This window comes from Carcharodon carcharias, chromosome 7 (assembly GCF_017639515.1).
Source record: "Carcharodon carcharias isolate sCarCar2 chromosome 7, sCarCar2.pri, whole genome shotgun sequence".
Taxonomy (NCBI): Eukaryota; Metazoa; Chordata; class Chondrichthyes; order Lamniformes; family Lamnidae; genus Carcharodon; species Carcharodon carcharias.
This window is the reverse complement of record NC_054473.1, coordinates 36,143,727-37,180,292: the sequence shown is the minus strand read 5'-3', so window position 1 is coordinate 37,180,292 and position 1,036,566 is coordinate 36,143,727. Positions and strand designations below refer to the sequence as shown.

At 43.3% G+C, this 1,036,566-nt stretch overlaps 5 protein-coding genes, 1 non-coding gene and 1 pseudogene across 11 annotated transcripts; 5 read left to right on the top strand and 2 right to left on the bottom strand.

Annotated features, from left to right (window-relative positions):
- Positions 1 to 114,839: 114,839 nt before the first annotated feature.
- On the top strand, positions 114,840 to 129,572 carry selenok (selenoprotein K). Of its 2 annotated transcripts, XR_005943476.1 has the most exons (5): positions 114,840 to 114,931; positions 121,627 to 121,717; positions 121,831 to 121,917; positions 124,730 to 124,819; positions 126,242 to 129,572. XR_005943476.1 is itself a non-coding variant. In XM_041190941.1 (4 exons), exons 1-4 carry the CDS (start codon positions 114,913 to 114,915, stop codon positions 124,812 to 124,814), a joined length of 282 nt encoding a protein of 93 aa, XP_041046875.1. In that variant the 5' UTR covers positions 114,840 to 114,912; the 3' UTR covers positions 124,815 to 124,820. The 2 variants fall into 2 exon arrangements, 1 of the variants encoding a protein (XP_041046875.1); XM_041190941.1 differs by lacking the exon at positions 126,242 to 129,572 and having other exon boundaries at positions 124,730 to 124,820.
- A 954-nt stretch (positions 129,573 to 130,526) lies between these two features.
- On the top strand, positions 130,527 to 159,927 carry actr8 (actin related protein 8). Of its 2 annotated transcripts, XM_041190939.1 has the most exons (13): positions 130,529 to 131,143; positions 137,210 to 137,380; positions 138,343 to 138,453; positions 138,827 to 138,931; positions 141,459 to 141,632; positions 145,127 to 145,220; positions 146,184 to 146,316; positions 149,282 to 149,435; positions 151,034 to 151,129; positions 151,793 to 151,933; positions 152,162 to 152,426; positions 154,076 to 154,239; positions 159,202 to 159,927. In XM_041190939.1, the coding sequence occupies exons 1-13, from the start codon at positions 131,030 to 131,032 to the stop codon at positions 159,343 to 159,345; spliced, it is 1,866 nt and encodes a 621-aa protein (XP_041046873.1). In that variant the 5' UTR covers positions 130,529 to 131,029; the 3' UTR covers positions 159,346 to 159,927. The 2 variants fall into 2 exon arrangements, with proteins under 2 accessions (XP_041046874.1, XP_041046873.1); XM_041190940.1 differs by lacking the exon at positions 154,076 to 154,239 and having other exon boundaries at positions 130,527 to 131,143.
- Positions 159,928 to 232,713: 72,786 nt separating this feature from the next.
- LOC121279601 (interleukin-17 receptor B) lies at positions 232,714 to 269,033 on the bottom strand. 3 transcript variants are annotated; one of them, XM_041190753.1, is made up of 13 exons: positions 268,907 to 269,033; positions 265,319 to 265,340; positions 259,508 to 259,645; positions 257,166 to 257,281; positions 256,615 to 256,741; positions 254,674 to 254,715; positions 250,314 to 250,468; positions 249,260 to 249,319; positions 247,312 to 247,386; positions 247,101 to 247,176; positions 243,439 to 243,498; positions 234,937 to 235,023; positions 232,714 to 234,403 (listed from the first exon to the last, which is right to left on the bottom strand). In XM_041190753.1, exons 1-13 carry the CDS (start codon positions 268,973 to 268,975, stop codon positions 233,703 to 233,705), a joined length of 1,728 nt encoding a protein of 575 aa, XP_041046687.1. In that variant the 5' UTR covers positions 268,976 to 269,033; the 3' UTR covers positions 232,714 to 233,702. The 3 variants fall into 3 exon arrangements, with proteins under 3 accessions (XP_041046687.1, XP_041046688.1, XP_041046689.1); XM_041190754.1 differs by having other exon boundaries at positions 256,615 to 256,735; XM_041190755.1 differs by lacking the exon at positions 249,260 to 249,319.
- An 8,871-nt stretch (positions 269,034 to 277,904) lies between these two features.
- On the top strand, positions 277,905 to 333,607 carry chdh (choline dehydrogenase). Of its 2 annotated transcripts, none has more exons than XM_041190872.1 (8): positions 277,905 to 278,010; positions 289,824 to 290,703; positions 297,664 to 297,815; positions 302,744 to 302,873; positions 303,007 to 303,141; positions 308,342 to 308,484; positions 331,733 to 331,835; positions 332,657 to 333,607. In XM_041190872.1, the coding sequence occupies exons 2-8, from the start codon at positions 289,950 to 289,952 to the stop codon at positions 333,058 to 333,060; spliced, it is 1,821 nt and encodes a 606-aa protein (XP_041046806.1). In that variant the 5' UTR covers positions 277,905 to 278,010; positions 289,824 to 289,949; the 3' UTR covers positions 333,061 to 333,607. The 2 variants fall into 2 exon arrangements, with proteins under 2 accessions (XP_041046806.1, XP_041046807.1); XM_041190873.1 differs by lacking the exon at positions 277,905 to 278,010 and adding an exon at positions 285,903 to 286,024.
- A 7,742-nt stretch (positions 333,608 to 341,349) lies between these two features.
- On the bottom strand, positions 341,350 to 1,017,742 carry LOC121280566 (voltage-dependent L-type calcium channel subunit alpha-1D-like). The gene is made up of 49 exons (XM_041192702.1): positions 1,017,474 to 1,017,742; positions 1,014,149 to 1,014,254; positions 822,765 to 822,904; positions 796,037 to 796,188; positions 794,804 to 794,956; positions 790,811 to 791,007; positions 768,237 to 768,340; positions 741,920 to 742,089; positions 731,908 to 731,982; positions 716,026 to 716,116; positions 702,865 to 702,891; positions 690,644 to 690,804; positions 680,417 to 680,642; positions 678,447 to 678,654; positions 677,024 to 677,144; positions 675,224 to 675,338; positions 674,299 to 674,389; positions 674,112 to 674,164; positions 670,352 to 670,483; positions 665,120 to 665,249; positions 648,217 to 648,276; positions 635,253 to 635,359; positions 627,932 to 628,019; positions 627,730 to 627,837; positions 627,579 to 627,631; positions 626,071 to 626,217; positions 624,637 to 624,838; positions 616,808 to 616,966; positions 612,682 to 612,792; positions 574,978 to 575,007; positions 573,287 to 573,370; positions 526,761 to 526,805; positions 526,155 to 526,283; positions 520,375 to 520,440; positions 519,899 to 519,990; positions 502,945 to 503,104; positions 498,947 to 499,074; positions 490,622 to 490,718; positions 487,454 to 487,556; positions 473,826 to 473,927; positions 457,697 to 457,827; positions 388,357 to 388,473; positions 384,664 to 385,031; positions 358,745 to 358,771; positions 358,127 to 358,276; positions 354,350 to 354,516; positions 350,146 to 350,267; positions 346,899 to 347,219; positions 341,350 to 341,643 (listed from the first exon to the last, which is right to left on the bottom strand). The coding sequence occupies exons 1-49, from the start codon at positions 1,017,644 to 1,017,646 to the stop codon at positions 341,350 to 341,352; spliced, it is 6,393 nt and encodes a 2,130-aa protein (XP_041048636.1). The 5' UTR covers positions 1,017,647 to 1,017,742.
- Positions 575,461 to 576,887, top strand: LOC121279715 (annotated as a pseudogene).
- LOC121280642 lies at positions 777,310 to 777,428 on the top strand. Its single transcript, XR_005943673.1, has one exon. It is a non-coding gene; the product is annotated as a 5S ribosomal RNA (ribosomal RNA).
- Positions 1,017,743 to 1,036,566: the final 18,824 nt, after the last annotated feature.

The window sequence follows — 1,036,566 nt, the reverse complement described above, 5'->3', positions numbered from 1 at the left end:
AACCCATGACCACTACCATCTAGAAGGACAAGGACAGCAGATGCATGGGAACACCACCACCTGGAAGTTTCCCTCCAAGCCACACGGCATCCTGACTTGGAAATATATCGCCGTTCCTTCACTGTCGCTGAGTTGAAATCCTGGCATTCTCTCCCTAACAACACTGTGGGTGTACCTCCACCACATGGACTGCAGGGGTTCAAGAAGACAGCTCGCCATCACATTCTCAAGGGCAGTTAGTGATGGGCAATAAATGCTGGCTTAATCAGCGACAGCCACATCCCATGGATGAATAAAAAAAAGAGATATATAGTCCAACTCTCATAATATGGTGATTAGTACAGTTTCATTTTTGGCAGTTGTGTCTGACATTCATGGAAGCCAATCAAAATTCACTCATCCAAACAACTGAGAAATGCACGCAGGTACCATTTCTATTTGTCCAGTATGGAAAGCATGTTCTAGTCCCATAAAGAGGCACCTAAATTACTTAAGTTCCGATAATTTAAGTACGAGTCAAGTTTACAATAAACATCCACCCTTAGCCTGGTGGAGAGGCCTATACAGTTTAGTGCATGCCAATCAACTTAATGGTTTAGGTGTCAAAACCTAAAGCGGCACATAAGGATTATTCACCAACTGCTTAGCAAGGACATGCGAGAGGCTTTCACAATGAGGTGTGTCCAAAATGAACCTGACTCACCCTCCAAGGTCCTCAGTAATAAGACTTGTGCACCAAAGCTTTCCTTTTCTGCATTAGTTTCCTCTTTTTATTACAAATGTACCTCAAAATTTGCACTGGGCTTCACACATAGGCTGAAAAAAATATTTTAATTGCATTCTGAGGAGTTTGGAACAATGAAAGAGAATCTTTTGGGCATGTGTCTTTCAAACCATACCTTAATTTATGCTGAGGTGCAAGAATTACCCTGTGGGCTTCAGGACCCCACTGTCAAGGTCAAATGGGGATCAGAAGTCCACAAAGTTTCAGGAACAGTCACTCACCTGTGATTTTCCAACTCATCTGGCTCTTGAAGCTGAAGGGCCAATAAGAGGCCCTCTAGCACTGAAACAGGAGCAGGGTGCCCTTACAGTTAAGTGAGGAAGAGGGCGCCCCAAGATAGAGGCTCCGTCTCTCCAACTTTTTAAAACTTAAAATAAAAATGCCTTTCCAGTCTGGCCACCATCTTGGTGGGGTTCATCTAAGCTGCCCTGTTCCCTGCCACTTGCAGGGGCCTGGAGGCCAACTGGAAATCCCAAATGGCCTTTAACAATAGACCTTAAAAGAACTTTATTCACCTTAATTGACTGCCTCCCACTTGCGGGTGGTAGCCCTCCCACAATATGACCCCACAACCCATTTGCAGGAAAGTGGTCCGGGCAGGATGGAACCAGGGGACTGGTATGCGGACAACAGCATAAATCACACCTGCCTCTACGCCTGCTCCTATTGAGGACTAAAAAAATCAATCCTGAGACCTTGTTACATTAAAGGATTTTAAAATAATCCAAAATACTCTTTGTCCCTATCAAAATCAATCATGGTATCCATGAGGATTCCTATGTAAAGATATAAATTAACAGTCAAACGATTTACAAATTCTACTGTCCACATCATACCTTCAAAATCCCTGTTGAGTCATCCAAATGCATAATACTGCACTTAAAGGCACTTCCTACCATATTGCAATAGCTTGTACATTGTTCAAGACAGAGGATACCACATCCCTTGTTGAGCCTGCCAACAACACAGCATCATCTGCTAAAAGGGCTATATCAGAAATATTTCAGAAATGTCTGGAACAATCATTCTGAAACTGTCCTTTATAATGCATTCCAACACATCTTCAACAAGATATTAAAGGGAATGATTTTGCCTTACTATTTTTTGAAGACAGGTAGAGATAAATTTTACTCTCGAAAATTGGCGCACTGCTGCCCACACTTACGTAAAATCTGACATGCCAACCTGACATCACCAATAACATAGAAGCTGAGTGGGCGCCAAGATTAGTAGCCCACCTGCCATTTGTAAAAAACTAATAAACAAGCTATTAAGCTTGTTAATAACTCAATAGACTGCTATTTTACTTTGCCCAAGACATTTTTCGGTGGGCGCATATGAAAAACAATTGGAGTTTGTTTAGACCAGTATGAGGAGGAGTTGCAAAGGTGGATTGAAAGCAGGACTATTGCTGCATTCAGTGGAAGACATTGCTGGTGAAAGTAGGAGAATTTCCCAGTGCCTTAAGTTCCTTGAATAATCGTTTGCAGCATGGAATAGGAGATATTGTCGGGGAAGGGGATCTACAGACAGGACTCAGCTGAAGTTTGTAGACTTGTGGTAACTTGATGTGTAAGAAGAATGTATAATTGAAGGTCACATGATTTTAATATCCAATAGCAGAGTAGCATGTGCTACCTTAGTAGTCAGTAGCCAGTAGGGGTAGTTGCAAGTTAGAATCTGTAATGTAGGGACAGGGTTAGAGTTGTAAGCATACAAGGGTAAGTGCTGAGTTTCTTCATGAATAAATAGTATAGGAAGAATTTTCCGTTCGATGAATGGAGGCGGGGCCTGCTCGCCAACGCATAAAATTATGCATGGTGACATCGGGCGGGTGTCCCAACATCACTGCGTGTCATTTAGATTGTCAGTTTGGTAGGCGTACAGCTGTGTCAGCTGCACGCCCACCGAACTATCAAAGGCCTATTAAGACCATTAACAAAGTAATTAAAGCTGTTAAGAATGCTACCTGTCCAACCTTAAGGTTGGCGGGCAGGCGAGGAGCCCAGGCAGTCTTTGCATTTTTCATGAAACCTCATCCACGGGCGGGATGAGGTTTCATGAAGGGTTCATTCATTAAATAAAAATTTTTGAAAAAATTAATGGAGATGTCCCAGCTCATGTGACAGTTTCACATGAGGGGACATGTCCTTAAATTTTTTTTTTACGTTTATTACATTTTTCACAACTTAAACTAATCTCCCTGAGATTTTTGCGCTACTTTGTGTGCATGCGCGAAAGAGCACAGGCCCTGACTCAGGGAATCCCCCCGCCCGCACAGGGAGCGCCGAGCACTTCTGGATGTGCATCACACTGGGCGGGCCTTAATTGGCCCACCCACGTAAACTAGCGGCACGCACCTGATCTGGGGCACCGATCGGGTTCACACTCGCTCCCGCCCGCCCCACCACAACCCCCCCAGTGGGGGGAAAATTATGTGTTCTACATAAGAACTGTCTGCTGATCTACTCTGTCTATGGTACCAACTCAGTCATCCTGAAATAATGGTGCAACCTAGAACCATTAATCCAATTAAACTAAGGACCGAGATCCAACAAACTGGTGATGGGAGAAAAAAACAAGAAAAAACAAGGAAGGATGAGAAAAAAAACAAGAAAAAACAAGGAAGGAAACCAAGTGAACTAAAATCGGGCCATACATTGCACGGTAATTGTAAGATGAATTTCCATCCTATTCAGCAAATCAGTCCTCTCAAAGCATGCTGCAGTTTGGAAGAGTTGATTCTTTCTACCCAACCATGGACGATTGGTCTCATGCTGAATGCCTTTTTCCAAGCTAATGACATTGTGGAGGAGGAGAAGAGGCGAGCAATCCTCTTAACCATGTGTGGGAGTCAGGCCTAAGGATTGATTCAAAGTTTGACGGCACCCAGTGCCCTGGATTCAAAAAGTTTTAATGACTTAGTGAACCTTGTGAAGAGTCATTACCAGGCCAAGTGCTCAATAATAGTACAATGGTTCAAATTTAATCCAGGAAACAGAACCCCAGGGGAGACAGTCGCTTGTTATATGGCAAGTCTGAAACAGTTAACAGAATATTGCAAGTCTGGTATATCTATAAATGATATACTTAGAGATCGTTTGTTGTGTGGTAGAAATGAAGATACAATTCAGGAGAGATTACTGTCTGAAACAAATTTGGATTTTCAGAGGGTGCTAGAAACAGCACTGGCCATGGAAAGTGCAGTGAGGAACTTGAAAACCATGCAGAGAGCACAAAATAGCACCGTTCTCCACGTTGGGTGGGGAGCCCAGCTAAAAAGGATATGACAATGCACAGCTCTGATGAGAAGTGGGAAGCAGACACCTCTTTCAGACAAATAAAAAGAAATGACTTAGGAGCTAAAATATGGAATAATGGTAACAGAGGTGGAAGCAAACAACCTTGTAATGAATGGAAATTTTTAAAAATCGAATGTTTTTACTGTCATCAAAATGGACACCTCATGAGACATCGCAAAGATAGAATCAGGCAGATTTTCAACCAGAAAAAAAAAACCCATGAGATCCATAATGTAGAACAGCCTGAAGTAAATGAAGTTATTAATTGTATAATTTAACAGTAGGAAGAACAGGACCTATCTTGTCAGGTAGGTGCATGCCCAACCCAAATGAAAGAAAAATAGTGTGCGATATTTCAGTTGGCAAGTGCACACGGGAGTCGATAGCGTGCCTGTTGACAATTAACAGGGTGTCAGGAAGAGATATTGGCTGGCACTGTGTTTGATAGCATCGTTCCGGAGGAAGAAATACAGGACAATTCAGCTGCAGTGTTTAACTCAAGGACATTAATAAAGTTACAGAAAAATGATTTGCAATTAAAACGGTTACATCAGAAAGCTTATTCAGAAACAGAAGCAAAATGTATTCCATTTGTTATTACCTTCAGGGAGATATTTTAATGAGAAAGTGGAGGTCAGCTCATGGCTCAGCAAATGGAAGTTAGAGGGAGGTGCATCAGATTGTTATCCTATTAGGGTATAGAAATGATATTCTGAGGATTGCTCACGAAATTCCAATAGGGGGACATTTAGGAATTAGGCCAGGATTGCCTAGGGATGTAGTCAAATTCTGTAGAACTTGTCATACATGTCAAATAACAGGAAAACCACAAGCAATGATTAAGCCGACACCTTTAATCCCAATGCCAGCATTTGAAGAACCTTTTACAAGGGTCATGGTTGATTATGTAGGATCCCTCCCTAAGACTAAAAGTGAAAATCAGTATTTACTGACAATAATGGATGTGTCTATCAAGTTATCTGAAGTGATACCTTTAAGAAATATTACAACTAAGAGGATTGTGAAGGAGTTAATTAAATTGTTTACCATACATGGTTTACCTAAAGAAAAACAACCAGATTGGGGTCAAATTTCATGTCACAGCTGTTAAAGGAAGTAGTGAACAGTTTGGGGTTAAAACAATTTAAGTCAACAGCTTATCATGTGGAGTCACAAGGAGCTTTGGAAAGGTGGCATCAAACTTTAAAAACTATGTTGAGAGCTTACGGTCAGGATTATCCACAGGATTCAGATACAGGAATTCCATTTTTGTTATTTGCTATTAGAGACGCTCCTAATGCATCGACTCGCTTTAGCCCTTTTGAACTAGTTTATGGTCATGAGGTAGGGGGACCACTGAAACTGATTCATGAGAAATTGGTGGGTTAAATTCAGAAACCATTCTCCTGGATTATGTATCAAATTTCAGGGAAAGATTGAATGGAGCATGTGAATGGGCTAGGGAACATTTAAAGACAGCACAGCATATGATGAAAGTGAAGGCAGATAAGAAAGATAAACTCGCAGTTTTGTTCCTGGAGAGAAAATACTAATTTTGTTACCAGTACTAGGTGATTCATTAAATGCAAGATTTAGTGGGCCTTACAGGATTGAAAAGAAATTGAGTGAAGTAAATTATTTAATAAACACTCCAGATAGAAGAAAGAAGCAGAGGGTGTGTCATGTTAATATACTTAAAAAATAATTTGACAGGAAAGAGGAACAAAAAGAGATATTTGTGATGGTGGATGATGAAAAAGAGGTAGAAGTGCAAGACTCTGAAATTGATTTTCCTCTAATCAAATTGGAAAATTGGTGCTTGAAAATTTAAATGAAATATTGAGTTACCTTCTAAGCCAGTGTTGAAGTGATTTGGAAAAGCTGTTGCAGTCACACAAAACTATTTGTGGAAATAAGTTGGGAAAGAAATATTTAGCTATAAATGGTGTCTTGGTTCAAGTTTTATCTTCAATAAAGCAACATCCTTATAGATTAAATCTGGCAAAGTTATCACAGATACCAAAAGAAATTGACTTCATGCTTCAAAATGATATCATTGAGTCTAGTTGCAGTAACTGGAGTTCACCTGTTGTACTGGTACCTAAACCAGATGGAACACAAAAACTGTGTGTGGACTATCAAAAAGTAAATGCGGTGACAAAAGCAGATTCATACCCTATACCGCAGTTGGAGGATTGCATTGAGAAAGTGGGAAAATCCAAATTTATTACAAAGATTGACTTGTTAAAAGGATATTGGCAGGTACCATTGTCAAAGAGAGCAAAAGAGATATCAGCTTTTGTAATGCCAAGTGGACTATATCAGTTTAAAGTCATGCCATTTGGTATGAAGAATGCACCTGCGACATTTCAAAGACTGACAAAGTAAATGTAGGTCTGAGCAATTGTGCGGTATATATTGATGATCTAATTGTTTTCAGTCAGACATGAGAGGAGCATTTACAGCATCTGGAAGAATTATTCACTCAACTACAAGAAGCTAATTTGGTGATGAACTTGGCTAAAAGTGAATTTGCAAAAGCGCCAGTTATGTATCTAAGCCATATCATTGGACATGGTAAGGTGGCTCCAAGAGATGCGAAAGTCAAGGCTATCGTGGATTTCCCAGTGTCTACAACAAAACAAGGAGTTTTGAGATTTCTGGCCATGACTGGGTTTTATCAGAAATTTGTACCACATTTTAACCAAATGGTTTCTCCACTGAATGAGCTATTAAAAAAGAATAAGAAGTTTCAATGGACACTGGAGTGTCATACGTTATTCAATAGTTTGAAAACTGTATTAACTGTGACACCAGTTTTGGCAGTACCCAATTAAGCCAAGCAATTTAAGCTGGCTGTTGATGCAAGCGAAATAGGCATTGGGGCTGTATTGTAGAAGATGACACTGGAATTGAAAAACTGGTAAGTTATTTTTCATGGAAGCTGAATGTACAACAGAGAAGATATTCAACAATCGAAAAAGAGAATTTGGGTTTGGTGTCAGCATTGCAGCATTTTGAAATTTATGTTGCAAGCAATTAATCAGAAACAATTGTTTATACAGACCGTCATCCTTTGAAGTTTTTGGACAAAATTCAAGACAAAAGTGCAAGACTTTTCAGATGGAGTCTATTATTACAACCATTTAATCTACGGATTATACATATTGCTGGAAGAGAAATCCTGTTCACACGTGCATTATCAAGAGTTTGAAGCTTAAAGGTGAATTGGTATTTTTTTTAAAAATCTGGACACTGAGCTGGAGTGATTTCTGTTGATACTAAGGACTTGTGTATATATATTGTTATGCTAATGAATGCATCTGGTAATGTAATAGGGTAATAAGTATAGGAGATAGTGTGAGATGGGTTATTAAAAAATGAAGCTATCTTTTTAAATTATGACAGGTCATTTTTCAATAGGAAGGGGGTTGTCAGGAAGAGATATTAATGTATAAATGTTATTGGAAATTATTCTTTTAATAGAGGTTTAGTCTGTGTGTGTGTTAATTGTATTAAAGCCAGTTAGTCTGGCTGTTTTGATATATAGTAGTTTTCAGATGTAAATAGAGGTAGAGGGTGCATTTGCATTTTGTTGAGTAGAGCATTCAAGAGTGGGAGTGAAATCTTGCACCTAGCTAGGAGACAGCAAACAATGTTTATATTATTCATAAAATTGGTACTATGAAAGGAGTTCAAAGGACCTGGTGATACAATGAGAGTTTAAATTCAAAGGGGAATGCTGGGTATAACAGAAGGGATTTTGTGTGTGCAGGCCAGAGGCATGTAAGACCAAAGTCAATAAGCCTACAACTGTCTGTAAAGGAACCAACTTGAAAATGCTTTGCCTGGTGTCTGGTTAAGTCTATTGATTGTTGTTGCCTTAGTGGAGATTAAGTTGGGAATTTGTTACAAAGTTATGATAGTAGTAATTTGCAGCCATGTGTATGTGTTTAATTTATTGTGAATTAATAAACGTTTCATTTAGTTTGACATAAAACCCTGCCGAGAACTGGTGGCTTATTCCTGAATGTAGAGCTGCATACTAATTGAAAATATAGATTATGACAGTTGTTTAAAGTTTCCCTCTGGGATTTTAAATGACTTGGCCTTTACAAACTGCTGTGTCATAACAGAGGGCCATTAAGCCCATTAATTAATTAATTAATTAGAGTTTTTCCCTGCCCGTCCAACCTTACAGCTGGCGGGCGAATAGGCCAAGCGAACTTTGTATTTTTGAGGAAATCTCGTCCACAGGCGGGATGAGGTTTCCGATGTTAATTTAAAAGCAAAATAAAAATTTTTAGAACACATTTTCAACATGTTCCTGCTCATGTGTCAGAGCCACATGAAGGGACATGTTTTCCCTTTTATTAAAACTTTATTCTTATTGTGAAAAATCTTCAGCTCCCTGAGGCAGCTCTGCGCCTTCAGGCAGCTTTCACTGAGCTCACCTTGCGTATGCGCTGACTTCTGCGCTCACCCTCCTACCCCCCCAACCCAGGCAGTGCTGAGGTTATCAGTGCACATTGCATGCTGGCTAGCTGTTAATTGGCCAGCCAGCATGAAATCACAGTCGGGGCCTGATTGCAGGCATCGGTCCATTGCGTGGCCGCTCTTGGGCCTGCTCGCTGCGCCCACCCGTCGAGGTAAAAACTTTGCCCTATGTAACAATAAGGGTGAATGAGAGGCCTATCAGAATGGAGGTGGACACAGGAGCATTCTCTATGGTAATAGGTAAGCATACCTTCAAATACCTGAATCATGGACAATGTAAATTAAATTTGGAAGAAACAGATGCCAAATTGAAAACTTACACGGGAGTAGACATCAAAATCAAAGGCATAAGCAGGGTTACTATACAATACGGAAGTGATTCAGTAAAATTACCCTTGATGATGGTAGCAGGTGAGGGGCCAAGTCTCCTTGGATGAAACTGGCTGAAAGAAATGAAATTGGATTGGACTGAGATCTTCCAGCTGAGAACCAATGGGCTACCCAAGCTACTACAAAAATACACCTGTTTTTCAAGCTGAACTCGAGAAGATCCAGGGACTACAAGCAAAAATTCAGGTGGATCCAGATGCTACCCCCAAGATTTTTGAAGGCAAGACCAATACCTTATGCAATGCAGGAGAAGGTAGATGCCAAATTGGACGGATTAGAGAAACTGGGAGTTGTACAACTTATGCAATTCTCAAAATGGGCAGCATCAATAGTCCCAGTACTAAAACCTGACCAAGGCATTAGAATTTGTGGAGACTACAAATTGACTGTTAATAAGGTGGCTAAGTTGGACAGACACCCTATGCCAAAAATTGAAGATCTATATGCTAAGCTAACAGGTGGAACCGCCTACATGAAGCTTACACGAGTCATGCTTATCAACAATTGGAGTCAGAGAAGGCCTCCCTGAAATTTGTCACAATTAATACGCCCAAAGGGTTGTACCAATATACCCACTTGCCTTTTGGTGTATCCTCAGCATGTACCATATTCCAGAGAACAATGGAAAGTTTACTGTAGGGATTGCCTCACGTTGTAGTTTATTTAGATGATGTTCTGGTGACAGGGCTCATTGAAAAGGAGCATTTGGCAAACTTGGAAGAATTTTTGAAACCTTTTTCACAGGCAGGAGTGCTTTTAAAAAAAGAAAAGTGTGCATTCCAAGTGAAAGAGGTAATTTATTTAGGTCACAGGGTAGATTCACAGGGCCTCCGGTTGGTTGAGGATAAATTGAGAGCCATTAGAGAGCAGCAGCACCAAAGAACACCTCTGAGCTCTAATCATTCTTGAGGATGATCAATTACTATGGACGCTTCTTGCCTAATCTGTTGACAGAACTAGCACCCTTGTATCACCTACTAAAGAAAGATCAACATTGGTCTTGGCAAACACCACAAAAAGAAACTTTCACAAAGTTGAAACAACTGTTACACTCATCCATCCTATTAGTACATTTTGACTAAAGAAAATTGTTAGTTTTGACATGTGATGCAGCATGCTATGGAGTGGGAAGAGTGCTCTCCCATCAAATGGATGATGGATCAAAACGACCGATTGAATATGTATCAAGAACGCTCAACACAGCGGAAAAGGGATACTCACAGATAGAAAAGGAAGGCTTATCAATCATCTTTGGTGTCAAGAAATTTCACTTGTATGTACATGGTCATCATTTTACAATTGTTTCGGACCACAAGTTTTTTCTAGGATTGTTCAGTGAGGACAAGGCTATACCACCCATAGCCTCAGCAAGAATAGAGAGATGGGCATTGATCCTGACAACGTATGAATATACTTTCATCCACAGGCCTGGAAATCAAATTGCAAATGCTGAAGCACTTAGTCGTTTGCCTTTGAATGGAAACGATGAGGTTGTTCCAGTTCCTCAATAACTTGTTTTGTTATTGAACTTCTTAGATTCATCACTGGTATGTGCTAGACAGATTAGTGATTGGACAAGTTGAGACCCAGTCTTATCCAAAGTACGAGAACAAGATCTTCAGGGCTGGTCACAAGAACGTGAATCTGATGAAATGAAACTGTATTTTCACAGAAAGTATGAGATAACCAGCCAGGATGGTATCTTATTGTGGGGAGATTGAGTGATTGTTCCTCCAAAAGGACGAAAGCCTTTGTTAACTGAACTGCATAGTGCACAGCCAGGTATTTCCCAAATGAAGGCATAGCGTGCAGCTACCTTTGGTGGCCTGGAATAGATGGAGAAATAGACAGCTTATTGAAAAGTTGTATGCAGTGTCAGAAAGTGCAAAAGTTACCTCCAATATCTCCATTATGTCCTTGGGAAAAGCCAGGAAGGCCATGGGTGCGATTACATATTGACTATGAGGGACCTTTTATGGGAACAATGTTTCTCCTTACTGTTTACGCTCACTCAAAATGGATGGACATATATAAGGTGAAGTCACCAATATTTTCTGTGACAATATACAGGATATGTCAAAGTTTCCCCATCAACAGACTACCAGAAGTGGTTGTATCAGATAACAGCACGGCATTTACGAGTGCTGAGTTTCAATGGTTTATCAGCCTCAACGCTATCACTCATGTAAATACTTCACCATACCACCCTTCTTTGAAAGGACTGGCCGAGAAAGCGGTTCAAACATCCAAAACTGGCATGAAGAAATTAACTGGAGAATCCATAGTGACCAAGCTAGCCCATTTCCCATTATAGGGCCACCCCTCACACAACAACAGATGTCACATCTGCAGAATTGTTGATGAAGCGCTGTCTCAGAACGAGCTTGAGCTTAATGATGCCAAATTTAGGGGGGAAGGTGGAAAGGAGTTAGGGAAGTCAGAAAACTGGACATGACTGGTATAGTCGTGACAAAAAGTTTACCATAGGAGAGATAGCATATGTGAAAAAATTTGGAGAAGGACCCAAGTGGTTACCAGGTGAAATAAGTGCAGTGATCTCTTTGTTACCACGTGAAAGTGGAAGATCGAGTCACATGGAAACATATAGATCTTAAAAGGAGGAGAGAAATAAAGTATCAGGAAATTATTCCTCCAGTGTTCACGACTGCATCAACACCTCTTGTTGAAAGAACTCAACTGAGTACAGATGTGTCTGAAGGAACGGCTGTACCTGCAAGAGTTGAGGAAACAGATTTGCCCACTGAAGAACCTGATGATTTGGACAACACCAGAAAAAGAGGTTCCTGACAAAGCATCTGAAGCTGTAGAGCTGAGGCGTTCTACATGCAAAGGAAACCCCCAAAAAGTCTGAATTTATAAATTACTTATGTGTAAATAATTTGATATTTTGAGAAAAATTATAATTATAACTGTGAAAAGTATTTCTGAGTAAAGATGGAGGGATGTGGTAATCTGATGTGTAATATACCTTTAAGAAGAATGTATACTGAAAGATCACATGATCTTAGTATCCAATAGCAGAGTAGCATGGGCTACCTTAGTAGCCAGTAGTCAGTAGGAGTAGTCTAGAGTTAGAGTCTGTAATGTAGAGACAGGGTTGGAGTTTTAAGCACACAAGTGTAACTCCTGAGTTCTTTTGTAAATAAATAGTATGTGCTCTACATAAGAACTGTCTGTTGATCTACTTTGTTCATGGTACCAACTCGATCATCCTGAAATAAATGTGCAACCCGAATCCATTATTCCAATTAAACTAAGGACCAGGATCCAACAGGACTCCAGTCTTGAGCCCGTAGATTGCTGTCCACCATGGACATTGTCCAGTCTAGAGAAGGAGAGAGGGAGGGAAGCTGGCCAGGGAATGATCCAGCAAGATGAGGAACCTGCAGCTGTAGAATGGCCTCAAGAGGAAAGACAACAGCAACAGAAGTAGGCAAATGAACTATCATCATCCAACAAAGTCTACAGGGTGAGGATGACTTGCCTCCAAATGTCAGAGCACCAGTGCCTTTGAAGACTGCATTTCTCCAGGGAGACAGTCACATCGCTGTGTGACATGTTGACTGGAGAGGTTGATTTGAACTGTATCGTGGCCACCCTTTGTCTGTGGCATTGAAAAGTTACAGCTGCCTTGAATTTCTTTGTATCTGAGTCCTTCCAGTCATCAGCTGGAGACTTTTGCAGGATTTCGCAGCCAGCAGCCCATCATTGTATGGGTCAGCAACCAATCAAGGTTTTCACAGATGTAATATTCAGGCATGCCCATGAATTCATATCATTCAAGGCAGGCAATGGCAGCCAAGCAGGCTGTGGTAATCTGAGGTGTAATACACCTTTAAGAGAATGTGAGCAGATCGACCATGTGACTGTATTACGCAATTGCTGTACAGCATGGACTACAATGTTAATCAGTAGTTTAGAATAAGGTCTGGTTTGAGAAGCACACATGTTAGTATTCTGTTACTTGTGTTAATAAACAGTACATGCTTCATCCTACATTGGTCTCTGCATCTGCAGTATCTTGTTTACCAACTCACTCACCAGCAGATAGGTGTGCAACTGTGTTCACTGAGCAAAGCAACCTGATAGAAGGAACATAACAGCTGGCGACGAGGCAAAACATGACAAGTCAATGACACCAAAGGAAGCTGCGGAAATTCAATAGAAGTAAATCAGTGGTACCTTGCAAGGCAATTGTAAGTACAGCTTTCATCTTAGTCATCAAAGTTATCTCCCTCCAGTATGCAACAGTTTGGCTGTATCGAACCATTTGATCAGGCCACTGATGACTGGTAATATTATATTTAACGCCTCGCGTTCTTCTTTTTGGCCAATGACATATCAAGGGAGGAGAAGAGGAGAGCGATCCTCTTACCGACATGTGGCAGTAAAGCGTGTAGCTTAATTCATAGTCTAAAGCCACCCAACGCCCCAGATTCTAAGAGCTTTGATGAATTGGTAAATCTTGTGAAAAGCCACTTTCAGCCGAAACCCTCAGTAGCAATGCAGCATTTTAAATTTGATTTGAGGTGTTGCACCCCTGGAGAGACAGTTGCTTGCTATGTATTAGCCTTAAAACAACTGACAGAGCACTGAGAGTTCGGGATGTGATTAATGACATGTTAAGAGACCAATTAGTAAGTGGGATTAATGAAGATGCCATTCAAAAAAGGTTGCTGTCAGAAACGAATTTAGGCTTTAGCAAGGCACTGGAGTTGGTGCTCGCTATGGAAAGCACAGTGAGGGATCCAGAAGCAATCAAGGGAGCGCAAAATGGTGCCATCCTTCACATTGGGAGGGAAGCACATGTTAGAAATGGCGTGGAAGCACAGGGCTCCGTGGAAATGCGGGGAACAGCCACTAATAGACTAGCAAAAAGCAATGGTTTAACAGAGAAAACCTACAATCGTAACGGCACAAATGGAACCAGACATCCTGCAAGTGAATGACAATTTAAAAGAATTGAGTTTTTACTGCCATCATAATGGGCACATTATGCAATATTGTAAAGACAGATTAAGACAAAACTTTAGGCAAAAAGGTAGAAATTGTGAAATACACATAATAGAGGAACCAGAAGAAACAGAGTCAGATATTTACCCATTACACAACTTAAAAATGGGTAAAACAGAGCCAATGTACGTAATAGCGGAAGTTAACAGGAAACCCATCCAAATGGAGGTGGTATCCACCTGTATCAGGGGCATCCACAATTATTATAGGGGGACATACATTCAAATATATGAATGGAGGAGACCACTCACTAAATCTGGAAAGTTCAGATGCTAAATTAAAGACGTATACTGGTGAAGACATACGAGTAAGAAGTATATGCAAGGTTCAAGTACAAGATAGAAACCAGTCTGTTAACTTACCCCTGATAGTGGCAGCAGGGGAGGGTCCAAGTATACTTGGTTGGAATTGGCTTAAGGAAATAAAGTTGGAGTGGACTGAGATTTTTCAACTCGGAATGAAATATCTGCAAGAATTATTACAGAAATATGCTTCCGTCTTCAGGGGAGAGCTTGGGAAGATTCAGGGGCAGCAAGCTAAAATCCATATGGATCCTGGGGCAACCCCCAGATTCTTGAAGGTGAGGCCAATCCCCTATGCATTATGAGAAAAAATTGATGTTGAATTAGACAGGCTGGGAAGGTTGGGAGTCTTACAATTTTCCGAATGGGCAGCGCCCATAGTTCTAGTGCTAAAGCCTAACCAGAGTCTGCGAATATGCAGGGACTACAAGTTGACCATTAACAAAGTGACCAGACTTGACAGGCATCCTAAACTGAAAATTGATGAATTGTACTCCAAGTTGTCTAGGGGAGCCACATATACAAAACTCAACATGAACCAAAACAACAACAAAAACAGAATTACCTGGAAAAACTCAGCAGGTCTGGCAGCATCGGCGGAGAAGAAAAGAGTTGACGTTTCGAGTCCTCATGACCCTTCGACAGAACTTGAGTTCGAGTCCAAGAAAGAGTTGAAATACGCTTACCAGCAAGTCGAGCTAGAAAAGGCCTCTCAGGATTTTGTGACTATCAACACACATAGGGGGTTATACCAATATACCAGGTTACCCTTTGGAGTCTCATCGGCTTGTGTCATTTTCCAAATGACAATGGAAAGTTTACTTTAAGATTTGTTCTATGTTGTGGTTTAACTCAGTGATGTCCTAGTAACAGAACAAACAGATGAAGAATACCTGGACAACCTGAAGAGGTATTGAAGTGTTTCTCACAAGCTGGAGTACGTTTGAAAAGAGAAAATTGTATGTTCCAAGCAAAAGAAGTTGTTTACCTGGGCCATAGGGTCGACTCAAAGGGCCTTCACCCAGTAGAAGACAAGGTGAGAGCTATTCGTGAGGCACCAGCACCGAAAAATGCCATAGAACTCAAGTCATTCTTGGGAATGATTAAATATTATAAAAACAAAATACTGCGGATGCTGGAAATCTGAAACAAAAACAAAAATAGCTGGAAAAACTCAGCAGGTCTGACAGCATCTGCGGCGAGGGATACAGTTGACGTTTCGAGTAAGTATGACCCTTCATCAGAATTAAGGAAATAGAGAAATGGGGTGAAATATAAGCTGGTAGAGGGGGGTGGAGCAGGTAGAGCTCGATAGGGGCCAGTGATAGGTGAAGGCAAAGAAGAGATTGCCAAAGATGTAATAGAAAAAAGGACAAAAGGATGTTGACGGTGGTGATATTATCTAAAGGATGTGCTAATGGGGACATTAAGGGTAGCAAACAGGACAAGCTAGTGGCAGGTGGCCCTAATGGGCGTGGGGTGGCAGGGACGGGGAAGGGATCGAAATGGGCTAAAAGGTGGAGATAAAACAATAGATCGAAATAAATTTAAAAATAGGTAGGAAAAGAAAAATATATTTGTAAAAAAATTATAAATTATTGGAAAAGGGGGGATCGGAGAGGGGGTGGGGATGGAGGAGCGAACTCATGATCTGAAATTGTTGAACTCAATATTAAGTCCGGAAGGCTGTAAAGTGCCTGATCGGAAGATGAGGTGCTGTTTCTTCAGTTTGCGTTGAGCTTCACTGGAACATTGCAGCAGGCCAAGGACGGACATGTGTGTATGAAAGCAGGGTGGTGTGTTGAAATGGCAAGTGACAGGGAGGTCTGGGTCATGCTTGCGGACAGACTAAAGGTGTTCCGCAAAGCGGTTACCCAGTCTGCTTTTGGTCTCTCCAATGCCGCCACCATGGACAGATTGTGTCAGAGTTTTGGGATACATGGGTTAGCAGAGATAAAGTGTCTGATAATGGAACGGCATTCAACAGCAGGGAATTCCAAAGATTTACAAGTCTGAATGGCATAATACCTGTTAAGACTTCGCTATACCACCCTGCACCCTATGGTATGGACAAGAGGACAGTCCAGACCTTGAAGTCCGGAATGAAGAAACTGGATGGGGGTTCGATTGCAACTAGATTATCATGTTTCCTACTCAGCTATAGGACCATGCCACACACAACCATCAGCATTGCCCTCGCAGAGTTATTAATGTAGAGACGTCTCAGGACACATGTGAGTCTATAAGGCCAAATTTAGGGGGGAAATAGAGAAAAGTCAGGAGGCCCAAAAATGGACATGATTTCCACAGTCATGAAAGAAAGTTCACTGTTGGAGACAGAGTTTTTGCAAAGAACTTTGGAGATGGGGCCAAATGGCTATCAGGTGAAGTCAATGTGGTAACAGGACCCCTTTCCTATCACATATCAGTCAAAAATCAGATAATTATGGAGACACTTAAATCAGCTCAGGAAAAGAGAAACAGATCTACAAGAAATGATACACCAAGCATCCCCACTGGAGTCTACACCACATGCGGAAGGAACTCCACTTGGCTTGGAAGTGTATGTACGATCCATTGAGCCTGAGAGAGTTGAAGAGACAAACTTATAGGTTTCTTCTGGAGAGGCTAGTGGACAGATAACTCCTGAGAGGGAGGCCTCAGATAAACCATCCAAAGTCGTAGAACTACAACGTTCAACACGTTTGAAGAAGCCTCCAGGGAGACTGAATTTGTAAATAGTTTATTTATGTAAATAGTTGATATATTGTAAAGGTTGTAAATTGTACTTTTAAGTAAAGTGGGAGGGATGTGGTAATCTGAGGTGCAATACACCTTTAAGAGAACATGAGCAGATTGACCACGTGACTGTATTGCCCAATTTCTGTGTAGCACAGACCACAATGTTAATCAGTAGTTTAGAATAGGGTCTGCTTTGAGAAGCGCACATGCATTAGTGCTCTGTTACTTGTGTTAATAAACAGCATGTTCTTCATCTTACATTGGTCTCTGCATCTACAGTCTATTCTTCACCAACTCACTCACCAGTAGATAGGTGTGCAATCGTATTCACTGAGCAAAGCAACCCAATAGAAGGAACATAACACAGACAGAACCATTATATAAAAGCCAAGAACTGCGGATGCTGGAAATCCAAAACAAAAATAAAAACAAAAATACCTGGAAAAACTCAGCAGGTCTGGCAGCATCGGTGGAGAGGAGAGTTAATGTTTCGAGTCCTCATGACCCTTCAACAGAACTAAGTAAAAATAGAAAAGGGGTGAAATATAAGCTTCCACCAGATCCATCATTGAGCAGGAGTGGTCTGCTGTATATTACACTACCCGGTGTTCCATAGAACCATAGAAAAGTTATAGCACAGAAGGAGGTCATTCGGCCCATCTTGTCCATGCCAGCCTGAGGACACCCAGGTGCCCTTTCTAATCCCACCTTCCTGCACGTGGCCCATAGCCCTGCAGTTTACAGCACTTAAGGTGCAGATCCAGGTACTTTTTAAAAGAGTTTAGAGTTTCTGCCTCTACCACCAACTTGGGCAGCAAATTCCAGACACCCACTACCCTCTGCGTAAAAAATTTCTTCCTCATGTCCCCCCTACACCTTCTGCCACTTATCTTGAATCTATGTCCCCTGGTTCTAGAATTCTCTACCAAGGGAAACAATTTTATCCTGTCAATTCTATCTATTCCCCTCATAATTTTGAACACGTCAATCAAGTCACCTCTCAGCCTTCTTTGTTCAAAGGAAAATAACCCCAACCTATCCAATCTCTCCTCGTAGCTACACTTTTTTAACCCTGGCAACATTCTTACAAACCTCCTCTGCACTCTCTCTAGAGCTATTACGTCCTTCCTGGAATGTGGTGACCAGAACTGCACACAACACTCCAGTTGTGGCCTCACCAGTGTTTTATACAATTCCAACATTATATCCTTACTTTTATATTCTATACCTCTGCCAACAAAGGAGAGCATTCCATATGCCTTCTTTACAACCTTGTCTAGAACTGCTGCCTTCAGGGACCTGTGTACTTGTACGCCAAGATCTCTCGCTTCATCTACCCCTCTTGTATATTCCCATTTATTGTATAATCCCTCTACATGTTTGACCTCCTTAAATGTATGACCTCACACTTCTCTATGTTAAAATCCACCCCACCAACCATATAGGGGAGGCCCTGGCAGAGGAGGATATAATAGACAAAGCCTCATCCTCTGATGATAAGTCTGAGGAAGAGTCTGATCATGAGGAGGGTGAGCCTGCCAGCTGTGGAGGCCTATGCGCAGGAGACTTTGGGTGCCAGAGAAACTCGTGAGTCTCTAATAATTTACCCAGTTATGCGAAATTCCCTCTACTAGATCATTTTTGCCATACTCACTTCTCTCTTGTCTCTCCCTAGCATCAACGCCGGGCTCACCTGTGAATGTTCCAATGGCGAGTGGCCAAATGAGGTCAATCAGAGGGGCATACATGAGCACTAACTCCCGTGAGAGCATTTAATCAATCCAAATCCAGACCACCAACATGAAACACTAATGAAGCCAGGACAGCAAGTGCAAACAACAGTAATTTAATACAAAATTAAAGCATCGTTTTTCAAAACAATCAGAACTACACAATCACCCTTGTGAACCCATGTATGACTAATGAGGTGTTTTCTTAAATCTTTACCGGGTGCCACAGCATGATGACCCCTCTCATTTCCTATTATGTGTTACTGAGGGAGGCTGGTTAACTCACTGGCTAGATGAAATCAGATTAACGGCAAGAATATGGAGTTTGGTCCCAATCCAGCTGGGGTAGACCCGGGCCTGCCTCCTCACCCTACCTATAGTAAAAAAAATCATGGCACTTGGCCATGGTTTGGTGAATAATCACCAAGGACCTGCCTTCGGGCAGAGATCTCAAGAAGAAGAAGGCTGACTGCAGGAATCATGATGTTGAACTATATATGCAAAATAAAGTTCAAGGGTGGACTTTTACGCCGGCAGAATTTTACAGTCCCACTGAAGTCAATGGACTTTTGACAGCTCAACACATCTTATGGCCTGGCCTCTGCCATGACGGGGCTGTTAAAATGGAAACTCACGGTTCAGCCATGGGCAGAGTTTTTAGGTCGGTATGCAGGCACATGTCCGACACACCCGAGTGAGAAATAAAGCGCGTTGACGTCAGCTGAGTGTGCCAAAGTCAACACGCACTCTCGCAATATTTCGCTAGGCAGGCAGGCGATGAAGATGAGGCACATCCATCAAGTGGCCAGTTAAGGCCCTTGGGACACCAATTGTCTCGGAGTTTACATAGCCCGTGCAATTTTCAGGCTGTCGCATGGGCTAAACAGGCAGGTGGGTAGGCCACATTTTCAAAAATTTCATCCATGGGTGGGATAAGAGGGGTCAGTGGGCTTGTAAATGTGAGTAGTTTGTAGTTTAGAATATAACTTGCTGCTGCTTGCTAGTGTGAACAGGGCATCTTCATTTTGCTTCAAAGCTATTTTGACAGGAATAAGAGGCTTCAGTTCAGGGCTCAGTGTTGTTTTCCAGGCCCCAGAGGAGTCATACCACTTGGGGCCTTCTGGGTATCAGGCAGCCTTCCCTTATCCTGGGAATGGGGATTGTGGTGTCTGTTGGAGGCACCTCCTTTGAGGAGGAAAGAGGGCCAGAAGGGGGAGTAGGGCAGGTGTTCCTATTCAGCCTCCAGGGGAGCCACCTGTGGGAGGAGAGGTGCAGGCACAAGAGGCACAGGGCCAACAGGAAGTCCAAGGTGGAAGGGGCCACAGAAGACGCCACTATCCTGATTCCAGCGTTTACAGATGGCAATGCAGCTACCTCAATATGTCTGAGGGGCAATGCCGTAGGAGGCTCTGCCTCTCAAGGGAAACAGTGTCCTCCATCTGTCAAAGGATTGGCCCCGAGATCAGCTTCGACTTTGTGGGTGGACGCACCATACCAGTGGTACTGAAGGTCATGGTGGCCCTCAGCTTCTGTGTTTCTGTCTCTTTTCAGGGTTCAGTGGGGGATCTTTGTGAAGTCTCCCAGTCAGCTGTCCACAGTTGTGTCAAGCTGACAACAGATGCTCTGTTCAAGCATACATTGACTTTCATTCACGACTGTAGGGAAGAGGCCAGCCAGGCAGAGTGAGCCAGAGGCTTTGCAGTGATTGCTGGATTCCCCCGTGTACAGAGTGGAATCGACTGCACACATGTGGTCATCAAGGTGCCAGCGGGTGAGCCAGGTGCCTTCATCAACAGGAAGGGATTTCACCCCACGAACGTTCAGATAGTGTGTGACCACAGAATGCAGAACCTGCAAGGTACCCTGGCAGCTCCCATGATGCTTACATCCTGAGACACTCCCAGGTGCCAGGTCTCCTCAGTGCTCCAGCCTGACTGGACGGATGGCTGCTGGGTGACAGGGATATCCCCTCAAAAGATGGCTTATGACGCCTCTCCGCCACCCAAGAACAGAGGCTAAGCAGCAGCACAACAGGAGCCATGGCTCCACAAGGATGGTGGTAGAGTGAGCCATAGGTCTTCTCAAGATGCGCTTCTGATGCCTGGACCATTCAGAGGGCTCACTGCATTACCCCCCAGATCATGCGTCACTGATAGTGGTTGCACGCTGCGGTCTCCACAATCTGGCACTGGAAAGGAGGGATGCAGTGGATGAAGAAGATTTTAACGCAGCTGCACAGGCAACAGATGATGAGTCTAGTAGTGAGTCTGAGGACGAGCACAGTCAGGAGAACACTGAGGGCATAGTCGCTGACCTGGGCACCCTCCAGGGAGGCAGGGACACCCGGGACACCTTGATCCAATGCTCCTTCAGCTAGCCTACCAAATAAGAACCACCACCACCACATGCCAGGGCTGCAGGCCCCATATTCAATCCCTGTCAGGACAATTTACTTGGTCAACAAGATGCACTATGTGCCATTTCAATAAAGCTTAATGAGAAGCAAGTCACCATAACATCATGTCTTACCCTGCACCTGCAAAATAAATGAAGCACCAGAGGCTTGTTGTACAAAAATACATTTAATGAAATGGTGCCTGGCATACATTCTACAAATTAATATTGACAGGTATTATCCATCACGCCAGTAAACAATGAATGTAAAATTGGGGGAAACAAATATCCCACGTGATCAGGCCATGTTGTGATTAAGGTGCTTTAAGTTTGCGCTTGCGGGTGCTACGTCTAGGTGCTCCTCCCTCATTGGCACCAGCATTGGAGACAACCTGCTCACTCTGCTGTCCTGTTGGCCTTGATGACTTTCACGGGCATCCTCTGGCCTGTGGAGCCTATGCTGGCCCCACCTGGGAGGGAGCAGCCAGTGCCATGGCTGGCATCTCCCCAGTCGCCGCAGCCTCATCAGATGCCATGGTCACTGGCAGGGGGGCGGAGGAGCTGCTGCCCTCATCCGGAGCACCCTGAGAGGAGCCCGCAGAGATGACAGGCAGCTCATGCGCCAACTTGATGTCGCTCTCGACCTCCCTGATCATCATTGATGGATGGGCACCTAGCTGGGATACCGGGCGCCCAATCCATCTCCCACACTGACAGTGACCAGCTGAGGTCATTGTCGGTGTGAGGGCTTACAGGTCCAAGCACATCCCCAAGAACCCCTGATTCAGCTCCTGGAGGATCCTCTACACGAGAGTCGCCACTCTTTCCAGTGGAGGAGGCATGGCACTCAGCCATGAGGGTCAATGCATTCTTCGCATTCTGGAAGGACTCCTCCACTAAGGAGACCATGGCACACATTCCCTCATGTATCTCCGCCATATCCTCCCACACACCCTGCTGGATGTCCAGCATCTGCTGCCTCATGGCTTACTCCAGAGGCCCATCATCAGCCATCAACTAAGCATTGTCCTGATCCCCAGCATTTCTCTGCCCTGGGCACTCTCTGCCTCTGCTTGCAACTCAAGCGAGTGTGAAGTGCCCCCACCAATGTGCATTGAGATAGTAGCCGGTGATCTAATGCCCAGCGTGGTGCTGGTATCTGCGCTGGTGCCTGCTTGGCAGGGAGGTGCTTTGTGATGGATGTTGTCCTCAGGGGTCAGGGGTGGGCCTTCAGGCTCCTCATCCCAATGGGCTGCTGGTGAGCCTGAAAGGAAGAACAAGGACATGTCATTAGTTGAAGTCATTACACTGTTACCGTGCATGCCTGGCACCCGGATGAGACAGAGATATGCATTAGGGTGCCCTCATCTTTCTATTATCAATGGGGATTCCATGCTCAAAGTTCACCTCAATATAGAGACTGCAGTGAAATGGTTGCAATTGCAGACATTCTCACCTCAGTGCACTGCACTTTTGCTTCCCTGTGGCACCCCAACTTCACTGCAGCCAGTTGACCTAGGTGCATGGCGCCTCTCCAGCTCTAGGGCCTCTTGCTCATAACAAGTCAGTATGAGGAGGTGGGGCAGACCCCCGCCAGTCTGCAACCTTTCTGCACTGTCATGGGATGTTTTCTCCTGAAAGGATAGAAGACCATTGATTAGTCCACCCTGTACCTGCATTGCCTGAGGAACACCTCGCGGGGCTCAGCCAATTTGTGATCCTGGAGCTGCAAGACACTCAGTCCAAGCAGCCAAGGCTCACCCCCTTGCCCAAATGCTGCCTCATTGACATTTGCCACTCACACTCTAAGACCTCTGAGGTCCAAAGGAGGGAACGATGCGCAGGTCTTAACTGTTCTGCAAAGTGACCCATGCCAGTACGTTACTCACCCTTCCCAATTGCAGGAGATCATTGACATGCTCCCGGCACTACACCCATTTGCGCTCCACCACGTCATGTTTACTGGCCCTGGATGCCACCTCCTCCCAGGCCTTTTTGGTGAGATAGGGTGGCCTCCGCCTGATGTCCCTGGGGACAAGGATTTCTCTCCATGCTGCCACCTTCTCCAGGAGGGCAGCGAGGCACTCATCAGAGAAAAGCGGGGCCAAATGCCCCGCTGAACTGCCCTCCCGCCTGCCATGTCCACTCGCAATGCTGTCCATCATGAGTTCAACGTCCTTTGCTGGCAGCCTTCCAGCCAGTCATTGGACCTGGCAGACATTGAGCACCCGCCCCTCGCGCTCATTCCACAGCCGCATCTTATGCTGGGCAGGCCTTAATTGGACCGCCCGCGTAACATCACAGTGCAGAGCCAATCGCAGGCGGCGGTGGGGTTCCCGACCACCCCCGGCCACCCCTGCCGACCACCCCCGCCAAGCGCAAAATCCTGCCCCGTCTATTCCTATGCCTCCTAACTTCATCATGGGGTATTAAGTTGAAAACCTAATAAAAATGGATGGTAGCAGTGTAAGTAGGTTTCCCCCAGAATTATGACATTCCATAATCTCCTGTGAAGCCAAAGTCTGCTTTGCACATTCTTTGCAAGAGCAAAGTCCTTTCCTATTATTTCACAGACTTCCAAAGAATCAAACATGGGGCAGAATTTTCTGCCTGTCGGGTGGGCGGGCCCGGCCCAATCTCCAGCGGGCGGGGAGCTGATCCCCGCCAGAGAAGTGGGCCCCGTGACATTTTATGTGGGCGGGCCAATTAAGGCCCGCCCAGCGTGACATCCAGCAGTAAGCACTATGCGCTTCCTGTGTTGGCGGGGGGGGGATTCCCCAAAAGCAAGAGTGCGCTCTTTCACACATGCGCATGAAAGAGCGCACATGTCCCTGAGGCTAAATGCTGCCTCAGGGAGATCGCTTACACTTTGAAAAATATGCAAAATCGAAAAAAAAAATTTCCTAACATGTCCCCCTCATATGACAATGTCGCATGAGATGGGACATGTTCATAATTTACATATTAACTTTATTAAACTTTTTAAAACCCAACATGAAACCTCTTCCCACCGGTGGATGAGGTTTCATGTTTTATCTATTTGCCGCCGAGGCTCCCTCTTGCCTGCCAACCTTAAGGTTGGACAGGCAGGTTCTTTTATTGTATAATTGATCCTGTCAATGGCCTCAATTGGCTATTGACAGGTTGGCGGGCCCGCAGCTGATTTTGCTGCGCCCCCGCCTTCCGGAAAATTTAAATGGGCCGGGATGACATCGGGGCTTCCGCCTGACGCATTTTACCATTTTAAGCATCAGCGAGCCCCCTACTCGCCGACGGCAAAATTCTGCCCTATGTGTCAGAACATCCCAAATGAACCATTTTAGGAGCCATTTACAAGATTCCTTTGTATTTTTGAGTGGTATTGCCTGTGCCTGTTCAGTCATTTCCATATTTTACCACTTTTGTCTGCTTCATTTTTCCTTCTTTTCATCCTTCTGTTTTCCTTTTGTTTTGTTGTCCTATGTTTTCCTTGTTTTAGTTTCCCCGTTTATTTTCGTTCCTTCTTTTTCATGTATAATATTCTTTGTTACTTTCATTTCCGCATCTGCATTCTTCTTCCCAGGTGACTAAAGCCTGGAGTTTTTATTAACATGTACTTTGTTATACCTTGAACTTTATTGATACTAATGCCAATAGCTTTTTAATAATGTGATGGTACTGAAGGCAGATATGTAGTTCTATTTAGCTGCTCTAGCTTAAAAATTTTTTGAAGGTGTTCAGCAGCAAAAGCAAGCTCTTTAACTTGTGCCTTTTTTATGAACTATGTTTCAAGACAATAAGACACAAAAGTTAATACATTTACACACAGGTCTTAGCATTTTAAATATAGCAGGAACAAATTATTATTTATTAGTGCAATTGTACATTGATATAATAGGACTCCCAATAACACAATCCCATTTATGTCTTCCAATAATCATGATTAGTTCTTCTTAACCTTGGCAACTGTCCTTGAGCTGTATTTGGCAAGTCTCCTCCTTCTCAGCCTTCTCTATTCAATATGTTGGTGAGGCCATTATTGAATGTACTGCTGATCAACACGTACTTAGAAGCAGTTTAAACAGCTGAGTAATATATCATGGGCTAAGGCCAACTACATTACCTGTACAATTGGCAAGTACAATGTGAAAAGTCATGAACAACAAAAGCCATAAACATAAAGGTTATAAATGGGGTTATGTTATTAGGAGGTTTGTTCCACCAAGGTTTCACTCCATGAGTATTTGATAGTTTATCACAGATTTCTTGAAATACTTAAAACCGTAAGTCTGAGGAGAAACATGATAAATTGGTGTTTCCCACTATCTTACTACTGTATTTTCTAGCACTAAGGAATAATGTATCATGATACAGTACCCAAAATAGAGTCTAGAAATTGTTGCTGAGTACTATGCAAGGGTCAACCAAGTACTAATGTTTTTTTGAGCATTCCTAAGCACATTCAGCATTTCATTGTTGACTAGAGTAGCTAAATCACCTACACAGTGGATTCTTCAATAGAATGGCAAGGTCAATAATGGTGACAAGACCTGTTAATAACAATAAACAGTTACTAATCCCCTACAATAATAGGAAAGAGAGCAGGACAACTTCTTATGTTCTATTTTTTTTGTGCTCTGGCAACTGTTAGACACAGAAAAATCAAATGTAGTTACTCGCCACTGGAGCCACTCCTATAGGGAGTGGGAGAAAGGCAAACGACAATTATAAGACAGAAATCACCACCTTATCTGATGTGCCCAATACAGCAGGTGTGGAAGAAGACTGCAACACTGTTTCCCAAGCCTAGCAGAACTGGAAGGGCACAAGAAGGGGAGAAACTTTCTGGTCATCATTCCTGGTGCTGCTGAAGCGGCATTTGAGTTGGGAGGGGTCAGAAAATTAGGTCAGAAAATCTTGCAAGAACCTCGCTTATTCTGTGATTTTTGATTAGGCCTTAATTTGAATCTTAGGAGCTTTGATGAAAGCTGGCAAGAAGTTAATTTCAATAAGTTAACGTATTGTAATATTATGACCAGAAACACAATGCCCAATAATTTTTCCAAGTGCTGTGAGTTCACCCAAATGAAACATGCCCTGGGAGCAGACACATCATGGATAATAGAAAAACAGCATTTTTCTAATTGAATATCTAAAATTGTACGTACTTTTACAACTTGATCTTATTTCCAAGATGTTTCATATTAGCCTTTCTTTTGGCATCTCTTTACCCAGAGTTTTGGCAGTTGCAGTTTTAGTTGCTATGGCTATAATTTTTTTTAATCAGCATTCTAGTCAGGAGTTACTTTCTGTGCTATTTGGAGAATGAGGAAGGGGTTGAAATGAAGATTGTGAAACAAGGTCGAATACATCAAAGGGAGATTTCCTTACCCATCTTTATATATGAAGCTCTATCAATAGGCCAATGTAAGAATTTGATAAACCCTGATGTCCAATTATTTGTTGTTGATCCTGATTGGTGGCGGTGATTAAGCTTAAATTAAATCCAGCCCAATTAAGACTTGATAAACTACAATATCTGAGCAGTAGTTTACAAGGTATAATTGAGAGCATTGTTACCCCATTTTTGCCTTGGGTAGCAGCCAAAGCAGCAAGTGTCTGAGCCTTCTGACCAGCCCCAGATGACCGCTGAGCATCCCCAACTGCATTCTCTCATCTGTGCTACAAGTCTCTCCTGTGAGTCTCTCTCAAATTCCCTGAATTCTCACTGAGGTCTTCTACACCTTTTGTACATTGGAACCTGCTACTTATACCTGTTTCTATAATGCAAAACCACTGAGCTTTACTCAGCCAATCATTGGCTTATACTCATCGTCTTCCACTCCAATTATAGAAATGCCACATGCAGAATGTCTTTGTTTGCTCATGTTTCAGTTTTGTGACTGTTGGGGCTGTTATCAGGTGCAGTAAATGGCAACATAAGGGACATGTTTTTGACTGAAGTTATATGGCATCCTTGAGGGCTAATAATCCCTGTGAAGCACCCATTATCCCAGTCTTTATCCAAGATAATGATCCTACCTTTCTTTTAACAATTTCAATGACGCTAATGGCTGAACTTGGTTCCCATTTACTGAATTCTGCTCTATCTCGTGTTCTTGCAGGTGACTAATGTCCAACTTTCACAAAACTACTTATAGCTTTGATTTTACTTTGGGATGAATTTTACATTTTTTAGCAGAGTTCGAGAGACTAACCAGGAAGCATAGTCTTCAGACTCCCACCCCACCCTTTATACATGCTGAATAAAGCATGTTGTGGCAAGAAGTGGTGCCCAGTGGAAAGCTGGCCAATTATAGCTGCACAGGGAGTTTGCTTCCCAACCCCAAACCCTTCCCCTCGTTCCTTTACAAGTTTGTAGTTAGTATGAGGGCCAGTATCAGTATCAGTTTCTCATGTCTGTTCTTAACTGCCATACTTTTGTGACTTGAGTTAAAATAATACATAACATTGTGTTGAATTTTTGTTGCAGCTGCCTTCACATTGTAATCTGAATAACACACTGGTGTGAGGATTGGCACTGCAGGCTGGAACATCATGTGGCAGAAAGATACTGCCATGGTCAAGACTAGGATTGTAATATCCACCTGCTCTCAGAATTAGTCTTTAGTAATCATTTTGAAGGCACCAAAAAGATTTTAATAAGTAATTTAAATCATACAGATGCTGCCACCTTCCCCAGCAAAACCTGCTGATACATTCAACCATGGTCCTGGTGGCAGGCCATGTCTGCTGACCTTGTGTTGCCTTATGTCACAATCATGTAAAAAGCTTTTCCACGTGTGTGTGTGTGTGTGTGTGTGTGTGTATGTGTGTGTGTGTGTGTGTGTCCCTTTAAAATTTTGCGAGTGATTCTATTGAAAAATAACCAGCAGCAAAACTTTCGTCTTAAACAAGATAAAGGTTTGTTTATTGCAAAACCACTGCTGTAAGTTACTTAATTAAAAGAAAACAAGTTACTTGCTAAATATATATAAATGTTAAATGCAAATAAGGATAAAAGATACTTATATAGATGAAACTTAGTTGTTCTTTAAGATATCATTATAGACCTGTAACTTGCAGTTGAAGTGTTAGTTGTCTAGAGTGAAGGGTTGAGGCTAAAGAGTTGTTCTCAGCAGCTGTGATGGCTTCTGTAGTCAATTAGTCCACCTTTTTAGGTGGACTCAGCAAGTCAAGCAGGTTTTAGGAGAGAGAAAAGTTTTCTTGTTCCTCACTAGTTCTTCTGTTACAACACTTGAAGATTGCTTATATTCTTTTCAGCATTACAACAGTTGATTTCTGAATATCTTCCTCTTTGCTCTCTCTTGGCCAAGAACCCTCTCTGATGATGTCTCTCAGAGTTCTTCCTGGGGTTTCTGTGTATATGGCTTTCACAGCCTGTCATTATCACAATGAAAGCAACATGTCTGCTAAGTTAATTTGGATGAATCACTGTTCTGCTAGGCAAAGAAGATAATTACATGAGGTCCTTTAAACTCCCTTCCTGCCTCCTATTTAACCAGAAGCCAAGGGGTTTTCAAACATTTTAGAAGATTCAGTGGATATGCCAGGAGGAGTCTTTGCATTTTAATGACTCTTCATAGCCAGTTCTAGAGGTAACAGAGTCTGACAAAGTCTGAACAAACACAAAATGATGCCAAGGTGTCTGTCTGCACTCCAGGAAGAAACATCTGCTCCTGTTTGCGTCGGGCGTCATAACAGACGGAAGCAGAAAATATTGGGAGATTGCAAAAATCAGTTTCACATCATCATAAAACCAGTTTGCAATCGTCCACTCCACATGTCAATGGTGGGCTGCATTTCCCACCGCTGCATGTCAGGGATCAAATTTCAATACTTTAGCATCTCGTTATAAGCCCTGCTCGCTGGAATCACCCCCTCATGTTGGATCATCTGGGCACGTTGGCAAGCTGACGTGTTTCATAACTGTACATAAGTGATGTGCGTCTGGAGAGCTGCATTTCGCTTGGGACTTCAAGGTTTGTTTGCTTACTTTGCTGCAGGCAGCACTCACAGTCATCAGCGCCAGGTTTCACAGGCAGTGCTACATCACTTTTGGGGGGGGGCTCACGGGCAAGCCTCTACCCACCATATCAGCCATAAGGTAGGAGTGGCTTTTCAATGGCTGCAGGGCTAGGGCTTGCTTAGGGAAGGGGGAGAAGTGGCCTCGGGCAAAGGAGGAGGCTGCAGGGCAAGGGCTATACTGGGGAAGGGGGTAACCCAGGCTGTGTATACATGTTGATCTGTGCAAGTGGCCTCAAGGTGGTGAAGGCTAAGGAGGCAGTCTCCAGATAAGATAAGGCCAGATGGAGCTGTAAGGGTGCATGTGAGAGTGAGTGGTGGTGTCCCTTGAGTTGGCAGTGAGTGAGATGTCAGTGAATGTGTGATGGCCTTGTGAGTATGTGAGTTTAGAGTGATGAGATGGTTGCCTTACCCTGGCGGCATGGATGATGGATTCATCCTCTTTCTGCATTGGATAACCAACATCTTCTGTGTAGCATTGGCACTGACCACCACTGCCACCACCTCCCAAGCTGCAGTGGTGAGATTGCTGGACTTCTGGTGAAGGACATCATAGTGGGCCTCCAAAAGGCATTCCAGTGATGGGTCACTGAACTCTTCTTGGTTTTCAGGGCCATGTCTTCACTGGAGCAGTCCTGGGCTGCAAGCATTGAGAACTGTGTGCGTAGCTGCAGTTTAGATATGGCACCCAAAACCACAGAACCATAGAACAGTTACGGTGCAGAAAGAGGCCATTCAGTCCATGGTGTCTGCGCCAGCCAAAAATGAGAAAAAATAAACTCCAGGATGGAGTTTTCTGATTTGGTCAGTGGTCAGGGACAGGAGGGCGAGTAAGGCAGGTAAGAGATCCAGAGGCCAGGTTTTCAGGAGCCTCACCCCTTGCCATTGTTCAGCAGGTTTGAGGTTCTTTCAGCTTGTTTGATGAGAGTGGGGGCTTTAGGGTGGATGAGCAAACTGACAAACAGTCAAGCAGGGGGAGTTACAAGGAATGTAGTGGTAGTAGGGGACAGTATAATCAGAGGGACTAACACCATTCTCTGCAGCAAAGAGCATAAGTTCAGACAGTTGTGTTGCCTGCCCGGTGCCGAGGTTCGGGACATCTGCTCAGGGCTAGAAAGGAACTTGCAGTGGGAGGGGAAGGACCTAGTTGTTATGGTCCAAGTTGGTACCAAGACATAGGCTGGACAAAGAAGGAGGTTCTGCATAGTCAGTATGAGGGGCTTGGCACCAATTTAAGAAGCAGAACCTCAAAGATCATAATCTCTGAATTATTACCTGAGCCACGTGCAAATTGGCATAGGACAAATCAGATTAGGGAGATGAATGAGAAAACAAAAACAGAATTACCTGGAAAAACTCAGCAGGTCTGGCAGCATTGGTGGAGAAGAAAAGAGTTGACGTTTCGAGTCCTCATGACCCTTCAACAGAACTGTTCAGTTCTGTTGAAGGGTCATGAGGACTCGAAACGTCAACTCTTTTCTTCTCCCCCGATGCTGCCAGACCTGCTGAGATTTTCCAGGTAATTCTGTTTTTGTTTTGGATTTCCAGCATCCGTAGTTTTTTGTTTTTATTATTATTATTAGGGAGATGAATGCATGGTTCAAAGCCTGGTATGAGAGAAGTGGGTTCTAGTTCATTGGGCACTGGCACCAATACTGGGGGAAGTGGGATCTGTACCATTGGGACCGTCCACCCCTGAATCTTGCTGGGACCAGTGTTCTTGTGAGACGCATAACTGGGGAAGTGAAGAGGGTTTTAAATTAAGTAGTGGGGGAAAGGATACAAATTTGGGAAGATATGGTAAATCAATGAGTAGAGATAAGGCAAAAGAGAAAGGAAAAATACCTGGAAAAACTCAGCAGGTCTGGCAGCGTTTGCGGAGTGGAGCACAGCTAACGTTTCGAGTGCTCCTCTCCGCAAATGCTGCCAGACCTGCTGAGTTTTTCCAGGTATTTTTGTTTTTGTTTTGGATTTCCAGCATCCACAGTTTTTTGCTTTTATGCAAAAGAGAAAGGTATTATTACAGGAAATGAAAAACAGATAGTGCCAGGAAGGAATAGAGACAACCCTAACAGTAAGTCAACAGATGAGACTAGAGGTTATAAAAAGAATAAAAGGATAAAACTAAAGGCTCTGTATCTGAATCACGAAGCATTCGAAACAAAACAAATGAACTGATAGTGCACATAGAAATAAATAAGTACGATTTGATAGCCATTACAGAGGCATGGCTACAGGAGGACATGGATTGGGACCAGAGTATTAAAGAGTATAGGACATTTAGGAAAGGCAGGAAGCGAGAAAAAGGTGGTGGGGTGGCCTTATTGGTTAATATGGTATTAGCACAATAGAGAGAGATGGGCTAAGTTCAGGAAGCCAGGATGTGGATATGGTTTGGGTAGAGATGAGAGATGGTAAAGGCAAGAAGTCATTTGTGGGAGTTGTGTACAGGCCCCCTAACAGTAACCACATGGTAGAACAGAACATAAAGGAAGAAATAAAGGGAGCTTGTCAGAAAGGCATGGCTATAATCATGGGAGATTTTAATCTACGTGAAGACTGGAAAAGTAAGATGGGCAAAGGTTTAAAGGTAAGATTGGCAACCATCCCATCCATCCCTTCATCCAAGTCATTTATATAAATTGTAAAGGGAATCATTTAAGGGAATCTTTCAGAATACACAGAATAGATACATTCCACCAAGTAAGAAAAAGTCCAAGTGATGGACACACCATCCATTGTTAACTAGAAAGGTTAAAGATAGTATCAAACTTAAAGAAAAAGTATATAATTGTGCAAAGTTAGGTGGAAGGCCAGGAGACTGGACAAAATATAAGAAACAGCAAAGAATGACTGAAAGATTAATAAGGAGCGAAATATTAGAAGCTATAATTAAAGAAGTTATAGCAAGGCACTTGGATAAGTTCAAGATAATCAGGCAGAGTCAACATGGTTTTGTGAAAGGGAAATCATGTTTAACAAGTTTATTGGAGTTCTTTGAGGAAGTGACATGTGCTGTGGATGTATTGTACTTAGATTTCCAGAAGGCATTTGATAAAGTACCACATCAAAGGTTATTGCAGAAAATAAAAGTTCATGGCATAGGGATACAATATTGGCATGGATAGAAGGTTGGCTGGCTAACAGGAAGCAGAGAGTAGGCATAAATAGGTCTTTTTCAGGTTGGCGAGATGTAACGAGTAGTGTGCCACAGGGACCAGTGCTGGGACCTCAGCTCTTTACAATTTATATAAATGACTTGGATGAAGGGATGGATGGGATGGTTGCCAAATTTGCTGATGGCACAAAGATAGGTAGGAAAGTAATTTGTGAAGAGGGCATAAGGAGGCTACTAAAAAGATATAGATAGGTTAAGTGAATGGGCAAAGATCTGGCAAATGGAGTATAATGTGGGAGAATGTGAAATTGTCCATTTTAGCAGGAAGAATAAAAGCTATTATTAAAATATTATCCAAATGGTGAGAGATTGCAGAGCTCTGAGATGCAGAGAGATCTGGGTGTCTTAGTGCACGCATTGCAAAAGGTTAGTATGCAGGTACAGCAAGTAGTTAGGAAAGCTAATAAAATATTATCATTTATTGCGAGGCAATTGAATACAAAAGTAGGGAGGTTATGTTTCAGTTATACAGAGCACTAATGAGACATATATGGAGTCTGTGTATAGTATTGGTCTCCTTATTTAAGGAAGGATCCAAATACATTGGAAGCAGTTCAGAGAAGGTTTACCAGAGGAATGGGTGGGTCATCTTATGAGGAAAGGTTGGGCAGGCTAGGCTTGTATTGCTGGAGTTTAGAAGAGTAAGAGGCGACTTGATTGAAACATATAAGATCCTGAGAGGAATTGACAGGGTGGATGTGGAGAGGATGTTTTCCTCTTGTGGGAGAATCTAGAACTAGGAGTCATTGTTTAAAAGTAAGGGGCCACCCATTTAAAATGGAGATGAGGTGAATTTTTTTGTCTCAGAGGGTCGTGAGTCTTTGGAACTCTCTTCCTGAAAAGGTGATGGAAGCAGAGTCTTTGAATATTTTTAAGGCAGATGTGGATAGATCCTTAGTAAGCAGAGGGGTCCTAGGTTATCGGGAGTAAGCAGGGTGCAGGTTTGAGGTTACTATCAGATCAGCCATGATCTTATTAAACAGCGGAGCAGGCTCGAGGGGCCGAATAGCCTACTCCTGCTCCTTGTCGTATGTTCGTATTTTCCATTATTTATTTCCCAGACTCACTTTCTATAGGACTAACGTTCACTTTGTTAACTCTTTTTAAAATATCTATAGAAGCTCTTACTATCTGTCTTTATATTTCTGGCTAGCTTTCTCTCGTACTTTAATTTTTCTTTTAGTCATTCTTTTCTGATTTTTTATATTCTGCCCCATCTTCTGACCTGCCACCTAGCTTTGCACAATATATGCTTTATCTTTAAGTTTGATCAACCTTTAAATTTTTTAGTTAACCACTTAATGGTGGGTCCTCCCCTTGGAATGTTTCTTTCTCGTTGGAATGTATCTATTCTGTGTATTCTGAAATATCCCCTTAAAAGTCTGCCACTGCATCTCTATGGACCTATCCCTTAACTTAATTTGCCAGTTCACTTCAGCTAGCTCTGCTTTCATGTGCTCATAATTACCCTTATTTAAGTTTAAAATACTAACTTTAGACCCACTCTTCTCTTCCTCAAACTGAATGTAAAACTCAATCATATTATGATTGCTGCTACCTAGGGGCACTTTCACTATGAGGTCATTAATTAAACCTATCTCATTGCACAATACCAGGTCTAGTATAGCCTGCTCTCTGGTTGGCATCAAATTGTGCTGTTCTAAGAAACTATTCAAGAAACATTCTATAAATTCCTCATCTAAGCTATCTTTGCCCAGCTGATTTTTCCAGTCTATATGTAGATTAAAACCCCCCTAATTATCACCATATCTTTCTGACAAGCTCCTATTATTTCCTCCTTTGTACCATGTCCTACCACACGGTTACTGTCAGGGGTCCTGTACACCACTCCCACAAGTGACTTCTTGCCTTTATCAGTTTTCATCTGTACCCAAATTGCTTCTACATCCTGCTTTCTTGAACTTAGGTCATTCCTCTCTATTGTGCTAATACCATCCTTATTTAAGAGAGCCATCCCTCCATCTTTTCTCAGCCTCCTGTCTTTCTTAAATATCATGTATCCTTCAATATTCAGATCTCAATCTATGCCATTCTGTAGCCATGTCTTTGTAATGGCTATCAGATCATAATTATTTATTTCTATTAGCAAGAATGGATTGGAACTTCATGTGGAAGCAAAGGTTCTTTGTATTAACTTGGCTTATGCTCTTGAGATGTCTCACACTTCTTGAAAACAATTTCAATGCCATTGTTCATACCTGGCCAATAAATTATCTCTCGTGAGTCTTCTCATCCGAGCTATGACATTGTGTGAGTGATGAAGTTGTTGAAGAATATCAGATCACAAAGATTCTGGTATGATGGCTTGCCTGCCTTTAAAAATGACTCTCCAGGAAACGCCTAGCTCATCCTGATAAGGCCAAATTGGTCTCACATGTTTTTCGACATGTTGAATTGAACCAGGCCATCCTTTAATTATTGTTTTTCACAGTTTCTGTAGTGTGGAGTCCTTTGTTGTTTCTTTTTGGAGCTGCTGACATTTGTATTGCACAAAATGTACCAGATTAGTTGACAGACTTGCATTTTCCTGCAAGCGTAGCATTGTAACGCCCTTGAAACTGCCAATTTTGTTGAAACATTCTGAATGTTTTGATGGCAGGTCATGAACTGAGGCAATAAGATGTTTCATGAATTCCGTGGATTGTGACTAGTGCAAGGTCATGGCATGCCAGTAGACCTGCAATGGCCAAGACTTTAGTCTCAAAGGTGTGGAAAATCTGTGACACCCAGGAGGATTGATTGTACTTACACTCCAGGGCCATGGATCCTGCACATGGAATAAGTGAATAATTGAACCGTTGTATGCTGAAGGTTGCGCAGTAGCAGGTTTGGCCCTCCATGTCTGTGGTTACACATCTTTTCAAATTCGCAGGAGTGGTATGTTGAGACTTGCCCCTGTGTCAATCTTGGCCAATAACAAGTAGTTACCAACTTTTTTAGGGCAGATAATTTGAATCTTGGCAAACACTTCAGATGGCATGATGGCATTTATGTTTTCCATTGGATTGACCACGTGAAACATGTTTTCATCAGTCTTTGTCTCATCCTGCACATCATCGTTATTTTCTGGTTTGTCACCTCATGTATATGTTTCTGACAAGATACCAGATGATCATTCTTATTGCTTGAAGGTATCTGTTGCGTACAGTCTGTTTGGATCAGTGCAAGGCTCTTTGTAGCTGCATCAGCCTTTGCTCTAGTACACTGTCTCTGCCAATGGCCTTATCTGCGATATGCCTTGCAGAATTGATTAAAGCCAGCTATTTCCTTGATGCATGGAGAAGGCCACACTTTCCACATCTCTTGCTAAGTTTAGGTGTTCTAATAAGTATGTCAACAGTTGGGGTCATGCTTAGGACCTGGTAAGCTTCGTTGACATACGAGGATCATTTTGTACTTATGTCCAACCTACAGTAGTTCTTCGATGCTATATGTTTTGGTCAAGTCTAGCAGATCTTTTTGGGATTCTTCCATGGGAGTGAATGAGATCACCAACTCAACAATTCTGTCTGCTAGCTCTGCGTTTAAAAAATCACAGTGCGTACCCTTCTCTCTGCATCTGCTGACATAGTGTTCTATAGATTCTGCAGGCTGTTGTCAAAATGACATGAATTCTAGTCAATGAATGTGGAAGTTTAAACTGATACTGAACTGGTCTTCCAATATAAGCCATATCTTTTGGAGATCCCTTACCTCTTCTGCTGTTAATCCTGATTTATTTAGCCCATTCCCAATTGCTAGGTGCATTTTTATGGCATGCCTTTTTGGATCAGGTACAGCAGAATCAAGAAACCAGAGATCTGTGCACTGTTACATCCCGCTGGGGAATTTAGTGGACATTTTGACAATATCCCTTTGACCTTCCTTCTCCTAAAATACCTGGGATGAGTATAGTTGCGGCTGCTTTTGCATGCTTTTCCAAAGCTCCTTCATTTATAATCTCAACCTACTCTGGCTTTTGCTTGTCTTTTGTTTTTTTTGGTCTCTCCCTTGCTCAATATCGATCTGGACTACACCCTAGTCACTCATCTATCCCGACTAAGCTAACCCAGTGCTGGTACTCTCAATATGTTATTCTACTCACCACATGGGATCATCAGCTTACCAGCTTTTTATTTGAGCACTCTCCTGGTACAATGTCTTCAAAGCTTTTCTGCACAGTTACTATGCTGTGATTTAAACTCACTATAATGCTGTGACTCTGTTGCAGTCTAACCAAAATGTCGAGGGCCATCTCATACTATGTAGCTTGATCTAAGGCTGTTCACCATGTCATATCTGTACTTAATTATGCTGCCAAGCTGAACACTACATTGTTTCAAAGGAACTACTGCTGCCCACCATGTTGTGTGTGTATTAATGATATAAAAGCATCTAACAGTCATAAGGGATTAGGTAAACATATTGTGAGTTCATTTATTAATTCTAGACACATGTGAACAGATATATATTGACAGGAAGATTGAAGGCATCAGACCGTCAGTGCTGTATGTATGTGCTCTGTGAAAGCAAAAGCAAAACTAACCTAGATTGCATGACACACTTCCTTTAAAGGCATTTTACAAAAAATAAACCTTCAATGCATAGGCAATCAGACTAATTGTACGAAAGTCAGAGCATTGGCATGCCTTTGGCTTCTTTCTTGGGGTGCTCACTGTTGACTGCATGAAGTCCTCTGGCCATTCTTCTGATAAGTAAATATCTTTGCCCAGCTTAGTAAACATTTATGTTAATATCTCTCCCATGTTTTTAATCAACTCTGTAGGTCTTTCAACTATTCCAGCTGTTTTGTCCAGGTTTTAATTTCATTAATCGCTGCTCTTATCTCATTCTCTATTGTTTCTGGTCCAATGAAATCGATGTCAACATTAGTTTCTTCTTCTAGCTCAATCATTTCAGATTTTTATTTTATATAAAGTTCTTCAATATGTTCCTTCCATCTTATTTCTTATTTCATCAGGGTTTGTTAAGAAGACACCACTATTATTCTCTGTTGCTGTTGTTATCAGTCCTTTATGCTGAGTACCGCTAATCCCCATGGCTTTTGCATACATAAGGTCTCCCTTCCTAGCCGATCCAATTTTTCGAGTATATCACACTGCTCTTTTAACCATGTTCTTGTGCCTTTTCTGTTTCTCTTCTTAACTCATTATTCAAGTATCTGTATTTCATCTTGCCTTCTTCAATATTGATATTCTTCCATGTTCTCCCTTCTCCCATCTTTTGCAACATTGCAGTCATAACCCATAGTTTCTTGATTCTTCTTCTGCTTAAAAACCCTATGCTATTTGCCCCTCCTTCCTTAGCAGATTCTTTAATTGTTTCCATTGCTAATTTATCTTGGTTGTACCCTTGTCTTTTCTAGCTAGTCCTTTGTTTACTTAATTTACAAATTTTTCACTTAATTCTTTCAGCCTCTCTAAGCTTCACTGTTTTCTGCATATTCCACCTTTGATCTTCTTCAGCCGGAGTACAGTTTCCACTTTCACAAGATTGTGATCAGAGTCTGCATCGGTTCCCGGCTGAGCTTTAGAGTTCTTAACACTATTCCTGTATCTTTGCCTTACCGTTATGTAGTTCAGCTGAAATCTTGCTGTTTCACCAAACATTTTTCACGTATATCGTCTTCTATTATGATGCCTATTGTTATCATGAGTACGGTTCTTCTTCAGAAATGTAATAGTTTTTGTCCTCGTGCATTTCTTATTCCAGGACCTTTTGGTCCTACTCCTTTGTCGTTTCTTCTTTCTGCAACAATCCTGTTCTAACCTCCCATAACAATCACATAGCTCTTCCCACTCTCCTGTTCGATCAGTTTTTCATTTCTATCATATGTTTCATCAACCTCATCATCTGGACGTTCACTTGTGGGCACATATACTTGAATGATGGTAATGTCTGCTGGTTACAACTTTAGTTTCACTAGCAGCAGTCTATCTGAATCAAATTTCACTTCACTCACTCATTTGGCAGCTTCCTTGTTTAGCATTATTGATACTGGTATCACAGTAGCCCAGTACTACCTGTCACAATATTCATGTTGTCAGCGACTAAACTGACAGCACAGTGGAAGGCTATGGTGAACCACGACTGAAAATAGCCAAGAAAACGGCTCAGGATGGCATTAGCACAAATAAACACCAATTGCATAGACTGGAATCCCTGTCAAAGGACAGGTGAGGTCACGCTCGGCAAGGGAGGAAGTGAAGCCTCTTAGGTCACTGTCCAGTGAAATCCTCACATATACAAGCTTGGTAATGTTAAAAGAATAGGAACATGGAATGTACGAAAAAGATTTGGGGAATGAATAGGAAAGGAAAGCTGGAGAACCTAAAGCAAGAAATGGAAAGGGAGAAATTAATCATCCTAGGGTTATATGAAATATGGTGGACAGGAGAGGAGGATTTCAGAAGTGATGAAGTGAGAATGATCTACTCGTGAGGAGAAGAAAGGAACGAGGAGTAGCAGTAATGCTAGACAAGGAAGCTGCCAAAAGTGTGAGTGAGGTGAAATGCTAATCCTATGACCGTAGCAACTTCCAAAACTCTGGGTAAAAAGATTCTAAAAATCAGGTAGACACAGCTCTGAAATTAAGATCCAGTAGAACTGTAAAAGGAACTCATTCCAAGCTATTACTGGGAACATCATTAATATCAGTGAATCTACAGTCCACCGATGCATCAAGAGGTGACTGATGCCTTGTACACAGGGACAACTTAATCCCTTTCCCCATGTGCTTCCAACGGCAGAATGAAAAGGTCACCTCCAAGAAAGCAAAGCTTTTGTACCACCACCCTAATAAAAAAGGCCTACAAATCAAATGCTCCTCCATATAGAATCTTAAAGCACAGAAGGCTATTTGGGCCATCATGCCTGTTCTTTGAAAAAGTTATTCAATTAAGCCCATACCCTGCTCTTTCCCCATAGCCTGAGATTTTTCCTTTTTCAACTACTTATCCAATTCTGTTTTGAAATTTACTATTGAATCTGCTTCTACTACCCTTCCACATAGTGCATTCCAGATCATAACAATTTATTCCTAAACTCCTAAAATTCTCATTTCCTCTATGGTTCTTTTGTTAATTATTTTCAATCCGTGTTCCCAGTTATCAATCTCCTGTCATCAAAACAGTTTCCCCCTATTTATTCTATCAAAATCCTTCATTATCTTGAGCAACTCTATTAAATCTCCTCATAACCTTTTCTGCTCTAAAGAGAACAATCCCAGTCTCTTCAAATATCTGAATCTCAGCCCTGGTACCATTCTGGTAAATCTCCTTTCCAACATCTTCACATTCTTCCTTTACTGTGATAATGTTTTCAAAATTCCTGCAGTACAGATAGATTTGTCTTTTTGAACAATATCAGCTGGATTCACTCCTTGTTTTATTAGGCTTCACTTCCCTGACATCCAAAATTGCATCTGATGTGTCCTGTTTCGTTTCCTCCAAATAGACTAAAGTATAATGGGATCCCAAAAGACACCCTATTATGCTCAAAAGCATGGTGCCCTCTAAATTTTTCCCAGATGAACTCCAAAGTTTGGTTATGTTGTGCTTCTCTAGTGCAGAAACAAAGTTAAAAAAAAAATTAATCCAAAAATATTCTATTCTATTTGCAGCTTCTTTAACAGTAACATGCTTTTAAAAGAGTTTTCCATGTCCAATAGCCAATTTATATGAACAAAACAGGAAAAGCTGCTTAAGGTCACAGTTGGGTCAATTGGTCCCGACTGTAACACTGTACTATTTGAATTACAATGCCTCACTGAGTAACAAGGAGATGAGTTTCCAATGATTGCAACCAGAAACATATGGCAGCATAACTGGGGTAGGGACCCAGTATAACAGATCTCCAACAATGCTTTTTTTACATTTTATTCCCAAAACGGGCACCTAGGGATGCATAACAGAGAAAACTGGCTCTATTATTCATTTGTTTTTGCCATTATTCATTTCTTCTGCTCTGTCTTTTAGCAACCGATGACTGATAAAGAATAATCAATTGTTAATTCAGTAGTAAAGTTGTAGAAAGAATATTTTAAGATTATAATATGTATCAACCACCCTCTAGAAGATTAAGGGTGGAATCATCCTGTGCTCCAGAGGCGAGCTTGAAAGCAGGACCTAGAGGAAGATAGAATGGGAAAATGTTGGGTTGATGGGCCAAGTTTCGGCTTCCAGCCGACCTTAGCAGTGGCTGAGTGGAAATGGCACCCACCCAATAGAGATGGATAGCCACTTTTAATAATTAAGAACCCAGTTCTAACCAGGATCTTGCCAATAGCAGATGAGCCCCCACACTGAGGCTAAAGCCTGGTAAGCGCCTAGAGGCAGCTTGCATGTGGCTGGCCAGAGGGCCTATGAGGCCTCCGATGCTTGCCCCCCTCCCCCTCCCCCCCGCCCCTAACCAGAACCACATGGATCAGCAAGCCACAGCTACAACTGCAAGTCACCCTGCGGAGAGGTTTCCCCTTCAGACTGGTGGTCTGGCAGCCACACTTTACATAAGCAAAACTTCTTCACAGGGCACCTCAAGATGACAGTGCCTCGCTGACTCCGCTCCTACAGTGGCAGCATCCATCTCTGCCAGTGGGGTTGCCATCCTTCCCAGGCTGAAGGCCCTCTGATTGCACCTGCAACCTCAGGAGCCCACCTGCCACCCTTAATTGGACAGCAGACAAGGAGGTGGCCACTGTTACTGTTACTGTTAAAGGAACTGCAAATAGAATAGAATATTTTTTGCATTAAATGTTTTCTAATATGTATAAACTTTGTTGCTGCACTGGAGAAGCACAACATAACCAAACTTTGGAGTTCATGTGAAAAAGATTTAGAGGGCACCATGCTTTTGAACACAATATGATGTCTTTTGGGATCCCGTTATACTTTAGTCTATTTGGAGGAAAAGCAACAGGACACATCAGATTGTAAGATCGCACCAGCCCTGCAATCTGCCAAAAAGTGCATTGTTGGGACCCGGAAATGGTCCCGACTGAGATTATTTTTAAAGGTGTGAAGATTCCATTTTCAAATTGTATCTTTAATTGCAAGGTAGCAGGATGGAGATTCCTGAGGGGAAAAAAGGCAAGATCTAAGTGTAGATTTTTTTTTGTACAGACAGTGTCATATCAATGTTCTCCTTCTAGCTACTTGCCAGTACTGAAAACAAATCTAACTTGACAACTTTAGGATTAAAATGTTTATTGAAAGTTGATTTGTTGCTTCAGGCAACAGCTGAACAAAACACAAGTGCAAGTGATCAATCAGTGGCAGCCTTCCACCTCATAAAATGATGAATTGTGCCATGGTGGTTAACACTGTGTTAAGCTTCACCTGCTGTGGCTCAGGAGCCCCTCTCTGGCATGGCAGTCTCTGCTGCATTTTCCGAAGAGGAAGACAGTGGGCTGAGAAGGAGGATGTATGATTCGCTGGCTCTGTTTTCTCTGGGCTCTCTTTAATGCAGCTGAGCTTTTTGTTTCAGCTCACCTTTTCCAACACCCGTCCAAATACTTGTCCTTCAGAGGCCACAGTAGTCGGCAACTGTCTCTCACTTGTCGGCGTCAATATCCGTCATTTTCATATCTCACTTGCAGGTGCTGTTACAACCAGGTGAGGAGGGGTCGAGTGGCTCCTCTCTTTGCCCTCTCCTCATTTGACCACAACAGGTTTTTGTTTGAAAAGGATATACTTGCCACTTCAATAAGTACTTAACTGTTTACACACTGTGATCATAAAAGAACCAATAGGATACATTTCCTTGAGTTCAGTAAAGAAAGAGATTAGCTTTATTATACCTAAACCTATCTAAGTAAAATAATAAAATATGCACCAATTTTTGCACACTCGCACACACACACTTGAAGTTCACACACACACAAATACAGATTACGGAGTGTTGAAGGACAGATTGGCCAAATTAGAGTCCATAAAAGTCAAAAGGAATTCACAGTCTATAATTTGGTGATTCAGCTCGCTTCAGGCTAAATCCAGTGGTTATGCTGTTCTCACTCAGTGGTCTTCAGCTTTCAGCGTCAAGGCGGTTTAAACCACAAATGGATCTATTTGTTCTCCTGGAGATACAACTTTGCAGTTCAATTCTTTCTTTAAAATCTCTGCACATAGAAAGACAGTCAAACAATAATCCAAAAGCTTGCAAATTGAGTGGAGAGAGAGGGAGGCTGCTTGTCCTCAGCTCTGCTGAGAAAACCTGTGCTTAAAACATACAAAGGCTTGGTTTGTTAAGTGACCGCCCTCTCCAACTGACCAGCAATTCAAACATGATCGTGTTTTTCAACTGTAACTTGATTAGGTCAGATCTCGGAACTCGCCCTCTAAGCCAGTGTCCCATTGTTCAATTGATTAGGTTTGATGGTTTGCCTCCACCCAGGATGTTGTGCTAATGGAATGGGAAATATGGTTCATTCACATTCCTCTGAGTCTCTGAAGTCATTGTCTTTGATGCGTTTTTGCAGAAATGCTGTCTCCATCCCAATGGGGTTGGAATTTGGAATGCACAATAATGCAAATTTGGTGCAATGATGACTTCAATAGAACTGGATGTCAAACAGGGAGTATGACAGGTGTTGTACAGTGCAGTTGCTACTACTCATGTCAAATTTCTAAACCACAATCATTAAGTACTGGATTGGCTCCTGCAGGGTAATACTGCTGCCTGTTGAGTGTGGGTGGTCCTCTTAGCATAAAGAGTAGGTGAGGCTCTTTAGTTTCGCAGCTCACTTAGGAAAAGGTATTCTAAAAATTAAATGCTTGAGGATGGGAGCGTATCTCAGCTACTCTTCCCTAGTGTGTGACTGAAGAATCTAATGTGCGATACTTGAGTTAGGATCTGCCCTGAGCAATGGATGGATGGGTTTTACATTGTTAATGCACTGTAATCTTAGAATGTTCTGTGAATCACTTTACATCTATAAAATAGGTCCATCAGCATTCGCTCACTGCTAAGCCAACAACATCTGCATTGGCTTGGCCATGAGTACTTGGCTGTGAGTTCAAGTCATTTTAGTCTGTGTTCTTAAAAGTTCAATTCATGTTTCCAGCCCGTGGATAAAAATCATTATTTGGCATAAAACACATCTTCATGACAGTGTCCTTGTAGCAGACCTATGGACACCCAGGAAGTTATGACCCAGTGGCCAATTCACCATTCAGAGAGTCTTTGGTGGACAGCCATCATCCACCCGATGAACATGGCCAAGCCAGTACAGATGTTGTTGGCTTAGCAGTGAGCGAATGCTGATGGACCTATTTTATAGATGTAAAGTGATTCACAGAACATTCTAAGATTATAGTGCACTAACAATGTAAAACCCATCCATCCATTGCTCGGGGCAGAACCTAAATCAAGTATTGCACATTAGATTCTTCAGTTACACACTAGGGAAGAGTAGCTGAGATACGCTCCCATTACCATCCTCGAGGTTTTAATTTTTAGAGTACCTTTTCCTAAGTGGGCTGCAAAAGTAAAGAGCCCCACCTACTCTTTATGCTAAAAGGTCCACCTACACTCATCAGGCAAGCAGTACTCCCCTGCAGAAGCCAATCCAGTATTTAATGATTATGGTTTAGAAATTTGTCATGAGTAGTAGCACTAAATGGACAGTACAACACCTGTCATACTCCCTGTTTGATATTCAGTTCTATTGAAGTCACCATTGCATGTGGAAAATAACAGGCAGCCAATTCAACATTGCATGCTTTGCACTGCCACCTAAGACAAATTTTTGATCTCCATATTCTGGTCTCTTACTCACAAGGGTGTCTGGAGTGGGATTTGACTCTTCAACCTCCGACTAGAGGTGAGAATGCTACTCCTCAGCCATAGGCTCACTCTATAATGTAAATTACTGTCTTAGGATAGATGATATAGGACAGATAGAGGAGCCAATAATGTCATTAGATATGCTGCTTTGCTATATCTCTTAGTAACTACTAATAGTGTACTATTTTGGTGGTGATGGAGGTAAAACACTTTGAAAGTTGCATTCTTAGCTGTTGGGTTTACAACTCTTAGCTGTGCCTGTTTGTAGAGCTGAGGCTGTTGGCTATTTTGGGTGGAGTCGTCCAGTCCCATTGGTGGTGGGTGTCATGGTAGGCATGAGCGGACAAGATGACGAGAAGGCCAAAAATCGGTTTTACGCCATCGTGAAACCAGTTTGTGATTGTCTGCTCCATCCATCAGTGGTCAGCTGTGTTTCCCATCACCACACGTCAGGAACCTAATTTCAATACTTTATTATCTAATTATAAGCTCTGCTCACCAGAATCATCCACCCACACTGGATCATCCAGGGATCACGTGGATGTGTTTCACAACTGTATATAAGCGATGTGCACCTTGAGGTTTCTTTGCGTACCTTGCTTCGGGCAGCACTTACGGTCATCAGCTCCAGACTTCACAAGTAGCACCACATCACCATTAGGTGGGCTCACAAGCAGGTCTCTACCTACCAGACCAGCCATAAGACGGGATAGCTTTTCAACAGCTGGAGGGCTAGGACTTGCTTGGGGAAGGGGGAGAAGTGGCCTCCGGCAAGAGAAGAGGCTGCAGGGCAAGTGCTGTACTGGGGAAGGGGGTATCCCAGGATGTGTGTGGGGGCACATGTTGATCTGTGCAATTGGCCTCAAAATGGTGAGGCTGAGGGGGCAGTCTCTAGAGGAAATGAGGCCAGATGGGGTTGTGAGGGCGTATGTGTGAGAGTGTGTGGTGATGTCCCTTGAACTGGCAGTGAGTGAGATGCCAGTGAATGTGTGATGAGCTTGTGAGTGTGTGAATTTAGAGTAATGAGATGGTTGCCTTAACCTGGCAGCACGGAAGAGATCATTCATCCTCTTTCTGCATTGGATGGCCAACCTCTTCTGTGCAACGTTGGCATTGACCACCACTGCCTCTGCTTCCCAAGCCGGGGTGGTGAGGTTGCTGGACCTCCTGTGGCCAGAGCGGGAGTACAGGACAGCACAACAGCCTCCAAAATGCATTCCAGTGACAGGTCACTGAACTCTTCTTGGCTTTCAGGGCCATGTCTTCACTGGAGCAGTCCTGGGCTGCAGGCATTGGGAACTGTGTGTGCGACTGCAGTTTAGATATGGCACCCGGAGTGAAGAAACAATGAGGTAACGGCATGGCGGGCGATTCAGGGGCTGCCCACCAGCAAGATGGTGTGTTTCCTGTGGCTACACAATTAAGGAAGCAGGAGGCAGACAGCATGGCATGCAAACCTGCCATTGCGACCGGCGGGTAAAACGTCATTTTTCACAGCTTCTCTGGCACTTAGTGCAAATCTGGAATAATTCCACCCTTTATTTGCATGCAGCCATGCATTTTCTTATGGGCATATTCTTCTATTTGAGCTTCTAGAAGTGGATATAAAATAGCAGAGGAGCCATGCAATATAGCTACATCTGTCTTTTGGATTCTTCCTTTGGGCCCAGCCTTATGTCACCTGTCTAACTACCTGAGAAGTGAGATTCCTATTACATTGAGTTTCTTACGAGTGTTTTACAGTTTCTACTAAGAAACTTGACTTCAATAAAATTGCACATTTCAAAACAATTCATTTCTGCCATGTTGTTGGAAGTGTATATGTAATGGAGAAAAAGGAGGCATTTAACCACCATTTAGAGAAAAGAGAAAAAAAATCACCCCATTTTGAACCAGATATTCAAACAGTGCCTTTTTAAAGGAGTTGATTGACAGAGAATCAAAAGTTTTTTTCTGCTAGCCTGTTCCTCATAATCAGCAATTTGTAGAACTAGATGGTGCCTGTTCGATCTGCAAATTTCAGAATCATTCACTGATGCTTCCTGGGTATGGTTTTAACATATATGTGATGGCATGGTTATTCCACTGACCAGTTTTACCCTTTCTTTTAAAGAACAAACACCCAAATTGCTGGTTAGAGCTCTATATGTGCATTACAAGCTAAATTACAGACTTGACTTCCTATTTACTCTTTTTATTCAGGAATAATATGGAAACCAATATATGACCTACTCAATAAATCAGTTCAGCTATTAGCTAACTAATGAAATTATACATCCCAATTGCCTGATGCCCATAAATGACTGGAATGAATTAATAGCACTGAAGTTGAGTGCTGCCATTATCTTCAATTATGATAGTACCACTACATAAGAGAGTAACGCTCTAAATTCTACCCTAATTCTGCACATAGGTTAAAAAGGGTCTCTTATCATTACCTGGGCATGCATAATTAAGTTTAGCCAGCAAACCTCTTCTGAGCTAACTTCTGTGTTTAGCCTGCTCACCATCTTTGCTCCAGGCACACCCAGTCTCGTATAATGTTTCCTGGGACAGCTCATTTTCACTCCACCTCATTCTTCATCCAATCATTTTTATCTAGCTAAAAATGAATAAAATGTATTTAGTATTGGCACACCCTTTTTTGAATATGTTCAGAAGCAAAGATTTTTTGTGGAAAATAGTACCAACTAGGGAGGAAATGGGAATAGATATTTTAGCACGAGTGCATATTTCCACCAATAAATGCAGAAAATCCAGATTTCTCTTCTTTCTTTTCACAATACAAAAACGTGTTCCATAACATGGAAATTAGCACCTATTTGAAACATTCATCATTATCATCATGCCCTAATAAGTTTTAAGGGTTTAGCTTGCACAATTTAAAAAATCTTTATGAAACTGTGTTTGGCAGCAAAATAGCCGATAACTTTTCAATACATTTTTGTTAAGAGGGAGTTCTTTCTCATTCATGTTTACAAACCTAGCATGGTATATGCAATCAATGTTAATGCATTGTCAATTGTTTCATTGCATAAAGCTTTATTTGGAAACCTGAGAAAGTATTTTGCAAGGCACATTACCAGATGCAAATACCCTTTAAAATGTTTCACAGTCTACCAACCAGAATTTTCAAACTTGCAATGACATTACGGTATTATAGTGAAATTCAATAACAGATATGACGCACATCCTCTACCAGAAAGATGCTTTATTTATGGAATTATTCTTATTGTTCGGCTAGAGGTGCTAAAGTTATCTTAATGCATACAGGCTACTTTCAGAAGTTCTTCAGGCAACAAGCATTGATGCACCAAATAAAAGCAAAACATCATTGAAAATCATAACCCAGGATTTTATTGCCAACTGCTGAGCATTAGAGAGCAAGTTCAGCAACCACCATATTATATTTCAAGCAAAAATTTGAAAATTGGAAACATTGCTTTAGGCTATCTAATTTAAATATTAGGTGTAAAAAGCTCCATTAGTGCCATTCTTGACTAATAAAATCATTTTAACCAGTTTATACAGTTTTAAGTAATTGCACACTTATCCAATTCCCATTAAATACTAAGCCAACAGAAAATGATGTATTTCCATATATTTTTTTTCAAGGCTTTAACAATGTAATTATACATCTCAGTTAACTGCACAACATAAAGGTGATAGGGTGGTATCTGAAGAAGTCGTTTATCACAATATTAGGCGCTGAAGCCTGGGGTCTCTCAGGATACATTGTTCTGTAAAATAAATGTGTCAAGCCCCATGACACTGAGACTATACATATTTGTCAAATCCTAGGCCCTGAAAGTTATGTTAATATGCTGTCGTAATTGTAAGTTAAACCTTTCATACTGTTGTGGGGATCATGCGACTGTATAGATGAATCAGCCCTAAGCATGGGTAGGGGTGGGGCTTTCTAACTTTGATCTTGGAACAAGCTTGTAGCTTCATCAGGAGCTCTGTAAATAAAGTTTACTGTTTCTTACAAGAAACTTGCACTGCATTACAAGTTAATTACAATTGGGCTCAAGGATAAATAGCTTTAGTGCTGCTCCTTGCCTCTTGACTGAGTATTTCAATTTTTAAGGGTAGAGGAAAAGTTCTTCTCACCAACAATGCCTCTCTTTGGCAGAATTGACCCATATGACTCATCCTTCAAGGACTGGAGTCAGTACATAGAATGTCTAGGTTTCCACTTTGTGGCAAACGAAATAGCGGCAGAGGAGAAACAGCAGGAAATTCTCCTGAGTGTCTTTGGGAGCAAAACATATAACCTAATCCATAGTCTGACAACTCCGAACACGCCAAATTCCAGATCCTTCACCAAGCTAGTGGACCTCGTGAAGGCACATTTTCAACCTATAGCATCAGTGATCATGCCAAGATTCAAGTTGAACTCTAGAGTAAGGGCCCCCGGTGAGTCAATTGCAACATACATCATGAGGTTAAAACAGTTAACAGAGCACTGTGACTTCGGTGGTACTGTAAATGACATGTTGTGAGATCATTTGGCTTGCGGCATATATGATGACGCCATTCAGCGCTGCTTACTTGCAGAAGTTGATATAGACTTGGAGTGTGCCATGGAGATAGCGCTAGCAATGGAGAGTGCTGAGAGGGACTTGCAGGCTTTGCGGAGTGTGCAACATGACGCTGTTCTGCAGTTTGGGCGGGAACCTGCTGCCAAGCATGGCATGAGAACCTGGGCGGCTACTGTGAAGCGGGACATGGTCCCTACCACTAGAAAAACAAAAAGAAATACTGGAAGCAGCTCACCAGCGATTCTGAAATTAAAGGGCGGAATTTTTTGCTCAGAGTGCAGGCATGTGCTCGACACGCTCAAGCGTAAAATGATGCGTGATATTTTGGTCAGCGGGCGCACGCAGGAATCAGCAACGCACCTGCCAACATGTAAGCAGCCTATTAAGGCCCTGAATCAATTAACTGAGTAGAATTTTTCACTGCCTGTCCAACCATTCGGTTGGCGGGCGGGTGAACAGGCCAAGCGGTCCTTCCATTTTTGGCGAAACCTCATCCACGGACAGGATGAGGCTTCGACCAGTGATTTTAAAAAAATAACTTTTTGCACATCCCTGCTCATGTGACAGAGCCACATGGGGTAGAATCTTCGGGTCCGCCCCGCTCACTGACACGTAAAATGATGCGCAACGACATCGGGCATGTGTCCCAACGTCACCGTGTGTCATTCAGGTCCTCAGTTCAGCAGGCGTGCAGCAGAGTCGGCTGTGTGCCCACCAAACTGTCAAAGACCTATTAAGGCCATTTAAACACCAATTAAAATAATTAACTGAGCTGCCCGTCCAACCTTAAGGTAGGCAGGCGGGTGAAGAGCCCAGGCGATCTTCGCATTTATCATGAAACCTCATCCATAGGCGGGATGAGGTTTCATGAAGTGTTTATAAATTGAATGAAAGTTTTATTAAAGTTCATTGACATGCCCCAGCTCATGTGACACTGTCAAATGAAGGGGCATGTCTTAAAAATTTCTTGTTTCTTTATTAAAATTTTTGAACATCAAACTATTCTCCTTGAGGCAGCTCCGTGCCTCGGGGAGATTTCTGCACTCTTTCAGGCGCATGCGCGAAATAGTGCAGGCCCCGACACAGCCTACTCCCCCCGCCTGCACAGGGAGTGCACAGCGCTTCCGGGTGCGCATCACATTGGGCGGGCCTTAATTGGCCCGCCCACTTAAAATGGTGGCGCATAGCCAATCACAGGCGGCAATGGGCTGCACACCACCTGTCCCCATGAGGGCACATGTTTTCATAATTTTAAATATATTTATTTTTATGGTTAAAAATCTTCAGCTCCCTGAGGCAGCTCTGTGCCTCAGGGAGCTTTTACCGCACGCAGTCGCTAACATCGACGCTCGCGCTCCTCCCACCCCCATCCCCAACGCTGAGTGCTGCAGCGCACATTTCATGCTGGCTGACCGTTAATTGCTGACCGCTCCTTGGCCCACCCACGTGTCTGCCTGATGATAGCAAAATTCTGCCCAATTTGTTACTGATGTGGGGGTAATCATGTACCCGAAACCTGCAGATTTAAAGATGCAGATTGCCACTACAGTCACAAAAAGGGCATGTTATAAAACAGTGCAGGACAAGATCAAGACTGCCATTCAGACAAGGTCAAGTTGAAAGAAGTGCACCATATAGATGAGCCAGAAGCTGCCGATAATGGTATCTATTCCCTACACAATCTAAAGGCCAGGAAAACTGAACCAATCACTGTTAACTTTCAAGTAAATGAAAAGCCTCTAGTCATGGGGGTTGACGCAGGAGCATCGACCACAGTGGTGGGAGAACACATCTTTAAATACCTCAGAGCCATTGAGTTTGGAACAAACAACAGCTCAGCTAAAAACATATACTGGAGAGGCAATGCAGGTTTAAGGTATCGCTTCTGTACCTGTATCCAAAGGCAACAGGCAACCCAGCTGCCAGCAACTGTTGTAACAGGAGAAGGTCTTAGCTTTCTTGGCCGTGATTGGTTGAAAGAAATTAAACTCAACTAGTCTGAATTTTCAAGTCAGAACAGGAGGAATTCCTGAGGTGTTAAAAAAGCATGACAGAATATTCCGAGATGAGTTAGGTAAAATAAAAAGTCTACAACCTAAATTATGCATGGACTCTGAAGCAACACCCTGGGTTTTTTTAAGGCCAGATTGTGCCCTAGGGCCTAAAAGGGAAGGTGGATGCTGAGTTATGCCATTTGGGGAAGTTAGGAATAATCCAGCCAGTCCAATTTTCAGAATGGGCAGCACCCATAGTTCCTGTGATGAAACCAGATCAAACCATTCGCATCTGCAGAGATTATAAATTAACTGTGAACAAGGCTGCAAAATTAGACAAATACTCAATCCCAAGGATTGAAGATCTGGACGCTAAACTTGCAAGAGGAAGATCCTACACTAAACTGGACACGAGCATGCATACCAACAGCTAGAGCTGGACAACACATCAAGAAGGTATATCACCATCAACACGCATAAGGGCCTGTACCAATATGCACACCTACCCTTTGGTATGTCATCTGCCTGTGCGATTTTCCAAAGTATCGTGGAAAGCCTACTACAAGGACTTCCCCAAGTTATAGTGTACCTGGATGACACTCTGATCACAGGATCCACAGAAGCAGAACATTTGGTCAATCTAGAAGAGGTTCTGAAGAGATTTTTGGAGGCTGGCGTTCATTTGAAAAAAGTGAAATGCAATTTCCAAGCAACTGAAGTCACGTATTTGGGTCATCAAGTGGATGTCCAAGGGTTGCATCCATTAGGGGAAAAGTAAGGGCAATCAAGGAATCACCCTCTCCTATTAACGTCACGGAGCTCAAGTCTCTTTTGGGCATGGTAAATTATTATGGTCACTTCTTGCCTAATCTATCTACAGTGTTAGCCCCTTTACACTTATTATTGAAGAAGAGCCACAGATGGTCCTGGAAGGCACAGCAAGAGGAAGCCTTCATAAAAGTCAAGAAGCTTTTACAATCATCATGTCTGCTAGTACGGTATGACCCATCTAAGGAATTGATACTCACTTGTGATGCATCTCCCTACGGAGTGGGAGTGGTATTGTCACACAAGATCGAGAATGGATCTGAAAGACCAATACGATATGTATCCAGACCCCTTTCTGCAGCTGAGAAATTGAAAAAGAAAACTTATCTATTGTATTTGGAGTAAAGATGTTCCATCAATATTTGCATGGTCGACATTTCACCATAGTATCAGATCACAAGCCACTGTTGAGTTTGTTTAGTGAAAATAAGGCAATCCCACCGATAGCCTCTGCTAGAATTCAAAAATGGGCTTTTATTTTGTCAACATATGAACACACTTTTATGCACCATCCAGGTGTGCATATAGCAAATGCAGACACTCTCAGCCGTCATCCTTTGCCAGATAGCATTGCACATGCTCCAGAACCTCAACAGGTAGTGCTTGTGTTCAATTTCCTGGACTCCTCACCAGTCTGTGTGAGACAGATAAAGAATTGGACAAACTGGGATACAATTTTTTTAAGACTCTATGAACAGGCATTGCAAGGATGGTCAAACGCACAAGTCTCTGAATAATTAAAACCATTCTATGTTCTTAAATCTGAACTGAATCGTCAAGATGGTAACTTGTTAAGGGGAGTAAGAATCATCATCCCTTTATGAGGAAGAGAACCACCATTGACAGAGCTTCATAATGCACATCCTGGTATTTCGAAAATGAAGATGCTCACACCAAGTTATATCTGGTGGCCAGGTATAGACAGTGATATAAAAAAATGGTTAAACACTATCTTCAGTGGCAGCAACAGCAACAGAAGTTGCCCGTTTCAGCTCCACTTTATCCGTGGGAGTGGCCTGGTCGACCTTGGGCACAGTATCATCCCTCATCCAATGGGTTAGCAGAAAGAGGAGTACAAACCAGTACAAACAGGCATGAAGAAACTATCCGAAGGAACGTTAAAGACAAGAAATTTCAAGATTTCTGTTTAATTATCACACAAATCCTCACAACCACAGTTTCAACAGCTTCTGAATTGCTAGTGAAGCGCCGATGTCACACAAGGTTGAGTCTAATATTCCCTAACTTAGAGAGGAAGGTGGAGAAAAACCAGAGCAGTCAGAAAGTGAATCATGCTGTTCACAGTAAAAATCAAGAATTTACTGTGGGAGAGACAGTTCTTATATGAAATTTTGCTACTAGACCGAAATAGTTTCCTGGTACAATCATCTCTGAAACTGGACTGTTATCATATCGAGTGGATGTTGAAAACAGTATTTTTAGGAAACACTTGGATCATCTCGGAGACACACTCCAACAACCAGTTATTCTACCTGAAATCAAAGTCAGACCTTTGATCCCTGTGGTGCCTGATGTCTCTGGTGGAGTAAATAATTCTGCCATTGTCTAAAGATGTCCCAGATGCAGCAGTTCCTGGCCAAGTTGATCCCATGGAAGAATCTCAAGTTGTAGAGTTGCATCGCTCTACCCAAATCAGAAAACCATCTCAAAGCTAAATCTATAATTGAATGAACTGTATATATTTGTATGATATATATATATATGATATGGGTTAAGATATTTTTCCAAATACGACTGGTAAATCAAAATTAAAGGGGAAGGAATGTAATAACCATAAGTTAAACCTTTTGTACTATTTTGGGGATCATGTGACTGTATCAATGAATCAGCCTTAAGCGTGGGTAATCTTAACAGCAGGGCTTTTTAGCCTTGGTCTTGGAACAAGCATGTAGCTTCATCAAGAGCTCTGTAAATAAAGTTTACTGTTTCTTACAAGAAATTTGCCCTGCACTCCAAGTTTATTACATCTGCTGATGGCGTCAACATTATATTCTCAATGCCTGAACAGATCTGCACTCATGAAGCCAGCTTGTTGGCTATTCTTTTTTTAAAGGGAGTGTTCTTTGTTCTTGTAACTTACTGTTTATTTTCTCAATTAAATATTTAAGCTCTGCATATTTTCCTAAAATTGCACCAACTCTTTCATCTCACAACATGTGCCAAGGGAACTGCAGTTGCACAGAGCATCTTTGGGTATCTATCTCGATCTGCATATTGTGAAGGAGATGAGGGCCATCAATAAAGGCATGCAAGCAGGTGGTTTTAGGGGGGACAGTTTCAAAATAAGGGGTCTCCCATTTAAGGCAAAAATGAGATGGAATTTCTTCTCTCAGCGGGTTGTTAAACTTTGGAATTCTCTACTCAAGAGAGCTGTAAAGCCTGAGACATTGAGCATATTCAAAGCTGAGTTAGTTTTTTTTTACCTACAAGGAATCAAGGGTTATGTGTGACAGGCAGGAAAGTGTAGTGCCACAATCAGATCAGCCATAATGTTATTGAATGGCAGAGCAGGCTGGAGAGACCAAACTAACTCATGGTTCTATTTCTTATATTCCTTTGTTCTTATGTTAACACCTTAAGTGCTCAACAACGTGCCACCGTTTTGCTGCAAATCATGGTCAAAATATTAGTATCTCCATATGTGGAACGGTATCTGCATGAATAATATAATTTAACAGAATGTCTATGGCAAAACTTGGCAGACTCCTGTAGCTAGATCCTGACACCAATTCAAGCACAGGGATTGTCAGTAGTCAGCTCGGTCAGTGCTTCCTTGAATTGTGTGTAGCTGGGTCATTCCAAACAACAGCAGGATATCTGTGTCAATATCGCAATCTGAAACAATAGTTGCATCATGCAGGTGACACAGACAAATGATCTGAACCTGAGGTTTCATTACTTTCCCCTTGGATAACTGGCAAAGGACCAAGCCAGTCCACAAGACACTGACACATTACCTAAGGGGCTAGAGATGAATAGCATACAATGAGACACCAGTATCTTGATGTATCAGGCCATTGGGATGCTGATCTAAAGATTCAGATGCCTTAACCCAGCAAGTAAAGACTGTGCAGCCAGACAAAGCTCTGGTGCCTTAGATAATTTCATTCTCCAAAAGATGGATCATGGAAAGAAAGGAAAACAGTCTCAACTTCCAGACAATTTGACATCATTTGCCTTCAACAGCACTCATTTGTGCTCATTTGACATCAATTACAATCAAAAGAAATCATTTAGCTATCACTTGATATCATTTATGCTCAAAAGCAATCAGTTAACTATCATTTGACATTGCAAGTAGCAATTAACTACCATCATCGTCATCAATTGCCATCAAACCGCAGGACTCAAACATTCGCGATTAGCAAAATTACTGACCTTAAGCATTCTGACACCAAAAATGATCATAGAGTTTGTTCTCCACATTTCTCCATTTTTTTTGAATTTCTATAGTTTCAAATATCCTGGCCAGAATTTTTCCTGCGTTGAGCAGGCTCAGTGCCCGCGATTGGGTGCGCAACGCCATTTTACACTGATGGGCGAATTAAGGCCCGTCCAGCGTAATGCCCATCTTCCGAGATCAGTGGGAAGGGGTGGGTGGGGATGGGCAGGCAATGCCCACCAGGTCCAATGGTGACCTGGTGGCCTATTCAAAAATTGACTTCACAAATCAGCAAGGATGCAGAATGTCGTCAGAGAACAGGGCAGACGGGAGGGCAGGTCGATGGGGAGTCGGCCCCGAGGTTTTCCAACGAGTGCCTCGTTACCCTCCTGGAAGAGGTGGCAGCATGCCAGGATAACCTTGCCCCAAGGGACGGGAGGAGGAGGCCCCCCCATCTAACTAAACAAGACTGGGATCATGGGTCAGTTCCCACAATGTGGTGAGGCACACATGGGTGCAGTGCCACAAGCGGTTTAATGACCTCCTGCGATCGGGAAGGGTGAGTGCCATGTTGGCATGGTCACTTAGCACAGCAGTTAGGTGGACCCAACGCGGACATCAGAGTTCTTAGAGTGCAAGTGGAAAATGTCATGGGGGCAGCATCTGGGCAAGGGGGTCAGCCCTGGCTGCTTCAAATGAGTGTTTTGCGGCTCCAGGGTCATCAGTCGGCTGAGCCCTGCGAGATGTTCCTCAGGTGGGGGTGGCAGGGCTGCAATGGCAATGCAGATATAGGGTGGACTAATCAATACTCCTCTCTCCTTTCTGGAGAAGACTGCCCACAATAACACAGAGAGGCTGCAGACTTGCAGAGGGCCGCCCCATCTTCTAATCCTTATCAGATATGAGCAGGAGGCACTGGAGCTGGAGAGGTGTCATGCACCTAGATCAATTGGCCGCGGTGAGGTTGGGGTGCCACAGGGAGGTAAGAGTGCCATGCACCGAGGTCACAATGTCTGTCATTGCAACCATTCCACTGTTGACTGTATATTGATTTCAGCCTCCAGCATGGAATCCCCATTGCGAATGGAAAGACGAGGGCACCCTGAACCGAGTGCCAGGCATGCACAGTAACAGTGTAACTACTTCAACTAATCACATGTCCTTGTTCTTCCTTTCAGGCTCTCAGAAACCTGAAGGACCGCCACTCATCCCTGAGGACACGGATGATCTGAACACACCAGTGTCACACCCTCTCAGCCAGGCAGGCACCAGCACAGATACCAGCACCTCGGTGGGAATAAGATCGTCAGCTAGTATCTCGGTGCACAGCGGTGAAGGCACTTCACACTCGCTTGAGATACAGGCAGAGGCAGGGAGTGCCCAGGGCGCCAGCAGTTGGAGGACTGCTTGGGACCAGGAGCATGCTCTGTCGGTGGCTGATGATGTGCCTCTGGAGTCATCCCTGAGGCAACAGATGCTGGAAGTCCGGCAGGGTGTGCAGGAGAATCTGGCAGAGATACATGAGGGAATGCGTGCCATGGTCTCCGTGATGGAGTTGTCCATGTGGAGCATGAGTAATGCAATGATCCTCATGGCCAAGCGCACTGCCTCCTCCATGGAGAGAGTGGTGACTCGCAGGGAGAGGCTCCTCCATGAGATCAATCAGGGCTTCCTGGCATACATTCAGACCTGCAAGCCCTCACACCAGCAATTACCTCAGGTGGTCTGTGTCAGTGTGGGAGATGGATTGGGCACCCATGTCCCAGCTAGGTGACCATCCATCAATGGTGAGCAGGAAGGTCCAAAGCGGCCTCACGTTGGCACACAAGCTGCTTGTCGTCTCTGCGGACTCCTCTCAGGGCACTCCAGGTGATGGCAGCAGCTCCTCCACCTGTCTGCCACTGACCATGGCATCTGGGGAAATGCCAGCCGTGCCACCGGCCACTCCCTCCCAAGCAGGGTCAGCACAGGCTCCACGGGCCAGAGGACGCCCGCCAAGGTCATCAAGGCCAACGAGACAGCAGAGTGAGCAGGTTGTCTCCAATGCCAATGCCAGCAAGGGGGGAGCACCTAGATGTAGCACTCACAAACATAAACATAAATCACCTTAGGCACAACACAGGCTGATCACTGGTGATTTTTTTTTGCCCCATTTTTAAGTGCTTTTTAAGTTGGTGTGATGTTGAATACCTTTTCATTTACTTTGATTTATGCATGCCAGGCTCCAAAGCAGTAATGTGTTTGTTCTCAACACGCCTCAGGGTGCTTTATTAGTTCTGCAGTTGAAGGGGAACCCATGATGTTATGAGTGACTTGTTTGTCATTGGACTTTATTAAAATGGCACATAGTACATGTTGTTGACCAAGCAAACGTTCCTGTCAGGTATCGAGTATGGAGCCTGCAGCCCTGGCACGTGGTAGTTGTTCATCTTTCGTAGGCTAGCTTAAGGAGCATTGGATCAAAGCATCCCAGGTGTCCCTGCCTCTCTGGAGGTTGCTCAGGTCAGCGTCTATCCCCTCAGCGTCCTGTGCGTGCTCGTCCTCAGACTCACTACAAGACTCATCATCTTCTGCCAGAGCAGCTGCATCAACATCTTCTTCCTCCTCTGCGTCCCCCCTTTCCAGCACCAGATTTTGCAGAGCGCAGCATGTAACCACTATCAGCGACACACGATCTGGGTTGTATTGCAGTGTGCCCCTTGGACAGTTCAGGCATTGGAAACGCATCTTGAGAAGACCGATGGTTCTCTCTACCACCACCCTTGTGAAGGCATGGCTCCTATTGTTCTGCTGTGAGCCACCTTTTGAGGGGATAGCCCTTGTCGCCCAGCAGCCATCCATCCAGCCAGGCTGGAGCACTGAAGAGCCTCGGTACCTGGGAGTGTCTCAGGATGTAAGCGTCATGGGAGCTGCCTGGGTACCTTGCACAGACTTGCAGAATATGCAACCTAAAGTCACACACTGTCTGCACGTTCATGGAGTGGAAGCCCTTCCTATTGACGAAGGCTCCTGGCTCACCTGCTGGCACCTTGATGGCCACAAGTGTGCAGTCGATTGCACACTGGACGTGGGGGAACCCAGCTATCGCGGCAAAGCCTCTGGCTCGCTCTGCCTGGCTGGTCTCATCTGTGCGGTAGTGAATGAAAGTCAAAACAAAAATAAAAATACCTGGAAAAACTCAGCAGGTCTGATAGCATCCGCGGAGAGGAATACAGTTAATCTTTCGAGTCTGTATGACTGTTCAACAACGAAAGTCAATGCCCGCCCGAACAGAGCTTCTGTCACCAGCTTGATATAACTGTGGACAATTGATTGGGAGACTCCACAAACATCACCCGCCGACGCCTGGAAAGAACCGGAGGCATAGAAATTGAGGGCCACCTTGACTTTCAGCGCCACTTGCATGGGGTGTTCATCCACACAGCCAGAGCTGATCTCAGGGCCGATCATCTGACAGATGGAGGTCACTGTTTCCCTTGAGAGGCGGAGCCTCCTTCGGCATTGCACCTCAGATATATTGAGGTAGCTGTATCGCCGCCTGTAAGCCCTGGCAGCAGGATAGTGGCTTCTTCCGCCTTGGACTACCTCTTGGCCCTGCGCCCCTTGTGCCTGCGCCTATCCTCCCACAGGTGGCTCCCCTGGAGGATAAAAAGGGACGCCTGGCCTCCTCCCCCTTCTGGCCCTCTCTTCCTTGGAGGAGGAGGTGCCTCCAGCTGAGGCCACAATCCCCATTCCCAGGGTAAGGGAAGGTTGTCTGATACCTGGAAGGCCCCATGTGTTATGACTCCTCCAGAGTCTGGAACTGAAGCCTGTTATTTCTGACAAAGCAGCTCTGAAGCAAAATGAAGTTGTCCTGTTCACACAAGCAAGTAGCAGTAAGTAATAATCTGAAGTACTAACAACTCGCATTAGCAAGCCCACTCACCCCTCTTATCCCACCCGTGGATGAGGTTTTTGAAAATGTGGCCTACCCACCTGCCCATTGCGGTGCCCTGAAAATAACACGGGCTGCGCAAAATGGAAATCAATTGCCACTTCAAGGGCCTTAACTGGCTCGTTAATTAATGGCGGCTGTGACTCCAAACTCATAGTGCGCCCAGCTTCCGAAATATCGCGGTGGTGCATGGTGAGGTCGGGATGCACGTCCGATGTCATCGCACGTCACGTTACACATCAGTGTGTCGGGCCCACCCCCCCACGCCAACTGTAAAACCCTAAAACTGAGCTAACTTTAGATGAAGCAGACTCTGTATTAACATTTACGTTTTGACAAGCTTGTTTTATATTTTACTTCATTACCTTTAACTAATGTAGCATCCCCCATCACCCCATCCACCTACCGAGATTGCAGCAGCTTTCATCCCCCAAACCAACCCAGAGTGATTTTCTCCCCCCAATCCCAACTTCTCCCCCTGAATTGCAGCAGTTTTCTTCCCATCTCTTCCTTTCTCTTCCTCTTCTCTCCTCCCCCTCTCCTCTCTGTCTTCACCCTCTCCTCCCCTCTCTCCTCCATGCACTCTTCCCTATTCCCCTCTTGCTCCCCCACTCTTTCTCTCCCTCTGTCCCCTCTGTCTCCCCCATCTCTTTCCCCTCTCCCCAAACCCTCTCTGAATCCTATCTTTCCCCCTTTCTCCAACAGCTCTTTTTCCCCCCTCCTCCCTCTTTCTCCTTCTCCCCTCCCATTTCTTCCTCTCATCTCCCCACTCTTTCCCCCACCTCCCCGTCTCTCTCTTGCTCTCCCACCCTCCTTCCCAAACCATTAAGGTCGCAGGGCCAGCCAAACTGGAAGCAATGATGGAAGACCTCCGCTGCAGCTTTCCAGCTGGTGTGAACCAGCATTGGCAGCAGGAAAGAGGTGAGTGTTCAGGTTGGGGAAATCGAAGACGGGGTGGAGAGAGTTGAAAGTGGGAGCAGGGGCAAGGGCCCAAAGTTCAGCAGGGGCCTAAAGCCCGAAGTTTGGTTGGGCCCAAAGTTCAGCAAGGGCCCAAGGCCCAAAGTTTGCCTGGGCCCAAAGTTGAGCAGTGGGTGGAGAGGCCCCGAGTCTGGGGGGCTGGTGGAGTCCTGAGATTGGGTGGGGGGGTGAGGGGAGGTGGAGGTTGATGTAGGCCAAAGTCTGAGGCATGGTGTAGGCCCGAGACTGGGCAGCAAGGGAGTGTAGGTCCAAGAATGGGGTGGGTTGGTGTAGGCTTGAGACAGGGCTTTGGGAGGTGAAGAGAGGAGAAAGTCATTGGGGGTGCTGGACCACCGAGAGAGATTGTGAGTAAGGTGGGAAGTGAACCACAAGACTCACGTCAATTATCCCATGTCCCGCATGTTTTCTTCCCAGTATGGCAATTAGTGAATTAATAAAGTGAATTAAGAGCTGAAGAGGATCTGGTGGTGCTCTCAAGAATGTACAGTGGAAAGAGTTTTTGGACTAAATGAAAAAAATGAATAAAGATATTACCTGATTGATTAATTTTCTTGTGTTTTTCAGTGCAGGCTCCTGATCACATTTGATACCTTTCAGTACATTTGGTGCATTTAAATGCTTAATTTTGATGCCTTCAAGTGCCTTTTGCCTTCGAGTGCCTATGATGTCAAGGATGACAAAACTGATTTTAGTGTTGGAATTGTGCTGCAATAGAGTAACTCTTTCGAGTACAAACCCGTTTCCATCTGTTTCAGATGAAGTTACATAGTTTGCCATTGTGAGATTTGAACTCTTGATACTCTTTTTTGAGTAAACCTGTTTCCATCTGTTTCAGATGAAGTTACATTGTTTCATAGTTTGCCATTGTGAGATTTGAACTCTTGATCTTAGGGTTACAAACCCAGTACCATAACCACTTGGCTATTTAGGCCAAGCCTGCAATAGAGTACTTGCTTTAAGTTGGTAATCAAGAGCAGCTGACTCCAATTGGAAAAAGCATAGGGGCTTCATTGTGTTATGACACAGCAGTTGGTAAAGGCTGAGTTGTTTAAATCCCAGAGGGAAACTTGAACAATTGTCATAACCTATATTTTCAATTGGTATGTTTGAGATGCAGCTCTGAATTCAGGAATAAGGCAACCTAGCCTTAGGTTTTTTTATATATAAAACTAAGTTAAACATTTATTAATTTAACAACAAATTGAGCACATACACATGTCTACAAATTATTACCATAATAACTTTTAAACAAATTCCCAAATTTAATGCTCCCAGGTAAATCTTCACCAAGGCAACAATAACCCATAGATTCTAAACAGACACCAGGCAAAGCATATTTGACCTTCCGAATTCAAAATGAGGTTCCTTTGCAGACACAGTTGTAGGTTTATAGGCTGGTTAGCTCTTAAATGCCTCTGACTTACACACATAGACTCCTTTCTGTTTATACCTAACTTTTCCTTTGAATGTAAATTTTCCAAGGTATCACTAGGCTTTTAAAGTCACATCTTCTAACAAAAACATTTTCATCCCACTAATTTTATTAGTAATATAAACACATTACTTGGCATCTCCCAGTTAGGTGCAAGATTTTACTCCCACTCTCAAATGCTTTATTTAACAAATGCAAATTTACACTTTACCTTCTATCCTTACTTACTGTTTAGCCAATTAACATCTCAAACTATTATACGTCAAAGCACTCAGACAAGCTGGCTTCAATCCAATTAAGACACATGCAGACACACACACAGACCTTACAATTCCATTTTTAAAATAATTTCCAATAATATTATAGACATTAATATCTCTTCATGACAACTGTAAGAGTATAAAAAGGTGTTCACATGGGCTATTGTGGGGAATTGGAAGAGTCTGTGACGTTACTCTGCGCAGTTGAAAATAAATCTGTCTAAAGGTACAGGCTGGCTTCAGACACATTCTTTTCTCAACATACAAATATTGGATTTGGCTGCATGAAAAAAAAACACGATCCAAATTAAAACATTTGATGTGAAATTATTGCTGATGGCTCTTGAGTGCATCGAGTGCATTGAAACGCAAAAATTATGTCCAAATTTTCTGGTAGAGGATCGACCTTGCCCTGGAAACAGAAGAGGGAATAAAAATTGAAACTGATTGCTCCCATGTTATGATATCAAATGGGCACAGCCAGGGCCGATCTTGGGTACCAAAGTCTTGAACCCCAAGACTACTTGAAAGAAATCCGGCCCTAATATTTATTGGACGTGTCATTGCTCAGGCATCCAGTGCTATTAAAGCCCCTGCATATGGTAATGAGTGGTTTTAGAATCCCTCAGAAATATTGGACTTCCTCTGCCCTGCTCCACTCAGGATTTCTAGATATGTCTAAATCCTCGCAATCAGCTACCAAATGGTACTTTTTTTTAAAAATCACTGTGGAGTGAAGAGGAGCAAGAGTGCTACTTCTGGCTCCACAACACTCCTGAAGTCTACTGCCAGTTCCCAATTCTCTTCACCCTCAGCTAGTGAGGGAAGAAACAGAGCTTTAATCTTTATAAATGGGTGAGTGGTAAAGACAAGACAGGAGCTGGCAGTTTGCCCAAATAATGTTACTGAGGCATGAGGCCTGATTTCATCACAATCTCAGGCCTTAAAATTGTGGCATTTGAACCATTTCAGACATAAAACAGGTCAAAGGAAATTTTCACTTTGAAATGTCTATAAAACCAGATCTTTAAGAAACAATGCTTTAACCAGCACCTATATATAATGTCTGTACTGTTTTCAGCTTTTCCTCGGTTCAAGGATGGCATCGAGTCAGGGTTGCGAGTTTCTGTGATAAAAACAAAAAACTGCGGATGCTGGAAATCCAAAACAAAAACAGAATTACCTGGAAAAACTCAGCAGGTCTGGCAGCATCGGCGGAGAAGAAAAGAGTTGACGTTTCGAGTCCTCATGACCCTTCGACAGAACTTCAGTTCGAGTCCAGGAAAGAGCTGAAATATAAGCTGGTTTAAGGTGTGTGTGTGGGGGGCAGAGAGATAGAGAGACAGAGAGGTGGAGGGGGAGTGTGGTTGTAGGGACAAACAAGCAGTGATAGAAGCAGATCATCAAAAGATGTCAACGACAATAGTACAATAGAACACATAGGTGTTAAAGTTAAAGAGTTGGTGATATTATCTAAACGAATGTGCTAATTAAGAATGGATGGTAGGGCACTCAAGGTATAACTCTAGTGGGGTTTTTTTATAATGGAAATAGGTGGGAAAAGGAAAATCTTTATAAGTTATTGGAAAAAAAAAGGAAGGGGGAAACAGAAAGGGGGTGGGGATGGGGGAGGGAGCTCACGACCTAAAGTTGTTGAATTCAATATTCAGTCCGGAAGGCTGTAAAGTCCCTAGTCGGAAGATGAGGTGTTGTTCCTCCAGTTTGCGTTGGGCTTCACTGGAACAATGCAGCAAGCCAAGGACAGACATGTGGGCAAGAGAGCAGGGTGGAGTGTTAAAATGGCAAGCAACAGGGAGGTTTGGGTCATTCTTGCGGACAGACCGCAGGTGTTCTGCAAAGCGGTCGCCCAGTTTACGTTTGGTCTCTCCAATGTAGAGGAGACCACATTGGGAGCAACGAATGCAGTAGACTAAGTTGGGGGAAATGCAAGTGAAATGCTGCTTCACTTGAAAGGAGTGTTTGGGTCCTTGGACGGTGAGGAGAGAGGAAGTGAAGGGGCAGGTGTTGCATCTTTTGCGTGGGCATGGGGTTGTGCCATAGGAGGGGGTTGAGGAGTAGGGGGTGATGGAGGAGTGGACCAGGGTGTCCCGGAGGGAGCGATCCCTACGGAATGCCGATAAGGGGGGTGAAGGGAAGATGTGTTTGGTGGTGGCATCATGCTGGAGTTGGCGGAAATGGCGGAGGATGATCCTTTGAATGCGGAGGCTGGTGGGGTGATAAGTGAGGACAAGGGGGACCCTATCATGTTTCTGGGAGGGAGGAGAAGGCGTGAGGGCGGATGCGCGGGAGATGGGCCGGACACGGTTGAGGGCCCTGTCAACGACCGTGGGTGGAAAACCTCGGTTAAGGAAGAAGGAGGACATGTCAGAGGAACTGTTTTTGAATGTAGCATCATCGGAACAGATGCGACGGAGGCGAAGGAACTGAGAGAATGGGATGGAGTCCTTACAGGAAGCGGGGTGTGAGGAGCTGTAGTCGAGATAGCTGTGGGAGTCGGTGGGTTTGTAATGGATATTGGTGGACAGTCTATCACCAGAGATTGAGACAGAGAGGTCAAGGAAGGGAAGGGAAGTGTCAGAGATGGACCACGTGAAAATGATGGAGGGGTGGAGATTGGAAGCAAAATTAATAATTTTTCCAAGTCCTGACGAGAGCATGAAGCGGCACCGAAGTAATCATCGATGTACCGGAGAAAGAGTTGTGGAAGGGGGCCGGAGTAGGACTGCAACAAGGAATGTTCCATATACCCCATAAAGAGACAGGCATAGCTGGGGCCCATGCGGGTACCCATAGCCACACCTTTTATTTGGAGGAAGTGAGAGGAGTTGAAGGAGAAATTGTTCAGCGTGAGAACAAGTTCAGCCAGATGGAGGAGAGTAGTGGTGGATGGGGATTGTTCGGGCCTCTGTTCGAGGAAGAAGCTAAGGGCCCTCAGACCATCCTGGTGGGGGATGGAGGTGTAGAGGGATTGGACGTCCATGGTGAAGAGGAAGCGGTAGGGGCCAGGGAACTGGAAATTGTTGATGTGACGTAAGGTGTCAGAGGAATCACGGATGTAGGTGGGAAGGGACTGGACAAGGGGAGAGAGAAGGGAGTCAAGATAACGAGAAATGAGTTCTGTGGGGCAGGAGCAAGCTGAGACAATCGGTCTACCGGGGCAGTTCTGTTTGTGGATTTTGGGTAGGAGATAGAAGCGGGCCGTCCGAGGTTGGGCGACTATCAGGTTGGAAGCTGTGGGAGGGAGATCCCCAGAGGAGATGAGGTCAGTGACAGTCCTGGGAACAGTGGCTTGATGTTCAGTGGTGGGGTCATGGTCCAGGGAGAGGTAGGAGGAAGTGTCTGCGAGTTGACGCTCAGCCTCCGTGAGGTAGAGGTCAGTGCGCCAGACAACAACAGCACCATCCTTGTCAGCGGGTTTGATGACAATGTCAGGGTTGGACCTGAGAGAATGGAGTGCAGTACGTTCAGAGAAAGACAGGTTAGAATGGGTGAGAGGAGCAGAGAAATTGAGACGACTAATGTCGCGCCGACAGTTCTCAATGAAAAGATCAAGAGAAGGTAAGAATCCAGAGGGAGGGGTCCAGGTGGAGGGAGAATATTGGAGATGGGTAAAAGGATCCGTTGAACTGGGAGAGGACTCCTGCCCAAAGAAGTGAGCCCGGAGACGAAGACGGTGGAAGAAGAGTTCAGTATCATGCCGAGCCCGAAATTCATTGAGGTGAGGGCGTAAGGGTATGAAACTAAGTCCTTTGCTGAGCACTGAACGTTCAGCATCGGAGAGGGGAAGGTCAGGGGGTATAGTGAATACACTTCTGGGGTTGGGACTGGAAGAAAGGGTGGGGACGGAGGGACAGGCAGGGGTGGAGGGTCCTAGATGGGTGTTGGTGTCAATGAGTTGTTGGAGCTTGCGTTCCTTAGCACTTGAGAGAAAGAGAAAAAGTTTCTTGTTGAGGCGTCGGATGAGCCGAAGGATAAAATGAAACTGGGGGCACGCGCAGCTATGTGTTCTATTGTACTAACACCTATGTGTTCTATTGTACTATTGTTGTTGACATCTTTTGATGATCTGCTTCTATCACTGCTTGTTTGTCCCTACAACCACGCCCCCCCCCCACCTCTCTGTCTCTCTATCTCTCCGCCCCCCCACACACACACCTTAAACCAGCTTATATTTCAGCTCTTTCCTGGACTCGAACTCAAGTTCTGTCGAAGGGTCATGAGGACTCGAAACGTCAACTCTTTTCTTCTCCGCCGATGCTGCCAGACCTGCTGAGTTTTTCCAGGTAATTCTGTTTTTGTTTTGGATTTCCAGCATCCGCAGTTTTTTTGTTTTTATCTCTGTGTTTAATTGACTGCCACTGCTCTTCAAGAAATGCCTACCTCCTTGAAGAAGTTCTGTTCCTCTCTGCGACAAGATTTCCGTATCTCTCTACTGCCTTGTTCACCTTCATTGCTTTCCATTTCCCTCCTAGTGTTTGACAACGTGTTTACTAAAACCCGCTTTCACAGCCATATCTCCTTTCTCAGTGACTGTCTCCGTCTCCGACTTATCCCACGTGGATTTCAACTGAAATTCCACCCCTCATGTTTCGAACCCACCCAGGATTACAGGTATCTCCGGGACATAAAACGTTTCTCGGACTGCTGTTCCCATCACATTCTGAAATCCACTCTCAGTGCCATGCGCCGCCATATGAACACTCTCGACCTCTCCCTCCAGCAGCACCGCCATACCCTTTTTCAAAGCTGCGCATGCCCCCAGTTTCATTTTATCCTTCGGCTCATCCGACACCTCAACAAGAAACTTTTTCTCTTTCCCTCAAGTGCTAAGGAACGCAAGCTGCAACAACTCATCGACACCAACACCCATCTAGGACCCTCCACCCCTGCCTGTCCCTCCGTCCCCACCCTTTCTTCCAGTCCCAACCCCAGCCGTGTATTCACTATACCCCCTGACCTTCCCCTCTCCGATGCTGAACATTCAGTGCTCAGCAAAGGATTTCGGGCTCGGCATGATACTGAACTCTTCTTCCGCCGTCTTCGTCTCCGGGCTCACTTCTTTGGGCAGGAGTCCTCTCCCAGTTTAACGGATCCTTTTACCCATCTCCAATATTCTCCCTCCACCTGGACCCCTCCCTCTGGATTCTTACCTTCTCTTGATCTTTTCATTGAGAACTGTCGGCGCGACATTAGTCGTCTCAATTTCTCTGCTCCTCTCACCCATTCTAACCTGTCTCTCTCTGAACTTACTGCACTCCATTCTCTCAGGTCCAACCCTGACATTGTCATCAAACCCGCTGACAAGGGTGGTGCTGTTGTTGTCTGGCGCACTGACCTCTACCTCACGGAGGCTGAGCGTCAACTCGCAGACACTTCCTCCTACCTCTCCCTGGACCATGACCCCACCACTGAACATCAAGCCACTGTTCCCAGGACTGTCACTGACCTCATCTCCTCTGGGGATCTCCCTCCCACAGCTTCCAACCTGATAGTCGCCCAACCTCGGACGGCCTGCTTCTATCTCCTACCCAAAATCCACAAACAGAACTGCCCCGGTAGACCGATTGTCTCAGCTTGCTCCTGCCCCACAGAACTCATTTCTCGTTATCTTGACTCCCTTCTCTCTCCCCTTGTCCAGTCCCTTCCCACCTACATCCGTGATTCCTCTGACACCTTACGTCACATCAACAATTTCCAGTTCCCTGGCCCCTACCGCTTCCTCTTCACCATGGACGTCCAATCCCTCTACACCTCCATCCCCCACCAGGATGGTCTGAGGGCCCTTAGCTTCTTCCTCGAACAGAGGCCCGAACAATCCCCATCCACCACTACTCTCCTCCATCTGGCTGAACTTGTTCTCACGCTGAACAATTTCTCCTTCAACTCCTCTCACTTCCTCCAAATAAAAGGTGTGGCTATGGGTACCCGCATGGGCCCCAGCTATGCCTGTCTCTTTATGGGGTATGTGGAACATTCCTTGTTGCAGTCCTACTCCGGCCCCCTTCCACAACTCTTTCTCCGGTACATCGATGATTACTTCGGTGCTGCTTCATGCTCTCGTCAGGACTTGGAAAAATTTATTAATTTTGCTTCCAATCTCCACCCCTCCATCATTTTCACGTGGTCCATCTCTGACACTTCCCTTCCCTTCCTTGACCTCTCTGTCTCAATCTCTGGTGATAGACTGTCCACCAATATCCATTACAAACCCACCGACTCCCACAGCTATCTCGACTACAGCTCCTCACACCCCGCTTCCTGTAAGGACTCCATCCCATTCTCTCAGTTCCTTCACCTCCGTCGCATCTGTTCCGATGATGCTACCTTCAAAAACAGTTCCTCTGACATGTCCTCCTTCTTCCTTAACCGAGGTTTTCCACCCACGGTTGTTGACAGGGCCCTCAACCGTGTCCGGCCCATCTCCCGCGCATCCGCCCTCACGCCTTCTCCTCCCTCCCAGAAACATGATAGGGTCCCCCTTGTCCTCACTTATCACCCCACCAGCCTCCGCATTCAAAGGATCATCCTCCGCCATTTCCGCCAACTCCAGCATGATGCCACCACCAAACACATCTTCCCTTCACCCCCCTTATCAGCATTCCGTAGGGATCGCTCCCTCCGGGACACCCTGGTCCACTCCTCCATCACCCCCTACTCCTCAACCCGCTCCTATGGCACAACCCCATGCCCACGCAAAAGATGCAACACCTGCCCCTTCACTTCCTCTCTCCTCACCGTCCAAGGACCCAAACACTCCTTTCAAGTGAAGCAGCATTTCACTTGCATTTCCCCCAACTTAGTCTACTGCATTCGTTGCTCCCAATGTGGTCTCCTCTACATTGGAGAGACCAAACGTAAACTGGGCGACCGCTTTGCAGAACACCTGCGGTCTGTCCGCAAGAATGACCCAAACCTCCCTGTCGCTTGCCATTTTAACACTCCACCCTGCTCTCTTGCCCACATGTCTGTCCTTGGCTTGCTGCATTGTTCCAGTGAAGCCCAACGCAAACTGGAGGAACAACACCTCATCTTCCGACTAGGGATTTTACAGCCTTCCGGACTGAATATTGAATTCAACAACTTTAGGTCGTGAGCTCCCTCCCCCATCCCCACCCCCTTTCTGTTTCCCCCTTCCTTTTTTTTTCCAATAACTTATAAAGATTTTCCTTTTCCCACCTATTTCCATTATAAAAAAAACCCCACTAGAGTTATACCTTGAGTGCCCTACCATCCATTCTTAATTAGCACATTCGTTTAGATAATATCACCAACTTTAACTTTAACACCTATGTGTTCTATTGTACTATTGTCGTTGACATCTTTTGATGATCTGCTTCTATCACTGCTTGTTTGTCTCTACAACCACACCCCCCCCCTCCACCTCTCTGTCTCTCTATCTCTCCGCCCCCCCACACACACACCTTAAACCAGCTTATATTTCAGCTCTTTCCTGGACTCGAACTCAAGTTCTGTCGAAGGGTCATGAGGACTCGAAACGTCAACTCTTTTCTTCTCTGCCGATGCTGCCAGACCTGCTGAGTTTTTCCAGGTAATTCTGTTTTTGTTTTGCAAGTTTCTGTCATGGGTCTTCATGTAACTGAACAGACTGATTCTTGAACCACAGATCTTTGGGCGCATGAACAGGACATCCTACGAAGTAGTGGGATCTGGAGTACAGATTTGCTTCCTTTTCTTTTCTTCTGTGCCACCGCTCTACCTTACTATTAAGACATTGTGACTCAGAGTATGATGGCGCTTGATAGACAAGATGTCTATTCTGAGCATTTGGTAGCAAGTTCTTCCCAGTCATTCATGTCAATGCTGCTGCACTTCAAGGAGATCTTCAGAGTCTTTGAAGCATTTTCTTCGTTCTCCTCTGAACATTGGCCATTTTAAGAAAAGAAAACAGCAGTGCCAGGGAGAGAAATCATTGGCCCTGGTGCTTCCCCTGTTTCTGGACCCATTATTCCCACCCCGCACAAATCCCTACCACAACCCACTTTAACCTTGCCCCTCAAAGATGCATGAGATTTTTTCCCCTTTCAGGATTCACCAATCAGTTCACTAAACAATCACAGAGAGGTCCTAGTAAAATGATAATGCCCATTGTTGGCATCTGGTTAAAAATATTGTCTGACATATATGCAGCATGGGTCCTTAGTATTAAAAGTAGCAACAATATATTGTAGTGTTAGTTTGTGTGTGCCCTATAGATGATCCAACTGTGACTATGAAACAAACCAGAGAGTACAAATTTTACTTTAACAGCATCATGTAATATTGTTAATTTGACAGGAAAGTATCCCATTAGTTATTGATAACACTGATTTTGGTGACTGCCTCAGCCCTCATTAACAAATTCTGCACATTGCACCATATGGTAATGCAAAATTCATATTTGGGAAAAGGTTCAATATTTGCAACCTAGATAAATTGCACGAGATCTTTTCCATTCTTCTACCTGGGTGCATGATATTATTCAATATAATTATTTCATACAATGGGTGTAATTAGATTCTATTTTATCAGTAATCTCACAGGGTAGAAAGATCAAATGATTTCTGAGCAACAAAGTTGAATGATTGAACAATATAGGCCGTCACTGACAGTGAGAAGTGTTGGAGCCATCAGGTGTCTCTGTGCGCCAAAACTTTAAAAGAGGCCAGAGGGCAAAGACTGTATCGTTCACAATTATATGTGTATTTTCCTGATCAGCAAGTATGAAGACTCTGCTGATTACTGCTGCTGACTACAATCTGACTAGTAATCCAGAGACCTAGATTAATACTCTGGGAACATGGGTTCAAATCCCACCATGACAGCTGGTGGAACTTAAGTTCATTAATAAAGTCTAGAATGTAAAGCTGGTCTCGGTAACGGTGACCATGAAACTATCATTGATTGTCACTAAAAAAATCTGGTTCACTAACACCCGTTAAGGAAGGAAATCTGCCATCCTTACCTGGTCTGGCCCACAGGTGGCTTCAGACCCACAGCAATGTGATTGACTCTTAGCTGCCCTCTGAAATGACCTGACAAGCCTATCAGCTCAAAGGCGATTAGGGGTGGGCAACAATTGCTGGCCTTGCCAGTGACACCCACATCTCATGGCAGAATTTTAAAAATGCAATGTAACATTATCACAATATTATTATTATCACAATTTTTTCAATACCTCAAAAAATGTCAAGATAGAATATGATAATAGATAAGTAGACAAAAGGACTGTCAGTGGAGAAGACTCTTGAGAGTCTTGTGCAGTGTATAACGGGTTACGGATTGATTATGAGCTCATTATGGACTCCTGTACCAGCTATTTAACCCCACAAAGCCTGTTCAGTAAACTTCCATTAACAACAAAATAAACAGACATCCAGCCATGATTCCACCCTATGTTTGCAAGATAATTATTCATGACAAAGGCTATCTAGCCCAGCTTATCTCATCCATCCAGAATGACATACAAACATACTTATTAGGAGCAGGAGTAGGCCATTCAGCCCTTCAAGCCAGCCCCACCATTAGATAACACTGCCTACATTATACCAGTGACTACAACTCAAAAGTACTTAATTGGCTGCAAAGCAATTTGGTACATTGTGAAAGGTGCTGTATAAATGTAGATTTTGCTTTTCTTTCATTATACCTGCATGGTCTAGGCAGGGTGACTGTAGCAATGGTGAAACTGGAAGCCAATACTGATTCTCTAAGGATAATTAACCACAGCTCAATCAATTGATGTTAGGAAAATGGTTTTAGGAAATCACTACATTTACAAAGCAATTCAACTCTGTAGCTAATACAACCTTACCATTCTGACTTCTCTGGCACCAACCCACTATAGTACAATTGTGTTGTACTCTGTGAATTTACAGTATATCCACAGGTTCCATATGATGTTGCATTACATTTCTACTACATACATGTGCAAATAGTATCTTTTAAATTCTGAATTACCTGGAAAAACTCAGCAGGTCTGGCAGCATCAGCGGAGAAGAAAAGAGTTGACGTTTTGAGTCCTCATGACCCTTCAGCAGAACTGAGTAATATTAGGAGAGGGGTGAAATATAAGCTGGTTTAAGGTAAGGGGGGGTGGGGGGAAAGAAGTGGGGTTGGGGGGGTTGTAGGGACAAGCAAGCAGTGATAGGAGCAGATAATCAAAAGATCTCACAGACAAAAGAACAAAGAGGTGTTGAAGGTGGTGATATTATCTAAGCAAATGTGCTAATTAAGAATGGATGGCAGGACACCCAAGGTGCAGCTCTAGTGGGGGTGGGGTAGAAAGACCAACAGGACATAAAATAATGGAAATAGGTGGGAAAAGAAAAATCTATATAAATTATTGGAAAAAACAAAAGGAAGGGGGAAGAAACGGAAAGGGGGTAGGGATGGAAGAGGGAATTCAAGATCTAAAGTTGTTGAATTCAATATTCAATCTGGAAGGCTGTAAAGTGCCTAGTCGGGAAGATGAGGTGCTGTTCCTCCAATTTGTGTTGGGCTTCACTGGGATGATGCAGCAAGCCAAGGACAGACATGTGGGCAAGAGAGAGCAGGGTGGAGTGTTAAAGTGGCAAGCGACAGGGAGGTTTGCAGACAGACCGCAGGTGTTCTGCAAAGTGGTCGCCCAGTTTACGTTTGCTCTCTCTAATGTAGAGGAGACCGCATTGGGAGCAACGAATGCAGTAGACTAAGTTAGGAGAAATGCAGGTGAAATGCTGTTTCACTTGAAAGGAATGTTTGGGCCCTTGGACGGTGAGGAGAGAGAAAGTGAAGGGGCAGGTGTTGCATCTTTTGCGTGGGCATGGGGAGGTGCCATAGGTGGGGGTTGAGGAGTAAGGGGTGATGGAGGAGTGGACCAGGGTGTCCCGGAGGGAACGATCCCTACGGAATGCTGCCGGGGGGGGTTGAAGGGAAGGTGTGTTTGGTGGTGGCATCATGCTGGAGTTGGTGGAAATGGCGGAGGATGATCCTTTGAATGCGGAGGCTAGTGGGGTGATAAATGAAGACAAGGGGGACCCTATCATGTTTCTGGGAAGGAGGAGAAGGCATGAGGGCGGATGCGCAGGAGATGGGCCGGACACGGTTGAGGGCCCTGTCAATGCACCCTGTTATCAGGGCCCTCAACCGTGTCCGGCCCATCTCCCATGCATCCGCCCTCACGCCTTCTCCACCCTCCCAGAAACATGATAGGGTCCCCCATGTCTTCACTTAGCACCCCACCAGCCTCTGCATTCAAAGGATCATCCTCCGCCATTTCCGCCAACTTCAGCATGATAGCATCACCAAACACACCTTCCCTTCACCCCCCCCCCCGCCGGCAGCATTCTGTAGGGATCGTTCCCTCCGGGACACCCTGGTCCACTCCTCCATCACCCCCTACTCCTCAACCCCCACCCATGGCACCTCCCCATGCCCACGCAAAAGATGCACCACCTTCCCCTTCACTTTCTCTCTCCTCACCGTCCAAGGGCCCAAACACTCCTTTGAAGTAAAACAGCATTTCATTTGCATTTCCCCTAATTTGTCTACTGCATTCGTTGCTCCCAATGCGGTCTCCTCTACATTGGAGAGACCAAACATAAACTGGGCGACCGCTTTGTAGAACACCTGCGGTCTGTCTGCAAGAAAGACCCAAACCTCCCTGTCGCTTGCCACTTTAACACTCCACCCTGCTCTCTTGCCCACATGTCTGTCCTTGGCCTGCTGCATTATTCCAGTGAAGCCAAACGCAAATTGGAGGAACAGCACCTCATCTTCCGACTAGGCACTTTACAGCCTTCTGGACTGATTATTGAATTCAACAACTTTAGATCTTGAACTCCCTCCTCTGTCCCCACCCCCTTTCATTTCTTCCCCCTTCCTTTTGTTTTTTCCAATAATTTATATAGATTTTTCTTTTCCCACCTATTTCCATTATTTTTAAATCTATACCTTTTATGTCCTGTTAGTCTTTCCACCCCACCCCCACTAGAGCTGCACCTTGGGTGTCCTGCCATCCATTCTTAATTAGCACATTTGTTTAGATAATATCACCACCTTCAACACCTCTTTGTTCTTTTGTCTGTGACATCTTTTGATTATCTGCTCCCATCACTGCTTGCTTGTCCCTACAAACCCCCACCCCCACTTCTCTCCCCCCAGCCACACCCCCACCTTTACCTTAAACCAGCTTATATTTCACCCCTCTCCTAATATTACTCAGTTATGCTGAAGGGTCATGAGGACTCGAAACGTCAACTCTTTTCCTCTCCACCGATGCTGCAAGACCTGCTGAGTTTTTCCAGGTAATTCTGTTTTTGTTTTGGATTTCCAGCATCTGCAGTTTTTTGTTTTTATCTTTTAAATTCTAATCGTTGTTTAGGTGTGAGAGAAACAGGCAAATTAAGTGGAAAAATATAACTAATAAATAAGAAACACCTACACACCCTCTCCAACATTCCTGTCAACCTCTGCCTGCAACCTCCCTACAAATCCTCCAACATACCCCCACCTCCAACTTCCTCCCATCCCCCTCCAACCTCCCTGTCCAACCTTACCCCACCACCCCTCCCAACCTCCCCACTCACTCCTCCAACCTCCCCTCAACCCTCTCTAACCTCTCCCCAGACTCCCAACCACCCCACCTCCCAAACTCTGGCCCACCCCCAACCCACCCACCTACACCCCGAACCCCCCAATATCCTCCCCCACTCCCCAGACTCCCACCACACTCACAACCTTACCTTACCCCAGCCCCCAAACTCACCCCACCAACCCCAACTTCCCCCCACACTCTCAATCTCACCCCACCCCCAAACTTCCCCCCAACCACCTCCAACTTACACTTCCCCAAACCCCATCACGCCAACCTTTCCCCTCAAATTCCCCATCCCCCACCCCAACAACATCCAATTGGTTCTAAAGTTACTGGGATTTTGCTGACTAACTTTCAACCAAGGGCATTCTCATGATAGTTGGTACACTGCTGCTGCTGACCTTCAGGCAGCTTTGTAGTTTTCAGGCGGGTTTTTCAAAAAATTTTGGAACCACGAAGCTGCCTGAAAGTCGGAAGTAGCAACGCAGCAACTACTGAAACTGACCTGAGAGGCTGGCTTATAATAAAATTGGAACTCTCAAGATGACAGTTTTTTCTAAGCCGGTCTATCAGTTCTGCAGCTCTGGCTGCTCAGTGTGGACAATGAGAAACTCCATTTACATCACTGAGCCTGGGCACCCCCGTCTACCCTTGGGCACTGTTGTTTGGCACTGTCTTCAGCCCCCTCTCCTGGGTCCTAAAAAACAGAACCAGGTGGAGGAGACACTTTTCAGCCATCCGCACACAGTAGCCAGTCCATCAAATGTGATTTTGCAGGGGTTTTGCCTAAATGCTTGTGTGCTGAATGTGATAACAAAAAAACAACAGCTTGTTATTGCCAAAGCGTTGTGTCAAAACCCATTCTCCCAAACTATCTTATTGCACTCCAGCTCGGGTAAGCTTTGACACTTTATAATACCAGATAAACCACATAAAAATTCCCCTAACAATGTATACTGTAGGTGTGTTTAGTGAATTTTCTTCAAGCATTTCCTTGCAGTGACAATGCATGATAGAAAATTGTGCTTTAGTATCTTGACAAATATATACTAAGGAACCAACAAATCCTTAATACTCTCCTTTTAATCCTCACCAACTGGAGTTTTATCTGTCTGCAAAGGTGTAAAGATGTGATGCCTGACTCCACTCACCAAACTAATTTACAGTTAATCAATTTAGGATTATAATGAATTTATCAACTCTTGATTCGGTTATACTCCAGCTGAATGCATGAATTAACTGTGTTTGCCAAATCACCAAGAAGGAAGCCTGACCACAAGTCATGCACTAAACTCTATTTATTGGGTTCAAATTACAAGTTAAAGTTGCACATGCAATCACTTGATAGACAGACCTAAATGCAATAAAACTTATCCACTAATGGACAGTTACTTAGTAAAACAAGTGGCAAAGGTTTTACAGGCAATTCAGTAGTGCAGGTCAGCACTAATGAACCCTATAGTAGCTACTAGAATCCGAGATCATAAATTTATGAGATAAATAATATTAAGCGTAGTTCTTTAGACAGATGACAAGTTAACAGCATTAAACAGCCACCCTATTAAATAGCTTAAGATTACATGTAATTAGCCACATTCAGAACTTACCATGACCCCATTTTCGTGACCAGTTTGCTTTCCTTCCCTGGGACACAGGCTTTAGCTTCTGGAGTGTTGAGTCAACGAGCCCCTTCATGATGGGGTTATCTATTTCACTTGGATCTTCAATTCTGACTGAAGCATTTTACTTCCACGTCATCTGGGCTATCTTCACATTCACATTTCTCTGACTCGGACTCACAAAACTAAGTGATGTTGCCCTCAACCTAAAACTGGCTGGTACAATCTAACAAGAAAATTTATATTCTACTTGCTGTCCTAATATGCTGTACCTGTACCTTTCTGCTTCTGCTAGGTAAAGGGTCTCACAGAACAAAGAGAACCTAAGTGAACTAATGGAAAGACAGCTAATTCTACAAAGAGGAAGAAAGCAGGGTCTTTAAGAAAAGGTTTATTACTGATTGTCTAAACTTGACCAACTTGAGGGGTGCAGAATCTTCCAATTTTATATCTTAATTGTAAAGGTAAGTCTCCTTACATTCACTTAACCAATTGGAATGATACTGGTGTCAAAAGGTCTTGTCTCTCTCTTCTGCCAATTAAATATGTGGAGTCTTATACTTGTATTGAGCAACAGAAACATGCCTTTCCCCAGCAAAGTAGGCATTGTGTCTACAATTTTTAAGACCTGCTATTGATCTTGCAATTCTCAAGAATTGTTTCATCTAAATGGGGAGAAGTGACATTGTTATGTTCCTGTAGGTGTTGGGTTTGAGTTAATGGATAATGGCTGTTATGAAGGCCTGCAGTATAAAACAATTATTTTTGGAATCATTACTTAGGACCTTTTCTGGCTTTAAGTGCTTTATGGCCTTTAGTTCAGTAGACATTATGCTCAAATTATCTAGGAAATTCAATGGAGGAAAGCTTGAATGATTGTTCACTTCACCTGTGTTAGCTAAATGCCTTTTCGTAGCATACCGTTCATTAGCTGAACTCCATTTGCGTGGTTAGCTAGGATAAAAGGTGGGGATAAGATGATGAATAAAAATTAAAATAAATAAAAATAAAAATAAATGGATAAAAAATAAAAATTAAAAAATAAAAATTAATATAGAAAAATTAATATAGACCATGAACTATCTCCTCCATCCTTACCCCTTTTTATCCCCCTTTTCTCTATGTTCATTTTTATTTTTTAATTTTTATTTTTTACCCACTTATTTTTATTTTAATTTATTTTCATTTTCATTCATCGTCTTATCCCCACTTTGTATCCTATTTTTGATCTTTTTTCTCACAGCCGTCCCCTTCCCCCACCCCACCCCACCCCAACCCCACTCAGGCTATCTGTCACTTGTTCATATTGTTCTTTGCAGCGTGCTTACCCCTGTTCTGCTATTATCACATTCTGCTTTCTGACCATAATGCCACCATCAGCACCCCCTTTAGCCAGTACCATTAACATTAACACTCATTTGTCCTTTTGTTCATGACATCTTTGTCAATTTCTCCTTTACCTCCACCTATCGTTGGCCTTCCATCCAGCTTCATCTGCTCCACCCCTCCTTAAACAGTATAAATTTCATCACATTTTTACTTCTCTTTATCTCTAAAGAAGTCATACAGACTCGAAATGTTAACTCTGTCTTTCTTTCCACAGATGCCATTAGACCTGCTGAGTTTTTCCAGCACTTTCTGTTTTTACTCCATTTTAAGTAATTTATCTCACGAGTCTTGATGGAATCCTTCAAGCAAATTAATGGTGACTTACTTACTGTTCTTCCTAAATATGGAAGGAAGATGCGAATTGGATGGCTAGTTTCTGGGAATGAAGATAGTCAAGTGCTTCATTGTGCTGAGTTAATGCCTAACCCTCCAATAAATGATATTGATGTGGTGGCTGTGTGGGCCTAAATGCTGTTTGTTATATTTGAGAGTGGAATCAGCGTGTTACAGATGTGGCACCTCCCTGAGCGGCATCTACTTCATCTGTGCCAGCTTCTGCCAATGCACTATTGCTGGAAATTTCCTCACCATGGTCAGGGATTTATGTGGAAGCAGATTACTGAGCAGCAACTAGACTGTTAAGACCTGCATGACGGCTGCCTCAATCTGATTCTTTTACATGATTAAAGCAGTCTCAGGGGCAGAAGGGGTGTAATAGACCATGAAATAGGGCAAATATCAGTTCCACTTGATTTCTGCCCAGTTTGCACCTTGCTTGATTTCCTGCCTGTGTGTTTGACAGCAGTGGAGGTTGATCTGTGAAACAACAGAAGCTACATCAATATTTGTCAATGCAAGCAACATTACATCACTAGATGTCAACATAATTTTGCATCCTTCATTACTTCATTAGACTAGCTCCAGTCCTCATGCTCAAACTAGTGGCATCTGAAGTCAGGTATCTCTTTTAAATGGCAAACATTTAAGGGATCCAGTTACTGATACCATGTACAAGTTATTTTTTGCTTTTTGATTACAACAAGAGATTTGCCAATTTTTGCAGACATTCGGTGGTCCAAAATTCATGTGGAATCTGTACTGCCAGTCCATGATTAGCTACGTTGAAGCCCCACCACCCTAAAGAAAGCTGGAGACCATGGCCCAGATTTTCGCGGAGTCGTGGAGTCTCCACGGACATTTAAAAAGGGCAGGTGGGACCCAGAAGTGGAAGGCCCACCCCCATGTCTGACAGCTCCCATTTTCACTGGTATGGAGTAGGGGGAAGGGCCTGATTGACACATGTGGGAAACCTGAACTCAGCAGGGCCATTTGAATTTGGTGCTGAGTTCCAACAGATGCCATTTTCACTGTAGTAATGGCCTTAACCCATAGTGTGGAAGTCACAAATTTTTAGAGTAGACACAAATGTACTGACAGGGTCGGGGAAAAAAAAGAAACCTTTGTGCCCTTTTCCTTATGGCCCATAATTAATGTGGTTTTGGGGAGGAAGATGTGTGTGTTTCTTAGCCACCAGAGTGAGTGGTCAATTTAATTAACAGCAACAAGCTTTTGTAGGTTTAAATAAGGGGGATCACTTATTCATCCATTCAGCCCTAAATTCTAAACGCTATGTTACTCATGCATACACAGACATGAGAAAGATACCATTCAAGAGAATAGTGCACTTTTCACAAGTTAATAGTTCATGTGCTTGACTTGTTGTAGGAAAAACAGCTGTTGTAGGTCTGGCAAAGGTGTCATCTTCACTCTGAAAGCGTAGTTTAGGTGGTTTAATAACTGTAGTCGTATATCAGGGATTATTGTAGGATTCTATCAAAGAGATGGATGTTCAGCAGGTCACAAAATTAGTCACTTTTAGCTTCTTCTTATCAGGAATTCAGGTTTCTTTATAGGTGGGATTAGAATTAGAATCAGGCAAGGAGAAATTTTTATGTAACAGTCTCCAGGTTTGAAAGACATAGGTCTACTGCCTTTTATGCTGCTGGTGTCCAACAGCTGGTGTTGTCAAGACTACCTTTTTCTCTCTGGTTCTTTCCTGACTCTTGCCACCCACCTCAGGAGTGAAAATCTGGGCCCATGTTCCAAATTCTGGGGACAGGATCATTTGCATATCTAGGGTGGTCACATAGGCCTTTTTAAAAAAATTCTTGTGATGGGCTTGTCACTGGCAAAGTCGGCATTTATTGTCCATCCTCAGTTACAGCTCAGTGACATAATCAGCTCCTTCAGATGGCTGTTGAGAGTCAATCACATTAGGGCTTGGACTGGAGTCACGTACAGACCAGATCAGGTAAGGATGGCAGATTTCTTTTCATAAAGGATATTAATGAATCAATTGGCTCTCTGGTTCATGGGATAGTAAATTTGTTACCTGTCGCCAGTTTTGATCACATGACCATTACGCCTATGGTACACATAATGGGTTGGAGCCAGGGAGATTGATACACAATGGGGGAATGATTGGTAACCCATCAACATGCCAGCTATGGTTAGCTCACTGGAAGACCGTATTTTATATCCTATCCTCACAGCTCCGACATGTCTGGTATTCAATGTTAGTTAGATCTCTTCCATTGAGCTGGTAAGAATGGACCCTTTGCACTTGAGAAACCCAATTGCATTTGCAAACTTTCCAGAGGCATTTTCAGACATGAGTTAATCCTTTGTCTGTGCAGAAATTGTAAAAGTCACCTGACCCTTGAAGTCATCTTAACAGGTTTGTTAATGTCAATTTTCAAATAAAGGGCAGTTCCAGAAAATTATGTACTGAGTGCAGTCCATGTTTAAAGTTATGAATAGGACATGCCTTTGCTGGGACATGACAATGTAAGAGCTTTGTAGAACAGTCATGATGTGAAGTTATTTAAATCCCCAGCCCTTTGAAAATTAAAAAAAAACAGGTTGCCTGTGCCAGTGACAGTTGAAAATACTATGCTGTTTGTTGATATTTCCCCAAGGGCTATCATTATGTAATTATGATGCTTGGCCACTTTCCACAAGCTGTGACATCTCAGTGGGATTCTAAGCTCTCAGTTTTATTGGCAGCTCAAATAGATGATTAAAGGATTAGCTGCCTTTGATGTGGGGTTTTGAATAGAAGTTTGTTTTTATAAGGAATTAATTACTTGAGGAGATTTAAAAGTTTTGACTGGGCTTTCATGAATGGGAGTTTTTTTAATATAGTGAAAGCTGTAATAGATATTTAGATCTTTATTTTATTTCATCTCAGTATTGCTCCTGAAGTCTACCATGGTGGATATTGGATGACTTGGCGTGTAGGGTATAAGGGCCAACCAAATACGATCGGTTGGTTGGCATGAGTTGAACATTGGTTGGCATGGGGGCTATAACGGGACATGGGGATGAGTGTGGCCATGTGTTGGCTTTAGATTGGCATGGGGCATGGGGGTGGCATGAGGAGAGTGGGAGGGTGATGGTATGTGAAGGATGAGGGCTAAAATTTAACAAAATAACTTGGACAAAGGCCCTGACAACTGAGAACAGAGGCCTTTTAAACAGCCCGCCTTGGCATTTTGCACCACATATGTCCACCTCTGATTTACATCTAGGGTCAGTGGGCCTAACTTTATCTAGCACCTGCCCTCCAACTGAAATGCAGATTGTGCTATTCAGAAAAGTTTCTCCTAAGGTGGGTGCGACAAGCCAGGAAATTTCCTGATTCATACTACCCACCTTGGGAGTGAAAATCTGAGCCCATGTTCCAAATTCTGGGGACAGAATTATTTGCATATCTAGAGTGGTCACATTGGCCTTTATAAAAAAATTCTTGTGATTTGCTTGTCACTGGCAAAGTCGGCATTTATTGTCCATCCTCAGTTACAGCTCAGTGACATAATCAGCTCCTTCAGGTGACTGTTGAGAGTCAATCACATTAGGGTTTGGACTGGAGTCACGTACAGACCAGGTCAAGTAAGGATGGCAGATTTCTTTCCGTAAAGGACATTAACCCACCAGTTGGCTTTTTAGAACAATCCAAGAGCTTAATAATCAGCTTTATTATTACCATCTTTTTATTCAAATTCAAATTCGCAAAATACCATGGTGGGGTTTGAACTCACATTCTCAGGATTATAGGTTTCTGGATTACAGACCTCATCTTATAAGCACTATGCACTCTTGTGATGTCACATTTGATTGTCCCAAATGCCAGGGGAGTTTGAGTGCCGCAATATCCTGTTTCAACAGCTTTGAAGAACCATATTCTCTTCTGTTATCCTGACCCCAATGGAGCAAATGGGCATCATTGGGAAAGGTACTGATCCCCTTGAGTTTCATTTAACTTTTCCTAGTAAAGGATGCTTCACCTTTTTTGCTTCAGCAGAACTAATCCAAGCCACTAGCTTGGATTATGCTTAGGTTCCATTTAGACTGTTGGACAGGGCATAAACAGTGGAATTCCTGGGATACCATAGAAATTTTCCGAACATATCCCCTTAATATAAGAGATGAGGCAGGGGCGATCCACATTTGTTTCCTACACCCCCGGAAATGCCAGGATGGGAAACACAGAATGGAGTTCCAACAGAACAAAGCTCTACCTGATTTTCCAACACCCTATCCATCTTTGCCTCAATCAAATTTTGGGGTCTCTGAGGTCATTAGAAATAGGAGCAGGAGTAGATCATTCAGCTCATTGCTCCACCATTCAATAAGCTCAAGACAGATCTGAGTATGGCCTTAACTCCATTTACCTGCTGCAGTGTGCCCTAATAGTGCAATTGCTAACTGTACACCTAACTGCGCCATACAGATCAGAAAGCTCAACATTTGATTCCCAGCCATTTTAACTGATCTGGACCAGAATAGTAATAAAATGGCAAAATAATCTATGAAGGTTAAATTAACAGGTCTATAGATTCCTGATTCCTATCTCATTCCTTTCCTAAGTAATGTTACATTTGTAATTTTCTAAAGGGACAATTCCTGAATGGAGAGAGCTTTGAAAAATTATGGCTAAAGCACCTACAAGTTGCTCACCTGCTTTCTTTAAAATGCTAGGATGGAAAATATCAGGTCCTGTCAGTGTTTTGTGATATTATTTTTTCCTCCTTTTTTTTGCTTACATTAACTTTCCTAAGTTTCAGTCCTTGATTCATTATTATTTTCCTTAGAATGTCAGGTATATTCTTCTCTTCCTCTGGCATGAAGACTGACACAAAGGAATTATTCAACAAGCCTGTAATTTCCTTATTTTCATGTGTAATATTATCTGCATCTATTTTTAAAGGGCCCACATTACTCTTGACTATTTTTGCTCTTCTAATATAATTGTTCCTCACAAGCATTTCTCTCTCCCCTACAATTTTTTTCACCAAGAAGGACAATAGTTGCAATGTCTTGTGAATACTATCATTTCCAAGTTCTTCTTCAAGTCACACACCATTCGGATTTGGACATATCTTTCGGCATCAGTTGGTGAAAATCATAGAACTTCCGACCTAACCTCATTGTGGGAGCACCATCACCACAAAATCTGCAGTCTTAAAGATGAAGGTCTTCAACAAATAAGAGTCATTAGGATGGCCAATAAATGAGGCCTTGTAACATTGCACACACTGCAAGAACAAGTAAACAAAAGTCAGCATTCATTTTCTCAGCAATTTTTTTCTAATATACGTAATTTGAGACCATTTTAATAATCTGTCTCATTCTGTAAGAATGCATCCTGCTGAATTTCTGAGTTATCACCCAGTATTTGTTGATTCTACCATGATTTTCAAATGCAATTTAGCATAGTGCTATTGGTTGGTAGTGTATGGGAATGTTAGCAAGGATTAATGAAATTTATATCATCAGTGTGTGGATCATATCTGCTGATACATGGCAAACAAGTCATCAACAAATGAGATAAAAGTGAAACAATTAGTTTACTACTAAAACTAAAATCAACTCAAGTAATTATGCCCTCGCTCAAGACAAAACTACAAATACACTCTTTTTTAAAGCAATGCCAGCTAAAAAGGAGAAAGAATTGACACACTCCAGTAGACATCACAGCTTGCAGGTCTTGATTCTCTGTTGTTGTTATATCACCGATGTTTATTTGCCCAGAGGGCAGTGAACACATCTGCTACTTCAACATACTTCCATTCTTATCTTCTAATTCAGTCAGAAAATCAAGTTACTATACTTCATCATTGATGCCTGCAGTTCATCCCATATTCCTGCTTATTTTCCAATAAATGGCTGCAACCCATAAACATAATATCCATTTTCTTACTTTCATTTTAGGGAATCATTTTGCTGAGACCAATTTGATGTTTTTCAAATGTCTCGGCTTTATCTTTTCTCTTTCTTAGCTCGGTGCCCTTTATAATCTGTCTTTTTGAATTATTAGATTACAAAGAAAAATGCTTGCTGGAGCAGTCAAGAAACTACCTTATTTATATTATAATGCCACCAGCAATTGTTGTATGGCTGCAATTCCATTCCAGGGTATTTTGGTCTGCTATGCAAAATTATTATACAGAGGGAAACAAAAACACCTTACGAATGAATAAACACTAGAAGGCCTAACCCCTGTAAGAGTGGCTTATATTATTCTGAAACATTTACTTTTCATAGAAACAGTGGTAAAGAATACCAGATCATCAAATTTTACATTTTGGTTGAAAATGCATTTGTAACATTTAAATTAGTAACAATAACTGAACCTACAAGCATGTATCTTTAAAATTGGTTTGATTTGATAATACTCTTCCCATCAAAAGGAGGAAAAATGTAGCAAATTTATAGAAAAATAGATACACTAGTAGGAACAATTTGAATCCATTATTAAAGTTTATCATTTTAATATGCCGTTTTCAGAAATACCAGAAATTTCTTAGGGCCCAAAAATTAATGAGATTCATTCCTGGCAGTTATGTTGGGGTCACAACCACTCATGCACTCCAATGCTGACCCCACTGAAATTTGCAGGATCAGTGGGAGGGCACCACTGTGAAGCAGACAGCCACAAGGCTATGAATGCATTTTAGGTTCTCAAAATTGCTGCAAATTCTGGCACTCAGTGGAGACCTGAGTAACTACTAAAAGGGACATCGGAACACATCCCATCACTGAAGCCTTATCCCCTGTGTAACACAATCTACTGTTGATGAAGGAGCCATGCCTCCTTCTCCCCCACCTTCAAATGAAGAAACATTCCCTCAGTCCAGTGCCCATCCTAGAGCATGGCAATACACCAGCACTTCTTTGCCTCTACATGACCATGGCAATAATCATCACTTGTTTAAATAAGTTGGCAGCAAATAATTGACCCCTTTCCATGTATGTCTCTAAATGTTATTAATGCAAGTGAACATTCCACTTTATTACAATGAAGGCCAAAATGAATGCAGACCAACCTACCTTTTCTTATAATACAATGCCTCACCTTGTCAGCTACACATGTATTTCACCTATTCTAATACTTCTCCTACATGAAACCTGAGGGTTAGTGTCACGACAGGTGAATGGCTTAAGTTTTACAAAAGGCTCACGGAATTATTATGGTTATGCTATCATGGCAGCTTGCTCCTTCAAAAGAGTAGCTACTGGCCATGTTTCCTAGCCACCAGCTCCATCCCTCTCCCTGGCAAATGTCCGAGGCTGAACCAGACTGTTTTTAATTTTGGTGTTGTATTTGACTCCAAATGAGCTGCCAATCACATATTCATGCCATTACCAAAATTGCCTGCATTACCTGACTCCACTCCTGCTTCATCTTATCTGCTGCTGAAACCCTCAACCGTGCCTTTGTTACCTGTAGATTTGACTATTTCAATGCTTTGCTGGTTGGCCTCCTATCTTCCATGCTCCATAAATATAAGCTCATCCAAAATGCTGCTGCCCATATCCTAATTTACAACAAGTTCCATTCACCATCAGCTCTGTGCTTGCTGATATATACTGGTTCCTGGACCAGAATTGCCTGAATTTTATAATTCTCATAGTTGTTTTCAAATCCCTTCATTGCCTCACTCTCCCTATCTCTGTAACCTTTTCCACTCCTCCAACCCTCCAAGATCTCTGCACTTTGCCAATCCTGGCCTCTTGAGTCTATTCGTTTTAATAACTCCATCATTGATGGCTGTACTTTTAGCTGCCTAAGGTCTGGAATTTCCTCCTTAAACTTTTCTACGTGCTGTATCTCCTTTAAGATGCTCTTTAAAACCTACCACTTTGACAATGTTTTTGATCATCTGTCCTAAAGTTTCTTCACGTAACTAATGCCAAATCTTATTTGATTGTGTTCCTGGAATGAGCCATGGACATTTTATGATGTTAAAGACACCATATGAATGCAAGCTGTTGATCTTGATGCTTGTTCCTGGGCAACCTGGTGTTACCTCCTATGTTTCACCTACAGAGCAAGAAAGCCAGAGACCAAGTGCTGTTGTCTTGAGTGGTGTTGCCTATGGTCCCTTGTTTAGCTGCCTGTGCCAGCTGTTCTGAAAGATTCTTGAAAAATGGCACAAAAACATTAATGAAACATATGATCAAACTTGTTGACTGTTGGACTGAAATGCAATCATGTACAAAAGGTCCTACCAGGCTTGCTGTAGTCATGTGACCTCTGTCATTCGGGACTGGCTGGGATCAGCAATGTTACATCTAGCTATAATAAAGATACCATTTAGAAATAGTGTACTCTTTCAGCAGAATTTTCTGTGCTTATTAGTGTTGGGAATCATGGTGGTTGTGAAAGGACAATATGGTGGGAAGGCCAAAAATTGGTTTCATGCCATCATGAAACCAGTTTGCAATCATCCACTCCGCCCCTCAATGGCAGGCCACCTTTCCCATCTCCTGACATCAGAAACTTCATTTTAATCCATCTGCATATCATTATAAGCTCTGCTCGCCGGAATCATCATCCCACATCAAATTTACAGTCCACGCCTGCAGGAAAACACGCCAGTGCAGAACACGTCTTGACAAGTGTGACATGCAGAAGTCAGGACTTACCATCAGAGCCTTGCTCACGTCGTGAACATTCGAGGAGCAGAAGATGCTGGAGCCCAACAGCAAATGAACCCTGGAGGAACACGTGCATTGCACGCTGTGTGGATTTATATGGACATGGTTCTACCGCGAAGCAGCTCACAGAAGGTGGAAGGTCACTGTTGAGGGGTTGCTTGGGGACACCAGTGTCTTGGCCTTGGTCTGCTACAGATGATTGTCGAGGGGGTGAGAGGAAATTTCAGCTGCAAATGGGAAAGGGAGATGAACTGGGGTGGTGGAGGGGGGTTGGGAGTTGGGGAATGATGATGTCGGGGTGGTGAGGTTAGGAGGTGGAGGGAGTACGGGGTGGGGGGGAGGGTGTAACAGGGGAAAATGTGGCAACTGGGGAGGTAAGTGTAAGGAGGAGGAAGATGTAAGGGGAGGAGTTTGGAGGATGGGAGGAGTTCGGAGGGTGGAAGGACTTCAGGAGGGGAGGAAGGAGTCCAGGGAGAGGAAGGAGTTTGCAGAGGGAAGGAGTCCATGGTTGAGGACGGAATCTGTGGGGAGGAAGAAGTCCAGGGAGAGGACAGAGTAAGAGTGGAGGAAGGAGTAAGTCGGGTAGATGTCCAGGTGAACGTGCAAGGGAGGGGTCTGTGGAGTCGATGACTGCCTCCTGGACAAAAATGAGGGTGGGTGTGGTAGGATGGAATGGTGAGAATGAGAGAGAGCAGAGTGATCCAGCGGGGTGGGAGGGTGAGGGTGTGACGGTAGCAGTAGAAGGGATGGCGAGGGTGGTTGGTGGGGACTCGGAGGCGGACACGGACCCTGACGGTGGGAAGGAGGATGTTGGGGAGGTCAATGTGGATGGGGGTGGGATTCTCGTGAAGGTAGGGAACATGCATGTTCACCTGGATATCCTGGAATGAAAAGGATTCTGGCTGGTAGGTGATGGTGGTGAAATGGAAGGTGATGCCAGGGGGTTCAACAGTGATGGGGGAAAGGACTTGGGTGACTGGGGGGAGGGGAAAGGACAGGAGAGCTAAAGACATACTTCGCCAGTACAATTTTGCGAAAGTGAAAGGAGCCTTGTGTTGGATGGTAACAGGTTCTGCATTGGAGTGCGTTCAGTGGGTGGGTGGAGATGCAGGTCAGCTCAGATGGACAACTGAAAGAGAACCCCAGCAAGCAGCATTGAAAATGTCCAGAACATTGAGATGAGTGTGATAGAGAAAGAATTTGCGTGTGGGAGAGGCTCCAAAAGGCCCTTCCCCACACACACACACACACACACACACACACACACACACACACACACACACACACACACACACACACACTACCAGAATCACTCATGTGTCGGCTGCTTGCAGCTGAACTGTTAGTTGCTGCGGTGGGAGGATTCAGGGAGATGACTCGCAAAGCTTGTAAATGAAGCTGAAAGACACCATTACACATTATACAGTGAAAGTGAATATATTTTCAGATTATAAACTGACAAAATATGTTCACCCATGCAACCACTCGTGATCAGAAATTCTTAACTTTTCTAGGCCTACCACTTCTCAGTGCTGCCCTGACATCCTCACCAGGGATGGAGACAGCCTGTGCAATGATTGGCCCTATTGGCTCTGATGACTTTGGCATGGGTCCTCTGGAGACCTGAGGTCTTGGGAGCCCTGGCTTGCTTTGGCTGTCCTCCTGTGGGTCAGCTGCTCCTTTTGCGATGACAGAGGACGAGGTTGAGGGGGTCACAGGCAAAAGGGACTCAGAGAAAGAGGACAACCTCTGAGATTCCTAAGTGGAAGACCCGGGGTATCCAGCTGCAGCTCCTCCTCCCTTCGGGTGCCCAAGGGCCCTGGCCTGTCTCCTTGAGAGGAAGGAGCACCTGGAGGGACATCAAGGTGCCCCGTTTCCCTTTCATGCTACCACTGCAGGAACTGACCCATGGCTATTGCGATGGAGTGCAGGTCTGTGTGCACCTCCACATTCTGCTGGACCAGGGTCTCCATGGCGTCTGCCATCGTCCCCATGGAGACCTCCATACACGCACATGTGGGCACCACTTCATCAGCAAGCAGGCGGATGCACTCCTCCAGCTTGCATGCTATTCTGTTGAGGGCTTCCAACAGCTCTACATAAGGTTCCCACACCTTCTGCTGACTCTCCACGACAAGTTGGAAGGCAGAATCCAGAGAATCATCATCTGACTTGGACCTCACAGATGCCTATTCCCCAGCCATCCTCTGAATTGCTGGGGAGCTCGGCTGAACCTGCATTCTGCTGCTGTGGACACGTGTCTGTGCGGTGACCACCAGATTGTGAACCCAAGTCTACTCCCAATCTAGGTTCCACCGAAATGTGTGTCTCCGCATTGGTGGAGGGTGTGGATAAGTGCTGTGACAGGTCTTCCAGACTGTTTATTTCCAGCTCTTCAATGGAGGAGGTGTCTTCTTGGTTGGAGATGAGGACCTGGATGGAGCTGAGGGCCTGACTGGGAGAGGGTGTCAGTCGCTTGGCAGAGCTCCCTGTAAACCGATGTAGAGATAGAAACATAGAAATAGAAGCAGGAATAGGTCATTTGGCCCTTTGAGCCTGCTCCGCCATTCAATTTGATCATGGCTGATCCTCTAACTCAATACCATACTCCCACTCTCTCCCCATCCCCTTGGTGCCTGTACAGTCTAGAAATCTATCTATTTCCTCCTTAAATATATTCAGTCACTTGGCCGCCACAGCCTACTGTGGTGGAGAATTCCACAGGTTCACCACCCTCTGAGTGAAAAGGTTTCTCTTCAACTCAGTCCTAAATGGCCTACCCCTTATCCCGAGATTGTGACCCCTTGTTCTAAACACCCTGACAGACAAAACCTCATCCCTGCATCCAGTCCTTCCAGCCCTGTATGATTAGTGCATGGCAGCACAGTCAAAAGCAGGAGAGAGCACTCACATTTGTATTGAGAGAGGGATGATGTGGTGCAGGATCCTCACATGGGTATTCGCTGCCAACCTCACCATTGCCACAGGCCTGGTCCAAGTCCTTATGCAATGACACAATCAAAGTGAGGAGCCACTCCACCCATGGTCTGGGACCTCTCCCTGCTACTGTGAGCCAGCTTCTCCTGCATGAAAATAGATAGAGTGTGAGCAGGACACATGGCACTGCATGGAATGTTCATGTGGTGAGCAGAGCCATGGATGGGATGGGGACACAAGCTCCAGAGGATATAAACCTCATAGAGATGTGAGGATGTGTGTGAGAGTTCATGGTGTTGTCCCTTGAGCTGTGAGATCCCTGTGGATGTGTGATGGGTTTGTGAGCGTGTTAGTTGAGAGTGATGAGAAGAGTGATTTGCCCTGGCAGAACGGATGAGGCCATTCACCTCTTTTTGCACTGGATGGCTATCCTCTTCTGCAGGGCGTTGGCATTGACAACCGCTGTCACCGCCTCCCATGCAGGATTGGTGACCTTGCTTGCTGGCCATCGCCCAGAGTAGGGGTAGTGGACATCACAGCGGCCCTCAACAGCATCCAAAAGGCATTCCAGGGACACTTCACTGAATCGGGGGGGGCTACAGTCTTTTTGCCTTTCACGGTCATGTCTTCTGTGCAGCTGTCCTGGGCTGAAAGCACTGAGGAGTGTGCGCGTGACTGCACTTTAAATATGGAGACCAGAGTGAGGAAGCGGTGAGGTGATGGCATGGCGAGCGGATCGGAGGCCACCCGCCAGCGAAACAGTTTGTTTCCCGAGAATGCATAATTAATGAGCTGGGATTGGGATGATACAGCGTGAAAACCTGCCACTGTGGCCAGCAGGTAAAACATTCTTTTTCCCACCCGCTACTGCACTTAGTACAAATCTGGGAAGATTCCACCCATGGTCTCAGAAGTGGAGCTGACAGTGAGTTTTGAACAGGTGTATTGATGCATTGCTATGAAAAGAAGAACACAGAAATGTTCAGAGCTGCTAAAAAAAAAAGCCACTGAAAAAGTTAAAAAAAAAAATGGCTGAGTGAATCACTGTGAACTTTCCTCTCCCGGAGATAAAAACAAAAAAACTGCGGATGCTGGAAATCCAAAACAAAAACAGAATTACCTGGAAAAACTCAGCAGGTCTGGCAGCATCGGCGGAGAAAAGAGCAGAGGTTTCGAGTCCTCATGACCCTTCAACAGAAAACTTGAGTTCTGTCGAAGGGTCATGAGGACTCGAAACATCAACTCTTTTCTTCTCCGCCGATGCTGCCAGACCTGCTGAGTTTTTCCTCTCCCGGATCCTGTTGAAATGAAGGTGATATCCTGTACAACTGGCAGTTTTTTTTACTTGCAAACTATGAGATTGTGACAGATTTAGTGAACAAGCCGGAACAAATACGAGTATAGCAACACTTTTAACACATGTTGGGGAGAGACTGCTAAAAAATGGATTCCATCCTCTCCAAAGAACAGAAAAAACAGACAGCGGAGATTTTTAAAACCTTGAAGGCACACTACGAGGCCAAGAATGTTACTTATGAACAGTTTGAGTTCAACATAAACAGCTCAAGGTAAAAAAGTGTCACAATCCTGTGAATGCAGGCAACTAAAAGATGCTCTCATTAAAGTCTACTGAGAGAAGAGAAACTTACTCTCAGTTTCTGACTGACGTGCAGAAGTGCTGAGATTGTGAATCATCAGCTGGAGCATATTTATGGCAGAACAGACCAAGTTTTGCGTTATGCTGATTGACATTCCAGGCCAGAAGAACAGAATGACACAGACAAAGAAAAGAATGCAAATACTGCGGGGGACATCACACAAAGAAAAAGGATTGTCCAGCTTGGGGAAAGCAGTGTTTTAACTACAAGAAGCCAAATAATTTTTCACGCAAGGTGTTAGCCTAGAAAGAAGCAAAACAAGCCTGTGCAGATGGCCACTGGAGAGATATCAGCCAAGACGCTGACAAATCACCATACACCATACAACAGGTCAGCTCCATCAGGTCAATAGGTGATAAATGGTTTATGACTGTTAGAATGATGACCACAAAAAGAGACCATCAAGAGAACATGAAGGGCCGTAACTTCTGACTAGCGTCAGAAAGAGATGGGCCACAGGAATTGGAAGAAATAAATACATACATACCTGCCCTTGAAAATTACGTTGACACATCCGATCACCAGAGCTGCCTGGGGCTTGCATCGAAAGACTCCTCACAGGCTCCAGTGAAGTACAGTTCTAGCGGATTCAAGGAGGCCACGCCCCCTTTTTTACAGCACTAGCCGCCATAAAGCAGCTAAGTTTAAAGGACCCAGTGAAATTGTCAGGCCAGGGAGAAGGTAAGTGTCTAAGGTAAGAGGATAGGATAGGAGGGTTGGGGGAGGCTCAGAGGTTGGACGGTGGTGGGGTCAGATGTTGGGGTTGTGGGTCAGATGTCAGGGGGGTCAGAGGTTGGGGATGAAGGAGTCAGACATCGGGGTGCAGAGTTTGGAGGTCAGGGTTTGGGGGTAGGAGGTAAGGGGGAATGGGGGTGGTCAGATGTTGGGGGAGTGGGGTGGAGTCGCAGGACCAGATGTCAGGGGGAGTCAGATCTGGCCCGCAGGGACGATCAGAGGTCAGGCCAGTAAAGGGGGAATCTTTGTCGGGGGAGTCCCTTGGGGCAGTTGGGGGTGTTGGGGGAGTCCTGTGGCGGTCAGTCTGGGTGTTTACAATAGTTACCAAAAGTTAAATGAAGTTTTAATTCTTCTAACATTTTCTGGGTAACTATGGTGTAACCCTGGCCAAACCATCTGAATTTCATGATTTAAATAGCATTTTCGGATAGTTCCCAGTGCAGGGCAGTTATCCAGAGGAAGTTTGCACTTCTGCGCAATTGCCGTGTAAACCTCACCTAGGAACTTCTGAGAGGGATTCCCCAGCGCATCTTTGCAGTACCCCCCAAATCGGACATGGGGAGCTCAGAAATTGCGGGCCTGAGTGTCAGATAGATACTGGTTCGTCATGCAATATCATGATCTTCACTGACCTGTGCAAAGTAACCTAACATGGTGATCCAAAAATGAAGCCCTGGAAAGTAAGGTTGAGGCTATATGATGGCTCTGGAAGTCATCAACGCAGCAGAGACATTGAATCTAACAGACAAGTGTCTTGCTCAAATCAAGTGAACTACCCAACAGGATGCAACGCTACAAGTGCTACAAGAAGTAGTGATGAAAGGATGGCCTGAGAGCACCAAGGATGCACCTGTGGTCACAAGAGCATATTGGGCATACAGAGATAAATTGACAGCCCAAAATGGCATCTTGCACAAAGGAAATAGAGTCATTATCCCTAAGGGGATGAGAGGAGAGATGCTCAAGCGCATCCATGCAAGCCATCAAGGAATTGAGTCGAGTCTGAAGAAGGCAAGAGAATTACAACAGTCATTACGGCATTCCAGACGTTGTGATGAGCAACAATGGCCCTCAGTTCATGAGTGAAGAATTTAGCTACTTCACAAAGGGTTGGGAAATTCAATACTATACCTCATTTCCACACTATCCCCAGTTGAATGGGAAGGCTGAGCCAACAGTGAAAATCGTCAAAGGAATCATCAAGAAATCAAGCAGATCAAGCACAGATATATACAACATCCTTGAGTGGCTAAACACTCCAACTGAAGGCATGGAAAGTAGTCCAGTCCAAAGACTAATGTCAAGCCGCATACAAACTACTCTTCCAATAGCAAAAAAAACACTGAAACCTTAAGTAGTAACAGACATGAGTGAAAAAAAATCAAGGTGAAATGGCAGAAAGCCAAATTTCATTTTGATAAAACTGCCAGACCATTTCCAAAGTTAAGCATTGGAGAGCTAGTCAGGGTACAAACTTTCAATGCTCTCAACAGGCATCAGCCCAAGTTGCAACTTGGGACATGCCTAGAGCAGTTATCACCTCGATCGTATGCAGTGGACGTGAGTGAACAAATATACCGGCGAAACCGCAGGCATATACAACAAGAGAAGCTGTTCCTTCACTGCAGATGGTCGATCAGGGAGATGGGATCTCACCAGCTGCACAGAGTGCAGAATGACCAACAGCCCCAAAGTTTCACTGGTCCCCAACAATGGAAATGGAACAACAACAACAGTTACCATGGCAACAACAAGTGCCATGAGAATGACACTCCCCGGAGCAGGAACATCACCCAGATGAACAGCCAATGACAATGCACATGCATAACATAAAGAGATCTGCACAATTTAATGACTATCAATGCAATGCATGTGCAGAGACTGAGGAGAATAATGAACTGTTTGTTAATGCATAAGAACAGTGGGTATATAGTGGGATACTTGGGTAACTCACCATTACGCATGATAGTGCATGCCAACTTGTTTTTTGTTCGTTATGAAAAGGGGGATGTTGAATCGAAATGTAATTATGTGCTAAAGGTCCTACCTGGCTTGCCATGGTCATGTGACCTCTGCCATGATGGACAGGCTGGGAGTAGCCATGTTACACCCAGTTACAATAGAGACATCATATTCTTTGAGCTTGTAACATTGGCAGCTAACTGACGGTACTACTGCTCCTCAGCAAGCTACTTCAACTGGCATTGGCTTTTTGAAGGCTACATCCTAATTTCTATAGGTAACCCGAGCAGATTATTCCTGATTTATACAGGGTTTACCTTACTATTCCAATCATGATTTAATAAGTTGATCCAAGAAATCGTCATGCAAACATTTCTCCAGATTATCAGTGGGTGCAATTGTTCTTCCATTAGCATCAAATCAGTGTCACTCAGCACATGAAAAAGTGTGGGTAATAGATATTAATGATGTTAACAATGGAATTTCAAAAAATATGCATGATTTTGCAAATACCCAGCTAAACTGCTGAATAAGACTTTTTGTATATGTACTTCTTAATCAACTCAAGCACAACATAGATCTTAAGCCAATCCTGATTTTTATCTTTGAATTGTTTCCAATCTAAATTCATAAAGTGTTTGCGATATGAAATTCAGCATAAGCAAATAAACGTATTGCTCTCTAAATTTTGGATTATTGTAGTTCCTACTATCCATTGATACATAAAAGCTCTTGCAAAGTTTGAACATGTCAAAACAAACATTGCCCCCTAGTGGCATATAGTGCTAACATTTCTTAAAATATGTCTTATTAAACTATTTTTCCCACAAAACAATTCTATAACGCACCAACGACATTAATCAATCCTAGCCAAACTACATTTGGCACGTGAAAGGCATTTTGTTCAATTATCATGAATATGTCATACATTATCTCTATATTAAGAATGTTCATGCATAATTTTGATAGTAATTACAAATATATATGTGAAGCCACAATACGAGCACCAGATAATGAAACTGTATATCTGTGAAATAAAATTACAATATTGTAAAGGAAAAGTTACAAATTCCAGGCTATGCAGGTAGCATCCCAGTTTTACATTTACAAAGAAGGAGATGAACCTGATATTCACCTATCTCACATCTCTGGGAACTAAGTATGCCCGTAACACTTAGGCCTAAAAGCTTATTGTGAAAGTGTGGTTCTTTAAAGTTTATAACTTGACATTTTCAGAAATGAAATCACACTCAATTTTCAATTAATGATTTAATCAATCCCCAAAATCCATATCTTCTGAAATTCTGAGCAGTCAAATGTTAAGTAGATGCTCTAAATGTAATCTCTAATTAAACATTAAGTCAATTAAGAAAACATGTCTGAAGCTTGCCATTACTTCAATTTGTCAGTGGGAAACATTTAAGCTGCCATTTCTTTTCATTCCATCTCTACCTAAATTTCATAACAGCAATTCCAATAATTTGCACAGATGGACTGAGATCACTAATGGAATCTGTGTAATTACAGAGTAAAGCAACACTTTTCTTGTAATTCATTACTGTATTTTGACTTAATTGTTTATTCTTACCCTAAATATGGTTTTGCATGTTAAGACATTTCTTTGGGTAAATCAAAAAGAACCATGCAAATAAATTCCCAAAGAATTTATAAATTAGCTTTGTTGTTAACACAGAATGGTTAATGGCTATTTTGGCACTAGTAGTCATTATGTTTCAACAACTTTCTGAAATTTCTGAAATAATCTCCAAAGAGAAATTCTCCCAAATCGAGGACACTTCTCTGCATGTGCCCCACCAGCCAATTGGGGAAATATACTAAATCCTAGGCTCTGTTAGAAATCCAGCAAGTACTCAGCCTGCAACCAGTGCCTGGCTGAAGAAACAAAACAAAAACAGAATTACCTGGAAAAACTCAGCAGGTCTGGCAGCAACTGTTCTGTTGAAGGGTCATGAGGACTCGAAACGTCGACTTTTTTCTCCTCCGCCGATGCTGCCAGACCTGCTGAGTTTTTCCAGGTAATTCTGTTTTTGTTTTGGATTTCCAGCATCTGCAGTTTTTTGTTTTTATACCTGGCTGAAGAAAGCTGGATGGTCTAAAATGGGCACTGGAATGCTGTATTCAAATAACAATCAATCCCAGACCAACCCTTTTGAATATGGGGGCCACTAGCAATGCAGCATAGAGAAGGTACATGGTTCCCTTTAGATTTTCCACCCACAGTGCTATAGGGAGGGAGTTACAGGATTTTGACCCAGCGACAGTGAATGACTGGCGCGATATAGTTCCAAGTCAGGATGGTGTGTGGCTAGGAAGGGAACTTGCAGATGGTGGTGTTCCCATGCATCTGCTGCCCTTGCCCTTCTAGGTGGTAGAGGCCATGGGTTTGGAAGGTGCTGTTGAAGGAACCTTGGAGAGTTGCCTCAATCAGTAACTGCTACGAATACTGTCACAGACACTTGCATCCGCAATACGTAGATTGTTGAGCACAAGGTCAAGTAGAATTTTCCCTCTTGTTGGTTCCCTCAATACCTGCCACAAGCCCAATCAAGTAGTTATGTCCTGTAGGATTCAGCCAGCTTGGTCAATAGCATGCTACCAAGCCATTCTTGATGTTGGACATTGGAGTCCCCATTCAGAGTACATTCATACCCTGGCCATCCTCGGTGCTTCTTCCAATAGGTGTTCTAAATGGAGGAACACTGATTCATCAGCTGGGAAGTGTGGTGGGGGGTACGATGGCAGTAGGTGGTAATCAGCAGGATGTTTCTTTGCCCATGTTTGACCTGATGTCTTGCAACATCATGGAGTCCAGAGTCTATGTTGAGAGCTCCAAGGGCAACTCCCTCCCGACTGTATACTACTGTCCTGCCAGTAGCACAGGACATACCCAAGGATGGTGATCGTGTGTCTGGGACATAAGGTATGATTCGGTGAGGATAACTATGTCAAGCTGTTGCTTGACTAGGTTGTGAGACAACTCTCTCAATTTTGGCACAAACTCCCAGATGTTAGTAAGGAGGATCTTTCAGGGTCAACGCAGTTGTTGTTTCTGGTTCTTTAGTCAATGCTGGGTGGTCCATCCAGTTTCACTCCTTTTTGACTTTGGTTTTGACACAACCGAGTGGCTTACTAGGCATTTCAGAGGACATTTAAGAGCCAACCACATTGCTGCGGGTCTGGAGTCACATATAGGCTAGACATATAAGGACAGCAGATTTCCTTCCCTAATGTACATTACTGAACCAAATGGGTTTTTAATGACAATTGATGATGGTTTCATAGTCATCATTAGGCTATTGAATTGAATTGAATATTTAAATTCCACCAGCTGCCATGGTGGGATTTTGGCCTGTGGCCCCAGCTTGGGTATTTGTTAGTCATGTTGCAGACCGAGGCACTGCAACTACAGATAAAAGCAAAATACTGTGGATGCTTGAAATCTGAAACAAAAACAGAAAATGCTGGGAAAACTCAGCAGGTCGAGCAGCATCTGTGGAGAGAGGAACAGAGTTAACATTTCGGGTCTGTATGACCCTTCTTCAGGGCTGAAGAGAAGTGGAAACATGGTGAAATTTATACTATTTAAGGGGGGTGGGCAGGTGGAGCTAGATAGAAGGTCAGCAATAGGAGACAAAGGAGGGATTGATAAAGATGTCATGAACTAAAGGACAAAGGGAGTGTTAATGGTGGTGGTTAGTGATAAAAAGAGGTGCTGATAGTGGCATAAAGGTAAGAAAGCAGAATGTGATTATAGCAGAACAAGGGTGGCATTGTTTGAAAGAGCAACATGGAACAAGTAACAGATAGCCCTGTAGGGGATGGGGCGGAGGGAGTGGGGCAGAGGGAGTGGGTGGTGATGGGGAAAAAAGAAGATAGAAAATGACATAGAAGTGGGGATAAAAAGGGGATAAAGCCATGGAAAAATGAATAAAAATAAAAATAAGTGGATGAAAAAATAAAGTTGAATGTAGAAAAGGAGGGATTAAAAAAAGTGGGTGGGGATAGAGGAGAGAATTCATGATCTGAAGTTGTTGAACTCAATGTTAAGTCCAGAAGGCTGTAAAGTGCCTAATCGGAAGATAAGGTGCTGTTCCTCCAGTTTGCATCTGGCTTCACTGGAACAGTGCAGCAGGCCAAGGACAGACATGTGGGCATGAGAGCAGGATGGTGTGTTGAAATAGCAATGGAGGTCTGGGTCATGCTGCGGACAGACCGAAGGTGTTCCTCAAAGCGGTCACACAGTCTGCGTTTGGTCTCCCCAGTGTAGAGGAGACAACAGTGGGAGCCAGCCATTAATGGCCAGCCAACATGAAACTTGTGCTGAGATCCTCAGTGCTGCCAGGGTGAGATGGGAGGAGAGTGAGCGATGACCTTTCCACGGGCACGGGCGAGCACTGAGAGAAAGCTCCCTGAGCTGCCTCAGGAAGCTGCAGACCCAAAAACCATGAAATAAAGTTTTGAAAATCAGGAGAAAAATGCCCAAGCATCACAATCAGGCACTTGGATATGTAGATGATAAAAATGCTGTCCACAGATTTTTATATTTATTTTATTTAATAACTGAAACCTCATCCCGCCCTGGGAGACAATTGAGCCGTTAATGGGCTTAGTTGCCCTCTTAATTGTCGGCGGGCGCGCTTCCGACTTTTGCACCTGCCCGCCGAGCGAAATAACACGCGAGCACGGAATGACATCGGGACGCTCACCCGACGTCTTCTCACACAATTTTACAGCCGGTCGGGTCAGGTACGCGCCCACCCGAGGGACGTAAAACTCTGCGCCAAGAGAAATAAATCAAAAGCACCTCACCTGCAATTTGGGCGGCTGACCCTCCAAATGGCACTAACGGGAGCTCCCCTCGTGCAGCTGGAAGTGATTAGCACAGGCTAATTAGCGCACCCGCGCAGCCCAAGTTTCAAAATTGATGAATGAATGAAATCAGCCGGAACAGCTGGAAGCAAAATACCGCGGATGCTGGAAATCTGAAGAAGGGTCACACGGACTCAAAACGTGAACTTTGTTTTTCCCTCTCCGCAGATGCTGCTTGGCCGGCTGAGTTTTTCCAGCATTTTCTGTTTTTGTTTCAGCTGTTTGATACCACAATCCAACGACCACTGATGTTTTGGGCAAACACACGGCATCCCCGTGCTCATGTCCCTCCCTGCAAGGGGCACTGCCAGGTCACACTGAAAGTGGCCAGCAGAACATAAGAATATAAGAAATAGGAGCCCGCTTGTGCTTTTCAGCCCTTCGAGCCCATTCTGTCATTCAAAGAGGCCATGCCTAATATTCTACTTCAACACCATTTTCCTGCACTATCCCTATCTCCCTTGATATTTTTAATATGTAGAAATCTATCGATTTCAGTCTTGAACATACTCAACGACTGAGCCTCTGGATCTGAGAGTTCCAAAGATTCACCACCCTCCGAGTGAGGAAATTCCTCCTCAACTCAGTCCTAAATAGCTTGCCCCTTATTCTGAGACTGTCCCCTAGTTCTAGACCCCCAGCCAAGGAAAACATCCTTTCTTCATCTACCCTGTCAAGCCCCGTAAGAATTTTGTATGTTTGAATGAGATCACCTCTCATTCTTCTAAACTCCGGAGAATAAAGGCCCAGTCTATTTAATCTTTCCTCTTAGGACAATCCCTCCATCCCAGGAATTAATCTAGTTAACCTTCGTTGCACTCCCTCCATGGCAAGTACATCTCTCCTTAGGTGTGGAGACCAAAACTGTACACAATAGTACAGGTGTGGTCTCACATAGTAATAAAGGCCAACATGCCATTTGACTTCTTAATTCCTTGCTGTACTGGCATGTTACCTTTCAGTGACTCATGAGCAAGGACACCCAAGTCCCTTTGAAGTTCAACACTTCCCAGCCACTCACCATTTAAGAAATACTCTGTGAGCGGAATTTTCTATCCCTGTTGGCATCAGGCATCATGGTGGACATGTGCAGGCAATATGGTGGGAAGGCCAATAATCAGTCTCACGCTGTCGCAATATCAGTTTGTGGTTGTCCACTCCGCCCGTCAATGGCAGGCCACCTTTCCCACTGCTGGATGTTGGAAACTTCATTTTAATACATCTGTATATCATTATAAACTGTGTTCGCCAGAATCATCCCCCCATGTTAAACTTACTGCCCACAATGGTGGGAAAACATGCCAGTGCAGAACACGTCTTGACAAGTGTGACATGCAGAAGTCGGGACTTACCGTCAGGGCCTTGCTCACATCGTGGACATCCGAGGAGCAGAAGATGCTGGAGCCCTATAGCAACCAGGCCCTGAAGGAACATGTGCATTGCATGCTGCGTGGATTTATATGGACATGGCCCTGCCACAAAGCAGCTCACAGATGATGGAAGGTCACTGTTGTGGGTCTGCTTCAGGACATCAGTATCTCTGCAATGGATGATCATTGAGGGGGTAGAGATGAAGGTCCAGATATGAGTGCGAGAGGAAGGTGTACCAGGGGTGAAGTTGGGAGGGGGTGAACAATGGTGTTGGGGTAGGGGGGTGGTGATGTTGGGAGCGCTGGAACAATGGTGTCGGGTGGTAAGGTTGGGAGGGGGGAGCAATGGTTTCAGGGGGTGAAGTTGGGGGGAGGAATTACGGGGGAGGAGAGTGTAATGGGTGAGAATGCAGCAACCGGGGAGGTAAGTGTAAGGGGAGGAAGGTGTAAGGGAAGGATTTCGGAGGGGAAGGAGTTCAGAGGGGGAAAAGACTTTGGATGGATGAAGGAGTTCGCAAGGGAGAAGGAGTCCAGGGGGAGGAAAAAGTCCAGGGGAAGGAAGGAGTAAGGGTGGAGGAAGGAGTAAAGGGGAGATGTCCAGGTGAACGTGCAAGGGAGGGTTCTGTGGAATTGATGACTGCCTCCTGGACAGCTTAATGAGGGAGGGAATGCTGAGAATGAGAGAGGCAGAGTTAGCTGGTAGGGTGGGAGGGTGAAGTACAACAGTAGTGGTAGAAGGGACACTGAGGGAAGCTGATGGGGACTCGGAAGCAGACACGGACCCTGGGGGTGGGAAGGAGGAGGTCGGGGAGATCAATATTGATGAGGGCAGGATTCTCAGGAAGATAGGGAAAGTGCACATTCACCTGGGCATCCCAGAAAGAAAAGGGTTCTGGCTAGTAAGTGACGTTGGGGAGGTGGAAGGTGATGCCAGGGGGTCAATGTTGATGGGGGAAAGGACATGGGTGACACAGGGCGGGGTGGGGGCGGGGTGAAGTACAGTGGAGCTGAAGACATACTTCAACACTACCATCTAGCAAAATTGAAAGTGAAAGGAGCCTTGTGTCGGGCAGTAACAGGTTCTGCATTGGAGTGCGATCAGTGGGTGAGCAGAGATGCAGGTCAGCTCAGATGGATAACTGAAAAAGAACCACAGCAAATAGCTCAGAACATTGATATGAGTGTGATAGAGGAAGCATCCGCGTGCATGGGAGAGTGCTTGCATGAGGCTCCAAAAGGCCCTACCACACAGGCACTTGCTCCTCCTAAATCACTCGTGGGCCGGCTGCGTGTGGCTGAACTGCTATTGGGGGCAGGGGTGGGGAATGCATGGGAGGACTCACAAAGCCTATAAATGAAACCAAAAGACACCATTATACATTAAAGTGAATATATTTTCAGATTATAAAGTGACAAAATGTGTTCACCCGTGCAACCACATGTGGTTTTAAATTCGTAACTTTTCTTGGCCTAACACTTCTTCTCAGTGCTGCCCTGATTGTGCAATGGTTGGCCCTGTTGCCTCTGATGACTTTGGCGTGAGCAATTTTGGGCCCCGTATCTCAGGAAGGAAGTGCTGGCTCTGGAAAGGGTCCAAAGGAGGATAACGAGAATGATCCCAGGAATGAAAGGCTTAACGTATGAGGAACGTTTGAGGACTCTGGGTCTGTACTCGATGGAGTTTAGAAGGATGAGGGGAGATCTGATTGAAACTTACAGAATACTGAAAGGCCTGGATAGAGTGGACTTGGGGAAGATGTTTCCAATAGTAGGAGAGACTAGGACCCGAGGGCACAGCCTCAGAGTAAAGAGAAGACCTTTTAGAACAGAGATGAGGAGAACTTCTTTAGCCAGCGAGTAGTGAATCTATGGAATTCATTGCCACAGAAGACTGTGGAGGCCAGGTCATTGAGTGTATTTAAGAGTGAGATAGATAGGTTCTTGACTGGTAAGGGGATCAAAAGTTACGGAAAGAAGGTGGGAGAATGGCGGTGAGAAACTTATCAGCCATGATTGAATGGTGGAGCAGACTCAATGGGCTGAATGGCCTAATTTCTGCTCCTACGTCTTATGGTCTTATGAGTCCTCTGGAGAGCCGAAGCCTTGAGCTGTCCCCCTGTGGGCCAGCTGCTCCCTCTCTGGTGACAGAGGACGAGGTTCAGGGGGTCACAGGCAAAGGGGACTCGGAGGGAGAGGACAGCCTCTGAGATTCTTGATTGGATAACCCGGGGTGTCCAGCTGCCACTCCTTCGCTCTTCAGGTGTCTGAGGGCCCCAGCCTGACTCCTTGAGGGGAAGGAGCATCTGCAGGGGCATCGTGTTGCCACTGCAGGAACTTATCCATGGCTACCACGATGGAGTGCAGGTCTGCATGCACATCTGTGTTCTACTGGACCAGGGACTCCCTGGCGTCGACCATTTCCATCGAAACCTCCATGTGCGCACATGTGGGCACCACTTCATCAAAGAGCAGGCGGACGCACTCCTCCAACTCACAAGCCACTCTGTTGAGGGTTTCCAACAGCTCTGCATGATGTTCCCCTGCCTTCTGCTGATTCTCCTGGGTTAGTTAGAAGGCCGAATCCAGAGGCTCATCATCTGACTCGGACCTCACAGATGCCTTTTCCCCAGCAATCTTCTGAATGCCGGGGAGCCTGGCCAAACCTGACTCCTCCTGCTGTGGACACGTGTCCATGCTGTGACCACCAGATTGTAAACAGGAGCCATCTCTAGATCTAGGTCCCGCCAAGGTGTATGTTTCTGTGCTGGTGGAGGGTGTGGGTAAGCGCTGTGATGGGTCTTCCAGGCTGCTTTTTTCCAGCTCTGCTATGGAGGAGGTGTACTCTTGGCTGGAGGTGAGGGACTGGCTCACAGAACTCCCTGTGACCCAAAGAAGAGATGATTAGTGCATGGCAACAAAGTCAAAAGCAGGAGAGAGAGAGCACTTACAGTTGCGTTGAGAGAGGGACGATGTGGTGCAGGATCCTCACATGGGTGTTCACAACTGACCTCACCATCTCCACAGACATGGTCCACATCCTCATCAGTCAGCATGATGGCACACTCTTCAAAGTGAGCGAGGGGCCTAATGTGGGCCACTCCACCACCGTCCGGGACCTCTCCCTGCTGTTGTGAGCCAGCTTCTCCTGCGTGAAAACAGATGGACAGAGCGTGAGCAGGACACAAGGCACTGCGTGGAATGTTTGTGTGGTGAGCAGAGCCATGGATGGGATGAGGACATAAGCTCCAGACGATATGAGCCTAATGGAGATGTGGGGGTGTGTGTGAGAGTTAGTGGTGTTGTCCCTTGAGGTGTGAGATCTCTGTGGATGTGTGATGAGTTTGTGAGTATGTTAGATGAGAAGAGGGAGTTACCCTGGCAGAACAAATGAGACCATTCATCCTCTTTCTGAACTGGGTGGCTGTTGTCTTTTGCAGGGCATTGGCGCTGACCACCACTGCCACCACCTCCCATGCAGGATTGGTGACCTTGCTTGCTGGCCTTCGCCCAGAGTGGGGGTATAGGACATCACGCGAGCCTCCACAGCATCCAAAAGGCATTCCGGGGATGCATCACTGAATCAGAGGACTGCAGTCTTCTTGCCTTTTGGGGCCATGTCTTCTGTGCAGCAGTCCTGGGCTGGAAGCACTGAGGTGTGCACATGGCTGCACTTTAAATATGGTGCCCGATGTGAGGAAGCGACAAGGTGATGGCGTGGTGGGTAAATTGGAGGCTGCCTGCCAGCGAAATGGCGTGTTTCCCAGGAATTCATGTTTAATGAGGCGGGATTAGGGTGATGCAGCATGAAAAACGTCCTTTTTTCCCCACCTGCTACCACAGTTAATGAAAATCTGGGATGATTCCGCCCTGTATTTCTGTTTTTCCTACCAAAGTGGATAATTTCACCTTTCTCCACATTGTATCCCATCTGCCAAATGTTTGCCCACTTGCTTAGCTTCTCCAAATTCCCTTAAAGAGTCTTTCCATCCCTCTCACAACTCATACTTCCACCTAGTTTTGTGTCATCTGGAAACTCAGAAATATTACATTTGAAAACCACATCCAAATCATTGATATAGATTCTGAATAGATGGGCCCAAGCACTGATCCTTGCAATATACCACCAGTCACAGCCTGCTAACCTGTAAATGATCCATTTATTTCTACTCTCTGTTTTCTGTCTGTTAATCAGTTCTCAATCCATGCTGGTATATTACCCATAATCCCATGTGCTTTAATTTTGTTTATTAAACTCTTGTTTGGGGCCTTATCAAAAACTGTCTGAAAATCTAAATATACTATATCCACTAGATTCCCCTTACATACTCTGCTAGTTACATCCTCAAAAAACTCCAACGGGTTTGATAAACATGATTTTCCCTTTCATTAATCCATGTTGCCCAATCCTACCATTATTTTTTAAGTGTACTGTTATCACATCCTTTATTATAGACTCTAGCATTTTCCCTACTATGTCAGGCTAACAGATCTTGGTTCCCCATGTTCTCTTTCCCTCCTTTTTTAAATAGTAGGGTTACATTTGCCACCTTCCAATCTACAGGAACTATTTCAGACTCTATAGAATTTTGAAAGATGACCATAAATGTATCTATTATCTCTGCAGCCACCTCTTTCAACACTCAGGGATGTAGATCATCAGGTCCAGAGGATTTATCTACTTTAAGTCCCATTAATTTCTCTAGTACTTTTTTTTACTAATATTAATATCTTTCAGTTCTTCATTAACACTAGTCTTTTGATTCTCCATTATTTCTGGGAGGTTTTTAGCATTTTACTCCATGAAGACAGGCATGAAGCACTTGTTTAGTTTCTTCCTTATTCCCCATTATAAATTTGCCTGACTCTGCTTGTAATGGACCTACATTTGATTTTGCTAATCTTTTCCTTTTTTACATAGCTATAGAAGCTTTTATAGTCCATTTTTTTTGTTTCTCGCTAATTTACTCTCATTCTGTTTTCCCTTTCTTAATCCTTTGCAGAATTCTAAAATGCTCCCAATTCTCAGGCTTACCAGTTTGTTTGAAAACTTTATACGCCTCTTCTTTTGATCGAAGGCAATCCTTGATTTCTTTCATTAGCCACGATCGGAACACGTTCCTTGTTGGATTTTTGTGCATGAATGGAATATATTTTTGCTTTAAACTATGGACAGAATTTTCTGTGCCTGCTGGTATTCAGCATGTTCGGCAGTGTGGCAAGAAGGCCAAAAACCGGTTTCACGATGGCACGAAACCAGCTTGCGATTGTCTGCTCAGCCCATTGATGATAGGCTGCATTTCCCATCATGAGGAACCTCATTGTAATACGTCTGCATATCGTTATCAGGCTAGCCCGCCGGAATCAGCTGGATCGTCTGCCCACGTCGGCATGATTGTACGCTGACGTGTTTCACAACAGCATATATAAAGTGTGCACTTGGCGGGCTGCACATTGAGGGGAACTTGGAGGTCAGTGCACAGTAATATTGCACAGCGTTCACGAAGGCCACCTGTTGGGCTTCAAGGTTGAGGCGACTTGGGGGTGTGGGGGGGGAGCAAGGGCTGCCCTGCTGTTGATGGTAGTGCAGAAGCACATGCGTGGTGGGGAGGAGAGAAGCGACACATTAGGGAAACCTTGTATAAAGTAACCATTCCTCCGCAGCTGCGACAGCTCAGATGCAGCCACATTGACATGCGTGGAGTTGGGTCTCCAGCTTATCTGCCCACTCAAGCAATGCAGAGGCATGGAAGTATTGCCAAGTGCCCCTGAGATTTTCCCCCCTCAGGCACAGACTGCTAACTAATGAGCATTTCAATGGACTACAGAACAGTTGAACGACTGTGCTCTTGCACAATCTCCTTGCTGAAGCTGGCCATGGAGCAGTCACTGGTGGAGGTGCTTACAGCCCCTTGCAATGTCATCATCCCAGTTTAGACCAGTCTCCTCCATGGTTCTAGCTAACAGTGCAGGTTAGGAGAACACCTGCACCTGAGCTGAGAACACAACATACAGTCCAGTGGGCAAAGCTGCCACCAATCAGTCAGGTGCAGTGCGACGAGGTGGGTGTGGTCTCAGGCAGCCATACAGCGCACTAAACTCTGGCCATCCAAGTGGTGGCCAGCACTCACCAGGATGTGCTAAGAGGCCTTCAGAATTAAGCAAGAGAGGTTCTTAGAACACCCAAGCTAACCCACACGTCTCTCTCTTTTTCACCATGCAGAAGGAGTACATCAGGAGCATGGAGCCTGGTGAACTAACTGGATGCCTTGTAGCGTACTGAGAGAGAAGATGATGGAGAATAGAGCGACTGAGGCACCTGGCTGTGCAGTGGGAGGAGCAGAGCCCTGCATTATACCCCACAGAGGGTGTCACACATCGTCATTGCCTGCTACACCCTTTACAATTTAGCACTGCAACGGTGAGCGGAGCTGGCTGAGGAGTTGCAGGAGCTGGAGGTCACCTCCCATGAAGAGGACGTTGACAGAGATGAGGGTGAGGAGGGCCTCGAAGGCGACGATGACGGCAATGAGGCCATTGCACTGGCCAGACGAGGCAGGTGCACTTGGGAGGCCCTCATAACTGCTAGATTTGTGGAGGATGATGACGATATGCAGTGAGGAGACACCTTAGATCCTCACATTGCATCTATGTACGTTTTGACTCCAGTCTGGCTTATGGCAGTGCATATAACCCCTGTCATAATGCTCCTGTCATGGGGACGCAATGGAGACCCTAATAGTCGCTCGATTACAAGGGGATGACGACAACATGCAGTGAGGACACTCCATAGATCTTCACATAGCCTCTGAGGATGTCTGACTTCTGTCTGGCTGAGGGCAGCTCGCTTGTGTTCAATGATCAGGGTCATATCTATAGACACAGCCATGAAACTTTAAAAGCACCTGATCCTTTGTCTGCCTTCAACATCTCACCCCTTCAGGAGCACAGCATCACTGGTCTCAGATGCTGCAGACATGGGGGCCAGCCCCACCTTAAAGGTGCTGAGAGCACATAGAGAGAATAACAGATGCTTGCCCACAACATTCTGGCACAATGACAAGCACCGTCGAGGTGCAGGCATCACTAATGTGTCCAGTAAGTGAGGCTGGACCATCACTTTGGTCTGAAGGCTGCACAAAGCACAGGGAAGAGGCCCTGAACTGAGACACCTGTCTTTATCTTGTGCAGAAAGGTTTCACAGCTGAGTGACGAGAACACTGCACTTCAGAACAAGGAGCCGGGGAGACATTCTTGAGTGTTTATTTACAATAGTGAACATTATGTACAAGTGATGTCTCTTCCTGATGTTCCCAAGCTTGCCTTTGCAGCTCCAGCAACTGTAACATGACCAAGTTCAGAGCCTCATCGTCTGACTTGGATTCAGCAAATTTCTGGCTTCCAGCAGTCCTCTGAGTGCCGGGGACCTGGGAAGTCCCTGCCGCCGCCTGCTGTGGATCAGACAGCGCGATGTGCTCACCAGATTGTGATCCCAAGCCTACTCTAAAGCTAGGTCCCAATGAGGTGTGTGTCTGTGCTGGTGGAGAGTGTGGGTGAGCGCTGTGACGGGACTTCAAGGAAGGTGCCTCCAGCTTCCTCTTCAGAGGTTTCTTCAGGGCTTGATTGGAGGCCCCTGGTGATGGACTCTGTCGGCTGTTTGGCAGATGTGCATGCGGAAGCAAGGGGAGATAATTAGTGCATGGCAGTGGCCTGTGAAACAGGGCACATCCTCACAGCATGGTTGTCTGATGGATGTTGCACTGCTGGATCCTCACTTAGTAGAGAACCTCCAACCACACCATCAGCACAGGAATAATCCAAATCTTCGCTGGCCAATATTGGATGGCTCTGTTTTCAAAGGCTCTGAGGACCTTGATTTCAGGCATTCCTCTGTGGCCACTCCCTCTTGTTGTGTACCAGTTTGTCCTGCATGAATAGAAACGCAGATAGCGTAAGTGGGACGCCTGCTAGGCCAGATCATAAGCCTGGCATGTGTGGGTGGTGAGTGGTCCCATGGATGGGATGAGGACAATGAAGGTGTGTGAGAGAGATGAATGGTGATGTCCTTTGAACTGGCAGTGAGTGAGGGCCCAGTGGATATGTGATGGGTTTGTGAATGCGTGAATGATGAGAAGAGTGACTTACCCTAGCGGAACGAAGGAGATCGATCACTCATCCTCTCGCGGCACTGGGTGGCTGTCCTCTTTTGCAGGGCGTTAACACTGACCACCGCTGGCACCCGGCGTGATGAAGCAGCAGGGTGATGGCATGGCAGGTGAATGAGAGCCCACCCGCCATCAAAATGCGTGTTTCCTGGGAATGCATAATAAATGTGTCAGGTTTGGGATGATACAGCGTGAGAAGCCACCATTGCAGCCACGGGTAAAACGTCATTTTTCGCACTCACTACCGCACTTAATGCAAATATGGAACAATTCTGCCCTATGTATTAATTCATTAAATGTTTGCTGTTGCCTGTCTACTGTAATACCTTTTAACATAGTTTCCCAATCTAGCATAGCTAATTTGTCCCTCATACCTTCATAGTTTCCTTTGTTTAGATTTAAGACCTAAATCTCTGATTGAACTACATCACTTTCAAACTTGTAAAATTCTAACATATTCTGGTCACTCTTTCCTGAAGATTCCTTTACAACAAGATGATTAAATAGCTTTGCTTCATTCCACTGTACCAACTCTAAAATAGCCGGTTCCCTAGTTAGTTCCTCAATGTGTTACTCCAGTAAACATTTTGCATACGTTCCAAGAATTCATCTTCCACAACATTAGTACTAATTAAGTTTACCCAGTCAAATGTAGATTGAAATCCCCCATGATTACTGTATTACCTTTGTTACAGGCAGCTCTAATTTTCTGATTCATACCGTGATTTACATTTCCACTGTTGCTTAGCGGCCTAACCCTGCCTCCTGGGACAAAGTGTCCAGGTAATTCTTCCCCTCCCTGATGGCCCTCAGACTCCAGTTTAGCAACTTGAAGCCAAAGTTGCCTAAGCTGCAGACAGCTTCTGCAGATTTGGTTGCCCGGGATTGCAGTGCATTCCACAGATTTCCAAATGCTGTAGTCACGGCACACTATCAGCCCTGCCATCAACCTTATTTATTCAATTAGTCAATTAATTAATAATTTACACAGATAAAGTAATGTAAAGTTGCACTCACGTAGCTTGGAGACAAGGAAGGAAACTCACCAACCACTGGAGGCTGAAAAAAGCAGAAAAAGGAACAGCTTTTTGTCCCTGTGCATTGAATTCCCACCTGAACCAAATACCCAACTCCTCACTCTATCTATGTCCCACTCAGATGTAATCTGGTATCCACGGTGCTCAAAGCTTGGTGTGTACCATTTTCAGATTTTGGGGCTTCTGTCATACCAGCACCAGTGTCACTATGGAGCTCAAATTCACAGCCCAAAAATCTCAGGGGTTTTATCATTAGCTCCTGAAATGTGTGCATTGCTGGAAAGGCCTTCATTCATGCTCAGCCCTATTTGCCCTTGAGAGGTAGTGCTGAGCCACCTTTTTGAACAACTGCAATCCATCTGGTAGAGGTACATCCACAATGCTGTTACGAAGAGAGTTCCAGGTTTTTGATAGAATAACAGTGAAGTAATGGCGATATAGTTCCAGATCACGATAGTGTGTGGCAGCTGGTGGTGCTCTCCTGCATCTGCTGTTCTTGTCCTTCTAGGTGGTAAATGTTATGGGTTTGGATGTCAAAGAAACCTTGGTGAGTTGCTGCAATACACCTTGTAGATGGTACACACTGCTGCCATAATGAACCAATGGTGGAGGAAGTGAATGTTTAGGGTGGTGGATGTGGTGCCGAATGAACAGGAGGCTTTGTCCTGGATTGTGTCAAGCTTCTTGAGTGATTTTAGGGTTGCACTCATCCATGCAAGTGGAGAGAATTCCATCACACTCCTGACTTGTGCCTTGTAAATGGTCAATGGGTTTCAGGGACTCAGGAGATAAATTTCTTTCTGCAGAATTCCCAGCCTCTGACCTGCTCTTTTAGCCACAGTATTTATATAGCTGATCCAATTCAGGTTTTGGTCAATGGTAACACCCAGGATGTTGACAGTTTTACAGGCAAGAGAGTTAGGCAAACTGCACTGATTTCTTCTTACCACCAGTCCATAAGCAGAAGGTGTCTGAATTATTTTTAAAGTGCGTGGTAGCATGGTTTCCCGATCCCTTGGTTTGCATGATCCAATTTACTAATAATCTGCAGCAAACTCGTATTATCATTAACACTAGTTTATTTCATATTCAAAAAGAGAAGGGGAGGAGTGTCCACAGGTTCCCACTCCACTACACACATGAACACACACAGGCACACTACCTTAGCAAAAAGGAGTTTTACAGCACAAGAACCACAGAAATGAATATTAGTTCATGTGATTTCCAGAATCTGAGAAGGAAAAGTCCAGAGGGTGTTTCCTTCGTGGCAGGGCTCAGATTCAATGAGTTTCTGGTTGGAAATAACAATATGAAAATCTTTGAAATGAATGGTGCTGCAACACGATGGGCGTTCTGTGCTTAGACTACTTGGCAGGTGTGATAAGTGACTTTTAAAATCAAGCAGGCTTCATGGAGTTGAGAACTGGTAACCAAACTGCTGGAGTCCTTTCCAGTTGATGTTAAAATAGCAGGCTGAAGATTTCTCAGTTCTCAAAGGCATATAGAGATTTCAAAATAGTCACTCAAGTCATGTGACCTTCTTTCTCCACAATGACTTCCAAAAGGGATGGTTATCCAGTGTCAGGAATTGGCTTTGATTTCAGTACTGATAAAATCCCAGTCATGAGTTGTTGAAAGAGCTATTAAGGGTCTGGTATCGGGAAACATTGTCTAGGCAAAACGACTAAATCTGCTAGCAAAGTGAGATTGCCAGATGCAAATGATGTCCCTTTGGTTCCCTTTTGAAATGGACCTTGATAGTCCCAGTTGTGATATGAGTCTGTTAGCACCTCTGCAATCATAATGAATTTCGATGTGCGAGTCTCCTGGTTATCGTGATTACAAACGGTTTGTTCAATGATGTTCATGAGAATGATCCCAGGAATGAAAGGCTAACATATGAGGAACATTTGAGGACTCTGGATCTATACTCGATGGAGTTTAAAAGGATGAGGGGGGATCTGATTGAAACTTACGGAATACTGAAAGGCCTGGATAGAGGGGATGTGGGGAAGATGTTTCCATTAGTAGGAGAGACTAGGACCCGAGGGCACGGCCTCAGAGTAAAGGGAAGACCTTTTAGAACAGAGATGAGGAGAAACGTCTTTAGCCAAAGAGCGGTGAATCTATGGAATTCATTGCCACAGAAGGCTGTGGAGGCCAGGTCATTGAGTGTATTTAAGACCAAGATAGATAGGTTCTTGACTGGTAAGGGGATCAAATGTTATGGGGAGAAGGTGGGAGAATGGGGTTGAGAAACTTATCAGCCATGATTATTGAATGGGGGAGCAGACTCGATGGGCTGAATGACCTAATTTCTGCTCCTATGTCTTATGATCTTATTCCACCAGCTGAGAAAAAAATTATTTTGTTCTTGTAAATCCTGGGGGTACTCGCAGATAAATGGCCAATACTGTGGTCATGTGACTTGTAGCAGCCATCTTTTTAGTTCAGCAGAAAATCCATTTAAAAAAAGTGATAAGAATAACGTTCTGGATTTCTTTTCATGTCCCAGGGATGAAACTGTAGTGTGGGATTCAGTGATGGTAATGCCATTGAATTCCAGGGGAGATGGTTAGATTCTCCCTTGTTGGAGTTGGTCATTGTGTGGCATGAATGTTCCTTGCCACATATCAGCCAAAGCCTGAATGTTGTCTAGATCTTGCAGCATATGGACATGGGCTGCTTCAAAATCTGAGGCGATGTGACTGGTACCAACTCTTGTGCAATCATTAGCAAACATTTCTACTTTTGACTTTATGATGGAGGGGAAATGTCATTGATGCAGCAGCTGAAGATGGTTGAGTCTGGGACTCTAGCCTGAGGAACTCCTTCAGCAGCATCAGATAATTGGCCTCCAACAATCACAACCATCTTCCTTTGTTTAGTTGTTGTAGAAAAGTTTATATTTAATAATTATTTAGAATTAGTTTGTAGTTTAGTTATGTATAATGATTAAGTAATCAAAATATATTAATCAATTAACCCAATATAATATTCTGCCTAATTGTAGTCAATGCAGGACATCACATGACTACGTTGTAGTTAACAGTCACATCCACATTTGACAAGTGAGAAACACCACATGGCTCCAAGGTAGTGCTGCAAGGATGTTAAAGTTGAACAGTCCTGGTCTGGACCGTCATACTCCCTGGCAATTAAAACTTATCACTGGTACTCATACCTATGACTCAGGGGAAATTAGAAATGCCTATAGTGTAAAGAAAACAAGTGTTAAGCATTTAGCCTTATGTCCTAAATTAGCATAATTTTAATTGTAATGTTTAAGAGAAGAAGCAGTCACTTTTCTTCACAATATGTATGGTTCTGTAAGCTTAGAGTTAAGTTTTGTAATGATGTAGTTCTCTTGATATTTATTCCTATTAACATGTAATGTGTTATGCTATACCTTGTATCTGTATCATGTCACTTCAGCTTTAACATAACAATCATCTCTATGCACTTATTTTCTATGTATTTTTATAGACTTGCTGTAATTTCTATGACTTTGTAATTTCTGTAAGGCTATGCACCACTCTGCACTCTTTTACTACTTTTAATTAACTCATAACAAGCATTGGCAGATATACAAAAACATATAATAGCAAAGCAGTTTTCTCAACCAAAACATACTGATAAGTGCCTGTCTTACTAAGAGTTCTACAGGACATATAATATTGATACCTATACATCAATTAGGAACTTGGGACAATGAGCCCAATCACTGAGTATTTCTGATATCATACCCTCTCTTATCTCAAACAAGCAGGCACTGAAACTACCTTAAGGCCTCCGTTATCTCAGTAAAAAGTAATAAAATTTAGCGAAATAACAGGAAAAAAGTATAATGACAGGGGTGATCCCATGAGTAATTTATATATTAGACAGCCAGTCAACAGTCAACAGGGAATTACATCAATAAATGATCATCACCCTCAAGAAACTGATGCACCCTCAGAAACTCATTATTCACTACCTAAACCAATCAGGGACTGGAAAGAGAGAGAGAGAACCAGATGTTGTCTCGTGCCGTAGGTTCAATTGAGAAGCAAGATCCCTCTTGAGCCAGTAATGTCACTGCCTAGCTTATTAAGTATCACTTTTGTTGCTTATTAAATGTTTGCTGAGCTACATCACTAGGTTGCCTGAGTGGTTTAAGTCTCAAAAGAACAAATTACTGTTGTGTGAGTGCAGACTCATGGATTTGGAACTTAAATACCCTCAAAAAACTTTACAGTGTGACTCCAATCAGTGTTCCCCTGATTCCCATTAATTTCTAATTTGCTATAGCTGCTTGATGCTACATTTGGTCAAATGCTCCCTTTTTGCGAGGGCAGTCACACTCACCTCACCTCTGGACTTCAGCTCTTTTTTTTCCATGTTTGAACAAAGGATGTACTGAGGTCTGGAGCCATGTGACCTTGGCATAATCCAAACTGAGTATCAGTGGGCATGTTGTTGCTGAGCAAGTGCTATCTGATAACACTGTCAATAACACCTTTCAACACTTTGCTGATGGTTGAGAGTAGACTAATGGAGTGGTAATTGACTGGATTTGAATTATCCTGATTTTTGTGAACTGGACGTACCTGAACAATTTTTCCATATTATTGGGTAGATGCCAGTGTTGTAACTGTACTGGCTAGGAGCATGGCTAGTTCTGGAACAAAAAGTCTTCAGTACTCCTGTTTCCTTGTTTCCAGGATCACCCATGTTAATATTAGGTAAGCTGTGCCTAGTTTTTTGGGTGTAAATCTACACCAGTGGATTATTCACATAAAGTCATAAAACTTACACAAGCTGCTGTTTTACATGACTGATGTCAATGGGAAGCTGAGGGTTTCTGAGGTGAATGTATCTTGGGAACTATGAAAATGATCCTGGAAATTCATAAGTAGTGATGTTTAAGCATAAATTGGTTAAACATGAATTTTATTGGTTAAAAAAACAGCGCTACTCCACTATTCTGTAATTATGCAGAAATTTTCCAGCAAATTCCAGCCAGCTGACACCCAACCTTACAGCGACCTGAGGTGTCAGATTTTTGCTTGTTAAGTTTATAGCAGCTTAAAGAGGGCCCAGAGTGACTGCAGCATCCTTAAAAAAAAATATATATATATAAAATTGTATGAGAGGTTATATCTATTAAAAAAAGATAAAGAGGTTGTGTTCCTTTAGTTTTGAAAAGAGAAGTGTGAGAGAGTGACCTAATAGAGGTTGTTAAAGAGCCCGTTATTATTTAATAGATACCATCTACAAGGCACAAGTCAGGACTGTGATGGAACATTCTCGACTTGCCTGGATGAGTGCAGCTCCAAAGACATTCAAGTAGCTTGACACCATCCAGGACAAAACAGCCGCTTGATTGGAATCACATCCACAAACTTGCACTCCCTCCATCGCCAATGCACAGTGCAGCAGTGTGTACCATCTACAAATTGCACAACAGAAATTCAACAAGACTCCTTATACATCACCTTCCAAACCCACGACTGCTACGATCTAGAAGGACAGGGGCAACAGATACATGGGAACACCATCACCTGGAAGTTCCCCTCCAAATCACTCAACATCCTGACTTGAAACTATAATCGCCGTTCCTTCACTGTCACTGGGTCAAAATACTGGAACTCCCTTCCTCACTGCACTGTGGATGTACCTACACCACATGGGCTGCAGCGGTTCAAGATGACAGCTCACTAGGGAGTCAATTAGGGAGGGGCAATAAATGCTGGTCTAGACAGTGAATGACTAACAAATGACGTCAGTTTTCAACAGCAGGATTAATTGTATCGATATCTGATCAATTGGAGGAAGGAGTGGTTTCCATAGGCCTTTCCTTTCCTTTTAAAAACTCTTACTTCAATTGGAGCATTATCCTTCGCTGCAGCGAAACCGGAAACGGTGCTTTCCAACATGGCCGTTGTGAAAGCGCTCTATTCCAGATCCCGTGACCGGAAGGAACCGGAAGTAAGCCGGAAACGGAAATAGATTGGTGCAAAATGGTGTACGTGTCTAACGGTGAGAAAGTGGCGACGGTGATTGGGGGGGCGGTGAAATTGGGTTTGATGGGGCTGCGATTCAGGGTGATAGTAAGTGACGGTGTTTAAACTGCCCGGGTGTTTTTTTTCTCTCTCTTTTTGGGTTGTTGTTTACCTGAGAGTGAAAAGGGTCTGGTTTCCTGTTCTTCCCCGGCCTCACGGTATTATTCTGCTGTCACTATGGTGCACACTCCACTAAAATGCGAATTACAAGCATGTAGAGGATGACGAGATATGGATAATATAACAGGCAGAGTTAACGGTGGATGGTGTCTATACACAATAAAGCTGAACCTTTTTTACGCAGTTTAAAGCCAGCTGTATTTGACCACGAGAGTTCTGAGAAAAGCCACTGTCTACAGTGCCTTATGTAGGTTAAATCTACAACCAATTGGTACCCAACGGTGCTGCACAAGCAGAACAGCCTGTGTAAATTTAGGGTGAATTATTGACCAAGGTACTATTCACTCTTCAGATAGAGTCATGAGATTTTTGGACATCGGATCTTTCACCGGAGCAAACATATACGTTTTTTAGTTTAATATTTTGTTCTGAAAAATAGTGGCCTCAATTTTAGTCAGGTCTGGGTGGGATTGGTTCCTGGGTGGTCAGTAAACGTGCATATCAAGGCTTGGAGGGTTTTTGACTCCTGGCCTCATTTACATATCCAGGTTTGGACTCCTGCCAGAACCTGGTAAGAATCACCTGCCTGTTAGGCAGCTGGGCTGGAGGCCACTGCCAGAGACCTGTGGATATGATACTTTGTGGTCAGGTCACTAATAAAAGGGGAGTATAGAGACGATCAGGATATGAAGCTTGGGATAAGGGGGATGCAAGTTTCTTTTTAGTGGAGCCCAGACTCTTGGTCCACAGGGAAACTTTTTTTAAAAAAACAACTATAACTTACCTTACTGGCTTTGAGCTTCTTGTTCCAGCCCCTTGAAGATATCTTACCACTTTCAATTTAATGCCAGGTGGAAGGTTAAAATCTAAATGAGTGTTTCTAACAATATTGGCCTTTCTCTTGGTACTGCACTTCAGACACAGTCATAGGTTATCAGGATTAGTTTTTGCAGGGGTTGTCCACTGTAACTTCAGCACAAGAGCTGCAGGTATTCTAGAAAAATGTTTGTGCCAATTTCCCTGCAGCTTTCATGGCTTCAAATTTGTGATGGAGGATCAGAAGACCCCATTAGAATTCACCCTCTTGGGTCATGCGCATATCCTGAATCCACAATTTTTAACTTGGGTGGTGGTGTTGGTAAATTTGTGCCAAATGTAATCAAGCTGAGATATCCAACTACTTATGTGGACTAGTTTCTGTCTCTAGAAATGTATACTTTCCTATTGGGAATTTTACTTAATCTCCTCCTATTCTTTTCACCAGCTGATTGATTTCTCTTCAACAAACTAATTTTTGGTTAGATAAAAGTTTAGGAGTCAAAAATCTGTGCCCACTTGTTTTTCGTTCTATATTCACTTGCCAATAAGCTCCATTTAATATTTTAAATATTTCATTCGCGTTTTAATCTTGGTGAATTTGGGTGCCAAAGAATGCTTGAAACACATTTCCGCTATCTATTTTGACTGTTTTACTTGACATGTTCTGTATTGGACCTTTTAACAGGTGAAGTATCCATTTGGCTTATTTCCCTGCTGTAACTGAAGATTTGGTGTTCAGTGACTGATTAACTCAAATCTTTTGTTTATTGCTTGGTAATCTAAGATTTTCAGTGTTTTGGGAATTGCATTCTGTGATTGTCTTTTTGTGTGAATAATGCAGTAGTCTGCTTCATGTTAATTTGTACTGTTCGTGTTTTATAAACCAAGACTAAGATTAAGGGATTTATCCATACTAACTGTCAAAATCTTCAATTATCCTATGCATAGAAAACATAAACAGAAAACATGGAAGTGTGTGAAGGAATTTTGGATTTAAACCTTGCCAATTGTGCTTTATTAATTGAACCATTTACACTTAAATTATTTGGGTCAAAGGAAGAGAAAATAATGGGAATGTTCTAATTTCCATTAGCATAAAACATTAAACCTTTGTTTCTGCATGCTTGTTTACTTCAGTGCTGTAGTTAGCAAACAATTAAAATACTTTTTTTGAGACAAAACTAGGTCAGTGACATTGTGATTCCACCACTCCATAATATAAATGTTACACCCCTTTTCAGATTAATGTAATGGTATGTACTTTAACCTTTTGTACCACATTCACTTGAATTGTAATAGTTCACTCATATCATAGGTGTCATTCCGACTTTGGGTTGTTTCTGGAGAGAGTTTTTTTAGTTATGTATCCATAGTGTGCGGTCACAATAGACAAACCAATTTCCTTTTACTGGTACCAGTATGCTACGTATGCCTATTGTGAAAGTGAATTATTGATGTGATGCCAACACAAATACACCAATAATTTACCTGGAAAAACTCAGCAGGTCTGGCAGCATCAGCGGAGAAGAATAGAGTTTACATTTCGAGTCCTCATGACCCTTCGACAGAACTTGAGTTCGAGTACAAGAAAGAGTTGAAATATAAGCTGGTTTAAGGTGTGTGTGTGTGGGGTGGTGGGGGGTGGGGGGGGGAGAGAGAGAGAGAGAGAGAGAAGTGGAGGGTGTTGGTGTGGTTGTACGGACAAACAAGCAGTGATAGAAGCAGATCATCAAAAGATGTCAACAACAATAGAACAAAAGAACACATAGGTGTTAAAGTTGGTGATATTATCTAAACGAATGTGCTAATTAAGAATGGATGGTAGGGCACTCAAGGTATAGCTCTAGTGGGGGTGGGGAGGCATAAAAGATTTTAAAATATTTAAAAATAATGGAAATAGGTGGGAAAAGAAAAATCTATATAATTTATTGGGAAAAAAAAAGAAGGGGGAAACAGAAAGTGGGTGGGGATGGGGGAGGGAGCTCAAGACCTAAAGTTCGAACCCACCCAGGATTACAGGTATCTCCGGGACATAAAATGTTTCTCGGACTGCTGTTCCCGTCACATTCTGAAATCCACACTCAGTGCCATGCGCCGCCATATGAACACACTCGACCTCTCCCTCCAGCAGCACCGCCGTACCCTTTTTCAAAGCTGCGCGTGCCCCCAGTTTCATTTTATTCTTCGGCTCATCCGACGCCTCAACAAGAAACTTTTTCTCTTTCTCTCAAGTGTTAAGGAACGCAAGCTCCAACAACTCATCGACACCAACACCCATCTAGGACCCTCCACCCCTGCCCGTCCCTCCGTCCCCACCCCATCTTCCAATCCCAACCCCAGCCGTGTATTCACTATACCCCCTGACCTTCCCCTCTCCGATGCTGAACGTTCAATGCTCAGCAAAGGACTTAGTTTCATACCCTTACGCCCTCACCTCAATGAATTTCGGGCTCGGCATGATGCTGAACTCTTCTTCCGCCGTCTTCGTCTCCGGGCTCACTTCTTTGGGCAGGAGTCCTCTCCCAGTTCAACGGATCGTTTTACCCATCTCCGATATTCTCCCTCCACCTGGACCCCTCCCTCTGGATTCTTACCTTCTCTTGATCTTTTCATTGAGAACTGTCGGCGCGACATTAGTCATCTCAATTTCTCTGCTCCTCTCACCCATTCTAACCTGTCTCTCTCTGAACTTACTGCACTCCATTCTCTCAGGTCCAACCCTGACATTGTCATCAAACCCGCTGACAAGGGTGGTGCTGTTGTTGTCTGGCGCACTGACCTCTACCTCGCGGAGGCTGAGCGTCAACTCGCAGACACTTCCTCCTACCTCTCCCTGGACCATGACCCCACCACTGAACATCAAGCCATTGTTTCCAGGACTGTCACTGACCTCATCTCCTCTGGGGATCTCCCTCCCACAGCTTCCAACCTGATAGTCGCCCAACCTCGGATGGCCCGCTTCTATCTCCTACCCAAAATCCACAAACAGAACTGCCCCGGTAGACCGATCGTCTCAGCTTGCTCCTGCCTCACAGAACTCATTTCTCGTTATCTTGACTCCCTTCTCTCTCCCCTTGTCCAATCCCTTCCCACCTACATCCGTGATTCCTCTGACACCTTACGTCACATCAACAATTTCCAGTTCCCTGGCCCCAACCGCTTCCTCTTCACCATGGACGTCCAATCCCTCTACACCTCCATCCCCCACCAGGATGGTCTGAGGGCTCTTAGCTTCTTCCTCGAACAGAGGCCCGAACAATCCCCATCCACCACTACTCTCCTCCGTCTGGCTGAACTTGTTCTCACACTGAACAATTTCTCCTTCAACTCCTCTCACTTCCTCCAAATAAAAGGTGTGGCTATGGGTACCCGCATGGTCCCCAGCTATGCCTTTCTCTTTATGGGGTATATGGAACATTCCTTGTTCCAGTCCTACTCCGGCCCCCTTCCACAACTCTTTCTCCAGTACATCGATGATTACTTTGGTGCTGCTTCATGCTCTCGTCGGGACTTGGAAAAATTTATTAATTTTGCTTCCAATCTCCACCCCTCCATCATTTTCACGTGGTCCATCTCTGACACTTCCCTTCCCTTCCTTGACCTCTCTGTCTCAATCTCTGGTGATATATTGTCCACCAATATCCATTACAAACCCAACGACTCCCACAGCTACCTCGACTACAGCTCCTCACAACCTGCTTCCTGTAAGGACTCCATCCCATTCTCTCAGTTCCTTCGCCTCCGTCGCATCTGTTCCGATGATGCTACATTCAAAAACAGTTCCTCTGACATGTCCTCCTCCTTCCTTAACCGAGGTTTTCCACCCACGGTCGTTGACAGGGCCCTCAACCGTGTCCGGCCCATCTCCCGCGCATCCGCCCTCATGCCTTCTCCTCCCTCCCAGAAACATGATAGAGTCCCCCTTGTCCTCACTTATCACCCCACCAGCCTCCGCATTCAAAGGATCATCCTCCGCCATTTCCGCCAACTCCAGCATGATGCCACCACCAAACACATCTTCCCTTCACCCCCCTTATCGGCATTCCGTAGGGATCGCTCCCTCCGGGACACCCTGGTCCACTCCTTCATCACCCCCTACTCCTCAACCCCCTCCTATGGCACCACCCCATGCCAACGCAAAAGATGCAATACCTGCCCCTTCACTTCCTCTCTCCTCACCATCCAAGGGCCCAAACACTCCTTTCAAGTGAAGCAGCATTTCACTTGCATTTCCCCCAACTTCTACTGCGTTCATTGCTCTCAATGTGGTCTCCTCTACATTGGAGAGACCAAACGTAAACTGGGCGACCGCTTTGCAGAACACCTGCGGTCTGTCCGCAAGAATGACCCAAACCTCCCTGTCGCTTGCCATTTTAACACTCCACCCTGCTCTCTTGCCCACATGTCTGTCCTTGGCTTGCTGCATTGTTCCAGTGAAGCCCAACGCAAACTGGAGGAACAACATCTCATCTTCCGACTAGGCACTTTACAGCCTTCCGGACTGAATATTGAATTCAACAACTTTAGGTCTTGAGCTCCCTCCCCCATCCCCACCCCTTTCTGTTTCCCCCTTCCTTTTTTTTCCAATAAATTATATAGATTTTTCTTTTCCCACCTATCTCCATTATTTTTAAATATTTTAAAATCTTTTATGCTTTCCCCACCCCCACTAGAGCTATACCTTGAGTGCCCTACCATCCATTCTTAATTAGCACATTCGTTTAGATATCACCAACTTTAACACCTATGTGTTCTTTTGTTCTATTTTTGTTGACATCTTTTGATGATCTGCTTCCATCACTGCTTGTTTGCCCCTACAACCACACCCCCCCCCACCTCTCTCTCTCTCTATCTCTCCGCCCCCCACACACACACCCTTAACCAGCTTATATTTCAACTCTTTCTTGTACTCGAACTCAAGTTCTGTCGAAGGGTCATGAGGACTTGAAACGTCAACTCTTTTCTTCTCCGCCGATGCTGCCAGACCTCCTGAGTTTTTCCAGGTAATTCTGTTTTTGTTTTGGATTTCCAGCATCCGCAGTTTTTTTGTTTTTACACCAATAATTTTTTTGTTTTCATTTTATTTATTAAATTTTCCCTCATTTGCCTTCAAATCTCTGTAGGGGAAAGTCTGCATCCTGCTTCCAAATTTTGCCAATGTCCTCTGCAGATATCTGCTGGCTGGGGACAGCATACGTGTACACATTTTTTATCATGAATGATCTAATGCAGAGTGGTATGATGGATCATTAAATAATATTCAAAAAAAATTATGAAATTGACCTTTAATGAGCTGTATTGTCCCCTAACATTTAATCTTTTAGAGAAACTTTCGAAACTTGTGGTCAGCAGATGCCTCCCCACCCCCCACCACTTGGAGTACAGAGCCTTTCCTATCCCAGTAGAAGATTGTTTGTATTTGTCTGAGTAGAGAGATTTTCAGTACTTTACAACGATGTTGAGAAGATGAAAGACTGTGCAAAAAAGCTTAAAGGTGATTTTGACCATTGTTTTGGGTTTTGTGAAACAGCAAGCTGAAAAATGGTTAAAGCTATGCCCGTTCACACAGAATGTCGTGAAATTACATTCTAGGATTTGAATAAGTCATTGTAAGCTGTGGGGGTTAAAGAGGAACAGAGCGTTTAAATGTTCATTTGCTGAATATATATTTCTATGATGCATTGTTGTGTACTGAATCAAATGGACACTATATACGATACTTCTTCTTTGCAGGACAAGTTGTGGATAGCAGGAGTCAGGCACCATGGCGTTTGTCATCAATAATTCAGTTTTTCTGGGGAATAGTGGAGTTTATTTCCTTTTTGTAAGTTTCGACCTGCATTTATGATCTCTTAAACATAAATTCTACTAATTAAAGCATTATCTGAAAGCACTATTGATTCTGATTATTAATCAACAATTGTATTCCACATTTAGCTTTCGGACATTGTTCAATCCTGCTGGAGCTGAATATAAAAGAACTGGAAATCAGTCATCCTGGGGTAGACCTGACGATGGAAGAGGGTAATGCTGTGTTTAAAAACAAAATTCCTTTTTCATTATTCTTTTGAAGGTTCTCATTCACGTATTTTCCTCCAGTTTTGCCTCCTTACACCTGCTTTGCTGAAAATGGAAGTTCAACCCAGGGATCATTTGTTATAAGTCAACCATTCGGTGGTGGGGGACGGGGGGTGGTGTGGATCATCATGGTTCAATCCAACTTGTCATTTGCATTAACCATGTAGCACAGGAGATATTAAAGAGGAATGTTTGACTGATATCTCTCACTGCATATAAAAAAATTTTTGTTTTTAAATATTATTTCATGGCAAATAGAACAAGTAATCTTGGGCATTTAGGATTTAATTTTAAGCTCCAATTAATCTGTATTGCCTACACCTATAATGATATGAATAAAAACATTTTAATTTAAAAAATTGCATCAATTTAAAGAGCCTTTGTTGTAAAACAAACAGTAAAATTTAAAAATATTAGATTTTTTTAAAAATTGGATTTAAATAACAAAGGCATCTATCACTCAAAGTAAATACTAACTAGTTTGATGAAAAATAATTAAAATATACAAAACAATTTTGAATTTACTGATGGTCATTTGTAATTCATTCTTTTTCACCCTGTGTACTAACTAGAACATTAGCTTTAAAGTTATGGATGTAAGTTAATCTTGGAATGCATCTAAAATATTAAAATAGACACGATAATGTCACCTTTGACACACCTACATGAATTTCCTTTTACATTGTGTGATGTTAATAATGAATATCTTAAAATGTGATTTCAAGGCGTATATTATGTCGAGATACTTGTGCATCCCTCTGTTATAGTGCATTGTATACACTACTTTGACACATTCTTGGACAAACTGAAGTAAATTCTATGCAATACATTTTTCTTTCCATAAATAAAATCCATATTGAACAAAATGAATGTTACATTTAGAATCTAACATGGACAGAAAATAGTAAAGAAATATGAATGATATGCAGCCACAAAAACATTTATAGTCATGTGCTGGGAAGTACTGCAACTGCTTCAATTGTGAAGTTGGGTAGATAAATAAAAGATATCCAGAGACATGTACTACACATGACAGTGTATGACAAATCTGAACTTTTACTGAACAAAGCTATAGATTTAATTGAAGCTATTAAAAGTACAGAGTCATTTAAAATCTTGAATGTGGAAAAATAAAATGACAGACCTTCACTTGTAAGTACTGCCATGGCAGATGATGGAATTTGAATTCAATAAAAATCTGGAATTAAAAATCTAATGATGACCATGAAACCAGTGTCTATTGTTGTAAAAACCCATCTGGTTTACTAATGTCCTTCAGGTAAGAATGGCAGATTTCCTCCCCTAGTCTGGGCTACATGTGACTCCAGATCCACAGCGATGTTGTTGACTCTTAAATGCATTCTGAACAGGGATAATTAAGGATGGGCAATAAATGCTGGCCTAGCCAGTGACGCCCACATCCCATGAATGAATAAAAAAAAATAAGAATTATATTTATTTCTAAATGTGACTTGTGATTTTGCCACACACTATTGTATGGGCAAAACGTGATTGGAGAAGGAATGATTTCGAAGTGATCAGTTGGTATGTTTTCATGGCATTTTTGAGAATTTTTAAAAAATTACTTTTGTTTGTCTCATTTCACTGTTTTACAGTGTAACAAATACAGCAGTCAATAGACATGCAACAAACTAAACAGGATACCTTTTTATAAAGGCAAAATACTGCAGATGCTGAAACTCTGAAACAAAAAACTGAAAATGCTGGAAAAACTCAGCAGATCTGACAGCATCTGTGGAGAGAAAGACAGTTAACATTTCGAGTCTGTATGACTCAAAGAGTCTCTGAAGAAGAGTCATATGGACTTGAAACATTAACCCTGTCTTTCTCTCCACAGATGCTGTCAAACCTGTGTGTAGGGGATACTTTGGTCAAAAAACAAAATATCGCCTGTAGTGTAGGCCTCTTGCAGCTATTGAGAGAGAATCTTTTAGACTTGTGAGAAAGACCTTTCTTCACTGTTGGTTTTCCTGGCTGCCAACGTTCTTAATGGGGCCAGTAAATGTGTTGCTGCAGTGCCACTATCATTACATTGCTATGGCATCAACAGAAACTTATTAGCTCTTTAATCATCAATGTTCTCTGGTCAGAATGTTGTGCCCAATCAGTACATGCACTCCCCTTCTGTCATCGGACAATGGGTAGACAGGTGATGCGATTTAAAAGTAAATTCAAGAGAGCAGCAGTCTGACTCCCCTCACGCACTGACCAGTTAATGAGCGGCCTTGATAAGGTAGACATGGAGGTTGTTTCCCTGGGCTAGGAAATCTAGAATACGGGGCTACAGTCTTGGGACAAGGGGTTGATCATGAAGGACTGTGAAGAGAAATTTCTTGACTTGGAGGATGGTGAATATTTGTAATCGTCTGTCACAGAGGGTTGTGGATGCTCCATCATAGAAGGCTGAGATGGACAGATTTTTGGTCTCAGGGAATTCAGGGACATGGGGAATAGGTAGGAATGTGGAGTTGAGGCAGAAGATCAGCCATAATTGTATTGAATACTGGAGCAGACTCGAGGGGCCATATGGTCATCTCTGTTCCTATTTTTGTATCCCCATGTTCAATCTAGGCCCTTATCATTGATGGCAAGAGGGATTGCTTAGCAAATTTATAAGGAAAGTTCTGACTGTACATAATTGTTCAACCTGGATTATTACTTGCAATAGGGGTTTGCTGTCTATATGAATCCTGTTGTAGTAATGTTTATTGAAATCCTTTGTATAACTTTTTTACAGCCCTCCAGGAGCTCCACGAAGAAAAATGGGTCGAGTAAATCATGGTGGAGGAGGGCCTGCACCACCTCCAATGTCTGGGGGATGAGGAAGGTAAGATGTCTGTATCTGAACAAGAGTATGTTTAACATTAACATTATGAAGTTTAGTATGTAAAATGATTATTTTGTTGACTAGTTCAGTTAGAATTCTGGTCATTTGTTTTTGTAATGTTTCGGCCTCATTTTTCTACCTATAATGGATGGCAAATCAAATAAAAGTAATTATGGCAGGCATAGGTATAACTCCACAAATCATTTTGTTTAATGTTTACAAGTCAGCTATGTTACTCATTACAAGGGAATTTGACTTAGTTGGCTGTTATTTGATTGTTTTTTATTGTGATTTTAGCAGATTTTATTATTTGTTCATGGGATGTGGGCATCGCTGGAAAGGCCTGTATTAATGCTCATCCCTAATTGCCCTTGGAGGTGGTGACAAGCCATCTTCTTGAAACACTTCATTCCTTGTGGTATAGGTACATCCAGTGTTGTTAGGGAGGGTTTTGACCCAGTTACAGTGAAGGAAAGGCAATATAGTCAGCATTGCATGCAACTTGAAGGTAGTGGTGTTCCAATATGTCAGCTGCCCTTGTTCTTTTAGGTGGTAACGGTCATAGAAAGCACTCAAAGAATCCTTTGACAAGTTGCTGCAGTGGATCTTGGAGATGGTACACTGCTGCCAGTGGCATCAGTGGTGAGGGGAGTAAATTTTTAAGGTGGTGTGTGGGTTGTCATTCAAGCGGGCTGCTTTGTTCTTGGTGTTGAGCATCTTAAGTGTTGCTGGAGCTGCTCATCCAGCTAAGTGGAGAGTATACCATCACATTCCTGGCTTGTGCCTTGTAGATAGTGGACAGGCTTTGGAGTCAGGAGGTGAGTTACTTGCCTCTGGCCTGTTCTTGTAACCACAGTATTTATCTGGCTAGTCTAGTTACATTTCTGATCAATGATAACCACCAGGATGTTGATGGTGGAGAATTCAGCGTTGGTAATGCTATTGAATGTCATGGGGAAATGGTTAGATTCTCTCTTCTTAGAGATGGTCATTGCCTGGCCTTTGTGTCTTACATATGTTACTTGCCACTTAACCCAGGCCTGGACGTTGTCCACGTTTTACTGCTTCCTTTATCTGAGGAGTTACAAAAGAGATTGAACATTGTGCAATCATCAGCGAATATCCTGACTTCTGACCTTTATTATGGAAAGAAGGTCACAGTTGCCCATTTTCCCATTAAAACTATGCTCTTGGTCATCAGTTTCAGTGTTGGTTTGTAAGCATGATCAGTGATGCACTTGTAATTGTTCAGTGTGCACTGCATTTCTCCAATCCATATTTTACTATCCTGTGGCAGTGTTTTCTACAAACTTCACTGTAAAATTCAATTTGATATGCAATAATTACACAATTAGACTTTGTATTGATTATTGGGAGGAGAAAACATAAGTGACGGATATATTTTGTAAAACTTCTTTACAGGTAAATGCCTGCTTTCCAGAGCAGGCACTTGGACATACATTCACAAGGTGATGTGCAAGAACATTGCGAGAAGATGGGAAGATTGGAAAAACCAGGTGTTATTGATGACGTGAATGTGCTTGTCCACCCAGAAGAGTTGCTCAGTGTTAAATACACTGATTAATGAAGCTGTGCTGGGAATACCTGACTTTAAAGGCACTGGCACAATGGAAAGGCAACCGTGCAATATATTGAGTTTAATAAAATTGACTTTTCAAGCATTCCTTTCAAAACTTATGTTAAATAATCCTATATTGAACTTTAACTTTTGTTCTTCAGGTCTAGACATCAGTAAATTATTTTTAAATGTTTTTGCTTTGCAGACTAAAAACATTCAGTTTGCAGTGACAGAGCACCTGATATCACACCAATATTTTTGCTATGTCTAATGTGTGTAATCTTACCATTATGCTTAATGGTCTCCCAAGGCAAGCTATTAAGAAATTCACAGAAGTAATATCCATTTACATGGCCACAGGTTGGCGAGAAGCAAATCCGAGAAACCTTTTCTTTATTTAGAAGTACTGCTGAAGTTTAATCTGACAATACATCTTGCTAGTAGAGAGCACTAATAAGCTTCCTGCTGGGATCCCTGCTGTCCAACAAGAATAGTCACCAGCTGTTTTTTTTGGTAACTAATAAGCATTGATTGGAAGCTTCTCATGGCAGAAGAAAAAACAAGTGAATCTGCTTCTTAAAGAACATGGCAAACAGCACAGCTCATCATAAATTGTTGAGTGTATCATCGCTATTCGTAGGACCATGGATAAGACACACACCATTTCCAGTTCAACACTCATTCCACCAGTTTGACGTGCAGAACTTCAGAAGTAACTGCCTATATGTAACTCAGTCTAGGAGACCATCACATACATATTTGCATTATCTGAAAACGAGAATGTCATACCTGATGTCACAAGCTTCCAGTTTCCTCCTCAGTTATATAATTTATATTTGTCGAGCAAGTGGGATGGACAGCTTGTGACAAACTAGCCACCTACTGTTCTAAACATAAGTACAGTATTGCACAGCTTTAATAATGGGTATGTACTTATGTAGGGTTTGACTAAAGGATATGCCTACTTCTGTAGGAAATGAAATATGCCATCAACCTCTTGAGTATGTTTGACTATTCTAACAATATACCCACCTTTCTTCCATATCATTTGGTACCCTTCCCTAACAAAAATCTATCACTGTCTTTCAATTAACCCATCATTCACAACCTTTTGAAAGAGTGGGGAAGAATGCTTCCTGAAACCATGCCTAAATGGCCCAGTTTATGGTGTAAAGTTAATGGGATAATAAACATAAAATTGATATTTTATGTAGCGGTAGACAGCATATGACCTACTTATTTAGACAGTTGTCATGGCAAAGGGATAAAAGAGAGAGCTTCTCTTTTGTTCAGTAACTTTTCCTGAATTTCTTAGTTGTCCAGAATAAAAAAATTAGTTCATGTAAAGCTCCAGAAAGAGAAAATTTCCATTAAGAAGGTGGGAGGAGGCGTAGATGGACAAATTATGGATATGTTTTAAAGTACTCTTGTCCAGCTCAGTGAGATTACCCCTGCCTTATTTGAACTTGGTAGCAAGGATCTCCAACAAAAGTTTCATTTCCTATCCTATACCAAAACCTTTGGACCACAAGAGTCTATCCTTGGTCCCTTCCTCTTTCTCATCTACTTGCTGTCCCTTATCAAAATCATCAACTATGTTGAATTAGTTTCCACATGTAAGGTAATGGTACTCAGCTCCACCTCTCCAACACCTCTCTCAGCCCCTCAGTTGCCTCTGGATAAGCAGCAATTTCCTCAAGTTAAATTTTAGGGGGACTGAAGCAATTGTCTTTAGACCCCAAACTCCATAGTCTTGCCACTAATTTCATTCCCCTCCCAGCCACTGCCTCAGGCTGAACCAGTGTTGATACGTTGATGTCCTATTTTCCTGAACTGAGCCTCGATTCTTCATGTACTCTTGATTAGAAGGACTGCTGTTAGAATATTTTAAAGTAATTTAAATGCTCAAAGTAGCCCAGCATGCTTTGCTTCAGCATTTTAGCCAGAGCAGAAATGTGGAGGAGAGAGAACATTGTTCATGCACTGAGGCAAGATTCAAAGACAGTTTGGAAACAGAAGACAGATTGATAAATTCCCAGGTCAAGAAATGACACACACACAGATACGGCAGCAGTTGCTGAGACACCACATACCATAGTAAAAGGTAACATTGAGATATTGCTAAGGAAGTCTGAATGAAAACCAGCAAGGTCATTTGGCCTACACATTTTAAAGTACAATAAGCAAAGATTGTAGAACACAGGAGGAAGCCGAAAGATTAAAAGTACGATTAACACTTCAATTCACAGCCTCAGCAAATGTGACCTGTGTTGTGTATGGGTGCAGCCTGGGGTAGCCGAATAATATAAGAAAGGGCCTAAGACCTCAAAATTGGAATGCTCTTGAGATAGTTGGAAGTCCATTTGCCTAATGGTGACCCATGAAAGTTACAGGTCTGATCATCTTGAATAATATTTTATGGATGAGACGGTTGTATTGCTTATCATATAATGTAACACTGTAGAACATTGTACCAAAACTACTGTTACTGTCAATGTATAAGTTTTTTTTAAAGTCACTCAAACCTGTATCATTGCAGAGGATATTGTTTCAGGATAAACAACCCTTTGCATTTCTTGTGAAATGTTTGAACCACAAACTATTCCCACCTGTGTAACATTGCTTGCCTCTACCCCTGCCTCAGTTTATCACTTGCTGCAACACTCACCCATGCATGCATTTGTCATCAATGGACTCTACTATTTCAATGTTTTCCTGGCCAGTCCAGTAAACTCTACCCACCATGAACTTCAGCTGAGGACATGGTTACCCAGCATCTGGTTCCCGCAATTTAAAATTTTCATCCCTGTTTTTAATCCCTTCATGGATTAAAGGGATCCTTACAGAGTAAGGTCGTTACTCTGTGGCCACCTCCAGTCCTACAATACTCAAAGAACTCTTCATTTCTCTGCTTTTGCCTACTGTGTTTTTACTCTTTTCTTTGCCCCAGCTCTGTTTACAACCACCTAGGAATTTCCTCCTTTAAAAGAGCAGAGGCTGTAAGATTTAAGGCTGTGGCTTAAAACTCAGCTCTTTGGCTTTTTGGTCTTAGCATCCATTGTACCTCTGAAGAGCCCAGAATGTTTTTTTACATTAGAGCCACAATTCAAGTGTGAGTTTTCGTTGTACTGTATACTAAATGTAAATAAATTGAACTCATTGTTTTAGCCTGTACTGATCTGGTTTTAGTATGATAATTTGCACTATTCAATAGACAAAACAATGTGGGAATCTTAAATTCTAGTATGTAATTTACCATAATATGGCTTAATTGTTGCTCCATACTGCAGTGTTGTTGTTTCAAAGGTAAAAAGCAAAAATTGCAGTGGTCACCTTGTAAATGTACATTTACTGAAATCGTCAGGCTGTTTGAACATGTAAATTATGCTTTAAAAGCTTGAGCTACAAGAACTTTCTAAGTGGCAAATGCAGTTTTATTTATTACATCTATCAATTCTGACAAAAAGTTGAAGTATCATGATCTTGCACCGCCATTTGGTTGGGGGAAGTGGGGGAGACTGCTAAGTCCTTACATACATCTCCATCTGGAGCGAAGGTGAAAGCATGCACACCATGGAGGTGGGATTATCGCATCACCTAGAATGGGAGTGAAAGTCTCCTATTAAGTCTGCACAGCAAATTGTTTTAAATAGAGCTTTAATTACAACTACAAACGCGAGTTAAGCCATCTCCCACTTTTTCACTTTTCACTGACAGGAAGCAAGAATAAAACACTTGCAAATTTCATACAAATCAGAAATATAATTAATAAGAAAAAACAGTTAAGACAAAATGTAGCATGAAATTTGTAACTATATCTAGGTTTTTGCTAATGAGTAGATGCCTCAGGTGTACAGTGCACAAATAAAAATATACCTTTGATCTGTCAAATGTTTGCAACTCTGAACCTAGATCTGACTTGTACAGAGAGCAGACAGCATCAGCACACAGCATGAAGTGGCACAAGGTCTGCAGACACACGCAATGGGGGGGGGGGCAACACTTGCCACAGGACCTGCAGTCATACACAGGGAGCAACACTATCACAGGATCACCAGACACACGGGAAGTAGTACTGACATAGGATCTGCACAGGGAGCAGCACTGACATATCTACAGACACAAGGATAGGAACACTGCCACAGGATGTACAGACAAGGGAAAGTAGCACTGCCACAGGATGTACAGACACATGGGGAGCATCAATACCACAGCATCTACAGACACATGGGTAGCAGCACTGCCACAGGCTCTACAGACACAGAGGGAGCAATGGCTACCACATGATCTAGACACACACGAGGAAAGCAGCATTGCCACAGGATTTCCAGATATGCACTGGGAGCAGTATGACATGGAATCACCAGACACACACACGGGAGAAGCACTACCACAGGATCTACAGACACACAAAGGGGAGCAGGGGTTCAAGAAGCCAGCTCACTTCCACCTTCTCGAGGGCAATTCAATCTATAAACACACACGGGGCAGCACTACTGCAGGATCTACAGGCACAAGGGTAGCAGCACTGCCATAGGATCTACAAACACACACAGGGGGAGCAGCACGGGATCTATAGACACGGTCAGGGGGAGCAGCAGTGCCACAGGGTAGAGACCGGGGTCGGTAAAATGACTCAAGTGGAACAGGACAACGGCAAAGAAAAAGAGAAGGAAAAGGAGAAGGAGCAGCGCGGGGTGAAGCGACCGATAGTCCCGGCCGCCATCCCAGAGTCTGTACTGGAGGTGAGTCGGTTAGTGAGGCCGAAAGCCAGCAGAGGAGCGGCTCAGAGCAGAGCCAGTACCTTTAAACCGAGGCCGGGGCCTAGGGCTGGAGGCTGCGGCCGGATCTGAGCTGGGGGCCGGAGGCTGCGGCCGGATCTGAGCTGGGGGCCGGAGGCTGCTGCCGGGCCTGGACCTGGGGGGCCGGAGGATGGGCCGGGGGCTGGGGGCTGCTGCCGGGCCTGGGCTGGGGGCCGGAAGATGCGGCTGGGCCTGGACCTGGGGGGCTGGAGGATGGGCCGGGGGCTGCGGCCGGGCCTGGGCTGGGGGCCGGAGGATGCGGCCGGGTCTGAGCTGGGGGCCGGAAGATGCGGCTGGGCCTGGACCTGGAGGCTGGGCCGGGGGCCGGGGGCTGCGGCTGGGCCTGGGCTGGGGGTCGCGGCCGGGCCTGGGCTGGGGGCCGGAGGATGCGGCTGGGCCTGGGCTGGGGGCCGGAGGCGGGCCTCGGGGCTGCGGCCGGGCCGGGGCCGGGGCTGGGCCTGGGGGCTGCGGCCGGGGCTGGGCCTGGGGGCTGCGGCCGGGCCTGGCCTGACTCTCACTTCCAGCTCCTCCCCTCAATACCAAAGGGCTGGGCGTCTGTCAGAAGCATTAGGTAAAATATCTTTCACCCATAGACAATTGCTTTCTTAGTGCAGCAAGAGAGTCAAATAACTTACTGCAGTTAGAAAATTAAAATCAAACAGAATATGTTGAAAGGAAAGCCGAGGCAACTGCTCCAGCAATAGGAATGAATTATGATTATTGAGAAATGAAAGTAGCCCCAAAAAGGTCCTTTTTAAAATTCTTTTCACAATTTGAAGGCTGCAATTATTATTCCTCCTGAGTTTTTCTGAGAAGCTGTTAGATTGCCTTCTTCAACTCCAGCTATTGTTGTGACAATGGTGAGGCGATGGTGTTAATGGTATTGTCGCTGGACTAGTAATCCAGGGTAATGCTCTGGGGACCCAGGTTCCAATCGTCAGAAGGTGGAATTTGAATTCAATAAAAATCTGGAATTAAAAGTTTAATGATGACCATGGAAACATTGTCAATTGTTGTAAAAACCTATCTGGTTCATTAATGTCCTTTAGGGAAGGAAGTCTTACTTGGTTTGGCCTACAAGTGACTCCAGAACCGTGGCAATGTGGTTGACTCTTAAATGCCCTCCGAAATGGCCTAGCAAGCCACTTAGTTGTAACAAACTGCTACAAAGTCAAAAGAAAGGAATGAAACCAGATGGATCACCCGGCATCGACCTAGGCACTGGAAACGACAATGGAACGGCCGGAAACAACGGCAGTTGCAGCCCTGCAGAGTCTTCCTTACTAACGTCTAGGCCCTACTGCCAAAATTTGGAGAGCTGTCTCAGAGACTAGTCAAGCAATAGCCTGACTTAGTCATCCTCACGGAATCATGCCTTACAGATCATGTCCCAGACATCACCATCACCATCATTGGGTAAGTCCTGTCCCATCGACAGGACAGACCCAGCAGACATGGTGGCATAGTGCTATACAGTCGGGAGGGAATTGCCCTGGGAGTCCTCAACATCGACTGCAGACCCTATGAAGTCTCATGGCATCTGGTTAGACATGGGCAAGGAAACCCCCTGCTGATTATCAAGTACCGCCATCCCTCAGCTGATGAATCAGTGCTCCTCCATGTTGAACAGCACTTGAAGGAAGCACTGAGGGTGGCAAGGGCGCAGAACGTACTATAGGTGGGGGACTTTGATGCCCATCGCCAAGACTGGCTCGGAAGCACCACGACAGATCAAGCAGGCCAAGTCCTAAATGAAATAGCTGCTAGACAGCAGGTAGTGAGAGAACCAACAAGAGGGAAAAAAATACTTGACCTCATCCTCACTAACATGCCTGTGCAGGTGCATCTGTCCATGAAAGTATCAGTAGGAGTGACCACCGCACAGTTATTGTGGAGACAAAGTCCCACCTTCACATTGGGGATACTCTCCATCGTGTTACGTGGCACTACCACCGTGCTAAATGGGATAGATTTGAAACAGATCTAGCAACTCAAGACTGGGCACTGTGGGCCATCAGCAGCAGCAGAATTGTACCTGAACACAATCTGTAACCTCATGGCCTGGCATATCACTCTATCTAATATTACCATCGAGCCAGGGGATTAGCCCTGGTTCAGTGAAGATTGCAGGAGGGCATGCCAGGAGCAGCACCAGGCATACTTAAAAATGAGGTGTAAACCTGGTGAAGCTATAAGACAGGACTACTTGCGTGCCAAACTGCATAAGTAGCAAGTGATAGACAGAGCTAAACGATCCCACAACCAACGGATCAGATCTAAGCTCTGCAGTCCTGTCACATCCAATTGTGAATGGTGATGGACAATTGAACAACTCACTAGAGGAGAAGGCTCCACAAATATCCCCATCCTCAATGATGGAGGAGCCCAGCACATCAGTGCAAAAGATAAGGCTGAAGCATTTGCTCCTCCTCCATATATTTCCAAGTCAGGATAGTGAATGAGTTGGAAGGGAATTTCCATGTGATGGTGTTCCCATCTATCTGCTGCCCTTGTCCTTCCAGATGGTATTGGTTGTGGGTTTTGAAGGTGTTGTCGAAGAAGCCTTGGTGAATTCCTGCAGTGCATCTTATAGATGGCACACACTGCTGCTACTGTGCGTTGGTGGTGGAGAGAGTGAATGTCTGTGGATGTAGTGCCAATCAAGCGGACTGCTTTGTCCTGGACGGTGTCAAGCTTCTTGAGTGTGGTGGGAGCGGCACTCATTCAGGCAAGTGGGGAGTATTCCATCACACTCCTGACTTGTGCCTTGTAGATGGTGGACAGGCTTTAGGGAGTCAGGAGGTGGGTTACTTGTCACACAATTCCTAGCTTCTGACCTGCTCTTGAAGTCACAGTATTTATGTGGCTAACCCAGTTCAATTTCTGGTCAATGGTAACCCACAGGATGTCAATAGTGGGGGATTCAGTGATGGTAATGCCATTGAATAGCAATGGCCGATAGTTGGATTCTCTCTTGCCAGAGATGGTCATAGCCTGACACTTGTGTGTCGCAAATGTTACTTGCCGCTTATCAGCCCAAGCCTCAATGTTGTCCGGGCCTTGCTGTATTTGGGAATGGACTGATTCAGTACCTGAGGTGTCGCAAATGCTGCTGAACATTGTGCAAACATCAGAGAATATCCCCATTTCTGACTTTACGATGGAAGGAAGATCATTAATGAAGCAGCTGAAGATGGTTCGGCCGAGGACACTACCTTGAGGAGCTCCTGCAGTGACATCCTAGAGCTCAGATGACTGACGTCCACAATCACAATCATCTTCCTCTGTGCTAGGTACAACTCCAACCAGCGGAGATTTTTCCCTCTGATTCCCATTGACTTGAGTTTTGCCAGGGCTCCTTGATGCCACACTCGGTCAAATCTGCCTGGATGTCAAGGGCAGTCACTCTCACTTCACCTCGGGAGTTCAGCTCTTTTGCCCATGTTTGAACCAAAGCTGTAATGAGGGCAGGAGCTGAGTGGCCCCAGCAGAACCCAAACTGGGCATCAGTGAGCAAGTTATTGCTAAGCAAGTGCCACTTGATAGCACAGTTGATGACCCCTTCCATCACTTTATTGATGATGGAGAGCATACTGATGGGGCATTAATTGGCTGGGTTGGATTTGTCCCGCTTTATGTGTACAGGACATTACCTGGGCAATTTTCCACATAGCCAGGTACCTGCCAGAGTTGTAGCTGTACTGGGACAGCTTGGCTAGGGGTGCAGCAAGTTCTGGAGCACAACCTTCAGTACTATTGCCGGAATATTGTCAGGGCCAATAGCATTTGCAGTATCCAGTGCCTTCAGCCATTTCTTGATATCACGTGGAGTGAATCGAATTGGCTGAAGACTAGGATCTGTGATGCTGGGGTCCTCTGGAGGAGGCCGAGATGGATCATTCACTTGGCACTTTTGGCTAAGATTGTAGCAAATGCTTCAGCCTTATCTTTTGCACTGATGTGCTGGGCTCCTCCATCCTTGAGAATGGGGATATTTGTGGAGCCTGCCTTATTCTTGTCGTTGATATAGTAGGCCCAGTTAAGCTCCTAGCCAGTGATGATTCCCTTACATTCTCCAGGGCATCAATAAGGGATTTGTCTGTGGTGGTGCCATTGAAGATCAGAGCTTTTCAATGATCGTCATTGCTTGCCATTTATATGTGCAGCCTGGATGTTCAGTTTTATCTGCTTCATTTTTAGAGTAGCTGAATACTGGAATTGTCAACAAACAATCCTACTGAGCTTATGTTGAAGGGGAAAAGGTAGAAAAGCTGATGTACTGTAGAGGATATATAGGCAAGTGACATAAATAGTCACCAAGTGCATATGGGATGAGTTATGATGAGGATAACACATGCTTACCAATATCAACATAATACAAGTTATCCAAACTGCTTTAATCTTGAGCTGAAAGGTCTAGAAAGAAGACAGATAAGGGAGGTTTACGTAATTAATCACTTTAGGTTTGCCTCATTTAAGCCAGGAAAATAGGATCAGAGGTTTTAAATTAAATTAGTGAAAAGTGAAAAATGTTGGATAAATTTAACCCAATGATTAATAAATGTTTGGAATAATCTGCCAGTAAGGATAGGATACTAAAAGGTTGAATTTTAGTTACTTTTTCTCATCCTTGAGTTTTTTTGTATATGTTCTAAAGATGGGTTATAAACTATAAGACTTAAGAACAGAAGTAGGCCATTCGGCCCATCGAGTCTGCTTCACCATTCAATGAGATCAGGGCTGATCTGATAATCCTCAACTCCACTTTCCTGCCTTTTTCCCATCCCTTTTTCCATTGACTCCCTTTCTGATTAAAAATCTGTCTATCTCAGCCTTGAATATACTTAATGACCCAGCTTCTACAGCCATCTGCGGTAAAGAATTCCACAGATTCACTACCTTCTGAGAGAAGAAATTTCTCCTCATCCCTGTCTTAAATGGGCAACCCCTTCCTCAGAGACTATGGTCCTAGACTTTCTACAAGAGGAAGCAGCTCCTCAGCATCTACCCAGTCAAGGCCCCTAAGAATCTTATATGTTTCAATAAGGTAGCCTCTCATTCTTCTAAACTTCTAGGTCCACCTACTCAACCTCTCCTCATAAGAAAATCCCTCCGTACCCAGGATCAACCTAGTGAACCTTCTCTGGACTGCCTCCAATGTCAGAATATCTTTCCTGAGATAAGGGGACCAAAACTGTTCACAGTATTCTAGGTGTGGTCTAACTATAGTTTTAGCAAGACTTCCCTATTTTTATACTTCATTCCCTTTGAAATAAAGGCCAACATTCCATTTGCCTTCTCTATTACCCGCTGCACTTATATGTTAGCTTTTTGTGATTCATGCATGAGGATTCCCAAATCCCTCTGTGCTGCAGTTTTCTGGAGTCTTTTTCCATTTAAATAATATTCAGTTCCTCTATTCTTCCTGCCACAGTGCATAATCTCACATTTTCCCACGTTATATTCCATCTACCAAGTTTTTGCCCACTAACTTAACCTGTCTCTATCCCTCTGTAGACTCTGTGTCATCCTCACCATTTGCCTTCCCACCTATTTTTGTATCATCTGCAAACTTGGCAATAGTACATTCACTTTCCTCATCTAAGTCATTAATTTATATTGTAAATAATTGTGGCCACAGCACTGATTCCTTTGCCACTCCACAAGTTATAGGGTGCCATCCTGAAAATGCCCCCCTTATCCAACTCTCTGTCTTCTATTAGTTAGCCAATACACTTCCCCCAACACCATGGGCTCTTATCTTAAGTAGTCTTATGTGCGATACCTTATCAAATGCCTTTTAAAAATCCAAATATGTAATACATCTACTGGTTCTCCTTTATCTATCCTGCTTGTTACCTCCTCAAAGAATTCTAAGAAATTTGTCTGACATGATTTCCCCTTCATGAAGCTCTGCTGACTCTGCTTGATTATGTTATGCATTTCTAAATGCTCTGCTATTGCATCCTTTATAATAGAAACTAAACCTTTTAATATTTACTTTTGAAGCCAATCCAGAGTAACTTCATTGTGGTTATTCATCCTGGTTCATCCACTCTAAGGATTGGTCGAGCTGCAGATACACTTCCTGTTGGTGTACCTCATATCATTGCCCGAAGACATAAACAGCAAGGACAGACTCACTATGAGGACCCATGGCTGCACAGGGATGGTCTCAATGTAAGTTGTTTTTGTTTTTTGTTGTGTCCTTTATTTTAGTGCCTGAGTTGAGCCTTTTAGCCTGTCAATATTTATGTTGTAGATAAAGTGAAAAATTAATGGCCCCAGTTTTCCAGTCAGTGGCAAAACAACAGTACTTAATGCTGATATCAAAGGAAGCTGCCCACAATGATCTAGCAATCTCTACAACATGGATTTTCCCTTTCCCAACATCAGGTGCCAAGTCAAGGGATCACTTGGCGTGATGTCATCAGGCAGGGTAAATAGCTAATCATATTGAAGGCATATCACAGGCAGCAAGCTAGAAAGTGAAGTGCACTGATTATCCTTCACTTTTAGTTAAATTTTACAGCGAGTGAAATAGATGACTCAGACATACATGAGATTAGGTTAGAGACTAAAATAACATTGACTTTTTTTTTTAATTAGTTTTAAAATGTGAAGTTTTTATCATAATTTAGAGATTTAACATTCCACAAATGTAAAATTGGTTTTCAAGGGTCGGAGAGGTTTTTCAGCAATAATTATGAACTTAGTACGCCATTAAAAACCCAGTTACAATTGATTCAATAAGGTATAATTTTTTCGACATTTTTTAAAGCGAGATTAATAGCACAAAAGGGAAATTCCTGTCAGTTTAATTAACTATACTTGATTGCAGCCTGGAGGGACATCAACCAACGCACCCTGTGGAGAAGCATTTCTCGATTTGCAACTTCTCAACTTCCATGTTTAACAGAGCATGAGCAGACTCCACGAGTTACTGTCAGTTTCAGAGGAACACTGACACTGCAAGATCCGGTTTAGGGTTAAATAGAATCGGACAAATTTTTGTTCAAGAAGGCAAATTTCATCTTCACTTTCTTTGAAGAAATGTGTTTTTTATCTAATGATTAACTTACATTGCTAATGTGAAGATAATCTAAAATTGGAAATCCATAAATCAATGATTTTTTTTTAAGAAACCAGAAAGCAATGAGCAAAGACAGAATGGCCTTAAAATGGTGGATCAAGCCATTTGGTCCAAAAAGATGTCTAATGGTGCAAGGCGAATACCAGCTCCTCCAGATCAGGTACAGTAATACAGTTTTCTGGAGTAAGATTTCATCACAGCAACAATTTTACATAAGGGGAATGGTGGGGGCATCACTTTCTCTTTAAAACAAACTTCGATAATACCTCCATTCTTTATTGAAATATTACTTTAGCGCATAAAGTATGATAAACAATTCAGAAGATCATTGTTTATTATTGTTAAACTCTTCATAGTTTGACATTTTCCATTGAGTTTACATTAAATGTTGGTGCATGGAAAAATATTTTTTGAAACCCAATATGGTAAAAAAAATACAGCAGGTGGCAGGGCAAATGTTCCCCCTGTACATATGAGTTTGAGAGCTTTACGACTAGTGAATGGCACATTATAACATTTTATAAACTTTTCAGGTGAGGGCATATAACAAGCAGATGAGACCAGCAGTCTTGGACACCAATTCTGGGGTCAGATGGACAAACACTTCACATCAACCTGAGTTTCTTGTAGGAGAAGAGGTAATTTTTTTTTACTTGATAAGTAAACTTTGTGTTACTGTGCGTGTATATTCTTTACAAAAAAGAAACTCTACCATTGATATGAAATACTGTAGACTTCTAAAATATTACCTAACATTCTACAATCTCAGATGTGGCTGGTTATCAATCCTAGACAAAGTCAGAAGGGGAAGTGAACCACAAAGTTGCTATTTCTTAAAGTCTAGCCTTTTGTTTATATTGAGAACAAAATAGCTCGGCATCAATGTCTCAAATAAAAACACTTGGACGTTACACCAAGAGTGAAACTTTTAGCACTTCAGACCATGGTTATTAAGCTGCGTAACTAGAAATTAACATTCGCTATACGTTACAAAGTGTTGTGACATCCCAAAGGCATGAAATGTCCAACAGAAATTGTTGCTTGCACAAGTTTAGCCTTGGCTCAGTGGCAGCACTTTTGCCTCAGAGTCAGAAGGTTTTGAGTTTAAGTCCCATTCAAAAATTTGAGCACATAGTTTAAACTCACTCTTAAGTGGAGCACTGAGGGAGCGCTGTTATATCGGATAAGGTGATAAAGCAAGGCCCCATCTGGCACCTCAGATAGATGTAAAAGACCTAATGACGCTGGATGTAAAAGATCTATTAACACTATTTGAAGAAGAGTAGGTCAGTTCTTCCTGATGACCTAGCCAATATTTATCCATCAACCTGCAGCACTATAGCAGATTCTCTGGTCTTTATTGTTTTGTTATTTGTGGAATATGGTGTGTATTAAAAAGCACTTTGTGTCGTCCTTACATCATGAACAGGACTTTATAAATGCAAGTTCTTGTTCATCAAAGTTTTTTTCTTTCTCAGTTTATTGTACATTAACACTTGGATGTGAAGCTATCTATTACTTGCTTTACATTGTTGCAGCCCTGATTTCTCCTCTTACTACCTGTCCGTCAACAGAAAGGTATTTTGATTTTTGAATTCTCCCTTTATAAATGGTAGCATATTTTTCCACCCATTCAGTTTTGGAGTTATCTAATCCTCAATTAATAACCCCACAGCAAACTCGAGATAAGGTAAAATAAGAAGGTATTTTATTTTACGCATCCACAGAAAACGCAGGAATGAGTTTCGCAATATCCGCCCCTTTTGCATTCATACAATAAGAAAGGGATAAGGGGAAAAAAGGGATTCAAGGCAAAGACCACGATAAAAATAAGAATGATGGTTTTACATGAATCTACAGTCCGGAATCATTGTCCAAGCAAGGTTTCTTTAGGTGTCTTTTTCTGGAAGAATTCCTGGTCTTGGCCCTAGGAACTCGGTTGCAGGTTGAGTCCATTGAAGATGCAGCAAAGTATCCATGGTATTAGCTCACTTTGTAGGTGCAATACAGGGTTCTTTCTGGAGATCAGATTCTGAGAAAGATAGAGGTCAGAGACTGGCTGCTAGCCTGGGGTCCGGTTTTCTCTACTGAACCACAACTAAAGATAAAATTCAGAAGTTGTATAACTAAAGGAATTCAAACATCTCAAGTCTTGGTGATGTGACAGGATGGTTTCAGGTTGAGCTATTCAGCTAACGAGGCACTTGTTAAATCTCATTGTGGTATGAACAGGTAACTGAAGAACCATTAGTACAATGTTGGAGATGGCAAGCCACATGCAGCTCTACTTTTGTCCAGAGCTGGCTGGTGCAGACATATCATCAACAAATCCTTGGCTTGGCTGGAATGTTTATACAATACAAGGTGGATGATGAGGTAGCATTTGTCCATTGGAACAGCTTAGAATCTTCCACAGCTACAAACATGTGATCAGCTGCAGCCATTTCATCAGACCAGCAATTGTCGATTTTAAAAAACAGAAAAAAGACGTAGATTTTTTTTTTTTCTTCCTGTCTCCTGGATGGGAAGCATGCATTGAGTCAACAAAAAACCTCTGGACTTACCTACACATTTTTCCTGGACCCTTTGTGCTTACACTAGGGTACAGGTTTGTGAGACATTCTTCTCCTGATACATTTGTCTCTTCATAGATTCTTATGTTACCAAATATACAAACTTCATAATCCTGCTGGTTTTCTGCTGCAGTTGGAAATGTTGGCATTTAACGCTTTCATTTCAGTTAAACCTACAATCTTGTGAAACTATTTTATGCTAGCTCTTCTAGGATACTTGGTGTAAGTTTACTACTAAGAAATGGTGCAATTTTCTGCATTAAGTTAATCACTAGGCAATACTGATATTGTTATTTTAAAGGTGAAGGGACTACACCCTATCCCAACCACTGCAGCACCTGATTCACTAGTCTTCTAATCAATCAAGGTGTTAATCCCTCGTTTGCTCGTATCCTTTCTACTATTTTACACTGAATTTACAGCCTAGAATCAGGCCATTCACAAACTGGTCTGTGCCGCTGTTGCTAGAATTTTTCTGTCTAGCTTTTGAGTTCATTTCATAACGGATAGAGCAACAACTTTGTGTCATAATGAAGTTGTACAATCCAAAATTAAACATAATGAGAAGTATTATCTCATTCTTTTCCAACAGGCATTGTATGTAAATCCATCAGACTGCTACAATGTACATTGGCCAATTCGCAGAGGCCAGTTTAATCTTCATGCAGGACCTGGAGGCTCTCTCACTGCAGTGCTGGCTGATCTGGAAACTATATGGACTTTCGCTATTCAGAAATTCCTAGAAATTCCCCGGAAAGATTTAAAGGTTAATAACAACTTTATTAATGAAAACAGTAAAACTCTGAATTGCTTTAGGAGTTATTCTATTACAAAATATTTCACTTATTGACTGTTCTGCTATCAATTATGTATAGTGCAAATATTTCATTATAAAACTGCATTTTAACTTTAAATCAAGAAGCCAAGTGGATTCCAAGCTATTCACTTTTGTTTCGTAATTCTCTAATTAAGTTATACAATTAATTTCTGCTGAGCCTTTACCAAAAATTGTGATGTTCATGAAAAGTTCAATGAAACAACAGTTAGAATTCTTTAGGACAAAATTTACAGTTTTTATTGTGATCTGTACTTTTGTTAATAGTGTACCTTTTCCACTTTTAAACCTTAGATTCAGCAAGTCCAAGGAAAAAAATGCACTGACAGTAGGACAGACACTAATACAATTTTCGGGAATAAAATTAATGTTGCACTACAGAAATGTGATTTGGATTAAAAATAAATACTTATAGGGTGCTGGGGGGTGAAATTGGTCTATGCAGCAGCACAAAACAAGCTCTAAGCAAATTGGCAGCTGATTTTGCACCTGTTTTTATTCACATTGACTTGCAAGATGTTGCCAAGATTTTTAATTTCAAACCAAGTAAACGCAACAGTGAGACTAGAAGTTGAGTCTCCAAGAGGAGTTTAAACAATTGTTCTGTGAACTTATGTGGAAAGCAGATTAGGCATGGTGAAAAATCATCTTCAAATCCATTGTTTGCTTCTAGCATAGACTCTTTTAAACTCCAATTCCACCTCTCTTTTTTAAAACAATCTCATCCCTTCAATCTAACCTCATCTATCTTTTCTGTATCTGTTTCCTCCTTATTTCCATCATTCATTTAGGAAGTGTCAGTATGTTCCAAAAATCTGGATTTTTACTTGCTGAAAATTGGATGCAAGGCTAGTTTCTCAGCAAATCAATATTCCTTAGTAAATGATCATTCCTATATGATTAAGTGTGTACTCAACACACCAAAGGTTATTTTGTTGGTGTTTTACAACAAAATTGTGAAATGCTGTAACACCTAGTGCAGAGGATAACAGTAAGCTGAGTAGTTTCTTGGACTTGCCTATCAGTGCCATCCATGTTGGCGCAGACCCATAGCAGTGACCTGTTTCTTGCTCTACGTCCCACCATTACATGTTTCACCTTTAAGCACCAAAGAGTGGTCTGAGATGTTCCAGACGTAGGTGAGACCATTTTGAAGCTAATTATCTGTCATGTTATGACAGCACTGACTCTTCAATCCAATACTGAAGAAATGCAGCATATTGGAGGATCCATCTTTCGGTCGATACATTAAACTGAGTTTCTATCTGCCTGTTTAGGTGAAAGTAAATGATCCCATGGCACTATTTGTGCCCTGATTAACATTTATTCCTCAATGATAAGCTCTAAAATTAGATTAACCTGTCATTTATCTCAGTGCTGTTTGTGGTACCATGCTACATTCAAATTGGTCTACCTCCAAAACTGCAGCAACTGTATTTCAAAATCAATTCGTTAGCTGTGAATTGCTTCAAGACACTCTGAAGGCTTGAAAGGCACTATATGAGTGCAAGCTCTTTCTTTATAAACTTCAGATCCATTCCTAACAAAATATGTATTTGGCTTTTTCTTTTGAAAGAGCTAACGGGTACAGCGTTGGCATCCTACGCTGGGAATCTATTCCGAGTATCATCTACTCGGGTTGGAAGGGAATTTTCATCTCCGCTCGTGTCATGCATGTTATTTGTGTCCTTTAGATCTGTGCTCACAACCCGAGCTATACAGCCTACTTATTTATCTATATTATCCATGCCTCCGTGTCATGAAAACATAATAATTTTCATAATATTAATATGATTTATTGTAAAGGTAGGTTAATAGTGGGGTTTGGATTAGTTTCTCTGTGTGGATGTGTATGGGGAATTTAATTGAATTGGAGGCAGCTGGCCTGGAGCTTTTATGTTATCAAAAGGGAAGCTAGGCTTGAAATGCTAAATATATAAACATGGCTGAAGTTTTAGGATGTAAAGTGCAAGGAACATTTGCATTTTTAGATAAATTAGGTTAGTTTGAATTTCAAAGAGATGGTAAGGTATTACACTTAGCCATAAGAAGCTAAGACAAACAGTGGGCAGAATTTTGCCATTGGCAAGCAGGGGGGCGGGGCTCGCTCACCACGTAAAATGACGCAGGATGACGTCAGGCGGAACCCCCAATGTCATCCCGCCCCATTTAAATTTTCAGGAAGGTGGGGGCACAGCCAAATCAGCTGTGCGCTTGCCGACCTGTCAATGGCCAATTGAGGCCATTGACAGGATCATTTAAACAATTAAAGGACCTGCCCGTCCAATCTTAAGGTTGGCCGGCAGGCCAAGAGCCCCGGTGGGATGAGTTTTCATGTAGGGATTTAAAAAGTTTAATAAACTTATAACGTAAATTATGAACATGTCCCATCTCATGTGACATTGTCACATGAGGGGGATATGTTAGAGAATTTTGTTTATTCTTTTATGATGTAGCTAAAATTGTATATGATTGTGGACTTGCCAGGGATCTGTACAAAGCTGTACTAACTTATTTCAACTCATACATATTATCCAGATGGGACTAAACTTGTTCTAGCTTGGATGCCAGAATTGATATTTAATTAGTTTGAAGTACTTACTTCCAATTTAATCATGAGTCCACTCGGAGATCAATGTAGCAACTTCAGTGACTGTTAAAATAGTGGGGTTTTATTGTTGGAACTATAATTAAACTTGTAGGCAATATTTGCAGACTTTTTTTTATAAAAACTTGATGCAATATTTATTACATCAGTGTGTAAATTCCACATATATGCAAGTAAACTTATCTTTCATACAGACTGAAGATTCAATGGCAGCCACTAATCCGGCTTGAATGGAGCTTTGACCAATACCATATCTATATCTACAATTGGAAAGCCATCTTGTGAGAGAGCGGCAGAGAAAACAGCATTCACTTTATTGCAATAAAATAAAAGCAAAATTCTGTAGATGCTGGAGATCATCACCAGTGGAGAGAGAAACAGAGTTAACGTTTTGAGTCCAATATCAGTCATCTTTGGGTTCTGAAGAAGTCATATTGAACTCTAAATGTTAACTCTGTTTCTCTCTCCACAGATGCTGCCCGACCTGCTGAGTTTTTCAAGCACTTTCTGTTTTTATTTCACTTTATTGCAACACTTCTTTAATACTGCGTTGAAGTGTCAGTCTAGATTATGCACTCAAGTCCATGGAGAGCATTTGGGGGCAAAATATTGCTTTAAACTTAAAATGTATTTTGCCATGGATTGGTAGAACCTGACATAGGGGTATTCAAAGTATTTTAAGACAGAATATTGCACCCATTCAAGATTTTTAATATGTAATAGATGCATTATGACACATTTTCCTTTTGTACTGCACTTTTTAAAATATTTTTATAATCCTGGGATTTATTTAATTGTTTTGTTTTGACTACACAAGTATTACAGATGTATACTGCTCATCCCGGATATCTACAACAGACAACATGTTAAAGAGCTGATAAACCTACTTTTGAACAATATAGGATTCTCAGGTAAGTGTACATAGTATATTTATTATTGCAGGGGACCTGGCTGCACAGATGTAATTTTAATGTGGACATATATCAAAATATTCGGCAAGAGTGCTCTAAATCATTTCTGTAAGGAAAAGGTAAAGTTTTAGAATATAACATAAGAAACAGGAGCAGGAGAAGACCATACAACCCATGGAGCCTCCACCACCATTCAACTTCACTTTCCCGCCCGGTCCTCATAGCCATTGATTCTCTGAGAGACTATAAAACTGTCGATCAGAGCCATAAATATGTTCAATGGTGGCACATCCGCAACCTTCTGGGGTAAAGATAACTCCTCAGAATCTCAAACTTTAATTTTACTTTCCTTTTCACATGCTGATGAATCTGCCATGTATTTCCTGTTTTATTTCACATCTATGATTTTAAGTCTGGAATAATTTTCCTATTAGAATTAATATAGGTACAGTGTTACAAAACCGGCAAACCAGGAACCAAGGTCATGCCGGATTTTGGATCTTGCCGGATTTTGGGTTGGGTGGTTTGGGCCATGCCTGGTCGGGTGGGGTCAAGGGTCATTCAGAGCATGGAAATAGACCAGCATGCAAGCGACGAAGCAGGTAACCAGCCCAACACTGCACCATGCCAATGCAACGCCTAGCCAAATTGTCCTGGTAAGTTTTTTTATTTTACTCAATTAAAATTGATGGATGACGCATTCTAAAAAATTTTTAAATAACCTAAAATAAGGTTTTCGGACAACTCTGATTTTTGGACAGCTGGATTTGAGACACTGTACCTGTAGAGGTTAATAGTTGCTCAGCTTTAATTGAGGTAATTAATGTTCGGTTAATCAAGAATCAGCAGAATTTGGTCTTTAAAAAACAATATTTGCTCAATGATGCATTTCTGTTCAATTTTAAATTTTTTTAAATATGAATGGTTTTTAGTTACTCTTTGCCTTTTTATAATGTTTTCCAGGTGCTGTTGTCCATCAGGAATCAATCTGTGCTACTTTTGGGAGTGGTTTAAGCAGCGCTTGTGTTGTAGATGTAGGAGAACAAAAGACCAGTGTGTGTTGTGTAGAGGATGGAGTGTCGCAGCGAAATACTAGGTCAGGCCGATGTTTCGCTTTTAAAGGTGGATTAAAGATTTTTGATTCATAGGTCCAAACCCAATTAACTAGTTAACCAGTGGGATATCCTAACTTGTGCATCATATCTGAGGGAAAAGAAGTTGATAAGTGTTTGAACTCAAGCGTAGATTTTTTTAAGCAAGTACTAACTACAGATGTTGCAATCCCGATATTTCAGGTCTCACTCGTTTGGTGTACAACTCAACATATTGGTCTAATGTGCAAACAATTTAATGTATGTCACTTTCAGTATGAAATACAGCTCCATATAGTGTGATGAGAGATGTATATTTTTATGTTTGTGATTATGTTTTCTCTGTAGAGACCTGTGGGTATGTGTGTGTCTAGGGTTAATTAAACAGGGGGAAGGTTATTATGGATAAGTTGCCTATGAGGCCCAAGAGATGAAAGGTTAAAGAGTTAGATTTGTGCATTTGTAATGAGTGGTTATGGTGGATTTGAGTTACAAATAAATAAGTTGGATCTGAAATTTGCAGTGTGAGATAAGTGGGGAAATTGGTTTTCAGTTGTTGGAGTTCAGAGGTGACTGGGAACACTTGCATCTTACAGACGTTCCATGAATAAACAGGGGAAGGTATATTAAATTTTATTGACCCAGAAGTAGAGATGAAATAGAAAACATGAAAGATTTTTATATTTGCAGAAGTTGAGTTGTTTGAGGTGTTTGAGGACAATGGAACCTGAAGTGAAAGGGGGGAAAATGATATTTAGGGGCTGTTTAAGACTGTAAGACATAGGAGCAGAAGTAGGCCATTCGGCCCATCAAGTCTGCTCCGTCATTCAGTGAGATCATGGCTGATCTGATAATCCTCAACTCTACTTTCCTGCCTTTTCCCCATAACCCTCGATTCCCTTATTGATTAAAAATCTGTCTATCTCAGCCCTGAATATACTTAACAACCCAGCCTCTACAGCCCTCTGTGGTAAAGAATTCTACAGATTCACTACCCTCTGAGAGAAGAAATTCATCCTCGTCTCTGTTTTAAATGGGCACCACCTTACTCTGAGATTATGCCCTCTGGTCCTAGACTCTCCCACAAGGGGAAACAACCTCTCAGCATCTACCCCCTAAGAATCTTATATGTTTCAATAAGGTCACCTCTCATTCTTCTAAACTCCAATGAGTACAGGCACAACCTACTCAACCTCTCTTCATAAGAAAATCCCTCCATCTCTGGGATCAACCTAATGAACCTTCTCCGGACTGCCTCCAATGCCAGTATATCTTTCCTTAGATAAGGGGACCAAAATTGTTCACAGCATTCTAGGTGTGGTCTAACTAGTGCCTTGTATAGTTTTAGCAAGACTTCCTTATTTTTATACTCTATTCCCTTTGAAATAAAGGCCACCATTCCATTTGCCTTCCCTATTACCTATTAGCTTTTTGGGATTCATGCACAAGGACTCCCAAATCCCTCTGTGCTGCAGCCTTCTGCAGTCTTTCTCCATTTAAATAACACCCAGCTCCTCTATTTATCCCGCCAAAGTGCATAACCTCACATTTTCGCACATTATTTTCCATCTGCCAAGTTTTTGCCTACTCACTTAACCTGACTATATCCCTCTGTAGACTCCTTGTGTTATCCTCACCCACCTGTCTTCTCGCCTATTTCATCCACAAACTTGGCAATAGTACATTCACTTCCCTGATCTAAGTCATTGTAAATAATTGAGGCCCCAGCACTGATCCCTGTGGCACTCCACTAGTTACAGGTTGCCATCCAGAAAATGCCCGCCTTATCCCAACTGCCTGTCTTCTATTAGTTAGCTAATCCTCTATCCATGCTGATAAACTACCCCCAACACCATGGGCTTTTATCTTATTAAGTAGCCTTATGTGCGGTACCTTATCGAACGCCTTTTGGAAATCCAAATATATTACATCTACTGATTTCCCTTTATCCTGCTTGTTACCGCCTGTAGAGATAACTAGAAAGTTGCTGTGGGGGTTGCCCACTGAAGACAGTTTCTGTGTGTTGGATTGCTGAAAAGCTGTGAAAGACTTAAACTGAAGAAAGCAACTCAATGCTAAGCCAGGAATTCTCTGTTTTAGGAAACAGTTTGTTTCTGAACCTCCTTTTGTAAGTGTTTGAGGTACACCGTGAGGTCTACCTTTATTAAAGTAACAACAATTCCTTGACTTGGGTAATATTTGCTGGATTTGAAATCTATAAGGGGTCATTGCCAAAAAGGTAGTTTAATTTTGTACTTTTAAACCAAGCATGTTTTTTGGAGGTTTCTCTGTAAGACTGTCATTTAACTGTGTAATTTTTATCTTGTGTGCTTAAGTATTTTTTCTTTTTAATAAATCTTTTAAGTTTTAAAATTCTATAAAGGTGTTGCTGAAATTCTATGCTTTTGAGGCCAGTAACTCTTCCTCCTCATTTTCACAATAAAAAAAGTGTCTATGATCAGCCAGACAGACTTCACTGGGGTCTGGCTTGCTCAGCAATAACATCAGCTGTGGTCATCAGCTAAGAGGAATCACTTAGCTCTGTGTACAGCATTACATAGTGCTTTTAACATTGAAAAGTGCCCAATTTACTTTAAAGAGGCATTATCAGACAAAAATAGATACTAAACCAAAATAGGAGACCGTAAATGGGTGACGAAAAAGTGGTCAAAGTGGTGGTTTTAATGAGGATCTTAAAGGAAGAGAGGGAAGTTAAAAGGTGGCAGTATTCAGGGAAAGAATTCCAGAAGTGAGGATTAGATGGCTGAAGGCACAATTCCCGAAGGGTAGAGTGAAGAGGTGGAATAATTGGGTTTGCACATATGTAAATCTTAACTCATACTGAAGTGGCGCAGATTTGTTTTCTTCAGAGTCAGTTTGATTAGATTTGTACATTTTTATTTAATGTTATAACACCAATAAACATGGATAACAGAAGGTATTGTTGACTGATTTATCTATGTCCTGCAGATTGCGTTTGGCATATGGAGGATCTGATGTGACCAGATGTTTCTTCTGGCTTATGCAGCGGTCTGGTTTCCCTTATAGAGATTGTCAACTATTTAATCGAATGGATTGCCTTCTTCTTCAGCAGCTTAAAGAGACATTCTGCCATCTAGACCAGGTGACTGTGACTCCAATAAATTTTAAATAGGAAAACTCCAGGAAACCAAGTGAAAAATATAATTCTAAATCGTTAATCTTAAGTGTTTAATCACGGTGTTTTAAAATAATATATTTTGTGGGCAGATGCACAACGTTGATTTAATAATCCTTATAAATTGAAGGATAATCTTATTCTCAAAAATTTGGGTGTATTTTGCATTTTGAAGTTAACCCATATTTTAATTTTCCAATTGCAATTCCACAAGTTATAAAAAGTGCAACCAGTGCCTATTGCACTAAATTTCAACAAGAGCTGAAATTGCAAAATGATGTAGGAGTGAATCAAGAATTGACTCAGTTTCATTCTCTTGGTGTGCTGCACTCCCGGACACCTTTCACAAGTTAATAAAAAAATCAGCAATGAAATTAGAGAGTGCTGGATGCAAGTGAAAAATATTAATAGGTCTGCGCCCAGGCGTGCTGAATCAGTTGGGTGCAATATTCATCGAAAAATGAGGAGTGCAAAAGTAGAGCACACACTTGTAAAGGAATTCTATAATTTTTCTTCACTAATTTAAATGGAATAAAATCAGGTGGGTTTCTATAAAGATGTGCACTCTGACCCCCACAACTTTCTAATATTCACTTTACCCAGCTCATCCACTGTACTCAGACCCACAGAAATCTCCCCTTGAGTTCAATATTCTGTCCCCATAAATGGATGCAGGGCTGGAGGAAAAGGCTGCTTTCATCCCAGTATATGGGTCTGCCATTGGAATAAAGTTAAATTGTAACCTTCTTTAAATACCCTGCATTTTGTAAGGACACTGTGAAGCATGACTTGAATCTTCTGTAGAATAGCAAGAACAACAACTTGCATTTATATAGCACATTTAACATGGTAAAATGACCCAAGGTGCTTCATAGGAGTCCTATCAAGCAAAATTTGATTCGGAGCGCCAAAAGGTGATGGGAAAGAGATAGAGAAGTGGAGAGGTTTAGGGGTGGAATTCCATAACTTGGGGCCTTGACAGCATGTTCCACCCAATGTGGAACAATTAAAACCAGGGATGCTCAAGAGGCCAGAATTGGAGGAGCACAGGGATCTCCATGGTCGTAGAACTAGAGGAGATTACAGAGATAGGAAGAAGAGGTGAATCCATGGAGGGATTTGAAAATGAGGGTGAGAATTTTAAATCAAGGCATTGGGAGCCAGTGTATGTTAGCAAGCACAAGGGATTATGGGTGAAAGGGACTTGGGTGAGATCTTGGCGTTTACGGATGGTGAAACATGGGAGAATAACCGGGAGTGCAATGTAATAGTCAAGAATGATTTGTAAAATATTTAATTAATAATTTTCATCATTACACATAGTCCCATACCCCATATTAAAAAACTTCTGAGTAATCAGGATGTAAGTCTGTAAACCAGATTAAAATGGGAGTTTCTCAGATCCACTTTCATCCCTTCCAACATCTTGTCCTCCCCCAACACTCCCAACCTTCCAGAATTTTAAGGAAGCTTATTTTATGACAATATTTGAATGATAATGTTAAGTTGAAAGTTTTATAAAGATGTAGAGTAAAACTTTACTGTTGTGCCATTTCACTAAACAGGACATCTCCGGAATTCAGGATCATGAGTTCAAGGTCCGTCAACCAGATTCTCCAGCATTGTTATATCAATTGCGACAAGGAGATGAAAAGCTACAGGTGACTGAAACGTGTATTTTAAAGATATTTCCTTTGAGTAATTTTATAATTTGCAATGACTGAAGAATTGCATTCTTTCTTCTAAAGAAGAATTTCAAGTTCCGTCTGAGCTAAATGCTGCATTCTGTTTTGAAGAAATAGTAATATTGACTTTTTCTGTCCGGGCCGATGCCTTTGTTTCTTTTTTTATTGTCTGTTGTGGGTATAGAAACATTAGATTTTTATCCACCAAAACTCAGTCAAAGCCAAAGATAGTTGTAAAGAACAAACTAGCCACCACACTGCCCCAGAATGGATTCTAAAGGAAAAGTACCAGTATCTTATGATGAAAAAGTGTATTATTACAGAGATGTGTTTTTCTTGGCATTGCAGCAACAAGTTATTGAGATTGTTGGGAGATGATTGTGAGGAAAGTAAACAGGCTTACACATTTTTAAATTTCTCTGTGTTATTAATAATTCCAAGATAAACCTATTTCTGAATTTAAATGGGGCTGCTTTAGACTTGGAGTAATTTGGTCAAAATGAGAACTTGATGTCTTTGATAGGCACTTGAGGATTTTGGCTTGTAACCTTCCTTTCTGATGCTAACTCAGAACCAAATAAGACAAACTATTTTGAGCTATGAATACTAGTTCATAACTTTAATACTTGCACACAATAGGCACCAATGGCACTGTTTTATCCAGCTACTTTTGGAATTGTGGGACAGAAGATAACCTCATTGCAACACAGATCACAGGGTGATTCAGAAGATCCACATGATGAACATTACTTGGTGGCAACCCAGAGTAAACAGGAGCAGGTGAGGGTTATGAATTTAGTAATACTTAACAGGAAAGTCTGTTTAAATTGACGAATATGCAGTGAAATAGAAGATAAATAAGCAAATCATTAATCATTGCAAAATAATGTATTAGCTGGCTAAAGAACTTGCAGAGACAATAATGGTTTTGTGCTTGTAAAATCTTTGAACTAGTCACACTTATCTTATACCAAGCCATTTAATGTGTTACCACTGCTATTGTCTTAGGCTGCCAAAGCTATTGCCGAGAGGAAAGCATTGGCTAAGTATGCTGGATTTGAAGTAGAATCAGGTGCTCAGAATACTGACAGTGCAGAGAAGAGTCATTCCCATGAACTAGAACTTGGAACTTCTCAGCATGATTGCCTACTGGGTGGAAATGATTCCGAGGATCTCCCAGCAGCTCTGATGGCCAGAAAAACAACTGTATCACAATTTGAAGGAAAGGCTTTAGGCCTTGATAAATCAATACTGCATAGTATTGATTGCTGTGGTAAGAATTACTGTAATGCACTGTGATTTTATAAAATTAAATGATAGGGATTAATTTGAAAACTTGTTTCAATCATTGTGACATTTACAGGACAGTATGTTTGCTTTCATTAAACCAAAAGATACACAGCATTTTGGGTCATCAAACACAAGAATAAAGAAGTAACTGTGTACAGTTTTGGACATCTCATTATAGGAAGGTCATTAAAGCCGTAGAGATTTTCCAGCATTCACTAGGATGATTCCTGAAATGGCAAACTAGACTTAAAAGGAGAGACTTGAGATGTTTTGAATGATCCAATGCAGCAGAGAAGCTTAAGAGGAGATTTAATAAGAGTTTTGTTTGAGAATTATGAAGGATTTTGTTGAGTGATTAGAGAAATACCATTTCATCTGACTAGGGAATCAGTGTCGAGGGATCATCATCAATTTAAAATGATCACAGAATGAGGGCAGATGTTAGAGAAAATCCTTTATGTGGAGCTTTGGTGGCCTATAGAATATTTTGTCACAGAGAACAGTTAAGACAAAGACCATTGCACTCGTAGAGAAAGAATAAATATTCGAATAATATTAATTGCTGGATGAGCAGAAATTTCCTCCATTTAAATACTGGGAAGACTGAAGCCATTGTTTTTGGTCCCCACTGCAATTGCCATTCCCTAACTACTGACTCCATCCCTCTCCCTGGCAACAGTCTGACACTAAGCCAGTCTGTTTGCAACCCTTGATTCGGAGATGAACTTCCGGGCTTATGTTCATGCCTTCGCTAAGACTATTTCCACTTATTTCCATCTCTGTAACATCACATGACTTCAGCCCCATCTCAGCTCAAGTGCTGAAACCCTCATTTCTGCCTTCGTTACCTCTAGACTCAGCTATTCCAATGCACCCCTGGCTGATCTCCCACATTTTACCTCCATAAACTTAAGGTCATCCAAAACGCTACTGCCCATGTCTTAACCCATATCAAGTCCCATTCCCCTATCACCTCTGTGCTTGCTAATCTATGTTGACTCCCGATCAAGCAACCTTTTGATTTTAAAATTCTCACCTTTCTTTCAAACCCCTCGTTCCTCCCTTTCTTTGTAATCTCCCCCAGCCCCACAACACTGCAGGATATCTGCGCTACTCTAATTCCTGGTCTCTTGTACATCCCCAATTTTAATTGCTCCACCATTGGTGGCAGTGCTTTTAATTGCCTAGGCCCAAGTGGGTCAAATAGCCTCCATCTGTGCTGTGTGGTTCTTTGATTCTATATTTCAACAAAGAGCTATTTGAGTCATTGATATATGATTTATAAGCATAAGTATGTTTAAATTGACGTAACAATTTAGCGAAACACTGTATTTGTATATGTTGTAGCGTGGAACAGTAGAGCTCAGGTTTCTGCCTGGCATCCCAAACTTATGAAGTTGAGTTATTTTTGTGAAATTGCAATAATCAAACAATTAAACTTCCTCATAAAGAATACAACTATCTATATTTTTTAACTAAGTTTGAGTATGTAACTTTTAATGGATTGATCCACTAAAATAGTTTTGAACAAAAGCTCTCTATATAATTCGAGGAAGAACCATTTGAAGTCTGTACTATCTTAATATTCTCCTGGTAATGTGCATCACATAAGAAAAACATGTACACTTTCAGGCTCTGATGAAACAAAAAAGAAAATGTACAGTTCCATTTTGGTGGTTGGAGGGGGCCTAATGTTCCACGGGGCTCAAGAATTCTTACAACACAGAATTCTGAACAAGATGCCACCATCGTTCCGCAGAATAGTAGAGAATGTTGAAGTTATCACAAGACCCAAGGTGAGAAAAAGTATCTTTTATACTGTACCAGAATAATACATGGTATTGTTATTAAAAGGTCAGTTTAAATGTCTGTCTGATCCAGACTACTGAAAGTTCTGTCTGACTTAGAATACTGACAAATTAGGAGGCTATTAAAGATGCACTGTTTTACATATATTTTTTCATTTATTTTTTCATGGGATGTGGGTGTCGCTGGAAAGGTCAGCATTTGTTGCCCACCCCTAAATGCCCTTGAGCCAAGTGGCTTGCCACACCATTTCAGAGGGCAGTTAAGAGTCAACCACGTTGCTGTGGATCTGGAGTCACATGTAGGCTAGACCAGGTAAGGTCAGCAGATTTCGTTCCGTAAAGGATATGTGAACCAGATGGGATTTACAACAATTGACAGTGGTTTCATGGTCACCATTACTGAGAGCTAACTTTACAGTTCCAGGTTTATTAATTGAATTTAAATTTCACCAGCTGCCATGGTGGGATTTGAAACCCTGTCCCCAAAACATTAGCCTGAGCCTCTGGATTACTAGTCCGGTGACATTACCATTACTCCACCATCTTCAAACTCTTCAGCTAACTGATAATGACTTCAGTATTAGTCCAAAGAACCATCTGCAGGTAAAAATAAAGTAAGGATCATTTTAACTCCTGAGGTAAAATGAGCAGCACGCCTAAATGGGTGCGGCAGCAGGCAGGAATGACCCCATGAGCATGCCACTAGCTGACTTCCTGGTCAAAATATCAGAGAATGGCTGTCCTGATATTATAATCTGGCAGCAGGAGGCCACTCGAGATTCTAAGGAGCAGACCCCTGTACAAGGTAAGAGTTTGGCTGGGGAATCCTCCTAACACATTAGGAAATCCCTGGAAAAAAATGTACCTTATTGGGCTTCTTTTGGCTTAGGCTGCTGCTCCCTGCAGGTTTTGGCTGGTGGGAAGCCAATGCTGCTCCCTTGCTAAATTAAAAAAAAACCTCATGTTCTTTAAAAAAAATCTTTGACCATTTTGATGCTCACATTTTTTCTAAGTGTTTGAGGATGACTTTTAATCCACTATCATTTAATGCCAGATTCCACAATTCCAGCTCGTAGAATCACAGATTCCATTCTAAAATTTATTTCTTGTCTTTTACATACAGATTAATTTTAATGGAACAGCATTTCTAAATGAATCCAACTACATAAATAATTATAGCTTCTGGAAGAAGTCTGACTTCCATTTACTCCACCCACTTAACGAAGGCTACATAAATTTGCATATTCTACAAACTGCAAAATTTACCTAATTATATTGCTAACCAGCACTCCCAGTGAATTTAGTTGCATACATGCCAGCTCATCTCGCAGCAATGGAAGTGACTTTAACTTGCCCGCCTATTGGAAACCAGGTGGCATGGCAGGCAGTTAAAAGGGAGCAGGAATCTTACCCACTCCTTTGTTGCTCTGGTATGCTTGAATTTTAAATTGTAAGGAACAAGAACATCCACCACAAGTCTGGGTGGAGATCCTTTTTAAATATGCAAATTGTGCTCCAATGTTGCACTTTAACCTGAGGCCAGAGCAGCACCCATTTAGACTTCTGGAAACCTAATTTTAAAATTTAGAATTTGCTGTATCATTTGTGCCTGGCCTACCTGCAAGTAGGCTTGATGGAAAGCACTTATGAAAATTAAAACCACATTCATTCAATTTATACAGAGGATGGAAAATCTTGCAGACCCCAGTTAATGCATATTCCACCTCAAAGTGCACTTCCGTCATGCATGCTGAAAGGTAGGCGCACTAAATCCTAACTTTTTACTCAGTGTATTTTGAGACTACTGTAACTAGCATAATTTTTCCTGATGGTGTAACATAATCATCTAGGGCTGTCACCATCTCCTCATCTAAAGTTGAGCCCTCTGTTGCTGAAGCTGTCTCCAAGAATCTTAGTTTTCTCTCACCACTCTTAAATTGCAGCCTGATGCTGTGAAAGAATTCAGTATTGCTTTCACACCTAGAGAGGTTTCTCCAGTACCTCTATGTGCTGAGCAAAGTATAAGAAACACATTCTTGTCTGTAGAATGATTCCTGCAGTTAATAGGCTTCACTCCTTGTTTCCCACTGTTAATCTTTTTGTCATGCCCTTATTTCTTTACTTTTGCCCCTTGTCTTATCCTTTGACTTCCCATTTGTATTCATGCTCTCATGCCCTCTCTCTCTTGTCAGCCCCTTCCTACCGACTCTCCCATTCCCTTAATACACTTTCTGTGTAGGCTCACATATGAAAAATGACCACCTAGGTAATATACCTGGACTGTATGATTGAGGAAATCTTAACAATGCACTTAGAAAATCATAGTGTCAGCATTTTTTTAAAAAAGGGAAATCGTGTTTGACAAATTTATTAGCGTTTTTGAAGCTCCAACTAGTAACGTAGATAAATGATAGCTGGTAGATGTAATATACTTGGATTTCCAAAAGGCGTTTGATAAGATGCCACACAAAAGGTTACTTTGCAGAATCATAGAAATCACAGAAAGTTAATGGCTCATAAACTTGGTGGTAATATATTATCATGCATGGAGGATTGGTAATTGGACAGGAAGCAGAGATTAGGGATAAACAGGACATTTTCAAGTTGCCTGCAGCTAGTGGAGTGCTGCAAAGATTAGTGGGGTCGCAGCTATTTATAATCTATACTAATGACTTAGACAAAGAGACAGAGTGTAATATGATAATACAGAGCTTGTTGGGAATGTAAGCTGTGAGTAGGACACAAAGGGGCTGCAAAGAGATATGGACAAGTTCAGTGAACGGGCAGCAATGTGACAGCTAGACTATAATGTGGTTAAGTGTGAGATTATTCATTTGAATAGAAAAGCGGAATATTTTTTAAAAAGCGTGAAACTTCTAAGTATTGTTGTTCGGTGAGACATGGGTGTACTTGTACAAGGAACACAAAGCATATAGGCACAGCAAGCAATTACAACCAGAAACATTGGGCAGAATTTAGTCCTCGATTGGTAGGTGGGCCCCAGCAGTTCAGCAGCGGGCGGGCAGCCAACCACTTCCACCGAAACGGGTCCACTGCCATTTTGAAGTGGACGGGCCAATTAAGGCCTGCCCGACAGGAAGCGCTATGCACTTCCTGTTTGGGGGGGGTGGGGTGGCGGTGAGGGAATCCCTAACTGTCAAAGTGCGCTGTTTCACACATGCGCACGAAAGAGCACACTGCTCCCAGAGGCAAAGTGCTGTCTCAGAGAGTTTACTGGTAGGTAAGAAAAGTAAAAAAATAGAGAAATATTAAAATTATTAACATGTCTCCCTCATGTGTCAGTGTCACACGAGATGGGGCATGTTAATAAGAAACACACAAAGTTTATTAAATTTTAAAAAAAACGGACATGAAATTTCATCCCGCCAGTGGATGAAGTTTCATGAATAATCTGGAGCCCGCCGGGACTCCTGGCCTGCCCGCCAGCCTTAAGCTTGGACGGGCAGGGTCTTTAACAAGGTTAATTAGCCTGTCAGTGGGCTTAATTGGCCATTGACAGGTCGGTGAGCGGACAGCTGATTTCACCGTCCACCCGCCTTCCTGAAGATCTAAATGGACCGGGATGACATTGGGTGTTCCTCCCGACCTCATCCAGCGTCATTTTCCCCTTGGCAAGCGGGGCCCACCCCCAAATTACCGAGGGGAAAATCCTTCAAATTAACTCTGTTTCTCTCCACAGATGCTATCTGATCTACTGAGTATTTCCAACATTTTCTACTTTCCTTAGAGGCAAATGAAATGTTGGGCTTTATTGCAAGGGGATTGGTTTACAAGGAAAAGGAACTCTTGGTCATTTGGTGAAACCACACCTGGAATACTGTGTACAGTTTTGGCCAATATCTAAGGAAGTATATACTTGCATTAGAGATGACAGAGCAAAGTTCACTAGATTAGTTCCTGGGATATGAGAGTAGTCTTACAACGAGGTACAAAGTAAATTGGGCCTATATTCTCTGGAGGGGCTTGACAGGTTAGACACTGAGAGGTTATTACCCCTTGGTGGGGAATCTAGGACATGAGGGCATAGTGTCAGGATAAGGAACCAGTCATTTAGGACAGAAATTTCTTCCCACAGAATATTGTGAATCTTTGAAATTGTTTACCCCAGAAGGTTGAGGGTGCTCCATTGTTGAGCATGTTCAAGGCAGATAGACAGATTTTTGATCCCTCCGGGAATCAATTGATATTGGGAATGGGTGAGAAAGTGGAGTTAAGGCAGAAGATCAGCCATGATCGTATTGAATGGTGGAGCAGGCTGTAGGGGGCAAATCGTCTTTTCCTGCTACTACTTATATTGTTTGCTGGAAATCCATTTTGTCTTGAGACATAACATGCAGGAGAGATAATGGGGTAAAATTTGAGGAAAAAAAACTGCGACAATCCAGTCTACTTTTTAGTACCTTCACTTAATTGCAAATCCAATTGTGTGTGTGCAACATTTTTTCTTTTTGCGAAACATTGTTATGTGCCTTAGTATTTATTTCTTAATTTTCTCCACACCTACGATATATTTTCAATTAACAATGTGTTTGTAAAATAGTGCAGTAAAGAATGGTGGCATACGTACTTCGGGTTTATTATTAAAGTTGTCTAAGTTTTGAAGGATGTTTTGAGTTTTGAGAGTCTGAGATGATTTACTATTGGCAGTACATTTCGTGCTTCCTCCCAGGGAGAAGAAGTGGTCACCAGACCATTCTCTGGGCAAGATATGTTGGTCTTTAGGAATTCAGTTGCATATCCAAAAAAGAATTGTTGGAAAAACTGCATTTCTGCTTGCTCTGTTTTAACATACACCCGAGCTTTTAAAATCCTCAACAGCGTTTCTAGAAAATGAAAAGCAATGTGGCACCGTTTTAAGTTGCCTTTCACTGGTCTGTTGGGGAGATTCATAAGCTGATTCTTTTTGACTTCATATCTTTTTATAATTAGGACATGGATCCACGCTTGATAGCATGGAAAGGTGGTGCTGTTCTGGCTTGTCTGGATACAACACAGGAGCTGTGGATACACCAGCGTGAGTGGCAGCGGTTTGGAGTGCGCATGCTACGGGAGAGAGCACCATTTGTATGGTGAAAAGTACTATCCACAATTACCCTTACAAAATAAAAGTTTGTAACTGACTTTTCTGAAAGCATGAGCATACATCAATATTGATGTTTTTAATAACACTTGTTGCTCTTTTATTTTGAGAAAATTATACAGTTGTAAAACTGTAATGATTAAAAGGTCTGCTGATATCTGTACAGTATTTTGAAAAATGAAGAGGAAGAGTTTATCAAAATTAATGTCACTGCTGCAAAGCCATTTTCCTGATGATGCTGTTGCTGTGCAAATATTTTGTATTGCTGAGAAAAGAGACTTGCTGTGTAAGCTTTTCATCTTTCACATGTCAGAATACCAAATTTCAACGGGTACAATAAATTTATACTGCAAGAGAAAAGGGTGTTTGATTGGTGGACTCTGTTAGAGGCATTTCCATGGATAATGCACCAGGGAACAGTTATCCCCAGGCTTTTGTTTAGTTGAAAAAGGCACAATGTCTGGCCATGATCTTTTGTTTGCAGAGGACAGGGTCCTACATATGAATATATGTAACTTTGAACACGCTACATTTGTATATTTTGTATTCGTTATAAATAAAGTTTTTCTAACTCACATTTGTCCTAAATTTTAAGCATGTAAGTACAGCTGCCAAACTATTTACAAATTACCTTCTATATTTAAAGTTACTGTGTTGATTGCAGTTTCCTTATTTCAGACAGCATTTGAAAGGATAAACGCAAAATACTGCGGTTGCTGGAAATCTGAAACAAAAACAAAAATTGCTGGAAAATCTCAGCAACTGACAGCATCTGTAGAGAGAAAGACAGAATTAATGTTTCGATTCCGTATGACTTCTTCAGAACGAAAGAGAAATAGCAATGTGGTAAAACATATACTGTTAAAGGGGGTGCTTTAGTGACAAGTGAAGCTGGAAGGAAGGCCAGTGATAGGTGGAGGCAAAGGAGAGATTGCAAAAGATTTATCACTTTCCAAAACAGTGATTCTGACATGTCTGTCTTCCTTCCTTAACCAAGATTTCCCACCCACGGTGGTGGACAGGGCTCTCAATTGTGTCCAACCCATCTTCCATGCCTCTGCCCTCACATCTTCCTCTCTCTCCCAGAACCATGATAGGTTCCCCTTTGTCCTCACTTTTCACCCCACCAGCCTCCGCATTCAAAGGATCATCCTCCGCCTTTTCCGCCATCTCCAACATGATGCCACCACAAAACACATCTTCCCTTTACCCCCCCCCCCCCCGCCCCGTCTGCATTCCGTAGGGGCCATTCCCTCCAGGACACCCTGGTCCACTCCTCCATCACCCCCTACACCTCAACCCCCTCCCACGGCACCTTCCCATGTAATCGCAAAACCTGCCCCTTTACTTTCCCCCTCCTCACCATCCAAAGGCCCAAACACTCCTTTCAAGTGAAGCAGCATTTCACTTGCACTTCCCTCAGTTTGGTCTACTGCATTCGCTGCCCCCAATGTGGTCTCCTCTACATTGGAGGGACCAAACACAGACTGGGTGACCACTTTGCAGAATACCTTCAGTCTGTCCGCAAGCATGACCCAGACCTTCCTGTCACTTCCCATTTCAACACACCACCCTGCTCTCGTGCCCATATGACCATCCTTGGCCTGCTGCAATGTTCCAGTGAAGCTCAACTCAAACTGGAGGAACAGCACATCATCTTCTGATTAGGCACTTTACAGCCTTCTGGACTTAACATTGAGTTCAACAATTTTAGATCATGAACTCTCTCCTCCATCCTCACCCCTTTTTGATCCCCATTTTACAATATTTTTTAATTTTTATATATATACTTTTTCCCACCTATTTCTATTATTTTTAAAATTTATTTCCATTCACTGTTTTATCCCCACCTTTTAGCCTATTTCGATCTTTTCTCCCACACCATCCCCACCCCACCCCCCCACTAGGGCCATCTGTCACTTGCTCATCCTGCTTTCTACTCTTAATGTCTCCATTAGCACCTCCTTTAGCCAGTATCACCACCATCAATACCCCTTTGACATTTTGTTTATGACATCTTTTGCAATCTCTCCTTTACCTCCACCTATCACTGGCCTTCTATCCAGCTTCACCTGTCCCACCCCCCCCTTAAACAGTATATATTTCACTACATTTCTACTCTTTAGTTCTGAAGGAGAGTCATCCAGACTCAAAATGTTAACTCTGTCTTTCTCTCCACAGATGCTGTCAGACCTGCTGAGTTTTCCCAGCAATTTTAGCATTTGAAAAGATTTCAACCAGACAGCCTTTAATTTTCCTTTGGCAGACAAGGGATACCTTCCAATGAAGTGCCAGTATATCAACAGCTGCAGGTTGTTTTGCCTCATAGTCCCAGTCCACTTACGGAATTTTCCCAGAATTGCACCAAGTGCACTAGCAGGTGGGTAAAATGGAGTCCTACCAATCAGTGAAAATGGCGGGTTTTTACGCCGTATTGTCCCGAGCGTGCCTCATTATTTATTCAATCCCGGGAAACACACAGTTTCCATGGCGGGCGGGCTCCCATTTGCCAGCTAGCCATCACCCTGCTACTCCATCATGCCAGCCGCCATCTTTAAAAGGCAGCCGCTTTTAAAGTGCTCATTGCCACCAGGTCACCTCTGCTGCCTGGGAGACATGGCCAGCAAAAGAGAAAAGACTGCAGCACCCCCCCACCAAACCCCCGTTTCAACGACAGGTCCCTTGAGTGACTGTTGGATGCCGTGGAGGCCCGCCGGGATGTGCCCTAAACCCGCTCTGACCGCAGGATGGGCAGCAAAGTCAACAACCCGGCTTTGGAGGCGGTGGCAGCGGTGGTCAATGCAAATGCCCTGCAGAGGACAGCCACCCAGTGCCGTAGAAGGATGAATGATGATCTCTTTTCCACCAGGGTATGTCACTTTTTTCATCACTCCCAACTCTCTCACTCACAAACCTATCACACATCCACAGGGCCCTTACTCCCTGCCAGTGCAGGGACATCATTCACTCTTTCACACACACCATCATTGTCCTCATCCCATCCATGGGACCACTCACCAGCCACACAGGCCAGGCATATTTATCATCTGGCCCATTAGGCATCCTTGGACACTCCCCATCTCTATTCAGGCAGGACAAACTGGCACACAACAGGAGGGAAAGGTCACAGACAGATGGAGGGCTGCCAGAGATCAAAGTTCTGACAGAATTCGAAAACAGCAATTCAGCTGGCCGTCAATGACCCGGACCAGTCCTGTGCTGACAGTGAATTCAGCACTGCTTTACCAAGTGAGGATCCAGCAGTGCAACATCCATCAGACAACCAAACCGAGTGATGTGTCCTCTTTCACAAGCCACAGCCGTGTGCTAACTATCTCGTTGCGTTCAAAGGCACATCTGCCAAACAGCTGACAGAGTCCAAGACCCAGGGCCTCCATTCAAGCCCCGAAGAAACCTCTGAAGAGGAATCTGGAGGCACCCTTCCTGAATTTCCATCACAACGCTCACCCACACCCTCCACTAGCACAGACACACACACACCTTGGTGGGACCTAGCTTTTGTGTAGCCTCTGGTGAGCACATTGCACTTTCTGATCCACAACAGGCGGAGGCAGGGACTTCTCCAGTCCCTGCACTCAAGAGGACTGATGGAGGCCAGAGCATTGCTGAGTCTGAGTCAGATGACGAATCTCTGGACTCGGTCATGTCACAGTTGCTGGAGCTGCAAAGGCAAGCTCAGGAACATCAGGAAGGGATGTCCGCTGCACTCCTCAGATTACAAGGCACGATGGAGGAAGTCCGTCCATCTTCAGGCTGAGGTGATAGCGCCGGAATTGCAATGCAACAAGGTCAACACTGGTAGGATGGCGGCAGCCATGAAGACCTTGGTTGAGGACGTCATTCCTGCACTGCAGCATAGGCTTAACTCCATCGCTGATGCCATAGTTGGCCTCCAATACTGTGAACATAAGAGGGGTGCTGGGCAACTCGATCTCACTCCAGCTATCCCTTCTGCTCACAGAGTCAGGCAGGGGCCCTCCGGCACCCATAGGGAGGAGGATCAGCAGGTGCACACTGCAGGGCCATCCACCCAGGTGACTCTGGGAGTGACCAGACCATCCGAATCCCCTCTTCCTGTGACCTCCACAGCTCCAGATTCACAGGCCAAGGAGGGTGCCACTGCCACACAGCAGGACCCCAAAAGTAGGCCCTCCAGAGGATGCCCGCCAAAGTCATCACAGACAGGGCGTCACAGTCAGCAGGCTGCCTCCACCTCTGTGGTGGATGTCCAGGGAGCACCAAGGCATAGCAGAAGGGTTAGGAAAGTTAGGTAAAAGTAGTTGCACAGCCTGTTGATCACCTGTACACACTGTTCACTATTGCCAATAAACTCCTAAGAATGTCTCCCTGCTTGTGGCTCCTTGTTCTGATGAGCAGTATTCTTGTCTCTCAGATGTGGAGCCTTTCTGCACAAGATAAAAGGTTAAGTGTCTCAGTCCAGGGCCTCTTCCCTGTGCTCTGTGCAGTCTTCAGACCAGAGTGATGGCCCAACCTCTCACTCCCTGGAAACATTACTGATACCTACACCTCAGCAGTACTGGTCATTACTTCCGGAATGTAGTGGGCAGGCGCCACAGAGTTCTCTCATTCTCTCTGTATGCTCTCAGCTCCTTTAAGGTGGGGCTGGCCCCATCACACCAGCATCTGTGACCAGTGATGCTGTGTACCAGCTCCTGAAAGCAGACACATCATCAGTTGCATCTTAAGTTTCATGGCTGCATCTCTGAGATGGCCCTAATCATGGAGAGCAAGCAAGCTGCCCTCGGCCAGACAGGAGTCAGTCATTCTCAGAAGCTATGTTGTCATCATCCTTCTGCGATCGAGCGACTATTAGGGCCTCCACTGCATCTCCATGACAGGAGCATTCTCACAGGGAGTATTGGCACTGCCATAAGCCAGACTAGAATCAAACATTCACAGCTGCAATGTGAGGATCTATGGGGACACCTCACTGCACGTTGTTATCATCCTCCACAAACCTGGCAGCTATGAGGGCCTCCCAAGTGCACCTGCCTCATCTAGCCAGTGCAAGAGCCTCATCCCCTTCATCGTCATCACTGAAGATCCCCTCACCCTCATCATCATTGGCGTCCTCACTGGAGGAGACATGCAGCTCCTCCATCTCCTCCTCAGCCATGCTCCTCTCCCTGTTGCAGTGCCAGGTATTAAAGGGTGCAGCTGATGACAACATTGCGTGACATCCTCTGTGGGCTGTAATGCAGGCCTCCACTAGACCGGTCCAAACACCAGAACCACATCTTCAGCATCCCGATGGTCTACTCCACCAAGTTGCGAGCTGCTGCATGAGCCTCATTACAGCGTCGGTCTGCTGCAGTCTGAGGCCACCACACTGGTGTCATTAGCCACGGCCTCTGCGGGTAGCCCTTATCCCTGAGGAGCCAGTCCTGCAGCCTCTGTGGACCCTGGAAGACTGCAGGGATCCCTGGAAACAGTGCGCATACCTGCAGGATGCATTTCTGATGGTCGCACACCAGCTGCATGTTCAGTGAATGGAAGCCCTTGCAGTTGATGAAGTCCACTGAGTGTAGCAATGGAGACCTGAGCACCACATGAGTGCAGTTAATCACACCCTGCACCTGTGGGAATCCCGAGATCAGGGTGAATCCAATGGCCCTTGCATCTTGGCTGTCCCAGACCGGGGTGAAATGCACAAAGTTGTGTGTCATGGAGAAGATGGCATCCGTGACCTGATGGATGCATTTGTAGGTGGTGGATTGTGAAATCCCACAGAGGTTACCTGTGGAGCCCTGAAGGGAGCCACTGGCACAGAAATTGAGCGCCACGGTCACTTTCACAGCCACTGGCAGTGGATGCCCTCCATGTCCCCTTGGCACCAAGTCCTGCAGTAAGTGGCAGATGTGAACCACCAGGTCCCCAGACATGCGCAGTCGTCAGCGACACTGGTTCTCAGTCATCCTCAGGAATGGTAGGCAGCATCTATAGACCCTGGGTGTCACTAGGCATCAACCAGCCATGGACCACTGTCACTCCTGGGCAGCGTGTGCGGGAGCCCCTGCTGTCCCTTCTTCATGAGATTGCTGCTCCTGCCTTTGCGCAACCAGGAGCCTCAGTCACTTTCTCCTCTGTCTTCTATGATCACTGTCAGCCATCAGGCATACAAATAGGTCACCATGATCCTGACGCAGTCTTCCTGCAGCGAGAGAGATGTGGTTATCATGGCTGTAGTTCGCACCTTTCCTGGGCCTGTGTGACCGCCCCTTAATGCTTCCTGGAGAGTCCTGGTCACGCCTTGGATGGCCAGAGATGCGTCCGCTGCATGGATGCCCTGTCAACCTGAGACATGAGGGACGCTGGTCCAAACCAAGATGCTGAGATTGCAAGGGGCTGTGAGAACCTCCAGCAGTGACTGCTACATGGCCAACGTTGGCAAGGAAATTGTACGTGTGCAGTCCAATTGCTCCACGGTCCCAATAAAGTGGTGGCGAACTCGAAGTGTATGCCGGGGGGGATTAAGGTACAGAGCAATTGGTGGCCCTTTGGTGCCTCCCCGTTGCTTGCATGGGAGGCAGGCTAGGAACTCAACCCCAATCATATCACTGTCTCAGTCTGTCTCAGTTGCAGAGGCATGGTCAGATTATACAGATGTCCCTAATGAGTGGCCACTTCTTCCACTTACCCTGCCCCCCTCCTTCATTGCCTGTGCGCGGATGCAGCACCAGGGCAGCACTTGACCCTGCCCCCCACTGACAATGGTCACCTCCGAGGCTGACCAGCACTTGCCCCCAGATACTCCACCCCCTCAGCTGTTGCCTTCAAGGCTGGCCAACTGGTTCTAGACTCACCAACCAGGGGAAACACCTTACCTGCATCTACCCTGTCTATCCTTTTAATTGTTAGTAGGTTTCAATGAGATCATCTCATTTTTCTAAACTCTCGAGAATACAGTCCCAGTTTCTTCAATCTCTCTTCAACAAGATAGTCCCGCCATCCCAGAAATAAGTCTGGTGAACCTTTGTTGCACTCCCTCTATGACAATAATATCCTACCTAAGGTAAGGGGACCAAAACCGCACACACTACTCCAGGTGCAATCTAACCAAGGTTCTATACAATTGAAGCAAGGTACTCCTGTGCTCAAATCCTCTTGCGATAAAGGCTAACACATTATTAGTCTTCCTAATTGCTTGCTGCACCTGCACATTAGCTTTCAGTGACTTATTGACGAGGACACCTAGGCCCCTTTATAGCTTGGCCTAAATAGCCAAGTGGTTATGGTACTGGGTTTGTAACCCCAAGATGAAGAGTTCAAATCTCACAATGACAAACAATGTAACAGATAGAAATGGGTTTGACTTGAAACCCATTCAAGTTTCAATGGCTTTGTACATCTTTCTAATCTCGTACCATTGAGAAATACTCTGCAGCTCTGTTCCTCCCACCAAAATGGATAACCTCACATTTTTCTACATTATATTCCATCTGGCGTGTTCTTGGCCAGTCACTAAGCCTATCCAAATCCCCTTGAAGCTGCTTTGCATCTTCCTCACAACACGCACTCCCACCTAGCTTTGTATCATCTGTGAACTTGGAAATATTACATTTGGTTCCCTCATCCAAATCATTGATATATATTGTGAACAGTTGGGGCCAAGTACTGATCCTTGTGGAACCGCACTGGTCATAGCCTGCCAATGTGAGAATGACCCCTTCATTTCTACAATAAGAATCGGCACAAATCTGACATTTTTTTTATTCTTTCATGGGATTTGGGCATTGCTGGTAAAGCCAGCAGTTTTGCTCATTTGTAAATGCATTGAACAGAATGGCTTCTTAGGTCACTTCAAAGGGCAGTTAAGAGTCAACCACACTGCTGTGGGTCTGGAGTCACATGTAGGCCAGACCACGTAAGGATGGAAGATTTCCTTCCCTAAAGGATGAGTAAAGGACAGTTGTGAATCAAATGGGTTTTTACAACAACCGATGATAGTTTCATGGCCACCATCAAACATTCAGCCGTGGTAATGCCATTGAATGTCAAGGGGCGATGGTTAGATTCTCTCTTGTTGGAGATGGTCGTTGTTTGGCCCTTGTGTGGTGCAAATATTATTTGCTACTTATCGGCCTAAGCCTAAATGCCCAGTCTTGCTGCATATGGACACAGACTGCTTCAGTATATGAGGAGTTGCAAATGGTGCTGAACATTGTGCAATCATCAGCACTTCTGACCTTATGATGGAAGGAAGGTCATTGATGAAGCATCTGAAGATGGTTGGGCCTGGAAACCTACCCTGAGGAACTCCTGTGGTGACGTCCGAGGAATCAGATGATTAACCTCCAACAATTACAACTATCTTCCTTTGTTCTAGGTATGATTCCAACTAGTGGAGATTTTCCCTCCTGATTCCCATTGACTCCAGTTTTGTTAGGGCTCCTTGATGCCAACCTCGGTCAAATGCTGCCTTGACGTCTGGAGCTCAGCTCTTTTGTCCATGTTTGAACCAAGGCTGTAACTAGGTTAGGAGTTGATTGGCCCTGGCGGAAGCCAAACTGAGGGTCAGTGAGCAGGTTATTTCTGAGCAAGTCCCACCCATGACCCTGACAGACTCAAAGCCATTCCCAGAGCCACAAAAGCACTTGTAGAACATTTCAATTAACGCAATGCCAATTTTTTTCCATCCCCAACAGCATTTTATTCACTCGATAACAGAATTATGCAACGATCAAGTCTTTACACAGCTTAGGAAACAATTGGCATTGGTGGAGGGACGGTCAAGAATAGGGTGAGGCAGATCAATCCCACTGCCACTTCGCCCACTTCCCCAAGCGCTGGTGGCCCATTTCCTTGTTTGCTGACTCTGCATGTTCCGGAGTACTGGCCAACTCATGTTCGCTACTTCCCCCAAGAGCTCCCTAGATTGATCATACATTTTAGGGTACTTCCCAACTTCCCAGCCTGTTGTGATTGTGTGATGACATCTATTGGGAACATCCAAACCAACCAGCTAACCTTCAATATTTCCAACAAAACCTGTGTGTTTTCCAGCCATCTAGAAGCCTGCTTGCTCAGCTTGACACATCTGACACACACTGAGTGTTGTTCTACCTGCTCACCTGTCTAGAGTTAATGCTTCCAGGTCCCAATGGATGCTCACCTCAAGTGGTTCCCAGGTCACCCACTTGCCCAAATGTTTTGTAGCCTCGCCAAAACATGGAAAAGGGTGAAAGCTATCATAATAAAGTGACAAACAGCAAGAGATGAGGGAGTGAGCAAGTAAAGAGAAATAGTGCAATTAAACAAGAATTGAAGAACAGCATAACTGAAAAGTAAAACTGGAGGTCATCATAAATGACAGAGAGAGAAAGAGGAGATTATAGGCATGATACTGAAGGTGGTAGAATGGTAAGAGAGTTTCTCACTGAGGCATAATTCATGTGGCAATATCTTAGATATAAGTGTGAGGGTAGTAGCACAGAGGGAAGCATTATAATTCATATTAACATTCAGGTGACTATACAAGCAATTACATGGTTTAATGACTAGATCACTAATGGAAGAGAATGTAGGAGAAGTCGCAGAAAATAAATGGAGGAGTGAGGAGAATAAATCCTTATTTTTGGAGGCGATATCAGCGAGTTATAAGTTTCAGTTCTTTCTTTATAAAGGAAGTTCGATGCACGCCCGCCATTAATTAACAGGCTAGTTAAGGCCCTTAAATCATCAATCGGCGCCAATTTTCAGCCATCCATGTGATCTTTGGGTCAGCGCATGGGGGCAACGTGCAGGCGGGTAAGAGGCTTTTTAATCAAACTCATCCACGGGTGGAATAAGAGGGCTCAGTGGGGTTGTCAATCTGGTCTGTGAGTATTTATTACAGAAAGTTTTTTAAACTTGCCTGTGTGATCTGCAGCAGTTCAGAACAAATTCCAGCAGCTTCTTTTGTACTTTGAACCTTCAGGTCAGCACTCTGCTGTCAGTAATCTTTATCGGGCCTGCAACTTTCCAGAGGCTTCCCTTTAGCCTGGGTATGGTTCTGACATGTCCACTGGGAGCAGCTCCTTTGAGGAGGAAGGGAGGAAGGGGGAGGATGCCAGGAGTGCACAATCAGCTTCCAGGGGAGCCACCTTTGGGAGTACAGGCGCAGGCACAAGGGGCGCAGGGCCAAGGGGCGCAGGGCCAAAGGGTAGTCCAGGTGGAAGGCACCACAGAAGATGCCACTATCCTGCTGCCAGGGTGTACAGGTGGCGAAGCAGCTACCTCACTATGACTGAGGTGCAGTGCCAAAGGAGGATCTGTCTCTCAAGGGAGACAGTCTACTATATCTGTCAGATGATAGGCCCTCTCCTAACTGTGTGGGCAGACACCCAATGCCAGCAGCTCTGAAGGTCACAGTTGCCCTCAACTTCTATGGCTCTGGCTCCTTCCAGAGCTCGGTGGGTGATCTTTGTGGTGTCTCCCAATCAGCTATGCACACTTGTGTCAAGCAGATTACAGACGTTCTGTTCAGGCGTGCATTGACCTTCACCCACTTCCACTGGGACCAGGTAAGCCAGAGGCTTTGCAGCCATTGCTGGTTTCCCCAGCATCCAGGGTGCAATAGACTGTACACATGTGGCCATCAAGGCGCCAGCAGTTGAGCTCAGTGCCTTTGTCAACAGGAAGGGCTTCCACTCTATGAATGTGCAGATAGTGTGTGATCACAGGATGCTGATTCTACAAGTGTGTGCAAGGTACCCAGGCAGCTCCCATGATGCCTACATCCTCAGACACTCCCAGGTGCCGGGTCTCTTCAGTGCTCCAGCCTGGCTTGATGGGTGGCTGCTGGGTGACAAGGGTTATCCCCTCAGAAGGTGGCTCATGATGCCTCTCTGCCATCCAAGAACAGAAGCTGAGCAGCGGTACAATAGGAGCCACGCCTCCACAAGGGCTGTGGTGGAGAGAGCCATCAGTCTTCTCAAGATGCACTTCCGATGCCTGGACCGCTCAGGGGACACAATCCAGTACCCACCAGATCCTGTGTCGGTGATACTGGTTGTATGCTGCGCTCTCCACAATCTTGCGTTGGAAAGTGGGGACACAGTGGACAATGAAGACCTTGACGCAGTGGATGCGGCTGCACACGATGAGTCCAGCACTGATTCTGAGGATGAGGAAGCACAGAGGAATTATGAGGGGCTAAACGCTGACCCAGGGCTACACCAAGGAGGCAGGGACACCAGGGACGCTTTAATCCAATGAACATTCAGCTAGCTCCACACAAATGGCACTTCCATACTCGGCACTTAAGTGCTAAATCTGTCAGGTCATCAGCTGCAACTAAGGGCTTTGAACATAAACTTCAACATCCACTCAAACACTCATGACATGTACGTAAAACATACAAATGCAGAACAAAGGAGCCACCCTCAGTCATGGTAACTCATCTGGTTTTAATTTTCACCATCATGAGGTCACACAAAGTCAAAACAAAATGTTTTTCAAGCAGAAACAAATAATAATTCCCTAATCTTGGGCCAATGCAAAAGCACCGGTGAGAAACCCGTGGTGTGCCTAAGGTGCCTAATGCTTATGTTTACGGGTGCTACATCTTGGTGCCGCCCCATTGCTCGGAGTGGCACCTGTGACAGCCTGCTGACTCTGCTGTCCTGTTGGCCTCGATGACTTTGGCGGCCAACCTCAAGCCTGTGTAGCCTGTGCTGGGCCTGCCTGGGAGGGATCTGCAATGTCCACAGCTGGCATCTCCTAAGTTGTCGCAGCCTCACCCGATGAAGCGGTCACTGGGAGAGGGGCAGAGGGCTGTTGCCCTCATCCGGAGCGCCATGAAAGGAGCCTGCAGATACGCCAGGCAGCTGCTGTGCCAACATGAGGTCGTCCCGGACCTCCCTGCTCACCGCCGATGGATGGGCACTGAGCTGGGAAGCTTGAAGCCCACACTTGGCAATGACCGGCTGTGGCCACTGGAGCTGTGAGGACTTACAGGTCAGAGCATAACCCCAGGAGAAGCTGCTTGTTCTCCTGGAGGCCCCTCTCCACGAGAGTCGCCACTCTCTCCATGGAAGAAGCATGACGCTCTGACATGAGGCTCATTGCATCAGTGATGCTCCGCGTGGACTCCTTCACCACGGACACCAAGCGAAGCATAGTCTCAACACTCCCAGATGCTCCCGCACACCCGGCCACATTTCCTGCAGCTTCTGCGTCACGGACAACTCCAGAGGCACATCATCAGGCACCGACTGAGCATGTGCCTGGTCCCCTACAGTCCTCCATCTGCTTGCACCATGGGCACTCTCTGTCTCTGCCAGCTCCTCAGCGATTGTGAAGTGCACTCACCACTGTGCCCTGGGACACTAGCCGATGTTGCAATGCCCACCGAGGTGCTAGTATCTGCTCTGGTGCCTATCTCAAAGAAATGGTGTGACGCAGGTGACAGTTGAGGGCCCTCAGGTGTGAGAGGGGGCATCCACAATTGCTCCTGGCGGACAGGCTCTGATGATGATGAAATTAACAACAAGGACAGTGGATCAGTTAGCGTGCACACAGTGACACATTTCATCTCTTTCCCCCGGCTCATTATACACTCAACCTTCCAGAATCTACGGAGACGAGTATTGGTGGGGTGGCAAATAGTCAGGAGGATACCCTTACATTACAGGCAGATGGCCTAAGGAATGCCAAATAGAATGTTATGTGGATAAGTGTGAGTTGATGCACTTGGGCAGGACAAACAAGGTACAGGAATACACGAATGGTCGGACCGTGGAAAGTAAGGAGGACCAGAGGGACCTTGCTGCACATGTCAACAGGCCCCTTACAATAGCGGGACAGGTACATAAAGCATTTAAGAAGGTAAATGCCATACTTGCCTTTATTAGCCGAGGAATAGAATATAGGAACAGGGAGGTAATGTTCCAAGTGCAGAAAATGCTGCCTAGGCCACAGCTATAGTTCTGCGTGCAGTTCTGAAATGCGCTTCACGGGAGGGATGTGATTGGAGTGGAGAGAGTGCAGAGGTCACTAACCAGGATGCTGGCTGACCTGGAGAGTTTGACTTATGAGGAGACATAGCATAGACTGGGGTTATTTCCCCTGGAGCAGAGGAGATTGAGGGGTGACATTATTGAGGTTTTTAACATTATGAGGGGCATAGATAGGGTCGACAGAAAGGAACTTTTCCCCTTGGCGGAGGGATGAGTAACCTGGTGGCATTAATTTAAGGTAAGGAGCATGAGGTTGACAGATGATATGATGAGCAACACAGTAATGTGGGATGCACTGCCTGAAAAGGTGGTGGATGCAGAAACCCTCCTAACATGTAATAAGTATTTGGATGTGCAGTTGTGATGCCATGGCATACAAGGCCATGGGGATAGTGGTCAGAAATGAGATAAGGCAACTTTGGAAGGTGCTTGACATGTGCATCTTCAAAGGGCCAAGGGACCTTTGTCTATGACCCACACTTCTGACTCTATCAGTCTGTGAATGAGCAATGTTGCAACAATAGCAAATCAAACAATCATCAGTGCTATGGATGGTGGGAAGACAGAGTGGACGTCACTGTTGACCTCAAACACCTGGCCGTTCCACCCCAGCCTCACCGACACCTGTGGAACTGGGTGCATGGCGGCTCTCAAGCTCCAAGGCCTCCTGCTCGAAATGGCTTAACATCATGAGCTGGGCCTGACCGCCTCCAGTCCTCGAATGCTCACACCCATTATGAGCATTCTTCTCCTGAAAAACAGAGAAGACCATTCATTGTGGCAATTTTCACATGGACTCTGCACACACAAGCCTCATCCCAACCACAGTGGCCCATATCAGGCCTCCAGTGCCTCCTCTCCCCACTACTGTTGAGCAGTCACACAAGGATAGTATGCCTGCTCCCAACCTCCCCCCAACGGCCACCTTGGACACATTCTGCATACATCACTTTAGGAAACAGACGGTCTTTGCTCCCATAGCACGGAGGCGCAGCCACGTGCAGCGTCAAGGGCAGCAGATGGCTCTTGGCCACGAGACCTTGAGGCTCCCCTTCCACCATCTCATCACCGTGAATAGGACATGTGTTGGAGTTCTGAGTATGTGCCTAACCACATCTCCTGCAGGTTGCCCCCAGACTAGTCATGTGCAACTAAGAGCACCACATGATGCGGGGGAGAACTCGTGTCCTCATGAACCACTCAGGCTGATGTAAGGATGGTCACCATCTGCTTGCCCACCCAACATACAAGAAATGCCCAACATGATTCAATGCAGTCACCACAGTAAGATTTAAGGGAGGGGGCCTCAAAGGCTAAGGCTACCGGCTGGGTTAAATGCCCAATGCCAACATGGTATTCACTCTTCCAGAGTGCAACAAATCATTGATGCGCTTACGCACTGGATCCCGGTGCGCTGCATCACGTCTCAGGAGCTCACCACTTCTGCCACCTCCTCCCAGGCATGTTTCGTCATATGGGGGCGAACTCCTCCTCCCGTCCTCGGGGACCAACACCTCCCACCATGCTGCCACCTCCTCGAGGAGGGCAGCAAGGCAGTCATCAGAAAAGCAAGGGACACATTGCCACCCACCGCCCCCCCACCCCCCCGCCACTGCTGGCCTACCCTGCAGCCTGCCCTGCTCCTCTTGCCTTCCCTCCAGTGTGCCCTGCTCAGCCGACCCCCTGCGCCGTGACCTGGAAATGGCAATTGTGAGCATCCTACAGGAGGCTGCCAGGCCTTCCTTTAAACAGACTGCCGGGTCACGATTGGACCCAGCAGCCTGTGCACACCCGCACACTCCCGCTATCCACAGGAGTTGGAAGTGCGCTGGAAGGCCCGCCCGCGCAAGATGACAGCGCAGCCCCAATCGCAGGCGCCGATCGGGTCTGCGCCTGCCCGCGACCACTCTAGCTCAGCCCACCCGACAGGCAGAAAATTCTGCCCAATGAAATCCTGACTAAAGGAGAGAATAGATAAAAATCTAGAAAAGAAAAATATAATCATAAATAGTCAGCATGGATTTCAAAAAGGAAAATCTTGCTTGACTTGTGGGCATATCAATTTGTGGGTGGTTTTGATCCAGCAAATTTAATCTTAAACTAATGTGAAATATCGTGAGAAACACAAATGTAGCTCACTTACATTTAATATTCACAAATCATTTGCATTGATTAGGCCATGGATTGTGCTGATTTTGCTGCTGAAAACAAACAGAAACTCCACCCCACTGTGCCCGATGTGCATAAATGATGCTTAGATGGCTTTGAATTTAATTTACATACTTACAGGAATATATGGTGTGGGTTTCACATTTTCCTCAGGCTCCAATTGTTTAAGTTAATTTCTGCTTGTTTATGCTGGTTTTTACATTTCATCATATGTTAATGAGATTGGCAGCAAACCTAAATTTTGGTATGACTTATCAATTAAACCATCATAGGAAATTGGTGGCCTCAATATTTAAGTGCAGTCAATGATTGTTCTATGATTAAGTAGAAGAAATCTGACTTCTTCTTTGATAATTGGCAAGAAAGGATTATTTAAGTCACTCTCAATAACTTCTGCAGAACCTAATAGAAGATAGTGTAAATACTAATATAACCCTTGCATGTTGATGTAAGCCAGTTCGACAAGATGGTTATATGAACATGGGTTATAAACCACTGTCAGACCTGCTAAGCTTTTTCAGCAATTATTGTTTTTGTTTTAGATTTCCAGCATCCGCAGTATTTTGCTTTTTTGAACGACTGATGATTCCTTGACCAGGAGCTCAGGGTTAGTTTGGTGCCTGTGATGTTCTTGGTGGGATATCGATTCCAATTTTCTTACAAGGAGCATCTTCAAATATCTTTTATGAATAATATAAGTTTACACTTGTAATGACACTTAGCACAATGTTATACTGTTTTGTGTTTTGTTATCCCTTCCTTTTCTCACTAATTTTGTTGTTTGTGATCATTTTAACCTCTTATACCACTAGAGGGAACCATTGTATAGTTAGTTAGAAACCTCCCTCCTGTAACCTAAGTAGGACTTTTTATACTCATATTGAACAGACTAATTTCATACTGGATGCAGTTAATTTTTTAAAACTTCATCCATGGGATGTGGGTATCACTGGCAAGGCCAACATTTATTGCCTATCTGTAATTGTCCTTGCGATTGTGGTGGAGAGCTGCTTCTTGAACCACAGTAATGCAGTTATATGCACAGTTCCTTTAGGAAGGGAGTTCCAGGATTTTGACCCAGTGACAGTGAAGGAATGGCAATATATTTCCAAGTCAGGATGGTGAGTGACTTGGAGGGGAACTTCCAGGTGGGGTGTTCCCATCTATCTGCTGCCATTGTCCTTCTAGGTGGTAATGGCAGTGGGTTTGGAAGGTGCTGTCGAAGGAGCCTTGGTGAATTCCTGCAGTGCATCTTGTAGATGGTGCACACTGCTGCTACTGTGCATCAGTGGTAGAGGGAGTGAATGTTTGTGGATGTGGTGCCAATCAAGAGAGCTGCTTTGTCCTGGACAGTGTCAAGTTTCTTGAGTGTTGTGGGAGCTGCACTCATCCAGGCAAGGGGAGAGTATTCCATCACACTCCTAACTTCTGCCTTGTAGATGGTGACCAAGCTTTGGGGAGTAAGGATGTGAGTTATTCATCGCATGATTCCTAGCCTTATATTGGTAATATAAACAGCACACTAGTAGAAAATTACAAATTGTAACAAATCTAAAGCTATATTGTAGATAATCTGCTTTATACATTGAAGTGATGTGTTTTTTGCTTTCATTCTGAATAAATCCTGAAAATAACCATGTACCAAATAATGACGTATAGAAAGCCAACTCAAATACAACTTTATTGCTGAGCGGGTCTGTACCAACTTTGCACACAAGATTCTTCATCTTATTTGTCAAAGAGAACTAAAGTTTGACTAAATCATACACTTACTTACATGCTTTTAATCACAATTTTGCTATAATGTAAATAACCTGTTTTTCAGATAGTAATTCCTCATCGTGGGCAGGGAATTCTTGTGAGAATTGCTTCCTTTCTACTGATGCAATCTCAAACTTATACTACATTGTAATGTGTGAAGGTGGACTGTTTACCTGCAGGTTGTTTTTGAAATTTTTTAAAAATTATGTGTAAGTGAATTATGTTAAATAGTATGATGTGAAACATTCCTGGCTTTTGTTAATTAAACTATTAGTGCTAAAACAAAAGGATATAACATACTCATAGGAGATGTAAGAGACTAGAATTTTTCATTCTTTCTTTGGGCTGAATTTTCTGGCTGACGTGCAGGTGGCAGAGCCCGCCTGTCAGTGCTTAAAAAGTCGCACAAGCGTCCTGACATCAGTGTGCGGGATCAGGATGTTTAGGTCAGCAGGCGCACTATGCAGTGGGACGTGCGCCTGCCATTAATTAAAGGCCTTGTTAAGGCCATTAAGCCACCAATTGATAAAGATTTTGAGGGGCCTGTGCGAACTTCGGCTCAGTGCACAGGCCCAACAGGCAGGCGGGTAAGAGATTTTTTAACAAACCTCATCCAGTGGCGGGATGAGGTTTGATTTCGGATTCTTAAAAGTTTAATAAAGATTTTGTGTACTTTATTAACATGTCCCATCTCGTGTGACGTTTTCACATGAGGACGACATGTTAATTAATTTTTTATTGCTCTATTTTTAATATTTGACAGCCTTTCAGTGATCTCCCTGAGGCAGTACTTAGCCTCAGGGAGATGTGCGCTCTTTCGCATTTGGGGAAACCCCCCACCCCCCCCGCCCCGCACAGGAAGCACATAGCACTTCCTGTCGGGCAGCCTGCTGGGTGGGCCTTAATTGGCCCACCCACGTAAAATGGTGGCAGGGCCCATTTCGGTGGTGGCAATCGGCTGCCTGCCCACCACCGAGTCGGTCAGGCCTGCCCAACCGTCAAAGGGCAAAATTCAGCCCTTTACTGTTTTTAGTGCAACTAGAGCAAGGCAGAACAAAAATACTTGGAAATGCTGATATTTGGGCAGGCATATTGCAACTGATACAAATGAGAGCAAATATATCCTCCAACATCAGTCCTGTAATTTGTGCTCCAATTGAGCTACTGCAGAGAAACCACAATTACATTTTAGCTACATAAGACCATAAGACATAGGAGCAGAAATTAGGCTATTTGGCCCATCGAGTCTGCTCCGCCATTCAATCATGGCTGATAAGTTTCTCAACACCATTCTTCCGTCTTCTCCCCATAACCTTTGATCCCCTTACCAATCAAGAACCTATCTATCTCGGTCTTAAATATACTCAATGACCTGGCCTCCACAGCCTTCTGTGGCAATGAGTTCCATAGATTCACCACTCTCTGGCTAAAGAAGTTTCTCCTCATCTCTGTTCTAAAAGGTCTTCCCTTTACTCTGAGGCTGTGCCGTTGGGTCCTAGTCTCTCCTACTAATGGAAACATCTTCCCCACATCCACTCTATCCAGGCCTTTCAGTATTCTGTAAGTTTCAATCAGATCCCCCCCTCATCCTTCTAAACTCCATCGAGTATAGACCCAGAGTCCTCAAACGTTCCTCATATGTTAAGCCTTTCATTCCTGGGATCATTCTCGTGAACCTCCTCTGGACCCTCTCCAGGGCCAGAACATCCCTCCTGAGATACGGGGCCCAAGTTGCTCACAATATTCCAAATGTGGTCTGACCAGAGCCTTATAAAGCCTCAGCAGTACATCCCTGCTTTTATATTCTAGTCTTCTCAAAATAAATGCCAACATTGTGGCAGTTCCTGTATTTCTGCTCTCATCTATTTGAATATTGTTTTGTTTATACAGGTAAGTCATCAAGTTATTTGTTACATTCACCCTTAAAGGGAAAGAAATGTACAAATAAGGAGGATTCATACTGTGCAGACAATCAGCTGTTGATGTGTACTTGTGCTTCTGAGTCAAGCTAAACTCACATGCCGATGAGAACCTATTTAGATCCTTTTTTAATTCATTCATGGGATGTGGGCATCGCTGGCTAGGCCAGCACTTATTGCCCATCCCTAATTGCCCTTGTTCAGAGGGCATTTAAGAGTCAACCACATTGCTGTGAGTCTGGAGTCACATGTAGAGCCAGACCAGGTAAGGACAGCGCATTTCTTTCCCTAAAGGGCATTAGTAAACCAGATGGATTTCTACAATAATAAACAATGGTTTCATAGTCCTGATTAGACTTTTAATTCCAGATTTTTATTGAATTCAAATTCCACCATCTGCCAGGGCGGGATTTGAACCCCAGTCCTCAGAGCCTGGGTCTCTGGACTACTAGTCCAGTGACAAGACCACTAATTAATTCACATGCATGTTCCTCTTGAAATTATTTAGAAATGATGTGTAAGTGACTTGTGTTGATAAAGGGCAGATTTTAACACAACCCAGTTGAAGTGTGGTGAAAGCTTTCCCGCATGATCGAGCACCAGCTGGCCAATTGGCAGCCAGCCAGGGTAGCTGCTGATGCGTGCAAGTTCAGGGGCAGGAGGTTATGCAGCAGAACAGGTGGGTCATGAGCTGGAAGAAGGTGCTGGCAGCCTCGCAGATCATACAGTGTCAGCTCTGTGCTTGGTACTGAAATTCATTTGAGGTTAAAAGAGCACAGCAATCCTTCTCTCAGCATAAATGGACCACGCCCTTTCTGGACGATCTACAACCCTTGTCATCTTGGGACCATCCTCCAAGCCACTTGGACCACCCCCTTATTAACCAGTCGCCACATGGGTATTCCACTGGATGCACACCATGCCCGCAGCCCCTGAGAATACTTTGAGGCCTGTGGAACCCGCTTGTGACCATGGTGGACGCAAGAATTTGGGTGGCCCCACAGCTCAGCAATGACTTGTGGTCTTTGTGCCGAGAATGTTCTGTGCCTTCTGCCACCTCCCTATCACTAGGCTGTACTTACAGCAGGCCAGTAGGTTGCTGTTGTCTAAGGCCATCGCTGTTGTCCTCCTTCTCCGAATCTCATCCTGACTAGAGGAACTTCTGCCAGAATGGACAATGACCATGCCACTTGCACGCTGATTATATCATGGGGACATCTTTCAAGTGGGTGCTAAGAGGACACTTAATCCCAACCCCATTTTAGAGATCTCTTCCAAGATGGTCCTGGTAAAGGGGTACCTGGTATTGGACAGTGTCATGTGCATCTCTGATTTACTGGAGTTGGAAGGAAGCAGGAATTGTTGGACTTCTGCAAGGTTCACAAGCATTGGCTCAACTAAGTTTTATTAATCTGCATAATGTGTGAAATTCCACAGACGATTAGCATGAAGGACTTTTGGAAGGGAACACACATGGCATGCATTTTAATTGTCAGCATAATATTAAGATGTGAATATGGAGTATCTGAATCATTATAACATTTATTCCTCCATAGATGGCTGAGAGCAAGGAGCGAGGGGAGAGGGAGAGAAGATGCAAAACCACCCCACATTTTGATAATGACTCCCTCTGAGCTCTCCTCCAGGCTGTCACTACCAGATGTGAGGCTTTAATGCCAGCAGAAAGGAAGAGAAAACTTCCTGCAATGATCAGAGTTGCCTGGACAGAGGTGGCCACAGGGGTCACAGCATTGGCCTGGTGCCTCGAAGCTCCAATGCAGAAGAGGCGTAATGACCTTTTGAGATCCGCAAGGGTGAGTAAGTCTCCGCTCTTTATATCAGTGTACACGGAAGGTAAAAGGAAGCTCGATAAGGGTCATTCCTTGTGAGTAAGTCCCAGGCAGAATTATGCACAAATGACACTGCTCATGGCCCTGATGCCTATGCAGTGTTGTTGTGGTTGTAGGGAGAGAGGTGAGGGAGGCCTTAGAATTGTGGATAGTACACAGTGTATTGTCTGCCATTCATTGTGCAGACTATGCATTCCTCACAGCCTTAGAACTGTGAAGAAATTATTGTCCCTGAGAATGAAAGTCATAGCACTGTCATACCTCATTACAGGAAAAGGAGACCCACAATGCTAGGGAGAGGAACAGGACTGGAAGCAGTATGCCTGACCTGGCAATCCTCGCCCTGCTGGAGGAGGAGGTTCTGCCGTTGCCTTCAAGTGAATAGAGCCGGTCAATTAGCAGAGGCAAAATTGGAGGAAGGCCTCAGGGTGGTGAGATTGCAAGGGGCATTATCTAAATTTGGAACTGGGATGGGGAGAGGGCTAGAGGGTAGGTATGTAGGCCTGATGCCTGCAATCACTAATTTTTGTAATTTTACATTTTTGCATTTTATTTCTGGTTTGCTCTTGATTTTAAGAGGACCTGTATTAAGCCTATATTGAATTTTTAAAAGTTACTTTGTGGACCTTGGTTTAAAAGAGAATTAAGAAAAATCCACAGTAGTCACAAACCAGGCCACATAGGTGCATTTGTTTATGTATTCCTTAGAGGGGTCATTGACCATTTCTTAATAAACCATCTATTTCTTAGTCATCATGCAGATTTTGAGAAACGATTCATGCATATTCTAATGTGAAGATTGGTTATGATGCAACAATGCCTAAGGGATCAAGACCATTAGTGAGAAGACAGGACCCTCTGAAAGACATCACTGTGTAGGTGGAATGATGTTGAGACACAGGGAGTACACAGGCAGTTTAGAGGTCATGAATACTTGACCTACTGGAACCTCTGCCTTATTAAGGCCTCCTGTGTGTGATGGCCATCCATGCGCTCCCGTGCAGGCCCTTGCATTTCTCCACCAGGGTGTTCCTGCACCTCCTCATCGACCTCATCAACAGAGGAATGAACATACGAACTTACAAACATACGAAATAGGAGCAGAAGTAGCCATTTGGCCCCTCAAGGCTGCACCGCCATTCAATTAGATCATGGCCGATTGTGTTTCAAATTCCACATTCCCATCTACCCCAATAACCTTTGATTTCCTTACTAACAAGAATCTATTTACTTCCACTTTAAAAATATTCAATGACCCCACCCCAACCACCTTCTGAGACAGAGAGTTGCTAAGTTGCACAACCCTCTGAGAGAAGAAAATTCTCCTTATCCCTGTCCTAAAAGGGCAACTCCTAATTTTAAAACAATGCCCCCTAGTTCCGGACTCACCCACAAGAGGATACATCCTTTCCACATCCACCTTGTCGAGACCATTCAGGATCTTATATACTTCAATCAAGTTACTCCTCACTCTTCTAAACTCCAGCGGAAACAAGTCCAGCCTGTCCAACCTTTCCTCACATGACAACCCGCTCATTCCAGGTATCAAACTAGTAAACCTCCTCTGAACCACCTCCAACACATTTACATCCTTCTTTAAATAAGGAGATCAAAATTGAACATAAATATTTGAGATGTGGCCTCACCAATGCTTTCGAAACTGAAGCATAACATCGTTACTTTTTATGTTCAATTCCACTCGTAATAAAGGTTGGCATTCCAATAGCCTTCTGAATTACTTACAGAGATAAAAACAAAAAAACTGAGGATGCTGGAAATCCAAAACAAAAACAGAATTACCTGGAAAAACTCAGCAGGTCTGGCAGCATCGGCGGAGAAGAAAAGAGTTGACGTTTCGAGTCCTCATGACCCTTCGACAGAACTTGAGTTTGAGTCCAAGAAAGAGTTGAAATATAAGCTGGTTTAAGGTGTGTGTGTGGGGGGCGGAGAGATAGAGAGAGAGAGAGGTGGGGGTGTGGTTGTAGGGACAAACAAGCAGTGATAGAAGCAGATCATCAAAAGATGTCAACGACAATAGTACAATAGAACACATAGGTGTTAAAGTTAAAGTTGGTGATATTATCTAAACGAATGTGCTAATTAAGAATGGATGGTAGGGCACTCAAGGTATAGCTCTAGTGGGTTTTTTTTTTATTTAATGGAAATAGGTGGGAAAAGGAAAATCTTTATAATTTATTGGAAAAAAAAGGAAGGGGGAAACAGAAAGGGGGTGGGGATGGGGGAGGGAGCTCACGACCTAAAGTTGTTGAATTCAATATTCAGTCCGGAAGGCTGTAAAGTCCCTAGTCGGAAGATGAGGTGTTGTTCCTCCAGTTTACGTTGGGCTTCACTGGAACAATGCAGCAAGCCAAGGACAGACATGTGGGCAAGAGAGCAGGGTGGAGTGTTAAAATGGCAAGCGACAGGGAGGTTTGGGTCATTCTTGCGGACAGACCGCAGGTGTTCTGCAAAGCAGTCGCCCAGTTTACGTTTGGTCTCTCCAATGTAGAGGAGACCACATTGGGAGCAACGAATGCAGTAGACTAAGTTGGGGGAAATGCAAGTGAAATGCTGCTTCACTTGAAAGGAGTGTTTGGGTACTTGGACGGTGAGGAGAGAGGAAGTGAAGGGGCAGGTGTTGCATCTTTTGCGTGGGCATGGGGTGGTGCCATAGGAGGGGGTTGAGGAGTAGGGGTGATGGAGGAGTGGACCAGGGTGTCCCGGAGGGAGCGATCCCTATGGAATGCCGATAAGGGGGGTGAAGGGAAGATGTGTTTGGTGGTGGCATCATGCTGGAGTTGGCGGAAATGGCGGAGGATGATCCTTTGAATGCGGAGGCTGGTGGGGTGATAAGTGAGGACAAGGGGGACCCTATCATGTTTCTGGGAGGGAGGAGAAGGCGTGAGGGCGGATGCGCGGGAGATGGACCGGACACGGTTGAGGGCCCTGTCAACGACCGTGGGTGGAAAACCTCGATTAAGGAAGAAGGAGGACATGTCAGAGGAACTGTTTTTGAATGTAGCATCATCGGAACAGATGCGACGGAGGCAAAGGAACTGAGAGAATGGGATGGAGTCCTTACAGGAAGCGGGGTGTGAGGAGCTGTAGTTGAGATAGCTGTGGGAGTCGGTGGGTTTGTAATGGATATTGGTGGACAGTCTATCACCAGAGATTGAGACAGAGAGGTCAAGGAAGGGAAGGGAAGTGTCAGAGATGGACCACGTGAAAATGATGGAAGGGTGGAGATTGGAAGCAAAATTAATAAATTTTTCCAAGTCCCGACGAGAGCATGAAGCGGCACCGAAGTAATCATCGATGTACCGGAGAAAGAGTTGTGGAAGGGGGCCGGAGTAGGACTGCAACAAGGAATGTTCCACATACCCCATAAAGAGACATGGGCCCCAGCTATGCCTGTCTCTTTATGGGGTATGTGGAACATTCCTTGTTGCAGTCCTACTCCGGCCCCCTTCCACAACTCTTTCTCCGGTACATCGATGATTACTTCGGTGCCGCTTCATGCTCTCGTCGGGACTTGGAAAAATTTATTAATTTTGCTTCCAATCTCCACCCTTCCATCATTTTCACGTGGTCCATCTCTGACACTTCCCTTCCCTTCCTTGACCTCTCTGTCTCAATCTCTGGTGATAGACTGTCCACCAATATCCATTACAAACCCACCGACTCCCACAGCTATCTCAACTACAGCTCCTCACACCCCGCTTCCTGTAAGGACTCCATCCCATTCTCTCAGTTCCTTTGCCTCCGTCGCATCTGTTCCGATGATGCTACATTCAAAAACAGTTCCTCTGACATGTCCTCCTTCTTCCTTAATCGAGGTTTTCCACCCACGGTCGTTGACAGGGCCCTCAACCGTGTCCGGTCCATCTCCCGCGCATCCGCCCTCACGCCTTCTCCTCCCTCCCAGAAACATGATAGGGTCCCCCTTGTCCTCACTTATCACCCCACCAGCCTCCGCATTCAAAGGATCATCCTCCGCCATTTCCGCCAACTCCAGCATGATGCCACCACCAAACACATCTTCCCTTCACCCCCCTTATCGGCATTCCATAGGGATCGCTCCCTCCGGGACACCCTGGTCCACTCCTCCATCACCCCTACTCCTCAACCCCCTCCTATGGCACCACCCCATGCCCACGCAAAAGATGCAACACCTGCCCCTTCACTTCCTCTCTCCTCACCGTCCAAGGACCCAAACACTCCTTTCAAGTGAAGCAGCATTTCACTTGCATTTCCCCCAACTTAGTCTACTGCATTCGTTGCTCCCAATGTGGTCTCCTCTACATTGGAGAGACCAAACGTAAACTGGGCGACTGCTTTGCAGAACACCTGCGGTCTGTCTGCAAGAATGACCCAAACCTCCCTGTCGCTTGCCATTTTAACACTCCACCCTGCTCTCTTGCCCACATGTCTGTCCTTGGCTTGCTGCATTGTTCCAGTGAAGCCCAACGTAAACTGGAGGAACAACACCTCATCTTCCGACTAGGGACTTTATAGCCTTCCGGATTGAATATTGAATTCAACAACTTTAGGTCGTGAGCTCCCTCCCCCATCCCCACCCCCTTTCTGATTCCCCCTTCCTTTTTTTTCCAATAAATTATAAAGATTTTCCTTTTCCCACCTATTTCCATTGTATATAAAAAAAACCCCACGAGAGCTATACCTTGAGTGCCCTACCATCCATTCTTAATTAGCACATTCGTTTAGATAACATCACCAACTTTAACTTTAACACCTATGTGTTCTATTGTACTATTGTCGTTGACATCTTTTGATGATCTGCCTCTATCACTGCTTGTTTGTCCCTACAACCACACCCCCACCTCTCTCTCTCTCTATCTCTCCGCCCCCCACACACACACCTTAAACCAGCTTATATTTCAACTCTTTCTTGGACTCAAACTCAAGTTCTGTCGAAGGGTCATGAGGACTCGAAACGTCAACTCTTTTCTTCTCCGCCGATGCTGCCAGACCTGCTGAGTTTTTCCAGGTAATTCTGTTTTTGTTCTTAATTACTTGTTGTATCTGCATACTAACAAACTTGTGACTCATGCACCTAGATCCCGCTGCACCTCAGAATTATGCAACCATTCTCCATTTAAGCAATAGTCTTTTTTTTATTCTTCTTGCCAAACAATTTCACATGTAACTACATTATACTCCTTCTGTCAGATTTTTGCCTACTCACTCAACTTATCCATACCTATCCGCAGTGTCATTATGTCCTCTTCTCAACATACTTTCTGATTAATTTTGTGTCATCTGCAAATTTAGATACCATGGGTGGATTTGTCCAAGAAATCGGCAAAGACCATAAGACCATAAGACATAGGAGCAGAAATTAGGCCATTCGGCCCATCGAGTCTGTTCCACCATTCAATCATGGCTGATAAGTTTCTCAACACCATTCTCCTGTCTTCTCCCCGTAACCTTTGATCCCCTTACCAATCAAGAACCTATCTATCCCGGTCTTAAATATACTCAATGACCTGGCCTCCACAGCCTTCTGTGGCAATGAGTTCCATAGATTCACCACTCTCTGGCTAAAGAAGTTTCTCCTCATCTCTGTTCTAAAAGGTCTTCCCTTTACTCTGAGGCCGTGCCCTCGGGTCCTAGTCTCTCCTACTAATGGAAACATCTTCCCCATGTCCACTCTATCCAGGCCTTTCAGTATTCTGTAAGTTTCAATTAGATCCCCCCTCATCCTTCTAAACTCCATCAAGTATAGACTCAGAGTCCTCAAACGTTCCTCATATGTTAAGCCTTTCATTCCTGGGGTCATTCTCGTGAACCTCCTCTGGACCCCCTCCAGGGCCAGAACATCCTTCCTGAGATATGGGGCCGAACATTACACATAATATTCCAAATGTGGTCTGACCAGTGCCTTATAAAGCCTCAGCAGCACATCCCTACTTTTATATTCTAGTCCTCTTGAAATAAATGTCAACATTGCATTTGCCTTCCTAACTACCAACTCAACCTGCAAGTTAACCTTAAGAGATTCCTGGACTAGGACTCCTAAGTCCCTTTGCACTCCAGATTTCTGAATTCTCTCCCCATTTAGAAAATAATGGGGAGAGTTATGTATTCTTCCTACCAAAGTGCATGACTTCACACTTCCCCATGTTGTATTCCATCTGCCACTTCTTTGCCCATTCTCCTAACCTGTCCAAATCCTTCTGCAGCTTCCCCGCCTCCTCAAAACTACCTGTCCCTCCATCTATCTTTATATCATCTACAAACGTAGCCAGGATGCCCTCAGTTCCTTCATCTAGATCATTAATGTATAAAGTGAAAAGTTGTGGTCCCAACACTGACTCCTGCGGAACTCCACTAGTCACCAGCCGCCATCTTGAGAAGGACCCCCTTATCCCCATCTCTGCCTCCTGCCAGATAGCCAATCTTCTATCCATGCTAATACCTTGCCTCTAACACCATGGGCTCTTATCTTACTGAGCAGCCTCCTGTGCGGCACCTTGTCAAAGGCCTTCTGGCAGTCCAAGTAGATAACATCCATTGGTTCTCCTTTGTCTAACCTACTCGTTACCTCCTCAAAGAATTCTAACAGATTTGTCAGGCATGACCTCCCCATGATGAAACCATGCTGACTTTGCCAGATTTTACCATGCACTTCCAAGTATTCTGAAATCTCAGCCTTAATAATGGACTCTAAAATCTTACCAATGACCAAGGTCAGGCTAATCAGCCTGTAATTTCCCATCTTTTGCCTCACTCCCTTCTTAAACAGGGGGGGTTACATTAGTGATTTTCCAGTCCTCTGGACCTTCCCTGACCCCAGTGATTCCTGAAAGATCACCACTAACGCCTCCACTATCTCTTCAGCTATCTCCTTCAGAACTCTGGGGTGTAATCCATCTGGTCCAGGAGATTTATGCACCTTCAGACCTTTCAGTTTTCCTAGCACTTCTCCTTGGTAATGGCCACCATACTCACCTCTGCCCCCTGACTCTCTTGAACTTTGGGGATGTTACTCGTGTCTTCCACCGTGAAGACTGATGCAAAGCACCTATTCAGTTCCTCCGCCATTTCTTTGTTCCCCATTACTACTTCTCCAGCATCATTTTCCAGCGGCCCAATGTCCACTTATGCCTCTCTCTTACCCTTTACATATCTAAAAAAACTCTTGCAATCTTCTTTTATATTACTGCCTAATTTACCCTCATATTTAATCTTCTCCCTCCTTATTTATTTTTTAGTTGTCCTCTGTTGATCTTTGTAGGCTTCCCAATCCCCAGGTTTCCCACTGCTCTTCGCTGCATTGTATGCTTTCTCTTTAGCTTTTATGCTGTCCCTGACTTCCCTTGTCAGCCATGGTTGCCTCATCCTCCCTTTAGTAATGTTTCTTCTTCCTAGAATTTTTGCTGTGTCTCCCAAATTACTCCTAGAAACTCCTGCCATTTCTGTTCCACTGTCATTTCTGCTAGGCTCATCTCCCAGTCAATTCTGGCCAGCTCCTCCCTCATGCCTCTGTAGTTGCTTTTATTCAACTGTAATACCGTTACATCTGATTCCAGCTTTTTCCTCTCAAATTGCAGGGTAAATTTTATGGTCACTTCCTCCTAAGGATTCCTTCACCTTAAGCTCCCTTATCAAATCTGCCTCATTACACATCACTAAATCTAGAATTGCCTGTTCCCTAGTGGGCTCCACCACAAGCTGCTCCAAAAAGCCATCTCGTAGACATTCCACAAATTCCTTTTCTTGGGATCCACTACCTACCTGATTTTCCCAGTCTACCTGCATATTGAAACCCCCATGATCACTGTAACCTTGCCTTTCTTACACGCCTTTTCTATCTCCTGGTGTATCTTGTGCTCCACACCCTGACTACTGTTCGGAGGCCTGTACATAACTCCCATTATGGATTTTTTCACCTTTGCGGTTCCTCAACTCTACCCACACAGATTCTACATCATCTGACCCTATGTCATTTCTTGTTATTGATTTAATTTCATTTCTTGCTAACAAAGCAACTCCACCCCCTCTGCCAACCTGCCTATCTTTTCGATAGGATGTATATCCTTGGATATTTAGCTCCCAGTCCTGATCCCCTTGCAGCCATGTCTCCATGATGCCCACCACATCATACCTGCCGATTTCAATCTGCGCCACAAACTCATTTACCTTATTTCATATACTGCGTGCGTTCAGATACAACACCTTCAGTCCTGTATTTCCCGTCCCCTTTCTCATTGTCATCCCTTTATCTGATGTGCTTGAAGTTAGATTCCTAGCCCTTTCCAAACACTATCCTATTTTGTGTTCTGGAGACTTTAATAGCTTCTCCTGGGCTCTCCTTACTTTTCAGTTTTTTCATAATTTTCCATGAAGTTGAATCCACCACCACCCCCCCACCACCACCTCCCCCCCACCACGTTAACCTGCTGCTTCGTTTCCCATTAGTCATGCTTCTTGGAGTTTTACCCTTCCTTTCCCCCCCCCACTTTCTAGTTTAAAGTCCTGTTGACCACCCTATTTACCCTTTTCATTCGAACATTGGTCCCAGATCAGTTCAGGTACAGACCGTCCCAATGGTACAGATCCCTCCTGTTCCAATACTGATGCCAGTGCCCCATGAAATGGAACCTCTCTTTCCTGCACCACTCCTTTAGCTACATGTTTACTTCCCTTATTCTCGCGTCCCTATGCCAAATTGCATGTGGCTCGGGTAGTAATCCAGAGATTATAACCCTTGAGGACCTATTCTTTAATTTAGTTCAACCTGATAATCCCCAAACAGGTCCTCTTTCCTAGTCTTACCTATGTTACTTGTCCTGACGTGGACCACAACAACTGGATCCTCCCCCTCCCTCTCCAATATCCTTTCAAGCAAATCAGAGATGTCCCTTACCCTGGCACTGGGCAGGCAACATACTATGCGGGACTCTCGATCCTGCTTACAAAGGATGCTATCAATTCCCCTAATTATAGAATCCCCTACAACTACCACTTGTCTTTTTGCTCCCTGCTCTTGAATGGCCTCCTGTGCCATGGTGCCATGGTCAGCTGGCTCATTCTCCCTACAGCCCTGTTCCTCATCCACACAGGGAGCAAGTACCTCATACCTGTTGCACAAGGTCAAGAGCTGAGGCTCCTCTGTTCCTGAACACAGGATCCCTCTACCTGCCTCACTTGCAGTCCCACCCTGCTGACGCTGACCACTGACTGAACTTGAGGTACTTAATCTACCGCGTGTGACCGCCTCCTGAAACAAAGCATCCAGGTAACTCTCCCCCTCCCAGATGTGCCGTAGCATCCGGAGCTTGGACTCCAGCTCATCAATTCTGAGCCAGAGTTCCTCCAGCAACCAACACTTGCTGCAGATGTGGTCACTGCAGCTTGCAATGGGATCTGCCAGCTCCCACATCATACAGCTACAGCACATCACCTGCCCAGCCATCTCGACTTAGATAATTAATTTATTAATTAGCTTTGCAGTTTTTTTTTCAAATTTGGTGCATATTTCCTATCAACCAATCAGGTCACAGCTTTCCTGTGATGTCACTTTTACAGTTTTTGGCTTCAGTTACTCCGTGCCCCGAAGTCACCCCTCTGGTGCTCTTCCCTCCGAGCCTGCTCCCTGGAGACAAGGCCGCAAATCCCCGAGGTAAGCTAGATTTATACACACCGCTCCGGTGCTCCTCCCTCTGAGTCTGCTCCCAGGATTTACTCACCAATCAGCTGCTTTTCCTTAAAAATCCACTTACAGAAGAGTGTCCCTCACAGGTCTGGTGCACTCCTGAAGGCACTGCCTCTTCCTCCCTCTTTTCTTTTAGGTTTGAGGACGTCAAGCCGGTGTTTTTCTCTGACCACTGCCTCCTACTGGCTGACTGTCACTTAGAGGAAGACCAGAGGGTGGGCAGGGGGGCATGGAAGCTAAACGTGCAACTGCTGACCACAGAGAACATTGAGGAGCTCAAGAGAGTTTACAAAGGTTGGAGAACCGTGAAACCCCTATTTGAGTCCCTGACACACTGGTGGGAAACAATCAAGGGAAACATCAAGAGGTTTTTCATCCTCAAAGGCACCCAGAAAGCTAGAAAGGAACAGAGGGAAATGTCCCAATTCCAGAAAATCATGCAGAATCTGCTCCAGCTGCAGTCAATGGGGGTTCGATGTCAAGGAGGAACTCTAAGAGGTGAAGAGCCAGCAAGCCTCACTCTTTGCTTCGGAGGCCTCCAAGATCATCTTCTGTTCCAGAGTCCGTTCCGTGGAGCAGGATGAGACATGCTCACGTTTCTTCTTCCAAAAGGTACACACAGAGAGCTCTGTGATCAGCAGCCTGAAGGAAGAAGACGGCTCAGTAAAGTCATCGCAGTCCGACATTTTGAGGATCAGCAAATCCTTTTATGCCGGATTGTATGACATGAAGCCCACAGAGAGTGTGGTTTCCCAGTCCTTGCTGTCCTCTATCATGGAGGTCTTAGACGACAGTACACGGGAGAGCCTGGACAAACCGCTAACTCCTGACGAACTGACTAAGGCCCTTGAGTCCTCCGAGAAGAGTAAAACTCCCAGAAGCGATGGTTGCTAGCGGAGTTCTATTCGGCTCTGTGGGACTGGATGGGTCCAGACTTGCTAGAAGTATACATAGAGTATGCTTCTGGCCGGCCGCATGTCAGATTCCATGAGGAAAGGCATCATCACTCTCATCTACAAGCACAAGGGGGAAAGGGAGGAAATTAGAAATTGGCGACCCATTTCACTGCTGTATGTGGACTATAACATTCTGTCCAAGGTCATCGCCAATCGGGTCAAATCCGCTCTGGAATTGGTGATCCACCCTGACCAGACCTGCACTGTGCCGGGCAGGAAGATCTCTGACAGCCTCGCGCTGCTCAGAGATATGATTGCCTAAGCGCAGGACAGGGGTGTGGATACCTGCCTCATCAGCCTGGGTCAGGAGAAGGCCTTTGGTAGAATATCGCACACCTACATGGTGGATGTGCTCTCCAAAATGAGGTTTGGGGAGGGAATTCGCAATTGGATCCAACTGTTCTACATTAACATCAGTATTGCAGTCTCAATCAATGGGTGGGAATCAGATAGCTTTCCTATTAAATCTGGAGTCAGGCAGGGCTGCCCTCTCTCGCCTGTTCTTTTTGTGTGTTGCATAGAACCTTTTGCTGAGTCCATCAGGAAGGATCCGGGCAGAAGAGGAGTGATGATCCCAGGCAGTGGAGGCACTCAGATCAAAGCCTCCCTGTATATGGACGATGTCGCTGTCTTCTGCTCGGATCCGCTGTCGGTGCACAGACTGATCCACATCTGCGACCAGTTCGAACAGGCCTCGGGAGCCAAGGTAAATCGTGGGAAGAGCGAGGCCATAATCTTTGGGAACTGGGCTGACCGATCCTTTGGCCCCTTCACTATCAGGGCTGACGGCCTGAAGGGGATATGATTCGGAGGGACTGGGGCATTTGTTAGAAACTGGAAGGAGCGAGTGTCTATGGTGCAAAGAAACTGGGCATGTGGGAGCAACGCTCCATCTCCATTGCGGGTAAGAACCTGGTCATCAGGTGTGAGGCACTCTCGCTGTTGCTGTACGTGGCACAGGTCTGGCCCATTCCACACACCTGTGTGGTGGCGATCACCCGAGCCATCTTTCGCTTTATCTGGAGGTCGAAAATGGATCATGTCTGCAGGGACGCAATGTACAAGCCTCTAGATAAAGGGGGAAGAAATGTGCCCAACATCACCCTCATACTGATGGCCACCTTTGTGTGTGGCTGTATCAAGCGGTGCGTAGACCCTCAGTATGCAAACACCAAGTGTCACTACGTGCTGAGGTTCTACCTGTCCCCGATGTTGCGAAGGATGGGTCTGGCCATGCTGCCATGGAATGCTCCAAGTAGTTGGAATGTGCCGTACCACCTGTCCCGGTGGAAAAATTTATGCAGAGAAACACCTTTGACCTCAAGTCCATCAGGCAGTGGTCGGCACATTATGCCTTAGAGGCCCTGCAGGAAAAGGAAAGGGTGGATCCTGTGGGAGGGTTCCCCGAGCAGACTGTCAAACTCATTTGGCAGAATGCCTCATTGCCAGAACTTTCCAACAAGCACCAAGACGTAGCTTGGCTGGTGGTGAGAAAGGCCCTCCCTGTCAGATCCTTCCTACATGCCAGGAGTCTCACCCCCTCTGCACGTTGCCCTTGAGGTGGCTGTGGTGGGAACGAGACCGTTGTTCACCTCCTTGTGGATTGTGCCTTTGCAAAGAAGATCTGGAGAGAGATGCAGTGGTTTCTGTCGAGGTTCATCCCGAGCAGGTCGGTGACACAGGACTCTGTGCTCTACAGGCTGTTCCCAGGGACACACCGAGACAAACATCAACTGCAGCTGGAGGATCATCAACTCGTGTAAGACGCTCTTTGGTCTGCCCGAAACTTGTTGGTCTTCCAGCGCAAATAGTTGTCCCTGACCAAATGTTGCAGACTGGCACATTCCAAAGTCCTGGACTACATGCTGAGGGATGCACTAAAGCTTGGGGCAGCCGCCGCAAAGGCGCAATGGGGAAGGGTCGCTGTCTAAGATCTTTCTGCCACAGTGCACCGAGGGGCTGGGAACTGTTGAGAGCCCCTCAGGCTGTACAGCTCCAAATGAATGTATTAATTGAATGCAAATTGTATTATAATTTTATTGAAGCACCTCAAAGTGCAACCTGATATATGTTGATACTCCAATACCCATGTCTGATCGTCTGTAATGACCATATTGAACTGATTGTAAGATTCATTGATTGTGTTGATGCACCTTGTGATACATGTGTAAAAGTTGAATCTGATTTTACTTATGTGATGGTGATTTTGAAATGTTCTTCCAGATATTTTATGAATAAAGTATATATTTTTTTTAAATTCTGGGAATAGTCACCGCAGCCACCGTGACTGAAGAGGGAATTGAGGAGGAACAGAATAGCTGCAAACATTACATTGCTGTAGTGTTTCCATCCCAAACATGAAGTCTATCCTGGAATGGATGGACCCATCTGGCCGCGACCAGGTGTATCTACGCTGCGCTCCGTCTGCAGGGTTGCTGAAGACATTGTGCAGCTTGGCGTCCTTAACTGTTTCCATCAGAGATCTGGATGTAGAGTCCAATCTGCTGTTGGCCCTGCCGGATCGTCCAGCCGCATCAATGATGCAGTTGAAGTCACCGCCCAGGATGCCCGGCCTGGAGGTCGCCAGCAGCAGTGGGAGCTGATGAAAAACCGCAAGCCGCTCGGCCTTTTTGTGCCGCGGCGTACACGTTAATTAACCGGAGTGGAGTGTTCTTGTACATTATGTCTGCTATGAGGAGACGGCCGCCCACTATCTCCTTAACCTTGGAGACGGTGAATTTGCCTCCCCGCAGCAGAATCCCCAGGCCGGAGGAACAAAAGTTGTTTCCTCCCGACCAGATCAATGGCCCATGGGACCACCATCGTGACCATTGCCTGTGGGAGCTGAGGTGCGGTATCGCACACTCCTGCAGAAACAACAGGTCAGCTTTGACCTTGGCAAGGTAGTCCAAGGTCGCAACACATCACGTAGTGGATTTAATGCTACACACAATCTTTACATCCATTTTAAAGCATTTAGTCTCTTACCAAACCTGTTGTCTCTGAGAGTCCCAGACCTTTGGTCTGCTCCTGCATACCCATAGTGTTCACAAATTGCCTCACTTTGGATGGGCTGAGGAAACTGTCCTGAACCTCCCCATTGGCAATGTTCTGCTCAGTTGGCATCTGGGGGTCCGTGCAGAGAACGGGATTTGAAATGTCCTCTGTTGAAGAAGCTTCTCCAATCCTCTCCCCCTCTGGGGCGTTGCTGCTCCCGGCTTCCCGGAGCTGGGGTGCGCTGAGCACTCCACTGCTCCTAGATTCCTGGGGCTGGGGTGCGCTGGCCTCTTCAGGTTGTGGGCAAAGTTGGGATGCGCTGGTCTCCTCATTGTCTCCAATGTTCTGGAGCTTGGGTGTCTCGTCCTCCAACTCCCTAGAGCTTTGCCACTTCTTCTGTAGGTGCCGCCCTTTCCTTTCTTCGTCCGAAGAGCAGCTGCCCTTGTCATCCGTGTCGGATGGGAGATGCCTCTTGCCACTTGTCTGGGAAGTGGCTTGGTCCCTTCTTAGCCCCTTCTTTCTTTTGGCTCTCTTCACCAGCTGCCACTCCCCCTGCTGATTTTCTGCTGCTTCCTCCTCCTCCATTGATTCACTCTCCTGAGGACTGGGAGGTTCAGGGGGCAGTGTTATTGATTGGCTGTCTGCTGCCTCAATCTTTTCCTCCACCTTGTCTCTCTCTGTGTCCTTCTTTGTCCCTTTGTTCTCACTGAGGGCCTTGGTGGTTGGAGTGTTGCAAGTGTCCTTGGTAGTGTTGACACGAAGCATTTCCTCTGCTTCCCCCTCATTGGCTTTGGCTGCCTGTGCATAAGTGAGGCAGCGTTTGGGGCAGGTCCTGTAGAGGTGACTTGCTTCACCACACAGGTTGCAGCATTTAGTCTGTTTACAGTCCTTTGTCTGGTGCCCTTCCTGTTTGCAGTTCTTGCAGAGGGCGGCGCTGCAGTTGGCCGCTACATGACCAGACTTGCCGCATAAGCTTGGGCTGCCCAGCGTAGACAAGGTAGCCACGGCTTCCCCCGATAGCGAAGCTGGAAGGAGGTTGGAAGATGGCTCCCTTACCATCGGTCTTGAGCGTGACCTTAACCTGGCGTTTGCATGTCCAAATCCCGAAGGCTTCTCTAACCTCGGTGCAGCTCCCAACCTTGTCGACAAACCTGGTGAGGATGGTGAACACGTCGGTGACAGGGACGTAGGGGTTGTAAAGATGCACAGTCACCATACGGTCCCGCTGCAATGGCAGAGCAAGGAGCAGCTCCACCGTCAGGATCTTCATCTCCGGCTGGTCTCTCCTCTCCTCGAACACCTTCAGGAACTTGATGCAAGCTGCCACCCGCTTGAAAGTCACGTTGAAAAATCCAGCGCTGGGGAAGTCTTGCAGGGAGTAGATCTCGTCTGCTTCAAATCCACACGCCTTCAACAGGATCCGCTTGATGAAGAAGGCCATGTGTGCTCCTCCTTCGCTGTCCTACACCGTCATCCGAACAGTGTTACGTACCCCATGGGGCTTGATTGGTTATGGCCATTGCTTCACGACAACACTTGAGCTTAGACAAAAGGCCGAGAAGCAATGCCTTCAGTCACTTCTCACCAGCGTCCTCTGTGGGATGCTCTCCTTCCTGTTGAGTGCAACAGTCCTCTTCCTCGATTCCCTCCTGAGTCGCGGTGGCTGTAGTGACTTCTCCCAGAATTTTTTTTTGAAAAATATACTTTATTAATAAAATATCTGGAAGAACATTCCAAAACATTTCAAAATCACCATCACAAAAGTACAATCAGATTCAACTTTTTAACATAGATCACAAGGTGCATCAATACAATCAATGAATATTACAATCATTTCAATATGGTCAATGCAGACAATCAGACAATGGTATTGGAGTTATCAACATACGTCATTTTGCACTCTGAGGTGCTTCAATACAATTATAATACAATTAGTATTCACTGATAACATTCATTTTGAGCTGTACATCCCGAGGGGCTCTACACAGTTCCCAGCCCCTCGGCGCACTGTGGCAGAAAGGTCATAGACAGCGACCCTTCCCCATTGCGCCTTTACGGCGGCTGCCCCAAGCTTTAGTGCATCCCTCAGCACGTAGTCCAGGACTTTGGAATGTGCCAGTCTGCAACACTCGGTCTGGGACAACTCTTTGCACTGGAAGACCAATAAGTTTCGGGCAGACCAAAGAGCGACTTTCACTGAGTTGATGATCCTCCAGCTGCAGTTGATGTTTGTCTCAGTGTGTGTCCCTGGGAACAGCCCGTAGGACACAGAGTCCTGTGTCACAGAACTGCTCGGGATGAACCTCGACAGAAACCATTGCATCTCTCTCCAGATCTTCTTTGCAAGGGCACAATCCACAAGGAGGTGAACAATGGTCTCGTCCCCACCACAGCCACCTCGAGGGCAATGTGCAGAAGAGGTGAGACTCCTGGCATGTAGGAAGGATCTGACAGGGAGGGCCTTTCTCACCACCAGCCAAGCTACGTCTTGGTGCTTGTTGGAAAGTTCTGGCGATGAGGCATTCTGCCAAGTGACTTTGACAGTCTGCTCGGGGAACCCTCCCACAGGATCTGCCCTCTCCATTTCCCGCAGGGCCTCTAAGATGTTATGTGCCGACCGCTGCCTGATGGACTTGTGGTCAAAGGTGTTTCTCTGCATAAATTTTTCCACTAGGGACAGGTGGTACAGCACGGTCCAACTACTTGGAGCGTTCCACGGCAGCGTGGCCAGACCCATCCTTCGCAACACCGGGGACAGGTAGAACCTCAGCACATAGTGACACTTGGTGTTTGCGTACAGAGGGTCTATGCACCGCTTGATGCAGCCACACACAAAGGTGGCCATCAGTATGAGGGCGATGTTGGGCACGTTTTTTCCCCCTTTATCTAAAGGCTTGTACATCTCATCCCTGCAGACACGATCCATTTTTGACATAAAGCGAAAGATGGCTCGGGTGATCGCCATCACGCTGGAGTCTGGAATGGGCCAGACCTGTGCCACGTACAGCAACAGCGAGAGTGCCTCACACCTGATGACCAGGTTCTTACCCGCAATGAAGAGGGAGCGTTGCTCCCACATGCCCACTTTTCTTTGCACCATAGACACTTGCTCCTTCCAGTTTCTAACGCATGCCCCGGTCCCTCCGAACCAAATCCCCAGCACCTTCAGGCCGTCAACCCTGACGGTGAAGGGGACAAAGGATCGGTCAGCCCAGTTCCCAAAGAACATGGCCTGGCTCTTCCCACGGTTTACCTTGGCTCCCGAGGCCAGTTCGAACTGGTCGCAGATGTGGATCAGTCTGTGCACCAACAGCGGATCCAAGCAGAAGACGATGACATCGTCCATGTACAGGGAGGCTTTGACCTGAGTGCCTCCACTGTCTGGGATCGTCACTCCTCTTATGCCCGGATCCTTCCTAATGGACTCAGCAAAGGGTTCTATGCAACACACAAAAAGAACAGGCGAGAGAGGGCAGCCCTGCCTGACTCCAGCTTTAATCGGAAAGCTATCTGATTCCCACCCATTGATTGAGACTGCTCTACTGATGTTAGTGTAGAACAGTTGGATCCAATTGTGAATTCCCTCCCCAAACCCCATTTTGGAGACTACATCCACCATGTAGGTGTGCGATATTCTGTCCAAGGCCTTCTCCTGATCCAGGCTGATGAGGCAGCTGTCCTGTACATAGGCAATCATATCCCTGAGCAGCGTGAGGCTGTCAGAGATCTTCCTGCCCGGCACAGTGCAGGTCTGGTCAGGGTGGATCACCAATTCCAGAGCGGATTTGACAATTGGCGATGACCTTGGACAGAATGTTATAGTCCACATTCAACAGTGAAATGGGTCGCCAATTTCTAATTTCCTCCCTTTCCCCCTTGTGCTTGTAGATGAGGGTGATGATGCCATTCCTCATGGATTCTGACATACTGCTGGCCAGAAGCACCAAGACGTAGCAGGAGGCTTAGAAAGGTCAAGAAGATTTAATTATTTTGGAGTCAAACAATTAAACTAAATTAACAAAACGAGGGACAAAATAAACACAGCCTCTAAGTTAGGGAACTGCAAAACCAAAGGCAAAATTTAAAGAAAACTTACATACATCAAATCAAAATGTGTTTAAAGGAGTTGATAAAGTTCCCCAGTCCCTGTGGTGCCCACCGAGCATGGCAGGCCTCGACAGTGCTGGCAGACACAGCATGCGCCCTCTCCAGGGACACCGGCCTGCGAGCGTAGCCGCGGAAGAGGGACAAACAGTCGGGCGGGACGACCCCCTCGATCACCCACTGCCTGGATCTGTTAATGGCCAACTTGTCCAGGCCCAGGAGCAGGTTCACGAGGTGGGCCTCCCTCCCTCCTAGCCCCCTTACACACCGGGTGTCCGTAGATCAGAAGCGTGGGGTTGACGTGCAAACAAAACAGTAATAAAACGTTTTTTAAATAACTGAAAAGGGGGAGTGCAGCCTACAACCCTATATAAATGTGGTCCATGGACTCCACAAGACCGCAAAAAGGGGCAGGTATCTTGGGAGTCCATGAACCGACATATCCTTCGGTTATACGGGACTGCTGCGTGCAACACCCTCCACCCCAGGTCCCTGATGGAAAGCAGGAGGACACCTCCGTAAAGGGTCCCCCATCGTGGACCTCCACCACCGGATGGCAACTAGGCATGCCAGGGCGTGTCTGGGCAGCGGGCAAGGGCAAGGAAGTGAAGAGTTTGCAGCAGTGGCCCATATAGGAAACCCTTCCTCGCCGTGCTAAAGGACACAGAGGGCATTTCCACCAGGCGGCTTAGGCTGCGGGGCACCGGCTGCCGAGGGAGGGTTCAGAGCTTGGAGCCAATGTGGAATTCCGTCCGAACAGGGGAACGCTCAGACGGAAGACCACTGCGCACCTGCGCCACCTCGAGACCCAGTATGACGTCGGGGCCGAACACAATCATCCTAAGACATTGGCTGGAAGCCAGACATCCACGGACGCACGACGCGCCAACTCCTGCGGAAGCATCCAGCCCACTCCACCGCCTCCTACAGGGCACACCTTCTCGGAGGGGGCTCAACGTAAAGGTATCGCTGAAGGGGCCTCTTCCCTGTGCAGTGTGTAACCCTTTCAGCGTATGATTGTCTGGCTTCAACCTCCAGATTAGTGATGCATGCACCCTCATGTGGCTTTTGATTGCTGCAAGAATCTCAAACCCAAGTGTCACTGGGTTCTATGATGTTTTCTGTGTGCTCTCAGCACCTTAGAGGCAGGGCTGCCCATCACTCCCATCTTGTAACCATTCCTGACAGGTGAAGGGAACAGGTGATGAAACACACAAAGTTATCTTAAGGCCCATGTGCCCACTGTTTTTCAGCAGCGTCTCTGTGATATGAGCCTCTTCATAGAGTGTACATGTGCTACCCTCAACCAGACAGGTGTCAGACATTCCCAGATGCAATGTAAAGATCTCAGGAGTGTCCTCACTGCATCTCATCATCATCCTCCTGGAATCTTGTGGCAATGAGGGCCTCCTGAATACGCCTTCCTCATTTGGTCAGTGCAATGGCCTCATCGCCTGCACCCTCACCTTCCAGGACCTCATCACCCTCATCCCCTTCGATTTCCTCCTCATCTGAGGAGACGTGCAGCTCTTGCACCTCCTCATCATCCAGGTCCACCCCCATTGCATCGCCAGGTTGTGTAGCGCGCAACAAGCCATTGTGATGCATGACACCATCTGGGCCATGTACTGCAGTGCTCCACCAGATTTGTCCAGGCACCGGAACCTAATTTTCAGGATGCTAATGGTATGCTCGACTAAACTCCAGGTTGTGGCATGGGCCTCGTTGTACCTCCTCCCACCAAGAGGCTGAGGCCACTGCATGGGTGTCATCAGCCATGTCCTTTGTGGGATGCCCTTGTCCCCGAGGAGCCAACCCTGCATCTTGTGTGGCCCCTGGAAGATGTCAGGGATCTGAAACGTGCTGAGGATGTACCAGTCGTGGATGCTTCCAGGGTATCTTGCACAAACCTGCATGATCTGTTTAATATGGTCACAGACCAAATGAACATTGAGAGAGTGGAAGCCCTTGTGGTTCACACACGGGATTGCTTGTTGCCAAGGAGGTTTGAGAGTCACTTGAGTGAAGTTGATGGCACCTTGCACCTGTGGGAATCTGGAAATCTCAGCAAATCCCAGCGCTCTTGATTCCTGGCTTACCTGATCTCTGTCAAAGTTGTGTGCCTTGGTAAAAAAGGCATCCGTTACCTTCTGGATACACTTGTGGTTGGAGGCTTGCGAGATCTCACAAGGCCAGGTGAAGGTGTGGAGCCCTGGAAGGAACCACAGCCATAGAAATTGAACATGGCGGCAACTTTAACTGCCACTGGCAGTGGGTGCCCTCCGAGCCCCCATTTTGCCAAATCCTGCAGAAGGTGTCATATGTGTGTGATCAGTTCCCTTGACATGTGCAGGCATCAGTGACACTGGTTCTTGCTCCTCTGCAGGTAACATATGCGCTGTCTATAGGCTCTGGGTCTAGCAATGAGGCTATGAACAATGGCTCCGTGGGGGATCATTCTCTGCGTGCGGAGGAGGCCATACCACCCCTTGGTCTTCAGGGTTCTGCTCCTACCTTTGGTAAGCCAGGCATTCTCCTTCTTCTCTCCTGCCTACAAGCAATGAGGCAGACAGTGAGGCTCCATGTTCTTGATGGTCTCTTCACTGCAGTATCAAAGAATCAAAGAGAGAGACATGAGGGTCAGCTATTTTCTCCTAAGGACCACTCTTGGTCAAGTCATCACCTGCAGCTGCCTGTCAAGGCTTCTTAACACATGAGAGCCCAGGACACCACATGGATGCCCAGTGTTTAGTGTGCATGATGGTTCACCATGCCCCTACCCAGAACTGCCACACACAACAGCTTCGGCCATTCAACTGTATCCTGAACTCTCGTCTCAGGCTCAGGCATTGTCCTCACCTGCACTCCAAGTCTTTACGGTTTTCTTGGGCCATGAGGGTGACTTTTTAATGTCAGCTTAAACATAATGCATGGGACTAGCAGCACACTCCTCCATCAGTGTTCGGTGGCCAACTTTTCCAACAGGATCCCCAAACTTTCCCAGTCTCCCAATGATTTTGCAGCAACATACCACTCATTAGAGCTTGAAATGTGCATGCGAGGGGTTTACAGTAGTGGTGCAATCATTGGCACTCTCAGAAATTAGCACTGCTTGAGTGAGCACAGTTGCTTGCCTAGCCTGACCCCAAGCATGTCAACTGAGCTCAACCTAAACACTCTCAGTTGCAGAAGGTGCTCATTTTTAACATGTTTTGGCACAAGCCAGCTGTTTTCCTCCCCCGCCCCAACATGTGTTTGTGTCCAAACTTCATTCTGTGCTGCCGTGACTCCCTCCTCCACCACCCCCTCCTCACCCATTGCACTGTAGCTCTTGCCCCAAGGTTCCCATCTCCCCGGCACGTTCGCCCTTGCCCCAAGGTTCCTTTCTCCCCCTTGCCCCCTTCCCCCCTTGCACTGTAGCCCCGCCCCGAGGTTCCCTTCCCCCAGCACTGTCACCCTTGTCCCAGCACCACAAGCTAACCACAAAGAAGCCACTGTAGGAGAGTTTCCTGTGACCCCCCTGAATCTGTGGAGCCATTTCCTGCATTGGGATCATCACAAGAACTGCGCAAGTTGTGTGCAGTCACCTCCAAGTCCCCCTCGAAGTTCTGGTCATCAGGTGCATGCCTATTGAAGACAGTTGTAAATCCCACCAATGGGTGCTTTAAATTTGACATGGGGAGGCGGGGGCAATTCTGGCGTGTGGCCATAATAATGAGATGCAAATGCATTCAAATTAAGTTCCCGACGTTCGATGGCAGGAAACGTGGTCCGTCATTAATGGGGGGAGGGGACAATTGACATCGCCAGGAAATGCCCCTAGGACCTTCTCTGATTCTCTGATCTTACCACCAAACACTCCCATCATGATCGGGCTCAAAGAATTCTGGCCCATGCCTTCTCTCCCCTTGTCTAAGTCATTGATATAAATTGTAAAAAGCTGGGGCCCCAACACAGACTTCTGCGGGACTCTACTCGTCATATCCTGCCAATCAGAAAAAAGATCCATCATTGAATACTCTGTTTTCTGCCAGCCAGCCAATCTTGTATCCATGCTAATATCTTACCACCTACATGATGAGCTTTTTATTTTCTGCAATAACCTTTGACATGGCACCTTATCAAATGCCTTGTGGAAATCCAAGTATAGCATGTTACTCCTTTAAAGAACTCCAATAAATTGGTTAAACATGACTTCCCTTTCACAAAGCCACACTGACTCTTCCCGATTACCTTGAGTTTTTCTGTGTTCCCAGCTATATTTTCCATAGTGATTGATTCCAATACCTGCCCCACGACAGACATCAAGCTAACTGGCCTATAGTTTCCCATTTTCTGCCTCCCTTGTTTCTTGAAAAGCTACTTTCCAGTCTGATGGAACCTTTCCAGAATCTAGCAAATTGGAAAATTAACACCAACACATCTATTACCTCATCAGCCACCTCTTTTAAGATCCTAAGATGAAGTCCATCAGGACCCAAAGAATTGTCAGCCCATAGCTCCATCAGTTTGCTCAGTACCACTTCCATAATGATTGTAATTCCACCAAGTTCCCCTCTCCTTCCACCTCCTGATTTACAGCTATTACCGGAACGGTTTTTGTATCTTCTGTAGTGAAGACAGAAACAAACTATTTGCTCATTTCATCCTCCATTTCCTTATTATCCACTATTAACTCTTCATTCTCACTCTCTAGGGGATGAACACTCATTTTACCTACTCTTTTCCTTTTTAAATACCTGTATAAACTCTTGCTATCTGTTTTTACATTTCTATCTAGCTTCCTCTCACAGTCTAATTTCTTTCTCCTGATTAACCTTTTAGTTACCACATTACCAGAAGGATATGGAGGCATTGGAGAGGGTGCATAGGAGGTTTACCAGGATGCTGCCTGGTCTGGAGGTTCTTAGCTATGAGGAGAGGTTGGAGAAACTTGGATTGTTCTCACTAGAGCGACAGAGATTGAGGAGCGACTTGATAGAAGTTTACAAAATTATGAGTGGCAGAGTAGACAGTCAGAAGCTTTTTTCCCAGAGTGGAAGAGTCAATTACTAGGGGGCATAGATTTAAGGTGAGAGGAGAAAACTATAGAGGAGATGTGCGAGGCAAGTTTTTTACGCAGAGGGTAGTAAGTGTCTGGAATTCGCTGCCAGAGGAGGTGGTGGAAGCAGGTATGATAGTGGTGTTTAAGAGGCAGCTTGACAAATACATGAATAGGATGACAATAGAGGGATACGGACCCCGGAAGTGCAAACTGTTTTAATTGACGGACAATATGATTGACGCAGGCTTGGAGGGCTGAAGGGCCTGTTCCTGTGCTGTACTTTTCTTTGTTCTCTTTGTTTGTTATGCTCCGCTGTTCTTTATATTCTGACCAGGCATCTGACATGCCCCTCGCCTTTGCTCAGTTATGTGCTTTTGCCTCAAGTTTGATGTTTTCCTTAACTTCTTTAGTTAACCACGGATGGTGGGTCCTCCCCTCAGAATTTTTCTTTATAGTAGGAATATACTTATTCTGAGTATTCTGAAATATCCCCTTAAATGTCTGCCACTACTTCCATAGAGATCTACACTCTAGCTTAGTACCCCAGTTCACTTCAGCTAGCTCAGTTTTCATGCTCACATAGTTGCCCTTATTTAAGTTTAAAATACTAGTCTTAGGGTGGAATTGTCCCAGATTTGCACTAAGTACGTTAGCAGGTGGGTTAAATGTTCTAACTGCCGGCCGCAATAGTGAGTTTTCACACAGTATTGTCCCAAACCCGCCGCATTATTTATGCATTCCCAGGAAACACGCTGTCTCCATGGTGGGCAAGCTCTCATTCATCCGCCATGCCGGGCACCATATTTAAAGTCCAACCGTGCGCAACATCTCAGTGCTTCCAGGCCACGACTGCTGCAGGGAAGATGTCCACGAAAGGCAAAAAGACTGCAGTCCCGAGTTTAGTGATGGGGACTGGGACACGTTTTAGAAGCCATGGAGGCCTGCCGCGATGTCCTCTATCCCTGCTCAGACCGTAGGATGCGCAACGGCATGACCAACCGACTAGTGAGATGGTGGCACTGGTGGTCAGCACCAACATCCTTCAAAAGAGGGCAGCCACTCAGTGCCGCAAAAGGATGAATGATCTCCTCCATTCCGGGAAGGTAAATCACTCTTTTCATCACTCTCAACTCACACTCACAAACCCATCACACATGGGGATGGCAATGGCAATGGTGATGGCGTAGTGGTATTGTCACTGGACTAGTAATCTAGAGACCCAGGGTAATGCTCTGGGGACCTGGGTTTGAATCTTGGCACGGCAGATGGTGGAATTTGAATTCAATAAAAACCCTGGTTCACTAACAGCCTTAAGGGAAGGAAATATGTCGTTCTTACCTGGTCTGGCCTACATGTGACTCCAGATCCACAGCAATGTGGTTGACTCTTAAATGCCCTCTGCACTCAGTTGTAACAAGCTGCTACAAAGTCACAAAAAAGGAATCACCTAATTGGAAGAGCTGTCTCACAGACCAGACATAGCCATCCTCGCGGAATCATACCCGACATATAATGTCCCAGACACCACCATCACCATCCCTGGGTATGTCCTGTCCCACTGGCAGGACAGTCCTAGCGGAGGTGGCGGCACAGTGGTATACAGTTGGAAGGGAGTTGCCCTAGGAGTCCTCAACATTGACTCCAGACCCCAGGAAGTTTCATGGCATCAGGTCAAACATGGGCAAGGAAACCTCCTGCTGATTAACACGTACTGCCCTCCCTCAGCTGATGAATCAGTGCTCCTCCATGTTAAACACCACTTGGAGGAAGCACTGGGGGTAGCTAGGGCACAGAATGTACTCTGGGTGAGGGACTTCAATGTCCATCACCAAGAGTGGCTTGGTAGCACCACTACTGACCGAGCTGGCATAGCTGCTAGACTGGATCTTCATGGTAAGGGAACCAACAAGAAGGAAAAACATACTTGACTACATCCTCACCAACCTGCCTGCCACAGATGCACCTGTTCATGACAGTAACGGTAGGAGTGACCACAGCACAGTCATTGTGGAGATGAAGTCCCAGCTTCACATTGAGGATACCTTCCATCGTGTTGTGTGGCACTACCACCATGCTAAATGGAATAGATTTCAAACAGATCTAGCAACTCAAGACTGGGCATCCATGAGATGCTGTGGGCTATCAGCAGCAGCAGAATTGTACTCAAACACAATCTGTACCCTCATGGCCGGCATATCCCCCATTCTAACATTACCATCAAGCCAGTGTATCAACCCTGGTTCAATGAAGAGTGCAGGAGGGCATTCCAGAAGCAGCACCAGGCATATCTAAAAATGAGATGTCAACCTGGTGAAGCAGCAACATGGGACTACTTGTGTGCCAAACAGCATAAGCAGCAAGTGATAGACAGAGCTAAACGATCCCACAACCAACAGATCAGATCTAAGATCTGCAGTCCTGCCACTTCCAGTCATGAATGGTGGTGGACAATTAAACAACTCACTGGAGGAGGAGACTCCATTAATATCCCCATCCTCAATGATGGAGGAGCCCAGCACAGCAGCGCAAAAGATAAGACTGAAGAATTGGCTACAATCTTCAGCCAGAAGTGCCAAGTCGATGATCCAGCTCATCCTCTTCGGGTGGACCCCAGCATCACAGATGTCTTCAGCCAATTCAATTCACTCCACGTAATTTCAAGAAACAGCTGAAGGCACTGGATATTGGAAAGACTATGGAGCCTTACAATGTACCAGCAATAGCACTGAAGACTTGTGTTCCAGAACTTGCCTCTAGCCAAGCTGTTCCAGTACAGCTGCAATACTGGCATCTACCCAGTTATGTGGAAAATTGCCCAGGCATGTCTTGTACACAAAAAGCAGGACAAATCCAATACGGCCAATTACCACCCCATCAGTCCACTCTCCATCATCAATAAAGTAATGGAAAGGGTCATCAACAGTGCTAACAAGCAGCATTTGCTTAGCAATAACCTGATCACTGATACCCAGTTTGGGTTCCACCAAGTCCACTCAGCTTCTGACCTCATTACAGCCTTGGTTCAAACATGGACAAAGAGCTGAACTCCCAAGGGGAGGTGACAGTGACTGCCCTTGACATCAAGGCAGCATTTGATTGAGTGTGGCATTAAGGAGCCCTAGCAAAACTGGAATCAATGGGAATCCGGGGGAAATCTTTCTGCTGGTTGGAGTTATACCTAGCACAAAGGAAGATGGTTGTGGTTGCTGGAGGTCAGTCGTCTCAGCTCCAGGACATTACTTCCGGAGTTCCTCAGGGTTGTGTCCTAGGCCCAACCATCTTCAGCTGCTTCATCAATGATCTTCCTTCCATCATAAGGTCAGAGGTAGGGATGCTTGCTAACAATTGCACGATGTTCAGCACTATTCGTGACTCCTCAGGTACAGAAGCAGTCCACGTCCAAATGCAGCAAGACCTGGACAATATCCAGGCTTGGGATGACAAGTGGCAAGTAACATTCACACCATACAAATGTCAGGCAATGACCATCTCTAACAAGAGAGAACCTAACCAACGCCCCTTGATGTTCAATGGCATTACCATCACTGAATCCCCCTCTAACAACATCCTGGGGGTTACCATTGACCAGGAACTGAACTGAACTAGCCATATAAATACTATGGCTACAAGAGCAGATCAGAGGCTAGGAATCGTGTGATGAGTAACTTGCCTCCTGACTCCCCAAAGCTTGTCTACAAGGCACAAGTCAGGAGTGTGATGGAATACTCCCCATTTGCCTGGATGAGTGCAGCTCCCACAACATGAAGAAGTTGGACCCCGTCCGCAAAGCAGTCTCCCTGATTGGCACCACATGCACAAACATTCATTCCCTCCACCACCAAAGCACAGTAGCAGCAGTGTGTACCTTCTACAAGATGCACTGCAGGAATTCATCAAGGCTCCTTAGACAACACCTTCTAAACCCATGACCACTACTACCTAGAAAGACAAGAGCAGCAGATGGATGGGAACACCACACCTGGAAGTTCCCCTACAAGTCACTCACCATCCTGTTTGGGAAATACATTGTCACACCTTCACTGTCACTAGGTCAAAATCTTGGAACTCCCTTCCTAACAGCACTGTGGGTGTACCTACACCACATGGACTGCAGCTGTCGAAGAAGGCAGCTCACCACCACCTTCTCAAGGGCAACTAGGAATGGGCAATAAATGCTGGCTTAGCCAGTGAAGCGCACATCCCATGAATGAATAAAAATAAAATCAAAGTCCACTTGCCAACCAATTGGCTCCCTTTTTTCATGTGGTATAAATTGCTGTTCCCTTTGAGATTTGGCATTCTTGCGATTCTGTCCTGATGAGTGCAAGCTAAAAAACTTTGACAGAATGTCTCTTTTTCAGCAATACTCAAGGCCTGCACTACCAAGCAATATCCATATGAGTCCAATACAAAGGAAATTTTACACCTAGGTGACCATTATTACATTGCAATAAGTTGGCATGAAACTTCCAGCAACCCTTAGTTTATGAAATATTTCTAAATGTATGTAGTGTTGGATTCTTTTTAATACTTCTTATTTTGTTGTATTATGCTAGCATTGTCATGATAATGTACTAATTAATGTAATAATTTAGTCTTGTAACTTCCTTTTAAGAAGCCCTTATCTCTTAGCTCAACTTCTTAGCATTAGGACTGAAACCCAAGAAGAGCACTACACATACAGATGTATTAATCACAAAGTTATTTCCTAAAATGGGTAGAATGCTGAAGCATAACATGGAAATATGAGAATTCAAATCAAAAACAGAATCAGATTAAATTAGTTTATTGCCAGTTCCAGCATGTTCCAAACCCACACATTACCCAAGTAACTTGGACAGAATGCAAAACCAAAACATGTAAAATATGAGGGTTGAAATCAAAAAATGGATCAGATTAAGTCCCTTAGATAATATCACCACCGTCAACACCCCTTTGTCCTTTTATCTATGACATCTTTGGCAATCTCTTTTTTGCCTCCACCTATCACTGGCCCTCTATCCAGCTTTATCTGTCCCACCCCCCTCAACCAGCTTATCTTTCATCACTTTTCTTTATTTCCTTAGTTCTGATGAAGAGTCTTACAGACTCAAAACATTAACTGTATTCCTCTTCGCAGAAGCTGTCAAACCTGCTGAGTTTTTCCAGCTATTTTTATTTTTGTTTCAGATTACCTGCATCCGCAGTATTTTGCTTTTATCAGATTAAGTCAGTTTATTACAAGTTTCAATATATTCCAAACCCACACATAACTCAATGAACAATTTCTCCTTAAACTTGTCTCACTTCCTTCAAATAAAAGGTGTGGCTATGGGTAGCTGCATGGATCCCAGTTATACCTGTTTCTTTATGGGGCCTGTGGAACATTCCTTGTTCCAGTCCTACTCAGGCCCCCTCCCACAACTCTTTCTCTGGTACATCAATGACTGCTTTGGTGCTGCTTCATGCTCTCATCTTGACCTGGAAAAATTTATTAATTTTGCTTCCAATTTCCACCCCTCCATCATTTTCACATGGTCCATCACTGATACTTCCCTTCCCTTCCTTGACCTCTCTGTCTCAATTTCTGGTGATAGACTGTCCACCAATATTCATTACAAGCCCAGCAACTCCCACAGCTACCTCGATTACAACTCCTCACACCCTACTTCCTGTAAGGACTCTATCCCATTCTCTCAGTTCTTTCACCTCCGTCGCATCTATTCTGATGATGCCACTTTCCAAAACAGTGCTTCTGACATGTCTTCCTTCTTCCTTAACTGAGGTTTGCCACCCACGGTTGTTTACAGAGCCCTCAACCCGTGTCTGACCCATCTCCTGTGCCTCTGCCCTCACACCTTCCTCTCCTTCCCAGAAGGGTCTCCCTAGTCCTCACTTTTCACCCCACCAGCCTCTGCATTCAACGGATCATCCTCCGCCATTTCCACCAACTTCGGCATGATGGCACCACCAAACACATCTTCCCTTCACCGCACCCCCCCCTCCACCCCCCCAATCGGCATTCCATAGGGACCATTCCCTCTGGGACACCATTGTCCACTCCACCATTAACCCCAATGCCTCAACCCCCTCTCACAGCACCTTTCCATGAAATCGCAGAAGGTGCAACACCTGTCCCTTTTCTTCCCCCTCCTCACCGTCCAAGGGCCCAATCACTCCTTTCAAGTGAAGCAGCGCTTCACTTGCATTTCCCCCAATTTGGTCTACTGCATTTGCTGCTCCCAATGCAGTTTCCTCTACATTGGAGAGACCAAACGCAGACTGGGTGACCGCTTTGCGGAACACCTTTGGTCTGTCTACAAGCATGACCCAGACCTCCCTGTCGCTTGCCATTTCAACACCACCCTGCTCTCATGCCTACATGTCCATCCTTGACCTGCTGCAATGTTCCAGTGAAGCTCAGAGGAACAGCATCTCATCTTCTGATTAGGCACTTTACAGCCTTCCGGACTTAACATTGAGTTCAACAGCTTTAGATCATGATCTCTCTCCTCCATCCTTTTTGATCCGCTTTTTTCAAATATTTATTTTTAAATTTTTATATATTTTTCCCACCTATTTTTATTACTATTATTATTTTTAAAATGTATTTCCATTCATTGTTTTATCCCCATCCTTCAGCTTATTTCAATCTTTTTTCCCCACACCGTCCCCTACCCCCACCCCAACCCCACTAGGGCCAACTGTCACTTGCTCATCCTGCTTTCTACTCTAAATGTCACCATTAGCACCTCCTTTAGCCAGCATCACTACCATCAACACCCTTTGACCTTTTGTTTATGACATCTTTTGCAATCCTTCCTTTGCCTCCACCTATCACTGGCCTTCGATCCAGCTTCACCTGTCCCACCCCCCCTTAAACAGTATATATTTCACCACATTTTCACTTCTCTTTAGCTCTGAAGAAGAGCCATACAGACTTAAAACGTTAACTCTGCCTTTCTCTCCACAGATGCTGTCAGATCTGCTGAATTGTTCCAGCAATTTTTGTTTTTGCCACACATTACTCACGAAGGAGAATTAATGTGAGTTTGTTTTATTAATCTGTGCATGAGAGAGAAATAACTACCACTTTCACGCAGGTACCCATTTTACTGTATTATATATTGTCCAGGCCAGAAGCCATGAAGGAAAATACATATATATCTATATCATCCTGGCTGCTTTATAAACTTATTACTTTTTTAAAAATGGACAAATGGCCAGGCTGACAAAATGGCTGTAGCTAAACATGCTGGTTTCTGGAAGATTCTATGCTGTTCTAATGGACAAAAGCTACCTCATCATTCTCCTGGAATGTGATTGGCATTGTATAAACATTCCAGCCAAGTCAACACAAAGGATTCATTGATGAATCATCTGATTAGCAATCAGGTTAACTGGTTAGCAATCAGATTACAATGAACAAAACAAAAACAGAATTACCTGGAAAAACTCAGCAGTTCTGGCAGCATCGGCAGAAAAGAAAAGAGTTGACGTTTCGAGTCCTCATGACCCTTCAACAGAACTAGGTGAATCCAAGGAAGGGGTGAAATATAAGCTGGTTTAAGATGTGTGTGTGTGTGTGTGTGTGTGTGTGTGTTGGGGGGGTGGTGGGGGGGGTTGGGTGGGGGGAGAGAAGTGGAGGGGGGTGGTGTGGTTGTAGGGACAAGCAAGCAGTAATAGAAGCAGATCATCAAAAGATGTCACAGACTACAGAACAAAAGAACACATAGGTGTTGAAGTTGGCGATATTATCTTAACGAATGTGCTAATTAAGAATGGATGGTAGGGCTTTCAAGGTATAGTTCTAGTGGGGGTGGGGGGAGCATAAAAGATTTTAAAATATTTAAAAATAATGGAAATAGGTGGGAAAAGAAAACTCTATATAATTTATTGGAAAAAACAAAAGGAAGGGGGATCTTGTCGAATGGTTTACCAGGCTTGATAGATCAAATGGCCGACCCCTGCTCCTATTTCTTTTGATCTTATGAATCCTCAATGGGGAAAGCTGCCTAGCTTTCCATTCACTTGTTGCTTGTGAGACTTTGCTGTGCACAGTTGTTGTCATGTTTGCCTGCATAACAACAGTGACTGCAGTTGGAAATTAATTTGCTAGTTATAAAATGCTTTGAGACATCTCAAGGACAGAATAAGGCACTATATTTAATGGAAATTCTTTCTTTAAAAGAAGCAATTAGTGATTACTCAATGGATAATAAGGTTGGTTTGGATAAACATAGTAAAGTTGCAAAAAAAAGGAAATTAGAAAAGTTGAAGTACAAGGTACTTTGAGTACAAGGCCAATTAAGAAAAGACTTCTAAACAGCACATTAGTAGCAAGAGGATAGCCAAATTAGAGATAGCGCCACTAAGTAATGAAGGCGGCACAATTCAAATGAAGAGTGAAGGGAATAGCAGAAATATTAACTAAATATTTTGCCCAAGTATTCACAGAGGGGAGCGTGAAATCCATTCTGATGCCCAGAATTTTACAGTCGGCATGTGGGCTTGGTGGGAGCAGGCAGGGGCGATCGGGAAGCCTACCGCCGCCCACAATTGGCTCGACACCATTATTTTACACGGGCAGGCTAATTAAGCGTGAGATGCAACAGCGGCAACAGTGAGAAGGGACGGGTGTCCGCTAGGTCCAATGGTGACCCGGCGGCTGATTCAAAAGTGGCTGCGGCAGCCATGTGAAGGCTGCCAGTGATGCAGACGCACCTCGTCAGGGAGCTCGTTACTGCTGAACACGGTAAGCAGGAGTGTAGGTCAGCGGGGCAATCGGTTTTTCTGATGAGTGTCTCGCTGCCCTCCTGGAGGAGATGGCAGCAAAGAGAGAGGTCCTTGTCCCCAGGGACGGGAGGAGGAGGCCGCCCCCCCCGCCCCTCCCCCCCACAACCTCACCAAAAATGCCTGGGAGGAGGTAGCATCCAGGGTGAGCTCCCATGATGTGGTGAGGCACACATGGGTGTAGTGCCATAAGCAGTTCAATGATCTCCTGCAATTGGGAAGAGTAAGTAGCGTGTTGACATGGGTTACTTAGCACAGCATTTAGGAGCTGCCACCCACCACCCCCCTTGGACCTCAGAGTGTGAGTGGCAAATGTCAATGAGGCAGCATCTGGGCAAGAAGGGGTCCCTGGTTGCTTGGACTGAGTGTCTTGCGGCTCCAGGGTCACGAATCGGCTGAGCCCTGCAAGATATTCCTCAGGTGGCGTTGGCCAGGCTGCATTGGCGCTGCAAGTACAGGGTGGACTAATCAATGCTTCTCTGTCCTTTCAGGAGAAGACATCCCATAACAATGCCTAGAGGTTGCAGACTGGCGGAGGACCGCCCCACCACTAATCCCAACTCAATATGAGCAGGAGGCCCTGGAGCTGGAGAGGTGCCATGCGCCTAGGTCAACTGGTCGCGGTGAGGTTGGGGGTGCCACAGGGAGGTAAGAGTGCTGTGCACTGAGGCCTGAATGTCTGTAATAGCAACCATTCCACTGTAGTCTCTATATTGATGTGAGCCTTGAACCTGGAATCCCCATTGATAATGGAATGATGAGGGCACCCTGATCCGTGTGCCAGGCATGCACAGTAACAGTGTAATGACTTCAACTAATGACATGTCTTTGTTCTTCCTTTCAGGCTCACCAACAGCCCATTGGGGTGAGGAGCCTGAAGGCTCACCACTGACCCCGTCCTAAACTGAAGCCTTTTATTCTGTCAAAGCAGCTCTGAAGCGAAATGAAGTTGTCCTGTTCACACAAACAAGCAACAATCAAAATGCATCTGCATCACACCTTCTCAGCCAAGCAGGCACCAGTGCAGATACCATCACCTCGGTGGGCTTTACATCGGCGGCTAGTACCTTGGTGCACATCAGTGAGGGCACTTCACACTCACTTGAGGTGCAGGCCGAGGCAGAGAGTGCCCAGGGCGCCAGCAGTCGGGAGACAGCTGGGACCAGGAACATGGTCGGTCGGTGGCTGATGATGGGCCTCTGGATTTGTCCCTGAAGCAGCAGATGCTGGAAATCCAGCAGGGTGTGCAGGAGAGAAACATGAGGGAATGCGTGCCATGGTCTCCGTTGTGGAAGAGTCCTTGTGGAGCATGAGCAATGCAATGCCTCATAGCTGAACACACTGCCTCCTCCATGGAGAGTGCAACTCTCATGGAGAGGCTCCTCCAGGAACTGAATCAGGGGTTCCTAGGGATGCGCTCGGACCTGCAAGCCCTTACACTGACAATGACCTCAGGTGGTCACTGTCAGTGTGGGAGATGGATTGGGCACCCAGTATCCCAGCTATGTGCCCGTCTATCAATGGCGAGCAGGGAGGTCCAAGGCGACCTCATGTTGGCGCACGAGCTGCTTGTCATTTCTGCAGGCTCTCAGGGTGTTCTGAATGAGGGCAGCAGCTCCTCCGCCCCTCTGCCAGTGACCATGGCATCCGATGAAGCTGCGGTGACTGGGGAGATGCCAGCCATGGCACTGGCCGCTCCCTCCCAGGCTGGGCCAGCACAGGCTCCACGGGTCAGAGGATGCCTGCCAAGGTCATCAATGCCAACAGGACAGTAGAGTGAGCAGGTTGTCTCCAATGAGGGGGGAGCACCAAGACGTAGCACCCACAAGTGAAAACCTAACGCACATTAAGCACAACACAGGCTTATCACTGATGATAACTTTTTTCCCCCACTTTTACCTTAAATAATATTTGGTTTGATGGTTAACACCTTACAATTTAATTTGTATTATGTATGCCAGGTGCCACAGCATTAAATGCGTTTCAGTTCAAAAAGCCTCTGGGTGCTTTATTAGTTCTGCAGGTGCAGGGTAACCCATGATGTTATGAGTGACTTGTTTGTCATTGAACTTTGTTGAAATGACACATAGTGCATGTTGTTCACCAAGCAACTGTTCCTGTCAGGTATCGAGTATGGAGCCTGCAGCCCAGGCATGTGGTGGTGGTTCTTCTTCAGTAGGCTAGCCGAAGGAATGTTAGATCAAAGCATCCTGGGTGTCCCTGCCTCCCTGGAGGTTGCCCAGGTCAGCGTCTATCCCCTCAGCATTCTCCTGACCATGCTTGTCCTTGGACTCAGTACTGGACTCATTGTCTGTTGCCAGAGCAGTTGCGTCAACATATTCTTCCTCCTCTGCTTCCTCCCTTTCCAGTGCCAGATTGTGGAGAGCGTAGCCTGCAACCGCTGCCAGTGACCCATGATCTGGGGGGGTATTGTAGTGCACCCCGCTGGACAGTCCAGGCATCAGAACCACATCTTGAGAAGACCTATGGCTCTCTCTACCACTGTCCTTGTGGAGCCATGGCTCCTATTGTACCGCTGCTCAGTCTCTGTTCTTGAAGGAGTAGAGGTGTCATAAGCCATCTTTTGAGGGGATAGCCCAGGTCACCCAGCAGCTATCCATCCAGCCGGGCTGGAGTACTGAAGAGCCTCAGCACCTGGGAGAGTCTCAGGATGTAAGCGTCATGGGAGCTGCCTGGGTACCTTGCACAGACTTGCAGAATCTGCATCTTAGGTCATACACCTTCTGCACATTCAAGGAGTGGAAGCCCTTCCTGTTGACGAAGGCACCTGACTCACCAACTGGCGCCTTGATAGTCACATGTATGCAGTCCATTGCACACTGGATGCAGGGAACCCAGCAATTGCTGCAAAGCCTCTGGCTCGGTCTGCCTGGCTGGCCTCGTCTTTGCGGTAGTGAATGAAAGTCAATGCACGCCTGAACAGAGCGTCTGTCACCAGCTTGACACAACTATGGACAGCTGATTGGGAGACACCACAAAGACCCCCCACCAACCCCTGGAAAGATCCGGAGGCATAGAAGTTGAGGTTCACTGTGACCTTCAGAGCCACTGGCATGGGGTGTCCACTCACACAGTCGGAGCTGATCTCAGGGCCAATCAGCTGACAGATGGAGGTCCTTGTCTCCCTTGAGAGGTGGAGCTTCCTTCGGCATTGCACCTTAGACATATTGAGGTAACTACATCACTGCCTGTAAACCCTGGCAGCAGGATGGTGGTGTCTTCTGCGGCCCCTTCCACCTTGGACTTCCTGTTGACCCTGCGCCCCTTGTGTCTGCGCCTCTCCTCCCACAGGTTGCTCCCCTGGAGGCTGAATAGGGACACCTGGCCTCCTCCCCCTTCTGGCTCTCTCTTCCTCCTCCTCAAAGGAGGTGCCTCCAGTGGAGACCACAATCCCCATTCCAAGGGTAAGGGAAGATTGTCCGATACCTGTAGAGATCCAAGTAGTATGACTCCTCTGGAGTCCTAAACTGAAGCCTGTTATTTCTGTCAAAGCAGCTCTGAAGCGAAATGAAGTTGTCCTGTTCACACAAACAAGCAGCAGCAACTTATAAGCTAAAGTTCTAACAACTCGCATTAGCGAGCCCACTCACCCCTCTTATCCCACCCGTGGATGAGGTTTTTGAAAATGTGGCCTACTCAACTGCCCATTGCGCCCGTGTGGCACCCTGAAAACTCCCAGACAATTGGTGTCTCAAGGACCTTAACTGTCCCATTAATTAATGACAGGTGTGCCTCTGTTTTCATCACGGGCCTGCCTAGCGAAATATCGCGAGGGTGCTTGGTGATGTCAGGACGCATGCCCAACGTCATCGTGTGTCATATTATACTCGGGCATATCGGGCGCATGCCTGCATGCCCAACATAAAATTCTGGCCCATGTCTCTCTTGAGTTAACCCCCTCTCAAATCTAGAATGAAGCCAAATATCTGCATAGCCCTAGTCACAGCATTTTCAAGAGAAACTGTCTGGTTTTGAGATACAGTAACATTTTCATATGTTTAATGATGCACTGCATGTACGAAAATCTTTCACGGACTGCTGCATGGAGTTCAGAGGTGCCCTGCTGCACATTCTTTAACATCACATGCAACGTGTTCAACACGATCCAAACAGATGTCCTCAAGATCTTTTTTTTATCAATCAACTCCCCTCCTGGAGTTAGATAGCCCAGCACTGTTATCGTCGTCATCAGTCCCTCAAAATCAGGATGACTTCTGCCAAGCTTCATGACTTGTGCGTCCTCAGGTGATTCAGCAGGCCAATCTGGAGTCAACGTTCTTTGGGCAGAGAAGACAGGAAATGTCCTGAGGAAGTGGGGAGGGGTCCTCGATCTAGGGTTCTGCTCTCTCTCTCTTCTTCCACTTTCATCACTTATTCACAGCAGAATTTATGTGGTCAATTTCCGAATGTGTGCGGTTTGTTGGATGAGGCATTATCGCAATGCATGGTTAGTAGCAAATTCCTCCCACACGCCCATGTCAATTTTTTGCCTTTTTAATGAGGCCTTCACAGTGCCTTTAAAACATTGTCTCCACCCTCCTTGAAATGGGGTGCCATCCTTAAGTTGTGAAAAGAGGATCTGCTTTGGAAGCTGATTATTTGGCATGCAGATTAAGTGTCCAGACCACTGGAGCTGATTTCTCATGATCATGATTGCAATGCTGAAGGAATTGCCTTTAGTAAGGATGCTGAAGTTTGTTTTCCTGTCTTGCCACTTAACTTTGAGCATCTTGCAGAGTCATCACTGGTGAAAATTCTCCAGCACCTGGAGGTGCCATTGCTGGATTATATTTTATTCTTTCACAGGATGTGGGCATTGCTGGCTAGTCCAGCATTTATTGAGAAGGTGGTGGTGAGCCACCTTCTTGAACCACTGCAGTCCATGTGGTGTAGGTACACCTACAGTGCTGTTAGAAAGGGAGTTCCAGGATGTTCATCCAGTGACAGGCAGGGAACGGTGGCTTGGTGGTATGCTCAGGTATCTGCTGCCCTTGTCCTTCTAGATGTTAGTGGTTGTGGGTTTGGAAGGTGCTGTCAAGGGACCCTGGGTGAGTTGCTGCAGTGCATCTTATAGATGCTGCTGCCAGTGTATGTCAGTAATGGAGGGAGTGGGTGTTCCAAGTGGTGCATGGGGTGCCAATCAAGTGGGCTGCTTTTTCTGAATGGTGTTGAGCTTCTTGAGTGTTGTTGGAACTGCAAGGCAAGGCAAGTGGAGAGTATTTCATCGCACTCTGACATGTGCCTTGTAGATGGTGGACAGGCTTTGGGGAGTCAGAGGGTGAGTTATTCGCAACAGAATTCCCAACCTCTGATCTGCTCTTGTAGCTGCATGGTGTATATGGCTGGGCCAGTTCAGTTTCTGATCAATGGTATCCTCCAGGATGTTGATAATGGGAGATTCAGTTAAGCTAATGCCATTGAATGTCAAGAGGAGATGGTTAGATTCTCTCATGTTGTAGATAGTCATTGCCTGGCATTTGTGTGTCCCAAATGTTACTTGCCACTTATCAGCCCAAGCCCGAATGTTGTCCAGGCCTTGCTGCATATGTACACGGACTGCTTCAGTATATGAGGAGTCACCTAGAACCCTACCCTGAGGAACTCCTGCAGTGGTATCCCTGGTCTGAGATGACTGACCTCAAACAACCATAATCTTCTCCCTTTGTGTTAGGTATGACTCCATCCAGTGGAGAGTTTTCCCCTTAATTCTCATTGACATCAGTTTTGCTCTGGCTCCTTGATGCCACGATCAATCAAAAAGTTGCTTTGATATCAAGGGTAGTCACTCTCACATCACCTCTTGAGTTCAGCTCTTATCCCCATGTTTAGATCAAGACTTTAATGAGGTCAGGAGCTGAGTGTCCCTGGCGGGACCCAACTGAGCATCAGTGAGCAGGATATTGCTGATTAAGTGCCATATTACAGCCTGTCAAGGACACCTTCTGTCACTTTGCTGATGATCGAGAGTAGGTTATTGGGGCGGTAATTAGCTGGATTGGATTTGTCCTGCTTTTTATGGTTAGAATGTGCCTGGGCAATTTTCCACATTGCCAGGTAGATGCCAGTGTTTTACTGTACTGGAACAGCTTGACTAGGGGTGCAGCTAGTCCTGGAGCTATGTCTTTAGTAATATTGCTGGAATGTTGTCAGGGCCTATAGCCTTTGCAGTATCCAATGCCTTCAGCCATTTCTTGATATCGCCTGGAGTGAATTGAATTGGCTGAAGACTGGCATCTGTGATGCTGCGATCCTCTGAAGAAGGCCAAGATGGATCATCCACCCGGCACTCCTGGCTGAAGATGGTTGCAAATGCTTCAGCTTTGTCTTTTGCACTGATGTGCTGGGCTCTCCTATTATTGAGGATAGGGATATTTGTGGAGCTTCCTCCTCCAGTTAGTTATTTAACTGTCCACCGCCATTCATTACTGAATGTGGCAGGACTGCAGAGCTTATATCTGATCCATTGAGTGTGGGATCACTTAACTCTATCACATGCTGCTTACACTGTTTGGCATGCAATTAGTCCTGGGTTGACACCTCATTTTTAGGTATGCCTGGTGCTGCTTCTGGCATGTTCTGCTGCAATCTTCATTGAACCAGGGTTGATTTCCATAACTTGATAGTAATGGTAGAACACGGGGCCATGAGATTTGTTACGACCCACTCCAGGGTAAGGTTGTTAATGCAAGCATGACCCCTCAATTTGTCACCATCTAGTTGGGAAACCCCCAAATTGTTAGGCCCGGATGAGGAGGGATGAATTGGCTCCCTGTCTTTATTCAGTGCCCATCCCCTCTTGTTGATTGCAACAAGATTTATTCTAAAAAAAGGATCCCCTTTATGGATACTTTTTTCCCAGACCCAATCGTTCTGATTTTGAAGGAACCAACTTGATCAGACTTTCTTGAGTTAAAGGTAAGGGTAAGTTTATTAACCACTAAATGCAAGGAAGGATAAAACACATGCTTATACGGTCATACAGGTTAAAAGTAAGAATTTAGCTTGAAGTAAGTGAATACTTGCATGTATAAGAAAAAGGTATAAGGAACAGTATAAGGAACTCGTGGGGAGCAGGTGATTGAGCATTGCAGCCATTGCGATTCAAGATTCCAATAGAATTGACTCCTGTAGACGAATAGTCAAATTCAAGGTTCCAGTAAAGTTGACTCTGGTAGATGAATAGTCGGCTTCGGTGTTCCAGTAGTGTTAAATTCAGTAGACAGGGAGAGAAATCGGGATACCTGCAAAATGACAATTTGCAGGAGTATTGTGCGTGACTGTTACTTCTGAGTCAAACTTACAGCTCTTGCTCTCTCTCAGAACGCCCACCAACAGACCCCAGAGCAGCTTTTCAGCTCACTTTTAGCCCCTTCTTTGTAGATTTCAAGTGGGAAGTATATTCACAAATCTGCCTGGGCATTGCTCACAGGATTTCTTGATGAGATGATACTCATCTCCCATTATGTCCCATCGTCTCTACCAGAGGAAGCAATTAGTTTGTGGATGTCTTTAGAAGTACCTTGACTGGCCACAGGGTGGGGTTCCTTTACCTCTTAGGGAGTCACCCTGCAGCATTCCAGCCAGTGGTTTGTGTGCATTTTTAAAAACTCTTATTTTTAAAGTCCAGTAACACAATTTGGTGTTTTTCCTTCATTATTATGACAGTTTAGATTGTGATTGAAATCAGTTCTGCTGTGGCTGATGTCTCATAGTGCCTCATGGATACCCAGCTTTGAGTTGCTAAATTTGTTCGAGATCTAGCTGTAGTACCACACAACACGATGGAGGTATCCTCAATGCGAAGACGGGACATTGTCTCCACAAAGTGTGGATTGTGTGGTGGTCACTCCTACTGACACTGTCATGGAAAAATGCATCTGTGACAGGTAGATTGGTGAGGATGAGGTTGTAGGCTTTTCCATCTTGTTGGTTCCCTCACCATCTGCCGCAGACTCAGTCAATCATCTCCATCCTTTAGGACTTGGCCAGCTCGGTCAGTGGTAGCACTGCCAAGCCACTCTTGGTGACGGACAATGAAGACCCCACCCAGAGTACATTCTGTGCCCTTACCAAACTCAGCAGACAAGTACTGGCAGCCGCCTGCAGAAGACACCTCTACTTGGATGGAATCTTTAGCAAGCAAAAAGGAATATATGTTCAAAGCATGGAATGCCTTCGAAGAGAGGCAAGATGCTAATATATGCATTACCAATATCCAGTCTTCAGCCAATGGCTTAGTGCACTGAATACCGCAAAGGCTATGGACCCTGACAATATTCCAGTAATAGTACTGAAGACTTGTGCTCCAAAACTTGCCACACCCTAGCCAAGCTGTTCCAATACAGCTACTACACAGGCATCTACCCAGCAATGTGGAAAATTGCCCAGGTATGTCCTGTACTTAAAAAGCAGAACAGATCCAACCCGGCCATTTACTGTCCCATCAGTCTACTCTCGATCATCAGTAAAGTAATGGAAGGGGTCATCAACGATGCTATCAAGCGGCACGTGCTTAGCAATAACCTGCTCACTGACGCTGTTTGGGTTCCGCCAGGGCCACTCAGTTCCTGACCTCATTACTGCCTTGGTTCAAGCATAGACAAAAGAGCTGAGCTCCCGAGGTGAGGTGAGAGTGACTGCCCTTGACACCAAGGCAGCATTTGACCAAGTGTGGCAGCAAAGAGCCCTAGAAAACTAGAGTCAATGGGAATCAGGGGGAAAACTCTCCGCTGGTTGGAGTCATACCTAGCACAAAGGAAGATGGTTGTGGTTGTTGGAGGTCAATCATCTCAGTTCCAGGACATCACTGCAGGAGCTCCTCAGGGTAGTGTCCTAGGCCTAACCATCCTCAGCTGCTTTATCAATGACCTGCCTTCCATCATAAGGTCAGAAGTATGGATGTTCGCTGGTGATTGCACAATGCTCAGCACCATTCGCGACTCCTCAGATACTGAAGCAGTCCATGTCCAAATGCAGCAAGACTTGGACACTGTACAGGCTTGAGCTGACAAGTGGCAAATAACATTCTTGCCATATAAGTGCCAGGCAAGGATCATCTCCAACAAGACAGAATCTAACCATCGCCCCTTGATGTTCAATGGCATTACCATCGCTGAATCCTGAATATGAATTTGACCAAATAAACCTCCTCTGCTGTATAACTTGTAATTTTGCATGCTTGTGTGTGTGTGTCTGTGAGTGTGGGTGGGTGCGTTGTAAAGGTCGGGTCATGGGTTTACCTTTTTAAATATCTTTATATTTACCAGGGTGGATTTTTAGCACAATAAAAACTAATCCCTTTTGTGTTTAAACTCAAGAAACCCTGTTGGATGGAGTTCTTCGCAATCAGCCAGTAAATGGTTAAGTACATATACTGAATTGGAGCATTCATCCTTTTGGCCTTAATTTTTCCCTGGTCAGGTGCGCACGATCGGCGGGCCCCCAACTGCAGTCGGCCCCTGACTGCGATTTCCTGGTGGCTTGCCAATTAACAGCCAGCCAGCGTGAAACGTGGGCTGAAAAGCTCGGTACTGCCAGGGTGGGGGCAGCAAGAAGGCAGGCACAACGTCACCGTGGGCACGGGTGAGTGCTTCCGCTGAGCTTCCTGAAGGTGGACCACTGCCCCAGGGAGCTGTAGACCTGCAAATAATAAAAATAAAGCACAAAAAAGCAAGCACCTGAAAGCATACTTCATAAAAATGCTGTCCCCCAGATATTTCTTTTTATTTTATTTCCAAATGGAGATTTTATCCCAGCCTTGAATGAGGTTTCATCAAAAATGTGAAGGCCTACTGGCCAATTGGCACGTCCGCCAACCGTAAGGTTGGACGGGCCACAAAAATCGCTGACAATCGCACCATTAATGGGCTTAATTGTTGGCGGGTGCGCTTACGACTGCTGCGCGCACCCACTGAGTGAAATATTGCACGAGTGCGTGGTGATGCCGAGATGCTCGCCCAACATCATCTCATGTGATGTTCCACCCATTTGGGTCAGGGGCGCACCAATTCGAGGAACTTAAAATGCTGTCCAAATTTCATAAAACCCCGTTACAATCATTCAAGGAGTGGGAAAGAAAGGGAAAGTCCTGACATCCATCCTTACCCATCATAACAATATGAATGCGAAGTTGAAACAGATGTCCCTTTGTCTTCCAGTCAGTACTTACAGTACACCTGGATATATATGTAGCTAATCAGTCATCACTTGGTTTACAGATCATTTGGCTAACTAATGAAAACATTCTCTGTAAAAAGATTCCACTGTCCCTGAATTTGCTTATTTTCCTACAGGGAAAACATGTGCAGTGTGTTTAAAAACAGCAGGTCAATTTGACAGGTAAATATCATAACCATGGGCTGGTGGCGGGGTGCGGAGCGAGCATGGACCCGATCGCCACCCGAGACTGGGTACACACCGCCATTTTGCGCAGCGTACTTCACGACTGTGGCAGTGGGTGTGCTCAGCTCACCGGGTCCAATGGCGACCTGGCGGCCTGTATAAAGGAAGACTTGGAAGCCTCGGAAAGGCTGCTCACAATGGCTGGGTGAAGAGCACTGCAGAGGGGCAATGGAGGTGACACAAGTCCGGAAGGTGGGCCATCGGAGCAGGCCAGGCCGAAGGGTAGGTCGGGGGGCCAGTGTGCCAATGACTGCCATGCTGCCCTCCTCGAGGGGGTGTCAGAACGGTGGGAGGTGCTAGTCCCCTAGGATGGGAGGAGGAGGCTCCCCCACATGATGAAACGTGCCTGGGAGGAGGTGGCAGAAGTGGTGAGCTCCCGCGATGTGGTGCGGCCCACCTGGATCCAGTGTCGCATGTGCTTCAATGACTTGTTGCGCTCTGGCAGGGTGAGGACAATGTTGGCATTGGTCACTTAACCCCGCAGGTCGGCTTTCCCCCCTGCTGCACCCCCCACCCCCCCAAGTCTGAGTGCAGTGACTGCATTGAATCATTGCCGGCATGTGTCCTTCACTGGGTGGGCCAGCAGATGTTGCCCATGCTGAGGTCAGCCTGAGAGGGTGGTAAAGAGATGAGTTCTGCACCTGCAGCATGTGATACACTGAGACCAAAACATGACTATTTTGGGAGGAGCTGCACCTAGGCTGTGCTTGAACTGCAGGGTGATGAGATGCTGGGAGGGGAGCTTCAAGGTGACGTGGCAACGAACCATCTGCTGCTCTCTGCGCTCCACTTGCTTGCGCCTCCTTGCTATGGAAGGATATACCATGTGGTGCCTAATGTGATGCAGGCAGAATGTGCCCAAGGGGGGTGGGGTGGGTAGGAACAGGCCTAGCACCTTTGCATGAGTGTTCGGCAGCAGAGAGATGAGGAGGCACTGGAGCCCTGATATGTCCCACTCTGATTGGGGTGGGCCGTGCGCAAAGCGAGTCCATGTACAATTTGCACTAATCCACGCTCTTCTCTCATTTTCAGGAGAAGAATGCTCATAATGCAACAGAGCATGTGAGGATTGGTGGCGGCCAGGCGCAGATCGCCATTCTGAGCTGTTTCAAGCAGGAGGCTCTGGATTTGGAGAGGCGCCATGCATCCAAGTCCACTGGTGTTGGTGAGGCTGGGGTGCCACGGCCAGGTATGTGTGCCCAGCAGTGAGGTCAGCATTGTTCTCCCAATAGCCATAGCAGTGCTGGTTAAGTGATTTAATTTTTCAATATGGCTTGACCATTGCTTATGGAAGGATGAGCGCATAATGATCTGGGGGACAGGGATGCACTTTGTCATTGTCTCCACGTTAACTGATCCAATATTCTTGTCCTTCCTTTCAGCATCAGTGCAGCAGGACCGGGAGGAAGGACAGCAGAGGCCCCCTCTCACACCTGAGAGCCCTGAAGTTTCACCAGCATCACATCACCTCTGGCAGGCAGACACCAGCGCAGATACTTGCACCCCGGTGGGAGTTAGAACATCAACTAGAGTCCCGGGGCACAGCAGTGAGGGAACTTCACAATCGCTGGAGGAGCTGGCACAGACAGAGAGTGCCCATGGCGCCAGCAGTCAGAGGACAGCAGGAGACTAGGCACATGCTCAGTCGATGATGTGCCTCTGGAGTCATCCGCGATGCAGCAGGGGCAGGAAATGCGACCGAGTGTGCAGAAGCATCTAGGGGAGAAACATGAAGCTATGCTTGGCTTGGTCTCCGTGGTGGAGGAGTCTATGCGGATGATCACTGAAGCAATGAACCACATGTCCGAATGCCATGCGTCCTCCATGGAGAGAGTGGCGACTCTTGTGGCGGGGCTCCTCCAGGAGACCCTTCAGGGCTTCCTGGGATGCGCTCAGACCTGCAAGCCTTCACATCGGCATTGATCTCAGCTGGTCAATGCCAGTGTGGGAGATGGTCTGGTCACCAAGTTTCCCAGCTCAGCGCCCATCCATCCATGGTGAGCAGGGAGGTCCGAAGCGACCTCACGCTGGCACAACAGCTGCCTGTCGTCTCTGCGGGAACCTCTCAGGGCACTCCGGATGAGGACAGCAGCTTCTCTACCCTTCTCCCAGTGACCAAAGCATCCGGTGAGGCTACGATGACTGGGGAGATGCCAGCTGTGGAATTAGCAGCTCCTTCCCAGGCGGGGCCAGCACAGGCTCCACAGGCCAGCGGACAACTGCCAGGGTCATCAAGGCCAACAGGTCAGCAGAGTCAGCAGGCTGTCTCAGATGCCAGTGCCAGTAAGGGGGGCAGCACCAAGATGTAGCACCTGGAAACATAAACATAAAGCACCTTAGGCACACCACAGGTTTATCACTGGTGCTTTTGTATTGGCCTGAGATGAGGTCTTTAAGATTTGCTTTGAATTGGAACACCTTTGTCATTTTTTTGGCAAGTTTCTTTGCTTGTGAAATTAAATTCAGCCATGTGACCATGACTGAGGGTGCCTCTTGCTTTCTGCATGTGCATGGTTTCCAGAAATGTTATGTGTGCTTTGTGGGAAATTCAGCTTTACTAACAAGGCCCTTAGTTACTGTTCCTAACCTGGCAGATTTGGCGCTTAGATATCGGGTAGGGAGCCTACTGGCCAGGCTTGTCCTGGAGGTCCATCTGTGGTAAATTAACTGAAGGTTCATTGGATTAAAGCCTCCTGGGTGTCACTGCCTCCCTGCAGTATGCCCGGGTCAGCGTCTACCCCCTCAGCATTTCCCAGTGCGTGCTCATCCTCGGACTCACTGCTGGACTCATCGTGTGCAGCCGCAGTCACTGCGTTGACATCTTCCTCGTCCACTGCGGCCCCCCCTTTCCAGCGCAAGATTGTAGAGAGAGCAGCATGCAACCACTATCACCGACACACGATTTGGGGGGTACTTGAGTACACCCCGAGCAGCCCAAGCATCGGACGTGCATCTTGATGGTTCTCTCCACCACAGCCCTAATGGAGGCGTGGCTCCTATTGTACCACTGCTCAGCTTCTGTTCTTGGATGGCGGAGAGGTGGCATGAGCCACCTTCTGAGGGGTTAGGCCTTGTCACCCAGCAGCCAGCCATTACACCGGGCTGAAGCACTGAATAGCCCCAGGACCTGGAAGTGTCTGAGGATGTAGGCATTGTGGGAGCTGCCTGGGTACCTGGCACAGACTTGTAAAATCAGCATCCTGTGATCACACACTATCTGCACATTCATGGAGTTGAAGCCCTTCCTGTTGACGAAGGCACTGGGCTCACTAGCTGGTGCCTTGATGGCCACATGCTTGCAGTCTATTGCACCCTGGACACGGGGGAATCACCGCAAAGCCTCTGGGTCACTGTGTCAGGCTTGCCACGTCCCAATGGAATTGGATGAAGATCAATGCACACCTAAACAGAGCATCTGTAAGCACAGCTGATTGGGAGACACCACAAAGATCACCCACTGAGCCCTGGAAGGAGACAGAGGCATAGAAATTGAGGGCAGCTGTGACCCTTAGAGCCACAGGCATGGGGTGCCCACCCACACAGGTTACGAAGATCTCAGGCTCAATCATCTGATAGATATAGTTGACTGTCTCCCTTGAGAGATGGAGCCTCCTTCAGCACTGCACCTCAGACATATTGAGGTAGCTGCTTCACCGCCTGTATACACTGGTAGCAGAATAGTGGCGTCTTCTGCGGCTCCTTCTGCTTTGGACTACCTTTTGGCCCTGCACCCCTTGTGCCTGCGCTTGTCCTCCCAAAGGTGGTTCCCCTGGAGGCTGAATGTGCACTCCTGGCCTCCTCCCCCTTCTAGCCTTCCCCTCCTCAGAGGAGGAGGTACCTCCAGTGGACAGTTCAGCTCCCATTCCCAGGCTAAGGGAAGGCTTTCTGAAGACTGCAGGCCCAAAAAAAGATTCCTCATCACAGAGTGCTGACCTGAAGGTTAAGAATCCAGACAAAGCAGCTGGTATGCGTTTTGAAGTATTGCAGATCACACAGGCAAGTTTCAATAACTTTGAGAAATCAATATTTGACAGAGCACACTCTCAACCCCACTGAGTCATCTTATACTGCCCGTGGATGAGGTTTATACAAATGTGTCCTACCCACCTGCCCATTGCGCCCGTGTGCCGACCTGAAGATGGCAGGGGCGCCAGAAAATCAGTGTCGATTGATGAGTCAAGGGCCTTAAGTGGTCTGTTAATTAATGGCGGGTGCGCAGTGTGCCCACCCAACAAAATGGCACGTGGTGACGTCAGGACATGTCATTTTATGCGCAGACATGCAGGGCCTGCCCCCGCACGCCAACAGGCAAATTCTGACCCATATTCCAGAATGCCGCTATCTATACGCATTGTCATAAGATCATGTGAAATAGGAGCAGGAATAGACCATTCAGCCATTTGAACCTGCCTTGCCATTCAATAAGGTTATGGCTGATCTGATTATGGCCTTAATTCTACTTTCCTGCCTGCCTCTCATAACCCTTAACTCCCTTGTCGGTCAAAAATACGTCTAATTCAGCTTTGAAAATATTCAATTACCTAGCCTCCAGCTCTTTGGGCAGGAGAATTCCAAAGATTAATGACTCTCCAAGAGAAGAGATTCCTCCTCACCTCTTGTCTTAAATGGGAAATCCCTTATTTTTAAACATTTCCCCAAGATCAAGATTGCTCCTTAAAGGGAATCATTCTCTCAGATCGACCCTGTTAAGCCCCTTCAGAACCCTATGTTTTAATAAGGCCACCTCTTGCCTGGATGAGTGCACCTCCCACAACACTCAAGAAGCTTGATACCATCTAGGACAATGCAATCCACCTGATTGGCACCACATCTACAAACATTCACTCTCTCCACTGCCAACGCACAGTAGCCACAGTGTGTACCATCTACAAGATGCACTGCAGGAATTCACCAAGGCTCTTTCGACAGCACCTTCCAAGCCCATGATCACTACCATTTAGGACAAGGACACCAGACAGATGGGAATACCATTACCTGGAAGTTCCCCTCCAAGTCACTCACCACCCTGACTTGGAAATATATCGCTGTTCCTTTACTGTCACTCGGTCAAAATACTGGAACTCCCTTCCTAACAGCACTGTGGGTGTACTTACACCACATAGACTGCAGATGTACAAGAAGGCAGCTCACCATCACCCTGTTGGCCAGGGGCTGCAGCCGAACTGCTGACACAGGCAAAAGCAACTTTTAACCTGAAATAACCTGATTCCAGTTACTGGCCTGAGCTGGCTGGAACCGGTTTGAAGTAGCTGAGTTTCTTGGAAAACAAAGGGAATGTGATAAGACACAAGTTCTTATTTAGGAAAGGAGTAACAAGGTAATGCTACCTAAGTTCTTGGGACAGAGCCAATGGGAAGATGCCACAGACTAGGCAAGCAAGCCTAAACCAACGGGAGAGAGACAGCACAGCTTGAAGAGATAAGATTCAGTTTAAGAATGGAGAATTTTGGAGCCAGCGAGAACACCGGAGACCAACCATCGTAGAAGCGGAAGAACCTACATCAGCAACATAGAGACGCAAGAGAGAGAGAGAATGGAACGCCTGGCCGGCTTCATCTCTCCTTTTCAGGTATTAGCTTTTATATTCTGTGACCACTCAGGGAGTGTCAGAGAAACCTATTGGGTGTGCATTTAGATCCTAGTTTTGGGTATAAAACTGTATAACCTGCTGTAAACTGCATGTCTATATTTAACCAGATGTATAAGCTATATGTAGATGATCTAATGACATGAATAAAGTGAATTTAGAGTTAAGTGAGAATTGACTTCTTCTCTTTGTACTAAGCCAACAACCGTTACCAGTGACTTCCGGCAACAACCCTCTCCAGGTCAACTTGGGATGGGCAATAAATGACAGCCCAGCCAGCGAAGCCCACAACCTGTGAATTAATTTTAAAAATTCTTCTGATCGCCAATGGTTAAAGGCCCAACCTGCTCAACTTTTTCTCATAAGACAACCCCTTCATCCCAGCGATCAGCCAAGTGAACTTATTGAACTGCATCACATGAAAGTACATTCCTCATTAAGTAAGGAGACCAAAAATGTACACAGTATTCTAGGTTTGGTCTACCAGTGCCCTGTACAGTTGTAGCAAGACCTCCCTACTTGAACTAAAGGTCTCCCTTGCATCCCCTTTGCACTAGAGGTCAACATTCCATGTGCCTTTCCAATTACTTGCTCTACCTACATGCTAATTTTTTAGATTCATGTGCAAGGACACTCAGATCCCTCTATACCACAGTGTTCTGCAGCCTCTATTTAAATAATATTCTGCTTTTCTATTCTTCCTCTCAAACAACCTAACATTTTCGCACATTATACTCAATCTGCCAAATTTTTGCCCACACCCTTAACCTAACTATATCCTTTTGCAAACTTTTTGTGTCCTCCTCACCACTTGTTTTCCTATGTTTTTTTCGTCAGCAAAATTGACCACAGTACACTCAGCCCTTCATCCAAGTCATTAAATTATATCATAGTTGAGGCCCCAGCACTCACCCCTATGGCATTTCACTAGTTAGCTTGCCAACCTGAAAATGACCCTTTATCCTGGCCCTCTGCTTCCTGTTAGTCAGACAATCCTCTATTCATGCTAATGTTGTCTCAACACCAGGAGCTCTTACCTTTTATGCTGCACCTTATTGAATGCCTTTTGGGAATCCAAAATTACTACATTCCCTGGTTCCCCTTTCTCCACTTTGCAGGTTACATCCTCAAAGAGTTCTAACAAATTTGTCAAACAGAATTTCCCTTTCAAAACCATGTTGACTCTGCCTGATTTTATCCTGTTACTAATTTCTTAATAATGAAATCTCGCATTTTACCAATGACCGATGGCTAATTAGCTGATAGTTTCTTGTTTTCCGTCTCCCTCCTTTCATGAATAGAGCTGTTACGTTTGTGGTTTTCCAATCTGCTGGGGCCTTTCCAGAATCTAGGGAATTTTGGAAGATTACAACCAATGTATCCATTACCTCTGCAGCCACTTCTTTTGGGTCCCAAGGAAGCAGACCATCAGATCTAAGGTACTTGTCAGTCTTTAGCCCCATTAATTTTCCTACTACTTTTTCTATAGTGATAGTGATTGCTTTAAGTTCCTCCTTCCCTTTAGCCTCTTGATTTTTTACTACTCTTGGGGTGCTTTTGTGTCTTCTACTGTGAAGACAGATATAAATTACTTATTCGAAGTCCCTGACATTTCTTTGTTTCCGATCAATTTGCCAGTCTCATCCTCCAAGGGACCAATGCTTACTTCAGCTAATCTTTTCATTGTTATATACTTGTAGAAGCTTTTACTGTCTGGGGGAGAATTTTCTCGCCATTGGAGGGTGCTGAGCGGGAGCGGGTGGGCGCGCAGCCGATCTCCGCCTGCAATCAGCTGCGTGCCACCATTTTATGTGGGCAGGCCTTGATGCACACCCGGTAGCGCTGAGCGCTCCCTGTGTGGGCGGGGGGACTTGGCTGAGTCAGGGCCTGCGCTCTTTCGTGCTTGTGCGTGCAAGAGCACAGAAATCTCACTGAGGGCTGTATAATAGGCGACCAATCCAACACTAGCTGTTACTTGCCACTGCCTGAGTCAAATTTCTACCTCTCCCATTCAAAATGCCTTTGGTTTGATACTTCTCTCTTTCTTTTTCTAAAGCGTTCTAAAAAACAATTCCTTTTGGCTGTTTTAGCTTTAATTTCATTTACTCTTCCTTTTTTCCAATCACTGTGGCCAGCCCCCTGGGATACTTCTGTTGCATCAGAGAACTATAGAAATTTCAATTCTTGTCATGGAATTGATTTTTAAAATATATTTCAGCTTCTTTCTACTGTATTATAACACAACAGGAACATATACCCTTCAGATTTAGTTCTTACTGAAGTTGACTTAAGAGTGGCTATTTGTTTAAACCAATATGTACTTTTCAGAATGTGAACGGTGTTTTCAAAAAAAAAATCCAGCAGATGCTGGAGATCTGAAATTAAAATAGAAAATACTGGAAATACTCAGCAAGTCTGTGGTGAGAAACGAAGTTTATGGCCCAAATTTTCTGCTCAGTTGCAATGCTGCTTGCATCATCGCTGCCTGCAAAGATTCCTGCAAACCCAACCCTTTTGCAATTTCATCGAAGGGTCAGCGCAAACATTATTGGAGATGATCACTGGCTGCAAGGAGAGGATAAAGACTGGGCTGGCCCCCCTCACACAACATTAGCTGTCATATTCAGGTAAGTTTTTAAAGATCTAAGTGGATTGGTGAATGGATGAGTGGCTGAGGTGGGTGAGTGGGTAGTCAGGTGGGGGACGGTTGAGTCTGTGGGGGGTGGTTGGGTGATCAGTTGATGGAGGGGTAGTCGGGTGGTTGAGGGTGTAGACAGGTGGTCGGGGAGGTAGTCGGATCGAGGCGTAGTTGGGTCTGGGGTCTGGTTGGTGGGTGATTGATTGATTGAGGGGTGGGGGTAATTTGTTTGTGGTTTACAGCTGAGGTACGCTGGCTAATCACTGAATTAGACCAGATATTAACCAACATAATATTTCCTGGATAAGTATCCAGGTGAGTCCCGTGTACCTGGCCCAAGTCTCTGACACTAAACATTCGCAGAGGGTCCGAAGCAGTGAAAACCAGTCCATCAGAAATTTAAACATCCTCGGCAATTTCGGCACGTGTGCATGTCAGGATTTATGTGGGATTCTGACACGTATCTCCCAACTTATGTCCCATCTCCGATGATCCAGATATCAGATGACTTGGGCTAATGTTTCAGGTCGATGATCTTTCATCAGAGCCGGAAAACAGTTTTTGACTTGTAGTGATACTTGTTAGCATCCTCTCAGTACTTTTTGTGCTAATCTGATTAATGGCTAAACTGCAGAAACATCAGATGATAACAAAATTTCCATTTAAAGGATGTTTTTGAATAGCACTCATTAAACTTTTTATAAAATCAGTTATAGCTTTCAAAAATCTTCCTGAACACAAAGTGGGAATTAATATGCATTGAAAAGCTGCAAAAATATGCTCTTTGAAACCACTAAGGACAATCACTTATATTTTAAAATTGTTCAGTGATAAATTAGCAGAACTAGTGCAAGACTCTTGATGGCAGATGATGATAGCGTGGTGGTTTGTACAGAAAAATGCTGAACATTCAAAGATTGCAAAGTTTTCTGGGTATATCATTTGTTTGTTTTGGAAAACTAGATGATTCATCAGTTTTGTTCATACTTACCCATTTCTGCCCTACAAGGAGAACAAAGCTGAGGCCTGGATTTTCATCTGCGAATCAGGCGCACAGAGTTGGGAGAATTCCTGGCCCCGCAAACCCAACATTTAAAAATGGCTGCCCAGACATCAGATATTTGGTCTGTATGGGGGCAGGGAGGGAGGGCCATATTAGAAGTTGCAGCAGTCAAGCCTGGAAGTAGTGAGGAGGATGCTGAGTGTGGAAGGCCTGCTTGGGGCTCCAGCACTGTTAAAAAAAAATTTTGGACAAAGAATATAAAACATCTCTTCACCCCTCATGCACCCACACAATCCCCATGACCTATCCATGCCAACCCATGCTCTTGTACCCGCCTATGGCCCCCATACCCTCCAATGCCTCTATAACCATATTCATGGTCCTTATACCTTCATGCCAACTTATGACCCTGTACCCACACCACATGGCCTCTCCTACACTCCATGCGAACCTCTGACCTTGCACCCATTCCCAATGGCCCTCAATAACCCCTGTCACAACTCATCCCCCCACCTACCATCCTTTACCCTTATACCTACCATGCCAACTCACCCAGTATCCATCATGGGAAGAGCTCAGGATCCTTGCAATAAAGTTCTAAGTGTCTTTAGCAGATTTCACTTATATTGAAAAAAAAATTCATTCACAAAAACCCATTTATTACATTTACATTCCTTCAACTACATAAAGCTTATAAAAACAAACATTATTTTCAAGTGTACAATACCTTATAACAACAAGCATTGGAATTCATAGTCCCACTTCAAAGAGTCTATAACCACTTGTAGCTGTCAAACTATGAAATGGCAGACACCCTACTGTGATAATGGGTGATTGTGATATCAGTGAAATTAACAAGCAATGATCTTGCTTAAACCCCAGACACCTTTCTCAAAGATTTAAAGGGCTTGACAGTTCCCTTTGACAGGTCATCTTGAAGGGTCCACTTGATAATTTTGACAGGTCCACTTGACAATTGCTTTTGACAATTGATTCTGACAGGTCTACTGACAGTTCCAATGAGCTTGACAGTTAATGAGTTTATACACACTTCTAAAAAGTAGTTTTTTGTAAAGTTCAGACCTGCTGTTATCAGGTCTTCTCTGCACCCTTCAGGTTTCACACTCCTGGGCTACCAAAATCTGACATATGCGGAGGCAGCAGATGATTTACCTCCATGAACCGTGCATCTGTGAAACACAAACTGCCCTATTCCCGCCCCTGTGAAAATAGGAAGCACCATGTTTGGGAGCGGGGCTGGTGATTTCTGAGCTCATCTGTCATTTTCATTCTCAGCCATGGTGAAAATCCAGGCCTGAATTTTTTTTTAAGACATGTTGGATATAATGATGTAATTTATAAACAATTAAAAATTATACAAAATTATTTTATACATTAAATTACTGGATGCTTGGTATGGTCCAAATGTGCATAAAATAATAGTAAAATGAGCCATGAGTGTTTTTTAATAAATATTTAATAACATCTGAATAAACTTTGTGATTAAATGACCACAGTGATTCTATGTCAACAGATGTCTCCCTTTGAGTTATTTTTGTTTTATTGTAGATGGAAGTAGACTTTCCACCTACAGCCTGGAAAACAGTGAGAATGTCAGCAATCCAGATATATTTTCATCCATGGAAAAATCATGGTCAAACTCTGTCCTAGCTTTTGGAAGTTCGTGTAAAAGTCAATATTTAAAGAAACTAACTTAAAAAATATCAAAAGATAAAATAGAAAGAAACACTTGGCTGCATTTTTGTATACATATAATTGCATTATTATTTTCATTTTACCTACAGAATATGATCATTTCAGAGAATGTTTATCTTATTTAAATACACACCATAGCACTCTTCTAAGCAAAATAAACATAATGGTACAATTTTAAAGGGGGTACAGGAACACTGAAACCTTGGGGTGTATATATACAAATATTTAAGGTGACAGGCCACGTTGAAAAGGCCATTAAAAAAGCATATTGGACCCTTGGATTTACAAATAGAGTACAAAAGCTAAGAAGTCATGTTAAACTATTATATAACATTGGCTAGGCCTCAAATGGATGTATTCAATTCTGAGCACAACACTTTAGGAAGGACGTCAAGGCCTTAGGTAGGGTACAAAAGGGAGTTACTAGAATGGTACCAGGGATGAAGGATTTCAATTATGTGGAGGCTCTGGAGAAACTGAGGTTGTTCTTTTGAGGATAGAAACAGTAAGTGCCATCAGAATATTTGACCTAAACCTTCTGATAACTTAGCATTCACACACACGTAATTCCAGTGTGAGCTGCTTGATTGACAGCAGTATTTGTGGACAATTTTTGAAAATGAGGTCACAGAGCCAATGACTGAGATTGGTCACCCCAACACAGACCAAGAATTGAGGCTGATACTACAGTCTCTGGTCTGTAGTTAGAGCTAGGGAGAAGGCTGTTCTGTATCAGTTCGTTTGGAGATTTTTTGCATGTGAGGATTCTAAATCCTCCACTGTAATCTCAAGTGAAGTTGAATTAATATTTTGCCAATACTTAAATTCCAAAATTGCTTTATTCATCTTGTGATTATATGGTATTTTGTAATCGTAATGTGGCATCAGAATAGCATGTTTGCTACATGTTTTCTGTGAGGCACCATGTAGATTTTTGTAAAGCTTATTGATGTCTTTCCCAAGGCAGTATTTCACACATGAACTGAAAATACCAGGAATATCGTTGGCTGAGCTTATTTTATCAAAATAGACAATACTATACTTATGCAGATGTGAACCACTTTGCAAATCACTGCAAAATATACTTATGGCAGTAGAATACATATTCTCAGAATTATTCATTTTTTGATCAATGTTTGGTTTGTGACAAATGGCATCCCACTTCATTTTGGCACCTTTGGAGCATATAATAATGATCTTATCTGCAATCTCCTTCTGCAAGGCAAGCCATTGAGCAGGGCCCATTTCAGCAATGCTTCTTTTTTGCCACATATCAATGATTACCTGGATTCCACTGGACCTCTGCAATAATTCAGCAAAAGTCAGGACAACGTTTTGGAAGAGCGTGTTATCCATGGAGTAAACAATTAGGACTTTAACTGGTTGCAGTAGTTGTGCATCATTGGTGAATACGACTATTTCTTTGACTTTATCTGTAAAAAAAAGTTTTCCTTTGAAGTTTTAATTGGTTTAAGAAATACAGATTCAATTCACAAATAAAGTAGCTTTCCATCCAGATTGGTATCAAAATTATATATAGACTAGATTGTTTCAGCTGAAGACCAAGATCAAAATATAATAGCATATTCAGAATCTCTAAAAGAAGACTTGATTTGATGATAAAACTATCATGGGGGGGGGGGGGGGGGGGGGGGGTTGGTGGTGGGGGGGGGGAGGATGAATTAGGCTGCCTTTTAAGCATTCAGGTTTTATAGCAGGGATCACAGAAGTGGCATTTGACATGGAGGTGACAATGACAACAGAGTAATGCTTTACTGACATCAGAATTTTGGATGATGTAAATTAGGATTCCAATTGCTTTGAAATAACATTTTCAACCCAAAAGAAACTAAACTCTGGCTTGAGCATCAACTTAAATTTCTGGAGTTTTGTTTCAATTAGATTCCCCCACACAAGCTTAAATAAAACTAGCCACTGTTTTTGTAAGAGAGCTCGAATGACTTACTTAGTTTGTGAATTACGAACAGCCCAGCTCCCAAAGCCAGTAGGATCACACTGAGTACAATGAAACCAAAGACCATATATGGGTGTCCTGTACAGAAAGAAAAACATTGTTATATAAAATAAGTGTACATTTTTGCAAGTTTTAAGTGTTGGTTGCTCTTACTTGGAACCTTACATATCAAAGTTAAATCAAAGGGTAAAATGCTAGTTATAAAAAGTAGCTGTATTTTGACAAATGATTTTTCTATTATTCACTACTGAAGTTTTATGTAGTTTTGTGTGGCTCTGCTCCTGGCTTAGAACACTATTGCAGTCCTAACTTGACCAAATACTCTATCAAGTCAAACTCCACATAGAATCTTGCAAAAATTACCCCTCTTGTCTAAGAGATATGTCTGTCTAATGATGGCTAGTTGAACTTCTGGAATCAAGTTAAGTGCAATGCAATGAGTTGCAACATTATTCAAAGCTATAAATAAAACATTTATCCAGCCACAAGCAGGTTTGCAGGTGATTCAGCCTCATCAACTATTCAAGCTGAGTTTCTGTCTCTGGTTACTTATGTTTGTTGTATTCCAGACAGGCTACCCAAAATATATTGGCTGCAAAATTCAGCTCCACTGCATTTTTGGTGCTCCAAGTGCTTATTTGGGTGAAAAGAGGCATCAGCATCATGCAGCGCATCCTGTAGCAGGCACCATTTTGGTGAGGGCATTAGTGCAGGCTCTGGGAGTTTGCGCATGAATTATGTAGAACAGGCAGCTCATGACATTTGTAAGCGTGTAATGCTGATTTAATGCCAGCAATGCCAAAGATCTAGCGAACACACTCATAAACAAGCAAAGCTGAATATATGTCCAACAACAGGAAGGATCCCCTCACCAGTGCTATTTAATGGGATCATTAACTACTTTCAGGTTAGTTTCTGATTGATTTCTATTGATTGGTATTGATTTCTTGCTGAGTGTGTAGAAGTGCTTTGAGTTTTCTACCGGGACTGGTGTTGTATGTGGTGAAGGGTGCAGAGATTTACAAGGATGCCACCAGAAGTGGGTGGGTAAACATATCAAGGATGAACAACAGAGGTCTCATTTCTCTTGAAAAATTGCTGAGGGGTGACCTAATAGAGATCTTTAAAATTATGAAAGGTTTTGGTAGAATGGATTCAGATAGAATGCTTCCCCTTGTGGAGAAGAGCGTAACCAGAAGCCATCAGCATAAGATAGTCACCAAGAAATCCAGTAGGGAATTCAGAAGAAAATCCTTAATCCAAAGAGTGGTGAGAATGTGGAACTCACTACCACAGGAACTGGTTGAAATGAATAATATAGATGTATTTAAAGGGGAGATGGACAAGCATATGAGGGAAAAGAGAATCAAGGGTTACAATGATACATTTAGATGAGGAAAGATGGAAGCATAAATGCTGGTCAGACCGAATGCCCGTATACCCTATATAATCCTGTGGTTCTGACTACAAGCGTTCTGATCAGACCACTTGCTCTCAGTCTTGACTGCTGCAGTTACCATTCCCTTTGGCCTGCAGGATGAGAGAGAGATCGAACAGAGGCAACACAGAAGAGGACAAGCTGCTCAGAGAGGGAGGGCGAGTGGGAGAAGGAGCTTTAATCACCCAAGGTCTTCGTGGAGTAATTGAGCAAACCTTAGCTTCAACGAGGAACAGTAGGTGAAAATTACAGAAGCGATGGGGACTCAACCATCACCTGGAGCCTGTGAAATCCCTGCGTACCTCATTGAGAAGTCCCGCCACATCTTGTGCCAATCAGGCACTTAACAGGCCAGCAGCGAACCTTTCTCAGAGTTCAAGGACACCAGCAGCAAAGCCCTGACCACTGAGAGGCTGACAGCTCTTCTTGTGCTCAGCAGCGCCACCAGGGAGGTGGTAATTGCTGCCGGTACTACATCCACTCAAGGCCTTGAATCAAGAAAAGACCCAGACTCAAGTGAGTCGTAGGGTGGGGGATGCAGGGGAGGGGGATGTAGGAGTGGAAAGGGGTTTGCAGCAAGGGCAGGGAAGTGGCTCTCAGCAGGCCCCTCTCCTCCCCAATGCCAGGTCAATCCCTCAATCAGAAACTTTGAATGAGGGACCCTCTGGGGCCTGCAAGCAAACACACCAGGGCTTGCATGTCATGCTATCCACATGGTGAGCCCTCTGCTCACTGCTGGGTAAATACTAGCAGCAGTGAGATGAAGCCCTTAAGGAGAACATTAATTAGTAATTGGGGTGGAGGCAGAAAGGCAGCAGAGTCCCCACCTGCCACCCTAAATCCCCCTAGCCATCAAACTTGCCAGTAGGGATGGTATAAGATTCCGTCCAATGTGTGTGACATCTTCATTTTACGAAGGGGGTGCACAGCGAAATCTGTCACCTCTTGCGAGCAGACCTGCAGCCTGAGAGCAGGGAATGTGCATCACTTCCAGTGGCTGTGAGGGTAACTGTGGCCATGAACTTTTCCACAACAGGATCCTTCCAGGCTGTGCCAGGTGACACCTCCTACTTGTTATGCCATCTGTCTTTAAGAACCAGATATAAACATAGAGATATACCACAACTGCAAAGGGTTTCACTCACCCACAGCTGGTGTGTGACCATTCTCAAAAAACCATGCTGGTGAATGTCCAGTCTCCTGGCAACAGTCATGATGCCCTCATTCTGCGCAAGTCTGCAGTACTGTAAGTATTAAAGCCACCACGTCAAACTGGACAACCTGGCTCATGACTCCAGTGCACAACGCAAACACATGTGGGAAGCATGCATATAGTGAGAGCGTGGTGCCACATGGAATGTCACTGAGCACTCAATGCTTTGCAGTCTGGACCATTCTGGAGAGTCCTGCAGTACTCACTAGAGTGAGTGTCAAGATTCGTTATGGTTTGCTGCATTCTGTACAATATCTCCACAGGAGAGCACAGACCTCAACACCAGATATATGGCAAGCAGCTGAGGAGGAGGAGGAGGACGGTCATGATTGGCTCGTCTTACTGCAGTAACAGTGAGCACAACCCAAATTCCCCATGTAACAACAGTCCTGCACCTTTCCTTCTCTCTGTTATTGATCATCACAGTATTCTCTTGGCCACAATGCTGAAATGAAAGCCACTGCAAAACAAATATTCTAAACTAACTTTATCAAGCAAATTATCCAATACTCTGTACAATGGTTATCTAATCACTCTATTCATTCCCTGTCTTCCATGTGCCTTTGCCTGTCCTACTGCTCCTATGCAATGGTTGAAACATTGTTAACAGAAGCTGCTGATTTTCAGTCGGTCAGACTGCACATGGCCTAGCAGGACAAGCTCCAGCAGATCAGGGTCTAGAAGGCCCAGCTCCAGACTGCACCACCTCGACATGGGCAGCAGTCAGGCAATAGCAAGGGCACTGCAAAATGGAAGTGCTGAGAGGATGAATGCTTTTGTCGTGAGAGTGGACAGCAGGTTTGTGCTCTGTGGAGCCACTGCCATCCCCGGGGCAGTACCTCAGCAAGCATGGTAATCTGTTGGAGGATGGATCGCTGGACGGCTGTGAGAGTCTGTAAGCCCTTTAAACAGTGGTATCCAAAGGCACGTTAACAACAGTCTGAGCTTGCAAGGCTTCAGCTCAAGCTTCCACTGCAGCACTCAGATGTTGGGAGACTTCTGCTTCAGCTGAAATGAAAGCTGAGATGGTGTCCATCAGAACATGCGTCATGGTTCAACCCTCAAGTGTGTTCATGAAGTTGACCACCACTTCCACACCGGAAAGGATTGTCTCCAATCTCTGTGCAAGACCTGTACAAATTTGGTGCCAGATTCTTCCATGTCCCTTGACAGTGACAGCAAGGTTTCTAATGGGCCTGCAAATGCACCTAGCAGCTACTGCTAACTATGCTTCAACCACTGGGGTAGCACTGCCTTAGGATAGGCAAAGGAACAGAGAAGACAGGCAGTATGGGAATGCATAAGAGCAATTAGTTGACTTTGTACAAAAAAACCCATCAGCCTTCTTCTGTAGGGTACGCCATCAAAGTGCTCATCTGAGTCCTCTGTAGCAGAACTTGTGTGCGATCTTGCTCTGAGGAGCTGGCACCAGTGCAACCCTTTATCATGCCATTTCTGCAGGCCACTTTTACCTGGTGACTCATTACACAAATCCCAATTCTGAGCTATCCTCTAAAGTACAAGCCGCCAGTATCTGAGCTTGTGGCTGTGAGTATGAAATCGAGTCACAGTGTTTCATCATCAGTCTCTTCTCCCTCATGCCCTTCACCCTCCTGCACCACAGCTTGGTCAAGTGACAGTGCTTGGGTATCTGAAAGGAGAAAGTCACAAGGCTAGGGTTGCGATGAGGTGGAAAACAAAAGGTGCATCATCTGTAGCTTGTAAATCAGAAGAGATTAGGTAGGAACATGCCATAATTTTCAATCCTTTCAGCCCACTACTGGCCATAGTCAGTCATTGCCATACCAGTGACAGCCAACACCATCTTCTCCATGAGGATGAGGACATACAGCCATGCCTGCTGCTGCCAGCTAGGTGCTGTTGCCTCAATCATCATAGATATTTATGATACAGAATGAGGTCATTCAGCCCATCATGTCTGCACCAGCAGAAAAAGCTAACCAACCTAATCACACTTTCCAGCTATTAAGCCTTGTAGGTTACAAGTACTTTTTTTAAATGTGTTAAAGGTTTTTGGCTCTACCACCCTTTCAGGCAGTGAGTTCCAGACTCCTATACTCTGGGCATGAAAAACGTTTCCCCTTAACTCCCCTCTAATCATTCTACCAATTACATTAAATCAATGGCCCCTGGTTATTGACTTTCATTCCAAGGGAAATAGGTCTTTCCAATCCACTATTTATGCTCCTCATAATTTTATGCCTTAATTAAATGTCCCCTCAGCCTCCTCCGAGTAAAGATTGGACAGACTGGGATTATTTTCTTTGTAACAAAGTTAAGATTCTCCTGACATTCTCACAAATTTCCTTTGTACTCTCCCTAATGTGATCACATCCTTCTTAAAGTATGGTGAACAGAATTGTACACAGTACTCCAGCTGTGGCCTAACAGTTGTATTGCACAGTTCTAACATAATCTCCCCGCTCTTGTATTCTATGTTTCAGCTAATAAAGGAAAGTATCCCATATGCCTTCTTAACAAAGTTATGTGCCATTTTGTCCTGCAAGAGAAAGGAATATGTGTTGGTGAGTCCAGTGTAATGTATTTGGTGTTATGGTTGTCATAGTTGAATAGCTGGCAGTGTGTGCAAGATGTCAGATGTGGATATGAAGCTTACGGTAGTATTAAATATGTGAGAGTGAGATGAAACTATGAATGTGAGGTACGAGTAGTGATCGATGGAGATTATTAGTAGGTCAGAGATGGGGGTGTGGTGCATTAAGTAGTGTGTCAGGTTAGTGGTGCAGCTGGTGGGACATGGCAAATTTTAAAGATGCACTCATCAGCCTTAATCACTTGAGTGAGGTTATTGAACTTCCTGGGGCTATGCTACTCCCATTGCCTTCTCAGAGTTCATCTCTAAGGCCTCCTAGTCTCTCTTGCTGTCTACCTCCTGCACAAAGGCCTTGGGTGCTCTGTCAGTAAACACTGTGTCATTCCTTTATCTTTCCAAGTCAGTTCTGCAATGAATTCAAGCATCTGCGCAATCCAGAAATGCAGCCGACGTTTTAAGAGGTGCAGGCTTGCTTCGCAGGCTAGCTGGAATTTGTACTAATCTCCCAAGATTTTGCACTCCCAACTCAGGTGTACAGCCATTCATCGATGCACTTAGCACTGGCTGCACGCTGTAGTCATTTATAATGAGCAGATCGCATGAAATTTGCATGTTGTCTGCACTGCAACCAACAGGTTTATCTTGCACTGTGATCCCCATGTCTGGTTTCAGGTCTTATGTAATTTTTTTCCTTGCAGTTTCCTTGGAATCCTCCACATGGCCACTTTATATCAATTCACTTGTGATAGAAGTCTAAACATGTAATTTCTACAACCCAGTCTGTCAGGGTCGAATACCACACAATGCCTGGATCATTCTTCAGCTAAACTGTATCAATAACAAAAACAGAATTACCTGGAAAAACTCAGCAGGTCTGTACTTTGGTTTCTGCCCGACAGCTGCAAAGAAATTGCTTGAACTTCAAAGGAAAATACATCCTCTTAAGCCAGCAATCTCCTCTAGTTCATTTGTTTTTGTTCTCTCTGCTTCAATGTGAAAATGGGACAATTAGAGTTTTGCAAAAACCATAGAGCATGCAATACTGAGAACTTTCAGAATGGTGGGCCAGGTGTAGGAGTTTTTCAGATAAGGGTCTGTTGGCTTGAAAAACCACAGTAAGATAATCAAATATTGAGAAAAACAGTATAATACGACAAGATGTGTTAGATAAGTGATTGGATATTGACCTACTTATTAACCAATCATGAGTTACTAATATTATCTTCCATTTTTTGCTTTAGCTACTATTTTTATTAGTTTGTTCGCATCTCTGAATTTTCATAGATGGTATTATATTAGTGCCACTGGAGTGCCCAGTTTATCACGAGTCCAAGGGGCACAGATAAAATCATTGAGCATAATAAACTGAGTGTTACGTTCCTCCGATGGCTCAGTGGGAGATGCACCACCTAATGTAATACTGATCAGTAACAAAGAGAATGGCTCATACTTTAGTTGCCTGACCACTGCAAAAGTGTTGTGTCAAGTTAGCTGATGGTGACCACATTTCTTGGCTCTCTGTCTCCATGCTTTTGAATAGGAAGTAAGCAAACACGACCATTACTGTATGCAATCCCACCAGTTGACCTTACTGGAATATTGCAAGTGTGGATAAGATCAGGATTAAGCACAGTTCTGCTGCGCCCTGTCCCCCTATCATTGAAGGCATCAACATGCTAGAACCTTACACCAACCTAAATCACCAGAGGCAAAAGAATTGAATAGCTACTGATGTGTGTCATCTTCCATTCTACTAGCCAGTAAAAGTGTAAAGGTGTCGGCATTGATTTGCAAGTTTAGACCTGACATTTCCACACCGACCCACATTCTGCACCCCCCAGCCCCTGCCTCTCACATGTCAATTGTGTTATAAGCTGTGAATTTCCAGAGGTGTTTCTGCTCAGAGGCTAAAAGTACTCAGCAAAGTAAGAGTAACGCAACAGGAGCAATTTTGAGGAAATGCCCACCAGGGGATCACCACACAGAGATTAATGAACTCAGTCTCTATGTGCAGGATTATGTGCGAGCTCGATCGGTGGGCCCAGGAGCAGCCAATTAACAGCCAATCAGTGTGAAGCGCATACTGATATGATCAGCGCTGCCTGGGTTGGGGCAGGAGGAGGGTGAGCACTGCAGTCAGCACAGGCGCGGGGGAGCACTCACAGAAAGCTTCCTGAAGGCAGAGAGCTGCCCCAGGGAGCTGAAGACTTCAAAAGTATCAAATAAAGATTTTAAATCCGAAATAAGATGCCCACGCAGCACAAGCAATAACCTGAGCATAGACATTATAAAAATTCTGTGCATAGGGTTTATTTTATTTACTAACGGAAACCTCAGCCCACCCTTGGATGAGGTTTCCTGAAAAATGCAAAGGTCACCTGGCTGATTTGCCCGCCCACCAACCGTAACGATGGACAGGCAGCGAAAAATCCAGTTAATTGCGCTGTTAATGGGCTTAATAGCCCATTGTAGGCCCAAAATGTTGCGAGAGTGTGCGATGACATCGGGACACTTGCCCGATGTCATCACGCGCTACTTTATGCTCAAGCGGGTCGGGCGCATGCCCGCCCGCTCAGTAAAAAATTCTGGCACGTATGTTTATCAGTTGGATTAAGAATTGAAAAATACAGCATCTGGGCCTGAATCTTCTGTTTGGAGTGCGGGAGCAGGCCCCGCTCACCGGTGCGTAAAATGACGTGCGGTAACATCGAGCTTGCATCCTGCCATCACCACACGTCATTCTGATCTTCAGTTCGGCGGGCGTGCACTGGAGTCAGCTCCACACCTGCCGTACTGTCAAAGGCCTATTAAGGCCATTTAAATATCCATTAAAACAATTAACAGGGTTGTCCATCCAACCTTAAGGTTGGCAGATAGGTGAAGAGCCCAGGCAGCCTTCACATTTTTTATGGAACCTCATCCATGGGCGGAATGAGGTTTCATGAAGGTTTTTAAACTTTTATAAAACATTTTTTAAATAAAATTCATAGACATGTCCCAGCTCATGAGGGGACATGTCCAAATAATTTTTTGAAATCTTTTATTGACTTTTTGATAATGAAATTAAACTCCCTGAGGCAGCTCCATGCTTCGGGGAGATTTCTGTGCTCTTTTGTGCGCATGTGCAAAAGAGTGCAGGGCCCAACTCAGCCTCCTCCCCCCGCCCGCACAGGAAACGCTCAGCTGGGCTGGGGAGAAAATTCTCACTCTGATTTTCCACATCCGTCTCTTTTAGATGATCACCATTTGCCTCATTCTTAAACTTACGATTGCTCAGGTTTCTTGCAATTGATTGCGCTCTACCTTCAGTGTTTGGTATCTTGTAGTCTTGAAATAAGATACATCAATTAGTGTTGAAAACCATATTTATATCAATAAATGCATTAGTATTTATCATTTGAAACAAGTAGAAACATTTTTCAATTGAAGATTTTGTATGTGTAGAATGGACATTGATTCAAAAATGTTCTCAATAGCTGAAAATTCCTCATGGTTGGTGCTGCTCAATCATTGTAACTTCACCGGAACACAGTGGAAACCCTATCTATATATGATATAGAGATTTCTACTGCTTTGTTGAAGTTATGGCAGTGGAGTGAGCAACTATAAGGAAATTTCCAGCCAATGCTTACTTTATTTCTACATTTGGATAAATTGCTGAGAAAAGAGACATGCTGTTGTAGCTTTTCGCCTTATATTCATCAGGACAGATTCGCAAGAACACCAAATCTCAACAATTTATACGGCATGAGAAGAGGGTGCTGATTGGTTGGCAAGTTGATCCTGATTGGTAGCGGCATTTCCATGGAGGGAACAGTTAACTGCCAAGCTTTTGTTCAAATTCAAACCAGGCAGGTTGAATCTGAATGGTCAAGGCGTTGCCATGTGGAATGAACCAGGGAGTGGCTGTCCCCCAAGCTTTTGTTTAGTTAAAAAATGGTACAATGTTTGAACATGTTCTTTCTGTTTGCTAAGGATAGGGCCCTGTGTGTGAATATGTGTAACTTCTAGCACATAAAATTCAGCCACACTGCAAGCCTGACTGAATCTTAAATTGTTTGTAGTGTAATTCTTAGCACAATCAGGATTGTTTAGTATGTGTTGTCAAATCATGGAATCACATCTAATGTTGCAAACTATGTTCTGAATTTTGCAAGCCTGGGCTGGTTGAGTACAATCAGTAATTTGCCTGTTGCAAACAGCCAAAGGAATGTGCTGTTTGATACGATCAACCAGTCATTGCCTGGCATCACACCAGCACTAAAATTCATATACCACATTACTAACTTGTATGGTAGGCAGAACAAATTTTTGGCTTGACAGCAGCACCCTTTTAGTAGAGAATGCCACTTGTGTTGCTACTGCATAGTATCAGTGTGAAATGACTAGCTTTACTTGTTGTTCAAATTTTTGAGACACCTTACCCTTCTGAGGTAGGCTGGGCACTTTTCAGGACCGAAAATGGCGCCTTAGGTCCATGCAAGGGTTTTCATTATATACAGCAAGCAACAATTTGATCAGGGTAGCCATTACCCTGCAGCATAGCTTTGATGCACCCTAGTTCAACATCAAGCTGCCATAGTGAGCAAATGGCTCAGGCCCTATTTAAGAGGTTGTGGATAAGGCCAATCTTCTAGTGCGTGGAACTGTAGGAATCCCAACACACATGTTGACCAGCTTGTGGTAGACAGTAGTACAGAACCCACTGGCAGATTTCTCAACTAACACGTCAAGGGAAAGGGAGTTCATTTGACTGCTCCATTTCAAATCTGAATTTGAGCGCAAGATGGAGCCCATTAAGGTATGTAAGGAAATTCTTACATGCAGATTTAAATAAAGCAAATGTATCACACAGGTATCAGAAATATGCAAGGGATAGGAGGTTAGGGGGTCATTCACTTGAAGATGCATTTCTCGTGGAAACCGATTAAGATATTGGTGAGAGCTGGGGCTACAGGGGTCCCAAGAAAACACCCTCTATTTGGGCATACATGGTGAGATTTGGTATTCTTATGTCTGTCCTGATGAATGAAAGACAAAAAGCTTCAACAGCATGTCTCTTTTTTTCAGCAATCCTCAAGTTCTGTGCCACCAAACGACTTTTTTGATAAATGCAAATAAGCAATAGAATACAAAAATGGTTATGATGTTCATAAAATTATAACTAAATATTGTTCAAATATGGAGTAAAAGATGGGGGAAAAAGTCCATCAAAATATTTTGCATATATGTGCTGATGCATACATATTTTTCAAATAATATTTTCTTCCCTCCAAATCCCTCCCCACCTTCCCTTACCTTTCCATGCTTTCTGCTTGGACAATTAAAAGAGGATCAAATAAAAACAGAAAATGCTGGAAATACTCAGCAGGTCTATTATTCTGAGTGGTTCCAGCATTTTCTGTTTTTATTCAGATTTTCAATGCAGTATCTGTAGTATTTTGCTTTTTGTGGAAGGGCAGCAGTTCTAGTTAGGTGTTGCTTAAACTGCTTGAAAAGAGAATGCAGCAAAATCAAAAAATAACTTAATAGTCAACCTACTTTGCCAAATTAGCTGATCTTTGTCAGAATGATGTGAAGCAGTTGGCTTCAATGTCTTTTTTTTTTCATTTATTCATGGGATGTGGGCTTGGCTGGCTGGACCAGCCTTTATTGCCCATCCCTAGTTGCCCTTGAACCACTGCAGTCCATGTGGTGTAGGTACATCCACAGTGCTGTTAGGAAGGGAGTTCCAGGATTTTAACTCAACAACAGTGAAGCATATAGTTCTGAGTCAGGATGGTGAATGGCTTAAAGGGGACCAATATTTATTCCTTAATCAACATCATTAAAAAAGCTTATCTGGTCATTATCAAAATACTGGCCATGGGAGCTTGCTATGTGCAAAATTAGTTGCCTTATTTCCTACATTGCATAAGTGACTACACTTCAAAAGTACTTCATTTGCTGTATTGTGGTTTGGGTCATTCTGAGGACATGAAAGACACTATATAAGTGCAAGTCTTTCTTTTATATGGTGAGCCTCTGGAATTGTTCACAAGTCTCCTCTCCATTCCTGTGTTTGTTACAACCTCAAAAATCCAAATGCCAGTGAGCCCTAATAACCCATGCTGTGGTCCCTTTAATTAGAAATTGTTCTTTTCACAGAATGGACACATCATCTGGCCTGCCTTCCCCCGTTGGTTGGGGAGCCAGAAGGTGGGATGCTAATGCCAGTGCTCTGGAAAAGAGCCTTGGCTAATCCTGCTACTTCATAAATTGAGTTCCTGATCCAAGGGCAGGGACTAAGTGGACAATTCTGCCTGTTATTTGCTCCGGTTGAGGAATTCGAACAAGAGGGAACAAGCTTGCAATTAGAACTGGATCATTCTGGGGTGAAATCAGGAAATATATTTTCACCAGAACGATATTGAAATATGGGATTCTTGCACCACCCCCACTAAAAAATGCAGACATTTGGTCAATTGAAATTTTCAAATCTGAGATTGATGCTTTTTTATTGGTAGTTATTCATATGAAGGAAATCAAAGATGAGTTAGTAAGAATTGAGGTTCCATTAAGACATGATCTATCTAATTGAATGAAGGAACATAGAATTAGAAGGTTGGGTGCTGAATGAACTCCTGTTACCAGATTCTAGCAAGATCACTGCATATTGCAAAATATGTGCTGAGGACATCAAAAGCTATCCTACTAGTAATTGCACCTCTTACTAAAAAAAACATAAATAAGATCCATCAAGAGGTGGGTTAATTTATTCTGAATTCTCAAAATCCATAAGAAAATGGTGAACAATAGCCAAAGTCACCCTCAATTTCTTCTGCCGATTTGCTGATATGAAGGTGATAGAAGTGAGGTTGTTGAACTGATGATAATATTGGTTGACCTAAAATCAAAACGTCAATAAAGATTATAGCAAAAAATCTTACCATTTCTCTTGGAGCAGTTGAGCACTTCTTCACGTGAATGACAGTAGTGATGACATACAGGGAAATACGGTTTTATCTAAAATCAACAGCAATAAATATTTTCATTCAGTTATCCATTCAATATAGACTTATAAAATTTGAATACTTTATTCTAATTAGAATTCCAAATTCTGATTTCCAGGGAAGACACATGTTAATACGAACTACTTACTATTACACAAAATTGTTCAGAAAGATCCAGGACGTCATTCCTCACAAATGTTATAGATATTCTTGATCCATTTGACTAGATGAGATAAATGATTCTAGTTATTAAACAATATGTTACAATCCACAAATCAATTGTGACATAATTCTGAATTAATAGTTTAAATGTCTTCTTTCTTTTTAGCCTTTTACTACATTATTTCAATGTTGAGAGCAGATGACTTGTTTGCAGATCTCCACTGAAGCTACTGTTGATCTGGCTGCTTAGACGCCTACCTTTTTTATGATCCCTGCCCTTTACAGGGAAAGTACATGAAATGTTTAATATCTACGCAAACAAGACAGCCAAGATATTCTTACTCATCCATTAACACTAGAACATTAACCTATTGCATATGTACACATCAACTACAAGAAGCTGACAGAATGATTTATAAGTGAGTTATGGTGAGATAAAAAGCAATCTTGCTCATATTCAATGGAAGGAAAATTTAACCATAAATCGGCAATGGGGGATGGAAAGGGTACAAATCAAATTTATGGCCTATTGCACAGTTCCAGTGAAGCTCAATTTAAACTTGATTATCTCTTGATTAGGCGCTTTACAGCCTTCCGAACACAACAGAGAGTTTATGGGCTGAAATTTCCCCCTGTTGGGGGGGGGGGTTGAAGGGTAGGCGCGCACAGACACATTTCCGATCGGTGCCCCCGAACAGAGATGCGGCGCCGTTTTACATGGGCGGGTCAATTAAGGCCCGCCCAGTATGACACTCGCACAGAAGCACTATGCGCTCCCTGTGTGGGCGGTGGTGGGTGTGGGGGTGGGGGGAGATCCCAAAATCGAGAGTGCGTTCTTTCGCGCACGCGCACAAAAGAGCACACACATCTCCCTGAGGCTAAGTGCAGCCTCAGGGAGATTGGCTCAAAATGTTAAAAACCTAAAAATAGAAATGTAAAATTTCGCACCCACCCCAATTCAAAACCTATGATATTTCCAACTTTTCCCAGTTCTGATGATAAGTCATAGACCTGAAACAGTAACTCTGTTTCTCTCACCACAGACGCTGCTAGACCAGCTCAATATTTTCAGCATTTTCTGTTTACATTTCAGAAAAATCAAGGATGGGTCAAAGACAGGATTCTATAATCAAATAGAGATATTAAATCAATTTTGAAATGAAAGCTTGGCTCAGTTGACAGCACACTTATATCCAAGTCAGAATGTTTGAAGTTCAAGCCCCAGTGGAAGACTGTGCAGGATGGAGAGAGTGCCACATTGTCAGGGGTGTAATTTTTAGTTAAGATGTTAAACTGAGGGCTGTCTTCCTACTTCAGTGGACCTAAAGGAACCTACCATGCTATTTCAGAAAAAGGCAGATCTTCCAAATCATGGGTAACATTCTCCCCTCAGCCAGTAAGAAACACTTGTACTTATATAATGGTTTTTATGAACTCAGGACATACAAATGTTAATTTATATGTATTGAACATCTATTGTATTCAGTTGGTTTGCATTAACTGGGGTTCACTTGTGCTCCTATAAAGAGGAGCAGACTGAAACTGTGATTGTTGGATTTGGAAGTGTATATTTATAAGTTGTGTCTCTGTAAAAATTCAGCTTCAGTTCTTTCTTTCATTGCCTGGCTATTTAAAATAAAGCATGATGTTTTACAGCCAATGTGATAATGACTAAGTAATCTGTTTTAGTTTTTGTTGGTTGACAACTATTGGCCAGGACACCAGGGAGAGTGCCCCTACTCTTTTCAATAGTGCCATTAGATCTTTTACATCCACCTGACAGGGCAGTTGGGACCTTATCTAATGTCTCATCCGAAAGGCAGCATCCCCAACAGTGCAGCAACTCCCATAGTAGGCACTGGAGTGTCAGCCGAGATTTTGTGCTCAAATACCTCGAATGGAGCTGGAACCCACAATAAAGAAAATTGTCTAACCTTCCATTCATTTGCTGGTTGTTGGATCTTGCTGTGCACAAATCTATCTGCCATGTTTGCCTGCATAACAATAGTGGCTGCACTTCAAAACTAATTCACTTGTTATAAAATGTTTTAAGACATTTTAAAGCTGGAATAAGGCACTATATTTAATACAAATTCATTCTTTAAAAGACGCACTTGGTTTTTGCAGGACAGATAATAGGTTATTTAAGACAAACCCAAACTTCTACCACCCTTTAGAGGAAGAAGTGTTTCCTGGTTCTCATTAGTTGACTCTGCCTCCTAGACCTTGACTCTTCAACCAGCAGGAATAGCTTCTCCCAATTTAACCCTTCTGTTCCTCTTATTGTCTTGACAACTTTGATCAGATCACCCCTTAACCTTCAAAGTTCCAAATAATACATTCCTAGTTTATTAAATCTCTCCTAGTAACTTCAACTTCGAAGTTCAGGCACCTTTCTAGTAATTCTACAGTGCACTCCCTCCAAAGCCAATATAGACTTCTTAAGTTGTGCTGCCTGGAATTGTTCAGTTATCAAGTTCTTATTCTAGCTTTGAAAATATTGAAGAAGAAACTTATAAATGATATGAATATAGAGGCCAGATCACAGGTTGGTCTATTGCTATGCCCCTGTGTTACACTAACACATTGTAGGTTCTGGAAAGTGTAGGAACTACTCTAAATGCAAGACTTTCAAATTACTTACAGCACAGACCAGTGTCGCTGTGCTCAAGAGAATATCTAAGCTGATCCTAAAATTCTAACAAAAGGGGTGGGAGGGTATAAACAATTTCTTTACAAAGAAACAGGTTAGAATATGAAATTCTCTGCCATTCATCTTTACTAAAGTAGAATCTATAGATTCTTCCAAAAGGGAATTAGATGGCTGAGAAAAAAAAAGGATTTGGGGAGGCAAAGATTAGCTAGGACTGCTCATGTGGAGAAAAACAACAGCATAGATTTGACAGAACAAGTGGCCCATTTCTGTGCTACAGAGTTCAATGATTTGAGGAATCTTACTTTTCATATACTAACATTTAGTTTACATACCTGAGGAATTGTAGTTGCATTAAGTATTGGTGCCACAAAGCGATCACATATTACCAGGTCAACATCATAATTTAATGAATTTGCAGTGGTAGTAAAATTGATTACCACGTCATTATTGACCATACACAGAGATATGTTTGGATTCCAATGAACATCTGTAAATGATAATAATACCCAAATAAATGCAAAGGTAACTTATTCCATCTAGGTTTCCATTTAAATGTTTGGATGAATGCAGTTTCAAAATGAAAAAGGCCAAAACTAGTATCATTGTGGAATCAATTGTTTGTTTTGTTGATGCAATTCACAATATAATCCCTCATGCTGCAGACATGAGAGATATTTTATATACTAAACAATATTCACAATGCATAAAATGTGGCAATGCCAATATTTTGTCCTAACTTTGATAAAGGCAAAGCAATGATAAAGTTATAAATGTATAATACTTACAATTAAATATCCTTTAAAAATCTCCTGTGGGAAAACTCATCATAAGTCAGATGATAAGCTATCTTAGGACGTCAGGAGTGTTATGCCGTGCATAGCATGGAGCTACCTATATCTAAAAACCATTTGTCCGCACAATTTGTCTGTCATTCCAGATTTAGATTTAAAATGATCATCAAAAAAGTGTAATTAACCCAGAGTTAAGTTGTTAGGCCATGTTTGGAGTGGGTAGGTCAGAATTTCGTACCACCGGCCAGCATGCTGGTTCCTCCGCTCCATCTGGCACCAAGGCTATTTTCCTGCAGGTGGGATGGTGGTGGTGGGCTACCCGCCTGGAGCATCAGGTAGCCAATTCAACTTGTTAAAGACACATTAAGGCCAATTGTCGAAAGGCTGCCTGGAGTTTTCCAGTTGGCCTCCAGATCTTCCAGTTCCCCTATGGTGGGGTTCCACCACAACAACAAATTTTATTTCCTTCCATCAATATCTTCATTAGGCTCAGGGAATTTCCTGAAAATTTAGAGCCAGAGAGTCATAGGGCGGAACTTTCCATGCCCGTTGGCATCAAGTGTTTGGCGGTGTGAGTGGGCAATATGGCGAGAAGGCCAAAAATCAGTTTCACCACATTGTGAAACTAGTTTTCAATCATCTGCTCTGCCCATCAAGGTGGGCCATGTGCAAATGGCTTCAAGATGGTGAGGGCTCAGGAGACAGTCTCCAGAGGAGATGAGGCCAGATGGAGATGTGAGGGTGTGTGTGACAGTGAGTGGTAATGTCTCTTGAGCTGGCAATGAGTGAGATGCCAGTGAATGTGTGATGGGCTTGAGTGTGTGAGTTTAGAGTGATGAGGTGGATGCCTTACCCTGCGGCACAGATGATGTCATTCATCCTCTACCTGAACTGGATGGCCAATCTCTTCTGTGCAGCATTGGCATTGATCACCACTGCCATCTCCTACCAAGCTGGAGTGGTAATGTTGCTGCCCCTGCTGCAGCCAGAGCGGGGGTAAAGAACACTATGGCAGGTCTCCACAGCATCCAAAAAATGCCGAGGGATTTGTTGCTAAACTTGGGGGCTCAGTCTTCTTGCCTTCCGGGGCCATGTCTTCTTTCCATCAATCCTGGGCTGGGAGCACTGAGAAGTGCGTGCACAGTTGCACTTTAAATGTGGCACCCAGTGTGATGAAACAGCGAGGTGACAGTGTGGCAGGCGAATTGGAGCCCACCCACCCTCGAAACGGTGTGTTTCCTGGGAATGCATGATTAATGAGGCAGGATTGGGACGATACAGTGTGAGAAACTGCCATTGCGGCCAGCGGGTATAATGTTCTTTCCCACCCTCCCCAAAGCACTCAGTGAAAATCTCAGACAATTGTGCCCATAATCTTCTGCCCTGCCCCATCTGGGGTTTGGTGGCGATGGGGTGTATTTAATCAGACAGGTGGGACCCTGCCACTTTGCTGCCTCCACCCTGATTAAGGCCAGGGGGTGGTGGGGGGTGGGATGGGAAAGGCCCATGTTTGGCAGGGCTGGTGCAGCCACCAGGTGGTCACCTAGGAGTGGCAAAACATGGGGTGGGGTGAGGGTGGGGTGGGGGGGGGGCGGGGGGTTGTTGGTGGCAGCAAAAAATTGAATGAACTATTCATGAAGCTATGTAAGTACACAAACTGGCTTCAACAGTGGGCCTGAAAGGTCTAGATCTACTGCTATGCATCCACATATAAATCCAAATTGATTTTTATGTATTTATGTTGCAATCTTTCCCAAAATTTCACTTATACTCCTCATTCTGTTTATGCAACAGTTGTACAAATTTATGCATCTACATGAATATTCCAAGATTGCAAGCCAGTAAATAATATCAAAGAACATAATTTAATTTAGCACACTCTACCTTAATGATTATTGATTGCATAAATTGTGCATTACACCATATAATAACAGTTGCAGGAACACACAGTATTACATCATGTGAGCCATATTACACATTGGGCAGAATTCTCCTGTCAGCGAGCGGGGGTGGGGACCTCTCACCGATGTGTAAAGTAACGAGCGGTGATGTCGGGCGAACATCCCGACATCACTGCGCGTTATTTAGATTTTCAGTTCGGCGAGCATGCAGACTCGGCTGTGCACCTGCCGAACTGTCAAAGGCCAATAAGGCCATTTAAATAGTAATTAATTCAATTAGCTGAGCTGCCCGTCCAACCTCAAGGTTGGCAGACAGGCGAAGAGCCCAGGCGGCCTTCACATTTTTCATAAAACTTCATCCACGGGCGGGGTGAGGTTTCACGAAGTATTTTAAAAATCAATAAAAATTTGAAAAATAATTCTTTCACATGTCCCAGCTCATGTGACATTGAGTGTCACATGAGGGGGACATGTTTTAAAAGTTTTTTATTTCCCTTTATTTAAATTTATACATGTCAAACTGATCTTCCTAAGGCACCTCCATGCCTCCGGGGGTTCTCTGTGCTCTTTCATGCACTTGTGCGAGAGCGCAGGGAACGACTCAGGGAATCCCACCACCCACCCGCACAGGGAGCACTCAGCGCGTCCTGGCAAGCATCACGCTGGGTGGGCCTTAATTGGCCCGCCCACGTAAAATGGCGGCACATCCCCAATCGGGTTCACGCCCAACCCCGCCTGCCCCCCGCACAACCCCTCCAACGGAGGGAAAATTCAGCGCATAGTAATGTGTATTTCTTCTAGTACATATGCTATCAGAAGTGTAGACAATGAGAATGTACAATCAGTATAATAATATTCTTTTTCATATAAAACAAAGCTGTAATTGTAAATGCAGAAATTTTATTCATACTAATGGAGTAGTCATTTTCAAATGTTAATTGTGGCAGAGGTATGTGGGGGAGTGCAAGGCTCAAGGTTCACCTAGGAAGCCTAATTCTTTGCACCACACCTGATGGACAGCCTACCTGCTCTGCCGCAAATTGCCCACTTAAGGGCATAACCCGTTGCTGCTGGTATTCACCTGGGGGAAGGTGTCAGGGGGCGGGGTGCTCATCCTTGAGGGATCATGACAAGCAAACCAAGTGTTTGAGGCATCGGAAAGGGGGAGGCCACTGAGAACCATCCCCTGCACTTGCTACCCACACCCCTCAGCCCCCTCTCTGCAACCCCCTTCCTGTAATGCCCTTCCCGCCATCATTCACCTGTGCCCAGGTCCCTCCTCAATCCTAGGCTTGGGGTGTCATACCAGCCACAGTCGCTGCCTCTCTAGTGGAGTTGCTGAGGGCAGAAGAGCTGCTGGCCTCACATGGCTGACACCTCTCAGCGGACAGGACTCCTGCCCCCAGGGTCCTTGATCCGGTGAAGGCCTGCCGCTGGCCTGTCAAGTGCTTGAGTGGTACAAAATATGGTGGGCCTTCCTGAAAAGAGACAATGTGGGGGTCTCACCGGCTCTCCAGCCGGTGGCAGAGACTGCTGTCAGCTCCACAAGAGTCTGCTCATAGAGTTCTTAGGGCACAGAAGGAGACCATTGCTCTGAAATAATGGTGCAAGCATAGCATAAAGCTAAGTTCCAGTGCTAATGACTTAAGAAATTCAGGCATGTGACTTACACCATAGCTCCCTCTTATCTTTTGCACCAATTCTACAACATCTTCCTTTATGCACACATTTATCCTGGATTCTACATTCTGGCATATGCTAATCTGTTTGGCGGGAAGTTTTGGTTTAATTACCAGTTGGCATGATCAGCACAGAGGCCAGAGTAAATTTTGGCTTATCTTTTGATTTACATTGAAATTCCCAGTCAATGTCATTAAGAACCATGTGTGTATAATACTTTTACATGAGGATGATGGTGTTTGTGCCCTCAAGGAATCTTTCTGCTAAAGACAAGCAATAAAGTTCATTTTTAGTGACCTTTTTAAAAAAGATTTGCTTACCTTCGCAGTTTTTATGATTTTTCATTATCACATCATCACAAGCTACATAATAAAAAAAAGTTATATTGTTAGGTTCACAAATGCTGTATCGCAATCTATAGTGAACTTACTCCAAGATGCATTGAACTGGCTTCAAATAGAACTATGATATCAGTCTAGATTTTTCAACTGGGCAGTGGGCATTGTCTGGTACATCACACAAAGGTCATTATTAACAGATGCATCTTCACAATGGACTTCAGCAAACTACTTGACCACAAGGGTCACCAGAGGAGAGCCATATTCTGCTACCTGACACATACACTCACACGTATACATATCACGGTCTACTGTAGGAATCAGAAGCTGAAACACAGGCTGATTTCCCTCTTCCCTAATCCTGATGCACTGAAACTAATTGTACCACTCTTTCCTTCAGTCAGGTGAGATTAGCTAACACAGCAAAAGCCATTGGTCAACCCGGGGATCTTCTGCATGGCTTACCTGTTCTCTGCATAAACTCACTGAGTCATCATTAGATTAATTATCACATCAGTATTTAGAAGAAAGAGCTGAATGAGGATTTCAGACTTTGTTTATAAAGGTGGATAAGAACATAAGAAATAGGAGCAGAGGTAGGCCATATGGCCCCTTGACCCTGCACTTTCAATAAGATCATGGCTGCATCAACTCCACTTCCCCCCACCCTACCCACCATGACCCTCAATTCCCTTGGTACCCAAAAATCTATTAATTTTGTCTTGAATATACTCAACGAGTGAGCATCCATAGCCCTCTGGATTCACAACCATCTTCACCCTCTGTCCTAAATGCCTGACCCCTTATACTGATACCAAAATGCCTGAGTCTAGACTTATCAACCAGAGTAAACACTCTCAGCACCTAGCCTGTCAGGCCCTCGAAGATTTTTTTATGTTTCAATAAGTTTACCGCTCATTCTTTTAAACTCCTCAGAATATAAGCCCATTCTACTCATCTCTCCTCATAAGGCCATCTTCTCAATCTCAGGAATAAATCTAGTGAATCTTTGTTGTACACACTCTAGGACAAGTATACCCTTCCTTAGTTAGGGAAACCAAAACTGTATGCAGTACTTTAGGTGTGATCTCACGGAAGCCCAATGTAATGCAGTAAGACTACCTTATTCTTGTAATCCAACTTCCTTCCAATAAGGCCAATATACCATTTGCCTTCCTACCTGCCTGTACCTTTCTCTGGTTTGTGTATAAGGACACCTAAATCCTTTTGAACATCAACATTTACTGGTCCTTCTCCTTTTAAATAAAATTCTGCTTTTCTACTCTTGTGACCAAAGTGGATAATTTCATATGTTGCCACATTATGCTGCATCTGCTACCTCCTTGCCCAATCATTTAACTGGTCTATATTCCTTTGTAACTTCTTTGCTTTCACTCTACAGCTTAGTTTCCCACCAAGCCTTGTAGGTTATGAAATCAGTGGAACAACTGTAAAGATCAGTAAACGGAGAATGGTTAAAACAAACCTTATTGAAACTTAATATGATGTTTCAATGCAGTTGAGAATTCTTCAGCAAGTAAGAATGAGGTTTTAATTTTAAAAATTCTTTTGTCATTTACTCAGAAAGCTAACTGAAAATTGAAAGGTGGCTAATGGCACTCCAAATGCTAAGGATGGAGGAATTCCCTAACATCCAGTTGATGATCATTAAGTGAGACCACAAATTATCAAAAGCACCAACACAACTTTATCAAAGGTAAATTTTCACTGCAATGCTGAGGGGTGGAGAATACCATGATTGATTTTTTGAAGGGATAACTCTTTAAAGTATTTTTACAAGTAGAGGCACTGTTTGAAGAGCAATCCCACCCTCCTCCCCACCAATAATTGGTTATGGTGGTCAAGGTACTTAGGAAAATAATTTAGCTAATAAACAAGATATAGACCACACAGAATGCTTACATGGTGTGAAAAAACTTGCTAATTTCTCAGGTGGGAATTCATCAATATTTGATGTTGGGATGTTGAAAGCGTTCACAAAGTACCAGGTTTCTGGATCAACAGGATATTCAGCATAATGAAACTGCCACTTGAAAAAGGAAGAAATGTTTAAGGTAATAAGATATGACATTTCAGGAAAGTTTACAGTATTTATAATTTCCTGTATAATCCTATAAAATTCTGAAATATAATGTATCCCATGATACTGATTAAAGAAAGAGAATTTTTTTTTCATTAGAAAAGACATTAGGATCCTCTGAGAATACATGTCAGACACCAACAATCATTCAAAAATAATTTTCAGAATTTCCTACAGTAATTATGTTGTTGAGCTGTGTTATGGTTAGTGCCTCACATTTATACAGTCAAGTTCAAAACAATGGAATTAACGTAAGAGAAAATTATATTTAATGAGTTCCTGTTTAAGCACAAGTTTACACGTTATTTTATGAATGTTAGCTTATCCTTGGTATAATATGCTTTAAATTCATCAGGGTGTCTGTATAACTCACTGGTTGACCTTGAGGATTTCGTGCCCTTTTGAACAAGGCACTGTAATTGCATCGAAGACAGATTCCTTGTCCATTTTGAATGCATATCATAGTAGCGCGAAGTTCTTGAATACTTCCTGGAAAAACAAATTACTTTTAGAAGATGTAAGGAACATAATAATTTTCACTTATATGGCACCCTTAATGTGGTAAAGTACATACGAATTAGGAGGGGTCGGCCCCTCAAGCTTGCTCTGCTGTTAAATAAGATCATGGCTGACCTAAAATATCCTAAATAAAAAATAGCTCAAAAATCACCAAAATGTAATAAAAAATAGCTCAAAAATCACCCAAATATTGCTGCCATCATCAAAATTTTAAAAATTAGATGAACCTTTCAGTTGAGTGAATAGAATGTTGCCAACGTATACAGACTCTAACTTTAAAACGTATTGTTTTCTTCTTTGATCTATTATTATCCACTGTGTCTGTCTATCTCATGTTATTACAAATCTATTAGGGAAATCCAGAAGCATATACAAAATGAATGAAAGGTTCCCTCAACTGTATCTGTTGTCCACATTTTTTTTTAGCATTTTGAATCGATTGGTTGCAATCCTGCTTATCATCATTCAGGCATGTTTGTACGTTTTTGATCATAAAAAAGGCAATTCTGAAAAAAAAATTAAACTTGAAAACTTCATCATACCTAATTATCTAAATCCTTTTATGTATTCCATACTGGAAGTTCCAGCGCAACTTGCATAGATTGGATAAATGTGGATTAATTAAGGAATGGATTTGTTAAGGGTAAATTGTGTTTCACTAACTTCATTGAGTCTTTTGCTGAGGTGAGAGAGAGACTGATGAGAATAATGCAGCTGATGTGACATGCACAGACTTCCAAAAGAAGTTTGATAAATTGCCACATAATAGGTTTGACAGCAAAGTTAAAGCCCATAGAATAAAAGGGATAGCGGCAATTAAGTTGACTGTTGACAGGATACAGAGTAGCAGTGAATGGTTGTTTCTTGGACTGGAGGTAAGCATATGATGGGAATTCCAGGGTTCAGTACTAGAATGACCACTTTCTTGATCTATATTAATGACCTAGACTTGGGTGCACAGGGCACAGTTTCAAATTTGCGAAGACATAAAGCTTGAAAGTATTATGAGCTGTGAGGATAGTAATCGAATTCAAGGGGTCATAGCCAAGCTGATGGAATGGGCAGACACCAGGATAAAATTTAATACAGAGGAGTGCAGAGGAAAAACAAAGAGGGGCAATATAAACTAAATAACTTAATTCTAAAGGTGCTGAAGGAGCAGCGGGATCTTGAAGTATAAGTGCACAAATCACTGAAGGTGGCAGGGAAGATTGAGAAATCTGTCAGTAAGGCATAGCAATCCTGGGTTTTATAAGTAGAGATATAGATTACAAAAGCAAGGAAGTTATGGTGAAACTTTATAAGGCATTGGTTTTGTATTGTATTATTTGGAGTATTGTGTCCGATTGCCGTAAAAACCCATCTGGTTCACTAATGTCCTTTAGGGAAGGAAATCTGCTGTCATTACCTGGTCTGGCCTACATGTGACTCCAGACCCACAGCAATGCGGTTGGCTCTTAAATGCTCCCTGAATAAGTGTAATTAGGGATGGACAATAAATGCTGGCCTAGCCAGCAACCCATACATCCCATGAATGAATAAAAAAAAATTCACACTTTAGGGAGGATGTGAAGGCATTGGAGAGGATGTAAAAAAGATTTATGAGAATGGTTCCAGGATTGAAGGACTATCTAGCTATATAGATAAATTGGAGAAGCTGGAGTTGTTTTTCTTAGAGAAGAGAAGGTTGGAAGAAGATTTGGCAGAGTTGGAGATCATGAGGGATCCGGAGACAGTAGATAGAGAAGGATTGAGAACCTGAAGGCACCGATTTAAAATGAATGGCAAAAGAAACAACAGTGACTTGAAAAAAAAACTTATTTTACGCAGCAAGTAATTAGAATCTGGAATGCACTGCCTGAGAGTGTGGTGGAGGTATACTCAATTGCAGCTTTCAAAAGGGAATTGAATAATTGTCTAAAGTGAAAAAACTTGCAGGCTGGGGAGTGGAATTAGCTGAGTTGCTCTTGCAGATGGTTAGTATGGGCACGATAGGCTAAATGGCCTCCTTCTGTGCTGTAGTCATTCTTTGGTTCTATATAGCAAGGGAGGTTAAAAAAGACCATATTATTCTACTCATCATGCAAAGCCATGGGAGAATTAACACTAATTCTTAAAAGCCCAGAAATATAAATGTATAAAATTAAATATATTTTATATACAACATACATAAGTTATTTTGAAAGTAAGTCTTACCATCTGGGCTGATGATCCAGCTGATATTAAGCACTGGAAGCTGACTTTTTTCAGACAGTTGTAGCTGAACTTTAAGATCTAAAATATCTGAAGGGGTCCTTTCATGTGACATTGTCCACTCTGATGGAGGTTCATTAACTAATGAAAAAGGATTCTATTTTAGATTTTATGTACATTAACAATATCCTTAAAAAGAATATAATTCACAAGCATGATACTTGAAACGGATTCAATAAATGCAGTGTTTATATCTAACTACAGACACTGGCCGGGATTTTCCGTGCTATTGGTGTCGGGCGGACAATATGGCACAATCGGTTTCACAACAGCGTGAAACCAGTTCATGATCGTCCACCCAGCCCGCCGATCACGGCCACATTCTCCACCATCAGAGTCGAGAACCTCATTGTAATACATCAGCACATTATTATTAGGCCTGCCCGCCAGGATCGTTAAACCCCAACACTGGATCGTCCGCCCACGTCGGCGGGAAAGCACACTGGTGTAGAACATGCCTTCACAACTGTAACGTGCAGAAGTCAGGATTTACCCAGCAGGGCTTTGCTCACATTGTGGACAACTGAGGAACAGAAGATGCTGAAGCCTAACATCAACAGCACACTGGAAGAATGTCCATGGCATGCTGGGCGGATTCTCATGGATATGGCTCTGCTGCGAAGCAGTGCATGGAAGTTGGAAAGTCACCGTTGATGCTCACAACACATAAAATGTCGAGGGGGTGGGAGAGGAAGGGCTAGGATCAGCTGGGAGAAGACGAGATGTCAGAGGGTGGGTGAGGTTGGTGGGGGGGGAATGAAGGTGTCAGGATGGGATGAGGTTGGGGGTGTGTGAATGAAGGTGTCGGGGTATTGGGGGTGGAGGGAGGTTGGGAGGAACAACGGGGGGACGAGGGGGTAAGTGGAGAGAAGGCGACAACTGAGGAGGTAGGTGTTGGGGGGGGTGGAAGGTGCATGGGAAGGAGTGCGGAGAGGGAAGTCCGGGGGGAGGAGGGGATGCGGAGAGGTGAGGGAGTCCGGTGGGAGGAAGGGGTGCAGAGAGGTGAAGAGGTGAGGGAATCCCGGGGGAAGGAAGGGTTATGGAGGGGGCGGAAGGGGCACAGAATGCGGGGGGAAGGGGTGCGGAGGGGGATGATGTGCAGATGTACGTGCACGGGAGGGGTCAGATAGGTCCATGTCTGCCTCCTGGGGAGCGAACAGAGGGTGGGCGTGGTATGGAGGAAGGGTGAGAATGACCAAGGGCAGAATGAGGTGGGAGAGTGAGGATTCAATCCCTGGAGGCAGAAACAGACCCTGGGGACGGGAAGGAGGAGGTTGGGGAGATGAATGTGGATGGGGGTGGGATTTTCAGGAAGGAAGGGAATGTACACATTCACCAAGACATCCCTGAAGAAAAAGGCTTGTGGCTGGTAGGCAACAAAGGGGAGGTGGAAAGTGATGCTGGGCAGTGGGCGCTGGAAGGTTGGGGGGGTGTCGGGGGAGGTCCTCAACTGTGATGGGGAAGAGGAAATGGGTGACCGGGGAGGATAAAAGATGGGAGATTGCACAATGCAGTGAAACCAAACCATCCTTGCTAAATCAAAAGTGAAACAAGGGTCATGGTGGGCGAGATCATGTGCTACATGGGAATGTGATCAGTGGGTGGACGGAGATGCAGGGCAGCTCAGATGGACAACTGAAAGTGAACCCCGGCAAGCAGCATTCAAAATGCTCAGGCCATTGAGATGAGTGTGAAATGTGAAGGATCCGCGTGCATGTAAGTGTGCTTGTATGAAGTTCCGAAAGGCCCTGCCACACACACACTTTTCCCTCCAGAATCACTTGTGGGCCGGCTGCTCCCTCTGCAGTGACAGGTCTTCCATGCTGCTTATTTCCACCTATTCATTGGAGGAGGAGTCCTCTTGGCTGCAGATGAGGACATGGTTGGAGCTGAGGCTCTGGCTGGCTAAGGGCATTGGTTCCTTGGCAGAGCTCCCTCAGAACCAAGGTAGAGATAAGTAGTGCATAGCAGCAGAGTCAAAAGCAGGAGAGAGAGCACTCACAGTTTCGTTGAGGGAGGGATTATGTGGTGCAGGATCCTCACACGGATGTGCACCGCTGACCTCACCGTTGCTGCAGGCAAGGTCCACATCCTCACCAGTCAGTGCAAACACAATCTTCAAAGTAAGTGGGGGGGCCTAATGTGGGCCACTCCACCCGAGGTCTGGTACCTCTCCCTGCTGATGTAAACAGATGAAGAGAGAGTGTGAGCAGGACACATGGTACTGTGTGGAATGTTTGTGTTGTGAGTGGCAACATGGACAGGAATAAGAATGTGAGCTCAAGAGGATATGAGCCTGATGGAGATGTGAGGGTGCGTGTGAGAGTTCGTGGTGTTGTCCCTTGAGGTGTGAGATCCCTGCAGGTGTATGATGGGTTTGTGAGTGCGTGAGCTGAGAGTGATGAGAAGAGCGAGTTCCCTGGCAGAACGGATGAGATCATTCATCCTGTAGTGGCACCTCTTTTGCAGGGCATTTGCACTAACGAGTGCTGCCACCACCTCCCAAGCCTGATTGGTAATGCCACTGCCCATCCTGTAGCCAGAGTGGAGGTAAAGGACATTGCAGTGGGCCTCCACGGCATCCAAAAGGCATTGCAGCAACGTTGTAGTCTTCTTGCCTTTTGTGGACATCTTCCCTGCAGTAATCGTGGCCTGGAAGCAGAGACGTGGGCATGCGACTGGACTTTAAATAGGTGCCTGGTGTGATGAAGCGGCGAGGTGATGGCGGGCAGGCGAATTTGAGCCCACCTACCATTGAAGCGGCATGTTTCCAGGGAACGTATAAATAATGTGGTGGGATTGGAATGATACAGCATGAAAACCTGCCATCACGGCCAGCAGGTAAAACACCTCACTACCACACTTAGTGCAAATCGGGGACAATTTCACCCACTGGGTAAGTTCACAATTCCATGTCTGTCTCTTACACTTGTCTTAAGCCTGCTGCTTTGTTAAGATCAATATGAGAGCTTTCTTTTAATTTTGCTATGCTGCCTGGAGATCCGGAATCCAGGGCTTGAAAACTTACAAAAGAATCATCTCGGTTCACATCAACAATGGTCACACAGATAGTCTGCTCAGTTGTCTGTAGGAAAGTATTTGAATCTGAAATCCAGAGGACCAGCTGAATAAACACATATGGGAACTGAAGTGATGAGACTCGGTAAATGCACAGAAATTGCATGAAGTTTTAAATCACCTACTGAAGAGGAGACTTTTTTTGGAAGAAACTGACAGATGAGCATGATTTAGTTTACTCAGTAAGTACAGTTATACAGATCAGGAAAATTCCAGTTTCGATCCCATATCCTCCTTAGGTATAACAGCTCATTCAAATCTCTGCTACTCACATCCAATTGCTGGATATGAGCTGAACCCGTACTATTCTCATGGAGAGAGGGAAACTGGAGAGAGAATTGTTTCTACTCTGTGGCACACAGAGAAAAGGGGAACAGAGGTCAAGGATTCTCATTGGAAAAAACAAGGAGGTCGACAGGTTTTAAGCTGGGTGCTATTAGACTATGGGATGATTCGCCACAATGACTGTTGGGAAATTGTAATATTATTTAAAAGGGAATGAGCTAAATAAAAAAGGAGGAATATAAAGAGATCTGTAGGTAAAATGGGTCACAGGATAGATTCCCAGCAGCAGCAGGGGCACTGAGGACTGAAAAGCCTCCTCCTGTGCAGTAATTCCTATGTTTCTATGAAAATTCCCCTTTATGGACTCATAGCCCAGCAGTAGTTTAGAAATGTTGATTCTGAGCTGAGTTTAGGGTGATTGCGCCCTGTGAAAAGTGCCCCAAACACAGAACCTGCTGCCTTTGTGCATTCTTTCCATTTGGTTCAGGTCAGTCTGTGCCAGGCAGCTTTGATGGAGGAAATCAGAATACAGGTTGGATCTGGCTGAGGCTCCCAATTCAGAGTTGTCATCTCCACACCTGAGTCAAATGCTGAGAAGAAATGGAGATCAGGCCGGTTTTAAGATGCATTGCCTGGGGAGCCAGACCATACCCGATGCAATGCAAGGGAATTCTGACTATAGCTGGAGGGTGAATATCAGTGAGTTATAGGATTAATAATATTAACAGGTAGGGTAAAAGGATGTCACACCCATTACTATCAGTGAGTATTACTGATGATTGTGAGAGGAATCTTATTGTTACCAGTAACACTATTAGTAATCTGTGCAATTTTGGGGAGTTACTTTGGAATCAAAAGTCCTCCTTTATTGAGAATCCCTCCCCAACTGCTCTCCATTTCCCTTTTTCTCCTGCTCATGAATAGCCTCCTGGTTCTCAGAACATCTTCCACAACAGCTGCTGGCATGAAACCACATGCAAGGATGCTCAACTAGAGGGGATCCAACTTTTACAAGGTAAATGCAGTAACATTTGATGTCACATGACCAGATATCTAGGAATATCTCCGAGAGTTACCAACCCTTTTGGTCAGCTTTGAGTGTTTTATGTCATGATACAATCAATGTTCACTCATCGAAGGACAAAATTAATTAGTTCCAGGCATTTAACAGGCCAGAAATGGAGCCAGTGATCTAGTGACAGTTTGAAAAACTCACAATAAAAGTGGGTTTACACTCCCATTGGAAACAAAGTTGGACTATTTTTGTTTTCAAAAGTAGCTAACGGATGACGCATTTGCCATCAGCTGTACTGTAATAGTGCAAGAGTTCCTCAAGTCAAATATTTATTGTTGCATCAGGAAGCGAGGATGGAAAGAGAAAAATCTGCAGCAGAATGACAAGGTTAGAACTGGGAGGTCTTGTGGCAAACTGGGTAGTGTCCTTATGTTTGAGCCAGAAGCTCTGGGGTCGAGTCCCACCACAGGACTCGATTGCTCCAGAAGGTGCATTCTTGGTGCGGCCAAGCAGGTTGATTGTCAACCTATAAATCCTATGGCAGGTGGTAAGAATGGGAGAGTTTCCTGCTCAGCCAGAACCACATGGTAGCTGCAGTGCAACAGCCCTCCAAGTTAAGACTCCATGTGTAAGCTCTTGCCACAGGTTAGCGTCCTCTTCATTTTGAGGTGCTGTTAGAGAAGAGAGATTTGAACTAAAGTAATAGGAGGGGAACAGAGTAGAACGAAGGTTGTTTAACCAGAATGATCAAGTGCTTTGTTCAGTGCTTGATCTCATTGGATTCACATCCCAATTTCATGTATATGCAGCCAGTGGACAAGATTCCACATCAAAAGTGTGAACTTGGAATATTGATCCTTGTTTTTATAAACAGGTGCCTTAAGCATTAGACCCATGTATCTTATTTTTTCCCTGTGCATTAAAAAGCAACAATAAATTTATTTTTATGGCACCTTTAAGGTAATAAAATATCCCAAGGTGCTTCACAGGACTATTACAAAGCAAAATAAAGCAAAGCTTAAAATTATAACTCTGCAAACTAAATTTCTTCAAACCACAGGAAATAATAATAGGAGATTGGGGGAGTACCCACATGAGGCAGATGACTAAAAACTTGGTCAAAGAGGTAGTTTTTAAGGAGCACCTTAATGGAGGAGAGAGAGGTAGAGAAGTGATGAGGTTTGAGCATTAGGCATGGAGATCCAGAGTTTAAGGCATTGGCAGCTGATGGCATGATCACCAATGGTAGGGTGACTAAAATCGGGGATGTTCAGGAGGCCAGAATAAGAGTTCAAATATCTTGGAGGATTATACATGTACCAAAATAATGTGTATGTGCAGAACATTGAGAATTAATTAGGAAAATACACACTTACATTGCTTTCTTTCGCAGGTTATCTGTCAACAGAAAAAAAGTGTTCATTTCAAAAGAGGTGAATTGGAACAGAATACTATTATCTACCTCAAATACATTTAATATTTATTATGCTATATGGTGCACAAAAATGTAGCTGCAGGAAGAAGGTTGCAAATTCTAATGCAAAGGATATGAAGATTTTGAATCAATGAATCAGCTTGTGGTTAATTTTACCTGACAGAGATTAGATATTTAAATGGAAAAAGTTAATTTATGCAGTTGGTCACCACAATACTTTAAATAAGACATTCAAATTATAAGACTAAACTTTGTCAATTTTTACAAAAAGAAATTATAACTTTTGAATTCAATATGCTTCTACAATTCTGATAATAAGCAGTTCCATCAATATGTTACTCAGTGCTGCTGTCAACTTTTACATTTGTCATCAGCTGCAGCCAAACTTACTCTTGAAAATTTTGGATCAAATTCCTGGAGTGGCAATCACCATCGGGTGGGCAGGGTTGGGGGGAGATCAAGTGGTCGGGGGCAGGGTAGTCAGTCGAGGTAGGGGTAGTCGAGGGCTGGGGGGGTGGTTGGGTGGTCAGTCAGGAGGTGGGGGTAGTTGGGAGTAGGGGTGGTTGGGTGGGCAGGGTGTGAGGGAGGATGGGGGAGGTCAGGTGTTCAGGGGGTTAGCCGGTGGGGTGGTGGAGCAGCCGTGGTGGGGGGGGGGAGCACATTGGTTGTGGGGGGGAGGGTTGGCGGAGCAGCAGTCGGGGTGGGGGTGGCAGAGAAGTCAGGGTTGGGGGGGGGGGGGATGGTCAGTCAGGAGGTGGAGGTAACTGGGGGGTGCGGGTGGTTGGCTGTGCAGGGTGTTAGCTGGTGGGGTGGGGGAGTAATTGAAGTGGGGAGGAGGTCGGGGCATGATGGAGTAATCGGGGGGAAGTCGCAGAGTAGGTGTTGTAGTCGGGGGAGGTGGGGGAGTAGTCGGGGGGGGTAGTGGGGAGTAGTTGGGGGTTTAGGGGGTGAGGGAGTAATCGGGGTGGGAGTGGTCGGAGTAGTCGAGGGAGGTGGGGGAGTAGTCCGGGGGGTGGGGTATCAGGTGCTCAGGGTGTGGGGTGAGGGTTCAAAGATTCAGTCAGGGTGGGAGAGAGGGGATGGGGAGGTCAGGTGGTCAGCTGGAGTGTCAGGGATAGTCAGGCTGTGGGGATCGGGTGCTCAGGGGGCAGGGTCGTTGGGGAGCATAGTCGGGGTGGCGGTGTGCTTTGTCAGTGGTGGGCTAGCTCTGTGTGGGTGGAGGAGAAGGGTGAACATCGTCAGGAAGAGGAGACAACAAGCTGCGAGTTCTTCAGTGCTTTACCACTCCAGCTGGTTTACTTAGCAAGTATAAAGCCAGTGGAACTCCACGAAAAACTCCAAGTAAATTCATGTAAAGACGAGGCTAAGTATAGGACAAACAGCTCAAATCTGGGTTCTGGCCAATCATGCAGAAATCTGGAAAGTGTAAAACCTCCAGTTGGAAGTTTAAATTTCCATTGGATGTAGTGGCGATGTGCTTATGTCCGAACTTCCAATGCTTACTGCACATATGTTTCAAGGTACCTCTGGTTTCCAACTATCCGAAGACCAGAAGATCTGGCTACAGCCAGGTGACTGTAGTATTGGTCTAACCCTAAAGGTAATCCTGAATCTAAACTAAAAATATTTTATCTAAACCAATAAATTACTAGTTGAAAAAAATGCTACCAGAAAGAAGTATGTGTAAAAACCAGTGGGCGTTGCATTGTAATGTCTCCCATCAACTGACATACAAGGATATTAAGACAAATAAGACATTACTAGTGAATTTTGGCTCTGAACTGATATTGTACACTTGATAATTTTAAGGTTTCTTTAAGCAATGTAAACAACATAATGAGAGATTTTGGTCCTAAAGTAATTGAATCAGATAATTTGAATTGTTATCTTAAATTATTAGACTGTAACCTGTCTTGCAGCAATAAAACAACTGAAGCCAGACTAAAAATTAGTAGTGCTTAGGTACCTTTTTTCCATATTATTACCAACCAGTTTATAATAGACAACAATGTGTAGTTATATTGAACCTGTAATGTAGTAAAACATCCCAAGGCACTTCCTAGGAGTGCAGTCAAGCCAAATTTGAAATTGAGCCACTTAAGGAGATATTGGGGAATATGAGCAAAAACTTGGTCAAAGAGATAGGTTTTAAAGAGTCTTAAAGGAGGAAAGAGAGCAGAGAGGTTTAAGGGGGGAATTCCAGAGTTTAGGGGCTTGGCAGCTGAAGGCACGGTCAACAATGGCAGAGCAATTAAAATTGTGGTTCTCAGGATTCCAGGAATAGAGGAGCATGGGTATCTCGGATGGGTGTAAGACTTTAGGAGATTACAGAGAAAGAGAGGGGTGAGAGCAAGGGAGGGGTGAGAACAGGGCAGGGGTGGGTGGGTGGGGGTGTTGAAAATTATGATGAGAATCTTTAAATTGGTGCAATCATTAACAGGAGCCAGTATAAATCAGAGAGCACAAGGATGATGGGTGAACAGGACTTTGTGAGTGTTAGGACACAGACAGCAAGTTTTGGATAACCTCAAATTTAAATGGGCAGAAGGTGGGAGGTTGGCAAAGGGTCTGCTGGGATAGTCAAGTGCTGAGGTAGCAAAGACATGGATGAGGCTTTCAGCAGCAGAGGAGCTGAGGTAGAGACAATGTTGGGCAAAGGTGGAAACAACAAGTTTTAGTGATGATGTGGATGTTTTGTTGGATGCTCTTGGTGCCAAATATGACATCAAGATTTCAGACAATCTAATTCAGCCTCAGACATTGCCAGGGAAAGTGAAAGAATAATTGGCTAGGGAATGGAGACATTGGCTTCAGTCTTTCAAATATTTGGACAAAGTTTCAGCTCATACCATATTGGATGTTGTCACAAATCTGACAGTTTAGAGACAGTGGAGGAGTGGAGAGAGCTGGTAGAGACTCAAGCTGGGGTGTCATCAGCTTACATGTGGAAACTAACCTTGTGTTTCCAGATGATGTCACCTGGGGTAGCATACAGGTGAGAAATAGGAGGTCGTCGAGGTTAGTTCTTTGGGGGACACCGTAGGTAACTTCAGAAAGTTATGTATTTAGTTCTTTCTGTCATTACTATACAAAGTCATTGAGAAGATGCCGGATTTCTGTCATTATTATAGTCATTCAGAAAATACAGGATTAGCACCTTTCTTAAAACACAATGACGCGATTTGATATGAATGCTATTTAAATTCCACAGAGTAACGAAGGTCTTAAAGTTGTTCAACAAACAGTTTAAGATTTTTTATCCTGAAATTACAAAATTTATGGAAGGCATCAATAATTTATTTAAAATATTGATTATAAATGGTGTAGAAATCATTTTAAAATCCTGTATAAAGTCACAAGAAGTGCAAACTTGGAGGTACCAACATATTCGTGATTTGATAGACTATTATTACTAATGTATGGAGATTTGTTCTCGCCTGTTATAATAACTTAGATATAAATCTGCAAATTACTTTGAAAAATCGGAAGTAAACATGGATTCATTTACAAACAAATATATTTTTCTTACCGTTACAGAGTCCGTTACCACAGCGGAAACAACAAAATGAAGTAACAATAATGCGTTTACGTTCATCATGAGTGGTGTCTTCTTTTCCTGCTGAAGTTTTCTCGCTCACGCCGTTCTCAATCCCGAACACCTCTGCCGTTGTCTGGGCGTTTTATAAATCATTGGTTGGAAATGCAAACGTCATCCTTGTTGCTGACTAATCGCTGACACCAACTTGAGGGGGAAGTGGTTGATTTCGTGGAATTATTAAACCTACAGCAGTAATCTATATATGGCTCAGAAACAAAAATTGCTGGAAAAACTCTGGAGAGGAAGACAGAGTTAACGTTTCGAGTCCGAATGACTCTTCATCAGAACTAAAGAGACATAGAAATGTGGTGAAACTGTTCTTCTCACATGTCTTCTTTCTTCCTTAACAGAGGTTTCCCACCAAAGGTGGTTGACAGGGCGCATCTCCCGCACATCCACCCTCACACCTTCCTCTCCTTTCCAGAACCGTGATAGGGTCCCCCTTGTCCTCACTTATCACCTTACCAGCCTCCGCATTCAAAGGATCATCCTCCGCCATCCGCCAACTCCAGCATGATGTCACCACCAAACATATCTTCCCTTCACCCCTCCTGGCGGCATTCCGCAGGGACCGTTCCCTCTGGGACACCCTGATACACTCCTCCATCACCCCCTACACCACAACCCCGTCCCACAGCACCTTCCCAAGCAACCGCAGAAGGTGCAACACCTGCCCCTTTACTTCCCCCTCCTCACTGTCCAAGGGCCCAAACACCTCTTTCAAGTGAAGCAGCACTTTACTTGCACTTCCCTCAATTTGGTCTACTGCATTCGCTGCTCCCAATGAGGTCTCCTCCACATTGGAAAGACCAAACACAGACTGGGTGACTGCTTTGCGGAACACCTTCGGTCTGTCCGCAAGCATGACCCAGACCTCCCTGTTGCTTGCCATTTCAACACATCACCCTACTCTCATGCCCACATGTCCGTCCTTGGCCTGCTGCAATGTTCCAGTGAAGCTCAACGCAAACTGGAGGAATAGCACTTGATCTTCCGACTAGGCACTTGACAGCCTTCCAGATTTAACATTGAGTTCAACAACTTCAGATCATGAACTCTCTCCTCCATCCTCACCCCTTTTTGATCCCCTTTTTTCTAATAATTATTATATATTTTTACAGATATATTTTTCTTTTCCCACCTATTTCTATTATTATTTTTTAAATGTATATCATCCATTGTTTTATCCCCACTTTTTAGTATATTTAGATCCCCTCCCCCCAACCCACCCCCACTAGGGCCATCTGTCGTTTGCTCATCCTGCTTTCTACCCTCAATGTCACCATTAGCATATCCTTTAGCTAACATCACAGAATCTTACAGTGCAGAAGAGGCCCTTCAGCTCATCAAGACTGTACCAACACCTGAGAAACGCCTGACCTACCTAATCCCAATTACCAGCACTTGGCCCAAGCCTTGAATCTTATGACGTGCCAAGAGCTCATCCAGGTACTTTTTAAAAGATGTGAGGCAACCCCACTTCACTACCCTCCCAAGCAGTGCATTCCAGACCATCAACACCCTCTGGGTAAAAAGGTTTTTCCTCACATCCCCCTAAACCTCCTGCCCCTCACCTTGAACTTATGTTCCCTTGTGACTGACCCTTAAACTAAGGCTGCTCCCTATCCACCCTGTCCATGCCCCTCATAATCTTATACAACTTGATCAGGTCGCCCCTCAGCCTTCTCTGCTCCAATGAAAACAACCCAAGTCTATCCAAAATAAAAGCAAAGAACTGTGGATGCTGGAAATCCAAAACAAAAATAAAAATACCTGGAAAAACTCAGCAAGTCTGGCAGCATCTGCAGAGAGGAACTCTGTTAATGTTCCGAGTCCGTATGAACAACATCTCCAACCTCTCTTCATAACTTAAATGTTTCATCCCAGGCAATATCCTAGTGAATCTCCTCTGCACCCACTCCAGTGCAATCACATCCTTCCTATAATGTGGTGACCAGAACTGCACACAATACTCCAGCTGTGGCCTCACAGGTTTTATACAACTCCAACGTGACCTCCCTACTTTTGTAATCTATGCCTCGATTGATAAAGGCAAGTGTCCCATATGCCTTTTTCACCACCCCACTAACATGCCCCTCCGCCTTCAGAGATCTATGGACACACACGCCAAGGTCCCTTTGTTCCTCAGAACTTCCTAGTGTCATGCCTTTCATTGAATACTTCCTTGTCAAATTACTCCTTCCAAAGTGTATCACCTCACACTTTTCAGGGTTAAATTCCATCTGCCACTTATCTGCCCATTTGGCCATCTCGTCTATATCTTTCTGTAGCCCAAGACACTGTTAACCACCTGGCTAATCATTGTGTCATCCACAAACTTATTAATCCTACTCCTCACAGCGTCATCTATGTCATTTATATAAATGACAAATAATAGGGGACCAAGCACAGATCCCTGTGGTATGCCACTGGACACTGGCTTCCAGTCACTAAAGCATCCTTCTATTATCAGCCTCTGTCTCCTACAACTAAGGCAATTTTGAATCCACCTTATCAAATTACCCTGTATCCCATGTGCATTTGCCTTCTTTATAAGTCTCCCATGTGGGACCTTGTCAAAGGCTTTGCTGAAATCCATATAAACTACATCAACTGCACTACCCTCATCTACACACCTGGTCACCTCCTCAAAAAATTCAATCAAATTTGTTAGGCATGACCTCTCTCTGACAAAGCCATGCTGACTATCCTTGATCAAACCTTGCCTCTCCAACTGGAGATAGATTCTCTCCTTCAGAATTTTTTCCAATAGTTTCCCTACCACTGACGTGAGATTCACTGGCCTGTAATTCCCTGGCTATTCTCTACAATCCTTCTTAAATAGCAGAACCACATTAGCTGTTCTCCAGTCCTTTGACACCTCTCCCATGGCCAGAGAGGAATTAAAAATATCACCACCGTCAACACCCCTTTGACCTTTTGTCTATGACATCTTTGGCAATCTCTTCTTTGCCTCCACCTATCACTGGCCCTCTATCCAGCTCTACCAGTCCCACCCCACTCAACCAGCTTATATTTCAGCTCATTTCTATTTTTCCTCAGTTCTGTTGAAGAGTCATATGGACTTGAAACGTTAACTGTATTCCTCTCCACAGATGCTGTCAGACCTGCTGAGTTTTTCCATCTATTTTTGTTTTTGTTTCAAAGAAACCAGGATGTGTTGTTAATTCTTCTAACTTGTTCCGGGTAATGATTGCTGTTTGACAGTTGGAAACATCTGAAGTTTGCGATTTAAATAAAAAGTGTGGTTATGGGTACCCGCATGGGCCCCAGTTATGCCTGTCTCTTTATGTGGTATGTGGAACATTTCTTGTTCCAGTTCTACTCAGGCCCCCTCCCATAACTCTTTCTCTGGTACATCGATGACTGCTTCGGTGCCGCTTCATGCTCTCGTCTGGACCTGGAAAAAATTATTAATTTTGCTTCCAATTTCCACCCCTCCATCATTTTCACCTGGTCCATCACTGACACTTCCCTTCCCTTCCTTGACCTCTCTGTCTCAATTTCTGGTGATAGACTGTCCACCAATGTTCATTACAAGCCTACCGATTTCCACAGCTACCTAGACTACAGCTCCTCACACCCCACTTCCTGTAAGGACTCCATCCCATTCTCTCAGTTCCTTCACCTCGGTCACATCTGTTCTGATGATGCCACTTTCCAAAATAGTTCCTCTTCCTTCTTCCTTAACAGAGGTTTTCCACCCATGGTGGTTGACAGGGCCCTCAACCATGTCTGGCCCATCTCCTGCGCATCCGCCCTCACAACATCCTCTCCCTCCCAGAACCATGATAGGGTCCCTCTTGTCCTCACTTATCACCCTACCAGCATCAGCATTCAAAGGATCATCCTCCGCCGGACTTAATATTGAGTTCAACAACTTCAGATCATGAACTCTCTCCTCCATCTCCACCCCCTTTCTGATCCCCCTTTTTCTAATTATTTATATTTTTAAAATATATTTTTCTTTTCCCACCTATTTCCATTATTTTTAAATGTATTCCCATCCATTGTTTCATCTCCACCTTTTAGCCTATTTAAATCCCTTCCCCCCACCCCACCTCCACCACGACTATTTGTCACTTGCTCATCCTGCTTTCTACCCCTAATTAGCACATTTCTTAGCTAATATCACCACCATCAACACCCCTTTGTCCTTTTGTCTATGACATCTTTGGCAATCTCTTCTTTGCCTCCACCTATCACTGGCCCTCTATCCAGCTCTATCTGTCCCACCCCCCTCAATCAGCTTATATTTCACCTCATTTCTATTTTTCCTCAGTTCTGATGAAGAGTCATATGGACTCAAAATGTTAACTCTATTCCTCTCCACAGATGCTGTCAGACCTGCTGAGTTTTTCCAGCTATTTTTATTTTTGTTTCAGATTTCCAGCATCTGCAGTATTTTGCTTTTATCCTGGTTTCTTTGAAACTTGCTTTCATCAATCCTGTGGGAAGATCGGCAATGGGTGTACTGAGGAAAGAGGGGCATGAGCTAAGGGACTGGAACTACATAAGGAAGATACAAGGAGAAAGGTCATAAAAGGCATATTTGGTGTGCTGTGGGAGTTGGAGGACCGATGGATGAGTGGGGTACTTGGGTTATATTAGTTACAAGTGCATAGGGCAGAGATAAGGAGAGGGATGGGGAAAAGGAAGAATGGAGAGTTATAAGAAAGTGGGATTGAGAGCAACGACTGGGGAAGAGACCATGGTGATGAACAGTGAAGTAGATAGGGTGAGACGATGGCGAAAGTGCAAAGTGAAATGTAAAGTTGAGTGAGGGCAGCAGAGAAGAGACCAACACATAAGGGTTTGAGGATGAGCAAACCCAATCTGTTGTCTTCTCAGCTACACTACCCCATCCATGCATTACCTCCCACCTAAAAGAAAAGTCAAACAAGGAAGCGAAAAAGGGAGAATTATAAACAATTTGAAAGTTGCAGAGAAGCAATAGAGAAGGGAAAGACACATAGAAGAGAAGATGCAGAAGAGGAGAAACAGCAGCACGATGATGACAGAGACAGATAAGAAAAATCACTTCCTCCAAAGTAATATGTGATTTTTGACACAAGATATACCCTTACCAAGTGCATGACTTTAATGTTCCTACTGCTGCACTTGTAAATATGATTTATTTTAAAAAAGGAAGCAAAACAGTGATTTCATAATGAAATCTTCTTAGCGGATGTCAGAAATTTACAGGCATTACAATTGATTGTCTATGAACAGTGACTTTAAAGAGACATGCTGATTAGCAACTAAGCACCACAACCATATCCATGCCTCAAATTTATCTGTAACATAATAGTTCGTCACACAGCAGGTACCACACATGCAAATTTCAGTCCCTTTACAAACAAATTAAAATAAAGCAAACAATACATGGTGTAAAATTCCTGCTCTTACATAAGTAGTAGTACTATGGGACATTCACTAGTATGTAAAGCGTTTCTACCTACATACAAACAGTTCTGTTCAAAATTTCTTTGAAAACCATGTGTTCAATTGATAAATCTTTGTCACTTTTTTGACATTACTGTTCATGGCATATCATTGCACATTGGGAAGACAAAGCACATTCTTGAGATTGAGCAGGAATGGAAAGCAAATGATAATTAGACTGGAGTCTTTTTCTGCAAAGTGTACCTCTATGAATTCTAAACTAATATTGTGTGGACATGGGAGGTGAAGGATGTGGGTATGATTCTTAATGAATACTTATTTGTCTGTCTTCACAAAAGAGGGGGCAATGCAGACATTGTAGTTAAGGAGGAGGAGTGTGAAGTATTGGATGTGATAAACATAGGGAGAGAAGAAAGTGTACAAATCACCAGAGCCAGATGAAATGTACCCTAGGCTGTTAAAAGAAGCCAGGGAGGAAGTTGCAGAGGGTCTGGCAAATCATATTCCAATCCCCACTGGAAAGAGGTGAGGTGCCAGAGGATTGGAGGTCTACTAATGTTGTCCCATTGTTTAAAAAGGGGAGAGGGATAAATTGAATAATTACAGGTCAGTCAGTCTGACCTCTGCAGTGGGCAATTTATTGGAATCAATTCTGAGGGTCAGGGTAAACTGTCACTTAGAAAGGCATGGATTAAACAAGGATAGTCAGCATTAATTTGTTACGGGAAGGTAGTGTCTGACTAATTTGATTGAAGTTTTTGAGCAAGTAACAAGGAAGATTGAGGGTAGTGTAGTTGATCTTGTCTACATGGATTTTAGCATGGCTTTTGGCAAGGACCCCCCTGACACACTGGTTAAAAAATAAAAGCCAATGGGATCCAGGGGAATGTAGCAAACTAGATTCAAAATTGGCTCAGTGGCAGGAAACAAAGGGAAATAGTTGATGGATGTTTTTGTGCCTGGGAGTCCGTTTCCAGTGGGATTCCATGGGGCTCAGTACTTGGTCTCCTGTTTTTTGTGGTATACAGTAATGATTTGGACGTAAATGTCGGGGAAATGATCAAGAAGTTAGCAAATGACACAAAAATTGCCCGTGCCGTAGATAGTGAGGAGGATTGTTGTAGAATGCAGGAAGATTTTTTTCAAGTTCAAATAAATGTTATTACCATCATATAAGCGTTTACATTTTATTGCAGTCTGTGCTCATAAACAAAAACTTTTATGAGAATGATGGAGCTCGTCACTTAATCTATTGGTCACACCCTTGATGTACTGCCAGCCCTTCTGAGGACTGGTCAGGCGGGCAGAAAAGTGGTAAATGGAATTCGACCTAGCGAAGTGTGAAGACTGGGGGGATGGGGGATTAAACCGGGCAAAGGGTTACATAATAAATGGGAGGATACTGAGAGGTGTGAAGGAAGTGAGAGATCTTGGAGTGAATATGCACTGACCCCTGAAGGTAGCAGAGCAGGTTGATGAGGTGGTTAAGAAGGCATATGGAATCCTTTCATTTATTAACTGAGGCATATAATATAAGAGCAGGGAGGTTATGTTAGAACTATATGCAACATTATTTAGGCCACAACTTGAGTACTGTGTACAGTTCTGGCCACCTCATTACAGAAAGGATGTAATTGCACTAGAGAGGGTACAGGGGAGATTTACAAGGATGTTGCCAGGACTGGAAAATTGCAACTTTGAGGAAAGATTGGATAGGCTGGGGTTGTTCTCCTTGGCACAGAGAAGGCTGATGGGAGATTTGATTGAGATATGCAAAATTGTGAGGGGCCTGGATAAAGTGGATGCCAAGGGCCTATTTACTTTAGTAGAGAGGTCAGTGACTAGGGGGCATAGATTTAAAGTGATTGGTAGAAAGATTAGAGAGTAGATGAGGAAAAATTTGTTTCACCCAGAGGATTGTGGGTGTCTGGAACTCACTGCCTGAAAGAGTAGTAGAGGCAGAAACCCTCAACTCATTTAAAAGGTGGTTGGATATGCACCTCAAGTGCCGTAACCTGCAGAGCTATGGACCAATGGAAAATGGGATTAGGCTGAGTGGCTCAGTTTTTGGCTGGCACAGACACGATGGGCCAATTGGCCTCGAAACTTTCTCTGATTCTATGATTAAGTGAACATATGTTAATGCGTTGGATAGTACTAGCTAGAATGCAGTTTTTAATTTAAACTTATCCAAACATATTGCTATGAAGGAAAGAGTGTACTGTCGATGATTTGATTAACTCATTCCAAGTAGAAAAGTAGATCAAATCACTGAAAGTTATTAGACCACAATAATGGAAAAGTAAAGTATCTTAGCTATCTAAGCAGTTAACAATGATATTGTATTCCAAATCATGTGAAAGAAGCAAACATTTGTAATCTTTTTAATCTCAATTGAGGCTAACATATATTGCTTACCAACATATAGTTATACCTTCATATTGAAGCAGATCTGCTGATTATTAATTAAGTCCGTAGTGTATCACAAGTACCCTTGCGTTTGTACTCCCCCTCCAACTTTAGAGACCAAAAAAGGGGACTGCTACAAGGGAGTGACAGAGGTGAAAACATACAATACATAGAAACATACATAGAAAATAGGAGCTGGAGTAGGCCATTCAGCCCTTCAAGCCTGCTCTGCCATTCATTATGATCATGGCTGATCATCCAACTCAATAACCTGCTCTCGCTTTCTCCCCATATCCTTTTATCCCCTTCGCCCCAAGAGCTATATCTAACTCCTTCTTGAAAACATAGGATGAAAGATCATGGTTGATTTTTCTGGGAACAAAGGATCCAAGGCAACTGAATGGTTAAATCGATTTGTAGTTTGTTTCCCTCAGTCTCACTCTTCATATAGCTTGCCCTAATCAAAGCTGATAAATGTATTTCATCTTATTTCTCTCAACCTGTTTTTCCCCCTTCATTGTTCCTTTCATGCTATTTTCTCCATTATCTCATGGTACTTTATTTCATCTTTTCTTTCTGATTCTGATTTCCTATCTCTCTCCTCACAGCCTCTCTAGTTTTTAACTATATGACTGCCATTCTGGTGGTGGTCAGTTTGTGAGCTGGAGCTGGTCTCTGTCAGGGGAAGTCCCAATGGTTTCCATAGGGAATGTGGTTGACTCTTAAATGCCCCTGAACAAGGGAAACTAGGGATGGGTAATAAATGCTGGCCCAGCCAGCGAAGCCCACATCCTATGAATGAATAAAATAAAGAACTTGCAGTAGCAAGACACCTTTGGCCGCCCTGGTTTTTTTTTTCGGTCTCTCTTGCCTTCCACAGAAAGAGAATAAAATCCAAAAGAAAAATCCAGGATTTACCGCACAGGACAGAGGGAAGAAGTGCCGGCTGGGAACAATTAGTGAGCCGGTGGGTGGGGGATTCGTTCAGCTCAGGGTTGGCAAGAGCCATATTTTGATGTAGTCCGGTCCGTAAAATCCAGTTCCGCTCGATGACAGCAACCCGCCCACCTGGACAGACAGCGGAACCCGCTCCACTTCGGGCGGATCCACACTCCAGGCAGATGGGGCTGCTCCACTCGGGAGGTGGCGGCAGATGAAACGGCGGGGGTGAAGTTATCAAATATCAGGGGGAGAAGGGGGTAAGTTAGCGTTACCCGCTCGGCCGATGGCGGATGTTTATGAGGAGGGAGATTTTTTTTTTTGTTTTCTTTTTAAAGACTGAGATGAAATTTCCAAAAGGAAATAATTTGAAAGTTGCAGGATGTAGAGCTCAAGGATGTCCAGCGGGATGTTTCTCAGGAAACACAGGCCCCGATTGTCACCTCCCATTAGGGAGGAGGCCAGGTTGTTGGAGTCGGGGGGAGAGACAGGCCGAAACATTTTGCTCGTAAACCTTTCTTGGCCAGCTCCCTGTTTGTGGAGAGCTGTTGGGCAGTGCAGAAGAAGGGGCCTGCATTCCTGAAGGGGGTGGGGCGACAGAGCAACCCTGAAGCCCAGAACGTGCCTTATGTGGTGACTTGTTCTCGGATCTGCTCCTGACAAGCCCTCACCACCTCTGGCTGAAGGTGTATCTGGATCACTGAGCAACTGACTGCTGAAAGTGTTATTGCATTTACCAAAGACAGGCTGGGTCCCCTGTAGTTGAGTGTCTTTGTTACTGGTGCTTTTGTACCGGCACCTTTTTTGTTATCCCTTCATGGGATGTGGACATGGCTGGCAAGGCTGGCATTTGTTTTCCATTCCCAATTTAAAAAAAAAATCATTCATGGGATGTGGGCCTCGCTGGCTGGGCCAGCATTTATTGCCCATCCCTAGTTGCCCTTGAGAAGGTGGCGATGAGCTGCCTTCTTGAACCATTGTAGCCCATGTGGTGTAGGTACATCCACAGTGCTGTTAGGAAGGGAGTTACAGGATTTTGACCCAGCGACAGTGAAGGACCGGCAATATATTTCCAAATCAGAATGTTGAGTGACTTGGAGGGGAACTTCCAGGTGGTGGTGTTCCCATTTATTTGCTGCCCTTGCCCTTTTAGGTAGCAGTGGTGGTAAGTTTGGAAGGTGCTGTCCAAGGAGCCTTGGTGAATTCTTGCAATGCATCTTGTAGATGGTACACACTGCTGCGACTGTGCGTTGATGGTGGAGGTAGTGAATGTTTGTGGATGTGGTGCCAATCAAGTGAACTGCTTTGTCCTGGATGGTGTCCAGCTTCTTGAGTGTTGTGGGAGCTGCACTTATCCAGGCAAGTGGGGAGTATTCCATCACAATCCTGACTGATGCCTTGTAGATGGTGGACAGGCTTTGAGGAGTCGGGAGGTGAGTTACTTGTCGCACGATTCCTAGCCTCTGACCTGCTCTTGTAGCTACTGGACGTTTATGGCTAGTCCAGTTCAGTTTCTGGTCAATGGTATCCCCCAGGATGTTGATAGTGGGGAGATTCTGTGATGGTAATGCCATTGAACATCAAGGGGCAATGGTTGGATTCTCCCTTGTTGGAGATAGTCATTCCCTGACACTTTTGTGGAGCGAATGTTACTTGCCACTTGTCAGCCCAAGCCTGGATATTGTCCAGGTCTTGCTGCATTTGGACATGGACTGCTTCAGTGTCTGAGGAATCACGAATGGTGCTGAACATTGTGCAGTCATCAGCGAACATCCCCACTTCTGACCTTATGATGGAAGGAAGGTCATTGATGAAGCAGCTGAAGATGGTTTGGACTAGGACACTCCCCTGAAGAACTCTTGCAGTGATGTCCTGGAGCTGGCATGACTGACTTCCAACAGCCACAACCATCTTCCTTTGTCCTAGGTATGACTCCAACCAGCGGAGAGTTTTCCCCCTGATTCCCATTGACTCTGGTTTTGCTAGGGATCCTTGAGGCCACACTCAGTCAAATGCTGCCTTAATGTCAAGGGCAGTTATCCTCACCTCTGGAGTTCAGCTCTTTTGTCCATGTTTGAATCAAGGCTATAATGAGCTCAGGAGCTGGGTTGCCCTGCTGGAACCTAAACTGGACATCAGTGAGCAGGTTATTGCTGAGCAAGTGCCGCTTGATAGCACTGTTGATGACTTCTTCCATTACTTTACTGATGATGGAGAGTAGACTGATAATTGGCCAGGTTGGATTTGTTCTGCTTTCTATGTACAGGACATACCTGGGCAATTTTCCACATAGTTGGGTAGATGCCAGTGTTGTGGCTGTACTGGAACAGCTTGGCTAGGGGCACAGCTAGTTCTGGAGCACGTCTTCTGTACTATTGCCGGAATATTGTCAGGGCCCATAACCTTTGCAGTATCCAGTGCCTTCAGCCGTTTTTTGATATCACATGGACTGAATCGAATTGGCTGAAGATTTTCCCCTGAACTGAGTGGCTTGCCACACCATTTCCCAGGGCAGTTAAGAGTCAATCATATTACTGTGGGTTTGGAGTCACATGTAGGGCAGACCAGGTAAGGATGACAGATTTTATGAACCAGATGGGTTTTTCCAACAATTGACAATGGTTTCATGATCACCATTACTGAGACTAACTTTTCAATTCCAGATTATTAATTGAATTTAAAATCACCAACTGCCATGGGGAACCCTTGTTCCCAGAACATTAGCCTGAGTCTCTAGATTACTAGTCTAGTGATGCTACCACTACGCCACCATTTCCCCCTATGTCATACGGACATACGAATTAGGAGCAGGAGTAGGCCACCCAGTCCCTTGAGCCTGCTGTGCCATTTAATAAGATCACGGGTGGAATCTTACACTGGTGGGATTTTACGGTCCTACGAAGTCCATGGACTTTTGAGTGGATCGCCGCATTTTACAGCTCTTTTACGCTGGGGCCGTAAAATCCACCCCATGGTGATCTGATTGTAACCATAACTCCGCATTCCTGCCAACCCCTGATGACCTTTCACCTCCGTGCTTATCAAGGATCTATCTGCCTCTACCTTAAAAATATTCAAAGACTCTGCATCCACTGCCTTTTGAGGAAGAGAGTTGCAAAGGTTCACAGCCCTCAGAGAAAACAATTTTCCTCATCCCTGTCTTAAATGAGCGACCCCTTATTTTTAAACTGTGGCCCCTAGTTCTAGAATGTCCTGTGAGGAATTCAGAGAACCTAGGAAAGCCAACCTAAGATGGATGAAGGATCTGGAAAGGGAAACCAGAGGTGGGAGGAATTTTGATTCCACCAGGTTTGAGGAGGTTCATGTGGAGCACAAACACCAAAGTAGACCACTTGGGTGGAATAGCCAGTTTCTGTGCTGGAAATTCTGTATAATTCTATGTAATTCTGGTAACACTTAAATTCCCATCATTATACAACAGTAATAAAATGGAAACTTTTTTTTAACCCTTTACTCACAGAAAAGGCCCCAGTTTATACTTATCAGTTCACTGGCTGTTCCTATCTTAGTGCTGCTCTCACTTGCCATGTTGCTGCTGCTCATGGGGGTGCAGGAAATTCTGTGCCTTGGTCTCTTCAGCCCTGCCTAAACCCCAGAATCCCATTCCCCAGCCTTCCTCTGCTTTCCCTGACCCCAATTCTCCCTCGTGATCCTGACCCCCATTCACCTCCCTCCCTGAACCCCCCCATCCCATTCCTCGTTCTTCCATCTCCCCTGAGCCCCTATTTTTCCTCTGGTCGAGTTCTCTTCTCATTCTCTCCCTGGCCACTCCATCCCCAGTCTACTTAACCCCAATTTTCCCCATTCCTGAAACCTCATTACCCAGTTTTCCACTCTCCACCCCTATCTCCATTCTTCAGTCTTCCTTTTTTCTGACTTGATCTCCACTAGACTCTTACTCTCTTGGCTGATTGGCCTATGGTTGCCTGGATTATCCCTTTTTTGAACACAGGTACAATACTTGCAAACTTCCAATTCCCTGGTACCATTCCTATATCTAGAGTGGGATCTGGAAGATTGTGGCCATTGCCTCTGCAAATTTTAACCTTATTTTCCTTAATATCTCGGATGCATCCCATCCAGACTGGATGACTTTTCTACTTTGAGCACTGCCAGCCTCTTCTATAATCTATTTGTATTTCATTCAATTTCTCTGCTACTTTCTCCTTTACTGTGAGAATTGTAGCAGTTCTACTTTAGTGCAGACAGGCACAAAGTACACATTTAGGACCTTAGCCATGCCCTCTGCTTTTACTATATCTCCTAGGTGACCCTATCCTTTTTTAAAAAATTCATTCATGGGATGTGTGTGTCGCTGGCTAGGCAGCATTCATTGCCTGCCCTTAATTGCCCTTGAGAAGGTGGTGATGAGTTGCCTTCTTGAAATGCTGCAGTCCATGTGGTGTAGGCATACCCACAGTGCTGTTAGGACAAAGGAAGTTGTTTGTGGTTGTTGGAGGTCAATCATTTCAGTTCCAGGACATCACTGCAGGAGTTCCTCAGGGTAGTGTTCTAGGCCCAACCACCTTCAGCTGCTTCATCAGTGACCTTCCTTCCATCATAAGGTCAGAAGCGGAGATGTTCGCTGATGATTGCACAATGTCCAACACCATTTGTAACTCCTCAGATACTGAAGCAGTCCATGTCCAAATGCAGCAAGACCTGGACAACACCCAGGCTTGGGCTAACGAGTGACAAGTAAAATTCCTGCCACACAAGTGCCTGGCACTGACCATCCCCAACAAGAGAGAATCCAGTCATCACCCCTTGATGTTCAAGGGCATTACCGTCGCTGTATCCCTCACTATCAACACCCTAGGGGTTACCATTGACCAGAAACCAATCTGGACTAGCCATATAAGTCCTGTGGCTACAAGAGCAGGTCAAACGCTAAGAATCCTGCAGCAAATAACTCACTTCCTGACTCCCCAAAGCCTGTCCACCATCTAAAAGGCACAAGTCAGGATACACCCCACTTGCCTGGTTGAGTGCAGCTCCAACATTACTCAAGAAGCTTGACACCATCCAGGACAAAGCAGCAGCTTGATTGGCATCCCTTCCACAAACATTCATTCCCTCCACCATCGATGAACAGTAGCACCAGTGTATAACTTCAACAAGATGCACTGCAGAAACTCACCAAGGTTCCTTAGGCAGCCTTACAAATCAATGGCTGCTACCATCTAGAAGGACAAGTGCAGCAGATACATGGGAACACCACCATCTGAAAGTTCCCCTCGAAGCTGTACACCATCCTGACTTGGAAAAATATTGCCGTTCCTTCACTGTCACTTGGTCAATATCCTGGAACTCCCTAGCAGTTGTGGGTGTACCTACACCACAAGGACTGCAGCGGTTCAAGAAGTCAGCTTACCGTTGCCTTCTCGAGGGCAATTAGGATTGGGCAATGAATGCTGGCCTAGCCAGCGATGCCCACATCCCATGAATAAATTTTTTAAAATGCCATTGGGCCCATCAAGACCATGCCAGGTGTCTCCAATGTTTGATGTCTCCTACTGGAATTGTGTATGGATAGTTAGATGAATCTGAACTTGATCTAGACTGTGATCATCCCAATCCCTGGCAGCTAAGTAGCCCATTTGACACTGTCGGCTCATTACGTGGGCAACAGGGAACAAGTGAAACCGTGCTGCAGTAAGGAATCAACGTTTTCAGGAGAGATTGGGAAAATGTAGGGAGAAAAAAGTTATAATTTCCAACTTTAATCATTCTTCACCTCTTAAGAGTCTCCTGCAAGCCTTTGCCCTTTACCTTCTTTGTCAATAATAAAGCTCTTTGACAATATTGGGCAAGGTGATTTGCTCACAAGCCTCTTCCTTTTCAGTTCTTGAATCTGTTTATGCTTGAGTTGACAAGGTCTTGATTATTTTTGGGGCCTCCTACCTTCAACCCCCACTCCACCACATAAATCAGTACCCTTTACCTAAGCCTCACTAATAACATTTTTCTATAAAATTATATTTATAGCAGGCGGTGCATTGTAGCGCAGTGGCAGCTTCCCTATCTCTGAGCCAGAAGTTCCAGCTTTGAGACCCTTTCAGTGACCTGATGGCAATAGAAGTTGTGTTCATAACATGGCTGATTTGTAAACTTGCAAATCTTTTCAATATGCCTATGGCAGACAGTAAGAGAGGGAGAGCCTTCTGGTCAGCCAGAACCTGACAAAGGTAACGGCAAACCACTGCAGTACCTTGCCAAGCATAACCATGGACCAACATGTGGAAATCTATGGTCACCAATGTCCTCTCAGGGCATAGAATCTGAAGAGAGAGAGAGGGATGTGTCAGCAGAGTTAGAGAACCTTTCAAACTCAAGTATGTTATACATTAACAGAGCCATGTCTACATCTTAGTAGAAAGTTTTACGTGAAGATCTTCGTGTTGTCTAAAATTTTGAGTATGCTTTTATGTCATCACTTAATAAATATTTATAATGGAAATCTTTGACATGAAAAGTGTCCTGTCACTGTTAATGAGCCAGTCAGATTATTGGAATTTTATCAAAAGATTTTGTCTCTAATTAAAACTCATAATGCCCAACATATGGTATTAAACAACAATCCCCACTAGATATAGGCAAGGTACCAGAGGATTGGAGGTCTGCAAATTGTGTACCATTATTTAAAAAGGGTACAGGGGAAAGGCTAGAAAATTATAGACCGGTCAGTCTGACTTCAGTGGTGGGCAAATTATTGGAATCAATTCTGAGAGACAGGATAAACTGTCACTTAGAAAGGCGCAGGTCAGTCAGGGACAGTCAGCATGGTTTTGTTGGGGGAAGATCGTGTCTTACTAACTTAATTGAATTTTTTGAAGAAGTAACAAGGAGGATTGATCAGGGTAGTGCAGTGGATATTGTCTACATGGATTTGACCAGGTGACACATGGCAGACTGGTCAGAAAAGTGAGATCCCATGGGATACAGGGGAAGGTGGCAAGTTGGATCCAAAATTGGCTCATTGACTGAAAACAATGAGTAATAGTCGATGGATGTTTTTGCAAATAGAAAACAGTTTCCAATGGTGTTCCTGAGGGCTTAGTATTGGGGTCTTTGTTGTTTGTTGTATATATTAATGATTTGAACATAAATGTGGGAGATATGATTGGGAAATTTGAAGATGGCACAAAACTTGGCCGTGTAGTTAATAGTGGAGAGAATAGTTGTTGTCTCCAGAATGATATCAAAGGTTTGGTTGAGTGGGCAGAAAAATGGCAAATGAATTCAATCTGGAAAAGTGTGACGTAATACATTTGGGGAGGGCAAACAAAGCAAGGCAATACTTAATAAAGGGGAGGATATTGAGAGGGGTTGAAGAAGTGAGAGACCTTGGACTGCTGTCCACAGGTCCCTGAGGTCAGGACAGATGAATAAGGTGGTTAAAAAAAGCACATGGAATGCTTTCCTTTATTGGAGGAATTATTAAATACAAAAGCAGGGACATAATGATGGAAATGTATGAAATGTAGGTTAAGCTACAGCTGGAATTTTGTGTACTGTTCTGGTCACCACATTACAGGAAGGACACAATTGCTCTGGAGAGAGTACAGAGGAGATTTACAAGAATGCTGCCAGGGTTTGAAAATTACAGCTATGAGGAAAGCTTGGATAGGCGAGGGCTGTTTTCCTTAGAACAAAGGAGGCTGAGACCTAATTGAGGTGTATAAAATGATGAGGGGCCTGGATAGGGTGGATAGTAAAGACTTGTTTCCCCTAGGTGAGGGGTCAAATACCAGGGGGCATAGGTTTAAGGTGACTGGTAGAAAGATTAGAAGGGGACATGAGGAAAAACTTTTTCATGCAGAGTGCAGTGGTGTCTGGAATTCACTGTCTAAATCAGTGGTTAAGGCTGAAACGCTCAACTCATTTAAAAGGCACTTGGATCTGCATCTGAAGCGCTGTAACCTGAAAGGCTATGGACCAGGTGCTGGTAAATGGGATTAAAGTGAACGGCTAGTTTCTTTTCATTTTTTTCTGACCGGCACAGACATGATGGACTGAATGGCCTCCTTCTGTGCCATAACATTTCTATGGTTCTAACAATCTGATTATGTTTACACTTTGAATTGTCTTTTGTGTCTTTTAATACCTTCATTTAAATTTTCACTTCAAGGATTAAACTGCTCCGAAGTAGCTGGAAAGAGTTTTCAGCCACACCCATGCATTCTGGGCATGTACAGTTTGCAAAATTGGCTACAATATGATTTGTATCAGGAAGAGTTTAAGTATAGAAAGGTGTGTCCCTTTATCCTGTGAGATTTTTGAGTTTTGTTGCTTTTTTTCCCCCAAGAGATCTTGGAAAAATTATTGAAGCTTTGTTTCAAGCTTTCTAAATGCTGTTATGAATTGGTCAGATGATAATACTGCATCAGCAGAAACCAAAACCACTGTATTTTCCAATAGAAATTGCTGACTGGCCTCAGATTTAGCTACTGAATTGGTCAGATGATAACACTGCATTAGCAGAAACCGTCACCATAGTGACACAGTTTTAGCTGTGCAGTAATTTTAGTAGAAAGTACTCTACTGTATATACGCATACAATCCAGGTAAATATACCTACATCTATCACTGTTCCAGCACAAAAGCAAAATACTGTGGAGACTGGAAATCTGAAATAAAATGCCGGAAATACTCAGCAGTTCTAGCAGCATCTGTAGAGTTAAAGTTTTAAGCCGATGACCTTTCATCAGAAGCTTTTTTTCAGACTTATACTGTTATGAACTGGTCAACCTTCAATGCCAGGGGAAGTAAAGTACTCACAATAGCAAAAACACAGTTTACTTTTATCTTATCATTACTCAAGCTACTTTGGTCTTATCATTTTATCAGCAAATATACAAAGAGGTTAAAGTACACATGTATGCCAAGTGAATATAAGTACTCACTACTTAATTACCCATGCCCAACAATGGTGATTATTTTACTTCATCCACTAATCAGTAAATTCTGATTACTAATCAGAAATACAAATTTCCCCATTTGAAATTCCAGTTGTAGATAGTGGCTAATATTTGACAATACTGTGTTAACATGGTATATTTGATGGTTAGGAGAGAAAACAAAGAGTTGTCTATTGAAATGAATTGTTTGTTGCTTTAATTGAAAATTCAGTTCAAAAATCAATTTTGTGAAGAAGTACTGAGGGTTAAGAAATTTATATAACAAACTGCACAAATGATGAACTTCTGAGCATTTGAAGTAAATTTTGTACAACTAAGTTTTGTTTATTTAAAAACTGTATAAATCAGCAACTTTATCAATAGTACATAAAATATTCCAATTCTGTGCCCTGGGCAGATGCTGGGAGTGCATATCACAAAATTATGTACCCTGTGAGTATCCATCCATTAATATTTAGAAACAGAAAATTTAGATTTAATTGCTTTAAGACAGCAACATAAAGACAGAATCTGGCTGACAATGAGATGCTTGAGGACACACAAAGTTGAGGATCAGTTGGGAAAGAGAGGGGAAGAACATAGTTTAGGATTGGGGGATGATTAATTGGATGAGCCAAGTGACAGGTTGAGTTGTAATTCTTTGGGCATCTCCTTACCTGCTAAACTTTTAGAACTTGCCAGGCTCTGCACCCTGCTGTTTGTCAAAACCCCCTCTTTAGCTCTATGGTCCCTACCAGTGCTCTCAAAGTCTGGATTCCTTTCAAAACACTGTTAGTTTCTGCAAACCCATCAAAGTGTTGCCAGTTTCTGGCCCACCTTCCAAGTGCACCTTGATTCTAGAAATACTTCCATTTCTGAAATCAGTGTCCCTGTTAGTACAGCTTGGTATAGCGATAGTTAGTTATCTACTGGCTTGCCTTAATTGAGAGAGAGCTGTTATTACTGTGGAATGGCCCAAAATTTGCTGTGGCAGGGTAATGAATGGCATCTGTTGTTCGTAAGACTTGCTTTGCCTTTTTAATGTCAACAATATTTTGTGCAGCAAATTGCTAGAAGTGATATATGGAAATGGTGCAGCACACTCTACAGGGCATCTGGTATTAGTGAACAGGGCAGGCAGCTGCATAACTCCTTAATGCATCAGATTGAAAGAGTCTGAAATTATTAGCTCGAGGACTGGCCAAGGAAGTGTAAATTAGTGTGGCTGAATTCGGTTATAGATCAGATACAGAAAGAGAAATAAAATGAAGGAAGTAACTTTTAGAGAAGGGGAAAAATAGGCCACTGCAGATCAGCTGCCTGTAATACACCCTCTTGATTGTCCTATTAATTTGAAGTAATTTCTCCCCTCCTTTCCATTTGTTCCATCCCCGCCCCCTTCATTCTCATAGGTGACTGCAAACATGGCATATTACCATACTGACATACACTGAGACAATTAATCAAATTATTTACACTTAATGCACAAAAACAGAGAGTTTAGGTAGATGCAGAAGTTCAAAGCAGTATTTTAAAATAAATATGTCGCCAAGTATATTAGATCTTGCTGTTCTCTCAGTTGATGCTTTCAATTGCCAGCAGTCTAAACAGCCTCTTGCTTTGGAGTAGTTGAGAATGGCATAGGTTCATGTAAAGGGAAATTAGATTAGTGCGTGAAGGAGAAAGGAATAGAAGGATTTGCTGACAGGGTTAGACAGAGTCTAATGGTCTGTTCTGTGCTGTAACTTCTATAATTCCAACGTGAACACTTGCACAATGCCAGTAACTGGTGCAAAAGTTAATAGCAGAATATAGTTATAAAGGTACATGTTTGTGACCTTCATAATTCTAAATAGCTCTACGCAATGGACATAGTGTGATGTGTATTACTTTGTTTTGCCAACTGTACTGCACATTGAGTAATTTTAACAAATTTCAAACGCCTTTATACAGAACATAGAGCCTTTTTAAAAAACTATTTTTAAATAGAAGTGTTTCTACAATTGCAAGATAGATCTTGAATATTAATCAATCTTTAAAAACAGATCTTCACATTTTTGCACTACACTTTAATCAAATAATAGTCATTGCTGTAGCTCTTTATAACCATATCATCTCTGAAAGCTTTAGCAAGGACCAGACTTTTTTTTAATTTGATTTTCATGCAAAGTTTGAAACATGTAAAAATAAATCTGCTCCAGGAGACTTACTGAGATAATGTTCCATTTGGTATAGTGTCTTTGCCACTGCTTTTTCCTTCAAAATGTTCTAGCACTTGCACTTGGCATTTGAATATTGAATTTTGTTTTAGAAATGGAAGTGAATTTTCCATGTTTCAGATTTTGAAATATTTGAGGAAGAAAAGCAAGTTTCCATGGATATAATAGGTAGATTTCTCAAATGATTGCTGCTCCCATTTTATTTGTCTCGGGGATGAAATGGAGTGGATTGATAACAACTCTGGGAGGCAAATGATATTTTGTGGATGTAACTGAATAAAGGGAGAGTTAAAAGAAACAATCCTAAAAGCTAGACATGTATTGAAACTACTAATATCTCAGTTGTAAATCAAAACAAGTGGTACAGTTGAAAATTAATGATTTACTATAGAAAGCCAGTTATTTACTGCAGTGATTATTGTAATTCATCTGATATGTGGAGGAAGATAAAACTTGGGTGCAGAGATACATATTTAGTCTTGAATTCCTCTGCTGTAAACTTAAATTTCTAACTGGGGTAATGAGTACCTAGCATGTATCATTGACAGTGACCTTTGCTTACTGGTACAAGTCTCGCAATGAGCCTTGCTACCCAGAATTAATTGTGTCATGAAAGTGACTGTTGCACAGTTCAGGCAATGGTCTGGTTTCCACTTTGTTCAACTTTAAAGTTTGTTTTTCTTTTATAGTGGATATATTAACTGCAGCTGCTGTCCTTGCTACTATAAAATGTTTGTTTATTTAATCAGATTCAATTGTTTTAAATACTTCACAAATTCTTGCTACTGATTTTTAAAATACAGTTGCCTTCGTTTAATGAATAATTCATATATATTGCATATTCTTGTTTTTATATCTTTGAATAATTTTTTGTTTATATTAGATGTTTTATGTGCAACGAATCTCAAAGGATATGCCTTTATTTCTCCATAGATCGTGAGCAGCAACGGCACTGGACATTAGAGTTGCAGTACTTATCACTGTACTTTGTACCAGCAACTAAGAAGATTTTGTTCTCCAGGATCAACACATCAAGCAACATTAAACAGGACAGAAATAATGCTTTACACCTCGAGGGCAGTTTTGATGCACACTGTTCACGCAGCAAGAAATATGCATAGATTGATTGGGTTCATGAAAGTGAATGTCTCAAGCAGTTTGTTTGCTTGGTCCCGACAACACCAGAACTTAAGTACATCAGCTAAAACCTGTGCTCCAAAGAGAAAAACATATAGCTACTTAATAGTGGGAGGAGGTTCGGCAGGATGCGTCTTGGCAAACCGTCTTTCAGAAGACCCCAATAATTCAGTGCTCCTTTTAGAAGCAGGGCCTAAAGATATACAGTTGGGTAGCAAACGACTAATGTGGAAAATTCATATGCCGGCTGCCTTAATATACAATCTCTGTGATGATAAATATAACTGGTATTATCAGACTACTGCTCAAAAACATATGAATAACCGAGTAATGTACTGGCCTAGAGGTCGTGTTTGGGGAGGATCCTCCTCGTTGAATGCAATGGTATATATTCGTGGGCACGCAGAAGATTATAATCGTTGGGAGAGACAAGGTGCTACTGGTTGGAATTATGATCACTGCCTCCCTTATTTTAGGAAGGCACAGTGTCACGAACTGGGAGCGGACAGGTATAGAGGGGGAAATGGACCATTGCATGTATCACGTGGAAAGACAAACCATCCTCTCCATGTTGCTTTTCTTGAAGCTGGGCAGCAAGCTGGCTACCCATTTACTGATGACATGAATGGATTTCAGCAAGAGGGAGTTGGTTGGATGGATATGACAATTTACAAAGGTATTGGAAGTTATTGTGCTAATCGTTTTTCTCTAAAGAGTTTGAAGAAATTACTACTTATATTTGAAATTTATCCTGCAATTGAATTATAGGATGTGCAACTGAAAACCAACAGAAGTCACTAAAATTATTACATATTTGTGTTCCATTAGCACTTGTCAAGCAGCTAATATGTCACTTAACCAGTCTGAGTGCCAAGATGTTTGTTAATGCAGCTCTGAGCAGTACTTTTGCAAACTAGTTTCTAAAGGTCCATTTTACAGACAAGCTTTGAATGCTATAATGGGAAAACAGTGATGGCTAACGTGGTGGGAAGTGTGAAATTATCCCAAACTAATTTGCTTTATACAGTACTCCTCATGCAAAAAAAAATTCAAAGTCCTTTATATTAGGGTGGTATTGGTAGCGCATTGCAATGACTGACTAGCTCTATTGGTCTTTTTTTAACCAAGTTGTACATCTTCCTGTACAGACTTCCTGCTGCCCTGAATTAACTCCTACATTGCTTCTCTCATAGCTGACTCTTTTCCTATAGGCCCATTGCCAAGAGTTGTACTGTTACAAGTTGTGTGCCTTCCAAGTCCTGGACTGTCCTTTCCTCCTCTGTGATACAATGGTTGTTATATTTGTGCTTTTGGTAACAAACTCCTTTTAATATTCTGTATTTTTGATGCTGTGGTGATCTTTAACTTCCTTCGACTTAGGGAAATCTGCTATGTACTTAAATTTGTTGATCAGGTGTATCCTGAAATGAATTACAGTCACTTTTTGATTTGACTGTGCAGGAGTGGAAAGCTGTATATGTTCATTATTAATTTAATTTTTTCTTGAAGGATTAGAATCTTCATCACAGGTTAAACATTGACAAATATTCCATTGGAGGTTTTCTCCAATATCATCAATCTATAATTGTTACATTTTTCCTAAATTTGTTCAAGAAATAAAGAATTTGTATTCTATGACATTTTTCACAACTTCAGTATATCCCAAAACATTTCATAGCCAATTAATTCCTTTTGCAGTATAGTTTCTGTAGCATAAGCAAATGTAGCAGCTTACTTGCGAATAGCACGGTCCCACAGATAGTAAAGAGATGAATAACCAGTTAATCAGCCTTATCAGTGTTGATTGAACTATTGGCCAGAAAATGAGAGAATTTTCCACCTTTCCTTGACAAAATCATGAGACCTGTTGTGTGAATGGCAGACAGGCTTCTGTTTAACATTTCATACTTCCCCATAATTGTCGTATTACCTCAATTTCCATGAACATTTGCAGAAATTCACTTTTTTTGGGCTGCAAAGCGTTTGCGGTATTGAGTCATACAACCAAAAAGTCACACTTTCAATTGCTGATTGGCAGTGAGCTAACATTCCCACTAATATGTGAAGTTCTTGATTTAATCTCTACTTGGTAACCCCTGTTGGAAAGTGCCCCGTGTGTGGATGTCAGGTGAGGACAGGATTTAGACTTGACACTGATGCCCTCAATAGAAATGACCTGCCATTATTCATTGACTGAGTTTGCACATAACATGTGTTTGAGCAAAGTGTGGGAAGGAGAGGTTCAAAGGAAGGGTTTGTCATAAACATTTTTTTCAAGATAGTAGAAGAATCATGCGACAAAAGTGTGGTTGATTTCTGACAAAATGTAAAATCAAGGAAAAGAGGTCCAGTATAATTACTTACATACAGGAACAATTTCCCAGAATGTGGAAATATGTGGGCTTGTTCTGCCCACATCTGTTTTTTCTATAAATAAAATATATATATAGTGTGTGTGTACATCATAAGTTTCAGACATTGCTGAATTGTTTGCATCCCTGTGAAATAACTTGCTGTTTTATATGGGAATTTTACAGAGGAGGAATGGCACAAAAACAGAGTGGCTTTTTTAATTTAAATTTGTTAGGCATTGGCTCTAGTAACTCATTAAAATATACAAATTTCTTTTTCCATAATTGTCAAGGCTTTTCTTACATTTATGGTTAGGTGGTTACTTAACTGTTGTAGTGTATTTATGTAAAGTTACAAAAGTTAGTCAATCTGTTATCTGCAATGTGCTGAGTTTTAAGTATGAGATGTTAATTGAGTTGCCTTGTCAATTGGTTTTGGGCTCCTGCAGGTGTAATCATTGGTCAGTGCTGCTGAGAAAGAATCCTTTCTGTGTTGCTCAAAACTAACCAAGTTGACCAAGAGTGGAATAAACTATGCTGTGAAAGGGTAATCCTGAATGAGGAAAGACAGTATGTTCATGTAGAGCACTACCTTGAAAAGAAAATGAGGGGAAAACAAGTTTGCAATATGTGTATTTTTAAAATCAAGAGAAATCCGATAAGTCACAGTGCTTTGGAAATTCATGGTAACAATGGCACTATGCAAAATTGAAAATACCAGAATGAGAGTTTAGCATTCCAACTACTTTGTTTAGAAAAGGATTTTGGTGTCTTCTCTCATTGGAGTCTTTGGAGATAGCAAGACTTTGGCCAAAAACTGTAAAAATGGTACCTGTATGTGCAATTTTGAATATGTATATATCTCTGTTCTGTAGGCCAGAGTCATCCACGCTCTTGTTATTATGGGTCATAAGGGTCATTGAATGTCAGGGCTGCATATGGGGCCAGATTTTCCAGTGGGCTCGGGAAACCTGACCTTCTTACTTGTCCACCTTCTGGAATGCATACCTGACCCATGTGTGACTTTGGGATTTTTGTCTTTTCGTACAGGGGTCGGGTTCACAGTGCATTTTGTAAGCCATGATGGAGTGAGTGAGAAATGTGAGTGCGAAGGTTGGCAGGTTAGAAGGCTCAACTCTGAACATCATTTAAAGGCCCCCTAAACCTCATCCTTCACCCTCTCACACTCCCACCCACCTCCAGTGCCCCCCATGCCCCCCTCAAATCACCCATGTCCCCTAATCCTCCATGCCACATGCCACTTTGAAGAAGAGTCATAGGGACTTGAAATGTTACTCTGTTTCTCTCTCCACAGATGCTGCCGGCCTGCTGAGTTTTTCCAGCATTTTATGTTTTCACCTCCATGCCACATCATGCCCCCCTCAGATTGCTCATGCTACTCCAAGTCACCTCCACCCCATGCCTCTTCAGATCACCTATATCACCTCCACCCCTATGTACCCTCCATAACCACTCATCCAATATCCACTGAAATTGTCATTTTGGCAGGAAAAATAAAAAAGAAGCATGTTATCTAAACGGTGAGAGATTGCAGAGCTCTGAAATGCAGAGGGATCTAGGGGTCATAGTGCATGAATCGCAAAAGGCTAGTATACAGGTGCAGCAAGTGATTAGGAAAGCTAATAGAATGTTATCATTTATTGCGAGAGGAATTGAATACCATGTAGGAAAGTTACACTTCAGTTATACAGGACATTGGTGAGACCACACCTGGAGCACTATGTACAGTATTGGTCTCCTTATTTAAGGAAGGATGTAACTACGTTGGAAGCAGTTCAAAGAAGGTTTACTAAACGAATACCTGGATTCGGTGGGTTGTCTTATGAGGAAAGGTTGGACAGGCTAGACTTGTAACCGCTGGAATTTAGAAGAGATGACTTGATTGAAACATATAAGATCCTGAGGGATCTTGAAAGGGTCGATGTGGAGACGATGTTTCATCTTGTGGGAGAATCTAGCACTAGGGGCCAATGTTTAAAAATAAGGGATCGCCCATTTAGGACAGAGATGAGAATTTTTCTCTCTGAGGGTTGTGAGCCTTTCGAGCTCTCTTCCTCCAAAGGCGTTGGAAGCAGATTCTTTCAATATTTTAAAGGCAGAGGTACATGAATTCTTGATAAGCAAGGGGATGAAAGGTTATCGGGGGTAGGCAGGAATGTGGAGTTGAGGTTACAATTGGATCAACGTGTCTCGTTGAATGACAGAGCAGGCTCAAAGGGCTGGGTGGCCTTCTGCTCCTAATTTGTATTTTTGTGTGCATCGTCCTCAGGAGCCATGACCCCTCACGCCCCACCCCTTGCCCAGAAGCAATGAGAATTACTTCAAAATCATTGGAAAAAATTAAACCTCTAAAAATGTAATGAAACTCTGAATTCAAACCACTATCATTGATACTGAAAGAAAAAAAAACTATTCCAGTGTAAAAAAAAGGAATCCTTTAAGTGCCTATTAAGTTTGTAAACAAACAAGAAACAAAAGGCATATTCTGTTTTGGGGCATCACGAAGGTCAATCTGAAAAACAATCCACAAAGAGTATGAATTTCAGACAAATTTGAAAGATTTTTTTGGCAGATATTTTGCAGATATTTCAAACAACTGAGGTTTTGCTGATGAACAACATTCTGAAGCTCACTTTGAAGTGGATTTGATGCAGTGGGACCTGAATCTGCCCATTATTCATGACACTTGAGTACGAATCCAAAACTGGCCAAGTTGCATTTATCAGTTTGAGTAACTAGAACCCAGAACGTTACAGGATAATTTTGCACTAATTTTCACAAGGGCTAACCCAATCAGGAGGCACTGGCATTTGGCTTATCAAGGTTTAAATTGCTATAGGTCAGACTACCCATCTTCCTGAATAAAAGCAAAATACTGCAGATGCTGGAGATCTGAAATAAAAAAAATCAAGTGCTGGAAAAACACAGCCAGCCTGGCAGCATACATGGAGAGAGATACAGAGTTAACATTTTGAGTCCAATATGACTCTTCTTTGAACCTGGAGAGAGGTAGGGATATAATGGGTTTTATGCTGTTGAAAAAGTGGGGAGGGGCAGGTGAAGCAAAAGAAAAGGTCAGGGATAGTTTAGAGGGTAGGGGAGTTTAAATGACAAAGATGTCAGGGAATACAAGGCAAAGGGAGTGGTAATGATAGTATTAAAGACACAAAGCATTGGCCCAGAATAGGTGTTAAGAGTAGAATAAAACACACGTCGGCACTGCCTGAAAGTAAAATAGCAGAACTTGTTAATCACAGAAGAAAGGTCAGTACTGTCTGAAAGCAAAAACATAAGTACATGATACAGACTGGCACCGTAGAGTGGTGGGGGGGAGGTGGTGGTCATTCAAAATGGAGGATAGAGTTCATGGCCTGAAATCGTTGAACTCAATGTTGAGTCCAAAAGGCCGTAAAATGCCTAATTGGAAGATGAGGTGCTGTTCCTCCAGCTTGTGTTGGGCTTCACTGGAACATTGTAGTGGGCCAAGGGCAGACATGTGAGCATGAGAGCAAAATGGTGAATTGAAATGGCAACCAGCTGGAAGGCTGGGGTCATGCTTGCTGACTGAGAGAAGATGATCCACAAACTGATCATCCAGTCTATGTTTAGTTTCCCAAGTGGAGGGAGACCACATAGTGAGCAGCAAATACAGTATACTAAATTGAAAAAAAGTAGAAGTAAATCACTGCTTCACCTGGAAGGAGTCTTTGGGACTTTGAGGAGGGAGGAGGTAAAGGGGCAGGTGTTACACCTCTTATGATTGCATGGGAAGGTGCTTTGGGAAAGGGATGAGGTATTGGGGATGATAGAGGAATAGATCAGGGTGTTGCAGAGGGAATGGTCCCTTCAGAATGCTGACTGGGTAAGGAAACAGAACATGTGTTTGGTGGTAGCAACATGCTGCAGTTAGCAGAAACCCAGCCAAGCATTTATAATGGCTACAGCTGTCACAACACAAGCTTACAGCTATATTGCCTGACACTGTCAGAACAGAATGGTGTCTCATACCTATTTCCATTGGTTGCTTGTCAATCAATGGAGATGAGCAGGTGTAGATTTTTTTAACTTTCAAAAGCAGGGTTTTCTAACCACCAGAGCTCTGAGTCAATTTAAATTAACACAAAACATGATAGCAGAGGCTGACAGGGTGTTTCTTTTACATTTTTCAATGCATTATGACACTTTTTTGAATGAAAAAATACAATAATGCATGTCAACACTTACAATGGTGGTCAATATAAGAGTCAATTTAGCTTTTCAGGACACATCTCTATGATGAATCACTGCATCAAAAATATATCTACATTACAATACAGCATCTAATTGTGACATTTGAAGGTGTCAGAAACACTTTACACTTGCCTTTCAGATTGTTCCCGACTTCTCAGCAGGCTTCTCCCACTGATCACAAACTCACTGAGGAGATTTTTTTTTAGGGCTTCCAAAACCCTAACCAGCACAAGAAAATTATATACGGGAGGAAATGCAATTTTTCTGTGGTCTTTAATCTCAGAAGTGATGCATGTGCTTTTTGCACTCAACGCCTTTCCAGCCAGCAAGAAGGTCATATGAAAATAGTATGGGGTCAGGAAGGCAAAGGAAAATTGTTTTTCCAGCAAAAAAAAACAAAATTCAGCATTTGGTAATCTGATTTGTACCTACATTGGGAGATGAAAATCCAGCCTAGAACGTTTAAATCCACGTTCCCATTTGTCTGCGTGTATCTCAAATTGCTGACGCTGACCTAACTTGATTTTCTGATTTGGGATCTATCCATCAAATCACTCAGCTGTGCTCAGAATACCTTTTTTAAACCTCTTTATACTTTTGAAGTTTAAATAGTGCAATCCAACAACATAAAAAGCGCAAATAAAACTGAGTTGCCTGGACTTTGGGGATTGCACGTAGCCCTAGGCCATAACTTTGATACTCTTGGTGTCAGACACAAATGTAAACCAAAGTATGCCATACTCACCATGTGAGCGCTATGTCAGTGTAAGTAGAAATATATAAAATTGTATGCCACATGTGATTCTAAAATAATTAGTAAGGTATAATTTGTGTGAAGAAGTCTGTTTTAAAGACCCTAAGCAGTGCCAACTATAAGGACATATTTCACTTAAGGCGTTCAGTTCATGGCAAGTAAGCTTGGTTCGCAAAATTTGTGATGCATATTATTTCATATCTTGTCCTGTCATTACAAATTACTAAAAAATCATAAAAAGTTGTTCTATTACTTGCAATCAAAATGTTCTGTATTTCAGGACAAAGATGGAGTGCAGCTAGTGCCTATCTGCGCCCTGCTTTGGTACGCAGCAACCTAACAGCAGAAGAGAAAACATTTGTAACTAGAATTTTGTTTGACGGCACCAAAGCTGTTGGAGTTGAATATGTTCAAAGTGGATTACCAATAAAGGTACTGGAGCATTGCATTTATTTGATGTTGCTGTATTTTGTTCTAATCATTGTTTTGCATATGTAGACGTATTCAGGCTCAATGTATCCAAATTAAGTGCTATATGTTAATGTTCCAGGAATTGTCAGACAAAAATTGACTCAAAATGACATTATAAATTTATCCATTGAATTTTCTTCTTTGTGCCTGTGTACCTTCATCAGAGTTTTAATTGAAAACCTCCAACTGTTCCAAATACCTGGACATAAAGTTGGTGTATTTGTCCATAACTGTCATGCTATAAGCTGAATTTAGATTGTATAGTCTGAGCATGTGCAGCATACCTAATTTCCTCAGGTACATTGGTAGCCTTCAAGTAGCCTTCAACTTCTAGTGCTTTTTAATCAGCTTTTTCCCCATGATCATTTGAAGAAAAGCTAAATGACAAATTTCGTTAGCTTTTCTCATTTAAAAAAGGAATAATATAAAGACTGTGTCTATATATTAGATCAAAACAATAATGTATATTGCCAGGGCAGTTAAAGTGAGGAGTGGAACAGGTGAGTTTGTACACAATACAAAATATTCTCTTTAAAAATTGACTTTTTTTTGTGTGTGAAATAAATTAGTATAGAATCACAGTACCTTTCAGCACAAGAGGCGATCCTTCATCCCATCGTGCCTAAGCTCGCTCTTTGTTAGAGCAATCCAATTAGTTCCGCACACCCACAGCCCTGAAATTATTTCTTTTCAAGTATAGGTCCAATTTTCATTGGAAAGTTACTACTAAATTTGCTCCTGCCACCCTTTCAGGGAGTGCATTCCGGATCATAAATCTCACTGTGTAAAAAAAGACAATTCCACATCTTCTCCTGGTTCTTTTGCCAATTTTCATAATTCTGGTCTCCCCTTGTTATACCTTATTTTAAAATGTGCTAAGATATGAAATATTTGAAGATAAGATTAAAATTGTTCCAGAGATTTGTTCATTACTTATCCATCGTTACATGTATGTCTGGCTGTGTAATTCTGGAAAAAGATGTCATGCTATCACAGATCTTAGTACCTGTGATATTACATAGTAGCACTATTGTAGTGCTTCATTTGTTTCATCTCTAAGCTTTTTCCAGCTCAGGAATAAAGAGTCATTGTTTTGAAATGACCATGTAATTCGTTGTTTTCTGAACTAAATGTGAATTACTGATATGCCTGTGAAAATGCCTTGTTTGTTCAGATATATATAATAGTGTTGATGCATTTTCTTAGAATTACTTAGAAGGCACTTCCTTGTTTTACATGATTTTAAACATTCCCATTTATCTGTTGATGTTGGTGACTAGACTGGCAAACAACTAAAGAAGCAAGAACACAAATGGTTGGAGCAGGCGTAGACCATATGGCCCATTGAACCTGCTCCAACATTCAGTACAATCTTGGCTGATCTTGGGTTTCACCTCCACTTCTCCTCCTTTTCCCATATCCCTTGATCCCCTGAGACCAAAAATCTGCCTATCCCAGTCTTGAATATATTCAATGATGGAACATCCACAACCCTTTGGGGTAGAACATTCCAAAGATTCATAACTCTTCAAAGAAATTTCTCCTCATCTGCGTCCTAAGTGATCGCCCTTTTATCCTAAGACTGTGCCCCCATGTTCTAGATTCCCCAGTCAGCAGAAACAACCTCTCAGTGTCTACCCTGTAAAGCCCCTTCAGAATCTTGTATGTTTCAATGAGATCACCACTCATTCTTCTAAACTCCAGAGAATATAGGCCCAATTTACTCAGCCTCTAATCATAGGGCAACCCTACAACCCTCTCACCCCAACAATCAATCTAGTGAGCCTTCACTGTACTGCCTCCAATGCAAGTATATCCTTTCCTAAATATGGAGACCAAAACTGCACACAGTATTCCAGGTGTGGCCTCAGCAAAGCCTGTACAATTGTAGCAAAGCTTCTTTATTCTTGTACTCTAGCCCTTTTGCAATAAAGGACAACATGCCATTTACCTTTCTAATTGCTTGCTGTACCTGCATGCTAACTTTCTGTGTTCCTTGTATGAACATACTCAAGTTTCTCTGGGCATCAACATTTACAAGTTTCAGACCTTTTAAAAAATATTCTGTTTTTCTATTCTTACGACCAAAGTGAATAACCTCACACTTCCCTATGTTATACTCCATCTGCCATCTTGTTGCCACTCACTTAACCTCTCTATATTTCATTACTGCCTGTGTGTCGTCCTCACAGCTTATAATTCCACTCAGCTTTGTATTGTCAGCAAACTTAGATACATTACTCTGTCTCTTCGTCCAGGTCGTTAATATAGGTTGTAAATAGCAGAGGCCACGGCCCTAACCCATGTGGCACTCCATGAGGCACAGCCTGCCAATTTGAAAATGCCCTCTTTACACGTACCCTTTGCATTTTAATGAACTCTGTGAATCCTTATTTCACCTATTAATCTTTTGTATGGCATCTAAGTATACTACATCTACTGATTCTCCTTTAACCACCCTACTAATTGCATCCTCAAAAAGCTGTAATAAATTTGTTAAACACTATTTTTGTTTCTTAAAACCATGATGATTTTATCTGATCATGCTAAGATTTTCTAAGTGTACTGTTAAGACTTCCTTGGGGAATTCAGAAGGAACTTCTTTACACCAAAAGTGGTTAGAATGGAACTAGTTGCCATTTTAACTAATAATTGGTAACAGTTTTCTCTTAGGTTTCTGCAGCCCTCCTTCAAATCCTCCTGCTCTTACACCATAACCTCTGGTATCCTCCAAGGACCTATCTTTGTGTCCCTCCTATTTCTAAAAATTGTACTGTACCTTTGCGTTATCATCCAAACACATTGTCAGTTTCCACTTGTAAACTGAAGACAACCAGCTCTACCTCACCACCTTGTCTCTTGACCCCTACACTGTATTTAAATTGTCGCACTGTTTGTGCCAGTACTGGATGAACAGAAATTTCCTCCAACTAAATATTGGAAAGATGGAAGCCATTATCTTTAATGCCCACCTCAAACTCCATTCCCTGGCCTCGGGGCCTCGGACTCACTGTCTGAGGTTGAATCAGACTGTTTGCCATGTTGGTCTGATATTTGATCCTGCAAAGGTACTCCCACAATGCTGATAATTAGGGAATTCCAGGATTTTGACCCAGCAGCAATGAATAAACACTGATAAATATCCAAGTCAAAATAATGTGCAACTTGGAGATGATGGTGTTCCCATGATGGTGCAGGGAGTGCATATTAAAATGGTGGATAGGGGGGATTTCTTTGTCCTCTGCTGGATCTCTGAACCATTATTAAAATCCAATGATGTTTCAGGAATACTTATAATATGCCACAAGTGATTTCAACTTGGATCTTTTTAGAACAAAATTCCTGATCTTGGCAGGAATTAGGGTCAAATTTTAAAGTAAAGCTGACAGTTATCACTACTTGGGCTCTGTTATTCCACCTAATATACAACTCTCTTATCACCTCTGTTAAGATGGATGCTACATTTTCTATCATCTTAACTTGATCTCTAAAAGGCAGCACATATGAAAGAGAAAATATTGAAGATATTAAACAAATGGAATTGGAGATAAAATTTTACACATTAAAACTGTAATGTTTTAATATTCACAAAATAAATTCTAATTAATGTATTCTTTATCACAAAATATTACCTGGTCTTCCCTGTGTATTTTACCTAATTGTATTTGAATCTTGAACATAAAGTATTGAACGAGATGTGGACATTCAGCCAGCAAGCCAGCTTCTTTCATAGACAATGGAAAGTCTTTCCTACTGTGCACTACCCCACACATTTACCCCCTGAAATAACTCCTCCGTTCTAAAGATATTCCAATGTATTCACCCATCCTCAATTCTCCATTCTCCAGTATATACTTTCTGCCTTCAGCAGAAAAGATTCTCTCCTCTTTCCTCCTCCTCCTCCACGTGCAACATTTGATCATCTCAGCCTAAATCTCAATAACTTTGAACTCAATGGGCAGAAATTTCTGCCTGTTGGGCGGGCAGGCCCGACCCAATGTCTGGCGGCCGGGGAGCTGATCCCCGCCGGAGAAGCGGGCAGCACTGCCATTTTACGTGGGCGGGCCAATTAAGGCCCATCCAGTGTGATGTCTGGTGGGAAGCGCTATGTGCTTCCTGAGTGGGTGGGGGGGGATTGTGGGCGGGGGGAATTCCCCAAAAGCGAGAGTGTGCTCTTTCACGCATGCGCACAAAAGAGCGCACATCTCCATGAGGCAAAGTGCAACCTCAGGAAGATCGCTTCCACTTTGAAAAAGATTAAAAATAGAAAAAAACAAAATTCCCTAACGTTCCCCTCATGTGACAATATTGCATGAAATGGGACATGTTCATAATTTACATAACTTTATTAAACTTTTTAGAACCCTGCATGAAACCTCATCCCGCTGGTGGATGAGGTTTCACGTTTTTTCTATTTGCTGCCGGGGCTCCTGGCCTGCCCGCCAACCTTAAGGCCCGCAGCTGATTTTGCTGCGCCCCTGCCTTCCTGAAAATTTAAATGGGGCAGGCTGACATCAGGGGTTCTGCCTGATGTCATCCTGTGTCATTTTACATGTTGGCGAGCGGGCCCCACCCCCCTGCTCGCCAATGGCAAAATTCTGCTCTATGTTCAGCCTGATTTCTTTGTAGCTAGTTTTTGAAGGAGATAGTCAACTCAACCTAAACTCTTTTTCCTGGTGGTTTGTTTCACATTGGCACTATACTTGGATTGTATTGTGATCAAAGGCTGTCCTAGATCTAAAGGTAACCCACCACTTCTAATGATCAATATTTTCTTTTGATGATGTGCTTGAATTTTTGAAGATATTGAATGAAGGGGCTTAACTGAAGTATTGATGATGTGGACCCAGTATTCTGATTAATTAATTAGTTATGTTTTATCTTCTTAGGTCTATGCTAGCAAGGAAGTGATCCTAAGTGGCGGTTCAATTAACTCACCTCAGCTTCTTATGTTATCTGGCGTTGGTAATGCAGATGACCTTAAAGCATTGGGAATTCCTGTTGTTTGCCACCGTCCTGGTAATAATTGAAGTACTCAGAAAAAACATAAAGGCATTAAGTTAATTAATTTGGTATAAATTAAGCTCTGGTGATAGTTGTTGCAGTTAGGTCATTAAAATTATTCACTTTAAAGAAATTGTTTTGCTTCTAGGTGTGGGCCAGAATCTGCAAGATCATTTAGAATTGTACGTGCAACAAGAATGCACTGAACCTATTACTCTATATCAATCCCAAAGATCCATCAAGATGATCAAAGTTGGCCTAGAATGGCTTTGGAAATTCACAGGTAAAACTTTGTTACCTTCCAGTACTTAGACCTTGACATAAACATCAGTAATTTAGGATCATAGAATCAAGAGAAGGCCACTTAACCCTGGAATCTATTTCGTCATTCTTTGAGATCATGGATGACCTGCAACCTAACTCCATATGCCCACCTTTGCCCATATCCCTTAACATCTTTGATTAATAAAAATCTATCAATCGCAGATTGATCTAACATCAGTTATAGTTTCTGAAGAGAGTTTCAAACTTCTACCACCCTTCGTGTCAAGAAGCGTTTCTGAGTTGTGCTTCTGAAAGAGCTGGCTCTAATTTTTAGACTATGCCCCTTAATCCTAGACTCCCCAACCAGCAGTAATAGTTTCTCTCTATCTACCTTATCAATCCCTCTTAATATCTTGAAAAGTTTGATTAAGAAATGGCAGTTTTACTGACTTTACTTATCATTGTTCACCTCCTTTAAGAGAGGAAAACGGTCAGAGAGAGGGCATTATAATACAAATGATGCATGTGATGTCAGCAGGAATATGTGTCATCGGCATTCACATCATATCTTATGTTGCAAGGTTGTTTTGTTCATTGTACTTTATTTTTGCCAATACATTTGAGACCATCAGACAAATGTTGGGCTGTATTTTCACATTGTGGTGCCTTGGAATAGTGTCACAGATGGCATTCAGTCAGGTTTATGCCTGGTGAGCATGATGCACTGTTTAACTCTTCTTTCAGTGATGGCAGGAAATTGTTGTATGGCTTCGGGAGGCAGGCAAGATAGTTGACAATGGAAGCTAGTTGTAATCAACGTTTATTTTTCTCTGCTTTTTTTGGTAGTGTTGGCAGAAGACATGAGGTCAGCTGTAGCTCAGCAAAATCTGGTGCACTAAGACATGCAACTAAAATCAATGTACATTCTTGACATTGCCGAAATAACTTTATTTACTGTTGTGGAAATTAACATTCAATTCAGAAACTGGCTCCCAATTTTCTATTACTCATTTTTCACTTGGTGATGACACTTAAGATTACAGTCAGAGTTTCCTTTTCAGATACTGACTTGCATATCTTTCTGATGAGCTTATAGAACATTTTCTTTATTTTAATCAAGAAATCTAGGCTTCTCATTTTCTTTTATCTCTTATCTTTCAGATAAAGTGCAGCAATATAGTTGGGTGGCATTTCAATGTGTACTGCTGGATTAAATCGCCAATTTAAAAAAAAGTGATGCTTATTGTAATGTGGGGATTTTAAACAGGAGTCTTTTCCCTCAATGACCTATTGGTGGTTCCTGTAAACAGATCTTAGTACAGTCCTTAGTTTGGATACTCCACAATTCTGGAGTTGGTGACTTAATTGCATTGATCACCTAACATGGAAAAAGGAAAGCAGCAGATATTTTTTGGTGGAGTTATGTTGTTGGAGGAGCTGCTGAGTGGGCTACGCCAGGGGCTGATGTTTGGAATGCATTGTTTCTGGTTTAGAATTAATGGGTGAATTCATAAACTCAGCTCAAAATAGTCAAATTTGAAGGTGATACCAAACTAGGAGGGGCGCTTAATCACTACTAGCGTGCTAAGGAACTACAAAATGAGTTGGAGAAATTAGTAAATAGATGAGACAATGAAATTTAATGCATACAAACGTAAAGTGCTACTAAACATGGTAAACAGCAACTTACACTTATATGACACCTTTAATGTAGTAAGACACTTCAAGGAGCTTACTGAGACGTGATCTTTTGAAATATAAAATAACTGCATAGAAAACATAGATTCAGAAAATTACTTCAGAGTAAACCATGTGAGTAGTACAAAAGATATGGAGTTAAAAATGATCCACAGCACTAAACTGGAGCAAATTGGAAGCACAGACCAATCACTGTATTCCTGATTTCATGTTATGTTAAGTTTTGGATAGTTTTAAATTTGAAATTTACCTGCGTCTGTGGCAGCCTCCCAACAGTCCCCTTAAGAACGTAAAGAGAGGCATAAAGTCCTTTACATTACAGAAACATTATCCCTATTTTAGGTGATGTCAGGATACCTTTAGGCTGCTCAAACCAATACACCTTTGGGCGTGTATTCATTTGGAGGCTTCTCAGGTGAACCAGATGCAATGAAATCCAATTTCTTCCACACAGTTGCAAGACAAACTTAGGGGCCCAAATCTTCCCATCAGGATCGGAAAGCCTGGGCAGAATTTTTAGCTCGGTGCGCCTGACCCGCTCGAGTGTTAAATAAAGCACATTGACGTCAGCCGAGTGTGCCAACGTCCACGCGCACTCGCGATATTTCGCTAGGCGGGCGCGCGATGGAGATGTAGGCACACCCGCCATTAATTAAGTGGCCAGTTAAGGCCCTGGAGACACCAATTATCTCCATCTTTACGTAGCCTGTGCGATTTTTAGACAGTTGCATGGCCAGGCGGGCAGGCCACAATTAGCAAAACCTCATCCACGGGCGGGATAAGAGGGGTCTGTGGCCATGTCAATGTGATTAGTGATGAGTTTATGATATCACTTGCTGCTGGCTGCTTCTGTGAACAGGACAGCATCATCTTGCTTCAGAACTGCATTCAGAGAATTTTGAGGCTTCAGTTCAGAGATCAATGTTGTTTTCCGAGCCCCCAGAGGATTCACACCGCGTGGGCCCTACCAAGTATCAGAGTACCTTCCCTTACCTGGTAATGGGAACTGTGGTCTCTGGTGGAGGCACCTCCTCTGAGGGGGAAGAGAGGACCAAAAGTGGGAGGAGGCTAGGTGTCCCTGTGGAAGCTTCCAGGAGAGCGACCTGTGGGAGGAGAGACGCAGGCACAAGGGCGCAGGGCCAACAGGAAGTCCAAGGAGTAAGGGGCCGCAGAAGATGCCTCTATCCTGCTGCCAGGGTTTACAGGCGACAATGCAGCTACCTCAATATGTCCGAGGTGCAATGCCAAAGGAGGCTCCCATAGGAATCAGTGTTAAAGCCGGAGTTTAGGTTCCTTTGGACACTTAGATAAAAACAAAAAACTGCAGATGCTGGAAATCCAAAACAAAAACAGAATTACCTGGAAAAACTCAGCAGGTCTGGCAGCATCGGCGGAGAAGAAAAGATTTGACGTTTCGAGTCCTCATGACCCTCTGTTGAAGGGTCATGAGGACTCGAAACATCAACTCTTTTCTTCTCCGCCGATGTTGCCAGGCCCGCTGAGTTTTTCCAGGTAATTCTGTTTTTCCTTTGGACACTTCTTGCCCGGAAAAGCCAACGTACAAGTTGAAATACTGTACTGTTCATGTCTAGCAGCGTGCATTCCTAGCTGGAATAACTTGCAAAAGAAAATAAATCACTAAGTATACATAATATATACATTACAGTTAGATAACACTAAATCACCCAAACAAACCCTGAGTAGTGCAGTTTCTGTGTCTCACCCATAGCACTCCTGAACGCAGCTCAACTTTTTGCTCACTTTCCTTTCCCACTCTGTCTCTCTCCCCTTTCCACTCTGTCTTTGTCTACTTTCCCACTCTGTCTGTCTGTCTCTCTCCTCTCTCCCACTTTCCCTGTCTCTCTCTCTCTCCTTTCCCTGTCTCTCTCTCTCTCTCCTTTCCCTGTCTCTCTCTCTCTCCTTTCCCTGTCTCTCTTTCTTCTTTCCCTGTCCCTCTCTCTCTCTTCTTTCCCTGTCTCTCTCTCTCTTCTTTCCCTGTCTCTCTCTCTTCTTTCCCTGTGTCTCTCTCTCTCCTTTCCCTGTCTCTCTCTCTCCTTTCCCTGTTTCTCTCTCTTTCCTTTCCCTGTCTCTCTCTCTCTCTCTTCCTCCTTTCCCACTCTGTCTGTTTGTCCCTCTCCCCCTTTCCCACAGTCACTGTCTCTCCTTCTTTCCTCCATTCTCTCTCTCTCCTCTCTCCTCTTTCCTACTCTCTCACTCTGCCTTTCCCACTCTGTCTGTCTGTCTCTCCCTCCTTTCCCACAGTCAGTGTCTCTCTCTCTCCTGCTCCTGCTTTCCCACACTGTCTCTCCCCTCCCCCTTTCCCACTCTCTCTCTCTCTCTCTCTTTTCCCACAGTCTGCCTGTCTGTCTCCTTTCCCACTCTCTTTTTCAGTCTGTCTTTTTCTCTCTCATTCTGCAGAGCCCATATCCCCTCCTGACAGTCTTCAGGGACTGAGCCCTTGTCCTGGGCTGCTGATTCAGCTGGGGGTTGGGAGGGAGCCTGGGGGTGGTGGGAGGGGGCACCTGCAATTGCAAATGAAGCCGATGGGGGCCATGGTTGGAGCCTGGGGCCCCGCTCCCACCTCCGATACAGATTACTAGCACTTCAACATCCAGTTGGGGTCCGGCAGTTTCCTGTCTCTATCCTACACTCCTACTTCCAGATCCCAGGCCTCGCTCTCCCCTGCAGCCTGAACCTGTGGTGACCTTGGTGGAGGCAGCCCTGAACATCAGAACTTGACGGTGGCTGGCCCAGAGTGCAGCGCATGAGTTGGGGGCAGAGTGCAGATGACATAAAACCAAAATAGTGACGCAACTCGGAACAACAGGTCCTGAAGCATAAATGGCTTTAAAGTGAAATGACATTAAGCGGTGCAACTTAATCTGAAGACTTACTGTATCCAGGTAGGAGTCAGTAAGCATCCTACTCAGTGTTGGAGACTGTTTTCGGAGAGTCCCGGAGAGCAGGGGAATTGCCCATTGGAAGTTCAAACTTCCCAGGCAATTCCCACAGAAGCTGAAAGATCTGGGCCAGGATGAAGGCCACCTGGTTCTCCTGAATAAAAAGAATAATGACATATGGGCTTAATGTTCAGTTGGGATAAGAAAGCTGAAAATGTTCAAATAATTTAAGAATCTAATGAATGCTTTGACTGGAGAACTATAGGATCTTTCTGGACCTCTATGAATCAAGCTAGACCAATTATCATTAATGCATATTTATCTTGCAGCATAAATGATCTTATTTCAGCATATAAGAAAATACTATGTAATCAAATAGGAACATATGAGTCTTGTGATGTCCTTGTTTTATAATAGATATGAAACTGAAGGAATGGATGAAAAGAACAATTTGCTTTAATGAAACCATATAAACATAGCAACCACACCAAACTATGAAAATAATAATTATGTAACGTTGTGAATAGATAAGCTTTTTGAACAATTCCTGTAATGACATAACAGCCTGTTTTTGTTACTAAATTAAGTAATTTTTAATACAGAATGTCTTCTTTTCTTCAGGCGATGCAGCTACTGCTCACTTGGAAACTGGTGGTTTTATCAGGAGTCAACCTGATGCAACTCACCCTGATATTCAGTTCCATTTTTTGCCATCACAGGTGATTGATCATGGGAGAGTCTCACCTAACATGGAGGCTTATCAGGTGAGGTCTTTACCTGTAGGAGTTTTCTTAACTGACTAAAGGCTGTAAGCTGAAGTAAGAACATGCAAATATAGTCTGAAAATTTTTCAGAAAATGTGGCCTATTTTCAATTCACTTGACATTGATGTTATTAAATTGTACTTTATGAATCGTATGAAATTTAGCAGTGCCAGCATTACGATGACTTCTGTTATTAACTCTGCAATTTGTAAAGTGTTTGAAATGATTATTTGCAAAATTGTATTGAGCTTTTAACAGTTACAGTAAGAGTGATTAAAAATAAATGGCTATAATTTAATTTGCATTCAACTGACCACCATGAACTACTTGAAGTTTTCTGTCGCAGCAAATTATGACATCTGACTGTAGTATAAATAGATATTCGTACGAATTAGGAGCAGGAGTAGGCCATTCGGCCTCTGAAGCCTGCTCCGCCATTCAGTAAGATTATGGATGATCTAAATGTAACCTCAACTCCACATTCCTGCCTACCCCGATAACCTTTCGTCCTCTTGTGATTCAAGAATCTATCTAGCTCTGCCTTAAAAATATATAAAGACTCTGATCCACCGTCTTTTGAGGAAGAGAGTTCCAAAGACTCACAACCCTCAGAGAAAAAAATTCTCCTCATCTGTCTTAAATGAGTGACCCCTTATTTTCAAAACAGTGACCACGAGTTCTAGATTCTCCGATGAGAAGAAACACCCTCTCCACCCCACCCCACCTCCACCCCTCAGGATCTTAAAGGTTTCAATTAAGTCACCTCTTACTCTTCTAAATTCAGTAGATACAAGCCTAACCTGTTCAGACTTTCCTCCTAAGACAACCCGCCCATTCCTGGTATTAGCCCAATAAACCTTCACTGAACTGCTTCTAAAGCATTTACATCTTTATTTAAATAAGGAAACCAGTTTTGTATACAATACTCCGGATGTGGTCTCACCAATGCCCTGAAGAACTGAAGCATAACCTCCCACTTTTGTGATCAATTCCCCACACAAATTATAACATTCTATTAGCTTTCCTAGTTATCTGCTGTATCTGCATACTAACCTTTAGTGATTCATGCACCAGGACACCCAGATCCCTCTGAATCTCAAAGCTCCTCAATCTCTCACCATTTAGATAAAAAGCTTTTTTATCCTTCCTACCAAAATGAATGATTTCACATTTGCCCACATTATGCTCCATTTTCCAGATCTTTGCCCAGTTTATTAACCTATCTATGTCACTTTGTAGCCTCCTTATATCCTCTTCACAATTTACTTTCTCACCTATCTTTGTGTCATCAGCAAATTTAGCAACCCTTCCTTTGGTCCCTTTATCCAAGTCACTTATATAAATTGTAAGACGTTGAGGCCCCAGCTCTGATCCCTGTGACACACACCCCCACTTGTCACATCCTGCCAACCAGAAAAAGACCCACTTATGTCAACTCTCTGCTTCCTGTTAGCTAGTCAATCTTCTATCCATGCCAATATGTTACTGCCTACACCATGAGCTTTTATTTTCTGCAATAACATTTGATGTGGCACCTTATCAAATGCTTTCTGGAAATCTAAGTACAGTACATTCACCGGTTCCCATGATTTCCCTTTCACAAAACCATCTTGACTCTGCCTGATTGCCTTGATTTTTTTCTAAGTGCCCTGCTATAACATCTTTAATTATAGCTTCTAACATTTTCCCTATGACAGATATTAGGATGACTGGCCTATAGTTTCCTGTTTTCTGTCTCCCTTTTTGAATAAAGGAGTTACATTTGCCATTTTCCAATCTCATGAATCCCTCCCCGAATCTAGGGAATTTTGGAAAATTAAATTCAGTGCATCAGTTATCCCACTAGCCACTTCTTTCAAGACCTTAGGGTGAAGTCCATCCAGACCTGGAGATTTGTCAGCCTGCAGCCCCAACAATTTGCTCAATATCACTTCCCTGGTGATTGTAATTTTCCCGAGTTTCTCCCTCCCTTCCATTTCCTGATTTACAGCTATTTCTGGGATGTTACTTGTGTCCTCTATAGTGAAGACCAAAGCAAAATACCTGTTTAATTCATCCGTCATCTCCCTACTTTGCCTTATCAATTCCTCAGACGCACTGCCTATAGGACCAATGCTCATTTTGTTAACTCTTCTTTTTTAAATATCTATAGAAACTCTGACTATCTGTCTTTATATTACTAGCTACCTTTATACTACTAGCTAGCTTTCTCTCATACTTTAATTTTTCCCTCCTTATTAATCTTTTTGTTATTCTTTGCTGTTCTTTATATTCTTTCCAGTTTCTAACCTGCCACCCATCTTTGCCTAATTATATGCTTTTTCTTTAAGTTTGATACTGTCTTTAACTTTTTTAGTTAACCATGGATGGTGGGCCCCTTGAGATTTTTCTCCCATGAGATTTTTCTTTCTCATTGGAATGTATCTATTCTGTGTATTCTGAAATATCCCTTTAAATGTCTGCCACTGAACTTCTATTGACATATCCCTTAACCTTATTTCCCAACTCACTTTAGCTAGCTCTGCTTTCATGCCCTCATAATTGCCCTTATTAAAGTTTAAAATACTAGTCTTGGACACAATTGTTTCTCTCTCAAAATGAATGTAAAATTCAATCATATTATGATCCCTGCTATGTAGGGGTGCCTTTACTAGGGGGTTATCAATTAATCCTATGTTGTTGCTCCATACCAAGTTTAGTATAACCTGCTCTCTGGTTGGCTGCAGAACATGCTGTTCTAAGAAACCATCCCAAAAACATCCTATGAAATCTTCATCTACGCTACCTTTGCCCATCTGATTTTTCCAGTCTATGTGTAGATTAAAATTCATATGTAAGACTCATATATTTCCTTCCATCCATGATTTTATCTAATTTCTCACTTTTTCTATTTGTTCATGAGATGTTTGACTCTAGTTAGGCCAGCATTTATTGTCCATCCCTAACTGCCCTTGAGAAGGTAGTTATATGTTCATAAGCCTTTCATAAATCAGAATGAGAACTTTGTGCATTCTAACTTTAGAGAAGAGAAACAAATCATTTTTTTAATGTAGATTTAAAAATGGTATTAAAACTTATTCCTTCGAATAGAATTGGCAGCACTAAGAGGGAAGTTTGTATGGCATTATTTGGATAATGACCAATATTATACTATTTTTAGTTTGGTGCCAATGATCAAGACTGTTACTTATTTGTATTCTTGAATTATTGATTTTGTTCTATGAGGAAAATCATGCATGGATATTTGCTCCTTTGTGAAATGGCCCTATTTTAAATTGTCCTTTAGTTCTTAAACTATTACTAGAACACTTGCTTTTCAGAAAAGAAATTTGGAATTCTGTTTGTTGGACCTTTGTTATGCCTTAGAAACCATTTTGAGTTCCTACTGTATTTATCATGTAGAGAGCAGTTTTATTTGAGATTCTTCCATTTTGGATTGTGAAATCAATGTAAAAACTTTAAACTGTAAAGAAATGATCACTTTAGGTCTTTGCCAATCAAGCCCTACCCTGATTGGCATAGCTAAATGCCATTTTTAAAAATTTGTTCATGGGATGTGTGTGTCACTGGCTAAGCCAGTGTTTATTGCCCATCCTTAATTTCCCATGAGAAGATGATGGTGTGCTGCCTCCTTGAACCCCTGAAGTCCATGTGTTGTAGATACACTCAGTGCTGTTAGGAAGGGAGTTCCAGGATTTTGACCCAGTGGCAGTGAAGGAATGGCAATATAGTTCCAAGTCAGGATGGTGTATGTTTTAGAGGGGAACTTGCAGATGGTGGTGTTCCCATGCATCTGCTGTCCTTGTCCTTCTAGTTGGTAGAGGTCACGGGTTTGGATGGTGCTGTTGAAGGAGTCGTGGTCTGGCTAACTGCCCTGCAGATGGCATGACCCAGTGCAACATTTGTGCCTAATATTTTGGATTCTTCACAATGACTGACTTTTCTTTGCTAGTTCATGTTTTTATTTTCCATTTTATCCTATCATTTTATTTGAGGCGCTTACTTAGTTTTTCATTGATGTGTGACATGTTATGCATGTTTATGCATAATACATTTGACTGGTTTACTTGCAACTTAGCTCAAAAATGCTGTTTGGTGTGTAGACTTTCAGTACTAATGTGATGACCCACATGTCAGCAGTGGATACATTCATGCCAGTAATTCTGCACAGTTACTTCTTGATCTCATCAATCTGGTGGCATTAAGTCCCTGGCCAAGATGAGATATTTCTCCACAGAGGGAACAAAAAAGGGAATGTTTTTAGCCTTTACTGCTCTTGCACAATTTCCAGGAACTCTTATAAGTGGGATTGGCAAAGATTCAGATGAGGCCACCTGCGCGATTTACTTATTAATCTAGGAATGTTTCAGGAGAATTATAGAAAGCAAAATATAAACTGGAATAGTGACGAACCTTATTGGCAGAACATTGTACACAGTTCATTAAATGCAGGTTAAGGGTGGTCTTTTACGGTGTAACCTAGCGACATATGGCAGAACTGTGGAGAGATATTGCTAGCATATTTTGTTGAGAGGAACCCTAACATTTTAAATCTATGGCCTATGTAGCACAATAGCTTCAAATTTCAGCGTGAAGGACATTAACACAGGAAACTGATGTTTGAACAACTCTTGGCTGACTTCCATAGTTAGACTTTCTCAATTGTCAATCTCAGTTGATTTAGTTGGTAGGGATTAAATAGTCTGAAAGGGCTAATTCCTGTGCTATTCAAAAGTGAATTCTGCCTCCTGATTAAGGGGAATTTATGTTTTGAGGGATAGCCTGATATTGAAATATAGGAAAGAATTAGAAAAATAAATATCAAGCATATATTATTTTTCGTGATGTCTTTTACGAATGAGATAATTTGACATTTAATTTGGCCATATACCGCAGACGCAGCTAAGCGATCCCATGGCCAAAGAATCAAATCAAAGCTCTGTAGTCCTATTGCAATCATTTGTGAATAGCAGTAGGCAATTAAACAGCTAACGGCGGGAAGAGACTCCACAAACACACACATCCCGAATGATGGCAGAACCCAGCACTTCTGTGTGAAAGGCAAGGCTGAAACATCCACAACCATCTTCAGCCAGATGCGCCAAGATGATGATCCAACTTGGCCTCCTGTTGAGGTCCCCAGCACCCAGATGCAAGTCTTCAACCAGCTTGCTTCCCTCCACATGATATCAAGAAACGTCTGAATGCACTGGATACAGCAAATGCTATGAGCCCTGACATCCTGGCTTTGGTGCTGAAGACTTGTGCTGCAGAATCAGCCATTCCCCTACCCAAGCTCTTCCAGTACAGCTACAATATTGGCATCCAATATTGATCCAATATTGACAATGGAAAATTGTCCAGGTATGTCTTGTCCACCAAAAGCTGGACAAATCCAATCTGGCTATTTACCACCAAATCAGACTACTCTCAATTTTCACTCAAGTGATAGAAGGTGTTGTCAACAGTGCTATCAAGCAGCATTTATTCAACAATAACCTGCTCACCGATGCTCAGTTTAAATCTGCCAGAACCACTTGGCTCCAGACCTCATTTAGTCTTGGTTCAAACATGGGGAAAGAAAGCTGAATTCCAGAGGCCAGGTGAGAGTTACTGCCCTTGACATGACGGCAGCATTTAACCTGAGTGTGGCATCAAGGAACTGGAGCAAAATTGAAGTTACTGGGGATCGGGGAAACTCTCCACTGTGGAGTCATACCTAGCATAAAGGAGTGACCAATCATTTCAACTGTAGATGTCACTACAGACGTTCTTCAGGGAAGTGTCCTGTGCCCAGTTCTCCTCTGCTGCTTTGTCAATGACCTCCGCTGTATGACAGAGTAAGAAGGGAGGATGCTCACAGATGATTTCACTGTGTTCAGTTCTACTCACAACTCCTCAGCTAATGGAGCAGTCCATGCCCCCATGTAGCAAGACCTGGGTAATATTCATGCTTGGACTGACAAGAAACACGTAACATTTGTGCCATTCAAGTACCAAACAATGACCATCTCCAAGAAGAGAGAATCTAACCACCGCCCCTTTGACATTCAACAGCTTTACTATTACTGAAACCCCAGCATCAACATCCTGGGTTAATACTTCAAGTCCGTATGACCCTTCTACAGAGCTGAAGAGAAGCAAAAATATAATGAAATTTACATTATTGGGGGGGGGGGGGAATGGGGGTGGAGCAGTGCAGGTGAAGCTAAATAGGAGGCCAGTGATATGGGGGGCAAAGGAGAGATTGCCAAAGATGTCATGAACAAAAGGAAAAAGGGGTGTTAATGGTAGTGGTACTGGCTAAAGGAAGTGCTGATGGTGGCATTAAGGTCAGAAAGCAGAATGTGATAATAGCAGAACAAGGGTAAGTACTCTGGAAAGAACAACATGAGCAAGCGACAGATGGTCCTTGTGAGGGTTGGGTGAGGGGAAGGGACGGTGGTAGGAAGAAAGATTGAAAATAGGATAAAAGGTGGGGATAAAACAATGAATAAAATGACAAACAAAAATAAGTGGATTAAAAAATAAAATTAAAAAATGAAAGTGAATATTGAAAAACAGTGATAAAAAAGGGGTGAGGATGGAGGAGAGAGTTCATGGTCTGAAGTTGTTGAACTCGATGTTAAGTCCAGAAGGCTGTAAAGTGCCTAATCGGAAGATGAGGTGCTTTTGCTCCAGTTTGCAGTGGGCTTCATTCGAACATTGCAGCAGGCCAAGAACAAACATGTGGGAATGAGAGCAGGATGGTATCACAGAATCACAGTGCAGAAGAGGCCCTTCGGCCCAACGAGTCTGCACTGTCATGTGAGAAACACCTGGCCTACCTACCTAATCCCATTTACCAACACTTGGCCTTGAATCTTATGACGTGCCAAGTGCTCATCCAGGTACTTTTTAAAGGATGTGAGGCAACCCTCCTCCACCACCCTCCCAGGTAGTGCATTCCAGACCATCACCACCCTCTGGGTAAAAAAGATTTTCCTCACATCCCCCTAAACCTCCTGCCCCTCACCTTGAACTTATGCCCCCTTGTGACTGACCCTTCAACTAAAGGTAACAGGTGCTCCCTATCCACCCTGTCCATGCCCCTCATAATCTTGTATATCTCAATCAGGTCACCCCTCAGTCTTCTCTGCTCCAACGAAAACAACCCAAGTCTATCCGACCTCTCTTCATAACTTAAATGTTTCATCCCTGACAACATCCTGGTGAATCTCCTCTGCACCCTCTCCAGTGCAATCACATCCTTCCTATAATGTGGCGACCAGAACTGCACACAGTACTCCAGCTGTGGCCTCACCAAGGTTCTGTACAACTCCAACATGACCTCCCTACTTTTGTAATCTATGCCTTGATTGATAAAGGCAAGTGTCCCATATGCCTTTTTCACCACCCCACTAACATGCCCGTCCGCCTTCAGAGATCTATGGACACACACGCCAATGTCCCTTTGTTCCTCAGAACTTCCTAGTGTCATGTCGTTCATTGAATACTTCCTTGTCAAATTACTCCTTCCAAAGTGTATCACCTCACACTTTTCAGGGTTAAATTCCATCTGCCACTTATCTGCCCATTTGACCATCCCATCTATATCTTCCTGTAGCCCAAGACACTCAACCTCACTGTTAACCACCTGGCCAATCTTGTGTCATCCGCAAACTTACTAATCCTACCCCTCCACATTGTCATCTATGTCGTTTATATAAATGACAAATAATAGGGGACCGAGCACAGATCTCTGTGGTACGCCACTGGACACTGACTTCCAGTCACTAAAGCATCCTTCTGTCATCATCCTCTGCCTCCTACAACTAAGCCAGTTTTGAATCCACCTTTTCAAATTACCCTGTATCCCATGTGCCTTTGCCTTCTTTATAAGTTTCCCATGTGGGGCCTTGTTAAAGGCTTTGCTGAAATCCATATAAACTACATCAACTGCACTAACCTCATCTACACACCTGCTCACCTCCTCAAAAAATTCAATCAAATTTGTTAGGCATGACCTCCCTCTGACAAAGCCATGCTGACTATCCCTGATCAAACCTTGCCTCTCTAAGTGGAGATAGATACTCTCCTTCAGAAATTTCTCCAATAGTTTCCCTACCACTGGCGTGAGACTCACTGGCCTGTAGTTCTCTGGCTTATCTCTACAACTCTTCTTAAATAGCGGAACCTCATTAGCTGTTCTCCAGTCCTCTGACACCTCCCCCGTGGCCAGAAAGGAATTAAAAATTTGGGTCAGTGCCCCTGCGATCTCCTCCCTTGCCTCCCTCAGCAGTCTGGGACACAAATCATCCGCACCTGGAGATTTGTCCACTTTTAAGCCTGCCAACACCTCCAATACCTTGTCACTCCCCATTACAATTTTCTTAAAAACTTCGCAGTCTTTCTCCCTGAGTTCGATATCTTGATTCTCACTCTGTTGCGTGAAGACGGATGTGAAGTATTCATTCAACACTCTAGCAATGTCCTCTGGCTCCACCTATAGATTGCCCCCTTGGTCCCTTATGGGTCCTACTCTTTCCCATTGATATACTTATAGAATATCTTGGGATTTTCCCTACTTTTACCAGCCAGAGCTTTCTCATATCCCCTCTTTTCTCTCCTAATTGCTTTCTTAAGCTCCACCCTGCACTGTCTGTATTCCACTAATGCCTCTGCTGATTTGCTTCCCTTGTACCTGCTAAAAGCCTCTCTTTTCCTTCTCATTGTAACCTGAATATCTCTGGTCGTCCATAGTTCTCTGGGCTTGTTACTCCCTCCTATCATCCTAGAGGGAACATATTGAACCTGTACCCTCCCCATTTCCTTTTTGAACACCCCCCACTGTTGCTCTGTAGATTTCCCCACAAGTAACTGTTCCCAGTCTACCTTGGCCAGATCCTGCCTTATTTTACTAAAATCCACTCTCCCCCAATCCAAAACATTTTTTTGCTACTTGTCGATTTCTTTGTCCATAATAAACTTAAACTGTACTGTGTTGTGGTCGCTATCGCTAAAATGCTCCCCTACCATCACCACCACCTTAGCCACCTGTCTGGCTTCATTTGGTATGTTGAAATGGCAAGTGACAGGAAGGTCTGGGTCATGCTTGCGGATAAACCGAAGGTGTTCTGCAAAGTGGTCACCCAGTCTGCATTTGGTCTCTCCAATGTAGAGGAGACTGCACTGGGAGCAGCGAATGCAGTAGACCAAATTGAAGGAGGTGCAAGTGAAGTACCGCTTCACCTGAAAGGAGTGTTTGGGCCCTTGGACGGTGAGGAGAAAGGAGGTAGAGTGACCAGGTGTGTAGATGAGGCTAGTGCAGTTGATGTAGTTTATATGGATTTCAGCAAAGCCTTTGACAAGGCCCCACATGGGAGACTTATAAAGAAGGCAAATGCACATGGGATACAGGGTACTTTGATAAGGCGGATTCAAAGTTGGTTTAGTTGTAGGAGATAGAGGGTGATGACAGAAGCATGCTTTAGTGACTGGAAGCCAGTGTCCAGTGGCATACCACAGGATCTGTCCTCGGTCCCCTATTATTTGTCATTTATATAAACAACATAGATGACTATGTTGGGGGCAGGATTAGTAAGTTTGCGGATGACAAAAAGATTGGCTGGGTGATTAACAGTGTGGTTGAGTGTCTTGGGCTACAGAAAGATATAGACGGGATGGTCAAATGGGCAGATAAGTGGCAGATGGAATTTAACCCTGAAAAGTGTGAGGTGATACACTTTGGAAGGAATAATTTGACAAAGAAGTATTCAATGAACGACATGACACTAGGAAGTTCTGAGGAACAAAGAGGCCTTGACGTATGTGTCCATAGATCTCTGAAGGCGGACGGGCATGTTAGTGGGGTGGTGAAAAAGGCATATGGGACACTTGCCTTTATCAATCGAGGCATAGATTACAAGAGTAGGGAGGTCACGTTGGAGTTGTATAAAACCTTGGTGAGGCCACAGCTGGAGTACTGTGTGCAGTTCTGGTCGCCACATTATAAGAAGGATGTGATTGCACTGGAGGGAGTGCAGAGGAGATTCACCAGGATGTTGCCTGGAATGAAACATGTAAGTTATGAAGAGAGGTTGGATAGACTTGGGTTGTTTTCGTTGGTGCAGAGAAGATAAGGGGTGACCTGATTGAGGTGTACAAGATAATGAGGAGCATGGACAGGGTGGATAGGGAGCAGCTGTTACCCTTAGTTGAAAGGTCAGTCATGAAGGGACACAAGTTCAAGGTGAGGGGCAGGAGGTTTAGGGGGGATGTGAAGAAAAACATTTTTACCCAGAGAGTGGTGACGGTCTGGAATGCACTGCCTGGGAAGGTGGTGGTGGTGGGTTACCTCACATCCTTTACAAAGTACCTGGATGAATACTTGGCATGTCATAAAATTCAAGGCTATGGGCCAAGTGCTGGTAAATGGGATTTGGTAGGTAGGTCAGGTGTTTCTCACATGACGGTGCAGAGTCGACAGGCCGAAGGGCCTCTTCTGCACTCTGTGATTCTGTGACAGATGTCCTTTTCAATAAAGCTCACCTGTATGTCCAGTTCCGCATGGATGCTGGAAGCCAGGCTGCCAGAGATGATGGATTCGCAGCGATATGTGGTTTCCGGCAAGTGCAGGGCATCATTGACTGCATACATGTTGCCTTGAGAGCTCCCTGGCAGTAGCCAGTGATGGGTTCAGGAGGGTTAAAAACAAAAAAACTGCGGATGCTGGAAATCCAAAACAAAAACAGAATTACCTGGAAAAACTCAGCAGGTCTGGCAGCATCGGCAGAGAAGAAAAGAGTTGACGTTTCGAGTCCTCATGACCCTTCGACAGAACTTGAGTTCGAGTCCAAGGGAGAGTTGAAATATAAGCTGGTTTAAGGTGTGTGGGGGGGTTGGAGAGAGAGAGAGAGAGAGAAGTGGAGGGGGGGTGTGGTTGTAGGGACAAACAAGCAGTGATAGAAGCAGATCATCAAAAGATGTCAACAACAATAGAACAAAAGAACACATAGGTGTTAAAGTTGGTGATATTATCTAAACGAATGTGCTAATTAAGAATGGATGGTACGGCACTCAAGGTATAGTTCGAGTGGGGGTGGGGAGAGCATAAAAGATTTTAAAATATTTAAAAGTAATGGAAATAATTTCCCACCTATTTCCATTACTTTTAAATATTTTAAAATCTTTTATGCTCTCCCCACCCCCACTAGAGCTATACCTTGAGTGCCCTACCATCCATTCTTAATTAGCACATTCGTTTAGATAATATCACCAACTTTAACACCTATGTGTTCTTTTGTTCTATTGTTGTTGACATCTTTTAATGATCTGCTTCTATCACTGCTTGTTTGTCCCTACAACCACACCCCCCCCTCCACTTCTCTCTCTCTCTCTCCACCCCCACCACACACCTTAAACCAGCTTATATTTCAACTCTTCCTTGGACTCGAACTCAAGTTCTGTCGAAGGGTCATGAGGACTCGAAACGTCAACTCTTCTCCGCTGATGCTGCCAGACCTGCTGAGTTTTTCCAGGTAATTCTGTTTTTGTTATGGGTTCAGGAGGGACTGGACAGAGTAGATAAGGAAAAGCTGTTCACACTCGTAAAAGGATCAAGAAGGAGAAGGCACAGATTTAAAGTGATTTGCCGAAAAAGCAAATGTGACGTGAGAAAAAACTTTTTCACACAAGTGGTTCAGGTCCGGAAGGCACTGCCTGGAAGTGTGGTGGAGGCAAATTCAATCAAGGCATTCAAGGGGGCATTAGATGATTATTTGAATAGAAACAAGGTGCAGGGGTACGGGGAAAAGGCAGGGCAATGGCACTAGGTCATAATGCTCATTTGGAGAGTTAGTGCAGAGACAATGGGCCGAATGGCTGTCTTTTGTCTTGTTAAGCTTCTGTGATTCTGTGAAAAGGATTTCACTTTCTGAACATCCAACTGATTCGTGATCACAGAAGGCAGATCCTGTGTGTTTTTGTTAGGTACCCAGGAGCTCTCATAATTCACATCTTGATGCACTTGTGGTGCCACAGATCTTTGCAGGATCTCAGTGCTTAAAGGGCTGGCTCCTTGGGGACTTGGCTGATGATGCCTGTTCACCGTCCACATCGTGCTGCTCAAGAGAGATACATTGCTGCACATTCCGCCACCGGATCCTTGATAGTGCAAAAGATTGGCCTCCTGAAGATGTGTTTCCGATATTTGGCATACAAGGCTGTGCCTAGTGCTGGAAAATGGGATTAGAATAGTTAGGTACTTGTTTGACCAGTGCAGAATCCATGGGCCCAAGGGCCTTTTTCTGTCCTGTAGACCTCTATGACTCTAGGACCTTTTGCCTTTCCTGGATGGCCTGGAGGAGAGTCTCAATGGAGGTTTCGTGGAAGTGGGACCTAAAGTTGTTTGCATTCAGGGGCCACCCTTGAACAGGTTATCCGGTGCACCTGGTCTGCAATGAGTGAATGCCTGTCCAAGTCCTCTTTAAGTATGGTGCCAGGACCTTCCACTCCCATGAGGTAGTGGCGGGTGGGTAATTTATTGGCCACCCTGCCATGAGATTCACTGAGTTCCTCATGGATGCATAATTAATGAGCTGAAAAGCAGAAGATCGCACATATTCAGCTGTCCCACTGCCTAGCTGGAATCACTCTGACTTTCCCTCTCACCACTGGATTTAGTCTCCAGAATGGAAGATTCCACCCTTTAGCTCTGCCACCTAGAAGAACAAGGACAGCAGATACATGGAAGCACCACCTAATGCAAGTTCCCCTCCAAGTCACACATCATCCTAACTTGGAGCTACATCGCCATTCCTTCACTGTTGCTTGGTGAAGATTCTGGAACTCCGTCCCTAACAGCACTGTGGGTGTGCCGACACTACATGGACTTCAGCGGTTCAAGAAGACGGGTCACCACCACATTCTCAAGGGCAATTAGGGTTGGGCAATGAATGTTAACCTTGCCAGGACACCCATGTTCCATGAACAAATAAATTAAAACAGCATCAGCGGTGCACCTATGATCAACAGATTAGGTTATCATCAGCACTTTGAGATTTATATCATATGTATTAGCTATAAGAGATAAAACTTGGAACTCATTTCAATTTGTTCAAATGCATTGCCAGCATTTCAGAATTGATTCATAATGATTAACTCATTATATCAGAATTTATCCACATTTTAGTGGAAACAATTTCAAGTTTAAAGCGTGCATTTTCATCTTTGAAGATGACTTTTTCGTAGATTTTTTTGTAAATAGTATCATGAAGTACAATGAAAGAACTCCGCGTGACATCAGTTGTCTCAATTTCTCTGCTCCTCTCACCCACTCTGTCTCTCTCTGACCTTGCTGTTCTCTGCTCTCTGTTCTCTCAGGTCCAACCCTGACATTGTCATCAAACCTGTTGACAAGGGTGGTGCTGTTGTTGTCTGGCACACTGACCTCTACCTCGCGGAGGCTGAGTGTCAACTCGCAGACACTTCCTCCTACCTCCCCCTGGACCATGACCCCACCACTGAATATCAAGCCATTGTTTCCAGGACTGTTACTGACCTCATCTCCTCTGGAGATCTTCCTTCCACAGCTTCCAACCTCATAGTCTTCCAACCTCGGACGGCCCGCTTCTACCTCCTACTCAAACTCCACAAACAGGACTGTCCCGGCAGACCGATCGTGTCAGCCTGTTCCTGCCCCACGGACCTCATTTCTTGCTATCTTGACTCCCTTCTCTCTCCCCTTGTCCAGTCCCTTCCCACCTACATCCGTGATTCCTCTGACACCCTACATCATTTCAACAATTTCCAGTTCCCTGGCCCCATCCGCCTCCTCTTCACCATGGACCTCCATCCCCCACCGGGATGGTCTGATAGCTCTCTGCTTCTTCCTCGAAAAGAGGCCTGAACAATCCCCATCCACCACTACTCTCCTCTGTCTGAACTTGTTCTCTCAATGAACAATTTCTCCTTAAACTCCTCTCACTTACTCCAAATAAAAGGTGTGGCTATGGGTACCCGCATGGGTCCCAGTTATGCCTGTCTCTTTATGGGGTATGTGGAACATTCCTTGTTCCAGTCCTACTCTGCTCCCTCCCACAACTCTTTCTCCGGTACATCGATGATTGCTTCGGTGCTGCTTCATGCTCTTGTCTGGACCTAGAAAAATTTATTAATTTTGCTTCCAATTTCCACCCCTCCATCATTTTCACATGGTCCATCTCTGACACTTCCCTTCCCTTCCTTGACCTCTTTGTCTCAATTTCTGGTGATAGACTGTCCACCAATATTCATTACAAGCCTACCGACTCCCACAGCTACCTTGACTACAGCTCCTCACACCCCGCTTCCTGTAAGGACTCCATCCCATTCCCTCAGTTCCTTTGCCTCCGTCGCATCTGTTCTGATGATGCCATTTTCAAAAACAGTTCCTCTGACATGTCTTCCTTCTTCCTTAACTGAGGTTTTCCACCTACGGTGGTTGACAGGGCCCTCAACCGTGTCTGGCCCATCTCCTGCGCATCCGCCTTCACACCTTCCTCTCCCTCCCAGAACCATGATAGGGTCCCCCTTGTCCTCACTTATCACCCCACCAGCCTCTGCATTCAAAGGATCATCCTCCGCCATTTCCGCCAACTTCAGCGTGATGCCACCACCAAACACATCTTCCCTTCACCTCCCCGGCGGCATTCCGCAGGGATCGTTCCCTTCGGGATACCCTAGTCCACTCCTCCCTCACCCCCTACACCTCAACCCCCACCCACAGCACCTTCCCATACAGCCGCAGAAGGTGCAACACCTGCCCCTTTACTTCCCCTCTCCTCACTGTCTAAGGGCCCAAACACTCCTTTCAAGTGAAGCAACATTTCATTTGCATTTCCCTCAATTTAGTCAATTGCATTTGCTGCTCCCAATGTGGTTTCCTCTACATTGGAGAGACCAAACGCAGACTGGGTGACCGCTTTGCAGAACACCTTCGGTCTGTCCGCAAGCATGACCCAGACCTCTCTGTCGCTTGCCATTTCAACACTCCACCCTGCTTTCATGCCCACATGTCCATCCTTGGCCTGCTGGATTGTTCCAATGAAGCTCAACGCAAATTGGAGGAACAGCACCTCACTAGGCACTTTACAGCCTTCCGGACTGAATATTGAGTTCAACAATTTTAGATCATGAACTCTTTCTTCCATCCCCACCCCCTTTCCGATCCCCCTTTTTTCCAATAATTTATATAGATTTTTCTTTTCCCACCTATTTCCATTATTTTTAAATGTATTTCCATCCATTGTTTTATTTCTACCTTTTAGCCTATTTCGATCCCTTCCCCCCCTACCCCACTCCTACTAGGGCTATCCGTACCTTGCTCGTCCTGCTTTCTACTCTTAATGTCACCTATTATCACATTCCTTAGATAATATCACCATCTTCAACACCTCTTTGTCCTTTTGTCTAAGACATCTTTTGGTTATCTCCACCTATCACTGGCCCTTTATCCAACTCTGCCTGTTCGTGTCTGTCCACCCCCCCCCCCCACAACCAGCTCATATTTCACCTCTTCTATTTTTCCTTGGTTCTGTTGAAGAGCCATACGGACTCAAAACGTTAACTGTGTTCCTCTCCGCAGATGCTGTCAGACCTGCTGAGTTTTTCCAGGTATTTTTGTTTTTGTCCACAGAGATAATTCTGTTTGAAGTCTTCTTTTGCAGAATTCAAATGCCATACATTTAACTTGCGAGGAAGTTGAGCAGTTGAACTTTAGCAGCTCCTAAAGAAAAAAACCTATGAATTGCAACTGCTGCCAAGTATTGTTGTAAATATAGTTCTGCTCCAAATTAATTGAGTGCCATCCTTTTATTTTTTTGCCTTTGAGAAGCATTAGAGTGAAAAAGATTTTATTTGAAAGTCTGCATACAGCAAGTTAACAAAACAAACTCATTCCTAATATGGAAGTATAGGAAATGCTCAGCTAAGTGGAATTGAGGCCAGGCATTTTCAAACAGGGAGAAAGCATACAGCTAGCGAAAGGAAAACAACCCCCTCAAAGTTGGGCAGATGTACTTGGGGAGTGCTGAGAAGAAGGGGCACCTCTTTTAGTGTCAGTTACCTCATATTGACACATTGGTGGTCTCCCAGTCACCCATGTTGTTGTCAATCTCAGGACCAATTGACTTCCATTTCCAACAGAGCAAAAAACTATTGTTAATGATTTATAAGTTTATCTGTTACTGGAGGGTTGAGATGAGAGAAAATTTATGTCTAAAAAGTCAAGGGAATAGAACAGTGTAGCAATTTTGGTATAGATAAGCAGAATGTGACAGAAAAGGACAGAGATTTAATGATAATTAATAGGACGAAAAGCCAAAAAAAACCTCCTGGACCTGATGGCCTATGTCCTAGTGTTCTAAAAGAGATAGCTGCAAAAATAGTGGATGCATTGATTGATAAATTCCAAAATTCCCTAGATTCTGGAGTAGTCCTAGTGGATTGGAAGATAACAAAAGTAATGTCGCTCTTCAAGAAAGAAGAGAGAGCAAAAATAAAGAATACAGACCAATTAATCTGGCATCAGTTGTTGAGAAAATGTTGGAACTCATTACTAAGGAAGTGGTTTCAATGCACTTAGAACATTTTATATAATTAGAGTAACATTGTTTTCTGAAAGGAAAATTGTTTGAGAGTGTTGAGAAAATGTTGGAACTCATTACTAAGGAAGTGGTTTCAATGCACTTAGAACATTTTATATAATTAGAGTAACATTGTTTTCTGAAAGGAAAATTATTTGAGAGAATTTGATTAGAGATTTTGAAAATGCACCTAGCAGGGTAGGTTTGGGGAACCAGTGGACGTTTATATTTCGCAAAGGCATTCGATAAGGTGCCAAATGAAATGTTGTTACACAAGAGAAGAGTTCATGGAATTGGCAATAACATGTTAACACAGAGAGAAGATTTGTTGAAGGATAGCAAACAAAGAGTAGAAATAAACAGGTCAGATTTTCAGATTGCCAGGCTGTTACCAATGAGGGTTGGACAGAGTGAGAGGGACCACATTGTGAGACTTCACTTCAGTTGAAAGGAACTTCCCCACCCCGAAGGTAAAAGCAAAATACTGCAGATGCTGGAAATCTGAAACAAAAACAAAAATTGCTGGAAAAACTCAGCAGGTCTGACAGCATCTGTGGAGAGAAAGACATAGTTAATGTTTCGAGTCCATATGTTCAGAAACAGAGTCATACGGACTCGGAATGTTAACTCTGTCTTTCTCTCCACAGCTGCTGTCAGACCTGCTGAATTTTTCCAGCAATTTTTGTTTTTGTTCCCCACCCCAAACATGGACCCACCGTTTCCCACCACTACATCCATAAGCAGTCCCCTTGGCCAACATGATTTAATAAAGGCCAAAAGCAAAAACCTCCACTCAATAACTTTATCCAGCAGTATATCAATAATGCAAAGAAAAGGAACGTTATGATCTTAGCTGATACTACTGGACAAGCCAAATCCCAGGGTGGAACCCGGCTTGGTAGATCCTAACTTTTATTTTTTATTTAGATATGTGGAGAGGAGCTACTGAACACAGTCACAGGAGTCAGCTGATGAAATTTTAACAAAAACCAGAAAAGATGAGCTATATGACAATACTTTTTCACCCACAACTATACCTTTACAGATATGTACAGATTTGTAAGGATAACAAAAGTTACAAAAGTTATCTTATACTCTAATGTTCACAGTAGGTACACAGTCCATGTAAACCACTAGAGAACCTGTGGTCAGACACACCACACTCTGAAACCAAGTTACAGATGCCACCCCAAACAGATGCTATGGATCTCTCCTTAAACCGCACCCCCCCTCCCCCCCCCCCGACGTTTATCACACCATGACCCAACCAGCCTCACTGAACTCCATCTTTCACACAAGGGTTTCCAATCTCCATTCTCAAAGAACTCGCTTTGGAATCTTCTCCCAGATGACACTCTCTCTCGGACCCGCAAGGGTCCACCTCCAGGGTTTCAAACTCTCCTTCCGATGTTCCTCTCCCCTGGGTCACCATGTGCGTTCGAGCTTTCTTCCATGCACTCTCTCTCACTGATTCAGCCACATCAACATAACACTACTGCTTCACATGCCCAAGGTAAAGAGTTACAGACCTTCAGCTGCCTCCTTGCGCCTCCTGGCTTCTCGCACACCTATATTGCTTTAAATCTGCATCCTGCAGCTTTCTCCCTTTAAGCTTGGAGTTGTCTTCTCTCTTCCTTACTGTCATTTCTACAGAACAGAACCTTTTCTGGACTCCTGTTCTTCCCTCACCCCACCTCACATACAGCCCCTGCCCCACCCATGCTAACCCATGCTATCTCAAGCCCCTCTACCCACCACCATGGTCCCTCATACCCTCCATGCCAACTTATTTCCTCCACCCATCCCTCATGGCCCTTTGTAGCCTCTATGCCAACTTAGTGTCAACCCATGCCCCCAACCACCACCCTTTGCTCTTTCTTCTGCCTGCCATTCCACTCACCCATTATCCACCATGGGCAGAGCTCTGGACCCATGCTGAGATTAAATGATGTTTTTAAGTGTGGAAGAATTCACTATTTTAAAAAAAAATATTTATTCATAAAAACCCATTCAGGACATTTAATTTTCTTTAATCCCATATAAAAACAGGCATTGGAATTCTGGTCCCACTTCAAAGAGACTAGAACCACTTGGAGCTGTCAAACTGTGAACAGAGAGGCACCCCCACTGTGATGATGGAAGGTTGTGAAATTATTCATGCAGCACTAATCCAGTAATGGAGACTCTCAGGGTTATGTCAACAGACAGAGTGAAAGAGCAAACAGTTTTTTTTTAGATACTGCAGACATTTCTTTTGCAATATTTAAAGGGCAGAGGTTTTAAATTTCTTGACAGTTCCTTTTGATAGTTCCAATGAGTTTATGCACTTTATACGCATATTCATGTTTACTTTTAAACAATCCCCTAGGGCAGTTTACATCCCCCAAAGGGCAGCTTACCTCTCCCAAAGGTCATCTGACCTCTCTCAAGGGTGTCTCAGAACCATATTCAAAAGGGTATCCCACCTATCCAAGCAACTCCACAAAGTTTAAACCTGTTCCTACCAGATCTAATCTGCACACATCGTGTTTCCCACTCCTGGCTGACAAAAATCCAATATGACTGGAGGCAGCTGCTGTTTTATGTGGAATCATGGATGTGCTACTTAGAACCTACCCCCATTCTCCCCACATCCCCCATGAAATGGTAGGTGCCAGTAGGTTTGAGGGCAAGACTTCTGGCTCCAGGCCTCCACAGCTATTTTAGGAATGACGGACAGTCTCTCCATCTTCACGAGAGTTCAGGCCTTCGTGTTTTGTTTTGTTCCTTGTGCTCATGTGCTTCATGATATTTCTTTCAGTTGCTGCCCTAAGATTTGGAATTTGACATCAGCTTCTGTGCTGTAACCATTCTATGATTCTATTTATCTGTGGCTCCATATAGGGAGGAATGAGTTTGAAATAACAGTGAGACTGTAGAATCATGTAGCATGAAAGCACTGTGACAGCTTGCAGAGTACCTGCCATCCATCTGCATAATTTATGATCACATATAAGCTATGTGCTAATGGAGTAGAAATACTTTGTTGATTGATGGTGTAACATTGCTAAGGGAGCCCTCATGGCAAAATAGGTTACATTGATGAGGCTTTGCACCTTCGGAAGCCAACCAGTCTAGAAAAATGAAGATCTCTCTTTCGTTGATGTTCTTCAGCCTTAGAAACTGTGATGAAGCCAATAACTCTGGTAAACAAGTAAACAGCTGTGCACAAAGACGCACTGTACAATGGCACATCTGATACTCGTCATTTGTGGCCCTCCGAAAGAAACCACATTCTCTTACTGTCTTCGTGAATCATAAACAGTGAAATTAGAATTCCTTGGACGTGTTCAAGTGACTGTGGTGTGGTTCATATAGTTGACCTTTTGGATAGGCATGGGGTCAGCAGGGTTCTCTGATGCTGGCCATAAAATTCTATTCCATCTTCTTTATCTAAAGACAGCTTCCTAAAGGAATGCCCCTACTTCCATATGTTTCTTTTTCCTTTGTGGGTTGCTTAAGTCCATTCTATGGACCCATGTAGATGATTCATAAATTGGGGTAACTCCTAAGAATAGGCAAACTGCTGTATATTGAAAACTTCACCTAAGGTAAGAAGCATGGCTGAGAATCACTATATTAAAAATCAAATAGTTGCAAAGAATTATGTTCCAAATAAGTTTATAAGATTTCTATGTGCCTTTAAATTAGGGGAAAACTGAAGGAGATCATGTGACCTGTTCTGAAGCCTACCTAACAACAAACCTGAATGACTTGGCTGTTAGATATGAAAGGGAGGTCCAGTTTGTTGGCTGGAAAGAAGGTGTAACATGTACACACTTGGAGCAGCATCTGTGTTTACAGTGGTTAGATTGCGAGTCTACAAAGTCCCAGGAAAAGTGTTGAGAATGTCGGTTTATAAACAGTTATGCTTTAAACTGTCCATTTACTTCCAAGATAAAAGAGAGTTGGGGGGTTTGGGATAGCCAATCAGCATTTCTACCAGCATACAAGGCCCATGTGTTTCATGTTGCCATGGAGGTGGGCTTTGAGTCCTTTGGAAGCCATTGTGCATGTTTTCCTTTTTAAAAAAAAACACCAAATCTTTCAGGATCTGTGAGGGAGCAGCTAGAGGCTAGGAGTCTCTGTGGCTCACCACTCAGGAATGCGGATGGGAGTTCATGCTCAAATTGAAAACACCAAATTCTTGAGATCTTGAATTGAGGCTGGGAGATGCTCCTAGTTTGCGCTAAAAGGAGGATCTCCCGGAAAAATGCCAGCGTGGAAGACAGTTCTGGGATTAAAGGTTATCAAGCTGAGAAAGGAAAGGAATGGAACTAAACCCACGAGGGCTAGGAATCACTTTAGACTGAGTCAGGGAAAATCGAATGACTTAAGGGATAGTGTAAAGTATACCTGTTAGTGTTTTGTGGATGTGTTAAGTAAACGGGGAAAGTTCTGCTCTGTAGCTTAAAGTGTAAGTTGTCCACAATAGTGTTTAGTCAAGAGTGTTGTAGTAAAAATCTTGTCATCTTTTCAGCTATCAACTGGAAGTTTGAATTTTTTTTTTAAATTATTGGCCTCTTTGGGGTTCATAATAATTATGATAAAAGTGAACAACCTTTTATTTTGTTCTGTCACTTTCGACCTTTTTGGACTTTCTTTTTAAGCTGCCAGTGCTGATGATATGATTAAAGGTACTGATTTGAAAAGCTTACTGAGCCCAACGGTTACTAAAATCTTGGAATGAAGTGAAGAAGGTACACCCTCCAATCCTGCAATTACCACATAGGCCAGTTGAAGAGGAGAAGTTACACTCTTCGATCACATAGCGACCACAGAGACTCAGGCTTCCTTTAACCAGTTTTATTCAAGTATATGCAAGGGAGCCGCAATCATTCCTCAGAATGAAGACCCAGCTCCCAGATTGATTACATTTCATTACCTTTGTACTTTTTCTTATAATACATCTGAGTATATTTGAATTATCCAATCAGTAACCAACACACCAGTCCCATGCTCACTCTATCCTATTGAGCACATAAAATGTGATTTTGCTAACCAATTATTCTAAAGGATGTATACATAATTATATTATCCAATCAAAATTAAAACACGTATGCAAAGACCTTGGTTCTCACAACTCAAGCCTGTTTGTGTTTCATCAAAGCCCCCTCTTTGGCCATTGTATGTCTTCCCATATCTAAGCTAAAACTATCTGCCCTTCCCTTTGTGAGAGGGGAGTACACTTAATCTAATTTAAGTCCTACTTTTGTCTCCAGTCTGACTCTCAAGGCTGTGCAATGTGCATCTGGTAATCTTCAACTCTTAATATGTTTAGCAGCCATGTCTGCCTGGAGACTTTAAGGGTTTTTTCAGTAAATTCTCACTTTTTTAGCATTTTTAATTTCCCCCTAACAGAAGGGAAAGATTAAATCAAGATAGAGCAGCAATTAAAAAAGTGTAATCTGGTGGAGGTGAAGATCAATGTCAATGAGGTTAACATTGAATAGAAGGCCGGATTAAAAAAAAGGAAATTGCTAAGGTTTGGTGTACAGCACAATGGTTCCCTGGGATAACCTGAGGCATGAAATATTTTGAGAGATGTTCTCCTTCCACAAAACTAAAAATGAAGAGAAAATAAAATGAAGTAAAAGTGGGTTAATGGGGTGAATTAGTTGTATAATCTGTTGAAAGATAATGAGACTTACTTGCTAATGGAAAAATCTTGAGAATGGATGAAAGTTTTTTTTTGAGACTGGCCAAATATTGTTGGAGAGGTGAATATCATCCTTTTAATGTACAAAAAGTAGATAGCAGCAGGACTAAAATCGTGTTGGGCCTTGACTCAGTGATCTATCATTAAAGGTCCACCTATTCTGACTTTGGGCAGAAAATCTGGTCTGTTTTGTGTTTAAAAGGATATTTGAAGGTCAGTTTGCAACTGGAGACAGAGTCTGTTTTATGTATTCTTATTGAACCATTATTTCCTTCGTAGACTTCTGAAATTATCGAAAACGTGTTATAACCTTATCCTGCACGCTGATATCATTTCCTCTTCTAAGCTTCTTGCAGTTTTCATGAGTCCATAAGTAAGGGCTAAAATTGAGTTGGGGGCAAAATTTGTTCCTGAACATTATTTACTTTCTTATGCATTATGGTCAGATTCTACACAGGATGATAGCAGAGTACTCTTTGTATGGATTTTATGATTATGAATTAACAGAAGTAGATAATATTCTATCTACTATCATGGAATAGTCGAATGTTGATGGCGTTTCCCTTCTGAAACTTTATAAATGTATATTTTATTTGTAATGTTTGGAAATAATTGTAAAATGTTACAACAGTGTGATTATGATACAAATGCATGATATAATGGATCCTGTGTTGTGTGCCTTCAACACATAAGGCATGAGAAAAAATGTAAAAGCAATGCTTCACTCACCGTATAATTGGAGCCGAGAGCGAATTTTAAATATATATGTAAAGTTTTGCTTCCTGTTGAAAGTATTGTAAATGATTAGACTTGACACTGTGTATTAGGTTTAATTTTTTTATATTTTGTGCAGGATGAATTAAAGTTTTAGAGATAGAATTATAGGATGTTGTACACTGCAAAATTGATCACAGTTCTTTAAAATATTTCATTTGACTCTTGTTAGGTTCATGTGGGCTCGATGAGACCCACAAGTGTGGGCTGGCTGAAGCTCAAGAGTGCAAACCCCAAAGACCATCCAATTATTGAACCAAACTACTTATCTACAGGTGGTCTATTTTTTCTATTTTACAGTCATAATAAATTACTGTTCTTTTACATTTGTATAATGGTTAACTAAATATGCTGATGTGACATCACTTTTTTTTGGTAAAAAAAAAGAGCTGGTTTTACTTGAAGATAGCCAGCTTATATCATGGTTTCCCCAGTACTGGGTTGCATCAATGGCTGGAATTTTCCAGGCCCTTTGGGGATGGGCTGACAGATGGGAAGGCTGGCAAGATGGCACAGGATGGTGGCCTGATGTCTTGCCACTGCTATGCATCTTGAAGTGGTGGAAAAGCTTACAGAATGTGGCGGCCGCTCAAGAAACCTGGAGGCCTCCCAGTAGGCCCCAGGGAGAGGACCCTAACCCTGCCTCCTATCCCCAATGACAATGGCTGCCCCGCAACAGTGATGTTGCCAGAGCTCCACGATGCGCCCCCCCCCCCCCCCAAAACCACATTACGTATCCCTGGCACTTGAGGTGCCCTCTCCTTGTAGCTGCAGCTTCATAAATGATTGTTAAGCTGCCAGTCCCCTGGACCCCAGGCATCACCACCTGCCAAAGCTGGGCTACCTCTTGTATTCGGCCCTGGCAGTGGAATGTCTGCCCCCTTGCCAAAATTCAGCCTAATGTTTCAATGTAAAGCAATTCTTTTTCTGTTTGCAATTTTTACAGAAAAGGAAGCCTTAGTTGCAAAATTTTGCTCTTACAAGACAAAATATATTAATTCAAAAGGAAATAGGCTTCTCCTGTATTTGTGTTTTATTTGCGCCAAATTACTTTTATTTAAATGAGACAAGAATTAAAACATTGTTCATTTTGCAGAAACTGATGTCCTGGAACTTCGTCAATCAGTGAAGCTAACTAGGGAAATTTTTGCTCAAAAGGCATTTGATAAGTTCCGTGGTCGAGAGGTAACACCTGGCAGCCATGCACAGACGGATAAGGAAATCGATGCTTTTGTGAGAGAAAAGGCTGATAGTGCCTACCATCCATCGTGCACCTGTAAAATGGGCCAACCATCTGATCCTATGGCAGTTGTTGACCCTGAGACTAGAGTTATAGGGGTGGAGAACTTACGGGTTGTAGATTCTTCTATAATGCCAAGTGTTGTTAGTGGCAACCTAAATGCCCCCACAATCATGTTGGCTGAGAAGGCTGCTGACATAATCAAGGGATGCCCAGCACTCTGTGACAAGGATGTTCCTGTTTATAAGCCCAAATCTTAGACATTCAGTAGTACAAAGGTTTTAATTTTAAATACTCCTATTACACAAGAAAAAGTTAATTTTTCTTCGCCAGTGAAAAGATAAATAGAATATTTAAAATCATACTTAATACAAGGAGAAAACCTGAGTACTTGTTAATTACCTGTTTGATACAAAATTTCTTGAATTCACCCTAGTTTTCTATTTTGTATGTTTTTTTCTTATTTTACTTTATTAAATTTTCCTTCATTGTGTCAATTACAAATTAAACAGCAGGTTTAACTTAATATTATCTCTGATGTTATGAACAAGGTTGAACCCCAACTGAAGTAATAAGGATTTTGGTCTATTTATGCATCAGTTGTGCATATTCCACTGTAAGATTGCATGTGCAGCCACATGTTTATGGGGAGTGATGCGGGTGCTTGTGGTTGTGTAAAACGTTTCTTTGTTGTATCAACTATTTAAAGTGAAATTTACCTTTTTAGTTGAAGTATCACCTGCTTATTCATTCATGTTTAATTTATGTTGATTCTGAATTGTGGTAAAGTAAAAGCTACAAAAGTGAGATTTTGTTGGTTCACCATGAGGATCGTAACAGGGGAGAATGGGAATGAATAATGCTATAGATTCCTCAGCCAGTGGTTACAATATGACACATCAACATAACTTTGTACAATAGCAGAATTTCCAGACTCCACAAGGCAAATTATACAGAGGGCCTTTCACATTGGGTAGTAGACATGAGAAATTAAACTCACTTGCAATCATTTCCAAACTATGATCAAATAATTAATTTACTAGCCACATAAAATGAAAAACTGCCATCATTTCACCAAGAATAGGATAGGACAGTGTGCTGCCTGTTCAAGAACTTTCTGCCATGTCTGGGTCAAGTGATAATGTTTCACCACCTGTGCTAAATGAGCCTTCATTCTTACTTCTGCTTTTTGTTTTTTTTTCTCTCAGCAGCAACATGTGTTTCCAGCATGTGAAAAGATTATATTGCTATTTTTCTTTTGTGTGGTTGTGTTCGCATTATATCCCCTGCAGTCCATCTTTTTGTGAGTTACTTTGGTCCTATCCAAGAGGAGCCTGCAGTCAGTGTCAGCTCATGGTCTCCATTTATTGCTGTGGATGTATTCTATAATTGAGATCCTTGATACTTGCCCTCTGCCCTGCATCTTGGGAAAATGTGATACATGGGCTTGGATTTTCTGTGCCCACCAGCGTTGGGCGTGTTCAGTGGCATGAGCAGACAATGTGGCATGATCAGTTTCACAATGGCGTGAAACCAGTTTGCAATCGTCCGCTCAGCCCATTGATGGCGGGCCGCATTTCCTGTCATTGGACATCGGGAACCTCATTATAATACATCAGCATATTATAAGGCCAGCCCGCAGGATTCATCCCCCTCCCACCCTGGATCGTCTGCCCACGTTGGCGGGAAAACACGCCGAAGTGTTTCACAACAGCACATAAGCAACGTAGACTTAGCAGGCTGCACTTCACTCAGTACTTCAAGGTTTGTTTTCCTACCTTGCTTCGGTCAGCACTTGCAGTCATCAGCACCAGGCTTCACAGACAGCAGCACGTTACTTTTAGGGGGGGCTCACCCTATACCTACCAGATCAGCCATATGTGGGTGGCTTTTCAATGGCTGCACTGCAAGGTCTTGCTTGGGGAAGGGGGAGAAGTGGCCTCAGGCAAGGGAAGAGGCTGCAGGATGAGAGCGGTACTGGGGAAGGGGAGTATCCCAGGGCGTGTGTGTAGGGGCACATGTGCAAGTGACCTCAAAATGGTGAGGGCTGAGGAGACAGCCTTCAGAGGAGATGAGGCCACATAGAGATGTGAGGGTTTGCGAGAGTAAGTGGTGATGTCGCTTGAGCCGGCAGTGAGTGTGAGATGCCAGTGAATGTGTGATGGCCTTGAGTGTGAGAGTTTAGAGGGATGAGATGTTTGCCTTACCCTTTCTGAATGGATGAGATCATTCATCCTCTGTCTGCATTGGATGGCCAACGTCTTCTGTGCACCTTTGGCACTGACTACTGCTGCCACCACCTGTCATTGCTGGATTGGTAATGCCGCTCTCCGTCCTACAACCAGAGCTGGGGTAGAGGACATCACAACAGGCTTCCACAGCGTCAAAATGGCATTCCAGTGATGTGTCATTAAACCTGGGGGCTACAGTCTTTTTGCCTTTTGTGGACATCTCCCCTGCAGTAGTCCTGGGCTGGAAGCACTGAGATGTATGCGCATGTCTGGACTGTAAATTTGGCACCCACTGCAATGAAGCGGCGAGATGATGGCGCCAGGCAAATGAGAGCCCGCCTAGCATGGAAACGGCATGTTTCCCAGGAATGCACAAGCAATATGGTGGGTTTGGGAAGATACAGCGTGAAAACCCGCCATTGTGGTCGGTGCGTAAAACATTGTTTTACCCGCCCGCTACCACACAGTGCAAATCTGGGACGATTCTGCCCATGCTCTCCACTTTTTCAACATCACTAGGTTAGTCACTTAAAAATGAACAAATTATCTGGTCATTTACATGATTGCTGTGTAAGGGACCTGACTGCACAGAATGATTGTTACTTTTGTCTACATTGCAAAAGTAACTAAATTGGAATGCTTTGAAATGTCCTGAAAGGGTAAAGTGTGCTATAGAAATGTACGTTGTTGCTTTATCCTAGCCAGAAGTTTGTTAAAAGCCTGTTTTTTTCAGCTTAGGAGAGAGATTAGTAGAGAAATTCAACTCTCAGTTTTGCACTTTGAAGTCTCAACTGTCTCGCCTTTGGCTCTCCATTCACTACTACATTTCTGCATCTACTGATCCACATAACCACACCCTCATCCCCAGCTTTGATGCCCTGATCCCTATTAAAACCATTACTCTCTCTCACCCTGATAATTATCCCCTTATCTCTGCTCCCTTAGGTCTAAGGACCAAGACTTGTTTATATTCATTCTTGGGATGTGGGTGTCACAGGCAAGGCTAGCATTTATTGCTTATGCATAATTGCCCTTGAAAAGGGCTACCTTCTTGAATTGCTGCAGTCCATGTGCTGTAAGCAAACCCACAACTGCTGTTAGGAATGGAGTTCCAGGATTTTGACCTATTGACAGTGAGATAGCTCCAAGCAAGATAGTTCCAAGTCAGGATAGCGTGTGGCTCAGAAGGGTACTTGCAGGTAATGGTGTTCCTAAACACCTACTGCCCTTATTCTTCAATATTGCAAAGGTCATGGGTTTGGAAGGTGCTGTCAAAGGAGACTTAGCGAGTTCCTGCAGTCCGTCTTGTAAGTGATAAAGACTGCTGCCACTGTTCGCTGCTGGTGGTGGGGAATGAACTTTTAAGATGGGGGTGGGGATGCCAATCAAGTGTCTTACTTCATCTTAGTGGTGTGGAGCTTCTTGAGTGGTGTTGAAGCTGCACTCATCTAGACAAGTGGAGAGTATTCCATCTCACTCCTATAGATGATGGATAGACTTTAAGGAGTCAAGAGGAACAGATAAGCTGGACGGCTTGTTTAATCATTCATCACAAGATGTAGCTGCACCACATAAAGCACTATTGGGTCCTGGTCTTGTTTGCCAAAATTGCTCACTATTCTAGGATCACCCAGGAGTGCAAGGGTGATCCCGAATTTCTATTCTTTCCTGCAAACCTCTTGCTTCTTTTCTGTCTCATCCCTCTTACCTTCAACTGCAATGTGAGAAACTCGTGGACTTTTTAGTCACTAAGATTGAGACCATTTGTTCAGCTGCCACTTCCCTTCCCTTAGCCTACCAGAATGAAATTCCACAAAGGTTTCCCCTTCCTCAGCACAGAATTTTCATCTTTCTTTAGTTTCATTGCTATGCTCTCTCCAAGCTCAACTTGTCTATATGACCAACCTTTTGCTCCCTTGACCTTTTTCCCAGTAAACTGCTGACCACTCAACTTCCCTTCCAGGCCCCATGTTAGCTACTAATGCTCCTCTCTCCTCAAATAAACCAAGCCTTGATGCTTTTGTGCTTGAAAATTACTCCACATCTCCCACCTCCCTTTCCTTGCTAAAGAGCTTGGATGTGGTATTGCTTCCCAAATATGTGCCCATCTTTAACTGTAAATCCAATCAGATTTCTGCCCCTCCACAGAACTGAAATGAGTGTTGCAAATAACAGCCTGTGTGACGATAACAAAGGCACACTATCCTTCCATTCCTTCTCGGCCTGGCCTTAGCCACTGACAATGATGACGCCATCTTCCTCCAATGGTGGTCCACCATCGTCCATTTGGGTGAGACTGCATTTGCCTGGTTCCATGCTTATCTATCCAGTTGTAACTAGGGAGTCGCCTGCAATGACTTTTCTCTGCATTTCCACACTGTTGCCTCTTTGTGCCCACCAAAGATCTATACTTGGTTCCCTATTTCTCAACTCTATGCTGCCCCTCAGTGATATCATACAAAAACACATCAGTTTCCTCATGTTGTTGATGATACCCAGCTCTACCTAACCACACCTCGCTCGACCCCTCTACTGTCTCTAAATTGTCTGACATCCAGTACTGGATGAGCAGATATTTCTTCCAACTAAATATTGGGAAAACTGAAGCCATTGCCTTCGGTCCCTGCGGCAGACTCAGTTACTTAGCCACTGGCTCCATTCATCTCCCTGGCATTGTCTGAGGTTGAAGCAGACTGCTCGTAAGCTTGGTGTTGCACTAGATCCTTACGTGAATTTCCACCCAAAAATCCGTGCCACCATGAAGACTGCCTATTTCCACTTCCATAAGGGTATCACCAGCCTCACCTGCTCAAACCTCATCTATGTCTTTGTTAGCTTCAGATTTGACTATTCCAGTGGACTCCTGACCAGCCTCTCACATTCCACCTTTCGTAATCTTGAGGCCATCCAAAACTCTATTTCTACAGCAGAGCTGTTTAGGAATGTCTTGATTTTAAAATTCTCATTGTTTTCAAATCACTCCATGGATTCACCCCTCCCTATCTAACCCTACAAATTTCTGTGCTGTTCCAATTCTGGCTTCACGCGCATCCCCAATTTTAATCACTCTACCATTGGCAGCATTCTTTCAGAAGCCCTCGACCCCAAGGTCTGGAATTTCCTCCCTAAAACCTCTCCATCTCTCTAACTTTAAGGCTGTCCTTAAAACCTACCTCAAACCAAATTTTTGGTCTTTGGCCAAATAGCTCTCTAGGTGACTCAGTGTCATATTTTGTTTCATAATGCTCCTGTGAAGTACCTTATGATGTTTTGCTAGATTAAAAGGTATTATATAAATACAAGTTGTTGTTGTAAAATCATCACACCTTCAAATTTCACATCATAATCTGCTGTGCCCCACACCACATTAGCTCAGGTGACTTATTTTAGTGATTCAGGACACTCACCCAAAATAGAGATATTGGGGCCATATGCATGTGGAATTTAGGGACAAATGGCTGGAGCATATATCATGCATGCTCCATCTGCTTGCACCAGGCTTGACAGCGTAACTAGAAATCCTTAAAGTGGCCCCTGGAAGCCGATGAAAACAACTGCAAAAATTCAGTTTTTATGTGCCTGTGTAAAACAGCATTGTCCTCCTGGGCTCACAAAAAATCTCCAGCCATACTAAATTAAACCAAACAGTATCTTTTCAATTATGCTTTACTTTTAATTGTCTTTGTGCATCTTAACTTACAAGTAATGTTCACCAACATTTGAAGTAATAGTGCTTTGTAGCACATAGTAAAATTCTGGGAGGATTTTGAATCACTTGTTTATTTTGTGGAGGGTTTAAGGTACCCATGCATTGTTTAATTAGGGCAATTATGTTTGGGTTGTACATGCTGTAACTTGAGTTAGGCAACAACAGATGCCCTAAAGAATATCAGATGTGGCAGGCATGTCAGAACAACGATTGTACTGGAGCAAATCTTACAAGAACTATAATCTTGTAAAATGTGTACAAAATAGTTTTTGTATTTTCGTGAAAAATACATTTATAGTTATCTACTGTGGAGGTACAGCAAAAATTATTTTTTAAGGATTAAAGTGAAAGTACAGAAAGAACCAGACTCACCTATAATTTTCACAGTAATAACAGTTCAGTCTTGTCTCGTGAGAAATTAACAATTTTACTTGGGTTCAATGCCAATATATTTTCAACGTACTCTTACAGAAATATACACTGTTGTGTATATACATTTCCAGCACTATGGTATGGTGGTATGGAAAATACACATACAGACTTTACTGTACCATACGTACAATCACAAAATAGTACAACCTTATAAACTGAATATACAAATACCATACTACACAAAAGGCTTACTTTGTACAAAAATAGTCATGAAGGTTGCACACAAGGAAAGAGTTGTGCAATCATAGGTTGCCTTACCACCATGCTGGGTATGAAATAAAAACAATTTAAAACCCTATGTATCCCTGACTGAGGTAAAATATCTTGCTTTAGTTCTTGTTACTAGTAGAATATACAGAAGTGTTTAAAAATGCATACAGTTTAAAAGATTCTAGTGACTGATACTAATGATATGCCTGCAACTGAAACAGGCCATCATTTAAAATATATATTAAAAATTCTGAAAATGTACATAGCAAAAAAACAGCATCTTCAGATAATTCAGAAAGACCTGCTCTGTGACGTATTTTACCCATTGGAAAAAAAGTGTAATACCAAACTGAAAATACTGATGCACATGCTGATGAAATCTCATTTGAAGGAGTGTCACTGAAGGAACCTTACCTTGGGATGCATGCATTTATAGCCCTAAGCAATATGTTGAGAATGCTAATAATCACATTAACAGAAAGCTACAGCTAACCTCAGTGGCTGACAGAATTGTACATCTTGTCTGTAAGTTCCTTCTGCCATGAGCAATTGTATTAAACAAGATATGCAAAAATCAGAGATTGTGTTATTGAAACCATCCAGATTTTTAAAAAACTGAAAGGAGCCGCTTAGATGATTCAAGTTGAAATTTATCTCAAATGGTTTTGCTTCAGTGTGGTAAAGTAGCTTTCAGTAAAATGAGTGACGCAATAAAAACTCTCAATTGCTAAAAGTGATTTAGAAAGAAAGATGGAGATGTACTAAAGTTTAAAATGCTTTTAAATATTTGTCATTCCAAGTAAGAGTGCAAGTAAATCATCTTTGCATATCCTGTGTAAGGTTAGGTTTGTATTTTACTTTAATTAAAAATGACTTGCCAAAGTTTTCCTTTGGCTCCAGACTTCACACAAAACTCTAAAGTTAAACTTGCATCATACACAAAGAAAAGGCAGCTCTATCAGTACATTTACTTATGAATTTGTACCTCTATTAAAAAATAACAGTAATCTATAGAATAAGTGACAGTAATTTGGAACCATAAATATTGCTGATTATCTGTTACAGTACCAGGATTACAAAATATAGAACATCTCTTTACAAATACAAATTTGTTATCTGTATGTTACAACCATATACAATTTCTCTACTTTGCAATTGAAGAAAACTAGTTTTTAAGCTTTAAATTAACATTGTTGAAAGTAACACGAATGCCATAACTGTTTCCAATGTAGATTGGCCATCATTTTCTTAATAGTCAGAAAATTAGCCTTTCCACAGCAGCAGCTGATGCAGTAAGACAAAAATGATATATCCTATGTAAACTCACAAAATATTAAAAAAGCTAGTTTTCCACCCCCACCCCCCAAAAAAAAACTTTTCTCAGATCTGCTGCAGGATTTTAAAGAGCTGTTCAGAATGGTTCGTATTTGCATGAAAAAAATTGACAGAGAAAAGATATGTTTTATAGTTTAAAATCTTTTGATATGCCAACACTTGCTCAGTCCAAGTGTATTTCTGAGGTAATGACATCTGTCATATTTGATTGTCATCACCTTTATAATAACTTTCCTTTTAACTGTATGCATCATCACAGAAATAATACACTGCTTTCTTCTCACACTGCAAGTTGTATGACATTCTCACTGAGAAAAACTCTGTAGCCTTGGATGGTAAAAATGTGGCTTTACTTCATCATTAGATTTTTCTTCTTGGTCCTTGCGTGCTAATTAGATTTGGTTCATGGTAGGATGTACTTCTTTCGAATGACCAAGTTCTGATCCGATCACTCTGCTGTACTGAAGGACAAATCCAGGAGGTTATGTGATCAGAGTGCCATCAATTAGGACTGTTGCACCATCACTTGGAAGAAGCTCTGTTGGTCACTTGATCTAGCTAGTGCCGTAAGAATTCCTTGACTGTGGGGCACTTGCTTCATTTTTCTATAAACGAGTCTTCCACAGAAAATGCTATAAAGTAGTGATGCATATCATTTCATCACCTAGGTCCTCTTCATATATCCCAATGTCTGTTTCCTCATCACTGTAGCCAGGACCATAATCTTGTAGTTCATAGTCATGCCTGTTTTTAATAGGGAACATGTCTCCACTAGTTCCATTATGAAGATTGCCATTTAATAAATTGCTTGCTGCACTTTCCATTTCATCAATAGTCATATCACAGGCATCTGCAAGTTCATGTTTAGTAACTGAAACAAATTTTGGATCTTTCGCATATTGTCCTAGACCTTCTGATATTAGAACCTTTTAAATTGGAGCAAAATAACATAATTATTAACCTTAAGAACCATACATTATTTTTATATAGAAAGTTGCATCAAAGTAAGCATGTAGCCAGCTAAATTACTTGTTTTCTAGTGCATTTTAATAGCACCCATGATAATTCAAATTAGAACTACCCAGAAACTCAAAACTGAATTAAAATAATTGGAACATTTGTCAGGAAAATTTTAATGTTTAATTGTAATTCTCTGATATGCCAGGTACCATTTCCTGACTGGCAATCCACTCCCAAACTGTGTTAAACCAACATCCAAAAGGATGTGGGACAATTCCCAGTAATACCTTTGCCTTATATTTTACTACAGATAGTGAGCAGAAAGGGCCTATAATTTCCCTTTAAAGTATAGTTGAGACCAATAACTTGAAATATCAGGAATTTTGGGCAAAACCTATATTTTTCCATTTCATGATGTAGTGCATTGGAACACTAACCTCTGTGGATTTTACTAAAGAGAAAGTATATTCCACTGAATTGAAACAAATTATCAGTGCTTTAAATATTAAATTGTATTGTCTATCTCCCATTAAAAATAAACCATATCATAAACAAAATAACATGTTAGAGCTATTTTTAATAGTATTAAACACTAGCAGAAAAGCAGGAAGTAATTCCTGAACAGCCTGAAAGCTTTTTAAATTGGAAGCAATTGTAACACCTTAGAAGTAATTTGACAAGAAAACAACTATATTATATTTATTATATATCATTCTTCATAAACAAAAGAAAGGTTCTGCATTTCAACTGGGAAATTACTGTCCCAGTAAGGCTTTTAATCTGTTTCACATCTGACTCATCAGTGTGTGTGTTCCATTGTCTCTCGAACCTTTCTTGATGTGTATTTTACGTGTCCTTGTGCTATTTTGAAGTCTGGGTTAAGTCAACCTTTGAGTACTGAGCGAGATACGGAAAGATATTTTCTGGTTTTTTGTCTTTTTAACTATGACATTTTACCTTGGAATCTTGTCTGAAAAGACAAAATAAAGCCCCTGTTTAATGCTAGTTAAGAATCAGGTGGTTGAGCTGCAGACCTCCCTGATATTGCTAGTGTAAAACCCCATCAATTGTGCTGGTAATCGCCCATTTTCTCTGCACTATTTCTAGCCCAAGGCCTATTTAAAGCAAGAAGACAGTTCTTAAAGAAAGGATGCATTCTCTGCTTTCAGATTTCATGGAAACGTTGAAAATAACTCTATAGGTTGCAATGTGTTGTAAGGTTGCCCCTAGGTTTTACTTGATACCTTCCTGTAGTTCCTACTTTTGCAGGTCCGGAGCTGACTTGGATGAATATCCAGCAGGGCTGGACAGATGTGGCTGAGAAGACTCTGCTAGCAGTATATCCCAAAGCTCTGGGTTCAATGTGGGATTCAATGACCTCAAGAGCAGCAAAGCCAAGCACATCCATTTTCTCCCTCAACAACAACAGAAAAAATTCCTTTCAATCCCTCCCCAACACTCTCAACAAATTCCCTTGCCTTAAGTGTCAGCCTTGGCTTAGTTGGTAGCACTTTAGCCTCTAAGTCACAAGGTTCTTGGTGTTAGTCCCATTCCAGGACCTGAGCACAAAAATCAAGGCTGACGCTCCAGTTTAGTACTATGGGAGTGCTGCACTGACTTGATGCCATCTTTCAGATGTGATGTTAAACCATCCAACCTCTCAGGTGGTCATAAAAGAGCCCGTGGCAGTATTTAGTAAAAGAGCAGGGGAATTATCCATGGTGTTTAGGCCGATATTTACCCTTAATCAACATCACAAGAACATATTATCAAGTCATTGTCACAGTACAGAGATGAGGGTATATGGGGACCAACAGGGAAAGACAAATGCGTCCCTCAAAAAAGCAATTACATCAGGCATTGGAAGGTCATGGCTTAAAGTGTGAGGAATCCATTTCCAGCCAATGTGGTGTCATCTCATGTCACCACCATTCTGCAGTCCACACTGAAGAGTTTGCCCATATCCAGGGATGCTGAAACAGGGTCCTAACACCAGGAGTCAGTGTCACCAGCCTTTTGGAACCTTGGTGGAAGCTCACATGGCTGCCATGGGGCTTCTGAGAACCAAGTGTCCACCTTGGACAGATTGGTGGACCATATAGTTGAGGCTTTCTACAGTGTGCTCTCCCTGTTGCATAGTGCTATTGTCATTGGACTGGTAATCCAGAGACCCAGGGTAATGCTCTGGGGACCTGGGTTCGAATCCCACCACGGCAGATGGTGGAATTTGAATTCAAAAAAAAAATCTGGAATTAAAAGTCTGATGATGACCATGAAATCATTGCCGCTTGTCTTAAAAAAACCCACCTGGTTCAATAATGCCCTTTAGGGAAGGAAATCTGCTGTCCTTACCTGGTCTGACCTACATGTGACTCCAGACCCACAGCAATGTGGTTGACTCTTAAAATGCCCTCTAAACAAGATCAATTAGGGATGGACAATAGCGTCACCCACATCCCATGAACAAATAAAAAAAAAATCAATGGAAGTGCTGGTGCAAGCCCCACAGGAAAGACAGTGTTGCTACAGGAGGAGTATGTGTTAATCTTTCTCATGATCCTTACATGTCTGCTCCTTGCCACCTTTTCAACCCCTAACCAACACAGTGCCAGTAAGGCAGTTGGATCAGGTGGGCCTGGCAGTAGCTGAAGTGCAGTTATGCAGTCAGACCATGAGTATCTTGAGCATCCCAACGTATGTAACAGCAGGCTTCTACAAGTTTTGCTGAGGCCACTAGCAAGGCAAGTGAACCTTATAATAAAAAAGGCACCATGATTTCACACTTGGGTGTGAAATAAATTCAAGGGAATTATTGTGTTCAGAATGAAATTCATCACCTTAATCATAGTGGCACTTTAGTCTGCATGGTGCTTTTATAGCAGCTTTCAAGACTATTATCAGGATGTCACTGAAGTAGAAGTTAGTTTAATGAATTAGTTCTTCAAAACAGGATTTAAGGGAACGGTGAAGAATGTAACAAGGACTATAAATGCAAAAGGGGGCTTTGCGTAACATTTTAGGGCAGGAGATTGAGCAGGTCACTGGAATTGCTGTGCATCTACCTCCTCCCTCATATGCGTTGCTTTAAAATAGCCCTCCTTCACTTTCATCTTGGTCTTCCTCATCCGATGAGGACTGCTGCTGTTCCTCCTCCAATTTTAATCCTCCCTGTATGACAATCTTTTGAAGAATGCAGTTTACCAATGTGTTGTGGGGGACCCTTGTGGCACATATTGTAGGAAGGCACTGGACATGTCTAGCTAGCTGTGTTTCAACAATCCTATATTATAACAGAATCTTTACAGTGTGGTAGGAGACCATATGACCCATCAATTCCAAACCGGCTCTCTGAAAGAGCATTCTACCTAGTCCCACTCCCCTGCCTTATCCCTGTAACTTTGCACAGTCTTTCTTTCAGATCAATCCAATTCCCTTTTCCCGATCGAACCTGCCTCCACCACCATCTCAGAAAGTTTGTTCCAGACCCCAACCAGCCTCTGGGTGAAAAAAAATTTCTTCACATCACTTCTACTCCTTTTGCCAATTATTTTGAATCTGTGTCCTTTAGTTCTTGATGCTCTTGAGTAGGAAAAGTTTTTCACTATTTACCCTGCCCATACCGCTCAGAACCTTGAATACTTCTATTAAATCTCTTCTGAGTCTTCTTTTCTACAATGAAAACAATTCCAACCTCTTCAATCTATCCTCATAGCTGCATTCTTTATCCCTGGAATTATTATTGTGACCCTCCTCTGTACTCTCTCCAACGCCTTTACATCCTTCCTGAACTATGGTGCCCAGAACTGGACGCAGTACTCCAGATGAGGTCTAACTAGTGTCTTACACAAGTTCAACATTACCTCCTTACTTTTGTACTCAATACCCTTATTAATAAAGCCTGAGATACTATATGCTTTATTAACTTCTCTCTCAACATGCCCTGTCATCTTCAATGACTTATCTACATGTACACCAAGATCCTTCTGTTGCTGCATCTCCTTTAGAATTTCTCCCTTTAGTTTATATTGTCACTCCATATTCTTCCTGCCATAATGAATCACTTTACACTTCTCTGCATTGAACTTCATCTGCTACTTGTCTGCCCAATCCACCAACATGTCTATGTCATTTTGAAGTTCAAGACTAGCCTCATCATAGTTGACGTTTCCAATCTTTGTATCATTTGCAAATGGCAAGACTCATACAGTGGTGGTCCTATGCCTTTCAATCTAGGTTGAGGTTGAGGATGTCATGAGCTTGTCTCCCAGCAGTTATTGACTGCAATGGAAAACAAGATACTGTAGTTAGGGTGTAATGAGACTGACTGGATTGCTCTATAAACAACTGACATGGACTCAATGACTTCCTTATGTGCTGTAATCAATGGAGGATTAATCTGCTACCGCCTGTTTTGTGCCCCAGCTAATATTGAATTTCACCCCTAAGGAGGCTGATGGTATTATCCCAGTACAATGCTGCAGGATTTCTGCTACTCATGGATTGTGCATGCCTGCAGTGTGAAAAGCTGGCCTTTGGTAATAATGTGATGTGATAGCATAATACGCTAGAAGTGTGCCAAGGTCAAGGAGCAGGTTATCTGGCTCCGTCTTGTCAAACACTGCTGGCTACCATTAAAATTATCTTGCTACTGAAGGAAGGTTGAAATAGTTGGAGCAAAGATGTTATTGTAATACCATGACAAAACTGGAATTCAAAATATGCTCCGGTTCCTCCATTTCAAGCTATAACCATGCACATGACACCTGATTAAATTTACTGCTCCCCATGCAAGGTGGTTCATTATTTTAAATAGCTAAATATTTAACCTCTACCAAGATGTCCACAAGCTGAAACTACAAAGCTATTATGCATCTTTGTCTCAGCTGGGTGAATGTCAGCAGATTTCAAGCCAGCTCACTGAATGAAGCAATAATCAGCAAAAGATTCCGGTGGGAGGCAAAAACTAACATATTCCATTTCATCCGATTTAAACAGACCCTTATGCTGATTAACCATTTTCTATTGGTGGAGGTCATACAGAAGTCCTTAGTGCCAGCAACTCTACATTCTCACTTGAAGGATGATGTCAGATACACGGATTAGAAAGGGATAGTGAAAAAATGAAAACAATATCTTGTACTACTTTGAAAATAGATTATTTTTCATCATTCTTGAACCTCTTCATTGCATATCGTATAAAACCAAAAGGTTCAATACTTACAGCTTCTACCAGACTGTCTGCACTCCCTCGTTTTTCATAGTACCGTTGTAGAAAGTTGTTAGGAACAGCTAGATTTGTTGGGGAATAGATTTTGTAAGGAATGTCAACATCATCGGTATACCAAGAGCTCCTGCTCATTGAGGGAAGGCTACCATTCATGTTTTCCCTGGATTCAACACGATCCACACGGATCAGAGGTGTGTAGTATGGGGAGCGTTCTTTGCTGGGTGGTGTAGCTGGAGGTGTTGCCCATGAACGTGTTGACCGTGCTGGTGAGAGCCTTCTACTTTTGTAAGAGTCCATTCCTGCCACAGCCATAACCTGTTTATTCATGCAGGGAAAAATGAATGGTACAACTATAACTGCAGAATCTATAATTTTCGATAATTGTTCACAAAAATAAACTAGAATTTAAGTTCAGTAGGTTGTCTTCCAGTCAATTTATGATACATTGATTATAGTGACAGAAAGAAATTTCAAGAACTAACAGCCACTGTAAATTAATGAAGCAATTAGTTCTGAATTTATATTCATGCAAGCTATACCTCATTCCAGTGCTGCTCCTAATTTTTTTTAATTCATTCATGGGATGTGGGCTTCGCTGGCTGGGCCAGCATTTATTGCCCATCCCTAGTCGCCCTTGAGAAGGTGTTGGTGAGCTGCCTTCTTGAACCACTGCAGTCCATGTGGTGTAAGTACACCCACAGTGCTGTTAGGAAGGGGGATCCAGGATTTTGACCCAGTGCCAGTGAAGGAACGGTGATATATTTCCAAGTTAGAATGGTGAGTGACTTGGAGGGGAACTTCCAGGTGGTGGTGTTCCCATGTATCTGCTGCCTTTGTCCTTCTAGATGGTAGCGGTTGTGGGTTTGGAAGGTGCTTCCTAAGAAGGCTTGGTGAGTTCCTGCAGTGCATCTTGTAGATGGTACACACTGCTGCCACTGTTTGTTGGTGGTAGAGGGAGTGAATGTTTGTGGATGTGGTGCCAATCAAGCGGGCTGCTTTGTCCTGGACAGTGTCAAGTTTCCTGAGCATTGTGGGAGTTGCACTCATCCAGGCAAGCGGAGAGTATTCCATCACACTCCTGACTTGTGCCTTGTAGTTGGTGGACAGGCTTTGGGGAGTCAGGAGGTAAGTTACTTGTCACAGGATTCCTAGCCTGTGCCCTGCTCTTGTAGCTACATTATTCATATGGCTATTTCATTCGGTTTCTGGTCAATGATAACTCCCAGGATTTTGATGCTCCTGACGACTAAATGTCTGTCAGTATGAAAATAGTAACAAGGTCCACCGAACAATTCTGTGATTCTTCCACTACCACCAACTTTCTTACCACTCACTTTCCCCCATAGATCCCCAGAGGTGAAAGTTAGCTTGGGTGTAGTGTAATGGGTTAATTCTAGCTGGTTATTATAGTAATCATATGCAGCCTTGTTTGTGGAAGATGTAGCTAGAGAAGTAAGATGTGTTCCAATAAGGTTTGTGTTTTATATACCTCTGCAGGCTCAGTAAATATTCTGTGTTAGTCGAACAAAACCAAGAATATTATATTGGGTGGTGGATCCACACAGGTGGTAGTGAATCGGCAGCCCGTTTCACACATGACCGCATTTCCTTTATTGTAACAGTCAGATTTCACCCCCTTTACTGTTATCATTCTCTCCCATTTAACACCCACATAACATTTAATGCATTTCAATAGATTCTCTTTAAAGAAGCAGTGAAGTTGTCTATGAGTATAAATATGATAGCTCAAGATTTCAAGCTGAAAGGCTGGGGAGCTACAGAAAATGCATTTTATAAAGAATCCATTTTATCTGGGTTCTCTGTTGGTAAAGAAGCTATGAGAAACACTGCTCACAAAGCTTTATGTAGAGAGATAGGCAGTAGTTAATGTTCTGGTATTTAAAACTAATTATTTTGCTTTGGTTCTCCAGATTATGATAAGCTCCATTGATCAAGGTCATGTACAATGAGTTAGCTACTGGGTGTAGATGAGTTCTAAGCAAATTTATTCTCTATTTAAAAAATAATAATAAATAATAATAATAAATTTTTAAATAAAAAAAACCTACGCTTTTGCTTTAGCTGTACCTGTGACCAGGCACATCACTACTTCCCCCCTCCTCACCATCCAAGGGCCCAAACACTCCTTTCAAGTGAAGCAGCATTTCACTTGCACTTCCCTCAATTTGATCTACTGCATTCGCTGCTCCCAATGTGGTTTCCTCTACATTGGAGAGACCAAACGCAGACTGGGTGACCACTTTGCGGAAAACCTTCGGACTGTCCGCAAGCATGACCCAGACCTCCCTGTCGCTTGCCATTTCAACACACCACCCTGCTCTCATGTCCGCATGTCCATCCTTGGCCTGCTGCAATGTTCCAGTGAAGCTCAATGCAAATTGAAGGAACAGTACCTCATTTTCCGACTAGGTACTTTACAGCCTTCTGGACTGAATATTGAGTTCAACAATTTTAGATCATGAACTCTCTCCTCCATCCCCACCCACTTTCCGATCCCCCTTTTTCCAATAATTTATATGTATTTTTCTTTTCCCACCTATTTCCATTATTTTTAAATGTATTTCCATCCACTATTTTATCTCTACCTTTTAGCCTATTTCGATCCTCCCCCACCCCACCCCCAATAGGGCTATCTGTCCCTTGCTTGTCCTGCTTTCTACTCTTAATGTCCCCATTAGCACATTTCTTAGCTAATATCACCACCGTCAACATCTCTTTCTCTTTTTGTCTACAACATCTTTTGGCAATCTCCAACTATCACTGGCCCTCTATCCAGCTCTACCTGTCCCACCCCCTCCCCCCTTAAACCAGCTTATATTTCACCTCTTTTCTATTTTCCTTAGTTCTGATGAAGAGTCATTCGGACTTGAAATGTTAACTGTATCCCTCTCTGCAGATGCTGTCAGACCTGCTGAGTTTTTCCAGGTATTTTTGTTTTTGTTCTAGATTTCCAGCATCCACAGTATTTTGCTTTTAACTATGAACAAGTGATTGAACCTAGGTTGTTGTTAGCCTGTGTCATTCAGCTGCTCACCACCATTACTTATTGAGGGAACTTCATATTAACAGTGCTAGAAGAAATTCTATTTTTTGCAGAAATTTTACAATTGCTGCTTTTATTGTCATGTATACTCATTTGAAAAATTCCCTTGGGTGAACTGGTATATGATCATCTTCACATCAGATGAAATATCAGATGTGCTGGAATTGGGATAATCACCTGGTGTTGCATTAAATGTAGTGGCAGAGCAGTACGCTGTTGGAATATAGGAGATAGGGAGATATCATCTTGACTACTTTGTCTGCGCAGACACTCAAAATTGAAGGAGGGCCTTCGATTTGCTGTCAAAACAAATTTGTTAAAATTTGAATAAACGTAACAACAATAGAAACTTACATTTGTATAGCACCATTAATGTGATAACTTGTCCTAAGATCTGTCATGGGAGCATTATTAAAAAAAAGATACCAAGCCACAAAAGGAGGTGACCAAAGGCTTGGTCAAAGAGGTAGGTTTTAAGGAACACCTTAAAGGAAATAAGCAAGGTAGAGCAGTATAGAGGTGGAGAGGTGTAGGTAGGGAATTCCAGAGCTTAGGGCCATGCTGAAGGCATGGCCACCAATTTTGGAGCAGCTAAAATCGGGGATGCTCAAGAGTCCAGAATTAGATCAGCGCAGATATCTAGGAGGGTTGTGTGCCTGGAAGGGTTTACAGGGATAGGGAGGGGTGACGAGGCCATGGAGAGATTTGAAAAGAAGGTTGAGAATTTTAAAATCAAGGTGTTGATTAACCAGGAGCCAATGTAGGTCAGTAAGCACAGGGCTGGTGGGAGAATGGTACTTGGCGTGATTAAGTCATGGGTAGCAGAGTTTTGGATGACCTCAAGTTTACAGAGAGTAGAATTTGGGAGACAAGCCAGGGGTGGGTAGGAACAGTCAAGTCTCAGACAAAACAAAGGCATGAATGAGGGTTTCACCAGCAGATGAGCTGAGAAGGAGCAAAGTTATGGAGGTGGAAATAGGCGGTCTTAGTAATGGCATGAATAATTGGGTGAAAGCTCATTTCGGATGCAAATATGACACCAAGGTTGTGGACAGATTGGTTTGGTCTCAGACAGCTGCCAGGGATGGATGGAGTTGGTAGTTAGGGACGGAGTTTGGAATAGGGACCAAAAACAATGGCTTCAGTCTTCCCAATATTTAAGTGCAGAGAATTTCTGCTCATCCAATACTGGATGTCAGATAAACTGTCGGATAATTTAGCAACAGTGAAGGAATCAATATAGGTGGTGGTGAGGTAGAGCTGGGTGTCGTCAGCATACCTGTGAAAACTAATGCTGTGCTTTCGGATGATGTTGCTGACGGACAACATGTAGGTGAGAAATTGGAGGGCATGAAATAGATACATGGGGGACACCCAGAGAAAACAACATAGAAGTGGGAAGAGAAGCCATTGCAATTGATACTCTGGCCACAATTAAATGGATAAGAATGGAATCAGATGAGTGCAGTCCCATTCAACTGGACAATGCTGGAGAGACATTGGAGGAGGATGGTGTGGTCAATCATGTCAAAGGCTGCAGACAGGTCGAGAAGGATAAGGAGGGGTAATTTATAGCTTTGTCACAGATACATAGGATGTCTTTGATTAGGGCTGTTTTGGTACTGTGGCAGGGGCAGAAACCTGATAGGGGACAGGGAGTTTTAGGATGGATTTGGGAAGTGACAATATATCCCAGAACCTCAGAGAATAAAAGGAGGTTGGAGTTGGGGCAGCAGTTTGCATGGACGGTAGGGTAAAGGTTTGGTTTTTTTGAGGAGAGGACAGCAGGTTTAAAGGAAAGAGGGATGACACTTGAAAAGGGAGATCTGTCAACAATATTGGCTAACATGGGGACCAGGAGGGGAAGTTGACTGGGCAGCAGTTTAGTGGGAAAAGAATCGAGGGAGCAGGAGGTGGGTTTCATGGACAAGATCAGCTCAGAGAGGGCATGGTGTGAGCTCAGGGCTAAGGCAGCAGGCAACATTAAAGGAGGTTTGGCCAGCTGGGCTTGTGGAAGGGTGCTTGATTAGATGGTGGTAATCTTAGTGACAAAGAAGTCTATGAGTTCCTTGCACTTATTGTTGAGGGTGATGCTGGAGGACAGAGATGCGAGGAATTTGAGAAGATGGTTTGTAGCATAGAAAAGAAGCTGGGGGCTTTGCATTCCAGGGTGATTCTGGAATAGTGAGCAGGACCAGATAATGCTTTATGTGCTGCAGCCAGAACTGGCAATGAATGGCTAAACCAGTCGTCCAGCACATCCTTTCAAGTCTGTGTCCCTTGGACTTAAGGGAGTAGAGATGAGAACCTAACCCAGGGGACTGGTCAGGGTGAGAGAGAGTAATGGTTTTTAATGGAGCCTTCGGTGGAGGTAAGGATGTGGTTGAATCAGTAGCAGCAGACATATTGTGGCGAACAAAGGGCCAAAGGCTGGACATTTTGAAAATGCAGTTATAAGTGAATTGGGGTCTAGTTTTTTTCCGGGGCAGATACAGAAGAAGGCAGGGTTGGAGCGTGGAAGGGTGATATGGAAGGAGAGTGATATACATGATCAGAAATGGCCTTATCTGTGATAGGTATGATGGGACTAGTAAGACCACGCAAGGTCAATTGGATGGCTGTGAGCTGGGGAGTTTATATGGAGGGAGAGATTTAGGGAGGATAAGTGGACAATGAACTCAGAGGAAAGAACATGATTTGAGATGGAGTTTGATATCACCAAGGATGAGAAGTCACTCGGTGCAGAGGCTGAGCGAAGAAGAGTTGCAGATAAACAAAGCTTTTATGAGATTAAAATACATCAATTTTATGTATTTTCATCCAGATACAAGTTTAAATATGTTATTTTTAGATCTGTTAGATAAGTTGGAATTTACTACAACTTAACATCAGCAAACTGAAGCCACCCTCTTTGATTATTGCCAGCACCTTTGTATCCCTGGCTCTAATCCATCAAATCGTTAGCTATCGGCATAGGCTGAACATAGTTCAAAACTTTAATGTTCTGCTAAAATCTGAGCTGAGCTTTTTATCTCACATTGAGTCGGTTGTCAAGGCTGCCTTCTTAAACCAATGGAACATTGGCCACTTAGGTCTCCACCTCAATCCTGCTGGTACTTATCAATACTTACATCACCTTGGGAGTGGTTTTTCAAATACTTGTCTCATGAGCCTCCCTTACCTCACTGTTCAAAAACTTCAGCCAACACAGAACTCTCTGGCCCGAGTCGTCTAGCCTACGAAGTACTGCGCACCTATCACTTTCATCCTTACTATTTGCCACTGACTTCTACACCTCAGCAAATTGATTTCAAGATCCGTGTCCTAAACTTCAATTCCATCCCAAGCTTCACACAGCCCTATTGGTCAAATCTTCTCCAGCAAATATTCCGGCCTCCTGTGCACTTTGCTGGATTACTGCTCATTCACCATTTTTTACAATCCATTATTGGAGACTTGTTTTGCATCATGAAAGGGAGTCTTTCCCCAGGAATTCCTTTCTGAAACAGTTTGCCTCTCTCCTTGCTTTTAAAAGCCTTCTTAAAAATCACTTTCATCAAGCCTTTCTTCTACCTCCACCAGTCAATAGACATAGTGTAAACCATTATGACTATAGCGTGAGAAGCATAGCATGCATGGTATTAGACCCTATATAAAATGCCATAAATACTACTTTAAATCAGTTTAAAACATTGGGATAATATTGGTACTTGGAATTGTGAGAATAAGCCAGTTAAAAGCAGGCCTTCTAATTTGCAGGAGAATATTTTGTTCTCCAAATTAAATGCAAGCACCAAACACATTTAGTGGCAGACCCAGCAGTGATGGTTTTACCTGGAGAGCATGCAGATTTTCATTTATGAAAAGGTTAACAAAAATGACTTGGATAACTTGAATTTATAACCTGTTCTAGATAGAATTCTCAGGTGTAATTTTAGGAAACATCCCAAACATATTTTTAAACAAGTATGAGAGAAAAGCGTTCCTACTTGTTTGAAGCTATATATCATGTGAAAAATGAAAATGGTCTCCAAAATATGCCAACTATTTGCTGCCTTGTACAGAAATAAATATTCTTTAACTAATTTAGTGCATATTCAGACAACTGGATTCCACTAGTTCTATTAATCAATGAAAGACAAGTTTTATCTTTTTCTGAAAGTTCTGGCAAGGCATGTAAATTTATAATGTTTGCAACAATAGTAGAATGTCCATTAAAAAGTACAAAAAGCTCCTATGTACTAGACTTATATGTTGAAAATTTTAAATAGTCTTTTCCAGTACTTATTGTCAAATTCCAATAAAGAAGTGCAGATGTAAACACAAAAACAAACTAAACATATATCAACATGTTAACAAATTGGTCTAAGAAACTATTCACCCATAGGTGTTGGTGGAAGCAATCGTCTCCTTGGCGAACGGCGATATCCAATATAACTGTGAGACTCATCGTCTTCATAGTAAGCACAGGGATGGTGATAACCTTTTGGCCTCTCAAAATCCAGGTCATTACTTTGAAATTGATTCTGATAGTCACTATGTATTTGTCTTCATTTTATACAGGAGTGGAAGAAAAAGAACACAAGACATTTTACAGAGTGAAGTGTCATTATCAGATTAATATATTCAAATTACAACCTATGTAGCCTTGACATGTGCCCGCTGGGCAGGAATTTTTTCTGTACAGGGGTCCTTCAAAGGGCATTAAAGCAGCCACTAATATATTTAATGGACCAACCTGTATCAACACCTAAAGATGGTCCCCCACAAATTTAGCAGTGGGTACAATGGCTGTACATATTGGATGTAGTGTCTGTTTTACACTCAAAAATCAATATAGTGCATACTGATTTCTACCCCATAACTCCAATGTATGGTACCATTAAAACATCAATAATATTTTATTCCTAAAGAAATTGAAATTATGGGTTTGTGTCTGGGTGCACTTTCCTTGAAACCGGATGGACCACCCAGCATTGACCTAGTCACTGGAAAAGACAATGGCAAACCCAGTCCTGTCGACCCTGCAAAGTCCTTCTTACTAACATCTGGGGGCTTGTGCTAAAATTTGGAGAGTTGTCTCACAGATTTGTCAAGCAACAGCCTGACATAATCATACTCACAGAATCATACTTCCCAGAAGGAAAAAAAACAGTTTGGACCAGTACTCTTGTTTCCCAGTTTTTACTGGTGTTCCATTTTAAGGTACCTATTTCCCAGTTTTTACTGATTTTTCATTCTGAGAGATCATGTCCGAGACACCATCATCACTATCCCTAGGTATGTCTTGGCCCACTGGCAGGACAGACCAGCAGAGGTGATGGCACAGTACCTTACAATCAGGAGGGAGCTGCCCTGGGAGTCATCAACATAGGTTTCAGCCCCCATGAAGTCTCATGGCATCAGGTCAAACATGGGCAAGGAAACATCCTGCAGATTACCACGTACTGCACCCCCTCAGCCGATGAATCAGTGCTCCTCCATGTTGAACACCACTTGGAGTAAGCACCGAGGGTGGCAATGGTGCAGAATGTACTCTGGGTGGGGGACTTCAATGTCCATCACCAAGAGTGGCTCAGTAGCACCACCACAGCCAAGCTGGCCAATTCCTAAAGGACATAGTTGCTAGACTGGGTCTGTGGCAGGTGGTGAGGGAACCAGCAAGAGGGAAAAACATACTTGACCTTATCCTCACAAACCTGCCTGCTGCAGATGCATCTATCCATGACAGTATCGGTAGGAGTGACCACCTTATAGTCCTTGTAGAGACAAAGACCCATCTTCACACTGAGGATGCCCTCCATTGTGTTATGTGGCACTACTACCGTGCTACATGGGATAGGTTTCAAACAGATCTAGCATCTCAAAACTGGGCATCCATGAGACACTGTGGGCCATCAGCAGCTGCAGAATTGTACTCAGCCACAATCATGGCTCAGCATATCCCCCACTTTACCATTACCACCAAACCAGGGGATTAGCCCTGGTTTGGTGAAGATTGCAGGAAGGCATGACAGGAACAGTAGCAGCATACCTAAAAATGAGGTGTCAACCTGGTGAAGTCACAACACAGGACTACTTGCATGCTAAACAGCATAATCAGCAAGTGATAGACAGAGCTAAGCGATTCCACAACCAATGAATCAGATGTAACGTCTGCAAGTCCTGCCACAGCCAGCCGTGAATGGTGGTGGACAATTAAACAACTCACTGGGAGGAGGAGGCTCCATGAATATCACCATCCTCAATGATAGAGGATCCCAGCATATCAGAGCAAAAGATAAGACTCAAGCATTTGCAACAATCTTCAGCCAGAAGTGCCAAGTGGATGATCCATCTAGGCCTTCTCCAGAGGACACCAACATCACAGATGCCAGTCTTCAGACAATTCAATTCACTCCACATGACATCAAGAAACAGCTGAAGGCACTGTACACTGCAAAGGCTATCAGCCCTGATAATATTCCAGCAATAGCACTGAAGATTTGTGCTCCAGAACTTGCTGTGCCCCTAGACAACTGTTCCAGTACAGCTACAACACTGGCATTTACCTGGCAATATGGAAAATTGCCCAGATATATCCTGTACATAAAAAGCAGGACAAATCTAACCCGGCCAATTACCGCCACATCAATCTACTCCCGATCATCAGTAAAGTGATGGAAGGGCTATCAAGTGGCACTTGCTTAGCAATAACCTGCTCACTGATGCTCAGTTTGGATTCTGCCAGCATCACTCAGTTTCTGACCAGTACAGTCTTGGTTCAAACATGGACAAAAGAGCTGAACTCAAGAGGTGATGTAAGAATAACTGCCTTTGACATCAAGGCTGAATTTGACCAAGTGTGGCATCAAGGAGCCCTGGTGAAACTCGAGTCAATGGGAATCAGGGGGAAAGCTCTCTGCTAGTTGGGGTCATATCTAGCACAAAGGAATATGATTGTGGCTGTTGGAGATCAATAATCTCAGTGCCAGTACATCACTGCAGGAGTTCCTCAAGGTAGTGTCCTAGGCTCAACCATCTTCAGCTGCTTCATCAATGACCTTCCTTTCATCACAAGGTCAGAAGCGGGGATGTTCGCTCATGATTGCACAATGTTCGGTACCATTTGCGACTCCTGAGTTACTGAAGCAGTCCATGTTCAAATGCAGCAAGACCTGAACAATATCCAGGCTTGGACTGACAAATGGAAAGTCACATTCACAGCACACAAGTGCCAGGCAATGACCATCCCCAACAAGGAGGAATCTAACCATCCCCCCATGACATTTATTGGCATTACCATCACTGAATCCCCCACTATCAACATTCTGGGGGTTACCGTTGACCAGAAGCTGAACTGGACTAGCTATGTAAGTACTGTGGCTACAAAAGCAGGTCAGATGCTGGAGTAGCTCACCTCCTGACTCACCAAAGCCTGTTCACCATCTACAAGGCACAAGTCAGGAGTGTGATGGAATACTCTCCACTTGCCTGGATGAGTGCAGCTCCAACAACACTGAAGAAGCTTGACACCATCCAAGACAAAGCAGCCTGCTTGATTGGCACTCCTCTGTCAAGCATTCACTCCCTCCACCACCGATGAACAGCGGTAGCAGTGTATCATCAACAAGACGTACTGCAGAAACTCACCAAGGCTCCTTAGGCAGCACCTTCCAAACCCGCGACTACTACCATCTAGAAGGACAAGGGCAGCAGATGTGTGGGAACACCACCACCTGGAAGTTCCAAGCCACTCACCACCCTGACTTGGAAATATATCACTGTTTCTTCACCGTCACTAGGTCAAAATCTTGGAAATCCCTAACAGCACTGTGGGTATTAATACACCACTTGGACTGCATCAGTTCACGAAGGCAGCTCACCATCACCTTCTCAAGAGCAATTAGGGATGGGCAATAAATGCTGGCCTAGCCAGGAACTCCCACATCCCGTCAATAACAAAGAAAAATTCACAAATGATACACAATGGAGAAATATTGCTGTAATCGCTATCTGTAACAAGTGCTGAAAATTGACTCCCCATTAACATGAAAATTATTTTTAAAAAGGTCATACACATGTGGTGAAACTATCATTGTCTTTCATAAGAAAGGGAGCTTTTTTTTTTCCTTAGTTGATTTACAAAGTGGATATAGTCATTATGCATGTATCTTACCTATCCACTGACTGCATGCTGTCCTCTTCATAATACTCCTCCCCACTGAAATATTCCTGATCGCCTGAATAATGCTCATCCTCAAACCAGTCATCTGGTTTCTGTTCCTCTTGACAAACAGTAGGCAGAAAACCATCACCAGAATCTGATCTATAGCAAATCAAGATACAAAATTAAAATGTAACTTCTAATAAAATTTTAATTCTGCATTTCAATGTTGCAATTCATATATACAATTCACAAATACAAATGTAATTTAAAAATATCAAAACATTTTACAATTGTAATAAAATTCTACTGGGAAAACAATTTCCAATTAAGCATATATATATGTAAAAATTAATACTTTAATACTTAAACTCTAACAAAGCAAAACAATCTTTATGACAATAAAAACAGAGAATGCTGGAAATATAGATCAGTGCTGATGAAAGGTCATTGAACTGAATCATTAAATCTATTCCTCACTCCACAGATGCTGCCTGACCTATTGAGTATTTCTACCATTTTCTGTTTATATTTTAGATTTCAAGCTTCCACAGTATTTTGCTGTCAAGAAAGTAAATTTATGTTAAACATATTTGACCCGTTTAATAATGTCAATATCAAAGGACATACCTAACGTTAGTTTCATAATATCGTGTTCTGGTCCAGAAAGTAGTTAGGAAAAGAAATTAAGGTTAGGAAATACAATGTATTTCAATTTATAGTTCCAAAAATAGTTCTTTTTCAAAAGTAAAACTGACCTTTTAAACTGTAAAACTATGAAATCCAAAAATAATTATTGCCTAAAAATCAATGTTGGTGATAGATACATACATTTATTACATTCAGATGACATCCCATTGCTATTATTTCTGTTAATCTGTTCAGCATGTAGTCATTAATCGTGTCAACAACAATTTATAGTTTTATTAAACAAGATCACAGCTGGCATCTAAGGATATTCTCTCAAAGTATTTTAGCTGTGAGTTGATATTCTAAAGTACGCGGCATACTAAGTTACATTGTGAAGGATTTGGCAATATTTGGCCAGGTTCTTATTTGCTGGTAACCCACCTCAACAGCAGAAAACATTAGTACAAGTCGCCTTTCCCACAGTAAATGCACCTAATTGTCAAAGAATGGAACAGATCTAGCAATGGTGCTGTGGAGAAATCCATATAATATCAACTCAATCCTGACCTCCTCCTTATTGCTTCCTTTCTGTCTTCATCCTCGTTGTCTTAGAGTTTCTAATCATGGTTCAATGATGCCATGATATCACAACAGAGCAAGTAGAAGAGGCAAGCCTCAAAAACCACCTCAGCTGATGGAGGATTGAACATGTGCCTTTGGCGTTATCAAGTATCACACTCTAACCAATTGAACTAACCTTTTTGCTTTATAACCAAATAAAATGAAAACACATCAGTTTTTGTAACTAAGACAATTAATATTAATCTTAAAAAGTAGGGGATGCTAGTGGGTTAACATTCTGTCCTATTATTTTCATGCTTCAAATGTAATTTATGAACATTTATGGGATGAACATCTCTGGTTTCATTTGCTGAAAAAAGAGACATGCTGTCGAAGCTTTTTGTCTTGCATTCATCAGTACAATTTGCTAGAATATCAATACTAAAGGGAACAATAATTTAAACTGCATGAGAAGAGAATGTTGGTTGGTTGGTAAGTGGACTCTGATTGGTAGAAGTGTTGCCAAGGAGAATGCACCAGGGAACAAGCTTTTGTTCACATTCAAACCAGGTAGGTCGACTCTAATTGGTCAAGACATTGCCATGGGGAATGAACCAGGGAATGGCTATCCCCAAGCTTTTAGGAACGAAGCCATGGGATCTAGACCCAGTTCCAGAAAACATCATTGCCGGTTACCACAAGAAATGCATCTTCAATGGAATGATACCTAACCCCTGCCCGTTGCATATTTCCACCACTGCAAGCCAACTTCCACAGGTCAATGTATGCATTGGGATTCCTTCGGATCTATGTGCTATAAAATTGGCCTTATCAGCAACTTGTAAATAGAGTCCAGGCCATTTGCTCACCATGCAAGCTTGATGCTGAAGTAGGGAGCATCAAAGCCATCTTGGTGAATAATGGCTACTCTGATCAGATCATTGCTCACTGTATATTGTGTAAACGCATGAATGGGGATAAGGCCGCCACTTTCGGTCCTGAAAAGTGCCCAGTCTACCTCAGATTACCCTAGAAGGGTAAGGTGTCTCAAAAATTTGAGTAGCAGGTGAAGCTAGCCATTTCATGCTGTTACTATGCTGTAGCAACACAAATGGTATCCTCCAATGACAGGATGCTGCTGTCAAGCCAAAAAGACACTCTGCCTATCACACAAATGAGTAATGTGGTATATATGAATTTCAGTGCTGGCGTGATGTCAGGTATGTAGGCCCTACATCCCAACGACTGGTGGACTGTATCAAATAGCATGTCCCTTTGGTTGTTTGCAACAGGCAAAGTACAGACTGTACCCAACCAGCCCCACGCTTGTAAAACTCAAAACAGTTTCCAACATTAGATGTAATTCTGCAATTGGACTTGCTGAACAATCCTGATTGTGCTAAGAATTACACTGAAAACCAATTTAAGATTATTATTCAGGCTTGCAGTGTGGCTCACTTATGTATGCTGGAAGCTACATATATTCATGCACAGGGCCCTGACCGCTGCAGACAGAAGATGTCCACACATTGTGTCATTTTCAATTAAACAAAAACTGGGGGGACAGCCATTCTCTGGTTCATTCCCCATGGCAACGCTTTGACCCAATACAGCTGACCTGGTAAAATTTGAACAAAAGCTTATCAGTTAACTGTTCCCTAGTACATTCTCTATGGCATTGCGTCTACTAATCAGAGCCCACTTGCCAACCAATCAGTACTCTCTTCTCATGTAGTATAAATTGTTGTTCACTTTACTATTGGTATTCTTGCGAACTGTCCTGATGAGTGCAAGATGCAAAGCTTTGACAGCATGTCTCTTTTTTCAGCAATACTCAAGTTCTATACTACCAAACGATTATCTCTCGTTGCCTAAACAGAGCTTGAGCATCCTCAACCCACATGTTTGAAGGCACAAATCCAAAACATAAAGCTGCCAGTAGCGTGATGTTAAATTGACAATCACACAATATTTTTTCACATATGATAAATTCAAAGCAAAAAAAAAAATTACTTATTAGGAATAAGATACCCTTGCTAGACTGATTCCTGGGATGAGGGGATTGTCCCATGAGTAGATTAGGTCTATATTCCCCAGAATTTTTGAAGAATGAGAGGTGATTTCATTGCAATATATATAATTTTTTAAGAGAAGAAGCTAGGACGATGCTCTCCCAGGCTATTAAGTCAAGAACTAAGGATCACAGTCTTGTAATAAGAGTTGGTCATTTAGGACTGATATGAGGAGAAATTTCTTCACTCAAAGCATTGTGAATGTTTAAAATTCTCTACCCAAGACAGCTGTGGATACTCAGCTGTTGTGTTTATTCAAGACAGAGATTGGTAGATTTTTGGATAGTAAGATAATCGAGGGGTAGGGCGGGAAGGTGGAGTTAAGGTTGAAGATTAGCCATGGTCTTATGAATGTCAGAGCAGCTTCAAAGGGCCAGATGGGTTACTGTTGCTTCTATTTCTTATGCTCTTACATTTACTGCAGGGTATTGGTGCTGCAGCAGTATCCACCATGGAGTGGTAGGATGTAGATTTCTGACTAGTATTCTCCATATTGTTTTTTTTCCCTCTTTTTCCCAATATTTGCTCCTTCCGGCCTTTCCTGAAAGTATTGTTTCTCACTGGGCTATAGTTCATAGGACTGACAGCTTTCCATTATCTCAGCCAAAGTGAGTGACAAGCGCAGAGGGATAGTTTCTCATAATATTTGCTTATGAAGCATCAACATTTTCCTTCACCTAAAAGTAATATAATCTGCTCTGGTCAGAAGTGAGAAAACATTTTTACTTACTTTTATAAGTTTACATGCCGCTACATAACTTGTGAAACTGATTATATGTCGATCTTCAAATAGTGCCATGCGATCTTTTTATACCCACGTGAAAAGGGTGATGGGACCTCAGTTATTTATTTTTTTTGAAAGCCAGCATTTTCAATAACGATTGGGCTTGAATCTATAACCTCTTCACTCTCAAGTGAAGTGTTGTACTATCAACTGAGCCAACTGATATATGTCAAAATGATGGTTTGTCAAATACTTGTTCACTGAGGCATGACTACTGCAAATCCATTTCTAATTTCCGAGTTGAGAATAACAAAGCTTTTCAAAATCATGATAAAAATTGTATTTAGTAGTGTAGAAAATTGATCCTCTAGATGAACAAAGTAATACTGCCTGTTGAGATTTTAAGTGCAAACCTGACCTTTAATGAAACTTAATTAATGGCTACCAAATGCTAGGCTGTAATTGCTGATACTCGAGAATCTATATTCACAGTTGAAATTACCTAGTAATTACAATACATAAAGCTGCCAGGACTAGCACAAATCATGAACTCATTTTAAGCCAACTGATGTGATTGTATTTAACACAGGCTATAAATCTTCAATTGGCAGTATTACAAGCTTGGAAATTGCAGTGGACATACAAAACCAAAATTACCAATGTAAGTTTCAAACTGGCAGAAGCTCAACTGGCCATTAACCCAAATATTTTAGCTGACGTGTATTTCATGCAATTTCCTCAAGCTCTTCAACGGAGCTACTGCTCTAATGGCATTTTAAACAGCTGCATCCTCAGTTGAGATTGCAAGCAAAGGGTTTGTACTGCAAAACTGGCAGAAATGACACCACGGATTTGATGAATTAATGATTCAGTTAATGTTGCTGAAACTGAGGAAGGGGACTGTTGTGTATGGAACAAAAGCACACTCTCCACAAAAATAACAGCTAACCTGACAGGACGTAAAATCTAAATCTAGATTTAAATTCAAAGAACATAGTTGATTTGCAGGAAGCTACCACTGTGGAGAACAACTTTAAAATAAATCGCATGACAACACTGAAAGCATCCCCAAAGAACTAACCTGTTTTCCAGCAAAACTAATTGCCATTACTGCTATCAGATTAGACGCCAGCCAAGGTTATTTCAAACGGGTAAGATTAGCACACTGTACATGTGGTGTGTGAGGACAGCAATATTGTTAACTCTTCTTCAAAAAAATAGAGGTTTAATTGTATTTAATTACAGATTTACATTTTAATTACAGATTTTATTGCATGGCAAATGATCATTATGCTGTATGGCAAGAAAATACTGCATCTGCTCAACAGCCGAGCAATCATTTTAAAGTGGCTTTCAATGGGTGATACATGAGTTCAGCAACTCAGAAAATTGCTGCTACAGACAGCACAATTTCTATTGGTGTAAGCAATTGATGACAGCAATTTCTGGTGAGAGTATGATCTTGAATCTTAACTCTCGTTGCCCAATATTTTGTAATTTTAGTCCTTTTATTGCTTTTCTGTGACCTTATTTTTGAAGACAGGCCTTATTTATCAATATAATTGTCTTCCAATATGATTTAAGGAGGTAGAATCAAAATATATCAAACCCTCCAGCAATTTCTCTTAAGACTATTTTCATATAAAAATGGGGAGAGACTAAAGGCAGATCTCACAGCCCAAAATTGGGCTTCTATAAGATTCTGTGAGTCATCAGCAGCATCAATTGCACAGCATCACAATCTGTAGCCTCAGGGACTGAGCCAGAAGAACATCCTTACTTAACTGGAAGTTAGGAGAGCATTTCAGGTGCAGCACAGGCTACTTTAGAATGCTACATCAATCTAGTGGAGCAGCTACCTGCATTGTAATACAAAAACAGCAGGTTCTGTAGCCCTACCGCATCTAGTCAAGAATGGGGGTGGACAACCAGGCAAATTACAGAAGATTTCATGAATGTCTTTATCCTTGATCATGGTGGTGCTCACCGCATTAGCACAAGAGTGAGGCTTTGTATTTGCAAACATCTTCAGCTAAATGTGTTAAGTTGTGTACTTCTACTCAGCTACCTCCCAAATTCCCTACTGGCACTGACATCAATGGCCAGTGAATTTGGTTCACTTGACAGGACATTAAGAAGTGGCTGGGTGCATGGGATACAGCTAAGGCTATGCGTCCTGACAACATCACAACTGCAGTACCAAAGAGTAGCATGCTATAGTTAATCCCAGTACAGTACAGCTATGGCACTAACATCTGTCCGATAATGTGGAAGATACTCAGGTACATTCTCTCCAAAAATGTTAAGATAAATCTAATCGACTAACACCGCCACATCCCTGTTATTAGTAAAGTGACGGAGAATGTCATTAAGAGTGCCAATCAAGTGATACTTATTGATCAATAACCTGCTCATCAATGTTCAGTTTGTGGTCCACTAGAACCACTTAGCTCCAGGTTTCATCACAGTCTTAACCCAGACTTGAACACAAGAACTGAATGCTGGGGGACAGAGGAGAATATAATTCCTACTAAGCTTCAGGGCTGTGTAGCAACCCAAAGATTCCTGCACAGGCTGGGCACAAGTCAACCCCTTTGTGTAGCCATCCAAAAATATTTAAAGAGCCCATGCCCTCAAACAAATAGGTTGCCCACTACAAAGAAAATAGAGGGTACATTGGATGTAGCTGTTTTTCACATCTAGCCAGTGTTCGACTGAGTACGGCAGCAAGAAGCCCAAGCAAAATTAAGGCCAATAGGCTCAAAAAGAAACGGCCTGTGGCTCCCTTGCAAAGATTTTTTTTTCATTTGTTCTTGGGATGAAGGTGATGGTAGTAAGGGTGCATTAATTGGCTGTTCCCAGTTGCCTGAGGAAGAAGTGGATCTTCCTTTTTAAACTGCAGCAGTCCTTACAGTGATGGTACGCTCACATTGTAGGGAATACCAGGATTCTGATGCAGCAATTATGAAAGGATGAGCACAAAAATTCAGTCAGGAGGGAATTCTGTATTTAATAAGATTTGTTTCATATCTTCTCACAAACTTTTTTCCCTTTGGGGAATAGTGGGGAAGAGGTGGAAGGATAAACAGGCTGATTATCAATCTGTTGAACCACATCATGAATGCTCCTTCCACAGCCAACAAGCCATCGAGCAGGATTTTACCGTCGGCGAGCAGGGGGCGGGGCCTGCTCGCCAACACATAAAATGACGCGGGATGACGTTGGGCAGAACTCCCGACATCATCCCGCCCCAATTAAATTTTCAGGAAGGCGGGGGCACAGCAAAATCAGCTGCGCGCCCGCTGACCTGTCAATGGCCACTTGAGGCCACTGACAGGACCAATTAAGCAATTAAAGGACCTGCCCGTCCAACCTTAAGGTTGGTGGGCAGGCCAGGAGCCCCAGCAGCAACTAGAAAAAACATAAAACCTCATCCACCAACGGGATGAGGTTTCATGTAGGGTTATAAAATTTTTAATAAAGTTGTTATGGAAATTATGAACATGTCCCAACTCATGTGACATTGTCACACGAGGGGACATGTAAGGGAATTGTTTTTCCCTCTATTTCTAATATTGTTGAAAGTAGAGATGATCTCCCTGAGGCAGCACTTAGCCTCAGGGAGATGAGTGCGCTCTTTCTTGTGCATGCGCAAGAAAGAGCGCACTCTCGATTTTAGGAATTCGCCCCGCCCACACAGGGAATGCATAGAGCTTCCCTGCAGACGTCATGCTAAGGCCCACCCACGTAAAACAGCGCCGTGCCTCTGATCGGGGATGCCAATTGGAAGTGCACCCGCCCACGCCATCCCATCAACTTCCCCCCCAACGGGGGGAGAATTCTGCCTATAGAGTGGGACTTGAACCTGGAGCACCTGGCTCAGAGGCAGGGGTGCTATCTGCTGAGCCAAAAGACCTCCTCCACAGTTCGCAGGGTTTGGAGATGTTTTCAAAGTCACCTTGGTGAGTTGCAGTGTGTCCTGTAGATTGTACATACTGCAACCACACTGCACCAGTGGTGGAGTAAATCCATTGGTTGGTGCACCAATCAAGCAGACTGCTGTATTTTAGGTGGTTGCTTGCTTCTTGGATGTTGTTGCAGCTATATTCATCAAAATGAATGGTGAGCATTGCAACATACTCCTGACATGACCCTTGTAGCTGGTGGAGGGCTTTTGAAAGATCGACAGATGAGTCGTTCATTACAGAATATCCAGTGTCTCTCCTCGTACTGTAGCCACTGTTTAGATATGGCTGATCCAATCTTGCTTGTGATCAATGGGCACCTCTCCAGGATGTTGATGATGGGAACTCAGTGAAGGTGGTGCCATGAAGGTCAAGGGGATGAGCTTTCGCTTGTTCAAGATGGTCATTAGCTGGAAGTTATCTACAGTAGTATGCATCTTACATTCCAGTTATCACCCCAAACTGTTGTAGGTTGGTATGGACTGCCCCATTATCACAGGGATTGTGAATGGAGCTCAACCTTGGCCTTCCCAACTATGTTAGAGGTAAGATTACTAGTTACGGACAGTTCCTTGAGAAACTTGTTATGAAAGTCAACTTACCTTGGAGGCGGGAACAGAGGTCGAGAACTCCAAGGCCCAACAGACCCTGGAGTTTCTGCACATGTGCAGACTGGGAATAGGCTGCTCATGCACAGTTCTGCATTTTAATGTTCTTTGAGCCGAGTGCACCTGTGCATAAAGGAAAATGGTTTGAAAACCCAGGTCATGACCTACAGTGGGGTGCCATTGAAGGTAAGTGCCCCAAGAAAGGGACAAGGAGAGGGGACAGGAAGAGGTCCCAAAAGAAGAGTCCAAGACAGGGGACATGGACTGGAAGAGGTCCCAGTTAAGTTAAAAAGTAGGAAAAGGGCTGTGGTTTGTGGACTTTAAGTGAAAAGGGCTCAGGGGAACCCCTGGTATTCAAAGAAGGCACAAGGGAAGCCCCAGTAATTGAAGAGGGCTAAAGGGGATACCCTGGTAATCAAAGTAGACTCAGAGGGAGCCCTAGTATTTGAAGAAGGCTCAGGATACGCCCTGAAGATCCAAAAAGGCAGCCAAATGTTGGTGACTCCATGCTGTGGGCCGTTGGGGCAAAGGTACCCCTTTGGAGCAGTAATGTTCTGCTCAGCATGGCTGAATAGCTGAAATTGTGCTTGTGAGTTGGTGCTTGGGTGCAAACTTGGGAATTCCAGGGGAACGGATGCTCTGGAGTAGAGATTGAAACCCTGTAAGGTGGGCTGTCGTTGTTGCCGTCCTGGTTGGAGTGACATTTGGAGAGACTTACCAGGTTAGATCTTCAAATATGAAGACTGGAATCCTTCGTGAGAGAGGCAGAGTTTCAGTGAAATTAGTTGACTCACAGTGTTTGCTGACATCTGGGTACATTGTTGAGAAATCCATGGACTCTGTCATTGTTGCATTTTCCATTTAGTGTGATGTGTTTGACCACAGTTTGCTTGTTAGTTCACCTGTACCCCCATATTAACCCTGAATGTTAGAGTATAAGATAGATATTGTAAATTGTTTTATTTTTCTGACCTTGTATATTAAAATTAATTTTTGCTTGTTCCAAATGCTTGGAATCTTATGGCTTTATTCACTGACCAAGCGTCTTGAATCTCAAACTCTGTCTACTTTAAACAAAACATTATTTGTCCCTAAGTGGATCTTATGAAGAACTTGGAATCCAGTCAAGTATCATAGCAAACTCCTGTAGTGATGTCCTGTTTTATGACCTACAACAACCACAACAGTCTTCCATTGTGTTGGAACTGACTATAGACATTGTAAGATTTTCACTTTGACCATCAATAGCTTCACTTTTGCTGAAGCTCCTTGGAGCCATGCTAGTGTCCTGGAACTTTTTGCTTTAAGGAATTACAGATGTTAGATAAGCACAAGTTGTTGTTTTTGACAATATCCCAATCTTTTTTACTATTTGCTTCAATCAGGGCAGGAGATGTTAACCACTTGCAAATGCTTTATTGGCCCAGATCTTCCGTTCTCCGGATGGTTGCATCCCGAAGGTACTCTGGAGGACTCCTTGGAAGTCCCCACGCACTGACTACAGGGAAATTGCCTGGGAAATTTCAACTTTCGCTGGACAATTCCCCTGCGCCTGGAACCCTCTGAAATTCTGATTTAATTCAGACACTTTGGATGGTTACAACTTACTTAGCAGAATAGTTACCCAGGAAAAGTTAGAAGGATTAAAACCAGTTCCAACTCCTGGGTAACTATAGTATTCACCTCACACTGCACTCATTAGATGATCCAACTACCCCACCCCAACCATCTGACTACCTCCCACCCTCCAACTACTCCTCCCACCCCCCCAACTATCCTCCCAACCCCTCAACTACTCCTCCTATCCCAGAATACCCTCTCGGCCTCCCAACTACCTGACCCCCCCACCCTCCCACCACAGGCTGAATACCCTCCTAACCCCACAACTACCTCCTACCCCTGACCCACCACCCAACCACCCCCACCCCCGCAAATCCAGTCCACCCCCACTCCACTATTTCCCCCAGCCAACTACCCTCCTGACCCCCTGACTACCCGCTACCCCTTGACTTCCTCCAACCTCACCGCCCCAACCCCCATTCCTCGACCACATCCCCATCCCTGACTACTCCTCCACACCCTCACACTCCAACTACGCCCTCCTGAATACACCCTCTACCCCCGACCCACTGGAACTCCCTCCGCACCAACTCATCCCACTTCCTCACCCACTCACTTTACATACTTACCTTCTCCCCCTAGCTTGTCAAAGTGGCAGGGCCATTTAAACTTACTGGAATATGGCAGCTAGTGCTGTAAAAAGGAGGCATGGCTTTGTTTCCCCCAAAGCTCCAAGGGAAGGACTCCTGAACTGGTACACTGCACATTTCTCAGGAGGCCTGGGTTGGAAGTCTGGGTGAGAAATGTGAAACTCCAGTGTAGGGTAAATAAATAGGAGCAGAGCGACAATCCGATGGTGATCGCCACTCCATGGAAGGTTCGGCCCATTGTCTATATCAGAAAGATTTGCATTCTGAATATGTTATTCTGGAACTAATACACAAGTAGACATCAAATGAAAGGGACTATCACTCCACCCCTTCCATGGAAAAAGTTTAATTAAATCTACTTTTCAAGGTGATATTATAGAAAGGCACTTGGGAATAATGAGAACAACTAATTCTTTGAAAATAATCAGTGTAAATGAGGCATTGAGAAATGCAAAATAGCATTTGCACTGGAGCAAACTGATGGAAATTTGTTTCTTAATGTTTTACCAATACAATTTACATAATGGTATATTTTGCTGTAGTGCTATTACTGGTTGTACGGAGATTAAATTGGATAACCCCTGAAATCCCACACAAGAATATGTGACTAACCCGCATATATTGTATGGAACATATCTTTTTATTTCTGTTGACCTGTTGTAAAGAACATATCTTATCATTTTCTGTTGGACTGTGGATTAGAATTACAATGGCTGCAGTTTGAAAGACATGTCCACTGGAATAGGATGAGAGATGTATACAATGTTGCTGTCCTGGAACAGAGTGTGCCATGAAAGAGAGGATGGTGCTGGAAAGGAGTCCTGGACCAAGAGAACTGCCTGGCAACAACGTTTTAATTAGCTCCTGACCAGGTGACAGGTTTTGTGTGAGAGCAATGCAGAAGAATAGCTCCTAGCCTGAAAGGAACAAGACCTAAAACCTCTCTCTTCTGTGCGTAAAAGCTGGCTTTTTTCCTCCTCAGATCTCTATAACCTGCTCTTTCTCTGAAAACCCTTGTCTAGATGCTAAGGGGAAAATCATTGTTAGAGACATTGAAAGGCAAGTGCTCAACCAGTGAACTAAACACTGAAAGTGCTGGAAAGTCACTTCGGGAAATCAAAAATAACTGAAAGAAATTTGGAAGACATCGATCAAAATCAACCCATCAAATCCTGAACTACAGAATTGGCGCTATGGAACTGTTTTATCCTACCCTTAAAATCCATGTTGTTGTGTGTCTTATGTGTCTTGTATGTGTGTCTGTATAGGGATTTAAGAAGGGGTAGAGTTTAGGTTATAGAGTTAGAAATTAACAGTTCGTATTTCTTTCTTTTGCCACTGGTTAACGATAGTTTGTTCAATAAACAGTTATTTGCTTATTAAGTTTACAAACCTGGTGCTCATATTCTGTTAACCTAAATTAAACAGTTCAGTAGAATTCGGGCAATCTGGTGTTTGGTCAAACTTTTCACATTTGTCGCGGCTCGGGGAACAGTGGGGCTTGATATTACAGCGCGCTATCCTCAGTGAGTTGTGACAATATCAAACTAATGCAGGCAGCACATAAACTTCATGCTGCTTACTGATTATAATCATTATAGCATACAACCCAGCACTGAATATGCTGTTAGTGGCTGCATGAGTCAGCAGGAGGCCCATGTTTTTGTGAAGCCGGTACCACTTAAAGCTAGCCTGCACTATTTAAGGCCAAATTGCACCTTTTAAAGATGAAGTGCATACAGGCTGCAGCAGGGACTGGAAAGAGAAGTTGGAGGCAAGGGAGAAGCTTGAGAAATGACCAGAGAGTGTGCACCAAGATCTCCAATGCAGCAATAGAAGCCTGGGAGCAGGAGGTGCCAGCAGACCCTCCAGGAAGATGCTGAGAAAGCCGTGGGAGTAGGCACGGTGCTAGCAGTCTAGCCTCGAGATTCAGTGCCAAAGCGCAGGCTGGGTGACCATTTTGCAGAACATCTTCAGTCTGTCCGCAAGCATAACCCAGACCTCCCTGTCGCTTGCCATTTCAACACTCCACCCTGCTCTCATGCCCACGTGTCCGTCCTTGGCCTGCTGCATTGTTCCAGTGAAGCTCAACGCAAACTGGAGGAACAGCACCTCATCTTCCGACTAGGCACTTTACAGCCTTCCAGACTGAATATTGAGTTCAACAATTTTAGATCATGAACTCTCTCCTCCATCCCCACCCCCTTTCCGATCCCCCCTTTTTTTCCAATAATTTATATGGATTTTTCTTTTCCCACCTATTTCCATTATTTTTAAATGTATTTCCATCCATTGTTTTATCTCTACCTTTTAGCCTATTTCGATTCCTTCAACCCACCCCACCCCCACTAGGGCTATCTGTACCTTGTTTGTCCTGCTTTCCACCCTTAATTAGCACATTCCTTAGATAATATCACCACCTTCAACCTCTTTGTCCTTTTGTCTGTGACATCTTTTGGTTATCTCCACCTATCACTGGCCCTCTATCCAGCTCTACCTGTTCCCCCCCCCACCCACTTAAACCAGCTTATATTTCACCTCTCTTCTATTTTTACTTAGTTCTGTTGAAGAGTCATACGGACTCGAAACATTAACTGTGTTCCTCGCCACAGATGCTGCCAGACCTGCTGAGTTTTTCCAGGTATTTTTATTTCTGTGTTTAAGTTTAATAACCTCGCACAAGTGGTCAAGGTCAGTGAGAGCATCTTCAAATCCTACCTAGGCTAGGAATCATGCAACGAGCAACTCACCGCCTGAAACCCCAAAGCCTATCCATCATCTACAAGGCACAAGTCAGGAGTGTGATGGAATATTCCCCACTTGCCTGGATTAGTGCAGCTCCCAATACTCAAGAAGCTGGACACCATCCAGGACGATGCAGCCTGCTTGATTGGCACCACATACATGAACATTCACTCACACCACCACCAACGCACAGCAGCAGCAGTGTGTACGTTCTACAAGATGCACTGCAGGAAATCACCAAGGCTCCTTAGACAGCACCTTCCAAACCCACGACCACTATCACCCAGAAGGACAAGGCCAGCAGATAGATGGGAACACCACCACCTGGAAGTTCCCCTCCAGTCACTCACCATCCTGACTTGGAAATATATCGCCGTTCCTTCACTGTCACTGAGTCAAAATCCTGGAACTCCCTTCCTAACAGCACTGTAGGATGTATCTACACCAAATGGACTGCAGCGGTTCAAGGAAGCAGCTCACCACCATTTTCTCAAGGGCAATTAGGGATGGACAATGAATGCTGGCCCAGTCAGCAAAGCCCACATCCCATGAATAAAAAAAACTGCACCATTAACTTCATTTACCACACCCTCTTCACTTCCCCACTAATAATCTCCACCAACAATAACTTATATCTCACATTCATAGCCGCACCTCACTCTCGCACACTTTGCACCAATGCAATCCACACACTCAAATCCCAGAGCTTGTACACAGCGCCAGCTCTTCAAACACTGCACCACGCTCACACATAAAGTGACCACAATCAGAGCACCTAGCAATTGGGGGACAGGCACAACTGCATGTCCTCAACTCCAAGGAGGATATGGTACTAGGCACCATTGGCATGGCCACGATTAAGGTTGGGTCAGCAGTAGGGCTGAAACCATCAAGGATGAGTGTCTGATCCTAGCAAATTCACCTTCTCACATCCATTCCCCCCTCAGCCCACAATCTCTTCTGACTTTCAAGTGAAAGATGGGATCTAAGCATGCACCTCTTGCCTTCCCTCACCCCAATGTACTCTTGAGCATTTCTCCTTCCAGATACCCCAAAACTGCTGCCTGACCAGGTGGTAGGATGGGAGGCTGAAGCACTTATGGGTCAAGATATGATGAATACGCTACCACTCAATCTCACATTTGCAACCACCAGCTCAGATACTGCCATTGTGCAAACTTCAGAAGGTAATTTAGAGGCAGAATCTGTACTTGGTGAGTCACTGGGCATGAGTGGATTGCAGCCAACTCAAGGAGAGAGGATAAAGGAAGTGCGAGATTGCTGGAGGGTGAGGTCACATACAAGTTCTGCTGTAAAGGACTCAGATGAGGACTTTGATGAAACAGTGTAGAGAAAAGGACTGATGGACATGCATACAGAAATATTTGGTGTATTGGTAGGCCTGCCAGAAAGCGTAGGTCACTGTCAAGGAGCATGGAATAGTCCAACACCAACTTGGCACCGGGGTTTGTGCCTTTCCAGTGTGGAAGTGCTGACAAACTACGATGCAGTGCCTGATAGTTGATATTGCAGCTTCCATTGCTACACAAACAGAAGTCACCCAATGTCAGTGCTGTTGTGGAAGCTCAGACTGAGGTCACAAAATCTCAGCTTTTTTGCCATGCAAGTGCAGCTTGGTGACATGCAGGCTCAGACTGCTGCCAACATGGCAGTGGATACCAGTGCTCAAAGGGACTTTCAGGGTCTTACAGCAGTCTAGCAATCTGTCCTCCAACAGGAGGATGAAGAGGAGAAGGAGAAGATGGAAAGGAAGAGGAGAAGGAAGGGAGGAGGAGGCAGCAGAATTGCAGGGATACTGTCCCTGGGAGTGGCAGTGGCTGCATGTAGCACGAATCTGCTGTCCACATTCAGGATGACAGCATTCACTATCCCACCACAGCCAATCTGCCATTGTCCTTGTTGTCATTCAGTCAACCAGCCCAGAATGTTGTTGTCCATGCTGAAGCAGCGAAGTCCAAAGTCAGGCCTTCTGAACCCATTGCTGCTCAAGGGAGTCCTGCAAGACCATCCACAACAGGGGTGTTGAACCTCCAGCCCATGCGCTGCATCTGGCCCATTGAACTTTTTTATCCGGCCCATGGGGAGATTTCAAAATCCAGCCCTGTCCCTGCTGGGTGCTGCACTCTGGGCCAGCCGCTGTCATGTTCTGATGCCTGAGCCTTGGCCGCAGTCACCTGAGGCCCAGGCTGAGGGAAGAGAGCGAGGTTCGAGATCCAGGAGCAGGAGTGCAAGGCAGGGATGGGAAGCTGCCTGCTGCTAATGGGGTGGTGAATTGTGAGTAACCCGTGGCGGGGAGAAAGGGAGCAGGACACCCGCGACAGAGTGGGAAAGAGAAGGAGAGAGAGACACAGACAAAGTGGGAAAGGGGGGAGAGAGAGAGAGAGACAGAGAGAGAAAGAATGTGAAAGGAAAGCAAGCAAAAAGTTGAGCTGAATTTCAGCAGTGCTGTGATTGAGACACAGAAGCTATGCCACTCATTAAGGAAAGCAAACTCAGCCATCACATTAAAGCAGTAGGTGAGTTGAACATTTCTGTATTCTCTCTTAGAAAGAAATAAATTAAGCTGGTTTTTCAGTGTGTGTGGCCTGCAACTGACTTTGTCTATGTATGAGTGGCCCTTGATAAGGAAAAGGTCCCCACACCTGATCTACAGTCTCCCCCACTAAAAGTTAGCAGACTTCCACCTGTCATGCTGCAGCCATTAATGTAGCACCGAGTAGCAGCACTAGACCAGGGAAAGGCATCTGCAGGACAGGCACTAAAGAAATGTTTAAGATTAATTAGTTGAGCATTGTAAGGAATATTAGGTGCTTTGTTGAATAAAGTTGTTATGAAATGGTTGTTTTGTGGTGATGTTTATTTCAGGATTGTGGCCAAGTAGATGTTGTGATGGTACGTTAAAGAGAGAAAGCATTATAGGGGTCTCCTTGGCATGGGTCTCGTTATATAAATGCTTATACTGTAGTTGGGCTGAGGAGTGGAGTTATTAGCCAGGCATAGAGTGGAAAGCCCTAATTGTTCAGCAGCCACCATCTAGTTTGACATGGCCGTTAAAAGATTTTTTGGGCCAGCAGACTGGCACAAAATAAAAGAATCAAGACTGCTGATGTGCAGAGCATGGCTGTACACTAACTGAGTGAATGGTAACCTTTGGAGTTTCAATTAATCTTACCATTGAGAAGTGGTCCTCATGAAGCTATGTGAGTGCAATCAATGGCAACCTGCAACATGAGGAATTCCACTATCCTAGATGGAAATCTGCTCAATCTGAGATGACTCCAGGCAAAGACTAAGGTCTCCAAGGACATATGTCATGCTTTCCTTTTTGCTGATGACAGTGTACTAGCTGCTGGTTCAGAGCTAAACATGCAATGCAGCATGAACTTGTTCTCTAATGCATGCAGCAACTTCGGTCTTATGATCAGCATGAAGGAAACTGAAGTAATGTACCAGTCTGCTCCAGGAAAGCCCCATGTTGAGCCCAATGTTTTGTCCATGATCAGAACCTGTCAGCAGTGGATAGGTTCACTTATCTCGGCAGCACACTCTCTTGAGGTGTCTATATTAATGACACACGCAAGAATTGCCAAAGCAAGTGTATCTTTGGCAGACTTTGAACTGAAAATCTATAGAGCAATAATCCTGCCATTCTGCTCTGCACATACAAGACTTGGACTGTGTACCACCCTCATGCCAAAAAGATCCATTACTTTCACTTGAGCTGCTTTTGGAAGCTTCTGAAGATCAGGTGACAGGACAAAGTACCAGACACTGAGATGTTCACCCAAATTGGCACACAAAGCTTCTACACCATATTGAGACAGTCACAACTGAGTTGGGCTGGTCATATAGGCAGTGAAGATGGTATTCCCTCCAATCCTGCAACTACCACATAGGCCAGTTGAAGAGGAGAAATTACAATCCCCGATCACATAGCGGCCTGAGAGACTCAGACTTCCTTTAACCAGTTTTATTCAAGCATATGCAAGGGAGCCACAATCATTCCTGAAAATGACCCAGCTCCCAGATTAATTACATTTCATTACTTTTGTACTTCTTCTTATCATAATACATTTGAGTACATTTGAATACTTCCAATTGGCAACCGACACACCAGTCCTATGTTAAAACTATCCTATTGAGTACATACACATGTGATTTTGCTAACCAATTATTCTAAAGACTGTATACATAATTATATTATCCAATCAAAATTAGAACACGTACGCAAAGACCTTGGTTCTCACAATTCAAGACTGCTTGTGTTTCATCAAAGATCCCTCTTTGTCCATTGTATGTCTTCCCATATCTGAACTAAAACCATTTTCCCCTTCCCTATGTGAGAGGGGAGTACACATAATCTACTTTATGTCCTCCTTGTGTCTTTAGCCTGACTCTCAAGGCTGTGCAATGTTCATCTGGTAATTGTCAACTCTTAATATGCTAAGCAGCCATGTCTGCCTGGAGATTTTAAGTGTTCTTCAGTAAATTCTTAGTGTTCTCTTTTAACATTTTTAATTTTCCCCTAACTGGCAGAATGCCTGACAATCACTTACTAAAGTGAATCTTCCCAATGGAGAGCTCGAGTCTGGGGTGCACTCTCATGGCCGTCAAAGGGAGTGCTACAAGGGCACTCTGAAGGTTTCATTTAGGAGTTTTGATATCGACTTCAAGTCCTGGGAGAAGCTCACCCAGGAACGGTGCACCTGGTGCAACCAAATGAAAAACAGGGCGGCCTTGTTCAAAAGCAAGCATATATTAGAAGCAGGGAGAAAACACAAGCAAAGGAAATCGCAAGCCAGCAACTAATCCAAAACTCAGTTGTCTGTGGTATCCTGTCCTACTTGCAGCAGAACCTTCCAGGCATGGATTGGCCTTAGCAGGCTCCTACGTATCCACTGGATCCCTCCCAAACACTGCAGATGAAGAACATGGTTATCTTTGCCTCAAAGGATGAAAAAGGCCATGGGGAAGCCACTGTCCTAGAAAAGCCATGTGTGCGCTCCACCTGTGCCTCTTTGAAGACAGTGATATCCCCTTGGCATAAAAAAACCTCTGTCACCTCTTTGCTGCAGCAAGGGATGGTGAAGTGTGAGATGTTAGCTACATCGCTTGTTCGAGTCTGGAAGGATCCAGTCGCAAAGAAATTGAGGGCCACTGCCACCATCATGACCACTGGTAGCACCGTCCTCACCATGCTCTGAGGCAACAGAGGTGCCAGAGTTCTGTAAGCACCACTTTTGTGAATCACAGCCACTGAACACACTGCTCCTGGCTTAGATGGATGTTGGAGAAGTGCTTCCAGAAGACCGTAGGTCGATAAGGCCTCCTGCTGAGAGCCTTCCTTCTCCTTTTCTGAGCAGCCTTCCCAATTATTTTCTGTCTCTGCACCATCCCCTGCTCTCATGCTGCAGCCCAAGGGGGACCACTACCCTAGGCAAGTTGTGCACTCAGAGCCCTTGCAGTGAGAAGCAATGCTTTCCCCGTGTGTAGCACCATTCCCTCCAAATCGTACCAACTGTAAGCAACCCCTCCAAACACCCAACGACTTACACAACTTAAACACAATAGAAAGTAATCAACAACTAACCTGAAAGTTTCTGGTGATTCCTATATATAGTGATGCGGGGACATCCTTCCTGCTACTGAATAGGGGGAGAGAGTGGCACTGTGGTAATGTCACTGGACTGGTAATCATGCTCAAGGGGACACAAATTCAAATCCCACCGTGGCAGCTGGTGGGATTTAAAATTCAATTAACAAATACAATCAATCAGTCAAAAAAATCTCTGGAATAAAAGCAAGTCTCAGTAATAGTGACCATGAATAGGGAAGGAGACCTGACCTGGTCTGGCCTACATGTAACTTCAGACCCATGGCAATGTGGTTGACTCTTAACCAAAATGGCAGGTCCGGCATCAAAAAGTACTTTAGATGCCAAATGACATCATGTTGGAGGCCATTGTGTTTTCAACGGACTTCTACGTACATTTATGAAGTTTTTAACCTGGGGACAATTCAGCTGACCTCAACAAACTGCAGAAGGAACTTTGAAAGGCAAACAGAAGGACATTGCTAAACCATTTAGCATTATCAAACATCAATATTTGTACCTATTATAATAAATAATCGATTCTATCTAAATATAAAGGCCAGGGCATAAGTTGCTAAAGTACTGAACTAATTAGATCACAGTGAATTGTGGCCACACTGGACGAGGTTGTTCACCAACTGGTTTGATCACGGTGGTCACTCGAAATCCAGCCTATGTGAAAAGAATCCTGCAGCAAAGGGTATAAAACCTGTCAGCTTTAAACCATCAAGAGAGAAACAGGAGAGAGAGAGAGAAGAAAGGAGGAAGAAAGAAGATAGATGCAGGAAGAGGAGTTTGGTTGGTCATTGGCTCCACGGAACCCACTTCACCAATGGAAGGCCAACTGAGCGGATCATACTGAGTATAGCTGAACACTAAGTAAATTTTGCATATTGTATTTTTACTCAATAAAGAGCATTGTGAACAGGTTTTCAACCAAATTCTGGTGTTGGCGTCTCATCTTGTAATTCTAGTGCTTAAGAACTAAAAAGGGGATTTGAACAACCACACATCAGGGACGTATAGTCCAGGTGATACAGCTGCACTTCAGGAATGTGCAAGCCAGGGGATACAGCTGCACATCAGGAATGTGCAATCCTGGGGATACAACTGAACTTTAGGGACGTGTAATCCAGGAGATGAGGCTGCACATCAGGAATATGCAATCCAGGGGGTACAACCACATGTCAGGGATGTGTAATCCAGCGGATACAGCCGCATGTCAGGGACATGTAATCCAGGGGGGATACAGCCACATTTTAGGGACATGTAATCCAACTGATACAGCCGCATATCAGGGACATGTAATCCAGTGGATACAGCTACATGTCAGGGACATGTAATCCAGCGGATACAGCCATATGTCAGGGACATGTATTCCAGGGGTTAGGGGAATTCTCCTAACAATCAGGATTTATCTACTCTGCACATTTCAGCAGCACGTTAACACCCTTACCAAAATGAAGTTCAGTACCAACCATGCCGGAAGTGAACAGAAGCGGCACTAATGCCATTTTGACATTAAACTGGCACCCATAGTGTTGAAACTGTGGTCACTACTGAGCCGAATTTTGCAGCACAGATATCTGGAGCACTTTACAGAAATGTTTTTTCTATTTATTCGCTCATGGGATGTGGGCACTGCTGGCTAGGCCAGCATTTATTGCCTATCCCTAATTTTCCTTGAGAAGGTGATGGTGAGTGGGATTCTTGAACTGCTGCAGTCCACGTGGTGTAGGTACACTCACAGTGCTGTTAGGAAGCGTGTTTCGGGATTAAGACTGAGCGATAGCAAAGGAACAGCAATATATTTCCAAGTCAGGATGGTGAGTGGCTTGGAGGGGAACCTGGTGGTGTTCCCATGTATCTGCTGTCCATTTCCTTCTAGGTGGTAGAGGTCATGGGTTTGGAAGGTGCTGCTGAAGCAGCCTTGGTGAGTTGCTGTAGCGCATCTTGTAGATGGTGGAGGGAGTGAATGTTTAAGGTGGTGGATGGGGTGCCAATCAAGCAGGCTGCTTTGTCCCAAATGGTGTCGAGCGTCTTGAGTGTTGTTGGAGCTGCACTCATCAAAACGAGTGGAGAGTTTTCCATCACATTCCTGACTTGTACCTTGTAGATGGTGGACAGGCTTTGGGGAGTCAGGTGGTGAGTTACTCTCTACAAAATCCCCAGATTTTGAACTGCTCTTGTAGCCACATTGGCTGGTCTAGTTCAGTTTCTGGTTAATGGTAACCCCAGGATGTTGATAGTGGGGGATTCAGTGATGTTAATGCCATTGAACATCAAGGGCCGATGGTTAGATTCTCTTTTCTTGGAGTTGGTCATTGCCTGACACCTGTGTGATGTGAATGTGACTTGCTACTTGTCAGCCCAAGCCTGGATATTGTCCAAGTCTTTCTGCATATGGACATGGACTGCTTCAGTATCTGAGGAGTTGCGAATGGTGCTAAACATTGTGCAATCAACAGCGAACATCCCCACTTCTGACTTTACAATGGAGAAAAGGTCATTGATGAAGCAGCTGAATATAATTGGCCCTTGGGCACTATCCTGAGGAATTCCTGCAGCAATGTTCCAGGATGAGATGATTGACCTCCAACAACCACAACCATCTTCCTTTGTGCTAGGTGTGACTCCAACCAATGGAGAGTTTTCCCCGATTCCCATTGACTTCAGTTTTGCTAGGGCTCCTTGATGCCACACTTGGTCAAATACTGCTTTGAAGCCAAGGACAGTCACTCTCACCTCATCTCTTGAGTTCAGCCCTTTTGCCCAAGTTTGGATCAAGGCTGTAATGAGGTCAGGAGCTGAGTGGCCCTGGTGGAACCCACACTGAGCATCAGTGAGCAGGTTATTTCTGAGTAAGTGCCACTTGATAGCACTGTCAACAACACCTTCCATTACTTGCTGATGATCAAGGCTGATGGGGCGATAATTGGCCAGGTTGGATTTGTCCTGCTTTTTGTGGACAGGACATGCCTGAGCAATTTTCCACATTGCTGGGTAGATGCCAGTGTTGTAGCTGTACCAGAGCAGCTTGGCTAGGGGCACAGCTAGTTCTGGAGCACGAGTCTTTAGCACTATTGCCCAAATGTTGTCAAGGCCCATTGCTATTGCAGTACCCAGTGCCTTCAGCCGTTTCTTAATATCATGTGGAGTGAATCAAATTGGCTGAAGACTAGCATCTGTGATGCTGGAGATCTCTGGAGGAGGCCAAGATGGATCAACCATCCAACACTTCTGGCTGAAGATGGTTGCAAATACTTCAGCCTTGTCTTTTGCATTGATGTGCTGGGCTCCCTCATCATTGAGGATGGGGTTACTTGTGGAGCGTCCTCCTCCAGTGAGTTGTTTAATTGTCCACCACCATTCGTGACTGGATATGGCAAGACTGCAGAGCTTAGCTCTGATCCTTTGGTTGTGGGATTGCTTAGCTCTGTCCACTGCATGCTGCTTCCATTGTCTGGCATGCAAGCAGTCCTCTGTTGTAGCTTTACCAGGTTGACAGTTCATTTGTAGGTATGCCAAGTGCTGCTCCTGGCATGCTCTTCTGTGCTCTTCATTGAACCAGGGCTGATACCCCAGCTGGATGATAATAATAGTGGGGGATATGCCAGGCCATGAAGTTACAGATTGTGGTTGTATACAATTCTGCAGCTACAGATGGCCTACAGCACCTCATGGATTTTTTAAAAATTCTTTCATGTGATGTGGGCTTCCCAGTTGCCCTTGAGAAGCCAGTGGTGAGCTGTCTTCTTGAACCATTGCAGTCCATGTGGTGTAGGCACACCCACAATGCTGTTAGGAAGGGAGTTCCAGGATTTTCCAGGCGATATAGTTCCAAGTCAGGATGGTGACTTTGATGAGAATTTCCAGGTGGTGATGTTCCCATCTATCTACTGCCCTTGTCCTTCTAGGTGGTAGTGGTCCTGGGTTTGGAAGGTGCTGTTGAAAGAGCCTTGATGAAGTCCTACAGTGCATCTTGTAGAACATACACACTGCTGCTGCTGTATGTCGGTGATGGAGGGAGTGAATGTTCGTGGATGTGGTGCCAATCAAGCGGGCTGCATTGTCCTGGATGGTGGCAAGCTTCTTGAGTGTTGTGGGAGCTGCACTCATCCAGGCAAGTGGGGAATATTCCATCACACTCCTGACTTGTGCCTTGTAGATGCTGGACAGGCTTTGGGGAGTCAGGAGGTGGGTTACTCATTGCATTATTCCTAGCCTCTGACCTGCTCTTGTAGTCATAGTATTTATATGGCTAATCCAGTTCAGTTTCTGGTCAATGGTAACTCCTAAGGATGTTGAGAATGAGGGATTCAGTGATGATAATGCCATTGAACATCAAGGGGTGATGGTTGGATTCTCTTTTGCTGGAGATGGTCATTGCCTGACACTTGTGTGGTGTGAATGTGACTTGCCACTTGTCAGCCCAAGACTGGATATTGTCCAGGTCTTGCTGCATTTGGACATAGGCTGCTTCAGTACCTGAGGAGTCGTGAATGGTGCTGAACATTGTGCAATCATCAGTGAACATCCCCACTTCTGACCTTATGATGGAAGGAAGGTCATTGATGAAGCAGCTGAAGATGGTTCAGCTGAGGACACTATGCTGAGGAACTCCTGCAGTGATGTCTCGGAGCTGAGATGACTGATCTCCAACAACCACAACCATCTTCCTTTGTGCTAGGTAAGGCTCCAACCAGTGGAGAACTTTCCCTCTGATTCCCATTGACTCCAGTTTTGCTAGGGCTCCTTGGTGCCACACTCGGTCAAATGTTGCCTTGATGTCAAAGGCAGTCACTCTCACCTTACCTCGGGAGTTCAGCTCTTTTGTTCATGTTTGAACCAAGGCTGTAATAAGGTCAGGAGCTGAGTGGCCCTGGCAGAACCCAAACTGAGCATCAGTGAGCAGGTTATTGCTAAGCAACTGCCCTGTGATAGCATTGTTGATGACTCCTTCCATTACTTTATTGATAATCGAGAGTAGACTGATGGGGCGGTAATTGATCAGGTTGGACTTGTCCTGCTTTTTGTGTACAGGACATACCTGGGCAATTTTCCACATAGCCGGGTAGATGCCAGTGTTGTAGCTGTACTGCAACAGCTTGGCTAGGGGTGCGGCAAGTTCTGGAACACAAGTCTTCAGTACTATTGCCGGAATATTGTCAGGGCCCATAGCCTTTGCACTATCCAGTGCCTTCAGCTATTTCTTGATATCACGTGGAGTGAATCAATTGGCTGAAGACTGGCATCTGTGATGCTGGGGACCTCCAGAGGAGGCCGAGATGGATCATCCACTCAGCACTCCTGGCTGAAGATTGTAGCAAATGCTTCAGCCTTATCTTTTGCACTGATGTGATGAGCTCCTCCATCATTGAGGGTGGGGATATGTGTGGAGCGCCCTCCTCCTGTGAATTGTTTAATTGTCCACCATCATTCACAAGTGGACGTGGCAGGACTGCAGAGCTTAGATCTGATTCTTTGGTTGTAGGATTGCTTAGCCCTGTCTATCACTTGCTGCATATGCTGTTTGGCATGCAGGTAGTCCTATATTATAGCTTCACCAGGTTGACAGCTCGTTTTTAGGTATGCTTGGTGTTGCTCCTGGCATGCCCTCCTGCACCCTTCATTGAACCAGATTTGATCCTCTGGCTTGGTGATAATGGTGGAGTGTGGGATATGCTGGGCCATGAGGTTACAGCTTGTGTTCAAGTACAATTCTGCTGCTGCTGATGGCCCACAGCGCCTCCTGGATGCCCAGTCTTGAGTTGCTAGATCTGTTCAAAATCTATCCCATTTGGCACGGTGGTAGTGCCACACAACACGATGGAGGGGATCCTCAATGTGAAGCCGGGACTTCGTCTCCACAACAACTATGCAGTGATCACTCCTACCGATATTGTCATGTACAGATGCATCAGCGGCAGGCAGGTTGGTGAGGATGAGGTCAATTATGTTTTTCCCTTAAGTGTTTCCCTCACCACCTGCCGCAGACCCAGTCTAGTAGCTATGTCCTTTAGAACTCTGCCAGTTCAGTCAGTAGTGGTGCTACTGAGCCACTGTTGGTGGTGGATATTGAAGTCCCCCACCCAGAGTACACTCTGTGCCCTTTCCACCCTCAGTGCTTCCTCCAAGTGGTGTTCAGCATGCAAGAGTACTGAGGGAGGGTGGTATGTGGAGGTTTCCTTGCCCATGTTTGACCTGATGCCATGGGACTTCATGAGGTCCAGAGTTGATGTTGAGGACTCCCAGGGCAACTCCGTCCCAACTGTATACCACTGCGCAGCCACCTCTGCTAGATCTATCCTGCCGGTGGGACAGGACATACCCAGGTGACGGTGGTGGTGTTTGGGACATTGTCTGTAAGGTATGATTCAATGAGTATGACTATGTCAGGCTGTTGCTCAAGTAGTCTGTGCAATAACTCTCCCAATTTTGGCACAAGCCCCTTGCTGTTAGCAAGAAGGACTTTGCAGGGTCAACTAGGCTGAGTTTGCCGTTGTTATTTCTGGTGCCTAGGTCGATGCCAGGGTGGCTGGCTGGTTTCATTCCTTTTTGTAGACTTTGTAGAAGTTTGATATAATTGAGCAGCTTACTTGGCCATTTCAGAGAGCAACTAAGAGTCAACCACATTGCTGTGGGTCTGGAGTCAGGTCATCAGGTTTCCTTCCCTAAAGGGCATTCGTGAACCAGATGGACTTTTACGATAATCAACATTGCTGAGATTAGCTTTTAATTCCAGGTTTAATAATTGAATTTAAATTCCACCAGCTGCTGTGGTGGGACTTGATCTCCTGTCTGGGCCTGGGCTTTGGATAACTGGTCCAGTGACATTATCACTACACCACCACCCCTACAAATAATAATTGAAGTTGTTTCCAGTCCATCTTATTCTTACAATAAAACATTCGAATCTGCTATGACTAAATTCTAGTTACAATCAATCTTTTTTCTGATAAATGTAAATTTTCTTTTAATTGGTTTCATTGCAATACTCTCGTAAATCCCCCATGTGCAAATGAGCAATTCAATGTACAGAAAAACTGAACTCCTGCTCTTTAGGTTCATTAGTGACCTTATTAGACTAGTATAATTCAGTCAAGGATGGCATGTTCATTATTTGAAATTGACATGCTTATAACATTTCGCATCTCAGGGAACAAATTTCCTCAATTAAAAAGGCACGTTCATTGTGACATATACCTGAAGGATCCATGGCATGTTTATTTAGAGCAGAGAAAGAATTTAGACTTTTTTAGGCAGACTTTAGAACCATTTTCTCAATTCATTTGAGCAGTTGCCTATTAAGTGAAGTGCTGAATATTACTTGGTCCTGCATATTGTTAACAATTAACTAATTTTAATTTAAAAGAAACTCGTCGCTTTCATTACAGAAAAAAAAATTGAAAATTCTCACCTTCTGCTGCTTGACTTCCTTGGTTTTTCAACGCACAATGTGTGGGAGTTGCCATTTTTGCCAGTGGCTTGCTCATGATTTAAGGAGCTGGGGTGTTTTCCATTTGCAATTTTGGACACATTGGCATTATTAAGATTGGCATTAGTGGAATTTGGTGAGACCTTTCCCAATAAGCTGTGATTAAATTGGTTATGGGATATAGAATTCTCAAAGTTGGAGGAAGATGGAGATTTATCAGAATCAGCTACTGGTGGAGTTGAGAGTCGTTTAACCTGCAAGGGTCGCTGTGTAACATTTGTTTGCTGGATGACATTTTGTTCTTCTCCAGGCACATGGTTGACATGGTTGCCAAAGAGGCCACCGCTTCTCTGCAAAATGTCGAAAGAAAAATAATTAAAATTGAGTTTCATTAAGAATTATTAAAATGTATTCCTATCCAGTGGCAATCTGTCATTTATATAGTGATTGTCCTAGGAACTTTAAATAAAACAAAGAAAATCTGCATTTTAATGAAGGGATTGGATCTGAGATTTCAGGCAACCTGGTCTGCTGCTGCATGTGCGACAGGATGGAACTTCTAACTTCCAGTCTGATGTAGCCCTAACCCTATCCTTAAACCTGGAGTCAAGGTTTCAGGATCATTTGCATGACGGTGCACCTGTCCCAATCGTGGGACTCAGGTGTCTGCCCTCTTTGAGGAAGGGGTAGTCAGGGATTTGAAACTGGCACGTTGCTGTTTCAGCCAAAGATTATGCATGTTCAAAGCTGGCATGTGACCCACTTAGCTAGGATCCAGTCCTGGCATGAAAGCACACCATGGGTGGTATTTATTGTGGATGAAATGGGGCTCTGTCCTGTTGGAGGGAGAGCCAGCGAGAGCCCCACGTTGTCCCTTTTCAGGAAGGTCTGCCAAATTAAGTTTCAATCAGGCACTTAACAGGGCAATGGCAGGCCTTCCCGAGGATCAAGGATCCCACCGAAAGCTGCTGGCCAATCAGAGGTTGGCAGCATTTTATGGTTCAGCAGCGCCATGGGGAGGTGATGGATGCTGCTGCTGGTACTACACCCACCTGAGGCCTAGGTTTGTCAAGGCACCCAAGCACAGGTGAGTGATGCCTTCGGGTCACAGGGTGAGGGTCACAGGGAAGGGGAGGGGAGAAGAGGTGAGGTGGGCGGCCAGAAGCAAGCGCAGGTAGGTGTCCTAAGCTGCCTACCACAGGGTGAATACCAGTGGCGGTGGCATAAAGCCCTTCAATTACCCACCTGGTGGTACACAGGAAGGCCATTCACCAGCCTTCCAGCCATGGACTTAATTGGGACAGAGGTGGGAAGATGGTGGGATACTCATCTGCCACCCTGTCCCTGACTGAATGCGCCCTCGCCATCAAACTCACCACCGAGGAGGGTATTAAATTCCACCCCTTGTGTCATGCACTGTACTTAGTGTTGGAGCCTCTGTTGGCAGAAATGTTGAAATGTTTGATGGAAAACTTTATCCCATCAGTCTTGCCACTTGAGAAAAGGCAGATGCAAGAGGCATGGAATTTGCCTGCGTAAAAAAAGGGTTGTAAACCTGATGGAAGCTGGTTTTGCTTCAAATTCTATTCAGATTATATTGCTCCTGCAGCCCTCCAGCCCCAGAAATTTCAGTCATGGTGCTATAATTGACAATCTCATTAGCAGTAATCAATGAATAGAAGTTCTTTTTACAGCAATACAGAAAGGATCCTCTTATTCCCTGATGCGAATGAAAGGGAATCAAAGAGGTAAAACAAAAAATAAGAGTAACAGACATGTACTGCCACAAGAGGGGTGAATAACACACAAGCAGTGCAAGCTTGAGTGAATGTGGATGGATTCCTTTCACATGCAAAATGATGCTTACTCAAAAGCTAATTGAATTGCATAACATATATTTAATTAAATGCTATTTTTCTTTCTTACTTGTTGCAAACTTTTAATGGAAATAATTGTAAGTGCAACTGAAAACTTCCCATTATTTTATTTGATTTAACTGTGTCACACTATTAGATGAATATAAATAGTGGCCTCATTGTGCATCATGATATTGTCATGTCATGACATCATGGGGTCCCTGTGGAGCTGACACGGTCAAAGCCATTCATTGGTAATTTGTTGCTATGCCAATTTCAATTTTTGTTCTATTACATTATCTCTGTCACCTCAGTCTGCCTGCATTAACTCTCTCTTGTCTTTTAAATTAGATTGCCAGACTTTATAGCAATGATTTTAAGCTATTTTCATTCTTTATCTTTAAGTACATTTGAAGAGCCCTTTAAGCGTAAATGACGGCAGTGTTTGTTAAACCAAATGGTCTGATAAGTTGAGCAAAAGAGCAATTATTTAGATCAGTAATTTTCATTGCTTTTGACAAACAAATTTTTCTAAACTGGATACTGAAAGGGTATTTTACAATTTGCCCTGACACTTAAAAAAAAGTCGCCGCAACTTGGATGCTAATTTGCATTACATCAGCGAGCTTATTGATAAGGGTTGATCACTTCTACGTAAATTATGCTGAAAGGAAGCACTGAGGTTCATCAAAAAAGTGGGATGTTTGAGCTAAATGGCCTCTTCTTTCTAAATATTTTCTGTTACAAATAGGAATAGAAATATTAAACCAATTCCTAAATTAATAGGACAGTTATTTATCACTAGTGGGATACTGCAGAATTAATCATTTCAGCTTTCACTAATGTCCTTATTAGAATAAAACTTCTTACATGCGTAAAGCATATCCAGCTAGAAATTTTTATTGGGTAGTATCGCAGAATGGGTGGTATCATTCTGGCCAGTTTATATGCCCTGCTTGATATTCAGTACCATTGGCTTCAATGACATAGAAATTCCTCTTGATTGGTATCTATCTCACTAAGTAATGTTAGTTGAGTTTTGTTAGCTAGGATATAGTGGCTGCACTCAATTTGGAGTTCTGTCTTTCTCTAATACGCAAAATAATGTAGCACTGTGCAAGCATGTAATATTGTATATCACACATGGCAAACTGCTACGCTTGAGTTCAATGGATGCAGGAACACCCACTGTATCTAGCCAGATGCATTATATCTACTTACCAGCATGACAAGAACCAATATATAGTATTAAATGTACACCAGCATGTGATTATAAATGGTGACTACAATATGCACCATCATCTTGTGATGCCATTATATCATGTTCTACAATGGATTTAAAGACATTGGTCGGGATTTTCCAGCTCCCTCATGGCGGACCCGCCATGGGAGATTCAGCAGCACAGCTAAAAGTCCATTGACTTTCAGCGTAACCTGACAATCCCAGTAGCAGGTGGCGCCAAAAAATCTCGCCCATTATGTAAGTTCTTAGTGTTTTTGGACTACACCATAGACCACCACTTAAATGATTTTCAGCTAATGTGGTCATGAATGCCATACAAAAATCCTGTAATAAAAAGTGCTAGTTCCAAGCCAACTGATTTTTTGATTTATATATCTATAACTAAATTGAGATAAACCAAGACTTTTATTCTTCTGAAAGGAGAATTTCTGAATTCAGATGATTTCTTCACAGAAAATTGTCTCAAGTATTCATTCACGTAAAATACTCTGAGCTACCATCATTAGGTGATTTGTGTAACTGAATGTTACTTGAGGGAACAAAAAAACAGGAGTTACTAAAGGGCTGTTAACTTACTCTGTATATATCCTCATCCTCTTCTTGAGTCCCCTCTATAATATCCTCTTCCTGTAGATCACATGAAATTGCTCTACGAATTTCTGGTCCAATGTCATGTAGAGTTCTAAGCCCAGCCTATAAAATAAAATACAAAATCTAGAAATGTCACTTCATATTAATATCCCAGATGCTTTTCTGGTGACGTGAAGAATCCTTTTGCTGAGCAACTGGGCAGGTTGACTGCTTCTGGGCCTGTGCTGATGTTATCTTTCAGCTAACCAGGGAAGGTACAAGAGAGTGATATGGCTTCAGTTCCCTCTCCCTTCCCAGTACCTCTTCCTGATAGTTCAACTCATTTGGGAAACTGCAGGCTGGTACTGACATCCTCTCACTTTGTGGTACAACCAGCTGAAGCACTAAGTTACTACATCAAGGTTATCTAATGTTTGGAGCAGAAGGCTGGATTCATCCGCTAGAATCTGTGTGTGGGCTACACGATTACACAAAATACATTGCCATTATTCAATAAATTTTATGCACTTGATTTGTAAATTCTGTTGAGAATGTCTTTATGCTAATGATACCCAGATTTACCACAGCACCATTGCTCCTGTGTTGTCAGACTGCATCCAGTCCTAGATGAGCCAAAATTTCTTCTAATTAAACACAGGGGAGCCCGAAGCCATTGTTTTCAGTACCTGCCACAAACTCCATTCCCTAAACACTGATTCCATCCTATTCACTGACCACTATCGATGGCTGAACCACATTATACCTTGTGTCTCGTTAATATTATTTGGATGATTTGTTGTGTCCACTGATAGCTTGGTCATTTTAGGACTTTGGGTGGTGTGGGAAAGGGGTGAGGTGGGGATGTAGGAGCAAGAAATTGAGCTAGAGGGCTGTGGAGTCAGGGGAGCACTCCTGCTCCTTCCTGCTCCATAGGAACGATTTTTCAATTTATGTTTAAAACCTTTACAGGCCACTGAAAAATCCTGAAGGCTTGGTTCCTGCTTCACCGATCAGGCAATTTAGCAGAAGGGATCTAAAACAGGCAGTATGTCCCTCAGTTACATGTGTAAGGCAAATAATACCTGATTTAGATGGCTGGCCTGGACACCTAAAAAATGTACTGAATTAATATTGGGTGGACATCTTTCAGACATAATATGGATGCAAGGCAACAGTTCTAAAACTGGCCCTGGATGCAACTAGTGTGTAAAGCAGGCATGACAATGACCAATTTCTATCGCAAAGAGTGAAAAACACTGCTTTATGGTTGAAGGTGGGTGAACAAAAGAGATTTTCTGCATTTCTTTCATTTCTCTAGATGCTTGTTATTTTTATTGTCGTATTATAGATATTTCAGTACAAAGGGAGGACATTCAGTCCATTGTGACTGTCCTGGCACTAGTTCCACATTACAGATGCCTACTTTTCATTTTCGAGCTCTTTTCCCTGTGCATTCATTTTCTTCTTTGCTTGTTTTCCTAATTCTGTCTTAAGCATTATGATTGAATCAGCTTTAGCTTTATGTATTGTAGGTTTGAATAAACTTCTCAGTTGGGGAAGAAGATGGTAAATTGAACCCTGCTGTGTCCATTTTGTGGGCGCAGGTCGGAACAAAAAGCCCCAATTTTCTGGTAGTGTCTGAAATGCATCCAACACCATATTGAGTGTTCAAATGACCTTGAAGGCCAGCTCAAACGGACACTTTGCTTCCTTCCTTTCCCAGAAATTCATTAGCAAAGGCTGGATATACGTAACTCAAGGTTTTAGGTTTTTAAATGGTTTAACCAGCAGTTATTAAAGGAACCGCCAAAGGTTGCCACCTAAATTACTTTTTTTTAAACTTACCGTCAGGTAAAGCTGGGAAAGAGCAGGCACACTTCAGCTGGCTCCTGTGGACCACCATGGGCTGCTGGTGCCTCACACTAGCCACCCTCCCATTCTCCTCCCTTTCCTTTCTTTACTTGAGGGCTGTGGCTGGAAAGGAAGATGGCACAAATTGTTCCTCTTCAAATCGTGAGTGGCCTCTGGATGCCTGATTGGTGTCTGCAGCTTGCTCTAGAAATGCTGTTGAGACCGGGTCCTGGGCTTATAGCACTTGCTTTCAGCATACCAAGCACCTGAAAGCAAGCCATGGGAGAGGGGGGGGACAGGATATTACCCTAGCATGTGACCATTTTTCAGGTGAAGAATGTGGGCCAAAAGCACCGAGTTCTTGATACGTTTTGGTGGGTATGCTCACAGCTCAATTCATGTCTTGTGCTGGGGCACAGTGTTGAGAAGAGACAGGATTTCTTGGTCGGTGCTTTCGAAATGCAGATTCAGCACCTTGTCTGAGGGAAGTGCTTCTCTTGTTTATACATTACCAGAAATGAGACAAAAGCCTAACAATTCCCAGGTGGAAGGGATGGCAGCTTCCTTTAGTGTGAGAGCCCTGAAAATTATGCAAGGGAGATCCCAGAAAGATTATAGCGGAATCATCCCTAAGTGCACTAAGTGCAGCAGTGAGCATGAAATGTTGTTGCACCATATCGTCAGCTTCCTGCCTCATTAATTATACAGCTACAGGAAACAGACCATCTCACTGGCGGGCAGCCTCTGAATCGCCTGCCACACCGTTACATCACCGTTTCCTCACTCCGGGTGCTATATCTAAACTGCAATCACGCATACAGCTCTCAATGCTTGCAGCTCAGGACTGCTCCAGTGGAGACATGGCCCTGGAAGCCAAGAAGAGTTCAGTGACCTGTCATTGGAATGCTTTTTGGAGGCCCACCGTGATGTTCTCCACCCCTGCTCTGGCAGCAGGAGGTGCAGCAAACTCATCACAGGCAGTGGCTGTGTTGGTCAGTGCTAACGCTGCACAGAAGAGGTTGGCCATCCAGTGGAGAAAAAGGATGAACAATCTCATCTGTGCCATCAGGGTAAGGCAACCATCTCATCACTCTAAACTCTCACATTCACAAGACCATCATACATTCACTGGCACCTCACTCACTGCCAGCTCAAGGGTCATTAACGCTCACTTTCTCGCACACGCCCTCACATCTCCATCTCACCTCATCTCATCTGGAGACTGCCTCCTCAACCCTCGCTATCTTAGGGCTACTTGCACAGATCAACATGTGCCCCCACACACACCCTGGGTATACCCACCTTCCCCAGTAGAGCGCGTGCCCTGCAGCCTCTTCTCCTTGCCTCAGGCCATCTCTCCCCCTTCCCTGCAGCTGAAAAGCAACGCCTGCCTTATGACTGGTCTGATAGGTAGAGACTCCCCAAAAGTGCTGTAGCACTGTCTGCGAAGCCTGGCACTGATGACTGCGAGTGCTGCCAAAGCAAGGTAGGCAAACAAACCTCGAAGTCCTGAGCGAAGTGCAGCCCGCCAGGTGCACATCGCTTATGTACTAAAGCATGTCGGTGTGATTGCACACCGATGTACCTGGATGCTCCAGCATGGGGGAATGATTCCGGAGAGCAGGGCTTATCATACAATGCTAAAGTATTGAAATTAGGTTCCCAATGTGTGGCGGTGGGAAACACGGCCATTGACAGGTGGACCGGACGATCGCAAATTGGTTTTATGACGACATGAAAATCGATTCTTGTGACCTCTCAATATTTTCTGCTCCCACCTGCTATGTCGCCCATCGCAAACGGAAGCAGACGATTCCACCCTATGTTTCATTTTTCAATAAGATGGACATTTTATTCAGCAAGCTGGTATTAAGCCAGTCTGTAGAAAGGTGGGTAAGCAGGTCAATATAACTTATGCAATTAACAGATCAGCCTCCCGTACATGAAAGAAATTTTGCATGTCAAGAGGCTTGTCAAGGTGAGTCTGAACTTATTTCTTGCAATATTGTGCAACTACACACTTGTAACATATAAACAATCCCTCAAAAGGTTGCATTTTATTTTCATACACCCCATTTGCTCACTTTGAGCACAAGATAACCCATTTCATGCTTGTTTTACCTTCCCAGGAGCCCTTTCATATGGTGGATAGATTATAAAGACTCCCCAGTACTCATTTGCATTCTGGCTATTGTTGTCCTTTTGTTTAGGGAGGCACAGTGGTCAATAGCCAAATGCTGACAAACCTCACAAAATAGCATTTCATCCATATCTTAGGAGTGCAAGTCTCAGAATTGCCGAAAAGAATAGAGAGGTTGAAAACTGGGGGGACTTTGCCAACCTCCAGATCACAGGATTGTTACAGTGCAGGAGGCCTGTTGTGTCTGCACCAGCTCTCCGAATGAGCCATTCACTTAGTACCATTCTCCCGCTTTCTCCCCATAACCCTGTACATTCTTCCTTTGTAGATAACTGTCTAAGTCCCTTTTGAATGTTTCAAATGAAACCACCTCCACCACACTTTCAGGCAGTGCATTCCAGACCTTAAACATTCACTAAGTGAAAAAGATTTTCCTCATGTCACTTTTGTTTCTTTTACCTATTATTTTAAATCTGTGCCCTCTTGTTCTTGATCCCTTCATGAGTGGGAACAGTTTCTCCCCATCTCCTCAGTCCAGACCCCTCATGATTTTGAATACCTCTATCACATCACCTCTCAGCCTTCTTTTTTCCAAGGAAAACAGTTCTAAATTCTCTAATCTAACTTCATAACTGAAGTTCCTCATCCCTGGAACCATTCTCATAACACACTTCAAAGAAACCTACACTTATTGGGCCACCTCTCTGTGATTTCCATGGGAGAACAGCTGGTAGATGACTTAACTTTCTGTAACGAGTTTGGTTTATATGCTTAATTTCCAGGTAGTTTGTAAATAGGCAAGTTGTTAGATTTGGCACTGCTAAAAATATGATTCAAGAAGTTCTTGCTGATCCCAATTCATGATTTTTCTTTGTACTGCCATAGAGTTGCCTGAAAAGCAGTAGATTGCAGGACCAGAGACAGAGAGCCCATCCGTTTCCTGCCACACTGTAGCACTTACTTCACTGCCACTCCAGAAGCAGATAATGGCCCAGTTTTTGCTGGAACAGCGCATTTAATAGTATCTGCCATTAGTTAGACTTGCTCATGCACATTTAGATTTCAACATTTGTTTGTGTAGCAAGTTGCTGGAATTGTGAGCTGTTCACAGTGCAGTGAGGGCAGCAGGGTATCTGGGACCTAGTGAACAGGGCAGCCAACTTCTTAAACAACCAGAATGAAGGTTTCAAATATAAACAGAGGAATGATGAAGAAGTGTAAATTATAGAGGGTGACTTCAAAGTCAAATCAAGTATAAAAAGAGATAAAGAGAAGGAAAGAAAAATTGGATTAAGAGAGAAAAAATTGGACAAAGATAAAGTAAGATGTCAATTTTTTTTTAAATTGAAATTTTTAAAATCTCCAATAATAATTAATTCCAGAAGGAATGAAACTTCATATTTGAAATAGTTTATTTTCAGTGCCAGACAGCTTGGTTGGCAGTAATTAGCATTTATCATGTTGATAAAAGCATCTTAATGCTTGTCATGAGAAGATAACTTTCTGTAGTGAGATTCAATGTAGGACAATAGTACGGCAGAGAGTAAGATGCTGTTCTTGCAAAGCTAAATATGGAGTGGGGCAACTCCAGCAGCAATATTTGGATATTGCCATTTAACGGGAATTTGCTTTTCACCTTAAGTTGGCAAATTAATAAAAATGAGTGGAATTAGCTTTAGCCTCATTTTGACAGCAAAATCTGACCTGCTGAGTTGTGTGGGGATCACAGAGTGAAACATACAGAAGGATGGAAGAAGAGCAATTGCATGAGGTAGCCTGAAATAGATGGCTAGTTTCAAGAAGCTTTCAGATAATGAATGCTGAGATTGGTGCCATTCAGGATCTGCATTTAAAGTAAGGTTCTTTTCTAGGCAGCATTAATTCATTCTGCTATATTTCAAGGTTTTGGAGGGGATTCTTGGTTCAAACTAAATTTTTGATACACAGTCTTGAGCTGAAATGGTAATATTTGCAACATTCAGATAATGACCATCTTCAACAATAAAAAGAGTGTCAACCTCCCCACGAGATTTAATGCATTACCATCTTGAATTCCCCAGCATCAACTTCCTTGGGGTCACCACTGACCAGAAACTGAACTGGACCAGTCACATAAATACATGATTATTAGAGCAGATCAGGAGCTAGTTATTCTACAGCAGGCGGAGGCTTGGCCTAAATAGCCAAGTGGTTATGGTACTGGGTTTGTAACCCCAAGATCAAGAGTTTAAATCTCACAATGGCAAACTATGAAACAATGTAACTTCATCTGAAACAGATGGAAACATGTTTGTACTCAAAAGAGTTACAGCAGGTGGTTCACTTCCTGATTCACCAAAAGCTTCTCCACCACCTACAAGTTAGAAGCCAGAAGCTTAATAGGATACTCTCCCCTTACCTGGGTAGGTGCAGATACAAACATACTCAAGAAGCTTGACACAATCCAAGACATAGAATTAAAAGTGTGCATTATCTGTTGTGATACGAAGTACATGTACCTTTAAGGGTGTGTATCTTAAACTGCTGCCAATCACTACCACTGAGACAGGGTGTAATGTGGTAGTCCCATGATTGTACCAGAATATACAGTAGTAGTCAAGGCCAGATGTGCCTACAGAGTCTTCCAGTTAACATTGTATGTATCTAGTCTTATCTTCTAATGAAGAACTCACATTATTGTTTTGCCAATCCTTGTCATTTGATTGGACCTTTACGTCTAATAGAAGAATGTAAAGTGGTGGCGGCATGGTTTTTGAAGATTTTATTGAGAAGCATACAAGCCTCAGCCTTTTCACATGCAGCAGAAAAATTGGTGTGGAAGTGAAACAACCATCAAGTACTAACTCAACGTATGTAACTGATTATGCAGCAATGCAGGGATCCTACACACAGTTCATTTGTTCTGAGACATCACACCTTACTCTAACAAGCAGGCACTGGGTCCTGATAGTTCAAATTTGGGAAAACTTAATTTGTTTAAGTCCAACTGTTTCAAAGTTTGTGCATGAACAGAGATTAAATATCTGATCCTGGAGGGTTTAGCTTTAAGCAAAACTCCACAGAGTGTGGAATCTATTACTGCTGTTTACTATCCCTTCAGGAGATGGTGGGGGGGTGGGGGGTAGAGAGGTCGATTAAACACTGGAGACTTGTTCAGGAAAGAAGAGTCCATCCAGTAACCGCTTCCAACAGCTCCGAAAAGCTAGAAGACGGCTACAAAAATTCTTTTTTTCTCTGATAAATTTCTCCTCTGAAGCCTGCAGTCCATTTTTGCACCAAAAATCACTGTTTTGTGGGTGGAGTTTCAGTAAGCCCTGCAAATCATAAACAGCACAATGGTGCCACTGCAGTCAAGCAACAATCTTTGACTGGTTAAGGCTGTGGCCACTTAAGGCACTGCAACCCAGGGAGCCAAACTAAGTTCTGAAGGGCTGTTAAAAACCATATTTGTTCCTGTTCCAGATTATTTTAATGACCCTGCAAAAAGTCAGAGGATGACCACAAAATTTCTACCACCCGATTGGAAGGCAACAGGATCTCCTGTCTGAGTTTACTATGTTCTGACAATGCATAAAGCTCCGTTTTCTGGACTTCAATATCCCTGAACTGGACATAAAAGTCATAAAATCAAAATGCTATAGGTAATGAAGGACTCCACTGACTGAACACATAGGGTCTGTCGGTGATCACCTTAAAAATCCTAACAAGATATGGTGAGTACTCGAAGATCAATTATGAGTGAAGCTCAACTTCTGAATACACCACCTGTACTTCACGTCTTCTAAGCAACAACCAACAGAGGCCATCGATCAATTCATAAGCCGATGCAGAGACAAAGGGGGTGATTGCGATTTTACGGCAGCAGAGCTAGCTGACAAAATAATCGAGCTCGTGACAGCATCTATCCTCATAGAAGTGTTTCAAAAAGACCTCTCAGGCCAAACCAAAAGTTACAGAATGGAAGCACTACTGCAAAGCAGATGCAAGTACAAAGCCATACTACTGGGTAGACAGAGTCTACAGGCTGTGTGCAATCAGTCCACCATTGGCATGATAGCTAGTAAGCTAGTAAGATACAAGTAAGCTAGTAAGCAATGCAGGCAATGTGGCCTCATACACGCATCTAGAAGTTGCCCAGATTTTAATGATGTATGCAAGCACGTGGCACCTGAGGACACTGGAGGTACCAATGCAGAAAGCAAAGGCCAGAACAAGTGGCTTGACATCACGAGAAGCCACAGTTGGAGGCCAGACAGATACAGCATTCCAATCAACCATGAGCACGTAAGATACATTGTCAAAATAAGATTCACGAAACATCTAGCCAAGCTACATGGTCAGATGATGAGTATAACCAGGCCATTGATACACAGAGTGAGCAGACATTCCACACAGTTAACATCAAAGAGATGCAGGGGTAGCACAAATTATATGCAAAACTGGATACCAATGCAGGTGCAAACATTCTTCCACTTCACACACACAAATGCATGTACTCACAAAGGTTGCAAGTGATGGTTCCACCAACCACTGCCAAATTCACCACATACAATTACTTGGAGATTCTATTCCTGGTATCTATTACACTCAAGTGTTCCCACAAAAACTCACCCTGGACACCACAGGTCCAGTGATCGCAAGCTAGCGTGCAGGGCACCTGTCCTTGATCACCATCTAAGGTATCGTCAAGACAATGATGAGAAAGACAGACAACAAGGAATGCCTGTGCTTACACTGGGAGAAGATCATTTACTCATTCTGAACTTGTATACTTCATTGTACTGCGGAACCAATGCATAATTACTATTCGGCAGACAACCCTCCCCGGTCATCACGCATTGATACTCCCAGGAGTACACGGTGCATTAATAGAAAAACAAGAGAAGATGAAAGATGCCCATGACCAGCATACGTAACAAATTTCTCAACCTGAATGTCGGATAAAAAGTTTAAGTTCAACATCCAGCTGATGGCACCTGGAATCCAGCAGAAATCATTAGCATATGCCCAGAATCAAGATTGTGCCAAGTACGAACATCAAATGGCATGACAGTGCGACAAAACAGATGCCAAATGAGGACAATACCACAACCAGAAACACAGAATAATCCTACTGCAAACAGAACACAGTCTAAGACATAACATAAACAAATCACCCCTAACCAGCCTTTGGAAAACATACAGCAACTCCAACCAAGATCACTATAACTAAGGTTGGCGGGATAAGCAAATTGCCAATGTTTCAGAAACTTGTAAATTTATTGCTGGTATAATGGTATATTCAGACACAATTTAATTTATTTTGCTTTCATGTAAGTAGTTTGCTTCTTTAATTTAGAAAAAAGAGGGATATTGTGATATGATGTACATGTACCTTTAAGGGCGTGTATCTTAAATTGCTTTCAATCGCTACCACTGAGACAGGATGTGATATAGTAATCCCACGACTTTGTACTCAGGATACAGCAGTAATAGTCAAGGCCAGATGTGCCTACACAGTCTCCCAGGTAACATTCTACATATATAATCTTTTCTTCTAATAAAGAACCCACGTTATTGTTTTACCAAGCCTTTTCGTATGATTTATACCTTTACTTCAAATAGAAGAACATTATAGGAATGCTGTAACAACTTGCCAAAGCTTCTTTGATAATACTTCCCATATCCGCAACATTCACCACTTAGAAGGACAAGGGCAGCAGGTGCATTATTGCACTGTTGCAGATAGCACCATTTGGAAGAGAAGTTGAACTGAGGCCCTGCCTACCCACTCAGATGGACATAAAAGATCCCAAGGCCCTATGTTGAAGAGCAGCTGGGGAATTTCCCCATTCTCCTGGTCAATACTTATTGCTGAACAAACATCAGTAAAAAAAATTATCTGGTCATTATCAGATCACTGATTTTAGGGCCTAGTTGTACGCCATTGTCTGCTGCATTTCTTACATTACAGTAGTGATGTCACTTCAAAAAGTATTCATTGGCTATAACACGCTTTAGGATGACGTCATGAAAGGCATTATATAAATCTAAGTTTTTTTCTATTACCTCCAAATCACACACAATTCTGAGTTGGAGAAATATTGCTATTCCTTCATCACGCTGGAATTCCTTACCTAACAGCATTGTGGGAGTAACATCACACCTCATGGATTGCAGTGGATTCACCACCATCTTCTCAACGGTAACCAAGAACTGGCAATAAATGTTGGCTTTTGACCATCCCCAGAATGAATAAAAGGTTAAATTGAGTCTAGCATGAATGCATAAAATACCACTTCCATTTTTTAGCAGAAGTATGGAGCAATTTGAACAGGGAGCCCATGACCTCATTTGGATTTCTTTGAAAAGAATCATTGAAACTTTAAAAATCAAATAGATTAACATATTCAGCCAATTCAAACATGTGTTCACACATGATAAGTTGAAGTCTCTGACTTGCCTGCAAGCATGGGAGGGCAGGGATGGTTTCACAGACATCCATGCTTGGCAGGCTAATGGCTGTTTAAGTAGCAGCCCTTTTGACCAACTGCTGCACAAGGGAGGGTCCAGATGAACCTCATCTTCCTGGGGCACAGCAGATAAATGTAAAACAGATGGGCTAGATCAGTCCAGTTGGGGGAATGGAACCCCAACAAGCCAAGGAAAACAAACTTCTGATCAAAACTACTCAGAACCAGGAGACCGATTACGAAAATTCAGGTTAGCCTACTAACCTGGAAAGGTGGCACTGTTTATTAATCTTCCTTGCGGGTTAAGAGAAGTAAATTATTTCTGAGTGATTGTAACTGTTACTCTGTACATTAAATTTCTGTACATTAATTTGTTGTCTGTAAAATAAAACGGCTTATATCTGGCCTTGTTGCAAGAAGGTGATTTTAGTCCATCCACTGAAAGATTGGAGAACTACATATGAAGGCACCTATAAGGGTATATGGAAGGGTATAAATTCAGTCCCTGGTTTCAGGTTTGAAGAAGGTTAAAATTCATTCCCAAACCTGGAAACCTGAGGCTGGCCAGAAATTGGACCTCCAACTTATTAATATTGCTAGTGCTCTCACCCTTCCAAAGGCAGCTCACCCATTTGAAGAAATTAATTAGGGGCACTTGCCTCCCACGAGCAGGCTGAAGTTAAGCCCTGGGAGGGATGTATGTGGATCAGCAATGGAAGGGGGTGATTTACATACTGTGGGGTCAGGGGAACATTCCTGATCCTCCTGGTTTCACAGCAATAGAATTTTTGTATTTTAAAAAAATTTACTTACTTGTTGGCAGTTGGCCAACAATCACTTAAGAATCCTGAGACAGAATATCAGCAAATTGGTCAAAAACAGGGGCCCCTCATTTACACGTGTAAGGGTCCTAACGCTTGCTTTAGCTGTCTGCCAGAGACTCCTGAAAAATCATCCAACGCAATATCAGTTCAAGCATCTTTTGGGTGTCCATTAACCCACAAAATTGATCCTCATTATGCTCAGTTTATGTCTATAGGACAGGTGCAAAGAGGTCCAATTTCTATTTCATAATATTACAGTTCAGATTATATCCCTGGGTTATGCTATTGCAGTAATTAGATATGGTGGTGTGGACATACTCTAACTACAAGAAAATCCGTCAGTGCCGCTAAGCCCAAAAGAATTCTAAACAAGATTCCAAATTTGTCAGAGAACTTTGAAACAGTGTGCAAATAATGCTGATAATAGTTGGTATACAGTAGTGCACCACCTAGAGTCATTTTTGACCACATGACAGAACCGAGTGTTTAGCGCCTTTGCAGGGGTTTTGTCGTCTACAGGTCCTAAGTATAGTAAGTGACTCTTTCAGCAACACCATAATTGATAATATGGAGACCTTGGCCTTCAATCTGTTGTTCTTTATATTCTCCATTATGTGGGATTATCTGGACCGAACCTTAATGCAGGGCTTCTGCCACCTTACAGCTATGAATCCATACAAATGGCTAAATATGCTGAGGCAGTGCACAGCAGCAGAAACATGGCAGGAAAATTAAGAGATAAAGAAGGGTTACAGGATGACATCCTTGCCACCCCAGCTACCCCACACAAAGGACTGAACCTGAGCTAGAAGATGAATAATCGCAAGCAGACATCACAGCAGTGTAAGTGACACCTACATTTGGAAGAATGCTCTGCCAAAGGCAGTAATGAACTATCTGCTTGGTGAAAGGCAGCAAGCAACCACCTGAGTCTTGTCTCACTACAGTCGTACTAAAGAGTGCTAAATTATATAGGATGCATAGTCAATATCCATGGTCCACATGGGGAACCTTATAACAATACAGTAATTTATTGATATATTGAATATAAAATAATGAATAGACATTTCTTTAGGATTTTATTATTCATTTATTAAACATGGCATATGGAAGACTCATTTTTTGTTGACAGCAAACTTACTGCAATGTCTTTCATTATACATATATGTTTAGAAATATATTACCAATTGCAATCTAAAAGCCACTTGAGATCTGCTCAACTTTTGAATCACTGGGGTCAGTGTTTACAACAGTAACAAAACTGTAGAATTGAACTTGTGCCCATAAAACTTTACATCCTCAAATCTAAAAACCACATCACCCGAAGCAATTTATTGATATGTACTAGCCTTGGACTTCCTCACATAATATTTCTAATGGTCCAGCTACCATAAATATCATCTTAGAGTTACAATTTATTAATTACTAGGGGGTCTCCCAAAGTGTTGTTCATTATGTTACAAGATACTATATTTTATAACAGTATTTTCTGTGTTCTTGTGAATGCATTGTTTGTAACGTGCAAAACATTATTATCAGTGATTTAGAATGACTACAATCAAAGTAGTAAAATCTGCATTTTTATTCTGTGGTTTTCTGCAATTTTTAACCAGTACCTTGAGAATTAATTTCATAATTCTGTTTTATCAATTAAAATAATAGTGGCCTTGCTTGATAACTTTCATATATTGCCTGAGCTATACATTTAAGATTGAATATCATTTTCTGAAAAAGGATTCACAAGGAGATGGTAGACAATATGTAGTAGATTTGAGGAAGGTATGAGGATTCCACTCATATCTATTCAGTCATAGTCAGAGAAACTCCTGCATTGGTTTCTCTTCCTGCTTCCACACTGTTACCTCTGGTGTCCCACAAGGATTTATCCTTGGCCTCCTCCTACTACTCATCTTAATACTGCCCCTCAGTGACATCATTCAAAGATACAGGCTGGGATTTAATGTGGAGATGCGGCCCTGCCAACCAGCTGGAAAGTTGGGGGCAACCCCACCTCCTCCAGCCCTGGAAGCTATGCCTCTGTTTTAGGCTCCTGTCTCAAGAGTCAGCGGGTCAGTAGCTTTTCAGTTCCAGCAAGATGAGGAGGTCTTTTAGTGTGAGGCTGGGGGCGGGGGGGGGGTGGTCAGGGGCATCTTTTGTTGCTGGGATACCCTCTGTGGGTCACAAGGTTCACAATCAGAAGAGACCCCTTCCCTCCAACCTAGAGCTCACAGACAGGGGTGGTGGCTCTCAGCGGGCTGCTCCCCCCATTTTCCTGATGCTGGACCCCTCAATCAGGCACTGAGTGCCTTTGAATGAGTTACCTCCCCGAGGAACCCACAAGCAACCCCGCACAGGCTTGCTTGTCATGTTTCCCGCTTGGTGAGCACCGCCCCCCCCCGCCCACCACTGGTTTATATCAATGGCTGTGGGATGAGATCCTTAAGTGGTCATTAATTGCCCACTTGTGAGCCTCAACTGGGCATTAATTGCCCACTTAAGGACCACACTTGGCAGCAAGACAGCCAGGCTGTCCATAGGCTTTCCACCATGGACGTATTCAGGGTGGAGGCAGGAGGATGGCAGGACCCCATCCACCACCCTCCCACCTAATTAAATGCCCTCACCATCACCATGCAAGGCATGGGGGATGGCACAAGATTCCAACAGATGGGCATATTATTCCCTGCCACCTCATCTGATCTTACATGCCCCACCAACTGCCAGCCTGATCTATGATGAATGTTGACGACATACAGCTCTACTTAACCAACATCTCTCTTGACTCTTTCATTGCCTTTGAGCAGCCAGATTGCTTGTCTGACATTCAGAGCTAAATTTTTCACAATTTCCTCTAATTAATGATTGGGAAAACTGAAACAATCATCTTTGGAACATTAAATTACCTTCATTCCCTTGCCACTGATTCCATTCCCCACCCTGGCCAAGATCTCAGGTTTATCAAGATTGTTTACAACCTCAGCATCCTATTTCACCCTAGGCTGTTTATTGACCCCATATCTTCCATCACCACGTCCGCCTATGTCCATTTGCGTAACATTGCCCTTTTCCAATCCCACCTCAGTTTATCCACTGCTAAAATTCTTGTCCATGATGTTGTTACCTTTTAACTCAACTATTCCAGTGGTCTCCTGGCCAGTCTCCCAGATACCACCTGCATAAATTTAAGCTCATCCAAAACTCTGTTGCCTGTATTCTAACTCCACACTAAATTCCATTCGCCCTTTGTTAATTGATCTGCATTGACTCTTGGTCTACTAATGCCTCAATTTTAAAATTCTCACTCATATTCAAATCCATTCATGACCTCACTCCTTCATATCTATGTAACCTCCTCCAGCTCTACCTTCCAATTTCCAAGATCTGCTCATTCCTCCAATTTTAAACCATTGTGCATTGCTCACTCCATTCACCACCTCATTGGTGGCTATGCCTTCAGTCGTATAAGGCCTGTTCTGGAACTATCTCCCAAAAGCTCTTCACCTGTCCACCTGCTTTAAGACCTTCCCTAAAATCTCTTTCTTTAACCAAGCTTATTATCATCCATCCTAATTTCTCGTTCTTTTGCTTGGTGTCAAATTTTGTCTAATTACATAAGGATGGGGTGATGGGGTGGTTGTGGGGGATCAAAAGATGTTGGAGCTTTGGAAGGAGATACCAACACCTGCAAATATTGGGGATGTTGGGTCCTGGGGTACAAAAGTGTTGAGAGATGATGGGCTATGGAGCTGTGGAGTAGCCTGTTTTGTGTGTGTGTTTGTGTTTGTGTGTGTGTGTGTGTCATAAATGCCAGGATTGATTGATGAGTGTCCATATACTACAGGGATGGGATGTTAAAGTGTGTTAATACTAGGTAAGTGATGCTAGGGTAAGGGAGTGGGTTAATGAGAGGATTAGGGGAGAATTCCTGGGTCAGGAATCACTGGGGTTCTGCTGTTTGAGAACAGTGGGGAAGTCTTGGGTGGTGGAATATTGGAAAGAATAGATCGTGGTATTTAATCAGTGGGAAAAGCAGTTCTAAGTTTTGAGTGAACGGTGGGGTTTGTGTAGTATGGGATATTCTGGATTTTAGGAGCACTAGAAAGAGAGTTCCAGATTGAGGGCATACTGGGATAGAGTTGCTGAGGTCTAACAGCACTAGGAGGAGTGTCACGGAATCTGAGTACGAAAGAAAGCGCTTTATTTATATAGCACCTTTAAGAAGTCAACCAGAGAAGGTTTGAGGGTGGAAAAACTACCTGAAAGTTAGACTTTCTAACCTGTGACAGAGGTGGGAGTTAAGGCTGGTAGGACCCAGGCTGAAGTTGATTAGATTATCCACTCAGCCAGTCCACGGGAGGGTCAGAGTTGAGTCACAAGACAGTGGTAAGTAGAAAGATAGCATTTAAAATAGCATTTAAAGGGTGAAAATGAGGTGTAAGGGGAATAGTATGAGAGAATAGTGACAGAAAAATCATGATGAAAATAGGGATGACAGGAAGTAAATGTTACATTAACAGGAAGTACATGTACATGAAAAACTTAAAGTTTATTATTAATACAGATGTTATATAAAGTTATTATATCAGCTGCTAATTAACAGCCGTTATTTTACTTTGAGTTGACAAAATACAATGTGAAAAAGTTCACATGGTTGATCAACCTTAGACAAAATAATAATAAAATGAGATCCATCTAATGAGCAAATAATATATTTATTTTGATTTTTTTCCCAGAGAGAAGCGGAACCTGGTAATAATTTGCATTTATCAGGTCGCGGCAATGCATGTGCTAATATCAGAATTACATATTCATGGTCTTAAATGTGTATGTAATTAAAACAGAAAAAATGCAATGTTTCTTTGTAGTATGTTATTTATGATGCAGTTGAGACCCAAGAGTTTGTTATTCACAATTTTTTTATAGTGTGATGGTTGCTACAGAACTGGTGCAATAACATTAGTCTGATACAATGCCTTGTGACACCATTAATACTTAGCATCACACCACAGTGATAATTCACATATATTACAACTTCTTATATCAGTGGATTGCATTGGATACTGCTCTGCAGAACCAAGTTTCACAGTAAACCATAAATTTTATGATGAAAACAAAAACTAGAATATAAAATACATGACAATTCTTAGCGCTTTCAAAGCATCAATTCATTTGTAAACAATGAACTCTATCTTACATAAACCCTGAGACTTTAGGTCAGATTTTAACTCCTGGTGGAAGTCATGCAGGCGGGGGCTGAGGTGAACAGAAAACCATGCAGCAACGTGAAGCCTAGGAAATTTTAATGCCTGGACCTCATTTGGATGATCCATATCAGTGAACCACCCAAATCCAATGGGAAATGGGAGCTAGTCAGAGGGATTTCAGGAAGCCTGATGCCGCCGGAAGCTGATGAACAGTCTCAGCAGTCAGTTGTATTTAGAATGAGGGATAGGAGGGAAGGGGAACTAGGAGCAGGCTCTTGCTGGTTTACAAGGAGCCGCCCTACCCCCCCCCCCAAAAAAAAACATTTACTAACCTTTAGGGGCCTCTTCTGGCTTTGCTCCAGTTTGCCACCGGTTTGGCCTGTGGGGGCAAAGCATAACAACCTCCCCTGCAGGCCTCAGGTTAATATTACAGTTGTGTACCAATTATGTCATTGTGGCCAGATTTGCATATTGAAAACAGGACTGTACTCTTTCTGGTGGCTTAGCTGATTAAAAGAGGTTCAAATTCCAACCAGCAGATTCAGAAAGGTTGTGTTGCTGTGGTGATCTGCCTGCCTGCCTGCCTGCTTTATTGCTCTGGAGTGATTCTTGCTACTTTTTCAAATTGCCCTCTATGTTGTCTCCAACACTGAAATCTAATAATAAAAATACATGCATTCTTTTGAAATAGAAGTGCTGACAGCTTTTCCTCAACAATTGCCTGATATTTTTCACAATTGATAACGAAGATATAAAATCTTTCATTTTTTTGTTTGGGCATATGTGATGGTGCTGGCGGGGTGTAGAAACACAACTCAATTGCGTATGTGATTTTGAAGCTACAGTTAAATAAACAATGTTAAATAAAATTAATCACCATAGCTTCTGATACATTATTACATTGTCATAATAAAGCTAATACTTGAAGTTGGTGTCCCCGTTTCAAAGCTACTAAACAAAGGAGCCCTGAAATGGAGAACACACACTGAATTTTAAATTAACAACTTTATCAAAGATCAATACAAGTGAGACTTAATATTTTCTCTTAGTAGTAAGGCATGCACATTCTAAAATCAATACTCAAACAATCCTTTATAAACTGAACATTGTATAAAATATAATTTACTCTGAAATAAATTAAAGTTAACCTTTTGAGGACTACTACCATGACACCTTAATATGATACATAACATCAACAGTCACAGTGTTTGTTATTCTAATTAATTTTGCTTTATGTGTAATAATCATCATTTACATTTTACAAATCTATATTCTTTCATTTGATGAGTTATTGCAAATATATTACTATTTTCCGAGGTGCTATGTGATTGCAGTACTAAAAGGGTTAAAGTAGCTTTTGTTTCACAGAGCTCTCAAAAGAAAATTGCTGACCAACAATTTAATCATATTTCCTATTGCAAAAATTGGTACATATTGGGTCACAAGTCCATATTTTGTTAAAAAATAATCCATGTTTAAGTAAGTTACTGTCTGTTATGGTTCAAAGTTTTATTCAATTAACAAAGATCAGAAATGGTTGTACATTCAATTCTAAACTATACGTTTAATTGATATTATAAATTCTAAATTTTCAATAATGCTTACTATGAGCTTTTTAAACACTGAAATTGGAATCATGATGCAAACTTGTTCCATGCATATAAGCAAAACCCAGTACTAACAATTAGGTTTCTGAAATGATGTGTCGGTTATTTGTGTACCCAGACCTATGCTTCAACAAACTGTTCAATGATATTAAAAACACAGACAGTAAATCTAAATATGCTCCATGCTTACAATAAATAATTAATTAATAAAACATATAAATCACCTACACTGTAGCAGTGCACATATGAAATACAGTAATCCAGATTCAATTCCGCAGAACTGCTCTTCTCAGCAGACCCCATTTCAGTTTGTGTTGAACGCAAACAACTGCTGAACACTGCACTATGCACATCTGAACTGAAGCACTTTGTCAAAACCAGGCTTTGTTTACAGTGATGCAGTGCACCTTGTGTGTAGGCTGAAACTCAATTAGACTGAACCAAGTGACCTGCGCATGCTAGCCCTAAGCACAATGGCATTCATGGGTATGGGTGGACATCATTCTTATTTTATTATTGTCCTGGTTGTCCCTTAATTGTCAAACAAATGTCATATTTAGATCATACCCATAAGAAATTATTGTATTTTGTGATGAATAATCACATTTTTTCAGTAGTTTTCTTCGATAACCTGGTTCAGTAAGTTACCATATTTTGATAGTTGGTCCATATAACTAAACTAAAATGCAAGCTCAAAGTAACGGAGAGCTGTTGTTATCCCTAAAGTTGAAGAATACAGGGTATTGTTGGCTTTTGTAAGGATTTGTGTTACACTTCAACTGTGTATTGAGTAGAAATAAGTGAGGCAATAGTTTGCCCAATTCTAAAATATGCCTTAGAGATTATGATCATGTACCAATCATTAAAATGCATTGAGTGAAGCAAAAAAACACCAGCCCCCACCTATTGGGCCAAATGATCTATTCCTGTGCTGAAAATACTATGTAATTAAACAATCCTAAACCTTCATCACTGTGCTTTTCCCCCTTCTTATACTGTGAGGCAATACTTTGCCTGATTCTAAAATATGCCTTAGAGATTATGATCATGTACCAATCATTAAAATGCATTGAGTGAAGCAAAAAAACACCAGCCCCCACCAATTGGGCCAAATGATCTATTCCTGTGCTGAAAATACTATGTAATTAAACAATCCTAAACCTTCATCACTGTGCTTTTCCCCCTTCTTATACTGTGACAGATTAGGGTTGTTTATTTTCTTCAACACTAGGGAAAAATTTCATTTACAATTGGGGAGTTTCTACATCTATCTTCTGCTCTAAACCTTGCTAAATTTGATAGTAAATGCATCACAAATATATATGATTACAGGAACAAGAATAGAACTATGATGGACAAGAAATGAGCAAAGCTGAAATCCTTTTATTCGCATTTGAGTTTTTGTATAGCTTATTAGAACACTGTCAAGGTCTGGTTTAGCAGATTGCACTGGTTTTATGATAATTTACTGCAGCATATCAAGAAATGACAGATTATAGAAAGTTAGATTGGAATATATACATAGCAGCTAATAGAATTTGTGTTTGAATAAAACACGGGCTGGAATTTTCCAGTCCTGTTGGTGTCTGGTGTCATGGCGGGCGAAGGGGGGGACAATATGGTGAGAAAGCCAAAGATCGGTTTGACACCGTTGTGAAACCAGCTTTGGGGGGTGGGGGTTGAGGCAGCACAGACAGGCTGAAGGAAATGCTCAAGCACATGCCGGGGGTGGGGGGCGCATTGAGGGATGCAGCCACGTACTTGGAAAAGCTTGTCAAAAGTGAGCATTCTTCCGCAGCTGAGACCGTTCAGCTGCAACTCCATTGATGTGCTTGGAGTCGGGCCTCTGAAGCTTTTCTGCCCACTCATGCAATGCAAAAGCATGAAAGTGCCACAAAATTCTCCAGAACTTTTCACCCCTTGGGTGCAGACTGCAAATTAATGTGTGTTTTAGGCAGCAGCAGAGCAATTGGCCAACTGGGCAAGTTGTACAATTCCCTATCATAAGGTGGCCATAGCGTAGTCACTGATGGAGGCCCTCACAGCACCTTGTAATGTCTTTATTAAGCTATGGGCCAGTATCCATTATGGTTCAAACTAACAGCGCAGCCTTGCAGTGCGAGTTAGGAGAACGCCTACGCCTAACCTGAGAGCACAGCATGCAGTCCAATGGCCGAAGCTGCTGCCAATTGGTCAAGTGGAGTGGGATGGAGGTTGTTTGGGTTTCATGCATCCAATGAACACAGTACACACTGGCCATCCAAGTGGTGGTCATCACTTTCCTGCATGTGTGAAAGGGCTTTCAGACTTAACCAAGAGAGATTCTTAGTGCACCCATGCTAACCAACACGTCTCTCTCTTTAATCCTGCAGGAGAAGAACGTCAGGATCATGGAATCTGGTGATTTAACGGTATGCCTCATGGCTTAGAGAGAGCAGAAAAGAAGAAGAGGAGAGTGGTGGGAGTGCCTGGCTTGGCAAAGAGAGGAGCACCTCCCTCAAGAAGGGGCGGCAGGGCCTGTTACTCACGCAGCTGTAGATCCATTACTCGTAGGATCTTCGCTCGACCCAGGGTCTATAGACGGCGACTGTCATTCCTGCAGATGATTGAGAACCAGTGTTGCCAAAGACTGTGCATGTCTTGTGAACTGGTTGGTCACATGTGCCACCTGCTACAGGATTTGGTGCATGTGTCCTCCAATGAGGAGGACATCAAAGGAGATGACAGTGATGAGGTCCTCGAAGGTGAGGATGCCAGTGATGAAGCCATCGCACTGGCCAGATGAGGCAGGTGTGCTTGGGAGGACCTCATAGTTCCATGATTCATGGAGGATGATGGCGCCATGCAGAGAGGACAGTCCTGACATCCTCACCTTGCATCTGTGAACTTTGCTGATGGCAGCACACATACCTTTAGTTATCAGGATCATGTCATGGGGAGACAGCAGCGGCCCTAATAGTTGCTAGATTCAAGGAGGATGATGACAACATGCAATGAGGACATTCCATAGACTTTCACATTGCCTTTGTGAATATCTGACTCATGTCTGGCTGAGGGCAGCTGAATTGCACTCTGTGATCAGGGTTATATCATGGAAATGCAGCCATGAAATGTTAAATGCTACCCACAAAGGACGAGGCTGATGATGCCCGCGTGGCGGCCTCAGACTGCAGTAGAGCGATGGTACGAGGCTCATACTGCGCTGGGATTTGCGCAGATCTCAGGTTTTCCACAGGTACAGAATGACCTGGACTTTGGTGGAGCAAACCATAGGCATTTTCAAAATGGGGTTCCAGTGCCTGACAGGTCCAGTGGAGCACTGCAATACAGTTGCCAGAGAGTGTCGTGCATCATCATGGCATCCACGTGCATCATAGAGGGCATCCACTGCCAGTGGCTGTGAAAGTGACCTTGGCACTCAATTTTTATGCCAGCGGTTCCTTACAGGGCTCCACAGATGACCTATATGGGATCCTCGCACAAGTGCATCCAGGAGGTCACAGACACAATCTTTGCGAGGGCACAGAACTTTGTGCATTTTGCCTGGGTTCAGGAAAGCCAGGAAGCAAGAACGCTAGGATTTGCGCAGATCTCAGGTTTTCCACAGACACAGGATGCCATCGACTGTGCTCATGTTGTGCTTAGATCTCTGTGGCAACAAGTAATTAACTATGTCAATCACAAGGGCTTCCACTTGCTGAATGCTCAGCTGGTGTGTGACCACCATGAACACATCCTGCAGGTCCGCGCACAATTCTTAAGGAGTGTTCATGACTCCTACAGCCTTAGCAGGTCTCAGATCCCTGACATCTTCCAGGGTCCAGAGAGGCTATTGAGTTGGCTCCTTGGGAACAAAGGGTGAGGCTGGTGACGCCTGCCTGGCGGCCTCAGACTGCAGCAGAGCGACGGCACGAGGCTCATGTGTGACCCGGACTTTGGTGGCGCAAACTATAGGCACTTTCAAAATGAGGTTCCAGTTCCAGTGGAAGACTGCAATACAGTCGCCAGAAGGTGTCATGCATCATCATGGTTTGTTGCACCTTCCACAACCGGGCGCTTCAAAGGGTAGAGGACCTGGTTGAGGAGGAGATGTGCGAATCCTCCGATGAGGAGGATGTCGAAGGGGATGATTCTTTGTCAGCCTTCACATGACCCCTTCAGGAGCATAGCGTCACCGGTTAAAGATGCTGAAGAGATGGGGGGCCAGCCCCACCTTAAAGGTGCTGAGAGTACACAGAAAGAATAATGGAATGGAACTCTGTGATGCCTGCCCATGACATTCTGGCACCATCGATGTGCAGATATCACTCATGTGTCCAGTGAGTGTTAAGCCGGACCATCACTTTGGTCTGAAGGTTACACACTGCACAGGGAAGAGGCCCTGCACGGAGACACCTGCCTTTATCTTGTGCAGGAACCAAGGTTTCACATCTGAGTGACATGAACACTGCTCATCATAACAAGGAGCCTAAGGCAAGGAGACATTCTTAAGAGTTTATTTACAATAGTGAGCATTAAGTACAAGTGATTAACACCCATGCCCAGGCCGTACAACTACATCTTCTTAACCTTCCTAACCTGTTGCTACAGGTGCTCCCCTGACATCCACAGTGGAGGTGGAGATAGCCTGCTGACTGCCACGCCCTGTCTGTGATGGCCTTGACAGCTGTCCTCTGGAGGGCCAAGACCTGGAGGCCCCAGTCTGTTTTCAGTGTCCTGCTGTGTGGCTTCTCAGCCTGTGGAGCTGAAGCTGCTGGGGTCACAGGAAAGAGGGGACTCGGATGGGCCGGGCACTCACTGAGTCACCTGGGTGGATGGTCCCAGGGTGTGCACCTGCTGATCCTCCTCCCTATGGGCGCCTGAGGGCCCCTGGCTGACTCCTTGAGGGGAAGAAGAAGTTGGAGTGAGACCGCGCTGCCTCGCACCCCTCTCATGTACATACTGTGGAGGCCAACTATGGCATCAGTGATGGAGTTCAGATGGCACAGCAGTGCAGGACCAAATGTGCTAGACCAAGGTCTCCATGGTGGCTGCCATCCTACCAGTGTTGATCTCAGTGCAATGGCATGACAGCACTATCACTTTAGCCTGAAATCAGATGGACTCCTCCACTGTGCCTTTCAATCTGAGGATGCAGCAGACATCCCTTCCTGATGTTCTCAAGCTTGCCTTTGCAGCTTCAGCAACTGAGGTATGATTGGGAAGCAAAGGTAACCTGGTGGTACTTTTCTCTACTGCAAACTATCTTCTTAAACCCTCTTCCCTGACTGAGCCGAACCAGACTGTTCAGAACCTTGGTGTCACATTTGATCCTGAGATGGGTTTCCAGCCACATCAATAAGACCACCTGTTTCTAGCTCTGTAACATCACCCGATTCCATCCCTGCCACAGCCCATATGCTGCTGAAACCCTTATCTGTGCCTTTGACATCTCTAGATTATTGACTATTCAAACACACTCCTGACAAGCCTCCCATATTCTATCCTCTATAAACCTGAGGTCACTGCATGTGTCCCAACTCACGCCGAGTCCCATTCACCCATCACCCTTGTGCTCTCCAGCCTACACTGGTTCCCGGTTAAGAAATGCCTTGATTTTAAAATGATCATCCTTGCTTTCAAATTCCTCCCTGGTCTTGATCCTCCCCATCTCTGGAATCTCCTCCAACCACACAACCCTCCTAGATATCTGCACTCATTTAATTTTGGCCTCCTGAGCATTCTTGTCTTTAATTGTTCCACAACTGGAAGCCTTACCTTCAGCTGCCGAGGCCCTAAGCCATGGGATTCCCTCCCTGAACTGCTCCATCTCTCTAACTTTCTCTCTCCTCCTTTGAGGCACTTCTTAAAACCCACCTCTTCAACCAAGCGTTTGGTCATTTACCATAATATCACATTACATGGTTCCATGTCAAATTTTGTTTTATAATGGATCCATGAAAAATGTTGGACATTTTATTACATGAAAGACAGTATTTATAAATACAAGTTATTGTTATTCTGTTATTAAACTCAGTGGAACTAAGAACAATGATCAATGGTTTATGTGATTAGTATAACTTTTATTTGCTGACCGAGCATCATGTTGTACAGATAATGATTTCAAACTGATTGGTACTTGTTGTACAACATCTTAATGTCAGCTGGTCAAAGTGTAACTTAACGATTTGAGTTGACTGTCAAATTCATATAATTCAAATTTTGAAAAAAATTCACAGGTTAATATTTTAAAATTAGTTAATACTGTGTCTAAATTTAGATTTTCATTTTCTAGTATCAGTTGTGCTGTAGGATGCTCATGAACTAGAGCCAGGCAAATACCCGCAAGGGAAGGGGGAGTTGATGGGAAAGACACCCAGATTTTTTAATGCACTACTCTTAGGCCTATCAAAGAGATGAATACAGTTTATTGACTCACTCAATCAGTTGAGGAAAAGGTACATTGTGTGGGAGCAACAAAAAAAGAATTAAAAATATTTGAAAGAAAAAATGAAATGTTCTTTAAAATAAAACAAGACTTGTCCATGCAGTTCTTTGGAAAATAAACCCAATTCATTTATATTAAGTTATATTAACTTGGAGCATTTATTACAAACTTATTGCCTAAAGTGAACAAGACACTTAAAAGTAGTGTAATTTTCTTGAGTCCAGAAACCATACCATGAAGTAAAAGGCATACAGTATATTTATAAATCAATTCTCTGGTTATTTACTGCAAATTCCATTTATCTGTAAAATAATTATTTTTCTGTATTAATTTTCTGAGCCAGAACTAAAAATAAGTTCCCATTTTCTAGCGTTAGCAGACATGTGAGCAAATTGGAAACAACTACCAGCTCCTGAACGCCTTACATTTAAAAAAAAATCCCATTTGATATATGCAAGCTGCTTTACTAACTCATCTTGCAGTTTTATATTTACTTCTTCCCTAAAAAGGAAGGTATTTAGACAAGGAAGCAATCTGATGAAAAGGGCTTTCATCACCATGCCTCACAAACGATGTTCATTATCATTCATCAATGAGCATGATTATTTTAGTGAAAAGCACCATGACAGCCCTGAGCTTATCAACATTTGGTAAACCTGTCATAAAGCTGATTTTCACCAGTGAAACGTGAATACTTAGGATTTAGTTCTTCTCCTCCCACCTAAGCACAAGTCAGGTTCACTGCATCTGAAGAGCATTCTGCGTGACCATACCTGAACTTGTCCATATTTGCAGGTTCAAGTCACCAGCTGGTACAGGCCCATTTCTTAGCAGGGATTTGTGTCTGGAAATGGAAATGCTGCTGCAGGAATGGAAATCTCCGCAGCAGTGGCAATGTTTATTTGTTGTAGGTCTTTCTAGTTGGTTGTTTGAAACCAGAAAGCCCCCACACTCAAATTCTTTTCTTCTTGAACCTGCAAAAGAAGGTACTTAACAACTGCATAGCTCTGAGAGGCCCTGCTGCAATCTCCTAATTTGAGTGAATTGGGCCCATTTCTTCTGGGTGCCCTTCCAAATGGGCACCTGCCCATTGATATATAAAAAAATGAGGTGAAAGTTGCCCTTATGTTGTTGCCATTTTATTTGCATGGGATTAGAATTTTTGTTTTGGGCATAATTACTTTTCCCAAACAAGGAGGAATTATTTGTAACAGCCAGGGAACTGCAAAGGGGATTTCATGGGGCTCTGCATCCTATTCCTCTGCTTTCCACCTGGGAACTGAGCATTAATAAGTACGAGCAGAGGATAACAGCCTTAATATCTCATATTTATCAATTTCATATCCTATTTATACTACTGGCATATAAAAATGCAATTAATATATTAAGTATTAACATTCTTATTTTGATATTTTAAGTACTTCTGGAAATTATGCTCTTTGATGTGGCCTGTTGTAACACCTATCAGTAATTTGTAGACCATGAAGATAGTAGCCTAGAATTTGTTGTTGGCAGTATTGGTGCACAGTGCATATGACATTTCTTCATCTGCTAAATAGCAGAAACATTAACCAATATAAAATAAACTGTTTAATGCCAGCATTAAAATTGTAAATGAATGTCACATGAATGGATTATGAATTGGTCTGTTAATATTGCCAAAATTAGGTTTGGGGCTAATAATGTTATCATTTAATGAAATAAACAGATAGATAATAAGAATGATTACGAAACAGCAAAAGCACCAAGGAGTCCAAAAGATAACATGGGCGACGTGGATCAAGCTTGAACTATTTATAGCTGTCATCTGCATCACACACACACGCACACGCATTCATTGACACAAGATAATGGGGTGATTTTGTTCCACTTTTAATCAACGTTTCCAGTGGAGATATAGATAACAACATGTAGCTAATGAGAATTAATGATTGTGACATAGGGCTGGATTTTACGCTGAAGACAAGCTGCCCACACCGAAGTATAAACTCCACTTAGCCGACTTGCCCTGCTTTAACTTTTCGGGCAACGGCCCTTTAATTAGAATGAGGCGGTGCATCCGTCCAGCTCCAGTAGGACATTCTGCTTCATATAGCTTCTGGCCAATTGGTGGCCAGCAATGCTAGACAGGAGCAGTGGCCCTGCGGGTACTGCAGGTAGGCCAAGGAGGTGGCGAACAGCGAGGTAAGTCAGAGATTTTGCTGGGGCCAGGCTGACAGGTCCCAGCAAGGGGAGGTGGGGGCATATCAGACACGAAAGAGGGAATAGGGAGAGTGGTCATGGGGAGACAAAACTGTGCCGGGGGGGGGGGGGGGGCTCCAATTGACATAGGGCACCGGGATGGAGGAACCCTCCTTTCACTGACCAACAGCTCTCAAGGTTAAAACTGTCAGGCTACACGTTGGGTGCAAGCCTCTCCCACCATATTGGAACAGCAGCGGAATAAGGCCTTTAATTGGGCATTAGTTGCATGTGTCTCAGTTGGGCCGTAGGTGATGCACGTGATGTCTCCTGGTCACCTGTAAAATTGTGGAAGAGGCGAGGGTGGGTGGACCGGCATTAGCGTTCTATATTGTGGATCCACCTCTCCCCTACACCCCCGTTTTTCCACCCGCTGGTAGCCTGTAAAATTCAGCCCATAATTACAAAATGTTTATCATATGCTAATGCACAGTGGTTACTTGAAAATAATACTGTTGGGTTTCATTATATCAATTTAATTAGGTATTAACTGGATGGAGGAATTTGAATTGAATGCAGGGGATATTTACTGTGGCTGTTTGAAGTTGGTTTTAGGACATTAGAATCAGTTGTCTTGTGGCTATGTGTTTGCATGCTTAGTAGATTTTGAGTTTCTCCTCTATCCACATTCCTTACAATTTTGTTAGGTAATATATTGGGAGCATGTGCATGTTATTTTTAAGCCAGAATTTAGAATGCTTCATCACTTCACCATTAATAATGTTATTTTGTTTGGGGGGAGTATAAACATGCTTCAGCAATGTGAGAAAAGTCCCCTTCTCGGTAAATGACTCAACCGACAACGTAAAACACATCAGCTATTACCTGGCTTTGGCCCTCTAGTTGAGAGTTGAATGAATTTGTACTATAGCTGCAAAAACAACTCAACCTATGCTGACACATGTTCTCATTCCTTTTAAATATTCATTTTTGTCATGCTTTATCACATTGTTCAAATTATTTTGCGAAAGTATTTGCTTTGAATATTGTTTTGAAGAGTTTTGTGTTCATCTGCTTTGTAGGACACACTGCTGTACATGTATTTGAGTTTTGCATGTGGGACAATTTTAGCACATATTGTCTTTGGTTTAATGCCATGCTAAGCAATATTACATGGGTCACTCAATTGAGATTGTTTTTGCATGTTTTTTCATATTTCCTACAAATGTCATTCCTGTTTGTGAACAATCAATGTCATGCATATTTCAAATAATTTTAAGAAAAATCCTATACATTCATCCAATTCTCTCTGCCATCTGTTGAACCATGCAATCTGTTTGTCAATTGGGCCCCTGTCTGAACAGTGACACTTCTATTTTCTTCTGACTGCAATAATTTTAAAATCATGGAGTTGATTATTAAAATATTTGACATGACATCCTACCTTCAACCCTGTTGTCTTTGTGCAATTGGAAATATTTAGAAAAAATGCAATATAAGTTCCATTGGTACTTTGATTTTCTTGTTATCACACCATAAAAACCATTTAGTCAACATTATACATAGATTCCTATCATGAAACCTTGCTTCATTTCAAAAATTGGAGCAATCCAATGAAATCCACAATGATTGCAAGTGGCACTATGAATTTCTTGCAATTCTAAAAGCTTTGAATTTGTCCTGTCATTTATCACAAAACCTAAAGAATGATATACTCCCAGAAAAAAACCTTGTTTTCTATCAAAATTAGGATATGATCAGAAAAAGAACCAGATGATCTCTGGTAGTTTAGAGTCTTTGTGATTGCAACAACTTTGGAACTGTTCAGTCATTCATCAAATTTTAATGTGATTCACTAACATTAAAATCCCACTTTCTTTTAAAATTAGGTGTAATTAAATTGAGTCCATGATGGTCACTGTGGCACTTTGATTTTTCTCAGATCACCACAAGTAATAAATCACTGTCATCAAATGTACATGATTTTGTACCAGCACTTCCTTTTAAAAGTGGGCATGATCTGATGAAATCCAAGGTGGCTGCCAGCAGCAAGTTGATTTTCTTCCAATCGCATTAACTTTGAAATTGTTCAATTGAGCACCACCAAATTTTGCCTGTGGCTCTCTACCATCAACGTCCTTTGGAAATGGGCCATGATCGGATAAAATCCAAGACTGATGTCAGTAGCACTTCCATTTTCTGGTGACCACACCTTAAATTTTTAATTACACAGACAAAAATCACCTAGATAGCCCAACTGTTCTTGCTGTTAAATATCCTTAATCCTTTAGAAAAACAACATTTAAGTACAGGATACATTTACGAATAAAATGTCTTATTGTTATCCAAGAGAAAGTATTATTGATCCATAGATCATTTAAGACACAATAGTAATGTTTTCCACAATATTTAGAAGTTATTTTGTGCACCTAGGAGCTTCTAAAATATGGAATAGGTGACTACATCTTGAAACTACAAGAAATCCCTCTTTAAAAATTAATTTTCAACTATCTTAAATAATATTATAGCCTTGCTGAATTCTAAAACAGAGCCTCATAAGGGTAGACATCCTTAATTGAAAATTTCAAAAATCATATGGTAAAATTTACTTTATAAATAGATGTCACAATGCTGGCCATGCTCAGTTTCAAAGCAATCTCAAACTTACACTTTTCATAATACCCTTGAATAGTCTTTTTGTGAACCAATTATAGAATTGCTCAATAATCAGCTCTTACTGCAAAAGAAATTTTGAATATGAATTTAGCTGGTATGACAAAAAAGCTTCTAAATATTGGCTATAAACAGGCACAGAACCAATTACTATTTGTTGTGTGTGCGTATCCTTAAAAAAACTTACAAATTTTAAAGTTGAATAGCTATTTAACAGTTGTAAAATACCACTTCTATTGCCTTTGTTGTAATATTTATATAATGCTTCAACTGTTTTGCCATTTTATATTCAAATTACTCTTTAAGAATAAAAGGTAGCAATTTATAATTTTAAATGTTCAATGATGTAGGTTAAATTTTTATGCTTTAGATTTATTTGGATCCAATGTTGTGAGAAACGTTGTTTGGTTTGTATCTATAATACGTAACGTGATTTCTGGGTCAGATGTTGAGAACTGCAAATGTCTACTCCTTTAAAGCAGACATATTCACGGTGAGTATTTGTGCAACATCATTTTTGTATACTTGAACTTGTATTCAGATTCTAAGCATATTCCAAAAATTGTCAACACAATGTGGGCAGTGAGCAATATCATGTGGCTATTATCAATGGTGTGGACTGGAGGAATAGATAGTTGAAGGATAGTTGAAGCTGAAGTTTTTCTCCAGCAAACAGCCCTTCATTTTTCAAAATAGTTGATTCCAGCAATGGGTTTAATGTCCCACTTCTTTATTGGACTGCCATCAAAATAATAGAGAATTTAGATTAAAAACCAATCAATAATAAGATGCAAGGTGGTTTGACTTAGGCCTTCTCAAAGTTTTTAACTGTAATAGCCAAAAATCAGGCAGGTGGCATTGTCAAAGCATAGCTTGAAAATAGAACAGGGAAACTTAGATGAAGTGCCCAAGAAGAGAATTCACAATAGATACATACAAATCACCCAAAAATGATATTGCACATACTTTCACTGCAAACACATCTACCTAAAGAGAATGGAAAATTTGCATTAGCTCTTTTATGGAACAAACTGTCTGTACCATGCAAATTATAATCTTATTACATACAATAAACTAGCTTCTCAAAAAGTACATAATGCAAATATAACTCAATGTGATGCAAGCAACTCCCAGATCAGGTATTGCAAGGCCAAAGGCAGAGCACATCTTGCTTTGACGTATCCCAACAATGTGCCATAATAGTTACATTATATCACCTCTCACTGTACTAGCCTGAATTTTTCTGTTTTCCACATCAGTATCATTTTTGCCTCTGAGTGAGAGTTTATGGGCAGTTTTATTCTTAGTTCAGAAGGAATTGGGCAAACTCACTTCACTTTGGACCTTTATAGTCTGTAAAAAGAGGAGCCATCCATCCAATAGTTTCAAACACTAGGTTGCAGAGAGAAAAAAGATGTAGCAACGAATTGTACCACTCAGCTCCACAAAGTTATTAATTACCTAAGAAGCACATTGGCCCAGATTTTATGGGTAGTAATGATGGCGAAACTCTGTGTTCACCATCATTACTCCTCTGAACCTGACAGCAATTTTCAGAGTTTGCACATTATTGTTTAAACGCTGAAATTCAAATTCTATGCTTTTCCATATGGGTGCGCTGTTAAAGTCCCTCCAGTTTGTACTCAATTAGAAACCACTGAACTGATGAGAACTTGATCTTTTACGGTATTACGTTCCCTGTAAGAACCTCTGAAGACGTTGCACCTTGTTGAATGAGGTGCAACTAGGTTTTTAACGGCTTACTAAGTTCATAATTGTTGTTGAACAGCATCACTGGCCTTGAAAAACCAATTTCATATTTGTGGAATGGCACATTTCATTTTTTAAAGTAGCACTTTATAAAAGTTTGTTTATGATATTTTAGCATCTACCTTAATCCCATGTGTATTTCTCAATCATTTGTTTCACTCGCTAAAAAAACTGAATTAAAAGTGAAGGATAATCAGTGTATTTTACTTCCTGGTTTGTGGCTTGTGAGAATACTTCAATGTGATTGGCTGCTTACCCTGCTTGATGACATCACTGTCGCTGGACGCCTGGAGCTCCTCTTGACTTGGCGCCAGATTCAAACTAACGTTGGGAAAGGGAAAATCCACGCTACAGATATCGCTAGATCTTTGTGGACAGCTTTCTTCGAGGTCAGCAGTGAGCGCCGTTGCTTCGCCACTGACCGCAAAATCTGGGCCATAGAAACATTAAAAGTATCTCAATTGGCGCTGTGTTGTAACACAAGACTGTGGGCATTTGACATGGTGAAATTGATGAAAAAGTGAGTATAGATTATATAAATGATATGTAAAGTATTTAAGTTTTTCTCTCTTCAACCCCAATCTTGATAACTAATAGGTTAAGCAATTCATTAGTGGTATCCCAAAGTAAAGCTTGTGCCACAAAGTAAGAATCAATTGCTAATATAATGATTCACAAACAGAATACCTTACTTCAATTTCATGAACAATGAGGAAGGGGTCATAGGACATCCTGAAAGTTCAGTTACCAAAGAGACCATTGCTGAAATATATGTGGCAAGTTAGAAGCTGCCTGCTGCATGTAAGACTTCAGCAGTGAAATTATGTCTTTGGAAAATGAAACTGATGAACGTGATTTACAGAATTTTCATAGCAATTGTGGGACAGGGTTCTCTAATGTCTTAATATGATAATGCATCACACTCGATTAAAGCAAGAGATTACAAGTTTGATCCTTTTGCATGTGAGGTGCATGATCATGGCTGACAGTAGGGGAAACTTTTATGGGGATGAAGGGGGTCTCAGCCACTGACTGAAGAGTCTGCGAAAGACCTTGGGGGAAAGCCCACCGAATTATGAGCCAATCAGGCAATTAACAGGCCATCAGTGGACCTTCCATGGGATCAGGACCTCAGGAGCAGGAAGTCCCACCCACCAAAGGCAGCCAAAATCAGAGGCTGGTAGCTCTTTTGCTCAGCAGCATCACCAGTCAGGTGGCTACTGCAGGAAATACAACCACCTGAGGTCTAGGATTGTGGAGCGACACAGGCCAGAGGTAAGGATGGGGGTCGGGGGGATCAGGGTGTAGGGACAGCAAGGGCAGGGGAGTCGGACTCAGCGGGCCTACCCCTTCCCAATCCCGGGAATTCTTTGAATATGAACGCCCCCCCCACCACAATCCACCCACCTCCGACTCGGGGAGATCACAAATAGCCCACATAGGTTTGTTTGTCATGCTCTCCGTGTGGCTACAGGCTTGCTTGCCCCTAGTTTAATACCATTGTGTTGGAATGAAGCCCTTAAGTGGGCATTACTTAAGAACCTCAATTGGTGACGGGGCAGGTAGCCCGTCCATGGGCCTTCCCACCACGGACTTAATTGGGCTGGAGGTGGGAAGGTGGTAGGGCCCTCACCTGCAACAATCCCACCCAATTAAATGCCTTCCACACCTCCAAACCCATCTCAGGGGAGGTCATAAAATATCATCTTATAAGTGTGAAACTGAGACCGCCTAAAGAGGGAGAAAAAATCAGCAAGTGACCTTACTCTTGATTGCAACATAGAAACTATGTAACCCTATTTAACTATTGACCTTTGACAAAAAGTAGCCATATTATAATAACAACAACTTGTGTTTATATAGCGTGTTTAATGTAATAAAAAGTTCCAAGATGATTCACAGGAACCTTATAAAACAAAAAATGACTCTAGGTTACATAAGGAGATATTAGGCCGATATGACCAAAACCTGGTCAAAGAGATACATTTTAAAAAGCATCTTAAATAAGGAAAGTGAGATAGTGGGGCCGAGAGGTTTAGGGAGGAAATTTCAGAGTTTAGGGTCTTGGCAGCTGAAACAGTGCTAACGGTGGGTTGATTAAAATTGGGGATGCTCAAGAAGCCAGAATTAAAGGAGGGCAGATAGCTCGGAGGGTTGTTGAGTGGAGGATATTACAGAGATAGGGAGGGGTGAGGCCATGAAGGGATTTCAAAACAAGGATGAGAATTTTTAAATTGTCAAACTGCGTAAGTGGAAGCCAATGCAGGTCAACAAACATAGGGATAATGCATTAATGGGATTTGGTGCGAATAAGATATGAGTAGCAGAGTTTTGAGTGACGTCAAGTTTATAGAAGGTAGAATATGGGAGACGGACCTGAGTGTGTGGCTGTAGCCAATTGGCAATGAAGGCATTGATGAGGGTTTCAGCAGCAGATGAACAGAGGCAGGGCAGGGTTGGGAAATGTTACTGAGATGGAAATAAGCAGATTTAGCCAAGGTCTGGATATGTAGTCAGAACATCATCTTTCAGTCAAATATGTTGGTGGAGGTTTGTGGTGGGGACCAAAGACAATGGCTTCAATCTTCCCTGTTTTTGGTTGGAGGGAATTTCTGCTCATCTATTGAATGTTAGACTGACAATTTAGGGATAGTGGAGAGGTCAAGAAAGATGGTGGTGGGGCAGATCTGGGTGTTGTCAATGTATATGTGGAAGCTGGCATCCTGCCTTTGGATGATATCCCCGAGGGGCAGCATGTACATGTGAAATAAGGTGGGGTGGGCAATTATAGATCCTTAGGGGACACCTGAGGGAACGATGCAGGAGCAGAAAGAGAAGTAATTGTAGGTGATTCTCTGGCTATGATTAGGTGGCTAAGAATAAAATCAACCAGTCCCACCCAGCTGGACGATGATAGAGAGATGTTGAAGAAGCATGGTGTGGTCAACCATGCTGGAGGTTGCAGACCAGATTGAAAAAAACAAGAAGGGATAGTTTTAACTTTGTCACAGCCATCTAGGATGTCATTTGGGACTTTGATAAGAGCAGTTTCAGCACTGGAAACCCAAATAGATGGATGCAAACAAAGTTCCAGGAAATATGGGCACAGCTTTGGGAGGTGACAGCATGTTCATGGACTTCGGAGAGGTAAGGGAAATTGAAGATGGGGCACTGGTTGACAAGGACAGAGGGATCAAAAGTTTTTTTTGAGGAGAGGGTTAATGACAGCAGATTTGAAGGAGGGGGACAGAAGGAGGGTGAGCTTTCTGAGGAGAAACAATACTAACTAACATGCAAGCCAGGAATGTAGTCAGCAATTTAGTAGGATTAAGGTTCACAAAACAGAAGGTGGGTCTCATGGACAAGATGAGCTTGGAGAGGGCATAAGCAGAGATAGGAGAGAAAGCAGAATAAGATACAAGTTCAGGGCTAAGGCAGGAGGGAACCTTAGAGGAAGTTTGGCCAGTGGGCTAGGGAAAGAGAGTGAAGTGGCACAGGCAGTTGATCGGAAGGTCTCAATCTTAGCGATAAAGAAGTCCATGAGCTCCTTGCCCTTGTTGTTGCAGGTGAGGATGGAAGGGACAGGGCAGAGGGGTTCAAGAAGATGTTTTGGCCTGGAGAAAAGATCATTCTGGTATGATCCTCAATAGTGCTTTATCTGGTTCAGCCAGATCTGGCAGTGAATGGCTAAACTAGTTGTCCACCATATCTGTTCAACTCTCTGACTTAAGATAACAAATATAAGGGTCATACAAGGAGGAACAACCAGGGAGAGAGAGAGAGTAATGGTTTTAGGGAGACCAGGGCATCAAAGGGGAACAGAGGATCAAAGGCTAGATAGTTGGGGATTTTGAAAATGCAGGTGTAAGTGAATTGGGAGAAAGTTTTCCGGGGCAGATGGGAGAAATTGGTGTTGAGAAGATGGATGGAGGTGGAGATTGATATAAGGAAGTGATCAGAGATGATCTTATCTGTGATTGATATGGAATTTGTGAGGCCATGTGAGATGCAAGGTCGATTAATGCGGGGAGGGGAGGGCGGTTAATAAAAATGGTTGAGGAGGGGAACTTCCAGGTGGTGGTGCTCCCATGTATTTGCTGCTCTTGTCCTTCTAGATGGTAGCAGTCATGGGTTTGGAAGGTGCTGCCTAAGAAGCCTTGGTGAGTTTCTGCAGTGCATCTTGCAGATGGTACACGCTACTGCTACTGTTCATCGGTGATGGGGGGAGTGTATGTTTGTGGAAGGGTGCCAATCAAGCGGGCTGCTTTGTCCTGGGTGGTATAAAGCTCCTTGAGGGTTTTTTGGAGCTGCACTCATCCAGGCAAGTGGAGAGTATTCCATCCCACTCCTGACTTGTGCCTTGTAGATGGTGGACAGGTTTTCGGGAGTCAGGAGGTGAGTTACTTGCCGTAGGCTGGGATTTTCTGGCCCTGTCATGGGTGGGACCCGCCATGGGTGAGGCAGCGCCCCAGTCAGAAGTCCATCGACTTGTGGCGGCACTGGAAGATTGCGGCGGCGGGTGAGTGCGGAAAATCTCACTCATAGGATTCCTAGCCTCTGACCTGCTTTTGTAGCTCCAGTGTTTATGTGGCTAGTCCAGTTCAGTCTCTAGTCAATGACAACCCCCAGAATGTTGATAGTGGGGGGGATTCATTGATGGTAACGCCATTGAATGTCAAGGGGTGTTGGTTAGATTCTGTCTTGTTGGAGATGGTCATTGCCTGGCACTTGTGTGGCGCGAATGTTACTTGCCACTTGTCAACCCAACCCTGGATATTGTCCAAGTCATGCTGCATTTGGACATGGCCTACTTCAGTATCTGAGGAGTCACAAATAGTGTTGAACATTGTGCAATCATCAGTGAACATCCCCACTTCTGACCTTATATGGAAGGAAGGTCATTGATGAAGCAACTGAAGATGGTTGGGCCTGGGACACTATCCTGAGGAAACCCTGCAGTGATGTCCTGGAATGAAATAATTGACCTCCAACAACCACATCCATCCTCCTCTGTGCTAGGTATGACTCCAACCAGCAGAGAGTTTTCTTCCTGATTCCCACTGACTCCAGTCTCGCTAAGGCTCCTTGATGCCACACTTGGTCAAATGCTACCTTGACATTAAGGACAGTTACACTCACCTCACCTCTGGAGTTCAGCTCTTTAGATCATGTTTGAACCAATGAGGTCAGAAGCAGAGTGACCCTGGCGGAACTCAAATTGAGCGTCAGAGAGCAGATTATTGCTAAGCAAATGCCACTTGATAGTGCTGTTGTTGACCCCTTCCATCACTTTACTGATGGAGAATAGACTGATGGGGCAGTAATTTGCCGTGTTGGATTTATCCTGATTTTTGTGACCAGGGCATACCTAGGCAATTTTCTACCTTGGCGGGTAGATGCCAGTATTGTAGCTGTACTGGAACAGCTTGGCTAGGGGGTTGTCTAATCTTTGCATTTATGCAATCTACCACTTCACAGCTGCTGTCAGTAGGCTTATAGATAACTACAACTATAGTCTTAAATTCTTTTCTATTTCTCAATTCTACCTATAAAGTTTCCTATCTTGCCATTGCAGTGATTTCATCTTAATCACTAAGCCTGCTCTCCTCATCTACCATTTTACCTATCTTTCCTGTAGACCTTATAAATAGGCATAACTAATTCCAATTCTGACAGTTTTCCAGCTCATGTCTCAGTATTGGCTACCACACCATACCATCCAAGTTGAATTTGTTTCTTATAACCCATGTATTTGTATAAAGAATGCTTATTTGGGCTACACACCCTAACCTGTCTGTCTGTCGTGTTCCAATATTTAAACACTTTCAGACAATACTTTAAAATGTTGAACAAAAACAAACTGTTAAAATGGCAGTTGTGAACCATCTGACTTTTGGCTGTATCAGCTCCAGTCAGCCCTGAAATTCAAGCAAACACCTAATTAAACAGCCATCCAAAAAATACACACATCTCTTTGCTTATGGGTGGAGCATCAACAAAAAGATTGTAGCCTTCCAGCCGACTCGTCATTCTGATCCACCATGCACAAAGTACATATCAAAACTCAACGTGTGTTAAACAAACATGGATAGGTCCCTATAATTATATGATGGTTCCTCATCCAAATCCAGACTGAGCAAAGTTCATAAGTGTCAAATGACAACACAGGATGTTTATCAACCTGACCACCCATCTTATTTGGAAAAGAACTTTGGACTTGTAATGGGTCACGTGTATAAAATCAACTCTGCAGAGTCAGAGACACCATCTTAAAATCAGCTGCAGTCAACTAAGCAGCTAAAGTAATAAACAGCAATATAAAAGCAAAACACTGCAGATGCTGGAAATCTGAAATAAAAACAGAAAAAGATGGAAAAACCCATCAGATCTAGCAGCATTTGAGGAGAGAGAAATAAGTTAACGTTTTGAGTCGAAATGTTAGCTGTTTTTCTCGCCACAAATGTTGCCAGACCTGAGTTTTTCCAGCATTTTCTGTGAATAAACAGAAACACCTTCATAATGGGAGAAGAACTTTCCTCAACCTGTTCTAATTTCATGTTCACCTGGAAACCAAACTCCTGGAAATTCAACTACAAGAAACCTTGCAGCTTACTGAGAAACCTCTGCTTACAAGATCTTCATCTCAACTAAAAGCATCAGCTCATCTAAGAAACTACAGGCCTATCAGACAGTTATACATTGTAATCATATTGTTTTATCTTCATCTGTATTTAATCCATGTGAGTGCTTGTGTGCGTGAGTTGAATGAGTGAGACGTCGTGTTTTTAAACTTCCAGACAAGTGTGAGATAATAAAAAAAATCTTTATTTTAAAGACTCAGAGAAAAGCTTGCTGCTGGAATTATTTAAATTGGGACAATCACTCTGAGGATAAGAAAATACACACATCTCACCTACAAAAACACATTTATCACGGACAATAGAAAACACAGAATCTTCTGGCTGGCGTGTGGGTGGCGGATCCCGCACACCAGTGCTTAAAATGTCAGCACGCAGCATCACGATACTTCGGTCAGCGGGCACGCTATGCAGCGGGACGTGCGCCTGCCATTAATTAAAGGCCTCGTTAAGGCCCTTAATTTGTCAATCGTCGATGATTTTGAGGGGCCAGTGTGAACTTTGGCTCGGTGCATGGGCCCAACGGGCAGGCAGGTGGGTGATTTTTTTTACAAATCTTATCCAGTGGTGGGATGAGGTTTGATAGCAGTTTTAAAAAGTTTAATAAAGTTTTTGTTTATTTCCTTAACATGTCCCATATTAACATGTTAATACATTTTATATTGTTCTATTTTTTTTATATTTGCCAGCCTTTCAGCGATCTCCCTGAGACAACACTTTGTCTCAGGGTTATATGCGCTCTTTCGCACGCATGCGCGAAAGAGCGCATTCTGACAGTTGGGGAATCCCTCCCCCCCCCCATGCACAGGAAGCGCATAGCCTGCCTCCAAGCTGATTGGGCCTGCCCTCCCATCATTCAGTCCCTGACATGTCCTTCATCTCTAATGTTTTACTAACATGTTTCTTATTTCTTTCTCCTGGTACAATAACTTTACATCTTGTTTTTCCTTTACTTGAATTGTCTAAAGCACAATTTCTGATTATTTCTTGACTCTCTTCCTGTTCATTTGTTTTTGAACTAGTATTAATATCAACTTTTCCATCTAAGTCCTCCCTACACTTCCACCGTTTATTAGTTTAAAGTCCTATTTATCCTTTCCACTTGGACCTTGGTCAAGCCTGGTTCATGTGGAGTCAATTCCAACAATACAGCTCCTTCCTGTTCTAATATTGCTGCCAATGTCCCATAAAATGGAAACCTTTTTTCCCACACCACTCCTTCAGCTACATATTCACCACCCTGATTTGTTTACCCTTTCATCAACTTGCACATGAATCAGAGATTATAACCCTTTAGGCCCTGTTTTATCATTTAGATTCTAGTCGGGTACTTTCCAAACAGGACTTCTTGCCCACTCTTCTCTATGTTGTTGGTCCCAACATGGACCACAATGACTGGATCCCCTCATTCCCTTTCCAATATACTTTCAAGCCGCTTTAAGATGTGCCTCACCCTGGTACCAGTCAACATACCATGATGGATTTTCAATCATGCTAGCAAAGGATGGTATCTGTCTCCCACTGAATTAATTCCATAAATATTACATGAAACTTTCCTTTCCCTTCCTGTCCCCTCCACCCACTCCACCCCCTCTCCACAATTTTGGACAGCCTCCTGCTCCAAGATCCCATGGTCCACATTCTAGCAGACCTTCCGACAGTACATTTATCATCACAGTTAAAAAGCACATTGTACCTGTTGAATAGGATCAGCTTCTGCAAATCCTCATTCTCTATCTTAACTGGATTCTTCTTACTCTGTTACACTAATCCAGTTCTGAACCTGCACCTCTCTATGGCGTATGACCAAAGTTTCGAGCAATCTATCTAGACAGGTCTCCCCTTCGCTTGTGTGTCGAACTGTCTCAAACTCGCATGCCAGCTTAATGACTCTTGAGCGTGAAAGATTCAAGACATCTACGGCAACTATAGCCCACTATAGTTGAGGATGAGGCTATCTATGGAGCCACTGCATCCTGTTGGTTGCCTTATTATTCACTACAAGTCCCAACTAGATGTAGTAGAGCTACAATCCTTTTCTGATATATTGGTTATGAGTGCTAAGCACTGTCCACACCCTGAGGTATACTGTATTCAGTATGTAGGTTCTCTTGTATAGTAGCATGATTAGGTTGGTACCTCATTCTAAGCGATGCTTGGCCCTACACCTAGAATATTCTTCTACATTCCCCATTGAACCAAGGATCATCTCACAACTTGATGGTGATCACAGAGTGCAGGATATGTCAGGCCAGGAATTTATCAATTGCAGTGATATACAGATCTGCTGCTGGTGATGGCCAAGAACACCTCATGGATGCCTAACTTTGAGCTGCTAGATCTGTCATTATATTTTATGGTGATAGTGACATGCTACAAAACGAATAATGCCCTCACAGAGAAGACTTTCTTTACAAGGACTGTATGGTGGTCATTCCTGTCAATACTTTCATGGATAGACGCACATTGGTGAAGATGAGGCCAAGTAAGTTGGTCCCTTTACTTCCTGATGCAAGTCCAGTTTGGAAGATATACCCTCCATAACTTGGACAGCATGGTCACTATTAAGTCACTCTTAGTGGTAGACATTGAAGATCCCACTCAAAGTACACTCTACACCTTTGCTTCCTTCAGTGATTTTCAACATGCAGCAGTATTGATTTATTTGTTGAGGAGGTGGAAACTGGTGATCAGCATGTGGTTTTGTTGGCCTTGTTTGTCCTGACCTCCTGAGATTACTGGGACTAGAGTCAATGAAATTCTCAGACCAACTGCATCTAATTGTATACCACTATTCTATCACCTTAAGTGGATTTACCTACCAGTGGAACAAAGCATATCCTTGGAAAGTGATGGACGAGCCTGACAGGTTGATTTATATGGCTCTTTGAGGACAAGTGATTGAGGCTCCCACAAATGCCCAAATGCCAGTGAAGAGAACTTTGCAATGGTGGTTGGACTAGGAAGGCATAAATCTTGATGTTTGGTTTCTTGCTGATATTTCTTTTCTAATTACATTCCATTGAATATTAGCCTTATAACTAGAGGGCTAGAATATAAAGGCCAGGAAATTTTGCTATAGTTATGCAATACCCTGGTTAGAACACACCTAGAATACTGTGCACAGTTCTGGATGCTGCACCTTAGAAAGGATATGTTTACCTTGGAAAGGATTGGGTGCAGATTCGTGGGAATGGTGCCAGGGCTCCAAAGGTTAAATTTGAAGAGAGATTATATAAACACCCTTAATCCCTAGAATACAGAAGGTTAAGTGGTGGTTTGTTTGAGATTTAAAAGATTTTGAAAGGAATTCAATGGGTAGATAGAGATTACATCCTGCACTCTGTGATCACCATCCTTGGTTCAATGGGGAAGGAGAAGAGCATATTAGGTGTAGGGCCAGGCATTGCTTAGAACGAGGTACCAACCTAGTGGGAATCTAGGACAAAGGGACAAAGCCTTAAAACTTGAGCCAGTTGTTTGGGACAGAAATCAGGAATCAGTTATTCACATAAAGGGTGGAAGTGTGGAAGAAGTGTGGAACTCTCTCCCAAAAAACCAGCAGCTGCTCGCTCAATTGATAATTCAAAATTGGAGATCCATAAATTTTTGCTAAAAGAGTATAAAGGGATATGGAGCCAAGGCGGGAGGATGGAGTTAGAAAATAGATCAGTCATGTTCTAATTGAATGGTGGAACAGGCTCGAGGGGCTGAATGGCTTGCTCCTGTACCTACGTTCCTACGGTTGTTTAAAACTGTTTGGCAGGTTCCCCTTCTTAAGGGACATTAGTGAGTGGAGGAAATGAGACAGACTGGATTGCTCTACAAAGAGCCGGCATGGACTGAATGGGCCATATTACCTTCCTCTGCGCTGTAATGACTCTGTGGGCCAAATTTTCCCTCTGGAATAGGGATCATGACTGTTTCCGCTCCTGAAGTCGCCCTGAGGTGGTGGGGGATGGAAACAGTTAACCTTTAGGATTTTCATGAAGGCACCCCCTTAATTGCTACAGAGACAGGTTCCTTGTCCAATTAAGGGTATCAGGCAGGCTCTGGGAGCTAGAGGGCCAATCAGAGGCCTTCCAACTTGACAGAAGCAGCAGGCTGCTGCAGAGGGTAAGTAACTGAGAAGGCACTTCAACATGGAGGTGCCCTCTCCCCAGCTTTCTTGAAATTTTAAATTTAAAAAAAACAGATAAAGCAGCCAGACCACCACTCTGTTGGGAGTGGGGTGGCAATCCCTATACAGTGTGACCTTTAGCTTCACTGGACCCAGTAAAGGTGGGCCTTTAGCCTGCGTGGAACATGAGCCCCCGGTCTGCTGCTGGTTGCCTGCCTCCAGGCAGTTAAACTGCCTCCCGTTGGGTCGGAAAACTGGAGGTCAACTGCAAAACCCCAGTCGGCCTCCTTTAAGTTCCCTCTTAATGAGCATAATTGATTATGCACCGTTTGGGGCCAAAGGCCATATTGGATGTGAACCTGCCTCGATAAAAATGACTAATTGGGAATGGAGTCAGGAAAGCAGAATGCCTGCCGGCACCTGTATTTTTGGGCCCTGTCTGCCTCCATTCCTGCCCTCGGTGGGCTTTAAAATTCAGCCCTTTGACTCTATGACAATTGACTTTCAACACAATTGTGATGGCTTTGATGGTCAATTTAGACCTAGTCTTATCTCTTAAATTACAAGACTTATTGAATTCAATTTCACAACCTTCCATGGCAGGAACTGATAACCTCTGAGTTATTAGTCCGGTACCATAAACAAAACACCATATGCTGTTTCTTTCTCATCATTATAACATCTCAAGAGAGATTGAATGAGGAAGGCTTTTCGACCCTCTTAGTTCAGGAAGAACCTGTAGTTCTTCATCCTATAAAGGAAGTTTCTTGAAATGAAAAGGTATGATTTTTTTCTATTTCTTCATTCATGGGATGTGGGTATCACTGGCTAGGCCAGAATTTATTGTCCATCCCTAATTTCCCTTGAGAAGCTGATGGTGAGCTGCCTTCTTGAACTGCTGCAGTCTCTGTGGTGTAGGTGCTGTTAGGGAGGAAGTTCCAGGATTTTGACCTAGCGATAGTGAAGGAACGGCAATATATTTTCAAGTCAGGATGGTGACTGGTGCAGAGGGGAACTTCCAGGTGGTGGTGTTCCCATCTATCTGCTGCCCTTGTCCTTCTAGATGGTAGTGGTTGTGGGTTTGGAAGGTGCTGTCTAAGAAGGCTTGGTGAGTTCCTGCTGTGCATCTTGTAGATGGTACACACTGATGCCACTATGTATCGGTGGTGGCAGGGAGTGAATGTTTGCGTATAGGGTGTCAAACAAGCGGGCTTTGTCCTGGATGGTGTCAAACTTCTTGAATGTTGTTGCTGCATTCATTCAGGCAAGCACAGAGTATTCCATCACATTCCTGACTTGTGCCTTGTAGATCGTGGACAGGCTTTGGGGAGTTAGGAGGTGAGTTACTCACTGCAGGACTCCTAGCCTCCACTCTGCTTTTGTAGCTGCAGTATTTATATGGCTAGTCCAGTTCAGTTTCTGGTCAAAGGTAATCCCCAGGATATTGATACTGGGGGATTCAGCAAAGGTAATGCCATGAATATCAAGGATTAGATTCTCTCTTGCTGGAGATGGTCTTTGCCTGGAACTTGTGTGGCGCAAATGTTACTTGCCACTTGTCAGCCCAAGCCTGGATATTGTCCAGGTCATGCTGCATTTGGACATGGAGTGCTGCAGTATCTGAGGAGTCACAAATGGCACTGAACATTGTGCAATCATCAGTGAACATTCCCACTTCTGACCTTGTTATTGCTAGAAGGTCATTAATGAAGCAGCTGAAGATGGTTGGACCTAGGACACTACTCTGAGGAACTCATGCAGTGATGTTCTGGAGCTGAGATGATTGATCTCTAACAACCACAACCATCTTCCTTTGTGCTAGGTATGACTCCATATAGTTTTCCCCCTGATTCCAGTTTTGTTAAATACTGCCTAGATGTCAAGGGCAGTAACTCTCACCTCTAGAGTTCAGCTCTTTAGACCATGTTTGCAATAATGTTAGGTGCTGACTGGCCCTGGCAGAACCTAAACTGAGCGTCAGGTTATTGCTGCTTGATATCACTGGCGATGACCCCTTTCATCGCTTTGTTGACAATCAATAGTAGTCTGAAGGGGTGGTAGTTGGTTGGGTTGTAATTGTCCTGCTTTTTGTGGACAGCACATACTTGTGCAATTTTCCATGTTGCCGGGTAGATTCCAGTGTTGTGGCTGTACTGGAACACAAGTCTTCAGTACTCATGCCAGAATTTTGTCAGGGCCTGTAGCCTTTGCAGTATACAGTACCTTCGGCAGTTTCTTGAAATCTTAAGGAATGAATTGAATTGGCTGAAGTCTGGCATATGTGATGCTGGTGATCTCAGGAGGAGACTGAAATGGATTGTCCATTTGGCCCCTCTGGCTGAAGATGGTTGCAAATACTTCAGCCTTGTCACAGCACTTTTATGCTGTGCTCCCCTATCATTAAGGATATATTTGTGGAGCCTTCTCCTCCCCTTAGTGGTTTAACTGTATACCACTATTCACAGCTGAATGTGGCAGCATTGCAGAGCTTAGATCTGCTCCATTGGTTATGTGATCTCTTAGTTCTGTCTTTTGCATGCTGCTTCTGCTGCTTGCCATGAAAATAGTTATGTACTGTAGCTTCACCAGGTTGATACCTAATTTTTAGGTATGCCTACTGTTACTCCTGGAAAGCCGCCTTGTACTCTTCATTGAATGATGAGTGGTGTTCCACAGGTATGCATGTTGGAACTGCTTTCAGTCATGAAATACGTAAATGAGGGAACAAGGTTGAATGTGGCAAATTGTGACAAAGATTGTAAAAGGCTGCAGGAGGACATAGGCTAGCAGGATAAGGATCAAGTGAAGTTCAATATGGAAAAGATGTGAAATAATGCATTTTGGAATGAAAATAAAAAACAAAAGATTTTAAATGCAGTAGAGGGGCAGAAAGACATGTCGCTAAAGGTGTCAGCAGCATGTAGATAAAGCTGTAAAAGGCAAATGGAATCCTTACTATTGTAGCAAAAGATATAGATACAAAAGCAGAATTTAGTTACGCAGTAATTGGAGTATTGTGTACATGTTGTGCACTCCATCATGGGAAAGATATAAAAGCATGGAAAAATGGTGAATAGATTCACTAGATCTAGAAAGGATGAATAGTTAGTTTTCAGGAGAGGCTTGAGCAGTTCTTTACACAGACGGTGATTAACATATGGAATTGTATACCACACATTGTTGCTGAAACAAAGTCCATGGGGTGAATTTTACATTTTTTGGCTGGGTGCAGAAGGCCAACCTGGAAGTGCACAGTGTGCCAACTCCTGCCCCTGCTCTTTTTACATGCCAAATAAAGCGTGTTACACCACTTACTGGCCACCCAGAAGGAATTACAAGTGCCTAGGAAGCTTGTTTTCCAGCCACAAGCCCTTACTGTTGCTCCCTTAGAAGCTTGGAGTTAGTATCAGGGCCAGTTCTCATGCCTGTTTTAAAAAGCCAGTAAGCTTGTCTGACTTCAGTTAATATAATAAATAATATTTGTACTGAATTCTTCTGCAGCTGCATTCACATTGTAATAGGAATAACACTTTAGTGTGAGGGTTCTGAGAATTGGCACTGCAGGCCGTTACGTCAGGCGGCATAGGGGTAATGCTGTTGTCACGGATAGAATTGTAAGGTCTCTCTGTTCTCAGCATCAATCTTTATGGCCTGATTTTTTTCAGTTGCCAGGCATGCTAATTGGCGGGCCTGGGAATGGATGGGAAATGGGCCACCTGCTGCAATTGGTCCCTGACCGCGATTTCATGCTGGCTGGCCAATAAACAGCCAGCCAGCATGAAACGCACTCTGAAATGCTCAGTGCTGCCGGGGTGGGGGTGGGAAGAGGGCGGGCACCAATATAATTTCGAGAGAGCTCCCTGAAGGCAGACAGCTGCCCCAGGGAGCTGCGGGCCTCTACAGACTAAAGGACATCTCAAAAATGCTGCAAAATATGTCCATGCAGCACACTCAAGCACCTGGAAGCATACCTCATAAAAAACCCTTACCTAGATATCTTTTTATTTTATTTCCTCATGGAGATTTAATCCCTAGATCGAGGTTTGAGCAAAAATGGGAATGCCACCTTGGAGAATGGCCCATCCGCCAACCGTAAATCTGGACGAGCCATGTAAAATCGCTGTTGATTGCGTCAATGGGCTTAATTGCCTGCTTAATTGTTGGCTGGCACGCTTCCGACTGGTGCGCGCACCTGCTGTGCAAAATATTGCGGGATGACATTGGGATGCTTGCCTGATGTCATCTCATGCTATTTTAAGTCCGTTCGGGTTCGGCACATGCCTGCCTGTGGGATGTAAAATTTTGGCCTATGAATCATTTTGAAGGTGCAAAAAAGATTTTACAAAATCATTGAAGATCATTGTAGCTTTAAGAAATGTAGTGACTGTAGCTTTAAAACTTATAGTGTTGTATAGTATCACGTGACAGTGTGAACAAATCAGCTGTAAGCACAGCGAACCTTAGAGTGGGAGTTCTTCTTCTGTTGTGGAGTTTGATGGAAGCATGTAACTGCTGCTACAGCCTGTGAATACAGTTCGATGTTTCTAATGAGAAACCTGTCTGGAAAATCAAGTCCATAACAATCATACTGACATTGCCATCTTCTCCAGCAGAATATGCTGGTACATTTAACCATGGGCCCAGTGGCAGGCCATGTCTGCTGCCTTGTTTTAGCTGGTGTTAAAGACTCTCAAACTTTCTTTAGATCCAAACTTTCCTACTGAGGAAAAATCCAGCATGCAATGCAAAATTGCAGACAATTGGGTTGTCAGCCAGCTTACTAGCTTGTTAATTAGTATTTTTTTAAATGGCAGGCTGGCTGCTGATTTCGGTGCCCGCCCAACTTCAGTACTTTTGGAGCATAGTGTGATGAAGTTGGGTTGGCAACCCGATGTCATCACGCCGGATTTTACATAAGCGCAGGGGGCAGTGTGCCTGTCTTCCGAAAGTGAAATTCACCCCCACGACTCTGAATTTCTGTGGGGGTTCTTCTGATCTCCTCCTGTGACTGGCTTGAGATTAGTGGAACCCCTGGAGAAATGGTTAAAAAAAGGGAGGCAGCAAATACAATTGGATGTGGAAAAATGTCAAATAACACATTTTGGAATGGAAATAAAAAAAGATAAGGGCCTGAATCTTCCAAGATGAGGAGCCATGAATGGCTAAACTTAAACAGCGATTAAGTCACTGAGATCCACTTTGGAACCTTGAGCAAGTCCTGACCTGTACATATGCGCGGTACTTATGCGGGAAGCTTAAACTACCGATTGCCAGTTTTACCCTACCAGATTCCTGCATGATTCCCTATGACCAGGGTTGGGGGGGGGTTGCGGATGGTGTTGGGATCAGATGACCAGAACCACACATACTTGGTCTGTTTATCCTCTACTTACCCTGGTTTTTACACAGATTTACTGACATCTTTTCCCAGCAGATGTAAAATCTACTGAGGAGTACAGCTGAAACTAACTCAGCTAGAGTGTAAAAGCCTCCAGCACCACATCAACCCTGGCAATGCTCATTACCCCACTCCCAGCAATGCTCACCCCCTTCCCCCTGTCAATGTTTACTTTCCCGTCCCGACAGTGCTCACATAATTCCCCAGCTTACAATGTTCACATCCCACCTCCAGCAATGCTCTCCCCAGCCCCAAACAATGTTCACCGCCCTGCCTTCCGACAATGTTAACCTCCCTACTGGCAATGTTCACTCCCCTCCTGACAATGCTCCCTCCCAGCAATGTTCACCCCTCTCTCAACAATGCTCACCCCCTTCCCGACAATGTTCACCTGCCTCTTGACAATGTCACCCGCCTCCCAACAATGGAATCACAAGCTCCTGTTCAGCTGAGGCCAGGAGAGTCAGCATCAGCAGGGAGTGTGCAGGGAGAGAAACTTAGCATTATTCATTGTGAGTTGGGAAGGGTGAGCCAGAAAAAGGGGGACGGTGGCGAGGGATGGCTGAGCTTTGTCAGGGAAGGGTGAGAAGGTGAACACTGTTGGAGTGTGGTGGTGGGGGATAGCTGAGCACTGTCAGGGAGGAGAGGGATGAACAATGCCGAAGGCGGTAAGGGGATAAACCTTGTTGGGGGAGGGTTTTAAATTTTCGGGAAGTGGGGACTGTGAACAATGTTAGGGGGTAAGGGGGTGAAAAAGGTTGGGGTGAGAGGGTGAACATTGTCAGGTTGGGGTTGAACAACGTCGGGGGGTGAACACTGTCAGGGGCATTGAGGGGGTGTGCAATGTTCAGGCGTTGAGGGGTGAGCATTATCAGAGGAGTGAGGAGGGTGAACACTCAGTGCGAACAGGGGGAGTGACTATTTTCGAGATACATTGGGTGTGATAGAACCATTTAAAAATAATATACAGGTAAGTCAATGAACTGAAGACAGATCATAAGGAGCCTATCTTCAGTCCATGATGAAAAAAGTCTTTGCTTGAATTATGTTCACCATTTGACCTGCTGACTCTGTTCTTCGATGGAGCACTCCTGTTGAAACCAAGACCAGAAGGTGCAAAGGCTCCAGTGTAAAATGGTAAGTGGGCTGTTAAAAATCAGTCAGCAGTGGGCACACCAGAAGATATGAGTCAAAATTTTAAACGCAATAGAGGAGACATTAGACACATCACTAAAGGTGTTACCACCAAGAAGATAAACAGTAAAAATGACAAACAGAATCATTGTTCGTATATCAATAGATATAGAGTACAAAAGCAAAGAGATAATGAAGAATTTAGTTAAATACCACTGCAGAAATTCAGGACCCATAAAAGCTATTTTAAAATGAAGTTCCATAGTTGCTTGAAAAAGAGGAACATTGGAAGATATATGAAAAAACAAGATTAGGCTTGGTGACTTGTGAGAAAACATGGTACAGACTTAATGAGCTAAGTGTTCACATGGGGTCAATATTCAACTTCTGCCCAAAATAAGTGTGAAATTCGCAGTACAGCCACACTGTCTATCCAAAGTCAGTGTCAGGAGACCTGAATCACTTTTGGGTTTAGACCTCATTTAAATGCTACTAGCGAGCTATGGGTAATAAACGTGCACCTTTGAACAGACGCAAATACAAACATACAAAATAGGAGAAGTAGGTCATTTGGCCCCTCGAGCCTGCTGTGCCGTTCAATAAGATGTTTGCATTTTGAATTCCACATTCTCATCTACCCCTAATAACCTTTAATTCCCTTGCCTAACAAGAATCTATCTACCTCTGCCTTAAAAATATTCAATGACCCCGTCTCCACCACCTTCTGAGGCAGAGAGTTCCAAAGTCGCACGGCCCGCTGAGAGAAAAAAATGCTCCACATCTCTGTCATAAAAGGGTGACCCTTAATTTTAAAACAGTGCCCCCTAGTTCTGCACTCACCCACAAGAGGAAACATCCTTTCCACATCCACCTTGTTAAGACTGTTCAAGATCTTATATACTTCAATCAAGTTAACCCTCATTCTTGTGAACTCCTGTGGAAAAAAGCCCAGTCTGTCCAGCCTTTCCTCGTACGACAACCCATTCATTCCAGCTATCAATCTAATAAACCTCCTCTGAACTGCCTCCTATGCATTTACATCCTTCCTTAAATAAGGAGACCAAAACTGCACAGTATTCGTAACTGCAGCATAACATCCTTGCTTTTATGGTCAATTCCTCTTGTAATAAAGGATAGCATTCAATTAGCCTTCTTAATTACTTGCTGTACCTGCTTACTAACTTTTTGTGACTCATGCACTAGAACACCTAGATCCCTCTGCACCTCGGAATTCTGCAGTCGTTCTCTGTTTAAGCAATACTCTGCTTTTTCATTCTTCCTGCCAAAGTGAACAACTTCACATTTTCCCACATTATACTTCATCTGCCAGATTTTTGCCCACTCACTCAACCTATCTATTATCTGTTTGTAACCTCCCTATGTCCTCTTCACAACATACTTTCCTACTATCTTTGTGTCATCTGCAAATTTCGCTACCATGCCTGCAATCCCCTAATCTAAGTCATTGGTATAAATTGAGACCCCAGAACAGACCCCTGTGGGACTCCAATCGTCATATCCTTCCAATGGGAAAAAGATCCATTTATGCATATTCTCTCTTTTCTGCCATCCAGACAATCTCTATCCACACTAATATGTTACCAGATACACCATGAGCTTTTATTTTCCGCAATAACCTTTGATGTGGCACCTTATCAAATGCCTTCTGGAATTCCAAGTACAGTACATCTACAGGCTCCCCTTTATCCACAGCACATGTTACTTCTTCAAAGAAGCCCAATAAATTAGTTAAACATGACTTCCATTTCACAAAACCACTCTGACTCTTCCCAATTATCAATAGTTTTTCTAAGTGCCCAGCTATAATCTCCTTAATGACCAATTCTAACACCTTCCTCAGGACAGACGTCAAGTTAACTGGCCTATAGTTTCTGCCTCCCTCTCTTCTTGAATAGAGGGTTTATGTTTGCTACTTTCCAATCTAATGGAACCTTTCCAGAATCTAGTGAATTTTGGAAAATTAACACCAACATCTACTACCTCATTAGCCACCTCATTTAATATCCTAGGATGAAGTCCATCAGAACCTGGAGACTAATCAGCCTATAGCTCCATCAGTTTGCTCAGTACCACATCCCTAGCGATTGTAATTTCACCAAGTTCTCTCCCTTCCACCTCCTGAAGTACAACTATTACTAGGATGTTTTCTGTACCTTCTATAGTGAAGACAGAAACAAAATATTTGTTAATTCTATCCGCCGTTTCCTTATTATCTGCTATTAAGTCCCCATTCTCATTCTAGAGGATGAACACTCACTTACTCCTTTTACCTACCTGTAGAAACTCTTGCTATCCGTTTTTACATTTCTAGCTAGCTTCCTCTGGTACTCTAATTTCTTTCTCCTGATTGACCTTTTAGTCATTCTCTGCCATTCTTTATATTCTAATCAATCATCTGACCTGACATTCATCTTTGCATGTTTAAATGCTTTTTCCTTATGTTTTATGCTTTCCTTAACTTCTTTAATTAACAATAGACGGTGGGCCACCACTTGGAAATTTTATAGTAGGAATATACTTACTCGAAGTATTTTGAAATATCCCCTTAAATGTGTGCCACTGCTTCTCTGATGATCTATCCTCTAGCTTAGTATCCCAGTTTACTTCAGCTAGCTCAGCTTTCATGCCCATATATTTGCCCTTATTTAAGTTTAAAATACTAGTCTTAGACCCACTCTTCTCCCTTTCAAACTGGATGTAAAATTCAATCATATTTTGGTTGCTGCGGCCAAGGGGTGGCTTTACTCATTAATTAATCCTGTCACATTACACAATACCAAGGGCAGGGTTTTTCAGCTGGCATGCGGGGGCGGGCCTGACACGCTGATGCATAAAATGACACGTGATGACACCAGGCATGCGCCCTGACGTCACGCGCAGTCCTGCGATATTTTGTTCGGCGGGCATGTGCTGGAATTAGCTGTGTGCCCACCAATATGTAAACAGCCTATTAAGGCCATTAAGAAAGTCATTGATGAAATTGTTAAAACTGCCCGTCCAACCTTAAGGTTGGCGGGCAAGTGAAAAGGCCAAGCGGCCTTCGCGTTTTTTAGGAAATCTCATCCACGAGCGGGGATAACTAAATAAATTTTTTTTCCCAAATATCAAAACATGTCACGAGGGGACATGTTTAAATAAATTTTAAAACCATTTATTTAATTATTTCAATGTCAATTCAATCTCCCTGAGGCAGCTCCATGCACAAGGGAGACTGAAGCACTCTTTTGCACACGCGCGTGAAAGAGCACTGGCCCCGACTCTCCCTCCTAACCCTGCCCATACATATAGCGCTGACCACTATGTCTTGCATATTACGCTGGGAGGGCCTTAATTGGCCCACCTGCATAAAATGGCGGCATGAAGCCTATCGCGGTTGGCGATGGCTCCATGACCACCCCCATCTGCTCCTGTTGAGCCCGCCCACCGCCTGAAAAATTCAGGCCCCAGTCTTATATAAACTGCTGTCTAGTTGGTTCCAGAATGTGCTGCTCTAAGAAACTATCTCAAAAGCATTTTCCTCGTCCAGGCTACTATTGCCAATCTAATTTTTCCAGTTTATATGTAGATTAAAATCACCCCCATAATTATGCCTTTATCACAAGCATTTGCTGCAGCTGGCTGATTGTGGGAAGGTGGGAAATCAGTTGGCTCCCACACTTAGCTGGCTGACAGGGCAAAAAGTGTTTTTTTATTCGTTCATTGGATGTGGGCAACGCTGACTTAGCCAGAATATCTTGCCCATCCATGACTGCCCTTGAGAAAACAGTGGTGAGCTGCCTTCTTGAACTGCTGCAGTCCATGTGGTGTAGGTACATTGACAGTGTTGTTAGGGAGGGAGTTCCAGCTTTTTGATGCAACGACAGTGAAGGAACGATGATATAGTTGGGTTGGTTAAGGAACTGATCAAAGAGGAGGCCCCGAACACACCAACAGCGGATCAGAATTTTTTTCTTCATTGGTCTTGGGGAGTGTGCTGCACATCCATTTACAGGCCCACCTGAACATTTCCTCAGGTAGGCCCAGGGTTTAAAAAGGCAGCTCAGGTTCCTCCTGCTCAACTGCTGGCTGTTTTTTTTTTTCAGGTGAGGATCAGGCAGCCAGTAGTTGAAGATCACCTCAGATGATACCATGACCAATGTACTGGGCAGTTTAAGCATTAACTTCCCTCTGCTTGTCCTCTACTATTTTGGTTATATAGTTTAGTATTCTGTTTGTTCTGTTTATTGTTGTTTATTGCAGTGAGTGACTGTGTTAAGTGCTAACTCTACTAACATCACTAGATCGCTGGCATTTTTACATGCAATATTTCACGCTTGTCCATATTAAGTTTCATTTGCCATGATGGAACCCATTTAAAAATTATGATGCAGCAGATGATGTGTGCCAGCTGGATCAAATCCACAAGGAAACTTGATCACATGGTCACAACGATTTTACAATTTGTATTTTATTTTGAGGCATGACCTGAATTCAGTCGTGATAAGTCCACCAAGACTCTAGAGATTTTTTTACAAAACTAAATTAAACATTTATTAACAAAAGAAAAGATTTCAAGCACATACATAAGTCTGCAAATTACTACCACAATAACTCCTAAAACCCCTAATTAATCTGGCTTCCAGTTACACCCCAGTTAAGGCAATGGTAAAAAATAGATTTAAACAGACCAGGAAAGTTAAACACAATACCCTGGACAGTAGAATTCAAAGTGGCTTTTCCCAGCTTTGGTTTCTGTAGACAGCATCTTAATGCACAAATACTGGAGGCTTTTCATACTTATGGTGGATCTTGCAATGCCTTTTCCTCTGACACATAGCCTCTCCTCCTTTATACGTGTTTCTTCCTTTTAATGCAAATTCCATTGTTCCCACATGTCTTTGGAACTTCACCTTTCTCATAGTATTAGCACCATGAAAAGATTTATATTATCAGTAACCTTTGGAAAAAATAAACACACTGCTTGGCCTAGCTTCTCTGGCTAGGTATAACATCCTACCATCTCTTTGAAATTCAATCTACCCTGATTTATCATAAAATGCAAATTCTCCTCACTTCATCTTCTAAAACTTCAGCCATGTTTACGTATTTATCATTTCAAACCTAGTTTCCTTTTGATGAATCAAAAGCTTCCAGGCCAGCTGCCTCCAATTCAAGTAAATCCCACACACATAGACACACACAGAGAGAAACAATCCGAACAACACTATTAACCTACAATAAATCACAATAATATTATAGCCAGAATTTTACATTCAGCATGTGGGTGCACGCCTGAAACGCAGGAGCGTAATATGACAGGTGATGATGTCGGGCGTGCGTCCCGATGTCATTGCGCACTCACGCAATATTTCTTTCGGCAGGCGCACATGGGATTCGGCTGCACACCCGCCGAAAATTGAAAGGCCTATTAAAGCCATTAAAGAGCTAATTAACTTGAAACTTACGCTGCCCATCCACCTAATGGTTGGCGGGCAGGTGAAAAGGCCAAGCGACCTTTACATTTTTTAGGAAAACTCATCCGTGAGCAGAATGAGGTTTCCTAAAGCTAACATAAATTAAATAAAATCTTTATTTTGAATTTAAAAACATGTCCCATCTGGCCTGTGACTGTGTCACACGAGGGGACACGTTTCATTAAATTTTTATTGTCTTTATTAATTTTTTAAAAAAGCGCTTCAATTTCTGCCTCAGGGAGATTGAAGTGCTCTTTTGTGTGCATGCACGAACTGTGCGCCAGGCCCAATCTCCCTCCTTCCCCCACTTCCCCCACCTGCACAGGTAGCGCTGAGTGCTACTGCTTGCGATCCACATAGGGCGGGCCTTAATTGGCCCGCCCGTGTGAAATCACGATGCGGAGCCGATCGTGGGTGGCGGTCGACTTCCCAACCACCCCCGCCCGCTCCCACCGAGCCCGCCTGACAAGGAAAAAATTCTGGCCTATGAGAATTATTATACTTTCATGACAAAATATTATTTACCTCACAGCAGGACTGTTAAGCTGTCATATTTGTTTTGCCACAAAAGGGAAGAAAATGCATATGCAAATTTTAATTTACATGACCAAATAAAGCAAGTTTTTATTGCATTTATTATTGCATGGTTATAGGTGTTAGCATTTGTGTAGACTTACATCACATGTATAAAATCTTTCCCAGTATATAGTCTAGAAATATATTCTTCATCATTAGCAGCATTAAAAAACACACTTCCTCAGCTTCTGAGTTGTAATGAATAAAATCTGTGGATCCATAGAGAAAGCACTTTTTCTCTTTACCCTTGGCCACCCTGCATCACACAACATCCTTAATCACAGAACGATGAGGAGGCCTCTCCCAATGTTGTTATGGATCTGATTACTGAAATCTACATGAGCAGTATGCTGCAGTGATTCACCCCCCTAATTTTCTAAATTCCCAACCAGCATGTGTCATTATCTAGACAGTGTAACTTTCCCTGTTAGTACAGTTATGTCAAGCACTTTTTGTGATAAAGACAGGAATAAAATAATTATGTACCAATGGAGTTTGTTAGGTATCAAATACAATGATCAACCATGCAGTGCTCCTTAATTTGAAGTTTAAAATTGACACATCTTTCTCTATCACAATGGAAACTGAAATAGAAACATAGAAAATAGGAGCAGGAGGAGGCCATTTGGCCCTTCGAGCCTGCCTCACCATTTATTATGATCATGGCTGATCATCCAACTCAATAACCTGCTCCCACTTTCTCCCCATACCCTTTGATCCTTTTCACCCCAAGAGCCACATCTAACTGCTTCTTGAAAACATACAATATTTTGGCCTCAACTACTTTCTGTGGTAGCAAATTCCACAGGCTCACCACTCTCTGGGTGAAGAAATTTCTCCTCATCTCAGTCCTAAATGGTCTACCCCGTATCTTCAGACTGTGACCCCTCTGAACTCTCCCACCATTGGGAACATCCTTCCTGCATCTACCCTGTCTAGGCCTGTTAGAATTTTATAGGTTTCTATTAGATCCCCCTTCATTCTTCTGAACTCCAGCGAGTATAATCCTAACCGACTCAATTTCTCCTCATATGTCAGTCCCGCCATCCCAGGAATCAATCTGGTAAACCTTTGCTGCATTCCCTCTATAGCAAGAACATCCTTCCTCAGATAAGGAGAACAAAACCGCACACAATATTCCAAGTGTGGTCTCACCAAGGCCCTGTATACTTGCAGCAATACATCTCTGCTCCTGTAATTGAATCCTCTCGCTACGAAGGCCAACAGACCATTTGCCTACTTTACCGCCTGCTGCACCTGCATGCTTACCTTCAACAACTGGTGTATGACGACACCCAGGTCTCGTTGCACATTCCCCTCTCTCAATTTATAGCCGTTCGGATAATAATCTGCTTTCTTTTTTTGCTACCAAAGTGGATAACTTCACATTTATCCACATTATATTGCATCTGCCATGCATTTACCCACTCACTCAGCTTGTCCAAATCACACTGAAGCATCTCCTCATCCTCCTCACAGCTCACCCTCTCACCCAGCTTTGTGTTTTCTACAAATTTGGAGATATTACATTTAGCTCCCTCATCTAAATCATTACTATATATTGTGAATAGCTTGGGTCCCAGCACCGACCCCTGCGGTACCCCACTAGTCACTGCCTGCCATTCAGAAAAAGACCCGTTTATTCCTATTCTTTGTTTCCTGTCTGCCAACCAGTTTTCTATCCATCTCAATACACTACCCCCAGTCCCATGTGCTTTAATTTTACATGCTAATCTCTTATGTGGGACTTTGTTGAAAGCCTTCTGAAAGTCCAAATAAACTACATCCACTGGCTCCCCCTCATCAACTCTACTAGTTACATTCTCGAAAAGTTCCAGTAGATTTGTCAAGCATGATTTCCCTTTCATAAATCCATACTGACTCTGTCCGATTCTGCTACTATTTTCCAAGTGCTCAGCTATTAAATCTTGTATAATGGACTCTAGAATTTTCCCCACTACCGACCCCAGGCTGACTGGTCTATAATTCCTTGCTTTCTCTTTACCTCCCTTTTTAAATATTGGGTTACATTAGCTACCCTCCAATCTGTAGGAACTGATCCAGAGTCTATAGAATCTCAGAAGATGACCACCAATGCATCCACTATTTCTGGGGCCACTTCTTTAAGTACACTAGGATGTAGATTATCAGGCCGTAGGGAGACATTTACCTCCAGATTAAGTTTGACCAAACCAAGTAAGAGCACATCTCACTGATAATGGTCAAATCATCCTATGACTCTGGGGTATTCATAGCAAACAGGAACAATTCCAGGTTCATGTTTTTTAATGAGCAAAGATTTGAATCTGAGCCTTTGCCCAAATCCTATGCTGCGCTCCTTAGTGTGGCCTTCCTGCCGGAAAGCGTCACTTTGTGCTGTGAGTCCAGCATGCGGCTAATGGGAAGTCGGTCCCTGAAAATGTCCAGGACCTTAATTTGAATATATTATTCACTCACTTAAATGGTCCAGGTGTGCACACCTGGTGTCAGCCCAACCACCTTCACCAATATGGCAGGTGGCATTTTTCTGATCGGAACCGTGCGTGTGCTTCCTATCTGCCATATTTGGACCTTAGTAGGCCAATTAGCACCTGAAAATGCGCACTGCATAGCTAAATTTCTAGGACATGGACTTTAAATAACCTGAATAACATGTAGCCATAGAAACAAATTTTCTTTTTACTTTCATTGCTAGTAACCTCCTTGTTGTTGTGAATTAAAGTACCCATCAAAAGTGGGGAATACTTCCTCACTGTTTATACTAAGTTATAGAATTGCATGCTGAGGGTGTACCACAAGCTAAGTGCAGAGTAAAGTTTCTTCAACAATGTTCCTTACCCCGATCTCAGGAAAACAACCCCTATGACTAATGCAATAATTATTGTCACACCAGTCATTTGTTGCAACTTTGTGTAAAAATCTCAATTATGTCCAAGCTACAGGCAATTTTGTGCTTTTATGCACCCCCCCCCCCCCCCCTTGGAACTCATTTCGTTTAGGATCTTTAGAAGGGATAGAGAGTGAACATTTCATCATTAGATCCCATAAATAAAAGGATAATGTATTAACTCTCTAAACCAACTAGAACCCTGTTAACATCTTATGTTTACCTTGTAAATTTTGTTCTTCAATAGCAGTTCAATTCATCCTGAACATTTGTGCTTACTGTGCCTCACAATCATCCTAATTCCTCATTATTAGGAACATAGGACTTAGGAGCATGAGTAGGCTATTTGGCCCTTCAAGCCTGCAACAAGTTCATGGCTGATCTGTTTATGGTCTCAATTCCACTTTCTTGTCTGCCCCTCATAACCCTTGACTCAATATTCTTTTTGATTTATTCCACAATGACATCAGATTTCTGAGTATAATATAAGTGGTATACTGGTTTGCTGGTGTAACATTCTGATGACTTCCAATTACTTCAGTCTTTAGTTTAAGATTGTAAAAGTTGCACTGCCTTATTAGGCATAACGAAGGTTTTAAACCCCATATCAACCCTGTACAAGGCCCTATAAAATCTATGTATGCAGGCAAAGCCTGCCAGAATTCATAAAATACCAAGAGCTAAGATGGAAAAATGGCACTTTTATACAAGAAGTTAAGGACCCATTCTTAGAACCAGAGTCTGGGATAATACCAGAAAAAGGAAAGGAAAGAAAGTAAAGGCCTATGTAAACAACTTAGTTTGTTTTTCACTAATGTTTAAGTCTCATTTTAACTCTTACTCACTTAATATCTATTTTGTTCAAAATTAAATCATGTCTAAATGCCCAGCAGCAGATTTGCTAATAATTAGATGCAACTAAAACTTCATGAACATTGTAATACCACATACTGGCGTGGATTTTTAGGCCCCGACGTGGGCAAGTGCAGAGGCGGGGAAACGTGAAAATTCATGCTGCCATCCCTCTACCCCTGCAAACCCCAGGCCATTTTTCCAGAGATAGGATCTGAGTTGGCAGAGCTAATTGTTTGCATGTAGTGGGGAGCCAATTAACAACAGTTAAAGGCCCATGATCAGAAGCCAACTGAAATTTTCCAGTTGGACTGCTGGCCCCCCAAGGCATTGGGGACTGGACAAGCTGCCTGGAGGTGGCCTTCAAGTTGCAGACTGGATGGCTAGCAATGGTGGCTCGGCATTTAAAAGTTTAAAAAGCTGAAGAGAAGGTGCTTATTAAAACTATAGTCTGGACAAGTTAAACCCTGATAGACAGCCAATGGGCCAGATTTTTAAATGGGTCAGGGCCAAGATCAGAGGCGGGCAGCAGCGCAATTTTGCGCCACCGGCTTCCATGCCAGTTCCCTGCCATCTTCCTAACCCTGAGTCATTTTCAATGAGGGCAGCACAGGATCAGATTGGCTGCCTGTGCTTCCCAGCAGCCACCCAATTCAGGGCAGTTAATTTTATTAAGGCCCTGTTCCTGCATCGACTGAGATTTTTGGTCAGCAAAGCAGGCAGCGTACATCAGTCTGGACCACATCCAGGCCAACATGGGTGCAGGGCAAGAAGTGAGTGAGGGTGGGGGAAATAGATCATACAAGAGAATCCCCTCCCCACCCCTCAACAGCTGCTGGGCAACAGCTACAGGCCATTCCATAAAGGGGTTGATCCTCCACGACCATGGTCGAGCAGCTGTAGCCATTTTAAACAAAGAAAAATTGACCTTTTCCTCAGAAGGTGCCTCCATGTTAAGGCGCCCTCTCTCACTCTCTATGACCAATGTGCAGCTCCCTTCGCCAGCAGGGCTGCTATTATGTCAGTGCTGGCAGACCTCCCATTGGCCCTTCAGCCATGGTAGCCCACCCACTGTCCTTCAATGGATGTCAAGTCCACTCCCTGCCATCGATTGGCCTGGCCGTTCAAAATTACAGATGGGTGTGTCTGGAATGCACCATGTCCCGGAACCAAACCAGCAGCCTGATTCCCATCCCAGAATTGAATTCCCGGCCAATATTTTACTTCTAATTTTAATTTTCTTCATTTTTTTTTACCCTATTATCAATGCTAAATGAATGGAATACATCGGAAACAGTTTAGTATTTGAAAGTTCTGCTAATATTAGCACAGAAGAGATATTATTTAAATACATTACTGCTTTACCAATGTCAAATATGACATTAAAGGTGAAAGTTTCTCTTATCTATCAAAATGAGAGTTGGATAGTCAACCAACATAAGGTCAAACCGGAATGATCAACATAAGAACACATGAAATAGGAGCAGAAGGAGGCCATTCAGCCCTTCGAGCCCACTCCGTCTGATCTTCTACTTCAACACCATTTTCCTGCAATATCCCTGTATCCCTTGATATTTTTATTATGTAGAGATCTATTGATCTTACTGTTGAACATTCTCGACGATTGAACCTCCTCCACAGCCCTCTGGGGCAGAGAATTCCAAAGATTCACCATCTTCTGAGTGAAGAAATTCCTTATCCTCTCAGTCCTGAATGACCTGCTTATTCTGAGACTGTGTCCCTTGGTTCTAGGCCCCCCCCCACCAGCCAAGGGGAACATCCTTCCTGCATCTATCCTGTCCGGCCCTGTAAGAATATTGTATGTTTGAATGAGATCACCTCTCATTCTTCTAAACTTCAGAGAATAAAGGTTCAGTTTATTTAATCTTTCCTCTAGGACAATCCCTCCATCCCAGGAATTAGTTTAGTGAACCTTCATTGCACTATCTTTATGGCAAGGGTATCCTTCCTTAGGTATGGAGACCAAAACCACGCAGAATACTCCCGGTGCTGTCTCACCAAGGCCCTATATAAATGCAGTAAGACATCTTTATTCCTATACTCAAATTCTTTTGTAATAAAGGCCAAGATACCATTTGCCTTCTTAATTGCTTATGTCATGAAACTAACATTTTTTATGATATTATTGTGGTTTATTGTAAAGTAGATTTGTGGCTGTGAATGTATATGATTCTGTCTGTGTGATTTAATTGGATTAGAGTCAGACAGGCTGCAAGCTTAAAATTATCAAAAGAAGTTAGGGATAAAAGGCATTTGAAATGCTGAGTCAACATGGATGAGGGCTTAGCGTGTAGGGTGTGAAGGAAATTTGCATTTTTAGATACACGAAAGGGTTGTTTAGGTTTCAAAGGGATGATAGAATGTTTACAACTAAAAAGATAAGCAAGGCCAAGCAGTGTGTCTATTTTTCCCAAAGGTACTGACCATATTGGCAACATGAATGATTTTTATATTATGGGAAAATTAAGTTTCCAAAGATATATAGAACAATGGAATTTATAGCTTAAAGGGAGAGAAACATATATAAAGAGAATGGAAGGTTATGTTGGAGGGTCATGTAAGATCTAAGAGGACCGTGTAAAACACCATTGGGGAAGCCTCCAGCCACTTTAGCAGAAGTCTGCTGTGTCCAGTAACCAAAGGTGGAGGAAAGCCTTTGAAATTCCACTGTTGAGTGGGTGCTGTGGTAAACCCCCCTGGCTTGATATTTAAATTTAAAATCTATTTTGGACTTTTGCCTTAAAGGGGATGTTTAGTTGGGAGTCAGGTTAATTAGGAATTTTGTGATTTGTTATAGTATTAAGTAACTGTAATCTTATGTATGTGCTTGAAATCTTTTTCTTTCGTTAATACATGTTTTAATTTAGTTTTCAAAATGTCTGCAGGTGTTAGTGGATTTATTACTTCTGAATTCAGTGCACAAATCTTCTTGTAATAAATACAAATTGCAAAACCATTGTGGTAGTGTGACCATTTGGTCTGCTTGGCACACATCACCTGCCATGTCGTAACACTTGCTGTACCTGCATGTTAGCTTTCAATGACTCATGACAACCAAGTCCCTTTGAAGTTCAACATTTCCCATTCTTCCTACTGAAGAATATTCTGTTTTCTGTTTTTCCTGCCAAAATGGATAACCTCACTTTTTTTTTGTTCATTCATGGGATGTGGGCATTGATGGTTAGGCCAGCATTTATTGCATATCCTAGTTACCTTTGTTCAGAGGGCAGTTAAAAGTTAACCACATTGCTGTGGTCTTGAGTCACATATAGGCCAGACCAGGTAAAGATTTCTAGATTTCCTTCCCTAAAGGACATTAGTGAACCAGATGGGTTTTTATGACAAATGGCAATGGTTTCATGGTCATCTCAGATTTTTAATTCCAAATTTTTATTGAAGTCAAATTTCACCATCTGTCATTGTGAGATTCAAACCCGGGTCCCAAGAGCAATCCTCTGGGTTTCTAAAATACTAGTCTAGTAACAATACCACTAAGCCACCAGCTCCCTCTATTTCTCCACATTGTACTGCATCAGCCAAATTTTTGCCCACTTGCTTAGCCTCACCAAGTACCCATTTGCATCCTCCTTACAGCTCACACTTCCATCTAGTTTTGGCTCATCTGCAAACTTGGAAATATTACCTTTAATCCCAAGATTCAAATAATTTATGATGTCTACTAAAAGACCCAGGGGTAGATTTTCATTTTTACTGCCTGGGTGTTAAGCATCACTGATATGCAGTGCAGGGAGGAAATTGGACTTGGAGAATAACATGCCGGTCACAGAGCCCACCTAATCTTCTCTACAATTTAAATGGGAAAAATTAGGTGAGTTCTGACAGGAGTATATATCCCTTTCTTCTCAAAACCACTCATCTCTAAATATTTTGGAATGTGCTGAGGATATGAAACACACTTAATGAATGCAAGTATTTTTTCTTCCACGAAATTGTGACTTAACTGTAGATTTTAATGAACTGATGATTAGTAATCACATATAATTCTGCTTTACCAAAGGCAGACATTGGCTACATAGAATGGATTTTTGTAGAGTTGGGAAGATTCCACGAACCTTTAAGAATGGTGGGATTGCCCCAAATGAGGAAATGCTGCCCCCTTTTCCAACAGATCCAACTTTTGAAGGCGGGGTATGGAGGCGGAACATAGTTCACACAGGCGAGAAACCCAAACTCAGCAGGGCCACTTGAACCCAGTTCAAAGACTGAGTTCAAAGACACTTCATTTTGGCTGGTCCAAGGGTCATAACCACAATGTGGGAGTCACAAATTGAAAAAGTAGATGTAAATGCTCTTGAGGGCAGATAAAGTTTGCTTAGGTGTCATGAATCCCCTTTTCTTTAACCATGGCAAAAAAGGCTTAAGCTGTCAATGAGAGTTAAAAAGTTCCTCTGGTGGGCTGTTTTGATTGAGAGGTCATCTGGTGTAGGTTAGAAACAAGCATTACCATATGTCCATGCAGTTTTAATAAAGATCTTTACTGACATTTCCCAGGGAGTTTTTGTTATTATGAATGGTTGGCTGAATTTCAAAAGCTACAATTATCTCAGTAAGGGAGTTCCGATTTCAGAGTTTGATTGACAGTTTGAAAGGCTTTTTATTAAAGGACTAGCTGCCTTTGTTGAGGGGTCTGAATAGAAGTTTCTGTTTATAAGGGATTAACAACATGGGATTTAAAAGCTTGGAATAGATTTCATGAATGGGACTTTTTTACTAAAAAGTTTGTAGGAGTGAGAGCTAAATTAGGTTGTTAAAAGTATATTTTCTTTCATTTCCATGATGGATAGTGGATGAGTGTCTATGGAGGTGGCATCGGCATGAGTGGCAGGCATGAGTTGGCATGGAGATGGCATGGGGGTTTGTTGGTCACAAGGATACAAGAATTAGGAGCACGAATAGGCTATTTGTTCCCTCAAGCCTGCTCCACCATTTATTAAGATCACGGCTGATCTCATTCTGGCTACAACTCCACTTTTCTGTCTGCCCCCCATAATCCTCAACTCTCTTGCTGTTCAAAAATCTATCTAACTCAGTGTTGAATATATTAAAAGACCCGGCCTCTACTGCTCTCTGGGGAACAGTATTCTACAGAAAAAAAAACTCCTTGTCTCAGTCTTGCCACTAACTTTTAAACTGTGTTCCCTGGTTCTAGATTCCCCCACAAGGGGAAACATCCTTTTGGCATCACCCCCTCAAGTTTCCTCAGGATCTTTTATGTTTCAATCATTTCATCTCTCATTATTCGAAACTCCAATGCTTATTGGTTCAACCTTTCCTCATAATATAACCCCTTCAGCCCAGGAATCAGTTGAGTGAACCTTCTTTGAACTGTTTCCAGTGCAATTATATCCTTTTTAAAGTAAAAAGACAAAAACTACACACAGCACTCCAGATGTGGTCTCACCAATGCCCTGTACAACTGTAACATAACTTCTATTATTATACTTGATTCTACTTGCAATTAAACACCAATATTCCACTTGCCTTCCTAATCACTAGCTGCACCTGCATACCAACTTTTTGTGAATCATGTACCAGGACATCCAGATCCCTCTGTACCATAGAATTCTGCAGTCTCTCACCATTCACATAATATACTGCTTTTCTATACTTCCTGCCAAAGGGGACATGTTCATTTCTTCCCACATTATACTCTGCCTGCCAAAGTTTTGCCCACTCACTTATCTCAATTCCTCTGTAGGCTCTTTATGTTCTCTTAACAACTTACTTTCCTGCCCATCTTTGTGTCATCAGCCAACTTAGATACCATACATTCAGTCCCCTCATCTAAGTCATTGATAAAGATTGTAAATAGTTGAAGCCCCAGCACTGATGCCTGTGGCACTCCACTAGTAACAGCTTGCCAACCTGAAAATTACCCATTTATTCCTACTCTCTTCTTCCTGTTAACTAACCAATCCTCTATCTGTGCTAAATGTTACCCCCTACACCATGAACTCTTATGTTGTGAAGTAACCTTTGATATGGTACCTTGTCGAATGCCTTTTGTAAATCAACTACACCATATCTACTGGTTTTGCTTTATCCACCTTTCTTGTTACTTCCTCAGTGAATTCTAATAAATTAAGTAAACATGATTTCCCTTTCAGAAAACCATGTTGACTCTGCCTGGTTGTATTATGATTTTCTAAATGTCCTGCTTTTACCTCCCTCTTAATGGATTCTAGCATTTTCCTATCACAGACAGTAGGCTTATGGTTTCCTGCTTTCTGCCTCCCTCCTTGTTTGAATAGAGATGTTCCATTAACGATTTTCCAATCTGTTGGGACCTGTCCAAAATCTATGGATTTTTGGAAATTCACGATCAATGCATCAACTATATCTTCAGCCACTTCTTTTGAGACCCTAGGTGAAAGCCACCAGGTCAAAGGGGTCTAGTCAACCTTTAGTTCTAATAGTTTTCCCAGTAACGTTTCCCTAGTGATTTTCATTGTTTTAAGTTCCTCCCTCTCTTTTACCTCACGAAAAAGTGAGAGTGGTGAGAGGGTGTGAAGGGTAAGGGCTAGAGGACCTAGCAACTTCTAAAACAAATGGGACAAAGTGCCAGAGAAACAATATGGGCCTTCTAACCAGCCTGGTTCATTTGTCCACCTATGTAGCCATCTAGGATCTGTTCCTGGGGTCACTGGACTCAACTCGATCCTGTCCGTCTCCCCAGAACGAAAATTGAGGCCAGGATTTTCCAACCCCATCGTGGCAGGACCCGCTGCGGGAGTTTCGGTGGCCCAGACAAAAGTCCATTGACTTTCGGCGGGACTAGATGATCCCGGTGGCAGGTGAGGTTGGAAAATCCCACCCTGGGTCTAATGAGGTCCCATGAATCGAGGCAGGTCTGCTGTGTCAGGAAATTTCCCGACTCAGTCTACTCACCTTGGTAGCTAAAATCTGGTCTTTAAAGTTATCTCTGGGATATAAAATAATGGTGGATTCCCCTTCTACATACAAGATTAATCTTAGCATAATAAAATGTTACTAATTCAAATAATATTAAAAACCAGATGTAGACTAGCACAAACCCATGCCAAGGTTCAAAGTTTGAATCAACAGAACACCACTGTATTAAATTTGAGGAAATTGCAACACTGTTTCTACTTTCAAGCCTAGTATATTTTGTCATTGATCCAATTATACTGTAATAACCACGTTCAATCTGGCACATTGCCTAAATTTAATTATAAAGGCAATGTTGAAAGAAGAAAAAAATGATAACACATTTGATAATATTAATGAACATGGATTACAGTATGAAGATATCTGTAGCTCTTATTTGAACTGAAATGTTGATTCTGTTATAGCAGTTTCTGCTGATTCCCACAATATCTTTATCACAATCACTTTCACTCTTGGCCTTTCTTAGAATAATTTAATCAACTAATAGCCCAGTGAAAACTATTGAAATAACAGAAAAGGAACATCAGTTCAGAAGTAATATTAATTGTAAAAATTTGAATTTTGAAGCTTTTTGCTTCAACAATGAACCCACTAAATAATACAAAGTTACAAACTAAGCCTGATGCTTTCTCTTGTGGAATAGATCTCTCTCTAAGCTCAAAAATATTTGCAGGTTGGCTTGGGTTTAAAAACTGTGCAAGACAGTAACTGCACGTTTAATTCTCATGTATGGATCTTGTCATATTTCCCAATAGTGAACAGATAGCATATTAAAGCTACAGAAAAGCACCAGAGGAAATCATATTATTCCACAAGTTAGACTGCCCTGATCACAGGTAGACATTATGTGGGCTGCTGATCCAGGATTTGAACTTTTGACATAAGGACCAACAGAATATCTATTGATACATTAAATGTATTGTGCATAGTGCGCATCCATTTGAAATGTGTTTAGATGAACAAATGATGATGCTTCCTAGAATCAAAACACTCCAATTTTATATATGGGACCTTAGCCCTCCCTTTCACATGCCTCCTCCTGGAAGAAACTAAAAGTTTCCATGCCCTTTGACTCACTTTGAGAAATGTTACAAGGAGATACTAGTTTACTCTAATGGTCTAAAGGACTAGCAAATAAACATACTGGAGCACAGCTTTAAACACCAAACCACACAGATATACACCAAAGAACACTTGGAATGGAAATTCAATGGTGCCTGTATCAGATGCAAAGTGATGAGGTGCCAACCCATGCTGGTATCTGGAGACCTGCAGCTGGCCTAATACTGGGCCTCAGTCTCATTTAAATAAGGTGGGCAAGCTTGCCGCATTCCAACAGGCAGCCTTTCTTACTGTTAGCTCAAATTTTAGGCTGCCTGCCTTGCTGACAGCAACCATCAGGTAAGTTCTAAATACGAAGGAGGGTGGGTGGAAGATGGTGGTTAGGGGTTGGCCATTTGCAAGCTAGCAGGAGCCCTCAGGAGACCTGTGGAGTAAGGAGGGTGGCTCCTCCTAATTTAACAAGAACATTTCATTCATTTTTAAAGAACTCATCTTTAGTTGCCAGTTGTTGCTGAAGCCACATTAAGAATCCCAAGGGGCAGACCCTGCAAATTGTAGACCAGTTTCAGCAAGCTGGCTTAAAGTAGGCAATTGGTCCCTCATTTACATACATAAGGGAATCAACATCTGTTTTAGACAGCCACAAGTGATGTCTGAAAAATGGCACAACCTAATTTTGCTTAAATATTTCACAAGCATTCTTAGGGTGCAGGATTTTTGGTTCTCAAAATTGAGGCTCACTGCACCTGCAAAATGGGTGTTGCAGTGTTCAATTTCAATCCCTGATAGTTTTTAGTGAAACATTTTCTCGGTCCATAGGATTAGCTATTGGAGAGTTCAGTGTTAGTTATTGTCATATTTAAGAATAAACAAATAACTAGCTTGTAATTAAAAATTGCATTTGGTGTGGCTAACTTGGCTGATGGTTCTCCCTTTAATTTAAAGTCTGAACTGTTCTGAGATTTATGTAGTTACAGCTCATTCCTCTTCCTTTCCTGAATGTGATCAGTAAAGGTCTCTAGTATTTGGTTAGCTAGTGGAATTTATACATTTTGTTTTAATTGTCATTGCTTTCTGTTTTGTAACAGTCTACAAGAAGTTAAGGGTAGGAAAACTCATTTGTGTATTCTCAATGATGCTTTGCAAAGTAACCACGCTTAAACTGGAAGAATCTTTTATTCCTAAAAGTATGACATTTATTAGTTCAGATGCAATGTAACTTTCCCATCTTCAACTAAGATTCAGCTAAGATTTCCATTTTGCCATTTTCCAGGCTTATAATCAATACTTTCAACTGTTCACATGAATTCTTTAATTTTATAATTAAACATTTTAGTGGATTTTGAAATTTAATTGTCTATGCATCCAAACCTTTAATCTATTAATCTTACACTAAATAAACTGTTGTTTGTCAGGCTAAGTTTCTAGCTGTCACATTTATCAGTTCACCAGCTAGCAGAGATCAAAATGTAATAATTGTTTGTTTTATTATCCAATCAATATCATTAGTCTGTTGTGGAACCAGAAATGAACAGCTAATTAAAATGTTTGCGGTACTATAGCAATGCTTACTGGATCAAATATTTTTGACCGACTGAAAAACATGCAGGTACAAAGAACAAGTAATGCTTTAAGCTCCATACTGCCAAACATAATTTATGAGCTCAAATATCTCTCCAAAAGGCTGCTTTTTTATCTCTGATTTATTGATAATAGATGGAGTGATTTTTTTGCCAAGACAGTTTCCAAGATTGATAGCAAGCTAATCATCTCTTATTTTACCAATGATTTTGTTTGTTAACATCTTCTGTGAAAAAAATCTCTGCATGCACCCTTTTTATGCAAACAACTTATTTGTATTGTATCATATAAAACAGAAATTAATAAGATTGTGAAAGCGCAAGACTGTTACTGAAGTATCATAAAAAATACAAGCCATCATATCAGAGAGAGTTATTGCACCATTATGGCTGATCAGTTAATTGTCTGAATTGACTAATTGCAATTTTCTGTAATTTAATGGCTGAAAGTTACTGCTTGTGATGTTAGTGTGCAAATGCTTAACAAGATCGCACAATATTTCTTTGCTATTTTAATGCAGGCATTAACCCATCTAAATTGAACAGGCTACACTACCTATTAAAATGTCAGGCAAAGAAATATCATATGCTAACATCACAAACAATGATTTTTAGGTTTATATGTCTCCCAGTAGAATACTGAGCTAAAGAAGGCAGCTATTTACAAATATGTGTAAACCTGTTCGTGATAAATAACATTTATGTATTAATCATTTTCCATATAATTTAATATTCGGCGTTGGGTTCATAACACAATCAAAGTTATTACAAATTGCTAAATAATTATTTGGTCTGCAATACCCAGAGCTACTCAAGTTTCCAAGCATAGATATGGATCAATATCAGTATTTATTTTAAAGTTGACCAAGGGAGCAACAATGCAAGCAAGCACATTCCATTCAAACTGCTCAAAATGCATATTCCCTTAAATTCTATGTTCTGGCTTTAAATCGCTTCATAGTTTGCTATTTTACAATTTATTGCAAATGGAGGATAATTCATTTCAATTTGTAGGGCATGCAAAATAATGGCTGGCAATGCTTTATAAAGGTGAATATAGTCTTCATATGAAGATGAATCAGCCGTGAGCATATATAAAAGCTGCAGTGAAAAATCAAAAAGGCTACATGCATCTCACTAATCCGACCCTCATAGTAGGTTTTACTTTTGTATATAATGCAGCATAGTGCAACAGACTTCACATTTTACACCAACAATAATGTGGTAATTTATTACATTAATTCATTCATATAAAACTTACTCTTGAAATTATGCAGTGGTATAGTAGCGCATAATAGCTTGATGTGTATGCCTGAAATTTCAGAGGAAATGTTAACATATCTAAATAGGTTATAACCTTTGCTAAAACAGCAGTGAGAAAGTTTTTGATGATTACATAGTGTACATACACTACTATCACATAGCATAATTTAAAGGCATTTATGATTAAAATCAAATGCTATAACTGTGTGCATTTTGTATGTCCTTTAAACAATCACCTTACAGGCACTTTTAAAAACATAAAAGTTATCAAATTAATCTCACCTGTAGAGCAACTGTAGTATTCTTTCTGGGTTGCTTTCCTACCAAGCCTTGTTCCTTGCGTCGCTTGAATTTCCTAAAGTAGTCCTGTATCAGGAAGGTGGCATAGAACTTCCCCACGGTTACCTCATCATCTATGTGAATAGACCAAACAGAATCCTCCTTTTTCAAAACAATAGCTTCTTTCTAATCATCCTGGAGCTTTCTAATTTGACAGCTTTCTGTAAACCTATGTTCTAAACTTTACAACAATGTGTGTTTATCCCAAATAATATATTTTAAAAATACTTTAAAGATTAAATTTGAAGGAATTAAATTTAAGAATTAAACAGCACTTAAATATAATCTTTTGCATGTAGCTTGTTAGCAAAATAATTAAAGGTGAATAATACACATCATATTCCTCCCCAAAATTGTCAATGTGCTGTAAAATGGTAAAATATGTCAATACTTTATTGCACACACTACATGAGATTTTCTCTAATATTAAATATAGTTAGAGAGTTAGATATATGTGCAGTATAAACATATTTGCAGCTGTTCTGCAGTTTTACATATTTGAAGTGAATAGCAAATATCATAAGATAATCTATTAGTAACTCTGCTGTTAGATAACTATAGCCTGAGTTAAGCATCTAACCTTCTAAATTACATAAATTGTTATTTTTAAGTAATTTAAAAACATTACATTCAAATCTTGTACCAACCTTGAAATTCTTTGCAGGTATTACTTTCAGCAGTCTTCTTATTTAATTGCATACATTTATCTCAAGTGATAAAGGCTATTGAGCGTGGTCCAACATTCAACAATGTAAAATGCACACACAACCTGTGCTGTGCAAACATTGGTCAATTAGACCCTGAGAATAATTATGGGACTGTCTCGGGCACTTTGGGCTGCCACTGGCTACAATACCAAAAACAGACGATAAGCCATTACCACTGCATTGTTATTTTAAGGATGGAAAACCTTATAGACCAAGATCTTTTTTCAGTTAGCACATTACCTTTAGTGGATCTTTCATTATGCTATATTATCAGTTCACATTGTTTAGTAGAACAATAAAGAATGAAGTTGTACAGTTAAGAATGAAAATACATTCTATTTTCTAAGGTTAACACTTTTAAACATCTTTAAATATGTAATATGTATTATTCACCTTCATGACTGATGTGAACTAAAATTGTAAGGCAGAAGGGCACAAACATGTTAGGCTTAGTGCACAAATCAAACAGATCACTCAACTGGCAATGAATCAAGTTGTTTTTGTTTATTTTTTGAACTGTTGCACTCAATTATGACTAAACAATTGGGAATATAAGAACATAAGAAATAGGAACAGGAGTAGACCATTCGGCCAATCGAGCCTGCTCCACCATTCGATAAGATCATGGTTGATTTTCTTGTGTTTCAATTTTCACATTCCCATCTACCCCTGATAACCTTTGACTACCTTGCCTAACAAGAATCTCTGCCTTAAAAATATTCAATAACCCTGCCACCACCGCCTTCGAAGGCAGAGAGCTCCAGGAAATGAGGAAAAAAATTTTTCTCATCTCTGTCCTAAAAGGGCAACTCCTAATTTTAAAATAGTGCCCCCTAGTTCTGGACTCATGCACAAGAGGAAACATCCTTTCGACTTCCACCTTGTCAAGGCTGTTCAGGATATTGTATACTTAAATAAAATCACCCCTCACTCTTCTAAAACTCCAGTGGAAACAAGCCCAGTCTGTCCAGCCTTTCCTCATAAGACAACCCACTCGTTCCAAGTATCAATCTAGTAAACCTCCTCTGAGCCGCCTCCAGTGCATTTACATCCTTTAAATAAGGAGGCCAAAACTGCACACAGTATTCGAGGTGTGGTCTCACCAATGCCCTGTATAACTAAAGCATAACATCCTTACTTTTATGTTCAATCCCTGTCATAATAAAGGATAGCATTCCATTAGCCTTAATTACTTGCTGCAGCGGCATACTAACTTTTTGTGACTCACACTAGAACACCTCGATCCCTCTGTACCTCAGAATTATGCAGCTGTACTCCATTTAAGTAATACTCTGCTTTTTTGTTCTTCCTGCCAAAGTGAACACTTCACATTTTCCCACATTAAACTGCATTTGCCAAATCTCTGCTCACTCACTCAACTGATCTATGTCCATCTGGAACCTCCTCATGTTCTCTTCACAACATACTTTCCTACCTATCTTTGTGTCATGTCCAAATTTACCTACCATGTCTTCGCTCCCCTCATCTAAGTCATTGATATTGATATAAATCGTAAAAAAATTGAGGCCCCAGCAAAGACCCCTGTGGGACTCCACTCATCACATACTGCCAATCCGAAAAAAACCCATTTATGCATCCTCTCTGCTTTCTGCCAGCCAGCTAATCTTCTCTCCGTGCTAATATGTTACCCCTTACACCGTGCCCTTTTAGTTTTTGTAATAACCTTTGATGTAGCACCTTATCAATTCCTGTCTGGAAATCCAAGTGCAGTACATCTACAGGCTTCCCTTTATCCACAGCACATGTTACTTCTTTAAAAAAACTCCAATAAATTGGTTAAGCATGATTTTCCTTTCACAAAACCATGCTGACCCTTTCCGCTTCCCTTGAGCTCTTCTAAGTGCCCAGCTATAACCTACTTAATGATTGATTCTAACAACTTCCCCATGAAAGACGTCAAGCTAACTGGCCTATAGTTTCCTGTTTTCTGCTTCCCTCCCTTCTTGAATAGAGGGTTTATATTTGCTACTTTCCAGTCTGATGGAACCTTCCCAGAATCTAGTGAATTTTGGAAAATTAACACCAGTGCATCGATTATCTCATTTGCCACCTCTTTTAAGACCCCAGGATGTAGTCCATCAGGACCTGGAGACTTGTCAGCCCACGGCTCCATCAATTTGCTCAGCACTACTTCCTTAGTGATTTCAATTTCACTAAGTTCCTCTCTCCTTTTCACCTCCTGATTTGCAGTTATTATTGGAATGTTTTTTGTATCCTCTATAGTGAACACAGCAGCAAAATATTTGTTAATTTCTTCCGCCATTTCTTTATTATCTACTATTAACTCCCCACTGTCACTCTCTACAGGGCCAACACTTACTTTACTTACTCTTTTCCTTTGTAAATACCTGTAGAAACACTTGCTATCCATTTTTACATTTCTAGCTAGCTTCCTCTCATACTCTAATTTCTTTCTCCTGGTTAACTTTTTAGTCATTCTTTGCCATTTTTTTTATATTTTGACCAATCTTCTGTCCTGCCACTCATCTTTGCAGAGTTGTATGCTTTTTACTTAAGTTTGATGCTTTCCTTAACATCTCTAGTTAACCAGGGATGGTGGGTCTTCTCCTTAGAATTTTTCTTTACAATAGGAATATACTTATTCTGAATACTCTGAAATATCCCCTTAAATGTGTGCTACTGCTTCTCTATTGACCTATCCTCTAGCCTAGTTTCCCAGTTCACTTCAGGTAGCTCAGCTTTCATCCCCACATTGTTGTCCTTATTTAAGTTTAAGATATTAGTCTTAGACCCACTCTTCTCCCTTTCAAATTGGATGTAAAATTCAATCATATTGTGGTTGCTGCTACCTAGTGGTGCTTTTACTCTGAGGTCATTATTTAATCTTGTCACATTACACAATACCAAGTCTAATATAGTCTACTGTCTGGTTGGTTTCAGAACATGCTACTCTAAAAACCATCTCAAAAACACTCTAAGAACTCCTCATCTAGGCCAATACTGCCAATCTTATTTTTCCAGTTTATATGTAGATTTAAAATCATCCATAATTATTGCTGCCCCTTTATCACAAGCACATAATATTTTCTCTTGAATACTTTGTCCTACACTGTGGCTATTGTTAGGGGGCCTGTAGGCCACTCCCACCAATGACTTTTTCCCCTACTATTCATCTCCACCCAAACTGATTCTACATCCTAATCTCCTGAACCAAGGTCATTTCTAACTATTGCACCCATGCTCTCTTTGATTAACAGTGCTACCCCTCCACCTTTACCTAGCTTCCTATTCTTTTATCTCTAACTTATATAGAAGGATGTGAATAAAGAAAATTGGAAAAAATGGTTGATAATACATTACACCATAAAGCTATGAAAGATACTTTTTTTAAATCAATTTATAACTCTATTGGTGATCTTGAAAAACCATAAGTAAATATTGCAGAAACCTTTTCTAAACTAAAAATATGTTTCAACACATCCCATTTTTCTTGGAAGAAAAAGCTGAACACTGTCATCCTTAAGTTGTGTGGGCCATTTGGAGTTGTACAAAAGATAATATTCCTGGCTGTGAGACCAGGCATATTTGATCACCTGTGCTTGGTGGATATTGGAAAATTGGACAGATCAGACTGTACGCCTGTAAATTAATCCATCCTTTTTTCTTTCCAAAATAGTTTTCCAATATTCATTGCACCCAATGGGCCTAGGAGCAGGCTCAAAAATTTTTCCTCTATAATTTTTAGGGTGCTGTTCAGGTTTATGGGGAGCTCTTGTGGTGCAGTGGGTGGTGTCCCTGCTTCTGAACAAGAAGCTTCAGGTTCAAGTCCCACTCCAATGATTTGATGGCCACAGAAGGTGCATTCATAACTTGGCCAAACAGGTTGATTATCAACCTGTAAATTCTTCCAAAATACACCTAATGCAGGTGGTAGAAGCATCTAGATTTGGTCTATGTAAATCCTACTGTTAGAGCTTATTGATGATAACATAGATTATAATTAATTGAATGTACCTGTTATTCAGTTGTTCCTGATCAGTGAACATTGTATGAAGTATTATACTAATACTAACATGCTGTAAGCACTGAAGAACTAAACTCATGAATCCACTTCTAAAGCAGCTTAGGTAATAGGCTGATTGTTTTCCGTATAACTGCAACTAGTTCAATAGCATTAAGTTATAGAAAATCTATTCAAAGGACCATGATGCTTAAATGTCAGATAGGGAAAGGCAGGCCATAAAGGGATTTAAATAAGACAATGAGAATTTTAAATTTGAGGCATTGAGGGACAGGGATGAAGAGTGAGCATGACTTAATGCAGTACAGGATACAGTCAGCAGAGTTTTATAATGCATGGAAAACGAGACATTGGCAGGAGGTGCTGGTGAAGTGGTAATATCACTGGACTGATAATCCAAAGGCCCAGACTAATGCTGTGAGTTCAAATCCCATCGCAGTGGAATTAAAATTCAATTAATAAGTCTGGAATATAGGCCAGAATTTTCCCATCCGCCATGTGGGGGTGGGGCCAGCTCGCCGACAGGAAAATGATGTCGGGAGGAACCCCTGACGTCATCCCGGTCCATTTAAATCTTTAGGAAGGCAGGCGGACAGCAAAATCAGCTGTCCGCCCGCCGACCTGTCAATGGCCAATTGAGACCATTGACAGGATAATTAAGATCATAAAAGACCCTGCCCGTCCAATCTAAGGCTGGTGGGCAGGCCAGGAGCCCCAGCGGGCTCCTGATAAAACATGAAACCTCATCCATTGGTGGATGCTTGTGTTTAAAAACTTTAATAAAGTTTCAGTGCTTCTTATTAACATTGTCAAATGAGGGGGACATATTAATAATGTTTTTATTTTTCTATTTTTAGGTTTTAACCTGTCACTTAGTCTCAGGGAGCAGTGCGCTCTTTCGTGCGCATGTGCAAAAGAGTGCACTTTGACAGTTGGGGATTCCCTCCTCCCCTGCACAGGAAGTGCATAGCGCTTCCCGTTGGGCAGGCTGCTGAGCGGGCCTTAATTGGCCCGCCCACTCAAAATGGTGGCAAGCCCCGTTTCGGCGGTAGGGGTCGGATGCCCACCCATTGCCGAGCCAGTGCAGTTGCACCAAGGGCAAAATTCTGCCCATAAAGCTAGTCTCAGGCTGGGATTTTCCAATCCCAACAGCAGCGGGTGTAAATGCTGGCAGGCTGAAGGGGTGGGGGGAACAATGCAGTGAGAGCCAAAAAATTGGTCCTGCTAGCATGAAATAACGGCGGGAATGTGTGCTCCTGCCTATCATGGTTGGTCACTATTCCTGACAGAGGCTTGTGTGAAGCTGTTTTGCAGCCCATTAATGGGATGCAGATGAAGCCCCAACTGTCTAATCCCCCCATCATCCAATTATACGCGCCACCAGCGGGTTATCATGCCAGTCTGGAACACATCCGGACCAGTGTGGCGTGGATATGTCAGGACTCACCTGAAAGAAGGCCTGATACAGCTTGCGGAGGGCGGAAGATGGAGGCCTCCAGCGACTGTGGACCCTGGAGAACCACGTGCAGCAGTGTGTGGATGGAGCAGCTACTACTTGGACCTTTGCATTGCTGGAGCTTCCAGGGTGTGGATCATCGTGCTGCAGGTGGTTGGTTGCATGAGGTACTGTTGGCCAGTGACGGTCTGTGTTGGGGGGGGGGGGGGGGCGGGGATTAGATGGGGGGGTGAGGAATGAAGAGGTGGGGTGGGTGTGGAAGCCTACAGGGGGGCCGGAGGAGGTTGAAGGTGGTAGGGGAAAGAGAAAGATGCTGTGGGGGGTTGTGGAATGGATGAGATGGGTGAGGTAGGTTATGGAGCAGGAGGGTGGTGTGCGGGGTGGGGGGTCAGCATTTTCAGATGTTAATGGGCATGGGGGACATGTGCACATGTGAATGGGCATGTGGGCATCTGCAGGTGTGAATGGGTATGGGGGTGAGAGGGGAAAGGGGTTCAGAGAGTACGGTCTCTGGTGTCAACCGATGAATCCTGAGGGGTAAACTGAGGGAACTGGTGATGTGAAGGGATGGTGAGGGTTAAAGGGGGCAGTGAGAGCCGGTGGGGTGGGAGGGTGAGGGCCCTGCAATGACAGGTGATGGGACACTGGGGGCTGTTGTAGGGGGCATAGAAGTAAAACCGGAATCTGGGTGTTGGCAGGATGAGGGGGAGAGCATGTCTACTATCATGGTGGTGGGCTCCTCAGGAAGGTAGGGGAAGTGGATATTCAACTGCACATGGCAGAGAGAGATGGGGAAGGGTTGAAGAAAGACTGTGGGGAGGTCAAAGGTCCTCGGCCCAACCATCTTCAGCTGCTTCATCAATGACCTTCCATCCATCATAAGGTCAGAAGTTGGAATGTGCACTGATGATTGCACAATGTTCAGCACCATTCGCGACTCCTCAGATTCTGAAGCAGTCCATGTGCAAATACAGCAAGAACCGGACAATATCCAGACTTGGACTGACAAGTGGCAAGTAGCATTCGCGCCACACAAGTGTCAGGCAATGACCATTTCCAACAAGAGAGAATTCAACCATTACCCCTTGATGTCCAATGGCAATACCATCACTGAATCCCCCAATATCAACATTCTGGGGGTTACCATTGACAAGAAACTGAATTAGACAAGCCATATAAATACTATGACTACAAGAGCAGATCAGAGGCTAGGAATCCTGCAATGGGTAACGCACCTCCTGACTCCCCAAAGCCTGTCCAGCATCTACAAGGCACATGTCAGGAGTGTGATGGAATACTCCCCACTTGCCTCGATGAATGCAACTCCCACAACACTGAAGAAGCTGGACACTGTCCAGGACAAAGCAGTCCACTTGATTGGCACCACATCCACAAACATTCACTCCCTCCACCACCGACACACAGTAGCAGCAGCATGTACCATCTACAAGATGCACCGCAGGAATTCACGAAGGCTCCTTTGACCGCACCTTCCAAACCCATGACCACTACCATCTAGAAGGACAAGGGCAGCAGATAGACGGGAACACCACCACCTGGAAGTTCCCCTCCATGTCACTCACCATCCTGACTTGGAAATATATTGCCAATCCTTCACTGATGCTGGGTCAAAATCCCGGAGCTCCCTTCCTAACAGCACTGTGGGTGTACCTACACCACATGGTCTTCAGCAGTTCATGAAGGCAGTTCACCACTACCTTCTCAAGGGCAATGAGGGGTGGGCAATAAATGCTGGCCTAGCCAGCGAAACCCACATCCCATGAATGAATAAAAACACCAGGAGGGTCAATGGTAACAAGGGAGGAAGGGAGGGTGTAGTTCATGGCAGGGGGTTGGAAGATGTTGGACTCTACCTGAAAAGTCATACGCGTTGTGGCCGCTTGCAACTATCCAGCGCCTCAAGGTGGCGAACTTGAAATGCTGCACAGGAGTTGGGTCATCAGGGGTGGGTGAAGTGGCAGGCCAGCTCAACTGGAAGGGAACACCAGCATGTAGTACTGATAATGCTAAGGCAATTCAACAGATGAGTGTGTAAAGGGCAAAGGCTCAGCGTGCGCGGGAGGCTTCTTGTACATGGCTTGCAAGGGCCTTGGCAAAGATAGGTCCTTGCCTCCCTACACATGCATGATTCCAGGGAGCATAGACCCAGACTGGGGTGTCCCCCTGAAGGTGGGGTTGGGATGCACAGACTTACTGACTCCGAATCGCAATCAAACTACATCAGCGCTCATTAAAGTGCAAGTGTAGTCGATTACATAAGTGTAAGAACACTAATAATTATATTGTACCCGTGCAACCACATGTGAAATCATAACATCTTAATCTTTCGTCCCCTACCACTTCTTCTAGGTGCTCCCCTGAATTCCAGAGCAGGGGTGGAGGCAGCCTGCTGACCAGTTTGCCCTGTAATCTTGTATGACTTTGGTGGGCGTCCTCTGGAGATCCGAGGCTTGGAAGGCGTTGGCTTACTTTGGCTTTCCTGCTGTGGGGCAGCAGCTCCCTCTGAGGTCATAGAGGATGAAGCTGAAAGGGTCACATACAAGGGAAATCCAAAGGACAGGACACCCTCAGAGAGTTCTGGGATGTCCAACAATTGCTCCTCCTCCCTTCCCCTCCTGGCTCCTTGAGGAGAAGGGGTGGCACCTGGGTTGGGGGAGGGGGGGGAGGAGGCAGTGGTGGTCATGGTGCCCCGTTCCCCTCTCGTATAGCCACATCATCTCACCCATGGCTACAACAATGGAGTGCAGGTCTGCACGCATCTCTGACAGAAACTGGGCATTCTGTTGGACAAGGTTCTCCATGGCATTTGTCATTCTCTCCATGGAGACCTCTATGCGTGCGCAAGTTGGAATCACATCATCAGAGAGCAGGCGAACGGACTTCTCTGCCTCACGTGCCACTCTGTTGACGGCCTCCACCACCTCTGCCTGATATTCCCCTGCTTTTTGCAACTTCCCCAGCATCTTGTGCAGGACTGACTGCAGAGGCTCATCATCCAACCCGGATGTCACCCAATGCCTCTTCCCAGCAGTCCTCTTGAGTGTCAGTGAACTTGTCTGACCCTGCCTCCTCCTGCTGCCAACAAATGTCCAGGCGGTGACCATCAGAATGTGAGACCCTGCCTAAATATGTCTAGTGCCCACCGAGGTGTGTGTCTCTGGGCTAGTGGAGGGTGCAGTTGACTGCTGTGACAGCTCTATAGCTGCACTTTGTTCCTCCTCCCCAATGTCCTCAATCCTCTGTGGACTAGAGGTACTGCTGGACAGGGCTTCTTCTTCTGGCCTTCCTGGTGGCACCTGTAAGTGAGAGGGGAGAAAGCATGTGACTGCATGAGCTGCCTCCAACATGGAGGAACACACGACCCTTAGATTTCTATATAACTACATTTTTCATGGATCCTTACTGGATGGAGGCTGCTCGCCGACCTCCACACCTGCACAGATTCGGTCCAGTTCCTCCCCTGCCAGCTGGGTTGCTAGCTCCTCAAACTCTGTAAGATTCCTCAGTTCAGACGGACCCCCTCCCGTTTCCTCTCTCTCTCTCACTCTCTGCTGCGCAAAGAGAAAAGATCGGGTTGAGAGCAATTGGGTTTGAGGTATTTTTCTCATTCTTCCAGTCCTATAAGTGACCCACTGAATTGTGTACCTTGTGATCGATGTGCTGCAGGTTGTCCACAAAGGCTCTGGGACAGCACCCTCCAGAGTGGTGAGCCCACGCAGATAGAGGACAAGGTGCACAGAGGCATGTCATTAGCGGTGCTTGCTGGTGCCCTCAAATGCCTAATCCACTTTCTCCACAACTCACCACCCCCGCTCTAACTGAGGTCTCTGTGGGGAAGTATCAGGGACCCGCAGTGGTCTCTCCACCTGCAGACTAGATGGACTGCAGTGGGGCTATGAGTCATCATCTTATCTTTTATACATGGGCTGCATGGATGGTGCCCTTGCCACCAGTTGAGGGTTCACTTACCCTGGTGGCATGAATCAGGTCATGAGGGCAGTCCTACAGTGAAGGCCGTGGGTATTGACCGCCCTGGTGACTTCCTCCCATGCTAAGGCTGATTATACAGTTTGGCTTCCTCCTTCCATCCTTAGGGTACAAGACCCCCCTCCTGGCCTCCATTCCATTGAGCAGCACATCAAGGGAAGAGTCACTGAATCTGGGGGCCGGAGCTCCCTGGGTTCGTTGGGCTATCTCCTCCTTCCACAATGGGTTCACGACAAAGAATTCGATGTCCGGGTGCCTTTTAAATATGGAGCCTGGGTATGACGGCAGGCTGTGCATCATCTGGCCCACTCTGCTGCGCAGTATGTCGGGAAACTGCCAACTGCATAAATAATAAGCACAGCATCGCGCAATTCAGCGCAAATTCCCACCGGGCTGCACGGCAGGAAATACTCCCGGTTCCCGCCCCCACCACAGGATTTAAGCCCGGAATGGAAAATTCCAGCCTCAGTAATGGTGACCAAGACAACCATCTTCAATTGTTGTAAAAACCCATCTGGTTCACTAATGTCCTTTAGGGAAGGAAATCTGGTCTAGCCTACATGTAACTCCAGACCCATGGCAATGTGGTTGACTCTTAACTACCTTCTGAAATGGCTGAGCAAGCCACTCAGTTCAAGGGCAATTAGGGATGGGCAACAGATGCTGGCCTTGCCAGCAACGCCCACAACCTATGAAAGAATAAAGGAAAAAAAGTTGAGTCTAGAGCTGACAAAGGCATGGCTGTGGCTTTAAGCAGAGACAGGTGATGTCACAGAGATGGAGTAGACAGTCTTTGTGATCGAGAGCATATAGGGCTTCAAAGCTCAGTGCAGGTTCAAACAGGATATCCATTTTCAGCCTGAGACAGTTAAGCAGGGAATATGTACATAGCAGGAGGTGAGTCTCATGAACAGGAGAGATTGAAGAGGGAGTAATGGGAAAATAGAAAATAAACTGGAGAAGAATTTGACTTAGTGGGCAAGGAGTGGAAGAGGGGAAAAGCAGTAGAAGCAGCTGAATAGATAGTCTCAATTTTAGTGGTAAAAAAGTCAATGAGTTCCTCATACTTGTTGGCATGTAAGGCTGGAGGATGCAGAGGAAAGGGGTTTAAGGAGTCAGCTGCTAATGGGGAAATGAAGCCACAATGATTCTGAAGTAATGGGCTTTAACAGAGGAGAGTAAGGCCTGATGGTGCTCTATAAGGTCCAGCCAACTCTAGCGATGGATGGATAAACTAGTTTTGTGTTAGATATGCTCAACGGGATTAATCGAGCAAAGACAGGAGTCATACTATGGGGACTGATTTAGATGAGTAGGAGAGATTATATTGCAGGAGAGGTTTAGGGAGGACAGATGATCAGTGAATTCAGGGGAGAAAAGGCAAGGGGAGCTGAGATGAAGATTTAAATTACTGTTGAGTAGCTGCTTAATGCAGAGGTTGAGGGAGAAAAATCGGGAGGGTATCTTAGTGAGAAACTTCAGTTGGGCTGGAGACAGCAGTAGAAAACAGAATTGTAAAGGAGAGGCAAGGTTATGCAACAAAGCGATCATTACCACTGTAAAATCAGGGTCAATGTAATCATCTGCAATAAGCTAATGGATAGCAAGAGCCTTGTTCACAAATGAATGGACTTTCTGGAAAGAAACACAGAAACGGAGCAATGGACATTGGTCCATTGGCAGATGACACTGGTGAGTGGGGCAGGAAGGAAGTTGTTGACATTAGTCTAAAGCAGACATACTTGGTGGGAAAGTTGACAAGAGAGGAGGATGAAGCAGTCAGAGTGCTAGTCATAGAGGAGACAATGAGTGGTGCGTTGATGGGCCCTTTGGAAAATAACAGAGAGCTGCAGCATCACACAATGAGGATTTAAGTCTGAGACACCGACAGAAGACTAGGTAAGCATGAATGAACTGGAGTAGGGATTGTGGTAGGCAAAGTATCTATGAGAAATGAAAAGTTGTTGAAGCCAAATTATTTGTAAATTTGTGGCTGTTCTATGAATTTTGATGTACTTTTTATTTAATTAGTTATTATTAAGGGTAGGGAATGGTGGGTGAGAAACTGCCACCTCTACCAGGATTTTACATATCCACTTGTCTTACTTCTCTGGCTGGATATTAATGGCTAGGCAGTTGCTTCCCCACTTTTCAGGCTGTTTGGTTGGGAGGTCAGCCAGCAATATGCAAATGAGCCACTGCTATTAAAATCAGTTGAGCTTGCCTGCTCGCTTTGCTGCATACCTGTCCGGAAATAAAATTGAGGTCACAGATTATTTTGTTTGCACAGGACTCATTACACCAGTTATCAAATGTGGGAAGTCAGCCAAGGGGATCATTAAATAGGAAGGAGAGGGTATACCTAGACTATAAGATGTTCAAAGGCTGTAAATGCATTGTGTTGCTTGTGGAGAGAAATAGAAAGTTGTTAAAGCTAAATTATTTATAAATTTGTGACTGCCTATGAATTTTGATTTGCTTTGTAATTAATTACAATTATTATTAAGGATAGGGTGTGGTGTATGAGGAACTGCCAGGATAGCCATATCTCAGGGGATTTCTTTTAACACAATGTAATTATGTAGAATTTTATTTTCGTATAACCTGACCAGAGAGAAAATGAAAGTTAGGCAGAAGGTAACATGATTGGTGAATAATAAAAGTAGAAATACATAAGAAATAGTCACTTAGAAAGTTATTGTTGTTATAACAAATGAGGGTGAGTAAAAAGTGAAAACCAATAAGGAAGAACAAATTGATACAAAGGAAAAGATTCTCTTCTTTGAGTAGAAGTTCCGGGGTGAAGGGATTTCCACACGCTCCTTCATATCGTTTCTATCACCTATTTTACACTGGCTTGGAGTACACTGTCTGTGCATGGGGTTTGGCAGTGGGATGTCGGGCTTTGGTAGGATTACTGCAATGTAAGGGAAGGATATAGGATAATGGTGGAAAGTGGACTTGCATTCCAGCATCAGCCATGGTCTTTTTGAATGGCAGAACAGGTTTGAAGGGCCATATGGACTATTCCTGCTATTTCTTTTGATTTTACGAGGGACACAGCAGTGTGTGGGGATGCCGCGGTAGAATTGAGAGAGAGCTGAGCATGTTGCTAAGTCCCACTGAAGTTCTTGACTGAGACAAGGGCAGGTCAGTGTTGGGGGTGGTATGGAGGGAGTGTGGCCACTGCAAGGTCCTCTCCCTCCATGGGAGCAACTCAGAAACATTAGCACCACACTTTAGTGTTTACTCTCATCTTCCAAATGATGTCCCAAGGAAACATGAGGTAGATCTACCTGGCCTCAGCCCCTTGCCAGCATTTACATGCAGAAAGCATGTAAGTAGCTGGCAGTGGCAGTCTCAGCAAGGGTGTGGGAGGGAATTCTGACAGGGCAATGAGGCAGCAATGGTAGGCCTCACTGCTTTCATTTTTGTATTTCCTCACCATGAACACGCCCAACCTAGAGTGGGATAACAGGAAAACTTCCCCGCCATCTCCACACCACAGACTCAATGGGTTGAATTTTCAAACGCCGACAGGGGGACCCGTGCAAGCACAATTTAAAAACCGCAGTCCTGGAGGTCGTCTCTGGATCCTAATGCTTCCGGCACAGTCTCCAATTTTCAAAGAGCTGGTTGGAGGTAGAGAGGCGGGGCGAGCACAGGGATTGGGGAACCCACTGGCTTCCAATTAATGGCTCACTAAGTTACTTTAGAAGCCTGTTAACAGACAGAGAGAGCAAAGATGAGATTCTCAAAAGCCAATTCAGTGAACTCGAACAGTCTGGTGCACGTTAGTGTTCAGCTGTTGGGTTCATTGTGGGGAGAAGTGAAAGTTTATTTTTAATTCTTGAACAGTATCATTTCATGGGACATCTTGTGCAGGTTGAGCACATTATCATCATTTTGGCTGCATGGGCCACTTTCCTTTGCGTTAATGCTATTGGTCCTTCGAAGTGCTGCCTGTTCTATTCAGTAAGACAGTGTCAGGTCTCATCATGACTGCCATCTGCTTTTGCCATTGGCAACAGGCAAGGCAGCTCCCATCTCCAGATGATGCTCAGCATCGCTAATTGGGAGCCGAGCTCACCTCCTGCCCAATTTGGGAATTTACATTTTAAAAAAGCATCGTGTGAGCACAGAATTGGGACTCAGAATTTATCTGGGCATCAAGTATATGACACCGCTTTGAGAATCCTGTTCAATGATCATGATATAGAGCACATGCTCAAGAAATCTATAATGTTAAAGGATAACTTTTGAAGATTATTTAATTTTTAAGTAAACAACTGCACCTTTATAAACAAGTGAAAACATTTTTGCATTAGATTTCAAATTACTTTATACGTCATTTTAAGGTAGCCTAATTTCTCGTAAGTACAAGTGTAGTATTTTGATTCTCGTAAGGCAGAAGTACTATCAGACTATAGGGGTAATTTTTCAACTTCATGCTTCCATTGAAAAATCTCGTCCATTAGAAGTGGATATTAGAAAAAGGGCACAGGTTGCCTATGATTTCCCAGATACCAATTTGAATCATTTAAAAACTATATGCAGCAGTGTTAAAATGCAGTCAGCCGTGCCAAGGTAGGATATTATCCTTTATATTTTCAGGCTATAAACAAGTTCTCTGATAAAAGGGCCTTGTGTGTTTGGTGCACTACAATTCCTGATGTTATGAAAATATTATTTACTGTATTTTATCTATCGTGATTGACATAACAAACATTTTGTTGTCACTATATCAGGTATTGCTGTTTTTGCACCCCTCAATTTGTCTTATCAAGGACAAAACCAAATGTTTGTCAGAATATTTTTGCCTAATTAAATTGGGTAATTTGTCTGTTTGTGCCCATCTAACAACAAATATTGTTCCGATTTTAAATGTGGAAAAACGTAACCCTTAACTGATAAGCAAAGACAAGTTTGATACAATTAGCACAACAAATGCACTTGAAACCAAGTGTAAAGCTAATAATTCTGTCAATTAAAGCAGGTGTTTACTGAATAATTAGCAAGCTTGAAAACTAGTTGTAACTTTGTAGTAATACAGGCATGAATGTATGAAATTTTGTAAAGATGAAAAGCCTTCTTATTGTTTCTGATTTCTGAGACATGCAGACAGGCAGAACTGGCTGTGTGGAATATTTCTGAAGCACGGGTCTCCATTTCAAAGAAATCTTAGGGGAAACAGTTGCTAAGAGGCAACACGAGTTCCATGCCACCGGCCTAAAACAGAATTGCTTCAGAATATTCTTACAGATTGAGAGAAGAAAGGGACAGAAGCTGCAGAGAAGCTCAAGCAAAAAAGTTGAAATGTTATTGGATACATGCGTTGCTATTTTCATTTATGCCATGCAAGCATTAAAAAACAAAGTTGAAGCAAATGGTCACAATTTTTAAAATTAATATTTCAAAATTAATATTTAGCAAAATTCAAAGCTTGAAGAATACTGAATATCAATAATAAATTTAACTATTAATAATGTTTCATTACTCATTACTTATACTGTTAAGCTGCAGACCTTATCTCCCACATACTTACCATTTTACTGCATTATATTATATGCTGCAGCAAATAAACGACAAATACCTTGGCTACATTTCCCAATAAAACTACTTCAATAAAAAACTGTAGCTTCAAATAAATTGAGGGATATGTCTTCAGACTTGAGTTGTTTTTCAATCACTGAGAACAATTAAGTGAATTCCAATCTTAATACACGTTTCCCTCTCACTTCAAATACAAAATCAATAATGTCAAATGTTTTTATTGAGTTATTTTCTAAAGATGCACATATCCTATATTCAATAACAAACTGGTAAAAAGCTTGTGATTCTTGAGAACATAATTTAATTAACAGCAGTGAAAATCAATCTGAAAGTCATAGCACTAACCATCAGCTGGAGGCACCACCTGATCTAGCAACTTCATGCTAGTTCGTTTCCATATTTTTTTAATAACAGCTCTCAGCTCCTCATTAGCTTGATCTAGGTTGCCTGCATCAAAGGAGAAAAACATGCAACAGAATCAGCCACCTGAAGCTTTTGAAACAGTGGAGCACATCATTCATTTTACTAGAAATGATCTATTGTGGGCTAGTGAAATATTGCTATCAATATAGGTCAACTATAATTGAAACCATACTGGGTGCAAGTAGTTATGTCTCCATTATGTATAGTTTTTTTTATTCTTCAATTACATGGATGCTTCACTCCGTTTGTTTCAATATATATTACTATTTGTGGGCCATTAATATCCATACCATATATCTATTGTCAATACTCACACTTAAATGTTTTAAAAATATTCTTAATAAATGTAGAGTCACAAATGCCAGGGAGAAATTACATGATAGTAATTTCAACAGAATTTCAAGTAGCATCAACCTGGGAATGTGGTTACAGATTTCGAACTACTTTGAGAAAAATGTGAAGTTCATCAAATTTCATTGTTTAGATTTTTTTAAATTTGTGCTGTTAGGTTTACGATGATATTTACTGAAGAGTTAAACTAATGAGAGTAATTTGAATAACAAGGCAATACTGAAAAATGTTACTTTTAATTCCATTATACTTTTGTTACTGCCATTTCTATTACTTGATGTGCAGGTTACAAACAAAAATAATACATTTCCCTTTTACTCAAGAACAGAAAAAGACATCTGTTAAAGCAAAAGCAATGAGCCACTAACAAAATTACAAAAATATATGGCATAGAAATTTACAATTCCTCAGAAATAGATTTTTTTAGTGACCCAAAGGTAACACGAAATCTATGATAAAGTAGTGAAGACATATCTGGACATGACTGAAGCAAAAAAATTGTATCATCACAGAGAAATTTTAGCTGGGACATATCAAGCAACATTTTAAAAATGGGAATAATAGTTATGTGATTAAATTATACATGCCATGGTGTGAAATGGATATACTGTAGGAAGGGAATTTTCTGAAGTCAAATTATTAAAGCTTAGATTTTTTTAAGCAGCTTCAAGGTGTGAAATTTGGATCTGTGTCATCTTCAGTGGGTGCTCCATGAGGGCCTCTGAGGAAATATGATCTTTCTACTCCTGTCCACCTCCAGAACTAAGGCCTCCCAGTGCCCCATCCTTGAACCTAGGATCCCTCTCTCTTTCCTGGTGCTCCATTTGTGCAGCCCCTATAAATAGCCAGTGCCAGTACACAGCGCTAGCAGCAGCTCCCTTCCACCGAGTGCAATTCTTGTTTAGGAGGTTAAGTGGAACAGGCTGGCTGCAGCATGTAATTTCATTGCATGCTGTTCAGATCATGTTGAATACTCTGGCAACCAGTAGCAAAGCCCTGCTCACACCAAACTGCAATCAGGTAAATGAGGAGGCAGCATCAACTTTGCATGGTGCCTACCTCAATGGAAACAGGGGCAGGCAGGTCATTACTATCACTGCCACCCTGCTCTCAGCTTCCCGATTTCCTTCTTCCTGTTCTTAGAAATCTTTCCAAGGTGACATGAGACATGCAATGATAAATTTTATCTATATTGAAACACATCCAGCCAAATGGTCTCCACAATGAGATTCCAGATTCTGGTATGGCTCAGATTGTATGTATGTTGTGCCATTGTGCCAGGTTCCTAACAGGAGTCATAGGCAAGATGTTTACGAGACAGCCCTTCTCCACAAGCGATGAGCCTCTAACTGGGGGAACAGAGGGGTTATTGAGGATGGACACAGGGTGAGAGCATCATGACTAATGCTAGGATTCCAGATACAGATCTGCATTATTTGTTGTCTATGGATGCAGACATGTTGCACATTTAAAAAATGCAATCTGTTCTTGATGTGAGAGGGGGCTTGGTCTTGTACTGGAGCATGCAGGGTCATGTGGGTACAACTGATGAGCCCCTATACCTGAGAAAATTCAGAAATTCTCTAAAAGCCCATTGCTCTCTCCTGCTTTGTGTCCTCCACTGCAAAAGTGAGGAATTCCTGGTGCCTAGCAAACAGTGGGTAGAATTTCACGGGGTGGGAGGGGGGGCGGGGGCGGAATTGCTCGCATGGATGTCTCTGGTAAATCCAAGTTTTAAATTCTTTTAACTCCTCATGATCCTATCCACCCAATATTTGTAACTTCCTCCAGGCCTATAACAATATACCCCCGAAAAATTCTGTTTCTCTGGCTCTAGCCTCATGAGTGTGCCTACTCTCTTTTGTATTTGAGTTTTAACCGGTCCTGACTTTGGTGTGACATTCTTGAATCTTAAAAGCAAAGTTGGATAAATGGAATCTTCAAGACTACTTTTTGAACTCGGGTATAAAGGAAGGATGGCGTGTGCTTCACACTTATCAATCAATTAATGGTTTAAGGCTAAATTTGCATTTGTATTTGTGAGAACTCAAATATATTACAAACCTTATTAGAAGCATGCAAATAACAAAATTGATGCTATGTTATTTGAAAATGTATATAACTACACATACAAAAATAGAGTACTCTATTTTGGCTTAAAACAGGATGGAATAGTCCCAGATTTGCACAAGGTGCGGTAGTGGGAGGGAAAAAGGAAGTTTTATTTACCTGCCGCAATGCTGGTTTTTCACACTATATCATCCCATTCCTGGCACGTCCCGCCTCATTAATAATGCATTCCCAGGAAACATGCCAGATCGCTGGCAGGGCAGCCTTTGATTCGCCCACCCCACCATCACCTTAAGCCTTCAGTAACCCGGGTTTCATATTTAAAGGGCACCCCTGCACAGAGCTAGCATTATCTAAGGCATCGGAAGCTGCTGGAAAATCATGGCTGTCATAGGGAGGAAACATGCTGCTCTAAATTTAGAGATGCCTCCCTTGTGTGCCTACTGAATGCTGTGGAGGCCTACCGTGAAGTCTTATACCTCCGATCTGGGCGAAAACCAGCAAGCAAGGTCACCAATCCAACATGGGAGGCGGTGGTAGCGGTGGTCAGCGCCAATGCCCTGCAAAAGAGGACAGCCACCTAGTGCCGAAGGAGGATGAATGATGTCCTCTGTTCCACCAGGGTAAGTCACTCTTCTCATCACTTTCAACTCACAAGACCATCACACATCCACTGGGATCTCACTCATTGCCAGTCCAAGGGAGATCACTAGTCACTCTCTCACACACACCTGCCCTGCGGGTCATGTCCTCATCCCATCCATGGCACCACTCACCACCCACATATGCCAGACATACTTATTATGGTCTGGCAGGTGTCCATCTGTATTCATGCAGGACAAGCTGGCACACAACAAAAGGGAGATGTCGCAGATTGGTGGAGGAATGCCTGACATCAAGGTCCTCACAGGCTTTGAAAATAGAGTCATCCAGCTGGCCTGCGATGATCTGGACCGTTCCTGTGTTAACGGTAAAGTCAGCGTCAGCGGTGCTCAACCAAGTGAGGATCCAACAATGCAATACCCGTTAGACAACCATACTATGAGTCAGTTCCCCGTTCCGCAATTCCCTGCCATACGCTAATTATCTCTCTTTGCTTTCACAGGCACATCTGGGAAGCAGCCGAGGGGGCCCACAACCCAAATCTGTGACTCAAGCCCTGAAGGCACCTCGGAAGAAAAATCTGACAGTCTAATTGAAGACCCATTACAGCAGTCACCCACACCTTCCATCACCGGAGAGACACACACCTCGTGGGACCTAGTTCTAGAGAAACATTGGACAATCACAATCTGTGGAGAACATCGCACTATCTGATCCACAGCAGACGACGGCAGGATTTCCCAGCTTCTCAGCACTTGGAGGACTGCTGGAGGCCAGAAATCTGCTGAGTTTAAGTCAGATGATGAGTCTTTGGACTTATTTGCTGGAGCTGCAAAGGAAAGCTTGGGAACATCAGGAAGGGATGTCCACTGCATTCCTCAGATTGTAATGCATGGTGGAGGAGTCTGTCCACCTTCTGTCTGAGGCGATAGCGCCAGCATGCCAACGCACCAAGGTCAACACTGGTATGATGGCAGCCACCATGGAGACCTTGGTCCAGGACATTGGTCTTGCACTGCTGTGCGGGCTGAACTCCATCGCCGATACCATAGTTAGCCTCCAACAGTGTCAATGCGAGAGGGTTGCAGGGTAGCTTGATCCCACTCCAGCTTACCCTTCTCCTCAAGGAGTTAGCCAGGGGCCCTTGGGCACCCATAGGGAGGAGGATCAGCAGGTGCACACCCAGAGGCCATCCAGTCAGGTAACTCCGGGAGAGTCCAATTCTTCCAAATCCTCTCTTCCTGTGACCATAGCAACTCCAGCTCCACAGGTCGAGAAGGGTGCCACTGCAACACAGCAGGACCCCAAAAGCAGGCCAAGGCCCTCCAGGTCTCAACCCTCCAGAGGAAGCCGATCAAAGTCATCACAGACATGGCATAGCAGTCAGCAGACTGCCTCCAACTCTGCTGTGGATGTCAGCACCAAAACTTAGCGTCGGGGTTAGGAAGATTAAGATGTAACTAACTCTTCTGAGCACAACCAAAAAATCTAAATTAACAAATCAAGGGACAAATTAAAAGGCAGCCCCTTAAAGGGAAACTGCAAAAACAAAACACAAAACTTAAAGGAAACTTACAAACATTAAATCAAAATGTTATTAAAGGGGTCAATAAAGCACCCCAGTCCCCACGGTGCCAAATGAGCACGGAAGGCCTCGATGGTGCAGGTGGACACTGCATGGTCCCTCTCCAGGGGCATCCGGCCGCGAGTTAAGAAGATGCAGTTGCACAGCCTGGGCACAGGCGTTAATCATTTTTACTTAATGTCCATATAGTAAATAAACTCCTAAAAATGTCTCCTTGCCTATGGCTCTTTGTTATGATAAGCAGTGTTCATGTCATTCAGATGTGAAACCTTGGTTCCTGCACAAGATAAAGGCAGGTGTCTCAGTCCAGGGCTTCTTCCCTGTGCAGTGTGCGTAACCTTTAGACCAAAGTGATAGTCCGGCTAAACACTCACTGGATACGTAGTGATGCCTGCATCTTGATGATGCTTGTCATTGCTGCCAGAATGTCTTGGGCAGGCATCACAGAGTTCCATCATTCTCTCTTTGTGCTTTTAGCACCTTTGAGGTGGGTCTGGTCCCCCATCTCTTCAGCAACTGTGACCGGTGACGCTATGCTCCTGAAGGGGTCAGGTTCTGAAGGCTGACAAAGGATCAGGTGCATTTAAAGTTTCACAGCTACGTCTCCATTATATGACCGTGATCACAGAGCGCAAGTGAGCTGCCCTCAGCTAGACAGGAATCAACGTAGGCAATGTGATGATTTATGGAATGTCCTCACTGCACGTTGTCATCATCCTCTGGAGCCTAGTGACTATTAGGTCCTCCACTGTGTCTCCGTGACATGAGCCTGAACACTGAGGGTATGTGCACTGCCATCAGCCACACAGGAGTCAAACTTTCACAGATGCAAGATGAAGATGTCAGGACTGTCCTCATTGCATCTCACCATCACCCTCCACGAATCTTTGGTTTTGAGAACCTCCCAAGAGCACCAGCCTTGTCTGGGCAGTGCAATAGTTTCATCACCGGCATCCTCACCTTCTTGGACCTCATCACCATCATCCCCCTTCGACGTCTTCGTCATTGGAGGATACATACAACTCCTCTACCTCCTCCTCAGCCAGGTCCTCTCCACTTTGAAGCGTCGGGTTGTGGAGCACACAGAAGCTACGATGATGCACAACACCCTCTGGGGGTTGTATTGCAGTATTCCACCGGACATGTCGAGACAATGGAACCTCATTTTCAAAACTCCTATAGTTTTCCCCACCAAAGTCCAGGTCACGACATGAGCCACACGGGTGTCGTCAGCCACGTCCTCTGCGGGTAGCCCTTGTCCCTGAGGAGCCAAACCTGCAGCTTCTCTAGACCCTGGAAGATGTCAGGGATCTGAGACTTGCTAAGGATGTATAAGTCGTGGATGCTCCCTGGGAATCGGGCACAGACCTGAAAGATGTGTTTGTGGTGGTTGCACACCAGCTGAATATTCAGCGAGTGGATGCCCTTGCAGTTGACATAGTTGACTGCTTGTTGCCACAGAGATCTAGGTGCCATGTGAATGCAGTTAATGATACCCTGCACCTGTGGGAAACCAGAGATCTGCGCAAATCCCTTCGCAGTGATGGGGTCCATGACCTCCTGGATACATCTGTGCTTGGAGGCTTGCGAAATCCCACACAGCTCACCGTGAAGCCCTAGAAGGAGCCACTTGTGTAAAAATTGAGCGCCCTGATCACTTTCAAGGCCACTTTCAGGGGATGCCCTCCATGTCCTGGTAGCATCAAATCCTGCAGCAGGTGGCATATATGACTGTCCAGTTCCCTAGGCATGCTCAGTCTTCAGCAACACTGATTCTCAGTCTTCTTGCCTATAGACCCTGGGTCTAGCGAGGCACCTACAAGCAATGGCTCACTGTAGATCTTCAGCTGTGTGAGCAGCAGGCCCTGCTGCCCCTTCTCCTTTAGGGAGGTGCTCCTCCATTTGCTGAGCCAGGCGTCTCTGCTGCTTTCTTCTTCCACTTCTCTGGTCTCGGTAAGCCATGAGACACACTGCTAAATCACCTGACTGCAGGATCCTGATGTGTGGGTTAGCATATGTGTCCTAAGAATCTCTCTTGGTTAAGCCTGAAGGCCCCTTCACACATGCAGGAGAGTGCTGGCCACAGTTGGATGGCCAGTGTGTAGTGCGTCCTTTGGCTATCCGAAACCCCACCCACCTCCATCTCTCTCCACTTGACTGGTTAGCAGCAGCTTTGGCCATTGGACTGCATGCTGTGCTCTCAGCTCAGGCATTCTCCTAACCCACACTGCAAGGCTGTGCTGTAAGCTTGAACCATAATGGATACTGGTCTACACCTTAATAGAGACATTGCAAGGGGCTGTGAGAGCCTGCACCATGGCCACCTTACGCAAGGGGGTTGTACTACTAGCCCAGTCGGCCAATTGCTCTGTTGCCCCCTGAAATGCACATTAATTTGCAGTCTGCACCCAAGAGTTCAAAAGTTCTGGAGCATTTCGTGGCACTTTCATGCTTTTGCGATGCTTGAGTGGGCAGAAAAGCTTCAGAGGCCCAACTCCAAGAATGTCAATGGAGCTGCAGTTGAACAATTTCAGCTGCAAAAGAATGCTCACTTTTGACAAGTTTTTCCAAGCGTGTGGCCACTTACTCCACGCCCCCTCCCCACAACTCCTGGCATATGCTTAAGTCTTTCCTTCAGTATGTCTCTGTTGCCTTGCCCCCCACCACCCTCACCCTCCTGGTCTGACCTACACTGGAGTCCTTCCCCTCCCAAAAGGGAAAAACAGTAAAAACTGAGAAATAAGAATACTGGTCCAAACTGATTTTGTATACCTTAAAATGGAACACCAATAAAACTGGGAAATAAGAGTACTGGTCCACACTGTTTTTTCCTTCTGGGCTGGCACCACATTGAAAAAGCGACATGCCTGTGCTCCCTGTGAATGTGCAGCACCTCATCCTTGATGTCCAAGGGGCAATGCTCATGAGCGCTGCACGAGTTTGTGCATACTAACCTCCAAGTTCTTCTCGAAACTTGGATCACCTGGTGCATGTCTTTTAAAGGCAGTCGTGAAGCATGCTGTTCTGAAGTCTCACTAACATAGGTGGTAAATTTGACGTCGGGGGTGATCCTGGTGACCAGGGCTTATAATTCGACGCAAATGTATTAAAATGACATTCCCGAAATGCGGCGGTGGGAAAGGCAGCCCACTATTGACAGGTGGAGCGGACAATCGCCAACTGGTTTCACAATGGCATTCTCACCATATTGTCCCCCCCCCCCACCCACCATGATGCCCTATGCCAATGGGGCCAGAAAAATCCAGTCAGAAAATGCTGGAAATGCTTAGGAGGTCTGGTAGCATCTGTGAAGAGAGAAAAGTTGAAGGGGAGGGAATGTTATGGAGCCCACATGAGCAAGAAACATGGTATGCGGGACGACTTAATTAGGTGGGATGCAAACTTCTGTTTTCCCATTGGCAGGTTGAAAGGCAGAGAATCAGTGCTGAGGAGGGTTGTGGAGTGGCGTCAGGGGCATGGAGGAGTGGAAAAGGAATCCAGGGGAGCACAGAGGTTGGGGTAGGGAGCATGGAAGAGCAAAGGAGGGAAGGCCTGGCATCCTGGGTGTGTTGTGGGGAGGTGGTAGGGACAGTGAATTGAAGAAAATGAAGGTGATGTCAGTATTTTCCAAATCTGTATCCATCTCAGAGTGTTGGCTTGCTGAGTCCCTGTAGGCTTTTTGAGTTCATCTACGACATTTCAATTGTACCTGCTGAAACTGCAGTTGGATAATGTCCTTTATAACACACAGAAGGGAGGGCCAGCTAAGCCTGCAAGTTCAGCCATGTGCCACAGAGTGTCGAGTACAACACGCCACTTTTTTTCTTCCACAATTAAGGAAATGTCCCTAACTTCCCTGTAAACATCAATGCATGTCAACCATGAGGCATGCCAGGACATTTAGTTCTCTGACTAAACTAGTGTCAACAAATAATGATGATCCATACAATAATCAAGTGAAATCAATGTAATGTGAAATAATTAGGAGTGAAATTTAATTTTGGAAAACACCTGTGCCACCTTTGTGCTTTCAAGTCTGATGTTAATTGCAACGTAGTTGGGCAGGAAAGTTATGGCTGGGTCAGTAAGTAATACATGAAGAGACAGGCGACTATGTCAGAGTGAGACGGAGACTGAGTGAGTAGCAAATTAGGCTCATGTGGGAACTCGGTGCACACGGGAAAGAGGTGTGGTATACATAGGAATATTCTAAGTCAGCAACAGGAGCAGCTGAGCAGAAACGGACTTGAGCGTAAATCTCACATTTAAAGCTGACTTTGAAAAAAAAATCGAACAGTGACATCACAGGAAAACCATAAATTTGTTGGTTGGTAAGAAACTGCTGTTAGGGAATATCTTTAAATAGCTGTAAATTAGAAAAGCGTGTTATTTTTAAAGAAGTACTGCTTAGATTTGAGTAGGAAACACTCGGAATAAGGGTAGGCCAAAGCGAGGGACCTACACTAATATAAATAAACCAAAGTAAAATAAAGTTAATGTATGGTAAGTAAAATAAGACATGGCAGGGCTCTGTCATGTGTAATGTGTGTCCTGTAAGTTATGACCTCGGCGACCACATGTGCAGGAAGTGCTGCCGACTGCAGAAGCTTGAGTTCCGGGTTTCAGAGCTCGAGTGACAGCTGGAGTTACTGTGGTGCATTCATGAGGCTGAGAACTATGTGGATAGCACATTCAGAGAGGTGGTCACACCGCAAGTTAGGAGCATGGAGGCAGAAAGAGAATGGGTGACCGCCAGGCAGTCCAACAGAAACAGGCAGGGAGCACAGGAGTCCTGTTCACTAATCAGTTTTCTGTTTTGGTTACTGGTGATGGCGTTGGTTCCTCAGAGGAATGCAGTCAGAGCCAAGTTTGTGGTACCACAAGTAGCTCAGCTGTACAGGAGGGGAGGAAGAAGCAAGAAAGAACAGTAGTGGTAGGGGATTCGTTAGTTAGGGGAACAGCCATTTCTGCAGCTGTAGACGTGACTCCAGGATGGTACGTTGCCTCCTTGGTGCTAGGGTCTAAGATGTCACTGAGCGGCTGCAGAACAATCTTCTGCGGGAGAGTGAACAGCCAGAGGTTGTGACCCATGTTGGTACCAATGACTTAGATAGGGGGATGTGGTCCTGCAGTCAGAATTTAGGGTGCTAGGTAGAAAATTAGCAAGCAGGACCTCAAAAGTAGTAAACACCAGATTACTTCTAGTGCCATGTGAAAATGAGTACAACAATAGGAGGATAAGGCAGATGAATGCGTGGCTGAAAAGATGATGCGGGGAAAGGACTTTAGATTTCTGGGATTCTGGGACTGGCTCTGGGGGAGATGGCACCTGTACAGAGCCGGGACTGAATTTCTCGGAGTGTGTTTTGCTCATGTTGTTGGGGGGCTTTAAACTAACTTGGCAGGGGTGTGGAAACCAGGAGAGAATATTAGAGAGTAATATCAAGGTGCACAAAGTACTGGGAGAAACAGAAAGCACTTGAATAGAGAATAGTAAGTTAATCGGTGGAGTCAGAGAAAGGGCAAAAGTAATTAAGTCTAAATCAGGGTTATACTGCATGTACGTGAATGCACGGAGTATAGTAAATAAGATTGGTGAATTACAGGTGCAGAATGACATGCAGAATTATGACGTTGTGGCAATAACAGAGACCTGGCTCAAAGAAGGACAGGACTAGATATTAAATATTGCTGGGGGCAAGGTGTTCAGGAAAGATAGGGCAGAAAGAAAAGGATGAGGGGTGGCTGTGTTGATTAAGGAGAGCACTGCAGTGCTGGAGAAAGAGGACGTCCCAGAGGGTTCAAGTACAGAATCAATTTGGCCAGAGCTAAGGAACAAAAAGGGTGCAATTACATTGCTCGGTGTAGTCTATAGGCCACCAACAAGTGGTAAGAATAGTGAGAAACAAATCTGCAGGGAAATTACAGAGAGGTGCAAATATTATACAGTAATTATAATGAGGGACTTAAATTACCTGAATATAGACTGGGATAGTGGTATTGTAAAGGACAGAAAGGGGCAAGGGTTCAGGAGAATTTTCTACAGTAGTATGTGTCCAGTCTAACAAGAAATGAGGCACTGCTAGACCTGGTTCTTAGAAATTAGGCCAAGTAGATCAAGTGTCACTGGGAATGTTTAGGAGACGGTGATCATTTTAACATAAGGTTTAGGATGACTGTAGAAAAGGACAATCCAGAGTAAGAATAATTAACTGGGGGAGAGCTGACTTCAATGAGGCAAGAATGGAGCTGGGCTGGATGGAACTAAAGGTTGGCAAGAAAAACTATTGCTAGACAATGGGCCACCTTCAAAGAGGAAATGGTTCGGGCACAATCAAGGTATATTCCATCAAAAAGGAAAGGTAGAGCAAACAAATCCAGAGCTCCCTGGATGAATAAGGAGATAGAAATTAAGATAAAGAAGAAAAAGTGTGCTTATGACAGGTGTCAGATAGAAGATACAATTGAGAACCAAGCTGAATACAGAAGCTTCAGAGGAGAGGTCAAGAAGCAAATAAGAGAAACGAAGAAGGATTATGAGAAAAGACTAGCAGCCAACATAAAGGGGAATCTCAAAGTTTTCTATAGCCACATAAATAGTAAAAGGGTGTCAAAGGAGGAGTAGGGCTGATTGGGGACCAAAAAGGGGATTTACACATGGAGGCAGGAGGTGTGGCTGAGATGTTAAATGAATGCTTTGCATCTATCTTTACTAAGGAAGCAGATGTTACCCAGGCCATGGTGACACAGGAGGAAACTGTCACCAGAAGGGCTCAAAATTGATAAGGAGAAGGTATTGGATAAATTGTCAGGACTTAAAGTTGACAAGGCACTGGTACTGAATGAGATGCCGCCAAGGATATTGATGGAAGTGAGAGTGGAAATTGCAGTGACACTGGCCATAATCTTTCAGTCTTCATCAGGGTAGTTCCTTCAGACTCAGGGTAGGTATCAGAGGACTGGAGAGTTTCAAACATTACATTCTTGTTCGAAGAGGTTGTAAGGATATGCCCAGCAATTACAGAGCAGCCAGTTTAACTTTGGTGGAGGGGAAGCTTCTAGAAACAATTATTCAGGATAGAATTAGTAATCACATGAAAAAATGTGGGTTGATTAGGAAAAGTCAGCATGGATATCTAAAGGGAAAATCGTGTTTAATTAACGTCCTGGAGTTTTTTGAAGAGTTAATAGAGAGGGTTGATGAGGATAACGCTGTTGATGTGGTGCACGTTGACTTCCAAAAGACATTTGATACAATGCCATACAACAGACTTGTTAGAAAAGTTATAGCTCAGGATAAAAGGAACAGCAGCAACATGGATACAAAATTGGCTGAGTAATAGGAAACAGCGAGTAATAGTTAATAGATATTTTTTGAGCTGGAGGAAGGTTCATAGTGCAGCTCCCCTGGGGTTAGTATTGGGGCCTTTGCTTTTCCTGATATATATTAGTGATCTAGATCTTGGTGTGCAGGGGACAATTTCAAAGTTTGTGGATGATACAAAACTTGGAAGCTTTGTAAACTGTGAGGAGGACAGTGTAGAACTTCAAAAGGACATAGACAAGTTGGTGGAGTGGGCAGATAGGTGGCAGATGAAGTTCAATGCAGAGAAGTGTGAGGTGATTCATTTTGGCAGGAAGAACATAGAGACACAATATGAAATAAGGGGTACAACTCTAAAGGGTGTGCAGGAGCAGAGGGACCTGGGTGTACCTGTGCATAAGTCATTAAAGATGGCAGGACAGGTGGAGTGAGCAATTAATAACACATACAGTATTGTAGCTTTATTAATAGGAGCATAGAGTACAAGAACAAGGAGGTTATGCTGAACTTGTATAGGACACCAGTTAAACCTAAGCTGGAGTATTGTGTACAATTCTGGGCGCCACACTTTAGGAAGGACTCATTGGAGAGAGTGCAGAAGAAGTTTACAAATATAGTTCCAGGGATGAGCAGCTTCAGTTATGAAGATAAATTGGAGAAGTTGGGACTGATCTCCTTGGAGAGGAAAAGGCTAAGATAAGACTTGATAGAGATGTTTGAAATCATGAGGGGGCTGGCAGAGTAGATAGGGAGGATGAGAGGGCATAGATTTAAAGTGATTTGCAAAAGAAGCAAATGCGATGTGAGAAAAAAAACTTTTCCACATAGCGAGCAGTTCGGGCCTAGAGTACATTGCCCGGAGGTGTTGTGGCGGCAGGTTCATTCGAGGCATTCAAGAAGGCAATAGGTGATTATTTAAATAGAAACAATATGCAAGGTTACGGGGAAAAGGCAGGAGAATGGCACTGAGCCATAATGCTCATTCGGAGAGCCAGTGTAGACATGATGGGCCGAATGGCCTCCATCTGCACCGTAACAATTCTATGATTCTGTGATTTAACGCAGACACTCCCTGTTTAACCAAGAGGCTCTTTATAGTCCTCCTGCATTGTTAGCTGATGGTGGGTTTCACCAATGAAATGCTTCCCCTGTCGCTGAAGTGCACATGTTTTCCATGCATGACATCAGCACTTAGAATTCAACTGTAATTGTGTGGGAAACAGGCAAAAGAAAGAGAGCATAAGTGGTGCACAGTTCTGGATACAACATTAGGAATGGCACGCTGTTGACAAAATCCTGGTCACAGAGTTAATATTTCAGGCTGATGACTTGATGAAAGGTCATGGACCTGAAACCTTAGATGCTTCTTCACAGGTGCTGCCTGAACTAAGTGCTTCCAGCATTTTCTGTTTTTGTTTCAGATTTACAACATCTGCAGTATTTTGCTTTTTACTCTATTCTGGCCAATTATGGTTCCTGCTTTCAGAGGCATGGCATATATAAATTTATTCAAGTCAGCTTTGAACATAAATATCATGTCAATATCAAGTATCACTATATTTAATTTAGGCACCTTTCTACAGTAAGAATTCTGATCCAGATCCACACAAATCTTACCCTCTGTTTTGATTTTCAAAGCTGTTCTCACCAAGGCAAAAAGAGTTGCATTGAACATCACTGTTCCATCACTATTCAGGGGCATGTTCATGGCTACCAATCTCTGTAATTTAAAGAAAATAGCAAATTTTATATATATATATATTATAAAATATTTCACCATGTTATTTTACTTACTGTTTAGGTAAGAATTAAGACAAAAATATTATCATTTGAGCAATCTAAGGTGGTTTTCTGAATAACCTTTTATTTTTCCTGACTCAGCATAAGTTCCATTACAGCATCATAATGACACAGAAGGACATTTGATCCTATCGAGTCCATGCTAGCTCTCTGTAGAGTAATCCAATCAGTCCCATTCCCCTTCTCTATTTCAATAGCCCGGCAAGTTTATTTCTCCCAATTTCCCATCCAATTTCCTTTTGAAATCATTTATTATTTCTGCTTCCACTGCACTCAGAGACAAAGAATTCTAGTCATTACCATTCACTGCATAGAAAAGTTCTTCCTCACAAGCCCCTGCATTTTTTGCCCAAACCCTTTGTCCTTGTGCCATCAACTAATAAAAACAGTTTTCCTCTGTCCACTATATCTAAACCTTTCATTATCTTGTACATCTTTATCAAATCTTCTCTCAATCTGTTTTACCCCAAGAAGAAGAACTCCAGCTTCTTTAAACTAACCTTGTTGCTAAGATCACTCATCCCTGGAACCATCCTCACTACCTAAAGTGTAGTGACCAGAACTGGATGGTATACTCTAGTTGTGGCCTAAAGAGAGTTATCTCTATTTAGGAAGCCCAAGATCCCATATGCTTTGCTAATTACTCTCTCAGTATATCCTGGCCACCTTCAAAGAGAATGCATACAAACTCAACAATGTCATTATGGAAGCTTGTCTGAGAGCCCAGACAACCATTACTCTTGTTGAAACAGCTGCACCCCAGAGAAAACATTGCTTGATTGATAGTTCAGGCTCTCTGATCTCTACAGTCAATTTCACAATGATTACTTACAAAAGGTTAAGTGGTTTCAAGGGCTTGTGTTTTTTGTTATTGACACTTTAAAGGGTTTAGATGATTGGCACTTCTATTGCCTTCTATTGAAATTACGTTTTTTAACATAATAAAAAGTTATGAATGAATTACTTTGTTTTAAAAGCTTTGTGTTTTACATGTACGATTGTCACTATAGGGGTCATTGGTTCTATAAAGTGTATAATGGCTCAATGGGCATAGAAATGCCCTAGATTGGTATTGGGGGTATGATGGCCCATCACGGGTGGGTGGAGGGGCACAGCTCGGCATAGGGAATATGAGGAGGACCTTTCGAACTCATCTTTTAAAAGGTCCCCTCATGCAGACTATGGTTAATGACTCCTCTGAGGGTTCATGAACCACGAATCTTTAAAAACCTGGCCCGACTCAATGAAAATTGCAGAGGAATAGGACTTGCCTATCCCTATCTCTACAATGGAGCTGGCCACATTGGGAGTGCTGGATGCAAGCTTTTGACAGGAACCAGCTAGCACCTTTTAAAGGCACTCCCGAAAATCAGACAGCCCAGGAATGGGGTTGGAATTTCCAAAGTTAGGACCTGCCTGTCCATTTTTGATGGGCTCCCAAGTCATCTCAGCTCAGTGAAAATTCAACCCTAAATGTCTTCCCTATTCAGTACTGTCACTGCAGGATAATTAAGAATGAATTGAATTAAAAGCAACAGAATATAGGAAATAGGAGCAGAAGTAGGCCATTCAGCCCCTCAAGCCTGCTTTGCCAATAAATAAGTTCATGGCTGATCTTCAACCTCAACTCCAGTTTCCCTCCCAACCTTCAAATCTCTTGATTCCCTTTTAGTCCAAAAATCCATCAATCTCAGTCTTGAATATACTTAATGACTGAGCATCCACAGTCCTCTGGGTGGGGGATTCCAAAGTTTGACAATCACCTGAATAAAGAAATTCCTCCTCATCTCAGTCCTAAATGATAGACCTCTGATCCTCAGACTATGACACCCAGTTATAGACTCTCCAGCTAAGAGAAACAGCCTCTCAGCATCTATCCTCTCAGAATCTTATACGTTTCAATGAAATGACCTCTGATCTATCTAAACTCCAGACAGTATAGGCCCATTCTACTCAGTGTCCTCACAGGGCAAATCCCTCATCACAGGAATCAATCTAATGAACCTTCCTTGCATAAGACAATTACATTCTTCCTTGGGTATAGAGATCAAAACTGTACACTACTCCAGGTGTTGTCCTACCAAAGCACTATAAATTGCACCAATACTTCCTTACTCTTGTATTGCAACTCCCTTGCTATAAAGGCCAACATATCAGTTGCCTAATATCTTGCTGTATTTGCATGTTAACCTTTTGCATTTCATGTACAAAGACACTCAAATCCCAACATTAAATAGTTTCTCAAACTTTAAAAAATATTCTGTTTTATTATTCTTCCTACAAAGTGAATTACCTCATATTCTTGAATATGAACTACACTGACAATCTCCCCAAACTTGTACTAATGACATTCCACTTCACAATATTGTTACATTAAGATTTTCAGTCACAAGGTGTTAGCAGGTCTGAACAGCAGAATAAGATTTTTTTGAATTTTGCTTTGCGCCAATGAAAAAGAATTTTAAGTCTAAACTCACAGCAGTAGAAATTTTGAACAATAAACATAATTTTTGACCACTACAGTATCAAATCAACCTTCCACGTCAGGCGTATCACAATGTCAGTGCTTTCATGGCCACCAGGCATAATTTTTAATTGGGTCACAAGAAACCTTGAGAGGTAATGTGCCGTTTTATGGATTGGAGCCCAGGGTATCTGTTTAATTCTCAGGAACTATAATTCTCTAACACTGAGTGCAGGAAAACCTATGTTGGCCAAATGTGATATTTATGAGCCTTCATTTGAATATTTGCATAAATATTAATTGTTAGTACAATTAAATGAAGCTGATTCATTTTGAGGATAGACCCGTTTATATCACAGATATAAATTGGATGAAATAAACTGTAATATCTTAGATACAATACTGATTAGCCTGCCCAGTTTCTGCAAGAACAGTCCTCAGAAATGGGTTACATGGACAAGTATATTCAAATTATCAGTATCACTAATCAATGAAACTTTTAACTTAATAATTTGCCTTACCTTGCATGCAACTCTATGTGGACAAAGTTTTCCAAAGCCCAGTGGTGGTTGAATACGTCGAAGTAGAGTAACTACATCAAGATGTTTTATTCTTCCTCTACCAAGAATTGAGTTTTCAAACCATGAGAAAATGATCAGTTAAAGAAGTATGATAATGAAACCTACCATACTTTAATCTTATTGGTTCACTAGGTAATAATGAATTCAGTGCCAAATTACAACATCTATCTCCATAAATGTCTATGTGCACAAAATAACATTGGCTTTCATTGGAAGTTATCTTAAATTAACTCTCCAAGAATCATAGTTGATAGCAACAACAAAGACACGGGCAGCAGAGTTTTGGATGGCTTCAAGTTTACGGAGGGTAGAATGTGGGAGACCAGCCAGGAGTGTATTGGAATAGTCATGTCTAGAAGTAAGAAAGGCACAAATGAGAGAATGTCACAGGGCAGTTGTTCTGCTGTTATGCTCAAAATCAGTTTACTTAGGGCAGAATTTTATGCTGATTGGGCGGGCGGGCATGCGCCTGACCAGATCTGATGTGAAATTGCGTGAGATGACGTCAGGTGAGCATCCTGACGTCACCCCACGCTCACGCAATATTTTGGTCTGCAGGGGCACATGGGTATCAGAGCCATGCCCACCATCAATCAAGTGGCCAGGTAAGACAATTAAAAAGGCAATCAACCAAGATTTCACATTATCTGTGCAATTTCGCACTCTTGCACAGGCAAAATGGGCAGACGGGCACCGGCAATTTGCAAAACCTCATCCAAGGGCGGGATAAATAGGGTTAGCAGCATTGCCGGTGTGAGTAGTGATGAGTTTTGGAGATAGTTTGCTGCTGGTTGCTTATTGGTACTTGGCAGCTTCATCTCTGTTCAGGGCTTCATTCTTAGCATTTCCAGGCTTCATTTCAGGACTCATTGGTGTCTCCAAGAGCCTGGAGGATTCAGACCATGTGGACCCTTCCAGATATCAGACAGCCTTCTGTGACCCTGGTAATGGGGATTGTGGTCTCCACTGGTGGCACCTCTACTGAGGAGGAAGAGAGGGGCAGAAGGGAGAAGAGGCCAGGTGTCTGAATGCGGCTTCCAGGGAAGCAACCTGAAGGAGGAGAGGTGCAGGGTCAGCAGATAGCCCAAGGCGTTAGGGGCTGCCGAAGATGCCATTATCCTGTTGCCAGGGTTTACAGGCAGCGATGCAGCTACTTCAATATGTCTGAGGTGTAATGCCAAAGGAGGTTCCGCCTCCCAAGGGAGACAGAGACCTCCATTTGTCAGATGATTGGGCCTGAGATCACCTCCGACTGTGGGTGGACGCCCCATGCCAGTGGCTCTGAAGGTCACAGTGGCTCTCAAACATCTATGCATCTGGCTCTTTCCAGGGGTCAGTGGGGGATCTATCCATAATTGCTTCAAGCTAGTGACAGAAGTTCAGGCGGGTATTGACTTCGTTTCCGTACGGATGAGGCCAGCCAGGCTGAGTAAGCCAGAGGCTTTGCGGTGATTGCTGGGTTCACCTGTATCCAGGCTGCCATCGAGTGGCCATCAAGGCTCCAGGGTGTCAGCCGGGTGACTTCGTCAACAGAAAGGGAATCCACTCCATGAAGTGCATGACCATAGGATGCAGATTCTGCAAGTCTGTGCAAGGTACCCAGGCAGCTCTCATGATGCTTATATCCTGAGACAATCCCGGGATCCGAGGCTCTTCAGTGCTCCAGCCCAACTGGATGGATGGCTACTGGGTGACAAGGGCTATCCATTGAAAAGGTGGCTTATATCACCTCCCAGCCACCCAAGAACAGAGGCAGAGCAGTATTGTAATGGGAGACATGCCTCCACAAGGGCAGTGATAGAGAGAACCATAGGTCTTCTGAAGATGAACTTCCAATGCCTGGTCCGTTCAGGAGAAGCACGACAATACCCCCCAGAACAGGTGTCACTGATCATGGTTGCATGCTGCACTCTCCCCAATCTGGCATCGGCAAAGGGGGACCCACTAGAGGAAGAGGATCTTGATGCAGCTGCACAGCCACAGAGAATGAATCCAGTAGTTAGTCAGAAGAGGAGCACGATGAGAAGAACACTGAGGGTTTGGAGGCAGATCTCTGTAACCCCCAAGAAGGCAGGGACACCTTAATCCAAAGCTCCTTCAGCTAGGCTGCCAAATAACCGCTCCCACCTCATGCCAGGGCTGCCGCCTCCATCCAGGATGTCCAAAATGTCCCTGTCATGTGAACCCAAAGTCCATTCAGTGCCTGTGCAATAACGTTTAGAGCCACTCATTATGTACTGGTGTACCCTGCACCAAAATTAAATGGTGAGGCATACTCAGGTCATCACAACATAAGTAAATTTAATGTTATTGTCACATTGAAATCATATTGACATGACCATTACTGGTATTGATGTCCACACCAGTAGACATATAAACCCAAACATAACTGAACAGCAGAGAATCTGTGAACAGTCCCTCTTGTGCTCATGGATGGTGCCTTAAACTTATGTTTGTGAGTGCGACGTCTTGGTGTCCCCACCTTGCTTTCAGCAGCATTGGCGGCAACCTGCTAACTCTGCTGTCTTGTTGGCCTTGATGACCTTGGCGGTCATCCTCTGGCTAGTGGAGCCTGTGCCAGCCCTGCCTGGGAGGAAGCGGAGGAGCAGAGGAGCTGCTGCCCATCATCCGGAGTGCCCTGAGAGGAGCCCGCAGAGGTGACAAGCAGGTTGTGCGCCAACATGAGGTTGCTCCGGACTGCGCTGCTCACCGTTGTTGGGATACTGGGTGCCTAATCCATCTTTCACACTGGCACTGACATTGAGGTCATTGCCTGTGTGAGGGCTTGTGGGTCTGAGTGCAACCCAGGAACCCCTGATTCTGCCCCTGGAGCTGCCGTTCCATCAGAGTCGCCACTCTCTCAATGGAGGAGGCAGTGCGCTGGGCTATGAGGGTCAACGCATGGACTCCTCCACAATGGAGACTATGGCATACAGACCATAATGGATCTCTGCCACATCCTCCCACACATCCCACTGGATGTCCAGCATCTGCGTCTAATGAATGACTCCAGAGGCTCATCTGCCCTCAACCCAGTATCATCCTGGTCCTTAGCAGTCTTCCGACCGCTGGTGCCCTAGGCACTCTCTGCCTCCGCCTGCACCTCAAGCGAGTGTGAAGTGCCCTCACCAATGTGCACCGACAATGTAGCTGATGATCTAATGCCCAACGAGGTGCTGGTACCTGCGCTGGTGCCTGGTTCAGAGTGTGGGTGTGATGCAGGTGCAGACGAAGCCCGGCGGTTCTCTGGCGTCAGGGGTGGCCCTTCGGGATTCAGGGAATGCGTGTGTGCTGGCGAATCTAAGGGAGGACAAGGGCATGTCACTAGTTAAAGTCTTCACACTGTCACTGTGCATGCCAGGCACCCTGGTGAGACAATGGAGATCTGCATCACGGTGCCATCATCTTTCAATGAAGAATGGGGGGAGCCCCCATTTGAGGATTGAGGCTCCAATCAATGAAGAGACTACACTAGAATGCTTGCACAATCCGAAACTCTCACCTCTGTGCACTGCGCTCTCACCTTCATCTGACACCCAGCCTCTCCAGCACCGATTACTCGGGGAGCATGCTGGCTCTCCAGCTCATAGACATAGAATCAAAGACGTTTACAGCTCAGAAGGTGGCCATTTGGCCCACCGTGTCTGTGCCGGTCAACAATGGTCTGACTACACTAATCCCATTTTCCAGTGCTTAGCCCATAGACCTGGAGGCTATGGCAACGCAAGCGAATATCTAAATACTTCTTAAATGTTATGAGAGTTTCTGACTCAATCACCCTTTCAGGCAATGAGTTCCAGACTCTCATCACCCTCTGGGTGAAAAGATTTCTCCTCAACTCCCCTCTTAGCCTTCCGCCTCTTATCTGAAATCTATGTTCCCTGGTTATTGACCGCTCTACTAATGGAAAAATGTGCCTTCCTATCCTCCGTATCTATGCCCCTCATAATCTTATACACTTCTGTTAGATCCCCTCTAACCTTTGCTGCTTCAAGAAAAACAATCCCAGCCTATCCAATCTTTCCTCATAGCTCAGATTCTCCAGCCCAGACAGCATCCTCTACAGCCTCTCTAGTGCAATCACATCCTCCCCTTAATGTGGTAATGCAGTACTCCAGTTGTGGCCTAACCAGCATTTTATACAGTTTCAGCATAACCTCCCTGCTCTTCTATTCTATTTCTCAGCTAATAAAGGCAAATATCCCAAATGTCTTATTAACCACTTTATCTACCAAATGCCTTATTAACCACCTTATCTACCTGCCCTGTTACCTTCAGAGGTCAATGGATATGCACACCAAGGTCCCTCTAATCTTCAGTACTTTCCAGGGTTCTACCATTCATAGTGTAATCCCTTGCCTTGTTAGCCCTCCCCAACTGCATTACCTCACACTTTTCCAGGTTGAATTCCATTTGCCACTGCTCTGCCCACCTGACTAGTCCATTGATATCATCCTGCAGTTTACAGCTATCCTCCTCATTATTTACCATCCTACCAATTTTTGTGTTATCTGCGAACTTCTTGATCATACTCCCTACATTTAAGTCCAAATTATTTATGTACACCACAAACAGCAAGGGTCCCAGCACTGAGCCCTGCGGAACCCCACTGGAAACAGACTTCTCTCTACATTCATCCTCTGCTTCCTGTTTCTCAGCCAATTTTGGATTCAACGTGCCACTTTGCCTTGGATCTCATGGGCTCTTATTTGCTTTACCAGGATACCATGAGGGACTTTATCAAAAGCCTTTCTAAAGACCATGTAGATCACATCAAATGCATTATCCTCATCAACATTCCTGGTTACCTTCTCAAAAAATTCGATCAAATTTGTCAAAAATGACCTTCCCTTAACAAATCCATGCTGACTATCCCTGATTAATCCATGTCTCTCCAAGAGCAGATATACTCTGTCTCTCAGAATTCTTTCTAGTAACTTGCCCGCCACCGAGGCTAGACTGAGTGGCCTGTAATTTCCTGGTCTATCCATTCCTCCCTATTTCAATTATGGGACAATGTTAGCAGTCCTCCAGTCCTCTGGCACCTCACTTGTGGCCAGGGAGGATTTGAAAATTACTGCAGGTCCCTTGATATCTCTTCCCTTGCCTCCCTCAACAGCCTGGGATACATCTCATCTGGGCCTGCAAATGTATCCACTTTTAAGGCTGCTAAACCTGCTAGTATCTCCTTTCTCCCTATGTTAATTTCCTCTAATACTTCACAGTCCTCCACCCTGATGTGTATACTTACAAAATCATTTTCCATTGTGGATACCGACACAAAGTATTCATTGAGGACTGTACCTAAGTCTTCTGAGTCCACACACGGATTACCTCTATGGTCCCTAATTGGCCCTACATTTTCCATAGTTATTCTCTTGCTCTTTATATATTTTTAAAAATCCCCTTTGGGTTTTCCTTTAGTCGGCCACCAATGCTTTCTCATGCACTCTCTTAGCTTTCCGAATTTCCTTTTTAAGTTCCCCCGTGCACTTTTTATACTCCTCTAGGGACTCTGGGTATTGAGCCCTTTGTATCTGCCATAAGCTTCGCTCTTTTTCTTAATCCTAACCTTTATGCCCCTTGACATCCTGGGTTCTCCAGACTTGGTCCCCCACTTTGTCTTTACGGGAACATATTTGCCCTGTATTCTTGCTATTATCTCCTTGAATGCCTCCCACTGCTCTGAAACAGTTTTATCTGCAAGTGGCTGCTCTCAGTCCACTTGGGCTCAAGGGCATCCTGCTCAAACCTGGTCAGCAGCAGCAGGCTGGGTGGGTCTCCCACTGTCCATGACGTTTCCAATTGGTTAGGGCTCGTCTTCTCCTGAAAGGACAGAGGAGCATTAATTGGTCCACACTCTACTTGCAGCACCATTGCAGCCTTGCCAATCCCTCCTGAGGAACACCTTGCAGGGCACATCCGAGTTGCAGACCTCAAGCCACAAGGCACTCAGTCCAAGCAGCCAGAGCTCACCCCCTTGGCCAGCTCCAGCATAATTGACAATTGGCAATCAGACTCTAACACTCCTGAGCTCTATGGAGGTCAGCCAGCCCTTAATACTTCTGCACACTGATCCAAGCCAACATGGTTCTCACCCTTCCTGAGCGCAGCAGGTCATTGAACCTCTTGTGGCGCTGCATCACATCATGGCTGCTGACCTGCGCTGCCACCTCCTCCCATGCTTTCTTTGTAAGATGTGGTGACCTCCTCCTCCCATCTCTGGGTACAAGGGTGTCCTTCCTGGCAGCCACCTCCTCCAGCAGCATGGCGAGACACTCATCCGAAACGCAGGGGGCTGAGTGCCCACCCGACTTACCCTCCCGTCTGGCGTCTCCAGCCGCACTTGATTCCATAACTTTACTGTTGAAAACGCAGAAGATACATTCTTCTGTGGCAGCTTTCAAGGGGCTGCCTGTGCTGTTTTTAAACTGGCCGTCGGGTCGCCATTGGACTTAACAGCCGACAGACCCCCGCCCACCCCTTCCCGACCATTGGGGAACTGCATTTCATGCTGGGCGGGCCTTAAGTGGCCGGTCAGTATGAAATCACAGTTGTGGGCTGATTGCAGGCGGCAGCCTACTTCTCAGCCAATCCTGGGCCCGCCGATCGTGCCTGCCCACCAACCTCAAAATTCTGACCTTAGAAACTGATTCCTGCTTGAAAAAAATCAAAAAAGCAAAGGTACCACAACATTGGCTGGAATTTTTGGGTCCTATCCACTGTGGGACTGGAAATTCCCACCTGAAGTCAACGGACCTTTGGCTGGTCCATCAAATTTTCAATCCTGCCCACGATGATTCCCATCGCAGGTGGAGCCGGAAAATCCCGGTTAGGGTATATTAAAGATAAAGGCCTAAAAGTCCGAGTGTGCCCAAAAAGAAGTGGGACTGGGGAAGAATGATTTTATCAAGGAAGGAGTACTCCTGACCCTGCTGGCTCCAAAATCAGAAATGTATATTTTAAACAATTTACCTTTTTGGTTCCAGCTTGCAGTGGTCTGTTTAAGCACCACCTGTTAGGTCGCATATTGACATGATTTTCCTGAATGAACCTAAGCCTGCCCTTTCCATTCAAGGAACTTAATATTGCAGGAGGGGCTTCACACTGGTTTTGGACCACTCATTTAAATATGCAAAAAATTCAACACCTAGCTCATGTACGAACCCTGTGAATGATTTTACTTTTGCCTACATCCATATGGCAGGCGATGCACTACCAGTTCATAATGAGCATGCATTTCCTACATGCTAAATTTGAGGCTCGGGATGCCACTTAGCTCTTGAAAACAAACTCTATATGATCCTGCCTACATGTTGCTTATAATTTGCAAATGAAAATAATTTAATAGAGTTGTACATGAGTTGCTTACAGACTGCTAGGCTTGGAGACAATTCAATGTAAATATTGCAATCATAATAAGTTATGCAACAAGCTTTTGAGCCAAATAACAGTGCATCTATTGGAAATGAAGTGCAGGTGAACCAGAAGTCAAGTAAATAATTCACAGCTTAATATTTAATTTCCTTGGGCCATGTTTTTTTTTTCTTTTCTTCATCATTTATCCCACACATTTTTTAAAAAATTCATTCTTTGGATATGGGTGTAGCTGGCAAGGCTGGCATTCATTATCCATCCATAGTTTCCCTGAGAATGTGATAATGGGCCACCTTCTTGAACTGGTGCAGCCCTGTGCAGTCGTTTGATACTGAATGACTTTAGAGTTGCATATAGGCCAGGCTAGGTAAAGGCATCACGTTTCTTTCTCTGAGTGAATCATTTGGGTTTTTACATAATTTAAGTTTCATGGGGATTTTTATTTCCAGCTTTTTCTTTCCAATGTTTTAAAATTGAATTCAAATTTCAAATTGTCTTGGACTGATTTGAACTTACTTTCACTGGATTACTACTCCAGTAACATAACCAAAACACCACCGGACCCATTATATGAAATCTTAAAATAAGCTTTGGATTTTCTATTTGCAATCTATAAGAGCTAACTTTATGAATTTGCACTACTAGTATAGAGCTTTTCCTGTTTGGAATTTAGATATGTCACCTTACAGTTAATGGATAGAGAATCATGAGAGCATGCTTTTGGAGTTCCTGAAATGCACCTCATTGGTGATATGCTATGTAGGGAGCGCGAGTTTGTTAATTTACCCCTTTATATTGTGTTCCACAGGAAAAATGTAGCAAAGCAAGTAATAACGTACACAACATGTAAAACTGATTGCATGACAGGATTAAATCAAATTTACTTACTTTGCTTCTGGATCATATTCAGACCATATTCTTTTAAATTCTTCCAAATGATGAGGACCCAGAATGGACCAATCACGTGTCAAATAATCAAAATTGTCCATGATGACAGCCACAAATAAATTTATAATCTGAGATATAAAGATGGAAAAAAAATATTTTCCTATTTGGGATTACTTATTTTAGTAAACACTTGACTTTTGCGTTAATTTTACACAGAAGCATGCAATTTTAGCATTCACTGGAGGAATTGTTTTTCTGGTTGCAATGTTGTATCGACATTGCAAAAATAGCAATTTCTGGGGAATTCAGTGCATTCTCTTATAAGAATTTTGTGATTCTGGTAGATATAGCATAAGTTTTCAGATCAGTTTTGCCCAACAAGTAGATGTAAATTGAGCAAGCCTGTTCAGAAAATTTCAGCCAACTCATACACCTGCCACTGTGCTTGCATTCTAAAGGAAAAAAAGATAGGATTTGTGTGCATCCATCACATAGTGCCACCAAGAGGAAACACCATGACAGCCAACAATAAGCACTCTCACACATGACATACATCAACATTAAAAACCTTTGATGCTGGAGCTTTGTGTAGAAAATGTACTTACAAAGCTTTGCAAGGATACTTTATCAATGGCATGAATGTGATGCAAATTGCCTGAAGACTTACGGCACTATAAGTGAAGGTATATCTGTGGAGGGCATAGGAGGATGTAGATAGAATAGTAACTGCGATGGTCAGATTCATAAACTAAGAACAAGGGTCTTGTATTACAGCTTGCTAAATGCATCTTGTAGCTGGCAGCAAGTTCTGCTCTGAGGCCTGTTTGTTATCGTCCATTTCTCTTCATGGTCCCATGATATGTCTTGGGATGTCCTTTTTCCAGGGGCACCATGATAATACTTCTTTGCAGAAATCCATCCAGCCTGTGGCAGAATCATGAACCTTCAGGTGACGTCAATAACTGCCATTCACCGTACCGGCATCAACACCAGTGATCTATTGAGCCTGAGAGTGTTGGAAGCAAATGCCCCAACCCTGTTGTCTCCTATAATTACTGATTTTATTTGGAGCAGTTAGAGACTCTGCTCCATTTTTTACAAGGCTCTATGGAATCTCTAATATAAAGCTGAAACCCCATGTATCTAGGTTCTGACCTAATCTGTGGCCCATCTAAGGCACTCCCACCAGTGTTACAGCAGGAGTTCACCAGAAGGGCTACAGATGTTAGCTTTGAGAGAACTGTAGCGGAAAAGCAGAAATATACTGGAAATGATTGCAATGGTTTTAATATAAACTCATCGTGGTGAAGTCAAATATTTGAAAGGGCAACAGTTACAAAGATGGCTACAATTAGGGATGTAAGAAAATAGCATTGAGGATATGCACAAGGCACTTAAACATGCAAAGGTTTGATAAGGAAAACCAGCAAAAGCAGCTTAAAATAATTAGAGAGCTAAAAGGAAAGAGAAATAAATCTGGTGTAAACCAAAACTTAGGTAACAATAAAGGTGTTTTGAAATATATAGCAGTTAAAGGAGAAAAACAATCAAGCTAGAAATTCAATGGTATTGTGATCATTTTTTTGGAAACTAAATGAGCACTTATGCTTCCAACATGGCGGGCAGGAAATCACATACTTATTATGAACCAGAAGTGCCCGGAACATGCTTTAGTCCCTTAGTATAGGAAAGTAAGAAATCCAATGCCTGTCTGAAGTCCCTTGTATAATAATGGGTTGCCCGAATGCAGCCAGAAAAGTCAGATATCCATGTAACATAACCAACACGACTGCAGCAGGCTGCCACCAGAGAGTTGAATTTAACAAAAATACTTAGTTGAATGTGGAGCCACAAGGTGCAGAAGAGTTTCTCCCAGCTCCACATTCAAAGCAAGGGCCATTGCCTCCTCCACCCGATCATGATCCTGACCCACCCCATATTGCTATCTCTGTCTTTCTCTCCTGGCACCCCGCTCCTGGCCAACCTCTTTATATACCACCAATAATGCCTGTGTCCCAACATTCAAAGCTGCTTCAGCAGTGAGCTGCCTGAGTCACTCCCAACAGTTGTCAGTATCTCACCGGTGATATTTAAATGAGGCTCGAGATCCAATTTTGAGTACATTTGGGCTTGCCCATTCAGGCATGGGATCGATTTATGTTTCTACCCTATTGTTCTCTTTTAAAGATAACAAGGAAAGCTGATACTGTCGGATATGGAACTAGCATAGCAGTTACTCTTGATCTGTCTTTACAGAAGAAGGTGGTGCAGGATTGATTAAGTTGGGATGAGATCTCCATATACAGTAGTAAACTGTGACAAAATGGTTACTAAAAATTAGAATTTTTCCTGAAATAGACAAAGCATTCAGTCTAGATACATGCCTATGAGTTCTAAAGGAAGTACCTATACAACAAAATAAAACAAACCTAAAACAAACATGAAAGGGTTAAACATCAATGCATTTAAAAATTGTGACTGGAGCTAGGCAGAACAAAACAAAATGCAGTTAATTTGCATTTACAAAGGACAGAAGGTGCGAGATTTGCAAAAGGATTTCCAAGGAACAGGAAGGACAACATAGCATTAGCTAATAATGTAAATCCAAACAATATGCATGTTCATACAAAGAATAATATGTTAATCGAACAGGTTATCAAGTTTATCCTTTGAAAGAAATAGAAAACAAATTTCGATAAGTTTCTGAGGAAAGAGTGAATTGAGGAATATGGTGAGAAAAAAGGTGGTCCCAGCATAACCTGAAGTTAGCAACTTTGTTGGACGAAATGCATTTTCATGTCCTAAAATTTCTTGTTTCTAATCTCTAGTACAGGCAATTTAAAATTATAGGAAATACAAATGTTCATTTATTTATGTTTACTTTTCTCACCAATTTTCTTTGTTAATTTATTTCCTCATTGGGGAGAATTTTGACCTGATAAGGTGGGCAAGTTTCTATGTGGGTAGCAGATTAAAACACCAGAAACTGCCAGCATGTCAGGAAACCTACAGGAACTTGCCAACTTTGGCTTTTAACCCAAGCATGTTCTACAGCATGTGGCAGACCCCTGTGATACAGGCAGTCTGACATTTAATGGTAATGAATTACAATCTTAACCCAAGCTGCTAATTTTAACTCTGTGCATACAGGTTTTCTGAGCTTCCTAGAACTTGCCTGGTAAAAGGCAGCTACAGGACAGTGGGAGCTAACTGTGCTGTGCAACTGACAGACAGGAAAGGCTTTAAATACTAATAAAAATAGCAAATTTTGTCCTGACACTTGTACAATGCATTGATTCTGACCCTTGCAAGATCCCTTTAAATATTGGAGCTGAAAGAAACGGATGCGGGTCATCATCATGCTCTCATTAATTAGGAAGACCAGAAATCAGCTGCAAATGCAGTTACTGGATTAAAAGTCATAGATGAACACCCTGCTTAAATTTCTGAGTTCCTGGCAAGCTACTGGCCTCTTCATCTGCAAATGGGTCTGATAATTAAAATTCAGCTCACTGACTCTTACTGAGGTATGGATCACAGCAAATCTTCCATGGAGGCAGCCACTGTTACGTGTCTACCTCAACAGTAACTGTTGGGAGGCTACTCAATGGCAACTGGCATCACAGTCAAGCCCATTCGAGTCCTTACCTGATATCCATATCCATGCATTTCATTGGATAGTCATGAGAAACAGGAACTCTGCCTGATTTCTACCCTCTGCCCCAACCTACTAGATATAAGGTTGATAGTAGTACCCATACCCCTATTCTGGATAGCATTAACACTTCAGCGCTGACCAAAGGTTGATCCCAGTACCTTCCTGTTGATATGGTTCACAACTTGCTGTCCTAATTTGCTGGCTGAGCTGTTTAGGAACTTTGAGAAGCCCATATTTTCTGCTTGTATGAATGTTAACTTTTCAATCATTTATAAATAATTTCCAGACAAATTTCAATGATAACAAAATTCAAGCTAACATGAACATGAATACCACATACCAGAAAGGCGCATAACATGTAAAAAGTGATGAAATATACAATAGCAAAGTTGCTACCACATGTAAATTCTTCTCCTGGACCATACTCTGACTCCGGGTCACAGCGTCTTCCAGGCATGCATGCCAACATGATTTCTTGCCAGGCTTCTCCTGTGGCACATCTGTTGAAACAGTATTAAGTCACCAGGAAGACTATCAATGATAATTTAATATTCATATTTACTTTTAATGTAATTGATGCAGGGCATTTTGTGAGTAATTTTCACCTTCCATTGCCTGGGAGGTCATCTAGCAGAGTGGATCACTTGCCTGTTGTTGAACTTTCATTCCGTTGAAATCCTTGAACCAATGTGACTTATACACAGTTTGAACTCAAAATCCAGATTTTGTGATATATTTTCTATTTTCCTGATTTAACAATTAACACTTTCAGTTTCACACTTGATTGACTCTGGTATGGATTGGTAATCCAAACAACATTGGAATGTGGAATTTGGGATAAACTGGGCAGAAACTTATTGAGAGAGAGATTTCATGTCAGTATGATTCTAGAAGTAGGCTTATATGCTTCTACATCTGAAAACATACCAGTAATTTATACGCTCAGCAAAAACAACAAATATCTGACTACACTAACAATTATATTATTGGAAGACTATATATAAATGTGGCTCAGTCAAAGGATAAAACTCTCCATCAGCTGCTGAAGATCCTAGTACCACAGAGATTCTCAGAAGTACAATCTCAAGCTTGTGTTGGATTGTAAAATTCTACATGAAGTAATGTTGTTCAACATTTAAGTTTCTTTGCTATCTGTCAAAATGTTTGTTACAAAAGCCAATGCAAACCAAACAGGGAAACTGATGATTAATGTCATAGACTGAAAAGCAGATTTGCAATATTTAGCCACCTCTTCTATCATGTTAGTGGATCCTATTTGTAAGTGGACTTTGGACATTTGTCGAGAGTTCCTTGACTTTTTTTTTCCTTTGACTGAAGATGTAGATGTGAGCTGAACTATCAGTGCCTGCTCCCATTACTATTTTACCTGCAACTATAAATTGTAAATCTCTATGCATGAGGAAGCCTGCCTAATTGACAACAGCTTTCCTTTGTTGTCAACAGCCTTTTGTATAGCTTTATGTTCTGAAATGTTGTATATGTCTTCTCTTTTAATCCCTCTTATAGAAAAAGGTGGACCTGTATGTGGATCCCTGACAAGAGTTCTGACCTCACAAGGGGCACTATACTATGCAGCTGAACTTGTTAGAAACAGACATTTAGCAGGGCCAGTTGCTATTATAATTTTGTGGACAAATTGCAACTTGTCTATATAATGGTTTGAAAACATAAACACACCATCAAGCAACAGAATTTGGCATCTTGTGAAGCTACAGAGGAGCTATAGTGTAACCATATAATATCTTTTCATCACAACAGGAGATATAAAGGGAGATGACCAAACCTTGGTGAAGCAATTAAAATCAGTGATGCTCAAGAGACCAGAGCACAGATACCTCAGAGGGCTGTAGAGGAGATTACAGAGATAGGGAGGGTGAGGGCTTGGGAGGATTTGAAAATAAGATTTAAAATTTTAAGATTGAACCTTTTTTGTTTAACCAGAAGCCAGTGTAGGTCAGTAAGCACAGGGGTGATAAGCGAATGCCATTTGGTGTGGGTTAGGACATGGGCAGCAGAAGTTTGGATGACTTCAAGACTATGGAGGTAGAATGTGGAAAGCTGGCCAGGAGTATAGTAAAATAGTCAAATCTAAAGGTATCAAAGAATAGGTGAATGTTTCAGCAGCAGAGGAGCTGCAACAGGAGGAGAGACCGGTGATGTTATGCTGGTAAAAATAGGTGGTATTAGTGATAGTGTAGGTGTGTGGTTGAAAGTTCATCTTGCACTTGCGAGCAGTCTAGTTCAGCCACAGACAGTTGCCAGGGAGAGGGTGAAATTGGTGGCAAGGAAACTGTGTTTGTGGCGGGGACTGAAGACAATGACGTCGGTCTTCCCAATAGTTAATTGGAGGAAATTTCAGCTCATCCAGGACTTGATGTCGGAAAAGGAGTCTGATAATTTAGAGACATTGGAGGGTCAAGACAGGTGGTAGCTAGATACACCTGGGTATCATCAGCATACATGTGGAAACTGATAGTGTTTTCTGATGATGTCGCTAAGGGGCACTAGTAGATGAGAAATAGGAGGGGGCTAGCGATAGATCTTGGGGGGCACCATGGGTAATACTGCAGGAATAGGAAGAGGAGTCATTGACGTCAATTCTCTGGCTACGATTGGACAGGTAAGAATGGAACCAGGCGAGCACAGTTTCACCCAGCTAGACGATGGTGAAGAACTATTGGAGAAGGATGGTGTGATCAACTCTCTCAAAGGCTATAGACAGGTCGAGAAGGAGGAAGAGGCAGGGGTGTAGTGCTGCCAGAGCGCACCAGAATGCCGCTTCAGCACTTCCTATTTAAAGTCTTTAATATCCACCGCTGGACGGTAAACTCTCCTTTGCTGATTGGCCATCCGTTATATGTCCCATTTGATTTTTCTTTCCACTTATCTCAGTGGAATCTACTCCATTAATTGTCTGACTGGATTTTCAATCTGTAAGATGGGTGTTGATTTTAATCCTCGCTGCCTTCAATATTGAAGCTACTTGTTTCCAGGAGTAACACATGCAGGGTGATTTGACTCATTGATGCAACAATCAGAACTGGAGGGAAATTCTTTCACAACTTCGTGGGGATGTGTGACTTGTGATGCAGAGGTGGCAGGCATGGGGACCATGTCGAATGAATCCTACTTGCATTATTATCTGGGGCACAAGGGCAATTTTGGCCATGAGTTCCTGGAGTTTGAGTTCAGGCCAGATGGTAAGAGTTGATTGGAATGTCCGGAGCTCGCTGTTTAGCTGTGAGTCCGAAGCCTAGGAAGATTAAGAAGGAAGGCCAAGCCCAGGGTCCCAGGCCTCACGCTGCTGCTGCTGAATGTCTCTGAGTCAATGTGCAGCAGCAGCAACAAAACCCTCCTGTACAGCTCCCTGACTAAAAAAATACAAACCTTACATCTCCCTGCACACAGCTTTCTCATAAACAGGCATCAACAGAAGCTCAAGTTTCCCAGGATCTAAAGCAGCATTAGAATTGCCAAACACCCTGCTGTGTTTGCCTACTAAACATTAATTCCTTGGCTGTGAGGGCCTGAGGATGTGAAACACAGCATAGTGTTTATATTCCCTGCTGGCAGCTTTACATGGAAGTTACAGCACAGAAACAGGTCATTTGGCCCACCTCATCTATGTTGGTGTTTATGCTCCACACAAGCCTCCTCCCACCCTTCTTGATCACACTATTAGGGTAACCTTCAGCTTCTCTGTTTCTCATGTGTTTATCAAGTTCCTTGAATGTATTGAGACTAGAATCAAAGAATGGTTGCAGCACAGAAGGAGAGAAAGAGGGCATTCAGCACATTGTCTCTGTGTCAGTTCTCTGCTACAGCAACTCAGCTAGTTCCACTCCTCAACCTTTCCCTGTAGCCCTGTAAAATCTTTTCTCTTCTGATAATTATCCAGTTCCCTTTTGAAAACTGCAATTGAATCTGCTACCGCATGCACAGGCAATGCACTCCAGATCCAAATCACTTGTTGCATAAAGAAGTTTTTCCTCATGTTGCCTCTGGTTCTGTTCTTAATCCCCTTAGGGTTCTTGACGTTCAGCCGATGGAAACAGTTTCTTCTCATTTACTCTATCCAGGCCCCTCATGATTTTGAACACATCGAACAAATCTCCTCTCAACCTTCTCTTCTCCAAGGAGAACAGCCCCAACTTCATCAATCTATCCGCATAACTGAAGTCTCTCGTCTCGGAATCATTCTCGGAAATCTTTTCTGCACCCTTTCTAAAATCTTCATATCCTTCCCACTGAGGCCAAACCAATGTTTTATGAAAGTTCACAACCTACTTGCTTTTGTACTCTGTGCCCCAATTAATAAAACTCAGGATTCAGTATAATTGATTAACTGCTTTCTCAGTCTGCCCTGCCACCTTCAATGATTTATGCACATATACACCCAGGTTCCTCTGCTCCTCTGTTTCCTTTCGAGTTGTACTCTTTATCCTATGTCACCTCTCCCCATTCTTCTGACCAATATTTTTCACTTTACACCTCTCTACATTAAATTTCATCTGCCAAGTGTCTGCCCATTCCACCAGCCTATCTATATCCTCTTGAAGTCTATCACTATCCTCCTCATGGTTCACTGTACTTCCAAGTCTCGCATCATGTTCAAATTTTGAAACTGTGCACTGTACACCCAGGTCTAGATTATAAATAAAGGCCTGAACTTTACCTCATGGCGCACCCGAAGTTGGCGAGGCTGGCCAAGTTTGTGCTGTGAACGCAATCTCACGCTGGATGGCCAATTAAGGCCACCCAGCGTGAAACACGACTGCCTGGATGTGTTTTTCGTGCGTGGGGGCAGGAAGATGTCGGGCACCGGGTCCAATGGGGACCCAGAGGGGTGCTCAAAAACCAAAGAGGCAGCTCCCTAAAGGCTGCCTGGAGTTGTGGGGAGGCTGAGGGAGCTGTCTGGAAGCTGTTCAAGAAGTGTCCTGGTGTTCAGTCATGGCCTCAGAACCTGGTGGTCATAGAAGGTAGGGGGGCAAGTTGGATGGGCACTCTGCCACTGTTTCTCAGATGAATGCCTGGGAGTGCTGGTTGAGGTCAATGCCAGGTGGCATATCTTAATGCCAAGGGGCGACAAGAGAAGGCTGCCCCACCTGGACAGGGGTCAGTGGGCACGATGTGTGATGTGCCACACATGGCTTCAGTGCCACAAAAGATTCAATGATCTGCTATGGTCAGCAAGGGTAGGTGCAGAGATGGCATGGACCTGTGCAGAGAACTTTAGTCGAGTCCCCATTGCTCAGAACGTTCAGGGATCATGCCAACTGGTACTTAAGCCTGCCCTGCCAAGGCTGGGATGTCAGCATGACTGGCCTCATTATCTTGCAGTGTGAGATGTGCCAAAGTGACATAGTCCATCTAATGCCCAGGTGGAAGGCCATGTGGGAACCAGGGAAGGGCCTTCAGGGAGACAGAGCAATAATGAGGCTATTTTCCCTGTCAGGAGAAGAGGAGTCTTGCTGAACAGGTGGAGGAGTGCCAAATCTGTGCATCCTCACTAAGCACGAGAACGATGCACTAGAGCTTGAATGCCACTGGCCAGCTTGCTCCTCCCATCGTGGTAAGGTGGGGGTCTCAGATGAAGTTAGGATTGCAGGTAACAGATGCGTGTGCCGTGGGTACTGGAAACATAACGGGCTCCTCTCATCACTGAATTGTCATAGCCAAAGAGCCCATTGAAGCTCCAATGCAAATGGCACCATGCAGCAGGTCTTCACTGTCTCCTCAGCGCACCTAGCATGCATAATGACTATGATGATTGAATATACTGATCTTTTGTCTTCCTCTCGTAGATGCACCATCCACAGGAGCTGCCGTAGACCCTTAAGATCCCTCACTGAGCTCAAAGGAAGACATCACACTTGCACTGGCGTCACACTGTCTCTCTGAACCAGGTACCAGCGCAGATACCCACACGTCGGTGGGCATTAGGTATTTGGCTCCGCAGGTAATGCACAGTGGTGAGGGCACATCACACTCGCATGAGGAGCTGGAGAGGCAGAGAGGTCCCAGGGAGCCGACAGTGGGAACGCAGCTGGAGACCAGAACCATGCTGTGTCCGAGGGTGATGATGAGCTTCTGGAGTCGTCCATCAGGCGGCAGATGTTGGATGTCCAGTGGGATGCGTGGGGAGAACTGGCAGAGATCCATGAGGGTCTGCGTGGCACGGTCCCTATCATGGAGGAGTCCATGTAGAGCATGAGTTCTGTGTTAACCCTTAACACCAGGCCCACGGTTTCCTCCAATGAGAGAGTGGCGACTCTCATGGAAGGCAGCCTCAGGAGCAGACTCAGGGGTTCCTGGGGTTGCACTCAGACCTGCAAGCCCTCTCATAGTGTGAGAAATGGATGAGTCTTCCTGCAAGGTCCCTGTTCATCAATGGTGCAAACGCACCTCACACTGGCAGACAAGCTGCCTGTCATCTCTATGGGCTTCTCTCAGGGTGCTCTGGATGAGGGCACCAGCTCCTCTGCCCTTCTGCCAGAGGCCACTGCATCTGATGATGCTGTGACGATTGAGGAGCTATGGGGCTGGATGCACCCTCCCAGACGGAGCCTACTCAGGCTCTGGCGGCCAGAGGATGCCCAACCTTAGGGCACAAAATTCAGGCCATAAATCAAGAAAAGCAGTGGCCCCTCTGTATACCATACCCCAGTAAAAAGTAAGTAAAGTTTTCCGTAAGTTGTGTTTTTAATAGCCTTGAATTAAATAATTAAACTTTTGCATAATGAAATTCTAGCTTTGCTAAAGACAAATGATCCAAAATACCACAAATTTCAAAATAAAATCCTATCCGGCAATAATATTTTTCACTTGAAACACATAGTTTTAGTGACATTTGGAGACTCAATAACAGTAGATTTAGAAATTACACGGCCAACTCATTTTCTTAGAGCTCCGGCACCTCAAAATTTGGCACTACACCTCTGGGAGGAGGTATAGCTTGGCTCTGTCACAGTCACATAGGATGTCCTTAGTGACTTTGAAGAAAGCCATTTCAGTACTGTGACAGGGCCAAACCTGATTGGAGGATTCAAACATGGAGTTCCAGGAAAGAATGTACATGAATTTGGGGAAGAGTGGAAAGTGACAGAAGAAGCTGATCGGATGGTCTCAATTTGGGTGACAAAGAAATCCATGAGCTCCTCGTACTTGTCATGGGAAGTAAAGTTGGAGGAAACAGGGAAAGGGGTTTAAGATGTTTTGCACTTGAGGGAAGAAGCTGGCTTTTACCCTTGCATTCCAGGGTGATCCTGGAATAGTGAGCAGTTTTCACAGGCAACAGCAGAACTCAATCGTGCTTTATGTGGTCCAGCCAGATCGAGTGGTGAAAGGCCAAACCAGTTGTCCACCAAATCTGTTCAAGACAGAGTCCCTTATACTGAATGAAGCAGAAATGAGGGCCCTACCATGGGGAATGACTAGTTTGAGAGACAGTAATGGTTTTAATGGGGTGTGAGGGCATCGATGGTGGAGGTGAGGGTGAGGTTTTGCAGATTGGTAGCTACAAAAATGTGGTGAATCTTTTATGTGTAGATGTAAGGATTAATTAATGGCAACAGAGGAGGGATTCTGAATATAATCTATGTTTATTAATTCAATTGTAACGCTGTGTGTTACTTTTACAGTAGTAGACGCTCAGGGGACACCATTACTTCAGCTGCCAAGGCCCGAAGCTCTGTAATTCTCTCCCTAAATCTCCCTGGCTCTCTCTCCTCCATTGAGATGCTCCTTAAAACCTACGTCTCTGACGAGGTTTTGGTCACAGATCCTAATATCTCTTTATATGGGTCATTGTCAAATTTTGTTTGATAATTGCTCTTGTGAAGTGCATTGGAACATGTTACTAAGTTACAGGTGCTTTATGCATGTAATTTGTTGTTACCAAACAATATCTTTCCATCACCTTTCTGGTCTCAATTCTTTGAATGCTGATGCAAAATACCAGCTCATCCGTTATCTTTGCCTACTTTCTGGTACCCTTGAGATCTCTTTTGAATATAGCCAGCAAACAGCTTCTTTACAGTGATCTATTAGGTCGTGATTTGACAAAATTGTCAGGTAGCATCTGGCATTCGTTCATGCTCACACATTAAGGGTATTATACTTTGTAATTGATTATTAATCTACAGCACACTTGCACTTAATTATTATGGAGAATTTTATAGCACCCCTCACCCCCAGGAGTGATCTGAGAGGTAGGGGTGGTCCGAAGTCATGTGGAATAGCAGGCGGTTGCCATGCTTGTCATCTTCCCACTTCTGCTGATATTTATTAACAACAGGGTGGGTGGTGGGTGGCTTGCCACCCTTAGGCTATTTGAGGCCCCTGAATGGCCAATTAATGGAGACTTAAGTGGCTCTCCCTGCCACCTCTGGAGTACTTTGCCACCTGGGGAGGCTGGCCAGTAAAATCTGGTAGACTTCCTGCAGGCTCAGCTGGTGGGATGGGGTCTCACCTGATCAGAAACCCAGACAGCCTCCCCACTGGTATTGACCCCCGCACTTGCAATCAGCCCACCAACCCCACCCCACCCACCACCCCCCACCCTCCTCACTGGGAACTGCCAGGTTGACCCCAGCAATCCCTGACCCCAATTACCTACACTCCAGGCCTCCTCCATCTGTATTGGTCAGGGAACTGCTGCAATCCCAGCAGTAGCCACCGCTCCTGGTGATACTGCTGGAATTGGAGAACTGCCCTCTTATTGGCCGGCAGCTTTTGGAAGCGGGAGATCCTGTCTGAGAGGGGCAGGCAATTATTGCCCAAACAACATAGGCCTGAATTTTCAGCATGGCGCGCAAATTGGCAGGCCCAAAAGCGGATGTGGAATCCGCTCCCACCAGCAATCGACGGTCGAACTCAATTTCATGCTGGCTAGCGAATTAACTGCCAGCCAATGTGAAACACATGCTGATTGAGCCTCAGCGCTGCCGGTGGGGGTGGGAAGAGGGTGGGCATCGGGAACAGGAAGTGTGCGGGTGGGTGACTTAGATACAGCTCCCTGCATGCTGGAATTCTGCGTTTAGCGCCCTCAGGAAGCTGGTTTGCAACAGGAATTTTTTTGGTTTTTGTTACAGATTTGATGTGCTGCTCCAGGGTGCAAGATGGTAGCAATGCCTGGATCTCATCCTAGGGGTGACAGGAATGCCTGGATCTGGTCTGACCTCACCTCCCCGTTTTCCGAATGAGGGCCTGAGGGTATTACTGGAGGCAGTAAATGACCATCATCATATCCTGCTGCCAAGGGATGGCAAGAGGAGGCCACCTCATGCCATGAAGAAGGCTTGGACGGAGCTGGCAGCCTGGTCAGTGGCCATGATGTAGTATGCAGAAACTTGATCTAGTGCCGGAAAAGGTTCAATGACATTCTATCCTCTCGCAGGGTGAGTACCGATTCCAACTGGAATCTTGGGTGGATGTCTTTGTGGGCGGCAGCAATGGTTGATGCTCAGGGTGTGAAATGTAGAGCGTAATTTGGTACATCATGTGACTTGATGAACCATGGCTGGCATGTGTGTCATATTGATGTGTGACAATGTGACAGGCAGCTGTTCCTGCGTCTTTGGGGTTGGGGAGGCTGCAATGTGGTGGCAATTTGGAGGGGACTAATGGAGGCACTTTTTCCCCTTACAGGAGAAGAGGAGTCACAATTTTGTGAAGCAAAGCTGAACTGGTAGGGAGGATACCAAATCCACTGATCCTCAGTCACTGCGGAAGAGTAGTTTTTAGAAATGGCCTGCGAGCGTGGACCTGGGTCCACAGGTCACAGAGATGCAAGGGTATTGGATGATGGTAAGAGTCCAGTAGAAAGGGACAAGATTGGTGTAGAGTCTTTGAGATGTGGGGCTGTGGTTGAGAGACTGACATGTGAAATGCAGTTACATATCCATTCAAAAGTATATGCTCAGCCAGATGACCATTCTAATGAGAAAACATACTAATTGTTCACTCTGACTTTGTAATGAAGGTCGACCATAAGACATAGGAGCAGAAATTAGGCCAATCGGCCCATCGAGTCTGCTCTGCCATTCAATCATGGCTGATAAGCTTCTCAACCCCATTCTCTCGCCTTCTCCCAGTAACCTTTGATCCCCTTACCAATCAAGAACCTATCTATCTCGGTCTTAAATACACTCAATGACCTGGCCTTCACAGCCTTCTGTGGCAATGAATTCCATAGATTCACCGCTCTCTGGCTAAAGAATTTTCTCCTCATCTCTGTTCTAAAAGGTCTTCCATTTACTCTGAGACTGTGCCCTTGGGTCCTAGTCTCTCCTACTAATGGAAACATCTTCCCCACGTCCACTCTATCCAGGCCTTTCAGTTTTCTGTAAGTTTTAATCAGATCCCCCCTCATCCTTCTAAACTCCATTGAGTATAGACCCAGAGCCCTCAAATGTTCCTCATATGTTAAGCCTTTCATTCCTGGGATCATTCTGGTGAAGCTAACATTTTTGCTTCCTTCCACAGATGGCTCATCATTACAAACCCAAAAGGATCCTGAGGACCCCCCACCCCGGATGATGAACAGCTGCCAGATGCACCTGTGTCACATCCTCCCTCTGCACCATGTACCAGTGTAGATATGGCACATCGGTGGGCATAAGCGTCTTGGCTCAGATGATAGTGCACAGTGGTGATGGCACATCACATGCGCCTGAGGAGCTGGTGGAGGCAGAGAGTCCCCAGGGTGCCAGCAGTCGGAGGATTGCTGGAGACCAGGACGATGCTGAGTCCGAGGCAGATGATGAGACTCTGGAATCGTCCATCAGGTGGCAAATGCTGGATGTCCAGTGCAATGTGCAGGAAGATCTGGCAGAGATCCCTGAGAGCCTGTATGCCATTATGTCTGTCTTGGAAGAGTCCATGTGGAGCGGGAGCATGCACTGACCCAAAGCTCAGAATGCATAGCCTCCTCGATAGAGAGAGTGGCGACTCTCATGCAGCTGCAGCTCCAGGAACTTGATCAGGTTTTCTGGGGTTGCAATCAGACCTGCAAGCCCATACACTGGTAATGGCCTCAGCAAATCAATGCCAGTGTGACCTCAGCAAATCATTGCCAGTATGAGAGATGAAATGAGGCACCTAGGAACTCAGCTAGCTGCCCATCCATCTATGGTGAGCAGGGAGGTTCAAACCAACCTCATGTTGGCAGATGAGTTGCAACTCACATTTGCAAGCTCCTCTCAGGGCACTGGATGATGGCAGCAGTTCCTCTGCCCTTCTGTCAGTGACCATCACATCTGATGAGACTGTGATGACTAAGGAGTGCCCAGCCATGGCACTGGATTTTCCCATCCATCCGGGGCTTGTAGAGGCTCTGCAGACAGAGGACGACTGCTGAGGTCATCAAGGCTGACGGGACATCAGAGTCAGCAGGCTGCCTCCAATCCAGCTGCCAGTGAGGTCGCGCCGGAGTATGGGGAGGGGGGCGAGTGGGTGGGTGGGGCCACTAATACATAGTCCTCGCAAATTAAAGTTTAAGTCACTTTGACCACATAAGGGGTCGTCACGGGTGATTTATCTTTCCTTGGCACGTGTGAACTGGTTCACTTGTATATTTGCCTTCATTATAAAAATGTCTCATTGTGTGCTATGGCCTTAGTGTGCTTCGTACATTTGATAGGGAAGAGACTTGGCAGTTGCAAGTGACACAGAGGAAGGGCTGCAAAGTTTATTTCAGAGTTTGGACCTTGATTTAAGGGTGACAGGATTGCCGCATCAGGAAAGATCAGTAAGGTGGCGTACCCCTTACCATCACCTTGACTTCTTGCTTTGGATGTCTAGCTGCAAGTCTTCTGAATCAAAGCCTCCCTGGTCTCCCTGCCTCCCATAAGGATCCTCACATGGGGGTCCTGCTCATCCCCTTGGGGATCCTCCATTTCCTCCTCAGACTTAGCACTTGGGTTGTCTTCTATGGCCTGTGGAGCAGGATCACTGTCTTCATCCTTCAATGGTTCCCCCCTTGACAGAGACAGATTGTGCAGTGCACAGAAAACAACAACAATAAGGGAAATGCGCTCTGGATGATATTCAGAGGCTTCACTGTAATTGCAGGATTTCCCCGCATCCAGGGGTCATTGACTGGATGCATGTGCCCACAAAGGCGCTACCGGGGACGCTGGGTGCCTTCATCAAAAGCCTGGCTGCTTCTTGGTCCGGAAGTGAATGAAGGTACTGACCCTTTGAAACAGAGTGTCAGTGACCAGTTTGATGCAGCTGTGCGCAACCAATTAGGTGACATCACATAGATCTCCCACTGACCCTTGGCAAGAACCTGAGGTGTAAAAGGTCAGGGCCACTGTAACCTTAAGAACCACTGGTATAGGGTGGCCACCTACACAGTTGGAGGCGACTTCTGGGCAAGTCATCTTGCATATGGATGTGACAGTCTCCCTGGAGAGGCGAAGCCTTCTTCAGCACTGAACCTCAGATGTGTCCAGAAAGCAGGAGTGCTGCCTGTGGACGCTGCCTGCTGGATATTAGCATCTTCTCTGGACCCCTTCTGTCTTGCACCTCCTGTTTGCCCTGCACCCTTTCTGGCTGCGCCTCTTGATCACAGGGCCCACTCTGGGACACTGCCTGCAAGCAACTGATCTCCTTTCCCTTCTGGCACTCTCTTCCTCTTTTGAGGAGGTCACTCAGAATAAACAATCCCTCTTTTTGTTCTGATGTTTTCATTGATTTCCGCGCTGAAGGGGCTTATTGGCAGAAGGCCTCTGCAAATGATAAGAAATCAGACAGCTCTCCTGAACAACACAAAAATACGAGAAATTATCTATAAACCAGCTCCAAACCACCTGCAGCCAAACTCTTAACTCCTCACATTTGTATCTGCCTGTGGGCCTTTTTCTCCTGCCCCAGATGTAGAATCCTTGAAAAATGCAAAGGCCGCCTAGCTGAGTGTCCCATGCACTGAACATAAAAGCATATGGGCCATATAAAATTGCAACTGTCCTTTAAATTATCTCAATTATTTTTAATTGTCAGCATGCGCACCAGCTAACCGAAATATCATGAGGTGATGCGATGCCGTCAGGACTTCCTCCAGACATCATTGTGCCCCATTTCGCAAACAATTGAGACAGCTGCGCGCCTGGTCCGCCAGCGCAAAATTCTGGCCATAAAATTGTATTGTGGCTTCTAGGGGCAGCAGAGGCGGACTTTCCCCCGACTTTCTGTCTAGCAGGCAAGGCCACTGGCACCACGTACAATTCCAGGCAATAAGACTTTAACAAATGAAAATTTTCTGACATCAGCACTCAGGGACCGTAGTAGAGCAAAATACTGACTTATTCTGTTGAATTCAAGCTGGAGTTTTATCACAAGTAGGATCTATTCTCAGATCCTGGATAGTTTATGGATAGTTTAAAAGGTGTATATGAAATTTCAAAATACTCTTGAGACATTGCCAAAACTTGCAACCAGTATAAACTATAAAAGGCTTTTTTAAAATTCACTCATGGGATGTGGGCTTCGTCGGCTAGGCCAGTGTTTATTGCCCATCCCTAGTTGCTCTTGAGAAGGTGGCGGTGAGCTGCCTTCTTGAACCGCTGCAGTTCATGTGGTGTAGGTACACTCACAGTGCTGTTAGGAAGGGAGTTCCAAGATTTTGACCCAGCGACAGTGAAGGAACAGCGATATAATTTCCAGTCAGGAAGGTGAGTTTCTTGGAGGGGAAATTCCAGGTGGAGGTGTTCCCATCTATCTGTTGCCCTTGTCCTTCTTAGTGGTAGTGGTCGGGGGTTTGGAAGGTGCTGTTGAAGGAGCCTTCGTGAATTCCTGCAGTGCATCTTGTAGATGGTACACACTGTTGCCACTGTGCATCTGTGGTGCCAATCAAGTGGGCTGCTTTGTCCTGGATAACGTCAAGCTTCTTGAGTGTTGTGGGAGCTGCACTCATCCAGGCAAGTGGGGAGTATTCCATCACACTCCTGACTTGTGCCTTGTAGATGCTGGACAGGCTTTGGGGAGTCAGGAGATGAGTTACTCATTGCATGATTCCTAGCCTCTGATCTGCTCTTGTAGCCAAAGTATTTATATGGCTAGTCCAGTTCAGTTTCTGGTCAATGGTATACCCCAAGATGTTGATAGTGGGGGATTCAGTGATGGTAATGCCATTGAACATCAAGGAGCGATGGTTGGATTCTCTCTTGTTGGAGATGGCCATTGTCTGACACTAGTGTGGCGTGAATGTTACTTGCCACTTGTCAGCCCAAGCCTGGATATTGTCCTGGTCTTGCTACATTTGGACATGGACTGTTTCAGCATCTGAGGAGTCGCGAATGGTGCTGAACATTGTGCAATCATCAACGAGCATTCCCACTTCTGACCTTATGATGGAAGGAAGGTCATTGATGAAGCAGCTGAAGATGGTTGGGTCGAGGACACTACCCTGAAGAACTCCTGCAGTGATGTCCTGGAGCTGAGATGACTGACCTCCAACAACCACAGCCATCTTCCTTTGTGCTAGGTATGACTCCAACCAGCAGAGAGTTTTCCCACTGATTCCCATTGACTCCGGTTTTGCTAAGGCTCCTTAACGCCATACTCGGTCAAATGTTGCCTTGATGTCAAGGGCAGTTACTCTCATCTCACCTCGGGAGTTCAGCTCTTTTGTCCATGTTTGAACCAAGGCTGTAATGAGGTCAAGAGCTGAGTAACTCTGGCGGAACACAAACTGGGCATCAGTGAGCAGGTTATTGCTAAGCAAGTGCCGCTTGATAGCATTGTTGATGACCCCTTCCGTTACTTTACAGATGATCGAGAGTAGACTGATGTGGCAGTAAGTGGCCGGATTGGATCTGTGCTGCTTTTTGAGTACAGGACATACCTGGGCAATTTTCCACACAGCCAGGTAGATGCCAGTGTTGTAGCTGTACTGGAACAGCTTGGCTTGGGGCGCGGCAAGTTCTGGAGCACAAGTCTGCAGTACTATTGCTGGAATATTGTCAGGGCTCATAATCTTTGCACTATCCAGTGCCTTCAGCCATTTCTTGATATCACATGGAGTAAATTGAATCGGCTGAAGACTGGCATCTGTGATGCCGGGGACCTCCGGAGGAGGCTGAGGTGGATCATCCACTTGGCACTTCTGGCTGAGATTGTCGCGAATGATTCAGCCTTATCTTTTGCACTGCTGTGCTGGGCTCCTCAATCATTAAGGATGGGGATATCTGTGGAGCCTCCTCCTCCAGTGAGTTGTTTAATTGTCCACCATCATTCACGATTGGATATGGCAGGACTGCAGAACTTAGATTTGATCCGTTGGTAGTGAGATCGCATAGCTCTATCACTTGCTGCTTATGCTGTTTGGCACACAAGCAGTCCTCTGTTACAGCTTTACCAGATTGACACCTTATTTTTAGGTATGACTGGTGCTGCTCCTGTCATGCCCTCCTAAACTCTTCATTGAACCAGGGTTGATCCCCTGGCTTGATGGTAATGGTAGAGTCGGGGATGAGTTTACAGATTGTGTTCGTGTACAATTCTGCTGCTGCTGATGGCCCACAGCACCTCATGGTATTGAGTTGCTAGATCTGTTCGAAATTTATCCCATTTAGCACGGTGGCAGTGTCACACAACATGATGGAGGGTATCCTCAATGGGGAGGTGGGACTTCATCTCCACAACGACTGTGCGGTTGTCACTCCTACCGACACTGTCATGGACAGATGCATCTTCGGGAGGCAGGTTGGTGAGGATGAGGTCAAGTATGTTTTTTCCCTCTTGTTGGTTCCCTCACCACCTGCTGCAGACCCAGTCTAGCAGCTATGTCATTTAGGGCTTGGCCAGCTCGATTAGTAGTGGTGCTATCGAGTCACTCTTGATCATGGACATTGAAGACCCCGCACAGGGTACACTCTGTACTCTTGCCACCCTCAGTGCTTCCTCCAAGTGATGTTCAACATGGAGGAACACTGATTCATCAGCTGAGGGAGGGCAGTAGGTGGTAATCAGCAAAAAGTTTCCTTGCTCATGTTTGACCTGATGCCATGAGACTTCCTGGGGTCCGGATCGATATTGAGGGCTCCCAGGGCAACTCCCTTCCAACTGTATACCACTGTGCCGCCAACTCTGCCAGGTCTGTCCTGCCAGTGGTTCAGGACATACCCAGGGATGGTGATGGTGGAGTTTGGGACATTATCTGTAAGGCATGATTCCGTGAGGATGATTATGTCAGGCTGTTGCTTGACTAGTCGGTGACACAGCTGTCCCAATTTTGGCACTAGCCCCCAGATGTTAATAAGGAGGACTTTACAGGGTTGACAGGGCTGAGTTTGCCATTATCGTTTCCGGTGCACCAACAACATGCTTGAAAATAGTGTCAGAGTTACAAGATGACAGCCTAGATTTTAATCTTGAAGAACAGGTTTCCCTGCAGAATTTAACTGCAAACTGTCTTAAAGGGGAGTGTCTCCCCACAGGCAGCCAGATTAATAGGTTGAAACCTATCTGGTGAGCGAGGACCCTGCTTTGCAGCAAGCCTACAATAGTAGAGAGATCGTGGGGTGGCGTGGGGGAGGGGGGTGGTGGTGTCCCAATCCTGCAGGGGTTCCAGATGGTGGAGCACAGTGGGAGGTTCCAAGTGGTCCATGTGAGTCCCAATTGCGAGGAGGGCAGTCCCATAGTGGTCAAGGTAACAGTTGGTGGTCAGGGATAGCGCTTGGTGATGCACAGTATGAGCAGTTGGCAGTTGGGGGAATTTGATGGTGTTCGGGGTGGTAACAGACATCGTGGGAGAGTCAGATCGAGGTCAAGGGGTTGTCAGGCAATAGGTGGGTGGGTGGAACAGATTGCATAGGGTGGTTTATTGGGTAGCTTGTTGGTTCTGGAGGAAGCACTCCTGCTCCTCTTGGCCCACAAGCAATGTTATAAAGGCATGTACCTCATGGATTTAGACCTTCTCATCTTCCTTAAGCTGCCTGGTTTCCTAAGGAATGGGAAACCTGGCTTCTTGTGGTTGAAAATAAAACTACTGTTAAAATGAAGGTAGATAGCTTCATTATAATATTTAAAGTGACCAAGTCACTTCATGTGAGTGGTTGGTCATCCACCCCTCATCCTACCTACATTAAAATTGGAAGTGGTGGAGGTTCAAGGTCAGTTAAGCTCCTGTTTCAGATATCCTGCATTTTTTACCTCTGACACAACCCCAGCCCACATGTTTTTGGGAGATAAAATTCAGCCCTTAGAATTTTCAGAATGAAACTAATAACTAGTGACGTTGAATTGAAACTGTTGGATTATTTTTGTACCTGAAAAGAAGTAGGACAGACTGAAAAAAAGTTTGAAAGTTGTTATTCCTGTTTATCTGCGTATGGTCTTGCAAGGCAACTTTGCCAAATATCTGGAAAAAAAAGTAATATTCTTCAGTTACTATTAAATACAATTAGTTTTGTCACTATGTACTGAACTGTGGACTATTATTGATATTTTTCTGTTTCTTATTAAAGTCCTGTTAAATAAAACTTACTCATTTTCAGATTAGTGAAATTGCAATTAAGTTAAATCTCTGGAGGGCATAAACTTATGAATGACCTATTTATAGTAGATGAATATAACACCAAGATTTTTACAAACTTCAAAAAAAATTAAGTTATGCTTATTTCCAATTAATTTATATTTCACTTCTAATAAATTACAGTTATCAATGAAACATAGAATGAGAACATTTTCTACGAAAAATTGATATTTACATCCAGATTTCGTCCAACAAAATCATGTTGGTTACCTGCATGCCAATTACAGCATAGATGAAAAACAGCATGGCTATCAGAAGAGCAACATATGGAAGAGCCTAAGAAGGAAGAACATTTTTACCAGGTTAGATTGCATTACAGTTACATTCATATTAAAATAACCACAAGACATATTCTGATATTTTCATCAATTGCTTTTTAGGCACTACATGAATGTTCATAAAAATGTATTATTTTCACATATATTGAATTGCTGATGATTAACTATCACAATATAGGTAATATTTCTATCAGATTTCTGGCCTGATTATACAATGAAATAAGCAGAGCTTTCAAATGTTTTGTGTAAATAAATTATCTATTATAATTGACTATTTTGTATGACTACAATTTTGGAGAAAATAATGCAAGTCATGCCCAAATTTCCACATACATTTTCAATGGCTGAAGTTCTGCACATGGAGTGCAAACCCACAAAATGATTCCTCAGATATTCAAAGGTATAAGTATATTTAACTCATTTTGACATCCCTCCTACCCTTTTATTTTCCATCCATCCAACTATCTATTTATGTACCGATCTAATATTGAACTACTAACTCAAATGAATACAAGAATATTTATGTGTTCACCATCCACTACAACATTTCCCCATACAAGCAAGAGTGAAGAATATTCTGGACCATGGACTTCTACATTGCCACTGAAAAACTAACTAGGTGCAGTTCAGCACAGTGGGTCCTGTTGCGATTATTCCAGCAGCCTGCCCCCCTGCACCTTCCTCCATTCCCACTGCCCAGCCCTACCTTCCACCCTATTCAAGATAGACTTGGGTTGTTTTCGTTGGAGCAGAGAAGACTGAGGGGTGACCTGATCGAGGTGTACAAGATTATGAGGGGCATGGACAGAATGGATAGGGAGCAGCTGTTCCCCTTCGTTGAAGGGTCAGTCACAAGGGGACATAAGTTCAAGGTGAGGGGCAGGAGATTTATGGGGGATGTGAGGAAAAACTTTTTTATCCAGAGGGTGGTGACGGTCTGGAATGCACTGTCTGGGAGGGTGGTGGAGGTGGGTTGCCTCACAACCTTTAAAAAGTACCTGGATGAGCACTTGGCATGTCATAACATTCAAGGCTATGGGCCAAGTGCTGGTAAATGGGATTAGGTAGGTAGGTCAGGTGTTTCTCATGAGTCGGTGCAGACTCGATGAGCCAAAGGGCCTCTTCTGCACTGTATGATTCTGTGATTCTGTTTCCTCAGGTACATTCTGCTGCTGTGCCATATTCTAATTTGCAACCTGGTATGGAAAATGGGATTAAAGTACAAAAATTCAGTGAAAGCCCTTTATTCGATGCTGATATTCCTACGATTCTATGATTAAAAATTGGTAAAACAGAAATGACATTTGAATGTAAAAATTAACAATGCAGTCAGTACTCAAGGAATATCTCTGTCTAGTCCATGGCCTGAATTTTGTGCACATTGTGCGCGCGTGAATGACGGGTGCGGGAGCAGATGTGATATCTGCTCCCGCCCGTGATCGCAGCCCAAACATGATTTTATGCTGGCTGGACAATTAAGGTCCGGCCAGCATGAAATGCGCACTGACAGTGGCTCAGCACTGCTAGTGGGGGTGGGAGCGTGACGGACACCGAATCCAATGGGCATCTGGGGGGGGGGGGGGGGGGGGGCGGGGGGGTGGATTTAAAAACAGCACAGGCAGCTCCCTGAAGGCTGCAAGGAGTGGGTGAGGACCCTCAGGGAGCTGTCCACGAGAGACTTGAAGCTTTTTTAGTCAACAGGAGTTATGGTCTCAGTAGCTGCTGGGCATGCCAGGTGGGAAGGCAATGCCAGTGGGCACTCTGCCCCCTGCTTCTCTGATGACTGTCTGCACACTCTCGTGGAGGCAATGAGTGCCCAGCGTGAGTTCCTTGTGCTGCAGCTTGGCAAGAGGAGGCCACCTCACCAGACAAAGAAGGCCTGGACAGGGGTGGCTCCCCAGGTGAGCTGGCATGATGCTGTGTGCCACAGTGACCTTCTCTGCTGCACAAGGGTGAGTACCGGCACGGCACTGAACTCTCTATGGATGTCTTGGAAGATGACCATTCTTCATGGCGCTCAAGGATGCAAGACGCAGAACGCCAAATGCCACATATCCCTGTGCCAGCCATGGCTGGGAGATGTGCTCGTTTGCCTTGAGTGTGTACAAGGGTGAGGTGTGCCAATCTGATGGGCATCTCAACCTGGGTTTCCTGGTGGGGGATGCAAGACTGGTATGGTGTGGCAGGTAGAGGGTGGACTAATGAATGCACTTTGGTCTATACAGAAGAAAAGAAGCCATAATGCACTGGAGCATGCACAAGCAGGTGGTGGGCTGACCAACCTCCTGATTCTTTCAAAGATTGAGGTGGATGCCCTCGACATGGAATGTGAGTGTGGGGCAAGGTCCACAGGTCACAGAAAGGCAAGGGTCTCTGAGGAATGTAAGAGTCTAGTGGACAGATGAGAGACTAGAGGCGTGCATAAGAGTTGCTGCATTGTGGCATCTCACATGAGAAGTTCAAATCACAAGTCCCCATTGCTTGTCCAATCACAGTGCCTCAGTGACACAGTTGTCCATTGTGACAACCACCCATTGTGCATGCACAGTCACTTTGTTATGATGTTATCAACATATTCTCATCCTCCCTCTTCCTGATGCCTGAGAGACCCCAAAGACTTTTCCTTGACACCCGAGGAGGAGCCGCGGACAGATACACCCACGTCACATCCTCTCTCCGAACCTAGCACCAGAGCAGAGAAAGGCACATCAGTGGGCAATAGTGTGTTGGTTCAGATGATAGTGCACAGTGGTGGGGGGACATCACACTTGCATGTGTGCACGCCCAGGGCACCGGCAATTGGAGGACTGCTGGAGATCAGGACCATGCTGGGTCCGAGGCAGATGTTGAACCTCTGGAGTCATCCATCAGGCAGTGAATGCTGGATGTCCAGGATGCATGTAAAGATCTGGCGCAGATCCCTGAGGGCCTGCATGCCATGATCTCTGTATTGGAGGAGTCCATGCCGAGCGCAAGCACTGTGTTGACCCGGAGCACCGAGTGCACAGCCTCCTCCATAGAGTGGCGATTCTCATGGAGAGGCAACTCCCAGAACAGAATAAGGGATTTCTGGGGTTGTGCTCGGACCTGCAAGCCCACACACTGCCAGTGACCTCAGCAGGTCACTGTCAGTATGGGAGATGGATGAGGCATCTAGTCACTCTGCCAGGTGCCCATCCATCAATGGTAAACAGATAGGTTCAAACCAACCTCACACTGGTGGATGAGCTGCATGTTGCATTTGCGGGCTCCTCTCAAAATACTCCAGATGAAAGCAGCAGCTCCTCTGCCTCTCTCTAGTGCCCATTGCATCTGATGAGGCCACGATGACTCAGGAGTACCCAGCCATGCGCTGGATGCTCCCTCCCACGCGGATCCTGCACACAGCCAGAGGACGTTCGCCAAGGTCATCAGGGCCGGTAGGACTTCACAGTCAGCAGGCTGCCTCTAATGCCACTGCCAGTGGGGTGGGGGGCACCAACATGCAGCACTTGCAAGCGGAAGTTTAAGGTACTGTAAACACGAGGGGTTGTCACAGGTGATATAACTTCAGTTAATATGTGTTTTATGTACAAATTGTGTTAACCGGACCACCATATAAAGAGTTCATTATGTGTCATGGCCTGAATGTGTTTCATGTTTTTATAGGTGCTGGGCATAGGAGTGGCTTATGACAGACAGGTAGGGCTGCAACCTTTATTTCAGAGGTCATTACTGGATAAATGGGTCACAGGATGGCCTAATCAGGAATGTTCAGTATGGTGGCATCACCCGTGCCTTCACTTTCAAGCCATGCCTTGGATTCCTAACTGAAAGAACGGAGAATCAAGGCCTCCCTGATCTCCCTGCCTCCCATAAGGTTCCTCACTTCTGCAAATACATCATTATCCTGGGCCTCCTCCGGCTCCTTCATTTGAGTTATCCTCTATGGACTGTGGGACTGCCTCACTTCCTTCATCCTCAAATGGCAGCCCCTTGACAGAGCCAGATTATGCAGTGCGCAGCACATTACGATAAGTGAGATGCACTCTGGGGGATATTGAAGTGTTCCCCCTGATTGGTACAGGTAGCAAAACCCCATCTTGAGCAGCCCAATGGTCCTCTCAATTACCTCCTTTATAGAGCCATGACTTCTATTGTACCTCTCCTCTGCTTCTGTCCTGAGCGGCGTCATGAGCCACATTTTCAGGAGGTAGCCTTTGTCAGCCAGCAGCCAACCATCCAACCAAGCTGGAGTGACAAAGAGCCTCAGCACCTGGGATTGCCTCAGGGCGTATGCATCATGGCAGCTGTCAGGGTATTTGGCGCAGACCTGTAAAATCTGTGTCTTATGGTCACGAACAATCTGGACATTCATAGGGTGGAAACCCTTTGTGTTGATGAAGGCACCCAGTCTCTGGTGCCTTTATGGCCACATGTGTGCAATCTATGGCTCTTTGGATGCAAGGGAACCCAGTAATTGCAGTGAAGCCTCTGGCTTGCTCAACCTGGCTGGCTTCGTCAATCCAGAAATGAATGAAGTTCATGACCTGTCTGAACAGAGCTTCAGTGGCGAGCTTGTCGCAGTTATGGGCAGCAGATTGGGAAACACCACATAGATCTCCCACTGACTTCTGTAAAGAATTGGCAGTGATAAAGTTCAGGGCCACTTTAACCTTAAGAGCCACTGGCATAGGGTGGCCACCTACACAGTTTGAGTTGATCTCTGGGCCAATCATCTGGCATATGGAGGTCACTTTGTCCCTGTACAGGCGGAGCCTCCACTGGCATGGGTCTCAAACATGTCCACATAGCTAAAGCGCTGCCTGTAGACTCTGGCTGCAGGATAATGGTGTCTTCTGCAGACCCTTCTGCCTTATGTTTCTTCCTGGCCCTTCACCCCTTCTGGCTGCGCCTCTCTTCCCACTGGTTGCTCTCTGGGACGTTGCCTGCAGACACTTGGCCTCCTCTCCCTTCTGGCCCTCTCCTCGTCTTTGGAGGAGGTCCCTCCAGCAGAGTAGACAATCCCCATTTACTGAAATACAGATGGCACAAGATAGTGCACTGAAGGTGGCACTCTGCAGAAAGCCTCTAAGAAAGCTTGTAAACCAAAGAGTCCTCCAGAAAATGTAATGAGCTGCCTGAAAACCACCTCCAACTAACTCACACCTTAACTCCTACCAACTCAAATTGTCACGATCCTGGTCAACTTTTATCTCGCCCCGGATCGAGTTTCAATTAAAAACAGGATGGCCTCCTGGCCGATTGGCCCTTGCAAACAACTGCTAAATTGCACGGGCCACATAAAATTGCTAACAATTGCCTTTTTAATTAGGGGCTTAATTGCCCCTTTAATTGTTGGCAGGCGCGCTTTTGACTCCTGCGCGCGCCCACTGACCGTAATATCATGTAACGGCACGATGACCTCAGGATGCCCACTCGATGTCTTCTAATGCTGTTTCACGTGAGTTCTAGTCTGCTGGATGCCTGTTCTGAGAGCGTAAACTTCTGGCCCATGAGCTGGGTTTTAATATCAAATGTCATCGTGGACTTTTAGTCAAATGGTCCACATTTAGAAGCTAGGCAGGACACTCATTAAAAAAACTAGTGCACATTTTTGATATAATTAGCATGAATTAGACGTAATGCACATATTAATTGGCTTTTTTTGACATATAATTGTAATATATCAATTAATTCCCCATTTACAAGGATACAAACATGCATACCAACCTGGAAGGACTTGACAAATGTCCATAACAATGTGCGTATCCCCTCACCACGGCTCAGTAGTTTGACCAATCGCATTACACGGAAGAGACGGAAGAAGGTAATGGAAATTCTGGAATTTTCCTCTGAACTCTAAAGGTAATTGTGTACAAATTCAATCAAAATCAATCCACAAGAAAAAATGAATAAATGCTTTAAAAAGATTGTAAGACAAAACAGGGAGAACACAATCAGAAAGGTAATCACAAAGGAAGTCAAGGTATGCCTCAGTCACTTTCCCATATTTAACTGCATTGATCTGTATAAGCACACTGAGATCTAGAAAAACTTCATGCGATAAAAGATAAATTTTCAGAAAATTTATGTTTCCTATCGATTCCAGTTTTTTTTTAGCTTTGAACCATCAATAGGGGTCAACATAATTCTGAAAATTTATTATGTAGGATCAAACATAGTCTACTGCATAATATTTATATTAAAGAAGATTGACATTAGTAACTTAAAGGCTGAAAGTCAGGGACAAATATTGGCTTAAAATTAAAAGAGGAATTTCACAGGAAAGAAAACATCCATGCAAGGTAAACATCGGGGAACACTTTTGTATCTTACCCCAGATTCCCCTGTAGGGGGGCTCTCTGTTGGCTTTGCAAAAGGCTTTAGAAATGAATATTTAAATTAATAACTAAATAAAGTAATAACAAACTTAAATTAGAAGCACCATGATTTAAACAAGAGAGAACAGTTCGAACAAAAACTGAATGCACTATCCACCTCATGGAATGGCAGGCAGCTGGTTGGTGGGACACACTAGTCAGCTGCCCAGAAGTTCTGCTGGGAGGCTAGCCCATTTTGAGGAGCAGACCTCATCTGCGCCAAGCTGGAGAACTGCAGCTGGAATACCTGTCAACACAAGGGAACTGTAATCCAGGCTGGCTTCCGTGCTGGAAATAGGTTCCTGGGATTGGGGCAGCAGAGTGGCAGTGACCCAGGCTGGAGTTGTGGAGCGTTGAGGAGCACTTCTGTTCCTCCCAAAACCACAGAACTGAAGAGGAACTCACCTTTGGGGTGCTCTTCAGCTGGCTCACCACCTGATGCTGGTTGGGTTTGCTTGGGGCCAAACTAAAATTGAATACATAATTTACCAAAAATGTACAAGTTACTACTGATGAGGTAAAGTCTCAAAGTGCATTAAAAATTAAGGTACATTTTATAAACTGTATACCAGCAAAATATTCATACTTGTTGGCCCTTTAGCTAATTACAGTTTGTTTTTTTATAAGGGATTCAGTACTTGATTGTATTTAAATGTATTGAATGGGCTTTCATAAATGGGAGTGTTTATTTATTATTGTGAAATTACCATGGCTGTATTTAATAATTCTTATAGATGTAATAATAGGTTAGAAACAAATAATTTCAAAGGAACTGTGTAACAACCGCAAGAGCTGGGCAAACATTTAGTACACTAAAGCCTGGATTTTCATGGAGTTGTGGAGATGCCAGGGACCTTTAAAAATGGTGGGCAGGGCCTGGAACTGGAAGCCCCATGTGCCATTTCCAACAAATGGGAACGGGAGCAGGATGTGGCTCCCACATGTGGGAAACCCGAACTCAGCCAAGCCATTTGAACTCGGTGCTGACTTCAAACAGGCTCCAGTTTTGCTGGAGCAAGAGCCTTATCCCACAGTGTGGGAATTACAGATCTTTACAGAGGTCATAAATGCTTTTAAAGGGAGGTTAAGAGCTATAGAGCTGTCAAGTTTTTAAATGGCCAGTCCTTTAAAAATTGAAAAAACTGCCTGCCAGTGCCTGTAACAGTTGAAAAACAATCTGTTCTATCAGTTTCAATAGCTGTTGACACAACCCAGGTGCTATCATTATAGCATTATTAATGATCGGCTGCCTTCCACAACCTATCATTGTTACAACAACGCCCCCCCCCACCCCCCCACCCTGTAAGTTCACAGTTTGATTGACAGCTCAAAAGAGGCTATTAAAGGATCTTAGATGTTGGGTTATGAGTACAAATATTTGTTTTTATACAGGATTAGGTACTTGCGGGGAGTTAAATGTACTAAATGGGCTTTCATGAATGGGAATGTCTGTTTACTTTTGTGAAAACTGTAATAGATATTTAGATTTTTACCTTATATCATCTCAACACGGTGTCTGAGGTCTGCCCATGGTGGAGACTTGGCATGGAGGGTGTAAGGGCAAAGGGTAGTGGGGCAGCATGAGTTGGCATAGAGGCTATAAGGGGTCATAGGGGGGTGAGTGGGGGCATGAGTTGACATGCATAGGGCATGGGAAGCGGGTGGAGAGGGGCGTGAAGTGGGGAGTGGGTGGGGGGAGGGCATGAAATATGAAGTGTAAGGGGTGAGGGCTAGAGAGTCTAATATTTAGCAATACAACTGGGACAAAGTCCTAGAGAACTCAGGTAGGCCTTTTAAACAGCCTGCCTCAGCAGTCTGCAGCCCCTGTGGTCACATCTGATCTGCATCTGGAGATGGTGGGCTCGACCCTATCCCGCACCCACCCTACCCAGTGTGAAAATCAGGGCACTTTTTCCCCGAGGCGGGTGTGCAAAGCTGGGAAATTTCTGACTCAAGCTACCTGCCTCGGGAGCAGAAATCCAGCCCTAAATTCCCTATAAAGAAATCACTATTTCCATTTGTAATATGTTATATTTAGGTCCTCATAAATCACTGCACAGAAATAAGAGAATTTGGTACCTTATAGCCTTATAATTTAAATGCTCTTCCATTTTATAACAAAAACTTGATTTTTAACCTCTCATTTTTCTCTCCTAGAGTGACCTTACCCTGAGAGCTCGGTCAAAACTAGATATTAGGAAATGCACAAGATCTTTAGCAGTTTCTACTTGCTGCACTTCACAGATAAACCAATTTATAAAAAATAATTGCATGCAAATAGCTGAAGAATATGAGTTACGTAATAAGCATCTCAGATCTCAAGTGCTTTTCTCCCCTTTAAACTGCTGATTTTTTTGCTAGCTAACATTAGGAGTTTCAGCATCGGACTCTAGAATGTTTTCCCATTTCAGGCATCCGGGGCTGGATTTTCACTAGGGGAGCAGGAAACAGAAGTCGGAACCATTTCCGGGTCCTAAACCTGACCTAGAGGGAAACAGTATTGGATGCCGGGTTTCACACGGGCTACCCCTTGATTGCTATAGAGGCAGGCAGCCAATTAATGGCCCCAAGGGCAGGAATGGAGATGGGACAACTCAAGTGCAGGTCCATTTAAACTAACCATGGCAGCCATTACAATAGTTGCCATTTCATTTCTGTTGCTGCAGAGTGAAAAATCACAGCTTGAATTCCACAGTCTCAGCAGAGCTAGGGGTCAGGAATCTGGGGCAGGGAAGATCCTTGATTTTCAGGTGTAGACCTGGAGACTGAGGGAGAAAATAAAGGTCCTATTCCTGAAGGATGGTAGGAGGGTGCCACCCAGCTACACAAAACAGTCATGGATGGACATTGGTGACACAGTTAATGGAAGAAGTATGGTTAGAAGAAGTTGCATCCAGCATAGGAAAAGATTTAATGACCTGATATGTCTGGCAAGATGAGTGCTAACTTCAACCCTCAGAGCAGGTCTCTGGGTATTCATCCTGGAGTAGTCACACAAACCGAGGAGCCTCAAGGTGCATGTTACAACTGAACGTGGGAGGGGTGCATGAACAGCCTACTTGGCTGTGCCTCAATTGCCTCCAGACTGGTGTCAGCCACTACAAGGCCCTAATACAGAAGTGGGGATACAGCCAAACTGTATCGACTGTGACTGGAAATTCAATTCAAATGATGAAATATCACCTAGGATGCCTTCAACTAACAGAAATATGTAACCCAGAAGATCTTCAACTCTCGGACCAGAGCCTGCATGGCACAGTGGCGAGGGAAGGTGTAATGATATGAAAAGAAGAAAACCTCATTCTCTTTTGGCCTTGCAGGAGAATCAAGCACATAGGGTTAAATTTTATGCTGGGATTGGGGTCCCCACCTCTGACATAAAAGTTGGTAGTGAGCCACATCCAACTGGCAGGCTTGCCCCATAGCCATTTTCCAGCCATTGGGCCTTTAATTAGGTCGAGGTAGGCCTTCCGCCTTCATTGGTGAGGAGGTCCTGCCTCTGAGAGCTGCCAGACAATCAGAAGGCTGGCAGCTCTTTTGTACAACCAGCGCTATTGGGAATGGTGGCCACTGTTAGGACTATAGGCAGTCCCAAAGAGGAGATGCTGATGGAGCCCATACTTAAAGGTAAGTCTGGGATCGTGCCACTGGGGGAAGGAACATCCAGGCAAGTGGGAGGAGAACGCTGGAGGGGAGAACATACCTTGGGGGAGATCTCTGACAGATGCAGGCTGCCCATAAAGGAGACCCTTCCCCAACCCACCAGTCTGCTAGGCTTGGTCACGGCTCTGTCCTCCCCTGCCCTTATGCCATTGCTATGCCAGTAGGGTGATAGCTGCTGACCACTCACCCTGCCACCTACACTCCGCTGATTGCACCTGTTTCCTCATGGCAATTCCTCTCTCTGCCATTCACTCGTTTATGGGGCCCAGCTAATCTGTTGATATGGCTATGACTGGCTCCTGGTGTATCCGCCTCCATTCACCTGTTCTGCCCAGACAGCCCATGCAACTTGTGCACCCCTATGAAAATCACATTATCCCCCCATTAATGAGCTCTTCATGAGCTCCATCTTAACTGGCATTCATCATGGATCGGGCAGAAATGTGGGGCTGCCCTGTTGTTGTCCTGTCTCTGTTCTGGTGAACATGGTTGAAACTGGTAAACTGGCACACAGACCATTGCTGTCATTTTGGACCCCCACCCACCTCTGTTCCTAACTCTGGCGGAACCTGAAAATCCAGTCCAGACTGTCAAGTACTCCCTGGTTAGGTATACGGCTGATTAGAAGTACTGTCCATTGTGTCTCAACATTGTGCTTAGTTCCAGTCTCAGAACAGCACCAACTGCTACATCAGTGTGACGTTTCCATTTCCTAAAATATGCCTCTCTGAAAAAGATTGCTTATTTAATGCCAACTGGGTTAAGGTGATCTAAATTCATTTAACATAGGATCCTTACAATTAGTAAACTTTGGGTGCTTTCATCACATTAATCCAGGCTGCATTCAAACCCAGCTTCCAGAGGTCAAAGGATAATGTGCTAATGAATTACACCATATAGTCCCCATACAAAACTTGATTACTGTTTTCACTCACTTAAATTCAATAATTGATAAGAAAACAAAGTCACTTATACATGCACAATATATTTATTAAAGCAGTCCATGCAAGTATATTTTTCTTATTGCAACTATATCTAAAAATTACATATATCAGTAACATAAATACAATCAAAATTATATACTCAAATTGTATTGATATGATAAAGGGCTAGATTACTGACCATGACATTCAACTGGTGACCCAAGGCCAACTATAATAATTAATTTGAATGTTATGAACAAATTAGTATTTTTGCAGACAAAAGCTGCAACTACACCTCTCCTCAAGCACCCACATTCTGTCACAGCAACTGATTGCATAAAACAATAACAGACATGGAGTTGAAATGGTTCTATGTCTCAGGTGTAGGGTAATAATGGTGAAAATATGGGAGAGGGAAAATGATGATGAAGAGTGAGTTCAACAAATTCATGCAAATAGAGTGTGGTGCCAATGCATGCAATTACTGGTGCATAATGTTTAAAATGCTTTGATGCTTTAGAAACTAACTATTATAATATGACAAACATCAATTATAAAATTGCAAAATTCACAACTTTCTTTTATGATAAATAGCACATACACATATAAAATAATGGAGGCCACTAATACAAATATATTCTCTGTAAATGAATGAAAAGGAAACAATATAAAAAGATTAGTAAAATATTTTGCTAATTAACTTCCATGAAAATTAAATCGAATAATAAATTAAAGATTGAAGAACAGAATAGAAAAAAATATTTAACCAGAACTGCAAAGTATAGTTAATTAGTTCCCGTAAGATCAGGGAACAGTTGGGCATATGGAATTTTACGTCTTGTTAATAAAGCAGTTCCTTTTATATTTTTATCTACTTTACCTAACTTTGCTTCACTGTGTCAATATGTTCTTTAACAATGTTTATAGCAACTAATCTATAATTCAGTTGTGTAGATATATGATCCACACATGCAAAAAGAACAGTAGATCCACGTTGTTAGATGGATTCACAATACGCTATAAAAGACTAGCTTTGCTATATATGAAACTGCAATCTTATAGAATGAAATAAGATCATGCAACTGTGGCATCCCACATTAAACAGTATGTGAGCACTGCATTAAAACTTATTGGGCCCTATTTTCTGAGTGTCAATAATTTTTAAGATTGATTTGGCACCAATCAGTGACATTAAGTATTATTGTCAGGTCTCAATTTTTTTTCCAATGTGTACTGGCAAGGTCATTATTTATTGCCCATACCCAATTGCTCTTGAATATGTGCTGGTGAGACACCTTCCTGAACCACTGCAGTGTTTAGAGAAGGTGTTCTCACAGTGCTGTTTGGTAGGGAGTTCCAAACACTGAGTTTGGTAGGGAGGACCCCATGTTCTTTTAGGAGGTTGTAGTCATGGGTTTGGAAGGTGCTGTGAATGAAACCTTGGCGAGTTACTGCAGTGGATTTTGTAAATAATGCACATTCCAGATACAGGGCAGAATTTTTCCATCGCCTAGCTGTGGGCAGGGCCCGCTTGGCAACTCAAAAATAACGCAGGATGATGTTGGGGGTATCCCCGACGTCATCCCACCCTATTTAAATATTCAGGAAGGCGGGTGGACAGCGAAATCAGCTGTCCGCCCGCTGACCTGTCAATGGCCAATTGAGACCATTGACAGGGTAGTTAAACCAATTAAAGGCCCTGCCCGTCCAACCTTAAGGCTGGCAGGCAGGCCAGGAGCCCCAGCGGGCTTCTGAAAAAACATGAAAGTTCATCCACCAGTGGGATGAGGTTTCATGTCTGTTTTAAAAAAGTTTAATAAAGTTTTTGTGATATTTATTAACACGTCCCAAATCGTGTGACATTGTCACATGAAGGGGACATGTTAATAATTTTTTTATTTTTCTATTTTTAAAGTTTCAAACACTCAGCACTCTCCCTGAGGCAGCACTTAGTCTCAGGGAGATGTGCGCTCTTTCGTGCGCATGCGCAAAAGAGCGCACTCTGACAGTTGGGGAATGCCTCCCCCCCTTAATTGACCTGCCCACTTAAAATGACGGCGGGGCCCATTTCGGCGGTGGCGATCGGCTGCCCACCTGCCACCGAGCCAGTGGGGCCTACCCACTCATCAAGGGCAAAATTCTGCTCACAGTGTGCTAGCGATGGAGGGAGTGAATGTTTAAGGTGGCAGGATAGGGTGTCAATCAAGCAGACTGCTTTGTCCTGGATGGTGTTGAATTCTTGAATGTTGTTAGACCAGCATTCAGCCAGGCAAGTGGAGAGTATTCCATCACACTTTGGACCAGAGCCTTGTAGATGGTGAAAAGGCTTTGGGGAGTCAGGAAGTTGACATCAAGGCAGCATTTGACTGAGTGTGGTAAAACTGAAGTCAATGGGAATCAAGGGGAAAGTTCTCTATTGGTTGGAGTCATAGCTAGTTAAAGGAAGATGGTTGTGGTTGTTGGAGACCAATCATCTCAGTCCCAAGACATTGCTGCAGGAGTTCCTCAGGGTAGTGTCCTAGGCCCAACCAATTTTGGCTGCTTCATCAATGACCTTCCCTCCAGCATAAGGTCAAAAGTTGATGATTGCACAGTGTCCAGCACCATTTGCAACTCCTCAGATACTAAAGTAGTCCATGCCTATATGCAGCATGGACAACATTCAGGCTTGGGCTGACAAGTGGCAAGTAACATTCGCGCCACACAAGAGCTAGGCAATTACTATCTCCAGCAAGACAGAATCTAACCATCACCCCTTTACCTTCAATGACATTATCATCACTGAATCCTCCACTTTCAATATCCTAGGAGTTACCATTGACTAGAAACTGAACTGGACTAGACATGTAAATACTGTTGCTACAAGAGCAGGTTAGAGGCTGGGAATTCCATGGCGAGTAACTCATCTCCTGACACATCAAAGCCTGTTTGCCATCTACAAGGCACAAGTCAGGAGTGTGATGGAATACTCTCCGCTTGCCTGGATAAATGCAGCTGCAATGACTCTCAAGAAGCTCAACACCATCCAAGACAAAGGAGCCCACTTGATTGGCACCCCATCCACCACCTTAAACATTTACTCCCTCCATCAGCAATGCACAGTGGCAGCAGTGTGTACTGATGCACTGCAGCAATTCACCAAGGCTCCTTCAACAGCAACTTCCAAACCCGCTACCTCTACCACCTAGAAGGGCAAGGGCAGCAGATACATGGGAACACTACCACCTGCAAGTTCTCCACCAAGCCACATACCATCCTGACTTGGAACGATATCACCTTTCCTTCACCGTTGCTAGGTCAAAATCCTGGAACTCCCTTCTTAACAACAATGTGGATGTATCTACACCACATGGACTGCAGCTGTTCAAGAAGGTGGCTCACCACCATCTTCTCAGGGGCAATTAGAGAATCGGCAATAAATGGGTAAATAAACAGTGACACCCATATCCAGTGAACCAATAAATAAAAAAGCCAGTCACTCGCCACAGAGGTTCCAGCCTCTGACCCACTCTTGTAGCCACAGTTTTTATGTAAGAACGTTAAAAAATAGGAGTAGAACATTTGGCCCCTTGAGTTTGCTCCACCATTCCGTACCTTCATAGCTGATTCTGCATTGTGGTAAATTGTAGCCCATGTACACTGGTAGTTATCATAAATTAATCCTATTGCATCCATAGGCTGCAATGACTTCTATCTCCTCAACATGAACATAGTCTATAATACTCAGAAAAAGATCCTTTGGCTGACCACCAAGTACCCGGACTCAAAGAGTCATTTGTCCTAAATGAATCATTTGGTTCTTGGTTATTTCAACATGGCAATAAACGCAAGGCTAGATTTTAGAGAAACAGGATTTTTCTTAAATAAGTATACACGTGATGTATTATGTCTGTAAAGCATTTTCGACTAAGGTGCATGTGCCTAACATGGCATTGCTGTAGCCACACCTGTTGCTAATCAGAGATTTATACATAAAACACTGCATTAAATGGAATTAGATCCAAGTGTGTTGAACAGCATTTCAAGGGAACATAATTTATATCTCAGATCAACATAATTGTCATTATTATGCTGTCCATCAAAGGTTATGCTGCTGTGCAAGAATACCAACTGGCAATATCATCTGTCTGCATGCTGGGCAGTTTGTCCACACTCTGGCTTAGCCTGGGATGTTAGGGGAGGAGGGTTTAGAATTGGAGGAATGGGGTTGGAATGTCCTTGCCTTTCTGACTCCCTGTGATTCAGTCAGATGCAGAGATGGTTGAGGATGGTCTTCTGGTCAACTGAGGCCCACAAGTAGTCAATCAATGGCTCTGTAAAAGCTGGCAGCCTCCTGGCAGACCCAGGTTGGGGGGACTCTCCTGATTGGGCATACTGTGGCCCATGGAGGCCCCACCCACATTCCCCCCATCTTTGAGACAGGATCTCCATCCTTAAATAGATGGAAGCTTTGCTTCCAGAAAGTTAATTTCCTGATGGGCAAACAATTGCTTTCAGGCTTCAGGAAATGGACAGTGCCTGGTTGCCTTGGCTTTCCGGTTGGTGGATTATTAAATTCAGCCCATTGTGTGTATTATCCCCTGATACGATAGATGATGGGTCAAGGACGTTTGTTCTTCCTATTCATAGAATCTTATAGCACAGAAAGGGGACCATCAGTTCATTGTTCTGTGATGTCTCTTTGAAAGAGTTATCCAATTAGTCCCATTCCCCTGCTCTTTCCCGATAGCCGTGCAAACTTTTCCTTTTCAAGTAGATATCTAATTCCATTTTAAACGTTGCTAGTGAACCTGCTATCACCATCCTTTCCAGCTGTGCATTCCAGATCATAACAAGACAATGCATATGAAGATTGCTTCTCATCTGCCCCTAATTCTTTTGCCAATTATCTTAAGGCTGTGCGCTCTATCCATCGACTCTCCTGTTAGTGGAAACAGTTTCTCTCTGTCAACTCTATTAAATCCTTTCATAATCTAAAATGTTTCCATTGAATCTCAGTTGAAGCTCTCTTCTAAGGAGAGCAATCCCATCTAGTCTCTCCATATAACTGAAGTATCTCATCCCTGGTACCATTCTGGTAATCTCCTTTGCACCTTCTCCAATTAGTGAAACAGCACAGATAAATTCCTATTTCATATCTTTAGTTGTTTTATCCTTGTACAATTCTTGAGAGTCTTGGTGGCATTCCTTTTCAATTATAGTTTAAGAAATTTCAATGCAAGTGGCCAGCTGGCAACGGGTGGAATGGCAACACTGATGTCAAGACATTATGGTACAGAAAGGGTTGAGCAATTGCAGTGAACAGTTTTATGATTTCCAAATATCTAGCCAGTGTGAAGCTGTGTGCTTATAGACTAAATGCTTAGACCTGCTGATATTGTAATTGATCTGGCTAAAAGTAGCTATGTGGGAGGCAAAATTCAGCTGCACAGTGCCCATATTTTCAGCACTATGGGTGTTGTTCCAGGTCCAAAATGCTGTGCGTACACAATTCTGGTGCAGGCATACATATGAACATATGAATTAGAAACAGGAGTAGGCCCCTCGGCTCTTCAAGCCTGCACTGCCATTCCATAAGATCATGGTTGGTCTGATTGTAACCTCAACCCCGCATTCCTGCCTAACCCAATAATCTTTCACCTCCTTGTTAATCAATAGTCTTTCCAACTCCTTGAAAATATTCAAAGACTCTGTTTCCACTGCCTTTTGGAGAAGAGTTCCAAAGACTCAAACCCTCTGAGAGAAAAAAATTCTTCTCATCTCTGTCTTAAATGAGCAACCCCTTATTTTTAAACAGTGACCCTTAGTTCTAGATTCTCCCACAGAAGGAAACATCCTCTCCACAACTGGGAAGAGTGTCCTGCAGCCAGCATCGCGGTGAAGCAGTCTGGGAAGAGTGTCCTGCAGCCAGCATCGCGGTGAAACAGTCTGGGAAGAGTGTCCTGCAGTCAGTTCTTGTTGAAAATAACAAGAATGATATCACAGGACAGCGCGAGAGAGCGGCGGAGAGATAGAACCAGCGCGAATGCAGGGAAGCTTCAAAAAGTGACGTCAACACAAAGGTGAGGGCTGATTGGTGAGTAGTGGGTAAATGTTTTTCTTTAGTTTAAAATAGATTAAGCTAAGAAAAGGTAAGGGTTCTAGTGTTTATTTAAAGTACATAAATAATTTAACTTTCTTTTACTGTATTTAACTTAAAGTAAAGGTTTTTTTTCAACTAGAGGCTTGGCAGGGCAACTCAGTCCTGTGTGATGTACCGCCTGCAACATGTGGGAAGTCCTAGACCCTCCTTGCATTCTGACCGACCACATGTGCAGGAAGTGTCACCAGCTGCATCTACTTGATCTCCAAGTTTTGGAGCTTGAGCAACAGCTGAAGGCACTGAGGTGCATCCACGAGGCTGAGAGTTTCGTGGATAGCACGTTTTTAAGCATGGTCACCCCACAGCTTATGGAAATGCGGACAGAGAGGGAATGGGTGCCCATCAATCAGAAGAAAGGTGTCAGACAGGTAGTCAAGAAATCCCCAGGGTACATCTCGCTCAAGGACTGTTTTTCTAAGTTGGAAAACGGTGAGAGTGATGGTTCTTCTGGGGAGTGCAGCCACGCTCATGGCACTGTGAGTGGCTCAGCTGCACAGGGGGGAAGAAATAGTGGGGAAGAGCAATAGTGATAGGAGGCTCGATAGTAAGGGGAACAGACAGGCGTTTCTGTGGCTGTAGATGTGACTCCAGGATGGTATGTTGCCCTCCTGGTACCAGGGTCAAGGATGTCTCTGAATGGCTGCAAGGCATTTTAAAGGTGGAGGGCAAATGGACGGAGATTGTGGTACATATTGGTACCAATGGCATAGGTAGAAAGAGGGATGAGCAGAGTTTAAGGAGCTAGGAAACATTAAAAAACATGACCTCAAAGGTAGTACTCTCTGGATTACTTCCAGTGCCATGCGCTAGTGAGTATGGAAATAGGAGGTTAGTCCAGATAAATGCGTGGCTGGAGAGATGGTGCAGCAGGGAGGACTTTGGATTTCTGGGGCATTGGGACCGTTTCTGGGGGCGGTGGGAACTGTACAAGGCAGACAGATTTCACCTGAACCAGAATGGGATCAACATCCTTGCAGAGAGGTTTGCTCATGCTGTTGGGGAGGGTTTAAATTAACTTGGCAGGGGGGTGGGATCCTGAAAGGAGGTTCAGCAGGGGGAGATGCATAGCCAAAATTAGAAGAGAAAGCAAGTGAGTCTGGAAGGCATAGAAATTATAGGCCAGTTAAGGCACAAGAGAGTTTGGCAAGGTTAGATGGTATTTATTTTAATGCAAGGAGTCTGACAAATTAGACAGATGAGTTGAGGGCATAAATTTACACATGGAAGTATGATATCATTGCTGTTACAGAGACATGGTTGGGAGAGGGGCAAGATTGGCAGCTCAATATTTCAGGATATAGGGTCTTCAGGTGAGACAGGGAAGGAAGTAAAAGAGGGAGTATCACAATATTGATCAAGAAATCAGTTACAGCAGTAATCTTAGAAGGCTCATCAAATGAAGCCATATGGGTAGAACTGAAAAACAAAAAAAGAGCAATCACATTGCTGGGAGTGTATTATTGCACCCCCCCCCCCCCCCCAAACAGTTAGAGAGAAATAGAAGAGCAAATATGTAGGCAAATTTCAGAGAAGTGTAAAAGTAATAGTGTAGTAATAGTGGGGGATTTCAACTTCCCCAACATTAACTGGGTTAGTCATAGTGTGATAGGTTTAGAGGGAGTGGAATTCTTAAAATGCGTCCAGGAGAGCTTTTTAAGCCTGTAAAGAGAAGGTCCTACAAGAGAGGGGGCGGTCCTGGACTTAATTTTAGGGAATGAACCAGGCAAATGGTAGAGGCATCAGTGGGACAGCATTTTGTAGATAGTGATCATAACTCCGTTAGATTCAAGGTTGTTATGGAAAAGGACAGGGATAAGTCAGAAATCAGAGTTCTAAAGTGGGGGGAGGCCGATTTTAATAAGATCAGATATGATTTGGCCAGAGTGGACCAGGAGCAGCTACTTATAGGTAAATCTGCATCAGAGCAGTGGGACTCATTCAAGAAGGAAATAGGGAGAGTACAAGCCTACATATTCCAGTAATGACAAAGGGTGGGACCAACAAATCCAGGGCACCCTGGATGTTGAGGGACATACAGGATTGGGTAAAGAGAAAAAGGGAGGCTTATGGGAGATACCGAGGGCTCAAAACAGCCTCAGAGGAGCATAGAATGTGTAGGGGGGAAACTTACAAAAGGGAATTAGTGGAGCAAAAAGGGGCATGAAAAATCATTGGCAGGTAAATTAAAGGAAAATCCAAAGTTTATTTTACAAGTACATTAAGAGTAAGAGGATAACAAGGGAAAGAGTAGGGCCCATTAAGGACCATAGTGGTAATTTGTGCCAGAATTCATAGCTAGGGTTCTAAATGAATACTTTGTGTCGGTGTTCACAAGTGAGAGGGACGATGTGGGTACAGAAATCAGGCAGAAGGACTGTGATATAAAAGAAATTAGCATAGAAAGGGAGGAGGTTCTAAGTGGTCTGGCAGGCTTCAAAGTTGATAAATCTCCAGGCCTGGATGAAATGTATCCCAGGATGTTGAGTGAGGCAAGAGCGGAGATAGCAGGGGCGCTGGCAATAATTTTCAATACCTCTCTGGCCACTGGAGAGATGCCAGAGCACTGGAGGACAGCCAATGTGGTACTGTTATTTAAGAAGGAAGGGATAAACCAGGGAACTACAGGCCAGTCAGTCTAACCTCAGTGGTGGGGAAACTATTGTAAGGAATTCTGAGGAACAGAATTAATCTACACTTGTAAAGGCAGGGGTTAATCTGATTAATTTGATTGAATTTCTCAAAGAGGTGACCAGGTGAGTAGATGAGGGCAATGCATTTGACATAGTCTACCTGGACTTCGGCAAGACTTTTCATAAGGTCCCGCATGGGAGACTGATAACGAAGGTAAGAGCCCATGGGATCCAAGGCAATTTGGCAAATTGGATCCAGAATTGGCTGGGTGGCAGGAAGCAGAGGGTGATGATCGAGGGGTGTTTTTGTGACTGGATGCCTGTATGCAGTGGGACTCCACAGGGATCGGTGTTGGGTCCCTTGCTGTTTATGGTGTATATAAATGATTTAAACTTGAATGTAGGAGAGTTGATCATTAAATTAGCAGATGACACGAAAATTGGTGGGATGGTAAATAGTGAGGAGGAGAGCCTTAGATTACAGAAGGATATAGGCGGGCTGGTCAGATAGACTGATCAGTGGCAAATGGAATTTAATCCGGATAAGTGTGAGGTGATGTACTTGGGCAGGACAAACAAGGCATGGGAATACACAATGAACGCTAGTACCCTGGGAAGTACCAAGGATCAAAGGGACCTTGGTGTGCATGTCCACTAATCCCTTAAGGGAGCGGGACAGATAGATAAGGTGGTTTAGAAGACATATGGGGTACTTGCCTTTATTAGCCGAGGCATAGAATATAATAGCAGGAAAGTTATGCTGGAACTGTATAAAACGCTGGTTGGGCCACAGCTAGAGTATTGCATGCAGTTCTGGAATCCGCATTATAGGAAGGATGTGATTGCACAAGAGAGAGTGCAGAGGAGATTTACCAGGATGTTGTCTGGGCTGGAGAGTTTTAGTTATGAAGAGAGATTGGATAGATTGGGGTTATTTTCCCTGGAGCAGTGGAGATTGAGGTTCGACATGATTGAGGTGTGTAAAATTATGAATGGCATAGGGGTAGACAAGAAGGAACTTTTCCTCTTGTTGGAGGGATCAATAACCAGGGGGCATAGATTTAAGGTAAGGGGCAGGAGGCTTAGAGGGGATGTGGGGAAGAATTTTTTCACCCAGAGGGTGGTGGGAATCTGGAACTCACTGCCTGAAAGGGTGGTAGAGGCAGAAACCCTCATAACATTGAAGAAGTATTTGGATGTGCACTTGTGATGTCAGGGCATACAAAGCTACAGGCCTAGTGCTGGAAAATGGGATTAGAATAGTTTGGTACTGGTTTGACCGGCACAGAATTGATGGGCCAAAGGGCCTTTTTCTGTGCTGTAGACCTCCTATGACTCTGTCCACCCTGTCAACATCACTCAGGAACTTAAAGGCTCCAATCAAGACACCTCTTATTCGTCTAAACTCCAGTGGATTCAAGCTTAGCCAGTCCTACATTTCTTCATAAGGCAACCTGTCCCCGCATCCCTGGTATTAATCTAATAAACCTTCCCTGAACTGCTTCTAAAGCATTTACATCTTTCCTTAAATAAGAAGACCAATACTCTACACAGTACTCCAGGTGAGGTCTCACCTGTGCCCTTTACAGCTAAAGCATACCTCCTTATTTTGTAATCAATTCCTGTCACAATAAAATATAATATTCTCTTAGCTTTCCTAATTACTTGCTGTACCTGCATAATAGCCTTTTGTGATTCATGCACTCGGACACCCAGATCCTTCTGAATCTCAGAGCTCTGCAATCTCTCATCATTCATATAAGAAGTTTATTTTTTATTCTTCCTGCCAAAATGGATCATTTCACATTTGCCCACATTATACGCCATTTGCCAGATCTTTGCCCACTCACTTAACCTATTTATGTCCCTCTGGAGCCTCCTTATGTCCTCTTCATAACTTACTTTCCTACCTATCTTTGTGTCGTCAGCAAATTTCACAACCATACCTTCGGTGTCTTCATCCAAATCATTTATATAAATTGTAAAAAGTTGAGACCCCAGCACTGATCCCTGTGGCACACCACGTCACATCCTGCCAACCAGAAAATGACCCACTTATGCCAACTCTGTTTCCTGTTAGCTAGGCAATCTTCTATCCATGCCAATATGTTAACCCCTGCACCATGAGCTTTTATTTTCCTCAATAACCTTTGATATGGGACCTTATCAAATGTCTTCTGGAAATCTAAGTACAGTACATTCCCCTCTATCCACAGCACATATGACTCCTTCAAAGAACTCCAACAAATTGGTTAAACATGATTTCCCTTTCACAAAACTATGTTGACTCTGCGTAATTGTCTTGAATTTTTCTAAGTGCCCTGCTGTAATATCTTTAATAATAGCTTTGAACATCTTCCTTATGACAGATGTTAGGCTAACTGGATTGTAGTTTCCGGGGGCAGAATTTTGAGTTCGATGGGCGGGCGCGGTTGGTGGGCCCGGGAACAGCTGGGAAACGGGCCCCGACTGCGATTTCACACTGGCGACCCAGCGTCCGGTTTTAAAATGGCTCACGCAGCCCCTGGAAGACTGCCATGGAAGAACGTCTGTTCTACGTTAGCAAAGTGATGGAGTTGAGTGCAGCTGGATACGCCAGGCAGGAGGGCAGGTCAGGTGGGCACTCAGCCCCCCCGCTTTTCGGGTGAGTGCCTCGCAGTCTTCCTGGAGGAGGTGGCTACCAGGACAGGCACCTTGTTCCCACAGGTGGAAGGAGGAGGCCACCACACCTTACAAAGAGGGCATGGGAGGAGGTGGCAGCCATGACTTGGTGTGATGCACATGGGCGAAGTGCCAGAAAAGGTTCATTGACCTGCTGCGCTCAGGAAGGGTGAGTACCGTGTTGGCAAGTGTCAGTGTACAGAAATGTTAAGGTGTGGCAGTCCCCCCCATGGATCTCAGGGGTGCTAGAGTCTGAGTGCTAACTATCAATGATGCTGGAGCTGGCCAAGGGGGTGGGTGGACTGGCTCAAGTCCTTGTGGCTCGAGGGCCACGACTCAGATGTGCCCTGTGAGGTGTGTTCCTCAGCTGGGGTTGCATTGGCACTGTAGATAGAGTGGACTAATCAATGCACCTCTGTCCTTTCAGAAGAAGACAAGCCATAACCAAGCAGAGAGGTCACATACAGGTGGAGGCCCACCCAATTTGCTGCTGCTCACCGGGTTCAAGCAGGACACCCTTGAGCTGGAGAGCCAGCATGTTCCACATGCAACCTGGCATGGAAGGGGAGGGTGCCAGATGAAGCTAAGAGCGCAGTGCACAGAGATGAGAGTTTCGGATTGCGCAACCTTTCTTGTGTAGTCTCTTCATTGATGGGAGCCTCAAACCTGGAGTCACCATTGATCATTGAAAGACGATGGCACCATGATGCAGATATCCATTGGCTCGTTAGGGTGCCTAGCATGCAGTGACAGTGTGGTGTCTTTAACTAATGATATGTCCTTGTTCTCCCTTTCAGATTCGTCAGTACACATTTGCTCTCTGGACCCCAAAGGGCCACCTCTGATGGTGGAGGACCACTGGGCTTCATTTGCACCTGCGTCACACCTGCTCTCTGACCAGACACCAGATTAGATACCAGCACCTGGGCAGGCATTAGATTAGTTGCTAGAATGTTGGCGCACATTGGTGAGGGCATTTCACACTCGCTTGAGGTGCAGGTGGAGGCAAAGAGTGCCCAGGGCACTGGCAGTTGGAGGACTGCTGGGGACCAGGACAATGCTCGGTCGAAGGTAGGTGACGAGCCTCTGGAGTAGTCCGTTAGGCAGCAGATGCTGGATGTCCAGCGGGATGTGCGGTGGGATCTTGTGGAGATCCATGAGGGTCTGCATGTCATGTTCTCGGGGTGATTTTCTGTTCATTTATGTTTGGTTCATATGTCTGCTGGTGTGGACATCAACACCAGTAATGGTAATGTCATTATGCTTTCAGTATGACAACAACATTAAATTTGCTTTGGCTCTGATCACCTGAGTATGCTTCACCTTTTTCCTTTCTGGTGCAGGGTACGCCAGTATGTAATGCTGGACGTGAGTGGCTCGATACTTATTGCACAGGCATTGAGTGGATTTTGGGTGCAAATGAAAGGGTCATTTCAGACAACCGGGACGGAGGTGGCAGCCCTGGCATGAGGTGGAAGCAGATCTTTGGTAGCCTAGCTGAAGGAGCGTTAGATCAAGGTATCCCTGGTGTCCCTACCTCCCTGGAGATTACAGAAGTCTGCCTGCACACCCTCAGCATTCTCCTCACCATGCTTCTCTTCTGACTCACTACTGGATTCATTATCTGTGACCTGTGCAGCTACGTCAAGAATCTCTTCCTCCGGTGGATTCTCCCTTGCCAATGCCAGATTGTGGAGAGTGAAGCATGCAACCATGATCAGTGACACCTGCTCTGGGGGGTATTGTGGTGCACCCCCTGAACGGTCCAGGCATTGGAAACGCATCATCAGAAGACCTATGGTCTTCTCTACTGCCGCCCTTGCGGAGGCATGACTCCTATCATAATGCTGCACTGCCTCTGTTCTTGGCTGGCGGAATGGCATCATGAGCCGTCTTTTCAACGGATAGCTTTTGACACCCAGCAGCCATCGATCCAGTCGGCCTGGAGCACTGAAGAGCCTCAGCACCTGGGAGAGTCTCAGGATGTAAGTGTTATGGGAGCTGCCAGGGATCTTGCACAGACTTGCAGAATATGCATCCTGTGGTCTCACACTATTTGCACATTTATGGAGTGGAATCCCTTCCTGTAGACGAAGGCACCCAGCTGACATGCTACCGCCTTAGGGATCACATGTGTGCAGTCGATGGCACCCTGGACATAGGGGAACCCAGCAATCACTGCAAACCCTCTGGCTCATTCAGTCTGACTGGACTCATCTGTACAGTAAAGAATAAAGGTCAGTACCCGCCTGAACAGAGCTTCTGTCACCAGCTTGACGCAACTGTGGACAGCTGACTGGGAGACTCCACACAGATCCCCAACATGACCCTTGGAAAGAGCCAGAGGCATAGAAGTTGAGGGCCACTGTGACCTTCAGAGCCACTGGCATGGGGTGTCCACCTATACAGTCAGAGCTGATCTCGGGCCCAATCATCTGGCAAATGGAAGTCAGGGTCTCCCTTGAGAGGCAGAGGCTCCTTCAGCATTGTACCTCAGACATATTGAGGTAGCTGCAATGCCGCCTGTAAACCCTGGTAGCAGGATAGTGGCATCTTCTGTGGCCCCTTCCACCTTGGACTTCCTGCTGGCCCTGCATCCCTTGTGCCTGCACCTCTCCTCCCACAGGTCCCTCCCCTGGAGGCTGCATTAGGACACCAGGCCTCCTCTCCTTTCTGCCCCTCTCTTCCTCCCCAGAGGAGGTGCCTCCAGTGGAGACCACAATCCCCATTACCAGGCTAGTGGAAGGCTGTCTGATACCTGGAAGGGTCCACATGGTCTGAATCCTCCGGAGGCCTTGGAGACACCAGTAAGTTCTGATATGAAGTGTGGAAATGCTAAGAATGAAGCCCCAAACAGAGATGAAGCTGCCATGTATCAATAAGCAACCAGCAGCAAACTGTCTCCAAAACACCTCACTACTCACATTGGCAATGCCGCTGACCCTTTAGATCCCACCCTTGAATAAGGTTTAGCAAATTGTTGGCTGCAAGCCTGCCTGTTTTGCCTGTGTGATGAGCGTGAAATCACACGGAAAACATAAAGTACAGCTTAATTGCCTTTTAATGGCCTCGTAAATGATGGCGGGTGCGGTCTGACTCCCGCTTGCATTGGCCAACCAAAATATCGCACAGCTGTGCGATGACGTCAGGAAGCTCACCCAATGCCATTACACGCTATTTTATGCTCGAGTATGCGCCTGCCCGCTCAGTGAAAAATTCTGCTCCTGCTTTCTGTCTCCCTTTTTGCATAAAGGAGTTACATTTTCTATTTTCCAATTTAAGAAGCCTTCCCCGAATCTAGGGAATTTTGGAAAATTAAAACCAATGCATCAACTTTCTCACTAGCCACTTCTTTCAAGACCCTAGGGTGAAGTCAATCTGGACCCGGGAAGTTGTTGGCTCGCTGCCCCAACAATTTGCTCAATACCACTTCCCTGGTGATTCTAAGTTTTCTGAGTTCTTCTCTCCCTTCCATTTCCTGATTTGCAGATATTTCTGGGATGATACTTGTATCCTCTATAGTGGATATAATGATGCAAAATATCTGTTCAATTCATCTGCCATCTCCTACTTTCCATTAACAATTCTTCAGAGGCACTTTCGATAGGACCAACGTTCACTTTGTTAACTCTTCTTATTTAACTATCTATAGAAACTCTTTCTATCCATCTTTATAGTTCTACCTATCTTTCTCTCTTGCTCTGATTTTTCCTTCCTTATTAATCTTTTTGTCATTCTTTGCTCTTCTCATTATTCTGTCCAATCTTCTGATCTACCACCCTTCTTTGTGTGATTATGTGCTTTTCCTTAAGTTTGATATTGGGTGGAATTTTCCATGCCCACTGGCATCAGGCGTGATAGGTGGCATGAGTGAACAATATGGCACAATTGGTTTTATGATGGTGGGAAACCAGTTCACAATCGTCCATGCAGCCTGCCAATGGCGGGCTGTGTTTCCTGCCATCATAAGAACATAAGAAATAGAAACAGGGGTAGGCTATATGGCCCCCTCAAGCCTATCCTGCCATTCAATAAGTTCATGGCTGATCTGCCCCAGGCCTCAACTCTTCTTTCACGCCAGCCCCTCATAGCCCAAACTCTCTGATATTTCAAAAATCTATCTACTTCCTTTGTAAATACTTTCAGTGATCTAGCCTCCACAATTCTCTGGGGTATAGAATTCCAGACATTCACTACCTTCTGAGAGAAGAAATTCCGTCGCATCTCAATTTTAAATGAGTGTCCCCTTATTCTGTAACTACATCCCCTAGTTTGAGATTCCCCCACTAATGGAAACATCTTCTCAACATCTACTCTGTCAAGCACCCTCAGAATCTTGGACATTTCAATAAGATCACCCCTCATTCTTCCAAACTCTAATGAATAACGGCCTAAGCTGTTTAGCCGTTCTTGATAAGTCAACCCCTTCATCCCAGGAATCAGCCTAGTGAGTCTCTTTTGAACTACCTCCAATGGAAATATATCCTTCCTTAAATACCAGGACCAAAACTGTACACAGTACTCACCAACACACTGCACAGTTGTAACAAGACTTCCCTATTTTTAAACTCCAACCCCCTAGCAATACAGGCCAAATTCTATTTGTGTTCTTAATTACTTGCTGCACCTGCATGCTAACTTTTTGTGTTTCATGCACAAGAACACCTCTGTGCTGCACTTCTGATTTTTCCTGCCAAAGTGCATGACCTCACACTTTCCTACATTAAACTCCATCTGCTAGGTTTTTGCCCAATCATTCAATCTATCTATAATCCCCTTGCAGATTCCTTATGTCCTCATCACAACATGCCCTCTCACCTATTTTTGTAACATCAGCAAATTTGGATATATTACATTCTGCCCCCTCCTCCAAGTCATTAATATAGAGAATAAATAATTGAGCCCTAGGATCAATCCTTGTGGCACTCTACTAGTTACCATTTTCCAACCTGAAAAGAACGCGTTAATCCTGATTGTCTGGCTTCTGTGCGTTAGCCAATCCTCAATCCATGCTAATATATTACCCTCAATACCATGAGCTCCTACCTTGTGCAATAACCTTGTATATGACACCTTATCGAATGCCTTCTGGAAATCCAAATACACATCTACCGGTTCCCCTTTATCAACTCTGCTTGTTATATCCTTAAAGAACTCTAGCAAATTTGTCAAACATGATTTCCCTTTAACAAAACCCATGTTGACTCTGTTTGATTGCGTTAAGCTTTTCTAAATGTCCTATTTCTTCCTTAATAATGGACTCTGGCATTTTCCCAATGACAGATGTTAAGCTAACTGGCCTATAATTTCCTGCTTTTTGTCTCCCTCCCTTCTTGAACAGGGGCGCCACATTAGCGGTTTTCCACTCCACTGGGGTCCTCATGGAAACCAGTGAGTTCTGGAATATCAGACATCGAGAACCTCATTGTAATACATCAGCACGTCATTATCAGGCCAGCCCGCCGGAATCGTCCCCCCGGATCATCTATCCATGTTGGCAGGAATGACACCGAGGTGTTTCACAACAGCACATAAAAGGAGTGCACTTGGAGGCCTGCGCTTTGAGGGGAACTCAGAGGTGAGTACAAAGTAATGTTGTGCAGCACTCGCCAGGATCGCCTGTTGGACCTCAAGCTTCAGGGATGTCGGAGGTCGGGGTTAAGGGTAACTTTGCCATCAAGGCGACTGGTGGCGGGGTTGGGCAGCTTTACTGTTGAGGCAACTGGCGGCAGGGTGGTTAAGGGCAGCCTTGCCACTGAGGCAACTCGTGATGGGGAAGGGGGTGGGGTTGAGGGCAGCCTTGCCGCTGAGACAAGAGGTGGCAGGGTGTTAAGGGCAGCCATGCCGTTGAATATAGTACACGAGCATTTAGGGTGGGGAGGTAGGGTGAGTGAGGCAAGTGGCCACACATTCGGAAAACCTGTATAAAGTGACCATTGCTCTACAACTGCGAAAGTTTAGGTGCAGCCACATTGATATGATTGGGTCTGACAGCATCTGCGGAGAGGAATACAGTTAACGTTTCAAGTCCTATGACTCTTCATCAGAACAGTTCCGATGAAGAGTAATACGGACTCGAAACGTTAACTGTATTCCTCTCCGCAGATGCTGTCAGACCTGCTGAGTTTTTCCAGCTATTTTTGTTTTTGTTTCAGATTTCCAGCATCTGCAGTATTTTGCTTTTATATTATATTGATATGATTGGGATTGGGCTCCGAGCTCAAGCAACGCAGAGGCATCAAAGTGCCCACCAAGTGCTCCAGAACTTCCCCCACCCAGACAAGCTTCCTCCACCGCCTCGGCACAGACAGCAAATTCATGTGCATTTCAGTGGACTGCAGAACAGTTGGACGACTGCACATGTTGTACAATCTCCTCGCTAATGCTGGCCATGGAGCAGTCACTGCTGGAGGCACTCACAGCCTCTTGCAATGTCAGCATCCTGGTTTGGACCAGTCTCCCCATGGTTCAAGCTAGCAGGGCAGCCATGCAGCACATTAATCTCTAGCCATCCAAGTGGTGGCCAGCACTCTCTGGGGAGCATTAAGGCACCATCACACTTAACCAGGACAGGTTCTTATTACACCCATGCTAACCATGTGTCTCTTTTTCATCCTGCAAGAGGACTACATCGGGATCATGGAGCCTGGTGAACTAGCTGTATGCCTGATGGCCTACAGAGCACAAAGACTATGGAGGAGAGAGCAACTGAGGCTCCGGGCTGTGCAGAAGTAGAAGCAGAAACCTCAGAAAGAAGGGGCAATTGGAGCTCCTGCACATGCTGCCCAAGAGCCACAGCAAGCCATCACAGGCCAGCGCCTAGCAACACCCAGGGTCTATAGATGCTGCCTTTCATCCCTGCAGATGATCGAGAACCAGTATCACCAAAGACTGCGCATGTCTAGGGAGCTGGTCAGTCACATCTGCCAGCTACTGCAGCATTTGGCGCCTTGGGGACATGGAGGGCACCCACTGCCAGTAGCCGTGAAAGTGACCGCGGTGCTCAATTTCTATGCCAGTGGCTCCTTTCAGGGCTCCACAGGTGACCTCTGAGTGATCTTACAAGCCATGTCATCTTTGCGAGGGCACATAACTTTGTTCATTTTGCCCGGGACCAGAACAGCCAGGATGCAAGAGCGATTGGATTCGCCCAGATCTCAGGTTTCCCACAGGTACAGGGTGCGATAGACTGCACTCATGTGGTGCTCAGATCTCCATCGCAACACACGGCAGACTACATCCACTGCAAGGAGTTCCATTTGCTGAACGTACAGCTGGTGTGCGACCACCAGAAATGCAGCCTGCAGGTGTGCGCACGGTTTCCAGGGAGTGTGCAGTCGGTCACAGATCACTGGAGTCTTCCAGGGTCCAGAGAAGCTGCAAGGATGGCTCCTCAGGGACAAGGGCTACCCGCAGAGGCCGTAGTTGATGACACCCTTGCAGCGGCCTCAGACTGCAGTAGTGCAACGGTATAATGAGGCTCATGCTGCAGCTCGCAACTTGGTGGAGCAAACTATCGGGATGCTGAAAATGAGGTTCCGGTACCTGGATCAGTCTGGTGGAGCCCTGCAATACAGTCTGCAGAGGGTTTCATGTATCGTCGTCATCCTGGCGCTCCAACGGGGAGATGAGCTGGCTGAGGAGGAGATGGAGGAGCTGCATGTCTCCTCCGATGAGGAGGATGCCGACAGGGATGAGGGTGAGGAGGTCCTGGGAGGCAATGATAATGGGGATGAGGCCCTTGCACTGGCTTGATGAGGCAGGTGCGCTCAGGAGGCCCTCAAAGCTACTAGATTTGCGGAGGATGATGACAACATGCAGCGAAATGGCCCCACAGTTCCTCACGGTTCTTGATTGGTAAGGGGATCAAAGATTACGGGGAGAAGGCGGGAGAATGGGGTTGAGAAACTTATCAGTCATGATTGAATGGTGAAGCTGACTCGATGGGCCAAATAGCCTAATTTCTGCTTCTATGTCTTACATCACATCTGTGAATGTTTGACTCCAGTCTAGCTTATGGTAGTGCAAATACCCTCTCTGAGAATGCACCTGTCATAGAGATGCAGTAGAGGCCCTAACAGTTGTTCAACTGCAGGAGGATGATGATGACATGCAGTGAGGACACTCCATAAATCTTCATATAGCCTCTGAGAATGTCTGACTCCTGTCTGGCCAAGGGCTCTGTGATCAAGATCATATCATAGAAACGCAGCCATGAAACTTTAGACGCATCTGATCCTTTGTCTACCTTCAGCACCTGAGCCCTTCAGGAGCTGGAGCACAGCATCAGTGGTCACAGATGCTGAAGAGATGGGGTCCAGCCCCTCCTTAAATGTACTGAGAACACACCGAGAGACTGAGAGACTGTGGCACCTGTCCACTACATTCTGGCAGCAATGACCAGCACCGTTAAGGTGCTTGCATCAGTAATGTTTCCAAGGAGTGTGAGGCCAGGCCTTCACTTTGGTCTGAAGGTTGCACAGGGCACAGGGAAGAGGCCCTGGACTGAGACACCTGCCTTTATCTTGTGCAGAAATGTTTCACATCTGAGTGACAAGGACACTGTTCATCAGAACAAGGAGCCAAAGGCAGGGAGACATTCTTGGGAGTTTATTGACAATAGTGAACAGTATGTACAAGTGATTAACACGCGTGCCCAGGCTGTGAAACTAATCCTCTTTAACTTTCCTAACCTTGCTGCTATGTCTTGGTGCTCCCCGGACATACACAGTGGAGGTGGAGGCAGCCTGCTATATGAGATGCCCTGTCTGTGATGACTTTGGCGGGTGTCCTCTGGAGGGCCGAGACTTGGAGGACCCTGGCCTGCTTTCGGGGTCCTGCTGTGCAGCAGTGACACCCTCCTTGCCTGTGGAGCTGGAGCTGCTGAGGTCACAGGAAGAGGGGAGTTGGATGGGCTGGACACTCTGAGTCACCTGGATGGATGGCCCTGGATTGTACACCTGCTCATCCTCCTCCCTTTGGGTGTCTGAGGGCCCCAGGCTGACTCCTTGAGGAGCAGGGGTAGCTGGAGTGAGATCGAGCTGCCCAGCACCCCTCTCGCATACACGTAGTTGGAGGCCAACTATGACATCAGTGATGGAGTTGAGCCCACACGGCAGTGCAGGAGCAAAGTTCTGGACCAAGGCTTCCATGATGGCCGCCACCCTACCAGTGTTGACCCCAGTACGTTGGCATGCCGGTGCTACCACTTAGACTCCTCCATCGTGCCTTGCAATCTGAGGAGTGCAGCAGACATCCCTTCTTGATTGTTCCGAGCTTGCCTTTGCATCTCCAGCAACTAAGACATGACTGAGTACAGAGGCTCGTCATCTGACTTGGACTCAGCAAAGTTCTGGCCTCCAGCAGTCCTCCAAGTGCCAGAAACCTGGGAAGTCCCTGCTTCCACCAGCTGTGGATGAGATGGTGCAGTGTGCTTGCCAGATTGTGATCCCGGGGCTAGTCTAAAGCTAGGTCCCACCGAGGTGTTTGTCTCTACGCGGTGGAGGGTGTGGGTGAGCGCTGAGTTGAGTGTGATGAGAAGAGTGACTTACCCTGACAGAACGGAGTAGATCATTCAACCTCTTGTGGCACTGGGTGGCTGTCCTCTTTTGAAAGGCGGACGCTGACCACCGCTGCCACTGTCTCCCAAGCTGGGCTAGTCCTGTTGCTGCCCATTCTGTGGACAGAGCAGGGGTAGGGGACATCCCGGTGGGCCTCCACCGCATCCAAAAGGTGCTCGAAGGACGCGTAACTGAATCTGGCAGCTGCAGTCTTCTTCAGTTTTAGGGCCATATCTTCTGTGCAGCAGTGGTGCTCTGGAAGCACTGAGATGTATGCTTGTGGCTGGACTGTAAATATGGCACCTGGCTTGATGGAGTGGCAGAGTGATGGTGGGCGGGCGAATGAGAGCCCGCCCGCTATGGAAACAGCGTGTTTCCTGGGAGTGCATAAATAATGTGGTGGGTTTGGGACAATACGGCATGAAATCATACCATCACGGCTGGAAAGTAAAATGTCATTTTACCTGCCCGCTACCACACATCGTGCAAATCTGGGACGATTCCGCCCATTGTCTTTAACTTTCTTAGTTAACCATTGATGGTGGTCCTCCCCCTGGAATTTTTCTTTCTTATTGGAATGTATCTATTCACTGGGGTCTGAAATGTGTGCCACTGCATTTCTGTTGACCTATCCCTTAATCTCATTTGCCAGTTCACTTTAGCTGGCTCTGCTTTCATGCCCTCACAATTGCTCTTATTTAAGTTTAAAATACTAGTCTTTGAAGCACTCTTCTCTCCCTCAAACTAAATGTAAAATTCAATCATATATTATGATCGCTGCTACCAAGGGGTCCTTCACTATCTCGTTGCACAATACTAGGTCTAGTAAAGCCTGCTCTCTGGTGGGCTCCAGAACATGCTGTTCTCAGAAACTAACCTGAAAACGTTCTATAAACTCCTCATCTATGCTACCTTTTCCCATCTGATTTTTCCAATTTATATGTAGCATAAACTGCCTCATGATTATCACTGTACCTTTCTGACAAGCTCCCATTATCTCTACATTTACACTCTTTCCTATTGTATAGTTACAATTAGGTGGCCTGTACGTCATTCCCACAAGTGACTTCTTGCCTTTATCCTTTCTCATTGCAACCCAAACCGCTTCTACATCCTGGTTTCCTGAACTTAGGTCATCCCTCACTAATGTGCTAATACCATCATTAATTAACAGAGCCACCCCTCCACCTTTTCCTAACTTCCTGTCCTTCCTAAATGTTACGTGCCCTTCAATAGTCAGGTCCCAATCTCTGTCATACTGCAGCCATGTCTCTATAATGGCTATCAGATCATACTTATTTATTTCTATTTGCGCTATTAGTTCATGTTTTGTTTGTGCAGTCTAATAAATTATTAGCACAGGCACTGGGAGCATGCACGGGAAATATGTCGAGTAGGCAGATTGTCAGTTTGCGTGTAATGCTGATTTGATTCAAGAGGTGCCATTTTTGGCTTGAATGCTCCAGCTAACATCCTCTCTCAACTTCACACAGCTGAACATTCTCTACCCCAGAGGGTTGTGAATGTTCCATCATTGAATATATTTAAGGCTGAAGTGGACAAATTTTTGGTTGCTCAGAGAATCAAGGGATATGGGGAACAAATGGAAAAGTGGAGTTGAAGCTGAAGATAGCCATGTTTGTATTGATTGACACAGCATGCTCGATTGGCCGTATGGTTTACTCCTGCTCCTACTTGTAACGTCTTTAAGGAGCCTTTGATTTTTTTCTACTATTCTTTGCATGGATCTTATTCACTGATGGACTATTACCGTTAAAATCTCTGTCTCTTTCTGTCCCATTCTGCTTGTCTTTTCCTAAATCGCTACACTGTTCTATTGCCTCAACTTTTCTCTTTAGGTTTGTGGATTTCCCTTCACCTAAACCTTTCCCCCACCCTTTCAGTTTAAAGCCCTATCCACAGCCCTGGTTGTATGATTTGCCAGGACAATGATCCCAGCCCAGTTTAATTTTGGTCCACCTGAACGGAATAGATCCCTCTTTCGCCAGTACCAGTTCCAGTGCCCCATAAATTGAAACCTCTTCCTCATACACCACTCTTTGAGCCCCGCACTTAATTCACTAATTTGCTTGACCCTATGCCAATTGGTAAGTGGCTCAGATAATATTAATTTGGATCCTAACTCGCAAACTCTGTCAGAAGAACATAATTTCTAGTTCTATCTATGTCATTGGTTTCTACCTGGACCACAACAATTGGATCCTCTCCCTCCTTCTCCAAGTTCATCTCCAACTCTGAGGATTGGCACTAGACTCACATCCAAGCTACAAATGCTAAGCCAGCTTCCTGCTACAGTAATTAACACTTATTCAAACAACCACTTTCAGTTGACTGCCACTGACAGGCAATTTCTGTTAACTATAATCTCTATTCTCCCTCACTCTGCAGCAAGGGGGGAAGAAGCAGAGGTGACACAGAGGAGAACAAGCTACTCGAAGGAGGAGGAGAAGGAAGAGAATGTGGAGAAAGGCTGTCAGTAGGAGGTTATATGTATTCTGGGTTTCCAGGGAACAATTCTCCCACCTGAACTTTGAGAAATGGTGGGCTGAATTTAATGGCGATAGTGGTGGCCCCAGTGACAGGCTGGAAAGCGGGGGCAACCCCGCCACGGCTTTTCCAGAAGTCTCGATGCAATTCCAGGCCCATTAGGCAATTCACTGCTTGACGTTGCGACTTTTGTCCCTTTAAAGGCAAAGTTCCCACCTCCAAGAACTGCCAGTCAGTCAAAGCTGGCAGCTCTTCAGTCCCAACAGCGTGATGGCCATGCCTGGTACTGCAGCCAGTCAGGATTAGCCACCATGGAGGAGACCCTGGATTGCTGGTAAATCAGGCAGGCCCCAGTGAGGGAGGAAGGGTGAGGTCATTGCTGAGGGAAGTAGGGGTTTTTACTGTGGGGTAACCCATGCTGGTAGAGGGCTCTCCATGGGCCACAGGATTCATGACCAAGTGGGACCCTGAACTCCCCGAACCCGCAGGGAGGCTGCAAGCTTTTATTAGGTGGCTTCCTTATGTGGCGTGGGGCTCTCCAGCCACTGGTATTCTACTGAATGGGATAAAGGGTGAGTAAGAGCCTCATGTGGCCTCTGGGCAAGAAGGCTATCCTCAATTTTCCCCATTTCTGACTGAAAGCAGGAAGTTGGGTAGGCGATAAGGACTTTACACAACCTCTCCCCACCCTGCCTCCCACATTTCCCAGCCTGCTCTCAGTTTAAATTCTACCCAGGTTTCACTTGGAGATTTGAAATCTGCCATCTGTTGCAGAGACCTACAGCCTCAGAGCAGGGAGAAGAAGGCTATGCTTGTGGTTTCAAAGGTGACCATAACCTTAAATGTGTTTATTTGGGCTCCTTCTAGGCTGGAGCATGCAACATCTCACAGTTCACTATTCACGATTGTATAAAGGAGGTCACTGATGCTCTGTATTTAATGAGAGGGGAATAGATCATATTCTCTTTCCAGAGAGAAGCAGGTAAATGAGCATATGGCTTCACCAAGATGGCAAGCTCCCCCAAGGTGCAGGATGCTACTGCCATTGTGGGTGCTGCATGTATATTCATAGATGTACCACATCCAAAAGGTTCCCTACTCAATGGCTAGCTGATGTAGGTCTACAGCCAGTATTCTGGAAGCATTCATGATGTTTTTATTCTGTGCCAATCTTCTGTATCATTAGTATCTAAGCCCCCATGATAAACCAGATGGTGGTTACTGGGTGACAAGGGCTATCCACTGGCCACCTGGCTCATGACTCTGGTGTGCAACCAATGCATAGGTAGTCAGCATGTATATAATAAGAGTCATGCTGCCAAACAAAATGTCACGGAGCAGACTACTGGGGTGCAATACTTCTGGTGCATGTGTCATTCTGAAGGAGCTCTGTAGTAATCTCCAGAGCATGTATCACCATTTTTCATAGGTATGCTGCTTCTTGCACAATCTTGCCATCATGAGGGCACAGCCCTTGGCACCAGGTGAGCAGCTAAAAGGGGGAAGAAGAGGTGGAGGAGGAGAAGGAAGGGGGAAGGCAACCAAAACTTCTCCCTTCCAGCTGAGCTGCCCATGATTGTCTCATTCAACTGTGGTACCAGTGAATGCAACCTCAATTACCCACTTAACAACATTCCTTAGCCTTATCTTCCCTTTGTTACTGACCATCACAATGTCCTCTGGGTCACTATGCTGTAATAAAACCACCACAAGACAAATATTTCAAATCAATTTTATCAATCAAGCCATTCAGTATTCCATCAAAGGTCAACTAATCATCCTTATGTGTTTCCTTACTGCTTGCCTTTCGTGTGCCTTTGCTTGTCCTAGTATGCAGTGGCTGCAGCATGGTTGCTGGAAGGGTTCTGACTTTCAATGGGGAGAGATTGCTGATGGCTTTGCAAAACAACATCGCACAGCTCTAGCTCTGGAAGGCTTGGCATGGACTATAGCACCTCAGAATAGATGGCAGTATCTTGGGCTGGTTGACAAAGACACCAATGGAGTGGTAGAGGTGGGAGGATGAATGCTGTCATCCTGGAGGATTGCAGGTTTATGCTCCTTAACAGCACTGACACCCCCACTAGGGTTGCATCACTGCAATTCTAGGAATGGGTTGAAGCATAGATTGCTGAACTGCTTTGAGACCCTACAAGCCTCTTTCATCACTGGTATCTACAGCCACAATGACAGTGAATTGAATTTGTGTGGCAGCAAGCTGCATTTCAACAAGTTGAGCTTGTATGACTTCCGTCTGAACTTCCATTGCAGCACTCAGATGTTGGATGGCTTCTGCTTGTGCTGCAATGGAAGTTGAGGCATTGGCCATTAAACACTACATTATGGTTGGTTCCACAAGTGAGGTATTGGCCACCACTTGTACGCTAGAAAGGTGGCCTCTAAGCTCTGCACAAAGTTATGTGCAGGGTTGGTGTAGGATTTCTGCATGTTTAATGGCAGTGACTGGAGGCTTTTCGGCAGGCCTGCTAATGCACCAAGGATGTCCATGTGCTTACTCTTGAGACTTTTTCTGTATGCCACCCACCAAAGTGCTCATCTGAGTCCTCTGCAGCAGAACTCATGTGTGAACTCACCCTCTGGCAAACTGCCATTTGTGCTATACTTTCCCCCTACCCTCGCTGCAGGCCATTTGTGCCCAGTGCCTCACCATGTGTAGATCCTATCTCCAAGCTACTCTCTAAAGTATATGCAGTGTCAATATATGAATTGGTGGTTGCAAAGGTAAGAGTGAATGATGTTTTTTCATCATTAGTCTCTTTTTCCTCTTCCACTTCATACTTCTACACCAGTGCCTGGCCAAGTTGCAGTTCTTGGGTATCTGAACAGAGAAAGCACAAGAGTAGAGTTCTGGTGAGGTGAGGAGGGAGGCAAGAGGTTTATGCAAAGGCCATCTCTAGCCTGTAAATCAGAAGAGATGGTGGGACAAGGGGGAAGTGGAATGAGAGAAGGAGAATTAGGTATAAGCATACCATAATCTTCAATAATTTCAGCTCAGCCACTCCATGGCCTTAATCACAGCTGCCCCAATGATGGCGAGCACTGTTTCCTCCATTGGGATAAGGACATGCAGCCACGCTTGCTACCTGCCAAATGCTGCCTGCTGTTGTGCACCATCTTATCTTGCTAAAAAGAGAGAAATGTGTCAGTGAATGTGGTGCAGCAGTGGGCAGGATTTTCCCACAGGATTTGGAACACCAAAGTGGGGAACAATTGGGTGTCCCAAACCCATATTTGCCAGGGGCCAACTTCCCAGAAATGACCTCCCAATTGATTGCCTCCACATTCACCTTTGGCAGGCTCCCGATACTGCCAGACCAATCACAGGTCGGCAGCTCTAGATCCTTGGCAGCCCCACTGAGTGAGGTGGGTGCTGCTGAGGCAGGTCTAAGAATGTGAGGCCACCTCATAATGGAGGCATCCTCAGAGGCATAGAAATAATTAGACGTTTTAAATGGGGGAAGGCGGAAGGTCCCTCCACTTGGAGAGAAAACTCCTCCAGTTGACTCGTCGGTGCTGAAGGCAATTCATTCTTTAGCAGATGGAACATCCAGCTCTGATGGCCTCCTGACTGGTACAGAAAGAGCTGGAGGTGTCATCATATGGTGGAGGGCTGCTCTGTTGTGGGAAAAGCGCCAGCAGTGCTGCAAAATTGCCCCTAATTTAAACCTTAACTAAGTAAATTGCCTGCCCACCCATGGGCAGTGGACAGGCAATCCGCTTCCCAGGTCACCCAGGAGACTTCCCCAATGGTGGGAATGCAGTAGGGAGCTGTTCCAACAAGGCTTTCCCACATTTTCCTGCTTCCACCACCCCCCCAACCGCCCCACTTCCGAGCCACCACGTGGCTGAGAAAATTCAGTCCGATGTGTGATATGTCTGTTAAATTGAATAGCTGACAATCTGGGTGAAATAAACCTGGTGTACCAGGCAGGTTTCTTGTTAGAAACAGTAAACTTTATTTACAGAGCTCCTGGTGTAGCTACATACTCGAAGCAGGTCCATGACTAGAAAGCTCAACCCCTAAGACTACCTGCGCTTAGGGCTGATTTGTCTGTACAGTCACATGATCCCCAAAACAGCTAAAAAAAAAGTAAGAAAGGTTTTACTTGCAATCACTACATTCCTCACCCTTTAATGTTGTTTTACAACTCTTATTTACAAGACTACCTTAATCCATAACATAAGCAAATATATACAGTTCGTGCAATTATAGATTAAGTCTCTGAGGTTGTTTTCTGACTCGGTTAGAGCGATGCAGCTCTATAGCTTGCGATTCTTTCACTGGATTGACTTGATCAGGGATTGTGATATCAGGGACATCCTTAGACAATGGCAGTTCAGAAATATTTACTTGAACCGAGACATCAGGTGTCTCTCTATTCTATGGGGGGAATTATCCCCATGTCAGGCGAGCCAAGTGGGAGCAGGCGGGCGCGGACTCGATCGCCGCCTGCGATTAGGTTCACACCGCCATTTTACATAGGCAAGCCAATTAAGGCCCGCCCAACGTATTTCTCGACTCCCGTGGATAGCGGGAGTGGGCGGGTGGCGGTGGGCGTGCACAGACTGCCGGGTCCAATGGTGACCCGGCGGCCTGTTTAAATGAAGGCCTGGCAGCCTTTGCAAGGATGCTCACAATGGGCGGTAGAAGAGCACAGCAGAGGGCTACTGTGCATCACGCAAGTTCGGAGGGTAGGCTAACGGGGGCAGGCCAGGCTGGAGGGTAGGCCAGCGGGGCAGTGTGCACCTTGTTTCTCCGATGAGTGCCTAGCTGCCCGACTGGAAGAGGTGGCAGCGCGGTGAGGGGTCCTTCTTCCGACAGACGGAAGGCGGAGGCCTCCCCACCTGATCAAACATGCGTGGGAGGAGGTGGCCAAGAGCGTGAGCCCCATGATGTGGTGCGGCGCAAATGGTTCCAGTGCCGTAAAAGATTCAATGACTTCCTGCGCTCAGGAAGGGCGAGTACCATGTTGGCTGAGATCACAACGCAGCTGTCACCCTTTCTGCCCAGCACCCCAGCTCCCCCGCAACTCTGAGTACAGTAACAGCATTGAATCCCTCAGGGCGTGTATCCCTCGCTGGGTGTGCCAGCAGATATTGCCCATGCCTAGTTCACCTTGAAAGGATGGGTTCTCCACCTGCAGCATGTGTGACACTGACACCCAGAGTATAGAATGTGGGTGAAACTCAAGGATCTGCACATAGGCACAGTGCTGGAACTGGGAAATGTCAAAATCAGGGTGCTAACATGCTGGGAGGGGAACTTCCAGGTGGAAGGGCACCAATCCATCTGCTGGTCTTTGTGCTCCACATGCTTGTGCCTCTTCGCTTAGCAAAGTGATACCTTGTGGTGCCACATGTACAGGAGGCAGCATTTGGGTGATGGGATGGGGGGGGGGGGCGTCTGCCCTGGCATCTTTGCGTGAGTGTGTAGCAGCTGTGGAGTAACGAAGATCTGGAGTCCTGCAATGTCCCACACTGGCTGGGTTGGTAGGAATGCGATGGGAATCCAGGTACAAGCTGGACTAATCAATGCTTGTCTCTCCTTTTCAGGAGAAGACTGCGCACAATTCCACAGAGCGGATGCGGACTGGTGAAGGCCAGGCCCAGTTGACGATCCTGACACCTTTTAAGCAGCAGACCATGGATCTGGAAAGGCGCCATGGCCCCAGGTCCACCAGTGGTGGTGAGGCTGTGGTGCCAAGGGGACGTGTGTTTGGCGAGCACTCAGGCCACCATGTCCCAAAAGCCATGGCACTGCTGAATGCTCAGTGATTGAAGTTTGCAACATGGGTTGACCATTGATTATGGAAGGATGAGCGCATAATGATCAGGGGAACGGCATGCAAATTGACATTGTCTGCACTGTAACTAATCAAATGTCTTTGTTCTTCCTTTCAGCATCACCAGAGCATGGGCTGGGAGGAGAAGGTAGAGGGGCCACCTCTCACCCCTGAGGGCCCAGAGAAAATCCACTCACCAACATCACACCATCTCTGCCAGGCAGGCACCAGTGCGGATACTAACACCTCGGTGGGAATTAGATCTTCAGCTAGTATCCCGGGGCATGGCGGTGAGGGCACTTCATACTCTCTGTCACTGTCTGCACCTCGAGCGAGTGCCCAGGGCAGCGGCAGTCAAAGAACTGCTGGGGGTCAGGCACGTGCTCGGTCAGTGGCTGGTGATGTGCCTCTGGAGTCGTCCGTGAGGCAGCAAATGCTGGAAGTGCAACAGGGTATGCGGGAGGATCTGGCAGAGATACATGAGGCTATGCGTGTCATGGTGCCCGTGCTTGAGGAGTACACGCTGAGCATCACTGATACATTGAGCCTCATAGCCGAGCGCATGCTTCCTCTATGGAGAGAATGGCGACTCTCGTGGAGAGGCTCCTCCAGCAGAATAATCAGGGTCTCCTGGGGTTGCGACCGGACCTGCAAGCCCTCACAGTGGCACTGACCTCAGCTTGTCATTGCCCGTGTGGGAGATGGTTTGGGCACGAAGTATCCCAGCTCAGTGCCCATCCACCTATGGTGAGCAGGGAGGTCTGAAGCGACCTCACATCGGCGCAGCAGCTGTCTATCGTCTCTACGGGCTCCTCTCAGGGCGCTCCAGATGAGGGCAGCAGCTCCTCTGCTTCTCTGCCAGTGACCGTGGCATCCGGTGAGACTGCGCCGACTGGGGAGAAGTCAGATGTGGAACTGGCCGCTCTCTCCCAGGCAGGGCCATCAAAGGCTCCACGGGCCAGAAGACGTCTGGCAAGGTCATCGAGGCTAACAAGACAGCACAGTGAGCAGGCTGTCTCAGATGCCAGTGCCAGCGAGGGGGCAGCACCTAGACATAGCACCCGTAAGCATAATTTTAAGACACCTTAGGCACACCACAGGTTTCTCACTGGTGCTTTTATGTTCACCCATAGTAGTTCATTGAAAGCTTGGTGTGATGTCCAACACCTTATTTTTTTGGTTTGTGAAGTTAGATTTGTTCTCTCAACAAATTTTGATATGTTGCCATACCTCAGGGTGATTCCTCACTTCTGCAAGTGGACAGAAACCCATGATGTTATGAGTGAGTTGTTTGACATTGAGCTTTACTGACAAGGGCCTTAGTTAATGTTACTATCCAGGCAGATTTAGCACTCAGGTATCGAGTATTGGGCCTGCAGCCCTGGCATGTATTGAAGGTCCATCTGTGGTGCTAGCTGAAAATTCTTTGGATTAAAGCCTCCCTGGTGTCCCTGCCCCCCTGGAGTATGCCTGGGTCAGCATCTACCCCCTCAGCGTTCTCCTGTGCATGCTCATCGGACTCACTGCTGGACTTATTGTGTGCAGCTGCAGCAACTGCATCTACGTCTTCCTAGTCCACTGCGTCGCCCCTTTCCAGCGTCAGATTGTGGGGAGCGCAACAGGCAACCACTATCAGCGACACACGATCTTGGGGGTATTGGAGTGCGTCCCCTGAGTGGCCCAGGCATCGGAAATGCATCTTGAGAAGACTGATGGTTCTCTCCACCCCACCCTTGTGGAGGCATTGCTCCTATTGTAACGCTGCTCAGCCTCTGTTCTTGGATGGCGGAAAGGCATCATAAGCCACCTTTTGAGGGGATACCCCTTGTCACCCAGCAGTCATCCATCTAGCAGAGCTGGAATACCTGGGAGTGTCTGAGTATGTAAGCATCATGGGAGCTGCCTGGGTACCTTGCACAGACTCATAGAATCAGCATCCTGTGATCGCACCCTATCTGCACGTTCATGGAGTGGAAGTCCTTCCTGTTGATGAAGGCACCAGGCTCACCTGCTGGCACCTTGATGGCCACATGTGTACATTCTATTGTACCCTGGATGCGGGGGAAACCAGCAATGGCTGCAAAGCCTCTGGCTTGCTCTGTCTGGTTGGCCTCGTCCCAGCGATAGTAGATGAAAGTCAATGCATGCTTCAACAGAGAGTCTGTCACCTGCTTGACACAAGTGTGGACAGCTGTTTGGGAGACTCCGCAAAGATCACCCACCAACTCCTAGAAAGAGCTGGAGGCATAGAAGTTGAGGGCAGCTGTGACCTTCAGTGCCACAGGCATGGGGTGCCCATCCACACAGTTTGCGGAGATCTCAGGGCCAGTCATCTGACAGATAGAGGTGACTGTCTCCCTTGAGAGATGGAGCCTCCTTCAGCACTGCACCTCAGACATATTGAGGTAGCTGCTTTACTGCCTGCATACCCTGGCAGCAAGATAGTGGCATCTTCTGCAGCCCCTTGTGCCTGTGCCTCTCTTCCCAAAGGTTCCTGGAGGCTGAGTGTGGACTCCTGGCCTCCGCCTCCTTCTGGCCCTCCCTTCTTCCTCAGAGGAGGTGCCTTCAGTGGAGAACACAGCTCCCATTCCCAGGCTAAGGGAAGGCTTCCTGAAGCTGCAGGCCCCAAAAATGATCTTTACTGTAGAGTCCTGACCTGAAGGCTTTTACTCCTGTCCAAGCAGCTGGTATGAGTTTTGAAGTATTGCTGCTCACACAGGCAAGTATCAGTAACTTTCACACTTAAATACCTGACAGATAACATCTGCAACCCCACTCACCTCTCTTATCCCATCCGTGGGTGAAGTTTGTACAAATGTCTCCTACCTGCCTGCCCATTGCGCCCGTGCGACACCCTGAAGATTGCACAGGCCCCAAAAGTTTGCAGTCAATTGCTGTCTCAGGGACCTTAAGTACATGAATAATTAATGGCAGGCGCGCATCAGAGAACATTATGCACTGCCCACCTAAATATCATGATGGCACGAGGTGATGTCGGGACACTCGCCCGATGTCACCGTGTGTCATTTTACACAGGCCCCGCATGGCAACAGGAAAATTTTGGCCTAAGTCAATTGACAGCTCAGCGATCAAAGGTTCGACTTCAATTTCATATGGAGTAACTGATAGTTGGTGTGTGTCTCTACTTCTTAGATGAACCACGTCTTTGAACAATCTAGTTTTCCACTTCTACTTGGTACAACAAAGGTCCTGTTTCAGAGACAATTATACCAGGAACCCATCTAGGTCCAGTTCCAAACTTTTGCACAAAAACTCTCTCTCCCACAGTAAATTTTCAATCTTTACTGTGAATATCATGATTCACTTTCTGACTGCTCTGGTTCTTCTCTACCCTCCCCTCTAAGTTAGGGAACACCAGACTGAACCTTGTACGACGGTGATATTTCATTAGTAATTCAGGCGGTGTTGTTCCTGTAGTAGCATGAGGACTTGTGCGACAGTTGAGAAGAAATCGTGAAATTTGTGTTTCCAACGTTCCTTCAGATAATTTCTTCATTCCTGTTTTAAAACTTTATACTGCTCTTTCTGCTAACCCACTGGGTGAGGGCTGATATGGTGCTATTTTGATATGTTTAATCCCACTTAAGTTCATGAATCTCTAGAATTCCATACTAGTGAAAGCAGTGTCATTATCTGAAACAATGACTTCCAGTGGGTCATGTACAGTAAAACATTGGCACAGTTTTTCAATAGTTGCACACAATGTCAGTGATCTAACTTCATACACATCCTTCCACTTAGAATGCACATCAATGAACAATAAAAACATGGTACCTAAAAATAGTCTATACGTAGTCTCACCCAGCGTCGACCAGGCCATTCCCATGGATGCACTGGAGCTGAAACATGCAACGTCTGTTGTTGCTGACACTGGAGACAGTGTTAAACCATTTTTTTCTCTATCACTGTCTATACCTGGCCACCAAATATAGCTTCACACATGCATCTTCATTTTTGAAATGCCTGGATGTGCATTGTGAAATTCTGTCAAAAGTGATTCTCTTCCTTGCGAAGGACGACGACTCTTGCTCCCCACAAGATACCACCTTGACAACTTAATTCAGTTTTATGGGCATAGAATGGTTTAACTGTTAAGAGATTTGTGCATTTGACCATCCTTGCAATATCTCAGACTCTTGGGGCAGGATTTCCCCCCCGTTGGGGCGGGAAGTTGAAGTGCGGGTACGCAGAGGCGTGCCTCCGATTGGCACCCCCAGTCGGGAGCAGGCTGCCATTTTATGTGGGCGGGACAATTAAGGCCCGCCCAGCGTGACGTCCGCACGGAAGCACAATGCACTCCCTGTGCGGGCGGGGGGGTGGGGGGCTGGGGGAATTTCCTGAGCTGAGAATGCGCACGAAAGAGTGCACTCATCTCCTTGAAGCTGTGCTGCCTCAGGGGGATCGGCTCTACTGTCAAAAATATTAGAAATAGAAAAAAAAATTCCCTGACATGTCCCCTCATGTGACACTGTCACATGAGCTGGGACATGTCCATAACTTTTTTAAAAGCTTTAATTGCGTTTTCTAAAACCTCCATGAAACCTCAACCCATTTGTGGACGAGGTTTCATGCTTCTTCTAATGCCCGCCAGGACTCCTGGCCTGCCTGCCAACCTTAAGGTTGGATGGGCAGGTCCATTAATTACTTTAATGACTCTGTCAATGGCATCAGTTGGCCACTGACAGGTCGGCAGGCACACAGCTGATTTTGCTGAGCTCCCGCCTACCTGAAAATTTAAATGGGGCGCGGTGACGTTGGGAGTTCTGCCCGACGTCACCGCGCATCATTTTACACGTCGGCGAGCAGGCCCCGCCTCCCACTCACCAACAGGAAATCCTGCCCTTGATAAAATTGGATCCTGGTTTGACCAATTCTTTATCTGCTCACATAGGCAAGATAGGAGTCCAGAAAATTCAACACAAGTACAACTTCTTGAGGCACTGGAGCATATATAATACTATCTGGCAAAGGAAGATGACTGTGGCCTCTGCCTTTGCTATATGCATACTTGGACAGTGCATAAAAGTATTCATATGCTGACAAAATCAAAGCCCATCTTTGAATTCTGGCAGAGGCTATCAGCAGAATTGTTTTATCTTCACTAAATAAACCCATTAGTGGCTTGTGATCTGACTCTATGGTGTCGACCATGCAAATACTGATGGAATTTCTTTAGTCTAAAATTTACAGATATGCCTTTTTCAAGTTGTGAGTAACCCTTCTCGTCTGCAGAAAGGGTTCTGGAGACATATCCTATTGCCCTTTTGGAACCATGGGGAGAATCTTTCCTATGGCAGGTGGGCTGGGCGGAGGTGGGTGCGGAGTCGATTGCCGCCCGCGTTGCCATTTTATGCGGGCGGGCCAATTAAGGCCCGCCCAGCATAATGCGTGGCTAGTAGGGCTCAGCGCTACCTGTGCATGCGGGGGGAGAAGGGAGAGTTGGAGCAATCTCCCTGAGGTATGGATTAGAAAACTTTTAAATAAATAAAGTAAACATTTATTTAAACATGTCCCCTCATGTGACAGTCTCACATGAGCTGGGACATGTTTGTGAAGTTTGGAAAATTTATTTATTTATTTTATAAAAGTTTCAGAAAACTTCATCCCGTCCGTGGATGAGGTTTCCTGAAAAATGTGACACAGTCACATGGGGGGACATGTTTCTTTAAATTTTTATTGCATTTATTTATTGTTTTCAAAAGTGCTTCAATCTCCCTGAAGCAGCTCTGTGCCTCAGGGAGATTAAAGCACTCTTTCTTTTATGTGCATGCGCAAAAATGCGCTGGACCCAATTCTCCCTCCTCCCGTTGCCCGCACAGGTAGCACGCTACCGCTCGAGTATTACGCTTGGCGGGCCTTAATTGGCCCGCCTGAGTAAAGTGGCAGTGCGGAGCCGATTGCGGGCAGCGGTTGGCTCCGTGACTGTCCCCACCCGCTCCCGCCCAGCCCACCTGATGCAGGGAAAATTTAGGCCTTTAAATCTGCATGTTTCCAGTACATGGTTACCCTCACATCGGTAACAATTTAATTTCTGAATTGCTAGCAAGATGCTTCCAGTACTCCTTTTTGTTTTTTGAGTGGTAGAGACTGTTTCCCACTTCACGTTTGACTCCTTGGCTTTCGCGCCACACCCGGCTGTAGGTTCCCACTCCAACTGATGAACAGCGCCATGTTGCACACTCTGCAAAACCTACGAGTCCCTCTCAGCATTCTCCATTGCTAGCGCTATTTCCATGGCTGCTTCAGGTCAATATTAACTTCTGCAAGTAAACGGCGCTGAATGACATCATTGTGTATGCTGCAAACCAAACAATCTTGCAACATGTCATTGAGAATATCTCCGAAGTCACAGTACTCAGACAACTGTTTTAACTTTGCGATGTACATTGCGATTGACTCTCCCAGGGCCCTTACACTGGAGTTGAGCTTGAATCTTTGCATAGTCACCAATGGCTTAGGCTGAAAAGGTGCCTTCACAAAGTCTAATAGCTCGTTAAAAGATTTGGAATTGGGCGCGTTCGGGGCCGTCAGACTACAGATGTGGTTATATGCCTTGCTCCTGCAGACACTTAGAAGAATTACTTTCTGTTTCTCCTCCATGGTTATTTCATTCGCCACAAAGTAGAAACCTAGGCACTCTTATGTACTGACGCATACGGGTCAATTCTGCCTTATAAAGTGAAATACTCACATTCAGGAGCTGAGGTGCAGCGTCAGAGCTATCTATCCTCATTGCTAATTGTAATAAACTTGGTGTACCAGACAGGTTTCTTGTTAAAAACAGTAAACTTTATTTACAGAGCTCCTGATGAAGGTGCATGCTTGAAGCAGGTCCACAACTAGAAAGCTCCGCCCCTAAGGTTACCTGCATTTAGGGCTGAATCATCTGTAGTCACATGATCCCAAAACAGCATAAAAAGTTTTACTTACAATCACTACACTGGGCAAGCTGTGAGATGTGCTAACTGCCTGAGGGTGAAGGTAAACTATGAATATGAGGTATGAGTCATGGTTGATTGAGATTTTTTGTAGGGGAGTGAAAGGGATGTGATGAATAGAGAAGTATGAGAGGGTAGTGGTTCATTTGTAAGGCTATAAAGTTTGAAGGTGCATTTACTAAGATTCACAACTCTTGTGAGGTCATCCAAGTCCTCTACACTGTTGATTATGATAGCTATCTGCTTCTACAATCTTTACAGTGTCTGTCTGCAGGGTCTTCTAGTCCTCTGTAGATATAACACCTCTCTCCTCCTGTTCACCTCTTGCACCAAGGCCTGTAAAATGGCAGACTAGGGTTGAGAACATGCTCTCAGGTTCTCTGAGAATGTGAGGGCATCTCAAAATGGAGGCATCCTCTAAGTTGTAAAAATAATTAAATATTTCCCAGGCGACATGGGAAGCGGATCGCCTACCCACTGCACAGAGGTTACAGCTCCAACAAACAAATTGGAGGAGTTTTCTCTCCAAGCCGAGGGACCTGTCATCTTCCCCCTTAAAATACTTAATTCAGGAAACTTTAGGGCATGTTCTCCACACTGGCGTGTCATTTTTCAGTGTTCTTCCTGCTCGGACACTCTTCCCCAGTAACTTCCAGTAGTTGCTCCAGTCAAGGTGCACCACCCCTTTAAGGTCGGCGGATTGGCTTTAAGTAACGCAGGATAGCTTTAAGTGACGCTAACCTCTCACAATTTTGCACACTTTGATCAGGCATGCAGCCACTCAGCACTTAGCACTGATGTTCCGATCCTGATAAAGGCTGATAACTTTTAAAGAGAAATTCGCAGTTCCAATTGACATTTCAAAGAATGACATGTCAATATTTCATGTTTTAAAACTTTTACTGTAACTAAAAAACACTATTGACTAAACACTATTTTCTTTTCATAGGCAATTTATACTCTAAAATACAGAAGAGATTCCCCTCTAATTTTTAGCATGACCAAAGTTACAATCCTAAAATATAAACTTATAAATCAAAAGATGAAGTCCTAAATCATAAACTTCACAATTGTAACACTGGCTACATGCTACAATCATAGTAATAAGCAGTTTGCATACTGCCTACATTGAAAGGAACAGACACAGATTAATTGCATATTGCAATCCTTACATCTTTTTGTTGCACCATCTTCCTCACAACAGAGAAAACTCCCTCACAGATCACAGAACTTTCTACATCCAGCCCATAACTATGGCAATCTGATAATCTGGAACTTTCACACGGAATAATCACTTACAGCTGCATATCAGAGTTCGGACTAATAGGACAAATTTATCAGTAAAGTATTAACAGACAGCAATCTAGCTCTTACTCCCACCATACCTATTATTACCTTTCAAAGGAATGGATGTAGAAGAAGTTTGAACATACAAGAACATCAATGGAACTAGAACCTGGGACTAATGAATGAGCTATGCTAAGAAAGTTGAGGGTCTTCAGAGAGGGGAATTGCTGAACAGCTCCAAATGGTAGCTAACTGTTGACATGAGAAACTCCTCTGTGATTAGAATTGCTTTGTCTATGGTTGTAAAGGTCACAAGTATTTTTTGACATTACATCATTATAATCACCCAAAGAGCATTCAGTAATTACCTACAATACAATGGCCACCTGCATTCAAGACATGATTCATGGTTATGTTTGAAGAGTTGCAGGTCATACATTTACACAGAGTGAAAAGGCAGAATAGGAGTGGCAAAAACAAGTCTGTGATTGTGCTGCTTTCCCCAAAGGTTTACATTTCCTAATACTGAATGACAATTGTTTCAAATATTAAACATCTGGAACTCTTGCGTATTGGAGTATGATAAGTATGGAACTCATATTGGATTATGCTAAGACAGCAGATTGAAAAAGTGAGTTGTGATGAAACTAATAATTGTGGTTTTACTCCTAGTATTATTTTGTCTATTTCACTCAGTCCAAGTGATCATGCAGAAAAGCCAGTGCAAAAAATCTGTTGGAATTATGGTCAACCAAATTTTTACCTCCAATGTAAAATAAAATAGAACATAGACATTGAAAGCAATTAAATACACTGGAATATATTTTTGTTTGCTAGTCTTACTTTTAAAAGAAAATAGTCAACATGAAAACCATTTTACATTCATATTGATCTCTTCACTAACCGTAACAAATGTTAGAAAATGAACGCTTTCTCAATGTTAGCCATTAAAACTCATTCTAACAACCGACTGACAAATTTATTCTACAAATAATAAACTATTCTTCTTTGTGCTAAACATTTTACCTTCAACATAAATATATCAGCACTAATAAATATTGAAATGTCTAAACTGATACTTGTGTCGTTAATGGTTTGTATTATGCGTCCAAAAATAGCAATCTTTGCATTTTGTAAATAAAAATCATGATTTGTTTGAATGTATTGACATGCAAAGTTTCATGGAAAATAGTTTGTTATGAAGTTCTAAGGAATTTTAAAGGTCTCTTAAAGGTTCTGTTTAACCAAGTCCATAAAAATCTATTAGTTAATGAAGGGTATGTTTCCTTCCCTATTGTCATTATTTAACCTGCAGGCTCATTTAAACAAGAAAGTATATAGTGGATAAATAATACAAATTCTATTTTAATAAATGGCCGATTGCAGATTTCAATTATCTTCCTACTAAATGAGAAAAGAAAATTTGGATGACCACAATTTAAGTGATTTAAGTGAAACACCATGTAAAGAAAGATTGTAAAAAGTTTACACCAAAAATACAAACAAAAATGCATGGTACTCAGTAATGAACCAGAGTTCTTATACTTGCCTCAACAAGATTCTAGAAAACACAATGAACATAATGAAGGAGAATTAGAAAATCCATTGTAGCTTTTGATTAAAAATATTACAGGGATTTTACTGTGCAGTTTATTAAAATTAATTGTTTCATTAAATAAACAGCTTTGATGAAAGGTCACATTCAAAATATTAACAGATCTCCCATTTCCAGCTGCTGACTTACTGTGTATTTCCAGCATTCTCAGTTTTTAATTCAGCTTTCCAGTTTTCCTATTTTTTTCATTCTTGTCTATTAATTGTTACATGAACTCGTGATCACCTTATCTTCTTAATATACAATAACAATCACGATCTCTTTGCATGGTCACTAAGATGCTGATGAATAAAGTAAAATCTAAATGGGTGACATTTTAAATTGCTGTAGACAGAATAACAGTCTTGGATTGCATTTAATGATTGAGGAAACACTAATTAATTTATATAACTGATATGATCTAAAACAAGAAAATATCATTATTGAAACATATTTGCCCAATTTTCCCTGAAATAAAGGGGAAATTCATGATTATAATTTTAACAGGGTACAAAGAATCTGCCAAGAAAGCGCTTGTTTATGTTATGCTTTTGTGAGGGAAAACAGACATTTGTGAAGAAGTGCACTTTGATGATAATTCTGAACCAGCCAGAGCTTATTTAATGTCATAGTGTCAGTCTGCATGGGCAAATACATGGGCAACCTGGACAAGTAGGAAAAAATACAGTGGTTTAACTAACTCGATTCAAGGATTTTAGCAGTGAGTTTTCAATTATTAAATGTCAAAAATAAAAACAAGTTCATCTTTTAGTTTCAGAATATGCTTTACAATGTTTTAAAAGAATACAAAATGGTCTTAAGTGAAATAAATATTGCAAAGTACAATTAATTTATTTCATTAGACAGTGTAGAAAATAAAGTTGGGTTTTCTCATTGCTGAAAAGATACTAGAAACTACTCATTTGCCATTCTTGGAAGTTATCAAGCACCATCAGTTAAGGAATTATTAGAAAAAGCCTTCTTCACATTGCTGTGGGAAGCTGGCACTGTGCTACAAACTTTTTTACCAATGAAATTTTCACATTTTTCTCTTTTTTTTACAGCCAGGATTAAATTGTATTAACAGAGAAGTCTGTTGACCTAATTGGCATAATTATTTCACCACTCACGTCATTGCACTGCAGTTTAACCATAATAAATGGCAAAATAGTTTTGAAAAATAAGTTTTCATTTGTTTTCTATGCTGTCTTTGGTTAATTATCCAAGCTCCAGCAAATGCTTTATACTACAATAATGCCTTTTAAAACAGCTGACTGGGGAGCAAAATGAAAGTGTAGTTTATTTAAATGATTCTGCAATGATATTATAATATCCCTGTCTTAATTCATTGGGCTATAACTATACAGCTATTGGTTGGACATAGCACTGTCAATCATAGAACCTCTCAGGCATCTGCTGCACCTGAATGCAATTGGTTTAGCAATTTCAATTAAAGGTTTGCAAACCTGGAGTAAAAAGAACAGTGCATCAAATATTTTGGTTAGTTGTGATCCCTGAGAACTATAATATATATATTTTTGATATCAGACAGCTGAATGTTGAATATTTATTTAGTATTAAGAGTTATTCTTTTAAATTTTCCTTTAAGTATAATATATTTGTTCAAACATTAAAAACTCACTGCTAAATTGAAGACATTTTTTAACAAATAAGGCAATTGCAGACTTGGAACTGCTATATCGAGATGCCCCGATATAGGACAAGGTTAATTTGGAGGTGCTGTTACTGATAGCCTTTACTTACATTAACTTCTGTGATAGCAATATCAACGACGCTACCAACAACAATTAAGGCATCAAAAGTGTTCCATGCATCAGCGAAATAGTGCTGTGAATGTAAACATTCAATAGGAGCAGAAAGGGATGAGAAAAGACAATAGAAAAGAGTAACAAGAGAGTCCAGAGTTACAACACAAATACAGTTCCAACCCAGATAAACCTGGCTATATTTTGCATCATTGTGAAAGCATGAGTATTTTTCACTCAATCAGTGGTGTCCATGTTTCCATTTGCCCTTTTCTTGTAAACTAACCTATGCCACATTCTAAAGTTAACTGCAATGAATGGACCAACTTAAATTACCTAAATATTCCAGGCTTCAATTATTTCTTTGAAATTTTGTATTTTGTTTTAATTATATTCATCAAATAGAAACAGTAGTATGTAACTGTTTGATTAAAATCCACTTAAATATTCTAAATAATTTATGAAGACTAGAAGTTACAATATCAGTTTATAATTTTATTTAATAGATTATTTCCAATACAACCTAAATAGATCCTTAAAGGGAACAGCGTCCTTTTCGATGCTTAATGTTTCAGAAGTTCAGGCAGCCGATGCACCTGACCATAGCGAAGCATAGTCCAGCGTATTTGAGTTCTTATTTTATGGTTCAAAGAAACCATTGCAGTTAAACTAACCTGATTAGTTTCAAAATGAAATTGCATCGTAGTCTGAGTTAGTACAGAATCATACAAGTGGGACTGTACACATCAAGACCAAAAAATATTTCATAAGACAGATGCTTTCACAGCTATGCTAGTTTTTTTGGTGGAATTCGCCTCCTCTGCATTCTAGAAAAGGAAAGTGATAAAGTGAGAGAAATAAGGTTTTGAAGGTTCTTATTTTATACCCTAAAAATAGGTACAACTGTATGTGACTTGTCCAGCAATAACTTTAGTGAAGCACTAAAAGGATGGAGTAATGGTTTCTGGGAAAGTACAGTACTCACATCAAGTTCACCGAGTACGACGTCTATAATGCTGCCAATAACGATGAGGAAGTCAAACACGTTCCAGGAGTCACTAAAATAGCCCTACACAAAGTAGGTAGGGGGCAAACGTTTATATTAACACATGTTAAACAATGAACACATTTTTAGTTAACTGTGGAGAATTTAACGCAAAGCCTAAACAATAAATTTGCCAACTCAGACTTTTAAATAATAATTATTAGCAATTTAATGGGAAATTAATTTAACTAGCTGATCATGCTGTTCTACTGTTTAAAAATTATTTCAATTGAAATATGATTAATTTTAAGCGATAATACAAGTTCTGCTAGGACTAGTATACTGAAATAAAAGAAATTGTGTAACAAGGTGTATGACAGAAAATCCCTTTGGTTTATTTAGATAACTGGTGTATCACGAAAGGTTAAGACTATAGCTGAAGAATGTTCAACTTTCCACAGATAAGGCTTAAGTTTTAATTTTGATAGAATATAACAAAAGATGTTACATATGTTTAAATCAGCAATGATTCCTACTGAGTCTTGAATGTATTTTCCCTTTGGTGATCTATCGCATTTACATTTATCAAAAGTTACAACACAACTACAGATAAATTTGGCTGTATTTTTCATTACTGTGAAAGCATAAATATTGTTTTCATTCAACAGTATCCATGTTTCCACTTGTCCTTTATTCATAAACATACTTATGTTGAATTATAAAATGAACTATTATTTATGTACCAAAATAACAACTAAATATTCTAGGATTCAATTAATCAAACATGACTAGAAACTTTAAGGGTCGTATTTCACTTGAAACATTAATGCTGTTTCTCCCTCCACAGATGTTGTCAGACCTGCTGAGTATTTCCAGCACTTACTGTTTTTAAGACTTGAAGCTTCCTTGATTAAAATCCACTTAGATATCCTAAACAAGTTATCAAGACTAGAACCTATAATATCAATTCATAGTTTTATTTAATGAATTATTTCCAAAACAATCTAAGTGGACCCATAACAGTCCAATTACAAAAGTGGCAAATCAGAAAATTTAAAACCAATAATTTGTCCATTAAATTAAAACTAAAAAAAATGTTTGGTTAAGAATTTTGTAAAGGGGACATACTTGGAACAGAATAACTAAGACTTTTATTATTGCTGTGAAATATTTACATCTTAATATTTTATAGAATATGTAGCCTTTCTTATATCTGTTTGTATTTGATATATATTTAACTGAAGTTATAGCAAAAAAAACACTATTAATAAGTGTTCTGTTCCTACAAAACTATCCTTTATATGACACTAACCCAAGAACACTGCTTAGAATCAGGTAATCTGAAGTATGATAATTCTCAGTTTATATTCAAAAATATGCATGTAAATCAAAGGTATGAATACAAATTTTTCATTGCAATTTTTTGAAGTTAAAAAAAGCATTAAAAAGGTTTTTAATGACATCAGATAACCTGATGTTTTGGCCAAATATCAACCCATTAAAGAGAAGAAGAAAAGTTCCACACCAATTGCAGCAACTAGATAGCTGATTGAAATTCAGGTTGTAAGGGAAAGGATAGGGAGGTAAATATGGACAAGTCACACCAACTAAATTCCCCAAAAAACATGCATAATTAGTATCTGACAAACAGAATTGAAAGCATTGCAAGCAGTCAGATAAAAATCACTTACTAGCCATCTCTCCTTTTTTGCCACACATACCTAATACAAAGTGTTAGTTAAAAACTTAGTAAATCACAGAAATGCAACATTTTGTGGATTCAAGAATTTGCACATAAAAATCTTCCTTTGACAATAGTCTAGTACAAATTTAAAATAATTATAAATCAATTATAGTAGGGTGACAATTGCAAAAGTACAAGCTACACTATAAGAATCCCTGCAGCAGAAAAAAAAAGTAGTCACAAGGAACCAATGCATATTCGTATCTTGTGGCATTTTAACCTGACAATGCAATATGTATCAGGACAATTAATAGCCTGGCGGAAATTGAAACAGTAAATTAAATTATCATGTCCAACATTGGAAAGATCTGCTTTTGTTGACTGTTTGCTTGGGTAGTATAGATTTGGCAACGCTTGAAGAGTAAGTAGCTCAAAGGTTGATTATCTTTATTTTGCTTTTAGTTTAGTGGCTAGAAAAGTGGCAGCAAGCATGAAGTACAACAGTTTAATTTTAAAAAGGTATGGCAAAGTTACTTGCTAAGTGAATAGATAATTTTCTTTCTCCCTGTGTTGATGGATAATGAATGGAGGCCAAGAAACACAAGGCTTGGGTGGTGGTGCACAACACGCAGTATTGGATTGGCCAACCATAATCCACAGCACCTGATATTCGGTTCCCTTGAAATCAAAGGAATTAAATATCAGGTGCTGGGTAACTTATCCGATACTGCTCATTTTGCACCATTGCCCAATGCGAGTTTCCACCAAAAGAAGTTTTAATTTGCTCTGCATTAGTACTTAAACTAATTGTGCATTAAAGAATAGTGTTTGGTAATTTACAATTAATAGATCAAGTGTTACCTTTTACTCTTGTTCCTGTAAGTAAATATCTCTAATGCAAATTAATGCACAGGCCTATCATTAGCATTTTTTTTTGCTGTTGTTGCTTTTTAAGCAGCAATTAATGTGAAGATACAACATGATTTATTTTCTTCCACATCATTTCAACTTCTATTTAAGCTGGCATTAAAACGCCACTGTGAGTCATAAGAGAACTAGTGATGAGCTGAGCAGGAGTTTTGATGAAAATGTTTGTTAATTCTGCAACCCATGTATGTGACGTCTTTAAGTGCTAAATACTTTGGAGGATAAGCAACAAAAGCAGGAGATCATGGCCAGCAGATTTGAAGTCATAGCAGGCAGACTTTCAGAGCTCAGTACTACCTGATGCAGCTTGCGTACTGTTAATTATCACCCACCTGGAGATCCCCAGGTGTAAAAAGGCTACATCGCTACAAGGATACAGTCTCAGGTCTTTGTCAGCTCTCAGAACCAGATCTACAGCCACAAAGCAACATCTGGACTGCAATCTCAGTGGAAGTGAAAGCAATCGCTGCAGTCAACTTCCATGTCACTGAGTACTTTTAAGCACCAAAAGGAGACATCACTTGGATCAGTCAGTAAATTCACAATTGCATTACTCTCAGAGCACTTGCCCAGTTCAGAAGTGCTTAGTCCTTCTGATCAAAGCTAAGGCTGAGATTCTCCAGGCGACTAGCACCATAGGACCCGCAGAAATCCAGCGCCATAACCTCCACCTCGGAGGTGGAAGTATCTGTATATGCCTGCATCTCCAGCGCACTCATCCTGGATGACGAGGGCACCATGACTAAAGGCAAACTCAGTGCCCTGATGAAGACAACTGGTGTAACTATTGAACTTTTCTGACCCAGTCTGTTTGTCAAGGCATTGGCTAATATTGACATTGATCTGCAATGTTGGTGCTGGTGGTGGTGCCCCAGCTGCTGCAGCAGCTGTTTCCACTGCTGCACCCGGTGCTGCTAAAGAGAAAAAGAGAAGAAACAGGAGGAATCTGAAGAGTCTGATGGTGACATGGGCTTTGGTCTCTTTGATTAAATGTACCATGATTGTTATAATTTTTTTTAATTAATTACTTTGAACTGCAATGAATTGTTGTTATACAAACATAGAAACCATCTTTAATTTGCAAGATCCCACTAACAATGAAATGAATGAACATGTGATCTGCTTTTGGTGGTGTTAGTTGAGAAAAGAATATTGTGATAGGGCACCATGAGACATCCCCACCCTCTTCAAATTGAGCCATGGGATCTTTCATCACCGCTGACACATTAGAATATACAGGCAGGCATATATTTAATACCTTATGCTAAGGATGACACTGCCAATATTAGTCCCTCAGTACTGCAAATAATGTTATCAACCTAGATAATCCACTCACACCAAACTGCTAAGTGTTGGCTGCACTCTCATCCTTTTGGTAAAGGCTAAGGATTCAAGCCCCACTGAAGAACGAATGCACCGCTACATTTTTAGGGTTTTATTCAAGATATTTTTCTTGGGTTCACGTCTCTGCTTAGTCCTGTAGAGTATTTCCATTCCCATGAAGCAGAATGTATCTCTATTCGCCTAATGTCTATGTAAATTATCATAAAATTAGAGATTAAATGGAGAATTCATGACACTGTATTCTGGTTTATGTCCCCTTGCGTAATCTTCCTCAACTCCAGCTTGCAATAGAATCAACACATTACAAGACTGAAGTTTAAGCTATAAATTGACAGGTTGCACTTGTGAACAATAAATGGATAAATGAACAGAAGCACTGACACAAGACAGAAAATAACAGCCTTTCATATCTATATATTAAATTTCAATATGAGCTGATTGAGGCACATGGGCTCAAAGCGCTAATCCTTACATGGAGATCCACTATTGATCATGCAGTGAGTCTCTCTGGCCTGTGTATCACTCACACTGATTACTCAATTGGAAGTTAAGAAATGTTTTTCAAAATTTGATCAGGTCAAAGGAAATTTAAATAAACTCCAGATGAACTACTAATCAAATATATATAAAAACACAAAATGAATGTTTTTGAATAGAATAGACACAATGGCCTAGAGATTCATCGATGCTGCGCATGTTTTATAGGTGCATAAGAGGCACTTAAGCATCTAATATTTCAGGTTATATGAAAGCACACATTCCAAATCAGTAAAGGCATTTTGGTATAGTAACAAGAGCCCATGCCTGAAACAATTAGGGGGCCTAACACCGGTTTGAGGCACTCTTCCCGAAACTGGGCTGTCCTGAATGCAGTAGGATGATGTCTACACATGTTCTAATCAGCAGCCTATATAACAGCTTTGTATTTGCCTACAGGACAACAGTGATGCACTTCAAAAAGGAATTTGTTGTGTCTGAATATCCTGATGTACATCATCTTTCTCTTTTCAGGTACCATGCCCTAAGAGGGCGTTGGCGACCATGGACCTCAATGTTAATCTTGCTCTGGAGACATGGATCATCTTTTTTGGTGGTACATTCATCCAGAAGCTGGTGGCTTCACCAAAACGTTACGTTTTTTAAAAACATACTTGAAGAATGCTCCTCCTTGCTCCATAGCAGCCCCGAAGACAGTTGTTGGTCCCGAATCAGCTCCCTCCTGCTCACAGCCCTCTATGAATTAACCTGTTTTAACCCCATGATTATCTTGACAAAAAGTGGTCAATAATGTTATATATAATAGACAAGAATGCTTCGCTTTTATCATATACACTTAATTTACACTGACACTTCAACACAGAACTGAGGAACTGTTGCACTGCTGAGATGCAATCCTTTGGATAAGACATTTCACGGTGACCTGTTTGTACTGGAGATATTAAAGAGCTTTTACACTATTTGACAAAGGGCAGTGAGGTGTTCTGGTGTACTGTCCAACATTTTTCTGCAAACCAGCATCATCAGTAAAACCAATTTACTGGTCTTTCATCTCCCTGTTGCTTGTAGGGCTTTGCCTTGTGTAACATGGCTGTTGTAGGGTGGACTTTCCCCCAGAATATATTTAGCATATATATATGACAGACTGTTATTTTCTATCTTTCAAGGAGCTGTTAGTTACTGAAATGTGTCTTATGTCAGTGCTGGCCGCATAGTAGTTCTCCTAGAAGGTCCAATCCACTATTCAGAATTGGGCATCATATGCATTGGACTCCAACCCAAAACATATCTCCACAGGGCAGCCACCAGCTCCAGACTGTCACAATATTGGATGGCCCAACCAGTCTCTGGCCTAGGGAAAGGCAGGTTTTTGAAGGGAGGAAGGTGGATGCTTGAGTGGCAACAGGCCAGGCTGAGGTTCTAGGCCCAAGAGGGAATCTCCTGTTCAACCCAGCCCCCACAAAACTGAAAACATATTTACCTTTCAGGTCTCCTTCAGCTGAGCCGGCCCCTGACGTTGGTTGGAGCTTACAGAGTGCACCCCAGATCAAGTCAAACATGGCAATAATTGGACCCAAGTTAAATTTTAAGTGGGTCTACATTAGGCAGATAGAGATACATTCTACTTCATGGGGAATGGCTGCTCCAGCCACCCAGCAGTAGGCTCCATCGGGTATTGCCATGGCACAGCAATGATGGCAATGGGACAATAGGTAATCAGCCTAATTTTCAGGGCACTACAGACCCAGTTCTAACAAATGGAAAGAATGAAAATTCAGTTTTGTATTTGCCTACATAATAACAGTGATGCACTTCAAAAAGGTATTTGTTGTGTGTGAATATCCTGATGTACATGATCTTTCTCTCTTCAGGTACCATGCCTCATGGTCCTCAATGTTAATCTTGCTCTGGAGGCGTGGATCATCTTTGTTGGTGGCACATTCATCCAGTTTGTGAGGCTCTTTAGAAAAGTTGTTCTTTGTCTACTTTAATCTCTTTTACCATCAATCTTTGCCATCAGCATCAGACTTTCTAAATCATGATTTCTTAACATGTGCCCAAGAAATTTCAACTGTCTTCTCCTGATCTTGGTCAACAGAATTCTTTTGGCCACATATTTTACTAGCACCTCTTTATTGATAGCATGACTTATCCAAGATATCTTCTTTATTTGTCTCAAAAAACCACAACTCTGCAGCCTTAATTCTTCTCTGCATTGCTTCATTGATCATCCAACACTCGCTTCCATAAGTCAAAATAGGTGTGATGTAGCATTCCAGGATTCTCAACTTTGTTTTCATGAGTAATTTTGAGTTGTATGTGATAAAGCACTTACATACATACTCATTCCTCTCTCTTTATATTGTTCACCATGTTTTAACATGTATCAAATTCAACAACAGCATGCAGCACCAGCATGAAACTATAAACCAAATTTTACCAATCATGTGCCTTTCCTGTACCATTGGGCTGAATTTTAATGTGGATGCAGGTGGTCTGGGATTAGAGGGGTTGTGTGTGTGTGTGTGTGGGAGGGGGTGGGGTTGGTGGTTGAGATAGTGGGGTTGGGGAGTGGGGGAGGGAGATTAGGGAGGTGCGGTAAAACCAGGGAAGTTGACAGCAGATTGGGAAGGCGGGTCCAACCCACGTCTAGCTACAGGGCATTGGGCTGCATACTACCAACCTCTTTGGGAGAGATAAACTGTCAATTTCAATATATTAATTTTGCAATCTAACTATGTGTCCATGGGTTTCCAGGACTTTCTTTCAAAATCACCAATGTCCTTAACTTCTTTCCCTCTGGTTCTTTCCAAAGCTTTCCTGGAAAAATTTGTATGATCTCTCAGACAGAGGCATGCAAATGTATAAGTCAGGTGACCAGTGGTTTGTTTGCCAAGGCCAGTAATTATGTCAGCTTTGCCTGTACTGATGGCGGTCAGAATGAGGAGGGGCTTGAGTTTGTGGCTCTGGCTGACTTCCCACAGGTGCAAGGCAAAGCACATATGGCAATTGAAGCGTCCCAGATCACACAGATCAATCATAAGGGCTTCCAGTCCATCAATGTACAGCTGGTGTTCAACCACTAAGAAGTATTTATGTAGATGTGCACAAGATCCCCAGGCAGCTGCAATGATGCCTTCATCCTGGGGCAGTCCACCCTCTCTGATCACTTCACACCTCAAAGCTGACTTACCAGTTTGCTGCTCGGATAACCTACTTAAAATGTTGCTAAAGAAACCCATGAGGACCCAAACAATTAAGCCCAGGATTCATACAATGAAAGCCATATGACAACCTGATATGTCATTGACCAAGCCATCAGCATGCTGAAGATGCGCTTCAGGTGTCTCGACAGATCTGGAGGTACCCTTCAGTACGCACCAACCTAGATCTCCAGAATGGTTTTGGTCTGCTGCGCTCTGCACTACAGCAATGAGGTCTGGACCTCATGGAGGAACAAGGTGCAGAGCACATAGCCACTTCAGATGATTCTGAGGAGAAGGTGGCATCAGTGGCAGCAACATGATGCAGCCAATGCACCAGCAGCAATGCACGAGATATTCCCATCATTGCAAGAAGCACTTATGTCAGCTATGCTCTATACAGTAACTGAAGTAGATTCCACTCCCTAATATCCAGTGGTTGTGTGACTATATGGAGAGGATTATGCAGGTCAATGACCGGTATCCTGAGAGCAGATATGTAGTGTGCATTCAGTGACTGTGCCATCTATATGAGCCACCATGGCAAATTAGAGGTTACTGGGTGACAAAGTCAAAGACTCAGGAGCATGACACATTCACACAGGCATAGCATCCATACAATGAAAGTCATGCTGTTACATGAAATGTGATACAGCAGCCAATTGCAGTGGTGAAACAAAGTTTTCAATTTCTGGTCTAATAGTATCGGTGGAGAGAAAAACAGAGTTAACATTTCGAGTCCATATGACTCTTCTTAGAGCTAAAGAGAAGTAAAAATGTGATGAAATTTACACTGTTTAAGGGGGTTAAAGCAGGTGAAGCTGGATAGAAGGCCAGCGATAGGTGGGGGCAAAGGAGAGATTGACAAAGATGTCATGAACAAAAAGGCAAAGGGGTGTTAATGGTTGTGGTACCACTAGTATAAGTTTCATCATATTTTTACTTCTCTTTAGCTCTGAAGAAGAGTCATATGGACTCAAAATGTTAGCTCTGTTTTTCTCTCCACAGATGCTGAGATTTTCCAGCATATTCTGTTCTTGTTTCAGATTTCCAGCATCTGCAGTATTTTGCTTTTTTCAATTTCTGTGTTGCTTTGGAGAAGCCCTGCAGTACTCAACAGAGGGAGTGCTGAAATTGGTCTTGGTCTTGCCACCAACTTTATGATGAACAGCTCAGGAACAGGTATACAAGAACAGTTGGGAGGAGAAGGAGCACCAAACAAAATAGACAATGCTTGGTGTGTTGGAAAGCCTGTCAGAAAGCCTGCTGTCAATGTCAAGTAGCACGGAGTAATCTGGCACCAACTTGGCATGTGTCTTTGTACAGATTCCTCCAGAAGTCTGAATGCTGTAGTGGAAGCTCAGACTGAAGTCCTCCTGCAAGATCAGCTTGCTGCCGTGCAAGCTCAGACTCCTCTCATCCAACATCAGCTTACTGCCATTCAAGTTCACACTTCTGCCATCATTGCTGTGGATTGCAGTCCACAAAGGAGCTTGCAGGATGTCCCAGCAGTCCAGCAATCTATCCTCCTACAGGTTACTACAATTTCTGAGGCACCACCCTGGGGGAGTGGCTATGGCTTCATGGAGCACAAACCTACTGTCCTCTCTCAGGATGACAGCATTAGTCTTCCCAAACTTTTGCTGTTGTCTGTTTGCCAGCAAGCCCAGACTGCTACCCACCCATGCCAAGATGGTACAGTGTGCAACTGGGCCTTGCAGACGATCTGCAGTCTTCTCCACTGAAAGTCAGACAACTTCCACCAGTCATTGCTATACTCACTTGGTTAGCACTGTGTAGGAACACAAGGACAGGCAAAGGCAGATGGAAGACAGGCACCAAGGGAATTTACAACAGTGATTGGTTGACTTGTGTGCCATGCGGAATCATTTGATTTATACATTTCGTGTGACAGCATGGCTTTAATTGTATGGAAGTTGTGCTCATGAACCTTCTTTGTTACGATGCCACATTGAAGTGCTCAGGAGCCCTCTGCGGCAGAATTCTTGGGTGACAACGCCCACCACCACCCCCCACCCCCCCACTCCATCCCACTTCCCAGCGACCTGGCACCTGAGCTACCCTTTTCTCCTGGCTTGACTGCAGGCCGCTCAAGCCCAAGGTCACGCTACATATAGACCCTGCCTCTGTGCTATCCTCTAACTTATGCACAAATCAGTATCTGGTTGGTGCCTGCAAGTGTGAAAACAAGGCCAGCATTTTTGTCTCTTCGGGTGGGCTCGGAAGGAGCAGGCAAGGGCAGTTGGGAAGCCGACTGCCGCCCGCAGTCAGCTCTGCACCGCGATTTCATGCAGGCAGGCCAATTAAGGCCCGCCCTGCGTGGATCACAAGTGGCAGCACTCAGTGCTACCTGTGTGGGCGGGGGGAGGAGGGAGAGCGGGCCTGGCGTGTAATTCGCGCATGCACATGAAAGAGCACTTCAATCACCCTGAGGCACGGAGCTGCTTCAGGGAGATTGAAGTGCTTTTAAAAAATTTAATTAAGACTATAAAATTTTAAAATAACATGTCTCCTCATGTGGCTCTGTCACATGAGATGTGACATGTTTTTAATTCCAAAATAAAGTTTTTATATAATGTTTATTTGCTTTAGTGAGGTTGGACAGGCAGCATAAATTTGATTTTAATAAGCTTGTTAATGGCCTTAATAGGCCTTTCAATTATCAACGGGTGTGCAGCCGACTCCAGCATGCGCCTGCCAAATGAAATATCATGCGAGATATCACATGCCCAACTTCATCGCGTGTCATTTTATTTTCGGGTGTGTCTGGCGTGCCTCCGCATGCTGACCGTAAAATTCTGCCTCAAATGATGGAGCTGTGTCTCCTTCATCACTGTTGTCTTGCTGTTCCTGCAATGCATAACAAAGTTGTGTTTGTAATATGTTCATAATACATTGATATGTATATAAACCAAAACCAGAAGTTACTAGTTCAGTTGGGTACTTAAACTCTATGGGCTGAGTTTTCCATTCGTCATGCGGGCAAAGCTGACCCAATCGCGGCTGGGCGTGGACCTGATCGCTGGCAGAGATTGGGGCCGCACCACCATTTTTACTTGGATGGGCCAATTAAGGCCCGCCCAGCGTGACGTTTGCAAGAAAGCGCTATGTGCTCCATGTGCAGGCGGGGGGGGGAGGCCCTAAAATTGAGAGTGCGCTCTTTCACGGATGTGCATGAAAGAGCGCACTCATCTCCCTGAGGCTAAGTGCAGTCTCAGGGAGATCGCCTCGACTTTTAAAAGTATTAAAAATAGAGAAAAAAAATTCCCTTACATGTCCCCTCATGTGACAATGTCATGAGTTGGGACATGTTCATAATTTCCATAACAACTTTATTATAATTTTTAAAACCCTTCATGGAACCTCATCCCACCGGTGGATGAGGTTTCATGTTTGTTCTTGTTGCCACCGGGGATCCTGGCCTGCCCACCAGCCTTAAGGTTGGATGGGCAAGTCCCTTAATTGCTTAACTGATCCTGTCAGTGGCCTCAAGTGGCCATTGACAGGTCGACGGGCCCGCAGCTGATTTTGCTGCACCCCACCTTGCCGAAAATTTAAATGGGGCAGGATGACGTCGGAGGTTCCGCCCAATATCATCCCATGTCATTTTATGTGTCGGCGTGCGGGCCCCGTCCCTGCTCACCGACGGTAAAATCCTGCCCCAAGTGGCTCATAGTCTTTTTTTGTCCTGATAAGATATCACAGTCTGTCACTGAGGATAGGGGTTACAGATTCTCTAGCCAAACAAATACCAGCCAGTCTTTTTTCAGTGAGAAATAACTTTAAAAATCTGATCCTTGAGAAAAGCCTGTTTGTATATGTGGGTGTACTAACCTTTGAACTGGGCAACTAGGAGAGTACAGCTGTGACCGAGAGTCTTTCGGTGCATATGTGGAGCAGCTAAAGATGTTTTCCACTGCTAAGAATGTCCTCAATGATCATGATAATCCTGCTATTCATCAGGCGGTAGGGCAAAGGAAAAGGATGATATTTTTGGTGGAAGCAAGCCGAGAAGTGTAAGAAATGCTCGAGAATTTGCTCACCTCTGCTAAGCCAAAAGACATGCTGTTGTCAGAAACTTTGTGTAAGCTTAAGCAGCATTACAGTCCCAAATCAGAGTTAAAAACCATCAGTCATCTGCTGAATAAGCTGCAGCTGAGTAAGCAGAAGGCACCAACAACAGCTGTTAGCAGTAGCGGTGGTACAAGGTCCTGTTACCAGTGCTCTTGCCAACACTGGACAAAGAATTGTCCATTTGTGAAGGCAGAGTGCTACAGCTGCAAGAAGAAGGATCATCTTGCCAAGGCATATCAGAAGCAGATAAAAGGAGAAAATGTTGGCTGGAGGAAATAGCAATCACTGCTTATGGTTGTTGATCAGCAGCAGGTCAATGAGTGGTCAGTTGAGATCCAGACAATCCGAAGCACAAGGATGTCCAATGGAAATCCACAAGGCATTGTAGTGCAAGTGCCATTGGATGGAGCTCCAATAAACATGGAGGTCCACATGGGTGCATCATTTAGCATGATTCCTCAATCACTATACAATGGTCAGGATTTCCCAGTCGGTGAGCAGGGGTCGGGGCCCGCTCGCCGATGCATAAAATGATGCGGGATGATATCAGGCGGAACTCCTGACGTCACCCCGCCTCATTTCAATTTTCAGGTCAGGTCAGCGGGGGCTCAGCCAAATCAGCTGTGTGCCCACCGACCTGTCAATGGCTTATTGAGGCCATTGACAAAGTGACTAATGTAATCAGTGGACCTGCCCATCCAACCTTAAGGTGGCGGGCAGGCTGGGAGCCCTGGTGGGCTTTGGAAAAAGCATGAAACCTCATCCACAGGCGGGATGAGGTTTCATGTATGTTTATAAATTTTTAATAAAAGTGAAACTGAAAGTGATGGACATGTCTCAATGTCACATGAGGGGACACATCAGGGATTTTTTTTTTCTGTTCTTAACATTTTTTAATGTGCAGCCGATCTCCCTGAGGCAGCACTTAGCCTCAGGGAGATGAGTGCACTCTTTTGCGCGCATCCGCCCTCTCTCGCACAGGGAGAGCTTAGCGCATCCTTGTGGACGTCACGCTGGACAGGTCTTAAGTGGCCCGCCCACGTAAAATGGCCGCAATCCCCCAATTGGGGGCGCCAACCGGAGGCACCCCTCCAGGAGCCCGGTCCTGAACTTCCCCCCCAACTAGTCGGGGGGGGGGGGGGGGGGAGGGGTGGATTCTGGCCTATGAAAAGTTGATTCAACATCAGCTGAAGAAATAGTGAAAAGAGTAATGAAATTATGGAGTAGAGAAAATTCCCATAATTGAAAATGTGTCAGTTCTAGTCACATACAATGAACAATGTGCAAAATTGCCCATCATTGTGGTGAAGGCTGGAAAACCAGCCTTGTTAGGAAGAAAAATTGGTTGGCAGCACTTAACATAAATTGGAACAAGCTTTTTAGTGTCAAAGTGAAATTCACAATGCAAGACAACATGATTGCCAAGTACCCTCAGGTGTTTAGTGAAACCAGCAAACCGATTCAAGGATATAAGGCCAACGTACGTGTTCAGGGGAATAAAAGAGCAGTTTATTGCAGGCCTCATCCTATATCCTATGTTCTGAGAGAGAGCAAGAACTGAAAAGATTTAAGACTAAGAATGTTATCTCTAAAGTAGAACAGGATAATTGGCTACTCCCATAGTACCAAAGTCAGGTGGTGTAAGGATATGTGGTGATTTTAAGGTAACTGTAAATCATGTACTAGAAAGTAATCCACCTAATACTTTGCCAAATGTGGACAGTCTGTTCACAATGGCCCCTCTGAAGAAGGGTCATGCAGACCTGAAATGTTATCTGTTTCTCTCTCCACAGATGCTGCTAGACCTGCTGAGTTTTTCCAGCATTTTCTGTTTTTGTTCACAATGTTGTCTGGAGGATAAATTTTTTCAAAATTAGATCTGACAAATGCCTATTTGTAACTTGAGTTAGATGATGAGTATAAGTCATATTTGACTATTAGTACTCACATGGGTCTATTTTAGTTTCTTAGGCTGCCATTTGGTGTTTCTTCAGCCGTCAGAATTTTCCAAGGGGTGACGAGCCCAATTTGGCAAGGAATTCAGGGAGTAGTGTGCTATTTGGATGACATATTTATTTCAGCTCCAAACAGGCAGACCCATGATGCCAGACTGAATAAGGTGCTCAAATGTTTGGAAAAGCATAAGAGTTCAGGCGATGACACACAGACGTGAAATGTTTCAAGACTCTGTGTGTAAGGTTCAAGCATTAAGAAATCCGCCATGCCCTCAAAATATTTCTGAGCTCAGATCCTTTTTGGGACTAGTGAATTATTACGATAAATTCATACCAAATTTGGCAACCTTATTGCATCCATTAAATGAACTCTCAAGAAATGGTGTTCCATGGAATTGGACAAAGGAGTGTGACAAAGCATTCAGTTTGTATAAAAGTCAACGGGTAGACGATACAATGTGCCAAAAAAGATTAAGCTGGCATGTGATGCCTCTCCATATGGAATACATGCTGTGATCTCTCATATGTTGGATAATGGTGAGGTGAGACCAACTGCATTTGCCTTACGCACTCTCAGTGCCAGCGAGCGAAATTATGCTCTGGTAGAATGTGAAGCATTGTCTTTGGTTTTTGGCGTAAGGAGATGTCATAAATACTTGTACGGTCATAGTTTCACGATTGAAACTCATCATAAGCCACTGACAGCTATTTTGAATACAAAGTCTCCAGTACCCACTTTAGCAGCAGCTCAGTTGCAGAGGTCGGCTTTGATTTTGTCTGCATATATGTACAACATTAAATACAGATCATCAGAAGATCATCGTAATGCCAATGGGATGTTTACATAACCATCCCATCAGAGGTACAGATCAACAGGGAAGATGTCTTTTTCTTTTCATATATAAATGAATTTCCAGTCATAGCCATTGACATTGGTGGAACAACTCATGGGGGCCCTGTATTGGCAAGGGTGTACAACTATATCGCAAATGGGTAGCCAACACAGATACTGGATTTAGATATAAGGCCATTTTTCATGCATAAGAACAAGTTGTCAGTTGATAAAGGTTGTGCTATGTGGGGAGCCAGTGCTGTAATTCCTGAAAGGTACAGATCGCGGTTACTACGGACGGAAATGTCCCAGATTTGCACCAAATGCAGTGGGGGTGGGAAAAAGGATGTTTTACCTGCCGGCTGCAATGGCAATTTTTCACGCCATATTGTCCCAATCCCGCCTCATTAATTCTGCATTCCCAGGAAACACGCCGTATCAATGGCAGGTGGGCTCTCATTCACCCGCCACATCACCACCTTACTGCTTCATCATGCCGGGCGCCATACGTAAAATGCAGCCGCATACTCAACTCTCAGTGCTGCCAGCCCAGTACTGTTCCACTGAAGACATGGCCCTGAAAGGCAAGGAGACTGCAGTCGTCTGGTTGAATGATGCATCCCTCGAGCACCTTTTGGACGCAGTGGAGACCCGTCGTGATGTCCTCTACCCGCACTCTGGGCAACAACAGCACCAATCGGGCTTGGGAGGCGATAGCAGCAATGGTCAGTGCCAACGTCCTTCAAAAGAGGACAGCCACCCAATGCCGAAAAGGATGAATGATCTCCCCTGATCCGCCAGGGTAAGTCACTCTTCTCATCACACTCAACTCACACTCACAAATGCATTAAACATCCACAGGGATCTCACTCACTTCCGGTTCAAGGGACATCACCATTCATTCTCTCATACACATCTTCATTGTCCTCATCCTGTCCGCGGGACTCACCACCCACACATGTCAGGCATACTTATCATCTGGCCTAGCAGGCATCCTGTTTACACTCTGTCCATCTCTATTCATGCAGGACAAGCTGGCACACAGGAGGAATGGAGGAATGCCCTGAAATCCAGGTCCTCACGGACTTTGAAAATACAGCCATCCAGCTTGCCGGTGAGTATTTAGACTGCTCCTGTGCTGATGGTGAGGTCGGCGGTTCTCTACCAAGTGAGGATCCAGCAGTACACCATCTATCAGGCAACCATGCTGTGAATAATGTGACCTGTTTCACAGGCCATGGCCTTGCACTAATTATCTCTCCTTGCTTTCGCAGGCACATCTGGGAAACAGTCGACAGAGTCAACGACCCAGGACCTCACTCAAGCCCTGAAGAAACCTCTGAAGAGGAATTTGAAGGCACCTTCACTGAAGACCCATCACAGTGTTCACTCACACCCTCTAGCAGCACAGAGACACTTCGGTGGGACCTAGCTTTAGAGTACCCTTAGAATCACAATTTGTGAGTGCATCGCACTGTCTGATCCATAGCGGGCAGAGTGCCCAGGTCTCCAGCACTCGGAGGACTGCTGGAGGCCAGAAATCTGCTGAGTCTGAGTCATATGATGGGTCTCTAGACTCGGTCATATCTCGGTTGCTGGAGCTCCAAAGGCAAGGTCGGGAACATCAAGAAGGGATGTCCGCTGTACTTCTCAGATTGCAACGCACGATGGAGAAGTCAGGGCGAAGTGATAGTGCCAGCATGCCATTGCACTGAGGTCAACACTGGTACGATGGTGGCCGTCGTGGAGACCTTGGTCCAGTACATCACTCCCGTGCTGCTGCATGGGCTGAACTCCATCGTTGATGCCATTGTTGGCCTCCAGTAGTGTGTACACAAGAGGGGTGTGGGGCAGCTTGATCTCACTCTAGCTACTCCTTCTCCTCAAGGAGTCCACCAGGAGCCCTCAGGCACCCATAGGGAGGAGGATCAGCAGGTGCGCACCCCGAGGCCATTCACCCAGGTGACTCCCGGAGTGTCTGACCCAGGTGTATCCCCTCTTCGTGGGACACCAGCAGCTTCAACTCCACAGGCCAAGGAGAGTGCCACTACCACACAGCAGGACCGGAAAGCAAACTGGGGCCCTCCAGGTTCTGGGCCTCTGGAGGACGTCACAAGGTTATCACAGACAGGGCGTAGCAGTCAGCAGGATGCCTCTACCTCTGCTGTGGATGTCTGGGGAGCACCAAGACATAGTGGCAACATTAGGCAGGTTAAGAAGATGTAACTCTTTCGAGTACAAACCCGTTTCCATCTGTTTCAGATGAAGTTACATTGTTTCATAGTTTGCCATTGTGAGATTTGAACTCTTGATCTTGGGGTTACAAACCCAGTACCATAACCACTTGGCTATTTAGGCCAAGCGTTAAGAAGATGTAACTCTTTCGAGTACAAACTCGTTTCCATCTGTTTCAGATGAAGTTACATTGTTTCATAGTTTGCCATTGTGAGATTTGAACTCTTGATCTTGGAGTTACAAACCCAGCACCATAACCACTTGGCTATTTAGGCCAAGCGTTAAGAAGATGTAAGTGCACAGCATGGGCACGGGTGCTAATCACTTGTGCATAATGCTCACTATTGTAAATAAACTCCCAAGAATGCCTCTCTGCCTGTGGCTCCTTGTTCTGATCTGCAGCGTTTGTGTCACTCAGATGTGAAACCTTGGTTCCTGCACAAGATAAAGGCAGGTGTCTCAGTCCAGGGCCCCTTCCCTGTGCTTTGTGCAGCCTTCAGACCAAAGTGATGGTCCAGTCTCACACTCCCTGGACACATTACTGATGCCTGCATCTCGTCGCTTGTCATTGCTGCCAAAATGTTGTGGGCAGCATCACAGAGTTCTGTCATTCTCTCTCTGTGCACTCAGCACCTTTAGGGCGGGGCTGACCCCCATCTCTTCAGCATCCGTGACCAGGCACCTTGCTCTTGAAGGGGTCAGGTGCTGTAGGTGGACAAAGGATCAGATGCAGTTAAAAGTTTCATGGCTGCGTCTCTATGATATGACCCCGATCACAGAGCACAAGTGAGCTGCCCTCAGCCAGAATGGAGTCAGACATTCACAGAGACTATGTGAAAATCTATGGAGTGTCCTCACTGCATGTCATCATACTCCTGCAATCAAGTGACTATTAGGGCCTCCCCTCTATCTCCATCACAGGAATCTTATTGCAGAGGCTATGTGCGCTGCCATAAGTCAGACTGGAGTCAAACATTCACAGCTGCATTGTGAAGATCTATGGTGTCTTCTCACTGCATATCATCATCATCCTCGACAAATCTAGCGGCTATGAGGGCCTCCCGAGTGCGAGGGCCCCATCCACTTTCAAGGATCTTCTCACCCTCATCTCCGTCGACATCCTCCTCATTAGAGGAAACCTCCAGCTCCTCCTCACCCAGATCCTCTCCCTGTTGCAATGCCAGGTTGTGAAGAGCACAGTAGGCAACAACGATGCATGACATCTTCTGTGGACTATGTTGCAGGGCTCCACCAGACCAGTCCAGGCACCGGAACGCCAACAGTTTGCTCCAGTAAGTTACAAGTTGCAGCATGACCCTCGTTATACATTTGCTCTGCTGCAGTCTGTTTTTTTTTAGGTGTTTTTTCAAATTCATTCATGGCATGTGGACTTTGCTGGTTGGGCTAGCGTTTATTACCCATCCCTAGATGCCCTTGAGAAGGCATGGGTGAGCTGCCTTCTTGAACCACTGAAATCCATGTGGTGTAGGTACACCCACAGTGCTGTAAGGAAGGGAGTTCCAGGATTTTGACCCAGCGACAGTGAAGGAACGGTGATATATTTCCAAGTCAGGATGGTGAGAGACTTGGAGGGGAATTTCCAGATGGTGATTTTCCCAGCTAACTGCTGCCCTTATCCTTCTATATGGTAGTGGTCATGTGTTTGGAGCCTTGGTAAATTCCTGCAGTGCATCTTGTAGATGGTATACACTGCTGCCACTGTGTGTTGGTGGTGGAGAGAGTGGTTGCTTCTGGATGTGGTGCCAATCAAGTGGACTGCTGGTACCAAGGAGCCTTGGTAAATTCCTGCAGTGCATCCTGTAGATGGTACACACAGCTACCACTGTGTGTTGGTGGTGGAGGGAGTGGATGTTTCTGGATGTGGTGCCAATCAAGCAGACTGCTTTGTCCTGGCCAGTGTCAAGCTTCTTGAGTGTTGTGGGAGCTGCACTCATCCAGGCATGTGGGGAGTATTCCATTACACTCCTGACTTGTACCTTGTAGATGGTGGACAGGCTTTGGGGTGTCAGCAGGTGAGTCTTCATTGCACAATTCCTAGCCCCTGACCTGCTCTTGTAGCCATAATAGAGCTCCCTCCCCCATCCCCTCCCCCTTTCTGTTTCCCCCTTCCTTTTTTTTCCAATAAATTATAAAGATTTTCCTTTTCCCACCTATTTCCATTATTTAAAAAAAAAAACCCCACTAGAGCTATACCTTGAGTGCCCTACCATCCATTCTTAATTAGCACATTCGTTTAGATAATATCACCAACTTTAACTTTAACACCTATGTGTTCTATTGTACTATTGTCGTTGACATCTTTTGATGATCTGCTTCTATCACTGCTTGTTTGTCCCTACAACCACACCACCCCCCCTCCACCTCTCTCTCTCTCTATCTCTCCGCCCCCCACACACACACCTTAAACCAGCGTATATTTCAACTCTTTCTTGGACTCGAACTCAAGTTCTGTCGAAGGGTCATGAGGACTCGAAACGTCAACTCTTTTCTTCTCCGCCGATGCTGCCAGACCTGCTGAGTTTTTCCAGGTAATTCTGTTTTTGTTTTTGATATATATGGCTAGTTCAGTTCTGTTTTTGGTCAATGGTAACCCCCAGCATGTTGATACTGGGGATTAGTGATGGTAATGCCATTGAAAGTCAAAGGGCGTTGGTTGGATTATCTCTTATTGGAGATGGTTATTGCCTGGCACTTGTGTGGCATGAATGTTACTTGCCATCTGTCAGCCCAAGCCTGGATATTGTCCAGGTCTTGTTGCATTTGGACATGGACTGCTTCAGTATCTGAGAAGTCGCGAATGGTGCTGAACATAGTGCAATCATCAGCGAACATCCCCACTTCTGACCTTATGATGGAAGGAAGGTCATTGATGAAGCAGCTGAAGATGGTTGGGCCTAGGACACTACCCTGATGAACTCCTGCAGTGATGTCCTGGAGCTGAGATGACTGACCTCCAAAAACCATAACCATCTTCCTTTGTGCTAGGTAAGATTCCAACCAGTGGAGAGCTTTCCCCCGATTCCCAATGACTCCAGTTTTGCTAGGGCTCCTTGATGCAACACTCGGTCAAATGCAGTCTTGATGTCAAGGGCAGTCACTCTCCCCTCACCTCAGGAGTTCAGCTCTTTGGTCCACGTTTGAACCAAAGCTGTAATGAGGTCAGGAGCTGAGTGGCCCCAGCAGAACCCAAACCGGGTGTCAGTGAGCAAGTTATTGCTAAGCAAGTGCCACTTGATAGCACGGTTGTTGACCCCTTCCATTACTGATGATCAAGAGTAGACTGATGGGCTGGTAATTGGCTGGGTTGGATTTGTCCTGCTTTTTGTGTACAGGACATACCTGCGCAATTTTTCACATAGCTGGGTAGATGCCAGTGTTGTAGATGTACTGGAACAGCTTGGCTAGGGGCGCAGCAAGTTCTGCAGCACAAGAGTTCAGTACTATTTCCGGAATATTGTCAGGCCCTATAGCCTTTGCACTATCCAGTGCCTTCAGCTATTTCTTGATATCACATGGAGTGAATTGAATTGGCTGAAGACTGGCATCTGTGATGCCGGGGACCTCCGGAGGAGGAGGCTGAGATGGATCATCCACTCGGCACTTCTGGCTGAAGATTGTAGCAAATGCTTCAGCCTTATCTTTTGCACTGATGTGCTGGGCTCCTCCATCATCGAGGATGGAAATATTTGTGCAGTCTCCTCCTCCCGTGGTTGTTTAATTGTCCATTCACGACTGGATGTGGCAGACTGCAGAGCTTAGATCTGGTCTGTTTGTTGTAGGATCACTTAGCTCTGTCTATCACTTGCTGCTTATGCTGTTTGGCACACAAGTAGTCCTGTGTGCTCCTGGCATACCCTCCTGCACTCTTCATTGAACCAGGATTGATCCACTGGCGTGATGATAATGCTAGAGTAGGGGATATGCCGGGCCATGAGGTTACAGATTGTGTTCGGGTATAATTCTGCTGCATGCAGATGGCCCACAGTCGTCTCATGGATGCCCAGTTTTGAGTTGCTAGATCTGTTCAAAATCTAACTCAGTTAGCATGGTGCCACACAAGACGATGGAGGGTATTCTCAATGTGAAGCTGGGACTTCGTCTCCACAACAGCTGTGCAGTGGTCACTCCTATCGATACTCTCATGGGCAGATGCACCTGCGGCAGGCAGGCTGGTGAGGCTGAGGTCAAGTATGTTTTTCCCTCGTGTTGGTTCCGTCATCACCTATCGCAGACCCAGTCTCGCAGCTATGTCATTTAGGACCCAGACAGCTTGGTCAGTGGTGGTGCTACCAAGCCACTCTCTGTAATGGACACTGTAGTCCCCCAGCACACTCTGCGCCCTTGCCACCCTCAGTGCTTCCTCCAAGTGGTGTTCAACATGGAGGAGCGCTGATTCATCAGCTGAGGGAGGGCATCACATTGTAATCAGCAGGAGGTTTCCTTGCCCATGCTTGACCTGATGCCACGTTCATTGGATCCGGAGTACGTCGAGGACTCTTGAGGCCAATTCCCTCCAGACTGTATACCACTGTGCCGCCACCTCTGCTGGATCTGTCCCGCCAGTGGGACAGGACATACCCAGGGATGATAATGGTGGTGTCTGGGTCATGATCTGTAAGGTATGATTCCGTGAGGATAAATATGTCCTGCTATTGCTTGACTAGTCTATGAGATAGCTGTCCCAATTTTGGCACTAGTCCCCAGATGTTAGTAAGGAGGATTGCAGGGTTGATTGGGCTGAGTTTGTCATTGTTGTTTCCAGTACCTAGGTTGCTGCTGGGTGGTCTGTCCAGTTTCATTCATTTTTTGAGGCTTTATAGCAGTTTGATACACCTGCGTGGCTTGGTAGGCCATTTCAGAGGGCATTTAAGTGTCAATCACATTGCTCTGGGGTCACATGTAGGCCAGACCAGGTAAGAACGATAGATTTCCTTCCTTGAAGGACATTAGTGAGCGAGATGGAACAATTGACAATGGTTTTGTAGGTCATCATTAGACTTTTAATTCCAGGTTTTTATTAAATTCAAATTCCACCCTCTGCTGTGGCAGGATTTGAACCCAGGTCCCCTGAGCATTGCTCTGGGTTTCTGTAGTACTAGTCCAACAACAATATCACTACGCCATTGTCTCCCTGCCCCTGTCATCAGCCACAGCTACTGCAGGTAATCTTTGTTCCCAAGGAGCCATCCTTGTAGCCGCTGTGAACTCTGGAAGATGTCAGGGATCTGAGAACGTAAGAGATGTGGACACTCTCTGGAAACTGAGCGCAGACCTGCAGGATGCGTTTGTGGTGGTCGCACACCAGCTGAACATTCAGCGGGTGCAAGTCCTTGTGATTGACTTGGTTGATCCCTTGTTGCGATGTTGATCTGAGCGCCACATGAGTGCAGTTGATGGCACCTGCATCTTGGGAAATCTGTGATCCGGGCAAATCCAATCGCTCTTGCATCCTGGCTGTCCTGGTCTTGGGCGAAATGCATGAAGTTGTGTGCTTTCGCGAAGATGGCATCCATGACCTCATGGATGCATTTGTGGGTGGAGGCTTGTGATATTCCACAGAGTGCACCTGTGAAGCCCTGAACGGAGCCACTGGCATAAAAATTAAGCGCCACATTCACTTTCACAGCCACTGGCAGTGGATGCCCTCCATGTCCCCGTGGCAACAAATCCTGCAGCAGCTGGTAGATGTGACTGACCAGTTCCCTAGGCACATGCATTCTTCAGCGACACTGGTTCTCAGTCATCTGCAGGAATGAAAGGCGGCGTCTATAGACCCTGGGTGTAGCTAGGCACCAACCAGCAACAGCTCACTGTGGCACTTCAGCGGCATGTGCGGGAGCCCTAGTCACCCCTTCTTCTTCAGAATGCTGCTGCTCCCTCTGCGCAGCCAGGCACCTCTGTCGGTTTCTTCTCCACTCTCTGTACACCATAAGGCATTCAGCTAGTTCACCAGATTCCAAGCTCCTGATGTGCTTCTCCTGCATGGATGAGTTTGGGTGTTCTAACAACCTCTCTTCGTTAACTCTGAAGGCCCTCTAAGACATCCCAGAGAGTGCTGGCCACCACTTGGATGGCCAGAGTTTAGTGCGCTGCATGGCTGCCTGAAACCCCACCCTCCTCCACCTCCCTCCACTTGATCAACTGGCAGCAGCTTTGTTCACTGGACTGCATGCTGTGCTGTCAGCTCAGGATCAGGCATTCTCCTATCCCGCACTGCAAGGCTGCACTGTTAGTTTGAACCATGGGGGAGACTGGTCCAAACCGAAATGATGACTTTGCAAGGAGCTGTGAGTGCTTCCACCAGTGATTGCTCCATGGCCAGCTTTCACAAGGAGATTGTACAATTTGCACAGTCGTCCAACTCTTTTGCAGTCCACTAAAATGCTCATTAGTTTGCAGTCTGCGCCCGAGGGGTGAAAAGCTCTGGAGCACTTGGTGGCACTTTAATGCCTCTGAGTTGCTTGAGTGGCTAAATAAGCTATAGGCCTGACTCCAAGCATGTTAACGTGACTGCAGAGGAATGGTCACTTTATACAAGGTTTCCCTAAGGCCTCCCTCCCCCCAAACCCGCATGTGATTGTGCACTACCATCAACTGCAGGTCAGCCCTTGCCAAACCACCCCCCAACTCACCTCAACCGCAGGTCAGCCCTTGCCCCACAACTCGCTTCAACCTTGAAGTCCAACAGGCAACCCTTGCAAGCACTGCACAACATTACTGTGTACTCACCTCCGAGTTCCCCTTAAAGTGCAGCCCACCAAATGCCTTATATATGCTGTTGTGAAACATATCAGCGTTTCATCACGCCGACGTGCTGAGATGATCCAGCTTGGGGGGATGATTCCGGTGGGCTGGGCTTATAATGATATGCAGATGTATTACAACGAGGTTCCCGAACTCCGACTGCGGGCAACGCGGCCCTCCACTGGCAGGCAGAGCGGACGATTGCAAACTAGTTTTATGACATCATGAAACCAATTTTTGGCCTTCTCACCATATTGTCTGCTGAACACGCCCGATGCTAACAGACACAGAAAATTCCGCCCCATGTGATTTACATGACCAACACTTGGGGATTTTTAAAAATTCATTCATGGGATGTGGTTGTCATTGGCTAGGCCAGCATTTATTGCCCATCCTAACTGCCCCTGTTCAGAGGTCATTTAAGAGTCAATCACATTGCTGTGGGTCTGGAGTCACATGGAGGCCAGACCAGGTAAGGATGGCAGATTTCCTTTCCTAAAGGACATTAGTAAACCAGATGGGTTCTTATGACAATTGGCAATGGCTTTATGGCCATCATCAGACTTTTAATTCCAGATTTCTTTTTAAATTGAATTCAAATGCAAAGTTCACCATCTTCTGTGGTGGGATTTGAACCTGGATCGCCAGAGCATTACCTTGGGTCTCTGGAATACTAGTCCAGTGGCAATACCACAATGCCACCACCTACCCGTCAAAGCTTCACAAAGGATCTAGCAAGAAGCTATCTTTGGTGGCCAGGCTTGGATAAGGACATAGAAGACATAGTGAAAGAATGTAGAGCAGGCGTGCCTAACGTAAGGCCCATGGGAAAGTTCCCTCTATGCAGTCCCCCAGAGCCGGTTTTCAAAATTAAGGTCAAACAGGTGAGTTTCAATGGAGATTCTGCATGGAGCTGCTCCTCCATTCAGAGACTGCTTCTCTCCTACATTTGAGGGAAAGCAACAGTCTCTGAGTGGAGGAGCAGTGAAAGTGGCGTTCAATGTGAAGGTATGGTGGGGCTGGAGCTCGGTGAGTCAGGAACATCGGGGCTTGAGCCAGGGGAGCCAGGTACATCAGGACCCTGGAGGGTGAGGTTTTGGCGGCCCGGGAGGGCAAAGTCACATCAGGCCCAGGGGGTGGGAAGGGTGAAGTCGTGTTGGGCCTGGTGAGGGGTTGCAAAGTCACATTTTGGGGACCCCGGGAGATTTGGGGACCCCAGGGAGGAGACGGTGCAGTGGTGAGTACGTGGGAGTGAGAGAGTGAGCGTCTGTGTCTGGGGTTTGGGGTTGGAGTGAGAGAGCATGTCTGTGTGTGAGAATGGGGGGAGTGAGGCAGTGAGTATGTGGGGGGGAATGGGAGAATGAGCGTGTGGGGGAGTGAGAGAGTGTGACTGAGTGAACATGTAGGCGAGAGAGAGTGTGACTAAGTGAGCGTGTGGGCGAGAGAGAGTGTGACTATGTAATCATGTGGGTGAGTGAGAGAGGGTGAGTGAGAGAGTGTGACTGTGTGGGCAAATGAGAGAGTGTAACTGTGTGAGCGTTTGGGCAGGTGAGAGAGTGTGACTGTGTGAGGAGTGGCCGAGTGAGCGAGTCTGACTGTGTGAACATTTGGGTGAGTGGGAGAGTATGACTCTGTGAGCGTGTGTGCGAGTGAGAGAGACTGTGCGTGCGAAATTTGCCACCTTGTCATGCAACAGAGAGGAAAGTCTGTTAGTGAATGTCATACAATCTGTTTGGCTGATATAACTTTCATGGTTGAATAGCTGGCAGTGTGTGTGATATGTGGTCATGATGCTTGCAACAGTGCTAAGTGTGTGAGGGTGTGGTGTAGCATAAGAATGTCAGGAATGAGTCCTGATAGAGATTGTTGGTAGTGATAGGGCTATGCTGAATTGAGCAGAGGCTGAGGCTCATGGTTCAGTTAATAGGATATGGAATTTGAAGATGCATTCAATGACTTTTACCACTCTATGCACTGCATCAAGGTTCTCAGGAATTGACTTATAGAATTAATCTTCCGAGCTATCTGCTTCCAATGCCTCGTGAGTGTGTGTATGCACGGCTCCCTGACCCCTACAGACAGAAAACATCTCTCCTTCTTTGCATCAAAGTCTCCAGGGCAGTGTCCAAAAACCCTAGAGCTTTCTCTCTCCCACAATTCTGTCTCTCTCAGGTCAGAACCTGTTGTGGGATGACTTTCAGCATCTGTTCCAGCCACAATGCAACTCCACTTTAGGAGATGCAGCCTGGTTTTAAGTAGCACAAGCTAGTTTTATCTAGTGCTAGCCTCTCATGATGTTGGACCCTCTGCTGAGGCATGCAGCCAATGAACAGCGCAGTTAGTACTGGCTACAATGAGCAGGCAGCATGAAGTTGGCATACATTCATGAGTGGGTGTGGGATAATTGTGCATATGCATGGTCTAAACCAGGAAATACAGATCAGGACATATAAACTATAGTTAAATCACGTAAGGAAAGTGAAATAATGATTGGGGAAGGCAGATAGACTTAAGAGAGAGAGAAATAAAAGAGACAGACAGATAAGTAGAAAGGTTTTTTTTGGAAGTCTCCAAAACTAATTAACTTCTGAAGGAATGGAATTCCAAAGTTGTAAAATTAAATTCTCAGGGCCAGAGAAGTTGTTTGATTGTAATTATCACTTATGCTCATAAAAATTCACTTACTCATGAATGTACCAGCCCCATCATATTCTGGGAAACTAGGGGCAAGCACCCTGACTTCATGCCATTGCATTGATTTCAGTGCCAAGTCTATCAGTGAGCATTGTTACAAGGCACCCTGTGAAGGAGTGGAGTATCTCTGACAGTAACTTTCTAATTTTGCATTTAGCTGCACATGTGCAGATGCTGGAAGTTGCTGTCCAATTACTTCATCCTAACAATGAGCATTGACTGCCTCCATTATTCCCGTTGCAAAGTGCAGGCCATTGACTTTGACCCCTGCCATAAACTCCTTTCCCTCACCGCTGATTTCATTCTCCCGACCCCAGCCACTGTTTCAGACCAAACCAGGCTGTTTACCAACCTGATCTCAGCTTCAGATCCCATATCCTGTCCATCACAAAGGCCACCTACTACTACCTCCATAACCACATCCATTTCAGCCCATGTGCTGCTGAAAATCTCAATCATCACTTGCAGACTTGACTATTCCAGTACTCTCCTGGCTGAACTCCCATCTTCCACCCATCATAAGCTTGAGCTCTGCTGCCCATATCCTAACTTGCACCAAGCTTGATTTACCCATTACCCCTCTGCTTGCTGAACTGTACTGGCTCTGAGTCCATCAACATCTCAAATTTAAAATTTCCATCCTATCTTCAAGTTTGTCCATGGGCTAGTATCTCCTAATCTCATCCAACTCTACAAACCTCAGAGAATTCCACGTTTTTTCAACTCTGGCCTTCGACTCAACAATCTCCCCCCACCCCGGCCCCCAACCCAACCACTCCCTTTTCCCTACATTTGGCCACAGAGCCTTCAGCTATCTTGGCCTCAAGCCCTGGGATTCATTCATTAAATTTCTCTCCCTCTCTACTTCTTTCTCTTCATTTTAGATCCTCTGTAAAGCCCATCTCTTTGATCATGTCTCAGTATGAGTACAGTAGTGCAGTTGTTAGTGTAGGTCAGTGGTGATGGGATTATGTTACTGAACTGGTAAACCAGAGGTCTGAACTAACAATTGAGAGAATGAAAATTTAAATCTCCACCATGTCAGTTTGAGAATCTGAATTCAATTTTTTTAAAAAAGCAAATAAAAAGTTGGTATCTGTAAAAAAAAATCACCTTGAAGCTTTCAAATCCAGCTGGTTTACTAATATCCTTTAGCGAAGGAAACCTGCTGTCTGTACCCAATCTGATCTGTGATTCCAGTTCCACACCAACGTGGCTGTCTCCTCTTCCCTCTGAAGTGGCCTAGCAAGCCTAGGATGGGAAATAAATCCTAGCCTTGCCACTGAGGCACACATCCCGTGAATGAATTAAAAAAAGCTTTTAGTTACTCCTCCTAAGATCGCTTCAGCTTAGCGTTAATTTTTGTCTGATTATTATGCAGTGAAGTGTCTTGACAAAATATGCTATATTAAGGATACTTTATAAATGCTTTTCTGAAGAAGAATCACAGATTTGTTACAGTACAAATGGAGGCCATTCGTGTCTGCACCAGCTCTCCAAATAAGCAATTCACATGGTGCCATTCCCCCATCTTTTCCCCTCACATTCTTTCTTTTCAGATAATGATTCAATTCCCTCTTGAATGCCTCAACTGAACCAACCTCCACACACTCTCAGGCAATGCATTCTCAATCTTAATCACTAGCTGCGTGAAAAAGTTTTTCCTCATATCTCCATTGATTTTTTGCCAATTACCTTAAGTCTGTATTCGAGCCATATTCGACTCGAAACATTAACTCTGTTTCTCCCTTCATAGATGCTGCCAGATCTGCTGAGTATTTCCAGCACTTTCAATTTTTATATTATATATTATTTAAATGCAAGTTGTTGTTATTGTAAAACGATTAGCCCTATTATACCCATATAAGTGTCAGTTAATTGTCAATAATCATCATTACTTACCTTGGAGATTTTCTGTAAATCAAAAAAGCTTCTTCCATTTTTTGGCTGCATGTGCAGTGGGTTATGGAAACTAGGGTGATCTCAGACATGGTTGCACCAAATGGGGAAAAGACAATCCCACATAATCCACAGTGATAAAATTATTCTTGTCAGTATCATGGAACTTTCTGTGTCTTCCTTCATTCAACAGCAACCCTAATTGACACATCTTGATACCCTAAGCATTATCTATAATGCTGACATGTCTACTAAGAATAAATAAGTTAGGCCGCACCATTTGCTGATCGGCTGCTCAGCTGTTTGTTAGCTATAACTCATTCAAGCTCCAAGAATCTATGGTTCCTATGAATGCGTTAAGGAGAAAAGGACAAAATTCAGTCACATTTAATGCACAATTAATGCACCAAGAGCAAATTAAACCTCCTAGAGTGAAAAACCTTCCAAGTGTTGCAAGTGAGGAGCTGATGGGCTAAAAGTAGTCCAGAGAGGTATTATGGGTGTGACTTTTCTGATGGTTCAGTGGAAGAATGCACTGCATAGTGAGCTACTCAACCAAGTAGATCCAGAAAGCTGCAGGCTAAATTCAAGGAATGTGCTCAGTTGTGACAGCAATCAGGCTGCTACAATTGACCTTAATGCCTCTGAGCTTTCAAAGGGAAAAAAGTTGACCTGGATTTGTACCATGTCATCCCTCTCTGAAAAGTGCTTGTGTATGGATGTTAGGTGAAGATAAAATTGAACATGGCTTTGCTGCCCCTTATTATTTCGGAGTCTAATGATACTCATGGCTTAGGCTCGCATTTAACATGCCCATTTGAATGAGGACCATGCCTGAGCAGAAGTCATTGCCTTCAGTAAAGGGCACAAACTAATTATTTTCAATAATTAATGGTGTAAATCTGTGAAAATGATTACATTGCTTATTTAGATAAATATAGCCATTTCAATCTGCATGGAAATAGGTGAAATCAGTAAGAATGTATGTGCATCTGTCCTATGTGGAAATGGTTTTTAAATTAACAATATGCTGTCATTTTTTACAAGTAAAATTAACAGGTCAATGGTGAATTTAGATCCAGTGAAAAGAAATAGTACATTTTTATATTCACGACTGGATCAAAATAATAAGATTTTTAAATTGAATAATGTCTATAAAAACTTGTAGCAACGCCCAGTAACACAGGCATTTTAAATATTGGAACAGGGCCTTGGAATTCAAGGTTTGAGATTGAGCAGGACTTCAATCATGGTGGTGGAGGGGATAAGAGCTATGAATAGTAAGCAAATAGTGTTTTTTGATGTTAGCATAGTTACCTCTGAGACCTCACATCCCTGTCGCCAATACAGATCACACTGTGAACAGCACCAACTCTCATGACGAGAAGGTAGAAAATTTCAGAAGTAACTAGACTAAAGCACTATCTATCTTAGACACCAAACCTGAAGGACTCATTCCGAGCTAAGTGAAAGGAATAGGTATGTTAAACTATAATTGAAAGGTCTGGCATACAATCATGATGGTAACAGTGTTACAGGAAAATGTTTAATACAACTAAATATTGCACACTTATATCACATGCTTTCGTGAAGTGCAAAGCTTTAAATATACTTCTAATTATTAACTAAAATAATTTAAGTTGTTCCTTAAAAATAGATGTTTAGTTAATTCATAAAATTGAATAATTGAAAAACAGCATTTTTTAAAACAAATGTTGGCAGTAAATAAAATAGGGTCCAAGTCACGCCAGCAAACTTAAGCTTCTAAAATACCTTGCACAAAATAATGGCTTTTGCTTGTAGAAATAATGTGCAAATTCTTATTTTCACCACTTCAATACATGATTTGCATATTTTGTACATGAATACTACAATTACAGAAAAAGAGAAACTCCAACAATGAATATAATATCTATCTCTAAGGGCAAGGTGTGAAATTGCACAATTTATGCTTATTGACCCCTATGTTCATCTTTACACATAATTTCATTTTTGAACTTGTGTGAGGCACGGTTTATCATAATCCCATTTGAATATTCTGTATATTACTTGGTGACAGCACTAGACATTGCCTGAGCATAAACAGAACAAACATCTGATTTTATATGTTGCTCAAAAAAGGAATGAATTTTATGTAAGGGATCAGCAGATCGGGTTCTATCCCAAGGTAATTTGCCATATTACGGATAAAATCTTTTATTTAAAAGTGAATACTTGCTAGGATTTCCAGTTTGATTCATGTTATATAGTTTAGCCATTTTTTTTGCATTAAATTCTTGAAGTACTAATGTTTTTAAGTTTCGCATCCATTATAAATGATTAAATCAGAGTAAACTTGGGCATAAATCAACAATGTGCCAAGCTGAGTTTTCTTGTAATTTAACTAATAGAATGAGTACTCATCATGTATAACTGCTGAGGTAAATAAAACGTTTGTCTGGAATTTCCTGGAATAGCACTTTTTTAAAAATTCATTAATGGGATGTGGCATTCCTGTCTAGGCCAGGATTTATTGTCCATCTCTGATTGCCCTTGAGAAGATGGTGGTGATCTGTCTTCGTGAATCGCTGCAGTCCATTTGGTCTAGGTACACCCACAGTGCTGTTACGGAGAGCTCTAGGATTTTGACCCAGTGACAGTGAAGGAACAGCAATATATTTCCAAGTCCGGATGGTGAGTAGCTTGGAGGGAAACTTCCAGATGGTGGTGTTCCTATGAGTGGGATTTTCTAGCCCTGCCCACCGCCAGGATTGTCTGGTCCCACCGAAAGTCAATGGACCTTTGGCTGGGCTGCCAAGTCTCCTGCGGTGGGTCCCGCCATGATGGGGCCAGAAAATCTGGCCCATGTGTCTGCTGCCCTTGTCCACCTAGATGGTAACAGTTGTGGGTTTGGAAGGTGTTGAACAAGGGGCCTTGGTGAGTTGATGCAGTGCATCTTGTAGATGGTACACAATGCTGCCACTGTGCATTGGTGGTAAACGGAGTGAATGCTTGTGGATGGGGTGCCAAGCAAGTGGGCTGCTTTGTCCTGGATGGTGTCAAGCTTCTTGAGTGTTTCTAGGGGCTGCTCTCACCCAGGCAAGTGGAGAGTTTTCTGTGCCTTGTGGATGGTGGATAGGCTTTGGGGAGTCAGGAGGTGAGTTACTCGCCACAGGGTTCCTAGCCTCTCACCTGCTCCTGTAGCTACAGCATTTATATAGCTAGTCCCGTTCAGTTTCTGGTCAATGGTAACCCCCGGGATGTTGATAGTGGGGGATTCAGTGATGGTAATGCCATTGAATATCAAGGGCAATAGTTAGATTCACTCTCGTTAGAAATGGTCATTGCCTGGCACTTGTATGGTGTGAATGTTACTTGTCACTTTTCAGCCCAAGCCTAGATATTGTCCAGGTCTTGCTACATTGGACATGGACTGCTTTGGAGTCACGAATGGTGTTGAACATTGTGCAATCATCAGTGAACATCCCTTCTTCTGAACTTATGATGGAAGGAAGGTCATTGATGAAGCAGCTGAAGATGGTTGGGTATAGGACACCACCCTGAGGAACTCCTGAAGTGCTGTCCTGGAACTGAGATGATTGACCCTCAACAATCACAACAATCTTACTTTATAATAGGTATGACTCCAACCAGTGGAGAGCTTTCCCTTTGATTACCATTGACTCCACAAAAGCCATAATGTTAGGCTGTTGTGAGACCTGAGTGGAGAAATTACCCATAAATTTGGTGAAGGGCTCAACAGAATGCTCCACAACAAGGAAAATGATAATTCAGAAGCATGCAGCCTAAGGCCAATGAATTCATTCCTTAACATAAATAACTAAATAGTTGTGAATATGTGCAAATCTCCAACTAGGATACTATGTTGTTTTAAATAAATTAACTGGGTGTTAATCCAAAGTTAAATGTTAAAGCTTAAATAATTAAAGTGATGTAGATAATAGGGGAACCACCATGAACACCAAAGGCTGAAGCTTCTGTACTTAGACTATGCCAGAATGGAGGGACCATGTGTGGGTCAGGAACCCGATTTACTAAAAGGCGGGCATGGTCGAGGGTTTTTCCCAGAGCCACACATTATTATCCCGCCTCTGGATTCTTTGACCAATCAGGGATGCTGGTTGGCATGATACACCCATTCTGTCAAAGGAAAGATTCCTCATTAAAGGAACCACAGCATGTGTTACAAAGGTGCACCAGCACCTTTTTTGATTTTTGAAGCTGCAGTAACCACAGCAATGGAGATGAGACCTGGGAAGGTTGTCCCCCCAGTGTCTCACTCTTACCTGTGAGTCCTGCTGTGGAACCAAAAGGGCTGCAGTGAGGTGAGCTCTCCTAGAGACAGGGAAAAGTGGACAATCTCTCCGACTAAGCAGGTGTAAGGGGAAGTGACCGAGGAAGTCAGCAACAATAGTACCGAAGACTTGTGCTCCAGAACTTGCCGTGCCCCTAGCCAAACTGTTCCAGTACAGTTACTACACTGGCACATACACGGCTATGTGGAAAATTGCCCAGGTAGGTCCTGTATACAAAAAGCAGGACAAATCCAACTTGGCCAATTTACCGCCCCATCCGTCTACTCTCCATCATCGGCAAAATAATGGAAGGGGCCATCAGTAGTGCTATCAAGCGGCACTTGCTTAGCAATAATCTGTTCACTGATGCTCAGTTTGGGTTTCACTAGGGCCACTCAGTTCCTGACCTCTTTACAGCCTTGGTTCAAGCATAGGACAAAAGAGCTGAACTCCAGAGGTGAGGTGAGAGTAACTGCCCTTGACATCAAGGCAACATTTGACCCAGTGTGGCATCAAGGAGCCCTAGCAAAACTGGAGTCAATGGGAATCAGGGGGGCAACTCTCCACTGGTTGGAGTTATGCCTAGCACAAAGGAAGGTGGTTGTGGTTATGGGAGGTTAATCATTTCAGTTCCAGGACATCACTGCAGGAGTTCCTCAGGGTAGTGTCCTCAGCCCAACCAGCTTCAGCTATTCATCAATGACCTTCCTTCCATTACAACATCAGAAGTGGGGATGTTCACTGATGATATTACAATGTTCAGCACCATTAGCGGCTCCTCAGATACCAAAGCAGTCCATGTCCAAATGCAGCAAGACCTGGACAATATCCAGGCTTGGGCGACAAGTTGCATGTAACATTCACGCCACACAAGTGCCGTTCAATGACCATCTCCAACAGGAGAGAATTTAACCATCGCCCCTTGACACTCAATGGCATTGCCATCGCCCAAGCCCCCATTACCAACATCCTGGGGGTTACCATTGACCGGAAACTGAACTGGACCAGCCATATAAATACTGTGGCTACAAGACCAGGTCAGAGGCTAGGAATCCTGCAGTGAGTAACTCACCTCCTGACTCCACAAAGCCTGTCCATCATCTACAAAGCACAAGTCAGGAGTGTGATGGAATACCCCCTATTTGCCTGGATGAGCTCCAACAACACTCAAGAAGCTTGACACCATACAGGACAAAGCAGCTCGCTTGATTGGCACCCCTTCCACAAACATTCACTCCCTCCACCACTGACACACACTAACAGCAGTGTGTACCATCTACAAGAAGCACCGCAGAAACTCACCAAGGTTCCTTAGGCAGCACCTTCTAACCCATGACTGGTACCATCTAGAAGGACAGGGCAGCAGATACATGGGGACACCACCATCTGGAAGTTCCCCTCAAAGCCACACACCATCCTGACTTTGAAATACATCACCTTCACTGTCATTGGGTTAAAATCCTGGAACTCCTTCCCTCACAGCACTGTGGGTGTACCTACACCACAGGGACTGCAGCAGTTCAAGAAGGCAGCTTACCACCACCTTCTCAAGGGAAATTAGGGATGGACAATAAAATGCAGGCCTAGCTAGTGACACACACAACCTATGAATGAATATTTTTTAAAATGTCATTCCTCCCACCTAGAGACAATACATGTAGAGGATCTAGGACCTCAGTATGGTATGCCAGCTGGGTGACATAATACTTTGAGATGCCAAGCCCCACACTCTGACTTTTCCAGGATTCTCCTGCACAGCACTCCTTAGGACAACACACTTTACAGTTCCACTCATTCCCTTTTCTGCAGGGAGCTCACTTCCCCATCTGAACAGCCAACACTTACATTCACTCTCAACCTATTGCCCTCTTTCACCTGTGCCTCACAGTCACCCTCAACAAATATTGCCCTTTCGTCCTTTGCACTCAAGGCATTACAAGCACTCCCAACCATCTGCTTTCTCTCCTTGATGGGAAGCAGAGACTGGAAAGTGGGGGTAGCTGGTGGTGAGAAGGAGGCCTCAATCTCCTGAGATACCAGTGTAAGGACATGTTAGCAGGACTGATCTTCTGTCTTTTGACCTTATGTTGAGGGTCCCGCTTCCTTCCAGCTGGATCTCAATCTCCATCGCCTTTGCCTTTTGGAGGGGCATGTGAGTGAGAAGGCAGATGGTGCTGCTGTCAGTGTTGCTACTGCTGCTGCTGTGCTGTTGGCAGTGGTATTGCTTCTGCTCTTGCCCTTTATCAGAGGGTGCAGTTGCATAAGCTGCTCTGATGCCACGCTGAAGGCTGGCAGCAGGAAAATGTAGCCAAAGGTGACTGAAGTGCTAGACAGGTGGAGTGCCTTCTAAGAAGTGCTTGGAGCACCAGCCTCTTAGTTGCCCATTGCTGGAGCTCTTCAGTTTCACTGATCAAAGGCTTCCACAGATTGTCATTTCCACTGAAGAATCTCTTTCCACTGTGCACTCACCTCGGTGACATTGACAAATTGCTGACAGATAACAGGTGCCCTGGCTGGGAAAGTCAGAATTCAGGGTTGAAGAAGCTATTAATTGTCTTTTTAAATGCCTTAATTAGGTTCCCAATACATGCAAGGGGACTCCTCGCTGACCTTGGATCTTGCCATGGGGAAACCTGGGAGAGAGTAGAATAATGTGGGACCCCAAACCTACATAAAATTCAGGGGATCTAACTCCCCCCCACACACATAAACCATCCACCCGTTGGCCAGGAAAACTCACCCCGAAGAGTCTAATCAGAAAGAGGTGACCAGGAAGCAGCCAGGAGATACCTGGAGAACTACGAACTCATTTCAAATCCTGTGTTCCCAGTTATTGTCAAAGATCTAGATTTTGACAAAGGATCAATTTCTGTTTCAGGTTGGCCAACATCTTTTATGACATCTGTACAAATATGTGTAATTTGTGTTTAACCTATTAAACATAACTGTCATTAAGTTAGTTCAACATTTACTAAGGCAGTTCCAACTTGTTGAAGATCTCCAAGGAAAGTATTCACTTTTCTTCCTTCAATAAAAATCACACCATTAACAAGTCATTAGCGCTGTTCTTGTTCAATCTAAGTGGCAATCAAATTGTTGGTGATGCAGAAAATTTGGACATTGGCATTGATTTTATAGGTTGGTTGAATGACAACAGAATTCACACTGTATTGTTGAGCAAAATAGGGGTGAAACACAACGGATCCAAGGAAATGTTGATATGACACAAGTAATGGCTTCAGTTATGTATGCCATGATTTCCTGTAATATTGGCACCATTGTCATTAATACAGTATTCTCCAAGATAACAGTGCACCGCTCAGTTTGAAGGGAAATATGAGCCTAATACTGGTTTTTAAACCTGGATAAAGGAATAAGGTTATGAAATCAGATCTAGCTAAAGTGAATTGGGAAACGAGGTTAAAAGGTAGGACAGTAGAGATGCAGTGGCTGCCTTTTAAGGAGATATTTAATAACTCTCAGCAAAGATTTATCCTGGTGAGACAGAGTCTTTGAGAAGGATGAATCATCCATGGCAGAATAAGGAAGTTAAGGATAGTATCAAATTGAAAGAAAGGAACAAAATGAATTCTCTTCTCCAGAGAGCAGTGGAGACTGGGCCATTGAATTTATTCAAGGCAGAGTAAGACAGATTTTTGATTGATAAGGGAGTCACAAGTTATGGGGGTGCAGACGGCAAAATAGAGTTGAGCACAACCAGGTCAGCCATGATTTTATTGAAGCAGGATACTTAGAAAATCATTATTTGATCAGGCAGAGTCAACATGGGTTTGTGAAAGGAGAACCATGTTTAGCTAGTTTATTAGATATTCTTGTGGAAGTTACAAGCAAGGTGGGTAAAGGGGAACCTGTAAACATGGTGTACTTGGAATCCCAGATGGCATTTGATAAGGTGCCACATCAAAGGTTACTAGACAAGATAAGAGTACATGGTGTAGGGGCTAACATATTAGCATGGATAAAAGATTGATTAGCTAATAGGAAGCAATGAGTAGGAATAAATGGGTTGTTTTCGGGTTGGCAAGCCATAACAAGTGGAGCACCACTGGGACTAGTGCTAGGGCCTCCACCATTTACAATCTATATCAATGATTTGGATCAAGAGATTGAATGTATGGCAGCTAAATATTACCAATGATACCAAGCTAGGTAGAAAAGTAAGTTGTCAAGAGGAGGTAGAGAGCTTGCAAAGGGATATAGACAGGTTAACTGAGTGGGCAAAAATTTGGCAAACGGAGTATAGTGTGGAATAATGTGAACTTGTCCACTTTGGCAGGAAGGATAGAAAAACAGTATACAATTTAAATGGAGGTACATTGTAGAATTCAATGGTATGGAGGGATCTGGGTGTCCTGGTACATGGATCACAAAAAGTTAGTATGCAGGTACAGAAAGTGATTAGGAAGACAAATGGAATGTTGGCATTGCAAAGGGAATGGAATATAAAAGTAGAGAAGTTTTACTATGCCTGTGTGGGGCCTTGGTGAGACCACATCTGGAATACTGTGCCTAGTTTTGGTTTCCTTATTTAGAAAAAATACATAACTGTACAGGAAACAATGCACAGCAGGTTAACTCGACTCATTTCTGGGATGCAGGGCTTATCTTATGAAGAAAGGTTGAACAGATTGGGCCTATAGCCACTGAAGTTTAGAAGAATGAGAGGTGATCTTTTTAAAACATATAAATTCCTGAGGGAATTTGATAGGGTAGATACTGGGAGGATGTTTCCACTTGTGGGGGAGACTAGAACCAGGGGACACAGTTTAAGAATAAGAGGTTTACCATTGAAGACGTGGAAGAGAAGCAATGTTTTCTCTCAAAGGGTCATTAATGTGTGGAATTCTCTTCTCCAGAAAGCAGTGGAGGCTGGCTCATTGAATTTATTCAAGGTAGAGTTAGGCAGTTTTTTGATAGACAAGGGAGTCAAGGGTTATGGGAGACAGAAAGCAATGTTGAGTTAACCACAACCAGATCAGCCATGATCCTATTGAATGGCTGAGCAAGCTCAAATGGCAGAATGATGTCAAAAAACCATCAGATTTTCCTAATATTATTGGGATATGTTAAAGTAGGCTTATGAGTGAGAGTGTATGTATGTGTGTGAGTGTGTGTGTATGGTTCTGTGTGTGTGGCTAATTTAATTAAATTAGAGACGGATAGACTGCAAGGTTTAAATGATCAAAGGAGTAAGGTGTAAAACAGGTGTTTGAAATGGAGATGAGTAAAGCTAGGGTGAAGTCTATGCAGAGAGGGGGTGAATGGAATTTGCATTTCTAGATAAGTGGAGAAGTGCTTCATTTTCACAGGGACAAACGTTTATATCTGGCAAGATAAATAAGGCAAGGTTATTGCATTGATTTTTCCCAAAAGTGCTGGCCATAATGATAACATGAAAGATTTTTATATTCTGGGAAAAGTCACTTCTGAAGGCAAGTTGAAACAATGGGATTTACAAATCAAAAGGGATAAAAAATATTTAAAGGAGGATGGAAGACTGTGCGAGATTTGAGGTCTTGAAAGGTAATTGTGTGAAACAGACTTGGGAAAAAGCCTCTAGCCACCCTGCAGAAGTTTGTTGTTCCAGTAACCAAAGTTGTGTTAAAAGGCTTTGGAAGTTCATTGTTCAGTGGGTGCTCGTGGTAATATGGCTGGATGCCTTTATAAATTGGGAATCTATTTGGACCATTGCCTTAAAGGGGGTGTGTAGTTGGGAGTCTAGTTAATAGAAATTTTGGGAACTGTTATAACTGTGTAACTGTAACCTTGTGTGTGTGTTTAAGTTTTTTCTTCTTTTGTTAATAAACGTTTTAATTTAATCTTTAAAATCTCTAAAGGCAGTAGTACACTCATTACTTCTGACTTCAGTGCACAAGCCTTCTTGTAATAAATACAATTTGCAAAATCATTGTGATAGCGTGGCCAAGTTTCCCTTATGGATTTGGTCAGCCTGGCAAACACTACCTGCCATATCATAACAATGGCCTGTTCCTAAGTCCTATGTTCCTATGATCCTACTTTAGAGAAAGAAATCTTAAAACAAATTTAATATGAAAAGCACAACAAAATTAGGCATTTACTTAGCTAAAATCTTCACTAGTATCTTTATCAGTTTTTTGTATTAAACATTGACTTCAAATTTTTTTTGTTCCGATGGATAGCGTTATTGGGTTATATTGGTTTAAATCTCAAACCGGAAATCCTAACGATAAATCCTGATAACTGTCTCGAACAGTTAATATCCACAGTGTGGATCTGCATTCTAAGACACAGTACAAATAGCAGGGAAAAATCAGATATCTGACATAAATCCAAATTGTTTTGTATTTTACTTTTTTCCTATAGGTATCATATATTGCATGCCCAAATATTCAAATCTGGATCAGGAGTCTATGCACATTATGGGTAAAACCAATGAATAAAAATGAGGTGTGAAAAGGCAACATATTACTCCTCCATATTTTTGTATTTACATTAATCCAATGGGAAATTTTGTCATATATGTATTTGTAGCTGTTGTCACAAGAGAAATGCATTAACAGGTTAAATAAACACAGGCAGTGGTTTAAGTATCTCAGTCTTTAATTAAAATATTAAAATAAATACAAAATTTTTCAGACTGGCTGGAGACATAGTTGTTGAAAACAGCACCCTGATGAATCTACTATCAAAGATACTGTAAATTGGGTTATTTTCAAGTGGGCTTTGTGCCTTGTAGATTTCATATCTGCCCTTTTACTATTAAAATGATACCTCTGCACACTTGCCATGTCATCATCTTACCAGCATACTCACACTAGCTCAAAATTCAGCTGAAAATCTTCCCATGTTTCCTCCCAAGAAAATGGAATCATGTGAAAAAAACACAATTTACACTGTATCTACTGATGTAGATCTCCGTTATCTGTTATTTTCATATGATTATATTAGGATATAAAAAATGCTTACCATTGGTTTGAAAGCTATGAGTTTCAAAACCATTTCAACAGTGAACACAGCAGTGAAGACCATGTTGAGGATATCCATTGTGTAGTTGAAAAACGGAGATTGTTCATAGTGCTAAAAACATAGACAACAATGCTTTACAAGATTATGAAATTACACATTATAGTTTTCTATTTATGGTTTTGTACCGTTGGCTACATTCTTGATTGTAAGGCAGTGCTGGTGCAGGGTTTGTGTGTGGTGTGTGATGGCTGAGTCTTCTTTCTCCTAAATCTTATGCATCAAATTTAGCCAAAATAGTGGACTGCATTTTCAGGCTTCCTCCCTGGCCACCATATGTAATTTAAGGGCCTAATGCTTTACTTTACATCCACTCTGAGAAATTGGGAGGAATTTGACCTGCTCCAATCACCTTCTTTCGGATGAGGATGCAGCTGTCATCAATTAAAAAACAAGTTACAGAATTGACACCACTACAAACGTCTTCATGTATAAAAATGATACTCCCACTCAATCTGATTCAGATTTTTTTCATGACTAAGGATATACTATTTCTGAATGACAAACTTAATAGGCACATGAACTATATAGCTTTCTCATGTTGTCTCATTGCTAGACTACAGTTCATCTACATTGTTTCCTATAGTCTTAAGGAGAACATTCTCTGGTCAAAGTGTTATACACAATTTTTTAAAAAATATAGATTTAAGCATGGTCTCAAAGGTTCTCTATTGGTTAAGAATGTTAATTTATAAAGAAAATCACAGTAGTTACATAATACAAAAATTATCTACTCCTAAAGGTAAAGCATGTACAAGTTTGGGACTGCCATAGTTTTAAAGCTCAAAATCAAAGGATGTATAGGTTAAAATGAAACATGAATCAGTATTATATTAAAGAACTGTTTAAAAATTATAAATTAAACAATACTAGGACCATGAAAGTTGGTTCCTTAGCACTCAATATATGGCACAACGAATGCCATTTAGTCTCCAAAATGGCAACTGCAGTATGTGCCAAGTCAGTGGCTATTTTGGATAGGTGTTCATGCTATGTAGGGAGGATCTGCCAGAAGTATGCAGAGTAGGCAGATTGTGACATCAATCAGCGTGTAGTGCTGATTTGACGCCACGCTGCCAGTTTGATGCTCACTGATCCAGCTAACATCCCCTCTTAACATCAGAAGGCTGAACGTGCATTCAGCAGCAGGAATCAACCCTCTCCAGTGCTATTTAAAGGGATCAGCAACTACTTTCTGGTTAGTTGCAGATTAATATCTACTGGCTGTTGCTTTGATTGCATAAGTGTTCAGTGGTTTCTAGAGCTCTTCAAAGTTGCTAAAATCCACAGGGACTGGTATAGCATTTGCTGTAGGACTTCATCCTGATTCCACCACGACAAGCCAGAGGGTGGCTACTGGGCAACAAGGGCTTTGACGACATGGCTCATGACTCTAGTGTGGAACCCATATGCGAGGGCAAGATGCATACAACAAAGGCCATATTGTCACATGAAATGTGACACAGCAAGGTGGTTAAACAATGATTCTGATGCCTGGACCACTAAGGAGGTTGGTTGCAATGCTTGATAGGGTGTGTGTCAAGGTTTGTGGTGGTGTGTTGCATTCTGCACAAACTTGCCATCATGAGAGCACAGCCACCAGGTATATGGCAACCAGCTAAGGAGGAGGAGAAGATCGAAGAGGAAGGGAGGAGGCAACTAACACAGCTCCTTGCTGGCCAACCTGTTCATGATTGGCTTATCTAACAGTGATACAAGTAAACACAACATAATTTCCCAATCACCAACAGTCCCGCACCTTCCCTTTCCTGTTATTGACTCTTGGAGCATTTGTTTAGCCAGTGTGAAAATAAAAACCACCACAAAACAAATATTCCAAACCAAATTTATAAATCAAACCATGCCATATTGCATATGTCAACTAATCACTATTGTGCATTCCCTCGGGGCAAGTGTGTCTTTGCCTGTCTTAGTGCTCCTATCAAGTGCTTCCCCAGTCCTTGCAGCATGGCTGATGGAAGGCTGCTGACTTTCAATGGATGAGACTGCCTTGGAGGACGATCTCAAGAACCTCTGGAACTAGAAAGCCTGGCTTTGGATTGCAATATCTTGATAAAGGCAGCTGTCTGGTTGACAAAGAACAGAAAGGACACTGGCGAAATGGCAGTGGTGGGAGGATGATTGCTGTCATTCTGAGAGAGGACAGCAGGTTAATGCTCCACAAAGTCACTGCCACTCCCCCAGGGACAGACCTCAGCAATCTTACTAATCTGCCAGAGGACAAGCTGCTGCAACACTCTGCAAGCCCCTTTGAACACTGGTATTCACAGCCATGGCGACAGCAGTCTGAGCTTGTGTAAAAGCAGTCTGAGCTTCCATAGCAACATCCAGACATCGGGTGGTTTCTGCTTATGTTGCAATGGAAGCTGAGACATCGGCCAACAGATGTTGCATCATGGTTGGGTCTACAAGTGTGCTAAGAGAGTTGGCTATCATTTCCACAGTGGAAAGAATGAGCACCAAGCTCTGCAGCAGAGCCCTGTGTCTAGTTGGTGCTGTATCCCTCTGTGTGCTTTGACATGGACCTAAGCTTTCTGGCAGATCTGTCAATGCATGAAGCATTTCACTGTGCATACTTATCAGCTTTCTTCTGTAGGCTGCTCTATCAAAGTCTTCAGCTGAGTCTTCTGCGGAACTTGTATAGGCCTTCCAATGAGCTGATGTCTCTGCTATCCTTGTCCTCTGACCCAGCTCCAGTTCACTCATGGCCAGATCTTGCTGTTAAGCTATCCTCTAAAGTATGTGCAGTGTCAGTTTCTGAGCTGGTTGCTGCAAGTGCAAGAGCATATTAAGTTGTTTCTTCTTCATCTCTTGACCTGCTCTTTCCTCTCTTGCTCTTTCACCACTGTTCTTGAGAAAAGAACTGGTGAGGGGTAGGGGTAAAGCATGAGGTGCATGTTAACACCATCTGCAGCTTGAAAATCAGGAGAGAAGGAAATGGGATTTGAGAAGGAAGATTAGATTAAAGGATTCCATCATCTTCAATGGTTTCAGCCCCGCTTTGGGTCAAGTCCGCTCTAATGATAATGATGACTGTCTTCTTCATCTGATTAAGACACACAGCTGTGCTCGTCCCTCACCAGTTAGATCCTGTTGCCTCTGGATATGTGTTACCTTGTCTTGCAAAAGAGGAGTGCCAATTTTGTGCAATCTGTTTGGGTGATGTGGTTGTCAGGTTTGAATAGCAGACAGTGTATGCAAGCTGTGAGATTCAGTCCGCAGCTTATGTGAGGTAGAGGTGAAGCTATGAATGTTAGGCATGAATCATGATTGATAGAGATTGTTGTTAGGTTAGTGATGGGGGTGTTGTGCATTGAACAGTGAATGAGGCTAGTTTCTGGGGAATGACATTTGTAGATATTAAATTACCTTGACCACTTGTGTGAGGGCATTGGACTTTTTGAAGCAGTGCATTCAGGTCCTTCACTAGACTCCTGGCATTGCCCGCCAGAGCTATTTGGTTTCACTGTCTTCACAAGGTTTATTTGGAGGGCTTCCCGCCTCATTATTGATAGGTGACATCTTTCCTCCTCTCCACCTCTACAACAAGGCATCCTTCGCAGAGTGCAGGATCAGAAAATTTCAGTCAGTTCTCTGCCATGTTCTTACTTTTTGAATGACTTCTAGCATCTGGTCCAGCCAAAATGCACTTTCCCTTTAAATGGGTGCCGGCTGCTTTTACCTTGTGCTAGTCTCTCACAATTTCGCATCCCTACACAGGCACACAGCCACTCAACTGCACACTTAGTTCTGGCAACACAATTAGTGATGGCTGCGCACACTCATTTAAATTAGCAAGCAGCACCAAGTTTGTGCAGCCTGTGTTGGCAGCAATAGGCATTAGGCAATCCTGCATCGTGACCCTAGCACCCATTTTTGGGCCCTGATGAATTGCATGGCCTACACCTTTAAATTAGTTGTGCAAACAGTATTTCTATACATTTTCTACACCATGACTTATAAACACAAACACATTTGCAAAAATCCAAAAAAATTAGGAACGTCGAGTCTATCTAGCTTGAGTAGTATGTTTTAGCATTCTTCCTACCTGTACAGCCAAGCAAAGCGTGTTCAACACGATGAGGACAAACATGATGTATTCAAACCCAGTTGAGTTTACCACATACCAAAACTTATACTGGTAGGGGTTCTTTGGGATGTATCTGCGAAGCGGTCTGGCCTTTAGAGCATATTCTACACATTGACGCTACAGAGACAAAAAATGTTTTCCAGTGATCAGCATGACTCTGCCACCACATATGGGAAATCTTAAACTAAGAACATTTTCTAAGTAATTTGTAATAACTTAATTAAAAGAACCTTGAATAAAATATCATCTTTTGGGTGTTCAGTTCCATTCCTCGATAAAATATTATGGAGAAAAATAGAACAAAATGGGCAATAGTTAACAACTGACTTTGGGCCAGGTTTAAAACTGCTATCTATTCACTATTGCCCATTTTGTGCTATCACAATTTTACCCCATTGTCTTCAATGGATTTCAACAAACTTGACACATTACTGTTTTTCTTTTAATTGCAGTAATGCGATATAATAGACTGCAAATAATCTGTCCTTGAACAATTTTACAACCTCAACATTTAAAAAAAATGTACTGGGTTTTCATACGCTTTGATAAGGAGTTTCCTGTCAACAAACATTATGTTTCTTTAGTAAATGTGTATGTTGATATTAGAAATTGTGTAAATGTGTATGTGTAAATAGTGCTTATCTTTTCAAAATTTTTTTTACCAATCAGACAGTCTAGGATGCAGTGATCTATTTCATATTCAGCATCCCATTACAATATTGATGAAAAAGATGCATCAATTCAAGCAGTTAGTTCCAGATTTTCCCTCTTTAAAAAAACAATTTGCATTTATATAACACTTTTAACACAGAAATATATCCCAAGGTATTTCATTGAGAAAAATTCCATCCAACTGAGGCAAACCATTCAAAATGAAATATAGACCTGGAACTCCAATTCCGAGGGCCAAATTTTACCGTCAGGTGGAAAACTGGCGGTAAAAGATTGGCCGCTTGTTATACATTATATATTAATAAATGGCTGATTTACTCCTCCCAGTACTCCATCTGGAGGTGAAAGTTAAAATATTTCCCTTCATTTTATGTTTTGAAATAAAATGCTTTTTTATTTAGAACAACACAGTTTTAAAATGAGATAAAAACAAAAAACTGCGAATGATGGAGGAGTGGACCAGGTGTCCCAGAGGGATCACTCCCTATTCCTCAACCTCCACCTATGGCACCTCCCCATGCCCACGCAAAAGATGTAACACCTGCCCCTTCACTTCCTCTCTCCTCACCGTCCAAGGGCCCAAACACTCCTTTCAAGTGAAGCAGCATTTCACTTGCATTTCCTCCAACTTAGTCTACTGTATTCGTTGCTCCCAATGCGGTCTCCTCTACATTGGAGAGACCAAACGTAACCTGGACGGCTGCTTTGCAGAACACCTGCGGTCTGTCCGCAAGAATGACCCAAAGCTCCCTGTCGCTTGCCATTTTAACACTCCACCCTGCTCTCTTGCCCATAGGTCTGTCCTTGGCTTGCTGCATTGTTCCAGTGAAGCCCAACGCAAACTGGAGGAACAGCACCTCATCTTCCGACTAGGCACTTTACAGCCTTCCGGACTGAATATTGAATTCAACAACTTTAGGTCTTGAACTCCCTCCTCCATCCCCACCCCCTTTCTGTTTCTTCCCCCTTCCTTTCGTTTTTTCCAATAAATTATATAGATTTTTCTTTTCCCACCTATTTCCATTATTTTTAAATATTTTTAAATCTTTTATGCTCCCCCCACCCCCGCTAGAGCTATACCTTGAGTGCCCTACCATCCATTCTTAATTAGCACATTAGTTTAGATAATATCACCAACTTCAACACCTATGTGTTCTTTTGTTCTTTTGTCTGTGACATATTTTGATGATCTGCTTCTATCACTGCTTGTTTGTCCCTACAACCACACCAACCCCCCTCCACTTCTCTCCCCCCACCCAAGCAACCAACACCCCCACCCCCCGCCCCCACCTTAAACCAGCTTATATTTCATCCCTTTCCTTGGATTCATCTAGTTCTGTTGAAGGGTCAAGAGGACTCGAAACGTCAACTCTTTTCTTCTCCGCTGATGCTGCCAGACCTGCTGAGTTTTTCCAGGTAATTCTGTTTTTGTTACAGTTTTAAAATGCATCCTCAGCTTTTCAGCATGTCTGGTCAGGCAATGCCAGTTTACACTATTGATATGCAATGCATGGATTTTTCAAACAAGCCAAACTGGATTTGGATCATACCTTGAGCTGCGATCCAAAATTTGTTACACTCCTAAAGTTTGCAATTTAACTGTTTGAGAAATAGTCTTAAGGTGGCAGAGTGCTAAATTGCTGAAGAAGCAAAATCAACAAGGAGACTTATTCTACAGTGTGAACTGCACTTGTCAATTGATGGAAACTCATTGAGAAATTTGTGTCTCATAACATTCTGTCCTCCCAGTTGGAGAAAAGCAGACTTAGTAGAAGAAAAGGGAATGGTGAAAAATAAAAATTAAGCACATTGAGCTTTAATCCATAACTAATCTCAATCCCCAATCTGAATCGTTGCCATAAAAGGGGCTGTTTCTTGGAAGCAAAAGAGGGTCTGCTCTGTACGGTTTGTACCTCACACCACCTAGTGGTCAGGCAGCTGAGGTATTGGCTGAGACTGCAGGCTCTCTTTTCAGGAGTTCTGGGATTAAAAGGTATGTGGATAAATTAAAACATAAAAGAATTAGACATGATTCATCACATTAAATCTCTTGGCAGGCCATGATTGTCTGGTAAAAAATAGACATGACGGAAATGGTGTGCACACCAAAATACACTGCTACCTTCATAATTCATAAACATTTTACTAGATAGTTTCTCAAATTTTTAAGTGCAAACCATCATGTGAATTAATCATAAACACAAGCTGATCATCTCAACAGGGTGAAAAAGTGATTAAATTTTACAAATAAATGTCACTTAACTCTGCTTGTCCAATCAAAAAAAAACTATGATACTGCAATTGATTTTAACTACAGGTGTTTTGGATGGGCAGTGGATAGGCCTATTGCTGGTTCACAAGCTAGAGAAAATTTGAGACTATTTTATCAATTTTAGCTCCCAGGCCTCATTAGCATGCTGTCGGTCCACATCCTGTCAGAACGGACAGTAAGTTAGCAGGAAGCAGCTGCTGTCCTCTGGAAAATCGGGCATCTAAGTGCTGCTCGTAGCATGAAAGTAGGTGTAAAGAAGTTAAATCTCAGAGTATCTCACAGGAGAGAAGGGGATGAGTCAAGGGCATGTTGTTTGCAGGAAGCACAAGCCATTTTCAGGACATGTCTCTTCAATATGATGGGCAAACTATAAGCACGAATCATGCTGGCCATTGGACAGCTCACCCATTGGGTGAGAGGAAGAAATCACTTAAAGCTGGCAGCATCTCTTAAAGGGAAGGGTGCATTGTGCAATGTGGATCTAAACTGAAGGTGATCCTTTCAAAATTGGTAGAAAAGTATTATTGTCAGATTGCTATGTTCTTGGACAGTATCCAGAAGCTTCTAGTGGAGGAGGTTTCAAAAAGGATGAATATCCTCTTCTCTGCAAATTAAAAAAGGGTACCACATCAAACAGCCACACAGCAATAGTCTGAGGTAGGTGAGCATATGAACACATGAAGCATAGTGCCCTGGACCTGGCAGCAGTGCCAGAAGAAATTTCAAGACTTGACATGGGCTGTGGGGGGAAGCCTTCTATTTTATTGTCAGCACAGATCCTGTACCGCTTTACTGTTGAATTTAACAGTAATGAAAATAGTACCTCATCCAAATAAATGGAAGTCCTCCTGCTTGCACACTCTGCACCTACAACTATTTTCACCATTAATGTTGTTTCTTGCACACAGCTGATACTCCTTCAAAGCAGCATCCAAACTATTCTATGCTCACACGAAAATGCTCCTAATTCTTCAACTGACCACTCACTCCATTTTCTCTTGTTAGACAACTTAGCCAGGAAGAGAACTCACACAAGGATAAAAACCATCTATTCAAAGCCTGGGAGCAGCAGAACAAGGTGCCACAGATGTCATGGCAGAAGGCGCATGAGCACCATCACAGGAGATTATGTGCTGTAGGGTGCTTGGCCTTCTAACTCTCCTTTTTCTCATCACTGAACTCTGGAATGAGCAGTAGCTTATTTTCTATTACCTACTTTTGCCATTAGTCACTAAACATCAAGGGTTGAATTTCCAATGGCCCGTGGAAGTGGGTCTGGAGGTGGAGGTGCCCAAAAAACAGGAGAAAAATCCATCAGGCCACCTCCATGACATTTTCCTGCCTCTAGAAGAAGGTTTCGCAGCTTGAAAACAGGCGTCTGTCGTGTCGGGGGCCACCCGTGAAATGGTGGTGGCCTCCCCATGGGAGGAGTGGTAGACACCAGAGCTGCAAGCTCCATTCAATGCGAAGGGCACTGTTCCAGAAGTCTGCCCGAGTCACTGCTGCGCCCTTTACTGTGGAGGCTTTGCTCCTCGTGCGACGGCCCTAAGCTTTTTATTTACTACTTCTGTGACCAGTGAAGGGAGGTATCCAAACACCACCCTACATATTTCAGCGGTGCCCACTCTGATTTTGGGGCTGCCGATCTATGACTGCTGGATGCTTCCTACTGGCCCTCTAGTCTCAGGAGTCCGCCCACTATTCTTAGTTGACCCCTCCACCAAAATTGCCTTCAGGGTCCCACCACAGGCACTTGTGGACTCCTGACCTGCATTTCATCCCAACAGTGGGATCAGGGCCAAGGAATTAAAATGCTGAACTGTCTTTTTCTTCTCAGGTCCATCCAAGACCCAGATCTATTGTAAAGGAGAAGGATAAAGGCAATCCATCAGAAGATGCACTGTCATTTACCTTCAGAAGGAGTATCAGATGATTTTTGACCCATGACAGAAGAGGGGGTGGAAATTCCCATGCTGGTATTTGGCATCAGGGAAGGACAGGATGTGCTTGGAACTGATTCACAAATAATTCTAGCTAGATTACTAGCCATTGTTGATCCTTGGCCTGTTTGTTTTCCTCTATTTTCTCCGGCACCACCTCTAAGCCTCCCTCTACAGCTAACTCCAAGGAATTGTTCCCCTTTGCAGGACAAAATGGTGCAGCATACAGCATGTCTCAACACTCTCACTGGACTGGACTGAAATGCACTTCTGGAGTGGTCCAGGCAGCAGACTCTCTGCTTCAGTAATCCAATTGTTTTCTCAATTATTGTTCTGGTTGATGCATTGCTTTGGTTGAAGCATTGCTCAGCACCTCTGTGCAGGTCCTTGACAGGTGTCATGGCATTGGTGTTTAACAAATCTCTGACTTGAGGTTGTAAGTTAGGTATGTTGGAGAAATGACAAAGGATGAAGACATCACAACAGCTGTCAGCATACCTTGTACAGAGTTGTAGATCTGTACACCGTTGGACCCTAGTTGCACACTCACCAAATGGAAAACTTTGTAATTCATATATAAGCTTGTGAAGGTACAATCAATTATGACTTTTACCTGTGGAATGTATGCAATATGAGAGACCATAATTGCCCTGTCCTGTTACTTTCTAGGCTCCATTGAGAAAGAGATAAATTGTTGGCACACTAGTTGAGGACAATCATGACCTTCTTCAGGCATGCATGCTGATTGATTGATAAAACTTATAATAAATGATTTTGGCAGCTAGGAATATTTTTATATTAACATGACTTTCTCCTTACACTTATCTGCTGATAGGTAATACAGAATGCAATAAAATACTGGCATAACTGAATGAATTGTTATATTTCCCCTCATTCTAATCCTTGCTCTGAGCAGGACTCTGCAATGTAATACTCGCAATACTGAAGCTCCAGGCATCAAAACACTAACATTGGAAGCAGGAGAAATAATAAACCACAGACAACGATCAATCCATTGTTCCACATTAAGTACATTTCATACAAATACAAAGGCCCAAATAATTTTATTTGAATCTCATCCCAAGATAATAGTTAAATTTCCCCAAATCCTAAGCATTTTTCCTCAGCACAAAAGCTGAGAAATGTTTAGTTCCCAGAATTCTGTGCCTTTTTAGAGTTGCTCATGCAGCAACTGAGTGAACTGCCTCCCCTAACCAACCCCTTTCTGGTGAATTACCTGGCTTACTCTTTCTACCAAATCGTAACAGCATGGCATAAACCATAATCCTGCCATGTGGGGACCATTGCCAGGAACAACTATTATAGGACTCCAAGTTGCACCATCAACAATATGGCTAGTCAAATAAACACATTATTAACTTGCTAGTAATTATTGTAATATTTCAGAGGTGGATACTCCCAGGTATTCATGGTGATGAGTGTGTTCACATTCTCCATTGGATACAATCAATACTAATTGTAGTAAGAAACCTTAAACTTACACGAGGCACCTGAGTGGATCATGGTTATATAAACAATAAATTATGATAAGGGTTCCAAGATTTAACACTTAAATGAATTCATTTTTTGCCAAGGGCACGCTCATTTTGTAGATTGGAGTGAATGCCCCGGGTCACAATGTTAAAGTTAACAGCAATGATATTGAGCATCTGGTGGGATAATTACTTGACTGGAGTTATTTTTGGTCTGTCTACTGTTTAATTACCAACAGCAAGCTTAGAGATTTTGCTCATAATACCAATGTCCCAGTGCCCCTGCAAGTGATCTACATTAAAAACAGAAGAATCCGGAAACTGATTTCGGAGATACCCTACTTATACCTTCTGTTTCTTGTTTTAAAAATCAAATAGCAATCTAGCACCACATTTTAACTGTGACTTATTGTTTTAGCCATTAATAATCAACATGAAAAGTTGTCAAAAAGTTAAGTATCACATGCATTTCCAATGTCAACAGTGTCCGTAATAGTTTTGAAAAAACATTGTCCTTTGAGTTAAACTTGATCTTCTTCTGCTGAAGCTGTTGGTGCTATTTCTAACATAAGGCACTAGTTTTATGGGATGCAAGTATCAGACAATTTGAAGTCTAAGCCATAGCCTTTGTATAGGAATTATTTCCTTACAACAAACAACATCAACAACAAGTGTAAGGAGAAAGTCATGTTAATATAAAAGTATTCCTAGCTGCCAAAATCATTTATTATAAGTTTTATCAATCAATCTGCATGCATGCCTGAAGAAGGTCATGATTGTCCTCAACTAGTGTGCCAATAATGTATCTATTTCTCAATGGAGAAAGCTAAGCTAGTAGTAGCATCAGGATTGACAAACCTTCTGCCTGGGAGTCTCCAGGAATGGAAGATGAATCTCCCAGGCACTATTGCTGGCAACCTGAGAGGAAAGTAAAGTTTTGCACCAGTAGTTTGTACTGAAGAATTTTCCTTGCCTGTACATGGATGACTTCCTGGTTCTTAGAATAAGTAAACCACCTGCAAAGCCACCCAATGTAGGGACCCAACCTTGAAAGGCAAATATAATCAGATTTGCAAATTGTAGGCTGGTGTCACATGATCAGATGTTACATGATCAAATGCCACATGATCAATTAATGCGAACAAAACTAACAAAGGTATTCATATGAATAAGCCTCCAGGAATAGGTCCAACCAGAGCTAGCAACTCTAGATTGGGCTCTGATTATGAATTTACACTATAAGCTTAGCATTGTTGCAAAGCAGAAATCATTTCATACCAACAATAAACTTGCAGTTGAAATCCTTATTGAAGAAAGAAAGGTACAATGAATTGAAGTTTTACTGTACTAAATCACGCACTTCCCAATAAGAAGCAAATGTTAAAACTGTTAATTTATGTGATTTCTAACCTGATTTTTGTCCAGCTCGCAGTTTTTATACTCCAGTTCTCCCTGCTCTTGGAATGTGACAATCACAAAACCAACAAAGATATTCATCATGAAGAAAGCAATAATAATGATGTAGATGATAAAGAATATAGAAATCTCCACACGATTGTTGTAGATGGGACCAATATTTTCTCCATTTGAGTCTATGGCTTTGTATAGCAGGCTGAAAAAGAGACAAAGTTGATGTGACAGAATATTACCACGATGACAAATATAAATGTCCAAGGGGGACAACTTTAGCGACCATGGTGCATGATGATGCAAATAAGATTTTTCACTGTCTTTACAATGTCACTACGCATAGAAATCACAGCAGTTCTTTTCTAAATAATTTAAATTTATGTCTACATTGTCTACCTTTCTGAGTATATTCTATTTGATATGCTTAAAGATGCATTTACACAACAAGCTTAGGGTTAGTGCAAAGTGCCTTCAGCTTCAGGTCACTGCTAAACTTGTGAAATGTAAATCGTGTTAAGAACCAAAGACTCTGAGCCAAAGTGAAGCAAACTCTTTCCTCTGCTTCACATCAACTCTACAGTGGCAATACAAATAAACCATAAATAAAGCTTTCTTTAGTATTGCAGCTATTTGGTGAAATGTAACAATCATTGCTAATATGAATAAAATTGCACGTGTAAAACATAAGGGGAAGAATTTTCCATTCAGCGTGCGGACACGTGCCTGACACACCAGAACGCTAAATGACACGCGATGATGTTAGGCGTGCGTTCCGAAATCATCGGGAAGTCGTGCAATATTTTGTTTGGCGGGCGCACGCCAGAGTCGGCTGCGCGTTCGCCAATAATTGATAGGCCTATTAAGGTAATTAACCTAAATTTTACGCTGCCTGTCCAACCTTAAGGTTGGCAGGCAGATGAAAAGGCCAAGCGGCCTTTACATTTTTTAGTAAACCTCATCCACGAGTGGGATGAGGTTTCCTAAAGCTTTTACAATCAAATTAAAACTTTTTTTGAAAAATAAAAACATGTCCCATCTCATGTGAAACAATCACATAAGGGGACATGTTTCATTAAATTGTTATCGTATTTATTTATTTTTTAAAAAGCACTTCAATCTCCCTGAGGTACCTCCATGTTCCTTCGCACACATGCACGAAAGAGCGCTGGACCCGGCTCTCCCTTCTCCCCCTGCCCGCACAGGTAGCGCTCAGTGTTGCCATGCTGCCACTTGTGATCTGCGCAAGGCACTGCATGAAATCGTGGTGCAGAGCCGATCACAGGCAGTGGTAGGCTCCGCGATTGCCCCCGCCTGCTCCCATCGAGCCTGCCCGACAAATGGAAAATCCTGGCCAAGATAATTCTAAAATGATTTCAAAACTAATCATCAATATTAGCTCTTAGCATTGGCTGGAAAAATGAGACATATACTTACGCTGGCCAGCCTTCAAAGGTTGATACTGTAAACAATGCCATCATAGCTGCAAGGACATTGTCAAAGTTGTAATCACTGTTGTGCCATACTCGATCACGAATTACGGGATTATCTACTTCACCATCTTTATAAAGAATAAAAGTTCCCCTTTATAAAAGGAAGAAGAGTTGGAATTAAAATACGAATTTAATTTTTTGTAATTAATTCACTACATGTTATCATTGTAACCTAATGTGTATCAACTAAGCTTTGATGTAATGTTGGTGCACAAGAATTCAAATATATTTCCCACAGACTTAACTAAAATAAAATCAAACTTTGTAGTCAAAATGAACTAAAATGGAGTGTTGACACACCAACATAATAGGACTTGTATGACACTTGGATCTCTATTACAACCTGTGGGAAAGTGCCAGCAAGCACTGGTCTTTCCAACTAGACTGGAAAAATTTAAAGGGGAAGTCACTGAACCATTCTTATATGTTCTTTTACCAACCCTCTGTTGGCAACTGTTTAAAGTTTGTGAACTATACATGACGTGACTTAAAGCATTTAGAGGGGGTCATACACAGATTTGAGAAAAACAAGTGTCTGAAGGAAAAAAATGGAACTGGCTGAATAAACGTAATGTATAGTGAAGTGAGACAGGAAATGGGGAAGTAAGCATATTGGAGTCCAGGGGTCTATAAGGTGAAGGAATGGAGGGCTACTAAATATACATTAACAATGTAATCTGGACTGGTTGCTCGAAGACCCGAGAGGCCACGGGATGAGACAACATCTGCCTAACTTCCTGAGAGACAATAGCAAAGGGAACTAGCTGCCATGTGCAGTAGAAACTGAGAGATGAGACCCTTGAAAAACAAGCAAGTGTTTGAACTGATGAAAGGTCAACCGACTGTGGTGGACGTGGCACACTTGTGACACCTGCCAGTGGTCAACAGACCAATCACCAAGAACTGGACACTGGGGTCGACCTATCAAAGCCTGATCACGCAGGCTGCATGTGAAGAACGGGGTATAAGAGAAGGTGCCCCGAAGGAGATAAGCTAGCTAACTCGGGAGCGAAGTGGTCTGATCAACTACTTGTAGATCAGAACGAGGAGGACTGATCACCCCCTCGGATCTGATTCTCAGACCTTCCAAGCAACCAGCAACCCAATCCATGTGGATACGTGAGTATAGATTTCGTTAGAGTCGTGAAACACTAAATAAACTTGCTTGGTGTGGACAAACTTGGTAGTTTCGTGTAGTTGATACCTAGAGTAAACCTACAAACCAGGGGTAGGAACAGCCTACACCTCTCAAAGTAACATTGCCACAGGTAGTACTTGTCTAGGAAAACCACAGAACTAATGAAAAAAGTAGGATTTCATATCCTAACATTTTCATTGTATGTTTTTACTGTGTTTACTGTATATCAATAACATATGGACTGAAGGAAGTAAATCACCGTCAGAATTAAAACGCTTCATCACAAAAATATACTAGTTCTGTATGTTTCTTACTTGCACTCTTCAGGGAGTTGTTTTGCTTCATCTGTACAACGGTAGAATTTGCCCTGGAAAATTATAAGACATTTGAAATTAAGCTAGAAAAAATTTTAATTTTAGTCTAAACTGAAAGAAAAATGTAAATAAAGTATGATCAGGGATTTACCTTGAACAGCTGGACCCCAATACAAGCAAACATGAATTGTAGAAGAGTTGTAACAATCATGATATTACCAATAGTTCTAATAGCAACGAACACACATTGGACAACATGCTGTAAAATGAAAACAGAAGTGTGAACAAAAATGTTACAGTCTTTAAATTGCCATAAGAAGAAGTTAGATACATGGAAAATAGTCAAATTAAACCTTGAGTCCCTTCGCCCTGTTGATTGCTCGAAGAGGCCTCAACACCCTTAAGACACGAAGGATCTTCACTACCGAAATAGCACTAGACCTGTGTGGAAACAAGCAACCGTTCATTTTCACTCTTTTATGAAACATTTTTGGAGGTCCAGAAGACGTGATAAGATATTTATAAATGCAAGTTCTTCGTTTCTTTTTGCTAGTTTTTTTAGAAACCGGTAAATTATATTAGGTAAGAATTGCTTTGGTTGCCATGGGTAGTGACACTGTTAATGTATTCATGAAGATTTCTTTATGTTTCTAGCAAATTGGTAAAAGCACTATTTTGAATGCCCTACCAAACAAAGTAGAGTTCATGACTGCATGAAACATGTTGGGCATGTGGCAAACAGAACAGTTCTTCCCCATTGATACATTCTCTATGCTATACGAAGATGAAACCATGCCTAAAGAGTTGACAAGTGTCATTGAAGCTAAAAATATATGGGATTAGGGCACGGCCACATCCCTCTCATTTGTTCTAGTGGTAGCTATGTTTTCCATATGAAGGTTTATTTGCACACATTATGTATATGTTTAATTAGCATCTTAATATGTCCATCTTAAAGAAACATTCCTTCATAAGCATGATCAGAGGCTATTTTTTTAATTCATTCATGGGATGTGGGCATCACTGGCTAGGCCAGCATTTATTGCCCATCCCTAATTGCCCTTGAGAAAATGGTGGTGAGCTGCCTCCTCGAACCGTTCCAGTCCACGTGATGTAGGTACAAACACAGTGCTGTTAAGGATGGGGTTCCAGGATTTTAACCTAGTGACAGTGAAGGAATGGCAAAATATACTTCCGAGTCAGAATGGTGAGTGAATGTTATGTAGTAGCAGCTCAGAATCAACCACAAATCAGCCAGATGCAGAAAAAGCCACAATGATAATTATATGAATTGGTTATTCATATATATTGGTAGACATATATTTTGTAGTGCGGGGGTGAAAATAGGGCAGAAGAGAAAGTTACAGTAGGCCAGGGAAAGAGGATATAGGTAGAGTGGAGTGGACAAGGTAGAGGGGGAGGAGGCCAGCTAGCCTCACCAAGGAGGTATGGCTTAAGGTGGCAGACACAGTTAGCAACCAAGGAGGTTGTTGCAAGAACCTGGATTCTTTGCAGCAGGACAATTAATGATCTTGGAGTGCCTTCCATCGCCGTGGTAACACAGATAGAGGAAACAACCAGGGAGATCAGATGGCTCACGGCAGGGCAGCCTGCATTTGAGGGAAAGACAGTTGTAAAAGCTATGGGGAGTGGATAAAGTGATGGCTGCGTCCAACGTTGACTTTACCAGACACACTGCAGTTGATTCAAAACTGATTCAAGGCGGCAGCTCACCACCACCTTCTCAAGAGCAATTAGGATGGGCAACAAATGCTGGCCTAGCCCACATCTTATGAACGAAAATAACAGAAGACAATAGGCAGAATCTTGTGGAGGCAACAGGAATCTTGGCTGTCGGCTAAAAAGCAGGTGAGACTCTGCCTCGTGTCTATTCAGTAAAGCCCAGGGATGGAAACCCCACCCACCAAGATATGCCTGCCAATCAGAGGTCAGCAGCTCTTCTGTACTCAGTTGCAGCACAGGTGACGCAGTAGATGCTGCCAGAACTACACCCACCTGATGCCTCAGATCAAGGATGGATGCAGACAGGTGAGTGATGATGGCCTACCGAAAAGAGGCGAGGTTGGGTCTCACCTGCTGTTTCGCCGACAGCCAAGGTTCCCGTTGCCTCCACAAGATTCTGCCTATTGTCTTTTGTTACTATCATTCATAGGAATGTGGGCTCAGCCAGCATTTGTTGCTCATCTTAATTGCCCTTGAGAAGGTGATGGTGAGCCGTCTTCTTGAATCGCTGCAGTCTGTCTGGCAAAGGGAATGTTGGATGCATCCAGGGTGGGGAAAGGTCACAGAGGATGGGGCGGTGATTCAGTAATAAGAGCAGGTGGTGGCCCACAGCGGGCCCTTCCTTCCAATTGCCTTTGAATGAGGGACCCATCCTCAGGAGCCTGCAAGAAAATACGCAAGCATTTGATTTCCAAATGGTGAGTTCCCCACCCACCAGTGGCAAGAGGATGAGGCCCTCAAGTGGGCATTAATTGTCTACTTAAGGGCCTCAATTGGCAACGCAGCAGGAAGGCTATCCATTGGCCTTCCCGCCACAGACTTAAATGGGGTGGAGGAGGAAAGATAGCGGGATCCCCACCCGCCACCCTCCTGCCTGATTAAATGCACCTCCCCACCCAACTCGCCATGGGGGAAGGCACAAAATTCCGCCCAGTGTGTGACCTGTGGCACCTGCATGAGCCTGTAAAGCCACATGAAAGTCATGACCAAGGGGAGACACTGGGTGTTGGTTGAAGGAGCAGCAGTTTCGTTTAAATCATTTCCCTCCAGCAGGTAGAGCAGCAGACAAGAAAGACGCAAATGCTCAGGCTATACTGGAAAGTTCACAGGATGCAATGCTATCACAAGATACTCTTCCACTTTATTCCAACACATCTATGTCAATAGATTGGTTACATATGTAAGAACGCATGACACAATCACTGTGGCCACTGCTTATATGCAAAGGAGGAGATAACCGAGGCAATGACAGCCACTATATGCCAGATGCTATCTACACGGTTACTCATGAGGTCCTCACTTTTACATACCAGCCATCTATTTGATTCTACACCTGGCCGCTGTCAAAAAGTTGCATTTAAATAAAAACATAAGTTATTGTACATGGAGGACTGAGGAGTCGCCCAGTGATGCTCAGCTCCTTGCAGATGGTGAGCCTTGGATATCATTAGCAAAGCAACAGATGCTGCAGCAGCAAGGATGTGCAAAATCTGTCAGGGTTTCCAGAGGCAATGCAGTCCCATGTGCCAATGATGAAGGTATTCAGCCATGCCCTGAGTGACTCCATATATCTATCATGTAAACACATGGCGTCCCTCAAGAGACTGGTGACCCTCATGGAGCGAAACATGGAGCATAGCATGGAGTGGATACAGGGGTATACACAGATCTCCATAACATAGCCTCATTCATGAAGTCTGTGGAGCCAAGTGTAGGTGAGCGAGCCATCATTCATCTCCCCGTTGCCACGAGTTGAACCACTCCAGGCAATCATGGGAAAGCATTTGGGGCTTCAATGGGCTGAGGAGGGGCAGGCTGAAGGCAATGAGAGCTCCTTTCAAGGTGCTTTGATAACTGAAGGCAGACCCTTGGCCCCTTTGATGGTGACACCAATGCTGCATGCTGGTCTGATGACTGAGGCTGTCCCTGCACAGATACAGATGGCCCCAAATGTGCCGCGCCCCAGTATGGCTCAGACAGCCAGAGCTCATATGCCACGGCTATCTAATGCACCAGAGCAGGTAAGGCAGCAGGCTGACACCAGATAAACTCCAGACACATGGGAGCAACCCAGAGAAGTGACCATAAGCAAACGTGTAAAGACAGGGTCTAGTACTTGGAGGCTCATTGAGTGATAATTTGTTCGGTGCAAAAGAATTTGGTGTTTAATAAGAGTTAAAAGTCTTGATATTTATTGTACAATAACTCATGTTTTTATTTAAATGCAACTTTTTGACAGCGGCCAGGTGTAGAATCAAATAGATGGCTGGTATGTAAAAGTGAGGACCTCATGAGCAACTGTGTATATAGCATCTGGCATATAGTGCTGATGGGTATACAGAGATGGTAACAGTCTCTCATGAAAGGTCAGCAAGCTTGCCTCTGGGAGAGAACTTTTTGGTTCAGTGTCACTTGTCCTCATGTGCAGCATTGGCTAATCAAAGAGTCGCAAAGCTCCATGCCACGCATGTCACTCTCCTGTGAACTGGGCCCCAGGCTGCCATTTTCATCAGCTATCACCTACTGAGGCATCTTATGCTCATCCTGCTCCTCTGAGGATGCAGCTCGCTCAATGTCTTCTTCTGGCTCCAATGCCACTAGTCTCTGGAGTGCCAGTTTGTGCAGTGCGCAACAGAGACAATGATGTGGGATACTCTAGACCCGAAGTCTGCAACCTGTGGCTCGGGAGTCGCATGTGGCTCTCTACCATCTCATTTGCAGCTCCCAATCTTTTCCAGTTGGTTTGTATTAACATGAAAAGATCCAAAAAAATAAGTCAAGGAAAATAAGAGCCATGTTTTTATTGCGGGGATAAAATGATAATCATTATGCTGCACTTTACAGGTTGAAATGATTATTTTAAGAAAATATCATCATGCTCTAAATAAACCTGTTGAAGTGGTAGAGTTACACCATGGTTATGGATAATGCCCTTGGTTCAAAGAACAGGTTTTATGGTTGTGATCATTATTGTTTCTAATATAGCTGAGATGATAAATCATTCTCAATGTGCTATTAGAAGCTATTTTTTTAATCACGAGGATCAATAGCCAAAAAAGTTGTCTTAATACTGGCCAAGGGGCTGGTAAAATTCTGCCCATTGGATTAAGAACTTTACTTAAAGTTTGTTCTAAAAGATGGTTTTACTGTCAAAATTATAGCTTAAAAAGTAAACAAAAAATGAGAATTCAGGGTTAGGTCTATTTTAATTTTGATTGTATTTCTATTGATATATAAATTCAATACATTATTACATATTACATTATATTATAATACTTTATTATATATGCAAATTATGCATTCTACCAGAGGGTCTTGGGAATTTGCCAAGTACTTGGTTTAGAAATGCTGAAAATTCATCTTAGGGCTCCTCATAGGTTTTATTTTAGGCTAAGGTGTTAAATATATACTTCAGTTAAAAATAGTCGCCAACTCCTGCCTGAGAGGTTACATATTTCAAGTTTCCTTCAGGGCCATCTCCTTCAGGCACCTAAACCTCATCTTCAAAAGGCCAATGGCCAATGCTCGAAGGTGGCCCTTGTAGTCATTTGGCAGAGTTGCATATGTCCTCTGCCTGTTTGTTATGATTGCATAAAGGGTTTAAAAGCCACATCAGTTTCTTCTTCCCCCAGGATTCAGCTAAAAAGGCCTGAACAGTTGAGGTAATTCGGAATGTCTAAGGCTGCAGAAGTCATGGCAGCTTCCCATAGACTTCACACACCCCTGCATGATCCACTTACAGCAGTCGCAGAGAACTCGAATAATGAGGGAACGGAACCCATTCCTGTTCACAAACGCACCTGGTTACTCTGAAGGAACGCTGATAGCACATGAGCACAGTCAATAATGCTCCCCTGGACCTGAGGAAATCTGGCCTTGGCCCTGAAGCCAACTCTCAAGCTGACTGGTCTGATCGCTTGTGAACTTAATATATTGGCCTGCCCAACAGTGGCAAAAGTGACCTCCTTTATGAAATGCCCACTGCTGACTGGGAAATGCCACATTCATTGCTTGTGAACTTGATATATTGGCCGGCCCAACAGTGGCAACAGTGACCTCCTGTATGGCCGTTGATTGAGAAATACCACGTAGATTTCCTGATGATCCATGGAATGGGCCACAGGCAAAAAAGTTGAGTACCAACTTTACATTTAAGGCTATAGACATTGGGTATCCACCAATTCCCATAGGCTCAACTCCTGCTCCAGCATATCTCACATCTCCGGCACCAACTTCTTGAGAAATGGAGTCTTCATAGATATTGCTGCTCAGACATTTCAATGAAGCTGAGCCTCTGACGGTACACACTTGGGCTGGATAAGAAGGCAGCCTCATATTATGCAAATATGAGGCTGCCTTCTTACCTCAATGCAATCTGCTTGCCCACGTCCATTAGCTTCCTCAACCTGCTGAAGCTCTCCAGGCCACTGCATAACCACTCCATGTGGCTGTATAATCATCTCTGTACTACTCTCCTCCTCACTGGAGGACTGAAAGTGATTCAGTGGCTGCTGTAGACCTGGGAGACACCTTTCCACTAACAGGATTTCACTATGGCCCCACTCACTGCAGTGTCTTCAAACTTGATAGCGTCACTTCTTGAGGACACAGCATGCAGACAGCTTCAAAATTTGGCTGCCAGTGCCCTCCACAACTCAACTGTCACTGGGATCTCATCTCAATGGAGAAGCCAAGAGTGTGAGCCTCCTTGCATCCCATGCACCGTTGATAAAATCAGATAAGGTAGGAAAATACCTAGCAATTGGCTGCCTATCAACCTTAACTACCTGTCTGCCGTCAATGTGTCTGCCACTGATTCATCCCACCACCCACATCTGGTAAACTTGATTGGTGGTGGGAAAACATCGGGGAGCAGGCCTATGCCATATTACCAGCTCCTCTGTTTACATTCCTATTTCCACGGGGCTGGTAAAATTCTGCCCATTGGATTAAGAAAATAATGAGCAACATTATTTAAATAAGTTCCAAGATTCAATCAATAAAATTAATTAAAGCTTGGCTTCACTAGGGGAAAATTAATTAAATAAAAATCACGGCTATTCCGGAGAAAATTAATGAAAGATCAGCGTTTCACAGGAGAAAATTAAAAACTCAGGGCTTTGCTGGGGAAAATCAAATAATTAAAAATTTGGACTAAACTGGGAAGAATTGAATAAATGTCAGGGATTTGCTGTAGAAAATTAATTAATAAAAATCATAACTTCTCCAGGAAAAATTAATTGAATGACGATTCAGGATTTCCATTACAATGAGTGAAGAGCCATCAATGAGGATGGGGATATTTGTGCAGCCTCATCCTCTGTTTAGTTGTTTAATTGTGCACCACCATTTATGACTGGATGTGGCAGCACTATTTGAAGGGATCATCAACTACTTGCATGAGAATTTAGTGGAGGCAGATTCAATTGTGGATTTCAAAAGGGCTTTGCATAAGCATTTGAAGAAAACAAATTGCAAGACAACGGGAAAAGGGCAGCGAGTGAGATGAGCTGAGTTGCTCTTGCCAAGGACCAGCAGGGACACGATGGCCGAATGGACCTTTTCTGTGCTGCAACCAATCTATGATTCTATCATCATTCACATTACTTCACAGAGCTTTGCGAAGTTTAATATAACACAGTATTTATTTAATTTTCAAGTCAGAAAGAAGTGCTTCCACAAATTTTCATCAATATCTGCATCACTCATTCCTTTATTGTACTTTATAAAGGGCATTGAATTTTTATATTTAACTAGGTCCACTTATTATCTATTCAAAATTCTAAGAAACTAGCCAATTTATAGAATGGCTGGCTTATGGTAACAAATGCCTTGTAAAAAGAAAAATAAGCCATTGTACTGTTGTGATATAATACAAAGTCAGAGTATTCTGAAATTGTTGATGCTAATTTAATAAAAACAAATACTTACTGAATTCCAAAAGAAATGAGTGACACACCCACAACCAGGATGTCCAACAAGTTGAAATAATTTCTACAGAAGGAACCTTTGTGTAAAAATGCTCCATACGTCATCATCTGAAGAAGTAAAGCACGGAAAGGTATAAAATGTAAATAAATAGTTTGAATATTTGCAATGTCTGTCCAGTATAATTTATTAACTCTCCCTACCATTGTAACAATTCATTTCTTTTAGAATGCAATGCAGAAAAAAGAATAACACTGGCAACTGATGATCAGAAATGTTGAAAGTGATTTTCCTTGCTCCTCCACTGATGGCCATGACTTCAGCTGTCTAGACCATATGCTATGGAATTCCTTCCATAAACCTCTCAGCCTCTCTCTTTTCCTCACTATAAGACACTCGCTAAACCTGTATATATTTGACCAAACACCTGCCTTAATGTCTCCTTATGTGGTCAGTATCAAATATTATCTGAGAATGCTAAAGCAAAATGTCTTGGGACATTTTACTAGGCCATTGGGGCACTGTATATATGCAAGTTGTTGCTGTTGAATATACCAGTTGACATATTGTAAGAATAAATTTTATTGGTTCATTCACTATAATGTACATTTTTGACAATTATAAAGGTACCCTTAATGAGGAGAGTTTTAACTGCACAGGACAAGCAGGAGAGGGATGGGTTAATAATTCAAAGATGGGAAACCCAACCCCAGCCAGCCTTTACTTCCACTTTTAATTCAGACAGGCAACAAACCTTCACTCCAGATCTGGATCCCTATTTTGGATATTTCAATGAGGCTGCATACCTCAGATTTTAGCTCTGTTTTAAAATTAATGGTTGTGGGCTAGGATTTCCAGGATGTGGGAAACACAGCCAGATACAACAGAGAAGTTCTTTCCAGCACAGCTTTTAGGCCTGAAGGGGTAGAAGTGCTTCCCCTGGCCTCCCCAATCAAACTGTTTCACAGTCCCTGCGATCAGGCACTGTGGCCTATTTATGGCCTTCCTCCTACCCTTCAGTTTCTCCAGCCTGTGATTTATCCACAGCCCACCTTTCCGACCCCACATCCTGTCCACAGTCTGTACTGCTCCCTCCCTGATCTCTCCACACATACCTCCCCGGCAATCTATCCACATAGCCAATCTCTCCCCCCACCCCACCTGAGCCACAATCTTTCCCTCTACTTCTTCTCTTCGCTCCCCAGCTCTGGCCTGGTGCTGTAAGCTTTCCCATCCTCAATCTGATTAGCTGCTGCCTGGAAAACGGAGTCCAAAATTTAAATCCTAATAGCAGCAACTCTGAAAAACTAATAACTCTGGGTTTTATGACTGTTACACCTCAATCCCTCTCCCACCCGCTCCCTCTGGGGCCAATTAATCAGAATGGTTAAAATATAACTGCAAATTAAACATCGCAAAGATCATTTGCAAAGTTTACTCTTCAAACAGCTGTGTAATTTGAGATTAAGTAACATTGACACCATTAATCTGATTCAAGCATTATATTCTGTAGTTATATACAAATGTATACATTTTTCCCTATCATAAGAACACGTTAGACTTTACATTTATTTTCAGATACATTTAAAGTAACCATTTGTCAGTAACATTTTTCTTCTGTTAAATAGGAGGAGGCATGGATCATTTCCAAGCCAAGGTTTGTGAAATTTTCTCAAACCTGCAATGAGCCTTTGGCTTTATTAGTGCAGATGTGGAGACTTCATGAAGGAAAATGGTTAAATGCCTTAGCTGCATTTGCAATAAACTTTGCAGTGTTAATATAAAAATGGAAGATGCTAGAAATACTCAGGAGGTCTGGCAGCATCTGTGGTGAGAGAAATAGATTTAACATTTTAGGTATGATAGGTCACCGCTCTGGCATTTTCAATTTTTGTTTCAGATTTCCAGCATCTGTGGTACCATCCTCTTGTAGTGTTAGTTGCTTTGTTGTAAATTGTTGACATAAAAAAGTACTGAAAGCAGAATATCAACACTTTAGCACTGTAATCTTTGTAGCCTGGCCATGCTGGAGAAAATCACCATACTTAAGTAAAACCATCATGCTCACACAAGAAAAGTTAAAAATGCTTATTATGGAGAAATAACAGAAAAAAGTGTCACTCTGTTTCCCTACATATTTAAAGGGGGAAGTGGCATTGCGAAAATTTGGGAAACATAACCACTTTGTTAAGCATTCATTAATTTTGTTTAAAAATGTTCAATATCCTCAGTTATGAAAGACTTTATTAAATCTGCAGTTGACAGCATTGTGCACACATTTGGGTAAGAAATTTGGAACAAATTATTAAAACATTAAAGGGCAATGAAGAGGTTGGTCTTCAAGTTTACCCAGTGAGTAGATGAATGAAATACAGGATCAGGTTTGATCCCTTTTCTGTTTGTGAACCTATTTAGTAGATGGAATTTGTGTCAACAGTACAATTGATTTTCAGAAGTATTTTTCTTCAATTTTATATGAATTTTATGTTATAAACATTTGGTTTAATAATTTTTTTTGCTTACCTGCGTGTAACCAAATACATTAGGTATTTCAGTGAAATCTTAGTATCATATCTGACTACTCTAACTGAATTTTTTGATGAAGTAAAACAAAATGTTGATGGAGGGACAGCAATGACTGTTGTCTATATGGATTTAAAGAAAGGCTTTGACAAAGTACCACAGAAAAGGCTTACTAACAAAACTGAGGCTCATGGAATAGGAGGTTCAGTGTTAGATATGATAAAAAGTTGGCTTAAGAACAGAAAACGAGGCTTGGTAAATGGTTGCTTAGACTGGAGGATGGTAGACAGTGGTGTTCCCGAAGGGTCAGTGCTAGGACCACTTGCATTTTGTGATATATATAAATAGCTTAGATATTGAAATAAAGAGCAATGTTTCATTATTTGCCAATAATATCAAACTTGGAGGAGTGAGGATGATACCAACTGATTTCAACAAGACATAGATAGGTTAGCAGAATAGGCAGATAAGCAGCAGATGGAATTTACACAGAGAAGTGTGAGGAAATCCCTTTTCCTGCCTTTTAGAAGAAAGGATGGGGAGAAACAACATAGACTAAATGGAACAGTTTGAAATGGAACAGATGGACTTGAGGGTTCATGTGCATAGGTCTTTAAAGGCGGTACGAGATATTGAGGGAGTAATATAAAAGCTTATATAATATTGGTATTCATAAATAGAGCGCATCATAAATTGAGTACAAAAGCAGGGGAGTTATGCTGAACATTTAATGTTCAGGAAAACCCAAAGGGGTTTTTTAAATATATAAAGAGCAAGAGAATAACTAGGGAATGAGTAGAGCCAATTAGGGACCATAGAGGTAATCTGTGTGTAGACCCAGAAGATGTGGATACGGTCCTCAATGAATACTTTGCGTTGGTCTTCACAAAGGAGAAGGACGTCGCAGGTATAGATGTCAGGGTAGAGGACTGTGATATATTAGAGGAAATTAACATAGAGATAGAGGAAGTACTAGCGACTTTAGCAGCCTTAAAAGTGGATACATCTGCAGGCCCAGATGAGATGTATCCCAGGCTGCTGAGGGAGGCAAGGGAAAAGATGTCAGGGGCCCTGGCAGTAATTTTCAATCCTCTCTGGCCACAGGTGAGGTGCCAGAGGACTGGAGGACTGCTAACACTGTTCCATTATTAAAAAGGGGAGGAAGGGATAGAGCAGGAAATTACAGGCTAGTCAGTCTAACCTCGGTGGTGGGGTAGTTACTAGAAGGAATTCTGAGGGACAGAATATATCTGCTCTTGGAGAAACATAGATTAATCAGGGATAGTCAGCATGGATTTGTTAAGGGAAGGTCAAGTTTGACAAATTTGATTGAACTTTTTTGGAGGTAACCAGAAGTGTTGATGAGGATAATGCATTTGAAGTGGTCTACATGGACTTTAGCAAGGCTTTTGATAAGGTGTCTCATGGCAGACTGGTCTAGAAAGTAAGAGCCCATTGGATCCAAGGCAACGTGGCACGTTGGATCCAAAATTGGCTGACAGGCAGGAAGCAAAGGGTGATGGTAGAGGGACGTTTCTATGACTGGAAGTCTGTTTACAGTGGAGTTCCACAGGGCTCTGTGCTGGGGCCTTGCTGTTTGTGGTGTACATGTGATTTGGACTTAAATGTAGAGGGTGTGATCAAGAAGTTCACAGATGACACAATAATTGGTAGGGTGATAAATAGTAAGGAGGATAGCCGTAAACTGCAGGATAATATCAATAGACTAGTCAGATGGGCAGGGCAATGGCAAATGGAGTTCAACCTGGAGAAGTGTGAGGTAATGCACTTGGAGAGGGCTAACAAGGCAAGGAATTACACTATGAATGGTAGGCCCCTGGAAAGTACTGCAGATCAGAGGGACCTTGGTGTGCATATACAGAGATCCCTGAAAGTAGCAGGGCAGGTAGATAAAGTGGTTAAGAAGGCATATGGGCTACATGTCTTTATTAGGCAAGGCATAGAATACAAGAGCAGGGAGGTTATGCTGGAACTGTATAAAACATTGGTTAGACCACAACTGGATTACTGTGTGCAGATCTGGTCACATTATAGGAAAGATGTGATTTCACTGGAGAGGGTGCAAAGGAGGTTTACCAGGATGCTGCCCAGGCTGGAGAGTCGGAGCTATGAGGAAAGATTGGATAGGCTGGGGTTGTTTTCCTTGGAGCAATGAAGGTTGAGAGGGGACCTGATAGAGGTGTATAAAATTATGAGGGGCATAGGAAGGCACTTTTTCCATTAGTAATTAGGGGTCAATAACCAGGAGGCATAGATTTAAGGTAAGAGGTAGAAGGCAAAGAGGGGAGTTGAGTAGAAATGTTTTCACCCAGAAGGTGGTGGGAGTCCAGGCCTTAATGTCTGAAAGGATGGCTGAGTCAGAAACTCTCATAACATTTAGGTATTTAGATATTCACATGGGATTAGTGTAGTCAGATCTTGGTTGACTGATGTGAACACGATGAGCCGAATGGCCTCTTTCTGTGCTGTAAATGTCTATGAGTCTATTTATAAAGCTTTGGTTAGGTCACAACTAGAGTATTGTGTCCAATTCTGGTTGCCACACTTTAGGAAAGATGTGAGGGTTCTTGAGAGGATGCAGAGAAGATTTACCTGAATGATTCCAGGAATGAAGGATCTTTGCTACAAGGTCGGTTTGGAGAAGCTGAGGTTGTTCTTCTTGGAGTAAAAGAGATTGAGGGGAAATTTGATAGAGGTGCACAACATTATGACAGGTTTAGATAAGGTAAATAAAGAAAAGCTGTTCCCATTTGATAATTGTACAAGGACTATGGGGCACAGATTTAAGGTTTTGGGCAAGAGTTGCAGGGGGATGTGAGGAAGAACTTCTTTACACAGTGAATGGCAATAACTTGGAACTTGTTGCCTGCAAGGGTGGTGGAAACAGAAATGATGAATGATTTTTAAAAAAAGTGGATGTGCATTTGAGCACAATAAACTTATTGAGCTACTGGGATAGATCTAGGGAATGGGGCTGATTGAACTGGATTGCTCCAGAGAGCATGCGAAATTACCTCCTTCTGTGCCGTAATGACTACTTAATGGAAACTGATAGAGAGGCATATAGATACCTTTACCATGCATCTGTGAGTTGGTGTTAGTTGCATACAGCATCCCCCATTTAATCGCACAACAGTTAATCACTTAATCATCTGAACAATATAAAAGACTGCAGCTCCAATTTTTCTCCATTTTTTAAATATTAGTTGAACATTTGGACGCATACAACTCTTCCTGTATGAAGTTTGAGTTGTCAGGATGACCTCTGCAAGTTTATTTGCATATTTTACACGAGTTTAATGTTACTACCTGATCAATAACAATGGAAATTATCCAGATACATTGCAGATCTTGCATGAATATGAATTGGTTTCCTTATGGCAACACAGGATCTGAGGTATAATTTCAGTTAATATCAAATTATATCCAGATGGTTACCAGAAACAGTGTGAGATCAGCTAAGAAGAAAGCATGATCTCAGCTTCAAATAGCATAGATGCTCCCAGTGAAAAGTTAATTTTTAAAATTTTAAGTTCAAATGTGCCCATATTGTATACTTGACCACCTGTCAGTTTCTACCGTCCAAAAAGAGTTGAAAGCTCTTAAATTGCCAAATTAAATGTCAAAAATCATTAGCATTAGTAATTGAAGCCCTCTACACGCATTCAAACACATAGGCCAAGATTCTTCTTATGGCGGGCAGGCTGGACACAAGCGGGCGCAGGCGGGTATGGAAACGATCGCCACCCGCAATCAGTTCCACACCACCATTTTACGTGGGCAGGCCAATTAAGGCCTGCCCAGTGTAAATCAAGGCTCCTGAGATCAGCGGGTAGGGGCGGGCAGCAGCAGGAGGCCACTGACTGCCGGGTCCAACGGGGACCCGGCGGCCTATTTAAAAACAGCACAGGCAGCCGTCCTAAGGCTGCCATTGATGCTGTTCAGGAGTATGATGGATAATGTCCTCAGAGAGCATGCCAGGCGGGAGGGCAGGTCAGCAGGGCAGTGAGCCCCGAGGTTCTCGGATGAGTGCCCCGCTGCCCTCCTCGAAGAGGTGGCAGCACGCCGCGAGATCCTGGTGCCAAGGGACAGGAGGAGGAGGCCACCCCACCTAACCTGGGAGGAGGTGGCAGAATGGGTCAGCTCCCACGATGTGATGAGACGCACCTGGGTGCAGTGCCGCAAGCGGTTTAATGACCTCCTAGCGTTCAGAAAGGGTGAGTACCGTGTTGGCATGGATCACTTAGCACAACAGTTAGGGTTCCCCACCACCACCCACCCCCCACCCAACTCAGAAGTTTGTTTTTGTATTCTTTCATTCACGCGATGTGGTCTTTGCTGAGTGGGCCAGCATTTATTGCCCATCCCTAGTTCCCGTGAGAATGTGGTGGTGAGCTGCCTTCTGGATCCACTGCATGTGGTGCAGGAACACCCACAATGCTGTTTGAGGGTAAATTCCAGGATTTTGACCTAGCGACAGTGGAGGAGTGGCGAAACATTTCCAAGTCAGGTTGCTGAGTGACTTCGAGGGGAGCTTCCAGGTGGTGGTGTTCCGATCTGTCTGTTGCCCTTGTCCTTCTAGGCAGTAGCGGTCGTGGGTTTGGAATGTCTTAGAGGGTGAGTGGCAAATGTGATGGAGGCAGCATCTGGGCAGGGTGGGTGGGGGGGGGGGGGGGGGTGGTCAGCCCTGGCTGCTTAGAATGAGTGTATGGTGGCTCCAGGGTCACAAATCAGATGAGCCCTGCAAGGTTTTCCTCAAGTGGGGGTGGCAAGGCGTCAGCTCGGTGCACAGTGGTGAGGGCACTTCACACTCGCTTAAGGTGCAAGCAGAGGCAGAGAGTGCCCAGAGCGCCAGCAGTCGGAGGAATGCTAGGAACCAGAAACATGCTCATTCTGTGGCTGGTGATGCGCCTCTGGAGTCGTCCCTGAGGCAGCAGATGCTGGAAGTCCAGCAGTGTGTGCGGGAGAGAAACATGAGGGAATGCGTGCCATGGTCTCCATGATGGAGGAGTCCATGCGGTGCATGAGCGATGCGATGAACCTCATGGCCAAGCGCACTGCCTCCTCCATGGAGAGAGTGGTGACTCTCATGGAGAGGCTCCTCCAGGAGAACAATCAGGCCTTCCTGGTTTTTTAAGTATATTTTTATTTTCCCACCTATTTTTAAATCTATCGTTTTATCTCCACCTTTTAGCCCATTTCGATCCCTTCCCCCGACCCCACCCCCACTAGGGCAATCTGCCACTTGTTTGTCCTGCTTTCTACCTTTAATGTCACTATTAGCACATTCCTTAGATAATATCACCACCATCAACACCCCTTTGTCCTTTTGTCTACAACATCTTTGGCAATCTCTCCTTTGCCTCCACCTTTCACTGGCCCTCTAGCCAGCTCTACTTGTCCCATCCCCCTCTACCAGCTTATATTTCACCACATTTCTATATTTCTTTAGTTCTGAAGAAGAGTCAAACGGACTCAAAACGTTAACTGTGTTCCTCTCCACAGATGCTGTCAGACCTGCTGAGTTTTTCCAAATATTTTTGTTTTTGTTTCAGGCCTTCCTGGGGACCTGCAAACCCTCACAGTGGCAATGACCTCAGGTGGTCTGTGTCAGTGTGGGAGATGGATTGGGCACTCAGTATCCCAGCTAGGTGCCCATCCATCAATGGTGAGCAGGGAGGTCCAAAGCGACCTCATTTTGGCGCATGAACTGCCTGTCGTCTCTATGGGCTCCTTGCAGGGCGCTACAGATGATGGCAGCAGCTCCTCCGCCCCTCTGCCAGTGACCATACCATCTGACGAGGCTGCAGCGACTGGGAGATGCCAGCTGTGTCACTGGCCGCTCTCTCTCAGTCGGGGCCAGCACAGGCTCCACGAGCCACAGAACGCCCGCCAAGGCCATCAAGGCAACAGGACAGCAAAGTGAGCAGGTTGTCTTCAATGCCAGTGCCAGCGAGGGGGAGCACCTACACAAAGCACCCGCAAGCTTAAGTGTAAATCACCGTAGGCACAACATGGGCTAATCACTTGTAGTTTTTTTTGCCCCAATTTTAAGTTACTTTTAAGTAGGTGTGCTGTTCAACACCTTTTAATGTACTTTGATTTCTGTATGCCAAGTTGCCAATCATTAAATGTTTTGGTTCTCAACAAACCTCTGGGTGCTTCATTGGTTCTGCAGGTAAAGGAGAACTAATGATGTTATGAGTGACTTGTTTGTCATTGAGCTTTATTGAAATGGCACATAGTTAATGTTGCTGACCAGGTAAATGTTGCTCTCAGGTATCGAGTATGGAGCCTGCAGCCCTGACATGTGTTGGTGACTCATCTTTGGTAGGCTCACTGAAGGAGTGTTGGATCAAAGCCTCCCAGGTGTTCCTGCCTCCCTGGAGGGTGCCCGGGTCAGCATCTATCCCCTCAGCGTTCTCCTGAGCGTGCTCATGCTCAGACTCACTACTGGACTCATCGTCTGCAGCCAAAGCATCTGTGTCTACATCTTCTTCCTCCACTGAGTCCCCCCTTTCCAGCGCCAGGTTGTGGAGAGCGCAGCCTGCAACCACTATCAGTGACATACAATCTGGGGGGTTTTGGAGTGTGCCCCCTGAACAGTCCAGGCATTGGAAGTGCATCTTGAGAAGACCAATGGTTCTCGCTACCATGGCCCTTGTGGAGGCATGGCTCCTAATGAATCGCTGCTCAGCCTCTGTTCTTGGATGTCAGAGAGGCGTCATGAGCCACCCTTTGAGAGGATAGCTCTTGTCACCCAGCAGTCATCCATCCAGCCGGGCTGGAACTCTGAAGAGCTTCGGCACTTGGGAGTGTCTCAGGATGTATGCGTCATGGGAGCTGCCTGGATACCTTGCACAGACTTGCAGAATCTGTATTGTATGGTCACACATTATCTGCACCTTCATGGAGTGGAAGCCCTTCCTGTTAACTAAAGCTCCCGGCTCACCCACTGGCGCCTTGACAGCCATATGCGTGCAATAGATTGCACCCTGGACGCGGGGGAACCCAGCAATTGCGGCAAAGCCTCTGGCTTGCTCTGCCTGGCTGGCCTCATCCGAGTGGTAGTGAATGAAAGTCAATGCCCGCCTGAACAGAGCGTCTGCCACCAACTTGATACAGCTTGGACAGCTGGTTGGGAGACTCCACAAAGATCACTCACCGAATCCTAGAAAGAACCGGAGGCACAGAAGTTGAGGGCAACCGTGACCTTCAGCGCCACTGGCACGGGGTGCCTACCCACACAGTTGGAGCTGATCTCAGGGCCGATCATCTGACAGATGGAGGTCACTGTCCCCCTCAAGTGACGTAGCCTCCTTCAGCACTGCACCTCAGACATATTGAGGTAGCTGCATCGCTGTATGTAAACCCTGGCAGCAGAATGGTGTTGTCTTCTGCAGCCCCTTCCGCCTTGGACTTACTGTTGGCCCTGCGCCCCTTGTGCTGGCGCCTATCCTCCCACAGATGGCTCCCCGGGAGGCTGAATATGGGCTCCTGGCCTCCTCTCCCTTCTGGCCCTCCCTTCTCATAGGAGGTGCCCCCAACGGAAAGCACAATCCACATTCCCAGGGTAAGTGAAGGCTGTCTGATACCTGGAAGGCCCCAAGTGTTCTGCTTCCTCCAGAGTCCTGAACTGAAGCCTGTTCTTTCTGTCAAAGCAACTTGAAGCGAAATGAAGTTGTCTTGTTCACACAAGCAAGTAGCAGTAAGTAATAAATTAAAGTTATATTTATTCGCATTAGCGAACCCACTTACTCCGCTTATCCTGCCTGTGGATGAGGTTTTTAAAAATGTGGCCTACCCGCCTGCTCGTTGCACCCATGCGACGCACAGAAAATCAAACGGGCTGCAAAAAATCGTCTTCAACTGTTGCCTCAAGGGCCTTAACTGGTCCAGCAATTAATGGTGGGCGCGCCTCAGAACTCATAGCACGCCTGTCTTCTGAAATATTGTGATGGCGCGTGGTAACGTCGGAATGCACGCCCGACGTCATCACGTGTCATTTTACATGTCAGCGTATCGGGCCCGCCCCCGCATGCTAACTAGAAAATTCTGCCCATAGAAACAGAGCTCTAAGCCTGCTCTAGAGATAGTATGACTGCAAGAAGGGGAGTATAACTCAGGACTGTGCTTTCTCTATGCTCTCAAAGTAGTAACTTGCATTAAACTGGTACATGCAGCAAATACTGATATAATGGGCAGCATCATGGCAGTAAATGGAATTAATACAAGAATAAATTCTATTAAGAATCAGAATCACAGAGTCACAGTGCAGAAGAGGTCCTTCGGCCCATCGAGTCTGCACCGACACATGAAAAACACCTCACCTACCTACCTAATCCCATTTACCAGCACTTGGCCCACAGCCTTAAATCTTATGACGTGTCAAGTTCTCATCCAGGTACTTTTTAAAGGATGTGAGGCAACCCGCCTCCACCACCCTCCCAGGCAGCGCATTCCAGACTGTCACCACCCTCTGGGTAAAAAATTTTTTCCTTACATCCCCCCTAAACCTCCTGCCCCTCACCTTGAACTTACGTCCCCTCGTGACTGACCCTTCAACTAAGGGGAACCGCTGCTCCCTATCCACCCTGTCCATGCTCATTATCTTGTACACCTCGATCAGGTCACCCCTCAGTCTTCTCTGCTCCAACGAAAACAACCCAAGTCTGTCCAACCTCTCTTCATAACTTAAATGTTTCATCCCAGTCAACATCCTGGTGAATCTCCTCTACACCCACTCCAGTGCAATCACATCCTTTCTATAATGTGGCGACTAGAACTGCACACAGTACTCCAGCTGTGGCCTCACCAAGGTTCTATACAACTTCAACATGACCTCCCTGCTTTTGTAATCTATGCTTCGATTGATAAAGGCAAGTGTCCCATATGCCTTTTTCACCACCCCACTAACATGCCCCTCTGCTTTCAGAGATTTATGGACACACACGCCAAGGTCCCTTTGTTCCTCAGAACTTCCTAGTGTCATGTCATTCATTGAATACTTCCTTGTCAAATTAATCCTGCCAAAGTGTATCACCTCACACTTTTCAGGGTTAAGTTCCATCTGCCACTTATCTGCCCATTTGACCATCCCGTCTATATCTTCCTGTAGCCCAAGACACTCTCCCTCACTGTTAACCACCCAGCCAATCTTTGTGCCATCCGCAAACTTACTAAACATACCCCCCACATAGTCATCTATGTCGTTTATATAAATGACAAATAATAGGGGACCGAGTACAGATCCCTGTGGTACGCCACTGGACACTGGCTTCCAGTCACTAAAGCATCCTTCTGTCATCACCCTCTGTCTCCTACAACTAAGCCAATTTTGAATCCACCTTATCAAATTACCCTGTATCCCATGTGCCTTTGCCTTCTTTGTAAGCCTCCCATGTGGGACCTTGTCAAAGGATTTGCTGAAATCCATATAAACCACATCAACTGCACCACCCTCATCTACACACCTGCTCACCTCCTCAAAAAATTCAAACAAATTTGTTAGGCATGACCTCCCTCTGACAAAGCCATGTTGACTATCCCTGATCAAACCTTGCCTCTTCAAGTGGAGATAGATACTCTCCTACAGAACGTTCTCCAATAGTTTCCCTAACACTGACGTGAGACTCACTGACCTGTTGTTCCACGGCTTATCTCTACAACCCTTCTTAAATAGCGGAACCACATTAGCTGTTCTCCAGTCCACTGGCACCTCCCCCGTGGCCAGAGAGGAACTAAAAATTTGGGTGCAAACCCTGCGATCCCCTCCCTTGTCTCTCTCAGCAGTCTGGGACACAAATTATCTGGACTTGGAGATTTGTCCACTTTTAAGCCTGCCAACACCTCCAATACCTTGTCACTCCCTATATCAATTTGCTTAAAAACCTCACCGTCTCTCTCCCCGAGTTTGATATCTTCATCCTCATTCTCTTGGGTGAAGGTTAAAACATTTTATTTTCCTGATATTTTATTGAATTATTTTTACATTTTTATAGAAACAACAAATCAAAGACAGAAAGTTGAATGGTTGACCCAAGATGGATTCTCCATTTTTTTTCTTGAGACCTCTAATTGAATAAAAGTTCTGATCTGATTTGCTGTGCAATTAAATGAGTTAATGTGCTTGAGAAAGAGAGTTTAGAAAATGACATGCATTATTACCTTGATTATTTGCCTTCAGTTCGCAGACTTCTATTAAAGTATACAGGTTGAAAAAATCACAACTACATGATTTACACCAGCCAATGATTTAAACTGGCCAATGTTAGAGTTCATAGTAGTGGATTAGGTGTGTCATTCAGTGCAAAAACATGGCCCAGAATAGGTGTATCATGCTGTCACCTATTATGTGATTTTGATTCCAGAGAAGAGATAAATCCATCAGTTATCACACATGACAATCTTGAACCTTTGTTACCTTTAATACGATTTCAAATGTAAACATACTAGTGAAGACATAATCTGCATAGCCTAGGATCTGTAAAGTAAGCAAATAATTTAAACATTTTATTTTACACAAGATTTCATTAAGGCAGGAGAAGCAAACAGCGTATTACCTTGAACAGGATTTCAACAGTAAAGATGGCAGTAAAAGCATAGTCAAAGTAACCAAGAATCTGTAACGGCAGAATATAAATGTTCAGAACAATCTGGAAATAGGTCACCAAAAGTATTAGAGAATTAATATGGATTTCCAGCATCTTTGATTGATGAATGTTGTAAAACCTTCAGTCACCTTAACTAAAGGAACAGTCTCTGAAAGGAAAATGACTTGTTACTTATATGTAATTCTGTGAATCTATAATTCTATTCGAATATATTTATGACTAAGAAAACAATGGAAAAAGTAAATTAATCTTCTTTTCATTAAATCCAATGACTCATTTATTCAATATATCTGTCAGGTGCTATATGCTTAAGAATGCGTATTTTTACCTCGATTAAAAAAAAACTTTGTGAATCTTGACCTTGTGTTATATTAGATTTTTGAGTACTAAGGAAATTAAGGGATATGCAGATACTGCGGGAAGATGGAGTTGAGTTAGAAGATCAGCCATGATATTTCCGCTGGCTGGGGGGGGTGTGGAACAAGGGGTCACAGTCTCAGGCTATGGGGTAGATCATTTAGGGCTGAGATGAGGAGAAGATTCTTCGTTCAGAGGTTGGAGAACCTATGGAATTCTCTACCACAGAAGGCTGTGGAGGAAAAGTCACAGAATATACTTAAGAAGGAAATAGATTTCTGTACTCTAAAGGCATCAAGGGGTATGAGAAGATGTTAAGATAGAGGATCAGCCATAATCATATTGAATGGTGGAGCAGGCTCAAAGGCCTGAATGGCCACTCCTGCTCCTATTTTCTATGTTTCTACAATCTTAATGAATATACGAACATATGAATTAGGTACAGGAGTAGGCAATTTAGCCACTTGAGCCTGCTCTGCCATTCAATAAGATCATGTCTGATCAGATTGTGGCCTCAACCTGACTTACCTTCCTATCCCGGATACCCTTTGACTTCCTTGTCAATCAAGAATCTATCTAACTCAGCCTTAAAAATATTCAATGACCCTGTTTCCACTGCTCTCTGGGGAAGACAGTCCAAAGACTCATGACCCTTAATGAATGGCAGAGCAGGCTTGAAGGACCCAATGGCCTTTTCCAGTTCTTATTTCTTATGTTCTTACATATCAATGTTGATATGTTGGGTCATTTTAATCTAACCTGCTTGGTGGGAAAATTATGTGATCAGACTGGCCACCCATTTTGCATGTGTGAACCACATGGACTGCAGCAGTTCAAAAGTCTGGCCACCATATTTCAGGGTAATTAGGGATGAGCAATAAATGCTAGCCTCGTAAGAAATGTCCTATTTCATGATGAATATATCAAAAATATCATGTTCTCCAAAAGTAAAATTCAGATATACTGAGACAAAAATACCGTGATACAGAAATAAATCAAATTTATGATCAAAACTAAAGGCAAAAGAAAAAAAAATGAGAACATAAATGTGGAGGGTGAGAAGTAGAAGTGACAGGAGAGAGAGTGATATAACGAAAAAGAAGAAAACAGAAAGAAAAAAGGAGGCTGGGAGAGAAGCCATATTGTGATTATGGCATAAAAGTAAACTCGTGCAATTTTTTCCTGAGGAACTTTGCACAAAAATGATTTACAGCAGATTTATGGCAAGGCATCATTACGTGCAAATTTTATTGAACATTTGCACCACTTCTGCAATTCAGGTGCTGAAATCTTTTGCCACTTGTTTACACAGCTATATTCCAAGCAAAAGACAATTTGCAACGAATTTCCTGGATAAGATGTGAGCAATGCAACCAAAAGGTTAGCTGCAGCAAGGCCCTGATATTGGGTTACTGAAATTTCTGAAGTTTGATAGCAATTTTTTAGTAAGTATTTTCCAACTGAGATGTGCACTATACTTAAACTGCTGTCAGATTCTAAGCAATATTACGGTCCCCTATCATGACTGTGGAGGTGGAGGGCCTGTAAAATTTTGCCGCTATATGTTCTGCCGCCTACCACTGAGCTGACCAATTTTATGGGGGCTTAGGGTGTTATGCCGCAATTTTTAGGCCAGCGGGAGGAGGTCAGGACAGCCCAGCCCTCAACTCCCTCACCACAACTCCACTGGGGCCTCATCTCCTTGTCTTCCAAACTAAATTCCCTCCATCGTGGGCTCCCAGCACTTTTTTCTGTGGGACTCAATGTAATCGAAGCAGTGGCCATTGTTCCCAGTGGCACTGCTGAGACCAGAAGGCTACCTGCCAACCAGATGGCCAGCAGCTCTCTTAAGATGGGAGTTCCTCATGAGATAGGGGCAAAAATAACATTAACTTGCTGCAGGGCAGCCATCAGGGGCAAGTGGGTGTTTTCCGCCGACTTTTTCAGTGGGCAAGAAATCCCACCAGCAGAAAATTCCAGCCCCTAAAATTTAGGCCCCCTACCTGGCCTCCATGAATCAGAAGGACAAAGTAGTTGGAAGAGCCTCCCAATAAACGTACCTCTGTTATGCAAAATATTGCAATGGGAACAGCAACAGCAGATACAATAGGGCCTAAGAGTGAGGTACTTTGTCAGAAGACAGCTGTCCAATATATTTCATCTTTTGGTGAAGCTGCATTTTGGCCTACTTAACCTATTTAACAATTTCAAATAATATATCACTCTGAAGGTTAAATATCACAAGGTGCTTCACATGAGCATTATTAAACAAAATTTGATGCTAAGCCATATAAGGAGATATTAAGGCAGATGATCAAAAGCTTGATCAAAGATTTTTTTTAATATTCTTTCATAGGATGTAGGTGTCACCGTCTAGGGTAGCATTTATTGTCTATCCCTAATTGCCCTTGAGAAGGTGGTGGTGAGCCGCCTTCTTGAACTGCTGCAGTCCATGTGGTGTAGGTACACCCACAGTGCTGTTAGGAAGAGAATTATAGGACTTTGACCAGCAACAGTGAAGGAATGGCGATATAGTGCCAAGTCAGGATGGTGTGTGGCTTGGAGGGGAAGTTGCAGATGGTGGTGTTCCCATGTATCTGCTGCCCTTGTCCTTCTAATTCATAGAAGTCACGAGTTTGGAAGCTGCTGCCCAAGGAGCCTTGGTGAGTTGCTGCAGTACATCATGTAGATGGTACACACTGCTGCCACTGTGCATCGGTGGTGGAAGGAATTATGTTTAAGGAGGTTGATGGGGTGCAAATCAAGCAGGCTGCTTTGTTTTGGATGGTGTCAAGCTTCTTGAGTGTTGATGGAGCAACACTCATCCAGGCAAGTGGACAGTATTCCATCACAATCCTGATTTGTGCCTTGTAGATGTGGACAGGCTTTGGGGAGTCAGGAGGTGAGTTACTTACTGCAGAATTCACGGCCTTTGACCTGGTCTTGTAGCCACAGTACTTATATAGCTGGTCCAGTTCAGTTTCTGGTCAATGGTAACTCTCAGGACGTTAATGGTCATGCCATTGAATGTCATGGGGCAATGGTCACATTCTCTTTGTTGGAGACAGTTGCCTGCCATTTGTGTGGCTCGAATGTTACTTGCCACTTATCAGCCTAAGCCTAAATGTTGTCCAGATCTTGATAAATATGAACACGGAGGGCTTCAGTATCTGAGGAGCCACAAATGCAGCTGAACATTTTGCAATCATTAGTAAAGATCACAGTTCTCACCTAATGATGGAGGGACGTTCATTGACGAAGCAGCTAAAGATGGTTGGGTCTATAACACTACCCTGAGGAACTCCTGCAGCAATATCCTAGGGCTGAGATGACTGACCTCCAACAACCACAACTATCTTCCTTTGTACTTGGTATGACTCCAACCAATGGAGAGTTTTCCCCCTGATTTCCATTGACTCCAGTTTTGCTAAGGGTCCTTGATGCCATACTCAGTCAAAAACGGTCTTGATTTCAAGGACAGTCACTTGCACATCACCTCTTGAGTCCAACTCTTTTGTTCATGTTTGGACCAAGGCTATAATGAGGTCAGGGCTGAGTGACCCTGGCTGAATCCAAACCAAGCATCAATGAGAAGATTATTGCTGAGTAAGTGTCACTTAATGGCACTCTCGACGATACCTTCCATCACTTTGCTGATGATCGAGAGTAGATTGATAGGGCAGTAATTGGCCGGATTGGATTTGTTCTGCTTTTTGTGTACAGGCAATTTTGCACATAGCCAAGTAGATACCGGTGTTGTAGCTGTACTGGAACAGCTTGTCTAGGGGTGCAGCTCGTCTTGGAGCACAAGTCTTTAGTACTATTGCCGGCATGTTATCAGGGCCCATAGCCTTTGTAGTATTCAGTGCCTTCAGCCATTTCTTGATATCACGTGGAATAAATCAAATTGGCTAAAGATAGGCATCTGTGATGCCGGAGACCAAAGTAGGAGTCAGAGATTGATCATCCATGTGACACTTTTGGTTGAAGTTGGTTACAAATGCTTCAACCTTGTCTTTTGCACTGAGGTCTTCTATCATTGAGGATGGGTAAATTTGTGGAGTCTCCTCTTCCAATTAGTTGTTTAATTGTCCACCACCATTCACGGCTGGTTGCGGCAGGACTGCAAGCCTTAGATCTGATCTGTTGGTTGTGGCTTCACTTAGCTCTATCGCATGTCGCTTATGCTGTTTAACATGCAAGTATTCCTGTGTTGTAGCCTCATGAGGTTGACAGCTCATTCTAATGCGTGCCTGATGCTTCTCCTGCTTATTAAACCAGGGTTGATCCTCCAGCTTGTGGTAATGGTAGAGAAGTGGATATGCCAGGCTATGAGGTTACAGGTTGAGGTTGAATACAATTCTGTTACTGTTGATGGCCCACAGCGCCTCGTGGATGCCCAGTTTTGGGTTGCTAGATCACTTCAAAATCTATCCCATTTAGCACAGTGGTAGTGCCACACAACACGATGGAGTGTGTCCTCAATGTGAGGACAGGACTTCATCTCCATAAGGACTGTGCAGTGGTCACTCCTAACAGCACTGTCATGGACAGATGCACTGCGACAGGTAGCTTGATGAGGATGAGGTCAAGTAGGATGTTCCCTCTTATTGGTTCCCTCACCACCTGCCGTAAACCCAGTCTAGCAGCTATGCCCTTTAGGGCTCAGCCATCTCAGTCAGTAGTGGTGCTACTGAGCCATACTGGATGGTGGACGTTGAAGTTCCCCACCAAGAGTACATTCTGTGCCCATTCCACCCACAGTGCTTCTTCCAATTGGTGTTCAACATGGAGGAGTACTCTGGAGGACTGGATGACCGCTTTGCAGAACACCTTTGGTCTGTCCGTAAGCATTGCCCAAACCTCCCTGTCACTTGCCATTTCAACACTCCACCCTGCTCTCGTGCCCACATGTCTGTCCTTGGCTTGCTGTATTGTTCCAGTGAAGCTCAACGCAAACTGGAGGAACAGCACCTCATCTTCCGACTAGGCACTTTACAGCCTTCCGGACTGAACATTGAGTTCAACAATTTTAGATCATGAACTCTTTCCTCCATCCCCACCCCTTTTCCGATTCCCCCCTCCCTTTTTTTCCAATAATTTATATAGATTTTTCTTTTCCCACCTATTTCCATTATTTTTAAATGTATTTCTATCCATTGTTTTATCTCTACCTTTTAGCCTTTTTTGATTCCTTCACCCCACCCCACCCCCACTAGAGCTATCTGTACCTTACTTGTCCTGCTTTCTACTCTTAATTAGCACATTCCTTAGATAATATCACCACCTTCAACACCTCTTTGTCCTTTTGTTTGTGACATCTTTTAGTTATTTCCACCTATCACTGGCCCTCTATCCAGCTCTACTTGTCCCACCCCCCCCCAACCCTTAAACCAGCTTACATTTCACCTCTCTTCTATTTCTGCTTAGTTCTGTTGAAGGGTCATTCAGACTCGAAACGTTAACTGTGCTCCTCTCCGCAGATGCTGCCACACCTGCTGAGTTTTTCCAGGTATTTTTGTTTTTGTTTTGGATTTCCAGCATCTGCAGTTTTTTGCTTTTATATGGAGTACTGATTTGTCAGCTGAGGGGGGCACAGTAGGTGGTAATCAGCAGGAGGTTTCCTTGCCCGCGTTTGACCTGATGCCATGAGACTTCATGGAGCCCAGAGTAAATATTGAGGAGTTGCAGGGCACTCCCTCCCAATCTTATACTACTGTGCCACTAACTCTGGTGGGTCTTCCTTCCGGTGAGACAGGACATACCAAGGGATGGTGATGGTGGTGTCTGGGACATTGTCATTAAGCTATGATTCCATGAGTGTAACTATGTCAGGTTGCTACATGACTAGTCTGTGGGACAGCTCTCCCAATTGTGCCACAAGCTCCCAGATGTTAGTAAGGAGGACTTTTTAGGATTGACAGGACTAAATGTGCCCTTGTTGTTTCCGGTGGCCAGACTGATGCCAGATCGTAAATCCAGTTTCAGTCCTTATTGATTTTTCTGTGGCGGTTTGACAAAACTGATTGGCTTACTAGGCCATTTGAGTGGGCATTTAATAATCAACCACACTGCTGTGCGTCTGGAGTCATATGTTGGCCAGACCAGGTAAAGACTGCAGATTTCTTTCCCTATAGGGCATTTCCTAACCAGGAGTCAAGTAGGTCAGCGAACACAGGAGTGATGGGTGAATGGGACTTGACGCAATTTAGGACTTGGGCAGCAGGGTTTTGAATGGTCACAAGCTTATGGAGGGTAGAAACTAGGAGGTTGTCCAGGAGTGCATTGGTATTGTCAAGTCTAGAGGTAACAAAGGCTTAGATGTGGGTTTCAGTCAGGCAATGCTACAGCGGTATAAATAGGCGGACTTAGGGATAGTACATCTATCTGGTAAGAAGATCATTTCGCGGTCAAAAATGACACCAAGGTTGTGAACAGTCTTGTTTAGCCTCAGATAGTTGCCAGGAGAAGAGATGGAGCCAGTAGCTAGAGAATGGAGTTTGATGTGGGGATTGAAAACAATTGCTAAGATCTTTCAAATATTCAGCTGCCAGAAAATACTGCAGGAAAATACTACTGCTACTGGATATCGGCCAAGCAGTGTGACAATTTAGAGGAAGTGTAGAGATGGAGGGAGGTGGTGGTGAGATGGAGTTGAGTATCATACATTTAGAAACTGACACTGCTTTTGGATGCTAACACCAGTATTTACGTAGGCAATGAGTCCCGCAGGAACTTTAACCTAAGTTCCCATTGGCAAGCTCGGTGAAGACAATGGCCGAAATTTCAGTGTAAGTGAAAATCAGAAAATTCCAGCCCAATATTTCAAAATATAGCATAGCGGTACCCATAGATAAAGGGATGCGAGAAGTTCCAAGAATTTTTGGCGGCCTAATCAAGTTTTCAAGGGTGAACAGGGATGGAATTTTTAACTTTCTTCCAAAATGGGTCTGAAGTTACAGCCATGCCCACCCGAAGATATTAGAAGACCTGAACCAATTTCTGTTTCAAGTTTCATTTAAAAATAATCACTGATCTATGGGTGCTAAACAGACACACTGCTATAGCTCACTGCTTGTGAAAGAGCATGCAGCCATCACCTGCACTGAGATAGCTGTAACATCAGGGTGGTGGCTGGGAAAATGGTGATCATGGGACAATAGGCCACATCATTTTTGTGACAACAGCAAGGACGTAACTGATCTTTCTAGCCCCACAAAATTTCCCCCTTCAAGGATTGTTAACTAGGCTATTCAATTCGTGGTTTAAATGGATTGAATTTGCACTATGCAAGCTCTGTCAACTTGTATCTGAAAACTTTAGCTGTGATCCTACAACCAGTGCAGGACTCTAATTTGCATAAGCAATTAACTGTCCCTGCCTAAAAAAGATTGGTGTGCTGCTTGCCTATTTACGGGCCCACCTTGAAATTCAGGTGACCTTGGGCATCCAGACGGAGACCGAGCTACCTTCTGGATTTTTAACTGCTGCGCCCATCTTCAGGTTCTTGGTTGAAAGTTATCTCATGGGGTCTGGCCATAAAAATGTTGAGAACACTGACATAATCGACGTATGCATATGCAGGAGTTCACCTTTGCTGAACAATTTAATTATTTTACCTTATTTTATTTTAACTTTATTTCAGCATCATAGATTCTTATAGATTGGAGAGCAAAGAAGCAAAGAAACATGGCCACAGAAACAGAATCCTTGTTGGGGAAATGGGGAAGGAAGAGCTTGTTGGGGGGGTGGGGGTGGAGATAGTATCCTGTTGACTAGAGAAATGAGAGGGAGAGACACACACACAGAGCAAGACCGAGTTGTAGGGGTCAGCACATACTGAGAGGATCAGGAGCAAGACCCATGGTTGATGTTCCCTCTGCTGCTTATGGGACTTGACTTACAACCCAGGGTCAGGAAGCTGACGTCCAGATCATTTCCCAAACCCTCACTTTATTTAAATACAGATTCCCTAATTAGTGGCACTGAGTGCTGCCAGAAGGTGGGAACTGACTCTGGAGTACAATCCTCCTTGAGGCAGACGGAGGTCATGACTGGGTTTGCCACTGCCTTGCAAGATAGAGGAGGTAAGAGGTCAGAGGGCCAGGAGTCTCATGGCGCAGACAATTGGCCAAACAGCCAATGGAAAGGCAGTAGCCCACTCTGAGAAAATTAAACCTTTTTGCCAAAATAATTCCTTTAGCATAAATCACTCCTCGCAAAGCACCCATTAGCTGTGCACTAACGTCCACCAGGCTGTTCGGTTTTGGCAATCTATGATTTCAAAACTGTATTCCTGGTCTCTCCAGCTCAACAAGAAGTTCTTCAAGGAACTTAATGGGTAGTTAATTGGAGATGAATGGCTTCCCAGCTGCCCCCACCATCACCCTATCAGTGTGTTTCAAACTATAAAAACAGCACATTTTACCAGCGTCTGTCTCAGGGAGAGTCTTTATACAACTAGTTAGAAATGGCAGCCAACAATGCTTGCCTCATAGCAGAGTCACATGACTATGGAAAGCCAGGTGTGGGAGTTGTCATATTTTACTTACTCCCCTCTTTTCCAGCTCTTCTATCTTGTCTTTTAAGCTTGACTTGAGGGCAGCTGGAACTCTTATTGGCAGATGCTGAATTGGTCTTACACTCTCATCTGCTTCTAGATTATACTCTCCTAGAAGACGTCCCAACCTTGTAAACACATCTTTTTACTCCTCTAGGATCTGTTCTGCTGTCAATGGTTTTGTATGCTGTGACACGTTGTGAGTCTGTGCCCCACATGGGGAAGGTGATGGTGTAGTGGTATTGTCACTGGACTAGTAATCCAGACACCCAGCGTAATGCTCTGGCAGCCAGGTTCAAATCCCACTGGTGACGGTGGAATTTGAATTGAATAAAAATCTGGAATTAACGATGACCATGAAACCCTTGTCGATTATTATAAAAACACATCTGGTTCACTAAGCCCTCTTTAGGGAAGGAAATCTTTCGTCCTTACCTGGTCTAGCCTACATGTGGTTGACTCTGAAATTTTGTATCAAACCACCAGTCTCAAAGAAGGAATGAAACCGGACCACCCGGCATCAACCTGGGCACCAGAAACAACAATAGCAAACTCAGCCCTGTCGACTCTGCAAAATCCTCCTTACGAACATCTGGAGGCTGGTGCCAAAATTGGGAGAGCTGTCTCACAGACTAGTCAAGCGACAGCTTGACATATGGAATCATATCTTCCAAATAATGTCCCAGACACCGCCATCACCATCCCTGGGTATGTCCTATCCCACTGGCAGGACAGACCCAGCAGAGATGGTGGCACAATGGTATACAGTCAGGAGTTGCCCTGGGAGTCCTTAAGACCGACTGCAGACCATATGAAGTCTCATGGGCAAGGAAACCTCCTGCTGATTACCACATACCACCCTCTCTCAGCTGATAAATCAGTGCTCCTCCACGTTGAACACCACTTGGAGGAAGCACTGAGGGTGGCAAGAGCGCAGAATGTGCTCTGGGTGGGGAACTTCAAGGTCCATCACCAAGAGTGGCTCAGTAGCCCAGTAGACAACTACTGACTGAGCTGGCCGAGTCCTAAAGTACATGGCTGGGCCTGTGGCAGGTGGTGAGGGAACCAACAAGAGGGAAAAACATACCTGACCTCATCCTCAACTACCTGGCTGCCACAGATGCATCTGTCCATGACAGTATCGGTAGGAGTGACCATTGCACAGTCTTTGTGGAGACAAAGTCCCACCTTCACATTGAGTATACCTCTCCATTATGTTGTGTGGCACTATCACCATGCTAAGTGGGATAGGTTTCGAACAGATCTAGCAACTCTAGAATGGGCATCCATGAGGCACTGTGGGCCATCAGCAGCAGCAGAATTGTACTCAACCACAATATGCAAACTCATGGCCCAGCATTTCCCCCACTCTACCATTATCATCAAGCTAGTGGAACAACCCTGCTTCAATGAAGAGTGCAGGAGAGCATGGCAGGAGCAGCACCAGGCTTACGTAAAAATGAGGTGTCAACCTGGGGAAACTATAACACAGGACCACTTGCGTGCCAAAAAGCATAAGCAGCAAGTGATAGACAGCTAAGCGATCCCACAGCCAACAGATCAGATTGAAGCTCTGCAGTCCTGTCACATCCAGTCGTGAATGGTGGTGGACAATTAAACAACTCACTGGAGGAGGAGGCTCCACAAATATCCCCATCCTCAATGATGAGGGAACCCAGCACATCAGTGCCAAAGATAAGGCTGAAGCATTTGCTACAATCTTCAGCCAGAAGTGCCAAGTGGATGATCCATCTCGATCTTCAGAGGTCCCCAGCATCACAATTGCCAGTCTTCAGCCAATTCAATTCATTCCACGTGATATCAAGAAAACAGCTCTGTCTATCACTTACTGCTTATGCTGGTTAGCACTCAAGTATTCCTGTGTTATAGCTTCACCAGGTTGACACCTCATTTTTAGGTATGCCTGATGCTGCTCCTGTAATGCATTCTTCATTTTACCAAGGTTGATCCACTGATAGTGCAAAGATTATGGGCCTTGACAATATTTCGGCAATAGTACTGAAGATGTGCTCCAGAACTTGCCTTGCCAAGCTGTTTCAGTAGATCTACAACACTAGCATCTCCCGGCTATGTGCAAAATTGCCCAGCTATGTCCTGTACTCAAAAAGCAGGGCAAATCCAACTAGCCAATTACCACCCATCAGCCTACTCTCGATCATCAGTAAAGTAATGGAAGGGGTCATTAACAGTGCTATCAAGCGGCACTTGCTTAGCAATAACCTGGTCACTGATGCCCAGTTTCAGTCCTGCCACACAGCTCCTGACCACATTACAGCATTGGCTGAAACAAAGACAAAAGAGCTAAACTCCCGAGGTGAGGTGACAGTGACTGCCCTTGTCATCAAGGCTGCATTTGACCAAGTGTGGCATCAAGGAACCCTAGCAAAACTGGAATCAATGGGAATCGGGGGAAAACTCTCCACTAGTCAGAGTCATACCTAACATAAAGGAAGCTGGTTGCGGTTGTTGGAGGTAAGCCATCTCAGCTCCAGGACTGCAGGAGTTCCTAAGATAGTGTCCTTGGCCCAACCATCTTCAGCGGCTTCATCAAAGACCTTTCTTCCAACCTAAGGTCAGGAGTAGGGATGTTCACTGATGATTGCACAATGTTCAGCAGCATTCACGACTCCTCAGATACTGAGGGAGTCCTTGTCCAAATGCAGCAAGACCTGGACAATATTAAGGTTTGTGCTGACAAATGGTAAATAACATTCGTGCCACACAAGAGACAACCTAACCATCGCCCCTTGACATTCAATGGCATTACCATCATTGAATCCCCCACTATCAACATCCTGGGGGTTACCATTGACCAGAAACTGAACTGGACTAGCCATATAAATACTGTGGCTGCAAGAGCAGCTTGGAAGCTAGGAATCCTCCAACGAGTAACTTACCTCCAGACCCCGCAAAGCCTATCTACCAACTACAAGGCACAAGTCAGATGTGTGGTGGAATACACCCCACGTGCCTGGATGAGTGCAGCTCCCACAACATTCAAGAAGCTTGACACTGTCCAGGACAAAGCAGCCTGCTTGATTGGCACACATCCACAAACATTCACTCCCTCCACCAACAACGCACAATGGCAGCAGTGTCTACCAAATGCACTGTAGGAATTCACCAAGGCTCCTTAGACAGCACCTTCCAAACCCAAGACCACTACCATCCAGAAAGACAACAGCAGCAGATACATGGGAACACCACCACCTCGGAGTTCCCATCCAAGTCACTCACCATCATGACTTGGAAATATATCACCGTTCCTTCACTGTCACTGGGTCAAAATCCTGGAACTCCCTTCCTAGCAGCACTGTGGCACTACACCACATGGGCTGCAGCGGTTAAGAAGGCAGTTCACCTCCACCTTCTCAAGGGCAACTAGGGATGGGCAATAAATGTTGGCCTAGCCAGCGAAGACCACATCCTTTGAATGAATAAAAAAAAGTGTCTGGCAATTCTTCTTTTCCTGTGCGTGCTGACTTCCGCAGTATTTATATCCAGCTCTTTGGCTGCGATTGCCTTGTTCTTTTGGCTTGAACTGTCTCTCAGCATCATGTATCTCCTGGTCTGCTCTGCCATACATCAGCTCTAGCTGATGTTTCGCAACTTCCGCAATTCGACACATGTCTATCACTTTCTTTAGTGTCAGTTTCTCATCCCTTAGTAGACTCTCTCTCACTGAGTGGTCTCTCACACCTAAGATTAGTCTATCTTTAATTGGATCGCCTTTTAGCTGTCCGAATTCACATGATTGTGAAAGCTGCATTACTGTCGTCATGTACAGTTGAATGGTCTTGTTTTCACTCTGAACTCTAGTGTTGAATACATAACTTTTCATATGAAACATTCACTCAGGGTTAAAAATGTGCATTCAAGGCATTCAAAATCTCTGTCGTCTTTTTTCTTTGCTCATCAGTTAGATTTAAGGTGGTAAACACTTTGTAGCAGTCCTTCCCCAGCATTATTAACAGTGTGGCTACTCTTATCGGTTTAGGCTTGTTCACTAAGCCCGTTGCAATCTCATAGTTTTGCCATTCTAAGTGAAAAAACTGCCAATTCTGCAATATATCACCATTCATTTTGACTGGAAATGGGATTGGAAAGTTTACAAAGTTTGCCATGTTCACTCACCCCATATTTTTAGCAGCTTTCTGCAGATTTGTACTTTTCTGTGTGCTTTTCTGAGCTGTATCTCCCTTGCAGCCTTTGTCTGATTTCCTTTGTCCTTTTCAGCTGCATGTTTGTAGATTTGAACCTGTGTTCCTGGATTCTCAGTGTCTTCTCTGCACCTTTTCCTGGGTTCAAAAATCTATTTTATCTCTATCCTGAGCACCACGTTTCAATATATAAGGACCATCTGCACCAGTGTTTTTCTCAATGAGAGTCTTTAATTCAACTAGTTAGAAATGGCAGCCTACAGTGCTTGCCTCATGGCAGAGTCATATGACTAAGGCCAACCAGATAGTTCACTGGTAGTACACTTGGTAAGACTGCATTTCCAAAATTCAAAAACAGTACATCCCAGAGGCATCAGAACACTGACATGAAAATCAAGCACATGGTGCCAGCTGTAGCTAAGTTGGTTGCAACTTGCCTCCGACTCTAAAGGTTGTGGGGCACCCGTCCCATTCCAGAGACCTAGGCACGAAAATCTAGGCTGACACTCCACTGCAGTACAAAGGGAGTGCTGCACCATCAGAGATGTCTCTCAGATGAGATATTAAACCAAGGCCCATCTGTTCTCTCAAATGGAAATGAAAGTCGCCATAATCCCAGAGGACCATAGGCTGCTCTCTCATCAGAGAGGGAGATGACTGGTGGTGACTTTAACCTAAGGGTCACCACACTTCAGGCGAGGGGCGAGGTAAGAAGGCGGGGCCTTCATGGATGACCTCAGCCGGTACGGAAATTGAACCCACACTGTTGGCGTCACTCTGTATCACAAACCCACCGTCAAGCCAACTGAGTTGAAAGCTGGGAGTAAAAGATCACATGGCACTGTTTTGAAGAATAGCAGGAGAGTTGTTCCTGGTGCCTTGGTCAATAATTATCCTTCAATCAACATTACTAAAAAACAATTTACCTGGACATTATCACATTGTTTTTCCTGAGGTTTGTTGTGTGTAAATTGGCTGCCACATTTCCTAAAGCACAATGGCGACTACACTTAAAAAGTATTTTGTTGTGTTGTGACCAGTCCCAGGGCGAGGTTCCCCCAATTTATGATCCCGGACGAGGTACCCCATATCCCGCGTGAGGAGGGATGGACTGGCTCCCTTTCTTTATTCAACCCCCTCGGTTGGTCACAATAAGGTTAATTTAAAAAGGATCCCCTCCCTGTGAATACCTTTTCCCAGTCCAAATGTATTTACGTTTTAAAAGGAGCCAATTTACCCAGGCTGTCTTGAGTCAAAGAAAGAGTGAGTTTATTAGTCACTAAAGACAAGAAAAAAATAATAAAAAAGCAACACACATTCACACAGATTAGAAACAAGAACTTGAGTTCAAAAGTAAAAGTTAAAATGATATACAAATCAGTCCTTTGGCTTGTCCATGAGGAGTAGATGGTGAAACGTTGTGGCCGTTAGGTTGGGGTAATTCCGGTAGTGCTGATTTTGGCAGTTGAGCAGTTGGTTTTGGAGATTCTTGGTTCTGCAGGTTAGCTGAAAGGAGTTGCCCTGTTTCCTTTCAACTGTGGCTTTGCTGACTTGCGATTTGTTTCCAATAATCAGAGAGAGAGAGTTTTTTTTTACCTGCAAGCACAGGGATGCCCAGTTGGTGTTCTTCTGCTGTGATCTTCACAGCACACAAACACCAGAACAGAACACCAGGCCAGCACACAGAACTAGGGTTGCACTTGGCTTTTTTAAACCCCATTTCCTTGTGTGTTCCTGGAAGGGAAAAACAAGCATGTATTTCATCCAGATCTGTTTTCTTTTCAATTCAGTTCATGTTCACAGTCTGGTATATAACTCAACAGGAGGTGTTTTCAGCTGAGAGGTAATCATTTTCCATTATCTCCTCAACCACGGGAGATTACAGTTCCGTTTGCATTGTATATTTTCCTTTGAAGTATCTTTGTCTGAAGTAGGCCATGTTACACCTTTTAGGTGCAACATTCTGTTCCCTCTGAACTGGTTGGTCAAGTAATCACATAGGAATTTTCCAGCAAGTAGTTACCTTACAAGCAAAAGGGGCTGAGACTGTATGTCCTTTTTAAAAAACACATCTTACTTAAAAGTTCAGTGTGTCCATAAGTATTTCAGGGATAGGATCGTGGTCATGACAGCTGGTTGTAAAGCACTTTGGGATGTCCTGAAATTGTGAAAAGTGCTATATTAATTGAAAGTCTTTTATTTTATTTTTTTCTCTCTCCATCCTGGGGTCACTGGTTATTGATCAGGAGCAAGTATCCTGGGTGCTGTTTTCTATCTCTATCATAGGTCAGTTGTTGGAGATCAAGTTCACTGTCAGTTTGCTGACCTTCCCAGATTGTCCGGCAGTCTCTAGAAATGGAAGGTGCATTGCCCAGGCACTGCTGCTAGCAACTTGAAAGAAAAGCAGAATTCACACTTTGCATTCAAGTCTGTTGTTTACGCTTATGCACTTTCTTTGCCTGCTCACAGGGTCGCTTCCTACTTCCATGCTTCTTGTACATCAGCTACTGATGCAAACAGTAAGCAAAGATACTAGACCCAGCATTTATCAGGTAAATGCAATAAAATTGGCAAATGTGGTTAACCGTCATATCATCAAATGCAATGAAATCAGTATCATGTGACCAGATGTCACATGATTAAGTATTATGTGATCAAACCTCCAGTATCATCTCCAAAGAGATATTCTCTAGCTAAACTTTGTCCTATATTCATCCAGAGTTCACATCATTTGTACTTGCAGAAGTAGCTGCAAGAGAGCAATCAAGAGGAATTTAGCCCAATTTGAGGTCACTTATACTATCCATTTCCACCAGGAATGCTGATCCTACTGGATTATCCAAGAATCTCTCAGAATGGAAGACTGATTTTCCAAACATTGCTGTTAGCAGCTCAGGAAAACACAACTTCACATTTGCACTTCAAGCCTGCACACTTTCAGGTCTTGGCCTGCCTCCAGCTTTGCCTACAGGTAGTTGGAACATATTTGCCACACTGCACATCAAGGATGGGGCAAGTACGCTGGTGAGAAACTACTTGCCCAATGGCTTGTGCACCAACAAGCCATTCCTAAACTGCACCAAAGCAGTGCTGGCCTCCCTGTGCCTCAGTGAAGACAGGCAATTCCTGGGCTGGCCAAGCTTCCACCTGAACTTTAAACGGACCTACTCAATTCATGCAAAACAAGAAAGAATTGAAATCAGTGACTTTCAGCTGTCATGTATCAGAAATGTCAGTAACGTGCCTCTTAAAGGGATAACATATATGTAAATAATCCCATTTGAAAAGTTGGATTCATTCTTTCGCATATATTCAATATATTAATTTCCCTTTTTGAGTATTTTTGTTTTTTCTTCAGCCAATATTTTTCCTCCTCTCCTGAACACCAAGTCTCACTGGGGTATGGTTACTGAAGAGGGGAATTCAGTGCTATGAGGTACTACACAACTTCTATGTGTTGGTTAAAAGTAGCCAGCAATCCAAATCATTTATGGGTACGAGACTAATTGTTGTTGCGTAAAATCACCAGCTCAAGTGTATATTGGAAATTCACATTTAGAAGATCTCCAATAGTTGTTACCATTTAAAGTAAAATAACTTATGCAATCTACTTACTTTATTACGAAAAGAATGATTACGTATAGGATCTTCTGCAGCCAAGGAAATGCTGCTGAGCATAATGAACACGAGGATCAGATTTGTAAAGATGTGGTGATTTATAAGTCTGTGACAAGCCACTCTGATCCTAAAGTATAAAGAATTACACATTATTTAGTACATCATCCTTGTCTGAAGCTAAGTAAATAAAGTTATTTAATTGTGTCATGTTCAGTTACAGTTTTCTAATCCCCTTTTTGAAGTATTGTACATAACTTATCTCAGTTATTGAAATTGCTTCATCAGGGAAGAAATTCAATATTGTTGTCTTTGATGAATTCAACAATGTAATGGCCCATGTCAGATCTATACATGCATTGGGTGACTGCTAAACTTATCAGGGCCTTTTTTCCCCGGAGGCTATCTTAAAGAGGCATTAGGCCTTTGTGGTAACGAAGGGCCAAACACCTGTTTAAGTACTCATCTCCACTATACCGTTTAAGGACCCCTTGGAGAAATTTCTGAATGCAGATACCAGGTTTGCTCCAGTTAGGTTTTCAGAAGTTTGCTGTGGCCTAACCAAGGGCCATAAGAAAAAACTTACTTTACCGTGGACTGACTAGTAGAAGGAATATTCATCTCAGCTCCACAGTACTACTGCAGGCTACTGCCAGTCCGCAATCACACCCATCTCTCATTCTCCTTCTCCATTTTGCCCCTCTTCCAAGACTTACATGAGGGCTGCTGCCAGCAAGGCATGATGCCAAAATTCCATCCTGCTACACAGATGAGCTGTCTCTGAAGGCATGACAGATGCCAGCCACTCGCCACAATTATTACAACTGGGCCTGAAGCCCAATTCTGTTTGGCCTTAGACCTCTTTGTCTGTGTGTGAGCTGGATATGGCCATCAGTTACGTACCCGGAAACAAGCTGTGACAAGTGTAGTGCCTGTCATTCCTCAGTTCATTTTTCCTTCTTATAATGACCTTTTTTTATTTTTTAAACAACTCTTTGTGGCAAGTATTGTCATCTACTGTGAGGCTCAGTGCTTCTAAACCCCATCTAAAGCAGTTCAGAATTGATAAGGAGAAAGTGCACGCAAGAGCCCGAGGTTGACTTTCAAGCATGGGTTAGTTTTTTTATGAGTTTATAAAATGTCAGTTTTAAATTTTTATCATGAAGCTTATGAGTAACCAATGTGTTCCCAGACCCTTACAAATTTTTTGACGACAATGTAATGAAGGCAACATCCCAATTAAAATAAACAAACAGTTTGTTACTAATGTTGCACCTTCCTAATTTGCAGTGTACCTTCAAAAGACAGTTGCGCTGGTTCTTGGCTAGGGGGAAGGGGGAAAGGTGGGGAAAGGCGGGTTAGGTTGTGGGGGAGGAGATAGGAAATCACGCAAAACAACATAAAGGTCAAGGTCTACAGAGTCTCCTTGACTCAATTGTTTGTGAGATCGGAGAGTAATTTTCCAGATTTCCCCCCACACTCTGCTCCCCAAATTGACTTTCGATTTGTATGTTTTTTCACCTTGCCCAGGAAATTGCAAGGGCCTGGGTGAGTAGTAAATGTTTTAATTGTGAAGCATCAGGCATCACAATTGTACAGGGCAGGCTACATGTACTAGTTGGTCTTCTCTGTTCAGCAATTTTGCATGTCCATAGTTTCAAACCATTAGAATGCAATAACAAAACAGACTCTCCTCTGTTAGAATACAGCTATCATGCAATCCCACAAATATCCATCCGTATATGTATATGTTTTGTTTTACGTTTGTATTGACCTAAGAAACTGTTATGCCTTGCAGCTGCGAATAACATTAAGGAAGGGGTTGTAGGATAAGCAGGACAATTAAAAGGGAAGTAATAGGCAAAGTGGCTAATTAAATTAAATTAAAAGGTCAGCAGAAATAAGGACAGAACATCAAGCAAAGAAAGCAATGCTCCTATGAGAATGTAGACTAGACACTTGAATTGAAATATAAATGAAAGGAGCAAAGGGAGGGAACCTCTCAAAGGAATCATGAGGCCATCAAGGACATCACATCTCTACAGTATTTTTGTATTACCATAGCTGCACTGCTAACAGTCCAGGAGTATAAAAATACAAGATATCATGGAAGACTGGCCTAGCCTGCGTCAGCTGCTATTAGTACGTAGCATCTTTGTATCTGGACAGGTTAAGTCAGGTAGAAGTCCACTATTAGGTTAAACTTGTCTCCATACACTTTGCTGTATAATAAAAGTATAAGAAAGGATTCCCGAAGCACAGAGATGGTGGAGGTTTTTGACCAGTGTCTTGGACCATCCAGCAGACATGGCCAAGGAAGGGACAAACTGACAAAGGGACAAAAGCACCAAAGGCATGGGCCAGTGCGGGTAATCTTGTGGCGATTTCGACCGCCCCCTGGGTCTAACAGGTAATATAACTCATGATTGTGCTTTGCAAACTATTGTTTGGAAACTAGAATGTATCCAGTCTCATTTATACCAAATAAGGGTCAAGGATATTAATTTGGAACGTAGGAGTGAACAGATTAATTGGAAAGAATCCCTTTGGCAGGATCTGTAAATAGTAAAAATATCCAAATTCAGATTTCCCACATAAAGCTGGGGTTGAATACTCTTATTTTACTATATCATTGATATACTCAACAATTTAAAACATGGTTATGTTTTAATGGTTAAGTAGATCTGCTTTCCTAGCATTCAGGTGTTGATAATACTTTCATAAAAATAATCTGCAGATATGTCCAAGCACTAGGCATCTGAATATGGCAACCTTTAGTTTTAGAACTACTTTGTTCCCAGATGTAAGATGAATTATTTGCAATCAGTTTTTTGGTATGCACTGTTTCTTTGCATTGTTGTTTGTTTGACTATGCCTAGTAAAGTGATAGCAATGCCCATGTTGGTATTGAAGGTGAGAGCATTCACTTGCAGGACTATTAGCGCAGGGGGCAAAGACGATTCAATGAAAGTGTTTCTCAACAATTTCTGCTGTAAAGCTGTAGCAGTTGTCAGAATTGGTGCCCTTGCTGTTCCTCGGTCACCCGCTGTTCTTCCTGCTCTTGCATCGCTGCTTCCTCCCCAGGTAGCTCTGAGGGTTGACCCCTTTGCAGGGCAAAGCTATGGAGCATATAGAAATGCACAAAAAATCTGGAATTATTTTCAGAGCTATGTTGCAGGGGACCTCCAGACCTAATCAGGCAGCTGAACATCGGTTTCAAGAGGACAATTGTTTACACAGTCAAAGCTCTGGTAGAGGTGTGCTTCTGATTAAGCACACCCCTGCATATGTAGTTAGGTTCTTAGATGTCATGAGCCATGTACTCAGGCAATGCCTCTTGTCCCTGAGCAGCCAGATGTGAATAGAGAACTGGAAAAAGAGAAAGACATCATGACAACTGCTAGGAAAGCTGGTATCATACATCAGTTGAAAATTGTGTGTGTAGAAGTCCTTCCTTTGGTGTATATTGAGGATTCTTGATATGCCAGCACCTGGGTGAAGCCTGAGATCCTGGCGAAGGCCAGAGCTCTGTCTTTCTGTTTTGCTGCCACCATCAGAAAAGTTTTGAATTTGCTTTATTTAGCAAAGAGCACGATAGTAACCAGCAATACATTGCAAATGGGTTGCTATCGTTATAGCACATGTTTCAGCTTTGAATGAGCCTGAGGTATAGAAATTCAGGACCAAAATCAGCTTCAGAACCACAGTCAATGAAGTCTGTACCTGGTGCTAGGCTGCGGTGGGTGCTGAAGCTGGTAACATAGTAACATAGCTCTTCACAGGCTCCCTGCTGATACTGATTCGCTGAACACAGTGTTTCTCAGTTAACTGGAGGGAAGATGTTCTGCTCCTCTACACTTATGTGGCATAAGCACTCATGTGCCCACATTGCTTCTTCTCCCCAGCAGCTGTTCAACTTTTTGGCCTGAATTTTTTGCTCATTGGACGCGTGCGATCGGCAGGCACAGGAGTGGACTGGGAACGAGCCCCTGACCACAATTTCAAGCTGGTTGGTCAGTTAATGGCCAGCCAGCGTGAAACACACATTGAGAAAGGCTCAGCACTGCCAGTGGAGGCGGGAAGAGGGCAGACATCGATGTCACTGCAAGTGCTGGTGAGTGCTTCCAGTGAGCTCCCTAAAGGCAGACAGTGGTCTGAGAATAAACAAAACAACAAAAGTGCTGCAAAATATGTTCATGCAGCACAAGCAAGCATCTGAAAGCATTCCTCATAAATAAAGTCCCCAGATATCTCTTTTTTTTAATTTCCCCACGGAGATTTCATCCCGCCCTGGATCCAGGTTTGAGCAAAAATGTAAAGGCCACCTGGCTGATTGGCCTGTCCGCCAACCATAAAAATGGATGACCCACGAAAAATCACTATCAAGTGCCTCCTACTAAGCTTAATTGCCCGCTTAATTGTGGGCAGGTGCACTTCTGACTGCCGCGTGCGCCCACAGAGCGAGATATCACGCGATGACATCAGGATGCTTATTTTGTGGCTGGACAGGTCAGGCGCCCGCTCGCCAGTGGGACGTAAAATTTTAGCCTAGGTTTTATTTTCTGAGCTCTTTAAATCTATTGTAAGCTAGTTTGTGTTGGTTAATGGATAATTAAAAAATGAATCTATTTTTAGGCCAAGATATGGGAAGTTGAAATTAATAAATGTGGTACAAGGTTTGCAACTCAGTGCTATACAGTGGATGTAAATTCAATCCCCTCCCTTGCTCAGCTCCTGATTTCAGTTGTGTCCAATATGGGATGTTAACCAGGTGCTATAGCGTGTCTTAGCAGGGGGAATAAAATCTGGAAGTAGAATCAAGAGTCCAGGTGTACAGAAGAGTAGGCAGAACTTTCCTCAAAATAAAATGGTCAATATAAAAAAAGTTGCATACTCATTTAGTATCATATGTTCCTGCCTAGCAATGATAAAGTAAATTTATTCCAACCTGACAATGAAATATAATAACAACACCAATAATAATAAATAGTTTTCACTTGTAAAACCTTGATAATATATTGTTACTTCTAAAATTGATGTATGTAAAAAAAATCATTTAGTTTACTATTTAGAATATAATTGAATATTCTACTTGTTAAAGGAATTTACATTGTAGAAATATTACTGTCACAAAATTATGCTAACATCATCTCAACAAATTAGTGCTTTGATTGTATCAATTACTAAATTCCAAATATAGTTTTGAGTTAAAATATGTTAAGCCATACATACGGATTGGTATTACTAAATAAGAAGAAAGCACTCCCTTCTGGAATGGGCACAATTTTTTCCTTCAGGTTTAGGTCTTCCAATCTTTGAGGTCGAGGTCCAACAGGTATTTCTGGCTCATCATCATCATCTTCATTCAAGTGAATAAACAAGAAACAGTCAAGCACTTGTCCTTTCTTATGGTAATAAATAAAGCTGATTTTCATCAAAGTATTTTTGAAAAATCTCTGTATAAGACTTGCACCTCCTTTCATCTGAAAAGTCATTTTCAAAACCAATATTTTCAGAACAAATGAAAACATAAGCATGCTATTTTTAATATATGATTTTATGTAGGTTGTTTACCATAAGTTATGATTCAGCACATTTTTAATGTTTTTAATAGAACAGAATTATGTTTTTATGCACATGTTAAAATCAGAGAAATTAATACCTGCATTATTTGAGAATTGCACAATACTGTAGCTAACTATTGCTATGTGATAACGGAGTAAATTTATAAGATCAAAATGAAGACCTATTGAAATTGATTATGTTTATTAAGCAAAGCACCGCCTATTGGTGAAGTCATTAGGTCATTAAAAATGTCAATAAAGAGCAGAATTAAAGTGCAATAAAGGATTCAGATAATATCAAAATTCCTTGCTACCTTGTAAAAAATCAAAGATATCTCGAAGAAAAGATTTGAACCTCTAAACAGTTAGCCAATGGTAGGCACAGATCAGCCATCTGATACTTGCTGCAGGAGGCCCATTTTACTTGGAGGGCTGAACTTCATTAACATACATCTGGTGACTTGCAAGCCACAAATGGATGCCCAGCTGCCGCTCACCATCTCTGAGCCAATGCAATATAGGGCAGTCGGGAAGCTGACCTGGCCAACGGAAAGAAGGTACCCTGTAGCTAGTACACACTCCAGCTACGTTACTCCAATGTTGGAGGCAGTGGCTGTTTAAACCAGTGATGCAATGTCAATCAGGTGACTGCTTTGTCCTAGATAGTGTTGAAGAAATCTTGAATGTTGATGGAGCTGCACCCACCCAGGCAAGTGGAAATTATTTCATCTCAATTCTGACTTGTGCCTTGTAGGTGGTAGAGGGGCTCTGGGGTGTTAGAAAATGAGCCATTCACATAAATTGCTCAATCTCTGACCTGCTCTATAGAGACAATATTTATGTAGCTCGTCCAGTTCAGATTTTGGTCAATTATAACCCCAGAATGTTATGATGAGGGATTCAGTAATGCCAACATGCTTAGTGGATTTTTAAGTTCAAAGCTAGGTTGTTTTTATTAGTTTGGTCTTACTCACCCTAACTGAGCTCTCACAACTTATCAAGGGTGTCATTTTTGCTTCATTGCTTTGGATGGAGTAACAGTTGGAGGAAGAAAAACAGCAGCTGCAGCAGCACCCTCAGCAATCAGGATGAGGAACAGCTGAGCCTGTTGGAAGACAGATGAAGGGGCTGCTTGTAGGGGGCCTCCTTAACTAATCCATTGGACCAATAGGCAAAGTCACGTACCTGAGCTTGACTGTAGAGCACTGCATCAGAACAGTGCACCAGGCAGGCTGTCACTAATCTATGCAGCCTCCTACAACAGGACCTGCTGTTTAAACCCAGATGGCTACACTTATCCAGTGAATATTAGGAGAGGGATGAAATAAAAGCTGGTTTAAGGTGGGGGGGTGGGGGGGAGGGGTGTTGGGGGGAGAGAAGTGGGGGGGAGTGGTTATAGGGACAAGCAAGCAGTGATAGGAGCAGATAGTCAAAAGATGTCACAGACAGAAGAACAAAGAGGTGTTGAAGGTGGTGATATTATCTAAACGAATGTGCTAATTAAGAATGGATGGCAGGACACTCAAGGTAAAGCTCTAGTGGTCTAGTCTTCCACCCCCACTAGAGCTGTACCTTGAGTGTCTTGCCATCCATTCTTAATTAGCACATTCATTTAGATAATATCACCACCTTCAACACCTCTTTGTTCTTCTGTCTGTGACATCTTTTGATTATCTGCTCCTATCACTGCTTGGTTGTCCTTACAACACCAACCCCCCCCACGCCCCCCTGCTTCTCTCCCCCTGCCTTAAACCAGCTTATATTTCACCCCTCTCCTAATATTCACTCAGTTCTGTTGAAGGGTCATGAGGACTCGAAACATCAACTCTTTTCTTCTCCGCCAATGCTGCCAGACCGATTGAGTTTTTCCAGGTAATTCTGTTTTTGTTTTGGATTTCCAGCATCCGTAGTTTTTTGTTTTTATACTTATCCAGTGTCTGTCAAAGTTACCACGACCCCTAACTCCTTTGTCTCAAGCTTTTCCACACAGTCACAGGGGACATCACCTGAATCTTCCAGCCTGCATGTATAGCAGATGGTCACCAATTCTTTAACTAGCAGAGCCAACTAACACATCACCTTTCCTGTGGACACCAACACTCAAATTAAGTGAGCTCTGAGATTTGTAGTTCTGACTGTTTTCTCTCATATCCAGGGTATGTACTCCAGACTGCAGTCATTTAGCCACTAAAGTAGCTTTTGTCAAAGTTAAGCATTTTGCACCTGTTCTGCAGCCGCTTGTCCAAAACCAACTCCAGGTTGAAGTCAACCCCTAAGCTTGTTCCTAATCTATGGTGAGCTGGCTGATCTCAGCCAAAATGCTAGTATGGATGCTACAATTAGCCTCAGCCCCTTTGGTATTGTGGCTAAATCAGCCACAGTCCCTGTTATAGAAAATATGCATTTGTTGATGTCAGTTGAGAACAGGTTCAGACTTAGGACAGGATTTTCCAGCCCCGACACCAGTGGAACCGGAAATTCTCAACCAAATTAAATGGACTTTTGATTGCTGTCCAAATCTTCTGGTCCCACCCACACCGATTCCCGCTGCTGGTGGTACTGGAAACTCCTAGCTTTAGCTTTGTTGTTCAACACAGTCAAACTGTCCATAGTAAAAGAAAAATCAGTTGGACAAGAGTCAGAAAGGAAGAACCCTGAAAGATGGACACAAAACATATCAATTTCCAGCTTAATATCTTTTCAATTTGTCAGAAATACTGACCAAATGAAATCAATGGGTTTGCAATGTCACTGCACAGTGCAACCATAAGAACATAAGAAACCTGGGCTAATAAGTCACATTACTTCTCAAGCCTGCACTGCCATTCAATAAAATCATGATTCATCTTCCACCTCAACCTTACTTTTCTTCCCCAACCCCATATCTCTTGATTCCCTTCATGCCCAAATATCTAGCGATCTCAAATCTTGAAAACGCTCAACAACTGCGCTTCCACACCCCACGGAAATACTTATCTGACTTTTTCTAAACTAAGTGAAAGCTCAAGAAATCATGTGCCAGGCTAATGCTGTTCTCTAACTAACTCACTGCAATTTGTGGGACCTCTTTGTGTGCAAAGTGGTTGCCATATTTGCCTACAAAACTGCATAACTACATTTCAAAAGTAATAATTTGGCTTTAGATCTTATGAGGTGATGAAAGGCACTAAAAAAATTCAAAAGTTTCTTTCTTTCTAGCTGTTAGGAGGCGTATGACCATAGCCCAGATGAACACAACTTCCAATTTTCCCTCTATTTCTTTGAAGGTCAGTCTGAGATTTCAAACTCTACATATGGAGAATTGTATGCATAAATTTGTATCCTAATACTCAGTGGCACAGCGTACGGTAGACTGTTTCTCAGGTAGTATCAAAAGATTAATTTATACATATAAGTTTCTTTATAAAAATAAACATCTGTTTTCCATACCTGGTACATCACTGGGCGGATAAGGATCCTTATCTTCTTCATCAATTGAAATCTTCCAAGCATTATAGAACACAATAATCATAAATTATTTCTTCCAAAAATATTTCCAGTCATAACCAAAGGTTTCATTGTATCATTTGAAAGTATATAGTTTTCAACTTTAATTTATTAAGATAGTTTATTTACCTGAGTGCCAGTCAGCATTCTCCTGTCATTGTTTTCACTTATTCCATCAATTTCATATTTCCCATCCTCTCTTTTCTCTGAACTGGCAGTTCTAAAAATAAGATACATTGATATGTTTCATCATTTATACAAAAAGAATTACGCTTTTGATGTGCTTAGTATGAGTGAGCATAATATAGTCCTCTGAAAGTTGAAACAATGGTGTAAACTTGTGGTGGGATCTAAAGTTTAGGATCACAGAGTAGTTCAGATTATTATATTCTAAGCCAAAAAGTTCTGGATCCAAATAGCAGCAAGACATAAGCTTTCATCCTTTCAAAGTTATAAATGAGTTCTATGATATGAGAGGAAAAAAGCAGGGGCAGTGAACAGTGCTTGCCATGCGGCAGGAGTATGATTCTTGAACATCCCTGGAAGTTTGGCTATGGAAATGCAGCTTCATATCTCACCCAATATACATTTATACCTTTTACAAACTGACTTCCATGAGTATTCTCTCTCTTTTCTCAGATGTTAGAAAACCATTCGGATTCATCCAAGTTAACTGAGCAAAGAACAACTTAATTTAATTGGTATTTGCCTATTTTTTTCTTATTATTTTGCAGAACAACTCCTGCTTTTCAATGCCATGATTCTTCCAGGTAAATTGGAACTCTGCACAGTCACACGCAGTATCAAAGTGTGACCAGCTAATTAGACATTCTGACCTGTTTTCTTTCTCTCCATGAATAAACAACAAAGGATAAGAACTAAAAAGTGCTTTATCCACATGTGGCACACATCTTGCAATGACGAATCCATTGAAATGTCAGACAAGTTTAAGGTTTGAATTAATATAAGTTTGGTTTAGACAGCAGAATTACTTGAGATTTAGCTTCTATAGAACCATGTAGGGATCTTATTGTAAAGTATGTTAACTAATTACCTGGCACTTCTTTTCCTTTCTCTTTCTTCCTCAGTTTCTTTTTGTACAGTGTTTAAACTTTCAGCATCAGCCAAATTATCAACAGCGATGGCCAAAAAGACATTCAATAAGATGTCTAGAGAAGATCACTTAAGGAAAATGTTAATATAACCATCTAAATTATTTATGTTAGTTTAAGATATTCACTTTTTGTGATCTAGTAAAAGTGATTCATAGTTCAACTTCAATTTTAAGAGGATTACATGCCATTTGACAACTTAAGTGTTACAGAAATTATCTTACAACTGACACTACCCACAACAGCAAATAAAATGGATCAGTTCAAATGTAAAATTTATTAGACATTGCAAATAAGTGTACAATAAATGTGTACTTCCAGTTGTCTCTTAAAGATAAGTAGCAACAGAAATCTCAACTTCAATTTTAACTAGGGGTGTTAGCAAAAGTTAACATAGTTCCAGGGGCTGCTCTCTCATTAGAGAGGACTGGTGGTGAGTTTAACCTGAGGGTCACCACACCACAGGCAAGGGGTGAGGTTGAATCTTCAAGGATGACCTCAGCCAGTACAGGAATTGAACCTGCACTGTTGGCTTCACTCTGCATCACGAACCAGCTGTCCAGCCAACTGAGCCCCAGGGACGTTAGTGCAATATACAACCACTAGGATGGACAAAAAGCATCCATGACATGTTAAAATAGCAGTAGGCAGGAACAAGTCAAGAACTTACTGGGAAGTGCCCAACCACCATTTTAACCATCTATTTTCTCCATTCTGCTGAATGAGCAGGATTAAAATCATCTCTGTTGCCTCTCCTGGCATAGAAATATGTGGTGGAACCTTGTTGAAGGGTCGGTGGAGGTAGGGGGGTCTCGCCTACTGCCTGGGGTACCAGTGAGAGACTAGTGCTGCCTTTCAGGAAGGCCTGCTGAACCACAAGCCCATCAGGCAGTGCCGACGCCAGCAGCAGGCCTTCCCCTACAATCAAGAGTCCCAAGGCAGGAGTCTTGCCTACTGAGAGCTGTCGGCCTCTGATTGGCTGGCAGTTCATGCATTCAACAGCGCCACTGGGGAGGCCGTGGCTGCTGCTAGAAGGACAGTTACTGGAATTCCAGGATCATGGAGCAACCCTGGCCACAGGTAAGTAATATAATATAAATAAGTGGGGTGGGGGGGGTCACAGGTGCAGGTGGTCAGCAGCAAGGGTGAGGGGGAGGTGATTCTCAGCAGCCCCCCCAACCACCCCCCTTCCTGATGTCCAGTCCCTCAATCAGGCACTGAGTGCCTTTGATGGAGGAAGCCCATCTAGGAGGCGACAAGCTGGCTGCGCGATTTTAGTTGCAAGGCAACAGTCCTGCCTGCAGCTGGGTTGAGGCCCATTTAAGTGGTTATTAATTGGACACTTATGGGACTCAATTGGCAGCAGGGTGGGAAGGTCGACTATGGGCCTTCACACCCACAACTTAATTGTGTCAGAGGTGGGAAGCGAGTGGGCTTTAGGTACTCCACCAATGCCCTTCCCACCTCCAAGCCTGCCACCAGAGAAAGCAGATGATTCCAGCTTTGACACATGTGATTGCATTTAAAAAAAACTGAAGAAGGTGAAATAGAATTTGGTAACATTTTCATCTGTTTGCTAATGCTAGTGGTGAAAAAAATCAGAATGAGTATAAATGGAGAAAACCGACTTTATATAGACATTGGTCGACTTACAAACAATAATGACTGGAGGAAAAAGTATTGCTTTATTTTTAATACTGAAAAATGATAATTTTATCGGTCATACTGATTGAGAAGGATACAATTACCACATATGAACAGAATGATGAAATATATACAAACTATCATCCCTGAGGAGGATGGTCCACCATATGCCATAATTCCATCGTACATCACCATATTCCAATCTTCGCCAGTTAAAATCTATTAGAATACATCCATAAACATTTTCTTAACCGAATATCGACAAAATTAGTACTAAATATTCCCAACTTTTAATGTATTATAATAGCTTGTATTAATATTAACAAATTAATATTGAAAATGTAACAAATTAATTATACATAACAGAAAACTATTCTTCCTTCACTTTTAACTGAATCAGATGCTGGGAGTACATGATGAACATCATGTTGAGCACCAATTTGTTGTGATGCCATGGAGTACTGTGATACAGGTTTGAACCCACAGTCCACTGACTTCCTAATTGCAGAACTTTATGATGGGGAGGCACTGAATTGCACCAAAAAATGTAAATACGTTAGAGAAAACTGAGCAGATTTGGCATCAGGCCACTTCAGACCTGTTACATCTGTGTGTACAATATAATCCTGTCTTTTTAATTTTTTATGTTTTGAAGTGGCATTTTGTATGTATTTTCTATATGGTGAAAGGCAATATAAATACCTAAATGTTCAATCAATACTACTCATGAAATATCAGCTGTGCCACTTAGCTGGGACCTGTGCTTAACCATCTCAATACTATGTTCCAACAGAGGCAAATTACATGTTATTCTGCAATGAACTGTCACCAGGGACTATGGCTGTAAACTCCGAAATCCCAGCACTATCTTTGGAAACTGTCCAAAAATGAAGCAGCCAATAGTTTTTGATGATTTCTCTTACTTAGCAAATATAATTAAAATGTATTAATGAACTTCCCTGTGTAGACAGCTGAGACTAGGGATCATCAAAAATAAATCTGACACCTTACTCCCACATGGTGTGTATTTGCACTATTTTTTATTAGATTTTGTTACTATATACTATTATACAAAATAATCCATGCTTTCTCGAAAATAATTTTCTAAAATATGACGTCAAAAGGGTAATCCTGTACCACCAGGAGCACAGTTCAGAGGGTTGAGGCTGCAACACTGTAGCACTATCACTGATCTATGGTTTTTGTGAGTGAAACTCCCCACTGCTGAGGTAGGCTTTGGCAAAATCCCTGTAATGACCAACTAATTCTTCTTAAATGCAATTTCAAATTTGTATTTGCTTTTCCCATCCTTGCCTATATGTAAACCTCATTTCACAACTCAATAGATTCTCCTTATTGGTTTTCTGTCATACTCATGTGAAAACACAAGGAAAATATTTTCCCTGTATGCTACATACAATGAAGCTGTAGACCCATTTATGAAGAAGGAATATATAGCTTTGTTACATGTAGCGCACAAAGGAACTCTTCCTTCTTTATTGGTTAATTAAGTATAATTACCTGGAATACAGTGAGAAGAGCTTGTGGAAAGTTATCAAAGGTACTCCGTTTTGTTTGTGTTTCATCAAAGTTAAATTTGCCACCAAAAAGCTGCATTCCCAGCAGTGAAAAGATAATAATAAATAGGAAAAGCAGAAGCAGCAGGGAAGCAATGGATCGCATTGAGTTCAGCAATGAGGCCACCAGGTTACTCAGTGATTGCCAGTGTCTAACAAAACACAATTACATCATTAGAAGACTGGTTTCAAAATAATCTCATGACTGTAAGGTATGAAACTTCAGAATTTGTGATTAATCTATTCATAAAATAGGTGAATGCAGTGCTATATACAACTGCACAGTTCTGATTATTCCATTTACTGTTGATGGTAACCGGGAAAAAAATTCAATTGCATCTAAAATATTGTATATGTAGATAGGTAAGTCACATATTAAGATTCTGATATAGGAAAGGAAATAATTACACTAGATTGTTCCTTCTGCAGTTTTTCTATTCCCTTAATAACCTCACACTCCACTGTAACCCCTTTCTGGAAAAAGAAAGCAGTTCTAATCATGAGCCCCTTCAAAACAACTATCAATACTTTTCCATTACCACAGACAGAGTGTTGCATGAAAAGCCATACACCGTTATTTTTATCCCCACCCCCACATACATTCCAATTATCCTGAAAAGTCCCAGCGGAGGGAAACATGAATCCATTCAGTAGGAAACCAGCAAAGTAACTAGATATTACTAGGTGCCACTATATATAATTTCTTAACTTTTATAAATGCTACGGAAAGTTGAACATTTTTAACCCCTGATAATTAAGGATTTATCTGCCACTTACAGTTGAGTATCAATTTAGACAAATGCTTTGCTTTCTATTCTGTTGAAGGGTCATGAGGACTCGAAGCATCGGCTTTGCTCTTCTCTGCCGATGCTGCCAGACCTGCTGAGTTTTTCTAGATATTTCTGTTTTTGTTTTAGACAAATGCTTTGTTTCTTTACTAGAACCATTACCACTCCTTTTGTTTTTTGTACCATTACATCTTTTTCTTTAATCTCTCCTACCCTTTACCCTATCCCAGGTCTTCCCTTTTATTCTTCCTCTCCCTCTTTTGAGAACATTACATTTCTACCTTCCTTAAGTTCTGAAGAAGTCACATTCAATTCAAAACATTGACTGCTTATCTCTCCACAGATGCTGCCAGACCTGTTGAGTATTTCTACCACTTTGTTCTTAATTATTAAGAATTCATATGCTATTATCCCAGTGAGGTCCTAGACTCTTTTTAAAATCAAACTGGCCAACCATTGGCAGACAGCCCGCTCAAAGAATGTGTTTTAAGCCATACAAAAGCTTTGAAAATGGGAATTTCAATACTTGTGTTACAAACAAAACAAAGTTAATTAATGATGTGTGAAAAAAAGTATATAAACAGAAAGGTCCCTGATAGATGAGTAAATTACTGGCAGTTTGCAGATGATGCACGTGCCTAGACAAGTGACCTTATTTATGGTGTGCTAAGGGACACTATTACAGTAATAAGATTACCTTGATATTTGAATATATTTAATCATTGTAATGTTAAGCATTGCTTCAATATTAAGGTGTGTGAGGTGAAAATTTGAAAAGAACTTTGCATGCTTCTGGCTGTGTTTCACCTTGAGAAGATTACTGTCTGGTTGCTCTGTCTCCCTGAACTGAGGAGCAGAACTGTGAAATAAAGCAGTTCAGCCAGTGTTTTACAGATACTGTTCTATATTTGGTATTTCGTACGTTGTACAATAGGGGGGTGGGGGGGAAATGGCAAGTGAAAACCATTATAAATATCCATTTCAACCCCTGTTCAAAGGTCTCAAATACAACATGCAATATGACTATTAATAATTGAACCTATAGAACCAAAGTAAAAAAAACTATGACATAGAATAGAGCATGAAGTTTAACAAATAATTAAAAGCTATATATTGTAAATCTTACCTTGTCACTTTGAATATTCTTAGAAGCCGAACACATCTAAATACCGAGATTCCCAAAGGAGACATAATTTCAAACTCCACCAGGATAGTTTCAATGATTCCTCCACAAACCACAAAGCAATCAAAGCGATTAAAGAGAGAAACAAAGTATGCCTGCAGACCCAGGCTGTACATTTTCACTAACATCTCGCATGTGAATAGAGCCAGTAGGACTTTATTTGCAATATCTACAATACAATAGAAAAGTAAAATAATGTTAAACATTATTGACATGGTAAAGTCCTCAATCATAGTTAATCATTGCTCTTTTTCCAGTTGTCTGTTTCTAATCACTACACTGATGCTTTAACATAATTGATTTAATGGAAACTAATGCAGGATAAAGTGATGGGGCCAATGGAATGATAATTAGTTTAACTTATAAAGTATCTCCAGAAAATAAGGTGCAAAATATCTCCAGAAACAGTAACTGCAAAATAAAGTTAAAAAAAAATTCAGTCCATGTAAAACCTTTCACATATGTTCACAAAATAAAAATAGCACTATTAATGATATTTCATGTGCTAAATAGTAGAATTATTAGGAAATACTGAGGATTGAAGAGTACTTAAAAGCAATAAGATAGTGTTGAGTAAAGCAGTCATGGAAATAAAATGATGGTTGGAATTTTCAAGGCTCTTTTCAAGGTCCCTTCTTCCTGTCACAATTCCACTTGCCAGCAGTGGAAAAGTTGGCAGCTTGGCTACCTACTGGGAGGCAATTAAGGGGCACTCCCCACCTCTGCTGGCATTTTGACAGCATTTAGGGGCCTACCCACTATCTGGTGGCCTCTCAGTGGGTTCTAGGCCAGGGTGAGTCCCTCCTTTATGGGCACTCAATGGCCCATGGAGGGATCTCTACCAGCACCACTGGTGCCTCACGATCCCTTCCACCTAAACCCCTCCCACACCTGATTACGAGGGCCTGTTTGCCTGCTTGGACCCAGCTTCCCTCAACCCGACTTGACTTTCTTTGTGAGTGCCCAGCCATTGATGCACTCTTTCCATGCAGGGCCTGGCACCGTCCTTAAGCGGATAGTCCATTTAATCATATCAGCCACTTAACTAACTGCCTCCGGTGAAATGCCTACTCAGGCCATGCCACTGGCTAAAATGGTGTCGCCTCCCTCTTTCGGCTTCACAAAATTCAGCCCTGCAGGGGGAATCTGAACTGAATAGACCCCTATGCAGTGGGAAAACCAGTAGCACATCAGCAACCCATTTGCAATTCAAACGGACTTTTCCATGGTTCTTTACACAGCCAAAGCATGAGCTTCCCGCTTCCAGGTTTCCCAATTAATCAATGAGGGCAGATGGGATGAGTGAATTTGTCACAGGAAAGACTTTTGGTTAAAGGAATGGCTGCAGCTATTCAGTTTCACTATTTGAAGGCTTCCCAGCTTGTTAACTTCCCTGAAGAAGCACTCCCCATTGTGCCATTGCCTGCTCAACTTTAGCAAGTAGCTGACAGCTTGGGAAACCTGTCCATTGACCGTTAAAGTCAGAATGCTGGATTAGATTCAAAGCTAATTGTCTCGTTTCACATTGTAATGACTTACCCAGATAGCTGCATGGGAGCTGTCTACTCATCTGCAAACCTGCCCAGGTTAAACCCAGAAGTGGGCAGTATCATGTCAGGCATGACATCAAATTTCAGGGCTTTGACCACCTAACACCCTCCCACCCACATCCAAATCCACTTTCTCTTGGCATTTCAGATTCTGCCCCATATCTCAATTTCTTGCGAAAGGCAGTGACATGTGAAAAATAAGAAGGCAATGTTAAAAATGGGGGAAACAAGCCTTGAAAAAGAGTCAAAAGGACTAGACAAATGAGCAGAACTATATCAGATTCACTATACACATTGCATTACACATTGAATAAAACATAAATGAGACACAACTTATTTAGAGAATGGTATTGAGCTAGCTAGGAGGTGGGATGAAATAGGCCTGGTAGTAATATTGTAATAACAGTTGGCATGTTCAGTCATTGCGAGTCGCAATTCATAAGCTATAGGATTCTGAACAATGCTTCAATCTCAGTCGTGTTTCAGACAGATACCATCATGCTGAAACGAAGCAACAGGGCCACCCATCTAAAATATTCAATCTGAGCACTCTGTATGCAGTACAAGAAAGGGCCAAAAGTTTGAAGCCTGTTATCAGATGGGCAAAAATTCAGTCTTTTCGGCCTTAATAGGAGGCAATTAGGAGGGAACCTATTGAAGTATATCATACTATGTGGAATATAGGAGTAAATCTAGGGCATTACATTAAGTCTTATCACAATTGTAGAACATAGGTAGAATTGGTTAAAAAAAAAATTAAGGGCTGTTGTCAGAAAGTAGTTCTTCACACATAAAGTGACCAACACATAAGGCTGGATTACATGCAGAAAGTTCTACCAACAGAGCCAAATTGGGGAGGCAGCCTAGCTTTGGCTGGTGGCGAGAACCAGAGAGGCATGCTGCTGGGAGCAGCTAACTAAGTGGCTGCCATCAGGGACAGCATCCAATTAAGGACAATGGCCCAATCCTCTGGCCCAATTTTAAAGGGCTGGCAGCTTCAGCAGCCTCAGCAGTGCCACCACTTGGAGTGGCCATTGCTGAGGCTGCAGCTATGAGCAGAGGAAAACTCAATGACTGGCGACCATTGCAGAAAGGTAAGTGGGGTTGGGGGATGCTGGGGCCAGGCATGAAAGCCCCAACAATAGTGCGAGGGGTGGGGAAGGTCATGAGGCACTGGCAGCGCCATTGCCTCAAGGCACCCATCGCTGGGGTGACCCCTCCGCGGGCTATAAAGAATGCCTCCTACCACCATTGGAACCTGTAGGGAGGCCACCAGGTCTCCCCACTTGATGGCGGCTCCTTCCCATCCAATACATGCAAAATGCCTGCAGAGGCACAAGTGGCCAATTAAGGATGTTTAAAACAAAAACAGAATTACCTGGAAAAACTTAGCAGGTCTGGCAGCATTGGCGGAGAAGAAAAGAGTTGACGTTTCAAGTCCTCATGACCCTTCAGCAGAACTAAGTCAATCTTAGGAAAGGGGTGAAATATAAGCTGGTTTAAGGTCGGTGGGGGGGGGGGGCGCGCGGAGAAGTTGGGGGGTTCTGGGGTGGTTGTAGGGACAAGCAAGCAGTGACAGGAGCAGATAATCAAAAGATGTCACAGACAAAAGAACAAAAGAACACAGAGGTGTTGATTTTGGTGATATTATCTAAACGAATGTGCTAATTAAGAATGGATGGTAGGGCACTCAGGGTATAGCTCTAGTGGGGGTGGAGTGGAAAGGCTAGCAGGGCATAAAAGATTTAAAAATAATGGAAATAGGTGGGAAAAGAAAAATCTATATAAATTATTGGAAAAAACAAAAGGAAGGGGGAAGAAACAGAAAGGGGGTGGGGATGGAGGAGGGAGTTCAAGATCTAAAGTTGTTGAATTCAATATTCAGTCCGGAAGGCTGTAAAGTGCCTAGTTGGAAGATGAGGTGCTGTTCCTCCAGTTTGCGTTGGGGTTCACTGGAACAATGCAGCAAGCCAAGGACAGACATGTGGGCAAGAGAGCAGGGTGGAGTGTTAAGATGGCAAGCGACAGGGAGGTTTGAGTCATTCTTGTGGACAGACCCAAGTGTTCTGCAAAGCGGTCGCCCAGTTTACGTTTGGTCTCTCCAGTGTAGAGGAGACCACATTGGGAGCAATGAATACAGCAGACTAAGTTGGGGGAAATGCAAGTGAAATGCTACTTCACTTGAAAGGAGTGTTTGAGCCCTTGGACGGTGAGGAGAGAGGAAGTGAAGGGGCAGGTGTTGCATCTTTTGCATGGGCATGGGGAGGTGCCACAGGTGAGGGTTGAGCAGTAGGGGGCGATGAAGCGATGGAGGAGTGGACCAAGGTGTCCCGGAGGGAATGATCCCTACGGAATGCTGCCAGGGGGGGTGAAGGGAAGATGTGTTTGGTGGTGGCATCATGCTGGAGTTGGCGGAGGATGATCCTTTGAATGCGTAGGCTGGTGGGGTGATAAATAAGGACAAGGGGGACACTATCATGTTTCTGGAAGAGAGGAGAAGGCGTGAGGGTGGATGCGCGGGAGATGGGCCGGTCACGGTTGAGGGCCCTGTCAACGACCATGGGTGGAAAACCTCGGTTAAGGAAGAAGGAGGATATGTCAGAGGAACTGTTTTTGAAGGTAGCATCATCAGAACAGATGCGATGGAGGATAAGGAACTGAAAGAATGGAATGGAGTCCTTACAGGAAGCGGGGTGTGAGGAGCTGTAGTCGAGTTGGCCATGGGAGTCGGTAGGCTCGTAATGGATATTGGTGGACAGTCTATCACCAGAGATTGAGACAGAGAGGTCAAGGAAGGGAAGTGAAATGTCAGAGATGGACCATGTGAAAATGATGGAGGGGTGGAGATTGGAAGCAAAATTAATAAATTTTTCCAAGTCCCGACGAGAGCACGAAGCAGCACCAAAGTAATCATCGATGTACCGGAGAAAGAGTTGTGGAAGGGGGCCGGAGTAGGACTGGAACAAGGAATGTTCCACATACCCCATAAAGAGACAGGCATAGCTGGGGCACAAGCGGGTACCCTTATATTTCAGCCCTTTCCTAACATTCATTCAGTTCTGCTGAAGGGTCATGAGGACTCGAAACATCAACTCTTTTCTTCTCCGCCAATGCTGCCAGACCTGCTGAGTTTTTCCAGGTAATTCTGTTTTTGTTTTGGATTTCCAGCATCCGCAGTTTTTTGTTTTTAAGGACGTTTAGTTGGCCTCAAGCCAGGCACCTGATCTGCCAACATTCACAGCACTGGCAAAATGGTATGGTGGCAGAGAGACTGCAAGCACCTCTCCAGACATCTTCCCATGCCTTTTTGCCAGCCTTCTCACCACCTAGTCTGTTGCCAAAGGGCTGGTAAAATTCCAGCAACCTTCTCAAATGAGAACCGTAGCCCACTGCCACAGCAATGTACTACCTTCCCTATGCCAGACAAAGTGACAATTGCACTGCTTCACCTGATTCCAGGACACAGCAGGAGACATCATGAACATCAAACAGTCTAAAGTGCATGTCGGAATCACACAAGTAACAAATGCACTGTTTGCAAAGGTTAAGAACGTCATCAGGTTCCCTATGGATATCCACAAACAAGAGAGTCTCTGGAATTTGGTGAAATAACAGGCTTTCCCCAAGTGCTTTGTGTAGCTGGCTGCACCCACTTTGGACTGTGTGGTTCCACAAACGACCCTGCCAGCACCAGACCTCCTTGAAAGCAGCAGATTGACCAGCACTTTACCTGAGCTGGCCTAGTCTCCCATACCCTTTCCAGTCAAGGGAAGCCTTGTTCCATTTCTTCCATCCAAGAAATAAATGTGCAGGATAATTTCAGTTATAATTATGATCTTTTCTTCTTGTGATGAAATGTCTCATCTCCATTTGGTGCTTCTGGTAATTGTTACTATCCCCGTAAATACAGATAACATTTTAAGAGATCAATTTCACAAATGACCAACAGATATAAACCAATGGATAAGATTTCACTTCTTAAGACTTTAACTGTAACAAACAAGCCAAAACCAACAAAGATCAAATATAAATTAACAGGCAACTGACACACCAAACTAAAGAAATGGTCAGTTTCACATTAACTAACACAACCGAAACACATCTTACAGATTGCTTTTACTTTACGCAGCACTTCTGGCAAAAATGTAGCATTAAAGGAATAGTCACAAAGTCACTCTCAGCTCCCCAAAAGACATTCACCTCTCCCTCCAACACCAGGTTGAAATTTCCAGTGTCCTTGGACAATCATTCCACTCCACCTGAATTATCCTGGATACAATTATCATCAACACGGCACACCTCGACGAATCCAACTCTTCCTCAGGTTACAACAGTCCTGACAATCCAGGATTCCAGAGATTCCTGTATCCAATCCCTTCGAACGATTTAGTTGGCTCTGAAAGCTGTTTTCTCCATAAAAAGCTTTACTTCAGCTCCCTATCACTTCTTACAGAACAGCAAAGACCTGTCCCTGAGAGAGTTCCAATTCTTTCCCAGGTACGTCACCGCAGCAGTTGTTCTTTGTTCTGTGAGATATTGTGAAAGGCTAAAATCTGCCACCCAACACCTCAATAGGTGTCTGTTTGAGTTTCTCTGACATTCCCAGATATAACGTGCACATTTCCCTAATTTAAGTGTTTATAAGGAATTCATCATCCATCTTTTCACAACGTATTGTTTTACTTTAACATAAAGGGAACATTTTAAAACATGATCATCTTGTAAGGTTCAGCATTCATGACATAACAAATCCCTTAACCAATTACGCATTGAAATTAGCATCTTCGCTTCAATCCCATGTGCTTCTATTTTCTGCATAGGTCTGTTAAGTGGTACTTTATTAAATGCCTTTTGGAATTTCATATGTACAACATCTACTACACTTCCTTAATCAACTGTCTCTATTACCTCATTAAAGAAGTCAATCAGCTTGCTCAGACATGATTTGCCTTTAACAAATCTGTGCTATCCTTGCTTCTCCAAATGAGGATTAATTTTATCTCTGCTAATGCTTTTTAATAGTTTTTCCACCACTGATGTTGAACTAACTGGCCTGCAGTAAGCAGGTTTATCCCTCTGCCTTTTGTCCAAAACAGCAACTATCCTGTTGACAAGCTTTCTGGAAATTATCAGAAACAAATTTTATTCAAAATTTTCAAAGGTACATTATCTCTGTCTCTATAAACATTTTCAGATTTCACAAATCTGATAACAATGATTTTCATTTAAAATAATCATCCATTGGTTATGCTGATATTTAAAATAGCAGATTACGCAGCATTTTTTTCAGCAGATTGTATAGATTTTCAGTGTGAATCTGTGGGCAGAATTTTCCATAAAGGAATCTAAGTCTATTGGCTGGTGGGAAAGTTGGTGTGATTCCTGCTGAGCGGCGGGGCAGGTGAACATGCACAATTTCATTTTAATTATACATCAATGAAGAGCTCAGTGAATCTTGTGGTGGGGTGGGCAGGAAGTCGCCAGCCCCACCATTATCTCATGAGGTCAAAGGCCCTGGTACCATATTTAAACAGCACCCAGACACACAGGCCAAGAGCTCTGCACTAATCCTACAGAGTCCATATGGTCACAGTTCATACTGGAGAAGCTGACAACTATGAGCAACTACATCCCCGGACATATGAAGGCACCTTCAGCATTGCCTTTCACTCATCTCTAGATAAGAACACCACTGTCAATACACCCAATGCTCACTGATGCAATGGTCTATGTTCGCCAGTCTCCTGATCTTATAAAGACCCCACTGCCTCTTGCTGCTCAGGTCCTTGCTCCTTCTGGCCCTGTGCCAACATGCAATGTACCCTCCTCTCCTCATCTGGATGAGGTCCACGACCAAGGTAGGGTTACCTGCAGCCTGCATCATCAACACCTCAGTGGATGTATGAACGAATTGAAGTGATACATTAAGTGAGCATGTCCTTTATAGGTTTCCCTCAATCTCAAAGCCAACAGGCAAGTGCTAAGCCTTTTACCTGGCCTCCATCTAGACCTGGCATTCCCACCCCACCCCACCCTTTCCAGGTAAAGGACATCCTGGAGGATCGGAGATGGGCATTCCTCCCATTCATACATGAATAGAGTGATGCGAACCATGTGCAAGTAACCTCAATCGGGCACTTTTTCACTTGTCTCCACTACCCTCGAAACTCTATTGAGACACCATTGCCTTGGTAGCATACAATGACTAACTGCATGATCCCTTGTCAGCCATGGCCATTTACTCAGGAGGATGGAGGTTTGGAGTCATGAGTTGGCTGCCCTCCACCAGCTTTCCACCTCCTTCCCTCCCTTCATCCCTGCCTCTGGCTGCAGCCGATGGCAATGGCACAGAATGAACAGTAGCTCCACACCCTGCTGAGATCTCAATGTTATGAGACCCATGAGTTGAGTACAAACCTGCTGCAATGTGGGCTTAACCATAGAAAAGAGAACAGAACTGAGCATTGTTGACATCCATTGCCTCACAATTATTAGGGTGTCCCTTTAGTTGGCCACTTCTGCTGGCCTTGAACTCCACTCACCTGAAAAAACCCTCCTCCTACCTCAATGGGTATCAGTGACTGACTAACTGAGTGATCAAATGCTGCACATCACCTTTCAAGCTCACTCCACCATCTTCTACCTTTCCCCTGTCATCCATCACCCTTGACCCACTCAATATCAACATTCCTCTCCCCTCTGTCACCCTTGAACCCTTGGTTACCCTGGACCCCTATCACGATCCACCTTCACATGTCGTTCCTCTCCTCAGAGCCAACAACTGTTACCATTCCCATACCCACCCTGACACTGCCCTCTCCCATTATCCAAGTCACCTGTCTTGTCCCCCTCCGTGACCAACCCAATGAGACCTTCACCTAACAGACTCTCACACTTGACATGCTGCCCTACTACATCCCATACCCTCTTCTACTGTGACCGTTTCCTCCTATCACCACTATCCTGAGTTCCCCCTACAGGACTCTATCATCGACACCACCGACCCCACCATCTAGGACACTCCCCCCACTCTCCCCTTCCCCCGACACTTTCACCCCCTTTCCCTGTAAGCCTGCCTCCCCTATCCAGCCTTTGCTCATCCTTCCAGCCTTCACCCACCTTTCCAGCCTTCACCTGCCTGCCTTTTCCAGCCTTGGAGCAGTGTTTGCTAACGTCACTCAATATGAGTGAAGTAAAGTGAGATCCCCAAGAAGGAGAAAGCAACCTCAAAGTCATTGATAAAAGGAAGCTTGCCAGGTGCACGCCACTTACATACAGTCGGGAAACTAACTATCCACTGGAGGGGCACTTAATTTGGAGGAGGAATGTAATTCTGGCAAATTGGCCTTTTAATGTGCATTCATGAGATGCAAATTAATGCAAATATGTCGCCCAAAACATATCAGCGGGGAAACTTAACCCGCCTTTAACTTGCCATTAAAGTCGGGGGGACAAAATTCCAAATTAATTTCCTGCCGATAAGAAACTCACTTTTTCCCTCATGCCAAGTTTTGTGCCCCCGCCCGTCAAGATTCCCGCCACTGCTGGGAGTGGAAAATTCTGCCCTGTTTCTTTAATTAAACATAAATTTTCCAATTAAAAGAATTGAATTTCAGACAACAGCTATTACTCAATTGCACTACTTGCACATTGGGCTGGATTTAATGCAGCACATCGTGGTTGGGCCCACTTAATCACCGGATAGCCCTGTCTCAGTCTCCCAGGCGGCAAAAAACCTTGATTAAGTCAGAGTGTGGAAGAGGCTGACGCAGGATCCTGGGCAGCTGGCAGCGGTATGCCAATTAAGCTCATTAATCATCCATTATCCCTGAGCCTACCGGAATTTATTGGTGACTCAGGTATTAAATGGGAGCCACACGGCGTTCCCATGTCTCCCAAAGGCTGCCCAACAAATCCTGTCGAGTTTGCCAATGGCCTTCCATTAAGGGGGTGGGCGCCTCGTAACCATGCATACAGTGCCAGATCGAGGGAGCTGGCATCTGAAAGTGGGGGGAGGGTGGGTAGGCAGGCCACTGAAAGCCAACCTCCTTGCCCTTGCCTCAAATCCCCTGCTCCCTTCTTCTCCAACCCCCACCCTGTAACCCCTTATCCCTCCCTCCATAAACAGTGGCCTGGACCCTTCGCTGATCCTGGATCTCTGGTGGGTGCATTGCCGGCAGCTGCCACCATTCCCCCAGTGGAACTGCTGGCCTCTGAATGGCCAACAGCTCTCGGCAGGTAGGATTTCCGTCACCGGGTCATGAATTGGAACTGAAGGGCACACAATGCCATTGGTCCTCCCCCATGGAACTGACAGGGGTTCCCTGCCAGTTCTTCGGCCCATCTCTTCGAGGGCGAGGCCCTCATTGGCCTGACTGAATCCAGCCTAATAATGCAGTATACTTAGGATTAAAAAGTACAATTTTAACTTTGTGTAAGTGAACTGGTGTAAATAAATAACGCTTGAATTTACAACTATGAATAAAGCAATTTGCAGCTGTGTACCATTTAGAATTAATCAATGGGCATTATCCAACCAATAGGTAATAATGCAGTGATAAAACAATTTACTTGAGTGTTTATTGCTTGCTAATATTTGAAAACAAAGTTGTATTCTTACCCTGAATCAATGTTAGCCAAAAAGGCTGGTTGTAGTGCTCTGATGAAATGGTTAATGTATTGAGAAAAACAAGAATAATAACTAGCCAGTAGAAAGAAACAGACTTTACACCAGCTCGACATTTTCTTCTCCAATAGCGGTTCCAACGACGCCAGCGTCGGCTAAAAATGAAAAGATGCTGATTACACCACGAAGGAGTTTTAAACTTTATACCTAAGTGAAAGAAAAAATCCGAAAGCAACTCATTCAAAAATATTGTTGGATATCTCTACTTGACCAATTTGTATCGATTAGTTAATTTTGTAATATTGCTTAATCCAAAGACTGAAGTACGATTCTTAAATTGCACATGGTATGGCATTCACATTTTTATCTCTTCAATTCAATTAATTCCCTAGACTATGCGCTTTATCTGTAAAAGACTGTAAACCCTATGCCATTTTGTAATACACTTAAATTGTACTTGATTATAAAGATAAATAATAAGTCACCTGTCATTCAAAAATTCATAAAGTATTAATTTTAAACACTCAACTGATGATTTATTAATTATTGTAACCTTTTATGTCCAGTGAGAATAAGTTGAAAACATATCAATACTGTATTAAATCCTGTGATTTAAATCCTTATATATGGAAACTTGTAGAAAATATCACATTGATATTCATATGCAAGTTGAAATTCTTCTTATGTATTTTCTATTGACCGGGATGAAAAAGGTATGCCAACCCAAAACAAAATGCCTCACACTCTGAAGCAAATCTAACTCATCATATGATGCAGTTATTTAGCTGACACTACATACTGTCCCAAACAAGTGTTATAACGGCAGTACTGCAATGTTTATAAAAGATTAAATCAACTTCAACACTGTGGAAGTGGATGAATTAGTTAAAATCTTGGGCTGGATTTTCATTTGGGGCTGAGAACTGTAAGTGGAAGCTAGTTCCAGGACCTGACCCTGATTGGCATCTTTCAGGCTTCTGCGGTGCTGGAGGACCAATAGTCGCACTCTGTGATTGGCAGCCCCCCCTGCCAAGATGGGAGCTGCTGATCTGAGCATGGAGACTGCAAGAGACAAAGGAATCACTTTTAAACAGCCACAGCTGCCTGACCATGATCCTGGAGAGGCAGTTCCTCCAGATAAAGGCCAACAGACGCAGCTGTGGCCCAGCGGCTGTTATGGGTCCAGGTGAGGGGGGGGGAAGGATGGGTCATTCACTTGATCTTTCATGCCCCACCCTGACCACACCATTGCCTGGATGTGGTCCAGATCAATGTAAGCTGCCCGCATTGCCAACTGGAAATTCCAGTCAGCGTGAGAACAGGGCCTTAACAGACCCCATAATTTACAGTAATTGGCTGTCAGCTGGCCAATCCATCACAAAGCCACCCTCATTGAAAATGGCTCGGATTTAGGATTGTGGCGGCAAACCAGTATGGAGGCCGGTGATGCCAAATGCTCACTTGCCCACCTCCAATCCCAGCCCGGACCCATTTAAAAATCCAGGCCCTTGTGCCTACTTGTTCTGATATTTCAGCTGAATGATAAAGATACCAAGGCAAAATTTGACAATGAACATGATGTTCTTTCAACATCCTGACCATCCATGGGTCAACCAATATCATCAAAAAGCACATATTAACTGGTATTTTCTCAGATTGCTGTTTGCAGCCCATTTTTGATGCAGAATGACTGCAATATTTGCCAACAGAGCAAATCACTGCACCGCACAATTTATTTTGTGAAGTGTTTTAATATATTCTGATGATAACATTGCTAAATAAATGTAGTTTTTTTTTAACGTAGAGGAAATATATAAATACTGGGAATTTCCATGCATTCGTGCATTTCATGATCTGCTCCTTTGACCATAGTGAAAGATCAACAGAAAGCTCACTTACATGTCTTTCTGAGGTTTCTGTCAATCCTTCAACATTACCGTGGTTGATCAGAAGAACCCCCGTAATTTAATGCCTCTCCACCCCTTCAATAAGTCTGCACAGAAGCACCTGTTCCTTGCTCATTGTACTCACTAATGAGAAACCATGACATCAGTTATGTCTTCCAAATACATGCATGACAAAAGTCTATTCCTACCTATGCATCCCTAACTGTGACTCCCTCGAGTCTCCTTGATTGATTTACTGGTATTTTTTAGTTCTTGTCATTAATGGTTATTGAGGTAATGGTCTGGATTTTCAATAAATCAGGTTGACTCGGGAGCCCCTTAAAAATGGCAGGCAGGGTCCCAATTCCGGGATTCCTGATCCCATTCCCAGGCTGTGCAATTTTTGGGAGTGCCTTTAAACGGTGCGGGCTGCTTCCTGTCAGAAGTGTGCACCTGTTACTCCCAACCTGGTTGAGTCCATTGTGGAGATGTATATCCCCTACTCCTCTGCAATTTTCATGGAGTCAGGCAACGTTTTTAAAGAATCGTGGTTTACGAACCCTTAGAGGAATCGTGAATCCTAGTGTGCATGAACTTACCTTTTAAAAGGTAACTCATAAGGTTGCCCTCATGGCTCCTATGCCAAATTACGTCCCCACGCATTCCCTATGCCCATTATGCCAGGTTCGGACCCCCCATTCACCCCATGTCTCCTCATGCACCCTATGCCAAGCTCTGGCACTTCCATGCCCATCGGCCCACCCCCTGCACATTTTCTAGAACCAATGAGCAGCACAGTGTAAAGTGGTATGTGTAAATAAAAGCTTTGAAAAAATGTATTCCATTGACAAATTTCTCCTATTGACAAAAAAAATGTCTAGGCTGAAATCTAATAAAAGTGTCAATCATCCAGGCCCTTTGAAGTTTCAAAAACTACAAACACCTATTGAGCCATGTAAACAAACATAGTGAAATTGATGACAGAGATCAGAGAGCCTGAGCTATCAGTCAAACAATCTTTATACTGGGGAGCAGGTGTTGTGTTATTCTTATAGATGTCTGGGCTCTCAGCCAAGTCTCATTATGTACGTCCCTGTAGCTGCCTCCAGACTTCCTCCCGAGTCAGCTGGTGCCAACTCCAGCCAGCACCCAGCAATGAAGATCCTGCCTTGGTGGGCGTGTTCTCTCAAGGTGGGCTGACTGAACTGGGAATTTCCCAACTGCCCCTACCCACCTCGAGGATGAAAATCCAGACCAATGTCTCCATTGCTCCACAGGTCCAGGCTTGTAGCAAAGCTGAAGCCCTGGAATAAAGAGGACAGTGGCAGCATGGATATGAAGTTGGCTGAATGACAGGAAGTAGTGGTGAATGGTTGTTTTTGGAATGGAGGATGGTATATTGTGGGGCAGTATATTTCCTGGGGTTGGTATTCAGACCGCTGCTTTTCTTATCTATATTAATGACCTAGGCTTGGGTCTACGGGGCACAATTTCAAAATCTGCAGATGACATAAATCATGGAAGCATTGCGAACCATGAGGAGGATAGTGATAGACTTCAAGAGGACACACCGTCAGGCTGACAGAATGGGCAAATGTGGTAGATAGAATTTAAGGCAGAGAAGTGCCAAGTGATACTTCTTGTGTGGAAAAACAGGGAGAGACAATTTTTTTTAACATAAAAACACATTTTTGAAGGGGGTACATGAGCAGATGGGTGGGGAGATATATGTGTATATATGTGTATACATCTTTGAGGGTGGCAGGACAGATTGCGAAAGCAGTTGCTAAGTCTTATAGGATCCTGGGCTTTATAAATAGAAACCTAAAGTACAAAAGCAAGTAAGTTATGATGAACCTTCATAAAACACTGGTTCAGTCTCAACTGGAGCATTTGTCTAACTCTGAGCATCACACTTTAGAAAGGACTTGAAGGCTTGGAGAGGGTGCAGAGAAGATTTATGAGAATGGTAATGAGGATGAGACACTTCCATTATGTGATTAGATTGGAGAAGCTGGGACTGTTCTCCTAGAGAAGGTTGAGAGGTGATGTGATTCTGGATTCCCGGCCCCATTCCCAGGCTGTGAGATTTTGTGCCTTTAAACAGTGCAGGCTGCTTCCTGCCAGAATCCAGCACTCTCAGCCTGGTTGAGTCCATTGTGGAGATAGGTATTCCCTACACCTCTGCAAGTTTCATGGAAGTCGGGCTAAGATTTTAAAGAACCGTGGTTCACAGACCCTTAGAGGAATCAGTCAATAACTTTAGAGAAGATCTTACCTGACCAACATCCTTGATTTCTTTAAGGAAGTGACAACCCAAGTCAACCATAATAAACCTTTTGGTGCTATTTAGTTAAGACTCCAAAAGACATCTGAGAAATTTCCAAATTAAAGGTTACTAATTAAGCCCACCTGTGGACATTAAAGGGAAAACTGCCTGAAGTCTTGAGTAAAGAACCAGCGAAGAGCAGCAAGAAGAGAAAAAAGTTGAGGAAGTAGAGTTACTCCATCTACTTGTACAAAGTGATGAAGCAGGTTCACCCGGCCACCGACCCGTCCAAGGTCATGAGTATCATGAATTCCTTTCTGAATAATATTTTCAAATGCATCACAGGTGAGTCTTCCTACCTGGTCCATTACAACAATCAGCTCCCAGGAGATCTAGAACACCATTTGCCTGCTGCTGCCCGAGGAGCTGGTTAAACATGCAAGTCGGAAAGGACAAAGACAGTAACCAAGTCCACCAGCTCCAAGTAAAACTCCACAATGGACTAATAAGACAAAACTGGGCGAAGGGTTAAAAAAGAGTGGGGACTGGTTAAGACTGTAATTGCAGGCCCAGAGGAAGGGCTCAACATGGAGGCCATTATTGTTTCTAACTTACATCAGTGACTTGGATTAAAACTCAATGCCAATTAGTTAAACTTTCAGACAATACCAGTCAGGAGACTGCCAGAAACTACAGAATGTGCTGAACAAAATAAATGAGTGGGCTGAACAATGGTTGGTAACATTTAAGTTTAATTTAATTTAACAATGTAAATTACTCTACACAGGAAAGAAAAATGGGCATACTTCATGCAGACTTCACAAAGGGTGTTGAAATAGCCAAGGATGGATATGAAAGATACTCGGGAGTCTCGCTTATCAGCCTTAGTTCTGTGGTAGCCTGAGTCAGTATACCCATGGGTTCAATTCCCACTCCAGAGACCTGAGCACATGATTTAGGTTGACAGTTCTGGACAGTACTAAGAAAGTGTTACACTGTCAGAGATGCAATCTTTCAGATAACACATTAAAATGTTGTCCATCTGCTCTCTCAAATGGACATAATCGAAACAGCAATGTCCTGACAAATAATTAACCTTCAACCAACATCACTGAAAAAGAAAGAGATTATCTGGTGATTACTTCATTGTTGTTTGTGGGATTTTGCCATGCACAAATTGGCTGATGCATTTCCCTACAGTACAACAATTTAAAAGTACTTCACTGGCAGTAATGCAGTTGCTAATGGTTGCTATATAAGTTTCATCTTCTCTCTTAGACTGGGCCATATAATCGAGTGGAGAGCCCTTTTCTCCAACGATGAATTCAGGGGTGGGGATTGTCGAGGAGACCCAGAAGGAAATACCAGTTAAGTTTAGACATCCTGCATGGAAGCCAACTGAAGGTCCTAAGTGGTCAATCAATGGCCAAATAAGGGCCACATCTCTCTGCCACTGGTATTGTACAACATAGAGGGGCCACCAGGTGCACTCTGGCAACATCCCTATGGACTTGGGAGGTGTTTCTTTTCCGATTAGGCACCCTGTACCCCAAAGGAGGGCCCTGCTGGCGGCAAGGGCTACCCTACTGAAAGAAACCCTCTGCCCCGCCCTCCAAATTGACATCCCCCACCACCAATCCCTTGCTGAGACCAGTCATACAGGTCCCTCACAAGCCCAATCCACTCACCTCTCTTCTGGGGCCTCCATCAATGTTGCTGCTTCAGGCCTCCTGCAGTACCATCAGTGGCCACCACTCCCACGTCCGGGACTGAAGAGCTTCCAACCAACTGATTGGCTGGCAGCTCTTGAGGACTGGGTCTTCAAAGCCATGGGAATCTCAATGGCTGCAAGTTAACGGTCTGATTCACATTTAATCCCACTGCGGCGCCTGGAAATGGCCGTGGCTGGGTTGCCACAGACTTTCCAGCTGGTGGAGGGGTCCACCCACCACCATGTCCATTAAATTCAGCTCAGTACCTCACGGTTTGTTCAGGTGATGCAGCAGGAGCAAAGGGCGGAATTTTCCACTTCAGAGACTAAGTGTGGTGGCAGGTGGGAAAGTCGGCATGGCTCCTGCTGGCTGGCAGGATGGTTTGCCGCGCCAGAACGCCCGCTTTTCACCATGTTACGAATGCATAAACGAGAAGCACGCTATATCTCGAAGCAGGGAAAGCTAGGATATGTGCACCCTGCCATTACCTCATTGGGTTGCAGTTCCAAGCACCATATTAAAACGGCACCCACCACAAATTCACTCTCTGCAGTCCAGGAATTGTGGCGAGTGATGGCCCCCAGAGAGACGAGCGCTGTGCCCCAAAGTTCAGTGCCAAGTGCCTGGATAGACTCTTCCAAGCAGTCAAGGACCAGTGGGAGGTCCCCTACACCCATGATGGGAGCCAAAGGTACACCAACCTCACCATCAAGGCTTTGAAGGAGATCACCAGTGCGGTCAGCACCTGTGACCTCAGAAGAGGACTGCTCTGCAGTGCAGGAGAGTAAGTCAACCTTCTCCTCACTCTCAACTCAAACTCTCAGAAGGCCATCAGGCATTCGTGGGGTTACAGCCCTCAGGGATCACACACTACCAGCACAAGGGACATCGCCATTGATTCTCTCACACACAGTTTAACATCTTCATCTCTTGTCACATCCTGCACAGGTCACATCTTCAGCCCTTAGATAGGTCCACTCAGCACACACATCTGTCTTTATGCAGGACAAGATAATCCACGCCACCAGGGAGAGATCCCAGATAGGAGGGGGGATGCCAAAGCTCAGGCCAGTCACCATCTTTGAAGGGCAGTGGCACAGCTAGCCAGCGAAGACAGGCACCGTTTCTGCGCCAGAAACAAGATCGGCATCTCCCAACAAGCCAGTGAGGGTCAATCCAGTAGTTTTTGCTCACCCACCAAAACTGAGAGTGCTCTTTAATGTAGGTGAACCTCCAGCCAATCACAAATTAGCTCTTCCCTCTATTACAGCACCAGCAAGAAAAGGCAGAGGTACACAGCCAGCCAGCCCACCCATCAGCCCCAGCCCCTAGACCATCTCAGATAAGGATCCTGATGAACCACCAGATGTGGACCCGTCACTGCATTCCCCTGCACCCAACACCAGCAGAGAGACACACACATCAGTGGGACCTAGTTTTAGAGCAGGCTCAGGGTTACCATCTGGTGAGCACAGCACAGATTGGGGTCCACAGCAGGCAGAGGCAGTGACAGCCAAGGTTACCGACATTCGGAGGACTGCTGGAGGTCAGGCTCCTGCTAAGTCCAAGTCCGATGATGAGCCTCTGGAATAGGCCCTGAGAGAGATGTTGGAGCCTCAAAGACAGGCGGGGTAAAGCAGGCAGGGTTGGCAGAGGCCGTCAGCAGATTAGAATGGTGGATGGAAGAATCTGTTCTGTCTGATGTAGCGGCACCAACATGCCAGAATATCAAGGTCGCCATTGGAAGGGTGGCTTCCGCCACGGAGACCCTGGTCCAGCAATTTGTGCCGGATATGCGCTCGGACCGGCAGACCATCACTATAGCGATGAGTGGGATCCATCAGTGGCTATGCAAGAGGGGGTCGGGGTACCTCAATCTCCCTCCAAGAGCACCTTCCCTCAAGCAGTCAGGTAGGGGCCCTCAGGCACCCACAGGGAGGGGAAGCGTCAACTGGACACCCAAGGGCAATCCACCCAGGACTCTCCAGGGCTGTCCAGCCGTTCCACGTCCCCTCTTTCTTTGAGCCCAGTCACTCCAGCTGCTCAGGCTCAGGACAGTGCACCTGCCCCACAGCAAGAGACCAAAGCAGGCCAAGGCCCTCCAGAGCATGCCGCCAAGGTCATCATAGACAATAGGGCATAGCACTCAGCAGGCTGCCTCCACCTCTGCTGCAGAAGTTGGTGATGCACCTAGACATAGAATAGGGTAAGAAAAATTAAGAATTACTAGCAGCACAATGGTGGCACGGGTGTTCAGTCACTGTATATACTTAGCACATCTGTCGATATATTTTACTTTTTCTGAAAGTCTCATCTAGTAAATGGCTCTTCTATCTGATGCAACGCTCCAAGGTCATACAAGTGTAACAGATGCCCCCCTCCTCACTTAGCTCCCATAATGTCCCTCAGATCTATGGTTTTTTATACAATCTCAGTACAATGAGTTGTCTTTATGTCCATGGCAGCAACATGAACAAAGCCAATTGCCCTATCAACATGGTGGTTGTGCAATGCATATCTTAGACTTGCATTAGATCTCATGGGTATAGATTTTGCAATTTTTTAAATTCTCCTGATGCTGCTGCACTGAAGTCTGTTGTCTGTGGATGTTAATGGATTTAATGGCAACCTGCATTGGAGTCACTCTAACCCAGTGCATTTTTCAATGGCCTCCATGTAATGTCTGTCAGGTTTGGGTATGGATTACATTTCAAGTAATAACCTTAGCTGTTCATGGCGGCCTGTGGCATGACATTGTGACTGCATTTGCACCTAGACATCACCCTTATAATAGTTCCCACTCTCCACCTGCAAAATGCAGAGCTTTGGACCCAGCAAGCACTTCCTGACTCCTGAAATGTCTGTTAGATGGCCATGACAATGCAAGGTTAGAGGTGTGTGTTTAGCATCATGATGCCGGCCTATTAAACAGGAGGATGTTGATTTGCACCTGAAGGTCTGGCTAGCATGGCTCAACATGGTTATCTGATCATGACAGTGCCATCAGCATCCCAGGCTTCCTTGTGTATATCTTAAACTGCTGGAACGAAAATGTGGAGTCCCGAAATGGGATCAGAGCAAAGCTTCAATATATCTGATGTGTGCACTTTATGATCAACGAAGTTACTAAGTAATGCTTAAATGCTGTGTCATGGCTGACTGAGCCACCTCATACTCAGATGCCAAGGCAATGCTGGACATGAACTTGGGAGCTCCAGGTAAAAGCTGGGTCATGAGCGCTTGTCAATGATCAGACGATGGTGTGGCTGAAGCTATCTCTGTGCACATAAAAGTGACCTGACTTCAGGCTCGCATCCATGACTGAGAGTGACAGATCAGTGTCCCAAAGAATGATCTCATGCCGGGGACCTCGTATGAGGATGAGGCCAGGACATTGTTTTTGCATGAGAGATGGCCTGTGAAGAGATGCTGCAGTGTGGGTTCAGATCAATCCTCAGGCGGTCAAGTGTTTGATGATTATCCTCCTTGATGTGCCTTGCAATGCTCCAGGCATACTGCCATGAGTGCACTGAGGTTTGCAGTGCTGCCCCTGCCTCTTGAAGACTGCCATAGGCAGTGACATATTGGCGCGATGCTTGAAAAGACTACACTATGTCTGCTTACTTCGTAGTGAGCGCTGGTATATTTCTTATCCCATTACAGAACAGCCACATGTTCCACAGGCTGCCTAGCCTTCCAAGGATGAAGCCATCATCATGCAAGATTGTGACTATTCATTCTGAGATTGATGTCCTTCAATGAAGTGCTGCAGATGTTGAAGAAGGCATTAATGTCAAGCCTGCATGGAGGGCACAGGTGAAAGAGGCTCATATGAGCTAGTTGTCTTCATCTTCCTGGAACCTTGTGGCTATAAGGGTCTCATGGGCACATTTGTCATGCCACGTCTGGCCTGTGCTGTGGTCTTTTCCCGTGGGGCCTCAACATCCTCGCCCTCTTTGAGGTCATCTCTTTCAACATCCTCCTCATTAGAGGAGACATGCAGCTCCTCCATCTCGCCATCTGGCAACATCTCCCTCTTTGGAGCGCCAGCTTGGGTAGAGCACAGCAAACAAGGTGACATGGGACACCTTCTGGGGAGAGTATCGAACAGTCCAGACATCTGAAGCACATCTTCAACATGTCGATGGTCTTCTGAATCAAGGAGCATGTTGCAGAATGAGCTGCATTGTACCTCTCCTCTGAATCACTCTTTGGGGGTGGCCTTTATCACTGGTGAGCCGGCCCCTAATGTGTTGAGGGTCCTTGAAGATCTGTGACGCCTGCAGGCAACTCAAGATGTAAGAGTCGTGCGAACTCCCAGGATACCTCACACAGACCTGCGTAACTTGCTTTTGGATGATCACAGATCAGCGGCACATTGAGCAAGTGGAAGTCAGACCCCCCCACCCCAGCGATTTTCTTCCTAGGTTATTTTTCAATTGAGTCATTCCATCGTTTGTCGAAATGGTGCTGCTCCACTTCTATTATCAGACCAGCTTCCAACCTCCCCACCCACACCCCACTCCATCACTGTCCAGGTCCCTCCTACCATCCTGGAAGAGCATCATATGCTAGTTACCCTCCCTCCAATCACTCTCCTGCCTCCCCCTTTAATCCTGGAGCCCACTGTTATTCTGTAGATATCCCTGTTCTTCCTCCTGAACTGTTATCTGTGGATATCCCCATGCCCTATGTCAACCTCACCCCTCCCCATCTTGAGGCCCTATGCACAGTGACCTATCGAGACCCCCTATAAGAACATCGAGTGCCCCCCTCTTACTTACCAGCTCCCCATTTACAGGCTGCAGATGCCTCCCCTGACTGTGACTGTGCAATCTGCTGCCCACTACCAAGCCACCAACCCCCAGGATGCAAATGTGTGGGGGACTGACCACGCCCTGTCCACCATGCTGTGCACGACCAACAAAGCACAGAGAAGCCCTCCCCCTCCCTGGACTGGGACCAAGACATGTGTGCCAGGCAAAGCCTTGTAGCATGGTGCACACTACGCCAGGACTGCTTTTGCATTCTGGCCCCGACTACATGGTGTGCACTGCCCCTGATTGCTTCAGGCACATCTCCCCTCTTTGTTTAACATCTCGCCTCCCACAAGTCATGTGTCTCTATCCAACCCTTCCCTCCTGGGCCCTTGTAAATAGCATCCCCCCCCGGTCAAGTGTTTGCCGTCCAGCCCTTCCTTTGCCTATATCTAGTCTCACACCCCCTAGTCAAGCATGTGCCTTCCAGCCCCTTCTGTTGCTTCTGTCTAGTCTCACCAGTCCACAGTCAGGTGTGTGCCTTCCAGCCCCTTCCCTCTGTCCAGTCTCACCACCCCCCCACAGACAAGAGTGTGCCTTTCTCCCCCCCCTTCCCTTCCCGCTTGTCTTGCCTGAGCAGCCTGGCACAGAGCAGAGCAGCTGTGAGAGCAGCGTAATGAAAGGTTGGTAAATGCTGCACATACAAACCTCAAAGTTACGAGTGAAGTGCAGTTCTGGCAGGTGCACGTCAGTTATATGCAGTCGTGATTCACACTGGTCTAATTAGCCGCCAGTGTGACCATTAGATTTGGAGTGGGAGCATGATTCTGGGGAGCTGGATTTTTAATGAGCCTTCATGAGATGCCTCCCTAACAGCACTGTGAGTGTACCTACACCACATGGACTTCAGTTGTTCAAGAAGACAGCTCACCACCACCTTCTCAAGGGCAATTAGGGATGGGCAATAAATGCTGGCCTACCCTGCAATGCCCACATCCCATAAGCGAATAAACAAACGCATGTAATATGGTTCCTGACATGGCGCAGCAGGCAACCCAACCCGCCATGAAAGGTGGGAGAGGAAAACTGCAATCCACTTATACACCGGTGCAAAACTGACTTTTGGTCGCACTCCAAAATTTCCGGTCCAACCTGCAATGATGCCGCCACCACCACCACCACCACCACCACCACCTCCCCCCGCCCCCCCCCCCCACCCCCCACCCCCCCCAAACAACTGGTAGGACCAGAAAATCCCGCCCAAAATATAACCAAACAAAATCTTATGTAATGGTAGCTCAAAATCCCATATGGCTTAAATTATAACACAAAAAAAAAATTTCAAATATAAATGCTGAATTGTGTCAATGGTAATTGAAAACAATGTTTCTTTACTTATACACATATTCCACAAATGGAGTTTTCATTCGAGCAAATAATATCTGTAATCTTTCAGTAATGATGCAGTGAAATAAAGTTTAATAATAAAGTATTTAACTATTATAGATAACGTGCATCAATTTAAATCATGGTTTGCCACTTTCCACTAATTGAAACTGAAGCTGAAAGGTTAGAGAGGAAAGGTACTGACCTGAACTTTGACTTAGAAATTCGGATACTGTAATGTAAAGAAAATATGGAAAAAATTAACAAAACATTATTGAAATAATGAGAGTTTCTTAAGCTATGAAATAAGACTATACGCTAAATACATTCATTCATTTTGTACTGATTTTACAAAATGTTGTTTGTATGCACTGAATGAATACTAAATTGAAGGGATAATGACACCAGTAGCACTTACGTCAATGTCATAACACTGTAGAAAATCCAAGAATGGAACAGATTGTTGGTATTGTAATTTAGTGAAATAAGCATGTTTTTCTTCTATCTTCATGATCCAGGACCAGGCATTAGCTGATTTAGCTATCCTGATTAAACGTGCTTAAAAACACTGTACGAGTGCCAAATCATGGGAGCATGATGACAATCCAGTTGTGCCACTTGCCTTGAGACTAATTAATTAATATTATTTGTACTCCTTTCCCAGCTTATGCTTTATGCAATTTTGTAGAAATTTGTGTGGGTGCAACCCAACAGCTCAAATTGAAGAGATGAGGCCAAGATGGATGGCTTTGTATAGTAATGAAAAAATGTGGAGCCTTCTTAAAGCCTTGACTGGTTAAGTTGTAAATGTGAAATATGTTATATGGAGGAAGTAGTGAGTGCTGAGAAGGATGGAAACTTAAGTTTGTGGCAAAGGATAGTAAAAATAGTAGGACTGATTCTATGGTCAGATTCTCCCAGTAAGGAGCAGCAGTCACCTGGAGTGCTGGTCAGGAAATCACGGCTCATGGTGCCTAAGTTTCTTTTAAAATAACAAATCAGAGACTGCTAGTCTTTAATTCACTGACTAGTATTTTCTCCAACTCCATTTATTTTAGGAAATATCCAATTAAAAAGTCAGCCCTAGAATCTGATGGCAAGTGGCACAGCCACAAAGCCTCCATGCATCTCTTTGATAGCTGGCAAGGTTTGATGGCTGGCATGCTTGGAATGGCTGGCATGTTTGGAATTCTGGACTACCCTTTTCCAAAGGACAGCAGTACACCATGTCTGACAGAGGGTGGCAACCAAGGTCGATGTCTTTTATGGAAGATGTCGGAGCAAGGAGCATTCTTTAATTTAATTGGACAAAACTACCAAATAGTAACATGAATCTGGTGGGATAGCCCAAGATTCTGTCTCACAAAGTTCTGCATGTCAGCCTGTTCCAAATTTACAACTAGCCCAGCCAAGTCTCACGCACTCTTAACCCTATGAATGCATCTGAGATTAGAGAAATTGGGGCTCCTCTCCTTAGAGAAAGGAAGGTTGAAAACAGATTTGATAGATTTGTTGAAAATCATGAGAGGTCTGGACAGAGTAGATAAGGAGAAATTGTTCTCATTGGTGGAAGGATTGAGAACCAGAGGACATTGGTTAAAGATAACCAAAGGTGGCATAAAGAAATCAGGATCTGGAATGCACTGAAAGAGTGGCAGAGGCAGAGTCAATTGTGGCTTTCAAAATGTATTGGCTAATTATCTGAAGATTTAAAATAATTGGCAAAAGGAGTAAATGTGATGTGAGGAAAATTTTTTTCACCCAGTGGGTGGTTGGAGTCTGGAACAAACTTCCTGAAAGGGTGGTATGGGCTGGTTCGACCGAGGTATTCAAAAAAGAGTCGGATTGCTACCTGAAAAGTCAGAATGTGCAAGGTTACGGGGATATGGCAGGGGAGTGGGATGAGGTGGAATGCTCTTTCAGAGAGCCAGTGCAGACTTAATGGACCAAATAGCCTCCTCCTGCACTGTAAAGATACTGTGATACTGTGAATTGCAGGGCTGTAGGTAAAAGATAAGGGAGTGGGGCTAACTGAGTTGCTCTTGCAGAGAGCTGGCATAGACACAATGGGCTGAATGGCTTCCTTCTGTGCTGTAACTATTCTATGAATCTGTGGTTCATGCATACCTATTCCTCAACAGAACACACAGTCAGCATCCAACAGTTTCTTAGGTTTTACACATGAAAATATTAAAACACAATCTTGGTCATTCAGTGACATTTAGGATGGGCATCAAATTGAATAAATGGCATGCCATCAGTGACTCCTGCGCTTTGGGAAATGTAGAAAATCAACAATATTGGCTAAGCATGTTTAGTGGAGAAGTAGATGAAAGTGCAAGCTATGCTAACCGTAACATCAGTTGCTGGTTTGATTCATGTGTGGACAGCATATTAACTAATGTTGTAGCACTAGCAGAGATCGAGTTACAGGCATAACTATTGAGAGCAGTGGTGACCTTCTGAATTGCTGGCAGTGCCATCTGTTTATTACAAGTTTAATTATTGGTTTATTTTCGACAGATGTTAAGTCTTTTGCCTGGTAAACTAGAGGCACTGGGACAGTCATCACTGATCATTAACAAATGGTCGACTTGTCCTACAGTCTACAAATTTTGTTTGACATGCCTTCTTCCATCTTGTACCACAAAATACTTCTAAAACAAAGTTACAGCAGGAGTAAAAAATCACTGGCTGCCAAAAATGTTTCACAAAAATATATTAATAAAAATTTCAAATATATGGAAAAACTTTAATAAAGACACAGGCCGAAGTTTTCCAACCCCGTTGGCATCGGGCATCATGGCAGGCATGAGTGGACAATATGGTGGGAAGGCTGAAAATTGGTTCCACGACGTCATGAAACCAGTTTGCGATTGTCTGCTTCACTCATCATTGGCGGCCTGCGTTTCCTGCCATTGGACATCAGGAATATCATTTCAATATATCTGCATATAATTATAAACCCTGCCCATCAGAATCATCCCCCACACTGGATCATCCAGACACATCGGCGTGATGCACAATTGTACATAAGTGACAAGGAGCTGATGAGCTGCACTTCGCTCAGGGTTTCAAAGTTTGTTTGCCTACCTTGCTTTGGGCAGCACTTGCGGTCATCAGCACCAGGCTTCACAGGCAGCACTACATCGCTTTTATCAGGGCTCATGGACAAGTCACTACCTCCCAGGCCAACCGTAAGGCAGGGGTGGCTTTTCAGTTGCTGCAGGGTTAGGGCTTGTTTGGGGAAGAGGGAGAAGAGGCCTCAGGCAAGGGGAGAGGCTGCAGAGCGAGGGCTGTACTGGGGAAGGGGGCTATCTCAAGGTGTGTGTGGGGGCACAAGTTGATCTGTGCAAGTGGCATCAAGATGGTGCTGGCCTCAGTTTTCCCCATTTCCGATTGCTGCCTTATTATCCCCTCCTCAATTGCCTCAATATCACCCTCCACTCCAGATTATACCTCCTCCCGATCATTCTCTCTTATGATAACTTCCACCTCCCAGTCACCCATCCCAATCATCATTCCCTACCAGACCCCCGCAAACAACTCCATTCCCAACCATCTCATTACAGTCACTGCCCTCCTTCATTCTATCCCACCTTTGGAGGTCACACCCACCCTGCTTCCTCCCCAACTACCAATTATTCTATCCGGAAGTATATATGGAAGATTCATTAATCACCTATGATTATTTTGGTATAGCTGTGAGAAAAAGAGACTAGGCCCTCTTCTTAAAATAAACATTAATCCATTTGCATATACCGATATAATCATAGGTAACATTCAACAGAACTTCTAATATTCTTGACTAATGGACAAGGGAGGTAACCCCACCACACAGTTGGAAAATAAGCTGATCTATATACTCACAATACTAAGAAAAGCTTAATAATTACTATTGTTTAATTCAGCTATTGCATTACGAGGCATAATGTTACACATTTCTTCACTATAATGCAATGTACATTTAAATTGTAACATTGTGCATTTTTGAATGTTTCATATTGGTAACATTAGGCGGAATCGTCTCAGGTTTGTACTAAGTGTGGTAGCGGGCGGGAAAAAGAACATTTTATCTGCCAGCCTCAATGGCGGTTTTTCACGCCATATCATCCCAATCCCACCTCATTACTCACGTATTCCCAGGAAACATGCTGTTTGGATGGCAGGTGGGTTCTCATTTGCCCGCCACACCTTCACCTCGCCGATTCTTCACACTGAGTGCCACATTTAAAGTGCAGCCGTGCGCACACCTTTCAGTGCTTCCAGCCCAGGACTGCTGCAAAAAGACATGGCCCTGAAAGGCAAGAAGACTGCAGCCACCCAATGCAGTGACATGTTTCTGGATCGGCTTTTGGATGCAGTGGAGGCCTGCTGTGATGTCCTCTACCCCAGCTCTGGCCGCAGGAGGTCCAGCAATCTCATCACACTGGCTTGGTAGGCGAAGGCAATGATGATCAATGCCAATGCTGCATAGAAAAGGTTGGCTGTTCAATGCTGAAAGAAGATGAATGATCTCATCCATGCCACCAGGGTAAGGCAACCATCTCATCACTCTAAACCCTCACACTCACAAGGCCATCACACATTCACTGGCATCTCACTCATTGACAGCTCAAGGGACATCACCACTCTCTCTCTCTCTCACATACCTTCACATCTCCATCTGGCGTTATCTTCTCTGGAGACTGCCTCCTCAGCCCTCACTATCTTGAGGCCACCTGCACAGGTCAGCTTGCACCCCCACACACACCCTGGGATACCCCCTTTCCCTGTACAGCCCTCACCCTGAAATCTTTTCTCTTGCCTGAGGCTGCTTCACCCCGTTGCCCAAGCAAGCCCTAGCCCTGCAGCAGTTGAAAATCCACCCCTGCCTTACGGCTAGTCTGGTAGGTAGAGACCTACCGTGAACCCCCCTAAAATGATGTGGTGCTGTCTGCAAAGCCTGGTGCTGATGACCACGCGTGCTGCCCAAAGCAAGGTAGGCACATAAACCTCGAAGTCCTGATCAAAGTGCAGCTCGCCAGGTGTGCGTCGCTTATGTACAGTTGTGAAACATGTTGGCGTGCTCGGATGATCAAGCATGGTGGGATGATTCCAGCAGGCAGTGTTTATAATGTTATGCAGATGTATTACAATGAAGTTCCCGACATCTGATGGCGGGAAACATGGCCCACCATTGACGGGCAAAGTGGACAATTGCAAACTGGTTTCACAATGTCATGAAACCGATTTTTGGCCTTCTAGCCATATTGTCCACCGCCAAATACACCCACCACCAATGGGGTATGGAAAATTCTGCTCATTGATAGCTCTTTATAGATGCACTTAGTAGAAGATTTGATGAACTACATTGGTTATTAACTTAATTCTTTTACTCAAAATTATCTATTTCTTTGGTTCTATTTTTCTCTTCTTTCCTGGATATGGTTATTTTAGTTCCGTAACCTTATCTTTGCAAACTATCACCCCACCTCCAACCTCCCTTTCCTTTTCAAAGTCTTTATTTATGTTTCATTACTCCCTTATTGAATCCTTTTAAACAAGTTTCCACTCCAAAGCCTGAACAATGTCATAAATAACATTCGCTGTGATTACGAGCATGGTGCACTATCCCTTTTCAACCTCCTTGACCCTCACTGCAACCTTCAATACGGTGGACCACAACACAATCCAGCTTAGTGAGACTGGCTTTGCTTGGCCCTATCTTAAATTAACCAATCAGAGCTTGAGCACCTTAGTAATTGCTGCTCTTTCTACTGTTAGGAATCCATATCTCCAAGAACTGTATGTTATTTTTTTAAATTGGAAGGACATTGAATTATTTGGATTTTCTTAGGAACTGACCTGGTTTTTTTTTTTAAAGGGCTATTATAAGTTCACTGTGGACTGTGAGCAGGCTGCTTTCTTCCAAGAAATCACATGACTTCAGCTAAATGACCAGGAAAGCATCTGGGCAGGTAAGAGCTATTTGTATTTGAGCTTTAATTGCCGGAGGCAAAAAAAAAACTGCTGTTTGTTTTCAGGCTTGCAGCTGTCCTGCTGACTTTCTGGAAAACACTTGGCCTGAGATGAATTCTTTTGAACATGTTTTTTTGAACTCAAAGTTTGGTTTTGGGAGTAAACTGAGAAGGAAGATTGCTCAGCTCTCTTTCTCCCTGTCTTGCCTGGAGCTCAGTGTGTGTCCATCTTCAGCCAAAAAACCCTCATCTCAGTGTGGCCCGTCGCTATTTGGAAGCCTGAGAACCTGCAGCCAGAGAGACATCCCAAGGATAGTGGTTCACCAAAGCTCATTTGGAAAGAACTTCCAGACAACTGCTGTGACCAGTGAGCCATTTTCACACACTGAATGACCTGGTCAACAGCATCAAAACCTTTCGTACTTTATCCTACTTCATGAAGTGTCCTCACTATGAACAGATGCTGTGTATGTGTGTGTTTTGGGATTTAAAAGTAGTATAGTTACACTTCCAGATTACAAATTGTATGCTGACCAGTTCTTGCAACTTGGTTTTAAAAAGAAGTTTTGTTTCATAGTAAATCAATCATTCTGAGTTTATTGAAATAAGCCTGGTTAAAGTTTCTTTTATTCTGAGTCTAGCAGTAGCAAAAGTAAACAATTGGCCATTTTGATGAGTGAATTAAACATTTACACTTATGGTGCAACCTGTGGAGTAGTGGGGCAAGAGAAACTGTGCACTCCTCCAATCCCGGTCATAACACTACCGCTGCGCTATCCTTTTAGGAGTCTTCCAAAAACCTATGCTTGGTCATCTCCTCTTCCCCAAATATCCTTTGCAGACATAGGTCAACTTCCACAGGCATGCAGATGAGGCCAAGCTTAACTCACTAACAGCACTCCCAGTCTGTCACTGTCTGTGCTAGCAGACTGCTTGATTAACAATCAGTCTTACATGAGCTCCAATCCTCTCCAGCAAAACAGTGGGAAGACTGAAGCCATTGTCTTCAACCCCTGGCACAAACTCTGCACCCTCACCCGGCCACTGCCTCAATCTAGACCAGATTGTTCACAACCTTGGAACACCATAAATACCCAAAACTGAATTCCCAATCACAAATGCTCTGCACAAACAGCCTATTTCCATTTTTGTAGCCTCTGCCCTACCTTAGCTCATCTACGGCCAAAACCCTCATCCATCCATTTGTCAGCTCCAGGCTCAATTACTCAATGCTCTCCTTGGTAGCCTGTTATGCTTTAATCTCCAAAATTCTTCTGCCTATAGTACCAAACTGCAACAAGGCCTTCTCAACTTTCACCCTCTCCCCACTCCTTTGCTGCCCTATATCAATTGGTTCCCAGTCTACTTTAAAGTTCTCATTCTTGTATTTTAATTCCTCCACGGTATTGTCATTCCAATCTCTGTAACCTGGTCTAAAGCTGCATTCCTTACTGAATTCTCTGTTTCTTCTCTTATGACCTCTTTTGCACCCCTACCTTTGCGCACCACTTCAGAGGCAGCCATTCTTTGAGCTACCTAAGTTCTGTGCTCTGGAATTTTCTCTCATATTCCCTCTCCTTTATTAATAGCCTCTTAAAAATCCACTTATCTTAGCAGATTTTGGTCACCACTCCTAACATGTCCTTCTTTGATCCCTGTATTTTTTTCCCTTATGCCTAGGTAAAGAATCTTGGGGTGGTTTTTTATATTAAAGATGCTATAAAAATCAACTTTATTGCAGTTATTCTTCAGGAATAGTTTGATATGCTTGGGGAGTTTTCAGATAGACACTCCTCAGGCATGAATCCTTTGTCGATACATTATTCAACTGTGATCAGCTTGAAATAGGTAAAGGAATAGGTTAGTGCTGTAAGTTTCATTTTACTGGCAACTGCTCAACGTTTTGTTTCTCTAGAAATAATTATTCTTAGGTGGTAACAGCTATACCTAGCCCAGAAAGGTGTCATGGTCAGATGAGGCATAGTGCGAGAGCAACTGGATACTTAAAAGAAACAACCATACTAGAAAGCTATGTTATGCCTTTCATTTAAAGTTGCATAATTAAGATGCTTGCTAAAATATGTCGTTCATTAGTGTGTGGAAGTAAAATAGGAGTTACTTCAGTGAACAACACCATGGTTCAATAGTCTGATAAGGAATTAGAACAGACAGACTGGATACACTGGTTCACCATCATGAACAGCTTATTAATAGCCAATATAAACAATGAGATATCTGAGAATGGTCTTTGGGGAAGTTATGGAACTGGCCATGGAGAACAGCCTAGGGTAATATAAGAAAAGGATGAAGTAAGGTCTAGGCCTAGTTGATCAAGAACAGAAGGTACATGTGAAGGCTCAAGAAGCTAATAGCAGATGAATAACATTAAAGGCGAAACAAAAACAGAATTACCTGGAAAACTCAGCAGGTCTGGCAGCATTGGCGGAGAAGAAAAGAGTTAAACTTTTAACTCTTTCTTCTCCGCCGATGCTGCCAGACCTGCTGAGTTTTTCCAGGTAATTCTGTTTTTGTTTTGGATTTCCAGCATCCGCAGTTTTTTGTTTTTAACATAAAAGGCGGGTTTTTCAACCCAAGGTTTCAACAAAGAAATCAATGTTTTATAGGGTATTTTGAAATGAGGTAAATTTTTATAGGGCAAAAAGACCTTGTCAATAATTCATCCAGGTCTATCCCTGAAAAAAGGGGTAAGAGACTTTGGGACGCCTCAGTGCAGTGGCAGTGGAGAGAAACTCCTAAGGGTAGATCCATGCTAACATTTTTGGGTAATCCTGAAGAAGTCATGAGGCACCGAGAAGAAAAGCAGTAAAAGAAGAAATAATCCTGGAATGCCCTTCCTAACAGCACTGTGGGTGTACACCACATGAACTGCGGTGGTTCAAAAAGGTGGCTTACCACTACCTTCTCAAGGGTAATTAGGGATGGGCAATAAATGCTGGCCAAGCCAGCAACAGCCGCATTCTGTGAACGAATAAATTAAAAAATGAAGAAAGAAAGCTTTTTGCGCATGTCAGTTGTCCTGCCTAATCTGGACTTGTACTCGCTACTTGACACGGTCGTATGTTTTTGCTGTATAACTAGTGTGTTATATCGCATCTTAAAAGTCTGATTAAACTCAACATACCCACCATTTGGATGTCAGTCCAGATTGATTAGATAATGATAACATCAATTATATTTTGAAGATAAAAATAGTAACAAAAATACACTAATCAGCCCTTTTGAACAAGTGATTAGACTGCAGTCAGCGAGAAGAACCCTGGTAAAAGTTCTCTCCCCATGCCACCCTCCCCCTCCTTTCCCCAACATCCCTCCACCATCGCAACACAGGGGCAATAAGAACAGTTGTGGTGCTATTACTATCACTCTAGTTGAGATTAATTAATTCAACACAAACCAGAAAGCCTGGAACCCTCCTGACCTGTGTGGTTCAGTGTACTGCATTTACTCAAGAGAGCTGGAAATTACCATTGCAGCTGATATCATACAGCATGTATTGACATGTTGTACAAAACTCCGCGCTCTCTTATTTTAACAAAGGTATTAAACTGTCTAAAATAAATGGGTTAATACATTCATAAACAGTAGAGACAGCAAATATACATTTACATAAGAACAGTAATAACAATTATTTCGAACCTTGAGACATCAGAAGGAATGTTAGCAAAAAATCTTTCAAGCCTGATTATGGGATGCAAAGTATCGATGTTTTAACATTCAAACAGGAATCAGTGGAAATAGCTGAAAAAGCAATCTTTGGCCTAGAAATTTGATCTTGCCTATAAACACCAGTAGAACATGAGCTCCATGTGCTTGGTCATGTGGTTTCAGCTCAGACTTCTGTCATGGAAACTCAAGACAGCTACCATCTTGGACCTAGGGGCCAGTATTGATGGAGTTTCCAATGTGTCACATCACTCCTGCACTCTCTTCTCATACAGAGCCACAGGACGATTAAGGTGCAGACCTAGGAAAGTGGTCTTTGGTCCTTGGGGGAGTTATCTGTTGTGCTCGCTCAATTGATAGCATCTCTGGTCCCCTGTCACCCGCTCTGCCAGTGTTCTTCTCAGTACTACACAATCAACTAAGCCAGACCACAATAGTCCATACCAAATGTTACAGTCTGTCCCCAAGTCCCCAAGGCCCAGAGCTGCATAAGGTCACCCACTGTGGCCATTTGAAGTGTTCTCAATGGAAGTTCAGCAACCCACCTCCCAAGATAAGTAAGGGGCATGCAAGGAGACAGGCACCCACGCCGCAGTGAGATGGAGACTGAGTGAGTAGCGGATTAGGTTCACATGTGAATTTGGTGCACAGGGGAAAGGTGTGGTATACATAGGAATTATTCTAAGTTAATTAAGTGAGTAACTAATTAAGTTAACTCCAACGTCACTGCATGTCATTTAAATCTTTCATTTGGCAGGCGCGCGCTCGAGGTGGCTGCGCGCCCACTGAACTGTCAACGGCCTATTAAAGCAATTAAACAAGTAATCAAGCTTATTAGCACCGCTGCCCATCCAACCTTAAGGTTGGTGGGCGGGCAGGCAAAGAGCCCAAGTGACCTTCGCGTTTTCCAGCAAACCTCATCCACAGGTGGGATGAGGTTTCCTGAAGGTTTCATAAAATTAATAAATAAATTTGGTGAACTTAACAAACACGTCCCAGCTCATGTGACACTGTCACATGAGGGGACATGTTTAAATAATTTTTAGCTTTATGCATAAATAAATCTTTTTACCAACTTATTCTCCCTGAGGCACAGAGCTGAACGCTACCAGCAGCGTGTTATGCTCGGCAGGAAATGACGACGCGCAGCCAATTGCAAGCAGTGATCAGCTCCGCGCCCGCCCCTGCCCAGCCTGCCCGACATAGGTAAGATGTAGCCTGTGGAAAAGTTACATTGAAAGGGGAAGCTAGGTATAAACAGAAAAGGAGTTTGTGCGTGTCAGTCAGAGATATTTAAGATTTAACCAGCCTGTAAGCCTACAACTGTATCTGAAAAGGAACCAAATTGCAAGGGTCCTCATTTGAATTTGTACGGTCAATTGTGCTTTGCCTGGTGTCTGTTTAAAGTTTATGTTGCCTTGGTGAAGCTTTACCTGGGAGTGATTCATTTGAGGACCCGTTAAAAAGTTATTATGGTAGTAATTTGTAGACATGTGTATGTATTTAATTAGTTGTTAAATTAATAAATGTTTAATTTAGTTATATATAAAAAACCTCTTGAATTCAGAGCTGCATCTCAAACATACCAATTGAAAATATAGGTTATGACAGTTATTCAAGTTTCTGTCTGGGATTTAAACAACTTAGCCTTTACCAACTGCTGTGTCAAAACATAGGCAAGGGAATCAAAGTTTATCAGGGGTGGATGGGAATGTGGAATTCAAAACACAAACAGGTTAGTCGTGATCTTAATAAATGGCGGAGCAGGCTTGATGGGCTGAATGGCATAATTCTGCTCCTATTTTATATATTCATATGTTCATAAGCTGTAACCAATGGGGATACTCTTCATAGCAACACTAGGTTGGTAAACAAGCAAAGAAGGATAGCACAAAGGGACCGCACAGGGTGTTTTTTATTGTTCCTGTTAAATATTATGTATTGATGGAATTGAGTTTTTAGATAACATTTTCTTAGTTTTGAAATTAATGTTGGTGATAATATTTACCGTGAGATGAGGACATTATGGAGTATGGACTAAAGGAAGACACCTGGATGGTGGTAATAAGAACAATGGGTAAGAATTGTGGAACTATTGGTGTATTGAGGCTGGGAAAGATGCTTCATGTATTTAGATTAGCTGTGCTTATGAGTGCTAACTGCTTGGAGCACTGTTTTTTGATGTTGCTCCTACCCTTTCTCCTTTTCCATCTGCTCTTCACCCTCCTCCTGCACTTCATATGATGGTAAGGACTTGCCCTTCATAAAGTTATGCAGATGATGATGGATACACAGTTAGGGCTGCACTGCAAAGCTCCTCTTGAACAGTCCAGACAGCAGAAGCACTGTTTGAGTACACCGACTGCCTGCTCAATAATGTTTTTGACAGTGGTTTTTATACCTGTAAAACAGACACAGCCCAGTCGAATTTCCAAACCTTTGTTTCCTGTGCAGCAAACATATGAACAGGGATAATTTGTACTGCACAGGCTATTTAAGCAATTTTTAAAAATCTAAATTGTGCAATGATGTACTGTTGGAATGACTTCAGTTTGCTTCAAAGGGACAATTGAAATTTGATAGTTATCTCATCTATAAGATAGTCCATATGCTGTTAATATTTATGAATAATTCTTCTTAAATTAAACGCGCCATATTTTTTGCATGTATAAGAAAACAATTTACTCAGATGACAGTTTTGATGACTATGCAGGTGACCAACATACTTATGAATGTAAAACTAATCCTTCTTGTAAAGAAACCAATGAAAACGGTATTATTTTTTAAAAGGGCTACTGTCAGTCTCCTGCCTTTATCCTTCAATTGGGCACAAATAGGCATGAATGTAATTAAAAAATTACAACCTAGATTCATCTACATATGGTACATCAGTAACTTCATTTTGGCTAATTTGATATTATTATGTGCAACTGGAAAGTCCCATGTTCTGCAAAGCATAGAAAAATAACAAATCATTGTCATGTTACTTGTCATTCTCTTCTGGCTTGAATTAATGCACGTACCCAGTTCACATTAAAATATGTGTTCACTGATCTCCTTAAAATCTCCCAAGTTATTGAGCATTCATGTTATGCCTGATATAAACACAGCCACTCAAGAGAAAGACTCAATTATTAATGTATAACTAACCAAACAAAACCTGGGTCCTGCATTTCACAGCTATCCTGAAACACAGGCAGAAATTGATTGTCGTAAAAGAGATTTCAGCTTTTAGTTATACACAAATACGTTATTTTATTAAACGTAAAATGCATATGCATGTGTCTGAAATATGGATGGAATGTTATGGCCCCGTTGCGGCGGGAGCAAGGCTGCAAAATGCGACGAGCCATTCATTGACTTTGGCTGGACTGTAAAATTCCGCCCAGTGTGTACTTTGGATCTCCATGATTATCCATGTAAGTTATTTTTTGTGTATATCTGTCTGTATTTTGTGTCTTTATATCTATGTATTTTATGTGTCAATGTAAGCATTTGTTTTTGTTTGGATCTCTATATATATGTCTCACTCCCCCGTGCATATCTGTAATTCCATGCCTGTACATACATTTTAATTATGTGCTTGTAGTTGCAGTTTACTATGCATGGTTATGTCGATGACCTGTGTTTATAACTTATGTCTATTCCTGTGCTTGTCGCTATCTGTTCCATATATCAGTGTACATGTCAGTGTGCATCTGTGTTAATGTGGCTTTACTCACCATAATGATCCACAGCATGTTGCATTGTCACCCTCTCCACTTCCAGCATTGTCTGTGTTATCAGATTCTGTTTCACCAATAGGCATATTTGCTATTGTAAGAGGTCAAAAATATGAATAAATCAATAATTTACTTCATTTTCCATCTGCCATATTTTTTTGAAATATAGCTTTTCTTGAAAATTAATATTAAAGACAAAAATCAACACCCATGTTGACTATGATTGAAAATTTAGTAAACATGATAAGATTCTCAATGGAGAATATAAATCCCTCATAATCAACAAATAATAAAATAATCTTAAAAAAATAAAATTAACATTACAGTTTAAGTAACAGTTGTAATAATTGTCTTGGAGCAACATGGGTCATTTAAAAACTATTGGTGATTATTTTTAATCCCTTGTACATTTAATTCTAGAATAATTCAGAAAAGTGTAATTTATACTTATAAAGAATGATTATGTACTCAAAACTTGTTATTTTAATTAACTTTACAGATGGGTTGTTCCGCAGAATATCAATTGAATTAACTATAGAATGTATACAGACTTTTTGAAGATTCTGCAGCATTCACCTACAGTTAACTAGAGATAAATTTGGTGATCCTGCACTCCCAATGGGAAGACATATTCAAAGCCGAGATGCAACAACAACATTTTAACAAATACTTCCACAGAGCACAGCTCCCAGCTGGAAGCATGCACTTGTTGAATTTAAGCTTCGAGAACAACTTTGTAAATTTTTTAAATAATGAATGGGAAATCACATAGTTTTCCTTCTCTATGTTTCTGAATTGTGTTCACTACACAAGCTTCTTGAATCTACTTTTAAGTAGAAAAAAAGTCCAAATAAATACTTAACATCAGATGTGATGTATTTCCTTCATTTGTTACACTGGTCTGACCTTGTGACAAGGCCACAAAAGTTAAGCTTAAGTTCTGCTCAACTTGTAACAACATATAAATGCAAGTTGTTGTTGGGAATGAGAAATCTTTTGTTGGGCATCAGTTAATCATTCATAACTTCTCTAGAGAGGCGGAACTCCAACTCGTATGTGGGGTGTGATCAATATTTCAGAAAGGAGATGGATGTTGATCAAGAAATGGATGAGTGAACTGGAAGCAGCAAAGGCTATAGGCTCCAAGAACACTCGAGAAGCTTGAACCATTCAAGGACAAAAAAGTCCAATGGACTGGCACCCCATTCACTCTCTCCACCATTGATACACAGTGTCTACCATCTACAAGATGCCCAGCAGCAATTTGCCACGATTTCTTCAACAAACCTAGGTCACTTAAAAGGACAAGGGCAGCAGGCACATACAAACACCACTACTTCTAAGTTCCTCCCTCCAAGTCACACGCCGTCCGTTTGAAAAAATATTGCTGTTCCTTTATTGCTACTGGGTCAAAACCCTAGAATTCCATACTTAACAATACTGTGGAGTAGCTACACCACATGAACTGCAGCAGTTCAAGATGGTGGCTCACCAATACTTTCTCAAGGACAGTTATGAATGGGCAATACATGTAGACCTTCTCAACAATGTCCATAACTCGTAAAAGAAAAGAAAGTGAACAAGGAAAACCCAAGCTGTCAGAGTCAGAGTTGGTAATTGCAATACAAGACTATTTCTGACCCAGTCAAGGAAGCTACAAAACACAATCTTGATGTGTAATTCATAAGTGACCCAGGAAAGGTACAGGAAGCAGAACCTATAGTACTCAATTCCCTGCAAAAGAGGACAACCACCCAGTGCCACAAGAGGGCGAATGATCTCCATTCTGCCAGGGTAAGTCACTCTTCTCATCACACTCAGCTCACAAACACTTCACACATCCATTGGGCCCTCACTCACTGCCAGTTCAAATAACATCACCATTCACTCTCTCGCACACACCTTCATTGTCCTCATCCTGTCCATGAGACCACTCGCCACCCACACAGGCCAGGCATACTCATCGTCTGGCCTGGCAGGCATCCTGCTTACACTCTATCCATCTATATTCATGCAGGACAGCTGGCATAGAACAAAAGGGAGAAGTCGCAGTCGCAGGTGGAGGAATGCCTAAAATCAGGTCCTCACAGACTTTGAAAACAGAGCCATCCAGCTGGTCAGAGAGGGTCTGGGCCATTCCTGTGCTGACGGTGAGGTCGATGGTGCCCCACCAAGTGATGATCCAGTAGCGCTACATCCATCAGACAACCATGTTGTGAGTGAGGTGTCCTGCTTCACAAGCCACTGCCATGCACTAATTATCTCTCCCTGCTTTTGCGGGCACATCTGAGAAACTGCCAAGACAGTCCAAGAACCAGGGCCTCCAATCAAGCTCTGAGAGAATCTCAGAAGAAGAATCTGCCTGAAACCCTCCCTGAAGACCCCTCACAGTGCTCACCCATATCCTCCACCAGCACAGGGACACACACTTCGGTGGGATCCAGCTTTACAGTAGCTTCGGGATCACAATCTGGTGAGCACACCATACTTTCTGGGCAACTGCAGGCAATAGCAGGGATTTCCCAGGTGTCTGGCACTCAGAAGACTGCTGGAGGCCAGAAACTTGCTGAGTCCAAGTCAGATGACGAGCCTCTGGACTTGGTCATGTCATAGTTGCTGGAGCTGCAAAGGCAAGCTCGGGGACATCAGGAAGGTATGCCTGCTGCACTCCTCAGGTTGCTAGGCACAATGGAGGAGTCCGTCCGCCTTCAGGCTGAAATCATAGCGCCGGCATGCCAACGCATGAGGTCAACACTGGTAGGATGGCAGCCACCATGGAGACCTTGGTCCAGGTCGTCGCTCCTGCACTGTCGCACGGGCTGAACTCCATTGCCAATGCCATAGTTGGCTTCCAACAGTGTGTACATGAGAGGGGTGTGGGGCAGCCCAATCTCACTCCAGCTATCCCTTCTCCTCAAGGAGTCAGCCAGGGCCCTCGGGCACCCATAGAGAAGAGGATCAGCAGGTGCAATCGATCCAGGTGACTTAAGGATTGTCCGGCCCATTCAAATTCCCTCTTCCTGTGGCCTCAGCAGCTCCAGACTGAGGAGGGTGCCACTGCCACACAGCAGGATCCCGAAAGCAGACCAGGGCCCTCCAGGTCTCGGCCCTCCAGAGGACATCCACCAAGGTCATCACAGACAGGGCGTGGCAGTCAGCAGGATGCCTCCACCTCCACTGTGGATGTTGGGTGAGGACCAAGACATAGTGGCAGGGTTAGGAAAGTTAAGAAGATGTAACCCTTTTGAACACGAACAAATAAACTAAATTAACAAAATCAGGGTTAAAGTAAAAGGGAAACTGCAAAAACAAAGACAAAATTTAAAGGAAACTTACAAACATTAAATCAAAATATGATTAAAGGGGTCGATAAAACACCTCAGTCCCCACTGTGCCCACCAAGCATGGAAGGCCTCGACGGTACCGGCGAACACGGCGTGTTCCATCTTCAGGGACACCCAGCCACAAATTTAGCCGCAGAAGTGGGACAGACAGTCGGGCCGGTCGACCCCCTCGATCGCCCACTGCCTGGACCCGTTAATGGCCAACTTGGCCAGGCCCAGGAGAAGGTTCATGAGGAGGTCCTCCTCCCTTACCATCCCTCTCCATACCGGGTGTCCATAGATCAGGAGCGTGGACTGCAAACAAAACAACAGTACAAGGTTTTTAAAACAAAAACAAAAATACCTGGAAAAACTCAGGATCTGACAGCATTTGTGGAGAGGAACACAGTTAACGTTTCGAATCTGTATGACTCTTCAACAGAACTAAGGAAAAATAGAAAAGAGATGAAATATAAGCTGGTTGGGTGGGGGGCATGGTGTTGGGACAGGTAGAGCTGGATAGAGGGCCAGTGATAGGTGGAGATAACCAAGAGATGTCATAGACAAAAGGACAAAGAGGTGTTGAAGCTGGTGATATTATCTAAGGAATGTGATAATAAAGGTACAGATAGCCCAAGTTGGGGTGGGGTGGGGTGGGGGGAAGGGATCGAAATAGGCTAAAAGGTAGAGATAAAACAATGGATGGAAATACACTTAAAAATAATGGAAATAGGTGGGAAAAGAAAAATCTATATAAATTATTGGAAAAAAGGGGGATCGCAAAGTGGGTGGGGATGGAGGAGAGAGTTCATGATCTAAAATTGTTGAACTCAATATTCAGTCCAGAAGGCTGTAAAGTGCCTAGTCAGAAGATGAGGTGCTGTTCCTCCAGTTTGTGTTGAGCTTCACTGGAACAATGCAGCAAGCCAAGGACGGACATGTGGGCATGAGAGCAGGGTGGAGTGTTAAAATGACAAGCGACAGGGAGGTCTGGGTCATGCTTGCAGACAGGAACACAATCCCTCTTTTTTCCAATAATTTATATAGATTTTTCTTTTCCCACTTATTTCCATTATTTTTAAATGTATTTCCATCCATTGTTTTATCTCTGCCTTTTAGCCTATTTCGATCCCTTCCCGCCACCCACCCCCACTAGGGCTTTCTGTACCTTTATTGTCACATTCCTTAGATAATATCACCAGCTTCAACACCTCTTTGTCCTTTTGTCTATGACATCTCTTGGTTATCTCCATCTATCACTGGCCCTCTATCCAGCTCTAACTGTCCCACACCACCCCCATCCCCCCAACCAACTTATATTTCACTTCTTTTCTATTTTTCCTTAGTTCTGTTGAAAAGTCATATGGACTCGAAACGTTAACTGTGTTCTTCTCCGCAGATGCTATCAGAGCTGCTGAGTTTTTCCAGGTATTTTTGTTTTTGTTTTTGTTTTGGATTTCCAGCATCCGCAGTTTTTTGCTTTTATCTTAGTACAAGATTTTTAGTTGCACGGGCGTTATCACTTGTGCATAGTGCTCACTATTGCAAATAAACTCCCAAGATTATCTCCCTGCCTTTAGCTCCTTGATGATGAGCAATGTTCGTGTCACTCAGATGTGAAACCTTTCTGCACAAGGTAAAGGCAGGTGTCTCATTCCAGGGCCTCTTCCCTGTGCATTGTGCAGCCTTCAGACCAAAGTGATGATCCAGCCTCACATTCCCTGGACATATTAGTGATGCTTACACTTCCATAATGCTTGTAATCACTGCCAGAATGTCATGGGCAGGCATCATAGAGTTCCGTCATTCTATCGGTGAGCTCTCAGCACCTTTAAGGTGCGGCTGGCCCCCATCTCTTCAGCATCTGTGACCAGTGGCGCTGTGCTCCTGAAGGGGTCAGGTGTTGAAGGCGGACAAAGAATCAGATGCTTTTAAAGTTTCACGACTATGTCTGCATGATATGACCCTGATCACAGAGCGCAAGCGAGCTGCCCTCAGCCAGACCGGAGTCGCCTCCGTCACTCTCTTCTCCGTCGTCTCCCCTCTCTGTGCCACGAGACACACAGCTAATTCACCAGGCTTCACGCTCCTGATGTACTTCTCCGACAGGATGAAAGAGTGAGATGTATGGATTAACTTGGGTGTACTAAGAACTTCGTTTTGTTAAGTCTGAAGGCCCCTTAATGCATCCCAGAGAGTGCTGGCCACCACTTGGATGGCCAGACTTTAGTGCGCTGCATGGCTGCCCACCTCCGCCCCACTCCACCTGACTGATTGGCGGCAGTCTTATCCATTGGTCTGCATGCTGTGCTTTCAGCGCAGGTGCAGGCATTCTCCTAACCCACACTGCAAGGCACTGTTAGCTTGAACCATGGCGGGAGACTGGTCCAAACTGGGATGATGACATGCAATGAGCTGTACCCAACTCCAGCAGTGACTACTCCACGGCTAGCTTTAGCAAGGAGATTGTACAATGTGCCCAGTTGTCCAACTGTTCTGCAGTCCACTAAAATGCTCATTAGTTTGCAGTCTGTGCCCAAGGGGAGAAAATCTCTGGAGTACTTGGTGGCACATGCTTGCCTCCGTGTTGCTTGAGTGGGCAGATAAACTAGAGCCTGACTCCACGCATGTCAATTTGGCCGTGTCTGATCAGTCTCAGCTGCAGAAAAATTGTCACTTTATACAAGGTTTCCCTAATGTGAGGCTGCTTACCTTCCCCCCCCCTCCACCACCCTTCAGGTGCTTGTGCACTACCTTCAACTGCAGGGCAGGCCTTGCCCCAATACCTCAGCCGCCTTAACCACAGGGCAACTCTTGCCCCATCCTCAAGTCACCTCAACCTCAGGGCAACCCTTGTCCCCAGGCCTCAAAAGCCTCAACCACAGGACAGCCCTTGCCCCCATGCCTCCAATGCACCTCAACCTTGAAGTCCAACAAGCAACCCGGGTGAGTACTGCGCAATATTACTGTGTACTCACCTCCGAGTTCCCTTCAAAGTGCAGCCCTTCAAATGCACGTGTTATATATGCTGTTGTGAAACACATCAGCATGGTTGGCAGATTCCGGCAAGCTGGCCTTATATGATATGGAGATGTATTACAATCAGGTTCCCGATGTCCGATGGTGGGAAATGGGAAATGCGGCCCGCCATCGATGAGCTGAGCAGACAATCACAATCTGGTTTCACAACATCGTGAAACCGATTTTTGGCCTTCTCGTCCCATCAATCTATTCTCAATCATCAGTGTAATAGAAGGAGTCATCAACAGTGCTATCAAGCAGCACTTGCTTAGCAATACCCTGTTCACTGATGCACAGTTTGGGTTCCACCAGGGCCACTCAGCTCCTGACCCCATTACAGCCTTGGTTCAAACATGTACAAAAGAGCTGAACTCCAGAGGTGAGGTGAGAAAGACTGCCCTTGACATCAAGGCAGCATTTGACCGAGTGTGGCATCAAGGAGCCCTAGCAACACTGGAATCAATGGGAATCAGGGGGAAAGCTCTCCACTGGTTGGAGTCATACCTAGCAGAAAGGAAGATGGTTGTGGTTGTTGGAGGTCAGTCATCTCAGCTCCAGGGCATTACTGCATGAGTTCCTCAGGGTAGTGTCCTGGGCCCAACCACCTTCAGCTGCTTCATCAACGACCTTCCTTCCATCATAAGGTCAGAAGTGGGGATGTTTGCTGATGATTGCACAATGTTCAGCTGCACTTGTGGCTCCTCAGGTACTGTAGCAGTCCATGTTCAAATGCAGCAAGACCTGGACAATATCCAGGCTTGAGCTGACATGTGCCAAGTAACATTCGCATCACACAAGTGCCAGGCAATGATCATCTCCAACAAGCGAGAATCTAATCATCGCCCCTTGACATTCATTGGCAGTACCATCGCTGAATCCCACACTATCAACATCCTGGGGGTTGCCACTGACCAGAAACTGAACTGGACTAGCCAAATAATAACAATGGCTACAAGAGCAGGTCAGAGGCTAGAAATCCTGTGATGAGTAACTCTCCTCCTGGCTTCCCAAAGCCTCTCCACCATCTACAAGGCACAAGTGTGATGGACTACTCCTCACATGCCTGGGTGAGTGCAGCTCTTACAACACTTAAGAAGCTTGACACCATGCAAGACAAAGCAGCCTGCTTAATTGGCACCACATCCATGAACATTCACTCCCTCCACCACCGATGCACAGTAGCAGCAGGATGTACCATCTACAAGATGCACTGCAGGAATTCACCAAGGCTCCTTAGACAGTACCTTCCAAACCCATGACACTACCATATAGAAGGGCAAGGGCAGCAGATACATGGGAACACCACTATCTGGAAGTTCCCCTCCATGCCACTCAACATCTTGACTTGGGAATGTATCGCCACTCCTTCACTGTCACTGAGTCAAAATCCTGGAACTCCCTTCTTAACAGCACTGTGGCTATACTGACAACACATGGACTGCAGCGGTTCAAGAAGGTAGCTCACCACTGCCTTCTCAAGGGCAACTAGGGATGGGCAATAAATGCTGGCCCAGCCAGTGAAACCCATATCCTGTGAATGGATAAAAAAAATTGTCCACACACTGCCGAGCATACCCGATGCCAGCAGGCATGGATGATTCCACTCAAAGTTTAACATGATCTGGGAGTTAAAAATACCTAACGCAAAATTCAGGTTTTGAATTTTGAAAGGGATAAATTCAATCAAACAAGGAAAGAACTAAATCATAAAAATTGGGGAAGCTTTTCAGCAGCACTTCAGCAGAAATTAAGTGGAACATCTTTAAATGAATAATGCTGAAGATAAATACAAACCAACAAGGTCAGAGTAAAAAATGTGACCTAAATGGACCAGCAAACAAATTAGAAGTGAGATAAAGAAAGAAAGACTCGCATTTATGTAGCACCTTTTGCAATATCCCAAAGTGATAGAGAGTCAATGAACTACTTTTGAGATGTCATTATTATTGTAATGTAGGAACTGTGAGAGCCAATTTATGCACTACTAACTTCCAAAAACAGTAATGTGAGAACAACCAGGTAAACCTTTTTTTAAGATGTTGATTGAGGGATAAGTGTAGGCCAGAACACTGGGGAAAATGCCCCTGCTCTTTTTTGACATAGTGCCATGGGATCTTTTACCTGGGTGAGGGCAAGCGGACTTAGGGTTTACCATCCTGTGATGGAACTCAAGAAAAAAAAACAACTTAATCAGGAGTTCGAGAACTACAGTTCTCAGCGGACCTTGGGACTTCTGCCTGTGCATCGGCCAGGAAAAGGCCGCGCAGATGTGCAATTCAATTCAGCTGGTGTCTTTCATGTCTTCAGGCCGGGAACTGGCCCTGCAACATGTGCAGTTCATTTATTTTACATCTTTAGGTTGGGAACTGGCCCTGCACGCCTGCACATGAGAAAAAGAAGAAAAGTGAAACTGCAGGTCAACTGACCTTAAGAGGAACACCATTGCACAGGAGGTGTCCCAGGGAACAGGACACAGGGAGAGGGACAGGAAGAAGGTCCAAGCAGGAGATCTCAAACCAATGATTGGGACAGAAAGAGGTCCCAAGAGAAATTCCCAGGCAGGGACAAATGGCAGGGATCAGAGATAGATCCCATTAAATCAAGGTAAATGACAGGATCAGAGAAAAAAGCTCCAAGCTAAAGGCAGAGTTGCAGGGAGCAGACTTGAAGCAAAGCGGGCTTGCAAGAAGCCCTGAAGATCTGAGAAGGCAGTTGAAGGTTGGTGACTCCATGCTGTGGGCTGTAAGGGCAAAGGTGCCCTTTGGAGCAGTGGTGTTCTGTTTGGCCTGACTGAAGATCTGAAAGTGTGCCCGAAAGGTGAAGCTTGAGTGTACACAGAGACCCAGGAGAACGGAATCTCAGAAGGCGAGATTGAAATCCTGAAGATGGATTTTTATTGAGGCTGTCTGAGTGGGAATGACACTTGGAGAGAATTTCAGGGTCAGTTCATTAAATGTGGAGGTTGGAAACCCTCATGAGAAAGGTAGAATTTCAGTGAGACCGGTTAGCTCACAGTGTGACAAGTGTCTGAGTGGATTGTTGAGAAATCCACAGAATCTGCTTTGGTTGCATCTGTCATTTACTTTGGAGTGTGGTGTGTCTGACCACAGGTCGCCAGCTGGTTCACGTATACTGCAGATTTACCCTGAATATTAGAGTATAAGATAGATATGGTAAATTGTTTTATCTTTCCAAATTTGTATGTGTCTATAAAGAGATAGCTGGGGTGAGGGAATAGTGAATATTTGAATCATTTTCTTGTATTTGTATTGGGATCTTTCCAACCATTTTGTCTGGAGTAATATAGTTCTTTTTTCTGTTTAATCAATGTTTTATTCTCTGTGTTAAGAGTTCATCAGCAGTTCATCCTGTGAACTTGTTCAGTAACTTACCTCCACGGTTTCTAAAAGTAAACAAAAGTTAGGATCTATCAAGCCAGGTTTCACTCTGGGATCTGACTTCTCCAGTATTAACGTCAGCTGAGATCATAGCTGTCTCATCGGAAAGACAGCACTCCAACAGTGCAGCACTCCCACAGTATTGCAGTGAATTGTCAGCCTTGATTTCTGTGCTCAAATCCTAGAGTGGGACTTGAACCCACAACGTTATGACTCAAAGGAGTGCTATCAACTGAGCCATGGGTAACAGAGGGAGCAAAATGGCATGTACAATTCCTCTACAAAGAATGAAAAAGGGTTCACTGGAAATAATACAACAGATTGAGTGACCAGGAAAAATGCATAGCAGCTGAAACTATACTTAACAGTAAAACATTATTTCAGTATTGCAACAGCAAGAACATGGTCAGAAAATAGGTAAAAACCATAATAGATGCAAATAGTTTGAAAATGCAGATAAAATTAGTAAATGTTCTGAATGACTTCATTTCTCCAAGGATTCACAAGGGAGACATGAGAAAAATATTCTTTCCAAACAAAGGCATCTTAAGTAAAATTAATGATTTTATATATGTGATGCATATATAAAGTTCTAGACTAGCCATTCAGGCTTAAAATAAATAATTCCCCAAGAGTAGATGGTATTTATCCCAGAGCACTGAAATAGGCTAGGAAAGAAATCGTGGTTGTGGGGAAAAGGCCTGTATTATAGGCCTGCACTATAGTGGAGGAATGCACCTTATTGCAGTTAACAATGAGAAGTAGGCTAATCTGCTGTGGAAGGAGAGGATTGCGCTATAAGATATCAGGAAAAGTCTGCAGCAAACACATGCCAAAACAGTGGCATTGTGACTTTGTGGATTGCCTTATACATTGCTGGAAGCAAGGTCATGAATATATCAGTAGTGCTAAAGTGCACATTACTGATCGCAAACCCGCCAACTGCCATCTGGCAGAAAAAATGATAACAGTTGTGAAATTTATAAGGGGTGTGAAATGTTCAATATATGATCTTGAGATGGTTCTCACATTTTGCTGCAGGTGTTTCTTGTTCAGATTAATTTCATACCTCTCTCTCCAGGGTAGAAATTCATCAGCAATGCAATTCATGCCCAAACTGGAAGGTCTGAGACCAGCCCAAAGTTGGGCCTTAAGGTCTCATCAATGTTAATTTGATCAGCTATCACTGTTTGCCATGCCTTCACAGGTAGCTCACCCATTTCGACTGCTTGCCTCACAGGCAACAACTCCCTCGCAGCTAACATCTCGAGTCCTTGCTGATCATTATTGGCTGCCAGTAGCCCAGTGATTCTGCTAAATTTAACAGTTTTACCTTCATGTTTAAATCCTTTCATGGTCTCACTTTTCCCTTTGCCTGTAACCTCCTCCAGCGCTACAACCATCCCAAACTCTTCCTCTGTATTTGGGCTTTAATGCATTCCCCCATCCTTCATCCTGTGCGCAGGGACCACCTGCTTAAACCTTTCTATCGCTTCACCTCCCTCACTTCCTTAAGACACACTTCAAACCCATCTCCTTGACCAAGTTTTTTATCAGCCCTCCTAATATTGTTCTCCATGGCTGGATGTTCATTTGGCTGGAAATTTGTTTATTTCTGATTTTGCCTTTGTGAAGCACCTTGAAATGTTTTTCTATATATAAAGCGCTACATAAACACAAGTTGTTATTCTCACTGTTATTGTCACTTTTTAACATGCTAATGAGCCAAGTACACAGAAGAGATGTATTTGTGAATATCTTTCAATGCAAGAGATCGTAAATTATACCAACATATAAGTATTTTCTTAACATCTGATTTCATGTGTAGCTACATTACTAATCAAAGGCCATGTTTGCTTTGTAAGTCCTTTCATTTTGACTATATAAGGAAATATTCAATGAATAGCATGTCACTAGGAAGTTCTAAGGAACAAAGGGACCTTGACGTGTCTGTCCATAGAACTCTGAAGGCGGAGGGGCATGTTAGTGGGGTGGTGAAAAAGGCATATGGGACACTTGCCTTTATCAATCAAGGCATAGATTACAAAAGTAGGAGGTCATGTTGGAATTGTATAGAACCTTGGTGAGGCCATAGCTGGAATGCTGTGTGCAGTTCTGGTCGCCACATTATAGGAAGGATATGAATGCACTGGAGGGGGTGCAGAGGAGATTCATCAGGATGTTGCCTCGGATGAAACATTTAAGTTATGAAGAGAGGTTGGACAGACTTGGGTTGTTTTCATTGGAGCAGAGAAGACTGAGGGGCGACCTGATCAAGGTGTACAAGATTATGAGGTATTGGACAGGGTGGATAGGGAGCAGCTGTTCCCCTTAATTGAAGGGTCAGTCATGAGGGGACATAAGTTCAAGGTGAGGGGCAGGAGATTTAAAGGGGATGTGCAGAAAAATATTTTTACCCAGAAGGTGGTGACAGTCTGGAATGCCTGGGAGGGTGGTGGAGGCGGGTTGCCTCACATCCTTTAAAAAGTACCTGGATGAGCACTTGGCACATCATAAGATTCAAGGCTATGGGCCAAGTGCTGGTAAATGGGATTAGGTAGGTAGATCAGGTGTTTCTCATGTGTCGGTGCAGACTCGATGGGCCGAAGGGCCTCTTCTGCACTGTGTGATTCTGTGATATAAACTTAATGAGGTCTATGTAACTAAATCATTGTAGTGAAATTCTTTTACTACAACTGTGAGGATCTATTTAATTCATTCACATACTTCAAAACACACTGGAGAATTTTCAGCTCTTATGAGCAAAATGTGTGCAAATCCATGCATGCATAAAGTTGCTATTTTCCCCCATGCACAGCACAGTTCACAATACATATGTAGAATTTAACATAAGTATTGAATGCATTAAACATAGGGACCTTTCTGTCTTTTACATATAGAATTAATAAATGCACGAACACATAGTTCTTTACAAGTATCTAAACTGGAAAACAAGTTTTCTGGGCAAAAAAATCATTTGGTTTGATGATGTGTTCCAAAGACAACAGGAATTTTACATGCACTTTACTTTGTTTACTTCTAATTTTAATAGAATAATTCTTCATTCCTTATAGGTTTCAGTTGTTGTTTTGTTATAATTGGAGTAGTTGAAATTGGTAATTGACCATGTCTTTATTGGAGTTCTTTGAAGAAGTAACATATGCGATGGATAAAGGGGAACTGGTGGATGTACCGTATTTAAATTTCCAGAAGGCATTTGATAAGGTGCCACCTCAAAGGTTATTGCAAAAATTAAAAGCTCATGGTACAGGGGATAACAAATTAGCAGGTATAGAAGACTGGCTAGCTAACAGGAAACAGAGGGTAGGCATAAGTGCTTCTTTTTCTGGTTGGTAAGATGTAATGAGTGGAGCACCATTGGAATCAGTGCTGGGGCCTCAACTTTTTATAATTTATATAAATGGCTTAGATGAAGGGACCATAAGTTTGGTTCCTAAATTTGCTGATGACACAAAGGTAGGAAAGTAAGATGCGAAGAAGACATTAGGAGGATACAAAGGGATATAGATAGGTTAAGTGAGTGGGCAAAGATCCAGCAAATGGAGTATAATGTGGGAAAATATGAAATCGTCCATTTTGGCAGGAAAAATAAAAAAGAAGCATATTATCTAAATGGTGAGAAATTGCAGCGATCTGATCATTTTTTAAAATTCAATCACGGGATGTGGGCTTCACTGGCTGAGCCAGCATTTATTGCCCATCTCCAGTTGCCCTTGAGAAGGTGGTGGCGAGCTGTCTTCTTGAACCACTGCAGTCCATGTGGTGTAGGTACACCCACAGTGCTGTTAGGAAGCGAGTTCCAGGATTTTGACATACCGACAGTGAAGGAACAGCAATATATTTCCAAGTCAGGATGGTGAGTGACTTGGAGGGGAACTTCCAGACAGTGGTGTTCCCATCTATCTGCTGCCCTTGCCCTTCTAGGTGGTAGTGGTCGTGGGTTTGGAAGGTGCTGTCTAAGGAGCCTTGGTGAATTCCTGCAATGCATCTTGTAGATGCTACACACTGCTGCTACTGTGTGTTGGTGGTGGAGGGATTGAATGTTTGTGGATGTGATTCCAATCAAGCGGACTGCTTTGTTCTGGATGGTGTCCAGCTTCTTCAGAGTTGTAGGAGCTGCACTCATCCAGGCAAGTGGGGCGTATTCCATTACATTCCTGACGTGTGCCTTGTAGATGGTGGACAGGCTTTGAGGGGTCAGGAGGTGAGTTGCAAAGGGAGATGCAGAGGGATCTAGGTATCCCAGTGCATGAATCGCGAAAGGCTAATATGCAGGTACAGGAAGTAATTAGGGAAGCTCATAGATTGTTATTGTTTGTTGCGAGGGGAATTGAATACAAATATAGAGAGTTTATGCTTCAGTTATACAGGGCACTGGTGAGGCCCCATCTGGAATATTGTGTACAGTATTGGTCTCATTTAAGGAAAGATATAAATGTGTTAGAAGCAGTTCAGAGAAGGTTTACTAGATTAATACCAAGAATGGGCAGGTTGTCTTATGAAGAAAGGTTGGACAGGTTAAGCTTGTATCCACCAGAGTTTAGAAGAGCTAGTAGTGACTTGATCGAAAACTTTAAGGTCCTGAGGGGTCTTGACAAGGTGGATATGGAGAGGGTGTTTCCTCTTGTGGGAGAATCTAGAACTAGGGGTCACTGTTTTAATATAAGGGGTTGTTCATTTAAGACAGAGATGAGGAGAATTTTTTTCTCTCAGAGGGTCATGAGCCTTTGGGACTCTTCCTCAAAAGGTGATGGAAGCAGAGTCTTTGACTATTAAGGCAGAGCTAGATAAATTCTTGATAAGAAGGGGGTGAAAGGTTATCAGGGGTAGGTGGGAATGAGGAGTTGAGGTTACAGTCAGATCAGTATGATCTTATTAAATGGTAAGAAGGCTCGAGGGGCCAAGTGGTCCACTCCTGCTCCTAATTCGTACGTGTTCATATGTTCATATTTAATGTAATATTATTTCTGATTATTGGGCAAACAAGTAAACTAGAAGCAGAAAGATAGATTACAATTTAAAATGAAAGGAACTGAAATAAAAAAGAAAAAATGACTATGCCAAAATATTGACTAGGATCTGATTAAGTGTTATCTAGGCTCACCGAGCCATCTCTGCATACATCAAAATCACCTGAAACTTGGCAGATTTTCTAATTTCTGGTATCAGAATTTCTGACTCTAATAGGCAGTCGTGTGTGAGGAAGGGAAAAATAGTGAATAGTATGAAGGATATAACATGTGTTGTATGCTAAGAAGAATGTGGAAGGCCATAGGCTGAATCAATAGTTAATTGGGAACAAAAAATATGTAGCAAGGACATCAGAGTCTGATTATACTAGGATCAACTAATCCTTTTTATTAATTTGACTAAAGAGCACTGTATGCATGTAACGTCTCAGGTTCAAGTACATTTAACCTACACCAAGATGAAACTTGCTTTTTTGACAATTTGAATGGCAAGCATGTTCTTTTTCATGTTTTATTGTACTTGAATGGAATTTGAGTTCTAAAGTTTTCTGTTTAGGCATAATTAAATCAATGGCTGTACATCATTGTCACCATATGCATTTTGATTTTAGATCCGGAAATGGAAGGAAAATAGCTTTTACACATTGTACATTAGATGAAAATTTGCCACATTAAGTCACCTCACTCAGAGTAGTTAAAAAGTCTGGTCAGAGACAAAAGCACACAGTTCAATTAAAGCACTAAACCTGAAGGAAGATAAATGTACAATGAAAGAAAGATCTTAGTAATTTGTTTCACAACATAAAAATGTATAAACACTTGTTTATATAACACAAAATTCAAGTTTGATTTCTTTTACCAGTTCTAGTTTTATTTTACAGTTTTGAAATTGTTCAAAGTAGAATTTAATATGTCCTCTGAATTGCACATTCTACAAAAATATAGTCAAATGACAACCTTTTTTTCATAATCTGGGCCATTCAACCAAAACAATCTCTTACCTACAGAAAAACATGCTTTTGTTATTATGAAACACTGCAAATAATATAGAGACATATCTGACCATGCAGCCAAGAAAAAACAATTACAAAAGAAGCAGAAGCAACACAAAGTACAAACAAAACCAAAACAAAAAGGAACAAAAATTACCATGTGTTTCAGATGACTGGCTAAACCATGCAAACCTTCCTTTCTTCTTTTCCATTAATTCGGCCACTGTGACCCCTTCATATCAAATGCATGCAATTCCAGTAATTTAAACATCAGATGGCAGCAGCAACATAGCAAAGATTAGAATCAACAATTGACAAAATGTGGTAACATATAACTCTAATGTAACAGAAATAATGTAAGAACCAAAACAGAAAATGAGACACTGAATGCACATCATAAATTGGTCAGAACAATAATCAGAATCAGTCTTTTTTTGTTGTAGCATGATGTTACCAATCCCATATATTGTTAATTTCAATTATTATCTCTGAAATTAATATCACAATGTAATACAAAATTTAGTAATTGAAATTATATTTTATATTTAATGGTTAATAATCTAAGTCTATATGGAGCTCTTGCCTCTAATCTAATAATGTCTTCTCTATATTTTCTCCTAAACTGCGAAACAGCAAACCAAATCAGAGCAGAGGTAACTGTATTGCATGAAGCTGAGTAGTAGGTATCAACACATCAAAGGGACTGCCCTTTTTAGAATTAATGCTAACTTATAAAGTAACGTGGAATATGTTAATGTTCTTATATATTATAATAACATTTTCTTAATCCCCTCTAAATTCTTTCTGTTTCCTTAGAATCTGCTGTTCATGATCATTTTAAGTATGTACTAGCAGTATTTGTGTTGCTTGATCATTTGAAAATCATGACTGATTGTGGTAAGTAATATGGTACTTGTAAACAAAGAAACTTTTGTAGCTGTTTTGCTTTGATTTATTTCTCTAAGATATACAACCTAACATGGGATAGAATACTTAGCCAATTTCCGACAAAGATTTTCAGAAACAGAAAGAGGTGTGTGTCTAAAAATTCTATATTTTAAAATACACATATGATTAACCTGCATTGTATCAGTGTTCAATGTACATAAAACATACTGGGCTGAATTTTACATGACCCCTGGGAGGCATATTTCCCATGGATGGGGGCACGTAAAATCTCCTTGGCAGTGACTTTTACTTTCCTGATGTCAGTTTAAATCTGGCAGCAGTCAAAGGGATCTCCTGGCATCCAGCCACAGTGATATTATTAAGCAGCGTAAATAGCCAATCACATTGAAGCATTCTCACAGACAGAAAACCAGGAAGTTAAAAACCACTAAACGCTTCACTTTTAATTTTTAAGTTTTACAGGTAGCAAAATAAATGATAAGAACACAGACAGTATTTAAGTAGAAGCTAAAATATCATTAACTTAAAAAATTGTTTCACAATTGTGGAATTTCTTATTATCATGGCGAAATTTGGCATTCAATAAATATAAAATTACTCTTTCAAGGCCAGTAAGGCGGTTTAGCAATAATTATGAATACAATGTGCTGTTTAAAAACCCAGTTACGCCTCATTCAATAATGTGTAACATCTTCAAGGTTTTTAATTGCAAGACTACGAGCATAAGAGTCAAAGTTCTTGTCAGTTCAATGATTTCCCATTGATTGCAATTTGGCAGAACATTTATAGCATACTCTGGAGAAGAATAGAATCTCTGACAGCAACTTCCATATTTCTGCATTTAATTGCACAGGCCAGACTCACAAAGGTTGCTGTCACTTTCAGTGAAGTAATGATGGAAAATGCTCACAATTTCACCATCATTACTATGGCAAGATCTGGAACCTTATGTTCTTTTTCCATTTATTCATTCTTGGGATGTGAGCATTGATGGCTAGACTAGCATTTAATGCCTCTCCTTAATTGTTCTTGAGAAGGTGGTGGTGAGCCACCCTACTTGAACTGCTACAGGATTATGGCATCATCTTGCCCTCTTCTAGGTTTCAGGGATTTAAGGTGAGAGGGAAACCCCCTTCGAGCTGTCAGGTAAGTAATTAAGGAGTTTTTAAAAAAGACAATTCAGAATAGTTTTAACTCCCGATTCTGGATTTAACAGCCAGGCAATCTGTTTCAAGACCAGTCAACCACTATTCATCAGGGTTACCAAGGAGAATGCACAGCCGGAAAAGCTTCTTCAGTGAAACTGACAGGCTGGGAGGGCTTTGACCAGTAAAACTGAAGAACTCTAGCCTTGGCCAGATGAGAGCCCACAGTTCAAAATACCTCTTCTCTCAGAGAGCACTATCACTGCATGAAAGGTGTCTGCAAACTTCTTGGAAAGCACTTCACTCACCTTTAGCTGCACTTCCCTGTTGTCAGTCTTCACCGTGACATGGGAACAGCTTATGCAGCTGCATCTTGATCCTTTGATGAGGGACAAGAGCAGAAGTAACACTACCGCCAACAGCATCAGCAGCATTACCAACTGTCTTCTCTTTAGCTGCATGCTCGTCCAAAGGACAGAGGGGATGGACTCTGAGATCCCACCAGAGGAGGCTAGATGCCGGACACAGGGTCAACATGCAGAGGTTCAGCTCTCTCAATATGTCTGAGCACCAATGCCTCAGGAGGCTTAGGCTCTGATGACAGGTCAAAAAAGATCTGGAAGGAGATTTCCTTCCCAATGAATCAAGAAGACATGCATTGCCAGTGGCTTGCCATTGGAGGGCCACATTACCCCCCACCCAGATCTCTGTATCTCATCAAGTTGTGTGCCCTCTCCTCCTGCAGGGAGAAAAGGCTGAGAGCTGTAAGTGTTCTTAATGGCATGTGTGGTGAGGAAAGAAGGACAACATTTGTGGAGGTTGACTGTGAGGCATGGGTGCAAGAGGGTAAGGGAAAAGGAGTGGATGGCTGGTCAGATGGGGAAGTGAGGTGCCTGCAGAGAGAGGAGTTAGTGGAGCTGAAAATCAGACCGTGGGGCTTCGCACCTGAAACTGTTATGCTACTCACCTGTCATGGCCTCATCTTCAAAGGTCCTGGATCATCTTTGTGCCTGTCTCCAGGTTGGAGGGAGCACATTTCTTCTATTGACTTCCTCCACCACTTCCATCTATACCTGCTTGATTGGAGGGGTTGCTCTGCCTCTCAACTTTGGGAGCGTTCACTCACTGAATCTCTTTAGATCCCATAGCAGAACCTCCAGACAAGAATGAGAGACTTGGGTAGTGGCCTTCCTAAGTCTTCTCTCCATTGCTATGGTTGCTACAGCCTCCAAGTGCTGGTGAGCCCTTGTAACCCATGCTGTAGCCCGCTTAATTAGAAATCCTTCCTATGACAGTGTCATTCTCCCTAATTGGTCAGGCAATCCAGAGATGGGATGGCAATGCCTTGGCTCTGGGAAAGAGCCTTGTCAAAGTCCACACCTTCATCACTTGGGTTGCTGACTCGCAATGGTTCCACCGTTCCAGCAGAGACTAAATTGATAAAATTTTGCCAACAGAGTTACAGATTAACAGAGTAACAAATCTCACCTATTTCATCAATTCTCTTCTTAAAAGTTAGAAAATATAATAACTCATGTGTCCTGACCCTTTTGCAGCTGACTTACTTGTTCTGGGCATCTTGTTAATTTATAAATAACTTCTAAACTGCGAAAAAAAAATACTCCCTGCACCTTGTGTTCCAACTCCATGGTCAGGCCTACACATCACAGTCACCTGCTTAAAACATGACGCTTGCCCAGGTGTCTCTTTTGTCTGTGTTGTCAGCAACTGGGGTGATTATCCTTCTGACCTCTATCCATTCAGTGATACACCAGTAAATAGTTAAGAAAGCCATCTATCCCTCCTCTCCTTCTCAGAGTTTGGCCGAAAAAACTCTGTGCTATCCTTTTGTATCTAGCTGCCTGAAAATCACCACTATATAGTCATATACCATAAAAGCTATATATGTATAGAGCCATCAAGATGCTGCACTTTACCAGGCAGGCTGTGCTGATCTATGTATCTTTCTACATTAGGACCATTTGCCAGGCGTTTTCAGTCACCATTACTCTTAAAGTATTAAGCTTCTTCCAAGCTGTTACAAGAGATCATCACCCCCATCTTCCAATCTGCAATACACAGCTGCAACAAGCAAGTCAATAATGCCAATTTGCCAATGACAACCAATAATCATCTTTCCCATTGATGCCAATGCTTAAAGTGAAAGAGCTCTCTTATTTGCTACAGTGGCTGGCTTCCCTCGTGTCCAGGGCATGATAGACTGCACTCATGCCATCAACCAGAAGGCCAACAGGAAGGCTTTTCACTCCATTGATGTCCACTGGTCAATGATTACTGCAGAGGATCATGCAAGTTGCACCAGTTTCAGAGGAAGCTACAATAATCCCTTCAACCTGCATCACTCATCCATTTCCCCAATATTCCACCCGTCCAGGAGGATATGAGGATGTCTGCAAGGGGGCAAAGGCTATTCCCGTGATGCATAGCTGATGACACCAGTATTTCCAAGGTTTGAGCCAAAAGCTTACATTTGAGCCACTTGAGCTTCCACCAAAGCTGAAAAGGCTGGAAACATAGGCAGCAAAATTCATCTCCTTGGCGCCACTGGTTTTGCCATTTCAGGAGCCCTGAAGTTCAAAAAAATGGCACGGAGTCTGTTCCTGTTGACTTCTAGCTCAGCTAGTGTTGATTGCCATCTATGAAAGGGCAATTGCGTGGGCATCAGGTGCATGCACTGGAAGTCTGCACAGTGGGAGGATTATGATGGCAGTCACATCTAAAGTTGATTTGGCATCAACTTGCCATTTTGGATTATGGTGGTATCTGCAACTATGACAACAGCAGTCTGATACAGCATGGCAACAAGCAGAGATCTCATAAACTCAATCTGAACCTTAATTGCAGCATTGAAGCTATTATGACTTCTGCCTGTACAATGATGAAAGCTGAGACATCAGCTATCAAATGTGCATTACAGTTAGATCCCCAAATGCTGCCATGGGGCTGGCCCTTACTTTTACACTGGAAAGAAATGGCTCCAAGCACTGCACCAAGCTGGAACCGGGCTCTTCTATGCTCCTTGACAGTGACAACAGGCTCTCCAGCAGGCCTACCTACACACTAAGTACTTCTGTGTGCATGCCAATCAGCCTTTTTTCTTTACGTCGCTCCACCAAAATCTATGCTCTAGAACTTGTCTGTGACCGCGCCCTGGCACACACCTATTCTTTCCCTGTGACCTGGCTACAGCCCACGCCTGCCAATGACATACAGATACCACCTCTATACTAAAGTACATGCAGTGCCAATATCTGAGTGGTGGTTGCAGTGTCACATCAAGTGACAGTGCTTCTTCCTCAGAGGCTTTTGTTCACACTCTTTATCACCAGGCAATGCTGGCTGGCCAGAGAGCAGGGTTTGGCTATTTGAAAACATGTAGAAGAGGAGAGTTGGTGTGAGGGAAGGGGTGGTGGGTGGGAAGTAAGAGGTGCATGATCATACCACCAGTAGTTTATACTACATACCAGAATGTGGGATGAGGGTGAAGAAGGATTTGAGAAGGGGCATAAGATAGGATGTCATCCTGAATGGTTTCAGCAATGCCATTTGTAATGATCTCAATGACTGCCACATCAATAATTCAGAGCACCATCTCCTCCAAGGAATTGAGGACGTGCTCCCCGTGCCTCTCCCCTGCTGGCTCTTTGCTGTCCTCTCCTATTATGTGCCATCTTGAACTGCAAGAGAGAGAGGGGAATGTCAGTGTGTATGTTGCAATATGTTTGGATGATGTGCATGTCATAGATGAATAGCTGGCAAATGTGGAAGCTGTGAAATGTGAGTGTGAGGGTCAAATAGAGCACATAAATGCTAGGATAAATATTGGCTAGGGCATCAAGGATAACTCTCCTGCACTTCTTCAAATAATGGCCACGGGATCTTTTGCATCCACCCAGGAGAGCAGACAGAGTCTCAATTTAACATCTTGTCTAAAAGATGGCACCTCTTACAGTGCCACATTCTTTCATGAATGTACTGGAGTATCAGTCTAGTCTTTTGTGCTCAAGTCTCTGGACTGGACTTGAACCAACAAACTTCAGACTCAGAGGTAAGAGAGCCACGGCTGGGATTGAAGCAAAATGGAATGAGAATAGGAAAGTAGCAATTGGAAAGCCAAGTGTTTGGACTGTTAAGTAAGAAAGGTGTCTTTAGAGAAGTTATCGATTGTGCAAGTGCTAGGACGTAAGAAAGGAATGCTGTTAATATCTTTCATAATGATGTAAAGGAAGAGGTGCATGTGTTTGGATTGAGAAGATGTTGCATTGTGCCCTTGTGATTGTATTATTACTGACAGGGATGAGAGAGAACTGAAATCCCTGATCTCTTCCTTGACTGTCCATAATCAGTATGTTTTTTTGAAAGGAAGAGGTGTGTGTTTCTGAACCCCCGAGTGTGTGAAAATTTTGAATAACCAGCAGCAAGTTTATTAGTGGCTTTAAATAAAGAGGATTATTTACTCACATGTTCACCCCGAAAATCTAACTCCATATCACTCACTCACTCAAGGAAAATACAGTTAAGGAGAATAGTACACTTTTACAAATTAGAAAAAATAGTTTGTAATTCATGTATTTGGCTCATCTTTGAAAACACACAGTGCAGGCCTGGTGAAGAAGTTTTTCACTCCTGAAGTGTATTTGGGTGAATTCAATAGTCAAAGTCATACACCAGAATCATTGCAGGATTCTCTTGAAGGGATGGACTTTCTGCAGGTCACAAAGTTAGTTATTTGTGGACTTGTTACCGGGAGGTCTTTTTTTATATTGGCGGACTTGAAAAGGAGCAAGTTTGGAGACTTTGCAATGTTACAGTCCCCAGCTCTTAAAGCATAGATATTACTGCCCTTTCTGCGGCTGTTGTTTTTGCGGTTGTTGGATTGTTGTGCAGATAACGCTTAAAGATTAAAAAAGGGAGACCAACATGGCTGTCTTACCATGTGCTTTTTCACAGTTCCTTTTTCCAAATATAGTGTTGGGCTTCAGTTGATCATTCACGACCTGGGCTATTGTTTGCAGCTATTCATCTTGGGAGTTTGAGACAATCACCATTTTGCTTTCAGAAAGAACCATTCAAGTCAGGTATGCAGTTTGGGTGGTCTCAGATATGGGTTTTGAAACTTCGCAATCTGGAATGTGTCCTTTGGTCCTTTCAAGACAGTACGGCAATATTTGAATCCATAGACCAAGACATTCAGTGGCCATCAGTGTCCATTTTAAAAAGAATAGTCAATTCCAGAAGATTGCACATTCGGTACAGTTTATGTTAACATAAAAGTTATGAATATGCTTTTACTGGGCCTGCCAGTATGCCGAGGGGTGTAAAGGAGAGAAGAAATTTGTTGAGTACGCTCAAGGACGGAATAAAAGGAGAGTTGTCAGCTTGTTGAGAAAGACAGAAAGATGAAGAAATACTCATCATTGATGCTCTAGTGCAATGCTTCCCAAACTTTTTCCCGGTGTGAGCCCACTTTAATGCCTCAGACTTTGTGCTGACATCAGAGTAAAAATCTGGGGGGTACGAGAGCTGTTTAGCAGAGCCGGGGAGGGGTGATCTTAGTTCTTGACTGTGAGGATGGGAGAACAGGAATGAAAAGGCAAGGTTTCTACAAAGAAAAACAAGCACCTATCTTTTCACAGGCGTTTTCTACAGCAGCAATCAGACCTCAGAGAGCAGTCCATTGAGCCATTCCCACCAGTAGAAAAAAAATGTGAGGACTTAAAGGGGTCTCGCAGCTGCCAGAAATCAGTCAGAGCTCCAGGGTGCCTTGCAGCTCACGATCTTGTCTAGGACCCGACTGGGGATCGCAATCCACAGTTTGGGAATCCCTGTTTTAGTAACATGATTGTGCTTCTTTTTACATTGCACCGGGTGTTGAGGGTAATGCTTCTGGCACTGACCCTCTCAGCCTCCTTTGTCTAGGGCTGCTGGATAGTCTCTGGGGATCTTACTGCAGATACTGGGGAACAGTACTTCAGTGTTCCTCCTCCACAAAAAACTCTAGAAATGCATCAGATACCCCAGGGCAACCCAATGATTTATTACTGCCAAGAGAATTGTTTGCACACTTCTAATTAAATCTGCCAGAGGGAATGCAAGCTCACATTAAGTGGTGCATCTGCACTTTAAATAGTTCACCAGAAATTGTGCAGTGAAAATAAGAAGACAAATTCACAATGTGATCAGGTGGGCAATTCATTAATCATATTAAAATAAGGCTCAGGATTTAAAACTGACTGGACCTCATGCTGGGAAAGCTTATTTCTAGCCCCACACCTAACCAATTTTTGCCCTAATTTAAAATCAGAGCTTATATGTATCATTGCAGACGTATACATGGTTCAGCATGCTAGATGCAAAATTAACTGAACAGACTGAATAAAGGTTACACTATATCAAACAAATCCATTTTGTCATTATGTTATCCTAAAATAAATTTGCTTACCGTATGCATCTTTGAAAGCTATGATTCACAAGAATCTTTTGACAGATTGGAGAAGTTTTATACACTTCAATCTGGCATTTGTCTTAGAATAGTAAATTCATTAGACACTGACATCAATATAATGTGAAGAAGGAGCAAATATTTGAGGCAACATTCTACAGAAATATGGCAAAACCAGCTTATCTATCTGACAACATTACCAAGAAAACACTGAGGTGAATAATGCATTTGCGTTTGCACCAGGGGAACAGGTGCTACTCAGGGGTCCATGTACCTGAACCCCACTGAATTAACCTCAACTAATAGTGTGAGGCCAACTCATTTAAGTATGTTTGTGCCCAAGTGGCCCTGGGACCACAGAACTGGGGACCAGAATAACAGTTGCTAGCAGATGTTGAAGGACTGCTGGTTGCTCTTCACACATCAAAATTTGTTTAATGATACCAGGCACAAAAAAGTTTAATTCAGTGGCCACTGAAGATCAAAAAAGCTAGATTAGCGAACAAAGGATGACCCTCTTGGAAGGAGAAAACAACTCAGGAGGAACGTGCAAATTATTTTAATGGGCTCCTCCTCCAGTTCTGCAACACCATATTATGAGGTCCATCCTAATTTAGATAGAAGCTGGGGACTTAATGAGCCTTTCTCAGAGTGAATGCACAAGCTTTTCGCACTCAAAACACTTCTGGACCACACTATGGGACACATTACTCATTGGACACGACTGCTTCAGGCCTCAGTGTCCAATAGCACAGAGCCTCTGAGCTCCAAGTGTTGCAGAGGTACCTTGGACTGCATTCTCAACCTCAATGAGTTAACCAAAGGGAAATGTTATAGAATTATTGAAAGATTTGACTGTTCTATCACAGAGTGATTCCACAATTTATTTTTCAAAAACCCATACCAAAAGCAAAAATTTAAATAAATGTTTTTTTTCAGTTCCCATCAACTCATTGGTATTTCACATAAAATCTTCAACAACAAAAAGATAGATATTTTGCTTTAAACATAAAAAGCATGAAACAATTAGTACAAACTTCACAAACAAAATGGATCAGTCATTTATGTTTAGCTTTACATCTCTACAAACCTCCTTTCTAGCACCCACCCTAATAAATTATCATTTTATTCAGCTGCTTCACTGTTCAAATAACAAGATGACTTCTTAATAGACATGTAATGGTCAACTTTCTGGTTTCATGCTACCAAGGAGCTAGGCTTCCTGTCAGTAACGTGGATCCAATTTTAACAATCCGTAAGTTTGAGTGAGTTAAAATCTCATCCATGATGTCAGAAAATCAAAGGTTACAAGGAGAAGGCGGGAGAATGGGGTTCAGAAACTTATCAGCCATGATTGAATGGCGGAGCAGACTCGATGGGCCAAATGGCCTAATTTCTGCTCCTATGTCTTATGGTCTAAAATTACACCCGCATAGTATATATATATATATTAATAAACCAAAGACGATTATAAATTATTTTCCGTTTGACACCATACTGTAAAAAAAATCAAACTGATGCCTGAAAAATAATTCAAATCAAACTTAATGCATGCAGCTTTTCAACTTCAAGTTTCAACAAATTAAACAAAATAATTGTAGGTGTTTAATCACTCTTATGTTCCTAGTGTATTAATAGCAGAAGATACGTACGATTTCGCTTCTCTGCACTCTCAATGTCTTCCTCATTCTCAGGATCAATATCTTCTGCCTGAGTGATCCAGTCCAGATAGCCCTTGAGGTCCTCTTCAAGTTGCTGTTTCTCACGTAGTTTCTGAAAGTCTCCCCTGGCCTTGGCCTTTTCTCTTTCCTTAGAAAATTCACTGTAAGTTTCATAGTAATAGGAAATATTTCAGATAGAATGATTACAGTGAAATAGAGAAAGGGGTCAAAATTATCATCATTTCATTGCTAATTATTAGATCTGACTGTAAATATAAACCCCAAATAATAGGTAAATATTCTGCAATGCAGTAATTTTCATAGTACATTTTCACCTTTCAAACACAAGTAATTAATCAACATTCAACAATATGCTATGGTAGCCTAGTGGATCTGCGTTATAACCACACTGGCAAGTTATAGAATTGAATTCAATAAATTTGGTCATTTGTGGGCTAGCAATAGAAAACATGACTACAAAATCTGGTGTGTTATTGTTAAAACCCAATTAGTTCATTAATATACTACAGGGAAGGCAACCCATCACTCTCATCCAGTGACTGCAGTCCTACAACCTGTAGTGGTGGTCAATTTTCATCCCCATAGGCAGCAAAGATGTGGTAGCATGCTGAAAATCACACACTATTTATTGCCCTGTTTCTACTAAGAACCAGGTCACCACTATTTTGATGGAGTGCCCCATAAGGGTAAAGCAGGGGCCCACAAAAATTAGTCCCTGCAAATCAAGGTCCACTGTACAAACTCCTGCCTGCACATCTGCACATAGAGTGACTTGTTTCTGAATAACCTTGCAGTTCTTTAGCAGGTATTTAAGAATATTAGAAGCTAATGAGGAGATAAATGAAGTTCCACGATAGCAGCATGTCATATGCGGATGTCTCTGCTTGGAACTCCGATTATACAGAGACGTAATTTTCAGTATTTTTACATTTTCAGCAATGGCACTGCTCTGAAATATGGAGGTTTTTTAACAAAGGGTTACTGAACTATTCATTCTCAAGTACATGAGAAAAGTTCAATAATAATTCTAGCATTCCAAATATTGCTCCCCATGTGTGGTTCACCGCAAACTTTTCAGGGGCAACAAATTCTGAATTTGCCAGTGATGCTCACATCCCACGAAAGGATAAAAAGTTTTGCGCTTTACACCTATTATGTTATCACAACAATGGGACAAAAATCAGGAGGATAATGATAAACCCCCAAAACAGCCAGGAGAGGGTGGAGGTTTAAATTGCTAGAAATGTGAAACCTGATCCCAACCCGCCACAAACCTGTCTACTTCTGCTTGAACAGGGCATAATACAGGGAAGGCCTCTAACCTGCTCAAAAGAGATGAGCCAGTAATTGTAATGTGCTAAAAAATCTATGTGCTTCTGCTTTTAGCAGGTATTTAGATTTAATTTAACAGCTGAAGATTGTGTTTCCCAGGGTTCAGAAAGCCAACAGCTAAGGGGAGAAAAGAACTGCAGAATCAGTAGGTAAGTACTTTTCCAACACTGCTCGTGGGTCAAGAGCTGCAGAGTGCTCCACCCCACTGACGGGTTGCACCTGAACCGGAATGGCACCAACATCCTTGCGGGGAGGTTTGCTAGTGCTGTTGGAGAGGGTTTAAACTAACTTGGCAGGGGAATGGGATCCTGACAGGAGTTCAGCAGGGGCAGATGCACAGCAAAAATTAGAAAAGAGAAAGTGAGTCTGGAAGGCATGGAAATTATAGGCCAGTTAAGGCACAAGGGAGTTTGGCAAGGTTGGATGGTATTTATTTTAATGCATGGAGTCTGACGAATAAGGCAGATGAGTTGAGTGCACAAATTAACACGTGGAAGTATGATGTCATTGCTGTCACAGAGACATGGTTGGCAGAGGGGCAGGATTGGCAGCTCAATATTCCAGGATATAGGGTCTTCAGGAAAACAGGGAAGGAGGTAAAAGAGGAGGAGGTATCACAATATTTGATCAAGGAATCAATTACAGCATTAAGGAGGAATGACATCTTAGAAAGCTCCTCAAATGAAGCCATATGGATAGAATTGAAAAACAAAAAAGGGGCAATCGCATTACTGGGAGTGTACTATAGGCCCCCAAACAGTTAGAGAGAAATAGAAGAGCAGATATGTAGGCAAATTTCAGAGAAGCGTAAAAATAATAAGGTAGTAATAGTGGGGGATTTCAACTTCCCCAACATTAACTGGGTTATTCATAATGTGATAGGTTTAGAGGGAGTGGAATTCTTAAAATGCATCCAGGAGAGCTTCTTAAGCCAGTACGTAGAAGCTCCTACAAGAAAGAGGGCGGTCCTGGACTTAATTTCAGGGAATGAAGCCGGGTAAAAGATAGAGGCATCAGCGGGGGAGCATTTTGCAGATAGTGATCATTACTCCGTTACTTTCAAGGTTGTTAAGGAAAACAACAAACAACAAAGATGGTTAGAAATCAGAGTTCTAAGTTGGGGGAAGGCCGATTTTAATAAGATCAGATATGATTTGGCCAACGTGGACTGGGAACAGCTACTTTTAGATAAATCTGCGTCAGAGCAGTGGGACTCATTCAAGAAGAAAATAGGGAGAGTACAGGGCCAACATATTCCAGTAAAGACAAAGGGTGAGACCAACAAATCCAGGGAACCCTGGATGTTGAGGGATTTACAGGACTGGATAAAGAGGAAAAGGAAGGCTTATGGCAGATACCAAGGGCTCAAAACAGAGGAAACCCAAGAGTCGTATACAATGTGTAGGGGGGGAACTTAAAAAGGAAATTAGGAGAGCAAAAAGGGGGCATGAAAAAACATTGGCAGGGCCAATTAAGGACCATCATGGTAATTTTTGTGTGTGGAGCCAGAAGACATGGGTAGGGTTCTAAATGAATACTTTGTGTCAGTGTTCACAAGTGAGAGGGACGATGTTGGTATGGAAATCAGGCAGAAGGACTGGGATATAATTAAAGAAATTGGCATAGAAAGGGAGGAGGTTCTAAGTGGGTCTGGCAGGCTTCAAAGTAGATAAATCTCCAGGCCCGGATGAAATGTATCCCGGCTGTTGAATGAGGCAAGGGAGAAGATAGTAGGGGCATTGACAATAATTTTCAATACCTCTCTGGCCACAGGAGAGATGCCAGAGGACTGGAGGACAACCAATGTGGTACCGTTATGCAAGAAGGGAGGAAGGAATAAACCAGGGAACTACAGGCCAGTCAGTCTAACCTCAGTGGGAGTCAAGGGGAGATCATGTCTGACCAATTTGACTGAATTTTTCGAAGAGGTGACCAGGTGTGCAGATGAGGGCAATGCATTTGACGTAGTTTACTTGGACTTCAGCAAGGCTTTTGATAAGGTCCCGCATGGGAGACTGATAATGAAAGCAAGAGCCCATGGGATCCACAGCAATTTGGCAAATTGGATCCAGAGTGACAGGAAACAGAGGGTGATGATTGAGGGGTGTTTTTGTGACTGGATACCTGTGTCCAGTAGGGTTCCACGGGGATCAGTGTTGGGTCCCTTGCTGTTTGTGGTATATATAAATGATTTAGACTTGAATGTAGGAGGGTTGATCAGTACGTTCGTAGATGACACGAAAATTGATGGAGTGGTAAATAGTGAGGAGGATAGCCTTAGATTACAGGAGGATATAGACAGGCTGGTCAGATGGGCTGATCAGTGGCAAATTGAATTTAATCCAGATAAGTGTGAGGTGATGCACTTGGGCAGGACAAACAAGGCACGGGAATACACAATAAATGGTAGGACTCTGGGAAGTACCGAGGGTCAGAGGGACCTTGGTGTACATGTCCACCGGTCACTTAAGGTAGATAAGGTGTTTAAGAAGGCATATGGGATACTTGCCTTTAATAGTCGAGGCATAGAATATAAGAGCAGGGACGTTATGCTGGAACTGTATAAAACGCTGGTTAGGCTACAGCTAGACTACTGTGTGCAGTTCTGGAATCCACATTATAGGAAGTGAGAGTGCAGAGGAGATTTACCAGGATGTTGCGTGGGCTGGAGAGTTTTAGTTATGAGGAGAGATTGGATACACTAGGGTTATTTTCCCTGGAGCAGAGGAGATTGAGGCGGGACATAATTAAGGTATATAAAATTATGAGGGGCATAGATAGGGTAGACAGAAAGGAACTTTTCCCATTGGTGGAGGGATCAATAATCAGGGGGCATAGATATAACGTAAGGGGCAAGAGGTTTAGAGGGGATGTGAGGAAGAATTTATTCACCCAGAGGGTGGTGGGAATCTGGAACTCACTGCCTGAAAGGGTGGTAGAGGCAGAATCCATCATAACATTTATGAAGTGTTTGGATGTGCACTTACAATGCCATGGCATACAAGGCTATGGGCCTAATGCTGGAAAATAGGATTAGAATAGTTAGGTACTTGTTTGACCGGCGTGGACTCAGTGAGCCAAAGGGCCTTTTTCTGTGCTGTAACCTCTATGATTCTATGACCCAGATCACCAAGTTAACCTGCTGCGATTAGTCTCCCTCCTGCAACTAACTGATCCACTTCTCACCACCTCCCCAAACTCTGTGATCAGTCAACCACCTCCCCCTGAACTCCTCACCCTGCAATCTCCAGGCTTACCCCACTGTGATCCAATCATCTTTTCACTTCCTCACCTACGATCTCCAGACTGACCTTCCTCCACCACTACCCAAATAGGATTACTTCATCCCTCCTCACTGGTGCCTGGATACATCCTTGTACAGAAGGCTTTCCCATTTAGCTGCCGGACAGCCTCGCTGATTGGCTGCTAGCCCAAAAACTGAGAAAGAAAATTCATCAGGACCTGATGTTAAATTCGACAGGACCTCTGCATTGCCTGTATTTCAGGGGGTCTCAGCAGTTAAAAATTGCACTGAACTCGCCTCAGAAACGGAGAAATAATTCACACGTTAATAGTAAATGAAATTATATGGATATTATTTGGCTTACTGTCGATTAATCACACATTTAAATAATAAAAAATTTAAATTAGCTTAAATTTATTTCAATATTGTGAATTTAAATAAATTTACAATTGGGGTTATGAAGAAGCTATCAAATAAGTTAGTTGTGTCAATATGTAATTGGATCCTACGTCAATGTGCAGTTAATACTATAAAATTTGTAAGGAAGAAAGGAATAATGAGACAAGTGAAAATAATATTTTGCAACAGATCTCATTATGCAACAAGCTGTCAGCCTAGTAATGTGCCCTAAAGCTTTACTTCACTGCAGCTCCTACACATGCATATATAAATTGTCAGAGCAAAACAACTCATTGGAATTTAAAGGGAATTTAAGTCTAAAATCTTTCTTTCATCTTTGTACTTTGTTTATTTAGACACAAATGTCCATTATAACTGTGCACAATGTGAAATTAAGACACATCTTTTGTAGTAAATGGGGAAAGATAATGGGGAGGCAGTGGCATAGTAGTATTATCACTAGACTAGTATTCCAGAGACCCAGGGCAATGCTCTGGGGGCCCAGGTTCAAATCCCACCATGGCAGATTCAATAAAAAAAATCTGGGGTTAAAACTCTTATGATAACCATGAAACCATTGTCGATTGTCATAAAAACCCATCTAATTCACTACTGTCCTTTAGGGAAGGAAAACTGCTGGTCTGGCCTACATGTCACTCCAGACTTACAGCAATGTGATTGACTCTTAAATGCCTTCTGAACAAAGGCAATTAGGGATGGGCAATAAATGCTGGCCTAGCCAGAACACATATTAGTAAATAGAATAGATATTAGTTTATTCAAAAATTCTCAATCCATAACAAAGAAGTTATTTGTGTGACTTCAATATTGGCACTGTGGTTAATTCTGAGATTAGAGTGTTGTACCAATAATTGCTTTTGTGTTTATTGCCTGCAAAAAATAAGCTTAGTTACATCTATATAGGCAATAAATGCAATGGCAAGAACTGAAATCAAGTATAAAATTTAAAAAGGCTTATAAACTTGGGCAAAACAGGTGAATTTAGGTCAGACACATAGTGCAGCTAATTAAAGTCCTGATTAATTAGTTGGCTTAATTGGTACTGCCACTACAGTCAGCAGGGTCCCTAATTAACTTGCAAACTTAACATACAACTAGTGGAAATGCATCTTGTGTACCCTGACATGTTTGCACTGTAAAAGCAATGCTGAAAAAATAAAGGCATGTGAACGATTAACATTGCAAATTCGCTTGCAAACTCAAGCCATTAGGAGACATGGTGTGACTTGTGAATCTCCAGGATGTACGTGTCAATTGCTGTCACTCCACCATTTGCACTGCAGAAACAGCATCTTGCTATTTGCTTCCCAATCACTTTAAGAACTTGCTGCTAATTTCTCATTAAATTTGCCTTTGCCTCAGAAAATTAAGTCTAGTAATTAATAGCCTAAGTACCCCTTTAACAATGTGATAAGTGTTAATAAAAACAGAAAATGCTTAAAATATTCAGCAGGTCTGGCAGCATCTGTGGAGAGAGAAACAAAGTTTCAAATCCGTATGACTCTTCTTCGGAGCTAAAGTGAAGCAGTCCCTCGAGCTTGCTCCGCCATTCAATAAGATAATGGCTGATCTGATTGTAATCTCAACTCCATATTCCTGCTGACCCCTGTAACCTTTCACCCCCTTTATTATCAAGAACCTACCTACCTCTGCCTTAAGAATATTCAAAGACTCTGCTTCCACCACCTTTTGAGTAAGAGAATTCCAAAGACTCATGACCATCTGAGAGAAAAATATTCTCCTCATCTCTGTCTTAAATGGGTGACCGCTTATTTTTAAACAGAGACCCCTAGTTCTAGATTCTCGCATAAGAGGAAACACCCATCCTGTCAAGACCACTCAGGATCTTTTATGTTTCAATCGAGTTGCTTCTTACTCTTCATAAACATCTGGGGGATTGTGCCAAAATTTGGAGAGATGTCACGCATACTAGTCAAGCAACAGCCAGAACATAGTTGTACTCATCAAATCATACCTTATAGACAATGTCCCAGACACCTCCATCACCATCCCTGGATCTGTCCTGCTGATGAGGTGGCAGCACAGAGGTATACAGACAGGAGGGAGTTGCCCTGGTATCCTCAACATTGGCTCTGGAACCCATGGAGTCTCATGGCATCAGGTCAAACATGTTCAAGGAAACCTACTGCTGATGACCACCTACTACCCCCACCACCCCCATCAGCTGATAAATCAGTACTCGGACATTTGAACACTAATTGGAAGAAGCACTGAGGGTGGCAAGGGCACAGAATATACTATGGGGAGGGGATTTCAATGTCCATCATTAAAAGTGACTTGGCCAAATCTTGAAGGACAGGTGCTAGACCAGGCCTGTGGCAGATGGTGAGGGAGCCAACAAGAGGGAGAAACCTCATCCTCACCCATCTAACTGACTGAGATGTATCAGTCCAAGAAAGTATTGGTTGAGGTGGCCACTGCATATTCCTGGTGCAGTCAAAGTCCCGCCTTCACATTGAGGATTCCCTCCATTGTGTTGTAGCACTACCATTATGTTAAATAAGATTGATTTAGAACAGACCTCGCAATTCAAAACTGGGCATCCATGATAAGCTGTGGACCATCAGCAGCACAAAATTGTACTCAACCACAATCTGCAGTCTTATGACCTGGCACAACACTCACTCCACCAACACCATCAAGCTGGAGGATCAATCCTGGTTAAATGAGGTCCCCAGCATCACGGATGCAGTCTTCTGCCAATTTAATTCACACCAGGTGATACCAAGAAGCTGCTGAAGGCAAAGGTGATTTGGGCCTGACAATATTCCAGCAGAAGTAGTTAAGACCTGTGCTCCAGAACTAGCCACACCCATAGTCAAGCTGTTCCAGTATAGCTACAACACTGGCATCTACCTGACAATATGGAAAATTTTCCAGGGGTGTCCTGTTCACAAAATAATAGCACAAATCCAACCCAGGCAATTTCCACCCCATCAGTCTACTCTCGATCATCAACAAAGTGATATAAGGTGTCATCGAGAGTGCTACCAAGTAGGAGTTATACACCAATACCCTGATCATTGACTCTCAGTTTGGGTCTGCCAGGTTTACTCAGCTCCTTACCTTATTACACCATTGGTCCAAACATGGACAAAAGAGCTGAACTCAAGAAATAAGATGAGAGTGATTGCCCTTGCCATCATGGCAGAATTTGAATGAGTGTGGCAGCAAGGAGAAATAGCAAGATTGAAGTCAATGTGAATCGGAGGAAAACTCTCCACTGGTCGGAGTCATACCTAGCACAAAGGAAGATGGTTGCAATTGTTGGAGGTTAGTCATTTGTGTACCAGGATATCACTGCAGGAATTCTTCAGGGTAGTGTCCTCGGCCCAACCATCTTCAGCTGCTTCGTCAATGATCTCCCCTCCATCATAAGGTAAGAAGTGGGGATGTTTGCTGATGATTGCACAATTTTTAGTACCATTCACAGCTCCTCAGATACTGAAGCAGTCCGTGTCCATATGCAGCAAAACCTGGACAATATTCCGGCTTGGGCTGATCAGTTGCAAATAACATTCATGCCACACAAGTACAGGCAATAACCATCTCCAACAAGAGAGAATCTAACATAGGAACAGGAGTAGGTCATTCAGCCCATCAAGCCTGCTCCACCATTCAATACGATCATGGCTGGTTGAACACTTTCGTTGGCTTTTACCCACACTGTCCCCATAACCCTTTACATTATTGTTAATCAGAAATCTAGCAATCTCTACCTTAAACATACTCAATGACTGAGCTTCCACGGCCCTCTGGGGTAGAGAATTCCAAAGATTCACAACATTCTGAGTAAAGAAACTTCTCAACTCGGTCCTAAGTGGCCTCCCCCTTATTTTGAAATTGTGTCCTCTGGTTCTAGACTCCCCAACCAGGAGAAACATCTTACCTGCATCTACCCTGTCTATTCCTTTAAGAATTTTGTAGGTTTCAATGAGATCACCTCTCATTCTTTGAAACTCTAGAGAATACAGGCCCAGTTTCACCATCTCCCCTTGACATTCAATGGCACTGCCACCACTTTATCCCCCACTATCAACATCCTGGGGGTTTCTATTGACCAGAAACTGAATTGGACCAGCCATATAAATACTGTGGCTACAAGGGTAGGTCAGAGGCTGGGAGTTCTGCGGCAAGTAACTCACCCCCTGTTCCCCAAAGCCTGCCTACGAGGCACCAGTCAGGAGCATGATGGAATAGTCTCCACTTGCCTGGGTGAATACAGCTCCAACAACACTCAATAAGCCTGACACCATCCAGGACAAAGCAGCCACTTGATTGGCACCCCATCCATGATCTGAAGCATTCATTTCTGCTATAACCAAGTGAGAAGGGGTGAACTGGCTCCTGTCTATTCAACCTCCTTAGTTGGTCATAACAAAGGTTTAAGTTTCTTTTTCATAAGGATCTGCCTTTTCCAAATCAGAATATAGTTAAAAACTTAAGAGGTGAAGAATAAGTAGCCAATCAAACAAGGTTGTCTTGAATCAAAGAAAGTGCAAATTTATTAACCTGAGGAAAATAATAAAAACACAATGTCAAGCATTCAGTGCTCATGTAGTCATTCGGGCCAACACACACACACACAGGTATCAGAAATACGGGGAGTTAAACTCCAAGGTAAAAGAATATATGGTTAAATGTCCTTTGATTGTTCTTGAGGCGTAGTTTTTAAAATGCTGCAGCCGATTTGAGTTAGCTGGTTTCTTGGATGCGGTCAAATATAGAAGATGTAGCAATTATTACGAGATCTTGGTTCGCTGGTAGGTTTCTGGTAGAGTTGGCTTCTCAAACCAAGCAACACTCTTATTCCAAAACAGAGAGAGAGGGAGAGAGAGTAGTCTTCAGCCCGTTTCCTCTGCTGAAGACTTTTTTAACACTGCCTATGTCATTTGCAATCTCCCTCTAGTGGCTGGGCAGCCTTGCCTTGAAATACTTCAACCATTGTGCATTTCCAAGAAGTTTTGGGTGTGTCTATCTATGGCAGCCATTGTTTCAGTATCCGGTACTTTGCATTTTTAATGTCTCTTCCTTAGTTAGGAGTTTCGATGGTTATCTGGATTATAAGAAAGGTCTGTCTTCACATTGCCCTGAGAGTGATTTGTTCATTTCTCACCTTCACCTTGGAATGTGGCCTTGCATTTTTAAGCAATTTGCTCCGTTTCAGTTCAAATTTTGTGAGGAACCTGGTTTTGGAAAATTTGAAGGACATTGAATTTTGGACATTCTCGCTCCTGAGTTATTTTTAAAAGTTTGCAATATTAATTCGAGGCTGTGAAAATGCCATTTTCCAAAAAAATCACAGGTCAAGATAAGTGTTCAGCGAGGAATGCCTGGAAAGGGAAGAGAAACTTTGTATATCTAAATTAACAAAGAACTGCTGTTGCCAAGCTGAAGGCTCTTGATGATTGGTTAAAAACACTTGGCCTAAGAGAAGTATTCTTTGAACATCTTAGTCTTTAAAAACGAATTCTCAGAGAGTGAGTGTGGGGGTGACAGGAGCAGGCTGCCAGAACGACTCTTTCCCTCTCTCTGCCCCACCTTTGGGTTAAACCTTCCTCAGAAATGGCTCATTGGGATAACTCATTGGACTTTTTGAAAGTCTGCAAAGTTGTGATAAATAAGAGTCACCAAGGACAGTTTCACCAAAAAATCTGTCTGAAGGAACTTCCAAACCTATTGTGACCAGAATTCTGTTAGATCAACTGCATAAGATCCCTTCGAATTTTATCCTTTTAAAAGAAAACTACTCTTCTTCCAGCCTCTGCAGGGGATTTGTTTTATCCTGTCTTGTGTTTGTGTGAGAGTGTATGGGGGTTCGAATATCTTTTTTTTAAAAAGGTGACAATTATTATACTGCTAAACTACAAGTTGTACGTTAACCTGTTTTATAACTTGTTTTAAAAAAAGAAGTTTTTAATAATAAATCATTTTTTGTATCTACTGAAAGAAGCCTGGTTAGAGTCTTTTTATGCTGGGAATAACAGTATCAAAGGTAAATAGTTGATGAGTTTTGTGAATGAATTAAACATTTAAACTATTGTTACAACCTGTGGGGAAGCGGAGCTAGAATTAACTGCGCACTCCACAGTCCATCATGGTCAGTAATGATTTCAAAATTTCCAATCAGTTGAAAGTTGAAAATCATATTTTCAAAAATAAAGGGGCATTGACCCGTGACACCTCCCATCACAAAAAAATGAAATCAAATTCATTCTCATTTTATTACAACATACCAAAACACAAAACAAAAAAAAAACACATTCATTTCCATTCACTCTCTTAGCCCTGGTGGGGATTATCCCATCAATTTTAACTGGGTCTGTTTAAGTTCTGGACAGGGCATCTGCAGCATTTGATTTCCCTGCAGTGTGGGTGATTTTTAGGTGATATGGTTACAGAAACAAACTCCAATGGAATACCTTGCATTCTGAGTTTTGAATTTCACCACAAAGGTCAAAGGGTTGTGGTCGATATATACTGTAATCTCTCCGTATTCATTTTGATTATATCTCTGAAAGTATTTGAGAGCCAGTAATAAGCCTAGGGTTTCTTTTTATACTGTGGAATACCTTTTTTGATGTCCAGTTTTTTTGGAGAGGTACCTGATTGGTCTCTATTGCTGATTCGTCCTCCAGGAAGAGGACAGCCCCTACCACAAGATCACTAGCATCAATGGCTACTTTAACTGCTTGGTTAAAGTCTGGAGCTGCTAGCATTGTTTAATTTATTAAAATGGCTTTCAGCTTCTTAAAGCTGTCTGGCATTTCTCGGTCCATTCTACTTTTGCTTTTTTGCTGTAGTAAGTCTATTAGCAGGTAGCTACAGTGCTAATGCTTGGCATGAACTTGCGGAGAACCCACACATTCCTAAAAATCTCATGATTTCCCATTTTGTTGTGGGAACGGGAAACTACTACTGCTTGTCCCATTGCAGCTCTGTACAGTACTTGTCCTCGACCCACCATGTGTCCGAGATAAATCACCTGAGCCTTAGTGAACTCGCTCTTTGCAAGATTGATCACTAGGTCAGCTGACTGTAATTTTTGAAAGACTGTTTCCACTTGCTCTGAGTTTCCCAAGTGTCACTGTGTACTATGAGGTCATCTACACTACACAATTGGATAAGCCCACCACTACTTTGTTCATCAGCCTTTGAAAGGTGGCTGGGGCATGTCCAAGTCCAAATGGCAAGACTCAACTCTGAAATGCACTACCTGGGAGGGTGGTGGAGGCGGGTTGCCTCACATCCTTTAAAAAGTACCTGGATGAGCACTTGGCACGTTAAAACATTCAAGGCTATGGGCTAAGTGCTGGTAAATGGGATTAGGTAGGTAGGCCAGGTGTTTCTCACGTGCTGGTGCAGACTCAATGGGCCGAATGGCCTCTTCTGCACTGTGAATCTGTGTGATTCTGGTATAACCCATCTGGAGTCACAAAGGAAGATAATTCCTTCATGTGGGCGGTCAAGGCAAACTGCCAGTATCCCTTGAATAAATCTATCTATGTAATTTAGGCTGCATTACCTACCCTATCTATGCAGTCTTCCAGGTGGGGAATCAGATAGGAGTCAGCTCTGGTCACTGAACACACTTTTCGGTCATCAGAGTGGAGCTGTCCGGCTTGCACACGATCACAACTGGGGAGCTACAGCTACCATTGCGAGGCTTGATTAGTTGGAGCTACAGCATGTAGCTAATCTCCTCCCAAGCGTGGGCCAGCTTTTCTAGATCCATACAGTAGGGATATTGCCTTTTAGGAGGGGCCTCCAGCTCCCTCATCCACATTCTGTAGAGCTGAAGTGGTGCAGCCTGGTTTGTCTCCACAGATGCTTTTAAATGCAGTGAGCAGCCATGTCAGGTCTCCTTGCTGTTCTGCATTTAGGTGAACAAATATGATATCTAATTTCACTAGAATTTCTGTGTTTGCTAGGGGTTCAATGTGGACCTCACCCATGTCTCCTTCCAATTCATCCTCACTGTTCCTCTAGTCATCTCGACCATTACCTGCTTGTCCCCTTCTTGGCTTTGATATTGTTTTATCATAATGACATGACACAGCCTTTGCTTTTTTCCTGTGGTCTGAGGTGTCAATTAGATAGTTTATGTCCCCAAGCTTCTTTGTTACTCTGTATGGGCCACTGAACTGGGCATTTAGAGGTTCATCCTGTACTGGTAGGAGCATTAGCACATAGTCTTCCGGCTGAAAGGTTCAGACCCTGGCATATTTGTCTGCCTGTTTTTTCATGGCTGTTTGGGAGGCTTTTAAGTGTTCTCAAGCCACATTACAGGCTCTGAGTCCTTCATGGAACACGGTTACATAGTCTACCATGGAGACTTCCGCCTTCTGTTCTAAAAATCTCTCCTTAATTAGTTTCAAAGGACCTCTCCCATGGTGTCTGTAAACCAATTCAAATAGAGTAAAGCCGATGGACTCATTAGGTGAGTATCTGGTACGGAACAGAAGGAAACCTAGTCTTTTATCCCAGACTTTAGGAATGGCATCAGAGGGTACTTGTGACAGTATGCCCTGATCATTGTTTTTAGGGTCTGATCATACTGTTCTAGTGTCCTCTGTGACTGCGGGTGAGACAGTGAAGACTTTATCTGGGTCATGCCCACATTACCCCTGACTTCCTGAAATATTCGGAACATAAAATTTAGCATTGATCCGACTGGATCTGTGGACGGATCATACCAGGTAACAAATTGTGTTAATTGCCCCACCAGCATTTTGGCAGATATGGTTTTCAGTGGAACAGCCTCTGGGAAGCAGCTAGCCACATCCATTATGGTAAGGATATACTGGTAGCTCCCTTTTGTTTTAGGCAGAGGCGCCACACAGTTCCCCAGCACCTCGTTGAATGGTTCCTCAAAAGTTGGCATGGAATCATAGGTGTAGGTTTAATTTTTTTTTAAATTTATATATTCATTCATGAGGTGTGGGCTTCGCTGGCTGGGGCAGCATTTATTGGCCATCTGCAGTTGCCCTTGAGAAGGTGATGGTGAGCTGCCTTCTTGAACCGCTGCAGTCCATGTGGTGTAGGTGCACTCACAGTGCTGTTAGGAATGGAGTTCCAAGATTTTGACCCAGCAACAGTGGAGGAACGGCGATATAGTTCCAAGTCAGGATAGTGAGTGACCTGGATGAGAACTTCCAGGTGGTGGCGATCCCATCTATCTGCTGCCCTTGTCCTAGATGGTAATGGTCGTGGGTGTGGAAGGTACTGTTGAAGGAGCCTTGGTGAATTCCTGCAGTGCATCTTGTAAATGGTACATACTGCTGCTACTACAGCGGAGAGTTTGCCCCTGATTCCACACTCGGTCAAATGCGGCCTTTATGTCAAGGGCAGTCACTCTCATCTCACCTCAGGGGTTCAGCTCTTTTGTCCACGCTTGAACCAAGATTGTAATGTGATCAGGAGCTGAGTGGCCCTGGTTATTGCTAAGCAAGTGCCACTTGATAGCATTGTTGATGACCCCTTCCATTACTTTACTTATGATCAAGAGTAGGATGATGGGGTGGTAATTGACCGGTTTGGATTTGTCCCGCTTTTTATATGCAGAACATATCTGGGCAATTTTCCACATATCCAGGTAGGTGCCAGTGTTGTAGCTGTATTGGAACAGCTTGGCTGGGGGCGCGACAAGTTCTGGAGCATGAGTCTTCAGTGCTGTTGCCGGAATATTGTGAGGGCCCATAGCCTTTGCATTATTCAGTGCCTTCAGCCATTTCTTGATATCACATGGAGTGAATCGAATTGGCTGAAGACTGGCATCTGTGATGTTGGGGACCTCCGGAGGAAGTCAAGATGGATCATCCACTTGACACTTCTGGCTGAAGGTTGTTGTGAATGCTTCAGCCTTATCCTTTGCACTGATATGCTGGGTTCCTCCATCATTGAGGATGGGGATATTTGTGGAGCCTCCTCCTCCAGTGAGCTGTTTAAATGTCCACCATCATTCATGGCTGGATGTGGCAGTACTGCAGAGCTTAGATCTGATTTGTTGGTTGTGGCAACACTTAGCTCTGTCTATCACTTGCTGCTTATGCTGTTTGGCACCTAAGTAGTTCTGTGTTATAGCTTCACCAGGTTGACACTTCATTTTTAGATATTGCTGGTGCTGCTCTCCTGCACTCTTCATTGAACCAGCGTTGATCCCCTGGCTTGATAGTAATGGTACAGTGGGAGATATGCCAAGCCATGAGGTTACAGATTGTGTGCGAGTACAATTCTGCTGCTGCTAATGCCCCACAGTGCCTCATGGATGCCCAGTCTTGAGTTGCTAGATCTGTTTGAAATCTATCCCATTTAGCACTGTGGTAGTGCCACACAACACGACAGAGGGTATCCTCAATGTGAAGGCGGGATTTCGTCTCCACAATGACTGCGGTGGTCACTCCTACTGATACTGTCATGGACAGATGCATCTGCGGCAGGCAGGTTGGTAAGGATGAGGTCAAGTATGTTTTTCCCTCTTGTTGGTTCCCTCACCACCTGCCGCAGACCCAGTCTAGCAGCTATGTCCTTTAGGACTCAGCCAGCTCAGTCAGTAGTGGTACCACCAAGCCACTCTTGCTGATGGACATTGAAGTCCCCCACCCAGAGTATATTTTGTGCCCTTCCTAGAAGTGATGTTCAACATGGAGGAGCACTGACCCATCAGCTGGCAGTAGGTGGTAATCAGCAGGAGGTTTCCTTGCCTATGTTTGACCTGATGCCATGAGACTTCATGGGGTCCAGAGTTGATGTTGAAAGGCAGAGCAACTCCCCCCCGACTTTATCCCACTGTGTCGCCACCTCTGCTGGGTCTGCCCTGCCGTGGAACAGGGCATACCCATGGGTGGTGATAGTGGTGGCTGGGATATTATCTATAAGGTATGATTCTGTGAGGATGACTATGTCAGGTTGTTGCTTGTCTAGTCTGTGAGGCAGCTCTCCCAATTTTGGCACTAGTCACAACCCAGATGTTAGTAAGGAGGACTTTGCAGGGTCGACAGGTCTACAATTGCTGTTGTCGTTTCCTGTGTCTAGGTCAATGCTGGGTGGCCCGTCCGGTTTCATTCCTTTTTTGTGACTTTGTAGTGGTTTGTTACAACTGAGTGGCTTGTGAGGCCATTTCAGAGAGTCAACCACATTGCTGGAGTCACATGTAGAGTCACATGTAGGCCAGACCAGGTAAGGATGAGAGATTTTCTTCCCTAAAGGGCATTAGTGAACCAGATATTATTAGACTTTTAATTCCGGATTTTTATTGGTTTCAAATTCCACCATCTATAGTGGCGGGATTCGGCCCAGAGCATTACACTGTGTCTCTGGATTACTAGCCCAGCAATAATATCTCTATGCCATCACCTCCCCATGCAGGCTGGCATTTTTCCAGGTTCTACAAAACCTTTCCTCCTCTGGAGGTCTGACCAGTAAAAATGCTGGTTAAAGCGGGCTGCTGGTTAAAGCAGGCTTGGGTTTTTCATATACCAATATGCCCAGCCATTGGGATTTCATGAGCTAGCCTTAACATTTCCCCATAGTACCTCAGCGGCACCACTCCCTGGTGGATCACTGTCCACTCATCGTTTACAAGTCTATGAAGGAGTCTCTATTTCCTCATCGGCACCTTATTTTTAATGTAGTATTGCCTCTGCCTCAGTTTCATTAAGGGCAGCCTGGGCTAACTTTTTCAATAATGGGTCGGTTTTCTGAGCTGCAACCAAGAAAGACCTACTTATTACCTCCTTAGGCTCCTCTAGACTCCCAAAAAGGTCTTAGCTAACCAAATAGGAAGATGATCTGTCTACAGTGCCACTTCAGCCTCCTCTGATGGAGTTCCATAGACTGGGTTACTACAAGTCAAGAAAAATACCAGGCATTTTCTCCTGTAGCTGTTCTCTCTCCCTGAGCTCGGTCGGCTTCTCTGAGACCACTGAAGATGTTATCACTTTTGATCCTGCCCTTTACCAATGCCTTGGCACTTATTACACTCTCTGGTGAAAAGGCCATGCCTTCTTCCAGCAGTGGAGTTTGGCTGGCCCCTGTATCGCTCAGTATTACTTTAGGCTTACTCGCCTTGCTGTAGGGAAATGTGGCCACTCTTCATTCTGTTACAAAATCTTTGTAACTCTCAGGGAGTTTTTTAAACTCACTCACAATCACAGTAGTGCATCTACAAGGATTTGTTGCTGCAGTCAGAGCCATAACTTGGACTGCTGTGCTCTCTGTCTGACTCCCATTTTCTGCGTGGGGTTGTGTGCCCCAATAAATCCTATGGGTTTTTCCATAACCTCCACCAATCAGCACAGAGGTACCCTGCCTTGCAGCAGTGAAAGCACACAGGCTTCTTGGTCTCACCTCTCCTCTCAACAACATCCTTTCTGGCCTGAGGAAGGCCCCCTGTGTTTCCAGCTGTCCCTTCCCTTCCATGGGTGCTCAGTTTCCTATCAATCTCTCACCTTCTATCTTCTCAGTTGGTTGGGGGTGACTAAGGAAGGGTTTCCTTTGAGATGAGGGTTTGTGGACAAGCTCATAATCATCAGCCAGAGTTGCTGCCTGCCTGGCCCCTGTTCCTCTCTGTTCCTCTATGTGAGTTCTTATCAGGAAGGATATGAAGTTTTTGAACTCCTCTAGGACAATTATTTCACAAAGGTTTTCGTAGATGGTCTCAATTTGAAGCGTCCATACCCACCAGTCAAAAGTAAGCTGCTTAAGCTGTTCAAATTCCAGGTTTGTCTGGTCAGGCTATTTCCTGAGGGTACGGAATTTCTAACAGTATGCCTGCAGCACTAACTGATACACACTTAAATAGCCCCTTTTACTGCCTCATAGCTTGTTGCATTTTTCTCAGGAAAGAAAGAGTAAACCTTGCGAGCTTTCCCTGTCAGCTTACTCTGCAACAGCAGGGACCAATGTTGGTCTGGCCATTTTAACTGCTGTGCTAACCTTTCGGAAGAGATAAAGGGGGCGCCCCATCTCTCCTTTATCAAACTTAGGGATTAAATGGACAAACCTGAATGCCTCAGCCACTAAGTCTGAGCTAGGGGTGCTTTCCACACCAGGGATGTCTTCAAGGGGCACTTCCTTGTCAGCTTGAGCTGTTTTAATTTAGACTCCCTTTCTGTTCGCATGGTGTTGGTTACAGAACATGTCTTCTGTATGTTAACAGCAAGTTAAGTACATACAAAAATACAATAAAGGGTACAGGCATGGAGCTAGTTTCATCTCTACATCTTAACACATCTCCGACCAACACCACACTGACCCTTGGTCTAGGTCATGTGCCTTTGTACATCACTGTGTGGGCTATACTCAGTCCCACATTAATCCTGTATATACGAGACCATTATTCTACACTTTCCATTTCTCTTTCCTGGAGTTATCCCTCCTCCTTCCATTCCCGACTCTCTTTTTCCCATTCCTCCTTCTCTTGATCTCTTTTTCCTCATATTCCAGTTCCTATTTCCGTTGCTCCAATCTTAATTTCTCCACCACCAATTTATCTGTTTCAGTGTCCTCAATTTTCACCTCTAGATGTTTCGCCATCCGCTTTAAAATTTCAGTTTTTCTGGCTTTCAGACGGAACTTCACCCCTAAGTGCCTAGCTACACTTTTTAATTCCAACATAGAAGCTCAACTCCATGAGAGCAGGGAGGTTATGCTGGAACTGTACATCATTAGTAAGGCCTCAATTTGAGTACTGTGTGCAGTTCTGGTCACCTCATTACAAAAAGGATCTAGTTGCACTAGAGAGGGTACAGAGGAGATTTACGGGGATGTTGCCAGGACTGGAAAATTGCAGCCATGAGGGAAGATTGGATAGGCTGGGGTTGTTCTCCTTGGAACAGAGGAGGCTGAGAGTAGATTTGAGATGTACAAAATTGTGAAGGGCCTGGATAGAGTGGATGGGAAGGGCCTATTTACTTTAGCAAAGAGGTCAGTGGTGAGAGGGCATAGATTTAAAGGGATTAGTAGAAGGATTAGAGGGGAAATGAAGAAATATATTTTCACCCAGAAGGTTGTAGGGGTCTGTAACTCACTGCCTGAAAGGGTAGTATAGGCAGAAACCCTCAACTCATTTAAAAGGCGTCTGGGTATGCGCTTGAAGTGATGTAACCTGCAGAGCTATGGACCAAATGCTGGAAAGTGGGATTAGGCTGGATGGCTTGTTTTTTTGGCTGGTGCAAACACGATGGGCCAAGTGGCCTCTTTCTGTGCTGTAAATTTTCTATGACTCTCCAGGATGATTCAGTCCATTTTTGTTCTTTTCCTGCTTCCCCTTTCCCTGCCTCTGTACTTGCTTAAAATCTATTCTATTCTGATGAAAGCTTATTGACCTGAAACATTAACCCTGCTTCTCTCTCCACAGATGCTACCTGACCTGCTGAGTGTTTTAATAATTTTCTGTTTTTGCATCTAATTTCCAATATCCACTGTATTTTAGTTTTACATTGTGTTTAATTCGCTGTCACTTAGCTTCCAGGAACGTTTACCTTGAGAAGTGATCTTCGCCACCAGAAGGACAGGCAGCAGGTGCATGGGAACACCATTACCTCCAAGTTCCTCTCCAAGTAACACCACAATCCTGACTTGCATATAAATAGGAATTCCTTCATTGTCACTGGTCAAAATCCTGAATTGAATAACTAACAGCATGATGGTTGCACCTTCATCACATGAGATGCAGCCGTTCAAGAAGGCCCATTACCAACTTCTCAAGGGATGAGCACTAAATTTCAGTCTTGTCAGTGCTGCTCACATCCAGAGAATGATTATTTTAAGAAATATTATCCTGTGAATCACTATTTCAAAGAACTCTTAAATTTTGCAAATGCAACCATTTTAATAGATCCCTACTAGCATCTCTTGGTTAACTAATGCATTTCTAATTGCTCACTAATTTTATCTCAAATTATAGGTTTTCAGACTTTACTGACAACTAATGACAGACTAAGTGATCCATGGTTTACTATCCCTCTTAACAAAGGTGTTGTACTAGCTGTTTATGAAACCCATGTATGCCTGAAGTGCAAGTTTCAAAGTAGCTTCTTAATCAAGCAACACAAAACTGCACACGGAGAGACTCAAAGACTCAATATCCTGGTCAGGTTTTATGATTCATGCCGGCAGAGCACATCGAGGCTTGGAAAATTGGGTTTAATAAAATGGTTCATCTTCAAGGATAAAGGGTATTCTGCAAGAATTTGTGTTTTAAAAGACACTGTCCCTTAACGGATTAATGCAGGGCTCTGATTGCTATTCCTGGAAAAAGCATCCTTTTACAAGAAAGGGTAATGAAACAGTTGTGAAAAAAAACTGCAAATCTCTTGACCCTGGTGGACTGTGTACAGAGGGGGGTCACATGGGTTTTATGGCTCTGAAAAAAACCCTGCCTGGAACTTTGTTTTAAAAAGTGGATTTTGGTTTTGCTTCGAAAAAGAGAAGGACCAACTGCTTGAGAAGGAAGGCAGCAGCCTTTTTGCAGTCCAGAGCCAGTCCACAGCGGGGAGTGAATATATCACAGAATCACAGAATTGTTAGTGTAGAAGGAGGCCATTTGGCCTATCGTGTCTGCACCGGCTCTCTGAGCATTTTAACTTAGTACCAATTTCCTGCCTTCTCCCTGTAACCCTGCACATTGTTTCTATTTAGATAATCATCTTGAATGCCTCAACAGAACCTGCTTCCACCACACTTCCAGGCAGTGCATTCCAAACCCTAACTACTCGCTGTGTGAAAAAGTTTTTTCTCACCTCGCATTTGCTTCTTTTGCAAAACACTCTAAAATTTTGCCCTCTGGTTCTCAATTTATTTACAAATGGGGATAATTTCTCCCTATCTACTCTGTCCAGGCCCCTCATTATTTTGAAAACTTCTATCGAGTCTCCTCTCAGCCTTCTTCTCTCCAAGGAAAACAATCCCAGCTTCTCCAATCTGTCCTCAAAACTGAATATATGCTGCCCCCGAGTTGCTCTACATGCTGGAGTAGAGTACTCTCAAATATTCCATGAGTCTGCCTGAAAAGCAGTGCCAAGGTCATTGATTGTTGCATGCATCAGTACTGAAAGACCAACTGTATAACCCGGATGCCATTTCAAGGACTCCACCATCTATTCTTTGTCTTTGAACCATTGGCTTTTAACCTTTAACCACATAAAGCACTATTAGATCTTGCTCTTGTCTACTAAAACTGTTCACTATGCCAGGGTCAGCCTGGAATGTAAAGATAACGCTCAGCTTCTTTTCTTTACTGTAAAACAACCTCCTTATACTCCTCTTTCCTATCTCCTTCATGCCCAACCCAAACAACAAGTGTGAGGATCTCATGGGCTTTTTTAATCACTGAGATTGAGACCATCCAATCAGTTGCCTCTGCCTGTCCAATCTGTGTCCATCGTTCTCAGAACTCAACGTCTGAATCCATCCAATAAGATTTCCACCCCTGCCACAGGACTGAAATTGTTCTTATCAAAGACATAAATGACAGTCTATGTGACTGTGACAATGATAAAATATCCCTCTTTGTCCTTCTCAAACTGCCTACAGCCTTTGACAGATTTGGCCACGTCTTTATCCTCCACTTCTCCACTGTCAACCAACTGGATGGAACTGCACTCGTCTGGTTCCATTCCCATCTAGCTAATCATAGCCAGGTATCATTTGCAGTGGCTTTTCTTCCCATTCCCACACTGTAATCTCTGGTTTCCAGAAATTTCCTCTCATTTGATATTGGAAAGACTGAACCATTATCTTTGCTCCCTGCTACTTACTCCATTCCCTAGCTACCAACTCCATCCTTCTCTCTGGCAACTGTCTGAGGCGGAGTAAAACTGTCCACAGCCTCAGTGTCATACTTGACCCTGAGATATGCTTCCAACCACTTATCCATTCTGTTACTAAGACCACCTATTTCCGCCGGACTCTGTCCCTGTCTCAGTCTGTGCTGCTGAAACCCTGATCCTTGCCTTTGCTATCTCTAAACTTGACTATTTCAACACATTCCCAACTAGCTTCCACATTCTACTCTCCCAAAACATAAGGTCACCTAAATCTCTGCTGTCATGTTCTTACTCATGCCAAGTCCCTTTCTCTCATCACTCCTGTTCTCATTGACTTACATTGGCTCACAGTCAAACAACACCTCGATTTTAAAACTTTCAACCTTGTTTTCAAATCCTTCCATTGCCTCCCTTCTCCCTATTTCTAAAATCTCTCCCATCCCCACAACTCTCTAAGATATCTGCACTCATCCAATCCTGGACTCTTGAGAGTCCCGTTTTAATACTCCACCATTGATGGTCATGCCTTCAGCTGTCTAGGCCCTAACCTCTCACCTCTTTACCTCTCGTTCTTCCTTTAAAGTGGTCCTTAAAACCTACCTCTTTGACCAAGCCATCTTTGGCCACCTGCTTTAATATTGCCTTATGAGATTCGGTGTCACATTTTGTTTTATAATGCTCCAGTGAGGTACCTCAAGACGTTTTATTACATTAAAGGTGCTCAATAAGTACAGGTTGTATTTATCTGGCTTTCACAATATAAGAGTGAAGGAACAATGCAAATTTTCACCCAAATATTGAGGAAAGCAATTCATTAGACTTGGTCCATGAGGGGATCAGCCTAGCCATCCCTCCCATTCATTTTTGCCAATGAAATTTTGTAAGAATATTTATTGAAATATGATGGCCTGAATCTGCAATCAGTGGCAAAGATATGGTACACACTCCGAGCCTTGAAAAAAGCTTCCCACAAAAATCTAGCAATTTCTGTGACATGAATGCTCTGTAATGCTCTGGGGTCCCGGGTTCAAATCCTACCAGGGCAGATGGTGGAATTTGAATTCAATAAAAATCTGGAATTAAAAGTCTAATGATGACCATGAAACCATTGCCGATTGTCATAAAAGCCCATCTGGTTCACTAACGTCTTTTAGGGAAGGAAATCTGCTGTCCTTACCTGGTCTGACATACATGTGGCGCCAGGCCCACAGCAATGTGGTTGACTCTTAAAAATGCCCTCTGTACAAGGGCAACTAAGGATGGGCAATAAATGCTGGCCTAGCCAGTGACACCCACATCCCACGAACGAATAATGAAAAAAATTTCACCTTTCCCAACATTATTTTAAATTTTGCACCAAGGAAAGGGGATCTCCAGGCACCCAGTAACAATTATGTCAAGGAGGGTAAGCAGCCAATCACATTGAAGCATATTCCCGTAGCCAGCAAACCAGGAAGTATAATGCCCCGACAATCATTCACTTTTTACAGATTTTACAGAAAGCAAAAGAAAGATTGAAATACACACATGAGAATAAGGTAGAAACTAAAATATCATAAGCAACTTAACAAAACTATATTAAAAATCTCTAGATTTTTTTATATAGTGTTGAAAATTGACATTCCACAAATATTTAGTTTCTCAGGGTCAGAAAAATTATTTAGCAGGAGTGATGACTTAGTTTGCCGTTAAAAAACCCAGCTTGTATAATATTTTTGGAGGTTTTATAATGACATTACAGCACAAAAGGGAAGCTCATGTCAGTTCAAGTGATATCTAAAGATTGCCATCTGCAGGGTCTTCAACATCACACCTTAAGGAGCAGGGCATCACTGACAGCAAATTCTCGACTTTAACACCCACCTGCGAATTTGCAGAGGTTGCTGTCAGTTTCACAGTTGTAATGACAGTGAACCCAACACTAAGCTTCACTGTCATTACAACCTCAAAATTCAAACCGATAAAGTATCTTACTCGGTATGTACTTCTTGCATTAATTCCTACATAATAATACTATTAAGCAAGCCTTTGTATAAACCATTATCATTACATGCCAGATTGTGATGTGCAGTGTGGTAGGGAAGTGGATCAAATTTGTCCATAGGTTTGGTTCTGCATAGAACAGAGAGGATAATTATCATGTCGCTGAAGTGAGTAATCTTACTTTCACTATAGCTATATTTAAAAATTTTCTGCTGTACAGAGAAATAAAAAGGATCGCTGTAAAAAATGCATGAAATTGGGTATTATTTTTGTTTTTATCTGTAATTAATATAATTTTACAACATATTCATTTACACATACAATATATTATACTCAAAACAGTGGCGCTAACAGAGATGTGCTAAATATCTTAGCCCATGATTAAAAGTATATTTATAATAGCTGCACCTAATACTGATAACGGATAGTTAGTACCCTGAATGTGTGCATAGCTTGTAATAGCTTCAGTGAACATACAGCGTGAAAGCTCTCATTTTGATCCACAGATACATCCAAATATAAATGGCTACCATAAACAGTACATTAAATATTAAGCATTCAATCAAAGGTTTACATTTTGTACAGTGCATGGACCAACTTAATACCAACACTCTATTCTTGCTCAAAATATGCTTGCTGATAGCAAATTCAAATAGTTTGTTAAAATCCTCTTGCTTGACCCTTCTGGTAGTTAACAGTTCAATATAAGGGAAGCTGACACAGTGGCACAATATGATGGCCTTCCAGTGCCCTTCTTCACGGTGGCCAGAAATAGAGTTGGACCATAATTCTTAAATAGCTAGTTCTTGATCTCAATTGTTGCATTGTTGGGAGATGTGAAGTGGGGCACAATCTTCTTATGACCAGCTATAGAATAGCTTTGGTGAAAATCTAGGAACAGATCACCAGCTTTCTCCGAAGCCAGTAAAAACATATAGCACAGGGAGACCACAAAAGAATATATAAGGGATAAAATTGTCCTAAAATAACTACAAAAATATAACTTATTATCAAATTAGTTTGCTTTTTATTTCAGTTATCTCTTATTTTCTGTCTCATTTAATTAGGTACCTAAGTGCATGTCCCATATCTTAACTAAGCAGATGAGTAGCTGAGTGCATTCTTGGTGTCTATCTGTGTAATCTGTGAGGCAGGTGCTGAGGGGAGCATTAAAAACATCTTAGGATGACTTAAACTCTATTTTTTTTTATCCCCTCTTTGGAAAGCACTATGCTTCTGTTTATCTCCCTCTGGTGACATGCACTTTGTAGGGAATTATAGTTATAAGGCTACACCATTTGAAATCATTTATTTATAAACTCCCACTTTAAAATAAAGTTATACTGGTGGAAGATTTATTCTATGCACTACGTCTAGTAGAGAATAAAATGTGTCTTTTAATAAACAGTCTTATGGCTGTTTTATGCAAAATGCACAAAAATTATTTTCCTTACAATGGATAAGTCTGCCCTCATGAACTGCTTGCAATGCACTCAACTTAACTCAATACACCAACTAATAATGTGTATTTTCCCCTACAGCCAATATGCTATTATAATGTAGTTATTCTAGTATTAACAAAAACTTACTTTATGAACTGAAAATATCCCACAAACATATAGATTTATTATAAAAAGGCATTGAATATGAACCAAGTAGCAAACTGAGTTTAAAAAATTAATTCTTCCCAGAAGAGAGTTGAAGAACTTTTTCCTATTCAGTCATGTAACAGAAAAACATGATAATTCAAGATTGTGCCCAAGAAAACTAATCACTCACACACAGCAATCTGTACATTAGAGATTCCAGGAAAGAGGAAATATTGTATTTTATTGTAAAAGATTGATGTATTAACAGTTGAAAATCACATGCAGTTAACTGTTCCAGATGCATTATTTCATAACAAGTGATAGCAACTTGTTACCTCAGAATAAATGAAGTGTCACAGTTTGCTCTCAATTCACTGTACCATGCATGCTCACCCATTAAAAACCAGCCTACAAACAATGCTGATGCACAATATCTCAATATGCATGCAAAAAGCATTTGTTTAAATAACAGCACCTCTAATGGAGCAGAGGCAGGTACACATAATTCAGCAGCTTACCCACTAAGTACACCAAGAACGAGGTTAAGTACAAAAAATGAGCCTAGGATGATTAGGCTAACAAAATATATCCATGGCCATTCTAATCCAATTGCGTCATTAACCTGAAAAATGGAGAATGCCTGTTATGGTTTTATGCAACTTAATGTAGCAAAGCCCTTCAGCCAGTCACTTTATTCCTTGGGTATCGGTATCAGCCTAAAAGATTAATGTAATTTTCTCATTTTTTGGGGCTGACTGCAATGTCAAATTAAAGTTAGAAAAGATTACATTTTTAATAGAAATCTGCACCAACACATCATTCCTCCCTTGTATGCAGAAAAAGGTTGGTATTTTTTGTCTTTTCCCAAAGTCAAGATGGTAACTGGATTTAGGACTTTGCATTCCAAACAAAATGAAGTGGAAGCTTACCCGCTCAATACACCAAGTACAAGATTAAGAACGAAAAAAGATCCAAAGATGACGAGACTGACAAAATAGACCCAAGGTAATTCATATCCCATGGCATCATTCATCTGTAAAGATGACAGTAAGTTATGTGTCACAGCCACAAAAGTGGTTTGTTAAATTAGCTATAAAAGTTAATATTTAAAACAAAGTGGATCCTTGTTTGGATAAATGAACCATCTATTTATTACTAAAAGCAATATTGAGTCAAAATGTTCCTATTATTAGTTAAAAATTGCACAAAAAAGTTAACTTGACAATGCAGAAATATTTACATACAAATTGTATTTCAAAATATAAAGCACACAGTTACATATGACTTTGGATCATTTAAAAGTTACTAAGAAGCCAGGCCAGTAAATAAGATAGTGAACCTCTGGGGCAGAATTTTATGACTGACGTGCAGTTGGCAGTGCCATGCGCTGACATCATGTGAGTGTCCCGACGTCAGCACGTGGCATCGTGATATTTAGGTGGGCGGGCGCTATGAAGCGCGATGCGCGCCAGCCATTAATTAAAGGCCTTATTAAGGCCCTTAACTCAGCAATTGAATCGGATTTTGAGGAGCCCGTGCGATCTTTGCCTTGGTGCACAGGCCCAACAGGCAGGCGGGTAACTGATTTTTTAACAAACCTCATCCACGGGCGGGATATGTGGGCTCAGAGGGGTTGTTAATGTCTTTTCTGAAGTATTTAATGCAGAAAGTGTTTTAAACTTGCCCGTGTGATTCTTAGCAGTTCAGATCGATTTCCAAAAGCTTTCTCTGCATTTTGAAGCTTCAGTTCAACAGTCTGCAGATAGTAATCTTTATCGGGCTGCAGCTTTCTGGAGACCTCCATTTAGCCTGGGTATGGGTTCTGACATCTTCATTGGAGGCAGCTCCTCTGAGGAGGAAGGGAGGGATAGAATAAGGGGGAGGCCAGGAGTGGACAATCAGCCTCCAGGGGAGCCACCTTTGGGAGGCCAGGCGCAGGCACAAGGGGCGCAGGACCAAGAGGTTGTCCAAGGTGGAAGGGGCCGCAGAAGGCGCCACTATCCTGCTGCCAGAGTATACGGGCAGCAAAGCAGCTACCTCAATATGACTGAGGTGCAGTGCCAAAGGAGGCTCCGACTATCAAGGGGGGCAGTCAACTATATTTGTCAGATGATTGGCCCTGAGATCTCCCCTAACTGTGTGGGCAGATACCCCATGCCAGTGGCTCTGAAGGTCACAGTTGCCCTCCACTTCTATGCATCTGGCTCCTTCCAGTGCTCGGTGGGTGATCTTTGTGTTGTCTCCCAATCAGCTGTCCACACTTGTGTCAAGCAGGTTACAGATGCTCTGTTCAGACGGGCATTGACCTTCATCCACTTCCACTGCGACCAGACAAGTCAGACACAGTGAACCAGAGGCTTCGCAGCCATTGCTGGCTTCCCCCGTGTCCAATGTGCAATAGACTGCACACGTGTGGCCATCAAGGCGCTAACAGGTGAGCCCGGTGCCTTCGTCAACAGGAAGGGCTTCCACTCCATGAACATGCAGATAGTGTGTGATCACAGGATGCAGATTCTGCAAGTTTGTGCAAGGTACCCAGGCAACTCCCACAACACCTACATCCTCAGATACTCTCAGGTGCCGGCGCTCTTCAGTGCTCCAGCTCGGCTGGATGGTTGGCTGGTGGGTGATAAGGGCTATCCCCTCAGAAGGTGGCTCATCACGCCTCTCTGCCATCCAAGAACAGAAGCTGAGGAGTGCTACAGTAGGAGCCACGGCACCACAAGGGCTGTGGTGGAGAGAGCCATCGGTCTTCTCAAGATGCGCTTCTGTTGCCTGGACCGCTCAGGGGGTGCACTCCGTACCCCCCAGATTACGTCTCTGTGATGGTGTAGCATGCTGCACTCTGCACAATCTTGCGCTGGAAAGGGGGGGATGCAGTTGGCGATGAAGACCTTGACGCAGTGGATGAGGCTGCACATGATGAATCCAGCAGTGGCTCAGAGGATGAGGAAGCACAGGGCAATGATGAAGGGCAGCACACTGACCCGCTACTACACTAAGGAGGCAGGGACTTCCGGAACACTTTAATCCAATGAACCTTCAGCTAGCTCCACACTCATGGATCAGCAGGACCAGCATTGCCTGGCGCTTCCACACGTGACACTTAGGTGCTACACTTTCCACCTCATCAGCTGTGACTAAGGGCTTAGCACAGAAACATCAATGTCCACTCAAACGCTCACGATATGTCTGTGAAACATACAAATACAGCACAAAGGAAACACCCTCAGCCATGGTCAGAAAAGTGGACTTTATTCCCACCAAAATAAAGCACAAACATCGCTCTGATGTACATAATGATATATTCCCTAATCAACACAAAATCACCAGTGACAAACCCGTGGAGTGCCTAATATGCCTTATGCTTACGTTAGCTGGTGTTACGTCTCAGTGCCACCCCATCGTTCGGAGTGGCTTGTGAGACAGCCTGCTGACTCTGATGTCCTGTTGGCCTCGATTACCTTGGCGGCCGTCCTCTGGTCCGTGGAGCCTGTGCTGGCCCCACCTGGGAGGGAGTGGCCCTCCCCTGTTGTCACAGCCGCAACGGTCACTGGCAGAGGGGCGGAGGAGCTGCTGCCCTCATCCGGAGTGCCCTGAGAGGAGCTCGCAGCAACGACAGGCAGCTGCTGCGCTGACATGAGGTCACATTGGACCTCCCTGCTTGCCACAGATGCATGGGCACTGAGCGGCGACTCGTGGTGCCCTGAACATCTCCCACTTGGCGAATGACCACCTGTGGCCATTAGCGCTGTTTGGGCTTGCAGATCAAAGCGTAACCCAATCAGAAGATTCTCAATCCACTGGAAGCCCCTCTCCAAGAGAATTGCCAATCTCTCAACGGAAGAAGCCTGAAGCTCTGTCCTGAGGTTCATGCCATCACTGACACTGCCTGGATCCACCACAGAGACCAAGTGAAGCACACCCTCATGCAACCCTGCCAGATGCTCCTGAGTACCCTGCTGCCTGTCCTGCAGCTGTTGCATGGCTGACATCTCCAGAGGCACATCATCACTGCCGGACTCAGCATGTGCCTGGTCCCCTGCAGTCCTCTGGCTGCCGGTGCCATCGGCACTCTCTGTCCGTGCCATCTCCTCCAGTGATTGTGAAGTGCCCTCTCCACTGTGCCCCGGGACACTAGCCGATGTCATAATCCCCACCAAAGTGTTTGTCGCTGTGCTGGTGCCTGACTCGCTGAAAGGATATGACGCAAGTTGCAAGTGTTGGCCCTCAGGTGTGGAGGGGGCACTCTGGACTTGCTGGTGGCGGCCATGCTGTGGTGAAGCTGAAATTAACAACAAGGACAATGCATCAGTTAGCGTTCAGTCAGTAACACCTTTCATCCCTTTCCCCCCCAGCCTAATGAGTTCACCTTTCAAGAACCTAAGGAGACAAACATTGGTGGGGTGGCAAATAGTCAAGAGCAGGCCCAAACATTACACACCCCTGCAGACAGGCTGGTCAGATGGCCTAAAGAATGCCACATGGAATGTTATGTGGATAAGTGTTCGGTTAAGCACTTGGGCAAGACAAGCAAGGTACGGCAATACATGAGTAATGGTAGGACCATGGGCAGACCCGTTAAGGTAGCAGAACAGGAACATAAGGCGTTTAACAAGGTAGAAGCCAGACTTGAACGCTAACTGATGATTTATTAGCTGAGGAATAGAATGGAGGAAAAAGGAGGTCATGTTGCAAGTGCAGAAAACACTGTCAATGCCACATCTACACTTCTGCGTTCAGTTGTGACCTGAGCTTCATGGGGGGGATGGCACTGGAGTGGGGAGAGTGCAGAGGTTCCTGGCCTGGATGCATGCTGGCCTGGAGAGTTGGAGTTATGAGGAAACATTACGTAAACTTGCGACATTTGCCATGGAGCACAGGAGATTGAGAGGTCACATTATTGACCTTCATACCATTATGAGGGTTGTAGAACACGTGGACAGAAGGCAACATTTCCCCTTGGCCCAGGGGTGACTAACGTGGTGGCATTTATTTAAGTTGAGTGCCATGAGGTTGACAGGTGAGATGCTGAGGACCTTTTGGACAGAGTAATGTGGGACACACTGGCTGAATGGGTGGTGGAGGTGCAAACCCTCCTAAGATGCAATTAGTCTTTGGATGTGCAGCAGCAATGCCATGGCAGGTTAGGCCATGGGGTAATGGTCACGAATGGGATAAGGCAACTTTGGAAGGTGCTAGAGACACGCATCCTCAAAGGGCTGAGGAACCTTTATGTATGACCCACACGTCTGACTGTATCAGTCTGTGAATGAGCAGTGTTGCTGCATTAATGATTGCAGCAATCATCAGTGCTTTGGATGGTGGGGAGACAGAGTGGATGGGACTGTGGCCCTCAAATACCTGGCCGCTGCACTCCAGCCTCGCTGACACCTGCTGACCTGGCCACCTGCCTCCTCCCTAGCTCCATGGCCTGCTCCTCATACGTGGTGAGGTGCTGCAACGCGGTGTGCCCACCACCAGTCCGCTGACGCTCCTGGATATTGCTCTCAGTTTTTGCCTGCAGAACAGAGAAGAGTACTTATTGGGGCTGATCGTTCATGTACTCTGCTCGCACACACCACACCCCAACCACAGTAGCCCATCTAAGGCCTCCAGCGGCTCCTATCCACACCACTGGTGATAGTTCCCAGAAGATAGTATGGCTGGTCCCAACCCCCTCCCCCAACAGCCACCTTGGGCACATTCAGCATCCATTACTTTGAATAACACAGGGGTCTTAGCGCCCATGGCAAGGAGGCGCAACTAGGTGTGGCGCCGAGGCCAGCAGAAGGCTCTTGGCCACGACACTTTAAGGCTCCCCTTCCACCATCTCATCACCATCAATAAGATATGTGTTGGAATTCTGAGCATGTGTCTAGCTGCCTCCCATGCAGGTTGCCCCCAGACTACTCAAATGCGACAAACACCAACATATGCTGCGGGGAGAACCCATCTTCTCCTCAACTACTAAGGCTGATGTAAGCATGGCCACTATCTGTTTGTCCAGCCAGCCTCCGCCACCCCTGCCATGCCTGCCTGATCACATGGAGGGCCCTCCTCCCATCCTCTGGAAACAAGACCTCCCAATGGTTGGACACCTCTTCCAGGAGGACAGCAAGGCAGGCATCGGAGAACCGAGGGGCACTGTGGCTGCCCGCTGGCCTACCGTGCAGCCTGCTCCCTTCCTCCTCCTCTGCCCTCACCTCTTGTGGTGCCCGGTCGCTGGCCATGGTCAACAACCTAAAGGAGGCTGCCTGGCCGTTCTTTATACAGACTGCCGGTTCCCCATTGGAACTGGTGGTCTGAACACGCCCGCCACCAATTTAATTTTCCCAATGAACATGGGGGTCTGAAATGCGCTGGGTGAGCCTTAATTGGCCCGCCCGTGCAAAATGGCAGCGTGGCCCGTTTCGGTAGCGGGGGTCGGCTCCCCGCCTGCCGTCGATTTGGTTGGGCCCGCCCGCCTGACAAACGCAAAATTCAGGCCCTGGATTCTGAAATAGGAGACTCAAGGTTGTTAATTATCCATAACCTGTCCATTAGCATCTATGGGCAGAACTTGGCGTTGGGCATCATGGTGGGCAAGAGCGGACAATATGGCAGGAAGGCCAAAAATTGGTCTCACGTCATTGTGAAATCAGTTTGCAATCGTCCGTCCTGCCCATCAATGCCTGGACGCATTTCCCACTGCCAGACATTAGGAACTTCATTTTCATACATCTGCATTTCATGATAATCTCTGCCTGCCAGAATCACCGGATCATCTGGGCACATCGGCCTGCACAACTGTACATAAGCGAAGTGTACCTGGTGAGCTGCACTTTGCTCAGGACTCCGAGGTTTGTTTGCCTATCTTGCTTCAGGTAGCACTCACGGTCATCAGCGCCAGGCTTTGCAGGTAGCACCACATCGCTTTTAGCAGGACTTACGGAAAGATCTCTACCTACCAGACCAGCTGTAAGGTGGGGTGGCTTTTCAACGGCTGCAGGGCTAGGGCTTGTTTGGAGAAGAGGCCTCAGGCAAGTGTTATGATCCCAGCTGAGGTTACCCCTGGACAAGCCTGATCCCAGAAAGGAACCCAGCTTGACAGATCTTAACTTTTAATTTGTTTGTTTAGATATGTGGAGAGGGCTACTGAATAGAATCACCGGAGTCAGGTAATGGCACTTTTGACAAAAGAATAAAATATTTACTAACAAGAAAAGATGAACTATATTCCCCACAACTATACTTTTACAGATATATACGGATTTGTAAGGATAATGCAAGTTACAAAATCTATCTTATACTCTAATGTTCACAGTGAGTACACAGTCCATATAAACCAATAGGCACCCTGTGGTCAAACACACCGCACTCTGAAACCAAGTGACAAATGCCACCTCAACCAGATGCAATGGATCTCTCTTCAACTCCCTCCAGACACTTGTCACACTGTGAGCCAACCAGTCTCACTGCACTCCGTCTTTCATATGAGGGTTACCAATCTCCACTCTCCAAGGACTCACTTTGGAATCTTCTCCCAAGCTGAAACGTTCTCTCAGACACCTTCCGCAAGGGTCCACCTCTAGGGTTTCGAATTCTCCTTCAGATATTACTCTTCCTGGGTCACCACATGCATTCAGCCTGTCTTCCACACACTCTCTCTCACTGACTCAGCATTGCTTCAAATGCCCATAGCAAAGAGTTACAGACCTTCAGTTGTCTCTTTGGGTCTTCTTGCCTCTTGCAAGCTGTTGTCACTTTAAATCTGCTTTCTGCAGCTTTTGTCTCTTTAAATCTGAAGCTTGAAACCTTTCTCTCTGCCCTCACTTTTAATTTCACTTAACAGGACCTATTCCAGGTTCCTGTCCTTCCTTTGACTAGAAGGTCTGCTTGGGACTTTCTCCTGTTCCACTTCCCTGGATTTTGGGGTCACTTCTTTAGCTTGGGACTTGCTATCTGCCCCTTTTGCTCCAGTCTCTCTCTGGCAGCTACTTTCAACCAATTTTAGCTTGGCACTGGCTATCTGCTCCTTCTAGGCTGCTTCTGCCTGGCAGCTGTCTTCAAAACCTGAACTCAAAACTAGTTCTTTCTGTGTGTCTGTGAAAGGGACCTGCTCTCTGGATCCCTGTTGCTAGGAAACAGTGCTGTTTTTTTCTACTCTTGTGTTTGCTTAACTTCTTATGTTGTAAAACTCTCATTAGAAATGCAAGCCACCCTTTAAGGTGAAATTAAAACTCAATTTTACCTTTCTTAACACACAGATACAGAAGTACAAATCAAACTTAAACATTAAAGCTAAACCTCATTCCTGACACCCACAAATACCAATATAACTTACTTGAACTATCTCTATTTCCTAACACAAGGGAAGAGGTTGCAGGTCAAGGGGAAGGGGGGTATCCCAGGGTGTGTGTAGGGGGGCACGTGTTCATCTGTGCAAGTGGCTTCAAGATGGTGCAGACTGAGGAGGCAGTCTTCATTGGAGATAAGGAGAGATGGAGAAGTGAGGGCGTGTGTGAGTGAGTGGTGATGTCCCTTGAGCTGGCAGTGAGTGAGATGTCTGCGAATGCAACAGTCTAGAGTGATGACCCTGACCCTGGTGGCACGGATGAGATCTTTCACCCTCTTTCTGCACTGGATGGTCAACCTCTTCTGTCAGCGTTAGCATTGACCACCACTGCCACCACCTCCCAAGCCAGAGTGGTGAGATTGCTGGACCTCCTGCGGCCAGAGCTGGGGTGGAGGACATCATGGATGGCCTCCAAAATGTAGTCCAGTAAAGGGTCATTGAACTCTTCCTGGCTTTCAGGGCCATGTCTTCACTGGGGCACTCTTGGGCTGCTAACATTGAGATCTGTGTACGTAGCTGCAGTTTAGATATGGCATCAGGAGTGCGGAAACAGCGTGGTAATGGCGTGGCAGGCAATTCAGATGCCACCCGCCAGTGAGATGGTATGTTTCCTGTGGCTGCATAATTAAGGAGGTGGGAAGCAGACGATACGGCGTGAAAAGCCACCATTGCGGCCAGTGGGTAAAATGTCCTTTTTCCCACCCACTACTGCAATTAGTGTAAATCTGGGAAGATTCCTCCCTACATTAGGCACATGGAGTCAGTTCACATATGTAAGCTGATGGCATTCCTCTTTACATCTCTGCCACCATAATTGAATCCATAACTGACACTGTGCTTGTGGCTAAGAGTAGAGAGTGATGTTCTATCCAGGGATAATTCTGTTCAATGTATATATCAAGATCTAATTAAGCCGAGAAGGACTGCTGTTAAAGTTGGTAGATAATACCAAAAACGGAGGGGTAGTTAAAGTATTTATAAAATGAAAGAAAACTGCAAAGAAACATTGCTAGTACTGGGAAAATGGAATTTGATGTAACTAAGTATTAGTTGATTCTTTTTGGTTAAAAAAATAACAGCTGTACTGCTGTGGAAGAGGGACAAGGGACTACAGATTCACTATGCATAAAATGCTGGTAAGGCTGCAAAAAATTTAACATAATTTTAGATTTTATATGAAAAGATATTGGCTGCAAAATCTGGCTCTGCAGTGCCATTGGTTTTGGCATGACAAAGCTTCAGCAGATACAAAAAAAACTGGTGGGATCCACACCTGCTGACTTCTGGTGCAGCCCTTGCTGATTGCCAAATTTGGCAGGGTGATATAGTGGGTGTCCTAGCCTTGAGCCAGAAGAATGAACGGTGGGCAGATTGTTATGTAAGTCAGCTTCTAATGTTGATTTTACCATTTTACACCTCTCAGGTCTTGTTAATAATCCCTCTTAAACACGCAGGCACAAAGGACCCCTTATTAGAGATATTATAAGGGATCACCGTTCAAATTTCAGCTGTGGTGATTCTGACTTTCTTTTTTTTTTCAATTCCTTCATGAGATTTGAGCATTTTTGTTGTTCATCCCTAATAGCCCTCGAGAAGATAGAAATAAGCCATCTTCTTGAACCTCTGCAGTCCATCTGGTGTAGGTGCACCTACAGTGCTGCTGGGCCTACGGCCATACTAGTCTGAAAACGCCTGATCTCGTCTGATCTCGGAAGCTAAGCAGACTCAGGCCTGGTTAGTACTTGGATGGGAGACTGCCTGGGAATACCAGGTGCAGTAGGCTTTGCTTGGCCTAAATAGCCAAGTGGTTATGGTACTGGGTTTGTAACCCCAAGATCAAGAGTTCAAATCTCACAATGGCAAACTATGAAACAATGTAACTTCATCTGAAACAGATGGAAACGGGTTTATACTCGAAAGAGTTACAGTGCTGCTGGGATGGAATTTCCCCAGGATTTTGAATTAGGTATAGTGAAGGAATAATGATATAGTTCAAAATCAGGATGCTCTGTGGCTTGGAGAACTTGCAGCTGGTAGTATTCCCATATGTCTACTGTCCTTGTCCTTCTAGGTGGTAGAGGTTGCACATTTGGAAAGTACTGTCGAAGAAGCTTTGGTAGGTTCCTGTAGTGCATCTTGTATATGATACACATGGCAGCCACAGTGCACTGGTGGAAGAGAGTAAATGTTTAAGGTGGTAGATAGGATGCCGATCAAGTGGGCTGCTTTGTTCAAGGCTTCATGAGTGTTGTTGGAGCCACATTTCATGCAGGCAAATGGATAGTATTGCATCACATTCCTGACTTGTGCCTTGTAGATGGTGGAAAAGGCTTTGGGGAGTCAGGAGGTGAGTTACTGTCTACAGAATTCCCAGTAGCCACAGTATTTATATTGCTGGTCAATGGTAACCCCCAAGGATGTTGATGGTAGGGGTTTCAGCAATGGTGATGTCTTTGAAAGTCATGGGGAGATGGTTATATTCTCCGTTGTTGGAAATGGTTATTGCTTGGCATTTGCGTGCATGCATGTTACTTGCCACTTATCAATCTAAATCTGAATGTAATCCAGGTCTTGCTGCACTGGGACATGAACTACTTTAGTACTGTGCACATGTGAATGGTACAGAACACTATGCAATCATCAGCAAACCCTTCTGACCTTATGATGGAGGCGAGGTCATTGATGAAGCAGCTAAAGAGCCTTGGGTCTAGGACACTAACCTGAGGAACTCCTGCAGTGATGTCCTGAGAGGTGGGGGTGGGGAGGGTGCGGGCAGAGATGATTGGCCTCCATCAACTACAACCATCTTCCTTTATGCTAGGTATGACATCAACCAGCGGAGAGTTTTCACCCGATTCCATTAACTTTAATTTTACAAGGGCTTCTTGATATCACACTCAGTCAAATGCTGCCTTGACATCAAGGGCAGTCACTCTCACCTCATCTCAAGAACTCTTTTGTCTATCTTAGGACCAAGGCTGTAATGAGATCAGGAGTCAAGTGGCCCTGGCAGACTTCAAACTGAATATCAGTGAGCAAGTTATTGCTGTTTAAGTGCTGCTTGATAGAACTGCCAATGACAGCTTCCACCATTTTGCTGATGATTGAAAGACAACTGATAGGGTAGTAGTTAATAGATTGGATTTAGCCTGTTTCCTATGGACAGGATAAATCTGGGCAGTTTTCCACAATGTCGGATAGATGAGGCTCGGGGTTAGTTCTGATGCACAAGTCATTGGTACTACTGCCGGGATGTTGGCTGAGCCCATAACCTTTGCTGTATCTACTGCCCTCAGATGTTTCGTGATATCACATGGAGTAAATCAATTTGGCTGAAAACTGGCATAAATAATGCTGAGAACATCAGAAGAAGGCCGACATGGATCTTCCACTTGGCACTTCTAGCCAAAGAGGGTCGCAGATGTCTCTTGCACAGATGTGCTGGGCTTCCCCATCATTGAGGATGGGGATATTTTTGGAGCTTGCTCCTGGCATGCTCTCCTAAACTTCTCATTGCACCAAGGTTGATCCTGTCAGTTGATGGTAATGGTAGAGTGAGGTTTATGCTGGGCCATGAAGTTACAGATTGTGTTGAGTACAATTCTGCTGCTGCTGATGGCCCACAGAGCTTCATGAATGCCCAATTTTGAGCTACTGGATTTGTTATGAATCTATCCTATTTAGCAATGCAGAAGTGCCACACAACATGACACACAGTATCTTCAGTGTGAAGATGGGGCTTTGTCTCCACAAAGATTGTGCAGTGGTCACTCCTACTGTCATGGAAGATGCATCTACAACAGGTAGATTGATGAGGCGAGGTCAAGTAGGTTTTCCCTCTTGCTGGATCTCTCACCACCTGCCGTCAGCCTAGTCTGACAGATATGCCCTTTAGGATTCAGCCAGCTCGGTCAGTGGTAGTGCTACCGAGCCTGTCTTGGTGATGGGTAATGAAGTCCCCCACCCAGAGTACATTTTGCATTCTTGCCATCATCAGTGCTTCTTCCATTTGGTGTTCAGCACAGAGGAGTATTGATTCATTAGCTGAAGAAGGGGAGAGGATGGTAAGTGGTAATCGGCATGAGGGTTCCTTAACTGATGCCATGAGACTTCATGGGGTACGAAGTCAATATTGAGGACTCCCAAGGCAACCCATCCTGACTGTACACCACTGTGTTGCCACCTCACTGACAGGACAGGCCCTCATGGAATGCTGGTGGAGTTGTCCAGGACATTGGCTGTAAGGTATGATTCAGTGAGCATATGATTAAGTCAAGCTTGACTTGCCTCTGGGGCAGCTCTTCAAATTTTGGCACAAGCTCCCACATGTTGGGAAGGGGGTCTTAGAGGACTTTGCAGGGATAGGATATGATGTGCCGCTGTATTTTCCACTGTCTGGGTCGATGCCAGCTGCTCCTTCTGGTTTTATTTCTTTTTGACTTTTCTGTAGCAGACGGGGGGGGTGAGGAGAAATTTTTTCTCTCAGAAGGTTGAGAGTCTTTGGAACGCTCCTCCCAAAAGAACAGTGGGTGCAGGGTCATTAAATGTTTTTTAAGGCAGAGGTATATAAATTCTTGACTAACAAGGGTGTCAAAGGGTATTAGGGGTAGGTGGGGATGTGGAATTGAGGCCACAATCAGATCAGCTATGATCTTATTAAATGGAAGAGCAGGCTCGAAGGGCCGAATGGCCTAATCCTGCTCCTAATTCATACATTCATATCAGAAATCTCTCATCCCTGGAACTGTTCTTTTCTGCACCCTCTCTAAAACCTTTGCATCCTTCCTAAAATATCACACCCAGAATTAGGCACAATACTTCAATTGAGGCTGAGCCAGGAAATTTTATAAAGGTCCATCATAACGTCCTTGCATTTGTTCTCTATGCCCATATTTATAAAACCCAGGACTCTGTATACCTTTTTAACACTTTCTCAACCTGCCCTAGTACCTTCAATAATTTGTGTACATATACCTCCAGGTCTCACATTCCAGCACCCTCGTTTGAACTGTATGTTATAATCCTGGACCAGACCCACAAATTTTTGGTTTGGTCTGGTTAGGGACCTGTAACATTTTGTTCAAAGTAGATGAAGTTTGAGATCCCAGGTACTTAGTAAGAGAATAAAGCTACAAGCTTCCACATTTTTTGAACAAAAAAACCTTTACTATTCAAAGCCAGGAAAGTAAAACAATTTACAATATTTATCTTATACCCTAACATTCAGAATTAACATGAGTTACATGTGAATTAACAGGCAAACTGTGGTCAAACACACTACACTGGACAATACATGGCAGGTGCAACCAAGACAGATCCCACAAGTTTTTCAGCAACCCACCCAGACGTCAGTATCCACCGAGGCTTACAAAATCATTAAAACTCTGTCTCCCTCAAGAGGAATCCCAAACTTTTCACTTTCGAAGATCAATTCTCTGAAGTCCCTCAAAGACACTCAGACTGCCTCAACAATTGCTCACTTCCCAGGGTTTCAATTTCATCTCCCGAGACTACATTCCCCAGATTCATGAGCCTGTGCTCCACCACCAACTCACAGGCACAACTCCAGTTCTTCAGCCCTGCTGAGCACTGCACCACTGCTCCAAAGGGTTACCTTTGCCCCAACAGTCTGCAGCAAGGAGTCTCCAAACTTCCGCTGCCTTTTCAGCTCTTCAGGGTTTCTCCTGAACCTTCAGTACTTGCAGCCTGACAACAGCAGCATTTTTATTGCTTGGAGCCTCTTTCATTCTGCTCCTAATTCAGGACAAAATTATCAAGTCACGTGGACGTGGACAAATATGGGTTAATTAAGTAAAACCAGCATGGATTTCTTAAGGGAAATCATGTATAACTAACTTGTTGGAGTTCTTTGAAGAGGTAACAAGAAGGGTTGATGAGGGCAATGCTGTTGATGTGGCATACATAGACTTCCAAAAGGTGTTTGATACAGAGCTGCATAGCAGACTTGTGAGCAAAGTTATGGCTTATGGAATAAAAGGGACAGTAGCAACATAGATACTGAATTGTCTGAGTGACAGGAAACAGAGAGTAGTGGTTAAAGATGTTTTTCGGGGTGAAGGAAGGTTTGTAGTGGAGTTCCCGGGATCAGTGTTGGGACCCTTTGCTTTTCCGGATATATATTCATCGACTAAGCCTTGGTGTACAGGGCATAATTTCAAAGTTTGCGGATGATACAACACTTGGAAGTATTGTGAATGGTGAGGTGGATAGGTAGAACTTCAAAAAGTGGAAAGGATGGGCTTGTTGCAGATGAAGTTCAATGCAGAGAAATGTGGTGATTCATTTTGGTAAGAAGAACATAGAGAGACAATATAAAATAAAGGGTACAATTCTAAATGGGGTGCAAGAGAAGAGGGACCTGGGTATATGTTAATATTTCATTGAAGGTGGCAGGACAGGTTAAGGGAAAAGTTAATAAAGTATATAGTACCCTGGGCTTTATTAACAGGGGCATAGAGTACAAGAGCAAGGAGGTTATGTTGAAATTGTGTAACTCACTAGCTCCGCCTCAGCTAGAGTACTGCATCCAGTTCTGTGCGCCACACTTTAGGAAGGATAAGAAGGCATTAGAGAGGTTGCAGAAAAGATTCACTAGAATAGTTCCAGGGATGAAGAACTTCAGTCGTGAAGATAGATTGGAGAAGTTAGGACTATTTTCCTTAGAGAAAAGGCTAGGAGAAGATTTGATAGAGGTATTCAAAATCGTGAGAACTCTAGACAGAGTAGGTAGCGAGAAACTGTTCCCACTCATGAAAGGATCAAGAACAAGAGGGCACAGATATAAAGTAATTAATAAAAGAAGCAAAAGTGAGGTAAGGAAAAAATTTTTCACACACCGGGTGGTTAGGGTCTGGAATGCGCTGCCTGGGAATGTGGTGGAGGCAGATTCAATTGAAGCATTCAAAGGGGAATTAGACTATTATCTAAAAAGGAAGAATGTGTAGGGTTATGGGGAGAAGTTGAGGGAATGGCACTAGATGAGTTGTTCATTCAGAGAGTCGATGCAGGCACAAAGGGCCAAATGAGCTCCTTCTGCGCCAAAACAATTTTGTGATTTTCTCCTAGTGGTTTCTGTCTCCCGTGGTTCCTACTCGTGGTCTCCTTCCGGTGGTCCCTTCCCCAGTCCACTATTTCTCTCTGTCCCCTCTCCCTGTCCCGGGAATCCTCTGTGTTATGGCACCCCACTCCTGGGTCCCGTGATCAGGTTTCTGCACCATGTATTCCCACGCAGGTGCACAGGGAACTTGTCCCGGCCCAAAGATCTCATAATGCTGAATTGCGCATGCGCAGTTCACTCCCAATCTGTTGAAGGGTCATGAGCACTCGAAACGTCAACTCTTTTCTTCTCCGCCGATGCTGCCAGACCTGCTGAGTTTTTCCAGGTAATTCTGTTTTTGTTTTGGATTTCCAGCATCCGCAGTTTTTTTTTCACCATTATACTTTGTTTCCTTACACTCAGCCAACTTTGTATCCATGCAGCCACTGTCCCTTTTATTTCATGGGCTTCAACTTTGCTGAAAAACCTATTATGTGGCACTTTATCAAACACCTTTTGGAAGTCCGTATATATCACAACAACCACATAACCCTCATCAATTCTCTCTGTTATCTCATCAATAAACTAAATCAACTTAGATAAATACAATTTTCCTATAGCATATCCGTGCTGGCTTTCCTGAATTAATACACACTTGTCCAAGTAACTGTTATGTCCAGAATTATTATTTCTAAAATTTTGCCCACCATTGAGGTTAAACTAACAGACCTATAGTTGCTGAGTTTATCCTTACACCTTGTTTTGAACAAGGGTGTAATATTTGCATTTCTCCAATACTTTGCCACCACCCCCACACCTAAGGGGATTTGGAAAATTATGGCCAGCACCTCTACAATTTCAACCCCTACTTTCCCCAGATGCAACCCATCCAAGCCTGGTGACTTATCAATTTTGAATACAGCCAACCATTCTATTAACTCCTTTTTATCAATTTTTAGCCCATTTGGTATCTTGACTACCGTCTCTTTCACTATGACTCGGACAGTATCTTCTTCTTTGTAAAACAAATGCAAATCGTGTCCCTCTGCCTCCATGCATGCACCCACGTTTTGGTCCCTAATTAGCCCCACCCCTCCTCTTACCACTCTTTTTGGATTCCCTTTAATGTTAGCTGTCAGAATTTTATCAAGCTCTCTTTGCTTCACTTATTTTCATTTTTTCTTCCCTTCTGAACTCTCTATATTCAGCCGGTTCTCACTAGTATTAATCAACCTAATATCTGTCATATGCACCCCTTTTCACCTTACTCTCTATACTCTATCTCTTTTGTCATCCAGGGACTCTCTTTGGGTTGCCCTACCTTTACCCATGATAAGAATGAACTTCGATTGTAACCGAATTATCTATTCTCTAAAGGCAGCCCAATGTTGCATTACAGTTTTACCTCCCAATTTGTGATTCCAATTTACCTGGGATAGATTTGTTCTCACCCCACTGGGTGGCCCTCTCTAATTATTTTTTTCTACTCTAGATTGCTCCTTGGCCCTTTCCATAGCTAGCCTAAAACTTATGGTACTATGATCACTATTCCCTACATGTTCCCCTATTGACACTTGTCCAACCTCAGTCCCCAGAAGCAGATCCAGCAATGCCTCCTTCCTTGTTATATCAGAAACATAATGCATCTCTGCCCTTAACACAATTTCCAAGCCAGTATACATTAGGATAATTAAAATTCCCCATCATCACTACAATATAGGTTTTACACCTTTCTGTAATCTCCCTGTAAATTTGCTCCTCTATTTTTCCTAATAGTTAGTGGCTTATTGAATACACCCAGTAGCGCATAAGAATTTCTATTGTTTCTTAATTCTAACCGAAGAGATTCTGTCCTTGATTCTTCTAGGGCATCTCTCTCTCCAGCATGGTAATATTTTCCTTAATCAATACTGCAACTCCTTTTAATTTCTGTACTTCCCTGTCTTTTCTGAACAGCTTGCATCCAGGAATATTTAGAACCCAGTCCAGCCCTCTTTCAAGTCAGCTCTCTGTTACTGACATGACATCATATTCACATGTTCTGCACCTGTAGCTCACCAAACTTATTTACCACATTTGTGCACTGTAAACCTAACTTGGTGCTTATTGCTTTCCCTTTTAGGCTGACCTCATCTAATACCTACTTATTATTTGAATGCTTTCTGTTCCTCCTAAACTTTTGTACAAATTGTTTCCCTTGCCAAAATAGTTTAAAGCCTCCCAATAGCACTAGCAAACCACCTTGCAAGATATTGATCCTGATACAACCCGACTGACCTATACAGATTCTACCTTTCTTAGAACGGTTCCTTATGCCCCAGGAATGTAAAGCCCTCCTGTCATGAAGAGATATTAATGTCTATAATGTTATTGGAAATTATTTTTAAAGAGGTATTGTAGTGGGGTGTGTGTCTGTGTGCGTCTTAATTGGATTAAAGCCAGCTATTCTGGGTGCTTTGATGTATAGTAGTTTTGAGGTGTTAATTAGATAAACAGTAAGGAGGATAGAAGGTAGTGTAAATTTGCATTTGTTGAGTAAAGCATTCAAGAGTGGAAGTAAAATCTTGCACCTAGCTGGGTGATGCCAAGCAATGTGGTTATATTACTAATAAAGTTAGTGGGATGAAAATGTTATTGTTAGAAGTTGTGAAAAAAAGCCTAGTGATATCATGGAAAATTTATATTCAAAGAAAAAGCTAGGTATAAACAGAAAAAGTTCCTGTGTGTAAGTCAGAGGCATTTAAGATCTAACCAGCCTATAAACCTACAACAGTGTCTGCAAAGGAACCAAATTGCAAGGGTCCTCATTTTGAATTCATAAGGTCAAATGTGCTTTGCCTGGTTTCTGTTTAAAGTCAATGGGTTACCGTTGTCTTGGTGGAGATTTACCTGGAGGTGTTAATTTAGGGATTTGTTTAAAAGTTATTATGGTAGTAATTTGTCAACACATATATGTGTTTAATTTGTTGTTAAATGAACAAATGTTTAATTTAATTTTATATAAAACACCTCTCAAGGCTCGGTGGTCTTATTCCTGAATTCAGAGCTGCATCTCAAACATACCAATTGAAAATGTAAGTTATGACAGTTGTTCAAGTTTCCCTCTGGGGTTTGAATAACTCAGCCTTTACCAACTGCATTATCATAACACCTCCCTCCTGCACCATCTCTCCAGCCTCACAGTCATTTATTCTATCCTATTTCTATACTCCTTGTGCCTGTGCCTATCCTTCTGCTCCAACTCAGCTCTACCTCTCGTTGGCTGTACATGGCTGCTGACTTTGTGGGAGGATGCTGTAGATGACCTTGTATGATGACCTCAAGCAGCTCTAGGCCTACATCATCTTGGCATGGGCAGCAGAATGAGCTGGCTGACTGATAGGCAGCGGGAAGGGCACTCAAGATGTAGCAGGGTGGGTGAACAAGTGCTGTCATCCTAAGAGAGGACAGCAGGCAATGCCACCACCACTCACACAAGATGGCACTTCAGCACTCATAGCAATGTGTTGTAGAACAGATTGTTGGACCACTGTGAGAACCTTTAAGTCCCTTTGCACTATAGTATTCACAGCTATGAAAGCAGTAGTAGTCAGGGTTTTTGTGGCAAATACTTGAATCGGACTTTCCACTGCAGCATCCAAACATTGGATGGCTTGTGCGTGTGCTACAATAGAAGCTGAGACATCAGCCAACAGACTGTGCATCATGGTTGGACCTGCAAGTGTTCTCATGGAGTTGGCCACCACTTTCATGCAGGACAGGATGGGCTCCAAGCTGTGCACAAAATCCTGTGCCAAGTTGGTGCCAGGCTCTTGCATGCTCGAGAATGACCACAGGTTTTCTGGCAGGCCTTCCAATGACTCAAACATTTCTGTGTGCATGCCCATCAGCCTTTCCTCTACAACGCCCCATTGAAGTCTTCATCTGCAGCAGAACTCGTGTCAACCTTGCCTTCCTCTGAGCTGTCACTTGTGCTACCTTTGTCTCCTGCCCTGGCTGCAGGCCATTCATACCTGCTTCCTCACAATGTGCAAATCCTGTCTCTAAGCTATTGGACATGGTCTGTTTCTGAGCTAGAGGCTCTGAGTGTGGGAGTGAATTTCTTCCTCATTACTGTCTTCCTGCTCTTCTACTTCCTTCTCTTCCACCACTGCCTAGGCAGGTGGCAGTTCTAGGGTATCTGAAAGAAGAAAGGCAGAAGACTAGGGTTGTAATGAGTGAGCAAAGCAAGACCACCTACTGCTTGTAAATCGGATGAAATTATAGGATGAGGATTTAGCGGGGTGTGAGAAAAAGAAATAGGTATTAGCATACTATCAGCTTCGATGGTTAAAGCCCCGCTGCTGTTACTGCCTCAGTCATGGTGCCATCCCCTCCATCAGGGTAAGGACATGGCAGTTGTGTTTGTCCACTTAGATTCTGCTTCCTGCAGTTATGCGTCACCTTGCACTATAAGAAAGTGGGAAGGTCAGTGAATGCAGTGCAATGGTTTAGGAGATATGTCTGTCATAGTTGAATAGCTGGCAGCAAAGCTAAATGATGTAGTGCACATGGACTTCCAAAATGCAATTGGGAAAATGCCACACAACAGACTTGTGAGCAAAGTTATAAACCATGGGATAAAAGGGACAGTAGCAACATGGATACAAAATTGGCTGAGTGACAGGAAACAGAGAGTAGTGGTTAATGGATGTTTTTTGGACTGGAGAAGATTTGTAGAGGAGCTCTGCAGGGGTTGGTGTTGGGACCCTTGCTTTTTCTGATTCATATTAATGACCTAGACCTTGGCGTACAGGGCGCAATTTCAAAATTTGTGATTGTTATGAAACTTGGAATCATAATGGGGATGATAGTGTGGAACTTCAAAAGGAAATAGACAAGTTGGTGGAATGGGCAGACAACTGGAAATTTGTTCAATGCAAAGAAGTGTGAAGTGATTCATTTTGGGACAATGAATGAGGAGAGATAATATAAAAGAAAGAACATCATTCTAAAGGAGGTGCAGGAGCAGAGGGACCTGGGTATATATATGCATAAATCACTGAAGATGGCAGGAAAAGTTGACAGAGTGGTTAATAAAGCATACAATAGGCTTAATAGGGACATACAGTACAACAGCAGGATTATGTTCAACTTGTATAAAACATTGGTTCCGCCTCAACAGGTGTGGCATCCAGTTTTGGGCGCCACACTTTAGGAAAAATGTGAAGGCATTAGAGACACTGCAGGAAAGATTTACAAGATCAATACCAGAGATGAGGAACTTCAAATTACTTGAATATATTGGAGAAGTTGGAACTGTTTTCCTAGGACAGGAGAAGATTTGAGAGGAGATTCCAGAGAGGTATTCAAAATCATGAGGGGTGTGGACAGAGTAGATAGGGAAAAACTGTTCCCACTGGTGGAAGGATCAAGGACAAGAGAGCACAGATTTAAAGTAATTGGCAAAAGAAGCAATGGAGGCATGAGGAGAAACTTATTCAAGCAGCACGTGATTAAGATCTGGGGTAGCTTTTTCCAGTCAGCGAATGGGGGTGGAGTCCGCTCGCTAACACGTAAGATGATACGGGCATGCGTCCTGACGTCTCCCCGCGTCATTTAGTGATTGTCAGTTCAGCAGGCACGCAGCCAAGTTGGCTGCGCGCCCACTGACCTGTCAACGGCCTATTAAGGCCATTGAAAAACTAATTTAAGTGGTTAATGGACCTGCCTGTCCAACCTTTAGGTTGGCGGGTAGGCGAAGAGCCCAGACGGCCTTCAGAAAAAGCATGAAACCTCATCCACAGGCGGGATGAGGTTTCATGAGGGATTTAAAATGTTCAGAATATTTTTCAATAAAAGTAATGGCCATGTCCCAGCTCATGTGACAGTGTCACATGAGGGGACATGTCAGGAAAAATTTTTCCAGCCTTTAAAGAATTTCTATAACTTCAATCGATCTCCCTGAGGCGGTACTTTACCTCAGGGAAATCTGTGCGCTCTTTCGTGCACACGCGTGAAAGAGCACACTCCCAGCTCAGGGAATTCACCCCCCACTTGCACAGGGGAACGCACAGCCTTAATTGGCCCGCCCACGCAAAATGGCAGCGTGCCCCCAACAGTGAGCACCAATCAGGAACACACCCGCCCGGGCCTGCTCCTGCACAACCCCCCCAACGGGGGGAGAATGCTGCCCCTGGAATGTGCTGCCTGAGTGTGGTGGAGGCAGGATTAATCAAGGCATTCAAGAGGGAATTGGATTATTCGCTGAAAAGGAAGAATATGCATGATTATGGGGAGAAGGCTGAAAATGGCATTAGGTGCATTGCTCATTTGGAGAGCTGGCACAGACACAATGGACTGAATGGCCTCCTTCTGTGGAGTAACAATTTTGTGATTCTGTGATTCTGAAATGTGTGAGAGTAAGGTGAAGCTATGAATGTTAGGTGTGATTCCTGATTGACAGATTTGAAAATACCTGAGACTAGTGGTGCAATTGGTGGGATATAGCATTTGAAAATGCGTTTACTCATCTTGGCCACTTGAGTAAGGTAATTGAACTTCTTGCAATACTACATCCAGGTCTTCAGGGCTAGACTCCTGGCACTGACTGCCGCAGCCTAGTACTCCTATTCCCACCTTCGGGTTTGTCTGCAGGGCCTCCTGGGTAGATGGCATCTCTCCTTCTCTGCACTTCCTAGATCAAGGCCTCCAGTAAAGTGTCAAAGAATCTTGGGGCACAATTGCTGCCATGCTTTGCCATACTTCAGTGTTCTTCTTTCTCACACTTTCTTCTGCAACCGACTTCAGCCCCTTCTCCAGCAAGAATGCACCTCCCCTTTAAGAGGTGCAGGCTGGCTTTAGTAATACAGATTAGTTTTAAGTGGTGACAGCCTTTCACAATTCTGCACCCGTTGCTCAGGTGTGCAGCATTCATCAGTGTGCTTAGTGCTGGTTGCATATTCCAATCATTTAAATGTGCAGCACCAAGTGTTTTGGTGCCTGCATCAGAAGTAACAGGCATGGATTAATCAGTACTCCAGTGCCAATTTTCTGGCCAAAATTCTTCATTCCAAACCATTCAAACTTGCTCCACTGTGGCCCTGCAATGTCATGCAGCCCTAAGTACCTGTCTTTTTGCTCTTCCAACTTTGGACTTCTTCACAATCCTTCTTCATCCACTCCATCTCAATGGCAGAGGCTTCAAGATCTCAGTCCTAAATTTGGAAGAAGCTCCCCAAACAAATCTTCCACACTCTCTTCCCACATCCAAGAATTTCCTAAAATCTATCTCTTCAAACATGTCTTTTGTCAATTCCATTCAATCTTCTGGAAATGTTTGGCATCCATTCTTATGTCTTAAATGCCTTCGGATTTTTTTTTTACATTAAAAGCACAATCTGAAATCAAATACATTGTACATTGAAATACTTATAAAGTACCCAAACAAGCTGTACTGGGTTACTGGCTGGCTTGCATTGCTATCTAGCCAGAGAAACCAAAGCTCTGTGTTTATATAAACAGTCAGAGAGTTATTTTCTAACATTAGAAATTAAAAGCAGTGCAGAAGAAGCTGGTTAGAGATTGCTTAAACTCACCTTATGAATTAACAAGTTAATATGAATAAAGTATTATGAAAGGTACCATTAGTAGGCAGCATTTAATGCTAAAATTGCATTCAAGTGTGGGAGTCTGAATGGCCAACATTTTGTGAAAATGTTTTGTCTCGATTATAACATTTACTCATCCAAATTTTTGTAATACAAATGTTGTGTATATAAAGTATATCACATCAGTTTTCAGCTCTTAAATCAGAAACACTAGCTTTCATGAGAGAGCTCCAACCATGACAAATGCTTACTTTAATTTTTCAAAAATATCAATTGTGGATTTTGATAAAGGCCAAAGTGCTATCGTAATTATAATCTATAAATTAACTGTATCTTTTCTGAGAAATGCCAACATAAGGCAAATTTTAAATATTTGTACTATTTTGATATATGGAAAACAATTATTTATTTCTACAGATAAATTGTCACACAAATATTGTGTGAAGAACATACTGCATACTGCTTCTGATATTATTTGAGTCATCCATATTGAAATGCACTTTCTGGCCAATCACTTACCCAATACAGGACATCTGTCCATCCTTCCATAGTTATACATTGAAAAACAGTCAGCATTGCAAAAGCAAAGTTGTCAAAGTTTGTGATGCCTCCATTTGGACCCGGCCACCCACCCCTGCATTCTGTACCATTCATGGGGCACTGGCGACCATTCTCTGAGAATGCACAAGGTGCTGGCTCATCTTCTGCTATCACATCTGGAAACAGAAGGTGGTAAGTCATATTAGCTTAAGTAATTAAACTTTGAACTTAATTTTAATACATCAAATATAAAAAATGCTTGTTTATTATCTGTACAATAAAAATGTAAGTTAAACAACTAGAAAAGCAAATTTTAGTTTAGTAATAATCATAAAACATAATTCAGTAACTCTATGAGGCACATAAAAACCAGGCAGGCAGTCAAAGTTTGAAAAAATGTGTATGAATCTTTTTGTTAATAATAAAAGATCCATTTTTTGAGAAAATGCAATGGGCCAAAATATGCTGTCAACATAATGGTGAGCACAATGGTGAGAGCATATGCGCATTAAACACGAATATCCAGAAACTGCTGTCCCAGTCACGCTGCTCTGCCATTAGCTTCGCAAAAACGGCATTTTGCTGTTTGCCTCAGCATTGAAATATATCAAATGGCATGAAGTTGCCATCTTGTGCAGTAGATACAAACATTCAAGATGAAAGTTAATTCTTGTCATTTCATCTTAAGAACCCTTTTAATAACATGTTAAATCTTAGTTGCTGCCAATTAACTTTTCTGTGATTAAAAATTAATCATTACAAGTGAACTTTCTCATTCCTTCTGGTATTAATTGTTGGAGATATTAAAAATGCAAATTTAAAATTTCTGCTTTTTTGTAAACTTCTTTCTTTTTTTCTCTCATTCTTAATCCAATCTTTGTTTCCCACCCTTTATTTCTCTCTCTGTACCTGGTTTGACATTGAATTCACCCATTCTAAATTACATGTCTTTCTCAGTCCTTGCACCGTTAATTTCTCAGTCCTTCAAACTGATTGATTAAGATCGTTGATAGACTTGTTCACTGAGGTTCCAGATGTCCTGGATTCCTCACCGCAATATCACCAACTTTCAGGCCAAATTTTACCTGCAAGAATTACGCCCTACTGTTGGGACAAAATGCATGATCTGAGCCTGTGCTGGCGGGCAGCAGGACTGCAATGGCTATTTTACCAATTAAGTGCCCACAGCATCCTTACAGGTCGTCCACATTGCCAGCGAAATCAGAGGGACTGCAGCCCTGCAGCCTTGGCAGCTCTACCAAGCGAGATGACTGCTGCTGAGGCTGCAAACAAAAGGAGAGTGTGCATCTATTTTGAGGCACCCTTCTTGGGAAAGTTGTAAAGTTTTATTCTTGGGGGCTAGGCAGACAGGCTTCAGTGATTGGAGTGGTGATCCCTGGCCATCTGTTGCCACCAAAGTCCTCTCTTTGGTGCATGCAGCCTAAAGAAATCGAGGTATCCATCCACTTCAACATCCTCCTCCCCAGGAAGCCACTGGGAATTCACTTCGATGCAGCTGGCATACTCTCCATGTGGTGGATTCGGGGTGGGAGGGGGGGAGTGTTCCATGTCAGAAAAATGCCAGTGGATGGTAAAATGATTGTCAATAAGCCAATTGATTAGTTTAATTGGCCATCCACCTCAGGTTAGCAGGCAATTGAGCCACTACCATTCCCATCGCTGGGACTATTCAATGGTGGCATAAAGATGTCGGGCTTCCCTCCCAAAGCCTTGTGCCACCATTTTTCCACCTGTCCCACCTCCCAACCATCTTCAATGGGTTGGTAAAATTCCGGCCAATCTTTCAGCAACTTGCTGTGCAAAAATTGAAAAACTTAACTAAGCAACATAAATTCCAACTAATAGCAGACCCATTAGATGCTCTGCTACAGCAAATACTGGCTCAATGCTGTCATGCCTTTCAATTAATCTAAAAGGATGCATTATGAGTATAAATATTTTATAACTTCCAAATTCTCATTCATCTGTTTAGTGGTGTGAAATGTCAACAATTTCAAGATGGATGCACCCATATTACGCCACTTGGAATAAGTCCAAGAAAAGATTAAACATTTCCGTTCTCTGTCGTATTTACCAATAGCAAATTTTTAAAACTTAATTACATAAGAACAGAAAACAGCACTACCAGCCTAGTGACATGGTATATTGCTTGCTGTTAATTTTCTGTGTTTCTTGATTTTCAATTTTGTACTTCTGCAACATTGCAAAGATCAACTGAACTTTTACAAATACAGTATATTGCACTTAAAAATAAAATGGGTTGATTCTATTCAGCTATTCCAGGGGTTGTCTGTTGAATTAGCCCTGAAATAGGATGGGACTTGAATACATTGAATGCCACCTACTCTGGCAGTGGCAGGTAAACCTCATAAGGGACTGAGCCACTGCCTTTTTTTAATTTATTCTTTCACGGGATATAGGCATGACTGGCTAGACCAGCATTTAATGCCCATTCCTAACTGCTCTTGAGGTCATGGTGGTGAGCCACCTTCTTGAACCACTGCAGTCCATGTGGTTATAGGTATACCCACAGTGCTTTTAGGAAGGGAGTTTCTGGATTTTGACCCAGTGACAGTGAAGGAACAGCAATATGGTTCCAAGTCAGGATAGTGCGTGACTTGGAAGGGGACTTGCAGGTGGTGGCGTTCCCATGCATCTACTGCGCTTGTCCTAGGTTGTAGAGGTCATGGGTTTGGAAGGTGCTACCGAAGGAGCCGTGGTAAGTTGCTACAGTGCATCTTGTAGATGGTACACATTGTTGCCACTATGCGTCAGTGATGGAGCAAGTGAATGTTTAAGGTTGCTGATAGGGTACCAATAAAACAGGCTGCTTTGTCCTGGATGATTTTGAGCTTCTTGAGTGTTTTTGGAGCTGCACTCAACCAGGCAAGTGGAGAATTTTCCATCACACTCCTGGCTTGCATGTGGTAGTGAGGCTTTGGGGAGTCAGGTGGTGAGTTACTCACCACAGAATCCCCAGCCTGTGACCTGCTCTTGTGGTCACAATATTTATATGGCTGGCCCAGTTCAGTTTCTGGTCAATGGTAACACCCTGGGTGTTGATTCAGTGGGGGATTCAGGAATGGTAATGCCATTGAATGTCATGATCCTTACAAGACAGGTGACACAAAATGGAAAGAAACAGATGCAAGACCAGGGAATGGACTTCATACATTGGAAGATGCTGGTTCACTGACTTCAATGGGTTGTGGCTTAAGGAAGCTGACTGCCAAATGAAATGAGTATACTGACCTTCAGAAGGGCACAAGTGGGACCCAATGAGGGGGATGTGGTGTCTAGGCTAGTAATGCCGAGTGAAGGACTGCATAGCGTGGCAAAGGTTTTCATCGTATGAATATATGAATTTGGAGGAGTAGGCTACTCGGCCCCTTGAGTCTGCTCTGGTATTCAATAAAATCATGGCTGATCTGACTGTAACCTCAACTCTACATTCCCATCTATCCCTGGTAACCTTTCACCCTTCGCTTATCAAGAAGCTACCTAGATCTGCCTTAAAAAAATTCAAAGACTCATCTTTCACCGCCTTTTGAGGAAGAGAGTTCCAAAGACTCAGTACCCTCTGAGAGAAAAATTTCTCCTCATCTGTCTTAAATAGGTGACCCCTTATTTTTAAACAGTGACCCCTAGTTCTAGATTCTCCCACAAGAGGAAACATCCTTTCCGCATCCACCCTGTCAAGGCCCCTCAGGATCTTACATGTTTTAATCAAGTTGCCCCCTTACTCTTTTAAACACCAGCGGATACAAGCCTAGCCTGTCCAACCTTTCCTCATAAAACAACCTACACATTCCAGGTATTGGTCTAGTAAACCTTCCCTATCACTATCCATGCTCAGAGAAAGTACTATTTTAACTGAAGGTAACCCTTTTGATAAAGGTTGATATACATGTCAGATTTACAAAACTGATTAAAGCATTAATGGATTCTTACTTGTGTTACTGAAGTAACAGGTTTTGTGCATTTTTCCTATAAAGAGCTCCAGTCCTATGATAGCATAAATGATGATCACAAACAATACCAGTAGAGCAATATGTAGAAGAGGAACCATGGCTTTGATGATGGAGTTCAAGACAACTTGCAAGCCTTCATATAACAGGGAGAACAACTTGGTTAGATACAAGATAATAATTATAACACATCTTAGAAAAAAGAGCAGAGAGCAGAGAATTGTTATGACATCGTAAACATAACCTCTAAGATTTCTGCTGGTTGATACTTTTAACTAAACTGTTCTGTAGGATTAATGCATGAGGTTAATCTAGAAATACGAAGCAGGGAAATCATTCATGAATATATTTACAATATCACTACATTGTGTGGTCAGAGCTGCTCTTTCCTGAATGTAACTAATCTACAACATAATAGTAAATTTAAAAATGTTTAAAATGAGACTATTCTGATTATCTGAAAAACTGGATTTCAATTTACAAAGATAGATATTTTTCATTTTCCTATCACTCCTCAGAAATTAGTTGTTGGGAAATTTGAAGAGGAGTAAAAGAAACAACTTCAGTAAGATTACTCTATTAATAAAATGATAATTCGCTAGTTTTTAGAAATTCACATTGTATTATAAAGCATATCAAAAATAATCTTTAGTCAGAACATTACTCAAATGTAATGAAGCAAACCAAGAATCAGAATTATTTTGACAATAAAACTGGCATTTCTGTTTCTTTGTTGCTAAACTGTTTGTTTCAGTGTACTCAACATAACAAATAACATTCAAATCCCTGACTAAATTAAAGTTGAAAAACAACAACTTGCATTCATATAGTGCCTGTAGCATAGAAAAGCATTCCTAAGTGCTGTATTGAAGCATTAACAGACAAAATCTGCCACCGAGCCACATAAAGAGATATGAGACAGTTGGCCAAAACCTTGGTGAAAGATGTAGGTTTAAGGAGTATCTTAAAGGAGGAGAGTGAGGTCGAGAGGTGGAGTGGTTTAAGGAGGGAATTCCATAGTTTAGGGCCTACAGAGTTGAAGGCATGGCCCCCAAAGCAGAAGCAAAGGAAATTGGGAGTACACAATTAAGCCAAAAGTGGAGGAATGCAGACTCTTCAGATGGTTGTATGGCCAGAGGGAGTTAGGAGGAAGAGAGAGGGATCAATCAGGCCAAAAGTTAAAAATAAACTCTGCTTTTAAAGCACAGAAACTTACTAGGTACTCCAGAAACAAGTCGTAGAGGTCGCAAGACACGAAAGGCTCGGAGGGCTTTGACATCAAAACCACCTGAATGTTTGCCACCAGAAGTTGCATGTCCATCCACATTCTCTGCTTTGGTTAGTTGTTCCAAAACAACACTAAACAAGCTAAGACAAAATTAAAAGTACAGACATAGAATTAGTATATCTTCTGTCAATTTGTTCCTTCATTTCAATATGGAATGGAATATCATTGCTGTATTTGTACTGCATGATGGATGTTTCATCATCAGTGCCATCTGAAAATACACTCAAACTAATTCTTCCAAAGACTTCTGAATGTTGTTTATTTGGAAGATAGAACAAAACATGATAAAAATGCATATCTTAGAGCACTTAAAACCTGTCTTAAATACATTTAATTTTCATAATCATGAATGGACTCAAATAATAAATTGACAAAATAGTTTCTGCATACAACACTTGTCAAACATAAAACACTAAATAGAGCAATGTAACTTTTCATTAAAATATCTTTTCAGACATAAAAGACAGAATAGGCTAGCAGTCAATTCTATCACTGAAGTCAGAAATACAAAGTGTCCTGATAAGAAGTATTAGGTATCTTGATCATAATCTTAATATTCCAACCTTTTAAGATGAAAATAGAACAATGCTAAGGTTACAGAAAACTTCATCGGTCAGTAGCATGCACAGTTTTTACACAAACCATCAAAAGCTCAAAACAGTATCAATGTATTATTCATATGAATGATGATTTGCAGGTCTTAAAATTTACTTGAGGTTGTAATTTATACCCTGCATATTACACATGATTGCCACTAAGGGTCATATATTTTGCTCTGTTTGCTAACATCAGTAAAAAGAAGTTATACACAAGTAGAAAGCACTAGCAGGTTATTTTTGTGTGCTTAGTGCGCTCTGAGGATTATAGTCCTCCAAGAATAGACTGGCAAGTATTTTTTTTTAAAGTTCAGACAAAAATGATTTTCTCTAGTCATGACCTTGGTCATTAGCAAGCAACTTGTGAACCCTTCCTCAACTGTACAGATTGAAATACATTTTACTCGAAGTTAGTCATGGAATTGATGCATTTGAAGTCAGGGGAAGGTTTTGAAGTATCACAATAGCAGAGACAGAAGTGAGCATTACAAACCTGTATAATGGTCAGGAAATGGTGGGTCAAATAAGCAGCACCCTTCCTTATTCTACAAGCTGATTTTTTTTCTGTGAGAAGGAACAAACCTTGAGGAACAGTCCAGAAATTTTATTTTTTCTTGAATTAGTGTCCATATTCAGTAAAGAGGTAGAAGTTATTTATGATGCATCCACCAGAGGGAGTGGTATTCACAGTAAATCAGTACCTTGACTTTCAGGTGAGGAGGAAGCAAGTATTTATTGCAGATGATTTTTGTGGAGATAATGGGCAAAATTTTCCTTGCCCGGTGGCAGTGGGCGAGATAGGTGGCGTGCACAGATAATATGGCATAATCGGTTTCATGACAGCAGGAAGGCAGGTCGCAATCGTCCACTCAGCACGCCACGTTTCTCGCCAACAGTTGTCGGGAAGATCACTGTAATGCATCAGCATATCATTAAAAGGCCATCCCGACGGGCCCTTGGACCCCCGTACGATCGTCTGTCCACATCGGTGGGAAAGCACTTCAAAGTGTTTCACAACAGCACACAGGCGACATGCACTTGGCGGCCTTCACTTTGGGATAACTGGAGTTGAGTGAACAGCATCGTTCTGCAGAGCTCACCAGGGTCGCCCGTTGCTTTGCAGGCTTCAGGGGCACTGGGGTGAAGTGCTGCCCTGCCACTGAGGCAATATTGTCAGGGCGAGTGTCCAAGAGCAACTGCTGCCTTGCCCCGGAGGTAATTGTTGTCAGAGGGGGTTGTCCGGGGACAACTGCTGCCCAGCTGCGGAAGCGACTGTTGTCAAGGTGGGGGGTGGGCAACTGCTGCCCTGGCATTGGATCTCGCGCACAAGAAATCGAAGTGGGGGGGCAGGGTAGGCAAGGGATGTGGCCAAGCAGCAGGGACACTTGTATAAACTGACCATTCCTCTGCAACTGAGACAGTTCAGGCACAGCCACAGTGGCATGATTCGGGGCAGGCTCCGAGACTACAAGCCCACAAGGAGGCACTAAAGTGTCATCAAACGCTCCAGACCTTATCCCCCCCACCCCCACCCCTGCCCCCGGCACAGACTGCAAGTCCACGGCCACTTTATTGAACCATGCGGCAATTGGGCTGCACACATTGTATAATCTCCTCACCAATGCTGGCCATGTAGCAATCATTGACTGTGATTGACTGCACCCATGTGGCGCTCGGGTCTCTGCTGCTACACATGGTGGACTATATCAACCCCAAGGGATTCCACTCACTGAATGTGCAGCTGGTATGTGACTAGCATCCTGCAGTTGTGCGCACGGTTTCCAGGAAGTGTGCACAAAGCCTACATCCTCAGTCAGCCACAGATCCCTGGAGTCTTCCAGGGTCCACAGAAGCTTCAGGGATGGCTCCTCACAGAAGCCGTGGCTCATGACACCCATGTGGCAGCCTCATGCTGCAGCTCACAACTTGGTGGAGCAAGCTATTGGGATGCTGATGAAGAAATTCTGGTGCCTGGCCCGGTCTGGTGGAACCCTGCAATTCAGTCCGGAGAGCAGGTCACGCATTGTTGTCATGGTCTGCAGCGCCCTTAACAACCTGGTGCTCCAACGGGAAGACGAGCTGGCTGGAGAGATGAAGGAGCTGCACGTCTCCTCCACTGAGGTGGGCGCCGATGGCGATGAGGGTGAGGAGGTCCTCAGAGACGACTATTATGGGGATGAGGCCCTCTCACTGGCTAGGCGAGGCAGGCATTGCTCGGGAGGCCCTCATAGTTGCCAGATTTGTGGAGGATGATGACATGCAGTGAGGAGACCCCATAGATCGTCACAGCGCATTTGTGGTTGTTTGGCTCCAGTCGGGCCTCTGGCAGCATGAATACCCTCTGTGAGAATGCTCTTGTCATGGAGAGGCACTGGAGGCCCTAATTGTTGCTCGATTGCAGGAGGATGATTACGATATGCAGTGAGAATACTCCATAAATCTTCACATAACCTCTGAGAATGTCTGACTCCTGTCTGGCCGAGGGCAACTCACTTGCGCTCCATGATCAGGGTCATATCATAGAGATGCAGCCATGAAACTTTCGAAGTTCTGATGCCGTGCCCACCTTCAGCAACAGAGCCTTTCAGGAAGTGGTGCACAATATCAGTGGTCACAGATGCTGAAGAGATGGGGGACAGGCTCTCCTTAAAGGTGCTGAGAGTACATCGAGAGAATGATGGAACTCAGTGGCACCTGCCCACTATATTCCGGCAGCAATGACAAGCACCGCCGAGATGCAGGCATCAACAATGTTTCCAGGGAGTATGAGACCCAACCATTACTTTGGTTTGAAGGCTGCACAGAGCACAGGAAAGAAGCCCTGGACTGAGACACCAGCCTTTTATCTTGTGCAGAATGGTTTCACGTCTGAGTGACACGATCAATGCTCATCAGAACAAGGAACCATAGGCAGGGAGACATTCTTGGGAGTTTACTGACAATAGTGAACAGTATGTACAAGTGATTAACACCCATGCTCAGGCTGTGCAACTAATTCTCCTCAACTTTCCTAATCCTGCTGCTACATCTTGTTGCTCCCCGGACATCCACAGCAGAGGTGGAAGCAGCCTGCTGACTGCAACACCATGTCTGTGATGACTTTGGCAGGCATCCTCTGGAGGGCCGTGACTTGGATGGCCCCGGCCTGCTTTTGGGTCATGCTGTGTGGCAGTGGCACCCTCCTCAGCCTGTGGAGCTAGAGCTGCTGAGGTCAAAGGAAGAGGGGAGTTGGATAGGCCAGGATGGCACCAGGGTGTTCACCTGCTGATCCTCCTCCCTACGGGTGCCCAGGAGCCCCAGGCTGACTTCTTGAGGAGCAGGGATAGCTGGAGTGAGATCGAGCTGCCCAGCATCCCTCTTGTGTACACACTGTTGGAAGCCAACTATAGCATCAGCGGTGGAGTTGAGCCCACACAGCAGTGCAGAGTGAAGTCCTGGACCAAGGTCTCCATGGCGACCACCATCCCGCCAGTGTTGACCTTGGTGCTTTGGCATGCCGGTGCTATCACCTCAGAATGAAAGCAGACTGACCCCTCTGTTGTGCCTTGGAACCTGAGGAGTGTAGCGGACATCCCTTCCTGATGTTCCTGAGCTTGCCTTTGCAGTTCCAGCAACTGTGACATGACCGAGTCCAGAGGCTTGTCACCTGACTCGGACTCAGCAACATTCTGGCCTCCAGCAGTGCTCTGAATGCCGGACACCTGGGAAGTCCCTGCTACTGCCTGCTGTGGATCAGACAGCGCGATGTGCTCACCAGATGGTGATCTGGGGCTACGCTAAAGCTAGGTCCCACTGAGGTGTGTGTCTCTGCGCTGATGGAGGGTGTGGGTGATCGCTGTGACGGGACTTCAGGGAGGGTGCCTCCAGATTTTTCTCCAGAGGTTTCTTCAGGGCTTGATTGGACACCCTGGGTCATGGACTCTGTCGGCTGTTTGGCAAATGTGCCTGCAAAAGCAAGGAGAGATAATTAGTGCATGGCAGTGGCCTGTGAAATAGGACACATCACTCACGGCATGGCATGGCTGTCTAATGGATGTTGCACTTCTGGATCATTACTTGGTAGAGCAGTGCCGACCTTGTGGTCAGCACACGACCGGTCTAGGTGGTTGCGGACCAGCTGGATGGCTCTGTTTTCAAAGTCCATGAGGACCTTGATTTCAGGGATTCTGCCACCAGTCTGCAACCTCTCTCTCTTGTCCTGCATGGATAGAGATGAAGAAAGAGTAAGCAAGATACCTGCCAGGCCAGATGATAAGTATGCCTGGCCTGTGTGGGTGATGAGTGGTCCCAAGTTCAGGATGAGGACAATGATGGTGTGTGTGAGAGAGTGAGTGATGATGTCCCTTGAACTGGCAGTGAGTGAGGGCCCTGTGGAAGTGTGGTGGGTTTGTGAGTGTGCGAGTTGAGAGTGATGAGAAGAGTGACTTACCCTGGCAGAACGGAGATCATTCATCCTCTTGCGGCACTGAGTGGCCGTTCTCTTCTGAAGGGTATTGGCGATGACCACCGCTACCACCACCTCCCAAGCTGGAGTGGTCACATTGCTGTCCATCCTGTGATCAGAGGGGTTTATAGGACCTCTCAGTGGGCCTCCAAGGGATCCAGCAGTCGCTTGAGGGACCCGTTGTTGAAGTGGGGGCCTGCGGTCTTTTTTCCTTTGCTGGCCAAGTCTTCCATGCAGCAGTGGTGAGCTGGAGGCAATGAGCGCTGTGCTTGTGGCTGGACTTTAAACATGACGCCTGGCATGATGCGGTAGTGCGATGATGGCAGGTGGCGAATAAGAGCCCACCTGCCATGGTAATGGCATGTTTCCTGGAATGCATAAATAATGAGTAGGGTTTGGGACAAAGCCGCATGAAAACTCATCATCATGGCTGGTGGGTAAGACATCGTTTTACCCGCCCGCTACCGCACTTAGTGCAAATTTGGGAAAATTCCGCCCAATGAGTTTAAAGAACAGATGAGGAAATATGAAAATGGGTTAATGGAGTAATAGTCAAAAAATCTGATAATTCAGTGATATGTTATCAAATATTAGTGGTGGTGCAACTACCTGGACAATATGGGCGGACTTTTCCATGCCCATTGGCAGCAGCATGGTGGGCATATTGTTTGGCGGCGTAAGCGGATAATATGACAAGGCGGCCAGAAATCGGTTTCACAACGTCATGAAACCAGTTGTAATCTTCCGCTCTGCCCGTCAATGGTGGACCACGTTTCCCGCTGTTAGAAGTCGGGAACCTCATTGTAATACATCTGCACATCATTATAAACCCGCCAGAAACATTCCCCCACACTGAATCATCCACCCAAGTCAGTGGAGAAGCATGCCAGTACAGAACACTCCTTGACAAGTGTGACATGTAGAAGTCAGGACTTACTGCCACGGCCTTGCTCACATCACAGACATCAAGGAGCAGAAGATGCTGGAGCCTGACAGCAACGGGACCCTGGAGGAAAATCCAAGGCATACTTGGTTGATTCTCATGGACATAGCTCTAACTCCACCGTGAAGCAGCTCACGGAAGGTGGAAAGTCACCATTGAGTGTCTGCTCACAATGGATGATCGTTAAGGGGGTGGAGAGGAAGGTCCAGCTATGTTTGGGAGAGGAAGATGTACCAGGAGGGTGGGAAAGGAAGGGGTGGCACAGGGGGTGGTGGGGATGAGGTTGGGAGAGGGGCAATGAAGGTGTCGGGGGGTTGGGGTTAGCGGGGGTAACAAAGGTGTCACGGGGCTGTGAGGTTTGGAGGAGGGAGGGACTATGGGGGGAGGAGGGGGTAACGCGGGAGAAAATGGCAACTCGAGAGGTAGGTGTAAGGGGGGAGGAAGGGGTAAGGGAAGGAGTCTGGGGTGGGGGTAGGAGTCCAGAGAGGGGAAGGAGTCCAGAGGAAGGAAGGAGTGCGGAGAGGGAAAGGAGTCGGGAAGGGGGAAGGAGTAAGGCTGGAGGGAGAAGTAAGGATGTCTGAAGGAGCCAGGGAAGGAGAAGGAGTAAGGATGGAGGAAGGAGTGTGGAGAGGGGAAGGAGTAAGGGTGGCGGAAGTAATGAGAGTGTCTGGAGGAGTCAGGAAGGAGAAAGAACCGGACGAATGGAGTCTGGGGTGGGGGAGTAAGGAGCTCCTGTTGGGGGGGGGGGGGGGGGGGGGGGGGGGGGGGGGGGGGGGGGGGGGGGGGGAGAGTTCCAACAGCAGAAGCAGTTCCAAGGGAGGAAGGAGTCCCGAGCAGGGGATGTCCAGGTGAATGTGCAAGGGAAGGCTCTGGTGAGTCCACGAGTGCCTCCTGGGAAGTGAACTGAGGGACAGCGTGGTACACGGGAATCAGTGAGAACGACCTAGGACAGAGTGAGGCAGTAGGGCGGGAGGGTGAGGGTGCGATGGTATTAGTAGAAGGGACAGCAACAGTGGTTAGTGGGGACTCGGAGGCAGACACGGATTCTGAGGATGGGAAGGAGGTCAGGGAAGTTAATGCAGATGGAGGGGGGTAATTTTTGGGAAGGAAGGGAACGTGCATGTTCAACTGGACATCCCCTAAAGAAAAGGGTTGTGGCTGGTAGATCACGGAGGAGAGGTGGAAGGTGATGCCAGGAGAATCGACAATGATGGGGGAAAGGAAATGGTTGACTGGGGGAGAGTAAAAGAACGGGGTAAGTGCAGGAAAAAATGTAGCAGGACCATGCTTGCCAGATTGAAAGTGAAACAAGGGTCATGTTGGGTGAGGTCAGGTGCTGCATGGGAGTGTGATCAGTGGGTGGGCGGAGATGCAGGTCAGCTCAGATGGTCAACTGAAAGCGAACTCCAATGGGCAGCATTGAAAATGCTCAAGACATTGAGATGGAGTGTGTTTCGGGAAAGATCCATGTGCTTGGGAGAGTGCTTGCACAAGGCTCTGAACGGCCCTGCCACACACACACTTCTCCCTCCAGAATCACTCGTGGACGAGCTGCGTGCAGCTGAACTGCTGGTGGGGGGGGGGGGGGTGTACAGTGGGAGGACTTGCAAAGCCTGTCAATGAAGCTTAAAGACACTATTACACATTATTCAGTGAAGGTGAGTATGTTTCCAGATTGTAAAGTGACAAAATGTGTTTACCCATGCAACCAACTGTGATCAGAATTTCTGCCTGTTGCTGCCCCACGGAACTCATTTCTTGCTATCTTGACTCCATTCTCTCTCCCCTTATCCAGTCCCTTCCCACCTACATCCGTGATTCCTCTGACACCCTACATCATATCAACAATTTCCAGTTCCCTGGCTCCAATCACCTCCTCTTCACCATAGACGTCCAATCCCTCTACACCTTCATCCCCCACCGAGATGGTCTGATGGCTCTCCGCTTCTTCCTCGAACAGAGGCCCAAACAATCCCCATCCACCACTACTCTCCGTCTGACTGAACTTGTTCTCACACTGAACAATTTCTCCTTAAACTCTCTTCACTTCCTCCAAATAAAAGGTGTGGCTATGGGTACCCGCATGGGCTCCAGCTGTGCCTGTCTCTTTATGGGGTATGTGGAACATTCCTTGTTCCAGTCCTACTCCGGCCCCCTCCCACGACTCTTTCTCCGGTACATCGATGATTACTTCGGTGCTGCTTCATGCTCTCGTCTGGACCTGGAAAAATTTATTAATTTTGCTTCCAATTTCCACCCTTCCATCATTTTCACATGGTCCATCTCTGACACTTCCCTTCCCTTCCTTGACCTCTCTGTCTCAATTTCTGGTGATAGACTGTCCACCAATATCCATTACAAGCCTACCGACTCCCACAGCTCCATCGACTACAGTTCCTCACACCCCGCTTCCTGTAAGGACTCCATCCCATTCTCTCAGTTCCTTCGCCTCGGTCACATCTGTTCTGATGATGCCACTTTCAAAAACAGTTCCTCTGACATGTCCTCCTTCTTCCTTATCCGAGGTTTTCCACCCATGGTAGTTGACAGGGCCCTCAACCGTGTCTGACCCATCTCCCGTGCATCCGCCCTCACAGCTTCTTCTCCCTCCCAGAAACATGATAGGGTCCCCCTTGTCCTCACTTATCACCCCACCAGCCTCCGCATTCAAAGGATCATCCTCTGCCATTTCCAGCATGCCACCACCAAACACATCTTCCCTTCACACCCCACACCACCACCAACCCCACCTCCCCCCCCGCCCCACCCCAACAACCCCCCGCCGTGGTGGCATTCTGTAGGGATCGTTCCCTCCATGACACCCTGGTCCACTCCTCCATCATCCCCTACACCTTAACTCCCTCCCACTGCACCTTCCCATGCAACCGCAGAAAATGCAACATCTGCCCCTTCACTTCCCCTCTCCTCACCGTCCAAGGGCCCAAATACTCCTTTCAAGTAAAGCAGCATTTCACTTGCACTTCCCTCAACTTAGTCTACTGCATTCGTTGCTCCCAATGCGGTTTCCTCTACATTGGAGAGACCAAACGCAGACTGTGTGACTACTTTGCAGAACACCTTCGCTCTGTCCGCAAGCATTACCCAGACCTCCCTGTTGCTTGCCATTTCAACACTCCACCCTGCTCTCATGCCCACATGTCTGTCCTTGGCATGCTGCAATGTTCCAGTGAAGCTCAACGCAAACTGGAGGAACAGCACCTCATCAGAGTCATGCGGACTCGAAACGTTAACTGTGCTCCTCTCCACAGATGCTGCCAGACCTGCTGAGTTTTTCCAGGTATTTTTGTTTTTGTTTTGGATTTCCAGCATCTGCAGTTTTTTGCTTTTATCTTTGTGATCAGAATTTATTAACTTCTAAACTTTTTCCCTCCCGCCACTGCACTTCATGCAAATCTGGGACGATTCCGCCCTTTTTTTTAGTATTTTCTATGTTTTTATTTACAAGACCTTTCAACATCACGATTTTACTTGGAGACTACCTTTTATAGCTAAAATGCGGAATAAAATTATTACATATCGCTAACTTGATTTACTTTCAGATTCCAGCCATCCACAACCAACCATATGGTGGCAGTGGAGCAGAGGACAAGGCGGGATTGTGGCACAGGAGATTTCAGTTGTTTGTAATTGATCTGTTACTGAAAATATCTTATCCCAAAATTGATAGCCCTGCATTTCAACCTTAAAACAATGAAAAGCAAATATACTGGAGTCTGGAATCTGAAATAAAAACGAAACTGCTGGAAATACTCAGTGGGTCTGGCGGCAGTTCTTGGAGTGATAGAGTTAACCTTTCATTTTGATGGCCTTTCATCAGAATTGGAAAAATTAAAGATGTAACAGGTTTAAAGTATATATAGGGACAGGGAAAGGGGGAGGGGCAAGAACAAAATGGAAGGCCTGTGCTAGAATGAAAGACAGGAAGGATTAAATAACAAAAGGTCCTACAAGGCAAAAGAGACTGGTAATGGGACAAGTTAAAAAAATGATGGTTCTGGGCGAGTTGTAAATGGTAACCAGAATCAGCACCAACAACTGCCACCCAAAACCAAAGCAATTAAAAATACATAGAAAAACAAAAAAGAAAAAAAGATGAGGACACAGATTATAACCTGAAATTATTGAACCCAATGGTCAGTCCACAAGATTGTAAAGTGCCATGACAAAAAATAAGGCGCTGTTCCTCAAGTTTACATTGAGCTTCATTAGATCAATTTAGGCAACTGAGGACAGATAGGTCAAAATGGCAGCAGAATGGAGAATTTCAGCACATAGGGATGTTAGGTTTGTGTAACTGATCCATAACTGAAAAATCACAGATACTTACCTTTAAGTGGGCACATCCAAGTAAACTTGATTTATGAATCAATTTTAACTCAGCCCACCTTGCAGAAAGGGGACACTGGAGGAGTCTAAACATCTGTTCGTTACATACCGTACATTATCGCCACCATCATATTTACTAAGACATTCTGGTGACTGTTTCATGGGCACAACTCAATCAAGTGGAACAAAAAAAACTGCTGGAAATACTCAGCAGGTCTGACAGCATCTGTGGAGAGAAAGACAGAGTTAACATTTCGAGTCCGCATGATTCTTCAGAAGAAAACATTAACTCTGTCTTTCTCTCCACAGATGCTGTCAGACTTGCTGAGTTGTTCCAGCATTTTTTGTTTTTGTTTCAAATTTCCAGCATCCACAGTATTTTGCCTGAATCAAATGGAAATCTGATTACTGCATTCAAACTGGGGGTTCCATGATATACATGATACCCTGATTTAATTTCTAAGGATAACTGTGTGCCGCTCTCTCTCACCCAATAATTGCAGTCCCCTGGTTCTACTTTTCGGCCAGCTCAATATTTGATATTAAAACAAGGGCTTGTATTTGTATCATGTCTTTCATGACCTCAAAGCATTTACAACAAGACACATCACTTATGAAATTAAGTACTTCTGAAACGTAATCACTGTTGTAGTGTAGGAAATATGGCAGCCAATTTGTACATAGCAAATTCCCACAACCAACAAGGTGTTAATGATCAAATAACACTATCTCCTGCCAATGCAAGATGGCCGTGCAAGATGGCCACTGATACCTGTGTGCGGATGCATACTTGGCCACGCGTGCACAGAATCCTAATTCATCATTTGCAGGAGGCACAGTGCCGGTTGGAAGATGTTCAGCCAGTTTCTAAGCCCCATGGGAGTTGGGCAGTAGGGGCGCAGCCTCCTTGCAGCAGAGGCTTCTGGCTCTGGGAATCCGGATGAGGAGGGAGGGGAGGCTTCTAATTCACTCGGTGACAGCCGAAATTCCAATTGTAGCTCTAGGGCTTGTTTCTCTCCGCACAGCACATACATACAACGTCAGGGCAGGTCGATGATGGAATACAGGCTTAATCACACACTGTCCCTTCCACACCACTGAGATATGTTTCTATGACAAGATGGTTTACTGTAAGTAAGGTGCCATCCCAAAAAAATGGAGGAAAAAGGCAAGGAAAATGTTAAGAAAATCAAATGGGATAAAGAAAACTGTGGGACCCCTGACAGATTCTGCTGCCTGTGCCATAATATTTGCAATTCCAGGGCCAGTGATCACCGCACATGTACCCTGCTGCACATTGCCCTCTCTAAAGATGGCGACTGCACATGCAACTGTGCATGTATGGCCTTGGCAGAAATTGCAGCCATCAAATAATCTGTTTTTATGATATTGATTGGGGAATAAATATTTGCCAGGGTTCCAGGGATAATTCCCCACTCTTCTTCAAAGTGGTGTCAGATCTTTTATGTTAATCTAAGAGAGCAGACAGGCCTTGGTTTAACGTCTCATCTAAAATCAGCACTTCCGATGACGCATACTCCCTCAGTACTGCACTGGAACGCCAGCCTAGATTTATGTGATCAAATCTCTAGACTTGAACGCAGAACCTTCTGATTCAGAGGTGAATGTGCTACCATTCGAGCCACATATGACACTCACATTATGAGACTTGAGCCACCGTGCTACAGCAGGACACTTATTTGGTATGTGTATCTCTGTGTCAGCATGGTATTGTGGCCCCATCCTTAAAATAAACCAGGCCTCTTGTCAAGAACAACAAATGGGCATTCTCTCCCCCGTCCCTGCCTGCTTCTTCCATGTCTGGAGATGAACTATATCCAAAATTTTCAATTTGCTCAAAATACTGGGGCAAGCCTAAAGCTGTGCTGAGCACTTATCCTAATTTTGCTTTATAATCTTGGTTGGGATGTTTTATGACATTAAAAGCACTATGTAAACATTTGTTGTTGTTGTTATCCTAATTATTAAAATCACAAGATATCTTAACATTGTGTCGAGGCTAAGAGCTGGTGTTGTAGAGTGGCCAAGTTGTGCTATTAATGATAGAGTTGATCTGCAGACACTTCTTGGGTGGAAACATTAAGTTTATTTACAACATATTCAGCAGGAACTACACTTGTGCTTTCAACTCCAACTCTAACTGCTGAGGTAGTCTGCGCTACTCTCCTATTGGTTGCTATGGATCATGTGATCTTCTTTAACATATTATTCTTAAAGTTACATTACACACGAAATAAAACCATAAGTACTACATTCCTCCACCTTAAACTCAGCTATACATATATTTACAAGTACATAATTTTCAAGACAACATAATATTTACACCGGGTAAGGAATAACAAGTTCAGTCTTTCAGGTGGTTTCCTGCCACATGTGGAACGCTGCAGCTCCACAACTTCAGATTCTTTGTCAGGAAACTCCTTTTCCAGAGTTGCCTGAACGTCAGGTGCTTCGGTGGGTACTTCCAGTTCTGTATCACCAACATGTACAGGAACATCAGACATGTCAGTCCTGCATTGAGTATCCTCAACAGGAAACGCAGACCTGGTCATGATCACTGGTGGAACCAAATCTTGGTGATTTGTCTCTCTCTTCCTTAAATGGCCCACATGTTTACAAATGATCCAGCCTTCCACCTCCACGTGGTATGATAGAGGTCCATTCACCGCACTTATTTCACCCAGAACCGCTTTGGTCCTTCCCCGAGTTCTTCACATATACAGGCTCTCCCACGGTAAATTTCCTCTCATGACTATGCCAGTCATGACTACTAAGGTAGCCTGTAGTACTCTCCTATTGGTTACTACAGATCATGTGATCTTCCTTAACAATTATTATTCTTAAAGATACATTACACACTAAATCAAACCATAATTACCACAGCTGGATTTTTGTGGAGTCAGGAAGACTCCGCATTCTTTTAAAAATGGTGGATGGGGCCCAGATGTAGTAGTCATGCCGCCATTTCCAATAGATCCAATTTTTGCCAGAGCAGGGAGGGAGAAGGGGTGTGAATCACACAGATGGGAAATCTGAATTTAATGTTGAGTTCAAACAGACCCCATTTTGGCTGGTAAAAGGGTCTTAACCCAGAGTGCAGGAGTCAGAAATTTATGGAGGAGATGTAAATGTTTCTTGAAGGGTGGACTGGGTCTGTTTAGGTGTCATGATCTGAAATTTTTTCAATCCCCTGCCCTTTAAACTTGAGAAAAACAGGTTTAAGCTATCAGAAAGAGTTAAAAAACACACTGCTGGTGGAGGTCAGGAAAAAAATTATTGAAACTGCATAAACAATTGGTAGAGTTCTTTGTTGACATTTCCCAAGCTATTCCCAAAGCTATTCTTATGTAGTTATGAACGACTGTCTGAATTTCAAAAGCTACAAATACCTCAGCGGGGGTTATAAGTTCACAGTTTGATTAAAATTTAAATAGGTTGTTAAAGGACTAACTGCCTTTGATGTGCGGTCTGAATAGGAGTTTGTCTCTGTAAGAGATTGAAAGCTTGAGGACATTTAAAATATTTGAATGGGTTTCACAAATGGGAGCTGTTTCACTATCAAATGTGTATGAGTGAGAACTATATAGATTGTTACAAATTTATTTTTGATCATCTGAGGTCTGTTCATGGGGGATACTGGGTGAGTGACTATGGAGGTGGCACAGGGAGTGGGTGGGAGCATTAGTTGGCAACGGAGGAGCCATAGGGAGTATGATGGGTCATGACCATGGGTGTGGATGTGAGTAGGCATTGAAGGGCTGGGACGGATGGGTGGGGCATGAGGGGATGTGAGGGGCGACAGCTCGAAGGACCAACAGCTTCCAAAACAACTTGGACAAAGTCCCAGAGAACTGAGGCAGCCTTCTAACCAGCCCGCATTGGTACTTGCCTGTCCCTGTGGCCACCTAGCATCTGCTCCCAGAGTCAGCAGGTTCGACTTGATCCCGCCCCAGCTTCCCCAGAGCGAAAATTGGGTCTAATGGGGCCCTTTAAATTGAGGCGGGTCTGCCGAGTCGAGAAATTTCCCAACTGGAACTACCCAGCTCAGGGGCGAAAATCCAGCCCTTAGTGTTTTTTGGGGCTAATTTGGTCCCAAGAGCCAACTACTCCAGCCACAGCTTTGCCAGGTGTACAAAGGTGAAGCTGCCAAGTCATGGTTAACGGCAATGAACATGCTAAGTTGTATGGCGATTCTGTTATGTTAGACAATTATCATGAAATCACACAGAAATTGTTTGGACTGTTACAGAAACCTACCTAGTGCATGGGCCATGGATAATAGAGTCACAGAATAGTACAGTACAGGAGGCCATTCAGCCCATTGAGTCAGCTCCAGCTTGTTCGTGGTGGAATCTTCCCAGTACCATGGAGGCTGCTTTGAAGGCGGGACTGAAAACAAGCTTGAAACTGTGGGTATCAGATCAGGGACCGAGGCATACTTACCAGGCAAACTTGTCAGAGGCGTGTCATCAATGATAGTGACTACCCGCCAAGCAACAGCAAGTAGCCGATAATTAGTAATCAGGAGCCTAATGAGGGGGACAGAGAGGATTCTGCTGGGATCTTCCTGGCATTAGAGCAGTCTCCCGCTCAATCTGAGACCAGCAGCTCCATCGAAGCAGCCTGCTGGCAGAAGGCCAGGAAGCCATTTCAGCCACAGCCTCCAAGACCCAATAGTAGAGTCACATGTAGGAAAGGATGTGCCTGCGGCAAAACAATTCCTCCAGAGGGGTTCCTATCCTCACTGAGGGGTGTACCCACTTTAGCCCTCATCAGTTGTTAATTTAATAGACGCTTTTGAGTACGCCTCCATTTTGACACACCCTTGCGCTCTCCTTGCTGCCTAAACAGCATCCACCTCTTTCAGGCCCTCTAATATAGCTTGAGGTCTCAGGATCTATCCACATTCCTTAATTGGGGTCCTGGGGACAGCCTCTTAATTGGCCTAATATAATCAGATAATATAACCAGGCCCAATATGCCAGATGTTAGCTTTCTTGATACACAAAAAGGGTTCACAGCTAACGGGCCTGGAAAACTGTATAATTTGCATGATTGTCATTCATCCTACTGAGAAGGCCTTGAAGGCAAATTAAGAGGTATACTTCCAAAGTGGTTTTACAAATTTGTAACATTTACACTGTAAGCAAAGAGACAATACAGATCAATGCCCAGCATTAAACTCTGATTTATAAAAAAAGGTTCTGAACCAACTGTAATAGTACAATGGAACTGTGATCTGTCCCACAGCATGAATTTTTAAAAAGGAAAAAATTGCTAGATCAGCAGCATTCAACAACCAGAACATGCTGAACACTTCAGACATTTTGTGTTTGCTTTGCAGCAATATGCAGGTCATTTAACTCTCTCCATCTTCAGACTCCTAACAGTTTTACATTTTCTTGTGTCCAGCACAGTCAAACAAAAAACAGTCCTGTTCTCTTGGGAGCTCAACTCTAAATTAGTTCAGAAGAATGGGATGAAATTCTCCTAGTTTTGATCACTGTAAAAAGTTCTAAATGAAATGTATTATGCTTATGAAGACAAGGTTATTGGTTCAGGTATCTGTTGCTGGCATTAGGCCAGAAATTGTAATGAGATTTTCAGGAAATTCTCTCGACTGAACCTCACTGAATGCATTAAAAACAGAAAATGCTGGAAAAACTCAGCCGGTCTGACAGCATTTGTGGCAAAAGAAAAAGAGAGGTGTTCTCTGTTTCTCTGTCCTCGGTTTCTCCCTCCACAGATGCTGTCAGACTTGCTGAATTTTTCCAGCATTTTCTGTTTTTATTTCAGGTTTCCAGCATCTGCAGTATTTTGCTTTTATCTTACTGAATGCATGATTTTTTTGGACTAATGTGTTCCACAAAGATTTGAATTAGGGAATCGTTGTGCACTTTGGAAAAGCCCAGCAGTTTGCTCATCCTGCGGTTCACTCTGCTAATGATGGATGAGTAGGAACTGCTTTGGTTTGTTGGAAATTTAAAATATGCATAGTTAATGAATGTACAATTAGCTTGATATAGATAATTAAATTAATGCTATCAGTTGCGTTTTACTGGAAATTGCTTATGATTCATTTCACTGGAAACAAAGCTAATAAAAGGAGGCATCTTACTGAATCATACTGTAGTTCAATAGTCTGCTAAGGAATTAGAACAGTTACACTAGATAACTGGCCTTATAAACCACTCTAAGCATATATAAATGATTACAGGCAAATATGAACAAAAGAGGCCACTGAATGATTATGAACAGAGGTGGGATGTTTCAAGGGAGCTGTTAAATTGTTCATGGGAAACAGCACAGAGAAGGTGCTGTAAGCGTGTAATAGATCAAGGACAGTAAGTACTTGCAACTGCCATAGAGGCATGGAAGGTGAAAGGCATCATAATGGTTGTCTCACCTTCTGGTCTGAACAAAAAACTCAACTTACTATTGTATTAAAGGATGAAAGATTTTGTCAACATTGAACCTTAGGGGAAAGGGTATAATGGAAAAGTTTTTGAAAAGTTCCAGCTGTAGTTAAGTGCTCTTGAAGCTCTTGAAGGGTGGATCCATGCTAACTTCAATCTTGGGTAGGTGGGAAGACTTTTGAGAGGAAGTAAGGCACTGGGAAGACAAGAGGAAAAGAAGAGCTTCTTGCACTTGCCAGCCATCCTGCCTGATCTGGACCAGTACTCGCTACTTATCACATTTGTATGTTTTTGCAGGACAACTAGTGTATTATAACCTTCTTGAACTCTGATTAAACGAAACATATCCACCATATTGGTTGCAGTAAATCCTGATTAATTGATTAGATGGGTTGATACCAACAGGTTACAGACATGAAGACTTCCTGTAGTCAATATTTCTAGAAAATCTTTACACAACTGAGCTGCTAAGAGAAGATTCGGCAAACAGCCTTTCAGCTGTTTCATGAAGGGAAATCTTTTTCTTTTCAAAATTTTCTCTCAGGATATGTTGTCGGATCTTATGCCCATTTTTCCACTGGAAGAATTTGAAAATAGTAGTTACTTTTAAATGCAAACAAAACAGAAAATACTGGAAATCTGAAACAGGGTACCTTCTTAGAGGGTACCCTGCACCCATCACAGCCACCCCCTCCCTCTCCGAAGATCATACACCCCTTTAACCCTCCACCCTGGCCTCTCAAACATGGCCCCCAGACCCCCTCATTCTCCTCACTGGGGCCTGCCAACCAGACCAAAAGCCCAGACTTACTTTCAGTCCAGCCTCCATGAGCAGCTCTTCTTTGGGGACTGGTTATCATCACAGCAGTGACCACTGCTCGAACCTGGAGTTGCTGGGACTACAGAGCTGTCAGCCATCCGATTGAACAGCAGCTCTAAGACAGGACTTCCTCCTCAGATGGGGGCAGATGTCTTGTCCTTAGCCAATTAATGCCCCACCAAAGGTTATCTGCCGGTGGGCAGCCGGTATCAGTGGGGATTAGTAACTCACTGACTGTTTGAGTGGTGGGCAGGAAACCCCACCATTCAAAATATCCTGTCCATTCTATTGAATAATTCTCAGATTTTAGCACTGAGAATGACATGGGACTCTGCCTCGACCGCTCACATCTCTCTCAAGTCCTCAGGGATGATCCTCATTGAATCCATGGGAGTGTGATGTTCATCCAGCATTCTTCTTCTTAGAGCAGGGCCGCAGAGATCTGAGTCTGCAGGCTGAAGAGACAAAGGCTGATTTCTTCGATGACTCTGCTTCCCTGTGTCAGGCTCCAGCTTCCAACTCTGTTCAGCTCCTATTTCCTGATCTGTATCCTAAAGGTTCATAAATATTGACTTCTATTCTGCTAGCCCTTATTGGCATCCTGGTCAAGCATTTTGCCTGCTTACTCTGGCACAACCACCAGTCTTTAAGCAGGTTTTATAGCCTGCTGCTGCACTGGGTCTCAATTCTTCTTCAGCTATTTCCTAATTTCCCCCTAAAGTGGGAAACATTTACGTCCATTTGGGGCGTAACACCCTCCTCTACTTCAATGTTCTATCTCCCCAGCATATCTGAGGTGATGCAGGCTGGATTCAGATAGCCTAAGCGCCTCTCTATATTTGAATTAGTTGACCACGCACTTAAGCACAGTCAGCATGAGGCAGCAATTCCACCCACGATGCTTCAAGCAATGGAAGTATCATGCTCATTAAATACAAGAAATACAGAAGTAATGAAAACAACAGAACGTAAAAGACAAATGAATATGCACAACAAATTATCTGTAGGCCAGGATGTTACGGCCCCGCTGTGGTGTGTCACCCCCTGGCGGATATGGTGAGCCATATTTAAATCTCCATTCAGTTCGGCAGGACTGTAATGTCCCACCAGGTGGAGGGGCCATAAAATCCTGGCCACAGTTATTCGCTGATTTCACTTCTTTTGTTGTGTATTTCATGACTTTATTTAGTATATATGTTAGTTCCTGCGCTTTGTACATTGTTAGAATAATACTGCTGACTATTTTTGTAGATTTTCTGTTTTCATTTTTATTTTTCTCTTTCTCCCACTTTTTTATTAAAGAAAACTAAAAAAGACTGCTCAGCCTAGTGTGGAGGTACAGTACAGTACTTGTGACTGGTTTCAGAGCAGGTAGCTTTAACATTTTGTGCTCATGGGCCAGAATGTTTACTTCGTCAGGCAGGCATGCGCCCGACCCAAAGGAGCGTAAAATGACGCGCGATGACCTCAGGCGAGCATCCCGATGCCATCGCGCACTCATGCACTATTTCGGTCAGCGGACACACGCAACAGTCAGCAGCATGCCCGCCAACAATTAACAGGTCTATTAAGGCCATTAAAGTACCAATTAAATGTAATTTTTCACTGCCCATCCAACCTTACAGTTGGCAGACAGACGAAAAGGCCAAGCAGCTTTCGCACTTTTTAGGAAACCTCATCCATGGGCGGATGAGGTTTCCAACAGCAATTAAAAATAAAATAAAAATTTTAACTTTTCATTAATAACATGTCCCTGCTCATGTGACTCTGTCACATGAGGGGACTTTTTTTTAACATTTTTACATTCTTTATTTTTGATTTTTTATATCTTCAGCTCCCTGAGGCAGCTCTGTGCCTCAGGGAGCTTTTCCTGCGCACATCTGCACGCATGCATGATGTTCCCCGCTTGCCCTCCTATACAGGCAGCACTGAGCACTGCAGCGGTGTTCCACGCTGGGCAGACCTTAATTGGCCCGCCTGCGTGAAATCATGGTCACAGCTTGATCACGGGCATCGGTCAGCTCCCTGACCGCTCCCACTCACCCCCGCCAAGCCCGCCTGATGAGGGAAAAATTCTGTCCGTTATGTACCATGCTATTGGGATGTTAATGGCTGGTTACCCCAGTTATGGACAAAAATTTATGGCCAGTTTCACTACACACAGACATTTGCAGTCTTTCACAGTGCCAGAAGGAACTCAGATCTGATCACATTTAGGCAAAATTGCAGAAAGGTGCAGCTCGCCAGCTTCACAGGAAAAGAGCTAAATAGATTAATTTTCGGGAGGACTTGTTCATTCTAATTCATTTGCAATTACACTGAAAATGGCACATTTGCAATTTTCTGTAGACAAGCAATAGTTTCCATGGCAATTTTTCGGATACATTTTGTAAATCTAGTTCACTGCTTCTAATGATCAGTGACTTCTTATACTGTTATTATCAAATTTTATACCCCTGGCTGAAATAACCAAATACTGAAATCAGCCTCAATATCTTTCAGATCTTTAAAGAAGCCAATCAATGGATAACAATGATTACAAACAGAATGTCATAAGTTAATGAAAGCATCATTAACAGGTAAAATATGAACAGCAAGGTACGTAGGTTATCATTTTAGGCTGAATATGACAAGTCTTTTAACAGCAACTCATTGGCAAGGAAATATATGCATGAAATGTACTACATTTATAAATTGACCTATATATGCACTGAACCACATAGATGCAAGCACCCTTTGTAGCTGCTGATAATTTTCCATATTTTCAATGTTCCATATTTCTTCACTGTCATTTTTGCATTACCTTCATTGATGTGTTCAGTCTGTTCTCAAAAAATATTTTCTAGACTTCACAAGACATTTTTCCACAATTGATGACAGTTTTTTAAATGTATTGGACAATTCCCTCTCACTTAGAACAGCTAACAGCCATCACACATGCTGCACCAAAGCTATCACAGCCAGCATTCAACAGTTATTCAGATTCCTTTGTCTGAAACTACAGCAACATCAAAGTAAATTTTAGCTTACACTATTGTAATTTGAACTGATATAGCGCTTTTCACAATATCAGGATGTCCCAAAGCACTTCATAGTCAACTAAGTCAGAAATGGCACCGGTCCAAAGCCAAGGATCAATGTGTTGTAGGATAAGCCAGTTAATTTTATGATGTGAAACCCAATAGTGGCAAAACTCATGCACTCCCTTCATCCCTAATTTACTTTCTACATTAGCTATTTTTCAAATTTACCCTGTGATGTCCTAGACCTTTTACATTTGTGATTCTTTTTCTGGTTTTATTTTTTTTAATTGCTCATTTTCATTCTTTAAGCTGTTCTCAAACTGTTTGGATTTAGTCTATTATTTTTGCTTTTATCTTGTTATCCTATCTCAAATCCTCTCTCCTGATACATGCTGGCACAGACATATGGGCCAAATGGCCTTCTTCTATATTGTATGATTCTACGTGTACTTGTTCATTGCTATAACAATAATCTGCTTCACTATTAAGCATTGATGTTGCAAACTTTTGGTGCTATCAATGTCACTTTGGCTCCCAGAAGACACAACCATGATGCTGAAACACACTTCTAATGTGATGTCATTTTGGTGAGGGTGAAAACATATACACGGACAGCATCATTTTGGTGAGGGTGAAAACATATACACAGACAGCATCCGAAGTTTGCAGAAAAGGCAGGTCTTGAGATCAATCTATTGGAAGACCCCCCGGCAACACTATTTAAAGGGATCGTCAATTTCTTTGAGGTTAGGTGTGTCCACTTGGTGTGCGACCATATGCTGCATATCATCAGGTCAATGCCCAGTTTCCTAGCAGTAGTCATGATGCCTTCATTCTGCCGAAGTCCATTGTGCCAGACAAATGTAAGCCACCATGACAAACCAGAAGGTCGCTGCTTAGTAATGAGGGGCTACCTTATGACTGCATGATGCAGATGCACAACCCATGCCTAGGTAGGCAGCATGCATACAACAAAAGCCATAACCATTGAAACAGACCATTGGGATGCTACGGTAACACTTCTACTGTCTGGATGCCTCTGAAAGAGCTCTGCAGTACTTGATAAATCATGTGTCAAGAATTGTGGTGGTCTACCACATGCTGGGCAGCCTCCCCTTTTTGACAGACCTTGTCACCAGCTATACAGCGACTAGCTAGGAGGAGCAGAAGGATGGAGAGGAAGAATTGGAGAAAAATTAAGAGAAGGAAGAAAAGGTTGGGAAGACACAACCAACCCAGCCCCTTTCTGGCCACATTCTGTAATCGCCTTATCCAACTATGTTACCAGTAAATGCAATCCTGATTCTCCATTCACCAATAGTCATACACCGTGGGCTAATTTTTCTGACCCTGTGGAGACAAGTTGGAAGCGGGGCATGTGAAAATGGGGGGTGGTGGGGTGAGACTGCAGGACAGCTCCCTGACATATTCCATCAACCATGGAATTTTCCTAGGAATGGTGAGGATCTGAATCAAGGTAGGGGGCAGTGGATTAAGATGGTCAAAACCCAATTAGAGGCGATTTTGTGGCCAGCTCCATGGATGCAGCCTACACAGGCAGGCCAGCGAACCATTGGAGCCGGAGGCTACATGTCCTAATGATGGGGCAGCTGGCAGGAAAGGCGTCACCTGTGGCCCAAATGATTCCCCTGGAAGCATTTACCTCTGCTCCAAGGGGTATTCTGGCTTTGGCCTTCAACACTTTTAGTCTTCACGAATGCCTCCGAGGCATCTTTACTGTCTCTGACCTGCCTCAGCAGCATCTACCATTCCTGGTGGGACTACCGAGACTCCAGAGCTTCCAGCCTCTGACTGGATTGGCAGGATATAGAGCCCATCCACCATCCTTAATAGGATGGCAAACACAGAGACAGCCAATCAGGAGGCCATTCCCAGGAGACTGCACCGGCATGCATTTGGTCTGGGTGTCGGGGGTCCAGAAGCCCCTATCTCCTCTCTGTTACTGACCATCATAATGTCTGCTTAGCCACAAAGCAAAAACAAAAACCACCACAAAATTAACATTCCAAATCAACTTTATAAATAAAAGGATGTCACATTGCATGCAAATGTCAACTAATTACCCTTGTGCATTCCCTTACTGCCTGTCATCCGTGTGCTTTTGCCTGTCCAAGTGATCCTATGCTGTGTCAAAAAACACTGGTGGCATGGCTGGTGAAAGGCTGCTGACTTAAACTTGGAGAGATGGCAGCTGGCCTTGCAGGACAACTATGAGCATCTCTGACTCTCAAAGGCCTGGCTAGGAATTATACCATCACAGGCAGCAGGAGTCTGGGCTGGATGGCTGACAGGCAAAAACAGTGCAGCTAATGGGCATGCATACAGAAATACTTGGTGCATCAGCAAGCCTGCCACAAAGCTGTCACTGTGTAACAGCATGGAGGAATCTGGCTACAACTTTGCACATGGTTTTGCAGAGCTTGGAGACCATCCTTTTTTTTTGCAAAAATATACTTTATTCATAAATTTTCAAAAACATTTCGAACATTTTAAATCACCATTACAAAAAAACAAACAGGTTCAACTTTTACAAACTGAAACACAAGGTGTATCAGAAAAAAACAATGAATATTTCAATCATTGGCAGACATACATTTTAATCTGTACAGCCTGAGGGGCTCTTTACAGTTCCCAGCCCCCCAGTGCACTGTGGCAGAAAGGTCTTAGGCAGCGACCCTTCCCCATTGCACCTTTGCGGCGGCCGCCCCAAGCTTAACTGTGTCCCTCAGCACGTAGTCCTGGACCTTGGAAAGTGCTAGTCTGCTACACTCGGTCGGGGACAACTCTTTGCGGTGGAAATCCAACAAGTTTCGGACAGACAAAAAGAGCGTCTTTCACCGAGTTGATGATCCTCCAGCTGCAGTTGATGTTTGTCTCAGTGTGTGTCCCTGGGAACAGCCCGTAAAGCACAGAGTCCTCTGTCACAGAACTGCTCGGGATGAACCTCGACAGCAACCGCTGCATCCCTCTCCAGACCTTCTTTGCAAAGACACAATCTACAAGGAGGTGAACAACAGTCTCTTCCCCACCACAGCCTCCTCGAGGGCAACGTGCAGAGGGGGTGAGACTCCTGGCGTGTAGGAAGGATCTTATGGGGAGGGCCTTTCTCACCACCAGCCAAGCTACATCTTGGTGTTTGTTGGAAAGTTCTGGTGATGAGGCATTCTGCCAAATTACTTTGTCAGTCTGCTCAGGGAACCATCCCACAGGATCCACCCTCTCCTTTTCCCTCAGGGCCTTTAAGATGTTACGTGCCGACCACTGCCTGACGGACTTGTGGTCGAAGGTGTTTCTCTGCATAAATTTTCCCACGAGGGACAGGTGGTACGGCACGGTCCAACTACTTGGAGCGTTCCGCGGCATTGTGGCCAGACCCATCCTTCACAACACCGGGGACAGGTAGAACCTCAGCATGTAGTGACACTTGGTGTTTGTATACTGAGGGTCTACGCACCGCTTGATGCAACCGCACACAAAGGTGGCCATCAGTATGAGGGCGATGTTGGGCACGTTTTTTCCCCCTTTATCTATAGGCTTGTACATCGTGTCCCTGCGGACACGATCCATTTTCGACCTCCAGATAAAGCGGAAGATGGCTCGGGTGATCGCCACCACACAGGAGTGTGGAATGGGCCAGACCTGCGCCACGTACAGCAACAGTGAGAGTGCCTCACACCTGATGACCAGGTTCTTACCCGCAATGGAGAGGGAGCGTCGCTCCCACATGCCCAGTTTCCTTTTCACCATAGACACTCGCTCCTTCCAGTTTCTAACGCGTGCCCTGGTCCCTCCGAACCATATCCCCAGCACCTTCAGGCCATCAGCCCTGACAGTGAAGGGGACAAAGGATCGGTCAGCCCAGATCCCAAAGAACATGGCCTCGCTCTTCCCATAATTTACCTTGGCTCCCGAGGCCAGTTCAAACCGGTCGCAGATGTGGATAAGTCTGTGTACCGACAGCGGATCAGAGCAGAAGATGGCGACATCGTCCATGTACAGGGAGACTTTGACCCGAGTGCCTCCACTACCTGAGATCGTCACTCCTCTTATGCCCGGATCCTTCCTGATGGACTCAGCAAAGGGTTCTATGCAACACACGAAAAGAACAGGCGAGAGAGGGCAGCCCTGCCTGACTCCAGATTTAATAGGAAAGCTATCTGATTCCCACCCATTGATTGAGACTGCACTACTGATGTTAGTGTAGAGCAGTTGGATCCAATTGCGAATTCCCTCCCCAAACCCCATTTTGGAGAGCACCTCCACCATATAGGTGTGCGATATTCTGTCAAAGGCCTTCTCCTGATCCAGGCTGATGAGGCAGGTATCCACACCCCTGTCCTGTACATAGGCAATCGTATCCCTGAGCAGCACGAGACTGTCAGAGATCTTCCTGCCCGGCACAGTGCAGGTCCGGTCAGGGTGGATCACCAATTCCAGAGCGGATTTGACCCGATTGGCGATGACCTTGGACAGAATTTTATAGTCCACATTCAACAGTGAAATGGGTCGCCAATTTCTAATTTCCTCCCTTTCCCCCTTGTGCTTGTAGATGAGGGTGATAATGCCTTTCCTCATGGATTCTGACATACTGCCGGCCAAGAGCATACTCTCGTACAATTCTAGCAGGTCTGGGCCGATCCAGTCCCACAGAGCCGAATACAACTCCGCCGGCAAGCCATCGCTTCCGGGAGTTTTACTCTTCTCGAAGGACTCAAGGGCCTCAGTCAGTTCGTCAGGAGTTAGCGCTTTGTCCAGACTCTCCCGTGTACTGTCATCTAAGACCTCCGTGATAGAGGACAGGAAGGACTGGGAGGCCGTGCTGTCTGTGGGCTTTACGTCATACAATCCGGCATAGAAGGATTTGCTAATCCTCAAAATGTCAGATTGCAATGACTTAACTGAGCCGTCTTCTTCCTTCAGGCTGCTGATCACAGAGCTCTCTCTGTGTACCTTTTGGAAGAAGAAACGTGAGCACGTCTCATCCTGCTCTACAGAGCGGACTCTTGAACGTAAGATGATCTTGGAGGCCTCCGAGGCAAAGAGCAAGGCTTGCTGGCTCTTCACCTCTTGGAGTTCCTCCTTGATATCGACCCCCATCGACCGCAGCCAGAGCAGATTCTGCATGTTTTTCTGGAGTCGGGACATTTCCCTCTGTTCCTTTCTAGCTTTCTGGGTGCCTTTGAGGACAAAAAACCTCTTGATGTTTCCCTTGATCGCTTCCTACCAGTGTGTCAGGGACTCAAAGTGGAGTTTCATGGTTCTCCAACCTTTGTAATCCCTCTTGAGCTCCTCAATGTTCTCTGGGGTCAGCAGCTGCACGTTTAGCTTCCATACCCCCCTGCCAACCCTCTGGTCCTTCTCTAAGTGGCAATCAGCCAGTAGGAGGCAGTGGTCAGAGAAGAACACCGGCTTGACGTCGGTGGATCTGACTGCAAATGCGCGGGACACAAACAGGAAGTCTATCCTGGAACAGACGGACCCGTCAGGCCGCGACCAGGTGTATCTACGCTGCGCTCCATCTGCAGGGTTGCTGAAGACGTCGTGCAGCTTGGCACCCTTTACTGTTTCCATCAGGGATCTGGATGTAGCGTCCAATCTGCTGTCGGCCCTACCGGATCGTCCAGCCGCATCGATGATGCAGTTGAAGTCACCGCCCAGAATGACCGGCTTGGAGGTTGCCAGCAGCTGTGGGAGCTGTTGGAGACCATCCTTCCCAACATTAAAGGGCACTAGCGTTAAGGCAGGGGTGGGTAGATGAATGCTGTCATATTGAGAGAGGACAGCAGACTCATGCTCCACAGAGACACAGTCACTAAAATTTCTCACTGATGTGCGAACAACACATGAAGGAATGTAACCAAAAACAGAATATTCAAATTATGTAAGTAGATTATGTAGTTTCTATGGTAATAAGCCACCCACCTTGCATTTCATAACCTCCTGAATTTCAATGCACATCATTTAAATAACCTCCAAAGAAATTATATGTTTAGTTACATTGTATCGCATTAAAAGTTAGACTTACCCCACAATTACAATTACAAAGTCCATCAAGTTCCATCCATTTCTTACATAAGCATTGGGATGTAACAGCAGTCCATATGCTATAATCTTCAAAAATGTTTCAATTGTAAAAATTATAAGGAAGGCATATTCTACTGTTTCCTGAAAGACACAAGAAAATATTCCGATTAGTATGTCACAAAGCCAGTGACAAAAGCAACACGTAAAAGACAAATTTTAAAATCAATTAGATTTTAAAGCAAAATACTTTCAAAGTTTTAGCTATGAGTCACAAATTTGGAGGTTCCCGGTTATTTTATACTTTCCACAATGCAAAATGTACTTACGTTTGAACTTTAAGCTTATCTAGTTACAAGGTGCACTCTGTTCATAAGACAGTGCCTACATTTTTTTGTTTGCTTACAAATACACAAAAGCAGGAAGAAAACAAAAATGTTACCTTGCTAAAAAAACATGCAGTCCAGAATGAAGGTGGCAGCTCTATCTCTGAGCCACACTCATACCCCACTGTTGACTGATAAACAGAAAAACTTTCATTACAGGAAAAGGTTTTCACACCTAACCCAATCCAAATCCCACTTTGCATGATATATAAATTGAAGGAAGAGAAGGAAGAGAGCAGCAGAAGATTGCAAGGGAAGTCAAATTAGTCAGGCAGCACCAGCTCACAGCCAGGCCACGCCAACATCACTAAGCAGCAGGACACATCGACCAAGCTCAAATTCTAAGACTTTTCACAGAAATTCTGTCTCAGTAAGTTACATTTCAGTCATGAAGTTCGGGAGGAGCTCAATTACAACATGCACAGTTCTCACCACAAATCTCAATTTTTATGTCATAAGTTCATTATGGGGAGCCACAGGGAACATGTTTAAGATTAGCCAATTTGCTATGGACTTTATAAAGCAAAATTGCCCTCATTGCCGGGGTAGCTCAATTTAACTGTGATCCTATTTAAATGATTGAGAGGGCCATCAATATTTTTTTAAATTGTCAAATTTCCCAGGGTTGTATAGGGCTATTGATTGTACTGATATATTACAAGTCATAAATGAAAAGTCTTTTGATTTCTATGAACTTCAAAGGCTTCCACCAAAGATCTTAAATGTGCAGCTCGTTTATGATGACAAGTACACCTTCATGGCTCTCCAAACTAACCAAATCCCCTGCTGATGGGGCTCTTATCCTTGACCCACACGTCTCATGCTGGGTGGGCCTTTATTGGCCAGCCAGCAAGAAATCGCAGTTGAGCCCATCGTGGGCGGCGGTCGGGTTCCTGACTGCTCCCATCCGCCCCGCCGACTCAGCCCGACGAGGGCAAAATCCTGGCCTGTGACTGGCAATATGGCACCAATAGAAAAGTTAACGTCGTTTAAGGAATCAATGACTTCAAATGATGAACCTTAATTAGGCCACATTTGTTGCAAAATTAATGGTGAGGTGCGCAGCAATCACCATTATTAATGTGCAAAACCGGCAGCAACTTCAGGGCACCGCACATGTGCAGTTAGATGCGCAAATCTGGATTTGCCTGAGACGCCCTGGTCCTCCAGTAGCTTCCCATAAACGGTATTGTTCTGTTTGACTCACCATTTAAATCACACAATCACAAAATCTTTATAGGCAGGAGGCCATTCAGTCCATCGAGTCTGCACTGTCCCTGAAACAGCATTTTACCTAGTCCCCTGCCTTATCCCCATAACCTTGCACATTCTCTCTTTTCAGATAGCAATCCAATTCCCTATTGAATACCTCGATCAAATCTGCCTCCACCATACTCTCAGGAAGTTCATTCCAGACTCCAACCACCCTCTGGGTGAAAAATTATTTCCTTGCATCACATTTACTCCTTTTGTCAATTATTTTGAATCTGTGCCCTCTAGTTCTTGTTGTTCTCTTGAGCGGGGACAGTTTCTCACTATTTACCCTGTCCATATCCTCAGGATCTTGAACACCTCTATCAGGTCTCCTCTCAGCCTTCTTTTCTCCAAGGAAAACAGTTACAACCTCTCCAATCTACTCTCATAGTGCCGGTTCTTTATCCCTGTAATCATTCTTGTGAATCTCCTCTTTACTCTCTCCAATGCCTTCACATCCTTCCTCAGGTAAGGCACCCAGAACTAGACACAGTAGTCCAGGTGAGGCCTAACTAGTGTCTTATATAAGTTCAACATGACCTCCCTACTCTTGTACTCAATGCCCCTATCAATAAAGCCTAGTATACTATACACTTTATTAACTGCTCTCTCAGCATGCCCTGCCACCTTCAATGACTTATGTACATATACACCAAAGTTCCTCTGTTCCTGCACCTCCTTAAAGAGTTTCTCCCTTTATTTTATACTGTCTCAATATATTCATCCTGCAAAAATGAATCGCCTCCCATTTCTCTGCATTGATCTTCATCTGCCACTTGCTTGCTCAATCCACCAATACGTCTACATTCTTTTGAAGTTCAAGACTATCGTCATCACAGCTGACAACATTTCCAATCTTCGTTATCACCTGCCAATTTTGAAATCATGTCCCGAGCACCATAGTCTAGGTCATTAATATATATCAGGAAGAGCAAGTGTCCCAACACTGACCTCCGGGGAACTCCATTACAAACCTTCCTCCAATCTGAAAAACAACCTCTGTTTCCTGTCACTCGGCCAAATTCTTATCCTACTTTTCCTTTTATTCCATGAGCATGCATTTTGCTCACAAGTCTGTTGTGTGGCACTGTATCAAATGCCTTTTGAAAATCCACATATATCACAATAACAACACTACGCTTACCCTCAAAAAACTCCAAGTTAGTTAAACATGATTTTCCCTTAATGAATGCTGGTTTTCCTTATTTACGTTACAATTGTCTAAGTGACTACTGATTTTGTCCTGAACTATAGTTTCCAGAAGCTTCCCTACCATTGAAATCAAACTGACTGGTCTGTAGTTGCCAGCTTAATCATTGCAACCCTTGTTGAACAAGGACATAGTATTTGCAATTCTTCAGTCCTCTGGCATCACCCTTGTGTCTAAGGAAGGCTGGAAGGTTATCACTAGTGCCTCGGCAATTTCCACTCTCACTTCCCTCAGTACCCTTGGATGCATCTCATCCGGTCCTGGTAGCTTATCCATATTAAGTAAAGATAGCCTTTCTAACACCTCCTTCTTCTCAGTTGTAGATTCTTCTAGTGTACCAGTTACCTCCTCTCTCAGATAAAACCAATTTCTACAGATGCTGGAAATATGAAATGAAAAAGAAAGTGCTGGAAAAACTCAGCAGGTCTGACAGCATCCGTGGAGAGAGAAACAGAGTTAACGTTTCGAGTTCGTATGACTCTTCTTCAGGAATAAAAAGGGGGCAGCCACACTGTTAGGAGTGTACATAGACCCCCAAATAGTGAGGGGGAGATGGAAGAGCAAATATGTGGGCAAATTTCTGAGTGCAAAAACAATAGGACAATAATAGTTGGGGACTTCAACTACCCTGATAGTAACTGGGATAAGAGCAGTGTAACAGACACAGAGGGCACAAATTCTTGAACTGCATCCAAGAGAACTTTTTGGACAGCTCGTAACAAGCCCAATGAGAGGGAGTGCAATTCTAGATTTAGTCTTAGGAAATGAAGCTGGGCAAGTGGATGAAGTAGCAGTGGGTGACCATTTTGGAGATAGTGACCATAATACAGTTAGATTTAATATAATTATGGAAAAAGATAAAGATAGAACAGGAATAAAAGTTCTAAATTAGGGAAAGACACAATTTACGAAGCTGTTGAGAGGTGATCTGGTGGAAGTGGACTTATTACAGCTATTTGAAAGGAAATCAGTGACAGACCAGTTGAGAGGCATTCAAAAGCGAGATGTAGACATGTCCCCACAAAGTAAAAGGGCGGTACTACCAAATCTAGAGCCCCCTGGTTATCTAGAACCTTACAAGGTAAGATAAAGCAGAAAAAGAAAGCTTATGACAGTTACAAAAAGATTAATACTGTAGAAGGCCTAGAGGAGTATAGAAAGTGCAAGGCTGAAGTAAAAAAAGATAATTAGGAAAGCAAAGAGAGGATATGAAAAAATATTGGCAGGTAAAATCAATGAAAACCCAAAGATGTTTTACCAGGACATTAAGAGCAAGAGAATAACTAAGGAAAGGGAAGAGCCCATCAGGGATGTATATGGTAACTTGTGCGCTGATACAGAACATGTGGAAAGTGTTCTCAATGCGTGCTTTGTCTCTGTCTTTACTAAGGAGAAGGATGATGCAGATATTCTAGTTAAAGAGGAGTTATTAGATACAATAAGCATGGTGAGAGAGGGACTGACATCCTTGAAGGTGGATAAATCACCACAGCCTGATGGATTGTATCTCAGGCCATTAAAAGGAGCGAGGGAGGAAATGGCAGATGCTCTGAGGATCTTTTTCCAATCCTCACTAGATATAGATGAGGTATCAGAGGATTGGAGGTCTGCAAACGTTGTACTATTATTTAAAAAGGGTGCGAAGATGGACCAAATAATTATAGGCCAATCAGTCTGATCTTCGTGGTGAGAAAATTATTAGAATCAATTCTGAGAGACAGGATAAACCATTGCTTAAAAAGGAATGGATTCACCAGGGATAGTCAGCACGGTTTTGTTAGGGGTAGGTCACGTCTTACTAATTTGATTGAATTTTTTGAGGAAGCATCAAGGAGGATTGATGAGGGTAATGCAGTGGATGTTGTCTATATGGATTTCAGTAAGGCATTTGACAAGGTCCTGCATGGCAGACTAGTCAGAAAAGTAAAAGCCCATGGGGTACAGGAGAATGTGGCAACTTGGATCCAAAAATTGGCTCAGTAAAGAGTAACGATTGATGAATGTTTTGAGAATGGAAAACAAATTCCAGTAGCAATCCACAGGGCTCAGTGTTGGGTCCCTTGCTGATTATTGTATATGTTAATGATTTGGACTTAAATGTGGGTGACATAACTGGGAAATTTGCAGATGACACAAAATTAGCCGGGTAGTTGATGGTGAAAAGCATGGCTGTTGTCTCCAGAGCGATATCAATAGTTTGGGTGAGTGGGCAAAAAAGTGGCAGATGGAATTCAATCCAGAGAAGTGTGAGGTAATGCACATGGAGAGGGCAAACAAAGCAAGGGAATGCACAATAAGTGGGAGGATATTGGAAGGGGTAGAGGAAGTAAGAGATCTTGGTGTGCATTTCCACAGGTCCCTGAAGGTGACAAGATAGGTGGATTATATGGTAAAGAAAGCATATGGAATGGTTTCCTTTACTGGACAAGGTATTAGATACAAAAGTAGGGATATATGCTGGAACAGTATAAAAGGCTGATTAGACCACAGTTGGAATTTTGCGTACAGTTCTGGTCACCAAATTATAGTAAGGACATAATTGCTCTGGAGAGAGTACAGAGGAGATTTACAAGAATGTTGCCAGAATTTGAAAATTGCAACTATGAGGAAAGATTGGATAGGCTGGGATTGTTTCTCTCGAAGTGAGGAAACTGCGGGGTGACCTGATTGAGGTGTACAAGATTATGAGTAGATACTAGATACAGGAGACAGGGATGCCCTGTTTCCCCTAGCGGAGAGGTCAACTACCAGGGGGCACAGATTTAAGGTGATTGGTAGAAGGATTAGGGGGGTCATGAGGAAAAACATCTTCACCTAGAGGGTGGCGGGTGTTTGGAATTCACTGCCTGGTTTGGCGGAAGAGGCAGAAACCCTCAACTAATTTAATTGGTACCTGGATCTGCACCGAAAGCGATGTAACCTGCAAGGCTACGAACTGGATGATGGAAGGTGTGATTAGAATGGGCAGCTAATTATTTACTTTTTTCTTTTTTGGCCAGCACAGACACGATGAGATGAATGGCCTCTTTCTGTGCCATAATTTCCCTATGGTTCTATGGTACTGGAGGCTGAGGAAAGATAGAAAAAGAAAGGAGTATCTTCTTCTCCTCTTCACCAAACTCCCTCACTCACCAAACACCAACTTAAGCACTCTAATGCACACCAAGCAGCCTCCAGTGCAGATAAGCAGCACTGAAGAAGGCCTGTTATGGCACAGCTGATGGTAAATGCTGAGTTGTTCAAATCCCAAAGGGAAACTTGAAACAACTGCCACAAATTGTTTTGCAATCTGTATAAATTTCAAGATGCGTGCCTTGAATTCAATGGTAATAAGGCCACCAAGTCTCACTGGATTTTACAAAACTAGATTAAACATTAACAAGAAAAATGATTTTTAAGCACTTACAAATGTCTACAAATTGCTATTATAAAAACTTCTAAATCCCCTACTTAATCAGACTCCCAGATATAGTTTCATTAAGGCAACAGCATGACACACAGATTTTAAAAGACCGAGGCAAATTGACATACAATACCCTGAACCACTCGAATTCAAAGTGAGTTTTCTTAACTTCAGTTCTTTGAAAACCGAAGCTTGAGGCGTAGATGCTGAAGGCTTGTCACATTTGTTAGATCTTAAAATGCCTAACCTTACGCACAGCCTTCGCTCCTATATACATATTTTCACCTTTGAATGTAAATTCCCATTGTTTCACTATCTCTTGGACATTACGGGCCAGGATTTTACGCGTCAGTGAGCAAGGACAGGAGACGCTCGCCGACGCATAAAATGACACATGGTGACGTCGGGGGGAACTCCCGACTTCACCGCATCCCATTTAAATTTTCAGGAAGATGGGGGCGCAGCGAAATCAGCTGCGCACCCGCTGACCTGTCAATGGCCAATTGGGGCCATTGACAGAGTTAATTAAGTAATGAAAGGACCTGCCCGTCCAACTTTAAGGTTGGTGGGCAGGCCAGGAGCCCCAGCGCGAACTAGAAAAAGCATGAAACCTCATCCACAGGCGGGATGAGGTTTCATCTAGGTTTTTAAAAATTTTAATAAAGTTTTTGTGAAAATTATGGACACATCCCAACTCATGTGACATTGTCACATGAGGGGACATATTAGAGAAATTTTACTTTTCTATTTTTAGGTTTTTTACATTTTGAGCTGATCTCCCTGAGGCAGCACTTAGCCTCAGGGAGATGAGAGTGCTCTTTTGTGTGCATGCGTAAAAGAGCACACTCTCGATTTTGGGATTCCCCCCTCCCCTACCCGCACAGGAAGAGCATAGTGCTTCTGTGCAGACGTCATGCTGGGTGGGCCTTAATTGGCCTGTCCATGTAAAATGGCGGCACGCCCCCAATTGGGGGCGTCAATCGGAAATGCGCCTGTGCGCACCCGCCCTTCAACTTCGTCCCCGACGGGGGGAAAATTCAGCCCTACCTTTCTGATAACAAAAATCTCTCATAGTACTAAGTTTTACCAGCAATCTTTGGGAAAAATAAACACACTGTTTCTAGACATCACCTGGTTAGGTGACACATTTCACTCCTCCTTTGAAAACAATCTAGCCTGATTTATTTAAAAAAGCAAATGCCCTTTTATACCTTACGTTCTAAACGTTCCCCATGTTTACCATGTTTGCATCAAAGCCTTCAGATCAGATGCCTTTGACCCAAGTCTCACACACACACAGACATATATAGACACATACACCACTATTTTACAATAAATTCCAATAACATTATAAGAATTATATCTTCCTGACAGGCCTGTTTTTATCAGATTTTAAATCTATTGAATAGAATGAAGTTAGTGTGTCCATTTCAATCGAAGTACTATTTTAACTGCATAGTAGGTCTTAGTTAATCCCAAACAACCTCTCTGGGGCTAAAAATTAATTTTACAATCCTTCATGTTTCAATTATTGATGGTTTTTTTTAAATTTAAACTTTTTAAAAACATCTTTTGTCTCTTTTATCTCTCTCTTAATTCAATTATTCTTTCCTTCTCTTTATTTAGCTTTCCTGATAGGACATAGATTTTAATGTGCTAACTCACACTTCTGATTCAGGCTCTGACAACTGATCAACAATTGTTTATTCTGATTGATTAAGAAGATATAAGTTGCTTTTCCCATTCACACAAATCCCAAATGTCCCTTTAGAAGATGCTGAGTTTTTCAGATGGTTGGAACTTGCTGTGCAAAAGCCCATCGGAAGTCTATGGCCAAGTGCAAATTGAATGAAAGGTGTACCACTCAAAACAAATTCCAGTCTAATGTATCAAAATAATGCATCCTGGATAGGATTTTATGGGACACTGTGGTCAACACATGCCCGCCCCACCACCCGTGCACCCCACCCCCCCCTTGACCCCCACCACCCCAAGCTAAAAGGATGTCATGGAGAGCCCAGCCACGGGAAGAACCGCTGTCCCATGTCATTTAAGAGCCACTCAAATGGTTGGCAGCTCAGTGGGCCCAGCAGCACCAGGCAGGAGCACTGGCCACTGCTGGGACTAGAAGTAGTTCCCAATGGAGATTGTTGGTGGAGCAAGACACCATGGTAAGTGAAGGAGAATTCACTGGGGTCAGGCCAGTAGCCACGGTGAGGGGATGAGGGGGGGTGGGGGGGGGGGTTGAGAAGCTGTAGGGAAGGGGAAAAAGGGAAATATGATCTTGGGAAGGGTGCCTCATATGTGTATAGGGGTCCTGCAAAGGAGATTCCCCCACCTTGTCTGACACCAGCCTACACAGTTAAAGCAGGTAATAGTGGTGGGGGCATAAAGCCCTTAAGTGGCCATTAAATGGTTTCAATAGGCTCAAGGCAGGTCATCCGACACTTCCGTCACTCCCCATTAAATTTCATGCACATCAAGGGCGGGCAGTAGGTGGCAGGAAGGCCATGAACGTAAAAATCTAGACCCCCAAACTGAACAGGTAAATTTCAGACAACATTATTCAAATGAGTCTCTTTCTGAAACCCTAAAGCACCAGATTATTCAAAGTGCTATCAATGAAGAAGCTCTGTTGGAGCAATGCCTGTTTGTTTTGATTCAAAGGTACTTTTGAAAAGGATATGAAAGCAATGACCTCTCAATAAAGTATGTAGGGAATAAAAGTAACTGAATTTTTTGATTTTTCTGAACATAATTGATGTTGGTACTCCAAGCGTTATACAAAGTTATACCTACAAGCCTATAAATACTGTTCACACTGAGCATAAGAGCCACCTGCTTCCTCCTTTAGGGGTAGCCAGTACAGTTATATAATATTGGTAATTGCACTGTGAGTTTTGCTTCATCTAAACTTAAGTCTGAAATGAGATAACGTTGGAAATAATGCAGCAATGCTAGGTACACTGCTGGATCTGATGGTTTAAACTTTTCAGATAGTTAGCTGAATTAATTTAATGGACTGAGAATTAGTTAGCAGACAGGAAACAGAGATTAAAAATAAATGGGTATATTTTTCAGAGTGGCAGGCGGTGGGATATTGCAAGGATCAGTGCTTGGGCTCCAGCTATTCACAACATATATCAATAATTTGGATGAGGGAACCAAATGCAATATTTCCAAGTTTGCTGATGACACGAAACTTGGTGGTAATGTGAGCAATGAGGAGGGTGTTAAGAGGCTTCAAGGTGATTTAGACAGGTTGATGACCGGGCAAATGCAGTATAACGTGGATAAGTGTGAAGTTATCCACTTTGGTTGGAAAAACAAAATGGCTGAATTTTATTTAAATGGTGATAGATTGGGAAATGTTGATGTACAAAGAGATCTGGGTGCCCGTGTACACCAATCATCGAAAGCATGCATGCAGGTGCAGCAAGCAGTTAAGAAGTCAAACGGTATGTTGGCCTTCACTGCGGGAGGACTTGAGTACAGGAACAAGAATGTCTTACGACAGCTGTACAGGGCCTTGCTTAGACCACATCTGGAGTATTGTGTGCAGTTTTGTTCTCCTTACCTAAGAAAGGGTATACTTGCCATTGAGGGAGTACAGTGAAGGTTCACAGAATCACAGATCGCACAGTGCAGAAGATGCTCTTTGGCCCATTGAGTCTGCACCAACACATGAGAAACACCTGACCTACCTACCTAATCCCATTTACCAGCACTTGGCCCATAGCCTTGAATCTTATGATGTGCCAAGTGCTCATTCAGGTACTTTTTAAAGGAGGTGAGGCAACCCACCTCCACCACCCTCCCAGGCAGCGCATTCCAGACTGTCACCGCCCTCTGGGTAAAAATATTTTTCCTCATATCCCCTCTAAATCTCCTGCCTCACCTTGAACTTATGTCCCCTTGTGACTGACCCTTCAATGAAGGGGAACAGCTGCTCCCTATCCAGCTGTCCATGCCCCTCACAATCTTGTACACCTTGATCAGGTCGCCCCTCAGTCTTCTCTGCTCCAACGAAAACAACCCAAGTCAATCCAATCTCCCTTCATAACTTAAATGTTTCATCCCAGGCAACATCCTGGTGAATCTCCTCTGCACCCCTTCCAGTGCAATCACATCCTTCCTATAATGTGGTGACCAGAACTGCACATAGTACTCCAGCTGTGGCCTCACCAAGGTTCTATACAACTCCAAGATGACCTCCCTACTTTTGTAATCTATGCCTCGACTGATAAAGGCAAGTGTCCCAAAACAAAAACAGAATTACCTGGAAAAACTCAGCAGGTCTGGCAGCATTGGCGGAGAAGAAAAGAGTTGACGTTTCAAGTCCTCATGACCCTTCAACAGAAGTGTCCCAAATGCTTTTTTCACCACCCACTAACATGCCCCTCCACCTTCAGAGATCTATGGACACACACGCCATGTTCCTCAGAACTTCTTAGTGTCATGCCGTTCATTGAATACTTCCTTGTCAAATTAATCCTTCCAAAGCGTATCACCTCACACTTTTCAGGGTTAAATTCCATCTGCCTCTTATCTGCCCATTTGACCATCCCGTCTATATCTTGCTGTAGCCCAAGACATTCAACCTCACTGTTAACCACCCGACCAATCTTGTGTCATCCACAAACCTACCCCCCACATTGTCATCTATGTCGTTTATATAAATGACAAATAATAGGGAACCCAGCACAGATCCCTGTGATACACCACTGGACACTGGCTTCCAGTCACTGAAGCAGCCTTCTGTCATCACCCTCTGTCTCCCACAACTAAGCAAATTTTGAATCCACCTTATCAAATTACCCTGTATCCCATGTGCATTTGCCTTCTTTATAATGTGTGAGCTTGTCAAAGATTTTGCTGAAATCCATATAAACTAAATCTATACCTCCGCACTACCCTCATCTATACACCTGGTCACCCCCTCAAAAAATTCAATCGAATTTGTTAGCCATGACCTCCCTCTGACAAAACCATGCTGACTGTCTCTGATCAAACCTTGCCTCTCCAAGTGGAAGAAGATTCTCTCCTTCAAAATTTTCTCCAATAGTTTCCCTACCACTGATGTGAGACTCAATGGCCTGTAGTTCTCTGGCTTATCTCTACAACCCTTCTTACATAGCAGAACCACATTAGCTACTCTCCCGTCCTCTGGCATCTCCCCCGTGGCCAGAGAGGAATTAAAAATCTGGGTCAGAGCCCCTGCGATCTCCTCCCTTACCTCCCTCAGCAGTCTGGGACACAAATCACCTGGACCTGGAGATATGTCCACTTTTAAGCCTGCCAACATCTCCAAAATCTTGTCACTCCCTATACCAATTTGCTTAAGAACTCTGCAGTCTCTCTCCCTGAGTTTGATACCTTCATCCTCATTCTCTTGGGTGAAGATGGATGTGAAGTATTCATTCAACACTCAAGCAATGTCATCTGGCTCCACCCATAGATTGTCCCCTTGGTCCCTAATGGACCCTACTCTTTCCCGGGTTATCCTCGTCCCATTGATATACTGATAGAATATCTTGGGATTTTCCCTACTTTTACGAGCCACAGCTTTCTCATATCCCCTCTTTGCTCTCCTAATTGCTTTCCTAAGCTCCACCCTGCACTTTCTGTACTCCACGAATGCCTTCGCTGATTTCCTTCCCTTTTACCTGCCAGAAGCATCTCTTCCCATCATAACATGAATATCTCTGGTCATCCATGGTTCTCTGGGCTTGTTAATCCTTCTTATCACCCTAGAGGGAACACGTTGAGCCTGTACCCACCCCATTTCCTTTTTGAAACCCCCCACTGCTTCTCTGTAGATTTCCCCACAAGTAGCTGTTCCCAGTCTAACTTGGCCAGATCCTGCCTTATTTTACTAAAACCCACTCTCCCCAGTACAAAACGTTTTTTGCAACTTGTCTATTTCTTTGTCCATAACAAACTTAAACTGTACCATGTTGTGGTCGCTATCACTAAAATGCTCCCCCACCACCACCTCAGCCACCTGTCTGGCTTCATTCCACATAATTAGGTCCAGCACTGTGCCATCCCTTGTTGGACCCTCTACATATTGACCTAAAACGTTCTCCTGTGCACATTTCAAGAAATCCACTCCATCCAAGACCTTAACACTATGTCTATCCCAATTAATGTTGGGAAAGTTGAAATCATCTAATATAATTACCCTATTGTTATTGTTTTTACACACCTCTGCAAATTGTGCACATATTTGCTTCTCAACTTCCCACTGACTACCTGGAGGTCTACAATCAACACCTAACAATGTGGTTGCCCCTTTTTTATTCCTAAGCTCTACCCACAAAGCTTCATTCGATGCCTCCTTCAAGATGTCATCTCTCCTTACTGTAGTAACTGACTCCTTAACTAATAATGCAATGCCTCCTCCTCTTTTACCCCCTCCCCTGTCTCAACTGAAGATTCTATATCCAGGAATGTTGAGCTGCCAATCCTGCTCCTCCCTCAACCACGTCTCAGTGACAGCTACTATATCACAATTCCACGTGTCAATCCTCACCCTTAACTCATCCGTTTTACCTGTAATACTCCTGGCATTAAAGTAGAGGCCATCCAGCCTTGCCTTATTCCCTTGAAACTTAGTGCAGCTGTACTCACTCTGACTTGGTCGTTTTACTGTATTATGATGTGTCCCTATTCTGCTAACAGTCTGTGGCCCCACCCCCTGCCGAATTAGTTTAAACTCCTCCCAACAGCACTAGCAAACCCACCCGCAAGGATGTTAGTCCCGCTCTGATTCAGATGTAGACTGTCCCACTTGTACAGGTCCCACCTTCCCCAGAAACAGTCCCAGTGATCCAGGAATCTAAAACGCTCCCTCCTGCACCAACTCTTAAACCACGTATTCATCTGCGCTATTCTCCTATTTCTGAGCTCGCTAGCACGTGGCACTGGGAGCAATCCAGAGATTACAACCCGAGAGGTCTTGCTTTTTAGTCTACTTCCTAACTCGCTGAATTCTTGATGCAAGACCTCATCCCTCTTTGCACCTATGTCATTGGTCCTAACATGTACCATGACCTCTGCCTTATCACCCTCCCCCTTCAGGATGCCCTGCAGCCGTGCAGTGACATCCCAGACCCTGGCACCAGAGAGGCAACGTACCATCCTGGAGTCACACTGATGGCCACAGGAGCACCTATCTGTTCCCCTGACTATAGAATCCCCTATTACTCTTGCTCTTCCTCCCCTCCTATACAGACAGGCTGCTTGTGGTGCCAGAAGCTTGGCTCTGTCTGCATTCCCTGGAGGAACAAGCCTCCAAAATGGAATACTGAATTGCAAGCGGGACCCCAGGGGACTCCTGAACTACCTGCCTGTTTCTCTTGGACTGCCTGGTGGTCACCCATTCCCTTCCTTCCTCAAGTCCCTTCAGTTGCAGTATGACCACCTCTCTAAATGTGCTATCCACGATGCTCTCAGACTCACGGATGCTCCACAGTGTCCCCAGCTGCCGTTCCAGCTCTGAAACCCGAGCTTCCAGGAGCTGCAGCTGGACACACTTCCTGTACACATGCTGGTCCCGGGCACTGGAAATGTTCCTGGCTTCCTATATGGAACATGAGGAGCACACCATGGTTTTGAGCTCTCCTGCCATGACTAATCCCTTTAAATTAAACCTTTTAAATCAAGTACTCTAGGGCCCTTCTTTCCTGATCTTCGTTACTACAGAATATATAAACTATAAACCACAAGAAGACCTTAAACTATAAGCGATTAAAGTGGTAAATACTTACCCAACCTGACCCACTACTTACCAGTCATTCCTTTCCCTTGTAGCCTCTACTGCTGCAACAGGGCAAGACCACTCGCTGAAGATTTAAGAAGTTGGATAGCCAAGAAAAAATGCAAAGAGCACCTATTTCCCCTATGCACTGACTTCCCACTGTTTACCAAATTGCCAATACCCACACTCACTCTGGCTGTATCTCACTCAGGATGAGCTCTCTCCCCTGTTCGTGTGCAAGGGCTAATTCCTGGGATGGCAGGATTGTCACGTGAGGAAAGACTGGGACAACTAGGCTTGTATTCACTGGAGTTTAGAAGAAAGAGAGAAGATCTCATTGAAACATACAAAATTCTGACAGGGATAGACAGGCTGGATACAGGGATGATATTTCCTCTGGCTGGGGGGTCTAGAACAAAGAGTCACAGTCTCAGGATATGGGGTAGACCATTTAGGACTGAGAGGAGGAGAAACTTCTTCACTCAGAGGGTGGTGAACCTATGGAATTCTCTACCACAGAAGGCTGTGGAGGCCAAGTTGCTGAATAGATTTAAAAAGGAAATAGTTAGATTTCTGGACTCTAAAGGTGTCAAGGGGTATGTGGAGGACACAGGATTATGGCGTTGAGATAGAGGATCAAACATGATCATATTGAATGGCGGAGCAGGCTCAAAGGGCTAAATGACCTACTCCTGCTCCTATTTTCTGTTTCTAAATTTACCACTCCAAAAATTGAGATATCTGACCCATAAACCCAAATTTAAATTGAGGCAGAATCATGCAGGGAGCCAGGTAAAAAAACCCATCCAGTCTTCAGCAGCTTGAGGCCTGGGAGACGATAAGACCCAGGATTCATCTGCATGTCCGCAGCAAGTTTCCTACCCAAAACCAGTGGAAACAGCAGCTAGCTAGTAGACAATGTCAGTGAGCAAAGGCCACCACCAAGGACTGAAATAATCCAGGTAAATCAATTTTGAGAAGGAGCCTAGGGGAGGGGAGGCCTAAATTTTCCTTGTGGAGCGCAGAGAAGCATACTCGAATCATGTGTCCCCAATGTTATGAGCATTCACCCTGCTATTAATTCTGAAGCCAACAATTTTAACATTCCAGGCAACCTCAGGCAACACATACACCTCTGATTGAGAGCTTGTTCTTTAGTGGAGTGAAATAGTGCACTGTTGCAGGATTGCAACAGCTTAAAGGGGAAGACACAATCACCTTAGCTTTTGCTGCATACAAGAGATTTAATGAAAAGATAAAACCTGGCTAGAATAATCAAATAGCAGAGATCCCAGATTCTCTTGTGGAGCAATGAAAGTGCAGTTAGAAGAAGTGAAGCAAAGAAGGGAAGCCTTGACACAGAATCCAGAGATGAAGGAGAAAGGTGGCCAGGGCAGTGAGTGCTACCTCAAAGGTAGGGCTTTGAAAACATATTGAAAATAATACACCAGAGTGAGTAAGTAGATAAAATTCAACGAACAATAGTTGGAAAGAATTTCCAATGGGGTTAAGTATACAAATAGATATGACCGGAACAGAATCTAGAATGATATGTATGGCATGTGTCATGTGGACCTGCCTGGGTTCACATACTTTTCAGGGTAAATAAACATGTATTTACCCCTCAAGCAGCAAGTTCCACAGCTTGACAGGCATAAGACACAATCCACTTCTTTCAAGAGGAAGTTTTCTGCAGAAAATAATTCAGCTTCAGCTGGAGTACTATATCCAATCCTGGATGCTGGACTTTCAGAAGGATATGAAAGCTTTAGAAAGTGCAGTGCAGGTTTACAAGAATGATTCTAGGTGGAGGGGATTTCAGTTAAGTGGACAGATTGGAGAAGCTGGAGTTGTTCTCCTTAGAGAAGAAGAGACTGAGAGGAGATTTGATAGAGGTAGTCAAAATCATTAGGGTCTTAGACAGAGTGGATAGATAAAAACTGTTCCCATTGGCAGAAGGGTCAAGAAACAGAGGACACACATTTAAAGTGATTGGCAAAAGAATCAAAAGTGAAAACTATTTTAGAATTATTATGCACTGCTTTAAAGGGTGGTGGAGGTAGATTGAATCATGCCTTTCAAAAGGCAATTAGATTAGCAGCTGAAGGGAAACAATTTGCAGGCCACAGGAAAAGGGCCAGGGAGTAGGACTTGCTAAATAACTTTTGCAAAGAACCAGCATGGACTCAATGGGCAAAATAGTCTCCTTCTGTGCTATAAACACTCTATGATTCTATAAATGTTAAAAGGGTGCTCACTTCAGTTTTCTAGGAGTAGTGAACCTGGTAAGGAAAACTGGGGAGACTGTTGCCAATGTGTTTGAAAGCAAGGTGATGATTGAAAGGTCTATTGGAGCTGGACTGATTCAATAGATGTACATGTTTAGGTACCAGCAATGTGAACAAAAGGGGTGACATTTCAGGAATTGTGCCTTTAGATTAGAAAATAGCAAATGTCACTATATTATTTAAGAAGGGAGGGAAAAGCTAGGTAACAACAGCTCTGTCAATTTAACATCAATTGTAAGGGAAGTTACTGGAATTTAACATTGTTACTGTTACAGACAGGAGAAGGACAGGCAAACTGTACTTATTTTCTCTTGGCAACTGTCCGTAAGCAAATGTTTTAGCTTGTTTTTAAAGTATGCTGTGGCATTTTTTTCCCCACACCCTTGGTTTGTGTGATCCAATTTATTAATAACTCACAGCAAACAAAAGAAGGTTAATTAACTTCACATTCAAAACCTGGAGGAGGAGTGGTCGCATTCGCAACTTCCTGCTGCACACACACACACATGGGGATGGAAAATGAGTTTTACAACAATGGATAGTAACAGTACATGAGCGAGAATGTTAGTTCACATGATTTCCAGATCCTAAGAAGTCAAAGCCCAGTGGGTGTTTCCTTCATGGCTGTGTTCAATCCCATTGTATTTCTGGTTGGAGACAATCACACAAAAATCTTTGAAATGAATGATACTGCAACACGATGGGCTTTCTGTGCTTAGATCCCATTGCAGGTGTTGATCGAAGACTTTTAAAAATCAAGCAGGCTTTTTTGGAGTTGAGAGATGGTAACCGACTTCCTGTTCAGCCAGGCAGCTGGAGTCCTTTCCAGTTGATGTTAAAACAGCAGTCTGCCTATGAGCTAAAGATGTAATGTTAAAACTGTCCAAAAGGCCAGAGGCTTGGGTCATGTGACATGGCCCATTAATGGTTAATTGCAGCTCAACAATCAGTTTCTGTGCTCTGGCCTGAATTCCATTGTTCTCTCTTAGGAGACAGACCAGGCAACAATTGGAATCTCTTCCAATACAACGAGTTTCAACCTCTCTTTTGTGATAGTTCAGGTTGGAGAGCCAGTTTGTCTGCACTTCCTCTGCTTTCATTGATTACAAGCGATCCATCCAATGAGGTGTGAGATTCCACAGACTGAGAGAGGAATTGCTCCCAGAACAAAGGACCAGGCCTGTGGTTATGTGACTTATAGCAACCTTTTTTAGGTTCAGCAGAAAATCTATTTTAAAAATTAGCACTAAGAATAAAGTTTTGAACACACAATGTTAGTTTTTTATGTCATAGGAATCTAACATTACAATTACAAGGTTCATAATATTATGTTTTAGGATTGTATCTTTTGGTTTCTAAGATTATTATGGTTTAGGATGAAGGGGCTCATGTGGACTGTGTTGAAGTACCTGACAGTAAGCCTGGGTGGTTTAATTGTTAGAGATCAAAGTGACTCCGCTTGCTATACTGATTGCTTTACCTGGAGACAATGACCGCCATTCCTGAGTATCCCATGAATAAGCCCTGAATCTCCCAAAGTCCCAGAAACATGTTAAATGTATATAATTAGAAACAGTGCTGTTATAAACTATCCATTTACTTCTAAGACGAAAGGGAGTTGGGGGTCAAAGATAACTAATTAACATTTCTATTTAGATACAAAATTCATCAACATTTCTACTTAGATACCAAGCTAATGTGTTTCCCAAGGGGTAGAGCGTAAAGGAAACTATTTTGAGATCGGGTTATCGGCTTCCCTAAGAACCCAGGAATATCACAGACAAACAGCAGTTACAATTTTGTCTTGTGTGGTCTGTAGCAAACTAAGAGGGAGAGAGGAAGATATAGGACCAGCCAGGTCTACACCTTAAGCAGACAAAATATTGACTCTATCGTTCACCACGCAGAATGCAGCTGGGAGCTTGTGCTCAGATTGAAGACTGTGATTGTGAGGAGTTAAAGGAGGCTGGAAGATTTGACTAGCTTGGAGCTAGAGGAAGAAATCAATAGTGTAACCCCCATGACAAACGATAGTTCCATGGTTACAAGTTACCCGGTTGGGAAAGTGAAAAAAAGGGAGCTGGGAGCAGCTGTGTGAACTATTTGCAATAAGAACTGTAATTCCATGGCGAGTATGATGTGTGATAAGTAAAAAGGAACCATTTATTTCTACAGTTTAAAGTATAAGTTATCTACAAAAGAAAACAGTGTTTAGCCAAAACTGTTTTTAGTCATTTAATGCAATATTCATTTTAAAACTTGAAATTTTGAAGTGTTGTCCTTTCAGCTGTTAACTGGGGAGTCCAAATTTCTCTTTAAAAGTTACTGAGATCTACAGGGATCATAACAGCATTAAATAGAGTCGCTGAGCAATTGGACATATCAGCAGATCAAAACACGTCAGCCTGGATTTGAGAAGGGTAGGTTATGTCCGGCTAATCCAGTTGAATTTTCTGAGGAAGTCATCAACGTGGTAAAAGCAAAATACTGCGGATGCTGTAAATCTGAAACAAAAACAGAAAATGCAGGAAAAACGCAGCAGGTCTGACAGCATCTGTGGAGAGAGGAAAACAAAGCTAACATGTCGAGTCCGTATGACTCGACTTTGAAGAAGGGTCATACGGACTCGAAACGTTAACTTTGTATTTCTCTCTCCACAGATGCTGTCAGACCTGCTGAGTTTTCCAGCATTTTCTGTTTTTGTCATCAGCATGGTGGATAGGTAAGTATTGCCGATGTGGACTTCCAAAACACACTTGACTCTGCATAAGAGAATATTAGCAAAGATGAGAACACACAGTTTTGGTAGCAACCCTATGACATTGGTCTGAATTGGTTGGGAGGTAGCAGGTAGAGAATAGGGATAAAGGGAAAATTCTCTGTATGTGGCAACTGGTATTCCCAAATGATCTGTACTGGAGCCACAACTGCAGCAATATGTAATATACATTCATGACTTTGCTGAAGAAATAGGGAGCTATATATCCAAGTTTTAAGATAACATTAAGTTATGAGACACAGGAAGTTGTGTAAATTGAAGCAGGAAGGTATGAAAGGACTTAGACAAGTTAAATTATTGAAAAGAACTGTGACTGATGGAGATCAATGCAAGAAGTGTGAGGTCATCCACATTAGACCTAAAAAAACTCTTAAGTGGAATATTTTCTTCACAGTGACCTGCAGAGGAGGAAAGAGATCTGCGCCCATGCACAGAGATCACTAAAAGCTGGTGCACAGCTTAAAAAGTGATTCAAAAGGGCTAATGGAAAAGGACAATTTGTCTTAGATCTAATATGGATGAACTCTCACTTCTCCAGATTGGATTCCACCTGCTAAAGTCCTGCTTACTCACTCAGTTTGTTTCTGCCCTTCTCAATCCCAGCCTTTAACTCAAGGGGTTAGAATTCAAAAGTGAGTAAGTGATGCTTCAGTTATAGAGAACCTTATTTCGATGCCAAACCTCAGGCAAGAAATATTGATCAGGGAAGGGAAGAAGGCAGATCTGCCAGAATGCTACCACTGCATGAAGGGTTAAATTATGAGAACAGATTACATAAACTTTTATTCCCTTGAGTTTGGAAGGTTAAGGCAGTGAAATCTGAAAGCATTTTTCACACCAAAATAACGGAAGTCTGGAATTTCTTCACCAATAGGCTCTGCATGCTGGACCAATTCAAAATTTTCAAGACTGGGATCGACAGAATTTTGTTGGGTAAGAGTATTAAGGAGTATGCAACAAAGGCATATGAATAGATCAGCTGTTATCTAATTGAATTGGCTCACACTGGTGGAAGGAAAGATAATGAAATCCACAATCAAAGATGTAAATGAAAAATATATATAATGGATAGCAAGCTGCCACAAAAGGAAACAGAAAGAAAGGGATAAGGATAGTTGCTCAGACCAGCGAAAGGTGGAAAGTGGTGTTCCACAAGGTTTGGTGCTTGGACCATTGTTGTTCAGTATTTACATAAATGATGTAGACTCAGAAATCAGAAGTACAATTTCAAAATTTGATAATGATACCAAATTGGGAGATACATTTAATGCTAAGGAACACTGAAACAAGAAGACAATAAGCTTATAGACTGGTTGAATAACTATCAACTAAATTTCAATATAGCTAAGTGTGAGGTGGTACATTTTGGTTGGAAAAATAAGGAGGTTGTATACTCCTTAGAAAATATGAGTCTAAATGGGATACAGGAGCAAAGGGATCTTAGGGTACAGATACACAATTCACTGGAAGTAGTAGCATATAAGACAAAAAAAGTAAACAAAGCACTACAGTTCATTTAGTGAGGGATATATCACAATGTTGTGCTCAGGTCAAATTTTCATTTTTAATTCATTGGCTGGAAACAGGAATTGGACCTTTAAAAAAGAGATTTTTTGAAACAGACTAGAAAGTGATTTCAGCCTACATTAAGATGGCTGACACTAATTTACATTACTGTATATTCTGCATTCCTGGAAAGGAGACAGCCTCTGTGGAAGTCTGTAAAACCCATCATAGACAACGGCACCACCCTGTAGTTTGTAAACAACCTTTCTTCCTGTCCTATCAACAAGACATCTATGAAAGCCACTACAGAATTCAACAGCTGAAGATGAACCATTCAAAGGTTAATTGCTTAGACAAAAGATCTTGATTTTTAAGATAGCTCTGCAGATGAGCTAATTGAGTTATAATTGAGATATACAATTATGTTTGAATTACTGGTAATTGGAGAGACATCACATAACTAGTCCAAGGCTTTTGTGTGGTTTAAGCATCTGGGTCTCTCAGCTCAACTGCTAGTCCAGTTCTTCTAAGTGAAGCTCCTGCCCTCTCTCTCTCTCTCCCCACCCAACTAACAAGTTTGGATCCTATCTATTAATTTGACTTTGTCTCCATTCTGCAGTAGACAGATTTTATAAAGAAAGAATCAATTCCACAGCAGTGTCTCCAGAAGGATAGAAACCCAGGTACAGCTTTAAACCACCTGGGCAATGAAAGCAAAATCACCAACATATCCTCCCCTACTATGTAATCTGTGTTTGTGTGTGGGCTTTGAGTGTGTTTTTATGCATGTGTGTACGGAAGCTAGAGCATATCTTATTATTTTACTTACATCATTTTAAGTATAAATAAGCAAACCTTTTACTTTATTAAACTCAAGGAAACCTGCCCGACTGGTTCATTGATTATCACAGTGCGTCAATTAAGTACACACTGAATTGGCAAGTGTAACCTTTTTTAAACAAAATACCTATTGCAGTCAAACGAGGAGAGGGAAAAGAGGGAATCCATTCAATCCCTCTTCACCTGGTTGTAACAGATAGAAATGAAAAGAAGAGACATTATGTTGTATAAAACCTTGGTTAGGCTACACTTGGGAGTACTGTGAACAGTTCTGATATCCATTTTATGAAAGAGATATAAATGCACTAGAGAGGGTGCAAAAAAGATTTACACAAATAATATCAGAACTTAGGGGTGATATACATATCATGAAAAATTGAATAGGATGGGTTCCCTCTTCAGAAAACGGAAAGCTGAGGAAAGAGCTCTTTAAGATTATGAAAGTGTTTGATAGAGAAAATGTAGAGATGTTTCCACCTAGAAGCCAGGTGTGAGGTGGGGAGGGCAGGTGGGTGGCGGAGTGGGGAGGGACCAAAATTAGGGACCATATATTTAAAAGTCACTAATAAATCCAACAGGAAATATAGGAGAAACATCTTCATCAAGACGCTGTCTAGAACACAGAACTCTCTACCACCAAAGTGACAGCATCCTCCATAGGGACCATGTGTACATTCTGCCAATAACCAGAGAGTCTAGTAAAACTGGTGCAGTGATCTATCAAGCATATCGCTAACTTTTTACCAGCCTCACCAGATTGCCAAATCATACATAATTACATTAATTTATTCATAATCTCAATTTCTGTTGTTTCAGGATGGCAATATAGGGCAAGATTTTCCCAGGCTATTGAAAGCAAGCTCGGGGGGAGCTGAGTTGAATTGTCCAGGAAACTGAGGTTGGGTTGGGATCCTGATGTGATCTCACCATGTTTCAACTTTCTCTGGAGCAGCCCTGAAGATAAATGGGGAACACCTTTGGACCTGTCAGGTAAGTCACTAAGAGTTAAGGTTTTTAAGAAGGTAATTATAAACTGCTTTGGTCTTATATTCTGGATTTTCCAGGCATGGAATCTGTTTCCCAACCTATTGGCAATTCACCAGGATTGCTGAGGCACATGCATATATGAAGACCTTCTTTTGTGAAACTGACAAGTGTGAAGACTTCAGTCAAATACACTGAAGAGCTCCAACCAGGCCACTGTTCAAAACACTTCTTCTCTCAGAGAGTGCTTGCACTGCTTGAGAGGGGATTGCCTTGGAAGGCACTTCACTCACCTTCAGCTGCATTTCCCCTAAACCAACCTTCAGCATGGCATACGGACAGCATGCGCATATCCACCTTCCACCTTTGCTGAGGGTCAAGAGCAGAGGCCACACCACTGCCACTGCTCTAGCAACAGCAGATGCTACATCAGCAGCAGCTTTCTCTACAGAGTGTAGATCATATGGACAGATATCTAGCTAGAAGGTGACAAGATGCCCCCACACCACAGACAGAGGATCAGTTCTCTCGACATGTCTGAGCACCAATGTCTCAGGCTCTCATTGTAAGTCAATGCTAACATCTGGAGCCTCCTGGAACAAGACCTTCCCAAGTGGGCATCCATTGGCATTGCCCAAAAGGGTGCCTATCACTGGAGAGCCACACTTATCCCCCCCATGGGCCTCTACCACTCGTCAAGTTGCATGCTCTCTTCTCCTGCAAGGAGTGAAAACAGAGAGTTGTGGGTTGTCGTGGAGAGGAAGGAAAGACACCATTTGTGCAGGATGACTATGAGGGAAGGGTGCAAGAGGGCACAATGCTGAGGGTGAGTGTGAATGTTGACTGTGAGGTGTCTGCAGAGAGAGGAAAGAGTGGAGCTGCAATGTGCATTGACTGTGCTCTGCAAGAAACTGCTTGGCGACTCAGAGTGTGGGACTTGGTGTGAAAGTCTTCCGCTACTCATGCTCCCAAGGTCCTAGATTCCCATGGTGCACTGTCTTATCCATGCCATGGTCCCTTTAATGAGAAATCCTTTGATGACAGAATGGGCGCATTATCCCACCCTCTTTCTCTGATTAGTCAGGGAGCCCAGAGGCAGGACGACAATTGGTTTGCTCTGGTAAAGACCAACTACCAGTGCACCATTCATGATGCATGGTTCGAGACCTGAAAATGTTCCCACCATTCTGGCAGGGACTGAGTTAGTATAATGCAATTATACTAGAGATAATTGGCAGAATAGGTTGCCTTAGTAAGCTGCTAACTATATTGGCCAGAAACTAGGAGATTTCCTCCACGTGACTTTGTTATGTAGAACTTCCCTTGGATCTGCTGACATTTTCAGAGATTGTGAGTACAGTATCCAGTGCCACAATGGCTACACAAAAGTATGGATCTATGCATTAAAATATTATAGTTACAAGATTTTTAGAAACCTCTATTCAAAACAATGCACTTATTTAATGTATTGCTATATGGTTAATAATGTAGTACACCCTACAGCAATGTCAGAAAATATTAGTATTGCTTCATAATGCATCAGTGAAGTGGAAATCTTCAATGTAAATTGCAAATTGTGTCATAAATGTTAATATATTGACCACTGTTGATGCAAATGTGACTTATGTTTGGTGGTGTAAAGCATTAACAAAACTGTAAGTTCTGAAAATAATGGGATCCTTCCTCCCCCACTATATCATTAAATCATGGTTTCAGAAGCAGCACAGTAGAAATTTACCATTATGATAAATCCATATCAAATATAAAGTGGATAATTTTAAAATAAGGTCTAATAGGCAAAATAATGAGAGAGGAAATGAGAATAATTGTTTTTCTGCTGCAAGTTGGTATTGTTAGTTGTATATTCATTGTCCTAAATGGAGGGCAGGTGGTGGACATTAAATCATAGAATCATAGAATGATTATAGCACATATGGAGGCCATTTGGCCCATTATGTCCATGCCAGCTCTCTGTAAGAGCTACTCAGCAAGTCTTGTCTTTTTCTTGTCTTTTCTCCATAACCCTGCAATTATTTTCTCTTCAGATAATTATCCAATTCCCCTTTGAAAGCCACAATTAAATATGCCTCCACCATACTCCCAGGCAGTGCATTCCAGGTCCTAACCATTCGCTGCTTAAAAAAGAGTTTTCTCTTGTCACTGTAGCTTCTTTTTGCCAATCACCTTAAATGCATGTCCTCTGGTTCCTGATCCTTCCGCCAATGGGAGCAGTTTATCCTTTTCTACTTTGTCCAAACACCTCATGATTTTGAACACCTCTATCAAATCTTCTCTCTACCTTCTCCTCTCCAATGAGAACAGCCCCAGATTCATTAATCTATCCACACAACTGAAGTCCCTTATTCCTGGAACCATTTTCTGCATTTTCCAATGCCTTCATATCCTTCCTAAAGTGTGGTGACCATAACTGGACAACAATGCTCCAATTGTGGCCAAGCTGGTGTTTTAGAAAAGTTCACCTTCAACTGCCTTATAAAACTCTGACAGGGATGGACAGACTGGATGCATGGGTGATCTTCCCTCTGGCTGGGGGGTCTAGAACAAGCAGTCACAGTCTCAGGATATGGGGTAGACCATTTAGGACCGAGATGAGGAGAAACTTCTTCACTCAGAGGGTGGTGAAGCCATGGAATTCTCTACCACAGAAGGCTGTGGAGGCCAAGTCGCTGAATATATTTAAGAAGGAAACAGATAGATTTCTGGACTCTAAAAGCGTCAAGGGATATGGGGAGAGCATGGAGGTACAGCATTGAGATAGAGGATCATCCATGATCATATTGAATGGCAGATCAGGCTCGAAGGGCCGAATGACTTCCTGGTCCTATTTTCTATGTTTCCTTGCATTTGTACTCAATGCCTCCAATTATAGAGTCCAGGATCCCATATGCCATATTAGCCATTTTCTCAACCTGCCCTGTCACCTTCGATGTTTTGTGCACATATACACCAGGATTCTCTGTTCCTGCACCCATTTTAGAATTGTACTCTTTACTTTATATTGCCTCTCCTTGATCACCCTACCAAAGTGTGTTACTTCACACTCTGCATTAAATTTCATCTGCTAAGTGCTCATCCATTCCACCAGCCTATGTCCTCTTGAAGACTATCAGTATCCTCTTCACCGTTCACAATGCCCCAAAGATTTGTGTCACCTGCAAATTTTGAAATCTACACACTGAGATCATTTATATAGGTCAGGAAAATCAATAACCCCTGGAAAACCCCACTATATACCTCCCACCAGCTCAAAAAACAACCATTCACAGGGGATTCCCTTGTGCCCCTCTACAGGGACATATACTACAACTGTGATATTTTATTTTAAAAATTCAAACCAATAAAATTAAAATTCCCTATAAAAATAAGTTTAATAAATCTTGAAATGCTTTTATTTGGCATCAAGTTTGAGTGAAGTGCTGAAATCTAAGAAGAAATGCAATCATCTTGAACACTCAGGTTAATTATTTCAGGTTAAGGAAAAAAAAGCCTCACTGGAAAAATAAAGTATAGGTAATAATATGTCTCTTTCACCACCTAAGAGTAAGAATAAAATATTTCCAAATTAATTTAGAGGAAATCAAAAGTAAATGGTGTCAATACTGACGTGTTTTCCATGCAAATGATGTATAACCAGCCCATATGTCATGCAGATAGAATCCAAACCTTAAACATCACTTGCCTTTTCATTCTAAATGCCAATATGAAACTACTATATATTCTATAGTCACTTACCATACTAATGGCATATGAGTGATCATTTATTAAAATTAAAGGATTTGAAAAGCCATTCACTTTTATACTTGGGTCAGAAAGCCGCTGAAAGGAATATTTTTCATCCACAGTTTGTAAATGAATGTTTCTGCTAGGTTACACAATTCACCCAACATCAGCTAAACCAGCACAAATGATTGTAGAATTTTAAGTGCAAATTATGTCTAATGCAAATCAACTGTCCACAATGGTTGAAATCAAAACAAAAAATGTTAGAAACACTCAGCAGGTCAGGCAGTATCTGTGGAGAGAGGCAGTTATCTTTATCACGGTTCTGATGAAAGGTCATCTCAACCTGAAACGTTAACTCTATTTCTCTCTACAGAAACTGCCTGACTTGCTGAGTGTTTCTAACAATTTTTGCTTTGATTTCAACCATTGTGGACAGTTGATTTGCATTAGACATAATTTGCACTTAAAATTCTACAATCATTTGCTGAGTATTTCCAGTATTTTTTGTTTTTATTTCAGATTTCCAGCATTCATAGTATTTTGCTTTCACAATGTTTGCAGTGATTTGAAAATGCCCCATGCTGGAAACATGCCCCACCCACAAAACCAAACATGACCTCAGGATGAATTAATCACCACTGCACGTTTCCGCTAAATGCACCCATTTTCACACCTTCGAAGAGGCTCCAAAATTAAGCTGGTTCTTTTGGGTGCAAGGAATAATAACATGTTTTAAAAGCTTTGGAGTACTTTCCTTTAAAAAAAATACAACAATAACGTGCATTTATATAGCACCTTCAATATAGTGAAACATCGTAAAGTGCTTCAAAGAAACATGATCAAGCAAAATTTTACACTGAACCATAAAAAGAGATTAGCGAAGATAACCAAAAGCTTTAATCAAAGAGATAGGTTTTAAGGAACATCTTAAAAGGACGAAAGAGAAGCAGAGAAGTACAGAGGTTTGGGGAGGAAATTTCAGGTCTTTGGGCTTAGCAGCTGAAGGCATGGCCACCACTGGTGAAGCAATTAAAACTGGGGATGTGCAAGAGGCCAGAATTGAAGGAGTACAGACATTTCATCGAGTTGTCAGAGGTTACAGAGATAGAAGAGGGGTGAGACCATAGAGGCGTTTGAAAACAAGGATGAGAATTTTAAAACTGAGGTGGTTACTTAATCAGGAGCCAACATAGATCAGTGAACATAGGGTGACAGGTGAATGGGACTTGGTTTGAGTTAAGATTATGGATAGCAGAGTTTTGCATGAGCTTAAGTTTATGTTGGTCAGAAGATGACAGGCTGGTCAGGAGTACCTTGGTCAAATCTAGAGGTACAAAGACACGGATGAGTGTGTCAGTAGCAGATGAACCGAGGCAGAGGTTGAGTCAGGCAATGTTGCAGAGATGGAAATAGACAGTTTAAGTGTTGGCACAGGTATGTGGTTGACAGTTCATATTGGGGTCAAATCAACACTAAAGTTGGAAACAATCTGGTTTTCTCTCAGACGGATGCCCGAGAGAGGGATGCAGTCAGTAGAGGGGAATGGCGGGAACCAAAGATCAAGGCTTTGGTCTTCCCAATATTCATTGAAGGAAATTTCTGCTCATCCTGTACTAGATTTATTAAGAAACTGATTTCTGTATAGGTTTTTAACATTATTTGTAATTATTTAAAATCAGGATATTCACAGGTGATGAGTAGACACTGATTAAAAATGCTTATTTGTTTATGCTTAAACCATTTTCAGCTGTATTAGTCAACCTGCACCAAACTCCACTCAAGTACATCAGGGAATACTTTTTGAAGCAACGTTTTTTTTAACATTCAAAAATTCTGCCCAGTTGCACTGGTTTGTGGTATATTATACATTCGGTGATGTTCAAATAATTTTAAGCAGAAACTTGCGGGGGCGGGGGCGGGGGGGGGGGGGGGAAGTCATTTCTCAAAACTAATGCAATTTCAGGTGCACATCACTGATTGTGACCAAAATGAAAACTCTGCCCCATGTGTTCAATTAAATGTTCTGAGAAAGTTTTTATTTTCACTAACACTTTCTAAATGCTTACTTATATTTTACATATGTTTAAACATATAATGATGTCAATAGTGAATTTTCACAGAATACTAAAATATATAGATTACATTAAAAAAGTAAATTGGAAAGTGGTCCTCCCTTCAACAGAGCTGCAGGATAAGAACAGCAAAGTTCTCCCACTTTAGAAAGAAATAGCTCACTGACCCCATGTTGGCAATTAAATTTAACTCTCTTTCAATTTGAAACAAAATATCCACCCATATTACCCAGGTTCCAACTGTTGGTTGAGATATTCTGCTGCAAAGCAATTCTACTCACCAACAATATATGAACATGTAGCCAGTAAACATCTGTTATTATACAATGACATTCTGGGTTCATGTTTTACTCAAATACTGTTGCATTATTGATAAAATATGATTTAGGTACTTTTTTTATTTTAGGTAGTTAGGTATTTTTAGGTATGTTGTTTTTTGTTGATGCCCTATTTATCAAAGAGTTTCTATATTATCAAAATATTTCTCCAATGTTTGACTTATACCAATATTTTTTATAAAATATATGGCTGAGACTAACAGGTAATCAATTAGACATTTTTCTGCACTCTTCATCTCAGCAGCAGGGCATCTGTTAAAGGTGGGGCAAATGGTGTATCTCCTTAACCAATATGATTGAAGGATTGAGAAAGAAACCATGAGAAATAACTGAAAAGAAAGTTGTATGACTTAGAGTCAAGTCAGGTACAGAAAGAGAAATAAAGAGAGGGAAAGAAAGGTTGGCTTGAAGTAAAAGAGACAGAAAGGAAAAGTGAGAATAAAAGTAAAAATTAAGAACTTTAAAATTTTAAATCATATAAAGATTTACCATTTGAAGGAATGAGATTCCATAGTTTAAATTGTTCAATTTGTGGGCAGAGAGGTTGATTGGCACTTCATTAACAGTTATCAGATTGTTAAAAAGGTATTTGTGTTCTTAATCACCAGATTTAACTTGCAGTTGTGAGTTTAATAAGCAATTAATGTGCAAATCCAGCAAATTCTTACAAATAACAGGAGGCGAAGGGCAAGATGCTGTTTGTGTGAAGCAAATGGGGAAGCAGTATTAACTGAACAGCAAGTTCCAGAGATTTGCAACTCACAGCATTGCACTTATTCCCCTGAATTGGCTAGCTGACTTGCACGTTAGTAATAAAGCACATTATTAACAAGCTATTATTTTTCCAGCAAGATCTTCAAAATGTTTGTTATTCAATGAAAAACAGCATGATAAATTACAATTTGAATGGCATCTAGGCATACCTTCAAGGGCATATTTAGCATGAATACAACATAACAGTGAAATCCATTCCTATGTGCTAACTGTAACCATGACTTCATAAAAATGCAAATTATAGGTGTTATTACTATGATTAGTGTAATTTTAATAAATTGCTATGAAATAAGTAAATAAGGTTAAACATTTCTAGAGAAACTATGATTTTCTTTTCTGCATTTAGTCAGTAAAAATTACAATTAAATATAGTGTGATTCACTGATCTGGTACACCAATATGGTGCAGCTGTAGTGGCTGCAGGTTGAACCCCAGGCCACTGAATTGCTAACTTTCAGCTACAAGCTCCAGTCTTTGAAGAGAGATTAAAGGCAAAGCTTCTGTTTGAAAACACCCATAAAGACAAAACTGCAGGGAAAACCACACAGGTTTCCTTTCTGTACCAATGATCTGATTCACAGCAACATTATTGAAAACCTAGGAAAAGACTGTCATGTCCTCTCTTTCATTGATGGCAGGCATAGTATTCAGTACCCTCATAATTCTTTTTTAAAAATTACGTTACTTAAAACTAAGGTACAGAGCCCTCCTGATATATACAAGACACAGCAACAGCTTATTTTTTAGAAAGCTTTTCAACCTCAAGACATAAATGTACTAAATGGATTTCCTGTAACTGTAAAAAAGAACTGATCTAACTGAGCATGACCTTAATGCTCACCAGTTTCACGCTGGGCAAGTGTCCTCTGATTTTGTAGGGTTAGCCCTAAGTAAGTACTCCGTGAGCCCCCTGTGTGCACTGCGCCTGTGCTGAGAGCTCACCAAAGGGCAATATGAGATGAGGTGGATGTGATGATTGGGTTGCCTTGTTTGGCACTACCATCCCAAGAGGACAGCAGTACACATGCCTAAAAGGAAGTGGTGCCAAAGAAAAGTTGAGCATGAAGGTGATTTGGATTGTCATTGGCAGTTAACTTCAGAGATCCTTGCTGCAGGTGGCACAGACTTGCAATTGGCTCCATGCTGACCAGCAGCTTGCAGATCCAATTGCTCATGGTAAATGCCACCTTGGTATGTTTGGGCCTGTAGAACAATGAGTGATATAACGTGAGTTTACAGCTTCCGGTGCCTGCTGATCTCCTTGGCCTGCTTCCTTTTACCTTGGGTCAGCTGGGGTTCAGTTGGTAACCTTTTTGTCTCTGTATCAGAATTGAGGGTTCAAGTCCCATACCAGAGATTTAAGCATATAATCTAGGCTGACACTCCAGTAAGGTATTAAGCAACTGCTGTTTTTCCAGAAATGGCATCTTTCAGATGAGACAATAAACCGAGGTCTCATCTGCCCTCTCAAGTGGAAGTATAAGATCCCAAGGCACTATTTTAAAGAACAGCTGCAGATCCCAGTCAATATTTTATCCACAGCACATCACTGAAACAGATTATCTGATCATTATCACATTGCTGCTTGTGGGATCTTGCTATGCAAAAATTGGCTTCCAAGTTTCCTACATTACAACCATGACTTCATTTAAAAAGTATTTCATTGGTTGTACTGTTGGGACATGCTAAGGTCATGAAAAGCACTATAGAAGTGCGAGATTGTGCTTCCTTGTATGGCTCCATAATGAAATTCTGTGTTGGGGGTGCCTTAGAAGCAGTCCAATCTTGAATTTGACTTCTCAATTATCAGGAACTCTTTGGTCTCAGAGCTCCTAAGAAAGTGTGTATTATAATAATTCCTCTTTTATAGTCCCTCTATTTGCAGCTCTTCTAATTCTGCTGAAGTCTTCAATTCCCTTTAGCTTTCCAGTGAATCATCAAACAATATTTGGCTATCATAAATTCCACAGAAATGTAACCTTATCAGCCATATAAATACTACAAGAGCTAGTCAAAGGCTGGGAATTCTGTGGCGATTAATTCCCCTCCTGACTCCCCAAAGCCTGTTCACCAAGTACAAGGCAAAAGTCAGGAGTGTGATAGACTTGCTTGGATGAGTGCAGCTCCAACAACACTCAAGAAACTTGACACCATCCAAGACAAAGCAGCCCACTTGACTGGCACCTCATCCACCATCTTAAACGTTCATTTACTCTACCATTAGTGTATAGTGGCAGCAGTATTTACCATCTATAAGATGCGCTGTAACTTGCCAAGCTCCTTCAACAATATTTTCCAAACATACAACCTCTACCACAAGGACAAGGGCAGCAGATGCATGGGAACACAATTACTTGCAAGTTCCCCTCCAAGTCACAAACATCCTGACTTATACAATCATAGAATGGTTACAGCAGTGTTTGTGCTGGCTCTCTGCAACAGCAATTCACCTAGTGCCACTCCCCCACCTTTTCCCTGTAATCCTGCACATTTTTCTTTTCAGATAATGATCTTTCTCAAGGGCACAAAATTCTGGCATTGTCAGTGTACTCACATCACAATAACAAATAACGAAATAAAAGTACGTACTGCAGAAGGCATAAAAACTCCGAACATTCTTAAAAAGATAGAAGGTCTTATAAAATATCAAGAAACATTAATAGCCGAAGCCTGTACTGAAATGTACAAGCTCCATCACACACCCAGTATCCTTTTGGCCCATCCATTGGTGTAAAAGAAGCATCCATACTAATCCTAACGTAAGCCAATTGAAAGTCATGCTAAGTCTCATTTAAGTCTATTATACTATTTTAACTATGGGCAGAATTTTACCCTTGACGTGCCGGATCAGTGGGGGTGGGCAGGGGCAGTCGGGAATCCAATCACTGCCCGCGATCGGCAGCGCTCTGTGATTTTACTCAGGCGGGCCAATTAAGGCCTGCCCAATGTGATACGCAGCCTGGAATGTGGGTGAAGGGGTAGGCAGGGCCCCAATGTCCACTGGGTCCAATGGCGAACCGGCGGCTGATTCAAATGCGATCTCGGCAGCCCCTGGAAGGCTGCCACCAAGGGACGTGGAAGTGTTGTCAATGGAGACCATGTTGGGTGGACATGGCAGGCAGGAGGGCAGGCTAGTGGGGCAGTCAGCCCCGCATTTTTCAGATGAGTGCCTCACAGCCCTCCTGTGGCATCAAGGAGAGAAGTCCTCATCCCCAGGGACGGGAGGAGGAGGCTCTTCCCGCCTCACCAAAAAGGCCTGGGAGCAGGTGGCATCCAGAGTCAGCAGCCACAATAGGTCCAGTGCCGTGAGCACTTCAACAATCTGCTGTGATCAGGAAGGGTAAGTACCATGTTGGCATGGGTCACTCTACAGAACAGCTAAGAGCTACCCATCTCCCCGTGAACCTCAGAGGTGTCAGAGTGTGAGTGCCAAATGTCAATGAGGCAGGAGCTGGCGAAGGGGGTGAGTGCTGGCTGCTTGGACTGAGTGCCTTGCGGCTCCAGGGTCAGGAATTGGCTGAGCCTTGTGACTGGCCAAGTTGCAATGTTGCTGCAGGTAGAGAGTGGACTAATCAATGCTCCTCTGCCCTTTCAGAAGAAAATATCCCATAACAATGCTAAGAGGTCACATACTGGCGGGGGACCCCCTCACCTCCTCATCCTCTCATGATAAGAACAGGAGGCCCTGGAGCCGATGAGGCACCATGCACCTCAATCAAGCAGCCGCAGTGAGGTTGGGGTGCCAGAGGAAGTGTACTGAGGTGAGCATGTTGGTTATTGTTACCATTCCAGTGTAGTCTCTATACTGATGAGTCTGGAACCTGCAATCCCCATTGATAATGAAAAGACTAGGACACCATGATGCAAATCTCTGTCTCATCAGGGTGCCAGGCATGCACAGTGAGTTTCATGATATAAACTAATGACATGTCCTTCTTCTCCCTTTTAGGCTCGCCTAGGTTCGTTACGAGGAGACTGAAGGCCCAACCCTGACCCCTGAGGAGCACCATGCTCACCATGCACCTGAGTCATAGCCTCTCTATCAAGCAGGCACCAGCGCAGATACCAACACCTCGTAGACTATCGGTGCACATTGGTGAGGGCACTTCACACTAGCTTGGTAAAGGCAGAGGCAGAGAGTGCCCAGGGCATTGGCAGTCGGAGTACCGCTGGAGACCAGGACAACGCTCAGTTGATGGTTGATGATACGTGTCTGGAGTCATCCCTGAGGCAACAGATGCTGGATTTCTAGCAGGGTGTGCAGGTGGATCTGGCGGAGATACATGAGAGAAAGCGTGCCATGGTGTCTGTTGTGGAGGAATCCATGCGGAGCATAAGCACTGTTTTGACTCTTATGGCCAAACGCCATGGACAGAGTGGCGATTCTCACAGAGAGGCTCCTCCAGGGACTCAATCAGGGGTTTCTGGAGATGCGCTCGGACCTGCAAGCCCTCACACTGGCAATGGTCTCAGCTGGTCAGTGTCAATGTGGGAGATGGATTGGGCACCCAGTATCCCAGCTAGGTGCCCGTCCATCTATGGTGAGCTGGGAGGTCCAAAGCAACCTGATATTGGCACACAAGCTGCCCATCGTCTCTGCGGGCTCCTCTCAGGGCGCTCAGGATGATGGCAGCAGCTGCTCCACCCCTCTGCCAGTGACCATGGCATTTGATGAGGCTGTGGCGACTGGGGAGATCCAAGCCGTGGCAATGGCCACTCCCTCCCAGGCGGGGTCAGCACAGGCGCCACGGGCCAGTGGACGCTCACCAAGGTCATCAAGGCCTACAAGACAGCAGAGTGAACAAGTTGTCTCCAATGCCCGTGCCAGCAAGGGGGAGCATCTAGACATAGCACCCGCAAGCAAAAACGTAAAACACCTTAAGCACAGCACGGACTTATCAAAGCTGATATCTGGTTCCCCCATTTTTGTTCAGTTTTTAATGGTGTGATGGAAAACACCGGTTGATGTTAATTTCTGCTACTTTTAACATTCACAAGTAAATGATATGTTAATTTGTGCAACTGGCCTCTGGATGCTTCATTTGCTCTGTAGGTGCAGGGCAGGCCATGATGTTATGATGGACGTGTGTCTCCTGAAACTTTATTGCAAAAGCACATAGTTTATGTTGTTGACCAAGGAACTGGTCCTGCCAGGGAGTCTGCATGTGGTGGTGGTTCTTATTTGGTAGTCTAGCTGAAGGAGCATTCGATCGAAGCATCCCGGGTGTCCCTGTCTCCCTGTAGCTTACCCAGGTCTGCGAGTATGCCTTCAGTGTCCTACTCACCGTGCTTGTCCTTGGATCTCGGACTCACTGCTGGACTCATCATCTGTTGCCTGTGCAGCTGCGTCAAGATCTTCTTCCTCCACGGCGTCCCCCCATGTCAGTGCCAGATTGTGGAGAGCGCAGCATGAAACCACTATCAGTGACACACGATCTGGAGGGTATTTGAGTGCACCCCCTGAACGGTCTAGGCATCAGGAACGCATCTTCAGAAGACCTATGGTCTCTCTACCACCGCCCTTGTGGAGGCATGGTTCCTGTTGTACCACTGCTCGGCCTCTGTTATTAGGTAGCGGAGAGGCATCACGAGCCACCTTTTGAAGGGATAACCCTTTTCACCCAGCAGCCATCCATTCAGTCGGGTTAGAGCATTGAAGATCCTCAGCACCTGGGAGTGCCTGAGGATGTAAGCGTCATTGGAGCTGTCAGGGTACCTGGCACACATTTGCAAAATTCACATCTTGTGATCACACATTATCTGCACATTCATGGAGTGGAATGCCTTCCTGTTGACGAAGGCTCCCGGCTCACCCACTGGTGCCTTGATGGCCACATGTGTGCAGTCGATGGCACCTTGGACACGGGGGATCCCAGAAATCACCACGAAGCCTCTGGCTCTATCTGCCTGCCTGGCCTTGTCCATATGGTAAAGAATGAAAGTCAATGCACGCCTGAACAGAGCAGCTGTCACCAGTTTTACGCAACTATGGACAGCTGATTGGGACACTCCACAAAGATTCCCCAGTGACCCCTGAAAAGAGCCAGATGCATAGAAGTTGAGGGCCACCGTGATCTTCAGCGCCACTGGCATGGGATGTCCACCCACAAAGTTGGAGCTGATCTCAGGGCCGATCCTCTGACAGATGGAGGTCACTGTCTCCCATGAGAGATGGAGCCTCTGTCAGCATTGCACCGCAGACATACTGAGGTAGCTGTATAGCCACCTGTAAACCCAGGGAGCAGGATAGTGACGTCTTCTGTGGCCCCTTCCACTTTGGACTTCCTGTTGGCCTTGCGCCCCTTGTGCCTGCGCCTCTCCTGCCACAGGTCCCCTGGAAGCTGAGTAGGGACACCTGGCCTCCTCCCCCTTTTGGCCCTTTCTCCCTCCTCAGAGGAGGTGCCTTCAGTGGAGACCACAGTCCCCATTACCAGGGTAAGGGAAGGCTATCTGATACAGGGTAGGCCCCACGCAGAGTGAATCCTCCGGGGGCCTGGAAAACAACAGTTCAGTCCTGAACTGAAACCTTCAAAATATCGGAATGCAGCTCTGAAGCGAAATGAAGCTGTCCTGTTCACAGAAGCAACCAGCAGAAAGTTATATCCTGCACTCCTCACTAATTGCTTTGACAAGGCCACTGACCCCTCTTATCCCACCCATGGATGAGGTTTTGCAAATTGTGGCCTGCCCACCTGCCCGTTTTGCCCGTACGACAGCCTAAAAATCACACAGGCTTCATAAAGTCTCTGACAATTGGTGTCTCAAGGGCCTTAACTAGCCACTTAACTAATGGCGGGCACGCCACCATCTCCATCGCGAGAGTGCGCGTTGACATCAGCACGCTCAGCAGATGTCAACACGCTTTATTTAACACTCGAGCAGGTAGGGCACGTGCCGGCCCGCCAAGCTAAAAATTCTGTCCTATGGCTTTGTTTTGGTAAGATCTCTATAGTCCATTCTTGAACACCAGCCAAAATTGTGCTTGGTAGTAAAGTGGTGTTTACCCAGCTGTATGAATCTAGCCAGAGATTCCAGCATCCTAAGGCAGCTCCACTCCTATGTCACTGACTTCTGCGACTGGAAATTCTACCCTACTTTAGTGAATAATCACTAAGAGCCCATTTTTGAGTGTGTTAAATCACAAAGTTCCTATTTTCAAAACCACTACATAAGATTGCACCGGCAGTAAGCTTATTGGATCCTATATTATCAGTTGCAGTTATTAAAGTTAAAAACTAACAGCTAGAAATGCAACGTTTCATATACTGCTGAAGATCAAAGGTAGACAATGGTTAAAAATATGTTACAACACAGATCAGTGAGGCAGAATAATGTATTAACATTACAGAAATTTCCACAACATGAGTCCACTGCATGGATTGAATTATAATACTTCCGTAAACTAAACTTTCCAAAGTATTTTGCATTGCAGGGGATACTAATATTCCTCCTTCCTTTCTCACCTGAAGTCATCTATTTATGCCAGACTAGGTTCCGTGGACACCAGTCACCTTCCAGTATTTTGCCTATTAATCATGTAAGCTTTTACAGTGGGTATTGACAGGATATTTGACAGTAAGAGCATCATAACCCAATCCTTCCTCACACAATATCCACACTCTCCCAGGAGGGATCAGAATAATTGTTACAAGCAAGAATGCCAGTTTTTCCATGGAACACCAGCCACCTTCCACCATCTCGTCCAAGTAGCTATTGTTCCCATGGGAGCGCTGATAGTAAGGGTTGAAAGGAATTTTCATAGCAGGAACATCCTAGATAAGAAGATCCTGCCCTTGCACAATTTCAACAAGTGCACACTTCCAGTGGATTAGGGATCACGAAGTGCAAAGACAGATGATTTTACCATGTGGGGTTGAGGTTAATTCCACCACAGGCAAGATCAGTTGACCAAGCACAAATTGAATATGGAACCTGTGAAGATCCTGGTCTGCAGCAGGAGAAAAGTGGAAATGTGGGAGAAAATTGGTAAGACAAGAAAAAGTATATTTTAGATTGTATAATTTTACAGCTGAATAAATTTAGTGTTCCAGAATCAGAGAAACTAAGAAAACTGAAGTGTTATTTAACACTTTAGATAATGAAATTATAATGCAGTTTTCTGTTAAGTGACACATTTAAATTTTAAATTCTAGAATAGATAACTTGTACTTCAATGCCACCTTCTTGCCTGGATAAATTACATTTAATATTCCAACATAAGTGTATAAAGTATACATAACATAAGATATGAAATATTATTGATCATTTTAACCTAAGTCTTACTCCTCTTCAGCTTCTGGAGACAGAAAATAATGACACATATAGTGCATAGACATCAGTAGTCTGGTAAAAGATTTGATATCAAAGACAGATCATATGATGAAAGGTTGCATGCGTCATCCTAGAGTAGGTTGATTCAAATTGGCCCTGTTGCCTTTTTTAAAATATACGCGAAGACGGATAATGTTCAGTGCAATTAGAATTGTGACTCACTTAAATCCCTGAAGAAGCCTGCAGAGAGTAGATTTCTATTTCATTCCATAAAAATAATTAAGATATAAAAATTCACTAAAGTTGTAAAAGTTGAGCTACATGTAATGGAATGTGTTATATTATTTATGAGATATTATAAGAAATAATAGCTTCAAAACGTTCAATGGTTGCATTATATTTTGTGCAAATAATCCATTGCTAAACAATATTAATTCATTTTATTATTAGTGTGACACACTGTTGTAACATATTTCTTTATGCATTTGCTCCAAATTAATTATGTTTATGTTTTAATCTGTAAGGTCCATAAAAAGTACACCATTAGCTTAATAAATAATAGACACTGAAGTATTTTGATTAAACATTGACATTTTCATAAAATCACAGTATCACTGTATCTTTACAGTTCAGAAGGAGGCCATTTGGATGTATCCATATCATTGTATTTCTATTAGCAATACTATAATTTAGATCTTCCGTGGGGTTCTTTAGGGTCAGTCAGATGATGCTTTGCTTTATAACAATTAGGAAATCAACAAAGTGTGATGAGAAAGTTAATGAGGAAATCTGACTCAATGGTCAGAAGGTTACTGGAAGCCAGGAAGTTCTGCCGCCAGGACAAAAAGTGGGTGGCATACCATGCAGACAGATGGCGGAATTGCAATCATGATACTTTCAGTGCTGGCCAATTAACAGTCTGCTGGTTCGGCAGCACGGGCGGGGTGAAGTTCCAGCTCGTGAAATGCTAGTGCCGAACTTTAAAAGGCAGCCAAGCAGGGCTTTTGCATGCAGCAGCCCCTTTACATGCAGCAGCCCCAGAGAGAACAACGAGAGAGCCCTGGATACTGTACCAACTGTTTACATGGCCGAAAGAAGATCAAGGGTCACTCCAGGATTCAATGATACCTCCTTGGGAGTGCTCCTCCACACTGCGAGGACATGAAGGCTGTTCCCTAGAGACCGGCTCCCAAACCAAGCAGGCCTAGGTGGCGACAGTAGAGGCAGTCCAGCAGTCATGGGGCTGTCCCCTGTACCTAGCTGCAGTGTTGAAAGAGGGTCAATGACCAGATATGATATAGCAAGGTGAGTGTAGTGTACACTGTTAAGGATGAGGATGAGTAAGAGATTGGAGAGATGATATCACCACCCAATTGGTGGAGATGTCCAGGCATCAGCATTTGCTGTCAGGACATCAGCATTTGCGAAGGACACCACACAGAGAGGGGTGACTCCTGCAGAGCCTGTGCAAGCTGGCCACCCATAGCATTATCTAGGAGTTCCTCTCAGGATGCTCCTGGTATGGATGGCAACAGGTCTGCAGAAGCTGAAGGATTTATTCAACTAACTGGATGTGAGAGTAAGGCTCCGGTAAAACGTACCTGTATTAGCGAGTCCCAAGCCTTCTTTGAACCCTGCCTGCTGACTCTCAGGGTCTCAATCCTGTTGTGCCTATTCCTCCCCATCATCATGCTGAGGGGAAGCATTAAGGTCCAGGATATCCTTATTGTTTAAAGTTTCTCCCCCTCTGTAGCACCATGTTGAGCACACATATCACTACAATGTGCAAGACCCTTGCTGGGGAATTTAAAGGGCTCCATCAGATCTATCCAAGCATCAGAACCACATCTTCAGAAGGTCTATGGCCTGCTCGATGGTCACTCAAGTTGTGCTGTGGCAGCTGTTATATTTCTCCTCACCATTTGTGCTTAGGATCCTCAAAGGCATAAGTAGCCATCTCTTCAGTGGGGAGCCCGTATAACCCAGTATTGATCATTAAAAGGTGTGAGGGAAGTTGAAAAGGTAAAGCACCTGGTACTGCCTTAATATGAAGGTGCCACGATAGATTCCCAGGAACCTTGCACAAAACTAAGGATCCATTTGCAATGATCGCAGAGCAGTTGTACATTGACTGAGTGAACGCCCTTCTGGTTGATAAAGGCTGCTGTCCAGTTTGTGGGAGCCTTGATGAAGTGCAGTCAATGACACCCTCTTCCTGAAGGAGTCCAGCAATGACCCCAAATTCAATGGCCCTCTCCACCTGGCTGGATCATTGCAAAAGCACACATCGGGCAGAATGTTGTGGAACAGCGGGGCCTCGCCCGCTGGCTTGAGAGCCAACAAGAGCCCTGCATTGCTTCTTTTCAGGAAGCCTGCCACATCTTGTGCCACTTAGGCACTTAAAGACTAGCAGCAGCCCTTTGCCAAGATCAAGGTCCCTGGGGCTAGAAGTCCCACCTGCCAAGATAGCCAGCCAATGAAAGGCCAGCAGCTCTTCTGTATTCAGCAATGCCGTGGAGAAGTGGTGTCAGTACTACACCTACTCAAAGCCTCGGATCGAGGAGGGACCCAAGCAGAGGTGAATGATGGCAGAAAGAGGGTCATGTGGTGGGGGTCGCAGGAAGGTGGCGTGGAGTGGGGGTCATCAGAAGTTGGGAGGGGTTTGTCAGCAAGGACTTTCAACAGGACACCCCCACATCCCCCCACCTTCTTAATGGTCCCTTTAACAGACACTGAGTGCCTTTGAATGAGGGACCAACCTTAGGAGCCCTCAACTTGCTCCCCTCAATGGGTTAATACCAGCCCATAAGTGGGCATTAATTGCCTACTTAAGGGCCTCAACTGGCTGTGAGGCAGGGTAGAAAGGCCATTCGTGGGCAGAGGCAGGAAAGCAGCAGGGTCTGCACCCATCACTCTCCCAACCAATTTATCTTTACCCTTGATTGCTCCTGCTGCTGTCCATTCAGTTTCATGCACTCCCCACCCCAACGAGCCATGCCACCTTTCACAATGGCTGCTGACCGCAGCCAACACTGACCTCCCACTAAGCCTCCACTTTTGTTGTAGCTGGCAGGCTCTGAAGCACTTTTAGTCCCATGTGCCCCTCATAAAATTAGAAAAACTTGGTTAAAGCGCAGTTAATTGTCTGTTTAACAGGCTTAACTTAACTTCCCATCATATTATACGGTAACCTCCTCCCACCAGCCCAGCCACTTTTGATAAGTCAGGAACTCTGGTTATAGTTGCGGCATTTCACCATCATTTTATCACCCTTTCCACCTCCCAGCCTGTCTCTAATAGGCTGGTAAAATTCCACCAAAAAGTGCAAACAATAGCAAGAGTTGCATAAATAGCCATCTGTGCAATACAAGACGTTCATATGTTTGCTGCACAGGAAACAAAGTTTAGAAATTCGAATGGTACTGTAAAAACCACTGTCAAAAACATTATTCAGCAGGCAGTTGGTGTACTCAAACAGTGATTCTGCTGTCTGGACTGTTCAAGGGGAGCTTTGTAGTGCAGCCCTAACCGTGTATCCATCATCTGCATAAATTTATGAAGGGCAAGTCCTTAACATCATATGAAGTGCAGGAGGAGGGTGAAGAACAGATGGAAAAGGAGAAAGGGTAGGAGCAAATCAAAAAACAATGCTCCAAGCAGTTAACACTCATCGAGAAGAGTTAATCCAAATACATGAAGCATCTTTCCCAGCCTCAATACACCAATAGTTCCACAATTCTTACCCACTGTTCTTATTACTGCCATCCAGGTGTCTTCCTTTAGTCCATACTCCATAATGTCCTCATCTCACGGTAAATATTATCACCAACACTAATTCCAAAACTAAGAAAATGTATCTAAAAACTCAATTCTTTCTATATATAATATTTAACAGGAACAATAAAAAACACCCTGTGCAGCCCCTTTGTGCTATCCTTCTTTGCTTGTTTACCAACCTAATGTTGCTATGAAGCATATCCCTACTGGCTACAGTTTCCAAACATATGAACATACAAAATAGGAGCAGAATTAGGCCATTCAGCCCATCAAGCCTGCTCCGCCATTCATTAAGATCACAGTTAATCTGTTTGTGTTTCGAATTCCACATTCCCACCAACCCTCGATAAACTTTGATTCCATTGCCTATGTTTTGACACAGCAGTTGGTAAAGGCTGAATTGTTTAAATCCCAGACGGAGACTTGAACAACTGTCATAACCTATATTTTCAATTGGTTATGTTTGAGTTGCAGCTCTGAATTCAAGAGCTTTTTTATATTAAACCAAATTAAACATTTATTAATTTAAAAACTAATTAAACACATACACATATCTACAAATTACTACCATAATAACTTTTAAACAGGTCCCCAAATGAATCACTCCCAGGTAAACCTTCACCAAGGCAACATAGACTTTAAACAGACACCAGGCAAAGCACAATTGACCTTACGAATTCAAGATGAAGACCCTTGCAATTTGGTTCCTTTTCAGACACAGTTGTAGGCTTACAGGCTGGTTAAATCTTAAATGCCTCTGACTTACACACAAAAACTCCTTTCTGTTTATACTACTAATAAAATTGGTGGAATGAAAGGATTATTGTTAGGAGAGGTAAAATTTAAAAAACCTAGTAATACATGGGCCAGAATATTGTCAGCGCGCGAGGGCAGGCCTGACACACCAACGCGCAAAATGACGCAAGAAGATGTCAGGCACGCTTCCCAACGTCATCGCATGTCATTTAGATCTTTCGTTTGGCATGCGCGTACCGGAGGCCGCTGAGCGCCTGCCAAACTGTCAACTGCCTATTAAGGCAATTAAAAAAGCAATCAAGCTTATTAACACCATTGCCCCTCCAACCTTAAGGTTGGTGGGCAGGTAGGTGAAGAGCCCAAGCGACCTTCGTGTTTTCTAGCAAACCTCATCCACAGGTGGGATGAGGTTTCCCGAAGGTTTCATAAAATTAATAAATAAATTTGGTGAACTTGACATTGTCACATGAGGGGACATGTTTAAATATTTTTTAGCTTTATGTATAACAAAATCTTTTCACCAACTTAATCTCCCTGAGGCACAGAGCTGTCTCAGGGAGATTGCTGTGCTCTTTCACACACATGCTCGAAAGAGTGCAGGTCCTGACTCTCCCTCCCCCCATCAATGCCCGCACAGGTAGCGCTGTATGCTACCAGCCGTGCATTACGGTGGGCAAGAAATGATGGCGCTCAGCCGATTGCAAGCAGTGATCAGCTCCGCGCCTGCCCCCGCCCACTCCTGCCCAGCCTGCCCAACATAGGTAAGATGCATCTCATGGAAAATTTACATTCAAAGGGGAAAAGAGGAGAACGATTCCACTGAGTATTTGTGGGAGCAAGACCAACAGTTTAATTCAAAGCTTGACAGCCCCCAATGCCCCTAATTCAAAAACATTCAGTGAATTAGCAGGCCTCGTAAAGGGACATTTCCAACCCAAGCCCTCAGTCACAATGCAGAAGTTCAGGTTCAATTTACGGAATAGAGCTCCAGGGGAAACCATTGCTATCTACGTGGCGAAAATAAAACAACGAATGGAATATTGTGATTTCGGTGAAACCCTGAATGATATGTTCGGGGATTGTTTAGTCTGTGGAGTGCAAGAGGATACTATTCAGCAAAGATTGCTGGCTGAAGTGGATCTTGATTTTAAGAAAGCATTATAAATAGCACTTGCAATGGAAAGCGCTGTAAAGGATGCACGAGCAATTCACGGTGCACAAAATAGCACAGTTTTCCTAGTGGGGCGGAAACAGTCAGCCAAAAGTAGCATGAAAAGCTGGGACTCAGCCATGAAGTGGGAAACAGCCCCTGCTAACCGAAAATTTAGAGGAAACAGCTTAGCGGCAAATTCAAAAACTAATTTTAATTGACATGGAAACAATCATACTCATAACAATTGGAAATTTAAAAGGGTAGAGTGTTATTTTGGTTACAAAAGAGGGTACATATTGAAACATTGCAAAGTGAGATTAAAACAGGCTTCCAGGCAACAAACGACGTCCAATGAAGTATCGAGTGTGGAATAGGCAGAAACAACCAATTCTGACATTTATTCCTCATTCAACATGAAAGTTGGGAAGCCAGAGATTGTCACATTGCAAGTGAATGGTAAACCCTTAAGTAGACGCTGGTGCTTCTAACACTGTAGTAGGAGAACATACTTTCAGATATTTAAATAAAGGTGCTCAAACAATTAAATTTGGAACAAACCTCTACCAAATTGAAAACGTACACAGGCAAAGAAATGCAGATAAAAGGTATCAACAGGGTACCTGCTTATTATAGACACCAAACAGCACAACTACCAGTGATGGCATTAGAAGGCAGAGGACCAAGCCTTTTAGGTCAAAGCTGGTTGAGGGAAATTAATTTTGATTGGTCTGTGAGATTTCAAAAGGAAGCAGGTAGAGTTCCTGAGTTGGAAAAGGAACAAGGCAAGATGCTTCAGAATGAGCCTGGAGAGTCCAAGGACCACAAATGAATGAAAAAGGAGTGTGTAGCCATTCAGCAACCTGAAGAAATGAAGACTCTCTTAAACAGTGACATGGAAGAATGGCAGATGAAACTCATGGAGACTCTGTTGAATAACAGAATTCAAGAGCTTTGCAGAGAAAACAAAAACCTGTTGGAAGACTTTCACACACTAAAGGATCCTTCAGGTCAAAATTTGTACCTCTGGAAAATTACGAAGAGAAACAGGAAGAATTTAACGTCACTCTGAACAAACTGAAGAACCAGTCAATAGAGAAGGTACAGCAATGTTCAAGGTTCCAGGAGGAGGCCAAAAGATACAAAAAGAGACAGAAGAGCTGAAGAATCAGCTGAAGGAAGCTAAAGAAACTTTGAAAGTAAGTTGTAGGACTTTCCAAGATGCAAGTAGATAATGACATCATGGGTAGCTCAACTACTGAACTAAGACAAGTTGAGATTTCGCCTGAGGGAAGTCTGGCCGACAGTGAAGTCAAAAAGAAGGCCGAGACTAAACCCTGTGGTAAAAAGGTGGCAAAAAGGAAGAAGGTTCTGAAAAGACAATAAAAGTTGGGAATGACAAAGTTAACAGGTGAATCATTGGAAACTCAACTTGCTCGTTTCCTATTTCACTACAGAACAACCCCATACACTACGACAGGTACAACACTTGCACCAGTTATTGATGAGCCGCCATCTTCGATCAAGACTAAGACTGATACTTCCCAATTTGATGGGGAAGGTGGAGAAAAGTCAAGGGAACCAAAAAGCAACTCATGATTTGTATAGTCGTGAGCGACAATTTACTGTTGGAGAAGCAGTATATGTAAGGAATTTCGGTGGAGGACCAAAGTGGTTACCTGTTAAAGTAAGCTCGGTGACCGGGCCTTTAAGAATAATCCTGTGTTGTAAAATCATATGATCTGTATAAACCAATGGATTAGCAGCACAGGGAACCTCTAGGCAGGAGTTCTTTTTTAGATATAGAGTTAGATGCACACATGTAGCTTCTGCTGCTGCCTTGTAAATAAAGTTCAATGTTTCCACCAAGAAAAGTTGCCTGGAAAATCAACTCTATAACAACCACATAGTAGACTTGTTAGGAAAATTGAAGCCCATGGGATTGAAGGACAATAGCTGCAAGGATACAAAATTGACTAAGAGACAGAAAGCAGAGGTTAGTGCGGAACATAGTGTTTGACAGACTGGAGAGAAATGGTGACTCCCAGGTGTCAGTGTTGGGAATGGGACTGCCCTCACCTAGTTCCATTCTTATCTATCCAGTTATAGCCAGACAATCTTCTGCAATGGCTTCTCTTCTCATTCCTGCACCATTACTTCTAGTGTCTTCCATGAATTTTCCTTTTGATAAATAAATTTCCTAGATTTAGATATGCAGGGTATCATACAAAGTATGCAGATGACAGGAAACTCAGAAATGTAGTAAACAGAGAGGAAGATAGGAACATACTTTGGGAGGGCACAGAAAGATTAATGAAATGGGCAGACAAACAGCTAACAGCCAGAATTTTACCTTCAGCGTGTGGGCGCGCACCCAACATGTCAGAACATAAAATGACACACGATGACGTCAGGCGCATGTCCTGACGTCATTGCGAACTCACGCGATATTTAGTTTGGCGGGCGCGTGCCGGAGTCGACTGCGCACCTGCCGATAATTGAAGGGCCTACTAAGGACATTAACAAGGTAATTAAGTTGAATTTTACGCTGCCCATCCAACCTTACAGTTGGCGGGCAGGCAGGCAAAAAGGCCAAGCGGCCTCTACATTTTTTAGGTAACCTCATCCACAAGCAGGATGAGGTTTCCTGAAGCTAATACAAATTAAATAAAAACTTTCTTTTGCCATAATTGGCCCGCCCACGTGAAATCGTGATGTGGAGCCGATCACGGGCGGCGGGTGGCTCCTTGACACCCCCCGCCCGCTCCCGCCAAGCCCGCCTGACGCAGGAAAATTTCAGGCCAATGAAATTTAATGCAGAGAAGCATGAAATGAAAGAGAGGCAATACTAACTAAATGGTACAATTTTAAAGTGGTGTAGGAATAAAGAAACTTGGGGATGTGTATACACAAGTTTTTGAAGGTGGCAAGACAATTTGAAAAAGCTATTAAAAAGACATACGGGGTCTTTGACTATATAAATAGAAGTATAGAGTATAAAACCAAGGGAGTTATGCTAAACCATTACAAGACACTGGTTAGGCCCCAGCTGGAACAGTGTGTCCAGTTCTGGGCACCAGACTTTAGAAAAACTGTCAAAACCTTAGAAGTAGCACAGAGGAGGCAATGACTTTGATCTTTCCGATATTTAATTGGAGGAATTATCTGCTCATCCAATACTGAATGTCTGATAAACAGTGCAACAAATCAGAGGCAGGAGAGAAATCTAGAGAGGTGGTGGTGAGATAGTGCTGAGTGTCAGCATCATAATCATGAAATCTGACGTTTTTGGATGATGTCACTGCGAGGCATTTCTGACTTTGATAACAGCTGTTTCAGTGTTGAACCATTTACAGGATACACTGTGCACCTCCCAGCCCTGCAACCTTTCCCATTGAAGAACAATCATAGGAACACCAACGCTCCAAGTTCCTCTTCCAAGGCATACACCTACTGATATGAACAAATGCCACCATTCTTCCATCATTGGATCAAAATACCGGAATCACTTAACTGTATCTTGACAGCACTATCAGCATAAGGACTCCAGCAGTTCAAAGGGAAAGTTTATCACTCCTTTCTCAGCGATGGGCAAAAATGTAACCTTCATAGCAACACCAATATCCAGCAAATAAAATGATAGAAAGGGCTAGAATCGTTTACTCCAATTGAAGAGGTAGTGCTAATACAGTTCAGATAAATGCTTGCTGTGCCTTAATTTCAGTGATTCCTTCTTTATTCATAACTACTTTTTCATTAAACTTAGCACACGGAAGAAAATATGGCCCAAAGAATAATACAGCTGACTATTTGTTAACATTATGTTAAGGATGTAACTGGAGTTTCAAGCAGGAAGTTTCGCATTTGACGAAAGGATAAAAGGTGTAACAAACCTAATATACAGTACGTCTTACAGGACTGAAAATTTATTTGCATCATGTTTTATTATACATTGTATATTATTCACTGCTGATAGGTAAATGATAAGAATGTAAATACCTACCAACTTCTGTATAATAAATTGGACTTTTGAATTTTGAATGAAAGAAGAAAGTCTGGTAAGTGATTAACCTAATGTACATTTTCAAATTATAACTAATTAGTACAATTTATTTTACATATTTCTAGCAGCCACATAACAATGATGTCATCCAAATGTTATAAATATAAAAGTTCTCACAGTTGAGGATGGGGATAATGAAAACATTTGTGCAAACCAACAGTTTTACAGCATTAACTTTCAATTATCTGTTTTTGATTTCCATACATATGGTATTGCTGTTGGAAACAAATCCACCCAATTATCAGAGTATAGTCATTACCATAGTTAAATGTCTGGTCAAGCAGAATACAAAGCTTTTCTCTTTAAAATTAACTGAGAAGCATTACAGATAGTGGGACTAATTGATTAAAGTGAATTTAGGTAAAAGTATTTACAATATAGGTAAGTCTTTATTTACTATATTATTTTTACGATATAGGCTCCCCTAATATATCACAGGCAAAAGTACCAAAGTATTCAATGATCAGCTCACTGTCTCCCAATTCCTGAAGAGGTAAGCACGAGGGGTGATGTTATACCACGAGTGGGCATAAACAAAAAGTCCTACTAGAAAAGGGTCCACAAAATGTTTAAATCATTAGTCAAGGAAAAGACTATAAAAACACAAAATGCCAGAAATATTCAGGTGGTCAGGCAGCATCTGAAGAGGGAGAAACAGAGTCAACATGACCTTTCATCAGGACTAAAAAAATGTTGGAGATGGAACAGATTTTAAGTATGTATAGGAGCAGAGAAAGTGGAGGAGAGAAGGAAAGAGCAAAAGGAAGTTCTGTGTTAGGGTGGAAGGAAAGAGAGATTAAATGATAGAAGGGTCGATGGTACAAGGCAAACAGGGTAATAATGAAACAAGTAAAGAAACAAAAAGTAAAGGAAGTGTAAATGACGGGAACAGAATCATTACCAAAAGCAGCTGTTTGACAAAAAATGGGAGTAGTGGCTGTGATCTGAAAACTCTGAGTTCAATATTGAGTCTGGAAGGCTGCAAGTGCCGTGTTGAAATTTGAGGTCCTAGCCCCTCAAGCTTTTGTTGAGCTTCATTAGAAATGTGCAGGAAGCTAAGGGCAGAAAGATCAAAGTGCCAGTGGAGCAGAGAATTAAAATGACAGGCAACCGGAAGCTTAGGGTCACGTCGAGGACTGAACGGTCTGCAAAGTGATCACTAATATTAAAGAGGACACAATGCGAGCAATAAATACAGTGCACTAAATTGAAAGAAGTACAAGTATGGCAATGTTTGAAATGGAAGGGGGTGTTTTCGGCCCTGGACAGTAGAAAGGAAGGAGATAAAATGACAGATGTTGCATCCCCTAAACTTGCACATGGGAAGGGGAGGGGGTTATAAGGCTTGGGTTTTTTTATTATTCATGGGATGTGGGTGCTGCTGGCAAGGCCAGCATTTATTGTTCAGAGGGCATTTAAGAGTCAACCACATTGCTGGAGTCACATGGAGGCCAGACCAAGTAGGGACAGCAGATTTCCTTCCCTAAAGAACATTAATGAACTAGATGGTTTTTACAACAATCCACAATGGTTTCATGGTCATCAGTAGACTTTTCATTCCAGATTTTTATTGAATTCAAATTCTACCATCTGCTATGGCGGGATTCAAAACCGGGACCCCTGAGCATAACCCAGAGACCCGGGGGTAACTAATCCAACGACAATACCACCATGCCATCATCTCCCCTTGAGGAATGGATCAGAGTGTTGCAGAGGAACAGACCATTAGAAATGCTGGGAGGTGAGGGGAAGATGTGTATGGCAGTGGTGGAAATGGCAGAGACTGACTATTGTATGTGGAGGCTGATAGGGTAGAAGTTTCCCATGATATGAGAAATACTATCATGGTTCTGAGATGGAGAAGACGGGTGAGGATCGAAGTGGGATGGGCACAGTCCTGGGCCCTGTCACCTCCAGTACAGGAGAATCCTCCATTGAAGAAAATGGAAGACATATTGGAAGCACTGTTAGGAGGAAGTAAAATCAAGGTAATTGTGAATTTATAGTGGATATCAGTCAATAAATATGGAGAAAGAGAAATCAAGGAGGGAAGGGAAGAATCAGAGATGGACCATATGGAGGCGAAGGGTGGAAATTGGAAGCAAAGTTGATAAGAATTTCTAATTTTGGGTGAGAGCAGGAAATGGCACTGATACAGTGTTCAATGCACAGGAAAAAGAGTGAGGGAGGGGACCTAAATAAGACTGTAACAAAGAATATATCCCACAAAAAGGCAGGCATAATTGCGACCGATATTGATTCCAATCAAAACACCTTTTATTTGTAGGAGTGAACGAAGTCAAAGGAGTAGTTGATTAATGCAAGAACAAGTTCAGCCAGACAGATGGAAACTAGTTGAGGCTCCATTCAATTAAGAAGCAGAGGCCCTCAGGCCATCCCAGTGGGGGATGGAGTGTAGAGAGATTTGATATCCACAATCAGGGTCAGGTAACTGTTAAGGTGGCAGAGGGCGTCAGAAGAGTTGTGTTTGCAGGTGGGCAGCAACTAAACATGAGAAAGAATTGAGCCTAGATGGGAAGAAGTTCCCCTAGGCAAGAATAGACTGAAAAGATGGATCCACCAGGGCCGTCTTGTTTGTTGATCTTGAGGATGAGGTAAAGTGGGCTCTGCAGGCTTAAGAGAGTGTAGTAGTGGAGTTGCAGACAAGATCGCTAGTAGAGATGAGATCATTGACAGTCCAGGAAACAATGGTTTGATGTTTGGTGGTAGGGTCATGGTCCAGGGGAAGATTAGTTTAAAGACTTTGCCACTTTCCTATTCATCTATTCTGCTAGGAGATAGATCCCATCCCAGTTCTGTTGGTGCCCATCCGACCGGTACGGCTCATTTCTGTTCCAGACTTGGTGCTAGTGTCCCATGCAAAGGAACCCCTTTTTCCCACACCCTTAGCCAAGTGTTAATTCAACTAATTCTCCTGATCTGTCTCCCCTTATGCCAATTTGCCCATGGCTCGGGCAATAATCCAATGATTATCACCCTTGAGATGGTCCCTTTTAATTTAGAGTTTAGCTCCTGATACTCTTTCAGCATAACATCCTCCCTGTTCCTATCTTATGTGTTTGTTCCAACTTCAACCACAACAACTGGATTTACCTACTTTCTTTCCAAGTTCCTCCCCAGCCACCTTACCTTGGCACGGGGCAGGCAACACACCCTTGGGATTCTCATTCTTGGCTTCACAGGATGCCATTGAACCCCCTTATTACTACCACATTTCTATTCTGGCCTCTGTTCCCCAAGACAGTCTTCTGAGCCAAAGTACTTTGGTCTGCATTGTGGCTGTCCTCTCTGCAATCTTGTGCCTTGTTCTCACAGCCAGTGAGTACATCGTACCTGTTAGACAGGACCTTCTTCTCAACCTCTCCCAAATCCTTGCTACCGAGGTCCTTATCAGTCACATCCACCCTTTCCTGAACATGCGTTTTCGACAGGGCATGACTATGGATTGGGTGAGGGTTTACGGGAACGGGTGAGGCGGCATCCTACTGCCGCGCACCCACCGGGAGAAAAGCCAATTAGAAACTGACCAACTTTAAAAAAGGTTGTACCACAGCAATAATGGCCTTAACAGGCTGAGGGTCAGACTTCCACCCCTCAGTGGAAGGAAGTCCCGACCTCGAGAATTGCCAGCCAATCTGACTGACCAGCAGCTCTTGCAGTCCCAGCCACACCAAAAGTGAGTTGTGGGCAGTGCTGGAACTGCAAGGAGACCCCAAGAAGATGCGTCATGGAGGGCGCTGAAGACAGAAGAGTCTGGCCTTTTTGAGTGGGGAGAGATTGGGCACCCATGAGAGGCAGGCAAGGAGGTTAGAGGGGTGCATTTTGGAGGCTAGGCAGGGAGGCACAAAGAAGGGGATACGATCTTAGAGAGAGTGCTCCCAAAGCACACAAGGCACTCCCCACCGCCCTCCTCACCCCGCCAAAGGATGTACTCTCCCATTTCCATCTTAGTGAAAAAACGGCCTTCCCACTCTCATCCACCTTCCACTGCCCCAAAACATTATGGCAATGGAGGAGGATTGACGGCCTTATGCAGCCATTAACTGGCCACTTAAGGGCCTTAACAGGCTTAAGGGTGGCCAGACTAGTGGGCGCCCTATCCACCCTTGTATTATGGGGACCAGGACCAGGTGGAAAGGCAGTGGGTACCACCCTGACATATTTTACCTCCCCCCCCCCGCCCCACCCACCACCACCACATCCCCAGCCTCTGCCAAAAACACACCCAGCAGGGAGCTGTAAAATCCAGCCCTTTATTCTGAATAAAACTATTCAGAAACTCCTCTCCCTCACATATGTGTCAGAATCTCTCCAACTCACACTCTAGCTCAATGCCTCTGAGCAGTAGAGACTCGTGCTGGAGACATCTTTGCAGACATGTTTGCTCAGGACAGTCTTGCTGTCCGCAAATTCCCATATTCTTCAGTCCAGACACATAATCTGCTCTGCCATATCTTAGATTAGTCTCCTTTTATTTATCTAATTGAAGTCTTTATTCAATGATTATTTGTAGTTTAATTAGTTAAGCTATAAATTTAATACGGTACTAGTTTAGAGAAAAAAAGAAGCCTTAAAACTCACCAAGCAAACACCCACCTGCTTACCTAATTAATGGCTCTGGACTTCAGCTCTCAGGGCTCAATGTCTCCCATTCCCTTTCCTGGTCCACAGAATGGCACCTCATCCCTCACTACACTGAATTCCTTCACTCTCAAATTCCCTGAGTTAATTAAGTATCTGTTGCAGTAATACTCTAGCAACCTGGACTTGGTGCAACCGACTAATTTGATGCAACATTATGTGATAGAGTTTTTGTAGGGCATATTACAGGGAGCTCCCAGATTGATTCAAAAATCTGAACCTTTGCTTAAAAAGCAGAAGTGCTCAATGATGTTCCAAATGATCCCATACTTGTGGCAGTGTTTGAGCTGTTCAGGCCGGTGAGTTCTACCATTTCTGCTTTTTAACCTTGTCTAAAATCAGCAATATGTTACATTGATGGAACAGTGGAATAATGGAGAAATGGATGAGTCTCACAGGATGAAGCCATGATGATAGTTACTTGTGAATTGAGTCAGATTCACATGACCCATCTGCAGTGATGACACCAGCCGAACAAATTGAATGATTGGCCTTCCTACTAGCAAAAGCTGCAAACTTACCTCCTCATGTCTTGATAGCTATATAAGCACAGTCTATAGCACACTGGGCAAGAGGAAAGTCAATCATTGCATCATCAATTTCTTAATTTTGATCATTGTAATCCATGGGAAAGGTGATGTATTGGTTGACCTTGACAAATAAAGCATTTGGGACCTATTTGATGCAATAGTGTGATGCAGACTGGAAAATGTAGGTGATGACCTCTGTAATAGCTTAGAAGAGCCAAAAAGGCTAAGGGCAAAGGTGACATTGACAGCTATGGAAAAGCACGGCCACCTGGACCAGCAGGCAGCAGGTTCTGTTACAAGAGATCTATGGTTCATCATGCCTAGCATTATGATCCCCATAGAGAGCAAAAACCTTTAAAAAGCGATATGAATTCCCAGTAACCCATACAAAGAATCACATGACAAGATTTAATTTTTTACACTTTTTCTGTAACAAACCAGCTAAAATCAACAGCAACTAAATGGAAAACCCAACATCGCATGTATACATTACACTGCACTTTCTGTAGACATGTTGTCTGAAGTTTAAAGCGCAACACATCCCTTCTCCCTGCTTCATCAAGGTGCATCTTCCCATCCTTTTAATCCAGTCCTCTCCACTCTGCCCTTTGAGCATAATTGCCTCCTGCTTGTAAGGTTCCAGCTGGTGGCTCCATGATCTCGAACTTTTCACAATCCTTGATCCCTTGAACATGGCTTCTGGTCCTCCTCAGTCCTTTATTTGTGATTTACCTAAAAGCAGTCCCTTTCTCCTGTTTGGCATAGCTGCACCTGTTGTGGGCTCTCTTTTTCCAACTCCTTCAATCTGACTGACTCAATGGGTTGGCTTTTCGTTCAGGAGCACAGAGTCGGGAAAACTCATGAATCCGCAATCCTGACTTGGGAAAAAGTGCCCCATGGTCTGATTTTCTTTCAGGGATCGGGGAGAGGGGGCAGCCACAGAGCCTGCCAAGTGCCAAGGTGGGTTGGGTGAAAGGTCTGTGTCGGTGCTCTGGGACTTTAAAGTGTAGTAAAAAAACAAGCTAGAAAACCAAAGGCATCCCTCAAGTCCTCATCCCTCACACCCACTCAACCCCCAACACACTGCCCATCCCCCATCCATACCAACTCATGACACCTCATGTCCCAATTCCCCGTGGCCCTCTATAGCCCCTATGCAACTTAGTGCCAACTCATGCCAATCCATGCCCCCCACCCACCATCCTTTGCCCTTATACCCTCCATGCCAACTCACGTAGTATCCACCATGAGCAGACCTGAAGAGCCTTGGTGAGATGAAATAAACTTCTAATTGTATAATGCAGACCTCATTATTTAAAAAAAACTTTCATTCATTAAACCCTGTTCAATACATTCAAATTCCATTAAGTAGTTAATCCCTTATTTAAAAAAAACATTTCCTTGAAGTACTTAATCCCTAATGAAAACATTTATATTCATAACCCTGCATCAAAGACAGCTAATACCTTTATAAGCACTTGGAGCCATCAATCCAACTGTGAATTTAACCCCCCCCCCCCCACCACCCCGCAACCTTCCATCCCCCAACTGTGATAATAATACATTGTGGAAGCAGTAAATGAGCACCAACCCTCAGGTTTATGTCAACAGACAGCTAGTGAAATTGCAGAGTCTCAGATTTTTTTCAAAAATTTAAAGGGCTTGTGGATTTAAATAATTTGACAGCTTAACAATTCCATTGAGCTTTTCCACTTTTTATACACATTGACATTTACTTTTAACAAACCCAAAGGACACCTTACCTTTCCCAAAGGGCTATCTGGGCCTCTCCAAAAGGATGCCTAACCTCTCAAAATAACTCTGGCAGCTTTAGATCTTTTTCTCAAATGTTTAAAGCCCATGAATCATGTGTTAGATATCCCAGTAATGAAAATTGCATCTGTTTGAAGGCAGCCGCAATTTAAAATGTGCAACAGCCTCCATGAACCATGGATGTGCAAACTACAACCCACCCCAGCAAAAATGTTGGGTGCCAGGTTCCGTGGTGGGATTTCCAGAATCAGGACTTCGGCACTATTTTGGCCAAAGCATGCAGTCCTTCTGTATTGCATTTGACATTAGGATTCTTACAGTTCCGTGTGCAAGAAGACTGGCCTTATCAGCAACCTCGTAAATAGGGTCCAAGCCATTTGCTCATCATGCAAGCTTAGTGCTGAAATAGGAAGGCATCCTGCAGGATCACGGCTATCCTGATCAGATCATTTTGCAGGGTACATTGCGCAAACTCATGAATGGGCTCAAGGCTGTCATTTCCCTCAGTCAACCTCAGGTTACCCTGGAAGGGTAAAGTATCTCAAAAATTTGAGCAACTGTTTCACACTGTTACTATGCAGTAGCAACAGAAGTGGTATTCACTACTAACAGGGTGCTGCTGTCAAGCCAAAAAGATGTTCTGCCCATCACACAAATTAGTAATGTGGTATATGAATTTCAGTGCCAGTGTGATGCTAGGTATGTAGGCTACATGTCCTAAAGACAGGCGGATCATATCAAACAGCATGTTCCTTCTGCTGTTCACAACAGGCAAGGTACAGACTGTACCCAACCAGCCCGTGCTTGCAAAACTCAAAACACAGTATCCAACATTAGGTGCGATTCCGCGATTGAACAACATTTGCTAAATAAATGTCAGTATGCTAAGAATTGCACTGACAACCAATTTAAGATTGTCAGTCGTACTCACAGGGTGGCACATTTGCGTGTACTGAAAGCTACATATATTAGTACACTGGGCCCTATTCTTTGCAGACAGAAAGGACATGTACGCACATTGCACCTGTTTCAGCTAAACAAAATAAGTGACAGTGATCCACTGGTTGGGCAATGCCTTGACCAATCAGAGTCAAGCTGCCTGGTTTAAATTTCAAACAATACTTGGCAGTTAACTGTCAGTCACTATCAGTCAGTGTATTCTCCATGGCAACGCCTCTACCAATCAGAGTCCACTTGCCAACTGATCTGCACCCTCTTCTCATACAGTATAAATTGTTGTTCCATTTACATTTGTTATTTTTGCAAATTATCCTGATGAGTACAAGACAAAAAACATCAACAAAAAATCTCTTTTTTCAGCAATACTTGAGTTCTGTACTACCAAACGAAAACTGTTATCCATGATAAGTTATAAGGGCTGAATTGAGGAAACAGAGCATAATTTCAAAATTTTCAGATGACACAAAGCCTAGAACTGTAGGAAACAGTTGACAAAGATAGGAATAGACCTCAAAAAACATAGACATGGCACGAAAGTGGCAGATGAAATTCAGGATAGAAGAAAGTGAGATGATACATTTTGTTAGGAAGAATGAAGAGAGAAAATACAACCTAAGTTGTGAAATTTTGCAAGGAGGGTGCAGAAACAAAAACATCTAGGGTGTTTGTGCACTAACCTTTGAAAGTGGCAGGACAGGTTAACAAAGTAGTTGACTAAAACAGAGGTACAGGTATCTCCCATTTAAAGCATACTCCAATAGTGCATTTTCATTTTAGCATGATTTGTAAATTAGGAAGTTCCCCGACTAACTCTGCCTCCATTTTCATTTAGCGCAGTTACTATGCATGCTCAGTCTTTTTTTAAAACAAGCCCTGCCACTTCCATCCCTGACCCTCCCACTCACCACTTCTCTCCCCGATCTTCCCACTTGCCACTTCAATCTCCCAACCCTCAAGCTCGCCATTTCCCTCAGCGATCCTCCTGCTTGCCACTTCACTCTCCCAACCCTCATGTTCGCCGCTTCCCTCTCCCAAATCCTCACTGCTTCCCCATTCGCCCCCCTCTCCCAAGAACTCGCTGTGAGTGAGGGCTCAGGAGAGGGGCAGTAAGAGTGAAGGAGCGGGCAGGTGACAGGAAGTTGCGAGCGAAAACGTCTGGTCAGGGAAGCAACGAGCGAGTCAAGGAGGGAAGCTGTGAGTGGGAGAGTCACAGGAGGGAAGAAGGGAGTGGCGACCGAATGGTGGGAAGTGATGAGCAAGAGGTAAATAGAAAGATTAGTAAGAAGAATTTTGGGACACTTAGGTTCAAGGCAGCCAATACAATTTCAAGCAAAAATTACAGGTCAGGAACATAACCTACTGTATTATATGTTTTCTTACAGGAAATTGATTTTCGTTAAGCGCACCATTTTTTAGGAACATATTAGGAGTGTTAAACAAGAGATAGATGTATTGAGTACAAAAGCCAGGAAGTTATATTAAACCTATATATAATAGTATTTTGCCCTAGCTGGAATATTGTGTCCAATTCTGAGCACGGCACTTTAGGAAGGACATGAAGGCTTTTGGGATAGTACAGAAGAGATTTATAGAATGGTTCCAGGGACTGAGGGATTACACTTACGTGAATAAACTGGAGAAGCTGGAATTGTTCTCCTGAGGGCAAAGAAAACCAAGAGGAGATTTGATAGAGGTGTTCAAAATCAGGAAGGATTTAAATAGAGTATATAAAGAGAAAATGTTACCAGTGGCTGAAGGGTTGCTATCCTTGAGGACAGAGATTTAAAATAATTGGCAAAAGAACCAGAGGTGAAATGAGGAATAACTTTTTTATGGAAGGAGTGGTTAGGAACATAGCTGGAATGCACTACCTGATAGGATGGTGAATACAGATTCAGTTGTGGGCTTCCAAATGCTACATTCCTACTTGAGGGAGAATACATTTCAGGGATATGGGGAAAGAGTGGAGCAGTGTTTTTTTATTTATTCTGTCATGGGATGTGGGCGTCACTGCAAGGCCAGCATTTGTTGCCCATCCTTAATTGTCCTTGAACTTAGTGGCTTTCTAGGCCATTTCAGAGTCAACCTCATTGCTGTAGGTCTGGAGTCACATGTCGGCCAGACCAGGTAAGGACAGCACATTTCCTCCCCTAAAGGACATCAGGGAACTAGATAGGTTATCACAACAATCAACAACAAAAGTCATTATGACTGAGGCTAGCTTGTAATTCCAGGTTTTATTAATTGAATTCTGGGTCTGCTGGATTACTAGTCTGGATTACCTGCTGGATTACCACTACGACATTCTCTCCCCTAAATGGATTGCTCTTTGAAATAGCTGGTGCAGACTCAATGGGTTGAATGGCCTCCTTCTGTGCTGTACAATTCTATAATGAGCTATCTCCAAAATCAAAATTCCCTGACACGGAAACTGGCTTCCCATGACACCAACTGCATCATTATGCATTTCTTGTTTGCAGACTTAAAATGTAAGATGTTCATTATGTTACCAGAACGAAGGTGCCCTTTCAATTAAGCTCTTAAAGCATTACAAATAGTGCAGCACAGGCCAATGGGCAAGAGTGCTGAGTCATGAGCATGACTCAAAATAAAACAATCTGTACATTTTCAAAAATGCCATCATTAAGCAAAATCGCTTGATAGGTTTGTGCAATTATTTGTATTAGCTACGTCAAGCATTTGAGCTATGGCCAAATGCACTATTTACATTTATGTTTTATGCGTAGCATTAGATTATCTGCAACCCTTAAACAAATCCAGGCAACTACTTAAACAAATAGGTTTAAAATAACACCAAGCAACATTATAGACTGCACTATCAAATATAGGTAAACAGCACTTACAAGTAATACAGAGGAATCTGCAAATTCCCAATATATTTATTTATTTTCTCATTGCAATAATATACTTTGTACAATACACTGCAAAACCTTTAACTTTTGACCTGTCCACATTATTTCCCAAAATTATGATAAGGATCAAAGTTCCAACTTCCAATATCAACTGATATTATTTAAGTAGTATTCCACAATGCCAATTCATTGATCAGGGGTGAATATCAGGAACTCAGCTTAGAGGTCAATCGCCTCTTGGGATTTTCGATCCATGATGGCCAAAAAATCCTGCAGCACCCAGAGACTCCCATGCCAACATCTCAATTATGCATTCCCAGCAGGTGGAGCTCTGGGCCAAGAACACAATGTTGAACATTATCATTTAAACACAGTTATCATGATTATAACAGGGAAATCTTTCCATTTCACAGCTCTACTACTAGATAGAGCAGTTTTGAACAGAGTGCCCTATTTCTGGTTGTGAAAAACTGAAATAATTTCACTTTCTCAGAAATGCTCCAGGAGTGGCATTAACAATAGCAGTGAATCATTCTGTAGGTCCGAATAGTTAAAATACTAGTTGATGTTTGGTGTGGTTTCATTATCAAATCATGGGATGCTATTAGTGCACAAAGAACATAAGAACTTAAGAAATAAGAGCAGCAGTAGGCCATTCAGCCCTTCGAGCCCATTCTGCCATTCAATGAGACCATGGCTGATAAAAACAAAAAACTGCGGATGCTGGAAATCCAAAACAAAAACAGAATTACCTGGAAAAACTCAGCAGGTCTGGCAGCATTGGCGGAGAAGAAAAGAGTTGACGTTTTGAGTCCTCATGACCCTTCAACAGAACTGAGTGAATATTAGGAGAGGGGTGAAATATAAGCTGGTTTAAGGTGGGGGTGTCCCCAGCCACCACCACCACCACCACCACCAACCTTAAACCAGCTTATATTTCACCCCTCTCCTAATATTCAATCAGTTCTGTTGAAGGGTCATGAGGACTCAAAACGTCAATTCTTTTCTTCTCCACCGATGCTGCCAGACCTGCTGAGTTTTTCCAGGTAATTCAGATCATGGCTGATCTGCTTCAACACCATTTTCCTGTACTATCCCAGTATCCCTTGATGTTTTTAATATGTAAAAATCTATCAATCTGTCTTGAATATATACAATGACTGAGCCTCCACAGCCCTTTGGGGCAGAGAATTATCAAGATTCACCACCCTCTGAGTGAAGAAATTCACCCTCATCTCAGTCCTAATGGCCTGCCCCTTATTTTGAGACTGTGTCCAGTGGTTCTAGAACCACACCCCCCCACCCCCCCCCCCCCGGACAAGGGAAACATCCTTCCTGCATCTATCCTGTCGAGCCCTGTAAGAATTTTGTACGTTTGAATGAGATTATCTCTCATTCTTCTAAACTCCAGAGAATAAAGGTCCAGTCTATTTAATCCTTCCTCATAGGACAATCCCTCTGTCTCAGGAATTAATTTAGTGAACCTTTGTTGCATTCCCTCCATGGCAAGTATATCTTTCTTTAGGTAAGGAAATTGTACACAACACTGCAGTTGTGGTTTCACTAAGACGTTATATAATTATAGTAAGACATCTTTACTCCTATACTCAAATCCTCTTGTAATAAAGACCAACATATAATTTCCCTTCTTAATTGCTTGCTATATCTGCATGTTGGCTTTCAATAACTCATCAACAAGGACACACAAGTCCATTTGAAGTTCAACACTTCCCAGCCTCTCACCATTTAAGAATTACTCTGTATTTCCTACCAAAGTAGATAACCTCACGTTTCTCCATTGTATTCCATCTGCCAAGATTCTTGCCCACTCGCTTAGTTTCTCCAAATCCCCTTGAAGCATCTTTGCATCCTCCTCACAACTCACACTTCTACCTAGTTTTGTGTCATCTGCAGACTTGGAAATATTGCATTTAATCCTCACATCCAAATCATTGATATAGATTGTGAATAGCTGCTGCCCCTGCATTGATTCTTGCGATACCCCACTAGTTACAGCCTACCAACCTGAAAATGACCCATCTATTCCTACACTCTGTTTCCTGTCAGTTCTCAATCCATGCCAGTATATTACCCCAAATCCCATGTGCTCTAATTTTGTTTCCTAACCTCTTGTGCGGGACCTTATCAAAATAAATATACCACATCCATCAGTTCCCCCTTATCTGTTCTGCTAGTTACTTCCTCAATAAACTCCAAAGATTTGTTAAACATGATTTCCCTTTCATAAATCCATGTTGACTCTGCCCAATCCTATCATTATTTTCTAACTGTCCTCTAATCACATCCTTTATTTTTGATTCCAGCGTTTTCCCTACGACTGATATCAGGCTAACAGGTCTGTAGTTCCTTGTTTTCTCTCCCTCCTTTCTTAAATAGTGGGGTTACATTTGCTACCTTTCAACCTGCAGCTACCATTTTAGAGTCTATAAAATTAGAAGTGGCATCATTAGATTGCTCAAAAAATGCAGAATATCCAATTCAATGGATGGAGAGGAAGATGATTTGTTACGGAGGGATGATTCTGAAACTGAAAGTACCAAATGTGACCCTTATGTTGATGCCACAGCCAAAGTGACTCGGTGGAATGTTACCAGAGACAAACACACATTAAACTCTATCACAGTTGCATATACCAACACAGATACATTTAGACCGAACAACATTCATAACTCTTGCATAGTATTATTTACCAAAAATATAAACAATTGCTGAAAAGTCTTTTATGCTTTGAAAATAAAGGAATATATTTGGAAATAACATATGTATAGCTTTCAAGTAAATATACACAACTATTGATGACAGTGAATGGGGAGAAGGAAACAAAAACAAAGGAAAATTGCAGTTAAATAGCACATTTACAGTATATAAGATGTCTCAAAGGACTTTACATTCAGTGAACTTATTGTGAAACGTAGTCACTATTGTAACTTAGGAAACATGCCAGAAACTGCAAGTGCAGCAAACAACATTTGGTTAGCCATCCATGACATCTGACTGACACTGGTTTTAGGTACACTGCATGTACAAATCAGAGGCCTAATGTTTATTTCAGCTTCCTTTGCTAAACAGATCTGTGAATGACCATAGAATACATCTTGCATGCTACAGTCAGCTTCGTATACTCAGCAGAGAAACCAGCGGTATTGAAAGGAACCACTGAAAACTGACAGGTGAAAGTTAATTTTTTTTACTTGTCTTAAGGAGCCATGAGTGGTGGAGTTCCACCTAGCTCCATAAAAATATCATAGGCTGCTGCCAACTACTACTCACAACCCTCCTGATGCTCTCTCACCTCTCTGATTCTCACGGTACCCTTGCTGGCCGCCTGCGATTGGCAAGCTGCCTCTGGGGCTGCAAATGGCTCCCGCAATTCACCATTACTATATTAATTTGTTTTGGTCCTTCAACCTCATTATGCACATATAGCCTATGCTGCACTGGGACTGCATCGCAATTAGGAAGCAATCCAATTTCTGGGCTCATATGTTTTATCTTCAAACAGCTGCATCAAGTTGTCTTTCTACTTTTAAAAATACTGTAGATTGTGGTATATAAAATGACCTGGAGTATAAGACAACCCCATTTTTAGACATCAAAAATCATTATTTTGCACATACTCAGCATAAGAGTCAATCCCCTTTTTCAGCTAAATATTGCTCAATTTTTCATCCCAGGAATGCATGTTTTACTTGCCTTAAACTGTAAGCTAGTGGATAGGATCAAGCAGATGTGTCGTGAAGCTGATGCGCAAGGATTTAAGACACAGCCACACACAGCAGACCACGCATACAATTGTGAGTAACAAATAGAAATGGGTCCTCCAGCAAAAAGAATGAAAAACAAAGCTGCTTTCAAGCTAAAGGTTGTAACATTTGCTAATTCATCAAGTAACTGCTTCAGCGAAGGAATTCAGTGTTGGTGAAAAACTGGTGCCAGAATGAAAGAAGAAGGAATCCACCCTGAAGAAGATGCCAAACTCAAGATACACCATCAGAAGGCAGCTGGTCTGAAGGCTTTGATGTAAACATGGTAAACATAGGGGAAGTTTAGAATGTAAGGTATAAAAGGATACTTACATCTTTAAATGAACCAGACTAGATTTTTTTTTCAAAAGAGGGAGTGTAATGTGTCATCTAGCCAGGTTGAGTGTGTTTATTTTTCCCAAAGATTACTGGTAAAACTTAGTACTATGAGAAATCTTTATTATCAGTAAGGTAAAGTCCAAAGACATAGTGAAACAATGGGAATTTGCATTCAAAGGGGAAAATATGTATAAAGGAGCGAAGGCTGTGTGTAAGGGTGGGCATTTTAAGATCTAACAAGTGTGAAAGGCCTTCAACATCTAAGCCTCAAGCTGCTGTCTTCAAAGAGCTGAAGTTAAAAAGCTCACTTTGAATTCAACAGGTTCAGAGTATTGTGTGTCACCTTGCCTGTGTCCTTTAAAATCTATGTGCCTTACTGTTGCCTTAAAAAAGTATAACTAGGAGTTAAATTAATTGGGGGATTTAGAAGTAATCATAGCATTAATTTGTAGATCTATGTATGTATTTAAAATAATTTCTTCTATTAATAAAGATGTAATTTAGTTTGGTAAGAAACCTATAAGATTTGGTCTTATTACTACTGAATTCAAGGCACGTATTTTGAAATTTATACAAATTGCAAAACAAGTTGTGGCAGCTGTTTCAAGTTTCCTTTTGAGATTTGAACAACTCAGCATTTACCATCAGCTTTGCCATAACAATGATGGCAGCTAAAGGAAAAACCTCAGAGAAGCTGGAGCAGAAATTCAAAAGCTGGAAAATTATAGGAGCTGACCTGAAAATTCTGACCTGACTGAAAACACATGAAGTGAAGGCACAGAGGGAGATTGCCTGGAAGAAGCTCCATTGCAGAAAGGCAGAGAAAAAACTCCACAGTGCAGCTGAGGACTCCACAAGATCTCATGGAAGCCCATTGCGAATGCCCACAGAGTACAGAGTCAAAGGACCTAGCAGAAGTGAGCAAAAAAATTCAGTTGGAAGCTAGAACTAGTTTAAAAAGCTTCAGCACTGTAAAAGGCCAGACCGGCCCGCTTCCAAAAGTACCGTGGCCAGCCAGGTTCAAAGTCAGCACCATAACACATGGCAACCAAGCTCATTGTAAGAAGGCAAAAGCAGAAGGTGTAAAAACCTCAGCCAAAGCCGGGACTCGGTTGTAAAATGCCCGAAATTCCTCCGATATCGCAGGGAGGACCCAGAATAGTTTTATGCAGTGATTTACAGAATCTCAGAATCACACAATGCAGAAGAGGCCCTTCAGCCCATCGAGTCTGCACCAACACATGAGAAACACCTGACCTACCTACCTAATCCCACTTATCAGCACTTGGCCCATAGCCTTGAACGTTACAACGTGCCAAGTACTCATCCAGGTACTTTTTAAAGGATGTGAGGCACCTCACCTCCACCACCCTCCCAGGCAGCGCATTCCAGATGTCACCACCCTCTGGATAAAAACGTTTTTCCTCACATCCCCCCTAAACCTCCTACCCCTCACCTTGAACTTGTGTTCCTTCGTGACTGACCCTTCAACTAAGGGGAACAGCTACTCCTCATTCGCCCTGTCCATGCCCCTCATAACCTTGTACACCTCAATCAGGTCGCCCCTCAGTCTTTTCTGCTCCAGCGAAAACAGCCCAAGTCTATCCAACCTCTCTTCATAACTTAAATGTTTCGTCCCAGGCAACATCCTGGTGAATCTCCTCTGCACCCACTCCAGTGCAATCACATCCTTCCTATAATGTGGCGAACAGAACTGCTCACAGTACTCCAGCTGTGGCTTCACCAAGGTTCTATACGACTCCAACATGACCTCCCTACTTTTGTAATCTATGTCTCGATTGATAAAGGCAAGTGTCCCATATGCCTTTTTCACCACCCCATTAACATGCCCCTCTGCCTTCAGAGATCTATGGACACACATGCCAAGTTCCCTTTGTTCCTCAGAACTTCCTAGTGTCATGCCTTTCATTGATTACATCCTTGTCAAATTAATCCTTCCAAAGTGTATCACCTCACACTTTTCAGGGTTAAATTCCATCTGCCTCTTATCTGCCCATTTGACTATCCCGTCTATATCTCTGATCAAACCTTGCCTCTCCTAATGGAGACAGATTCTCTCCTTCAAAATTTTCTCCAATAGTTTCCCTACCACTGACGTGAGACTCACTGGCCTGTAGTTCCCTGGCTTATCTCTACAATCCTTCTTAACTAGCGGAACCACATTAGCTGTTCTCCAGTCCTCTGGCACCTCCCCCGTTTACTCAAAGACAAAGAGATCAGGACTGCCATCACTGCTGGAGCGTACTAAAATGTGACAAGCATGGGAAGCCTCTTTGAAAAAATGTTTGCTGCGGCGCCATCTTTAAACCCTGCCCAGCATTTAAAACCGTACTCCCCTGAACTTTAAAGCAACCATAGACAACAAATCAACAGACTAATCTGGACTGATCCAAGGGCCAGGCCAAATAAAATTGAGGACTTTGGCAGAAAAGATTCTTTAGATGTGCAACAGCTTCGGGGTTATATAAAAACACTGAAGCTGAAGAAGTGATTACACTATTCAGTAGGTCCAATAGCCAGTGATATTATTGTGAGGCAAGGAATAAACAAGTCGACTGCCTCTGAGTACCCACCAACCACCCTCGCTGTCCCTTCTACCGCTACTGTCAAATCCTCAGCCTCCCACTCTACCGCCTCACTATGCCCTCTGTCGTTCTCACCATTCCCTTGTACCGCGCTCACCCTCAGTTCACTCCCTAGGAAGCAGTCATGGGCTCACTAGAGCCCTCCCTTGCACATTCACCTGGACATCAGCCCCCCCCCCCCCCCCCCCCCCACCCCCCCCGGACCGCTTCCCTTCCAGAGCCCATTCTTCATCTTGAAACTCCTCCCTGGCCCCCACCCCGAGACTCCCCTCTCCTTTAGTCCTCCCCCCCCATCCAGACTCACCCTCCTTTAGTCCTCCACCCATCCCTGAACTCCGCCCCCACCAGCTTAATCCTTCCACCTTCCTGAGTCCTTCAGAGACTCTTCCTTCTTCCTCCACCCTTAGTCCTTCTCCCCGATTCTTTCCTCCAGCCTTACTCCTTCCTCCAGCCTCACTCCTTCCTCCAGCCTTACTCCTTCAGACACCCTTATTTCTTCCTCCAGCGTTACTCTTTTTCCACTTCTCAGCTCCTTCCTCCACCCTTATTTGTTCCTCCAGGCTTACTCCCTTCCCTCTCTGCACTCCTTCCTCCCCCCGGACTCCGTCTCCTCTCCGTACCCCTTCCCCCCTCCAAACTCCTTCCCTTACACCTTCCACCCCCCTTACGCATACCTCCCCAGTTGCCGTCTTCTCCCCTGTTACCTCCTCCTCCCCTGTTACCCCCCTCCCAACCATCCCCCCCCCAAAACCTTCATTTCCTCCCCCCCCAACCTCACCCCCTTGTCATGATATGCAGATATATTACCATGAGGTTCCTGATGCCCGATGGCGAGGAACATGGCCCGCCATCGATGGCTGAGTGGATGATCGCAAACTGTTTCACGACGTCATGAAACCAATTTCTGGCCTTCTCACCACATTGTCCACTCATGCCCGATGCCAGTGGGCACAGAAAATTCCGCTCACAGATTACAACTCAAACTCCAAATCAACAAAGATTATCCAAATCAACAGAGCCTACCACTCCTCTAAATGTGGCCAGAACGGGATCTGAAAGAATCATCAAGCCTCCAGACCACCTGAATTTATAAAATCAGAGACTTGAGGCAGGGAGAAAGGGTAGGATGATTGTAATATAAATATGTTGGGTAAAGATTTTGAGGGAGTTGTAGTATAAGGGTATCTGGCATAGCAAAGGTTCATGTGGGATTGGGGAACAGTACTGTCCACAGTGTGACATAAAGAGACACATGATTTGAGACTAGAGTCAGTTGTGGACTGGAAAGAGACCTGTGTAGAAGCAAGCATGGAGTTAGCTCATAGCTTGGTCTATACTGTGTATACAAGTTATGTGTTATTAATAAACATTTAATGTTCAATCATACTAGACTGAGAATCTCTTTGTGAAACCTACAACATACAACAATCCATATATTTACACTTAAGTGGGCAAAATCAAACCCTGAGTTCAGCAAAGATTTCAGGCCAACAGCCAGCTGGTATTGCCGCTTTATGGAACTAACAATTTGCGACAGAAAGCCAAGATTGCTCAGAGAATAACAAAAGACCTTGATGCCAAAATTACCAGTTTCCAGGGTTTCATCATCAGATAGCAGCAAAAATACAAGTACCCAATAAGTCACATCAGTAACACAGATCAAGCACTGTTGAATTTCTATATGCCCAGCCAAACTGTAGAATGGAAAGGTTTAAAAACAATTCTAATGAAACACAACAGGTCATGAAAAGACATGATTCAAGGTACTTGCCTGCGTTGTCAACGGAACAAAATTAACCCCATGGTAATTTTCAAACATAAAACTATGCCTACCATCATGTCCCCTACAGGAGTTTTTGTGCATCTCTTTGACAATGGATGGGTGAGAATGGAGTTATGGATCGATAATATGTGGAACAAACTTCCCAGTGCCCTACGTAGAGAATGCAGCTTATTAGTGTGGGATATGTTCATACAGATCCCATATAACAGATGAGATCATGAGGTACCTGCGAAGAAATAACACCCACACTTTAGTCATTCGGGGGGGGTCCTAACGTCTTGTAACTCAACCATTGAATGCATGCCTCAACAAGCGATTCAAGGATCATGTCTGTGCCAAATAGAATAGGTGGATGGCTGATGGGGAAAAAACCTTTACAAACCTCACCTGATATTTGGTGTGATTTTTTCGAATCATGGGATGCTATTAGTGCACAAATTGTCATTAGATTGTTCAAAAATGCAGAATATCCAATTCAGTGAATGGAGAGGAAGATGATTTGTTGTGGAGGGGTGATTCTGAAACTGAAAGTGCCAAGTCTGATTCAGAGTGGGATCCTTATGATGAAGCTATAGCCAAGTGGCTTAGCATGAATTTGATGAACTCTGTGTCATATGCCGAAGACAATGAACTTGACAGTTCTAAAACTGTGGATTGTGGTTCAAAGTATCTTGAGGCTGAATTCTCCAGTCCGGGCGGGGCCCACTCACCGACGCATAAAATGATGTGTGGTGACATCGGGCAGGCGTCCCGACATCACTGCGTGTCATTTAGACTTTCAATTCAGCGGGCGCGCAGCTGACTCGGCTGCACGCCCGCCAAACTGTCAAAGGCCTATTATGGCCTGTTAAAAATTAATTTAAACAATTAAATGAGCTGTCCATCCAACCTTAAGGTTGGCGGGCAGGCAAAGAGCCCCGGCAGCCTTCGCATTTTTCATGGAACCTCATCCACAGGCGGGATGAGGTTTCATGAAGTATTTAAAAATTCAATAAATTTTTTTTTAAATCACTGATATGTCCCAACTCATGTGACACTGTCAAATAAGACCATAAGACATAGGAGCAGAAATTAGGCCATTCAGCCCATCGAGTCTGCTCCGCCATTCAATAATGGCTGATAAGTTTCTCAACCCCATTCTCCCACCTTCTCCCCGTAACCTTTGATCCCCTTATCAGTCAAGAACCTATCTATCTCAGTCTTAAATACACTCAATGACCTGGCCTCCACAGCCTTCTGTGGCAATGAATTCCATAGATTCACCACTCTCTGGCTAAACAAGTTTCTCCTCATCTATATTCTAAAAGGTCTTCCCTTTACTCTGAGGCTGTGCCCTCAGGTCCTAGTCTCTCCTACTAATGGAAACATCTACCCCACGTCCACTCTATCCAGGCCTTTCAGTATTCTGTAAGTTTCAAGCAGATCCCACCTCATCCTTCTAAACTCCATCGAGTATAGACCCAGAATCCTCAAACGTTCCTCATATGTTAAGCCTTTCATTCCTGAGATAATTCTCGTTATCATCCTCTGGACTCTCTCCAGGGCCAGAACATCCTTCGTGAGATACGGGGCCCAAAATTGCTCACAATATTCTAAATGTGGTCTGACCAGAGCCTTATAAAGCCTCAGCAGCACATCCCTGCTTTTATATTCTAGTCCTCTCGAAAAAAATGCCAACATTGCATTTGCCTTCCTAACTACTGACTCAACCTGCAAGTTAACCTTAAGAGAATCCTGGACTAGGGCTCCCAAGTCCCTTTGCACTCCAGACTTCTGAATTCTCTCCCCATTTAGAAAATAGTCTATGCCTGTATTCTTCCTACCAAAGTGCATGACCTCACACTTCCCCATGTTGTATTCCATCTGCCACTTCTTTGCCCATTCTCCTAACCTTTCTAAATCCTTCTGCAGCCTCCCCGCCTCCACAATACCACCTGTCCCTCCACCTATCTTTGTATCATCTGCAAACCTAGCCAGAATGCCCTCAGTTCCTTCATCTAGATCATTATGTATAAAGTGAAAAGTTGTGGTCCCAACACTGACCCCTGCGGAACTCCACTAGTCACCGACCACCATCATGAGAAGGACCGCCTTATCCCCACTCTCTGCCTCCTGCCAGACAGCCAATCTACAATGCATGCTAGTACCTTGCCTCTAACACCATGGGCTCTTATCTTACTGAGCAGCCTCCTGTGCGGCACCTTGTCAAAGGCCTTCTGGAAGTCCAAGTAGATAACATCCATTGGCTCTGTTTTGTCTAACCTACTCGTTACCTCAAAGAATTCTAACAGATTTGCCAGGCATGACCTCCCCTTGATGAAACCATGCTGACTTTGCCCGATTTTACCATGCACTTCCAAGTATTCTGAAATCTCATCCTTAATAATGGACTCTAAAATCTTACAAATGACCAAGGCCAGGCTAATCGGCCTGTAATTTCCCGACTTTTGCCTCACTCCCTTCTTAAACGGGGGGGTTACATTAGCATGAGGGGACATGTTTCAAAAGTTTTGAAATGCTTTATTTAGAAACTTTAAACTTAAGCTTGCGAGAAAGAGCATACTCCAGACTCAATGAATCCCTCCCCCTCGCCTGCACAGGGACGCTCAGCGCTTCCGGGCGAGTGTCTTGCTGGGCGGGCCTAAATTGGCCCACCCATGTAAAATGGTGGCGCACACCTGATTGGGGGTGCCAATCAGCTTTGCGCTCGCTCCCACCTGCCCCCATACAACCCCCACGACGGGGGTCAAAATTCAGCCCTTGGTAAAATTAATTTATTCAATAAACCATGCCACATTAATTTAGCATCAATTACCTTTTTTTTCACATTTCAAAATGGAGGCCACCCACATCCACAACGGTGGTTCACATTTTATACTCGGTGTATAAGTCAATCCGGGTTTTTGGAGGTTTCAAAGATCGAATTATATGCTGCGATCTACAGGATGTGTATCTGAATCCCTCTTTTTTCTGCTATCCCTTTCAAGTTTATTGTTTTCTGTATAGTTCCTACCCTTATTCTTCCTCCCAAATTTATGATGTCACTTCTCTTTACATTAAATTTCAGTTGACATTTAGATGCTTAATCTACTAGTCTGTTTTGTCTCCTAAAGACCCTTGCAGTCCTCTTTGCAGTTAAAACATATAATACCTTTGTGTGCTTTGCAAGTTTTGATATTTTGTCCCCTATACTCAAGTGCAGATTTGTTGAGTATATTGACAGAAGCTATGGTCTTAACATTGACCTTTGGAGGACACCATTGTTTACAAATCCTCAGTCAGAAAAATATTCATTAATACTATTTTCTGTCTTGTCGCCAGCTTCCTAAACATTCCCTTTACTGTAATGTGCCTTAACTTCATAAACGTGTACCTTTTGAAAACCCATATTCATAATATCCACTACATTTCCTTCATCAATATGCTCTGGCCAGAACTTTGACCTTGATGGGCGGGCAGGCCCCACCAGCTCGGCAGCAGGCAGGCAGGCAGCTGAACTGCACCGCCGAAACAGGGCCGGCCACCATTTTACGTGGGCGGGCCAATTAAGGCTCACCTAGCAGCCTGCCCGACAGGAAGCGCTCTGTGCGGGAGGGTGTAGGGATTCCCCATCTGTCAAAGTGCGCTCTTTCGTGCATGTGCGCGAAAGAGCGCACTGCTCCCTGAGACTAAGTGCTGTCTCAGGGAGAGCGCTGAATGTTTAAAACACTTTAAAAATGGAGGAAGAAAAACATTATTAACATGTCCCCCACATGTGACACTTAATAAATGCTGATTTCACTGTCTGCCCGCCTTCCTAAAAATTTAAATGGACTGGGATAACGTCGGGGGTTCCTCACGATGTCGTCCCGCGTCATTTTCCTGTCAGTGAGCGGGCCCCACCCCCAAATCGCTGACGGGAAAATTCTGGCCTCTATTAATTTCTCCATATTCCACTGACCATGGTACACTTCTAGTCTCTTGCTCCTCAAGGCTAGATAGAAAACTTTAATAGACAGAGTGACTTTGCTTCACAATTGAAAATTCTCAAGATGCATCCCAGTACTTTATTATAATTACTGGTAGCATTCTTGTTCAATGGGCTGAGGATGAATGTTTGGCAATAGAAAGTATATTTTGGGAAAGGAAAATAATCGGTAACAGGAGAATGGTAAGAAAGTAAAAACAGCTTTTATGTTCTGCAGTTGTCAATTCATAATGTTTTATTTCTTTTAAAAAAGTGATATATCAATAGAGTTAAATATTAGAGTCTTAAGATTCAAAATTATTAATGAAACATCAGTATATTCAATATCTGAACACCCAGGCAACAGGAGAAACCTGGCACTTGTTCAGCAATGCAAACTGCTGACAACAAATTCCTGAGGAAGTGTCTGATGTGCGATAAATACACTTTAATAACAGGTCAAAGCATTTTACTACTGCATTTTCCTTAATCAACATATGAAGATTTTTAATAGGGAAATGCTAAATGGTACAGCCAGCTTTCGAAAGGAAATGCTCAACATTGTCTTTGACTTCACATGATTATCATCTAATCTATTAAAAAAAGCCTCTGATGTAAATAGATAAACTTTTACCCTCAAACCAATTATATTACTTAGATACACAAAAAAACTGATAACTGCGAGTTCAGGAGTTCCAACAATTGTAAAACTACAATTCTGGCTGATAGAGAAAAAAAGTAGACAAGCAGGCACTGTGTTGAATGTAAACCTCATCTGCTCTGATCCAATCTTCCATCTGTACTTTGGCAATAAAACACAAGTCCACTTCTGGCAAAGGACAACATGTCATGAAAATGCTACACAGTGCCGTATTAAAGATCAAGATTTTGATGCAGTTTTATAAACAAAACGTAGATTACCTTAAAATTTTCTAAAACACAGACCTGAAATAACACGCAATGTTCTCATCAATGCAGGAGCTATTTAATAATATTATATAGAGGTCAGTAAACACTATGAAAAGATGCTCATTGGCCCAGATTTTATGGTCAGCAGCAGTTACACTTTCCAAGTTTTCAGGATCATGGGATTTTACTCCACGGCTTCTGGTTATTAGACAGCAAAAATAGCTCGACGCTCTTTACAGAGGACCCATGATCTCCATGAACAGGGAAAGCAATGGTCTATCTCCTTAACCATTCAGATTGCAGAATCTTCAACGAGACAACGCAGAGGAAGCATAAGTTAGAATATTTAGTTCAATGTCAAATCATGCATGGAGAGCAAAATAAAAGAGGAGGAGAAATAAGATGGGATCATGAGTCATAAAACAGACAGAAAGAAAAAAATATATAAATCTCCAATATTAATTAAAATATGAAGGAATGAGACTCAACATTTGTAAAAGTAAATTTCAAGTCTAGGGTGGTTGTTCAGCAATAATTAAGACTTATCATTCTGTGAATAATTTATTTACACTACAATGGCATAACAAATAAGAAATTCATACCATTATTATGTTTTGCGACTGTCTCTTTAATTTAAGCTAAAATGGAGGAGGAAGGGGGGTCATATGACTTGCTGTGAATTCTGCCTGACATAAAGCCTGGGTGGCTTGGTTGTAATGGGAACAAGTGGGACCCAAGTCAAAAACCATATAGAAAAGGTACAAGATGTTCACACCTGTAAACAATGGTTTAAGTATAAGTGCTGATAGTAGGTAGACTGTTAGTCTCCAAGTCTCATAGGCAGATGTTAGGAATTTCAGGTTTTATAAATGACTATACTTTAAACTGTCTATTTAATTCCAAGCTAGAATGTAGTTGGGGCCTCGAGGATAGCTAACTGGCATTTCTACCTGGATACAAGACCCATGTGATTCATATTGCCATGGGAAAAAATTGGGAAGGGAAGATTAACTGTATATCAATATTCATGTAGTGGTTATTAACTGGGGGGACTCATCTGTGCTCATATATATAGCGGACTGAAAGAGAGATTGTTGGTTCGAGGTACACAATATACGACCTGTGTCTCTGCAAATAAAACCTTGTGAGTGCATAAAGAAAAGGCTCCAACGTTCTATCCTTTACTGCCTGGCTATCTAAGTTTTTATACGGTAGCAAAGGATGGTTGCCGAAAGATGAAGGTTGGAAATTACTGTATTTTTTCAGACATTAAACTAAAATCCTAGTGGCTAGTGTGGAAAATTTCAGAAAGTAAGTTTAAATTGTCAGGTATGATTACTCTCCAATGTTCTCTCTGTTCCAACCATATGACCAATGGAAGAATTACTTTGATATATCACCTTATGTTAGCATGTATGAAAAACAAAATGGGATATGGCCTTTGTATTGTCACTTCCTGAACAAATAGTGATGAAGGTCTGGAGTCTCTAATAGAATTTATGGGTGAAATCTATAAGATGACCTATGAAGTGCCTGGTCAGATAACTCTTGAAAAAACAGATGATCATTCCATAGAAAAGTGCATCAAGGAGGTCAAAAAATTAAACAAAAAGGTTGAAAGAGTTCAAGCTGTAAATCCCTGGATCAGCGTTAGCATTTCAGTAACTAGATTGTGCTAAGGTGTCTCATATGGACTGACAACTGGTCCGAACTGCTATTCAGTTCCAAGAGAAAGAGATTGTTTGATTAAATGTCTGCTGCCTTAAAAAAATCTTGGGGAAACAGTTATTTCCTTCAGCCTTCTTGGGAAAAATGAGGCAGTCTGCTAATACACAGAGAAGATTAGTTAGTTACCAGGTTTTGTAATATTCCAAATACCGAACACAGGCAACAATACATGGAAGGGCTAAAGTTATAGTGATGAAAGCACATAAAACAAACCTGGTTATATCAGAAGATTAAATTGGAACAATAAAAATGGACAATGATTTCCAGAAATGTCCAAGGAAAAATGAATTGATGGTTTAGGTGGTGATTTTAAGTATTATAATGCAGTGAATTATTCATATTGATCAGACACAATCTTTGAAATGACACATGAAGGAGATAGTTCAGAGGAAGGAGATGAAAATAATAATGAATCTGAACAGATTTTTCTGTTCACAAGGGACAGGATATCTTGGATGGTGGGGTTTTCCACCACAGGGATCATGGCAGCCCCACCACTATTTAATGCTCCACAGAGGAAAACCCGCCTCAGACAGCTGCCAGCCATTCAGCAGCGCCACCATGAGTTTGCAAGCAGCCCCACAGTCTAAGTGCTGGAGCCCATGGGACCAGACAATTCCAGGGGGTGGGTGGGTGGGGTGGGGTGGGGAGAGTTGCTTTAAAATGGCCAATAATTCACATAAGGGCCTCAATTGGGGTAAGGGTGGGTGGGCTGCCCTAGGCTTCAGGTCCTACCCCCTGTAAAATTGCCTTCAGGTCAGGGGCAGGGAGGCAGCGGGAAGGCCAAAAAGAGAATTTTACACCCCTCATTCTATAAACTCGCTGGCAGGGATCCAGAAAATTCAGCTCAAGGATCTTAATCCTGTGATATGTGCATTAGTCGCAGAGTCCTTTAATTGTGCAATATCAGCGTATGTACTTCGATAGTATGTGGGGTAGATGTTCTAAAAGCAGTGATGATTGACAAAAGGTCAAGGAACCTATAAGTACTACCTGCCTTAGGTTTAGCAACGACTGTACTGTGGGGTCATCTTAGAGCGGTAATTCCATGTAAAATAGCTGGAATAAACCATCTTATAAGTGCTGATTTGGTCTCTAATGAGATACCTGTGCTGTTGAGAAAACGTCTATGAAAAAGGCACAAATGAAACTTGACATGGAACACGGCAAGGCAATTATTTTTGGGAAATCAGTTGATGTGCAGTTTACTGAGTCAGAACATTATTGTATCCCCTTAACAAAATCTGATGTTTGTCAACAAGCGTTAGGTAAGTATTAATGGCATCGGGTGGTAAGGATAAGAGGGAGATAAAAAAGTCTTTAAATTATATGGGCAATTTGCTCACCTTATTTGTCAACAGTTAAAAGTCCAGCCAAAAGATGTAGGTGTGGTTGATGAGGAATATATGAGGCTAATAGAAGTGATTAATAAGATTTGTGAAATCTGTAAGTAGTATCAAAGGACAGTCCCACATCTTATTGTAAGCCTTCCAAGGCACATGTCTTTAATAAGTTAGTTGCCATAGATCTAAAGATATGGGACAAAGGTGAAATGATTTCATCCCATATTTCATTTATGTGGCTAAAGACATTCTAACCTGGGGCTAGATATTTAGGTTGGCAAGTGGGGGGCAAGGCCCACTTGCCAACACGTAAAGCGACGCAGGATGACGTCGCGCGGAAACTCCCGACATCACCCCTCATCATTTCCATTTTCAGGTCGGCAGGGGCACAGCTGAGTCAACTGTGCGCCCACCGACTTGTCAACGGCCTTTTGAGGCCATTAATAAAACAATTTAGGTCATTGACAGGGCTGCCTGTCCAACCTTAGGGTTGGCGGGCAGGCCAGGAGCCCTGGCAGGCTTAAGAAAAAGCCGGCTCCTGCACTTCCCCCCCCCCACGGGGGTAAAATTCGTCCCCTGATGTAAAGTAAGGGCAAAAAAGTTATAAGTAAAATTATGGAAAAATGGATAGAAACTGAACTCACACCAGCAAAGTTTTTGACCAATATTGGAACTGAATTTTCTAATATGGAGTTCAGAGAAATGTGTAAGAATATGAATATTGTCATGAATACAGCAGCAGAGAGTTCTTTCAGCAATGGCCTTTGAGAAAGGAATCATGCTGTGATTGATGAAATGATTCCTAAAAATTTGGCTGAACGTCCAGAGGAAAAAGTGACAACTGTCCTCACATGGGCTGTTCATATAAGGAAATCTGTTCAGATGGTTGGAGACTAAGGTCCTTACCAGCTACTCCATGGGCAAAATCCCAATTACCTTCTGTTCTTTGTAATAATGCTCCTGCTCTAGAAGGTACTACAATTAGTGCCATTTTTTCTGCACATTTGCATGAAGGGAGACAGGTTTTTATCAAAATGGAAGTATCAGAAATATCATGCCCAGAAGAAATGAAGGAAAATATATATATGTCTATATCATCCTGGCTACTTTATAATTTTTTTTAAATGGTCAAAGACTTTACGCTGACTGAAGCTTGACTAGCTACAGCTCACACAAAAGGAATTTGGAGCTTTCAGAAAAAAAACAGGGATCTCATTATCTCTAAAGAGGCACTAACGTCCCTGTGACTACAGAATTCAAGTTCCAAGGAAATGCACAAAGACCCTTTACATTTCTACGGTAGAGCTCTGACCAACAGAGACAACGGCCTGAATTTTTAGGTCGGCGGGCCGGAGTGATTGGTGGGCTTAAGAGCGGCGGGGAAATGGACCGCCAACCACGATCGGCCCCCGACTGCATTTCACATTGGCTGGCCAATTGTGCCAAAGATAACAATGTTGATGGTGATAGGACTGAAGTAACTATTTTATTTTCTGGCATGTATAAATAGATGCAAATAAATGGATGTTTTGAATTTAATTTAAACACACTTTTGGAACATTTTAAGTTACTTCTTCTTTGAAAGCTTTTTTAAAAAATATTTATTCTTTCACGGGATGAGGACATTGCTGGCTTGGCCAGCATTTATTTCCCATCCCCAATTGCGCTTGAGAAGGTTCAGTTGGAAGACGGGATCGTAAACTCCGGTGAGTTTTTGTTTCCTCTGTCATTGTCTTGACTGAAAAATAGTGAGGCGAGAAATATCAAACTGTCATCCTGGCTAACTCAGTACATGAATTACTTGGATTTTTATAGTGCTCACTATACACAAGACAATTGATCTGTGCACAATTTTAAAAGGTTAACTTATTCTTACATAGCTATGATTAATCAGGAGCTTTAACATGTTTATAAACAGTTTATAAATTGTTTCTATATATTGTACTGGGAAAATTGAGTGCTTTACAGGTTGGTTTTGAGCTCAAATAGAAATAATTTTGTATGATCTGCTAGCCATAACAGAGACATGGCTCCAAGATGGGAAAGGCTGGAACCTGAATATTCAAGGATACATGACATTTCGGAAGGACAAGAAGCTAGGAAAAAGTGGAGGGATATCTCTGTCAATTAAGGTTCACATTAGTACATTAGACTGGGATGACCTTAATTCTAAAGTTCAAGATGTAGAATCAGTTTGGGTAAAGATAAAAAATAGCTAAGGTAAGAAGTCACTTGTAAGTGTAGTTAATAGGCCTGCTAGCAGTGACCACACTGTAGAATGGGGTATACAGGAAGAAATAATGGGGGCTTATGAGAAAGGAATGGCGATAATCATGGGTGATTTTAATCTACATATAGATTAGGTGCATCAGATTGACAAATGTAGCCTGGAAGATGAGTTCATAGAGTGTTTTCAGAACAGTTTTTTAGAGCAGCAAGTTCAAAAACTGACAGCAGGTTGTTCTTGATCTGGTGATGTGCAATGAGACAGGATTAATTAATGACCTCATAGCAAAGGCACCCCAAGGTAGCAGTTCATAACATGATTGAATTTTGTATACGGCTTGAGGGAGAGAAGAGTGGGTCTAAGCGTTTTAAACTTAAATAAAAGCATTTATGAGGGCATGAAGATAGAGCTGGCTAAAGTGACCTGGGAAATTAGGTTAAGGGATAGGTCAATAGAGATGCAGTGGCAGACATTTCAGGAGATATTTCATAACATTAAGTAAAGATACATTCCAGTGAGAGAGAAAGACTCTAAGAGAAGAGTGGCTAACTAAGGAAGTTAAAGATAGTATCAAATTGAAAGATAACACATATGATTCTGTGAAGATTCATGGCAGGTCTGAAGATTGGACAGAATGTAAAAACACAAAGAATGATGAAAAGAATAATATGGGAAAAATTAGAGTACAAGAGAAAGCTAGCTAGAAATAAAAAACAGCATGAGTTTCTACAGTTGTTTAAAAAGAAAAAGAGCAACCAAAGGGAGCGTTGGTCCTCTCAAGAGTGAGTCTGTGGAATTAATACTGGAAAATAAGGAAATCACGGATGAATTTAACAGATATTTTGTGTCTGTTTTCACTGTAGAACAAACAAATAACATCCCAGAAGTAATTGTAAATCTAGAGATGAAAGGGAGGAAGGAACTTAAAAAAATTACAATCACTAGGGAAAGTGTACTGAGAAAAATATTAGAACTAAAGGCTGACAAATCCACAGGTCCTTATGGACTTCATCCTAAAGTCTTAAAAGAATTGGCTGCTGAGATAGCAGGTGCATTGGTTTTAATTTTCCATAATTATCTAGATTCTGGAAAGGTCCCATCAGATTGGAAATAGCAAATGTAACTCCTCTATTTAAGAAAGGAGGGAGACAGAAAGCAAGAAACGGCAGGCCAGTTAGCCTATCACTGGAGTCTAATATAAAGGAGGTTATAGCAGGGCACTTAGAAAATCTCAATGCAATCAGGCTGAGTCAATGTGGTTCTCTGAAAGGGAAACTGTGTTTGACTAATTTATTAGAGTTCTTTGAGGAAGTCACAAGCAACGTGGATAAAGGGGAGCTTGTAGATGTAGTGTACTTGGATTTCCAGAAGGCATTTGACAAGGTGCCATATCAAAGATTTCTACAGCAAATAAGAGCTCACGGTGTAGGGGGTAACAGGAAGCAAAGAGAATAAAGAGTCATTTTCGGGTTGGTAAGATGTAACAAGTGGATTGCCACGGGGTCAGTGCCGGGACCACAACTATTGACAATCTATATCAATGACTTTGATGAAGGGACTGAATGTATGGTTGCTAAATTTGCTGATGACACAAAGATAGATAGGAGAGTAAGCTATGAATGGGACAAAAGGGTTCTGCAAAGGGATATAGATAGATTAAATGAGTAGGCAAAAGTTTGGTAGAAATAGTAAAACGTGGGATAATCTGAGGTTGTCCAGGAAGAATAAAAAAGCAATAAACGATTTAAATGGAGAGAGATTGCAGAACTCTAAGGTACAGAGGGATCTGGGTGTCCTGGCAAATAAATCTCAAAAAATCAGTATGCAAGTTAATATAGCAAGTGATTAGGAAGGCAAATGGAATGTTGTCGTTTATTGTAAGGGAACTGGAATATATAAGTAGGGAAGTTTTACTACAGTTGTACAGGGCATTGGTGAGAACACATCTAGAATACAGTGTACAGTTTTGGTCTGCTTATTTAAGAAAGCACATAATTGCATCAGAAGCTGTTCAAACAAGGTTCACTTGACTGATTCCTGGGATAACAGGATTGTCTTTTGAGGAAAGTTTGGACCAGTTGGGCCTGTATCCATTGGAGTTCAGAAGAATGAGAGGTGATCTGCTTGAAACATAAAAGATCCTGAGGGGACTTGACAGGTGGATGCTGAAAGAATGATTCCACTTGTGGTAGAGATTAGAGCTAGGGGACACAGTTTAAAAATAAGGGTTCTCCTATTTAAGACAGAGATCAGCAGAAATTTTTTCTCTGAGGTTTGTGAGCCTATGAAATTCTCTTCCCCAGAGAATGGTGGAGGCAGGTTTGTTGAATATTTTTTAAGGCAGAGTTAGATAGATCTTTGACAAACAAGGGAGTCTAAGGGTAAAGGGGTTAGGCAGAAACATGGAGTTGAGGCCCCACTCAGATCAACCATTATCTTATCAAATGATGGAGCAGGCTTGAGAGGCCAAATGGCCTCCTCCTTTTTTTTATGTTCGTATGATGTTTGGCAAATGGATGCCAATCAGGTAGGATGAGGTGCAAGAAAAGGAGTGGCAAAATAATGATCAAAAAGAAGAATCATAAGGATATTTTAGATAAGGTGACAATCCTCTAATCGGGAATTTCAGAGGACAGGGGCAAGGTGACTGAAGGAGTGGATGATGATGGATTGGAGGAAATGTGAAACAAGAAGGCTGCTTTTGGTATACCAGAGGGTTCATGTAGAGCCATGAGGAAGGAGAAAAATACAAATGCAGTATGAAGAGATTTAATAGGAGTCTTTAAGTTCACTCTCCATGGCTTGGGAAGTGGAGCTTGTTGATCAGTACAGGACTGGTGGTTGTGGAATATGGCTTAGGACATGGAGGTTGACACTTGGTGACTTGTTGTTTATGGAAGGTAGAAGTAGGAAGGCTGGCTATTAGAATGGTGATATTCAGCTTCAAAATGGTTAAAAAAATCATTTAGTAAGGTTTTTCATGGCAGAGAAAAGGAAATGGGGATGGCGATGAAAAATGTTACGGAGGTAAAACTGTGTGGTCTTGCTTGGGGAGGAATTTGAGCTCACGTTGAACAATATTCCTTCTGCAGCTGATGAAGAAGATGGAGCTGAGGTCTTGGCGAGTAGGTGTTTCCGGGAGCCAAAGAGGATCGCTTTGGTTTTGCCAACATTAAACTGGTGGAAGTTTTGGCTCTGAATAACGGACAGGCAATTAGCAACAGTGTTAACAGGAGTGGGATCAATAAAGATGTGTGTCAGAGCTGATCATCATAAGCATACATATGAAAGCTGACCACATGCTTCTGGATAACACTGCCAAGATGTTACATGTAAATTCCAAAAGAATGGAATCAAAGACGAAAACCTCAGGGATGTCAGGAGAGAAATCCATTTGAGGAAATTTCATGTCTCTGACCAATCACGTAAAGGAATCACGATGGCATTCCTATAGAGGTGGACCAAGAGGGGGAGACAGGCATTTGAGTAGGATGAAATGGTCAACAGTGTTCAAAGCAGTTTAAAGGATCAGGTAACTAAGGTGGGACAGGAAGCAGCACTCACAGTAATTATACAATTTCTTTGGAGAATTTAATCAGTGTGATTTTGGTGCTGTATGGCCTTTTTCTGGATGCAGCAGAATCCAGATTGGAAGACATCAAACAGGAGGAGGCCAGAGTACAGTTGCATAGAAATGAAGTGTTTCAAGATTTTAGAAAGGGAAATTGAAGAATGGACATCAGTTGGAGAGTGGAAGGTTTGAGAGTAGTTACGGAGAAGAGAAATCATGACAATGAATTTTAAAGATATAATAATTAAAGCAGAAGAAAGTGGGAAGTTGATTATGCAGGTGACCATGGGAATGAAAAAGGCAATATGGGTGACCAATTGCTGGGATGAGAGTCAAAGAAGCAGTCAGTAGAGCTCATGAAAAAACTGAGCTTACTCATGGTGGTGATGGAAAGTAATTGCAGAGTTGGTACCTGAATGGGCTGTGAGAAGAGAGTGGGGGATGCTGAAGTGAAAGTCCTCCATTTTAAACCCAAAAACCCTTATGAGCTCTTCACATTTGGTATATGATGAGAGGATGGTTTCTGCAGTGGGAGGTGATAGGAGGAGATGGTTTGTTTTGTAGAGGAGGAGTATGAGCAGGAACTGAACCTGGGTCCCTTTTGATTTATATGGCTCACAACAGCTCAGGATAAGAAATATTAGTGGTGGAAAATTAAACACATTCCTACTTTAGGAACATAGTATCTAGATGCAGAATAAATTCCTGTGCTCTGTCCAACAATGTGCCTTGACTGCTCTCTCAGGAAAGCGTTTTCAACTACAACAAGTGATGTTTCCATTTTGAAATTAAATATTCTTGAGACTGTTCGTGGTGTAATAACAGCTGATGCTAATTATAAGCAGTTTTGTTCCTTAGTCCACATTCATTAGGATTGAACTTTAAACTGCCAAAACTTATTTTGCATAGGATCCTTGCATCCAGCAGAGAGCAAGATATGTTTATTTCAGCAAGGCCTAGATTCATGCTGGGATACCATAAGTAAAAGGGTGGTGTATTAATCCAGTGCATTGCTCAGTCATCAACATAGACCAGGGATTATGTTGATGCCACCTGTGATCAACTTCAATCAGTATGATTATGTTCTGGTGCTGGAGACCAGTGAGAAATATATCTTTCTAAAATGGACAACAAGATCTGGATTTTTACTTACCTTATCCTCCAGGAGCAAGGGCGCTGGGGGTATTGGGGGCATCAGTACAGAGTGCGGAACCCAGAGGTGGGGTGCAATTCACGCATCCATTTTATGGAGGCAGCTGGCAATTTAAATCATCAGCTGCCTCCACTCAAGTGGGATTTTGGAAGCCTTGGGAGTGTGAAACCCGAAGTGTGCAGATTAGACCTGGTAAGAGCAGGTCTGAACTTTGTGTATTCTTTTGGATAACCAGGACCCCCCTTTGGATCTGGCTCAGGGAACCTTTGGGGTGGATCAGGTGCCCTTTGGGGGAAGTAAGCTTCCCTTTGGAATTGTTAAAAGTAGGCATCAATGTGCATGAAAAGTGCAGAAGTTCAATGAGTGTCAATCTCATTGGAACTGTCAACAGACCTGTCAAAATCAACTGTCAAAAGGGCCAAAAGGACTTGCCAAGAGCACCTCTCAAAAGTGTCAAGAAGAACTGGCAAAAGCATCTTTCACAGGGAGCTGTCAAGGCATTTAAAAGTCCTGCCCTTTAAATCTTTGAAAAAATGCCTGCAGGTTTTTTTTAAAATCATTTGCCATTTACCTGCAGTCTGTTGACATAAGGCTCAGGGCTTCCATTATTGGTTTAGTGCTGCATGACTGATTTCATCCATTATCACAGTAAGGTATCTGCTATTTCACAGTTCGATTAGCAGCTCCAAGCGGTTATAGACTCTTTGAAGCTATGAATTCAGGTGCTTGTTGTTACAAGGGATTGTGCACTTGAATGATACATTTGATGTTGTAAGGCTTTAAATAGTTAAAGGAATGTAAATGTGGTAAATGGGTTTTTATTAATGATGTTTTTTTTCAATATAGTGAAGTCTACAATTAACATTTAGAACTTTATTTTATGGAACTTTAATTTATCTCACCTCTGTATGGCTCCTGAAGCCTGCCCATGGTGGGTGCTGAGTGAGTTGGCATGGTGGTTGTAAGGGCAAGGGGTGGTGGGTGGGGGATATGGGTTGGCATGAGTTGGCACTAAGTTGGCATTGGGGCTACAAAGGGTGTGTAGAGGGGCATAGGTTGTCACTGGGGCTATCCTGGGGATTACCATTGACCAGAAACTGAACTGGACTAACCATTTAAATACTGTGGCTACAAAAGCAGGTCAGAGGCTAGAAATCCTGCAGCGAGTAACTCACCTCCTGACTCCCCATTGCCTGTTCACCATCTACAAGGCACGTCAGAAGTCTGTCGGAATACTCTCCACATGCCTGGATGAGTGCAGCTCCAACAGTCACGGAAGGTAGGCATGCAGGTGCAGCAGGTGGTAAAGAAGGCAAATGGTATGTTGGCCTTCATAGCAAGAGGATTCAAGTACAGGAGCAGGGATATCTTGCTGCAAATGTACAGGGCCTTGGTGAGACCACACCTGGAATATTGTGTGTAGTTTTGGTCTCCTTATCTGAGGAGGGAGTGCAGCGAAGGTTTACCAGACTGATTCCTGGGATGGCAGGACTGACATATGAGGAGAGATTGTATCGATTAGGATTATATTCGCTGGAGTTCAGAAGAATGAGGGGGGATTCTCATAGAAACCTATAAAATTCTAACAGGACTAGACAAGGTAGATGAAGGAAGAATGTTCCCAATGGTGGGGGAGTCCAGAATCAGAGGTCACAGTCTGAGGATATGGGGTAGACCATTTAGGACTGACATGAGAGAAATGTCTTCACCCAGAGAGTGGTGAGCCTGTGGAATTCGTTACCACAGAAAGTAGTTGAGACCAAAACATTGTAGGTTTTCAAGAAGGAAGTAGATATAGCTCTTGGGGCGAAAGGGATCAAAGGGTATGGGGAAAAGGTGGGAGCAAGCTATTGAGTTGGATGATCACCCATGATCATAATGAACGGTGGAGCAGGCTCGAAGGGCCGAATGGCCTGCTCCTGCTCCTAGTTTCGATGATTCTATGTAACAACACTCAAGAAGCTTGACACCATCTAGGACAAAGCAGCCTGCTTGATGGGCACCCCAGCCACTTGGCACAATTAATAAATAAAATCTTGCCCCACATTTGAAAACTGTAGATACGGGGAAGTGGTGGCGGAGTGGTATTGTCACTGGAATAATAATCCAGAGACTCAGGGTAACGCTCTGGGGACCTGGGTTCGAATCTCACCACGGCAGATGGTGGAATTTAAATTCAATCAATAAAAGCCTGGAATTAAAAGTCTAATGATGGCCATGAAATCATTTTCATAAAAATCAATCTGGCTCATTAATGCCCTGTAGGGAAGGGAATCTGCTGTCCTTACCTGGTCTGGCCTACGTGACTCCAGATCCACAGCAATGTTGTTGACTCTCAAATGGCCTAGCAAGCATCTCAGTTCTATCAAAGTGATCGAAAGTCAATTAGGAATTAAACCTGACGTACCACCTAGAATCAAACTTAGCCACCAGAAATGACAACAGCAACTCAGCCCTGTTGACCCTGCAAAGTCCTTGTGCCAAAACTGGGAGAGCTAAACCACAGACTAGTCAAGGAACAGCCTGACACAGTCATACTCGCGGAATCATACCTTACAGATAATGCCCCAGACATCACCATCCCTGGATGTGTCCTGTCCCACCAACAGGACAGAGAATGGTATAGTCAGGAGGGAGTTGCCCTGGGAGTCCTGAACATTGACTCCAAACCACATAAAATCCACTGGCATCAGATCAAACATGGGCAAGGAACCTGCTGCCGATTACCACGTCCCTCCACCCCTACTCCCCGCTTTCCCTGCTCAGCTGATGCATCAGTACTCTTCATTGTTGAACATCACTTGGGGGAAGCACTGAGGGTAGCAAGGACGCAGAATACTCAGGTTGGAGGACCTCAATGTCCACCACCAAGAGAGGCTCAGTAGCACCACTATAGACCGAGCTGGCTGAGACTTAAAGAACATAGCTGCTAGACTGGGTCTGGGCAGGTGGTGAGGGAACTAACAAGGCGAAAAACCATACTTGATCCTATCCTCACCAACTGGCCTGCCACACATGCATTTGTCCATGACATATTGGTAGGAGTGACCACCACACAGTGCTTTTGGAGCCAAGGTTCCGCCTTCACATTGAGAATAGCCTCCATCATGTTTGTGGCACTACCACCATGCTAAGTGGGATAGATTTCGAACAGATCTAGCAACTCAAGGCTGGGCAACCATGAAGCGCAGCAACAGAATAGTACCACAATCTGTAAACTCATGGCCTGGCATATACCCCACTCTACCATTACTACCAAGCCAGGGGATCAACTCTGGTTCAAGGAAGAGTGGAGGGCAGGCCAGGAGCAGCACCAGGCATATCTAAAAATGAAGACCTGGTGAACCTGATGAAGCTACAACACAAGATTACTTGTGAGCCAAACAGCAGAAGCAGCAAGTGATAGACTGAGATAAGAGATTCCACAATCAACAGATCAGATCCAAGCTCTGCAGTCCTGCCACATCCAGTAATGAATGGTGGTGGATGATTAAACAACTCACTGGAGGAGAAGGCTCCACAAATATCCCCATCCTCAATGATGGGGAAGCCCAGCATATCAGTGCAAAAGATAAGGCTAAAGCATTTGCAACAATCTTCAGCCAGAAGTACTGTGTGGATGATCCATCTTGGCCTTCTCCGGAGGTCCCCTGCATCACAGGTGCCAGTCTTCATTCACTTTGATTCATGCCACACAATATCAAGAAATTGCTAATGGCACTGGATACTGAAAAGACTATGGGCCCTGACAATATTCCAGCAACAGTATTGAAGATTTGTGCTCCAGAATTTGCCACACCCCTAGCCAAGCTGTTCCAGTACAGCCAGAAAACTGGCATCTACCTGGCAATGTGGAAAATGGCCCAGGTGTGCAGAAAAAGCAAGACAAATCCAACCCAGCCAATTACTGCCCCACTCTATTCCCCATCATCAGTAAAGTGATGGAAGGGGTCATCAACAGTGCTATCAAGTGGCACTTGATTAGCAATAATCTACTCACTGAAGTTTGGGTTCAGCCAGGGTCACTCAGCTCCTGGCCTCATTATAGCTTTGGTTCAAACATGGACAAAACAGCTGAATTCCAGAGGTGAGGTGAGAGTCACTGCCCTTGTCTTAAGGCAGCATGTGACCAAGTATGGCAACAAGGAGCCCTATCAAAACTGGAGGCAATGGGAAGCAGGGGGAAAACTATTTGCTCGTTGGAGTCATGCCTAGCACAAAGGAAGATGGTTGTACTTGTTGGAGGTCAATCATCTCAGTTCCAGGATACCACTGCAGGAATTCCTCAGGGTAGTGTCCTAGGTCCAACCATCTTCAGCTGCTTCATCAATAACCTTCCTTCCATCATAAAGTCAGAAGTAGGGATGTTCAATGATGATTGCACAATGTTCAGCACCATTCGCGACTCCTCAGATACTGAAGCAGTCCATGTATAAATGTAGTAAGACCTGAACAATATCCAGGCTTGGACTGACAAGTGGGAGGTAACATTCATGCCACACAAGTGCCAGGCAATGATCATCTCCAAGAAGAGAGAATCTAACCATCACCCCATGACATTCAATGGCATTACCATCGCTGAATTCCCCACTATCAACATCCTGGGGGCAACCACTGACCAGAAACTTAGCTGGACTAGCCAAATAAATGCTGTGGCTAGAAGAGCAGGTCAAAGGCTAGGAATCCTGCGGCAAGTAACTCACCTCCTGACTCCCCAGAGCCTTCCACCAACTATAAGGCACAAGTTAGAAGTGTGATGCAATACTCTCCACTTGCCTGGATTAGTGCAGCTCCAACAACACTCAAGAAGCTTGACACCATCCAGGACAAAGCTGCCCGCTTGACTGGCACCCCATCCACAAATTTTCACTCCCTCCACCATTGATACAGAGTGTCAGCAGTGTGTAGCATCTACAAGATGCACTGCAGGAACTCACTAAGGCTTCTTAGGCACCACCTCCCAAACCCGTGAACGGTACCATCTAGAAAGACAAGTTCAGCAAATACATGCAAACATCACTCCCTGGAACTTCCCCTCCAAGCCACTCACCATCCTGACTTGGAAGTATACTGCTGTGCCTTCACTGTCGCTGGGTCAAAATCCTGGAACTCCCTCCCTAACAGCACTGTGGGTATACCTACGCCACATGGACTGCAGTGGTTCAAGAAGACAACTCGCCATCACTTTCTCAAGGGCAATTAGGGATGGGCAATAAAGGCTGACCTCGCCAGCGACACCCACATCCCATGAATGGATAAAAAAAGCTTATTTAAAGAACAAGTTTCATGTATAGTTAGCAACTCATTCTTCTTCTTTTCCTCTTTTCTCCTTTTACCTCAAGACGTTTTGACTCTATGCAGACTGCATCAGCGATCAACTAGAAAAAAGGCAACCAAAATCATGGTCTTCTACATGACCTGAATTTTCTGTTTGTTTAATTAGTGATTTTTCTGTACTGTACTGCCAAGATGTTCTTGCTGGCTCATCATTAGAACAGAAAAAACAGGACTAAAGGGAATAATGGAAGACTAGCAGAAACTGTCAACAGGAAGCCATGCTGATGGCACAATTCGTGCTCATGGTCACTGAACTTAAGAGTACACCTGTGCTAATCATATGTTAGCACAAATAACTGAAGAACTAAGCTTTCAGGGGAAGGCCATCCTAGAGTCTATCATCTAAATATTGAGACATTTTGCTGGAGCAAGGTATCTCGTGATGTGCACCAATAGACTTTCTTCTGCACCCTTTAGCTCAAAAGTATTTTGCGTGTAACTGGCTTGAATTGCGACTGGATAACAGTATGTTAAGAGCACTGGACCATCTAGGAACATAGGAAATAGGAGCAGGAGTATGCCATTCTGCCTGAGTCTGCTCTGCCATTCAACTAGATATGGCTGATCTTCTAGCTCAACCCATCTTCTTATCCCTTGATATCTTTAATATCTAGAAATCTATCAATCCCTGTCTTGAACATACTCAATAACTGAGCATCAACAGCCCGCTGGGTAGAGAATTCCAAAGATTCACCATCCGCTGAGTGAAGAAATTCCTCCTCATCTCATTCTGCAGTTGATGTAGTCTGTTTGGATTTCAGCAATATCTTTGACAAGGTCCACATGGGAGACTTATAAAGAAGGCAAATACACATGGGATACAGGGTAATTTGATAAGGTGGATTCAAAATTGGCTTAGTTGTAGGGGACAGAGGGTGATGACAGAAGGATGCTTTAGTGACTGGAAGCCCGTGTCCAGTGGCGTACCACAGGCATCTGTGCTGGGTCCCCTATTATTCATCATTTGTATAAACGACGTAGATGACTATGTGGTGGTGGTGGTGGTGGGGGGGGGGTGGTAGGATTAGTAAGTTTGTGGATGACACTAAAAGATTGGCCGCGTGGTTAACAGTGAGGTTCAGTGTCTTGGGCTACAGGCAAATATAGACGGGATAAGTGGCAGATGGAATTTAACCCTGAAAAGTGAAAGGTGATACACTTTGGAAGGAGTAATTGGACAAGGAAGTATTCAATGAAAGGCATGACACTAGGAAGTTCTGAGGAACAAAGGGACCTTGGCATGTGTGTCCATAGATCTCTGAAGGCAGAGGAGCATGTTAGTGGGGTGGTGAAAAAGGCATATGGGATACTTGCCTTTATCAATCGAGACATAGATTACAAAAGTAGGAAGGTCATGTTGGAGTTGTATAGAACCTTGGTGAGGCCACAGCTGGAGTACTGTGTGCAGTTCTGGTCGCCACTTTATAGGAAGGATGTGATTGCACTGGAGCGGGTGCAGAGGAGATTCACCAGGATGTTGTCTGGGATGAAACATTCAAGTTATGCAGAGAGGTTGGATAGACTTGGGTTGTTTTCGTTGGAGCAGAGAAGACTGAGGGGTGACCTGATCAAGGTGCACAAGATAATGAGGGGCATGGACAGGGTGGATAGGGAGTAGCTGTTCCCCTTAGTTGAAGGGTCAGTCACGAAGGGACACAAGTTCAAGCTGAGGGGCAGGGGGTTTATGGGGGATGTGAGGAAAAACTTTCTTACCCAGAGGGTGGTGACGTTCTGGAATGCGCTGCCTGGGAGGGCGGTGGAGGCGGCTTGCTTCACATCCTTAAAAAGTACCTGGATGAGCACTTGGCATGTCATAACATTCAAGGCTATGGGCCAAGTGCTGGTAAATGGGATTAGGTAGGTAGGTCAGGTGTTTCTCATGTGTCGGTGCAGATGCGATGGGCCGAAGGGCCTCTTCTGCACTGTGAGATTCTGTGATTCTTAATGGCATACCTCTTATTCTTAGACTGTGTCCCCTGGTTCCAGATACCCCAGCCAGCGGAAACACCCTTCCTGCATCTACTCTGTCAAGTCCTGTAAGAATTTTGCATGCTTCAATGACATCACCTCTCATTTTTTTAAACTCTAAAGAATATAGGCCCAGTCTCCTCAATCTCTCTTCATAAGACAATCCCACCATCTCAGGGATCAGTCTGGTGAACCTTTGTTGCAATCCCTCTATGGCACATATATCCTTCCTTAGGTAAGGAGACCAAAACTGTACACAATATTCCAGGCATGGTTTTACCAAGGCTCAATGCCCGATTGCAGCAAGACTTCGTTACTCTTGAACTCAAATCATTTTGCAATAAAGAACAACATACCATTTGCCTTCCTAATTGCTTGCTGTACCTGCATGTTATCTATCAGTGACTTATGAACAAGGACACCCATTTCGCTTTGGATGTCAACACTCCCCAATCTCTCACCATTTATAAAATTTGCTGCATTTCTGTTTTACCTATCAAAGTTCATAACTTCACATTTTTTCACATTATATTCTATTTGCCATGTTCTTGCCCACTCACTTAGCCTATCTAAATCCCCTTGAAACCTCTTTGCATCCTCCTCACATTCCCACCTACTTTTGTATCATCAGCAACTTGGAAATATTACATTTGGTCCTCGATCCAAATCATTGATATAGATTGTGAAAGCTGGGGCCCAAGCACTGATCCTTGTAGTACCCCTTTCGTCACAACCTGTTAGCTTGAGAATGACCCATTTATTACTCCTTTCGGTTTTCTGTTTGTTAACCAATTCTCAATGCAGGCCAGTGTATTGCCCCCTATCCCATGTGGCCTAATTTTGCTTACTAACCTCCTGTGTGGGGCCTTATTGAAAGCCTTCTGAAGATCTAGATACATCACATTCATTGGTTTCCCCTTATCTATTCTGCTATTACATTCTCAAAAAATTCTATCAGGTTTGTCAAAAATGATTTCCTTTTCATAAATCCATGTTGACTCAATCCTACCATCATTTTCTAAATCTCCAGTTATCACACATCCTTTGGAATAGATTCTAATACTTTCCCGACTACTGATGTCAGGTCGACAGGTCTGTAATTCCATTAGCACATCCTTTAGCTAATATCACTACCCTCAACACCCCTTTGTCCTTTTGTTTATGACATCTTTGGCAGTCTCTCCTTTGCCTCCACCTATCACTGGCCCTCTATCCAACTCCACCTGCCCCACCCTCCTTAAACAGCTTATATTTCACCACATTTCTATTCCTTTTTAGTTCTGATGAAGAGTCATACGGACTCAAAATGTTAACTCTGTCTTCCTCTCCACAGATGCTGTCACACCTGCTGAGTTTTTCCAGCAATTTTTGTTTTTGTTTTGGATTTCCAGCATCTGCAGTATTTTGCTTTATCTCTAGTTTGACATTTAGGAAGTATAGAAAAAAAGGAAAAGGAGGTCGGGTACCGTGTTAATGAAGGATGTGATCAGTACATTAGTGAGAGAGGTCCCTAGATTGGAAGATCAAGATGTAGAATTGTTTGGGTGGAGATAACAAACAGCAAGAGGCCGCTAACAATGGTAGGAATTATTTATAAGTCACCAAATTGGAGTGGTAATATAAGGCATGGTATAAATCAGAAAAGTAGAGGTGCATGAAACAAGGGTAAAACAGCAGTCATGGGGGACTTCAGTCTACATATAAACTAGGTAAACCTAATGAGCATTAATGCTGTGGAGGACAAATTCCTGAAATGTATATGTGATGGTTTTCAAGAACAGCATGTTGAGGAACCAACAAGAGAACGAGCTATTTTAGATCTAGCATAGGGAAATGAGAAAGGGCTAATTAATAATCCCTTTGTAAAGGAGCCTCTAAGGAAGGGACCATGATATGCTAGAATTTTACATTAAGTGATGAAAATGATGTAGCTCAATCCGAAACTAGGGTCTTAAATCTAAACAAAGGCAATTATGAAGGTATGAGGGGAAAATCGGCTAGAAAATGGTAGATTGGGAAACTACGTTAAAAGGTAGGAGGGTAGGCAGACAATGGCTAACATTTAAAGAATTAATACATGGTTTACAACAAATTTACATTCTTTTGAGGCACAAAAACCCAGCAGGAAAGGCATTCCAACCATAGCTAACATGAGAAGTTAGAGATTGTACTAGATTTCTCTCTCCCTCCTTTCTTAAATAGTGGGTTTACATTTCTACCTTCAAATCTGCAGGAACCATTCCAGAATCTATAGAATTTTGGAAGATGACCACCAAGGCATCTACAGTCTCTCCAGCCATCTCTTCCAACACTCTGGGATGTAGATCATGAAAACCAGGGGATTTATCAACTTTCAGTGCCATTAATTTCTCTAGTACTATCTTTTTACTAATACTAATTTCTTTCAGTTCCTCATTCACGCTAGTCCCTTGATTTTCTAGTATTCCTGGGAGATTTTTTGTATCCTCCCACATGAAGTCAGATGCAAAATATTTGTTTAGTTTCTCTGCCATTTCCTTATTCCCCATTATAAGTTCTTCAGTCTCTGCCTGTAGTGGCCCCACATTTGTTTTTGCCAGTCTTTTCCTTTTTACATATCTATAGAAGCTCTTACAGTCCATCTTTATGTTTCTCACTAATTTACTTACATATCCTATTTTCTCTTTCTTTATCAGCTTCTTGGTCCTCCTTTGCTGAATCCTAAAAGACACCCAATCCTCAGGCTTACTACTTTTTTGGCAACATTATAAGCCTCTTCCTTTGATCTAGTACAATCTCTAACTTCTCATGTTAGCTATGGTTGGAATGCCTTTCCTGCTGGGTTTTTGTGCCTCAAAAGAATGTAAATTTGTTGTAAACCATGTATTAATTCTTTAAATGTTAGCCATTGTCTGCCTACCCTCCTACCTTTTAACGTAGTTTCCCAATCTACCATTTTCTAGCCGATTTTCCCCTCATACCTTCATAATTGCCTTTGTTTAGATTTAAGACCCTAGTTTCGGATTGAGCTACATCATTTTCATCACTTAATGTAAAATTCTAGCATATCATGGTCCCTTCCTTAGAGGCTCCTTTACAAAGGGATTATTAATTAGCCCTTTCTCATTTCCCTATGCTAGATCTAAAATAGCTCGTTCTCTTGTTGGTTCCTCAACATGCTGTTCTTGAAAACCATCACATATACATTTCAGGAATTTGTCCTCCACAGCATTAATGCTCATTAGGTTTACCTAGTTTATATGTAGACTGAAGTCCCCCATGACTGCTGTTTTACCCTTGTTTCATGCACCTCTACTTTTCTGATTTATACCATGCCTTATATTACCACTCCAATTTGGTGACTTATAAATAATTCCTACCATTGTTAGCGGCCTCTTGCTGTTTGTTATCTCCACCCAAACAATTCTACATCTTGATCTTCCAATCTAGGGACCTCTCTCATTAATGTACTGATCACATCCTTTATTAACACGGTACCCGACCTCCTTTTCCTTTTTTTCTATACTTCCTAAATATCAAATACCCTTGAACATTCAGTTCCCAGCCTTGGTCACCCTACAGCCAAATCTCTGTAATGACAATTAGATCATATCTGTTTAATTCCATTTGTGCTGTCAATTCATCTACCTTGTTGTGAATGCTGTGTGCATTCAGATAGACTGCCTTTAATTCTGCCTTTTTATTATTTTCACAACCTCTAGCCTTATTAGCTGGCACACTCTTAAGTTTGTACACTCTGTCCCTTCCTGCCACACTCAGATTATCAATTCCCTTATTGCTACCTTGCTCTCTTTAATTTATCACATCTTCCCTCACTTGATACCTCGCCCCCATTATTTAGTTAAAAGCCCTCTCTACTGCCCTAGTTATACGACCTTACCTAGGACCTTAACGAATGCTAGGATTAATAGTGTGTCTAGGATTAAGGGAAAAAAGAGGAAAAACTGAGCAGCAGGACGAATTAGAGTCAAATCAGCAGCCAGAAGAAAATAAAGTGAGGGACGAAAGATCAGAGAAAGAAAAACCGAGGAAAAGAAAGAAAAAAACTGAAACTATAAATGGGATTTTTAAAATCTCCAAAAACAATTTGTCACCTGAAGGAATAAGACTGCATAGTCTAGACCTGACACCTCATCCACATAAAATGGACTAATCTAATGACTTCATTTTCCAGAGTTGGATTCTTATAATCAGGTTTATGTTCGAAAAGTTGCACTCTCTACAATATTTTTCTTTGGAATGTTTCATATTGGGAATTGTTCTGCGTCCAGGTGCATTCATAGTGCAGTATGATTTAGACATGTTAGACGAGTTCATGAACGGACATTAAATACAGATATGACATCACTGAGGCAGTGTGTGTCCAGGATCCATATTTATGGATCATGGCATCCTAAATGATGTAAGTCAAAAGAAAACTCCTCATCAATCCCTCTGCTTCACAGAGAAAGCTATTGCAAAGATATTTATTATGGGGTTGCCTCATCAAAGGTGAACACTTGACTCCTGGAGGCTGACTATAGACAATTTCTACAAAAACGATGTCTCTTCCCATATCTGTGAAGTGAAACAAGATTAAGCCACCACAAGCGTCATCACTAAATCAGCTGGCCTTCTTATCATAGACAGATGCAATGTTTGCAAAGGGTAACACTTCCATCACTTTCAATAGAGAGAGACATTAGTTGGATAGATCACGGAAGCATTAGCAGGTGTGAAAGCTCCCAGCAGTAGTCATAATAAACAATACTCATTAGCCAGTCTATATGTTAGAGTATTCCAATGCAGCAAATATTTAATTTCTCATAGCACTTTATTTTGAGTGCATCAGCACTTGTTGCAAGCTTGTTCCCTACAGCATTTCAGCAATAAATGTCTGAGATTAGAAAAGCAAAATGCTTCACTCCAAGCAGTGCCTGATAGCTCTCATGAATTATTGCAGCTCACAATTTTGGTAGTGATATATATACCTTGCCTAAATAGTAAGGTGTGTAAAGATAGGTCTACATCTTGGCATTCTTCTGTTGGCAAGAATCTCCTTTAATTACTCCCACATCTGTGCATTCACAGGTGAGGGCCACCCTCTTTTACCACATCTTTTGCAGCAGCACATTCACGTTATATTGATAAATGGGTGAATCTTTGTAAAATTCCTGCATTCACACATTTTTCCAAGGTGCACTTAAACAAACTTAAGAAACAACACTCACTAATCAGCTGTTCAGAGAGACAAAAATTTTCCATATAAAGGTAAACACTATTCCTTTAAGACATGTAACATCGCATTCCCTACCCACAGCCAATCACGCTACTGGTTCAGCTTTTGCACTTGTTTATCATGTACAGCGTAAGTATTAAAATAAGGAACTGTGAACTTCATGAGATTTAGAGTGGTCAGTCTTCCCCACCACTAGCAGAGGCACAGGATGGTATCGATTTTGACTGTGGCCAACTGACTGTATGTCTAAAGTTCCTGCCTGTTCTGACAGTAAAGATGCTGGAACCATTTTGAGATCTAGTGCTCACTTAAATAAAACTGACAAGCTATCCTTCCCAAACAGGCAATGTAAGCTGACCAGATTCAAGTCAGTGCAATATCAGAGGGCCGGACTATTTTTGTGGAGCCCAGTGAAATACTCCTCTACCGTCATAGCAAAACAAAATATGAACACAAAGACTGGTCAAGAGCACCTTTACCCTTGGTGAAATCATAGTTACAACAAACTATAATAAAAAGTAGCAAAATATGTTTAAAAATGTTATACATGTTGCTTATCAATGTCTGCTGCATGTTTTATCTTTATTCTTTATATTGCTTTGCAATGAAATTAAGAAGTGGCAACATTAGTTCCATCTGAAGGGCAGCATCTCCAATATCACACCATCCGTTGATTCTGCACCGTAATGAGAACCTGGGCGACTCACTTAATTTCTGCTATGTGGTGAAAACCTGTAAGCCTTGGGTCCAGAGGCAAGAATGCTACCTGAATCAGGTTAATTTTGCTGTAGGTGTGTGGGAAATAACTGAATAAGGTACACGTTATTGATGTGCCTGCATATTGCACATGTTAATCATAATCTTGTTAATCATAAATCAACAGAGTTATGCTAAAAGGGAATCAAAAGTAATCTGAATTTTATCTACATTCTAAGACCACTAAGATAATTCAGTTTTGTAATTAAATTATCTAAACATTTTCACCTTGAATTATGTCGGAACTTACTTCCAAAGTTACAACTTTTGATTGGACACATTAGCAGAGGACGAATCATATGTTTGTCATCCCTTTCAGTTTGATCCCATTTTCCTTTTTTCTGATCCAATTTGTTTGTATTTATGCTGTCATGCAAGAATTTACTAGAACTATATCAATAAGTCATTCCAATTTGAACTGCTCTGTTTGCTTAAACCTCATCAGAATTTAGTAAATGCAAATAAGCCTGAAATTTTGTCAGTGTTTCTTCAATGATTAATTAATCCTGCAGATGGTATCAAGTTAAATAATGCTACCAATTTTACTTGATTAACAAAACATGTTACAACCAAATGTTTCCTCTCACAGTTGCTAATTCTCATTGAATCATTTAAAACATCTTTACTAACAGTTAAAACAAAATATTACTGCAAACATATCCTTTACTAGGTCTCTTTATTTCTGCTATTTAATGGCAGCTTATCCTTGTGTACACTTTATTTTTGTGCTTTTATCTGTAAAATGTAGTAAGATTTCTGTTAATACAAACTTCACACCAGTTTCAAAAATTGAAAGGTGCACAATAACTGATTCTCATGACTGACGCATACAGAAGTCAATCAGGAGGAATTCATCATTTCAGATTTAATTTCCAGCTAAGTTTAAATTACTTCGAAAAACAAACTAAATTCCTCTTTAACTCTCCACTAAGAGAAAGTACATTATCAATAAATATTCTTTGTTTTGCTTTCAAAGTGTCAAAGAGACCACAATGTGCAAAAGTTTTGACATTTATTTATTTTTTTTAATATACAGCAGGCAGGATACGAACAGGGCTAATGCAGCAGAAAGTGGAGCAAGTGGGCAGGAAAGAAAACAGAACAGATGGACGGGAATCAACAGACTGGATGGAAACATGAAAAGAATGTAAAACGAAATTTAACCAAATGCATTTATTATCCTTGCGTAGAGCAGACTGGATGTGAATGAGGGTTGTAAATGGAGCAGAAAGTAGGGTGGCCTGGCAAACAAGGTGGTGCAGACAGCAACTGGGGCAGAATTTTAAAAACCTGAAAAAGCGAACTTATTATGCATTAATTTATTGAGATCAACTGGAGCAAAATTATAAAATGTATTAGTGATGTTGGTCCAAGTACTGCCAGATGAAATGGTGTAGCAAGTAGGGCTGAAGGAAGTCGACACACTAAGGAATGAAAATAATATTAAACAGTTGGAAATTACTTAAAAGAAGTCATAAATGTTCAAAATAGCAATTTCTCTGGTGATAGTAGAGCCAAGGGATGCAGTGACAAGACCATCATCAAAAACACAAACAGAAAGTGCAAGTAGAGTGGGAGAGTCAGATCCAATGGAATAAATCATTTAAAAATTTGGATTGCAAATGTAAAATGGTAATAAACATGTACAACAAAAGTTCTTTACACCATCACGGTACGAGTGCAAAAGTAGCTGGAGGAGGATTGGGTATCCTCAACACCATCATCATTAGACACAGATCAGGGATAGAATGCAGTTCTGACAAGAGGAAATGTAATTTTGAGACAAGATACAAATGGCAATTGAGATTTTATTGGAAACAAGGAGCTTGGAAGCTAATAAATAATTGGACTGCATGCCTGGTCAGGCAATATATATATATATAGGGTGAGGAAAGATAGAGGAGGAGGAAGAAAGATAAGAGTCAGCAAGATTAGGTGCCGCGGTATGGGAGAAACTATAGAAACACTAGAAATCAGAAGTTGGAAGAGAAAGGCAAAGCAGAGTTATAGAGCAGCAAAGGGAAGGAAGGGGTAGGGGAGAAAAGGCAGCTGCTGGAGGACAATGAAACTCACAGGAAGTGTCGCACAGCTAGAACCAATGGCAACAGTAATGGTAAGCCTGGCTAGAATGAAGCTAGTGGATGGGAGAAAATGAAGGGAGAGGGAGAGACAGAGAGATAGAGGGGAGTAATGGCAAGAGCAGTGAAGCAGGGGGAGAGGCAGGTAGAAAAAGGAGTGTGAAGAGAATCTGTGTGGAAGGCAAGGCTGGAGGAAGTGGGACGGGAGGAGTTGGCAGGGGCAGAACTCCAGCAGGTTTTGTATATTACGAAGGCAACTTAATATTGTGACCTAAGGGGTAAGGTGAATGTTACTACTAGAACCAACGATGAACAGTTCTGCAATGGATTCTGGATGAGAACAGCAAATTGCAGAAAACACCATCACATTGTTTCATATGACAGGGAGTAGTAGCAAACCACAACCAAATAACAGCAGGTATGAGCAGAAATCGAGTTCTGAGGATATACCAGCAGTGAGCCAAGGAGAAGCAGAGGCTGATGACTGCCAGAGGAGGGAATGAGGTGAGGTGTGGGGTCAACTTTATCAGTTGCAATTTTTTATCCTTTCACAAGATGTGGGTGTTGCTGGCTAGGCCAATATTTGTTGCCCATCCCTAACTGCCCTTGAGAGCCACCTGTCCTCCAAAGAGGCACATTCAAAATTCTCTCCATGGTGTTGCCCTGCTCTGTATCACACTCCCACACTATGGCCAGGGTTTTATCAACAGCGTACCATTCTCAATGTCATAACTGAAACTGTGCACCACTTGTGCACTCTCTTTTTGCCATTTCCCATGCAATTGCAATTAAAATTCTAAGTGCTGGTGGCATGCAAAGAAAACACGTGTTTCAGCAGCAGAGGAAGCTTTTCATTGGTGAAACCCACAATCAGCTGACAATGCAGCAATGGGTGGGCTATAAAAGAATCTTGTAGTCAAACAGTGGGGCTCTGCATCATGGCCACAACTTTCCTACCCAACTGCATTGCCATTAATATAAGACTTGTTAAGAAATAGAGATAGTTTAAGTTTTATTTATATTTGTGAGTGTTATGACGAGTTTTAGCTTTAAAGTTTGTTACATTTGTATTTCTGTTAAGAAAAGGTCAAGTTGAGCTTTCCTTTCATTTTAAAGGTACCTGCATTTCTAATGACAGTTTTATGACTGTTGCAGCTAAGTTAAACAAACAAGAGAAGAGAAACTGGGCTGTTGCCTACCTACAGGGGTCCAGAGAGGCAGGCTCCTCCCACAGACACACATAGAAAAAAACTAGAAACAGCAGTTTGATTTGGAAGCTGTTTGAGATCAGTTGGTTTTGAAGATAGCTGCTTAACAGAGGCAGCCTAGAAGGCTCAGATAGCCAGTTCCAAGCTAAAGAAGAAAGTTCCCAAGAATCCGGGGTAGTGGCACAGGAGAAAGTCCCAGGCAGACCTTCTAGTCAAAGGAAGGACAGGAACCTGGAAAAGGTCCTGTTAAGTGAAGTTAAGAGTGAGGGGCAGAGAAAGGCTCAAGCTTCAAACTTAAAGAGATAAAGGCTTGAGAAGTCAGAAGGTTCAAAGAGACAACTGAAGGTCTGTAACTCTTTGCTATGGGTATGTGAAGCAGTGGTGCACTGTTGACAGCTGAGTCGGTGAGAGAGAATGCATGGAAGACGGCTCGAATGCATGTGGTGACCCAGGGAAGAGGAACATCGAAAGGAGAATTCAAAACTCTGGAGGTGAACCCTTGCGGAAGGCCACAACTTTCCTGCCCAACTACATAGCCATTAATATAAGACTTCTTAGGAAAGAGAGAAAACATCAGTTTGGGAGAAGATTCCAAAGTAAGTTCTTGGAGAGTGGAGATTGGAAATCCTCGTGTGAAAGATGGAATTCAGTGAGGCTAGTTGGCTCATGGTGACAAGCATCTGGGGGGAGCTGAGGAAAGATCCATAGCATCTGTCACCTTGGTTTTAGAGTGTGGTGTGTCTGACCACAGGTCGCCTTACTGTGTACTTACTGTGAACCTTAGAGTATAAGATAGTGTTTGTAACTTATGTTATCCTTACAAATCTGCAAATATCTATAAAGGGGTAGTTGTGGGTAAAGGAGTACTGTAATACAGTTAATCTTTTCTTGTTTAATAAGTGTTTTATTGTTTTGTTAAAAGTTCATTAGCTGACTCTGGTGACTCTGTTCAGTAGCCCTCTCCATGTATCTAAACAAACAAATTATAAGTTAAGATCTGCCAAGCTGGGTTCCTCTCTGGGATCAGGGTCGTCCAGCGGTAACCTCAGTTGGGATCTTAGCAGACTTGAGAGCACAAAATTGACACAGGTATTTCTCAAATATAAAATTTACTTGAAAATATTCACATTATATTGGTTTCACTTCATTCATGTGTGCATCATCGTTATTTTTTGAGACTAACTTAGAGTTCTAGAATGTACTGGCATGCCTCACAGTTGGCTTACACTGATGGTTACAGGTAATTTAGGGACATTTCCTTTATTGTGGAAGAAACAAGGTTGTGATTTATTGTGTTCACATCAGTAGCCAGTGTTGTACTTGCCACTCTGTGGGACATGGCTGAACTTTCAGACTCAGCTGGCCCTCCATTCTATTGTAAAGAATATTGTCCGAGATCACTCTCAATGGGGATAAATGAAATGTTGTAGGTGAATTCAACCCCTAGATGGGCCCACGTGGACAGTACTAACACTGCCTTTTAGGCCACTCACTTTCTTACCTTGACTGGCTTTTCACACACTCCTCCCCCGACACGCCCAGGGCACCAGGACCTTCCCACTTCAATCCTCCATGCCCCTGACCCTACCCTTTGTCTTCCCCTCAATCCCTCCTCCACTCCAACCCCACCCCGTAAACCCTTGCAGGTTCTGAGCCTCCATGCAAACTCCCATTCTCCTGCTCCCCTCCCTTGTGTTTGGAGTTAAACAAGGAAAACTGCTGGCCTTATACACAACTGCACAAAGCCAAGAGATGCACGCCATCTTCAAACGATCATGATCCATGCACCACAAAATTCCTGTGCCCGGCTGTCTTTGTCCCAAGGGTAAGACTTTATTAAAAATTGTTTCATGTTAATGAGTATTCATGGCATGCAAATGTATTACAAGTAGGAACCAGCCATAGGCCAGCATAATACTCAACACACCGCTGACTTTATCTCTGCATCTGCATCTGCCATTGGGAAATTGAAATTTCGTATCTTGTCTAATTAAGTCACCCTGCACACCATGTTTCCCATTCTTATGGGCTCCATAAAATCCTCCCCCCTCACTATGTTCCAGCCAGTATTCCATAATCAACCTGTGCATTTACTCCCAACCCCTCCCAAAGTTCCTTTCTTGCTAGCAGAGCTTTCAATTTTCCAGGCCCTGTAGTATGCCACTCTCTCACCTAAATCAGAAAGTCTTGATTACAAAGTTTATTTTCAATGACTTAAGCCCAAAACCTTGACCAGTTCAATACTGAGGGAGTGTTGCATTTGTGAGGGAGGGAAGTAGGCTGCCAGATAAGACATTAAATTAAAGTCTCATATTCCCTCTCAAGAAGACATAAAAGTTCCCCTATGCTTAAAATGGAGCTATATGGGAGTTCTTCCAGTATCCTGATCAATACTTACCACTCAGCCAACATCACTAAAAAAAAAGCAGACTTTCTGATCATTTATTTATTTGCTATTTATAGGACTTTGCAGAATGAAAATTTGTCACATTTTCCTATGTTGCACTTTAAGGAGCTATACTGGTGTTAGTTCCTTCTCTTCATCTTTCTTTAAACTTCTTTGCCTTGATATTTCGCCTTCCCTCCATCATCTTTAAAAACCTCCTCAAAACCTCCTTTAACCATGATTTCAGTCAACTTACCTTATTCTTGTACTATCACTGTCTGTTTTCTCTTCAATGAAGTGCATTAGGACAATTCATTATCAGAGACTCCATAAAATGCAAGTTGCTGTTGTATTATAAAGTTGAGAACATAGTTTCAAACATAACAATATTCCCTGACTTTCAATGTTGTACATAAAAATTATGTACAACCATTATGTAAAATAATCTAAATATGAAATAATTAAAATGTATTCCTCATTCAAAATGGTGACAGGATTCCAATTATCCAATGAAATGATTCAATATAGAAAATAAACAACAGCATGTTATACAGACATTAAATATCCATGAAGTAGCTACTGACATGGAATTACAAACTACATGCTACATTGATTTGTGCTTCCAAGTTACTATAAACTAGACTTCTGCATAAATGTAAATAGAACTAATCTGAACAAACAGTTGACTAAGTTGTCAAACTTCTGATTTTAAGGTGCAAGAGTGTAAAGAAATATTGAGAACAACAAGGGTACTTTTAAATGATGCTTAAATGAGGTAATAGTACTCTTCTGGTATTTCTGTGGTTACATTTTTTTGTACAAATAACTGTTGGAAGGAATGCCCAGGTCAGTAAATTTGCATTAAAAATAATACTTTAGAACAGGTAAAACAAAACATTTTATTCTAATGGGTCTCTGAACTGTTGCTCTGAATTTGTTCCAATGGACAAAAGAGTCCTCCATTCTGAATTTTTACAACTTAGTTTGAATATTGAAAAAAAGTGTAATGTACATGTCAACCACCAGTTTCCTGATCTTTTCAAAACAGATTCTCTCATTTTTCCTCAAAAATTAAGAGAAAGTATATGTTGGATTTTATTTCCCCCCGACCCTTCACCACCGCCAGTGTCTTTGAAGGCAGGAGAGCTTGTAAAATGAAACATGTGGCCTTCCCACCACCTTCCTGCCCACCCTTGACCTATCTCCCATTTTGCAGTGGGCAGGGAAGGCGTCAAGCAGCCCACCCACCCTTGGACATATTGAGGCCCTTAAGGGTTCCATTTCACCTCCGCCGCTATCTTAAATATGGTAGGGCAAAGCAGAAGCAAAGCAGGTAGCCCAGCAGCTTTCACTGCACGGGCTGCTATCAGGCAGGAAGGGGAGGGGTACCTCCTTTGGGGCATTTCCGAAGACAATCAACAGCACACCCTGCCATCCCTCTACCACACCAGCCCCCAATGCAAGATCATATGCCCCCCTTTAACCCTCTCAAACCCAAACCCAGGCCCCCAACTTCCTTACCCCACTCCCACACCTCACTAAGGACTGCCAGCTAGGATTACAGAACTGCCAGCCAATCAGATACAGCCCCATAGTGATATTCATTGGACCAGGATTCAAATTGTAGCTAATATAATAATAACGGAAAATGATGGAAATACTCAACAAGTCTGGCAGCATCTGTGGAGAAAGAAACAGGGTTAATGTTTCAGGTCAGGACCTTTCTTCAGAATTGACTTGAAACGTTCACTCTGTTTCTCTCTCAGATCTCTCCACAGATGCTGCCAGATCTGCTCAGTTTTTCCAACATTATGTGTTTTCGTTTCAGATTTCTAGCATCTGCTTTATGGTGTTCTTCTTGTAGCTAATATAGGTTATATAAAACATTCAGAACTGGTGTGGAAGTTTATCACTGTAACACAATCTCCAGATTCTCTTGACATTCATAAACTATGCAAACTGTGTTCTCCATTTCTGATGACATCAGAACTGCTCACTGATTTACATCCCTGTAACACCTTGCAGTATTATCTTTCTCACAACATACTCCTGTGAATCATGTGATAGAATAATGTTTCATTGGCATGACAATTAGACACTTTTTCATAAACACCATTATGTTATTGCTCACAGCAACATATCACTCAGTTTTAATAGCAGCACAATTTTAAAACTGGATTTTACAGATTTATTTACTTTTAACTTGTAAAGTGTTAGTATTTACCCTCTGAGGGAAAAAAAATTCTCCTCATCTCTGTCCTAAATGGGAGACCACTTATTTTTAAACTTTGCCCCTCTCTCCCACAAGGGGAAACATCCTTTCAGCATCCACCCTGTAAGGTCACTCAAGATGTTATACACTTTAATAAGATTACCTCTCAATCATCTCAACTCCAGTGGATACAGCTCAGCCTGTTCCAACCTTTCCTCGTAAGATAACCCCACCCCCATCCCAGGTATCAGTCAACTGAACCTTCTCTGCACTGCTTTTAACACATTTATATCCTTTCTTAAAACAGGAGACCAAAACTGTACACAGTACTCCTGATGTGGTCTCATCAATGCCCTGTACAACTGTAGAAAAACATCCCTACTTGTATATTCCATTCCCCTTGCAATAAATGACAAAATTCCATTTGCCTTCCTGATCGCTTGCTGTACCTGCATACTACTGGATATTCATGTACCAGGATCCTTCAGCAATCTCTTTTCTGCTTAAATAAAATGCTGAATTCTTCCTGCCCAAGTGGACATGTTTACATTTTCCCACATTATACTCCATCTGCCAGGCTTTTGACCACTCACTTAACCTATCTACGTCCCTTGAATAGATTCCTTACATCCCCTTCACAACTCACTTTCGTACCTATCTTTGTGTTATCAGCAAATTAGGCAACCATACATTCAGTCCCTTGATCGAAGTCAAGTTGAGGCCCCAGCACTGATCCCTGTGGCACGCCATTCATCACACCTTTCCAATCTGAAAAAGACCCAATCATCCTTCCTCTCTGCTTCCTGTTAGCTAACCAATCCTCTAGCCATGCTAATATGTACCCCCTACACCATGAGATCTTATTTTGTTCTGGCTCTGAAGAAAGCACCCTCTGAGTCCTCTGCCTCAACAACAAAAATCTACACTGGCACCAACAAACACACCTCTCCTCACACTTGGCAAGCAAGGAGGGACTGTGGAACCTGGCACCTACTCATCGACCAATTACTGCTGTTGTTCTAGCATTGTCCAAAGCAGCGAACCTGGTGCATAGGCTGTCTCTGATTGACAGGCAACATTGCCAATGACTGCTGTAGTTCTGGCAGTCTCCAAAGCAGCTAATAAGCAGTGGCAATGGTGGGATCAGGCAGGAGAACAAAATCTGTACTGAATTCCAGACATGCGAAACAAAGCAAACTATTACAGAGAGGAGCAAGTGGACGTCAGGAAAGCACAGAAAAAGGTTGGACTTCCAACCAAACTCAGAAAAGTCTCACCCTGTCTTTATAGAATCCATGACTTGTCAATGACTGTGGGCCTTTTTTGGAAATTTCCAAATTCCATGATTTTTCCAGGTTTTCCATGACCCACAGAAACACTGATTAACCATTATATCTTAAATTTGGAAGGTGAGTCACAACATTACATTGCTCCACCAGGGAGCAGGGGCTAAAGGAAGATTGATCATTCAGATGAAAATCTGGTGTAACCCTCCCTCCTGATGAAACCTTCCTGCCTTTACTCCTCTCTTCTCTCTGTCTTCCCCCTCCGCATCCCTACCCCTCCTCCACCCAACCCTATTCCCCTGCTCCTCTCATGGCTCCTACCATTTCCATTATCTACCTCCTTTATCTCCTTCTTAACACTCTTCCCTCCCTGTCCCTATTCTACACCTCTTGATACTGTCTGGGGATTGCACGCTAACTGTTAGCTGTTCACGGGCCTAAGAAAAACAGTCAAGTTAAAAATTATGTTTGCCCTATCAATGTTATTTTATTTCAAACAAGCTGGTGTTATGGTTTACAAGGTTATCCAACTGCTTAATGAAATTAGTGCTTTCTAATTACTTTCAGATATCCAGAACTCCATAATATATATTACTCTGTATTCTACATTCTGTTATGTCAAAAAACGGGATCATTTATATATTTGGGTCTGATGCCACTCTTACTTATATTTTCCTACCTCACACTATTTAAAATTTCTCCCTCCAGGACTAAAATAAAGTACCACTAGAAAAACATCAGTCTCTAATTATAGGCAACTCAAATGAGATTTACTGATAGAGATGAAAACTGGCTGTAATGTCTTGAAAATTTAGTAGATAACCATCCAAGATGTGCCAGTAATTGAATCTCAGAGTTCTGATGATAATTATAAATTGCACGAATGAGTTTCAATAGCAGATGGGCTCCAGAAGAGGTGGAGGCAGATGTTGTTATGGATGTGCAAGTAGGCAGTCTTTTTGATGAAGAGTAATTAGTGGAAATTGCTGCTCATCCAAGACTACATTTGGGCAATGAATCTGACAACACAAGGGCAATGGGGTAGTTGAGAGTGCTGTAGAGAAGTAGAGCTGATTGTCATCAGGGTACATGTGGAAGCATGCATAGATGATGTCACCAAGCGGGTAGCATATTGATGAGAACAAGGAAAGGGCAAGGGTATATTCTTGGGAGCAGTCCAGAGTTAATGGTGTAGGGTTGGAAGGCAAAGCCATAGCTGGAGAAGCTTTCACTATGATTGGATAGGAAAGAGTGGAATAAAGTGAGTGCTGTCCCACTGAGCTGGACAACAAAGAGGCATTGGAGGATGCTGCAGTGGTTACCCATGTCAAAGGCTGCAGTAAAGTTGAGAATGAAGGTGGATAATGCACCAACATCACAATCACGGAGGATCTCATTTGTGACTTTGGTTTAAGACTATTCCAATGCTGGCAGGAACAGAAAACTGATTGTCCAGATTCAAACATGGAATTGCAGGAGAAGATGGATTTGGGAGGTGACATCATGGACTTGAGATAGAATAGTGAAATTGGAATGGGGCATTAATTTGCAAGGAAGGAGAACTTTGAGAGTGGCTTATTTGAGATGCGGGTAATAACAACAATTTTGAACAGGAGGCCTATGATACTTGAGGAAACAGAGCAAGTTACAATCTAGCATGTAGATCAAAAGGAAAGTTTGGCAATTCAGGGAAAATAGGGTCAAGGGAGTAGGGGATAGATCTCATGATGAGCTTGGAGAAGAGAAACAAGAGAAACTAATGAATGACATGGAATCAGGGCTAGGGCAGAACAAGTGTGATGGAGCTATGGATTGGTGAGGAAGGGAAGGGAAGAAATAGTGGAGACAGTTAAACAGATGGTCTCAGTCTTTGTGACAAAGTTCATGAGCTGCTCACAAATGTCATCATTGAGATGAGGACAGACGGAGCAAGGAAAATGGGTTTAAAGGTGACAGTTGTTGCGAAGAAAACTAGCTGGAGATTATCTTTGCTCTCCAGAATGATCCTGGAGTAGTGTGCCATTTTGACAGAATAAAGTGAGGTCTGATAACTTAATTTAGTCTAGCAAAATGTGGTGATGAATGCCTAAATCAGTTGTGCAGTTCAAGTTTGTACCCCTTGAATTTGAAGAAACAAATATGGGGGGCTATACCAGGAGTAATCATCAGGTATCACTGGTACAAGGGCATCAAGGGTGAAAGTGAGGGAATGGTTGAGAAAATCGACAGCTGCATTATTGGGAATGAAAGACATAAGTCTAGTCAGTTGAACTTAGACATAACAGTTGACAGTGGTTTGGGGGAGAGCTTTTTTTCCCCAGAGTACACAGAAAGTGATCAAGGCTGGAAGAAGGTAGGGGAGTGTAGATGGTGAAAGAAAGTGGTCACAGGTGACTTCGTCTGCAATTGAGACAATGGATGTAGAGAGTAGAAGAGCCACACGAGATGGGACGGTCAAGTGGATGACTGCAAATATGGATAGTATTGCACAATTATATAATTATAGTAGAGAGGGTAGACGAGCAGTGAAATCAGTGAAGAAGGGGCAACATGAATGAAGATTTAAAATCACCAAGAGTCACTCACTGCAAAGGTTAAAGATTGATACCTTAAGTAGAAATTCTGGGTGGACCTTGAAGGGTAATAGAAAATGAAGATTTTAAAGAGCGAATACTGAAGTGTTCAATGGAAGAGATGGTGCAAAAGAAGAAGGGGGGGATACTATCCTGTAATTTGGTGGTAAGGGCTAAACCATCAACATGGTGGTTTGAGCAGGACAACTGATGAGTATAACCAGATAGGGAGATGTCAGTACGGTGATAAAGTGTCACCATCCATGAGCCAAATTTCAGTCAAAGTCATAATGTCACTGCAACTGACCACAACAAGGTCTTGGATGGCAAATGCCTTGTTTGTGAGTGAATGGACATTCAAGAGAGAAAATTGGAGTGGAACAATGATTCTTGGTTCACTGACAGAATTTGAATAAAGGTGGGTGGGACAAGTTGAACAGGAAGAAGGTTGAAGAGAAGAGAATGGAGTTGTTGCTCATAAGAAAGTAGTGACTAGTGCCTCAGCGGGCCTTTCAAAGAACATTGAGAATAACATCGACACACCTGGCTAATCTCCTACATTCTACTCTCCATAAACTTGAGGTCATCCACTCTGCTGCCCGTGTCTTAACTCACACCAAGACCCATTCCCCTATCACCCCATGTTCTCACTAACCTATACTGGCTCCTGATCAAGCAACATCTTAATTTAAAATTGTTTGCATATCTCTCCATTGCTTCACCCTTATCTCTGTAATATCCTTCAGTCCCACAACACTCTGAGATATCAATACTCATCGAGTTCTGGCCTCTTGAGCATCCCCCATTTTACTCGCTCCACTATTGGTAATCATGCCTTAATTTGCCAAGGCCCTAAGCTCTGGAATACCCTCCGTACACCTCCTTGCCTCTCTAACTCACTTCCGTCCTTAAGCCTTACCTCTTTCACCAAGCCTTTGGTAATCTGAGCTAACATCATTTTACGTGGTTTAGTATCATATTTTATTTTATAATGCTCCTGGAATATTTTATTACATTAAAGGCGCTATATAAATATAAGCTGTTCTATGTTGTTGATGCAAAGGACAGCTTTTAGCCTAGCCAAAGAATATTCAGGCCTAGCAAAGGAATAGGAAGGCAGATATGTAGGTAGTGATAGATTGCGGTAGAGATTAGAGTGGCAAAGTACATGAGAGGGGAAAAATTAAAGATGGTATGACTGGGTGACATGATAAGGGACAAAAAAGGACCAAGAAAGAAGAAAAAGGAAGTGTAAGTCATTACTATCTTTCACCTTGATGTCAACTGTCCATTATTTTGTGAAGTCATGCACATACATGTAGTATAATACTTTAAACAGACTAACTTAAATTCTCAAATGCTGTCCTACAACCTTCCCTAGCATAGGAGTTCATGGATATTAAGTGTGGCTGTACATGAACATCACTGATCAGATATTCTACAGTACCAATGAATGATGTAGCATTATTGTTGCTGAGATAGTAGATGCATTGGTTTTAATTTTCCAAAATTCCCTCAGTTCTGGAAAGGTCCTATTAGTTTGGAAAATAGCAAACATAAATCCTCTATTTAAGACAGGAGGGAGACAGAAAGCAGGAAACTAGAGGCCAGTTAGCTTAATATCTGTCATAGGGAAAATACTGGAATCTATTATTAAGGGGGTTATAGCAGGGCATTTAGAAAACAATTTTGTGAAAGGGAAACTGTGTTCAGCTAATTTATTGCAGTTCTTTGAGGAAGTAACAAGGAACGTGGATAAAGAGGAACCTGCAGATATAGTGCACTTAGATTTCCAGAAGGCATTTGACAAGGTGCCACATCAAAGATTACTACACAAATTCAGAGCTCATGCTGAAGGGGGTAACATATTAGCGTGGATTGTGAATTGGTTAGCTAACAGGAAACAGAAGGTAGGTATAAATGGGTCACTTTCAAGTTGACATGCTGCAATAGGTGCAGTGCCACAGGGATCAGTGCTGGGACCTCTACTATTTACAATCTATATTAGTGACTTGGATGATGGGATCAAATGTATGGTAGCTAAATTTGCTGATGACATCAAAGATAGATAGGAAACTAAGATGTGAAGAGGACACAAGGGGTCAGATGCAAAGGGATATGGATAGGTTAAGTGAGTGGACAAAAAATCAGCAGATGGAGTATAATGTGGGAAAATGTGCACTTGTCCACTTTGGCAGAAAGAATAAAAAAGTAGCATATTTTATAAATGGAGAGAAATTGCAGAATCGTTGAGGTACAAAGAAATCTGAGTATCCTCGTACATGAATAACAAAAAGTTAGAAAGCGGGTATAGCAAGTGATTAGGAAGGCAAATTAAATATCAAAGTAGGGATTTTGCTTCAGTTGCATAGGGTATTAGTGAGACCACATCTAGAGTACTGTGTATAGTTTTGGTCTCCTTATTTAAGAAAGGACATAATTGCATTAGAAGCAATTCAGAGAAGGTTCACTCGACTGATACCTGGAATGAGGGAGTTATCTTATGAGGGAAGGTTGAACAGTTTGGGTCTGTATCCATTGGACTTTAGAAGAATGGGAGGTGATCTGATTGAATTATATAAGATCCCGAGGGGACTTGACAGGGTGGATGCTGAAAGGATGTTTCCCCTTGTGGAAGAGACTATAAATTAGGGGACACAGTTTAAAAATAAGGGTTCTCCCATTTAAGACGGAGACGAGGAGTAATTTTTTTTCAGAGGGTGGTGAGTCCATGGAGTGGTGGAGGCAAGATCATTGAACATTTTTAAGGCTGAGTCAGATAAATTCTTAATTGACAAGGGAGTCAAAGGGTATGGGGGTATGAACAAAAGTGTATCAGGTCACAACCAGATCAGCCATGATCTTATTGAATGGCAGAGCAGGCTCGAGAGGCTGAATGGTCTCCTCCTGCTCCTAATACTTATGATCATATGTATCATTTTTAAAATCATAAGACATGTTCTTACCATAGCTCACAATCTAAAATCATAGTTTTGTATGGTTATACAATAACAGTATGGTAAAGTTTTCTGTAACAAACTTTAAGTTGTAGAGAAATACATTTATAAAAGCTTTAATCCAGCAATTATATCTGCCAAAACCAAACACATGCTTCACACCTTTGTATAACATTCCTTTCCTATTTGATTTTAATTTTAAGTGGTTTAATGCCTCCATTAAAGTAGAGAGAACAGATCAATACATGTTAGGGAATCGTTCACTGATTGCCATCCATAATTTATATGTTTTGGATATCTTACAACTCAAAAGAATGACTATACACCAGTTTAAAAATAAGGAGTCTCCCATTTAAGATGGAGATGTGGAGTAATTTTTCTCTCAGAGCACCGTGAGTCCGTGGAACTCTGTGAAGCGATGGAGGCAAGATCAGAATTAGATAGCTACCTTGAAAGCAGCAACAGTTTGTTTTTAACATTTTGGAGTTCTGCTGACTGTTCTCCATATTAAATCACATTGAGAAATTTAACTAAGGAACCAGTCAAGAAACATGAAATGTCTATAAATGCACATACGATCTAAATTTTATCTAAATACTAAAGGATAAACATTTCCAAAAAGTTTTCAACTGCAGGTCTTATTAATTATTTTTACTTTGTGTGTACAATTCCTTCTTATGTTCTGTAGGAACAAAATCAAATATAGTGCACATATTTATTAAACTATGACAAAGTACCTCACATCACATACTACTCCAATGTATGAAAACTCAGCAGTGGCATTCAAAGGAGTATTCCTGTAGCTATAAAATAGTAACAACATGGCAGGAAACAAACAAATACAAATATGACTATCCCCTTAAGCATAAAAGACAGCAGTAGTATTAGAGGATTAAAGACTAATTACATTATACAAGAACTCACAAACTGAAAACCATACACAGACAGCAAAATACATGAATGACCTTCAAGTGTTTCCACCCAGGCCATTCATCCAGCAGCTGCTAATTAATTAGGAACAGCCTCCCGGCAGGTGCTAGAATACAATCACATGCTCTCAAGTCAATCAGATGCCCCAGAAATGAAAAAATCACTGTGGTCACAGCAAAAATGTGGCTTGAAAATAGATTGTGTTTGAACAACATTAATCTGTATGGTATTCCCATTGTACAAGGACAGTGAGATGAACATTTCCATTGGATGTGGAAAATGTACTTAATGTGCATCAGCAACTTTTTCTTCTATTATTTCCCTATTATATGCTGAAATGTGAGACTTTTTTTTCAGGTTAATGTATAAAGATGCAAGGGAGATATTGGTTTACTGAGTACTTCTGATTATTACTCATTGGAAATATGATCACTTTTCTTCCCCAAGAAGGAACACTCTTTTCAAATAGTGGATCTCCCATGGTGATGTTCCCAGAAAGGCGAGGGACATGTGGAGGCAGGTTAAAACCAATTTACCAGGGAATGGCACAAAGATGCAATATTAGAGAGAGGAAAAACAAAATGTACAGAGAACCGGAAAAGACAAGTAGCACTAGAGTAAAGAATAGATCCAAAATAGGAGGACTAGACAGAGACAAACGCAAGATAACCTAAGACAAGTTTGGCGCGCATATGCATAAATCCACATGCCATGGTAAATAAGGTTAATGAGCTGCAAGCACAAGTTGCCACATGGGACTATGATTACAATCACAATAACAAGCTATTCAAAGAGGAGGAGGATTGGGAAACTAATCTTCCTAGTAAAGGTTTTCAAATAAAAAGGAATGGAAAGGCACAAGGAGGGAATGACATTGGGAATCAAATAAACTCTTATAGCACTAGAAAGTGATAATATAGTTGAGGGATCACAGACAATTTACTTGGTTAGAATTCAGGAACAATACAGGAACTATTATGCTACTGGGTGTGTAAGTAACCAAATTGCAAGGAGGAGACAGAAGAGCAAATTTGTAGGAAAATCACAAAATGATACAAGAACTATGGAGTAGTGATAATGGGTTCATCAATTGTTCCAATATAGACTGGGATAGTAAAAGTGTAAGGGCAAAAAGGAGAAATTCCTGTTTTAGAGACATTTTCTTGATCAGTGTTTTTCATCCCACGAGGAAGGAAGCACTGTTGGATCTAGTTCTGGGGAATGAAGTAGGGCTAGCAGAGCATATTTCAGTGGTGGTGCAATTGGGCAACAGTGATCATAATATTATTAATTTTAGAATAATTATGGAAAAGGATTAGAACAATATTAGATAGGATAAAAATAGAAAAAGAGATACTTAAAAGGTTAGCAGTGCTCAAACCAAAAAAGTCATCCGGTCTAGATGGAATGCATCCTCGGTTGCTAAGTAAGGATGGAAATTGCAGAGGCTCTTGCCACAATATTCCAAACCTCCTTTAGGAAGCAGTACCAGAGGACTGGAAGATTGTAATGTTGCAGCCCTGTTCACAAAAAGAGAGAGGGATAAACCAAACAATTACAGTCCAGTCAGCCTAATATCAGTGGTGGGGAAATGTTGTAATCTGGGACAAAATTAATTGGCACTTGGAGAAGTATGGGGTAATAAATGAAAGACAGCAGGAACTTGTTAAAAGCAAATTGTGTTTGACTAATTTGGTTGAATTATTTGATGAATAATGGAGAGGATTGATGTGCATATGAACTTTCAAAAGGCATTTGATAAAATATCATTATAATTGACTGCACAGAAGGCATGGAACTCAGAAATATAGAAAATAATGTGGAGGATAATAGAAGACTGCAGAACATAGACTAGTGAAATGTGCAGACACATGGAAAAAAAGAATGAGGGTAGGCAATATGACTAAATGGTATAATTTTAAATGGGGTATAGGAACAGAGAGACTAAATGGTATAATTTTAAATGGGGTGTAAGAACAGAGAGACCTGGGTTTATGTACACAAACCTTTGAAGGCTGCAGAACAAATTGAGAAGACTGTTAAAAAAGCATATGGGATCCTTGGCTTTATTAATGGAGGGATGGAGTACAAAAGCAAGGAAGTTATGCTAAGCCTTTAAAATACTCAGATGCAGCTGGAATACTTTTAATTCTGTGCACCACACTTTAGGAAGTAGGTCATGGCCTTCAAGAAGGTGCAAAGGAGATTTACTAGAATAGTACCAGGGATGAATGACTTTAGTTATGTGGAGACTGGAGAAGCTGGGCTTGTCCTCCTAAAGGTAGAGACCAGTTGAGGAGATTTTACAGAGGTATTCAAAATCATGTAGGATTTTTGGAGAGTAAATAAGGATAAATTATTTCCACTGGCAAAAGGGTCAGTAATCAGATTTGAGGTGATTGACAAAAGAACCAGGAGCAATATGGGAAAACATTTTTTATCCAGCAAGCTGTTGTACACCAGAATGTACTAACTTTTAAAAGGGAACTGGATAAATATTTGAAGGAAAAAAATACAGGAGTATGGAGAAAGAGCAGGGGAGTGGGACTAGTTGGCTAGCTTTATCAAAGAGCCAGTGCAAGATGAATGGTCTCCTGTCTTCTATCATACTATGATAAATGCTGGTTTTTAGGGACATTATATCTTATAACACAGTATCCTTTTGCTGGAAAATTGGATCTATGTGGCACTTGATAGCCCTTTAATTGTCTTTAATGAATTTACTTAATTAGTGTAGTTTAATTGCTGTGATATGCTGAGGCCAATTAGGAGCTAGTTGCTCTTTACCAGAATTTTTGACAACCAGAGTTCACATTGGCTTTTTGTGACTGAAAATTATTTTAAAACTATTTCCTATTGGTGGGATTTTTTCTGTAGACTTGAAAGATTGCCTCTCTTTCCCTTTATTAAATTTTAGTTTAGATGTGAACTTTGTGTTTGTTTACATAAAGTGACCGTTTCTTGAGAAAGGGCTTTTCACAATTCTCTTGGAATGTACTTCAACATGGTGTGAGCTTCCAAAAAGGATTTGCCGAAGTTGTACAAGAAAGGTAACTAGTTACACTCAAAACAATGAGGATTTAAGGTAAAACTCTGGAATGGATAAAATTCTGAAGAGAGTTTTATTAGAGGAAGCTATGTCAGGGTGGAAAGGAATTGATTGGAATTCCCCTGGGATCAAAGACCTTGACTATTTCTAATTGACATTAATAAATTGGATTCAGAAACTCAATGCAGCTGATACCAAAATGGCATAGGCTGTTGGTTGAAATAGACAGCTTGGGAACTACAAAATGAGTTGGACAAAATAATAAGTAGGCAGAATAATGACAAATAAAAGTTAAAACAGACAAATTCAATCACTGGTACATAAGGGCTTATGATGTTAGAGATGGGTCAGAAAAGAATCATGTGGCTGATCCTTAGTATCAGAAGACTGAGTTATGGGGAAAGAGTGGGTAAACTCTTCAGCTTCAAAGAAACAGCTGTAAGCTGACAGGGATATTCATGATAGTAAACAGTATGTAAAAGCTGGATTCTTAAAATTATTCCTACTAAAATAATGAGAGCAGTACAAGGGGACACAACTTGAAATTAGCTTTAGGCACATTCAGGACTGGCATCAAGAAGCATGGAGGTGCAAAATATTCTCAAGACTGCAAAAGATCATGGGGATGAAAATTTACTAAATTCTGCTGCACTCCCATTGCCAGTGTGGAGGGAATGCAGCAGTAGAAATGGGAATTCTGCGCTAGTTACTGAGAGACCTGGATTCAGAAAAAAATTCCTTCTGTTCCCAACAAGGTCACCTGTATCAAAGGGAGCATAGATGGGAGAATGGATTACCAGGCTGGGAGTCTCATTATTCCTGGCCAAGTAACACAGCAAAAACAAGTACCACCAACTAAAGGAAACATATCAGCCCTTTCATAGGGACCCAGCTGGAGAACAAACATTTTGTTTACCTTGGTTAGGTCTCATTTAGAATACAAATATCCAATTTTGGTTTCCTTACCTGATGGGTAATATTGAGGCTTTGAAAATTATCCAGAGGCGTGCCACAGGATTGATTCCCAGCCAGGCTACATTTGGGCTATTCAGATAGGCTTCAAGAGCAGGATCCACATACTTTAGAGAAGCATAAATTTATAGACAATATGATCAAGATTCATAAAATAATGAAGACACTAGATTGTTTTCACAGGGCAAATCATTTAAACTTGGGTTAGGAAGGACCAGAGGACACAGGTACAAGTTACAAAAGGGCAATACTGGGTTAGATGTTAGACTGTTCTTTTCATAGAAGACCTATACAACAAGTTATTGTCCTGAGCAATGAACGCTGATTTACTGTTTCTCTTCAAGAGGGAACTAGATCTTTTTCTGGCTGGGACAGAAATCACAATGTCGAATGAGTAGATGTCCTGTAATGTAAATCAGAATCAACATGAGTAGGTTTGATCATCTAAAGGGGTCGGAGAGGAATTTAAGGTTTTTTCCAGCTTTTCTTCCTCAGGAGATTGTAGGGCTCTGAGTGGGAAGTGTTTGGATCATGGACACAAATATGCAGCAAGAATGCTGCAGGAGTACTTTCTAAAGAGTTTATTCACTCCATACACGTTACTTGCTGGTTTGTTGTCAGGCTATTGGTTAACTACTGGGGTCTTTTTTGGCTATTTTGTGTGTTCCACAAGTAAATCCTGATTTCTAGAAACAAATTAATGCTGGTGGTGGACTGCTTTGGTCTGCCTTGCAAAGAGTTTGTTGTACTAATAGGTGGCCTGACAGGCCTGCATTTGGACCTGGAAGATGAGAGGTAGAAACGATGAAGCTAGAAAATAGCAAGAATAACTGGGAAAAGAGGGACAAGGAGAACAGTGCGCAGGAGGCCATACCCACAGTGTATCTTATACCTCAACTTCCACAAGTCAAATGCTTATGTTTCATCAAGGAGACTATTACCAAATTTTAGCCACAAATGCAGCCCAAATCTAAGGCACGGTTCTGTCTGTGGCTGGCAAGGTCAGTGTTGACCTTAACTCCTATGGTATGGGTTTCTTCCAGAGAGCAGCAGGTTATATCATGATGTTTCACAGTTTGCTATCTGGCAAAGTTGGGAGGTCACAGAGGCTCTCTATGCTAATACTTATCATATTCCCAATGGACAGAGAGGGAAAAGTAGGAATAGCAAGCTTTAGACTTCACCCCACATTGCAGACTTCTCTATGGTCTACGGTACCATAAGCTGAGCCATCATTGCCTTGTATGCTCTCCACCACCTGTCTGACATCTTTCTCAAGAGAAAAGGATGACCTCAACCAAAGTGATGGACAGGAGGAGGTGACACCTTGGGTACCTTTGGTCATTGACCAGAGATATTCGAACAAGTGATCAACCTGCATACATGACTTATTATAATGAGCTTCTGCCACAAATTTGATTTTGTCCTTGCACCCATGTGAACAGGCAAGTGCAGAGCATAGCCCACACCCTTTGCACCCATTTTCAGATGCAATCAAATTTTTGCATCCCAATGTCCACATGAAATGCAAGTAGTTATGCAGTTACAATAATTCACAGTGTATTATTAGGCAGGATTTTTCAGATGGCGGGGCTTCCCACAGCCATTTAACGTTCAGCTGGGTGTTAATTGGCTAAGGGCAAGACTACTACCCCCATCTGAGGAAGAAGTCCAGCTTCAGTGAGCTGCCGACTCACTGGTCAGAAGCTCTGTAGTCCCAGCAGTGCTTGATTCAAGCTGTGGCCACTGTTGGGACTACAGCCAGTCCCCGAAGCAGAGGAAGTTATGGAGGTAGACTAAAGGAAGGGAAATCAGCAGGGCCTACCTGCCAGGCCCCAACAAACAGAGTGAGCAGTTTGGGGGGCTGGATTTTAAAGGCCTGAGAGGAGGATTAAAATATGACTGGGGGGTGGCTCTGATGGGCACAGGGTACCCCCATTTGCCCAACACCAGCCCATGAAGTGAAAGCTGCCAGCTGCCCGCTTGGTGACAGCCTCCCCTGCTGTGGGTAAAATAGTGGCAAGGTGAGATGAGGTACTAAAGTGGCTGTTAATTGGCCTTAACAGGCCCAAGGGCAGGCGAGCCACCCAGTCCCTCCAACATTCCTGTAAAGTGGGAGGTTGGGGGGCAGGCTGTTAATTGGCCTTAACAGGCCCAAGGGCAGGCAAGCCATGCCGTCCCTGCACCACTCCTGTAAATAGTAGGTGGTGGTCAAACCACATGTTGCATTTTTCAAGCCCCTCCACTGCCTTCAAACTTGCCAGTGGGGAACTGTAAAATTCCGTCCACAATTTCTGGTAAATTTAGACGTAAAGGCCACTAACAACCAATGGATTCTTCCAGTTTAAGAATACAAGGTAGGAAACAGAAACATTATGTTCATCCTTTTCAGCTTCCCTCATCGTGCTCAGGTGATATTCTACACTGAGTTGTCAGATCAGTGGTTAGCATAACATAAGTTGCTTCTTATAAGTTAAAAATATTAATGCATCTCACTATATGATGATTTTAATGTATGTAAAATAGCTCCAAAATTATTCATGAATGCTGATGTAATTAATGAAAAGTACATGAAATTTCAAAATGATACTCTTGGTACCAAAGCAAAGTCTACAATCAACAATAAAAGCTCATTTTATGTTACAATGTCACCTAGATGCTTTTGTGTGTTGATATACACAAATGTGAATCAGCTATCACAATAATTCGACAAAAAAAGCTGGTATTAGTTGTAAAGAGAAAACAAAAACGCAAGGGATCCCTTCCTTAACCTATTTTATGCATGCGTATGCACTGGAAAAGTGAAGGGGAGAAAAGCAGCAGCATGCAGAATACTACAGAGCAGAGGAGAGTTTCACACCATCAGTGACATAAATTACAAAAGCTATCTCCCTTTTTTATTACATCCTCTGTAAACATGAGAACTGAAAAAGACTGCATCTTTCAGGATAAGTAGCTGTTTTCTTTCTATTTGTTCTTGCAGGTTTTTAAGGCTATTACGCACCTTGTTGCAACATAAGGACACCCACAGATGGTTTGACTCTAATTTTATTTCATAATTGCAATGTAGCAAGGGAACTTCCAGAGGATTATTATTCAACTGGAGTGATTATAAATTGTAAATATAGTTTTATTGTTTTGTTTGTGAAATGAATAACACTTTTGTCTTCATTCAGACAAGAGCAATCTCAGTGAGTGAATGCATACAGAAAAGGAAGAATTTCCATTTACAGCCATGATGCCCCAGACTAATTCACAACTAATAAGGTACTTTAGTAATGAAGTCATTGTTGTAATGTTTGAAACATGACAGCCAAAGGTCTGCAGCCTCCAGCAGACACTAAAGCTGAGCGGCCTGAGGGTGAATGGTGCTCCTGAACATAAAGGATATGCGCGCCTAAGTGTAGTGACTCATCTGTAGGAGAGGGTGAAAAGAAATTGAATTCTGCAGGAGAAGATGGAGTGCACTCCTCCCCAACGGCATGCTGATGCCTTAGCTGCATTGAGAAGGCTCAAATCTGCAGAGATTTCCGCTATCACAGGTGAGTTCTAATGAGTTCCTTCTAATGTCACCCACAGGAGCATTTGTGCAGGGGGGTGTAAAACTGCAGCAGGTTTGCTGGGGGTTGTTTCGATAAATACTTTTGTACACTATGGCTTGCCACATTCATGTGACCTCTGATGTCAGTGTATGTAAATAAAGGCTGTTGGGCAGTAGCCATTTTTATACACCACATAGAACATGGTTTCAGCAGTGAACAGCTGGGACTGAGTGGATTTTGATCGTTGTAAGAGATGTTTAAAAAAAAAACAGACTAAATAACTAAAATAACTAAAACTTCAGAGTGCAACTTTGTACAAGACATTGACAGTTGGGTGAGTCATTATGGCTTTGAATATTCCAGTACCTGCTCCCCTGGAGATGTAGGGAGACTTGAGAAAGAGCTGACAATTCTTCCAGTCTCAATGGCAGAATTGTCAAGAGTTGAGCAAGAAACTTGAACAAATAAAAGTAGCATAAAAGTAAAATACTGCAGATACTGGAAATCTGAAACAAAAACAAAAATTGCTGGAAAAACTCAGCAGGTCTGGCAGCTTCTGTGGAAAGAAAGACAGAGTTAACGTTTTGAGTCCATATGACTCTTCTTCGTTCTGAAGAAGAACTCATACGGACTCGAAACGTTAACTCTTTCTCTCCATAGATGCTGTCAGACCTGCTGAGTTTTTTTTAGCAATTTTTGTTTTTGTTTCTAATAAGAATAGCAACTGTGTTATTAGTGCTGGGGAAAGAGTGCTACAAGCTGTATTGCACCCTAGACCTCACTGAGGAGCAGAAAAGCAAGTTGTGTGAAATTTTGGAGACCTTGAAGACCCACTTTGAACCCTCTACTAATATCATTTATGAACACTGTGTGTTTAACACTAGAACTCAAGAAGAGAGGGAGAATATTGATCAGTATGTGACTGAACTGAGATGTCTAGCTGAATCTTGAGGGCTTGGGCAACTGAAGGATGACCTCATCAGAGATAGGATTTTTTTAGGATCAAGAGATCCTGCTGTGAGAACAAATCTGCTGAGAAAAGTGAAACTTACTCTCATGAAAGTTAGTGACACGTGCAGAAGCTCTGAAGTGGCTAATCAAAAGCTAGAGCTGATGGGAGAACTGAAGACGCTTTGCACTATGCAGAGGCAGTTCAGGCCTTTCAAGCACAAGTCAATGAAGAAAAGACTTGCAGAAGGGCCAGCAGAAAGATCAAGGCCGGAAGATTAGAAGCAAATACTGTGGGGGTCACCACGAGAAAAAAAAGGGAGCATGCCCAGCATGGGGAAAGCATGAAGCTGAACTACTTTGCACACGTGTTTTGCTGCAAAGAAAAGAAATCGATAAAGATGGTTGCTGAAGAAATGCCAGATGATGATTTTGATGAATGTCTACACCCTAGAACAGGTTGGCAGTATCAAATCTCAAGATAAAAATGGTTTCTTGCTGTTGGAATGATGAGTGCAGAAGGAGAGTATCAAGTTAGTGTGAGGTGTCTGATAGAAACTGGTGCTACATGCAACATCATGAGCTTCACAGACTTGTGTGAGATTACTCAAGATGGTGACCCAAAAAAGAAACCGTCACAGGTAAAGCTGGGGTTCTGATGGTGATGCTCACCCTGAGAGGACAAACTAAGCTGAGAGTTCAATACACTGAGAAGAAAGAGGATCTTAAGTTCCAGAGAGTAGACACTAAGAAAAATCCCCTCATCTCAAATGAAACAAGCCAAAAGCTTGGACTGTTAAGCCTTTTTGTGCCAGAAGAGATTTGCAGTGTTTCACTTGACACCAAGCCATTGACTACTGACAGATCACAAAGTTGCTTTCACAGGCCTTGGATGTTTGCTGGTGAATATTATCTTGTTTCACCTCCCCCAGAAACAGTCCCAATGCCCCAGGAATCTAAAGTCCTCCCTCCTGTACCATCTCTCCAGCCACACATTCATCTGCTCTATCCTTCTGTTCCTATACTCACAACTGCATGGCACTAGGAGTAACCTAGAGATTACTACCTTTGAGGTCCTGCTTTTTAATTTCCTACCTAACTCCCTAAAGTCTGCTTGCAGGACCTTATTTCTCTTTCTTCCTACATCATTGGCCCCAACATAAACCACATCCTCTGGCTGTTCACCCTCCCCCTTCAGAATGTCCAGCTGCCGTTCTGTAACATCCTTAACCCTGGCACCCAGGAGGCAACATACCATCCTGGAGTCACATCTACAGCCCCAGAAGTGCCTGTCTACTCCCCTCACTAACGAATCCCCTACCACTATTGCCCTTCCACGCTTCTTCCTCTTCCACTGATCATCCACAGTGCCATTGGCCTCCACAAAGAAACTGTCACTCTCATCATTTTCCAAGGCTGAAAAACAGTTTGCAAGCGAGATGCACTTGGGGGATTCCCTCACTACCTGTCTGGTCCCTTTCTTCTAGCTGGTGGTCATCCATTCCCTCTCTGCTTGCATTTCCTTAAGCTGCAGGGTGACCACATCCTGAAACGTGCTATCCACGAACATCTCAGCCTCGTGAATGCACCGTGGTGCCCCCAGCTGCGGCTCAAGCTCCAAATCCCAGAGCTCGAGTTGATCCAGTTGGAGGCACCTCCTGCACACATGGTCATCCAGACCGCCAGCAGCATCAGGTGAGTGAGGGAGTTAGGTGAACAGGGGAAATATAAATTAATTAAGAAAAATAAATTTAATTAACACAATAAAGATGGCAGCATGTGGGAGCTCCTGGATGCTGCTGCAATCCATGGCAACCACATCTGTAGGAAGTGTCAGCGGCTTGAATAGCTTCGATTCAGAGTTAATGAGCTGGAGGCCGAGCTGCAGACATTGCAATGCATTAGGGAGAGGGAATGTTGCCTGGACACTTTGTTACAGAAGGCAGTCACACCCTTTAGGTTAGCATCATCTGCTTTGGTCAGTGGTCAGGGTCCATAAGACCATAAGATGTAGGAGCAGATGTAGGCTATTCGGCCTATCGAGTTTGCTCCGCCATTCAGTGAGATCATGGCTGATCTGATAATCCTCAACTCCACTTTCCTGCCATTTCCCCATAACTTTTGATTCCCTTACAGATTAAAAATGTCTATCTCAGCCTTGAATATACTTAACAACCCAGCCTCTACAGCCCTCTGTGGTAAAGAATTCCACAGATTCACTATACTCTGAAAGAAGAAATTCCTCCTCAAGTCTGTTTTAAATGGCAGGAGGGTGTGACAGCGAGACAGGCAGGTGAGGGATTGAGAAGGTGGGAGTGGAGGAGCCTCAACCCTGGCAATTGATCAACAAGTTCAAGGTTCTTGCAGCTTGTATGGAAAAGAGTGAAGGCTGTAGTGTGGATGAACAGACTGACTATGGCGCTATGGTACAAGAAACTATTCAAATGGGGAGAGTTAAAAAGAATGTAATGATAGTAGGGGACAGTATAGTCAGAGGGATAGACACTTTTCTGCAGCCAAGAGCAAGAATCCAGAAGGTTGTGCTGCCTGCCCAGTGCCAGGGTTTCAGACATCTGCATAAGGCAGGAGGAACTTGCAGTGGGAGGGGGAGGACCCAGTTGTCATGGTCCATGCAGGTACCAATAACAGAGGTAGGAATTGGAAAAAGGTTCTGCATACAGAGTATGAGGAGCTAGGCACTAAATTAAAAACCAAAACCTCAGGAAGTAATAATCTCTGGATTATTACCTGAGCCACGTGCAAATTGGCATTGGGTAAATAAGATTAGAGAGATGAATGCGTGGCTCAAAGGCTGGTGTGGAAGAAGTGAGTTCTGGTTCTTGAGGCACTGGCACAGTACCAGAGAAAAAGGGGCTGTACCATTGGGACAGCCTTCAGCTGAACAGTACTGGGACCACTGTTCTAGCAAGTCACACAACTAGGGAAGTAGAGAGGGACTTAAACTAAATAGAGGGGGGAAGGAATCATGTAAGAGGGGGATTAAGTAAATTAAAGGGAAACAACAAGGCAGCATATCAAGGTAGCAATTATGTTTATGATAGTCAGACTATGGCAGAAAGGGACAGTGATTGCAAACTTACAACTGTGCCAGCAGATAAGGCCAGAGTTTACAAAAGAGTAAAACAAAACTGAATTAAGGGCTCTGTATCTGAATGCACACAGCATTCACAATAAAACAAATGAATTGTCAGCTCAAACAGAAATTCATATGTATGAACTGATGGCCATTACAGAGAAATGGCTACAAGAAAACCAAAGCTGGGACCTGAATATCCAAGGGTATATGTAATTCAGGAAGGACAGGAAGCTGGGAAAAGGTGGTGGTGTAGCTCTGTTAATTAAAGAGGACATCAGCACTGTAGTGAGAGATGACCTTAGTTCTAAAGATCAAGATGCAGAATCAGTTTGGGTGTAACGAAGAAACAGCAAGGGGCAGAAAACATTGGTGAGAGTTGCTTTTAGCCACCAAACAGTAGTCGCATATAGCAAAGGTAAATCAGAAATCATGGTGGATTTTAATCTTCATATACAGTGGGTAAACCTAATTTGCACTAATGTTGTGGAGGATGAATTCTTGGAATATATGCGAGATGGTTTTCTACAGTACTATGTTGAGGAATCAACTAAGGAACAGGCTATTTTAGATCTAATATTGTACAATGAAAAAGGGCTAACAAATAATCTTGTTGTAAAGGAGCCTTTAGGAAAGAGTGACCATAATAAGATGGAGTTTTGCATTAAGTTTGTAAGTGATATAGTTCAATCACAGACTGGGGTCTTAAATTTAAACAAAGGAAACTATGAATGTGTCAGGAGCAAAGTGGCTATGGTGGATTGGGAAACTACGTTAAAAGGTATGACGGCACCAGGCAATGGCCAACATTTAAAGAACAGATACATAGTTTACAATACAAATACATTCCTTCGATGCACAAAAACCCAGCAAGGAAAGTGTTCTAACCATGGCTAACAAAAGAAATCAAGGATTGTTTTGGATGAAAGGAAGAGGCATATAAAGTTGCCAAAATAGGTAAGCCTGAGAATTGGGAGCATTTTAGAATTCTGCAAAGGAGGACCAATTAAAAGATTAAGAAAGGGAAAATAGAAAATGAGAGTAAACTAACAAGAAACACAAAAACAGACTGTAAAAGCTGCAATGGGCATATAAAAAGGAAAAGATTAGCAAAAACAATATTTTTTATTCACTCATGGGATGTGGGCATCGACAGCTAGGCCAGCATTTATTGCTCATCCCTACTTGCCCTTGAGGTGGCGGTGGTGGTGAGCTGTCTTCTTGAACCATTAACTGTCGGCCCGCTACAGGCAGAGACAGAAGAATTTATAATGGGGAATAAAGAAATGGCAGAGAAACCAAACAAATACTTTGTGTTTATCTTCAGGGAGGAAAATACTAAAAGCCTCCCAGAAATAACGGAGAATCAAGGGACTAGTGTAACCAAGGAACTGCAAGATATTAATATTCATTAAAAAAAAGTACCAGAGAAACTGATGGGACTTAAAAGTAGATAAATCCCCTGGGCTTGATGATCTACATCCCAGAGTACTGAAGGAGGTGGCTGTAGAGATTGTAGATGGTCACCTTTCAAAATTCTATTGACTCTGGAATCGTTCCTGCAGATTGGAAAGTGGCAAATGTAAATGTAATAAAGGAGGGAGAGAGAAAACAGGGAACTACAGACCTGTTAGCCTGATATCAGTAGTTTGGAAAATGCTAGAATCTATAATAAAGAATGTGATAACAGAATACTTAGAAAATAATGATAGGATTGGGCAGAGTCAACATGGATTTATGAAAGGGAAATCATGTTTAACAAACCTGTTGGAGTTTATTGAGGATATAAGTAGCAGATTAGATAAGTGGGGACCAGTGCATATGGTATGTTTACATTTTCAGAAAGCTTTTGACAAGATCCCACAGAAGAGGTTAGGAAACAAAATTAGAGCACATAGGATTGGGGTAAAACACTGGCATGGATTGAGAACTGGTTAATGGATAGAAGACAGAGTAGGAATAAATGGGTCATTTTCAGGTTGGCAGGCTGTGACTAGTGCCGTACCGCAAGGATCAGCACTTGGATGCCAGCTATTCACAATCTGTATCAATCATTTGGACGTGAAGATTCAATGTAATATTTCCAAGTTTGCAGATGACACAAAACTAGATGGACGTGTGAGTTGTGAGCAGGTTGCAAAGATACTTCAAGAGGATTTGGAGAGCCTAAGCACGTGGGCAATTAATTGGCTGATGGAATACAATGTGGAGAAATGTGAGTTTATCCACTTTGGTAGGAAAAACAGAAATACAGAGTATTTCTTAAATGGTGAGAGGCTGGGAAGTGTTAAACATCAAAGGGACTTGGGTGTCCTTGTTCATGAGTCACTGAAAGCTAACATGCAGGTACAGCAAGGAATTAAGAAAGCCTTTAGTACAAGAGGGTTTGAGTACAGGAGTAAAGATGTCTTACTGCAATTATATAGAGCCTTGGTAAGACCACACCTGGAGTACTCTGTGCAGTTTTGGTCTCCTTGCCCAAGGAAAGATATACTTGCCATAGAGGGAGTGCAACAAAAGTTCACTAAATTAATTCCTGGGATAGAGGGATTGTTCTATCAGGAAAGATTAAATAGACTGGGCCTTTATTCTCTAGAGTTAAGATGATCTCATTCAAACATATAAAATTCTTACAGGGCTCATCACAATAGATTCAGGAAGGATGTTTCACTTGTCGGACGGTGGGGGGCTCTAGAACCAGGGGACACCGTCTCAGAATAAGGGGCAGGCCATTTAGCACTGAGGTGAGGAGGAATTTCTTCACTCAGAGCAGTGAATCTTTGGAATTCTCTGCCCCAGAAGTCTGTGGAGGCTCAGTCGTTGAGTATGTCCAAGGCTGAGACTGATAGATTTCTACATATTAAAAACATTAAGGGATATGGGGATATTGCAGGAAAATGGCATTGAAGTGGCAGAGTGGACTTGAAGGACTGAATGTCCTACTCCTGCTCCTTCAGAGAGAGTTTTAGAGTTATACAGCACAGAAACAGGCCCTTCGGTCCAACGTGTCCATGCTGGCCATCAATCACCTATCTATTCTAATCCCATTTTCCAGCACTTGGCCCACAGCTCTGTATGCTATGGCATTTCAAGTGCTCATTTAAATACTTCTAAAATGTTGTGGGGGTTCCTGCCTCCACCACCCCCTCAGGCAATGTGTTCCAGATTCCAACCACCCTCTGGGTGAAAACATTTTTCCTCAAATCCCCTCTAAACCTCCTGCCCCTTACCTTAAATCTATGCCCCCTGGTTATTGACACTTCCGCCAAGGGGAAAAGTTTCTTCCTATGTACCTTATCTATGGCCCTCATAATTTTGCATACCTCTATCAGGTCCCCCCTTCAGCCTTTTCTGCTCTAAGGAAAACAACTCTAGCCTATCCAGTCTCTCTTCATAGCTAGTTCCTAAGTTCTTATATTTATGTTCTCATGAATAGGTGGAGTAATAAAGAGAATTAAAGTAAATTCCAGATGGCTGTGCATAGCTTTTTGGTAGGGATGAGCCTTCCAAATTTTGTAAGATAAGGAAGTTTGGCGGGGGGGGGGGGTGCAGTTAGGGAATAAAAAGTACTCAGTTTAGAGCATAAGTCTTCATTAGCCATTTTGTTAAATTAATAGAGCTTACTTCATTTAATTCTTTTTGATATATAATAAAGCTTGTTTCTTTTTAAAAATGTGAAATCTTGTGGCGTGGTTATGTTGGTTAATTGCTGGGTGTTAGAGTTTCTTCTTTAAACGTTACCAAATCCTAACTGGATCATAACACAACCATTGAAGAAATTCTGCCACAAATGCCCAGGCAAAAGTCTTAACTACCCTAGATGCTAAGGATGGTTACTGGCAAGTGAAGTTGGATGAAAGAAGCAGTTTTCTGAATATATCCTGGATGCCATTTAGGAGATACAGATGTTTGTACATGCCATTTGTTATTTGCTAATGAAGAGTATCAACATAGACAGCTTGAGACAGTCAATGATCTTCCAGGAGTGGAATCGATTGTGGATGATCTGCTAGTCTATTGGTGTGGATACATGATGGAAAAGGCCATTGCAGACCATGATCAGAATCTACTGAGATTGCTGGAGAAAGCTGAGCAGATGAGCCTGAAGCTGAGCAAGAAAAAAACTGCCATTGAAGATAACTGAAGTCAGGCACATAGGTCATATACTGACAGTTAAAGGACTTTGCCCTGATTCTGATAAGGTGCAAGCTGTAGCAAAGACGCAGCAACCAACAGATGTGAAGGCGGTTCAACAATTTGTAGGATTTGTGAACTACTTAATCAAGTTCTTGCCCAATTTGTCATCTTGATGCTCAATGGAAAGGACATTCAATGGTATTGGTGCACAGAACAAGAAGCAGCTTTCACACGCATCAAACTTGTGACAACAACACCCGTGCTAAAGTACTATGATGTCAACAACAAAGTCACCCTGCAGTATAATGCCAGAAAAACAAGACTTGGAGCAACCCTCATGCAACCAGGTCAGCCAAGTTGCATTTGCATCCAGAGCATTAATGCAAACTGAATGGCGCAGAGTGAGAAGGAGTGCCTGGCTACTGTGTTTGCATGTGAGCATTTCAACCAATACCTATTTGGGAGAGAGAAAATGATAGTAGAGTCTGACCACAAGCCATCTTTCTCAACCCACTTCTGCAAAGGAGTTTTATTTAAAAAGGTCAGAATTAGAAGGGAAGAAAGCTTAAACAGTGGATGACCCATCTTTAAGCTTTTGGTGTGGAAATGAGGTCGACCGCTGTCTCAATAAGGGATTTGGATTATTCATATAGTTTCCATATCAAAGAAGCTAAAAGCACCTTTGTAAATAGGTTGTTTCTGGGTGGAAACAGCAAGTCTGGGGGAGAGGGTTATTAACTCCATTTGAAATATAACTTATTCATGTGGGTACCAGAATCAAAATATTTGGTTTTGAAGGTAACAGATAGTTTACATTTCTGTTTGGAACATCAAGTATGCCATGTTGCCAAGGAGATGGGGTGAGGGAGGTTCCTTTGAAGTAACTCACCTCCTGACTCCCCAAAGCCTGACAACCATCTACTCGATGCACGAGTCAGAAGTGTGGTGGAGTACTCTCCAGTTGCCTGGATGAATGCAGCTTCAACAACACTCAAGAAGCTTGACACCATCCAGGACAAAGCAGCATGCTAGACTGGCATCCCATCCACAAACATTCACTCCCTCCATCACCAATGCACAGTGGCAGCAGTGTGTACCATTTACAAGATGCGCTGCAGGAACTCAACAAGCCTCCTTAGATAGCACCTTCCAAACCCACGACCACTACCATCTAGAAGGACAAGGGAGGCAGACAGATGGGAACATCACCACCCGGAAGTTCCCCTCCAAGCCCCACACCATCCTGATTTGGAAATATATCACTGTTCCTTCATTGTGTCTGGTGCAATATCCTGGAATTCCCTCCCTAATAGCACAGAAGGAGGCAGTCAGAAGTTCAGTTTGGGAAGAAAGGCAGTTCAGCTATGGTCATCGGCAGTCAAGGGAGCCAAAAGAGAAAACCAAAACAGGCCTGCACTTTTAGCAGAGAAAATACTAGCTTTATCATTCACCACGCAGAATGCAGTTGGGAGCTCGAGTTCAGTTTTGGAGACAGAGTTCATAACAGGAAAAAGAGGCTGGAAGATTTTTTTTTATTTATTCCTGGGATGTGGGGGTGTCGCTAGCTAGGCCAGCATTTATTGCCCATCCCCAGTTGCCCTTGTTCAGAGTCAACCATATTGCTGTCAGTCTGGAGTCACATGTAGGCCAAACCAGGTAAGGACAGCAAATTTCCTTCCCTAAAAGACATTAGTGAACCAGATGGGTTCACCACAACAATAGGCAATGGTTTCATGATCATCATCAGACTTTTAATTCCAGATTTTTAGTGAATTCAAATTTCACCATCTGCCATGGTGGGATTCAAACCCAGCTCCCCAGAATATTACACTGGGTCTATGGAATACCAATCCAGTAACAATACCATTATGCCACTGCCTCCCCAGTTTGCTTAGCTAGGACTTAAAGAGTGAAATCTACAGTAACCCACATAGCGAAAACAAGCAGTTAGCATAGAGAAGGCATAACATGAGGGGGAGAGAGAGAGAGAGAGACTGCCAGGAGCTGTGTCTGTCCAAAGCGAGGACAAGGTGCACAGAGGCCATTAGGAACCAGGAGTGTTCTTGATGTTTAAATCACTATGCATGAACGCACTAAAGCCTAAGCTTGAGCTGAGAAGTCCAGTGTTTTTGGGGTTTTAGGGTCATGGGGTTTTTGAAGAAAAGTTGAAGATCGCTTAGCCAAAAGATAATGGATGGTTCCCCATGAAATCCCATGCATTGGATAATATGTAGAATAGTAAGGACAAATTAAATGAATTCCAGAGAGCTCCGGCATACTTGGTGAATTCCAAAGGAAAAATGAATTAATCTTCAAGATCTCGTAATGTATGAAGAGACACTTTTGTGGAATTAGCAAGTAAAAGGGGAGCTGGATGTATATGATACTCTTGACAAACTATAGTGTCAAGTTAGTAGTGCTATCTTTGTTTAATTTTTTTATACACAGTAAAGATTGTTTTGTTTTTAAAATGTGAAAGCTTCAACTTGGCGTAATTTCTTTCAGTTAATCATAGAGTTTGGATTTCCCTTTCAATGTTAACGGTCTCTACAGGGATCGTAACAATATGTAAATAAAGGCTTTTGGGCAGTAACTATTTTACATACCACATGGAACAGGGGCCTCCCAAGAACTTGAACCAGCAAAGCCAGCACCGTCATATACCCATAAAACCTATTAGGCAAGTGGATTATTTGGGCGGAATTTTATGCCGTAAAATGGGCAAGCGGTTCAGAAGTCCATTGACTTCGGCAGGACCATAAAATTCCGCCCTTTATCTTTTGTTAAAAAGTAGCATGGAATGGACAATTTACCTTAACAAAATGGACTCCAGGGAAGTCAGGTGACTTTGTTGTTTCAGTACAGACATGTCTGAACATATGTCTGAGAAGTTACTTAAAATGCAAGTGGCCTTCCCAGGTGCTGAGTGATTATCCCTCACCATTTCAATGGAAGAGATTTAAAATGGAAATGGCTGCCTGACGTACTGGCCCCATGAAGTTGGAATTAAAATAAATATATTTTGGAGACTAATCATAGCTGGAATGCTGATGAGCTAGCAAACATCCTCCAATTATGTGATAAATTGCATAGCCATTAATCCATTTTGCGGATAGTAGAAAATATTGATACTGTTTTTACATGACAGAAACTGGCTTGTGCTAGGAAATGCCTTGTTAATCTACAAGGGCAGCCCAGTGAGTCTGTCTGGGACCAGAGGAGATCTCTCACTCAGAAAAAGGAAAGAACCCTGCATCAAATAGAAAGTCATCTCAGCAGTGAAGGAGGACTAATTTGTTTTACCTACAGGATTATAACCTTCACTACAGAAGTTCGACCATAATTTCAACTGAAAAAGCCGGAAACTTCCAACCTCTGTTGTCTTCAGTAAACCAAAAGAGAATCCTTCAGGCCTGCAACATTTCAATCACCATCTTTAGGGTTGTTTAAATAAGTAACCTGGTTTTTTTAACCTATTTAGTAATCTAAGTGCATGTTACCTCTTTAGAAATCATCTTTGCTGATGTGTGTGTATGTGTTTGAGGAGTGGGTGTTTGTTTTGGGTGTTCATTTATCCTTTCTTTTGATTCACACTTACGAGAAACCCGGTTTCATGTTTGTTCTTTAAAGTCACAGCACTCAAGGGATTAAAGCATTCCTTATAAAAATACATCTTGCTATGGTCAGTTGAGAAGTTGGTAAAGGGGGAAATTATCCCACATCTCTCCTCCCCATCCGTAACAGATCATTTAAGCCCACCCTCCACCAGCACAGCTATACTCACATCAGTGAGTCCTCCAAATTTTGAAAAGGCAGCCCTGGATGAAAAGCAGAGCGGGCTAGTGAGCAGGAGGAGCTGAGGCAGGCAGAGGCAGCAGTGGGCAGTCCCCTTCAGAGTATGGAGGATAGACACAGCCATGCTTGGCTGGGCAGAGTGAGCAGTATTTGTCTCTACACTATAAAAGAATATGGAGGTTTTAAAGAGGGCGGAATTCCGAATCACTTAGATTTCGTCAGATACAAGGATATACCGACACCAAGAAAGACTTGAAAAATTGAGGGTCCAGAGGAGTTTCACGAGAATGATCTCAGGAATGAAAGGCTTAACATATGAAGAACGTTTGAGGACTCTGGGTCTATACTCGATGGAGTTTAGAAGGATGAGGGGGGCATCTGATTGAAACTTACAGAATACTGAAAGACCTGGATAGAGTGCACGTGGGGAAGATGTTTCTATTAGTAGGAGAGACGAGGACTTGAGGGCACAGCCTCAGAGTAAAGGGAAGACCTTTTAGAACAGAGATGAGGAGAAACTTCTTTAGCCAGAGAGTGGTGAATCTATGGAATTCATTGCCACAGAAGGCTGTGGCGGGCAGGTCATTGAGTGTATTTAAGACCGAGATAGAAAGGTTCTTGATTGATAAGGGGATCAAAGGTTACGGGGAGAAGGCGGGAGAATAGGGTTGAGGAACTTATCAGCCATGATTGAAAGGCAAAGCAGACTCGATGGGCCGAATGGCCTAATTTCTGCTCCTATGTCTTATGGTGCCTTATGGTGTAATTGGGTCTTTTCTCATTATAACAATATGATAGAAGCATTTTATAATTATGAGAAGGGACAGAATAGATTAAAGCAGATTATTTCCAGCTGTTGAGGGGTCAAGAACAAGTAGTCACAGATATAGGGTTACAGGTAAGAGATTTCAAAGAGTGCTTTCAGCATCTTCAGTGACTAGCTTCTTCTTCAGTGCTGTCACAACCAGGCTGTTCTTCAATGGACCTATTCTAGTACTTCCTCACATCAGTCCATTCCTTCTCACAACCAAAAGCCCCAGACAATCTCAACATCCCAACCTTCAGGTGTCCTCACTCCAAGCTTGTTGCATACGACAACCATTTCCTTGATTGTCTACTGACACAGCACTACACCCCTCAATCCCCCTCCAAAGTTCTCCCAGTCTTTAAACTCCTCCTCAAGTGTTCCTGCCAATGAGTAATTCCAGGCACCAGTCTCTTCCTATCCCTCTCCAATAGATTTCCAAATGCATTCCCCAGAGCTCCTCAAAATGCACAAACAGCTTGCAGTGATATGGTAATGATGCCCAAGCATGAAGACTGCTTGGGCCATCCGCCAGTTACATCAGGCAATCTGCCCACCTGATATCTGTTAAAACGGAAAAACAGCCATATTTTGTGTTACATGTTATGATGGTCCTATTATAAAATTTACTTTGACTCACTGTCACCAATACCACAGGAGTTCAGTTAGTATTTATTGAAAGTAGACCGTAGCTTCTTCCTTAAAAAATATTCCAGATCAAATGGCATCAGAAAGTTTCATACCCTCTATTTGATTCTTAATTGAGAACATGTATGTTGTTGACTCAACTGAGGACCAAGATACAGTGACAGGAGATTAAATGATCCAAGCAGCCAGCTTCTCTGCAGTGCAAATAAATCTATCCTTTCAACTTGGATTTAGATTTTTTAATCTCTTGCACCATGCTTAATGAAGAACCCTGAGCATAATCTTTTGGCGCAGGAAAATTAAATGTTGGACTCTTGACTGGACCACGTTCTTTAAACTAAAATATAACACAAAATATATTCCTGGCAATTTTAAATTTTAAAAATTAACACTGCATACTTCTGACAACACTGAGCTAGAGATACACATCTGTCAAATAAAAGTTTTGAACAAAACATAGATTTTTAAATAAAAACATACCTCACATCTCGCAAGATTTTAAAGGTTGACAAGAATTATTACCTAAACTGTACATTGTTAAATAGATTGATTATTAGTTGCAGTAAATTACACAAATTTCACTTACTTTTTTCACATCAACGTGAGAAAGATTTAGGTTGCAAAAGCAATTCTCAGATGATCAAAAATGGCACTATCAATGCAAATCTATGATTTTCACAACAATGAAATCTCAAAAACAATTGATGCCTTCAACTTAAATATTGCTAAGAAGTTCAAAGCCAAGTTGTGGCAAAAATGTCATGATCATTGTTTTAAGATGTGCTGATCCACAATTTTTTTGCTGAAATAAATTTTATGGAGCATGCTCTATGTGGATAATTTTATGGACCAAGGCTTCCCAAACCTCTGGTGACATGAAATATTTTTATAATAGGGTTCCCATACGAAACTTTAAAATTTTTGGAAATATGTTATCAAGAGTATTTTACTTTTATTTAGACTCATGTAACTAATTTAAAGTCCTCTTTATGTATTTTCAACATACCTCAATATATTGCAGAGCATTAAAATTCACCGAGGCCCCTCGCTACCACTCCTAGATGAGTAGGCAACTCACTAGGCCTCATTCTTGCCTGGGAGGGACAATTGATTCCACTGCGTTACCTACTCTCAATTTGTCTTCTTTCTTTGAATTCAAGGTTTGATGGAGGCACATCAATATGTAAAGCTATAATACTTCAGAATGGTATAAAAACTTTTAAGGTCATGGTGAAAACTTGATGAAATGCTCTTCTTAGTAGTTGGAAAGAAAACTTTTGAGACGCCCTCCAAATTTACACAGGCTTTCAAGAAATCTGGCATTAAACATATTTTATGAACTCTTTGTGCCATCCCATTTAAACTGACAAAACTCAGCTTGACAGTAAAGATACTGGGAGGATGTTTCTTGAGGCTGAGAGCCAGAATTAGAGCTCACAGTTATAGGATTGGCCATTTCGGAGTAATTTCTTCACTCAAAGGGCTGTGAATCTTGGGAATTCTCTATTTCCAAGGATTGTGGATGCTCGGTTGTCCAGTATATTCATAACAGAAATTGAAAGATTTTTGGGCACTAAGGCTATCAAGGAATATGGAGATAGTGCAAGAGTTGAAGTAAAAGATCAATCATGCTCTTACTGAATGGCAGAGCAGGCTCAAAGAGTCCAATAACCTATCCTTGCTCCTATTTCTTATAGTTCTTGTACTTCAAGATGTAAAAATGAGAATAGAGGGATGATGACGTACAGAGCCCTCACCTTCAATCACAGTATATTGCGGCATGGTTTCAGTTGCCCAGCAATTATCCAGTCTAACTGTGCTCAGAACTAAGTTGGGTTCTTTTTCGGTTGCATATGTAGCAATGTAACTATATATGTTGGGATGCAAAAAATGAATAGGTGGCTTATCACTGGTAGTAATAATAAGAACACACAAAGTATCAGTGATTAGAAGTGATGTAATGAAATTTATCTCGCTAGTACCAATGCACTTGATGAAACTGGTGGTGAGAGAACGACTACACACTTGACATGCAAATTTCAGCCAGTAAAGTGAAATGCTGGCACTAGGCACAAAATAGGATTTATATTAGAGAGACCCAAATGTGACAAAAAGTACATTGAAATAGCATATACTTGGGGTAGAATCTTGGGCGTGCGTCCCAACATCACTGCGAGTCATTCTGATCCTCAGTTTGGCGGGCGCGCAGCGCAGTTGACTGCGCACCCGCTGAACTGTCAAAGGTCTATTAAGGCCATTTAAAAGCTAATTAAAGTAATTAATTGAGCCCAGATGGCCTTCGCATTTACAGGCAGGATGAGGTTTCATGAATGGTTTATAAATTAAATACATATTTTATTAAAGTTCATTGACATGTCCCAGCTCATGTGGCACTGTCACATGAGGAGACATGGTTTAAAAAAATTTTTATCCTTTAAAATCTAAAAAAAACACACTAAATCATGCATGCACGAAACAGCACAAGCCCCGACTCTCCCTCCTCCCCTTGCCCACACAGGGAGTGCTCAGTGCTTCTGGGTGAATGTCACACTGGGCAGGCCTTAACTGGCCTGCCCACACAAAATGGCGGCACCCAGCCAATCGTGGGCAGTGATCGGCTGTGCGCTCGCCCACGCCCGCTCCCACCCCCCCCCACCTCCAATGGGAAGAAAATTCTCCCCTTGGACTGGAGCTAGTGAATTCACTCAGTCGCAGTGTGTGTTATGTGATGAAGTCCTGTCAAAAAATAGTCTAAAACCATCTCTTCTAAGTAGGCACTTGGAAACAAAACATGAACACAAGGACAAATGGCAATAATTTTTCGACAGATATGTGCTCAGCTAATGGCAAGGTAGACATTTTTGCAATCTGCTGCTAATGATGATAATATTTAGGCCCTTGAAGCCTCATTCTTAACAAGTCACAGAGTTGCAAAATCAGGAAAACCTCACACCGTAGCAGAGGAACAAATACTACCTGCGGCTGCAGACACAGTAAGCATTATGCTTGGAGAGAAGGCCCAAATGTTAATTCTGTTAGTGCCATTATCAAACAACACGGTGTCACATTGAATTAAAGGCATGACCAATGATGTCCTAACTCAATTACTGAACCATGTTATTAAATGCCAGTACTTTGCTCTGCAGCTGGAAGAATCTACAGCTGTGGAAGGCTTAGCTCATCTTCTGGTTTGTGTGTGGCACATTTACGAATGTGCCATACAGGACAGTATTTTGTCTGGCCAGTTGCTGCTTACTGGAACCACAGCTAAGCAGATTTCCCGGTTGCTTGGCAGCTTCATAAATCAAAACAATAGTATCCAGTCAATGTACTGGCATCTGCACTGATGGAGCAAAGTCAATGGTTGGTAGGCAGAGTGGAGTAGTGACACATATCAGAACAATTGTTCCCAATGCAATGTGGGTGCACTGCAGTTTACATAGGGAAGCACCCAATATCAAAGCCTGCTTGATCCATGAACTTTAGAATACTTTCTGCTTTATATAATGAATTAAGAAGTGAAAACACATACATATGAAGGCTGTCATGTGGCAAGGTCTTTACACATTACTTTGAACTTCAATCAGAAGTCAAGTTTTTTTTTTTACAGACCACTCTCTGTTTGCATGACACAGCCTGGCTTGTATGGCTGGGCTACTTGTCAAATATATTATGATCCCTGCTGATGTTACTACTGGACAAGCCAGATCCCAGGGTGGAACCTGGCTTTGTTTAGAAACGTGGAGGGCGGCTACTGGACAAAGTCACAGAAGTCAGCTGATGAATTTTCAACAAAAGAATAAAACATTAAACAAGAAAAGATGAACTATATTACAACACTCCTTCACCCACAACTATACCTTTACAGATATATATAGTAATTTGTAAGGATAACATAAATTACAAAAGCTATCTTATACTCTCATGTTCACAGTAAGTACACAATCCACGTAAACCATTGGCAAACTGTCATCAGGCACACCGCACTTTGAAACCGAGTGACAGATGCTACCCTAAACAGATGCTATGGATCTCTCATCAATTACCCCCAGAAGCTTGTCTCACCGTGAGCCAACTGGTCTCAATGGACTCCATCTTTCAAACGGGAGTTTCTAACCTCCACTCTCGAGGATCCTTTGGAATCTTCTCCCACCCAAAGCTTTCTCTCGGACACCTTCCAAAAGGGCACACCTCCAGGATTTCAACCTCTCCTTCTGGTGTTCCTCTCCCCGGATCACCACGTGCATTCAAGCTTTGCCTTCCATGCATCTCTCTCAGATGCTCAGCCATGCCAACAGAACACCATTGCTTCACATGCCCACAGTAAAGAGCTACAGACCTTTGGCTGTCTCCTTAGCTCTCCTGGCTTCTCATAAGCCTATTTTGCTTTAAGTCTACATCCTGCAGCTTCCTCCCTTTAAGCTTGGAGCCTTCCTCTCTGCTCCCTACCTTCACTTCCACTGGACAGGATTTTGTTCCAGATTCCTCTTCTTGCTTTGACTAGAAGATCTTCTTGGGACTTTCTTTTTTTCCTTTAGGGTCTTATCCTGGGCTTCTGGGACCTTGCCTTGTTCTATGGGAAATCTGCTCTCTCTGCAGTTCCCTCTGCTGTGTCCAGCCTCTCCTGGCTTTAGCTGAACTAAAAAACTGCTGTAACAAAAACAGAAAATGCTGGAAAAACTCGGCAGGTCTAGCAGCATCTGTGCAGGAGAAACAGAGTTCACATTTTGAGTCTGTATGACCCTTCTTCAGCAGCATCTAGGGAGAGAGAAACAAGGTTAACGTTTCAAGTCCATATGACCCTCCTTCAGCAGCATCTGTGGAGAGAGAAACCAAGTTAATATTTCGAGTGCACATGACCCTTCTTCAGAGCTCTGAATAGTGTTCATACGGACTCGAAACGTTAACTCTGTTTCTCTCTCCACAGATGCTGCTAGACCCGCTGAGTTTTTCCAGCATTTTCTGTTTTTGTTTCAGATTTCCAGCATCCACAGTATTTTGCTTTTAAAAAACTGCTGTTCTGGTCTTCCCTGTCTGGGTGTGGGCCTCCTATTGCTAGACAACAGCATAGTTTTTCTACCTTGCGTTTGTTTTAGCTCCTCTTCAAGTGTTGTAAAACCTCATTAAAATACAGGCATCTTTTAAAGTGAAACTAAAACTCAAGTTCCTTCCTTTCTTAACACAATACAGAATCACAAACTAAACTTAAAGCTAAAACTAAAACTCATTCCTAACACCCACAAAAATAAATATAACTTACTTAAACTATCTCTATTTCCTAACAATACTCTGCTGCCTGAATGAACAAAATCTAGGACTTCAAAGGCTGAATGCAAGCATCTTCAATAGCGAAAACAAAACTGAGTCAATGGTAAACCCGCAATTCTGGGCTCACTCTTAGGAGGAAAAGAACACTGAAATTTTCCCAAACATGCATGAATTCCTCACAAATAAACTAATGCACAAGACAGCCTTAAAGGAGGTATCAAACAACATGTAACTGAACTGGTGAAACAATTGCGCAGGTACTTTCCCTTAATGGGGAACACAAAGTTAGGTCCACAAGCTTTTCATAATTTTTTTTCCATGCTGCAAGACTTGCCAATAAAATAACAAGAGAATCTCCTGGACATCTCAACTGATGGCAGGCACATGACTGAGTTCCAACAAAAGTAGTTAGGTGAGTTTTAGGTCCAAATAAGAGCAAAGTTCTCCAAATTGTCAGACAGACCTATGAAGATTTTGATACCGTTTGCTCCAACTTATTAGCATGAAATTTTCATCACTCACAGGAATGAAATTCAAGTGTCGCAGCAGTATTGTGTGGAAAACAATTTATGACTCAACTATTACCTATCACTTCGACATTATGCACCTATGCTCGAACAAACAATCTCATCCATCACATTAACGATAAGTCGTATAATTAAACCATTGTTGAAGTCATATATGTGCATCTTAATTTATACATTTTGTCCAATGTTTGGTAAATAAAGGGGTTAAAATATTAAACTTGTAAGCTGGTTGGGCTATGCGGGCAGCTGATAGATCTGGAAGGAGGTATGCCGTAAGTAAAGTTTGGGAATGTCCAAGATAGACAAATAATGTAGTATTTCAGAAGGAAGACATGTTTCTGTCTACAGAAGCTTCAACTTGTTCATTATAATATTTGTGGTTAACAGATCATATAAACAACCTTAAAAGCTTAGAGATTCACTCTCCAGATTTTTATAACATAGCTGTTACATTTAAGGAATTGATGATAAACCCAGAAGTCAGAGGGCTCCTTTAACAAATTCTGTGTAATCATAGACATAATGTTTGACAATTTTAGTTCTATGCTTTTGTTAATAACTTCTGATTCATTCTCAAACACAGGATTTGTCAAGGCAGTTTAACAACTTAAGTAATTTTGGGCTGACTCACAGACAACACATTGGAAGTTTGAATTTCTAGGCTGCATGTCACTAGAACTTGATTGTCTCACCCAACTGAGCATATCGTCAGTCTTCAGTCAGTGGTAAAATCAAACCAGAGACAAATATACTGGGCATCTACATGGCATGAATAAATGAAAAGAAAAAAATGAACTTACTTGAATTGATGACACTATATTGTGTTTTTTCTAGTGTGGGTATTATGAATTAATTTATTTAAATATTAAGACTGGAAAATTAAGAATATACTCAAATTTGTTATTTTATTTGCTACAGAGTCGAATAAAAAATTCTACCATCTACACAAAAATATTTTAATTTATAGAAAGTAGAAACAGTGCAATGGATTTTAAAATAGATCGATGAGTCATACTTGAGTGCTTTTTCACTTCAGGTTCATGTTTTCAATAAATATAAGATCTATACCAGAAACCTGGAAAAGCTGGTAGAAGAATGATGCCTTTAATTCAGTTACGTAATTTACACAAAAAAAAGGTCTGTGGAAACTTTGAGGATTTGAGTCTTGGCTGTTTTTATTCCTTCTGAGTAATGAATTTATGGAAATTTAAGTTAATGAAAGGAAAGCAGAGAAAATATATACCCCAAATTGTTAATCAAAGTTACATTCCTATTTTGTATGAATTGTGAAAAGTGTGTACCAATTTCTGGCAGAAGCTTTCTACGATGTTAGTGGCACCTTCAAAAGGCTTTATTTGACTAAACAACTGTATGTGACATTGCACAGGCATGACAAGTTTTTAGGTGACATTAGCAAAGCAGATGGAGCATAAACGAATATGTGACACTATCACAGTAATATTAAAATATTTCTAGATTGTGCATAATAGTAAATTGTCACATCACAATATGAGAGCCAAAATGTGTTTCAGAACAAGGTGAAGGATCCTTAGGATTTGACCAGGGTCTTCTTTTTGCAATGTAAGATCAGTCCTATCTATCCAAATCCATGGGAACTAAACATAAAAGTATTTACTTTTGGTATTATGCAAAAAAAGAACCAACCCAGCTAATATTTCATAATGTAATAAATGGAGTTTGGATCACTATTTCACGAAAGCTTTTTAAAAAAACTTTTTTACATGTTTCATTAATAGGCTTTTAAGAAAACCAAGATACACTGTGCACATTTTGTTCCTGCAATTTTATGTATAGAAGATGTGTATTGCAAAAGACAAACAAATAAAGAAATCAAATCATGTTTAACAGTTCTTCACTGATCATAACACTTTAACATTTCTACTTTAAAAAAACACACACTGTAAGCACCCTGCATGTGCAAATAGGGGTCTTACCAAGCTTGGAGGATTCTAATGAAAACTGGTCATCAACTGAGTGTAACTTGTGCTCTACATGCTTCACCCAGTTGTTCCAGGTCATCAATGTAGTAGCCTAATCAGTCATTAAAATGTATGCTGCAACAAAACAGTAAACAAAATTTTACGATTCAATTCTAGTCAGGAGCAGGCTCGAGTTCACAAAAATACAGTGGGCCATTGCAGGCCAGGCCTACCCCTCACCCCAGTTTGCTTCCATGCCTGCCCCATCCCCAGGTCAACCAACCAAAATTCCTAAGGCCCCAACCACGAAGTTGCATTGGAACATCCAGTTGGCATCTGCAGCTCTCATAAGGCTCAATTTCAGGGCCCAATACCAACTCGGTCTCAAGCCACCAAGTTCATGTTGTGATTGAACCATCCATGTGGCATCGGAAACCAATGTTAATCAATGTTTTTTCCTATGTCTTTGAAGTTTTGAGTTTTTCAATGTTTCCTTGACTTGATATATAGACGTGTATATTTACACCATGTTTGCAAAAATGGACTCCAATTTTTAAAATTTTCCTACATTATTAGAAACACATTGGCCATTTCTTTTGGGTAATACTGCTTTAACTGTTCGCTATTTGCTATATTCAATATTTGCTATTCTCACATTATTGTTGTTCTACTTGCAATTTTTAGTAATTTGAGTATTTTGATAGATAAAAGGGACATAGCATTATTAAAAATTACCACTGCATACAGATATATTCTTAAAGGTTGGTTACTGGTTTCAATTTATGGGATTGAAACAAGTGAAGGAACTTTGGTTGTTACAGTTGCAAGTGAGTTTCATTTTTGAATAAGTGAATGAAAACTATAACTATTCCTTGTGTATGCAATGTTTTATTTATCAATGTTTTGGTTTTATGAACAAGGAGCAGGAATAGGCCATTCTGCCCCTTGAGCCTGCTCCGCCATTTAATAAGATAATGGCTGACCTGATAGTAACCTGAAATCTGCATCCCACCTACCCCCGATAACCTATCACCCCCTTGCTTACCAACAGTCAATGCACCTCTGCCTTAAAAATATTCAAAGACTCCGCTTCCACCATCTTTTCAGGAACAGAGTTCCAAAGACTCATGACTCTCTGAGTGAAAAATTTTCGCCTCATCTCTGTTTTAAATGGGCAAATTTTAAATGGGCGATACCTTATTTTTAAACAATGATCCCTAGTTCTAGATGTTTCCACAAGAGGAAACATCCTTTCCACATCAACCCTGTCAAAACCCCTCAGGATCTTATATGTTTCAATCAAGTCACCTTTTACTCTTCTAAACTCCAGCGGATACAAGCCTTGTCTGTCCAACCTTTCCTCATAAGACAACCCACCCATTCCAGGTATTAGTCTGGTAAATCTTCCCCAAACTGCTTCCAATGCATTTACATCCTTTCTTCAATAAGGTGACGAATATAGTGCACAGTACTCCAAATGTGGTCTCACTAGTGCCCTGTGCAACTGAAGTATAACTTCCCTACTTTTGTATTCAATTCCCTCGCAATAAATGATAACATTCTCTTAGCTTTCCTAATTACTTGCTGTACTTGTTTACTCACGTTTTGTGATTCGTGCACTGGAAAATCAGATCTCTCTGCAGCTCAAGAGCTCTGCAATCTCTCATTATTTAGATAATATGCTTCCCTTTTATTCCTCCCACCAAAATGGACAATTTCACATTTTCCCACATTATAATTCATCTGCCAGATCTTTGCCCACTCACTTAACCTAACTGTATCTGTTTGTAGCCTCCTTACATCCTCTTCACAACTTACTTGCCTACCTACCTTTGTGTCATCAGCAAATTTGGTAACCATCCCTTCAATCCCTTCATCCAAGTCAATTATATAAATTGTAAACAGTTGAGGTCCCAGCACTGATCCCTTTGGCATGTCACTCGTTACATCTTGCCAACCTGAAAAGACCCATTTACGTCTACTCTCTGCTTCCTGTGAGCCAGCCAATCTTCTATCCATGCCAACATGTTACCCCCTATACCATGAGCTTTTATTTTCCACAACAGCCTTTGATGTGGCACTTTATCAAATGCCTTCTGGAAATCTAAGTACAGTACATCCACCAGTTCCCCTTTATGCACAGCACATGTTATTTCCTCAAAGAACTCCAATAAGTTGCTTAAATACAATTTCCCTTTCATAAAATCATGCTGGCTGCCTGATGACCTTGGGCTTATCCAAGTGCCCTACTCTAACTTCTTTGATAACAGCTTCTAACATTTTCCCTACCAATAGATGTCAAGCTAACCGGCCTGTAGTTTCCCACTTTTTGTCTCCCTCCCATTTGCTAACTTCCAATCGAATGAGACCTTCCCCGAATCAAGGGAGTTTTGGAAAATTAAAACAATGTATCAATTATCTCACTAGGCACTTCTTTTAAGACCCTAGGATGAAGTCTATCAGGACCCAGGCTCTTGTCAGCCCACAGCTCCAACAATTTCCTGAGTACCACTTCACCTCCCTGGTGACTGTAATTTTTCTGACTTAATTCCCCACTTCTATTTCTTGGTTTATAGCTGCTTCTGGGATGTTACTTGTATCCTCTATAGTGAAAACTGATGCAAAATACTTGTTTAATTCATCTGCCATCTCCTTGTTTTCCGTTATCAATTCTCCAGACTCACTTTCTATAGGACCAACGTTCACTTTGCTAACTTCTCTTTTTTAAATATTTATAAAAATTCTTTCTGTTTTTATATTTCTGGCTAGCTTTCTCTCATACTCTAATTTTTCACTCCTTGATAATCTTTTAGTCATCCTTTGTTGTTCTTTATATTCTGTCCAATCTTCTGGCCTTCCACCTAGCTTTACACAATTATATGCTTTTTTCTTTAAGTTTGATACCATCTTTAACCTTTCTAGTTACCCACAGATGGTGTGTCCATCCCTTGGACTTTTTCTTACTCATTGGAATGTATTTATTCTGTGCATTCTGAAACATTCCCTTAAATATTAGCCACTGCATTTCTATTGACCTATCCCTTAACCTAATTTGCCAATTCACTTTAGCCAGCTCAGCTATCATGCCCTCATAATTTTCTTTATTTAAGTATAAAAACTTAGTCTCAGACCCACTCCTCTCTCCCTCAAATTGAATGTAAAATTCAATCATATTATGGTCACTGCTACCTAGGGGCACCTTCACTTCAGAGATAATTAATTACTCCCATTTCATTGCACAAAACCAGGTCTAGTATAACCTGCTCTCTGGTCAGCTCCAGAACATGCTGTTCTAAGAAACTATCTTGAAAACATTAAATGTACTCCTCATCTAGGCTGCCTTTGCCCATCTGACTTTCCAAGTCTATATGTAAATTAAAATGTCCAATGATTATCGCCGTGCCTTTCTGACAAGCTCCAATTACTTCTTCCTTTCTGCTCAACCCTACCATGTGGTTACTGTTAGGGGGCCTGTACACAACTCCCACAAGTGACTTCTTGCCTTTACCATGTCTCATCTCTACCCAAACAGTTTCCACATCCTGGCCTCCTGAACTTAGGTCTTCTCTTCTCTATTGTGCTACCATCATTAACTAACAGAGCCACATTTCCACCTTTTCCTCACTTCTTGTCCTTCCTTAATATCCTGTACCCTTCAATATTCAGGTCCCAATCCATGTCCTTCCGCAGACATGTCTCCGTAATGGCACTCAAATTGTAATTATTTATTTCTATGTGCACTCTCAGTTCATTTGTTTTGTTTCGAATGCTACATGCATTCAGATACAGGGCTTTTAGTTTTATCCTTTTATTCTTTTTATAGCCTCTAGTTTCATCTGTTGATTTACTGTTAGATTTGTACTCTCTATCCCTTCCTGTCATTGTCTGTTTTTCATTTCCCATAACAATACCTTCTTTTGTCTTGTCTCTGTTCTTTGATTTACCACATCTTCGCAAATTTGATCCCTTGTCTCCGCTATTTAATTCAAAATCCTCTCCACTTCCCTAGTTATGTGGCTCGCAAGAACACTGGTCCCAGTATGGTTCAGGTGTAGATTGTCCCAATGGTACAGATCCCACTTTCCCCAGTACTGGTGCCAGTGGCCCACGAACCAGAACCCATTTCTCCCACACCAGTCTTTGAGCCACACATTAATCTCCCTAATCTGATTTTTCCTATGCCAATTTGCATGTGGCTCAGGTAATAATCCAGAGATTATGACCTTTGAGGTTCTGCTTCTTTATTTAGTGCCAAGGTCCTCATACTGACAATGCAGAGGCTCCTTCTTTGTCCTGCTTATGTCATTGGTACCTACATGGACCATGACGACTGGGTCCTCCCCCTCCCGCTTCAAGTTTCTCTCTAGCCCCGAGCATAAATCCCACACCCTGGCACTAGGCAAGCAACACAGCCATCTAGACTCAAGCTCTTTGCTGCAGAAAACTGTGTCAATCTCTCTAATTATACTATCCCCTACTTCCACTAAATTCTTTTTTGCTCCTCTCACTGAAATGGTTTTCTGTCCCACAGTGCCATGGCCAGTTAGCTCATCAACCCTGTAACCCCCATTCTCATCCAAACAAGCAGAAAAAAACTCAAACCTGTTGAACAATTGCAGAAGCTCACACTCCCGCCCTTTGAGTCCCCTTACCTGCCTCACTCGCAGTCACACACTCCAGTCCCTGACCACTAACCAAATCAAAAGATTTGTCCTAAGAGGTGTGACTGCCTCCTGGTACAAAGGATCCAGGTAATTCTCCCCCACCCTGATGTGTCACAGTGTCTGTAGTTCAGCCTCCATCTCATAAACTCTGAGCTGAAGCTGCTCAAGCTTCAAACACTTACTGCAGACCTGGTTGCCCTGGATCTAACTGGCATCAAGGAGCTCCCACATGCTGCAGCTGTGACACATTACCTGTCCTGACATCCTTAATGTGTTCTAAATAACTACTAAATTATTTTATTTAATTATATACTTTAATTCTGTTTTTAAATATTTTATTACCTTTACCACCAGTTGCTGGACTATTTTGAACCTTAGGAATAGAACCTTAGTCACTTACCAGATACTCACCAAATATCTAACTTCTTCTCCTGTAGCAGAGTACAACCACTTGCTGAAGGCTGAGAGAGTTAGAAAACAGAAAGCAAAAGAGCACCTCTTTCCCTTCCTTCCCTAAATCCCTTAATTACCCAAATCCCAGCACTCTATTCTAAGTCGCACTTCTTGCAGTGCACCTTAGCTACAGCACCTCTTTCCCCCTGCACCAAATTCCCACTTGAACCAAATTCCCAAATATACTCACTCGGTTTCTGTCTTACTCAGGCCGAAGTCTCCACTCACTGATTGCGCGCTGCGTACTTATGGCACTTAATTTCAGTAAAACAGATTGGAGGTTAGAAGAATGAGAGGTGATTTTATTAAAACATAAAAGATCCTGAGGGGACTTGATAGTGTGATACCGGGAGGATGTTTCTTCTTGTGAGGGAAACTAGAAGTAGGGAACATAGTTTAAAAATAAAAGGTCTCCCTTTTAAGACGGAGACGAAGATAATTTCTTTCTCTCAGAGAGTCATTAACCTGTGGAATTCTCTTCTCCAGAAAGTCGTGGCGGTTGGGTCATTGAATTTATTCAATGCTGAGTTAGATAGATTTTTGATAGACAAGGGAATCAAGGGTTATAGCGGTCAGACAGGAAAGTGGAGTTGAGACCACAATCAAATCAGCTATGATCCTATCACATGGTGCAGCAGGCTTGAAAGGCCAAATGGACAACTCCTGCTTCTAAGTTTTATGTTCCTAGCTGCATTTATGGTTGGAATTTCTTTTTCAAGGGATGTGGGCTTCGCTGCCTAGGCCAGCATTTATTGCCTATCTCCAATTGCCATTCAGCTGCCTTCTTGAACCGTTGTAGTCTGTGTGTGCAGGTACACCCACAATGTTATTAGAGAGGGAGTTCCAGGATTTAGACCCAGCAATAGTGAAGGAATGGAATATTCTACCAAGTCACGATGGTGTGTAGCTTGAAAAGGAACTTGCAGGTGATGATGTTCCATGCACCTGCTGCCCTTCTCCTTCTAGACAATAGAGGTCATTGGTTTGGAAGAAGCAGTCTTGGTGAGTTGCTCCAGTACATCTTGTAGATGGTACACACTGCTGCCACTGTGTGTCACTGGTGGAAGGAGTGAATGTTGAGGGTGGTGGATAGGGTGCCAATCAAGCAGGTTGCTTTGTCCTGGATGGTTTGAGCTTCTTGAGTGTTATTAGAGCTGCATTCATCCATCACACTCCTGACTTGTGCCTCGTAGATGGTGGAGATGCTTTAGGGAGTCAAGAGGGGAGTTAGTCTCTGCAGAATTCCCAGCCTCTGACCTCATCTTGTAGCCACAGTATTGATATGGTTGGTCCAGTTCAGTTTTTGGTCAATGGTAACCCCAAGGATGTTGATAGTGGGGTATTCAGTGATGGTAATGCCATTGAATGTCAAGGGGAGATAGTTGGATTCTATCTTGGAGATGGCCATTGCCTGGAATTTGTGTGGAGCAAATGTTACTTGCCACTTGCCAGCCTAAGCCTGGATGTTGTCCAGGTCTTGCCGCATTTGGACATGGACTGCTCCAGTATCTGAGTCATGAATGGTGCTGAACATTGTGCAATCATCAGCGAACATCCCCACTTCTGACCTTATGATGGATGAAACAGCTGAAGATGGTTGGGCCTAGGACACTACCCTGTGAAACTCCTGCAGTGATGTCCTGGGACTGAGATGATTGACCTCCAATACCACAACCATCTTACTTTGTGCTCAGTATGACTCCACCCAGTGGAGAGTTTTCCCTCTTATTCTCATTTTGACTCCAGTTTTGCTAGGGCTCCTTGATGCCACATTCGGTCGAATGCTGCCTTTATGTCAAGAATATTCACTCTCACCTCATCTCAAGTTCAGCTCTTTTGTCCATGTTTGGATCAAAGCTGTAACAAGGTCAGGAGCTGAGTGCCCCTGGCGGAACGCAAGCTGAACGAATGTCTGAAAGCATTCTAAAATGCAATGTGTATGTGGTTCTTTTTAAAATGCAATAGTACCATTTGGAGAAGCCCCAGGATATATTATGTTTCACTGACAGTTAAGGGATAAGCAACTTCAGTTAAACAATGCTTTATCATCACTGCAACACATTATGGGTTGAATGGGATAAATTTTCAGGTCCCACCAGGTGCTGGAACAGAGGTAGGTGGAGAACAAAAATGCTAGAGTCAGCAGCATGCAAGTTTCCCAATACCATTCCCAGTACCAGCCATTTTTACCAGGGCAGTGGGAGGACAGCACTACGATCCTACCCAATCCATAATGAAGACCAATTAAGATTGTTGAAGAGTTCAAGGGGGGTGTTGTCTGAGGCAGACTAGCTAGATGAAAGTGAGTAGACAGCAGGTAATTGTTGTATGTTGTTGCGATTGTCTAAGAATGAGGTTCAGAGGCAGAAAGTCTGGACAGTAACTATTGTAGAACATAACTACGTAGATATACGAGACAGTGGACTTCTTCAGACCAAGCCATGAGCTATCTCCATTCAGATTATTACCAGATTATTACTAGTCATGTGATTCCCTTCACATCATCATGTGGGTGGTACTTTATCCCTAATCCCACATTAACCCTTTCAGCCCTGAAAACACTAATACTACAGGAACCAGTCATGATCACACCAAAAAATTAGATGGGCCTCATAAATGGCTGAACAGCGCAGATGGGGACTCGGCCATTGAGAGATAGGTGTTATTGGTGCAATACAGGTGACACAAGACTGCCAAGTGCAACTGGGACATAAGCATAAAGAAGGCAACAGCTGGCAATGTGAGTACAACTCTCAGATTTTGAGCCAAGTCACAATTAGGTGGAACACCTTCACAGGAAAGGCAGAGCCCCAGGCATCAGGAGAGCTGGGGGTAGGAACAAGAGGCAGGATGAACACCAAGGTCACACCCTCAGAATAGGATCTACCACCAAAGAGGTCGCTACCTGGGGATGAACAAAAACAAATGCTGCACTCTCCAGACAGCTGGTCACAACCTTTGTGCTCTTGTCCCCAAAGGCCTCACACCTTGCAACATGGGTCACCATTCCCTGCCAGTAGCCAAAGTCACAGTCACCTTGAACCTCTTCACTTCTAGCTCCTTCTAAGGATCAGCTGCAGACCTTGGTAGTATTTTGCAAATGTCAGCACACCACTGCATTTCACAGCTCACAAATGCCCTTTTTGCCAGAGCTGAATGGTACATTCAATTCACAACAGACGGGGACTCAGGCACAAAGGGGAATGGGTTTCACCACCATTGCTGGATTCTCCCAGGTGCAGGCCACCATCAATTGCACCCATGTGGTCATCAAGGCACCAAGTACCATCCAAACAGATTCATCAACTCTGATGGCATTCCACTCTCTCAATGTTCAACCACAACAAGAGCTTGCTGAAAGTGTACACTCGCTTTCCTGCCAACTGCCATGACTCCTACATCTTCCACCAGTACAAGCTGCCGCAGCTCTTTACTCCAAGCCCCAATGTCCGTGGATGGATTTGAGGGGAAGGAAAGAGCCTTGAAGAGATGGCTACTCATCCCTTATGTTCAGCATGTAAGGTAAGGCACATGGGAACAATGCTTCAAATACAGACAAGGGTATCTCTCAAAAGCAACCTTCAAGTAAATGGAGGGGAACATCCCTTCCAGGTCCAGGCCATCTACCTGGATACCTCTGGCACTCCCCACATTCCACTTATCTTCTTCCTTGTTCTCCTCCTTTTGGGGCTCCTGAGCTTGACTCTCCAGATGCTTTATTGTACAATAAGACAGGGTTAATTTGTAATCTCAGTAAAACATCTGCTGGGAAATAGTGATCGTAATACAATTGGATTCCAGGGTAAGTTTGGAAGTAACATACAGTAAGCTGCGGTTGCACTCCTGGAAACCACGAATTTAAGTGAAAAAAATTTATGGCCAGAATTTTTTGCTTGACGTGCGGGCATGCACCCGACATGCTCGAGCATAAAATGACTCGTGATGATTGCGTAATATTTTGGTCGACAGCATACCCGCCGACAATTAAGCGGCCTACTAAGGCCCTTAATCAATGAACTGAGTACAATTTTTTGCTGCCCATCCAACCATTCAGTTGGCGGGCGGGCGGGCGAAAAGGCCAAGCGGCCTTTGCATTTTTGGCGAAACCTCATCCAAGGAGAGGATGAGGTTTCAACCAGTGATTTAAAACAAAAACTTTTTGCATTCCTATTTAACATGTCCCTGCTCATGTGACACAGTCACATGAGAGGACATGTTTTCATTATTTTTCATTTCTCTATTCTGAGTGCTGAAAGTCTTCAGCTCCCTGAGGCAGCTCTGTGCCTCAGGCAGCTTTTACTGCGCGCACCTGCACGCATGCACGAACTTCAGCGCTCGCGCTCCTCCCACCCTCACCCCAGCAGCACTGCAGCACGCATTTCATGCTGGCTTGCCGTTAATTTTTCCACTGAAAAACATCATCTCAACAACAAAGATCCATCTGTGACTTACTCAGGAAGTTAAGGATAGTATTAGATTAAAAGAAGATACTTATAAGATGCAAAGAACAGTCGAAAGTCTGAGGGTTGGGAAGTTTTTTACTTCTTTCACAGGATGTAGGCATCGCTGGCTAGGCCACCATTTGCTGTCCATCCCTAGTTGCGCTTGACAAGGTCCTGGTGAGCCATCTTCTTAAGCTACTGCAGTCCGTGTGGTGTAGGTACACCCACAATGCTGTGAGAAAGGGAGGTCCAAGAACAAAATGTAGCAATACATGTTGCACACATTTTTTTCTTAAACCCTTAGCTATATTCAAAGGAAAAATATCCCTTAAGACGCTGCTGAAACAGTTGCCCACAAATTAATTATGCTCAGATGGGCCATCTACAGATTTCCTTCTGAGTATATCTTTGTAACAGTTAAATTTAGAGATGCTTTTAGAGCTTTGACTTAAAATTTATGGTAACACTTCAGTGAGTACAGTCAATGATTTGGGAAAGGCAATAATTAAGATCAGTTGTAGTAAACTGTCATTAGCCAATTAATGAATCTTTGTAACACAAAAGGAACAACTGATTTTCCTAGAATCAAATTCCACGGACTTGTCAGCGGATTTTGGAGTCCAACAGTGCCTAAGCACAAATATTGTGCTTTAATAGCTCACCACTGCCATTACTGCTGCTGTGCTGTCTGACTGCCTGTCATTAAGTTGTGGATGAGCCACAATTTTTTCCAGTGAAACACTGCCAAGACCAAAGTGACCCTGTTCCAGTCTCACTAGAAAATGCACACCCAATGCCATAGTTGCTCAAACTGAAGCTGAATATGTGCAACTTCCATATCCTGTTTGACCCGGAGATGAACTTCAAACCTCACATCCAGTCAACAATTAAGACTGCTTACTTACACCTCTGAAATACTGTCTGCCTCCCTCCCTATCTCAGCTGACCTATGTTCTGATTGCCATTAGTAACCAGAAAGACTTTAATTTATAATGTGCAGGCCTGAGAGGTTTGCCACTCCCGCCAGCTCCCAGGCCATTTAAATGGTACAAGACAGGGTTGGGCCAGGAGAGACGCACTACTGCTCAGCTGCTCCTTGACAGCCCAGGGAGAGGAAATTACTCTCAAAGCTCACATGCTGATTACTTCAGCAAGTATGTACTTTGAGCAAGCAACGTGCAAACTTTCATTTCATATTTAAAATTTACACAATACTTAAATTCCATTATATAAAAACAAAAAACTGCGGATGCTGGAAATCCTAAACAAAAACAGAATTACCTGGAAAAACTCAGCAGGTCTTGCAGCATCGGCGGAGAAGAAAAGAGTTGACGTTTCGAGCCCTCATGACCCTTCAACAGAACTGATTTTTCTTTACGAGGAGAGGTTTGAAATATAAGCTGGTTTAAGGTGGGGGGAGGGGGAGAGAGAAGTAGAGGGGGGGTGTTGTAGGGACAAGCAAGCAGTGATAGGAGCAGATCATCAAAAGATGTCACAGACAAAAGAACACAGAGGTGTTGAAGTTGGTGATATTATCTAAACGAATATGCTAATTAAGAATGGATGGTAGGGCACTCAAGGTATAGCTCTAGTGGGAGTGGGGGGGCATAAAAGATTTAAAAATAATGGAAATAGGTGGGAAAGGAAAAATCTATATAAATTATTGGAAAAAAAAAACAAAAGGAAGGGGGAAGAAACAGAAAGGGGGTGGGGATGGAGGAGGGAGCTCAAGACCTAAAGTTGTTGAATTCAATATTCAGTCTGGAAGGCTGTAAAGTGCCGACTCGGAAGATGAGGTGCTGTTCCTCCAGTTTGCGTTGGGCTTCACTGGAACAATGCAGCAGGCCAAGGACAGACATGTGGGCAAGAGAGCAGGGTGGAATGTTAAAATGGCAAGCGACAGGGAGGTTTGGGTCATTCTTGCGGACAGACCGCAGGTGTTCTGCAAAGCGGTCGCCCAGTTTACGTTTGGTCTCTCCAATGTAGAGGAGACCGCATTGGGAGCAACGAATACAGTAGACTAAGTTGGGGGAAATGCAAGTGAAATGCTGCTCCACTTGAAAGGAGTGTTTGGGCCCTTGGATGGTGAGGAGAGAGGAAGTGAAGGGGCAGGTGTTACATCTTTTGCGTAGGCATGGGGAGGTGCCATAGGTGGGGGTTGAGGACTAGGGGGTAATGGGGGAGTGGACCAGGGTGTCCCGGAGGGAACGATTCCTACGGAATGCCGACAGGGGGGGTGAATTGAAGATGTGTTTGGTGGTGGCATCATGCTGGAGTTGGCAGAAATGGCGGAGGATGATCCTTTGAATGCGGAGGCTGGTGGGGTGATAAGTGAGGACAAGGGGGACTCTATCATGTTTCTGGGAGGGAGGAGAAGGCGTGAGGGCAGATGCGCGGGAGATGGGCCGGACACGATTGAGGGCCCTGTCAACGACAGTGGGTGGAAAACCTCGATTAAGGAAGAAGGAGGACATGTCAGAGGAACTGTTTTTGAAGGTAACATCATCGGAACAGATGCGACGAAGGCGAAGGTACTGAGAGAATGGGATGGAGTCCTTACAGGAAGCGGGGTGTGAGGAGCTGTAGTCGAGGTAGCTGTGGGAGTCGGTAGGCTTGTAATGGATATTGGTGACAGTCTTTCACCAGAGATTGAGATAGAGAGGTCAAGGAAGGGAAGGGAAGTGTCAGAGATGGACCACGTGAAAATGATGGAGGGGTGGTGATTGGAAGCAAAATTAATAAATTTTTCCAAGTCCCAACGAGAGCATGAAGCAGCACCGAAGTAATCATCGATGTACCGGAGAAACAGTTGTGGAAGGGGGCCGGAGTAGGACTGGAACAAGGAATGTTCCACATACCCCATAAAGAGACAGGCATAGCTGGGGCCCATGCGGGTACCCATAGCCACACCTTTTATTTGAAGGAAGTGAGAGGAGTTGAAGGAGAAATTGTTCAGTGTGAGAACAAGTTCAGCCAGACAGAGGAGAGTAGTGGTGGATGGGGATTGTTCGGGCCTCTGTTCGAGGACGAAGCCAAGGGCCCTCAGACCATCCTGGTGGGGGATGGAGGTGTAAAGACATTGGACATCCATGGTGAAGAAGAAGTGGTTGGGGCCAGGGAACTGGAAATTGTTGATGTGACGTAAGGTGTCAGAGGAATCACGGATGTAGGTGGGAAGGGACTAGACTAGGGGAGAGAGAAGGGAGTCAAGATAACGAGATTATTAAATTCCATTGTTACTTTTCAGAGGACATGTTATTTCAATAGTGCATGAATTACAATTCAGAAACTTACAGGGTTAAGATGGTTCTGATGCCATTTCAACTTGTTTAAGTAGTTGACATTAGCCAGCTGCTACATTACTAAATTCCCTTTTCTTTTTAAATACCTAATATTGGCTCAAAAGCATCGATCCAACATCTTGAAGAACATCTTGAGTTGGGTTCGAAGGTTTTTTGATTATAATAACAATATTTTATACAAGTATTTTTAGAAATTGTAATTCACCAGTTGCAATCCCAGTCACTCTTGTCACAATTTAAACAGCAGCAGCTTTGGCAGCACTACATCTCAACAGCCTCATTACGGTACAATTTCATATGGCACATTTTAACCAGCACTACAACAAACCCAAATATTAAATAAAATCTTCTTTTAGTGGAATTTCAAGAGGAGCAGTGCAGAAATTATACCAGCATAAAGATAATATTTAATTTTTATCTATTACTATGTTTCTAGCAGAAATATATCAAATATACAGCAGAAATACAATCAAACCAAACTGTTAATATAGTGTAGCTGTTCCCAAACTTTTTCCTAACGTGACCCAATTTTAATGCCTCAGACATCGTGTGACCCCCAGAATGAAAATTGGCGGGGGGTTAAAACTGCTAGATTTTCCATGAACAAAGCGAAGACCACCTTTTCACAGGCTGTGGTTGGAGCAGCAAATCGGGCCTCACAGAACAGATGATTAAGCCATGCCCACCAATAGAAAAAAGTGAACATTTAAAGGGGCTTCGCAGCTGTCGAAACTCAGTCCAAGCTCCATAGCCGCCATTGCTGCCTCAGAGTTCGTGACCCAAAATCCAGTCCTGTGACCCCACAGGGGTTCATGACCCCCAGTTTGGCCCCTGATGTTGTGGGCAAAAATGCAAGAAATATATTTCAGATAAACAATAAAAATGGTATTATAGGATCATATTAGAAGTAAAATCAAACAGTACAGAAACTCTGGCAAGCCTCCAAAACAGTCTTCAATTCTGTAAAATTCTATATTTCGAAACCTACAAGCCATGCATATAGATATGGGTTTAGAATATAAATATTTTACTAAAAAGTTAATGAGGAAAGATTACACAAAGTTCAAACTGAAGTTATGTTTTAACATGCCACTGTATACATTAGCTTTCTGTATCACTGCTTAATATTCATTATTAATACTAAACATTAAGCTATGAGTTAGCATCGTGCTCTCAAATGCTACATGTACAGGCACAATTTTGTTTATTTCTCTGTAACAGTAGATAAGATAATGTACAGTTTCTCCTATATGTTGCTTCTGAATATACAGTAACACTGTTTATTTTATTTACCTGCAGGTGACATCACACTTAGAAGGGAAGCCTGAGGCACAAGGCAATTTGCCAGGGGATGTGAGACAATTGGACTCACCACACAGATGGTCGGCTTAAAAAAAATTCCCATACAGACTTGCTTTAGCTCTCACAAACCTTGACACAGAAGATGATCGATTCAATTAGTGACATCAGCATCTCTGCCATTGCGTCCCTGCATTTATGCTCTTCTTAAGCCTCCAACTATCCTTCCTCATCTAACTCTTATCAGAATAACCCTCTATTCCCTTTTCCCTCTTATGCTTATCTAGCTTCCTGGTAAATGCATCGACACTACTCACCTCAATTGCTCCCCATTCCTCATTCCAAAAATTCCACATTCTCATCACTCTCTAGGTGAAGATATTGTTTCTAAATTCCTTGTTTTGATTTCTTGGTGACTCTTTTATATTGATAGCCTCTAGGTTTGCTTTTTCCCACATGTGCAAACATACTCTCTGTATCTAGTCTATCAAAACGTTTTGTAATCTTGAAGACCTCTATTAGGTCTTCAAATTAGCCTTCTTTTTCAAGAGAAATCAGACACGGACTGTTCATCCTTTCCTGAAAGCTATAACCTCACAATTCTAGTATCTTCCTTGTACATCACTTGCAACTTCACCAGTGCCTGAATACCCTTTTTATAACGTAGCAGCCAAATCATTACACAGTACACGGTGTAGTCTAACCAAGGTTAATACAATCTTCTGTTTTTATTTCAGAATTCTACTGCTGTATTGTCTTAGAATCTGGTGTACACATTACCTGGAATTTGGGTTGTGGATCTCCAAACTATCAGGTGAAAAATGGTTGCCACAAGGTCCAATATGGCATGTGGTGAGTACATATGCATTCCTTGCCAAGTATATGCCACACAGGTGTCAGCCTTGGCTCACAGGTAGCACTTTCACATCTGAGTCAGAAAGCACCAGGTTCAAGTCTCACTCCAGAGCATATAATTTAGGTTGGCACATCTCAGCAGTACTGAGGAAATGCTGCAGAGGCACCATTTTCAGATGTGATATTAAAACCTTCAGGTGGACATAAATGATTCCATGGCACTTGTTGGTTGTTGGTTGAGGGATAAATGTTGGCACACCGGGCGAACATCCTTGTTCTTCTTGCTGTTGCTGCAAGTTCTTCAAATTCAGGGTCATGACAATGCTACACAGGATTCAGCACATTACTACAATGTGGGAAACTCTTTGTGGCAAATATTGTGCAGAGCCCCAAATATTGTGGGCTTTGATTATTCCTGAATTGCTCAGGTGTAATGGAGTTACAGTGAGGTGTTATGAGCCACATCTCTAGGGGTTTCCCTTGATTCCCAGCAGCCAGCCTGCTATGTTCCTGACAGGTCAAATGTTAGGGGATGATGGATAATAGGCTTGGGTAACTGTGTTGTGATTGCTTCCTGGGTAACTTGCATGATCCCATTTCTCAATCAGACACTAGCTAGATATTAATGAAGTGATAGCCTTATCTATTGATAAATGGTTTTTGTGCCAACATGTGTGCAGTCACCCTGAATTCTGCTACACCCTGATCTCTCATCCTGAGTTCAATGGGCAAGGTGATTTACTCTTCAATCCTGGCAAACAGGGCAAACCTACAAATGCAGCTGTGTACAGCATACTGGGAGATACTGCTGATGCACACTGTAACTGGCTGAAAGATCTCACAAGTGACAAAGTTATAGGCTTTTACAGACACTGGCAAAGCATGATATCTGCAAGTCCTGCTCCAATAGACTTCAGAGGCTTCTAACAGGTAACTGGAAAAGCACAATTTCTGAAGCACGGCTCTTCAGATGGCTCCAAGAAAGTGACTCTTGGCATGGACACCCTGTATGATGAGCATGGCCACAAACAAGCTGCTCAAAAGGTCCTGTCTCTGATCAGCTCTGCTGTTGCTGGTTCTGGTAACTGAGGCTGGTGCTACACTTCCACCAACAAACCATCTATCTAAATCAAACTAGCAATAACAGCATCTACTATAATCAGATTGAAACTTACTGAGGGTGACTTGGCAAAAAAAATGTGAAAGAGAAGCAACCTGGAAGCTGGAAATTTTCAAGGCACTCCAAGTTAGCAGAAAGATCCTGTGTTCTATTACCCATAGGTGGGTGCCTCTTAAAATGCTGAGGATTCAGCCCTAGACAGGACTTCCACGATTTTTAGATAAAATAATTTTGAGGGCCTAATTGGACCATAACCCCTGCTTTAAATCTATTGAGGAGAATCCTGCCTGTCTGTGGCGGGTGCCTCAGTGGTTAAAACAACGATAAGCAAAATCACAGCTATTACGTATTCTACTTTTGAACCACCTGCCCAACCGATTCTATCAGAGCTAGAAGTTCAGACACATAGGTGGGAGGGAGAAAGCAGAGAGAGAAAAAGCTAGCAGTTCAGATACAGAAGTGCTGTCCAATATGTTGGCCAATAGCCACTTATGACTAATTGAGAATCCAAATGTGGCTAATTAAAATTTCTTAATAAATAAAAATAAGCAACAGACATCATAATGTAATCGCATGTAATCACAATACTCATATTCATGCATGTGTAGCTTAACCATTTTTGCAATTGTTGATAAAACAATAAGATAAAAAGCAAAGTATGATTTTTGTTTATGCTTTGTTTTCCTAGTTCCCATTTATTGGTTATCTGCTAAAATGCAGTGTAACACCAGTGAAAATACCAGATTTTTGCACCATGGAAACACAGAAACACAGAGAGCCAACCTTCTCAGCAATCTCTCTGCTGAAGCCAAACCAGGGCCTGGGAGAGGGGGTGCACAAGGTGCAGGCTCCCCCTACAGCCTGTGCTCTAGGGGGGCCTGGGCTCATTGTCAAAATTTCAATCAATGTATTGCTGAAAGAGAGCACATGTCTAAGCTTTTCGTCTTGCACTCATCAGGACACTCACAAGAATACCAATACAAGGGGCAAAACAACAATTTATATGTTGCTCCTTATATTGGTATTCTTGCGAGTGTCCTGATGAGTGCAAGACGAAAAGCTTAGACATGTCTCTTTTTTCAGCAATACTCAAGTTCTGTACTACAAAACAACTATTTGCAATCATTGTCTGAGTCGCCTGTCAATCAGGATGGCGACTGCCAAAACAACTGCTCAGAACAACAGCAATCATTAGCCGAGTAGCACATGCCAGATTCCCCAGTTCCTCCTTTCTTGCTTGCCTCGTGGACTGTTCTGTTTCAGTTGAGCATGTGGCATCAGGTGCTTTCTTCAGATCTGGCTGGAGCAGAAGGTAAGGTAAAGCACCTCGTGCCTTTGCCCCCATATCCTGCAAAAGGCATTCTTGCCTCACGAGGGTCTGCAATTCCCACTCCTCAGCCAAGCTTCCCAACCTCCTCCCTCTAGGTGTGGCCCTTCCACTTCCCAAACTCCTCCCTCGATGGCATGACCCTTCCCCTTCCCAAATTCCTCCCTCAATGGTGTGACCCTTCCCCTTCCCAAACTCCTCCCTCAATGGTGTGGCCTAGCCTTATTAAATTTAAGGTGATCTGCCTCTATCATTTTTTTTTAATCATTCATGGGATATGGGCATTGTTGGCTAGGCCAGTATTTATTGTCCATCTGTCTTGTCCTTGAGAAAGCGGTGGTGAGCTGACTTCTTGAACCGCTGCAATCCATGTGGTGTAGTTACACCCACAGTGCTGTTAGGGAGGGAGTTCCAAGTTTTTGACCCAGTGACAGAGAAGGAACAGTGATATAGTTCCAAGTCAGGATGATGAGTGATTTGGAGGGGAACTTCCAAGTGGTGGCATTCCCATGTGTCTGCTGCCCTTGTTCTTCTGGATGGTAGCAGTCGTGGGTTTGGAAGGTGATGCCTAAAAAGCCTTTGTGATTTCCTGCAGTGCATCTTGTAGATGGTACATACTGCTGTCACTGTATGTCGGTGGTAGAGGGAGCGAATGTTTGTGGATGAGGTGCCAATCAAGCAGGCTGCTTTGTCCAGGATGGTGTCAAGTTTCTTGAGTGTTGGTGGAGCTGCACTTATCCAAGCAAGTGGAGAGTGTTCCATTACAAACAAAAACAAAAATACCCATAAAATCTCAGCAGGTCTGACAGCATCTGCGGAGAGGAATACAGTTAACGTTTCGAGACCGTATGACTCTTCATGTGGACCCGAAACGTTGACTGTATTCCTCTCCGCAGATGCTGTCAGACCTGCTGAGTTTTTCCAGGTGTTTTTGTTTTTGTTTCGGATTTTCAGCATCCGCAGTTTTTTGCTTTTATCATAGTGTTCCATTACAATCCCGACTTGCACCGTGCACATGGTGGACAGGCTTTGGGAAGTCAGGAGGTGAATTACTCGCCACAGGATTCCTAGCCTCTGACCTGTTCTTGTAGCCACAGTATTTATATGGCTAGTCCAGTTCAGTTTCTGGTCAATGGCAACCCTCAGGATGCTGATAGTGGGGGATTCAGAGCTGGTAATGCCATGGTTAGATTCTCTCTTGTTGGAGATGGTCATTGCCTCGTACTTGTGTGGCATGAGTATTATTTGCCACTTAGCAGCCCAAACCTGGATACTGTCCAGGTCTTGTTCCATTTAGATATGGACTGCTTCAGTATTTGGGGAGTTGCGAATGGTGCTGAACATTGTGCAATCATCAGCGCCCATCCCCCTTCTGACCTTATGATGGAAGGAAGGAAATGGATGAAGCAGCTGAAGGTGGTTGGGCCTAGGACACTACCCTGAAGAACTCCTGCAGTGATGTCCTGGGGAGGAGATGACTGACCTCCGACAACCGCAACCATCTTCCTTTGTGCTACCTATGACTCCAAGCAACAGAGATATTTCCCCTGATTCCCATTGACTCCAGTTTTGCTCGGTTCCTTAATGCCAAACTCAGTCAAATGCTGCATTGATGTCAAAGGTAGTCACTCTCATCTCACCTCTGTCCTTCTAATATGCGTTATTCAGTAATTTAAATAGTTGACATAGCAAAATTGAAGTCATTAGGAATCAGAGGGAAAACTCTTCACTGGTTGGAGTCCTACCTAGCACAAAGGAAGATAGTTGTGGTTGCTGAAGGCCAATCATCTCAGTCCCAGACCATCACTGCAAGAGCTCCTCACAATACTGTCCTAAGCCCAACCATCTTCAGCTGCTTCATCAATGACCTTCCCTCCAATATAAGGTCATGATGGCTGTACAATATTTAGTAACATTCACTACTCCTGAGATGCTGATGCAGCGCTTGCCCTCATATAGCAAGACCTAGACAATATTCAGGCATCGGCTACTAAGTGGAATGGTTTCAGGCCACGCAAGTGCCAGACAATGACTATCTCCAAAAAGATCGTAAGTGCCTCTATTCCCTGATTACATAGAATATACAGCACAGAAACAAGCTGTTCAGCCCAATTCATCCATGCCAATGTTTATACTCCATATAAGCCTCCACCTGCATTTCCTCATCTAATCCTATCAGCATAATCCTCAATTCCCTCCTCCCTCAAAGCTTATCTAGCCTTCCCTTAAATACATCTATACTATTCGCTTCAACCACTCCCTGCGGTAGCAAGTTTCACATTGTCACCATTCTCTGGATAAAGAGGTTGCTTCAGAATTCCCGATTTGATTCTTTTGGTGAAGATCTTATACTGATGGCATCTAGTTTTGCTTTTCCCCACAAGTGTAAACTGTCTACTCTATCAAAACTTTTGATAATTTTGAAGACCTTCATTAGGTACTGTCAGCCTTCCCTCTTCAAGAGAAGAGACCCAACCTGTTCACCCTCTCTTTCAAGAGAAACACCCAGCCTGTTTATCCTCTTGACATTGCCGGATTTGTTGTCACTACCAGGCTTCCATGACCTCTTCCCACCCTACTGTAAAAATTGAGACAATGGAAAGAGAAAGAGGGTATGTTCGGATTCAGAAAGATAAACAGTGTACAAACTGGGAGGGAGAGATAGTTGTTCAGACAAATGGAGACAAAAATGCTCAGCAATGTAAAAGGAGAAAAACTCAGATGAGGAGGAAGTGAAGTTCAGATGGTGCCGACAGAAATATTGACACATTAGGAGAGACAGAAACACCAGTACAGTTGGTTAAAAAATACTTTCGGCCACAATAGGCGCAGAGGTTAGAATTCCCTCAGCTCTCTTGGCAGCTGGGCACCCCTATCAAAAGTGGGTCGCAAGCTTGCATTAACAGGCGGGAGGTCCAAAGGCAGCATTTTACCAGTGATGGCCAGTTAAGAAGCTGCCACCAGGACCCACTCAGAGATGCCAGCCCAATTAGAGGGCTCACAGCTCAAAGACTTGGCAGCACCACCAGTAGAGGTGGCTCCTGCTGCAACTGCCAGAAGAAAGAGAGGGTGCCTCTATGTTGAGGCACCTTCAAAGCCCAGGTAAGTTCTTCTTCCTCAATGTTCCACAGGCCCCGGGGATTGGAGGGAGTGAGCCCTCCAGCGGAGACACCAGAGCAGTGAGGGCAGCCATTTCTGCCAAGGGGCCCCTCCATCATCCTTAGAGTGGTCATTATGAAACCCTGCCCAGGAACACACTTAGAGGCGACCACAGTTTACCTGACAGTAAATGCATGCAGCGGGTATTAATTGTATATCAAATGTGGTTAAGTGTAGGGCATTGACTGGGTTATTACTTGTGCACAAGTAAAGAGGCACGTTACAACATTGGGGTGAGGATCAAGTTAGGAAGTATATACTTGTAAGTATCACTCTTGAAATCTAAACTGAGTAAAAATTGGCTCTGGTTTCATCCTTTGTCAACTGGCTATCAGGAGTTCAACAGTGGGGGCCCATCCAATTGGCCTATTAATGCTGCTGCCACTCCCACAGTTCAGAATATCCCACAGCAGCAGGTAGTGCCAAGCTCCCCTCCCGATACCATTTTACAAGGTCTCCCCCACCTTCCAAGCCTGTCTTCAGGGGGTTAATAAAATCTAACCCATAATCACAAAAACAGAAAGTGAGCCATACATGCAGGGTCAGTGAGAACCATAAATACCTTGGAACATATATGTATAGATAGAAAGAATGAGAGTGAGAAAAGGGAGAACTATAGCCACACATAAGAGCAGGCATTGGTTTTGATTGTTTATGACAACAAATGAACTTGACACATGAGCCATGAGGGTGTGCTTACAAAACACAAAAATAAAGTAACTTTGTTCTAGAACTTCAAGATTTTATTCCACAAAATTAGATGTGTCTGCCTTTAATCAACAATAAATATGAAGAAAGAAGAAAATGTCTGTTTCAAATGTTTACATATGCCACAGCTTAAATCCTTCCCAAACAGAAACCATAGCAAATTAAAATCAGTTTTGGCTCAGTATTATTCATGCTAACTCCCCAAGTCATCCCCACTTTAGCAAGCCTTATGTCCTTACTTCGCTTGTTTAGAGTTCCTTCAATATAGCAGCTTAAAGTTCATATTACTTCTTGATCTCTCAATATTAGGCAGTGACAGAGTGTTATTGTCACTGGACCGGTAATCCAGAGACCAAGGGTAATGATCTGGGGACCCGGGTTCAATGGTGGAATTTGAATTCAATGAAAATCTGGAATTAAAAATCAAATGATGACCATAAACCATTGTTGATTGTCATAAAAACCCAGCTGGTTCACTAATATCCTTTAGGGGAGGAAATCTGCTATCCTTACCTGGGCTGGCGTGCATGTGACTCCAGATCCGCAGTAATGTGGTTGACTCTTAAATGCCCTCTGAAATGGCCTAGCAAGCCACCCAGTTGTGTCAAACTGCGAAAAAGTCAATATAAAGGAATGAAACCGGACAGACCACCTGGCAACGACCTAGGCACTGGAAACGACAATGGCTAACCCAACACTGTCAATCATGCGAAGACCTCCTTACTAACATCTGGGGGCTTGTGACAAAATTGGGAAAGCTTTCTCACAGGCTAGTCAAGCAACAGCTTGACTTAATCATACGCACGGAATCAAACCTTACAGATAATGTCTCAGACACCACCATCTCCATCCCTGGGTATGTCCTGTCCCACCGGCAGGACAAACCCAGTAGGGGTGGCAGCACAATGCTATACGGTTGGGAGGGGGTTGCCCTGGGAATCGTCAACATTGACTCTGCCCCCCCATGAAGTCTCAATGCATCAGGTCAAACATGGGCAAGGAAACCTCCAGCTGATTACCACCCTACCTCAGCTGATGTATCAGTACTCTTCCATGTTGAACACCACCTGGAGGAAGCACTGAGGGTGGCAAGAGTGCAGAATGTACTCTGGGTGGGGGACTTTAATGTCCATCACCAAGAGTGGCTCAGTAGTGCCACCACAGACCAAGCTGGCCAAGTCCTAAAGGACACAGCTGCTAGACTAGGTCTGCGGCAGGTGGTGAGGGAACCAACAAGAGGGGAAAACATACTTAACCTCATCCTCACCAACCTACCTGCTGCAGATGCAGTTGTCCATTACAGTATCGGTAGCAGTGACCATCGCACAGTTCTTGTGGAGACGAAGTCCCGACTTCACATTGAGGATATCCTCCATCATGTTGTGTGGTACTACTAACGTGCTCAAGGGGATAGATTTCGAACAGACCTAGCAACTCAAGACTGGGCATCCATGAGGTGCTGTGGGCCATCAGCAGCAGTAGAATTGTACTCCACCACAATCTGTAACTTCATTGCCCGATATATCCCCCAATCTACCATTACCATCAAGCCAGAGTTCAGTGAATAGTGCAGGAGGGCAGGCCAGAAGCAGCACCAAGCATACCTAAAAATGAGGTGTCATCCTGGTGAAGCTACAACACAGGACTCCAGTGATTGGTGTCATACCTAGTACAAAGGAAGATGGTTGTGATTGTTGGAGGTCAATCATCCTAGTTCCTGGACATCAACTGCAGGAGTTCCTCAGGTAGTGTCCAACCATCTTCAACAGCTTCATCAATGACCTCCCTTCCATCATAAGGTCAGAAGTGGGGATATTCACTGATGATCGCACAATGTTCAGCACCATTCGCAATTCAGATACTGAAGCAGTCCTGTCTAAATGCAGCAAGACCTGGACAATATCCAAGCTTGGGCTGACAAGTGGCAAATAACATTCGCACCACACAAGTGCCAGGTAATGACCATCTCCAACAAGAGAGAATCTAACCATAATCACCTGACATTCAATGGCATTTCCATCACTGAATCCCCCACTATCAACATCCTGGGGTTACCACTGACCAGAAACTGAACTGGAATAGCCACATTAATACTGTGGCTGCAAGATCAGGTCAGAGACTGGGAATCCTGCCTCCCCAAAGCTTGCCCATTATCTACGAGGCACAAGTCTGGAGTGCTTGCCACTTGCCTGGATACGTGCAGCTCAAACAACATTCAAGAAGTTTGACAACATCCAGGAAAAAGCAAATGGCACCCCATCCACAAATATTAACTCCCTCCACCACCGATGAACAGTGGCAGCAGTGTACCATCCACAAGATGCACTGCAGGAAATCACCAAGACAGCACCTTCCAAACCCATGACTGCTACCATCTAGAAGGACAAGGGCAGCAGATACATGGGGACACCACCACCTGGAAGTTCCCCTCCAAGCCACTCACCATCCTGACTTGGAAATATATTGCCATTCCTTCACTGTCACTGGGTCAAAATCCTGGCACTGCCACCCTAACAGCACTGTGAGTGTACCTACACCACATAGACTGCAGTGGTTCAAGAAGGCAGCTCACCACCACCTTCTCAAGGGTAATTAGGGAAGGGCAATAAATGCTGGTCCAGCCAGCGAAGCCTACATTCCATAAATGAATAATAAAAGTCCTGTATTTGATGGTCTGATTTAAGTTCTACATATCTGCAAAGAGAGAACTGGACAATTGTGTCTCTAAATATGTTAGATTCAATTTTCCCATTTCCTGACCAGATATATATATATATTCTAACTAAATTTTTTGCAGAAGAAAAGAATTTTCATCTTGTCTTAGCGAAAGTAACATGAAAAGACCAAGGAGCTTGCCTGAAAAAAGAAACAATGTTGGCCACAGAACAATCCTGGTGTCAGGGGCACATCCTTGCAATGAGTGGAAGTACGGTTCCATCATGTTTCTGCAGAAGTGCAAATACCCAGCCACATGTAAATTAGGACAGATTTTTCCTCTCCTTAGCACCCTGGCAGCCCTAATAGATACAAATCAAAGAAACAAATGGCAGGTTAGGTCTCTAGCCCCTTTGCGATGTACTGAAATTTCCTGGGAGGAGGGAGGGAAGGAATGGAGCAGGTACTCTCCATTTTTTCCAAACATTAAAGCATGTACCTCTAGACCTCCAGGAAGCACGGGAAGAATTATAAAGAAAATTATTTTATATTTGACTTTTACTTTGCTAAGAAAACGCTTATTTCCAGAAACATTTGAATCACACTCAATTTAATTGAGGGAGAGAAATGTATATGCTTACACACATAAAGTGAACATAAAGTAACAAATGAATAAACAGTGCAATGCAGTCATTAGAATTGTGGTGAAAAATCAATATGCCTAATCTTCTAGCAGAAATTATAAGGAGCAGAGGAGAGGTGAGAGACATCCTCAAGCTTATGGCTGGAATCAAGTTTTTCTTTTTATTCATTCACTCCTTGTTCATTCAAGAGATAGCCCAATCCATTTCAAGGCTATCTCACTATTATTGTTCTAAAATATGTTCAACTTCTGTTTCTGTAAATGCAAAATGTGTTGTAATGACTCCTGCAATTGCAAGCACCAACACAGGTATATGCATTTGCTGGGAGGGGAGGAAATTCTTTACTTAGTTGCAGCAAGGACCACTTGGTGAAGCATTGAGCACGAGTATTGCTAAACAAATGCAGGTAGAATTTCAGGAGATGCAACTTGCTGGTCAGAGAATTAGCTTAAGGTCTCTAGTAGCTGTTGTGTCCAGTTATTTCAAGTTCATAGGGCCTGCTCACAAATTTAGTTTGGTAGCTCAGAATCAGCAGTGTAGGCAGTCATTTGAAAGTATGACAAGCTGCCTGAGAGTTCTGGAGACATCCAAGCTAAAGTTTAATCTGTACATGCTGTATGACCTGCAGACCATTATGGAAGGCATGGCCACGCTGCAGTGGAGTTTTCCCTTACCCCAAAACTTAAATTGAGGCAATTTCCAACAGAAATATTTTGTCTTAGGTTTTAGAGATCTTCCTCTAAAATCTTTAGCTGTCTGTCTTATTTAGATTTTATGATGTTGAGGAACTGGATTAACAAAGTCATAATTCAAGACTTCAACAATCTCATTGCTGCACAGCGACCTTTTTCCAACCAAATTTCTGAAAATTCTGAGGAAGTATCCTGTGCCCCAAACAATTTACAAATTTCATCCTCAAACTGTACGATGGCCTAACCTCTCCCTTTCTCTGCAACCTCCTCCAGCCCTACAACCCCTTCAAACTCTCAGCTCTTTCTCCTATGATCTTTTGTGCATTTCCCAAACTTCATCCTACGACTAGTGACCAAACCTTCAACTATCTCAATCCCATGTGCTGGAATTCTCTAATTCCTCCACCTCCTTCTCCTTCTTTAAAACCCTCCTTAAAAGCCACCTCTTTCACCAAGCTTGTTGTCATCCCTCTTAATATATGTAACCTTCTCTGAGGTAAGACGCCTTTGCATCCAGTGTTATGTCAAGCACAGCGGGCTGCAATAAATTTTAGCATATTTGATGGGTTTTGTTGCAGTCTTCAATCAGTCCAGGTGTCCGAACTTTGGCTTCAAAAGGTCTATCATGTGGTCAATCAAGACCCTGGAAGCAGTCTGCAACTTATTACATGCTGTTTCCTACTTCTCCTTTGGTTCATTTTGAAAGTGAAAAGCCTTGTTCCCTCAGCAGCTATGCACTATTCCAGGCTTTCAGGCCTTTCAAATCCAGCATAGATCTAATTAAGTTTCTGATCGATGGCGACCCCAGGATGTTGATGATAGGAGATTTGATGCAGGTAATGCCATTGAATGACAAGGGGAGATGGTCAGACTCTCTCTTGTTGGAGATGGTCAATGACTGCCAGTTCTGTGGCACATCAATTATTTACAACTTATCAGACCAAAGCTGGATGTCAACCAGATCTTGCTGAATGCAGGCATAACAGCTTCATTGTCTGAGGAGTTATGAATGAATTCAAAACACCCCAAGTTCATGCACCTACATGTAGCTGGCTGTCACAGGGATAGGAACATTAATCTCCTGAGGGAGAAACACACCTGCCTTACATGCTTCCTGTGATTCCCCTCCTCCTCAAGCACCCATAAATAATAGAGTATGGCCATAGGAATATCCAAAGATCCTTTTGCAACAATTCACAATGGTCTGACAGACAGCAGTTTCAATTCACCAGAAATTCTCGAATTCTCACAACTCCATATTCTACTGAGTACCAGAGTCTACTGGGTAATATTAATCCCCAAAAAATGGGTGGGTTTGGGTCAATGAGAATTTAAAATCTTGCTCCCTGCACCCACAACCACCATCTTCCTCCACATCCAACCATGAGCCACGCTCTAATCCCCCCTTCCACAAGACCACCATCCTGACACATCTCCCTGCTCCCTCACCATTTGATATATCTGCTCCTCTGCTGCGTCCTTCCCACCCGATAGGCAACCAATTCAGGGAAATGCGCATTTCTAGGTTTTCCATCCATAATTCCTCTCATCCCACCCCCTTCCAATGCATACTTCTATTCCGGAAAGACAGGTGGTGAAGGATATCACCAATCCTGTCTTTACACATTTTCATATTTATTTACGTACATTTCCTCAACCAACAACCGTAGTTCTAGTGCTCAAGTAAATCCCTGGATAATTCCCACCATCAACCACAATATACAATGTGTGCATTACCCTTAAAAAGGCATACAGAAAACACCAGCTGCACATGCATGTGGCTGAGGGAAGGCCTACTATAAGAGTGGTAGCTGCACTTCCAAAAATAGCCTTTAGAGAGTGGTTGTTTCTCCAAAAAAATGGTAGGAGTGGATTTCAAAAAAAGTGCTGTGGTAAATAGGAGAAGCATAATGTCGCATTTTTAAAAATATTAGATTTTAAACTGTTAATGGGTAAAAAGTTAGTTGTTCAATCACAGGCAATAACATAATCTTCCTGATCCTATGGCCGGAATTTTACGTCAGCGGGATTTTACAGTCCCGCCAAAGTTAATTGAGTTTCGAATGGCTCACCGCATTTTACAGCCCCATCCCCACCGCAACAGGGTTGTTAAATTCTGGCCTTTGTTTCTAGCCAAAATATCTTTAAATTGATCTGGTACACAAAGGCTTAAATAATTCATACAACAATTAATTTAAATTTGAAGAATAATAATTCAGATTGATTGTATGATTACGATTAAGCAGAGATATACACATTTAATAGCCTGGCATAAATGAAATGGCCATTGATATGGAAAATAGTTAAAAAGATTCAATAGTGACTCAAGAATGAAAGCCACAATGCAAAATACCAAGCTGCGCGCTAATAGTGTACATTGGTAGTTTCATAAGTGTTCACCACATGCTCACAAAGTATTTTTTGTCTTTTCTGAAGATGATTATTGAAAAAATAATGATTATACAACAAAATGTCCAGGACGCTCCATTAACCAAAAATGCCTCCATTGTGCTGTGTGGCACTACCACCATCCTAAATGGAATAGATTTTGAACAGAAATGGGCATCGATGAGGCACTGTGAGCCATCAGCAGCAGAATTGTATACAGCTACAATCTGTAACCTTGTGGCCCGGAATGTCCCCCAATCTACTATTACTATCAAACCAGGAGATCAACCCTAGTGCAATGGAGAGTGCAAGAGGGCAGGTCAGAGGCAGCTCCAGGCATAACTAAAAATGAGGTGTCAGCCTGGTGAAGCTACAACACTGGACTACTTGTATGCCAAAGAGCAGAAGCACGTGATAAGCAGAAATAAGCGACCCCACAAACAACAGATCAGATCCAAGCTCTGTAGTCCTGCCACACCCAGCCATGAATGGTGGTGGACAATTAAACAGCTCCCTGGAAGAGGAGGCTCCACACATATCGCATATTCAATGATGGGGGAGCCCAACACATCAGTGCAGAAGATAAGGCTGAAGCATTTGTAACAATATTCAGCCACAAGTTCCGATTGGATGATCCATCTTGGCCTCCTCCTGAGGTCCCCTGCATCACAGATGCCAGTTTTCAGCCAATTCGATTCACTCCACGTGATATCAAGAAACAGCTGAAGGCACTGAATACTGCAAAGCTATGGGGCCTGACAATATTCCAGCAATAGTACTGAAGACTTGTGCTCCAGAACTATTTGTGCCTTTAGCCAAGCTGTTCCAGGACAGCTGCAACACTGGCACCTACCCAGCAATGTGGAAAGTTGCCCAGGTATGTCCTTTACACAAAAGCAAGGTAAGTCTAAACTGGCCAATTAACGCCAGATCAGTCTAGTCTTGTTCATCGAAGTGATGGAAGGTGTCGTTGTCAGTGCTATCATGCGGCACATACTCAGCAATACCTGCTCACTGATACAGAGTTTGGGTTCCGCCAGGGCCACTCAGCTCCTGACCTCATTAAAGCCTTAGTCCAAACATAGACAGAAGAGCTGAACTCAAGAGGTGAGGTTAGAGTGACCTCCCTTGACATCAAGGCAGCATTTGAACGAATGTGACATCAAGAAGCCCTAGCAAAACTGGAGTCAATGGGAACAGGGGAAAAACACTCCACTGGTTGGAGTCATAACTAATACAAAGGAAAATGATTCTGGTTGTTGGTGCTCAATCATTGCAGTTCCAAGTCATCATTGCAGGAGTTTCTCAGGGTAGTGTAGTGGGCCCAACCATCTTCAGCTGCCTCATCAATGATCTTCCTTCCATCATAAGGTCAGAAGTAGGGATGATCGCTGACGATTGCACAATGTTCAATACCATTCATGACTCAGATACTGAAGCAATCTATACCCATATGCGGCAAGACCTAGACAACATTCAGGCTTGGGCTGATAAGAGACAACATTCATGCCACACAAGCGCCAGGCAATGACCATCTCCAAAAAGGGAGAATCCAAGCATCTCCACTTGACATTTAATGGCATTACCATCACTGAATCCACTACCATCAACATCCCGAGAGTTATCATTGACCAGAAACTGAACTGGACCAGCCAGATAAATACTGCGATTACAGGAGTAGATCAGAGGCAGGGAATTCTGTGGAGCTCACCTCCTGTGTATGATCCATTCCGACTCACCTCCTCACTCCCCAAAGCCTCTCCACCATCTACTAGGCACAAGTCAGGAATATCATGGAATACTCCCAACTTACCTGGATGAGTGCAGATCCAACAACACTCAAGAAGCTCGACACCATCCAGAACAAAGCAGGCTAATTGATTGACACCCCATCCACCACCTTCAACATTCACTCCTTCCACCATCGACACAAAGTGGTAGCAATGTTACTATCTACAAGATGCACTACAGCAACTCACCAAGGCTTCTTTAACAGGACCTTCCAAACCCACGACCTCTACCACCTAGATGGACAAAAGCAGCAGATGCAAGGGAACATCACCACCTGGAAGTTCCCTTCCAAGCCACGCAAAATCCTGACTTGGAACTATATCGTCATTTCTCCACTGTTGCTGGATCAAAATCTGGAACTCTCTTCCTTCTTACACTGTGGGGTTCCTACACCACATTGACTGCAGCTGTTCAAGAAGGCAACTCACCACCACCTTCTCAAGGGCAATTAGGGATGAAAAACAAATGCTGGCCTAGCCAGTGCACCCACATCCCATGAAAGAATAAAAATTAAAAAGAGAACATAATTTCATCTTTTGTTGCTGCTAACCAAAAGAGATCACATTGAACTTGTAGCATGGTTAAAGTACACTGTATTTCTATATAGACCATACCATCTGTACTTTATTTAAGCAAATTCCTATGCAAATTGCTTGTACAGTTCTGAAAACTTTTTAATCAATATATTAGATGGAACAATTCTTATAATAACTTAAAATGTAGAATAATCTTAAATATAATTTGAAATTGTATATTCTTCCGCATAGATCTTATTTCCATCAACCTTTTATGTTCTCACATTATTTAGGGTCTTCTCATCACACACTATTCCATTTCTACATTGATGGGCAGGAAACTGCTCCCAGGCTTCTGTCAATGCTATCCATAACTAACTATTAGAAAAAGTTTTGCAGCAGGCACCTCTGATTTTACAACATGCACTGTGGCGAACTTACTTATTGCTTCTCTCAGACAGTCCATCTGAAATTGGGAACTCGCTATTTGGGAGAGAGTTGAGGCAAGCTCTCCCACTTTAGTGACTCCTATATGTTTTACGAAAATATTTCAAATTAAGTTTTCCCCCCAAGTAAAAGTTGCATGCAAGTTACCTAATTAATCTCTCATAAATCCTATCAGAGTATAATTAAAATTAACCTTCTTGTTAATGGGAGGGATTGAATCCCTTTTATGCGAGTGATTTTCTTCCCTTTTTTTTCTGATCTCTCCCTCCACACATGATAGAAGACCTGCTCCCGGTCCTCCACTTGTACTGTGAATCAGCTACTAGGATGTGTGTGAAAAATCCAATTACAATTCTTCTTCTTCTTCCTGCCAAGGGGAAAAGCCTGTCCTTGCTGCTGAGATCAGGGATTCAGGTATGTGGCAAAAAAAGGGTATAAGCCCATGGTTGTCTTTTTCCGCCTCATCCCCCTCCACTCCATGACAAAGAGAACGAGTAGTTAGGGTTTGGAATGCACTGCCTGGAAGTGTGGTGGAGGTAGGTTCAAGAGGGCATTGGATGATTATTTCAATAGAAACAATGTGCAGAGTTACGGGGAAAAGGCAGGAGATTGGCACCATGTCTGTACCGGCTCAGAGATTCTGTGATTCTGTGACTGTGCCCCTGTCTCAGCTCACCTGCTGCTGCAATCCATGCCTTCGTTACCTCTAGACTTGACTATTCCAAAGCACTTCTGGCTGGTCTCCCACATTCTACCTTCCATAAATTGAGGTAATCCAAAACTCTGCTGCCTGTGTCTTAACTCATAGCAAGTCCTGTTTCCCTATCACTCCTGTGTTCGCTGACTTGCATTGGTTCACAGTCAAGCGATATTTTTATTTTAAAATTCTCATCCTTGTTTTCAAATCTCTCTATTGCCGTGCCCCTCTTATCTCTATATCTTCTCCAACCCCATAACCCTCTGAGATATCTGCTCTCCTCTAATTCTGGCCTCTTGTGCATTCCCAATCATAACTGCGTCACCATTGGTGCCCATGCCTTCAGTTGCGTAGGCTCCAAACTCGACACCTCTCTACCTCGCTTTCCGCCTTTTAGATACTTCTTGATCCCACCTCTTTGACCAAGCTTTTGGTCATAATATCCTTTTATAAAGCTGGATGTCATACTTTATTTCATAATTCTCCTGTGGAGTACTTTAAGACATTTTATTAAGTTAAAAGCATTATATCAATTTATGTTGTACATTTTTAGAATGTGGTTCATTTTTTTTACAAAATATTGGCTGAGTAATACTGATGCAATTTCAAAAGGTAAATGTCTCCTGAAACATAACGATAAGTAGGATGATACCAAACAAGCACATCAAAAGCCACTTTGTTTCAAATTATTATGGCCTAGGTTTTCTAATTGACTAAAGTGAATCCACCAATAACCTGGTGGAATACGCACTAAGTAATCAATCTATCATTTTATCCTTGTTTTTTTCCCCAGTTTTGACACCTCCTCTCCCGGAGGTATTAGGTCTTTGTAGGATTAGCTGCCTGCCCATGTCTTTTCCAAGTGTCCTTTATTCATATCTAAGCTTGACAGGGAATGCTGGCAAACTATTCTACCATAGAAAGAAATTAACCAACCCAGTTATTGAACATCCCCCACATGGATACTTCAGAAAGAATCATTGGATAGTGAACCAGAGCAGGAATTTTGGCAGCTATTTTTCCCCTACAGTGCACTAGTGACCTGACACCCTGTGAGACTCAGATGATTAAATCAGTAAATATTAAACATCCAATTTGTTATGCACAATTGTGCTTTGGATAAATTCACTGATATAGTTTTCCTGCTGATTTGAATGCAATACTGCTTTTGTGTCAGCTTGGCTCAAATGGTAACACTCCTGCTTCTAAGTTAAAAACATGTGGTTTGACACCACTCTCCAAGACATGAACAGATAATCAAGAGTGACAATCTGCTGTAGTAATGAGCAAGTGTTGTATCATTAGAAGTGTTGTCCTTCAAGTGAAATGTTAAACAGAATCTGCCTCCTCTCGTGATTCAAACAGTTATATAACAATGTAACTACTCAAAAAATTTTCCTCATGACCTCTCTCAAGAATAAATAGTGAATAGCCATCATCTCATTGTTGTCAGCTCCTGCTCCTCCTGGCAAAAATCTTGAAGAAACACAAATCGTCTCCTTTGGGAGACACTACCTACGGTTCATTTAAGGACTGCCCATTAGGTATCTCAATGCCTGGAGAAAGTGGGAACTACATGCACCTTGCATGATTCACCCATATATTCTTGAAGATTGCAATTGGGGTTCTACAACAGATGTAAGCCTCTGATTGAATATTTAAGCAACTCCCCTACTTGTTTGGACAGGAATGCTGGGCACTCATTTCAAAACATTTCCAAAAAGTTAATTCAAGAGTTAAAATGAGTACACAATGTCCACACCAAATTTTTAATTGCCTGTTGCCCACTTTTCAGGTGAGAAACAAGCAACAGACACTTTACACCTCCCCGGATACTTTTACTTAACCTGGTTATGTAAAGAAATTTTCTCGTGGACACGTGCAATCAATTTCTATCATCTACACATGCGGTAGCTATAGGCTGTAGTTCTATCAATGTCTTTATACAAAACGTGCTTGCCGCTCAGTTTTTCCCCACCATCTACAAAACCACAAACATTTTACTCAACAGTATGAAACATTTTCCTCTGAACTAGACAAACATCACTGCCTATTTCTTTTACTTGCTTGAACTCTTGGGTATATTTTCCTCCATTGTTTAGAGTTAACTAAAATGTGACAATGAAGGTAAGCTAAAGTAACCAAGACTTCAGTGTGAAGCCAAAAATCATGTGCAACACCAACCAATGAAGGCAAGAACAATAAACGCAGCTCTGCTCAAATGAAACAAAAGAACAGAGATGACTGCATTCTATTATACATTCACCATGACAAAGACCAACAAGAGCCACATCACAGAGGCCATGCGATGGATGGATGTGAATCCAGTGTATGATACAGCAAGTAGTATGAAGGTGACAGAGATCGTTTGATAACAAAACCAAAAATTCAGTGCCAATCCAAACAAATTAACAAAATCATATAAACAGCAGTAAGACACTGAATACATCTGCACTGCACGCTGCACGTTTCTCAACACTGCCCAACTTAATCATGAAGCATAGTTGAATATACAAAGTTCACACATGCAGAAGTATAAGTAAATAATAGTGAAAGTAAACTGTCTATATTGTTTGGATTAAAAAAGTGCATTTCCCTTTGAGGTTCAATGTATAAAATTAGCTTATCATGTGTGTTACTGCACATCTTTTCATCTTAACACAGCAAACTGTCTCCAAACATTTCTTTCGGCTATTAATTTTAAACATTTTTAAAGAGCCCATTAAAAACCTGCCCACTGCAGGGCCCTAGCATTACAATCTTGTAGCAATTAAAATATATTATGCAGGATGAATAGAATTAAACTTTTCTTGCCACATATAAGCCGGAATTTTCTATGCCCATCAGTATTGGGCATGTTGCATGAAAGGACAATATGGTGCAATCGGTTTCACGGTGGTTTGATCAACCACTCAGCCCAACGGCGGACCACATTTCCCGCCATCGGACATCAGTATCCTCATTGTAATACATCTGCATATCATTATTAGGATAGCCCACCGGAATCATCCCCACCCCCCCCAACCCACCCACCCACCCCCCGGCAGGGCTGTCCATCCACATCAGCGGGAAAGTACACCATGTTTCACAACAACATATAGAACGCACGCACTTGGTGGGCTGCACTTTGAGGGAAACTCGGAGATGAGTACACAGCGATAATGTGCAGTGCTCGCCAGGGTTGCGTGTTGGACTTCAAGCTCAAGGTGTGTTTGGGGGGGACACGGGCAAGGGCTGCCTTGCAGCTGAATATAGCGCACAAGCATTCAGGGTGGGGGTAGGGTGGGCGAGGGAAGCAGCCACACATTAGGGACACCTTATATAAAATGACCATTCCTCTGCAACAAAGATAGTTCAAGCACAGCCATTGATATGATTGAAGTCAGGCTTCTTTTTATGCCCCTCCAGCCCCTCCGTCACGGACTGCAATGTCATGAGCATTTTAGTGAGAGGCAGGAACTGAAAGAAATCAGTATTAGTAGGGAAATGGTGTTGGGGAAATTGATGGAATTGAAGGCCTTTAAATCCCCAGGGCCTGATAATCTATATCCCAGAGTACTTAAGGAAGTGGCCCTAGAAGTAGTGGATGAATTCGTGGTCATCTTCCGAGATTCTATAGACTCTGGAACAATTCCTACAGATTGGTGGGATAGCTAATGTAACCCCACTGTTTAAAAAGGGAGGTAGAGAGAAAACAGGGAATTATAGACCAGTCAGCCTGACATCGGTAGTGGGGAAAATTCTAGAGTCCATTATAAAAGATTTAATAGCTGAGCACTTGAAAAACAGTGGCAGAATTGGACAGAGTCAGCATGGATTTACGAAAGGGAAATCATGCTTGACAAGTCTACTGGAACTTTTCAAGGATGTAACTAGTAGAGTTGATGAGGGGGAGCCAGTGGATGTAGATTATTTGGACTTTCAGAAGGCTTTCGACAAAAGTCCCACATAAGAGATTCGCATGTAAGATTAAAGCACATGGAATTGGGGGTAGTGTATTGAGATGGATAGAAAACTGGTTGGCAGGCAGGAAACAAAGCGTAGGAATAAACGAGTCTTTTTCTGAATGGCAGGCAGTGACTAGTGGGGTACCACAGGAATCGGTGCTGGGACCCCAGCTATTCACAAAATATATTAATGATTTAGATGAGGGAACTAAATGTAGTATCTCCAAATTTGCAGATGACACAAAGCTGGGTGGGAGGGTGAGCTGTGAGGAGGAGGCAGAGATGCTTCAGTGTGATTTTGACAAGCTGAGTGAGTGGGCAAATGCATGGCAGATGCAGTGTAATGTGGATAAATGTGAGGTTATCCACTTTGGTAGCAAAAACAGGCAGGCAGATTATTATCTGAATGGCAATAAATTGAGAGAGGGGAATGTGCAATGAGACCTGGATGTCCTTGTAGACCAGTCGCTGGAGGTAAGCATGCAGGTGCAGCAGGCGGTAAAGAAGGCAAATGATATGTTGGCCTTCATAGCGAGAGGATTCACATACAGGAGCAGGGATGTCTTGCTGCAATTATACAAGGTCTTGGTGAGACCACACCTGGAAAATTGTGTGCAGTTTTAGTCTCCTTATCTGAGGAAGAATGTTCTTGCTATAGAGGGAGTGCAGCAAAGGTTTACCAGACTAATTTCTGGGATGGTGGGACTGATGTATGAGGAGAGATTGAGTTGGTTAGGATTATATTCGCTGGAGTTCAGCAGAATGAGGGGGGATCTCAAAGAAACCTATAAAATTCTAGGACTAGACAGGGTAGATGCAGGAAGGATGTTCCCGATGGTGGGGGAGTCCAGAACCACGGGTCACAGTCGGAGGATACGGGGTAGACCATTTAGGACTGAGATGAGGCGAAATTTCTTCACCCAGAGAGTGGTGAGCCTGTGGAATTCGCTACCACAGAAAGTAGTTGAGGTCAAAACATTGTATGTTTTCAAGAAGGAGTTAGATATAGCTCATGGCATGAAAGGGATCAAAGGATATGGGGACAAAGCGGGAGCAGGCTATTGAGGTGGATCAGCCATGATCATAATGAATGGCGGAGCAGGCTTGAAGGGCCAAATTGCTTACTCCTGCTCCTATTTTCTATGTTTCTATGTACAAGTTCCTTGCTAAATCTGGCCATGGAGCAGTCACTAGTGGAGGTGCTCAATGCCCTTTGCAATGTCAGCATTTCGGTTTGGACCAGTCTCGCCCAGAATTCAAGCTAACAGTGCAGCCTTGCAGTATGGGATAGGAGAATGCCTGCACCTGAGCTGAGAGTACAGCATGTAGTCCAATGGGCAAAGCTGCAGCCAATGAGTCAGGTGGAGTGGGGCGGAAGTTGCTGGGGTCTTAGGTAGCCATGCAGCGCACTAATCTCTGGCAATCCAAGTGGTGGCCAGCACTCTCCGGGAAGCATTAAGGGGCCTTCAGACTAAACCAGGACAGGTTCTTAGTACACCCATGCTAACTCACCTGTCTCCCTCTTTCATCCTGCAGGAGGAGTACATCAGGAGCATGGAGCCTGATGAATTAGCTGTATGCCTGATGGCCCGGAGAGTCAAGACTACAGAGCAGAAAGCGACTGAGGCTCCTGGCTGCGCAGAGGGAGGAGCAGCACCCTCTGGAAGAAGGGGCGGTTGGGGCTCATGCACACGCACACGCACACACCACTGAAGAGCCACAGCAATCTGTTGCTGGTCGGCGACTAGTGACACCCAGGGTCTCTCAACACTGCCTTTTATTCCTGCAGATGACCGAGAACCAGAGTTGTCAAAGACTGCGTATGTCTAGGGAACTAGTCAGTCACATCTGCCACCTGCTGCAGGACTTAGCCCATGGGGACTTGGAGGGCATCTACTGCCAGTGGCCATGAAAGTGACCACGGCGCTCAATTTCTACATCAGTGGCTCCTTCCAGGGTGCCAAAGGAGGCGGCTGTGGGATCTCACAAACCTCCACCCACAAATGTATCAATGAGGTCACAGATGCCATCTTTGCAAGGGCACACAACTTTGTGCATTTTGCCCGGGACCGCCACGATGCAAAAGCGATTGGATTTGCCCAGATCTTGGGTTTTCCCAGGGTGCGATCGACTGCACTCATGTGGCGCTTATGTCTCTGTCGCAACACGCAGTCAACTACATCAACCACAAGGGATTCCATTCGCTGAAAGTGCAGCTGGTGTGCAGCTACCAGAAACTCATCCTGCGGGTGTGCGCATGGTTTCCAGGGAGTGTGCACAACTCCTACACCCTCAGTTGGTCACAGATGCCTGAAGTCTTCCAGGGTCCACAGCAGCTGCAGAGATGGCTCCTCAGGGACAAGGGCTACCCAGAGAGGCAGCAGCCTCAGACTGCAGCAGAGTGAGGGTATAACGAGGCTCATGCTGCAGCTCACAACTTAATGGAGCAGACCATCAAGGCACTGAAAATTAAGTTTTGGTGCCTGGACTGGATTGGTGGAGCCCTGCAATACATCCTGCAGGTGTCACGCATCGTCATCGTCTGCTGCACCTTTTACAACCTGGCGCTGCAACAGGGAGAGTAGCTGGCTGAGGAGGAGATGGAGGAGCTGGAGGTCTCCTCCAATGAGGAGGACGCCAGTGGGGATGAGGGTGAGGAGGTCCTTGAAGGCGACGATGATGGGGTTGAAGCCCTCGCACTGGCTAGACGAGGCATGTGGTTTTGGTAGGCCCTCATAGCTGCTAGATTTGTGAAGGATGATGACGGCATGCAGTGAGATCCTCAGAGTGTATCTGTGCGCATTTGACTCCAGTCTGGCTTATGGCAGCACAAATACCGTCTCTGAGAATGCTCCTGTCATGGAGACACAGTGGAGGCCCTAATTGTCACTTAATTGCAGGAGGATGATGACGACATGCAGTAAGGACATTCCACAGATCTTCACATAGCCTCCAAGAATGTCTGAATCCTGTCTGAGGGCAGCTTGCTTGCACTCTGTGATCAGGGTCATATAATAGAGACGGAGCCATGAAACTTTAAAAGCATCTGATCCTTTGTCCGCCTTCAGCACCTGAGCCCTTCAGGAGCACAGCGTCACTGGTCACAGATGCTGAAGAGATGGAGGCCAGCCCCACCTTAGAAGTGCTGGGAGCACACAGAGAGATTGACGGAACTCTGTGACGCCTGCCCACTACATGCTGGCAGCAATGACAAGCACAATTGAGGTGCAAACATCACTAATGTGTCCAGGGAGTGTGAGGCCCGACCATCACTTTGGTCTGAAGGCTTCACAAGACAAAGAGGAGAGGCCCTTTATCTTGTGCAGATAAAGCCATCTGCCTTTATCTGGTGCAGAAAGGTTTTATATCTGAGTGACACAAACACTGCTCATCAGAGCAAGGAGCCATAGGCAGGGAGACATTCTTGGGAGTTTACTGACAATAATGAATAGTATGTACAAGTGATTAACACCCATGCCCAGGCTGTGCAACAAATTCTTCTTAACTTTCTTAACCCTGCCGCTACAAATTGGCACCCTCCTTGGCCTGTGGAGCTGGAGCTGCTGAGGTCACAGGAAGAGGGGGTTCGGATGGGCCGGACACTCCCGGAGTCATCTAGATCGATGGCCCCGGGGTGTGTACCTGCTGATCCTCCTCCCTATGGGTGCCCGAAAGCCCCAGGCTGACTCCTTAAGGAGAAGAGGTGGCTGGAGTAAGATCGAGCTGCCCGGCACCCATCTCATGTACACACTGTTGGAGGCCAACTATGGCATCAGCGACGGAGTTAAGCTCACGCAGCGTTGGCGTTCTGGACCAAGGTCATGGCGACCACCACACTAACAGTGTTGACCTCAGTGCGTTGGCATGCTGGCAATATTACCTCAGAGTGAAAGCGGACAGACTCCTCCATCATGCCTTGCAATTTAAGGAGTACAGCGGACATCCCTTCCTGATGTTCCCGAGCTTGCCTTTGCAGCTTCAGCAACTGTGACGTGACAAAGTCCAGAGATTCGCCATCTGTTTCGGACTCAGCAAATTTCTGGCCTCCAGCAGTCCTCTGAGTGCTGGACACCAGGGAAGTCTCTGCCGCCGTCTGCTCTGAGTGCACTCACCAGGTTGTGATCCTGAGGCTATTCTAAAGCTAAGTCCCACCAAGGTGTGTGTCTTTGCGCTGGTGGAGGGTACAGGTGAGTGCTGTGACAGGTCTCAAGGAGGGTGCCTCCAGATTCCTCTTCAGTGGTTTCTTCGGGGCATGATTGGAGGCCCTGGGTCATGGACTCCATCGGCTGTTTCCCAGATGTGCCTGCGGAAGCAAGGGGAGAAAATTAATGCATGGCAGTGACCTGCGAAACAGGACACATCACTCACAGCATGGTTGTCTGATGGATGTTGCACTGCTGGATTCTCAATTGGTAGAGCACCACCGATGTCACCAATAGCATAGGAACAGTCCAGGTCATTGTCAGCCAGCTGGATGGCTCTGTTTTCAAAGTCGATGAGGACCCTGATTTCAGGCATTCCTCCACCGGTCTGCGACCTCTCCCTCTTGTTGTGTGCTAGCTTGTCCTGCTTGAGTAGAGATAGGGAAAGTGTAGGCAGGACACCTGCCAGGCCAGACAATAAGTATGCCTGGCAGGTGTGGGTGGTGAATGGTCCCATGGACAGGATGAAGGCAATGACAGTGAGTGTGAGACAGTGAATGGTGATGTCCCTTGAGCTGACAATGAGTGAGATCCCTGTGGAGGTGTGATGGGTTTGTGAGTGTGAGAGTTGAGAATGATGAGAAGGATGACATACCCTGGTGGAATGGAGATCATTCATATTCTTGCGGCACTGGGTAACTGTCCTCTTTGGAAGGGCGTTGGCACTGACCACTGCTGCCACTGCCTCTCAAGCCTGGTTGGTCACAATGCTGCCCATCCTGCTGCCAGAGTGCGGGTAGAGGACATCCCAGCAGGCCTTTAGGGCATCTAAAAGGTGTTCCAGTGATGTGTCGCTGAACCTGGGGACTGCAGTATTTTTGCCTTTCGTAGACATCTTCCCTGCAGCAGTCATGGTCTGGAAGCACTGAGATGTGGTTCGTGCAGCTGGACTTTAAACATGACACCGAGAGTGATGAAGTGTCAAGGCGATGGTGGGCGGGCGAACAAGGGCCCGCCCGCCATCGAAACAGCATGTTTCCCAGGAATGCATAAATAATGTGGCGGGTTTGGGACGACACATCATGAAAATCCACCGTCGCGGCCGGCGGGTAATATATTGTTTTACCCACCCACTGCTGCACTTAGTGCAAATCTGAGACGATTCCGCCTATAAACCCAATCTTAATTGGGTGTATTTCCTGTTTCTGCTCCCAGGTGAACATTTGGTCTCTGTGCCAAAGAGACACACATTTTAATTACCATAGTAAATATTATAAAGATATAACAGACATCCTACTTAAAGTTGTAACATTTCTAATTTGTTAGATCAAAATATATCAAAATTTTATTGGTTATTTTGGTGTTTTCATTTTCCAAATCTCATGTTTACCCGTTTTCTTAAAAATAAAGCCCATGTAAATGGTTATCCCAGCCAAAGCCTCACCAGCATGCTGATATCCTTAAGGTTCCATCTACAGAAATCTATTCCTGGAGAAAATGCCCAATTTACATTAACTACAAGGTATGTAATGTTGCGATTGTCCATATTTCTCATATTCATAGTGCACCACAGTGTGAAGCAGTCAACACTATTTATATATAAACAATTAAATTTGATTTTACTTGCTAAACCTCAATTGTCAACACTTTATAGAGAGTATAATGTTACTTTCGTGCAAAGAATTTGATTAACACTGAAACACAATTGTTTATAAATTGGATCATGAAGCACCCATTTTTCAGGTACCACACAGCTTCTTAAAGCCTCAAAATGGCAGATAGGAAACAACCGTATGCACTTCTGACCAGAAGTGCGTTGCCATATCAGGTCAGGACAAGAGGTGTACTTTACCCACACCAGAAATAAGCACCAAAGCCTTCTGCATGTGCAAATAAGGGGCTTAAGCCAGTTTTATGTCCAGCTACAATACTGGTTATCCTTGACGCAGCCAGTGCTAGCCTTCCAAATAAGCTAAGTTACTTACCTGTTGGGCATTAATGCAATTGACACAGGAGTAGGCCATTCAGCCTTTCAATTAGATCATGGCTGATGTATATCTTAACTCCATCTACCAGCCTTGGTTCTGAAATCCTTAACAAAAATCTATCAATCTCAGTTTTAAAATTTTCAATTCACCTAGCCTAATCAGCTTTTGGGGAGTGAGTAAGGTAAGGAGGAATGAAGAAGTTGAGATTTTCACTACAAACAATTTCCTTAAACTCCTCTCTCCTACCCCTTCTCTTCCCTCACCCCTAACAGTGAGTTGATAGGGGCTAAGGCATCTCAGGCCTGCAGTGAGCAGACCACATAAGGCCCAATTACCTCACCTGTTACAAGACATTTAGGGGATATTTAATGGAGCTTGCAAGAGCAAGAAACATGGAATGCGGGGTGACACAATTAAGCAGGATGCAAAATGTTAATTTCATCAGGTTAAGATGCAGGGATAAATTCAGCTTCACGCCAGCCTGTAGCATGCCATGAATACTCAGCGTGTTTTTTTTTAATCTTGAAGGTAGGATGTAATTAAAGTCAAAGGCGCACAAAAATCTCGTGGTACCCGGTTCGCATTTGTTTAAAGGTGACCTGCACCAGTTGGCTTTGTGCAAGTTTTGTGCAAAGTCAAGGTGGTTGGATTGTGTTGTGGGGTTTGGGGCATGGAGGAGTAAAGGACATGTTGGGATAAGAGGTGGTAGGAACAGTTAGTCAAGCTAAGAAAATGAGAGGCCTAAAGGACAGTGTCAGTACTATCCAAATGTGTCTCCATCTCAGGATGTGGCTGATAGAGTCCTTACAGCATTGTCAACTGACAGCAGGTTTCACCACAGAAAGCTTCCTTCACCGTGTAATCGCACAGGTCTACACTGCATGCTGCCAGCACTTTAAATTTTAATTGTAATTGTTTGGGAAATGGGAAATAGCAAGAGTGCAGAAATGGCACACACTTCCGGTTATGTATCGGGAACAGCAAACTATTGACAAAATTCCCCCTCAGTAATTTTATTCCAAAGAATACGCAGAGCCTTGAATGAACATCAGAACCTAAGAAATAGAAGCAGGAGTAAGCCATTAGATTCCTCAAGCCTGCTCCACCATTCAATAGGATCATGGCTGATCTTACTGAGGCCTTAACTCCACTTTTTTGCCTGCCCCCCCATAACACTTGACTCCCTTTTCAATCAAAAATCTGTCTAACTTAGCCTTGAATATATTTAATGACTCAGCCTCTACTGCTCACTGAGGAAGAGAATTCCAAACACTAATCAACCTCTAAAAGATGAAATTCCTCCTCATCTTCGACTTAATTAGAACCATTGCATTCCGTATTAGCCTTGGAATTTGACTTTCAGAAAAAATCTACCCTCACCACAATAGCTAACTCCATATATGCAGAGCTGTAATCATCAGGAGCTCAAAGTTTCAAAGTATGATCTTTTGGGTAATCAGCAGATCATAAAGGAATAGCCTGGTTCTCCTCAAGGGCTCAATGGTGGAGGCAGTGGTGTAGTAGTAATGTCACTGGGTTAGTAATCTAGAGGCCCAGCCTGATACTCTGGGGACATGGCCTCAAATCCCACCATAGCAGCTGGTGGAATTTGGATTCAATTAATAAATCTGGAATTAGAAGCTAGCCTCAGTAATAGTGACCATGAAACTATCATCAATTGTTGTAAAAACAATTTTGGTTTCTAGTTTTTAATGTCCTTTATGGAAAGAAATCTGCCGTCCTTATCCAGACTGGCTTACATGTGACTCCAGACCCACACCCACGTAGCTGATTCTTAAATGTCCTCTGAAATGGCCTCACAAGTCACTCAGTTCAAAAGCAATTAGGGATGGGCAACAAATGCTGGCCTTGCCAGCTACGACCACATTCAATGCAAGAATAACATTTCAAAAAACCAAGTGCAAAATTGACAGGAATGGTTAGATGAGTTATACTAATTAGTGATCATTTTGAAAGAATGTTAAAGACTCCAGCCCAGATTTTCACCACGACGGAGAGGCTGGTTAGGTCAGGTCTGAACATTGTGGATTTGTTTGGATGCCAGGGTACCCCTTTGGAGTGGTAAGATATCCCTTTGGATATGGTCCCAAGACAGCCTTGGGGAAGGTCAGATGCACTGTGGAATTGTTAGAAGTGGATGTAAATCTGCATAAAAAGTGCATAAACTCATTAGTGTCAAGCTAATTGGAATGGTCAAAAGCACTTGTCAAAGGGAGCTATCAAGCTGCCAAGGCATTTAAAAGTCTACTAAAATAAACCTAAGAGCTTCCATTGGTGGACTAGTGCTGCTTGACTGATTTCACAGCCATCCATTATCACAATAGGGCACCTGCCATATCACAGTTTGATTGATAGCTACAAGTGGTTATAAAGTCTTTAAAGTGGGACTATGAATTCCAATGCTTGTTATTGTTATTATTTATTGTTATAAGGCTTTCTTTAATTGAAGGAATGCAAATGTAGTAAATTGATTTTTTTCCAATATACTGAAGTGTGCAAAAGACACTTAAAACTTATTTTATAGAACTTTATTTTATCTCATCTCTGCATGGGTCCCAAGGTCTGCCCATGGTGGATACTAGGTGAGTTGGCATGGTAGATGAAAGGGCAAAAGGGGGGTGCATGGGTTGGCATAAATTGGGACTAAATTGGCAGAGGGGCTATAAAGGACCATGGGGTTGGGTGCAGGGGCACACCTTGCCACGGGGAATGAGATGACATGGGCTGACATGGAATGAGATGATGGGGCATGGGAAGTGTGAGGAGTGAGGGCTGGAAGGATGTTTCATGTTTTTTTAATATTTTGAACTCAGTGCCGGAGCCTTGAGGCAGGCCTTCTGCCAGCCTGCCTCCACACCCAGCATCCTCCTCAGTTCTTCAGGGGTCGCCCATCCCAACTTCTAATGCAGCCTGCAACCCGTCCCCCCGCCCCACCCCAAGACCGAAAATCCAATACCTGGGCAGCCATTTTTTAAGTTCAGGTTCGTAAAACCAGGAATTTTCCCATCTCTGAGCACCCAACCAGGAACGAAAGTCTGGTTCTCCCTTTGAATTTTGCTTTAGTTCCAAAATATATAAAAATGGTTGGAGAGCAACTTCCAGTGTTCATATTTGATTAGTTTTTTAGCCATGATCCTATCCAAAATTGAATGAGATCATGAGGGGAAATTGCGGGAAAATTGGGAATGAAAGTAAACCACAATTTGCATGCCCAGACTTTGATTTTACTGCTCCCTTAATCTTACTAGGGTTATCATGCCTCACCTTCTCCGCACCACATGCAAGAGGCAGGCATGGAAACCAGGGTCCTGGGTTTGAATTTCCTCCCTCCTGTCCTCTTATGGTTGCTGCTTTCATTCCTCTCCCTTCATTTTGGCCCAACAAACTTATCTTTTCAAATCTCACTCTCAGCATATTTGTACATATACATACACTTCTATAAAACTTAACCTGTCTCAAAGAATCTCCCTTCTAAATTGAAAAATCAAATCGGACAATTGAAGTTTTGGCTCTGACTATTTGAAAATGCCAATCTATATGGTACAACTGTAAATCCAGATTTTCGCAAACATGCTGTCAAGTTAGTACAGGACTCAGGTATAAAGGGCTATCTTAATGGCCTGCACTTATGTTTCTGATAACACTGACCTCAAATCAACAACAATCTTGAGGCATCTTGTAAAATGGTATTAATTCTGATGCCAACAAATATTCATGTGTTGCATTAAATAAAAAGATAATTAGACATCAGATACAAAACTTTTCAAATCACAATGGCCTTACCAGACAACCAATGTATTCTTACAATTGTAAGTAAAAAATAGGCAAATCGACAAACAATTTAATTCTAGATTTTAATTATCATAACTTTAAATTTCAGCACAAATAAAATTTCTCCATAATACCTTTTATGTGTGATCTTTAAGACTTAAGTGCTCATCTTACTTATGAAATTATTAAAATATAACACCAGTTGTATTTCAGTAATACATTTAAAAACCATTTATGTAACAATAGATCCAAGTGCACGCTTTAGCCAAGTAATAGGTTGTGGACTTGAAGGAAAAATGCAATAGATTTGGGTCCTTCAGTATCGCAGCTTCACCGTTGAAAAGCACCATGCTTACATGAGTTAATTTGTGCAAACCTCATTAGTATTACTCAGTCATAGCTCTGTGAATATGGAAAAAGAAATTCATTATACTTAACAAGAAAATTATATTCAAATATTTCTGTTAGTGACAGCATTGCTATCACTGATAATAATGTTCCCCAAAATATAGAAAATATAAAAATAAAATAAAGAATGCTACAAGACAATGATTCATCATAGCATTCTGAGTCACTCTATCAATTCCTACAGGGGAATGACCCTAGCCATGCATGGTAATATTTAATTTGAGCAACTTTCTTTTAAACAAACTATACCCTTTCCGTCTCTATCATTTGGAGAAATACCATCCACTGCCTGTTTATTTTCTTAATAGCACTAAACTATGACTGTCAGACAGAAACAGACTTGTATGTGTATAGTATAGAGTCACAGAATCATAGGCCAGAACTTTCAGGTTGGCGAGGAAGGTGGGGCCCATTCGCTGACGCATAAATGACGTGCGGTGACATTGGACATAGGTCCCAACGTCAAACTATGTCATTCAGATCTTCATTTCGGAGGGCATGCACCGGAGTCAGCTGCGCACCTGCCAAATTGTCAAAGGCCTGTTGAGGCCATTTAAATATCAATTAAAGGATATAACGGAGCTGCCTGTCCAACCTTAGGGTTGCGGGATGATGTTTCAAGAAGTGTTTATAAGTTGAATGAAAGTTTTTATTAAAGTCCATTGACATGTCCCAGCTCATGTGACATTGTCACATGAGGGGACATGTCTTAAATTTTTTTCTTCTTTATTAAAATTTTTGAAAATCAAACTAATCTCCCTGAGGCAGCCCTGTGCCTCAGGGAGATTTCTGTGCTCTTTCGCACGCATGCACAAAATAACACAGGACCCGACTCTCCCTCCTCCCCTCCACCCGCACAGGGAGCACTCAGCGCTCCTGGGTGTACGTCACACTGGGCGGGCCTTAATTGGCCTGCCCACGTTAAATGGCAGCGCCCAGCCGATCATGGGCGGCAACCGGCTGCGCACCCACCCGCACCTGCTCCCATCCAAACCCCCCAACAGGGAGAAAGTTCTCCCCATAGAATGGTTACAGTACATTCAGTTCGTCATGTCTATGCTGGCTGTCTGCAACAGCAATTCAGCTAATCCCACTCGCATTACTTTTCCCTGAAGCCCTGCAAATTTTTGTTCTTCAGATAAAGATCCCATTCCCTTTTGAAAGCCATGATGAATCTGCCTCCACCAGACCCTCAGTTAAGTGCATTTCAGATCCTAACCACCCGATGGAAGCATCGTGAACTGTGAGGAGGATAATGACAGACTTCAAGAGGACATAGACAGGCAGGTGGAATGAGCAGACATAGCAGCTGACATTTAATATTAAGAAGCATAAAGTTATACTTTTTCCTCGTTCTTCCTACCAAAATGTTTGTCCTCATGTCATCCTTTGTTCTTTTGCCATTCACCTTAAATTGGTGCCCTCTGGTTCTCAACCTTTCTGCCAACAGGAACAGTTTCTCCCTATACTTTATTCAGACGTCTCATGATTTTGAACACTTCAATCAAAATTCCTCTCAACCTTTTCTTCTCTCAGGAGAACAATGCCAATTCTTCCAATCTATCCACATAACTAAGTCCCTCATCACTGGAACCATTCTTGTAAAATCTTTTCTGCACCTTCTCTAATGCCTTCACATCTTTCCTAAAGTGTTGTGTCCAGAACTGGATACAACACTCCAGTTGAGCCAAACCAGCATTGTAAAAGGGTTCACCATAACTTCTTGCCTTTTGAATTCTATGCCCCTATTTTTAAAGCCCAGGGTCTCTTTGTGCATTTTTTATCTGCTTTCTCAACATGCCATGTCACCTTGAATGGTTTGTGCACAGAAACTCAGCTTTTGCATCCCCTTTAGAACTGTATCCTTTCTTATTTCTTGCCACTCCTCATTCTTCCTACCAAAATGTATCACTTCATGCTTCTCTGCATTAAATTTCACCTGCCATGTGTCCACTCGTTCCACCAGCCTATGTCCTCTTGAAGTCTATCATTACCCACTTCACAGTTCACAATGCTTCAAAGTGTTGCGTCACCTGCAAATTCTGAAATTGTGCCATGCATAACCAAGTCTAGGTCATTAATATAGATCAAAAAAAGCAGTGGTCCTAATACCAATCCCTGGGGAACCCCCACCATATACCTTCCTTCAGTCTGAAAAACAATATTCACCACTATTCTGTTTCCTGTCACTCAGCCAACTTTGTGTCCATGCAGTCACTGTCCTTTAATTCCATGGGCTTTAACTTTGCTAAGAAGTCAGTAATGTGGAAATTTATCAAATGCCTTTTGGAAGTCTATGTGCGTTAACATCATCAACCCTCTTTGTTACCTCATTGAAAACCTCAATCAAGTTTATGAACGTAGGAGCAAGAGTAGGTCACTTAGCCCCTCAAGCCTGCTCCGCCATTCAGTTAGATCATTGCTGATCATCTACCTCAACATCACTTTCCCATGCTATCCCTACATTTCTGTCTTGAACATACTCAATGATTGAACTTCCACAGCCCTCTGAAGTAGACAATTCCAAAGATTCACCACCCTTTGAGTGAAGAAATTCCTCCTCATCTCAGTGATGATTTGCCCTAAACAAATCTGTGCTGGCCTTTCTTAATTAATCTACATTTGTCCAAGTGAGTAAATTAAGGTTTCTAAAAGCTTTCCCAGCACAGAGGTTAAACTGGCTGGCCTGTAGCTGCTGGACTTATCCTTACACCCTTTTTTGAACAAGGTTGTAACATATGACCTTTATGGAAGAAAATCTGCCATCTTTACCTGGTCTGGCCTACGTGTGATTCCAGACCCAAAGCAATGTGGTTAACTTTTAACTGCCCTCTGCAATGGCCTAGCAAGCCACTCAGTTGAAGGGCATTTAGGGATGTGCAACAAACGCTAGCCTTGCCAGCCTTGCCCACATCATATGAAAGAATAAAGGAGAAAACAAATTGCAATTCTCCAGACCTCTGGCACCACCTCTAAAGAAGATTACAATATTATGGCCAGTACCTCCGTGATTTTCACCCTTACTTCTCTCAATATCCTCAGATGCATCAGATCTGGTCCTGGTGATTTAGCATCTTTAAGTGCAGCCAACCTTTCTAATATCTTCTTTTCATCAATTCTTAGTCCACACAGTGTCTCAACTACCCCTCTTTCACAATGACTTTGTCAGCAACTTCTTCCTTGGTAAAGGCAGATGCAAAGAACTTATTTGGTACCTTAGCCAAACCCTCTGCCTTCATGCATAAATTTCCTTTTTGATCACTAATTTACCTCATTCCTTTTACCATGTATATATCTATGGAAGACTTTCAGATTTGATACATTTGACATGACATAATACCTGTAGTACATTTGCTGATGCCCACCCACCCAAAAGATTATGTCTCATGTGATTTAGAGATATTTTCGGCCAATTAAGGATAAATCTTAATCAAAGACTTCATTCTTTAGCACGTCCATGATTTGGTAACATTTTAGAAAATCTTAAAGCAGTTAGGATCATTTTTTTATTTCAAACATGAATTATTGAGACCTTTTCCTTATGTTTGTCAACATTTTCTTTGATCAAAAATTGGTTTCAACACCACAATATACAACATTAGGCTAGTTGCGCACTTCTTAAGAGCATGCTAAAACAACTAATCACAGGAAGATCATGTATCCTGTGACGACCTTTGCCCCAGAAGCAGTACAGTAAGGAAAATTTGTAATTTCTTTAAAATCTGTGGAACTTGTAATTATTTTTAAGAATATTTGAAAAGGATCTTTAAGAGTTTGCATCAACTGTAAAGGGATCAATCACAATTTTCTTGGATAATAAGAAATACTGGTCCATGTGACCTGGTGACCCTTGATCTTGAAGCAGTACCAACAGGAAGACAAAAGCCATATAGCCGGAAGCAGTACCAACAGGAAGACAAAAGCCATATAGCCGGTAGGCACAAAGGAGAGCTAAAAGCAGAGGCGCTGGAGGGTGAAGGTGATCAGCTTACAGATGCAGACAAAAAAAGAAAGCAGACAGAAAGAGGAACACAGAGAATTCTTGTGAAGTGAGAAGCAAATCATTCTCAGGAAGAGGTCAGTTGTTCTGTTTGGGAGGAAAAGAGACAGCAGTTCTTGGAGAAATTGTGCAAGCTGGCTAAAAAGGTCTAAACCTTGGAAAGCTACGTGAATAGCTCAGAGACACTAAAGAGCTGGGTCTTTTCTCAGAAATGGCCAAACCATAAAGCAGGTGTGTCAGTTGAAAAGTAACTCTAGAAAGCTACACCGTCAAGACTGTCATGACCTGAGGATGAGGGAGCTCACAGAAGTATGCCCTGCTCATAATAATACCTGTGAAACTCAAAGGTAAAAGCTGTTGTTGGACAGGACTCCTGACTTACTCTGTGTTAATGAAGAACAGCATATTGTGGAACAGTTTAGATATGTAGTGCATATTTGTGAGGGTAGTGATGCGAATGCTTGTGGTTGCATAAGACATATCTTTGTCTTTTCAACATGTTAAAGTGAAATTTACATTTTTATTTGAAGTATAATTTATCTGTTATTATGTTTAATTTGCGTTGGTTCTGATTTGCGTTAAAGTAAAAACTGGAAACTTGTTGGTAATTTCTTGATCTGGGGGTCATCCAGTAAATCTGATTATTTTGCTTTACAGTTTCACCACAGGGATCATAACAACTATCAATTAGAAGTTTATAAACAATATATGTGGGTGTGTTAACACAGTGTGACTAGTTTAGCATGAACTCGCACTCAGTGTTCACCTCACTATGAACATCTTGTATCAACAGATCAGGGGAAATAACTTTTCTTCATATAGGGATGGCTGAAAATTGGAGAACCATGCACCGTGAGCAGCTCAAGAAGTTATGTATGACCTGGGAGAAACTTCAAGAGAAGGGATAGATAAAAACTGATAACATTATGCTTCAGAAAGTATGAGTTAGCAGCTTGATGGTGCAGTGCTTTGCATACTGGAACACTACACAACTTCTGATGATTAATTGGTGAGAGGCAGAATACAGAAAAGGCCATTCCCCAGGTAAGTAGGATAAATTAAAGCCCCCAATAATAGAGCAACATTGCTGCAGGGATAGCAGCAGAACAGCTGTTTGCCTTCTTTATCAAGGCATGGAGGGGAATTTTAACTTCCACTATCTGGTGAAAACCAGGTAGGGAGGCAGTTAAAATCAAATAGGAGACTTGCCCACTGGCCTCTCAACTGAGCCTGCCGATTGCAATTCTACATTGCAGGCACCAAGGACACTCAAACAAAGCCACTGGAATCCTTGTTTGGGATGCATATCAGAATTTGACGATATCATCAACACAGGTCCCAATTGTGATCTTAACAAGGGACCTCAGCAGGGAAGCCATTACGGTTCCCCAGCAGGCCAAACAGTCAGGGATGGGTTTGGGGCCAGAGATGGCCAGCAACGCAAGTTCATTACAATTTTTTTTTCCTTAAGGGCCAGGAGGTTGGGTTCCCCAACCCTCACAAGGAAATCCAGAGTCTCCCCTGAGCCTTATTCCTTCTCTCCCTACCATAATGCCCACCTGACCCCTCTCTCCTAATAATTTGCCTTAGGGTTGAGGACCGTTCCTACTAGTTCCTATCAGGCTTCCTGCAGCTCAATTTTAACAGGTGGGCTGCCACTTCCCAAGTCAGCCACTGGCATGTTAGTGAGGGCCAGTCAGCTGGGCCTCCCTCCTGTTACCCCTGGAATGACTGGTCCTCACTTGGCCACATGCACACCCAGTAGTTAAAATCACCCTTACAATGTACAAAAGGGAAGGGAAAATAAAGGAGCCACACAGCTAATGATTAAAACTACCTAAAACAAGTGCATGAAAAGTCAAAGATTTGAAAAAATGTTACTCAGTCTAGTTGTGAACAAAATTGAACTTAAAATCTAACCACATCAGACAGAAAATAGCACCACACTCCCTGTAAAAGATTTCTCCACAACACAATGCCATTTGCAAAGAAGTAATAGCACTCCACATCATAAACATAAAACCAAATGTTCAAATACTATGTACTTGGTTATCTCTTTGATTTTAATTCTATAAATAGGACTATTTAATTAATTAGTAAATGAATGAAAGTACTGAACGTGATTACTGCTCCAATTCATTATTCAGATTTAGCAGACCAATAGTTTAAACATGATGATCAGTTCAGAGGAGGACAGACTTGGTGCATTAATGAGATTTAGGAAAAGATCAAAAGCAGTACAACATAAGTTGCTAGAAAACTTGCTGCTTATACTATAGTTTCACTGCACCTCTCTGTGGATTTTCCCTGCTTCTGATACTCAGATTGAAACAATAACAGTATTTATAAAGAGTTTATCACCAATAGGAAATTAGTTTACATCAACATTGGAAAGCAATTCACTTATTCACAGCACAATCCTACAACTCTAAGAAAACATCTAAACTTTATATTGCACCTGTCCTTTTTACAAAAAAAAACTGTACACACAGGAAAGAAGTCTATAAAAACAATGCCAATCCACAAAAAGTAACAGTACTGTACAAGAAAAATGTGTACTATCCGAAGAAATATTTGACAATCTGTGCATCCAAATAGAGATCCAATTTATAAATGATGAGTCTTCACTGATTCCAAAAATACCAACAAATGAGTTACTTTATCCAGAATATTAGACCACAACAGTCTTTCTTAATTGAATTATGTCCATGGTGAGATCTCTCTGCTGCTTCTCGATGTATATTCAAATAAGCTAAATAGCAGCGGATAGACAGAAGTAATCAAAGAGCACCTACCAGGTCATGATTGGTTGAATTAGAGTCATCTTCTGGGAAAGGTATGTAAACAGCTAAGGCCACACAGTTGGCAAAAATAGCAATCAATATAAAGATATCAAATGGCCTGTATGTCATGTTAAGGAATTAATTGTTTCAATAAAAAACTAAATAATTAATGAAGACCAACAGATATTATCAAAACTCAAAAGAATGGATAATTTATGTTTTACACATGACTAAATCTTGATTTTTCATAAACAACTCAAGTTATCACAGATGTTGGGGTTCTACTTTAAATTTCCAAAAAGCATAAAATGAAATTTAGTAATTTATCTACAATTCATTTTGGCAAAATTTATACAAAAGGAAACAAATTTTGAGCCAGTTAAAATTGATTATACATTTTATTACCATACAATGATTGGATTGATAGTGTAACCGTTAAACATGTTAATAACTTAATGGGTAATAATTTGCTGTAGCAGGGCATCAAATGGAGTCCATCCTTGGTTAAACTTGGCTTTGCACATTTGGATTTTCAAATATTTTGTTTGGCAAGGAATTTGAAATGCAAACTGGTGACAATGCTGTGAGGGAAAAAGAGCATCTCGGACCCAAATGAACAAGGGAAGTAACTGTGCATGTCCCTAACCAATCAGATTGAAGAATTGGGAAATTAACACCACAACGACTGGGAAGGCAGTGTAAATTAGGGTGAGTGAATCCAATGTCAAATCAGGGTCAGAATGGAAAATAAGGATTGGATTTCAATCATCTACAAGGTTGATTGTTAGTAATTAACAGCTATAGTGTCATTATACATAGCCTGCTGTGGTGTGTTAAGTTTGTTTCTACCATGAACATAAGGCAACTTCATAGCATTAAATGCATTTCAAAGGGGAGGCAGACACAAAAGACCATTTGCACAAAGTTAACAATGGAGCGGCACAACTCAGGCAGTAACTTTTGGATCTTGTCCTTTAACCACACACCTGCCCCTTGCCTGCTGAACCATTTATACTTAAATAAAGTTGAGTGCCATTAGCCTCTTCATTATTTTGACAGCAAAATCAGAGTCAATAAATTTATCCAACAAAATAATCTGAAGATAATTTTTTGAATAAAATATACAGCACTATTAAAATATACACTTTTAAAAATTTGTACAGGCTGGGTCTTTTGTACCCCCGATAGAAATTATGAAACTTAATGGACCTTTCTAATGGCGACTTGATTGAAACATATAAGATCCTGAGGGATCTTGCCAGGGTGGACGTGGAGAGGATTTTCCTCTTTTGGGAGAACCTAGAACTAGAGGTCACTGTTTAAAAATAAGGGGTTGCCCATTTAAAATGGAGATGAGGCAAATTATTTTCTCTGAGGGTCACAAGTTGTTTGAACTCTCCTCCTGAAAAGGCAGTAGAAGCACAGTCTTTTGAATATTTTTAAGACAGAGGTGGGTAGATTCTTGGTAAGCAAGGGGGTGATAGGTTATCGGGGTAGGCAGAATGTAGATTTGAGGTTATTATCAGATCAGGCATGATCTTATTAAATGGCGGTGCAGGCTCGAGGGGCCCAATGGCCTACTCCTCCTCCTTGTTCGAATGTAATATGATTTTGAGCAGACAGCTGTTAACTATAATTTGAATAAAACTTGGCATTTTTTTCAGTATTTCAAGTGCTAATTTCCTTAGCACAATTTTTTGCCAATTATCTTAAATCTGTGTCCATTAGTTACCGACACCTACCAACAGCAGAAAATTTCTCCCTATTTAATCTATCAAAACACTTCAGAATTTCGAACACTAACCAAACCTCCCTTGAATGAATCAAACTCCAAACTTCAATAGTTAATTCTCATTGACAGAGAGATTGTTCAGCAGTAATTAACATCACATTGTTAAAAGGGTATTTGGGCTACAATGAACAAGACATAGCCTTCTGTGGCAAGCTTTGTTCATAATAACTTCCAACTTCAATGCACACCATTCAACGCATTTGAATGATGAGCCAGATAGCCAGGTACCATTTTTGCGAAGCTAACATTGGAACATTGCAACAGGGACAGCAATATTTGGATTTTTGAATTTTCCAGTTGCCACTCACTGAAGTTACTGTACCTTTTGCATATAATGCAAGCACCATAAGCCTGACCATTATTTTGAAAGAAAATTATAGCCCATTGAGTCTTGTACTGAAAACCTGAATACAAATGCTGTTAATATAGTTACTATAAAAATTTTCCTGGTTAAAGCTGGTATTATTGTCTAATAATAGCATGATAGTAAAATATAAGGCATTATTGCTGGTTTCAAGATCAGTCTTTTTAATAGAATCATAGAATGATTACATCACTTTCGGTCTGTCATATCTGTGCTAGCTCGCTACAAGATCAAGTCGACTAATGCCACTCCCCCAGCTTTTCCCCATAGACCTGTAATTTTTTTCCTTTTCAGATAATAATCCAATTCCCTTTTGCATACCTTTATTGAATGTGCCTCACCACACTCTGACAGCGCATTTTAGATGCTGTAAGTTCTTGTAAAATCAATTGGTAGGTACATCATTCTATTTCATTTTATGTTTCTTTGAAAATTTAAAGTTATATCCCCAAAATGAGTGATTACTTGTGTTACAAATGTAACATGTTTTAAATCATGGAACTTTAACGTATGGTGCAAAGTTATCCACTTCAGAAATCGGTTGTTAGGTAATTATGTCAGATGAAAGGTCATCCACCTGAAATTTTACCTCATCTTTCTGTCCACACATGCTGCTTGACTACATGAGTATTTACAACATTTTCTGATTTTATTTGTTACTTGTAGTTGTGCGGGAAACTTACCAAAACGTGCATTTGGTTTGCTATATTTTGGGAACATCTATAATGAATGAGGTTGAGAAGTTTTAGAGAAACAACATGTCCGCTAAGTTTGATTTCACCTTCAAGTAAATAACCAAACATCATAATTCAGTGTACAGGTGGGGGTTATTGTGATCCCATAAAGATCTCTGTTTTTCTATTTATGTTGATTTTATTTGCTTTTTTATGAAATGTTGCTATAAAATTTGAGAAAGATGTTTTATAGCATACTAGGCTTACATGAAATTTATTGAATGACAAATATATTTATATTAGTTTCTGAGGATTTGCTACCATTTTGGCTGCAAAGACAGCATCCGATATGTTTAGTCGAATTTTACGTGTAATATGTAAATGTTGCGATGACCTTGCAGGAACACACTCAAAAAGTAGAACACGCAGCTAATGATTTTTTCACGGTGTTGTACCGAAGGTCCTGCGTACATCATATGCGTGACAAAGAGGAAAAGAAAAGGATACTTCCATTCTACTATACTAATACAGGCTCTTCTAATGGGATTGTTGAGATTTAAACAGAAAAGGGCACGGGCCGGCCTGTTGTTCACAGTACTGCCCTGCTGTTTCTTGCTCTTGGCGAATTGCTGGCGTTTTCTTTGGGCTGCTGCGCTGTTGGATTCCGTGGTCGAGTTCATGTTTGCAGCAGCTTTAGCCTGCCTAGCCGCGTCAATAGCAGCTTGCCAGGATAGTGCTGCTGGCCTCGGCGATTCGGAGTTTGACTGGAGACCCGGTCCGTCGCTAGGTAGCGAGAGTCTGTTGCTGGCATAATTTACTCCTGTGATTTAAATAAAAGACGTAATCAGATGTGGAAGTGACCTTTTCATTAAAAAAAGACACTGTTCACTAGGTATAATGGCTTAAGGCAACCCTTTAAATGAATCCATTTTTTTGAAATCGTGAGAGCAAACACAGCAGAGAAATAATGGTTTGTGTTTAAATAGGCCAGACCAGCGAAACATGTGAAATTTGTAAAAAAAAATACCCATCACAACAGCTCAACAGCTGGCATTATTGATAGATTACAAATACACACTTTAAGGGCATATTCAGAGAGGTTTCATGTTACCACAGCCTTGCCCACACACAATCTGGAACAAAATACATTTATTTAAACAGATGAGGACGACATATGTATCTTTCTGCCACATTAACTGTCACAAAATGTATTCCAATGAAGCATGTACTATTTCTTTGAAGCGAAGTCTGCAATAATCACAACCAAGGTCTATCCCTCTATTCAGCAAGGTGCGATAATTAAACCTTATGTGGGTTAAAACTGTTTAAGTAAAAAAAAGTTCTTAAAAAAATCAAAATGTTTATTAACAATCATTGCACTGCCTGTCAAACTCCTGCATCAAGGTTCAACCATAATTATGTTGACCTAAAACAATTACTGAGACTTTTTTTTTTGCTCCTTTGTAGCGAAATTATCTCTCGTGAATCAAATAGAGAGGAAAGAGCTTAGGGCAAATGTCAGATGTATTAATTAAAACCTTCGAAGTCACTATCTCGAGCATCCTCGATTGTGCAGTTGTTTTAACCAAACCTGGGGACATTTACCTTCGTAGGGCTCCTTTAATTCATACATTCTCACCACCTTTGTATTACATCAAAAAAAAACTGACTTAAAAACGAAATGACGAGGCGGGTTTTCATCCCCCGACCCCCATAGTCGTCAAACACCGGCGGCTATTTCGTTTCCCTCGGTTTTTTTATCCAGCATCATTGTAACATCCGGGGTCCGACGGTGCTTCAACAGACGGGTTTCATCGCTGCTCCAGGTGCGGTCCTGGTTCGGTCCGGTCCCCGTCCCTCTGCCGGTCCCAAACCCCCCGGCTGCTGCTATCGGCCTGACTCTGACAGGGAGCGAAGAAACGCGGGCGGAGTTGCAGACTGACTCACTGAGAGAAGTGGGGGGGGGGGGGGGGGCGCGCGCTCGGAGGGGAGGCGAATGGGCGCGCGAGATGCTGAGGGACGCGCGCTCGGGGTGGGGGGTGGGGGGGTGGTGCGGGGGTGTGGCGAATGGGCGCGCGAGACCCTGCGGGACGCGCGCGCGCGCTCGAGGGGGGTGGGGGGAGGCGAGTGGGCCCGCGAAACGCTGAGGGACTCGCGCTCGGGGTGGGGGGGGTGGAGATGGAGGCGAGTGGGCGCGCGAGACATTGAGGGGCGCGCTACGGGACTGCGCCGTGATAGGGGCGCGCGCGCGCGCGCTACCAGCATCATCGAGCAATGGGGGTTTTGAAAAGCGTGCCCAACTTCACCCAGGCAGCAGGGTGCAGGGCACCCTCATCCCTAAACATCAACACCCGTGGCAGAGACACCCTTAGCACACCGGCATCCCCATCGGCCTAGGGTTACTGAGGGCAGGGGCACCGTTACCGAACAACCCGGGGAGAAGGTGGAGGTTGGGGGGGGCGTCATTTCACCCACCCCCGCCCCTTCAGCAGTACATCATTAATTCTTATAGATTTATATAATTACCTCCGTCAGGAGAATGCATCTGCTTTTAACCATGTATCAATAAGATTAGCATTTCAGATAAATGTTATACTTTTTAATGACAGTAACTTGGGACCGTCAGTGTCAATGAGTAACATCAACTGAAGTTCCTGAAGCGAAATAAAAAACGTTACTCTACCTCACAAATGAATGCCAGCACTTTCCTTTTCCAGAGCATCTTTGATATATTTTTCTCTCCAAGTGCACACTTTAACTATTACGAAATAGATCAGTGTTTCAAAGCTTTAAAAGTTACATACATAACGTATTTTGAAGACTAAAATATATTGAAATACGTTGAAGAACCTTACTATACATCCATACTCACTGGTCGGACTGTCCATAATAATTATAATTGTGAATGTGATGAAGTCTAGTCCAAACCCCTCCGTACCAATATTATTCTGCACATTAACTATAAATAATAACAATGATTTATCAAGCATTCTGCTTCTTCTGTCTCCTTGGGAAGATGTTAGGGTTGACATTGGAATGAGTTGCACTTGTTTCTAGTGCACAGAGCATCAATTTAGCAGTGGGACTGCCTGCACCCAATCTGCACAATGTTGGTCCCATTTCTAACTTCACGATGCCCATTTTTTTCTAAGCACTCTGGGCAAACATTAGGCCCTGCCCGCTCAAGATTCTTTAGCAACCCTGCAGCCACCAATGAATGGAAAGTGACAAAATTTCTAGAGCCAAAAGAAGCCAAATGTGCTCCCCAGAATCCCCAAACATTGTGTCCCCAAAGCACGCTCTAACTCTTCTCTTGGGGCTTATCCAAGGACGCAAACCAGGATCACGTGCACTTTGACAACTTGGCCATCGTGCTGCCTGTGGCTGTGCAACAGGTGTCTGCAGCCCAGCAGTCTAACTTAAGTGAGGCCCAAGACACAATTTTGATTGAGCCTTGTACCCACCAGTTCTGGCACAGAGATTATTCACTGTACCCAGTTTCTACTGTATGTCATCAGTATGTAATTTTTAACCCTTTGTTTGGTTATTTCTAAATTTGTCATTTAAGACAGCCAGGCCATCTAATGCAAATGGTAGAAGTTACACTAGTCATCGTCATGTTCCCCATACATTAAAGAGTCTAATGCCTGCTTTTATCTCTAAGTCAGAGAGTTTCATTGGGTTCAAGTCCCACTCGAGAAGCACAAAGTCTCAGCTGAGACTCCCTTGACCTGGTTTCTCTTCACCAGTTGCACACCACTGAGCTGGGAGCCCAAAGACTTATTTCTCACAATGCTGATTGTGTTACATAGCATTTACTATGCTGTAAATACATTTAAAAAAAAGCACATTCCAAGATTCTTGGCTTAATGCTGGAAAAAATGGCTTTGGGGCTCATCTGATGCTGATGGGGTGAGGGTGGCATGGTGGGGGGGAATGATAAGTGATAAGAAGTGAGGAAGTGGGGAATGAGGGGAAGGAAATGAAAGGAGAATGGGAGATAGGGGAGGGAGTGAGGGAAGAGAGTCATTGGTTGAGGGGTCATGAAAAGTCACTGCACACTGAGCTCTGTTGCTCCCCACCCCCAAACCCGCCTGCCATCAGGCTTGATTTGTCTATCAACTATTGCCTGTATCTTCCACTGAACTACACCCACAATTCAGTTCAATATAATGAGATAAGGTGGGGGGGGGGGGGGAGGAGACAACAGGACAGAGAAAGACCCAGAAAAGTAGACAGAGAAAAAGATAGACAAAGGATTACACAAGAGTTAAGCAGAAAATAACTGAATGAGGCAGAGAGAACAGAAGAGGAAAGATAGGAAACAAGTAACACAAAAGAAAGAGGGACACAGTATCCTCTGACTTTTTGTAAGAGGTGTCACAGCAGACCAAATTATGCTAAATACATTAATTGATCCTATTAATATTCTCTACCTACCAAAGCCTTAAGTTCTTCCCTTACCTAAGGTACCCTACCTCCATTACTCCCCCACCAACATATTGTGAACAATGCATTGGGAAATCCATTAGCTATTGTAACTGTACATGGCAAAGGAGTTAGGTGTTCATAACATGACATAACAATAACACAGAATTAGGCAAAGTTACTATATTACCTCAACCATTGAAGGTGCGTGGAGGTAATGTTTTTGCCCCTGTTTGTTAGTCTGTAAACAACATATCTCAAAAACTAATGGATGGATTTCAACAAAATCAAGGAAGAACTGATTCATTTTTGGCGAAGATGATGATCCGGAACCTGGAATGTTTTAAACGATCATCAACATTGGAAGATAGGATGAATTGATTCCTTTGACTTATTATTTTAGAATGTTGTGGGTTGTTTTATTTAGAATGCTGTTGACTGTTTTAGGTTGTGGATCATCTCAGCTGCTGTGGTGCAATTTGTCACAGCTGTCAAAATGTGAAAGGGTTTTCAGAGCAGGTTGTTGGATGTGGATTAGCCTGAAGCCTCCTCAGTGAAATGGAAGCTCTTAATAAAATGATTTCTGTTTTCTACTTTGCAAAGTATTAACCAGGCAGGGGAAAGCCTCAAAGAAGAGTTGCGTAATTGTAATAAGGTTGAGTTAACATAGTGTGGCAGGGGTATGGGCTCTGAGTGCCATCATCAATTATTTGTTATGGAATATTAATTATAGAATGCCAGGAAATTTATTTTAAACAGAAAAAAATACATTATGTTTTTGTTTGAGTTGACATATTTAATGACACAATTATATTTGTATGCGTTTAAAAAGATCCAAAATACAATAGGTGGCACTATTTCCAATGGGAGCCTGGGAGTGTAACGCTCTCTTGTGGCTGTCATGTGGATAGTCTTTAGATGAAAGAACTTAATTGATAGAACTGATTCAGACTAAACATCAAATATAAAATGTTAATTTAGTCCCTTGTTGTAAAGATTAGTAAAGCAGTAACAGCAGCACGTTATAACAGATATTTGGTAAAACCAGTGAACTTATTGTAGCCAAGTGTGATATATAATATTCTAAATCAGAAGCAGAACTCAGCCACTGTTTGTGTCACCTAAGAAATGCCATTCAGAGAAACGGGTCCCATGCCTTTAGCATGATTAATGATCAGCTAACAAAATCAGGCAAAGGCACTGCTTTGAAGAATGTAATTTCATGAGCAGCAATGCAAAGTTTGCAGCCAATCATGATGCACCTGCGACAAAGACGGACAAAGACATGAGGCACATGGAAACTCCACCACTTACAAGATCCCCTCCGGGTCACACACCAACCTGACTTTGAAAAATATTGCCATTCTTTCACTGTCGCTGGATCAAAATTTTGGAGCTCCCTACCTAACAGCACTGTGGGTTTAGCTTCATCACACGGACTGCAGTTGTTCAAGAAGGTGCTCACCATCACCTTCCCAAAGACAATTAAGGATGGGTAATAAATGTTGCCCTTGCCAATGATACCAAGTCCCATGAATGAATTTTTAAAAATCCTTTAATGAATCTCAACCAACTAGCAGGCCATTTGACAGGTATAAATGTTGATAAGTTAATTAATCCAGCAGCAAGAGTGCACAGAATTGAACAAAAATGGCTGAATGCCAAATTTGAAAACAGCTCCCAACTATGTAAAGGTAGTGGGAAACTTGGCATTGTATCATTCAAAAATGAAGGCAGTAGCAACTACTGGAGGGCCTGGCTAGATGTTAGAATTTGAACAACATAAAGAAGAGTTTAAAGTTAAGGTCAAATATTATTGTAAAGTTGCAATATAGGATATACATAAACATACTGAAAAGTAATACTTGTAAAAAATCCAACTATACTGACAAAAGGTAGCATGAAACTAGTGAGGTGGCAGAAATAAAACATGCTGAATTATGTAAATGATATTATCCATAATGATGAAGAAATTTTACAGCAGACAGTAACTTCTCTTGGCCAAATCACTTTGTCTCAATCTCCAATGTTCTATGTTTCAAGATGAATCCCTCAAATTTAAATGTATCATTGTTGAGCTTAAATTCCCTGCTCTTGTGACTTCTATATTTGTAATCTCTGGACCACCCCTATTACCTCTCCCCTGGATTTTCTGTTCCTCTAACTCCAGAGACTTGTAAACCTCCTTCCTCTTCATTACACAATTGGTAGGCATGCCTTCAACTGTCTCTTCTGAATCATGGAATTTCCTCTTTAAGCTTCTCCACCTCCTTTTCCTCTTTAAAATTGACCATTTTACCCAAGAATTTGGTCATCCCTCCTAACTTTGCCTTTGGCTCAGCATTCACATATTTTCCTTGCTTCTCTGTAAAGCATTTTTGAATGCTTTTTCATTGTTAAATATAAATGCAGGTTGTTGTAAAACTTGTACATAACAGAAGGCCACATCACTATGTGAGGGAGCAATAGTTGATTTATTTAGGGAGAGGAATTGGAAAAAAGTTGTTTTGGAATTTGGTGGGTGCAGAACTACTGTTCAATATTAATCATATTTTATGATCTTTACACCATGCTACATCAATACGTGTTACATATTGTGCGCAACTACTTAATAGTGGATGTTGTGATGATGCAGTCCTTAAATGGATAAATGAATGTATGTACCCATACTGTCCCATCTGTTCTTCTTACTGAGGTAAGAAAATATAGTGGTTCACCAGGTAGACCTGAACAACATTCACTATTCCAACATGAAGCAACGATCAGCACAGATAGACACAGGAAAAGACAATTATGATATAAAGAAGAGCAAAGTGAGCCACCCAGATAGGGAATCAAGTGGTGGGTTGATGGAAAATGGCTGACAGAGGACAGAGGTTCAGTATACCAAGTACGTGGGGATACAGAACTTAGTGTACTTGCCTTCCAACACATAGGGCAGAATTTTCTGCCTGCCAGATGAGCGGCCGGGCCCGACCCAATCCTTGCCGGAGAAGTGGGCCCTGCCACCATTTTACATGGGCGGGCCAATTAAGGGAAACGCTATGCACTTCGTGTGCAGGTGGTGGCGGGGGGGGGGTGCGGATTCCCCAAATGTGAGAGTGCACTCTTTCACCTCAATTGGCCATTGACAGGTCAGCGGGCACACAGCTGATTTTGCTGCGGGCCCGCCTTCCTGCTAAATGCTGCCTCAGGGAGATCGCTGACAGTTTTAAAACGTTAAAAATAGAAAAAAAAAACCTTAGCATGTCCCTCTCATGTGACAATGTCACAAGAGATGGGGCATGCTCATAAATTACACCAAAACTTTATTAAACTTTTTAAATCCCTACATGAAACCTCATCCCGCCAGTGGATTAGGTTTCATGGTTTTTTAGTTTCCACTGGGGCTCCTGGCCTGCCCACCAACCTTAAGGTTGGATGGGCAGCTCCCTTAATGTTTCAATGATCCTGTCAAAGGCCTCAATTGGCCATTGACAGGTCGGCGGGTGCACAGATGATTTTTCTGCGAACCCGCCTTCCTGAAAATTTAAATGGGGCGAAATTCTCCCCGATGTCATCCCACGTCATTTTATGCGTTGGGGAGCGGGCCCCACTCCCTGCTCACCGACTGCAAAATTCAGCCCATAGTGTTTGAGCAGCAGCATCCTAAAGTCATTTGCTTCAGTGCACTCCTTGGAAGATAGTTTGAGTAGTGACCAAAGCTGATACCCAGATGGCTTTTTTGTTTCCCACATAATTTAATGTTGTGGCATTTAACTTAATGCACTGCAGTCTGCCAGTGGGTGCCTGGCAACACCATTGGCCTCTGCAGTGCATAACTTAGTTATGCATGTCTTAGGCACAATGGGAACATCTCTCATGAATGGTCCCACTGCTGATATTAAGACCTTGTGCCCAATCTCCAATATGTAAATTTGATCAGCTTCAGATTGCTTAGTGAAGAGTATTGCAGGCAACATCATTTTTTGCTCACATAGATCAGTGTTTATTGTGAAGCAATGCCCTCCAACAGTGGTACATATGGGGTAGAATTTTACAGTCATGTCGCTGCTGGGGCAGGGCTGTAAAATGCGGTGAGTCATTCAAAACTCCATTCACTTTGGCGGGAATGGAAAATCCCACTGGTGGGAGGGGCCATAAAATTTTGCCCCATAGGAGCAGCTGATTAGTACTCACATCGGTGACAATTCTATACCCTCACAAAGTCCTAAACAAGTAACAGTAGATGCTTCCTCTGAAAATAGTGAGCTCATTATGGCTCCAGTGAAGTAGACTCCTGGCAGTAGCACAAGCCCATCCAAGTTGGTTGCAGTATAAATGCCACCTTTCCATATGCCCTGCATCTTGCCAATTGTCAATGTAGTTGACCAACCAAATAAAATAAATTCATATCTGATATATAATCTGTCATTCTTTCATTATAGGTAAAAAGTGTCAGATGTTCAAAAGCCCCCAAAAAAGTTTAAGTCTGAAGATTTCCCCTGTGAGTGTTTGAAATATTCTTGTGGTATAAAAGGTGAGGGTATGTGGTAGCTGTTAGTGCAAGTCAGTAACTATCCCTGCAGGCATTTGTGGCGTACATGGGATCTATCAACCACAGCCTCTTCGGGGAAAATGACCCTCATTATGCACTGCGTATTCATTATGCCTAAGTAGTTGGCTCTGTTGTAGTGCATTTGCTGCCTGCAGTAGCATCTATGGTGAATTATACAGAGTCTTTGAGTCTTTTGTCCTCTGTATTCCCAGGGCTGCCTTATCCTCCTGCCACTATGTGATGATGACTCCATTTCCAATTGCTATGTTGTGTCTCATATAATATTAGGGGAAAAATGTCACAAAACAAGTGAAAGATATAAACCAAATTGCAAACATTGTGATGGAAAAGTAAATCAGAAAATAGTTAGGCAAGATAAAGTTTTCCTTTTTATGTGACGTAATACATACTTCCTTTTATTAAATAGGGAAAACAAGTAAAACCCTTTCCCTCTCCATTTCTCCCTCTACCTTTGAAAACCTTCATAAAGCCCCATCTTTTTAACTAAGCTGTTGGTCATCTAATATCTCCATCGATAGTTTAATATTCTCATATATTCTCATTTGCAAAGCACCTTGAGATGTTTTTATGTGTTGTTAACAGCCACTGTACCCATTTTGATAGGCAGAAGGCTCATTACCATCACTGCTGTGGTAACACTTTGAATAATTCCCCATGATTAAACTTGCTGATCTAGAATTTAAATTTTTTAACCATGGAATGGTGCACAAGTTCAATAATAATGGCTTCCCTAACAAATTAAAATCAGCTGTTTTACTCAATGTTTGTCATGTTGCTTCCTCCTTTTTGGAGGGGGAACAATCACAAGAGCTGAATCATCCATTGGCACTTCCTTCTGATAGTACAGCAATTTAAGCATGTCTAGTTCTTCACAAAAATTAACAAAGAGAAGAACATTGACATATGACTTACTTCAAGGAGCCCTGATAGAAATATTTGTCTGTTCCTCTGTTTTTGAGGAAACTGATATAAGCTTGACAAATCGAAAAAGGGAATGAAACACAAATGAAAAGCTTAAATTTTCCTAACTCTGCTGATTTTCTTTTTTGTCCATGTTTGTTTGTGATTTTTTTCTATGATTTCCCCTTATTTTGTTAACATATAAGGCAATATTTAGCAAACTTTAAATAAAGACATCATCACTGACATATAACAGGTCAGTTAACTGTTTTAGAACATCTTTCATCTCACACATACTTATTGGGGAGATGTTGCATAACACTTTTAGGATATTCTAAAAATTTATTATAATATTACTGCTAAAATAATTACTTCTGCCAGAAATCATGGGTTCAAATTACTCTATATCTAACAACTAAAATATTTATTGTTATTCTTATCCAGATGCAGTTTTTATTGGTACTGTTTTAAGTATATCCTTTAAGTCAATTCCTTCAAAATTTGGAAAATAATCAAATTATAGCTAAACACTTATTCCAAACTATTATAATACTGACAACAATTGCACCTATAAAATATGTTATTGCAAACATAATACACTATCCATTAGAGTTAGCAATGTCAGTATATTAGTATTAACACAATAATGCACAATTACAACTCCAGTTCTTGTCACTCGTACAGATTTGAATTTAAGACCCTTTTATAAATATAATTAGGGGCTGTAAAGACCATTGTTTTCAAAGAGTCTTTAATGTAAATTAGTTCCATAAAAGTGCTAAGTATTCTGCCAGTCACTGTATAAATTCACAACATTTTTGTTCAAACTCTTAGAAGATTCTTCACTAATGAAACTCAGTTTCACTAATTCATACATGTTAACTGTGTTAAGTTATAAAAAATGTCATTAGCTGTAAGGCCTGGAATTGGTAAACGAACTAGTTGCACATTCAGAGTGGGAGGTTATAATTGAAACCTGCTTCTTCAGAAAACAAGAACCTTAGACTTATATAAAGATGACGAATGTTTTGATCAGGATTAACCAACTTATTATAACATAGGATAAACATGTTATTGTATAAACAAGATAATTTTAAATTTATTTTTTAGACAAAATTTGCTGAGGTAATTATTTTTTCTAAAAATGAATAATGTCTTTTTTCAATTTGCTTTGCGTTTTAAGAAGCGGTTTCTCTAAAGACAACAGTTCAATTCATCATTGTTAATTGCATGCATTGTGTTTACAATTATCGGGCTTGAAAGGCACAATACGCTATATTGCGAAGGCGTTACTCCCCGGTATATTCTAACTATTTATCAAGGCCATTCTGTTAAATATAATTAGCAATATTCTTTTAAGAATATATTAGTTATTAAACGATTCTTAAATATTTGGTAGGCATGCTTGAATTTAACATAAAAGGAAAACACAAAGTTTTGTATGATTAAAGTAATAGTATAAATTCGCACTCACCTCCTTAATCCGACGTCAGGAACAGCCATATTCTTAAAAACCTCAACGGAGATAAAGCTATGGGTCATGTTTTTGGGAAAGTAACATAACTTTCTGCTGGTGTTACAACAGTACTGATAAACTAAGGCAGCACTACCGTGTAGAATGCTGTTGGATATTGGATTTCAGGTTGCAGCAAATCATTATTGTTTCTCGGAGCTTAATACATGAATTATTAATTCGTCTGAACTCGAGCGAAACACGTGGGCCTGAAAATGACCCATTTTACTCCAACATAAGACACTGTCACAAAAGCAAATCTAATTCAACAATTTTAATAGCCACCAAGTACAACGTTAGTGCTTTATTAAGCGCATCCTAAAATTGAATACCTAATACCTTTGAATGTTTAGTGACATATTTAAGGCACTGGTTTTAAATAATACATAGGCAGATTGAGATGTGTGTCGTATCGCATTTATTAAAGATTAATTATTTATTAAGGCATACCTATTGGATCTTTGTTAATTGTAAAGAAAACGCTTGAAATTTCAAAATACACTCGACTACTCCGAAAATGATCAGATTGCATAGCGAAAGGTCTCCGATAAACCCTGACTGTAATTTGATCAAATGGAATAAACGAAGTGCAAATTAAAGAGACACGTGACCGAATACCGTTCTACATTTTTAATTGCAATGATTGCAGGTTTGTTGTAAATGTACGGACAAATTATGTCATGAATTGGACTGAAGCCATAATATGAACAATTGTTTGTAAATAAAGGAGTTATAGTAAACAATGATTATTGATAAAGGAACACAGAGTTCATGCCCAAATGGGGGCTAGGTTGAGACAGCTCAAGTTTATTTTGGCTTGGTGTTGATTAAACCATGCAGTACCTCGTCCGAAAATGTATATATTCAATACATTTTGCATGTTAATTTAGCAAAATCTGGTCGTTACTAAAGTTTAAGTTTACAAAGATAGCCACGTTTTTTTTTCCTTCATTTGCCAATTGTATTTGCAAGCGAAAAAGGCGCAAAGACGTTTAATAACCATCTCCCTCCAAGATATGGTGCATATACACTGTTGGGAGATTAGTCCTAGAACTTGATCCAAGTCTGGAAGCCAAATGTTTGAACCTGAGTGAACCGCCCCATTAACAATAACAGAATTTAGCTGGCTGATTTCACATCACTAACACACAAAGAAGAGCTTTGCTATGAAATTTAAAGCCTCACATACCACTGGGGATTCCCTCTTTCACTACTGATTCTCCCTCTCCCTGTGGATCCTTTCTTCCTGTGAGTTCCCCCTCTCCCTCCCTGTGGATTCCTATCCTCTCAAGTGGATGACATCCAGGGCGACTGGGTTGAATGTTGAAACAAAAACAGAAAATGCTGGAAAACCTCAGCAGGTCTAACAGCATCTGTGGAGAGAAAGACAGAGTTAATGTTTTGAGTCCAGGTTGAATGTTCCCAGCCCATTGGGGTAGGGAGGAGGGGTTGGAATATCAGGATGGAAGGCTTCGGGATGAAGCCCAACATCTCCACGTTGCAACCAAACTGTGGCCAGTGTTGTATTATCTCTTTCTAGACTAAGATAAATGAAACTGAAGGCAGGTGTAAAGGTTACAGACCTTTAGTGAAGGCTTCTTCTTACCCCTGCTGAAGTGCTGCTCACTCTGCAGACTAAGTAAGATGACACAGAGATAAAAACAAAAAACTGCAGATGCTGTAAATCCAGAACAAAAACAGAATTACCTGGAAGAATTCAGCAGGTCTGGCAGCATTGGCGGAGAAGAAAAAAGTTGACGTTTCGATAATCACCTTCAACACCTTTTTGTTATTTTGTCTGTGACATCTTTTGATTATCTGCTCCTATCACTGCTTGCTTGTCCCTACAACCACAGCCCCCCCACTTCTCTCCCCCCACCCCTCCCACCTTAAACCAGCTTACATTTCACCCCTCTCCTAATTTAATTCAGTTCTGTTGAAGGGTCATGAGGACTCGAAACGTCAACTTTTTTCTTCTCCGCCGATGCTGCCAGACCTGCTGAGTTTTTCCAGGTAATTCTGTTTTTGTTAAGTAAGATGACTGCTGCATCACACTTTCTGTGATGTCATAACTAATTGCGTAACCATTTATTTCTATACAGTGTTGTATTATCTCTTTCTAGACTAAGATAAATGAAACTGAAGGCAGGTGTAAAGGTTAAACACAGACCTTTACTAAAAATAATCAGCATAGTCTAACATGAATAGGTACACAAGCAGGTAACCCATATGGAACGTTACAGTTGGCAACTATAACACTATTTAACAGGCAACTTTCAACTAATTTGGCAGGGGAGAGACCAGTCGTCTCTGCATGTGCATAAGTGTTGTTTTTGTGGGTTTCATTTCTTTTACGGGGGTGGGGGGGGGGGTGTTCAGTGAAGGTTTCGGCCTATTTACCCCTTGGTATTGGAAGCTCTTCTGTGGTTGTTTGTTCTCCTTGAAGGGGCTTCAGTGCTTAACATTGGGAACTTAAACAGGTGATGGATGCAACCAGTTGAGCCCCAAACTAGGGGGTACGTAACACCGTTAGAGTGGCAATGAAAGACAGTGAAAGAGGTATACCCATTGACCCTGCCTTCTTCATCAAGAGTATCCTTTTAGAATCCTGTGGACCTTCTGTCTGTAGGACCTTCCCAGTGCTGGATACTTTGATGTAACCTTCAAGAATGCTGCTGCCTGCATGAAGCTCCTGGAGGTGTTTGAGGAGATGAGAGACCAGCAGCAGCTAAGAATCCTCAAGGCGGAGCTACTCTTCACTCTGCCATCACAATGGGACTGCAAGGTAACAATGCACCTCTACAACCCCCATGTTCCTGTCCTCGATGTGCTCACCTTCCTCAACAGGTACGTCGACAAGGTTGGGAACTGCACTGAGGTTAAGGACGCCTTCAAGATTTGGACCAACAAACGGCAGGTCAAGTGACTCTCAAGCTGCATAGTAAGGGAGCAATCTTCCACATTCCCTCCAGCTTTGCTATCGGGGGAAGCCGCAGCTTCCTACCTACGCTAGGCAGCCCAAAGATAGTCACTCCTGCAGAAAATCTGGTCATGTGGCAGTCAACTGCAGCAGCATCATCTGCAGGCAGGAAGGGCACCAGACAAAGGACTGCAAGCAGACTAAGTGCTGCAACCTGTGTGGCGAGGCAGGCCATCTCTACAAGACCTGCCCCAAAGGCTGCCTCACTTATGCACAGGTGGCAAAAACCAAGGAGGGGCAAGCAGATGAAACGGTAAGTGTGACTATGGTCGAAGAGACTTGAAAACCTCCACCCACCAAGGCCCCCAGTGAGCACAATGGGACGAAGGAGGACAGAGAGAGGGACAAGAGGAAGGAAAAGATTGAAGCAGCAGACAGCCAACAGCACCATCCCCTGAACCTCCCACTCCTCAGCAGAGCAAATCAATGGAGAAGGAACCAGCAGAGGATCAACCAGGGGAGTGGCAGCTGGTGAAGAAGAAGAACAACAACAAATATAAGAAGAGGCCAAGAAGGGACCAAGGCACTCCCCAGACGAGTGGCAAGGGGCGACTCCCATCTGACATGGATGACAGGGGCTGCTGCTCTTCGGACAAGGAAGGGCAAAGGCGGCACCTACAGAAGAAATGGCAAAGCTCTAGGGACTGGAGGAGGAGATACCCGAGCTCCAGAATATTGGAGACAATGAAGAGGCCAGTGCATTCCAATGTCGACCTCCACTTGAAGAGGCCAACGCACCTCAGCCCCAGAAAGCTGGGAACCGCAATTCCCCCAATGAGGGGGAAAGAATCAGAGAGACTTCTCCAGCAGAGAACAATCCAAGTCTTGCTCTTTGCATGAGCTCCCCGATGTCACATGAGCAGAACATTCCTAATGGGGCGGTTCAGGGTGGCTTCCAAGCCCATGAAAATTTGACAATTTACGAATTTACATACTTTGGGTATGCAGGAGCAGACCAAAGGACTAGAACTGTCAAAGACAACGGGTCTGGTAAGTGACAAAATGCTTTAAAATGGGAATGAAGATTGTATACATTAACATGTGTAGCGTTAATTCTACTACGTGATGTGTTGCAACCTTAGATTACCTTGCCAAGGTCAAAGCTGACCTGCTGTTTCGGCAGTGTGCGATGCCAACCTCAGCTCCTACAGTCAATGGTCGCGATGGTGGTCCCATGGGTCATCAATCTGGTCAGGAGGAAGCGACTCACCTTCCTCCAGCCTGGGTATTCTGCTGCAGGGAATAAACTTCACCATCTCTAAAGTTAAGGAGGTGGTGGGTGAGTGCCTCCTCGTAGCAGATGTATTGCACAAGAACACTCCGCTCCAGTTAATTAACGTGTATGCCCCGACTCAAAACAGCTCCCACTGCTGCTGGCAACTTCCAGGCAGGTCATTCTGGGTGTTGACTTCAACTGCATCATCGATGCAGCTGGACGATAGGACAAGGCCGACAGCAGGCTGGACATCTGATGGAAACAGTAAAGGATGCCAAGCTGCATGATATCTTCAGCAACCCTGCAGATGGAGCACAGCATAGATACACCTGGTCATGGCGAGATAGCTCCATTCATTCCATGATAAACTTCCTGTTTCTGTCCCGAGCATTCACAGTCAGATCCACCAATGTCAAGCCGGTGTTCTTCTCTGACCACTGCCTCCTACTGGCCAACTGTCACTTACAAGAAGACCCAGAGGGTTGGCAAAGGGACATGGAAGCTGAACGTGAAACTGTTCACCCCAGGATCAGGGGAGGGGGGATCAGGGGGAGGGGGGATCAGAGGGAGGGGGGTCGGGGGGGATCAGGGGGAGGGGGGATCAGGGGAGGGGGGATCAGGGGGATCAGGGGGAGGGGGTCGGGGGGATCAGGGGGAAGGGGGTCGGGGGGATCAGGGGGAGGGGGGAATCAGGGGGAGGGTGGTCGGGGGGATCAAGGGGAGGGTGGTCGGGGGGATCAGGGGGAGGGGGTTGGGGGGATCATGGGGAGGGGGGATCAGGGGGATCGGGGGGGTCGGGGGGATCGGGGGAGGGGGGATCAGGGGGAGGGGGAATCAGGGGGAGGGTGATCGGGGGGATCAGGGGGAGGGGGGTCGGGGGGATCAGGGGGAGGGGGGTCGGGGGGGTCAGGGGGAGGGGGTCGGGGGGATCAGGGGGAGGGGGGTCGGGGGCGTCAGGGGGAGGGGGGTCGGGGGGGTCAGGGGTCGGGGGGATCAGGGTTCGGGGGGGGGTTAGGGGGAGGGGGGTCAGGGGGAGGGGGGTCGGGGGGGTCAGGAGGAGGGGGGTCAGGGGGAGGGGGGTCGGGGGGGTCAGGGGGAGGGGGGTCGGGGGGGTCAGGAGGAGGGGGGTCAGGGGGAGGGGGGTCGGGGTGAGGAGGGTCGGGGGGATCCGGAGGAGGGGGGTCAGGGGGAGGGGGGTCGGGGGGGTCAGGGGGAGGGGGGTCGGGGGGGTCCGGGCTACGCTCCCGCTCCCGCTCCCGGGGCTTTACCTCCTCCTCCGGCCGCCTCCTGCTCCCAGCACCCGGCTTCAGCTTCGCTCCGGAATCCCCGCAGCACCGACAGCTCCAGGGGGGAGGAACTCAGAGGGATTACAAAGATTGGAGAACCGTGAAACCACTCTTTGAGTCCCTGTCACCCTGGCAGGAAGCAATTAAGGAGAACATCAAGCAGTTTTTCATCCCCAATGGTGTTCAGAAGGTGAGAAAGGAACAGAGGGAAATGTCCCAACTTCAGAAAAACATGAAGAATCTGCTCCGGCTGCAGTTGATGGGGGTCAATGTCAAGGAGGACTTCCGAGAGGTGAAGAGCCAGTAAGTCTCGCTCTCTGTCTTGGAGGCCTCCAAGATCATCTTCTGATCCAGAGTCCGCAACTTTTTGCTTTTAGCTTTCCAATTAAATCTGGAGTCAGGCAGTGCTGCCCTCCCTCTCCTGTCCTGTTTGTGTGTTGCATAGAATCCTTTGCTGAGTCCATCAGGAAGGATTCAGGCATAAAAGGAGTGACGATCCCAGACAGTGGAGGCACTCAGGTCAAAGCCTCCCTATAAATGGACGACAAAATCGTCTTCTGCTCAGATCCGCTGTCGGTGTGCAGACTGATCAACATTTACGACCAGTTCAAACTGGCACTGGGTGCCAAGGTAAATTGTGACAAGAGCGAGGTCATTTTCTTTGGGAACTGGGCTGACCAATCCTTTATCCCCTTCACCATCAGGCCACACTGCTTGAAGGTGCTGGGGTTATAATCCAGAGGGACCAGGGCATGCGTTAAAAACTGGAAGGCGTGAGTAGCCATGGTGAAAAGAAAACTAGGCATGTGGGAGTGATGCTCCCTCTTCATTGCTAGTAAGAACCTGGTCATCAGTGTGAAGCACTCTCGGTGTTGTTGTACATGGCGCAGGTCTGGCCCATTCCTCACTCCTGCGTTATGATGATCACTCGAGCCATCTTCCGCTTTATCTGGAGGTCAAAAATGGACTGTGTTTGCAGGGACAAAATGTACAAACCTCTAGATAAAGGGGGGAAAAACATACCCAACATCGCCCTCATCCTGATAGCCAGGATGTGTGGCTGTATCAAGCTGTGCATAGACCCTCGATACACAAACACCAAGTGTCACTACGTGCTGAAGTTCTACCTGTCCCTGGTGTTGTGAAGGATGGGTCTGGCCACACTGCCATGGAACGCTCTAAGTAGTTGGACCGTGCCGTACCACCTCATGGAAAAATTTATGCAGAGAAATACCTTTGACCACAAGTCCATCAGGCAGTGGTCTGCACGTAATGTCCTAGAAGCCCTGCAGAAAAAGGAGATGGTGGACCCTATCAGATGGTTCCCTGAGCATACTGTCAAAGTCATTTGGCAGAATGCCTTATCGCCAGAACTTTCAAACAAGCACCAAGATGTAGCTTGGCTGGTGATGAGAAAGGCTCTCCCCATCAGATCCTTCTTACATGCCAGGAGTTTCACCCACTCCACATGTTGCCCTCGAGGTGGCTGTGGTGGGGAAGAGACCGTTGTCCACCTCCTTGTGGAATGTGCCTTTGCAAAGAAGGTCTGGAGAGAGATGCAGTGGTTTTTGTCAAGGTTCATCTCAAGCAGTTCCATGACATAGGTCTCTGTGCTCTATGTTCTGTTCCCAGGAACACACAGTGGGACAAAACATCAACTGCAGTTGGAGGATCATTAACTCTATGAAAAATACTCTTTGGTCTGCCCAAAACTTGTTGGTCTTCCAGTGCAAAGAGTTGTAACCGACTGAGTGTTGCAGGCTGGCACATTCCAAAGTCCAGAGCTACGTGCTGAGGGATGCGTTAAAAAGCTTGGGGCAGCTGCTGCAGAGGCACAGTGGGGAAAGTTCACTGTCTAAGGCCTTTCAACCATCGTGCACAGAGGGGCTGGGCATTGTATAGACCCCCTCAGGCTGTATGACTCACACTGAATGTATGCAGTGAATATTACATGTACCACAATTATATTGAAGCACCTCAGGGTGCAACATAATCTATGTAGGTGACTTAATTATCATTGTACTTTCCGTAACAACCATTTAGAAATGTTTGTAATGTTCCTTTGATTTTATTGAAGCAGTTCAGGGTGCAATATGATCTATGTAGAAAACTTGTTTATTATTGCACTTTCTGTGATGGCCATTTTGAAATGTTTTGTAATGTTATTTCAGATATGTTATGAATAAAGTATATTTTTGCAAAAAAAACCCTACCTTTTGAGGTGTTGTCTATGCTTCGTAGTCTTGGAAGTACACTGGTCATCAGCTGACTTGACCAGACCTTGTAGCCACTACATGCGGATGTGATTTTGAACCATTTTACTCTGAGGATTGCATTCAGACTGACCGGACACAGTTATCTTGATGTCCAGTATGTTGTTCATTGGCTCTTTGTCTGGAAAAAAGTACATCCTTGTGTGTAGGTGAAGCTGGTTGGTTGCCTTGTGCATGGCTATCAGAGTTTCCTGAGGTGAGGTAAATTCCATTGCAATATTGCACCATTTGGTGTTGTCATCTTGGAAGTTAGTTCTTTGTATAGAAATGAAATGTTGCCTTTTATTGCAAGGGGGATGGAGTATAAAAGTGGGGAAGTTATGCTACAACTGTAGAGGGGATTGGTGAGACCACACATAGAGTACTGTGTATAGTCTTTATAACTTTACCAATGGAGGGACATATTTGCATTGGAACCAGTTCTCTGATTCATTAGGCTGATTCCT

Bases quoted from the DNA above. Each gene is read 5' to 3' on its own strand.
- actr8 (XM_041190939.1), top strand. From the start codon at position 131,030: ATGACTCAAGTGGAACAGGACAACGGCAAAGAAAAAGAGAAGGAAAAG. The intron at 141,633-145,126 runs GTTAATAACAAC...TGACTACACAAG, and splicing joins TTCCCCGGAAAGATTTAAAG to TATTACAGATGTATACTGCT. The intron at 146,317-149,281 runs GTCAGGCCGATG...TATGTCCTGCAG, and splicing joins GTGTCGCAGCGAAATACTAG to ATTGCGTTTGGCATATGGAG.
- selenok (XM_041190941.1), top strand. The intron at 121,718-121,830 runs GTAAGTTTCGAC...TTCCACATTTAG, and splicing joins GTGGAGTTTATTTCCTTTTT to CTTTCGGACATTGTTCAATC. The intron at 121,918-124,729 runs GTAATGCTGTGT...ACTTTTTTACAG, and splicing joins AGACCTGACGATGGAAGAGG to CCCTCCAGGAGCTCCACGAA.
- LOC121279601 (XM_041190753.1), bottom strand. From the start codon at position 268,975: ATGATGAACGTAAACGCATTATTGTTACTTCATTTTGTTGTTTCCGCT. The intron at 257,282-259,507 runs GTAAGACTTACT...TTGTTTTTCCAG, and splicing joins CTGGATCATCAGCCCAGATG to GAAGTATTCAAGAACTTCGC. The intron at 247,177-247,311 runs GTAAGTAGTTCG...TGTTGATTTTAG, and splicing joins CTGAACAATTTTGTGTAATA to ATAAAACCGTATTTCCCTGT.
- chdh (XM_041190872.1), top strand. From the start codon at position 289,950: ATGCTTTACACCTCGAGGGCAGTTTTGATGCACACTGTTCACGCAGCA. The intron at 297,816-302,743 runs GTACTGGAGCAT...TTATCTTCTTAG, and splicing joins AAAGTGGATTACCAATAAAG to GTCTATGCTAGCAAGGAAGT. The intron at 302,874-303,006 runs GTAATAATTGAA...TTTTGCTTCTAG, and splicing joins TGTTGTTTGCCACCGTCCTG to GTGTGGGCCAGAATCTGCAA.
- LOC121280566 (XM_041192702.1), bottom strand. From the start codon at position 1,017,646: ATGAACTCGACCACGGAATCCAACAGCGCAGCAGCCCAAAGAAAACGC. The intron at 665,250-670,351 runs GTATGTATGGCT...TTTATACTTTAG, and splicing joins TTATTTAGTAATACCAATCC to GATCAGAGTGGCTTGTCACA. The intron at 627,838-627,931 runs GTTTAATTTGAC...TTCATTTTACAG, and splicing joins ACAGGGCGAAGGGACTCAAG to CATGTTGTCCAATGTGTGTT.